General features: G+C 40.4%; 4 protein-coding genes, 2 non-coding genes and 1 pseudogene across 13 annotated transcripts; 2 read left to right on the forward strand and 5 right to left on the reverse strand.

Annotated features, from left to right (window-relative positions):
- Positions 1–25,393: 25,393 nt before the first annotated feature.
- Positions 25,394–88,647, reverse strand: SPR (sepiapterin reductase). The gene is made up of 4 exons (XM_050754514.1): positions 88,632–88,647; positions 29,741–30,048; positions 28,885–29,175; positions 25,394–26,202 (listed from the first exon to the last, which is right to left on the reverse strand). Exons 2-4 carry the CDS (start codon positions 30,042–30,044, stop codon positions 26,012–26,014), a joined length of 786 nt encoding a protein of 261 aa, XP_050610471.1. The 5' UTR covers positions 30,045–30,048; positions 88,632–88,647; the 3' UTR covers positions 25,394–26,011.
- LOC126934061 (succinate dehydrogenase [ubiquinone] iron-sulfur subunit, mitochondrial-like) lies at positions 56,315–57,294 on the reverse strand (annotated as a pseudogene). The gene has a single exon (XR_007718804.1). The product of XR_007718804.1 is annotated as a succinate dehydrogenase [ubiquinone] iron-sulfur subunit, mitochondrial-like (transcript).
- A 7,133-nt stretch (positions 88,648–95,780) lies between the features above and the next one.
- On the forward strand, positions 95,781–786,524 carry EXOC6B (exocyst complex component 6B). 5 transcript variants are annotated; one of them, XM_050754407.1, is made up of 22 exons: positions 95,781–96,074; positions 185,150–185,315; positions 193,583–193,630; positions 195,530–195,620; positions 195,720–195,765; positions 208,879–209,083; positions 346,024–346,200; positions 360,758–360,826; positions 405,467–405,550; positions 405,904–405,950; positions 407,334–407,454; positions 419,413–419,484; positions 420,891–420,988; positions 422,871–422,976; positions 423,906–424,015; positions 426,694–426,805; positions 438,819–438,953; positions 453,028–453,207; positions 555,545–555,686; positions 598,078–598,151; positions 778,680–778,792; positions 783,080–786,524. In XM_050754407.1, exons 1-22 carry the CDS (start codon positions 95,962–95,964, stop codon positions 783,204–783,206), a joined length of 2,436 nt encoding a protein of 811 aa, XP_050610364.1. In that variant the 5' UTR covers positions 95,781–95,961; the 3' UTR covers positions 783,207–786,524. The 5 variants fall into 5 exon arrangements, with proteins under 5 accessions (XP_050610364.1, XP_050610365.1, XP_050610366.1 ...); XM_050754408.1 differs by lacking the exon at positions 193,583–193,630; XM_050754409.1 differs by lacking the exons at positions 555,545–555,686; positions 598,078–598,151; positions 778,680–778,792; positions 783,080–786,524 and adding an exon at positions 467,193–467,487.
- On the reverse strand, positions 165,988–166,052 carry LOC126934555 (small nucleolar RNA SNORD78). Its single transcript, XR_007719018.1, has one exon. It is a non-coding gene; the product is annotated as a small nucleolar RNA SNORD78 (small nucleolar RNA).
- LOC126934585 (U2 spliceosomal RNA) lies at positions 205,180–205,377 on the reverse strand. The gene has a single exon (XR_007719041.1). It is a non-coding gene; the product is annotated as a U2 spliceosomal RNA (small nuclear RNA).
- Positions 320,849–321,523, reverse strand: LOC126934091 (fatty acid-binding protein 5-like). Its single transcript, XM_050754560.1, has one exon. It carries the CDS (start codon positions 321,461–321,463, stop codon positions 321,056–321,058), a length of 408 nt encoding a protein of 135 aa, XP_050610517.1. The 5' UTR covers positions 321,464–321,523; the 3' UTR covers positions 320,849–321,055.
- A 27,308-nt stretch (positions 786,525–813,832) lies between the features above and the next one.
- On the forward strand, positions 813,833–833,013 carry LOC126934032 (cytochrome P450 26B1). 3 transcript variants are annotated; one of them, XM_050754455.1, is made up of 6 exons: positions 813,833–814,707; positions 818,131–818,355; positions 826,896–827,171; positions 827,398–827,553; positions 829,000–829,284; positions 829,680–833,013. In XM_050754455.1, exons 1-6 carry the CDS (start codon positions 814,504–814,506, stop codon positions 830,070–830,072), a joined length of 1,539 nt encoding a protein of 512 aa, XP_050610412.1. In that variant the 5' UTR covers positions 813,833–814,503; the 3' UTR covers positions 830,073–833,013. The 3 variants fall into 3 exon arrangements, with proteins under 3 accessions (XP_050610412.1, XP_050610413.1, XP_050610414.1); XM_050754456.1 differs by lacking the exon at positions 813,833–814,707 and adding an exon at positions 815,096–815,221; XM_050754457.1 differs by lacking the exon at positions 813,833–814,707 and adding an exon at positions 817,439–817,546.
- Positions 833,014–1,153,433: the final 320,420 nt, after the last annotated feature.

Genomic DNA, 1,153,433 nt, shown 5'->3' on the forward strand with positions numbered 1-1,153,433 from the left:
GGACTCTCCCACTCACCCACTATCGGCCTCCTGGGCCGCGGTCTGAAGCTGCGGCCTTGTTCCTGAGGTTTCGCGTTTTCTGGATGTCACGGGGGACAGCTCTGGAAAGGGGACGCTCACTGCCTTCACAAGGGGCCAGACGGGGCATTGCGCTGGAGAAGCCGCCGAAGCGGTCCCACTGCAACCCTCCAGCTGTTCGCGGGGCTGGAAGCAGCTCCTGTGCCCAGCCACCGCGCCGCGACCGGCTCGGACCAGGACGGCGGGCCTCGGCACTGGGCGATCCACCTCCTCGCCTTCTCTGAGGCTCGGGGGGCTCAAGTGTCGGCGGGCCGGACCAGGCCAGGGCCTCGGAGACACTGTGGCTTAAATTGAAGCTGTCCAAGTAGCCACAGCCCATCCCAAGAGAACACGCCGGCCCTCAGGACACGCAGAGGCAGCCTGACCTCCCTCGACCTTCACCTTCCACCTGCAACCGCGGAACCGCGGACGACTCTGCTCCGGCCAGTTTTTCTGTGTTGCGGACGAATTCCCTGGGGGCAGTTCTCACGACTGGCCGTGAGAGCCGGAATTCCGCAAACTTTCCCACCCCGACCTTCCAGGCCGCAGAAAGGCGGTGCTCCGAGGCCTAGGAGGGCGCGGGCAGCGGTGGGGAGGCTGGGACCTGGACCTTGCCAGCGCACTGTGGAGAGGAAGCCACAGAGAGTTCCGCTTCCTCGCCGCTGCCGGGGTCCATCCTAGCGGCCTGAGCGCCGCCCGGGCGCGCAGATCCGGGCTGGGCCTCCTGACGCCCCAAGGCCACGGGGTCCACGCGCCGCGCAACTCTGCAGGGACTCCAGGCCGGGTCTTGGCAGCGGCCCGCCTGAGCGCCAGGAGCCTTGGTTTGGAGAGCGCTCCGGGCGCCCCGGCCGCCACAAAGCGGGTTAAAGTCTATTTTCCACTCGACTGCTCCGAAAAGCCCCCGCGCGCCGACGCCGTTCCGGCCCCCTTGGACGAGGTGGGGAGGGGCGGCCAGGGGCGGGGAGGCGAGGCGGCCGCACCCAGCACTCCTCCGCGTCCTGGGAACCCCGGGGCCTGGCACGGCGGAGACACCGCAGAGGCGCCTTCGGAAGGAATGATGGAATCAGTGGGGAGCGCGGGTGTCTCTTTTGCTGGCCTCTCCGGAGATTTCCGGCTTTCTGTGATGGTCTTTTCCTCTCGTTTCTGTCTCAGGCTCTTTATTTTCCCCCTCTCCTGCCTCCCGGCTCCCCTCCCTCCCGACTTTTCCTCCTCTGATTTCTTCCCCCTCCTCCTTTTCACCACCCTCAGTCTGGGAAAAGGGGAAGCGCCGCCGAGTGGGGGACCAGGACCCGACCAGGCCGTATCTCTAAGGGGGCGGGGGTGCGGAGCTGGGCAGAGGTACAGAAGATTTTCGTTCCATATGGAAGGAGACAACGACGGGATTTTGTTGGAGCAAGGTTCCCACAGGGATGCGGGTTCAGTTGGATAAACGTTGCCTGGGCCTGTGCTCTGCGGCGACAGAGCAAGTGCTGGGGGCTGAGACAAGACGGGAGCCCAGCAAGCTGAACCCGGCCCCAGGGCCTTGCACTCCTAGCCTGGTAATGAATCCCACCCGTCCTGTCGCAGACCCCCGCCTCCTACCCCCACCGCAAGGCTGGCTAGGGGCCGCGAACTTGTTTAACTGGGCAGGTAGAGGAGCTTGGAATCTACCCACCGTCCTAGACTTCCATCTACACTGGCCACCTCCTTTCATTCATGTGGCTCTGGGTGTACTTGTTCATATCTAAATCGATAGACCTTTTATTACACCACCTTCCCTTGTGAGGCTTTCAAATGCTGACATTTCTATTCGGGAGGCTGAGGCAGGAAGATCTCTCGAGCCCAGGAGGTCGAGGCTGCAGTGAGCCGTAATCATACCACTGCACTCCAGCCTGGGCGACACAGGGAGATCCAATCTCTAAAACAAACAACAAAAAAGTTGACATCCAGTTGTCTGTCATTAACTCCACTTTACAGATGAAGAAACAGCAGAGGATCAGTAACTTGAGTCTGGTCACCGTCTGGGTTGGGCTGGGACAGCCCAGGGGTCCCAGCCTGGCCTAGGTTCCACTCCCATTCCATCCCTGCCAGGATGCAGTCCCATACTTCCCCGGGGAGGAGGAGGGGGTTGGAATGCGCTGGGCGATAGGAGTTCTGTTTTCGTCCTCCCTCACCCTTCGCTCTCCCAGCGCCCCTTTCTGTCGGCTTCCTTTCCTGTATTTCCCTAATTGTCTTCTTTTTCTTCCATAGCTCTGCTTATCTTTATCCCTTAGCTAGTTTCCTCTATTTTCACTCCTCTTAGGACCTCTTCTCTTGTCGTTTTCCCTGCAGCAACTTAAGAGAAGAATTTGTCACCCTCAGGGGGTCTGTAAGCCTGCCGCTGTGTTCTGGATTCTGTATCAGTGCCCCCACCCCAATCTCCTCCTGTGCCATCTCCCCTGCCCTGTTCCTCCCAAACTCTCATACTGCTCCCTCTACCACCATCCCCCACAAATGATCTTATACACAAATACTTCGCCTCTTCACCACCGGACAGCTGCCCATCTTAACCAAAACCTGTTCCCCCCACCACCTTCGGTTCCCTGCCCTTCCTTTCCTCCCACCCAAGCTGCTGAGCTCTGCTAGAGACTGGAGGCTCCTCACGCTGGAGTCCACTATATCCCACCCATCTTCAGGCTGCTTACCTTTCACTTTGCCCCTGTCCAGCCTCCCACCTGCTTCCTGAAGTTCCCATCTCCTGCAACCTGGAGCCTCACTTTCTGGAGAATAGCCGGATGCCTCCTAGGCTGATACAGCCTGCCCTACTGTTCTGGCTCTGGCCCCACATTAACATTTTCCCTCCCTTCCTCCCTCTATCTCTGGAACAACCTGGCCCCTAATCCAGACTCTCCTATTTATTAGTGGTGAGCCCTGGGCCAATTATTTTGCCTCAGCTTGCATATCTGTGAAATGGCAAGCATGATATGGGACCTCTGTGAGGAGTATATCAGCTAACATATGTGGTGCACTGGATCAATGTCAGACTCCAAAGGAGCACTCAGTACAAGATACTGTCTCTGCCTTTGTCCATGGGGAGAACTTGGGAATCACCTCAAAGCCTCACTCTCTCATCCTCCACATCCAATCAGTGGCTCAGTGGTCCAGTGATGTAATCCTCAAGTCCATATCCTCTTCCTTTTGCTTCTTTGCTGGCTAACTTCATTCTTAAAACTCAATTCATCTCCCTGGGAATCCCTCCACCCCATTCTTTCATAGCATTCACCTGCGCGATGGAGTTGTGTGTGTCTCCTTCTGTCCCCCTCACCAGGCCATGACTCCCTGCTCCCTCTAGCTGGGAACTGCTGTGTACATCTTGCCACCAGCACAAGCCAGGCAATGTTTCTCCAACAGAGCTCTTGTGAGAATTTGGACCAGCCACACCCCCAGCCATCTCTCTTTCACCTTTCACCTCTTTCTTTCTTATTCAGCCTGACTTCATCTTTATGTCTCCTTGCCTTAGAAAGAGTTTTCTGTCCTCATGTTTCCCACAGTCTTTTGACTTGTCTTCTTCACCACAAAACTTCTTGAATGATTTTTAGTCTCTCTCCAACTCTCTCACTTGCCCTCTACCCAAGCCTTTGCAACCAGACTTGGATGCCCATCATATTAGGAAAATGGCTTTTGCAAAAGCTCCAAACATTTCATTATGGTGTTAGGACAAGGGCAAGCAACATGTGCTTATGGAGAGCACAATAAGTTCAACCTCATGGAGTTATTGAGACCTAATGAGTTATAATCTCCACCTGATGAACTTAGAGCAGTGCCTGGAACATAGTAGGCTTTTGATAAATATTAACTGCTATTATTTCATAGAGCCGTGCTAGGAGCCAAATGCGGTTATGTGGTGCTTGAGAAGTGGATGGCCCAAATAGAGATGTTCTGTAAATGTGAATACCCACTGCATTTAGTGTTAAACAGGTTTAGTGCTAAAATATTTATTAATATTTTTATATCGATTACACATAATAATGGATATATTGAGTAAAATAAAATATCTTAAGAAGATTATTTTATCTGTTTCTTTCTACTTTTTAAACGTGGCCACCAGAACATTTAAAATTACATGTGTGTCTCACATTATATTTCTTTTGGGCAGAGTTATAAAAAATACAGATGATCCAAAAGGGGGGAGTGAAGGGAAAACACAGATTGTCAAATCCTACTACCCAGAAACAAACATCATGAAATTCTGATAGTATATCCTTCCAGTTATTTTATATGTGCCTCCCTTTAAAAAAAGGATAATACTGTACATAGTATTGTAACTTCTTTATCTTTATAACCAATCAAAGCATCTTTGCCTCTCATTAAATATTCTTTATTGTTGGATATTTATACAGTTTACAGATTTTCACTGTTGTAACAAAATTTCAACAAACAGCTCCATAGCTGTATCTTACTGCATGTTTGTGTTTCTTCTCTACATATTTCTAGCTGTGTAATTTCCAGATATGCAATATTTTCATTCATTTTATTCATTGTCACTAGTTTGGCCTCTGGAAATGTTATATATAGTTATTCTTCCACAGGCTGACTTTAAGAATCTCTCTTCATCCTCTGAAATGTTCATTAGGACACCTTATTTCCAAATTTGAGTCTTTTTTAGTCACAGTTGTTTATAGGCTCCTCAGCATCTGAGTACCTTCAACCCCCTTTTCTTTTGGAAACTCTCTTCTCTTTATTTTCTGAACAAGATACTTGCCTGGATCTGCAAACTCCCTCATTCCATGAATCATGCCATTTATTCTATCTGTCTATCTGTCTATCTATCTATCTACCAACCATCTATCATTATCTATTTCCACAGTTTCAACCAATACTATAATGCAGACCCCGGCCGGTTTGTAATGCCAGTCCTGTATTTTTCTCCAGATCAAGTCACTGATTTTCAAATGCTTGTGAGCAGCTTTCTGGAGGGGTCCTACAGGCCCCCTAGACACTCACCATACCCCCAAACTACGGTCAACATCATCCCCCCCAAATCTGTGCCTCTCTCTGGCTTCTCTCTTCTGATAGTGACTGCCCCTTTCTGCAGGATACCCAGGCTTAGCAGCTAAGAGGCATCTGTGATATCTCCTCTCTCTCAGTCATTGCTCTGCACATCCAGTCAGTCTTTGCATTTTTTCATTTCTTTCTGTTCTCCTTCCCTCTAATTTTGGTTCTTGTTAACTTTTCCCAGTGATTCTCTTATGATAGCCATTTGTGATCTCTCTTCTCTACAATTCATCTTACACATGGCTGGCTACCAGATTTCTACAATACAACTCTAACCTGCTAAAATTTTTTCAGACAACTCTGGGACCCAGCGTGGTTTTTTTTTTTTTTTTTTTTTTTTACCTCTCTGTGACTCAGTTTTTCATCAGCAATCTGGAAATAATAAGACCTACTCTGGAGAGTTAAAAGAATTAGAATGAGGTGATTCATGCATAGCTCTTAGCGCATAGTAAGCACTCAGTAAACATTAACTATTAGTGTCACTGTTCCAATAAAGTTCAAACTCCTAAGCTTGGCATTCAAGGCTTTCCATGAGCAAGTCGTACCTGTCTAGCCTCATGTCTTCTGCTCACCTTTGGGTAGCCTGCCCTTTGACAATACTGCCACCAGCCAGAGCATTCATCCAGGGACTCTGTGCTCCCTGTGCCTCTCTGTGCTTGTCCTGTACCTTCGCTTTGCTCAAAAACATTACTCCAAGCCAGGTTCAATGGCTCACACCTATAATCTCAGCACTTTTGGAAGCTGTGACAGAAAGACTGCTTGAGGTCAGGAGTTCAAGACCAGCCTGGGTAACATAGTGAGACCCTGTCTCTACAAAAAATTAAAAATATTAGCCAGATGTGGTGGTGCATGCCTGTAGTCCCAGCTACTCTGGAGGCTGAGGTGGGAGAATCACTTGAGACTAAAAGTTCGAGCCTGTAGTCAGCCATGATCACACACTACACTCCAGCCTGGGTGACAGAGTGAGACCCTGTTTCAAAAAAGGAAAAAAAAAAATTTACTCCAGAGCCTGTATCAGTCCAACTTCTAAGAGGAAGAAAATTGTCAATAGTGCACATAGTCAACTATTTAGAATGCCAGCTTCATGAGAACGTCTATTTTGTTCACTGCTGTGTTTCCAACACAACACTGTTGTCTGGCATATAATAAATGCCCATTAAAGATTTGTTGACTGATTATAAAAATGTGAGAAACATGACTCAAGGTTCCATTTGTTCTGAGATATGTAAAAATGCAAGTTTTCATCATAATAGAACGTAAAGAATATACAGTCCTTGCCCTGTAGGGTTTGCCACACCTCCCAAAATAGGTGGAATTCTTGCCTGACCCTCAAGGTGGGCTTCCCATCCTAGGTCCCATATTGGAAGAATATGCTTCTTGCAGAGCCTCTGTCTGCTGGGAAAGGAAACCCAGACACTTTGAACTGGGAGCCTGCCCAATAATTGGCTAAACTCTTGAGTGGGAAGGACTGTAAATTCAAAGTTTCAAGTATGACTCTATTACATAAAATGTGTGAACTTGGAGCAAATATCCCTTTCTTCTGAAAAAAAAAAAAAAAAAAAACCCACTTCAATGGATGCCTTGTAAATGCAAAGATAAACCACTTCAATGGATGCCTCATTTTTGCAAAGATAAACCAAAGACTTAATTCTTTAGTGGAATCTATTAGAGACCACAAGCTCAAGTGTTCTGCATAATGTATAAATGTCTCCTTTATAACAGGATGTCATTTTTGCAGGTTAATTTAACTTAAGGAAATGTTTCTTTTCAACATTTGGGTCTAGTCTGCTCTGTCCCTGAAAATTACGGTTCCTTCTTGGGAGTATATATGCATTCTGATTCAAATTGTTCTCCATAGAACTGGAAAATGAAAGGCAGGGAGGCCCATAGTTTCATCTCGCACTGGTACAGGACTTTTCTTTTTTTCTTTTTTCTTTTTTTTTTTTTTTTTTTTTTTTTTTGAGACAGGGTCTTACTCTGTCACCTAGGCTAGAGTGCAGTGATGCAATCATAGCTTACTGTAGCCTTGAACTCCTGGGCTCAAGCAATCCTCCTGGCTCAGCCTCCCAAGTAGCTGGGACTACAGGTCTTTGCCACCACACCCAGCTAACTTGGTAGAGTGTTTTCACCTGAATTGCCAAAGCCCACCCTGAGCTATTCTGCTGAATGCTCACTCAGAATTTCAGTTTAGAAGGAATTTTTGGACTTTGGGAAATGTACTTGCCTCAGATGATTATGTAGTAGGAGATTGGCTCAATGGGGCTCCAGGCAAGCTTAACCCCTAGGAGTTCTGGAATGGGCACCCTGACTCTTGGGCATAAATGGGAGGTGAATGAGAGCAGGTGAGATTTGGGCTGGCTGGAGCTGGGAGATGGCTTCACCTTCCTAAAACTAGAGGGGCTGGACCTATGGAGAGAGGAAGTGTGATTTTGCTATTACATGGATGGGACTATCAACCAGCACACATATGGGCCATGAAATGCAATGAAAAAGGGGGCCATTTGGTATAGCTCAATGTCAAGACACTTCAGTAGGCCCATCCCTACCTATTTTGTTGTTCTGCTGGCCTGCTGACCTGCCTACCTCCCCAACTGCCCACTAATTTATTTGTTCATATCTGGATCTGAACAGCTTTGTATTACACAGCACACACATTTCGTACCTTTTTGGAGTTGTTGAATAATTTGGCCAGGGTCATTTGTGAACTCTGTCTTTGTGAGTGTAATTATCTGAATATGATATCAAATTTGTTTCTAATAATACGGTACACTAGAGGTCCAGAGAGCCTTCCCAGTACAGAACATCTAAGAACCTGTTTTATTTTGACTTTTTATTATAAACATTTCCAAACATACACAAAGGTAGACAAAATAGTATAATAAACACCCACATATCCTGTAACCTAGATTTTACAATGATTAACATTTTTCCATTTTGACTCATCCTTTTTTCTCTGGAGTATTTTATTTATTTAACAGAAATAGGGTATCGCTCTATCACCCGGGCTAGAGTGCTGTGGCACAATCATGGCTCACTGCCTCCTCAAACTCCTAGGCTCAGCCTCCCAAGTAGCTGAGACTACTGGTATACCACTGCATTGAGCTAATTTTATTATTATTATTATTTGGAAAGATAGGGCGTCTCACCATGTTGTCCAGGCTAGTCTTGAACTTCTTACCTCAAGCAATCCTCCCATCTTGGCCTCCCAAAGTGCTGGGATTACAGGCATGAGCCACTGTGCCTGCCTTGAAGTATTTTCAAGTAAATTATAGCCATCATGATGTTTCAGTCCTAAATATCTCACTATGAATCTCTATTGGGAATTTTTTTAAAAAAGGAAACTTTTATTGTGTGAAATTTTAAACATGTTTGGTAGAGAGAACAGTATAACAAACCTCCATATATTTACCATTCAACATTAGTTAATAATATTTTGCTAGTCTTAAAAATATCTTTTAGAATGATGGTTGAACTGGCACAAAAGTAAAGAAAAATCCCCAGTTTCCCAGAGATTGTAGAAAGCTTGAACTGAGACAAGGAAATGGGTTCTGAAGCTACAGTGTGTGTTGGAACAAACTTCAATTCCCTGGTAGCCCAGAGCTTGGGTTTTAGAGGACTCCAAGTGAGAGGAATAACACTTGGGATTCATCCAAGGCAGGAAGTCAGATCAAAGATTCCCGAAAGGTGACATTCTTATTGAGTGAATGAGAAAAAATTTCATCCCAACAAAGGGAGGTGGTGGGCATATGTGCCTGGCTCAGCTTTGGTTCTGTGTAGAGGGGAAAAAAAGAAAATATGCTTTCCTCAGAGTTTCTAACCACGGCCCCATTCTCACTTGGATGTGGGACCAAACATTTTAGGAGGCCCTAAAAGACCCCAGGCTGAAAATTTAGTATATCTTGGCAGAAGAAAATAAGTGTATTTATTCCTCTTCTAGAGGAATAGATTTGATAGCCAAACGATTCCCCCAGATAAAGTCGTGAGAAAGATAAACTCATAATCGAAAGTCATCAAATATACAGGAAAATAAACTATCACAAACTGCAGAATGAGACCTGCAAAAAGACCACCTATGGGCCAGGCGCGGTGGCTCACGCCTGTAATCCCAGCACTTTGGGAGGCTGAGGCAGGTGGATCACGAGGTCAGGAGATCGAGACCATCCTGGCAAACATGGTGAAACCCCGTCTCTACTAAAAATACAAAAAAAAAAAAAAAAATTAGCCGGGCGTGGTGGCGGGCGCCTGTAGTCCCAGCTACTCGGGAGGCTGAGGCAGGAGAATGGCGTGAACCCAGGAGGCGCAGCTTGCAGTGAGCAGAGATCGCGCCACTGCATTCCAGCCTACGCAACAGAGCGAGACTGTCTCAAAAAAAAAAAAAAAAAAAAAGACCACCTATGTTAGAATTATCAAATATAGACTATAAAATAATTATGTTTAATATGTCACAAAATAAAAGATGGTATTAAAAAGAAACTAAATAATACCTTTCATAAGAGAGCAAAATGGTACAATTCTGGAAAGTTACTTGGCAGTTTGAAATAAAGTTAAACATATAAACACTCAGCCATTCTACTCCTAGATATATGTGCAAGAGATAAGAATGTGTATGTCGGCTGGGCACGGTGGCTTTGGGAGGCCGAGGCAGGTGGATCACCTGAGGTCAGGAGTGCTAGACCAGCCTGGCCAACATGGTGAAATGCCATCTCAACTAAAAATACAAAAATAACTCGGGCGTGGTGGCAGGTGCCTGTAATCCCAGCTACTCGGGGGACCAAGGCAGGAGAATCACTTGAACCTGGGAGGTGGAGGTTGCAGTGAGCCAAGATTGCGCCATTGCACTCCAGCCTGGAGGACAAGAGCGAGAAAAAAAAAAAAATGCAAATGTCTACAAGTGATTGTTTCCAATCACCAAAAACTTGAAACAATCCATATTCCCATTAGCAGCAGGATAAATAAATTGCTAGATTCATACAGTGAAATGCAGCAAAAAGTAAAACAAAACCAAAACCCAACTATTGATTCATGCAACAACATGGAAAAATCTTAAATACATTATTGGGTAAAATAAACTAGACAGAAAAATGTATATGCTGTAAGATTCCATTTATATGGTACCTTAGAACATGCAAAATTAATCTATGTTGATAAAAGTCAGAATAGCAGGTCAGGTGCTCTCGCCTGTTATCTCAGCACTTTGGGAGGCCGAGGCAGCAGGATCCTTGAGCCTAGGAGTTTGAGGCCAGCCTGGCCAACATAGGGAGACTCTCTCTACCCCACCGCAAAAAAAAAAAAAAAAAAGTCAAGTGTAAGTGGCACATGCTTGTGGTCCCAGCTACTTGGAAGGCTGAGGCAGGATTGCCTGAGTCCAGGAGGTCGCTGCTGTAGGGAGCCATGATTGTGCCACTGCACTCCATCCTGGGCAACAGAGTGAGATCCTGTCTCAAAAAAAAAAAAAAAAAAAAAAAAAAAAGGAAGAAAAGCAGTTATCTCTGATGAATTATTGACTGGAAAGTGGCACAGTGGAATGTTCCGAGGTCCTGGAAATGTTTATATTTTAACCTGGTGCTTACATGGATGTACACATAGGGGAAAATTCATCAAGATATACACTTCAGATGCATGCATCTTACAGAATGTTAATTACAGCTCAGTGTAAACAGAGAACCCAGCTGATTTGGAAAAGTACCAAAGAGAAATAAAAGTTATAGTAACTGAAATTAGAAATTCAATAAGAAATTAGCAGATTAGATGTAGCAGAAGAGATAATTCATGAACTAGAAATCAGAAGAGCTGAGGAAATGCAGCACAGAGAGAGGCAAAGCTGCAGGGTACATCAAGAGGTTATGAGAGATAGAGGTTTGTGTCCAAAGGATTATCGTGAATCTAACTAGGGTTCTAGAAGTAGAAAATAGAGCGACTCAGGGAGAGGCTTCCTTTGAAGAGCTAATGGCTAAGAATTTTTTAAAAATTGATAAGCCAGTTGCTATGGTATGAATATTTGTCCCCTTCAAAACTCATGTTGAAATTTAATCTCCAAAGTGGCAGTATGAAAGGGTAGGGCCTTTAAGACGTGATAGGTCATAAGGGCTCTGTCCTCATGAGTAGACTAATCCATTAGTGGAGTAATGGGTTAACGAGTTATCATGGGAGTGAGACTGGTGGCTTTATAAGAAGAGAGAGAGAGATCTGAGCTAGCATCTCAGCTTCCTCTCCATGTGATGCCCTGTGCTGCCTTGGGACTCAGCGGAGAGTCTCCACCACTAAAAAGACTCTCACCAAATGTGGTCTCTCAACCTTGGACTTCTCAGCCTCCATAACTATAAGAAATAAATTTATTTTCTTTATAAATTACCTAGTTTCAGGTATTCCATTATAAGCCACAGAAAATTGACTAAGACACCAATCCTTGAAATAAGAAAGGCCATTGAAATCCAACAAGATAGACCAATCTACATATAGGCAATGTAATTGTAGAATGCTTAAGCAAAAGGGATTTTAAAAGTAGCCAGAGAGAGGCCAGGCGTGGTGGCTCACTCCTGTAATCTCAGCACTTTGAGAGGCCGAGGCAGGCAGAGGCCAGGAGTTTGAGACCAGCCTGGGCAACATGGTGAAACCCCATTTTTACTAAAAATACAAAAATTAGACAGGCATGGTGGTGCATGCCTGTAGTCCCAGGTACTCGGGAGCCTGAGGCAGGAGAATTGTTTGAACCTGGGAGCCAGATGTTGCAGTGAGCCGAGATCGTGCCACTGCACTCCAGCCTGGGTGACAGAATGAGAACCTGTCTAAAAGAAAGAAAGAGAGAGAGAGAGAAAGGAAAGAAGGAAAGAAGGAAGGAAGTAAAATGTAGCCAGAGAGAAAATATAGATTACTAGAAAGTGACAATTGGACTGACAACCGACTCTCAGCAGTGGATGCCAGGAGAGAGTGGGATATATCTTCAAAGCACTAAGAGAAAATAACTTACAACCTAGAATTGTATTTCTGGCAAAAATTGTCTTTCAAAATAAGGGTGAAATAAAGACATTTTCAAACAAATCAAAAATGAAAATTTCTACCAACTGACACTCATTAAAGGAATTTTAGGCAGAAGGAAAATTATTGTAGAAGAAAAGTCTGAGGTGAAAGGATGAATAGTGAGTAAAGTTAATACAATATAAATAAATATTGACTATATAAAACAGTAATGTCCTTGTATAATTTGTGGGACTAAAAAAATAGCATAAGTATTGAACAACAACAGCATCTAAGTTGGTGTAGTGTGTTGATCAAAGTTAAAGTACATTTGGATCGTACATTTTTCTAAAGGATAGTAAAGATGATGATTAACTTTAGATTTGGAGAAATGAAATATGCCATCTAAGGAATAGAAGTGGGCTACTACTTCCAAATTAGTAAAAGAGAAAAAAATAGAATTTAAAAAACTAGGACAAAAGATCATTAAATAGCAATAAAACAGTTTCTTAACAAAAACGACAGTCTGTAGGAAAGCCTTAAATCCATGGTTTCTAGGCTATAGCAGGAGTATGCCACTAGGCTGAAAGAGCCTTGCTTTGGGACATTAATCTTGTTAGAAAATAACTGAGAAAACATGGAAAGTGTCTTAACAAGAAGTGTTAGAGAATCTGTCATTGGCATTCTCTTCTTGTAGATGGAACACAATCACTGAGCAATTCTAAATAAATACTTAAATCACAGGAATCTAAAAAGTGATGTCAAAACAAAGGTTTGAGTTTCTGTTTTTCACAAAAATTTCCAAGAGTTTATCATCAAATTATGATGCCAACAGTAATAGTGAGTAGTAGTCAAATATTTCATCATCAAGAGGAAATCAGAACTGACATAAGGGTGGGTAGAGGGAGTAACACATTTTAAGCCAAGATTCTGCACACGGTTTGAAATTGAAAAGGAAGGAATGGGCCTTCTCACGCCCAAACTACCTTTAAAGTATAAAAAGTTCAAGACAAATGAAAACATTTTTTAAAATATCTGAGTAATTGGATTTTTCATGGATGGAACAGAGCATTATAAAAGACATGCAATTCTGTTACCCATTCTAGTTGTTCTGCTAAAACAGTTCAGGAATGAAAGAACAATCATAACTTGAAAAAATTTCCGGAAGTTTTCAGAACACCAGAAAAAAATATAAAACTCATTTATATTTGATGTAGTTTTATAGTAAGCATATGCTTTTTGTTGACATACACTGTCTTTTGTAAAGTATTACCTGGCTAACTAAAACCTAATGAGGAAAGTAGGATGTTTTTGAAGTTGAAGATATTTTATTTCTGGGAAAATTGTGTCTGCCATGGGCATAAGGAATCTAACTTGCAAATGAAGGCAAGTGTTTTGAGTTTGAAATAAAAAAGAGAACTTTATAACTAATTTAAGTTGGTTTCTACAGATTGTGCAAACTTGTTGTGAAACTTAGGCAAGTTGCTTAACCTTTCAGTGCTACTTTCTTTACCTGAAAAATGAGAATAAATCATAAAACCTACCTTAGAGTTTTTTGGAAGGATCCAGTGAGTGTATATATGTAAAACACTTAGAATAGTAATACTGTCTGGCACATAGCAAGTATTTAGAACTATTAATGAAATAATATACATGGGCATTGTTTCCATAAACCACTCATAAGCTACAACGAGACCGCTGAGGGTATAATGGTGCCTAGCTCTCAACCTGTTCAAGCTCCCTGCAGAAAATGTCCAAGGCCATCTTAATTAAACAGCCCTTCACAGGTGCTATGATGTGTTAGTCTGTTTTTGTGTTGCTATAAAGAAATACCTGGGACTGGGTAATTTATAAAGAAAAGAGGTTTATTTGGCTCACGGTTCTGCAGGCTGTGCGTGCCCGGCTCCAGCATCTGCTCGACTTCTGGTGAGACTTCAGGGAGCCTTCACTAATGGCGGATGTCAAAGTGGGAGCAGGCGTGTCACATGGTGAGAGGGGGAGTATGGGGTGAGGGGAGGTCCTAGACTCTTTCAAACAACTGGAACTCAGAGTAAGAACTCACTCATTACCAAGAGGAGGGAACCTAGCCATTCATGAGGGATCTACCCCTATGATTCAATATCTCCACCAAGCCCCACATCCAACATTGGGGATCACAATTCAACAGAGATTTGGAAGGGACACCCATTCAAACCATATCACATGGGTATGGATAATATCACTGGTAGGCTGTCACACCCAATTATTATGGAAGCTGATTTTAATAAAATGTATGGCTGTGTCTACACTGGAGCTGCTGACACAAGTGGAAGATTTAATGTGTTGCCACAACGTTTATGGAAGATGAGCCAAGAGCTTTGTACACACATTGTCATGTACATCTTGGGGATTTATTGGTGTTGAGATTTGTCAGGATATGAAAGAACTCTGAAGTGATCTCAGTACTGTCAATTATTTGTATGACACTATTCATGCATCTCTGGAAAGCTGGCAAATTTTCAAAACATTTGTAAGTGGAGTGAAGGGATACTGGAAACTCCAGGATTGTTGAAAATGTGTGGCTTATTGGTCATGATTGAGGGGTTTCTGCAGATTATTCAAACATGGAAAGATATGTCAAGCTATTTTTTGAAATGTACAGGTGGCTGGTGCAGTGAGGTCTTGGCTGATTTTGGTGTCCAAATTTGAATTCACCTTTTGTTTATAAATTTTAACAAAATTTAAACAATGGGCTAAGTATTATAGGCACTGTTTTTCTAAGTAGCTTCTAATTGAAACTATAGACATTGTTCTCTTTCCCATCAAAGGTTAAATCAGTATTTCATGGTTTGCCAGCTGAGAGAAGCGATAAATATTTTTAAACCATTCGAGACAGAACAGAGATATTATGCCAATGAGTAATCCCCAAAGGTTTCAAAGTAGAAAAAAAAATTCTTTTAAGAAAGAAAAAAGTTTCCTCTACTACCTCAGAAAAGCAATTTAGTATAAATGTTTATTTCTAATAAATAGTGGTCATATTACTAAACTTATGTTTTTCAAAAACCATGAATGACAAAATGAAAGAAATTTCAGCAACACTTTCTCATGGGACAGTATATTAAATGATAAGTAATTAGATACATGCAAAAATTTTCAGTGTCCATGCCTGCTATGCCCACACCTCCACACACCCCGTACTGGTCCTGGGTGAACCCCATGGCCTTCCTTCTGGTCACAGCCGATTACATCAGGGTGGTCCCCTTGGACTTACCGCTGAACTTGATTTGGGGCCAGGCTCAGGCTCAATGAGGTTCTCTCTCAGGGATTTGAACTGAGGGCCCCAAAGTGGAGGGCTATTTAGTAATGGGCAGGGGCAGAGTGAGTGTGGCAAAGCAGGGAGGTGGGACAGTGCCTGGAGCTTGTAAGGGCTGCACCTCAGTGTGAGCCCAGGAGAGCAGTCCCTGTAGAGAGGCCCTCCTGGCTTCAATCCTCATGCCCCCACCCCAAAGGCCTGTTGTATTCCTGGTCAAGAGCACCTCCTTTAACATGAAACTGCCCTACCCATGTCTGTCTCCCCCGAGCAGCTCTTAAGACGTTGAGAGCAGTGCTTATGTCTGTTATCTCACTCCCCTCTACAGCAGATGGTCTCCAGACACACTAGGAAATGGGTTGATTAGGTTAAGAGGACAGTCAGGAAATCCGGCCAGCTGAAGGATGTGATGAGTGTGGAAAGCGCTGCAGGAGGGGACTCTCAACTGGATCCCCTGCATGGTGGCCGTCAGTGGCGGGGAGAGGCCTGGAGAAGTCTCAGACGCCTGCTGTTGAGAACAGGGGCCTGATAATGTAGACACCTGCCCCCAGGAGAGCGGCTCCATGTAAGCCCCTCTGCTTCAAAGGCATCTGTTATCTGGTCTCACCCACCTCTCTCTAACAGACCGCAAACCACCAGACTAGCTGGAATCCTTGTTCCCACCCTATGCCCCTTCCCCCTCAGTGCTTTTGCTCACAAGGTTTTGGCCAGCTAGCGTACCTTCTTTCTCCCCACCAATGCCAACCCTGCTCAACCTTCAAGGCGTGTTTTAGTCTCACGTCTTCCAAGCAGCCCTCTCTACCCACCTCCCCTAAGCAGTGCCCTTTGGAGTTGTCAGATTGCCACTTACACTTGCATTTTTACAACTCAGGAAAGCCATTTGGAAGGGACCACGGACTCTGGGGCTATGATGTGAAAAGAAAAAGGTGGCCACCACCCTTGGTTCTCACATAGAAATTCAGGCCTTCCTCACCCCCTTTTTGCCTCAATCTATGGCCCATGCCCCCAAACGAAAGGAGAGTCAGAGAGGCTCCTTTCTCCCACATCCGTGTCTGGGTTTCCAGTGTGTCCAGGGAGCCTTTGGTTTTAGCTCTTCTTTCTCCTTCTGCCTCCACAAAGGCACAGGGATGCTTCTCCTAGGCTGCAGCCCACCCATCACCCCTACCCAGTACTGGGGACAGCCCTGTCTCTGCCCCATCCTGCAACATCAGCCCAGACTGCCAGACCCAGCCCTTTGCAGCCAATCCTCCCTTGACCTGTGAAGAGGCTCAAAAAGAGGCCCTAGGCCAACCAGATGCTCCCTTTTAGAAATGTGAACTGAGAGACATGGAAGGAAGCTGCAGTTCAGTGTGGGCCTAGGTCTTGAGGACAGGGCTGCATGCATGCTGAAGTCACAGGGAACAAAGATGAAGTGTGAGCAGAGGCGGCGTCCTGGGAAAAAGGGAAGGGATGCACACCGACTGGCAGACCCCACAATGTGTCCCTGAGACACAAGGCTTGAGTTCCAGTTCCCACTTACCAGACATCTGGACAGTAAACCACACAACCCCGGAAGGGAAGAGGCCCCACAGGAAGAGCATAGGCCAGGCGTGTGCGGGGAGTGGGATAGGCCAAGGAAGGTGCTAAGGATGTAAAGGATGAGGAAGAGTTAGTCAAGCAGGAGAGGAGATGGAGGGGGTTTCCTGAAGGTGAGAATGTTTGCCATGCTATCAGTAAGACCTCCAGGGGACATAGGCCATAACTACCATAGCCATAACTATTACAACTATGGGTAAAATAGTGGAATTTTTTTTTTTAGACTGTCGCCCTAACTGCTGGAGTGCAGTGGGAGATCTCAGCTCACTGCAACCTTCCCTTCCTTGGTTCAAGCAATTCTCCTGCGTCAGCCTCCTGAGTAGCTTGGACTATAGGTGTGCGCCACCACGGCTGGCTAACTTTTTTTTTTTTTTTGGATTTTTAGTAGAGATGGGGTTTTGCCATGTTGGCCAGGCTGTTCGCAAACTCCTGACCTCAGGTGATCTGCCCACCTCGGCCTCCCAAAGTGCTGGGATCATAGGCGTAAGCCACCGTGCCCAGCCAAAATGATAGAAGTGTAATAGAGGTCTAAAACAGCAGAACTACATTTGCTTTGAGCAGAATAAATACATCTGCCTTTCTTCCTTCTTCCCTCCCTCCCTCCTTCCCTCCCTCCCTCCCTCCTTCCCTCCTTCTCTCCTTCCTTCCTTCTCTCCCTCCCTCCTTCCTTCCTTCTCTCCTTCCTTCCTTTCCTCCCTCCTTCCCTCCCTCCCTCTCTCCCTCCCTCCCTCCCTTTCTCCTTCCTTCCCTCCCTCCCTCTCTCCCTCCCTCCCTTTCTCCTTCCTTCCTTCCTTCCCTCCCTCCCTCCTTCCCTCCTTCTCTCCCTCCCTCTTTCCTTCCTTCTCTCCTTCCTTTCCTCACTCCTTCCCTCCCTCCTTCCTTCTCTCCTTCCTTCCTTCCCTCTATCCCTCCTTCCTTCCTACTCTCCTTCCTTCCTTCTCGCCTTCCTTCCTTTCATCCTTCCTTCCTTTCCTCCCTTTCCCTCCCTCCTTCCTTCCTTCCCTCCCTCCTTCCTTCCCTCCCTCCTTCCTTCCTTCTCTCCTTCCTCTCTCTCTTCCAAATTACACTATCTTATTATAGAGGTATTGCATGTTCTCTGTGGAAAATTTTTCAAGATACAGAAAAACAAAAAGAGCTCTTAAAATACCACCACTCAGATAACCACTATTTTAAAATCTTACTGTTATTAATATTCATAATAGATAATATTTGTTGGGCTTTTTCTAGATACAAGACACTGTTCTAAGACTTTTCACGCGTTAATTCTCACGACCCTATGAGATGGCTATTCTTTTTAACTCGACTTAACAGATGAGGACACTGTTGAAGTGGGTGGCAGAACTGTGACTTGAATTCAAGCAGGCTGATTCAAGTGATAATCAGTGTTCAAAATTTTGATGTACATATTTGTGGTCTTTTAAAAAAGATCATAAACTAATGTGGACTTCTTTTCTGTTTCTTTTTACAATATAAATTTTGAAAAAGTTTCAAGTAACATGAAGGCATAGCTTACATATTTTATTTTGTTCAAATAATGTATCTGTGCTACAGAGAATTAAAAATACAGCTGATCTGAGAGAGGAAGATGAAAATCACTTGGAATCCTACCACCCAAAAGACCATTGTTTACATTTAGGCATCTATTCCCCACTCCTGGAATGAATTTAGGATTAGGAACACAGGTGCGACTCCTGAACCCAGCCAACAACACTCAAGGAGTCTTTCAATGGGCCGGGGAATCACAGGACCTTTGGCAATTAGGTGCACAGCGAAGGATGTGAATTGTATTTGAAATCAGCCTGTTCATGGAATGTTGCACAAAATCTTTATAAACCACCCTGGTTGCAGCAGAAAGAGAACAGAGCTGGGGAGTCAATGAAGCTGGACTCTCCGCGACCTTCCCAGGGGCCCGAGGTAGGGGAAGTCATTTCCTCTGCGGGCCTCAGTTTTCTCATCTGTATAGTGAGACACTGCAATTCTAGCAAGGAGTGACTGGCAGCAGAGCTTCCTTTCTGGGTTATCTGCAATATTTTGGGCGATTCCTGACACAGTTCCCACCCAGCTCTGGCACAAGAAACAAGAGGGCCGGTATTATGAAAGGGCTGGGGTCAGGGAACACCAAAGGCTTAAGGCCTCCCAAACGAGGGTGTGAGCTCTATTTTCCTGGAGGGCTGGGCCAGCCAAGCCGATTAGGGGCCCGGAGCAGCTGTGGGCCGAGGGAGGCCGCTGGGAGTGAGGGGATTGAAACGGCTCTTTCCCACCCTCTCCCCCACCAGCCTGCTCTGTGTAAAAATTCCAAACTCCCAATCAAACCCCCTTCTCTTTTCTCCTTTCATTCACCTGCCCATCTTCCTCTCCTCTTCTCTCCTTTTCTATCCAAACTCATAATTAATCGCTCAAGGCAAAAGTAATGAATGTTAATTGGCCATCTGTAGGAAGACTAATTAAAATCTACCACGCTGGGGTTTCAAACATACCTATAGCAACGGAGTGAATCGGGAATGAGGCGAGGAGGGACTGAGGTAACAGCTGAAAGCCTGCAAAACACCATTGGGCTTAGGTGTGAGGGAACGACGCCAGAGAGGGGCCGAGATGCTGGGGAGAGGGAGAGATGGAGAGGGAGGAAAAAACTTCCACGATTTGCCGCGCCACTACAGGGCCTGGCATTTTGTGGCTGTTCTGTTTTGTGTTCAACAAACATTTACACTTTTCCTTCTCACTGGACATGGCCTAAGGGGTGTCTGCAGTTTGTCAACACACAATTGTTATACCCCAGTCACAGGCCTGAACACACTCATTTATCCAGGGACACCAGTCCCGTGTCAAGATCACACACACATAAATCTCATGCACAGCTTTGCATGAGCTCCTGCTTGGAAGGTAACAACCTGTCACATGTGCACACATGCACACCCAATTATGAATGGAGAGCAACCCAGAAATACAACATGTGGTTATATACCACCACTCATAATCACATATATGTACACTGTTGATGCATACATGATTTAAACACACAGACCCACTGTTATTCAAATACAAATGCTCATGTGTGCTCACAGTAGTTTTCAAAGTTACACTCACATTCACACAATAGGCTTATAGGTGTGCATGTACAGCTATACACTCAAACCCACATTTGCACACCACACCATTACCTGGTAAGTTTTACATCAGAACACTTATACACAGGTACACACACAATTACACCCCTCTAGGCATAAGAAAAGCTGAATGTTCAAACCCCCATAAGACTAATTCTAAGGTGGCAAACAGTTTTTTATATATATATATATATATATATATACACACACACACACAGAGACACACACACACAGCTTGGGCCCAGGGCAGGCCCATGTGTGATTCATATATATCTGTAATGTGCATACTCGGAGACCCAGGTCCCTGGGGAGAACACATTCCAGGTGATGGCTTCTGGGCTCGAACCACTGATTCAAGTCTTTGGCCTCATCTCCTCTCTCAGAACACCCTGCTGTGAGCACCATGAGCATACAATGCCTGTTAGATTGTTCCATCCAGCCTTTAGGCAGAAAGAAACATGGATCTGAGGACGGCATGAGAGATGGCCTGGGGTTAAGATGGTTTCTGATGAGGCCAGGACAGGGGTGAAGGTGCCAGCCTGTGGGATGGATGGCAGGGCCTTTGTATTCAAGTCTTCAAGGGGTCAGTTCCATGGATCGGGGGAGGATGAAATAGGGTGGCCATGGCATTGTGGGAAGAGCACCAATACAGGGTGGGGTCCCTTTGGTCAGGGTCCCTCTTTCCTCTTACTTGGAGCGAAAAAGCTGCCCTCCTTACTAGGTAGTTCCTGGGGCCTCTTTCTCATTGCTATGAAATTTATCTGTGATACACTTAGATTAAAGCAGGAGGAAGTGCAAACACAAAAGAAGAACGTCCTGACATTTGGGGCCAGGGAGTGGGGTTGAAAACCTGGAAAGAGTCACCAGAGAAAAGTTTCTACCCAAGGATCCTTACAGGAAAAGGCTCAACATTCTCAAGTCCTCCAGGCTTTGTGCCAACACGCTATTCTCCTGGAGACTTGGTGCTTGAGGTTCTTGGACCTTTTGCAGCCCGGAGTCGGTGCCCAAGGCCCATCCTCCGGTCCAGCAAGGAGACTGGCATGGAGAAGAGTGGGTCAGAGGAGGGCAATGTTCTCGGTGCCCCAGAGGGACCTGGGTGTGGGATACATTCCCAGAAGTGGGAGTCAGACACAAGAAGGACTTTCCAGCTCTCAGAGAAAAATCCCTGACGACCGGAAGTGACTGACACACACCAGACCAGGTGCTCATCACCCCGTCTGGGTTCCTTCCAGGTGGCATAGCTACCCAACATCTCGACCTGACAAGCAGGACACAGCTGCTCTGAGAAGTGACTGCCCAGGGCCCCATGGCTGTGAGTGGCCGAGCCAGGCCACAGAAGCCAAGTCCAGTGGGCTATCTCATAAAGCTGGGCGGCCCTGTGGCCACTTCCTGTGCAGGAAGGGAAGGAGCAGACCTGCTTCCCAGGGCTTGGACTTCCTGGAGAGCCTCTGGGCCTTTGGGAATCTCCCTCTGCCGACCAAGGCCTCAGAATTCTCTGGGAGGAACAGGCATGCACACACACTCTCACACTCACACACATACAGTCCTATGACAGCTTCTACATTTGGAGCTGACAGATGTGCAAGGTAACAGCTCGGCAACGCCTGTGCAGCTGAGGCCCTGGCGTCGCGAACGGGATTATTTCCAGCAAGGCTCAGGGCGGCTGCGTGAGCGCACGCCCGGGTGTGTGTGTGTGTGTGAGTGTGTGTATGTGAGAGAGAGAGGGAGGGGGGGAAGAGAGAGAGGGAGTATGAGCGTGTGTGAGTGTGTGAGGGTGTGTGGCTTCTCCCGCCATCTCTCTCCCTTCATCTAAATCTGTCTTACTATATTTTCGAATCTTTCTGCCTGTTTCCTCCCTGCGTTTCTGTCCCTCTCTCTATCTTCTCTCACTGTCCGGCTTGCCCTGTCTCTGTCTTTGACTCTCGCGGTGTCTGCTTTTGTTTCTCTGCCTGGATGCTCGACGGGACTTGCCTCCTTTCAACTCCTCACTTTGCCCCTGGTCCCTTTCCTGTGTCACCCAGGCAGGCCACAAGGAGGGACTCTTAGAAAAAGCCTATTTTGTTCCAGAAAGTGATGCAGCTGTCCCTGTCCTTTGCATAGGGCTCCTGCCCAGGGGGTGAGATAGGGGAATCTGGGGCTGTCCTTGGGCGGTCCTGTGGACTAAGAGGCTACTAGACAGCTTTCAGGTTAGTTAGCTGAGGAACCACGCTGAGCCACTGAGGTCAGCTGGGGGAGGAGCCCCCAAGGGATAGGCATTTCCTTCTCTCTCCCATCCTCCTTTCCTCCAGCTCCTCACTGAAAATAGAAGTCTGGGACTCTCCCGGCTCACATGAAGGGCACTTAGGGCTGAAGATGGAGTTACCATGGATGAAAGGAGCGACAAAGGGTGAGGTAGGGGAGGCTGGCTGGGAAGTAACAATAATTCCCTGGTGGGAGTGGGCTCTACTTCAAAAGTCTGAGACAACATCTGTGCTGCTCCCCATCTCCCAGCACCACAGGTGGGAGACCTCAGGACTGGGACTGGGGAGTGGGGCAAGGATGGCTTGCTCCAGGATTGGAGCCCTACCCTCCATCATCGGCTCCCCCAGCTGACTCCAGAGGTTCGGAGTGATTCCTCAGCTGGCTTCCAGCAAGCTGTCTAGTGGCTTCTGGTCCACTCCCCTCCTCTTTTACACGCCAGATTACTGAGAGATGATGTGAGAGCTGGAGAGGTGCCACCCAATGGGGGTCTCCACCCCAGGGACTGGGAGTCATCTTCACCCACCTCTCTGTCACCACACGGGAGCCCAGTAGCGAGGGCATGCCTGGGTGCTCTTGGGTGTGCTCACCCGGGAATGTGCACACCTGCTATACGAGTCAGAATTACCGCATGCCTGCTAGCCTATGAGGCCATGTTCTATGGGGACGGAAGAAGGTGAAGGATGCTAGGAGGCAGCATCCCAGTGCCCGGCTCTCTGGGGTGAGACACGGGGAGATGCTAGGATGGAGTACATCCTGGGCATGTGACCCTGATGACTGACAACAGACTCAGCGCCAGCCTTGGTGTGGGGGCACATGTGTTTATTCATGGGAGGAAGGACAGGAATTGGAGATTCAGGGGAACCTCTTGACCAGACTAATCCCAGCTGATCATGCTCTTGGACACTGGCTTTGGCCTGGAATATTCCCCTCACTCCCCCTGCTCCTCACAGGCCAGCTGCTGGCCCCAGTGCAGGCGTATTAAACACAAAACCAAAAACCGTCCAGCACTCTCACACCAAAGACAAAGAGGAAACTTGTTTATCTTTTGGCTCATCTATGGCCCTGCTCGCTCCAGCAGCTGGGCCCTGGGCATGTGCAGGCATGTATTTGCGTGTGTGCACTCACATGTGCTCATGTGTGTGGTGGCCAAGGCCGGGTCATGCAGTCGGGGAACACAGATGGTTAGCCCCTGGAGGGTGGCTGCTTATGGCCTGGAGGCTGCCACAAAAGCCTCCCTGCCTCAGTGTGGGGGGACCTGGGGAGGCTGAGTTCAGGGCTGGGAGCAAGGTCTGGGAAATCCCTGAGGCCAGAGACAGTGGGTCACTGAAGAGGCCTCGGGCCTGGCAGGAAGAGTGCTGCTGCCCATCTCTGATCTCCCCAGTTCCCTGGGGGCCCCCGAGAGTCCAGAATCCTGGACTGCAGGGAGAGACAGCCCAAGAGAGCACTTCCAAAGCTCTTACATCTCTGGGCTCAGAGAAGACAAATGTCAGGCATGGGAGGGCCTCGCCACCTCGTGGGGACAAGCGGTACTCCTCACGAAGCCCCTGGCCAACCAGCCTAGAGGGGAGGGACAGAGTCAACCCCGATGATCATTCACAAGGAGCTGGACTGGCACTGCCCACCCTCATACTCCCGCAGGAGCAAGGGGCCGGGTGAGGAAACCTACCTACCAGCCACCATGGCACGAAAGGCAACCCAGGCTGCCATAATCCACTGCCTCATCACACTGGAAACACCTCAGAGGAGGGTGTCCAGGAAGGAATCTTGGAGTTCACTGCTCTAAAGAAACTGAAGCCCAGAGAGAGAGCAGGGCTCTGCCCAACTCCCCACAGCATCTCTGTCACAGACAAGGTAGTGGAAGTGAAGGTTCCTGACTCCAAAGTTCATGCATTTTTCTGTAAATCCAAGACAAGGTATCCAGACCAGACCCCACCCTCACCTCCAGGAGGCTGAATAGGGGCAGTACAGTGAGAGGTTTTGCCTCAAGTCAGCCAGGGGAGGATGTCTGGGCCGCCTAGAGGAGAGGAGGCTTCCAGCAGGGCTCCAGGATGATCTGGATCTTGATATTTAAAGGCAATAAATAATATTAGCACCTACGGGGCAGTTACCACAATGCTGCACTGTGCTGAACATTTACAAACATTAGGTCACTTAATGTTCAAAATAACCCTTTAGGCTAGGTGCCATTATAATCCATTTTTCAGATAAGGAAACTGAGGCACAGAGAAGAAACTTGCCCTGGGTTACCAGCTGTGGCAGAGCAGGAACCTGAGCCCAGTGATTTCTACTTCAATGGGTGCATGAGGGTAACGCCTCTGCTGGACCAGGCAAGCGTTCGCCCATTCCCTCCTAGGGGAGCAGGCAGGGCACTGCCAGCTTCAGCCTAGGGCCTGCCCTTCAGCAAGAGGCGCGGCCTCCATGCGCCCTCTGCTGAGCACAAGGAGGAGTTCTCTTATGCACACTCAGAGGCAGGTGGCGTCCTGGAGTCAGCCGGCAGCGGACCACGCTCCCTCCTCCCAAATATGGCCAGGGGCCAGGGTGCTGGCTGCAGACCACCACTGCTGTGGAGCTCCCAGTCTAGCCTATGTCTACCAACCTGCACAAGGATTGGCTTAGATGAAGCCCTGATTTCTCAGAGCTTCCATTTCTTGGAATCTTGCCCATCTCCTCCAAAGGCATGCTGGTCCTAAGCCCACCCCACTGAGGACCTGGACCATGGGCTGGGCCAGATGGGCAACGCCAAGAGGGCCAATAGCAGCTGGTATCCATTCACAGCATTGCCATGTGGACAGTGGGTGGAATTGGGAATCCAGAGTCGGGGAAAAGACCCAGGCTCCAGGGCCATGCGGAGGGCAGGCTGTAAGTTGGGCCGTAAAAGATGGGTATTCTGAATAGCCCAGGGTGAGAAAAGGGCTGTCAAGGCTGGGGTTGGCATGGGCAACAACACAAAAGAGCAGGCATGCCGATCGTGGGCAACTTTGGACCTGGGCTTGCCACTGAGTGGGGCTTGATGATTGGAGGTAGATGACCCCAGGACAGCTCCCTAGGAAATAAGGACAACATCTCACTTTTGGGTTAACTGCCTCGGGAATGACCTTGGGCCCAGTGAACCAGGAAGTTAGTCACAGACCCTGTATCAGAGGAGAAAGCAAGCATGAAAAAAGGACAATCTGTATTTTATTTGTATCTGCCTTTGGCATGTATACAGACACCCAGGAGCCCCTTCTCCCAGCCTGGGGGAGGGGTGGTAGATTCGGGAGGAAAGAGACATCAGAGTGAGGACACAAAGTGCAAAAGAAGGTCCTGCTACCCTCAGCAAGGGGCATCTATGTGGGCTGGAACTTGTACCATCTGCTCTTCTTCCCATCTAGGCCATCTGTGAATCTACATGGGTCCTCCTATTCCACACCAGATCACTCTTCCCTCTCCCCACAGGCTTGCTATGAGCAGGAGACACAACCTCCTCTCTTCTGCGTTCCAGCTTCTTTTCCTGCTCTTCCCACTCCTTAAGTTCTATTTCTGGGGATAGAGACACCAATACCCATAACCTCTCTCCTACCATCCTCATAATCCAGGGTGCACAGCACAGACTCCTGACAACAGGTAAGGCCAAGATCTGGGAGCTCACAGCTGGCTGTGCCTGACGGCAGGGCAGCAGGCATGAGTGTTTCTATGTGTAAGGCAGGACTGCCCCTATGGCAGGGTGTGGGGAGCCACAGGGCTCTGGGGTATGTCTGAAAGTGGGGACGAAAAGGTTCAGGAAGCCAAAAACATGGGCTTATTTGTCATAGAAGTCGACGTGGGCTCCAGACTTGAACTCGTCCTTTTGCAGCAAGCTCAGCAGTTTCTGGGCTGACACCTTGCAATCCACCAGCTTCCCCTTTGCCTTCAGCTCCTGCAGCCCTTTTCGCATGTCTGGGTCCATGGAGGTCTCCCGGGCCAACTGCTGCATGTCTGTGTCCAAAGGACCTAGAGGATGAAAAGCAGACGATGAGGGAACATGGCCGAGGCAGGGCAGAAGGTTTCAGGTCCCTGTTGTATGTCGGGGGTGGGGCTGAGTCAGGTCTGGCCGGAGGAAACACGTCATCTTGGCTGAAATGTGTGGTCAGGGTTGTCAAAGGCTCCAATTTGTCATTATCAAGCTCTGGACTGAAATTCAAAAGCCCAATGAACATGGACCCTCTAGATTACCATGTCTAAAACCAAGATTCTCATCTCCTGTCCAACCAGCACCACCTCCTGACATTCCCATTTCTATTAATGAAGTATTCTTTTCCCAGACTCAAAACCTCCATCACCTCCTCCTTCCCTCCCCTCCTCGCCCCCACAGCCAACCAGGCACCAGGTAGGACCCTTCAGCGTGTACGTATCCCGACAATCAGGTCCTTTTTACAAGCTTGCTTCTCTCCCTGCCTCAGCTCCTGCAGCCCTCTACTAAACTTACTCCACTAAAACATCACTGGGGCCCGGCTGCAGTGGCTCACACCTGCAATCCCAGCACTTTGGGAAGCTGAGGCAGGTGGATCACTTGAGGTCAAGAGTTTGAGACCAGCCTGGTCAACACGGTGAAACCCCATCTCTACTAAAAATACAAAAATTAGCCAGGCGTAGTGGCATGCACATGTAATCCCAGCTACTCTGGAGGCTGAGGTGCTAGAATTGCCTGAGCTGAGGCAGGGGCGGTGGCTCCTGTAATCCCAGCACTTTGGGAGGCTGAGGCAGGCGGATCACGAGGTCAGGAAATCGAGACCATCCTGGCTAACATGGTGAAACCCCGTCTCTACTAAAAATGCAAAAAATTAGCTGGGCATGGTGGCGGGCGCCTGTAGTCCCAGCTACTCGGGAGGCTGAGGCAGGAGAATGGCGTGAACCTGGGATACGCAGCTTGCAGTGAGCCAAGATCACGCCACTGCACTCCAGCCTGGGCGACAGAGTGAGACTCCGTCTCAACAAAGAAACAAACAAACAAAAACATCACTGGGTTCACAACACTCCTCTGCTCAAAACCCTCAACAGCTTCCCACTAGCCTGGCCTAGTACTCAAAGCATCCTAGTGTGCCCTCCTCTGGGCACACCTACCCTACAGGCAAACCGGAAGACCTGCCACACCCACAGTGAGCCTTCGCACCTTTATTTCCTTTCATCGGGAATGCCTTCCATCTGCTAACAACCAAGGTCAATGTCCAGTTCAGCTACCTCCAATAAAGCCATCTCTAGTCTCCCCACCTAAAGGGAATTGTTCCCTTTTTGAACTGTTGCAAGCACATGCCGTTCTTCACATAAGAATCACTCATGCACCCCAGTATTTGCAGTTAATGGTCCTCAAGGGCAGAAAATCAGAGAATTCCAGGGTTAGAGGGAGAATTTATCTCCTGATCCTTGACTGTTTTCCAATGACCTGTGCATCCCTGCTGAGAGGAAACTTGCTGCCTTTCCAAACAGCCCATTCTATCTCTGAGCACCTGTTACAACATTCTTCCTGAGACCAAAATGAAAACCAGACTGGCCTCTGCCTTGGTTCAGGCCCTGGGGACCTCCTGAAAATCTCAGCTCCCTCATAATGCCCGGGGCAGCCTCCTGAGACCAAATGCAGCCATGTGGCCTCTTGGAGTCTGCTCTGCTCCTGGTTGTAGCTTACATTTGGTCACCATTGTTTGTGCGAGTCCTTGGGCTGAGCTCAGAGTGGATGATGAGTTGAATGTTGGTTGCAAGAATAATTGTGCATGTGTGTTGGGGGACAGGGGTGGTAGGGGCTGGGGTACAGGAGAACGTGAGGAAGGACTTGGAAACATGGTGGGATGTAGGCCTGCCACATCTGTGCTTTGTGCAGGCCATTCTACCTGTCTGCCCTGGGATCCTGACCCTATTCCCCAGGGACACAGACTGCTGGATCACTGCCCAAGTTGCTCAGGCTTTCCATGGCTACTCTGTCACCACTTTCTGATTGCAGCAACCTCAAGCCTAAAAGAGACTCCTCACTATTAAGAAAGGGGCGCTGCAGCATCAGAAACCAGACCCAGTATCACAAGACTCCCTGTCCTTTGGCCTTCATGAAAATAAGGGCTCTATTGTACATATCCCAGTATCCTCAATAGTGTTCCAGCACAGTTCAGCCAGGGATGGTCAGCACTCAACAATGCCTGTCTGCTCTCCATACAGCTAGCATGTCCTGCAGCTTGCCTTACTGTAGTGCTTTGCTAGGTGTTGGGAACACACAGATGCATAGTGCAATACAGTGTGGTCAGTCCTATTTAACAATGAGGCAACACTTCACAGGTCAGGGTCATTTTCACATACAGTATCTCATTCAGTCTTCCGAAGTGCCCTGTGAGGCAGGGAGCGTCTTCCCCATTTCACATGAGGAAGGCCTGGTACTCAAACCCCAGTCTTCTCCCAAACTTCATCTAATACCTCAGACTTTCCTGCCCCACCCTCCAGTCCAGGCAACTCCTCACTCTCTGCCAGTATCCCCGGACCCTACCACCTCTATTTCCCCTGGGTCTGTATTTCCCCTAACGGGTCATGGATCAGGATTCAAGGACAAAATCCTGTGGGTTGTTTCCTGGAGGGGGTGGACTAGGCCGCTTGCCCAGCCCCGAGAGGCGCACCAGTGGGTTCTGGAGGACAGGGACGGCAGGACTTCCCACCTACCTGGGGCATAGTTCAGTACCCTCACATTAGGTTCCTCCAGCGCCAGGACCTGGAACAGCATATCACGAGCAGCCTTTCCTGCACAGTACAGCGCCCAGCCTTTGAAAGGCTGCAGGGCACAGAGGGACGAGATGTTAACCACGGTTCTGTTGAGGCCAGGACTGGCCGGGAAGGCCTTCAGGACGCTGGAAGTCAGGCAGAGCATGGAGGTCAAGTTCAGCGCCCAGTAGTTGTTCACTTGAGTGGAGTCACTCAGGTCCACGAAGCCTTTGGACACATCCCCAAGAGAGCCTGAAAAACCAACCCTTAGGAGTAACTCAGGGCAGGCGGGGCTTTCTTCTCTCCCAGCCCTCCCAAGTTCTTCCAGATATCCTCTTCCCATGCAGACCGAGAGGAGGAAGCTGCGCTTCTGAAGAGGCTTCTCTCTTCCCCAGCTCTGCGGAAAGACACACCTGGGGAACCCAGCCATCCCAAGCTGCAGAAGGAGAAGGCAACTGACTTGCCGAGGGAGAGCTCTAGGGGTCCTCTGGAGAAGCAGCGACTTTACTTGTTTGGAGACTTGAAGCCCTGACTCAGGCCTCCGCCAGAGGGCGCAGAGCAAGGGGATCGGGAAAGTTCTACAGGCGCTTTGGAAAACCCGGCTGGCCAATTTTCCAGGAAGTGGGGGCAGACTGTTGCCCCGACGGCACCGAGTCTTCCTGTACACCTCGCCTCCGCTTGCTACTCAAGCTGGAACAACTAGGGCTTTAGATTTCTAGGCGTCCTATCTGACTCCCTAGGAGTCGCTGTTAAATTCCCCAGCGGTGGAGGAAGTGGGCGCTCACATGGGGAGCCCGCTTCAGTCTCGGGGTCTTACCCGCGTTGTTGATGAGCAGCAGTCGCTGCAGCCCCTCGGGCCTGGGGAGGTCGCGCAGGGCTCCGAGCAGCTGCTGCAAGCCGGCCTCGGCGCCCAGGTCGGCGGGCACCCGCACCACGCGCAGGCCAGACCGCTCGGCGCCCAGCTCGGCCTCCAGCTGCCGCAGTGCCTCGTTGTTGCGGGCGTTAAGGACCAGCACGGAGCCGGGCGACAGCAGCGAGGCCAGAAGCGGGGCCAGCGTCCGGCCGAAGCCGCGGGAGGCCCCGGTCAGCACGCACACAGCACGCCCCAGGCCGCCCTCCATGCTACTGTCCTCCGCCGGCGGCGCTGGGACCCGAGGGAGGCGGGGCGGTCGCGGGGGGCGGGACCGCAACGGGTGTAGGCGGGGCCGCCCTGCCGGGGCCGGGAGGGAACCTCAGGCTTCGGGCCGCGAGCGCCCAGGAGTGCTGGTTCCCTTGGGATCTGGTTCCCTTGGTCGCTGGTGGCGGAAGTCAAGCTGTGGGCGGTAGCCCAGTCCGTGCCAAGTGGGACAACAGAGAGGGCCGGCAGGCGCGGCCCACACGGAAAGCCCTAGCGTGGTTCCCAGCTCTGCCTTGTTCTTCGTCCGCGAGCTCAACCTCCGGCTGGGACGCATGCTCGAATTTCCTCCCATTTCCAGCCCTAACTTCTTTGCACTACTGACCTCTTCCAGGGCAGGCCCTGCACTAGGTGCTGGGCGTCCCTGGTCGTGGCCAGTGAATGCCCTGAATGAAGCTTATGCTCGTTTAGGGATTGAAGTCTCTGCTTGCTTGGGAGCTCACTGCTCTCTGGATGACAGGAGCTTCCTCTTGGAGCACCACAGTGGCTTCAAATGATATTAAAACCTTTTCCTTTTACTAGGCTCTGAGCAGCCCCGTGCTCCCACCAGTAACCCCTGCTTCTCTGAGATTTCTGACTCCTGTCGCTAAAAGTGTGTTCCCCAGGATTCTGCTCCTGCTCATGCTACAGTCTTCCTAGTAGCAATTCCATCCACTCTCAGCTTCAAGTTTACGAAATCATCTGTATGTACTTCCAGGTAGGTGCTTCAGAAAATCCACATTTTTTTTTTCCTAGGAGAAGGGGAACGTGAGACAAGTTGGCATTCAGCTACATATATTAAAAAGGAATCTCTTCATGGTTTCCTTCTCTGTGGCCGAATGGTATTCCATTGTGTATACACATATGTTCAAATATTATGTATCAGTTTTTAAAAAATGAATCTCTTTAGAGTTTAGCAAGGGCAGTAAGTAACCTCTGATAACTTAGCCCAGTTCCCCACAGGGCTGATCCCTCCCCTGGGGCTAAACAGCAAAGAGCAAAGTTATCACCTTTCCTCTTATTGCCAACTCCAAGGAAGAAACAACTTGAAGGAAGGTTTTTTTCTTTTCTTTTCTTTTTTCTTCTTCTTTTTTTTTTTTTTTTTTTTTTTTTTTTTTTTTTTTTTTTTTTTACAGTGTCTCGTTCTTGGCCCGAACTGGAATCCAGAGGTGTGATCACAGTTTACTGCAGCCTTGAACTCTTGGGCTCAAGCAATTCTTCTACCTCAGGCTCCTGAGTAGCTAGGATTACAGGTGTGCACCACCACACCTGGCTAATTGTTTTTAAGCTTTCTCTATTTTAACGCTGATAGGACTCTGTATATGTATATACCATTTGAAGTTGCCCTGCTTTTCACTTACCTATTCACACTGAAAGATAGAGATCTCGTTGGCCCAACAGCCTACTATTTAAAGAATTTTAATAGCTTCTCCCTGCTCTTCAGGCCTTAGAAGACAGGTTGATGAAAGCACGATCCCATCCATCCATTCATTTGACATTTATTAAATTTCTACCATTTGCAAGATTTTGAAGAAAAGGAGGGAATAATGAAGGGATGGCAAAAAATCAGACCCAGCCTCTTCTGAACCTAGCTGCTTCTAGGAGGAACCACTTGGGAACAGCCCCTAAGGAGAATGTGGTTTTCCTATACTAGGAGAGGGTCTGGAAAATTCTTCTTTTCTGAGGAAGATGATTATCTGCTCTCGCTAATTTTTGTGTTTTTTGTAGAGATGGATCTTGCTATGTTGCCCAGTGTGGTCTTGAACTGGACTTAAGCAATTCTCCTGTCTCGGCCTCCCAAAGTGCAGAGATTATAGGTGTGAGCCACTGCACCTGGCCAACAGTAACTTTTTTAAAAAAGATACAAATGCCTGAAAGGTAAGAAATACATAAAAATGTGTTAAAAGCGGCCGGGCGCCGTGGCTCAAGCCTGTAATCCCAGCACTTTGGGAGGCCAAGACGGGCGGATCACGAGGTCAGGAGATCGAGACCATCCTGACTAACACGGTGAAACCCCATCTCTACTAAAAAATACAAAAAACTAGCCGGGTGAGGTGGCGGGCGCCTGTAGTCCCAGCTACTCGGGAGGCTGAGGCAGGAGAATGGCGTCAACCCGGGAGGCGGAGCTTGCAGTGAGCTGAGATCTGGCCGCTGCACTCCAGCCTGAACGGCAGAGTAAGACTCCGTCTCAAAAAAAAAAAAAAAAAAAAAAAAAAGTGTTAAAAGCATAAGTCTGATAAAGGACATGAGTAGGGGAATGGGTGAAATTTGAATAAGGTCTGTAGAGTTAGTTATTGGCATTGAATTATTTCCTGACTTTGACCAATGGACTATTGTTATATCAGCGAGTGTTCTTGTTTTTGGAAATACACAGAAGTATTTGGTAAAGGGGCATCAAATCTGCAATTTACTTTCAAATGTTTCAGAAAAAAACTAGAATGAATAAGGCAATGGTGAAATGTTAACATTTAGGAAATCTGCATTAAAAGTATTCAGGAATTCTTTATACAATTCTTGCAACTTTGTAAAAGTCTGAAATTATTTCTAAATAACAAAGTTTTTAAAATAAGCCATACTTGGCTCATGCCTATAATCCCAGCACTTTGGGAGGCTGAGGCAGGTGGATCAGCTGAGGTCAGGAGTTCAAGACCAGCCTGGCCAACATGGTGAAACCCTGTCTCTGCTAAAAATATGAAAATTAGCCGGACATGGTGGCATACACCTATAGTCCCAGCTACTCAGGAGGCTGACACAGGAGAATTGCTTGAACCCAGGAGGCGGAAGTTGCAGTGAGTCAAGGTCATATCACTGCACTCTAGCCTGGGAGACAGAGCAAGACTCCACCTCAAAAAACAAAAACAAACAAACAAACAAAAACCTTATTTATAAGTCAAAAATAAAATGAAAAAGTGAGCAAAGGATATGAACAGACATTTATCCAAAGAAATTACACAAATGGTCAATAAGCACATAGAAAGATATTCAACATAATTTGCCATCAGAGAAATACAAATCAAAATTACAATAAGATAACACTTTATATCCATTAAGATGGCTAAAATAAAACAGACAGATAATAAATATTGGCAGATGATATGATTTGGCTGTGTCCCCATCCAAATCTCATCTTGAATTATATTTCCCACAATTCCCACATGTCGTGGGAGAGACCCAGTGGGAGGTTAATTGAATCATGGGGGCAGGTCTTTCCCATGCTCTTCTCCTGATAGTGAATAAGTCTCGTGAGATCTGATGGTTTTATAAGCGAGAGTTCCCCTGCACAAGCTCTCTCTTGCCTGCCACCATGTAAGATGCGCCTTTCATCCTTCACCTACGACTATGATTGTGAGGCCTCCCCAGACATGTGGAACTGTGAGTCCATTAATCCTCTTTTTCTTTATAAATTACCCAGCCTCAGGTGTGTCAGCAGTGGGAAAATGGACTAATACAGTAAATTGGTACTGAGAGTGGAGTACTGCTGTAAAGATACCTTAAAATGTGGAAGTGACTTTGGAACCGGGTAACAGGCAGAGGTTGGAACAGTTTGGAGGGCTCAGAAGATAAGAAAGTGTGGGAAGGTTTGGAACTTCCTAGAGGCTTGTTGAATGGCTTTGACCAAAATATTGATAGTGATATGGACAATAAGGTCCAGGCTGAGGTGGTCTCAGGTGGAGATGAGGAACTTGTTGGGAACTGGAGTAAAGGTCACTCTTGCTATGCAAAGAGACTGCAAGCATTTTGCCCCTGCCCTAAAGATATATGGAACCTTGAACTTGAGAGAAATGATTTAGGGTATCTGGCAGAAGAAATTTTTAAGCAGTGAAGTATTCAAGAGGAAGCAAAGCATAAAAGTTTGGAAAATTTGCAGTCTGATGATTCAATAGAAAAGAAAACCCCATTTTCTGGGGAGAAATTCAAGCTGGCTGCCAAAATTTGGATAAGTAGCAAGGAGCCAAATATGTAACAAGGAGCCAAGACAATGGGGAAAATGCCTCCAGGGCATGTCAGAGACCTTCACGTGTCAGAGACCTTCCCATTGCAGGCCCAGAGGCCTAGAAGGAAAAAATGGTTTCATGAACTGGGCATAGAACCCTCTGCTGTGTGCGGCCTAGGAACTTGATGCCCTGTGTCCCAGCTGCTCCAGCCATGGCTAAAAGAGGCCAGGGTACAGCTTGGGCTGTGGCTTCAGAGGGTGAAAGCCCCAAGCCTTGGCAGCTTCCATGTGGTGTTGAGCTTGTAAATGCAGAGAAGTCAAGAATTGAGATATGGGAACCTCCACCTAGATTTCAGAGGATGTATGGAAATGCCTGGATGTCCGGGCAGAAGTTTGCTGCAGGGTGGGACCCTCATGGAGAACCTCTGCTAGGGCAGTGCAGAAGGGAAATGTGGGGTTGAAGCCCTGGCACAGAGTCCCCACTGGGGCACTACCTAGTGGAGCTGTGAGAAAGGGCCACCATCCTCCAGACATCAGAATGGTAGATCCACTGACAGCTTGCACCATCAGCCTGGAAAAGCAGCAGACACTCAATACCAGCCCATGAAAGCAGCCAGGATGGAGGCTGTACCCTGCAAAGCCGTAGGGGCAGAGCTGCCCAAGACCATGGATGCCCCATGGGAGCCCACCTCTTGCATCAGTGTGACCTGAATGTGAGACCTGGAGTCAAAGGAGATAATTTTGGAACTTTAAGGTTTAGTGACTGCTCTATTGGATTTTTGACTTGCAAGGGGCCTGTAGCCCCTTTGTTTTGGCCAGTTTCTCCCATTTGGAATAGCTGCATTTATCCAATGCCTGTACCTCCATTTTATCTAGGAAGTAACTAACTTGCTTTTCATTTTACAGGCTCAGAGGCAGAAGGAACTTACCTTGTCTCAGAAGAGACTTTGGACTGTGGACTTTTGGGTTAATGCTGAAATGAGTTAAGACTTTGAGGGACTGTTCAGAAGGCATGACTGGTTTTGAAATGTGAGGACATGAGATTTGGAGGGGCCAGGGGTGAAATTATATGGTTTGGCTCTGTCCCCACCCATATCTCATCTTGAATTGTAGCTGCCACAATTTCCACATGTTGTGGGAGTGACCCGATGGGAGGCAACTGAATCATGGGGGTGGGTCTTTCCCATGCTCTTCTCATGGTAGTGAATAAGTCTCACAAGATCTGATGGCTTTCTCAATGGAAGTTCCCCTGTGCAAGCTCTCTCTTGCTGGCTGCCAAGTAAGACGTGCCTTTTGGCCAGGCATGGTAGCTGAAGCCTATAATCCCAGCACTTTGGGAGGCCAAGGCAAGCAGATCACTTGAGGTCGGGAGTTCAAGACCAGCCTGACCAACATGGTGAAACCTCATCTCTTCTAAAAATACAAAAATTAGCTGGGCGTGGTGGCACATGCCTATAATCCCAGCTACTTGGGAGGATGAGGCCAGAGAATTGCTTGAACCCAGGAGGTGGAGGTTGCAGTGAGCTGAGATCATACCACTGCACTCCAGCTTGGGTGACAAAGTGAGACTCCATCTCAAAAAAAAAAAAAAAGATGTGCCTTTCACCTCCTGAGTAGCTAGGATTACAGATGTGCTCTACCACATCTGGCTAATTTTTGTGTTTTTGGTAGAGACAGGGTTTCTCCCTGTTGGCCAGGCTGGTCTCAAACTCCTGACTTCAAGTGATCTGCCTGCCTTGGCCTCCCAAAGTGCTGAGATTACAGGTTTGAGCCACTGCGCCTGGCCTGGAGGCCAGAATTCTGAAATCAAGGTATCAGCAGGGCTATATTCCCTCCAAAGTCTCTAGGGGGAGAATTCTTCCTTGCCTCTTCCAGCTCTTGGTGGCTCTGGGCATTGCTGCCAGCAATCCTCATCGTTCCTTGGCTTATAGCTGTGTAACTCCAAACTTTGCCTCTAACTTCACATGGCCTTCCCCTCTATGTCTCTCTGTGCTTCTGTCCTTTCCTCTTGTTGTAAGGACACCTGCCATTGAATTTAGGACCTGTCCTGAATCCAGGATTATCTCATCTCAAGAAACTAAATTTAATTATAGCTACAGATAAGGGCATAGTTTTTTTCCAAATATGATGATATTCACAGGTTTCAAGTAGACATGTCTTTTGAGGTTGGGGAAGGGGGGCACACAACTCAGCCGACTAGGGTGTGTGATAGAGAACAGGGCTTTCTCATTAAGAAATTTGCTAGACTATTGGGCCCCCAATCTTGGCTTTTTGCCACATTTAAAAAGCTGATTTTTGAGAGATACACAGGAAGGAAGCACCAAACTCATTTCAATGGATGCATTTATGAAGACACTGTTTCTGTCATCCCAGTCATCACTTTTATGGCATGGAAGTTACTGGAGTGAGTAAAGCTTTTTGAAAAGCATGGGAACAATAAGATTTCATGTAGCTCATGGGCTTTCTGGTCACATTTGAGTAAAGGAAAAAGGACTGGGAAGGAGAAGCACACAGGGAACAAAGGTGTATTTGATAAGGATGGCAATGAAGTGATCCTGAGCAGGGTTAGGAAAGCAGGCTTTCGTCCCTGCAGCAATATTCCAACTTCAGGAGGTCCATGCTGGACAGCTCCCGCCTTTTACTAGTAGCTTGAAAGACTGGAAAAGACAGCCAGGATCCCTCTGCTTTCCTCTCTGCCAAGACTGAGCTTTTCATTACCCTCCCAAACTCATCTTTTCTTTATTGCTTCTTTTGTTCTAGGATTTCTCAATAATCTGTCACCTGGTGACAGATTTATGCGTATTCTTTAGTTTCATTCATTCATTTATTTATGCATTCATTCAATAACTATTTATTCTATTTATTGAGTGCCTACCAAGTACCAGGCTTTGAAGACACCACATTCATGCTACATATAGGTGCTGGAGATACATCAGTTTGCAAAATAGGCAAAGATTCTTGTCTTCCTCAAGGTTACATTTTTGGAGAGAGAAACAGGGAAAAAAAAAAAAAGTAAAACCGAGAAACAGGAAAAAAAAAAAAAAAGTATGTTGGATGGAGCTGTGGTTTGAATGTGTGCTCCAAAGTTCATGTGTTGGAAATTTTTTTTTGAGACAGAGTCTCACTCTGTCACCCAAGCTGGAGTGCAGTGGTGCATTGCAACCTCCATCTCCCAAGCTCAAGAGATCCTCCCATCTCAGCCTTCTAAGTATCTGGGACTGCAGATGCATGTCACCACGCTCAGCTACTTTTTAATTTTTTTGTAGAGATGAGGTCTCACTATATTGCCCAGTCTGATCTCAAACTCCTGGACTCAAGCAGTCCTCCCACCTGGGCCTCCCAAAGTGCTGGGATTACAGGTGTGAGCCACAACACCCAGCCATGTGTTGGAAACTTAATCCCCAATGCAACAGTGTTGGGAGGTGGAGCATAATAAGTGAATAGGCCAGGCGGGCTCTGCCCTTGTGAATGGATTAATGTCATTGTCACAGGAGTGAGTTATTATTGCAGGAGTGGGCTTGTTATAAAAGTGAGTTTGGGCTAGGCACTGGCTCATGCCTGTAATCCCAGCATTTTGAGAGGCCAAAGCAGATGGATAGGCTGAGCTCAGGAGTTTGAGACCAGCCTGGGAAACCTGAGGAAACCCCATTTCTACTGAAAATACAAAAAATTAGCTGGGTGTGGTGGTGCATGCCTGTAGTCCCAGCTACTCTGGTGGCTGAGGCATGAGAAGTGCTTGAATTCAGAAGGCAGAGGTTGTAGTGAGCTGAGATCAGATTCTATCTGAATCCAGAGTAAGATTCTATCTGAAAAAACAAACAAACAAAAAAAGGCCGGGCACGGTGGCTCACACCTGTAATCCCAGCACTTTGGGAGTCCAAGGCGGGCAGATCACAAGGTCAGGAGATTGAGACCATCCTGGCTAACACGGTGAAACCCCGTCTCTACTAAAAATACAAAAAATTAGCCGGGCATGGTGGCGGGCACCTGTAGTCCCAGCTACTCGGGAGGCTGAGGCAGGAGAATGGCGTGAACCCAGGCGGCGGAGCTTGCAGTGAGCCGAGATCGCGCCACTGCACTCCAGCCTGGGTGACAGAGCGAGACTCCATCTCAAAAAAAAAAAAAAAAAAAAAAAAAAAGAGTTTGGCTCTTTCTTGCTCTCTCAATCTCCCACATGCTCTCTTGCCTTTCTGCCTTTCTGCCTTCTGCCATGGAATGGTGCAGCATGAAGGCCCTCACCAGATTCTTGTGCCATGCTCTTGGGCTTCTCACCCTCTGTAACTATGAGCCTAATAAACTTCTATTGTTTATAAATTACCCATCGCAGGTATTCTGTTGTAGCAGCATAAAACAGACTAATACACATGATGATACATTTCAAAGGAAAATAAAACAAAGATGGTAATTATGGAGTACTGAGGTAGAGAGTGCTTGCAATTTTATACTGGGTGATCAGAGAATGCCACATTGAAGGCATAGTATTTGAGAAGAGAGCAGTAGGAGGTGAGAGAGTGACCCATGCAGCTATCCAGAGGAAGACTATTTCAGGCAGAAAAAACAGAAAGCACAGAGGCTCCTAAGTGGGATGGTGCCTGGGTTGTCTGAAGAACAGGAAAAGGGCAGGGTTGTTTTAGTAGTGTTAGCAGGACAGAGAATTTAGAGATATCAGAGAAGTCATGGAACATCAAATGTGTACAGGGCCTTACAGGTGGTTGTAAAAGTTTTCCTTTTATTGGGAGAGAGATGGGAAAGCACTGGAGGGATCTGAGCATAAGGGATCTGCTTAGACTCAGAATCGTTCCTGCTTCAGTTTTGAGAATAAACCATGGACTCTAGGGAGGAGCAAGGAGACTATCTAGGAGGTTGTTTCTATATTACAGATGAGAGATTCCGGAGATGTGATTCATTTGGGGATACATTTTGAAGAAGAAGGCAAAAGCATTTGCTGGACATGGAGATGGAGTATACAGAAAAGGGAATAGTCGGTGATGACTCCACAGTTTGGGGCCTTTGCACTGGGAGGATAAAAATTGCCATTTTCTGAGGTGGGGAAGACTGCAGAAGGAGCAGGATTCTTTGGAGGAGATTAGAGTTCAGTTTTGGGGCTGGGTGCAGTGACTCACGCCCGTAATCTCAGCACTTTGGGAGGCCAAGGCTGGCAGATCGTTTGAGGCCAGGAGTTTAAGAACAGCCTGGCCAACATGGTGAAACCCCATCTCTACCAAAAAATACAAAAATTAGCCAGGTGTGGTGGTGCATGCCTGTAGTACCAGCTGCTTGGGAGGCTGAGCCAGGAGAATCGCTTGAATCCAGGAGGTGGAGGTTTCAGTGACCCCAGAACTTGCCACTGCACTCCAGCCTGTGTGACAGAGCAAGACTCCATCTCAAAAAAAAAAAAAAATTCAGTTTTGGATGTGTTAAGTTGAGATGCCCACTGGATATCAAAGAGGAGACGTCAGTAGACATATATGTAAGTTTGGAGTAAAAAGGAGAAGTCTAGACTGTTGATACAAATTTGAAAGTCTTCAGCAGACAGATAGTTTTTAAAGCCTCAAGATAGGATGAGATTACTTAGGGAGTCAGTACAGATGGAGAAGAGAAGTTGTGGAGATAAGGAGGAATCCAGAAAAACAGACAGATACAGGGTTACCAAATGAAATAAAGGACACCCAGTTATATTTTAAATAAATAATTTTTAGTACATAATTATCTCATGCAATATTTGGCATAAACTTATACACAAAGTTATTTGTTATTTATCTGAAATTCAGGCTTAACTGCATTTTTGTTTGTTAAATCTAACATTCCTAGCCTGGGAACCACTGGCCATGGAGGCAGGAGGAGAATCAGGAAAATGTGATGTCTTGGAAGTATAATATAGTTTTAAAAGTACTTCAAGAAGAAATGTGTTATTGAAATGTCACAAACTCCTGATAAGTCAAGTACATAGAGAATTGATTTAATAACATGGAAGTCATTGATGACCTTCATGTGAGATGTTTCTGTGAAATGGTGGGTACAAAAGTTTGATTGAAGTAGGTTCAAGAGAGAATAGAGGTAAGGAATAGAAAAATGCCAAGGGCAGGATGTATAGTTTACATGAAACCTACTCACTATTCACTTTTCTGTTACTGTTGAATCTTGGTCGCAGATCTACAGCTGAAGCACAGAATACTGTTCGTAGCCCCCACGAGCGTTCCATGTTTCCCTGTTTACAACAGGTTTTCTCCCATATGCACCTGCTTGTTTGCAGGGCACATTCTCCTCTTGTCACTGCCTGGTTCTAATCTATGGAGCCTCTGTCCCTGCTTACAGTACTCTCTGCAGTGACCCCACTCCCCAGATGAGAAGATGCCAGTGTCAGCCTCCCTCAAAATTATATGTTACCATCAGTATAATGTGTTTAACAATGCCAATAAGACAAATGAGGTGTGTCAATAAGAATTATAGCTGACATCTGAATATTCATTGCAAATACAAGTAAGCATGCTACATGTAACTTGAAGTGAAAACAGCATTTATTATATACTTTTTGTATGTTGATATTTCATAACACTTTAAAGTATTATTGCTAGAGTAAAATTATGAGGTAATTAATGATGACTGTGAAAGCTGTTAATTTTAAATATCAAAAAGTTGATTAATTTTAAATATCAAAAAGGACTTTAAGTAGGCCAGGCATGGTGACTCATGCCTGGAATCCTAGTACTTTGGGAGGCTGAGGTAGGAGATTGCTGGGTTTGAGACCAGCCTGGGCAACATAGGGAGACCTTGTCTCTATGAAATAAATTTTTTTAAAAAATTAGCTGGGTGTGGTGGCACATGCCTGTGGTCCCAGCTACTTGGGAGGCTGAGGAGGAAGGATTACTTGAGCCCAGGAGGGCTTGAGCTGTGATTGCACCACTGTATTCCAGCCTGGGTGACCCAGCGAGTCTCTCTCTCAAAAAAAAGAGATTTTAAGTAAATAGGGGGAATAGATTAAGCTAATACAAACCTTAAGAAAGTATGTGAGACAGGAGAGGGCATGGTGTCTCACTCCTGTAATCCCAGCACTTTGGGAGGCCGAGGCGGGCGGATTACAAGGTTAGGAGATCGAGACCATCCTGGCTAACATGGTGAAACCCCATCTCTACTGAAAATACAAAAAAATTAGCCGGGCGTGCTGATGGGCACCTGTAGTCCCAGCTACTCGAGAGGCTGAGGCAGGAGAATGGCGTGAACCCCCGAGGCAGAGCTTGCAGTGAGCCAAGATAGCACCACTGCACTCCAGCCTGGACAACAGACAGAGACTGTGTCTCAAAAAAAAAAAAAAAAAAAAGTATGTGAGATAGATAATTTAGGAATAAATTTTTATTTCTTTTGATTCAGTAAGTATTTATTTAAATTGTAAATAATAATACAGGCAAAACAAATCAAATTACAACTGAAAATTGCTACAAACAATAAGAAAACTTTGTAAGGCCACTAATAAAAAATAAATATTCTGAAATCAATAGTTTCACAGCCAGCTAGAAGACACAATAGAAGACTATATAAAATAGGGCAAAAAAGAGCAAATAGTAGGTATAAATTAACAAAAATGTGCAGATGTATACAAGGAAAACTAAAACTTTGCCAAAAGACAAAAAAGTAGACCAGAATAGAAAAGTATAAAGTGTTCTTGAACAGGAAGACTTGGCATTACATTACAAAGATGTTAGATCTCCCTAAATTAATTAAATATTTTTAATATAATCTCGATAAAAATACCAAGTTTTTTAATCAAATGAAACAACAAGAATAGATATAAACTAAATGTAATGCTGGGCACTAGCTTAATGCTGTACTGGAGGCTAGAGAAATGCTAAAAAGGGTATTACTGGGTCAAATGGCAAAATAAAAACATGAATGGCAGAAGAGATACAAGTATTGTATCAATGTAAATTTATGAAGTTGATCATTGTACTGTGGTTATGTAAAATAATCTCCCTATTTTTAGGAAATGCACACTTGGGGAACTTAGAGGCAAAGGCCATGATGTACGAAATTTATCCTTAAATGGGTCAGCAAAAGAGTTTTGTATGAAAGAGAAGGAGAAGAAGAGAAGATGAAACTATAAAACAAATATTAACAAATGTGACCCTGGGTAAAGGATATGTGACTATTTTGGATATTGTACTACTTTTATGTTTGCAACTATTTGTGAATTTGAATTTATTTCCAAATAAAGAGTAAAAAAGAAAAGAATAGGTAGAAAGAGTCTGAAAAGAAGAACAATTGAAAGAGACTAGTCTGACCATAAATATACCATTGATATGGTATGGTTTTGGCACATGAATAGACACACAAAGAAACAGAAAGAAAAGTAAAGAAAAAGATGACTAGTGTAGGGAAATTCAGTTTATGATAAAGGATGCATCTCGATGTTAATAAATTGTGTTGTGACAACTGGATATCTATCTGGAAAAGATAAAATTGGATCCATAGCCCACACTATTCATCGGGATAAACTCCAAATGTAGCAAAGATTTATATAGAAAAAAATAAAACCTCAAAAGTAGTAGAAGAAAATATGGACAAATTTCTTTGTAACATTGGAGTGAGGAAGGCCTTTCTATGAATCAAAGTCTAGAAACCAAATTTAAAAAGATAGATATATTTTACTACACAAAAATATTCTGATGACAAAAAGTAGTTACAAGGCAGAGAAAAATAGGAAAATTTTGCAATTCATAAGACTGACAAAGGGTGTTTTCTTTTTGTTTTTTGTTTTTGTTTTTGTTTCTTGAGACTGAGTCTCGCTCTGTCTCCCAGGTTGGAGTGCAGTGGTGCGATCCCGGCTCGCTGCAACCTCTGCCTCCCAGGTTCAAGCGATTCTCTTGCCTCAGCCTCCTGAGTAGCTGGGATTACAGATGCACACCACTATGCCCAACTAATTTTTGTATTTTTAGTAGAGACAGGGTCTCGAACTCCTGACCTCAAGCGATCCATCCGCCTTGGCCTCCCAAAGTGCTGCCGTGCCCGGCCACCCCCTCACTTTTTTTTTTTTTAAATATATATAAGGATTTCATTGAAATCAAGACAAAAAGACAACCCAATATAAAAACAGGCAAAGGATATAAACAGATAGTTATCAGAAAAAGAAATATGAATGACTTTAAACTCATAGAAGATGCTCAATTTCACTCAAAATATGAGAACTGCAAATTATAACACAATGGACATGCCGTTTTTCATCTATGAGCTTGGTTAAAAAATTCCAAATGTTTGATGACACATAATTTTGGCAAGAAACTCTTATGCATTGCTGATTGGAGCCCAAAAGATAACAATCCTATGTGTAAGGCAATTTGGAAATATCTCTCAAAATTACACGTTTCTATCTATTGACCAGTAATCCCACTTCTGGAAATTTACCTCAAATATACTTCACATGCATGAAATAACTTGTGTTCAACTTGTGTTCAAGGTCATGCATGGCAGCATTGCTTGTAACAACGAAAGACTGGAAAAGATCCAAATGGACCTAGTTAAATACGCTAAGGTACATCCTACATCATGGAATAATATGCAGCTATAAACATCAATGAAAATTGCTCTTTATACTGATGTGAAAAGATCTCTAGAATATACTGAATGAAGAAGGCAAAGTAAAAAATGGAAAGAAGAATATCTTATGCAAAATGCAATCTTGTGCAATAAAGGGGGAATAAAAATACATATTTAGATTTTCTAACATTCACATATTAAATACTGGAAAGATCCTCAATAAATTATAAAACTAGTTAACTATAGAGGAGGGAGAGGGAAGTTGGAGTGAAAGTGAATATACTCAGAGTGTACCTTTTGCATTACTTTGACTTTTTAAGTCATATAAATGTATTCCCTATTCAAAAAATAAACAAATAGACAGCTTCTTAAAAACGTAAATGTTCTTAAAAAAGAATAAGGAATGATAATAGAATTATAATCTTTGTAGACTTGCTTGGTATTTTAGCATTCATAACATTCAAAGAAATCTTCAAAAACTATTTAATTTTTATTTAGTATTATTTAGCTTTGAGTCTTTCAAGAAAAAGTCCTGTTTGAGAATTGTTTACATCTTGTTAAGGATGACTTCAAAGAAGAATATCAACTTTGCTACCCCAGAGTTTATGAGGAGGAAAACTCTAAAATGACATAGAAAAACCACCATGTTGAAACAGCTTTGATTAAGACAGAATATAAACAATGAATTTAAAAAGTTTAGAGGAAATGAGGTATCTCAAACCCATTCTGTTTTTACTAATCATATTTCAAAACAAGACTTCATAAAAATATTTCAAGAAGATAGTTCCTTTTACTCTTGAGTCTATGCAAAAATTTAAACAGAAAGCTTGACAAAAATATTGCTGTAGACTGCCAACTATTTTTAGTAGTAGATGAAGGATTTTTGACATTTGATGAAGATATAAAGTTCCTTCTATAAAACGTGTTACTAAAAGCAGTTTCTAGAATTAAAGTCTGCTGTGTATAAAAAGGTTAATGATATTATTAAATGTGCTACTTTTGTACCCTGTATATCAGACACTTGGACATGAAGAAACAACCAGAAGTCTTTTTAAAATATAAGATAGCACCATGGGTTGCTGGCAGTAAACAGAAAGAGAGTAGACCTTTTCCATATTATTCTTCAGCCAAAGCAAACTATGTGATATACAAGATACTGTGGAATTGCCTTTGCCTTGTCATGTACTTATTCGAGATGTTCAAAAAAGATAATGCAACGCTTATGACATATCAAGAAGTCCTCTTAAATACCAAAATAAAGGCTTGACCTTTTACTTTGCAGATCACTGTAACAACACAATAACCCTTGTAATTTGCAGAGAAAAGAGTTTACTGGCTAGAACCTGCTGTAGACATAACCAACTCAGTTGTCTTGTGAGGGCAATATATCTTTCACTGAAATCAGTTGTAAAGATCCTCCTATCAGCTTACTCTAGTGGCAAGTTTGAAACTGATGAGTGTGCAGTAAAACCTGAGATGCAGATGTTGTGATGGTTAATATTGAGCGTCAACTTGATTGGATCGAAGGACGCAAAGTATTGTTCCTGGGTGTGTCTGTGAGGGTGTTGCCAAAGGAGATTAACATTTGAGTCAGTGGACTGGGAGAGGCCGACCCACCCTCAGTCTGGGTGGGCACCATCTAATCAGCTGCCAGTGCAGCTGGAATAAAGCAGGGAGAAATTGGAAAGAGCAGACGTGCTGAGACTTCCAGTCTTCATCTTTCTCCTGTGCTGGATGTTTCCTGCCCTCAAACATCAGACTGCAAGTTCTTCAGCTTTTGGCCTCTTGGACTTACACCAGTGATTTGCTAGGGGCTCTCAGGCCTTCAGACTGAATGCTGCACTGTGGGCTTTCCTACTTCTGAGGTTTTGGGACTCAGACTGGATTCCTCACTCCTCAGCTTGCAGATGGCCTATTGTTGGGACTTCACCTTGTGGTCCTGTGAGTCAGTACTCCTAATAAACTCCCCTTCATATATACATATGTCCTATTACTTCTGTCCCTTTAGAGAATCCTGACTCATACAGATGTAAATTCAGAATTTAAATTATATTGTTCCATCATATCCTATTTCAAGATTGAGGATTTAAAGGCAAATATTTTCTCAAGTGATTGTTTGAAGCAGCAAGTACATGGGAAAATATTGTAAATAAAATTATACTTGAGGACAATTATCTTAAATCTGATTTTGAAAATATTCAGAGGCTGAGCCAGGAGGATCATTTGAGGACAAGAGTTTGAGACCAGCCTTGGCAACAAAGCAAGACCCTATCTCTACAAAAATTAAAAAATTTAGCCTGGTGTGGTGGCACACATGTAGTCCCAACTACTCAGGTGGCTGAAGCAGGAGGGTCTCTTGAGCTGAGGAGTTTGAGGTTACAGTGAGCTATGACTGGGCCACTGCTGCACTCCAGCTTGGGTGACAGAGTAAGACTCTGTCTCAAAAAAAGAAAATATTCAGAAAGCATTTTCTTTCAGCAGTGCACGAAGCTTCAGTTTGTAAAATTGCCATAATGAAAATGTACTGTCACCATCAATCTTTAATCAAGAATGAAAGAAGATGTTTTTACCTTGATCAGCTACTATTAAAGAGAAAGAAAGCTCAATAACATGATAGCAACATCACCATCAGCAGGGTCCGAATGGCAGAGAAAGCCAAAAAAATATTTTGCTCTGGTACCCGCCTCCGACAAAAATGAGCATCTATTTAGAATTACAAATATTCAGTATAGTGACCACAGGAGCAAACTGACAGTACTGATGAATTACTATAATAGTAAATTGTTAAAATCTGACGATTAACACTGTGATAATACAATTCAAAAAACTGTATATTTGTATTCAAGTGTTCATGGCAGCATTATTCACAATAGCCCAAAATTGGAAACAGTGTGAGAGTCTATCAGATGGTAAATGGATAAATGAAACATGCTGTACCCATATAACACTCGACAATAAAAAGGAACAAAGTCCTGATACATGCCACAACGTAGGTGAACCTCATGAAAGAAGCCAGACAATGCATAACCATGTATTGTATAATTCTACTTATATGAAATTTCTAGAAAGGGCAAAACTATAGAATCAGTAAGCAAATCAGTGGTTTTCTCAGACTAGGGGTGGAAGAGCAATGAGCTGCAAATAAGCATGAGATAACTTTTTAGAGTGCTAGAAGTGTTCTAAAACTAGATTACAACTGTAAGAATTATACAGTACAGCTCTAAATTTAGGTTTTTGATCCATTCTGGATTTTTTGTTTTGCCTAAACAACAGACATTTATTTTCTCACAGTTCTGGAGACTAGAAGTCCAAGATCAAGGTGCTGTCAGGGTTGGTGTCTGGTAAGGGCTCTCCTGCTGGCAGGAGATGGCTACCTTCTCATTGTGTTCTCACATGGCCTTTCCTCTGCATGCATGCACAGACAGAGAACACTCTCTGCTGTCTCTTCCTCATTGCAAACAAGAGGGTCATTCGAACAGTAAGTGTCCCTCTGTCTCTCACTGGGGGGCCATCTCTTCCTTCTAGGCTGTTATAACCACAATCTCACCAACCTATCTGACAAGGGGGTCAGGCTGATCTCGAACTCCTGGGCTCAAGCAATCCTCCTGTCTCAGCCTCCCAAAGTGCTGGGATACAAACGTGAGTCACTGTGCTCTGCCAGATAGCTATTTAAAAAAGAAAAGAAAAGAACAAGTGTTTTGAGGATGTGGAGCAATTGGATCTCTTGTGTACTGTTAGTGGGAAAGTAAAATGATAGACATTTTACATCTTCCTTTCAATGTAGGTGATTTTTATTTTATTTTCTTGTCTAAATTACTTTGAATGGGACTTCCAGTACTATGTTGAATAGAAGTGGTGAAAGTGGGCATCCTTACCTTGTTTCTGATCTTAGAGGAAAGGCTTTCAGTCTTTCACCATTGATTATGATATTTGCTGTGGGTTTTTCATTTATGGCTTTTATTACATCGAGGTAATATTCCTTCTATTTCTAGTTTGTTATATATTTTTATCAAAAAAGGGTGTTGAATTTTGTCAATTTTTTTTCTGTATCAATTGAGAAGATTAAGTGGTTTTTCCTCCCCCCGAATCCTGTTAATGTGGTGTATTATAATGATTGATTTTCAAGTGTTGAACCATCCTTTCATTCCAGGAATACATCTCACCGGGCCATGTTGAGTAATTCTTTTAATGTGCTGTTGAGTTCAGTTTGCTGGTATTTTGTTGAGGGTTTTTGCATCAGTGTTCATAAGGGATATTAGTTTGTAGTTTTCTTCTCTTGTAGTGTCTTTTTTGGTTTTGGTATCAGGTTAATGCTGACCTCATAGAATGAGTCAGGGAGTTTTTTCTCTTCAGTTTTTTAGAAAAGTTTGAGAAGGATCCGTATTAGTTCTTTAAATGTTTGGTGAAATTCACCAGTGATGCCATCAGATCCAGGGCTTTTCTTTTGTTCTTTTTTTTCTTTTTCTTTCTTTTTTCTTTTCTTTTTTTTTTTTTTTTTTTTTTTTTTTGAGACAGTGTCGCTCTGTTGCCCAGGCTGGAGTGCAGTGACAAGATCTCAGCTTGGCCGGGCGCGGTGGCTCAAGCCTGTAATCCCAGCACTTTGGGAGGCCGAGGCGGGTGGATCACGAGGTCAGGAGATCGAGAATATCCTAGCTAACACGGTGAAACCCCGTCTCTACTAAAAATACAAAAAAATTAGCCGGGCGTGGTAGCGGGCGCCTGTAGTCCCAGCTACTTGGGAGGCTGAGTCGGGAGAATGGTGTGAACCCAGGGGGCGGAGCTTGCAGTGAGCCGAGATCGCGCCACTGCACTCCAGCCTGGGAGACACAGCGAGACTCCGTCTCAAAAAAAAAAAAAAAAAAAAAAAAAAAAAGATCTCAGCTCACTGCAATCTCCATCTCCTGAGTTCAAGGGATTCTTGAGCCACAGCCACTTAAGTAGTTGGAATTACAGGTGCATGCCACCACATCTGTGTATTTTTAGTAGAGGCAGGGTTTTGTCACATTGGCCAGGCTGGTCTTGAACTCCTGGCCTTGAGTGACCTGCCTGCCTCAGCCTCCCAAAGTGCTGGGATTACAGGCATCAGCCACTGTGCCCGGTCTAGATGTAGGGCTTTTCTGACGACCCCAAATCTGGAGATTTTTGACTAATGATTCAATTTCCTTATTCTTTATAGGTCTACTCAGATTCTCTGTTTCTTCATAATTTAACCTTAATAGATTTTGTGTTTCTAGAAATTTGTTCATTTCATGTGGGTTTTTAAATTTGTTGACATACAATTGTTCATAACACTCTCATATAATCTTTTTATGTCTGTAGAATCAGTAATAATGTCCCCACTTTCACTTCTGATTTTAGTAATTCACGTCGTCGTCTTTTTTTTTTTTTTTCTTTTTTTGAGACAGGGTCTCGCTCTGTCTCTCAGGCTGGAGTGCAGTGGCCTGATCATTTGAGCCTCCCAGGCTCAAGCGATCCTCCCACACCATCACACCCAGTTAATTAAAAAAATATTTTTATAGAGATGGGGTCTCACTATGTTGCCCAGGCTGGTCTCAAACTCCTGGGCTCAAGTCATCCGCCAGCCTCAGCCTCTCAAAGTGCTTGGATTACAGGTGAGTGCTACTGCAACTGGCCTCATTTTTAACAAGTCTATCTAGATAAATGTTTGTTATATTCAAAGAACCAGTTTCTGGTTTTATTAATTTTCTTTATTGTTTTTCTGTTCTCTATTCTGTTGGTCTCTGTGCTCATCTTTTAAATTTCCTTTCTTATGCTAGCTTTGGGTTTAGTTTGTTCTTCTTTTTCTAGTTCTATAAGTTATAAAATTAGGTTTGACATCTTTCTTTTTTAATGTAAACATGTATAGCTATAAATTTCCACTACAGCACTGCCTTAAGGCACAAAACCATAAATTTTGGTATGTTTTCATTGTCATTTGAATTTCTACTTTGATTTATTGGTTGTTTATTTTCATAAGTTTGTGAATTTTCTAGTTTTATGTCTGCTTTTTTTGCTTTTCTCTTCTTTTTCATTTTGTTTTGATTGATAAACATGATTATTTAGTTTCATGTATAAATTATGAGTGCTATAAATTAGTACCATTTCTACTTGCTATCCACAATGACCAGAATAATCTCTTAACTTCATAATTCCTATTTTTTCTATCTTTTTACTTTACAACTAATTTCAGCCCTTTTTGATTTTTAAAAATACATTTTCATCAAAAAACATATTTAACTGAAAAAGAAGTTAAATGAAATACTCTTATACATTGAATTATCAAGAATACCAGAATACCAACGAAAAATGATACTTCATGGTTTATGTAATACATTTTCATAAAGTCAAATCATTATTTCATTTGATTCTTACAATGTTTCTGAAATAAATTATCGCTATTTTATAGTTGAGGCAACTTAGACAGTGGCAGAGCTGGAATGAGAATTAAGAACTGATTGATTTACTTACATTGCCCTACATACTATATAATCAGAACAATATTCTACATAGAATTGTAAAAAGATTAAAATATCCAATAAGAATGACAGTGTAAGGCCAGGCATAGTGACTCGTGCCTGTAATCCCAGGGCTTTAGGGTGCTGAGGTGGGAGGATTACCTGATCTTAGGAGTTTGAGACTGGCCTGGGTAACTTAGTAAGACCCATCTCTACAAAAAATAGAGATTAGCTGGTCATGGAGGCACGTGCCTTAATCTCAGCTACTTGGGAGGCTGAGGCAGGAGAATTGCTTGAGCCCAGAAATTTGAGGCTGTAGTGAGCTATGATTGCACTGTAACCACCCAATGGATTCACCCTGCCTGCTGCCTAGACAAAGCCGATTTACTAAGACAGATCAATTGCAATAGAAATAGACTAATTCAAGCAGAGCCAGCTGTGTGGGAGACCGGAATTTTATTATTACTCAAATCAGTCTCCCCATTGAGAGTGGGGTTTTGAAGTCTCCAACATTTATTTTAGAAATGTCTATTTCTTTCTTCAATTCTGTCAGTTTTTGCTTCACAGGTTTTGATTGTTATTAGGTGCATAAGTGTTTATAATTATTATACCTTCTTGCTACATTGAACCTCCTATTAATGTATAATGTCCTTCTTTGTCTCATTTAATCTTTTTTGACTTAAAGTCTATTTTGTCCATTGTTCGAATAGCAACCCCTGCTCTCTTTTGGTTACTATTTGCATGGAGAATCTTTTTCCATTCTTTCATGTTCAATCTTTTGTGTCTTTGAATCTAAAGTGAACTTCCTGTAGACAGCATATAGTTCAATCATGTTTTTCTATCCATTCTGCTAATCTCTTTTGATTAGAGAGTTTAACTCATTTACATTTAAAATAATGATGGATGAGGAGATACTTCTGTCATTTTGCTGGGTGTTTTCTAAATGCCTTGTAGATTTTTGTCCCTTATTTCCTACATTTAATTGATATTTTGTAGTGAAAAATTTCAATTCCTTTTTCATTTCCTTTTGTATACATTCTACAGCTGTTTTCTCTGTGGTTAGCATGGAGATTTAATGTACTATTCTAAAGGTATAATATTCTAACTTGAAATTATACCAGTTTAATGTCCGTAATGTACAAAAATTCTGTTCCTTTATAGCTCTATCTTCACAGTTTCAGCTGTCAGTGTCACAAAATTATATCCATATGCATTTTGTGCTTGAAAACCTAAATTAATAATTTTTTAAATGCATCTGTCTCTTAAATTATGTAAAAATCAAAATGAACAGTTACAAACCAAAGTTATGGAAATGCTGGCTTATATTTTATGTTTTTTAAAAATTATTTTATTTTATTTTTATAGAGACAAGGTCTTACTCTGTTGCCCAGGCTGGAGTGCAGTGGCACAATCGTAGCTCACTGTAACCTCAAACTTCTGGGCTGAGTGATCCTCCCACCTCAGCCTCCTGAGTAGTTGGGACTATCTGTGCATGCCGTCATGCCTGGATAATTTTTAAATTTTTTTATAGAGACTATGTTGCCCAAGCTGGTCTCCAACTCCTGACCTCAAGTGATCTTCCTACCTTGGCCTCCCAAAGTGTCAAGATTACAGGTGTCAGCCACCACACCTAGCAATACTGGCTTTTAGACTAATATTTTTTAAAAAATGTATTCATCCCTTTTTGTCATGTAGCATTTCTTAAGTCATGTAGAAACAAAAAATGATGCCACAAACTGTTGTTAAAATACACTAGCTTTTATAATGTCTCATGTATTTACCTTTATTGAGATCTTTATTCCCTCATATGGTTTTGAGTTACTGTCTAGTATCCTTTCATTTCACCTTGCATGACTACCTTGAGCATTTCTTGCAAGGCAGCTCTAGTGGTAATGAACTCCCTCAGCTTTTGTTTATTTGGGATTGTGTTAATTTCTTTCTCTCTTTTGGAAGACATATATAGTCATCCCTTGGTATCTGTGAAAGATTGGTTCCAGGATACCCTGTAGATACCAAAATGCATGAATTTTCAAGTTTCTTATGTAAATGGCATGTTTGCATTTAACCTGTGTACAACTTGCACATACTTTATTCACATACTTGATTGCTTCTAATACCTAATACAATATAAATGCAATGTAAATAATTGTTATACTATATTCAGAATTGTTTTTAAATTTGTATTATTTTTATAGTTTAAAAAAAATATTTTTAGCCTGGGCATGGTTGCTCACATCTGTAATTCCAACACTTTGGGAGGCCAAAATGGGAGGATCACTTGTTGCTAGGAGTTCAAAACCAGCCAGGGCAACATAGTGAGACCCCATCTTCACAAAAAACTTAAAAATTAGCTGGGTGTGGTGGTGCATGTCTGTAGTCCTAGCTACTTGGGAGACTGAGGCAAGAGGATTTCTTGAGCCCGGCAGTTCAAGACTGTAGTGAGGTATGATCGTGCCACTGTACTCCAGTCTAGGCAATAGAGCAAGGACCCATTTCTAAATATAAACAGATATTTTTTGATACACAGTTGGTTAAATCTGTGGATGTGGAATCTAGAAGCTAGGTTTTTGTTAGTTGGTTCACTACATCATAACTTATTTATAGCATCAAAAAGTTATGTGTTCAATATTAATTAAATGGTTAAACAAAATATAGCACATTGAAGATAGTCTATGATGCAACCGTTAGAATTATGTTTTAATTCTAATCTCAGAAGGCTGAGCTTATGCAGTTTTTTTTTTTTAAACGGTTTACTACTTTTTTTGGTCTAGCTTTCAAAAAGAAAAAAAGTAAAATGAAGGGAGGAAATAAAGGGCATTAGCCCTTTAAATCTCCTGGAAGTCACTTCAGCTAGAGAGGGAGGGAGTTGCAACAATGGAGGGAGGTACTACAACAATAGCTGCTGCCTCATTGTCTTTTTTTTTTTTTTTTTTTCTGAGATGGAATCTCCCTTTCTCCCCCAGGCTGAAGTACAGTGGCATGATCACTGCTCACTGCAGCCTTGACCTCCCAGCCTCAAGTGATCCTCCCAGCTCAGCCTCCCGAGTAGCTGGAGCTACAGGTGCATACCAGTATGCCCAGCTAGTTTAAAAAATTTTTTGTAGTGACTGGGTTTCACTATGTTGACTGGGTTGGTCTCCAACTCCTGGGCTCAAATATTCCTCCCATCTCAGCCTTCCCAAGTGCCTTTGTCTTCACCTCTGTGATTAGAAGCAGCAGTAGGCCATCAGAGCACAGATCCCTGATAGCTGAAGGACAAGGTCCTTTTTGCCCACCCTTGGCTCCCACAGGCTGTTTGTATCTACTACAGGAACCCATGCACAGCTGTCTGTCATGGGGTAGGAGTGGGAATTAATCACTGCTACTGTGCTAAGAGCTAAAATTGACTGAAATTAACTACCTATTAGGGTCCAGACCTTTTCCTAGAAGTTGCAATCTTTCAGTAGACTCCAGAGTTCTAAAATAGTTACATCAGACAGATGCTGCCAGTGTAATTGTTGTCTAGGTGGAGAGACAGATTCTTGGTGCTTCCCTGAATCCTGAGTTAATTTTTGCATATGGTGTGAGGTAAAGGTCCAACTTCATTTCTTTTGCATGTGGATATCCTGTTTTCCCAAAACACCATTGAAGAGACTGTGCTTTTCCCATTGAATAGTCTTGACAGCCTTGTCAAAAACCAAATAGATATGAAGATTTATTTTGACTTTATTGCATTGATTTATATCTCTGTCCTTATGCCAATACCACAATGTTTTGATGACTGTGGTTTTGTAGTAAGACTTTGAAATTGGGAAGTGTGAGTCCTTCAACTTTGTTCTTTTACAAAATTGTTTTGACTCTTTGGGGTCTCTTGAAATTCCATATGAATTTTGGGAAAGGGTTTTCTGGTTCTGAGAAAACAAAACAGTAAAAGAAAAAGATGCCATTGGAATTTTGGTAGGGATTGCATTAAATCTGTATATCACTTTGGGCAGTACTGTTATCTTAACAATATTGAGTTTTCCAATGTATGAAGTGGGATCTTTTTCCATTTATTTATGTCTTCTTTAATTTTCTTCAGCAATGTTTTGTTTTTTTTAGTAAATAAGTTTTGTCCCTTTTTAGTTAAATTTATTTCTAAGTATCTTCTTTTTGATTTTTAAAATGGAATTGTTTTCTAAATTTCCTTTTTGAATTGTTCATTGCTAGTGTATAGAAATACAACTAATTTTTGTGTGCTGATTTTGTATCCTGCAACTTTGCTGAATTCACTTGTTAGCTCTATTGTATATGTGTATGTGTGTGTGAACACACGCGTGTATTTTTTAGGTTCTTCAGTGTATAAGATCATGTCATCTGTTTATAAAGATAATTTTACTTCTTCTTTTCCAATATGTCTTTTATTTCATTTTCTTGCCTACTTGTTCTAGCTAGGACTTCCAGTCCTATGTTTAATAGAAGTGGCAAAAGTGGGCATCCTTGTCTTGTTCTTGTTCTCAGTGTAAAGATTTTCAGTCTTTCACCATTGAGTGTGATGTTTTCTGTGGGTTTTTTGTGGATGGCCTTTATCATGTTGAAGTTCCCCTCTATTCCTATTTTATTGAGTGTATTTATCATGAGAGAGTGTTGAATTTTGTCAAATGCTTTTTCTGCATCAATTGAGATTATTATGTGGGATTTTCTCTTTTATTATTTATTTATTTATTTATTTTTGGAGACAGAGTCTCACTCTCTCACTCTGTCACCCAGGCTGGAGTGCAGTGGCGCGATCTTGGCTCACTGCAACCTCTGCCTCCTGGGTTCAAGTGATTCTCCTGCCTCAGCATCCTGAATAGTTGGGACTACAGACATGCGCCACCATGCCCGGTTAATTTTTGTATTTTTTGGTAGAGATGGGGTTTCACTGTGTTGGCCAGGCTGATCTTTCATTCTTTTAATGTGGTGTATTTCACTGATTAATTTTCATATATTAAACCAACTTTCCATTCCTGGGATAAATCCTACTTGGTCATGGGTATAATTCTTTTAATGTGCTGCTGGATTCGGTTTGCTAGTATTTTATTGATGATATTTGCATATATGTTCACAAATGATATTGTTCTGTAGTTCTTTTTTCTCATAGTGTGTTTGTGTGGCTTTGGGATATTGTCCAAAAAAATCAATCAAAAAATCAATTGGTGTTCTAAAACCATCTTTTCAAATAACTCAAGTAAAAGAATAAAAGTCTATTCAGAAAATAGTAACAGGCTGGGCATGGTGACTCACGGCTGTAATCCCAGCACTTTGGGAGTCTGAGGCCGGCAGATCACTTGAGGTCAGGAGTTTGACACCAGCCTGGGCAACACGGTAAAACCCCATCTCTAAACCCCATATTTAAAAATACAAAAATTAGCCAGGCGTGGTGGCACGTGCCTGTAGTCCCAGCGATTTGGGAGGCTGAGGCAGGAGAATTGCTTGAACCCAGGAGGCAGAGGTTGCAGCGAGCCAAGATTGTGCCACTGCACTCCAGCATGGGCGACAGAGCAAGACTCCAACTAAAAACAAAAACAAAAACAAGTAACAGTGAGAAAACAATTTTGTATAACAACAAAATTGTTCTCAGAGGAAAATTTATATTACTAAATATTTGTATTAGAAAGCAAAAAATACCAAAAACAAATGAATGAAGTATTCACCTTGTAGAAGTTCAGATTCTTTGTTTGCAAAAGCAGATATCAACTCAGACAAAATAAAACATAAATTTTTGGTTCAGTTCATAGAACTGAAAGAGAAAGTTGAAAAGTTAGGCCCCAAAAGGGCAGGAACCAGGATGACTCTGGAGAACCAGGTAACAGAAAGCAATGAAACAGCTACATGATGAATCAGCTACCAGATGAATCAGCTACAGCTGTTTTCAGTCTTTTCTTAAGATTCAGTTGCTATGGAGAGAGCATCCAACTATCCTAAGTTAGGTTTCACATCTATTTTTAATCTAAAAATATTCAGTGCATCTTAATTGATTGTCTTGCCAATCATTATCCAATAAAGAATGTTACTTCCCCAAGAAAAATTAAGGTAATATTATGAAGAAGAGGTAATGGATGTGAGGTGGCAAAAACAACAAATTGTTCCTTAGAAGCTAGATTTTTATTACTTTGTTCACTACATCATCATTTATTTATAGCACCAAAAAGTTATGTTTTCAATATTAATTGAATGGTTAAATAAAATATAGCACATTTAAGATAGTTTATGATGCAACCATTAGTTATGTTTTAAATCAATATTGAAAGATGGAAAAATCATTATGGAAAAATAGATCAAATCTGTATATCATCTATGAATTAAATTTCATTTAAAAGGTTTTTTATTTCTTAAAATTTTTATTATACATGCTGTATTCATGGAAAACCAAGATCTTTAAAGGAACTCAAATTAGATATAAATTATGTTCAGCTCTGAGCTGGTTTTAAGTCATGTTTAGCATGGAAGCAGTTAAACTGAAGCTTTCTTCTCCTTATAGGTTGCCATCATTTTCTTGACTTCTGCAATAGCTTTCCCTGGATTCAGACCCTTAGGACAGGTCCTTGTGCAGTTCATGATGGTGTGGCAGCGGTGTAGAGAGAACGGGTCCTGCGGCTTGGCCAGGTGCTCCTCAGTCAAATCGTCTCTGGAGTCAATCATCCAGCGGTAGGCCTGCATAAGAACTGCAGGCCCCAGGTAATTGTCTCCGTTCCACCAGTAGCTGGGGCAGCTGGTGCTACAGCAAGCACAGAGAATGCACTCGTAGAGCCCGTCCAGTTTCTCATGCTCTTCTATGGACTGCAGACACTGCTGCTTGCCTTCCTGAGATTAATCCTTCTTCTTCAAATAAGGCTCAATGGATTTGTACTGTGCATAGAAGTTGCTCAAATCGGGAACAAGATCCTTTATCACATACATATGCGGAAGAGGGTAGATTTTTGAGACCTTATTGAGGTTGGTGTCAATCCTTCGGGTGCAAGCCAGAGTGTTGCCTCCATTGATGTTTATTGCACAAGAGCCACAGATGCCTTCTCTGCATGATCTTCGGAAGGTCAAAGTAGAGTCAATTTCATCCTTAATCTTGATTAAAGCATCCAGTACCATGGGGCCACATTTATTAAGGTCAACTTCGTAAGTCTGCATATGAGGTTTGTCTCCAGCCTTGTCTGGGTCCCATCGATAGATGGCAAATGTCTTGATACGGGCAGCTGCGGCTGCGGCTGTCCGGGCTCCTCCGGAGGCCTGCAGGCAGGCTCCGCCAAGGGTTGTGGCCCGTAACCAGCGCCTCAAGGAGAGTGAGACCACCGCCGCCATCTTGGCTCCTCATTTAAAAGTTTTATTGGTGCACAAAACCAACACCAACACCTGAAGAAAATGCATCAAAATGTGGGCCAGGCGCGGTGGCTCACGCCTGTAATCCCAGCACTTTGGGAGGCCGAGGCGGGCGGATCACGAGGCCAGGAAATCGAGACCATCCTGACTAACCCAGTGAAACCCCGTCTCTACTGAAAATACAAAAAAATAGCCAGGCGTGGTGGCGGGTGCCTGTAGTCCCAGCTACTCGGGAGGCTGAGGCAGGAGAATGGCGGGAACCTGGGAGGCGGAACTTGCAGTGAGCTGAGATCCGGCCACTGCACTCCAGCCTGGGCCACAGAGCAAACCAACACTCCACTTCAAAAAAAAAAAAAGAAAAAGAAAATGCATCAAAATGTGAATAGTAGAATCGTAGCTTTTTTTTTTTTTTCTGTTTCTCCATATATGCGTGCATAAAGAACGTATATATATATATTTTTATATATATATCCCCCCCAACACACACGTTGTAATGGGTTGAATTATGACCCCCAAAAATATCTCTCCATGTCCTAATACCCACGCTCCTGAATAGTGTCTTTGTAGATATAATTGAGTTAATGATCTTGAGATGAGCTCATCTTAGATTATCTGGATGGGTCCTAAATTTAACGATCCTTGTGTAGGAGACAGAAGAGAAGACACAGACACAGAGAAAGCCATGGCCATGTGAAGACGGATACCGAGATTGGAGTTATGTAGCTACAAGCCAAGGAACTCCTGGAGTCACCAAAAGCTGGAAGAAGCAAGAAAAATTCTCTCTAGGGCCCTTGGAGGGAGGGTAGCCCTGCTGACATCTTGAGTTCACCCTTTTTTCTCCAGAACTGGCAGAGAATAAATCTGTGTTGTTACCCAGTTTGTGGTAATTTGTCCCAGCATCCCTACAAAACATATATATATATATATATATATACAAACACACACACACGCACACAAATAAACAGCAGGCTTTCTACGTGTTACACAAGATGTGTTTTCCCCAATTTTCCATATTTTTCCACAATAAAGAAAATACATTGTTTTAAAAGTTGGATATAAAGTTTAGCAAATTTAATATCAGACAAAATAAAACTTGGAAAAAATTCAGTGGCCTATATTCTCCTAGGGCCCCTCCCTGTGAGAAGCCAGCCTCTGTGACTCGGGGAACCCCTCCAGTTGCGTCTCCTGTTCGCCGCTTTGCGACTTCGTTCGGGTTCCTGTTTCTCTTCTTCCCAGCTCTTGGCTTCGCTTCGCTTGGCTGGGGTTGGCTGGAACTTCGGTTTCTCTCCTTCGGCTGCGCCAGCCTGGGTTCCTGCCCTGCCTGACCCTGGCACTCTGCGTCCTGGCTTCTCCCTTGTCTGGGCAGGGGGAATTGCACATTTACAGAGAGGGGCGATCACCTCCTTTTCAGGTGCCCACAGCACGCATAGAGGGATAGTGGGTAAACCCGACGGTAACACGCCTGCACCACCTGTGAATTCCGAAAACAAACGCAAGGTAGGGCTTGTTTCCCACGCCAGGTGATTTCCTTTCGTTGGTAGGGTGGGGTGGTGGGAAGGCCAGGCGCTGAAAACTCAGGCCGCCTTATTTTCGGAAACCCAGAAGTAGAAAGTGGACCTTTGTGTCCTCGGTGTTCTCGTTGCCCGGTCTCCCCAGATGCCCCCAAGAAAGCAGGTGCCGTTTAACCGGGCGGATCCTGGAGCGCGCGTAGCTCGGCTGGGAGGTCCCGCCTGGCGGAGACCCCTCCCAATAGCACCCTCCGCATCCCAAGCCGGCTTACGCCCGAGCCGCCAAGACACCACTAGGTGGCGCCAAAGCGCAGCCGGGACCTGGTGGGTTGGGGCGAGCAGCCTCAGGACTAGCAAAGTCTAAAAGACCGTGAGTCTGATGCAGCGTGGGTCTCTGGGAAGCGGCTGTGCCCTTTGTCCACTGTACCCTCTCCCGGGGGTTGAAACTGCCCTGAATGGGGTATGAAAATCCCCTCAGCTAGAGATGTGAGATCGTCACGTGCACATTTCCGGAACATACGGAATCAATAAGCCTTGCAGAAGTCAGCCCACGGTAGCCACGCGAACAATGAAGGTTGTCAAAGGACTGGAGGAGATCGGTCAGCCTTACGTTTCCTCAGATCCTAGAGTTGCTCGCAAGAATATGCAAAGATTTCCCTTTGCCCAAGAGGGGCACTCAGGTGGGTGGGAGAGTGGAAGTGGCCTTTAGGTCCGGTGGAGAAATGCATGTGCCAAGAACTAGGAAACGTGGGAAACAGGTCACCAAGCTAATGTCTGCAAAGTTTGTGGAAGGCAACAAAGGTTGGGAGGGGAAGATGACGTACATCTCAATGGATACTAAAGTGGAAAGGTGAGGACCCCAGAACATTCAGATGACCCTCCCTTAATGCTACAAAAGTACCCCCATGACTTAGATCCAACCTCCTGGGAAAAGGTGGAAAACGGGAAACACTAATTTGGAAAATCCTGGAAAAAAATTACTGAGTTTACATGGAGATGACTAACATTAGGTGTATGTGTGTGGTTGGTGGTTTGTTGTAGTTTTTATTTTTTTTTATTATTTTTAAAAATTTCTGTGGGTACATGCATTAGGAGTAATGGATATTCAAAGTAGAGGAAAAATGTATAATAGAAAATTATATTACATTTTCTAACCGAACTTGAACCTGTGGCCTGTGAAAAGCGTATCAACTACAGATAGTCATAAAAATGGACTGCATATAAGAAACTGTAATACATTTCCAAAAGCAGAAGTGATATAGACCACATCCTCTAGCCACATTGTAACCAGTGAATATCTCAAAACAATATGAAAACCCAGCCACCTGAAAATCAAAAAAGAGGGAAAATTATCCAATAGCACGAGAGTCATAGAGAAAGCAAGATGAATACATCTGGTTCTTTAAAGAAAAAATGAATAAGAAACTGCAACATTTTAAGTGTGAGATACATGACAAAGCTGTGTTTTCAGATATAATTTCACAGCTTTAAGAGTTTTTGTTAGCTGAGAATTAAACTATTATGTTAATATAATTATAATAATTCTATTATATTATTGTAAATATAAATTTATAATATAAATATATAAATATAATAATAAAATGAAATATTTATAAATATTATAAACATAATAATTATATATTTATATAATGTAGTATATATTAATAAATATTAGACTTTGAATTTTAGAAAAATAAAAAAGCCCTTAAAAAGAGAGTAAAGGCATAACTATGAAAATAATTTTAAAAAGAACAGAGTTAGCTATTTTTAAAAACTAAAAGACAAATTTCACTAGAAGAAAATGCAAAATACCAACCCCTTATTTACCTTATCCTGCAGGAAGCACTTAGCCATCTGTCTCAGTAGAGGGTCTTACTCTCTTCGCTTTGCCCACTGTATCCTTTTAAAAAGGAGTCAGAATGCACCGTTCCTCATAGGTTAGAGCTCACGCCCACTAGATTTAAAGGTGACCTTGAAATCCTGCAGGTTCCATACCTGCATATCCTAGATAAGATAGGGAACAGTCCTCCTTTAGGATAAAATTTGCGTAAGGATGAAATGAGTTACTATAACCAACTGGAACATGCTTCTCCTTTTGTGTCAGTGTATGTGTGTATATATGGATGTGTGCTCACAAGTGAGTGTGTGTTGTATTCTTTTAATCCTGGAATTACACTAAATTGTTGCATCCAGATCGTTTCTAGGCATCCAATCCCAACACAGAAGCACATTTTTTTGTGTGTTCCATGACATGCATTATAAACCAAGAATTTTGATTAGTTCAAATTTTGCACCCAATGTAAAAAAAAAAAGGAAAAGTCTCCCAGAAAGGAACTAGCTTGATTTCCTTGTTCATCTATGTTATGGTTAGGGTTTATGTCCCCACCCAAATATCATTTTGAATTGTAATCCCCATAATCCCTATGTGTCAAGGGAGAGACCAGGTGGAGGTAATTGAATCATGGAAGTGGATTGCCCCATGGTGTTCTCATGATAGTGAGTTCTTAGGAGATCTAATGGTTTTATAAGAGGCTCTTCCCCCTTCGCTCGGCACTTCTCCTTCCTGCCATCTTGTGAAGGTCCTTGTTTCCTCTTCACCTTACACCATGATGGTAAGTTTCCTGAGTTCTCCCCAGCCATGCTGAACTGTGAGTCAATTAAACCTCTTTTCTTTATAAATTACTCAGTCTCAGGCAGTTCTTTATAGCAGTATGAAAACAGACTAATACAACCTATATCAATCATTTGTAATTAACCAAGAATCATATGCCAGGAACTCAGTGCCAAACAATCACTGTCTCATTTAACCTCTCATCGTGAGAGAGGTACTATTATTATTGCCACTTAATAGACAGTGCTCGCAAAGGGGTAACAGTGACTTGACCAGCATCAAACAGCTAGTCCAATGCTGAGTCAGGAGTATAAGTGAAGTTTGGAGTATAAATGAAGTTAGAATAGCTCCAAAGATACTGGTCTTATCATTATGCTATAATCGCTCATGCTTTAAAAATGTTTTGTCTATTCTTGTTTAATGCATATACAAAATACGATGTATGCTTGCCTTGGTCTTTTTTTTTTTTTTTTTTTTTTTGGCCCTACAATAGACCTGAATGAAGCAGGAGCCCTAGCAAAACCCAAGAGCGTGGGGCACCATGTTGTAATCTGACCACCACAAGGTGGCAGCAGAATCTAAAGGTTTTCCACTGATGTACAGTCCAGAGGAGCCTTGCCTTTCATGTATCTGCACAGGTAGGGGAGGTCTCCCTGTTCTCAAAATCCTTTGGTCTGTAGTCTGGCTTCAGAGTCACCTTTGCATCATTCCACCACACTGCCTCCCAACAAAATGAACAACACAGCACTGGCTTTCATTAAGACACCACTGTTGTTAATACACAGTGAATTTTCTGTACTTGAGTCCCATTCCAGATATAAATTATTTAAGCAGCTACTCTATATACTGAATGTTTAGAAATTTAGTTATTTTGTTTTACAAAGGTTTATTTTGATTTATGAATAATATAATAGTATAAAGGTTTCCTGAGTTACCGCTTCATCTTTTTTTGTTTTGTTTTTGTTTCGGAGATGAGTCTCATTCTGTCACCCAGGCAGGAGTGCAGTGGTGTGATCTCAGCTCACAGCAACCTCTGAATCCTGGGGTTCAAGCGATTCTCATGCCTCAGCCTCCCGAATAGCTGGGACTACAGGCGTGCACCAGCATGCCTGGCTAATTTTTGTATTTTTAATAGAGACAGGGTTTCGCCATGTTGACCAGGCTGGTCTTGAACTTCTAACCTCAAGTGATCTGCCTGCCTCACCTCCCAAAGTCTAGGATTACAAGCATGAGCCACTGCCCCTGGTCATCATTTTTAATTTGAAAAAAATATTTGCAAATCAAATATCTGATGAAGAACTTGATTCTACCAGCCTAGGCAATCTCAGACCCTGTCTCTGCAATAAGTTAAAACATTATCTGGGCATGGTGGCATGTGGTTGTAGTCCCAGCCACTCTGAAGGCTGAGGTGGGAGGATCATTTGAGTTTAGAAGTCTCAAGCTGCAGTGAGCCATGATTGCACCACTGCCCACTGCATTCCAGCCTGGGCAACAGAGCAAGACTCTGTCTCAAAAAAAATTTAAAAATGGGCAAAAGATCTGAATGGACATTCCCCCAAGCAAATTTAATAATGAGCACATCATGATGCCCAACATCATCAGGGAAATGCAAATCCAAACCATAGTGAAACACCACTTCACCCCACTGGGATAAAATGAAAGTCAGATAATAATAAGGGTTGGTGAAGATATGGAAAAACTGGAATCCTCATGCACTGCTGGTGGGAATATAAAGTGGGACTGCTTCTTTGGAAAACAGTCTGTCAGTTCCTCAGTTCTTCAAGTGTTAAATGTAGAGTTACTACTTGACCTGGCAATTGTGCTTCTGCGTATGTACCTAAGAAAAATGAAAACGTATGTCAACACAAAAAATTGTACATAAATTTTTGTAGCAACGTTATTCATAATAATCAAAAGGCAGAAACAACTCAAATGCCCATCATGAACAAATGAATAAGTACTTTGTGGTATATTTATATAATGGAACATTATTCAGCCACAGAAAGGAATGGAGTACTGATACAACTTGGTGAAACTTAGAAACATTGTTAAGTGGCAGAAGCCAAAATGTTGCATATCATATAATCTTATTTACATGAAATGTCCAGACTAGAGAAATATATAGAGACAGAAAGTGGATTAGTGGTTGCTTAAGGGTGGATAGGGAAAAGGTATGAGATTTCTTTTCCAGGTGATGAAAATGTTTTAAAATTAATTGTAGTGATGGTTGCACAACTTTGTGAATATACTAAAAAACATACACTTTAAATGTGTGATTTGTGTGACATGTGAATTTTGTCCCAATGAAGCTGTTACAGAAATAAAAACAAATTCTCATCTTATACCGTGGGTAAGATATGTTCTCCTTAACAAAGCTATCTCCCTGAGTATGTTATTAATGGTGGGAGTTTGAGGGGTTTCTTGTTTGCTTGTTTGTTTTAGTTTCCTTCTACTTCTTATATTGTATCTGTTTCCACTGAGTTCCTTTTTTTCCTGTTCATCGTGGTATCTGTTTTTCATGTTGGAAGCTTTCTTCAAATGTCTGGTGATGCTTAGCTATCCAGAGGAGCATTAGAGAGTTGATTGGAAGTTGTGTGTGTGTGTGTGTGTGTGTGTGTGTGTGTGTGTGTGTGTGTGAGAGAGAGAGAGAGAGAGAGAGATGGGCACTCACTGACCAGTGGGCCAGTGAGAGTGAAAGTGTTGTGTCCTCCAGGGGTAAGTGAATGGGGGGCAGGGGAGGGGCCCAGATGTTCCACCAGGTAACTGAAATGTCAGCACCTGAGTCATCTTTCTTAGGCTGGCCAGATTCTCCTGAGGTTCTCCAATCTGCAGCATGAGTATGTGAGCCCGGCCCAGAATTCTGGATCTGAGCAGAGGCTCACATGGTAAATGCTTATCCAGAAGCATGAGCATTAGACTTGGGAACACAGGGGACTGGGGGCTTATCTTGTCATGGGCCCAGAGTGCGATCAGTCACTCCTTTCTGGAATTTGGGATAAGAATGTCTGTCTTATCTACCTCATAGAGTTGTTGATAGGGTAGAACCAGATAAAGCACATGAATATGCTCTGGAAGTGATAAAACACTACTGGGGCACATTACTGAACCCTGGAAACAGAGGAATAAGGGAAGACTATTGTTCTCAAGGTTTCAAAATAGAGGAGATGGCTGGGTAGGCTGACATTATACCTCAGTGTGTTTCATGCTGTGATAAAGGCTGGCACAGAGTCTAGGGAGGACATGTGGGAGGAGGATCTCATTCCATGTTTCCCGGAAGTCATCTTCAAGGATGAGTAGTGGGTAATTTAGTGTAGAAGTTAGAGTGATCTGCAAAGCCCAGAAGCATGAAGTGAATGGTGTGTTTGAGAAACTACATGTGGCTTCCTATGGCCAGGTGTCGGTTATGAATGGAGCCCTGTGAGGCTGGTGCTGTGGTTTGACTGCAGTGTGTCCTCACCAAAGCTCATGTTGAAGTGTGATCCCCAATGTGGCAATGTTGGGAGGTGGGGCCTAGTGGAAGGTGTTTGTGTCATGAAGGCAGATCCGTCATTAATAGTTTAATATCCTCTTTTAGGGGTGAGTGAGTTTTCTTACTTGCTGTCTCGAGAATGGATTAATTCCCGGAGATCAGGTTGTTAAAGAGTCTGGCTTCCTCAGTTTCTCTTTCTTGCTTCCTCTCTCACTATGTGATCTCTTTGCACTCACCCACTCCTCTTCTGCTTCCTACCATGCATTGAAGCAGCATGAGACCCTCACCAGCCGCCCAGTCTCGAACCTTCCAGACATCAAAATCATGAGCCAAATAGACCTCCTTTCTTTATAAATTCCCCAGTCTCAGGTATTCTGTTATAGCAACATGAAACGAACTAAGACACTGGGGATGCCGGCAGGGTCAGTAACAGATCTGCTACATCCCCCTAAGGGTCTGTATTGTAATTTTATCATGAAGGCAGCTTTATGACTTAATCAGATTGCATTGTAGACATCACATACTTCTTCAGTTAGAGTGGAAAATGACTTGGAGGGGACAATGCTGGAGTCAAGGAAGCCAGTGAGGGGCTATTGCAATAAGTCAGAAACTGGAAAGATGAATATAGAGGAAGGATGAATTTGAGAGATATTTACAAGGCGAAATCCACAGCACTTGGTGAACAACAGTATGGGGAATGAGGGGAAAAAGGCACCAAGGCTGGCTCCCCAGTTTCTGGCCTGAGCAAAGGCTAAATAATGATATCGGTCTCTGAGAATGGAGCATAGGAGAAGTGGATTTCATCCATTAATTCTGTAAAGATTTATTGAGCACCTACTACATGCGGGTCACTGTGCAGAACACTGGAGATACAACAGTGAGCAAAATAATATCATGTTTGCCTCCAAGGAATTTACAATGTAGTGAGGTAAACAGATAATATATAATGATCAGAAAACTATATGATTATGAATGGGGAGTGTGTAGAGGGGTTTTAAGAAAATATATCTCATGGTCTAATTTAGATTTTTTGATTGGGGCAGGTTTCCTTGAGGAAGTGATGTTTGCAATAAGGTCCAGAGGATGAAGGGGAATGGGGCAGTGGAGGAAGGAGTGCCCCAGGGTAAGGGGCCAGTGTGATCAACAGCTGAGGTAGCTTGAAATTGGATAGTGAGGGGGAAGTGGTGCAAGGTAAAGTAGGGGTTTGGGGGACAAAAAATTTGGGTTTTTATCATGATATCAATGGAGGGCTGTTCAAGGGTTTGAAGCAGATTAATGATATAATCTGATTTGTATTTAAAGTTATCTGTAAAATGATTTGGAGTGGGGTTAACATGTCAGGTGGATAAAGCTGTGGTCTAAGTGAGAGATGATGATGGCACGAGGGTGGTAACTGAGGAAAGGGAGAGGGAACCTACTTAGAACCTGGGGTTGAGGGATGAAAGATGCATTTACAATACAAGGAGGAGGCAATTTTCCTGTGACCACACTCAGCCTTCCACACACAACTGCACCTTCACTTACACTTTCTCTCCCCTTTCCCTGTGAACTCGGTGCTTTGCTAGTTGCACAAATGCATGGATGCCAACAGACGCCCACATCTCCGTTGTTCTTTCTCTGTCCGTCCTTGGAGGGAAATTTTTCTCTGTCCATCATCTCAGAGGGAGCAATCAGGATGGCTTTGGGTAAGAATATAAACATACGGGAGTGAGATGAGCAGAGTGAGATCCCGAGGTGTGGTCACTCTAGCTCAACAAATGTGTGACTTCAGCTAGTTGTGTCCTCCCCCAGAACCCTGGAGAAAAGCTAGCCAGCTGCGCCTCTGTAGACCAAGCTCCCTGGGTCCTGGACCCTGGAGAAGTTGCACCAGAGTGCCCTGGTGACAGAGGTCATGTGACTGACGTAACCCCCACACCCCCAGTGCCCCAAGGACTCAGTGCACCACAGGTGGCAGGAGACTTGGGAGCTGGACCCCTGGGCTTTCCTGCAGGGCTGCTTAGTTGCCTTGGCAACAGACACAGCTGAGTGGGGGTGTTTTCTGACTTCAGCCCTCCATGATGGGCTAGTCCAACCCAACCTGAGACGAGGGGTGGAGGGGCTAGTGTAGGAAATGCCAGAGGCCACTGAGGAAGGAGCCAGGTGTAGAGAGATGGAGAGAAGCTAGCCACTGGCCTCCGAACAGCAGAATCAAAATCAAGCAACTGCTCAAAAAACAACAGGATGGGGGCATGTCAAGAAGATACAAGAACCAACCTAAAGGAGCTCCCAGCTGCCAAAGCTGAAACAATTTGTACAATAAAATAAATACTATGGTACTGAATTATTGTCCCAAATATAATAAATACATGTGTGTTCATAATTATAAAAATATATGTTTAAATAGGAGTGGTGGTGAGAAATATCTTCCTTTCCCAAGAATTTTATTTAACATATGTAGGTATTTCCTCTTCTAGGACATGGAGCTGAGTTCCCCTTCCACCCGTGATGGTGGATTTGACTTAGTGACTAGATTCTAAAGAAGACAGTTTGGAAAGGGAAAAGTAGTAACATTAGGGTTGAAGAGCCTGGCAAACACTGCCTTAACCATGGCATGTCACGTAAGCATCGTGTGCATTTATGTACCTGTACCTACGATGCAATGAGAAGGCACCTTACCTCTGTGGTTTTACTTCCAAAACCCATAACCCCAGTCCAGTTATGAGAAAAACATCACCAAATCCAAATTGAAGAACAGCCTACAAAACACCTGACCCATACTGCCCCAAACCATCAAGCTCATGAAAAACAAGGAAAGTCTGAAAAACTACCACTAATTGAGAAAACCAAGAGACATAATGACTAAATGCAGTGTGGGATCCTGAACTGGATCTTGGAGCAGAAGAGGACATTAATGGAAAAGCCCAGTGAACTCCAAATGAAATCTGGAGTGTAGTTAAATGAAATGTCCCAATACTGGTTTCTTAGTTTTGATACTGTACCATGTACTGCAACTGGGTCAAGGTGTAAGTCAAGGTATAAGGAGTTCTCTGCATTGTTTTCACATTTTTTCTCTAAATCTAAAATTACTCCAAAATAGAAAGTGTATTAAAAATATGTATGTAGGCCGGGCACGGTGGCTCACGCCTGTAATCCCAGCACTTTGGGAGGCCGAGGTGGGTGGGTCACGAGGTCAGGAGTTCAGGACCAGCCTGGTCAAGATGGTGAAACCCCGTCTCACAAAAAATACAAAAAAATCAGCTGGGCGTGGTGGTGGGTGCCTCTAATCCCAGCCATTCAGGAGGCTGAGGCAGAGAATTGCTTGAACCCTGGAGGCGGAGGTTGCAGTAAGCCGAGATCGCGCCACTGCACTCCAGCCTGGGCAACAGAGCAACACTCATCTCAAAAAAAAAAAAAAAAAAAAAAAAATTATGTAAAATGGGTTCAGTCGCTGACACCTATAATCTCAGCACTTTGGGAGGCCGAGGTGGGTGGGTCCCTTGAGGTCAAGAGTTTGAGATCAGCCTGACCATCATGGTGAAACCTTGTCTCTATTAAAAATACAAAAATTAGCCAGGTGTGGTGGCGCATGCGTGTACTCCCAGCTACTCAGGAGGCTGAGGCAGGAGAATTGCTTGAACAGGGAGATGGAGGTTGCAGTGAACTGAGATCGCGCCATTGCACTCCAGCCTGGGCAATGCAGCAAGACTCCATCTCAAAAAAAAAAAAAGTATATAGAGGATTATTGATTCAGTACATAAAAAGTTTCCTCATTTTTTTCTTTTTACTGCTGCATAGTACTCCACTGTGTGGACTTACTATGGTTTATTTAACCAAGTCTCCTCCTGTTGGGTATTTAGGTTGTTTATTCTTGTTATTAAAAACAGCAGTATGTGGGCTGGGCACAGTGGTTCATGTCTATAGTCCCAGCACTGTAGGAGGCTGAGGAATTGCTTAAGCCCAGAAGTTCAAGATCAGCCTGGGCAACACAGTGAGACCTTGTCTCTACTGAAAGTAAAATTTAAAAAATCATGCTTTGACCCTTGTCTGAAAATAAATAAATAAATAAAGAACAATGGTACCTGAATGATGTCATTTCCATGTGTGAGAATATTTGGAGAATAAATTCCTAAAAGTGTAATTGTTGGATTATAAAATATTGCTCTTGTCATTTTGGCACTTGTCATTTTGCTCAATACTGCCAGTTTGCCTTCCCTAGATGTATAACCAATTTGTACTTCCACCAGCAATGTAGGAAATACCTCTTCCACCACACTCTTCCAACATACATTATAACCAAACTTTAAAAAAATTATTTCTGCCAATCTAATAGGTAAAAAATGGTCTTTCGGTATAAGGAGTTTTTTTGTTTATTTTGTGTCCAGACAGGGTCTCACTCTGTCACCCAGGCTAGAGTCCAAGTGGCATGATCATAGGTCACTGTAGCCTTGACCTCCTAGTCTCAAGTGATCCTCCAGTCTCAGCCTCCTGAGTAGCTGGAACTATAAGCATGTGCCACCATGACTGTCTAATTTTTTATTTTTATTTTTGTAGAGACAAGGTCTTGCTATGTTTCCCAGTCTGGTCATGTACTTCTGCCTCAAGTGATCTTCCTGTCTCAGCCTCCCAAAGTGCTGTGATTACAGGTGTGAGCCACCATGCCCGGCCCTGGTATAAGTTTTAATTTTAATTTTTCTCGTTATATATAGGGCTGAACATCTTTTCATTTGTTTCCGGGGCTTTCTTTTCTTTTTCTGTGAACTATCTTTAGAGGATATTTTTGTAAATAAGCAAAAACAAAAACAAAGACAAAAGGCCGAGCACAGTGGCTCACATCTGTAATCCCAGTACTTTGGGAGGCCAACGTGGGAGGACTGCTTGAGTCCAGGAGTTCGAGTCTGCCCTGGGCCACAGAGTTGAGACCCCCATCTCTACAAAAAATTTAAAAAATTAGCTGGGCATGGTGGTGCACACCTATACTCCCAGCTACTCGGGAGGCTGAGGTGGGAGGATTGATTGAGAAGTTAAGGCTGCAGTGAGCTATGATTGCACCACTGCACTCCAGCCAGGGGGACAGAGTGAGATCCTGTTTCAGAAAACAAAACAAACCAAAATCCCTCCAAAGTTTCTAGATGTTAAAAATTTCCAGAACGTCAAAAAATTGAAAAGAAGAGGATAGTAAAGAACTTAGCAGTCTGCAGGTTCTAGGCAGCGACTCTAGGCTGCTGAGGTGAGGTACTCACTTCTGGGGCTCATGGCCTCGTTGGGGGGCTGCTATCATCCTCTTGGCCAAGGTTCTGTCCCTGGCTTTCCACATAGTGGTCTGCTCAACAGTGCATGGGCCCTAAAACCGGAAATGGGTGCTGAGTGGGGCTCTTCCTTTTGCCTGGTAATGGCAGCTAAGGCTCAAAACTGGAGACAAAACACACACACACACACGCCAAAACTCCAAAAACAAACAAAAATACTAAGTACCTCATATTCCTAAAGAAAGTTGTCAAGAATTTAAGTCACATCTCTCTTTCAGGGATTATGAAGAGGGTGTGAAAAAGGCTCCACCAACGACACCAATCAGCACCCCCCTATGAGAAGGAGGGAGGAAGGAGGAGCCGCGAGTCTTTTGGGAGAGCAGATTCCTGTGAGGGGCAAGACTCTTGGCCCCTCTTGCCACAAGCCAGGTGAAGAAGAGACTCCAGGAGGACAATTCACAGAGACTGGGGAGAGAATGGCACTCCATTTCATGAGGGATGTCAGCTTAGACAGTGGAATTTCTGATCTTGCCCTGGTTTATCTAAACATAAAAGAAGAGAGATAGCAGAGGGGAGGAAGGCGGAGCAGCAAAGCAGCCTGCCTTAGTGTCGAGCTGCCTGAGCTTCCTGAGGGCTAAGCAACGTGGAGGTGAGCTGGGCTGAGCTTCCCGACAGGCAGTAACCCCTTGCCCTGTCTCCGGCCTGAATGAAAGGGGCCCTGGGTCTGATGTGTTAGAGGATCAGGTGCTGACCCTCTGCCAGCCTGGTCGTCTCCAGTGTCTGAGACGTCCACGGGGCCAAGGGGATGGATGTGCCCACCCAAAACCCGTGCCTCGCCCTGTAGACCGTGGTCCAAGGCCCGGAACTCCAGAATTCCCTGCCCAACTGGCTCTGAGCTCCCTTCTGGCAGCCATATGGGTCTCTTCCTTCTCATCCTGTCGGCAGGCCATGCTGCTGCGGATATATTCAGCCTCTACATTTAAGGAATGGCTGAGGAGCCGCTGTTTGTGCAGCTGTGGATGGAGCTTGGATGTTCAAGGCATCCACGAATGTGTGAATCTAGTGGTCAGAGCCCAGGCAAAGAGTGCTCCTCATCGCACCTCCACGTTCTCACACAGAAAGCCGAGCAGTCAGATGAGTCTCAATTCATAGCTGGCCTTCTAGGTCATCATAAAGGTATATTTGTTAAGGTATGAGAATGAACATATCTTATTTAGACTGACTTATAACTTTGAAATCAGCAGACATGTGGTATGTGGGTCTCCATGTCTGCCCTCGCTGCGGACCTGGCCATGTCAGTGTGGGCTGGCAGGCAGGACCCCATTCCAGAGGACCGTTCACTGTCGTGGGACTCTAGCACCAGGAATATGAGAGACGTCCTCCTGCGGGTGGGAGCTGAAGGAGGTGGAAGGTGTTGAGCTGTGTCTCCCACCTCTGGGAGGAGCAGAGTGGGACAGGCCCACAGAATCCTGGAAAGAACTCTGGGCATCCCAACTGTCCGGAGCTGCACGCCCCGGCCATAGCGAATAATAATTAAGGATTAAACGCCTGAGCTATATTCATTTCCACCCCACACCTTCTCCCTATCTTTGCCTTTTTTCCCCTGTACTAATACCTCATTAAAGATGGCGCTCTTCCTGCTTCTTCTTCACTCACTTTTCCCACCCGGGAAAATTGTTACTTAATAGCGCAAGCGCAACGTGATGTCCGACCGGAGAAACCGAAACTAACCTGGCCACGCCCTCGGCAATGAGATCATTTCCGCCTTAGCCCAACCCCTTCCCTTCCAAGTGTATATAGGGCAGTGTATTACCGCCATTAAACAAGACTTGATCAGAGCAGTGTCTTATCTTCATTTCTCCTGTCTCTTGTTCCCCAAATTCCCACCCCCTCCTCCAGGGCCTGCTCTGACTATCCCGCGGGCCGGGATACCCAACTCTATCCAGAATGGAGGTGAGCATGGTACATGTTTACCTATGTAACAAACCTGCACATGTATCACGGAACTTAAAACTAAATTTAAAAAAAAGAATAAAATCTAATAATAAAAAAATAAAAGAAATAATGAAATAGGATGAAAGAGAACATAATTTATCAGAGTGTATCTCATCAAAAAAAAAAAAAAAAAGATGGGGGCGAGCAACTGCAGATGGGCTGTACTTTAGTCAGGAAGGAAAGCATTTTCCAGAAGCTCCCAGAAGCTTTCCTTTTGGTCTTATTGGCCAGAACTGCATTACACGGTCACTCTAGGGAAGCTGGTTTCTTTTTCTTTTTTTTTTTTTTTTTTTCTTGAGACAGAGTCTCGCTCTGTCGCCCAGGCTGGAGTGCAGTGGCTGGATCTCAGCTCACTGCAAGCTCCGCCTCCCGGGTTCACGCCTTTCTTCTGCCTCAGCCTCCCGAGTAGCTGGGACTACAGGCGCCCGCCACTTCGCCCGGCTATTTTTTTTGTATTTTTGTAGTAGAGACGGGGTTTCACCGTGTTAGCCAGGATGGTCTCGATCTCCTGACCTCGTAATCCGCCCGTCTCGGCCTCCCAAAGTGCTGGGATTACAGGCTTGAGTCACTGCACCCGGCCGGAAGCTGGTTTCTAACACTGTATCTCACAAAGGGGAACAGAATTGTCACTCTTGTCTCATGGTTCTCAAACCTGGCTGTACATCATCATCCCCTGGGCAGCTTTAAAAAAATACCAATGACCCCAGGCCAACTAAGTCAGAATTTCTGAGGATGTAACTAGGATTGCCATTTTAAAAAATCTCCACAAGCGATTTTTAAAATAATTTATTATTATTTTATTTATGTATTTATTTACTTTTCAAGACAGGGTTTTGTTATGTGGCCCAGGCTGGAGTGCAGTGGCACAATCTTCTGCCTCCCTGGCTCACTGCAACTTCTGCCTCCCGGGCTCAAGTGATCCTCCCACCTGAACCTCCTGAGTAGCTGGGACCATTAGGTGTGCACCACCACGCCTGGCTAATGTTTTGTAGAGACAGGGTTTTGCCGTGTTTCCCAGGCTGATCTCAAAATCCTAAGCTCAAGCAATCCTCCTGCATCAGCCTCCTAATGTGCTGGGATTACAGGCATGAGCCACCATGCCCAAACTAAAAAACAATATTGTAGTACAATATGCATAGCAGAATTGACCATTTTAACCTCCTTGGGTGATTCTGAAGCACCTGAGGACTGAGAATCACTAGACAATTATTACTTACAGCCTAGGGCCCAACACTCTGCCTTGAACTACATTCAAGTTCTTTCAGCAAGCAAGAAGAGACAAGGCTATGTCTGTGTTACCTGCCACAGTACACGAAGCCTAGACAGTACTGTACCCCTAATCCTCAGAAAAGGGCTGAAAAATGAAGTGCCCCCAAGTCCCCTTTCCTCTTGTTGGAGTACAATTTTGAAAGACAGTGGTGGGGTTGGAGATAGTCCAGGCTGAAGGAACAGCACAGTAAAAATCAGGAGAAGACATTTTGGGTTTGAAAAGCCTCTAAATATCAGGGAACCCGGGACTCAGTCCTTGGATTTCTTCTTCTGTCTGTGCTCACTCCCTCAGGAATCCTATCCAGTTTTATGGATTTAATAACATGTACATTTTTATGACTCCCAAATTTGCATCTCCAACCCTAATCTCACATGAACTCTAGACTCATATATTTAACTGCCTACTTGACACTGCAACTTGAATGTAAAGTAGACCTAACATGTTCAAAATCAAATTCCCAATTTCACCACCCACCTCCTCAACTTCATCTCTCCCAAGTCTTCTGGATCTTAGAAACAGAAACTCCATTCCTCCATTTGCTCAGGCCAAAAACCTTAGAATCATCCTTGACTCCTCTCTTTCTCTCACACCATATGTCTAATCCATCAGCAAAATTTGCCAGCTCTGCTTTCGAAATACATCTGAAATCCAAACGCTTCTCGCCACCCCTGTAGTGAGACTGCCACTGTGTCCAAGCCATCATCGTCTCTTGCCCAAACAGTCACAGTAGCCTCCTTCTAATTTATGTGCCCGCTTCCCTCCTTCTGGTCTAACAATCTGTTCTCCACAGAAAGGCCAGAGTAACCTTTTAACACATAAGTCAGATCCTGTCATTCCTCTTCTTAGAAGACTCTGAGTCTTCCATCCAGCCCCAGTTACTTCTGTGTCCATGGCTTTACCACTCTCTTCACTCATTCCACTGATGACCGTGCCTCGATGGTCTCCCAAGACCACCTCGCACTGTCTTCCCCATTGCTCCCCATCCTCCTTACCTTGCTTTATTTTCTTTATAACACTGATCACACCTGCCATCTGTAATTATTTGTTTATGTGTTATTATCTCCTCCTCATATTCCTAGTACCTAATATAGTGCCTGGCACATAGATGGTGTTCAATACATTTTTATAAAGTGAATGGTTAGAGTCGAATGAGGAATATCATGATGGAGGAGATTAGGAAGGTTAGGAAGGGACTGGATTTTAGTGCCATGCTAAAGGTCTGAGTTTCATTTTGCCGGCAATAATCATTAAGCATTTATAATAGGGTATGGTATGCAGAATAGTGGCTCCAAAAGATGTCCACATCCTAATCCGTAGAATCTGTGAATAATCCTTACATGGCAAAAGGGATTTTACAGACGTGATTAAGGATCTTGAAATGGGAAATTAGCCAGGATGATCCAGGTGAGCCCCAGTGTAATCACAGGGGTCCTTATGAGTGAGGAGGGATGCAGGAAAATCAGAGTCAGAGAAGATGTAATGAGGACGCGGCGATTACAGTGGTTGAATATCTAGCTTTGAGGATTAAAGGAGACTATAAGCAAAGGAATGCAGTCAGTCCATAGAAGCTGCAAAGATCAAGGAAATGGATTCTCCCCAGGGCCTCCAGAAAGAATGCAGCCTTACTGGCACTTTAAATCCAGTGAAACTCATTTTAAACTTCTGACCTACAGAACTATAAGGTAATACATTTGTTGTTTTAAGTAATTAAGTTTGTGGAGATTTATTACCACAGCAATAGGAAACTAATACGTGGTAGATGTGATGCAATTTTTATCGTTTAGGAATATGACTCCATCACATCTCTAAAAACTAAACCTCAAGATACTTGCATCTGTAGTCTCTGCCCTGTTAAAATGGATGAATACCTCTGCCCCTGTCAAAAGCTAGTGTTAACTGCCTATTCCCCAAATACCATTAGAAAAATCTGTTAATCAAGTTAAAAGTAGCTTCTCAGACTCACTGCAATAAGGGACTATGCCCCCTTGCTGGAATCTTAGTAGTATCTCAAAATGGGGACATTAGGACGGGGTATTTATAGAGTTTTAGGGCCTGGGTTGGATGGTTTTAAGGTGGGTTTTCAAAGTGGAAAACTGGTTAGGACTGGACAACAAAGTATAAGACAGCTGAGGATTGGTGGGCACAGTTAGGCGAAAGTTTTGAAGTGAGTCTTCATGAACAAGTTATTTTCGCTGGTTCATAGTATTACCTTCCAGGAGCAGATATTTTCTGCAGCAATCAGTTATTTTCACTTGGTCTCAGTGTTTTCTAACTTAAGGACATGTTATGTTTTTGTGTTATGCCCTGTCCCAGCATTGTTAAATTTAGTAATGTGGAATTGTGCTGGTATCAACTCTCCCCAAACACTCTGCTAATGATCTGGGTTCCAGTCCTTCTCTTTACTCAAGGACTTTAGTCCTCCAACTTTATCTGTCTCTTGAGTGACATTGATTCTCCCTCTCTACTCAATCATTCTCATCTTGAACAAAATAAAAAAATAAAAATCTCCCCAGCAGCCCCTTTGACATGTGCCCTATTCCTGTTTCTCTTTATAGAAAAACTTCCTGAAAGAGCTGTCCATGGTGATTGTGGTCACTTTTTCACCCTCCATTCCAGCTGGCTGTCCCTCTGTTGCCCTTTCTACTCCTGCTGCACCAGCCTTATTTAGGTCCCTGGAACACTCCAGATGTGTTTCTGCCTTAGGGCTTTGCACCCTCTGTCCCCCTTGCCTGCCCTGCTCCCCCTCACCCACTGTCTTTTCATGGCTGGCTGCTTCTTGTCATTCAGAACTTGAAGTTAAATTTTGCTTCCTCAGAAACACCCTCTCTAACTATCAGTCTAGAAATGACCTTAGCAGGCTCATTATGCCACTCCATTAAAAAATGTTTACTTATTCTCATTGTGGTAAAATATATATAATACTTCATTTACCATTTGAACCATTTTTAAGTGTGCAATTCAGTAACATTAAGTGCATATGCATTGTCATGCAATCATCACCATCATTCATCTCCAGAACTTTTTTATCGTCTCAAACTGAAACCCTGAATCCATTAAACAACACGCTTCATTCCTCCCTCCCCTCAGCCCTTGGCAACCTCCATTCTACTGTCTGTCTCCATGAATTTCAGTATTTTAGGCACTTCATCATAGTAGCATCATGCAATATTTGTCCTTTTGTGTCTGGCTTATTTCATTTAGCACATCTTCAGGTTTCATTCATGTTGTATCATGTGTCAGAATTTTATTCTTTTTTTTTTTTTTTTTTTTTTTTTTTTTTTTTTTTTGAGACAGAGTTTCACTCTTGTTGCCCAGGCTGGAGTGCAATGGCACAATCTCTGCTCACCGCAACCTCCACCCCTGGGTTCAAGTGATTCTCCTGCTTCAGCCTTCCTGAGTAGCTGGGATTACAGGCATGCGCCACCATGCCTGGCCAATTTTGTATTTTTAGTAGAGATGGGGTTTCTCCATGTTGGTCAAGCTGGTCTCAAACGCCTGACCTCAGGTGATCTGCCCACCTCAGCCTCCCAAAGTGCTGGGATTACAGGCGTGAGCCACCACACCTGGCCTCATTCCTTTTTAAGAATGAATAATATTCCATTGTATTGTATGTACATACCACATTTTATTTATCTATTCATCTGTTGATGGGCATTTGGGTGCTTTCTACCTAGTGACTATCGTAATACTGTTGCTACAAACGTTGGTGTACAAGTATCTCTTTGAGTCCCTCCTCTCAGTTCTTTTGGCTGTAGGCCTAGAAGTGGAATTGCTATATTGTATGGTAGTTTTAGCTTTAATTTTTGAAGAACTACCACAGTGGTTTCCATAGTGGCTGTAACATTTTACACTCCTATCAGCAATGTACAAGTATTCCAATTTCTCTACATCCACACCAACATTTGTTATTTTCTGTTTGTTCATAATAGCCATCTTAATGGATATGGGTAGTATGTCACTCCATTTAAATTCTTTAAATAGCCTCTGCAACTATCTGAGATTTTACACACACACACACACACACACACACACACACCCCTTTTTCTCCCCTGACCATATGGTAAGATCCATAAGCACAGGGATCTTGCTTCTCTTGTTTACCACTGTATCTTCAGCATCTAAGAATGCCTGACAAGTAATATCAACAACAACAATTACAATAGCAACAGCAAATAAAATAGCCAACATTTATCCAGCACTACTTATATGCCAGACACTGGTTTTTTTTTTTTTTTTTTTTTTTTTTTTTTTTTTTTTTTTTTTTTTTTTTTTGGAGAGCGGGTCTTATTCTGTTGCTAGAGTGCAGTGGCATCATCATGACTCACTGCAGTCTCGAACTGTTGGGCTCAAATGATCCTCCCACCTCACCATCTTGAGTACCCAGGTCCACAGGTGTGCACCATCATGCCCAGCTAATTAAAAAAAATTTTTTTGTAGAGATGAGATCTCCCTGTTTCTGGTGTTGAACTTCTAGGCTCAGGTGATCCTCCTTCCGTGGCCTCCCAAAGTGCTGGGACTACAGGCATGAGCCACCATGCCTGGCCTCAGGCATGTCTTATAACGATATAGCATTCATATTGGAGAGATATTATTATTATTATCTGGATTTTACAGATTGAAAAATAGAAGCATTAGGGATGTCAGCAACTTGCCCAAGGTCACACAGTTGGTGTCACCATCATTGCTCCAAAAATACTTTTGAATAGAAGAGCAAAAGAATAAATACTGGTGAAGGAGGGCTTTAGGAAAATAAATTGGTAGATTTTTATAAAAGTCTTGGCACAAGATGTTACACCTTGACATGTGGTAATAGCAATGCTGTAAGCAAGGAATGCAGAGATCCAAGCCACTGCGGAAGTAGAATCATTGACAAGATTTCATGGTGTAAATGTGTATTCAGGGTGTCTCTCTAGTGTGCAAGAAAATTAGATTGCTGGCCAGGTGTGTTAGCTTGTGCCTGTAATCCCAGAACTTTGGGAAGCCAAGGTGGGAGGATTGCTTGAGCCCAGGAATTTGAGACCAGTCTGGGCAATATAGTGAGACTCCATCTCAAAAAAAAAAAAAAAATTAGCCGGGCATAGTAGTGTATGCCTGTAGTTCCAGTTTCTCAGTAGGGAAGTGGGAAGGGGCTGAGGCAGGAGGATCGCTTGAGCCTGGGAGGTCAAGGCTGCAGTGAGCCATGATTGTGCCACTGCTCTACAGCCTGGATGACAGAGCAAGTCCCTGTCTAAAAAAAAAAAATTAGATTGCCTAGGATGGGCACACAGGTTGTGAGACAGACTAGAGGTGAGAAATAAACTAACCCCAAACACTTCTGATCACACCATACATTTGGTACTTGATTATTTTCAACTTAGGACCTTATTGTATCTGCCTTTGTAGAGTTTCCTATTGGTGTAGAACAGGATAATGTATCAAGTTTTTATTTTGTCTTCCATTCTCCTGATTTTCTTCTCGCATTACAAGGAGACAGCTGGGCTTTGGATACCACTGGCAGAGCCATTAGCGTGGCAAAGCAGAAAGGAAAGCAGTCAGAAGGAAATCTAAATTCTGTGCTGGGTTGATGCTCCCTGGGGAAGAGGAGCAGGCTATTATCTGAAGGGATAAGGTTGAGGTGGAGAGGGCAGAGAGGAAAGGAGAGCCCTTCAAGATTTGGAGGTGGTTTCCAAGCAGGCAGGAAACCTAGGCTGCCCCCTCGGGGCACCTGGGAGAGGTGGTGAGATGGTAGAAAGGAGTGCCCTCTGAGTGGACTCCACACCCCAGGGTTCCTAACCCCACAATACTTCCTAAGGGAGGAGTGGTCTGGGAGTCGCAGAGCTACCTTACAAGGCCACCAAGGCTGGGGCAATGAGCATCTCAGTTGGAGATTCCCCTAAATGTTCTGCTCTAGGAAAGCCCCTTAGGTCTTTTCCCAGCAGTGGACTGGGACTGAATTTCCCAGTAATCCAGCAAAATGGGAGTTTGGAGGTAGGTTTAAATTGATTGAAGGGAATTGAAGTAATGCACCACTTCTTGCATCCCCAATTTATAAAGCACATTGTCTACCTGCTTTGTGTATGCTATACCAGCTTCCCCATATAGATCAGAGATGCTCTCTGAAGGTACAGTTCACCTTTTTCATTCGTTTGGCCATCAAATATTTATTAAGCACCTACTATGTGCCAGGCACTGATTTAGGTTTTAAGAATACATTAAAGAAATCAGACATGGTCCCTGCCCCACCTTGGATTTACAGTCTAGTGAGGGAGAAAGAAAGCAAACATACAAACAAATATTATTTAATTACAAACTGGGATGAGTGGGATGAAGGAAAAGAATGCAGTCTTCATCGTAGCCTTAGATGATCTAACTCAGGAGCTGGCCCCTAAGCCAGTGCTGTACCAGTGAGAGGAACCAGGGGAGCTAAGATAGCCCATGGCTCTGCTCCTCTATTGGAGCAGCATCTTGACATGAGGCCTGGGCCCAGGGCTACATTCTAGAATGGTCAGGCTTTCCCCATCCTTTCAATTTTGACTTTCAGTACTGCAGCTTCAATTGCCATGCTCAAGTGGTCCACATTCTGTTTGTTACTGTCTCTAAGGAGATAATTAACCTAAGACCTATGAACTCTGACTTATCATGCAGCTCTCAACACAAATGCAAATTGCAAAAGCCTGAAGTGGTCCAGGTCTTGGTGTGTTTGAGGGCCTGAAAGGTGGCTGATGTGGTCGGAGGTAAGTGACACAGGAAGAGTGGAACAGGATGCAGCTGGGAGTGGCCAGGGGGAAGTTGCCCAGGGCCATGGTATAGTTTGGATTTTATTCTAGGTGCAATGGGGCCATGTAAAGATTTAAGGTAGAGAAATGTCTGTCACATTTTGGTTTTAAAGCATATCCCATAGTGCCAAGTATTAGGGTAAACAGCTCTCTGTTTGGTTGCTTGATGATTACTTGCCGAATTTGAATTAAACTAGGGGTTGGTGGCTTAGAGGGAGAGAATCCCTCTCTGGAGATGCTTTCCTTAAGGCTAACGAAGACAGGCAAGTGAAAAACCTCAAAGTTCAGAGTTGAAGCCCTTCAAGTTTCCAGCTACTTTAAAGTAAAGGGGCCCTGTCACAGCCAGATGTTGGAAAAGCTGACGAGTTGCCCTAATTTCTTCTTGTTCAGCTTTTCCCTTTTCCAGTCTGACAAAATCATGGAGGAGCATTTTTTTTTTCTTTTTTTGTAATCCCCTGTGCTTCCTAATTTAGACTAATGTGTCAGAGATCCCAGGCTATTTGAGTAGAGCAAAGCACTGAGTGAAGCTTACAGTTACAGGGGACAGATAAGTCAGGGTGAAGGATGGGGAGGAAAGTTGTCCACCCATGGAAAGAGAACTCTGAGCAAAGGAATGGACCCCCAAAATCAAGATCACAGAAGTTGTCTCAGGCAGGGACATGTGGGCGAGGTCTGAGTTCCTTACTAAGCCCCATGGAAACATGGGTGATGTCAGTATGATTGTGGATTCAGGGGCCTGGCAGAGCAGGAGGGTGACATCACTGCCCAGGGGACCCAGTGAGCTCAGACCCCAGGGAGGCCTCTTCACAGCCCCCAGTGACACCTGGAACAGCAAACATGGCCAAGAGGGCCCTGGGGGCTGAGCTGCTTTTGTTGTGGCTCAATTATCATTCTTTGTCTTTATCCTTCTGCCAGTGTAGAATCATCCCTGGATGCCATGGAGAGAGACAGAAGGAAGGAGTGTTGATGCAATTGATGCACTGTACCTAGGAAATGTTAGGCCTTATAGGGAGACATATTTCTTCCCCTAAGAGAACCAGCTGCTGGAACAGATCCCTGCCTCCAAGAAGCTCATGGTATATGTGGAGAGGCAGACTTGCAAACTATTAAAAGCAAAAATAAAAAATAAAAAGTGTATGAGCTTTGAGGTTATGCAGGGCTGCTAACTTCAGTCTGTCACTTGATTATTAACCATCTGACCTTGGGCAAGTTATTTAACCACACTGGGCTTCAGTTTTTTTAATCAATAAAATGAAGACAACAATTCTTGGCTTACAGCAGGATGATTGTGAGGATTAAATGAAAGAAGTCATATTATAGTCCTAGCATCCAGCAGGTGCTTCATAAATGGTAGCTGTGATTATTGCAATGACTCAAAGTCACACAGTGTGACAGGAACAATATAGAGTGATTGCCTGCCTGGGGTGGAAGGGAAGGCTTCTCTTTACAGAAGAAAGCCACACAAGCTGGATCTCAAAGAATGAATTCATCAATTAAGCAACAGAGAGGAAGGGTAAGAGTATTTCAAACATGAAGAGCAGAATAGGTTGGGCGCGGTGGCTCATGCCTGTAATTCCAGCACTTTGGGAGGCCAAGGCAGGTGGATCACTTGAGGTCAGTCGAGACCAGCCCGGCCAACATGGTAAAACCCCATCTCTACTAAAAATACAAAAATTAGCTGGGCGTGGTGGTGCATGCCTGTAGTCCCAGCTACTCAAGAGGCTGAGGCAGGAGAATCACTTGAACAGGAGGCAGAGGTTGCAGTAAGTGGAGATCATGCCACTGCACTCCAGTCTGGGCAACAGAGTTAGAGTCTATCTCAAAAAACAAAACAAAACAAACAAACAAACAAAAAACAAGTAGTTTAACTTACTTCAGTTCAAGCTATGCTAACTAAGTACTTCCTCTGCCATGCCCTTTGTTAAAGTGCTGGGGCCACCAACGTGAATATAATGTTAAGATTGACACTTAGTTTAAGTACTTTGCATCTATTACTTCAATTTAATCCTATGAAGTAGGTGTTAGTATCATCCCCTTATGATGGATTAGGAAACTGAAGTATAGAGATATTAATAATTTGCTGAATCACACAACTAAAAACTGGTAGAGTCAGGATTTTAAACTACAAAGTCCGACCCCAGAGTCTGTGCTCCTCACTACTCTGCAATGAGAGAAAGAGCTGTCCTGAGGGTAAGAAAGTGGTAAAATCATGTGATAACTTCTGGGACAGAGGTATACACAGGCGATCATGAGGCCAAAGGGGAGAATGAGATCATATAGGGAAGAATCCCCAGGGGAGAGGCTAACTCTGCAGTTAAGTCTTACAGAATCAGTGTGTTGTTCCAGGTGGAATGAACATCATTAGCAAAACAATGTTAAGAATGAAGGCAAGTAGACTGATTATAATAGATCTGAGTGAGATGCAAGGACCTGGACTAGGAAGGGATGGATGAGATAAAAAGGAGTGAACAGAAAAGCAAAATTAGCAGGACTTGGTTGTCTTTTGGATGTAGGACATGAGGAAAAAAGAGGAATCTAGGATGGCTACCAAGTTTCTGGTGAGAGCACCTGGGTGTCATTAACTGGATGAATTTGAGATGTGAGAGAGCATAAAATCAATTTTGAAACACCTAAGAGATAATTAAGAGTAGAATCCCTTCAAAAACTAGTTGGAGACTTCATGATTCCATTTTCAATAATAGGTAGGACAACTAAGAGCAAGAGAATAGTAGGCTTGAATAACAGCAGAATACATATTCTTCTCAAGTGCACATAGAACACTCTTTATGATAGACCACAGAAATACATTTTAAAAGATTGAAATAATGGCCAGGTGTGGTGGCTCACGCCTGTAATCCCAGCACTCTGGGAGGCCAAGGCGGGCGAATCACCTGAGGTCAGGAATTTGAGACCAGCCTGGCCAACATGGTGAAACCCCCTCTCTACCAAAAACACAAAAATTAGCTGGGTGTGGTGGTGCATGCCTATAATCCCAACTACTCGGGAGGCTGAAGCAGAATTGCTTGAACCCGGGAAGCAGAGGTTGCAGTGAACCAGGATCATGCCACTGCATTCTAGCCTGGGCATCAGAGTGAGACTCCTTCTCAAAATAAAATAAAATAAATAAAATAAAATGTTGAAATAACACAAAAGATATGTTCTGCACCACAGTGGAATTAAGTTAGAAATCAGCAGCAGAAGGAAATTTGGGAATTCACAAATATATAGAAATTAAACAACACATTTATAATAACCAGTGGGTTAAAAACAAAATCACAAGGGAAATTAGAAAATTTATCAAGATGAATGGAAATCAAAACACAACATACCAAAACTTATGGGATACAGCTAAAACAGTACCAAGAAGGAAATGTATAGCTATAAATGCGCATATTAAAAAGGAAGAAAGTTCCCAAATTTTCTTCCTTGAGAAATCAGAAAAATAAGAGCAAACTAAATCTAAAGCAAGCAGAAGAGAGGAAATAATAAAGATTAGAGAACAAATAAATGAAACAATAGAAAAACAACAGGGTAAGTCAATAAACCAAAAGCTGGTTATTTGAAAAGATAAACAGAATGGAAAAACCTTTAGCTAGACTGACCAATACAAACAGAGGGAAGATCCCCCTTCTCCAAAAACTTGTAACTTTAATAAATATGTGCAAGAGTTGGCACTAAAATCCGTAAAATATTTTTGTTTTGCAGCTAAACAAATTGATAAAGATGAAATAAATGGAAAGATATGTGCTCATTGATCAGAAAAGTTAATATTCTTAAGATGGCAATACTCCACAAACTGAACTGCAGATTCACAAAGTCCTTATCAAAACTTACTAGGTGGCTGTTTTTGTTGTTATTGTTGTAGAAATTGACAAGCTTATTCTAAAATTCTTTTGGAAATGTAGGGACCTAGAATAGCCAAACAATCTTGAAAAAGAAAAACAAAGTTGGAGGATTCGCCCTTCCTAATTTGAAACTTACTACAAAGTTACAGTAATCAAGAAAAGTGTTGTATTGACATAAAAGTAGAAATATGGATGCCTGAAATATAATTGAGAATCCAGAAATAAAACCTTACATTTGTGATCAATTGATTTTCAACAAGAGTGACAAGATAATTCAATAGGGAAAGAATAGTCTCTTTCAGTGAATGGTATGTGGACAACTGGACATCCACATACAAAACAATGAAGTTGGAGCCCTACCTCACAGCATTTATAAAAATTAGCTTGAAATGGATACAGACCTGAGTTAACACTATAAAACTCTTAGATAAAAACATCAGATAAACATTCATTGGCTTGGGTTAGGCAATGGCTTCTTAGATATGATACCAAATGCATAAACCACAGAAGAAGAAATAGATAAATTGAACTTCGCTGACATTTTATCCTTCAAAGAACACTATAATGAAAGTGAAAAGACAATCTACAGAATGGAAGAAGATATTTGTAAATCACATATTTGATAAGGAATTTATATCCAAAATATATGAAGAACTCTTACAACTCAACAATGATAGTAACATAAAATAAACCAATTGAAATATGGGGAAAGAATCTGAATAAATGTGTCTCCAAAGAAGACATACAAATGAAAAAGATGCTCAACACCATTAGCTATTAGGGAAATGCAGTCAAAACAGTAAGATGTCACTTCATACCCACTAGAATAGCTAAAATTGAAAGAACATACAAAACCAGGCCGGGAGCGGTCACTCATGCTTTAATCCCAGCACTTTGGGAGACCAGAGCAGGAGGATCACTTAAGCCCAGGAGTTTGACAGCAGCCTGAGCAACATGGCGAAATCCCATCTCTATAAAAAAGACAAAAATTAGCCAGGCGTGGTGGCTTGCAACTATAGTCCTACCTACTCGGGAGGCCAAGGCTGGAGGGTCCTTGAGCCAAGGACTTCCAGGTTACAGTATATTATGATCATGCCACTACATTCCAGCCTAGGTGACAGAGCAAAACCCTACCTCAAAAAAAAAAAAAAAAAAAAAAAAAAAAAAATTAAACGTAGAGTTACCATATGACCCAACGATTCTATTCTCTGTGTATCTACACAAGAGAATTGAAAACATCCAGCCTGGGCAACATGGCAAAACCCCATCTCTGCAAAAACTTTAAAAATTAGCTGGGCATGGTGGCATATACCTGTAGTCCCAGCCATTCAGGAGGGAGGCAGAGGTGGGTGAACCACCTGAGGTGGGAGGCTGAGGCTGCAGGGAGCTGTGATCATGCCACTGTCCTCCAGCCTGGGAGACAGAGTGAGATCCTGTCTATAAAAAAAGAGAATTGAAAACATATGCCCATATAAAAACTTGTACATGAATATTCATAGTGGCATTACTGATAATAGTTAAAACATAGAAACAACTCGAATGTCTATGAACTAATGAATGGATAAAGAAAATGTAGTGTAGCTATACAATGGAATATTATTTGGCCACAAAAAGCAATGAAGTAGTGATACATGTTACAATATAGATGAATCCTATGAACATTAGGGTAACTGGAAAAAGTCAGACACACAAGGTCGCATTTTATATTATTCTATTTATATGAAATGTCCAGAATAGGCAAATCTGTAGTGCTAGAACAGTTTAGTAACTGGCTAAGGCTGGGGAGGTTGGGTTGAAATGAGGACTTACTGTAAATGGGTATGGGATTTCTCTTTGGGGTGAAGAAAATGTTCTAAAATTGATTGTGTTGCTTTGAATATACCGAAAACACTGCATCATAGAATCTGTGAGAATAGGAAAATAGCTGTTGTTTTATACTGCTACTGCTAAGTTTGGCATGACTTGTAACGTAGCAATAGTACTGGAATAAGTGAGTTCTCATACAGTGATGTCTTTTTTTAAATGAAGAGGAGTGAGGCAAACTACTCTGTGTGCATGTGTGTGTAGTGGAGTTCTAGGGCTTGAGAAAATTAGTGGGGTGTTTCCAGCCAAACAGGTAAATATGAGTGTGAATTTACTAGGGGCAGGTACAAGGCATTGGGGAAGGGAGGCACGCAGACCTTTGCAGAGATTGGCACCTCGGGATAGGTAATGGCAGCACCAGTTTGCACATTTGTGCTCTCTTCTCCAGTTGCCTTTGACACTTCAGGCCTATAGGAGTAGAGAAGGATGATTGATTCACAGTTGGCATTTGGAAGGCAGTGCAGTGTGAGGACCAGGGCCAGGCATTGAGGATGATGATGGAAGAACAGAACCATCAACTTTGTCTCAGAAAGGCTGTAAGGGATGTAGTGTCATCAAAGGGAGGCCAAAGTTCATTTAAGGCAGGAGGTAGCAGGATTATTCTGGGAAAAGGTTAAAAGAGGCTGGCTTAAAGTACAAGTCAGTAGTGAGGAGGAATTAAGAACAGTGAGGGAGAGAGATAGTCTGAGGGGTTTACATTTGGAATAGTAGTCAGGGGGTCCTTAGGATTGGAAGCAAAGATGAAATTGTTCTGAGTCTGTCTTCTGAACCAAGCTCTGAATGAAACTTGAAGGGCAAACTTCCAGAGACTGATCTTTGTCCCAGTCATGTTGGCACAAGGCAACTAGTCCAACTAGTCCTGAGCTAGTCCACTAGCTCAGGTGCAGCTGCTCACCCCAGGTTTCTTGTCTTTGTGTGGACTGGGATGGAACGATCCAAATTTGCGGCTACTGAATAAATAAATAATATTCAAATAGGTGGTGGTTTGTCTGTCAGAGAGAAGATGGGAAGGAGTCAGAGCTGATTTTGTCATGAATTTAGAAATTCACTTAAAATGTTGAGTTTTTACCCAGGCATGGTGGCATGTACCTGTAGTCTCAGCTACTGGAAAGGTGGAAGCAGGAGGATCTCTTGAGCCCAGGAGGTCGAGGCTGCAGTGAAGCATAATTGCCCCACTGCACTGCAGCCTGGGTGACAGAGCCAGACCCTATCTCAAAAAATAAATAAAATGAAATAAAATAAAATAAAATATTGAGTTTGAAGTGGTGGCAGGATTTTAAGCAGCAATGCTTAGAAGGCAGCCAGCGTCTGGGTCTGAAGTTTAAAGGAAAACTTTCGAAGTCAAATGTAAAATTTGTTTTTACCCTCTGGGATTAAATGAGATCACTCAGGGAAAGAGTGAGAAGTGGCTAGAAAAGAAGGCTGAGAAGAGAACCGAGCTTGTATATGGACTAAAAAACATGGTGGAGAAGACTAAGAAACTCAAGTACAACGGGAGCAGAATCAGAAGAGCTAAGTGCTCCAGAAGCTAAGGTAAGATAAACTTTTTTGAAGGAAGTGTGTATCAGATAGCTATTGTCACAATAAAGCTATGTAACCAACCAACCCAAAAGGCAGTCGCATACAACATGAAGTAATTGTTTCTCACTTAAGAGGCTGTGGTCAGCCGGGGTGGCTCTAATTTAGGCTGCAGTTTGTAGGCTGGCTGAGTATCTCTGCTCAAAATGCCTTTCACTCTTCCTGGACGAGGGGGCTATACTAGGCATGGACTTCTCACAGTGTTTGAGACCAGAAAGGCAAGAGAGCAAGACCATCCGTGTAAGTGCATTTCAGGCCTCTCATTAACCCTTATCTGTCCCATTGACCAGAGCAAGTCACATGGCTGAACCCAAAGTCAAGAGTCAGGGGGTGATACTCCACCTGTAGTGGGAAGAACTGCAAAATCACCTGACAAGTGAAGAACTGGGAATAATAATGCAATGAACTACAGACAGGTAGTCAACCAGGCCTGCACTCTTAACATTTTGTGAAGACTTGAGTTAAGGTTATGAAAGGGGACCCACTCCCCTTTTCTTCGTATTTCTCACTTCCATATAACATCTGCGGTCAATAATGTCAAATAATGAGTAGAGATCAGGTAGGATGAAGGCTGGAAAAATGCTTTTGGATTTGGCAGTCAGAAAGTTTAGGATCACCTTGGAAAGTTGTTTGTCTGGAGTGGTTTGAGTTAAGACATTAAGAGCAAGGGAGAGGTAAAGAGAAGGAGTGTAAACTACATTGCCAAGGAGTGAACGGAATGGAGGAATTGGAATAGCTCAGGGAAGCAAGGCTGACGAGATTATCTTTAGTTGTAACGACTCAAACATGTGTTTACTGGTCAAGATAAAGCAAAGAGGGGAGACTGAAGCTCTAGGAGGGAAAAGAGATTATTACAGGACTGTTACAAAGAGATGGGAAGTTGACTTTGGAGAATGACAGGTTCTCCATTCCTTTTACACAGGACATGGGTGGAATTGGATGAAAAGACGGTGAAGGGGAGGGAAAATGAGGACTTAATGATGGATGGTAGGCCTGTTGATAAAGTGAGAGACAAAGGTATCTCCTAAGAATGAGAAGGATGGGGAGTAGAACTAGGGTTTTAAGTAGAGAGGAAAACCTTATAAATAGATTCTGTGAGCCAGGTGTGGTGGCTGGCGCCTGTAATCCCAGCTACTGGAGATGCTGAGGCTAGAGGATTGCTTGAGGTCAGGAGTTCGAGACCAACCTGAGCAACATAGTGAGACCACTCCCCCTCCCCCCCACCGTGATCTCTACTTAAAATAAATTTTTGTTTAAAGGAAAAAAATAACTTGATGCTGTGAGCAGGATTAGAAGTCAAAGGATGGGTGAGGAACCCTGAGGGCCCAAATGATGTTGAGTAACATAAATGTGTCTGTGCTAGTTGCCATGGTTACAGTCTTATTTCCTGATTACAATAGAAGGGTGTCCTGTGTGTGACAGGCTGGGAAAGGTGTGGCAGGTGGTAAAGAAATTTACAAAGACAGTCATAGGTAAAGAAAGGCAGATTTATTCGAGAAAGTATGAAGATACATTGCAAGGGTGCAATGGGCAGCATAGCAGAGAAGGAGTTGTCTGCAAAGAGGCAGGGGTTGAAGGGAAGTTTTCTAGAGTCATGCTGGAGGGGGGTATGTGCAGAATGAGGTATCGGGAACAGGATGTTGTGCCAGCAGATTGTCTGTGATTAGTCATCTCTCAGAACAATTGTTCTACCTCATCTGGGACCCCTTCCTCATTGTTGCTTACTTATCTTATCAGGACTCCACAAAAGAGGAGAGATTGACAATGTGGGTATGGTGGAAGATCGGTATGTTAAAGGAAGCTAGAAAATTAGGGAAGGTTTAGTCAAATTGGTGGTTCGTGGGGATACACGAGGGGTAGCAGCTAACTTATTCCAACAAGCTCTGTGCTAGGCCCCTTGCATTAATTATTTATAATTCTTACAATTGCCATAGGTGTAGGTTATAAGATCCATTCTTTTTGATACAATGTCTTCCTTTGTCACCCAGGCTGGAGTGCAGTGGTGTGATCGTAACTCACGGCAACCTCAAACTCCTGGGCTCAAGTGATCCTCCTGCCTCAGCCTCCAGAGGATCTGGGACTACAGGCATGCACCAACACTCCTTGGCTAATCTTTAAAAATTTTCGTAGACATTGGTTCTTTCCATGTTGTCCAGGCACATTGGGTCTTTTTATGTTGTCCAGGCTGGTCTCAAACTCCTGGCCTCAAGCAATCCTCCCACCTCAGCCTCCCAAAGCTCTGGGATCACAGGTGTGAGACACCTCACCCGGCCTTATAAACTCCATTTTATGTTTGAGAAAATTGTAGCTTGAGGAAGCCATATAACTTACCCAAACTCACCTGCTGATTAATGGAAAAGCCAGGAAGCAAACTCAGGTTTCTCTGAATTGAAATTTTGGATGGAAGAAATTCCATCCAAATTTTTCTTAGATAAAAGGGAAAAGATGCTAATAGATAATATAGAAATCAGGGATGATCAGGATTAAAGTGCAGGTCTCATAGAAATTAGGCAGAGGAAGAGGTGACTGGAAAAGAGGCAGAGAGAGGAATTTAATAGTCTTGGGGGAAGAGCAGTGTTTGTGGAATACAGGCAGGTCCTTGAATAACCAAATAACGTCATTTTGTCATAATACTGGAAAATTGAAAGATAGCTCAGAGCTGTCTGAGTTTGTGAGTTAGGCAAAATTTATCAGGCTGAGAGAGACCTGGGTATGGGGCTTTAGTCCTACCCCCACACCCATGCTTGAGGCAATTGTTAAAACACATTTTGTTCCTGACTAGCTGCCTCATCCATTATCTTCATATTCCTGGAGTTTGTGATACAAAGAACAATTTAAAGCCAATCAATAGCTTATATTATTTTAATGTAAATTCTTGGTAAACTTAGAAACTGCCTCTTGTTTTTTCCTTTGAAAACTCACTTGTAGCTGGGGGAGGTAGCTCACACCTGTAATCCCAGCACTTTGGGAGGCTGAGGCGGGAGGATTACCTGAGGTCAGGAGTTCAAGACCAACCTGGCTAACATGGTGAAATCCATGTCTCTACTAAAAATACAAAAATTAGCCTGGCGTGGTGGTGGTAGCCTGTAATCCCAGCTACTTGAGAGGCCAAGGCAGGAGAATCAGTTGAACCTAGGAGGAGGAGGTTGTAGTGAGCCAAGATCACACCACTGCACTCCAGCCTGGGCAACAGAGAGAGACTCCATCTCAAAAACAAAACAAAACAAAACAAAAAACCCCCACCCATTTGTAACTGGCCAGGTGTGGTGGCTCACGCCTGTAATCCCAACACTTTGGGAGACTGAGGAGGACAGATCATCTGAGGTCAGGAGTTCGAGACCAGCCTGGCCAACATGGCGAAACCCCATCTCTACTAAAAATATAAAAATTAGCTGTGCATGGTGGCAGGTGTCTGTAATCCCAGCTACTTGGGAGGCTGAGGCAGGAGAATCACTTGAACCTGGGAGATGCAGGTTGCAGGGAGCCAAGATCATGCCACTGCACTGTATCCTGGGCGACAGAGTGAGACTCCTTCTCACCCTCCTCCCCCGCCAAGAAAAACAAAAAAACAAAAACCCAAAGAAACCATTTGTAACTGCCACTAATTTTGGAGTGTGTATTATTCAGGGCAATTTGAATCTATGCTCCCAGGTGGCCCTCTTCAACCCTTGTGCTTGAATAAACTCTTTTTAAACTAGATTCTGAACTTTTGGATTTTTTAGGTTGACATTTGATGAGAAAAAAATAGATTCCCAGCCAGGGCCACTGTCTGTGCGAAATTTGCACATTCTCCCTATGTCTGCCTGCATTTTCTCCTGGTACTTTGGTTTTCCTCCCGGTACTTCAGTTTTCCTCCCACATCCCAAAGATGTTCACGTTACGTTCTTGGCATCTCTAAATTGTTTCTGAGTGAGTGTCGGTATGTGTGTGAGTACACCCTGCCATGCAATGGCATTCTGTCCAGGGTTGGTGCCTATCTTGGGTCCTGAGCTGTTAGGCTCTGGCCCCCTGCAACCCTGAATTGGAATAAGCAAGTTGGAAAATGAATGAATACAACTTATTGTACAAGAAGACGTCCTAAAGTATCTGATAATCATTTGCACAACAATAAATGATGCTGTACTAAAGCACTCAGTAATTTTTTTGAGCCTTGGGTAGGAGGTACTCCCTATAATTTTTGCCTTGTAAACATTTATTCCGTGATTTAACCCACCACCACTACAATTGCTGTCACTCACTGGTTCACCAAAAAATGGGTAAATCATTATCTTATTTGTTTCTATTAATCTTTTTAAAATGTATGTCTAGCTCTTATTTCAATATTTAATAATAGAAGTGTTTTGGTGTTTATTTAGAAGTTTGGTAATGTTTTCGAGATCAAAAATAGGCCGTAGAAACTTAACTCTTGTCTATATCAGTGAACTGTGGTAAATTGATTTCATTATACACAGTTTCGCTTAAAATTTCAGTTTCCAAGAACCTATTGGTGATTTTAAGTTAGGACTTACTATATTAAGGTAGGAGGTGAAGCCATGAATGGATTGTCTATGTAGCACCAGGAACCTGGCTGGGATACTTGGGATCGATCAGTGAAGTCAGAGTGGTCAGCAGGCACAGTCCCGGTGTTGAAATTCCTTGGGGTCGTGATAAGGAATGGAGTGGAGAGAAAAATTGTGGAAGAAGGAAATTTCCCTGACCCTTTTGTGGGTGGAAAGTGAAGTGCACAGGCACTGGCAGGGGTGAACTCCACTCACTTGCTGCTCCACCCATTGTGGGAGGGGGAGTGCAGGTGAATGTGTGCAGGAGCTGGGACGAGCACCTTTGGGCGCCAGCAAGACCCAACTCCGTATTGGTCCTGTGGCAGTGTCTAGGGGAGGGTGCTCGTGACCCCTGAAGCCCCAGAGGAAGTGTTACAGTGCTCTTTTAGCTTTGCCATCCATGGACAGCTTAAGTGTTAGCAGCTCAGTGGAGGGTCAGTGTGATAGACTTTTGCATCTGCACCTGGCATCCAGGATGAATGAGGTCACACAGAGTTGAAGATGGTAAATGTGAGAGATTTTATTGCTGAGGAAGGTGGCTCTCACTGGGAAGGGGAGCTGCAAATGGGACAGAGTGGGAACGTAATTTTCCCTCAGAGCTACTCCATAAAGCTGTCCCTTTGAAGTCAAGCCCCGTATCTCCAATGTTCAACCATAGTCTCTGATGTTCAGCTGCTTCTCCTCTCTGCCAGTTGAGCCTGGGGTTTTTATGGGCACAGGATGGGGAGTGGGGTGGGCCGTGGGTGGTTTTGGAAAAGGCAATATTCAAGCAGGAAAACAGGGATATATGTTCTCACTTTGGGCTGTGGTTCCGGCTTGAGGGTGGGGCTCTTGCTGGGGACCTGCCCTCTTCTGCCCAGAATTTCCCTGCCTCCTGTCCCTAAAACTGTGAGCCAAGAGGTAACATTTCTGAGGAATATGGATGTTAGTAGATAATTGTGGCACAACCAGATGCCCTAGACTTCAAAGGAGAGTTGGGGAATCAGGGTATTGAAACAACAGCCTAGATGTGGCAGTGGAGAGCAGTGAGAATGCTGATGCTGCCTACCTACTCATGCAGAAGAGAAAACCAGTTCATTCTAGGTAAGCGGAGTGATGTGATTTTGTGAAGAGGTCTCCAAGGTGATTTGGAAGCGGTCTCAGAAATGATACAATCCATTATATCAATGTAGAAGCAGAGGTAGAGTGGCAGAATGATCACACAATAAACTTGTGGCTGTGAAGGGCCTGGGTGGGGCAGCATGGGCTACGGGTTAGGAAATAGGCCTTTGAGTCAGATGGACCTGGTTCGAATACCAGCTTCATTACTGGATGTGAGATGTGGGGTGTTGCCTAATATTTCAGCTTTCTTATCTGTAAAAGGGGACACTTGATGTTTACTGCAAAGGATTGTTGTAAGGATTTAACAAGGTTGATATATGTGAAGTACTTATTTTGTATATTGTGCTTGGCGCACAGAAAGTGCTCAATGCATTTTTTTGTTTGCTTGTTTTTGAGATGGAGTCTCACTCTGTCACCTAGGTGGGAGTGCAGTGGCATGATCTTGGCTCACTGCAACCTACGTCTCCCAGGTTCAATTGATTCTCCTGCCTCGGCCTCCTGAGTAGCTGGGATTACAGGCACCTGCCACCATGCTGGGCTAATTTTTACATTTTTAGTAGAGACAGTGTTTTACCATGTTGGCCAGACTGGTCTCAAACTCTTGACCTCAGGTGATCCACCTACCTCGGCCTCCCAAAGTGCTGGGATTACAGGCATGAGCTACTGCGCCCAGCCTGCTCAATACATTTTAACCAGTAATGCTGGAACTGAATCAACGGGACTCACATTCTTTCTATTTGGAGGACATAAACATTAGACAGGTCATCTTGTCTTCTTCACTGGAGGTTTCCAATAGTGCTTACTCCAGACCTGTTCCCTTTTGCTAAGATGTGTGGCCTCCGGCCTCTGTGGAGGCTCACAAAAACTGCTGACAGTAGCAGAAGCTAGTTTAACCACTACTGAATATATCTCGTCTATGCAGCAGCCTGGATCCTGTTATCGGTGAAAAACTTGCTGAGTGAGATGCTAAAATGGGTGTCTGAAGGGACCCTCGGTCATGTATTTCAAGAGATCTTTAGAAATATCAAAGGCTCCACACTCTCCCTACCCCTCCTACGTCTGTTTGGAATTGTTTAAACATGAGTAATGAAACAAAACGAGGACAGGCAGAGATTATCTAGAGACAGACAGATTTATCAACTTGCTCTTTTCCTGGCAAATTAGCACTTGTAACCCATTCCCCTTACTAGTGGTTTATTTATTTTTAAAATTTGTTCTTAGGTAATGACTGCCATTTTTACTAAAAAAGTAATGCATGCACAAGGAAAATAATTCCAAGAGTGCAAATGATAGATAATTAAAAATTACCTTCTTCCCACTTCAGACTCCTTCTTTCCAATTTTTTTCCTGGATGCCATTACTGTTAACAGTTTTTGGGCACCGTTTCAGAAATATTCTACCTATGTAATATTATATATATATGTGTGTGTGTATATATATATCAAAGCATATATATGAGTATTTATTCTTTTAAAAAACAAATGAGGACAGAGTCTATATACTGTTTCATGCCTTGCTTTTTTCTGCTTAACAACTACAACTTGGAGACAGTTTCATGTACGACCATAGAGTCTTTTGTCTTTCTTTTTAATGATTGCATGCTAGTCTGTAGTATGGTTGTAGCACAAGTTATTTAGCCTAAACTTCCAGTTTTTTTGTCTCATGACTTTTTTGGTCAGTGGAAACCCTCTTCTACTAGTCACTCTGGTACTAAACCTTGGAGTAATATCTAACCTTTTTGGTATCTAGTAAATCCTGTCAATTCTCCCTTTTTGATGTTTTTCCTATTTGCTCATTCTTTTTCATTCTCATTGCTGCTTCCCTGGTTTAGGCCTTATCATCTCCTATGGCGTTTCCTTATCTCCAAATTCTCTATCTCTGCACATCTTGCACACTTGCCCTTCACCAAATTTCCTAACGCCCACATTTTGATGTGTCACTCCTCTTAAAAACCTTCTGTGTCTTCCCATTCGTTGTGTTATGTAACAACTCAAGCAATGATCAATAAATCTGATTTTTAAATTGTAACTGAGGAGTTCATGAAATGCAGATGCCTGGATCAGAATCTCCAGATGTATGACCGTTAGTCTGTATTAAAAAAAAAAAAATGTTTCCAGGTGCTTCTGTTGCAGTTGGTTGTTGGATCAGTGGAACCATTAGAACAAAGTCCACATTTCTCAGCCCAGTATTTAAGGCTCCTCGCAATTTCTCTCCAACATGCCTTTCCAGACCCATCCCTTACTACTACTTCTTTACACGTCAGTGCAAATGAAATTCTTTTCGGCCGTCTGGATTCTCCTCACAACTTCCGGTTATGCCTTTTAACCTCCGAAACTCAGTCTCTTTATGAAACTTTGGCAACCAGAAGAGATCTCTGAACTCCATTCTCTGTACTGGCTCACAGTTCACGGTTTTGAATTCTCCAGCTCCCCGTGTCTCCCCCACTAGATTGTAAGGCTTCTGTCAGACATTAAGTTACTTTATTATTCGCACCTACAGAGTCTTTGCACTTTGTGACAAAGGTGGTAAACAAGAATTTGTAGGCTTAGTGCCACTGCCTGACTTGATCATCACTGTTTACGCAGTGTTGTTAACTGTTTTTAGCTTACAGTGGGCTTTCAACAAGTATTTGCGGATCCAATGTATGAATGCAATGTATGAATGCACGGAATCCAACCTAGCATTTCCCAGAGAACTACAAATCCCAGCGGACATTACGCAGAACGCCGACGGACGCGGTGACGCAAGGGGGCGTGCCGAGCCTGAGGGAGGGGTCGGCCTGCGGGTAGCCAGAGGCTGGGGCGGCTGTGGAGCCTGGGGTGGAAGAGGGAGTGTGGGGCAGCGAAAAGGTGAGCCGAGCTGACGGAGGGGACGCGCTGCGCGGCGCCCCCAGTCTATGGAGCGGGGTAAGATGGCGGAGGCGGAGAGCCTGGAGACAGCGGCAGAGCACGAGCGGATCCTGCGAGAGATCGAGAGCACTGACACGGCCTGCATCGGGCCCACGCTCAGGTACCCCGGGTGCCGGGGCCACCGAGGGGCGGGAACGGGCGGGACGGGGCAGGCTCCTCTGGGTCCGGGCTCCGGCCGGCTGTCTCCATGGCCGGCGCTGGCCTCTCCCTTGGGAGAGACCCTGCGTTCCGGGCGAGGCGGTCTCCCTTCGCAGCCCCGACGCGGGGTCCCTTCGCGGCGCCCCATAGCCCAGTGACTCAGGAGGCTCCCGCTGTCTCCCTCGGGGCTGGAGCAGCCTTCGTTCTCCCTCCGAGGCTAGTCCGGCGCTGGGGAACGAGCGGGCGCCCGACAGATGGTGGTGGCTCCCGTCAGATCTTCTCCCTGGGGACATCACCCTTCTCCCTCCGACTCCAACTCCGTCCTGCCCTAGACAGGAGTCCTGCTCTTCAGATAACACAGAATTTCACTCCATGATCTGGTGCTCGAAATCAAAGTCTTGCCTCAGAATCACAGCCACTTCTCAGAAACGAGTCCTTGGAAATCCTAGGCCTGGATGGAAGTTCCCCCAACCCGCGCCCCTCTCCTGGGAGCCGCTGCTCCTTTATCCCTGCTTCCTTATTACGAGGACGACCCTCGCCCACGGTGCAGCTTCCTCATCGCTGGGGAAAATTGACCCTGCTGCCGCCTCCAAGTTACCATTTCTTTTTTTTTTTGCACGCACATCTCCATTTTATTTGGAGATGTCAAAAGAAATCTCGACTTACCTCAACTTATTTAACAAATTTAGGTAGCACTTGTTACATAAAGTGCAAGACGCTGTAAACAGTGATTTTACAAATGCAACTTATTTAAGCCACAAAACAACCGTATTAGGTAGGTTCTATTACTCTCCTTTTACAGATGGGGCGCAGAGAGGTTAAGTGACTTGGCCAAGGTCACAGAGAAAATAAAGTAGGGGACTCAGATTGCTATTCGGGTAGCCTGGATCCAGACACTTAACCACTGTTCTGCCTCAGCTGGAGATTACCGGCTACCCGTACTTCCTGTTGATAATTACTCACTAAGCCTAGTTTTGAACTACTTTCCCCCTTCCCCTCATGTTACTGGTGTCCTAGAACGAACTCAGCCTTATCCCTTACTGTTATGCATTCTGATCTTCATGCAGCCAATACATAGATAACTATCTTACCCTCCTTGCACAGTCTTGGGTCACTGCCCCTCCCATCAGAAAAGTTATTACTCATTGCTTGCGTTCTCCTGGCGTGAGTTGACTCAGGAAAGACTAATTGAAGGAGGGTAGGTTGGAAACTACTCCTCCTCTCCACCTGCACAGCTTCCTTCTCCAGGACACATTGTTAGCACATTTCTGCCAGTACCACCCCTGGTCATAACTATGGTAGTTTGCCTTTTGTCTCTTTATTTATTAAAAGTAATAGCAAAAACCGCAATTACTTTTGTACCAACCTAATATTCATTTATTGAGACAGGGTCTCCTTTTGTCTCCTAGGCTGCAGCGCAGTGAGGTGATTGTAGCTCACTGCAGCCTTGACTTCCAGAGTTCAGATCCTCCCACCTAAGCCTCCTGAGTAGCTGGTCCTACAGCTGTGCACCACCACCACACCTGGCTACGTTTTAAACTTTTTGTGGAGATGGGATTTTGCCATGTTGCCTCGGCTGGTCTCAAACTCTTGGGGTCAAATGATCCTCCCACCCCAGCCTCCCAAAGTGTTGGGATTACAGGCATGAGCCACCGTGCCTGGCCCCTTTGTCCCTTAAAGTGACTTTTAGCTCCCTTTTTTTGACCAGTTCTTCCACACAGTTGCCTGTCTCTCCACCAACCCCCATTGCCTTATGATCAGGACCATTGTGCTTCTCTCAATTCCCATTTTCTTTAGCTCTTAAGGGTCAATGATCCTATATTTTCCTACATTTTCCTGTATACTTAAAATCATCTCTAGATTACTTAAAATACCTAATATAATGGTAAATACCATGTAAATATATGTTATACTGTATTGTTTAGGTAATAATGACAAGACAAATGTCTGTAGCATGTTTAGTACAGATGCAACCATCCTTTTTTTTTTTGAGACAGGGTCTCACTCTGTTGCTCAGGCTGGAGTGCAGTGGCACAATCACTGCAGTCACTGCTCACTGCAGCCTTGACCGCCTGGTGATTCTCCCCTCAGCCTCCTGAGTAGCTGGGACTACAGGCGTGTGCCACCATACCTGGCTAATTTTTAATATTTTATATAGAGATGGGGTTTCACCGTGTTGCCCAGATTGGTCTTAAATTCCTGGGTTCAAGCAATCCACCTGCTTTAGCCTCCCAAAGTGTTGGGATTACAGGTGTGAGCCACTGCACCCGGCCACTGTCCCTTTATTTTTTCTCTTAAAACTTTGATTGAAGAGGTTGGTTGAACCTGCAGATACCGAGGGTCAACTGTATATACATTACGATTTAAATATAAGTTACCCAGTCTCCCTAAAACTTGTTTCATTGATATTATTGAGTTTTTTCCACTGAAAAGTGGGGTTTTGTGTAGGTAGATGGATTTTTTGCCCTAAGGGGACACTGTAAAAAAAAAAGTTTGAGACTCAATACCAGTTTTACTTGCTTTTCTTGACTTCCTATATGATTATTATGGGCTTATCATTTTTGGTCTTAACTTTTTTTTTTTTTTAGCAGATTACACTAAATCTTACTATCAGACCCAGGGTTTATTCACTTGAATATCCTATAATACAAGGAGTACCCATGGGCTTTGTCTTTAGTCTAGCTGTCCCTACCCATATTCATAGGGGATGATCTCACCTTTTTTCCTTATCCCGTTCAGAGGCAGCAGCATGCACAGACTTGATGTTTCAGATCCCATGCCTTACTTGGGATGTGCCTCTATTGTCATTATCTCCTGTTTTTCATCACTATCATTAAACAGGTTTGATTAAGGCAGTAGCTTTCTTGCCTTAACTACTCTCAATTGTAAATCTCGAACTTTTCCTCTTCATAGTATGTCTTTCCTCTTTCTTCATCTTTTGAGGTAAAGGCACCAGATTCTTAACTGTTCCTGAGATAGGCTTTTCTAGCTGAAGAGAAACTAACGAACAGAGAAAGTAAATTGAGAGCAGATATTAGATTAGTATATCCATTCCTAAAATACCTGCTCTTCAAAAAAATCCACTTGGCTATATTGCCTAACCAGACGCTTTCCTTTCCCAGCTATTATTTGTGTATCATTACTTGCTTGCTTTCTTTGCTGTGATACTGGATTGTTTTTCCAGTCTTATCTCTTTTTGTTTGAGGAGTCACAGTGACTTGACTTTTTCATTATATTACTATTATTATTTTAGTTTTGAGCTGTACATGTAATATTGGTAGATTCCCATGTATCATAAGGATATACCACCTCTTCTTTTTCGTTGTAATTCTGAAAGGCCCAAGCATACCCGCATATAAAGAGGTTGTTGCTTAGCAAACTCTTTTGGGAAACTAGCTATCTCTCTCTTTGTCTTTACCTTAAAAATTATTTTGTTATCTGTGAGTCCTAATTTTGGAAAGAGGCCTATAAGATGTTAAAGCCTGTCTGTCCTGTTTTTAAAATAATGTTGATTCCTGTTTTGTGTTATAAATACTAAAATTTTGATGACAAATCATTTATGAACAATAGCTCCCTGTTTTCATTTTTCAAATCCCATCCCTATATCTCACTTTTCCTTTATATCACTTACTCAGTAGAAGTCATTTCTTCATTTTGTACTCTGGGTAATAGCAATTAACATTCAGTCTAATTGTTGTTTAAGATTTTTTTGTTTTCAAATTTAAAATTTAATAGTGAAATACACTGCCATTAAGAAAACAACTATATTGAGATATAATTCATGTATCATACAATTTACCCATTTAAAGCATATAATTAAATGGTTTTGGGTATGTATATTTGCAGAGTTGTGCAGCAATCACCACAACCTAATTTTAGAAAATTTTTGTTACCTCAAAAAGAAACCCTGTACCCATTAGTGGTCTCCTCATTCTGTTCCCTCTCTCTCCCTAGGCAATCACTACTTTTCTTTATGGGTTTGGCTGTTCTGGACATCTGGACATTTTGTATAAATGGAATCAAACAATATGTGTTTCTTGGTAACTTAATGTCTTCAGGGTTCCTCTATGTGGTAGCATGTATCAGTACTTAATTTTTTTTTATCAATGAATCATATTCCATTGTGTGGATGTACTACATTTTATTTTTCATCAGTTGATGGACATTTGGGTTGTTTCCATTTTGGGGCTGTGGAACAGTGCTGCCATGGCTATTTGTATACTAGTTTTTGTATAGGTATATGTTTTCATTTTTGTTGAGTATGTACCTAGGAGTGGAATTTCTAGGCTGTAAGGTAACTCTATGTTTAACATTATGAGAAACTGCTAGACTGTTTTTCCAAAGTGTGTGCACCATTTTACATTCCTATAGCAATGTATCAGGGTTCCAGTTTTTTCACATCCTTGTCAACACTTGTTATCTTTTTTGCTTTGCCATACTGGTGGGCGTGAAGTTGCATTTCATTGTAGTTTTGATTTGCATTCCCGTAATAGCTGTTTTTTTCATGTGCTTATTGGTCATTGTTTATCGTTTTTGGATTCTTTGCCCATTTTTAAATTGGGTTATTTGCTTTTTTTTTTTTTTTTTTTTTTTAGGTTGAGTTGTAGGAGTTATTTATTCTTTCTGAATATGTCCTGTTATCAGATATATGATTTGTGATATTATATCCTATTCTGTGATTTGTCTTTTCCATTTTTTGATATCTTTCATGTTCTTAGCTTTTGCTGCACAAAAGTTTTTAATTTGAATTAAGTCCAATTATCATTTTTTTTTCTTATTTTGTTTCAGCTTTTGATGTTGTATTTAGGAAACTTTTGTGTAACGCGTGATCATGAAGACTTGCTCCTATATTTTTTCTTTTTTGAGACGGAGTTTCGCTCTTGTTGCCCAGGCTGGAGTGGAATGGCGCGATCTGGGCTCACCGCAACCTGCGCCTCCCAGGTTCAAGCAATTCTCCTGCCTCAACCTCCCGAGTAGCTGGGATTACAGACATGCACCACCACACCCAGCTAATTTTGTATTTTTAGTAGAGACGGGGTTTCTTCATGTTGAGGCTGGTCTCGAACTCCTGACCTCAGGTGGTCTGCCACCTCGGCGTCCCAAAGTGCTGGGATTACAGGCGTGAGCCACTGCGCCCAGCTGATTTGCTCCTATATTTTTTCTAAGTGTTATATAATTTTATCTTTTACATTTAGATCTGTGATTCATTTTGAGTTAATTTTTGTTTACGATGTAAGGGAGAGTGTCCAGTTTCATTCTTTGGCATGTGGATATCCAGTTGTTCCAACACTATTTGTTGACTGCTATCATTTTTAAAAAAAAAACCCAGATTGCTGGTTGATTTATTTTGATCTCCTTATCATGATTTATGTTCCTTATTTCTGGCAGAAATGTAACATTGAAAACCCTGTTATTGAGTTTATGTGATTTTGCTAGCTAGCCTAACTTCCTTCATTTAGTATTCTCACTCAGGGAAGTTTGCTCTAGTTTTCAGCTAAAGTTTTTCTCTTTTTAGCTCAATTTCTGTATCATAATGATTGATTGCTATATTTGTTCTTGGTAAAGAACTTTACTTTATGGACTGATTCTTGTCTTATGGAATTATTTTGTGTCATACTACCCGGTCTTATGTAACATAAAGTATGTTAATGATACAGTCTTACCTTTTTCACTGTTAAAACAGTATGTCAATATATGGAATTTAGAAACTAGATTAAAAATTACTTACAATCCTATAACACAACTGCTGTTGTTTTGGTGCTTTTCCTTCTAGAACTTTGCCTTATATATTTTATTGTTACAAAGCTGTACTTATGGGTGTAGAAATAATTTTCTGTCTTGCTTTTTTAAGTTGTTTGTTTATAAAGCTAGCTCTTACAAGAAACAAATTGAGGGGGATATTTTCAAAAGGCTGTTTTATTTAAGGTCATTTGATAATTAAATATGGGGATCTGACATCCCCACTTACTACTTCTGTGCCTTTGGCCACATGACTCTTATTTTTCCATCCAGCACCCCCTCCCATTAATTCATTTGTACAGAGATCAGTTAATCATAATCCTTGGTTCATGACATTTGCTCATTATAGGTCCATGGCTCTCTTTAATAAATTAAATAAATTTATTTTTATAAACAACTTACCACCTAACTGGGCAAATTTTTCTCATCTAAAAAATGATGAGAAAAATGAAGATAAACCATCCTTCATGGTACGATACAAGGTACCAAGCTAGGACTACTGCCTAGCAGGTATCATGAAGGATGTTTTCTCTCTCTCTCTCTCTCTCTCTCTCTTTTTTCTTTTCATACTCTTCCTCCAATGTAGATGGGGTGCTGTGGTACCTGCTAGGCATTGGTCACTCAAGTGTGAGTCATTTTCCACCTTTACCCTTGGGTTTGCTATGTGGACTTAAGTATTTCTATATTTTGAGTTTTGTTAGTTTAGTGGTTAGCCTATTTTTTTTTGTTTCCTTTTCCTGCTCCCACGTATCTAAGGGATATAATACTTATCAATAATCAATCCTGGGAGGGGTTATTTTGGGATGGAGCAGAGAATGGAGGAGGAGATAGGAAATAAATATATAAAAGCCCTTCAGGTGATTGTGATATACTCCATCCTTGACAATCACTGAGGGGAAGAACATTCCCATTGCTCATGCTTATTTTTTAATAGTAGCGCCCTTTTAAAAATAACATTTTTATATTTAGTTATAAATAAATATAAAATTTTATATTTTAGTTAGTAATAGAATGACTTAAGAAGAAACAGACAACAACAAATAACTCTATTACCTTTTCACCACTTTTATATTTTTAATTTCCTTTTAACTTTTTCATATATATTTTATTATATTAAGTATTAGATGATTATTATGTGTGTTGCTGTTTCAATTAACATGTTATATACAGATTTATACATTATAATGATGTCACTTTAATGGCTTTATTAATGAATTGATTCATTAATATATTCATTCAATATTGAGCAATGTCTATGTGCCAGATACTCTTCCAGACTCTGGGGTTCAGCAGGCAGCAATATAGACAAGTCCCTATCCTTATAAAGCTTATAGAGTCTGGAGTGGGTACTTACAGAACAAATGAATAAATATATAATGTAATGCTATTCAGCAATTAATGTTACATAATGACTGGGTTATTGCTTTCAATTGGGGTTTAGGAAAGGTAGCTTTGGCAAAGGTTTGAATAGAGTGAAGCAACGAGCCATATGGCTCTCTGTGAGGGAAATACCTTCCATACAAAGGGGACAGTAAATGCCAAGGTCCTCAGGAAAAGGATAATGGTGGGAAGTGGTGGTAGGAAAGTAGTCAGGGTCCAGATCATGTAGACTAAGGAAGAGACTTTGATTTTATTCTAAGCGTTATGGGAAGGTACAGGAGAGTTTTTATTCTGAGCATTATGGGAAAGTACAGGAGAGTTTTGAGCAGGAAAGTGACATGTGGTCACTTAGATTAAACAAGGAATGTGGCCAGATACAGTGGCTCATGCCTGCAATCTCTGTACTTTGGGAGGCCAAGGAGGGCAGATCACTTGAGGCCAGGAGTTCAAGATTAGCCTGGCCAACATGGTGAAACCCTGTCTCTACTAAAAATACAAAAATGGCCGGGTGCGGTGGTTCACTTCTGTAATTCCAGCACTTTGGGAGGCCGAAGCGGGCGGATCACGAGATCAGGAGATGGAGACTATCCTGGCTAACATGGTGAAACCCCGTCTCTACTAAAAAAAAAAAAAAAAAAAAAAAAAAAAAAAAAAAAAAAAATTAACCAGGCCTGGTGGCGGGCGCCTGTAGTCCCAGCTACTCTGGAGGCTGAGGCAGGAGAATGATGTGAACCCAGGAGGCGGAGCTTGCAGTGAGCCGAGATCGCGCCACTACACTCCAGCCTGGGCGACAGTGTGAGACTCCATCTCAAAAGAAAAACAAAACAAAAATTAGCCTGGTGAGGTGGCGGGCGCCTGTAATCCCAGCTACTCAGGCTGAGGTAGGAGAATCGGTGGAACCCAGGAGGTAGAGGTTGCAATGAGTGGAGATTGCACCACTGCACTCCAGCCTGGGTGACAGAGTGAGACTCTGTCTCAAAAACAATGACAACAACAACAAACAAACAAGGAATGTTCTGGCTGCTGTGTGGAGACAGAGTAAGAGAGGAAACAGGGTAACCAGTTAAGGGATGTTTGCAGTAAGTAATAAGAGGCAAAAGATGGTTATGGCATGCAATGTGGTATTAGGGAGGAGGTGATGAGAAGTAGCTGGATTTAGAATATGTTTTGAAGGTAGTGCCAAAACGATGGATTAGTTATGGGAGTTAAAGAGAGGATCAAGGATGATTCCAAGGCTCTTGGCCTAAGCAATCAGATGATGGTGATGCCAATTCTTGGGATAGGGAACAATAAGGGGAGGAACTTTACTTTTCTTCGAATAACTTATCACAGCCTGACATATTTATTTTTTGATTGTCCACCCTATTAGAATGTCTGTTCCAGGAGGGAAAGGATTTTGTTTCTTTTGTTTGCTGCTGTATCCTGGGAACCCAATGGGTGCCTGGCATATAGTTGGTGCTCAGTAAATATTTGTTGAATGAATAGAATAATTAAAAAATTGTATCACCAACTGTTAATTATCTGGGAATTAATTAACTGATTTGCAGATTAACTGTCTTTAAAAATATGACTTCCTTTTGAGAGAAAATAAAACTAATGAAAATTTCAAAAGCCTCTATATATCAGAAATGTTTTTTTATAACTACGTATAACTTTATAGTTCTTCTTTCTCTTCATCAGTCAAAAGTGTAATCTAAAATAATTTTTAAAAAGCCTGTCATTCCTCAGTGTTCTTTGTAGTGTTGTCAAAAGTTTGCAAGTTTAAGAATAGTAACTCTATTGATGAAAGCATTATAATCTGAGTGCCTGTTATATAAATAAAGCTTAACATTTAGCAAAAAGTTGAAATTGTACATTTGGGTAAAAAAGGGTGGATAATGTTAAATAAGTTTCAATACAGTATGGAATAGGAAAATAAATTTTTTTGTGGTTTGATAAAGAGAAATTTGTTTTTAAAAAATGTCCTCATTGAGTTATCAAGCAAACTGGAAAAATGAAAAAACTGTGAAGAATCTGTGGTTAATAAGACAATGTTGATTTGGTTCAATTAGCTAGCAGTGGGCTCTGTTTGATTTTGTTTGAGTTAAATAGACAAAAATTTTCATTGAAGCTCTTCCAGTGGAGGTTATGCTGATTTGTTATCTGATTGATTAGATTCACACCACAGAAAAATTAGTAGCCATTGAGAGAAATTAAATGGGAGTGTAGCATTTGCTAAGTATTCCTGTATTAAATTTCAAGAGTTTATTAGTTATCATCATATCAAATATGTAATTCTGAGGAACCTGAGCTCCTGGAAATGTTATCTACTATAATTTTGAAAATAAAAAATGATATAGGTAAATTATCTTGTGTGGGTTTGAAATATTTTATTTAAAAAGTGGAAAGAAAAGGCTATGAATCATAGATCTAATAAATATTTTCTGTCTCATTCCTTCTATTTCCCTATTTTATTAGTTTGTTGTTTATTCGTCCATTGCTTTCTTATGCAAATAGGAACATATATTATCTTATTTTCTCCTTCCTTTTACAAAATAAATAGTGTTATTGTATAGACTTCTGCAGCTTAGTTTTTAGTCATACATATATTTTGGAAATTTGTCCATATCAGTATATAGAGGTTTTCCTTATTTTTTTAAAATAGCTACATAGTATTCCATTATGTAAATACACCATGGTTTATTAAACTAGTCCTCTGTTTCTGGATATTTGGATTATTTCCAGCCTTTTGCCAGAAAAAATAATGCAGCAAGGGATAGGCTTGAATATTGGTCATTTTTTATTGCACATTTCTTTTTTTGTTTGTTTTGTTTTTGAGACGGAGTCTTGCTCTGTCTCTCAGAGTGGAGTGCAGTGGCGCGATCTCTGCTCACTGCAACCTCCGCTTCCCGGGATCAAGCGATTCTCCTGCCTCACCCTGGTGAGTAGCTGGGATTACAGGTGTCCACCACAATGCCCGGCTGATTTTTGTATTTTTAGTAGAGATGGGGTTTCACCATGTTGGCCAGGCTGGTTTTGAGCTCCTGACCTCAAATGATCCAACCGCCTCGGCCTCCCAAAATGCTGGGATTACAGGCCTAAGCCACTGCACCTGGCCTATTGTACATTTCATACTGTGTCTATAGGATAGATTCCCAGAAGTAAGATTGCTAAGTAAAATGATGAATGTATCTGGAATTTGGTAGGTATTACCCACTTGAAAAGCTATACCGTTTTGTTCTCCCTCTAGCAGTCTTTGAGATTGCTCATTTCTTTATGGCTCTTTCAATAAAGTTCTCCATAGCTTTTTCAACAACCCAAAGACTTTTGGGCTTTTGTCAATATGATAAGTGATAAATAGTGTTTCAGTGTAGTTTTTATTTTTATTTTTCTTATTGTGAGTGAGGCTGAAAATCTCACAATAATATGTTTAGGGGCTTTTGTGTATGTCTTTTGCTTATTTTTCTATAAGGGGGATTTTTTTTTTCTTTTTTCCCTTTTTTTTTGAGACAGGATCTCTCCCTCTGTCGCCCTGGCTAGAGTAAGTGGGGCAATCTCAGCTCACTGAAGCCTCCGCCTCATGGGCTCAAGCAATCCTCTCACCTTAGCCTCCTGAGTAGCTGGTACTATGGGTGCGCGACACCACGCCCGGCTAATTTTTCGTTTGAGACGGAGTTTCGCCGTGTTGTCCAGGCTGCTCTTGAACTCCTGGGCTCAAGCCATCTGCCTGCCTCGCCTCCCAAAGTGCTGGGATTACAGGCGGGAGCCACCACACCCGGCCAGGATTTTTTTCTTTTTGATATTTGGGCGCCCAGGGTAAAGAACCTTTGATGGTTATATGTTGCTTAAATGCATGATGAATATGTACAGTGGAATTAGTTGTGATTGGTAAATAAATCATTGTTTTTTAAGAAATGAAAGCTTCAAATCTGCCTCTTTATTATTTTAGTCATAAAGAGGCATCAATAAACAAAGGCATTTTAAACGATTTTTAAAATATTATATTTGGATGCTGTGATAATTAGAAATTAGAAGGTTTTATTGGTGAATACAGTTATATCATTAGATAATGCTGCTTCAGGCCAGGTGTGGTGGCTCACACCTGTAATCCCAGCACTTTGGGAGGCCGAGGTGGGCAGATCACTTGAGGTCAGGAGTTCAAGATCAGCCTGGTCAACATGGTGAAACCCTGGCTCTACTAAAAATACAAAAATTAGTTGGGCGTGGTGGCACAAGCCTGTAGTTCCAGCTGCTCAGGAGGTTGAGGTACGAGAATTGCTTGAACCCAGGAGGCGGAAGTTGCAGTGAACCGAGATCGTGCCACTGCACTCTAGCCTGGGTGACTGAGCGAGACTGTCTCAAAAAAAAAAAAAAAAAAGGTATTGCTGCTCCACGTACAAATAAGATTCTTAGCAAATCAGGGGATATCAACATTTTAATAAATTCTTTACCTTCAACTTTTATGGCATGTATTTGTATGTTTATATTATGTTCAGCATCAACACAATTAACATATGAATTAGTTATAAAAATGTGTTGATAAAGACAATTATTTAGTATGGTTTTGGAAGTAGTTTAGAATTTTGGGTGATATATCTCACATAGCTTTAGCTGGAATATGATAATATGACTATTAATTAGGTCATTGAGGAAAATAAAAATATTTTGATTCTTTTCATCATTGAAGTTGATAGTTTCATCATTGAAGTTGAAGTTGAAATTCGCTAATGATTTAATAATTATTTTAATCATATACTGAAATCAAGCCTCTATCTGTAAGCAGCTAGAAGAACTGAAAATAGTGAGTCACTCGTCTATGAAATGTTAGTGAGTCACTTGTCTGTGAAATGCGTCACAGTTGAGATTCTGGGCATTTTAAGTTTGCTTGGGGGAAATAGAAAAACTAGTAAGGGGGAGGGGTTGGTAAAAACTTGAGTTACACAGCTAAACTTAAATACTTGAGATCTGAGGTGACTAAGAGGTTATTTCTTAGTGATGCCTGCCATGGGTTAGGAAAAGAAGAGTAAAGTCGTTTCTGTGATGTAGTAGTGTCTGCTGGAATAGTTAGAAAGCAAGGAACATGGTATGCACAAAGACAAAGTGATGTTGCATGGATTTTATTCCAGTATTTGAATTAAGGAGAGTTCATCTAAAAAATAGACAACAATAATGGAGTATTTTAATGTTCTGGCTATTTTTAAAAAGCAGTTTGTGGTGTCATGTATTGTAAATTATATTTTATATTTCTAGGAGTCTGTAGAATGATAAATGTTTTCCTTTAAATTGCATGTAACTTAACATTAATATTTTATACCACATTTGACTATTTTTTGGGGGGGATTAATTTTGTCTTAACTTTGTTTCTGAGTTGTTCTCAATCTCCTTCCCCTCTTATTCTGGTTAATTGGCAATTGATTGTTCGTTATCTTTCTTTGTCTCTGATTATTTCCTTCTCTTGTTCTAGAAAGGAATTAGTTTCCAAAAAGCTATGTAATTTAAAAAATACACATATTAGATACATCAAAGGTGGTGAAGAAATTGGGGCAAAGGGAAAATAAGGGTAGGAAGGAGAATATGAAGTAAAGAGTAAGAACAGTTAGATGATTCAAAGTTAAAAAGTGGGTATTAGGAGAGGTACAATTATTTTTGGTTCTGAGTTTAAGATCAGAGAACTGTTTTTCCCAGGTGTCCTGACAGAGAAGTCCCTGTATAATGTGACTTTGATACCCATATAGTAAATGTAGCAATATGTGACAGGCTCTTTCTTAGATTGCCCTTTTGTGAAAGCATAAGGCATAACCAAAGTACAATTTAGTGAAAGCATTCTGCAGGGAGCCAAAATAAAGTGGTCCAGGAATACAGTTCTTTGCTGGTCTTGACTTAATCAAAGCATAGATTTTATAATACCTATAGAGTAGAAGGTAGAAATGCATTATCATTCTCCCTCTTGTGTTCAGTCTAGTCTCCATGATTTCTAATCTGAAAAAATGTAGGTACTGCATGTATGTTAATTCTTTATAAGTACAACTTTTAGTGGTCGAGCTTTTTGATAAGTATTGACTCTCGTTGAGTTCAAGTTGATATTTTTCTACCTTTTTTTCTGAATATGTCATTTGCCTGTGTTCTTGGTTAAGTACAGAGTGATATATGCTTTAAAAGTAAACCAGCTGTAGGTAGGTTCAATATCTTTTTATGAAAATTGAAGAACCTGAATAAACTACCTTATGCCTCTAAAAGAAGTGGATAGGATCAAGAGTCTTCTATAAAGTAATTTGGGGTGCATTCTAGCATGGAAACTAATGCCATTAATGCCACAATAATTTTGTTTGGTACCAAAATTTTGTTTGGTAACATCTTGCAAACCTATAATATGTCTTAAATTTGATGTTTAAAAAGATCAACTCACCTTGGACATTTGAAACATTACCAACAAATAAAATAACCAGAGATGTTTTGCCTTACACTGTATAATCTACAAAATATACTAGCTGGAAAAGGTATGCCTTATTAAGTAGATTATTTACTTACTAATTTCAGTAAGTAACTGGCATACCTGGAACCTATCCTGTTCTAGAATTATAATTTTTTTTAAAAAAATTGAGATATGTTAACTCCAAGAGGACAATGATTTGATGAAAGAAATTTAAACATGTAATATAAATTGCATACCTGCATACCTGTTAGAGCTTTAAAATATACGTTACCCAGTGAAACATTTAAGGGAGCAAGAACTATCACAATGCAACTAATTAGATTACCTTAATTTGATTTATGATAATACATATGGACTGGGACTCTGTTAAAACACCTACCTATCGTTCAGTCTTGAAGATCATCATATTGACATGTACTTTGAACTTGCATGAATTTATCTTCAGTTACTACTGTGGTTTGATAATTGATTGGTTATTACATAAAAGCAGAAACAAAAGCAATGACAACAATAATGAACTTCTTTTATAACAGTTCTATCATTTCAGTATTTAGATGCTTCCAGTGTTTAGAACTCTAAATAAATGTTCTATTGTATGTTAGATAAATGATGAAGGCCATTTGCCAAAAGTGTTGATTTGAATTAAAATATAGGCTCTCTTTCATTATTTAGTTTTTGATTAAAAAGCTGTGGAGGAACACAGACTTTCAATTTGACCTTGTTTTCACAGTCACAGAACATGACAAATTCTGTGACTCACGCATATCTTTTGGTACTATGATATTGTATAGTGGCATACTGACATCTTGTTGCACATTCCTGCCAAGTCTCTTTCTTCTTACTGTTCTCAACATCTCAGTTTTCAAAACTTGCTTCTTTATGTTTTTTCCCTTTGCAAATTGTGCCTTTGTTTCTTTCCTCCCCTTTGTGCTTGACTTTGTATCTCCCTACCACTTCCTGTAACTTAGAATTTTAAAACACACATTGTCCATGAAATATCTAAACGAGCAAGAATCATCACAATGCAAACCAATTTCTACTTCCTGGGGAAGCTCTGGTGCTAATAAACAATGAAATTCTAAAGATATTGATATGAAATGTGATCTTATCAAGCAATATGAGTGAAGAAAAACAGCAGACATTGGGCTGGACTAAATTTATGCTATGAAAATTTTTGGTATGGAGTTTGATTTAAGGAAAGACATATTTATGGAACACATTTTTTTTTTATTTTTTATTTTTTGAGATGGAGTCTGGCTCTGTCGCCCAGGCTGGAGTGCAGTGGCCGGATCTCAGCTCACTGCAAGCTCCGCCTCCTGGGTTTACGCCATTCTTCTGCCTCAGCCTCCCGAGTAGCTGGGACTACAGTCGCCCACCACCTCGCGCGGCTAGTTTTTTTGTATTTTTTAGTAGAGACGGGGTTTCACCGTGTTAGCCAGGCTCGTCTCGATCTCCTGACCTCGTGATCCGCCCGTCTCGGCCTCCCAAAGTGCTGGGATTACAGGCTTGAGCCACCGCGCCCGGCCGGAACACATTTTTTAAAAAGGAAAAAAATAATGGAGCTAGCCAAGTATTTTGTTTTTGGTCAGGTAAAGGTGTTCCTTGACATTTGTAAGGAAGAGGTATACAATGATCTTTTGGCATTGGAGTAGCAAGAATAAGAGGAAAGTGAAATGAAGAGAGCTCTTGAAGCCCCAGGAAAAATAGATTATTAGAGGCATTTTAAATGGTAAATGTGGATTTGATGGTATACTTTGTTATTTGATTTTTTAAAATTTGGCTGGGTGTGGTAGCTCAAACCTGTAATCCCAGCACTTTGGGAGGCTGAGCAGGAGGATCACTTGAGCCCAGGAGTTTGAGACCAGCCTAGGCAATATAATGAGACTCTGATCTCTACAGAAAACAAAAATTAGCTGGGCATTGTGGCATGCACTCTAGTCCCAACTAACTAGGGAGGCTGAGGTGGGAGGATCACCTGAGCCCAGGAGGTTGAGGCTGCAGTGAGCCAATGTCATGCCACTGCACTCTAGCCTGGGTGACAGAGTGGCACCCTGTCTCTGAAATAAAGAAGTAAGTACAATTAAATTTTTGAGATAATTATAGAATTCACATGCAGTTGTAAGAAATAATACAGAGATCCCCTTTATTCTCTATACTAGTCTATTGTTGGATATGTGGTTTGCAAATATTTTTTTTCCCACTCTGTAGCTTGTGTTTTTACCCTCTTAAAAGGGTCTTTTGCAGATCAAAAGTTTTTTAATTTTGATGAAGTCCAGCTTATCAATTTTTCCTTGTATGGAGCAGACCACAGTCTTTATTAGTGTAGCAATATATAATATCCTGATACTGGTAGACAGATTCTTCTTTATCTTTAATCTTCTTTATCAGAATATTTTAATCTTATTTTATTAAAATAGTTTTGGCTAACGTTTCTTTGCTTTTCTGTATAAATTTTTATTTATTTATTTTTTAGAGATGGGGGTCTCCCCCAGTCACCCAGGCTGGAGTGCAGTGGTGCAATCTTAGCTCACTGAAGCCTCTAACCCTTGGGCCAAGCTATTCTCCCACCTCAGCCTCCCTAGTAGCTGGGATTACACACACAAACCACAGTGTCTGGCCACCTTCCATGTTTTAGAATAATTTTTTCTATATCAGTAAAAAAGTTTGCTGAGATTTTGATAGAAATTGCATTAAATCTATATGTCAATTTGAGGAGAATTGACATCTTTACTAATAAGTTCCAATCCACAAACATTGTATATATTTCCATTTATTGAGAGCTCTTTTGATTTCTTTCATCAGCATTGTATTTAGCATGCAAGGTTGGCACATATTTTGTTAGATTGATCTGTAAGTAATTCATTTTCTTTTTTTAAGTGATTTTAAATGTTATTGTATTTTTAATTTCGGTGTCTGTGTCTTCATTTGCTATTAATAGAAATGCAATTCATCTTTGTATGTTTACCTTGTATCTTTGTGATCTTGTTGGACTTATTTGTTAGTCTAGGAGTTTTTGTGTAGATTCTTTGGAATTTCCTATGTAAACAATAGTGTTATCTGCAAATGGAGAGAGTTTTAGTTATTCTTTTCCAATTTTTATGCCTTTTATTTCCTTATTTCACTGGCTAGAACATCTAGGACTATGTTGACTAAGACTGGTAAAAGTGGGTATCTTTCCCTTTTTCCTGATCTTAGAGGGAAAGCATTCAGTCTTTTCTCATTAAGTATCATGTTAGCTTTAGGTTTTTTTGTGGATGCTCTTTATCAGTTTGAGGAAATTTTCCTCTATTCCTATTTTCTGAGAGTTTTTATTGTGAAAGAATGAATTTTGTTAAATGCTTATAATGCATCATTTTATATGATCATGTGATTTAAAATATTTAGTCTGGTGGAATCTGTTTTGAACATTGAATGAGCCTTGCCTTTTTGGAATAAACCTTACTTGGTCATTGTATACACTTCTTTTTATTTATCTCTGAGTTCTATTTGCTGATATTTTGTTAAGGATTTTTGATCTATACTTATGAAAGATATTGGTCTATAATTTTATTTATTTTTTATTGTCTTATGTCTGGTTTTGATAGAGTAATAGTAGCTTCTTAAAATGAATTGAGAAGTAGCCCCTCACTCCTCATCTATTTTCTGGAAGAGATTTTAGAATTCATGTTAATTCTGCTTCAAATATTTTGTAGAATTCTTCAATGAAGCCTTCTAGGCTTGGAGATTTTAAATTGCAAATTCAATTTCTTTCATACTTATAGGACTGTATAAATTCACTATGTCATATTGGTGAGTTGTAGTTTGTATTTTTTGAGGAATTGGTTTATTTCATCTAAGTTGTTAAATTTATTGTGCCTTTTTTTTTTTTTTAAGTGGAGTCTTGAGTCTCGTTCTGTCACCCAGCTGGAGTGCAGTGGCACAATCTCAGCTCACTGCAATCTCCGCCTTCCAGGCCCAAGGGATTCTCATGCCTTAGCCTCCTGAGTAACTGGGATTACAGGTGTGTACCACACCTGGCTAAATTTTTGTATTTTTAGTAGAGATGGGCTGGTCTCGAACTCCTGGCATCAAGTGATCCTCCCACTTAGGCCTCCCAAAGTGCTGGGATTACAGGCCTGAGCCACCCCATCCGGTCTATTGTGTTGCTTTTTTTGATATGAGGTTGCTCAGACTGGAGTGCAGTGATCTTGGTTCTCTGGAACCTTCACTTCCTAGGTGATCCTCTCGCCTCATCCTCCCCAGTAGCTGGAACTACAGGTGAGTGCCACTATGCCACCACTTTTTGTCTGTACAAAAAGTACAAATTTTTGTACACCTGGCCTGTTGTTTTCTTTTATTATTGTTTGCCGATGTATGGTGATATTCCCGTTTTCATTCTTTATATTGGTATTGTGTCATCTTTTTTGATTTGCTAAATATTTGTCAATTTTATGGTTTCAAAAAAACCACACTTTGTTTATTTGATTTTCTCCATTGTTTTTCTGTTTTAAATTTTATTGATGTCTGTCCTTATTTTATTATTTCTTTCCTGCTGCTTACTTTGGGTTATTTTACTTTTTTCTTCCTAGGTTCTTGCAGTATAGGAGCATAGATTATTGATTTGAGATTTGTCCTCTTTTCTAATGTATACATTTAAGGTATTAACATATTTCCTTCTAGCATTGCTTTACCTGTATTCTATCAGTTTTGATATGATGTATTTTCATTTTCATACACTTCACTGTATTTTTATTTATTTATTTATTTACTTATTTTAGAGACGAGGTCTCACTTTCTCACTCAGGCTGGGCTCAAAGAATCATCGTGTCTTAGCCACTTGAGTAGCTGGGAATATAGGTGTGCACCACCACAGCCAGCTAATTTCAAATATTTTTGTAGAGATGGGAGCCTCACCATCTTGCCCAGGCTTCATAAAATTTCCCTTTAGGCTCCTATTTGATCCATGAATTATTTAAAAGAGTGTTGTTTAGTTTCCAAGTGTTTGGACATTTGCTATCTTTCTGTTATTGATTACTAGTTTGATTTCATTATGTTTGGAGAACATACTGTGTATGATTTCAGTTCTTTTAAATTTGTTAAAATTTGTGTTATGGCCCAGGATATGCTTTTTCTTGGTATATGCTCTGTGGTTGCTTGAAAATAGTTTGTGTTCTGCTGCTGTTGGGTGTTGTATTTTATAAATATTGAGTAAATCTCATTGGTTAGTGGTGTTATCTGTTGATTTATGAGTTTCTGTCTAGACAGAAACAATTGATTAGTTCTATCAATTGTTGAGAGAGGTGTGGTCAAGTCCCTATGTGTAATTGTGGAATTATCTGTTTCTTATTTCAGATTTATCAGTTTTGGTTCACATACTTAGTAGCTCTGTTGTTTGGTACATAAACATTTAGTATTGCTATGTCTTCTTGGTGTCATCTTTTTTGATTTACTAAATATTTTTCAATTTTATCTTTTCAAAAAACCCAAACTTTATTTGATTTTCTCTGTTGTTTTTCTGTTTTAAATTTTATTGATATCTGTCTGTATTTTATTATTTCCTTCCTGCTGTTTACTTTGGGTTATTTTACATTCTTGGTGGGTTGATCATTTCATTGTATAGTGACCTTCTCTGTTTTTGATAATTTTCTTTGTTCTGAAGTCTACTTTATTTGATGATAATATAGGCATTCCTGCTTTGCTTTGATCAATGTTTGGATGATATGTCATTTTCCATCCTTTTATTTTGAACTTGCCTGTATCATTCTATTTGAAATGAATTTCCTGTCAACAGCATATACTTGTATTGTTTTATAAAATACACTTTGTCAATCTCTATCTTTTAATTGGTGTATTTAAACCATTTACATTTAATGTAATTATTTATATCCCAAGGCTTAAGCTTGGAGTTTTATTTTCTTGTTTATTCTTTCCTTTTTTGTTTCTGTTTTCTTTTTCATGCCTTCCTCTGTGTTATACTTGAACATTTATTTTGAACTCCATTTTGATTTGTGTGTTGTGCTGCTGCTGCTGCTGCTGTTGTTGTTTTTGAGACAGGATCTCACTCTATCACCTAGGCTGTAGTGCAGTGGTATATTCATGGCTCACTGCATCCTCGACCTCCCAGGCTCAAGTGATCATCTTACTTCAGCCTCCTGAGTAGCTGTGACTATACCACACCCAGCTAATATTTTAATTTTTATCTTTTGTAGAGGCAGGGTTTTGCCATGTTGCCCAGGCTGGTCATGAACTCCTGGGCTCGAGGAATTCTCCCTCTGCCTCCCAAAGTGTTGGAATTACAGGCAGGAACCACTATAGCCAGCTGTGTTTTTTGAGATAGGATCTTGCTCTGTTGCCCAGCTGGACTGTAGTGGAGTGATCATGGCTCACTGCTGCCCCGATCTCCTGGGTTCCAGTGATCTTCCCACATTAACTTCCCAAGTAGCTGGGACCACAGGTATGTACCACTATGCCTAGCATTTTTAAAAAAATTAATTGATTAATTAATTAATTAATTTGTTGTAGACACTGGGCCTCATTATGTTACCCAAGCTGGTCTTGAACTTCTGGGCTCAAGCCATCCTCTTGCCTTGGCCTCACAAAGTGTTAGGATTACAGATATAAGCCATCACCCTTGGCCTCTGTTGTGTTTTTGAGTGTACTTTTTAGTATAGTTTGTGTGTGTGTGTGTGATTTCTCTGGATGCTACATTATTTATATGTAACATCATAGCATACTAGTGTCATTTTAGCAGTTTGAATGAAACTTTGCTTTCCTTTATGTCTCTTTATATCATCCACTGTTTACAGTTGTGTTAAATATTTCCTACACAAACATTCGTATCATATCAGACTGTGTTATAATTTTTCCTTCTAGTGTCAAACCTAGTTTGGAAAACTCAGGAGAAGTAAAGCCTATTGTTTTTACCTATAGTTTTTCTTACTGTGTTCTTTCTTTGTTTTTGATGTTCCAGGATTCCTGTTGTTGTTGTTAAATCATTTCTAATTAGAGAGCTTACTGTAGCCATAGTAGGTGTTATACTTGTGGGCTATAGGAGATGTTTTGATACAGGCATGCAATGTGTAATAATCACATGATGGAAAATGGGGTATCCATCCCCTCAAGTTTTTATCCTTTGTGTTACAGACAATCCATTTATAATCTTTTAGTTAATTTTTAAAATGTACAGTTAAATTATTATTGACTATAGTCATCCTGTTGTGCTACTAAATACTAGGTTTTATTTATTCTTTTGATTTTTTTTTTTTGTAGTCTTTATCCCCACTTCCCCTCTGAACCATCCTATTACCCTTCCCATCCTCTGGTAACCATCTTTTTACTCTCTATCTCAATTAGTTCAATTGTTTTGACTTTTAGATCCCACAAATAAATGAACTCCAGTTGTAACCATGTTATTGCAAATAACAGGATCTCTTTCTTTTTAATGGCTGAATAGTACTCCATTGTATATAAGTACCACATTTTCATTATCCATTCATCTGTTGATGGACACTTAGGTTGCTTTTAAATCTTAGCTATTGTGAATGGTACCACAATAAACATGGGAGTTTGGTTCCATAAACTAATATGGAACCAAAAAGGAGCCTGAATAGCAAAAGCAATCCTAAGCAGAAACAACAAAGCTGGAGGCATCACATCATCTGACTTCAAACTATACTACAGGGATTCAGTAGCCAAAATAGCATGGTACTGGTACCAAACCAGACACACAGACAAATGGAACAGACTAGGGAGCCAGGAAATAAAGTCACACACCTACAATCATATGATCTTTGACAAATTCAACAAAAACAAGCAGTGGGGAAAGGACTCCTCATTTAATAAACGGTGCTGCGGTAACTGGCTAACCATATGTGGAAGACTGAAGCTGGATTCCTTCCTTATACCATATACACAAATCAAGTCAAGATGGATTAAAGACTTAACTGTAAAATCTAAAGCTATGGAAACTCTGGAAGAGAACCTAGAAAATACCATTCTGGACATAGGTATGGCCAAAGATTTCATGATGAAGACACCAAAGCAATTGCAATGAAAACAAAAATTGACAAGTGAGACCTAATTAAAGAGTTTCTGTGCGTCAAAAGAAACTGTCAAATGAGAAAATGAGAAAACAGACAACTATAGAATGGGAGAAAATATTTGGAAAATTTGCATCTCACAAAGGTCTAATATCCAGAACCTATAAGGACTTAAAGTAACAAGCAAAAAACAAAACCCCATTAAAAAGTGGGGAAAGGCCATGAACACTTTTCAAAAGAAGACACGCAGCCATCAAGCATATGAAAAAAAAAAAAGCTCAACATCACTAATCATTGGAGAAATGTGAATCAAAACCGCAGTGACATACCATCTCACACTACTCATATTGGCTGTTATTAAAAAGTCAGAAAATGATAAATGCTGGTGAGGTTGCAGAGAAAAGGGAATGTTTATATACTGCTGGTGGGAGTGTAAATTAGGTCAGCCACTGTGGAAAGCAGTTTGGAGATTTCTCAAAGAAATTAAAACAGAGCTAACATTTGATCCAGCAATCCCATTACTGGGTATATACCTAAAGGAAAATAAATCATTCTTCCAAAACGACACATGCACTTGTATATTTTTCGCATCACCATTCACAATAGCAAAGGCATGGAATCAACCCAGTCTTTGCCCATCAGTGGTTGATTGGATAAAGAAAATGTGGTACGTGTACACCATGGACCACTGTACAGCCATAAAAATGAATGAATTCATGATCTTTGCAGCAGCATGGGTGCAGCTGGAGGCCTATTCCTAAGCAAATTAACACAGGAATAGGAAACCAAATACTGCATATTCTCACTTATAAGTGGAAGCTAAATATTGAGTACACATGTGCATAAAGGTGGGAACAGTAGACACTGTGGACTACTCAGTGGGGAGAGAGGCAGTGGAGTGTGGGTTGAAAAACTACCTATTGGGTACTATGTCACCACCTAGTGATGGGATCTGTACCTCAGACCTTAGCATCATGCTATATACCCATTAACAAACCTGCACATGTACCCCCGAATAGAAAATAAAAGTTGAAATTATAAAAAAAGAAAAAATAGAAAATATATTTATATATAGAGCAGAATACTATTGAACCTTATGAAAGAAGGAAATCCTGTCATTTGTGACAACGTGGATGAACCTGGAAGGAATTATGCTAAGTGAAAGAAGCCAGGCACAGAAAGAGAAATACTACATGATCTCACTTATGTGGAATTGAAAAAAATTTAACTCATAGAAGCAGAGGGTAGAATGGTGGTTGCCAGAGGCTGGAGGAGGACAGAATGGGGAAATAGCAGTCAAAGTATATTAAGTTTCAGTTAGACAGATGAATATCTTTAAGAGACCTACTGTACATCACGGTGACTATAACTAATAATAAAGTACTGTATGTTTGAAAATTGCTAAGAGAGTAGCTCTTAAATGTTCTCACCACAAAAAAAGTATGTGAGGTGACAGATATGCTAATTATGTTGATTTAATCATTTCACAATGCATACATATATCAAAACATCATGTTGTACAGCATAAATTTATATAATTTTCATGTGTCGGGTATGCCTTGACAAATACTAAAAATAAATAGTAAATTTATATGTTTTGCCATTAAAAGAAAAAGAAAGTAGCCTCTTTTAGTATACAAAGTTCTGGCTGTTTATAAAGCTGGGAAAACTAAGCCTACAAAGGTACACCAGAGGTAAACTGTCATCACCTCAGTTATCAAATTCATGCTTTGGACAACATGATCCAGAATTTGTCCCTGTTACCAGACTTACTAAAATAAGTCAGAAGTTTATTATAAGTTAATTCTAAAAACGAAAAAAAAAATCCCAGGTGTCATCATTGTGTTTTTATTTCTCACATCATTTCACAAACTTTGTCAGGAGTTTTGTTTTTGCTGCTTGGCAGTCTGACAAACTAGGCAGCAGGAGGACAATTCCCATATTGCTTAGATCAGCTTTAGGTTACAGCAGTTTGTTGATAGAAGGAGAGAAATTTCTCAAGATGTTTGAGGCAGAGTTCTAGAAGATTTTCATTTTATTGCAACAAGTTACTAGAAATACTTTGAAATTCTCTTGATTCTCCTTGCTTTCCTCAGTTGACTAATCTCTAAGGCCAATCATGTATGGAGATGGTATCTGGGATATCTTTTTTTTTTTTTTTTTTTGAGATGGAGTCTTGCTCTGTCGCCCAGGCTGGAGTGCAGTGGCTGGATCTCCGCTCACTGCAAGCTCCGCCTCCCGGGTTCATGCCATTCTTCTGCCTCAGCCTCCCGAGTAGCTGGGACTACAGGCGCCCGCCACCTCGCCCGGCTAGTTTTTTGTACTTTTTAGTAGAGACGGGGTTTCACCGTGTTAGCCAGGATGGTCTCGATCTCCTGACCTTGTGATCCGCCCGTCTCGGCCTCCCAAAGTGCTGGGATTACAGGCTTGAGCCACCGCGCCCGGCCCGGGATAGCTTTTTTAAGAGTTTAAAGGCTGGCCGGGCGTGATGGCTCATGCCTGTAATCCCAGCACTTTGGGAGGCCAAGGCGGGTGGATCACCTGAGGTCAGGAGTTTGAGACCAGCCTGGCCAGCATGGTGAAACCCCATCTCTACTAAAAATACAAAAAAATTAGCTGGGTGCAGTGGTGGGCGCCTGTAATCCCAGCTACTTGGGAGGCTGAGGCAGGAAAGTTGCTTGAATCCAGGAGGCGGAGGTTGCCGTGAGCCGAGATCATGCCATTGTACCCCAGCCTGGGTGACAAGAGCGAAACTCCATCTCAAAAAATTAAAAAAAAAAAGTTTAAATGAAGAATAAATGATAATTTTATCTGGTCCAGAAATTCAGATTGTTGTATACTTGAGTAGAAATATGAGCTTTTTTGCAAAATTATTTCTGGTGCTATCGTTTTGCACCATTAGGTTCCGTTCATCAGATAAAATTTTTAAATGACATTTTATCCAAATCAGTATGTTGTCACTATAATAATGATTTACTAATATTATATATAGCAGATCCCTCATTTTCCTATGCGCTCTAGGAAGAGCTGCATTAGACCTTGTCTATTGTAGCATTCTTGTTCTCTGAGGCATAATAGACAAAATAGGCAGTCAGACCAATTAAATAAACAAGTAAATAAAAATTAAATTCACTCAAAAGCATATGAAGAGAATGAGTCTGCAGGAAAATTCTTGAACTAGTTTTGCTTTTTCTACATCCTAGAATCACTAGTCAAAGCAGTATCATTCCTGTTTGATCAAAAGCCAAGGGTCAGAGAACAACCTATTCTTTGTCTGCCTGAACCCAGAATCCCAGAGCTGTATTGCTTTATCACTAATAACTTGTAAAGATGAAGTTTTAGGTGATATACATAGCTGGGAGGCTCCTGTCAGCCTAACCTCTATGAACTATATACTCTGATGTCTTAAGATTTCTAATTTACTATGGAAATTTGGGTGTGGCCTAACTTAGGTTAATTCTTAAGTATGGTTTCCTTGTACAGTTGTGCTGGTTGTATAGTACTCAGCTGCACCATATCTAAGGTTGTGCCATTTATAGCTTAGACAATGTAGATTTGTATATTTATTAGGACAATTATACAGCAGATGGCAGTCAAGTATCTTGAATAATGGAAAGGTACCAGGGGGCAAGTATAGACCCTACTTTTAAGTATTAAAAGTTTCTTTCAAAACTAAATGAGAACTCTTTAAAGTTGCATTAATAGATGCAATAATTTTAAGTGAATGGTCTATGTATTCATTCCTTTTTCCCTGTGTTTATTATTTCTCCCACATTTTCCTTATTTTAATACAGACAGCATTTTTTTTTTTCTTCCCTTGGAGAAAGGGGCTCTTAATTTGCTCTCAGCGTGTTTTGGACTTTCATTTTTGATGTGTTTAGTTTGTTCACAATTTAGTAAATGAAGCCTTAATATGGATGTTCTTGCCATGTTGAGATGACAATGCTTGGATTCAGTTAATAGCTTCATTGTATGTTGAATAAACCTCACATCTTTGCCAGAGATTTGGTTATTACTCAGTTGTGATTCTGTCATTGTGTGGTCAGTTGGGATTCCAAGTTCATTTTTTTTTTTTTTTTTGCTCAGAATTTCCAGAGAGTTGCCCTGGGTAGCACTAGGCTTTTCATATTATTCACTGTTTTGAGATGTTGTTTCTGTAGGTGGTTTTGGAAATTTTATTTGTTCTTTTTGCATCAGTATTAGTCATGGTGCAGGTCAGTGCACTTGGGGTTACTGTCTTATTTCCGATATTTTGAATATGTTTGAGGTCTTTATCCCCCAAAGTTTATCAGCAAGCAGGATCTACTGGTGGAGACATTACCTATATTTGTTTGAATTTGATTTATGTGGCACTAACCATTCCAAGAGGAGTTTAAATCGGTCTTTCAGGTCACCAGGTTTTGAATTCATCTTAAGAAGTGGTTTTCAAACCGGAGTGTATCAGAACCACTGAGAGGGCTTGTTAATACAGATTGCTGGGCTCCACCCTCTGAGTTTCTAATTCAGTAGGTTTGGGGTGGGGCCTGAGAATTTGCCTTTCTATCTAGTTTCAAATGATGCTCATGTTACTGGTTCAGGTACCACACTTTGAGAACCGCTGCTGTAAGATAACATTGTTCTTTTCTGTATCTATACTTCATAGCATCTAGCATGAAAGGAAGTAGGTTTAGGTCTTTGAGAAAACTATCGTAACCTTAGAATTTTTTTCCCAAGATGAAAAGGGCCTTTTTTCTTTCTGCTTTTGAAATAATACAACTATATAGTAACACAACTCAAACCGTACAGAAAAGCTTAATGATAAAAGAAAAAAATTACTTAAAGCCACATTATCAATATGGTAAATGTTTTCGTAAACATTTCAAATGTTTTCCTATGCATTTATATACATTTATAATTTTATTTAAAATAGTTCCATTTGTACTTGATATTTTATAGCTTACAACAGTCAACAATATACAATAGACACAGATATATATTAAGTCTAGTATTATATAGATTGCACAATATTTTAGCCAATGATAGTGGTAAGCATGTAGATTGCAGTTTTTTTTAGCAGATACAAGTTCTTTTTTTTTTTTTTTTTTTTTTTTTTTTTTTTGAGATGGAGTCTCACCCTGTTGCCCAGGCTAGAGTGCAGTGGCACGGTCTTGGCTCACTGTAACCTCCACCTCCTTGGTTCAATCGTTTCTCCTGCCTCAGCCTCCTGAGTAGCTGGGATTACAGGCATGTGCCACCACACCTGACTATTTTTTTTGTATTTTTAGTAGAAATGGGGTTTCACCATGTTGGTCAGGCTGGTCTTGAACCCCCAAATCTTGTGATCCACCTGCCTCGGCCTCCCAAAGTGCTGGGATTACAGGCATGAGCCACTGTGCCCAGCCATAAGTTCTTATACTACATCTTTGTATATGTGTCTAATAGTCTTATGAATTCCAAGAAATGATATTGCTGGGTCAAAGGAGATGTACATTTAAAATTTTAATGCATATTGCCAAACTACCTTCCAGAAAGGCAGTATGAGTTGAGACTTCTGCTAACAGTGCCTGCACTTTGCCTCTAAAATGAAATGGTTTTAAGGAAATGGTAATAACTTCCTTTACCTGAATCTTCTTATGGTAGAAAGGTTTTCTTTAAGACAGACAATGACTCTTCTTGGAGCAAATTTTAATTCTGATAGGTATGGAATGGAGAGAGGGTCCTTAGTTCTACAGTACCCCTTCAAGTTTCCATCATGGTTTTGATGGGGTTATTTAATCTCGGTGAGCTTCAAAACACTGTTCCAGTCATTTCTTTATTTTCGTGTTACAGAAAGCACCTTCTTAGATGACAGCCGCATTATTTATCCTTCATAAGTTTTATTGAAAATTTCTGAAAAGGGCCTTTACTGCAGGATAGAGACAGTCAACATAGTGCTTTAGGAGTCATCTGGAGACCAATGAAACAACTAAAAATATGCTAAAACTTCAGAGTGAAAAGAAAATCTTTAAAATAAGGCCGGGTGCGGTGGCTAACGCCTGTAATCCCAGCACTTTGGGAAGCCGAGGTGGGTGGATCACGAGGTCAGGAGATCAAGACCAGCCTGGCTAACATGGTGAAACCCCGTCTCTACTAAAAATACAAAAAATTAGTCGGGCGTGGTGGCGGGCGCCTGTAGTCCCAGCTACTCGGGAGACTGAGGCAGGAGAATGGCGTGAACCCGGGAGGTGGAGCTTGCAGTGAGCCGAGATCACGCCACTGCACTCCAGCCTGGGCGACAGAGCAAGACTCCATCTCAAAAAAAAAAAAGAAAAAGAAAATCTTTAAAATAAAGTCAAACCATTTTCTTCAGTGATGTATTTTTTCATTTTGTTAATTGTCTCTACATTTTTGACCTATTGATAAACAGAGAGCACACTTACCTTCTTTTACATGTCTTTAATTATAAATTATTTGCAAGTACTAAAATATTTATGTATGTTATCAAACATACACAGAAATATAGAAATTTAAAAAGACAAGATACAGTTATTGATAGAGCAGGGATGCTGATGTTTTCTTTCTATACTTCAATAGAAATTGCTGTTCTATGCAGGGCTTATTTTCAAAGCACCATTTTCTACAGATAACAAGGGGCTTCCTAATTTGGAGCGTATATCTGAACTGAACTTTTGTATCTGTCATAGTTCTACCAAGCCCAAATACCTATTCTGATATTCCTAAGCATTGTAATGCACTTTAATGTTTCCTTAATGTTTTTAATGTTTCTTTAGCAAGCTTTGAAAAACTGGTTATTTGTAATCACCACAGTAGAGAATGAGAGGGAAAGAGGGTATCATAATATTTGTTCCTTTAGGTAGATGGAGAAAGTCCATTATTTTACACCGTTGATAGAGTGTATATCATCTTGACTTTAGATCCAGTTCTATTCAGATATTATAAAAGGTATCATGAAAATAATCTTGGCTTATTTCTTTTTATTACCTAAATTTTATTATGGTATAGTAGTTAAGAGTCCAAGTCCAGACTCTGGAGTTAGATTACTTGAATTCCCTTTCTGGCTCTATTACTTATTTACTGTGTGACCTTGGGTGAGTCACTTTATCTTTGTGTGCCTCTCTTTTCTCATCTGTAAAATGGAGCTAGTAAGGGGAGCTGTCTTACAAGGCTGTTGTGAGAAATGATGTCTATCTTGTAGTCAGTGCTTTTATTAAATGTTTGCTATTATTAATAGTTATTATTACTAAATTGACTTCAAAATTGTATAAAAAGAAACATTTGTAAGTTAAAAAATTTACCTATAAATGAAACAACAGGTATTTTGATTTTTTTTATGACAGGCAGAATGGCATAACTTTCTAGAGTCCTCCTGCCTAGTTTTGAACTCTGGCTTTATACACTTTGGTCAAATCAGTTTATCTTTGCTTCGATTACTCGTCATTTAAGTGGGTGATGAGAATAGTGCTTATCTCAAAAAATTGTAATAAAAATTAAATGAATAGTTAACATATGTAGAGCTTAGAAGAATGCCTGGGAATAATAAGTGATCAATAAAAACTATATATTTTATTCTTTACAGATACTTGAAAAAACACATTTATGCATTTTGCTTTTTAAAATCAATTATTTGTAATTCTTTTTATGTTCACATTTGGCATATTGGCAATTTTTAATGCCTGTGTACTATTTTTTTTTGAGATAGGGTCTTGCTCTGTTGCCCAGGCTAGAGTACAGGGCATGATCTCAGCTCCCTGCAGCCTCTGCCTCCAGGGCTCAAACCATCTTCCCACTTAAGCCCTTGGAGTAACTGGGACTACAGGTGCATGCCACCATGTCCAGCTAATTTTTGTATTTTTTGTAGAGATGGGGTTTTGCCATGTTTCCCAGGCTGGTCTTGAACCCCTGAGCTCAAGCAATTCGCCTGCCTTGGCCTCCCAAAGTGCTGGGATTACAGGCATGAGCCAGCATGTTGAGTCACTATTTTAAAATAGTGAGAAACTTTGAATTCTGAACAATAATGATCTTACCTCTATGTTAGAAATCAGGTGTTTTGTTTTGGTTTTCCTATTTCTTCAAAAAGGAAAGGTTATTTTTTTTATAAACGCTTAAAAAAATACAGTTTCTTTTGCATAGGTTTTTGTATTAAAGTACATTTTAAAACTTTAGAACACATTTTATTTCACTTTTTTGAGACAGGATCTTGCTCTTTGGCATGCAGTCGTGCCATCATAGCTCACTGCAGCTTCGGCCTCCTGGGCTCAATTGGTCCTCCCACTTCATCCTCCTGAGTAGCTGGGACTACAGGAACATGCCACCACGCCAGGCTAATTTTTGTATTTTTAATAGAGATGGGGTTTTGCTATGTTGCCTAGGTTGGTCTCAATCTTCTAGGCTCAAGTGATCTGCCCACCTTGGCCTCCTAAAATGCTAGGATTATAGGCCTGAGCCCCTGCCTAGAACATATTTTATTTCATTTTGTTATTTTACATATATATATATATATATATATATTTTTTTTTTTTTTTTTGAGACAGAGTCTCACTCTGTCACCCAGGCTGGACTGCAGTGGTGAGATATTGGCTCACTGCAGCCTTCACCTCCTGGGCACAGGCGAGTCTCCTGCCTCAGCCTCCCAGGTAGCTTGGACTACAGGAGCGCAACACCATGCCCAGGTAGTTTTTGTATTTTTTTGTAGAGACAAGGTTTCCCATGTGTGCCCAGGCTGGTCTTGAACTCCTGGGCTCAAGCAATTTGCCTACCTTGGCCTCCTAAGGTGCTAGGATTACAGACATGAGCCACCGCACCCAACCTTAGAACACATTTTATATGTAGGTCAAATGACTACATATAATTATACCTGGAAATAAATTCATCATTGTTATTATTTCATATGACTGTCAAGCTTTTTATTATTGTTGTTGTTACCCAGTTGCACAGGCTTTTATTTTACTGGGCTATTAGTGAACTTTATAACTGTATGTGTAGGATATATATCGTCTCCATGTTTTTATGAGTAATTATGGTGTTGCTTTGGCCTGTGTTCCCTATCTTTTGTGGCTCAGTCTTTAAAACTTAAAATAAAAATATATATAATATGGAATACTTTAGTTACTATTTGCTGAAATAATGGAATTTTTTTTTTTTTTTTTTTTTTTTTTTTTTTTTTTTTTTTTTTTTTTTTTTTTTTTGAGACGGAGTCTCACGCTGTTGCCCAGGCTGGAGTGCAGTGGCGCGATCTCGGCTCACTGCAAGCTCCGCCTCCCGGGTTCCCGCCATTCTCCTGCCTCAGCCTCCCGAGTAGCTGGGACTACAGGCGCCCGCCACCGCGCCCGGCTAATTTTTTGTATTTTTAGTAGAGACGGGGTTTCACTGTGGTCTCGATCTCCTGACCTTGTGATCCGCCCGCCTCGGCCTCCCAAAGTGCTGGGATTACAGGCTTGAGCCACCGCGCCCGGCCGAAATAATGGAATTTTTATGGTTTATGGCAATAAACCAAATATTTGAAAATGGCAAAGTGTGTGGGTCACTGTGTATATACTTCTTTTCTCCTGGAATCTTAGAACCCACTTAGGTGTCTCACGTATATGAGACTTAGCATTTTTGAGTCTTAGTACTTAGTACTTAGTACTTAGCACTTTTGAGTCTCCACATAGTTATTTTGATTAGTATTAAAAATATCTAGCATATTGCTATTTTAGGCCAGTATGTTACAGATCAGAGTTTAACTTTTAAAGAAGATATTCAAATTTTGTATACTTTTTTTTTTTTTCAATTAGAGTTTGGTTAAGGTGGCAATGAGTTTGTGATAAATGTAGCTTAAGAATTGTTAAAATTCCCAGCACTTTGGAAGGCCGAGATGGGTGGATCACGAGGTCAGGAGATCGGGACCATCCTGGCTAACACGGTGAAACCCTGTCTCTACTAAAAAATACAAAAAACTAGCCGGGCGAGGTGGTGGGTGCCTGTAGTCCCAGCTACTCGGGAGCCTGAGGCAGGAGAATGGCTAAACCCGGGAGGCGGAGCTTGCAGTGAGCTGAGATCCGGCCACTGCACTCCAGCCTGGGCGACAGAGGGAGACTCCGTCTCAAAAAAAAAAAAAAAAAAAAAGAACTGTTAAAATTACATGTAATTATTCTTCTCTGATCTCTAGAGTTACACAGAATGAATTCTCATTTTTTATGTTTGTCTTTTGCAAGAGGTAAATCTTCAGGATGGAAAATGGTGAAATTTACTTTTTGTCTTTGTAGATGTTCTTATTTATTTGGTTTATAAACATTTCTTAAATATACACTTTGTCAATTACTGTGTTAGTCCCAAGGGATGTAAAGACAAAATTAAGAGAGCAGAGTTTATTGGGATTATCTTTGGCAGTGTACTCAAATTCTTAACTTGAAAAATCATGTTTAAGTAACTTTTCTGAATGTCAGATATGTTTTTCTTCTCAAGGAAAACAAAAGTTCACCAAATATTAGAAATATAGGAAGTGAAATTTGTTGCATAATCCCTGTTTCGAGTGGTTAGTTTTTTTCCATTGAGAGTGGGAGTAGGGATGAAACAAAATTCTTTATATGCTGATAATTATTATTATTAATTAATTCATTTATTTTGAAATGAAGTCTCGCTTTGTTGTCCAGGCTGGAGTACAGTGGCACAATCTCAGCTTACTGCAACCTCCGCCTCCCAGGTTCAAGTGATTCTCTTGCCTCAGACTCCTGAGTAGCTGGGATTACAGGCGCTTGCCACCATGCCCAGCTAATTTTTGTATTTTTAGTAGAGATAGAGTTTCACCATGTTGGCCAGGCTGGTCTCGAACTCCTGACATCAGGTGATCTGCCCACCTTGGTCTCCCAAATTGTTGGTATTACAGGCATGAGCCACTGCGCCTGGCCTGATAATTAGTGAAGCTGGATGACAGGTACATAGTAGGATATTCACTTAATCTAGAACTTGAATCAAATAAATATTATTTTGGCAAATATTTTGATACAGTTTAGCATTTTTAGAAAATAAATAGGTTTAACTTGTGGTAAATTTATTCTTTGTGATTTAACATTTGATTCAGTTTACAGTTAAGTAAAATTACTGTTTAGTCCTAGATTAACTGAATCCCAAGATGGTAAAAGAGATCAGTAAAAACCAATATAGAAATAACATATTACTTTGATAGTGGGTATTAACGTGACAAAAAATATTACTTTCAATCATGTTTTTCTCTTCCTTTTTAATAAACAGAATATATCAAAATTCTGATATTTTCTAGATAATAAACTTTTCATTATATACATTTTCAAAGTATCCACAAGAGTAGAGGGACTAGTATTATGAATATCCCTCCATTTTCTTATAATATTATATATTTAGCTAATAGAGGAGGGGTGAATGGGGTCTGGCTTAATTTTTCTAGACTGCACAAATGTTCGGAGAGGGAATGCAGGCTATCTACTTGATGGTTTTATTTACAGATTATAAAAGTTAAGAGGAGTTTTAAGAGCACCATCCCGAGAGTGGGTGATAAAGGCAAGGATACAGTGTAGTATCCTTGAAGCTCATTTCAAATTCTGCATTCGAGGTAAACTGAGGCCCAGAGAGGTGAAGTGAATTGCTTGAGATCATGAAGTTTAGTTAGTTGGGAAATTTGGATTTAAGCTAGATTCTCTAATCCAAATCTGGTGCCATTTCTCCTTAACTTTGCCTGTTAGCAAAATATACTGTTTTGGCTATTCTTCTCTGGCTTTGAGTTTATGATAATATTTCCTAGTGTTGCAATGCTAGAATGATTTCTTGAGGGAGCCCTTACATTCTTAATTTAATTCAATTTTAGAGTCTCACTCTGTCTCCCAGGCTGGAGTGCAGTGGCGCGATCTCGGCTCATTGCAACCTCTGCCTCCTGGATTCAAGCGATTTTCATCCCTCAGTCTCCTGAATAGCTGGGATTACAGGTGCCTGCCACCATGGCTGGCTAATTTTTATATTTTTAGTAAAGATGGGGTTTTGGCATGTTGGCCGGGTTGGTCTCAAGCACCCAACCTCAAGTGATCTCTCCACCTTGGCCTCCCAAAATGCTGAGATTACAGGCATGAGCCATTGCACCCAGCTACATTTGTATTTTTTACTTAGTCTTTTCCCTCCAATCCATTGCCTACTTTGTTCCTTTTCTTATAAAATGTCCAAATTCTAGATTATTTTATCTTTTATATTCTACTATATAAAGACCTTCTGTTATCTTTTTATTATTTCTTTTCCCACTTTAAACTAAAAAATAGGAAGTTCTTTAGCTAGCTAGAGTACCTTCCTTTTCTGAGAGGACCAGAGAAAAGGGACTTATTTTGTCAGGATTAGGCAGAGATATAGCAAAAACGGAGGAATATTTTATAAAAACAGCTCTTTCCTTATCCCTTCAGAAGACCATCCTTGCTGAGGAAGAGGATCAAATTAATGCTGCCTGGTTAGTATGGGAAGAGATGAATCAAAGAAATTATGGTGTGGTCAGTGGTGCCCACTGACTATGAACATCATGATGCTCATAGATCCCAGTATTGGGATCTATTCCAGGGAAAGCTATTCCTATGACTCCCATTCCTTTTATCTAAAGTTCCCTTCCTCAATTTGAAGTCCTCTCAGAAGCTTAATTTACTCTGTGCCTCCCCGCCTGAGAAGTACTTTAAATTGAGATGTATTTGTATAGCATTAACTCTGCCTTTTTGGGAAGTTTACTTTGTAATATAATCTTATTCCCTCTTGATTAAGTATCCCCTCCTCTTTTATGGGTGCGCTCCTGAGGATGGAGTGATAGTGCCTCTGGTTGCAGATTGAGCTAGCTGTCTCCTCTGGCAATGGAAATGATTGGGGATGTCTAGGAGCATTCTTCCTCCAAATCTTCACTATGTTGAGTAGCATAGGGTCGCGCAAGGTAGAGAGCCTATGTGTACTGGCGTATGCCAAGATTTATGGGATAGGAAGTTTTTTTTTTAAAATTATGATTCTAAACAAGTGCTGTGGGGCGGAAGGGGAAGATAGAGACGTGAAAGTGGAGGTGAAGAGATTCATTTGTTAAAACATGAATTATTTAGTGCCTAATAAGTGTTCAGAATAGAAAGATGAATAAAATAGGGTTCCTGTTCTTGAAGAGCACATAGTCTAATGGGGGAAAAGGGTTATGTAAACCAAGCTTGTCCAACCTGTAGCCCATGGGTTGCATGCGTCCCAGGATAGCTTTGAATGTGGTCCAACACAAATTTATAAACTTTCTTAAAACATTATGAAGCTTTTTTTTTTTTTTTTTTTTTTTAAAGATGGAGTCTCACACTGTCACCCAGGCTGGAGTGCTGTGGCATGATCTCAGCTCACTGCAACCTCCACCTCCTGGGTTCAAATGATTTTCCTGCCTCAGTCTCTCGAGTAGCTGGGATTACAGGCACTCGCCACCACACTGGGCTAATTTTGTATTTTTAGTAGAGATGAGGTTTCACCATTGTTGGCCAGGCTGGTCTTAAACTCCTGGCCTCAGGTGATCCGCCTGCCTCGGCCTCCCAAAGTGGGATTACAGGCATAAGCCACTGCACCCAACTTCTCTGAGTCTCCTTTGTCTTCCTCTCCCACTTTTAAAAATACTTGAAGGCTGGACTTGGTGACCTGCAACAGAGGTTGCAGTTAGCTGAGATTGTGCCACTGCAATTCAGCCTGGGTGACAGAGCGAGACTTGGTCTCAAAAAACAAACAAACAAAAAACACTTGTGATTATGATGGGTCCACCTGATTAATCCAGGATAATTACCATATCTCACAGCTGATAAGCAACATTAATTTCACCTGTAACCTTGACTTTCCTTTGCCATGTAACCTAATATTCACAGGTTCCAGTGATTAGGACATGGGCATCTTTGGGGGACCATTATTCTTTCTACCACAGAAAAGGGACAGTTTTTTGTCATTCACTTGTTTAAAAACTTGTTTGATTTATTGCTTACAAAGGTATTTTTAATATTTTGGGGGAAACGGGAATCCAAATGTGATGAAATGTCTGGTTCCTTTCATCAAAATTATGTTTATATGGAACTAATTTTCAAAGGGGCCGATTAGAGGTCCATCCTGGCTTTTAAGGCCTTTTCAGTCTAGCACTGGCCTAACCTCTGGCTCTCTTCTTCTCTAATTCCATCTTCCAACCCTAGTAATCTCTCTTTCTAGCCCAGTGATTCTCATACCTGTCTGTACCTCGGAAATATCTGAAATGACAAAAAATTATGTGCCCAGATCCGTGCTTTTCCAGTTAGGCTTGAGAACCACTGATGTAGCCACACTGGACTAATTGTTATTTCTAGACAACTGCATGTGGTTTTGTACTTCCATGCTTTTGCCTTTGCTTTACCTTTGTACTTGCTTTGGATTTCATCTCTTTCCTTTCCTACTTCTATTTCCTATTTTATATATTTCTGTTTTAGCAATTTGCTCATTATGTGTACTTGTTCACATTTGTTTCTGGAGCAGGTTTATAAATTCCTTGTTTCTATCACCTGTTATATACAGTAGGTGAGTCATAGTAGGTGCTCAGTGTTTATTTGGTCATTTATCAAGTAACAGTCACTGAATTAATCTGCTTCTGGTTTGATCATAATCTATCAGCACCTTCTCCAAGAATTGAACAGAGGACATAGGTATTTATAAAGTGGTAGGAACTGATTAAAGTGTTTTTGATTATTAGTAAATTTTATATGAATATATATTTTTTTCTATTTGTTTCTCTATATCTTGCCAAAATATCTGGGTAATATTCACCAAATCTCAGGATTACATTTGGGATTGTTTGACTGAAAATAAAGGTTATGTGACATTTACTTTGGTGAGCTCTGGTCACCCTAAAGTTAGGCAGTTACCATTTCAGAGCAGCTGATACTGTGTTAAGAAATCCATGTGACTGCCAGTTGGAGACTCATGTGACACATACTTAAGATGCCATAGTTAGAGAAACAGTGGTTTCGAAAAAGAGCTCCACATCAAACCAATTGGCAGATTATCTGTGTTTGATCAAAACTGAGCTGCTTCTGCAAGGGCAACTATTTAGCATGTGACAGGATGTTTGTATATGACAGTTAATGTGAGTGTACTGAACAACATGGCAGTGATTAGCAAGAGGGTAATTAGTTGTTTATAAATTAGTATTTATCTCTCATGAGCCCCAGTGGACACCTCTTTCCTGGATCGAGATTTAGAGCAGCTCCTGCTGGCATACCATGGCTTTGGTGGATGCTCAGTTATTTTCTCGACATACTCTTCTCTTCTCTTTTACTAATATGTCTCTACATACTATTTACCAGCTTTTTGCCCATGTCATACTTCCTACTCTGGATACAAATTATTTTGGCATCCTCTTTTCTTATATACCCTCTTCTATTTCAAGTCTGTACCTCCTCAGAGGCAAAAGGAGCGCATCAGTTGAGTTATCCCCCTTTAATTGTTTTTCCTGAAACTCTACCCAGTGACTTCCTCTTAAACATGTGTACCTCGCTAACCTGTTTGCAAGAAGTGTTCTTTTCACCATTTTCTACAGCTATGCTTACTTTTCAAGGCCTAGTTCAAATGTCATCTCTTTTTTCCCTGACTCCTCCAACTAGTTCAGTAGTTTATTTTATTTACTTCTAAAGACCATACCTGTTCATATCTCCATTATATAATTTATTACATTACTCTTAGTTGGTAGTTCTTCTTTCCTCTCAAGACTAAGCATTTTATCTTTCTATGAGTTTTATATTTGGAACCAATGCATGATAGTACGATTTGGGATTGGGGTAAGGGATAAGCCTTTATTTTATAAAGCTACTCTGCATTAAATGCAGCCTGTTCTTATTTAGGAAAGAGTGTGTATGAAAGTTGTGGGTCTGGAATTAGATTCTTGAAAAACAATATTCACACTTGACATTTGGAAAGTCTTTGTATATTCTTTATGTACCCTTTGTTTATCCTTTGTGTAGATCTGTGTTTGTTTGAAGACCACTGCCCTAAGAAATTTTTGTGCATTTCCCAAAATTCAGGTTACATGTAAAGGAAATGTTCACAGCACAAATGTACACAGTAGCTAAAACATGGAAACAGTTCAGATGTCCTATATAAAATGAGATAAACTATATAAAATACTTAGCTCAGTGACTAGCTCATAGTAAACAATAAGTGTACTATTTTCCTTATTATATTGTGTGTCTCATCATGCCTCAAAGCAGATGCTATAGGCTTTTGCTAGGAAGGATAAAATTTAAAAGTGGATGAAATCGAAGTAAGAAGAAAAGCTAGAAATGGTAAGGACAAGGAAACATTTGGATGCTGCTGATACTTTGTGTCATATGCCATGCTAATTGGGCATATTATTTTATTTAATCTTCAAAATAACCCCAAGACTAGATTCAGTTACGAAAAGCAGAGTTAACTTATATCTTTTTGGCTTAGATGTCATTATCACCATTTCACAGCAGATTAGTTCTACACCTAGACAAAGGGTTCACGGTTCTATATCTAACAAGTGGCCAAGCTGGGATTTGAACAAAGATTTTTTTCACTGTGCTGTTATTAATGATTAAATTTGACTTGGAAGTTGTTGGAAAATAGTTCTTAGTCTGCATTCAGAATGCTCTCAGAAGTAATTATCTGAGATATATCTTGAGAAAGTTCTACTGAAGAACACTGGATTCTATCCACTTCCAGGGAGGTGCTCCATCATTCCATAGCTAGGCAACAGAACCTGGTTAAACTAATCCAGCTTATTCCGGGCATCTAGGATAAATTCTTTAACAGACCCCAGACTGAAATGCTGAAGCTTGGATTTTGAGAAATTATTTGGAATCTGTATTTCAGTGAATTCAAGATTACAGGCAAAAACTTATAGGGCTGGCTGCTGAATTATATTTCACATTGATTCATTACATGTTCACTGCCTTTGATGTTTTTTGTGGTGAGGCCAGATGTGATAGTTTGCAATCAGATTTACTGTTTACTTGAAGGTTTAAAAAGATGACTTCATTAAAGATTGCTTATCCGCTAGGTGTTGTAGATACATATCCTTTGGGTATTGACTCCTTCCCAGCTCTCACATCGTTTGTTCTCACATCATTATTATTTGTTAATAAGCATTTATGTAGCCCTTGATTTTAAATTTATTTATATAATTTTTAGTTGGCATGTAATAATTGTACTTATTTATATATTTAGGTTTTTGAGACAGGGTCTCACTCTGTTGCTCAGGCTGGAGTGCAGTGGCACTGTCTTGGTTTGCCACAGCCTCAACCTCCTTCACTTAAGCCATCCTCCCAGTTCAACCTCTCAAATAGCGAGGACTACAGGAGTATGCCACTATGCCCGGCTAGTTTTGCTTATTTTTTTGTAACAACAAGGCCTCACTATGTTGCCCAGGCTGGTCTTGAACTCCACAGCTCAAGCAGTCCTCCTGCCTCAGCCTCGCAAAGTGCTGGGATTGCAGGCCCGAGCCAGAGCCACGACACCTGGCCAGGCGTACATATTTATAGGATACGGAGTGATATTTTGATGCGTGTATATACTGTGTAATGATCAAATCAGGATAATTAGCATACCCATCATCTCAAACGTTTATCATTTCTTTGTGTTGTGAACATTCAAAATAGGATAACTACCAGCAGATGACAGTTATTGAAATTTCAATAATTTATTGAAAATATACACTAAATTATTGTTAACTATATTTACTCTGTAATGCCATAGAATACTGGAACTTATTCTTCCTATCTAGCTGTAATTTTGTATCCATATACCATGGCTCCCCATCCGCCCCTTCCCCGTTCTGTTCCCAGCCTCTAATAACCATAGTTGTACTCTCTACTTCTATGAGTTCAACTTTTTTAGCTCCCACATGCGAATGAGAACATGTGGTTTCAAATTTATTTTCAATAGGCCTATTTTCAGTTCAGAAGGTATGGTTAATATTGTTTTCTATTTTAGCATAAAGATATAGTTAAGTGGCTTGTTAAAAACCACCTAGAAAATTGTAGTGATATCAAGATTTATATTCCCTCTACTTGTTAATTCTAATACTAATGCCCTAGTCTAACTTTCTAGACTCTTATTTTGTTTTCTACCTAGCAGTTTTGGATTAAAATGTACTACTTTTGTCTTACCTCCTATATTACTTAAGAAAGGAGAAATGGATAATTTGTTTATATTTAACTTTAAAATTTTGGTTGCTCAGAGTAAGTTGAAAGCATAGCTTTTGTGGAACTGCTTCAGATTCTAGAAACTGGTTGTAAATGTCACCATCTTTACCTTATTTTAATTTTGTTCCCTGTGAAAGAGCATATTATAGATTTATTCTCCCTACAGTTGAAGTGTTGATGGAATACTAAATGCAGAATTCCTTTCTCGTTTCGATTTAGATGAAAAACCCTCACTTTTACCACTTGGGTTGTAGAAACTCACAACTTAGTGCTTCTGCATTACTATTTTAATTTTCATAGGTTTATGTGATTGTATTCAGTATTTTCCCTCTTATATTTAAAAATTTAAAGAATTATCTCACCAAAGGTTTCTACTGTTACCTTGGGTGGAAGTGTGTTTTGTGTTAGAGGCTGGGAATACCCCTATCAGAGGAATCCATTTCGACTTACTGTTAGCATGGGGATTTATAGCTGGCAGATGGGAATTCTTTTTCCTAGTCAGCCCTGTGCCATTTCTCTGAGTGTGGTAGCCTTATGGGGGCAACCTGTGAGCATCCAGGTAAATTGGTATAGGACTTGGTAAAATTTATGCATACAGGCAAAAAAATCAGAGCAGTTTTGTTTTCTATGACTTAGATGGTATAGACAGTAAATTATTTATTTTTCTGAACTCTGGGAGTGTTAGTCTATGAGTGTGTCAAGTTCCCCCCTGCCCTTTGCTGCCCAAACTTTTTATTAAGAAAAATCTCTTACTTGCAAAAAAATCAAAAGAACAATCCCCTAGATTCAATAATTAATTATTGACATTTTCCTATATTTACTTATCTATATACATTTTCCCTTTATATGTCAGATTGGTTTTTTATTGTATAGTTGCAAGAAAATTAAGTTTGGTGTCATCAGTTAGTAGTTATCCTAATTTTCACATTCTGCCTGAAAGGTAGAATATTTTGCCTTCTGAGTCATAAAAAGAACCAGTTTTGTTTCTGATCTGAACATTAATCATGATACAAACATATTCATGTAATCACACCCACCATTTAGGAAGTTGGGAGACACGGGTAAAATGAAGTGGGAGACTGATATTAATTCACATTTGACTCAGAGTTGTTGTCAAGAATGCCAGTGTCTCCAAGCTGTGCCCCAACAAACCACTACACATACCCAGCTTAGTCTCTTTCCTAAAGTTTTTCATCATACATTCCCTCAGGGTGGGGATAAAGTAGGTAGAGGAAGAGTCAAAAGAAATCAGCATTTATTGCTTGGAGCTAGATGTACCATGTATGTTAGCTCTTTGGATCATAATGATTGGCAGTCTGGGTAGGACTTGTCAATACTGTTTCTTAGAAGATAGTTGACAAAAGTCTTAGTTCCTTTGGGATTTTGGGAGGCTTGATAGTGCTAAGTACAGAACTTGTAATTATGTTTTGTGCTTTTGCTCATTCTAATAAAAAAGAAAAAGTAGAAAATTACAAGGGAAACCAGCTCAAATACAGCTGAATTTCACCACATCAGTGTTTTCAGAAGAGATGGTGCCAAACATGGCACCACACCCAGAGTGAGCTAGACACAGCCCCTGAAAGAACCTAAATCAGGAATTCAGTGGGGAAGTTGTGACTCAGTCCAGGATCCTAGAGAAAAAGCTGACATGAGGATCTTAGGAGAAAACTAGAGCAAAGAATGAGGTCATAATTTGCTCAGGTTCTGCCAGTGGTAGCACCAGGAATATGGGAGATTCTTTCTGTTTTTATCATTTCTAATTTTTTGAGACAGGCTTGCCCCCTTTTTTTCAGACTCTGTTGCGCAGGGTGGAGTGCAGTGGTGTGATTACCGCACACTTGCAGCTTCGACCTCCTGGGCTCACACAATCCTTCCACCTTAGCCTCTGGAGTAGCTGGGACTACAGGTGCATACCACCACACTTGGCTAATATTTTAAATTTTTTGTAGAGATGGAGTCTCACTGTGTTGCTCAGGCTGGTCTCAAACACTTGGACTCCAGTGATCCTTCTGGCTTGGCCTCCCAAAGTGCTGGGATTACAGGTGCACGCGACTGCACCAGACCCAGCCGGCAGATTCTTGATATTCCTGAAGGATATATGTTGTTAAGAACCCCAAATTCTGATACCTCATGGTTTGCAGGTAAAAAACAACGGCAAAAAAAGAACCCCACATTCCAGAATGTTGCTAATTGAAATTCTGATGCTGTGTCATTTGCTAGGCTCATGCAGAGGCTAAATGACTAGCCTTCACATTCAACTTCACACTTATATTTGTACTGAGTATTTTAAATAATAACAACAGTTAATGCTTATTTAGTACTTACTTTGTGCTATGCCCTATTTTAAGCAATTTTACATATTAAGTCATTTAATACAACAACCCTATGAGGCAGATGAGGAAACAAGATCAGAGAAGTTGAATAATACAGAAATAACAGGTAGACGAAGGAACTGGTATTTGAACCTAGAGAGTCTTTGTTCTTAACTATTATGCTATCTGAAAATCACTGAACTATGTCAGGTAAGAACACTATGAGGTAGGCATTATCTCATCCCTTTTGTAAATTATTTCTTTAAGGTCATGCTTGAATAGTAAAAGTGTGGATACCAAGTATTAAAAAAAGTATTTTATTCATGTCTCTCTTACCGAGTTCTGATAGCTGAATGGGTCTTCCTTTTAGTCTATTTAATTTGTAGTGTCATGTCTTAGAAGTTAGACCAGTTCTGGCCTGGGCAACATGGTGAAACCCCATCTCTGCAAGAAAAAAAAATATACACAAAACATTAGCTGGGCATGGTGCCATGTGCCTGTAGTCCTAGCTATTTGGGAGGCTGAGGTAAGAGGATCACCTGCAGTGAGTTCTGATTGTACCACTGCACTCCAGCCTGGGCAGCAGAGACCCTGTCTCAAACAAACAAACAAACAAACAAACAAAAAAAGAAATTAGACCAGTAATCTCTTTCTGTGTCTTAATTAAAACCTTCTTGAAATTTATGTCATATTTAAAAGTAAGTTATAATCTTAAACTTTCCTTAAAGCTATCTTTTATGGAAAATCAGAAGAAAAAAAAGAAAAAGATAAAGAAAACCCTGAAGGCTGGGCACTGTGGCTCACACCTGTAATCCCAGCACTTTGGGAGGCTGAGGAGGGCAGATCATTTGAGGTCAGGAGTTCGAGACCAGCCTAGCCAACATGGTGAAACCCTGTCTCTACTAAAAAAATACAAAAGTGGCGCACGCCTGTAATCTCAGCTACTTGGAAAGCTGAGGTGGAGGAATTGCTTGAACCCGGGAGGTGGAGGTTGCAGTGAGCCGAGATTGCACCACCGCACTCCAGCCTGGGCGACAGAGTGAGACTCTGTCTCAAAATAAATAAATAAATAAATAAATAAATAAATAAATAAATAAAATAAAACCCTGGGGATTTAGATGACTTTTTAAAGGTTTTCTGAGATGAATTCATACTTGGTGCCAGTTGAGGGAATCACTTTCCAATAATATGTAATATATTTAAAGTTGTTAGGTGGTTGTTTTGGCTTATAGTTCATTGTGAGATTTCTTTGTGATCAGATTGCTTCTCTTGTATCTATATTTGTTTTTTCTTAGTTCCTATAGTTCATAAGCCATACAATTTGGCATTTAAATTAAGGCAATTCAGTGTCGATGTCATCAACAATTCCCCATTGTGATTGCCCTAATTAAGTTCTCACTGTTTTTCACTTGGACAACACACTCCTTACTAGTGTCTCTGTTTCATTTTTTATAATTTTTTCAACAAATGCATTACTTAAGATGGTCTACTATGTGTGAAATGCTGTGCTCAGCACTGAGTGCATCAGTAAATAAGACAGACATGGCGATTGCCCTAGTAGAGTATATAGACTACTTGTCAGCCCATTTTCCATACTATTGCCATAAACTTACAAAAAAAATCCAGATCAGATCTTTGCTGGTTCTTTTTTGCCTACCATGTAGGCTCTTTATAGTCAGGTTTTAGCATACCCTAACAGTTCAAATAACTTCTTCAATGAGGGCAGTTTTGGTATTTCTGTAGAAGCAGAAACAATTATTTTCTTGATCCTAGTTCTCATAGCATTTAATAAAAATCATCAACATAGTACCAGTGACATTGCATTATGTAGTTGTTTATATTAGTCACCTCTGATAGTTTTTGAAGTTTTTAAAAGGAAGGATAGTATTTTGTTCATTATTGTTTTATCCTCAGTGTGGATACAGTATCTGGAATGTAAATCCTCAATAAGTGTTTGAATTATGGTACAGTTTTTGTACTTGCTATCATTTCATGTGTGCATGTCTTGTTTCTCCAACTTCTAGGTCACAGACTGTCATATAATTTCTTTGTATTTCTTCTGGCATCCATGTTGGTATAGAGGACATAATCTAACCCTAAATAAATATTTATTCATTGTTACGATTCTTTCAATATTTTCTGTATATTAACTTTCATTGTTTAGAAAAGCATATCTTGCTCCCTTGTTTTGTAGAATGTCTTACTTCAATTTTTTATTTTATTTTATTTTTAGTGAAGACAAGGTCTTGCTGTCTTGCCCAGGTTGATCTCAAACTCCTGGACTTAAGCCATTCTCCTGTCTTGGCCTCCCAAAGAGCTAGGATTACAGGTGTGAGCCACCATGCCCAGCCCTGCATTCAGTTTTATAAGGGAAGCAGAGCATAAAAATTTAGAAAATTTGCAGCCTGGCTATGTAATAGAAAAGAAAAACCCATTTTCTGGGGAGAAATTTAAGCCAGCTGCAGAAATTTGGATAAGTATCAAGGGGCCTAATGTTAATCCCCAAGACTTTGGGGAAAATGTCTCCAGGCAGCCCCTCCCATCACAGGCCCGGAGGCCCAGGAGAAAAATGTGGTTTTGTGGGCTGAACCCAGAGTCCCTGTGCTATGTGCAGCCTAGGGATTTGGTGCCCTGGTTCCCAGCTGCTCCAGCTGTGGCTGAAAGGGGCCAATATGCAGCTTGGGCTGTGGCTTCAGAGGATGCAAGCCCCAAGCCTTGGCAGCTTCTATGTGGTGTTGAGCATGTGGGTTCACAGACGTTAAGAATTGAGGTTTAGGAACCTCCGCCTAGATTTCAGAAGATGTATGGAAGCGCCTGGATGTCCAGGCAAAAGTTTGCTGGAGGGGTGGGTCCCTCATCAAGAACCTCTGCTAGGGCAGTGCAGAAGGGAAATATGGGGTTGGAGCCCCCACACAGAGTCCCTACTGGAGCACTGCTTAGTGGAGCTGCAAGAAGAAGGCCACTGTCCTCCAGACCCCAGAATGATAGATCCACTGACAGCTTGCACTGTGTGCCTGAAAAAGCTGCAGACACTCAATGCTAGCCCATGAAAGCAGCTGAGAGGGAGGCTGTACGCTGCAAAGCCACAGGGGCGGAGCTGTCCAAGACTATGGGAACCTACCTTTCACATCAGCGTGACTTGGATGTGAGACCTGGAGTCAAAGGAGATAATTTTGGAGCTTTAAAATTTGACTGCCCCCTGGATTTTGGACTTGCATGGGCCCTGTAACCCCTTTGCTTTGGCCAATTTCTCCCATTTGGAATGGCTGCATTTACCCAATATCTGTATCCCCATTGTATCTAGGAAGTAACTAACTTGCTTTTGATTTTACAGGCTCATAGGTGGGGGGGACTTGCCTTGTCTCAGATGAGACTTTGGACTATAGACTTTTGGGTTAATGCTGAAATGAGTAAAGACTTTGGGGGACTGTTGGGAAGGCATAATTGGTTTTGAAATGTGAGGACATGAGATTTAAAGGGAGCAGGGGTGGAATGACATGGTTTGCCTGTGTCCCTACCCAAATCTCAACTTCAGTTGTATCTCCCGGAATTCCCATGTGTTGTGGGAGGGACCTGGGAGGCACCCAGGGGGAGGTAATTGAATCATGGTGTATGGTCTTTCCTGTGCTATTCTCATGATAGTGAATAAGTCTCACGAGATCTGATGGGTTTATCAGGGTTTTCTGCTTTTGCTTCTTCCTCATTTTCTGTTGCCGCCACCATATAAGAAGTGCCCTTCACCTGCCACCATGATTCTGAGGCCTCCCCAGCCATGTGGAACTGTAAGTCCAATTAAACCTTTTTCTTCCAAGTCTTGGGTATGTCTTTATCAGCTGTGTGAAAATGGACTAATACACTACCCAAAACAATCTACAGATTCAATGCAATCCTTATCAAAGTATCAATGTCATTTTTCATATAAATAGAAAAAACAATTCTGAAATTCATGTGGAACCAAAGATGAACCCAAATAGCCAAATCAATTCTGAACAAAAAGAACAAAGCTAGAGGCATCACACTGCCTGATTTTAAAATATATTACTAGGCAATAATAACCAAAACAGCGTGGTATTCATATAAAAATAGACACATAGACCAATGGAGAAGAATTCAGAACCCAGAAATAAATTCACATACTTACAGCTAACTGATTTTTGACAAAGGCACCCAAAGCAGACATTGGGAAAAGGATATCCTCTTTAATCAATAGTGCTGGGAACACTGGATATCCAGATGCAGAAGAATGAAACTGGACTCCCTCACTGTTTACAAAAATCAACTCAAGAAGGATTTAACATAAACATTAAACATAAGACCTGAAACTATAAAGCAACTGGAAGAAAACATAGAGGCAACACTCCAGGACATTGGTCTAAGCAAAGATTTTATGGCTAAGATCTCAAAGTACAGGTAACAAAACAAAAAATAGACAAATGGGAATATACTAAACTAAGAAACTTCTGCACAGCAAAGGAAATGGTCAACTGTGAAGAGACAACCTGTTGAGTGGGAGAAAATATTTGCAACTCTTCATCCAATAAGGGATAATATCCAGACTATATAGGGAATCCAAACAACAGGAAAAAAATCTCCACAATTATTCTCATTAAAAGTGGGCAAAGGACATGGATAGACATTTCTCGAAAGGAGACATAGAAATGACCAACAGGGGCTGGGTGCAGTGGCTTACTCCTATAATCTCAGCACTTTGGGAGGCCGAGGTGGGCAGATCACGAGGTCAGGAATTCGAGACCAGCCTGACCAACATGGTGAAACCCCGTCTCTACTAAAAATACAAAAATTAACTGGGCATGGTGGTGTCCCAGTGGTGTCCCATTGTCCCAGCTACTCAGGAGGCTAAGGCAGGAGAATCACTTGAACCCAGAAGGCGAAGGTTGCAGTGAGCCGAGATCGCGCCACTGCACTCCAGCCTGGGTGACAGAGCGAGACTCCATCTCAAAAAAAAAAAAAAAAAAAAAAAAAAAAAAGAAAAAGAAAAAGAAATGACCAACAGGTGTGTTAAAAATGCTCAACACCACTAATCATCAGGGAAATGCAATCAAAACCATGGATATATTTTACCCTAGTTAGAATGGCTATTATTAAAAAGACAACAACAACAACAACAACAACAAAAAACATATATTAGAAAGGGTATGGAGTAAAGGGAACTTTTATACACTTTCTTGTGAATGTAAATTAGTATAGCCACTATGGAAAACAGTATGGAGGTTTCTCAAAAATAGAACTCTCCTGTGATCCAGCAGTCCCACTACAGTGTATTTATTGGAAGGAAAAGAAGCCAGTATATCAGAGCGATACTTGCACTTCCATGCAAACATAGCAAAGCTACAGAATCAACCTAAGTGCCTATCAATGGATGAATGGATGAAGAAAACGAGGTATACACAATGGAATACTGTTCAATTGCAGAAGAAAATGAAATCATGTCATTTGCAGCAATGTGGATGGAATTGGATGTCATTTTGTTGAGTGAATTAAGCCCAGGCCCAGAAAGACAAATATCACATGTTGTCACTCATATGTGGGAACTAAAAACATTAATCTGGAGGTAGAGAATAGAATGATAGATACCAGAGGAGTGGGAGGGTGGGGGTGTGGGAGGGAATAAAAATAAACTGGTTAATGGGTACCGATATATAGTTAGATGGAATAAGTTTTAATGTTCTATAGCAGAGTAGCGTGATTATAGTTAACAATGATGTATTGTCTGTTTAAAAATAGCTAGAACAGACGACTTGAAATTTTCCCAGCATACGGGAATGATTAATACTTGAGGTGATCGACACCTTAAGTATCCTGACTTACTCATTACAGTCTATACATGTAACAAAATATCACACATTTCCCACAAATATGTAGAAATATTTGTATCAATAAAATAATTTTAAAAAATAAAAAAGAAAAGGTAACTCTAAGCCAAAAAGAAATTATGAGATGCAGAATCCTTGGAGATGGTGATATTTGAACTCAGTCTTGAGGAATGGCTAGGATTTGGATTTGTAGATAAAGGAGATTTAGGCATTCTATAATAGTAGGGAAGAAACAAGAAAAGGTCAAGAAAATATACTTTGTGATGTTGTTAGGATTATATACTCAATTTTTTTTTTTTGAGACTAAATCTCGCTCTGTTGCCCAGGTTGGAGTGCAGTAGTTTGATCTTGGCTTACTGCAACCTCTGCTTCCCGGGTTCAAGTGATTCTCCTGCCTCAGCGTCCCGAGTAGCTGGGATTACAGGTGCGCACCACCATGCACAGCTAATTTTTTGTATTTTTAGTAGAGATGGGGTATCACCATGTTGGCCAGGCTTGTCTCGAACTCCTGACCTCAAATGATCCTCCCGCCTCGGCCTCCCAAAGTTCTGGGATTACAGGTGCAAACCACTGCGCCCAGCCTATATACTCAATATTTCTTTTTCCCTTCCAGGTACATATAATTGCATGTCCTTTCTCCTTGGAAGTTACTTGTGGCCGTATGATTTATTTTGACCAATCATATATGAGTTGAAGTCATATGAGTCACTTCCAAGTGGAAGTTTTAAGAGTCTCTAATTTTCTTACTGTGGTTTTCCTCTGTCACAGTGACCTGCAGTGCTCTGGCAAACTGGCATGCAGGCCACATGCGATCTGTTGCCAATTTTTGTCAATGCAATTTTATTGAAACATAGCCATACTCATTTGTTTATGTATTGTCTTTGGCAGCTTTTGCACTACAACAGCAAAATTGAATTGTTGTGATAGATGCCATATGTCCCATAAAGCTGAAAATAGTTACTTTGTGGCTATTTACAGAAAAAGTTTACTGACTGTAGATAATTGGCTGCTTCTCAGAGTGAGGACATTGTAGAGGAGAGCCTCATACTGACCCACGATGGACTCACATCATCAGCAAGAAAGAAATCTTTGTTGTTTTAAGCCACTGAAATTTTGAGGTTGGTTGTTATAGTAGCATAATCTAGTCTATCCTGGCAATTAGACTGTTTATAGGATTAAAAAAATCAGTTTGCTCAGAGAGGAGAAAACCTTGTGGAGAGGAACAGTATGAAGAAAAAATGGATAGAAAGGTTAGGGTAAGATTGGGAAAGTACTAGACTGTTAAGCTCAGAAATTTAGATTTTATTTAGAATCTTCAATATGGATTCAGGACTTGGTATCTTTTTCAAGGGACAGAAGAATAGCATGGCCAGAACTTTATGACAAAAAGATTAATCTACCAATGGTTATATTAATAGGAACATTGGGAGTAGTAATTTAGTTAGGAATTTCATCACTTATAAACACAAAATAAAAATAAAACCCCCTGAAAACCCAATTTAAAAGGAGTTTTTTTTTTTCTTAGTGTAACAAGTTACAAAAACAACCTAACAAGGACTTCCTTATCCTTTTTAATGCTTAATAGCAACCTCAGATTTTCTGTAATTTGAGCTGTTACACAGGGGAGGAAATATCATTGTAAAGGGAATTGTTATAGCTGCTATTGAATTCTTTGTTTACTTTGACTTCCTCTTTTTTAGATAAAGCAAGCACATCATATACTGTCATCTACTCAGTGAAATTTGGTGTCAGATAGCCTAAGGTAGTATTATAAAATGAAAAACAGTCACTTTAGAATTAGGTTCTACTCCATGTCCTGTTGGTTAATCTGCTGTGTGTAGTGTGTATTGAAGGAAACCTTTGTCAGCTTGCCAAGTTACATGAATGCAACTAAGAGTATATAACAACTCTTCAAGATTTAGATAAAATATTTTAGGGCACAGAATACTTCAGGTTTTTTAATGCAGTTTTGTTCTACCTGTACTGTTCTGAAGATAAATAGAAGGAAAAAATAGAAAAATAGTAACAAAAAATGCTGAAAAAATCTCTGTATAATCAGGTTATTTTATAGTGTTAGAGCTTGTTCTTTTAGTCCTGTTTTGCTCTGCTGGAAGGAATGATTTCTTGTTTTGATTTTATCGTCATAAGGGCATTTGGAAATTTAGAAAATTCATTGTATTGTAGGTATGTTTTTATTGTTTAGTAAGCTATTATTATTTCTTTTATTTTGGAGTTTATATGTTAATAATAGAAAATGTTATGAAGATCATTTTAAAAAAGATATAAGCAGCATACAAATATTTCTTTGCCTTTTTTCCAGATTATGAAACTAATACCTGTAGTGGTTGGGACTCTTTGGTTGCAAGTGACAGAAACTCAGTGTGAATTAACTTAAACAAAAAAGTTTAAGTTACACCAAGCATCTGAAAACATAGGGTCAAGTTGGTGTTAGGTCAGACTGTAAGAAAGGATTTTTGTATTGACCAGAAAGTCTCTTCTCTTTTTCAGACTTGCCTTTTTCTCCATTGTCTTCATCTTGTCCTAAAATTGAATTTTCTCATGAAGCAAGGGGCATACACCAGCAACTTTAGGCATCTATTATAATATCTCTAGACTAAAGAGGAAAAGGACTTTTTTTTTTTCTTTTTTTTGGTCAGCTTCAGTTATTATAATCTTAGGAAAATGATCTGATTTTCCACCCCTAAGACAATAGTCTAATTCTTACGTGTTCTGGGACCTGGGATGTTATGCTTGGCCCAAACTTAGTCCCCTGTTTAATTTTATGGCTGTGGGGTGTGGAGTGTGTGGTCTTTTGCCAGACAGCATTGATGTGGGGCCTGGGGTCTGACCAAAATAGTTGCCACTATAATGCTTATTGATGTAAATATGGAAATATTTAGAAAAACCTAAAACAGAGCAAAACTATTCATAAACTTATTATTTTAGCATATTTGCTTGATAATTTTTTTACATTTTGAACGTTTTCTATGTTGTTGAAACACACATGCACACACATGTGCATATATAAAAAATTTGTGTATGTATAACATAAATGTATTTATGATGTTGCATAATGTTATGTCTATTTTGTATGGGGGCAGCAAGTTATAATATGTACATTTATATAATATATATAATATAGTGGCAGATAGAGAAATGGATGAATGTGGGATTCTGAGTTTTTATACTTTCTCTGTAATCATGGCTCTACTCACTAGCTTTGTAACTTGGACAAATAATCTATCTTGCCTGTGATTCTGTTTCTTTGTGCAATGAAGGTAATACTGTCACCCTGTATCATGGGTATAGTTTTGGGGTTTAGCAAGATAATAAGTGAAAAGTGTTTAGAACAGTCCTTTATAAGTAGTATACATGAAATAAACATTCGCTGTTGTTTTTATAAATACTATAATATTTATGTTATACTATATATACTATATGGACATATTCACTGTATATGTTAATATTGTATTAACATACAGACAGGTACATGCACATGTTATGTTGTATCCTGCTTTTTTTTTTTAAACTAATATGTTTGTTTGCTCTATTATGTTTTTTAGAAAATTAACAACCCTAAAGAAAATACATTTTAGAACTCCTTGGTGATCTTAACTTTCCTCTGAGGCATGACATTTTGGGAAAAGCTTTACTCCATGATAGCCTTTACTCCAAAGGAGTGAAGTCTTTAGAAAGAATGGGAGATGACTAATAGCAAATCTTAGTCATGATTTGTAGTCGTTGGCTTGAATGTGTTTGTCAGATTAGTACATCCCTTTCCTGAACTGAAAGGATAACTGCTTGGCACAAACAGGCTAAAGGTCAACCAGGGCCTCCTCACCAGTGTATGAAATGGTAATTTTTTGGTAACTCGTCTACAGCACATTTGTTCCTACCTATGCAGGCACTAAAGAGTTGATTCTGTTTCTATTGTAAACAGTACATTATTCTAGAAGGAGCAGTATGCAGAACAGGGTTTGAGTACTAGTTTTCTGAACCTTTAAAATAGAAGTAATAATGTCCATTTTTTTCTTGCAGCTATTTTTGGCTTGAAGCTTGTTTTGTTTAGTTTTAGCTCTCCTTTGGTTTGTCCAGTTAATATTATTTTGGTTATTGTTTGCTTAGAATATCTTTTTCCATCCTTTCACTTTCAACCTATTTCTATCTTGGGATCTAAAATGAGTCTTTTATACATGACGTGTAGTTGGATCATGTTGTTACTATTTTTAAAAAGTCCATCATGTCAAAGAAAACAAACAAACGGCAGCAAAAAAGCTCGTCATGTCAATCTTTGCCTTTTAATTGGAGAGTTTAGTCCATTTTCATTCATTGTAATTACTGATAGGGAACGGCTTACTTTTGCCATTTTGCTATTTATTTTGTGTATCTTCTGTATTTTTCATTCCTTGTTTTTTCCATTACTGCCTTATTTTGTGTTAGATAGGCATTTTCTAGTGTACCAGTTTGATTCATTCATTTATAAACTATAAATTTTAACTTATTTTCTTCGTGATTTTTCTGGGGGTTACAATTAACATCTTAATTTATGAATATCTGGTTTGATACTAATTTAGTTTCAATAGTATACAGAATCTTTGTTACTATATAACTCCATTTGTCCTTTTTGTTGTCATAAATTACGTATTTATACAATGTATGTTCATCAACAGGGACACGTATTTTTTTATGCAGTCTTTTAAATCATATAGGAAAAAGGAGGAGGTACGAATTAGAAATTCAATAATATTGACTTTTGTATTTACCTATGTAGTTATCCTTTAACAGTGTTCTTTATTTGTATGGATTTGAGTTACCATTTAGTGTTTTTTTTTTCCAGCCTGAGAGACTTGCTTTAGTGCTTCCTATAGGGCAGGTTTACTAATGACAGAGTCTCAGTTTTTGTTTATCTGGGGATATCTTAATTTCTTTTTCATTTTGGAGGATAGTTTTGCCAGATAATGAATTTTTGCTTAATGGTTTTTTCCTTTCAACATTTTACAAATTTAAATAAAAAATATTTAAAATAACATTTTAAATATGTTATCTCACTGTCTTCTGGTCTCCATGGTTTCTGATGAGAAATTTGCTGTTCATCTTATTGAGGATCCTTAATACACAATGAGTTGCTTCTCTCATTGGTTTCAAGAGTCTCAAGAGTCTGCTTTTCTTTATTTAAGACAGTCTCACTCTATTGCCCAGGCTGGAGTGCAGTGGCGCAAGGATCTTGGCTCACTGCAACCTCTGCCTCCCAGGTTCAAGTGATTCTCCTGCCTTAGCTTCCCAAGTAGCTGGGATTATAGGCATGCACCACCATGCCCAGCTAATTTTTGTAATTTTAGTAGAGATGGGGTTTCACCATGTTGGCCAGACTGATCTTGAACTCCTGACCTTAGGTGATCCTCCCGCCTCAGCCTCCCAAAGTGCTGGCATTACAGTCATGAGCCACTGCACCCGGCCTGTCTTGTATTTTGACAGTTTGATTATAATGTGCCTTGCTGTGGATGTTTGTGAGTTTATTCTACTTGGAGTTTGTTGAACTTCCTGGAAGTATATATTCATATTCTTCATCAGATTTAGGAAGTTTTTGGTCATTACTTCTACAAATATTCTTCCAACTTCTTTCTCTTTCTCTCCTTTCCTTTTGGAACTACTATTATATAATGTATGTTATATATGTATTATGTCCCAGATATTCATCTTGTATTAACTTTTATAAATGCATCTCCCCATTTTGGTGTTTATTTTTTCACCTAATTCATATTGCAAATTCTTATACAGAAACTTAACTCTTTTTTTTCTTTTTTGAGACCTGGCTCTCTCACCCAGGCTGGAGTACAGTGGCATGGCATGATCCCGGCTCACTCAACCTCCGACTCAGGGGCTCAAGTGATCCTCCCATCTCAGCCTCCTGAGTAGCTGGGACTACAGGTGTGCACCACCATGCCTGGCTAATTTTTGTATTGTTTTTAGAGATGAGGTTTCTCCATGTTGCCCAGGCTACTCTCGAATTCCTGAGCTAAAAAAATCTGCCCACATTGGCCTCCCAAAGTGCTGGGATTATAGGTGTGAGCCACCCCTCCTGGCCAGAAGGTTAACATTTTATTGTAGTAAAATTAACCAGTCTTTTTCTTTGTGGCTTCTGAATATGATATCTTGCTTAGAAGGGTCTTCATTACCTTAAAAGTATAAAAATATTATTCTGAATTCTCTTTAGATATGTAGTATTGATTTCTTAATTGAAATTTTTGCTGAGATAATTGCAGTTTCACATACAGTTATAAGAAATTATATATGTAAGTATATATATGTGTGTGTATATGTGTATTTATCTCTATATGTTTTTATTGCCTGCTCTACACTGATATAATTTATAAGAAATTATAGAGAGACTCCAAGTACCCTTACTTAATTCCCCTCAGCAACATTTTGCAAAACAATGCTATAATATCAAACCAAGATATTGACATTGATATAATTCACCTACATTATTCAGATTTCTACAGTTTTACTATAGGCATTTGTGTGTATGCATTTAGTTCTGTACAATTTTATCTCATGTTGGTATATGTATTCACCACCACAGTCAATATATTGAACTGTTTCATCACTATAATGATTGCTGTGGTACTTTTTTATTTTATTTTATTTTATTTATTTATTTATTTTTTTGAGATGGAGTCTCGCTCTGTCACCCGGGCTGGCGTGCAGTGGCCGGATCTCAGCTCACTGCAAGCTCTGTCTCCTGGGTTCACGCCATTCTCCTGCCTCAGCCTCCCGAGTAGCTGGGACTACAGGCGCCCGCCACCTCGCTGGGCTAGTTTTTTGTATTTTTTAGTAGAGATGGGGTTTCACCGTGTTAGCCAGGATGGTCTCGATCTCCTGACCTCGTTGTGGTACCTTTTTATAATCATATCCACTTCCCTGCTTCCCCATCACTAATTCTGCCAACCACTGTCTCCATTGTTAAAGTTCTGTCATTACAAAATTGCTGTATAAATGAAGTCATATGTTGTAACCTTTTGGTATTGTTTTTTCTTTTTCTCAGCATAATTCTCTGGAGATTCGTTTGTTGTGAGCATAAATTGTTTATTACTTTTTTTGTTGAATAGTACTCCATGATATTGTTGTACCACAGTTTATTAACCATTTACCTGTTGAACACCTGGGCTGTTTCTTGTTTTGGGCTGTGGCATAATAATAAATTGCATTTGGTCTTTGACCCTGACTTCTGGCACATAATTCCTAAACTACCTGGAATTTCGTAAGTGAGAAGGCGATAGGTTTATGTTTTGTTATTCATAAGAAGCTCCTTTCAACCATACCTGAGTTATGCTAATGAGATAATTCTTGATGAGGCGCTAGATAGCTTTAGGAGAGGGGCTAGTTGCCAGAAAGACCAAGCCTTGATTAGAGGGTTGGAACATTCAACTTCATCCCCCAACCTCCAAGATGGGGAGAGAGCCCTAATCACCAATGGCCAGTAATTTGATCAATTATACCCATGTAATTAAACTTCCTTAATAACTCCTAAACAATAAGGAGTTTCAGAGAGCTTCCAGGTTGGTGAACACATTGAGTTGCTGGGAAGGTGGCATGTCTGAAGGGGACATGGAAGCTCCTTGCATCCCACTCTTTCTCATAACTCTCCCTATGCACCTCTTCCATTTGGATGATCCTGAGTTATATCTTCAATAATAAATCAGTAAGTAAGCAAAGTGCTTAACTGAGTTCTATATTATTCTAGTAACTTATTGAACCTGGTAGGGAGGGGAGGCATCATGGCAACAATTGAATTTGTAGTTGCCTGGGCAAAAACGTGGGACATCTGGGCACCTAGTTTGTGACTGGTGCATGGAGTGGGTCAGTTTTATGGGACTGAGCCCTTAACCTCTGGTCTGATGCTAACTCCAGGAGATAGTGTGAGAATTAATTAGAATTGTGAGACATCAGTAGGTGTCAGAGAATTGATGTTGTAAAAGATACTACATATTTTTTGTCAGGAGGAAAAAGAACCATTCATTGGCTATTATGAATAAAACTGCTGTGAACATTCCTGTACCGATTTAGATGTATATATATTTCAACATAAGTTAACATTTCTCTAGGGTAGATGCTCAGGAGTGCAGTTGGCTGGACTGTATGGTAAGTGTATGTTTAGTTTTTTTAGTAACTTCAAAAATATTTTTGCAGATGACTGTACTGTTTTCTATTTCCATCAGTAAAGTATTAGTGATATAGTTTCTCTGCATTCTCGTCAGCATTTGGCGTTGTCACTAGTTTTTATTTCATCCATTCTGATGTATAGTGATTATTTATTATGATTAGATTTTCAGTTCATCTTTATTATTGTGTTCTACAGAATAACCAGTTTATTATTTGGACTATGTATGCAGAATTTACTGTTGCAACCTGTTCATATTTTCCCTGAGGTAGCTTGTTGCCCTTCTAAAGATTGTCAGTACTTACAAACATTTCTTGTTAGACTGGGTGATAATATTAATCAATGTGTTTTTTGATACTATTTAATGAAATATGTCAACATTTGGAAAACTATACAACCCAGTGAATCAGTATTTTTTAAATGACCAATGCCTGATGTTACAAAATCATGTAAAATATTCATTTGAAGTATAACATAGACTAGTGGGTTTTAATGTAACAAGGTACAAAACATTTACTGATATGGTTTCAGATTTCACCTTGTAACTTTAAGAAAGTATCATTTGTCACATTCTAAAATTATACCAAAGAATATTTATATATAATTATCTGAAAAGTCTTTGAAAATACTTTTTAGTTTTCCAGTTACATGTATTGTGAGGCTGAGTTTTCTTTATATACTTTAACCAAAACTATGCAACTATGCATTGCCATAGGTTGAATGCGGAGACAGCTACAGAATCCAGATGTCTTCTGTTAAGACAGACATTAAAGATACTTTCACAAATGTAAAACAAACTCTTTTAACTGTTTTTTATTTGTATAAAATATACTGCTTAACTTGTAGTGGGTTCATTGTTAATTTTAAATGAATTAATTATTTTCAAGGTTCTCAGTTTTAGTTTTTTCCCCCCAACTTTCTTGAAGTATAATTTTAAAAAGTATATATTTAAGGTATAGAATGTGATGTTTTGATATATATACACGTTGTGAAATGAATACTAAAATTGTGCTAATTAACATATTCATCACCTCACATAGTTGCCTCTTTTTTTTTTTTTTTTTTTTTTTTTTTTTTTTTGGTGAGAAAACTTAAGATCTGCCAGGTATGGTAGCTCATACCTATAATCCCAACACCTTGGGAGGCTGAGGCAAGTGGATTGCTTGAGCCCAGGAGTTTCTGACCAACCTGGGCAATGTGGTGAAACCCCATTTTTACAACAAATATGAAAAAAATTAGCTGGGCATGGTGGCTCATGCCTGTTGTCCCAGCTACTTGAGAGGCTGATGTGGGAGGATCACCTGAGCCTGGGAGGTTGAGGCTGCAGTGAGTCGTGATTGCACCACTGCACTCCAGCCTGGGCAACAGAGTAAGATTCTGTCTCAAAAAAAAAAAAAAAAAAAAAAAAAGAAAGAAAAGAAAATCTATGATCTACTGTCTTAGCAAATTTAAATTATACAATATAATAATATTATTACCTATAGTTCCATGTTGTACATGTTCTTTTATAGTTCTCTGTGGTTCTTTTGTAGCTCTCTACATTTCTTTTGGACAATTATTTTGAAATCTTTGTCAGACAGTTTGTAGATCTTCATTTCTTTATGGTTGGCTACTGGTGCTTTATTTTGTTCCTTGGGTGGGGGGATTATGGTTTTCCTGTTTATTTGTGATCCTTCTGGCTTTGGTTTGGTAGTTGTGCATTTGAAGATGTAGGTACCTCTTCCAGTCTTTACAGGCTGGCTTTGGCAGGGAAAGCCCATCACCAGTCAGCCTACTCAGAGTCTCTGACCAGGCTGATTGGTTGAGTGCACAGGTTGACTTTCTTCTGGAGTCCCTGGGTAGGCTGGCCTGGTCCCTGGGTCAGCAGGTAGGCATTCCAGGCACCTGAGTTTACAAGATCAGTCCTGTTGCCTGGGTGTGGGTGTGGGCCTGGATTCTGGGGTCATGGGGATCAGCCTGGTAAAAGGATCTATGGGTTGGGCCTGGCAATGGGGTCTGCAGGGGCAGGCCTGAAGCTTGGATCCACAATGACTAACTGGCAATAGGGCAGTCTTGGCGTCTCTTTCCATGGAGATGAGCCTGGTGCCTGATACCATGTGGCTGGGCCTAGAACCTGTTTCTGTGGGGACTTGCCTGGCACCAGGTTCTATTGGGCAGGCCTGAAGCCTGGGGTTTTGGGGGGCCAGCCTGGCACTGGAGCTTGCCTTAAGCCTGGTCCTGCAGGGGCAGGCCTGGAGCCTTAGGTCACTGGCTGTCTGTCCTTGTGTTGGACTTGGCCTGGAGCTTGGGTACATGGCAGCTGACCTGGCACCAAAATCACCGGGGCAGGCCTGGGGCTGGGGTCCCCAGTGAAGTAGGGTACTCATATCATTCTCGTTTTCCTCCAGCAAGGGTCTCTCTTGTGAGCTTGGGGGAAGGGAATCATGGATAATGTGAAGCTGTCTTTCATACCCTCTTTAATGTATATTTTCTTATTTCTGCATTCTACCCAGATGCTATAATCTCTCACCTGGATTCCTTAGTTCTTTTTAATATATTTTTGTACTTGGATGTTTGTTCAAACTGATGTTTCTGTGAAAGGATGTGTGTTGGAAACTCCTATTCTGCCATCTTGCTAACATCACTCCTCAGTTTTAATATCTAAAATAGCACATACTCAGATATATATATATATATATATATATATATATTTCATATAAGCGAAAGCTCTTTAGGGTACTCAGTAATTTTTATTTTTCCTCTTTTCTTTCTTTTTTAGAGATATGGTCTCACTATGTTGCCCAGACTGGGCTTGAACTCCTGGCCTTAAGCAATCCTTCCACCTTGGCCTCACAAAATGTTGAGATTACAGATGTTAGCCACCACATCCAGCCTCTCAGTAATTTTTAATAATGTAAGGTGGTTTTTTGTCCATAAATTTGGTGAAACTGCTTGTTTAGATAAAAAGAAACTGAAGAGACATGACAACAAAATGTAATTCATGATCTTAGACTGGATACTTTCCAGTAGGAAATGAAAATGCTCTAAAGAGTATTATTGGGATGATCTTCAAAATTGGAATTTGGACTGTGGATTAGATTATAATTGTATCAATGTAAATTTCTTGAATTTGATAATGGTACTATCATTATGTAAGAGAGGAGGTACACACTATAGTTTTACAGGCATGATATATGAAGCCTACTTACAAATGGTTTAGAAAAATAAACATACATATACATATATATGTAGGAAGAAAATGATAAAACAAATATGGCAAAAATTAGTGAACCCTGCATAAAGGCTATACAAGAGTTCTCTGTGCAATGTGAAGTTATTTCAAAATAAAAATTACAATCATAAAGTAATATAATGAATATCTTAGAAGCAATGTTTACAAATTAATTGACGAATGTTTGATTGTGCTTGTGATGACTGAAATGTTTTCAGCAGTTGAAGACACTTCTGGTTATGTAATAACTTTGTAGTTGTCACCACTTTTCAGGGGATACTCTTTATGCTCTGCTGCCCCCTAGTGACTTTATGCTCATCAGCAGTTGTTTCTTCCAAGCGTAGTAAGTTGGAAATTTAGAGCACTATAATCATTAAAAAAAAAAGTGTCAGGTGAAATAATTTTTCTGGGGGCGAGGGGGAAGACAGTACCATGAAGCCATATCTAATGGCCTACTTTTTTTCTTTGAATTTTTTAAAAATTGTATTTTTGTTCTTGTGGTTCCTTTGTATTGCATCCTCAGTTCTCTCTCTCTCTCTCTAAATGTAATATTTACTGGTTTCTCACCCAAGGGCAACAATGAAACTTAACTTGTGTACTCTTGTCTTATTCCTTCCTCTTAGCATTAAATATCAGGGAATAGTATTATCTTAGTGCTTTACTTTGTAGTCACGCATACTTAATTTGGCCCCTAATCTCTCATTTGTAATCCCCAAATCCTAAAGGCTCTAAAAACTATTTGGTGTCAAAACCTGCCTTAATTCATTTGGCAAGAAAACCTGATGTGAGCTGACTTAATATATTAATAATCTTTATATTTATCACTTTTTTGAATATTCCTATATTTTCCTGCTGAAATATGAATGTGTTTGATTATGGAATGCTTCTTAAGATCTTACTGGGATGTTACATAATATGTGACAAATGAGCTCTATTTTTTTTAAATGTACGGAATTTGGTATTGTGAAACATTTTGCTACAAGGATTTTCGATTAGGGATTGTAGACCTGTAGTTGATTTGCCTAGCTTTGACTCACAGTTACTGGTATGAGACAGTTGACTAGCTTATTCTACTTTCCATCTTCTCTCTTTTTTTTCTTAGGTGTATAATTTTTATGTACTATTTTTATGTATCATACTTGATCACTTTTAATCTGACTTTGATTTTGTCTTAGAGTTGCAGTTAAATACATTCAGTCTTCATTGACATGCTTTTTTTATTGAAGTTTTCCCTGTCAGCTAGTTGGGTTTGAGTTCTTCCTCTAGTAGTTGCCTTAAGAAGGACTTATGTGAGCAACAATTTTTGAGTCATTGTATATTTGAATTTTAGCTCTATAGACTTTATATTCAAAGGCTAGCTTGGTTGAAATTAAAATTCTTGGCTCATGTTTTGTTTCCTTGAGCATCTTGTCTTCTGGTATTCAGTGTTGCTGTGGAGAAGTCTGATACTTGCTGGTTTTTCTTTTTCCCTAAGGGCTTATTCTTTATGATTATTATTTTTGGCTGTCTATTGACTCTTCTTCTTCCTATTTTATTTTATTTCTGAAATGGAGTCTTGCTCTGTCGCCCAGGTTGGAGTGCAGTGGCACAATCTTGGCTCACTGCAACCTCCACCTCCAGGGTTCAAGCGATTCTCCTGTCTCAACCTCTTGAGTAGCTGGGATTACAGGCACGTGTCACCACACTCCCCTAATTTTTGCATTTTTAGTAGAGACAGGGTTTTGTCATATTGGCCAGGCTGGTCTCGAACTCCTGACCTCAGGTGATCTGCCCGCTTTGGCATCCCAAAGTGCTGGGATTACAGGTGTGAGCCACTGGGCCCGGCCTTTCCTTTTTTAATCATTAGACATTACTCAAAGAATTTCAGCATGTATCCTTGACTCATTAAAGCGTAATATAAATTAATATTTTTGTCACTTCCTTGACACTGCTAGGAATATGTAATACTTTTTCATTTATCCTTTCCCATGTCTTACACTGTTGTCATGAATTTTAATTTTACATGTAATTTTGTTCCCACAGAACGTTTTCCTTATTATTTCGTAGAGTCACCATTCATATATGTTTACTCTTTTGTTTGATTCTTCATTTCCTCCTCCATCTCTGTGCTTCATTTTAAGGTCACTTTTCCTTTTATATGCAGAACTCCTTTTAGCATTTCTTTTAGTGAAGGACTCATTTATTTTGTTTGTATGAGTAATGTCTGTATTTCACCTTATTTTAAAATTGCGGTAAAATATACATAACATATACTGTACCATTTTAACCATTTTTAAGGGTACAGTTCAGTGGCATTAGGTATAGTCACATTTTTCTGTAACCAATACTGCCACCTATCTCCAGAACTTGCCTAATCCCAAGTAGCTGGGACTATAGGCACATGCCACTGTGGCTGGCTAATTTTTTTTTGTAGAGACAGGGTTTAGCTTTGGCGCCCAGGCCCAGTCTTGAACTCCTGGTTTCAAGTAATATTCTTGCCTCAGCCTCCCAAGGTGCTGGGATTACAGGTGTGAACTACCATGACTGGCCAAGTATAGTTTTCTTTACATTCATCATGCTTTGGGTTTATAGGGCTTGAAACTATGGACTAATATCTTTCATAGGTTTTTAGAAATACTTGGCTATGATGTCTTTAAGTATTGCATCTGCACAATTATACAATGATAAAATTTCTTTCAGGGGAGTTACAGATTTAAAAATACTTTCACAATATCAGTTAGACGTTATTTACTTTAAAAAAAAAAAAAAAAGCTTAGGCTGGGCACAGTGTCTCACGCTTGTAATCCCAGCACTTTGGGAGGCTGAGGCAGGCAGATCACTTGAGGTCTGGAGTTTGAGACTAGCCTGGCCAACATGGAGAAACCCTGTCTCTACTGAAAATACAAAATCAGCCGAGCATGGTAGCGCATGCCTGTAATCCCAGCTACTCCAGACGCTGAGGCAGGAGAATCGCTTGAACCCGGGAGGCGGAGATTGCAGTGAGCTGAGATTGCACCATTGCAGTCCAGCCTGGGCAAGAAGAGCGAAACTCTGTCTCAAAACAAAAAAAAAAAATAAATAAAAAATAAAAAAGCTTGCTTTCTCCTAGGGGAATAGAATTGAGTTTATTAGAGGCTGCATGATATGAAAATATCATTGTTTCAGTGGTGAATATTATTTATACTTGTATGTTCTTTTATTTAATTTATTCTTCAGTTTCTCTTTCTTTCTCTCCTTCCTTCCTTCCTTCCTTCCTGCCTTCCTGCCTTCCTGCCTTCCTGCCTTCCTGCCTTCCCTTTCTCACTCTGTCCCCCACGCCAGAGTCTGGAGTGCAGAGGCATGATCTCAGCTCACTGTAACCTCTGCCTCCCGCGTTCAAGTGATTCTCCTGCTTCAGCCTCCTGAGTAGCTGGGATTACAGGCCTGCGACACTATGCCCAGCTAACTCTTATATTTTTAGTAGAGATGGGGTTTCGCCATAGTTGTCCAGGCTGGTCTTGAACTCCTGACCTCAGGCGATCTGCCTGCCTTGGCCTCCCAAAGTTCTGGAATTACGAGCGTGAGCGACTGCACTTGGCTTTTTTTTTTTTTTTTTAAAAAAAAAAACAAGGCCTCTCTATCTCCCAGGCTGGAGTGCAGTGGTCTCATCTCTGCTCACTGCAACCTCAGCCTCCCGAGTAGCTGGGACCACGGGTGCATGCCACCAGGCCTGGCTAATTTTTCTGTAGAGATGGGGTTTTGCCATGTTTCCCAGGTTGGTCTCAAACTCCTAGTCTCAAGCAATCCGCCAGCCTCGGCCTCCCAAAGTGTTGGGATTGCAAGCGTGAGCCACTGTGCCTGGCTCAGTTCCAATTTTTAATGTGGCTAATGTCAACAAACATAACACATATACAAAAGTTCTTGGGAAACCCAAGGGATATATATATATATTTGAGACGGAGTTTTGCTCTTGTTGGAGTGAAATGGCGTGATCTTGGTTCGCTGCAACCTCCGCCTCCCGGTTTCAAGCGATTCTCCTGCCTTAGCCTCCCCAGTTGCTAGGATTACAGGCGCCCACCACTACACCCCGCTAATTTTTTGTATTTTTAGTAGAGACAGGGTTTCACCATGTTGCCCAGGCTTGTCTCGAACTCCTGACCTCAGGTGATCCATCCACCTCGGCCTCCCAAAGGGCTGGCATTACAGGCGTGAGCCCCTGCACTCGGCCAGGAAACTCAATATTTTTTAGAACATAAAAATAGTGCCAGGCAAAAAGTTTTGAGAACTGCTGGCTGAAGACTTTTGATGGTGTCCATGTTTCATTTTTCTTACATTCTTCTGTATTTTACATCCTTTCCTTTCCTTGTTCTCTTTGTGCTTCAGTGTGGATATTTTTTCTTTTTCTTTTTTTCCGAGACAGGGTCTCACTCTGTTACCCAAGCTGGAGGGCAGTGGTGATCTCGGCTCATTGCAACCTCCGCCTCCCGGTGTCAAGCGATTTTTGTGCCTCAGCCTCCCGAGTAGCTGGGATTACAGACGCGCACCACTGTGCCTGGCTATTTTTTACATTTTTGATAGAGATGGGTTTTCACCATGTTGGCCAGGTCTCCAACTCCTAACCTCAAATGATTCACCTGCCTCGTCCTTCCAAAGTGCTGGGATTACAGGGGTGAGCCACCGTGCCCAACCTCAATGTGGATTTTTTCAATTGACTTATTTGCTGGTAAACCATTTATAGAGTTCTGAATTTTTAAAACCCAGTTCTGAGTTTTCTCCAGTTTTATAATAAAAAAACAAATTGTAAGGCTGTAGTGAAATTCTCCATCTTTTCATCTGTTTTGTTCTTTTCTTCTTTTCTTGTCATATTAATCATAGCCATTTTAAAAGTTCTTATTTGATAAGTTCAACATTTAGATAATCTGTGAATCTCTTCTCTCGGCACGCCTGGTAATTTTGGACTGAATAGACATTAAAAAAATTGTGGAGGTTTTGGATGGTGTTTTCTTCCTTAAGTGAAGGTCCCTCCCCTCTGCCCTCAGTTTCTGGTAAGGCAGATGGTATGGCAATATTTAATCCAGTCAACGACTGAGCTGGCTAAATCTGGGGTTCACCTTTAGTCAGGGTGTGACTGTCTCTGGCTCATTACTGCCTTATGCTGTAGTCCTCCAGACATTCCAAAGAGCCTGGAGTGATGACTAGGAGCTCTTCCCTTGGTAGATCCTTAATTCTTTTCTTTCCTTTATACCTCAAGACTAGCTAACATTCTGTTGGCTTCTCTGAGTCTTTTTGCTTGTCTTAACCTCTCTCCTTGTGTAGCGTAAGAATTCAGCAAATGTGTTGAGAAAATAAGTGTTATGTTCTCTTCCCATTTTTCCTCTTCAGGATTCTAACCTTGTATGCCTCTAATTTAAGGTACCAGGGTTCTCTAAAACTGTCAAAAGCTGATTTTCCTGCCTTTCGGTCTTGGCTTTCTGCTTGTTCCCTTTACTGGGAACTTCAGCCTCTTGAATGCAGATTTGGTATTTACCTTGAGGGAGAAAAAGTGACAGAAGAATATTAGCTGACCCATTCTTACTATTCCCCTCTTCTCCAGTGTTTTGTTCCCTTAATTTCTGGTTGCTGGAGCAGTTCTGTTTTTTGTTTTTGTTTTCATTTTTTTGAGATAGAATCTTGCTCTGTCACCCGGGCTGGAGTGCAATGGCGCAATCTCGGCTCACTGCAACTTCCACCTCTGGGTTCAAGCGATTCTCTCACCTCAGCCTCCCCAGTAGCTGCGATTACAGGCACCTGCCGTCATGCCTGGCTACATTTTGTATTTTAGTAGAGAGGGGGGTTTCACCATGTTAGCCAGGCTGGTCTTGAACTCCTGACCTCAGCTGATCCGCCCACCTCAGCCTCCCAAAGTGCTGGGATGATAGGCGTTAGCCACCGCGCCTGACTGCCTGAGCGGTTCTGTTAGTCAGTCAGGAAAGAATATCATAAACAGGTATGCAGAAGACCTGGAGAAGCATTCGTTTATTTATTTTTATTTTAAATTTTTTTGAGAGAGAGGGTGTTGCTCTGTTGCCCTGGCTGGAGTGTACTGGAGCTCACTATAGTCTTGAACTCTTGGTCTAAAGCTATCCTCCTGCCTCAGCCTTTCAAGTAGCTGGGACTACAGGCATGTGCCACCATGCCCAGCTAATTTTTAAAAAATTTTTCTTCCTAAATGGAAGGTACCTTATTAAGTAAAAAAAAAATTTGTATATATATATATTTGTAGTGATGAGGTCTCACCGTGTTGCTCAGGCTGGTAATGAACTCTTGGGCTCAAGTAATCCTCCCACCTTGGCTTCCCAAAGCGCTTGGATTATAGGTGTGAGCCACCATACCTGGCTGGGAGTATCACTTTAGATTGGAGCAGAAGAAACGAGAATTTCAAGAAAGAGATTTACAGACAAAGGGATTCCAGCCAGGAAGGAATGGCAATATTAGTAGACAATCTGGCTTAAAAGTGAAGAATATTTGTATAGTTAAAATAATGCAAATGTTATTTGTTTGCAAACATAAAGTATGGGCCATCTATGAAAAACAATTAGGATTATAGAACAGAATATATGTGTTTATCAACTTTATCAGTGTAAAATTCATTTCCACATTTGGGGAAAGTAAGGAAAAGATATAAAGAGAAAGTAAGGGGGCCAGGCACTGTGGCTCATGCATGTCATCCCAACACTTTGGGAGGCCGAGGAGGATTGGTTGAGCCCAGGAGTTTGAGACCAACCTGCGTAACATAGTGAGATCCCATCTCTACAAAAAAATGAAAAAATTAGCTGGGTGTTGTGGCACATGCCTATAGTCTCAGCTACTCTGCAGGCTGAGGTGGGAGGATTGCTTGAGCCTGGGCGGTCAGGGCTACAGTGAGCTGTGATCACACCACTGCACTCCAGCCTGGGCAACAGAGTGAGACTCTGTCTCAAAAAAAAAAAAAAAAAAAAAAAAAAAAAAAGAGAAAATAAGGGGGAGGTAATGCTTCATTTTGCATAGTTGGGAATCAAGATAATCTGTTGTTAGTAATACAAGAAACAAAAGCATAACTATATTATTTATATTACAAAAGCAATCTTTAGAAAAACAAAAAGGGATATATAAGTATTGAGAGGAGAGGAAAAGGAATGATATGGTATGATGAGGTAATTTTTGATCAATTATAATAGGAAATAGACAATATCTCAATGGATAAAGGGAAAATGGCAGTATTATCTTTTTAAGACAAGGGCTCGCTCTGTTGCCCATGCTGGAGTGCAGTAGTACAATCACAGCTTACTGGAGCCTTGACCTCCTGGGCTCAAGTGATCTTCCCACCTGAGCCTCCCGAGTAGCTGGGACTACAGGCATGCCACCACACCCGGCTAATTTTTGTATTTTTTGTAGAGAAAAGGTTTCACCACGTTGCCCAGTTTGGTCTTAAAGTCCTGGGCTCAAGCAATCTGCCTGCCTTGGCTTCTCAAGCTGCTGGGTTTACAGGTGTGAGCCACTGTGCCCAGTCAATATTATATTATTTGAAGATATGGGCTTACTTCTCAAAAATTAAAAATGGAAACATTTATAAAAGTTCAAATTGGGCCAGGTGTGGTGGTTTATGCCTGTAATCCCAGCACTTTGGGAGGCTGAGGCAGGGCAGATTGTTTGAGGTAGGAGTTCGAGACCAACCTGGCCAACATGGTGAAAACCCATCTCTACCAAAAAATACAAAAATTACCCGGGCATAGTGGCATGCACCTGTAGTCCCAGCTACTTGGGAGGCTGAGACAGGAGGATCCCTTGAGTCTGGGAGGTGTGCAGTGAGCCAAGATCGTACCACTGCATGCCAGCCTGGGTGCCAGAGTGAGACCCTGTCAAAAAGAAAAAAAAAGAAAGAACACGTTCCAATTGACTTTCTCTGGAAAACAGGAATGGAAATTCAAGAAGCTCAAACAACTCCTTGAGCAGGATAAACATAAACAACAAAACAACACCAAGGTACTATACAAAGGAATGACAACAACAGCTGTAAATACAGGAAGGGGGAAATGGAAGTATACTCAATTAATTATAAAGAAAACAGGAAAAGAGGAAATAATTTATGTTAACACAATTACCTATATGACTAGGTTTAACTCTGTTATCTTGCTGTTTGTTTTTTGTTTGTCTCATCTTTTTTTTCCCTTTATTTCTCATTTCATATTCTCCTTAACTGAATTAGAACAACTAAATATTTTTAAAGATTCCATTGTTAGGTATACCTTCTTAGTGTTTTTTGTTTTGTTTTGTTTGTTTTTAGTGGTTACTTTAGGGTTTACAGTATGCATCTTTAAGTTATCGCAATGTGTTTTCAAATGCTATTATACGTCTTTATGTATAACATACAATCCTTAAAACAGTATATTTTCATTTCACCCATTGATCTTTGAATTATCGTTAATTACATTTTACTTATACACGTGTTTTGAATTCCATAGTTCATTATCATTATTTTTGCTTTGAACAAAATAATGTTTTTAGTTATTTTTTAAAAGAAATTTTAAAATAATAAAAATATTTTGTATGTTCCTGTATATTTACCAGTTTATTTGCTCCTTATGCTTTTGTGAAGATCCAGATTTTGAACAGATTTTATATTATATTTGCCTGAGGAACTTACTTTAACAATTTTTATAGTACAGGTCTGCTGACAACAAATTTTCTAAGATTTTGCTTTGTTGATGGATATGTTTGCTGGGTATAAAATTCTTGATTTACGATTTTTTTTCCTTTAGCACTTTTCAGATATTTTTCCATTGTCTTCTTTGTTATATAATTTGGATGAGAAGTCTGCAGTCATTCTTTCTTTGTGTTTTGTGTGTTATTTTCTTCCCTCTGCTTTTGCTGTTAAGGTTTATTTTTCTTTATTAGTGTTTGTTAGCAACTCCAAGAAGCCTTTTCTGACTAATCCATTTCTGTACTGAACATTCCTTTATTTTTCATTGCTATATCACCTAAGTGTAACAGATTTAAATGTTGTATTACTTTATACACAGGTTTTTTCTTCTTTTCTTTTTTTTTTTTTGAGATGGAGTCTCACTCTGTTACCAGGCTGGAGTGCAGTGGCACCATCTCGCCTCACTGCAACCTCTGCCTCCCAAGTTCAAGCAATTCTGCTGCCTCAGCCTCCCAAGTGGCTGGGACTACAGGCACATGCCACCACGCCCAGCTAATTTTTGTATTTTTTGTAGAGATGGGGTTTTACCATGTTGGCTAGGATGGTTTTGATCTCTTGACCTTGTGATCTGCCCACCTCAGCCTCCCAAAGTGCTGGGATTACAGGCATGAGCCACCACGCCTGGCTTTTTTTCTTTTTTTTAAATTTGAGATGAGCAGTATATTGCTCAGGGTGATCTTGAACTCCTGGGCTCAAGAGAACCTCTGACCTCAGCCTCCTGAGTAGCTGGGATTACAGGCATGTGCTACCATCCTTAGCCATTGAACAGTTTTATAATTACCTTTCATTGTGGTTTCTTATTTCCTTACTAATTATAGTATGGGCACCCTCAAAGGAAGATACTCTTTTCTTTTTGTTTTTAGTAAGTTCTCAGTAAATAGATACTAAATGAGCCTATGGCAGGAAAATGCCCAAACCATATAACATAGCCAATATTGTTAAATTTCTGAGAAAACAGTGTCCATTTAATTTTCTGAGGCCATTTATTTTATTATTTAATAGTCAAATCTCTCTTGCCCTTTAAAAGTCTACTTTAGTTTGGTTCATTTTGAACATTAGAAAAAAAAGATGCTGCTACTTTCCCTCTTTAAATAAATAATCAAGTTACACTATAGATTGGAGAGCTAGAATGTGGTGGTGATATTTCATAACTTTGGGAGAGTGCCCTAAATATAACACTTCGGAGAAGTAATTTATTGGTAAGCAACTTTGTTTCTTCAACGATGATTGGGGTCATAGTAGGTCATCACTTTGTTGAGTTTCGAGTTCACCTATGTAGAATATCAGATTCTCTAAAGAAGTTACATAGCCCAAACAAGATTGATCTATTGATAATGGAAGAGTAATGAAAATGTACAGGAGGCCTCAGGTAGATATCTAATACATTTTAATCATACATCTTTTTTTTTTTTTGAGACAGAGTCTTGCTCTTCACCCAGGTTGCAGTGCAGTGGCACAATCTTGGCTTACTGCAACCTCCTCCTCCTGGGTTCAAGTGATTCTCCTGCCTCAGCCTCTTGAGTAGCTGGGATAATAGGTGCACACCACCATGCCCAGCTAATTTTTGTATTTTTAGTAGAGACGGGGTTTCGCTGTGTTGGCCAGGCTGGTCCTGAACTCCTGACCTCAGGGGATTCACTCGTCTCAGCCTCTGAAAGGGTTGGGATTACAGGCGTAAGCCCCTCTGCCTGGCATCATATGTCATTTTTGAGAGAAGTGAAATTTGCTTTCCACCATTACCCATTGTAATTTCTTAATTCCTTGTATTGAACTAATGCAGTTTTAGTGGTCTCTGTTTTCAGAAAGGTGTCTCTTAACATGTTAAGCTTTATCTTAAAATATTTGTATTGTTGGTTTAGTTTTTCCTCAACTTTTATGATTTGAGTTTTGTTATCACTTGTGTTAAATTTTATTTTGATTGCTCTAGGACCATTTTTTCAAATAAATTCATGTAGATCAAGGTTGTTTCAGGTCTTTTTTTTTTCTTCTTCAATGTTAACTTTGTCTACATGCTCATTTCAGGTCAGACATTTGATGAACATTATTACGTGTTTCAGGTTTTAGTCTTACCATTCATAGTATTAAAAATAAAGTCAACTTAGTATTATTTATGTAGATTAACATATAGTTGATTTCTTGATCTAAGTAGAAAGTAAAATTATTGAATAGAGTGGACACCAAGATGACTTCATGTAGAGACAGTTGAAAAAGTGAGGTCTTACTCTAAGTCTATGACTGTCACTAAACTAACACTGTCTTGAAACCTAGAAGGTTATGTATCAAAGCTTACTCTATGATATGCCAGGGCACTTTGATGGGAGTATGATCCAGATCATTGGTTCTGGATGCTAACATTTGGAAATGATTTCTTTGGTGGAGCATCTATGACCTTGGAACTATGAATTACCTTAAAATTTCTTTTCAAGAGAAGAAGCATTTGAGAGGAAGGGTAAAGAAAATATTTTGTTTATAATTTGCTATAACAATGATTTAATACAGTTTAATATTAAACATCTCTGGAGACCTAAAATTTATCTCAGTTGGTTTTCACTGGTGTTTCTCTCTGACACATGGTGTGAATCAACTGTCCTTGCAACTTGAAAGAGCAGAGAGTTCACTGACGTAACTCCCTTGTTCTGGGAATTGTTTCCATTGTGCCTTCAAAAGGTAGGGACATGAAAAGCTTTGGCTTGTGGCAAATTCTCTCCAAGTTGGACACAGTTGGGGGGCTGAATATTGGCTTAAGGAAGTGAGGTTGGTGGCTTTTTCTATTTCCTGGACTTTTTCTAAAGAATCAATATTAACTTTTTCAAGTCTCTACTTGACGTTATGTGATTAACAGTCTTCCCTGTTAAAATTGGAAACCAGCAAATCTCCTTTTAAATGTTGGTGCATGCCAGGGTTCTTCGGTTCTTCTTTCTTAGATTCTAGAGTTTTTTGGGTTTCTGCCCTTTCCCACACTGGATTTTTTCTTTTGTGAAAATCTTTCTGTACCTACTTAACAAAGAGAAACATTGAAATGAAAAGTTGAAATGGCAAAGTCATTGTCCCAAAAGGTCTCACAAGACTGGAAAAATGGACCATAGTTAATAGTAGTAAATTGTAGATTCAGAGTATCAACTACCTGCATATAGCAATATAGAAAAGCACATGGAAAAATTTTATGACTCTGAGTTCAATATACAGCATGATATGACTGTCAAAACTGCATAAGCATTAGTATTAGGCTGTTAATAGGAGCTAAGTAACAAGGTTAAAGGAGATGGGCCTTATTTTTCTACTTTGACCATGCTTGATTTAAAAATTGTTAATATTTATAGAATGTTTTCTGTATGCCAGGCACTGTTCAGAATTCTAACATTATCTCATTTAATCTTCACACAGCAACTGTATGAAATGGTTTCTACCATTATCTGCATTTTGCTGATGTGGAAACTGAAGTATACAGAGGTTTAATAAACTTGCCCAAGATCACACAACTATTAAGTGGCAGAACTAAGGCTCAAATCCTGAAAGTCTGTCTGTGAAGCCTGTGTTCTTGCTCACTGTGCTATACTGCCTTTGTTGTTACACTTAAAGAAAAGTGACTACTGGAACATGTCCAGGGGGTAAAACTAGAATTGAAAGGCTGTTTATATGTAGAATAGTTGAATAATTTGAGATTGTTTAGTCTGGAGAGGGAAAAAAAGGGATCACGGACTTGTTCTCTCTGGTCTTTTTAGGGCAAAAATAATTTAAATGGTGAAAATTATAGAAAGGTAAGTTTTAGTTTTGTATAAGAACTTTGCAACAGCTGTTGAAATGGGATTCTTTGCCTTGCAGTGAACTTCTTTTTACTAGAGATGTTCCAGCAGAACCTGGACTAGTATTTATGGACATAGCTGGAAAATCTGTTATGTCTGTGAAATTGGACTGGATCATCTCTGAGGTTCCTTTTTTCCCTGTACACTTCAGTGTTAAAGAGAGTTTATTAAAATGGGCTAGTCTATACTGTCCTCAAACAAATGCTTCTAGAAAAAACACACAAAATTGTTTCCTAATGGAAACATGGCACCTATGATGTGAGAAGAGGGGGACCAGATTTATTTTCGTCTAAAATGTTTTTTTTGTAAATAGCTTTATGATGTTTGTAGGGAGTTTTTTTGTTTTGTTTTGTTTTGTTTTGTTTTTGTTTTTGTTTGCATATCTTGTTAGTGGACTAGGAAGCAAAAGAAAGTGGCTTACTTTTTCAGTTGACAAATCAAGTTATTTACTAATAGATCAGATGTTCCATCATAATAACCTTTGAAGCTACTCTCTTCTTTCCCCTTCCCATTTGAGGGATAATAAAATAACATTAACTGATGGGTTCTGTAGTTGCAGTAGAAGGGATCTAGGAATCTGCTGCATCAATTCTTAAATTAAGAATTTCAGGATATCAAATGTATGTACTTTTTTTTTTTTTTTTTTTTTTTTTTTGAGACAGAGTCTCACTCACTCTGTCATCCAAGCTGGAGTGCAGTGGTGCAAACATGGCTCACTGCAGCCTCGACCTGCAAGGTTCAAGTGATCCTCCCTCCTCAGCCTCCTGAACAGCTGCACCACAGGCACACACCATGATGCTCAGCTAATTCTTACAAGTTTTGTAGAGATTGGGATCTTGCCATGTTGCCTGGGCTGGTCACAAACTCATTGGCTCAAGCAATCTTCCTGCCTCGGCCTCCCAAAGTGCTAGGATTACAAGCCTGAGCTGCCGTGCCTGGCCCATATATATGTTTTAAAACCATTTTGATATCATGATTAATTACAAGAGGAAGTTAGAATATGGAAAAGATACTAAATTTTAAAAATTCTGACCAGTGATCATTGCTTCTTGGGTTTGTGAGGGATCGATCCTGAGAAGGAGTTTTCATTTCATTTGTCAACCTAAAAAAGGAACTCAGAGAGATAGGCTGTTTAGAACAAAAGAGTTTATTTGGTAATAGCAAAGGTTTGCAACCTAGGGTGTACATGCTATGAAAATCATAGGCCCACATGAGGAAAACTAGGACAAACTGGGAATTTTTAAAGACAAAGAGAAATTTAGGCAAACTGCTTTGAAACAAAGCTCATTGATCTCAGGGACACATTGTAGGAGTTGGCACTAATTCATTTGGGGAGATAGCTGTTGCTGGGCAACTGTCCAGGTTTGAATGTCTTATCTGAAATACTGTAGGCCAGAGGAAATTCCTGTGATAATCTGTTTGCTCTGTTTACAAGTACTAACAAGATGTCCAGGTATTTCAGGAATGCAAGGGAGAGAGTTTCTTTATGGCCTTCCCTGACTTCAATTTGGTTAAATTTTGACATAAGTGACTCCATTTTGTTATAGTTAACCACTACATTATTGTTTTAAGCATTTTTTTCATTTTAGATAATTATTGAAAAATAGACTTCTAGTTACACTGAATTTTTGTTGTTGTTTGGTTTTCATTTTAAATAATATTTTATCGAGCATCTACTATGAACCAGGTACTGTTCTAGAGTCTTAAATGCATTTTATTTTTTCAGTTGGAAAAGCAATACATGTTTATTTAAGTAATAGATAAAGTAATACAGAAATAGAAAAAATTCAGAATTGCATCATCTAAACATTGTATTAGTTTGCTGGTTTTCTTTCTGTCCTTGATTATTTTCTATAGAATTGAATTAAAATATTTGGACATATTTAACTTTATATTGAATGTGTATGTAGTTTTACATTTGTGTTTTTCACCTCACCTTCCTTCTTGCTCTCCTCTTCCTCTTCCATTTACTCATCTTCCTTTTCCTCTCCCTCATCCTGTTTCCTTCATTTTATTATCCTTTATATAACTATGGCAACCTGGGAAAGGTAAATGCTTCTATGTACTGGCAATGTGAGAAAGGTTGCTTCATGTGCAAAATGATGATAATAACTTCTGCTAGGATTATTTTTGGGGAATAAGTGAGTTAATGAATATAAAATATTTAACAGGATTTGGCACATATTTAAAAAATGCTTACTTTTACTGCTATTTTATAATTTTGGGCTGAATTTAACCTTTAATGGTCTGTATGATATTGCGGTAATAAAATAGCCTAGATTAAATTACGGGGTGGTCAAATAATTGATCTCTGTTTTTGTGTGCTTTTCATGAGTTATTATTGTAAGTAACTTTTTTTTGCTAATGTTCTTGAGCCATCACTCCGAATTCAGAAATATATATCACAACTTTTTTCAGAACCATGATTAGGTATAAATCGACTTAGCTGTCCCACATGTTGTGTGGCTGGATTTCCCTACAGGCATCTATGATAATCATTTAATAGAATGCTTAATCCAGGCCAAAATAAAGTAATGAAAAATTGTGAAATACCAGGACATTTAGCATTGTCCTTTGTTCAGCTCCCTATGACTCTACATTACAGTGTCTAGGTTTGGCATGGGACTGATGTTTATCATTATGATACAGAGTTCTTGGCTACTTTTATATTCTACCAAATATAAATCTTTGACAGACTCCACCTGACACCCCTCCGCCCACAGTTAAAAACGTCCCCCCATTAGAAAAAGATTTTGCCAACAAAATGTTTCTCTCCTTTGAGAGTTAACTTTGTAATTTGGAGCATGTAACCATGATGTTTCAGAGCCGTCTAACTGTTTCCATTGTTGCAGCCTGATTGTCCATGGTTTAATCATCAGTAGTTAAGAAGTAAAGCAAAAAATGGCTCCAGGCTGCTCAGTACCATAAAAAATTTCCACCTGGAAGCAATTTTTTCTAAAAGCCCGTAGGGACTGCTGTCACCCTCCCCCTTCTGTTGGCAACAAGGGCCAGAAACATCAGTTCTCTTCAGAACCAGGTCTTGTTGCAGTTTAATCATATTCCTTCTCCTAGCTTCCAGAGAAGGTTAGAGGAGAGCTAGGGAAATAACAAATTATTGCCAGACACTACTCTCCTCCTATAATAGATTTCCTTTAGCCATCTAAATTTCTCCTTTTCTTCCTCTGTTTCTTTCTTTTTCTATTTAACATTTTAGCTGAAGTGCAAATTATTTGCACTGCTAGAACTTGAATTGACTTTTTGGTAAAAATATTTATTATTGAACTCTAGTGCTTCTCTTTGGGGAAAGTTGAAATGTTGAAACATTTTTGGGCACTGCTTTGGCTCTTCGTCACTTTATAATGCTTTCTCTGTGGGATACAGCCATTGTTCCAGGTGTAAACTCTCAAGGAACTCATGGTCTTATAGGGCAGATAGACATGTAAATAAATCATTACTGTATAGAGTGTTCACCGTAGTACCCTTTCAAAAATATGAACAAATAAACATTCCAAAGTAAAAGGACATTAACTGTGCTTTCCTCCAGTGAATATCTTTAGTAGTGGTGCCCATTGATTTCTAGGCCCATTATCCTAATGTAACTTCTGGATAATACTAGGCATTTGTTCAAGAACTTTGAGGCAAAACAAGATGACAGTACTCCTGGTGAAATTTACCTCAAACCACATATGGCTTCATAGGTTCAAGACCAGTTCAAATTTATACAGTGTCAAAGTGAGAGCCAGTTGGTGAATGATTATACCATGACTGTTCAGGAGTAACTCTTATCCTATATCCTTATCACATACTCCTTATCAAGGATAGGGCTAGGTGCTTCAATAGATTTTGTTTCATCCTTAAAAATATAGATTTTTAAATATATTCCTTATAAAACTAGACTATGGGCAGGCACAGTGGCTCATGCTCGTAATCTCAGCAGTTTGGGGGGCTGAGGTGGGAGGATCGCTTGAGCCCAGAAGTTTGAGACCAGCTGGGCAGCATAGTGAGACCCCATCTCTGCTAAAAAATTTTTTAAAAATTAGCTTCGTGTGGTGGTGCATGCCTGTAGTCCTAGCTACTTAGGAGGTGGAGGCTAGAAGATCCCTTAAGCCCAGAAATTTAAGGCTGTAAGTGAGTCATGATTGTGCCACTGTGCTCCAGCCTGGGCAACAGAGTGAGATACTGTCTCTAAAAAAAAAAACCAAAAAAACCCCCAAAAAACTATTAAAAAATGAAATAAGTAGAACTAGACTAATACATGCTGCAACAGACTGTTATTGTAGATTAAATTTGTCTGGGTGTGGTGGCTCACACCCTGTTATGCCAGCACTTTGGGAGGCAGAGGTGGTAGGATTGCTCGAGGCTAGGAGTTTGACAGCACCCTGGGCAATGTAGCAAGATCTCATCTCTACCAAAACGGAAAAAAAAAAAAGAAGTTGGTCTCATTTGGGAAAAGATGCCTAATATCAGCAAGTAGGAGAAAAATAGTATTGAATTCGAATCTTTAAAGAATGGACTCATGGTCTTGTTTAGTGTAAATTCCTCCAGAGTATGCAAGCTTAAGCTCTTCATGGTTGCTTTGGTTTTATGAATAGTTTCTTATGTTCTACCTTGGTGGCTCACACCTGTAATCCCAGTACTTTGGGAGGCCAAGGTGGGAAGATTGCTTGAGCCCAGGAGTTTGAGACCATCCCAGGCAACATAGTGACACAAAAAAATGAGCTAGGCATGTTGGTGCCTGCCTGTAGTCCCAGCTACTCAGGAGGCTGAGGCAGGAGGATCGATTGAGCCTGGGATACAGAGTGAGACCCTGTCTCAAAACAAAAACAAAAACAAATCCTAAAAACTAAAAAGGTGAGGAGCTTCTGTATCAGGTTATAGTAGTTGTGTTAAGGAGAGACGTTTTAGGAAAGAGTTGACTTTTGAGCTGAACCTTGAGAGATGAGTAGGAATTTGCCAGAGAAGTGATGGTAAGGAGATTGCAGGCAGAGGGAATACATGCTACGCTCAAGGAACTTCAAGTAGAGTTGTAGAGTGAATGTGGGGAGTATTCAGAGATAATGCTGGACATGGAGGGGGTCTTACATACTATGCTAAGGACTTTGGACTTGATCCTGAAACAAGATCCTAAAGTTGTGTGTATGTGTGTGTATTTCTGTCTTTCAATTTCCGAGTACAAGGTCTCATTTAAAAAATTACTGTCAAAGAAGTATTGAAGATGGATTGTTACAAATATAAGAGGAAAGTGATAAAAACAAATGTTCAGAAGAGAGATGATAAGGACATGAGTCAAGGCAGTAGCTGGGTGAATAGGGAGGGGAAAGAGCATAGAAGAGCCATTATGGAATTAGAAATGATAGGTCTTGGTGACTAGTTATGAGGAGGTGTGAGGTGAAGTAAGGTGTCAAGGTTAACATACATATTTCTAGTTTAGGTAACTCAGTAGCTGGTGTTATCTTCAATTGAGATGGTGAATACTAGGAGCGAAATGTGGGTTTGGGTAGAAAGTTAAATAATTTTTTTTTTTTTTTAATTCAAGAGACATGCCCCTTGCCGTATTATCTGGGTTGTGTTTGAACTCCTTGGTTCAAGAGATCCTCCCATTTCAGCCTCCTGAGTGGCTGGGACTATAGGTACATGCTACCACGCCCAGCTGAGTAGTTTTTGACATGCACGGTTTGTGATGTCTTTGAGGATGAATGGTGGTTAGGTATTCAGGTTTATAGGACTTGACAGAGATATATCCTGGTGTTATTGGTTTGGTAACCAGACTTGTTTAATACTAACAACTGAGGTATTGATGATATCTCTGAGGGTGTATATATATATGAAGAGTGAGAAGAAATGATCAAGGAGGTATTCAGGGGTAGAGGGAAGAAGAAGAATTATTGAAGGAGACTGAGAATGGGAGAACCAAGGAGGAGTGTAATAGAAGCCCCGGGAATAGAGATTTTAAAAAGAGGGGATAGTTTGTGGTGGCACATACAAAAGTGAAGTCAAGTAAATGATGAACTTAAAAGTGAATGTTTGATTTGACAATTAATAGTCTTCTATTGACTTTAGCAAGAATAGGTTCATTGTGAGTGGTATAGGTAAGAAACAGATTACACTGGTTTGAAAAGCAAGTGTAATTTGAGGAAATGGAGGCAGTAAGTGTAGTGTGCTCTTTTAAGATCTTAACTGAGAAAAGGCAGGGGAGAGAGAGGGGGCAGGGGAGAGAGAGAGAGAGAGAGAGAGAGAGAGAAAGGGAAGGGAAAGGATGCCAGAAGGAAATTTATCAGAAGAGAGATTTTCATTTAGTGCATTTTTTTTTTTCTTTAAAATGATGGGCTGTGTTGTTTTGTTAAGATGGGGGCATGTTTTGAAAGAAATCAGCTTCCCCCACCAAAGAAAGTATTGATGGAATAACCTTCCTGGAGTGGAAGAGATACAAGATTTTGAGAACACAGGATTAGTCTTGCATTGAGATGCCCTGTCTATTTCATAGAGATAAGAAGGAACAAATATCAGGGTAGACAGAGATATAGACAGACTTGTGTATTGGAATGCAAGAAGTTAAGAATATTTTGTGCCTAGTAAGCCTGAAGTTTTTAAATGTAATACATGGCAATACCATTTGTTGTGAAAGGCAGTTGTAGGATTGAGATTGGCATCTTAAAGAGAATGGTGACAGTTTGGAAATGATGCTGTAGTAATGGAAGAATGAGCTGATAAAAGACATACCAAAAGTTTGCACGGGTCTAGGGGTCCATATATTTATATAATTGGCTCCATCATAGCAACGTTCTGCACGCTACTAACGTTTAGCTATGAAGAGAAGGGATAAATAGGCAGCCAGTTCTAAAAGTTTGCTAGATATAACTGAGCAGAGATGGGGCTACTTTTGGTAAGGCTTATGGTCTGTCTTTTTATTTTGAGGGTCACAACTTCATTACATCTTTTATCAATTCTGGGAACTTCTCAACTATTTAAAAAAAAATTTACCTGTCTCTTATTTCTTACTGGAGCTCCCATTAAACCCATTGTATTCTCCATTCTCTTCTTTAGTGTTTTCCATCTTTCGTCTTTATGCATTTTGTACTTTTTATATATACACCTCCCAGTTAAGTATTTTCCTTTCCATTTCTTGTTTCAAATAACAGTTGTTATAGTTTTTATTCTAAAAGTTCTATATTTCATTTCCGGTTTATCTATTTGTAAACCAAAAATAAAATTTTAAGGCACCCCCACCATCTCAATGGACCCTTCCTGTCAGTCAAGGGCATTCCAGAGTTAACCTGAAAATCCAAGTCTGATGAGAAATATTTACAGTCTATTCTCCCCGCAGCCTGCTACTTGGAGGCTTCATCTGCATGATAAATTCTCGGTCTCTACAACCCTTTATTGTAACCCAGACATTCCTTTCTACTGATAATAACTCTTTCAGCTAGTTGCCAATCAGAAAAATTTTAAATCTACTTATGACCTGGAAGCCCTTCCCTGCTTCAAATTGTCCTGCCCTTCCAGATCATACCAATCTAAATCTTATATGTATTGATTGATGTATTATATCTTTCTAAAATGTATAATAGCAAGCTGTACCTCAGCCACCTTGGACACATGTCATTAGGACCTCCGAGGCTATGTCACAGGCCTGTTCTTAACCTTGGCAAAATAAACTTTGTAAGTTGACTGAGACCTGTCTCAGGTATTTTGGGTTCATATATTCATTTTTGATAGTTTTTTTTTCTTTTCTTGGTAATTCACTTTTATATTTCTTTAAACATCTTACACATTTATTTTTAATGTATACATATTAATGTTTAAGCCATTGCAAGCCTGATTTTGCTATTTGTGTTTCTTCTGATTCTTGTTTTTATACTTTGTTTCCTTGTATGTTTTATGACTGTTGATACTTAAGTTCCAGTTCTAAGGAGTATTATTTGTGAGAATTCCTAGAAGTATGGGTAAAGGTATATTTCTCTGGAGAAGATTTGCCTTTGCTTCAGTCAGTTATTTGAGGGTATTAACAACCATGCTGGGACTACTTTAAAAATAAGTTGTCAGTTGAGATTTCTCAGACCACAGAGGACTGATAGTATTAGTGTAGACCTCCCTTCTGTGAGAAGGCTGGCATGTGATTTTAATTATCATGGGAGTTTTCTCCTTCCCTCACCCAGAGCCAACACCAGATAGGCAAGTTTACTTGCAGTCTCCAAGTAAATGGGGAAGTTTATGGGGAAGTGTTTTTCTATTTTATCTTTTACTAAGGATGTATCTTGGGGGTATCTTGGCTTCATTCATTTGAAGGCCTCTGATTTGACTCCCCACCTTGTGTGGGCAATAGGCCATGTCTCTTTTTCTCTGTATGGCTATAAAATAGAAGCATTAGGTCAGAGGTGATTAGAGAGATTAGGTTAGAGGTGGTTAGAGGTGATTAGGAGTTTGATAGTAGAAATGTTTTTCACGTATCCAATCTTCCATACTGGTCATGGAGCTTCATCCTATTTTGCCTGCTTTGTTCTATATTATGTTTTAGGATGGAAACTATTCTGATGCCTTTCATCCATCCTCTTTCATGTACTTAATTGCTTAGAGAGTTAAAGAGTTTTAAATTGTGGTCACTTTTGGCCATGGGGTATCAGCAGACAACTGCTTATGGGTGAAATTGGACCAGGAGTTGAATGTGGTATTGTTAGGTCTGGTTCTTTCTCAGAAAATTAGAAAAAGTGTGTGTGTGTGTGTGTGTGTATGTATGTATGTGTGTGTTTGAGGTATGTATATGTATATATGTGTCTCCCACATATATAGCATATATACTATATATAATACATGCATTTATATACATAATATATACAACATATACATCTACACATGAGGTTACTTACATTTATTAGGGTTTGATTCAGAGATTCTAGGAAACTTGCATGGTCTATTTTTGTTAAGTCCACATTAAATCTACATGCCTTAAGTGGATTATGACTATTCACTGCAGTGTTTCTACCATACTAGTGTTAACCATTAGTGGTTTGTCTTTCTTTGTTAATAGCTTAATGATGCCTATCATTGGAACCATAATGATAATTTTAAGTGGGGAGACCGAAGTGTTCCAACAATTATTCATTTTTCTTGTTTCTCTCAGTAGAATCATGTTTCAATAATTAATACACAGTCTCTTAATATTTACACATCTCTTCAGAGTAATTATTTAATTAAATATGTAGGGTGGTGCAAAAGTAGTTGCGGTTTTGCCATTTTTTTAATGGCAAAAATTAAAAGTAATGGCAAAACCGCAATTACTTTCCCCTTTAATGGCAAAAATGAAAAGTAATGGCAAAACCGCTATTACTTTTGCACCACCCTACTAATTAATATCTTTTGTAAAGAATCTGGAAGTGTTTTATCAATATGCCCTAGATTCAGACTAATTATGTTGATGATAGATACTAAGTGAACCGGTCGTTTCATTTAGCTCCAACATTGCATGTTTAAGTGTTAAACTTAACACACTGAATTACATGCAGTGAAACCAGAGCTAACCTACCAAGGGTATTATAACTCCTAAACAATTGTATTAGTGCTCTGCTTTCAGCAGTTTTCCAGGTTAGATTCATGACTATCACCAGGCTGTAGAGTTACTTTTTTATACCTTATCTTATAATTAGCAGCCACATTCATGATCTAACTTTTATCTGCCAGATTTCATGACCACCACTGAAAGATGCAATGAAATAAAATCTTTTTGCACTTAACACAATAGATACAAAGGACAAAGTGAAGCCACTAACAATCCTGTTTTGCCTTTATATCTTCAGTTACTGATAGTGATTACTTGTTCTAATAGTGTGACATTATCATAGTAGCAGTTATGGCAGTCTCTATGTTCTTAATTTGGAGTTTCCTTGTTTTCATTAGTTTATTTCCTAATAGTCTGTTGTTGATTTGACTGATGTTTTGTGACAGTTTCCCCTTCTCTACTTTCCTGTGGTATTTAACCAAAACCAGGTTTTAGTAGGCCCTTTGGCTAGGTGTCAATTGAAACTGCTCCACCCTGTTTTTATTCCTCTGAAGATAGCCATCATTGGGGTTCCCTTCCTGCCTTGAGAGAGATCTGCATCACAGCATTCTTTTGGTTATATGGGTTATCTTCATGTGAAGCCAGTTGGATACCTTGGTATCTTCAGAGCTGGAAAAAGGATTTGAATGTATTTGACCTCCTGTGGCAGTACAAAAATATTTGGGTATAATGTTCAGTTAGAATTCATTAACTAGCATATGCTTCTCCTGCCATTGATGATGATCTGATTGATCTGCTTCATCTTTATGCACTCAGAACATCCAGATTACAATAGTAAGGTTGGAATTAAACTGATAGACAAACTGAAGTAAGGAGAAGGGACTTTAAACTCCTTTTGACCTCCTGCCGTTTCTCTTTCAACATCATGCACAAATCTGTTTTTCCACTTTATTTTTAACATTTGGAATAAACAAAAATACTAATGATGCTTTTATGGAGCTTAATGAGAAGAAAATGTTTGAGGAATAAAACCATGACAGAAGTTTAAAAACATATATATGAAAAAGAAAAGACCAGAATAAACTCTGGAATTTTTCCTTGAATTAATCAAAAACAAAAACCAAAATGTTCAGTTCATTGTGTCTTGAAGTTCTCCGTGGTTCTGAAAACATCTCAACAGCTTTGTATCATGAGATGCACTTTTGCATCCACCTCTGAAACAACTAGAAATCCTCATCAGTTAGTCTCCTACCTTTCCTTCTCTTTCTCCATCTTCATCATATATGGAGGACCTCCTCTGTGCCAGGCTGTGTGCCAGGAGGTGGAGATAAAATGGGTAAGACATAGTCTCTCCCCACAGGGAGATTGGCAAGTGAATGGACAATCAGATATAGTTTAATAAATTCTGTACAGATGATAATCACCGAGGAGGAGCACATAATAGAGTCTATGTGATTAGGGAAGGTTTCCCAGAAAAGGTACAAGCTGAAAATTGAGGGGCAAATGGGAGTTACTCCTAAGTAAACTAGAAGCAAAAGGAGAAGAATGGCGTAGGTCCAGGGAACAAGATTGCTTTGCAGTGTGTAGACTCTGACTTGCTCTTGGTTGTTTCTTTGATTTGCTTGTTACCTTTGAAGACTGAATAATGTTGCGTCATTTAGGATACTTTCCTTTGCAAGTAGCAGAATATCGAGGGAAAGTGGCTTAAACAATGGGAAATTTATTAAGTCATATAACATGATGTTTGGAGATAGGGCTGTTTCAGGATTGCATCACTATTGAAGAGCCAAGTGCTTTCCATTTTCCCCTTTGCCATTCTATTTTTTGGGCAATATCTTCTTCCTTTTCAGAGTGGTTACTGCATCCTCAAACATTATGCTTTCACAGGACAATGTCTAAGGCTGGAAAAGCAGTTTCTTTTCCTGAATGCTTCAGGAAAGAAAACCTTTTCTTGGACCCTCACTGACAGATTTTCCTTCTCATTGGTGAGATGAGTGTGTCACACCACCATATATTAACTGATCACTGACAAAGAGAATGCAATTACCATGATTGGTTTACAGACTAATTAATATTTATCTTTTGTGGCAGGACAGAAATATCAGAATGAATTGGGACTCCTCCAATAGGAGGAAGAAGAGAATAGTTGCATAGGCACAACTAATAGGCAACTTACTCATCTTGAAGTAGAAGTTTGTCTCTCTCTCTCTCTCTTTTTAAACCACTTAGCTTTGTGTTGGGCTTCATGTGGCATTAGCTTTTTCTGTTTTCTTTGGGGGTCAGGCCTAATTGTATCGTAACAAGCAATGTAATTTTGATTAAGGCATTTAACTTGCCTTGACCTCAGTTTCCTTGAGTGTACAATGAGAGTTTTGTATTCCATCTCTAAGACCTCTTTCAACTAACATTTTAGGGCCCATGCCACCTGCTTGCTTTCCTCGTTCTAGGAGATAGACTAATGCAGTAGAGAGGACACTTTGTAGCTATGTGAAGTTGGCAAGTTGCTTCATCTTCTTGGGTTACAGATTTCTCATTTATAAAATGGGAATAATGTCCAATTTATAAGATGCATTGGATTTAAATGAAATAATGCTCATAACATTATTTTTCCTCCTTCTTTGACAAGCAAATTTGAGTTAATATAGGCTCTAAGCAAGTGATATAATCCTGTAGTGGTTCAGTACAGGGGAATGGTAAATATTTGTTCAATAGAATTACTCAAGTGCCATTTTATAAATTAAGATCTCTTAATATGCACATGAAATTTAGGTGGGATATGGATATAGTATTATTATGAAATCTAGAACTATGCACCAGATAGTTATACTAGGATAAATAATTTACTTTTTGCAAAAACCAGTGGTTTATTTGGGGGTTTTTGGAAACCAGACTCCACATGGCAGCATTTATTTAGTTGAGTCAAATTTAGGCTATAAAAAGTTTAGTTAATTTCCATGTGTTTCTTCTTGTTTGCCTTTTACCAAGTACTAGGCTATTATTGAGATAATCACAAATAATTAAACTAGTGGTGCAGTTTATTCCATAGATTGTCTTGTTTAACTGCAATATAACCTGGACATGTCAAAAACCTATGCCTTTGTTCTCAAGATCCTGCTTTGTAATAGTAATGGAAATTTAAACATTAGAGGTGTGTACCTTACTTATCATTTAGTAATCAGCTATAAGTCTCTGATCAATAGGTATTATGGAATACAGTTTTTAGATTTTTAAGCAGTCCTGTTTACTTGTAAGGCCGCATCATTTCAAGGAATGTTAGAAAAGGGCCATCACTAGATGGCAGTCTTTCTCTACCTTAAGGTATTTGTTAAAAGAGAAAAGCCACATTTTGTTCAACTGCAATGTTGACTACTGATATTAGATTGGCTTCAGTAGTAAATTTCTGACCTTTTCAGTGTTTAAGTCTTGTTTATTTTTGTTTTTAGCCTTTTATATCTGAAGGATATGTTGGTTAGCAAGGTGTTATAGTTAAATATACTTGAAATGCTGTTTCATGGCGAACTGGTAGGTAGTGATCAGTTCATAATTGCCTTTTCCTTTGGTAGACAATTTGAAATAAAATCTTTCAATCTGTGGTTTTTAACGTATTTGATAACCAGATGGAAACTATGGGAAACTTTTTTTTTTTCTTAAAAATGCATATATGTACATCTACCTATATATACAAAATCCACATAGGATCTGGGAATCATGGATTTCCTGAAACATACCTGTGGAACATAAAGTCTCTTAAATATAGTCTTTATCCCCTGTTTTAAATATGGGTGTTTTACATTTTATTCTTTCTTTTTTTAAAATTCTCAAAATACTCTGGGGATCCACTGCAAACCTTTCATGTTATTCTGCATAATAATTAAATAGAATATTACAATCATAATGGTCCTAAGATAGGAGTAACAGATGGAGAGTAGTGATGAGCAGGTAGAAACTTTATTAACTTGTGTTTTATTTTGTTTTTTAAAGAAATGGGATCTCACTATGTTGACCAGGCTGGTTTCAAGCTCCTGGCCTCAAGCAATCCCTCTATCTTGGCCTCCCAAAGTGCTGGGATTAGAGGCATGGGCTACCACCACCGGTCCATTAACTTGTTTTGAACTACTGCCTATTTAGACTTCTACAAATGTATGATCTTAGCGTTATTGACTAAACTTGAAAATGGAGGTGAATTGTGGATACTTAAAGCTAAGCTAGTACTTTTAAGAGAATTGTAATTGATTGCTTCTTATTTTCTAAATGAGAAACTTGAAGGTCACAGAGATTAACTGGATTGGCCAAAGACTTATATAGAGCAAGCTAATTACAGTGCTAAGATGAAGGCCACATAGGCAGCTAAAATCCACTTTCCTTTCTTAGGTTTTTGATTTTCTTTTTTTTAATGGGAAGATCAGAGAGCCTAGGGAGGCATTATTAATATAAGTTCTGAATTTCTTAACTTTGGAATTTGCTTTTCTGTGAGGTTGTCTTTTATGATGTTAACATAGATCTCTGGAGGGAAGACATGAACAGAAGTTTTACCCAGTAGAATGAACTATACTTGCCATCTAACTTAGAAGTATACTGAGTCAAGTCAGGGTGTACTGAATTTGAAACCAAGAGATTGTCTAATATTGAATAATATATCAGCTTATGCAGTTTATTCTTCGCGTTCTCCAAGTTCTCCAAGTGTCAAGGTAAATGGGTATCTTTACATGGAAACCTTTCTTTTCCTTTCCTTTCAAAAGGGGAAAAGTTAAGCTTATTTGAGATTACTTGAAATGTCAGTGGTAGATTCTGTTATGTATTCCAAACAGTTTTTTTCAGGCAAGTGGTTATTCTACAGTTTTCCTACTTGTCAAAGCAGGGATTGTTTATAATTTATTTGACAATCTCCCTTTATTTCAAAGGAAGGAGAATGAATCCAGATTGCTCTGCCTTTTCTGAAGTAAGTGTTCAGAATCTTGACTGGAAGCCAAACATGTACAGTCATATGTTGCTTAGCAAAGAGGATGTGTTCTGAAAAATGTATCATTAGGTGATTGTGTTGTGTGAACATCATAGAGTGTACTTACACAAGCCTAGATGGTATATAGCCTCCTACACACCTAGTTTATATGGTATAGCCTATTGCTACTAGGCTGCATACCTGTACAGTACGTTGCTGTACTTCATACTGTAGGCAGTTACAACATACTGGTACGTATTTATATATCTAAATATAGAAAAGGTAATGTGTTGCACTGCAACGTTACAAAGGCTATGACTTCACTAGATAATACAATGGGACCACCATTGTATATGTGGTCCATCATTAACTAAAACATTATTATGCCGTACATGACTATTTGGTTCATCTATGGTTATTGCTGAGTTTTGGGTGGTAGAACTGACCTCCTGAGGGGGGTGTGGTTTCTGATCCACCGGATCAGGATAGGGATCCAGTACTCAGAAAGGATTATAGAAGCAGAAAATGTTGGCAATGAGCAAATGAGTATTTCTTGAACAAATGTCAGAAATCAAAGAGTCCTTAAAGATAGTGTTAGTCATTCTTTAGTCAATGAATGTTTACTTATTGTCTACTACCTGTCTGGCACTGTTATAGAGGTACAATATGGCAGACAAAATTCTTGCCCTTGAGCTTATAATCTAGTTGAGGTGGGTTGTGGGGAGGCAGAGATAGACAACATATCATGGACGATGAGGAGGAAGAGATTGTTCAAAGGTATAGGGGATGAGCATTACTAGTACAAGAACTGGAAAAACAAAATTCTTGAGGCAGGAAGAGGCTTTAAAAAAAGCCAGGGTAGCTGGAACATAGAGGATGGAAAGGAATTTGGGTGGGAACTAGAGAGAGGAGAGAAATGAGGTTAGAGAGGTAATTTGAGGTTACATTATATAGGGCCTTACAGGCAGCGATAAAGATTCAAGATTTTAATTCTTTTATAAAGGTAAGCTGTTGGAGAGATTTAAGCAGGGGATAACATCTAAATTATTGATTGAAAATGATCATTTTCGTTACTGTGTGGAGTGTCTGTTTTGGGGCAGGGGGTGGAGTACATGCAAAGTGCAGAATGGAGACTGTTAGGAGGCTATTGCATTGGTCCATTGTGGTGGTAATATAAATTTAGATTGTGTTGTAGTGGAAATGGTGGAATATGGTAAATTTTAAGACATGTTTCGGAGGTTGAGTTGTCAGGACTTATTAATGTATTGGATAGAGTATATGACGGAAAGAGATAGATTAGGAATCATTCCTAGATTTTTGGCTTGGGCAACTGTATAGTGCCTTTAGCTGTGATGGGGTGGGTAGGTTGTTGGGAAATTTGAGGAGGAACTGGTATGGGAGTGGAGATATGTTAGTAATAAAGATTTTTTTTTCTATATTAAATAATGAGATGGCTTTTAAAAACCCAATTGGAGTTAAATAGTAGCTGGATATTTGAATCTAGTGCTCAGGGAAATGCTCTGAATTATAGGTATAGATTAGGAAATCAGCACTACAGAGATGATATTTTAAAACCATGGAATTAGATGGCTTCACTTAATGAGAGAGCATAGGTGGAGAAGGGAAGAGGTTTTAGGAATACTTTGGAATGTAATAGAGGAGGAGGAGCTGAGAATGGAAATTGAGAAGGCACATCAGTGAGAGGTTAAGAAACATGTTAGTGTGGTATCATTGAAGTCTACGGGAGACAGTGTTTAAAGAAGGAGAGAATATAAAACCATATCAAATGCTGCTATTAGGTGGAGTACAATGAATACTTTAGTCAAGTAAAGAAGTGAGGAAGTGGAAGGGAGTTTTGCTGGGAAGGGGAGAGGGATGTGTAGTTAAGGGCAGGATTTAAAAAGACATGTATAGGCTGTGTGTAGTGGCTCATGCCTGTAAATTCAGCACTTTAGGAGGCAAAGGTATGAGGGCTGTCCAAGGCCAGGAGTTCAGGATCAACCTGGCCAACATATTGAGACTTCATCTTTTGTTAAAAAAAAAAAATTATATATTAAAAAGTCATGTTTATATAGCCATGATAATCATCTAGTAAAGAGGGAGAAATATATGTTACCGAGGAGGGATAAAAGGGAAAACTTGCAGGAATAAAATTCTTGAGACAACAGGAGGGACTGAATTGCAGATAAGAGCTTGGAACACTTATTTTATCGTTACTGGAAGGTGGAGAGTAGGAGCTACAGATGTAAAGTAGACTGATTTTAGTGAGGGAAGAGGAGGTAGTTCTTTGTGTGTGGTTTTTTTCTGTAAAGTATATAGTCAGATCAGCAGCTGAGAGTGAAGGTAAGAACATTCGAGGAGAGGGCAAGGTAAGGTTCCCACACATAAATACTTTAGAATACAAAGTGGTTTTTCTGTGATGTGAGATGGGGGAATAGTTGTAGTAGGATTATCTAGCGATATTGACTGCCTAATTTAGATTTGCAGTTACATGGCTACCCTGAGTCTAGCCAGAACAGCTGTGTGTTTTTCTCTAGCTGTGTTCAACTTCTTGAATATAGTCATGGAGCAATTGGATAGTTGAATTTAACTAAAATGAGCTTTTCTAGACTACTTAAATTGAGAAAGAAAGGTACAAGGGAGTTGTAATTCAGTCCTCTAATTTTATGATGAGAATTTTGTGACGAATACTGTCAGGCACTCAAATATTCTGGAATGAATAAGAAAGCAAAAGTTTGGATTTTCCTTAAAAATACTGATTTAACAATGAGGCAATGTTGATATACAATTAGATTATTTTGTGGCTTAAGTGCCCTAAATATCTAAAAACCAAATTTGCTTCTGGATTTGTAATTCTGTTTTTCCTTCTTAGAAGTAACCGTGATATAACCTTCGTGCCATTTTTTTTAAAGGTCTGTTTATGATGGTGAAGAACATGGACGTTTCATGGAGAAGCTTGAAACTCGTATCCGTAATCATGACCGAGAAATTGAGAAAATGTGCAACTTTCATTACCAGGGCTTTGTGGACTCTATAACTGAACTGCTGAAAGTGAGAGGAGAAGCTCAGAAACTCAAAGTAAGAAGGCTCTAAGACACTGTTTCTCCGTCCTGTGTTGGGGTTTTCATTAGGATTAAAGGATTATAACGCAGAACACATATTTGTAGTGAAGATTTTTGTATAATTAGAAAGGAATTTATACTGAAACGTACATTCTTGAGAGTATGGCTTTTTAGCTAAAAATGATACCCCCCCCCCTTTTTTTTTGAGACGGAGTCTTGCTCTGTCGTCCAGGCTGGAGTGCAGTGGTGCGAACTCGGCTCACTGCAAGCTCCACCTCCTGGGTTCACGCTATTCTCCTGCCTCAGCTTCCCGAGTAGCTGGGACTACCGGTGCCTGCCACCACGCCCGGCTAATTTTTTTGTATGTTTCGTAGAGATGGGGTTTCACCATGTTAGCCAGGATGGTCTTGATCTCCTGACCTCGTGATCCACCCGCCTCAGCCTCCCAAGGTGCTGGGATTACAGGCGTGAGCCACCATGCCCGGCCAAGAATACCCTTTTAAGGTTATATTTTCATTGGGATAACTACATGTGGACCAGAACCAGTGATCAGTAGCTGGTTCTTTTAAACAGCAACTCAGTTTGAGTCTTCATGTTTCTCTATCCTTGCTGGATAAAAGCTGTCATTGTAGAATGACAGAATTTCAAGGCATTGCTATAAAATTCTTTATAGCATGCCACCTAGGCCAAAGAAAAAAACCAGTGGTTGTTGTGGAGGGTCTTCTACCAAAGAATGAAGGTTATTTCTTGATGTGACAGTTTAAGGTCCAGGAAGGAGGCTAGGCACATTTGTCTGGTCCCTGGCATAGCAAAGTCACTTATCTTAGATAACTCACTTTGCTTATTGATCTTAAATCTAACTACTTCAGTAAGCTCTTCTGTTATTTATAATACTTTATATGTAGTTTGAGTTTTCTTTGTAAATACTCCTCATATGATCTGTAAGTAATAACAGTTTTATTTTCTTCTTTCAAGTTCTTATGCTTTTAATTATTTTTTTCTTATTGAAATTTGAATTAGAATCCTAAAAGGATTTTCCTGGGCATGGGGTTAACTTGACAGTGAGTATAAAACTCATTTTAAAAATTATTGGTAAGGAAAGCAAAGACACAGTTTTACTGAGGGGCAAAGTGGGCTGTCAGACATTATATTGTATTCTAAAGCTATAATAATTTTAAAACTCGATTGTAGAACATGACCTAAATCATGTGAAACTATCAAATTTCTTATTTTATTTAGCATGAATTTTTGTGTTTTGCTGCAGAAATATTAGTGTGTTTGATTATGTGGTGCCATCCTACTCCCCATTGGGTAGGGGTATTATATAGTATCAATATTTACCTTAATATCTTTAAAAAATTTCAAAAATTCTTAAGTTTAAACACATTAGGTCCTAAGGTTTTAAAAAAGAATTTATGGACCTGTACAACAGTATCCAGCCATCTTAAGAAATATTATATTGCCATCACAATTAAATCTCTCATTAGTACCCCTCTCAGTTGTTTTCTCTACTCGAGAGGTAACAGTTTTTTGATTTATTGTTAATGTTCTTTAATGCTTAACTATTTTCATTTAAAGTAAGTTAGGTCTTTTCCTTATTCAACATACTAAAATTAAAGGACCTAAAGAGTTAAATGTAAAATGTTATTAAAGGAACTAAAGAGTTAAATGTAAAAAATAAAACCATAAAAGAACTAGTAGAAAATGTAGGTGAATATTTATATTATTTTGAGACATTTCTAAACAAAATTTCTAAACCAGAAAGAAAAAATTGATATATGTAATAACATTAAAAGGAAAGAACCTATTGTACCTACAAATTAAAACTTAAAAGGCAGATAATAAAAAATACTTACAAACACATTATGGCAAATTGTTGATATCCTTATATATGAAGATTCTTGATAAATTAATAGGAAAAATGTGAACATTCTAATAGAAAACTGAGAAATACACAATAACATACAGTTTACATAAGAAGAAATACAAAGGAGCTCTACAATTTAGAAACAAATTAAAGGAATGCAGATTTAAACAATAAGGTGCCAATACTTAAAACCCCACATAGTTTTAGGATTTATTCTAAGGCTGTAAGTGCATGTACAAGGATGTTCATATGATGTTTTCTTTTAATAGGTAAAACTTAAAAGTGTTCCTAACATCATTTAATAGAAGATTACTAAAAGAAATTATGGTACATCTATTTGAAATAATAATAAACTACAGTATAGAGGATATTTCACATTGGAAAGTATTAGAGATATTTGCTTAATGTATAAAGATGATTAAAATGTATGAACAGTATGACTATTTTTATAAACTAAATACACATACTTTACATGTAAATAAATAAGCATTAAAGAAGATGAGAAGACTATATACCAAAATGTTATCAATAATCCCTTGATAATAAATAATTTTAATGTTTTCATTCTTGTGCCTTATGCCTCAGCCTCCCAGATAGCTAGGAATACAGGTGTGTACCGCCATGCCTGGCCAGTTTTTATAGTTTTAGTAGAGATGGGGTTTCGCCATGTTGGCCAGACTGGTCTCGAACTCCTGTCCTCAAGTGATCTGCCCGTCTCAGCCTCCCAAAGTGTTGGTATTACAGGCATGAACCACCATGCCTGACCATATTAAAGAATCTTAATAGTGCGTCTTTCTATTTATTGGTCCATACATTTGTAATCCTTAAATTTTGTGGGCCGATTAGCCTCAGCTGAACAAAAGTACCTGAAATGCTTCTCTTTGTATTTTAAGTTTCCTGCAGGTTCAACTGACAATTTTGAATGTTCATTAGAAAATTCAGTGTTAAAGTGTACACATTAAAACAAAATTTTCATTACATATGGGAAAATGATAAGTTGAAATCCATGTTAAAAATGGGGAAGACTAAAACTAAGGAGATGATGAAGAAGGGGCAGACTGTGGAGATGCTTATGAGATATAGTATCTCATATATCTGGAATAGAGTCCATGACTCTCAGGTTTCTGGTTTGGGTGACCCAGTAGTTGGTGGTTCGAGTCACTCATATGGGGAATAAAATGGGGCCAGAATCTCATGAATAGTTTGAATCTTGTCTCTAAAAAATGTATACACGCATGAGAACATAGTGTAAATTGAGAACAATTTCTAATGTTTTAAACATTTCTGTATGTTTAGAACTGTTGTAAACATTCTAAAATGTTTCATCATTTTAAAATGAGAAACTTGAACTTGCTACCGTAAAATAACCTTTTTTTGTTGAGGCAGAGTCTTACTCTGTTGCCTAGGCTAGAGTGCAGCAGCTGATCTTGGTTCACTGCAATCTCTGCCTCCCAGGTTCAAGCAATTATCCTGCCTCAGCCTCCCAAATAGCTGGAATTACAGGCGTACCACCACCCCTGACTAATTTTTGTATTTTTAGTAGAGACGGGGTTTCACCATGTTGACCAGGCTGGTCTGGAACTCCTCATTCTGGGAGTTCTCCCCACCTCAGCCTTTCAACGTGCTGGGATTACAGGTGTGAGCCACTGTACCCAGCCTGAAATAACTTTTTTTTTTTTTTTTTTTTTTTTTTTGAGACAGAGTCTCGCTCTGCCGCCCAGGCTGGAGTGCAGTGGCCGGATCTCAGCTCACTGCAAGCTCCGCCTCCCGGGTTCACGCCATTCTCCTGCCTCAGCCTCCCCAGTAGCTGGGACTACAGGCGCCCGCCACCTCGCCCGGCTAGTTTTTTGTATTTTTTAGTAGAGACGGGGTTTCACCGTGTCAGCCAGGATGGTCTCGATCTCCTGACCTCGTGATCCGCCCGCCTCGGCCTCCCAAAGTGCTGGGATTACAGGCTTGAGCCACCGCGCCCGGCCATAACTTTTTAAATATTTAGTTTTCTGCTTAAAATGACTATATGCCATGCAAATGTAATCAAGACTTTAAAAATGATAACCTTCTTAAATTTCTCATAGACACTATCCAAGAGAACCTTTTCTTATAAGTAGGTGATACAAAACATGGAATTATTTCTACATCTATTAAAAAAGTGAACCATCTGAAATGATATTAAAGAACCTGTTTTAATAAAAATTTTGAGACAGAGTCTTACTCTGTCACCTAGGCTAGAGTGCAGTGGCACAATCTTGGCTCACTGCAACGTCTGCCTCCTGGGTTCAAGCAATTCTTGTGCCTCATGCCTCAGCCTCCCAAGTAGCTAGGACTACAGGCATGTACCAGTATGCCTGACCAATTTTTGTATTTTTAGTAGAGATGAGGTTTCACCATGTTGGCCAGGCTGGTCTTGAACTCGTGTCCTCAAGTGATCTGACCGTCTCAGCCTCCCAAAGTGTTGGTATTACAGGCATGAACCACCATGACTGACCATATTAAAGAATCTTAATAGTGCATCTTTCTATTTATTGGTCCATACATTTATAATCCTTAAATTTTGTGGGCTGATGAGCCTCAGCTGGACAAAAGTTCTGAAATGCGTGTAAACAAAGATATGGGGTTTCCTGCCAGGACCTGTGTATGCTATTTATCCTCACCCAGCCATTGCATCTTCCTATACTCATCTTGGGCTGTTCTTTTTTATGCTCCTTTGATGCCTCTATCCCACACTTCTCCCATAGCTCCTTGGTGCCCTGTCCATGATAGTCAGCACAATGTTTTGTCTCTGGTTATTGAAGTAGTCATGTGGTGGGATACCTCCTTGGCACGGTAGTACTGATTATAGCTCATAATGCTCCCGAATTGCTGATATCACTTGCTGGTTGGTACTCATCTTCTTTTCCTCTTGCTTCCCTTGCCTTCCATCAAATTTCTTCAAGTTGCAAATTCCTTCAACTTGCTGAGGATGCCCCAGCGGGAATACCTGAACTGGAGGCTACTGATTGAGGGTTTTAGTCTGTTTCAGGCTCCACCCAGTTACTCTGAGGGCAGAGGGGATTAATGTCTAGCAGGACACGTAGGAGACTCTGGTCTAGGGGGATCCATTTGACCTAGGTTCAGAATCTATGAAATAAAAAGTTTCCTGAACTCTAGAAAATAGTTTAGACAATGTAAAAAGTATTAACAACTGTTAATGCTATTTTAACATACCGATGAAAATAAATTGTACTCTAAGATGCCCATTATTTGTTGTGATTCTCAGTGTATACATATACACACTTATCTTCTTTGAAATAAATGAAGTAGCATGCTAGATAGCTGGTATATTTTCTTTTTCTTTTTCTTTTTAAAAAATTTTTTGGAGACAGAGTGTCACTCTGTCACCCAGTCTGGAGTGCAGTGGCATGATCTCGGCCCACTGCAACCTTTGCCTCCCGAGTTCAAGTGATTCTCCTGCCTCAGCCTCCCAAGAAGCTGGGACTACAGGTGCATGCCACCACGCCCAGCTAATTTTTGTATTTTTGTAGAGATGGAGTTTCACAATGTTGGCCAGGCTGGTCTCAAACTCCTGGCCTCAAATGATCCGCTGCCTCAGCCTCCCAGAGTGCTGGGATTACAGGCGTGAGCCACTGCGCCTGGCTTCTTTTTATTGTTATGCATTGAAATAGTTATTGAATGGTATTGACACAGTTATTATCTTTATTTATTTTTTTGAGACGGAGTTTCGCTCTTTTACCCAGGCTGGAGTGAAGTGGCATGATCTTGGCTCACTACAACCTGTGCCCCTCACCCGGTTCAAGCGATTCTCCCACCTCAGCCTCCCGAGTAGCTGGGAATACAGGCATGCACCACCACGCCCAGCTAATTTTTGATTTTTAGTAGAGACTGGGTTTCACCATGTTGGCCAGGCTGGTCTCAAACTCCTGAGCTCAGGTTGATCCACCTGACTCGGCCTCCCAAAGTGATAGTATTACAGGTGTGAACCATCACACCCTGCCCACAGTTATTATGTTTCTTACTGGAAGCATTCGTTAGGTTCCTAGGAATATGTTTCAGAACGATGGTTTGCATGAAATTAATTTAGTGTTCCTTGATCAGTATTTTTGGCAAAAACTGAAATTAAATATAATCGAATTGAATAGAAAACAAGAGAGTGTATTACATGTACTGAGGATAAACATTGTTTCTTGAAAATTGTGTGTGTGTTCCCTATACTTGTGTACTGAGTTGCAATGGAAAATGTATTTTTTACAGTGAGTTTAAGGTGAAAAAAAAGTGAGAAATGGTCCCTTCATAAGGCAAATAAGGCTACTCTAGTAGACAGTGTTGCTGAATTTACGAGTATTATGGAGGGTTGAATTTTGGGAGATCTCCAGTTTAGGATAAAAAATATCTAATTTGCTATTGAATAACTACTATAATGGGGATAGCATTATCACCCAAGGAAGCCATTATGATTTTTATTCACATTGCTTGAACGCTTTTTCTTATATTGAGCTGAATACTGTTTTCTAGTAACAAGCATTGGTTTGAGTAATAAGCTCCATTTTTAGGGAACCACTTTACTTCTGATAGCTCTTCAGATATTTGAAGGGCAGCTATTGTTTAAATATGGTTTATAGTACGTAGGATCCAGGTACGGTGTATAGTGTCTCCAAGTGAATATTTTTCTCCTCTTTTGGCTAAAAATTGCTTCATCTGTTTTTCATGTGGTATAGCTTTGACTCCCTCTCCAAATCTGTTCACCTCTAACCATGCTTCAGCTTGTAAAGCCCTTCTTAAAATGTGGCATCCAATTGTAAATTTCATAGTGTGGTATTACTACCTTACCATCACGCTTATTCTAGACCAGGGGTTAGCAAACTCTGTCTCTTAGGCCAAATCCAGCTTGCCCCCTGTTTGTGTAAATAAAATTTTGTCGGAACACAGCCATGACCTTTCATTTACATGTATTTTCTTTATGGCTGCATTCCTGCTACAGAGGTAGAGTTGAATAGTTACAACAGAGATTGTATGGCTTGCAAAGCCTAAAATATTTGCTATCTAGCCCTTTATGGAAACAGATTGCTGACCCCCGTTTAGACAATGCTTCTGTTAACATTGTCTTGGATGTGCATTTTGGATGGCTTTATCACTCTTAATTTGTATTGAGCTCAGTGCAATAAAACCACAAAGTGTTTCACAGGTGGTGCCATTAAATAAATAATAAAGAGGGAATTTGCTGGTGTTTTTGCCTCCCTTTCTGGTACTTTAAAGAGGCTTCCTGGAGGAGTTCACAGTTCATTTTGTCTTTGGATGGAGGTGCAGATGGTAATCCGCTTTGAATGATAGTCCAGGTATAGTGTATAGTTCAGAGCAGTGATTTCAAAAGTGTGGTCTTTTAAAAAACTAGCTCCTTGAGAAGATCTTCAGTTAAAGGGTATTATGTCAGATAAATTTGGAAAACATCCTATACGATATCCCTTTCTTGGGCATTTACAGTGCATGTCATATCATGTGTGTTTGTGTGTATGTGTGTGTGTCTGTGTGTCTGTGTTTGTGTGCTCATGTGTGCATGGCTGTGTGCATGTGCAGAGTACCTGCTCACTAACACTTCTTGATGTCCTAAGGGACATAATAGGAAATGCTAGGTTAGGGGATGCATTAAAAGTATAAGGTGTAGCAATTACTGGTGGAAGGCTAGAAAGCCTTTATTAAACAACATAATAGAAGTTAGTATTGCTTATGTTTTGATATCACAGATGATGAGGAAATTACTATTCTATATAATTAATTTTTTCCATCATTGAAATGTCAAAAGTGGGTATCAAAAAAAGTAGATGCCATTTCCTTTAATAATGAACTCTGGATTATTTAAGGGCGTATTCACAAATTTTTGACTATCTGATGGAGAGACTATGTTGGAAAAATGGAAGTATGGAAGTGTTAGGAGCTGTTCAGAATTAATGATCCAAAAATAATTTCGGTAAAGCATTTTCTAAAAATAAAATAATAAGCAAACAGGGAAACTATGACTTGAGTTAAAAAGTTCAGTGTATACCCAGCTTTTCTAGGAATACATTGGTGAAATGAAGAATATCTATGATAAAATTTGTTCTTTCTATTTTATTTTTCTCTCCCCTTTTTCCTCTTGTCTCCCCAAAGTTAAAGTGTGATCTTCAGTTATTATAGTATCTTAGTTTAGAACTGTTCTAAACTCACCATATTTTTTAGTAAGTTTTTCTTTTCAAAAGGTCATGCAAACATCCAGTAGAAAAGTTGACATAATTTAAACCCAAGAGAATGCCACTGGACCAATATGTAGTGGAATACTGAAAATATCTAACTACCTATTCCCATTCTTTTCATATTAAATTTAGATCTTTTTCAACTATTGTCTAAATGTTTGTTTTTTATGAGTATAAATTGTCTTCTCTCCACAGAATCAAGTGATGGATACTAATAGAAAACTACAACATGAGGGAAAGGAAGTAAGACCAGTTTACCTTTTGAAGAAATCTTTTCTGTTTCATGCCACTCTCTTTTAATGACTATGTTATTCATTTAGTGGTTAAGACTGTAAGTAGTATGTTGGAAGTACTTGGACGTTATTGTTGCTCTTCCTAATGTTTATCTAACTTAAATGAACGTAGTCACTGGGAAGTCTAAGGAGAGAGGATACAGCCTTCTTAGTTGTGCTTTTAGATCATTGACTTGTCATAATACAGTAATGCTCTTCCTCTGCCTGGAATGTTATTTCCTCAATATTCACCTTCTTCAAATCTTTGCTCAAATGTTGCCTTCTTACCTTATTTGAAATTGTGGTCTCACTCTTACCTGTGCATTCTTTTGATCCTTTCCCACTTTTTCTTCATTGTGCCTGTCATGCTCTGATATTATATTTAATATATTTTTACTTATATATATATATTTTTTGCCTGTCAACCTCCATTGGAAATTAAACCCCATGGGATTAGAAATTTTCGTTTGCTTTATTCATTGCTGTATCCCCTCCATCTACCTAAATAGTGACTGGCACAATGTGGATGCTCAACAAATATTTATTTAACAAATTAATCAACCAGGCACAGAGGCTGAGATTATATGCTGTAATCCCAGTGCTTTGGGAGGCTGAGGTGGGAGGATCACTTGAGGCCAGGAGTTTGAGATCAGCTTCGGCAACATAGTGAGACCCCATCTCTACCCCCAACCCCCCCCCCAAAAAAAAAAAAAAAAAAAAAAAAAAAAAAAAAAAAAAAAAAAAAAAAAAAAAAAAAGAAAAAGAAAAAGAAAAAAAACCATAACCAGGCATGGTGGTGCATGCCTGTAGTCCCAGCTATTTGGAAGACTGAGGTGGGAGGATCTCTTAAGCCCAGGAGTTTAAGGTTGCATTGAGCCATGATTGCGCCACTGCACTCTCAGCCTGGGTGATGGAGGGAGACCCCATCTCTATCCCCTGACCATTAAAAAAAATCGTTGATTCTATTAATTGACATATTTACCATTTAAACCATCACAGTTTATAATATTATTTTATATCTATTTGCTCATTTGATCCTCATGGCCGACAAAATCAGGACAGGTATTATCACTGTTTGATTGATGAGGAAACTAAAACAAATGATTTGCTGTATTTTACATAGTTATTGGCAAGGCTGGGACTAAAACCTGGGTTTTCTGACTTGTAGTACATGACTGTTCTCTGTTATCATGCTTCTTTCTTATCACCTAATACTTTTAAAATGTTTAATTTTAATAACCTTTAAGATTAGCTTTTGATTGTTTTATCAGTGACTTACTCAGGACCATTCTCTGGTTCTTTTCTGCATGGTATCTAAGCAGATAACATTTTTAGGTATGGGTGTAGGATGAATGCTGCAAGTAGATGTGTAGATTATTACTTTTTAAAGAAGTTTGTCTCACATTCTAAATTCTGTGGAGTACAATTTCTTCTAGTTATATTATGGTATGACTTCTGATAGAAGCCTTTAAAACTGGAGCTAGAGGAATAAAAGTGAGTTACTTTTCACCAAACTGTAATTTTTAGAAAAGCCACATCTTTTAAGTGTGTGGTTTATTTGTTGAAATAGAGATTTAGTTGAAGATAGTTTTTTTTTTTTTTTTTTTTTTTTCTCCTGGATAACCCTTGTATTTTAGGACTTCATTTTACCTAGCCCTTCCTAGTATTGTATGTATCTTGGGGAGAAAGCGGGAAACTGTGCAGGAATGTTTTACTGGTTAAGAAAGGCAGTTCTTTAGTTCACTTGGCAGGTCTTACTAAGAAACTGTCTGGGATTTTCTGATGAATTGAACACAGTGTGGAAAAATGTGACTGAAAGCTTTTTATTTACAGCCATTGGCATAATTCAGTCTTTTTCCCTCTTGCCAAGCTGGTAATAGCAATGGAAGAGCTGAAGCAGTGTCGACTACAACAGAGAAATATTTCTGCCACTGTTGATAAATTAATGCTGTGTCTTCCAGGTGAGGAACTGGAAATGGAGAAGGATTTTTGGTGTAATTTTTTTGCTTTAATTAGGCTTTCTCTAAATCATGTTTGTGTTTTCTTTTCTTTCTTTTAAGTCCTAGAGATGTACAGCAAACTGAGGGACCAGATGAAAACTAAAAGGTAAGATTTTTTTTTTAATGGAACAGTTTTTACTACCTAAAATTTCTGTTATTTAGAATACTTTTAGGTCCATATTTAGCATAACTTTTCAAAAAATAATTAAGTTTCTAACATCTTCTTAAACTTTTGTATATTTATTGATTCGTTATAGATTTATTTATATATATACGTGGTATGCTAATGTGTTCTGTCATGTATTAGGTTTAACAAATAATACTTACAGTTAGATTTTTAAAAGACCCAGTCTTTTTTTTTTTGAGACGGAGTCTCGCTCTGTCGCCCAGGCTGGAGTGCAGTTGCACGATCTCCACTAACTGCAAGCTCCGCCCCCCGGGTTCACGCCGTTCTCCTGCCTCAACCTCCCGTGTAGCTGGGACTACAGGCGCCCGCCACCGCGTCCGGCTAAGTTTTTCCGTTTTTAGCAGAGACAGGGTTTCACAGTGTTAGCCAGAATGGTCTCGATCTCCTGACCTCGTGATCCGCCCTTCTCGGCCTCCCAAAGTGCTGGGATTACAGGCGTGAGCCACCACGCCAGGCCAAGACCCAGTCTTCTAAGGAAAAGCATATACCTATTTTAGTGATAGTTGGTTTGAGATATGTTTTGATTTATTTAATAGTGTCGTAGAAAAAAATAGTACTGGTTTTGGTGCAAGAGTACATTAGCGGGGGTTCTTCAGAAAAACAGAACCAATAGCGTGTGTGTCTGTGTGTATATGTGTGTGTGTGTGTGTGTGTGTGTGTGCGCGCGCGCGCGCGTGCGTATCTCTGTCTGTTTACCTACTGGAGAGGGATGTATTTATTTTAAGGAATTGGCTCACATGATTGTGGAGTATAGCACGTATAGCAAAAGCTGCGGTGTAGTCTGGCAAGCTAGGGTCCAGTGAAGAGTTAAGATAATAGCTTGAGTTCCAAGGGGCTCTTCTGTAGAATTCCCTCTTCCTTGGGCACAGTCAGCCTTTTTCCTATTAAGGTTTTCACCTGTGGTGGAATGAGGCCTACTCACATTATGGAGGGTAATCATCTTTACTCATAGTCTACTGACTTAAATGTTAATCTCATCTAAAAAATACCATCACGGAAACATCTAGAATAATGTTTGACCAAATATCTGGGTCCAGTGGTCAGCCAAGTTGCCGCATAAAATTAACTGTTGTAAAGGGGAAGGGTGAGGTTAAATTCAGAGGATTTCCTCTTCTGTATGTTGTTTTCTTCTAAAGGAAAATCTACAGTGACTCTATAGTTCTGCTCCCCAAACTAGAATAAGCATCTCCCATCTCTCTACCCTGAGATGCCCTGTAGTATGATGGGGATATATGAAGCTGTAGGATAAACAGAGCATGTCTTCTTGGAATGTTAATTTTACCTAGGTTTTGAGGGAAAAAGTATACATTTAAAATATATTTAATATTGAGATAAGAATAGAAATATTATGGATAAAAATTCAAAATTCTCAAGATTTTTGAAGCTGAATCATTAGACATTAAAATAGGAGGACATGCTCTCATAAGAGAACATGGATAGAACACTATGAGAAGTTCTGCCTGTGATATGAAAGTAGTATTAGTTCCCTAATATCCTTTTAGTAAAGTTCTAAAATTATAGAGAATTTAAAATCACCTGTGAGCCAGGTGCAGTGGCTCACACCTATAATCCCAGCACTTTAGGAGGCTGAGGCGGGTGGATCACTCGAGGCCAGAAGTTTGAGACCTGCCTGGTCAACACGGAGAAACCCCATCTCTACTGAAAAACAAAAAAAGGAGCTGATTACAGGAGGTGGTGCACACCTGTAATCCCAGGAGGCCAAGGCATGAGAATTGTCTCACATAATAGCTCGCATTCAGGAGGCAGAGGTTGCAATGAGCTGAGATTGCACCACTGAGCTCCAGCCCGGGTGACAGAGCGAGGCTATCTCAAAAAAAAAAAAAAAAAAAAAAAAATTCACCTGTGTACCAACTTCTCGGAATTAACAGATATTAACAATTTTCCAGTTTTGATTCATATATGTGTAAAGAAAAAAATATGTAGTATATATATAAAACATATATATGGACAGAAACAGGTATATATATATATACTTTAAAAAATTACAGATAAAATTTATGTTCCCTTCTTCGGTCCTATTCCTTTCCTTTCAGTCCTATTCCTTTCCCCTGAGGAAACCAGTATCATAAATTTATTGAATGTTCTTCTAGTCTGTGCTTTTAATATTTATAAATCATATATTGTTTTGTTTTGTGTTTTAAAAAGTTTATGTAGATGATTCTCAGTCCTCATTTTGAGATCTGTGTATTCACTCAGCAAAGATGAATCAAATACCTACTATGTGCTAGGCATTGCTCTTGGTGCTGGGGATACAGCTATGAATAAAATGGATAAAAATATCCACCCTTTGGGGCATACATACTAGTAGGCAGCTTATTTTCTTTATGTATATAGACACAGTTTGCTCATTTTAATCACTCCATGGTAGTCTATTATATGAATAATTCACATTTCCCCTGCCAGTTCCAGTGATTATCATAAGTGCTGTTCGCCAATATTTCTAGCTGCTTCCTTTGGTGCAAGGTAGTAGTATATTTCCTGGGTTCCCTGTGTATATTTACTGGGTTCCCAGTTCCATGTGACTTTTTCTGGCTGATAAGATGTGAGCAGAAGTGATATGTATCACTTTTGGGCTTAGCATTTAATTTCCCTCCAGAGTTCTCTTATTTTCTCTTGTTCTTGAAAAATGGCAACTCCAAGATGCTGGTTGAGTCCCTGAGTAACTTCAGAGAGCATAGCCTACCTGCCAACCCATTGTGAATGTATAACATGAGTAAGTTTTAAATCTTTGTTTTAAGTCACTGAGATTTTGGGGGTGGTTATTACTACAAGATAACTATCCTTACTGATACTGTTAGGGACATTTGGTATGTTTCCAGTAGTTATGACAGACCGTGGTACAATAAATATCCTTGTTCTTGTCTCCTTGGACTCACATTCAAAATTTCTTGAGAGTGTTGTTCTTTAGATGCTTCTATGCATGGAAGTGGTATCATGAGGGATTAGTTAAATATAGATTCTGATAGAATAGGTCTGGCTAGGGTCATTCCTGAGATTCTGCATTTTTTGCCACGCTCCCAGGTGATGTCAATTCTGTTGGTCTAGGGTCTATACCTAGAAAGAGATCAGCTGGATCAGAGAAAGGGTTTCCATGTCTTTGATCTTATTGTTGTTCTCTATGGTGATTTCCCCATTTATCCTACCATTGGTATTTTGTGGGAGGTCCTGTTACTCTACCTCTTGGTAACATCTATATTGTCAAACTTTTGGTTTTTGCCAGTCTGATGATTGTGAAATGATAGATCACTATTGTGATTTTTATTTTATTTTTATTAGATTATTAGTGAATTTAGGTTTTAGGCATTTGGGTTTTCTCTCATCTACTTGCTGCCCACTTTTAGGTTGTTTATTATTTTCTTTTTCATATATAGGAATTATATACTTTGGATGCCTTTTCCTGTTATATATTGTCTTCCAGTGCATGGCTTACCTATTAACATTATATAATTAGTAGTTTTTGTTGCATAGAAATTTTAAGTTTTAGTATAATCAAATTTATTTTGTGGGTTTCAAAAAATTTTGTTTTTAGACATTCTTAACTTCAGTATAAATAACAGTGTCTTTTTCTTGAACCAGTTGAAAGTAAGTTGCTAACATGACACACTGTCATCCCCAATTACTCTAGTATGGTTTCCTACAGATAAAGACATTCTTGTGTGCAACCACAGTGCAGTAGAGAATGGACATTAGCTTTGATAGATTTCTAGCATTAATTGGCATACCCAGTTCAAGTTTTGCCAATTGTCTCAATCATGTTCTTTCTAGCAAAAGAATCCAGTTCAAATCACAAGTTGCTTTTAGTTGTCATGTCTCTTTAGTCTTTTTCAGTCTGGAACTGTCCTCAGCCTTTCCTTGCCTTTCATGACTTTATTACTTTATTACTGTTGAAGATTACAGGTCAGTTATTCTGTAGAATGATCTTGCTTTCTTTGAAAATTTCTCATCTGACCATCTCTGTTTTTAAATAAGACTGTTTAGATCTTTTACATTTCATGCAATTATCAACATAGGCGTTTAAATCTACTGTCTTCTTTTATATTTTCCGTTTATCCTACCTGTTCTTTGTTCCTTCTCTGTATTATTGTATTTTTAAAAAATCAATTTCTATATTTCAGGTTGTTGTTTTATATTTGGTAATGCCCTATTATTTATACCTCTTAGTTTTACAATTTTTCCTTGGTATCCTCAGTGTATTGGTTACAGGTGCCTTGGGATAGGGGACTAGGTGTAGATGCTTAAGTCCCTTATATAAAATGGCATGGTATTATCATATAACCTACACACATCCTCCTAAAACTTTCAGTCATCTCTAGATTACTTAGAATACCTAACAAAATGTACATGCTATGTAAGTAGTTGTTACACTGTTTTGTTTTATTTGTGTTTTTAAAAAAATATTTTTGATCAAAATAGTTGATTGAATTCACAGATCTGGAACCTGCAAATATGAAGGGCCAGCTGTATTTTATTTTTTTCGTGGTTCCTTCTATCTTTACAATGTGTAACTTACAATGAGTCTTTAAATATTACACCAAATCACACACAATGCAAGATTCTTATAATGATATTCTTCCATTTTACCCTTCTTTATGTCATTGTTGCCATGTTATATTCTTCCATTTTACCCTTCCTTATGTCATTGTTGTCATGTTATTATTGTTATGTTATTATGTCGTAAGACCTGTGACAACACAGTGCCACACATGCTCATTTTTGCTGTAACTTTTAAAGAAATTTAAAAATTAAAGAGAAAAATTCTCATATATTTACCCACATTATTTTAAATGTAGATCCAAGTTTGTATCTGGTATTATTTTTCCCCTTTGGTTAAATGACATCCTTTAATATTTCTTGTTGGATCAGTCTGCTGGCTATGAATTCTCTCAGAAATACAGTATTTCTGAAAAAAATGTTTATTTCACCTTCAGTTTTTAAATTGAATTACAATTCCTATATTATAACATTCATCATTTTTAAGTGTACAGTTGAGTAGATTTTAATACATTCATGTGGTTGTAACGTCATCATCACTAGCTGATTCCAGGACATTTTCATTACCCCAAAAAGGAATCTTGTACCCATTCCTCTTTCCTCTCTGCCCTGGCAACCACTAATCTGCTTTCTGTCTCCATAGATTTGCCTATTCTGAACATCTCATGTAAATGGAATCATACAATATGCAGCCTTTTGTGTCTGACTTTTTCCACATAGCATAATGGAAGGTTTTCAAGGTTCATTCATGTTATAGAATGCATCACTGTTTCATTCCTTTTTATGGCTGAATACTCTCTCATTGTATAGATATACTGCTTTCAGTTACCTTTTCATCATTTAATGGACATTTGGGTTATTATCACTTTTCAACTATTAAGAATAATGCTGCTACAAATGTTCATTTACAAGCTTTTGTGTGAGCATATGCTTTCAGGTTTCTTGCGAAAATACTTAGGAGTAGAATGTCTGGGTCACGTGGTAAACATTTGGTGCACTTTGTCTCTGTGTATGTTTTATCATTTTGAGGAACTTAGATTCTTTTCCAAAGCACCTGCACCTTTTTATCTTCCCAACAGCAGCATAGATGTTTCCAATTATTGCATAGCCTAGTCAATACTTATTATTGTCTACCCAGGCCAGGCATGGTGGCTTATGCCTGTAATCCCAGCACTTTGGGAGGCCGAGGTGGGCGGATTGCTTGAGCCCAGGAGTTTGAGACCAGCCTGGCTAACATGGCGAAACCCCATCCCTACTAAAGACACAAAAATGAGGCGGGTGTGGTGGTGTGAGTCTGTAATCCCAGCTCCTTGGAGGGGCTGAGGCATAAGGATTGCTTGAACTGGGGAGGCTGAGATTGCAGTGAGCTGAGATCGCGCACTGCATTCCAGCCTGGGGTGACGGAGTGAGACTCTGTTTCAAAAACAAAACGAAACAAAAAATCCTTATTATTTGACTTTAATGTAGCCATCCTGGTGGGTGTGAAATGGTGTCTGATTGTTTACCTTCATTTTAAAAAAACCTTGATGGATATAGAATTTGAGGTTTATGGTTTCATTAGTTCATAAGACATGATTTCATTGTCTTCTGGCTTCTGCAGTTTCCGAGGAGAGATGTATAAGTAGCCTTACCTTTGTCTCCCTGTAAGTAATGTGTCTTTTCTCTAGCTGTTTTAAAGCTTTCGTCTTTATCATTTGTTTTCAGGCAATTTGATTTTGTGCACTTTGGTATAAATATAGGCACACATATGTGTATTTATCCTGCTTGTGGTTTGTTTAGCTTCTTGGATCTGTGGGTTTACAATATTCATAAAATCTGGAAAATGTTGACATTATTTTTCCAAACTCTTTTTTTGTCCTTTTCCCATCACCATTTTGGGACTTCAGTTATATTAATATTTATGTTGGACAGCTTGATTAACCCTGCAGGTGACTTGAAGATCTTTTCTCCCTGCCCCCTCAGTCCTCTCTGTGTTTTATTTGAGATAGATTTTATGGCTGTGTTCAAGCACGTTGATCTCTCTCATTTGCATTGTGTAATGTTTTAGTCCCTTTCAGTGACATTTTCATTTCAGATAATATATTTTTCATGTACAGAAGTTACATTTAGCTTTTTATGTCTTATTTCTTTTATTACTTGTTTCTTTATGTACATGTACCTTGTCCTAATTGCTGTTTTTATGTACTCCTTTGCTACTTCTGCCACTTCTGGCATTTTTTTTAGATCTGTCTGCAGACTGATTTTGTTTTTCCTGCTTGTAGGTCAGTTCTTTGCTTCTTTTCATGTCTAGAAATTTTTGATTGAATAATGAATATTATGTTGATGAGTCTCTGGATTTTTGGGTGCTTTTTTTTTTTTTTTTTTCCTTTAGAGAGTGTTGGGCTTTGTTTTAGCAAATGGTCAGGTGATTGCAGATCAGTTTGTTACCTTCGGACCCAATTTTTAAACTCTGCTTAAAGGCCTACCTTTATTCCAGGGGAGTTCAGCTTTACTAAGTAAGACTTGATCCCTCTATAATCTACTCTGAATAGCTCAGGAGTCCCCAATGACTCTTCACTTTGACTGTTCAGAGTTTGAATGTTTATCTGCCTTGTCTGAGATCCTTGAAGTGTTCATCTTACCTTCCCCTGGCTGGTTTCCCACTCTCTCCCTTCCTTCCTTCTTTTTACCTATGCATGTGGAATTTCACTTTCCCTATGCCTGTCCTAGTACTTAGCAGACTCAAGGGAACCCCTGTGTAAATTTCTGCAGTTCTTTTTCTGCATTGCTTTTTTTGGGGAACTCTGCCACACAACTTCAAGCTGAATCAACTTTCCTGAGCTACTATCACTGATTCTTTAAGTCAGCAAGGCTGCCGAGCTCTGTTTTGATTTTTTTCCGGCTGTGCCCATGACCTAGAAATCAACTTTAGGTAGATAATCCTGGTGATTATTAAACTCACCTTGTTTGTTTCCCTTTTTACAGAGATAGCAGTTCTATGTTGCCTGATGTCCAATGTCTGCAAATGACTGTTTCATGTATTTTTGCCAATATTCTACTTGTTTATAAAGTGAGAGATCATGTCTGTTCCTTGTTAGGCTTTTGTAGCTGGAAGTCTGGTTTTATTTTTTTTTTTTAAGCTATAAATACTGACTTTTCTACTGCATTTTATGCTCCCTGGGGAAAGACATCTGAACATCTTTCTATCTCTAGTGCACAGAAGAGATTAAATGTTTGTTAATGATGCTCTTTGATTAGGAGTGACACTAATATTTTTCTGTGATGAAAGCTTTTATTTCACATTTTATCATACTCTGAATTTTAAAAAATTTCTTATAGATAGTTGTAATTTGCTTTCAAGCATCACTTCCTAGAATTTTAGAAACCATCGCTGTGAAAGAATTCCATGCTATGGCAAGAAAGTACCAAAATTTATTTTGCTTGGAACCAATATATTTCTTCTTGCTTTAGCATTCAACCATGTCTGTTTTCTGATCATGGTTATTCAGTTTGTAGGATTATTTAGAACCTCTTTCCCTGCCTTCTTCCCTTTTATTCTCTGCTTTTATTTTCTTTACTTTAGTTCTGATTGTATCTCTGTTAAGGAGCCTGCATGAGAAGAGGGGAGAGAGTGACCACACATGCAAGTGAAACTTAGGAATTTGCCTTTTGATTCAGTTTTAATAATGTCTGGAGATTGTCAAAAGTACATCAAAATCTAATTTTGGATTTCTGTGTTCACTGGACACAATTTTTTTCTTTTGGTGCCTGCTATACAGGTGTTGGTTGGCTATCTTTAACCTGTCATGGATATTGAAATAGACTAGACATTTGAATATTACTGATTCGTTATAGTTAAAATGTGACTATGCTGGGAAGGGACAATGGGGAAATTGGGTGACATCCTTTGTTTCCAGGAATCACTGGGTTTTGTACTAATTAGCCTTGAAAAATGTGGAGCTATTTGACAGACCAGATGTTTTCAGCATGAGCCATGTGTCTCATCAGTGAATGTGCCTTGCATCTGCAGGCAACATTGTTGAATTCTCCTCATTCTATAAACAATGTTCCAAAATATAACTAAACCCCAAAATGTGTTTATCTTTTTGGCTTAATTTCTGGCTTTGTATCCATTCTAAAGTTTCTCTCTAGAGGAATTGCATTTTATTGCACATAGCTCTTCATACCTAATTGTAGTATAAACACCATTCTGTTTACACTAAACCATGTGAATTGTATTGTTTTTGAGCCTGTAAAATTTTAATAAGAGCAATGATTTCAGATTTAACTATATTTGTACTTTTATTTCTACATTTAGTGAGAATAAAACTTTCTTCCCTCCATTTACTTGAACAAAGACTTTGATTTTTTGGAACACATGAGGGAAAACATTAAAAACAAAAAAACAAAAAAACCCAAGTAAAACCAGTCTCTAGTCTTTAGCATTTGTGGTACTAAATTCATTGGAGCAAGAAGAGTTTAAGTATTTGCTGTGAAAATCATTCTTAAAGTCCAAAATAGAGCTGTAAGTCTTTGCTTTATAAGGATGGAACTGAATTTTTCCTATACCAAATATATCATGGGAAACATGGAAATTAGGAAATTAAAAGTATGAAGGAGAAAATTATCACTCGTAGGATTGCCATCCAAAGGAAAAATATCATGGCTAACATTTTTGTATTTTTTTTTCTCATTTTGCTCTCTACTTTTGTGTGTGTGTGTATGTTTCCAGTGATATATATCTCATATATGCATAAATGTTCATAATTTATATGTGTAAATATTTGTAATTTTGAAGAATATTATGATTATACTTGTAAGATCTATTTTTTTTTTTTTTTTAATTGGAGCACCATTCCTGGAGGTACTGCAATGCCAGGTTGATGCATGGAGGGGACTAAATAAGTTCCCATTTTATCTCCCTGCTGCAAAAATCCATTTAATAAATATTGTCCTCTGATAAGAGAATGTATCAGATATTAAACTGATAAGATATATCAGATATTAAATTTGATCTTAGCCAAAAGGCCAAGAGGCAATGAAATCTATTTTTTGAAATTATTTTCATTCAACAATATTGTAAACATTTTGCTCCTTTATTAGCCTTTTACTACTTCTTATTAGAAATCTAGGTTAGTTTTTTTATTTGCTAACATAAATAATTCTATAATTCAAGAGGCTTATATGTATTGCTGTGCATCTTTTTTTTTGTTTGTTTGTTTGGAAATGCAATTGCTTAAAATAATTGTTTTGCTAAAATTCTTCATTGAAAACTTGTGTTGTTCATAAAAACTTGTTTGTCAGCCGGCTGTGAATTCCATTCATTGAAACCCCTGATGAAACACATTATCTTTTAAGAAATCTTTGGCAGTTTGATTTGCATTTTTTCACATATCAGTTAAACATTTTTTTTTCATGTGTTGACCCTTTTTGGTTCTTTTGTGAATTTTCTTTGTTCATTTTTTTTACAAAAACAACTCAAGTTTATTAATCTTTTTTTTTTTTTTGAGATGAAGTCTTACTCTATCACCCAGGCTGGAGTGCAATGACGTGATCTCAGCTCACTGCACCCTCCATCTCCTAGGTTCAAGCGATTCTCCTGCCTCAGCCTCTTGAGTAGCTGGATTTACAGGCTCCCACCAACATGCCCGACTAATTTTTGTATTTTTAGTAGAGAAGAGGTTTCATCTTGTTGCCTAGGCTTGTTTTGAACTGACCACAAGTGATCTGCCTGCCTCAGCCTCCCAAAGTGCTGGAATTACAGGCGTGAGCCAACACGCCCGGCCTGTTAATCTTTTAGGTACACATTACAAATAAAGTTTACCAGTTTTTCCCTTTATTCTTATTTTTTTTTTGCACAACTTATTTCGTTTTTACCTATTCAGCTTTATTAATCTTAATTTTATTTGTCCTCTTATGCATATAGAAGCTTTCCTATTAGACAAATATCATCCCTTTTATTATTATGGAATGTCCTTCTGTGTTACTAGCAATATTTGTTGGCTTAAAGTCTTTTGTATCTTGTATTAATACAGCCATTTCAGCTCTTTTGTGGTTCCTTTTTTTTTTAATTTTTTTTTTTTTTTTTGACGGGTCTCACTCTGTTACCCAGGTTAGAATGCAGTAGCCTGATCTCAGCTCACTGCAACCTCTGCCCATTCAGGCTTAAGTGATCCTCCCACCTCAGCTTCCCAAGTACTTGGGACTACAGGTGCATGCCACCACATCTGGCTAATTTTTTGTAATTTTTTTGGTAGATATGAGGTTTTGGCTTGTTGCCCAGGCAGGTCTCAAACTCTTGAGCTCAAGTGATCCACCCACCTTGACCTCCCAAAGTGTTGGCATTGCAGGTGTGAGCCACTGTGCCCAGCCTTATGGTTACTTTTTTTTATGGCATATCTTCTTTCCCTTTTACTTTCAACCTATTTGTATCTTTGAATCTAAGTGTGTTTCTTGTAGACAATATGTAGTTGGATCATGCTTTTTAAGTCCTGACGATGTTGGCCTTCCAATTGGATTGCTTAGTTCATTCTCATTTAATGTAATTATTGATATGGTTGGATTTTGTTCTTTGTTTTCTATATTTTTAATGTCTTTTTTTGTTTGTTTTTGTTGCTCCTTTACTGCTTTCTTTTGTGTTAAATATTTTTAGTGTACTATTTGAATTCTTTTGTTGATTTTCAAATGATATATATTTTTGATCTTTTTTAGAGGTTGCTCTATGGATTATAATATGCATCTTATCACAGTCTACTGGAGGTCATTGCTGATATAAATTTGGTATAATATATAGTAGTAGTTTTGCTTCAATTAGCTCCATTTCTTTCCTACTCTTTGGTGCTGTTATTATTAGATATATTACACGTATACATTTTGTAAACCCATTGATACAGTGTTATAATCATTGCTTTAAAAAATTTTATCTTTTAAAGACGTTAAGAAAAGGGAAAAAATATTTTTATTCGTCTTTCATATTTAGCATGTATTTACTATTTCCCATGTTCTTTGTTTCTTTCTGTGAATTCAAGTTACCATCTGCTGTCATTTCCTTTCAGGCTTCCTTTAGTATTTCTTGTAAGGCAGGTCTGCTAGCAAGGAATTTTCTGTCTTTCTTTGTCTGGAAAGGTATCATATTTTACTTTGATTTTTAAATAGTCATCAGCTAATGATTGGTTAGAGGTTATGCTCAAAAAACTTGAGTAAGGTTTCCAGTCTTTGGTAATGAGTTTGTATGTGGGTTAGGGACTACATTAAAAGCAGTTTTAAAGTCAGCTTAAACTTTTACCTACCTTCTTAGTTTTCCCATGTGCCTGTGTACAGCCTCCTAGTCAGCCAGGGATGTGTGGATTGCTTAGACCCTTTTAGATGTCGCCTGCAGGTATGCATAGCCTCTCAGCCAGCTAGCAACTTGCAGAGAGTTTATCAAGCCCTCCTGTGGGTCTTTTATTTCTATGGTTTACCTGTTAAATTTCTGGTTAGTCCTTTGGTCTGTTGTTTGCCCCAACCCAAATTTTAACTTTTGACCAGTAGAGCTGGAGACTTTTCTTATTTATTTATTTATTTACTTATTTTTACTGAGTTCGCTACTTTCACTAACAGCATCTCTCAATATGAGTTTTTTGCCCTCTGCTCCAAATCATGTCAGCCCCTCATCTCAGGAAAGCTGCTGTTTCATGACTAGCCATGGCCAATGAACAGGGGTGGAGGAATTAGAAGGGGAGAGTGATGGAAGTAGCTCCAGGCAAGAAAGCTACAGAGTCCCACTGTTGAGCAGTTATTATGAATCAACACTTCTTGACTTGTTGTTCTCTTTTGTTTAGTTTCCAGAACCCTAAAATAGTTGTTTTGGATAGTTTTCTTTGGATAGAAGATTTGCCAAGCTTTTCTGTGTGCCATAGTTGGAAGTCTAGCCTTGGATACTTCATTTTATAGGATGAATTTTTTTTGGCATTGAGATGATGATTCTTCATTTCCTTTTATTTCTCTTTTTTTAAGACTGAGTCTCACTTCGTCGTCTAGGCTGGAGTGCAGTAGCGTGATCTCGGCTCACTGAAACCTCCGCCTCCGGGGTTCAAGTGATTCTCGTGCCTCAGCTTCCTGAGTAGCTGAGATTACAGGCTTGCACCACCATGCCCAGCTAATTTTTGTATTTTTAGTAGAGATGGGGTTTCACCGTGTTGACCTGGCTAATCTCAAACTCCCGGCCTCAAGTGATCCACCTGTCTTGGCCTCCCAAAGTGCTGGGATTACAGGCCTGATCCACCATGCCTGGCCCCTTTTATTTCTCTTATGTCATTAATTTTATTGGTAGCTATTTTAAGTCTTATGCATTCTTTGGATAAAATCTTTTTTGATTATAATTTCCCAGTCTTTTAAAGTATGTATTAATTTTTAATAATTTGAGATTCTTTTCACCGATGTTCTCATTAAAACTTGATGCTGGATTTGTCTTAATGCACAGCGAAAACCAATTCAGGCTAGACATTTTGCCTAACCCTAAAGAAAACTGAGTGAGCTAAAGGTGATCAATTCCTTTTGTAGGCATTATCCTGCACTGAAAACTCTGGAACATCTAGAGCATACCTACCTGCCTCAAGTAAGCCACTATCGATTCTGCAAGGTGATGGTGGACAACATCCCCAAGCTTCGAGAAGAAATAAAAGATGTTTCTATGTCCGATCTCAAAGACTTTCTGGAGAGCATCCGCAAACATTCAGACAAAATTGGAGAGACTGCCATGAAGCAAGTAGGTCTTGGGTTTATGATAGGTTGGCCAGTGGCTTATCAGTATTGAGTTAAACACAGGTTTCTCTTTGCCAAGTATCTAGTTGTTTCTTATCATTTTAGGGAAGTCCTTCATATTTATGGGAACACGTGATTAAAAATGTTTTCTTTTTTTTTTAAACAGAGCAATGGACAATTATATTGTTTTGCTCTGTAGATGTTCAGTAAATATTGGTCAGTTGTAATGGTTTACATTGAGATTATGAAGAAATTTTTCTATTGTTTGTATACTTCCCTTGACTTTGCATGTAATTTGAAGCTCAAGATATTTTAAAGTTCTCCTTCTAGTTAATGACCTAAATTGTACCACATGTGTCTTTGGTTGATTATTTACTATGTAAGCAAGATAGCATGTTATATATGCATATTTCTGATATTAATAGGTGTCAGTGAAAAAAGGCCTATTGGGAAATGCTTTGAATTATGATCAAAGAAAAGGATTTATTAACAGCTTGTATATTAATAAATATGTTACCAGTATTTACATTTGTTAAAACATTTTCATCCCTAAGTCACCAAAGTCACAAGGAACATCTAAATTTCTTTTTTTAAATTATGAATGAAAGGTCAGTAATGTTTTACAATGGTATTTGCTCACTTGAAATTTGTCACATTGATTTTATGAAAAATTTTTAGTATACCTGATGATGTAGCCTACAGCAACAAATACAAGAATCAGTTGTTTATGGAAAGTACTTTTTGGTTCTGTAAACAATAGTGTTCTTGAATAGATCATTTGCAGTTTTTATCATTCTGTGAGGAATGAAGGAATAGATTATATTTCAAATCATATTTTAGGTCTTGACTAGCCTTGATAATCTATTCAGATGTCTATTTGATCCATAATATCTATTTGATCCTCCAAAAGAGATTCTCCAGTTACCGTTTCCTCAGGGAATACAGATATTTTCCCTTTCTTCCTTTAAATTTTGTCAGTGTTATACTTCACAAAGTGCAGAGTTTAAAAGTAGATGATAAACCTGACAGAGATAATTGTGTGATTTCATTGTTTATAGTGTTGAAGAAACAAAATTAATCAGTGGCAATATACCTTTGCATTGCTGGGTACATATTTTGAATACAGGAATGAAGCTATCTTCTGAGATAAGTCTTTATTGTGGTTTGCTCAGTTTCTCCTAAGCTTTTAAAATATAGGAGAGTATAGTACAAAGCCTCTATGGAAGCTGCCTTTTTAAAAATTGCTTTTTCTGAGCCTCTGCTTGAGAAATTAATTTGCTTCCCTTTTGATGAAAGAGGAAGCCATGAAGAATATTACTTTATTTAATGTGAGGCTAACTGGGCTCATTCCTCAATTATCTGAAGAAATTAAGACCAAGAAGAGGGAAGTAACTTGCTCAAGTTCAAACAACTTGTAAAGGTGAGATCCTGCATTAGAATTCAGGTTGGGTTGAAATGAATTTGTCTACTATGATACTCAATCTGTGTAAACTATTAGCTGTTTGCTCTATTTTTGTCATATAAAGAAATGATGAAGAAATCTTTTGTAAATCCAGGACTTTTAATTAACTGAGAAATCTTTATTTCTCCTATAACATTTTTCATCTCAGGATCCTTGAGTAAAGATATGTTAACACATTAAAAAATCTTTTGTAGTACCTAGAACGTAAGGAAGATAGGAGAGAGAAAATACCATGTACTTTGTACATACTAGGTGTTCAATAAATGTTTGAATTTCCAGATAAGAGGGAGAGGAAGTGGTTTATTTCTCACTGCCTCAAGCCCAAAACAGTGTTTCTGGTTTGTGATGGTTTTCTTTGCAATGGTGATTTAAGGACTTAGAATCCTCCCATTGTATGGCTCTTCCATCTTTAAGATGGCTTTGAAGATTGCTTTAGAAGGAGAAAGACCAAAGAGTGTTGCATGTGGGAGGGTCTTTAAGGGCCAGGCATGGATGCCACACGTCACTTCTACCCATATTCTGTTGGTCTGAACTTAATTATATAGCCATACCTACCTGCAAGAGAGGCTGGAAAATGTAATCTCACTCATTCTCTAACAGGAGGAGGATATAGGTTTGATGAATAATAGTATCTGGCACAGTCTACCTTCTGGTGATCAAATATCTTTTCATTCTTTCTCTCATACATAGAAGACACTCCTTCCCTAGGGGGCAACAGTCCAATGGCCCATGTAGTCATTACATCCATCTCAAAATCTAGTATCTTCCAGGGATGCTCAACCCTCTCCATAAGATTCAGCCATGGCTCTTCATGAGCTGGTAACTACTCAACTAAGATTGCAAGTTGTGTGTACTGGTGTCTCCTTCCACCCCCAATATACAATGAAGAAGCTAGAATAAAATAATTATAACAAAACCTTTTATTTAGAAAAGGGAAGAATGGGAGACGAAGAATATTCTCTGCATCATAACAAATCATATAAATCTACTTAGGCAGGCCCTGGGAAGTTCCTCTGCTCTGGTAGTAGGGGAATTTCCTTGCTTAGACCTTGATTCCCTGGAAGGAACTCCTTTGCTCATTGTTCTCTTGAGCTCCTAGCTGCACACTGGCTTTTACTTGTTTATATGTGTGTGTGTATGTATATACTTTATATGTGTGTATATATATACTTTATATGTGTATATATATACTTTATATATTTTTTATTTTTTATATATTATATATATATTTTAAATATATACTTCTGAAGTAGATGCTGGGAAATATACATTCCTTAGAAGGCATACTTCTCTTTCTCTCTCTATATCTATATATCTGTATCTGCAATTGTGTCTACATTTACATTTATATATGTCTTTTACTGCCTGCTTTTTGCTTTTTGCCTGAGGGTTGGTTTAATGTTCTGAACAAACATTTATTAATATTTAGTCCAAATTTGTGTTTTTTTGACATTATCATTCCCTCAAAATGTAGGCATCTCATCTTTTTCTTTCCAATAGGTTCTGTGAGGACACCATACCCACTGTTCTTCCCTAAATATAATTTTCAAGAATGATTTTGTTTTTCTTCTCCTCTCTTTGGGGAAGTAGTGGAGGTTGGGGAGCATAGCCCTTGCTTCATGCTTCTTTCTCAGTTTGATGGCCTTACATTGAGGTGACGTGAAACAGTGGGTGGTAAGATCATGCTTGAATCTGACATCTCTGCCTCAGAGTTGAGTCACTTTGTTGAACTAAAAGCCTTCCTGGGACTTTATTGCATAAGCCTTTACTATTTGTTTTTTCTCATACTGTTTAGGATCTGTATATATTCCCCTTTTAACCCTGTGAGGCCTAAGTTTCTGGGACTACTTCTGTTCCCTATAATTTCAGTCTGCAAATGAGCTAATACTTTTCTGAGCTTATCGTTTTTATGCAATACCTTGCCAAAAGCAGAAAGTAAATACCAGTGTACACTATAACACTCACTCTTTATTTACTTATAATGCAGTAGGCCCAATAGGGAAGTGATATGCCTATTCACTTATTATAGGTTCCAATTTTACTAGTTGTTTTGCCACAGTATTATAGGGCTTTTCAGCCTTTTAACTTGTTAAATATATGTTCTTACTGCCCACTGCCTGACTACTAAACCCATGTCTTTTATTTTAGATTTTTTTTGGGGGGTAACACCATATTTCCAACACCTGTTTCTGTATTCCTTAAATAATGTTCCCTGCTGTAACAAACTCTAAAATCTCATAATAGAAATTTTATGTTTTGCTTATGTAAAGACCAAAATGCATGTCCCTGGTGGGTGACTTTCAAGAGATCTAGGAGTCTTCCACCTTGTGGCTTTCAAGGGTACCACAGAAGGGGAAAGAGAGTAAGTAATGCCTGGAGGTTTTTTAGGGATGAAGCTTATAAGTGGCACGTCTCACTCCTGCCAATATTACATTGGCCAGAGGCCAATCACTGCAAAGGAGGGTCGGAAATATACTCTAGCTGTGTGATCAGGAGAAAGAAGAAATAGGCTTGATGAATAGCTAAGCTAGTCTCTGCCATAACCTGCTATCATATAGCCTAGAAAGATAAGTATCTTCCACGTCTCTTGCTTTTTCTTCACAATCTTTTCATCATTTTCCCTATGTGTTTGCCTTCTAATTTATTAATTCAGTTTTTAGCTTTGTCATTGCTGCTAGTTAGGACTTTATTATTATTTTTTAGTCCAACAGTCACAGTTTTGGCTTTAAAGAATTTGTTCTTGTTCTTATATTCTTTCTGTATCATGGTAACTTCTTTTTTCAAACATTTCTAAGTATGCTTCTTTAGAATTGTACTGAGAAAACAGACTTGAAAGTCTTACTTAATATTGATAGTTGGTCTGGGCTCTTCTACAAATTATGTAGGTGACTGCTTTTTCTTGGTGAGCATCCCTCTTTTTATTCTTCTACCCAATGTGTCCTGAGGTGCTGCAGTGAGTGATCCATGGGTGAACTTTGTCCTTGATACTGTGGAGCCAGGTTGGTACATTGGCTTCTTTTTGGGATATACCAGCCAAAACATCACTAACTGGTTCTACCCTAATTAAACTTGAATGAGTAAATTAAGCTCTAATAATTTATCTGAGATTATAATCTCAAACTGTTTGTTGTTCAATTTTATTAAAAGATAAAACACAAAAAATACTATTTGAGGATCCTCTGAAGCATATGTGGCTTGTGCATTCTTCTGTATGCAAGGTTTTATATAGAACTTTATCATTAGGAAGCTCTTTTTCTTTAATTGCATGTGGTCTAAAATCGAAAGGTCTTTAGATAGAACTTTATCACTAGGAAGCTCTTTTTCTTTAATTGCATGTGGTAAACAGAATTCTAAAATGTCCTCCAGGATTCTTGCCCCCTTGCATGTACATCCAATAAAATCACCTCTTCTTGAGAGGGTGGGCTTGATCTAATCAGAGGAGATCCTTTAAAAGAGGGCCAGGAGGTCAGAGATAGAAGATGTTAGAAAGATTCAGTGCTCCAGCAGATACTCTATTGTTGGTCTTGAAGAAACAAAGTGCCATTTTGGGAGAAGGCCACATGGCAGGAAATTGTAGGCAGCCTTGAGTTGCTAAAAATGATCCCCGCCTGACAGCCAACAAGAAAATGGGGACTTCGGTCCTACAATCACAAGGAACTGAATTCTGCCAACAACCTTAATAAGCTTAAAAGAGGACCCTGGGTTCCAAGTGAGAGAGACCCCCAGCAATGATTGACACCATGATTTCAGCCTGGTGAGACTCTGAACAAAGGACGCAGACCCAATAGCAATACTGGCATTCTAAACCCCTGATCCATGAGTTAACTCTGAGATAATAATTGCGTGTGGCTTTAAGTTGCTAAATTTATAGCAGTTTGTTACTCAGGAAAAGAAAACCTATACTCTATTATTTTGGCCTCAAATAGAATTACTTAAAAAAACTTGTACATTGATGTGTTGCCTTTGGATCTAGGAAACAATTGTATAGTTTCATTTAAAATGGGGTCTAGCTAGATGTCTCTCAGTCTTCTGTCTTTCTTCCAATATACCTGGGAAGCTGCAGAAAAATAAGAGAATATACAAGGTCAATCATTTAGCGAATCTGAGGAGGAGTTTCAAAATTGTCCGTTTTACTGTTAGTATTGTACAGTAGTCCACACTTATTTATGGTTTCACTTTTAATGGTTTCAGTTATCCAGAGTCAACTGTAGTTCAAAAATATTAAATGGAAAATTCCAGAAATAAACAATTATTAAACTTCAAGTTGTTCACCATTTGGAATAGTGTGATGAAATCCCCTGTTCAGTTCCACCTGGGACAGAATCATCCCTTGGTCCAGCGTAACCATGCTGTATATGTTCCCTGTCCTATCCACCTGTTAGTCACTTAGTAACCTCTTGGTTATCAGATTTACTGTGGCAGTATTGACTGCTTGTGTTCAAGCAGCCCTTATTTTACTTAGTAATGGCTCCAAAGTGCAAGAGTAGTGATACTGGCATATGGTTATAATTGTTCTATTTTATCATTTATTATTATTTATTGTGGTTAATCTCTTCCTGTGCTTAGTTTATAAATTAAACTTTATCATAGGTATATACAGTTATATAGGCCATGGTACTATCCATGGTTTCAGGGATATATGGGGGAACTTGGAACAAACCTTCTGTGGATAAGAGATAGGGGGGCTACTGTAGTGAATTTTAAGTTAAGTTTATTTTCAACAAATCTTGTAGGTTCTCATATTGCATTTGTTGTTGTCATTTTGTTTTTAACATGGTAGTAGATTGAAAGCATTTAGTGGACATACATGTGGGTTCTGCCATGGGAAATAGAGCCATCTTTAGAGCAGTAGAAAACCCCTCCATTTTATCCTATTCCATTTTCTGTGTTGATCTTCTTCCTGTGTGCTTCCAAAATACTGTGTATATCTTATTTTGGAACTGTGACTTTAGTTTGAAGTGATTAAAAAAAAAAATCCTCAAAAAGTTCTTTGTTAATTGTCAACTGTTTTCTAGTTTTCCTTTTGAAATTTTTTTCTGGATTTCACTTATTATGGAATTGATTTGTACAGGAGAGAAGATCTGTATTTCTTATTTTGATTAGTTTGCTTTAGGCTTTGTGGGACTAAATAACATTTATAATGTAATCATTCTGTGTGAGCCCTTTAACAAGGGGAAGGATTTATTTACTTTTACAATTCTAACTTGCCTTTGCCAGACTATATGGGTTATGCAACTGATTTAAGGAAGTGAACTAATTGCCTATAAAAGATATTGAAGGCTCCTAGGCATTATTCCTTGAGTAAATGGGTAAGATTAGTTGTCACCATGGTCCTTTCAAACCTTTACTTTCTTTGGTTAAGTCTTCACTACAGCAAAATTTACTCTTTAATGTATGGCGTAGAACATCTTTTGACTTAGATCTGGCACAGTACTATTGACTGAGTTCATGTAGTCCATGTATTCACCACTATGTAAAAGAAGTATTGTTGAAGCCTCTTGTATGCTAGATATTATGCAAAACATGCACAGAGTGTGGTCTTTGTTGTCAAAGAAGTTGGTCTGGTGTTCCTGGATTTACTTTCTTTTCTCTTTTCTTCTTGATTTTGATAGTTGTATGTTTGTACCAATTTTTGCTTCTTACTCTTTTGCCTAAATGAATGGTCTGGGGGTAATGTGGGATCTCATTTTTAAACATTTTTTTCTGCTTGCCTTAAAAAATTATTTGTATTACATACGCTTCTGAAATATTTTGAACCTGACTTCAATGAAAAAGCACACATATATTATATGACCATTAAATTTAAAAGATCAGTGTCTCTTTACTGATATTGAGTTGGGGTGAGAGAAGAGAAATAATTTATTCCTTAAATCTACTTTATTTATTTTTTGTTCATGTAATTTGTTTTTTGGCTCCCCACAGAAAGCAATATTTTTTAAATCTAGTTTAAAGACAGTATGGCAGTTTGGTTTCTGTTCTTTAGGGTAAAAAGGAACTTGGCCAGGTGCAGTGGCTCACACCTGGTGAAACCCCATCTCTGGGCACGGTGGGTGGCGGTACCAATTGTTCACAACTCCATTTTCTTATTGAACAATTGCAACTACATTTCTCTGTGAGTATTTTTAAATAAACTTATTTTGGACAGTATGAGCTTTGGGAAGGGAATTTATATACATGACTTTAAAAGATTTTCCTTATTATTTTCAGATTTCAATGTTAAGAAATAGTTTTTTTTTAAAGCTATATTTTCAGTGATGGCTTTAATGTCAGTGAGAAACCAAACCCTGTATCTGTTCTCATAAGCAATCTAAACCATAGAAATTAGTGAGACTTAAATGCATCTTTTAATTTTATTCTTAGAAATTTGATTTTGGTCTTGAAGTGGCAGGTGCAAAATACAAAAACAAAGATTAGAAAAAAGAAATTAAAGAAAAGAAATTTAATTTTGGGCTCTTGGCCTTTCTAGAGTCTCTTCAAATAATTTCATGCGTCTGGTGATTGTGTTTCTCAGTTACGTGGTTAAGCTATACATTGAGCTCAGTATTTTGTCATCTTCCTCTGTTCTGATACTTCTTGGTATGAACGATTGAGTTTACTGGTGGCTGTAGTTTCTTTTCCGCAACCCTAGACCCCTGCCACGTGTGCAGAATGTAGTGAAGCCAAGTTTGAGGTTGGATCTGGAGCCCTCCAACAATCCCTGTGATGTGCAGTCTAGCCTGGATTTCTTCCTGGCCCTGGAGAAACCCAGTTGAGAATTCCTAGGATTGCTGTGCTCACAGCAAGTGCTTTAGTCTTGTCCTCTGCTAGATGTTTTCTTTACTGGGCATGAAAACGCCATCAAAATAATGCTAAGAGAATTGAAATATAGAGAAATAAAAATAAGCAAAGAAGAAGAAATATTCAAAATGTTCAGGATGGCTAAAGCAGTAGGCCTAAGGATGATCTAGAAGAGAGAGAAATCTAGCTTACTTGTGTTTTCTCACATCCTTCTACATCTTGAGAAGAAGTTTTAGCAAGTAACCCTGAAGTAGTTTTTTTTTTTTTTAAATTTTAATTATAAGCTGTGCTTGGTGGCTGATGTCTGTAATCCCAGCACTTTGGAGGCTGAGGTGGGAAGATCACTTGAGGCCAGGAGTTTGAGATTAGTCTGGGTAACATAGTGAGATTTTGTCTCTACAAAAAAAAAAAAAAAAAAAAAAAAAATTAGCTGGGTGTGGTGGCACAACCGGTAGTCCCAGCTACTCAGGAGGCTGAGGAAGGAGGATGGCTTGAGCCCAGGAGTTTGAGGCTGCAGTGAGCTGTGATTGCACCAGTGTAGTCCAGCCTGGGTGACAGAGCAAGAATCCGTCTGTTAAATTTTTTAAATTTAAATTACATATAGTAAAGTTCACTTTTCTTTGGTGTATATGAATTTTAAAACATGTATAGACTCATATAACCACTACTGCAAACAGGATGCAGAGAATAATTCTATCACCTTCTAAAATTTCTTTATACTACTCTTTGTAGTTAAACCTTCCTTTCATTTATAATCCCTGGCAACCACTAATCTGTGTTCTCCACCTCCATTGTTTTGGCTTTTCTAGAATATTGTATAAATGGAATATTATGGGTAAATGCAACTGTTTAGTATCTTGATTAGGGTGGTGATTGCACAACTCTATGCATTTGTCAAAACTCATAGAAATGTATACACAAATGTAAATTTTACTGCATGTAAATTAAGGTTTCCATCAGCTTTCAGTTCTGTTACTAAAGGATCATGCTGGAATATATGAAGATTTATGAGTGTTTTAATAATATTTTGAACTATGCAGGATTGGGATTCCACTGTCCTAACATGTCATTGCTGTTTTTCCTTGTCCTTTCCCTGTCTGTTGTTTATATGTTTGCCTTTCCTTGTGTGAGTTTCTATCATGTATAGTATTGGGAACTTGTTTTTTTCCATAAAAGATTTGAACTCTTTTTACAATAGAGACTCTTATTTTGTTTCAGGAGGTTAATATTTCCCTAGTCTGGTTTTTTTTTTCTAAAATTTTTTTTTAAATTTAATATTTTGTAGAGTCAAGTATATTGATCCATTGTGAATTCTTTCAGCACATTTCCAAAATAAAAACAAATGCATGTTGTTTGTTTTAATCCTTTCAATAACTATTTTATTTCTTCCTTTTATCTGCTATATATTTCTTTTCCTTTGTAGCATTAATGTCTCTTTCTCACCTAATCTTGATTAGCTCACTCACTCATTCATGAAATATGTATTGAGTATTTATAATATGTAAAATACTATGGTAGGCATTATGTTATTCAATTCAGAAACACAGGAACTTTGTTTTCTAATGAAAAATAGAATGGGTGCAGTGGCTCATGCCTGTAATCCCAGCACTTTGGGAGGCTGAGGCAGGTGGATCACGAGGTTAGGAGTTTGAGACCAGTCTGGACAAGATGGTGAAACCCCTTCTCTACTACAGATACAAAAATTAGCTGGGTGTGGTGGTGGGCACCTATAATCCCAGCTACTTGGGAGGCTGAGGCAGGAGAATCACCTGAACCTGGGAGGCAGAGTTGCAGTGAGCTGAGATCGCACCACTGCACTCTAGCCTGCGTGACAGAGCAAGACTCTGTCTCAAAAAAAAAAAAAAAAAAGAAAAATATACATAAATAATAGCAATACAAGGTAGAAAATGCTAAGTGCCATGGAAGAAATAGAGATAAAATGTTAGAATTTAGAAGGATGAGAAATCTCATATAGCTGTGTGAGATATTCCAGGTTTAATAATAAGGTGCATTTGACTTAAATCTGGATATATAATGTTCCAGTTACTATTTCTGCATAACAAATTGTCATAAAACTTAGTAGCTAAAAACACCAACGATTTTATTAGGCTTATAAAATCTGTGGGTCAGGAATTTGGTAAGGGCACACACTTGACTCTGTCCCCAAGATGTCTGGGGTATCAGCTGGGATGACTTTAATGCTGAGAGGGGCTTAGGCTTGAGAGCTGGAATAATTTAGGGGCCCCTTCCTTCACAACTCTGGCACCTTTGTTGGGATGGCTTAAAGACTAGAAGTGCTGACTTAAGTGCTTACACGTGACTTTTCCTCACAGCATGGAAATATCCCCGGTATGGTTGAACTTCTTATGGGCTCCAAGCACAATGTGGAAACTTGATCACTTTCTTTGACCTAGCCTTGGAAGTTGTGTTATAGTGGTCAAAGCAGTTGCAAGACAGCTATAGTCAAGGGAAGGGATCATAGACACCTATCTCTTGATAGGATGAATGTCAAAGAATTTTGTGGCTGTTTTTAAAAATCCATTCCACGAGGCCATGGTCTGAATGTCTTCCTAGGCTAAAGGGGTAATGTAGTGATAACAAACTACAGAAAAGTAAAAATCTCTGAGAGATAATCCAAGGCAGAATTTCAGCTGATAATAGTTACCCAAAAGAAATAAGGCAGGTTAGCCTGGACAGGATTAGGTTAGCCTGGACAACCCTGTCTCTAAAAAAAAAAAAAAAAAAAAAAAATATTACCTGGGCGTAGTGGCACATGTCTGTAGTCCCAGCTCCTTGGAAGGCTGAGGCAGGAGGATCACTTTGAACCCAGGAGATGGAGGCTGCAGTAAGCTATGGTTGCACCCAACTGCACTTCCACTGGGGTGACAAAATGAGACCCTGTCTTCAAAAAAGAAGGTAAGTTAACTTTTCAACTAGATAATTACATTCCTTATGTCCTCTTGTCCCGGCCTCCTGACCATGACACACACACACCTTTCAGCTGTTTTTTTTTTGGCGGGGTGAATGACTCTGGGAAAGTATTTTGTTGGAAAGCGATTAGTCTCCTCCAGAAATCTGTTCACAAATGTCTTCTTGTGAATATCATGTGTGTTTATCTGTCTTGTTTAGTGGTTTGCAAAGAATTATCCAGAAGGGATGCATTCATATAGTATTAATAAAAGCGAAGAAGGACGACCAAATTTTTAAAAATATCTTGTTTAAACAATAAATATGTAGCATATTTTCTAGGTAACTGATACATTTTATTCTTCTATCCCAATGAAGTTTGGTTTATTCTTTTCTCTGGTCATTGATAATGAAGTGGATCAGAAATATAGGCTGGGAAGCACATTCAACAGGTAATGAGGACTACCAGAAAATTTAATTCATTATTGTTAGGCTATTCAATGATTGGGAATGAGGCATTTTTCTTATTCCCTCTTGTTTAGGATCTCAACAGAGAAATGAATCCATAATCCAAAATGCAGAAAAGTTAAAATTTTGTAAATGAAAAGAATTTTGTAGGTCTTATGGCCACCTAAGTTGTTCTTTTTTATAGGGGTGTGTGTGTGTGTGTGTGTGTGTGTGTGCGCGCGCGCATGAGTGTGCATGCAGAGGAGGAAAAATTATCTTCAGATTAGGACAGTTGTTTGAGGAGATAGGAAAGGCTTTGTCAGGTTGAGGTGCTTACTTGCCCATGTGTGTGTATGTATGCACGTGTGTGTATGAAGTTAGCCAACCATTGAGCTCTCCGTGTATAGTTACCCATTAGAACAGAACAGTGACAATGGATCTTTATTTGAACTTTAAAGTATTTGTAAATTTTTGAAAACAGAAAATATCATTTTAGAAGTACTGATGGCTTGTCATGGGAGATAATTGCCTTCTGTACCAGTGAGAGTTTAATTGGAAGGGAAGTAGAACATTTGAGAGCCCTTGTTTTTAAAAACAGTTTGCAGTGCTGATGGTTAAGATGTGTTCTGGCTATGGCACACGACCATAAAGAATGTGGACTTTAAATTACATAGGACTCACTTGCAGAATACTAGGTGACAAAGTAGCTCTGGGGCAGGTATTTGGAGGAGGGAAACCTGTAGGCAAGATAGACTCCAGGAAGTAGAATTCCTTATGATAATCATTTACTTACAGTTTCTTGAGGACATGAATCTGAATTGATTTCATCTTTTTGTTCCCACAGAACCTAGGTGTACTGCCTTGCTTTTCTTTTTTGACATATGCATTTAGGGACAGAGACTCTCCATGGATATTTTAAGAGTTTTAATATTTTCCCGCCTTTCTTAGGTGATTAATTTGCTGATGAAACCTGTGACTATTATATTCAAATTTGATATCTCTAGATGCAATTTATCTTTGAAATTCCAGATGAATTTTTTTCTCTTAGGTACAGTGTTTTTTTTTTTTTTTTTTTTTTTGGAAGATGGAGTCTTGCTTTGTCACCAGGCTGGAGCGCAGTGGCGTGATCTCAGCTCGCTGCAAACTCCGACTCCCTGGTTCAAGTGATTCTTCTGCCTCAGCCTCCAGAGTAGCTGGGATTACAGGAGCCTGCCACCACAACCTGCTAATTTTTTTTTCTTTGTATTTTTTTTTAGTAGAAACGGGGTTTCACTGTGTTAACCAGGATGGTGTCGATCTCCTGACCTCATGATCCGCCCGCCTTGACCTCCCAAAGTGCTGGGATTACAGGCGTGAGCCACCGCGCCCGGCCTGTAATCACTGAATTTTAAACGTACAATTTCGACCCCATTACTGATTGAACAAATGAAATATTTTATATATGTGTTGAGCAACTCACTGTAACTTCTAAACAGAGAAGAAAATGAGGCAAATAACAAAAGTGGAATTCACATGACAGCTCTTAGCTTAGTAAGTAGGAGATTGTCTCTAAATGTATAGATTTTTCTGTTCTTCAATTTCCTTAAGAAATTTGATCAGGATGAAAAAAACTAGGAAGAGCCCTTACTCTCTCAAAGTCTTCTAGTCTGGTGGTTGACACAGATAACTTTGTGTGTGCGTGTGTGTGTCTGTGTGTGTGTGTGTTTCTGTGGTCTTTGTATCTAATAGGATACAGCCATCCCTCCAAATCCACCAGTTCAGCCAATGGCAGATGAGAATATTCGTACAAAAGCAAAACAATTAAAAAAAAAATAAAAATAATACAAATAAAAACAATAGAGTATAACAACTTTTTGCATAGTTTTTACATTGTGTTAGATACTATAGGTAATCTACAGATGATTTGAAATATAAAGGAGTATGTACATAGGTTATATGCAAATGTTACACCATTTTATGTAAGGGACTTGAGCATCCACAGATACTGGTATTTGCAGAGAAGTCCTGGAACTAATCTCTTGTGGATACTGAGGGATGACTGTATATAGAAAGCTATATTTTTAGCATAGATTTTGTGTGTAGTGCCATTAAAAGCTGGCTTGAACCATGGTGGTCTTAGCCTACTTTTGAGGGCTATCCTGCCCTTGGATTTGGTAATTTTACCCTGGTGCCAGAGGATTTGAGGGTAATGAATATCTGGTTTTCAGTACTATAACGTTGTTTTTTTACTTAAACTAAAGTCTGTTATTAATTTGTACCTTTCCTTTACCTCTAAATAAACCATATAAGAAAGCAAACAAATGCCAAAAAATAGTCCAGCCTACTTCCCAGCAGAGTATCTTCAGCTTTTCGTAGTCTACTAAACATATGGCCCTCCCAGCTTCCCTAATGAAGAAGTCTGTGGCCTAATGGGGCAAGTATTGTTTGACTTTCTTTCTTTCTTTCTTTCTTTTCTTTTGTTTTTCTTAAGATGGAGTCTCACTCTGTTGCCCAGGCTGGAGTACAATGGCGCAATCTCGGCTCACTGCAACCTTTGCCTCCCAGGTTCAAGCGATTCTCTGCCTCAGCCTCCTGAGTAGCTGGGATTATAGGTACCCATCACCATGCCCAGCTAATTTTTTGTATTTTTAGTAGAGACAGGGTTTCACCATCTTGGCCAGGCTGTTCTTGAACTCCTGACCTCGTGATCCACCCGCCTCGGCCTCCCAAAGTGCTGGGATTACAGGTGTGAGCCACCACGCCCAGCCATGTTTGACTTTCTTGATACGTCTTCAAGCAGAGTTTCTTCTATTAACTTTGGAGAAGGGAGCTATCTGTAGCAATAGTTCATAAGCATTTTAGGGATGTAAACTTTTTGAGAATGTAGTGAAACTCGTGAACCTTCTTTTTTAGAAAAATTACCATGTGCACATAAAATGTTAGGGGATTTAGACACTCTCTGAAATAGATATATGTTCTTTGTGAGAGCCCTCCAGATTATTAAGGTCCATATCAATGTCAGAATCAGTAGTATATTCTGGGATGCTCCTTTTCTAGTTTCTTCATGATTTGTGAAGAGTATGTAGTAGAAGAGATTGAATAAAATTGTAAGCATCTCAATTTAATTTTATACCATGAGCGAAAATGGATGCTAACATCAGTAACATATAAACAAATAGGTTCAAGATGTTGGTAAACTTTTCTGAGTAGCCAAGTTTAGATACTAGATTGATGTCAGCGAATAAAGTGATCTATATTTCATTTTGCTGTTGGCAGTGGTAAAATTGGATAACGTTGTATTTTCAGACGTTGGTTTAGCTATAACTTCTCATGCTTTTGTCACTTATTTTTTCTCACTCCTTATTTCTGTTGTACAGTTAGTACACAAGAAATAGAGAAGGGCAAGATAACGATGAAAAATGTTCTGATTTTGACTTGAAATAGAGATAATGTAGTATGAGTAAGCATAAAGTTGGTATTCATCTAACTATTATTATTCAATGTGACATGAAAAGGCATTTTACTTTGATGAAGAGTTTACCTCCTTCTTCACAGAGATAATGCCTCCTTTTTCTTTATTGATAACCTTATCTCTTAACCAATGTCATAGAGAAACTGAGGGCCATTAGGCAGAAATTCTCTTGGCTTTCAGCACTCTTGTTCCTTAACTGTCTGTCTCCACCATTCTTTATTGCTTTAATTCCATTCTCAGAGGAAGCAGTGATTCCTTCTGGTTAAGGCTATTTCTTCCACCTGTGCTCAGTGTCATTTCCTTGTACTGTCAGTTAATTCCTTTCTCCTCCCTTTATTTTTCAACCTTCCCCTCTCCAGTGACTCCACTTTGCACTTGACATGCCCAAGGTTCTCCTTTCATCGGCTGTATCACTGTCCTCCCCCTCCCCATCACCAAACCACCACATGCTTTTCTTCTATTTCCTGTCTCTTTGAATGATATTGCCATTGATCTAATATAGAAATCTGCCATAATAATAAATTCAGGCTTTATAGATAAGTCCCTGAGGGTTTTAAGTTAGGGCTAGAAAGGGGCATGATTAGATTTAATGCTCTTTTTCATCGTTTCTACCAGTTGGTTGAGATCACTATCTTAGTTGTAGTGATATTAGTGTAGTAAGTAAAATATTATGGGATGGTGGAGTATACACAATATTATAAACTGCAGATGCATTCTATTAGTAAAAGAATATTAGAACTATGGAGACTCTTACTTTCTGGCATAGTTAGGAATTTCTAATTTTTGGAAATAGAGGTGAAACAGGCAGGGTCTGGCTCTGTTGCCCAGGCTAGAGTGCAGTGGTACAATCTTGGCTCACTGCAATCTCTGCCTCCCAGGCTCAAGCCATCCTCCCACCTCAGCCTCCTGAGTAGCTGGAACCACAGGCATGCACCACCATGCCCAGCTCATTTTTGTAATTTTTGTAGAGATAGGTCTTTTTTGTTGCCCAGGCTGGTCTTGAACTCCTGAGCTCAAGCGATCTGCCTGCCTTGGCTTCCAAAAGTCCTGGGATTACAGGCATGAGCCACCACACCAAGCATGAAGAGATTCTTTTTTTCAGCTTTACTGCATGACCTAGTGCATGGCAGCTTACTAGGAATATTCGAAATCTTTAAAGAAAATTTCTTTAAAGATTTTGAATTTTCTTCAAAGGAAGTGGAATATTTGTGCCCAATATCTGTATTTATAAATGATATATGTGTACTATTCTCATTAGCTCAGTCAGTGGCTACAAACCTTTTGATTATGGGCGGCCATCAATAAAATATTTTTGTGTATGTATATCCCATATACATATATATATATATATATATAAAAAATCATACACACATGTACTACTCTCATTAGCTAGTATGTTAAGGCAGGGTATACATTTAGAGAGAGGTCCATTGTTAATAATACATTTGAATTCCTTGTACAGATAGCCTTCTTGATAATTTCAAATTTTATATGTTCTTTCCTATCATATCTGATCATTATATTTACCACATGATATATTTGACCAGGGGCTCTTAGCAGGTGTATCAGTTATTCATTGCTGTGTAACAAACCACCCCAAACTTAATGACTTAAAACAATACTGATTTATAATTTTTTTATGATACCATAGAGGTATCAGGCTGGGCACAGCTATGGAGTTTGTCTTGTGGCCTCACCAGGAATCACTCATGTTCCTGGCTGGCAGTTGGTGTTAGTTGTTGGATAGGTTATCTCAGTTCTCCACATGGTGTCTTATTCCCCAGTAGACTAAACTGCTTCATCATTGCATGGTGGCCCTACGGTTCAGAGAGGGAGAGAAATCAAACTGCTGTGCCCCTTCAAACCCAGTCTCCAGAATTTGACAATGTCCACTACATTGTATTAGCCAAAACAAGTCCCACGGACAATTTAGAGTCAAGAGCATGGAGAAATGGCTCTTACCTCTTGATGAAAGAAGCAGCAGTGTCACATTGCAAAGGCACATGGGCACAGAGAGAGATGATCTATTGGGGACCATTATTATAATGGTCTTAGCACAGCAAGTTGAAGATAGGTATTAACCTTGCTATTTTCTTGTCATTTACATGTGCTACTATTATTAGTATTATTTACAAACTACAGGAATATTTTAGGAATATTTCAAGGCCATTTGTGCATTTTATACATGTTTAAAACTGGATAATCTAGTTTTATTTATCTGAGCACCTATAATCTACAATATAGCACAATAAACTGAAAGAAAATAACTAAATGAGAATATTACTGTCAACTGTTCTGCACTGTCATTCCCCAGTACACTATAGCTTGAATTCTGTATGTGATACATGACTGACATATGGAGAGTAAGGAAGGGTATCATTGTTGTTATTTTAAAATCAAATGTTAGTAACTTAGTGTCTTTCTTTGTTTTTTAAGATGAAAATTATGTATGTATATGTGTGTATATATGTATATACCAGTAGATTGTTTTTGGATAACCTTAAAACTTCAGAGCTGGCTCAAGCCTGTAATCCCAGCACTTTGGGAGGCTGAGGTGGGCAGATCACGAGGTCAGGAGATCGAGACTGTCCTGGCTAACAAGGTGAAACCCCGTTTCTACTAAAAATACAAAAAAATTAGCTGGTGTGGTGGCGGGCGCCTGTAGTGCCAGCTACTCGGGAGGCTGAGGCAGGAGAATGGCATGAACCTGGGAGGTGGAGCTTGCAGTGAGCCAAGATTGCACCACTGCACTCCAGCCTGGGGGACAGAGCAAGACTCTGTCTAAAACAAAACAAAACAAAACAAATTTGGACCCATTGATCTAACTGATGTGGAACAGTTAAGTGCCACAAGTGGTATTGTTATGTCCATTAGTGTCAGCCCTGACAGATGTGATTCAGCATGGCACTCTTCCCACTGCATTGTACTAAGCCTTAGAGCCCTTTTCAATGCAAAGATCTAGGCTAGCCTTCAGAAATGGTTAGCAAATGACACCTAAGATAATTTTTTTAAATTCTTGTTATAAGAGATTAGTTTTACTTGTGGAAGAGGTACGATATTCATATATTTTAGATAGGCATTTTAGGAAAGATCTTAGCTCTGTCTATGTGAGTGTCTGTGTGTGCGTGTTTGGCAGTTTATATCCTGGAGCTAGGGAGATCCTGACTTTCATCTCTGTTTTAGCTGTTTATTTATTTTTGGATACTTATGGAGACACTTCATCTATGCTTTAATAATTTTTCTTTTTTTAAAAAAAGTATCAATGGCAACTTTGGTTTCTCTGTTCAAAAAAAAAAAAAAAAACCTTTAAGAATACTTTCACATATTTTTAACTTGTATTTATGATGAAGAAAACAAGTGTTTATTCCTAACATATGAGGTTTGTTTTAATCCTCTTGTCTACGCAGCCCAGTTCACAGTGGCAGTTTCCTGATGTATGTGAATTTGCTGATCTGAGTTCTTTAGCTTTTCATACGTGGTTGTCCTGTTGTGCTGCAGGAGCTTTTTGCTTTTACTAAGAAGTTTACTACTAGAAAACCGTTGCTAAAATTCTAGTGTACTAGCAGTATTAGCTGCTGCTTTTATAGCTGTGTCTTGGTGACTGAAGAGAATGCTTCTTCCATGTAGCCAGAGAGATTAACAGATGTCCGAGCTGAACCCCAAAGCATCCAGCCCTTTTTCCTGCTTTGACCCCGTAACCTCTCCCCTGGTTGGCAGTGTGCCTGTGTTGACAGTTCTCTTGGTTCAGCCAAAGGTGAAAGATAATTGCTTGTGGAGTAGCGGCCGGGATGGTATGTGTTTTTGTAGCAAGCATCCCCACCCCCGTCTCCAGGCAAAGCCTTGGATCTGGTGCATATTTCAAAGCATGTGTTAAACTTTATGTGATACTGATTAAAATGGAGGGCTCCAGGGTGAATTGGCAGAGTCCCACAACTGCATCTGCCAAATGACATACAGAGAAAATGTCTTGCTACAAATGGAAGGGCTGAAACCTGTCTATCTTAGCAATATGCAAGCCTGCAAAAGGAAAGGTGACTCTGGCCATGTGTATATACACAGCCTGTGGAACATGCAAGATTCTTTAGTAACTCCTTTGTTCCTACGGCATTTTAATGCAAAAGAAAGTCTTTTTATTTTCCTTCTCCTTCAAACAACAGTAACAACAAAACCCATATGGAAATAATAGTTAGCATTACATGTCAGTGCTGCATTCCCATTGAACATTTGTTTAAAAATCTAACTTGTACCAAAAATATGGAGGTGGAAGAATTATCTACCTTCTCAAATTAGATTTGTGAGTCACCGAGATAAGATCTGTGAAGTTCATTATTTTATTTTATTTTTTATTTTTTTGAGGCAGAGTCTTGCTTTGTCACCCAGGCTGTAGTATAGTGACACCATCTTGGCTCACTGCAACCTCCGCCTCCCGGGTTCAAGTGATTCTCCTGCCTCAGTTTCCTGAGTAGCTGGGATTACAGGCACCCACCACCATGTCTGGCTAATTTTAGTATTTTTAGTAGAGACGGGATTTCACCATGTTGGCCAGGCTGGTCTCAAACTCCTGACTTCAAGTGATCTGCCCGCCAGTGCCTCTTCCAAAGTGCTAGGATTGCAAGTGTAAGCTACCATGCCCCACCAGTTCATTCTTGAAGGAAGAAAACTCTTCTCAAAGCAGAAAATTTGTATCAAGAGCTTTTAGATTCAAGGTCTCCTTAGGACATTCTTTTAGAAAGAAATATGCATTTATATCATAGGCATAGATCAACACTTCCTCAAAGGCAATGTAGACATTAGTATCTCATGTCACATTTTCTCACCCTGCTTTTATGACAGAGTTAGGATAGAGAAACAGTCAGTTCTTTAAAGGAATTTGGATTTTTTTTTTTTTTAGGAAAGCAGAAAGGGTAAGAAATTTAGAGGAGTAAGGATGAGTGGCACGAGAAAAAAGAAAAAAAAAGAAAAAAGGAAGAAAAGTTTGTGGAAAGAGGAAGGTAAGTAGATGAATAGGGAAGTAAACCAGGTTTATAATTCATGGGTGAATCTGAGAGAACAGGTATCAGATTAGGGATTATGAAACGTAGCATGGATACTAAATATCGGTACAAAGCAGCCACGATAATGTTGATTTATGGATTTAAGTAACCCGACCAAACCTTGATGTATCTTATGTTGACTTACTGCTCCAGGTAATAAAGTATTGTTTGATCCCGTGCATTGGCCTTTTATTTTTCAGAATGGTTCAAAGGATGGCTTTGGGGATTCACTGTAAGATTTTTTGTCATCTAGATTATACTTGAGGTGGAGAGGCATAATTTAAACAACTTCATAGGCAAAGAAAAGAGCTACACACAGCAGATCCTAGATTAGGAAAATAATTGCGTTTTATTATTCACAACTGCTTTTATGAACTCCCTTTTAAAAATTGCAAGCCTTGCTGTGAGCCAAGATCACACCGCTGCACTCTAGCCTGGGCGACAGAGCAAGACTCCGTCTCAAGGAAAAAAAAAAAAAAAAAAAAAAAATTGCAAGCCTTATACATATGGAGATATTCTAGTTTTCCAGGTGAGACCATCTGAGTCTGTTTTGCTTTTAAGTGTGTTCTGAGATGTGTTATATTTCTTTGTTAACTCAGATTGCTTCTTCTTTTCCTTCTTTTGAAGTGGGGGCAGGGAATAATATATAGGGAACTGAAAGAGAAAATGCTGGAGCTGTTTGCCTACCATTTTTTAGCTTTTCTTGAATTTCATACGATTTCTTCATTTTCCCCTGGCATTAAAGCTCAGTGTTTCATTCACAAATATACTTATTTCTAAACCATATTTTTGACTTAATCTTCTTTAAGGATAGTTTAGGGGAGTTGATAATCTGTTTTTCTTTCTTCTAGAGTTTTAGTTTTGTCAAATAGGACTTGCCCCGAGGATATTAATATTGACTTCATGTAAAAGAAGTTTGAAACCTAAGATTCCACTTAGTTTCCTCTCTTGGGCTTTTGTAGAATATTTTCCACAGGGAGAAATATGCAGCTGGATTGTAGTCAGCCACTAAATCCTAGTGAGTGCCTCTTTCTTCTAAGGATCATCTAAGAGTTTCAAATGGGTCAGTTACTAAAAGGAAGCTTTATCTTATGTGAAGCAATCTTAATTGATGAAGAATATGGTGAAAAAGGAAGAGGAAAATTCTGTACACTTCTTAGCGTAGTGAAAGTTGTAAAAGAGAAGCAGGAATAATAGAGAAGGAATTAGGAACTTACCAGTAATCATATAGTCAAGCATATAATAATTAACACTTTTACCTCATTAACTTATTCTGTGTGTGAAAGATTACCTTTGTTCATTTATTCTTTCAGTCAACACATAGCTATTGTGTATATGTTAAAAACAAATTACTATACAGTATGTCAGATGGTGATATTTGCTATGGAGAGGATAAAGAGGGGAACAGGGGTTGGGCACAGTGGCGCACACCTGTAATCCCAGCACTTTGGGGGCTGAGGCAGACAGATCACCTAAGGTCAGGATTTCGAGACCAGACTGGCCAACTTGGTGAAACCCCATCTCTTCTAAAAATAGAAAAAAAATTATCCAGGTGGGGTGGCGGACACCTGTAATCCCAGCTACTCGGGAGGCAGAGGCAGAAGAATCATTTGAATCAAGGAGGCCGAGGTTTCAGTGAGCCGACATCACGCCACTGCATTCCAGCCTGGGCGACAAGGGTGAAACTCCATCTCAAAAAAAAAAAAAAAAAAAAAAGATATGCAACACTGTGTTGATCCCAGAGAAGCCCTGCTAGTTTATATTTTCTTTTTATAAGCATTCCTGTTAAATTTTTTTTAACCTATGTAGTTCTGTTTTCTGAGATATTAATGAGAAATAGAATAAAAGTTATTTATAAAATATTATTGATTAACCTATTCAACTTCATATTCATAATGGCATTTTCTATAAGCTAAATTATGTTATGTGTTAAGATTTTTTCTTTTAAATTTTGGTCCCTCAGTTAATAGTTCTATTTCTCGGTAGATGTATTAATTTCCTAGGGCTGCTGTAACAAAGTACTACAAACTAGGTGGCTTTAAAAAACAACAGAAATTTATTATCTCACAGGTCTGGAGTCTAGAAATCTAAAATCCAGAGGTAAGCTGGATTGGTTCCTTCTTCAGTGCTCACAGAGAATCTGTTTCATGCTTTTCTCCTAGCTTATGGTTGCTGCCAGCAATCCTCTGTGTTCCTTGACTTATGACAGCATAACTCCAATCTCTCCCTCTTTAATCACATAGCATTTTCCTTGTGTGTCTGTATCTCTTCTTCTTTTGTTGTATTTATTTTATTGTATTTTAAATAATAGAGATGGAGTCTTGCTATGTTGCCCAGGCTGGTCTTGAAGTCCAGGGCTCAAATCATCCTCCTGCCTCAGCCTACAAAAGTATTGGGATTACAGGTGTGAGCCACCATGCCCAGCCTCTTCTTTTAAATATGCCAATCGTATTGGATTAAGGCCCACCCTGAAGACCTCATTTAACTTTATTACATCTGCAAAGACCCTAATTCCAAATAAGATCACATTCACAGGTATTAGGAATGAGGACTTGAACAAATGTTTTTGGGGGACACAATTTAAGCCACAAAAGAGTTTAAGTTGACTGAGTACCTGACATGTCCAGCAGCTCTTTCTCTGTATTGTTGTGCCTTGTGGACAGGTGGAAATGAGCCCCAAGTAACCCAGAAATCTTTAGTGTAAGAAAGCCTATACTTCATGAAAAACTGAGAAGATATAACAGGCTCTCTATTTAGAAACTGAGACCAGTACTGTTTATACAAAGTTGTTGAATTGCTTAGAATTGCTTAGAAAGACTGTTGCATTTGGTAAGTCAGTAGTGGTTAATATGAGACATTTTTTTTTGTGTGTGTGGCTGTTAATTACAAAGAATTATATTAGATGTTGTCAAGGGATTCAAAATAAAGACTCAATCCCTTGAGAACCTTTTCCGGAATAGTGAATTGACGTGATCAACTGATATTTTAAATATTGAGGGAAATTGAGAATAAAGGAATGATCAGGCTAGTTTACCTTAGAAAGTAAGATATTCTGCTTAATTTAGAATATAAGAGATTCTTCTTTATTTTTTCTCATGGAAATAAAATGATTGGAATATGTATAGGGACAGGGGGATATGGGAAAAGAAGTCAAAGTCATTTTTATGATCTATAGGAAAAGGTATTTTTTAATTACACTGCTATCCTTAGTTATCGTGTACCCAAGATGGTAGTCAAATGATGCAAATATTATTGATGATATGAAACATCTGTTTAGAGGTTTTATGTTATTACTGACATTTTTGGAAGTAGGTCAGTGTCTTTTCCTCACAGCCTCATAGGCAGAAAAATAAGCGCTCTGAACAAAAGCAACTTATTTGGGCAAGCCAGCTACAGAAACTTGGCAATAAACTGGTTTGAACTAACAGTTTAATTTCTGGGTTTTGATAAACCATCTCTGTCCTCCTGTTGTGAAGAATTCAAACTTGTATAACAAATTGTTTTGGCTTAGTCATAGCTGGAATGAGAAGCTTAGCAATACTCCACTGGATATTTTATGTATGCTTTCAATAGTCTCTTTAATTGTCCCAGAAAAGTTAGGGACACTTGAGTATGTACCTAGCTATGTCCCCTGTGCTGCATTATGGACCCATAGGAAAGTTGGCAAACTCTGCCCACAATTGTGCATGCTTAAACTGGTATATGGTGATCAGATTGCAAGGAGAGATAGCAGAATCCCTAGGAGAACAAGCGTGTGAGTAAGGATCCTGGCATAGCAGTCCAGAGTTTGCCACAGGGCCTGAATATCAGAAAGGAGCATTGATTCAACCATTCAGACCTAGTCTTCCCTAACCTCACTTCATAGCTAAGCAATTATATCCCTTAGGATATGAAACTGAAAGATTATATCATTAGGAATCCCAGTCCTTCTACTGTGGTGTACCTATGTTTAAACAAAGTGGATATTACAAAGGAAGGTATTTTTGTAAAGAAGAGAGAAAGACTGAGAGAGAGACTCCTGTAGAAATAGGAAGTGTGCTGTGAGTGAGAACATGAGTGGAGACTGACGTTTAACAACTTTGATAAGTGATGTTTTTGAGCCAGTGGGTTTAGAGATATAATATTGTTAGAGTAACCTAAAAGGATGCTCTGTTTAATGGGCCTAGGAGACATTCAGGCTGCATTTACCTTTTGGAAAGTTAATATTACAGGCAGGTATGATTTTTAGTTTTGGCTACCCAATCATGAAATAAAGTAACATGTACCTTTCTGCTTAGTTGCTCTGGGCTAAAATTCTTATAGCAGAGAATTGACAAAATTATTGTGAACATGGAAGTTAATAAACAGCATGTTTTGAATGTTTAAAATGGTAGCCATGAGTTTAGTTTTTATTTTTACCTCAATTTTCTTTTGGACCTAATGCATCACTTTATTGCTTTGGGCTCATTTTCTCATTGGTAAAACAGAAATGACTAATATTTAACTATAATACAGAGTGATCAGGTTAGTATCATTAACTAAAATGTTGTACAGCTGTGCATAGATAATTTGGTAAAAGTGCTTGATAATTTTGGACCCCTGTCATTTACTACTAGGTATTAGCTTTCTTAAAGACAAGGAAGAATTCAAGAGTGAACCTATACAAGTGATTTTTACATTGAATAAGATAGTGACACAAATTAGCTCAGTTATCATGGTGGACGTAGCAGATGCTGCTAGTGCCTTGTTCATATCCCTTGGGTTCTTACCTTCAGTGCATGCTGACTCAACCTTCAGTTTGCTAGCACCTGCACCTGTTTGCCAAAGGGCTTTCTCTGGAAGCCAGAAATGGGGAATTAATACCACCTCTTCTCTCCTCCTGCCCCCGGCCCCTGCCCCTGTGCCAGTAGTCCTCAGCTCATAACTCGTGGAAGCTGGTGTATAAATACTTCAGCTTCCTTGTCCACCAGGAAGGAGGATGGTGTGAAATACCTCTGAGGTAGGTATTCTATGCCATTTCTGAGTTCCCCATGGAAATAAGTTTTAGTTGACCTAACTTGCTTGATAACATATCCTTTATTGACTTATTTTCCTGTCTCACTTCCTTATGTCTCTACTTATCCTTTCTGGGGTCCTCTCCTGAGTAAATTCCTTGGACTCAAATGCTTGTTTCAGATTCTTCTTCTGGGGAAACTTAAAATAAGACAGTAGTCAAGAGCATTGAAAAGTCTGGACCCTGTTTCTGTACATGCTTAGCAATAAATGTGGATTTATAGTGGATCCAAGACATAGCATACTTACGTTGCCACTTAACGTCAGCTCCCATGGAAGTTATTCTCCCATTCCCTCCCCTTAACCCTAGGGTGATCGGGATCGACAGTTACCTTGGTGGGGCTCGGCGGGGGGTTCCTTTGTCAGTATCTTTTGGTGATTTTTTTTTGGGGGGGGGCTGGTAAAATTACCCCAACAATGAGCTTCTAGAATTTTTCTTGCATGCCAGCATTTTCAGACGTCTAAGTGTGTGTGTGGCAGGGGAGGGGAGATTGGGGATATCAGCATGCACTATGTAAGCTCTCATACTTAATCCCCTGTTTTCAGAATGGTGTACTTCTCCTCAATTGTGATAGCTGTGCCAGTCAGGAGATGCTTTATTTTACTGTATACAGTATATAAAGAATAAATCTCCAGCTTTTTGCTGTGGTGAGAGAGGGACAGTTGTTTGGCAAGATGAAGTTAGAAAGGTGATCTCAGGGTCTAACCTCTTCTTAAGCAGACTTTCAGCTAAACCCCTTTAAGCTTCATTTTCTGCCTTTCCTTCCAGAGATACCCAGTATTACCAATGCGATATAATCAAGCTGCATTTTGGATTTCTCCACTACTTATGTTGTTTCCTTACCGCACTGGACTAACTTCCAAAATTTTTGTTGCTGTTGGTTTTTCTTCTGTACCTATTGATTTTTTGGGGTTTTGCCTTTAAAAAAAAGCTGTTTAATTTTGTTTTAGTTAAGTTTTGAGGAGGGAGGTGAGCTTAGTGCATATGTTTGATCGGCCATCTTTAACTTGAAGTCAGAGAAGTTAGTGTTCACCGAAGAAAACATAAAAATAAAATAAGGCTGTGCAGCCAACAGTATTGAACAGAATGTTTGGTTGCATATAGTGTCCCAGTCATTAACAATTTATATATTTCTGAGCATCTGAAGAAAAATATTTCAAGTAACTATTTCTTACCAGCCTATCCATAAAATACTATAAAGTAAGAAAAACAAAGGAGTGAAAGTTGGGAAGTTGGGGAAGAAACAAAAGTTTTTTGTTTGTTTGTTTTTTTGAGACATAGTCTGGTTCTGTCACCCAGGCTGGAGTCTAGTGGTGTGATCTCTGCTCACTGCAAGCTCCGCCTCCTGGGTTCAAGCGATTCTCCTGCCTCAGCCTCCCAAGTAGCTGGGACTACAGGCGCCTACCACCACACCCGGCTAATTTTTTGTATTTTTAGTAGAGATGGGGTTTCACGTGTTAGCCAGGATGGTCTCCATCTCCTGACCTCATGATCTGCCCGCCTCAGCCTCCCAAAGTGCTGGGATTACAGACGTGAGCCACCGCCTGGCCGAAAGGAAGGTTTTGTTATTTTAGTGTGTATGAGATATGTACTCCCTATTTGTGTAGGACATACTGAATATTGTCATTTGGAATGTTAGTGCTATTTATATGTATCGTACTGGGCTTCCTCTTTTGTAGTCGGAAGGAATAAGACTCATAGCAATAACACTTATTGTGGTTTGCATGAGAAGTTCAAGTCTTTGAACATAAAAATTTAGAAAGTTTGATTAACTTTACTGATGGGGTAAGTAAAGAATTCAGTATCTTGCTTATGGTTATACAGAAGCCTCAAAACAGAACACTAATTCTTTATCTCAGAGACCTGGACTTTTCACATACTACCTGTTGCAAAAAATCTGTACCTTATTCATAAGTTGTTTTGCTTTTAGGAATATCAGATAATAATTGTACATTCTAAGATATCTATTGAAAATAGTACTTTTTCGCTAAGAGAGTATCTCTTTCTCTACCCCATGGTACTGTTTGTTTTATTCTATGTTAAACCTTATTAACTCAGTAAATTTTGTATGTGGCATGTTTGTTAAGTTACAGAATTCTGTGGGTGGTTTTCCTATCGTGCTTCTTTCATTCCTTAGACTTAAAAGACTAAGCCTACCTAAGGAAATCCACTTTACCGAACTTCAGACTTTATATACAATGGAACTTAAAAGAAGAAAAACTCTTGGCTGAGCCTGAATGCTGAGAACCAGCTAAGTGGATTCCTCTGTCTGGAGAAAATTGGGGAAAAAAAGGGAATTATTAAGCTCAGCAAATGTAGTTGTTGATGGAAATGCTGACAGACTGGCCCTGCTTGGTGCCACTGTCGTGAGAAGTCAGTCAATGGTTGATGTATTGTAAGAGCTGCTACTTATATACAAGTTCTGTCTTGTAGGCTTTGTCACATATAAATAAACCCCTTCAAAAAAATGTTAAGTGATTTCCATAAAAAACATTTATTCTGTTCTCCTTCTTAAGCCAAATTCTTGTTGTTTATGGCTTCCTGTACCCAATAGTTCCTGATTGTCTCAAAAAGCAAAACATGTCCTGCATGGATTAAGCTGCTGAAATGCCTTTTAGGCATTGTTTATGAGTCTGCACTCTTTATTTTCAGAGAGAAAGCGAATACTTTAATGTCTTCCATATTCCATAAATCTGTCCCATGTTACAATTCAAAATTGTGTGTGTTTTTGTTAGAAGGTACTTCTGGTTGTACTTAGAGTAGAAAAGCTGCCTAAGAATGTTAGTGAGTATTTGGGTGGTAGTGGCAGACTCTCCTAAAGGGGATCTAGTACTGGTTGAAAGTACTATTGGTTTTTTGGGATCAAAACAACAGTTACCATAGATGCTGTTACAGTCAGTAGTAGTATAGTCACTCTGATTGCTTTGCATCAGTGACTGTCCTTTTCGGCTCATCTTTTGGGACCAATCTTCCCTCTGGGCAAACTTGCTAATTTACCACTTTTGACCCCCACTGCTAAGTAGTACACAGAATGTGCCTGCCTACTGGTCTAAGTAGAGGGAAACTGACTTTGCTTGCTGCAAAATGAGACTATCTCTGGAGACTGAGCAAAAAGTAATTTGACTTGGAGATCAAAGTTTAGTATTTTTTTCTTGACATTTCATTTTGAAACATTTCAAACATACAGAAAAGTTGGGAGAATTGTATAGTCAACCACCATATTTACTTACCACCTAGATTCTATTAATATGATTAATCTCTTATAACTTGCTTTATTATATATCCATTGATTATCCATCAACCCATCACATCTTTTTAATGCATTTTAAAGTAAGTTCGAGACCTAGGTACACTGCACCTCTAAACACTTAAGGATGCATTATATTAGTTAGAGGTCAATATTTGATTTTTTTTCTTTTGAGGTAAATTTTAAATACCTCAAATCTACGCAAATCTGAAGCGAGTTTTTGACAAATGCTTAACCTAAACCCCTATCTTGCCTGCTTAACCTAAACCGCTATCTTAATAGATAGAGAACATTACCATCATCCCAGAAGCTTCACTCATTTCCCTCTCCACTCAGTCCTCTCCCCTCGCCTCCCCATGGGCAACCATTGTTCTGATTTTTTCCACTATAGATTAGTTTTGCCTGTTGTAGAACTTCATATAAATGGAGTTATACAGGATGTACTCTTTTATATAAAGCTTCTTTTACTCAGCATGATAATTTTGATATGCCTCTATGTCGTTACATGTTTCCGTAGTTCATTTCATTAATGAGTTGTATTCTCTTATATGAATTTAATAATTTATTCATTCTCCTACTGATGGATACCTGGGATGTTTCAGTTTGGGGCTACTATGAATAAAGCTATTATGAACATCCTTATACAAGGTGTTTTTGTGGATATCTGTTTCATTTCTCTTGGGTAAATATACCTAGCAGTGGAATTCTGGATCAGAATTTTATGAGATACCGCCAAGCCTTTTTGTAAAGTAGTTCTTACCATTTTTTGTTTCCTCAATTGCTGTACTTCCTTGCCAGCATTATTTATTGTCAGTCTTTTAAATTTTAGTTATTCTGGTGGGTATGTGGTGTTATCTCATGGTGGTCAACATTTATTTTTGGTTTAGACTGAGATATGAGGAATAAGAGATGAAAGAGGTATAAGAATACATTGCGGTCTGGTGCGGTGGCTCATGCCTTTAATCCCAGCACTTTGAGAGGCCGAGGTGGGCAGATCACTTGAGGTCAGGAGTTCAAAACCAGCCTGGCCAACATGGTGAAACCCTGTCTGTACTGAAAATACAAAAATTAGCTGGGCGTGATGACGGGTGCCTGTAATCCCAGCTACTTGGGAGGCCGAGGCAGGGGAATCGCTTGAACCTGGGAGGCGGAGGTTGCAGTGAGCCAAGATTGCGCCACTGCATTCCAGCCTGGGTGACAGAGCGATACTCTGTCTCAAATAAATAAGTAAGTAAATTGCAGTGCCCTAGATGATGAATTATCTGCCTTGTTTTGGGACATGGATGAAGCAATGGGTGAAGAAAGCACAAAGAGAAAGGGTGGAATGATAAAGTAAATGACAGAGGAGCAACAATCTGAGAGAGAGCTAGACTGAAGTCACTTCAGAGAACTGGGGAAAAGAATAGTAATTGGCTTAGAAAGTTCAATTTACTTGACTTCCCCCACATTTGAAAACATCTTTATTGTTTTGATATCTCTGGGAGAAGCTACTATTCATTACTTAATTTTTTAAATATTATATAAAAGTATATATGAACAGGAATGTAAACATCACTCAAAATCCCACTGCTCACAGATTGCCAGTTAATGTTTTGTTGAAAAAGGTTTAGATTTTTCTTATGTATAAATGAGAATCATTTATTTATCTATACATTCATGTCTATATATATATATATTTGCAAAAATGGGCTTGAACTATGCATACAAATTATAGCCATTCCATTCACCTCTTAGACATATTTAATGTCCATAAGTGTAAATCTACCAAATCATTAAAAAAATTATTATATAAATACCATAATTTAACTATTCCTGTGTTACTGGACATTGGATTCTTTCTCTTTTTTAAAAAAGGCCACTTTTTGAGCATCTGCTATGTGTAAAGCTCTGAGTGGGCAGGGTTGAGGAAGGTGGAGAATCCACAATGAAAAAGACATAGCTCTGCCTTCTAGGAACTCATAATCCAGAGAAACTGATTCAGATGGTAAAAGCTTTCAAAGTAAGTATTTTTCTTAGTAGAGAGGGCAGGAAGTACATGGTAGTTTGTGCAGAAACTCTTTAAGTGAGGCTTAGTATGACATTATTGCTGTTCCTTCATCTGTATACCTGGGTAGCAAGATTGTCAAATGTTGATAGAGTTTGATATTCTAAGAAGTATAGCAAATTAGTTGGAGTTAAGAATAGACAACTTTTCCTGTGGCTTTTAAATGTTGTTCCACAGAGCCCTGGAATTACATGAGAACTTTTATAGTGGTTCATTGAAAGAAATAATAATTATAGAGGGTATATCTCATCCAGTGTTTACCCGAAATCCCACAATAGAATTTGGAGTTCTAGTATATAAAATAATACCATGGAATAGCTTCTTAACCTTTTTACTTTGTATATGGAATCAAGAGGGATTTTCTCCTCCTGATTTTCTTTTCGGCTTTGTTTATAAATAGTCAGAGGCAAATCAGTTTAATTATCAATACTTAGTAACTTTGTCACCAGGCAGCTTATATCTTTTTAAATTATTGATTGAATGAATAGTTCTGTTTTTCTTCCGTACTCTCTTTTTGTCCCTTTATGGTCACTCTAATGGTTTATGTGAGCCCATCATTGCTCCATTCAAAATTCATTTGAAACATGTTCTCTTTCAAGAAGCTTCTTAGTGAGTTTTCTTACAGAAGGGATGGGAATTAAAAAAGGTAAAAAGAAGAAAAGGAGATAGAGAATATAAAAAAGGAAACTGATAAAATATGTCTTAGAGTTTGTTGACTTTTTATGTTACTGTCTGTATTTTATCTGGTTTAAATTGCGATCCTCAACTCCTGGGATTTTGTTTCTTGAATGGAAAAAATAATAAGTCAGTATATCCATTTGTGAAAAAGAAATGTTAGGAAGAATGAGGAAATGGTTGGAGCCATTGTGTTTCCAGCTGGGAAAGATACTATTTTCAAACGTTATTTTCATTGTGTTTAATACAGCTCAGGGGCCTTTTTCTGGCACCTTTTTTATTTGGCCATGTGTTTTGCCCACCTTATGGTGGGAAAGGGAACTCTGGTCAAGACTTTGGTTCTAGGAAATAACCAGCCATTGTAACTGGCATGATTTAAAGCCTTCTCAGAGAGATTGTATTAGTTCTTTCTTTCTTTCTTTTTTTTTTTTTAAAGAGATTCTGGTTAGAAATAACTTCATGAACTAAAATTAGGCCTTCTTTCTATTTCTTGGCTAGTGGAGAGAAAGGATTTAGTAGAAGAGTTGTCATTTTAAATGGGGTATGCCTCTGGCAGCAAAGGCATTTTTAGTTATTTATATTGTTTTTAATAAATCAAGAGTACATTATTGTTGTGGCTATTGTGTATTAGGAAATTCATGAATATGTGTTCAGGGGAATCCCTTTTCTTACCAACTCTACTGCCATTTACTTTTTCTGACCTCTTGAGTCATAGAGCTAGTTTTTTTTAATCATTAAAATGTACACAGCTAATATTTTATATACTTGCTTTAGTATAGAGTTGGTTCAAGTGTATAGTCCTCTGTATTTGACAAATGCTTTCATTTGTTACCCAATAGATTATCCTATGTGTACACACATACTGGACTTTTAGGACTAAGGGTATGGCTAAGAGCTGGTACACACTATTGGTTTTTTGTCAAGAGATTAATTCACTTAACAGTAATTGAAAGCCCTTATTATGTCAGGTTTTGTGTTGGGATTCAGAGCCTTAAAAGACATCTAAGACTCTCGCCATCTAAGACTTAGAACCTAATAAACATAACAGACTAGTGATTATAGTATGATACCGTATTGGAGGCATGCATATGGAGTTTTGGTGTGCTCACAGCGGCACCTGCATCAGACTGAGATAAATTTTGAGGGTGAATATGAGTTGGCTAGATAAATAAGGGTGAAATTCTATTCCAGGCAGAGAGAATATTCTATTTTAGGGCTTGGGCAAGTAATTCTCTGAGGTCTGAGTGAAGGGTATATTTATGGACGTGTGTTGAAAGATGAGAACAAAGGGGTATGCTGCAGCTAGATCATGATAGACTTTATATACTAAATTAAAGAAATTGGAATTTTATCCTTAAAGCTAACATTGAAGATTTTAAGAAGGCCATAAACTTATCAGAGTTGTATGTAAACGGGTGCGTGTATGAAGACTGAAGATTCCTTGACAGCATTCAGAGGATAGGTTAAAGGAGGAACAGCCGGGAGGCTGGGAGTCCACACTGAAGAGCCATAATCCTCTAACTAAAGAACCATAACTTTTCCCATTAAGTTTGCTTGCTTCTCTCTTTTTCCCCCTAGAATGGACCTGATCTAAGACAGAGAATGGTGTGGTGAAATGGGGATGGATAAGGGTTATATAAAAAGGAATAATGGTAACAATAATGATGAAGATCAGAGTGCTTTTTTTTTTTGAGATGGAGTCTTGCTCTGTCGCCCAGGCTGGAGTGCAGTGGCACGATCTCGGCTCACTGCAAGCTCTGCAAGCTCCGCCTCCCGGGTTCACGCCAGTTTCCTGCCTCAGCCTCCCGAGTAGCTGGCACTACAGGCGCCCGTCACCACGCCCTGCTAATTTTTTGTATTTTTAGTAGAGACGGGGTTTCACCGTGTTAGCCAGGATGGTCTAGATTTCCTGACCTCGTGATCCGCCCACCTCGGCCTCCCAAAGTGCTGGGATTACAGGCGTGAGCCACCGTGCCCAGCCTTTATTTTTCTTTTTCTTTTTGAAATGGAGTCTTGCCCTGTCGCCCAGGCCGTAAGTGCAGTCGCAAGATCTCAGCTCACTGCAACTTCTGCCTCCTGGGTTCATCCCTGCTCAGCCTCCCAAGTAGCTGGGATTATAGGTATGCACCACCACACCCAGCTTATTTTTGTATTTTTAATATAGATGGGGTTTCACTATGTTGGCCAGACTGGTCTCAAACTCCTAACCTCAGGTGATCCACCGCATTGGCCTCCAAAAGTACTGGGATTACAGGCGTGAGTCACTGGGCCAGGCCAGATCAGAGTGCTTCTTATCTGTTAGGCACTGTTGTAAATGCTTTAGATGAAGTGTCTGATTATTATTTTATTCTTTACAACAACTTGAGCTGATACTTTTATTGTGTCAATTTTACAAATGAGAAAATAGGTAAAGAGAGGTTAAAAAATGTACTTGCACGTCGTTACGTAGCTAGTAAGTGGCAGAGCCAGGATTTAGGCAGCCATACTTCAGAGCCTATGATTTTTTAGAACCCTTTTCTTGAAATAATAGCAGACTTACAGAAAACTTGCAGAAATAGCACAAACAAGTCCATATACACTTTATCTGGATTCCCCAAATGTTAGCATTTTTTCCGTATTTGCTTTCTCCTTTTATTATCCATATATATTTTTCTAAACAATTTTAGAGTTCATTATAGAGATAATGACATCTTCAGGAAAACAGCATTCTCTTATATAATCACATTATTAAAATCAGGAAATTTATATTTATGTTGTATTCTTATTTAATCTATAAATCTTATCCAAATTTTATAAAAGAAAAAAATTTGCTTAGATCTAGGAGTCAATCCAGGATCATTTTTCAGAGTCTGTGCTCTTAACCCTCTAATCTGTGTAGCCTTCCCTTGGCTAGTCACCATTGCCAGTACTACCAGAATCATTGTTTCCAGCCAAGCATTGTTTATATTCCATTTCTCTTCTGAAAAGTTTTGTTGCCATTTCCATCAACTTCTAAGATTTAACAATTTTATAGTTCCTCTTTTCTCTTTTCTTCAGAGAATATTTTCTCCAATTATGAATGCACACTTTACTTTTTCTGTTACCTCCTCCCAATTCATTTTACAACTTTATACCGTCAGCGAAATCTCATGAGATTACCAGTTTTTAAATCAGAAATGTTATTCTTTCTGCCAAACTTCCTTCCTTTTCTTAATGAAAATGCACTTCCAAAAAACATAATCTTGACAGATTACATCTAAGAAACCCACATTTCTTTGGTTTACCTTTAAATATATTTGTTTTAAACAGGGGTTCCTAATCTGGGGTGCATTCAAAGGGTTCAGGAGGTCTATTAACCCCCTGAAATTATATGCAAGATAGACTAGGCACGATGGCTCACGCCTGTAAATCTCAGCACTTTGGGAGCCTGAGGCAAGTGGATCACTTGAGGTCAGGAGTTCAAGACCAGCTTGGTCAACATGGTGAAACCCTGTCTCTACTAAAAAATACAAAAATTAGCTGGGCATGGTGGCATGTGCCTGTAATCCCAGCTACTTGGGAAGCCGAGGCAGGAGAATCACTTGAACCCAGGAGGCAGAGGTTGCAGTGAGCCAAGATCACGCCATTACACTCCAGCCTGGGTGACAGAATCAGACTCTGTTTAAAAAAAAAAAAGAAATTATATGAAAGATCAGTATATCTGCATGTATTTCTGGGGAGAGGATCCATAACGTTCGTTAGGATTTCAAAGTAGTTGATAATGTGGAATAATTTTAAGAGTTATCCTGTTAGTGTGCTTACTTTAGAAGAGAGATTGTATCTTGAGGTAATTTTTCTTTGTGTCTGATGAAATCCTAGGAGATTACAAAACAATAGGTCCTCACAAATTTTAATTAAGGGTATGTATTGAGAATTCATATTGCTCACTAATTTGATGTGTGCATGCACACATGTTAGTGTATCTATGTTCTAATTTAAACAGACTGTTGTGGTGTGTGTTTTAACTATTAGTCTGCTCCAGTTCCTTTTTTGTGATTGTTGTTGGAGACAGTCTTGCTCTATCGCCCAGGCTGGAGTGTAGTGGCACGATCTTGGCTCACAGCCACCTGTGCCTCCTGGGCTCAAGCGATTCTTATGCTCAGCTTCCTGAGTAGCTGGGACTACAGTTGTGTGCAAACATACCTGGCTAATTTTTGTATGTTTAGTAAAGATGGGGTTTCGCCATGTTGGCCATGAGGCCTCCAATTCCTGGCCTCAAGTGATTCGCCCACCTTGACTTCCTAAAGTGTTGGGATTGTAGGCGTAAGCCACAGCGCCCAGCCTGCTCCAGTTCCTTAATAAGCAGACATATCTCCTTTCTGGTGGACCTCCAGCCACACTGTTTCACTACTGGGCAGTGAAATCAGATTGTACACTAGCGGCAGCAGTATTTATAGGCCTTGAAACAGAAATTGGTAACTGTGTTACAAATGTTTAGCAAGCCACATTTCATGACCTGCTTTGCAAGAAAAAATTGAAAGTGTGAACAGCTGTTGGTACGTTGCATTTGCATTTCTGAAATTTCAAGTAAAGCTAAAACATTAACAGCTGCAATAGATAGATTCCTGCAGTTGACCTAGTGCCTCAGGATGTGCAATACATTGATGTTGTCAGGCTGTCAGGGTCCTGGTGAGAACTGTAGAGAGAGGGAGAATCTGAGAGGGAAAACATGTTTGTTATTCTTTTAAGTATTTTTTTTAAAATTAAATCTAGAGAGTCCTACTGGAATCTAGCAATCCTCTATTGTCACTAAAAGAGTTTTTGATTTAGGAATTCCAGTGGTTGATTGTCCTTAGACCATCCATGTCTTAAAAATAAAGTAGTTAACTTCCTCATGGATTGCTCATCTTTTTATTTTGCATTTTCTGAGTTGTATGTCATTAAGAGATTTCAGTTCTGCTTCTAAATGTGTTTGGATTTTCTACATGTCTTCATGTTAGGCACTGTTGAGTACTCTTTTATGAAATCCAAAGACTTGAAGGCAGAATTAAACTTTGTTGATGAAATTACTTTAAGCAAACCCACCTTTGATGATATTTGTGAATAAATTACATTGTTTTTCTCTTCTAGGAGTTATGAAGTAAACTGTCAAAGAATGTAACACTGTTTGACTTCTAGGCCCACTGAAGCTCAACTCAGAGTGTTTTGGAGAGGATCCAGATGAAACAGGGTTAAAAGTGTGAAGAGTACACTTGAAGGTGTTGGGTGTCTGAAGCTGTAGAGGAAAGTGTTGGGGAGGGGGAGGAAAGGATCAGTCTTGACTGTTTTGAGCAGATATTTCTTCTAAGTTTGCTGATACTTATTATCCCTTTTTCCTTTTTTTTTTTTTTTAAATATAAAAATAAAGACAGGGTTTCACATTGTTGCCCAGGCTGGTCTTGAACTCCTGGGCTCAAGGGATCCTCCTGCCTTGGCATCCTGAAGTGCTGGGATTACAGATGTGAGCCATTGCACCCTGCTGATACTTACTCTTTATTGTCCTACACTCATTCTCCCCATTTGTGTACAACTACAGGAAGGAAGTTCTAGGGTTTATGTTATGCTAGCTGAGAATCAGATTAGAGATTTGGGTTGTATGGCTGAATCTTAGGCTAAGATTCTATGCAAAAAGACTAAAGACATTCTGCTACTAAGATTTAGTGGAATTTATTTATGATGAGAATGATAGTCGTTTGTGTTTTTCTTCTTTCTGGCCCATTTGGGTCCAAAGCATCACTCTCATGTATCTCTCATGAGGTGGATTAGTCCAGAAATTTTTTGTTCTGGGGGTTTTTGGTAGAATTCCTTTCTTGTTTGAAAGTCAGAACAGTTATGTAGTCAGTGGTAGTATATTTTACAAGTTGCCTAGGAAGTATAAAGATCTTGTGATATGAGTCACTTCACAGGAATATAGTTGACATCTGATTAGGCAGGGACGATTTTTCTTGCCCTCTTTGGTTAGAGTTATTGCCTCTGTATAAGAAATGGTGTTCGGTGGTTCCCCCTCCACTTTCAACCACTAGACTCGTTAATCTTATTGAAGATTTCAAATTTTATATGTAGTCTGTGCAGGTAGCCAGATGCCATATGCTGTTAATTTCTGATTCTGTGAAGGCCAGATCATACAGCTGGAAATGATTGAAAATAAAAGCATGTTCTTTTGTTTAACAAGACAAAGCCTATTGTGTACTCTGCTTCTGATGCTTAAAAGATGTATTTTTTTTTCTTACTGCGTAGTATGTAGGGCTAAAAGTTTTGAACTCTTCACTTCAGAAATTACTTTTCCAGACAAAAGAGCAAAACAATGTTTGTTTAAATTGTTCTCTGGAACATGACTGATAGTGTTTACAACATTTCTATGACATTTTGATCCTGTGGGGAGTACTTGGAGAGGTATTTAAAGTGCTTTTCACTAAATCAGATGCTTTGTAGTGTTTGAACCTTTTTAAAAAATCATTTGAAAGGTTGAAGTTCTGAGTTGAGAGACAGAAAATGGCCAGGGCATTCTCTAAAGACTAAGAGTGGCTTATCATAAGTAAAACTGATTTTTTTCCCCTCTCAGAAGTTGAAAACCTACTTCTTCTTCTTCTTTTTTTTTTTTTTTAAAACTAGAATGAAATGTACACATATTAGTTCAGAGCCTGGTCTGTTCATGCCATATCCCTTCATAAGGGCTGTTTTCTGGAGTCTATCTTCTATTCAATGAAAACTTCTTTGGAAAAAGTCAGTGAAGGGGTGTCTGTGTGTTTGTCTTAAAAAAAATTCTGCTACAGAGGGAGCTATAGCTTGATTCGAGTGCCAGAGATGCATTAGTAGAACATAGAGGAAAGCACCTCTATGTATGTATAGTATACTGTAAGTATACTAATGTAAGTATACTGAGCCAAAGATAGAGGATAAATAGAAAACTTTGTGGTTTGTACATTGTCCCCCCACACCGCCCTTTTTAGAAAAGATTTTTGAGACATGGTTTCACTTTGTCACCCAGGCTAAAGTGCAGTGGTGTGATCTTGGCTCACTGCAGCCTTAATCTCCCAGGCTCAAGTAGTTCTCTCCATCTCACTCTCTTGAGTAGCTGACTACAGGCACATGCCAACATGCCTGGCCAATTTTTGTATTTTTTGTAGAGACAAGATTTCGCCATGTTTCCCAGGCTGGTCTCAAACTCCTGGGCTCAAGTGTTTCACCTGCCTCGGCCTCCCAAAGTGCTGGGATTACAGGCATGTGCCATGGTGCCCGGCCTGTGCTTTCTAATCGTGATGTTTGACCTGCCAGTTTAAGGCATTTAGCTGCTTGAAACTGCCTCAGGGGATTTTATGAGCTGTAAAGATTCCACAAGAAAAATATTCAAATAATTAATCCAGTTTGCACAGTCAGTTATTTACAGAGAATCTCAACTTTTAGGTAGATTGTTCAGAAGATTCTGTTTAATGCTATCAGACTAATAGAATGTTTAAATGCTATCTTTATACTAGGAGAGATCTCATTCAGCTTTTTATTTTTTAATCAACTGTGGCAGTTTTGTGTTACAGAGTTCCAAACATGAAAGTCAGTACAAAGTTCAAAGAACCAGTTAGTGATATTCCTTGATCATATAGCATTTATCAGTAGGCCTCCTCTGGATGGTACTATTTTGGGTGTATACCTGTACAAATCATAGTGGAGCAAGATATTTTAGTAGTGCTTGTTTTGAGTGGTATATAAAGAAACACATCAACCCAATTTTGTAGAGGGTTTATGTATCAGAGTTTGGTATTAGCCTAAAAATATGAAAAGGCATATATTTAGGAAGCATTTAAACATCATTGTTACACACATGTATATCATGCATTGCACAATTTAGTTACATTGACACTGTCTATTCTTTAGGCCTTTGTAATTTAAACCGATAAATAATCATTATTTATCTGTTTATGTATTTATCATTATTTATGTTTTTCAGTCAGTTGCACAATCTTTTTTTTTTTTTTTGAGTTGGAGTCTCGCACTGTCACCCAGGCTGGAGCGCAGTGGCGCGATCTCGGCTCACTGCAAGCACTGCCTCCTGAGTAGCTGGGACCACAGGAGCCCGCCATCACGCCTGGCTAATTTTTTGAATTTTTAGTAGAGACAGGGTTTCACCATGTTAGCCAGGATGGTTTCGATCTCTTGACCTTGTGATCTGCCTGCCTCGGCCTCCCAAAGTGCTCGGATTAGAGGTGTGAGCCACCATGCTCAGCCTGCACAACCTTTTAAAAGGTATACGATTTATTACCACTCGATAGACATAAACGATTGTAGTAAATGAAAATATGTAGAAGTGCATTTTGCCTTCATGTTTGTAGACAAATGTGAAAGTGAGGAACACTGAATGTTAATACAGCACTGGTTCCAAGACTGTTAATTAACAAAATACTTTCTATAAGAAGATGGGGAGTCTGATCATCTGTAGAAGGTAGGACCTTCTTAATCATAGAGCAACACTTGAGAGAAATCTCAGAAGGATGGTGTCCTTGAAATGAGATTGGGAGTATGCTTGATTGGTGGGAACTGAAAGGACCAAACTGGGGAGATACAAAGTGAGATAGCTGAAACTTTCTGGTGAAACTCACTGATAAAAAGAGATTATAGAGTCTCATAAAATCAAAGTGGTGAGAGAAACCTTTAAAGTCGTAGAATCCATCCTTTCTGCAAAAGCAAATATCCTTCTTCAGTGTTACTTCTAAATGAAGTGAAGTTTTAAATATATAAAAAACAAACAAACCCCAAACTCTTTTGGTTGGTAGATGAATATTTCAGTATCTGCCATTTGTCAGACACTGTACTATTAATGTGATAGATACAAGTTTGTGAAGAGAATAATTTTTCTGCTAGGGTCTTACTGTCTAATTGAGGGCTGATGGTGGTAAAAGACTAATCTTAGGAATTTAAAAACTAAGCATGCTTATAATTGTGATAGGAATTATTTTCTTTCCAGTGATAGAAACCTAACTTAAATTACCTTAGTCAAAATAATAATAATAATAATAATAATTAAGAAAGAAAGAAAGAAAAAAAAGGAATTTACTGGCACATATAATTGAAAGTTCCAGGAATGGATCTCCCTTTAAACACACATGGGTCTAGTGTGCTAAACAGTCTGCTTTTCTTTGTTAAGACTTTATTGTTAAGGAAACTTTAACAATGAAGGGTGACAATGATGGCCTTCGGCAGCTCTGGGCTTACATAATGTTAAATATTAACCATATACTTTGCCAGATAACTTTACCAAAGGCCCAGAATATGACTCAGCTTGAATCATGTGCTCAATCTTAAACAAGACCAGAGGAATGGGACACTCTGGCTAGCCAGAGTTGTAGGCATCCCTGTGTTGGGAAAGGCTGGGCAGGTTATTGACAATCATAGCCTTTCATTCAGTAAACACCAATGCCCTACACTCTAGACCAGTTGAATCTGAACTACTGAGGCTGTAACCTGGGCATTAGTATATTTTAAAAGTATCCTTGGTAAATACTGATGTAGGCCTTGAGAGTCAATGTAAAGACTTGTCTTTGAGTGAGAAGGAAACCATTGGAGGATTTACAAAATAGTATTATTTATTGTTTTATTGCTATTTTAATTGTTTTTTTTCTGAATATTTCCTTTTCTTTTTTATTGATACATATTATATGCACATATTTTCAGGGTATATGTAATAATTTGATACATTCATATAATCAAATCAGAGTAATTGGGATATCCACCACCTTAAATATATATCTTTTCTTTATGCTGGGAACATTCCAGTTATTCTCTTCTAGCTATTTTGAAATGTACAATTGGTTGTTTAATGTAGTCACTCTATTGCCCTATTGAACATCAGGTCTTATTTCCTCTAAGTGTATGTTTGTATCAATTAGTACTCTCTTCACCACCTTCCCTCAACCTATCCCAGCCTCTGGTAACCATCAGTGTACTCTCCATCTTCATGAGATCCACTTTTCAGGCTCTCACATATGAGTGAGAACATCTGATATTTGTCTTTTTGTGCTTGGCTTATTTCACTTAATGTAATGACTTTTGGTTCTATCCATGTAGCTGCATCTGACAGACTTTCATCTCTTATGGATGAGTGATATTCCATTGTGTATATATACCACATTTTCTTTTCTTTTCTTTTTTTTTTTTTGGAGACGGAGTCTCGCACTGTCGCCCAGGCTGGAGTGCAGTGGGGTGATCTCGGCTCACTGTAAAATCCGTCTCCCGGGTTCACTTCAGTCTGCTGACTCAGCCTCCCGAGCAGCTGCCTGCCACCACGCCTGGCTAATTTTTTGTCTTTTTAGTAGAGACGGGGTTTCACCGTGTTAGCCAGGATGGTCTGGATTTCCTGACCTTGTGATCCGCCCTCCTGGGCCTCCCAAGGTGCTGGGATTACAGGTGTGAGCCGCTGCGCCTGGCCATATACCATGTTTTATCTGTTTACCCATTGATGGACATGTAGGTTGATTCCATATTTTGTCTGTTGTGAGTAGTGCTGCAATAAACATGGAAGTGTAGATATCTCTTTGATATATTGATTTCATCTTTTTGTATACCCAGTAGTCGAATTGCTGGCTCGTATGGTAGTTCTGTTCTTAGTTTTTAAAGGAACTTCCATACAGTTCTCTGTAGTGACTGTACTAATTTACATTCCCACCAACAATGTATGAGGGTACCCCGTCCTCCATATCCTTGCCAGCACCCTGCTATTCCCTGTCTTTTTGATAAAAGTCATTCTGATTGGGGTGAGATATCATTGTGGTTTTGATTTGCATTTCTTTGATGATTAGTGATGTTGAGCCTCTCTCCTCTCCTCTCCTCTCCTCTCTTCTCGTCTCCTCTCCTCTCGTCTCCTCTCCTCTCCTCTCCTCTCGTCTCCTCTCCTCTCCTTTTCCTCTTTCTTTCTTTCTTTTTTTTTGATGGAGTTTTGCTCTGGTTGCCTAAGCTAGATGCAATGGCGCGATATTGGCTCACTGCAACCTCCACCTCCTGGGTTCAAGCGATTCTTCTACCTCAGGCTCCCAAGTAGCTGGAATTACAGGCACCCACCACCACGCCCAATGAATTATTTATTTTTTTTTAGTAGAGACGGGGTTTCACCGTGTTGGCGACTGGTCTCGAACTGTCCTGACCTTAGGTGATCCCCCCCTCCTCAGCTTCCCAGAGTGCTGGGATTACAGGCTTGAGCCAGGGTGCCCAGCCAGAGCCTTTTTCATATACCCATTGTCCATTCGTAGTCTTCTTTTGAAAAATGTCTATTCAGATCTTCTGCCCATTTTTAAATGAGATTTTATTTTGCTATTGAGTTTGAGCTCCTTGTATATTCTGGTTATTAGTCCCTTGTCAGATGGATAGTTTGCAAATATTTTCTTCCATTCTTTGGGTTGTCTCTTCACCTTGTTGATTGTTTCTTTTATTGTGCCAAAGCTTTTTAGCTTAATGTAATCCTGTTTGTCTATTTTTGCTTTTGTTGCCTATGTTTTTGAGGTCCTACACAAAAAAATCTTTGTCCATCCAATGTTCTGGAGCATTTCCGCAATGTTTTCTTCTGGTAGTTTCATAGTTCCAAGTCTTAGAATTTGATTTTGTACATGTTAAGTTTGAGGATAGCTCTAAGACATCCAAGCAGAAATGTTGAGTAAGGTGACTGGATTGGATTTATGAGTCTGAGGTTCATGGGAGAGGCCTAAGCTACTACTATAATTCTGGAATTCATCATAGAACTGGATGGAATCACGTAGAAAATAAGTGTCAGTAGAGAAGAGAGAACTCCAAGGACTGAGCACAGAAACTCTTTAACATTGAGAGGATGAGGAAAAGAGTAGCCAGCAAAAGATTAAGAATAGCATTCAGTAAAGAAGCAGAAGAGCCAGAAGGTAGAGGTGTTCCAGATTCTTTAATAATGAAGAAAGTTTTCACTGTGAGAGGTAGAGCAATTTCCAGAAAAGAAAAATTGTTGGGCAATTAATACCATCATATCACAGAGTCTTGAATGCCATTTTGAGGATTTGGGCTTTTTACTGTCAGCTGTATTAAATATTTATGAATAGCAGAGGGGCATGATCAAGCTTGTCTTTTAGGAAGGCTTACTGGGAAGGGTAAGCAGTGTCTAGGCCTGATTAAATAAAAAGAGACCTAATTGAGAAAGTATTGCAGAATTCCAGGGGAGAAATGATATAGTCTAACTAACTTATTGGTTCAATTCTGTCAAACGTAATGCTGCCTTTTTATAAGGAATATTTTATGATGCCTCTTTTATAGTCTTGAAATAATTAAACTTATAGCTATTAATAATATATCTACACAATTCAAAAAATAATATGATGCCCTAAATGTAGTATAAACAGGAAATAAAATGAAAACAGTTTATAACAAAATATTATATATTTTCATCTATAAATACTTGAAGACATAATGAAATATTGATAGCATAGTGAAATAGTTGGATAGTTGTTTACAGATACCTTGTGTGCTAAAATACAAACTCATTCCAGCATGCTGTATTTCCAATTTAAATGCCATAAGCAGCATTACAGTTGGTGCTTAATATTCTGAGTTACGGAGCAACTTTTGTAGAGTTCTGAAAAAACCACAAAATACAATTTCCCCTAATTTATATGGCTATTACATTTCTATAAGTTCAGTTCATATTAAAGCTGTGCAAAACGTATTTCATGAATACTACCATTAAGTTATGGGTTCAGGTAACTAATTCAAGACATTTTCTTTTGACTTACATGAATGTCCACTGGGACATCAGATAGTTGAGAGTGATGTGGGATATTTCTTCTTTTTATAGGACTATCCCACATATTTCAGGTTGTCTAGCATCCCTGGCTCTACCTGCTGCCAATGGTGCCTGGCTACCCTACTAATTATTGTGATAAAACATCTTCCACATGTTTCTCAACACATGCCTTCCTGCAACGCACAGACTGTGTAGAAATCCCTAGTTTAAGGTGTAATAGCATGTTTCATCTCTGTTTCTCCTCTTTAAAAATAACCTGTGGTGGATTATGGCATCATGTTTTAGCATTTTATGAATAATTAGGAAAGGATACTGTTTGGTTTGGTGTTTCTAGAATTGTATACATGTGCATTTAAGTAGTTGGTGATATTGGTGGTGACGATATGTTTATTTTAGTGTTAATTTCTCACATTTGTTTTTGGAGCTCTGAAGCGTGTTAAAAAAAAAAAAAAACAAACTATGAAAATGATACTGCCACCCCCCATTTCATAAATCAGAATCACTTCTTGACTTTATTTTTCCCTTCTTTTTTTTTTTTTTTTTTTTTTAAGCGAATCATCTTTCTTAGATTTCTGTGGCTAATTCGATATTGGGTAAGGAAAGCTTGGCAGTGAACCTCCCATTTATAAGCATTGTGAAAATTTCTTCTGTACTTACAGTGATTAGAACTTCTTGCTGCTCTCTTGTTCTTGAGATACTGGTGAACAATGTTTACAGGATTTAGGACTATTATTTTTCCATATTTGAGTATGAGTTTCTTTTTTGTTTCTTTAAACTAATAGAATTTATTTTAATAAATAATAATATGTTTTTTGATATAAAGTCTTGCTGTGTCACCCAGGCTAGAATGTAGTAGTGTGATCACAGCTCACTGTAGACTCAAACATCTGGGCTCAAGTGATTCACCTGCTTCAGACTCCCAAGTGGCTAGGGCCACAGGTGCGTGCCACCACACCCAGCAATATTTTTGTTCAACTTTTATTTTAGAATTAGGAGGTACGTGTGGAGGTTTATTACAAAAGTATATTGTGTGATTCTGAGATTTGAGGTATAACTGAATCTGTCACCCTGGTAGTGAGCATAATACCCAACAGGTAGTTTTTCAGCCCTTGCCCCTATCATTCTCTTTCCCCTCTAGTAGTCCCCAGTGTCTGCTGTTCCCATCTTTATGTCTGTGTGTATCCAGTGTTTAGCTCCCACTTGTAAGTGAGAATATGTGGTATTTGGTTTTCTGTTTTTGCATTAGTTTACTTAGGATAATGACTTTTAGCTGTGTCCATGATGCTGCAAAGGATATAATTTTGTTCTTTGTTATGACTGCAAAGCATTCCATAGTGTATGTGTACTATATTTTCTTTATCTAGTCTACGTGGATGGGCACCTGGGTTGACTCCATTTTTTTGCTGTTGTGACTAGCTCTGCAATGAAGATATGGGTTGCATTTTTTTTTTTGTAGAACAATTTATTTTCCTTTGGATATATACTCAGTAATGGCATTGCTTGGTCAAATGGTAGTTCAACTCTTGCTTCTTTGAGAAATAGCCCAACTGTTCTCCACAGTGACCAGATTAATTTACATTTTCACCTATAGTGTGTAAATATCCCCTTTTTTCTGCAGACTCACCAACATCTGTTATTTTTTGACTTCTTAACAAAAGCCATTCTGACTAATGTGCGGTGGTATCTCATTGTGTTTTTGATTAGACTGCTTATATTCAAGGTTAGTATTGATATGTGAGATGTGTGATTTGCATTTCTGTAATGATTAGTGGTGGTGACCATTTTTTCATATGTTTGTTGTCCACTCATATGCCTTCTTTTGAGAAGTGTCTGTTCATGTCCTTTGCCCACTGTTACTGAGGATTGGTTTTTTGCTTGTTGATTTAAGTTCATTATAGATTCTGGATATTAGACCTTTGTTGGATGTATAGTTGGTGAATATTTTCTCCCATTCTGTAGGTTCCTGTTTATTGATAATTTCTTTTGCTGTGCAGAAGCTCTTTAGTATAATTAGGTCACACTTGTCAATTTTTATCTTTGTTACAATTGCTTTTGAGGACTTAGCCATAAATTCTTTGCCAAGGCCAATATCAAGAAAGGTATTTCCTAGAATTTCTTCTAGAATTTTGTAGTTTTAGGTCTTACATTTAATTCTTTAATCCATCTTGAGTGAATTTTTGTATATGGTGAAAGGTAGGGGTCTAGTTTCATTCTTCTGCATATGGGTAACCAGTTATCCCAGTACCATTTATTGAACAAGGAATCTTTTCCCTATTGCTCTTTTTTTTGAGTTTGTCAAAGATCAGATGGTTGTAGGTGTGCAGCTTTATTTCTGGATTTTCTATTCTGTTCTATTGGTCTGTGTGTCTGTTTTTGTACCACTACCATGCTGTTTTGATTACTGTAGCCTTATAATATAGTTTGAAGTCAGGTAATATGATTCCTCCAGCTTTGTCTTTTTGCTTATGATTGCTTTGGCTATTCAGGCTCTTTTTTGGTTCCATATGAATTTTAGAGTAGGTTTTTATAATTATTTGAAAAATGATGTTAGTAGTTTGATAGGAGTAGTATTGAATCTGTAAATTGCTTTGAGCAGTATGGCCATGTTAACAAGATTGGTTCTTCCAATCTATTAAATATGAGCATGGAATGTTTTTCCATTTGTTTGTGTCATCTCTGGTTTCTTTCAGCAGTGCTTTGTAGTTCTCTCTATAGAAGTCTTTCTCCTCGGTCGGGCGTGGTGGCTCATGCCTGTAATCCCATCACTTTGGGAGGCCAAGGCGGGCAGACCTCGAGGTCAGGAGAAAGATACCATCCTGGCTAATATGATGAAACCCCATCTCTACTAAAAATACAAAAAATTAGCTGGCCATGGTGGCATGCACCTGTGGTCCCAGCTACTCGGGAGGCTGAGGCCGGAGAATCACTTGAACCCAAAGGTGGAGGTTGCAGCGAGCTGAGATGGCACCACTGCACTCCAGCCTGGGTGACAGAGCGAGACTCCATCTGAAAAAAAAATTTTTTTTCCTCCTCTTTTGTTAGATGTATACTTAGGCATTTCTGTGTGTGTATGTGTGTGTGTATGTGTGTGTGTGTGTGTGTGTGTATCTATTGTAAATGGGATTGCATTCTTGATTTACTTCTCTGCTATAATGTAATTGGTATATAGAAATACTACTGATTTTTGTCCATTGATTTTGTCTTCTGAAACGTTGCTGAAGTCCTTTATCACTCTCAGAAGCCTTTTGTTGGAGTCTTTAGGGTTTTCTAAGTACATAATCATGTAGTCAATGAAGACCAATAGTTTGACTTCTTTTTTCCTTTTTAGATGTCTTTTATTTCTTTTTCTTCCTTGATTTTTCTGGTTAAGACTTCCACTACTGTATTGAATAGGAATGGTGAGAGTGAGCATTCTTGTCTTGTTATAGTTCTGTGATCTGAGAGTGTGTGTGGGGTGATTTAATTTTTTTTAAATTAATTGAGTCTTGCTATATGACCAAGCATGTGGTTGATCTTAGAATATATTCCATGTGCGTATGAGAAGAAAGTATATGTGTGGTTATTGGGTAGAGTGCTCTGTAGATGTCTACTAGGTCCAGTTGGTTGAGCGGCAAGTTTAAGTCCAGAGTTTCTTTGTTAGTTTTCTATCTCGATGATCTGTATAACACTGTCAGTAGGGTGTTCAAGGCTTCCACTAGAACTTGTTTTATGCATCTGTCTGCTTCATTGTGGAGTGTGTATACATTTAGTATAGTTAAGTCTTGTTGAATTGAACTCTTTATCATTATGTAGTACCCATCTTTGTCCTTCTTGCTTGTTGTTGGTTTATATCTGGTTTATCTGATATAAAAATAGCAATCCCTGCTCTTTTTTATTTTCCATTTGCATAATAGACCTTTCTCCATTACTTTAATTTGAGTCTATGAGTGTTGTTACATGTGAAATGGGTCTCTTGAAGAGAGCAGATAATTGGGTCGTCTTTTTATTCACCTTGCCACTCTCTGCCTTTTAAGTGGGGCAGTTAGACTGTTTATATTTAAGGTTAGTATTGAGATGTGAGATTTTGTTACTGTTACTGTGTTATTGGCTAGTTGCTTTATAGATTTGATTGCGTATTTTCTTTATAGAGTCTGTGGGCTATGTACTTAGGTGTGTTTTTGTGGCAGTCAGTATAATTCTTTCATTTCTGTATTTAGTGCTTTGTTAAACACCTCTTTTAAGGCTGGTCTAGTGGTAATGAATTCCTTTAGTGTTTACTTGTCTGAAAAGGATTTTACTTCTCCGCTTATGAAGCTTAGTTTGGTGGAATGTTAAATTCTTAGTTGGAATTTCTTTTTTTTAAGGACACTGAAAATAGGCTTCCAAACTCTTTTGGCTTATAAGGTTTCTGCTGAGAGGTCTGCTGCTTGCCTAATGCTGTTTCCTTTATGAGTGACTTGACCCTTCTCTCTAGCTGCCTTTATATTATTTTCTTTTATATTGACCTTGGTGAATCTGATGACTGTGACTTGGGCCTGGTCATCTTGTATAGTAACACTCAGGGGTTCTCTATATTTCTTGAATTTGCATGTCAACCTCTTGAGTGAGTTGGGGAATTTTTCATGCAGTATATCTTCAAGTATTTTTTCCAAGTTCTTCTCTCTCAGGAATGCCAATGAGTCACAGATTTGGACTCTTTACATAATCCCATATTTCTTGGAGTTTTTGTGCATTAAAATTTTTTTTTCTTTATTTTTGTTTGAGTTGATGCAAAGAACCAGTCTTCAAACTCTTAAGATTCTTTACTTACCCTAGTCTGTTCTGCTGTTAATACTTCCAACTGTATTTTGAAATTCTTGTTGTTAATGTTCAATTTCAGAAGTTCAGTTCTTTCTTAAAATGGCAGTTTCTTCTTTCAACTCTTGGGTTATTTTACTGAATATCTTGGATTCCTTGGATTGGGTTTCAACCTTTTTCTGGATCTCAATGAGCTACCTTGCCATCCAGATTCTTTTGAGTACAGTAAATTGGCTTCACATCTGGGTGCATTCAGAGGGCCACCAGTCTGTATGACATCTTTTTTTGTGGCTAAATTAATGCCCTGGGTTTCAGAGGCAATATTTACTGGCAAAATATTTTTGGTGCTGTAATTTTGGCTGTAATCCTGTCGATAGCACTTTTGTATAATGGCTGGCAGATAGGCTCTTACTCAGCCACACAGCTCTTTTGTGTTTCCACGTGTTAGCAGCAGTGCTCTGTGGTGTGTGTGGGAGAGAGATGACTCTCTCACCAGGTCCACTCCTGGGCCTTAGAAGAGCCCCTTCCATCACAGCACTGCACCTGTGTTTCATTTGTTGGGTGTTCTGGGCCATGGTGCTCCCTTTATCAGAGGCTGTGGCTGGCAAACAGGGTACACCCTTCCCAGACTGGCCCTGCAGAGGGAGGCATGCCCCACTCCTGTGCCAGCCCACGAAGCCACATCCCACCTGTCTTCAGTGTTCTCAGAGTGGGGACTCCTCCCCTGCTCAAGAATTGGCCACAGATCTTAGCTTCACACTCCCAAGCTGCATGCTGAAACTCTGGAGTGTTGGGACTGGGCCCACAGCTCCATCCTTCGGCCCCTCTGGGATGGTCACTGGCTGTACCAGTGGATCCAAAGTGCTCTCAGGCCATTGGGAAGGCACTCAGGCAGGGCTGCCAGCATAGCACCCAGGCTGCACAATAGAGGCTATGCTGTGCACACACTCCTGTGGGAGCAGCCAAACCGGGACCTTTCAAAGGGCTGCTGGGCAGAGGGACTGCAGAACAGATGTACTCCAGTCCCAGGGGAAAGACAGTCCTGGTGTCTCTTGGCTTAGTGATCAGCTGGGGCTAGAGCTACTCACAAGAAGATGGATAGCCTTGAAGGGTGAACGCCTATGGCCACATTTTGCTGCAGCTGCTCTGTGTGCAAAACTCCCTGGGCTCTGCTCAGGTTGGAGTTATGCCTCTGACTATTCTCCAGGGAGATCCACCTGTTAATTTAACTGTCTGTGGTGGGGAGTGGTGGTGTCATGGGATCTCTTGTAGCTGGGTTCCCAGAGTTTCGTGGCAAGAGTGGGCCATCCCACCCTCAATGTCACTCCCCCTTTCCCTAGGAGCCATTCAAGGCTGGGAACTAGTGCTGGCACCCAGCAACTCCATGCAGGGATCCTAGCTTCCCCACTCTTCAGCCTCAGTGTCTTCATTGCCTCTCTACTGAGTCTCAGTGTTTTCTCTCTGAAGATCTGTTTGAAGTATGCTGGTTTACTCAATATTTTGGTGTCTCTCAGCAGCACTTCTTGCTGTGTCTAGTCAGGCATTTTGTTCCTTACTCCTGGCTAATTTAAAAAAATTATTTTGTTGAAATGGGGTCTTGCTATGTTGCCCAGGCTGGTCTCAAACTGCCGTGTTCAAGCCATCCTCCTGCCTCATCTCCCAGAGTATTGGGATTGCAGCCATGAACTACCATTCCTGGTTGACTTTATTTTTTAGAAAAATGGTTTTAGGTTTACAGAAAAGTTGAAGGGAAAGTACAGAGTTATCAAATACCCCTTCACCTTCACCCTGAGGCAGTTTCCCCTGTTGTTAACATCATGCATTAGTGTAATACTTTTTTTTAAATAATGGATGAGCCAATATTGACGCATTATTATTAATTAAAGCTATAGCTTACATTAGGGTTTACCTTTTGCATTGTATGTTCCATAGTTTTTAAGAATATAAAATGACATATACCACTGCAATATTACAGAATAGTTTCACTGCCCTAAAAGTCCTATGTATTCCACCTCTTCATCCCTTCCCCTCCCTTTCCCAATCCCTGACAACCACTAATCTTTTTACTATCTCCATAATTTTGCCTGATCCAAAATGTAATGCATTTGGAATCAAACAGCTTTAAATTTCTTTGTAAGCACAGCTTTTACTGCATCCTACAAGTTGTGGTTTCATTTTCATTTAGTTGAAAATATTTTCAAATTTCTCCTGAGACTTCTCTTTGACACATATATTATTTAGAAGTGTTTTGTAATTTTCAAGCTTCTTCAAGAAAACCCTTCATAGCTAGGGCTTTCTAGCTCTCTCTCTCTCTCTCTCTCTCTCTATATATATATATATATAATCCATTTCTATTCCTTTATAGTCACATGTTTTTCCTGTGCTATAGTCACATATTTTTCCCAATCACTACATCCTGAAAATAACTTATCTGTTTTCTGTCACTATAGTTCTGTCTCCTTGAGAATGGGACATATATTATCTACGTACACTTTTGAGACTGGCTTCTTTCATTCAGCAGAATACCTCTGGTATCAATCCAAATTATTGTGTGTGTCAATAGTTTATTCCTTTTTATTGTTGAGTATTACTCCATTGTAAGGATGTACTACAAGTTGTTTATAGAATTGGCTGTTGATTGGCATTTGGTTTGTTTCCAGTTAATAGAGCTGCTGTAAACAATTGCGTATAAGTTTTTACGTGAACATATGTTTCTATTTATCTATGGTAAATACTGTGGAATGAGATTGCTGGGTCTTAGGGTAGGTGCGGTTTTACTTTTTAAGAAATGGCTAGGCTGGGTGGGGTGACTCATGCCTGTAATCCCAGCACTTCGGGAGGCCAAGGTGGGCAGATCACAAGGTCAGGAGATCAAGACCATCCTTGCCAACATGGTGAAACCCTATCTCTACTAAAAATACAAAAATTAGCGTGCCTGTGATCCCAACTTCTTGGGAGGCTGAAGCAGGAGAATCGCTTGAACTAGGGAGTTGGAGGTTGTGGTGAGCCGAGATCATGCCACTGCACTCCAGCCTGGTGATAGAGTGAGACTCCGTCTCAAAAAAAAAAAAAAAAAAAAAAAAAGAAAAGAAATGGCTAAACTGTTTTTCAGAATGGCAGGGCCATTTTGCATTTCCACCAGCAATATCTGAGCATTCCAGTTGCTCTGTATCCTCACTCAGCACTTGGTATTGTTAGCTTTTTCCCCTAGGTTTTATATGTGTAGTGATAGATTATTGTGGTTTTAATTTGCATTTCTATAATGGCTAATGATCTTGAGCATCTTTTCATCATATTTATTTTACATTCATTTGTACTCTTTGGTGAAGTGTCTATTCAAACATTTTTCCCCAATTTAAATTGGATTGCTTGTTTCTTACTTTTGAATTGTGGGAGTTGTTTATGTATTCTGGATACAAGTCCTTTGCCAAATATGTGATTTGCAGGTATCATCTTCCACTCAGTAGTTTGCTTTTTAACAGTGTCTTTTGTAGAACAAAACATTTAATATCGATGAAGTTAAATTTATCAGTTTTTAGAAAGTGAATCATGATTTTGGTGTCATGTCTAAGAACTGTTTGTCTTATGCTAGGCCATGAAGATTTTCTTCCAAATGCAGATTTTGCAATTAGATCTATGAGCAATTTTCAGTTAATTTTTGTGTGAGGTATACGATTTCGTTCAAGGTTTCTTCTCTTTATCTTTCTCTCTTTCCCCAACTTCCTCTCTTTCCCCAACTTCCTCTCTTTCTTTCCTCCCTTCCCCCTTCCCTTCTCCCTTCCCCTTTCCCTTTCCCTCCCTCCCTCTCTTCCTTCTTTCCTTTCTTCTTTCTTTCTCCCTTTCCTCCTTTCCCCAGTTTCTATCTTTTCCAGTTGTTCCAACACCATTTAATTAATAGACTATTACTTCTCATTGAATTGTTTTGCAGTTTTGTCAGAAATCACTGGCTATATTAGTGTGAATCTATTTTTGGAATATCAGTTCTATTCTACTGATGTCTATTAGTATCACTGGTATCTATCCCTTTCCCAGTAGTACAGTGTCTTGAATACTGTAGCTTGAAAATAAATCTTAAAATTTAATAGTGTAATTCCTCTCACTTTATTCTTCTTTTTAATAATTGTTTTTAACATTCTAGTTTCTTTGCTTCTCTATATAAATTCTAGAATCAGCTTGTTTATATCTATACAAATTCCTGCTGGGATTTTAATTACAATTGCATCGAATCTGTGGCTCAATTTGTGTAGTATTGACATCTTTATTATGTTGGCTCTTCCAATTACTGAACATGGTATATCTCTCCATTCATTTAGGTCTTTTTTTATTTCTTCAATTAGCATTTCGTAGTTTTTATTATCTAAATCATGTATATATTTTGCTAGAGTCATATCAATTATTTCATATTTTTTGAACTGTTATATATGATATTAAAATTTTTTGGTTTTAAATTGTTTATTTCCATTTTATAGAAGTATCATTGATATTTATGATATTGATATTGACCCTATATTGTACAAGCTTGTCAAACTCACTTATTTGTTGTAGGTTTTTTTTTTTTTTGAGATTTCTTGGTATATTCAGCCTGGATAATTACGTTATCTGTGAGTAGGGACAATTTAGTTTTTTTTTTTCTTCGTAATCTTTATGTTCCATTGATTTTCAGTTTCCTGGTGCTTTTCTTTTTTGTCCTCTGGCTAGAAAGGTGAGTCTTTTGTTACTTCACTTTGGTGTGGACTTCCCCAGTTGCCCTTTCATCCCAAGGTAAGCTCTGGGAGGACAGAGAGAAAGGAAAAATAATTGGGATTTAGATGCACCCTCTTGGCCCTGTAGCTCCACTGAGTGGGGAGAAAGGTTTTCCTCCCTTAGAGTTTGAACTCCTGTGGGCTCTCGTTAGTGGCCAGTGCTACTTTTGCCTAGAGATTGCTACTGGGCTATGGTGAGAGAGAGAAAAGAAAGAAAAAAAGGGGCATTTCTTTATTTTCTCTGTGCATTAGGTGTTCCTTTTCTGCTCCTTGAGCCAGAACTAGATGACTGGTCTTGGAGTTTCATTGCCTACTTCCAAGTCACTGGTATATTGAGTCCAGGCTAGGAGATGAAGGAAGGAAAAAAAAAAAAGGTAAACTTAGTGCCAAGTGTGTAATACTTCAACTTCTAGTCTTCTTCTTCAATCTACCTGCTAGGATTTACTTTTTCAGAGTCTTTAAATAGCTGCTCCAAGACTTCTGTCAACATTTTATAACTATTCAGAGAAGTTTCAGTATACTTACCTTATTTTACCTGGAATTAGACTCCATTAATGACATTTTACAGGAAATGAGCTAAATCACACCCTTTTGTGTGTAGACCAAATAATTACAGAGTAAATGCTCTCTTGATGTTGCCATAGTTATAATTGAAAATATTCTCTTATAGGATAATTAATAATCAAATGCATTGGTGGAGACAAAGTTTTGTAGGAGACGTTGAATGAGGATAATTTTTGTATTCTGCTTCTGAGCAAAATTCTGATGACACAACTGGTAATTTTTCTTTATCTGTGCTGTTAGAAAGTGTTTTATTTCTATACTGTTCTTATTAATTAAGGAGAATGGAAAAGACTAATTTTCCTAAGACTGAGAAAAGATAATGCTTTCTTAATACTCTTCTACAGATATCACTAGAAATATGTACAATAAGTATTTTTTGTTTACTCTATTCAAGATTGTTAAATTACCAATGGCTTTGTTTTTTTTTTTCAGCTTTTTGATGAGGTAAATCATGGTTTTAAAACATTAGGATAGTACTCCCTATTTAGTAGACTGTGTTTTAACAGCCAGTCCTTTACACTCACAAAAAAAAAAGAGGATTGATGTAAGGAGAGAGTGAGGTGGATTAGTACAACAGACTGTCATACCAGTTTATGCTGTGATTCCTTATTTTAGATTTTGTCCGTGCTTGTCTCCATGGGTAGACCTTTTGCTGTTTTCGGATTGCTTGACCCTTTTGTAAGCTAAAGATTTTTAAGAGTCTAACATTACAAATACCTTAGGTTTATTGGCATATGCACAACAAATGTGAATCAAACATAAAAATGATTCTTTTAAGAATTGTATTTATTGATGTGGTAGTGAAATACTACACTGTTTACAATACAGACCTAAGTGGGATTTTGGGTATGCTGAGAAGTTGACAGTTTGTGGTTCCTGAATAAAATATTGTCTTTGTAGGATAAAATAGGGAAAGATGTGTTCTTGAAATGATTATTTATACATTTTTTGAAATCTTGTTCTGGTTCCAGCTTAGGAGCCATTTTCCAACACTGTGGTCACTGCAATAGTGAAATTTTGGATGCAAAAAACCCCAGTCAAAACAAACAAATAAAACAAACCCTCATAGAAGCCTGTCTGCAGTTATATAGCAAGATACAGATCCCTTATATAGACTTGGGGAAATAAAATATAGCTGTTAACACAGTTCTTGAATTTTCTTAAGATAAAATAATTAGGATTTGGAATAAAAAATTGTAGGAATTCAGTGTAAAGTGAATCATGAGTAGATGGAAAGGTTTTTGCCTAATATAGAGCAAGAGATTAGGGGTCTTTTTTTTTTTTTTTTTTTTTTTTTTTTTTTGAGGTCAATTGATTCAACCAAGAGATCCTATGAAATTTACTTGCAAGAGATCCAATGACAGTTATTTGCTAGAGATCCCATGAGAATTATTTGTTTCTTGTGTGACTTTATCTTCTTCAGATGGGAATATAATATCTCATTTTAGGCTGTTTTGTAATTTAAAATGTAGTCAAAAGACTGCACTGTTTTCATATTGTGGATATTCCAGTTTATTAATTCATTGTATGTTTCTACCTACTTCCGAAAATAATTTGAGATACCTTCTGGTAAAAGACAGACCTATAAATACTGGGGTTAAATGAACAGTAATATAGTAATGAAAATGATGGTGGATAGAAGGTATGACTAATGGGAAGAGGAAACAAATACCAGGAAACTGATTTAAGAAATGTACTATATTTCAGTGCTTTACTCTGAATTTTCTGTGAGAAAAGATGAAAAAAGACATCATGGGTTGTATAATTTTTATCATTATCTGATAAAAACAAGTGCGTCTTTTTCATCTGGCCATTTTAAGAGAATGCAGAGGATTTTTGTTTTTAACTAAAAGTAACTCCTGATTATGGAGTAGGGGTCCATTATAATTATGGTATAAAATAATAAAACTGTATTTGTGAAAAATGAAAATACTAACTCTCAATAGAAATATATAAGCTTACTAGAAAGTTTTTTTTTTTTTTTTTTTTTTTAACTCTCTTCTCTTTCTCAGTTTCTTGTCAATTAGAATTACAACATTCAAATGTCCAGTTGTGTAGGGAAGGCAAGTGGAAGCTCTATGTTGACTCCAGTACTATAGTGTCAGAGTGATTAGTTATATATAATTTATATTTGGAGATGATCACTGATAGAGGAATTAGTTGATTTGCTCTTCCTTGGGTCCATTATAATATTTGAAAAACTTAAGAGTTCAGCCATGACACTAAGAACAATTACAAATTATTTTAACAGAAAGAAAAATGTTTGGTGCACTTAACATTAAGAAAAGTATTTTTGGTTCTTGTAAATTATTGAGCTTTTTTGTTTGTTATGTTGTTAAGTTGATTTTATCCCTTTTTTTTTTTTTTTTACTAGTTTTTAGTTTTTTTCCCCTAGTTTTTATATAGTATGTAATTATCTTTGATTTCTGTCCTTTCCTGTTTCTTCTGTTTGCTCCAATTAATTCAGAGTAGATTGATCCTTTTAAGGTCAAGGGCGTACCTAAATTGGTTCTTTGAAGATGTTTCTCTGTTACCTTCAGTGTGGTTTTATGAAGAAAGAACTTAAAAAGCTGGACTGGATATTAACCTGTTCTCTGGACTTTATTTTCCAATATGTGGTGCTTTATTTTAATTATACATATATTTCTTCAAATTATGAGAATAATTCTTGCTTAATACAGAACATCTGGGCAATAAAAATAAAGGAAAATTGTATATAATTAATACTTAGAAGTGACCACTGATATAGTTTCAGTGTGTGTTTTTGTGATTCTTTATATGATTAACCTTTAAAGTCAAGTAGTATTGTGAGCATTAAAAAAAGTAAATGCATTTAAGACATAATACTAGCTAATATATATCGAGTGCTTTATTTTTCTCTTATGTAAATTTCTTATGGTAGATTCTTTAAGTCTAGTATAATGACTATTCCACCAAATCATCAGAGACCCAGACTTTTTCAGTACTACCAGTAGTTTGTCAGTACTACCTCCAGTTCCAAGATGGCTATTTGAGTTTCAGTTGTCCTACCCATATTCCAGCCAGCAGAATTGTTAAAAAGCTCAAAAAAAAAAAAAAAAAAAAAAAAAAAAAAAAAAAAGAAAGAAAGAAAAGAGGAGAGACCTAATATTAAATGACAAGCTGGGCGCGGTGGCTCACTTCGGTAATCCCAGCACTTTGGGAGGCCGAGTTGGGTGGATCACCTGAAGTCAGGAGTTGGAGACAAGCCTGGCTAGTATGGTGAAACCTCTTCTTTCCTTAAAAACAAACAAACAAACAAACAAAAAAAAAAAAACAAAGATATTAGCTGGGTGTGTGGTGGTGCACACCTGTAATCCCAGCTATTAGGGAGCCTAAGGCAGGAGAATCGCTTGAACCTGGGAGGCAGAGGTTGCAGTGATCCGAGATAGCGCCACTGCAGTGCAGCCTGGGAAACACAACCAGACTCCATCTCAAAAAAAGAAAAAAAAAAAGACAGTTGTGGTAATATGGTTAAGTAGTCAATAAAATAGATATTGATGATCTAGTCTTAAAAAAATAAGTTAAGTTGGCCAGGCCGGTGGCTCACGCCTGTAATCCCAGCACTTTGGGAGGCTGAGGTGGGTGGATCACCTGAGGTCGGGAGTTCGAGACCAGCCTCACCAACATGGAGAAACCCCGTCTCTACTACAAATACAAAATTAGCGGGGCGTGGTGGTGCATGCCTGTAATCCCAGCTACTCAGAAGGCTGAGGCAGGAGAATCACTTGAACCCAGTGGGTGGAGGTTGCAGTGAGCCGAGATCATGCCATTGGACTCCAGTCTGGGCAACAAGAGTGAAATTCCATCTCAAAAAAAAAAAAAAAAGAAAGTTAAGTTATGAATACTTGTGTGTACATGTTTGTGTATATACATACACTTACACACCATTAAAAATGACTTAAAGTACATATACCAACTGATAGTAGTAGTCATCTCTGAGTGGCAGTTTTATGGATTTTTAAATTATTTTAAAATCAACTGTAATGAACATTCTTCTATAACTATAATGAACATTTTGACTTTCACCATTACTCAATAAGGGGGGCTTTTTATCCAGTCTGTTGGTTAGCTGTGTTTTTCAAATAAACTTTTTCTAAAATAAAAAGGAAACATTTATATCTTACTGTTTCAATTTGCAATTTTTTGACTATTTATTTTTTTGTGAATTACCTTTTTAAATTCCTTGCATAGATGTGAAGTTTTAATTTTATGTAATCATATCTTTTAAACTTTTTCTTTGTTTTCTGTTTAAAGTCTTTCTTCATTTTACAATTAGTATTCTCCTTTATTTTCTTATAATATGGTTTTTAGTATGAGATGGAAATCTGATAATATATGTTTTCACAAAAGATTATCCAGTTTTCTCATTTATTGAACAATTAAACTTTTTCCTACTAATTTGAAATGCTACTTTTATAAACTTTGGCTGTTTGTGGGCTTTTTATTCTATTAGTTTTTCTCTCCTGTTTATTGCACACTGTTTTAACCATCATTGCTTTACAGTATATTTTAACATCTGATATTTTAGTTTCCCTGTCATTATTCTTCAGTTCAAAATGTTTTTGGGCATTTTTAGGCATTTTAATCTATTTATTTTTTTATTTCCAACATTTCTTTAAAAAGTGTCACATTTCAAAGAAACAGTAGTAAAACCTTCAAAGGAATTATATTTCTAATTTAATTACTGGATTAATTGACATATTTACAATAGAGGCATCCTATCTAGGAACATGGTCTGTAACTTCATTTATTCTGATCTTCTTTAGGTCTATTTAGTTTTATAGATTAAAATATGCTAAAAGAAATTTAGAAGTTTAAATGGGAAGGCTTTGCAAAATATCTCAGGGATGGTTAACTAGCTCAATATGCTAAATTTGAAAAGCATTTTCTGCTAAAAGTGTAATTTGTAATTTTGATCATCATGTTTTCAATAATTATTTTGAATTCTTTAAATTAAATATTTTAGTGCTTATTGCCAGGCCTTGGATACTGGAGTTTCTCTATTTTTAGGTTCTTATTTTGATTTGTTTTGTCTTTGACTGGAGTGCATCTTTGAATACAGGTACTTTTTCAAAAAATTTACATGAAATGGAATTTATATGAATGGAATTGTTTTAGAAGCACCGTAAATCTAAAGACTTCTTTTTCTTTTTTTTTTCTCTTCTTTTACAAGTAACAACTTTCTTAAATATAGAAATCTTGTGCCACATGTATTTTTCTCTTCAGAATGTATCTTCCTCCATTGTCTTCTTGCATTTATGGTAGAAGTCTGATGTCTACCTGATTTTCTTTTTAGTTTGCCCTTTAAAAAAATCTATAAATTTAAAGAATTAAAAAAATTCTTGATAGTTTTGAATAAGTTACCATGCAGTTATTAATAGTATGTATGCTTATAATTTTTAAATTGACCTCCATGTTCCCAATCTATTGAGGTAGGTAATCATAGTGAGTTTTGCATAAACTACTTCTAGCATTTTAATAGAGTGATTACTAAAATCTGTTTACTTGTTTGAATAATTGATTCAATAATTCTGGACACTGAATATGTGTCTCATGTAAGTTGGAACACCATATTTGTTCTCCTAAGGAAAGGTATTAGCAGAAGTATGGTTAATTTGTGAAAGACTTGTACAGGTAGGATTTAGACTTAAATCTTAAACTTAAAGTTCTATATGGGCTACAAATTTTCAAAAGATAAATACGTGTAAATAATGAGAATGAGTTAATTATTTATTACTATTTATGTGTGGTATTGCATGTTTTCAATCAGTATTCCTGTCTCTTTATTGGAAAATATTTAACATACTTCATGTAGAATAAAGCCCAAGAAAACATGCTCAGTTTTTCTCTTTAATTAACCTATAAAATCATAAAGCCTACTAGCTTCCTGAGAGATTTTTGTGGATGGCACATTTGTGGCAGTCTTGATGTATGGGTGATAATAGCTGTTGGGCATTGTGTTTTTGGACTGAAAATTTAAAATAGCTCTGGCATAAAGTTTTATCGTCAGGAAAAGAAAGAAAAGATTCCTCATTCTCTTCTCTGTGCTCAGCATCTAAGCATTTCACATACAATCCATAAAGGAAAAAAAGACAGTTGTTTAATTTACATCTCTGGAGGAGCCAAAAATAACAGGACAAAACCAGACTTAAACTCTACACATCAGTTTTGAAACCTAGGTCTCCCTCTCTTCTGCATCATGAAGTGATTGTTGTTTATTTCCTTCAGGTTTCTCTTGTCTAACCCTGCTAATTATAAATTTGAGAGAAATTAGGAAACTAACTTTGGGATTTGATATATACACCTTTTGGGAATAAGACATGTTGGAAGACAGTTGTTAAAGACTTCAACATGGCACAAGTATACATATGTAACAAACCTGCACGTTATGCACATGTACCCTACAACTTAAAGTATAATAACAATAAATAAATTAAAAAAAAAAAAGACTTCTATGTAGATTGAAAGCTGGAGAAAAATCTGATCTCTAAAAGCATTCCTTAAAATTCATGACATTGTACCATTATACATTATCAAAGGTTATTCCGAACCAGTGTACTTGTACCAGGCCTACAACCATTTTGTTGTTATTAATACTTAATATCCTTTTAGATTCATTTGTAGTAGTGCTGTACTCATAGCTATGGAAGCTTGGTGTATCCCATTGAAGCATATATATGGGAAAAATATATTTGATAAAGCCTTTACTTAGAAGTTAGTTTCAAATGTTAGGTATCAAATGAAGAACTTTGGTCAGTCAATTAATATTTTACCTCTTTTAGAAGTATAATTTGGGGGCAAAATTAGGTGATTTTTAGGTCTCTTTCAACTCGTCAGTATTTCCTGCTTTAACATACTACTTTCTGGAAAATGGCAACAGGATTATAAAAGAGTAATATTTTCTTTTTTAAATTTTTAAAAAATATATAACTGAGGTCTCACTGTGTTGACCATGCCGGCCTTGAACTCCTGGGCTCAAGAGATCTTCCCACTTCAGCCTATCAAAATGCTGGGACTGCAGGTGCAAGCCACCATGCCTGGTCCTAATTTTTCCTTTTTTCTTTGTGATTATATATTATACATAAAATATATGCCTATTATATATTATCTTATATAATTATAATATTAGATATATATTACTATATATTTTATATATAATTTCATATAGTATATTAATTATATATAATTCCATAGAAAAAAGTAAAAATCTCTCATATAATGTATAAAATCATTTATATACACATATATTTATGTAAGATTTTACATATATATATATATTATTGATGGTGAATAGTTTTCTGACTAGTCTGTAAGTAGCCTCACTAATTTCCTCTCAAGATTTCAGAAATGTTATTCTTCATCTGTTGAGAAATAACTAATGTCAGAATCTGAGATGTTAATAATCAATATACAGAGAGATATTTTTGGTGTAATATGAGCCTAGCAATGTTGACTTGAATGATCGATATGTATCCTATATAATCAGCAGAATGTAAGGTTTAGCTTTCTGTGCAGCTGCAGGAGACATATTTAATTAATACTGAAGCAATTATCTTGACAAGTAAATCAAACTCAATTAGATCTCAATTAGAACACTAACATTTGCTCAAATAACGCATGGTTACCAGATGGTTACGCATTTTTTTGGTCTCCTTTCTCTTTCAAAGGTTGACGCTCCTGCTACTGTGTTTATTAGGTATAATTACTCAGGTTTTTTTTTTTTTTCTTATTTGTGGGGAGGGGGGTGAAATTTGAAATTTAATACATTATATATCATAATTCTTTTACCTGGCTCTGTGTGGCTTTATTTTATAGAAATTTAGGGAAGTAAAAATATTGACTCATTTGTAAAATTAATAAATTTGAAACTAGAGATCACAGATTATTTAGAAAGATAATTTTAGAAGGCATTTAATTCTTACTCCTAACAGAGGCAGGCCAAATTATTATACTGGATCTGTGTCTCATTGTCATATATATATCTTCTCTTTCAGTAGAATGGATGTCTAAATCTTTTTAGGCACAGTAAAAAATGTAGGCGTTCCAGCTGAGGTGGGTGGATCACAAGGTCAGGAGATTGAGACCACCCTGGCTAACACGGTGAAACCCCATCTCTACTAAAAATACACAAAACTAGCCGGGTGTGGTGGCAGGCGCCTGTAGTCCCAGCTGCTTGGGAGACTGAGGCAGGAGAATGGCATGAACCTGGGAGGAAGAGCTTGCAGTGAGCTGAGATCGCGCTTCTGTACTCCAGCCTGGGCGACAGAGGGAGACTCTGTCTTAAAAAAAAAAAAAAAAAGAAAAAGTAGGCATTCCAGTCACAAAGTGTTACTTAGCGCTCACTAAATAAGAAACTATTGTATTAGGTTGGTGCGAAGGTAATTGCGGTTTTGCTGTTTTAATGGCGAAAATTGCAATTACTATTGCAACAACTAAACAGCATCTTTTACTAACTGATTAGTTATTCTTAGAGCAATTGTGTCTTCAGAGGTTTTCCTTTCAGGTGTCTTTTCAAAGATCAACTCAATTAGTATCGATTCAGTTTTGCCTACCTCACTTGTCTGTAATTTCCTGCATTTCATTTGGTTGTTCCCTCACAAATGAAGGTGGAGGGTAGTTTAGTGGAGGCAGTATTAAACCATGGATTAGAACTACAGGCTTTGTGTTCACACTGCCTGAATTTTGAGTCCTGCCTCTACCATTTCCTAACAGTAAGATTTTTAGCATAGAATTTAACTTTTGTAATCCAGTGTAATTAATCTAACTCAAAGGGTAGTTGAAAGATTAAAACAGACAAAGCACAGATATTACTTCATATAATTGCGGGTCCATAGTGATGCTCAGATTAGGCTGTTTTTATTGCTGTTATTGACTGGTTGATTCACTTGTGTAATACTAGTCTTTTGGTAAACTAGGGTTCAAGATATTTGTTTTTCTTTTTAAGAGATGGGATATCACCCTGGCTGGAGTACAGTGGTGTGATTATAGTTCACTGTAGCCTTGAAATCCTGGGCTTTTTTTTTTTTTTTTTTTTAGAAACTGCCAAAGCGTTTTCCAGAGTGGATGTATTATTTTACATTTCTATCAACTGTGTCGAAGGATCTGATTTCTCTGCATTCCCTGAAGCATTTGATTTTGCCATTTTTTTTTATAATAGCCATTCTGATAGGAATTGTAGTGATGTTGAACATCTTTTCATGTGTGTATTTGCTATTCCTATATCCTCTTCAGTAAATATATTTCTATGTCTTTTACCTATTTTCTTTTCTTTTCTTCTCTTTTTTTTCTTTCTTTTTTTTTTTGAGATGGAGTCTACCTCTGTTGCCCAGGCTAGCGTACAGTGGCGTGATCTCAGCTCACTGCAACCTCCACATCCCGGGTTCAAGTGATTCTCCTGCCTCAGCCTCCTGAGTAGCTGGGAGTACAGGCGTGTACCACCATGCCCGGCTAAATTTTTGTATTTTTAGTAGAGATGGGGTTTCACCATGTTAGCCAGGATGGTCTTGATCTCCTGACCTCGTGATCCGCCTGTCTCTGCCTCCCAAACTGCTGGGATTACAGGCGTGAGCCACCGTGCCCAGCCTCTTTTACGTATTTTCTAAAACAGCAGTCCCCAACTTCTGGCACCAGGGACTGGTTTCATGAAGACAATTTTTCCACAAACTGATGTGGGGGATGGTTTTGGGATGAAACTATTCCAACTTAGATAATCAGGCATTGGATTCTCATAGGCACACACAGCCTAGATCCCTCAGATGCGCAATTCATAATAGGATTCACATTCCTATGAGATTCTAATGCTGCATTGATCTGACAGGAGGTGGAACTCAGGTGGTAATGCTCACTGGTCAGCTGCTCGTGTCCTGCCCTGCGCCCAGTTCCTAACAGGCTATGGACTGGTACTGGTCTGTGGCCTGTGGGTTGGGGACCCCTGTTCTAAAAGGTTTATAGGTTTATGTTTTACATTTATGTCTATGATTAATTTTAATTTATTTTGGCAAATGGTGTGAAGTTTAGGCTGAGGTTCATTTTTTTTGCTTATGTTTATGAAATTGCTCCAGCAGCACCATTTGTTGAAAAGGCTATTCTTCCTCCATTGAAAGGGTTTTGTACCTTTGGGAAAAATCAGTTGGCTGTACTGTGGGGCTGTTTCTGGGATCTGTTCTGTTCCATTGAATTATGTGCATGTCCCTTCACACAGTCTTGATTACTATAGCTGTGTAAGTCTTGCAATAAGGTAGACTGCTTTCTCGCACTTTCTTCTTTCTTCAAAACTGTTTTTAGCTACTTTAGTTTCTTTACATTTTCATGTAAATTTTATTTATTTATTTAGTTTTTAAAAATTTAATTTTTCTCATTTTTTAGATTTTTTTCTTTTACTGCTGCACAGATTTAAAAAAATTAATTTTTGTGGGCATATAGTAGGTGCATATATTTACGTGATACGTGAGATATTTTGATCCAGGCATACAATGTGTAATAACCACATCAGGATAAATGGGACATTGTTACCTCAAGCATTCACTTTTTGTGTTACAAGCAATCTAATCATACTCTTTTAGTTATTTTTAAATGTACAGTTTGATTGTTATTTACTATACTCACCGTATTGTGCTGTCATAAATACTAGATCTTATTCTATCTAGCTGGTTTTTGTACCCATTAACCATCCCCACTCCCTGCCACCCACTACCATTCCCAGCCTGTGGTAAACATCATTCTATTATCTCCATGAGTTCAATTTTATTTTTTCCTTTAAATAGAGACAGGGTCTCTCCCTGTCACCAAGGTAGGAAAGCAGTGGTGTGATTGCAGCTCACAACAGCCTCAAACTCCTGGGCTTAAGTGATCCTCCCACCTCAACCTCCTGAGTAGCTGGGACTACAGTGTGCACTACCATGCTTGGCTAATTTTAAATTTTTGTAGAGACAGGGGTCTCACCATCATGTCAAGGCTGGTCTTGAACTGGAATCAAGTGATCCTCCTGCCTCGGCCTCCCAAAGTGCTGGAATTACAGTCATGTGCCAGCACACCTGGCCTCAGTTATTTTAATTTTTAGCTCCCACAAATAAATAAGAACATGCAACGTTTGTCTTTCTGTGCCTGGTTTATTTCATTTAACATAATGACTTCCAGTTCCATCCATGTTGTTGTAAATGACATTTGCATCTCATTCTTTGTTGTGGCTGAATAGTGTTCCATTGTGTATATGTATCACATTTTCTTTATCTATTCATCTGTTGATGGATACTTAGGTTGCTTCCAAATGTTGGCTATTGTGGATAGTTCTGCAGTAAACATGGGAGTGCAGATAGCTCTTTGATGTACTGATTTCCTTTCTTTTGGGTATGTACCTAACAATGGGATTGCTGGAACATACGGTAGCTCTATTTTTAGTTTTTCGAGGAACTTTAAAACTGTTCTCCATAGTGATTGTACTATTTTACATTCCTACCAACAGTGTACTAGATAGTGTTCCCTTTTTGCCATATCCTTGCCAGCATTTGTTATTGCCAGTCTTTTGGGTAAAATCCATTTAACCGGGGTGAAATGATACCTCTTTGTAGTTCTGATTTGCATTTCTCTGATGATCAGTGATGCTGAGCACCTTTTCATATACTTGTTTGCCATTTGTATGTCTTCTTTTGAGAAATGTGTATTCAGATCTTTTGCCCATTTTTTAATTGGATTGTTAGATTTTTTTTCTCATAAAGTTGTTTGAGCTCCTTGTATTCTGATTATTAATCCCTTGTCAGATGAGTAGTTTGCAAATATTCTCTCCCATTCTGTGGGTAGTCTCTTCACTTTCTGGATCGTTTCCTTTGCCATGCAGAAACTTTTTAGCTTGATGTGATTCCATTTGTCCATTTTTGCGTTTGTTGAGTGTGCTTGTGGGGTATTGCTCAAGAAATTTTTGCCCAGGCCGGGCGTGGTGGCTCACGCCTGTAATCCCAGCACTTTAGGAGGCCGAGATGGGCGGATTACGAGGTCAGGAGATCGAGACCATCCTGGGTAACGTGGTGAAACCCCGCCTCTACTAAAAATACAAACATTAGCCGAGCGTGGTGGTGGGTGCCTGTAGTCCCAGCTACACGGGAGGCTGAGGCAGGAGAATGGTGTGAACCCGGGAGGTGGAGCTTGCAGTGAGTGGAGATCACGCCACTGCACTCCAGCCTGGGCGACAGAGAGAGACTCCGTATCAAAAAAAAAAAAAAAAAAAAAAAAAATTTTTTTTTTTGCCCAGACCAATGTACTGGAATGTTTCCCTGAGGCTTTCTTTCAGTAGTTTCATAGTTTGAGGTCTTAGATTTCTGTCTCTAATTCATTTTGATTTGACTTTTATATATGGCGAGAGATAGGGGTCTAGTTTTATTCTTTTGCATATGGATATCCAGTTTTCCCAGCACCATTTATTGAAGAGATTTTCCTTTCTCCAGTGTATGTTCTTTTTGTTTTTTTTGAGACAGAGTTTCTCACCCAGGCTGGAGTGCAATGGCGTGATCTTGGCTTACTGCAGTCTCCGCCTTCCAGGTTCAAGCGATTCTCCTGTCTCAGCTGCCCAAGTAGCTGGGATTATAGGCACCCACCACCATGTCTGGCTAGTTTTTCTACTTTTAGTAGATACGTGGTTTTACCATGTTGGCCAGTCTGGTCTTGAACTCCTGACCTCAGGTGATCTGCCCACCCTGGCCTCCCAAAGTGCTGGGATTACAGGGGTGAGCCACTGCACCCGGCCCCAGTATATGTTCTTGGCACCTTTGTCGAAAATGAGTTCACTGTAAAGGTGTGGATTTGTTTCTGAGTTCTCTATTCTGTTCCATTGGTCTACATATCTGTTTTAACACCAATACCATGCTGTTTTGGTTACTATAGCTCTGTAGTATAATTTAAAGTCAGATAATGTGATTCTTCCAGTTTTCTTCTTTTTGCTCAAGATAGCTTTGGCTCTTGTGGGTCTTTTGTGGTTCCATATAAATCTTAGTATTGTTTTTTCAACTTCTCTGAAGAATGTCACTGATATTTTGATAGAGCTCGTATTAAATCTATAGACTGCTTTGAGTAGTATGGACATTTTAACAATATTGATTCTTCTAATCCATGAATATGGAATATCTTTCCATTTTTTATGTCCTCTTCAATTTCATTCATCAGTGTTTTATAGTGTTCATTTTAGAGATCTTTTACTTCTTTGGTTAATTCCTAGGTATTTTATTTTATTTGTAGCTATTATAAATGAGATTACTTTCTTGATTTCTTTTTCAGATTGTTCAGTTTTGACATATGGAATTGCTACTCATTTTCTATGTTAATATTGTATCCAGCAACTTTACTGAATTTCTTTATTAGTTCTAATAGGTTTTGTGTGTGTGTGTGTGTGTGTGTGTGGAGTCTTTAGGTTATTCCAAATATAAGATCATATCATCAGCAAACAAGGATAATTTGACTTCTTTCTTTCCAATTTGGATGCCCTTTCTTTCTCTTGTCTGATTGCTCTATCTAGTACTTCAAGTACTATGTTGAATAACAGTGGTGAGAGTGCACATTCCTGTCCTGTTCCAGATCTTAGAGGCAAGGCTTCCAGTTTTTCCCCATTCAGTTTGATACTAGCTATGGTCTGTAGTATTTGACTTTTATTGTGTTAAGATATGTTCCTTCTGTACCTAGCTTTTTGTTATCATGAAGGGATGTTGAATTTTATCAAATGCTTTTTCAGCATTAATTGAAATGATCATATGGTTTTTGTGCTTCATTCTGTAGATATGATGTATCACCTTGATTGATTTGCATATGTTGAACCATCACTGCATCCCTGGGAAAAATACCACTTGGTTATTTTTAATGTGTTGTTGAATTTAGTTTGCTAGTATTTTGTTAATAATTTTTATATCGATGCTCATCTGGGACATTGGGCTATAGTTTTCTTTCTTTGATGTCTCTTGTTTTGGTGTAAGGGTAGTACTGGCCTTGTAGAAAGACTTTGGAAGAATTCCCTCCTCCTCTGTTCCTCAGATTAGTTTGAGTAGGATTGGTGTTACATTTTCTTTAAGTGTATGGTAAATTTCAACAGTGAAGCCATTGTATCCTAGGCTTTTCTTTGCCAGGATGCTTTTTTTAAAAAAATTAACTTTTAAGTTCAGTGGTACATGTGCACATTTGTTGTATATGTAAACTTGTGTTATGAGAGTTTGTTGTACAGATTATTTTGTCACCCAGATATTAAGCCTAGTACCCGTTAGTTATTTTTTATGATCCTCTTCCTCCTCCCACCTTCCGCTCTCTGACAGGTCCTAGTATGTGTTTTTCCCCTCTGTGTGTCCATATGTTCTCATCCTTTAGCTCCTACTTGTAAGTGAGAACATATACTTGGTTTTCTCTTCCTGCATTAGTTTGCTAAGGATAATGGCCTCCAGCTTTATCCATGTTCTTGGGGAGGACATGATCTTGTTCTTTTTCTTGGCTGCATTGTATTCCACGGTGTGCATGTACCACATTTTCTTTATCAGGTCTACCACCGATGGGCATTTAGGTTGATTCCATGTCTTTGCTATTGTGAATAATGCTGCAATTAACATATGTGTGCATGTGTCTTTATGATACAACAATTTGTATTCCTTTGGGTACATACCCAGTAATGGGATTGCATGGTAGCTCAGTAATGGGATTGCACGCCAATTGAGTGGTAGTTCTGTATTTAGGTCTTTGAGGAATTGCCACACTCTCTTCCACAATGGTTAAACTTTTACACTCCCACCAACAGTGTGTAAGTGTTTCTTTTTCTCTGCAACCTTACTAGCATCTGTTATTTTTTTACTTTTTAATTATAGCCATTCTGACTGGTGTGAGATGGTATCTTATGGTTTTGATTTGCATTTCTCTAATGAATGGTGATGTTAAGCTTTATTCATATGATTCTTGACTACATGTATGCCTTCTTTTGAAAAGTGTCTGTTCATATCCTTTGTCCACTTTTTAATGGGGTTATTTTCTTGTAAATTTGTTTTAAGTTCCTTATAGATGCTGCATACGAAATGCATAGTTTGTAAAACTTTTTGCCCATTCTGTAGGTTGTCTGTTCACTTTGTTGATAGTTTCCTTTGCTGTGCAGAAACTCTTTTAGTTTAATGAGATCTCATTTGTCATTTTTTGCTTTTGTTGCAGTTGCTTTTGGCATGTTCATCATGAAATCTTTGCCTACGTCCAGAATGGTCTTTCAGGTTTTTTTTTTTTTTTTTTTTTTTTTTTTTTTTTTTAAAGACAGAGTTTTGCTCTGTTGCCCAGGCTGTAGTGCAATGGTACAATCTTGGCTCACTGCAATCTCTGCCTCCTGGGTTCAAGCAATTCTCCTGCCTCAGCCTCCCGAGTAGCTGGAATTACAGGTGCCTGTCACCACATCTGGTTAATTTTTTGTATTTTCAGTAGAGACGGGGTTTCACCATATTGGCCAGGCTGGTCTCAAACTCCTGATCTCAGGTAATTCACCCACCTTGTCCTCCTAAGGTGGTGGATTACAGGTGTGAGCCAACACACTGGCTGTCTTTCAGGGTTTGTATAGTTTTGGATTTTACATTTAAGTCTTTAATCCATCTTGAGTTGATTTTTGTATATTGTGTAAAGAAGGGGTATCCTAACTGGCTAGCCAGTTATCCCAGCAACTTTCATTGAGTAGGGAATCCTTTCTTCATTGTTTGTTTTTGTCAGGTTTGTCGAAAGTCAGATAGTTGTAGGTATGTGGCCTTTTTTCTGGGTTCTCTGTTCTATTCCATTGGTCTATGTGTGTGTTTTTATACTAGTGCCATGCTGTTTTGATTACCTTAGCCCTGTAGTGTAGTTTGAAGTCAGGTAATGTGATGCCTCTGGCTTTGTTCTTTTTGCTTAGAATTGACTTGACTATTGGGGCTCTTTTTTGGTTCCATATGAATGTTAAAATAGGTGTTTTTTTTTTTTAAGTTCTGTGAAGAGTGTCAATGGTGGTTTAATAAGAATAGCATTGAATGTATAAATTGCTTTGGGCAGTATTGACATTTTAATGGTATTGATTCTTCTATTTATGAGCCTGGAATGCTTTTGTATTTGTTTGTGTCATCACTGATTTAATTGAGAAATGTTTTGTAGTTCTCTTTGTAGAGACCTTTCACCTCCCTGGTGAGCTGTATTCCTAGGTATTTTATTTTTGTGTGTGGCAGTTGTGAATGGGATTGTGTTCCTGATTTGGCTCTGGAGTTGATGGTTGTTCCTGTGTAGGAATGTTAGTGATTTTTGCACATTGATTTTGTATCCTGAGGATTTGCCAAAGTTGTTTATCAGCTTAAGAATCTTTTGGGCTGTGACTATGGGGTTTTCTAGTTACAAGATCATGTCATCTGCAAACAGGACAAGTTTGACTTCCTGTTTTCCTATTTGGATGCTCTTTATTTCTTTCTCTTACCTGATTGCCCTGGCCAGTACTTCCAATACTATATTTAATAGAAGTAGTGAGAGAGGGCATTCTTATCTTGTGCCAGTTTTCATGGGAGTGCTTCCAGGTTTTGCCCATTTCATATGATGTTGACTGTGGGTTTGGTTTTTATGATTTTGAGCTGTGTTCCTTCAATACCTAGTTTATTGAGAGTTTTTAACATGAAGCATAGTTGAATTTTATTAAAAACCTTTTTTGCATCTATTGAGATAATCATGTGGTTTGTTTTGTTTTGTTTTTTGAGACAGAGTCTCACTCTGTTGCCCAGGCTGGAGCACAGTGGCACAGTCTTGGCTCACTATAGCCTCTTCCTCCTGGGTTCAAGTGATTTTCATGCCTCAGCCTCCTGAGGAGTTGGGATTACAGGTGTGTGCCATTACGCCTGGCTAATTTTTGTATTTTTAGTAGGGGTGGGGTTTTGCCATGTTGATCAGGCTGGTCTTGAACTCCTGACCTCAAGTGATCTGCTCTCCTTGGCCTCCCAAAGTGTTGGGATTACAGGGGTGAGCCACCACACCCAGCCATCATGTGATTTTTGTCTTTAGTTCTGTTTATGTGATGAATCACATTTATTGATTTGCATATGTTGAACCAACCTTGCATCCCAAGGATAAAGCCTATGTGATCATGGTGAATAAGCTTTTTGATGTGCTACTGTATTCAATTTGCCAAGTATTTTGTTGAGGATTTTTGTATCAATGTTCATTAAGGATATTGGCCTGAAGTTTTCTTTTATTGTTGTGTGTCTGCCAGATTTTGGTATCAGGATGATGCTGACCTCATAGAATGACCTCATACTGAGGTCTCCTCAATTTTTTGGAATAGTTTCAGCAGGAATGGTACCAGCTTTTCTTTGTATATCTAGTAGATTTCAGCTGTGAATCCATCTGGTCTTGGGCTTTTTTTGGTTGGTAGACTATTTATTACTGATCCAATTCCAGAGCTCAGTGTTGGTCTGTTTAGGGATTCAATTTCTTCCTTATTCTGTCTTGGGAGACTGTATATGTCCAGGAATTTATCCATTTCTTCTAGATTTTCTAGTTATTTGCATAGAGGTGTTCATAATATTCTCTTATGATTATTTGTATTTCTGTGGGGTCAATGGTAGTATTCCCCTTGTCATTTGTGATTGTGTTTATTTGAATCTTCTTTCTTTTCTTCTTTATTGGTCTAGCTAGTGGTCTATCTATTTTATTCAGTTTTTAAAAGAACCAGCTCCTGGATTCATTGATCTTTTCAATAGTTTTTTTGTGTCTCAATCTCCTTCAGTTCATCTATCATTTTGGTTGTTTCTTGTCTTCTGCTAGATTTGGGCTTAGTTTGCTCTTGGTTCTCTAGTTCTTTTAGTTGTGATATTAAGTTGTTACATTGAGGTTTTTAAAAACTTTTTGATGTGGTCATTTAGTACTGTAAACTTCCTTGTTAACACTGCCTTAGCTGTGTCCCAGAGATTCTGGTATGTTGTATTTTTGTTCTCATTAGTTTTAAAGAGCTTCTTGATGTCCGCCTTAATTTCATTATTCACCCAAATGTTATTCAGAAGCAGGTTATTCAATTTTCTTGTAATTGTATGATTTTGAGCAGATTTCTTAGTCTTGATTTCTAATTTGATTGTGCTGTGGTCTGAGGGATTGTTATGATTTCAGTTCTTTTGCATTTGCTGAGGAGTGTTTTGCTTTCTGTCATGTGACTGATTTTAGAGTATATTCCTTGTGGTGATGAGAAGAATGTATATTCTGTTGTTTGTGGTGATGAGAAGAATGTATATTGAGTGTTTTACTTTCTGTCATGTGACTGATTTTAGAGTATGTTCCTTGTGGTGATGAGAAGAATGTATATTCTGTTGTTTTTGGGTGGAGATTTCTGTAGATACCTGTCAGGTCCATTTGATCCAATGCTGAGTGTAGGTCCTGAATATCTTTGCTAATTTTCTTTTCTTTCTTTCTTTTTTTTAAATTATACTTTAAGTTCTAGGGTACATGTGCACAACGTGCAGGTTTGTTACATAGGTATATATGTGCCATATTGGTTTGCTGTACCCATTAACTCATCATTTACATTAGGTATTTCTCCTAATGCTATCCCTCTCCCTGCCCCTCACCCCATGACAGGCCCCCATGTGTGATGTTCCCTGCCATGTGTCCAGGTGTTCTCATTGTTCAGTTCCCACCTATGAGTGAGAACATGTGGTGTTTGGTTTTCCGTCCTTGTGATAGTTTGCTCAGAAGATGGTTTCCAGCCTCATCCATGTCCCCGCAGAGGACATGAACTCATGCTTTTTTATGACTGCGTAATATTCCATGGTGTATATATGCCACATTTTCTTAATCCAGTCTATCATTGATGGACATTTGGGTTGGTTCCAAGATACTGCTATTGTGAATAGTGCCGCATGAAACGTGTGTGCATGTGTCTTTATAGTAGCATGATTTATAATGCTTTGGGTATATACCCAGTAATGGGATTGCTCAGTCAAATGGTATTTTTAGTTCTAGATCCTTGAGGAATCGCCACATTGTCTTCCACAGTGGTTGAACTAGTTTACACTCCCACCAACAGTGTAAAAGCGTTACTATTTCTTCACATTCTCTCTAGGATTCCTTTTGTTTCCTGACTTTTTAATGATCACAATTCTAACTGGTGTGAGATGGTATTTCATTGTGGTTTTGATTTGCATTTCTCTGATGACCAGTGATGATGAGCATTTCTTCATGTGTCTGCTGGCTGCATAAATGTCTTCTTTTGAGAAGTGTCTGTTCATATCCTTTGCCCACTTTTTGATGGGGTTGTTTGTTTTTTCTTGTACATTTGTTTAAGTTCTTTGTAGATTCTGGATATTAGCCTTTTGTCAGATGAGTAGATTGTAAAAATTTTCTCCCATTCTGTAAGTTGCCTGTTCACTCTGATGGTAGTCTCTTTTGCCATGCAGAAGCTCTTAAATTTGATTAGATCCCATTTGTCAATTTTGGCTTTTGTTGCCATTGCTTTTGGTGTTTTAGATATGAAGTCCTTGCCCATGCCTATGTCCTAAATGGTATTTCCTAGGTTGTCTTGTAGGGTTTTTATGGTTTTAGGTCTAACATATAAGTCTTTAATCCATCTTGAATTAATTTTTCTAAAAGGTGTAAGGAAGGGATCCAATTTCAGCTTTCTACATATGGCTAGCCAGTTTTCCAGCACCATTTATTAAATAGGGAATCCTTTCCCCATTTCTTGTTTTTGTCAGGTTTGTCAAAATTCAGATGGTTGTAGATGTGTGGTATTTCTTCTGAGGGCTCTGTTCTGTTCCATTGGTCTGTATCTCTGTTTTGGTACCAGTACCATGATGTTATTCGTTCTAGTAGTTTTTTTTTTTTTTTTTTGTAGATTGCTTGGAATAATCTACATAGGTTATCATATCATTTGTAAATAAAGACAGTTTTATTTTTTATTTTCTGATATGTGTGCTTTTTCTTTTCTTTTTTCTGTTTTTTGGCCTTACTGCTGTGGCTAGAACTGTACGTACTATACTGAATAGCAGTGGTTAGAATGCATATCTTCTTGCTTCCTGTGTTAGGGGGAAAATATTCAGCCTTTAACCATTTACTGTGATGTCAACTATGAAGTTTTTGTAGATTTTATCAAGTTGAGGAAATTCATCTCTGTTTCTAGTATTCTGAGAGTTTGTATCATGAATGGATGTTGGATTTTGTCAAGAGTTTTTACTGCATCAATTGATTTGATCATATGGTTCTTTTTCTTCCTCTAGCACTGTGGCTGCTGCTGCCGCCACCTCTTCTTCTTCCTTCTTCCTCTCCTTCTCCTCCTACTCCTCCTTCTTCCTCCTCCTTCTCCTCCATCTTTTTCTTCCTCCTCCTCCTTTTTCTTCCTTCTTCTTCCTCCCTCCTGTTCTCCTCCTCCCCCTCCTTCTTCTATCTTCTTCCTCTCTCCTTCCTTCCTTCCTTCCCTCCCTCCCTCTATCCCTCCCTCCCTCCTTTCCTTCTTCCCTCCTTTTTTCCTTCCCTTTTTTTCTTCCTCTTCCTCTTTCTTGTCTTCTTTATTTTTTTTTATTTTTTTTTTTATTTTTTTTATTTTTGAGACGGAGTCTCACGCTGTTGCCCAGGCTGGAGTGCAGTGGCGCGATCTCGGCTCACTGCAAGCTCTGCCTCCCGGGTTCCCGCCATTTTCCTGCCTCAGCCTCCTGAGTAGCTGGGACTACAGGCGCCCGCCACCGCGCCCGGCTAATTTTTTGTATTTTTAGTAGAGACGGGGTTTCACTGTGGTCTCGATCTCCTGACCTTGTGATCCGCCCGCCTCGGCCTCCCAAAGTGCTGGGATTACAGGCTTGAGCCACCACGCCCGGCCGTCTTCTTTATTTTTAAAAGATATTTAATACATGGTTTCACTGTCACCTAGCTGGAGTGCAATGGCATGATGATAGCTCATTACAGCCTCAAACTCCTGAGGTCAAGCCATCCTCCTGCCTCAGCCTCCTGAGTAGCTGGAACTACAGATGCATAACACTGCACCTGACTAATTTTTTAAAGAAATTTTTTGTTTCTTATAGCCTAAGCCTATGTTGCTTAGGCTCTTCTTGAACTTCTGGCCTCAAGTAATCCTACTCTCTTGGCCTCATTTTTCTTTAGATTTCCTTTCTTCTGTTATATCTTTAGTCTGTTAATATGATGTATCACAATAATTTATTTTTCAAATATTCAAGCAACCTTACATTCCTTGAATAAACCATACTTGGTCATGGTATATAATTCCTTTTGTAAATTGCTGAATTCTGTTTACTTGTATTTTGCTAAGATATTTTTATCTAAATGTATGAAGAATATTGGTCTGTAGTTTTCTATTTTAGTACTGTCTTTGTCTAGTTTTGACATCAGTGCTTCATAAAATGAGTCGGGGAGGTATTCCTTCCTCTTCTGCTTTCTGGAAAAGATTGTGTAGAATTGGTGTTAATTCTTCTTAAAATGTTTGGTGGAATTCTCTATTGAAACCATATGCACCTGGAGATTTTTTAAGGGGAGATTTTTCAGTAAATTCAATTTCCTTCCCAGTTACAGGACTATTTAAATTTTCTATTTAATATTGGGGGAAGGTGTGGTACTTTGTAGTTTTTGAGGAATTGGTCTATTTCATCTACTTTGTCAAATTTATATGTGTAGAGTCTTTTCTACCATAGCATTCCCTTATTATTCTTTTCATGTCTGCACAGCCCATGGTGATAGCCATTGTTTCATTCCTGATTTGTATTTTTTCTCTTTTTTTCATTGTCAGTCTTGTTTGAAGTTTGCCAATTTTACTAATATTTTCAAAGAACCACCTTTTTGTTTCATTGATTTTCTCTAACATTTTCTTGTTCTCAATTTAATTGATTTGTGTTTTTATCCTTATGATTTTCTTCCTTCTATGTGTTTTAGAGTTACTTTGCTTTTCTCTTCCTAGTTTTTTGAGGCAGAAGCTTAGATTATTGATTTGAGACTTTTCCTTTTTTCTAATATATACGTGTAGTGCTAGAAATTTCCTTCTTGCATTGGCTATATCCTACTAAGTTTGGTTTGGTTTATTTTCACTTTCATTCAGTTCAATGTATTTTTAATTTTTTTGAGATGTTTTCTTGACCCATATATTATTTAGAAGTTATTTTGTTTTTGTTTTTGTTTTTTTTTGTTTCCAAGCATGTAGGAGATTCATTATTTTCAGAGATCACACCCTATGATTTCTGTTTGTTTAAATTTGTTGAGATGTGTTTTGTGGCCCATAATATGGTCTATCTTTTTGTATGTTCTGTTGATATTTGTAAAGAATGAGTATTTTTCTGTTGTTATAAGGACAGCACAAATTTGAAACTTCAGCAGTTTGATTAAGGAGATGTGAACCTTTTTTGAAGCTTATTCTATGAATGTCATTTAGATCTTGTTGCTTGATGGTACTGGTGAATTCTTCTATATCTTTGTTGATTTCCTAATTGTTCTAGAGTTGTTCAGTTGTTGAGGTGAGGGTTTTGAAGTCTCCATTTATAAGTGTGGATTTGTCTATTTCTGCTTACCATTCTGTCACATGTCTGTTGACACCATGTAAGGTTTCTTTGTTACTTTCTGTTGGTGTGTAAAATGCAAGCTCCCCACTCTGCCTTTTCTGACACCATCCCTAAGGTGGGGATGGGTTGGAGCACCAAATTATAGCCTGGAGGCATTGCAAGTCTTGGTTTACTACTTGGTTTTTGGTGGGGTAGTGCTGGGGCTGCAGTATTTTAGTTGTACTTAGCAGGAAGAGGAGGAAAAGTGCATCTATTCTGTCTTTCTAGAAATGAGAGTCTGTTTTTTTTTTTATTAGCATTTTTTTACAGCTCTTACAAAATGTAAAAAACATTTTTAGCACTAGGATTGTACAAATACAGGCTATAGATTGGCTTTAAGTCATGGGCTATAGTTTCTCAACGTGAAAGCTGCCTATATCTTACTAGTCTCTCCTTGAGTCTTTCTGCTTGCTCAGTATGCTGCAGCCACTGCCTTTTTCTTTTCTTCTTTCTTTTTTTAAGCTGCCAACGTTTTGTGTGTCTTTGGACCTTCACACATGCTCTTTTCTTACATCTGGATCATTTTTATCTTCATTGTCCTCCTCTCCTATTTATTTTAAAGATTTCAGCTTAAATATGTTTCCAAAGGAAGCTTTCTCGATCCTCAGCAATCTAAGTCAGAGGCCCGCTCTACTTCATAACACTGTTAACTTTTCCTTCATAGTACTTATTGCAATATTTTATGCAAAATTTATTAGTGTGATTACTTGTTTAAAGTATTTTTATTCTCACAAAACTTTAAGTTCTTTAATGGTACAGATCCTGTTTTATTTACCAGCTTATACTGTCTTAGTCACTTCAGCAGTTTGATTAAGGGGAAGTGAACCTTATTTGAGTCAGCCCCATGGTACTGTTCCAGGTGTTTTACCTGTATTTACCTATGTGACTACGTTTGCTAATTTAATATTTATATAAACCTGTAAGGCAAATATTATTCTTCTCTTTTACAGTTGAATATGCTGAAGCTCTAGGAGCTGAAGTAATTTATTGAAGGTTGGAAAGTTAGAATGGACCAGAGTCTATTTTTTTTTTTTTTTTTTGTGAGACGGAGTCTCGCTCTGTCGCCCAGGCTGGAGTGCAGTGGCCGAATCTCAGCTCACTGCAAGCTCCACCTCCCGGGTTTACGCCATTCTCCTGCCTCAGCCTCCCGTGTAGCTGGGACTACAGGCGCCCGCTGCCTCCCCCGGCTAGTTTTTTGTATTTCTTAGTAGAGACGGGGTTTCACCGTGTTCGCCAGGATGGTCTCGATCTCCTGACCTCGCGATCCGCCCGTCTCAGCCTCCCAAAGTGCTGGGATTACAGGCTTGAGCCACCGCGCCCGGCCTCTATTTTGTTTTAATTACACCAGGGGTTCTCTCTGAGGCATCAAAATCTTGATGGATATAGAGCATGGGGGAAGTGATATTAAAACAGCAGTAGCAGCAGCAGCAGCAGCAGCAACAACAACAACAACGACAGCAACAACAACGACAACATACATTGTGTGATCCTGCCTAATTTCTTCCGCAGTTCCTGGGATGGGGTAGGAGGTTGGAGGTCTCCAGGAATGTGCTCCTCTGTTTGGAATCCCTGTGCCTCCACCTGATGGCAGATGGAACATTTTATGTTAAGTTGCTTAATATTTGATCAGAAAGGCAAAATTTGTATTTTTCAAAGAGTCAGAATGAAATACATGCTATAATATAAAGTAGAAAAAAACAAAAATGTTAATGAGTCTACCAAAAAGTGTACAGTGTACAGTTCATTCTAGTTTAAGGAAGTTTGTTCACAAGGTATAGATTAAGAAAACTGGTGTCTGGTGGGTGCAGTGGCTCACGCCTGTAAATCCAACAATTTGGGAGGCTGATGTGGGAGGATCGCTTGAGCCCATGAGGTTGAGACCAGCTTGGGCAACACAGGGAGACTTAAACTCTAGCAAATATTAACAAATTAGCTGGGAATGGTGACACAAACCTGTAGTCCCAGCTACTGGGGAGGCTGAGGTGGGGGGATTGCTTGAGCCCAGGAGGTCGAGGCTGCAGTGAACCGTGATTGTGCCACTGTACTCCAGCCTGGGAGACTCTGTCTCAAAAAATAAAAAAATAAAAAAAAAATTGAGAGAAGCTAGTGTTTGAGACTTACTTACAAGTGTTTTTCACGTTGTTATCTATCCCATGCAAACATTACTTTCATTGAATTTTTTTATTATCTAGAGAATCATTGTGGTATGTGTCAGTAAATTATTTTTACTAAATGCTGGATGTTATATTATTTCCAGGTTTTAAAAAATATTAAAATACCAAATATATAACCATAATAATTTCCATATTTAAGATCATTTCTTTAGGATAGATTCTGAGAGATGGAGTTGTTGGATTAAAGAATATAGACACATCTAAGGTTCTTCCTACACATTAAAAAAGAGTTTTCCAAACTGATATTTTACATTTACATTTTTACTGATTCTTTCAGAGAGTTTCTTTCATTGTACTCTTGCCAACAGGTATTATTCTTTTCTTCAATCTTTTAAAATTTCATAGGTTTTTAAAATTTTGCATTTCTAATCATAAGTCTAAACATTTTAACACAGGTTTATCCACTAGATCTATTCCTCCTTTGTGAATTGTGTATTCATTTCCCATGTTCACACTTCTATTCTGTTGGGAAGTTGTGCTTAGCTTTTTGTTCTCTTTTTAAATCATCAGTTATATCCACTTTCATGTAGCATCACCTATTCATCTTTTTGATGTTTTTTAATTTTCTATTTGTATATTTATATTTGATACTTTAAAAAATGATTTTTGTGTGTTTTCCTTCTTTATATAACTCTTTAATCCATCTGGAATTTACTTTAAATTGCTTTTCATGTTGGCATCACCATGCATTTGACAATCCTTGTATTCTATTATGAATAGGTAACTGCTACAAATTACATGTGTTTGTGCATTTTCTTTTACAGGTTTGGTGTCAGTTAAGCATTATGATTGGATGGGGTGGGCTGGGCGTGGTGGCTGATGCCTGTAATCTCAGCATTTTGGGAGGCCAAGGCGGGTGGATTGCTTGAGTTTAGGAGTTCGAGAAAGCCTGGACAACATGACGAAACCCCATCTCTACCAAAAATACATAAATTAGCTAGGCATGGTGGCACGTGCCTATAGTCCCAGCTACTTGGAAGGCTGAGGTGGGTGGAGCACTGGAGCCCAGGAAGTCAAGAATTCAGTGAGCAGTGATTGTGCCACTGTACTCCAGCCTGGGTGACAGAGCAAGACTTTGTCTCAAAAAAAAAAAAATATATATATATATATACACACACACACACCCACCCACTACTGTATCACTGCATCCTACATATATATATGTAGGATATGTAGGATAGAGTGATAGAGTAGAGGCATAGAGGTCCTATATATTAACAATGATATGGTATTATGGATAATTTATCTTTGACTCATTTAAATGTTACATTATTTTATAAACAGTGATGTATATATATACATATACATATATATACACACACATATATACACATATGCATATATATATGCACACTTGCATACATCTACAAACACACACATTCCTATACTTTAGAACTATCAGTGAGCATTAACTATGCTCTAATTGCCTGTTCACACATTGTCATTTATTCTCTTTTATAACTATTTTCTTTTTTGTAGGATGTTTTGATTAGTGGTGATAATGCAAAGTCATGATGAATGCACCGTTATGTAGTTTGCTATGTTGGGACATCACTTTGGGATTATTTAGTTTAGTTTGGTGATTTGATATAGTGCCAATGTTTCTCCTTTAGGGTTGACTACCATGTCACTACACGATTACTCATATTACTACTTCCTCCTGAGATTCGCACTTGGGCATTAGAAATTGTTTTTCCATGGCACAAATACAGTTAATATGCTTTAGGATAGCTATTAATATTTCTACTATTTAATTGTTTAGTTAACTAGCTCAAGAGTTCTTTTATGTTTTATTTTGATCTAGCAGTCCTCCTGTATTTCCTAACTTTTGGCAGAATTATTGTTTTTAAAAATGTAGAAATTTTTTTTTTTCCTTTTTGGAATGAAAATATTTATTGTATTATGTAGAAGAGTATATAGAAGTTTGATGATCTCAGAATGAGATTCCAGAGGTCATAGTGGAAGAGATGGGAGAAGAAGTCATGATCATGGGTAGAAATGGTTTTATTAGGACAGGTTTTGCATATTCAGTTAAATCCGGGAATTTAACAGATATGTGAATAAGTGTAGAGAGGATAATACAGGTCTAAGGGGGGTTAGTTACTGTTCATCTCTAGATGTTTATTTCCATGGGCAGTATAGGCCTAATCTTACCAAACCATAATTGTTTTTTCAAGAGATATTGACAACTTGGATGTTTGTGTGAATTCTCCTAATTTCTAATTATTGGCAGACCACACATTTGTAATCTCATACTTAGGAGATCCAGAGAGCATGTGGGATGACTGGCTGGAGGGTGATGGATGATTAGAAGATTAGGCTTTAGTCACTGAGGTAAATGGATATGAGATGAGATGATGGAATTAGTCCCCAAAGCCTATGAAATGGTGGGTAACCAAACCTTTTGCTCCAGTCCTGAATGTTTACCTCTGGATTGGTTGGCTCCTTGAGGCTTGACCTATATAATGCTACTCATGGCAAGCTGCCTAAGGCTTGCAATTTGTTGAGTATGAAGGACAAGAAGAAATTATAATAATGTGAGTATTATAATAGAGAAGGTATAATGTATTTCTGAATCTCAGAAGAGGAATATCTAACCCAGGTTTGGGTGATCAAAGGTTTCCTATAAAAAGTGGTGTATTAGCTGAGAGAAAGGAATTTGATGAAGGTCAGAGCTCTGGGGTTGGCATGTTGTGGGTAGAAGACAGAATTTACAAAGTCTGAAGGCAAGAGTGGATGGTGCATTTACAAACTGGAAGATAATTCACTTTTTGTAACTGTTCTTCAACATTGTTTTACACATCATTGCCATCCTAGTCATGTATTTATACAAGGTGAAGAAATAGGAATTGAATAAAAAGACCGATCAACAGACAACTGGTTGACTATAAGGCACAATGATAGATGAGTCTGTGAGAACAGAAGATTGCTGCTATTGTGTAGTAGGGTCCTTTGTGCTGAATACTGGCTTTTCCATCATAATCAAAATGTTAAAGAGTATGCTCTATATTTCCATTCATAGCAAATGAATATGATAAATAACAGAATCAAGATTCTGAGGGATCTTTACAGAATTTTGAATCTGGCTTCATCTAATAGAATTAAATTTTATCTTGAGTTATTGTGAAATTTCTATTCTTATATCTTAAATAACTAATTGTAAGTAGAGATTGGGAACAGTTTATGAGCAATACATGTGGGGAGGTGGAGGAGGCACTGCAATGTGGTTATTCAAAAAAGCCAAGGCTGTATGAATAGTACTGCTCTAGTTTCTGGACGAGTGAGGTGATAGTTCTGTTTTTTTCTGTTTAGAATACATCTGGAATGTTATGTTTAGCTTTGTGTGTCACAGTTCAAGGGAATATAAGTGAAGCAGAATATCTTTGGGGACAGAAAATAGAATAGCTAACAAGATACTATTGCATATGAAGGACTAAAGATGTTTTTAACCTAGAACACAGAAAACTTTTGTGGCCATCAAAATGGCTTCATATTTTAAAAGGGTTAAACATGGAAAATTGATTAGACTTGTATTGTTTTGACACCAACAGAGTAGTATTATATTACATGGATAGAGGAAGCTATGCTATTGGAGAAAGATTAGGGCACAGGCAGAAAGTAAAGGAATTAGATTTTTGAGTGCCTTAAGTATATATATGTACTTTATATACATTTCTGCTTTAGTCATTTCTGGCTCTTATGACAACATACTGTATGTAGTCTCAATGGCTTATAAACAACAGAAATGTATTGTTCACAGTTTTGGAGGCTGAAAGTCCAAGATCAGAGTTCCAGCATTGTTGGGTTCTTGTGAGGGCCCTCATCTGGGTTGCAGACTACCATCTTCTCATATCCTCATGTGGCTGAGAGACAGAGAGAGAGGTCTCTGGGATTTCTTTTATAAAGGCATTAATCCTATTCATGAAAGCTCCACCCTCCTGAACCTCATCACTTCCACAGACTCCACCTCCTAATACCATCATATTATGGGTTAGGATTTCAACATATGAATTTTAGGGGTCACAAACAGCCTTTAACCATTATGTTATATAATCCTATAAGACTCAATACATTGAAGATTAATTTAAAAGTAATTTTCTAGGGCCAGGCATGGGAGCTCACACCTGTAATCCCAGTGATTTGGGAGGTTGAGACAGGAGGATCACTTGAGCCCAGGAGTTTGAGACCAGTATGAGCAACACAGTGAGACTCTGTCTCTACAAAAAATTAAAAGAAAAAATTAGGCAGGAGTGGTGGTGCATGCCTGTTGTCCTAGCTACTTGGGAGGCTGAGGTGGGAGCATTGTTGAGCCCAGGAGTTTGAGGCAGTAGTGAGCTATGATTGTGCTTCTGTACTCCAGCCTGGGAGACAGAGCAAGATCCTGTCTCAAAAAATAATAACAATGATAATTTTCTACCAAACCATTTTCTACAAAAGCATCTCTATAAAAACTTCTTATAAAATATTGTTTTATAAAATACTGTTTAAAATTTGGAATTTCCATGTTTGCTTAAAACTGCATTTAAAAAGTGATTTCTCCACTTCAAATGGCTTCTACATCCTACCCCTATATAAGTAAGAACAACAAATTCACAAGTAATGTATGTATCACAAGTAAATACAACAAGTATTCACAAAAATTCATACACCACAAAAATAACACAACAAAAATAAGAGCTGTGTGCAGCGGTACATGCTTATAGTTCCAGCTACCTGGCAGGGTGAGGTGAGAGGATTGTTTGAGCCGAGGAGTTTGAGTCCTGCCTGGGCAACATAACTAAAAATGAGAAATAGAGGAATTTCTTGCGAGTTAATTTTCTAACCTTGACCTAATGCACCAGAGACTCACAGATCATCTTCTCTCCAAAAAGAGAGATTGCATGGAAAGAAAAATAGCCTTCTGCTAGGGCTCCATAAAGTAAATACATCCAAGGTGGCCAAATTATGCATGGACACTGATTAACACTTTTCATTGCCAACTCATATAAGAACTTTTATTATTAACTTTACTGATTTTTTCTTTAAAAATTTAATACTTTTTACTTGAAACTAACTGTATCCAAAAAACTTTCCTATCACAGGAATGATTTATATGAATGGAACACTGGTTGCATAAGAATCTGTGCAGCGTAGTTAAATTACGTTCTGCTATATGATCAGCAAGTCATTATACAGTCAGGCAATGGTCTCTGATGTGGCACCAGTAAAGGGAACACTGCTGAAATGCAGAGTGTTTTTAATATGTACAATTGCAAGGTCTTAGACTCAATTAGAGAAGGAATTTGGTTTGACTTTCAGTAATCTGAGAAGCAGAGATGAAGAGAGGACAATTTTGCATGCAGAATAGCAGTCACAACAGCTAAAGAAAAATAAAACACTGATTTTTCATTTTGCTTACTAAAAGTCTGTGTAGGAATTCTGCACCCCCATCCTCTATCTTCGTAACAGCTCAGAAATCAGCTTCTCCTTCCCTAACTACAAAACATATGTTATTTATCTGATACATTGCCTTCTTCCATAAATCTTCAACCCACCCACCCTTTGCAATAGAATACTCATTTAGGCTCATTAAAAAGAAATTAAAGTTGCTTCTGAATACTATTATCTATCTAATAAGGCATAGACCAGAATCCTCTTAATTATAATCATTGTGCAGCAGGGATCAATCTTTAGCCTACAGCGTAAGACCGAATATATATTAGGTGGCTAACAAACATATTAAAAAACAATATAAAAACAAAACAAGGGGTTTTCTCCCATTTAAGTAGATTCTGGCCTAGTGGGGAGGGAAAACGCTCTTCCTTCTCATACTTGGCAGTGCTTAATGGTATGTATAAATTATGCCAGTTAGATACCAAAAAGTATTAAAAGGTCACGATTTTGTCTTTGTCATTATTATCTACTTGAGAAGACAAAACTATTATACATAGAAACTAACATGATGGCATATAAATAGCAAATAAATACAAACATCCTAGGCAGTTCCTAGTGAAGGTGATCAGAAAAGGGAGAGGCAACTGTTGATGGAATGGTCAAGGAAAGCCAAATAAGAGAATTCGTAGCATCTCACAGTTTGAAAGGACTCCAAAATCATCTTGTCTGATAACCCATTTAAGTCCAGAGAAGATACCTCTAAAAATTAGAACCTAACATCTTTGGATGAGGCTAAATCATAAAATATTTCTCAATTTAGATTTGGGATCTATTATGCCAACTATTTATTATTTTCGGATGAACTCTAAATACCATTAGGAGTCACTGAAATCTTGTTAGATAGTGTTTTTTCTCTTCTTGATAAATACAGCTAGATGAATGCTGAAAGAGCCTTTCAATTCTATTGTTGAATGTGAGTTCATCTACAAGAATGAATTGAGGATTATCTTTATTTCATTTTTTTCATATTCTTTTATGTGAAAAAACAGGTTTTGAAAAATTTTTATTATTTTTCTGAGTTTGGTGAGGTTTCTGGGAGATGGGGAAAAACATAGCTTTTAGGTTGCTTAACTTATATATATAAAGTCCTGATATGGGAAAGGAAGGGCTGCTGTTAAATTCTGAATGAGGGTAAATTCAAAAGGAAGGAATAGATTACTAGAAACTTTGAAGGATAGCCAGAACATATAAGTTTAGTCTCTTTGAAACCATGTAAAAGTAATAGTTTTGTAAAAAACCACAGTAAGTTCAATTGAAAACCATAGTTTAGTGTAAATGAAGACCACATGTGAACTGGAGGTGAGGATATTCCTGAACATAGGTTTGTAATAATCCACTGTGGTGGTCTTGTAGCACTAGAAGGAAAATAGGAATATCCTCTGATATTTATACGATTCAGTAAAAGACCAACAGTCTCAAGAGAATACATTACATTTGGGATCTTGGGCAAGAGTATAGGAATTTGGAGGTAATTGATATGGCCTGGAGCCTTTCGTGGCATATGCTAGCAAATTTGGGAGGAAAAAAGTTCTCTTTCCAGATGTGTTACTTGTGAGTTTCTCATTATCTGCTGGAATGAGGACAATAGGGGAAACTAGAAACTGATGATTCCTTGTCCTCTTTATGGGCAGGAAAGGGGGCCAGTCCCTCTCCAGAGTTGGGCAATGAATTTTGTGTGAGAGAGAATGGTAAGCAGTCAAAGTAGCAGAGCTGTTTTGAGGGTTCTGGACATGTATTTAACTATAATTAGAGGCAAATATGAAAAGACTGTTTCAGTTTCATTTAGAATTTGATAAATGAAAAAATGTTAAACAGTACTGAAAGTCTTTTTCAGGGGTATATATATATATTTTTAGTTATATATATATACATATACATATATATTCATTTTATATATATATATTTTAAACTCTCTAGGCTAGGTGTGGTGGCTCATGCCTGTAATCTCAGCAGTTTGGGAGGCTCAGGTGGGAGGATTACCTGAGGCTAGGAACTTGAGACCAGCCCGAACAATATAGCGAGATTCTGCCTCTGCAAACAAAACAAAGCAAAACAAAAGAAAACAACCCAACCCCCCCAAAAAAAAACTTCTATATGTTCTTGAGCATAAATAAAGGTATGAAAAGACAGGTTGCTAGGCTGTTATCATTGATTAGGAGGTAGAAGAGTATAAAATGTTGTGTGGACTCTATAGGCAGACAGTCCATTTCAAGTCTGAACTTTGTTACTTAAAATTTATGTGACCTTGTAACACCTAACCTACTGATGTCTTTTTCTTCTTTTATAGGTTTGATATAAAAATTAAATAATATAACATGTGTAATGTACTTAGAATGGTACCTGGCTAGTGGTAGGTACTATATAAATGCTTTTTATTGTTGTTGTTATTGTTTTTAAGAAATAGGGGTCTTGCTCTGTCATCTCTGCTGGAGTGCGGTGGTGCAGTCATAGCCCACTGCAGCTTTGAACTTGTGGGCTCAAGTGATCTTTCTGCCTCAGTCTCCTGAGTAGCTAGTACTATAGATGTGTGCCACTATGCCTGGCTAAATTTTAAAAAATTCTTTTGTCGTGGAGATCTTGCTATATTGTTGCCCAGGGCAATCTTGAATTCCTGGTCTCAAATGATCCTCCTGTCTTGGCCTCCCAAATTGACAGGATTACAGGAGTGAGACACTGCACCCGGTCAAAATCAGAGCATCTTATTTTTATAAATAAGATCATTGTATTTTATTTAAAAAGCACTTATGCCAGGTGCAGTGGCTCACGCCTGTAATCCCAACACTTTGGGAGGCCCAGGAAGGAGGATACCTTGATGCCAGGGGTTTGAGACCAGCCTGGGCAATATAGCAAAACCCCTGTCTCTACAAAAAATAAAAAAGAAAATTAGGCAGGGATGGTGGCACATGCTAGTTGCTTGGGAAACTGAGATGGGCGGATCATTTGAGCCCAGGAGTGTGTGCCACTGCATTCCACCCTGGGGGACAGGGCAAGACCCTGTCCCAAAAAAGAAAGAAAGAAAAAAAAGATGATCTGATTTTGATATGAAGGCAGAAAATATAGAGTTGCTCTTCATATCTTCATCCTTTATTTTAGTTTCATTTCAGAAGACTAAAAACAGTAAATAGATTAAAATTGTCTTTCAGCATTTAGTTTTTTGTTATCTGCTATAGGACTATAACCGGAGATAGCCCATTCATTATGTGTACTGCTACAAACTGTAGGTACAGTATCAAAGTTGACTTCTAGGTGCCTGTATGGAATTGGCTAGCAGGATTGTGCATTTATCATAGAAGGAGTTTATGGGAAGGCTACAACAAGAATAGGAATAGCAGTACTTACTTTCAAAGTTGTGTTGCTTTTGGGCAATATGGGGATGTGGAGGCTGTAAGAGTAAAACATTTTGAATCTTTTGAATAGGAGATATTTAATCTGAGGTTAGAGAACAGTTGAATAACTCAGTGGTTGAGTCTAATTAAGGTGCTGGTCAGCTGGGTCATTGACAGGGCACTGTCATGGAAGCAGATATACTTGGATAAATCTGTGGAGTTGGGGGTAGTGACTAATAATAAAGGGAATGTTAAAATAATAGATTACTTTGGCAGTTTTCTCTAAGGAAGTTAGAATTGGTTAGTTGAAGGGCATTGTTTCTGTATTCCGGTTTTCAATTTGGGGCCTAACCTTAATAGGGGTAATAGAGAAGATGCTAAGCTCTATTTCTGTTGTCCTTTTCTGTACTTGCTCATAGAGCATTTACCCTGGTGTCTAAATAAATGTTGAGCAAATACATAAAGAATATCTGTTTGAACAAGTGTCATTACTGATTTTGCCAGTGTGTCTCTAGCCCTCTAAAAGAGTTCTAGGTTAGAGGTATGTATATGTAAATCTATAGTGTGCATATATGATAGATGAAGATACGACCTTGGAAGAGAACACCCCACTGTAGACTGAGAAGAGAAGAATGCTCAGGATAATATTTTTTTAAATGGATTTTTTTCATTTCTATATAGACTTTTAAGAAAAGTATTATATCCATACATCAAAACTATAAATAAGTGACAGCTTAAATGTATTTTTACAAAGTGAACATGCCCATCTGACCAGCACCCAGATCAAGATACCGAATATTATTAGTGTCCCAGTAGCTCCTCTCTTGCCCCCTTCCAGTTCAGTCCCCATAACCTTTATCCTGATTGGATCCTAGGGTATGCATATGTTTGGCTGTAGTAGATACTACCAATCAGTTTTTCAAAGTAGTTGTACTAATCTACAATTCTACCAACAGAATATGAGAATTCCAGATGTTTCATATTCTAACTACACTTGGTATTTTCTTATTAATTTTAACCTTTCTTATGACATTATGTTTTTTATTTGTATATTTCCCTAATAACTAATGATGTTTTCATATATTTATTGGCCATTTGGATATCCTCTTTTTTTATTTTTATTTTGAAACAGGGTCTGGGCTCTGTCGCCCAGGCTGGAGTGCGGTGGCAAGATGACAGCTCACTGCAACCTCTGCCTCCTGGGCTTAAGTGATCCTCCCACCTCAGCCTCCAAACTAGCCGGAACCACAGGCGTATGCCACCACACCTGGCTAATTTTGTATTTTTTGTAGAGATGGGGTTTCGCCATGTCAAACTCCTGAGCCCAAGTCATCCACCCTCCTTGACCATCCAAAGTGCTGGGATTATAGGCGTGAGCCACCGTGCCCAGCCTGGATATCCTCTTTTACAGAGTGTTCACTTTCTTTTACTTCATATAGAAACATTTTAGTTGTTTGTCTTTTTCTTAATAATTTATGAGTTCTTCCTATATTCTAAATTTTGAGTAGCTTTTAAAACATGTATTTGTGGATCTTACTGTGTGCAGATTCTAATTCAGTTGGTCTGGGGTGGGGCTGAGGAGAGTATTTTTTTTTTTTGTACTTCATCAATTTTTTAAAATGTTATTTATAAAATATGAACTTAGAAAAACTTCATGTGTATAATATGAAAATAATCTTTTCCCATTCCAATCCTATAATATTACAGGTAATCATTGTAATGATTTAACATATATTGTTATAGACTTTTTTTCTATACCAGTATAATTTTTTCTTTCTTTTTTTAAAAATGAAAGTTATTTCTTTCCCCACTTATTGTGGCATGGACATCTTTTTAAGTTAATGTATAAACATCTTCATTAAAAATTTATTTTTAATTGCCGAGTAATACCTCATTTTTTTGAAGTATGCTGAAGAAGTTGTCTTTCTAGTATTTACTGGTCCACATTAAAATATCTGACAATGCTTTTCCAGGATGCCAAGCTCTTCCTTTGATGAGATGGGGTTAAATTTCATTAATATCGTCATACATGATTTTATTGATTATTCTATATTTAACTGATTCATCTGTATTAATGTACATGTGAGAAAAAGAATTCTAAATTGGTTTCAATTTGAAGTGTAAACATTTGGTTGTTCAGCTACCTCATCTGTCCTCCCTTTTATAAGAGGAAAAAAATGTATATATATAATATATTTCCTTTCAAATTTCAACTTTTATTTTAGATACAGGGGATATGTGTAAATTTGTTACATGGGCATATTTTACCCAGGTAGTGAGCATAGTACCCGATAGGTAGGTTTTCAACCCACCCCCGCCTCCCTAATTTCCCCCATAGTAGTCCACAGTGGATATTGTTCCCATGTTTACGTCCATATATGCTCAGTGTTTGGCTACCACTTATAAGTTAGAACACGCAGTATTTGGTTTTCTGTTCCTGCATCGATTTGCTTAGGATTATGGCCTCCAGCTCCATCCATGTTGCTGTAAAGGTAGTTTTCATTCTTTTTTATGGTTTCATAGTATTCCATGATATATATATGTACCACATTTTCTTTATCCAGTCCACCAGTGATAGGCACTTAGATTGATTCCATATATTTACTATTGTGAATAGTGCTGCGATGAACATACGGGTGCATATGTCTTTTGGCATAGTGATCAAAATATTTTTCTTTGGGCATATACCCAGTAATGGAATTGATGTGTCCAGTGGTAACTATAAGTTATTTGAGAATCCCAAACTGCTTTTCACAGTGGCTCAACTAATTTACATATCCACCAACAGTGTATAAGCATTCCCTTTTCTCCATAGCTTTGCCATATCTGTTGCTTTTTGACTTTTAAATAATAGCCATTCTGACTGGTATAAGATGGTGTCTCATTGTGGTTTTGATTTGCATTTCTTGGATGATCAGTGATGATGAGCATTTTTTTCACATTTTTGTTGGTTGCTTATATTTCTTCTTTTGAGAAGTGTCTGTTCATATCCTCTGCCCATTTTTAATAGGGTTGTTTGTCTTTTGCTTGTTGATTTGAGTTCCTTGTAGATCCTGGATTTTAGACCTTTGTCAAATACATAGTTTATGAATATTTTCTTCCATTCTGTAGGTTTTCTGTTTATTTTGTTGATGGTTTCTTTTGCTGTATAGAAGCTCTTTAGTTTAACTTGCTTCCATTTTTCAATTTATGTTTTTTGTTGTAATTGTTTTTGTGGACTTAGCCAAAAATTCTTCGCCAAGGCAGATATTGAGAAAGGTATTAACTAGGTTTTCTTCTAGCATTTTAATAGTTTGAGGTCTTACATTTAAATTTCTTTTATTTTTATTTTAAGTTCAGGGGTACAGGTACAGGATGTGCAGGTTTGTTACATAGGTAAATGTGTGTCATGGTGGTTTGCTGCACAGATCATCCCATCACCAATGTATTAAGCCAAGCATCTATTAGCCATTCTTCCTGATGCTCTTCCCTGCCCCCCAGCACCCCCTACCACCCGCAACATCCCCACTGCATCATGTGGCTTGAAGTCGGGTTCCAGCTGGGCTGGGGGATCTGATGTGGCTCCTGGGTCACTGGGAAATTACTTAGACATAGCAACACACTCAGCCTGGGCTGCAGAGGCTGCCCATATCCCTCCGGGAGGCACTGACCTCTGACCCAGAAGATAGTAAGGCTGGCTTCCTTGAAGGACTGGGAGGAATAGATGCACCTCAGTCTGGCTTGGGTTGGTGAGCAGGAGGACTTGCAGAATGGATGCACCCCAGTCCTGCGGGGAAGCCGACCTTTCTCTCTTCTTCATCAGAGGTCAGTTGGGGCAGTGCCTCCCAGAGGGATATGGAAGACCTGGGGGATGGGTATCTATGGCCATTCTCCACCAGAACTGCCCAGCACACAGAAGCTCCCACTGAAAGCCTATCTCTGCCTGCTCCCTGGGGAGATCCCCCTGCTAGCTCACACATCAATCAGGGATGCAGTCTCCTGTTGCTAGGATCCCAGAGGTCTGTTGTGAGAGTGAGCTGTCCGTCAGTCCCCTCACTTATCATTTTCATAGGAGCCATTAGAGGGATGAAACTAACCCTAGTATTCAGGTACCCCATGCAAGGTTTCCAGATTTCCCCCTCTTCAATCTCTGCTTTGGTGCTGACTCTCCAACTACTCTTGATGTTTTCTCTTCAAAGATCTGCCCAGATTATGGTGGTTTGTTCCATACTTTGGTCTCTCTTCTTGGGAATAGTGTTTGCTAGCTGCCTTTTGTCTGCCATCCTGTTCTCCCTCCTCCTCATTCTTTTTAAAATACCCTAATTTCCTACTGTATCGTAAGTTACTCATATGTTATCCTGTCTATGAATGTCTCAATTTTTTTTCTCTTTTTCCATTTTTTTAATGGGTGGACAGTCCATGGGAAATGTTGCCATGAACAATCTTTATTTTAAAAATCAGGTATAATGCTTTTGCCAGTAAAATAATTTAAGAAAATCCAACTCAAATTCTTTTATTCAAAAAAGGAAACGATTAGGTCATTGTTTCATACAGGAAGGTGTGATCTATGTTGGTTTGATCCAGCGGGTCCAATTTAATCTCTCTCTCTCTCTGGCTGTGTATTTCTCTGTTTTTGTTCTTAGGCTGGCTTTCCATGTGGTAGGAGAATAACTGTAACATTTTCAGTTTCATAGCTGCAACCTCAAGAAGAGCTTTTCTGTTATTCAACAGCTCTTCCATTGGCTTTCCTTTAAGAGCAACAAAGCTGCTCTTCCAATTGTTCATTAGCAACACTATTTTATTTGGTTGGCCTAGATTAAGTCACATGCTAATTCCTGAATCAGTTCCTGTTATCAAGGGAATTTCAGTTGCTAATTGGCTGAGACTTGGGTGTCAGAACCAATGAGTATGGTAGGGAGCTGGGCTTACCTTTGTACTTAGCAGGGTGCTGAGAGTAGGGTTAGTTTCCAGAATTACCTTGATTGAATGGAAGAGGATGAAATCTTGATTGAGAATTTCAGGTTAAGAAGGGAATGAGAGTAGAGGAATGGATGTAGGTTAAGCAAGCAGCAACATGTACCACATCCATCTTTTTTTCCATTCATGTTAATATTTCCTTAATAGACATGGTATTGCTGGCTCATAAGGAATGCTTTAATAGATACTAACAAATTGCTGTGAAAGACAAATACAGTAGACAGATGATTTCATTCAGGCTACTATAATAGGGAGAATGTTCATTGATGAGGAATATCTTAAAAAGGAAAATCTTGGGGTGCTACATGAAAGTGAAGATGTCATTGTCCTTTGTGGTTAGCTCTTTCTCAGAACACAATAGTATGAAGGGATTTCTTTTCTTTTCTTTTCTTTTTCGAGATGGAATTTCACTCTTGTCACCCAGGCTGGAGTGCAATGGTGTGGTTTTGGCTCACTGCAACCTCCGCCTCCTGGGTTCAAGCGATTCTCCTGTCTCAGCCTCCCAAGTCGCTGAGATTACAGGCACCCACCACCATGCTTGGCTAATATTTGTATTTTTAGTAGAGACAGGGTTTCACCATGTTGGCCAGGCTGGTCTTGAACTCCTGACCTCAGGTGATCCACCTGCCTCTATCTTCCAAAGTGCTGGGATTACAGGTGTGAACCACTGCACCTGGCCGAAGGAATTTCTTAATCTTTCCTCTTTTCTAGGAGCAGTAAGTTTAGGTAAATTTCAAGATTAATTCATGAGAGACAGAAATAGTGTCTCTCATGAATTCTCTCATGAAATAAATTTCAACATCAATTCATGAGAGACAGAAATAGTCTCTCATGAATTCTTTTTTGTATTATTCCTGTAAAACTTGTTGAACCATCTGTTGAGAGTCTGTAGTAAAGATCAGAACTCTACAGGGTCTTGGCCAGGCACGGTGGCTCAAGGCTGTAATCCTAGCACTTTGGGAGGCCAAGACAGGCTGATCACTTGAGGTTGGGAGTTGGAGACCAGTGTGGCCACCCTGTTGAAACCCCATCTCTACAAAAAATACAAAAATTAGCAGGGCATGGTGTGGTGGGTGCCTGTAATCTGGAGGTGGAGGCAGGATAATTGCTTGAACCTGGGTGGTGGAGGTTTCAGTGAGCTGAGATCGCACCACTGCACTCCAGCCTGGGTGACAGAGCGAGACTCCTATCTCAATTAAAAAAAAAAAATGAGGTTTGGGGACCTCTGCCTAGATTTCAGAGAATGTATGGAAATACCTGGATGCCCAGGCAGAAGTTTGCTGTAGGGGTGGGTCCCTCATGGAGAACCTCTGCTAGGACAGTGTGGAAAGGAAATGTGGGGTCAGAGCCCCTACACAGAGTCCCTACTGGAGCACCACCTAGTGGAGCTGTGAAAAGAGGGCCACCATCCTCTAGACCCCAGAACTGTGGATCCACCCACAGCTTGCACCACGCTCCTGGAAAAGCCACAGGCACTCAACATCAGCCTGTGAAAGCAGCTAAAAGGGGGGCTATACCCTGCAAAGCCACAGGGGTGGAGCTGCTCAAGGCTGTGGGAGCCCACTTCTGGCATTAGCATGACCTGGATGTGAGACATGGAGTCAAAGGAGATCATTTTGGAACTTAAGATTTGATTGGCCCACTGGATTTTGGATTTGCATGGAGTCTGTAGCCTCCTTGTTTTGGCCAATTTCTCTCATTTGGAATGGCTGTATTTACCCAGTTCCTGTACCCCCATTGTATCTAGGAAGTAACTAACTTGCTTTTGATTTTACAGGTTCATAGGCAGGAGGGACTTGCCTTGTCTCAGATGAGATTTTGGACAGTGGAATTTTGAGTTGATGCTGAAATGAGTAAAGACTTTGAGAGACTGTTGGGAAGGCATGATTGGTTTTGAAATGTGAAGACATGAAATTTGGGAGGGGCCTGGGTAGTGATATGGTTTGGCTCTGTGTCCCCACCCAGATCTTCATCTTGTAGCTTCCATAATTCCCATGTGTTGTGGGAGGGACCCAGTGGGAAATAATTGAATCATGGAGGTGGGTCTTTCCCATGCTGTTCTCTTGATAGTGAGTAAGTCTCACAGGATCTGATGGTTTTTAAAAACTAGAGCTTCCCTGCACAAGCTCTCTCTTTGCCTGCTGCCGTCCATGTAAGACGTGACTTGTTCCTTCTTGCCTTCTGCAATGAATGTGAAGCCTCCCCAGCCACGTGAAATTGTAAGTCCATTAAACCTCTTTTGTAAATTGCCCATCTTGGGTATGTCTTTATCAGCATGTGAAAGCAGACTAATACACTGTAGTTATGTGAATTTATTTCTGGGCTCTCTGTTCTGGTCCAGTAGTCTGTGTATTTGTTTTTATGCACATACTCTGCTCGTTTGGTTACTATAGCTTAGTAGTGTATTTTGAAGTTAGGTAGTGTCATGTCTCCAGCTTTTCTTCTTTTTGCTCAGGTTTGCTTTGACTATTAGGGTCTTTTTTTGCTCTTATATGAATTTCAGAATTTTTTTTCCTATTTTTGTGAAGAATGTCATTGGTATTTTGATACAGACTGCATTAGATCTATAGGTCACTTTGGGTAGTATGTCCATTTTAACAATATTAACCCACGAACATGGGATATGTTTTATTCGTATCTTCTTCAACTTGTTTCATGGGTGTCTTCTAGTTTTCAACATATAGATTTTGACTCTTTTCTAATACTACTTAAACATTTTGTATAGCTGTATAAAGGTATTTTTATATGCTATTTTATAAGCTTTTTTCTATTTTTAAAATTTGCATTTATTTTGGTTTACATTTTAAAATTTTAAAAACCTAACACACAAACATGTATATTAGTATGGGCCTATACAGGGTCAGGATCATCAATATTGCTGTTTTCTACATTCACATTTTGTTTCACTGGAAGGTCTTTGAGGAAATAACATGTATGGTGTCTTCTGTAATAACCATGCCCTCTTCTGGAATACCTCCTGAAGGACTTGCCTGAGGCTGTTTTACAGTTAACTAATTTTTATAAATAAGTAGGACTATACTCTAAAATAATGATAAAAAGTATAGTACATACATTAACCAGTAACATGGTTCTTTATTATAATTATTAAACATTGCATACTACACATAATTGTTTGTGCTTTACTTTTATGTGCCTGACTGCACAGTGGGTTTTTTTTTTTTTTTAAATATCAGCATTACCACAAACACATGATTAATGTGTTACAGTCAATTCTGTTTACTGTATGTCACTCTCTTTTTTCTGACCATAAATGTTATTCGACCATGTGACAGCCCCCGAGTAGCTCTGAACCTATTCTGGTTCTGAGGGATAGACCGATATGCAATTTGTTCTTTGCTCAGTCGAACTCTGTTAATTTTAATTCATCTGAAATTTTCCTTCTAACAAACTGAAGATGGACTTTTGAAGATGGCGTAGTCCTAGAAATGAGAAATAGTAAAGCAAGATTCATGACCTGAAAGTTGCATAGTATGATTTGATATATCAAATGATTTACATAATAGTTGATATGTATATTATATCAGTGTGCTTACTCTCACTTTTTGTTTTATTTATATTGAAGCTTTGTTATTAGATGTCTGAATCTTAATATTAGATGGTCTTTATCTCTAGTACAACCTTATGAAGTCTTAGATATGAGCACAGCTTTTCCAGCATCTTGTTTTTGTTTTTCTTTCCTTACCTCCTCCCTCCCCCATTTAAAATATTTTGTTATGCTCTGCACCAAGGGAAGCTTCCTTGCATTCCTCTCTAGTTGGAGATTTAGTTATGGTATATTCTTACTTCTATGGTGTAGTCTGTTGGAGCTCTGTGTGGGAGGGAATTTCTTATAAGACTCCTGAGGATCATCTTGGATGGAGTTGAGTTTTCCTTTCTGCCTTCCTCTTTTCAAGCTCCAAAGTGAACTCCTCTTTCTGGATTGTAATTGGCAAATGCCCTCAGTTCAGGATTGTCTTTAGTGTTTTAGTATTCTCCCTACTTCTTTGGGTATGAGCTTTCTCTTAGAATTTGTCTTTGTGGTTCTGCAGTAGTTTATTAGCATTTCAGTGCTTTTGACTTTATGTTTTGAATATTTTAGCTAACATTTTTACTTGTTTTAAGCAGAAGTGCTAGTTTGAGTAACCTAGCTCTCCATTACTAGAAATAGAATTAATTGCTCTTATGATTTGTTGTTGTTATTACTTGGAAGTTCCAAAGTTTATTTGGAAGTTTATTTGTTGATGCTATGGTCCTTCTGAGAAAATTTGTATTAGCATCAGTCAGGTGATTGGGAGGTGGGGACCACTGATTACTTGAGTCTAATTTAAATTAAATTCTTAACTTAGTGTTTCTTGAGCTCTAAATCCATATACAGGCTGTTCAGTGTCCATAAATCCTTAAGGAAATTCCCCTCTTTATCTCCTGGTTCCCTGCCCTGCCTCTGTTTCATGAAGAGTCATTGTCAAAGCAGTCACGTGTCTGTACACTATAATTTTGTGGGATATATATTCTCTAGTTCATTTTCTATTAAATGTCTAGTCGTTTTGTTGTTAGTGCCTTTGTAACAGCATTTCCAGGTGATCCCTTGCCTTATATAAGCCAGAGGCTCTATTTCCTATTCCCTTTGTGTATTCATTAAAAATGAAGCTCTAGGCCAAGGGGTTGACAAACCATTTTTCCATAAAGGGCCAGATAGAGAATGTTTTAGACTTTACAGATCATATAGTCTCTGTTACCACTATCCAACTGTGCTTTTGTGGTTTGTGGAAAGCAGCTGTAGATAATACTAACACGAATGAACATGGCTGTGTTGCAAAAAAAAAAATATTTTTATATACTGAAATTTGAATTTCATAGAATTTTCATTTGTCAAGACAACTTTTTTATTTTCGATCATTTAAAGATTTAAAAACTATTCTTAGGTTACTGACTACAGGCCAGATTTGGCTTGTGGGCCATAGTTTCCTGACCTCAGCTATAGGCCACTAAGACATTTTTTCTCCACGATCCTCTAATTTTGGACCTTTTAGATGTTTTTTTTTGCTTCCATGCATGCTTAGATATGAAATTCAAGTGTTTTTCTGTTTATCCAGTATTTCGGGTATTTTGCAGTGAGAAGATTTCAATATATATGTTGCTAGTTTCATAATCTGTTTTATCATTTGATATTAAGTCCTATTTGGTGAAATATAAAGAAAAAAATGGTAAACCATTCCTTATTTTAGATTTATGACCTTGTTTAAGTTATACTTTGTTTTTGTATAACTATAAGAGTCTATGCATATTATTTTTGTTCTGTATTTTTGTTTAAAGTTTTTGGGCTTTTTATTGCATTTTCACAGTCTCTATATTATTTTAATGAATATATAATATTTCTCATCAACTCAATTAGCTTTCTTATTTGGGCATTGGAGTTTTCCCCCCAGTTTTTTATTGTTGTTTTTTATTATAACTGAGTACAGCCTTAAAAAAAGTGAAAACAGTTTTTGTTTCCATTCTTGTTTTATTTTGTTAAGATAGTCTACAAACATTTAAAGGATGATTACGACCCTGTTTGAAGACAAGATCTTGTTTTATTACTTTTTTCAGTCCAAGTGAACTCCGCCTAGCAAATGCCTGCTTAATAAAATGTTGTTATATGAACACTGATCATTAAGTCAAAAAATACATTGAAATATTTAACTCTGATTTTATCATCATTAAAATCTCTTCAGTTGTTTATCCTTAGACTTTGTACACCCATATAATGATGCAATGGTTCCTGTCTCACACATCCCAGGAAAAATTGAAGCTGACATTTGTTGCAGCTTAAAAAAATACCAAATGCTACTGAGCGAGCTGCATGACTTTCTTAAAAATGTATTTAGTTCTTTAAAGACACCCAATAAGAAACTTTTTGAGTATAGACATCAGTTCTGTAATGTTTGGAATGTATACATGTGCTTAGAAGAGAAAACTTGAAACAGTGGGGCTTAAAAAAATATGGAGTTTATTTTTCTCTTATAAGGAAGTATGGGGAGGCAGGCAGTCATCTAGGGCTGATGAAGCAGCAGTATGATGCTAATTGGGTCCCAGGCCTCTTCTGTCTTTCTGCTCAGACACCCAAATCCAGTTGTAGCTTTTAACCCGATGCTTTATCCTCCCATAATTTTAAGATGGTGGTTCTACCTCTAGCAAGAAGAAAAGGAGAAAACAAGAAGCAGAAGCTGAGTTAAGTCTTTCCCCTTTTGAAGAGCATTCTTAGAAACCTCACCTGATGACTTTTGTATACATTTCAAAATGTGAGCTTTTTACTTGAACGCACTGCCACTTCTAGCAAGATTGGAATTAGGGAGAAGGAGGGAATTGATAATGGATAGGCAAAGACCAGCATCTGCCTCATTTAGGATACTACCTTTATAGAAACTTCAAAGGAGAATCATAGAATTGAAGTTTTTGCTGCTAAGGCACAGTAGTGTTTATCATACTTGGTGCACCAAGAGATGATTTTTATTTTTATTTTTTTTATTTTTATTTTTAGTTTTAATTTTTTTTCTTTTTCTTTTTGAGACGCAGTCTCGCTCAGTCGCCCAGGCTGGAGTGCAGTGGCGTGATCTCAGCTCACTGCAACCTCTGTCTCCTGGGCTCAAACCATTCTCGTGTCTCAGCCTTCTGAGTAGCTGGGACTACAGGTGTGCTTCTCCATGCCTGGCTAATTTTTAAATTTTTAGTAGAGACAGTTTTTGCCATGTTGCCCAGGCTGGTCTCGAACTCCTGGCCTCAAGTGATCCACCCACCTCAGCCTTCCAAAGTGCTGGGATTACAGGTGTGAGCCACCATGCCTGGCCCCAAGATGATAATTTTAAATGTGAAATATTTATTGTTTAATTTATATTCCTCTTTCTATGCATTTTTGTCAGTATAGTTGTATATGTACATTTTATAAGATTTAGATCATACTATGCATATGGTTTTTAATTCTGATTTTTACATTTAAAATGTTATATAAAATAAACTTTTGTCATATAATTATAATTTCTTTATTTCTGACAGCTTCAGAACTATGTCCCATGATGTAGTTGTACTTTAGTTTGTTTACCAACTCTCCTACTGTTAAATGTTTAGTTAGACTATTTATTTATTTATTTATTTATGCAACTATAATTTGGGGGAAGAAATTTTAGATTCACAGAAAAGTTTCAGAGATAATATGAAGTGTCCTTGTATCCTCCTCAACCAGTTCCCATATTGTTAACATCTTACATTTGCATTTGTCAAAACAAAGAAACTAGTACTGGCACATCACTACTAACTAAAGTCTAGATTTATTTGTATTTCACCAGTTTTTCTACTAATGTCTTCTTTTTGTTTCAGGATCCATTCCAGGGTAGCACATTATTTAATTATCATGTCTTGTCAGTCTGTTTAGGTCTGTGATGGTTTCTAAATCTTTCCTGGTTTTTCATGACCTTGACAAGTCTTTTTTTTTTTTTTTTTTTTTTTTTTGAGACAGAGTCTTGCTCTGGAGTCATTGCACTGGAGCGCAATGGCATGATCTTGGCTCACTGCCGCCTCCTAGGTTCAAGCAATTCTCTTGCCTCAGCCTCCCGAGTAGCTGGGATTACAGGCATGTGCCACCATGCCTGGCTAATTTTTTGTATTTTTAGTAGAGATGCGGTTTTGCTGTGTTGGCCAGGCTGGTCTTCAACTCCTGTCCTCAAGTGATTTGCCTGCCTTGGCTTTCCAAAGTGCTGGGATTACAGGTGTGAGCCACCACGCCTGGCCACCTTGACAAGTCTTGGGAGGTACTGGCGCATGTCTCCCACTCTGTCTTTGTCTGGTGCTTTTCTTATTATTAGAGTGGGATATAGATTTTTGAAAAGGATACCACAGAAATGAAGTGCCCTTTTAATCATATCACATCAGGGAATTCGTGATATCTACATGATATCACTCACTGGTGATGTGAACTTTCATCACAATGAAGGTGGTGTTTGTCAGGTTTCTTCACTGCGGAGTTGTCCCTATTTTCACCTTTATTCTTTGAAAGTGGGCTGCTAAATGCAGCCCATGCTTAAGGTGGTGGCATGGGGCATGGTGGTGGAGGGTATTAAATTTCACCTCTTGGCTGTGGTATCTATGTAAACTATTTGGCATTCCTCTGTAAGGAAGATTTGTCTCTTTGCTCCCCACCTCACCCCACCTGTTATTAATTTATTGATTTGCTCCTTTGTTTATATCAGTATGGACCCACAAATATCTAATACTTTGAGTTTTAATACAATACTATGTTACTTGTTTTGTTGCTCAGATTGGGAGTTATTTCAGGCTACCTTCTATGTCCCTTAATGTATCCCCATATTTTTATATTTTCAGCAATTACTTAATCCCTGTGGCAGTCCAAGAATCATCCATTTTCTTTTCCATGTAGTACTAAACACTGCATTAATGGAGAATGGTATTTAGAAACCAAGATCCGGTTGCTAAGAATACTTGCTTCTACTGAGGTGTCATTGCTTCTGTTAGGTTGGTGCAAAAGTAATTGTGGTGTTGCCATTTTAATAGTTCTCTTCAATGGATAGTGCAAAGTAATTTATATTATGCCAACCTATGTATATATACTACGTATATACTTTTAGTTTTTTATATCTTTTAAATGGTTTGACTGTTTTATGATTATGAAATGTACCACTTATGTTTTTGATAATATGCTTTGTTCTGAGATTGATTTTCTTAATATTAAGACAGCCATACCCACTTGAAGCACTTACTTTAATATTTAATATAGTACCCATAGTATTATAGACCTCTTCCAGCAACAGTTTCTCTGTGTTCATTCACCTAAGGATGTGTTTATTCCATCTTTATTTTTAAAGGCTATCTTCACCAGATGCAAGATTCTGTTAATTTTTTTCTTCAGCACTTTAAACATGTCATTTTATTGTTTACTGATTTCATTGTTTCTGATGTTAGTTGTATTCAAATTTTTTCCCTAAATGTGTCTGTTTTTTCTTGCTGTTCTTAATGTTTTCCCTTTATTATTTGCACAGAGTTGACTAAGTATGAGGAGGTTTTTTCTATGTGTGTGTGTGTGTGTGCATGTTTGTTAGTTTTTATATTTCTTGTTCTTCATTGATCTTCTTGGACCTCTAGTTTGAAATCTTTTATAAGGTTTGGAAAACTTTTGGCCAGTATCTCCTCAAATATCTCCTCAAATATATTTTTCTACTTTATCTTCTGTTCTTTTCCTTCTGGGAATCCAATTATACTTTTATCATACTCCTAGATATTAATGAATGGGCTCCTGATCTTTTTTTCTGCACGTCAATAATTCAGACTTACTAATGCTTTCTTCTGGTTTGTTTAGTCTGCTTTTAAGAACATCCAATAAGTTCCTTATTTCAGATACTATGTTTTTCAGTACTAGAGTTTCTATTTTGTTCATTTTTGAGTTTTTATTTCTCTGCTGAAATGGTCTACCTTTTTTCTCTTGTTTGATCCAGTCTTTTCTCTACATTCTTTACACATTTACAGTAGTTATTTAAGTTTTTGTCAGCTAATTTGAATATCTAGGTTACTTATGGGTCTTTTTCTATTGCTGTTTGTTCTCCTGATTATGAGTCACATTTTTCTGCTTTTTCCCATGTCTCATAATTTTTGATTGTTTGCTCTTCCAATAAGGTATTGTGATCTAAACACTAGATCTCCCTGTATTTCCTGGTACCATCTCAATCTTCCTACATAGTGCTTACTCAGTTATAAACTTGTGGGTGGAGTTGGGAAGTGAGGTGGTAATTGGAAGGTGAGAGTAAGTGGCTTTGTGTTTGGGACTCATCTAGATTTCAGTCCCCTATACCAGCTTAAATGTCAGTATTAAAAATTTGTTGTCTCTTGATTACAATAATGTTCCCTTATCCACGGTAGATTTATTTTTTTGTTCTGCTTGTGACCCAGATTTGATATCTGTCCTTAGTGATAATAATGGTTGCCAGTCTCTGCTAACATAGGCTCATCTCTTTGTGATACTTTGTTCTTTATTTTTCCCCATCCACATCTCTTCTGCTTTTTTAAAGAATTATTTTTTTTCACTTTTTGGTATTATTTTTATGGAGGAAATAGTTTTGTAGCCATCTACAGCATAACTAGTGTTGAAACTCCTTTTTTTAACATTTAGTTTTAAAAAATTTCTCTTAGCTTTGACATGAATTGCTGAAACACTGACATGAATGGAAAGTAGCCCTAAATTTTATAGCTGCTGACTGTGTGTGAACAATAAAAGAAATTGTAAAGAATCTTTGGTTTAATAATGATTGTATGCATATTTGACTATTTGGGGGAGGAGATGTGAAGTTGAGTTTAGCAAGAAGAATTAGGCTACTGATGATAATTAAAACTGAGAAATAAATGGTCTTTAGCTTATAAACTACTCTTAATGGTTTGTGAGATAAAGAGTCCTTTCACCACTTAGAAAAAGGCCATTCTAGAATTTAACTATTTTTAGTATCTGGAAATCTTGCTGAACTTTTATTGTTTGTTCCTTATTTTCTGCTTTTGAAACTTGCCTCTGTTTACTGTCTTCCTTTGTGGTAGTAGAGTACCATATGAACTTCTTACAGCTTTTCCAAATTCCATAACGCTTTGGGCTTTTGTGTACCAAATATTAATGCTCCATTCTCATATGCGTAAATTTCAAGAGTTCAGGGAAGGAATTGTTAGAATCTCATATGTTGTGTTCTGTTTTTATTTATTAGCAGTGTCTACTCAGGTCTAAATAGCATCATTTAGTTCATTTAAACTTGTTATTTTGATTATCGCCTTCTTTCATATTTGCTGAATTTGTATAAAACAATTCTACCTTCAAATAATATCCCATTTGTTTTTTGTCCTTTCTGATAATTTCTTTAATGTCATTTGTTTACTGTGAATTGGAATTCTTTTTCTTTCCATTGAGCATCAGTTTCATACTTAACTCGTTTCATTCTGTCACTTTATGAAAATTTTAGTATTAGGCCTCTGACCACCCACTTGAAAACCTTACTGAAGTCATATCTGTTTACTATTAGAAACTTTCTTTGTTTATAAAGTTTTCTTAACTTAGAAGAATTATAATGTTATTAACTGTTCAATTGCCATGTAAACCCCATTAAAAAGGAAGGCTGATTTGTTTTTCTGTATATAGATCAGCAAATGACTAACTCTACTCTGGACTATGCCCTGGACTCTAAGGTATAAAATATTCACCTAAAGACTTGGATTAAGCATTATACAGCTTTTATAAAAAATTTATTTTTGATAGAGAGATTTTCCAAAACTTAGATGATTAAAAAAAATTCAGAAGGTGTTTTAGTCCATTTTCTACTGCTTTAGCAGAATACCACAGACTGCATAGTTTATAAAGAAAAGAAGTTTATTTAGCTCACAGTTCTAGAGTCTGAGACATCTAAGAGCATGGCGCTGGCATCTGGGTCGTTCCATGGGCAGAGGGGTGGAAGGCAGAAGACAGTGCACGAGATAGAGAGAAGAAATCAGGCTGAGCTTATCCTTTATGTCAGGAACTTATTCTCTTGTAAATTATGAGAGAAAGACTTTGCTAATAATCTGGAGAAATAACTTGAGAATTTGAGTTGGAGTTAGTTCAAATCTAACCTTATTTGGGGAACTTAAAAAAAATTGTCATTTGTTTTCCCTTTCTTTTCTTCTGCATTCTCCACCCATCCCATTCCGTAATCTTAATTAATACTGTTTTGAGAATGGCAATATGTTTAAAATATCATGAGTTTAACAAGGAGAAAATGATTCCCCTGAAATAAATTTGCTTTGTCATGTTGTATTGCGTTAGTCATGAGGGTGATTTTTGGAAAGTTTGGTAGATCAAATCTTGAAAACATTAATTAGGTTCAAAGAAAGCTGACCGGGCATGGTAGCTCATGCCTGTAATCCCAGCTGAAGCACAAAAATCTCTTGAACCTGGGAGGTGGAGGTTGCAGTGAACCGAGACTGGGCCACTGCACTCCAGTCTGGGAGAGAGAACAAGACACTGTCTCAAAACAAACAAACAAACAAACAAACAAACAAAAAACAACAACAACAACAAAAAAACAAGAAAGAAAGGAAAAAAGAAAGAAAGAAAGAAAGTGAATATATTGCATTTATATTTCTGGAAAGTAATTATCTTCTAAACTTTATTTATTTGTAGAGAAAGGGTCTTCCTGTTTTGCTTAGGCTGGTCTCCAACGCCTGTCCTCAAGTGATTCTCCTGCCTTAGACTAAACTTTGTATTAGAACCATCACTAATATCTGGATTTTTTTCAAGTAGAGATGGGTGGAAGTTTGTACTAATATACATGAAGAGTATACTTTTTAATGTTTACTGTTTACTTCATAGGTCTGTTTAACATTATATGTGTGTGTGTACTTATTAACTTATGGCATATGTGTGTGTGTATATATATATATGCAGTGGTGGTATATAAAAATCCTTTTAACAGTATGTTGAATATAACTAAGCTGGGTAAATGACCATTTGGGCCCTTGAAAGACTTCATTTAAAGAATTGAAAGAATATGGAAAATTTTGTTTGAAACTTATGTAGATTAGAAATGAGACTAATTCCTATTGGCCTATGTAGAAAATAAATTGTGTTAGTGCATAATAACTAAGTCTGAGAAATCTTTATTTAGTTCTGTCTCTCTGATACATTCCACTGATGGCCTGTAGAGGGCATTACATGTATAGTAAATATAGCTTTGTTTTTTTGGTTTTTATCTAAAGTCATTTAGTCATTTTATCTAAAGTCATATAAAGTAAAATAGGTACTGAGTTATTATTCACATATTCTGTGATATGTCACACATATCAAGAGTGTTATCTTTATGATACTGGATTGAGATAAAGATGGTTATGAAACTATAAAATTAATTCAGTTACAATGAAGGTTTGTTTCAGTTACATTTTCTTTAAGTGTCTTTTCATATTTTCTGAGGATTACATGGAGAAAATAGGCTTACAGGGATTTCAAGAAGAAATAAATAAACCTTCCTGAGAGTTTTTTGCCTGGAATGGATTAGTTAATGATGCAGTCCTTAGTATATGCATGTGCTAGTGTTATTTTTTCCTGGAATGCCACCAGGGTAATTCTTCCTACTGAACAAACAGAAAAAGAATAAAGGTTTCTTCTTATTACAGTCATTTTGTGAACTTAAAATGCAAATATAATAATTTGTTTCCTTTTATATTTGAGACAAATTAATATGATATAGTAAGAACTAGTATAAACTTATAAAATGCTTTCCCTTTGCCTCTGCGCTGAGAGGCCAATTATATAATCAAGATGAGACTGGGAAGAGACTATTATCTAGGACTTGGGGTTGTGAAGCCCTCCCCATGGTAAACTGATTAAGTGACATACCTTCTCATCCTGGGACTTTAGTATTCCACTCTGTAAGTTGGATATATGTTTTTTTTTTTTTGGGAGACGTAGTCTTGCTCTGTCACCCAGGCTGGAGTGCAGTGGTGCCATCTCGGCTCACTGCAACCTCCACCTCCCAGGTTCAAGCAATTCTCCTGCCTCAGCCCTCCCTAGTAGCTGGGATTACAGGTGCCTGCCACCACACCCAGCTAATTTTTGTGTTTTTAGTAGAGATGGGTTTTCACCATCTTGGCCAGGCTGGTCTTGAACTCTTGACCTCATGATCCACCCTCCCAAAGTGCTGGGATTACAGGCGTGAGCCACTGTGCCTGGCCAAGTTGGAGATTCTTAATTGTAATCTTTATAGGTTGTGTTTTGCTTTCCGATTTTTTGGGATTCCTAAGTGCATAGGAGATGCTTTTATTTTTACATACATATACCGTTGAATTATTACATAATAGGCTATTACTACTTTAAATGTTGTTTAATTGTCAGTAATGGGGAAGAAATAATTTGTGTAAAAGTTGGTCTTCACAGAAGACTTTATTAACTAGGAAGTGTTTTTCTTTCTCCGAAGAATGCTGTAATAATTTCTCTAACTCTATCATAGTATGGATCGGACTCAGAAATAAATGATTTTAATATAAGCTAGTTTGGATGTGATCAGTAATAGAAGTACAGTTATCCACATGAGTTACGCACATGGGGTACACCCAGTCTCATTGGTTTGTCTTCAAATCTTGTTTCTGTCACTCTCTGGGATTTATAACTTGTAATCACTTAAAGCACCTCTGTAAACTTCAGTTTTCTCTTCTTTAAAGTGGAAATAATGAAAGTATCTATGTTGTAAAGTTGTTTGAATTTAAATAAAACAATCCAGATTTTCTGCTTACTATAGTGCCTGGTGCATAAAGAACATTCACAAATGTTATTATTGAATTATTTTTTGTTTTCTTTTTGATTCTTAGGAATTTTCTCATTTTAAGGGTAAAGCGAAAATTTCAAAGTTATCTTTGATGAATCTGAAACCAGAGTTTACTCACAGGGTTTTTTTATTTAACTGGGTTTAAGATTGTGCATAATGCCAGCTCTTAGGGGGAAGTCTCTTGGCATCTATGAGATTTATTTCAGTAACACCGACTTTGGGTTTTGTATTATACTTCTTCCTAAGGTTGTTAGAGTCACTAAAGCATTAGGGGAATCTAGAAGATCAGTGTGACAGAAACTTCCGTCAGTGTCAAATGACCGGGGACTAGTAAATCTAAGATGATTTTTTTTCTGGCACACTTAATAATCATTTAGAAATGATCTTTATGGAACATATAAGTGAAAAAACATTCTAGCATATCAAGATTCCAGTTCTGATATTAAGGGGGAATAAAAAGAGCCATAAGGGAAAAATGTAGTGGGTGGGGGACGTCCTTGAAAAGTTGTTAACTTGGGTAAGGGAAATACCAGTATCTCTGTGGTCTTTCAGGAACAAAAAACATCTTTTGCAGAGGGCCTAGTGTTTGAGCCAAGATATAAAGTGACCTTCGTGGCTGGCTGACTCAACCTCCAGTTTTCCTAGGGAGAAGTAGTCAGCATTGCTTCAGTCTTGACAGTGGGCAGCAGAGCACTTACCAGTGGGAAGCAAGGAAATGATGGTTGAAGCAAGGAATGACTGTTATTTCTTACCAGCAGATAGGTACACACCACTTGCTGGAATGATTCAGCAATTTAAAGTTAAGAGCTTTGAGACTTTGTGAGTTACAGACGGGGAGTATAGGACCCAGGAGGGTCAGCTCCATTGGAATACTTCTGGGATTGCTCTGTTCTCTCCTGCTTTGAATCACAAGTTGATGTACAGTTGTAGGCTTTTTCTTCTTTTTCTCCTCACTCCTAACCTTATCCCCAAGGATCCTTGACTATTGATAATAGAGTATTCTAGACAGCAGCAGGTAAAAATTCTCAGGTGCTAGGGGGCCAGGGGAGGGGAAGGGAGGGTAAAGAAGGTGTTTCGTCTATCCCTTCGGTGTTTACGGTACTTCCATCTTTTAAAAGTGACATTATTCTATTCTACCCTGTCTCCCTGGAAAAAAACAGGCCTCTTGTCTGGATCTTTTCGTTTTAATGATTTCCATGAAAAGGCTTTTACCCAGGCTCTGACATGACTGTCAGAACACACATTTAAATGTGAAACTGCTTAAAAGGCCACTGATATTCCCTGGTGGAAAAGAAAGTGCTTTAAAAAAAAAAAAAAAAAAAAAAAACCATCTGTCCATACACAAGTTAACCCTGACTATTTTCTTTCCCTCCCACCCACTTCTCTTCTACTTAGTGTTGCTTCTCCTCCTCCTCCTCCTACTTTTTTGGGAGGAGAGGGGGGCTGATGACTCAGGTTAAAGCCAGACCCTTGTTCCAAAAAATTTGTGTGTCACCATCTCCTAGAAGCTGTCATTTTTAGACATTGATGGCTGTGATTAATTTCATTCAGATCCAAGTATACTGAGTGAGGAGGAGGAATGCTTAATTTTGATCTAAGGCTGATGTTCGATCTCAACAGACTGCTTGTTTTGAATTTGGGGCTCATCTTTCTTTATGTGTCTTGGATATGTTAGCAGAAGTCAATAACCTGTGTGACAGAATGATGCTATTAATATATACAATAGAAATTGTATATATGTAGTATTTATAATCAAAAGCATATTTTGACATGAACTCATACATTGTTAGTAGGAATTAAAATTTATATCAGATTGCTGTTCTATATAAGCCATCTATTATAGCAGATGGATTCTAAAGTAACAATCAGATATTTGAAGTATTTTAATTAATTGATAGGCATGTGAATATGGAGCTGTCAACTTGGTTGGTCTGTTCTTTTGCTGAGAGAATATTATGTCTTAACCATTAATCACTATATTCATCATTCTGTCTGTTTCTTACATGGAGTATGTTGGTTTTAATGAAGAAGGAAGAAACTTAAGCATAAAATCCACAACAAGGAAAACATTATGGCTACTGAGAATTATATTCATTCATGGAAACAGTAATATAATTATCCTGATTTATCTACTACAGTCATGCTACTTAAACTGACCAATACATTCATGGTTCTTATAAATTCTTATGATCATCTCTTAAGTCTTGCTTTCTTTCTCTGGGGTGACTATTTCAAACTTCTCATGTTGCTGAATCCTCCAAATTTACCTGAACCTACATTTCAGCAGATGATCTTTTACTGAGAAAAGGGAAATAATTAGGTAGAGGTTTATAAGAGACCTAGACCACTTAGAAGAACATTCTCACTCATTCATTCTTCCTCCTATCCCCCACCAACCCCCTGGCCACCAATGATCTTTCAATTGCCTCTGTAGTTTTGCTTATTTTAGAATGTCATATAATTGGAATCGTATAGTATCTGGCCTTCAACTGGCTTCTTTCACTTAGCAGTATGCATTTTTAATGTTCCTCTCTGCCTTTTCATGGTGTGTTTCATTTTATTTCCAAATGATATTCCATCGTATGAATATACCAAGGTTTGTTTATCCATTCACTTACCAAAAGACGTCTTTGTTGCTTCTAAGGTTTGGCTATTATGAATACGGCTGCTATAAACATTTGTTTGCAGTTTTTTTTGTGGACATAAATTTTCAACTAATTTATGTAAATAACTAGGAACATGATTGGTGGATCATATGGTAAGGTGGATCCATTGGTTGATCATTTAGTTTTGTTCTTTGAAACTGCCAAAGTGTCTGTACTATTTTGCATTCCCACCAGCAATGAACGAGAGTTCCTGTTGCTCCACACCCTCATCAGCATTTGTTATTTTGCTTTTAAAAATTTTAGCCATACAGGCTGGGCGCAGCGGCTCACTCATGTAATCCCAGCACTTTGGGAGGCCGAGGCAGGTGGATCACGAGATCAGGAGATCAAGACCATCCTGGCTAACCCATGGTGAAACGCCATCTCTACTAAAAATACGAAAAAATTAGCTGGGCGTGGTTGCAGGCGCCTATAGTCCCAGCTACTTGGGAGGCTGAGGCAGGAGAATGGCATGAACCCGGGAGGTGGAGCTTGCAGTGAGCCAAGATCGCGCCACTGCCCTCCAGCCCGGGTGACAGAGTGAGACTCCGTTTCGGGGGGGGGGGGGAATATATATATATATATATATATATATATGTGTGTGTGTGTATATATATGTATAGCGCCATAGCCATACAAGTCTATAATGGTGTCTACTTGTTATTTTAATTGGAAATCTTCTCATAACAGATGACATTAAACATCTTTATATGTGCTTATTTCCCATCTGTATATCTTTGATGAGGTGTTTGTTGAATCCTTTGCCTTTTTTTTAAAAAATAGATTTGTTCATTTTCTTACTGCATTCTAACCCAGTTTGTGCATTGTGTTTCATTTTCTTAGCATTGTTTTTACAGAGAAGATGTTTTAAGTTGTAATGAATTCCAGTTTATCACTTTTTCCTTTCATAGGTCATGCTTTTGGTGTTGTATCTAAAAAATTGTCACTGAACCCAAGGTTACCTAGGTTATCTCTTGCTATTGTCCAGAAGTTTTATATTTTTGTGTTTTACATTTAGGTCTATGATCTATCGAAGTCACATTTTTTGAACCATGTTAGGGTCTGTGTCTACATTCATTTTATTGCATGTGGCTTTCCAGCTGTTCCATCATCTATTTGTTGAAATGACTCTCCTTTCCATTGGATTTTCTTCATTTTCATGTCAAAGATCAGTTGACTCTATTTGTGTGGGTCTATTTCTAGACTCAGTGTTCTGTTCTTTTGATTTATTTGTCTGTTCTTTTGCCAATATCACAGTCTTAGTTATTTTATTTTATTTTTTTGAGATAAGGTCTTACCCCATTGCCTAGGCTGGAGTGCAGTGGCACAGTCTTGGCTCAGTGCAGCCTATGCCTCCCAGGCTCAAGGGAAACTCCCACCTCATTCTCCCCAGTAGCTGGAACTAATAGGTGTATGCCACCATACTGGGCTAATTTTTGTATTTTTTGTAGAGACAGGGTCTCACTATATTGCCCAAGTTGGTCTCGAACTCCTGCGCTCAAGCAATCTGCTGGCCTTGGCCTCCCAAAGTGCTGGGATTACACATGTGAGCCACTGCTCCCAGCCAGTTTTACATTTTATAGTAAGTCTTAAATTTGGACACTGTCCTCTGATCTTCTTCCTCTTCGTCAGTGTTATGTTGACTATTCTGTGTCTTTTGCCTTTCCATACAAACTTTAGAATCAGTTTGTCAATAGTCACAAAATAACTTACTAGAATTTTCTATTGGAATTGTGTTGAATCTTTAGATCATTTGGGAGAAATGGATATCCTAATATTGAGATTTCTTATCAATGAACATGGAATATCTCTTCATTTATTTCTGTTTTCTTTGGTCTTTTTAATAAGAGTTTTGTAGTTTTCCTCCTATAGGCTTTGTACACATTTTTTAGATTTATACCTAATTGTTTCTTTGGGGTGCTAATGTAAATGGCATTGGGTTTTGACTTTCAAGTTTCAGTTGTTCATTGCTAGTATTTAGTAAAGCAACTGACTTTTGTATATTCACCTCTATCCTGCAGCCCTGCTATAATCACTTAGTTTTAGGAGGGCTTTTTTTTTTTCTCCCAGTGATTCATTGGAATTTTCTAAAATAGTCATGTGGTTGGCAAACAAATACAGTTATATTCCCAATTTATGTATATTTTGTTTCCTTTTCTTGCTTTATTGCATTAGCTAGGACATCCAATATGATGTTAGATAGTAGTGGTGAGAAGTGACATCCTTGTATTGTTCCTGATCTTAGGAGGAAAGCATCTAGTTTCTCACTGTCAAATATGATGTGATATAGGTTTTTTATGGATGTTCTTCATCAGGTTTCAGAAGTTTCCTTCTATTAGCAGTTTGCTGAGAGTTATTATGATGAATGGTGTTGGTTTTTGTCAAATGCTTGTTTTTCGTTTTTTGATATGATCATTTTTTGTCTTTTTTAACCTATGGATGTGTTGGATTATATTAATTGATTTTTTTTTTTTTTTTTAAAGCACAAACACATTTCTTTATTAACCAAGGGATGATCCTAATTAATCCAACACACTTTGAAACAGCTACACGTAAAATGTTTGTGATAAAGATAATTGAACACAGTAATGAAAAAAAAAAAAAAAGAAACAGTATGGAGATTTGCTCATTGAACTGAGCTTGGTCATTCTCTTAGTTAATTCCTGTCCAAAGTGATGATGGAATTTTTATTCTACTTTTTCATAGATCCGAGTACAGGTGACATTGTTCATGACACAGTCCACCACTAATTTCCCATCTTTCAATTTTCTTGTTATTGTGCTTTCCTTCCCATCCCACTCCTGATGCTGAACCAATGCACCATCTGTAAAGCTGCAGACAGTCTGAGTTTTTCTGCCATCAGCTGTGGTTTCTTCAAATTTCTCTCCCAGGGTACAAGAAAACTGTGTTGTTTTCAAAGTGCTCTCAGTTTTTATGGTGAGGTTTTTGCCATCACAAGTGATGATACAGTCTGGCTTGGCCATTGCGCCCATTTTTTGCAAAGCTATTCCCACTCCTAGCTCCTTCATGTATTCATCAAAGCCTTTGCTATCCACCAGGCGCCATCTTCCTTCCAGCTGCTGAACTGTGGCCATGGTGGGCGCGGGCGGGCTGACGTGCAGAATGGGGTCGGCGTCGGCGTGGCAGCTTGCTGTGTCTATATTAATTGATTTCTTAATGTCAAACCAGCCTTACATACCTATAACAAGCCTTACTTGTTGTGATGTTTAATTCTTTTTATACATTATTGGATTTGCATTACTGTATTTTGTTGAGGATGTTTACATCAGTGTTCATTAGAGATATTGATCTGTACTTTTCCTTTCTAGTAAGTTTTTAAATCTGGCTTTGATATTACGAAATGCTGATTTAATAGAATGATTTAGGAAGCGTCTTTGTGCTTCTATTTTTTTGGAAGAGATTGTAGAGAATTCAATAATTTCTTTCATAAATGGTAGAGTTCACCAGCTAACTTATTTGGATTTGCTGCTTTCTGTCTTGAAAGGTTATTAATTATTAATTCAATTTGTTTAATAGATATGGGATACAGATATATTTAAATTATTTATTTTTCAATAAACTAATTTTGGTAGATTATGTCTTTCAAGGAATTGCTCTGTTTCATCAAAGTTATCAAATTTATGAGTATAGATTTGTTCATAATATTCTTTTGTTATCCTTTTAATGTTCATGGGATTAGTAACGATGGTCTCCCTTATGTTTGTGCTATTTGTAATTTATGGCTTCTGTTTATCTCCCTTTTTGCAGTTAACCTGGCTGGAGATTTGTCAACTTTACCCGTCTTTTCAAAGAACCAGCTTTTCATTTCATTGTCTCTATTGTTCTCTTATTTTCAATTTCATCGATTCCTACTCCAATGTTAATTATTCTTTTCTTTTGCTTGCTTAGGTTTATATTGCAGCCCTTTCTCTAGTTTCCTTAGGTGGAATTTAGATCTTTCTTCTTTACTGGTTTATGCATTAAATGCTATAAATTCCCCTGTAAGCACTGTTTCTGCTGTATACCACAAATTTTGATTAGTTGTATTTTAGGTTTTATTTCGTTTACATTTTTAAAAAGCTTCTCTTGAGACTTCTTTGGCTCGTGTATTATTTAGAAGTATGTTGTTTAATCTCAAAATATTTTGGGATTTTCTATTATTGATTTCTTGTTCCATTCCATTGTGATCTGAGTGGGTATGTCTTTTGATTTCTATTCTTTCAAAATTTTTGAGTGTGTTTTATGGCCATCGGTGTGGTATGCCTTGGTGGATTTTCCATGTAAGCTTGAGAAAAGTGTCTATTCTGCTATTATTGAATGAAGTATTCTACAAATGTCAAGTAGATCCAGTTGTTCAGTTTAGCTATTACTGATTTTCTGCCTGCTGGATCGTTCAATTATTGATAAATGTGTATTGCATTCTCCAATTATAATAATAATAATTTTTTTGTTTTCTCTTGAAGTTCTATCATTTATTGCCTTATGCATATTGGTGCTCTGTTGTTAGGTGCATACCCACTAAGGACTGTTGTATCTTCTTGGAGAATTGACTCCTTTATCATTATGTAGTGCCTCTCTATATCCCTGATAATTTTATTTGTTCTGAAATGTGCTTTGTCTGAAAATGATATAGTAACTCCAGCTTTCTTTTTGTTACTGTTGATGTGGTATATGTTTCTCTATCTCTTTATTTTTAATCTATCTGTAGTTTTATACTTAAAGTGGGTTTCTTATAGGCAACATATAGCTAAGTCTTTCTTTTCATCCACTCTTTCCATCTCATTTTAGTTAGTATATTTGGACAAATCACATTTAAGGTGATTATTGATTTAATTGGATTAATAGCTACTATATTTATTACTTTTATATTGTTATTATACGTGTTCTTTGTTCCTTTAAAACATCTTTTTTTCCTGCCTTTTGTGGTTTTAATTGAGTATTTTATATAATTCCATTTTCCCTCTCAGCATATAATTATACTTTCTTTAAAAATTTTTACCAGTTGTTCTTGGGTTTGCAATATCAATTTATAATTAATCTAAGTCTACTTTCAAATAACAGTGTAATGCTTCATAGTAGGGCAGATACATTGTAACAGAGTATTCCCAGTTCCTCCCTCTAGTTCCTTATAACATTGCTGTCATTAATTTCCATTATCCATAAACTGTAATAACCTAATCCATTATTGGTATTATTTTTAAGAATTAAAAATTTTAAATTGAGGTAAGATTTACATAACATAAAATTATCCATCTTTAAGTGAACAATTTAGTGGCATTTAGTATATTCAGTTTTGTACAACTGTCTCTATTTACTCCTAAAACATTTCCATTATCCCAAAAAGAAACCTTAAGGATATTGGGTATAGGGTTTCTTTTTGGGATAATGGAAATGCTTTAGGAGTAAATAGAGATAGCTGTACAATAATTATTCCCCATTCCACCCTCTCTGATAGACATGATGCATCAGATATTAAGAGCTGAGATAAATAGGATTTTAACATGAGTATTTATCTAGGTAGGAGTTAGTCTGTATTTAATGTTTACTGTAATTTTTGGTGTCAGAGCTTTCAATTTCCTCTTGTGTCCTTGTTTTTCTCTCCCTTGTCTTTAGCTTTCCCTAGTAGCTCCTTTTTAAACAAAGTACTTGTTTTGTAGCTCTTTCAGTTATAATTCACTGTTATTAATGTGGTGGTAAGGCTTTTGGGGTTGGAGGCAGGAAGCTTTCTGTAGTATTATGATTAAATCTCTCTTTCGTTAAAAAATATTGAACCAACTTTCCTGGACTGTGACCTTCAGAGTTTCTTGACCCTTCTTCTTCTCCTTCTCCTTCTCCTTCTCCTTCTCTCCTCCTCCTCCTCCTCCTTCTCCTCTTCCTTTATGTTTTTCTTCCTTTATATAGGAAAGGAAGACTAGAGGGAAACCTTCAGAGTTTCTTGACCCTTCTTCTTCTCCTTCTCCTCCTCCTCCTTCTCCTTCTCCTTCTCCTCCTCCTCCTTCTCCTTCTCCTTCTCTCCTCCTCCTCTTCCTCCTCTTCCTCCTCCTCCTCCTCCTCTTCCTCCTCCTCCTCCTTCTTCTTCTCCTTCTTCTTCTCTTCCTTTATGTTTTTCTTCCTTTATATAACAAAGGAAGACTAGAGGGAGCATATTTCAAAATGGTTACTTTTCTCCTTTCTTTGCTGGAAGCAGGAGGGGATTCTCCATGAGAACCTTGGAAAGCTCCTAAAAGTAAAACTCATGAGCCCCTCTAAGACTGGGCCTCTTAAAGAGTTTTAACTTTTAACACTGTTCCAGTAATTATGTATCATTTAAGTTTTCCTACCTGTTACTAGGTAGGCACCAGGGGTTTCCACTCATGATAGTTGTGCTTTCTCTGTATTCACCTGTCTCTCTAACTTTCTGGGTAGCAGCTTGTCTTGAGACCTCAGTTCTCTGATGGATCTGAGAAGAGTTGGTTTGTTTTCTAGTTTTTCATCTTTTTTCTTGTTGTGAATATGGGAGTCACAGCTTCTAAGCTTTTCACACTTTGGAGCTAAACCAGAAGTCTGTTCCACCTTGGCTTTTTATACTATTTTTAGAACTCATTCTTCCTGGGCTGTCTCACCAGACCTCTTGTCTTTTGACATCTATTATTATTGAGGAGAAGCCGGAGGCCTTCTTTTTCTTTTTTTTTCCCACTTGTGGTGTGGTATGCTTCTTTTGACTTGGTGATAAGATCTTTAGACTTCAAGTTCAGGAAACTTTCTAAGCTATATTTTGGTATTGATTATTTCTTTTGGAACATGGTAGTCTTATTTGTGCAAATTGAGAACTTGAAACATTTTTTTAGCCTTCAGTATTTTTATATTCTACTTTTTCTTTTCTCTTAATCTGAAAATAATTACAGTATGTTGGCATTCCATTGTCAGTCTTCCGTATTTATCATTTCTCTAATTTCTTTCGTATTTTTGTCTGTTTCCTTATTGTGTATCCATGTCTTTAAAAAAAAATTTGTGTCACTTCTCTCCTTTATGACCCTAATTTGGTATTGCTTCTGGCTTCTAAGGGGTTTTCAGTTCTGTATTGCTTTTAAGTTTTTTCTATTTCTTCCATTAACTGTCATCACTCTTTAAAAGAATATTCATCTGACATATTACTTTATAAAAGCATGTTGTGTCTCTTCTTTGATAACTTTTCTGTAGTATTCATTTTTCTTAACTTCTTGATATTATAGAAATATTTTTTCTTTTACTACACAAGATTATTTTTTCAAAAATTTTTTCTTTTAATATTTTTATTTTTAAAATTATATTATTAGCTTATCTTTATATGTCTTTTCTTTTTGGTCATTTTTTTCTCCATGCTTATTAATTGTTATATATATATGTGTGTGTGTGTATATATATATATTTATATATATATTTGAGACAGAATCTTGCTCTGTTGCTCAGGCTGGAGTGCAGTGGCACCATCTTGGCTCACTGCAATCTCTGCCTCCTGAGTTCAAGTGATTCTCCTGCCTCAGCCTCCCAAGTCGCTGGGATTGCAAGCATGCGCCACTGTGCCTGGCTAATATTTTTGTATTTTTAGTAGAGACGAGGTTTCACCATGTTGGTCAGGTTGGTCTGGAACTCCTGACCTCAAGTGATCTACCCACCTTTACCTCCCAAAGTGCTAGGATTATAGGCGTGAGCCACTGCATCTGGCCTCTCCATGCTTATTAATTGTCTTTGAATGGGAATGTTAATTTCTAGATCTGTATTTTCTAAAGACTATATTGTGCATAGATTTTCTTTGGTATCTTTCTTTCTTTAATTATATACTATTTGAATCATCCTCTTGAAAATGAGCTAGAAAGCTGGAAAACTTTGGTTTTAAATTTTTGTGTAGAAATCCATTTATTTTAACCATTTGTTACTGTTTTCTAAATGCCAGGTTTTGTTGCAAATATTTAGGTATGTTAGTCAACCAAACAAATGGAAACCTTTTTTCTCATAGAAAATACATTATAGTGGTCATTTAGCTCTTGTTATGATCAGGGTCATGAATAAGTTGGCAGTAATAGGAAGACAGCGAAACAAGTTGGGTTGTTTGTATCAAAACACTTTCTCCAAGCATATATAATTGTCTTTTTTTGGAGGTACACCTTACTCAAAGTATGGAGGTGGCTGGGCAGCATTCATCATCTCCTGGGTGTTCAGGCATTTCCCTACTTAAATTTAGATAGGTCATTGTAAAGCACTGTGCTCATTTGCCTTTTTGTTTGCTAGATTGACTCTAGTCTTTAGTATTAGGGTAGTATTGGCCTGGTAAAATGAGTTTGGATATGTCCGGTTCTCCTCCATTTTCTGAAGTTGTTGTGTGGCGTTGATGTGTATTTCTTCCTTAAATGTTTAATACAGAGTGGTTGTGGTGGCTCACGCCTGTAATCTCAACATTTTGGGAAGCCAGGGTGGGAAGATTGCTTGAGTCCAAGAGTTCGAGAGCAGCCCGGGCAACATAGTAACACCCTGTCTCTACAAAAAATTTTAAAAAATTAGCCAGGCATGGTATCATGCTCCTGTGGTCCCAACTATTTGGGAGGCTGAGTTTGGGCAGTTAAGACCAGGAGGTCAAGGCTGCAATGAGCTGTGTTCATGCCACTGCACTCCAGCCTGGACAATGCAGTAAGAGCCTGTCTTAACAACAGCAACAACAACAATAACAACAACCAGAATGTTTGATAGAATTTACTAGGGAACCAATAGTCCCTGTGTTTTACTTGTTGGAAGGTTTTTATCTACATGTTCCATTTCTTTTTTTTTTTTTGAGACAGAGTCTTGCTCTGTCGCCCGGGCTGGAGTGCAGTGGCGCGATCTCGGCTCACTGCAAGCTCCGCCTCCCGGGCTTACGCCATTCTCCTGCCTCAGCCTCCCGAGTAGCTGGGACCACAGGCGCCCGCCACCTTGCCTGGCTAGTTTTTTGTATTTTTTTTTTTTTAGTAGAGACGGGGTTTCACCGTGTTCGCCAGGATGGTCTCAATCTCCTGACCTCGTGATCCGCCCGTCTCGGCCTCCCAAAGTGCTGGGATTACAGGCTTGAGCCACCGCGCCCGGCCCCATTTCTTTAATATATACAAGGTTATTCAGGTTATCATTTTCTTTTTGAGTTAGCTTTAGTAGTTTACATCTATAAGGAATTTGTTTCAACTAAGTTGTTGAATATATAGGCATAAAGTTGTTTGTAATATTCTATTCTTATCCATTGAATGTTGGGTTTGTAGTGATGTTTTGCCTTTGATTCCTTAAAGTCTGTATCTAATAATTAGAAATTTGAGGGCTCTGTTGTATCTCCTTCCTCTGCTTTTTTTTTTTTAAGACCCCTATTCGTTTTTGTTCATCTTGTCTTACTCCTTTTGTGCTTGGTTACTTTTGATTGCATCCCTGGCATTTGAAGGGAAAAATTGTTTTTCTATTCTGGTAACAGTTCTGACAGCAAATGGTTTTCTACAAAAAGCAATTCTCTAATTCGCTCTGAACATCAACTGAATGTCCTCCAATTTAACTCAATTGTGTTACTATCTAACAAGTTATAGCAGACCCCAAAGGTTAAGGACTCAGTCCTACAATACTGCCCCCACTGCTGATAACAATCCCAAGGAGTAAGTCCCCTGTTTACCCATACTTCCGTTTAGCTTGGCTACAAATTGGGAGTTCTGATGACTCCCTCTTCAGGTTTTATTATTTGATATAATGGTTTACAGAACTCAAAGAAATACTTTACTTACTAATAAAAACAGTTTATTAGAAAGGGTACAACTTAAGAATAGCCAAATGGAAGATATGCATAGGACAGGGTATGGAGGAAGGGCATGGAGATTCCATGGCCTCTTCAAGCATGCTACCCTTTCAGTATCTTGACGTGTTCACCATCTTGGAAGCTCTCTAACCCTGTTGTTTAGGGTTTTTATGGAGGTTCCATTGTGTATACATGATTGATTAAATCACTGGACACTGGTGATTGAACTAATTTCCACCCCTTCTTTTCTTCTTTGATGTCAAGGGGTGGGGCTGAGAATTTGAACCCTTTAATCCTGTGGTTGATTCCTCTAGTAATCAGCCCCCATCTGCCAAGAGTCATGTTATTAGCACAAACTCAGGTATGGTTGAAAGGAGCTTATGAATAAAAGGGATACTCCTCTTACACTCAGAAATTCCAAGGGTGTTCAGGTGCTCTGTGCCAGAAACCAGGGACAAAACCCAAATATTATAATTAAAGATGCTCGCATCAGTTTTGTCACTTAGGAAGTTACAAAGGTTTTCAAAACTCTGTGCTGGGCAGTGGGGATGAAGACCAAATATATATTTCTTATTATATCACAGCCTCACAGCACTGTCGTGTCAAAATTGTTTGTAGAAACTATTGAAAGTCTGGGATGATGGTGTCTTTTTTTGGAGATGATTCACATTTGCTTTGATCAGACACCAGTGGACAGTATTATTCCAGGATCCTGGGGGACACTAGTACTTTGTAATTACCTTAATCCAATTTCATGCTTAGTGTGGGTTCCTGCAAGGGACAGTCAGTCTAATCAGTCAGTCTAATCCTGGTGTACCCTTGTCATAGAGTTCAAGTGTTCAGGGTTCCATCCCAAAGTAAGGGATATATCGAGGCCATTCCTAACTGTTGGAACTTGACTTCTGTATTTGTTTTCCAATCCTTTGGCATTGTTAAAAGTGCCACTTAGTCACTCTGTCACCCCTCCTGTATTGGAAATGCCCTCAAAGGAAGAATGGCTACAAATATTGGACTCTTTTCCCCATGGCACTTCCCTTTCCTGGATACTGGCCCAAAAGGTTTTCGCCATCTTTTTAGCTCTCTGATGCCTTTAAGCAGTTGGCTTTTATACTTTGTTATTCTTTTTCTTATCTAAATTATCTAGTTCACCATTGCCAGAAGTGAATATTCTTTACAATTATTTATATTCACATTTGTTTCATAAAATTTTGATATTGTATATATAAATATATATATTTTAAACAACATAATATTAAGAACATTTCTCCATGTAACTATTCTTTCAATACATGGTTTTTAAAAAATTAATTGAGTAATATTTCTTCATATTTATGTTGTATAAATTTCTTATTCTTTTTCCGATCTGATTCCCTGTTAGCAGACATTTCTATTTCCTCCTTTAATTTTCCCTTTTTATTTGCTACATCATGATATTTCTAAATTCAAAATTATTTACAGACCCTCTGATTTACACATTAATGACTGTACACTTGATTATTTTTACTGCACTAAATACCTGCTGTGAAAACAAAGCTAAATTTCATTAGGAGAATGTATAGGAACCTTTAATATCTTGAGAAACACCTGGCTTTTAAGTTAAAACTGGAAACAGAAGTTTGTGTGAGTGTATAGTTTTATACCTAGCAATAAGAGAACACATGTCCGTCTGATTTTAGGAAGATTTTAGAAGTTTCAAATGGGTCTCTGGCCTTGAGCCATTTTTGCTGTCATTTTTTATTAACTTTATTCTCTTTTTCTTCTTATAGAAAGGCTGCTTTTGGTAATATTGTTTCTTAGGAATATGATGCCATTGAAAAGGTTATTATAAATGGTTTCTTAATATTGTGTGTCTTAGTCCCTTAAAAGGACTCATAAAATAGCAGACAAAATGAGCAGTAACTACTCTGAACCTGAGGTAACAGTAGCTGTCTTTCAGTTCTGTAATAATCAGCTCCAGTGACAATCACAAAACAACAATTTAGTTTGCATTTCTTTTTAAACAAACATCAGTAGCTTCATTGGTGGATAAAGATAAGATGTTTAAAAATCACGTATGTAGACAGGTGGTCCAAATTAGACGTTTTAATAACTTCATTTTGATTAACTCTGATAGCCTACTCCTCAATTTTTGTGACACATTTGTACTAGTCTTTTAATTTATTTTCATAAACTAGATCTTAATTTATAATGTTTGGTCTTTCATAGATTGGGTACATTGCAATTTTTGCTATTCTTTTTTCTATGGCACTCTTTTACAGAACAGGCAATAGAGATGTTCTCTCTATTCTCTCACACACTTCCTAGCTCTCTACTATGGTTCATCAAAACTCAATTTTTGTAAGAAATTGTAATCAGCTTTTTAATTCATTGTTATAAGCTAGATTATGGTTCTTTTGTTTGATCTTTCATAGGTTGACTAAATGGCAATTATGCTATCCATTTTCCTGTGACACTTCTTAAAGGAACAGGCAGTAGAGATATGATCTATCTCCCTGTAATGATACTAATCATACCTGCCTAGTGTGGTCTATAAAAATATACCTTCTGTGTTAGCAGAAGTTGTTGATAAAGAAACATTAGATTATGGAAGGAAGAAAGAAACTCATTTTAAAAATATCTGTTCTGTGCTAGTTACAGTGCTAGGCAGTTGTACATAAAGTGAAGTGAATGATTTTAATTTGAACTTTTGAATCTTTAATAAAAACCCTCATTGTGGACAAAGCTAGGCTTTAGATCTTTAATTTTTTGCCATTTTTTTGTTGTTATATGTTGAATTTCTGGGGAATGTGAATCAAGCATAGCATAGTAACTTATATTATTTTCTTGTTAATATTTCTATTATGTATTGATTGGGTCTCTTGATAGCTTTTCTTAAAATACTCTTGGAGTGTGGACACTAATTTTCATTTTTATAACTTTTCTACTTGTGTTTATAAAGTACAATGTTATTCATATTGGTTTTCTAGATTTGCTTTGTTATCAGTAGCTTATACTACTGGTATAATATGAATGGATCATAATCAAAGTTTTCTTTATATGGAGTTTTTGTCTATGATAAGTTGTCTTATATGCACTTGAATCACCCATCCTTCATCTCATTAGCAACCTACGTAGCCAATGACTTCTATCCACAACATTACTGAAATCCTAAGATTATGCCCCATCGCCGAGGTAATTTACAGGTTAGGAGATGTTATGTCCTGGCTTTTCTAGTAAACCACACTAAAGGTACATGTTTCCTCTGCGAAAAATTGGCTTCCTTCGTCATTATCCCCTCTTTGGAGGGCAGCTTGGAGTACTACCCTTCACTTTGATGTGGTCTTTGAATTTCTTCTTTTCACTGGACTTCTTACAGAAGCCTTTATTTGAAACAGAATGTTTAAATCCAAATGTGGCTTTCTAACATATCTTTTTTTTCCCCATTCAATGCCATGTCAACTAAGTTATATCAGATCTGTTATATCATTTTTTTTGGTGCAAACACATGAGGAGAAAAAAGAGAGTAAGTAGACATGGGGAGATAATTCTAGTAACCCAGTGTCCTGGCTCTCAACAACCTTTTAGATTTCCCTTAGTTTTGCTAGGGGAAAACTAATTTTCAGGTACACACTACATCACAGCGGATCACTTGAAGCCAAATAAATTACCAGATAGACCTGCATATCCTGTTCATTGCCAAAATTTGAAACATTACTCTTTTAACAAAAAGTACTTTTTTTTTTTTTCTGGAATGTATGCTTAATTTAAGTATTTTGAATACTCAGTACATACGACTGAATGTTTTGCATTTTGGTAACATTCCAGAAATTCAGAGCACTTTGTAATACTTTGTTGAAGATGGTAGAAGGAAATAAAATAAATTAATTTTTTGCTTTGAACTAGTTATTTCAACTCAAATATGCATATCAATTATTAAAGAGTTACTAAGTGTGTCAACTGTCTTATCAGAAAGCGTTGTGGTTTTAAAAAATTTATCTCTTTTTTCATTTTTGAAGTAAGATAAATGTTATATTCTACTTTTTTGCACTGAATTTATATTGTTTCAAGTGTCAAAATAATAAATATATAGAATTTAGGACTAAATCTATTTTAAGGGCTCAAATTTTTTATTTTTTAAGTGAGTAAAATGACACAAGATTATACAAATAGTCGCATTTAGAGCAAGTTAGATATCATGACTCTTTTCTGGTGTTTTTTTCTTCTTGGCCTCACTGCCTTGTTTTTTCATAGTAATTCTTTTAATTCTTTACTTTCCTATGAAGAAATCTATCAAGTAAGTACAATTAATCCATGTTGGTGTGAGTATGTATATGTCTATGTAAAGGAAAAAGGTAATATTTAAAAAGAGCTGGGAATTACTCAAATTCACTAGATAATTCTGTAAAAATTTCATTATTGCTTCACACAAATTATAATGTTCTGTATGTGTCCATCTTATTACACTGAGTTCTAATAGTACAAATACCTCCTCATCCACCAATGAAATAAATATTTAACTATAATCTGGAGTCAAACCTTTCAATTTTCAAAGGGCTAAGGATATCAATTACAACTTTAAAAAATTAAAATTATTAATCAATGTTTTCCAGTGTGGTCAAGCTGTAATTGTGCAGTTCAGTAGTGTTAAGTATATTCACAATGTTGTACAGCAAATCTCTAGAACTTTTTAATATTGCAAAACTGAAACTGTATACCCATTGAACATTAACGCCCCATATTCCCTTGCTCCCAGCCCCTAGCAACCACCATTCTACTTTCTATTTCTGTTAGTTTGACTACTTGAGATACCCCATATGAGTGGTTTCATACAGTTTTTAAAAAATTGTTATGACTCGCTTACTTAGCGTAATGTCCTTAAGATTCATACATGCTGTAAAATGTGACGGAATTTTCTTAAGACCACATAATAGTTCATTGTATGTATATGCCACATTTTCTTTATCCATACATCCTTTGATGAATGTTTGGGTTGCTTTCACCTCTTGGCTATTGTTAATAATGCTGCAGCGGACATGTGCTTGCAGGTATTTCTTTGATTTAGTGCTTTAAAGTCTTTGGATATTTACCCAGAAATGGGACTTCTGGATAATGTTTTAATTTCATTTTAAATATTTTCGAGGAACCTCCATACTGTTTTCTGTAGTAGAAAACTATACATTTCCACCAACAATGCACAAGGTTTCCAATTTATCCACATCCTTGCTAACACTTGTCATTTTATTTGTTTTTAATAGTGACTGTCCTAATGGGTATGAGGATATCTCCTTGTGGTTTTAACTTGCATTCTCTAATGATTGGTGATGTTGACATCTGTTTATATTTTTGTTGGACATTTGTATGTATTCTTTCAAGAAATGTCTATTCAACTCTTTTGCCCATTAAAAAGATCAGGTTAGTTGTTTTTTGTTGTTGTTGTTGCATTTAAGGAATTCTTCATATAATATGGGTATTAATCCCTTATCAGATACTTGATTAGTGAATATTTTCTTCCACTTTCTAGGCTGCCTTTTTACTCTGTTGATGATTCTCTTTGACACCCAATGATTATAATTTTATTTATTTGCTTACTTTTTTATCAACAAAACCAACACAATTCTTTTATATATGTACTTTTTGTTAAAGATAAGGTGGCCCTAACATACTATTATCATCGTTACTTTAAAAAATAATTTCTGATTTTATTTTAGTTTCAGGTGGCCACGTGTTACATGGGTATATTGTGTGATGCTAAGGTTTGGGATGTGAATGATCCTGTCACTCAGATAGTGAGCATAGTATCCAACAGTTAGTTTTTCAACCCTTTTCTTTCCTTTCTCTCCCCGCTTTATTAGTCAGTCCCCAGTGCCATCTTTACGTCCATGATTATGCAATGCTTAGTTCTGACTTATAAGTTAGAACATGCAGTATTTGATTTTCCGTTCCTGCATTAGTTTGCTTAGGATAGTGGTCTCTAGCTGCATCCATGCTGCTGCAAAGGACATTATTTCATTACTTTTTATGGCTACATAGTATTCCACGATGTATATGTACCACATTTTTTTATCCAGTCCACCGTTGATGGGCACCTAGGTTGATTCCACATCTTTGCTACTGTAAATAGTGCTGCAATGAACACGTGAGTTCATATGTATTTTTGATAGAATGATTTGTTTTCTTTTGGATATATACCCAATAATGGGATTGCTGGGTCAAATGGTAGTTCTGTTTTAAGTTATTTGAGAAATCTCCAAACTGCTTTCCACAGTGGCTGAACTAATTTACATTCCCACTGACAATGTATAAGCATTCCCTTTTCTCTGCAGCCTCACCAGCATCTGTTGTTTTTTGACTTTTTAATAGTAGCCATTCTGACTGGTGTGAGATGGCACCTCATTGTGGTTTTGATTTGCATTTCTGATGATTAGTGATGGTGAGCATTTTTTCATATTTTTGTTTGTTGATGTATGTCTTCTTTATTTTTTTATTTTTTTGAGACGGAGTCTGGCTCTGTCGCCAAGCTGGAGTGCAGTGGCGCGATCTCAGCTCACTGCAACCTCTGCCTCCCAGGTTCAAGTGATTCTCCTGCCTGAGCCTCCCAAGTAACTGGGATTACAGGCATGCGCCACCACGCCCAGTTAATTTTTGTACTTTTTGTAGAGACGGGGTTTCACCATGTTGGCCAGGATGGTCTTGATCTCTTGACCTCATGATCTGCCCGCCTCAGCCTCCCAAAGTGCTGGGATTACAGGCGTGAGCCACTGCACCCGGCTAAGTTTGCCGTATGTCTTCTTTTGAGAAGTGCCTGTTCATGTCTTTTGCTGACTTTTAATGGGGTTATTTGTTTTTGCTTGTTGAATTGTTCAAGTTACTTATAGATTCTGGATATCAGATGCATAGTTTGCAAATGTTTTCTCCCATTCTCTTTGTAGGTTGTCTGTTTTCTCTGTTGATAGTTTCTTTTGCTGTGTAGAAGCTCTTTAGTTTAATTAGGCCCTATTTATCAATTTTTGTTATTGTTGCAATTGCTTTTGTAGACTTAGACATGAAGTATTTCCCAAGGCTAATGTCTAGAATGACATTTCCTAGGTTTTCTTCTAGCATTTTAATAGTTTGAGGTTTTCCATTGAAATCTTTAATCCATCATAGTTAATTTTTGTATATGAAAGATAGGGGTCCAGTTTCATTCTTTGGTATGTACCTACCCAGTTATCCCAGCACCATTTATTGAATTAGGAACTCCGTTTCCCATTGCTTATTTTTGTTGGCTTTGTTGAAGATCAGATGGTTGTAGGTGTGTGGCTTTATTTCTGGGTTCTCTATTGTGTTGTTTGGTCTATATGTGAGTTGAATTGGTACCAACGGTTGTTTTTTGTACATCTTGTAGAATTTGGGTATGAATACATCTAGTCCAGGGCTTTTCTTAGGTTGGTAGGTTTTTTTTCATTACTGATACAATTTTGGAACTCGATATTGGTCTAGCAGGGTTTCACTATCTTCCTGATTTAATCTTTAGAGGTTGTGTTACCTAGGAATTTATTCATTTCCTCTAGATTTTCCACTTTGTGTGCATAGTGGTATTCATACTAGGCCCTGAGGATCTTTTATATTTCTATGGTATCTCTTGTAATATCACCTTTGTCATTTCTTTTTTTTTTGCACTCAGTTGCCCAGGCTGGAGTGCAATGGCGTGATCTCGGATCACTGCAACCTCTGCCTCCTGGATTCAAGTGATTCTCCTGCCACAGCCTCCCTAGTAGCTAGAACTACAGGTGTGTGCCACCACGCCTGTCAAATTTTGTATTTTTAGTAGAGATGGGGTTTCACCATGTTGGCCAGGCTGGTCTCAAACTCCTGACCTCAGGTGATCTGCCTGCCTTGGCCTTCCCCAAAGTGCTGGGATTACAGGCATGAGCCACTGCACCTGGCCAGCTTTGTCATTTCTGATGGTGCTATTTTGGATTTTCTCTCTTTTTTATTTGTTAATCTAGCTCATAATCTATCAATCTAGTTTTTTCTTTAGAACAACACACTTTTAATTTCATTGATATTTTGTATGCATTTTTTTGCATCTCAATATTGTTCAATTGTTCTCTGATGGTTTTTTCTTCTGGTAGTTTTGGAGTTAGTTTGTTCTTGTTTTTCTCATTTCTCTAGATATGATATTAGATCATTAATTTGAGTTATTTCTAACTTTTTTAGGTAGATGTTTAGGGCTATAAACTTTCCTCTTAACACTGCTTTTGTTGCATCCCAGAGATTTTGGTATGTTGTGTCTCTGTTTTCATTTATTTCAAAGAATATTTTGATTTCTGTCTCAGTTTGTTGTTTACTCAAATGTTATTCAGGAACAAGTTGTTTAATTTCTATGTAATTGTGTGGTTTTGGGAGATCTTCTTGGTATTGATTTCTGTTTTTATTCCACTGTGCTCTGAGAGTGTATGATTTCAGGTTTTTTTTTTTTTTTTTTTTTTTTTTTTGAGACGGAGTCTTGCTCTGTAGCCCGGGCTGGAGTGCAGTGGCCGGATCTCAGCTCACTGCAAGCTCCGCCTCCCGGGTTTACGCCATTCGCCTGCCTCAGCCTCCGGAGTAGCTGGGACTACAGGTGCCCGCCACCTCGCCCGGCTAGTTTTTTGTATTTTTAGTAGAGACGGGGTTTCACGGTGTTAGCCAGGATGGTCTCGATCTCCTGACCTCGTGATCCGCCCGTCTCGGCCTCCCAAAGTGCTGGGATTACAGGCTTGAGCCACCGCGCCCGGCCGATTTCAGGTTTTTTTTTTTTTTTTTTTGGTTTACTGAGACTTTCCTTATGGCCAATGATGTGATTGATCTTGGAGTATGTTCCTTCTATAAAGAGAAGAATGTATATTTGTGGTTGATGGGTGAAGTGTTCTGTAGATGTCTGTTAGGTCCAATTAGTCCACTGTTGAATTTAGGTCCAGAATGTCTGTTAGTTTTCTGCCTTTGTGATCTGTCTATTACCAGCGGGGTATTGAAGTCCTCCACTATTTTTGTGTGGTTGTCTGAGTCTTTTCTTAGGTCAAGAAGAACTTGTTTTATGAATCTGTGTTCTCCAATGTTAGGTGCATATATATTTAGGATAGTTAAGTCTTCTTGTTGAATTGAACTTTTCATTATTATATAATGCCCTCCTTTGTCCTTTTTTATAGTTGTTGGCTTAAAGTATGATTTATCAGATGTAAGAATGGTAACCTGTGCTTTTTTTTGTTTTGTTTTCTATTTGTGCCTATTAGTAGGCCCAAATCCCTTGAGCCTATGGGTGTCATTACATGTGAGATGGGCCTCTTAAAGACAGGATGGAAGGGACTTGTTTTCTTTCTTTCTTTCTTTCTTTTTTTTTTTTTTTTAACACAACTTGCATATCAGTGCCTTTTAAGTAGGGAATTTAGACTTTATATTCATGGTTAATATTGAAATTGTTAGCTGGTTGCTTTGTAGTTTCTATTGTTATTGCTTTATAGGGTCTTGTGGGCTATGTACTTAAGTGTGCTTTTGTAGTAGCAGGTATTGTTCTTTTGTTTCCATGTTTAGAACTCCCTTAAGGGGCCTGGTGAGGGTGGCTCATGCCTGTAATCCCAGCACTTTGGGAGGCCAAGGGAGGCAGATCACTTGAGGTCAGGAGTTTGAGACCAGCCTGGCCAACATGGTGAAACCCCATCTCTATTAAAAACACAAAAAATTAGCCGGGTATGGTAGCGTGCACCTACTCAGGAGGCTGAGGCATGAGAATAGCTTGAACCCAGGAGGTGGAGATTGCAGTGAGCTAAGATTGCACCACTGCACTCCAGCCCGGGCGATAGAGTAAGATTCCATCAAAAAAAAAAAAAAAGAGAGAGAACTCCCTTAAGGATCTCTTTTAAGGTGGGCCTAGTCATAGCAAATTCCCTTAGTGCTTGCTTGTTTGGACAAGATTTTATTTCTCCTTTGCTTATGAAGTTTAATTGGCTGGATATCAAATTCTTGGTTCGAATTTCTTTTCTGTAACAATACTGAAAATATTTTCCTAATCTCTCCTGTCTTGTAAGATTTCTACTGAGAAGTTCACTGTTAGCCTCATGGGTATCCTTTTGTATGTTATATGACCTTTTTCTCTAGCTACCGTAAGATTTTTCCTTTAGGGTTGACCTTGGATAGTATGTTGAATATATGCCTTGATGATGTTCATGTTGTGTAGTATCTTGCAGGTGTTCTTTGGATTTTTTATATCTGTATGTTTACCTCTCCAGTGAGATTAGGGAGGTTACCTTTAATTATTCCCTGAAATACGTTTCCCAGGTTGTTGACTTTTTCTTCTTCACTCTTAGGAATGCCAGTAATTCATAGGTTTGATTCTTTTACATAATCTCATAGTTCGTCATTTTTAAAAATTATTTTTTCTTTATTTCTGTCTGATTGGGTTAGTTCAAAGACTGGTCTTTAAAGTCTGAAATTCTTTCTTCCACTTTGTCCAGCCTGTTGCTAAAACTTTCTATTGTATTTTGAAATTCCCTAAGTGAGTTTGTCAATTCCAGAAGCTCTAATTAATTTCTTTTAATGTATTTATCTTTCTCTTCATTTCCTTGATTAATTTAGAAGTTCCTTTGTGTTGATTTTCAACTTTTTCTTAGATGTCATTGAGCTTCTTTGCAATCCATTTTGATTTCTTTATTTGTTAAATAAGAGATCAGCCTGGCCAATTGCGGGACCTGTAGGTGGGCCTGCTGGGTCTGACACCTCCCATCTTACCCATCACTCCCCAACTCTAAATTTTAAATTTACATTTTGGTTAGGAGCCATTGCTGGAGACCTTGTGTGATCCTATGGTTGTGTCAATACATTCAGGTTTTTCATGGTGCCAGAATATTTGTACTGCTTCCTTCTCAGCTGGAGACATTGGCACTTCGAATTTCTGTAATTCTTTGCTTGAACCCGGGAGGTGGAGGTTGCAGTGAGCCAAGATCATGCCATTGCACTACAGCCTGGGCAACAAGAGCGAAACTCCATCTTAAAAAAAAAAATTCTGTAATTCTTTTCTATTTTGGAGACAAGGTCTCACTTTATAACCCAAGCTGGAGTATGATGGTATGATCTCAGCTTACTGCAACCTCTGCCTCCTGAAATTAAGTGATCCTTCCACCCCAGCCTCCATAATAGCTGGGATCACAGCCACAGGTGCCCAGCTTTTTTTTTTAGTTAGAGATGGAGTTTCACCATGTTGCCCAGGCTGGTCTTGAACTCCTGAGCTCAAGCAATCAGCCCATCTTGGCCTCCCAAAGTGCTGGGATTACAGGCATAAGTCACTGCTCCTGGCCTGTAATCATTTTCATGTGGATAGAATTTTTAAATTTTTATTTTTTGCATATATATATATGCAAAATACAATAGAAAGTTTTATATATATATATATATATATATATATATATATATATATATATGTATTTCCCCTTCTCTTTCACCCTCCCTAAGGCCTATCACTACAGAGAATGTTGGGCAGGGTCTTTTGGCTTTTCTTCTATGGCCTATGAACTTCTGTCTGCAGATTTTATGAGTCTGTGATTGGACTTGCAAGCCAGCATGTGGGTCAGTGCTGATTGTGCCCAGTGTGGTTGGGTATATATCTGATCCTTGTTTATTGGGAGAAACCTCCTTGTTGCCTCAGGCAATGGTCTGATCTGTGGAGTGCACCCTGGTCTCAGCTTCCAGCTTTGCCCTGGGGTTGGGGGAGTGATGGGTAAGATGGAAGGGGTCAGACCCAGCAGGCCCACCTACAGGTCTGCCAGTGGCAGGCACAAGCACTAGTGCTGAAGGAGAATCCAGTGGGGGGGGGACCACCAAGTGCCCAGAGTTATGCCTAGGTGTGGAGCTGGGAAATCTTGGTCCCAAGTTCTCTGCACTGGCCAGCAGGGGCGGGGTGTGGGAGGTGGAGGCAGCCCATACTCCTTGTCCGGGAGATGAGTGCTTCAGGAACTTGGAGATCTGCCTGGGCCTGGGGTAACTATTAGAACTTTAAAGGTGATATAGTGACCACCTTCCTCAATTTAAATAAAAAAGGTCCTAAGTATAATAACCATATTGATGGAAATCCTTTGGGTCATGATGAAGGTGTAGAAAACTGTCTATTTCTTTTTTTTAAAATATCACATGAAGCACACATGCACATGTTCACATAAATACATTCCTATGGACAATAACATACAAATAACTTTTTTGAGATTATCTTAAGATGGTCTTTTTCCTTCATTTTAAATCACTTTGATTTTGTTTTGTTTTCATTTTGTTTGTTTGTTTTAATCTGATACTGGAGTGGGTTGCCAAAGAAAGATGGAGTCCAGAGCCAGTCCTGATAAGTGTGAAAAAACCCTGGTTTGAAACTACAGCTTCTTTACAGTTAATTTTGTTTGGTGAGACTTGAAGTGGCAACTTTGGATTCTTCCTGTCTTGATTTTGACATTTATTTTCATGGTTATCCTTTGGACTTCAGACACTAAACAAGGGATCACAATTCTACTTTACTATATTGTTGATGGGATGTTATTTTAGCTTTGGTTTCTCTTAGCCTGGGGAGTTGATATGTGTCTGGTTTATTCAATAGTATGATCTCATGAAACAGAAGTAAGAGTTAGGAGGAATGAAAAGAGAAGGTGGGAGAGTTAGTACAATGGTACAATGCTAGGGCAGTCTGGTTCCTTAATCCATGGGACTCTCTGAGAAGACTTTTGGAACTGACTATGGAAGGAACAAAGCAAAGAAACATTTCTGTCAGCTGCTTTTCAAGAGTTGTTTTACTTCCAGATTGTGCTCCAGGAGTGCTAAGTATTTCTTGTGGGGTTCCACATTCTGGTATTAGAAAAGTCCTAGGGCAGGCAGCAAGAAGTATACTGTAAGTATCCAAGTATCCAAGTATCCAAGTAACCTGATGTCAGGTTACGTTATGTGATGCTTCCAGGCCTGTTCAGAACTGGTTGCTGATGGTAGCTGGAATAAGAGATGAAACAGAGGATTTAAGTGAAGCACTAATTGTGTCCATTACAGAAACATAATACTTGAAATATATGTAAATGCAAAATTTGTTATACAGTGATATTAGGTGCATTAATTATTATGTATAGAAATATTGCTGGGTTTCAGATGTTTCCATAGTAGATAGTGAAACAAGATTCCTGGCTGGGTGCGGTGGCTCACGCCTGTAATCACAGCACTTTGGGAGGCCGGGGTGGGTGGATCATTTGAAGTCAGGAGTTCGAGACCAGCCTGGCCAACATGGTGAAACCACGTCTCTACTAAAAATACAAAAACAGAGCCGGGTGTGGTGGTGCATGTCTGTAATCCTAGCTACTCGGGAGGTTGAGGCATGAGAATCGCTTGAACCCAGGAGGCAGAAGTCGCAGTGAGCCGATATCGTGCCACTGCACTCCAGCCTGGGTGACAGTGAGACCCTGTCTGAAAAAGAAAAAAAAAAAAGATTCCTATTTCTTTTTCAGCGGCAAGATAGGTAGAGTTTTTTTGTTTGTTTGTTTGTTTGCTTTTTTGTTTTTTTGTTTTAATTTAAGAGACTTCACATGTATTTTCTCATTTAAGCCTTGTGGCCGCTTCGAGGTAGGTTCGATTAATCTATATAGATGGGTAGATAGATAGATAGATAAGGATATTGCACAGAGAATTAACCTGCCCAATTAATAAGTTGCAGAGTAAGACCTATCTTTCTCCAAGAAGCTTTGTTTCTCCCCTGTTATTGAAGGCTATATAATTATATTAGGCCTCCAAGGCCTCCAATCTGTAAGCCTAAACCTTTCAACTAGTTTCTTATTCTAAAGGTCATTTTTATGTATGCCTCTAATCCACTAGAGGTCAGTATTGGGTTGAGAAAGTCAGGAGCCTTTAGCTTTTGATTCTTACTATTTTTAATTCTCTGAGTCTTATTGCTAGGTAGCCCTGAAAGTTGTATTCCACAAGAAATGTTTATTTAATGGCATGTGTAAGATGCCTCATAGACACACTTTGACAGTTTTAGAAGTGTTAAAAGTGAATTAGTTTGACAGTCCAGGTTAGGTCATGCTTTTGGGTTCTCCCCTAACTTCTAATGGGTAGAAAAGCACTCAAGTAAAGTCTTCTATAAATTTTTACTGGGCCAAATCTCATTTTCACATGGATTCCCTTTTGTTACCTGTTCTTTTTATATAATAAATATCTAAATTTACTATGTGTATGTCACTTTCTGGACTTGGGGCAGTCTAAGAATGGTAAAGTGTTTTTCTTATCCTGAAAGAGTTATATACACTGAGGTGCTTGACTGTCATTTTCACCTGGATACTCAACAGGTTTATGGCACTCATCTTTTTTTTATCCTGCATTCAACTTACTATTTTCATGGTTCCTATTGCTTGGAATGGCCCTACTGTCTAGTCATCAAGGCCAGAATACTTGGAGTTATTCTTATTTCCTTCTTCTCTTCCATGTACCACATTTAAGTCAGTTAATTCTGTTACTTTTGCTTCTTATAATCTGTTGCTACCTTTATTCAAGTTCTCATAATGTTATTTGGACTGTTTTAGTGATCTATATTAGATTTCCTGTTTCCAGTCTTTGTCTTTTCTCAGTTGACCACTCCCCTACTTCTTGAGGGTTTGTCTGAATTGTAAAGCTGATCCCATTATTTGCCTGCTTACATTCTTTTATTGTTTCTCTAACATTGAAAATGCTTTATATAGCATCTTTAACTTTATCTCCTCTTACTGCTTTATAAACTATAGTCTAATTATACAAAGTTACTTGCCGTTTCCTGAGGGGATAATATTTTTTTCATACATAGTCCTTTCTCATGCTGCTTCATTCTTCTGGAATGGTTACTCTTTCCATTTATCTCTGAAAAAGCATATTTATCTTTTATTTATTGATTTGCTTCCTGTAATAATATGATGTGAGATTCAGGGGTCAGGGTCTCCATCTTATTTATTTGTATCACCAGTGTGCAACACAATGCTTGTTACCATGTGGACATTTAACATGTGTTTGACTGAAGGTAGGAGTACAGAGAGAAAACATCATGAGTTAGAGCAGTGAGAAATGGCTTTCTAAAGGAAGAAGAATCTTACTTGGGTTTTGTAGGAAGGGTTAGATTGAGGCAACGAAAGGTAATCAGGTAGAGAAATGGCAGAACTAAGGATATAGAAGTGGAAATTTACCCAGCGTATTAGGAGGTAGAGTCTCACCCAATTGGAAGATTCATCTTGGAGGATATTGGGTAAGTACATTGGAAAATTAGGTTTAGCTTCCATTATGGTGGAATCTAAGTGATAGATTATGAAGTTTAAACTTGTTTAAATCCCTCTGCCCCTGCCCCAATTTCCCTTATATCTAATTGACATGAGAACAAATGTGGTTTAAGAAGAGCCTGGATGCATTAGGTAGGGGGATTGTAATAGGAAGGTGATGAGTTCCATTTTAGGTACGATGGAAATGAGGCGATGGTGGAACACACATTAGTAGTAGGAAACGGGACATGTGCTACTGGATTTTGGGAGAGTAGAAAGAGTGGTTTGAGGGATAAGGGTTTGAGGAATAAACCTTGCTCAATTTCTCTATATTAGGAAATCAGAGAAGAATATATATGAAGTACTCTTGAGAAAGAGGTGGTAAAGTGTGTAAAAATTACTTACAAATAGAATGAACAACTAAGAAAATGAAAACACCTAAATGCTTTCTCAGATCTAGTTGCTGTTAGTATTCCTTGTACCCCTCTCCCTCTACTCCAGCCCAGTCAGCAGAAGTCAGTGAGCTGCTTCTTTGCCACGTTATTATAATGGTTGTCTCTGGAGGGATAGAATAGAATCAATGGTCTTGATGAAACAGCATAGCATATTAGAAAAGATCTCTGAAGGGCTTTTTCTTTTTTTGATTTTCATGGACTTCAATGTCATATTTTCATTTATATATATATTATATGTAGTTATGTATTTATATCAGTATTTAGTCTTCACCACCTCTTGCCAGTACCATAACATACATTTTGAATAGATGATAACTTTCATTTGTTCATTGCTTTTGAAACACTGATAATATTTTATTGATTATGAAGGAAATATAATTAACTTGGGATTCAATAAAATATGAGTTACTTATGAAAGCGTTTGGTTTTGCTGTACTGAAAGAGGATAGAGTTAAGCGAGCAAATGATCACTCTCTAGGTGAGAGCTTGCTTTTTTAAAATATGAAAGTTTTAAAGAAAGTTGTACCTTCCTTTGTGCCCCTGGAGTCCTTGATCCCTTTTTGTATATTTTGCATTGGAAGTAAGTGGGGAAGAACATCTTACTTTTGAGAAAAATAGAATATTCTATTTAACTTGGTTTCTGAAAGGCTTGGAGGATATTGTGTCTTATGTACAAACCTAAATTAAATGATTTGGGGTACTTCTTGATCTCAGTTTGTTACTGAAGCCATGTATTTATGTAAATCTAACCAAAATATCAATGGGTGATATGCAGAGAAACAAGTATGTCCATTGATTCAAATCTCTGGAATGTAGATTCTTTTCATTTTCTTGGCAGAAACTAGTTCACATAGTTGAAGTTTTTCTCTGCCTTGTTATAATTGTCTCATTTCACTATGCCTGGACTAACTTCTTATACTTTATATTTATCTTCATTTCATTAACCTTATACAGAAGATTGGAGACTGATTTTTCTCCTGAACCAATTTCTATTTGCCACTGAGGAGAAATATCTTATATTGATTAAGAAATGTATACTTTCAGAAGTCACATTCTTAAGCTTTATATCTTGGGGTAATACCAAATATTACATTAAAAGAAAGAAAAGGAAGTTCCCTTGGGAAATGTTTTTGGAACATGCTGGATTAAACCAAATTAAATAAGTTTCTTTAAAATAGGACCTCTCCCAGCTTTTGTTCTGTTAGTGTGCATTGCGTATCTGTAAGAGGGCTTATGGGATGCAGTGTTTCCTGTTGATTTGACCACAACTCATTTTTGGGTAACATTTTGATCATGCTTTGAGGGACTGTTGGTGTAGTGGAAATGTCACTAATTTGAAATTTAGGAGACCATACTTTGAGCTTCTGATTTACCACTCACTTGCCTTGTGACTTCAAACAAATCCTTTGTTTTCTAGCCTCATTTTCCTGAGTGGCAATTAAGGTAACTTCTAGCTCTAATGTGGTTTAATGTGGTTTAATGCTTCTGTTGTTGACTCTGGATAGTCCCACTTTCTACCTCTCTGTATCTTTTGAAACCATGCCACCATATCAGTCTATTTTTTTTTAAGCTGAAGGGATTACACTACCTTTTCTGGGGTTCAGAAGAAAAAACCCTTTAAAACCCTGCTTTCCACAGATCACAGTCATGGAATCCTATTCAATTACTTAGTTCAAATCACTTTCTGAAGATAATTCATTCTCCTGATTATATTTCGTTGGTCTCTTCTATCCACATAACTGTTTTTAACAGTATCTTAAGCCTAAATGTATTAAAATTAATTCTAAGCTCCCACCCTTTTCCTTCAACCATTATGGTCTCAATATGGTATTTTCTTGTCAGAGATAAATAGTAGGCACTAATCTCCTGGCCTACTAAGGCAAAACTGGATAGATTTCTTTTTGTGATGATTTAATGGATATATTTGAAAAGTCTTATGATAATATTGATTGGTTATCTGTTTTCTCTGTTAACTTGGAAAATGAGTTAAAATACGATAGCTCCAGGGTTAAAAAGGTATACATTAGTGTGTTTGGCTTTATATCTGATACTAAAACTTTATGTACTAAGGCCTTTGTTGTAGTATTTTCTTTAAGATATCAATTTGTTCAAAATTAGAAGTTTGTGGAAAGTTTAATTAAGTTTTGTTTCTTTTTTCTTTCTTTCTCTCTCCTTACCCCCACCTTTTTGGTGTGTTTGTGTGTTCTTCTCTATCCTAGGCCCAGCAGCAAAGAAACCTGGATAACATCGTCTTGCAACAACCCAGAATAGGTAGCAAGAGGAAATCTAAGAAAGATGCATATATAATCTTTGATACAGAGATAGAAAGCACTAGTCCTAAGTCTGAACAGGATTCAGGAATTCTGGATGTTGAAGACGAGGAAGATGATGAAGAGGTAACTAACATTTGATGCGGGGAAGTGAGACTATTTTTAAGCTTAAATAGTATGTTTGAGATGTGATGAAGAGTTTATCCATATAATGTAGTTTATATGATCTTCTGGATATTAAGTACCATTTTGAATACAAATAAGACTCAATATAAGGAAATTGAAGATACACTAAGATAATTTAGATCCTGATTCTTTTTCAAGAATTTAAATTTTAAATTCACTCCTCTATTTTGAAAAGTTTCAGGGTTTTTAAATTCTGTACTGACTGGGAACTACATTAAGGGAAGAGTAGAGTTTACCTACCTAGAGACAGAAGGTCTAGGTGACCTGGGCTGAAACTGCAACAGTTACTGGAGACAAACAAAAAAAATGTTACTTCAAAAGCTGGGGAGTGAACAAATAGATTCTTTACCTTGAGAAATGGCTCAGATGGAAAATACACAAAGATTCCAGAAAGTTGAGAGTGCATTTCTGGAGGAAATAAACATATGAGTGATTACAGGGTAACTGGGAATTTTGTGACATATTCATAACCTCATAGATTAGTTCTGGGTCACTGTCAGGGAAGAATAAGATTAAGTGCCTTAACTAGTACATATTTTTTATATCTTTCTTTGTTGTTAGAAGGATGTTTAATGTGTTTTTAAAAATAAAACTATTATGACCTTTGAGATTTCCTGTTAAATGTTTTTTTCTAAATATTTATCATTTGCATTAACTGGATGTCTCTTTGTGAGTGTGGTGTTTAGGAGCATGAGCTTTAGAGTCAGACAGTGTTCAAATCCTGGTTCTGCCACTTAAGTTTTAAAAAATTCTTAATAATTATATCATTTACTTTTAAAATGGCCACTGACATGTGTAAGGAATCATTTACTCCTGTAGTCAGTAGCCTTTTTTTTTAAGTGCTTGCTTCCTTTCTCCAGATCAAACTGGATTCACTACTTCTTCCCCGTACTTGTCTCCTGTTACACCGTTACTACTCTCTTGCTTTTATCTCTTTCCCAAAACTTGTCCTAATTTTGTAATCTTGGATAAACTGTTTAATCGTTAAGCTGAGTGTCTTCACCTATTAAGTAGAGGCGGTAGTCTCTACCCCATAGGATTTCACAAATCCTTGCTCCTTAAAGGGTGATGAGGAAACATTGGTTTCTGTTCTATCTTCATTACTCTTCCTTGCTGACTTCTGTTATATATCTCTATTGTCATTATGCCTGCCTCTATTATTATTCCTCTTTGACTTCAAAAGGTGAATTGGCAATGTTTAAACTGTTACTGTTTGAGCTGAAAAACAAATAAAGATGTTATTTTTATGTCTACAACCTTAGCATTTAAGTTTGATAGAACATCTCAGGAGCTATCATAAGAATGTAAACTACTGCATTCTTTTTTTAAAATTAAATTAAATTTAATTAAATTTATTATTTTTTTTGAGACAGAGTCTCACTCCGTTGCCCAGGCTGGAATGCAGTGGCTTGATCTTGGCTCACTGCAAGCTCTGCCTCCTGGGTTCATGCCATTCTCCTGCCTCAGCCTACCCAGAAGTTGAGACTACAGGCGCCCGTCACCATGCCCAGCTAATTTTTTGTATTTTTTAGTGGAGATGGGGTTTCACTGTGTTAGCCAGGATGGCCTCGATCTCCTGACTTCGTGATCCACCCACCTCGGACTCCTAAAGTGCTGGGATTACAGGCGTGAGCCACCATGCTTGGCTGTAAACTACATTCTTTTATATAAGTTTCATTATTGAGGGGACACACTTCTGCTATTTAAGTGAATAATTTTATTTATCATTTTTAAAGTTTATATTTTACTAGGATATGTTTATTATGTAAATGAAGTACATTAATAGTTAACAAAGCTTGAAGGTTTCATCCTATCCCTACTGCACATGGATTGCAAGAACTCTTACTAGCTCTTAATAGAGCTAAGAAAAGTCTTTTGAGTGTTATCTATTGGACCACTTTAAAATGAACCAACTATTGGCCTAATGACTCATGGAGATAGAAAGAGATAGAGGGGACTTTATTCCCCTGAATATTTTCTAACATTCTCCCTACTTGCCTGGAATGACTGGTGTGTTAGGATGTGGATTCACCCTGGAGGACAAACTTTCAGATATTAGATTCCATCACAGATGATCAGTCACAGTAGTAGCACAATAAAGCATCAGTCTCAAGAAGCACCAACTAACTCCTTTAACCTACATTTTGCGTGCCCATGAAGAAGATGAAATTCTGCCAGATACTGTGGCTTATGAGTTAGACATAGTCTGTGCCCTTGGATCGTACAGTACCTGAAGAGATGGTTAGATGATAAGATAAAAAATAAAATATATACACAGTTCTTATATATCATTGAAACTGTGATATATAAAAGGAAACCAGTCTTTATAATGGACCCATTGAAGATCCTGGGTAAGTTCCTTTTAATTTCTGTGCCATGCTCCTTCTTTGCCTTGTCCTGTGAGGTCCAGAGAAGATGAAGAAAATGAGACTAGTAAAATGTGTGGGAGGTTTCTCATAAAAGTAGTACTGTAAGAATGTACTTGGAAGTTAATATTTTTAAATGGTTCCATATCTCAAATCAAGCAATTCATATTAAAGATTTGCTGATTGAGCTCTTAAAACAAAAATTTGGCACTTCACTGTCATCTAATGGCATTCTATCTTAAAAAAATTCTACCTTATATTTATTTACTTCTCAGTTTGAATCTTCTTCAAGTGCACATTCTTAATCTCAAACCTCATGTAGAGAATTATTTATTTAGATGTTTCCAAACTGGTTTCTTGGCATAGTTCTTGCATGGTGTGAATAAATTCTTCAGATAAGGTCTTTCGTGACCCACTGTGACGTTCTGACCTTCATTCTTGTCATTCTTCAACAGACCTCATTGAGAACAGCATAGTTTTTGGAATATTGTGACTTTTAATCTGTAAGCATGGTAACCGTGGCATAGAATCCTGTATGGCAGTCATTCTTAATCTGTTTGGGGTCATGTATTACTTTGAAAGTTTGGTAAAAATATATGGAGTCATTTCCCGGTAAAATGTACATATATGCTGTCACAAAAACTTTTGCATGAAATTTCAGGGAGTTTATGGAATTCATTTTACCCCTAGGACCCAACTTAAGAACTGTGTTGTAGAACCATGTTTCTTGAAATTTAACGTGCATGGGAATCACCTGGGAAGCATATTGAAATGTAGATTGTGATTATACAGATTGAGAATGAGTCCAAGTCTGCATTTTTTAACAAGGTCCCTGATGAGGATGGAGCTCCTGGTGCCTGGAGCCCTAGAACATAAACATATTTCTATGTTGTAATGGTAGCCCTAGCAAATTAATACGTCCCATTACTTCAAAATTACTGCAGCACAACAATAATCAAGACATCTCAGAAGGCTTTCTATTACATGGCATTTGTATTTACATTAACAATTCCCTCCTGTTGATTCTATACTTCAAAAGAGACACCAAAATCTGGAGAGAGAAATCTGACATGAATTATTTGGTCAACAAATACTTATGTAACCCATACTCTATGACCAGTGGTGTGGATGACATGGTTACCACTGTTCCTTAACAGTTGGCAAATAAATTAAGTTGGCTGCAGAATGGGTGATTTAAACAAAAATCTGTTTTCTCACATTTCTGGAGGCTGGCTGTCCAAGATCAAGGTTCCACCAGGGTTAGTTTCTCCTAAGGCCTCTCTCCTTGGCTTGCAGATAGCTGCCTTCTAGCCGTATCCTTATACAGTTTTTTTCTTTGCTTATATCTCTTTTTATAAGGTGTGTCTTCCTCTTTTTATAAGGATACCAGTCCTATTGAATTAAAACCCCATTCTTATGATCTCATTTAACTTTAATTACCTCTTTAAAGGCCCAGTCTCCAAATACAGTCACATTGGGACTAAGGACTTCAACATAGGAATTTGCGGAGGAGACACAATTATAGTCATAACACAATTTAGTCATAACAGAGGGTGTTTGGAAAGTATACAAAAAAGATTTGTTTTTAGAATGTACAAGCTTTTTTCTTTGTGATATTAGGGGAAATTATGTAATTTTTCTAAGCATCCCTTTTCTCACCTATGAAATAGTGACAATAATTATGTCAAATTGCTTGTAAAAAATTGTGGTTGTGATATTTGACCCAAATTTTAAAATATTGATTGTAAAACTTTCCATTGACAGGAAGGTAACAGAAAATGAGGATCATTCCTCGATAAGCTAAAAGCTACTTTAGAAGTTTAGAGTTTAAACTTAGACTTAAATAAAGGCTGCCTTTACAAGTTTAGAGTTTAAACCAGAGGTTGCAGATTGGCAACCTATGGGCCAGAAACAGCTTGCATACTGGTTGTTGGCCTACACAATGCTTAAGAATTTTTAAATTAGTCGCCAACTTCTACAAGTCAATTAGATTCACATAAAAATCTAGATTTCTAATTTAGTTTTTTTCTAAGCATGGTAGTAATAGACTGGCCTTGAGTAGCAATGTTGCCATCAGGGATATGGTTTAAATGTGATGACAAAAATATAATACTGCTTATATTGGGTGTCTATCCAAAAAATATGGCAAAATAAAAAACAGACTGACAGGGCCACACTGATGTGAAAAAAAATAATGTGCTTTGTAAGAATAAATAATAGTCCTTGATATTTCATATACAAAGTATGTCTATTAAGAGAATATGATTTAAAATTGCCAGCATCCATCACTTAATCCCAATACCCATTGATACCTGTAGGCTTTGAATTTTAAACTTCTATTCTTAATGAAATCTGGCCTATTAAGGACATATGCAATCAAAAGAAAAGTAGGTGCCCATATATATAATGAAATACCAAAAGGGCAATTTAGAAGGTTGAATGAAAACGTTATGACATGCTTTAGACATTCTGTTTTGGTTTTCTTATTCCCAGTCTTTGCTCTTTTAGGTCTATCCATTGGTAAAGATATATTATGACTCACATCAACTCAAGGTTTTTTTCTTTCTTTCTTTTTTTTTTTTTTTTTGGTTGTGGTGATAGTGTAAATGCCCTGTTATTTTGAAATCATTTGCCTCAATTATAAACTTCGACCTCTCTTTTCAGGTCTTGTAGAATTTCTCTTTTATAGTCTCATTGATTATTCAAAGAACTTTACCTTGCACTAAGTTGCTAGTAATTGCAACTGTGGAATATGATCCTTTACCCCCTTCTTCTTGCCTAGAATGCCTTATTCTACTTTTATCTGAAGGACCCCTCAATTTTACTTCTTCTGTAATACACTCTTTTAAAAATTTTCTTTTACTTTTGAAGAAGTTTGCATCTTCAGAAAAGTTGCACATGTGGTATCCATATATGCTTCACTTAAATAGTTCACTTATTAAAACTTGACACGTCCTCTCTCTCTCTCAAAAATTTGATTTTGAAAGAATAGGGGTGTGCGTGTGTGTATGTGTCTGTGTGTGTTTGTGTGTATGTGTATGTTTCTTTTCTCTCCCCAAACGGAGCCATTTGGAAGAAAGTGGCATGCATCATTCATAATATTTGGAACTCCAAATACTGTAATCTGTGTTTCCTGACAATGACGTTCTTCTATATACATACAATACAGTGATTACATCAGGAAATTTCACATTGATGGTGACACTGCCACTTAATATACAACCTTTATACAAATATCTCCAGTTGTTCCAATAATGTTCTTTCTAGCAGATTTTTTTTTCCTTCATTTTTTTCCTTGCAGCCACATCCAGACAAATTTTACACATTAATTTTTACATCTTTTTAGTCTCCCTTAATATCCATCTGTTTAGGTACATCTCGTTATATCCTCATGACTAGAATCAGGTTAATCATTTTTGGCAGGAATATTACAAAGGTAATATTAAGTTCTTTTCATTGCATCACATCTGGAGGCACATATTGATTAAGATGGTGTTCACTAGATTTCTTGACCATAAAGGTACCCATCCTTCTTTTTAATTAGTAATGCATTAGACTATGTGACTATCCTGTTCCCTAACAACTTGTCACCCAGTGGTTTTAGAATTCATTGATGCCACTTTCCGGAATCATATGTTGCCATGGTTGTTATAAGATATTGTGATTTCCTATTTTTATCATTTCTTTCACATTTATTAGTCAGCATTCTTCTATAAAAAACTTTCCTTTTCTCGCCTTATTTTTTGTAGTGTCAGTGTGGGCACATGGATAATCATTTTATATACAATGTGTTATATTCCATCTTGTCTTTCATTTTCATTTTCCACTTGTTCCAAATTATCCATCCAGTTTTTGAGCTCTGCTCTTTAATTTCTCTTCTTTTCCACAAGAAACCCCAGGTTCTGCCCAGCCCTGGCATCAGCCATTTCTTCAGAAAGTTCTAATTTTGTTTACTGGAAAATGATATTTAGAAGCTAACATGGGTATTAGGTATACCCCTTTTGTGGACAGAGCTAAGAAATACACCTGCTACATTAATGTGTAGACTTAAAAAAATAAATCATGAGTTAAAGCTAATACTTCTAAAGCTAATATTAGAACTTACTTCTAATTCCAATCTAATGTAATACGTTTTTTCTGTCATTCTATATTTGTATTTGCAAATATTCTGGTTTCCAGAGTATCAGTATATTTACTCTTTTGGATAATTATATAATACCCAGAAAATAGTTGCAGAATTATTATGCAAATGTCACTAAAAGCAATAAAGTTATTAAGTTCAAGATTTCTTTACAGTTCTTTTAATCCTACAGTGTATCCCACTAAGTCTGTATAGTTCAGAGTACTATGTTCAAACACTTTTGGCTAATTTTTTTTTCTTCTGTTTGATTGTTACTAAATTGATATATATAATTAGGTTCATTTGTTTCTTTTTGTATTATTTTTTAGGGTTCAACTATCCTTATTTATTTAACTTTTTGACTATTTAAAATATGAACATGGTTCAAAGGCAAAACTATATAAGAAGATATATTCAGTGAAATCCCATTCTCATCCTTATCCTTTCCACACTGCTCCTACCCACCTTTTGTAAGTAATGAGTGTTGTTAATTTTTGTATGTATACCCTTCATTATACCTTAAGCAACATAATTATTAATAGCATAATACATATATATTTGTACTTTGTTTTTTTTATTTGAAATATATTCTGAAAATTATTCCATATCAATTCATAGAAATATTTCTCATTCTATTTTTACTGCTAAATAGTACTCCATTGTTTGGATGTACCATAGTTTATTCAGCCAATCTATACATGGACACTAAATGATTTCCAATTTTTTTTTATTAAAAAGTAGTGTTTTAACTGTACAGCTATTAGAATAGCTAAAATAAAAAAATACATTACCACGTACTGTCAAGGATATAGAGCAAATGGAACTCATATATTGCTGTGAAAATGTGAAATGATAGAGTCGCTTTAGAAAACAGTTTGGCAGTTTATTATAATGTTGAACATACAGCTAGGAGTGGTCATATATATGACCTAGCAATCCCACTCCTGGGTATTGAACCAGCATGTTCACTCAGAAGCTTGAAGCTTAATATTTATAGCAACTTTGTGCATATATTACCAAAACTAGAAACACCCTAAATGTCCTTCAGTGCGTGAAGGGATAAATGAACTGTGGTATATCCATAATTGAAGTACCACTCTGAAATAAAAAGGAGTAAACTGCAGAATGTATGAAACAACACAGATGAGTCTCAAATGCATTATGTTCAATGGAAGAAGCCAGGTTCAAAAGGCTATAAACTATATGAGTCTATCAATATGACAATTCTAAAAAGTCAAAACTCTAGAGATAGAAAATGGATCAGTGTTTGCCAAGGGCTAGGCATCAGGAAGCAATTTGACTACAAAGGGCCATAGGGAATTTTGGGGAGTGCTGAAACTGTTTCTTCTTATCTCGATTATGATGATGATTACAGGTCTATATGCATTTGTCAGAACTTACAGAATTGTTTACTAGAAAGAGTGAATTTTACCATATGCAAAACACTTTAAAACTTAAAAAAAAAAAAAAAAAATCCTGAGAACTGTTTTTCCATGTGGTTGGAGCTATATCCTCAGGGTAGGTTCCTAGAAGCAGGATTGTTGAGTCAAGGGGTAAATGCACATATAATTCTGTTAGATAATGTCAAATTCTCCTCCACAGGGGTTGTACTGTTTTCGATACCCTACCACCCACCCCAGCAAGGCATGAGTTGCCTATTTTCTTACAGCTTCTTTAAGAGAGTATTTATTTTAAGCTTTTGAATTTCGCCGTTCTCATAGATAAGGAACATATCTCTTTGTAGTTTTAATTTTCGTTCCTATTACTGTGGGTAAAGTTGAATATCTTATAAGGTTCAGGGCTATTTGTATGTCTTTTTTGTAAACTGCTTATGTCTTTTGCCTATTTTTTGAATGATTTTGTTTTTTTCTTCATTGTTTATTAGTTCTCTATATATTAGGGATATTCATTCTTTACCTATAATATTGTAACATTTTAAACCTACTTTTCCTCATCTTAATTTTTTATCCTCTCAGACCTTTTATGTTTAATACCAAGTAGTGCAAAATTGCCTCTTTTGCCTAAAGGTTTAGGTTTCATAGCATATAGTGGACCCGTGTTAAATAAAGACCAGTTGAATTTTTGTTTCACCAGTGTTCAGCCTTTTTGTTTGTTTGTTTGTTTGTTTTGGAGACAGGGTCTCACTCTGTCACTCAGGCTAGGAGTACAGTGGCATGATCTCAGCTCCCTGCAGCCTCAACTTCCCAGGCTCAAGCGATCCTCCCACCTCAGCCTCCTGAGTAGTGGGGGTACAGGCACATGCCATCACACCTGGCTAAGTTTTGCAGTTTTTTGTAGAGATGGGTTTCGCTGTGTTGCACAGGCTGGTCTCGAACTCCTGGACTCAAGCGATCCACCTGCTTTGGCCTCCGAAAGTGCTGGGATTACAGGTGTAAGCCACCATGCCTGGCTCTCAGTGTTCAGCTTTAAGCAGAGAATTCTTGAGGGACTATCCTTTGACTTTGGTCACAGGTTTTTTGCAGTGCATCAGTAAGGAGAAATGGTGGTTTTTCTTGATTTTGTTCTGCTTAGTGCAAACACTTGAGTAATTAAGTGGTAATCTGCTTAGGGATTTCTCAGAAAGAATCCTAATAATTTGTGAGAAGCTCCTTGGCATAATTTTGCACTTTTTTGGGATAGGGCTCTGGCCACAGTATTCTTATATGCTAAAAGGCTTAGAAAATTCTTTATGCTTTTGCTAATTCTAGTCACTTAAAATTATAGGCCTTCCAGTTTGTTGGTGTTTCTGTGGTGTTTAGTCTAGCTGCATAAAAGCTCATATCCAAATGAATTCTACCCTTCTTTTCTCTGAATTTTGGGAAGCAACATAGATCTGAAATGCACACTGGTGAAAAATGTTTGCCAGACATTTCCTGGCTTATAGACATAATATGGGCTGTCAAAATTGATCCTCTGAATGCAAAGTCAGTGCTCCTTCAGCTAATCATTTGTTGTCTTCTCTCCGCAGAAAAATGCCTGGTACATTTTAATGACTTAAGATCTAAGTAATGCTCAGAAATGGGCACCAAGTCCCTGCATTCATTTACCAATACGGAGAAACTATTTTGTACTCAAATAATGAGTGAGAAAGATATCTAAATTCCTTGCAAATCTCTATCAAACTCTTTTTGGATGATCCATCTACTTTGAAAGCCTTCTTAAGAGAAAAATAAATGCTGTGTAGGTGTATGAGAGAGTGTGTGTGTCTGTGTATTTGTGTATCTTCTGGTGCAACTGTGGGAACAATAGGGCTGGAGTGTACTAATGCATTTCTGTTTTAATGTGCTGTCTTTATGGGCAGCAGAGGTAAATATCTCATAGTATGTCGCTACTCTTCTTGAGTGGAGGGAGGCAAGCAATCTTTTCTTATAGTGTATTCCCCTTTTCTAAGGGTATGCTTACCCAGCAGTAAAGCTGGTAGAGTTATTATATTTTTACCTGCAGATAATGTTTCTTTCCTGCCTTCCTTCACTAGTGAGTCTTTTAAAATAGAAAATATTTATGAACTCTGAATCCTTTTGGAGGAAGGGTTAGAAAAATATTAAATGAATATATCTGTTAAAACTTGAATGGCATCATGCATTTTAAAAATCAAAATATTCTTTTTTTAATATGTAAATGCATTTTCCTTATGTGCTATGAGAGGAACTTAACCATTTACTTTTCTGTTTTTAGAGACTTTCTTTTACCTGAACTAAGATGTATTAGAGAGGAAGAAAAATATATCCTAAAAGTCACATCCTGGTGTTTTGTAAAAATTCTTGTAATCAGAAATGTTGATGTTTCTTTTCCTCCTGATCATCTAATATTCCCATGTCTATGCTGAATCTGTATATCTTCTGTAGTAAATATTATCTGTGGGGGCTCATAATATTTTTTCAGGGGCTTTTGATTTTTTAGGGGGCCTTTGATTAATCCCATTTTAAAATTTACGTTTGTTTTGTAACATCCTCTATTTTCAGACTCTTTTTTGTCATCTATACATTGGTCTCATGTGTTCAGTGCTATATTTATAGACTATAAATGCTCTTTAACAACAAATATTCCACAAACAAAAACTAGGAACTAATGCTTTGATTGAAGCTGTTAATAGGTATTATAAAAATATAAGAATAATTGTACTGAAACTAACAGATTAGCCATATGTGTTGGTATCTAGTGGATACCAAACGTGGATGCCAATAGGATCCATTAGATGCCAATTCATGTACCTAATCTGTCAATGATCTCTAATTGATATGTGAATGTATATTTATAGAAGAATGTAATAGTTGCTTCCATGATATCTACCTCTGGATACTGAAGTTAAGGCATCCTCAAATGCTTTACTAGGTCATTATTTATCGGTTATTAAAAAATGTATCCTAGTTCGCTTAGTTTATGTAATGTTATAATATGCTCTGAGGCACAGATATCTTAGTTATAGAATGTAAAATCTTAACTACTATTTGATCCTCTGGAGAAAGGTTTGAACTGGCAAAAGGCACTAATGCTCTCCATTCAGAAACTATTTAGGGAATTAGGCAGCTGCTGTCCTTGGTGATGAAATTATTTCATGTAAATTCTTAAGGAAAACAACTAGTTAAAAAAAACAGGATAATCTTGAATATACTATTTGTGGCTACTATTTGTATCTTCATAGATCTATTTGAACTTCTAGAAAAATACAGATTCCAGTATCTTAAAGTCTTGAGTTCCTGACTGCCAGGCAGAGGAAATGTTTAACTATTCTAATCATGTTTCTGTATCTCAGAAAGAAAGCCCTTATGAGAGGAAATGACAACGTCCTACCACAAAGTTATCTCTTATCAGTTATAGTGGCAGTCGATGATGATTTGTCAAATTTGGACATGTGTAAAATGCAAGGGCTGTGTTATTTTCTTTGGAAAGGAAAAATTAGATGAAGCTGATAATAGAAGGAGTCATGGCTTTTGTTAGGAGACAGAAACTATTAGAAACAGTTATTGTTAGCTTAAGAAAGTGTCCTTGGACCCCTCCCTCTGCCCCAGCTGAAACCTAAACCTCCTTGAATCATTCTTTGCAACTTGAGGGGAGGGAGGGTCAAAGAAAAGGAAGAAGTATGAATATAGCTTTGACAGAGAGTTAGCATTTTAAATGGTGATCAAGATGTGGACCTTAAAACAGACCCATTTCTGTGAGTCAGGAAAAACTTCATTTTTTTCTGATACTCTTCCCCGCCCCTATTTATTTAGATTTTTGAAAGTTCACTTCTTATTCTTCCCAACCTGTAGCATTCCTTCACAGCCAATGTATGTTGCTCTTCTCCTTTTGCCTTTCTGTAGTTGTGATTCTTTTTCATTAGTGGCAGCAGAGAAAACACATCTCACTCTAAGCAACATGAGTCAGTGCATACTTTACATACCTTTATCCTCACAGCACTCTTCTTGGTTCCTCATGGTGTTCATTCCTAGTGTTCTTCACAGAGGGGACCATAGAGGAAAAATGATTTCTAAATGTTAGGCTATTTTGGGAGTAGAGGTAAAGGTTGTGAACGGAAGCCCCATTTTACTCCCTTCTCTTTTTGTCTAGATTTCTGTGTACTGCTTTCAAAGCAGGCAGTCTTGTGCTTAGGAAGACTTAACTGGATGGTGGTTCCAGTGGCTAAGAAATAATAGAGACAATACTTACAAGTCAGAGCACTTTAGCCTGTTTGAAGCTAATAGAATGATGTCACAATAGCCTCAGAGAGAATAGATTTGGTTGTAAATATTTGTTGGAGATGACAAAAAAAGGCCTTGTCTCCTTTCTAAATGTATCAATTTTTTTTAATAGTATGCCCACATAAACCAGTCTTAGCCCATTAGTAACAAAATGTCTTTGTTATGGGGCTCTGTTAGCTTATTTATCGCAGATTTTTAGGGAAATTTTCCCTTAATTTAGATGTTCATTCTGCAAGGGTGGGTCTGACATGTAAAAGGGCTAAGGCCTTGTCTGAGGAATGGCTACAAGCAGTTTCCTTTTGAGTGAAACTATGGTTCTGAGATGAAGTTAAACAAAATAAACTGCATGAAGAAGAATATATAAACAAAATTATGATTGAATTTGCTACTCAAAATTATGTAAGAAAAATTCTTTAAACTTTTTGTAAATATGTAACAGAATTTAAAAATTATTAATTCTAAATAAAAGAAAATGTGTCATTTCCTATACAGATCAAACTTTTAAATATGTTTTCTTCTTGTCTTTTTTCATATGCATGTGTAGTTTTTATATAGTTTAAATACTATTGTGAATATCATGTTTGATGTTTTAACATTTTTCTTCTTTTGAGAATGTGTTTTGCTTAGCTGTAGGCTCTGGTTTTTTGGCAAGATAAAAGAAATTTTCCTCATATTTTGGCAAGATAAAATAGGCTCTGGTTTTTTGTCAAGATAAAATAAATTTCCTTTAGCTCTCTACTTTGCAGTCCAAAAGAGGAGACTGTAAAGATGTTTTAGTGTTGTGATTATTTCAAATAAGAGTGCCTAAAATGATCACCTGTGGACTCTTTGTGTTATTAAGATGAAAATGAGTGTCCATTTGCATTCGTACAATTTTTATATGCTATTTAATCTTACTCTTTTTAAACTGCATGCTGCACATCTGTCCATATTTTTTTTCAGTAATTTGCAATGCTCATTACCTCTTCATAAGGTTTTTTTTTTTCTTTTTTTTTTTTTAGGTAAAGTTATTCTTGGGCCATGCTATAGGATGTTGACCATCTTACTATCAGTTTTTAGATTCACTTAAAAGTTTGTTGTGTGCTTACAGAGTATATAGTGCTATCAAGGAACTTAAAATATAGAGATTTAATATTTGCTGTCATGGGTGTGAAGCAGATGAACAGAATAGTCAACAAGTTTGAACCCATAAATATAAAGGTGTGATGGTTCCAGAGGGAAAAGAACATAGGTGTTGTGCTGTTGAATTTTAGAATTAGTAGATTTCATTAAGAAAAGTATCTTGGTAAAGAAGCTATGCCCCAAAAGAAGAAATGAGATTTACTTTATGAAATAAGGGAAAATGACCTTGTAATTATGAATCAGCCCTACCCAAATTAGATATGCCTGCTGCTTATATTCTGATGAATTGTGTAGTTACCAGTGTTACAGTAAAAACTGGCAGGTCTTTATTTTGAATACTTCTTTATGTAATTTTTTCATTTTCTTTTTGTTTTATTTTGTTCAACATTTACTTTCAATATTTCCTTTTATTCTTGTTAAATCCCTATAAATCAGCTGATTAGTTTTTTTTTCAGCTGAGGAAATCGAGCCCAAAGTAAATCGTGAATTACTCTTGTCAGATCACATAGCAAATCAGTTTTAGCATTGAAACTAGATTCCAGTTCTTACCTGATGTTTTTTTCTTTTACTTTCTCTTTTGATGTCTAGGTTTAATTAACATACACTATTCACATTAAAATCCATTGGTATTACTTCTTGGTTTGACTTTTCCATTCTTTGTCTTATTTTTCACATAATCTCCCCTCTTTTCGTAGCATATTTCTGATTTTGATTGCATGTTGACTTAAGTATTGATGAATTCTTGTGTTCTTCAGAAGTTGGCTGGCAGGCCGTGATTCATATTGTGTGGCTAATTTTGTTTTTAACTACTAAAACTTAGTTTTTTATGTAAACTCTCATATCTTTTAGAAAAAGTCGTCATGAAAGGTACATTCTCACATTGTTCTATTTTCCCTTTAGAGTCCCATGGCCAAAGATGTATCTCTAAAGGCAAATGCAGGATTGGTACCACCTGTTTCTCTTCTCTGCTACCCATCCTTGTGGGCTTTGTCCCAGCCTTGGTGTATATCTTCACAGTTTATTAATTCTATGGCTCAAACATAAGAACTAGGTCTTTGGAAACCTATTTCTTTGTTTGTTTTATATTTCTCACTTAGAAGCTAGAACTGGCCTTTATAAAAAGAACCAAACACTTGAGTAGTAACAATTAAGGTAGTTGCTTTTAATAGCTTTGTTTGAATTTTTTTGTTGTAATCTTGTATTTGCAGGTACCTGGAGCCCAAGATTTGGTGGATTTCTCTCCAGTTTATCGATGTCTACACATATATTCTGTCCTGGTGAGTCTTTATCTGGCTCTGCCTAGTAAAGATGTCCATTGAGTTCAAAACTTTGCTTTCTCAACTTTTGGTAGTTTTTCTGTTTTTTATTAAGAGTGAAAAATGAGAAAACTCTTCTTGTTTAAGGACTGTTAATTATAAAAAGCAATTTTGAATCTCTTATGTTTTTATGTAATATGCTATGGCTAGTGACATTTCTCAGTCATCAATAAATCAGTAGCTTATAACTAGAAGTAGTCATACACATCCAGATTTCTGTTTTTAGTTTAATAATGTAATTATTTAAATAACAATATTCTGTCTTTACACATTAAAATAGTATTTGTGAAAATGTTTACTTTTTTATTCCTAATGACAATTATTCCTTTTGTCATGTAAAGCATATGGAAAAGGGAACCTCTCTGTGTGGGGGATATTATAGATGTCAATAATATTCTAAGAAATGATCCCTTTCTCCATTTTGGTAGTACACTCACATGCAGACACATAGATACACAGAAAGTGAATCAAAAGTTAAACTGTAGCAACCAAGACAAATTGGTGAGAGAAGCCTATTATTGATTTTTATTTTTACAGAAACTTTCACTGGTGCTTGTATCAGGTTGTTTTTAATATGTTGAAGTATGTCTTATTGCTCAGTCTCTTATCAGTTTTTCTTTGTGTGTGTGTGTGTGTGTGTGTGTGTGTGTGTGTGTATATTTTTTTTTTTCTTTTCTTTTCTTCTTTTTGAGACAGAGTTTTGCTCTTGTTGCTTAGGCTGGAGTACAGTGGTGTGACCTCGGCTCACCACAACCTCCGCCTCCCTGGTTCAAGCGATTCTCCTGCCTCAGCCTCTTGAGTAGCTGGGATTATGGGCATGTGCCACCACACTCGGCTAATTTTGTATTTTTAGTAGAGATGGAGTTTCTCCATGTTGGTTAGGCTGGTCTTGAACTCCTGACCTCAGGTGATCCTCCGTCTGGGTCTCCCAAAGTGCTGGGATTACAGGTGTGAGCCACCATGTCCGGCCTCTTTGTTCATATATTTAACATAGTGTTACTTTGTCATTACTCCTGACAATTTGGGATACTGACCTATGGACTTTATGGTCTGAAGTATTTTGTGGTAGTTTTATTGGTTTGATTAAAAATCAGGTAGTTTCTTCTTCTCTCCCTCTTTTGCCCACTTCTTCATCTTCCTCTTTTCTTCTCTGTTTCTCTTTCTGTCTTCCCTCCCTTTATACTCCCTCTCTCTTAATCTACCATTCCTTTTTTTTTTTTTTAAATAGGCAGTTAAAGTAGTGAATACTAAAAATAATGTGTAGCCTTATACTGTGATTTTTGTATTTACATTTGAATATAAGTATGTCTCACTAGTTTAAATGTCCATACTAGAATCACTCTAACAGTGGAGAGGCATTAGAATTAAATTTAATATTGCAGTAGCAGCAATTTTTCAGAAGACATTCTTTTTTTTTTTTTTTGGTTTTATAAAGAAGCTCTGAATATCTTACTGCTAAAGTAACATATACTCATTTAGAAATTTTCAAGTTACAAAAAGTAAATAAAACAAAAGACATGGCCGGGCGCGGTGGCTCAAGCCTGTAATCCCAGCACTTTGGGAGGCCGAGACGGGCGGATCACGAGGTCAGGAGATCGAGACCATCCTGGCTAACACGGTGAAACCCCGTCTCTACTAAAAAATACAAAAAACTAGCCGGGCGAGGTGGCGGGCGCCTGTAGTCCCAGCTACTCGGGAGGCTGAGGCAGGAGAATGGTCTAAACCCAGGAGGCAGAGCTTGCAGTGAGCTGAGATCCGGCCACTGCACCCCAGCCTAGGCGACAGAGCAAGACTCTGTCTCAAAACAAAACAAAACAAAACAAAAGACATGAAAATAAAATTATAATTGCCTACGATGTCACACCTAGAGACCACCATTATTTATGTTTTATGTATTTACATCTAATATTTTCAGACATTTTTAACAAAAATAAAATTCATATTGTCTGATATACGTACAATTCTTTTTTTTAAAAAAGATTTATTTTAGGTTTAGGGATACATGTGAATGTTTATTACATAGGTAATCTCATGTCACAGGGGTTTGTTGTATAGATTATTTCATTACCCAGGAATTAAGCCCAGTACCCAAAAGTTATTTTTTCTGCTCCTCTCCCTCTTCCCATCTTCCTCCCTCCACTCTCAAGTAGACCTTATTGTCTGTTGTTTCCTTCTTTGTGTTCATAAGTTCTTGTCATTTAGCCCCCACTTATAAGTGAGAACTTGGGGTATTTGTTTTTCTGTTCTTGCATTAGTTTGCTGAGGATAACAGCCTTCTGCTCCATTCATGTTCCTGCAAAAGACATGATCTCATTCTTTTTTATGGCTGCACATGTACCATTCCTTGTTATATAAAGGTCAAGCCAAATGTAGATTGAATTGTATCAAGGCATCTAAAACAAGTTGACAATCTTTTTCAATCACAAGTATAGATAAGAAATCATATACATCTTAGACTGTGACACTCTATTATCAATTCATAAAGGCCCCCCTCTTGTATTTTATTTTGTTTTATTATATTTTTTCCATTCATTCATTGTTTACAAGCCCAGTTGTCTTTCATCTCCAAGAATAATAACACTAATAAATGTAATATATGGTCAGAGATGTGTAAATATCCTTGAAAAATGTATAGTGATTTGTAAATGTATGTGCTTTTAATTTACTCAAATGCTGTTGTGCTATGGTTCTAGTTTGCATTTCTCTGGTTACTAGTCAAAATTGTGGTTTTCTTTATAGACTAGTGGATCTTTTTAGATTTTTTTCTATAAAGTGCTTATTTTTAACCTTTGTCCATTTTTTAAAATCGGGTTTCTTATTTTTTTCCCTCTTTTCTGAAAGAGTAATTTCAGAAATTCCTCATATATTGTAGATACTGACAGTTTAGAATGTTTAAAATGTCCTTTTTTCATAATTTGTCACCAGACTCTAAACTATGTCTATGTTATGTTCAGTGAAACAGAAATATTTAGTTTCCATGTAATCACATCCATCAATTTTAGCCATATAAGTTTATACTTTTGAGTTTTTTTTTTTTTAAATACCTCTTTATCCTGCTGTCACAGAGTATTTACTTTATATTACGTTTAATATTTTACCATTTACATTTTCATCTTGACCCATCTTGGGTTCATCATTATATATAAGGGGACTTTAGAAAGTTCATGGAAAAAAGAAACTAAAACATAAAAATAAAAAATATAAACTTTATTTTTCAACAGAAGCTCCATCAAGTTTAAGACACTTTGGTAAGCAATTATACCAGCCATTTAGCCCATCTCTAAAGAACTGAGGATCCTAGAAATTTAACCATGTCAATGTAGTCTTTTGTACATTATTAACTGAAGAAAGATAGTTGCCCTTTAAAGGCTTTTTAAAACTAGGAAACGAAAAGAAGTCAGAGCAAGCTAAATCAGGACTGTAAAGCGAATGTCTAATGATTTCCCATTGAAACTCTTACAAAATTGCCCTCATTTGATGAGGGGAATGAGCACAAGCGTTGCTGTAGTGGAGGAGGACTATATAGTGAAGCTTTCCCAGGCATAGTTCTGCTAAAGCTTTGGCTAAAAGTCTTATAATAAGCAGATATTATTGTTCTTTGGCCTTCCTGAAGGTCAACAAGAAAAATTCCTTTAGTATTTCAAAAATCTGTTGCCTTGACCTTTGCTCTTGACTGGTCTGCTTTTTCTTTGGCTGGACTACTTTCATCTCTTGGTAGCCATTGCTTTGATTATGCCTTGTCTTCAGGATTGTACTGGGAAAGCCCTGTTTCTCTTCTGCCACAATTCTTCAAAGAAACTGTATTAGTCTGTTGTCACACTGCTATAAAGAATACTGCTCGAGGTCGGGTGCAGTGGCTTATACCTGTAATCCCAGCAGTTTGGGAGGTTGAGACAGGTGGATTGCTTGAGGTCTGGAGTTTGAGACCAGCCTGGGCAACATGGTGAAACTCTGTCTCTACTAAAAGTACAAAAATTAGCCAGGCGTGGTGGTGGGTGCCTGTAATCCCAGCTACTTAGGAGGCTGAGGCAGGAAAATTGTTTGAACCTGGGATGCAGAGGTTGTAGTGAGCCAAGATCATGCTACTGTACTCCAGCCTGGGCAGCAAAACTGGGGATTCACTCTGTCCCTTGAAAGCTGTGTAGAACTCCAGCAAAAGAAACTATCATCAGAGTGAACAGGCAACCTACAGAATGGGAGAAAGTATTTGCAATCTACACATCTGACAAAGGGCTAATATCTAGCATCTACAAAGAACTTAAACACATTTATAAGAAAAAACCAAAAAACACCATAAAAAGTGGGCAAAGGATATGAACAGACACTTCTCAGAAGAAGACATTTATGCAGCCAACAGACATATGAAAAAATGCTCATCATCACTGATCATCAGAGAAATGCAAATCAAAACCACAATGAGATACCATCTCATGCCAGTTAGAATGGCAATCATTAAAAAGTCAGGAAACAACAGATGCTGGAGAGGATGTGGAGAAATAGGAATGCTTTTACACTGTTGGTGGGAGTGTAAATTAGTTCAACCATTGTGGAAGACAGTGTGGCAATTCCTCAAGGATCTAATATTAGAAATGCCATTTGACCCAGTGATCCCATTCCTGGGTATATACCCAAAGGATTATAAATCATTCTACTATAAAGGCACATGCACAAGTATGTTTATTGTGGCACTGTTCCCAATAGCAAAGACTTGGAACCAACCCAAATGTCCATCAATGATAGACTAGATTAAGAAAATGTGGCACATATACACTATGGGATACTATGCAGCCATAAAAAAGGATGAGTTCATGTCCTTTGCAGGGACATGGATGAAGCTGGAAACCATCATTCTAAGCAAACTATCACAAGCACAGAAAACCAAACACCTCATATTCTCACTCATAGGTGGGAGTTGAACAACGAGAACACATGGACACAGGGCAGGGAACATCACACACTGGGGCCTGTCAGGGGGTGGGGGGTCTGGGGGAGGGATAGCATTAGGAGAAATACCTAGTGTAAATGACGAGTTGATGGGTGCAGCAAACCAACATGGCACATGTATAGCTATGTAACAAACCTGCATGTTGTACACATGTACCCTAGAACTTAGGGTATAATAAAAAAATAAAAAATAAAAAAAAAGAAAGTTGCGTAGAGCTCACATATGCAATGTGAACTCACTCAAGAAAAACACTACCTGAGACTGGATAATTTTAAAGAAAAGAGGTTTAATTGACTCACAGTTCTGCAGGCTTAACAGGAAGCATGGCTAAGTGGCCTCAGGAAACTTATGATGGAAGGTGAAGGAGAAGCAGGCACCTTCTTCACAAGGTGGTAGGAAAGAGAATGAATGTGAGGACAGGAAAAACTGCCATTTTAAAACCATCAGATCTTGTGAGACTCACTCACTATCATGAGAACAGCATGGGGGAAACTGCCCCCATAATCTAATCACTTCCCTCCCTTGACACGTGGGAATTACAATTTGAGATGCGATTTGGTTGGTGACACACAGCCAAACCATATCATAAATGGTTCAGGATCTTGATCCCCCACTTGTTTAAAATTTCCATTGAAAGTTCTCTGCTCTTTTCTGCAGCAGATCTGAGTGCAGTGGTTTTGTATTGAGTGGAAAGTTTGCTTGACTTCAATTTTTCAGAGAGAATTGTGTAATCTAAAGCTATTGAGATGTCTATGGTATTGGCTGTTGTTTGTACTGTTAATTATCAATCCTCTTTAATTAGGGCACAAACAAGATTGTTTTCTCAAAAATTGATGTGAATGGTCTATCACTGCAGGCTTCATTTTCAACATTGTCTCATCCCTTCTTAAAACAAATATCCACTTATAAGCTGCTGATTTCTTTGGGGCATTGTCTTTATAAACTTTTTGTAAAGCTTCAATGATTTCACCATTCTTCTACCTAAGTTTTACCATAAATTTGATATTTGTGCTTGCTTCAATTTTAGCAGAATTCATGTTGCTCCAATAGAGGCTCTTTTCAAATTGATGTCTTATACTTTTTAGTGCCTCAAACTAGATTCTGTTCAGACATGTTATAACAAGTTGGTACAGGCTTATTTTGGTGTAAAAATATTTTGAAATTCCTGCATAATTTTTTCATAATATGCATTTTCCATGAACTTTTTAAGACTCCTTGTATAATATAAGGCTTTATTTTTTTCCATATGATGAATTCAGTTTTATCAATTCCATCTACTACATAATCTGTATGTTACTCAGTGATTTCTGGTAGTACCTCTGGTGGTAAATTTCAATATTTACATCGTTTGGTTTCTGAGCTCATTTTTTGTTATATTATATTTTATAATATATCAAAATAGATGGTATAAAATAAATCCCTTCTCATATCTCCTCTTTAAAATTGCATTAACTATTTATCGATCTTTATTTTTCCATATATATGTTATAATAAGTTTGAGATTATTCAAAAAGTCCTTCTAGGATTTTGATTTGAATTGATTGAATTTGTAGTTACATTTTGGAAGAATTAACAGTTTTATAATGCTAAGTCATCCCAGTCATGGAGGAGGAAGATCTTTTAAATTATTTAATTGAGCTTTCCCCCAATCTCATGTTAAGAGTTTTGGACATTCTTTGTTAGATAAATAGCAAAATTCTTATAGTTTTTGTTGTGGTTTTCTACTTTATTTTCTAATTAGTTATTGCTGATATTGAGGAACACTATTGATTTTTATAGGTTGATCTTACATCTAGAAACCTTGCTTAATTAACTCTTTTATTTGTTCTAACAGTCTTTTTGGTTCATGAGTTTCCTGTGTAGTCAATCATATTGTCTGCAGATAGTGACTTTTTTTTCTATTTGTATATCTCATTATTCTTTTTATTGTCTTACTGTATTGACTGGAGTCATCATTGCTTTGTTGTTCAATAAGGTGATAGTGAGACTCTTTGATTTCTAATTTTAAAGAGAATATGTGTGACTTTTTTTCATTGACTAATCATTATATAGGTTTTTGGTAAATAGCTTCTATTTAGTTGTTCCTAGACTCTTGATAATCCTTTAAGAAAACATAAATGTGTGCTGAATTTTATTGAATTAGTTTTCTATACATATTAATATAATATTTATTCTTTAGTTTATGAATATGGTGAGTTTCATTGATAGATTTTTTTGGTATTAACTCATCCTTGCGTTTATTAGATAAACTCAATTTGATGAACATGTATTGCTACTTTTATAACATCCTGTAGAATTTAACTCCTTTTTATTGTTGCTTTATTTCAGGCCATATGTAATACAGCCCTGAAATTTTCATTTTTGGTGTGTTGTCCTTAGGTGGTTTGTAAGTCAATGTTGTTTTAGCCTCATTAAAATTAGTTGAACATCTCCCCTTTCTTCTATTTTATGGAATGACTTATATAAGAGTTATCTGTTCCTTGAAAGTTGTATAGAACTCACATATACAATAATATACATTTTTCCTTTGCCACACACTTACTCCTTTTTTCCTTAACATCTTGTTTCTGTGCTCCATGATTTTATTTACTCTCTTCAATAGTATGTATGGGTAAGGGAGTTCACAGTTGTAATTAAGCCAGTAGTCTATAGAAAAATAATCATGTTTATTCGCATCAAGTTTTAAGGTTAAGAGTAGGCCTCATAATTAAAAATTTAATGATTTTTTTCCCTCAAATAACATAAGGTCTGTGAAATGGCTAGTTTATTTTGTTTAATGTTATATCTGCCAGTACCAACATTACTTGGCATGTAGTAAGTACTCAGTAAATATTATTAAATAGTTGAATGAATAAATAAGTAGTAACTAAAGAATGCAGTATATTTGTTTGAACATATGTTGACTCAAATCTTATTATTTGTTTCCTTGTTTAAAAAAACACTTACTGAATTTCTCTTCTGCATGAAATGAATTTTGGAGAAGCAAGGATATATAAAAGTTAATAAATTATGCTTTAATATGATTACAGTATACCAGGAGAGAAGTTCCATTCTTTGAATGATTTTAATATGACCGCATTGTATCTCATCACTGTGTGTATGCTAGTTTTTATAAGAGATTAAGAATTTATGATATTAGCCAGGTGCGGTGGCTTATGCCTGTAATCCCAGCACTTTAGGAGGCCGAGGCAGGTGGATCACAAGGTCAAGAGATTGAGACCATCCTGGCCAACATGGTGAAACCTCATCTCTACTAAAAATACAAAAATTAGCTGGGTGTGGTAGCATGTGCCTGTAATCCCAGCTACTTAGGAGGCTGAGGCAGGAGAATCGCTTGAACCTGGGAGGCGCAGTGAGCCGAGATCATGCCACTGCACTCCAGCCTGGGTGAAAGAGTGAGACTCCAGATTTTATGATATTAAAATAAAACAGATCTTGCTCAAGTGAACTCCAGTAGTGATTCATGAGTATTGAAATAATTTAATCACACATTTACTAGTTGTATGTTGTTAGGCTACCTTTCTCATATATTAAATAGGATAATAATTACCTACTTAGTACAATTAATAAATTGAATAAATAGTGCTTAACTCAGTCACTGGTATGCATAATTGGCATTTAATAAATGGCAGTTATCCAAGGTCGCACCATTGCACTTCAGCTTGGGCAAGAGAGCGAGAGTCCTTTTAAAAATAAAACAAAACAAAAGAAATGGCAGTTATCTGGTAATTGTTATGTATCTCTGATGCTAATGGTTAGACACAGTATTGATATTTTTAAAAGTGTTTGGCATAAACTGTAGACATGTAGATAGGGGTTCTGGTCTCTGTCATCAATATACAAATTTTTAAAAATCCACATATTCTTAATTGTAAAATGACCATATATAGTCCTAAGCTATGTAGAAACTACGGCATACTGGTTATTATTTAGAGATGATAAAGCTCTAGAAAAGCAGGAGGACCTTAAACTGCCCATTTAAAAGTAAATTATACACAGTAATATTCCCTACTGTTGAAATATTTTATATTCATAAATTTTCTATAGCAATTAATAAGGCATTGTTTATATGGCAGAAACGGGTCTCTTCTCCCATTCACGGTATTTCCTAGTTTTGAAAAGGTATAGTTAGTGGTAGAAACTCAGTTCTATTTTCTGGATAATATATGTTTATTTTCTGGACATTGATTTTCTAGGTCTATAGGGACTTTAAATAAATACTCAGATATCTCCATTAGAAAAGGAAGGACCAGAACATGTATAACTTCCAGTGCTGACTCTTCATAGCCTTTTCGGGGCTGTAATTTGTTACCTCTCTTTCTTTGTTATCCCATTCTCAAGTCACAAATTGGCATTACTGCATGGTAAAGGATAGTTCCTCATAATATTAATTACAAAGATTGTTTTAAAATGGATTACTTAATATTTGTAATTTTTTTCTTATTTTCTAATATATTTAATATTACTGTTAGGCCTTTAGAAAAAGGATTTAGGAATAAAGAAACGGGGATTGAGGAGAAAATAAAACCGTATCTCTCGCATTCCTTTACATTCTAATGCTTGTCTCTACTTCTTCCCTTTTCATTCTCTCATCAACCCTGTATATTTATCTTCTGTTCTTAGCACTATCCTGAAACTGTATTTTCCTGGACCTTTTGGCTCCAACTTTGTTGATCATTTTCACCTTATAATTCTTAATCTCTGTCTTCTTTTACAGTATGTTTTTCTTCTTCTCTACCAGTCTTTCTGATACTTGTTGCCTGTTTTGATCTTTGTGAGTTTTACTTCTTCTCAGTGTCCTTCATTGTTCCCAGGGTTTTACTCTCATCCTGCTTTTCTTTGTGTCTTGCCTTTCTTGAATGATATAATTTATTCTCATGATTTGGAATCCTAATGACTTCCAAACCTATATCTTTAGTCCTCAACTTTCCCTTGAGCTTTGGACTTATATATATTGCCTAGTGAACAGAATCGTTCGGATGTTCACAGGCAGCATAAACTCTATATCTCCCTATGTTATAAAATGAAGGCATTACCTCTTGCCCCTCCTGCCCATCTCCTTTTTTAGTGATGTCAGATAATAGTGTCATCTATGTAGTCACCAGCCAGAAACCTAAACTCTTCGGTTTTTCTGAATACCATCCAATCTCCAAATGTTATTTGCTAAATATAGTTTTACTCCATCTCATCTTTTCCTATCCTAAAATTATTGCCCTAGTTCAGATTCTCATCAGAATTATTGAAAATAGTCTCCTTATCTGGTCTCCCTACCATTATCTTAAACCCTTAACTCAGTTCTTACTATAGTCATAATTGTTCAACATACAAATCTGATATATGTGTTATCTGCTTACAATTCTGTGATTGGTTATCTGTGGACTAAAATGTAGAAGTATAGAATACAATATAGTATGTAGAAGTATAGATAGTCTTCCATGTCTTATCATCCATATTTTCTTACTTTACTTTAATGATACTTAAATGCTTCCAATTCTTCGAATGTACCATATGCCTCTCATTCTTTCCTTATGCTAGCCCTTCTACCTGAATTACTATTCTCACTTATCTTACTAGTTCTTATTTATTTAGTTATTTATTTAATTTATTTATTTTTCTTATTTTTGATATTGAGTCTCACTGTCGCCCAGGCTGGAGTGCAGTGGCATGATCTCAGCTCACTGCAAGCTCCACCTCCCTGGTTCACACACTTATTTATTTTTTACTTGTATCATCCAGCAATTTTTTTTTAATGTTTCAGCTTAAACTCAGTGGACCCCCTACTCCTTCACATAGGATTCAGTGTATATTTATATTACTGCTTAACTTTATTATATCATCATATTCTAAACATGTTGCTTTTCCTCAATAGATTGTAAGCTCTTTTAGGGCAGATATTATATTTATTCACCTCTTTTTAGTCCCAGTACTTAGCACTTAGTATTAGTAGTATGTAATAATCAGTAAATGTTTGTTTTTGATTTTGAATAATTACTCTCCTTTTGACCTGCAGATGAATTCAGTATTCTAGTCACAGGGACTGTTATACAATATCAGGGCTGGGACCTATATGAGGGAAAACAGTTCTATTGGTGTCCAACGGAAGGATCATAACATAAGTAACAAAAAGTTCTAATATTTTGTCATTTACAATAGTGTTTATCTGAACTTTTGGCCTGGAGGATAACAAGGCACTCTTTGAATAAACATGGCAATATTTATTATTTTTAGTGAAACCGACCTTCCACTCACCCCCCTTTTATGGCTTTGCTGCTTATAAATTCCCAAAGGATTATTTGAAAAATCCTACTTATATCTGCCAGCCTTATCAGTAGGTCAGGAGTTCATGTATTGTAACAGGAGGTCAGATTTCGGTCATGGTCTTATAGATGGGGCCAAGCACCTGCAAATTCTTCCTTTGGTGACTAAAGTGAAGTACAATATCAAACAGGCAGTGAGACTTTTCTAGGAAGTGCTGAACTTTGGCAGGAAGGGCAAACTTTGGCAGGGGGAGGAGAGGGAAGAAAGTGAACAAGGGTCAGATAGTGGTTAATTGAGACATGGTCTTTGATATAATAATGCAGTGGAAGTGTGCAGGGCAAAGGTAGAAGTATTTTATGGAATTATTTTTAAAATTTTATATGGTTTAAATCTTCACATTCACATGCATTTTAGAGATGGGCAGGTAAGGGGCAGGATATAAAATATTTTATAGTAATTGAAGAAAAATATGTTTTTAAAAGTGGAAAACAAACTAGAAATTTTACTGTTAAGCAAATGATGAATAATAACAATTTGAGGTTCTCGTATGTAGTGTACTGGTAGTTATAAAGATGGATGGACTATGTGTCTGATGAAGACAGACTATTCTGTCTTGTAGATATTTATGAACTTTATTGACTCAGTCGGCCTTAATCCTCAAACCTGGCTCAATATGGACAAAGATCTGCGTGTACTTTAAGCTCCTTTATACACTAAAACATCTTTCTGAATCTGCTTTCATTTCACTCCTCACCCTGCTATCACTGGAAGGGTGTACATACAACCCATAACAAGTAGCTTAAGTGTCATTAGGAGAGACTAGAGGGGCAAACCTATAAATGTATCCATAAGCTTAGTTTGTGAGACTTGTATGTGATCTTCTTGTGGTTTCTTGATCTCCAGCTATGTACATCATCATCTCATTAACAGTTTAAATTCCTAGATCTAAAAATTGTTGACAAAATGTTCACCTTTGATTAATGTTCTTTTCTGCATATGTGTTATACTATAAAAAAAAGTTTAAAGATTTCTGACATCTTGGGTCCAGCAATAGCAGTTAAAATACATGGATGTTTTTAGTAAGCAGCAATCCCCCAGTATTATATGAATCATAAGAACTTCAGTTTTATTGAATTCTGCTCCATTCACTACAGGAGACTGTAAAATACCCTAAGATATAAGAGAATTCAGGATATCATTGTGCAGTGAATTCATTATTATAAAGGCTCTATCAAGTACAGTATTTCTCTTAAGTTTTCTTAATCAAGGGGCCTCTGAGATTTTACGAAAGCTCTGAATGCTTTCACAAGGCAAAATGCAGATATGTGCATGCATGTGACATTTGGCTTAAAATTTAGAGGCTCCCCCAATTCCCTGAATCTCATCCATAGACCCAGAAAGAATCCCTCCTCTAATGGGAAGTACAGATTTAGGTTTTAGGTATCTATTGACTACAGACCTTTGCCCCAGAATAGCTTTCCCCAATTCCATTTGAGTATCTCCTTGTTTAAGCCGCGTAAGAACTCCCTACCACCTTGTCTTTTTCTTAAATTTGGAAGCCTTGCCAAAATCTAAATCTAAAAGTATATTTCAAAGTGACCTTATTTCTGTGTCATAAATCTTTATTCCCTGAGCAGCCATTATGCATGGCAAGCTGATGACCTGTTTTTCTGTTAGGAATAAGTTAGCCTCACCGGTTAAACTAATGGTTTTGTCTCCTGAATTCTTCTGCTTAAAGTGATTCAGAACAGAGATTTAGAAACTATTATGAGAAGTGTTATTAATTGATCTCCCTGAGCATAGTAATTGTGTTACATTTCAGAATATTTTTCTACTAATTTACTTTTAATATATTTTTTAAGGGCTTGGCTATAATTAGAAGAAATGAATCAGCAGCAGAGGTAGAATTTACTCATAATTTATTTCTCTCTCTCTCTCTGTTTTTTTGGAGATGGAGTTTCGCTCTGTAGCCCAGGCTGGAGTGCAATGGCGCCATCTTGGCTCACTCCGCCTCCTGATTTCAAGCGATTCTCCTGCCTCAGCCTACCGAGTAGCTGGGATTACCGGCACGTGACACCACGTTTGGCTAGTTTTTGTACATTTGGTAGAGATGGGGTTTTGCCATGTTGGCCAGGCTGGTCTCCAACTCTTGACTTCAGGTGATCCGCCTGCCTCGACCTCCCAAAGTGCTGGGATTACACGTGTGAGCCACCATGTCTGGCCGTAATCTCTTTATAGTCCCTTATGGCCATTGCAGGGGTGTAGGGTAGAATGGTGTAAGATGGTCAATAATCTTCCTAGGACATGGTTCTCCCACTCTAATCTGAAGATTTCTACTGGTATAGTCTATACTGGAAGCTGGGAGAAACTACGGAAACCATAGTCATGCAACTAAAGATAATAGCAAGGAAAGGATTAGAAGAGCGGAAAAAGGAACAGACATAAGCATTTGTAAGTGACATGTTTCCTGAGGTGTTAAGATAATTTCTTAATGAAATTGTTTTAAGAACTTTAGTAGCTATTGACCATTACAGTAAAGCACTTGGGAAATAAATAACTGAAGAGTCAAAAACATTACTGAAGTTTTCATTAAAAATAATTAGTTTTAGTATTCTCAAAGTTAGACTTAAGATACTTTTGTAGTAGTGTTTGAAGACTTGTTGTTTATATATATTAACATAGTATCATCTTGGATTTTATATAACACTTTGCTCTGCAATTTCATAGTGCTTCATAAATTTGACTACTTTAAATAAATGATGTGGTAAATACGGGGAAAACACCTCGTTATGTAGAGACTACCTCACTCTGAATTATGTTGTGAAATAGTTCTTTTTTGGCACCAGAATGAAGATTTTAGGGTTCTTGTTCTTGCATTTTTACCAGAAGCACTGTTGCTATTTAATAACAAACAAATTTAGTTTAATTATCTAATAACCCATAAAGTTAGCCTTAGGAATTGGAACATACACTTAAAGTTAATCTGAAGGATTGGGTGTATTTTCAATAGTCAATTTGATTTTTTTTTTTAATGAGATACTTCAAAAAATATGGTCAAACATTTTTGGTATATCTTGATCTTAAGAAAATTGATTGGCAAATGAAAAAAGATACAGATCAGCCTCATATCATTTTTGCCAGTGCATCTCACCAACCATTGATCTGGCAGTGAAAGGAAATAAACAAATAGATCTGTGGCTGGCATTTTAGCTTTTATTAAAATTGATAGTGCTTCCCATAGCCTAGTATTTTTTTTTTAAGAGCTATCTTGATTCTATTTTAAATCTTGGAATTTTTAAAATTAATTTTATGTAATTAGTAAATATCTATTATTTGAATTCTCAATTTCTCACAAAGATACTTAAATTAACATCTAAATTGGTTTTTATATAAACACAAGTGGGGTCATTTACAATTCCTATACTAGAAATTAAGGCAAATGGGAAATGCCTGTAAAAATGCAAATTGTAGGTGCTTAGGGTTTGTGAATAAGTTTCTTTCTTTTTAAATATTTATAAAGATGACATTACAAAGATAGGGAAACAACACTTTATTTCACCAGTGATAAGAAATGGGAAATTGTGTATATAGAAGTCTAGCATTGCCAGAGATACAATTTGATGATTCAGATCCTTGTGAAGTCATTTCTGGAGCTGCATTTGTAGGAAACACTAGTCTCATCAATTTATCTGTTAAAAAATATAAAAGAGGGCACCCACTCTTTCAAATGTCATTGAAACTTGGTGTGCTATATTGCTGTCTTGGGCTTTTTACAGTTAATATTAGTCTATTTAAGTATATTCTGAGAAGATCTACCAAAAAAGAAAAGTTAAACTTTATTGAAGCTAGCATGTCCTAATACACTGAAAGGTACAGAGATGGCAAGGACACTTTCTGCTCTCAAAAAGTTTCTAATTTAGTAGATGTAAACAAAAGCTGCTTTGTAAGAGACCTGATGAGGACTCAGTTTTAAAAAAAGAATCCATCATGTTTATTTGAAACATATACGTTTTTCTTGGGAAATAAGAAAAAAACAAAATAAAACATGGAGCTTTTAGTGGAAAAGCTTTCCTGAGAATAGTAATTTGAAATGAATAGATGTCATTTTCAAGTCTTCTGGGATATCATTGGTTTTAGAGAGGAATTCTGATGTTTCTTCCTTGAAATTTATTTTTAAGAAATTCAGGTGACTGTTTAATGTTTCAGGAGTGGATATTTAGACACTATTCCTCTTGATCTATCTGTAATTGTTTTATTTTCATTTTAAATGGACTTTATTTTCCATCTCAAAATATTCATCTGCTATTTCACAACATCTAAAACAAATGCAAATTACATCTTTGAGGAGCCAATTTATACTATTGGAAGAGCTGGAAGCTTTCTGATTTGTTTCCATGGTAATCTTGAGTACTCCTGAACAATAAGAATGTATTTTAAGTAGTTTCTTTAGAGATATTTTTTAATGTGGAAAGTTTGCCCTGAAATGTTTGGTAACTCCTAGTCCGTCTCTGACACTTAGCAGGTTGTCTCATCAGTCTCCTGCCATATCTCACTGCCTCCTAGTTTCACTGACCCACTAGTGCCTGGTGAGGTTAGATAGGCATAAACACTACATAGATCTTAGAGAAAAAACTAAGGGTGAGATACTTTGTGCACTGCATTGATAAGGACACAGGAAAAGCCAGTTATAGCGATAACTTTCCTGCAGTATGGGCTAATGGGCCCCGGTTTGTAGTAGCTGTGATCTAACTTTTTATAATTATCATATTGCTCTTTTAACCTGGTGACCTTATTGCCCATGGGCATACATATCATTTAGCCTTGAATAAAACAAGGTAGGGGAAAAAGAGAGAGTGTGTGTTTTGTTTTGATCTCTAGACATGCTTGCATTCATTTTTCCAAAATGCTTACTTTGGGAAGATTAAACTTCTCAAGTGTGCTTACCTTCTTTTTAATAATAATATCTCATGTGAATAGCTTTAGACACCACAATAATCTGATAACTTCTTTTCAAGCTCTGACAAAGAAGAAACAATTCATTTTCCATGTAACACCCAGTAATCCTTCTAAATACAATTTTAACCTTATCAAGACAGTGCTTAAAATACTTCTGTTTCCCATTTTTCTCAGAATAAAGTAAGTTTCTTTATCTAGTCTGTATAGTCTTCCATATTCTATCCTTAGCCTAACTCTCTCACCTCATTTCTGGTTGTTCTTTTCCTCCTGCCTACTCACAGTTTATGCACCAGATACACCATACTCCATGTACTCTCACAGTGATGCCTTTGCACAGGCAGTTCTCTTTCCTGAAAGATACTTCTCATTTTCTTTCTTCCTTTTGGTGACTTTTCCAAATTATACCAAATTTCTTCCATTACTGAGATATCTGGATTTTTATTTACATCCTGTTCTCCCTTATCTCAGATGTCTGATCAGATCTCTTACACATTTTGCTTCCTTTCCCTATTTCTGCATTTTTTCCCTACAACCTAATTTGGTTGTAACTGCAAGATTTGTTTGTTCATTTTTAAATTTTCAAAATTTCAGAGGTTTTTGAGGCTTGCCCAAGATGCCATTTATTACCTGGTTTAATATTTGTCCCAATAGTTTTGAATGTCATGTTGGGGACACATAAATAACTACAGCCAGAGCCTCATGATCTAAACAATGAAAGATCATATAAGGGAGAAAAGGAGTTTCTTTTTCTTTTATAGATGATTTTGGTCATTCAGATGTTTATATAAGCAGCATATACCAAAATGATCTTACCAGAAACAAATACCATAGCTGGAGCTCATATTTATTTACAGTTGATTATAGTAGGTGTAATGAAGGATTTGTTTTTTAACCTATGAATAGAATTGATTTATTTTAAATTGTGAAAGTTTGAAAAAGCTGAGTTTGGGACTGTAGTAGATTCTTTACTTTTTCAGATTCTTATAACTCAAACCAACAATCTAGAGGTGAAATGCTAGAACCTCTAGAGGTGAAACTGAAACCAACAATCTGGAGGTGAAATTGTATGGGGCTTAATGCTGGACTAGAAGCTCAGTCTCTTTGCCTGTCCCTATTCAAGACCTTCTCAGGCAATGTAAGCAAGATCCATCTCTCTCTCTCTTTTTTTGTTTTTTGAGATGGAGTCTTGCACAGGCTGTCGCCCAGGCTGGAGTGCAGTGGGGCGATCTCGGCTCACTGCAAGCTCCGCCTCCTGGGTTCACGCCATTCTCTTGCCTCAGCCTCCCCAGTAGCTGGGACTACAGGCGCATGCCACCATGCCCAGCTAATTTTTTTCTATTTTTAGTAGAGACGGGGTTTCACCGTGTTAGCCAAGATGGTCTCAATCTCCTGACCTCGTGATCCACCTGCTTCAGCTTCCCAAAGTGCTGGGATTACAGGCATGAGCCACCGCGCCCAGCCTATCTCATTTTTTTAAAACTTCATCTTCTTTAACTAGACTTTCCGAAAATCTCAGAATTCTGGGTTATTCTCACCACATAGAAGGAGCTGAATAAATAATTGTAAAATGAATGAATGAATAAAGTACCTCAAAAAAGTACTATGTGAAAAATTAACAGACCTGTAAAAGGCTATGAAGTATGCTAAGAAAATTTAGTTATTTTGATTGAGGTTAATATAGTTTGTTGGTCTATTAAATGGAGTTTTAATAACTAAGGTTAGAGATTTCTCATTGCCCTGAAATTATAAGAAATGTTGACATACTTTTTACAGTATGAAAATGAGGTCGGCTGGGTGCGGTGGCTCACAGCTGTAATCTCAGCACTTTAGGAGGCTGAGGCAGGCAGACTGCTTGAGCCCAGGAATTTGAGACCAACCTGGGCAACATGATGAAACACTGTAAATAATAGTATTTATCTCACAGTGTCTCTATGAGAATGAAATGAAAAAATCTATGTAAAAACACCTGGCGTAATGGCTGAGAATATTACTAAATCATAAAGAAACATTTCTTTTCACAACCTGAACACACTCCACCTACACCTGTCTCCTTACCTCATATTCATATTATAAAAAGGACTTTTAAAGAATGCAATGAGAAAGGAAAAAGACTTGGAACTAGACTAATATGTGTGTTGACATAGATCCACAGATAAGCAAGAAAACCTGTACATTTCCATAATCTATCCACATTTAATGTTACCTTTATAAAAATTATGATCTAGAGATTAAAAAACCATGGAGTGGGCCGGGCGCGGTGGCTCAAGCCTGTAATCCCAGCACTTTGGGAGGCCGAGACGGGTGGATCACGAGGTCGGGAGATCGAGACCATCCTGGCTAACACGGTGAAACCCCGTCTCTACTGAAAAATACAAAAAAAACTAGCCGGGCGAGGTGGCCGGCGCCTGTGGTCCCAGCTACTCGGGAGGCTGAGGCAGGAGAATGGCGTAAACCCGGGAGGCGGAGCTTGCAGTGAGCTGAGATCTGGTCGCTGCACTCCAGCCTGGGCTACAGAGCGAGACTCCGTCTCAAAAAAAAAAAAAAAAAAAAAAAATCCATGGAGTGTCAGGAGGAGAAGGGCTTTTGTATACCCTCTATGAATGCACTTAGTTACCAAGAGACTATATTCTAGGGGTCAGAAAGAGAAAGAAGGAAGGAAGAAAGGGAGGAAGAAAGGAAATAAAAGAAAAAAGAAATAAGGGAAGGGAGAAAGGAAGGGAGGAAGAAAGGAGTGTTTTTCAAAAATTCTGTATTAGTCTGTTTTCACATTGCTGATAAAGACATAAACCCAAGACTGGGAACGAAAAAAAGTTTAATTGGACTAAGCAGCACAACATGGCCGGGGAAGCCTCAGAATCATGACCGGAGGTGAAAGGCACTTCTTACATGGCAGTGGCAAGAGTAAATGAGAAAGAAGCAAAAGCGGATACCCTTGGTAAACCTATCCGATCTTGTGAGACTTATTCACTATCATGAGAATAACATGAGAAAGACCAGCCCCCATGATTCAATTACCTCCTCTTGGGTCCCTCCCACAACAGGTAGGAATTCTGGAAGATACAATTCAAGTTGAGATTTTGGTGGGGACACAACCAAACCATATCAAATGCCAGTCACAAAAGATAAAGAAAAGCTGAGGAATTTTTCAGATTAAAAGAAGCCAAAGAGACGAGACAATTAAATACAACACATTGTCATAAGCCAAGGATTTACAAACTTTTTCTGCAAAGGTCCTGATAGTAAATATTTTAGGCCATTGTGTCTCTCTTATAGCCACTTAATATTACTGTTATAGTGCAAAACATCCAGACACACTGTGTTAATTAATTAAGTGGTTGTGCTCCAATAAAACTTTATTTACCTAACGGGTAATGGAATGGGTTTTATCCATGGGCCATGGTTTGCTTATCCCTATTCTAGAGTGAATCCTCTACCTGTGGGAAAGTATGCTATAAAGGATATTTCTGGGTCCATTGACAAAATTGAAATGTGGGCAGTAGATTAGAAAAACGTTAACTTTTCAGAAATTGTATTCCGTGATTATGTAAGCAATTATCCTGTTCTCAGGAATGCACAATGCAGTATTTAGGAATAAATAGATATGATACATATAACATAATTTCAGATGGTTAAGAACAAATATATATGTAGAAAATGATTTATATGGAGCAAATGTTAAGGCATATGGGGCAAAATATTAACAGCATATGAATCTGGATAAAGGCTACATGAGTTTTTTTTGGTACTCTCCTTACACTTTTTCTGTAAGTTGAAATTTCTAAATAAAAATTATAAGTATATTTAGTCATATATGCAAACTACACACACACACACACACACACACACACACACACACACACACGCATAGACCACAGTAAAGGAAAAGATATAAGAAATTTTGAAGCTCTTTTATACTCTCCTGATAGATACCTATAAAAAAGAGAAAAGTTAACCAAAATATGAGTTGAAATGAAAATCTGGTGATTAATGTAACAAGGAAAGCCAGCAAACATCATCCTTGGCCTAATCTGACTGCACTTAGTTACCAAGAGGCTGTAGTCTAGGGGCAAGAGGTTTTAGTGCAGTCTAAAAATGATGTTGGGAGCCACATTTTCCAGACTGCAAAACACAGGGTACCTTGTTTAGTCAGCACAGTTTAGGTCAAATGTGGTTATGAAAAACAGATGAATTCTGGTGATCAAGTTGTACTTTGACAAATATCCCATTGTTTGAACATGTAGTAATTTCTGAAAAATGTGAAGCAGCTTGGACTGCAGAGATTGAGTTCTCTCTTCTCAACTCCCTTGCCTGCTCACAAAGGTCTTGTCATCGTGGGGAGTAGAAATAACAGGGCAGAAGAAGTATGTTAGATGCTCCCCTCCCCCTTCTTTTTTTTCCTTTTCTTTGCTCTACTGGCAAACCAAGCAGTTCTGGGTAAGCTGTTTTGTCAGCTGGAGGTCTTGCACTACTCTGGGCTTTTGGGGCAGCTTTTGTGCTTCAGTTTTGTGGATATTGCTGTGTTCTAGTGAGTTCGATACTTTGAATTTATCCCATTGATCAAAAAATGGTACTTGAGGTTAGTGAGGCATTGTTATCTGTATTTCACTGATTCTCTGGCTGTGATCTGAGAGTCGTTATTTCTGCCAATGCCTATTCCCAGCTCAAGCTGCTACCCATAGAGTTCTGTTCCTACAACTTGAGAACTACAGTAATAACATAGCAGGCCAGAGATGCTTGGTGCAGAGAACTATATATAGAGTGAAAATCCTCTCTGTTTGATTTGTCCATTTATATATACGTTTGCATTATACTGTTTTGTTGCTTCAGGTTGTCTCACTTCATTTACTTTATTCATTCATTTATTCAATAAATATTTATTGCATAATTCTAGTATGCAGAACACATGGTTTATTGTTATGGCTTTGGACAGAATTTCTGTTCTGTATGGTTTAGACTGGTGCTGTGCTATCTAATGTGGTAGCCACTAGCCACGTGTGGCTTTTGATTACTTGCAGCGTGAATATTCTGAATCAAGATGTGCTGTTAAGTGTGAGATATACACCAAAGACTCATTGCCAAAAAAGAAATGTAAAATATTAATAATTTTGATTTGCATGCTGAAATAAGAAGATTTTTTATATATTAGGCTAGATAAAATATATTATTAAATTTAACATCACCTGTTTTTTACTGTGGTTACCAGAAGATTTTAAATTATATATTGTGTTCACATTTGCATCTTACATTATATTTCTGTTGAATATCGCTGCTTATCAGATATCAATGAATATATAATGAACCCTTAGCATTTTACCCCCTCTCTTTTATAGTGAAGAAACTTCTTGGGTAGTGGCTCATACTTGTAATCCCAGCACTTTGGGAGGCAAGGCAGGAGGCTTGCTTGAGGCCAGGAGTTTGAGACCATCCTGGGCAACATAGTGAGACCTCATCTCTACTAAAAATTAAAAACAAAAATTAGCCAGGTGTGGTTGTACATACCTGCAGTCCTAGCTACTTTGGGAGGTGAGGTGGGAGGATTGCTTGAGCCCAGGAGTTTGAGGTACCTAACAGTGAGCTATGAGCATGCCACTGTACTCTAGCTCCTGTCTCGGAAAAAAAAAAAAAAGTATTTTTCATTTCTAGTGTTATTACATTTAACATTTTTGTAAAAGAATATCAGCCATGATTTTATTGAGCCCTCTTTTAATCTACTTTGAATTTTGATGATGGTCAATACATCTCCAAAATAACATCAATTTTTGTCAACTTGATATACCATATCTGAATAAATTTAAAACCTTGGTGAGTATCTCTGGGCAACCTGATTCATTAATAAGAACCTAATGTTTATAAAAGTAATCAATATGACCCAGAAATCTTGGTTCTTTTATCTCCATCAATTCCACTAGAATTTTTATATAAGCTACTCAAAACTATAAGGAAAATCTCCGTGTATATATATGTATTCTTTTGAGAAAGGGTCTCACTTTGTTGCCCAGGCTGGGAGTATAGTGGCATGATCTCATACAGCCTTGAACCCCCCTGGCTCAAGCAGTCTTCCTAACTCAGCCTCCAGAGTAGTTGGTACTATAGGCATGTGCCACCATGCCTGGCCAGGTTTGTGTGTGTGTGTGTGTGTGTGTGTGTGTGTGTGTTTTGTTTTTTGTTTTGGTATTTTTTGTAGAGATGGGGGTTTTGCCATGTATCCCAGGCTGGTCTTGAATTCCTGGGTTAAAGTGATACAATCCACCTGCCTTGGCCTCCCAGTGCTGGGAATACAGGTGTGAGCCACCCTGCCTGGCCTGTTTTGTGTTTTTAACTATTCTAGCTACAGAGAAATTAGGGCATCTGTGAAAAATCTACAGGAAAGATCTTACTGGATAACTAAACTTTAGAGGGATTCCCAATAATGTCAGGAAGAAGATAAAGACAGATGCTAGGACGAAGATGCACACTACCATCTGCCATGTCCATTATTTCCAAAGTCTTAGGATGAGGGGGAAAAAAAAGGAAAAAAGATAGACGAATTTAAAAATCAGCAAAACATACACAGTAGCATTTCTGTAGGTTAATTATATCAATGGAGAAAATACAGTTTAAAATAAATAAACCTTCTAATAGGTTACATAGAAATTAACCTAAAATATGTACAAGACCTTTATGATGAAAATTTCAAAATTCTTTTAAAGGACATAAATGAAGTGCGGAATAAATGAAGAGAGCTAACTCTTCATAGATAGGTTGTTCATACAATGCAAAGTTGTTGATTTCTCCTCAATTTAATTTGTAAAATCAATGATCTCAAGTAACAGTGTTAATAGGAAGTTTGTAGTGACTTGGGAGACTTTTTTCTGATTCATCCAGAATTGCTGTGGCGTATAGGCTAGTGGCTGGCTGTCAAGACTTGAGGGCATATTGTGATGGCCCATATCTCAAAGAAGCTCTCTTATATTTCTACAAGAAAACGTTTATGAGAATGTTTATTTTGGCACTTGTTTTGGTACTTTTTTTTTCTGGTAGCAAAGAGGAGAGGTAATTAATTGAGGTATTCATTACTAGAGGAATGGGTTAGTAAAATTGGTATTTACAACCCCAAAAATATACACATCTAATATGTATCAACAAAAACCTTTACAATTTTAAAAAAGTGATGATATTTAAAAATTTGTATTTACATATGATTGAATGCAATATGCAACATATAGCAAACGATTATAAATAACAAACAATATTCAAATGTGGTAATATATACATATAGATTTCAGAAATACTATGCTGGGGAGATCAAAGTAAGAAATAATACAGTTGATAGTACCATGTCATTTATATAAATTAAAACAAACTCAATAATACTATATATGTTTATTTTAAAAGCATATTTTAATAGAAATAAATATAAAATATTGACTTGAATGACATATCTTATATTCTCAAATGGGTGCCTATACTAATGAGGGGAATGGGATTGGAAATGGGACATGAAATGAGAACAAATTTAAAAATAACAAGACTGCATGCATCAGCAATGTATCCTGGACTGAGGGAACATTTTAAAATCAATTCTTTGTATGTGATTCCCTATAAAAAGTGAATAAAATGCTTTAAACTGTTTCTGCTTGCGTGTCATATTATCAGAGATATCCCATTCATATTTATCAAAAGGCCGTCACTGGGATTTTCCTATAACGCTACTTTTAGCTTGAACATCTTGACAGAATTTCCATGAAACACTGGTGGAAGATTTTGTATATAATTTTTTTTTTTTTTGAGACAGAAGTTTGCTCTTGTTGCCCAGGCTGGAGTGCAATGGCGTGATCTTGGCTCACCACAATCTCCGCCTCCCGGGTGCAAGTGATTGTCCTGCCTCAACCTCCCTAGTAGCTGGGATTACAGGCATGCGCCACCAAACCCGGCTAATTTTGTATTTTTAGTAGAGACGGAGTTTCTCTGTGTTAGTCAGGCTGGTCTCGAACTCTCGACTTCAGGTGAGCCACCCGCCTCAACCTCCCAAAGTGCTTGGATTATAGGCGTGAGCCACCACACCCGGCCTGATTTTGTGTATTTCTTATCTTCCTTCTGTGCAACTTGAAAACCAGCAATTCTTTTTAAGGCCATTAATGCACATGTCAGGCTACACACAAAGTGTGTACCATTATAGAGAACCAATATGAAAAGACTTTGGTGCTTACAGCATGGAGTATGTACCCCTCTAATATTCCTAATGTGAATTCTTAGTCACTACACATTCTTTGAAGTTCAGTCTTTCCACAGAAAACAACAACAACAACAAAAAACTAAGTAGTGCTTTAATAGAACTATACTTTATTCATTTTGTAAATATTTGTTGCAGGTACATTTTATTCTGTGCCTGTCGGTTTCAAACCAAATAGCAAAATAGACTCTGAAGAGGTACATCTAGGAATTCCTTGCCTAAAAAAAGAATTCCTTGCTAAAAACTTGAATGGTATTGAGGAGTTTCTTGTTCTTGAAGAGTATGTATTAAAATAGGCGAAGAGATGTATATGATCTGATTAACAAGTTTAGTATTTGCATTTTAAGCTTTTTATCTCTAGTTGATGGGAAACACATTCTTTCCTTGAAATAGTTTTGATGGAGGTTTCCTGAAACCACTTTAGGCCTGAAGTTTAGTGTGACTTAGTCTTAAAAGTGTGATTTGAGGGAGGGGAGAGTTTTAGAAGGAAACTTTCATCCATTCCTGAAGAAAAGAAACCAAAAGCTACACTTGTCTGGAAGTGGAGACTGTGGGACTAAGCAGAAAAAACTGCATAGAAAAGAATAATATAGTAGAAATAACATGAGATAATATCAGAAAACAATTGCGTTGTTCTCAGTAATCTTTGTAACTTTGGCTTTCAGTTTTCTTATAGTGACAGCAATTGCAACATAAAGAGTTGTAGAGAAGAACAAATGAGATAATTACATTGTTTTTTATAAACTCTTAGCTACCACTATGCCTACCTAGTACATACCAGGTATGATGAATCATTAATGTATATTGATTCTTTATAGTAAGAATTTCTTCTTAAGCATGCATGAAGTTGCCTCTTCTGCTTCCACAAACCTTAAATCCAACCCTTACCTCAATCAAGCCTGTTAGGTAAAGTTTATTTTTATGAAGTGTAAAGTTAAAACATACCATCTTAAGTTTTAACTGTATGCCTTTTAAACCTGAAACATAGATTATTTCACTCTTCTACTTCTTTTTTTTCAACATAATTCAAAATACTTGTCCCCTGTGGCCTTTGTGATATATTCTTTATGAGCATGGCAAGCACTGAGGATATAGTTTAATTTTTAGTGCTGTATCTATCTCCTTCTCAAGCAGTTCTTGAAAGTAAAAAACTAGAAAATAACCGAAGTTATGACATGCTTATTAGAAGGAAGAATAATTTTTGTCATTTTTTTGGTTTGACCCTACATAGTTATAGCCCTAAGCTGTTTTATAGTCAACATCCCACACTGCTGAATCATTTCAAATTGAGGAGCTTTGTTATTTTCCTACAGCACTTTCATACATACTTTATCTCATTGAGTCTCACTCTACCAGTCTGAGATATACAGGTTTTATAGTGAATATCTAATATTCACTTGATGGTTAAGGGAATTGAGGTTCAGTGAGATTAATATGTCTGCTCAGTGGATCACAGAGATAGTGATTGGCAAAACTTGGATCAAAGCCTGTTCTTATGAGTCATATTCGAAACCTCCTTTGAATTTATAGTAACCTTGATGTTTCTGTTACAGGGGCAAATACTGTGCAGTTAAGACAAAGACTTTTTCTAAAATGATACATTCTGAAGGTATTATTAAAAAATAAATACATTGGCTTTGTTTTTCATTAATTTTGGTATTTGAAGTGTGAGGAGAAAGAGCTGTTTATACAATATTTATTTATTTATTTATTTATTTATTTATTTGAGACGGAGTCTTGCTCTGTCGCCCAGACTGGAGTGCAGTGGCCGGATCTCAGCTCACTGCAAGCTCCGCCTCCCGGGTTTACACCATTCTCCTGCCTCAGCCTCCCGAGTAGCTGGGACTACAGGCGCCCACCACCTCGCTCGGCTAGTTTTTTTTTTTTTGTATTTTTTAGTAGAGACGGGGTTTCACCAGGTTAGCCAGGATGGTCTCGATCTCCTGACCTCGTGATCCGCCCGTCTCGGCCTCTCAAAGTGCTGGGATTACAGGCTTGAGCCACCGCGCCCGGCCTATACAATATTTAATTGAAGTAATGCTCTTGGTAGTTTCTGGAAAAACTACACTAAAAATTATAGTCATGCCCTACCTTCTAATATTGGCAAAAACTTGGAAATCAGATACAAGGACCTGGAGAAAGACAGTCATATAAACCACATTGGTTTTGGCTTAGAAAAATGACTGGGTAGTGAGAGATGATGGGCAAATATGTTTAACAGTTTGCTTCAAAGATTGGGAGTGTTGCCTTATGAGAAACTCTAATAATGTGTTAGTGTCGTCATACAAGGTCCCTTTGGGCCTGTCAGAGTCCTGCAACTGCGATGTAAAATTTCAGCCTTGCTGAGACAGTTCTCTAAAGTTCATCCTAAGGATTTATTTTTAATGAGAAATTATCCTGTGCTCTCTGCTCTTCACTGTAGACCTGACTTGCTCGGGAAAATCAGGAGGGAAGGGGCAGACGCTAATACTGCTGTTTTGAAAGGATCACTGCCAGGTTTAAGTTAGGCAGAGCCAAGCTCATTCTGGACTAGTCTTAGGGTAGATCATCCTTCATTGAATTGCCAAATAGCCCTTCATAATGCCAGGTTATTGTGCAGTTTGTTCCAGGATCAGGCTGCATTTGGGTCCTCCCATTCAGAAAAGAGCAAAAATTTCCCCTCTTTCCAGGCATAGCTTTAGTACTGTCTTAAGGGAGACCTTCAGATACTTGACTATTTCAAAATAACTTTTGTTGAAATTTAGGAATAATTTTAGGTAAATTATATCTACTGTGTAGGATGTCTTCTGATGCCTGAAGTCGTCCCATATTGTTATCCCAGAGTTGTGTACTCGATAGCTACTATGTCTGTAGTCTCAAATGGCAGATGCCGGAACCAAAAGCATTGTTTTTTTTGTTGTTGTTGTTGTTTGAGACGGAGTCTCGCTCTGTCACCCAGGCTGGAGTACAGTGGCATGATATCAGCTCAGTGCAACCTCCGCCTCCTGAGTTGAAGCAATTCCCCTGCCTCAGCCTCTGGAGTAGCTGATATTACAGGCGTGCGTCACCACGCCCAGCTAATTTTGTATTTTTAGTGGAGATGGGGTTTCACCATGTTAGTCAGGCTGGTCTTGAACTCCTGACCTTGTGATCCACCCACCTCGGCCTCCCAAAGTGCTGGGATTACAGGCGTGAGCCACCGCGCCTGGCCTTACGTTTGCCCTCACTTATCTGATTATCATTTTAGGTAAAATTATTAAATTGAATTAAAGGAAATATTCACTTAAAGTTTTCTGATACCTACTAGCCACTCAGAAAAGTCAAAACTTTGCATTCCTTAGAAAAATAATTTTGGTGTACAGTTTTACCGTACTCTCAACAATACTGGGTGTTGTATTTTTTTCTTTTGCTAATTTGGTAGGGAAAAATGGCACATTGTTAATTTCACTTGCATTTTCAAAATCACTATTCATTGTGGACATTTTTTCTAATGTTTAGAGGCCATTCATTTCCTTTTTGTATATGCATAGAATGTTTATGTTTTATTTATTAAGACTTTTTTTGTCTGATACATGTGTTTTGAAATTCATGCATGTTGTTGCATTTATCAGTATTTTCCCTTTTGATCCTGGGGTGATATTCCATTTTATGAATATGAAGAACATTGGGCTATTTCCACTTTGGAGCTTATAGCAACTCAAGCTGCTAAGGCATTCCTTTTTATTTTTATTTTAAATTTTTTTTTGAGAAGGAGTCTTGCTCTTGTCATTCAGGCTGGAATGCAATGGCATGATCTTGGCTCACTGCAACCTCCACCTCCCGGGTTCAAGCGATTCTCCTGCCTCAGCCCTCCTGAGTAGCTGGGATTACAGGAGCCCGCCACCACACCTGGCTAAGTTTTGTATTTTTAGTAGAAACGGGGTTTCACCATGTTGACCAGGCTTGTTTCGAACTCCTGACCTTGTGATCTACCCACCTTGGCCTCCCAAAGTGCTGGGATTACAGGTGTGAGTCACTGTGCATGGCCTGCTATGGCATTCTTACACAACTCTTTTAAATGGACCTAGGTACTTTTCTTCTATGGGAAATTACCTACTCGCTATCATTTTGTTGAGGATTTCTGGATTTCCATTGAAGTCAGATAAAATACTCTATATATTTTAACACTTTGAAACTTAAGGAGATTTTCTTAATGGTCTAGCATACAGTATAATTTGGTAAATGTTCAGTATACACTTGAAAATAATGTATATTTTACAGTTGTTAAGAGTGTTCTATAAATGACATTTTGATTTACCAGTACTTTCTGATTTGGTTCTGACAGTATGTAGAGAAAATATTTAAGACAATTGTATTATAAATGGAGGAGGATAGAGATGTAAAGGGAAGTAAGGTTTCTACTCTACTCTGGAACTGGTAAAATGGAAACACCAGTGTCCTATGGTAAATTATGTATATATAATGTGATATCTACATTAACCACTAAGAAATGTGTAAATAGATACACTTGAAAACACTACAGTTAAATAAAAATGGAACTCTAAAAAAATGGTTATTCAGGGAACCTATAGGAAGGCAAGAAAAATAAAAACAAGGAAAATGAACATAAAACAACAACAAAAAAACCTGAGAGACGTAAGTCCTAACATGTGAATAATTGTATTGAATGTAAATTATCTAAATATATCAATAAAAAGGCAGATATTGATAAAATGGATTAAGAAATATTGTCTGTAGAAAAATCACTTTAATGATATAGGGAGGTTGAAAGTAAAAAGGAAGGGAAAAATACAACATGCAAACATTGATCGAAGAAAAGCAGAATAATCTCTATTAATATGAAATGAAGTAGACATCAGAGGAAAGAAAATTACCAGAGATGAGGTTTATTATATAATGGTAAAAGGGTCAATCCATCAAAAAGTTGCATAACCCTAAATGATAATGATTATGCCCCAAACAACAAAACTGCAAAATATGTGAAGTAAAAACTAGTAAAATAGAAAGGATAATCAGATGAATCACTATTCTAGTTGAAGACTTCAGAATTCAAAACTTCAAAAATTGGTAAAATGACTGGTCAGGATTTCAGTAAGGATACAGAAAAAACAACATCATCAACCAATAAGATGATAAACTGACTTTTATAGAACACTGTACACAACATCAGTAGAATATTCATTCTTTTCAAGCATCCGCAAAACATACTAAGTCAGAGCATACCCTGGGCAAGCAGACCTCAACAAATTCTGAAATCACATGTAGACTTCAATGGAATCAGACTAGAAATTAGTAACACAACTATAAAAGGAAAATCTCCAAAACCTCTGAAACTACATAATACACTTATATATAATGCCTGGGTCTAAGAGGAAGTCTCAAAGGAAGTAAAATTGTATATTGAACTGAATGAAAATGAAGATCTGTGGCACACAGTGTTGGGAATGAAATTTATAGCACTAAACTGTTTACACTGGAAAAGAGCAAAAGTCTCAAATGAATAATGTAAGCTGTCATCTAAAACCTAGGAAAAGAAAGGCAAAATAATCCCAAGGCAAGTAGAATGAATGAAAGAATAATAAGAGCCAAAATCATTGAAACTGAAAGCAGGAAACAATAGAGAAAATCAGTGAAATAGATTTTTCTCTTTAAAAGATTTATAAAATGGACAGACCTCCAACATGACTGACAAAGAAAAGGAAAGAATAAACAGATTATTAATATTAGGCATAAAACTAAAGCAGGGAATATCTATAGAGACACTATTGATATGAAAGGGATAATAAGAGAACACTATGAACAACTCTATATACATAAATTTGACAGAGTAAAAGACATTGGTTAATTCTCTGAAAAACACAAACTACCACAATTCACCCAACATGAAATGGATAATTTGAATAACCTGATGACTATGAAAGAAATTTAATTAATAATTTAAAAACTTCCCTCTAGGACTGGGCACAGTGGTACATAACTGTAATCGCAGCACTTTGGGAGGCTGAGGTGGGAGGATTGTTTGAGCCCAGGAGTTTGAGACCAGCCTTGGCAACATAGCGAGACCCCATCTCTAAAAGCAAACAAACAAACAAACAAACCAAAGAAACAAACTTCTTTCTAAAATCTTCAGGCTCAGGTGGGTTCACTGGAGAATGCTACCAAACATTTATAGAAGAATTAACACCAATTGTTACAGAAATCAGAAATGGAGGGTACGCTTTCCGATTCATTTTATGAAGTTAGTACCCTTAAGGTAAAGCCAGAAAAAATTAATATAGAAAAGGAAACTACAGATTAATATTCCTCATAAATATAGATGCAAAAATTTTAAAACAAAATCTTAAGTAGATTATAGTAATGTATAAAATGAATGTATGACCCAGTCAGGTTTATTTCAGGGATGTGTAAAGAAGAAAATCACATGATCATATCATTTGATGCAGAAAAAGCATTTGACAAAATCCAAAACACATTCATGATGTAAAAACAACAACAAAACTAATTCAGCTGGATAAAAAACGTATGTCAAAACCCTGTAGCTAGCTTTATATTTAGGGGTGAAAGTCCAGATGGTTTCCCCCTAAAATTAGGAGCAAAGCAAAAATATCTGCTCTCACAACTGTTATTCTATATAGTGCTGGAAGTTTTTTCCAGTGCATTAGCGTAAGGAAAGGAGATAAAGGACATGCAGAGTGGAAAGGAAGAAATACAACTGTGTTATTTGCAAATAACCTGATGATTGTCTATATTGAAAATCCTCAAGTATCCACTAGTAGGACTACTAAGTGAACCACCTAGTACTAGTAAGTGAGTGCAGCAAGATGGCAGGATATAAGATAACATATATCAATCAGTTGTTCTTCTGTATACTCACAATGAGTATGTAGATACAGAAATTTTAAATGTGGTATTATTTATGATTGCTTAACAAAAAGAAATACTTAGTTTAAACCTAAGAAAAATCTACAGAATTTGTATGCTGAAAACTACTAAATGCTGATGGATAAAATCATATATGTAAATAGATGGAGAGACATACTGTGTTTGTGGACTGGAAGACTCAACACAGTAAAGATACCAATTTTTCCCAGGTTTTTACAAAGATTTAATGAAATTCCTATACATTTCCAGCAAGATTTTTGTAGATACAAACAAGATTATTCTAAAATTTGTATTGAAAGGCAAAATAACTAGAATAGCTAAGACAAATTTTAAAGAAGAATAAATTGGAGAAATTAACTCATATAATTTCAAGACTTATTATATAGCTACAGCAATCAAGATGGCATGGTATTGGCAGAGGCTAGACTGTTAGATGAGTGGGACAGAATAGAGAACCCAGAAATAGATTCACAAAAATATTTGACAAAAATAATTCAACACATAGTGTCAGAACAATTGAACAGCCATAGACCAAAGAGAGAGTGAGAGTGAGCGTGAGAGAGAACATAGAGCTAACCTCCCATTTTATGCAAAAATTATTACATTTTATGCAAAATGGATTATAAACTTAAATGCAAAACTATACAAACTTCAAACCAATTAGAAAAAAAATAGGGGAAAATCTTTAGCATCTAAGCTTAGGCAGAGTTCTTAAATTTCCCTCCAAAAGTACTAACTTTCTTTCAATGTAAAAGAAAAAAATTGGTTGGCTGGACTTCATCAAAATTAAACACTTTTACTCTACAGAAGACTCTGCTGAGGATAAAAGATACAGTGGAGTGGGAGAAAATATTTGCAAACCACTTATTTATCTAGAATATATAAATACTTAAAAAAAACTCATCAGTAAAACAAACAAAAAACAAAAGAAACAATGCAAGTAGGCAAATGAGCAAAAGACATGAAGAAACAATTCACCAAGGCAGATATACTGATGGCATATAAGCACATGAGAAGATATTCAACATCATTAGTCGTTGGAGGAATTAAACTTAAAGTCACTACTCTGCTATCAGAACAGTGACATCTAATGCTCGTGAGGTTGCTGGTAAGAATATAAAATAGTAAAATGTAAAATGGCATAGTCACTCTAGAAAACAATTTGGCAATTTCTTGAAAAATTAAGCAACAACTTCCATATGACCCTGCAGTTGCACTCCTGGGCATTTGTCCCAGAGAAATAAAAATAAATGATATGAAAATAAGTAGATTTCAGGCAGAAAACTATACAGGAGTGTTTATAATAGCTTCATTTATAATGGCCCCAAACTGGAAAACAACCTAGATGTTCTTTAACAGGTGAATTGTTAAATACCTGTGGTACATTTATATAATAGAATACTACTCAGCAATATAAAGGAAAGAACTATTGATATGTGTAACAAACTGGATAAATCTCTAGAGATTTATGCTGAGTGAAATAAGCTAATCAAAAAAGATTACATACTCCTTTCCATACTCCTAAAAAACTTAACTGTGTGTTAAAATAACTTAAAAAGTGTAACTGGATTGTTTGCAACTCAATGAATAAATGCTTGAAAAGATGGATACCCCATTAATTTCATTTTTGTAACATTCTTAAAATGACAAAATTATATATTACATATAAATGAATATGGAAATTATATAGAAATTGAGAAGAGGTTAGTGGTTCTTAGCAGTGAAGTAGGAAGTAGAGATGGAGAGCAGTGGATATGGCTATAAAAAGACAACTTGAGGGATCCTTGTAGTCTGGAAATGGGCGTCTTGACTCTATCAATATCAATTTCCTGGATGTGAATATTGTACACAATATAGTTTCCTAAGATGTTTAAATTTGGGGGACTGGATAGAGTGCACATGGGGTCTGTCTCTGTTATTTCCTATAACTACATGTGGATCTATAATTAATTCTCTTATAATGAAAAATCTGAATAAAAATTGGTGACGAAGCAAATTTTATTCAGCTTTTAGTTTGCTTGTTTCCCTTCACCTGTATTCTTACATTATTTACCAGATGTAGATCCAATATTTATCCACTTTCTCTGTTTTTACATATTCTGTCTCTTTTTCTGAACATCTGAAGTTTAGTATGACAGATTTATTTATTCTTAGATTCTAAATTGGTCAGTTTCTGTACAGTTTCTGTTAATGATGGGGGTGAAGGCATAGATTATTTATATGAGTTTTCCCCAACCCTCACTTAACTATATAAAAGGCTATTTTTGTCTGTGTATGTATAGTAAATGTGATTTTGAGATGCTGGAAGAAGCCATGTGTCTTTAATAAAATATCCATTACATACATTTATATATCATAAAAATAATGTGTATAGCTCTCAGTTTATAAAGTACTTTGAGTCTCAGATTTTGTGCTTTTCCTGGCATTGACTTCCTTATATACATGGGAAGTTGCTTAGAAGCTATGTGCCTAGTTTTTTTTTGTGTGTGTAAAATCTTATACTGTACCTTCTGTTTAAGCCAGTACTTTCCATTATGAGAACTGTTAGCAATCTCTCACTGCCTTCATCTGTAACATGTTGGTATTATTTTAATTTACATTTTTAAATGCCACATTTTCCTATTAGTTCCTTAGAAATTGTTTCAGAGGCTCTATTCCTCTTGGCAAAATGAAACAGATTAAGTTATTTGTCTGGAAAATTTTAAACTTCCAAACTGTGAATTACCTTAGCAATTTAGAAGATTGACAAGTGTAAGTTAGGTCAGAAAAGACTTAAAAATTGGCAAGTGTGAAATTGGGTATATGAATAATAACTTTAGAAAACTACCAACTTTTGGAATAGTTCTTTGGAGAAAATGTAGAAAAACCCCATTTTGTTCATGGTAATAAAAGCAATGACTCTCCTTTCTCATCATATGCAGACCCTCAGTTAAGAATTTTTGGTGTCCTATTTTTTGGCAAATAATTTGGTTTATTTCTGTTCTCACATACCCTTAGTTGTAACTGGTATGTTAGGGACCACTGAAGAAAACGATGGGATTTGGGGGTGGTAGGGAGATGTAATTTTAATCTTAATGATTCTTTTTAAATAGTAAAATAACTTGCATCATATTTGTTTTATATTAAAAATGTTCTTGTCTACAAATTGATTAGATCATATTCTTTGAATAATTAGCCCATTAAGGTACACAATTATATGCAGATAATTCAGGTTAGGGTTTCCCTAACAAAAAGGATACTTATCTTAAAAGTGAAATACAAATTTTTTTCTAATGAATTAACCTTCATCATTGAGGAAGTCTGCATTTGTTGTTGTTGTTGTTCTAGCCAGGTAGGTAGGTTGTAATTTTAAGCAGTTTGGTTTGCTAAGTATGATTAAGAACCATTCCCTTTGAGGTTTACCCTTTCGCTTCTAAGGTACAACTGTTTATCATCTTGGGTCAAAGGTTATAAAAAGTAGTCATCAATTAAAGCTTTATTGGTTGTAATTGGTAATGCTATGAAAGGAGCCAGCCAAACTGGATCTGATAATAAAAGACTCTTTGTTAAAATATTTAATAAATTAACACTCTGTCTTGGAAAGGGGAAGCTAATTACAAAGGCCAAGATTGTTAATCGTAATGTTTACTTTCTTCAAAAGCACAGACTCAACTACTCCATAATCATCAAACATCAGATTTCTTTCTTTTCTTTTTTTAAAATTCTACAGACTCTGTTGGTTCCCGGAGGGGATGCTCTCCTATGGCTCATTCTTGGGATATAGCAGCGGGAGGAAATGCCAAGACAAACATAGGTTATAAGGGAACCTTAAAAATAAACAGGGCTCTGTTAGAACATCAGACTGCCTCTGCTCTCTTCAAATAAGGGTCACAAGTTTATGTAGATTAATTCTGTAGGCTAATTGAGTGATAACAAGAATTAAGGCCTTTGGAAGTAATGATATTTTTAATGATAAATTATCTATCAAAGCAAGTATCCTTTCTCCATATACAGTTTTTTTGTGAGGTGTTTTGACAATGTTGTGGCTCTTGAAGTTTAGACGTTTTTCTTTTTAACTTTTGTGGGTATATACTAGGTGTATATATTTATGGGGTACAGGAGATGTTTTGATATAGGTGTGCCATGTGAAATAAGCACATTATGAATAATGGGGTATCCATTCTTTCAAGCATTTATTCATCGAGTTGCAAACAATCCAGTTACACTTTTTAAGTAATTTTAAAACATACAGTTAAGTTTTTTTTTAATTTTTATTTTCAGGTCTGGGGTACACATGCAGGTTTATTACATAGGTAAACTTGTGGTTTAGACATTTTTCAAAGCCCTAATACATAGAAATGGAGCTGTGACACATACCTTCATGACTCTGGAATGACCTTGCCATGGGAACACTGTGAATTGGCTATTACATCTGGGAATTCAGTGTTTCTAGATTTAAGCAATAGGGGGCATCTTGGGTTTGTTCTTTTCACATATTTTTGTAGTCTGATCTTTAGGGCAGTTCTAATGAAAGAAAATCCTGCTTTGAGCGTGCTGTGCAAATTAGCCATATGGTGAAGTGTAATATCCCGCTGAACATCATTATGGGGCTCTATGAAAAGTACTCCCCTTTTAACATGGAAGCAAATTAAAATGGTCCTTTCAGTTTTTTTTTTTTTTTAAAACTCTGTATAAACCTGTCTTCACTTGGATGCCATGACAGTTAAAAGGGAGTTCCAGCTGCAGTCAGGGTGGTGAAATTACAGGCTTTCCCCAAGACCTAGTGGAAATATTGCTTCCTGTAGGCAGAGGCGGAAGAACAATGGTGTGTGCTTCTCTTCTTCCTTTCCCTTCCCTTGTTCTTTGTGTGGTTGTCCTTAGTTGCTTCTCAATCCAAGAGTTAATTTTCTGTTATTGTGACAGATGTGAAGAACTCAGCCCATTCTCCAATAGACCCCATACCAGTATCTACCAGGAAAGACCCAGTAGATAAAGAGCTGTTTAGCCAGATAATGGCATAGTAAATCTTAATGAAGAGAATATAAGGTCTGTCCCTTTCTGCCTGCTGTGTAGACATATTGCCCATATGAAGTAGTATTTCTCAGTATAAGTTTTTTTTTCCCTGCAAAAATAAGGATGTAAGATGCCACTAATGTTAGAGGCATGGAGCTCAATAATGGTTTGAAATGTTCTGAATGTTCTGAATGTCTGTGTATATGATGAACATTGTCACATTTCATGAAGAAAAGGAAATCCCTTGGCAAGGTGTTTCATCTTGCCGTCTCTTTCTCTCCCAAGAATGGGTTCATGTGATTCTGACTTACTTGATTACTGGTGTACATTTGTAACCTACAGCAGCTAAAATTCAGCTTTGAGTTTTATTAGTAGTAAATTTTACTACTTTAATATGCAAAAACAAAAAGCCTTATTCATTTGCCCATACTGAGTGGCAATATTGTTTTTGTTTCCTATGTTTTTATCCAGACGAGTGTCTGGACACATGGAGAAGAATTCAAGGTTGTCACTTGTTTTTTATTTTTATTTTTAAACATTTATTCAGAGCCCATGTTAGTTCCAGCATTTGTATGGTGACAGTTTGTAGCATGTGTTTGAAGAAAAGGAGCTGGAACACTGTTGTGGAGTAAAAGTGGATCATGCTAAATTATGTTGCTGGAGAAAAGATTTTTGTATGCAAAGTTCAATGAAAAGAGTATATACAATATGACCCTATTTATTTGTGTGTATATGTTCATTATATGTGAAATATCTATCTATTTAGAATAGGGCAAAATCTGTAAGGATATTAGATCTTAGTGAATGGGCTAAATGCAAACCGCAAACAAAGCCTGAAAGAAAGTATGATCTAGAAAGAGGTCGTCTTGCTTAAAATAGAGTTGGGAAAACAAAACAATAGAAAACAAAATGAGATCTGAGAAAATGTATCGAATAGGGAATACATCAAAAAGTAAGCATTAGGAGATCATGAATGGCTTTCATTTTTTCTCCTTGCCCAATTTGTGTTATCTAATTTTTCTACAAGTCACATATTTTACTTTTGTAATTAATAATAACTTAAAAAGAGATAAACAATGTAGAAAACACAGCTATAAACAAAAGGTTAAAAAAAGGAAACTGTTTCCAACGTTGCCTGAGAAGTATGTTATTTTTGATAAAACCCAGTGCTAGGATTAATTATTAGACTTTGGGAATAGCAATGGCTTTTGGAGAATTTGACCATTTGTGCCCTTCCCCAGGTAGTACATAGGGTGTGATATAATATTAAATATTTAAATGAAATATGAATTTAGTAAATCAAGTACCCAGTGAATTGAAGAAGAGATTAACAGGGCTTGGAGAATATTTTTTTCCTCTTGTTTGGCAATTAAGTAAATACAGGATATGTGCTGTGATTATTTAGCCCTTCTTATATTGTTTCTTTTTAACTAAATGATAAAAAAAAATTGTTGTGGAGATTTCTTTATAATATTACAGTCTTTAGGTTAAATTTCAGATGGTATATATGTATTCAATATAAAAAACATTAAACTGGCTGGATGCAGTGGCTTACGCCTGTAATCCCAGCACTTTGGGAGGCCGAGGCAGGTGGATCACAAGGTCACGAGATTGAGACCATCCTGGCTAACATGGTGAAACCCCGTCTCTACTGAAAATACAAAAAGTTAGCCGGGTGTGGTGGCATGCACCTGTAGTCCCAGCTACTTGGGAGGATGAGGCAGGAGAATCGCTTGAACCCGGGAGGCGGAGATTGCAGTGAGCCGAGATCCCACCACTGCACTCCAGCCTGGGTGACAGAGCGAGACTCCATCTAAAAAAAAAAAAAAAAAAAAAAAAAAGTTAAACAAAGCCTTGTTTGTCTTCTATGTCTGTCTTTCTTAACTCTTACCAACATACTTTAGATGCATAAAAATCTGAAAAGTTACACCATTCATAGGTAAGGCTGATGATTAACATTTTCTCTGAATTTAAGTAAAATTTTCTCTGTTGGGCCAATTGAATGGATTGAGAAATCTAGCTGTTAGGTGATGTGATTTGCTGTTATAAACAGAGAAAATTGTAAGTCAGAAGACATTTTATACCTTTCCCACTGTATGCCTTCTAGCTTGAAAATAGGATCCTGAATGTATAAGTACATTAGCCAGCGTCTTAGTCCATTTGTGCTGCTATAACAAAATTCCACAGACTGGGTAATTTATAAACAATAGAGACTTATTTCTTAGGGTTCTGGAGGCTGAGAAGCCCAAGATCAAGGCAATAACAGGTTCTTTTGTCTGGTGAAGGCTGCTGTTTACTTCCAGATGACAACTTACTGCCTTATCCTCCAGAGGGAGGGAATGGAGGGGAGGAACTCTTCTGCCCACATGGCAGAAGAGATGGGCGGGTGCAAACCCACTCCCTCAAACTCTTTTATAGGGGCCCAATTCCATTCATGAGGGCTCTACCCTCATCACTTAATCACCTCTTAAAGGCCGCGTCTCTTATTACTATGTTGGTGGTTAAGTTTCAACATGTTAATTTTGGGGGACACATTCAGACCATAGCAGTTGGAAACCCTTGTGGTGCGCGGATTTCCCATTTTAAGGCTCTCAGAGTGTGGGATAAGGGGAATTGGGGAATTGGGGATGACTGTACAGTTCATCCTGTGCTGGAGAATATTCAAAATAATAGTGCCATACAAGAGCACATATATGAAGATCCTGTATTACTCTGGTTTTTATTCAGTTTAAGAAATTCAGATTATTAAACACTGGGAACTGCGTGGTAGGAGAATATTTGCTCATATTTTATAAGCCAGTTGCTTGGTGGATGCTAAAATCAATTTGTAGATTGCCTTTGGCATGTCTTTGGACCTGGGCACATCAACCTATGAGTTACCACTTCCATAATGATGTTAGATCTATAGCCAGATAAATGGTGAATGGGCCAAATGCAAACCACAAACCAAACCTGAAAGCTCCTCTCATTCAAAATAGAGTAAATGGGAAAACAAAACACAACAAAACAAAATGATGTCTGAGAAAATATATTGACTAGAAAGGGTTAAAGAACATCATCCTAAAAATCCAGAGGAAACATGACACTAAAAGTGATTTTCTATAGGAATCAAAAGAAAATTCTTAAAAAGAATTGTCTCTATGAAATGAACAAAAAACTTTAAAAGAATAAATGGAGATCGAAAAATTACATGAGGAGATGAATAGGAATACTTACAAGTAAATGATTATTGCAGTAGGAGATGAAGGGCAAATATAAAAGTAAAGGGTTTTAAGAAATTATAGATTAATAATTTATTCACACTTTTAATCATTTATTGAAAATTGCATACCAGTTATGTGTCTGGCATTGTTGTAGGAGCTGGGAATACAACAATAAATAAGATAAACTGAGACTTTTTCTCATGGAGCTTGCATCCTAACAAGAGGAGACAGACAGTAAACAGTATCAGATGGAGATATGTGCTAACCAAATAATTAAAAGGGTTATGTGTTAGGGAAAACTTTCCATTTTAAATCAAGTAGTAGAAAAGTCTTTTCTAGGTAGTTGATGTTCAAAGTTATATTTGAGTTATCAGAAAGAGCTATACATTTCCTCATGTTTGGACTTTTTTGCTAGGTTCTTTTGTGCTTTAATTCTACAAGCATTTCTTAGAGCCCTTTCTCTAAGGGCCTTGACTACTATCTCTCTGCCAATGATTATGATTCTCTTGAGCTATAGACCCAAATATGCCAGTTCCCGAATACTTGGTACTTGGAAGTCATCAATTAAATATGCCCAGTACAGAAGTCATCATTATTAATCGTCCCAAATATAGTCAATTCTCATTATTCATGGTAGTTATGTTCTATAAAGTCACTGGAAACACTGAGTGAGCGAATACTGAGCCATTGTTTTTAGGAGAAACACAGGTTTAGTTTCCTGTGAGCTTCTGGTCACATTTTCATCAACCAATGAATGCATAACCTTGATTTATGAGTGTTTCTGTTTAAGGACATGTTATTTAATATATCTTGTTGATTCGTTAACATTGAACTCATAGCCAACAGCACTATACTCATGCCTGAGAGTTTATCTACCATGTGGGTTTTCTCTGTAAGGCACATCACAGTTTTCTTGAGCTTAGGAACACTAGACAGCACATAAGTACTATTGTTGGGGGCCATTTTAAACAGCAAAATCATCAACCAAAAATGCAGAAATGCAAAAAATGTGGCACTGGATAGACTATGAAAATGATATCCGTTTGCAATATGAAAACTAAAATAAGAAGGCAGAGCATTGCCTTGTTTAAACCTTAGCTAGAAACATGTGCATTAGGCAACTCAAATTTTTCGCCCCTCTGCACATGTCTGTTGAATGACTATGAAAGAACTATGAGTATTGCTTTTAGGTTTACAAATAAATTTTAGCATGTAGGCAAATTTGCAAATACAGAATCTGTGAATAATGATCTACTGTTTATTCTGTCTACTTATGTTCCCTCTCTCACAAATGAAAACACCATCAAACAAGTTACCCAGGTTAGAAACTTTCTGTCAACCTTCTTTCCTTCCTATTCTTTATCACCCATATCCAATTAAGTTCCTCCTAAATACACCTCAGAGACTGATCTTTTCAATTTTAATTTTTCCTTTTCTTTATTGTACTCTCTGCAATACAATTTCCAAAATATCTAAAATTCTTATGGCACTAGAGTACAAATACCTTAACATAATTTATGAAGCTTTCCTGCCTCATCTCTTGTCAGCCCTATACCTCACACCTCAAGTTCCAGCCATGGAGAACTTCTTTCAGATTCTTAGGATATGTGATGCTTTTTTTTTCCATTCAGCCTCTTTGTCTCCTCCAGGAACATTTTTTTCCCTTTCTCTCTTTCTGGCTTATTCTTCTGACTCATTTGTCAATTAGAAGCATAAACGTCATTTTTTAAAGAAGCTTTCTTTGACACTTTCCCCACCCACACACACACACACACACACACACACACACACACACACACACTCCCCCTACTTTAATCCATAGGATTTTATAGTTCATTTGAATATAATTGCTTGTTTGTCAGTCTTCCATAGTAGTCTATAAATTCAGTAAGTACAGGTACTGTTCTCAGTGTGCCAATCACATGGTAACCACTTAGTATATATTAAGTGACTTGGTTTTTGGTGAGATTGTGTGTATTAACACAAAACTTTTGGAGCAGTATAATACTAATGACATAAAGTAGGAAAAAATCCAAGTTTTACTTGCCTGCTTATTGTTTTATATCTATTTACTTATGTCTTCAGCAGCTTTTTAAAAAAATGTTAATGATTGAAAGAGCTTGGAGCTTAAGTGAAACCTCTGTAGTTCATCTAGTGACCTCTCTGTGAATAGACAGGCACTTCACCAATTACTCAACTGGACTGGTCAAACATCTACGTCTCAAATTCCACCTTTAAGTATTGAGTTGACAAAATTGGCAGAGGGAATAGAATAACGAAAGGTGAATTTAGCAGCCACTAAGGAAACTCCAGCTCATTTTTGTAAATGGGAAGCCAGACCTGTTAGATAAATTGGTCTTTTCTTTTGTTTTTATTCTATTGAAGGAATACTTGAAAGGCAAAACTATACCCAGTTTAGAATTAAGTAGAAGTTCATGATTTGGTTTTTATATAGAATTTCATCTTATGTATTTTCTATCATGTATAACAAAAAATTAAATTAGTTTAGTATGGTATAATTAGAGAGAATGCTTTCTCTAAATTCTCTAGTAAGTGTGTCTTGGCTCCAAAGCATGTTGAATATGTAATGTCACACTATAATAATAAAGGTCCTTTAGGGCTGGTCACCTTAAAATAAAAAGCCCTAAGTGTGTACAGAACGTAATTAAGATTTAATAATACTACTATGCTGTGAAATGGTGACAAGTTGAGAATAACTTTAACAAACCAACTAGCAGTTTCCTCTTATTTCTCAAACGGAATCATTTGCCGCCTCATTAATGTATGGATGAAAAAAGCCTTGCATAGCTGTTCTAATGTTCGATTTCATTTTATAGGAAGGAAAAATTCGGGTGTACAGTTATAATCACTTTAGAACTTTAAAACTGTTGTTTTTAGGCTACACCAGGGTTCAACATACCATCCATGAACCAAATCCAGCGTGTTGCCTGTTTCTGAATGGCCTGTGAACTAAAAATGGTTTTTACATTTTTAAAATCAAAAGACAAGGAATATTTCATGACAGGTGAAAACTGTGCAAAATTATAATTTGTTTCCATAAACAAGGCTTTATTGGAACACTGCCATACTTGTTTATGTCTTGTTTATGGCTGCTTTTGCACTACAGCAGCAGAATTGAGTAGTTGTCCACCAAGCCCTCATATATTAATATCCTGCCCTTTACAGAAAATGTTTGCCAACCCCTGAGCTACACTAGTGTCTTTACATGACTTAGTACCTTAAGTCAACTTTCCCAATTTTTTAGGACCAGTTTGGGAATGTAACAAATAAATCATCTTGAATAAAGTTCTTCAATTTTTCAGGAAGGCAGAGGAAAACTAAACTAGGTATTGCATGGCATTTATACTTTTTTTTAGGTGGGCAGGGCTTTTACTTTAATCATGGATTTTGTCTTATTTATTTTTAAAATAAGCACTTGCATGAGATACTGTTCTAAAAGCTTTATAACTCCTCTAAATCCTCATTACAACCGTATGATGTTGGCATCTCTACAAATGAGAAAACCGTGGCACACCTATTAGTGAAAGTTAAATAGTGGAACTTAAAATAGTGGTAGGAAGTTATACAGCTATTTATAGCAGTTGTACAGCTAGTAAGGGGCAGAGTCACTATTCAAATGTAATAGTCTCTGGTTTCAAAGTCAGTTTTCTTTACCACTGGTATTCTCTCTTTCCATTTTTACTCTTATTTATTTAGAAAAGCTTTGGATTAAGAGTAGAATTCAGGGCTGGGCGTGGTGGCTCACGCCTGTAATCCCAGCACTTTGGGAGGCTGGGGTGGGCAGATCACAAGGTCAACAGATCGAGACCATCCTGCCCAACATGAGGAAATCCTGTTTCTCCTAAAAATACAAAAATTAGCTGGGCGTGGTGGCGCACACCTGTAGTCCCAGCTACTCAGGAGGCTGAGGCAGGAGAATCTCTTGAACCCAGGAGGCAGAGGTTGCAGTGAGCCAAGATTGTGCCACTGCACTCCAGCCTGGTGACAGAGTGAGATTCTGTCTCAAAAAAAAAAAAAAGAAAAAGAAGAAGAAGAATTCAGTAATAAGTGGGGTGTGATAATCTAAACATGCTGAGTTTGTATTAGTTTCCTAGAGCTGCTGTCACAAGGCCCCATAAACTGAGTGGTTTAAAACAACAGAAATGTGTTCTATCCCAGTTTTGGAGGCTAGAATTCCAAAATCAAGGCATCGGAAGGACCATTTTCTCTCTGAGACTGGGTAGAATCTTTTGTTGTGTTTTTCTAGCGCCTGCTGGTGATCAACAATCTCTGATGTTCCCTGGCTTGCAGCTGCATCACTCTGTTCTCTGCCTCTGTCATCGCATGGTGTTCTCCCCATGTGTCTCTGTATCTATTCTTTTCGGCTTTTCAGGACACCAGACATACTCTATTAAAGTCCCACCCTCCACTGATAGGATCACATCTTAATTTAACTAATTACATCTACAATGGCCCTATTTCCAAATACAGTTACATTCTGAAGTTCCATGAAGGACATGAATTTGGGGAGACCCAGTACACAACTCATAAGTCAGATATTATTCTGTAGAGCACTTCTCATTTTAAGCCCAGAAACCCTAAATCAAAAGTGGGAACTGTGCACCAAGAATCTTCATGCTTTTGTTTTTTGTTTTTCGGGTTTAATCCTGTGCTAGATTATACCCTAAGGGGGAATACTAATTTATTGTTCTCAATTCCTGCTTTTTTTCCTGCTTCCTATTGCCAGGATTTTGTTCAGGATTCATTTGAAAGCTGGTTTTTATTCTGGACATTTTTCTTCTGGAATGTTCTGTGGCTTTTTTAAGGAAAATTTTTCTTACCTGTTATCATAACTTATGGAAAGGTTGGTTTCCCTTCATTCTTATGAATTTGAGACAGTAGATTCAGAAACCAGCTTTGGTGTGCTGGTGGTTAAGTTCTGGCAGTTTCCTTATAAGGATATTTTGTATACACCCTTACAGGTTTGTAAGTCAGGTTCAATAAATGGTAATAGTTATTTTTATTTTCTATTGTTATCATCAATGTTAAAATAGCAGATTTTGAGAAATGTGATACTACCTCAAATTCCAGACCTGGGACCTTGTCTTTTCCCTTGAAATATAAGAGTAATTGGTCCAATTGTGTCAACCCATTTTCTTTTCTTTATTTTACAGGGTGCCCGGGAAACATTTGAGAATTACTACCGAAAACAGAGGCGAAAACAGGCTCGTTTGGTACTTCAACCTCCATCTAACATGGTAGGATTACCATTTTCACTTTTCTCACATTTTTACTTTTCCTCCTTGATGTCTTTTGATGCTTGTGTGTGTGAGTGTGTGTGTGTGTATACACTGTCATTCTGAGACCACTTTTGGTGGATGTGACTTGCAGTAAGAAAACATTATTCATTGATTGCTGTGTGTCAGGCACTGTTCTAAGTACTGGATGTGTGCTGCTGTATTTCCTCTTCATTGGTAGATAATATTATTATTTTTACCTTATCAGATATCATCTAGGGAGCTGAGCCTTAAGAGATTAAGTGACTGATTTTAACTTAGTCTTAATGTTACAAAACACAAACAGTAACTTCTTCTTCTTTGCTTTGTTGCAGCATGAAACTTTAGATGGCTACAGGAAGTATTTTAATCAAATTGTAGGGTAGGTATATATATATATATATATATTTATTTATTTATTTATTTATTTATTTATTTATTGAAATTTATACTCTTTCCATACATAGATTTGTGAGTGTTGGAAAAATAAATGAGGTTTTCCTTAGTAAATTCTTTTCATTTTCTTTTTTTAATCCTTAAGACAAGATTTGTTTTTGATTTTCTAATGATTTAAAAGGAATATCCTGCTGGTTTCAACATTATGTTGCTGGAGGGCATTTTTGTGGATAAAGTGAGAAAAACATTGAATTGTAATCTTATTACACTTGATGTTTTGTTTCTTTGTTTTTGGTAGATGGAACCAAATAATCAGCAAAAGTTGGCAAACTTTTCCCAAAACGGCCAGATAGTAAAATATTTTAGGCTTAGTAGGCCATATGATCTCTGTCACAACTGATTAGCTCTGTTGTTACAGTGCAAAAGTAGCTGTAGACGATACATAAATGATAAGCATGGCTATGTACCAATAAAACAATCTTTATAAAAACAGGCAGTGGGCTAGGTTTATCCCATAGGCTATATAGTTTGCCACCCTCTTCTAGAATATATATAGTGGTATGGAATTGCATTTCCCAAATAAACATCCCAATACAGGCATCTTGTTCTAATTGCAAAATAATGACTTTGCAGTTAAAAGAAAAGGAAATAACTTGGATTCTTCATCAGGTTTATTTTTTTCAGATTTAAATTGTTTCAATGTAATTAGTTATTAAAATATATCATAAAAATTCCCTAATAAAGACTTTTTTTCATTAATATGAACATTTAGACAAGACAATGAAAGCTACATTTTAAATGCATAATAACAAAAAGCCACAACAAGATTGTTCAAACATAACTTCGCATTTTTGAAACCTTTATACAATGCCTTTTCAGCACTTTGGTGACAGAGTCCACATGAAGGGAATTATTTTGATATTTTGTGCATTGGATTCTTAAAAGATATATATAAAGAATACATAATATATATGATGTATATATTAGCTTTTGTGATCTCTTTAAAATTTGTTTTTTTGAAATGTATTGATAGCTGGGTATTTTCTTAATAAAACAAAATTTGCCTCCATTACCTCTACACATTTTCCTCCGTTTTAAACTACTGGATATCATTGTTAACATTTAATAGAAATTTAATAGAAATGTAACTCTAATCTCTCTAGGAGTGGTTATGAAGATATCATGATCACAGACATAATTTTTAATCCAAGTAGCCTGATTTCATTTATGATACTGAATAACTTTCTTCAAGAAAGAAATGACCACTAACTTTGCCTTTGATGGTATCTCTTAATGCTTGTCAAACCCCAGAGAGAGTAATAAAATTGTAATTTCTGACAGCTGTGCTTTCTTTTTTCCTCAATCTTAGCTTTTTTGTGGTTGAAGATCACATTTTACATACAACCCAGGGCTTAGTAAATAGAGCCTACATTGATGAACTGTGGGAAATGGCACTTTCAAAAACGATCGCAGCACTCCGTACCCACTCGGTATGTAAGAAGCCCAAGGGAACTTGTTATTTAGAGCTGATTATCTATATACTATTCAGTGTTTTACCGCTTTAAAATCAACATATGTGTGTCTTTGGAATCACTCACTTGGAATTATATATGTCCTTCAAAGACATAGAAGTAGCTCCTTCAGATTATCACATTTTCTACCACTGAACTCACTTTTATAGAAGCCCTTTGCAATAAGAAAATAGCAGATAATGTCTATTGATTATTCTCTCTATGTGTCAGATGTTGTTCTGTTTACTTCATATATACTCTCTTATTTCATCCCCACTAAACCCTAGAAAGGTAGGTATTATTATTATTATTATTATATTTACCTTATAGTCTGGGAAATTGAACCTCAGCGAGGTTAGGTAACCAGCCTAGTGCCATACAGTAAGAAGTAGAAGTCGGATTGAAACCCAGATGGTCTGACTCTAGAGCCCACGTTCTTAGCCACTACACCATTTTGCCTGCTATAGTGCCTATTAATATTATAAACACTGATTTGGAGTTCACAGTTCTACTCTTACCTTTTGAAAAAAAATGTTTATAACATATTAAGTGGCCCAATTTTATGTTCCCATGATGTATTGATACATTTTAATGCGGCATATATTTTTGGTGATAATCCACTTTATTTCAGGTGGAGAATGCTGGCTATGAATTCCCTTCCCTCCCTCCCTCCCTCCCCCTCCCTCCCTCCCTCCCTCCCTCCCTCCCTCCCTTCCTTCCTTCCTTCCTTCCTTCCTTCCTTCCTTCCTTCCTTCCTTCCTTCCTTCCTTCCTTCCTTCCTTCCTTCAATTCTTAAAGATTGATTATGCTTTGGCAGTGGGAATGTGACAATGAACAAGATAGATAGTCTTTGCTCTCAGAGTTATATTTTGATTGGAAGAGATATCCAATAAACATTGTAACAAGAATGTCAGACAGTGATCATGCAATGCAGACAGTGAAAATAAAATGACAGATTAGGAAACAGGGTGTTTGCTTTTTGAAGTGGCATTCTGAGATTAGAATATCAATGAGTCACCATTTATGCAAAGAAGACCAATTAAATGATCATTTTAGTCCTAAAGAACGGTAGTGCAAGGGCTCTTATCTCAACATGTTTGAGGAATAATAGTGAGGAGTAAATGACAGAAGATAATTTAACATTAAAACAATTTTTTTAAGTGACTGTAGTATCCATCTACTTGTGCTAGCGAGACAGAGTGTTGGTGCCACAAATGCTGACTGTATTTCATAACACTATTTATTAGTAGCACCCAGCAAACAAAATAAGAACAACCCAAACATCAAATTGAATCTCAAAAACACTGTGTCTATGTGACTACATTCTTTATCAAATGTTTCTATATTTTCTAGCATTATATATGGCTATTTAAAATGACTCTTTACTTTTTCTGATTAAATTATTAGTGTAAATTGAAACATTTTGAAAGATTCGATATTTCATGTATTAATATGTGCAGCATTCTCAGTGCTGATTTCGAAACATAAGATCTTGCATAATCTACTTCACTTAGTAAATTTAGCAATATATTAAAATATTTAATATGCCTAGTATAAAGGAGAGTTCATTTCAGGAATAGTTCAATATTAAAAGATCTGCTAATATGATTGTTAATGATAATATGATAATACTGAAAAAAGTATTTTTAAGATTCAACTATACTAATCAACCTAGTCCTTCAGCCCAAAATATGGACAAACAGCCAAGAGTCATAAAATATTTGAAGAAAACCAATTATATCACATGGAAGACCACAATAAACAAGTAGAATAGCCATTCTTTAGCAAATACAAATTACGGGCTAGAAGAAAAATTTACAAAGTAATATTTATGATTTTAGGGATGTAGAAGACTAGGTTATTAGTACCAATCCCTCAGCTGGAAACAATTGGAAATGCTGCATTTTATATATAACATATAAGATATTCATTTAAGTCTTAAAGTACTTAGTAAGGATAGTAAGGAATTGCTCAGCTAAATCAAAGGGAAATGAGTAGATAGATAGGTTAAATACTCAAGCTGCCTTTTTCCTGAAGTCACTTCTTAGTCCAGAGTTCATAACTCAAACTTGGATTTGCACAGCCTCTTGGGCCTATTCAAGATGGAGAGTCTAATGCGCTGCCCTTCCCCCATTAAGCTGGAAAGGGCTGTTCCTTTCAGGATAAGGGTGAACCAGAAGTAGAAGAAAAAACAGTCAAAATTCTTCCGTCAAAGAAATCTCCTATCTAGGCAGTTTTATCTTCAATTTTGTTCTTACATAAATACTCGGAGAATAGACATGAGGAAATGCCAATTCATCTTAATTTTTTTGCGTTATTTTTTTTCTTTTCTCAACCCTGCTTCTTCTGTACCAACTCCTTTTATAATGCGTATATGATCTTGATAATGAAACCAGATGAGAGTAGTATAAGACCTTGTAAATGCATAAATATAGATCAGACTTATTTATAAATATAAATCAGGAATCTTAAAATATTAAAAAACAGAATCCAGCCATTTACAACAAACAATATATTTGGTTGAGTTTCTAGTAGCAAATGCTAGCTTAGATCAATGTTACAAAGTCTGTTAATATAATGCACATAATTGTAGATTAAAAAACAAAAAATATATAGTCATTTCAGTAGATACAGAAAAGTAATTAATAAAACACACAATAAACTTATGGTAAAATTTCTTAGTAAATTAGAAACTGGAGAGAATTTCCTTAAACTAATAAAAGCAGTCCTCCAAAATGTATTAAAGATAGTCAAGACTCCTGTTGAGAAATTCTAAAATGTCATTCAGAAATTAAAATGGGTTAAAGAAGACCTAAGTAGAATTGAGAGCTATACCATGTTCATTGATTGGAAGAGTTATTATTATAAAGATATCAGCACTTTCAAAATTGACCTATAGATTTAATTTAGTGTCAATCAAATTTCAATAGTTTTATTATAGGGAAGATGGCTGTCTTACAACCTAATTATAATATTTCAAACTAGTACAAAAGCCAAGAGCAAGTGAGAGATTCCTTAAGACTGAGAATAATGTATTTGTATACCAAGACAATTGAAAAATCATATTAAGATCCTCTGATATTGTCATTGGATAGATAATGGACCTTCAAACAGTGTCACATGTATATGGATCCTTGGGATATGTATTAGGTGGCATAGAAGGTCTGTGGATAGAAGTCAGACTTAAATGAATAGCAGTGGGACAGCTGACTGTCATGATGAAGGAAAATATACACCAAAGATTGAATTTCAGGTGGATAAAATACGAAAATGTGAAAGCCAAAACCATTCATCTTTTAGAAGATAATATGATAAATTATCTTTATGATTCAGGATATGGAAGGAGTTCTTAACTGAAAACTAAAAGCACTATCCATAAAGGAAAAGATTCAGACACAAAACATCAAACTACATTAAAATTATAAGAATAAAACCTCACAAAATCTAGTAGAAAAATATGCCACATAGTGAAAAATGGTATTTGTATATACCAACACAAACTAATATAGAATATATGAAGAATTCCTACCAAATCATTACAATAAAGATAGACATCTCAAATGAGAAAAAATGAGCAAAGGACAAACATTTTATGAAAGAAGGAATCCACCTGGCTGGGAAAACATGCAAATTAGAACCAAATGAGGTAACATTATTCAAGAATTAACAGTACTAATGTTGATAAAGATTTGGAGCAATAGAAACTCCGATACACTACTAAGGGAGTAAGTTTAAATTGATAAGACACTTTGCAAAAGTGTAATATCTTATAAACTTAAAGATCCCCATGGATCAACTTTTCTCTAACTATATTCTCTTCAGTAATTTGCCATAATACACCATAATAAAAATGTAAGAATATCTTTCCAGCATTGTTGGATTTTAAAATGAGAAATGACTTAAATGTCCATCAATAGTAAAATAGATAATCTGGGTTAAACTCAAACATTGGATACTATAGAGCCTGAAAATAACCAAAGTATAGCTATATACAATAGCATTCATGAATTTCACAAATATAATGTTAAATGAAAGAAGCGAGAAAGAAAATTATACATATGGCTTATTTCCACTCATAATGTTGAGAGAGAAAATACTGATTAAGTCTCAGTATTTAGGTGGATACAAATTAAGGACAATATAGGAGAATGAAAAGGCTAGCTACAGATTGAGAGAAATCTTTGCAGATCACATATCTGATGAAGGACTAGTGTTCAAAATGTACAATGAACTCTTAAACAAGAAAAAAGCCAGGCATGGTGGCTCATGCCTGTAACACCAGCACTTTGGGAGGCCAAAGCAGGAAGATCACTTGATCCCAGGAGTTTGAAACTAGTCTGGGCAACGTAGTGAGATACCGTCCACAAAAAAATTAAAAAATTAACCAGACATGGTGGCATGTGCCTGTGGTCCCAGCTACTCAGGAGCGTGAAGTGGGAGGATCTCTTGATCCCAGGAACCTGAGGCTGTAGTGAGCCATGGTCATTCCACTGCACTCCAAACTGGGAGACAGAGTGAGACCCTGTCTCAAAAAAAAAACAAAAAAAACAAAAAAAACATACTCATCATCCTGTGTCATCAAGGAAATCCGGAACACTAACAACACCAAATGCCTGAGAGAATGTGCAGCATCAGGAATTCTTATTCATTGCTAGTGGGAATGGAAACGGTACAGCCAGCTTTGAGGACAGTTTGACAGTTTTTTACAAAACTAAACATCGTCTTACTATATAATCTAGCAGGTGTATGCCTAGGAGTTTTTCCAAATAAATTGAAAACTAAAACCTTCACACAGATGTGTATAGCAGCTTGTTTATAACTGCCAAAACATGGAAGCAACCATGTTTGTCAGTGGGTGAATGGAGGAACAAACTGTGGTACATTCATATAATGGAATATTATTCAGTGATATAAAGAAATGAGCTATCAATCCATGAAAACACACAGAGGAACCTTAAATGCATATTGCTAAATGAAAGAAGCCAATCTGAAAAGGCTACATTCTATATGATCCCAACTGTATGACATTCTGGAAAAGGCAAAACTATGGAGAAAAGAAAACTATCCCTGTTGCCTGGGAGTTGGGAGAGGGAGGGATGGGATGAATAGGCAGAGCACAGGGTACTTGGGGGACAGCAAAACAGTTCTCAATGATAATATAATGGTGGAACATATTTATGTATGTGAAATCCCATAGAATATATAACACAGAGTAAACCCTAATGTAAACTCTGAGTTTTGTTTAGTAATACTGTGTTGGTATTGGCTCATCAGTTATAACAATTGTAGCACACTACAATTATTACATAATATTTCAAACTAATACAAAAGCCAAGAGCAAGTGAGAGATTCCTTAAGATATCCAAGATATTATAACAGGGCAGAAATGATGGAAGCAAGCCAAAGGATGGTATGAATCCAAAATAAAAATTGGCCTCTTAGAAGTTTATGATGATAAGAATTGAGATATTCAGAGATTAAATGGATAAGACCATATATTATGCTGATTAAGAAGATAAAGTCAAATGCATACCCCAAAATACAGAGAGCAAAGACACAGAAATAGGAAGGGAAAGTTAAGAAACAAGGATAGCTGGTGTAGACTTTTGGTTGTATTTAATAGAGATTTAGAAAGGAAAGACAGTGACAAAAGAGGGTACTGTAGTAATAAAATAAAAGAAGGGGAAATTCCAGTGTAGTGAAAAGAGCAGATTCTTAAAGTTGGAAGGATACATTGAGTGTCAAACAGGGTAAATGACAGGAGACAATTTTTTTATATTGGAAATTTTATATTTTAGTGAGAGGGCAAAATAAAAGCATTTTTAAACGTGAGGATTCAAAGTTTACTCTTTACCCATCCTATATTTATATTTATTTTTATTTTTGATATATAATCTTGCTTTGTTGCCTGGGGTAGGGTGCAGTGGTGCAATCTCTGCTCACTGCAACCTCTGCCTCCTGGGTTCAAACAATTCTCGTGCCTCAGCCTCATGAGTAGCTGGGACCACAGGCATATGCCACCATGCCCAGCTAAGTTTCGTAGTTTTAGTGAGGATAAGGTTTCTCCATAATGGCCAGGCTGGCCTGGAGTTTCTGACCTCAGGTGATCTGCCAGCCTTGGCATTCCAAAGAGCCAGGATTACAGGCATGAGCCACCACGCCCAGCCTCTTTACCTATCCTATCTTTAAGAGCTTCTTATTCAAAAAATAAAAACAAAATGCAAAATATCAGATGAGATAGGATTAAATAAAATGTATGCCAAAATTAGTACAATTCATAGATAAATCTAAATAATGTATTATTATTTGTAATTAATGCTATTAATTCCTACAAAAGGAGAGACATCATGTTTAAGTTTTTTTAGGCCAAGCGTGGTGGCTCATGCCTGTTATTTCAGTACTTTGGGAGGCCAAGGCAAGTGGATTGCTTGAGCCCAGTAGTTTGAGACCAGCATGGGCAACATAATGAAACCCCATCTCTACAAAAAACAAAAAAAATTAACCAGGTGTGGTGGCTTGTGCCTATAGCCCCAGCTACTTGGGGGTGCTGAGGTGAGAGGATTGCCTGAACCCAGGGGGTCGAGGCTGCAGTGAACTGTGATCCTGCCACTGCACTCCAGGCTGGGTGACAGAGTGAAACCCTGTGAGGGGGGAAAAAAGTGTTTTGTTGTTGTTGTTGTTTTAATGAAGACTCCAAATTTTACTTTCAGTAAATAATGGGTAAAAAGGATATAATTTATTAACCACGAAAAGATAATTAAACAGAGCTGACCCAATAAAAACACTAATGGAAATTTTAAAAAGCGTACCGAAAAGTGGCTTGAGTAGGTTTGTAAATGTCAGTAATCCCAGGTTTATCAATCCGTTTGTGTTGCTAAAAGTAATACTTGAGACTGGGTAATTTGTAAAGAAAAGAGGTTTATTTTGCCCAAGGTTCTGCAGGCTGTACATGAAGTATAGTGCCAGCATTTGCTTCTGGTGAGGTCCTCAGGAAGCTTAGAGTCATGGTAAAAGGCAAAGGGGAGTTAGTGTGTCACATTGTGAGACAGGGAGCAAGGGCAAGGGGTGGGTTTGCCAGGCTCCTTAAACAACTAACTCCCACATGAACTCATTACCTCAGGGGAGGGCAGTAGGCTATTCATGAGAGATCCAAACACCTCCTACTAGGTGCCACCTTCAACACTGGGGATCATATTTTAATGTAAGATTTGGAGGGGATGAATATCCAAACCATATCACTAGGAAATGACAAAGCATTAAAAAGTTTTATACTATGTTTATAGGAGATATTCATAAATTAAGATTAGCTGAAAAGATTGAAAATAAAGAAGGGGAAGCAGAAGTGGTGATATTCTACAAGGAAAGTAGAAATGAATTTGAAGATCTTAAAACAGGATAGGAGAGGGGTATTTTGTATTAATACTAGTTTTAATCTAATGAAAAGGTAATAGCCCATTTATAAGGAAGCATCAATATGTGTAAAACAAAAACTGTTAGTAATGGGAAGAGACACAGACAAGCTGCATAATTACGGGAGAATTCAAAACACCTGTTTCGCCGGGCGCGGTGGCTCACGCCTGTAATCCCAGCACTTTGGGAGGCCGAGGCGGGCGGATCACAAGGTCAGGAGATCGAGACCACGGTGAAACCCCATTTCTACTAAAAATACAAAAAATTAGCCGGGCGCGGTGGTGGGCGCCTGTAGTCCCAGCTGCTCAGGAGGCTGAGGCAGGAGAATGGCGTGAACCCGGGAGGCGGAGCTTGCAGTGAGCCAAGATTGCGCCACTGCACTCCAGCCTGGGCGACAGAGCGAGACTCTGTCTCAAAAAAAAAAAAAAAAAAAAAAAAAAACACCTGTTTCAGGACTTGAGCGATCAATGAGAGAGCAAGTAACAAAAATTATAATTAAAGAATTTGAATAACAAAATCAATGAACTTTTACAAAAATGACATACACATTTTTGTATCCTGCCCACAGAGTTTATTTTCCATGTCAGTTAACTTTTCTGATTTGTAGATAGGAGGTTATACATGGACATTATTTGTAATTTTTATTTTCCTCTGTACTTATTGTCTCTTTTGTATTTCTTATATATTTTTTCTTTATGGTAAGGTTTTGATTTTTATTTATTTAATTTTTTAATTAAGTTCTAGGGTACATGTGCACAACTTGCAGATTTGTTACATATGTATACATGTGCCATGTAGGTGTGCTGCACCCATTAACTCGTCATTTACATTAGGTATATCTCCTAATGCTATCCCTCCCCCCTCCCTCCACCCCATAATAGGCCCCAGTATGTGATGTTCCCCTTCCTATGTCCAAGTGGTCTCATTGTTCAATTCCCACCTATGACTGAGAACATGCAGTGTTTGGTTTTTTTTTGTCCTTGTAATAGTTTGCTGAGAATGATGGTTTCCAGCTTCATCCATGTCCCTACAAAGGACATGAATTCATCCTTTTTTATGGCTGCATAGTATTTCATGGTGTATATGTGCCACATTTTCTTAATCCAGTCCTATCATTGATGGACATTTGGGTTGGTTCCAAGTCTTTGCTGTTGTGAATAGTGCCGCAATAAACATACGTGTGCATGTGTCTTTATAGTAGCACGATTTATAATCCTTTGGGTATATACCCAGTGATGGGATGGTTGGGTCAAATGATATTTCTAGTTCTAGATCCTTGAGGAATCGCCACACTGTTTTCCACAATAGTTGAACTAGTTTACAGTCCCAACAACAGTGTAAAAGTGTTCCTATTTCTCCACATCCTCTCCAGCACCTGTTTCCTGACTTTTTAATGATCACCATTTTAACTGGTGTGAGATGGTATCTCATTGTAGTTTTGATTTGCATTTTTCTGATGGCCAGTGATGATGAGCATTTTTTCATGTGTCTGTTGGCTACATAAATGTCTTCTTTTGAGAAGTGTCTGTTCATATCCTTTGCCCACTTTTTGATCTTTTTTTTTTTTTTCCCTTGTAAATTTGATTGAATTCTTTGTAGATTCTGGATATTAGCCCTTTGTCAGATGAGGAAATTGCAAAAATTTTCTCCCATTCTGTAGGTTGCCCATTCACTCTGATGGTAGTTTCTTTTGCTGTGTAGAAGCTCTTAAGTTTGATTAGATCCCATTTGTCAATTTTGGCTTTTGTCGCCATTGCTTTTGGTGTTTTAGACATGAAGTCCTTGCCCATGCCTATGTCCTGAATGGTATTTCCTAGGTTGTCTTGTAGGGTTTTTATGGTTTTAGGTCTAACATTTAAGTCTTTAATCCATCTTGATTTAATTTTTCTATAAGGTGTAAGGAAGTGATCCAGTTTCAGCTTTCTACATATGACTAGCCAGTTTTCCCAGCACCATTTATTAAATAGGGAATCCTTTCCCCATTGCTTGTTTTTCTCAGGTTTGTCAAAGAACAGATGGTTCTGGATGTGTGGTGTTTCTTCTGAGGGCTCTGTTCTGTTCCATTGGTCTATATCTCTGTTTTGGTACCAGTACCATGCTGTTTTGGTTACTGTAGCCTTGTAGTATAGTTTGAAGTCAGGTAGCGTGATGCCTCCAGCTTTGTTCTTTTGGCTTAGGATTGTCTTGGCAATGTGGGCTCTTTTTTGGTTCCATATGAACTTTAAAGTAGTTTTTTCCAATTATGTGAAGAAAGTCATTGGTAGCTTGATGGGGATGGCATTGAATCTGTAAATTATCTTGGGCAGTATGGGCATTTTCAGGATATTGATTCTTCCTATCCATGAGCATGGAATGTTCTTCCATTTGTTTGTGTCCTCTTTTATTTCGTTGAGCAGTGGTTTGTAGTTCTCCTTGAAGAGGTCCTTCACATCCCTTGTAAGTTGGATTCCTAGGTATTTTATTCTCTTTGAAGCAATTGTGAATGCGAGTTCAGTCATGATTTGGCTCTCTGTTTGTCTGTTATTGGGGTATAAGAATGCTTGTGATTTTTGCACATCTATTTTGTATCCCGAGACTTTGCTGAAGTTTCTCATCAGCTTAAGGAGATTTTGGGCTGAGACGATGGAGTTTTCTAAATATACAATCATGTCATCTGCAAACAGGGACAATTTGACTTCCTCTTTTCCTAACTGAATACCCTCTATTTCTTTCTCCTGCCTGATTGCCCTGACCAGAACTTCCAACACTATGTTGAACAGGAGTGGTGAGAGAGGGCATCCCTGTCTTGTGCCAATTTTCAAAGGGAATGCTTCCAGTTTTTGCCCATTCAGTATGATATTGGCTGTGGGTCTCTTATAAATAGCTCTTATTGTTTTGAGATACGTCCCATCAATACCGAATTTATTGAGAGTTTTTAGCATGAAGGGCTGCTGAATTTTGTCAAAGGCCTTTTCTGCATCTATTGAGATAATCATGTGGTTTTTGTCTTTGGTTCTCTTTATATGCTGGATTACGTTTATTGATTTGCTTATGTTGTACCAGACTTGCATCCCAGGGATGAAGCCGACTTGATTATGGTGGATAAGCTTTTTGATGTGCTGCTGGATTCGGTTTGCCAGTATTTCATTGAGGATTTTTGCATCAATGTTCACCAGGGATATTGGTTTAAAATTCTCTCTTTTTTTTCTGCCAAGCTTTGTTATCAGGATGATGCAGGCTTCATAAAATGAGTTAGGGAGGATTCCCTCTTTTTCTATTGAATGGAATAGTTTCAGAAGGAATGATACCATCTCCTCCTTGTACCTCTGGTAGAATTCGGCTGTTAATCTTTCTGGTCCTGGACTTTTGTTGGTTGGTAGACTATTAATTATTGCCTCAATTTCAGAGCCTGTGATTGGTCTATTCAGGGATTCAACTTCTTCCTGGTGTAGTCTTGGGAGGATGTATGTGTCCAGGAATTTATCCATTTCTTCTAGATTTTCTAGTTTATTTGCGTAGAGCCGTGTATAGTATTCTCTGATGGTAGTTTGTATTTCTGTGGGATCTGTGGTGATATCCCCTTTATCATTTTTTTTTGTGTCTATTTGATTCTTCTCTCTTTTCTTCTTTATTAGTCTTGCTAGCAGTCTATCAATTTTGTTGATCTTTTCAAAAAACCAGCTCCTGGATTCATTGATTTTTTTGAAGGGTTTTTTGTGTCTCTATCTCCTTCAGTTCTGTTCTGATCTTAGTTATTTCTTGCCCTCTGCTTGCTTTTGAATGTGTTTGCTCTTGCTTCTCTAGTTCTTTTAATTGTGATGTTAGGGTGTCAATTTTAGATCTTTCCTGCTTTCTCTTGTGGGCATTTAGTGCTATACATTTCCCTCTATTAACTGCTTTAAATGTGTTATTTCTTATGTTGTTTAGAGTTATTTTCTCTGTATTATTTAATCAGTTTTGTCTAAGATTTGTTTATTTTATTGATTTTATTTTTAACTTGGTCTTTGTTTCATTTAATAAAGTCTTCCATATCATTTTTAATTTCATTAGTTTCTGTTTTTAATTTAATTTTATTCTCTCATTTACTTATGGTTCATTGGCTTTCCCCCGTAGTTTCATGAGTTCAGTGCTTAGTTTGTTTATTTTCATCTTTTGTGTTTTGTAATGTTTACATAGATATAAACTTATTTTGAAAATGGTTTTAGCCACATAACATAGTTTTTGATATGAAGTTTTTTATTGTTGTTCATTTTAAAATGTGTTAATTTGGTTTTCTTCTTTAACGAAAGAGTTATTTAGAAGTGCATTTTCAAATTCCTAAGTGTTGAAAATATAGATCATGGTTATTGAACTTGCTGTGTTCAGCTGTTCCCTGACTGAATCTGGTGTTACCTTGTACCAGGAAAGTGTTGAATGATTTCTAGGGAAAGAATTTACCAGGTAAATAATTTGCCAGATAAAGCATTAAACAATTAAATAAATAAAAATTTAATTTCATTTTACTATTAACATATTTTTCCTTCTTTGTCTTTCATTTATTTACTTTAGTCTTACTGCTCTGATCCAAACCTTGTGTTAGATTTGAAGAATCTCATTGTGCTTTTTGCTGACACACTTCAGGTATGTGACTTCTGTTTACATATGCTCATCTAGATTAGTATTTCATCAGCTCTAAACCTTTTTCTTGACTGGGTCTGGTGGCTTTTGCCTGTAATCCTCACTGTTTGGAAGCCTGAGGCAGGAGAATTGCTTGAGTCCAGGAGTTCAAGACTAGCCTCAGAAATATAGTGAGACTCCACCTATACAAAAAATAAAAACATAAAAAATCAGCAGGGAGTGGTAGCACATTCCTGTAGTCCCAGATGGAGGTGAGAGGATTGCCTGAGCTTAGGAGTTCAAGCCTGTGGTGAGCTATGATCTCGCCATTGCACTCCTGCATGGGTGATAGAGAGACTGTCTCAAAAAAAAAAAAAAAAATTCTGGCTGGGCGTGGTAGCTCATGCCTGTAATCTCAGCACTTTGGGTGGCTGAGGTGGGCTGAGCGCTTGAGGTTAGGAGGTTGAGACCAGCCTGGCCAACATGGTGGATCCCTATCTTTAGTAAAAATGCAAAAATTAGCCAGGTGTGGTGGTAAGCACCTGTAATCCCAGCTACTTGGGAGGCTGAGGTAGCAGAATTTCTTGAACTTGGGAGGCGGAGGTTGCAGTGAGCTGAGATAGTGCCATTGCACTCCAGCCTGGGTGACAGAGTGAAACTTCGTCTTAAAACAAACAAACAAACAAACAAACAAACAAACAGAAGAAAAACAGCAACAACAAAAATGAACAAAGAAAAAAATCTACATAAGCTTGGATAACTTCCCTTTTAGTTTTAAGTTGAGTTTATTATTTTCCTAGGAACTAGGTATTTTTATGTCTTCATAGCATTTCCTGAGCTTTACCCTGAGCCATTATGTTTTCATATGTAGTTTCCACCTCCTTTTTTTCTCTCATATCAAATCAATTAATTGAACCACTGACTATATTAGTTTTTCACAATGTTTTTAATTCATATATGGCACTTGAGTTAGTCTGCAGTTTCTTTAACTACCATCTTGAATAATGATGGTTGATTTGAACCACATATTATATCTAACAGAATAGCATTAGAAGTGGATGAGATTCGAAGAATTTTTACTTTCTCTCCCTTCTGTGAACTCTTACTATAGGTATTAGGACTTATAGGAGGGGTTGTAGGGAGGACTTAGCTGATATTATGCCCTTTATATATAGATTTTAATTTTCATCTTTTTCTCACTGGCTTAAACATTTTACTGGGTATATTTAATTCTTAAGAGATAAATGCTAGATATTAGGTGTGAATGAAAGATTCTACCATCATGGTTTTATTTAATTTGCTATTCAAAGAATGTAATTTTTTTCAGTATCTTATCCCTCTCATTTTGCCAAAAACAAAAAACAAAACAAAACAAAACAAAAAAAACCTCCTTCCTTAGAAACTGAAGTGATTTTCTTATTTTGTTTCAGGTGTATGGTTTCCCTGTAAATCAGCTTTTTGACATGCTGTTAGAAATCAGAGATCAATATAGTGAAACTCTGCTAAAGAAGTGGACAGGTATTTTCAGGTGAGAAATTATCTGTAGTCATATGTGTATGTGTTCATGTGCATTAGTATGCATACATGTATTTATGCACAAAGGTTTTCAGATGTAGTAGGCAACAAGTGTATGTTGCTTATATTTTGTAGCTACTCTAGGTTATGATCCAGAATTCAAAGAAACTGTTAGAACGTCCAAAATTATGTTCCCAAGATATCCAGTCTCAGTGTATTAGTGTCTACTGTAGTGGGAAGTCACCAAACTCTGTTTTTCCTTTTTGTTTCCTTCGATAAATGTCAGATTCCTTGGTTCATGTCATTCAGATCATCTTGGTGTCATCTTCTTCTGATATTTGTTTTTCACTTTGAGGTTCATGCCTAGTCTACAACTTAATTATACTAAGAAGCATTTGAGCACTTAGGAATAATTTAGGCTTTTGGAAAATTGGTTTTGATGACTCACTCATGTTCTTCCTCATCATCTTCCCTCTCTACACACAGCAAAGGGGCATGTAATAGCCCAGCATTTGAAGCCTGTTATTTAAGTAGTTATTGCAACATGCATACAATAATAAGAAAGTTATTCTGTCACATCTGTCACTCACAGATGTCTTCTCGGACTGTGCTCTTGGCATATAACCCAGGTCAACTCATTTGACTTTTTTTCTCTTTTTATACCTTTACTCCCCTTTACTTTAAGTGATTATACTGCCTCTTGCAAGACCCCTTTCCCTGATTGGTTTGTCCTGTTTTCAAACTCTTACAGCTTTAAGATCTTACATTGTTCCTTTACTCTTATTCTTCATGGTTTATGAACATATCTCTATCATCACTTAGTCCAATTTATCTGTATATTAATATAAATATTTCTAAAACTTAGATTTAGCTAATGGTATAATTGTATTTAAGGGACTGTTACCTCTATAGGATATTTGAAAATTAATAACATGATATATCCATAGTCTTAGATGCTCTGATCTGATGCCTTCAGTGAGTCTTCTGTTTTGATTTTGGTAGTATGGTCCCTACTATTAGAAAATGCCCAGTTTATTTACGGAGAGAGAACCTATAGATTTAAAAAAAGTCATTCTTGACATAGAACAGTAGGTAAAGTAAATGAAATAGTTTGAATTTATTATGGAAGTTACTCTATTTGCAATTTTGAAAGTTAGAATAGAACATGATTTTAAAAACCTTACCAATGGGCCAGATGCAGTGGGTCATGCTTGTAATCCCAGCACTTTGGGAGCCAAGGCGGGAAGATGCCTTGAAGCCAGGAGTTTGCAACCATCCTGGACAACATAGCAAGAGTCCATCTCTACAAAAACTTAAAAAATTACCCCGGTGGGTGGTGAGCAACTGTAGTTTCAGCTACTTGGGAGGCTATGGTGGGAGGACTGCTTGAGCCCCAGAGTTTGAGGTTACAGTGAGCTGTGATCATGCCACTGAAATCCAGCCTGGGTGACAGAGCGAGACCCTGTCTCTAATAATAATAATAATAATAATAATAATAATAATGTACATTTATATATCATATTAAACCAAACAGAAAAATCTCTTTGCCCCTTCTAGAGCACACATTCTTTTGTTGTTTACTTCTTACTTACATTGATACGTTCTGTCCTATTTGTAAATCTCTAATCCTAAGACATATATTTATAATTGTGGTCCATTTGTTTCAGAGGATAGTTTTATTTTTGTCTTCTTTAAATCCAAAACCAAATAGCTATATTGTGGAAGGGATATAATAGGGACTGGGAAACGTTCATTTTGGGTTGTGTTATATATATTAAGATTGGAGTTCATCAGAAAAGTATTTGTGATTAACCCACCTTCCCTCCCTTTCCCTCCCCTCCCCCACCCTGCTTTGTCTATCCTTCCATTTCCTTTGTCTGTCCTTCCATTTGTAGAAACATACTTGATTCTGACAACTATAGTCCTATACCAGTAACAAGTGAAGAGATGTACAAAAAGGTGGTAGGACAATTCCCATTTCAAGATATAGAACTGGAAAAGGTAAGGAATACTTTAAACTTCTCTGGTTGTTTTGGCATCCTCTTAAAAGCTTTCATTGGATCAGTTTCATTGAAAGCTGTGCCTTCAACTCAATGGGTTAGAACTCTAAAACAATTTCAAAGGATTCTTTTTTCTTTTTCTTTTTCTTTTCTTTTCTTTTTTTTTCACTTTAATCACCTTTCTGACAATGAAGGACTCTTTTTGGGGAAGACCAGAATTTCCTGATTTGGGAATCAGCAGATGGCTTTGGGTCCTATTACCTCTGAAGTGTTTGGAGGATTACTGTGGATGTTCTAATTCAGTTTGCACTTTGAAATACTTGTTTTTATTATAATTTAAAGACATTTTCCCCAGCAACATAAAATTTACCCTTTGTGATATACAATTCTGCTGATTTTGACAATGTATTGAGTTATGTATCCATTACCACAATGTTGATACCAAATAGGCCTATTATACAAAAAAAAAAATTTATTTAATGATGCCCCTTTGTAATTCCCTCCCTTAACCCAGCCCCAGGACACCAGAAAGCTGGGCTCTGTGCATCTACTTTTGCCTTTTTCAGAATGCCATGTAAATGGAATTGTATAGTATATAACTTCTTGAGACTAACTTCTTTGATATGACATGATGCTTTTGAGATTCATCCAAATTGTTGCATGTATCATTGTTCATTCCTTTTTATTTCTGAGTAGGTAACACAATTTGTTTATCTCTTTCCATGATGAAGGACATTTGAATTATTGTTTTATTAAAATTTTTGTCTTTTTAATATCAGAAAACTTTGGGAGATATTTTCTTATATTTGAGGTTGTTAAGGAGACAATTCATAATGTAGAAGAATGTTCTCTTTGCAACCTAAATAATTTATAAATATCTTCAATGTTCCTTGGTTTGTGACTTGATTTCATTACTTCTTCCATTGACAGCAACCATTTCCAAAAAAGTTTCCTTTCTCTGAATTTGTGCCAAAAGTTTACAACCAAATTAAAGAATTTATCTACGCTTGTCTGAAGTTTTCAGAAGATCTTCATCTAAGGTATAATATAAAATAGTAGAAATGTAATCAATGTTAAGATTGTGACTTCATATATTTACATATTCTGAAAAACTTTTGATAGTCCCATCAGCTCTGATTTTGGAAATCTTAATAATTAGCTTTTCAATGCATAGCACTGCTATATTTATATAGTCATGATGAAAGGGAAGATTGGTAACTTTTGAATAATTTTGAAAATTTATATTATCTATCTTGCTCTTTATAGATTTGCATTTCAACACTTTCTATTAAAGATAATTTACCAGAAAATGGTAGACTGGATGCAGTGGCTCATTTTTGTAATCCCAGCACTTTGGGAGGCTGAGGCAGGAGGATCGCTTGAATCCAGGAGTTCAGACCAGCCTGGGCCACATAGCAGGACCCCCATCTCTAAAGAAAAAAAAATGAGCAAAAAATACTAATTTTAACATTTTACTTAATGAAATGTTAAGGCCAAAAGGGGAGTATCAGATAAAATCCTTTGGAAACATTATTGCTCTACTCGTATATGTATGTTTTCTGTATATCCTAGAGTATAGGCTCCTTTGTTTCTTTATTCATGTATTGGTTTTTTCACCATACATTTTGGCTAATGTGTTATTTGGCAGCTGCTCCTCAGTATAGAAATAATTAAGATGATGAAAATGTGGTCCCTGTCTTCAAGGAGTACCTAGTCTAATTAAGAAGCTGAACAATTAATTAATAAGTGCTGGAGCAACATAGAAGCCAAGCCAAACACAAATGAGGATGTTTGTGTTTTTTACCCTGGGTTTCCATCCCCCATCTGCCTAGTCTCCACTTCATTAATATAAATGACCTTATATTAGATAATTGTCTGTAGGTTATGTTAGGTATATTATTGTAGATAAATCATTACAAGTTGATTGCAAAATTACTTTTTCTATCTTCTTTTGGAAGAAAGGTAATATGGTAAAGGAATAATATTAGTAATGGGATAATGTCAGATGCCTTTTTCTTGCCTGAATATGTTAAGTTTTTGCCTGAAAACTTCCTTTAATATTTTTCACATTTAAAATTTAAATAAAATATTTAACTCGGGGATTTTAGAAAAAGATGCCTTTTACTCTTCAGTTGGCATTTATCTTATATCGTGGAATATGTTTAGCTTATAACCTGGAGTGACAGATTGCTTTGTCAGTCATATCTGTTTTGTAGTGGAGGCTAACATGAAACATGAGAAAATTTGTATAAAACAATTATTTCTTTTACATGCAGGCTCTCAAAACAAGAGAAACCGCTGCATTCAGATTTTAATGCAGCTTTAAGAATAATTATTCTCTTAATTTTCTCTTTTACACTAGACAGAAGAGGCCAAAAAGCATTATGCACATTGACAAAATTTGTAATTGCATAAATTTTGAATACACAAAACTTTCTTTTTGAAAGAAAGATTTTTTTAAAATAGCAAACACATGGCATTTCTATGGTAAAATACTGTTCTAGCATTCATACTCATCTTAAAAAAATAGAATATATACACACCCACATACATATATGAGAGATCCTGTTTCACATTATATCAGTAAAATTAGATGTTTGTAAAGAATTCAGGAGATAAAGAACAGTACAAAGAGGAACAATGTAAATGACCCAAAACTCTACCACATAGTAATAACACTTCTTATATGTTTTATTTTTTCTTTTAATCTTGCTTCCATGTGAATATGTGTACACGCACGGCATTTTTTAAAGCAAATTACTATGAAATACTTCTGTTTATGTCTACAGTATATAAGACTAGAATGACTGTTGCTTCCTATGTAACAATGCAGGGGGAAAAAAAACGGAGAAGCTACAAAATTAAAACTTTTTTGGAACTCATCAGAGAGGCGAAGTCACCAGGAAACTAAGTAGTCTGAAAACCATGATGGGACTGGTCCCTCTAAGGGGATAGACTCCTGCACCTGTGGCAGAATAGGAAAGGTGTAACTACCACACATGTGAGAAAGACAAAAACAACTAAAGTCTTAATGTATTGTTAACAGTATACTGTGAGCTAGCATTACAATATAGAACCTAGAAGAAAAGGTGAAAGAGATAGAACCAAGATCTGTAGGGCAATTTCAAATGGTAGATTAAAGTAGAAGACTGAGAGAACTGGGAATAATAAATACTTTAAAAGAAAGTGGCTGAGAGTATTCAAAAAAATAATGAAAGGCATCAAACAAGAAATTCAAGATTTTGAGAACCCCAATTCAGATAAATAATAGCAACAACAAGAAACAAACAAATATTTAAAGACATCATGTTCAAACTGGTGAAAATGAAAGGTAAAGAATGTTTAGAAGGCATTCCCAAAAGTAAAAATTACATGATAATATAATGATAAGAATTATAATAGACTTATTTTCTGAAACTATGCAAGCCAGAGGAAATGGAGTGACATCCTTAAAACACTCAAAGAAATAAAAAAAAATTTAAAAAAGCCAGAATTCTATAGACAGAAAAACAATTTTCAAAAATGAAGGCAAACTATATTTTTTTCAGCCAACAAAAGCTAGGAGAGTTTATTATAGTACTTTTTCTGACTTACAATAAATATTTGCTGCTGCTATTATTATTTTATTATTATTACCACAACTACCACTGGCACCCTGTTTGTTTGCCGAAATAATTGTGCTACCTGCTATGACTGACTTTTAGTGCTTCTCTTTCAGCTCAACTGAAATTGATGACATGATTCGTAAATCAACAAACCTGTTGCTGACCAGGACTCTAAGCAATTCTCTGCAGAATGTCATTAAAAGGAAGAATATTGGGCTTACTGAGGTAAACCTGCTCCTAATGAAGTCATCCAAGCCAATATGTGAACAGATGTCCTAAGCTCTGGGCCTTATGTCTGAATTCGTTATAACTTTCTACATGCCCTTCCTGATAGGCTCCTAATGGTGAAAGTGCAAAATGAAATCTCTTGTTCTTTTCTTTGGTCACCTTTGAAAAATTTATTCATTTTTTCTAAAACAGTTGTTTTTCTCTTTTATTGTTTTCACTAGCTTAACTGGTTTTCCTTTCTGAAGTTGTTAGAATACATTTCTATTACCTGCCATTGATTATATACAAATATTTTTGTTTGTAGAATATATTGAGCATCAGGTTCCAATCAAGTGAATGGCAGTTCATGTACAATGTAGAATATGAAATCACATTTTGCTTGCATCAGTTATCGATGCCAAGGATATTGCAATCATAGTTCTTGGTTAGTGTCAGACTAAGTCTTTATTTTTAAGATATCTCATGTGTATGAAAGGTAAATTACTCTTTATCAGCTTGTAATTTGTTTGCAAAAGGACTAGATATTTGGGATCAAGGAAATGTGCAGAAAAGGCAATAGTCACATTTCTGTGGAGGTTTATGGAATCTCAGAGGAGGGATATTTTACATATATTGAATGTAGTACCTTGGCAAAGGAGATTTGGTCTATTGGTGTGTAGTTCTAAAATTTAGAAAGATGTGAAGTTCTCTCTCTTAGAAACTCAAGATTGCATAGTAACCTCAATCTGTTTTTCACTGGATGTTATAGTGCCTAAAATGAGAGGAGTTTAGAAGAATTTTTTTACAAGGAAAGGGAAAGGCTGTTTGCCATCTGTTTTACCTATAGAGGTGGTGCAGTTTGGAAGTCAGTTACTCTAGGAAAAAATTGACATTTAAAATGTACACTGTCAAGGATTATGGTGAAGTGCAGTAAAAGGTTAATGATACTGACATATAGGTAAAGACAGCTGGAAGCCAGGTGGGCATTTACTTCTAATTTTGGAGTTATTTTCTCTTTCTCTGAATTAAGATAAAAAAAATTATAAGATGAATTGTGATTGAGTTCTACTTATAGCAAACTTTTCTTTCAATTGAAAATTACCTTAGACTTTATTTAGGATAATCCCCTCATTTTACAAAGCTTCCTTTCTATTGCCTGGTACAGAAATATTAGGCATTTGCTTTTATGTATCTGAAAAATAGCTAACTTCCTTTATAATCAAGAAGGTTACAGAAAAGGAAAGTTGGAGTGAAAATTAGGAAGTCCTCCTCCTTTTGTTAGATTATAGTGTTTTCTTTCTCTGGATGGGAAGTTTATTGTTTTGTGAACTATCTCTTCATTATAACTCTTCATGTAACTGTTTTTATGTCATTCAATTTAGCAGTCTCTTAACAATGTTATAACAAGTAGCATAGCAAGAACATGGTCTGATAGAAATAGCTTTGACCTCAGAAGAATCTTGAGTTCAATTCTGGCTGTGCCATTGGTTTACTGTGACATTTTAAGAGAAAGGCCTAACTTCTCAGCTTGGGTTTCAGGAAACACTGTACAGGTCAGGTAATAATAGAAAGAACCAATATGAGGTTATCAAGGAAGAACCATGTAATTCTTGGCACCATTTCATTGAATACTAAATGTTATTCCTTAGTCTTTGGGTGTTTTTAGGGAACTATACTTTCAATATCTTTGCATATGAATGAAGAAACATTCATACGCTTTTGTTTTGGCTATTATAGTGCTGTGTACATGTATAGACACAACACATAAAGTGATTTTTTTAATTACCAACCAGACACACTTTGAATAATTATACTATCTACCTTTGGAAAGAGAAGACATATCCTTCTTTATGAGTAACTAAAGTGAGTTCACATCTGGAATCATCATCATAATAGGTAACATTTGTGGAGCAGTTTATATTCTTCAAAGCCCACTCACAAATTCGATTTCAGTTAGTACAGTAACATTTGAAGCAGGCTGGGCATGTGTTATTATTCCCACTTTATAGACTGCCTAATTAAAGTCCAGGGAGATTGCCTGAGGCCATACAGCCAGCAAACCTGGTAGAAATGATACTTGTAAATCTAGGTTTTTTTCCCAAAACCTATTCACTTCTACTGTATTGTACTGCCTTCCATATTGATTTAATTGTTTCATCCTAACAAAAATTGAGATTTTTACAGGAGGTCCATAGTAACATGGATATTGTTTTAGTTAGAGATGGTTTTATGTTAGATAGCAGAAATCCACTCCAATAATAGAATTATGATAAGCCCACACAACTTACAGATTCCTATTTCAGGATATCAGATAATTCTCTTAGGACTTGAAAGTTCCTATAAATGAATGTCTCTCTGTCTGCCCTTCTTGTTTTGGGGTTACACAGGGTTTACTCTGTTTTGGGGTTACACAGTGTTTACTCTGTTTTGGGGTTACACAGTCTCATCTTTTCTTTTTCTATGCATATGCTCTATCCTTTTTCCTCATGGTTTATTTGTTTCTCCATGTTGAGCCAATTCAAAATTACCTTTCAGTTTTAGCACCACTAGAACATGAATGCCTTTCTCTTTCAAACTTTATGTGACTATTCATTATTTATTCAGTGAAAATGGCTATTTTCCTAGGGCTGCTTCAAAAGATCTGTGAAAAGTACAATAGAGTATTGATTAAGACTGTATGTTCTAATACATACTGCCTGGGTTCCAATTCTGGCCCTCCTCATAATAGCTGTGCCCTTGGGCAAATTACTTTGCTTTCTATGTAAAATGGGGACAATGGTAGCATGTATTTCACAGGAATGTTGTGAAGCATGTAAAGTACTTAGTGTGCTTGGTATATAGCAAATACTCAATACATATTACCTGTTATTATTAAGAGGTCTAAGCAGTCAATCACTGATTAATACTAGTATAGAAATGGAGTTTTTTAATTAAGAGAAGTAAAAAAAAATTAGAATAAGATGTTCTATTAAGATAATTTGTTTATTACCTTTACAATTTTTAAAATATGTACTCTCTATTAGGCACTGATTCCATGCCCTTAGGATAAATCACTGAACAATAACAACAATAGAGATGGTTGCTTACATTCTACGAGAGAAAAGCAGTTAATAAATAATAAACAAAATAATTATGTTAATTTTGTAGTATGGTTAAAGGTAGTGAATGCTATGGAGAGAAGAAAAAGCACTTGAGTTAAGGAAATCAGGATTCTGGTAGGTGTTCTAGGTTGGTTTTATTTTTATAGCAGCACGTTGAGGGTAAGTTATTATTGCAGGAGGCATTTCAGGTAGAGATTAGAGCCAGAGCAAAGGCCTGAAGGTAGGAAAGTTCTTGGCAAGTGGAGGAAAAAATCAGGAGGCTAGGGTAGCTGGAGTGGAGTGAGCAAGGGGAAGAGAAGCAATTGATTAGTTTAGAGAGGTATCAAGCATTCATGGTAGGCCATTGTAAAGGCTTTTGCTTTTATTTTGTGTGAAATGGGGAGCTATTATAGGATTTTGGTTAATGACATGATCTCACTTATATTTTGAAAGGTTCACATTGACCATGGTAGTGAGAATAAACTGTAGGATGGAAACAAGGGGATCAGTTGGGGGATTATGGCAGAAATCCAGTGAGACTGGGTGGTAGCTATGGACAATGATAAGATTTTAAGTGTAGAGCCAACATGCTTTCCTGATGATTGGATATAAAGAAAGAGAAAAAGTGAAGAGTTGAAGGAAACTAACTCCAGGATTTTTTGACTTGAGCAATGAGAAGGCGGTATATACCATGAACTAAGATAGGAAAACTTTTAGGCAGAGCTGAATCTGCAGTGAGAGAACATTGGGAATTTGATTTTGGACATATTAAATTTATAGTGTTTGTTAGACATATAGGTTGAAATGTTGAGTAAGCAGTTGTGTATATGAATTTGGAGATTGGAAGTAAGGTTTGTGTCATGTGCGTCCATGTGAAGAGACCACCAAACGGCTTTGTGTGAGCAACATGGCTGTTTATTTCACCTGGGTGCAGGCGGGCTGAGTCCGAAAAGAGAGTCAGCGAAGGGAGACAAGGGTGGGGCCCTTTTATAGGATTTGGGCAGTCAAAGGGGGGTTGTTCTCTGGCGGGCAGGAGTGGGGGTCACAAGGTGCTCAGTAGGGGAGCTTTTTGAGACAGGATGAGCCAGGAAAAGGAATTTCACAAGATAATATCATCACTTAAGGCAAGGACCGGCCATTTTCACTTCTTGTGTGGTGAAATGTCATCGGTTAAGGCGAGGCAGGGCATTTGCACTTCTTTTGTGATTCTTCAGTTACTTCAGGCCATCTGGGCATATATGTGCAAGTCACAGGGGATGTGATGGCTTGGCTTGGGCTCAGAGGCCTGACAGTTTGGCTGGGGGATAAAAATTGGGGAGAATATAAATATTTATAATCATGCAACTGAGTACTATCACTGAGGGAATGAATAAAGATGGAGAAGAAAAGAGGATGAAGAATTGAACTTTTGGGTACTCTGATATTAAGATATTAGGAGAAAAGAGGAACCAAGAAAGGAGATTGGGAAGGAGCCACCAGGGAACTAGGAAAAAACAAAGCAAAACAAAAAACAGGAGTGTGCATAAAGTATACAAAGAATGAGAGAGTGATCAATTATGACAAATACTGCTGATTGACAAGAAGAAGGTGAAGAATTACCATTGCATTTAGCAATTTGGAGTAAATTGGTGACCTTGATAAGAACACTTTTAATAAAATGGTGGAAGGAAACTCCTGATTGAGTAGGTTTTAAAGAGAATGACTCCTGAAGAGAGGAATTTCAGATAACTAATATAGATACTATTGCCACTACTAGGTGAGTGTGAACTGTGCTTAGTGACTTGCTTCCAAAAAGTATAGGGTAGAATGAGGAACAAAGTAACGTTACAGTGAAGAAACCTGGCAGACGCTGCCTCGCTCAAGTGTTCCAGGTTAACATCATCAGTGATAAGTTATATTGATAGTATGTACCTTTCATATGATTTGATGAGGGGGCACTTTGCCTCTGTGTTCTGTCTCCCTAGCCCCATGAGCTCAGTCTAACCATGGGAAAACATTAAACAAACAAAAATTGAAAGACATGCCATAACATACTTGACCAGTACTCCTTAAAACTGTCAGTGTAGGGCTGGGCATGGTGGCTCACATCTATAATCCCAACACTTTGGGAGGCTGAGGTGGGTAAATCACGAGGTCAGCAGTTGGAGACCATCCTGGCCAACATGGTGAAACTCCATCTCAACTAAAAATATAAAAATTAGCTGGGCGTGGTGGCACGTGCCTGTGATCCTAGCTTCTCGGGAGACTGAGGCAGGAGAATCGCTTGACCTAGGGAGTCGGAAGTTGCAGTGAGCTAAGATTGTGCCACCGTACTCCAGCCTGGTGGCAGAGCGAGACTCCGTCTCAAACAAAAACAAAAACAAAAACGAAAATGAAAACAAAAACAACAAAACAAAACAAAAACCTGTCAGTGTAATCAAAAAGAAGGAAAATCTGATAAACTGTCACAGACCAGAGAATAAGAAGACATGACAACTAAATGTAATGTGGTATCTCAGATGGAATCCAGAAACAGATAGAGAACATTAAGGAAAAACTAGTGACATCTGAATAAAGTATGGCGTTCAATTAGTAGTAATGCGTTTATGTTGGTTCCTTAGTTGTGGCAAATGTACCACAGTAAAGTAAGATGTTAACAATAAGGGAAGCTGAGTGAGGAGTATATTGGAACGCTGCAACTTTTTTGTAAATATAAATACAAAACTGTCCTAAAATAAAGAGTTTATTTAAATAAAAAAATTAAAGAATGGGAAAAGAGGAATTGGAGACAGCAAATATAAGACAGCTCTTTCAGGAAATTTTGTTACCAAGGGAAACAAAGAAATGGGATGATAGCTAGCAGCAGAAGTTGGTTAAGACAGGTTTTTTTTTTTTTTTAAATTTAATGGGACAAATAACAGTCTGTTATGTATTGTGGGAATGATACAGTATAGAGCAAAAAAAATGGGTGATGTAGGAGAAAGGGAGAAATCTCTGGTGCAATGTCCTTGGGTAAGAGAGTTTAAGATACAATACACAGTTAAAGGGATTGGCAGTAGATAGTGTCAAGTTCACCTCTGGTAACAGATAAGAATCAGAGTGTGTGAATGCAAATGGTAGTGGCTGGGTACGTATTATGGTGGCAGGCTCCAAATGCTTAGTTTCTCCAGCAAATGCAGGGTCTTCGGCTAAATGTGCAGATGGGAGAGCAAGCATGGGAGATGAAGGAGAAAGAAGGTGTGTTGTAGTCCTCTGGGGGTGTGTAAAAAAAAAGAATTGATTTGTGCCAGATAATGTGGTTATTTGGTAGCATTAAGTGCCCACTCTTGACTAGTGTACATGAATTAAAGTGAAACTAGCTAACACGATTGTACGTTTTCTTTTTCTTTTTTTTTTGAAATGGAGTCTCGCTCCGTCTCTCAGGCTGGAGTGCAGTGGCCTGATCTCGGGTCAGTGCAACCTCCACCTCCCAGGTTCAAGTAATTCTTCTGCCTCAGCCTCCTGAGTGGCTGGGATTACAGGCGTGTGCCACCACACCCAGCTAATTTTTGTATTTTAGTAGAAACGATGTTTCACCATATTGACCAGACTGGTCTTGAACTCCTGACCTCAGGTGATCCACCCGCCTCAGCCTCCCAAAGTGCTGGGATTACAGGCATGAGCCACCGCGCTCAACCATGATTGTGTATTTTCTTAAATCATATTTTGCTGGAAGCTGCAATGTATCAGTTCATATCAATACTAGTTCTAAAGAATTGGGTACATTTTCATCTGATACTTTATAATTTACAGTAGTATTTATGTTTAATTATTTATAATATGTAGAAAGAAGTTCAGAGTTCCTTCTAGTGAAACCATATTGGGTATTTGTATTTTTATAATCACAGGGCACTACTGCGATGTAGTGCACTACGCATACCTAATATGGTCGTAGAGACCTGAAGAAATGAACAGTGCTTTGCATTTATTCTTTGCTTTTAGTATAATTTAGATTGATGACCATATGATTCTATCCTCTCATTTTCCACATTCCATTTATTTCTCCTCTGGTTAACAGAAGTGATATTGCTCACTTTGTTACCATGTTTTATACTTAAGTCTTGTCAAATATAAACTTTGTACTTTATCTTGGAATTTGTAACCAGTAGTTTCATGTATTTTAGTATTTTAGGTATTTTAATCATGGAGATGTTATAAAATGAGTGGTTGACAGAGTTTTCTGTACCCTGACTAGGGTGAAAAGGAGATCAAATCCCTTGAAGTCTATGTGATAGCTCATTTTTGTGAATGAGAACCAATGCTACTATTTAGTTTTTTGTTTTGCAGATTTAACAGTTGAGAGGCCTTGGTGGTATGAAGAGGAGTGTGACTTCTCATTTTCTTCCTTTGGATTAGTCCTGTTGAAGGTTTATTGTACTGAATTGTCTGTTTTGGGAAACATGCTAAAAGCAGTTTTAATATATGCAGATGTGTATATTCCAGAAATAAGAGGGAATGGAAACCTCTTCTTGGAATTTAAAGCTTAGTTTTGAACTATGGAAGATGATGAAGATATTTTCTGGGGTTTGTCAAGAATAGAATGTCATCATGGTTCAGGTTCCACTAGGGTGTTTTGAGCAGGCTTGGAGGAGAAATGACCTCCACAAGAAATAGGAACACTTTTACACCGTTGCTGGGAATGTAAAATAGTTCCCCCATTGTGGAAGACAGTATGGCAATTCCTGAAGGATCTAGAACCAAGAAATAACATTTGACCCAGCAATCCCACTACTGGGTATATACCCAAAGGAATATAAATCATTCTACTACAAAGACACATGTACACGTATGTTTATTGCCTCACTATTTACAATAGCAAAGTCATGGAACCAACCTAAATGCCCATCAATGATAGACTAGATAAAGAAAATGTGGCATTTATACACCATGGAATACTATGCAGCCATAAAAAGGAATGAGATCATGTCTTTTACAGGGACATGGATGAATCTGGAAGCCATCATCCTCAGCAAACTAACACACGAACAGAAAAGCAAACACTCCATGTTCTCACTCGTAAGTGGGAGTTGAACAATGAGAACACATGGACACAGGGAAGGGAACAACACATACCAGGGCCTGTTGTGGCGTGGGGGATGAGGGGAGGGATTTTTTTTTTTTTTTGAGACAGAGTCTTGCTCTGTCACCCATGCTGGAGTGCAGTGGCATGATCTCGTCTCACTGTAACCTCCAAATCCCGCATTCAAGTAGTTCTTCTGCCTCAGCCTCGGGAGAGTAGCTGGTACTACAGGCACGTGCCACCACGGCTGGCTAATTTTTTTGTATTTTTGGTAGAGACAGGGTTTCACCGTGTTAGCCAGGATGTTCTCCATCTTCTGACCTCGTGATCTGCCCGCCTCGGCCTTCCAAAGTGCTGGGATTACAGCCGCCGTGCCCGGCTGAGTGGAGGGATCTTTAAGAGGACGGGTCAATAGGTGCAGCAAACCACCATGGCATACATATACCTATGTAACAAACCTGCACGTTCTGCACATGTATACCAGAACTTAATGTAAAATTGGAAAAAAAAAAAAAAAGAAACGACCTCCACGGTGTGCTGTGTGCCTTTCTCATTAGATTTTCTCTGATACAAGGAAGGAGAGACAGAAAAATTTTCTAATTTTTAATGGTTTTTCACTTAAGTGACTTGTGTTATTTACTTGTGAGAGATAATCATTTGATTTATAATGTTCATTTTTGACAATTCTCATAGAACTTTATGTAAGAGATAATCAATATTTGATCTATTGTTAGTTTTATGTCCCTGAAATAATGTTTAGGACAGTTTGGATTACTGCAGTGTTATATATTATAAGAGACTGGGAAGTAGTCATTAAAAATATCATCAAGGGAGCTCAAACTCTGATGGAAGTTATCTGAAATTGCTTCATTTTATCTTTCAATTTGAAATTATGCCCAAAGCATCTGGTTTTACATTAGTAAATGCCCTTGTAAGGATTTTGGTAGCTGTCATTCAGGAGAAGTTATCACTTAGACCTCATTAACAGACAATATTCTCTCAGAAAATGACATGGTATCTACTGTAATCCTAGAGTGTCTTAATAGTCTATTCTATGCTCAGCAACGAAACATTTCAAAAAGTGACTGACAGCCAATTGATGTAATTCACGGTGATCTTTTGTGTTGACAGATCTTTAAAAAGTCATGGGAAATTACTGCTGTACCCAGTGAAGCCACCTCCCTTTCTTTTAACTGCCAGTATCCTGTAAAACAGGATAATTTTCTCTTTGACTGCCACTGTTTTTTATTTCAATAACATGACATGATTCCTCCTTATTATTAGGATTTCTTTTGATTGACAGAACGTGTTTCCATAGGTAATACTGATTTTAAAATAGAAATGTTTCAGTTCTCAAATTAACTCTCTTAATTTTCTGACTCCCACATCGAGACAACCTTGCCAGTAGCCACCTTCCCACTCAGGAAGACGAATTATTTAATTCACACAACTTAAATATTTTTAAATGATTTTAGTCTTCCTCTGAAGGAGAAAATGATAAAAGCAAGAGGGTGATGAATTGCTTATTTTGGTGGATATTTTTTCCTAGAACACCCCAAAGTTAAAAGGTTGTTGTTTTTGGTAATTTTATAGGATGTAGTAGTCTTGTGTTCAAAACTCAAAATTTCTGAATTCAAACTGTGGAATGAATGGAAAGGAGAGCTGATGTATATGAACTTGTCTGATGAGTTGTGGGGGAAAATACAGAGATCTAGTCCCAGTGTTGACCTAACTTTTCATCTAAGAGAATTTATTGGAATTGTATCTCTGTGTTTTTGCCCGTTGTTATTGTGTTTCAAAGTAGTTATTTTCCTAAGATTGTCAGGATGATCCTTAGTGGAGTAGAAGATACTCTTTTTCTTAATTGAAACCAGTACTAAAACATTGTCATTATGAATTGACATGTATTTTTTGAGAATGAAGTGTGTGCTTTCATCCTGTGCTGGATGATGTGGAAGAAGTAAGAATGTATTTTCTGATTACAGTCCTATTTGTATTTTTGTTTAATATTCCACAGCATGATATGATTCTTACTGAAATAAAATTCCAACTTTTTAACATTGTTTTGAAATATCATGGATTGTAAACCATTGTTGTACCACCCCCATCTTTAGTTCCAATTTCTGCTTTGTGTCATATGCCACCATCCACCACCCCCCCTCCACCCTCTTGGCTCACTGTCTCACTAGATCAAAAGACCTAGATTAATTCATTGCCTTACATGCCAAAACTACCCCCTACTTGCCACAACCTCACCATCAGGCATATTTTTGTGAAAATGCAAAGTAAAGATGTAGAAAAGAGAGACAAAAAAGATTTCCATTCTATTTCCTGTTTGTATTTCTTTTAGACTCTAACGAATATGAACAGTTTGGATAATTTAATAGTTAAGAAATAAGTAATAGATACCACTTTTTTTCCTCTTCTTTTTACAGACAGTAGAATCAGAGCATATTGGGGTCTAGTTGATTGCAGGCCCTGAATCTTATATTTTAGTCTAATGTACACAATCTTGCAGCACTTCAGAGCTGCCATATTATGCTTATGCTAAAGGCATTGGCAGAGTCATTTAGATGAGTCCATAATTGGAAGGTACAGGACGTAGTATTAGTTCCATTTAGGCTATGTGATCTAAAGAAAATCACTTCATTTTCATTTCTGTTATAATAAAATGGAAGTTATAATTATGTCCCTTTAACTACATTTCCAAGTTTATGGGAAAGCAGTGTAGGAAAATGAATCACAAAGTTAATCTTTAGAATCCTTAATTCTATACAGACAATAATAGTATTCTTTATCTTCCTCTTTAAGTAATATATAGAAGACAACTTTTTTTTTTTACCAGTACTGTATTTTTAATGATCTGTTCTATATAAGAAAAGGGAAATAGTGTTAACAACAGAATATTTAATCCTCACAGTAACTCTGTGAAGTAGACATTATTATTGACATTTTACAGATAAGGAAATAGGGTTATAAAAGTAAAGAAAATTTCCCAAGATCAGAAGGTAATAATAATAAAGTAAGTCATTAATTCCCTGGTTACTTTCACTTTGATGCCCATGTTCTTTCTTCCACAAACCGTTGTAGTTTATTAACGTATTGTAGTCTCTCCTAACATCTCTCTGTTCATTATGCCTAATTTTGAATTGTTGCATTTTAATGATTCCTATTCTTTTGGTTATCATTTATTCGTTTAGTTCATTTGGCAATGTTTTAGTTGGAAGGCATCATGCTAAACAGTAGCAATTTTTGTTCTTAGTCTAATCTTTTTAAACAGAAGAAAACATACCTTTAGAATACAGTGATAAGTTGTTCCCATAATACGGGGAAATACAAAAGGTTTTGGAATGCTAGGACGGCTGTATTAGTCCATTTTCATACTGCTATAAAGAACTGCCCGAGACTGGGTAATTTATAAAGGAAAGAAGTTTAGTTTACTCACAGTTCAGCATGGCTTGAGAGGCCTCAGGATACTTACAATCATGGTGGAAGGCAAAGGGGAAGCAAAGGACTTCTTCACAAGGTGGCAAGAAGGAGAAGTGTGAGTAAAGGGGGAAGAGCCCCTTATAAAACTATCAGATCTGTGAGAACTCACTCACTATCACAAGAATAGCATGGGGGAAACTGCCCCCATGATTCAATTACCTCCACCTGGTCTCTTCCTTGATATGTGGGATTATGGGGATTACAATTCAAGATGAGATTTGGGTGGGGACACAAAGCCTGACCATGTCAAAAACTTCCTAGAAGCGGTAACATGAAAGCCCATGCTTTAACATACCCCTTACCAGAATGTTGATGGCCTTTTCCATCATGCCTTTCATTTGTCTTGTACCGGCAGCTTCATATTGAACCATTCATCCTGGGGTGAGTAGTCAAATGACTTTTACCTGTGTTTGTTGTTTTCTAGCTTGTCCAGATTATTATCAATACAACACATTTGGAGAAATCCTGTAAGTACTTGGAAGAATTTATCACCAACATCACTAATGTGCTTCCAGAAACAGTTCACACTACCAAGCTCTATGGCACCACAACTTTTAAGGTGAGAGGCCCTGCGGTACAGTGGAACTGCTTCTGGTGTACACAGTCTGGGACATTCTACCTAAAATGGCTGTGTTTCTGCAAGATGGTTTATAGCATGCTCTTGAGAACAAGTGTTTATGATATGTTTGGTTTCCCTTCTCTATTTTTTTTGAAGAAATAAATACCAGTCCTAGTTTTTGGGTGTTTAAACAAAACAAAACAAAACAACTACAACTGTGTCTGTAAACTCTTCCTTATGTTTTGTACATGTAAATCACTATTTCCTAAGTTGAGCCCCCATCAGTCAACAGTTCTTAAATATGATCTAGATAATCATAGTTATGGCTGACATTAATATTCATTAAAATTTTCTAAACTGTCGCCTGCTCTCTGTATCCTGTGACCAATTTTTTTTTTTTAACCAAATCTTGCTCTGTTGCCCGGACTGGAGTGCAGTGGTGCAATCTTGGCTCACCGTAACCCCTGTCTCCTGGATTCAAGCAATTCTCATATCTCATCCTCCCAAGTAGTTGGGATAACAGGCGTGTGCCACCATGCCCGGCTAATTTTTAGTATTTTTAGTAGAGATGGGGTTTCGCCATGTTGCCCAGGCTGGTCTCGAATTCCTGGGCTCAAACGATCCACCCACCTTGGCTTCGTAAAATGCTGGGATTGCAGGCATGAACCACTGTACCCGGCCCTGTGATCAATTTTTTAATCTTACTTTTTAGTGAGGAATTTCTGTCCCTGCTTTTTTAGTTAGCAATTTTATAATTTCATATGTCCACAGCACTAGTTTTGATCCAGAGCTGAATCAAATGGGAAGAAATGACAGTCAGGTAGAACAAAAGAAGGATTGATGGTAGATGAGTTTCTGGAGGGTAAATGCTATAGCTCAGAGCAGCTTTAATAAACTCCTTAATATTATGTGAGCTTTAAATAGGTATTAAGCAGTAAAAGTAATAGGACAACATCTTAAACATTAAAAATGTAGATCTAACATATAGGCTACTTATATGGTTTGATTTTTTGTTTATATTGTTATTTGATTGTTTTAGTTTTGAAACATATTCTATATCACCCTGTTGAAATCCAGAAATTGATATTAATTAAATGTACAATTGCAGAGTTGGAACCGTGATTTATGTCCCCTTTTGTCTGCTTTTTCCCATCATCTTATCCTTTTTCTCTATTTTTGGTACATTCTTTTAATTGTAGGCACAAGAGAAGAAATCAAATTTGATTCATACTGCTGTTATGCTTTTTGACAGATAAAAATTTTTGGTATGACTTACTATTTTTCTATTGCTTGAAAAAACGCAATGTTGAATCAGAAAGTATTCTTTATGTATCTATGCGATTAGGTCAACTGCTAGGTTAAGTTACACATTCATTAAATGACTATAAATTCTTTGTTTCAAAATGACAATAAAATTACTTAAATCAAAATTCATTACACATAATGTTATGTTCATATTGTGACTTCCTAATTTTTCAATAATGTCTAATGATATTAATTTTGATGTTCTTTTAGTGAGGAAAAGAATGATTTAATAAAAAGGCCCTGAGAATGAGTATGAAAATGCCACAAAAGCTTTCAGAGCTTCAGAATGACCTCAGGCAGTTTTATAGGAATTATAATTACTCTCAAATACTAGCATTATTATGGAGCTTGGGCATTAGATTTATCAAAAAAATTTTCCGTATTTGCTCTTCTGTGAAAGCCAAAATTTCTCGAGGAAAGAAAATGTTAAAGAAATAGTTCAGTATTAAGTAGATAATAGGGAGTTAGGGAATTAGAACGTGAGGTTCATTTGTCTATCAAATGGAGAATATGTGGTATCCACTGATACTCTTTCTGTCAACCTGTCTCAATTTTTTTATGTCAATAGCTTTTCAAATTATGTTCAGAAATTCTCTCAAAGGATGGCTTGTGTATTTTGTTGTTGCTCTAGCATGAAAAAATGCTGAGGGAAAATTAAAGGCAGACAGGAAGCCATAGGGGCTGAACAGCCAGTTAAATACTTAGTGAAGGAGAAGTTCTGGAGACCACTAAAGGTCATGTTGACAGTGCATATTGGAAACACTGATTGCTTAAAACACACTGAAAATTTATTTTTACCAGGGCTGTTTCAGACTAGCTAACCCAGAACTCAATATAAACATGGCAATTATAATGGCTACATGTTGTGTATTTTCCTAAGCTACTGTTTCCAGAAAACTTTCCCTTGCAGATGGAAACCTTTATGCTGGAAAAGGGGTAGAAAGAGTCTGAAGGTCTTTAAGGTATTTTCTTGCAGAGTTCCCTCTTATTTCTGCCATGTATGACATAATCAAGCTGGCGTCCTTAGCTTTCCTTATTCATAACATTTTCCTCACCCTCTTACAAAAGAGAATGAAAGTGTTTATTAATTTACTCCATAATAAATATTGCTTGTGTATCTGCTATGTAATCATCTGGTAGATTCTTGGGGAGAGATAGAAAAAGTACTTTGTTCCTGGACTTAAAGTTTATGATTTACAGAGAAGACAGCCACTATACTGGAATAATACATTGGATATATTCAATCTCTCATTTATTTAACAAGTTTTAATACAGTATCTACTACAAATCAGGGAAAGTTTCAGGTATGAACAAAAAAGTGAGTCTCCTGACTTTACAGAGCTTATATTTTAATGAATTAGTGGATGATAAACAAACAAAGAAAACTAATATAATGGCAAGTAGTGATAAGAACTAGGAAAAAAATAAATGACCCAAAAGAAGTGAGAAATTAAATCATTTGGATTTCCGATGGATATGCATTCCTGTCAAAGTGAACAGCACAGTGGTAGGTATGGGTGTGTTCAAGAAATAGTAAGGGGGTCAGTCTGGCAATGATGTATCTATCACTAATGGTATGGATGATAAGAGATGACGTATTCAGGAGTTAGATTATTTCTGGCCCTGTAGGCCATCATAAATACTATACATTGTATTCTGAAATGAGATGCGATGTCATTAGAAGATTGAAGTGTGGGGGGTAATGATCTGAGTTATTTAATGTGATACTGGTTTTTATGTGGAAATAAATATATTGTAATTTAATAAAAGGGGAAGAAGAAAGGCTAATTGGGAGGCAGTTGCAGTACTCCAGGCAAGAGATAATGGTCACTTGGACTAGAGTGGTAGAGGTAGAAGTGGTAAGAAATATTTTTGAAGGTACAGATAGCAGGTCTTAGTACTAGATTGGGTGTTTGTATTAAGAGAAAGACAGGAGTCAAGGGTAGTTCCAAAACTTTTGAACTGAACAAACTGGATGAATACTGTTTACTGAGACGGGGAACACTTAGAGAAAAATACATTTGAAAAGCAGAAATACGATCAAGACTTCCATTTTTGATACATTAAGATCGATATATTTAATGGTAGCTATATAGAGGTATTAAATTAGCAGGACAAAATCATAGCTGGAGATAAAAATTTAGAGTTCACCAGTGTAAAGATGGTATTTGATGGCATAGGATGGATTTTCTTCTGGGATTTGAGTATACATAGAGGAAAGGTGTGAGGATTGAGCTCCAGGGGACTTCAAAATTGACAGGCTCAACAGAGGAGAATTCCAAAGAGGATGAGGTTCCAGCTTTAGGACCTCCAAAGAAGACTTCCCAGACAAGTACAAGTTGGAATGGATCTTGGAACCAGCAGGATATTTCTAGGGAGAGAATGGATATAGAGGGAGTAAAGGATATTTTAACTTCATGTGCAAAGATTAAATGATAAAATAAAGCCAGTATTCAGCATAGAATTAGGATGGCAGTGAGATACAGAAGTAGATAAATGCCAATCTGAGAAGCACTTTGTTTTATATTAATAGATAATGTGGACTTTATTCTAAAGTCTTTGAAAGACTTCAAGTGAGGGATGTTGCATTTAAAAAAATAAACATTCTACTGTGCTTCATTGAAAGGAAGGGAAAAACTAAAAAAAGAAGGAAAAGAAAAGACGAAGGTAAGGAAGGAAAGAAGGAGGAAATAACAACATCAATCACATTACTCACAGTTCAGAATGAGAGGAATTGACTTCCTAAAAGACGCTGTGTAACTCTGTGCTAATAAATTTGAGGATCCATAGAGAAATAGATATGATGTGATAAGAAAAAGATATGAAAGAGGAAAGCTTCAAGATGGCTGACTAGAGGTATTTCATACTCGCTTCCTCCACTAAGAAGAACCAGCATAATGAGTAGATGATCACACTTCAAATAGATCATCCAAGACAGAACACTGTAATTCAACAGAAAAGTGACAGTAAATGCCTAAACCAAGGAAGGGGAAGGAAATGAGGCAGTCTACTCAGTAGGATCAGCTGGGAGCTGAGGGAGACTGAGGAAAGGGTTAATGAGAAACTTTCAGTGGTTTCCATTTCCACTATGGACTCCTGAAATCCTGGCCACAGGAGAGTCTCTTGACCCTCACTTGCCCTGAAACTAACATTGGAAGATGCTGAGAGATTGTGTGATGGCACTGTTCCAGGGAAGGAGCTCACACCAAGTCTCACACATTCTGTGAGACTTAAGCAGCTATAGCAAGCAGCCATCTTAGAGCCTTGCCTCCAACAGATAGCACATTATCCTGGAGACCACTGCTACTGGGGCTGCAGAGCAGGAGAAGCACGCTTGCTGCCTCCCAACTTAGATGCCAGTGACCAGGGGCCACCCACACCAGGGGCTGAGATGCTATCATGATGCATGCTGCTGCCATTGAGGCTGAGGCATGAGCAAGGTGTCAGCTACTGCAGAGGGGCTGAGGAAAGAGTGCCACTTGGGCTGTGGTGAAAATGGTGTGTGTGTTTTCCACCTGCTGACCTAGGTTGCCCAGTACTGAAGGTGGCATTGCCCTCCCCAGTGGCAGGGAACTAGCACAGCTGCTGCCACCTACCATCAGAGCATATCACTTTTCTAGGGATTCCCTCACCACTAACTACTGCATCTGGTGCCTGTACTCATTATCAGAGGGCATGAGGACAAGTTTGGCTCAGCTTTGCCCTGCCACCCCCAAACCCCTGTGCCAGAGCACACAGGAAGCAAGAGGATCACCTAGCCCAGTCCACTACAGTTGGCACCTGAACACTCCTCCCAGGTGCCTGAGATCAGGCCTACCCACATGACTGCTACTACCACAGCTGGCACCTACCTGCATGCACCACCTGTGTGCCTGAAGACCAGCCCACTCAGCTGAATACAACCAACACCAATACCATTGTGAACCACTTGGGACTAAGAGGATGATTCTGCCACTGCCATTGTCATCATTCACATAAAGCTGGCTGCCCAGGGGTTCAAGAACATCCCTACCCACCCCACCTGCTATTGTCACTGCTGGCATCCAAATAATCTATCCGGAAACTCAAAAATTGGCCCATCTAGACTCACTAATAATGGTGCCAGACCAACCTGGGGCCCAAGGACACACATACTTAGCCACTGCTGCCATCACTGGGGCTCAAAGACTGACCTACCTGGTGTTACAGTCCACAGCAAAACCATACCCTCATTTAATAATTGCACTCTGAGCCACTGAAGAAATTATAGATACCACTGGTACTATTTATGCCTGAAGGAATCATACAGAGTTTACACTATTGCACTCAAAATCACAACCAAAGTGTCCTATGCAACTAACAGCATAGATACATCTTCTGGAAAATGTCCTCCCCTACCAGAGCAAATTTAAAAAATTGCAAGAAGTGACTGTTATAGTAAATGTACAGATATGAATATAATGGTACAGAAAATAAGAAAAAGCCAGGACATATGACACCTCCAAAGGAATAATTCTCCCAATCAAAGAGAAATTAATGAAATCTCAGAAAAAGAAGTTAAATGATTGACTCCAAAGAAGCTCAGTGAGAAACATGAGAATTCTGCAAAACAATACAAAGAAATCAGAAAAAGAATGCATGATATGAATAAGAAATTTGCTAAACAGATTGATACCAAAAATGTAACCAAACATAAATTATGGAACTGAAGAATTTATTAAATGAAATGCAAAATACGTTCAAAAGCTTCAACAATACACTAGACCAAGCAGAAGAAAGCATTTTAGATCTAGAAGATAATTCTTTATACAAAATAAAAGTAAAAACAATTAAAAAAAAGAGCAAAGCCTTTATTACATACCGGGCATCATAAGAGACCAAATTTTCAAATTATAAGGGTTCCAGAAGGCAAAATATAAAATATCTAGCAAAATTATTCTTCATAAATGAAGGAGAAATAACATCTTTCTCATACAAGCAAAAGCTGAAAGGATTCATCACCACTACACTGGCCTTACAAGAAATTCCTCAAGGGAGTTCTAAACTTGGATATCGTGAGCGACATTTGCTATCATGAAAACACACAAAAGTATAAAACTCACTGGTAAAGCAAACAAACAAATGAAGAAGAGAAAGGACTCAAATAGTACTACTACAGAAAACCACCAAACCACAATAACAAACAGTAAGAGAAAAGGAAAGGAACAAAGAATACACAAAATAACCAGAAAATAATTAATATGATGAAGGGACAACCTCACATATCAATAATAATTTGGAGTGTAAATTGATTAAATTCTTTACTTATAATATATAGACTGCTCGAATGGATTAAAAAAACATAATCTAGCCATATGCTGCCTATAAGAAACATAATTTACCTTTAAAGATGCATATAAAGGAAATAAAGGAATAGAAAAATAAAGGAATAGAAAAAGTATTTCATGGAAATGTTAACAAAAAATGAGCAGGCATACTATACTTATATTAGATACAACACTTTAAATAAAAAACAGTAAGAAAAAGACAAAGAAGGTCATTATATAATGATAATGGGATCAATCTAGCAAGAGGATGTAACACCAAATCCATATTGACATCTAACACTGTAGCACTTAGATTCATAAAGCAAATATTGCCATATCTAAATAAATAGATGAACTCTGATAAAATTATGGCACTTTAATACCCCACTGCCAACACTAGACAGATCGTTGAGACATATAATCAGAAAAGAAACATTCATTTTAAAGTGGACTTTAGACCAAAAGGACTTAGCAGACATTTAGAGGACATCTTATCTAACAATAGCAGAATACACATTCTTCTCATCAGCACAAGAAACATTCTCCAAGATAGACCATATATTAAGCCACAAAACAAATCTCAACAAAGTTTTAAAATTCAAAATCACATCAAGTATATTGCCAGTTCACAATGGTATAAAACTAGAAATCAATACCAAGAGAAACTTTGGAAACTATACAAATAAATGGAAAATAAACAATATGCTCCTGAACAACCATTGGTTCAATGAATAAATTAATAAGAAAATAAATTTTTTGGAACAAATGAAATGGAAACAACATATCACAACCTGTTGGATACAACGAAAGCAGTACTTAAAGGGAAGTTCATAGCAATAAGCACCTACATCAAAAAAGCAGAAAGATTTCAAATAAATAATCTAATAGTGTACCTCAAGTAACTAGGAAAGCAATAACAAACCGAATCCACACTATTAGAAGGAAATAATACAGATCACAGTAGACCTGAAAAGAAAAATATGGAAAGATGAATGGAACAAAAAGTTGGTTCTTTGAAAAGGTAAAATTGATAACAACCACTAGCTAGACTAACCAAGAAGAGTACAGCGAAGACTCAAATACAATTATAAATGAAAACAGAGACATTATAACTGATACCACAGAAACAGAAAAGGTCATCAGGGACTATTATGCTAACCAGTGGAAAACCCATAGGAAATGCATGAATACTTGGAAATGTACAACATACTAAGATTGAATCAGGAAGAAATGGAAAACCTGAACCGACCAATAACAGGCAGTGAGATTGAAGCAGTAATAAATAGTATCTGAACAAAGAAAAGCCCAGAACCAGGTGGATTCACCACCAAATTCCACCAAACATATAAGAATAACTCATACCAATCCTCCTGAAACTGTTCCAAAAAATTAGGAGAGAGAATTCTCCCTAACTTATTCTGTAAGGCTAGCATTACCCTGATACCAAAACCAGACAAGGAACAACAACAAAAGAAAACTGCAGACCAATATTCCTGATAAAAATAGATGCAAAAGTTATCAGCAACATACTAGAAAACTGAATTCAATTAAAAGATAATATACCATGATCAAGTGGGATTTAGACCGGGGTGAAAGGATGGTTTAGTATATGCAGAGAAGTAAATGTGAAACTTCACATCAACAGAATGAAGGGCAAAAACCATATAGTCATTTTGATAGATGCAGAAAAAGCATTTGATAAAATTTAACATCCCTTCACAATTAAAACTCCCAACAAGCCAAATATAGAAGGAACATACCTCAAAATAATAAAGACCACATATAGCAGACCCACAGCTAACACCATCCTGAATGGGGAAAGGTTGACTGCCTTTCCTTTAAGACTGGGCAAAAGGTGGAACCATTCCCCAAGACAAGGATGCTCATTCTTACTACTCCTGTTCAACGTAGTATTGGATGTCTGAGCTAGGACAGTCAGAAAAGAGAAAGAAATAAAAGGTATCCAAATTGGAAAACAGGAAGTCAAATTGTCCTTCTTTGCTGATGATACGATCTTTCATTTAGAAATACTAAAAGGCGGCCGGGCACGGTGGCTCAAGCCTGTAATCCCAGCACTTTGGGAGGCCGAGACGGGCGGATCACGAGGTCAGGAGATCGAGACCATCCTGGCGAACACCGTGAAAACCCGTCTCTACTAAAAAATACAAAAAACTAGCCGGGCGAGGTGGCGGGCGCCTGTAGTCCCAGCTACTCGGGAGGCTGAGGCAGGAGAATGGCGTAAACCTGGGAGGCGGAGCTTGCAGTGAGCTGAGATCCGGCCACTGCACTCCAGCCCGGGCTACAGAGCGAGACTCCGTCTCAAAAAAAAAAAAAAAAAAAAAAAAAAAAAAAAAAAAGAAATACTAAAAGGCTCCATCATAAAACTTAGAACTGAAAAACCAATTCAGTAAAGTTACAGGCTGTAAAATCAACATACAAAAATCAGTAGCCTTTTTATTCTTCAATAATGAAACAATAAAAAAGAAATCAAGAAGGCATTCCTATTTACAATAGCTTCAAAAACATTCAAATATCTAGGAATAAGTTTAACCAGGGAGGTGAAAAATGTCTGCAATGAAAACTACAAAACACTGATGAAAGAAATGGAAGAGAACACAAACAAATGGAAAGAAATACCATACTCATAGATCAGAAGAATAAATATCATTAGAATGACCATACTTCCCCAAGCAGTCTATAGATTCAATGCAATCCCTAACAAAGTATCAGTGTCATCTTTTACGGAAATAGAAAAAACAATCATAAAATTCATAGGGAACTAAAAAAAGAACGTGAATAGCCAGAACAATTCTGAGCAAAATCTAAAAGTACATACAAATAAATGAAGGATTGAAGTAAGGTTAGGAATGCATGAATGATTAGTATTAGAAAATTTTTCAAAGTTACTACTTTAGAAGATTGAAGAAGGAAAAATACGAGTATTTTGAAAGATACTAAAATCTTATTTTATATGTTAGCATCTATTCTCATTAAAATTTCTGGAACACTTCTACTGAAACTGACAAATCCAGGAGGCAGAAACATCAGTATGTATATAGTTGAAATGACTGACATCATCAATCAAGTGAATCTAATGGACATTTATAGAATGTTTTATCCAACAGCAACTTATACAAAATATTCACCAAAACACACCATGTTCTAGGCAATAGAACATCCTTTAAATAGAAATTATACTAACATTCCTCTTAGAACATATGAAATTAAACTAGAAATGAGTAACAGAAAGGTAGAAAATGTCAAATTATTTGGAGATTAAACAACATCTTTCAAAATAAAACATGGTGAAAGAAAAAGTCTCAAGAGAAATATTTCAAAATAAACGAGAATTAAAATACAACTTATTATAATTTCTGAGATGCAGTGAAAGCATTACTCAGAGGGAAATTTGTACCATTAATAGCATATATTAGAAAGAAGAAAGATCTAAATTTAATAATCTGTACTTACACCATAGGATACTAGGCAAAGAACAATTTAAATCCAAAGTGAGCAATAATAATAATAACAACAATAATGAAAATTAGAACAGAAATCAATGAAAATGAAAACCAGTAGAGAAAATCCTGGATGGATGAGTAGGTGGAATTCAGTAGATTTTTAGAGCAGTGAAACTATCTAAATGATACTGTAATGGTGAATTAGTGACATTATGCATTTTTAAGTACCCACAGAACTTGATATCACAATGATTACACCCTAATGTAAACTAGGGACTTTAGTTGATAATAAAATACCAATATCATTTCATTAATTGTAAAAATTGTACCACACCAATTTTAAATAGGGGCAGTAGCATGGAGGGTGGTGGTATATACAGAGGCAGTGTACTTCCTGCTTAAATTTTCTTTAAACCTAAAATACTAAAAAATAAAGACTTTTAATGAAAAAGACTTTTAGCAAAACAGAAATTCAAGGACACCTTAAGATTATTATACAAGTAATGTAAAGATGAAAGTATAGAAGTGCTCATTGAAATATTTAGAAGACCTGTTGAAAAACTATAAAACATCAAAGAAAAAATTGAAGAAATAAACAAAAAGATATCCTAGTTTGTGGATTGAAGAATTAACATTGTTAGAATTTCCATTACCCAAAGTGATCTACATATTCAATGCAATTCCTACCCAAATTCGAATGCATTTTTCATAGGAATAAAGTAAACAATAGTAAGATTCATATGGGACCACCAAACACTCCAAATAGCAAAAGCAATCTTGAGCAGAAAGAACAAAGCTGGAGGCATCAGTCTACCTGACTTCAAAATCTACTACACGCTGTAATAATCAAAATAGCATGATTCTGGCATAAAAACATACGCACAGACCAGTGGAACAAAATAACCCTGATATAATCCTACTAATATACAGTCAGTTCATTTTTGACAAAGATGCCAAGAACACACAAAAGGGGAAAGGATAGTCTCTGAAAAAATAAGTGGTGTTGAGAAAACTGGATATCCACATTTACAAGAATGAAATTCGTTCCTCATCTCACACCATATATAAAAATCCACATAAAATGGACATAAGACCTGAAACTAAAATTACTACAAAATAATATAGGAAAAAATCTCCATAACATTGATCTGGGCAATAATTTTTTTTAAGCTATGACTCCAAAAGCACAGGCAACAAATGTGAAAAAAGACAAATGAGATTGATTTTATCAAACAGGAAAGCTTTTGCACTGCAAAGAAAACAACAGTTGAAGGATAACCTACAAAATGGCAGAACAGGCAGGGCATGGTGGCTCATGCCTGTAATCCCAGCACTTTGGGAGGCTAAGGTGGGCGAATCACTTGAGATCAAGAGTTTGAGACCAGCCTGACAACATGGTGAAACCCAATCTCTACTAAAAATACAAAAATTAGACAGGCATAGTGGCACACGCCTGTAATCCCAGCTACTCAGGAGGCTGAGGCAGGAGAATGCTTGAACCTGGGAGATGGAGGTTGCAGTGAGCCAAGATTGTGCCACTTCACTCCAGCCTAGATGACAGAGTGAGACTCCATCTCAAAAAAAAAAAAAAAAAAAAAAAAAAAAAAAAAATAATGGCAGAATATATTTGCCAACAATACAGCTGACAAGGCATGCATTTCTAGAATATATAAAGAACTAAAACAATTCAATAGCAAGAAAACAACCCGATGAGAAAATGGGCAAAGGTTTTGAATAGACATTTCTCAAGAGAAGACATACAAGTGACCAAGAGGTGTATGAAAAAATATTCAACATCGTTAGTCATCAGAAAAATAAAAACTAAAACCACAATTATATATGACTTTCCACCTGTTAGGTTGACTATTATCAAAAAGACAAATGGTAAGTATTGGAGAGGATGTGGAGAAAAGGAAACCCTTATATGGTGTTGGAATGTAAATTAGTATAGCCATTGTAGAAAATAGTATGGAGATTCCCCCAAAAATTAAAAATATAACTATCATATGTTTCAGCAATCCCACTACTGGGTATGTTTCCAGAGGAAATGAAATCAGTATATCATCAAGATATCTGCACTCACATGTTCATTGCAACATTTTCCACAATAGCCAAGATACTGATTTGACCTAAGTGTCTGTCAACTGGTGAATGCATAAAGACAATGTAGTATGTATACAGAATGAGATATTATACAGCCTTACAAAAGAAGGAAATCCTGCCATTTGCAACAACATAGAAACCTCATGGGAACATTGTATTAAGTGAAATAAGGAAGGCACAGAAAGAGAAATATGCATGATCTCATATGTAGAATCTAAAAATGTTGAATTCATAGAAACAGAGAATAGAATGATGGTTACCAGAGCTGGGGAATATTGTTGGGGAGTTTTTGGTCAAAGGATAGAAATTTTAAGTTAGATAGAAGGAATTAGTTCAAGAGATCTATTCTATAACATGATGATTATAGTTAATAACCATGTGTTATGTTCTTGAAAAATGCTAGCAGAGTACTTATAAGTACTCCTAACTCATAAAATAAGTATGTGAGGTAATGCATATGTTAATTATTAGGTTGGTGCAAAAGTAATTGTGATTTTTGCCATTAAAAGCGGTTTCTTTTGCACCAAACTTAGCTCAATTTAGCCATTTCAGTGTGTACATATTTCAAAACATCAAGTTGTACATGACAAATACATAATTTTTATATAATTTTTATCTATCAATCAAATTTTATAAATCATTGTTCACATAAGTAAACATAGTCACTGACTATGTTATAGTATGTAAATATATTGCAAAATTATTCCGACTTTAAAAATGTGAAAATGTAGAGGGCAGTACAAATTACAGAGAAATTCGGGAGATATAATTTACAGAACTCATTTTCTGACTGTGGAGGAAAGAATGGAATTTAAGATGTTGCTTAGATCTCTGCCTTGGTCTGAGTTGAACAGGTAAAGAGTGGTAAATATGCTGAGTCTCAACCTGGACCTACTTCTTTCTTTCTTTCTTTCTTTTTTTTTTTTTTTTTTTTTTTTTTTGAGATGGAGTCTTGCTATGTCACCCAGGCCGGAGTGCAGTGGCATAATCTCGCCTCACTGAAACCTCTCCTGCCTCAGCCTCCTGAGTAGCTGGGATTACAGAGTCCCACCACCACACCCAGCTAATTTTTATATTTTTAGTAGAGATGGGGTTTCACCATGTTGGCCAGGCTGGTCTTGAACTCCTGACCTCAGGTGATCCACCCACTTCGGCCTCCCAAAGTTCTGGGATTACATGCATGAGCCACTGCTCCTGGCCAATTATTTCAAAGTTTGTCTGGGTCAGAGATGTCCATGAAACACTCGCATATATGATTCTTGAATTAGAATGATTTTGGAGTAGATCTGTACTAAAGATAGAGATACTGGAAGCTATTGGATTTAATTAAATCACCCAAAGAAAGTGAGAAGATTTGTGTCCAGAGAAGTAAAAGGAAAGCCAGGAGAAAACCATCTAATGAATTCCACAGGAAGACAGAGTTTTAAAAAGAGAGTATTTAACAGAAGTTAAGGATGATCAGACTGAAAGTGAATATTGAAGGTGGTGGCAGGTACTTCGTAAGTTACTCTGCACAAGTCTATGTTGATGGAATTTTAGCATTGGAATACTGGTTGTCATAGAGTAATGTATGATCATTTGTCCTGAAAATATTTTTGTAAGAATATTAATCTCACCATACTTCTTAGGGCCTTTAATATGCTAGTGTATATCATGAATCTTTTATATAGGTATCTCAAACTTACATGATCTGGGCATTCTGCTTTTATTTTAACATGTCTTAGGATGCAAACAAAAAATTAGAAAAAACCTACACAATGGTTTTGAAAAAGAAAAAATTAAAGAAGACTGTGATATGACTCAGTATTCCCAGTTATATTCTAGGTTTCTTAATGGATATGTCAGATGGCTTTAAGCTCATAGAAATTTCTGCCCATATTGACATCTGAGTGATGTTTCAAATTTTATATTTTTTCACAGGATGCTAGACATGCAGCTGAAGAAGAGATTTATACCAACTTAAACCAGAAGATTGACCAGTTCCTACAGCTGGCAGACTATGACTGGATGACTGGAGATTTGGGCAACAAAGCTAGTGATTACCTGGTAGACCTCATTGCCTTTCTTCGTAGCACCTTTGCCGTATTCACACACCTTCCTGTAAGTGACAGTTGCTCTTACATTGTCCTTTACCTATAAGAAGGTTTCCTTATAATTTAGTTTGGTGAAAGATGTTAGTTTCTGCTGTAACTACCCAGGAAGGTCTTCAGTATATAGAAGATCATGCTATATTTATTAACCTTTAATGATATTTAGAGGCTACTTCCATCATTTTTTCATTGACCTTTGCATTTTTTTCATTCTAAAAATGGTTCCTGGTATTATGTCTGCTTATCTTCCTATGATGTTCAAAGTTATTAGTAGAAAGACAATATAAAAGCCTTGGTAGAATTAAAAAAAGAAACTTAGTTAGAATTTCAGGTATGTATATTTTAGTCCTAGAATATTCTTTAATTTTTTTATATAAACTGAAATTCTGTGATGAAATGCTCCATCTTTTTTATCTAATTTGTCTATCTTTTCTCTGTTTTCTTAAGCATATTAATTAGAGACATTCAAAATCATTCTTTACTACTTCTTATATATATTATACATACATATTTGTGGATTTTTTTTCTCTTGGTTTTCAATGATATGGTCCTGTCTCTTTCTAATATTTTTTGGTTGTTGTTGGACATTGTGTAAAATATGTAGAGATTCCAGGTGGTCATGTTTTCCTTTGCTAAGTAAATAGAATGGGCAGGTGGGTTGTGGTTTAAAGCTGACCACCTTAGAACCATCATGGACTGATTGGGGTTAATATTGGGTTGCAATTGTAGTGTACTTTGTTTGCCCTTGTTGGTAGGATATGGCTCTGCAGAGCTTTTAAAAAATGCCTGACATGTCATTGTCTTTTTAGCACCAAAGAGGACTATAGAAATTCCTGCTCTTCACATAAACCTTGTCTCTTCAGCCTCCTGTACTCTTTGGTTTTAGCATCTGGCAAATGTCTTGAGAAGGAGACTTAGCAGTACCCAGTACCAGCAATTGCTGACAGGAAAGAAAGTGTTGGGGATTGCCAGTGTTAATTTACCGTCCCTAATGAGGTTTCAGTTCCTACGTGATCTGAATGTTTGTGTACCCCCCAAAATCATATGTTGAATCTAATAACCAGTGTGATTACATTAGGAGGTGAGGTCTTGGGAGGTGATAGATTATGACGGTAGAGCCTCACACATGGGATTAGTATACATATAAAAGAGACTTCAGAGAGCTGCCTTGTTCCTTGTGGCCTTGTGAGGATATGGGGATACAGAAAGAAGACTCCTTTTTTATTTTGCACTAGGAAATAGGCCTTCATCAGACACTGAATCTGCTGGTACCTTGATGTTGGACTTCCAAGCCTCCAGAACTGTGAGAATTCTTTTGTTTATAAGCTACAGTCTATGGGATTTTGTTACATTATTCTGAATGAACTAAGATAGTTCCCATCATTTTTAGGCATCCTTCTACTAGTGAGTCTTTTTCTCTGAAACACTGTGAAACTGAGAGAAATCTCCTTGCTTTTCAAAGATTTTGGCTTAAACCCTTATTTTCCTCAGTTGTTTAGCTTTAGAATTCAGTAAATATCTTGAGGGTAATACTAGTCCTGAAACCTCTAATTGTGTCAGTCTAGTCCATTGGAAGCAGCATAGATTCCATGTTTTTTTCACCCACTAGTAGATAGTCTCTGCCTGGTTTTAAGATTCTCAGTCTGTTGCCCTTGCCTACATTCCTCAAATACCCACAAGGAAAGCTGCAGATTTTCACCTCACCTTTAAAAGGTTCTGTCCTCTATGCAGGTTTATTCCCTTTAGTCTTCATTGCTTCACAGCACCTGATACCTTTTAATATGTTTTTTCTGCATGTTTTACTTCCTCTACTGGTTGTTCCTAGTGGGAGCATTTACCTGCAGAAAAATATGTCATTTTATCTAGCTTCATCCTGATACCAAAGCCAGACAAAAAGAGCACACACAAAAAAACTATGAGTTAATCTCACAATTATGGATAGAGATAAAATAAATAAAATTTTAGCAAGTTAATTCCAAGTGTTTTAAGAAAGTAATTTTGTACTAGTGTGTAGGATTTATTCCAGAAATGCAAGGATGGTTTGATATTTTAGAAAATCTGTTAATATAATTTATCACATTACTAGGTGAAGGAGATAAAGTTGCTTGATGTATTCTAGAAAGACATTTTATTACATCCAGGCTACATTCTTGATTTAAAAACAAAGTTTACTAAATTCCAAGCAGGATAATATTTCAATAACATAAAAAAGAACATCTATTTGAAATTTAGTAGCCACCATAGATTTAACAGTAGAACAATAAAACATTTATTTTCATTGACATCAGGAATTGGGTGAAGATGCTTCTCACCAACACTTTAGAAGTTCTACCAAATAAACGTAAAAAAAGAATAAATTACATTGTAATGAGCCATGCATGTCTTAGTCCATTCCTGCTCCCATAACAAGATACTTTAGACTGAGAAATTTATAAACAACAGAAATTTGTTTCTCATAGTGCTGGAGGCTGAAAAGTCCAATATTAAGATGTCAGCAGATTCAGTGTCTGACAAAGTCCTGTTATTCATAAATGGCACCTCTGTATCCTTACATGGCAGAGAAGGCAAAAAGGACAAACTCACTCCCACAATCCCTTCTATATAGGCACTAATCCAATTAATGAGTGATGTAATCACTTCCGAAAAGCCCTTCCTGACAAAATGTAAAAATTAAAATAATATATAAAAGTTGCATTGGGGATTAAATTGCAATATGAATTTTGGCAAGGCTCAAACATTTCAAACCATAGCACATGCACATTATTATTCATAGGTTATTATTATCTAGATAGAACATACTAAAAATTCATTAAGACCAATAAGAATTTAGGTTAGATGGTTCACTTAGAAAACAAATAAACTTTTCTTATATTAGCAATGCCCACATAGAAAATATATTGTCAAAACTGTCTTATTTACTACTGGGACATAGATATAATTTTTCTATGCAGCTACTCAGCAAGTAAATTTAGAAATAATATGACAACCTTACAGAGTAAAATAAAAGATACTTTCTTATGCACAAATATATATGGTATTCCAGGACGGGAATATTTCATTTTGTAGAAAGTTTTTTCAAATTTAGTCTAATTGCAGTAAGTACCAAGTAAATTTGTTTAGGCAGGAATCTTAATGAAATAATTCTGAAATTCATTTGTAAGCAAAAATGCACAATATTTGGTAAAAAAAGATAACATGAACATAATTTGTAACTATTAATAAGACATACATATTAAGCTTGTGTGGTATTTTTGACTATAAACTAGTCAGAAATAAGAAAATGGTAACATTCATTATTTGTGAGAAATATTTGTGGAAATAGGTATTTTTATACATTGCTGCTAGGGGTCTAAGTTATTATAGTCTTTTGGAGATCAGTTTTTCAATATGCCTCAGAAACCCCTCAAAATGTGCTTACCTTTTTACTATGTAATTCCCCTTTTAGAATTTGAACTTAATGAAATAATCATGGTTGTATTATAATATTCAAATATAACTATATTTAATGCAATGTATTTTGTATAGAGAGGAGTTGGTACCAATTAAAAATCCAATAAACAAATTTGTTCACAAATTAAAGTATTGTATATTCATATGTGATATCATTCATTCATTAAATTAATGTAAATTTGTATTTATTCATTAAAAATATGTTCACTATTTCTTACCTGGAAAAACAGATATGATCTTATTTTAATTAATACATATATACACTAATTAAATATCTATATTATATACAATGTAAGTCTAGAATTGTATACTCCGTGGTTTATCCTTATTTCTGTGTAGCTTTTAGGTTTTCCTTTTTGTTTGTGTTTTTAGAAAATGTTTTCTGAATTGAAACATCTGCTGCTTTTATAATGCTGGGGGTATGTGGAGGTGATATTTAGAATAATGTTTTCCATCTCAATAATTATTGTATTTAATTACTAATTTATATTTTAAAATTGCTTTTGCCAGCCCACCTGTCCCCATTTCATCATGCTGTCATATTTCAGCACCATACTTTGTACTCCTTACTTTAACCTGTAGGTCATTTAGAAGCAGTAATGTGGATCAAGCTGGTGCTTGTCTGAATTAAAGTACATGCTTTTTCTACCTGTAGAGTTGTGAACTTTCTTGCAAGGCTATACTGTAAGTAACTAGTTAAGGTTTATTTCCCCCTCTTTTGTTTTTTCTAAACTGCCATTTTTACCTAAATACTGTAAAACAGCTCAGTGTGGATAGAGTTGATTCTACCACTCAGGCTTTAGAACCACTTACCATGGACCATTCAGAATCAAAGTAGGAAGTAACTGACAGGCTTAAGTCCTCAATATTGCTTCCATTGGTGCTGTATTTCTGTCTTGTCTATACTTTTCTGAAGCTACGCTTTTATAATTAATTGCATTCACCAACCATTATATTCTCTAGAATCAGATGACTTCTTAAACTACCCCACCTGGTTTTCCACAAAATAGATTGCCTAACATTTGTGTTTATGTTGCCCAGAATGCTAGATAATTTCCTCATGGAACCCCGTATTAGTCACAAAACAGCTGTGTCTAAGATTTGCTCTTGGGCATTATTAGAGAAAGAATGGGAGCGAAAAGAGTTCGTTTCTGAAAAAGAACCCAAATCATTTGTCTTTTACTTACTATAAATATTCTCTTTTCATATTTGAAATTCTCTGGCAGAAGTGGCTCTCTGTCAGAGAGGGATTGATCAATAGAAAAAATGTATATAGAGAGGACTGTTAGGCTGGGCTCGGTGGCTCACGCCTGTAATCCCAGCACTTTGGGAGGCCGAGACGGGCGGATCACGAGGTCAGCAGATCGAGACCGTCCTGGCTAACACGGTGAAACCCCGTCTCTACTAAAAAATACAAAAAACTAGCCGAGCGAGGTGGCGGGCGCCTGTAGTCCCAGCTACTCCGGTGGCTGAGGCAGGAGAATGGCATAAACCCAGGAGGCGGAGCTTGCAGTGAGCTGAGATCCAGCCACTGCACTCCAGCCTGGGCGACAGAGCGAGATGCCGTCTCAAAAAAAAAAAAAAAAAAAAAAAGACAAGGCAAATTCTGTCTTGTTCTCTTACATTTTGGAATCCCCAGTTTCTCTTAATTTTCAGGGATATTTTACCACATCACAGCAGCAACATAGCCAATGGAATAGGTCAGTGTCTAGAAATGTGTTTGTGTGTGCCACAGAGACACAGAGGGAAAATACGAGTGTGTTTGTTTGCAGATTATTCTCATTGTTAGATAGTCAGTGGTCAGAGGGGAAAATTATTTAATTTTGCAACTGTTTTTTCCCTTGAAGTTTTCGTGACCTAGGCGGGCTACCTATATTCATGAGGCACCCAGAAATGATTGTAATGATATTTTCCACATTTAGAGTTTTTAAATCTTACTGTTTCCCTTGAGTTAACAGATGAGGTAAGTACACACACATTTTTTTGAGACTTCAGTTGTATAATTTACAATTGCATGCACAGTTACCCATTTTGCATGCTCAGCATAAGAGCATATTTTTGAGAATTTATTATTGTTATCCTGATAATTATCTTTCAGAAATGCTTAAGAGAGGAAATGCTATCTCAAGTAACAGACCCACAGGATGGAATCCTGAGTTTGTTTTCGCTGTCTGCTGTTAATGTTAATTTGTATGACATAGGACAAGATTTCTCATGGCCCACCTTGGTTTGTGGGTTAACTGTGGAAATTCTCCTAGTTTCTTTGTCTAGTAATACAGTGATACCTATCCCTGGCCTTACTTTCTCTTAGGTCATCCTTAAGAGAAAATTATTTTCTACATATAAGTTTCTGAAATTCTTCCCATTTAAAATCCTTTAAAAACTGACATTTCTTTTAGTACTCACTTTATTTCCAGGAATTGCTGCCATCTCCGACCTAACCAAATGATTCTGCTACTGAAGAACTGTCAGTACTCCCATTAAGTACAAAGTCTTTTCTGTGTCCACCAAGACTTTTCATAATGGGACCTTAAACTACCTTTCTGTCTTTTTCTCTGTCTCTGTCTCTCTTTTCTATTTACCAGAGATTCTCCTCCCATAATGAAGTAATGCTCTTTGTTAACCATACCCAACTGTTTTCTCCCTGGGTCTTTTTTTTTTTTTCATGCCTTTCGTCTACTTTTACTGCTTCTGCCCTTTAACTATGTGTGTTGAAAATCTTACATACTTCAAGGTTCATTTCAAGTACCACACCTTCTATGAGGCCTTACCAGTTCTCCTAACCAGATGTGACATCTTCCTTTGTGGCACTTTTTTAAATGGCACTAATTAAATTTTACCTTGGGCTGGATGTGTCATTCATTTGTGTACTTTATTCAGGAAAGGAGACAATGGTAATTAAAGCATCTGCTGTATTCCAAATGCTTTATATGTGTTATATGTCATCCCAGTTGATGAGGACTCAAAATACCCCAACCAGATAAGTATTAATGTTATTATTATATTTTATTATGAGACCATAAACTCAAGAAGAATATGTACTTTGTAAGGGATACAGCAAATAGGGGAAAGGGTTAGGATTTAAACAAATTTATTTGACTTATAATTTTTTCCATTATACTATCCTGTCTATTAGACTGGTTGCCAACTATGGACTGGTGAACCCTGTGGATAAAGACCTTGTCCTTTTCGTCTGTATTTCTGTGTATAGTGCAGCAACTTGCACGAAATAGTGCACAATAAGTTTTTATGGAGTTTACCTGTTTTGAGTAATAAAGTAACTGAATTCCTGCCTGGGCATTGACAATCATTTTTGGGTCATATATCATTAAAAGTAACCATTTAATTATAGAAAAGAGAAGTAAAAAGCTATTATTTTGAGATAATGACCAAAAGTTTGCTTAGGTTAAAATTCTAAATTGGTCTTTCTCCTTCCATATCCTCTTGTTTCTCCAAATAAGAAAGAGCATGGTTTTCATGTGACAGAATTTTAATTATAAAATGCCTTGCATTCATGTGTTAGTAATGTTAACATTTCTTGTATATGTCATTATCCCATTTCTTTTTTCAAAAAAGCAACCTCTATGATATATGGACAGTCACTATTTTCCCCATTTAACAAATATGGAAACTGAGGCCTAACACGTCTTGCCCAGAGATCAGAAAGTTAATCAATTATGGGGCTAGATCCTATGTCATTTTACCCTGGGTCATGCTCTTTTCACTATATCAAGCTGTCTCTTAATATTTAACAATAGCTACTATCTTTTGAGTACATACCATGTACCAGTTACTGTGCAGAGTGTCCTCTCCCTCTCTGTCTCTCTTTCTTTCTCTCTTTCTGTGTGTGTATACATATACACCCATATATATACACACACATACACACGTAGGTGTATATATTCTAATGTACATGTATGTATGTATTAATATATATATTTATTCTCATTTATTCCTTGCAATAAATTTGTGAAAACATTGTTATTCTCCCAGTTTACAAATTAGAAAAGAAAAATTAGGTAGACGGGTGGTTCCAAGATGGCTGTAGATGGGTGAGTCCAAGATAGACAAATAGGAACAGCTCCAGTCTACAGCTCCCAGTGTGAAGGATGCAGAAGACTGGTGATTTCTGCATTTTCAACTGAGGTACCGGATTCATCTCATGGGGGCTTCTTGGACAGTGGGGGCAGGACAGTGGGTGCAGCCCACCGAGCATGAGCTGAAGCAGTGCAAGGTATCGCCTCACATGGGAAGTACAAGGGGTCAGGGAATTCCCATTCCTAGCCAAGGGAAGTGATGATGGATGGCATCTGGGAAATTGGGTCACTCCCACTCTAATACTGCGCTTTTCCAATGATCTTAGCAAATGGCACGCCAAGAGATTATATCCTGCGCCTGGCTTGGAGGGTCCTACGCCCATGGAACCTCCCTCATTGCTAGCCCAGGAGTCTGAGATCGAACTGCAAGGTGGTAGCGAGGGTGGGGGAGTGGCGCCCGCCATTGCTGAGGCTTGAGCAGGTAAACAAGCTCGAACTGGGTGGAGCCCACCACAGCTCAAGGAGGCCTGCCTGCCTCTACAGACTCCACCTCTGGGCACGGGGCATAGCCAAACAAAAGGCAGCAGAAACCTCTGCAGACTTAAATGTCCCTGTCTGACAGCTTGGAAGAGAGTAGTGGTTTTCCCAGCACACAGTTTGAGATCTTGAGAACAGACAGACTGCGTACTCAAGTGGGTCCCTGACCTCCGAATAGCCTAACTGGGAGGCACCCTCCAGTAGGGGCAGACTGACACCTCACATGGCTGGGTACCCCTCTGAGATGAAGCTTCCAGAGGAATGATCAGGCAGCAACATTTGCCATTCAGCACTATTCGCTGTTCTACAGCCGCTGCTGCTGATACCGAGGCAAACAGGTCTGGAGTGGACCTCCAGCAAACTCCAACAGACCTGCAACTGAGGGTCCTGATGGTTAGAAGGAAAACTAACAAACAGAAAGGACATCCACACCAAAACCCCATTTGGAGATCACCGTCATCAAAGACCAAAGGTAGATAAAACCACAAAGATGGGGGAAAAACAGAGCAGAAAAGCTGAAAAATCTAAAAATCAGAACACCACTACCCCTCCAAAGGAACGCAGCTCCTTGCCATCAATGAAACAAAGCTGGACGGAGAATGACTTGGACGAGTTTAGAGAAGAACACTTCAGACTTCTCCGAGCTAAAGGAGGAAGTTCGAACCCATTGCAAATAAGCTAAAAACCTTGAAAAAAGATTAGACAAATGGATAACTAGACTAACCAGTGTAGAGAAGTCCTTAAATGACCTGGTGGAGATGAAACCCATGGCACAAGAACTACGTGACAAATGCAGAAGCTTCAGTAGCCAATTTGATCAACTGGAAGAAAGGGTATCAGTGATTGAAGATCAAATGAATGAAATGAAGCAAGAAAAGAAGTTCAGAGAAAAAAGAGTAAAAGAAAATGAACAAAGCCTCCAAGAAATATGGGACTATGTGAAAAGACCAAATCTATGTCTGATTGGTGTACCTGAAAGTGACAGGGAGAATGGAACCAAGTTGAAAAACACTCTGCAGGATATTATCCAGGAGAACTTCCCCAACCTAGCAAGGCAAGACAACATTCAAATGCAGGAAATACAGAAAACACCACAAAGATACTCCTCGAGAAGAGCAGCTCCAAGACACCTAATTGTCAGATTCACCAAAGTGGAAATGAAGAAAAAAACGTTAAGGGCAGCCAGAGAGAAAGGTTGGGTTACCCAAAAAGGGAAGCCCATCAGACTAACAGCAGATCTCTCGGCAGAAACTCTACAAGCCAGAAGACAGTGGGGGCCAATATTCAACATTCTTAAAGAAAATAATTTTCAACTCAGAATTTCATATCCAGCCAAACTAAGCTTCATAAGTGAAGGAGAAATAAAATCCTTTACAGACAAGCCAATGCTGAAAGATTTTGTCACCACCAGGCCTGCCCTACAAGAGCTCCTGAGGAAGCACTAAACATGGAAAGGAACAACTGGTATCAGCCACTGCAAAAACATGCCAAATTGTAAAGACCATCGATGCTAGGAAGAAACTGCATCAACTAATGGGTAAAATAATCAGCTAGCATCATAATGACAGATCAAATTCACATATAACAATATTAACCTTAAATGTAAATGTAGATGCTCCAATTAAAAGACACAGACTGGCAAATTGGATAAAGAGTCAAGACCATCAGTGTGCTGTATTCAGGAGACCATCTCACACACATAGGCTCAACATAAAGGGATGGAGGAAGATCTAACAAGCAGATGGAAACCAAAAAAAGGCAGGGGTTGCAATCCTAGTCTCTGATAAAACAGACTTTAAACTATCAAAGATCAAAAGAGACAAAGAAGGCCATTATATAATGGTAAAGGGATCAATTCAACAAGAAGAGCTAACTATCCTAAATATATATGCTCCCAATACAGGAGCACCCAGATTCATAAAGCAAGTCCTTAGAGACCTACAAAGAGACTTAGACTCCCACACAATAATAATGACACCCCACTGTCAACATTAGACAGATCAACGAGACAGAAAGTTAACAAGGATATCCAGGAATTGAACTCAACTCTGCACCAAGCAGACCTAATAGACATCTACAGAACTCTCCACCCCAAATCAACAGACTATACATTCTTCTAACCACCACATCACACTTATTCCAAAATTGACCACATAGTTGGAAGTAAAGCACTCCTCAGCAAATTCAAAAGAATGGAAATTACAACAAACTGTCTTCAGACCACAGTGCAATCAAACTAGAACTCAGGATAAAGAAACTCACTCAAAACTGCTCAACTACGTGGAAACTGAACAACCTGCTCCTGAATGACTGCTGGGTACATAAAGAAATGAAGGCAGCAATAAAGACGTTCTTTGAAACAAATGAGAACAAAGACACATCATACCAGAATCTCTGGGACATATTTAAAGCGGTGTGTAGAGGGAAATTTATAGCACTAAATGCCCACAAGAGAAAGCAGGAACGATCTAAAATTGACACCCTGACATCACAATTAAAAGAACTAGAGAAGCAAGAGCAAACACATTCAAAAGCTAGCAGAAGGCAAGAAATAACTAAGAGCAGAGCAGAACTGAAGGAGATAGAGACACAAAAAACCCTTCAAAAAATCAATGAATCCAGGAGCTGGTTTTTTGAAAAGATCAACAAAATTGATAGACCACTAGCAAGACAAATAAAGAAGAAAAGAGAGAAGAATCAAATAGACACAATAAAAAATGATAAAGGGGATATCACCACAGATCCTACAGAAGTACAAACTACCATCAGAGAATACTATAAACAGCTCTACGCAAATAAACTAGAAAATCTAGAAAAATTGATAAATTCCTGGACACATACACTCTCCCCCGACTAAACCAGGAAGAAGTTGAATCCCTGAGTAGACCAATCACAGGCTCTGAAATTGAGGCAATAATTAATAGCCTACCAACCAAAAAAAGTCCAGGACCAGATGGATTCACAGCCGAATTCTACCAGAGGTACAAGGAGGAGCTGGTACCATACCTTCTGAAACTATTCCATTCAATAGAAAAAGAGGGACTCCTCCCTGACTCATTTTATGAGGCCTGCATCATCCTGATAACAAAGCCTGGCAGAGACACAATAAAAAAAGAGAATTTTAGACCAATATCCCTGATGAACATTGATGCAAAAATCCTCAATGAAATACTGGCAAACTGAATCCAGCAGCACATCAAAAAGCTTATCCACCATGATCAAGTGGGCTTCATCCCTGGGATGCAAGTCTGGTTCAACATATGCAAATCAGTAAATGCAATCCAGCATATAAACAGAACCAAAGACAAAAACCACATGATTATCTCAATAGATGGAGAAAAGGCCCTCAACAAAATTTAGCAGCCCTTCATGCTAAAAACTCTCAATAAATTAGGTACTGATGGGATGTATCTCAAAAAATTAGAGCTATTTATGACAGACCCACAGCCAATATCACACTGAAGGGGCAAAAACTGGAAAAATTCCCTTTGAAAACTGGCACAAGACAGGGATGCCCTCTCTCACCACTCCTATTGAACACAGTGTTGGAAGTTCTGGCTAGGGCAATCAGGCAGGAGAAAGAAATAAAGTGTATTCAGTTAGGAAAAAAGGAAGTCAAATTGTCCCTGTTTGCAGATGACATGATTGTATATTTAGAAAACTCCATTGTCTCAGCCCAAAATCTCCTTAAGCTGATAAGCAACTTCAGCAAAGTCTCGGGATACAAAATCAATGTGCAAAAATCACAAGCATTCTTATACCCCAATGACAAACAGAGAGCCAAATCATGACTAAACTCGCATTCACAATTGCTTCAAAGAGAATAAAATACCTAGGAATCCAACTTACAAGGGATGTAAAGGACCTCTTCAAGGAGAACTACAAGCCACTGCTCAATGAAATAAAAGAAGACACATACAAATGGAAGACCATTCCATGCTCATGGATAGGAAGAATCAATATCATGAAAATGCCCATACTGCCCAAGGTAATGTATAGAGTCAGTGCCATCCTCATCTTCACAGAATTGGAAAAAACTACTTTAAAGTTCATATGGAATGAAAAAAGAGCCCGCATAACCAAGACAATCCTAAGCCAAAAGAACAAAGCTGGAGGCATCACGCTACCTGACTTCAAACTATACTACAAGGCTACAGTAACCAAAACAGTATGATACTGGTACCAAAACAGAGATATAGACCAATGGAACAGAACAGAGCCCTCAGAAGTAATACCACACATCTACAACCATCTGATCTTTGTCAAACCTGAGAAAAACAAACAATGGGGAAAGGATTCTCTATTTAATAAATGGTGCTGGGAAAACTGGCTAGCCATATGTAGAAAGCTGAAACTAGATCCCTTCCTTACACCATATAGAAAAATTAAATCAAGATGAATTAAAGACTTAAATGTTAGACCTAAAACCATAAAAACCCAAGAAGACAACCTAGGCAATACCATCAGGACATAGACATGGGCAAGGACTTCATGTCTAAAACACCAAAAGCAATGGCAACAAAATCAAAAATTGACAATTGTGATCTAATTAAACTAAGGCACCTCTGCACATCAAAAGAAACTACTATCAGAGTGAACAGGCAGCCTACAGAATGGGAGAAAATTTTAGCAATGTACTCATCTGACAAAGGACTAATACCCAGAATGTAAATGATGAGTTAATGGGTGCAGCACACCAACATGGCACATGTATACCTATGTACTGAACCTGCTCGTTGTGCACATGTACCCTAGAACTTAAAGTATAATAAAAATATAATATAGAAAAAGAAAAAAATTAGAATAGCTTACACATTAGTAAACATAGAGAGGTTTACTATTGTGTCAAAAACTACTCATCTAGAATTAGGGAATCTGGGTGCAAACTGCCTCCAAAGCCCTTATTCTTTCCCCCTAGGCTATATAATACCTGTAAACTATGTATGAGAAGCACTAAGCTATGTTTCATAGAGCCATCATTTAAGTACCTTTTTTTCTGTGGGATTTTTATTCAGAATCTTTTTTGTTAGTTCATAAAATTTTAGTCATGATGACCAGAATTTAGTCACAATTCCCGGTATGGGGGATAAATTGTGGTAACATCCCCATAAAGTAGAAACTCTATCTGGTAATGGGAAATATATCAATAAGTGGGTTGCTTGTTTCTAACCTAACTTGAGTTCCCTTCTTTGACACCTTATGTGGAAATTCTCTCATCTACTGATAAAAATGATCCTGTAATTTAGCTCAATTCTTATGACTTTCTCTGGAGCAAAATAAAAAAGTTCCAGGTGTCCTCAAAGAGGACTGGAAGCATCAGATCCTTTAGGATACAACCACGTTTTTCTTCATTACATTAATTACATAGGTAGAGCCAACATTCAAGTTTTTTTTCTTTTTCCCCGATGGAGCACAAATTACTGATAATTACTGATGATTTTTCTGCCTATCGAGAAAGTGATTTATGTTTCCTGTTTCCATGCAGTTAACTTTTATGTTATTTGAGCTACGCAGAGTATATTGAAATAAAAACATTTGCTTCTTATGAATGTGGTATTGGGATCTTTTGTTTAGTTAATCACTTAAATACTTTAGAGGTTCTATATTTCTTCAGAAATATCTTTGTGTGTTGAGTTATTACCTAGGACTTTTCTCCCCATAAAGCTACTATTACCAAGCCAGAACTCTTCTTTCTGGTAGTGTCCAGCCAGTAATCCTTTGCCTCTTTAATGATAATGACCTTTGAGTCTTCTTCTGCTCATATAATTGTTAAATAAAAGCTTAAGTTTGTTTGGTTCCAAAAGCCATTTACTTCTAATCCTGTTTTTGTTGATAAGGTAGAAAATAAGGAGAATCTAGAATTTAACATACTGCAAAATTCCACACTTACAAATTTTCATATTTGATTTCCTTTTCTTCCTTTTCTTTTTCTATTCCTTTTTTGTTTGTTTGTGTGTTTTTGTTGGGATAGAATCTCACTCTGTCACCCAGACTGGAGTGCCATGATGTGATAACAGCTCACTGCAGCCTTGCCCTTTCAAGCTCAAGCAATCCTCCCACAACAGCCCTGCAAGCATCTAGGACTACAGGTGTGTGCTGCCATTCCTGGCTAATTTATTAATGTTTTGGTGAGATGGGGTCTCACTGTGTTGCCCAGGTTGGTCTTGAACTTCTGGGCTCAAGTAATCCTCCCACCTTGGCCTCCCAAAGTGCTGGGATTATAAGCGTAAGCCACTGCACCTGGTAAGAGTCAGAGATTCCAGTGAGAATATGTTAGATATTGCTATACTTGGTCTCTTCAGTATCTTTGATACCTGATATGGTTTGGTGCTGTGTCCCCACCCAAATTTCACCTTGAATTGTAATAATCCCCATGTGTCAAGGGTGGGACCAGGTGGAGGTAATTGAACCATGGGAGTAGTTTCCACCATGCTGTTCACATGATAGTGAAATCTGATGGTTTTGTAAGGCACTTCCCCCTTCTCTCAGCACTCATTCTCTCTCCTGCTGCCCTGTGAAGATGTGCTTTCTGCCATGATTGTAAGTTTCCAGAGTCCCGACCAGCCATGCGGAACTGTGAGTCAATTAACCTTCTTTTCTTTATAGATTGCCCAGTCTTGAGTATTTCTTCATAGGAGAGTGAGAACAGACTAATACAATACATTTAAAAGATGAAGAGGAGATTGCTTGAATTCTTTCTTATTGATGCTAAAGTTGTGGGGTGTTGAGTTTTATCAGAGGACAAAATAGTTATTTCATCATTGTTAATATCATCAAATAATTAAAAACCTTAACTGTGTAATGATAGGTAAACTGTTATATAAACTTTAATACTATTATTCAGTGATATGTTATGCATTTATGTAAACTAATTTTATGAAATTTAAATTATAACCTTGCAAAGCACTTTTGTTAAATGAAAGAAACAGAATGAAAGTTTTATAAGCAAAATGATTGCAAACATGTAAAATCATGTTCGTAGTGAGAAAAAAGTTCACCAAGAAATATTTAAAATAATTATGTTGGTAGTGTGACTTCTTAGTTTTCTTCAAAATTGTTCTTGGCATTTTAAAAGTCTTTAAGCATTTCCTTTATTTAACAAAAGTTGTAGACCTTTACAGCTTCTCTCTCAGTTCAGATTTCCTTTTGCTTATAAATTCAAAGTGAAACAAAAAATATCCACATTTTTAGATTATTTTATGTGCCAGTATCCTTCATTTATCTCATCTTCATTTGCAAAGTAGCCCTTTTTTACTTTTTACTTAATCTTTTTACAGGTTAAATTTAGGTATAGGTAGGTTAAATCATTGTTTAAGACCTTATAAAGAATATGTTTTTGGAATACAGATTTAAATTGAGATCTCTCTAATTCCGAAGCATATGCTCTTTTTGCTACAGTAAACTAGTTGCTTTTCCCCTAATATTTCCAAGTCTAAAGGAAGGTATTTGGGTCTGTAGGAGTGCTGTTGAATTGAGGTTTCCAAGCAAACTTCTAGGCAAGGGGACTGAGAAGCATGGTTGCGATTAGATCAAGAACAATAAAGCACAACTACGGACAACTGAGGATGTGTGATCGTTATAAAGAAGAGCAGCAGTGGAAGAACATAGGCAGAGTTTCTTTTTATGTCAGTTTATTTCTAGATGTGCCTTCCAAGAACACTGGTTTGTCTGTTACTCTCTCTCTTCAGAAATTTTTAATAATCCCCACCTTTTAAAGTATAGCTACTATCCACATAAAATACATTTCTTATAATTCCCTTACAGAAGGCTGTGACTTCAGCCAAATATATCTGTTAATCATTCCCAAACATACTATGCTCATTCCTGGCTGCAGACTCTTGCTCATGGTTTTCCTTCTTCTCAGAATGGTTTCTCATCTCACTTTCAAATCTTTCCCTCCTTTAAAATACAGCTTAACACACCTGTTTCCCCATGAGGTCTTTTAGGACTGTTCACCCTTTTTCCCACAATTCATACCCCAAGGTTTGATTTTCTTGTGAACTCCTATAGATATTATAGGAGTCTCAATTTTCTACTTGAAACTTCAGATATATGATCTTAAATATTATTTTCTATATTTTCCCCTTATCATCAACTAACGTTATATGTTATTTGAAAGAAAGTATCTCAGACATTTTAATATGGCCAGCATTGAGTAGATAGCCAGTCAATGTCATGATGAGATTGGAATGTCTAACAGGGACATCATGCATGGAATAGTGTCCTTCAACTCAGATTACTATTTGCCTTTACAAATGACATCTATTTTGATTACAGCTCTTCATTATAAATATATGTTGCTTATAATTCCACTTCATTAAGAATGATGTTGGGAGTGCACCGTAAAGGTAATTATCCAAGTTCCAAAGGCAGAAAATATTGCTGCTTGGAATATCGCAATGCAGTCAGTCTAAACTACATTTTTGCTGCTTTGACAAGAGGACAAATTTGGGCCTGCAAATTGGTGTCAGGATACCTTAGCATACATATTGTACATGTTGTGGGGTGAGGAGTTCACAGTTAAATGAGCAATAGGAATGTGGTATATGCCACTGTTCTGTAGACTTTCATGGTAGTCTATAGCCACAATTTTAATATAGTTTAGTAAGTGCTTGAACTTCTCCAAACAACACACAATGTTGGAAATCAGACACAGTACTTTCTTGTCCCTGGGACCTCCCTGTCTTTGAATTAGCAATTGCAGGCTTCTTGGTCTTTAGCTGCTTGGTGATAGATGAAGTCCACTCTCTTCCTAAGGAAAAATACCTTCTTAAAAAATGATTAGGGATACACACACACACACACACACACACACACACACACGCATGCACGCACAAAGACAAAAAGTGAATTTTCTACCCTGCAATACATCCCTGAATGCATTATGTTACATATTTTTTGAAGTGTTTCTGTTAAGGATATCCACTTGTTATTTTTATTTCATGTAGGATTATCTTACTGCCTTTACAGATTTCTGCAATTGAATGATTTACCATCTTCAACTGTTCTAAAATGGTAACAAAACGAGGAAGTTTTATTTCATGTTTTTGTCTATGTTTTGTTTTCCTGGCCTACTATTTTTTGTTTTTACTTAGGTTTCCTTTAATCTTTGTTTATCTTGATAACTCCTTTGAAAGATAATCTTAGGATTAGGAGGTGACAGAGATCTGTAAATGGGAAGTAGTCTTTCAATAGACAAACAGGCCCTAACTCTATACTCTCAAGAAGTTTAACATGAACCCTTTGTAAGGCTAATTTTCTTTTGTGCCTATTTTTTCTAGTTGTGAGCACACATTCCAGCTGGAAGTATGTAAAATCTAAGGATTCTTCACTGAAACAATATTCTTGGTGCCATATTGACAATATCTATATTTTTGCTATTGTAAAACAGATACAGTGAGATTATTAAAAGAATCACATTGATATGCTACATTGCAGGTGGTAAAGGAAATAGGAGGTATCAGTTCCCTAGGGTACATATAATTGTGATCTTTCCTTAGGGTTTCCCTTCCCTTTAGCACTTGTCCATGGGGATCCTTCCAGTGTTTTTTGTTTATCTTTTTACCTTCCTGGTGGAACCTGGCTCCCTTGAGTAGCACAGAGAATGAGTCTAATGAGCATAAGGTTTATGGCTTCAATAGCAATGCTTAAAAATTCTAGTCCTAGTCTAGCTCTAATGTTAGTCTATGGCCCCAGTCAACTGCTAATGATATGACTATGACTATTCCTAATCATACTTATTCTATGCTATTGAGGGAAGATCACTGAATATAACACAATTATTTTACTGATGCTAATTGTAGAAAGTCAAGAGAAACTTTCAGTGGCCTTCTGCATGATTCATTGAATTCCTGTAATTATGGTATATAGGACTTTATCTGCTTTTGATTAAAAAACATTGCTACCCAAAACTGCGAAACAACGACATCTTCATAGGGATATCTCATGAGTACCTACTTGTCTTATGGACTCTCTTTTGCTATTAGTTAACAAGTAAAGTCTCTCACTCTTTTAATTCCTTTACTTTTTAAAATAATGTGGTAGTTGTGAGATTAACTTTTAATGTGTCTATACCCTCTATGGCATATGACCTCTGTCTTTCAGGTCCCTTTAGTAAACTTGCCAGTCTGTTTCTGATTTCATGGAGCTGGAACAGATATTTGGCTTAAGTGCTTTTAGTCCAAAAACCTGGGAGGCACTCTGAAAAATTGATTGTATCCACATAGCAGAGTTTTACTATTTATTTATTTTTTTTCTATTTCTTTAAGATCTCTTTGCAGGCCATTTTAACCTCTCTACATAAATAGGGTATGGGAATTCTGGGGAGCTTGTCACAGTTTTCTTGAGTACTGATTTTGTCTGTTTATTATTTTCTCCAAGGGAGAGATTGTCAAATTATTATAGATAGAAAAGAATTTACACCTGGTGGCCATAAATGTTGTTCCTGACCCTTATTAATCTGCTGTATTTTATTTAGAGTAAGATTTGAATACCTAGTGGCTCTTTGCTTTTTCTTATGGAAATGGAAAAACCAAGTGCTGGAAGAAGTGCTTGTATGGAAGATGGATGAGACCTCTTATAAATTGTTCTAAGAAGTAGAAGTTAGAGATAAATAAGAGTATGAACTAGTTGATTCATGGACAACATTGTAACAGAGAATAGCTGATTCTCTGGGATGGCGCAAAGGCAATCCATGTGTAGGACAGAGTGTTAGACTAGAACTCTAAATCTTCCAACCCGGAGGTTCCTGTGCTTCTGCCCCTATGTGTTGGAACCAAATAGGAGGAATTACTTGGTATATAGTTTGCCACAGCATCTGTTTAGTATGTTTAAAGGTCATCTAAAATAATAACTGTAAAAGCATATTAGACATTAAACTTATAGTGAAGACAATGTTAGATCAAGGCCTGAATTTAGAGGAATTTTTACCTTATATTTTTGCATTTTTCTTATCTATGAAAATATTTATATTGGTCCAGTATAGTTATATAATTTCATTGGGAGGGATCATTTCTAAAAATTCATTATAATTTTATTCTTGCATAACTGCAATGCAAAAAAAATTAACAATGCTCTAGGACAAATTGGAAAGTGAAATGAGCAACATAACTTCCAAAAGTAGAGTGCTTAAAACAAGTTTAGAGTTGATTGCTCTGGCTGAGATTTCCAAAAGCTTTATAATATGAGCTGAGGTATATTTTTCTTTTAGGCTTAAGTATAAGGGAAACAATAGACTTGTTTTATTTTTGTCTTTTTTCACAGTCTGGCACTATGAAATTTCATACGACTCTTTTTAAACTTGTGAATATATAAAAGAATGCTAATGACACTCTCTGTCTCCCCAAAAGCCTTAACCATTTTCCCAGATGCAACTTTGACAGTAATAGTGGCTCTTCCAAAACTGGGCAGAAGCTTACACTAAAGTGAACTGATCTGTGGTTAGTCTTCTGTCTAGTTTTTTGAACACAGCTCTGAACTCAGTATTTATAGAAAACTTAGTTTTGGGCCATTTACATTTGAAGATATTATTGATTTAACCAGATGCTCCAAACCAAGGAAGTTTTTTTTTAGTAGTACAAAATATAATCATTTTTGCAAAATCTTATACTCTACTTTCATATAAAATACCATATAACTTGTTATTGTAGTTGTCTGGTTTAACATTTAGTTCATTTATTCTGTGTTCCACAGTAAAATTTCTTTGTTACTTGGGAGACAATGGTAATAGATATCTTTAATTTTCTACCCCAGGTTATTGTTGTTTAGTATACCTTAAATAAAAATACATGAAGCAGACAAATATTGAAAATATATTGTTTGTCACATTGTAAGATATTACTTATATTATAAGTTGATTTTGGAAATAATTACCTAATCACCTAACTTGAATACCATTTACTTAAATAGAGAATGAGATGTGTTCTCTAGCTAGAGATAGACAATTATGTTCTTCAAATAGATGATGAAGATCAAAAAATTATATAACAGTTTGGTAGCATGGTAGGCATCTGGTAGAAGAGAAGAGAGAAAACACTAGGTAGAGGGTATAGTGTATGTAAAGAAACAGGAATGAAATTAATCATGGAACTTTTAGAAACACAATTATTTTACTGATGCTAATTGTAGAAAGTCAAGAGAAACTTTCAGTGGCCTTCTGCATGATTCAATGAATTCCTGTAATTATGGTATATTATAAACTATAAGGGGATATTTTTTGGGGTATTATAGAATATGAAGTTAGTAACATAGATAAGAGTCTTGAACATGAATGCCTTAAATGGCATATAAGGAAATTGGACTCTACTGAAAATGGTGAAGAAGCATAAATGAATACAGGAAGTTACTGATTAAATTGCATTTAGGGGCAATCATTTTGCAGTTTAATGAGTGGATTAGAGTATAGTATGAATGATGGCCAAGAAATCATTTAGTAAATATTCTAATATTTCTGGTGAGAGATAATGGATGGTATTACCAAGTCAGCGGCAGTGGGACTTTAGAGGAGAGGACTAATGCAAGTTAGATTGCATATAATAAGTATAACCATAATTGGACCCCCCAAATCATCTGTGCAAGTACAAAGTACAAGTACAAAGAAAGACACAGCTTAGCATCAAATCCTATGATCAAAGTTTGGAGAGTGCAGAGACTCAATAAATGTCACTGGTGAAATATAGCTTCTGAAACAGGTTATGTTAACTTAGGTTGCATTATTATTAATAGAAATGTAATTTCTGAAATTAGCACCATTGTGGTCCAATATCTGCTGTATTTTAGTCTAGCCACACCTAATGTGTTGAGTTTTATTCTGGCCCTCCATTTAGAAATGGTGTGAATATACTGGAGCTCATAAAGAAGAGTATGAGGTAATTCGTTTAGTTTGACTAAATGACTTGAATTTTTTGGTTTAGAAGTGTAAAGACTCTGGGTAACATACTACCTTCATATATTTGAAGGTATATAAATAAATTTGATTTCATTACAAGATAATTGCTAGGTACTTCCAGAGAGATAGATCTTAGTTTAATAGACATTTCTTAGGTGTCTATCATATGCAAGGCACTATGTTAAGTTTTAATGATACAAAAATGAAATAAAGAAGTCCTTCCCTCAAGTAACTAGCTCAGAGTTTAATGGAATAGAAATAATGAAGAACTTTATAAGAGGAACATTTTTCCAAAGATAGATTTGTTTTTTAGAGGTTGTAAAAGGAGTTGAATACAAGATAGGTGGATGTTTGAACAATCTTTAACATTTTTTTTCTTTTGAGATGGAGTCTCCCTCTGTCGCCAGGTTGGACAGTGGTGCGATCTCAGTTCACTGCAACCTCCAGCTCCCTGGTTCAAGTGATTCTCCTGCTTCAGCCTCCCAAGTAGCTGGGATTACAGACATGCGCACCACCATGTCCAGGTAATCTTTTTGTATTTTTAGTAGAGACAGGGTTTCATCATGTTGGCCAGGATAGTCTTGATCTCCTGACCTCATGATCTGCCCACCTTGGCCTCCCAAAGTTCTGGCATGAGCCACTGTGCCCAGGCAGCATTCTTAAATTATGTTAGTTTGAAGCAGGAGTTTCTTTTTTAAAAACTTTTATTTTAGCTGGGCGTAGTGGCTCACGCCTGTAATCCCAGCACTTTGGGAGGCCAAGGTGGGTGGATCACGAGGTCAGGAGATCGAGACCATCCTGGCTAACACAGTGAAACCCCATCTCTACTAAAAATACAATAAATTAGCTGGATGTGGTGGCACGTGCCTGTACTCCCAGCTGCTCAGGTGACTAAGGCAGGAGAATCGCTTGAACCCAGGAGGCAGAGGTTGCAATGAGCCGAGATCATGCCACTTCACTCCAGCCTGGCGACAGAGCAAGACTCTGTCTCAAAAAACAAACACAACAACAACAGAAAAACAAACAAAAAAACTTTTAAGTTTGGGAGTATGTGTGAAGGTTTGTTATATAGGTAAACTTGTGTCACAGGGGTTTGTTGTACAGGTTATTTTATCACCCAGGTATTAAGCCTAGTATCCAGTAGTTTTTTTTTTCTGCTCTGCTCTGCTCCTTCTTCCCACTCTCCCCACTCTAGTACACCCCAGTGTCTGTTGTTCCATTCTTTGTGTTCATGAGTTCTTGTCATTTATCTCCCACTTATAAGTGAGAACATGGGTGTTTGGTTTTCTGTTCCTGCTTTAGTTTGCTAAGGATAATAGCCTCAGCTCCATCCATGTTCCCATAAAAGATATGATATTCTTTCTTAATGCCTGCATAGTATTCCATGGTGTAGATATACTACCTTTTCTTTCTTTTCGGTTTTTTTTTTTTTCCTTTTTTTTTTTTGAGACGGAGTTTTGCTCTTGTTGCCCAGTCTGGAGTGCAGTGGCATGATCTTGGCTCACTGCAACCTCTGCCTCCTGGGTTCAAGTGATTCTCCTGCCTCAGCCTCCCAAACATTGTCTTTATCCAGTCTGTCATTGATGTGCATTTAGGTTGATTTAATGTCTTTTCTATTGTGAATGGACATTTGCGTGCATGTGTCTTTATGGCAGAATGATTTCTATTCCCCTGGTTATAGACCCAGTAATGGGATTATTGGTTCAAATGGTAGTTCTGCTTTTAGCTCTTTGAGAAATTGCCATACTGCTTTCCACAGTGGTTGAACTAATTTACACTCCCCAAAACAATGTATAAGCGTTTGCTTTCCTCTGAAACCTCACCAGCCTCTGTTATTTTTGTTTACTTTTTAATAATAGCCATTCTGACTGGTGTGAGATAGTATCTCATTGCGGTGTTGATTTTTATTTCTCTAATGATCAGTAATATTGAGCTTTTTTACATATGCTTGGCCACATGTATGTCTTTTGAAAAGTGTGCATTCACGTCTTTTGCTCACTTTTTTATGAGGTTGTGATATGGTTTGGCTGTGTCCCCACCAAGATCTCATCTTGAATTCCCATGTGTTGTGGGAGAGACCCAGTGGGAGGTAATTGGATCATGGGGACAGGTCTTTCCCATGCTGTTCTTGTAATAGTGAGTAAGTCTCATGAGATCTGATGGTTATAAAAAGGGGAGTTTCCCTGCACAGGCTCTCTCTGTCTTTGCCTGCCACCATCCACATAAGATATGACTTGCTCTTCCTTTCACCATGATTGTGAGGCCTCCCCAGCCATGTGGAACTGTAAGTCCATTAAATCTCTTCCTTTTGTAAATTCCTCAGTCTTGGGTATGTCTTTATCAGCAGTGTGAAAACAGACCAATACAGTAAATTGGTACCAGTAGAGTAGGGCCCTGCTGATAAGATACCTAAAAATGTGGAAGCGATTTTGGAACTGGGTAACGGGCAGAGGTTGGAACAGTTTGGAGGGCCCAGAAGATGGGAAAATGTGGGAAGCTTTGGAACTTCCTAGAGACTTGTTGAATGGCTTTGACCAAAATCCTGATAGCAATATGGACAATAAGGTCCAGGCTGAGGTGGTCTCAAATGGAGATGAGGAACTTGTTGGTAACTGGAGTAATGGTCACTCTTGTTATGTTTTAGCAAAGAGACTGGTGGCATTTTACCCCTGACCTAGAGATTTGTGGAACTTTGAACTTCAGAGAGATGATTTAGGGTATCTGGTGGAAGAAATTTCTAAGCAGCAGAGCATTGAAGAAGTGTCTTGGATGCTGTTAAAAGCATTCCATTTTAAAAGGGAAACAGAGCATGAAAGTTTGGAAATTTTGCAACCTGACAATGCGATAGAATAGAAAATCCCATTTTCTGAGGAGAAATTCAAGCCAGCTGCAGAAATTTGCATTAGAAATGAGGATCCCTATGTTAATCCCGAAGACAATGGCAAAAATGTCTCCAGGGCATGTCACAGGTTTTCATGGCAGCCCCTCCCATCGTGGGCCTGGAGGCCTAGGAAGAAAAAATGGTTTCATGGGCCGGGCCCAAGGTCCCTGTGCTGTGGTGCAGTCTAGGGACTTGGTGCCCTGCATCCCAGCCACTCTGGCCATGACTAAAACGGGCCAACGTTTGGGAAACTCTGCCTAGATTTCAGAGAATGTATAGAAATGCCTGGATATCTAGGCAGAAGTTTGCTGCAGGGGTGCAACTCTCATGGAGAACCTCTGCTAGGGCAGTGCAGAAGGGAAATGTGGGGTGCAAGCCCCCACACAAGAGTCCCTAGTGGGGCACCACCTAGTGGAGCTGTGAGAGGAGGGCCATCATCCTCCAGACCCCAGAATGGTAGATCCAACTACAGCTTGCACTGTGCAGCTGGAAAAGCAGCAAGACACTCAATACCAGCCCATGAGAGCAGCTGGGAGGGACACTGTACCCTGCGAAGTCACAGGGGCAGAGCTGCCTAAGATCATGGGAATTCCCTCTTGCATCAGCATGACCTGGATGTGAGACATGGAGTCAAAGGAGATCATTTTCTGGCTTTAAGATTTGACTGCCTTGCTGGATTTTGACTTGCATAGGGCCTGTAGCCCCTTTGTTTTGGCCACTTTCTCCCATTTGGAATGGCTGTATTTACCTAATGCCTGTACCCGCATTGTATCTAGGAAGTAACTAACTTGCTTTTGATTTTACAGGCTCATAGGTGGAAAGGACTTTGCCTTGTCTCAATTGAGACTTTGGACTGTGGACTCTTGAGTTAATGCTGAAATGAGTTAAGACTTTGGGGGACTGTTCGGAAGGCATGGTTGGTTTTGAAATGTGAGAATATGAGATTTGGGAGGGCCTAGGGGCAGAATGATATGGTTTGGTTGTGTCCCCACCCAACTCTCATCTTGAAATATAGCTCCTGTAATTCCCACCTGTTGTGGGAGGGACCCAGTAGGAAGTAATTGAATCATGGGGGTGGATCTTTCCCATGCTGTTCTCATGATGGTGAATAAGTCTCTTGAGATATGATGTTTTTAAAAAGGGGAGTTCTCCTACATCTATTCTGTCTCGTCTGCCGCTATGTAAGACATGCCTTTTGCCTTCCACCATGATTGTGAGGGCTCCCCAGCCACGTGGAACTGGAAGTCTATTAAACCTCTTTTTATTTATAAATTACCCAGTCTTAGGTATGTTTTTATCAGCAGCATGAACATGAACTAATACATGGTATAAGAAAGGGGTGCAGCTTCAGTCTTCTGCATATGTCTAGCCAGTTATCCCAGCATCATTTATTGAATAGGAAGCCCTTTCCCCATTGCTTGTTTTTGTCAGCTTTGTCAAAGATCAGATGGTTGTACATGTATGGTCTTATTTCTGGGTTCTCTATTCTGTTCCATTTGTCTATGTGTCTTTTTTTTTTATTTTTATTTTTTTGACAGAATCTCGCTCTGTTACCCAGGCTGGAGTGCAGTGGCACGATCTTGGCTCACTGCAACCTACGCCTCCCGGATTCAAGCGATTCTTCTGCCTCAGCCTCCTGAGTAGCTGGAACTACAGGCGCGCCACCATGCCTGGCTAATTTTTGTATTTTTAGTAGAGACGGGGTTTCACCATATTGGCCAGGCTGGTCTCGAACTCCTGACCTAGTGACCCGCCCACCTTGGCCTCCCAAGGTGCTGGGATTGCAGGCATGAGGCACTGCGCCCAGCTTATGTATCTTTTCTTGTACCTGTATCATGCTGTTTTGGTTACTGTAGCTCTGTAGTATAGTTTGAAGTTGGTAGCATGATGCCGCCAGCTTTGTTCTTTTTGCTTAGGACTGGCTTGGCTATTCAGGCTCTTTTTTGGTTCATTATGAATTTTTACATAGGTTTTTCTAGGTCTGTGAAGAATGTCAATGGTAGTTTAATGGGAATAGCATTGAATTTATGAATTCATTTGGGCAGTATGGCCATTTTAATGATATTGATTCTTCCTATCCATGAACATGGAATTTTAAAATATGTATTTGTGTTCTCTCTGATTTCTTTGAGCAATGGTTTGTAGTTTTCCTTGCAGAGATCTTTTACCTCCCTACTTAGCTGTATTCCTAGGTATTTCATTCTTTTTGTTTCAGCTGTGAATGGGACTGCATTCCTGATTTGGCTTCAGCTTGGCTGTTGTTGGTATATAGAAATGCTAGTGATTTTTGTACATTGATTTTGTATACTGAAACTTTGCTGGAGTTGTTTATCAGCTTAAGAAGCTTTTGGGCTGAAACAGTGTGGTTTTCTAGATATAGAATCTAGAAACCACAGGAATAGTTTGCAGACTATTTCAATGCCCTTTATTTCTTTCTCTTGCCTGATTTCCTTGGCCAGAACATCCATTACTATATTGAATATGAGTCTTGAGAGAGAGCATCCTTGTCTTGTGCCATTTTTGGGGGAATGTGTTCAGCTTTTTTGCATTTAGTGTGATGTTGGCTGTGAGTTTGTCATACGTGGGTCTTATTATTTTGAGGTATCTTCCTTCAATACCTAGTTTATTGAGAGTTTTTAACATGAATGGATGTTGAATTTTCTGATAAGCCTTTTCTGCATCTATTGAGATAATCATGTGGTTTTTGTCTTTAGTTCTGTTTATGTGATGAACCATATTTATTGATTTGCATATGTTGAACCAACCTTGCGTCCTGGGAATTAAGCCTACTTGATCATGGTGCATAAGCTTTTTGATGTGCTGCTCAATTTGGTTTGCCAGTATTTTTTTGAGGATTTTTGCATCAATGTTCATCAATGACATTGGCCTGAAGTTTTCTTTTTTTGTTGTGTCTCTGCCAGGTTTTGCTATCAGGATGAGGCTGGCCTCATAGATTGCATTAGGGAGGAGTCCTTCCTTTTCAATTTTTGGAATAGTTTCAGTAGGAATGGTACATGCTCTTCTTTGTACATCTGGTAGAATTCAGCTGTGAATCTTCTGGTCCTGGGCTTTTCTTTTTTTTATTTTTTTTGGGTTGGTAGGTGGTAGTACTCAATTTCAGTACTCATTATTAGTCTATTCAGGGATTCAGTTTCTTCCTGTTTTAGTCTTGTGAGGGTGTATGTGTCCAGAAACTTATCGATTAGTTCTAGATTTTCTACTTGATATGCATAGAGGTGTTTATAATATTGTCTGATGGTTATTTGTATTTCTGTGGGTTTAGTGCTAATATCCTTCTTCTTATTTCTGATTGTGTTCATTTGAATCTTCTCTCTTTTCTTCTTTATTATTCTAGTTAAAGGTTTATCTATTGTATTTTTTTTTTCAAAAAAGAAACTTCTTTATTTGTTGATCTTTTGAATGGTTTTTCAGGTCTCTATCTCCTTCAGTTCAGCTTTGATTTGGTTTTTTTCTTGTCTTCTGCTAGCTTTGAGATTTGTTTGCTCTTGGTTCTCTAGTTCTTTTCATTGTGATGGTAGATTTTTAAATTGAGATCTTTGTAACTTTTTGATGTGGGTATTTAATCCTATAAATTTCCCACCTAACATTGCCTTAAACATGTCCCAGAGCTTCTGGTATGTTGTATTTTTATAGTTAGTTCTTCTTATTGAATAGAGATAAGAGAAATAAGATCTTTTTCAGACAAGCAAAGCCTGAGGGAATTTGTTACCACATGATCTGCCTTACAAGAGCTCCTGATGGAAGCACTAAATATGGAAAGACCATTACCAGCCACTACAAAACACACTGAAGTACATAGACCAGGTGCACTATAATGCAACCACATAAACAAGTCTGCAAAATAACCAGATGATAAAGGGTGAAAATATACTCTTTACCATAGTTTAATGCCCATCTTTGTCCTTTTTTAAATCTTTGTTGTTTTAAAGTCTGTTTTGTCAGAAAGTAGGATAGCAATCCCTGCTCTTTTCTGGTTTTCATTTGCTTGGTAGATTTTCCTCCATCCCTTTATTTTGAGCCTATGTGTGACACTGCATGTGAGATGGGTCCCTTGAAGACACCATACCAATAAGTCTTAGTCTTTTATTCAGCTTACCACTCTGTGTCTTTTATTTAGGGCATTTAGCCCATTTACATTTAAGGTTAGTATTGATAATGTGTTGATTTGATCCTGTCCTCATGATGTTAGCTTGTTATTTGCAGACTTGTGTATGTGGTTGCTTTATAGTGTACCTGGTCTATGTACTTCAGTGTATTTTGCAGTGGCTGGTAATGTTCTTTCCTTTCCATATTTAGTGCTTCCTTCAGGATCTCTTGTAAGGCAGGTCTGGTGGTAATGAATTCCCTCAGCATTTGCTTGTCTGAAAAGGGTCTTATTTCTCCTTCACTTATGAAGCTTAGTTTGGCCAGATATAAAATTTTGAGTTGGATTTTTTTTTTCTTTTAGAATGTTGAATATTGGCCCCCTAGTCTCTTCTGCCTTGTAGGGTTTCCAGTGAGAGTTTCACTGTTATTCTGATGGGCTTCTCTCTGTAGGTGACCTGGCCTTTATTTCTTGCTGTCCTTAACATTTTTTCTTTTTCATTTCGACCCTGGAGAACCGAAGCCAACTGGACACAGAAGTGGACCCCAGCACAGCACAATTCCTCTTCAAAAGTATTACCAGACTGCTTCTTTTAGCAGGTCCCCAATCCTATTTCTCCTGACTAGGTGAGACCTCCCAACAGGGTCTTCAGTCGCCTCCTACAGGTGTGTTTGGGCTGGCCACAGGTCCATACCTCCCTTACACAGAGCTCTCAGAGGAAGTGGAAGGCTGCTGTCTTTGCTGTCTCTCAGCACTGCTGATACTTCCAGGTACCCAAAACTTCGAGGTGCCTAGGGACGAGAGCAAATGAACCCCCAGCAAACCACAGCAGCCATATGGAAAAGTGGCCAATTTGTATAAAAAAAAAATCCAAAGTTCAGCAATCTGAATGATTGAAGGTACATAAGCCCACAAAGATGAGAAAGAATCAGTGCAAGACACTGAAAGCTCAAAGAGCCAGAGTACCCTCTTCCTTCTAAATGACTGTATCACCTTTCCAGCAAGGGTTCAGAACTGGGCTGAGGCTGAGATGGCTAAAATGACAGAAGTAGAATTCAGAATATGGATAAAAACAAACTTCACTGAGCTAAAGGAATACTTTGAAACCTAATGCAAGGAAGCTAAATATCATGATAAAACATTGCAGAAGCCAACAGACAAAATTGCCAGTATAGAGAAGAATGCAGCCAACCTGACAGAGCTGAAAAACACAATATAATAATTTCATAATGCAGTCACAAGTATTAATAGCAGAATAGACCAGGCAGATTAAAGAATCTCAGAGCTTAAAGACTGTCTCTCTGAAATAAGTCAGGCAGACAAGAACAGAGAAAAAAGAATGAAAAGGAATGAAGAAAACCTCCAACAAACATGGGAATCTACAATTGATTTGTGTACCTGAAAGTGCTGAGGAGAATGGAACCAATATGGAAAACATATTTCAGGATATCTTCCATGATATCTTCTCCACCTAGATAGACAGGACAGCTTTCATATTCAGTAAATTCAGAAAAACCCAGTTATATATCCCCAAGATGCACAATTTTACTTTTTTATTTAATAAACCTTACATATCAGTAGAATATACTAACTCTTCTAAGTTGCTTTACAAATATTTATTTTTTAAGAATCCTGTGAGATTGGCAGAATTATTTTATTCATTTTGCAAATGAAGGTCATTCACACAGAATTAAGTAAGATACCCAAGGTAACAGCTTCTAAGTGGCAGAGGTAGGATTTTTCTGCCTTTAGTTCTTGAGTAATAGCATCAGAAACCTTTTGTGGAATTAACTTACTATTTCCTAATAGTTGATTAATAGCTGTTTTTCAAGACAGCACAGTGTAAGTTAAGTAAAATTTGGCTTTAGTAAACATTTTAAAAGAAAATTCTAGCCTAGCCAATTTCTCTGATATTTGCATATCTTCCTTCAGACATCCTATAGCAAGACTCTCAAGCAGGACCTGAGGTGTTAATGAAAAAAGAATGCATTAAAAGTGAGTTGAAGTTTAAGATGTTACATTTTATGTTACATTTATTTTACCACAATGAAGGTGATTTCAAAAAGAGTAAGGAAAAGAAAACATGATTTTGGGAGAACCCACTCCCGATATTTAACATGGTTTCTTTTCTATTTCCTAAGTGTCTCGGCTGGGTTGAGAAATAAAGGGAAAGAGCACAAGAGAGAGAAATTTAAAGCTGGGTGTCCGAGGGAGATATCACATGTCAGCAGGATCCATGATGTTCCTGAGCCGTAAAACCAGCAAGTTTTATTAGCGATTTTCAAAAGGTGAGGGAGTGCAGGAATAGGGTGTGGGTCACAGAGATCACATACTTCACAAGGTTATAAAATATCACAAAGCAAATGGAGGCAGGGCGAGATCACAGGACCACCAGATGAGGTGAAATTAAAATTGCTAATGAAGTTTCGGGCACTCATTGTCATTGATAATATTTTATCAGGAAACAGGGTTTGAGAGCAGATAACCTGTCTGACCACAATTTATTAGGTGGGAATTTTCCTTGTCCTAATAAGCCTGGGAGCTCTATAGGAGACCGGGGCTTATTTCATCTCTTCGGCTTCGATGGTACGCCTTAAAAAGGGGCCGTCCATAAGCCTACCTTCAGGGCGCATTCTCTTTCTCAGGGATGTTCCTTGCTGAGAAAAAGAATTTAGTGATATTTCTATTTGCTTATGAAAGAGGAGAAATATAGCTCTGTTCCGTCTGGCTCACCAGCGGCCAGTTCAAAGTTACCTTTCTTGTTCCCTGAACATCACTGTTATCCTGTTCTTTTTAAAGATGCCCAGATTTCATATTGTTCAAACACACATGCTCTACAATTTGTGCAGTTGATACAGTCACAGGGTCCTGAGGCGACATTCATCCTCCTCAGCTTACAAAGAAGATGATGGGATTAAGAGATTAAAGTAAAGAAAGGCATAGGAAAACCTCAAACTGCTGGACTTAAGTGATCCTCCCACCTCAGCTTCCTGAGTAACTAGGTCTACAGGCACATGCCACAACAGTTAACTAATTTTTAAATTTTCTGTAGAGATGGGGTCTCACTATGTTGCACAGGCTGGTCTCAAACTCCTGTCCTCAAGTGATCCTACCACCTCAGTTTCCCAAAACACTGGGATTACATGTGTGAGCCACTATGCCCAGCCAATTTTTTTTTTTTTTTTTTACAAAGATTGATAGCTATAGGCCCAAGCTTCAGAATCATCACATTCTTCTTTTTGGTGTTTTTCTGATTGAGTTTTAATATATCTTCATAGTCTACCATCCTAGATAAATTGGTGTAATACAATTCTAGTTTGTTTCCTTTGCATTGTTTCATCTGTTTTATTATCATATGTACAGCTTTAGAATAACATGAGCTCCTAGAATTTCAAGTTCACTGCTTTCAATTTAGTTCAATAAACATTTATTGACTACCTAATGTGTACTCAATGATCCACCACATGGTGAGGTTATAAAAATAAGATTGCTTCTCTGGGGAAGAATATAGTGACATGATTTGAAGTATTCCAAATGTAATCACATAAATTGCATTAGTAATCCAGCTGTCCTAAAAATGTTCTTTAGGAATAATTCATCACTGAAATAAATTAATGATTTTAATATATTGCTAAATAGATTTACTCTAGGTTTAATTATTTGCTGTCATTAAAGACCTATTTGAGAGCACAATCTGATACAGTTTTTGTTCTTATATCCATATTAGATAAGAGCAAATTGTTAATTCAGTGTTTGTATGAGAGGAGTTAATATGCAGCAAAATTTTTTGAAAAAGCTGGTTATCAAAATAATTGTTTAAAATTTAGCTGGGAACTGGGCAGAACCCACCGCAGTTCAGCAAAGCCACTGTAGCCAGACTACCTCTCTTGATTCCTCCTCTCTGGGCAGGGCATCTCTGAAAGAAAGGCAGCAACCCCAGTCAGGGGCTTATAGATAAAACTGCCATCTCCCTGGGACAGAGCACCTGGGGAAAGGGGTAGCTGTGGGCACACCTTCATCAGACTTAAATGTTCCTGTCTGCCAGCTCTGAAGAGAGCAGTGGATCTCCCAGCACAGCGCTCAAGCTCTGCTAAGGGACAGACTGCCTCCTCTAGTGGGTCCCTGACCCTGAGGCCTTCTGATTGGGAGATACCTCCCAGCAGGGGTTGACAGACATCGGGCAGGTGCCCCTCTGGGACAAAGTTTCCAGCGGAAGGAGCAGGCAGCAATCTTTGCTGTTCTGCAGCCTCTGCTGGTGATACCCAGAAAAACAGGGTCTGGAGGGGACCTCTAGGAAACTCCAGCAGACCTGCAGCAGAGGGGCCTGACTGTTAGAAGGAAAATTAACAAACAGAAAGTGAAAACATGAACAAAAAGGACACCCACACAAAAACCCCCGTCCAAAGGTCATCAGCATCAAAGATAAAGGGTAGATAAATCCACAGAGATGAGGAAAAACCAATGCAAAAGCTGAAAATTCCAAAATTAGAATGCCTCTTCTCCTCCGAAGGAACACAACTCCTCATGAACAAGGGAACGAAACTGGATGGAGAATGAGTTGATGAATTGACAGAAGTAGGCTTCAGAAGGTGGATAATAACAAACTCTTCTGAGCTAAAGGAGCATGGTCTAACCCAGTGAAAGGAAGCTAATAACCTTGATAAAAGGTTACAGGAAGTGCTAACTGAATAACCAGTTTAGAGAAGAACATAAGTGACCTGATGGAGCTGAAAAACACAGCATGAGAATTTTGTGAAGCATACAGAAGAATCATTAGCTGAATTGATCAAGCCGGAGAAAGGATATCAGAGACTGAAGACTAACTTAATGAAATAAAGCGTGAAGACAAGATTAGAGAAAAAAGAATGAACAAAGCCTCCAAGAAATACAGGACAGTGTGAAAAGACCAAACCTACCATTGACTGGTGTACCTGGAAGTGACAGGGAGAATGGAACCAAGTTGGAAAACACACTTCAGGATATTATCCAGGAGAACTTCCCCAACCTAGCAAGACAGGCCAACATTCACATTCAGGAAATACGGAGAACACCACAAAGATACTCTTCGAGAAGAGCAACCCCAAGACACATAATTGTCAGATTCACCAAGGTTGAAATGAAGGAAAAAATGTTAAGGGCAGCCAGAGAGAAAGGTCAGGTTACCCACAAAGGGAAGCCCATCAGACTTACAGCAGATCTCTCTTCAAAAACCCTATAAGCCAGAAGAGAGTGGGGGCCAATATTCAACGTTTTTAAAGAAAAGAATTTTCAACCCAGAATTTCATATGCAGCCAAACTAAGCTTCATAAGTGGAGAAATAAAATCCTTTAAAGACAACCAAATGCTGAGGGAATTTTGTCACCACCAGACCTGCCTTACAAGAGCTCCTGAAGGAAGCTCTAAATATAGAAAGGAAAAAATAGTGTCAGCCACTGCAAAAACTTATCAAAATGTAATCCCTGAACAGACCAGTAATAAGTTCTGAAATTGAAGCAGTAATTAATAGCTTACCACCTAAAAAAATCCAGGAGCAGACGGATTCACAGCTGAATTCTACCAGAAGTACAAAAAGGAACTGGTATCATTCCTTCTGAAACTATTCCAATCAATAGAACAAGAGGGAATCCTCCCTAACTCATTTTATGAGGCCAGCATCATCCTGATACCATAACCTGGTAGAGACACAATAAAAAAAGAAAATTTCAGGTCAATATCCCTGATGAACGTCAATGCAAAAATCCTCAATAAAGTACTGGCAAATCAAATCCAGCAGCCCATCAAAAAGCTTATCCACTATGATCAAGTGGGCTTTATCCCTGGGATGCAACGCTGATTCAACATATGCAAATCAATAAATGTAATTCGTCATATAAGCAAAGGCAATGACAAAAGCCACATGATTATCTCAAGAGATGCAGGAAAGGCCTTCGATAAAATTCAGCACCCCTTCATACTAAAAACACTCAATAAACTAGGTATTGATGGAACGTATCTCAAAATAATAAGAGCTATTTATGACAAACCCACAAATGGGCAAAAGCTGGAAGCATTCCCTTTGAAAACTGGCACAAGACAAGGGTGCCCTCTCTCACCACTCCTATTCAGCATAGTATTGGAAGTTCTTGCCAGGGCAATCAGGCAGGAGAAAGAAATAAAGGGTATTCAAATAGGAAGAGAGGAAGTCAAATTGTCTCTGTTTGCAGATGACATGATTGTATATTTAGAAAACCCCATCGTCTCAGCCCAGAAACTCCTTAGGCTGTTAAGCAACTTCATCAGAGTCTCAGGATACAAAATCAATGTGTAAAAATCACAAGCATTCCTATACACCAATAATAGACAAACAGAGAGCCAAAGTATGAGTGAGCTCCAATTCACAATTGCTACAAAGAGAATAAAATACCTAGGAATCTAACTTACAAGGGATGTGAAGGACCTCTTCAAGGAGAACTACAAACCACTGCTCAAGGAAATAAGACACAAACAAATGGAGAAACATTCCATGCTTATGGATAGGAATATTCAGTATCATAAAAATGGCCATACTGTCCAAAGTAATTTATAGATTCAATGCTATTCCCATCAAGCTACCATTGAATTTCTTCAAAGAATTAGAAAAAACTACTTTAAATTTCATATGAAACCAAGAAAGAGCCCATGTATCCAAGACAATATAAACAAAAAGAACAAAGCTGAAGGCATCATACTACCTGATTTTAAACTATACTGCAAGCTACAGCAACCAAGATAGCATGGCACTGGGACCAAAACAGATATATAGACCAATGGAACAGAAGAGAGGCCTCAGAAATAACACCACACATCTACAACCATCTGTTCTTTGACAAACCTGACAAAAACTAGCAATGGGAAAAGGATTCCCTATTTAATAAATGATGTTGGGAAAACTGGCTAGCCATGTGCAGAAAACTGAAACTGGACCCCTTCCTTACACCTTATACAAAAGTTAACTCAAGATGGATTAAAGACTAAAGATGTAAATCCTAACTCATAAAAACCCTAGAAGAAAACCTAGGCAGTACCATTCAGCACATAGGCATGGGCAAAGACTTTATGACTAAAACACCAAAAGCAATTGCAGCAAAAGCCAAAATTGACAAATGGGATCTAATTAAACTAAAGAGCTTCTGCACAGCAAAAGAAACTATCATCAGAGTGAACAGGCAACTTACAGAATGGGAGAAATTTTTGCAATTTATCCATCTGACAAAGGGCTAATATCCAGAATCTACCAAATTTACAAGAAAAAAACAAATAACCCCATCAAAACATGGTTGAAGGATGTGAACAGACACTTCTCAAAAGAAGACACTTATGCAGCCAAGAAACATGAAAAAAAGCTCATCATCACTGGTCATCAGAGAAATGCAAATGAAAACCGCAATGAGATACTGTCTCATGCCAGTTAGAATGGGGATCATTAAAAAGTCAGGAAACAACAGATGCTGGAGAGGATGTGGAGAAATAGGAATGCTTTTACACTGCTGGTGGGAGTGTAACTTAGTTCAACCATTGTGGAAGACAGTGCGGTGATTCCTCAAGGATCTAGAACTAGAAATACCGTTTGACCCAGCCATCCCATTACTGGTATATACCCAAAGGATTATAAATCATTCTACTATAAAGACACATGCGCATGTTTGTTTATTGCGGCACTATTCAAAATAGCAAAGACTTGGAACCAACCCGAATGCCCATCAGTGATAGACTGGATAAAGAAAATGTGGCTTGGGAGGCCGAGGTGGGTGGATCACCTGAGGTCAGGAGTTCTAGACCAGCTTGACCAACATGGTGAAACCACGTCTCTACTAAATACAAAAAATTAGCCAGGCGTGGTGGTGTATGCCTATAGTCTCAGCTACTTGGGAGCCTGAGGGAGGAGAAGCTCTTGAACCTGGGAGATGGAGGTTGTAGTGAGCTGAGATTGTGCCATTGCATTCCAGCCTGGGCAAAAAGATTGAAACTGTCTCAGAAAACAAAAAAAAAGGAAAGAAAAAGAAAATGTGGTACATATACACCATGTAATACTATGCAGCCATAAAAAACGGATGAGTCATGTCCTTTGCAGGAACATGGATGAAGATGGAAATCATTATTCCCAGCAAACTAACACAGGAACAGAAAACCAAACACCAGCTGGGCGCGGTGGCTCACGCCTGTAATCCCAGCACTTTGGGAGGCTGAGACGGGCGGATCACGAGGTCAGGAGATCGAGACCATTCTGGCTAAAATGGTGAAACCCCATTTCTACCAAAAATACAAAAAATTAGCTGGGCGTGGTGTCGGGTGCCTGTAATCTCAGCTACTCTGGAGGCTGAGGCAGGAGAATTGCTTGAACCCGGGAGGCAGAGGTTGCAGTGAGCCGAGATTATGCAACTGCACTCCAGCCTGGGTGACAATGTGAGACTCCATCTCAAAAAATAAAGAAAGAAAGAAATAAAGAAAACCAAACACCATATGTTCTTACTCATAAGTGGGAGTGTAACAATGAGAACCCATGGACATGGGTAGGGAGTCATCACACACCAGGGCTTGTTGGGGTGTGGGGGGCTAGGGGAGGGGTAGCATTAGGAGAAATACCTAATGTAGATGAAATGTTGATGGGTGCAGCAAACACCATGGCACATATATACTTGTGTAACAAACCTGCACGTGTATCCCAAAACTGAAAGTAGAATAATAAAAAAAAAAAAATTAGCTGGATATGGTGGCTCTCTCCTGTAATTTGAGCTATCTGGGAGGCTTACTTGAGGCCAGGCATTCCACACCAGTCTGGGCAACAGAGGGAGACCTTAGATAGATAGGCAGATAGATAGATAGATAGATAGATAGATAGATAGATAGATAGATAGATAGATAAAGGAAGCCAGTCATGGTGGCACATAGTAGTACTCTCAGCTCTCCAGGAGGCTGACACAGGAGGATTGCTTTAGCCCAAGAGTTCAAAGCTGCAGTGAGCTGTGATTGTGCCATTGCATCCACCTTGGGGACAACAGAGTGAGACAGACCCCATCTCTAAAAAAATAAAAATAATTAAAATTCATTATAAAATTGCCAGTGAAGCTAATTTGAAGCCATGTTATGAACTTTCTAACAGTTTGTGTCACATGAGAGTTTCTGTATTAGGTAAGAGTATTATACTTAAAATTATAATATTTAAATACTAAATATTAAATACTAAAAATTATAATACTTCAAAATGATACTGGGGCCTTAGTGCTCTAGGAAATTAAATTAGGCAGAGTCAACTCTCTGATCTTTCAGTTCTGTTGTGATTAAAGTAATAATAACATGCAACCCCCAATAAGGTAGCTTTTTAGCATCCCCATTTATCAGTGGAGGAACTCAGGACCTTTATGGTTAAGTACTCAGTCTGTATTTCCGTAGCCGTGAATTGGTTGGCCCAAAAACCAATCTCAAGTCTCTGGCTATGGAATTTGTTCCCTTTAGTGCATAATACGTTATGTTTCTCATTGGCAGGATTGGCAGCATCAGCAGCTCAGTTTGTTTGAATAGCTTAACCAAAATAGTGACATTTAGAAATTCTTCTGCCCATTTATTTTTCTTTAATCAAGGTTACTTATTTCTTTCAGTGGACTTTGGTTGCTAGTGAAATGATATCCTTAGTGAGATAAAATTTAATTTCTTCTCTGATATGAATATTTAAGATATAAAGGAGTACTTTTTTTTTCTTTTTTGAAATGGAGTCTCATTCTGTTGTGCAGGCTGGAGTGTACTGGTGTGGACTCCACTCATTGAAACCTCTACCTCTCGGGTTCAAGCCATTCTGCTGCTCCAGTCTCCCAAGGAGGTGGGATCACAGGCATGTGCCACCATGCCTTTTTTTTTTTTTTTTTTTTTTTTTTGGATTTTCAGTAGAGACAGGGTTTCACCATATTGGCCAGGCTGGTCTCAAACTCCTGACCTCAAGTGATCCACCCGCCTTGGCCTTCCAAAGTGCTGGGACTACAGGCGTGAGCCACCATGCCCGGCCAAATTTTTATAGGTTGTTTTACAGTTACATCTTTTTACTCAGAGTTTATTGTAAGTAGATTTCAAGATTTGTAGGGAGAACCATCTTTTCCATCCACATATAGTATTTGGAAGAAAAGACCAACTTTATAGATGAGCAGAAGGTATTGGCTACATCAGTAGTTTATTTTTCCTGTGTTATAAAACTCTGTAAGTAATAAGATGAAAAGATGTAGTCTTCTCAGATTTCTTGTGTCTTTAATTGTATGTGGCTTTTAAAGCAATTATATTATTACGTTTTTTCAAAATTTTGTCTTTCAAAATAGTGTTCTTGGAAAGCTGTACAGTTTTCCCCATAACAAAATATTTAGAGCCACTGTATGGATCCTTTTGTTTTGTGACGATAATTTATCATCCCAAACAGTGTCATTTCCCTTAATTATTCCTTCATCCAATATATTTGTTAAATCCCCACAGAATGCAAGATACTATGCTAAAGCAGTCTCCCATCTTTTTCGTCATTCTTGACTTTAATACAGGGTTCCTCGCCTTTGGCACTATTGACATGTTGGGATGGATAATTCTTTGTTGTGGCGGCTGTCCTATGCACTTCAGAATGTTTAAGTGCATTCCTGGCCTCTACCTATTTGCTGCCAGTAGTGTTCCCCCTCTCATAACTTGTGACAACCAAAACTGTTTCCAGGCATTGCCCAACGTCCCTTGAAGAGAAAAGTCATTCCCAGTTGAGAATCACTTTTTGTGTCTAAATTAAAACATTAAAAAATTTCAGATAGTAAATAATTGCTACCATTGAAATTAACAAAATAATGGTTGTGAAAGGCGTTCTAAAAGGGAATTCCAAGAGTATTTCAGAGAATGATTATCATTAATGTCTTACCTGCTATGATTATCTAAGTTCTGATATATCTATATCTATCTATCTATCTATCTATCTATCTATCTATCTATATTAAACAAATCAAACCGCTTCATGCTTATATTTTGTCATTACTTGTTCTTGGTAAAAGAAGACCTGTTTGCTTTGATCAGGACTTATTTAATCATCCTGAAATAATCTTCAACTTAAAAAATGTTTCAGTTATCTTTCAATATCTTCATGTTTTTATTTTTCTTTTCTATTTTGGATAGGAATGGCTAACCAAGTGGTGGGGTTAGTCCCTTGAAAACAATTGATGCTTATTTGACAAAAAGTGTGCAGGATATTTTTAGGCATCAAATGCAAACATCAGGATATACAACTCCCATGATGACTTTCAGAAAAGTTTTAGAATATCGACAGGGTCATATAATCAAATGAAAGGTAAAGATAATTTGCTTGTGCCTTAAAAGAGCTAAATTAGTGAAATTGAGATCACTTGAAGTTTAACATAAAATTTAAATATTATCACAAATTAAGATGGTCTATTTGATCTCCTTTCATCTGCTTTCATCTTTTACTTTAAATCATTGGAAACTTATTTGAAAACTGAAATTCTAAGGGTTCTAAGAACGATGAGTGATTGAGCTGATTGCTGTTCCTGAAATGCTCTCTGAAAAGGACAAAAAGAGCCAAAGATAGAAGTGTAAGCTTAAGGCATAAATGACACAATAGCAGTGACCTTTGCTCCATTCCACTTATTGCAAAGGCTATTTTCTAGATATTGTTGTTATGGGATCTTTGGGGTGTTGCTTTTTTCGCTGGAAACCTGTGGCCAGTGGTGCCTTTGCCCAAGTTTTGCTTGTGCCTGCTTGGCTTTTTCCACCCACTCAGCTTGGTAGGCTCTACTCTCCTCATGCTACCAGCCTGGATCCCATGCCTCCAACGGAGACTGCAAGTCAAGCGTGGAGTTGGGAGGAGTGTATGAGCCAGCATGGGGTCCGACCACTGTGCAGTCAGGCTTGTCTGCTGCTGCCGCAGGGCATGCAGCTCCAGATGCTGGCATGGGTTCCAGCTCTGCAAGGCTGCAGCTGGACCAGGTGCAAGGCAAGCAGCTTCCCCAGCTGGTACCAGGGAGTGCGGTGGCACTCAGAAGCTTGTAGATACCATGAAACACAGGGCCCCAAAGAGGGAATCATAGCCCTGGCTCTGGGAGCTCCCAGGTCTGTGTTCCCCAAAGGGCCACAGCTCTTGTCGCCTTATCTTTGCCTGGAACGTGGCAAGCAAGGGGCGTGTTTCAGCCCTGTTTGTGTTACAGCTCTTTTAGCCATGCCATTTGGTGGGTTCTGAGTTCTTGTCCTGTGACCAGGAAGAATGAGGTACATAGACAAGTGATGGGTGACCAAGAGGAAGAGGAACTTTTTTGAGTGATAGAACAGCTCAGAGGAGATCCACAGGGTACAGCTCATTTCTGTAGCCAGGGTGTCCCATGGAGTGTTCAGCTTCTCGGAGAGGGTAGCTCTTCTTTGCAGGCAGGTCATCCCAACACGTTTCAGCTCCCAACAGAGAGGGTAGCTCTTCTCTTCAGCTGGTTGTCCCATTGTCTGTCCAGCTATGGCTGAGCTTGGAGCTTTTGTGGGCCTCAGGTGAGGAAGTGTGTGCCAGTTGGTCCTTGGGTGGCTATGGGCAGGACCGGAAAAGGCACTGCAAGTTCCCATTCTGGTCTGTGGGACTACCAGCCCAACCTCCCTCCTTCAGTCCTTCCCTGGCCTGAAGATGCAGCCTCACCAGGGTCCCGTGCCCTTCTACCAAGGTGCCTGTCTGCCCACTGCTGCCGACCACGGCGCCCAGGCTGCTCAGGCTGCTCAGGCCAAGGGTCACCTGCAAGCCAGTGCCGAGTTCCTCTCAGTGCCACCTCCTGTTCTCCGCAATGCTTGTTGGTGCTCAAAGTCCAGAGGGGGCCGAGGCAGCAAGGTGCTGGTGTGTCAGTGCTGCCCCCGAGCATGCACACACCCCGCTGGGTTATGACAGTTCCCGTGCGTAGCCCCAACCCTGCTCCGAGATGAGAGTGGGCACCAGGAGTGGGGAGAAGCCAGGTAATGGAAGCAGACATCCCTGAGGCTGCGGGGGCAGTAGAGGCCTTCCCCGGCCCCTGAGGGTGCAGAGTGCAGACACCCAAGTCCTGCGCTTGGGAGGGTGGGGCTCCCATCCGCTCCATGGAGCATGCTGGCAGCTCTGGCCACATCTTTCAGCCTGGTGAGGGGGCTTGAGGTCCTCACTGGGCCCCTCTCTGTCCACCCCTCTGTGCCCAACTGTGCTGCTTCTCCGCCAGCGGGTGGTTTGGCCAGGCCCCATTGCTGTGGCCACCGGGGGCGGCTGGCTCCAGGGGAGCTCCCACTCGTCCCTGGCTCCTGCGGGCTCTGTGAAGCATCACACCGCCCCGGGCCCAGCTCTGCCAACCAACCCCCTTCTCCCTCTCTTCAGTGGCAGCTGGCAAGAGTGGTGAGCAGATACAGGGTCTGGTGTGGCTGAAGCTTCAGGCCTGGGATCCCGTCCCGTCTGGCTGCACGAGGGTGGTGGCAGTGCAGTTGGCTGCCTCGGGGACGTCGGGCATAGAGGACCCACTGCTGCCATTGCTGCCCCTGCAGCCACTGCTCGCAGCTCCTCTCTGCAGCTGGAGTGGTGGCAGCGGCCGCTCCGGATGGCCTGCCGCTGCCATCATTGATAATATTCGAACTAAATTAAAGTTTGATGTCAAATGCTGATACATATGTCCCTAAATTCAGAAAGATCTTACCAGTAACACTTAACTGGGAAATAAGAGCACTAGGGATATGAGTGGCAAATAGCAAATTGGGACTAATAGGAGAGGTGGGGTCTGACAGAGGATCACATTGTACTCTCTATTTTTCTTATCCCAGTTCTAGCTTTGCAGCTCATGTTATAAAGTATGTTTGAAAATGGCACTTGATAAGTAGAGAAACTTAACCACACTAATCATAACAAATAGCAGATATACCGAAACTCCCCTCTTCTAATGTAAATGTCAACTTCAGACCTGTATATGAATACTACCAAAAAGAAATAAAATAAATGAAAATACAAAGGCAAATAAGGAAAATATTTTGAAAAAAGAACTGTTAGGGGAAATGAACATTTTAAGAAAAATTTTTAACACTCTCAAGGAGATAAAATGATCATAGGCTTTATGATAAGAGATCAAGGAAGAGATTTAAGAGATCAAGATATAGATAAAAGGATACTAAAGTAAGGTTAGAGAAGTGTTGGCAGATGGGGATGAGCAAAGCTGTCAAAAATAATTAAAACTACATTAGACCCAGGAAGATATAGAGTGAATAATGTAGCAGATGTTCTTAATGAGTTGGAGGAAATACTTCAGAAAAAAAATCACACAAAATGTAGTGAGGTAGAAATTAAAAACTACTTGGTGGAAATGTTATTGATATAGAGGGAGGAGCTATCCCTGAAATTAAAACTGCAATCTATAGATTGAGAGGGTTTACTAAATACCAGGAAAATGTAATAAAGACTGAAAGATACACTTTTAAGATTTAAAAAATTTCATGGGCATGACTAGATTAAGAAAAATGTCACCTACAATGTTTTTAAAAATCAAGTTGATCCCATATTTTTTCTCAGACTTCAAGTGATGCTATAATATCTGTAGAGTATTTAAGAAAAATAGGAGAAAATTTAAAAAGTAAGAAATTATAGCTTTTATGACCTGTCTCTTAAAACTTACATAGAACGTGAATCAAAAGAAGGAATGCATAAATGGCAAAATTACCATCTAGAAGGATTGGTGATTAACATGTTAAACATAAAATCAGACAGACTAGGAAAAGGGGATGTAATACTGGAATTCTGAAATAAAAGGTAAATAATAATAATTTGATGATAGTTAACTGAGATGAAAAGTTCAGAAAGAACTTGCAAAATGGAGGTTTGGGGAGAGGGGTTGGAGGGAAGGTCATATTAATATACTGAATTGCTTCATCTTAGGACAGTTTGTTTTTGATGTATATAAATGGGAAAATGCGGCTTAAGCATACTATTGTATTTCCTCAATTCTAAGAAACATTTCTGGAATTAGAATATGTCTTCCAATCAGTAATAACATATAGTTGTAATTGGCACCATATTTTCTTTCAAGATCATTTAAAAATAACAAAGCATCTTATAGTTAATGACACTTTAGAGTGCTTTAAATATAATTTTAAATACATAAAATCATCACTAATAGACCTAAAACCTGACAATTGTATGTATTTTCTAAATTAATAATTGAAGGGAAGAAGGGGAAATTTCAAAACTAATAAAATCCAGGCCATAAAGCAAAAGATATAAAACAAACAGCAAGTAAGGAAGCAATAGAAAATAAGAGTTAAGAACTCAAAATGTGGAGTCAGAATAACTTGCATTCAAATTGTGATGCTATGTTCCCTCTTATAAGTGGGAGCCAAATGTTGAGAACACGTGGACACATAGAGGAGAGCAACACACACTGGGGCCTATAGGAGGGAGGAGGATAAGAGAAGGGAGAGATTCAGGAAAAATTACTAATGGGTCCTAGGCTTAATACCTGAGTGATGAAATAATCTGTACAAGAAATCCCCGTGACACATGTTTACCTATGTAACAAACCTGCACATGTACCCCTGAACTTAAAATAAAAGAAAAATGTGATGCTATCAAATATGAAGATATAGTCAACAGATTATCTGTGTATCAGTAATCCTGATGATTAGATATGTTTCTATTTGATAATTGTTTGATCATAGAAGTAGTCACATTAATAAACTTGAAGAAGTCAAATAGAGCTACAATTAGAGTCATATTTCAAGGAAAATTTATAGCCTCAATTTTCCAGTTTTAATCTAGTAAGAATGAAAAAGGAATAAGTTCTTAAAAAATCAGCAAGAAAAGGAAAGCAACAGGAATTGATAATGAAAACTATTAATCTATGATTAAATATCAACTTAATGTTTTTAAGAGCTTGTTCTTTGATGATATAAAAGTCATTAGTTGGGGAAATGAAGAAAGCCAAAAATACACAAAATTATGGATAAAAATTAGGAGATGACTTAAAATACAGACAAAAGAATGCTACAATTTTGCACAAGTTTTATATGTACTAAAATTTGAAAATGTGGATGAAATGAATGATTTTCTATGAAATTTAAAACTGGTTTAAAAGGAGATAGAAAAATCTGATTGGGAAAAAAAGCATAATGGAAAGAACAAAACTGTCAAGGAGCAAGGGTTTACTAATCCACCTCTACCTGTTACTTACATCTTCTGGATGGCTTCACAGATGAATTTTGTGTAAATTATCAAGAATTGTGTAATATTAACTTATGACATTAAAACTGTCCCCCAATCATAGAAATAGAAGGCAAAAATAACAACAACCTTTATTAGACAACGTGATATTGATACAAAACCTGACGTGGAAAAGATGAAAACAATTTGCAATTCAATCTTGCACAATATTGGTGAGAATCATCTTAGAAAATGTAGCAAATGCAATTCAGCAGTGTATTAAAAGAATGTATTCCTTTGCCAAATGAGGCTCATTCCAGGAATGCTGAGTTGCTGCAATAAAATTCTCAGTAATCTGTAATGAAGAAATAAAAATATTACATTTTGTGTACCTAAAAAACATTTTATATTATTGAATATATATAACCCAAAATGGATAAACAATTTCTTAAAATAAGTGTGTGTGTTCATGTGTGTGTGCGTGTGTGTATGTGTATGTATGCACATGTGTATGTGCGTGTGTGCACACACACAGGTGCATGCATATATGTGTGAGTAGATGTTTGTAGGATAAAAGAAAGATTGTTTCCTAGTACCACTATTATTTAATATTTTTCACTGGAAGTGGTAGCTAAAGCAGTTATGTAAAAGCATTAAGTTATAAATGTTGGGAAGAGATAAAATTATTACTTGCCAATTATATGATCCTATATCTAGAATACCATGAAACTTAACTAGAGAATAATTTGCAACATAAAAATACATTATTTAATAAATTCTTAATTTTTAATTTTCTTATATATGAATCAAAATCCATATATAAAATCTTATATAGCAATCAAAATCCCATCATAGTAGCAACAAAAATATCAAAACATTTAAGAATAAACACAAAGTATGTGAATGCTATATTGGGAAATTTCTAAAACTCTACACAGTATCATAAAATAATCTTTTCATATGTGGCAAGATATTTGCAAAATGTCAGTTAGTCATTAGTACAATGCAGCCCAATAACAATTCTTCTGAAATTTGCTTTGTAATTTATTAAAAGTAGGTGAAATTTATCTGAAAATTAGAATGTGACAAAAAGGAATGATCAATAAAATTATTTTAAAAAGATAAAGAGAATATACTCTTCTCACCTAATTTGGAAGGTTAGTATCATGCAAAATTTTGGCATTCAGGAGAATATAAAGAATGTATAGTTCCATGTAATAGAATAGGTAATCTAGAAATAGACTTCAGGCTATTTGGGAATTTAGTATATATAAAGATATTTCAGCACAGCAAAAGAAACTGTCATCACAGTGAACAGGAAACCTAGAGAATGGGAGAAAGGTTTTGCAATCTATCCATCTGACCAAGGGCTGATATCCAGAATCTACAAAGAACTTAAACAAGTTTACAAGAAAAAAATAATCCCATCAAAAAGTGGACAAAGGATATGAACAGACACTTCTCAAAAGAAGACATTTATGCTGCCAACAAACATATGAAGGAAGCTCATCATCAATGGCCATTAGAGAAATGCAAATCAAAACTACTATGAGATACTATCTCAGGCCAGTTACAATGGCGGTCATTAAAAAGTCAGGAAAATAACAGATGCTGGAGAGGATGTGGAGAAATAGGAAAACTTTTACACTGTTGGTGCGAGTGTAAATTAGTTCAACCATTGTGGAAGACATTGTGGTGATTCCTCAAGGATCTAGAACTAGAAATACCATTTGACCCAGCAATCCCATTACTGAGTATATATCCAAAGGATTATAAATCATTCTACTATAAAGACACATGCACACGTATGTTTATTGTGGCACTATTCACAATAGCAAAGACTTGGAACCAACCGAAATGCCCATCAGTGATAGACTGGATTAAGAAAATGTGGCACATATACACCATGGAATACTATGCAGTCATAAAAAGGATGAGTTCATGTCCTTTGCAGGGACATGGAGGAAGCTAAAAGCCATCATTCTCAGCAAAGTAACACAAGAACAGAAAACCAAATACCACATGTTCTCACTCATAAGTGGGAGGTGCACAATGAGAATACATGGACACAGGGAGGGGAACATCACACACTGGGGCCTGTTGGGAGGTGAGGGGCTAGGGGAGGGAAACATTAGGAGAAATACCTAATGTAGATGATGGGCTGATGGGTGCCGCAATCCACTATGGCACATGTATACCTATGTAACAAACCTGCACGTTCTGCACATGTACCCCAGAACTTAAAGTATAATAATGATAAAAAAGATTATTGAACTACAGGAAAATGTGGAGAAAAATCAATGAAATTATATATGGAAAAAATGGAAATATTAATAAAGAGGTTTAAAAAGAAACCAAAACAAAATTCTGGAACTGAAAAGTATAATAAATAAAGTGAAAAATTAATTAAAGATATCCAAACACAGATTTGAGTAGGCAGAACAAAGAATGAGCACACTAGAAGAGAAGATACTGGAAAGAATTGAGTTTGCAGAGCATGAAGCCAAAAGACTGAATAAAAGTGAACACAGCCCAAGGGACCTATGGGACACCTTCAAGCCGACTATTATGCACATTGTTGGACCACAGAAGGAAAAGAGAGAAAGGGGAAAGTAGAATATCTGAAGAAATAATAGCTGAAAACTTTCCAAAATTGAAGGAAGACGTGAATATAAACATGCAAGGAACTCAAAAACCACAAAATTGGATGAACTAAAAGAGACCAACACTAAGACACATTAACAATAAAACTTTTGAAAAACAAAGAGAACCTTGAAAGCAGCAAGAGATAAGTGACTTGTCACATACAAGGGTTCCTTCATAAAATTATGAGCATATATCTCATCAGAAATGTTGGAGGCCATAAGGCAGTGGGCTGTTATATCAAAGTGTTAAAAGAAAAAAAAACTGTGAACCAAGAATACTACATCTGGAAAAAATGGCCTTCAAAAGTGAAGGAGAAAGTAAGGCATCCCCACATAAACAAAAGCTAAGGGACTTAATTACCACTAAATTTTTCCTGCAAGAAATCTTAATGAAAGTCATGCAGAATGAAATGAAAGGACACTAGACTGTGACATGAAACCTTATTAAGAAAGAAAAGATCTGAGCAACAGTAAATACATGGGCCATTATGAAAGCTATTATTATTGTAATGAGAAGTTGTAACTCTGCTTTTTGTTTTAGATACTAAAATATTTGTAAAACATAATTGTTAGTCTAAAAGCTAATATTATTATAACTTTGTTTTTTTATTTTTTTATTTTTTATTTTTATTTTTTATTTTATTTTATTTTTTTATTATTATACTTTAATTTCTAGGGTACATGTGCATAATGTGCAGGTTTGTTACTATGTATACTTGTGCCATGTTGGTGTGCTGCACCCATCAACTCGTCAGCACCCATCAACTCGTCATTTACATCAGGTATAACTCCCAATGCAACCCCTCCCCCCTCCCCCCTCCCCTCCTCCCCGTGATAGGCCCCGGTGTGTGATGTTCCCCTTCCCGAATCCAAGTGATCTCACTGTTCAGTTCCCACCTATGAGTGAGAACATGCGGTGTTTGGTTTTCTATTCTTGCGATAGTTTGCTGAGAATGATGGTTTCCAGCTGCATCCATGTCCCTACAAAGGACACAAACTCATCCTTTTTTATGGCTGCATAGTATTCCATGGTGTATATGTGCCACATTTTCTTAATCCAATCTGTCACTGATGGACATTTGGGTTGATTCCAAGTCTTTGCTATTGTGAATAGTGCTGCAATAAACATATGTGTTCATGTGTCTTTATAGCTGCATGATTTATAATCCTTTGGGTATATACCCAGTAATGGGATGGCTGGGTCATATGGTACTTCTAGTTCTAGATCCTTGAGGAATCGCCATACTGTTTTCCATAATGGTTGAACTAGTTTACAATCCCACCAACAGTGTAAAAGTGTTCCTATTTCTCCACATCCTCTCCAGCACCTGTTGTTTCCTGACTTTTGAATGATCGCCATTCTAACTGGTGTGAGATGGTATCTCATTGTGGTTTTGATTTGCATTTCTCTGATGGCCAGTGATGATGAGCATTTTTTCATGTGTCTGTTGGCTGTATGAATGTCTTCTTTTGAGAAATGTCTGTTCATATCCTTTGCCCACTTTTTGTTGGGGTTGTTTGTTTTTTTCTTGTAAATTTGTTTGAGTTCTTTGTAGGTTCTGGATATTAGCCCTTTGTCAGATGAGTAGAATGCAAAAATTTTCTCCCATTCTGTAGGTTGCCTGTTCACTCTGATGGTAGTTTCTTTTGCTGTGCAGAAGCTCTTTAGTTTAATTAGATCCCATTTGTCAATTTTGGCTTTTGCTGCCGTTGCTTTTGGTGTTTTAGACATGAAGTCCTTGCCCATGCCTATGTCCTGAATGGTATTACCTAGGTTTTCTTCTAGGATTTTTATGGTATTAGGTCTAACATTTAAGTCTCTAATCCATCTTGAATTAATTTTTGTATGAGGAGTAAGGAAAGGATCCAGTTTCAGCTTTCTACTTATGGCTAGCCAATTTTCCCAGCACCATTTATTAAATAGGGAATCCTTTCCCCATTTCTTGTTTTTCTCAGGTTTATCAAAGATCAGATGGCTGTAGATGTGTGGTATTATTTCTGAGGACTCTGTTCTGTTCCATTGGTCTATATCTCTGTTTTGGCACCAGTACCATGCTGTTTTGGTTACTGTAGCCTTGTAGTATAGTTTGAAGTCAGGTAGCGTGATGCCTCCAGCTTTGTTCTTTTGACTTAGGATTGTCTTGGAAGTGTGGGCTCTTTTTTGGTTCCATATGAACTTTAAAGCAGTTTTTTCCAATTCTGTGAAGAAACTCATTGGTAGCTTGATGGGGATGGCATTGAATCTATAAATTACCTTGGGCATTATGGCCATTTTCACAGTATTGATTCTTCCTATCCATGAGCATGGTATGTTCTTCCATTTGTTTGTGTCCTCTTTTATTTCCCTGAGCAGTGGTTTGTAGTTCCCCTTGAAGAGGTCCTTTACATCCCTTGTAAGTTGGATTCCTAGGTATTTTATTCTCTTTGAAGCAATTGTGAATGCAAGTTTAGTCATGATTTGGCTCTCTGTTTGTCTGTTACTGGTGTATAAGAATGCTTGTGATTTTTGCACATTAATTTTGTATCCTGAGACTTTCCTGAAGTTTCTTATCAGCTTAAGGAGATTTTGGGCTGAGACAATGGAGTTTTCTAAATATACAATCATGTCATCTGCAAACAGGGACAATTTGACTTCTTATTTATTTCTTTCTACCCTTTATTTCTTTCTCTTGCCTGATTGCCCTAGCCAGAACTTCCAACACTGTGTTGAATAGGAGTGGTGAGAGAGGGCATCCCTGTCTTGTGCCAGTTTTCAAAGGGAATTTTTCCAGTTTTTGCCCATTCAGTATGATATTGGCTGTGGGTTTGTCATAAAGAGCTCTTATTATTTTGAGATACGTTCCATCAATACCAAATTTATTGAGCATTTTTAGCATGAAGGGCTGTTGAATTTTGTCAAAAGCCTTTTCTGCATCTATTGAGATAATCATGTGGTTTTTGTCTTTGGTTCTGTTTATATGCTGGATTACGTTTATTGATTTGCGTACGTTGAACCAGCCTTGCATCCCAGGGATGAAGCCCACTTGATCATGGTGGATAACCTTTTTGATGTGCTGCTGGATTTGGTTTGCTAGTATTTTTTTGAGGATTTTTGCATCGATGTTCATCAGTGATATTTGTCTAAAATTCTCTTTTTTTGTGTGTGTCTCTGCCAAGCTTTGGTATCAGGATGATGTTAGCCTCATAAAATGAGTTAGGGAGGATTCCCTCTTTTCCTATGGATTGGAATAGTTTCAGAAGGAATGGTACCAGCTCCTCCTTGTCCCTCTGGTAGAATTCAGCTGTGAATCCAACTGGTCCTGGACTTTTTTTGGTTGGTAGGCTATTAATTATTGCCTCAATTTCAGAGCCTGTGATTGGTCTATTCAAGGATTCAGCTTCTTCCTGGTTTAGTCTTGGGAGAGTGTAAGTGTCCAGGAAATTATTCATTTCTTCTAGATTTTCTGTTTGCGTAGTATTCTCTGATGGTAGTTTGTATTTCTGTGGGGTCGGTGGTGATATCCCCTTTATCATTTTTAATTGCGTCTATTTGATTCTTCTCTCTTTTCTTCTTTATTAGTCTTGCTAGCGGTCTATCAATTTTGTTGATCTTTTCAAAAAACCAACTCCTGGATTCACTGATTTTTTGGAGGGTTTTTTGTGTCTCTATCTCCTTCAGTTCTGCTCTGATCTTAGTTATTTCTTGCCTTCTGCTAGCTTTTGAATGTGTTTACTCTTGCTTCTCTAGTTCTTTTAATTGTGATGTTAACGTGTCAATTTTAGATCTTTCCAGCTTTCTCTTGTGGGCATTTAGTGCTATAAATTTCCCTCTACACACTGCTTTAATTGTGTCCCAGAGATTCTGGTATGTTGTATCTTTGTTCTCATTGGTTTCAAAGAACGTCTTTATTTCTGCCTTCATTTCACTATGTACCCAGTAGTCATTCAGGAGCAGGTTATTCAGTTTCCATGTAGTTGAGCGGTTTTGATTGAGTTTCTTAGTCCTGAGTTCTAGTTTGATTGCACTGTGGTCTGAGAGACAGTTTGTTATAATTTCTGTTCTTGTACATTTGCTGAGGAGTGCTTTACTTCCAATTATGTGGTCAATTTTGGAATAAGTGTGATTGGTGCTGAGAAGAATGTATATTCTGTTGATTTGGGGTGGAGAGTTCTGTAGATGTCTATTAGGTCTGCTTGCTGCAGAGATGAGTTCAATTCCTGGATATCCTTGTTAACTTTCTGTCTCGTTGATCTGTCTAATGTTGACAGTGGGGTGTTGAATTCTCCCATTATTATTGTATGGGAGTCTAAATCTCTTTGTAAGTCTCTAAGGACTTGCTTTATGAATCTGGGTGCTCCTGTATTGGGTGCATATATATTTAGGATAGTTAGCTCTTCCTGTTGAATTGATCCCTTTACCATTATGTAATGGCCTTCTTTGTCTCTTTTGATCTTTGATGGTTTAAAGTCTGTTTTATCAGAGACTAGTATTGCAACCCCCGCTTTTTTTTGTTCTCCATTTGCTTGGTAGATCTTCCTCCATCCCTTTGTTTTGAGCCTATGTATGTCTCTGCATGTGAGATGGGTCTCCTGAATACAGCAGACTGATGGGTCTTGACTCTTTATCCAGTTTGCCAGTCTGTGTCTTTTAATTGGAGCATTTAGTCCATTTACATTTAAGGTTAATATTGTTATGTGTGAACTTGATCCTGCCATTATGATATTAACTGGTTATTTTGCTCGTTAGTCGATGAAGTTTCTTCCTAGCCTCAATGGTGTTTACATTTTGGCATGTTTTTGCAATGGCTGGTACTGGTTGTTCCTTTCCATGTTTAGTGCTTCCTTCAGGGTCTCTTGTAAGGCGGGCCTGGTGGTGACAAAATCTCTAAGCATTTGCTTATCTGTAAAGGATTTTATTTCTCCTTCACTTATGAAACTTAGTTTGGCTGGATATGAAATTCTGGGTTTAAAATTCTTTTCTTTAAGAATGTTGAATATTGGCCCCCACTCTCTTCTGGCTTGTAGAGTTTCTGCCAAGAGATCTGCTGTTAGTCTGATGGGCTTCCCTTTGTGGGTAACCCGACCTTTCTCTCTGTCTGCCCTTAAGATTTTTTTCCTTCATTTCAACTTTGGTGAATCTGGCAATTATGTGTCTTGGAGTTGCTCTTCTCGAGGAGTATCTTTGTGGCGTTCTCTGTATTTCCTGAATTTGAATGTTGGCCTGTGTTGCTAGGTTGGGGAAGTTCTCCTGGATGATATCCTGAAGAGTGTTTTCCAACTTGGTTCCATTTTCCCCCTCACTTTCAGGCACCGCAATCAGACGTAGATTTGGTCTTTTTACATAATCCCATACTTCTTGCAGGCTTTGTTAATTTCTTTTTCTTCTTTTTTCTTTAGATTTCTCTTCTCAGTTCATTTCATTCATTTGATCCTCAATCACTGATACTCTTTCTTCCAGTTGATCGAGTCGATTACTGAAGCTTGTGCATTTGTCACGTATTTCTCGTGTCATGGTTTTTATCTCTGTCAGTTCGTTTATGGCCTTCTCTGCATTAATTATTCTGGTTATCAATTCTTCCACTCTTTTTTCAAGATTTTTAGTTTCTTTGCGCTGGGTACGTAATTCCTCCTTTAGCTCTGAGAAGTTTGATGGACTCTAGCCTTCTTCTCTCGTCTTGTCAAAGTCATCCTCCGTTCAGCTTTGATATGTTGCTGGCGATGAGCTTCGTTCCTCAGTTGAAAATGCAGAAATCACCTGTCTTCTGTGTTGCTTGCGCTGGGAGCTAGAGACTAGAGCTGTTCCTATTCAGCCATCTTGCTCCGTCCCCTCTATTATAGCTTTGGTTTGTAACTTCACATTTTGTTTTCTACATAATTTATGAGACTATCACATTAAAAATAATTATTCATTTATTTTTTCAGACATACACTGTATCAAGTTGTAAATTTGTTGACAGTAGCAACTGATAGGGGTAGAGATCAAGTTATAAAGGAACAGTTTTTGTTTATTACTTAAGTTAAGCTGGTATAAATTCAAATTAGAGTGTGATAACTTTAGGATGTTAAACATAACCCATATTATAACTACAAAGAAAATAGCTGAATACACAAAAGAAGAAATTAGAAATGAATCTAAATATTTCACTACAAAAAATCACAAAAAAAGACAGTAATGCAGTAAATAAGGGGGGACAGAAAGTTGTAAGGCTTATGGAGAAGTAATAGCAAATGACAAAAGAAAGTCCCTCCTCTACCAGTCAGTATTTCACATATAAGTGGGTTAACCTCTCCAGTCAAAGTGTAGCAGGACAAGCCACAGAAAAAACTCCTCAGACACCGAAGTTAAAGAAGGAAGGGGTTTATTCAGCTGGGGGCATCAGCAAGACTCCTGTCTCAAGAGCTGACCTCCCCGAGTGAGCAATTCTTGTCCTTTTTAAGGGCTCACAACTCTAAGGGGGTGAGCATGAGATGGTCATGATTGATTGAGCAAGCAGGGGGTACGTGACTGGGGGCTGCATGCACCGGTAATTTGATCAGAACAAAACAGGATAGGGATTTTCATGGTGCTTTTCTATACAATGTCTGTAATCTATAGATAACATAACCGATTAGGTCAGGGGTCGATCTTTAACTACCAGGCCCAGGGTGTGGTGCCGGGCTGTGTGCTTGTGGATTTCATTTCTGCCTTTTAGTTTTTACTTTTTCTTTCTTTGGAGGCAGAAATTGGGCATCAGACAATATGAGGGGTGGTTTCCTCCCTTATTCCCCCGCTTTGAGACTCTCACTTAATAGTGGGAGTTCTCACTTTCATTTTTACTACCTATGTCTTCTTGCAAGACAGATTGATAGTGATTCATATGGTACACTTGTGCTGAAGCATTTTGGTGAACTAAGGTAGCGATGAAGGTTTTAATCATTTGAAGTACAGTTAGCAAACAAGGGAGCAGTAAGTAGGTTCCTATTAGTATTATAACTCTTGTTATAAGAGTTTTAAATCTTTTTAGCACTGGGAACCATTTTCTAAACATGGCCCTAGGATCAAATCCATGCGACACTTGCACGGGCACATGTGCCAGTTTTGTCATATTTCTAACTATGTCTTCGACTACTTGCCCTTGATATTCTATGTGTAAGCAGCAATTAGTAAGGTTAAATTTCTTACAGCCTTCTCTTTCAGCTGCTAGCAAGCAGTCGAGAGCTAATCTATTTTGATAGATAGCATTTCTCATTTGAGTTTCTTGCCAGGTCAGAATAGTAAAGGCTCTGCCGTTTTTATTAGTGATTATGTTTAAGACAGCTCGTAACCGCATGATTTGGTTGATCATGTAAATGGGGGTTCCGGTATCCTCACGAGCCATCTTGTGCCTAAGTAGCAAGCCTATAATATTGTATGATTCTCTCAGGCGGCCATTTATCATTTTTTCAATTTCCTATAGTTATGCTTCTCTTTTCACAGGAAGCATAGACAGGGTAGCCCAGGAGTTTGCCTGTTTTTATGGGCAGTAGGAAGAAAGATGGTTTAATAGTGCCAATAACAACTACTTGTCCACTGGTCAGGCAGCTTAGCATAGGCTCTATGTCCACATATTCAGTATAGCCCAGTGGGGGCTGTCCAGTCCCAGTGGGATTCTGGGTGGGCCTAAATGGTCTGCAACTTTGGAAATTTACTGAATAGATTTTTCTGTGTGTGGTTTGAACTCCACCATGTAGTCTTCTTACAGGAAGGGTGAAGTCCTTCTCTACTCTTGCTATATAGTATTGTCTAATGATTGAGGCTTTTAGGACCTAGAAGTGATCAGGGTGATTCTTTTGGGCTGGGAATTCATCAGGAACTGGGTCTGTAGGTACTAATTCTCGGGCTTCCTATGGCCATTGATCTCCTATTACAATTTTTCCACATATACAACATGAAGTGACATTGAGAGACTGGGCTACAGGCTCGGCTAATAGCAAAAACAAATTTCTTGTTTTTCATGGAATTTCTGGTACTGGCACTTTTAGTTTATCATAGAAGGTTTGAAATACTGGCTCGGAAGAGCATTTATAAAGTTTTTCTCAAACCATGAAATTTACTTGAAGATCCAGTCTAGCTCCATCAATTTTTAGGGTTACATGTTCCCCTTTTTTTCCAGCGAGGATCAAGGGGATTGGTTATTACTAGCTCTAAGGGGTTACATTGTCCTTTAGTACAGGAAGGACCATTTTTTTCCTTTCTGAAGGTGGACTGGATCCTTTTCATTTTTTTTTTAATCCAAGTGGCCTAAATGACACAAGACCAGTATTTACATTTATTTCTACACAGTCCTAATTTATGACAAATGTACTTATCTTCTGCCATATAGCCTCTTTTCTAATTAAGAGAACTACACCTTATTCCTAACTTATTAATGACAGCACAGGCATCAAATTTTAAGGTGACTTGTTTGGGCACCCCCTTTTTTTTCTGTTTTGGCTAACACTTTACTTATATTGTTTATGAGCCTCTACCAGTCCTCAGTTCTTAATCTTATTTTAAAAACTGTGGTCATGAGAGGCTTACATGGGTCATAACACACATCAGGTTGGTCATTTCCTGGGCTACATACCTTGTATAGAATAACATTATACCAACAAGTTATTTTTAGAGTGCCAGTACACTTATAATAACCATAAAATAATAGGACTCTAGCAATTTTTTGTCTTACCTCAGTGACTTGATGTATACACTGGGAACAGTCCTTAGTCTGAGGAAGGTCAGTTGAAGTCCTTACTGTAAAAGTCTAAATTTTAAGGAAAATGAGTCTCGCAAAGAGTTTTCTCATGCTTCGTCCATGCGTGGACGAGTCAGCTTCTGGGTGTGACTAGAGCAGGGCTTGTCGTCTTCTTCAGAGTCACTTTGCAGGGGATGGCGAAGCTGCTCCCGTCCACGTACTGCTCACAGTCTACTGATGTTTGAGGATGGTCTCGGAGGTTGGACCTGCTAGAATAAATTGAGTCCAACATCTCTACACATTTATGTTCAACTGGGCTCTCTGATACTGGGAGCAAGGTGGTGGGGTTTAGGATGCTGCAAACTTCAATGGTCATGTGGGGATTTTCACATAGCAAGCTTTGGTACTTGGTTAATCTAGCATTTGTTAACCAATGATGTTCTTTGGTAATCATTAAAGTTACCACAGCATGGGGGACCTTTATATTCAGGTTTTGCCTAAGGGTTAGTTTATTTGCTTCTTGTGCTAACAGGGCTGTTGCTGCTAGGGCCCTTAGATCTGGGAGCCAGCCTTTGGAAACCCTGTCTAGTTGTTTTGAGAGATAGGCCACTGGCCTTGGCCAGGGTCCTACAGTCTGGGTTAAAATTCCAACTGCCATTTTTTCTCTTTCTGACACATAGAGTGTAAAGAGTTTTGTCAGGTCAGGCAGCCTCAGGGCTGGGGCCGACATGAGTCTTTCTTTTAACTCATGAAAAGCTCATTGCTGTTGGTTGTAATAGATGTAGTTTATCTAATCTACATTTTTATTAACTGTCGCCCATCAAAATATTGACTCAAATCCTGCAGCTATTTGATTTTAAGCTTTAAATTGATCTGTATTCCTCGTGGGACTGCATTTGTGTCTAAATAGACATGAGAGTCGAAAGGCCCATAAGGGACTTCTCTCGCTTTACGATGTCTTATTTTTTTCTTTCTGGTTGATGAAATGCCAGGGTGAAAGGGATAGCCAGTTGGACTGAAGTACAAGTGCCACTCCCATTATTCGGCAGAGTGCCATAAAGGTCCACCACGATACCACCACACACCCGCTCTGGGATGAACAAGGACTTACTGATAAGCTCTTGAAAATGTTTAAGCTCACTGCGTCCTTTCAGATCTCCAAGGAACGCTAAGTTTCCTCCCTGTTGTGAGAGACACGAAGTGAACTTAGTGTTGGGAGATGGAGGCTGGATGTCCCTCGGGGGCTGACCTGCAGGGTGCCGGATTTTGGGATATAACAGAGAGAGCTTGGCACAACTTACTACTCTAGGCTGTAGAATCCTGGAAAAGAGCTGCCATGCAGCCTACACTTGGTCGACTGGAGGACCACCTTATTGGAAAGGGGACAATCTGGGCCTCTAGCCTGCCATGTGCATAAGCATAACAATTGCTTTTGTTTAACGTGCAGATGGAATATTTGATCAATTTTAACCAGGCATTTGCATCTTGGTATCCTGTCTTAATTGCTAAAGTTTGTTTTATGTCTTTTACTTCTATGATTCTCTAGTAAAATGAATGTATGGTTTTAGGAAATTACAAAAACCGGTTGGGGCAGTCCATCCTTGCTCTTTAGTGGTCCACAGAAAGTTGGACTAACTATGGCATGAAAGCTCTACATCGGGGGGCAAGACCCCTGTTTGGCACTGGGGTCTTTATCGAAATCTCCCTGGATTAAATGGTCCTAGTTTACTAATGCTGAGTCTGAGGAGAGTCAGGAGGTACAGAAGTACTTTTCTGAAGTAGAGAGCTGTCTTTGACTTGGCAAGCCCCCACAGGGTATAAAAAGGCAAGCATTAAATGCAATAGTTTGAGGCGAAATTGACTTGGTTTTGTTAATAACTAAATGGTCAGCAATAGAGCGTGGAAAGAAGAAAGAGTAATAGAATAGATTGAAAGAGTCAGATATTTCTTAGCTTTAGTTTGGTAGGATTTTCCTCTGGGACTATGGCCTACAACTCTGGAGGGGGTGGCACTTTCTTGACTCGGGTGTGATGAGTCCATCTTTTTTTTTTTTTTCTGTACGAACAGCAGTCTTGGTGGTTAGCAGCCCAAGGTAGAGTCTTTCCCAGGCTGGCTTGAGTTTTTCTTCTTTCCACCTTTCGATGAGAACATGATCTTTCGGCTGGTGCTGGTTTACCGGAAATTCTAGGTGTGGTACATGTGCTAAAAGACTTTTAGTTTTTGAGAGAAAGGAAAGTGGAAGATAAACCAAGTATATAATTTCTAAGAAACTGACCTTTTGTTTTAAATGTGGGGACCTTGGCAGTGGACTTTATAGTCTTTAGTGCCTTTTTACTGACAAATTTCCTTTAGCACCTATTTTTATTAGTTTTTAAACCAAAGAAAGCCAAATACCATTTTATATTTAACGATGCTTCTCGTATGATTTTTATACCAGATAAGCTAAATTTTATCTTTATATTAGTGTGTTATTGATGTTAAACTTAATTTTAATAAAACCTTGTAGACATATTTATCTAATTTTTAATGTTTGACCATAAGGTAAGATTTTATAGACTCTTTTTAATCTTTTATAATTTTTGCTAAAGAGCAGGTTGGTGCTTTAACAAAAACCTGTTATGCTTTTACTTTAATGTCCAGTTCACAGAAAAACTGGATGATACTTCTTTATCTTTAGCTAATAGGTTTACACACAGAATTTTCTTTACAATTAATGTATTAAAACTTGCTTAAACCTTCAAAACAATAATTTTTGTAACTTTTTAATGTAGGTAAAAATGTACATTCTTATGCCTCCTTATAATCCTTTTACCAAAGGTATATTTTACTTTTCTTATACACTTTGCACATAAACTGTTTTTTTTTTTTTTTCAATAGTTTTACATTCAGGAGGCCTAGTTAATTTTAAATTATACAACATTTTTTGCATAAATTCTTTTTTTATAACATTTTCCTTTTTCATGACTTTCACAGACAATTCTTCGACATGCCTCAACTTTCAGACTTATTAAAAATATTTCTTTCTTTAAACAATCAGTTAATTTATTTCAGGACAAGAATTTACCATATAATACTCTTCTTATATAAATTCTGCCCCCTCTTTTTTTTCCTTAGGATACTTCTGAACTGGTGAGATGTGCTCACAATGAAGTTTCCTCTAACAGTTTTTTTTTTTTTTTTTACTTTTTTTTTTCTTTTTTTTGTTAGCAAAGCAGTTGCCGCTACAGATTGAATGCATTTGGGCCACCTGCGGGTTACTGGGTTAAGGATTTTTGATAGGAAGGCCTCAGTGCTTTTGGGATATGCCCTTTTTTACACTGACAACAAAATGATATTGAGTGTTATAGGGTTATGGAGAATACCTTCAATTATCAATTATAGGTTTTAAATTTACCTTGACTTTTAAAGGAATAGGGTACACTTTTTTTTCTTAACTACCTGTATCTCTCTCTCTCTCTTTGAGTTTGTCTCTCTCTCTTTGACTTTTGTTTTGCCTCTGTCTCTTCTCTCTTTCTGCCTCTCTCTTTCTCTCTCTCTCTCTCCTTGACTCCTTCTTTGTCTGTCTCTTCCTCTCTCTCTTTGCCTCTTTTCTGTCTCTTTCCTTTCTCTCTCTCTGCTGGTCTTTCCTTGCCTCTGCCAGCCGCGTATGCTGCTGTTCTCCCAACTACTGTGTGTTGGGAGTGGCGGGTCTACAACCAGCTGTAACAAAGTGTCTATGTACAGGAACTGGTCTGGATTCCCTGGCTTACAGGTTACCTCGTGCCATACCTTTGAAACAAGGGATCCGTCCATGCTTCCTTCTAATGGCCAACCTACCTCTAATGCTGGCCAGTCTATCTTACACAAAGTTTTAAGTTTCCCTAGTGTCACAGTACTCTATAGTCTCCTTTAAATTCTTTTTTGAAATTTTTCAACATAGTTCCTAGTAGGGTGGGCTTATTTGTGCCTGACCTATGCTTCTTCAAGACAAAACACCACGCTCACACCACACACACACACCACAAAACAAAGAACGGGTAAAAAGGGCACACGCACACACTTTTGCAGTTTGCAGCAAACCAAAATCAAAACAAAAATCAGAGTATCCAGAAATCCAAGCCAGGTCAAAACCAAAACCAAAGTATCAAGCAATCCAAGTCAAGTCAAAAACAAAAACCAAAGTGCACACCATGGGTGATCAGGCCACGCTTTCACTCAAATGGAGTAGGCAAGTTCCTAAGACCAATCCTGTCAAGCAATTCAAAGCAAGTCAAAACCAAATCCAAAGTGCTGATCAAGGCATGCCGTGGGTGATCAGGCCACGCTTCCACTCAAATGGAATGGGCAAGTTCCTAAGACTGGTCCCGTCAAGCAATTCAAACCAAGTCAAAACCAAAACCAAAACCAAAGTGCCAATAAAGGCATGTTATGGGTGATCAGGCCATGCTTCCACTCAAATGGTGTGAGCAAGTTTCAAAGACTAGTCTTACCAAGTTTTAGATGTCCAGACTCCAAGTGCCCATTCCTTCCCAGTGTTCAGCCACTGCATTGGTCCTCCATGGGGGCCTGCCACACACTGCTCTGGCGAGGTGTCCCACCGGGGCAAATGCCTACCCAGGAGCACTCTCAGGATCCACGTCACTCGGGCTGGTCAGAGTCCCCCGCAGGGATGTTCCACAGGGCAGGCTTAAGCCGCCTAAGGAGCTGCCTCGACCATCCACCAATCACCTCGTTTCCTGGTCAGGGAACCAAGAAATGTAGCAGGATGAGCCGCAGACAAAACTCCTCAGACACCGAGTTAAAGAAGGAAGGGGTTTATTCAGCCAAGGGCATCGGCAAGACTCCTGTCTCAAGAGCCCAGCTCCCTGAGTGAGCAATTCCTGTCCTTTTTAAGGGCTCACAGCTCTAAGGGGGTGCATGTGAGGGGGTTGTGATCGATTGAGCAAGTAGCAGGTACATGACTGGGGGCTGCATGTACCGGTAATTAGATTGGAACAAAACAGGATAGGGATTTTCACAGTGCTTTCCTATACAATGTCTGTAATCTATAGATAACATAACCAATTAGGTCAGGGGTCGATCTTTAACTACCAGGCCCAGGGTGTGGTGCCAGGCTGTGTGCTTGTGGATTTCATTTCTGCCTTTTAGTTTTTACTTTTTCTTTCTTTGGAGGCAGAAATTGGGCATCAGACAATATGAGGGGTGGTCTCCTCCCTTAAAAGGACAGAGTTTGGCCGAATGGATTTTTATAATGCTCCAATTATGGGCTATCTATAAGAAATTCACTTTAGATCCAAAGACACAAACAGGTTGAAAGTAGAAGCATGGAAAAAGATCCCATGCAAACAGTAACCAAAAGAGAACAAAGATAACTATGCTAATATTAGACAAAATAGATTTTAAATAAATAAAGGTTGCAAGAAACAGAAACAATGTATATTAATAAAACATTTAGTACTGCAAGGAGATTACAGTTATAAACACTTATGCATCTGCAAACAGACCATCAACATATATAAAACAAAGATTAACAGAATTAATAGGAGAAATACATAGTTCTACAATAACAGTGGGAAACTTCAATACTTTCATTCTCAATACTGGATAGAACAACCCTGCAGAAAGCAGAATAGTGGTTGCCAGGGGTTGAGAGAGTAATGGGGACTTGTTTAATGGGTATAGAGTTTCAGTTTTGCAAAATGGAAAGTGTTATGGAGATGGATGTTGGTGATGTTTGTACAAGAATATGAATGACTAAATTAGTACAATATATTGATTAACTATAGACACTAACTGAATTATATCTTTTAAATGAATTTAAAATTTCAGAGTAATAATTTATGGATATATAATAGAAAGCTATATAACAGCAGAAGGGAAAACCATAAAAGGAAAAATTGACCAGTTTAGAATTAGAGAAGATAAGAAACTGTGATAAGATAGAAAATATGAAATAAGATGATAGTAATGAGTCCAAACATGTCAATAATCACTTTAAATATGAAAATAGTAAAATAAATTTTAAGCATGAAGACTCCTAGGATTTCTTTAAAACAAAATTCACCTTTGTGTGTTTTATAAGATATGCTACTCAAAATAAGATAAAAATATATAAAATAAATGTGTGAGAAGATACTACAGGTGAATGTGAAGGAAAAGGAAGTATATATTACAATATAAACATTATATAAAATAGAACTTAAGGCAAATATAAACTCAAAATTGAATAAGGGAGGTATATATCCTACCGTAAAAATGTACAACACACCGGGAGAATTAAAAGACTAAATTTATATAATTTTCTCTGTTACAAAATCATATTTTTAAGCACTTGTTGTCTTAAAAATTGAAATTTGTATATGTGCAAGATACCATAATCTGAAATTAAAGCATATGCTGGATAACTAATGACAGAATAGGAAAATATTTATTATATATAACAGACAGGTTAACATCTGAATCTTACAAATTATTAATTATAAGCAGATTAGAAAAATGGGGCAGGAATATGGAAAACATCTTATAAGAGAAACAGAAATGACCAATGAATTGGCCAGGCATGGTGGCTCATGCCTGTAATCCCAGCAGTTTGGGAGGCCGAGGTGGGTGGATCACTTGAGATCAGGAGTTTGAGACCAGCCTGGCCAACATGGTGAAACCCTACCTCTACTAACAATACAAAAATTGCTACTCTAGAGGCTGAGGCAAAAGAATCACTTGAACCTGGGAGGAGGAGGCTGGTGAGAAGAGATTGCGCCATTGCACTCCAGCCTAGGTGACCAGAGTGAATTAAAATGCTACAAAGCCAGAGTATCTGACAGTAATTTGAGCAAGAATTAGAACTGTTTTATAAACCACTGAGATTTATGAGTTGTATGTTATTTTATCATAATTGATTATAAGCTGACTGATAAAGAAATTGCTACCAGAATGGGATACCATTGTAATTAATATTTATACAAAAATAGCTAGTAGATATGACATTGACTTTGGGGATGGACAGAAGGTGGTTCCCATGATAAAACTTTTGATTATATTGTCACCTGAGGTAACTAGAAATCAGATAATGTACTGAGTGAGTATGTGGTATTGTTACCAAAACACCAGGGATTCAGTCTAGGTCCTGCTGCTTTTTGTACAGGAAGGGACAAAAGATGAGTGTGGCTGTCCCACAGAAATTTGTCTACTTCAAGGAACTTGTAATTAAATCTACTGTAAGTTGCATATCTCAGAAAGGATTGTGGGCATGGCTACTGGTGTAATAAGATGAGTACAATCAAACAGGTTAAAAGCCAATTGAACTTTTTAGGGAATTATACTGCCAAAACAGCTACTAGGTTCCAGTAAAAGAGACTGCGATTGTTAATGACTTTTGTGCCTCTAATCTTCTGTGACTAGGAAGCAGCCTGAGAAAGCTGCTCAGCCACCAACATGGTAGTAGTGAATGTGTGTTTGTGGAGGGGAGGCATATTCTATAATCCCTTATTTATAGACCCAAGGAAGATCAAGGAACAGGAATAACCTCCTATGGGGCAGAACCAGCAGCCTCAGAAAACAGTAAACTGGGAAACTTTTCCCATAGAGAAGAACCAGGACCCAATTAAAGAATGTTTGCCAGTCCCAGGGCAAAGCAGCAGCCCTTACATCTTCTGCCCATCAAAATTTCGGAATTTACATAAATAAGTGACTGCTGTATTTCCCATTTGTCCTCTTTCCAATTTGGAGATATATGCAAGTTGTATCTTCCCATTCTGCAGTTATATGTTAGATATTTGAGGGGCAGCTAACTCGTCTTTTTAGTTTATTAGTTTCCAGAGTAAAAGGCACCACATTTGGATTTTAAATAAGGGTTATCACAAGATCCGGGACTTGGCGAGTCTATTGCCATAATTGGAAAGGAGTTAGGGTTATCTCCTCTGAGAAGCATTGTGATTTTCCCCAATTATTTGCTGGCTCTCTCAGTGAGAGAATTCTAATTCCCTAACCAGTGACATCTAGCTTGGCTGTGTGACTTCCTTTGTCCAATGAAATATAAACAAAAGGGATAAATGTCACTTCAAAACGGAATCCTTAAGAAACACTTTTCTGCCATGGCTGTCATCCCTCTGCCATGAAGGCTGCTGTCCTAGAAGAGGGGTGCATCTTCAGCTTGACTGAAAGCTGACATGTAGCATAAGCAAGAAATAAATCCTTGTAGTCATAAGTCACAATGATTTGGGAATTTTTGTCACTGCAGCATAACCTAATTTAAACGGCCTGATAAGTCACTACAGTATTGGTCAAAATTTGTGTATTCATCTCTAGAATCCTGAATAAGATAAGCCTTCAAACTTTCTTAGAAATCACTTTTTCTCTGCACTGTACTAATGAAGATATAATGCAAATAAATCCATTACTGCTATTTGGCACTATTCCATATATACTATATATACTATGTGTACCAAGATCATAATTGCTTTGTGATGAGGTCAATGCATAGTCAGAAATTTCACTTTGTGCTACCTATTCTTCCTCACTAGTGGGGAAAAGCAGTGTTCCATCAACAGTTTTATTCAATTGGCTTTTATGCTTGCATGGTTAAATCTAGTAGAATCTTGGATCTAAGTCTGGTGATCACACTTTGGACACTGTGAGACAGTGAATTGTAGCATCTGTTTTTATTGAGTACACTCTCAAAAAAAAAAAAAAACTACAGATGGAATGACTTTCATACATTTTAAAGCAAATTGTCAGTATATTTTTAACAGTTTTCAGGGTACTTTTCAAATATAGGTGTTTTTTATTTGTTTTAATCTAAGAAGACTACTTCTTTACTACATTTTTGCCACAGCCACAATGAGTCAGCCTTTAATCAGTGTATTTTTTTTTTTGGAGGACTCCAGGCTCAGCGTCTTTTGCTTTGTAACAGTCAGGAATTCAATTTGTAAGCTTTCAGAACTCCATAGCTAAGTATTTGAGACACTGAGGTAAAGGCATCATTTGGGAGATTTGGCTTCTTTAATTTAGCTGAATTTAGAACCTCAAAGCTCATTATCTTTCCTGACTTGAAAATGTAAATGAATATCTGAGTCTTAAGGATGCCTCAGGATTGCTATAGCAATTGATTATATTTCTTAAATGAAAAATATTTAAAAACAGAAAATGTTAATATCATTTAGCATAAATATTTTTACCTGATCAGTGACAGAAGAGTACTTATTATCAACTTAACTCAGCCAACTCAGTGGGCACAGAGTCTTAAGTTAGTTTGAGACCACCCTGGGCAACATGGCGAAATCTTGTCTCTACCAAAAAAATAAAATAAAGTAAAATAACCCAACTAACAATAAAATAAATGTCATAGAATTATGTAATTTAGCAATTGTCTGGCCATTGATCCTGTGCTAACCAAAACATCTTGAATTAGGGCAAGTATTAACAGAGCTGAGCCCTTTCAGTGAGCTGGTAAATTTATGTAGAGTTGAATATCGTATTCTTGGGATGTATCTTGAATCTGTCAAACTGACTTGAATTGAACTTGGGTACTCAAGAAGTTGGCACCAAAAAATGACTAAGCAAAGCTAGTGAAGGTCATTAATTTCTAAAGTTTAGCTGATTGACACTGAGTGCATCTGTTTCTTAAAAGGCTCTTCTCTTAGCATATTAATATCCCTGCACAGAGGGCCTCTGTCCATGTTATGTGGAAATGGCAGGGTTCTTTGTCTTCTTGTCACATTAGCTAACTGGAGTCAAGCACTCAACCTTGAAACTATTTTTTTTTTTCAGTTGTGGATAAGTATTTATAAAACTGGGTTTTTGGACCTCTAGTAATTGGACAATTAGATAAACTATTCATATACTTGAGAAGGAGCCAAAGGTTATTTTTCAAGGGTTTTTGGAAAGCATTGTGTAGTTGATTCATTGTTTAGCAATTGTGCTGTTGTTATGAGACTTTAGAAAAATTATTTGTAGAATACTCAGTGCAGAGCCTTGGAATTCTCTTAATGTCAGGGAAAGGACACCAAGAGATCTCAAAAACTGACTCACTTGTAAAATTGGAGACGACAGAGGTCTTCAACTCCTTTTAGCTCATGAATTAAAGCTAAAATATAAAGAATAATATGTTCTCTTTCATATGTGAGTGTATAATTAGTGATTTGGTATCTGTAACATGCTTTTTGTTGATTTTATCAATGTGTTACAAAACAAGAAATGGGAATGTTAAGTAGGTTACTAAAATCAACTGTGCTTATAAAAAAGACTTGGGAATTTGAATTGACTGCAAATTCAGATTTAGTCAACAAGATTGTAGATCTGCCAAAAAGCTAAATTGAACTTAGACTGAGGTTCATGGAACAGTAGAGTCAATATCACTAGACAACTTGTTAGAAATGCAAAATCTCACCAGGTGTGGTGACTCATGCAGCCTGTAATCCCAGCTACTCAGAAAGCTGAAGTGGGAGGAATTACTTGAGGCCAGGAGTTCGAGACCAACCTGGAACAGCATAGAGAGGCCCCATTTTTCCTTTTTTTTTTTTCTTGAGATGGAGTCTTGTTCTGTTGCCAGGCTGGAGTGCAGTAGAGCGGTCTCAGCTCACTGCAATCTCCACCTCCTGGGTTCAAGCAATTCTCCTGCCTCAGCCTCTGGAGTAGCTGGGATTACAGGCGTGTGCCACCACACCCAGCTAATTTTTGTATTTTTAGTAGAGATTGGGTTTCACCATACTGGCCAGGATGGTCTCCATCTGACCTCATGATCCGCCTGCCTCGGCCTCCTAAAGTGCTGGGATTACAGGCATGAGCCATGGTGCCTGGCCAACCCCATCTCTTAAAAAAATAAAAAAATATAAATAAATGCAAAATTTCAGGCCCTATACCGACCTTCTGAGTCAGAAACTTGGGCATTAGCCTGGCAACCTATGTTGTAATAACTCCTCCAGGTAATTGTGTTGTATGCTAAAGTTTAAGAACTTCTGGGCTGGGCGTGGTGGCTCACGTCTGTAATCCCAGCACTTTGGGAGGCTGAGGCGGGCAGATCACAACATCAGGAGATCGAGACCATCTTGGTTAACACGGTGAAATCTCGTCTCTACTAAAAATACAAAAAAAAATTAGCCGGGCTTGGTGGCGGGCACCTGTAGTCCCAGCTACTCAGGAGGCTGAGGCAGGAGAACGGTGTGAACCCGGGAGGCGGAGCTTGCAGTGAGCTGAGATCGCGCCACGGCACTCCAGCCTGGGCGACAGAGCTAGACTCTGTCTCAAAACAAAAACAAAAACAAAAACAGAAACAGAAAAAACAAAAAACAAACAAACAAACAAACAAAAAACCCCAAAAAGAAAGAACGAAAGAAAAAGACCTTCTGGTCTAAAACAAAAGCTTCTTCTACTTTATGCTGGTTAGAACATGCCAGGATCAATTATTTTGCTTATTTTATAGTCTAAAAAAGATGCTGATGAGCTAGAGTACTTCTAAAATAAAATGCTGTGTTCTAGAAATAACTAAGAACTAAATCCTATGGAGATATGTGAAAGAAATTTTGTTTATTTAGCCTTGAAAAAAAAAAGATAACTTAGAGGGTTAAGATATATAATTGTTGCCTTCAGTAGCAAAATAACTTTTTGGCAAAAGTGTCTCCTTGATTTAGTGAGCTTCATCTTTCTGCAGACATTTGTGTTAGGTTCCAGACATCTTCTTAATAGAAATGTTGTGGTAATCTTTCATATAGTGGATTGAATCAGATGACCACTACTTGAGGTCTTTTCTAGCACCTAGAGGATGTATATCTATGACTTGAAATGACTGTGCATACTCTGTGGGCTTTTGGTTGTTACCTAGAGCAGTGTTCTCAGATTTCAGTGATCTTTGATCCCCTAACTGAAAATATTTTTATTTCACCTCTGTTCACCTATAGCTAGTGTTAGATTTCTGAATTAAACCTAATTTTCCTTCAGCCTATAACAGATAACATTTCATTGTTTTGTAGCCTCTTGTTGTTGATGTCAGTCTTACTTATTTTTTGGTTGTAATCAGTCTGGTTTTTCTTTCTTGTTACTGTTGAGATTTTTATCTTTTTATATCTTTAACTTATATTCTTCATAATTCTTCAGTTTTTTTTCTAGTCCAATCTACTGTTTATGCTATTCATTAATTTTTAAATTTCAATGACAGTATTTTTCCAGAAGCGCTGTTTGGGTCTTTTTCATATGTGTTTGTTTCATAGTATGCTATTATTTTGTAATGATCTAAATTACTTTTATCTTGTTTTTCATCTTAAACATACATATTTTATCTAACTCTCAAAAAGTTCCTTCATCTCAGGTTTTTGTCTAGCTTTTGATTCTACTTGTTGATCTTTAGACTCTATCTCCTCAGGCATCGTTTCTTTAGGCAGTTTTAAATTTTTGATTATGAGCTCATTTTTCACAGGAATTGCTTTTACTGTGGAAACTCACGTTTCCTAGATTATAAAAGTGCTCCTATTGACCTATTTTGCATTTCTTTTTCCTGGTTGTCTCAGGGGTTTTACTAATCCATGACCAGATTCGGCTTATATTGTGGCGTAGGCATTCATATACTACATGGGTATTATAAATGCTGACAGCAAACCCACACTTGGAATTTGATTTCTCAAGAGATACTAGTTTTTTCCCCCACCAGCAAGTGCACGGGGGAAACCAAGCTTCCGTGTCACTTTAATCTCCCTTTTCAATAATAGTATAGCCTTTTGAGGTCCCATCCATATGCTGGAGACTAGTTTATTTCTCCATTCCTTCTGCAGAACCCAGGGCCTATTTCTCTATTGGTAGTAAAATCCAATATGTAGCTATTATGGAATTTGGCCTCATGTCCTCCTGAGATCTCAGCAAAATCAGCCTAAGAGTTTACTCCTCTGGCTTGTTTTCTGCTCCTTTCTAGCACCAAGAGATTTCCTTTTTTTTCAAGCTCAGATGTGTTACTAAAAGTATTATTATATTTAATTGATAATGTCTATTTTTGTTTGTTTGTTTTTTGAGACAGGGTCTCATTCTGTCACCCAGGCTGGAGTTCAGTGCCACAATCACAATTCACTGCAGCCTTGACCTCCTCAAACTCGAGAGACCCTCCCACACCTCCACCTCCTAAGTATCTGGGACCAGAGGCATGCGCTACCACACCCAGCTAATTTTTGTATTTTTAGTAAAGACAGGGTTTCACTACGTTGCTCAGGCTGATCTTGAACTCTTGAGCTCAGGCTATTCACCAGCCTTGGCCTCCCAAAGTACTGGGGCTACACCGTGCCTCACCTATAATTTCTATGTTTTATTTCAGCTCAGTCTGCCATGTGCCAGAGCTAAAACTCCTTGACTACTAGAATTCTCTCCCAATGGTTATTTTTTTTTCTTAGTAGTGTTACCTATATGTGTATAAAGTAGGTATAAATGTGTTATACATATAGTTCTTATATATCTATAAATAAAAAACAAATTTATAACAAATATAAATATTTACAACCAATGTAAGTAAAATTAAAATTAGCTTCATAAGATCAATGTTGTTTTGCCAGAGCTAAATTGGTATACTCAACATGAATATAGTAATATCTTTTAACATGTGGTGTGTGATTTTTCAGTATTTCTACCATATTCATCTATTTAACCATTGTAAGACTTTTTTCATACTGTTTGGTAAGCTGATTTGACCTTCACCTGATACAACTGCATAAAGGCCTATGTATAGCCTTTTGCTTGTGGCAGAAATGTTTTTTACTTGATACTAACCTAAGTGTTAACACAGACACAAATTGAGATACTGAAATCACATAGTAGTTTTCACTTGTAACTACAAGCATTCAGATGAAATAGACCACATTTATTTTATGTTTTTAGACAGTCATGAAAAAGAAGAACAATTTTTCAGACATGTTCCATCAAGAACCATGGTACCCATTATTGGAAATAAGATTGATCATTGCTGATCTACAACATATAATTTGTGATACAGCTGCTTGATGTAAGAAAAGCAGTCTCTGGGAATGATGGTTGCAAATGGCAGAATATGCAGCTTCAAAATCATCCTACAGAAACATTGAAGAATAAGCAGAAACTGTCAGAACCAATTTTGTCAGAACTCTGGAAAAGAGTCAAAGGATTACAGCAGAAAAATGAATGTTGAATCAAGATAAAGGCAACTCAGAAATGTTGGAAAGCTGTGTGCAATTTTTACTTGCCCTTGCCCCTCACCTTCCTCTGTAGGGGAACAGTGGCATCCCATGTTCCCACTGTGGGACCCTGTTATTAGTTCCAGAGGGAGCAGAACATGTCTTTATTTTTAAGTTTTTTTATTTTGTTAAGGACAGGGTCTTGCTCTGTTGCCCAGGCTGGACCGTAGTGGACAGTATAGTGGCACAATCATAGCTCCCAGTAGCCTTGAACTCCTGGGCTCAAGCCATCCTTCCACTTCAGCCTCCTATCTAGGACTACAGGCATGCACCACCATGCCTAGGTAATTTTTTACTTTTTGTTTTTATTTTTATAGAGATGAAGTCTCACTATGTTTCCCAGGCTGATCTCAAACTTCTAGCCTCAAGCAATCCTACCACCTTGGCCTTCCAAAGCACTGGGATTATAGGCATGAGCCATCACACTGGCCCTAGAGTATGTTTTATGCACAAATTATTGTATATATCTGTTCTAACTTATTTAGAGCTACTTCAATGAAGACCCTTGTCTTTGTTTTGTGGAACTTAAAACAGACCAGAAAAGTGATGAGCAGTGTTTCAAAATGTTGTAAACTGAAATAAAAACTTACAGGTGTGTGGAACAAAAAATTACAATGCAGACATACAATAGACTGTCTAAACCCCAAGAGGAAAAGCTTGGTAAATTTATAAAGCCATGTGTATGCTAAGTGCAATACACTCAGAAAAGACTTAAATAGACCCTAATCTTTCACCTGAGGTAAATCTCTGGTCTCAGTGCAAGCCTGTATAAATTCTGAAATCCCCCAACAGAGACCCAATTTGCACTGACTGGGACTTGGTTGTTTTTGGTTTTTTGGTCTTGGTTTTAAAATTTTTTATTGGGTTTGTTTTTTGTGTTGCTCCTGATATTCCAGGAAATCTCCCTCAAAACTTCAGTTCTGCATGAGCTGAAAGAACAGAAACTGTATGACTATTCATGATGGAATATAGTCTTTGCAAAAATACTGGAAAAGTCACTAAAAAACAGGCTACTATAGCCTCAACAATTAAAAAAAACAAACCCCATGAAAAGGGAGGATCTGAGTTCCGGAGTTACCGCCTTATATTATTCAAGTAGCTAGTTTTCAACACAAAAATCACAAAGTATACAACAAAACAGAAAAATATGGCCTATTCAAAGTAGCAACATACATTGACAGAAACTATCTGAGAAAGCCCAGGAATTCTACATCTGGCAAAAACGTTTCCTCAAAAATTATGTAGATTTTAACACATTTCTAGATAAACAAAATCTGAGGGAATTTGTTACAACTAGACAAGCCCTCCAAAAAATGCTGACAGATTGTTTTATGGTGAAATGAAAGGAAAGTAGATAGTAACTCAAGGCTATACGAAGAAATAAAAATCTTTGGCAAAAGTAAATTCATGGGAAAATATAAAAACCAGTGTTATATTTTTGGTTTACAATTCCACATTTTATTTCTACATGATTTAAAAGAGAAATGCTTAAATATAATTATAAACATTTTATTAAGGACAAATGTATAAAATGTGATTTGTGACAACTGTATGAAGATAACCTAGGTGAAATTGACAAATTCCTAGAAACACACACATTACCTGAACTGACTCAAGAATAAATACAAAATCTTAACAGACCTATAATGAGAAAAGGGAGAGATTTTGTAATCAAAAGCCTCCTGGTAAAGAAAAGTCCAAGACTAAATGGTTTCAGTGGAGAATTCTACCAAACTTTTAAAAAAGAATTAACACAAATTCTTAAAATTTTGCTAATAGTAAGAGGGAATGCTTCCTAACTCATTCTATGAGGCCATATTTTTGTTTGTCTAAAAAATTATTTTTTCTTCATTTTTGAAGGATTTAAAAAAAAATCTTGTCAGAAATCTCATTATCTTCTTGCATTTGTCATTTCTGTTGAAAAGTCAAGTGTCAATATTATTGATGCTATAATTTTTTTCCTCTGTTTTTATAATTTTAGTTTTGCCTTTAATTTTTGTGTATTTATGCTATATTTCTGGGCGTGGGATTCTTTTTATTTATTTTTTAATATAAACTTTCTGTTTCTGAGTCATTTCACTTAAGATAATGGACCCTAGTTCCATCCATGTTGCTGGAAAAGGCATGATTTCATTCTTTTTCAAATATATATAATATATAATATATAAATATATATAATATATGTAAAAAATATATATATGAAACATTTTCTTTTTTCTTTTCTTTTAAATATAGAGTTTCGCTCTAGTTGCCCAGGCTGGAGTGCATTGGCATGATCTCGGCTCACTGCAACCTCCGCCTCTTGGGTTCAAGTGATTCTCCTGCCTCAGCCTCCCAAGTAGCTGGGATTACAAGCACCCACCACCACACCTGCCTCATTTTTGTATTTTTAGTAGAGACAGGGTTTCACCACATTGGCCAGGCTGGTCTTAAACTCCTGACCTCAGGTGATCCACCCACCTCAGCCTTCCCAAAGTGCTAGAATTACAGGCGTGAGTCATCACACCTGGCCATATATAACATTTTCTTGTATAGAACTCATCTCTTTGAGGTCCTTCCACTTGGAGCTCATTAACATAAATGTTGTATCTATATGTATATCTATCTATCTATCTATCTATCTATCTATCTATCTATCTATCTATCTAATCTATCTGTCTGTCTATCTATCTATCTATCTATCTATCTATCTATCTATCTATCTATCTATCTATCTAAAACATTTCTTTGTCCAACCTTCTGTTGGTGGACACTTAGGTTGATTCCATATCTTTGCTATTATGAATAGTGCTGTGATAAATACGTGAATGTAGGTATCTTTTTGGTGTAGTGATTTCTTTTCCTTTGAGTAGATACCCAGTAGTGGGATTGCTGGGTCAAATTGTAGTTCTTTTTTAGTTTTCTGAGACATTTTTATGCTGTCTTTTATATAGGCTATATTAATTTACATTCCAATCTACAGTGTATAAGCATTCCCTTTTCTCCACATTGTCACCAATATCTTGTTTTTTGGCTTGTTACTAATAGTTATTTTGACTGGTATAAGATGGTATGTCATCGTGGTTTCAATTTGTTTTTCTCTGATAATTAGTGATGTTGAGCATTTTTTCTTTTTTTTTTTTTTGGTTGCATATGTCTTCTTTTTTTTGTTTGTTTTTTGTTTTTTTTTGAGACGGAGTCTTGCTCTGTGCCCCAGGCTGGAGTGCAGTGGCGCGATCTCGGCTCACTGCAAGCTCCGCGCCCCCGGGTTCATGCCATTCTCCTGCCTCAGCCTCCCGAGTAGCTGAGACTACAGGCTCCCGCCACTACGCCCGGCTAGTTTTTTGTATTTTTTTAGTAGAGACGGGTTTTCACGGTGTTAGCCAGGATGGTCTCGATCTCCTGACCTTGTGATCCGCCCGCCTAGGCCTCCCAAAGTGCTGGGATTACAGGCTTGAGCCACCGCGCCCGGCTGCATATGTCTTCTTTTGAGAAATGTCTGCTCATGTCCTTTGCCCATTTTTAAATGGGGTTATTTATTTTTTTCTTGTTGATTTGTTTGACTTTCTTATAGCTTCTGGATATTTGCCCTTTGTCAGATGCATAGCTTACAAACATTTTCTCCCATTCTGTACTTTGTCTATTTACTCTGTTGATTATTTCTTTCACTGTGCAGATGCTTCCTAGTTTAATTAAGTCCCATTTTTCTGTTTCTCTATTTTTGTTTTTGTTCTATTTGCTTTTGAGATCTTAGTCATAAATTGTTTGCCCAGACCAATGTCTAGAAGAGTTTTTCCTACATTTTGTTTTATGATTTTTGTGGATTCAGGTCTTGCATTTAGGTCTTTAATCCATCTTAAGTTAATTTTTGTATATAGTGAGAGATATGTGTCCAGTTTCATTATTCTGCATATGGCTATTCAATTTTCCCAACAGTGTTTACTGAATAGGGGTCCTTTCTACAGTGTATATTTTTGGTGAGTTTGTTGAAGATCAGTTTGTTATAGATATGTGACTTTATTTCTGTGTTCACTCTTCCACTGATCCATGTGGCTATTTTTTTTTTTTTTTTTTTGAGACGGAGTCTGGCTCTGCCGCCCAGGCTGGAGTGCAGTGGCCGGATCTCAGCTCACTGCAAGCTCCGCCTCCCGGGTTCACGCCATTCTCCTGCCTCAGCCTCCCGAGTAGCTGGGACCACAGGCGCCCGCCACTTCGCCCGGCTAGTTTTTTGTATTTTTTAGTAGAGACGGAGTTTCACCGTGTTAGCCAGGATGGTCTCGATCTCCTGACCTCGTGATCCGCCCGTCTCGGCCTCCCAAAGTGCTGGGATTACAGGCTTGAGCCACCGCGCCCGGCCCATGTGGCTATTTTTATACCAGTACCATGCTATTTTGATTACTATAGCCTTGTAGTATAATTTGAAGTGAGATAATGTGTTGCCTTCAGCTTCGTTTTTTTACTTAGCATTGCTTTGGCTATTTGTGCTCTTTTTAGGTTCCATATGAATTTTAGGGTAGGTTTTTCTATTACTGTGAAAAACCACATTCGCATTTTGATAGAAATTGCATTGAATCTGTAGATTGCTTTGGGCAGTATGGTTATTTTAATGATATTGATTCTTCCAGTCCATGAACATGGAATGTTTTTCCATTTGGTTGTGTCATCTATGATTTCTTTTATCAGAGTTTTTTTGGTTTTCTTTGTAGCGATCTTTTACCAACTGGGTTAAATGTATTTCTGGGTATTTTATTATTTTGTAGGTATTGTAAATGGGATTGAGTTCTTAATCTGGTTCTCAACTTGATTATTATTGGTGTATGGAAATGCTACTGATTTTTGTACATTGATTTTGTGTCTTGAAACTTTACTAAAGTTATTTATCAAATCCCAGAATCCTTTGGTATTGTCGTTAGGGTTTTCTAGGTATAGAATCATATCATCAGCAAGGAGAGATAGTTTGACTTCTTCTTTGCCTATCTGGATACTTTTTGTGAGATAGTTTGACTTCTTCTTTGCCTATTTGGATACTTTTTATTTCTTCATCTTGCCTGATTACTCTAGTTAATACTTCTAGTACTATGTTGAATAGGAGTGGTGAAAGTAGGCATCCTTACCTTGTTTCAGTTTTTAGGGAGAATGCTTTCAACTTTTCCCTGTTCAGTATGATGTTGGCTGTGCGTTTGTTGTATATTGCTTTTATTATTTTGAGGTATGTTTCTTCTCTGCCTAGTTGTTGAGTGTTTTTATCATGAAGGGATGCTGAATTTTATCAAATGCTCTTTCAAATCACATTTACTGATTTGCATATATTGAACTGTCTTTGCATCTTTGGAATAAAACACACTGGATTGTGGTATATTATATTTTTGATGTGTTGCTGGATCATATGCTTATATGTAGTTGATATGTTAAGCAGGGATATTGGCTTGTAATTTTTTTTTTTCTTTCTTTTTTTTGTTTTTGCTTTTTCACTGCCTGGCTTTGCTATCAGGGTGATACTGGCTTCACAGAATGAATTAGGGAGGATTTACTATTTTCTTTTTATTTTATGTTTTTCTGTCATTGAAAACAGTTTATTTTATACTCTAGATACCAAAGAGTTTCTTGAACTTTTCCTTTCAATCATTCAATATATAATTTTTTAAGACTTGCTTATTCTCTGTTTCAAATGCTGTATTAATCAGGATGCTCCAGAGAAACAAAACCAATTGTGTGTGTGTGAGTGTGTGTGTGTGTATAGACAGAGTTTTTTTTTTTTTTTTTTTTTTTTGAGATAGAGTCTCGCTCTGTTGCCCAGGCTGGAGTGCAGTGGTGCAATCTTGGCTCACTACAACCTCTGCCTCCTGCGTTCAAGCCATTCTCGTGCCTCAGCTACCTAAGTAGCTGGGATTACAGGCATGCACCATCATGCCCAGCTAATTTTTATATTTTTAGTAGAGACAGGGTTTCACCATGTTAGTCAGGCTGGTCTCGAACTCCTGACCTCAAGTGATCCACTTGTCTTGGCCTCTGGAAGTGCTGGGATTACAGGTGTGAGCCGCTGGGCTTGGCCTGAGAGAGAGATTTGAAATTGGCAAGCTGGAGAGCCAGGTGAGTCAATGTGTAGGTTCAGTTTGTGTCTGAATGCCTGAGGACCAGAAGAGCCTGTGGTTTGACTTCCATTCTGAGCACTGGCAGGCTTGAGAGCCAAGAAGAGCTGATGCTTTAGTTCAGTTCAAAGGCCAGAAAAGACTGATGTTTCAACTCAAGGCAGTTAGGAAAACTTCTGCAAGATGGTCTGGCTTTTTATTCTAGTCAGGCCTTCAGTTAATTTGATGAGGTTGGCATCAGAAAGGGCAGTTTGCTTTATTCAAGTCTACTGATTCAAATGTTAATCTCATCCAAAGACACCCTTACAGATATATAGAATCATGTTTAATCAAATATGTGAGCACCTGGTGGCTCAATCAATTTGACACATAAAATTAACCATTACAAATGCTGTGCTGTTTCCTTTGTTTTGCAGTATTTTTTTCTTGTGCCCCGTGCTAGTATCTTATTTCCCTCCTTTCTCTACCTCAGATATGGTGGGGTCTTTACAGATTGTATGCTTTGAACAAACAAGTTGAATAGATAGCCCTTGATCATTTTATTCAGCCCCATTTGATGGCTTTCTCATCCTTTATATTCACATCATTTATATGCATAATAATGTGCACATCTCTCATATGATTTCAGATTCTACTGGCTTTCACATAGCTATCAGGTGTCAATAGTATCAGGTAACCAAGTTCAATGCCTTGAATATATAAGAGTATATTTTCTTTTGTGTGTGGTTTTTTTTTTTTTTTTTTTTTTTTGAGATGGGGTCTCACTCTGTCACCAGGCTGGAGTGCAGTGGCGTGATCTCGGCTCACTGCAGCCTCCGCCTCCTGGCCTCAAGTGATTCTCCTGCCTCAGCCTCCTGAGTAGCTGGGACTACAGGTGCATGCCACCATGCCTGGCTAATTTTTTGTATTTTTAGTAGAGACGGGGTTTCACCGCATTAGCCAGGATGGTCTCAATCTCCTGACCTCGTGATCCACCCGCCTCAGCCTCCCAAAGTGCTGGGATTACAGGCGTGAGCCACTGCACCCAGCAAAAGTATATTTTCTTATATAAAAAGAACTCCAGAAATGATATTAGTCAGAGACTGAGGAATATCAGGGCTGAGGTCTTTGTTATCCTTTTGACCATTTCCTCAGGGTTCCAAGATAGCTGCTATATTCTAACCATCACAATTATATTAAAGTCAAGAGGAAGAAGGAAAGAAGGAAGAGGAGAAGGAGACAAAAGAGCTTCCACAGGAATTGCTACTTTCAAATTCTTTGCCTTTCCTATCTGACAGCAGACTGAGAATTATAATTTTTGTAATTGCCATGGATTTTTATTATTGAGGTAAAAGGGAGAACATAGATAATGAGTAAAAAAGCAACATATTTTGAAAACATTATTTTTTCAGTAGAGTCCACATCTTCTTCCAGTCAGCAATGTCTGGAACTCTGAAAATTTTCTAAATTTGTTGAGTACAATGTAAATAATAAATATCTAGCATCTCCCATTATTACAAAGATTCTTGTTCTTACTTTGCTTTGCTCAAGGGACTATTTGTCTTCAATAACACAATTTGGCAGGGTTTTTTACCTTTTACTTCTACATGTTTACATAAGAAAGAGGCTGAGTAGCAAGGAATAAGTGATGGAGTCACTAGGAATAAGCAGAACCATATTCTAACATGATGGCTAGGAGTAGCAAACTATAGATCCTGGTTCTCTGTAACACTTTATCCAGGAGCTCCGAGAACACGGGATAGATGGTGGAGGACTTTTCAAGGATATTTGGTGTCCCATATTCTGAGTCCTAGGTAGGTTTTTCTAAATTCACCTTTTGTCTTCTGCTTAGGATCACTTGTGATTTCGTTAATCTTTATTTTAGCATTGTTGTGGCTTTTCTTCTTTTTTCTGGCTCTATGCTATTTAGGAATATTTAGAAGAAGCTAAATTGAGGGGCTGTTAGCCAGGCAAATTCTTTTCAGTGGATATTTATTTTAATAGCCATTTGGTTTCATTACCTTTTAATGTGTTCTTTGATAGCAAGTTCCTTAATTAACAAGGCAGTCTTTCAGGTTTCCTCTTCTCTAATTGTTAACATATTTTGGTGCTTTCACACAGATGCACTGTGATGAAGTTTCCTCTTTTACAGCTCCTTTCTGGGCCATTCAGAAACGATGAAGAAGAGGGTGGGGAGAATACACAGCATTTTTTTTTTAAAGATATAAATGATTTAAGAGTATCCTCTCAAACTGAGTGAAATATTTACATTTCATATTCTCTTCTCTACAACAGGATTAACTCAGTGGATTTCTAGGTGTATGAAAGTTGATTATTAGTCTAGTTCATATTTGAATTTTATGTGAAACTTTACTATAACCAGTTTTCAAGAAATGTAGAATATTTAGTTCTATCTGGGACACCCATATAATATTTCCTTTTGAATTTCCCTTAACCTATGGACAATACTTCTCAACAAGATGGGGATATTTTATAATAAGGTATCTATTATTCATTGGGCCCCAATTATGTGCCATACACTGTACAGGGCTCTATATTATATTATCTCATTTGCTGCATACAGTCTCTATTAGGTTGGCAACATTATCTGCATTTTACTGCTGAGGAAGATGAGTCTAACCAAGATTAAATAACTGTCCTAAAGGTCACATAACTAAAAGTGTGAAGATTTGAACCTAGGTTAATATGAACCCAAATATTTGCTATTTCTCTCCATATCACTTCCTTTTTAGTCCTATCTTGTTTTTACTACCACTTCCCATAATATGGACGTGATGTTTCATGCACCATTCTCCCATATTGATGTTAAAGAGCTCATTAAATTCTTGTAAAGCATATCTTAAATGATTTCCCTCAGAGAACCTAAGGTTTTAAATATTCTGAAATGAAGCATTTGTTATTGGCAGAAAATAATGACCAAAGCACCTACAGGATACTTTAGCTTAAAAAAGCAAAAAAAAAAAAAAAAAAACAAAAAAACAAAAACCTAGGGCTAATGAGGTGTTTGGGAGGAGAAATGCTCTTATTTAGGGTATTGACCAGTTAGGAACTGAGTAATAAGTTGTATGTGGAAGTTAAAAGAGACTGGCTGGCAGACAGACAGGCGTCTACCATTGTATTTTGTAAACTTTCTCCTATGGCTGTGGTGTGTTTTTTCCAAGCCCACTTAATTTTTTATGAGGTTTGTAAAGGTCTTGAATAAACAATTGAGATTATAGAGGTTTTCCTGGAAGCTTTAGTTAATATTTTAATACTCTTGCTTTGTCACATTATTAAATGGCTTATTGGAAAGTTTGAAAGACAAGGATTCTTTTTTATTTTTCCTTTTTTTCTTTTCTCTTTTTTGTTTAGTAGTTAAGCATCAAAATTGGATTTAGTTTTTGGTCCTTTTCTTCCTTTTAATTTTAACTTTATATCTCTACAGATCATCCTTGGATTAGGGATCTGGCATCTGGGAGGCCTCCACTTAAAATGCACTTCAAGTGAAATTACAGTTTAGAGGGTGTGTCTTGAAAGTAAGCCAGTGACTATAAATGTGTGTAGTAAGAGAGGACTGGAAAAAGGGCAATGGGAATTGGATAGGGTCAGAAAACAGGAACTAATAGAGCTTTGTAGATTATTTCATCATGACCTCTTGCTCATTAATATTTGAATCAGATTCTTTGGCATCTTGGTTGTAGCCTGGTGAAACATTAAGCATAGCAAAGACTGAATACCTTCAAAGACATGTCTTTGTTAATGAGATGACTTGATAAAGTTAACCTTTAACCTGAACAGGGTTGAGGAAAGAGAAAGGAAGAGTTTTTATTTTTCATTACAAATAATTCTCATTCTACGGAGGTTTATATAGTAGTAATATTTGTTATTTTTAGGATACTTTATATTACCTCCATTTCAATTTTTAAGCCACTTAAAAATGTTCCCATGTCATTGTTGTTGGTATATAATGAGGGTCACCCAGCAAGCCCCACCACTTTTGTGAAACCGTCTCTGACTGTTGTGCCTTCATAACTTTTTTTCGGCTAAAGTTGTATAGGGCTTAGAGTTTATTATGCTCAATTTAGCACTTAATTGCATGTTCTCCTTGATTTGCTTCAGAACAGGAAATACATTTTCCACTGTTTTGCACATACAAAATTATTTGATTTAAAAAAAGAAAATCATATGACTATAAAAGATATACTTTGTAAAATATGATACCTTCATAAAATACTTACATTTTAAGCAAATATACCTAATGTCATTTTCAATTATTTACTATATAGGATCATAGGAATAAAAGTTATAATATATCAGAAGATATTGACTAAGTACTTAACATATAATCCACGTACTATATTAAAAATGCTACATAAGATTTATTTTTATTTAACCATTATAATAATTCTGTTTGGCAGATAAGGAAATTGAGACAAAGGTTAAAGTCAGTGTCCCAGAGCATCACATTTAGAGTGTATATTGGTTTTATTAAACCACACATCTGTAATTTTTCCATTTATCTTTATATATACTTTTTTCTTTGGTTTTGCTCTGACACTATTATTAGTCTTTGGCAGTAGAATACATTAGGTGTGTGCTGGTGGTGTTACTGTTGTTTTGAATTGGGCATGCATTGATTAATGGCTACACCCTTTATCCTTTACTGTAAATTTGGGTTTAAAGACACACATATATAAGCATTTTGTAAATAAAGCAAAAATGTTTGCCAAGATGACAATGGAAATCAAGACTAAGGCATAGAAGATTCTTGGCCAGAAAGAAATTCTTTAAATATCTATTATAGTTTTCTTCTGGTTTCATATAAATTTAGTAAATTAAAAAGATTCATTTTGGGTTCTAATTGTGATACCATAGTATCAGTTTTATCCTCTAATCATAAACAAACATAAAAACCTGGAGAAAATATAAAATTACATTGTTGCTAAGTGAAAGAAGGGATCAATGTTTTGGATATCTGTAAGTATAGGATTTAGATAAGCAGAATACCAAAGAGGAGAGAAAACATGGAGAAGAAACTCCCCCAAAAAAATCTTTGGCTAGGTGCAGTCACTCACACCTGTAATCCCAGCACTCTGGGAGGCCAAGGCAGATGGATCACGAGGCCAGGAGTTTGAGACCAGCCTGGCCAATATGGTGAAACCCCGTCTCTACTGAAAAAATACAAAAATTAGCTGGGCATGGTGGTGTGTGCTTGTAGTCCCAGCTTGTACTGGGAGTACAAAGTGCTTGTACTCGGGAGGCTGAGGCAGGAGAATTGCTTGAACCTGGGAGGTAGAGGCTGCAGTGAGCCAAGATCATGCCACTGCACTCCAGCCTGGTGACAGGGTGAGACTTTGTCTACAAAAAAAAAAAAAAAGAAAACCCAAAAAACATAATTTAACTCTCTGCTAGAGCAAAACTCAAAACTCTACTGAGGCTGATCAGATAATCTAGTCTCTATACCACTTTATCTGCAATGTATGCCACACAAAACAAAATTTTCTAAGATGCTAGTACATGGAGAAAACTGACCTAAAATCAAAGGTTTAAATAGTCAATATAAGCAGATCATGTGCTGATCCAGATATTGACGTTAGCAAAGACTTCAAAATAGCTATGACTAACATATTAAAACAGGGGAAATAATAGACAAAATGTATCAAAAGATGACTTATTTGAATTGAGATTAAGAATGACATGTGGAGCGTGGCTAGGGTCTGAGATGCGGTTCAATCCTCACTGGGCAGCTGCCCCAGCTGGACTGCCATTATGGAACCTAGCACTGAAGACCTCCAGGGGAAGCTGCAACAGAACCCAGAGACATGGAGGTAGAAGATATAAAGCTCAGCTGTTTCACATACAGCTTCTTAGTCCCGATATGTTGGCCAAGTCCAAGGGTAAGCCACTGCTTCAGGGATACCAGCTGATGAATGCATGCCCAACTGAAAAGCTCTTGCATATCCATGCCTTTGAATAGAAAACCCTGACCCCAGAGCAGCAGGCCCATGAGCAGCAGAAATGAGGAACCAGAACCTGCACAGCCATTAAATTATAAATCAAGATTTTTAAAAAAGAATGAAATAGAATAGCAAAATATAAAATCTGTCATAAGAGCTCATTACATGAATTTTTAAAAATGTAGTGAGTGGGTTTAAAAACAGACTCAACGAAGCAGAATTCAAGATTAGTGAACTCAAATACAGGTCTGCAGAAAATACCCAAACTGAAACACACAGAGTATTAAAAGAGATGTGAGTCTCACTATGTTGCTCAGGCTGGACTTGAACTTCTGGGCTCATAGGATCCTCCACCTTAGCTTTCCAAGTAGCTGGGATTACAGGTGTGCACCACTATGCCCAGCCCTAAAAATTTTATTTTTAATTTTAAGAATGGAATGGAGCATATGAGATAGGTGGAACACAGTTGAAAGGTTTTAAATGCTTGTACTTGGAGTCCCAGAAGGAGAAGAGAGAAAGAGAATGATACAAAGCAGTACTTAAAGAATTTTGTACTTAAGAATGCTTGATAATTTTCTGTATCTGAAGAAATGCATCAATCCACAGATTCTGGAAGCTCAGCAGCCCACACAGGATAAGCTTAAAGAAAACTATACCTAGGCACATAATGGTCAGATTGCCAATATTAAAGAAAAAAGTCTTACAAACAGCCAGAGAACAAGGACACATTCATGGGAAAAACTGTAAGAATTATGACTGACTTTGTATAAAAATGATGAAGTCCAGATGACAATAGAATGAAGTGTATAAAATTCCAAAAGAGAACAAAACTGCCAATGCACACTTCAGTACTCAGTGAAAATATATTTTAAAAAATGTTGAGGTAGCCACTACTGGCCATGGTATAATAGCTAGTACCAGACTTGATCTCAACCATAAACATCTAGAATATCATACAAAATAAATGAAACAACTGTTTTTAAATACCGTACAGCAGGAAGTGCAGGACAGTGATCCATGAGAGAAGACCAACAAATGAAGTGTAAACCCAGCAGTCTCCTAGAAATACTTTGTAAAATTGCTGTACAAGAAAGGGTAAACCCAGGCAGAGCATAGCAGTACTGGTAAGAAGACAATGACTGGAGTTTGGGGACGAAAAAACTGAAATTTGCTAGGCAGCAATTTGGAAATGAAAAAAGTTTTGGAAAGAATAACCTTGCATTGAGATTATTTTGAGGCTTTGGCTGAAAACTAAGCTATTAATGTATAGGGCAAAAAGTCCATGAGGTCAGACAAACAAACAAACAAATAAACAAACCGTCAAATTGAGAGGGTACAGAAGCTAAGCACAATTGCCAGAACTCAAACAAAGAGGTGGGGGGAATGTTCAAATTACAACCTGTAAGAAGGGAAAGGCACCACTGAACTGAAGCATACCGCAGAGACAGCAATGAGAGGCTAGTCATGGGTCTAAAGTAGCATTAGTCCTGGACCTAATAGTATAGTATTGGGCCTCTAGATAAAAGATAATTCTGATCTCTGCATAAAAGTGCATACCAGTAAGCTTTAAAATTTCACACTGATCTAGAAGTAACTTAATTGTTTGCCATAACAAAGCCCAACACTCCTTAAGGAAATTTAACAAAATACTGATATTCAACAGCAACATTCACAATATCCAGTATTCAACAAAAATTTACAAGATATGCCAAGAGGCAGGAAAATGTGATCCATAACACGGAAGAAAATCAGTTCATATAAACATCCAAATATGACAGAAGTGACAGAATTAGAAGGTAAATGCTTTAAAAATGCTTATATGCTTATACACACATGCTCAATATATTCAATATTTAAAGGTAAATACAATGAGAGTAATAGAAGTTATACAAAAAGGAATCAAATAGAACTTCTAATAACAAAAATGTAATATCTAAAATGAAAATTACACTGAATTGTATTAATAGAAATTAGCAACTATACAAAATAAGTTTGGAGAACTTAAAAGACATAGCAATGGAAATCATGCAAACTGAAGTACAGAAGGAGAATTAATGGAGGAAGAATCTTTTTTTGTTGTTGAGATGGAGTCTCGCTCTGTCACCCAGGCTGGAGTACAGTGGTGCGATCTTGGCTGACTGCAGCCTCTGCCTGCCGGGTTCAAGCAATTCAATGGAGGAATAATTTTTCCTGAACCTCAGATTCTTGTGGGACAGATAGTATGTCTAACTGCCTTCTTGGAAAAAGAGGAAAGGAAGGAAGAATAGGTAAAGTATTTGAAGAAATAGTGACTAAAATTTTTTGAAAGTTGATTAAAAAAAAACGCTGAAAAACTGATGAAAAGAAAATCTTAGAAGCAACTAGGGAAAAAATACACAGTACATGAAGAGAAAAAGTGATGAAATGACTAGATACTTCTTTTTTGTCAGAAACTATACAAACCAGAAGATAATGAAATGACACCATTAAAATGCTGAAAGAATGAAAAAGAACCATCACCAAGGAATCTTATAGTGAGCAAAAAATTATGGTGTAATAATGACTTTTTTAGACAATCAAAAGCTGAGGGAATTTATTGACGACGTGAATTTCAGGAAATATCGAATTAAGTTTTTCAGAATTAATATAAAATGGAAGCTTAGGTCTACATGGAGGAGCAAAGAATACCAGAAATGAAAAATATGTAGGAAAGATAAAAATTTTTTTCTCAATTTTTTACAGTTCAACATGATATTTAGTGGGGACACATATTAAAACCATATCAACAAATAAAAATTGTGTATATGTATGATGTACAATATGATGTTGGATAAATGTATGTATTATGGAATGGCTAAACCAAGGTATTTAATATGTGCATTACCTCACATACTTATCCTTTTTTAATGCAGAACACTTAAAACTACTCTTATGAATTTTCAAGTATACAATATAAGACTGAATGGTACCAGGTGCAGTGGCTTAAACTTGTAATCCCAACACTTTGGGAAGCTGAGGTGAGCGGATCACTTGAGGTCAGGAATTCAAGAGCAGTCTGGCTAACATGGTGAAACCCCATCTCTACTAAAAATACAAAAATTAGCTGGGCGTGGTTTTGCACGCCTGTAGTCCCAGCTACTGAGGAGGCTGAGGCAGGAGAATTGCTTGAACCCAGGATGAAGAGATCGCAGTTAGCCGAGATCGTGCCACTGCACTCCAGCCTGGGTGACAGGGCAAGACTCTGTCTAAAAAAAAAAAAAAGACTGAATGGTATTCCACTGTATATGTGTGTGTGTATATATACACACACACACATACACACACATATATATATATAGCAGATTTTCTTTTTACATTCATCCATTGATGGACAATAGGTAATCTCCGTATCTTGGCTATTGGGAATAATGCTCCAATGACCATGGTAGTGCAGGTGTCTTTTTGACATGCTCATTTCATATACTTTGGGTATATATTCAGTAGTAGGATTACTGGATCACATAGTAATACTATTTTAAATTTTGTGAGGAACTTCCATACTGTTTTCAATAATAGCTATACTAATTTGCATTTCCACCAACAGTTTACAAAGGTTCACTCTTCTCCACATTCTCACCAACACTTGTTACCTTTTGTCTTATTGATAATATTCATTGTAACAAATGAGAGGTGGTATCTCATTGTGGTTTTAATTTGCATTTTTCTGATGACTAGTGATGTTGCACATGTTTTCATATACATCTTGGCTATTCATGTGTCTTCTCTTGAGAAATGTCTATTCAGATCCTTTGCCCATTTTTTAATCAGTTTATTTGTTTTCTTGTCATTGAGTTTGAGTTCCTTATATATTTTGGATGTTAACACCTTATCAGATGTGTGGTTTGCAAGTATATTCTCCCATTCTGTAGGTTCTCTTCACACTTTTGATTATTTCCTTTGCTGTCCTGAAGCTTTTTAGTTTGATGTAATCATATGTGTCTGTTTTTGTTTTTGTTGCCTGTACTTTTGTGGTCATATACAAAAAAAAGTCATTGTACAGATCAATGTCATGGAGCTTTTTCTCTATATTTTTCTAGTAGTTTCATATCAGGTCTTATGTTTCAGTCTTTAATCTATTTTGAATTATTTTTTGTTTACAATGTGAGATGAGGGACTAATTTCATTCCTATGCATGTGGATATCTAGTTTCCTCAGCACCATTTATTGAAGAGTCTTTTCCCCATTGTGTGTTATCGGTATCTTTATCAAAAATTTTTTGACCATAAATGTGTGGATTTATTATGGAGCCCTGGTTCTGTTCCACTGGTCTGTGTATCTGTTTTTGCACCAGTGCCATACTGTCTTGATTAGTATAGATTTGTATTGGATTTTGAAATCAGGTAGTGTGACAACTCCATCTTCATTATTTCTGTAAAAGATTGCTTTGGCTTTTGGGGTCTTTTGTGGTTCCATATGAATTTTAGCATTATTTATTCTATTTATTTTTAAAAAGTCATTGGTATTGTGATAAGGCTTGTATTGAGTTTGTAGATCACTTTGGGTAGAATGGACATTTTAACAATATTAATTCCTTCAATTCATGAACATGATACGTCTTTCCATTTATTTGTGTCTTCTTAAATTTCTTTTAGTATTGTTTTATACTTTTAATTATACAAATATTTCATCTCTTTAGCTAAATTTTTAAAATAGTTTTTTAAATAGTTGTCGTAAGTGAGATTTTTTGCTTGATTCCTTTTTCAGATAGTTTGTTGTTAGTGTATAGAAACACAACTGATATTTGCATGTTTATTTTGTATCCTGCAACTTTGCTGAATTTGTTTATTAGTTCTAACAGTTTTTGGTGGAATTTTTAGATTTCTCTCTATATACGATTGTGTCCGGAATTGGTTCCTTTCAGTGGGTTCCTGGTCTCGCTGACTTCAAGAATGAAGCCGCAGACCCTCGCAGTGAGTGTTACAGTTCTTAAAGATGGTGTGTCTGGAGTTTGTTCCTTCAGATGTTCAGATGTGTCGGAGTTTCTTCCTTCTGGTGGGTTCATGGTCTTGCTGACTTCAGGAGTGAAGCCACAGACCTTCGCAGTGAGTGTTACAGCTCTTAAAGGTGGTGCGTCCAGAGTTGTTTGTTCCTCCCAGTGGGTTCGTGGTCTCGCTGACTGCAGGAGTGAAGCTGCAGACCTTCGCAATGAAGTGTTACAGCTCACAAAGGTAGTGCAGACCCAGAGAGTAAGCAGCAGCAAGATTTATTGTGAAGAGCAAAAGAACAAAGCTTCCACAGTGTGGAAGGGGACCCCAGCGGGTTGCCACTGCTAGCTCGGGTGGCCAGCTTTTATTCCCTTATTTGGCCCCACTCACGTCCTGCTGATTGGTCCATTTTACAGAGTGCTGATTGGTCCATTTTACAGAGTGCTGATTGGTCCGTTTACAAACCTTTAGCTAGACACAGAGCGCTAATTGGTGCGTTTTTACAGAGGGCTGATTGGTGTGTTTACACCTTTAGCTAGACACAGAGCACTGATTGGTGCGTTTTTACAGAGTGCTGATCCCTGCGTTTACAAACCTTTAGCTAGACACAGAGCGCTGATTGGTGTGTTTACAGTCCTTTAGCTAGACAGAAAAGTTCTCCAAGTCCCCACCTGCCCAGAAGTCCAGCCGGCTTCACCTCTCAAGATCATATTTATTTTTCAAACAGTCAGTGAACAATTTAACTTCATTTTCAATTTGGATGCTTTTTATTTCTTTCTCTTGACTAACTCCCCTGGCTAGCACTTCCAGAACTGTGTTGATTAGAAATGATGAGAGTACACACCCCTGTCTTGTTCCTAATCTTACAAAAAAATGATTTCAGCTTTTCTCTTTTGTGTATGATATTAGCTATAGGACTGTCATATATGGCTTTTAATGTATTAAGTTACATTCCTTCTATACCTAATTCGTTGAGAGCTTTTTTATCATGAAAGGATGTTGAGTTTTTTCAAATGCCTTTTCTGCATCTACTGAGATGAGCATGTAGTTTTTGTCCTTCATTGTGTTAATGTGATGTGTCCCACTTACTGATTTGCATATGTTGAACCATTCATTCATCCCAGAGATAAATCCCACTTGATCGTGGTAAATATTCCTTTTAATGTGCTATTTAATTCAGTTTATTAGTATTTTGCTGAGAATTTTTGCATCTATGTTTATTAGTTATATTGACCTATAATTTTCCTTTTTTGGTATTATCTTTATCTGGTTTATGTATCAGGATCGTGATGGGCTCATAAAATTAGTTTGGAGGTTTTCCTTCCTCTTCGGTTTTTTTGGAAGAGTTTGAGAAGGATTGGTAATAGTTTTTACTTAGATGTTTAGTGGAATTCACCAGTAAAGCCATCAGGTTCTGGCCTTTTCTTTTGTAGAAGGTTTTGATCAATGATTCAATTGCTCTTTAGTCATTATTCATCTATTTCAATTTTTTATTTCTTCATGATTCAATCTTGGTAGTTTGTATGTCTAGGAATTTATCTATTTATTTTAGGATATCCAATTTGTTGGTGTGTATTTGTTCATAGTAGCCTCTTATGATCATTTGTATTTCTGTATACTTAACTTTAATGCCTCCTTTTCATTTCTGTTTTATTTATTTGAGTCATCTCTCTTTTTCTTAGTATAGTTAAAAAGTTTGTTGATTTTGTTTTCCTTTTCAAAAAGCCAACTCTTAATTTTGTTGATCTTTTCTATTGTTTTTCTAGTTTTATGTTATTTATTTCTGCTCTGATCTTTATTATTTCCTTCTTTCTACTCACTTTGGGCTTAGTTTATTCTTGGTTTTTCTAGTTCATTTGAGGTATAATATTAGGTTGTTTATTTGAGATCTTCCATCTTTTTTGATGTAGGCATTTATTGCTATAAACGTTCCTTTTAACACCTGCTCTTTTATGTCTCCCATAAGTTCTGGTATGTTGTTTCCATTTTCATTTGTCTCAAGAGCAAACTATGTACCTTTTAAGTTAATGTACATTTGTGAAATAACAGTGCATGTATATTCCAGTACAAAGTGTTATGGTATAAGTTGAATGTGCAAGACAGTAAATAGGGAAAGAGTAGGAATTAAAGAGGGTGATTTTAATTACAGAATATGAATCTGGGGCATATTTTTAAGGAAATGAGTTGATTTGGCTACCAAAGAGTTACATGGTAAAAATAAAAAGAGAATTTTTATGAGTATTAACTTAGGCCTAGTTTTGGTTATCACTATGATAATATCTGGACTTCTGAATTAACGTGAATTTTCTTACAGGTTTACTCCTCTGCCCTTCTCAAATCTTACAAAAAGTTATTGTAACTAGATTGAGAAATAGTATAAACTACTTAAATGCTTTCGTAGTTGACTTTCATTTCTTGTAGTTGATATTTATTGACTGTCTTGGAGTGCATAAATATTACAAATGCATTGAGAGGCAGCATGATTTTGCCTATAGAATTAGTTGCAAGACCTTGTGTCCCAAACCTCCCCAAATCACAGATTTTTCATATGTTCAAAATATGATGTGATAGCTCATTTTTCCTCTTGTCTGACATTCTGTCTTTATTATTGTGCAATCTCTTTGCCCTGGTATTTACATAGTTTCATAAGGTATAATAGCCTATACATAATTATGACTGACTTGAAATTGTTCCTAGAGGTACAATTTTATAGGACAATTGATGACAGTTTTATAGGAAATTTTGTCAGATTAGGTTTTTGTATGTTCCAAATTCATACATTGTCCTATAGATTTTGGCTGTAAGCTTCTTAATATGAGTCAGCATCATATTAAGAATACTTAATGAAAAGGTGAAACCACCAATTTTTATTGCCTTGTAATTGTTTGTTATTGCTTGAGTCTGTGTTTATTCTTTCTTAGAAAGCCTATGAACAGCATTTTAATGGATAGCAGAAATGAGAAAGAGTGGAGATGGACTGTGAATTAGCAAAGCTCCAAATTGCTTTCTAGGACTAGAAAAATATTTAACAGGCCAGGCGCTGTTGCTCATGGCTGTAATCCCAGCACTTTGGGAGGCCAAGGCAGGTGGATCACGAGATCAGGAGTTCAAGACTAGCCTGGCCAAGATGGTGAAACCTTGTCTCTACTAAAAATACAAAAAAATTAGCCAGGTGTGGTGGCAGGCACCTGTAATCCCAGCTACTTGGGAGGCTGAGGCAGAGAATTGCTTGAACCCAGGAAGCGGAGGTGAGATCGCGCCACCGCACTCCAGCCTGGGCAACAGAGTGAGAGTCTGTCTCAAAAAAAAAAAAAAGAAAACAGAAAAAGAAAAATATTTAACAATGAAGCCATACATTTCTGCAATTATAGTTTTGTTTGGAAATAAAGAATTAGCTTGAGAAAAAGTAGTTTGGAAAATGGTTGGAGGGCAATTAAATAATCTAGTATATCAGAGTAACATAACATGTATGTGTTTAGCTTTTGATAGATATTCGAGATCTTCCATCTTTGATCTGTATTTATCAATAGAGAGCTAAACATATACATGTTATATATATATATAAACAATATTTTATATATATATAGTTTGTTTGTTTGTTTTGAGATAGCATCTTGCTTTATCACCCATGCTGGAGTGCAGTGGTGCAATCTCGGCTCACTGCAACCTCCACCTCCCAGGTTCAAGCGATTCTCATGCCTCAGTCTCCCAAGTAGCTGGGACTACAGGTGCATGCCACCACATCTGGCTAATTTTTGTATTTTTAGTAGAGACAAGCTTTCACCATGTTGACCAGGCTAGTCTTGAACTCCTGGCCTCATGTGATCCACCTGCCTCGACCTCCCAAAGTGTTGGGATTACAGGCGTGAACCATTGCACACAGCAGATTGATATATATTGATACAGTCTTGAAAACCAAATCTATATTTCATGTTAATGTTAAAGTTAATGTGATTTAATATGTTGAGATGAGTATTGAGTCAGAAGCATAAAATAGCTTACCAAAATTACACAGCTAACAAATGATAAAGACAAAAGTTCAAACTTGGTACTTTCCGACCCTGAAAAATCCTTTTTTTTTTTTTGAGACGGAGTCTCACTCTGTTGCCCAGGCTGGAGTGCAGTGGCCAGATCTCGGCTCACTGCAAGCTCCGCCTCCCAGGTTCACGCCATTCTCCTGCCTCAGCCTCCGAAGTAGCTGGGACTAGGGGCGCCTGCCACCTCACCCGGCTAGTTTTTTGTATTTTTTAGTAGAGACGGGGTTTCACCATGTTAGCCAGGATGGTCTCGATCTCCTGACCTCGTAATCCGCCCATGTCGGCCTCCCAAAGTGCTGGGATTACAGGCTTGAGCCACGGTGCCTGGCCAACAATCCTATTTTCATTTTACCCAGTCACCTTTGGTTCTCCTTGTCAGTCTCTATTGGCCACTAAAACAAGACTTTCAAATGCTGTTTTCTCAGCCTCTGACTTTATTGGGCTTTTAACTCTTTGATTTTCTTATCATCTCAGTGTTCAGCTTAGTAGGTCCTTTAAGTGTCTATCTTGCTCTAGATAAGGATGTTAGGCCACAAGTTAAAAAGTATGACCCAGCAGATACTCTGCATTTGAAGAATTGGCTCCTGAACTACCACCACCTTTTCCCCCTGTTATTTTCTGGAACTGTTTAGCCCAACTGTTTCAGTGTAATACACTGACACATTATAATACATAACTTCTTTTTAGGTGATGTATTACCTAGATATATCTGTGGAATGACACAGATTAAGAATTGGGTAGACCGCGGTGACTCAAGCCTATAATCCCAGCACTTTGGGAGGCCGAGGCGGGTGGATCACGAGGTCAGGAGATCGAGACCATCCTGGCTAAGACGTCAAATCCCGTCTCTACTAAAAATACAAAAAAAATTAGCTGAGCATGGTGGCGGGTGCCTGTAGTTACAGCTACTTCGGAGGCTGAGGCAGGAGAATGGCGTGAACCCAGGAGGCAGAGTTTGCAGTGAGCCCAGATTGCGCCACTGCACTCCAGCCTGGGCGACAGAGCGAGACGCCATCTCAAAAAAAAAAAAAAAAAAAAAAGAATTGGGTAGAAGTACCTAATAATTGTATGAGTTTGTGTAAATTTCTTAAGTTCATTGAGTCTTAGTTTATTTATGTACAAGAAAAGAATAATATCAATTTTGGGGGGGTAATTGTGAGGATTACATAAATATGTCAAGTGCCTAAGTGTAGCACATCTGGTGTGTAGTATTTCCCAAGAGATGGCAGTTTCTTAACCTTTTCTCTGATTTCTGATCTGCTATGCTGTCTCTGGGCATCTGCTTTAGTCTTGCTTCATTCATTCACTCTATTCCTACTCTCACTGTTGAAAAGCTATAGAGTCTCACACCTTTTTTTGTTTGTTTTCATTTCTTGTTTGTTTTCTTTTAACTTTTAGGTTTAGGAGTATACAGACAGGTTTGTTATATAGGTATACTCATGTCATGAGGGTTTGGTGTACAGATTATCTCGTCACCCAGGTAGTAAGCATAGTGCCTGATAGGTATTTTTTCTGATCTCTCACTTCTTTCATCTTCCACCCTCAAGCAGGCCCTAGCATCTGTTAGTCCCCTCTTTGTGACCATGTGTTCTCTTTATTTAGCTCCTGCTTATAAGTGAGAACCTGAGGCATTTGGTATTCTGTTCCTGCTTTAGTTTGCTAAGTATAAAGGTCTCCAGTGCCTTCCATGTTGCTGCAAAGAACATGATCTCATTCTTTCTTTATGGCTGTGTAGTATTCCGTGGTGTATAGGTACCTAATTTTTTAATTCAGTCTACTGTTGATGGGCATTTTGGTTTATTCCATGACTTTGCTATTGTGAATAGTGCTGCAGTGAACATACGTGTGCATGTGTCTTTATGGTAGAACAATTTATATTCATTTGGTTATATGTTCAATAGTAGGATTGCTGGGTTGATGGGTACTCTGTTTTTAGTTCTTTGAGGAATCACCACACTGCTTTTCACGATGGCTGAACTAATTTACACTCTGACCAGCAGTGTATAAGTATTCTTTCTCTGCGACCTTGCCAGCGTCTGTTTTTTTAAAATTTTTTTTTTCTAATAGCCATTCTGAAAGGTATGAGATGATATCTCCTTTTGGTTTTGATTTACATTTCTCTAATGATTGGTGATATTGAGCATTTTTTCATATGCTTGTTGGCCACATGTATGACTTCTTTTGAATAGTGGCTGTTTATGTCCTTTGCCTACTTTTTAAGGGGGTTTGTTTGTTTATTTGCTTGTACATTTGTTTAAGTTCCTTATAGATTGTGGATATCAGACCTTTGTCAGATGCATAGTTTGTAAATATTTTCTTCCATTCTGTAGGTTTTCTGTTTTCTCTGTTGATAGTTTATTTTGCTGTGCAGAAGCTCTTAGGTTTAATTCGATCCCATTTTTCAGTTTTTGCTTTTGTTGCAATTGCTTGTAGGGTCTTCGTCATGAAATCTTTGCCAGTTCCCTTGTCCAGAAAGGTGTTTACTAGGTTATCTTCCAAGGTTTTTATAGATTTAGGTTTTACATTTAAGTCTTTAATCCATCTTGTGTTGATTTTTGTATATGGTATAAGGAAGGAGTCTGATTCCAATCTTCTGTATATGGCTACTCTGCTTAAAAGCTCCTTGAGCTAATAAACAACTTCAGCAAAGTTTCAGGATACAAAATCAATGTACAAAAATCAGTAGCATTCCTGTACATCAATAGCATTCAACAGCACCAAAGTGGAGAGCTAAATCAGGAACCCAATCCCATTCACAATTGCCACAAAAAGAATAAAATACCTGGAAATACAGCTAACCAGGGACATGAAAGAACTCTACAATGAGAAGTATAAAACACTGCTCAAATAAATCAGAAATGACACAAAAAATGGTAAAACATTCCATATTCCTGAGTAGGAAGATGCAATATAGTTAAAATGGCGATACTGCTCGAAGCAATTTATAGATTCATTGCTGCTCCTATCAAACTATCAATAACATTCTTCATAGAACTAGAAATTAACTATTTAAAACATTATATAGAACCAAAAAAGACCCTGAATAGCCAAGGAAATCCTAAGCAAAAAGAACAAAGCTGGAGACATCATGTTACCTGACTTCAAACTATACCACAGGGCTACAGTAGCCGAAACAGCATGGTACTGGTACAAAAACAGACACACAGACCAATGGAATGGAATAGAGAGAGAGCCCAGAAATAATTCCACACACTTATGACCATCTGATTTTCAACAAAGTTGGCAAAAGCAAGCCATGGGGAATAATGTTCAGTAAGTTGTGCTGGTCTCACACCTTTGTCCCCTCTGAAAGTTCATAGTGGGCATAGCCTGACCATTATGTTGAACCCTGTTTTTCTTTGGAGGTGCCTGTCTTAGGTCTCAAGTGGGTTTAATTAAAACCAAGTAATTTAATGTGGATTTCTTTCATGATGTGACTTTTCTCTTTAGAATTTGTTTTTGCCTCTATTGTATCTGTTCTACTTGATCTCTAATTTAACTCCTTTGTTGTTTTAAATCATCCAGAGTGTGGCCCATCAGAAAATACAGATGAAACCATAGAGATGAGGAAAATGTATAGTCTGTATACTAAAATAGGTCATCATTATTTTTTATGCTACAAATAAGATTTTAGTCAAATAAATACAAATTTAGAAAATATTCAATTCCACAAAGTAATCAAAGACATAAAATCCATAAAATATCTTTTGTTTAATTAGTAGAAAAATTAGCAGAAAAACTTATAAAGTGCTGATGATTACGCAATGAAGTAATACTCTACGAAATATCTAGGGACAATGTAAATCAGAACATACCATAAGCAGAGTCATTTAACCAGATATTTGGGAGTCTAGCTTTCACTTGTGTTTGTCTTTACATACAAGCATATACATTATGGATCACAGTCTTCATACCCCTCATCCTAGTAGCTTCAAAAAGTAATTCCAAAGAAATTATCCAAATTATATAAAATTATGTAAGTTTTAAAATGTATTGTGATATTTTTTATTTATAGTTTTTCTGTTTAAAGCCTGCTAGAATCATACTGACCCAGTATAACATATGAAAAAACATATAAAAGGGACACTGTAGTCATGCTCTTTCATTTTCATGATCTCTTACTAGAACTGACTTACTGTGTTTATAATAGCCAAAACAAAAAGAAAGAAAGAAAAAGAAATAACCTAAATATCCAGTATAAGAGGAATGGCCAAATAAATTGTGGTATACTTCCAGAAAGGAATACTATGGAACAATTAAAGGAATAAACTACAACTAGATGCAATACACTTCAAAAATTTTCACATTCATAATATTCAACTGAAAAAGGAAGTTGCAGAAGGACCTACATAATATTATAGAAAGCTTCAAAATATGTAAAATAATACAACATATTGTTTCTGGTTATATACTTGTCATAATAGTACTTTTAAAAAACAAATGGGATGCCTAATACCAATAATGGTCATCTCTGGGGAGTGGGAGGAAAATGATTAAGGAGGTCACACAGGGTCTTAAACTGTATTTGTAATGTTTAGGGGATACATAAGTATTCATCTTATGATTCTGTATTTTTTGTATGGCTGAAAGATTCTGTAATTTCAAAAAAGAAGGATGATTCACTAAATTGATCATAGTCTTTTTAAAACATATATCATCCTGTCTTTTGAAAAAGATGATAAATAACAGATATGAAATTTATATAATTCACTAAATGTAGAGTACCTTGAATCTTTTAAAGAAGACACTAAAATATTAATTTTAAAATCCATATTTTCAAAATTGACTTAGAGTTTATATTCATAAATCTCAGTATTTTCTAAGAAAACAAAATGCATCCCCTCAATTATTTTTTTCAGGTAACCTTTTTGTTTTAAATAATTATTTTCTTTTCTTTTTTTTTTTTGAGACGGAGTCTCACTCTGTCCCCCGGCTGGAGTACAGTGGCGCGATCTTGGCTCACTGCAAGCTCCACCTCCCAGGTTCATGCCAATTCTCCTGCCTCAGCCTCCCAAGTAGTTGGGACTATAGAAGCCCACCACCACGCCTGGCTAATTTTTTGTATTTTTAGTAGAGACGGGGTTTGACGGGGTTTCACTGTGTTAGCCAGGATAGTCTCGATCTCCTGACTTTGTGATCCACCCACCTCGGCCTCCCAAAGTGCTGGGATTGCAAGCGTGAGCCACTGCGCCCGGCCATAATTATTTTCATTTTATATGTGTTAAATCATAAAGCAGTAAACACTGGTTTCTAGATACAGTAGGGATTATTGTTCACATTTGATTTTCAAGAATTTTTTAACTTGGAAGGAAGTTTCTGAAATTTATTCTCTGTAGAATACTGTACTCTACAATATTGTAGAATATTGTTTCTCACTTTACTTAGGATTTCTTTTTTTTTTTTAAATTTATTTATTATTATTGTACTTTAAGTTGTAGGGTACATGTGCATAACGTGCAGGTTTGTTACATATGTATACTTGTGCCATGTTGGTGTGCCGCACCCATCAACTCATCATTTACATCAGGTATAAGTCCCAATGCAATCCCTCCCTCCTCCCCCCTCCCCATGATAGGCCCCTGTGTGTGATGTTCCCCTTCCTGAGTCCAAGTGATCTCATTGTTCAATTCCCACCTATGAGTGAGAACATACGGTGTTTGCTTTTCTGTTCTTGTGATAGTTTGCTAAGAATGATGGTTTCCAGCTGCATCCATGTCCCTACAAAGGACACAAACTCATCCTTTTTGATGGCTGCATAGTATTCCATGGTGTATATGTGCCACATTTTCTTAATCCAGTCTGTCACTGATGGACATTTGGGTTGATTCCAAGTCTTTGCTATTGTGAATAGTGCTGCAATAAACATACGTGTGCATGTGTCTTTATAGCAGCATAATTTATAATCCTTTGGGTATATACCCAGTAATGGGATGGCTGGGTCATATGGTACATCTAGTTCTAGATCCTTGAGGAATCGCCATACTGTTTTCCATAATGGTTGAACTAGTTTACAATCCCACCAACAGTGTAAAAGTGTTCCTATTTCTCCACATCCTCTCCAGCACCTGTTGTTTCCTGACTTTTGAATGATCGCCATTCTAACTGGTGTGAGATGGTATCTCATTGTGGTTTTGATTTGCATTTCTCTGATGGCCAGTGATGATGAGCATTTTTTCATGTGTCTGTTGGCTGTATGAATGTCTTCTTTTGAGAAATGTCTATTCATATCCTTTGCCCACTTTTTGATGGGGTTGTTTGTTTTTTTCTTGTAAATTTGTTTGAGTTCTTTGTAGGTTCTGGATATTAGCCGTTTGTCAGATGAGTAGATTGCAAAAATTTTCTCCCATTCTGTAGGTTGCCTGTTCACTCTGATGGTAGTTTCTTTTGCTGTGCAGAAGCTCTTTAATTTAATGAGATCCCATTTGTCAATTTTGGCTTTTGCTGCCGTTGCTTTTGGTGTTTTAGACATGAAGTCTTTGCCCATGACTATGTCCTGAATGGTACTACCTAGGTTTTCCTCTAGGATTTTTATGGTATTAGGTCTAACATTTAAGTCTCTAATCCATCTTGAATTAATTTTTGTATAAGGAGTAAGGAAAGGATCCAGTTTCAGCTTTCTACCTATGGCTAGCCAATTTTCCCAGCACCATTTATTAAATAGGGAATCCTTTCCCCATTTCTTGTTTCTCTCAGGTTTATCAAAGATCAGATGGCTGTAGATGTGTGGTATTATTTCTGAGGACTCTGTTCTGTTCCATTGGTCTATATCTCTGTTTTGGTACCAGTACCATGCTGTTTTGGTTACTGTAGCCTTGTAGTAGAGTTTGAAGTCAGGTAGCGTGATGCCTCCAGCTTTGTTCTTTTGACTTAGGATTGTCTTGGAGATGCGGGCTCTTTTTTCGTTCCATATGAACTTTAAAGCAGTTTTTTCCAATTCTGTGAAGAAACTCATTGGTAGCTTGATGGGGATGGCATTGAATCTATAAATTACCTTGGGCAGTATAGCCATTTTCACGATATTGATTCTTCCTATCCATGAGCATGGTATGTTCTTCCATTTGTTTGTGTCCTCTTTGATTTCACTGAGCAGTGGTTTGTAGTTCTCCTTGAAGAGGTCCTTTACATCCCTTGTCAGTTGGATTCCTAGGTATTTGATTCTCTTTGAAGCAATTGTGAATGGAAGTTCATTCCTGATTTGGCTCTCTGTTTGTCTGTTACTGGTGTATAAGAATGCTTGTGATTTTTGCACATTAATTTTGTATCCTGAGACTTTGCTGAAGTTGCTTATCAGCTTAAGGAGATTTTGGGCTGAGACAATGGGGTTTTCTAAATATACAATCATGTCATCTGCAAACAGGGACAGTTTGACTTCTTCTTTTCCTAACTGAATACCCTTGATTTCTTTCTCTTGCCTAATTGCCCTAGCCAGAACTTCCAACACTATGTTGAATAGGAGTGGTGAGAGAGGGCATCCCTGTCTTGTGCCAGTTTTCAAAGGGAATTTTTCCAGTTTTTGCCCATTCAGTATGATATTGGCTGTGGGTTTGTCATAAATAGCTGTTATTATTTTGAGGTACGTTCCATCAGTACCGAATTTATTGAGCGTTTTTAGCATGAAGGGCTGTTGAATTTTGTCAAAAGCCTTTTCTGCATCTATTGAGATAATCATGTGGTTCTTGTCTTTGGTTCTGTTTATATGCTGGATTATGTTTATTGATTTGCGAATGTTGAACCAGCCTTGCATCCCAGGGATGAAGCCCACTTGATCATGGTGGATAAGCTTTTTGATGTGTTGCTCAATCCGGTTTGCCAGTATTTTATTGAGGATTTTTGCATCGATGTTCATCAGGGATATTGGTCTAAAATTCTCTTTTTTTGTTGTGTCTCTGCCAGGCTTTGGTATCAGGATGATGTTGGCCTCATAAAATGAGTTAGGGAGGATTCCCTCTTTTTCTATTGATTGGAATAGTTTCAGAAGGAATGGTACCAACTCCTCCTTGTACCTCTGGTAGAATTCAGCTGTGAATCCATCTGGTCCTGGACTTTTTTTGGTTGGTAGGCTATTAATTATTGCCTCAATTTCAGAGCCTGCTATTGGTCTATTCAGGGATTCAACTTCTTCCTGGTTTAGTCTTGGAAGAGTATAAGTGTCCAGGAAATTATCCATTTCTTCTAGATTTTCTAGTTTATTTGGATAGAGGTGTTTATAGTATTCTCTGATGGTAGTTTGTATTTCTGTGGGGTCGGTGGTGATATCCCCTTTATCATTTTTAATTGCGTCGATTTGATTCTTCTCTCTTTTCTTCTTTATTAGTCTGGCTAGTGGTCTGTCAATTTTGTTGATCTTTTCAAAAAACCAACTCCTGGATTCATTGATTTTTTGGAGAGTTTTTTGTGTCTCTATCTCCTTCAGTTCTGCTCTGATCTTAGTTATTTCTAGCCTTCTGCTAGCTTTCGAATGTGTTTGCTCTTGCTTCTCTAGTTCTTTTAATTTTGATGTTAGAGTGTCAATTTTAGATCTTTCCTGCTTTCTCTTGTGGGCATTTAGTGCTATAAATTTCCCTCTACACACTGCTTTAAATGTGTCCCAGAGATTCTGGTATGTTGTATCTTTGTTCTCATTGGTTTCAAAGAACATCTTTATTTCTGCCTTCATTTCGCTGTGTACCCAGTAGTCATTCAGGAGCAGGTTGTTCAGTTTCCATGTAGTTGAGCTGTTTTGATTGAGTTTCTTAGTCCTGAGTTCTAGTTTGATTGCACTGTGGTCTGAGAGACAGTTTGTTATAATTTCTGTTCTTGTACATTTGCTGAGGAGTGCTTTACTTCCAATTACGTGGTCGATTTTGGAGTAAGTACGATGTGGTGCTGAGAAGAATGTATATTCTGTTGATTTGGGGTGGAGAGTTCTATAGATGTCTATTAGGTCTGCTTGCTGCAGAGATGAGTTCAATTCCTGGATATCCTTGTTAACTTTCTGTCTCGTTGATCTGTCTAATGTTGACAGTGGAGTGTTGAAGTCTCCCATTATTATTGTATGGGAGTCTAAGTCTCTTTGTAAGTCTCTAAGGACTTGCTTTATGAATCTGGGTGCTCCTGTATTGGGTGCATATATATTTAGGATAGTTAGCTCTTCCTGTTGAATTGATCCCTTTACCATTATGTAATGGCCTTCTTTGTCTCTTTTGATCTTTGATGGTTTAAAGTCTGTTTTATCAGAGACTAGTATTGCAACCCCCGCTTTTTTTTGTTCTCCATTTGCTTGGTAAATCTTCCTCCATCCCTTTATTTTGAGCCTATGTATGTCTCTGCGTGTGAGATGGGTCTCCTGAATACAGCAGACTGATGGGTCTTGACTCTTTATCCAGTTTGCCAGTCAGTGTCTTTTAATTGGAGCATTTAGTCCATTTACATTTAAGGTTAAGATTGTTATGTGTGAACTTGATCCTGCCATTATGATATTAACTGGTTATTTTGCTCGTTAGTTGATGCAGTTTCTTCCTAGCCTCGATGGTCTTTACATTTTGGCATGTTTTTGCAATGGCTGGTACCGGTTGTTCCTTTCCATGTTTAGTGCTTCCTTCAGGGTCTCTTGTAAGGCAGGTCTAGTGGTGACAAAATCTCTAAGCATTTGCTTATCTGTAAAGGATTTTATTTCTCCTTCACTTATGAAACTTAGTTTGGCTGGATATGAAATTCTGGGTTTAAAATTCTTTTCTTTAAGAATGTTGAATATTGGCCCCCACTCTCTTCTGGCTTGGAGAGTTTCTGCTGAGAGATCTGCTGTTAGTCTGATGGGCTTCCCTTTGTGGGTAACCCGACCTTTCTCTCTGGCTGCCCTTAAGATTTTTTCCTTCATTTCAACTTTGGTGAATCTGGCAATTATGTGTCTTGGAGTTGCTCTTCTCGAGGAGTATCTTTGTGGCGTTCTCTGTATTTCCTGGATTTGAATGTTGGCCTGCCCTACTAGGTTGGGGAAGTTCTCCTGGATGATATCCTGAAGAGTGTTTTCCAACTTGGTTCCATTTTCCCCCTCACTTTCAGGCACCCCAATCAGACGTAGATTTGGTCTTTTTACATAATCCCATACTTCTTGCAGGCTTTGTTCATTTCTTTTTCTTCTTTTTTCTTTTGGTTTCTCTTCTCGCTTCATTTCATTCATTTGATCCTCAATCGCAGATACTCTTTCTTCCAGTTGATCGAGTCGGTTACTGAAGTTTGTGCATTTGTCACGTATTTCTCGTGTCATGGTTTTCATCTCTTTCATTTCGTTTATGACCTTCTCTGCATTAATTACTCTAGCCATCAATTCTTCCACTTTTTTTTCAAGATTTTTAGTTTCTTTGCGCTGGGTACGTAATTCCTCCTTTAGCTCTGAGAAATTTGATGGACTGAAGCCTTCTTCTCTCATCTCGTCAAAGTCATTCTCCGTCCATCTTTGATCCATTGCTGGCGATGAGCTGCGCTCCTTTGCCGGGGGAGATGCGCTCTTATTTTTTGAATTTCCAGCTTTTCTGCCCTGCTTTTTCCCCATCTTTGTGGTTTTATCTGCCTCTGGTCTTTGATGATGGTGATGTACTGATGGGGTTTTGGTGTAGGTGTCCTTCCTGTTTGATAGTTTTCCTTCTAACAGTCAGGACCCTCAGCTGTAGGTCTGTTGGAGATTGCTTGAGGTCCACTCCAGACCCTGTTTGCCTGGGTATCAGCAGCAGAGGCAGCAGAAGATAGAATATTTCTGAACAGCGAGTGTACCTGTCTGATTCTTGCTTTGGAAGCTTCCTCTCAGGGGTGTACTCCACCCTGTGAGGTGTGGGGTGTCAGACTGCCCCTAGTGGGGGATGTCTCCCAGTTAGGCTACTCAGGGGTCAGGGACCCACTTGAGCAGGGAGTCTGTCCCTTCTCAGATCTCAACCTCCGTGTTGGGAGATCCACTGCTCTCTTCAAAGCTGTCAGGCAGAGTCGTTTGTGTCTGCAGAGGTTTCGGCTGTGTTTGTTATTGCCCTGTCCCCAGAGGTGGAGTCTACAGAGACAGGCAGGTTTCCTTGAGCTGCTGTGAGCTCCACCCAGTTCGAGCTTTGTTTACCTACTTAAGCCTCAGCAATGGCGGGCGCCCCTCCCCCAGCCTCGCTGCTGCCTTGCTGGTAGATCACAGACTGCTGTGCTAGCAATGAGGGAGGCTCCGTGGGTGTGGGACCCTCCCGGCCAGGTGTGGGATATGATCTCCTGGTGTGCCTGTTTGCTTAAAGCGCAGTATTGGGGTGGGAGTTACCCGATTTTCCAGGTGTTGTGTGTCTCCGTTCCCCTGGCTAGGAAAAGGGATTCCCTTCCCCCTTGCGCTTCCCAGGTGAGGCAATGCCTCGCCCTGCTTCAGCTCTCGCTGATCAGGCTGCAGCAGCTGACCAGCACCGATCGTCTGGCACTCCCCAGTGAGATGAACCCAGTACCTCAGTTAAAAATGCAGAAATCACCGGTCTTCTGTGTCGCTCGCGCTGGGAGTTGGAGACTGGAGCTGTTCCTATTCGGCCATCTTGCTCCGCCCCCTCAATAATTCTACTTAAGATTTCAAATATTGTTTGTCTGCTTTCAATTTAGAAAAGAAGTAATTCTTGATTAAATAACTGGGCTTTGTGAATTTCACCTTTGTGTTACAGCTACTGATGGTGATGGAGCTATTATATGAGATGATTGCCATCAGATGTTAATTCCAGGATTATTTGAATGGAAGGGTATTATGATGAGGAGAACTTTAGGGAAATTCCTAATTGAAAAAGAAGTGATTTTAAGTTTTGTTGAAATTTAATTTATGTTAGATTCATTAACTTTATGATTTACACTCTTGTATTTCAGGGAAAGGTGGCCCAGACAGCGTGTATGTCAGCTTGCAAGCATTTAGCTACATCCTTGATGCAACTTTTGCTGGAAGCTGAAGTGCGGCAGCTCACCTTGGGAGCATTACAGCAGTTCAACTTGGACGTCAGAGAATGTGAACGTAAGACAATGACCATCCCTGTGCTTGTTTGTCTTACCAGCAAACTCATTTCTGTGGGGGGAAAAATGTTTTAGGTGTTTAGGGTCCTTGTTCCTAATGGAGTCAAAGAATACCTAGATAACAGAGATAACTTATAGAACATCTATTTATCAGCAAGCTAATTTGAACTCCCAGAAATGCTTAGATCCATATTTAAAACAGAAGATCTCTAGCTACAAGGAAGTTTGCAATCTATAGGGTGATATAAGGGAGGCGTGCATTTAATAGACACTAAAGAAAACCCAATTGGTCCAAAGGCTTCAAAAGAATGTAGCTTCTGGCCGGGCGCGGTGGCTCAAGCCTGTAATCCCAGCACTTTGGGAGGCCGAGACGGGCGGATCACGAGGTCAGGAGATCGAGACCATCCTGGCTAACACAATGAAACCCCGTCTCCACTAAAAATACAAAAAACAATTAGCCGGGCGTGGTGGCGGCGCCTGTAGTCCCAGCTACTCGGGAGGCTGAGGCAGGAGAATGGTGGGAACCCGGGAGGCGGAGCTTGCAGTGGGCCGAGATCGCGCCACTGCACTCCAGCCTGGGCGACAGAGCGAGACTCCGCCTCAAAAAAAAAAAAAAAAAAAAAAAAAAAGAATGTAGCTTCTAACACCTTTCTTCTAATATTCTATTTAAAAACTAGCTACATCTTATATGCAAACTCTTGTTAGTCTAAAGAACAAATGCTGTGTGCATTAATTAATCAGAAATGTTTTCTATTATACGAAATAAAAAACTTAGAGTGGCTTGAACAAATAAATTTTATTTTTCTCAAAGGCAGACAGTTGCTGTATTGGTTTAGTTGCTTAATGATGTCATTATGGACCCAGGTCTTTCGTTTCTCCTCCTTTGGTATAATTAGAGTGTGAACTCTTCATTTTCATTTATATTACAGTCAGAAGAGACCCACATTCAAGACAGGAAAGGGACCAGTCTTCACCTATTCCTTTTATTAAGAAAATAAGAACCTTTTAAGGAGATCCCTGACAAACTTTCCTATATGTCTCATTGAACAAAACATTGCCATATGATCACTTCCAGCTATATGGGAGGCTGGGAGATTGAGTATCTGACAAAGTGAAATAGGAGCATCATTATTGGCATAGTTGACTCATCATAAATGATCTACTCAAAGTTGAATGCAAAATTAGGCTTTGGTTAGGAAAGAATGAAGAGCTGTCAGTGAGAAATGAAAATGAACAAGAAATGATATGACTCTTGGAATTTTTTTTATTCTAAGAAAATTAAACTAATGGGAAATTATATGAGTCTGCTCACACCCTTGGCCCACATTTTTATTTTACTACTTACTTGTTTCCTTTGCTTGACTTTTGATATGTGGAAATTAAGGTTTTATTGGCAATGCTATTTTTAATTTAAAAAGGCATTAATAGGACTTCCAGTTATAGCCATCACAGAGTAAAAGGTATTAAAGTTACCCTTTTGCCATAAACAATTATAAAATTGAATGAACTACATGAAGCAACCCTATTCATGCATTTGACAGAAGACATAAAAAGGCAGTGATACTTCAAACAAAGGGAAACACATAAGGTAATCTTGCCATTCTCCCCATTTTTCTGTCTGGGGACACTGTCTAAATAGTAACATAGGAAAGTAAAGCCCAAACAAAAAGCAGTGTTTTTACAAAGAAAAGACAAAAGCAAAATCCCAGAGACTGGCTTATAGGGCTGGTGTGACAGCTGGGATTGGTGGAGCAAGGTACCAGAGAGCAGGAATTGTTCAAAGAAGTAGTTCTATTAATCAGCACTGGAGAGCCCTTGAGTCTTTGGTAAAAAATTTAGTAGTCATGTGCAGAGTGAAACTCTGTGAGGCTTGGCAGAGAACAGCCACTGGAAGTCTGTGAGATGAATAAGGGTGCCAAAGGTCACTGGAAACATACACAGAAACATTGGAATTCTGACCAACCAGAATGAAGGAGTCCAGCTAAACATCTTTTGCATTCAGTAAGACCCCAGAAGATGATGTCTTAAGAGTGCTACTCAAAGCTCTAGAGGAGGAGCTCCTCTTTTTTTTTTTCTTAATTGTATATGTTCATCATGTACATTTGTTGTTTTGAAATATATATACATTGTGGAATGGCTAAATTGAGCTAGTTAATATATGTATTACTTCATATACTTTTTTGGGTGGTGAAAAAAACAAAGTCTCCTTTCTTAGCAATTTTCAAGATTTCAGTACATTGTTATGAACTAATGTCACAATGTTGTATAATAGATCTCTTGCACTTATTTCTCCTAACTGAAATTTTATATTATTTGATCAATATGACTCAACTTCTGTGAGTTCATTGGCAGCCACCATTCTGCTGTCTACTTCTATGAGTTCAACTTTTGTAGATTCCATGTATAGGTGAGGTTATGCACTATTTGTCTTTCTGTGCCTTTTCTTACTTAACATTAGGTCCTCCAGGTTCATCCATGTTGTCACAAATGACAGGATTTCCATCTTTGTAAAGTTTGAGTAATATTCCATATTTTATTGTCTATTTATATTACATTTTCTTCATACATTCCTCCACTGATGTACACTTAGATTGATTCCATATCTTGGCTATTGTGATAATGCTACAATGAACATAGGAATGCAGATATCTTTTTGGCAAACTGATTTCATCTTCTCTGAATATATGCTCAGTAGTGGGATTGTTGAATCATATGGTAGTTGTATACTTTAAAACTATTTGAGGAATTCCCATACTGTTTTTCTTAATGGCTGTACTAGTTTACATTTCCACCAATAATGCACAAGGATTTCCTTTTTTTCACATCCTTTTCAACACTTGTTATTTCTTGTCATTTTGATAGTAGCTATTCTATTAGGTATGAATTGATGTGTCATTATGATTTTAATTTGCCTTTCCCTGATAATTAGTGATTCCGAGCATCTTTTCATATTCCTGTTGGCCATATGCATATCTTCTTTTGAGAAATGTTGATTCAGGTCCTTTACCTATTTTTTAATCGAGTTATTTTTCTTGCTGTTTAGTGTGAATTTTCGACATATTTTGAATATTAACCCCAAGAGCTACTCTTGACCCTAACAATTTCGCAAGATAAAGTGACTCTGCCGATTAAAAAAAAAAAAAAAAAAAAAGGCCTTCCAACAAAACTCAACGGCCTTTGAAGGATGAGGAAGAAAAGACAATTCCACACTCTCAAGCACATAGCATACACAGTTTTACAGCAAAAAGCTAAAATTTGACACGCAGAGAAGCAAGAAAATGTTACCCGTAACAGAAGAAAAGATAGACAATAGAAATAGATCCACTGATGGCACATATGTTGGAAATTTCAGACAGGGGCCTAAAATAATTTAATATAGTCAGTAATTTAAGAGATAAGATGGACATAGTGCATAACTGGGTTCAGAGTTTCTCAGGTTTGAGAAACAGTATTAACACACTAATTTAAATAGCTCAAAAAACTTTAGCAAGATAAATAAAAAGAAAGCTACACTGAGGCACATTGTAATCAGATTGCTAAATAAACTATAACAAAGAGAAAAATTTTAAAGCAGCCAAAGAAGAAAAGGCGTATTACATAATGAAGAACAGTGATAAGAGCTACAGCCAACTTACCAGAAACAGTGCAAACCAGAAGGTAGTAGAATATCTGTAAAGTCCTGAAAGAAAAACAAAACAAAACCTGTCAATGAAAACTCTGTATCTTGTGAAAATATCCTTCAAAAATAAACGGAAAATAAAAACATTTTCAGATAAACAGTAGTTGAATTTGTCACCAGATTTGCACTACACAAATGTGAAAGGTAGTTTTCAGGGTAAATGGAAATGATACTATATGTCACCCCAGATCTATAATATAGATTACATTGTTCAAAGATGTCTACAACAGTATCTCCCTTACCACATTTTTTTCTAGAATCTTGAGACTACTTCATTACGAAATGGCATCTAATTCCCCTCCCCTTGAATCTGGGAAAGCTTGTGAGTTGACTGTAACCAACAGAATATGGCAGAAGTGGCCCTTTGTGACTCTGAGTCAAGGCCGTAAAGAATGGTGCTGCCTCCATCTTGGCTGCTGTGTAAAAAGTCTAGCTATGCTGAGGCTTCCAAGCTTGAAGAATCTTAAGCAAGCTCATGTGGAAAGACCACATGAAGAAGGCTTGAGCCTATCTTAACAGGTGCCTAGCTAATTTCTAGCTGTCTCATTTCCACTGTTTTCTTCTGCTTACTTCTCGTTTATTTGCTCTTCTTTTGTTAGTTTCTTTTGGGTAGAAACTTAGATAATTTATTTGAGACTTTCTTCTTTTCTAATATGAGCATTTTAGTATTAGAAATTATTGTCTAAGTATTATTTCAGCCACAGTATACAAATTTTAATGTGTCATGTTTTAATTTTTATTCATTTCAGTATTTTCAAATTACTTTTGTGTTTTACCTATGGGTTATTTAGAAATGTGTTACTTCCCAAGTATTTAGAAAATTTTTAGATCTATTAATACTTCTGTTTTAGGTTTCTAGTCTACTTTCATTTTGATCAGAGAGCATACTTTATATAATTTCAGTTGTTCTAAATTTGCTGAGACTTGTTTTATGACCCAGTATATGGTCTAGTCAAATGTTCCATTTGCACTTAGAAAGAATGTGTTTTCTGCTGTTACTGTGTGGAGTAGCCTATAGACATCACGTGGGTAAAGTTGATCGACAGTGTTATTCAAATCTCCTATGTTCATTCTGACTTTCTTTGTAGTTGGTTTATTAATTACTGAGAAGAGTTGAAATCTTCAGTTATATTTATCAATATCAATCCTGTCAGTTTCCATTCTATCAGGTTAATGCATTTTGAAGCTCTGTTATTGGGTGCATACTACTTAGAACTGATATTTCCCTATGATGCACTGATTATTATTATGATGAAATGACCCTGTTTATCCCTAGTAATATGTGTTATTTGAAAAAAATATACTTTTTGTGATGCTGGTATTGACCCACTCAACTTTCTTATGACCTTGTTGTGTTTGCATAAGTATATCCTTTTCTATCTTTATCTTTTAATTTTTTTAAAAAATATAAAGTTGTATACAGCTTATAGTCAAGTTTTGCTTTTTTTTTTTTTTGAGAGGCTGGAGTGCAGTGGTGTGATGTCCGCTAACTGCAAGCTCCGCCTCCCAGATTCACGCCATTCTCCTGCCTCAGCCTGTAGCTGGGACTACAGGCGCTTGCCACTACGCCTGGATAATTTTTTTGTATTTTGAGTAGAGACGGGGTTTCACCATGTTAGCCAGGATGGTCTTGATCTCTTGACCTCGTGATCCGCCCGTCTCGGCCTCCCAAAGTGCTGGGATTACAGGCGTGAGCCACTGCGCCCGGCCAGGTTCTGCTTTTTTATTCAATATGAGAATCTTTTATTTTTCACTGGGTTGTTAGGTGACTTATATTGAATGTAATTTTTTAATTTTTGTAGGTATATAGTGGGTATATATATTTATGGAGTACATGAAATATTTTGATACAGGCATGCAATGTGTAATAATCACATTGTGAAAAATGGAATATCTGTCTCCTTAAGCATTTATCATTTGTGTTACAATCTAATTATACTCTTTTAGTTATTTTAAAATGTACAATTAGATTATTTTGACTATTGCCACCCTGTTGTGCTAATATTAGGTCTTATTCATTTTTCTAAGTATTTTGTACTCGTTAACCATCCCTACTTCCCCTCTCAACACTCTGCTTCCTGGCCTCCGATAACCATCCTTCAACTCTCTATCTTCATGAGTTTAATTGTTTTGATTTTTAGATCCTACATATAAGTCAGAACATGCAATGTTTGTCTTTCTGTGCCTGGTTTAACACTTATCATAATGACCTCCAGTTCATTAAAATGACAGGATCACTGTTACAAATGACAGTATTTTTTTTTTATGGCTGAGTAGTACTCCATTGTGTGTAAGTACCACAGTTTCTTTCTCCATATATCTGTTGATGGACAATTAGGTTGCTTCCAAATCTTGGCTATTGTGAATGGTGCTGCAAGAAATATGAGTGTGGAGATATAAAATCTCTTTGATATACTGATTTTCTTTCATTTGAATAAATACCCAGCAGTGGGATTGCTGGATCTGGATCTTATGATATCTGTATTTTTACTTTTTTCAGGAACTTCCGAATTATTCTCCATAGTGGATTTTTTTCTTTTTTGGAGACAGGGTATCACTCTGGAGGCGCAGGCTATACAGTGGCGTGACTTGGCTTACTGCAATCTTTGCCTCCCAGGCTTAAACGATTCTAGTGCTTCAGCCTCCTGAGTACCTGGAATTACAGGTGCATGCCACTATGCCTGGACAATTTCTGTAATTTTTAGTAGAGATGGGGTTTTGCCATGTTGCCCAGGTTTGTCTCGAACTCCAGACCTCTTGTGATCCACTCGCCTCGGCCTTCCAAAGTATTGGGATTATAGGAGTGAGCCACCACACCGTCTCCATAGTGGTTACACTAATTCACATTCACAACAACAGTATATGAGAGTTTCCTTTTCTCCACATCCTTTCCAGCATTTGTTATTGCCTGTCTTTTGGATAAAATACATTTTAACTGGAGTGAAGTGCTATATCGTTGTAGTTTTGATTTACATTTGTCTAATGGTCAATTATGTTGAGCACCTTTTCGTACACCAGTTTGCCATTTGTGTGTGTTCTTTTGAGAAATGGTTATTCAATTATTTTGCTCATTTTTAAATTGGATTATTAGGGGTTTTTTCCTATAGAGTGTTTTATCTCCTTATATATTTGGGTTATTAATTCCTTGTCGGATGGTATGCAAATATTTTCTACTATTCTGTGGGTTGTCTCTTCACTTTGTTGATTATTTCCTTTGTTGTGCATAAACCTTTTAACTTGATGTGATCCCATTTGTCCCTTTTTGCTTTGGTTTCCTGTGCTTATGAGGTATTAATTAAGAAATGTCTGCCCAGGCTGGGCACGGTGGCTCATGCCTGTAATCCTAGCACATTGGGAGGCCGAGGCGGATGGATCACTTGAGGTCAGGAGTTCCAGACCAGTCAGGCCAATATGGTGAAACCCCGTCTCTACTGAAAACACAAAAATTAGCTGGCCATGGTGGCGCACGCCTGTAATCCCAGCTAGAGGCTGAGGCAGGAGAATTGCTTGAACCTGGGAGGTAGAGGTTGCAGTGAGCTGAGATTGCTCCATTGCACTCCAGCCTGGGCATTGCAGTGAGAATGCATCTCAAAAAAAGAAATGTCTGCCCAGTCTGATATCCTGAAGAGTTTCCCCAATGTTTTCTTGTAGTACTTTCATAGTTTGACATCTTAGATTTAAGTCTTTAATTCATTTTGATTTGCTTTTTATACATGGCAAGAGATAGGGGTCTAGTTTCATTATTTTGCATATGGATTTCTAGTGTTCCCACCATAATTTATTGAAAAGACTGTCTTTTCCCCAGTGTGTGTTCCTTTTTTGAGACAGAGTCTTGCTCTGTCACCCAGGCTGGAGTACAGTGGCGCAGTCTCGGCTCACTGTAACTTCTGCCTCTCGAGTTCAAGCAATTCTCCTGCCTCAGCCTCCCGAGTAGCTGGGACTACAGGCACGTGCCACCACACCTGGCAATTTTTTTGTGTGTTTTTAGTAGAGACAGGGTTTCACCGTGTTAGCCAGGATGCTATCTCCTGACCTCATGATCCGCCCACCTTGGCCTCCCAAAGTGCTCGGATTACAGGTGTGAGCTACCACACACCATGCCCAGCCAGTGTGTGTTCTTGACATCTTTGTCTAAAAGGAATTTACTATAGGTATGTGGATTTTTTTCTGGGTTCTCTATTCTGTTCCATTGGTCTGTGTGTCTGTTTCAATGCCAGTACCATGCTGTTTTTATTACTATAGCTCTGTAATATGATTTGAAGTTAGGTAATATGATTCCTCCAGTTCTGTTCTTTTTGCTCAGGATATCTTTGGCCATTCTGGGTCTTTTGTGGTTCCATATAAATTTTCTGATTGTTTTTTCTATTTCTGTAAAGAATGCCATTGGTACTTTGATAGGAATTGCATTGACCCTGTAGATTGCTTTGGGTAATATGGGCATTTTAACAATATTGAGTCTTCCAATCCATGACCATGCAATATCTTTGCATTTTTTTGTATGTGTCCTCTTTAATTTCTTTCATCAGTATTTTATAGTTTGTAAGATCTTTTACTTCTTTGGCTAAGTAAATTCCTAGGTATTTAGTTTTATTTGTGGCTATTACAAAGGGGGTTACTTTTTTATTTCTTCTTCAGATTGTTCACTGTTGGCATATAGAACTGCTACTGAGTTTTGTACACTGATTTTGTATCCTGCAACTTTATTGAATTTATCAATTCTAATCATTTTTTTGGTGGAGGCTTTAGGTTTTTGTAAATATAATATATCATCTGCACACAAGGATAATTTGACCTCTTCCTTTTTGAGTTGGATGACCCTTTTTTCTTTTTCTTGTTTAATTGCTCTACAAGACTTTCAATACTATGTTGAATAACAATGGTGAAAGTAGGCATCCTAGTTGTGTTTCACTTCTTAGAGAAAAAGCTTTTGGTTTTTCTCCATTCAGTATGATACTAGCTGTGGATCTGTCATACATGGCTTTCATTTTGTTGAGGTAATGTTAACACCCAGATTTTTTAGGGTTTTTATCAGGAAGGGATGTTGAATTTTATCAAATGTTTTTCAGCATCAGTTGGAATGATCATATGGTTCTTGTCCTCCAATTCCCTTCGTATGTTGTATCACATTGATTGACTTGTGTATGTTGAACCATCCTTGCATCCCTGGGATAAATCCCACTTGGTCATGATGAATGATATTTTTAATGTATTGTTGAATTCAGTTTGCTAGTATTTTGTTGAGAATTTTTATGTCAATATTCATCAGAGATATTGGCATGTAGTTTTCTTTTTTGATGTGTCTTTGATTTTAGTATCTGGGTAATACTGACCTTGTAGAATGAGTTTGGAAGTATTCCTTCCTCCTCTACTTTTCAGAACAGTTTGAGGAGGATTACTATTAGTTCTTCTTTAGATGTTTGATAGAATTCTGCAGTGAATTGGGTCCTGGGCTTGTCCTTACTGGGTACTTTTTATTATGGTTTCAATCTTGTTACTTGTTATTGGTTTGTGTTCTAGGGCCTGAAATGGGGGCCTGATGACTCTGCCTAGTGCCCTATCCTACTGTGGCTGAGCTGGTATCTAAGACACATGACAGAGTCCTTTCTATTCTGTTCTTCTTAAGCGGAAGGAAGGACTCATTTTCTAGCTATGAGCTGTACTGCGTGGGATTGGCAGAGAGGTGGCGCAAGCATTCTCTTAGCCGCCCTGGCTGGGTTACTGCCCAGGTCACATACCACCCTAATCCTCTGGCTCTGAGCCCAGCCCAACACTAAGAGTTGCCTTAGAGTTGCATTCCTTGTGTCCTAGACTGTCTTTCAAGTTTGCTTAGGACCCCAGAGCACTTTGGCCTGTGGTGATGAGGCTTGCTGAGAACTCAAGTTCTGACCTCGGGAATGGATGATTCTCCTTTGGCTAGGTCTGGTCCAAATGTTCCCTCCACGTGTGGGTTCTGACTGAGCCCAGCCAGCACAACCTTTTTCTCCACTGTGACAGGGCAGGACTGAGGTCAATGTAAAGTCCCCCAGTTGCTGCACTCTCCCTTCCCCAAGAGCACAAACTCTCCAGGCCATTCAGCCACTGCCAGGGGCTGGGGGAGGGGTGGCGTCAGCAATACAAGATTGTCTTTCTGCCCATCTTCAATGCCTTTTTTAGCGATATGATGTAAAAATATAGGTAGCGTGATTACTCACCTGGTTTTTGATTCTTGTGCCAGTGCTTTTCTGTCTGCAGATAGTTGTTAAAATTTGGTGTTCCTGCAGGGGTGGGGTTGGGGAAGGGGGATCAGACAAATGATGTAATCTTACATTCTGCCATCTTGTTCTACCTCCTGAATGTAATTTTCAGTATGCTTGGGCTTAAATCTATCATCTTGCTATTCATTTTCTATTTCCTTTTTCATACTTTGTTTGTTTTTCTTCTTTCATTGCTTTTTTTTTTTTTTAGATTAACTGGTGTTTTTTATGTGATCTATAGTTTATTAGCTCAAACTCTTTATTTTATATTTTAGTTTTTGTTCCTGGATTTACAATATACATCTTTAACACAGAATACCTTAAAATAATATTATGCCATTTTGCATTAATGTAAGACTCTTACAAAAGTATTGTTCTTCTTCTATCTATTGTCCTTTGTACTATTGTTGTTATACATATTACTTCTACATAGTCTATAAACCCCACAATACATTATTACTGCATCTTTGCTTTAAACACTCATTTGTTTTATAAAATGTCTAGATATGATTAATATATATTTCATAATTACCCATGTGTTTACTATATTCTGCATTCTTCTTATCTTTGTGCAGATTCAGATTTCTATCTGATATCATTTTTATTCTACTGAGGAGCTTCCTTCAATGTACATTATAGACAATTCCACTTATGTTAAATTCTCTAAACTTTTTTTTTCTGGTAAAATATTCAGAAATATATTTTCACTGTATAATGAATTCTAGGTTAACAGGGTTGTTTTTTTCTTTCAACATTTTAAAGAGTTCTATTTTCTTTTGATTGATATAGTTTCTGATGATGTTTTTTGTTATCTTCATTTCTTTGTACAAATTATGTCTCATTTTCTCTACTTTTTTGAGATTTTCATCACTGGTTCTCAGCAATTTCATTAGACTGTGTCTTTTCTGTGGGATTCTTTAGGTTAATTCTGTTTAGAATTCATTGAGTTTGGACATGCAAGTTTATGCCTTTTATTAAATTTGAGAAGGCTTTTGCCATTATTTCTTTGAATATCTTTTCTATCTCTCCTTTTTGTCTGAAACTTCCTTTACATACCACTTCACATTGTCCTGTAAGTTATTGATATTCTGTTTATTTTCTTATTAATCTTCTTTTCTTCTTTATGCACTTCTCTTTGAATGCTTTCTATTGATGTCTTCGAGTTCTTTGAACTTTCCTTTTGCAATATCTAATCTGCTGCTTATCTGTTTTCAGTGTATTTGTCATTTGAGGTAGTTTTTTTTTTCACTTTTATATGAACTCCATTTGGTTCTTTTTGATATCTTCTATTGCTTTCTTCATAATATTCCTGTTCCTCTACCTTGTTAACACATGGAACATTCTTGTAATAGCTATGTAACAGTCCTGTTCTACCAGTTCCATCATGTGTATATTTTCCAGGTTATTGATATTGTTCACCGGATTATAGGTCATATTGTCCTGTTTCTTTGCATCCTGGTCATTGTTTACTGGATTCCTGAAATTTTACATTTCATATTGTTGGATGCTGTATTTTGTTGTATTTCTTTAAATAATATTAGATTTTGTTCTGACGTAGATTTTAGTTATTTGCAATTGGATTCATTCGATACTTTCTCAAGTATATAGCGGGTCCATAGCAGCTTTTTGTCTAGGTCTAATTTGTCACCAATTCTAAAGCAGTACCCTTGGGAGAATTCTGCTTGATGCTTTGGATAGCTCAGAGGTCTTTAAACTCTGGCTGGTGGAAACACAAAGTATGGTCATCCCTGTAAGACTTTCACAAATTCTTTTCCTTTTCATTTCTAATGGTTCTTTCTCCAGCCTTTGGTAATTGCCTCCTGTACATACACAAATTAGTACTCCACCAAATACCGAAAGGACCCTTCTGTAATTTTCCTGGATGCTCTCTTTTGCAACATCCTCCTTTCTGATATTCAGTCCTGTAAATAATTGTTGCCTTGAACTCCTGGGCTCTAGTTTCTGACTTTTCAACTTAGTAAGACAACCATGTTCTGTTTCAGTTCTCTCCCTTTGCCTGCTTTGTAGCACAGCCTGGAAGCTGCCTCTAGGGTAGCTTGCCTCGCTTGCTGTCCTGTTCTCAGTATCATTATGTTTGTGGGATCATAATTCTGCATTACCTCTTGTCCAGTATCTAAAACCATTTTTTCAGACTCCTTGTACAGTTTTCTAGGTTTCCAGGATGTTTTTACACTGGAAAGATTGGTGCTGTGCCTATTAGTTTATCATAATCAGTAGCAGAAACAAGTGAATACTTTTTAAGATTTTCAGGGTTTTTTTTTTTTTTTTATGAAATATCTATTCATTGTGGAAAATGGTGGGGGGAAAAAAAAGTACAGGAAGAAAATAAAAACTACCCTAATCTTACCATTCAGAAATAAGCACACTCCTATGCCTTTCATCTAGACATGGTAATATACAATAGCAACAGAACCGTTTCTAGAAGTTGCCCGCCACATTCCTTGCATCTAATTAGCCAAAATTGTTTCACATTCCTCTGTCTTAATCAGTTATTTAGTAGGAGATTGAAACCATAATGATTGGCTAAAACAATCAAAATTGAATCTTGAGATGAGAATGAAGTCATCCTTTTCTGAACTTTGAGGAAAAAGTAGAAGCTCATTCTCTTATAAAGAAAGGAAGGAAAGGGCTTTGGTGTAGGCAATCAACCAATACCACTGGTTAAATAACAAAGTCTGGTGAATTTTGGGGAATGACCAACTACAAGACTGCATTTTTTACAGAAATAAGAGAGAAACAGGGATGAAGGATGATAAAGCTAAAATATATGCACTTTCAGTAGGAGTGATGATGGACTGGGAGAAGCACTGAAGAGTAAGAATAATGACCATTTTAAGGCCTGATTTTGAATGAGCAGCTTCTTCTTGAGAGAGCTGAAGGAGAATCTGCATCCTTAATGCAGAGCCAGCTTTCAGTTAAGACTAAAAGAGCATTTAATGAAAAAGTAGAAACACAAGAGTTTGTTAACCATGTACAAGAGATTCCAGAGAGCCAATATCTTATCTGAAAAGCCATTTGGTATTTGTAATAACCTTTCAGACTTAAAATCAAATTGAAGCCAACATTTCAAGGGCATGACAGTCCACGAATAACCATAATATCAGCACTGAAAATTTTTTTCTTCATATATTGTGGAGCCACTAAGGTTCATTGATTTAGAATTTAATGTTTCATTCCTGATTGGCAGTAATTTGTCTGTCAAGAAACTTTTCATGGACATTTATTTTACTTTAAAAGAAAGAACTCTATTCTATGTTTTTCCCTATACCACCCCCCTCATTTTTTTTCTTTAGATGCTCAGTGGTCTATAAAAAAATCTTAAAGAAATGATACATAAAATTCAAGTAACTATACAGAGGCGTATAAAAGCAGTCCCAAATGACAAGATAATTAACACTTATATCTTTCTACCCAGTGGTTTGTGCATGAGGTATTTTCCCTTTTTGTCTGTGAGTCCTTGGAAGAACTGTATAGGTCCTAAAAGAAATCAAACTGTGGACAAGATAAAATGTAAATATACCTTGAATGTTTTTGAATATGAGGTCAGGTCTGCCATTTTCTTAGGTCCCAAATGCATAGAGGTGTTATACGCACTACCAAGAGCCTGAGATACTCAGCTAGGATAATGTAGTCATTAAGAATATAGATTTTAGAGTCACTTCAACAGAATGGATTCTGGTTCCCACTTACTTTTAGTGTTACCATATGTAAATTATTTAACCCCTTACAACTCCATTTATGAGGTAGGAATAATAATAGTACTGAATATTATAAAGATGAGAGGGTTTGGATTAAATGAGACAATACATGAAAGGCTATATTTCATTGTGTGGCAAAGCAGTAAGTATGCACTAATTATTAGCTGCTCCTATTTTTGTCATCATCATCATCATCAGTAGCAGCAGTTAGCAAATCTGCTAATTCATATTAAGCATATCCAGCATGTCTCAGAAGGTCTTTTGCAGAGTACTTGGAACTTTGTCACAGTTTGTGACAGGTTTAATTTGGTATAATACATTGATTTTGCTTCTTGGTAGTTGTCTGTGAAACTTCTATGGCTGTCCTTGAAGTTATGATCCAGAACTGATGATTTTCTGATTCTCAGCTTGATTATTTTACAATTAATCAGTTCAGCTCTTTTCTACAGATGGTAACTACTGCTTAGGGTGCCATTATGTAACAGGAGTATTATTGTTAGGTAATTCTTGCTGATAGGCTACCAAATCAAATAACTCTAAGGTGGAAGTCACAAAATTTACTAGGTGTGATGAAGTCATCACTTTTTCTTTAAAAATTGATAATGACCTCTGTGTTTTTCTGCTTTGTATGGATTTCATCTTAGATCTCTGTATGTTTGTATGTTTTATATTTGGTTTTAAACGTTAGAGCACTGGATCCTGGCAGAGAAACTGAGATTTAAACACCAGCAGGTGTTGATTGCCTACTAGCTTCTAGATCTAACTTAAGCTATTGTATCTCTCATGCACTAGGATGTTCAGTCTGTGTCTGGGTTTGGAATTTCCTATGCTTTCTCTTTGTATATTCAAAATGAGGAATTCTAGATTCATATTCCAGCTCAACCACTTGTTACCAACATTAATTCAGTAATCTGCTCATTCAGTCAGCAGATACAATTTGGGCACTGCTCTATGCAAAATACCATGGTTGGAGGCTGGAGATAAGATGAGAAATCATGGATTTTAAATAGAAGGGTGACTCTATTAGATTTGTATTTTCAGAAGGAACTTGCATTTCGCAGTAGCCTCAGAGACTAGTTAGAAGGCTATTGCAGTAATCTATGGTAGAGATGATTTGGTAGCCTCAGCATATATTCGTATGATAATTCAAGCCACGAGAGTGAATGAATCAATTCATTTAACCTCTCGGAGCCCATCAGTAAGCTAGAAATACTAATTCCTGCTATATTTGTCTCACATTACTGTTATAAAGTCAAATGAAATAATATATATAAAATCATTTGAAACAGCCATGGAAATGTTATTTATTATAATTTGTTATAATTATCATTTCTTTATCTATATGCCTTTATGTGTTTTCATTCATATTTCCACTGATTTATGGTCTACAATATTAAACATTTTCAGTTTTCAATTATCTGCATAGCTCCCTAAATTATTCAAAAGATTGGTACATTAAAAATATAATTAAACCAAATCCAGAACACATTTCTTTGCAAAGAAATACAGCAACAATTGCATCTTTTTAAATGTAATGTAATCCATCATTTCCCAGGACCCCTGAATCTTTTTCACAGCATAAACTGGATCCATGAACAGGAGGGATAGAATGCATCTTATCACATTCTCTCAGATCTTGATGATCAATTAAATATGCTTTGGTTTAATTCTTTTGAAAGGGCACAAGGGCTTCTAAAGCCTTCCATGTCACCATTCTTATCATAATAACCCTCACTCTACAGGTAAGGAAACCAATATAGAGATTTTGCCTAAACACAGGATTTAGGGAAACAGCTTCAGAGTAAATTCTTGGTCTCACTGAGTCTATTGTGATATATACTAGCGGCAGAACAGCATTTACTACTTAACCTCTTCACTCTGATTGAAAGATCACATCATCCCTGAAGAATTTATTTTATCTCAAAGTCAGTATCCAATAGTTCCTGAAAAGTTTGAAAGTTTCCATCTCTTTGTATATATTCACAAAAGTAAATGGCTACAGGTTTGTGATATAGCTGAGTCTGCGCTGACTCAGGTGTGAGATGTTTTCGTGAATATTAACCAGGCAGTCCTTAATAGACTTGCTTGTGGTTTTGTCACTGGGACATCAGAACTAAAGAATCTTTATAAAGAGATCTCACTGAACCCTAGGTATCGGGCATCAACAACTACCAATTGGCATAACTCTACCTACTTCATTTTGTTTTCTCCACTACTTGAGCCCAGCTATCCTTGCCTCTTCAGTTCCATATACTTAATTATTCACCTTTGGTCCGAGATTCCCTCACAGGGCTTCAGGCATTCCATTACCAACCTCTTCCTAATGTGTGGAAAAGGGAATAGTGGAGAGTCCTGAGGACCCCGGTGAGAAACACAGGGCAAGCATATATGACAGATCCACACCAGCATTTTTCTTTTGCAGCCTTTCAAGTTTATATTATGCAAAGGGACCTTTACATCAGCAAACTGTGAAAGTAACTACTAGTTACTACATTCAATCAAGCTTCTCCAGTGAGATGTCCTAGAGTAATTAAGTTGTCAATCAAAATTATGTTTAATCGTCCTTGAAGAAGTAGTGCAAAATGCACAACCACACAGTTTTCCTTGTTTTTGCTGAGTTTACCTAGAAAACTCTTACATTTCCTTCTGGATATAATTCCTTTCTTCTCTACTTTTATTTTTCTTTTTAACCTTAACACATGTTGTATGTAGATCCTAGTCACAAGACAAGATTCAGTAAGGGACAGAGCATAGCAGAGCAAAGTGCTATTCTTCTCTGGGAATGGAGTTGCAATGGAAAGTATTTTGGAGAAGAATAAGGGATCGAGGTTCCATGATTTCTTTTTTTTTTTTTTTTTTTTTTTTTGAGACGGAGTCTTGCTCTGTCGCCCAGGCTGGAGTGCGGTGGCAAGATCTCGGCTCACTGTAAGCTCCGCCTCCCGGGTTCACGCCATTCTCCTGAGATTCCATGATTTCTTTTACCATCCTTGCATTTATCAAGAAAATATGATGGGATTATGAAGGCAACAGAAACTTGAAATCAACTTATTTGGTTTTCAGCTTACTCAGCTATCCAGCTGCAGAAGGAAGGGGATTATTGCAATAGAGCTTCATTATAGTTCTGTGTTTCCTTAGATTCCTGAGATGGGCATTCTAGGAAGGATGAGAATTGGCCTCATTTTTATCCTAAGTTACCCAGTGTTGTTAAAAGTGATCACTTGGCTTGTATTCCTCAATTTTTTTAAATTGATAAATGGCAGCAGACACTAGTCCTCCATAGCTTCTCCCTCAGTGGGAACATAGTCATAAGTGACTTAATATAATACCTTAATTATGAGCTTGGCTGCCATGTTCCACAGACTGTTGGCTTTCCATCCTGGGAAATGAAGTTGTACTATAAAAACGTATCTGAGAAGTCCAGGTGCAGTGGCTCACGCCTGTAATTTTAGCACTTTGGGAGGCTGAGGCAGGCAGATCATTTGAGCTCAGGAGTTTAAGACCAGCCAGGCCAACATGACGAAACCCTGTTTCTACCAAAAATACAAAAATTGGCTGGGCGTAGTGGCACATGCTTGTGGTCCCAGCTACGTGGGAGGCTGAGGTGGGTGGATTGCTTGAGTCTGGGAGATGGAGGTTGCCGTGAGCTGAGATTGCGCCACTACACTCCAGTTTGGGTGACAGAGCAAGACCCCATCTGAAATAAACAAAAAAAAAAATCTGAGGCTGGTTAATTTATAAAGAAAAGAGGTTTATTTGGCTTATGGCTCTGCAAGCTGTACAAGAAGCATGGTGCCAGCAGATCCTTTTGGTGAGGGCCTCAGTAAGCTTCTACTCATGGTGGATAGGGAAGGGGAAGCAGGCAGGCATGTCACATGGCAAGAGAATGAGCAAGAGAAGTGGGGGAGGAGCCTTGCTCTTTTAAACAGCCAGCTCTCACATAAACTCATTACTGTGGGGAGGGCACCAAGCCATTTATAAGGGCTCTGCTCCCATGACCCAAACACCTCCCACTAGGCCTCACCTTCAGCATTGAGAATCATGTTTCAACATGAGATTTGGAGGGGACAAATATACAAACAGAAATACGCAAACAAATATACGTATCAGAAGGGAAGTCTCAATCCCCTTTCCCTATCATTACCTGCTAACTAATTCCAAACATTCTACTTTCTCTTTTGTTTGGCAGCTCATTCCCTAATAATAATCTGTCTTAATTAGAGTATGTTTATTTGCAACTGTCTTAGTCCATTTGTCCTGCTGTAACAAAATGCTTGGGACTAGGTAATTTATAAATAATAGAAATTTATTTCCTACAGTTCTGGAGGCTGGAAGTTTAAGATCAAGGTATTGTCAGGTTTAGTGTCTGATGAGGGCCTGAAAACTGATTCCAAGATGGTGCCTTATTGCTGCATCCTCTGGAGGGTTCAAATGCTGTGATTTCACAAGGTAGAAAGGGTAGAAGGGCAAAAAGGGCCTAGGTAGTTTCCTTCATTCCTTTTGTAAGATCACCAATCCCATTCATGATGACTGAGCCCTTATACCCTAATCACCTCCTAAAAACTTTACCTCTTAATCCTGTTGCATTGAAGATTAAATTTCACCATGAATTTTAGAGTGGATACTAACATTCAAACAATAGAGCAAGGAGCAAAAATCTATTCAAACCAGTTCAAGAATAGAGGAGGGCTTATTTTAAATATACTCATTTCATAGAGTCTAAGAAAAAGGTAAACAGTAGATTAGTTAGGGCAAGGATCTTGTCGCCCCACTCAGTCCTATCTCCTTCGGACTTAGCATAGTGCCTGCTATATGGTACATTAATAATAAATATTTTTTGAATGAGTAAATATGATACAATTAGCAATTACTTCAGTTTCTAGATCTGTTTGGTCTGCTCTGAAGATGGGAGGGAGTTGAGGTAGGAAGTAGCTTGAGATAGATATCATGAGATGTGAATAATAGGGAAAACTAGGATGTGGTTGCAATCTTAAGGAATATTCTCTTAGCATAGTATGCAACTGGAGAGTCAGTGAATGGCAATTTTGGTACATACATCCTACCACAAACTTGGATGGATTATAAAGCCATATTTACCACCAACAGTCAATTCTTAATATGCCAGCAATATAATACATAATAATTAAAATCTTAGGTGATGGAAATAGATAGATTGTCCTTTAAAACCTGGATCTTCAATGTAGTAGTTTGGGCATACTCAACTTCTCTAAACCTTATTTTTTTTCATTTGTAAAATGAAATTATATTTGTACCTATCTCATAGACATGTGATGACTAAGTGAATAATTGCTATTGTAAATGCTCAGTAATTGTTAGCAGCCATCATCATCATTGGAAAGAGTACTGGGCTGGAGGTCATTGTATTATAACCTCAATTTTGCCAATGGCTAAGTATAGTCTTGGTCTTGGGTATTCATTAAACCTTGTTTGGGCTTTGGGCTCCTCATTTATAAAATGAGAAAGGTGGTCTAGGTGATGTCTGAATTTCCATTTAGTTCCAAGATATTAAGATTTATTATGAGAAGGGGAATCATGTGGATAGCTTTATGTCTGTGGAGAGTTGTTGTAAGTATTAAATGAGACAATGCATGTGAAATGCTTTACAGATGACAGAACATAAATACATATTGTAATTATTAGATAAATATTAAATATGTTTATGTGGTTTTCATTATAGTTATATAATATGCCATGTTTACCAGAGGACTTATACAGTAGTCCCCCTTATCTATGCAGTATATATTCCAAGAGCCTCAGTGGATGCCTGAAACCGTGGATAGTACTGAACCTTATACAGTCGTACATTGCTTAGTGACATGAATGTGTTCTGAGAAGTTTGTAAGGCGATTTCATTGTTGTGTGAACATCATAGAGTGTACTTATACAAACCTAAATGGTATATAGCCTACTACACACCTAGGCTACATACCTGTACAGCGTGTATAGTACTATATACCATAGGCAGTTGTAACACAGTCAGTGGTAAGAATTTGTATCTAAACAGAAGAGGTAATGTGTTACACTATGACCTTTCAATGGCTACAGCATCACTAGGCAATAGGAATTTTTCAGTTCCATTATCATCTTTTTTTTTTTTTCAGACAGTCTTGCTCTGTTGCCCAGACTGGTGTGTGGTGGCACTATCTCGGCTCACTGCAACCTCTATCTCCCGAGTTCAAGTGATCCTTCTGCTTCAGCCTCCTAAGTAGCTGGGATTACAAGTGTGTGCCACCACACCCGGCTAATTTTTGTATTTTTTTTTTTTTAGAGACAGGGTTTCACCATGTTGGCCAGGCTGGTCTGAAACTCCTGTCCTCAAGTGACGCACCTGCCTTGGCCTGTCAAAGTGCTGGGATTACAGGCATGAGCCACCGTACCCAACCCAATTCCATTATAATATTATGGGACCACTATCATATATACAATTGATTGTTGACTAAAACATCATTATACAACACATAACTATATATACTATGCTTTTTCCTATACATGCCTCCCTATGTTAAAGTTTAGTTTATAAATTAGGTACAATAAGATATTAACAACAATAATAATAAAATAGAACAATTATAACAACATGCTCTTATGTAATATAAATATGGTGTCTCTCTCTCAAAATATCTTACTGTACTGTACTCACCCTTTTGTGTTGATGTCAGATGATAAAACGCCTGTGTGATGAGATGAAGTGAATTCCAGAATTCAACAATTTACATATTTTAAATTACACCATTCAGAGTGGTGTGATGAAATCTTGGCTGTCCCACTTAGGCAAATGAATCATCCCTCTGTCCAGTGTGTTCACGCTCTATATGCTACCTGCCCGTTAATCGTTAGTCATTTAGTGGCCGTCTCAGTTCTCAGTTCTGCATTTTTAGTATGGCAGTGCTTGTGTTCAAGTGACTCTTATTTTACACCAATAATGGCCCCACAGTGCAAGGGTAGCAATATAATATTTTCAGCCAGTGGTTGACCATAGATGACTGAAACCGTGGAAAGTGAAATGGCAGATAAGGGAAAGACTACTATATTCAGAGTATATGCAAGCAGAAAGCAGGTTTTGGGTGTTGGCTCTTATAAAGTCAATGGCCATGTAATAAGGTCCATAATTTTTTACTAAAAGAAAATTTATATGTGATTCTTTAAGGTGGGACTGTCTCATATAGTCTGCCTTATACTATTTACTTTGGGGTAGTGTTAGTTTTTTTGTTTTGTTTTGTTTTGTTTTTTTGTTTAAGATACAGGATGTTGCTATGTTGCTCAGACTAGAGTATGGTGGCTATTCACAGGGGCAATCATAGCACACTACAGCCTTGAATTCCTGGATTTAAGCAATCCTCCTGCCTTAGCCTCCTGAGTAGCTAGGACTACAGGCATGTACCACCATGCCTGGCTGGATAATGTTGGTTTCAGAGGAAAATCAACCTGTCTAGTCAAGCTCTGAAGCACTGTAGTATTCTGGTAGAGACGTTTAGTGTGGTTATGGGTGAGATCAGAGTTGCCGTAATAAAACATGTTAGCTAAGCAGTCCTGAATGTCAGAAGAAACTAAAGAATATGAATAAATTTATTTTGGAAACTTGGGTATCTGAACATGAACATACTGGTAGAAATGTATTTTAAAAATAAAAGTTGGCTCTATGTGAAATTAAGTAAATCTTGGGAATGTTTAATCATTGTAGCAAACAGCACCATTTCATAGTAAGGAATCTTATAAAACATTTTAAATGTACTTCCTTTTCAATTAAAATATATTTTAATACCTTAGCGAAAGGATACTTTACAAATTGCATCTTAGACATTTGATACCTCCTCAAGAATTAAAAGAGAGCAGTCTTAAGAATGTAAGGTTTAAAGAGAGACAAATGGAGGAAGTTTGAACCCAATAAAATTTTAAACTTCATCTACTAGGTTAAATGAAAATAACAGATGTCCCTTTTGTTAGAGAATTTATAGTGCTTTAAAATGCAAATTTCCTATGGGTGGACTACTGAAGGACATGTTGTGTGTTTCAGTATCAATAATTTTCAGTCCCTTACCTGCTATCCTTAGCCTCATCCTTCTGAATTATAATTGTAAAATAAGCTGCTGCTTTTTGCTGTCTCCAATCTGAGAAACATTAAGGTCAAAAGATTGATGATAGACTTCAAATTTGTGTGCAGAAAAATAAACTTGTTTTCTACAATTTGCAGTGCACTGCACATGTGAAAATCTAAGGATAGTTAGTTGTTATTGCTTTAAAATCATGAAGACTATAACTTGCTTTATGAGAAAAGCTCCATGGCTAATGAATTTTCTCTTTTGCTTGCCCGACTGGTTAATGGAATCAGAGAAATATTTTATATTTTTTACAATAATGCTTTCATTCTCTACTGGAAATATATAGGGATTTGAGTTGCCAATCTTTGTTAGTGCATACCCTCTTCATTCATTTTATCATTTGGTTTCCTTTTTTTCAGTTTTGTTCTGTATTAGTGTTTCAAAATTCTCATTTGAATTTAATAATTGCAGTGAAACATATAGATTTACAAAGGAGAATGATTAAGTTGGCAATTATATATATATGAGTGTGTGTATATATGCATACAGTAGTCAATAGTTCATTCTCTGTGTTCCTTGTTTTCTCTGTAGGAGCTGGCACACTGCAGATATTTTATATAAGAAATTATACCTAAAACTCAAGTGCAGTAGGAATGTGTAGGATGAAAATAGCGACCATAGTCTTGTATCATTTTTTCAGGCACACAGCTCTCAATCAACTTATGTAAAAGCTTCTTTGGAAATTTATAGATGGTCTCTCCTCCACCTCCCAGGCCCTTACCAGCTCTTTTTAAAAGCACGATTGAGTTTGGATTCTTAAATCTAAAATGGTGAATGGTGTGGGAAGTACACAAACTGCAAATCTTTTTGTCATCAAAAATAGGCAGTACAAAAGCTCTGCTTTGTTTGCTCTTATCTTACCATGCCTACAAGGCTTGTCCTTGCTAGGTGCTGTGCTTTTATGATATGCCTTTCTTAGCTATGGAGAACCCAAATAGAAGCCCTCCTGGCCATTAAAATGGCAGTGTCACTTCTTTTTGACCACAGATGATGGACCCTATACTCTCTGAGAGGGCTTTTCTCAGACATGGGTCAATGAGTAGTGCCCACTCAGCAGTTATTTTAGTTTATAGGCTGAAGTTCCTTGAATTCCAGAAGAAAAGGCAGTCATTGTTTCTCTGAGCCCATTGCCAGATACCTGGTCATTTGATAGTAGGTGCTGCCAACCTGAACAGCGGGGGCAAGCAACCTGTTCCTCCTTATCTTGGCCTAAGATGCCATCCTTGTCAAGAAAATGGAGATGGATCATGCTGCTCTAACCTTGACATACATCATTGTCAAGCCATGCTATTGACTTTCAGAGATTGGCCAACAAAAACAAAGTACTGTTTCTGGTAGCAGAACTTACCTTGGATGCTGCGAATGTTCGTGATGAGGGAGTACAAAGGACCTACTACATGAAAGACCGTAATTCACAAATGAACTTCTTTTCTGTGGCAAGTTCCCTCAATACCCTGAAATGCTGTCTGGCTGTTTGGTAAATATGGTACTTATTCCATCTCTAGCTACAGACAGTGGCTGGTTGCTCTTTGAAACTGTTTAGCTGTTTCCTTCTGGTTTTATTTCAAGGGATATTGGGGTGGGGAAGCCATTGGCAGTAGAAGATCTAACTTATTCAACTAATAGTTTCTAAAAGACCATTTTCCTGATACATGGTTTTGAAAAGGAGAGGGACAAATTTATTTTTTAGTTGTTGTCCCAAGCTTGCTGCTCCATCCCTCTTTCTCTGCATTTTCAACTTTAATTGTTTCAGATTTCATTTCTTATTTTTTGCAACTTTGAGACCTTCTACACCTTAAGTTTCATGGACCAGAAAGAATAAGTAATGCCATTTCAAAGAAGAACAGTATGCTGTGGTTATTACTATTTTCATATCACTTGACCCTGATTCCAGACTTGGTAAAACATGTTTTGTCACAGTTAAAGTAGTATGTTGTAGGATTTTCTTAATTTCCAAAGCCTTTTTACTGTTGATTTTTTTACTAGAAATTTTAAGAAACGATTATTTAAAATTTTCATTACAGCTGGGCATGGTAGCTCATGCTTGTAATGTTAGCACTTTGGGAGGCTGAGGCAGTTGGATCACTTGAGGTCAGGAGTTTGAAACCAGCCTGGCCAACATGGTGAAACCCAGTCTCTACTAAAAGTACAAAAAAAGTAGTTGGGCATGGTAGTGGGTGCCTGTAATCCAGCTACTCGGGAGGCTGAGTCAGGAGGATCGTTTGAACCTGGGAGGCAGAGGTTGTAGTGTGCCGAGATGGCACCACTGCACTCCAGCCTGGGTGATAGAGTGAGACTCCATCTCAAAAATAAAATAAAATAAAATAAAATATAAAGTTTTCATTGTGGAGATTGATCCTCATAATTTGCTTGAAAACACACAGAAGCATTCTCAGGGATAAATGAGCCAGTAGAAAGAACAACCCATCTTAATCATCATTCCAAACCGGAGACCTTACCATTAGCCCAAGGGCAGTGTGTGGTCATCTCTTTCTGCTCTATCAACTAACTCCAAACATCACCTCAGCTGAAAATTATTTTACTTATTTAGCACTGGTGCCCCTCCTTCCATCAAGCCATTTGTTCTTCCTTTCACCCATGTAGGCCAAAATCCTAATGTTCGTAGTATGCCCCAATCTCCCAAGAATTTCTGATGCATTCACTGCTCTTGCTTGTCTCCCAGTGTTTACACTAGTACATTTAATATATTTTTTGGCCCTCGCTTCATGTTGTTAGGGCTGACATCAGTAAACTGTTTATATTAATTGAGCTCTTTTATGGGGTATAAACCGGGAAACCATATTAAATACCATGTCTATTTAGAAATTGTTTTAATTGTTGCAAGTTAACAGATTTCTACTCAGGTCTACAAGAAGTTCCCATAACATTTTAATCCATCTACTGTACAAGGTAGAATAACACCTTATACATCTCAAAAAAAATTGATTACAGTCCTAACTTTTATAAGACTTTTTTTTTTTAAGTAAGACATTTTAAAAAGTATGCCTTTGCATCATTACTCACTCCAGCATGCCAGCGTTTAACAGATTCTGATTTGGATTATGCTGTTTTAATTAAATCATATATTTAATCTACTTTTAGTATTACAAGTATTAACATTTGTCCTCTTTCTTTCTCTTTAATCTATTTGCATTTATGTGCATGAAAGAAAGAAAAGGAGAGAGAGAAAAAACCCAAATATCACCTTAGCATTCTCAATTGCATATTTCTGAGATCGAAATTTAGAAAAACTGAAGAAAATATCATTGCCAACACTTCCATTTAGAAAGCCTGAAGTTCCAAGAGCTAGTAAGTCAATGTATAGACTTTTTAAAGCCTTGCCTTTAATGTTCTATGCTGGTAGCTGACTCTATTTTCCTTCTATTTTCTACTCCTTTTCTGGAAGGAGCAGATGGTATGGTAGGATCAATAGTGGGATAATGTACATTTGGATGGGTGAATTGAGGCCTGTGTTTTTGTTTTTGTTTAACCACTAATAGCTATGAATTTGTGCAACTCAGCTAATCCCTTTCATAATTTTTTCAGTAATTTGTTATATGTAAATGGGTTGCACTAAAATCCCCAATTGGACTAGATGACTAGGTGTTACCCATTCAAGTGTGATGAAGTTGGTTAGGAAGTGTGTTCTGAAAGGCAGTAGTATGTACAAATTGTGAGAGAAAATAAAGAGCATACTGAAGAGTTATCTTAAATTAGAGAACTAAAACTAGTTCATTTTGACTAGAGAATAGGATGAAATGAAGTAGGGTAGTCATAAGGAATTCATGGAAAGATAAGTTATTGTTAGATCTTGCAAGATGTATTAAGAAGCATATACTTTATTCTAAGAATACTGAGAGCTGTTTATGTTTTAGGTATGAGAGTGTCATGATCATTTCTACTTTGGAAAAATAATTATAGCAACAGTGTAATAAATTCGTAGGAGAGAGGCCAAGACTAGATGTAGAAACCAGTTATAAGTAGGGTTGCCAGATAAAAAACAGGATGCCTGATTAAATTTAAAGTTCAGGGGAAAAAATGAATTTCAGGTAAACAAATTACTTTACAGTATAAGCATGTCCCAAATATTGCAGGTTATATGTAAATGGCCTAAGGACATAAAAAGTGTTGCTTTAGTAAGAAGGAAGCCAAAGAAAGAGTAGTTTTAGTGGAAGTAGGGTGGTGGAAACCAGATTGCAGAGTTGAGGAATGAATGGAAGATAAAGACGGTGAGTCAGTGTTTGTAAACAAGTCTTTCAGAAATTGATTTGAAAGGGAGGAAACAAGGTATTTATTTCACTTCCTCTGAGAAGTTCAGTGGTCACTTTTCTTATGTCGCTATTGTTAAGCCAAATGACTATGAACTGTTTAATTGTAAATAACACCAAACATATAATGGGACCACAAATAAAGATAAATTATTTTTAATTTGTTTTCTTTGTAGGCATCAGTAAAATTTTCCTAATAAACTTTTTCTTCTTTCTGTCATTCTCTCCCCTTTCATTCTGAATGATGTACCTTTCTGGAGAATTTCAGGTCTGCTCACTTTTTTACCAAATCCAGCTGTCAGACTGCTTGAGGCCTGCCCTTCCCCTCTGACTCACTGGAATCTCTTTCTCAGCTGTCTGCCCGTCAATGGATGGAAACAAGGTGTAGCATGATCCCCTGCCCAGACAATTAACCAGGGGAAAGGGTGAGGTTCTTGACTCTCCCCTACAAAAGCATTTGTGAGGGCTTTTTCAACAAGGAACGTTTTAAAGACAGGGCTGCTTTTAATACTTGAAATGCTCATTTATGCTCTATACTTACTGGCACTTAAGATATTCCTTAAAAAGCACCAGTCTATCATGGAAAGAAGTTGCTTATGTACCTTGAGAAAAAGTTCATTTCCTTTTCCTCAAACTAATCTAAATTCCCTTTAAACACCAATCTCCTTCTCTCAGCAGTACCTAAGAGTTCAAATGCCTGATGCTTCCTTTAGAGCTCCTGTTGTGTCTGAAGTCAAATCTTTGACGCCTTACCTAAGAACTACCAGCTTAAGGTCTCAGGTTTCATTGGCAGAGATTCTCTTCTCCTTTTTATTTTTAAAAATTTGTTTGTTTTAGGAAAAGAGAAAAGGGAAAACACCACATCAAACTGAGCTCTTAGTCCCAAGTTTATATTCTCTAATAAGATGGATCCTAAGTCTTAGCTCTTGACCTCTGAGAATAAATTCATTAGCCTTTATAAGCAGAATGACAGACTGTTTGTTATCTATGTTAATATTGATCTAATTGCATAAATTTAGCCTGGATGTTAGATCATTGTTTTAATACTTTACATTAAAATTCTATATTGGGGGTAAAAATTATCAGCTAATCCTAGAACAATTCCATGAAGCAAAGAAGGAAAACTAGACAATATAGAAAATGTTAACTTCTTCCAGGAAAGATATGCATAATGTTTTACTATGCCATTATCAAAAATGGTCGCTAAGTCTAATGAAGACTGTTTTAATATAATATATTTAATTTTTCAATTCATTGAAGAGGTGGCCATGTAGATAAAAATGCATGTTGTTGTTTTATTGCATCCAAGGCCAATAGTTTTCACAATTACTTTTGCTGGGACATATTTGGCTATAACCTACTTATTAAAATGGACCCCATATCAAGTTGTACTGCCCTTAATCTGGATTGGACTTTATGTTCTGACCACAATTCCCTGACACCAACTGAGTATCCTACAATTCAATCTAACTGTAACTTCCCAGAGTTAGCAGAGACCCCACAAACAGGGGGGTCAGTCCGACAAGACTGCCCCACTTCAGACTCCAGTTGCAAGTCTCTGGTGTCCTCAGGCCACCTGCACTTCTGCCTAGCCAGCCACAGACTAAGACTTGCCACAATCCCTTCAGTTTCAATAATTTGCTAGAACAACACACAGAACTCACTGAAAGCTGTGTACTTACAATTATAGTTTTATTATAAAGGATACAACTTAGGAACAACCAAATGAAAGAGACACATAGGGCTTGACTGAGGTGGGGAGTATAGCGATCATCCATGTCCTCTCCTCATGGAATCTGAGTGTGTCTCCCTCTCAGCTTATCAGTGTTTTCATCAGTCAGGAAACCACACTGTGTTTTAGTGTCCAGAGTTTTTATATGGGGTTTTATTGCATAGGCAAGATTGATTAAATCATTAGTTACATGATTGAGCTCAATCTCCAGTACTTCTCGCGTCCTGGAGGTCAGGGATGGAGCTCAAAGCTCCAACTGTTCAATTCCATAATTGGTCTTTATGGTATGGCCAGCCCCTCCCTTCAGATTCTCTAAGGCCCCGCCATCAGTTACCTCATTAACGTAAACTCAGATATTGCCTAAAGGAGCTCATTATAAATAACAAAAGGTATTCCATCACTCAGGAAATTCCATGAGTTTTTGAAGCTGTATGCCAGGATCCAGGGACAAAGACCAGATATATTCCTTATTATATCACCGACCTCAAGAGTATATTCAATTCAGTCCCATAGCTTTAAACAAGTGAAATATTATTATCTTCATTTTACAGCTGAGACATCTGGCACTGAGAACTTACATGTTTGGCCTAGGGTCACATAGCTAATAAATTCTAAAAGGGCTAGAATCCCCATTATCTCAGCCAATGATATGTTCATTTTCTGTGGACATTAATTTGGAGTATGAGACTAAGTTTTGCTAGCAGATTGTAAGACCATATATGAAATATATATGAGAGAAACATTATCTCCTTTCAGCTTGGAATGGGTCACACTGACTTTTAAAAAAATGTAGCTCTTTTAACCTAAGAAACGCCCCATGTGGAACCTACCTTTATAATTTTCTCACTCTCAGCATTTTTTGTAACGTATGCCATACCTCCACCTTGCTCAAGAGTCCTGAACATTAGTCTTAATATTTTTCTTGTTAACGATCAGCATTTATTTTATATTGTACACTTATAAAACAATTTGCAGTATTTGCAGTTGTTGCTCAAATTTGCTACTGTCATCATTGGCTGAGGAAACTGAGGCAGAGAGTTTTGTCCTGAAACTTATATGCTGATCAACTGTCGTAATTTTAAAAACGTTATATCCTACGCTTTCCAAGTGATTTGTGACCACTTTCAACACTATAAATTTGAAAAATGAATAAATTAGATATAAGAAAGCAAAAATGAGATGAAGGCAAGAATACAAGTAAAGGATTTGTAGAGACATAATAAAAATGTACTGACAAACATGTTGAAGCATATACAAAATATAGAGCTCTCTCATTATCTAAGAGGGTAACATTTTTTAAGTTCCAAATACTAAGAGAATTTTCTCATAATGGGAACTGAACAAAAGTCCTATGACCTGAATATTTATGTTCCCCCAAAATTCATATGTTGAAATCCTAAACTTCAAGGCAACCATATTAGGAGGTGGGGCCTTTAGGTTAGGTCATGAGGACAGAGACCTTGTAAATAGGATTAGTGCCCTTACAAAAGTGACCCCAGAGAGATCCCTTATACCTTCTACGTGTGAGCCTATAATAAGTAGGTGTTATCTATAAACCAGAACACAGGCCCGATTAGACACTGAATCTGTAGGTGCCTTGATCTTGGAGTTCCCATCCCAGAACTGTGAGAAATAAATTTCTGTTTTTTATAAGCTCCCCACTGTATGGTATTTTATTATAACAGCCTGAATAGACTAACATAAGAGGCCATAGTGTAGTATCATGGACATTTGCTTCAATTCCAATTTCATAGCCAATATAAAAATAGAATTCATATTGCTACGGGTTTTGGCAGTGCCCTTTCCTTGTCATTCCAAAATCTTAAGTCATTCTTTACATACTTCATTTTGGTTTCCATTTGTTATAATCAATGTCATCTAGAGCTACGATGTTCAGTACTATTGCTACCAGCCACAAAAGGCTGTTGTGCACTTAAATTGTGGGTAGTCAGAAAATGACATGTGCTGTAAGTATAAAGTACATACTGGATTTTGAAAAAATACAAAATATCTCAATAATTTTGAAAATATTAATTTCATGTTGAAATTATATTTTTGATATATTGAGTTAAACAAAATATATTCTTAATTTTAAAATTAATTTTACTTGTTTCTTTTTGTAATGTGTCTTCTAGAAATCTAAAAATTACTCATGTGGTTTACATTTCTATTTAGACAGTGCTTTTCTAGAGAATTGATTTTCACTGTTCTATTAAATGTCCTACAGAATGCTTTCTCAATGTAAAATTTCAGATAGCCATAGCTTCGGATATATGTTCATGTGGCAGAATAGTCAGTGCTGAACGAACACATGGATAAAATTAAGTTCTTAAAAGCATAGTGAAAATATCAAGGATATAAAGTTACTGCTTTGGAACACCAGTCTTTCTCATCTCTCAGGAAGCCCACCCCTTTCATGGCAGATCTTCATCTTTCCTAGAGATTATGCACAGAAGCACTGCTGATTGCCAACGGGAGAGGCCTTATTTTAAAAGATATATGGTGAAATTGACCTTTATTTTGAAAAATTGTGACGCATTTGGGAACCTTGGAGGAAAATTGTGACTTTACATAGATCTATGTATTTTAATGAAAAGAATATTTTATATGTATACAAAGGAATGTGAAAAGTGAGTATTTGTTTTTGATATTCTAGAGTGGGAGTTGCATATTGAAATAATAGATTTAAAGGGATTAGATTGTAACTAGTTCACTGACTTAACTTTTTTGACCTTTTAAAATCTATTAATACAAAAGTCTTCAGCAATTACAAATACTCCTTTCATCTTGGGATCCTCAGATTGTAGGTTGAAAACCTAGAACATCTTTGTTATCCTTGGCTATTATTTGTCTATGGAAGACTAAGGGAAAATCCAATGCCATATAGCCTGCTATTGTTCTGCCATTTGTTATATTCTTTACTTTCTTTAACTCTTCCTCCTTTATAAGGAACCACACATTGAAAAACTTACTCATTTAATTCAGTGAATATAGCTAAAATAGTCATATCCATCATTTAGAATATTTCCTTAGATGAAAAGCGGCACTTCATGGACTCCATGAACTGCCCATGGACTCCATGAACTGGTAGAAAATGATAATCATCTCTGTTTTTTTGAATTTTGAAATGAAATTGTTTTTTAGTTTACTTTTTGAGATTCAACCCACTAATTTCCTTATTTACTGATTATTCTTATATGTTAGGCAAGACATAGAAATAAGCTTCTCCAGTTTTCTAGGTTTATTCCTCTTAAAACAATGCCTCTCTCCAGGTAAATGTATGTTGTCATTAACATTAGTCACTCACTGCAAGTGCCTATATCCTCATTTCTTCTCAATGCACATGGTACAGCCAGATGGAGATTGATCTGCCTGTTTATTTAGCAGCAGCAGGAAGGACTCTTCGTGCTTGTGGCTATCTTCTCATTTATGGGAGATTAATTCCTTGTTAAATTAAAAAGCCATGTCTGTCTGTCTTAGTTCTCAATTGTAAGAAGATAGGAGAATGGAACTTTAGAGAAAATTTATAAATACATTTGGAGTACTGGTTCAGCATTTGCTATTAGACTTCATTATTATCAATTTTAATCACATTTCCTACTAAATAAAAAACCTTTGAGAATATGTTAGAGTTAGCCTTCACTTTCCTCTGCCATTTTTATACATAATTTTTTTTAGCAGACTGTACTTTTTAGAACAGTTTTAGGTTTCCAGCAAAATTGGGCGGAAAGTACAGAGTTCTAATATACTCCCTGCTCTACCACATGTATAGCTTCCTCCACATCAACACCCTGCACAAGAGCGTCACATTTGTTATAATCAGTGAACCTACATTGACACATCCTTGTTACCCAAAATCTGTAGTTTACATTAGGGTTCACTCTTTGTGTTGTACATTCTAATGGGTTTGGACAAATGTATAGTAACATGAATCTGCCACTGTAATTTTATAGAGAATAGTTTCATTGTCCTAAAAAATCCTCTGTTTTGCACCTATTCATCCCTCCCTTTCTTCTGTCCCCTAGCAAGCCCTGATCCTTTACTATTTCCATAATTTTCCCTTATCTAGAATGTCATATAGTTGGAATCATACAATATGTAGCCTTTTTTATTAGCTTCTGTCATTTAGTAATATGCATTTTAGGTTCTTTTATGTTTTTTCATAGCTTGATAGCCCATTTCTTTTTAGTACTAAATAATATTCCCTTTTCTGGAAATAACATCGTTTATTTATCCATTCACCTACTAAAGGACATCTTGGTTGCTTCCAGATTTGGGAATTATAAATACAGCTGCTCTAAACATCCATTCCCAGATTCCTATGTGGACATAAGTTTTCAACTCATTTGAGTAATACCAAGCAATGCAATTACTGGGTTGACGATAAGAGTATGTTTAGGAGAAATAGGAAGTACCAGGAATCAGTTTTCCCACCTAAGCAATAATTACCCTGGCAGAATTTATCTGATGTAACTATTTTGGAACTGCAGAGTCTATTAAACGCTTGCAACTTCCAGAGGAAGGCTTGGACATTAAAGTGTGGTTAACTTTAATCAATTTTATTTCTTGGTACACTAATAGCTACCCATCCGCAACCCCAATCCCATGGCAAGCAATTGTGCATGTGTTCCCAAAGCAGCTTACACACAACTTGTGGCAGCCAGAGTGGGCAAAATGACCTTGTCCTCCAAATATTGGGTAATTGCCTTCTGATTGCTGAATGCTGCTTCTAATCACAGAGGTTCAGACAGAGATGGGCGATCATTCTTTTTTGTTTTCCCAGAATTGTTGTTCGCTCCTGCTCCTCTGGCTAAAGTGATGTCAGGAGATTTAAAGGGCTCATGCTTTTATTCTCCCTACTTCTCTTCATTCTTTTTTCTTTTTCCCCATTTGGGAGCCAAACATTAAAGACTAAGACATTCAAAAGCAATTGCATAATTGGAGAAAATTAGAAACTAACTGTAGAGGTCCAGAGAAAGGCACCTGCTCAGAAAAGATGTGAGAGGACCTGAAGTTTACATATCAGGCTGATCCTTGCCATAGACATGGTCTATAACAATCAACAAAAAAAATCAACAAAAACAGTAACAAAAAACAGCAAGTCCTAGAGAAGGGGAAGGATATTTTTTCCAAAGTTGCCATATTATTAGATTCAAATGTCCAGTTTTCAATTAAAAATCACAAGAAATACAAAGAAACAGGAAAGTATCACGTATTGCCCACGCAATGCAAAAAAAAAAAAAAAAAAAAAGTAAATCGACAGAAACTGCTCCTGGAAACGACCTGATGGTGGATCTACTAGACAAAGACTTTAAAACAACTCTCTTAAAGATGTTCAAAGACCTAAAGAAAGATGTGAGGAAATTCATGGAAATGATGTATGAGCAAACTAGAAATAGCAATAAAGAGATACAAAACCTAAAAAGAAACAAAAAAGAAATTTTGGAGCTGAAAAGTACAATAACAAATGAAAATTGGACTAAAGGGATTCAAAGGTAGATTTGAGCAGAAACAAAAAAGAATCAATGAATGGGATGATAAGGCAATGGAGATTATTGGGTAAGGAACAGAAAGAAAAATGATAGAAAAAAGTAAACAGAACCTAAGGGACATGTGAGACCCATCAAATGGGCCAATCTAGCCATTTGGAAGTCCTCAAGGAGGAGAGAGAAATGGGTAGAGAGAATATTTCAAGAAATAATGACTGTTAAATTTTCTAGATTTCCTGAAAGATATGAATATAAACATGCCAGAAGAACTCCAATTTAAATGAACTGAAGGATCTTACAAGACTCTTTGTAAGCATTTCTGTTTTGGTGCTTACAAGACTCATTACATACAAAGGATCCTTAATAAGATTTGTAGATTTTTTTATTACAAACTTTGGAGGCCAGATGCAGTAGGTCAATATATCCAAAGTACTAGAAAAAAAACCTATCAATATATATATTTCCAGATATGTATATGTAATTTTATACATATAATTTTATATATAATCTGTAATTTTATATACATATCTGAAAAAAATTATCCTTCAAGTGAGGGAGAAATTAAGACACTACCAGATAAATAGAAGCTAAGGAACTTCTTTCCTACTAGACCTGCCCTGCAATAAATGCCCAAGGGAATCCTACAAAGTGAAATGGAAGCACACTAGACAGTCACTTGAAGCCATATGAATAAATGAAGATCTCAGTCAAGGTACATGCATAGGCAATTATAAAAGCTAGTATTATTATCACAATGGTTGGCAACTTCTTTTTGTTTTGTTTGTTTGTTTTGAGACAGTCTCACTCTGTTGCCCAGGTTGGAGTGCAGTGGCATGATCTTGGCGCACTGCAGCCTCCACCTCCTGAGTTCAAGCAATTCTTGTGCCGCAGCCTCCCAAGCAGCCGGAACTAGAGGTGTGTGTCACCACGCCTGGCTAACTTTTTGTATTTTTAATAGAGATGGGGTTTCACCATGTTGGCCAGGCTGGTCTTGAACTCCTGGCCTTGAGTGATCCACCCACCTTGGCCTCCCAAAGTTCAGAGATTACAGAAGTAAGCCACCGTGCCCAGCCTTCTTTTTGTTTTTTATTTAAGAGAATAATACATTAGAAAAATTATTAACCTAAAATTTAGTATTTAGAAGTTAACCAAGGAGGTGAAAGATTCCCCACACTAGGCTTAATAGTATTCCATTGTGTATATACAACATTTTCTTTCTCCATTGACCATTAATGGGCACTTAAGTTGCTTTCATGGCTAATGTGAGTATGAATATAAATGCTGTGGTGAACACGGGAGGGCAGATATCTCTTTGAGATACTGATTTCATTTCCTTTGGCTATATACCCAGAAGTGGGATTACTGGATCATACGGTAACTATAGTTTTAATTATTTTTCTTTTCATTGTTTTTTGGTTTTGGTTTTTTGTTGTTGTTGTTAATATTTTCAGAGACACAGTGTCTCGCTATATTGCCCAGGCTGGTCTTATCCTCAAGCAATCCTCCCACCTCAGCATTCTGAGTAGCTGGGATGACAGAAGCAACTACACCTGACTCATTTTAATATTCTGAGGAACCTTCATTCTCTTTACCAAAATGGCTGCACTTATTTACATTCCCAATAACAGTATACAAGGATTTCTTTTTTTCCACACCCTCACCAGTGTTTGTTATGGCTTGTATTTTTGATGATAGCCATCCTTACAAGTTGTAGGATGGTTTATCTTATTGTGGTTTGATTTGCATTTCTCTGATAACTTGTGATTTTGAGCACTATTTCATATACCCAATAGTCATTTGTATATCTTTTTTGGAAAAATGTCTATTTAGGTCCTTTGCTTAAGCTAAGGGCTTGTAAATTTTGTTTATCTTTTCAAGAAAGCTAACTCTTAGTTTTATTGATCTTTTCTATTTTTTTCTAGTCTCTATTTCATTTATTATGCTCTGATCTTTATCATTTCCTTCCTTCTAATTTTGTGCTTAGTTTGTTCTTTTTGTAGTTCCTTGATGTGTGAAGTTAGGTTGTTGATTTGAGAACTTTTATTTTCCTTAATGTAGGTATTAATAAATATCTATAATTCTGATACCTAATAAATTCTAATAAAAATCAACTTCCCTCTTAAAATTGCTTTTTATGCATCCCATAAGTTTTGATATATTGTGTTTCTGTTTTTATTTGTCTCAATATATTTTTATTCCCTTTTTAATTTCTTATTTGACCCATTGGTTATTTAGAAGGGTGTTTAATTTCCACATATTTCTGAGTTTTTATAACTTCTTATTATTGATTTCTGGTTTTATATACGATTATGCTCAGAAAGGTACTTAAGATGATTACAGTCATGTTAAATTTGTTAAGACATGTTTTGTGACTCAGCATATGACCTATCCTGTAGAATGTTCTCTGAGCACTTGAGAAAAATATATATTCTACTACCGTTGGGTGGAATGTTCTTATGTATTTGGTAGGTTCATTTGGTCTATAGTGTTGTTCAAATCTGATGTTTTCTTATTGCTTTTCTGTCTGGATGATCTATCCACTGTTAAAAATGTGGTATTGAAGTCCCCTGTCATCATATTGCTGTATTTCTCCTTTCTGCTCTGTTAATATTTGCTTCATGTATTAAGTGTTCCAATTTTAGGTCCATATCCTCCTGATGAATTGATTCCTTTATCATTATATCATTACCTTCTTTGTCTTTTGTGACAGATTTTTACCAAAAAGTGTATTTTGTCTGATATAAGACAAAACTTCTAATTATCATTGCCATGGAATGTCTTTCTTCATCCTTTCATTATCAGTCTGTTGTGTCCTTAAGGCTAACACGAGTCTATTGTAGTAATGTATTACATGTTCTGGATACAAGTCCTTTGCCAGACATGATTTGTGCATATTCTTTTTAAAATCGTGGTAAGAACACGTATATGACATCTGCCCTCTTAATTTTTAGGTGTACAATATACAGTACAGTATTGTTCATTATAGGCACAATGTCCTACAGCCCCTTGTCTTTCTCGAAGTTGGAGATCTAGTGAGTTTCATATTTAAAATATAAAAAGGCAAAGAATAATTTACATCATACAGTCTTACCCTAGATAATTAATGGTATCTATTTTGTATGATTACATGTCCATACAAGCACACTTAGACAAGTATACTCAGATGAATCTCCAAGGAGCGTTTCCTTTCCACCTCCACCTCCTCCTCCTTTTCTCTCTCCTTGACATTGTTCTCCCTTTGTTCTTACTTCCTTATCTTCTGGCCGTCCTTTCTCTGACCAGTAGGATCTGAATTGGATTCCCTATGGAGTACATCAACTCCTTTCTGTAATTAGCTTAGTGGAACCACTGTGATGTGATGCAAGAAGGCTTGGCTTCCCTAGACACTTCATAGTCTAGCATACCCTTCATCTGTTGCTCCAGGGAGCCAGATACCAGGAAACCATTATGTTAATACAGCAACAACAGCTCTTATTTTTTCATTCCCACGAAGAAAACACATGTGACCTAACATGATCTTAAGCTATAAACAAGTAGCTAGTATAGCTTAGGCTTTTATGCTTTTTTCCCCTAATTCTCTGGCATTTTGGCCAAAACCAAATCCCTAATCCATTCAGCAAGAGCAGGTGATGCTATCGTGTCCATTGTCTAAACTGGAAGTTTACTGGAAACAATAGTATACTGATGTTATCTAGGAACCTCTTGTTAACATTTTGCAGATTGTCTTTTCACCTTCTTCCTATTTGAACAAGTTATTTTTTCTCCCAAAATTGCTATTTTATATACTTGCCAGACATTGTGCTAGTTTTGCTTTTCTGAAATACATTTTACCTTGTTCATCTTACTTTGAAAACTCTTCTTGTTCTATGGCATTTTGCAAAGATTTAGAAAAATTAGCTTTATATTTTTTCTCACAGCCTTCTTTTGATAAACTCCCAAATGTCCTATCTACATATATAGATTATAGACTAATGCAGTTATTTTGACTTCTCAAGGCCCCTCCTAACTCTCACTCTACCATTTTATTCTAATTTAGTATTCTGTGCTCTTTTTATATGTTGCTTTCTTTAGCCAAGTGTGAATGTACCAAATTAAAGTTAATTTGTTTCTTTCCCCTTGACTAAGTGACAGAATTTGTTAATTTTAAGATCAGCCTACAAGAAGTCTAGAAAGCATTTTGAAATGGGTGGAATCCTTCCTTTTCTCCCTCTGGTCACTTCATTATAATGTGAAGATTATTAGAAATATAAAATTATAGCATATTTTTGAAAAATTGATAGTTTTTTAAAATGACTACCGTATCTCATAGATTTTTGTGTGTATGAGAATATGAAGAGTTAGATATTTGGCAAGTAAAGTATATTAGTGATTTTCTTTCTCCTCTGATTCATTTACTGACAATATGCCTTCTTTCCTGCAATTTTGTATACCTCCTTTTAACTTTTTAAGTGAAAATATTTCCTTCATAAATTTCAAATGAATTGGCAGTTTCCTCATTGAAAGATTTTGCACATTTGCAAATGGTATCTTGGAGTCAGTTCCTGATATCAGCTTTGATTCTGTGAGTTTCTACCATGCATGATTGGACAGGAGCAGGGCAGAACTACTGGGAAGAGCCAAGCTTTCTTGGAGAATGGGTTGGTACCTGTCGGAGGCTCTTCTATCCTGAACAAGTTTCCCAAGAAGAAGCCACCTTGCTAGTCTCACTGAACTTTGATTCAGTCTCCCAGTAACATGAATTGGTCAAAGGTAGGGTTTGGTTCTGCGTTGAGTGGAGCAAGTACCTTGATTTCCTTGCCAGTGCTTCAGAATCTCTGGTACTGGCTTGGATCGCTTAGATACTGAAAACCTACTAAAAATTCTGGATTGCAAAGATAAGTCCAGAAAGGGAATTTCCATTGTGACCTATGTATCCGTTGGTTTCACTTGGCCAATATTGCATGTATTTCTCTTTCTTATTATGTCAGAGAAGGACAATTTTAATTAAAAGCTCTAAAGAGAGGCTTCTTGTGTGTACATATAATCAATTTGAGGATGCATCAGCATATTACAAGAGACTGGGAGCCTCCTGCCCCTCTCTCATGTGGTAGTTTTCCTCTTCTTTCTATCAAGTAGCATCTGAGAATTTGGGTTTACAGACCGATCCTAGTTGCCAGTAATGCTAAATCTTGAACAAATTATATTTCTTGTTACTAGGGAAAGTACTGCAATATGAGCTCCACTACATAATGTGTATGTGTTTGTGTGTGTTCTTCCATTTCCTTCTCTCAGGTTATAAAAGTGGTCTGTATTTCTTTTTAAAGTTTATAAAATATAAAGAAGAAAAACAAACCCTTATAACCTTCCTCTCTGTAGCAGCCTGGGGTAACATTATGACGTGAGTGCTTACTATCATGTTTTCTATGCATATTATATTTTATATAGTTGAAATTAGAGTGTATACAAATTCTCCTTTATTTTAAAAAATATTCGCACTTTCTAATGCTATTAACATTTTTAATATATTTTAAAAGTTAATCATATTTCTGAGGGCATATTGAGTCACAAAGTTACAAAATACCTATTTTATACATTTATTAAATTTTTAAAAAATACTAATGAAAATTACTATGCTGTAGCTAGAACACTAGTAGTTAATAATATCAATTTCCTTTAAAGGAAGTAATTAAATAGTGCCTATAAATAAATTAGCAATGCCAAGTCACTAACTCATCACTGAGCCATCGCTGAATTTTTTTCTTATGTTTTGTCCTTGATATAGAACAGTGTTTCTTAACCTTTTTTGAGCTACCAATCCTCTGAGAATTCAGTGTAAGCTATGAACCTTCTTTGCAGAGAAATTCATATTTACACTAAAAAACTAATTATAATGATACTCAATTATGATATGCTAGGCACTCTGCCAACTGCTTCACATGTGTTATTCTGTTTAATCCTCATAGGAGCACTATAAGGAATGTTCTATTATCCTCATTTTTTAGATAAAGATATTGAAGTGTAAAGAGGTTAAGTAAATTGTGTAAGTCCATAGAGTTACTAAGTGGAAAGCTGGGATTCAAATTCTGATTTTTATTGCTCCAAAGCCCATCCCTTTAATCAATGTGCATATAATTTTAGGGAGCTCATGAATTCCTAAAGCCTGTTTATTGATACTCAGATTAAGGACCCCTTACCTATTACAATCCAGAGATTTTCATTGGCAGTGAAGAGCACATGTGACCAATGAATCTTGCTATTTGTGTAACTTATTTAATTAAAACACAATATTGGTTGAACATCTACTATTTTGAGTGGATATTTGGTTTTGTGAAATGGTCTTTATCCCTAAGGAGTTTGCTATCTATGTGAGAAGACAAGAATTATATACATAAAGCAATGAGAAAAAATACAAATATGAGGTTGAATATATACTCATTAGACATTTCCATAAGCTATATGTGAAAATTAATTTCTTTACTTTGTCATACCTGATGCAACTGTCATTCTTTGATTCCTTGATTTATAAAAGGGGCAATCAAGCCTAAAAGGTCATTATATCCTTTGGGAACCTGGAAGATTCAGTGTGTCATAAAAATGAGGTCAATAAAGTGACTCTGAGAACTAAATGCGTATCACATCCAGATTCCTAAATTGTTTCATCAGCTTAATCTATTAGCCCGAGGGAGCATGCCCAATAAGGAAATTCAAGAATGTGTAGCCAGCTTCCAAGCATTCAGACAGGTGATTCCGTTGAGTTGGACATATATAGGACGGCAGAACATCTTGATAATTGCTGCCATTTTGACACAAGTAGGGTTTGTACTGACAGAGAAGTCTTCAGATGCTTCGAGTGATACAGCATAGACTTGAGTTATGCAGTGCCAAGTGTGACAATCCATCATCCTTGGGAGAAACTATCAAGTATGGGAAGCTAATTTTAGCTGACCACCTAACAATCCAAGCAGTCAAAAAGAATAGCTGTGGCTGTAATTCAAAGAATTGCTATTAACAGGAGCATAGTATGGGAAAATTGTACATTTAACTCGAATAGCTCCTGTATACAAGGTTATCACAGATATTGGCTATTGTAGATATAAACAATGGATTATATCAAGCTTTTTATTAACATAGCCTTCATAAAATCATCATACAGTTTTAGAATTTTACTTTTTTTTTTTTTTTTTTTTGAGACTGAGTTTCGTTCTTGTTGCTCAGGCTGGAGTGCAATGACGCGATCTCGGCTCACTGCAACCTCTGCCTCCCAGGTACAAGTGATTCTCCTGTATCAGCCTCCCAAGTAGCTCAGATTACAGGCATGTGTCACCATGCCTGGCTAATTTGTTTGTATTTAGTAGAGACGGAATTTCAACACATTAGTCAGGCTGGTCGCAAACTCCTGATCTCAGGTGATTCACTCGCCTTGGCCTCCCAAAGTGCTGGGATTATAGGCGTGGGCCACCGTGCCTGGCCAGCATTTTACTCTTTTAAAAAAGTTTTATCACTTGGGCAATATACAACAGAATTAATTTATGTATGGCATTTGAATTTTCTTACCAAAGCAAGTAGAAGCTTTAGTACTGCTAAGCATGCCATATAGTTTATCTCATTAAAATAAAAAAAGAGGCATTTTTAATTTTAAATGTCTACAATAAGAATTGTGTATATTGTTGTTTAATACATCTGTGCTATATTTTAATTAGTTTAATAAATTGCTTTAAATTTCATTTTGTGTAATGTTCTCATAATTCCTGCAAACTAAGTCATTAGCATTATTTTTAAAAGTGGGGCAAGGGTTTTATGAAATGCTATGTCTGAGAAGCCCCCAAATGGAAAATATTTTTAAAGAACAGAAGTTCCTAACCTTGTTCACAAATTACCATTTGAATCTATCCAGCCACTAGTAGTTGGAAGTAATTTTCTAGACATATATGCAAATATCTTGATAAATTTTATTGATTCCAAAAGAAGAATATGATACCAACTCTGTATAGTTTCTTAAATTCAGTCCTGGATAGAAATATAATTTGAAGGAAAACATTCCTTTTCATATTTGCTTTGAACAGACACTCGAGTTGTTTTTGAGGTAAATAGGAGATTGGCTGTGGGCTTCATAGAAAGAATTGAAGAATAGTCTAACTGCCCAACTTTTGAATTTGGCATGTGTGTGTATGTGCATGTGTGTGTGTGTGTATAGGGAACTTAAGACCTTTTGATTTCATAATAAGCAGGGCTCAGGGACAATAAAATTTGACATTCTTAAGTGTTACTAGTTTTTGTCCCTATATCCCTGTACAGCCATCTTCTTGTTAACGACATAGAAGCCAGAGTCATAAACTGAGCATGTACCCAAGGCGCCACTGTAAATTGCAGATAGTATTCATGTAGTCTCTTCAGGCTAAGATTAAATTGGGGTAGAGGAAGAAGAAAGAATTTTTGAGAGTGGAATGGAAGTAGAAGTCAAGGACAAAGAATACGCTAGAAGGACAGACACGTGCAAATGTTCCCTAAGTTTTGCAGTGAGATTTATTCAGATGGACCTTTTCATATCTGTAAATATTCCTTTGCTCAAAAGCCAAGCCATGGATTGGGATAGCCTCTGCTTCTGGGGTGTGTGTGTATGTGTGTGTGGGTCGGAGGGGGGAGGCGGGCAATAATGCAGTCATGAGATAATACAAATAATCAGTGAGGGAATAATTAATGATGTGGCAGGGAATATTTTTTGATAAATGCTTGGGGAATGAGGTGACAAGCGTGAAATTAGAAAATTCCTTCAGCGATCTAAAATATAAATAGCTTTCGGAACTGAAAAGAGTTTCACAGCTGAAGATTTTATTGTGTTGAGAGGAAAAACTTTTTTCTCTCCCCCACTCCCTCCTCCTTTGCAAGTTGTTTGTCCATTCACAAAACAAATACTCTGAAGCCCAGCGCAGCTCATGGGAATAAATTTCAGGTCGAATTAGTACAGTTTCCTTGCTGTCAGGATGCTGGAATTAATGGTGTTTTGATGACACGAATTTTGAAGGGCAAACAAAGAAGCTGAAGGGAGAGAGACATGACTCCTTAGAAGCTTGGTCCTCCTCTCCCCCAGCTTCTCTTGTCTTCCCTGTCATCCGTCTGCCAATCTCCCTGTCCATGGTTAGTTAAAGGCGCTTTTTATCCTCTTTTCTTTCCCACAGAGTTTGCCAGATCCGGCCCGGTGCCTGGGTTCCAGGAGGACACGCTGCAGTTGGCCTTCATCGACTTGAGACAAGTAAGTCTTTGTGTTTTTGTTTTTTGTTTTTCTTTTAAGATGTGTGACTGAAGACCATCAGGTCTTAAGGAAAAGGGGAAGGGAGGGGGATCGGCATTGGCGATTCACATTGGAGACCTAAGGGTTTTCCCTGTATTTGAGGCCACCTCTTTTATTTAGCTATCTGGGATCCTTAGCTATGGTGGAGTTAAAGGTTTTGTGGGTAAAAGGGAAGGCGGCGGTGGGAGGGGGGACCCAGAGTAGAGGGACTCAAGTGACCCTCAAGTGATGCGACCCATTGTGCTGTTGTTGGCTTTTGCAGACATAGCAAAAAGATAACTCAGCAAACCAATGCTAAGCAGGTGCACTGATGCAGAGACTGCCTGCTTGGAGAAGTTTTGTTTGTAGATAATGTGGCCAGTAGCATTTAAGAAAATGAAATATTTTACATTCTGGATTGTTGGTTTGGTTTGTTGACTTTTTCCTGCTGCCTTAAGTCTTCCCGCCTCCTCCTTTGTAGAATCTGGTCAGTCATGGGTAACTAAGTGGTCGTTTTTGAAGATGATTAGAAAAGGCCTGGACCAGTCATGCTAACCCTATTAAAGTAATGTGATGAAAGCTGGTACTTGGGCATACCTGAGCTTTGGCAAGCCCATTAGATAGAACCAGTCATTCTATAGGACTGTTTCTTGCAGATTGAACTGAGTGGGTTGGTAGGCCTTGGTGGTTTGGATATAGGGAACAGGGTGGGTGGGGGCCCAGTGAGGGAGAGAGTTAACTGGGCTCTGTCATCTCTTCACTCTTAAGATGGATGGGGTTGGATAGAAAGTGTGAATGAAGTAAGAATCAATGACTGATGCTTCTTTCCTATTAAAACAATCTTTTTTTTGTCTGTTTAAAAAAGGGGGCTGGCTTTGTTTCTCCTGCCATAATGATGCAGTGCCTCTTGTTTTCAGAGCTGACATAGTTTGCATTCTGAAAACTTTTAGATGCCCAGGGTATTTCTTAAAGCTGCAGGACCCCTTGTATCGGTAGTTCCTTACCACTGTGATTCGATTCATGCTGGAACAGCTTTTAACCCATAATGGATGGCCTGAGCTACCCCTGAATCCTTGTAGATGGGTGGTGTAATCTGTCATCTGATGACAATTCTGGAAAGCACTGTTAAGCAGAAAACAGAAAATTGTGTGTCTATAGACCTGCCAAAGTTTGAGGATTCAGGCTGTGTCCCAGAAACGTGTGTCAACTTAATATTTGGGGGCCAAGGTGGGGATTCTCTTGCACATTAAGGATTCACCAGCCTGATCACAAATGGAACAATCTCTTCCCACACTTAAGACCTTCCACCTGTAGTTTTAGCAACTCAACCGAGACTTTAATCCCTTGACTGATGTAAGATTGAAAGATTGGGATTTTGGTTTAGGGTATGTGAAGTGATATCTATTGGATTCCCTCCCACACTCCTGCTTCTTCTCAGAAACTTCTAACCCAATTGGCTTTTCTTGGAAAGCAGAAATTGAATTTCATTGGAGAAACACATCCAAGGAAAAATGTTTCCGTTCTCACTATTCATGAGAAGGAAGCATGGTTATTCTCTCCAGTTTGTGGTTTTGGTCCCTATGGAAAGGAACTAGTGTTCACAGAAAATGTTAACTAAGGGAGTAAGTTAGAAAGCACAGCCAAAATAAGGTGGATCAGAGTCGGGAATGAATGTGCAAGTACTTGTAAGCTCTCAGTGAGCCCTGTCATTTATGCTTAAGTTCCTATTTTCTATTACATTTTTCTTCCCAGAGTTGCTTTTGTAATGTTTTAATGGTAGAAACCCAAAATCCAAAATTTTACTGGTAATGAAAGAGTATGCCTTTTTCTATTCATTCTGTCACCTAATTTCTACTTATACTTGTCTCTACTGAAACAGCTTAAAGGGATAATTTTTCTAACCTAGACTGTTTGAAAAACTTCTTTAGTTCTTGGTCTGTAGCTCATTATTAGTAGACCTCAGGTAGGTGGAGTCATTGTGAAAAAAATGATCTCTCCACATCCTGTGCTGAAAATATTTATCTCTTTGCAGTTTGTCTTAGTCATTCTCAGAACTTATTTAAAGGAGCATCATTTTAAAAGGAGGCTTCTGAACTACAGAGATGTTCAAACTCTAAACAGAAAACCTGGGACTATGTTTTCTTAAACATTTAGGCTTCTAAAGTAGAATTTTTGAATTTTGGGATTGGAGGATAATCTTAAAAATTATGTAGTATTACCTTTGGCTTTATACTTCAATCCCTGTACAACACCCCAGACTTTGATTGAATATCTTCTTTGAGGAGGATCCACTACCCCAAAGCAGCAAGTTCCACCTTACGACATATGATTATTAGAAAGGTATTTCTTAAGTTGGCTAAAATCTGTCTCACTTAACCTTAACCCTTTAAACCTTTATATTTTTATTTGGGCATCCCCAATTAGAGGAATGGGCTTCCTAGTCCTCATTTATTGAGCCTCCTATTTGCTAGTATTTGAGTCTTTTTCACATGTCACATTGTTACCTATTTCTCATCTAGTCCTCACAGGGTTGATTTTATGGACCAAAACTGGATACTACTCTCACCGGTCTGTGTTTTCTGTGTTTTTCTTTCAGGCATGTTATTAAGAACACAGATTTTTCTTTCATTATATAATGACCTATCTAAACCTTTAACTGACCGCCTGAGTTATCTAGCTTAAGTGATTTAATCATTATGCCCTTAATAAGCCAAAGATAAAAATATTAAATAGGAATGGCATAAGTTAAAGGAAGAAGCTAAGGTAAGCTAAAGTTAAGGTAAATTATAGGGTACACACTCATGTAAGAAGAGGATCTGCCCCCAGTGCAGTGCAGCAAGGATATTCTTTTACTGTCATTGAGTGTATTTGACTCTCTGCTTTATATGTGTATTCTGAACGTGCTTTCATAGTCTCTTGCTTTAGAGAGTTTCAGACAGTATCAATTGAATGAATAATTTTAAAATATTCAAAACATGGAATATTTGATGAAATCATCTTTGTATAGACTATAATAACAGTGTCATTTAAAAGCTATAGAATTTCACTGGGAAGCAAATTAGATGTGGATAGAAAACTATTCATCCTTTTTCACTTGTCCTATTCTCACTTTTCTACTTCTTGGAGAAGGAGAGATGACATTTTGAATATACAAGCTTTCATGATATTTTGTTTTTGTGTGGCACTTCAGAGTTAAAGTACAAATAAGTTAAACCTCATTTGTCAGATTTCTGAGTTTGGAAAACCTACTATTAATAGTATTGTGAATTACAGAGTACAAATCAAAATCCCCTTCTTTAGCACTTTGTGTTTTCTGTCTTTGTAAGTTCATAGAAGTAGGATTGCAGTATGACTTCCCATGCAAACATCAAATATATGTGTATATTTCCATCAAAATCCAAATTTGGGCTAATGCTGAATTTTGAGAAGAATAGCTTAAAGACTCATTTAATTAGCTATCTTGAAGTGGCATATAAACACCAAGTGCTGACCTTTAATGGTTCATAATTGAGAATTACAATATAGGACCAATAGTAGATTCTCAGTACTTACTTTATTCTTTAAACTGTGGCATGGTTTGTATTTTTCTTCCATGGTTAAACATTAAGTAGATAATGCTGATGAACACTAGAATTTGATTTTCATTTCAGTTTATTTTATCAAAGTCTAAGTGCCTACTTTGTACAAATCACAACCTAAGTGTTGTGGGAATACAAAAAAGAATATAGTATAATCTGTGCCCTCTGGGAGCAAAGGAATGACCAGCAAATTCCTGATTCTAGTATAAGGCACACTGTGATAAGTACTACATTGAAGGATGAAGCCATTATGTATGTTTCAGTTATTTCAGTGACTTTTGCTACATAATAAACTACCCCACAACATGTTGGCTTGAAACAAGAACCACGTATGAAGCTCAAATTTCTACAGATTCTCAATTTAGGGTAGTTTCAGCTGGGCTTACTCATACTTTGAGGTCTGCTGCTAGATGGGCTAGGAACTGGTTGGTCTAGGAAGCCTTAGCTAGGGCTACTCTTTTCTACTCTCTCTCATCTCTCATTTACAAACAACCTAACCTAGACTTATTTACATGGCATCTTGGCAGAGTTCCAAGAAAGCAATAGGAAATGCACAAACTCCTTGAAGCCTATGCTTGGAACTAGCAAACCATCAGTTCTACCACATTCTTGTGGCTAGAGCTAGTCGCAAGGCCAGTCCAAATTCAAGAAATGGGGACATAAACTTCAATTTACACTCTAGTTGAGCTATAAGACATATATAAACGATGCAAATGAAGAGCAAGATTGTACCTGTAAGTGCAAAAAGAGGCCATGAAATAGAGAGGCCTATGTGTGCCTGAGTAACTATAAAATATTTCATGGAAAAGGTGAAGAGTCGCACTGAAATTCAAGCATTGTTAAGGGAAGAAAATATGTAAAGCATAGAAAATAGCAGATTTAAGTTTTGTTTTAAAACATGGATGTTTCGTATGTTAGTTTAATTAGGATCTAGACTGTCTTTTCTCTTTTAAGTATTAGGCTGATCTCTTTAAACCCCCATTTCTTAATTTCTCATATTAGTTTTTGTTTTTCATCTTCCTCATATACCTCTTCTTTTATGTCCTATCTATTCTCCTCATTAAGTGCTACTATTTGCAGGCTACCCTGAAACATTTCACGTTTCTGTTATTCACATTCATTGTAAGTGCTTAACTTCCTTTGATAATAGTTTGCATTATTTATTTAATCTGTGATAGTTCACCTTCCATGTTTGGCCAAAGGCTTGAGGGTGTTCCTTTTCTTAGTAACATCCTGTTATTTTCTGTTCCTTGGCCCCAACAGTTATTTACTTCTGATATATACTTAAGTTTTTATAAAGCTGAATGAACTAGGTTGTGACATTGCATCAGATCTCGTGAATGGAGCTTGTTGGCAACGACTCTCATACAGCAAGCCATCCCAAGATATCTAGGGCTTTTTTTAGATTGAGCTGTTGATATTCCCCCTAGGCCAGTTATTCCCCAATTTCTAACCTGTATTCTAAAGTAAACACAGTGCATTTCCAATGCAGACACTTAACCTGCCTTGAAAACAACTATAAGACCTAAGAGAAATAGTTGCATATTTCTTTTGAGATGTTGAACAAATACTGCTGCTATTCCTTTTAGAGGTATAGAGGTAAAATCTGTACCTTCGGTTAGTTAACACCCGTGAGGAAAACGGGAACAATTCAAGAACTTAACTATGTAGGACTGCCCCTCCTACTTCTCATCCTGTCATGATCCTCTTCAATAAAATTTTGATTTTCAAATCAAATTGCCCAAGTCTAGTGAATATTATGTGTTCCTGGAAGGAACATTCCCCCTTTGCTTGACTGCTATGGCTCATAGGAAAAAATCTTAACTTTAATAATTATTTGTATTTTAGCCTCAGTAGAAAACCCGTTTATATTAAAAGCTGATTGTTTTCTGATACAGCAATATACCAAAAAGACATGTAGTCCATAGGATTTATTTTTTAATGTTTTACCATAACCAGTCTAAACTATCCCCTAACTAGGAGGCTTCACAGGAGGTGGGGCTGGGGTAGGGCAGGCCCATATCTCAAAAGCCCAGAGATATCAGTCTTCTGTTTTTCATTATAACTATTAAACTATTAACAGGAAGCCATTTCCCACATGTACTTAATATTGGTCCTGAACTTGCTGAACTATAACTTGGGTTTTGGGAGGTGAACTATAGTTTTCCCAAGTGTTTACTGAGCAGTTACTGAGCAGTTAATGAAGAGAAGTGTGGGGGTAGGTAGCAGGGAAACGTTTTTATGAAAGGATATTTTTGGTAGAGAAAATACAGTTGTTTGCAAACCTTCTAGTTGGGAAGTGTATGGACCAGTAATGTTGTCAGTAGAGATACTCTCCAAGTGCTCAGTTGAAATATTCTGTTGACCTTCAGATTGTATATGATCTCAAATAATAGCCTATAAAACTGGGAGCCATCTATACCATAGTCAGAAATCAAATAACTTGATAACTCATGGAATTAGAAGACGTCATTACTATGACTGTTGTGGATAATAGGGTTAGAAGGAATGAGTTAAGCCATAAAGTACATTATCTTGGAAGAGATTATCTGTACCACTGATAGAGTAGCATGTATATATGAGGAGGGCAGGTGAGAAATGAAATCCAGGGTCATCATATCCCAAAGGCATTTGGTGGTTAGAAGAGGATATAGTAATATCAGACCACCTGCACATATGTCTTTGCAGATGCAGAGCCACTACATGTCCTGCAGACCATATTTCATATCTTGACATAGCCACAGCAAGCACTTGGATATAGATATATTCCTCCCTGAGCAAGAAATGTTCATTCATTTATTCAACACTGTGCCTAGCCCAGGTAGTAGATAAAATGCATGAATAAAACAGGCCCCTACCTTTATGGAGCTTGCATTCTTATATAACATTCTGTTCTTCCCATAATCTCTCTTCAGGTGGCCTGGTGCTCCAAGGGATGTCACTTTATCTATCTATCTATCTATATATTTTTAAATATTGATGCCATAGTTCAGTTTTAGGAAGCAGCTATAGAGTTTTCTGGCAAGATCTCTAGGGCAAGGCCAACTCGCTGTATGCAGATACACAGACTTTCGGAAAAGATATTTTAGCTGTGGTTTAGCAGCCTGACATAAATAAGATGGTCAAAAGATGGTCCAAAAGATGGTTTTTAGAAACAGAGTTTTCTGGTCGTTTTGCTAAAATTGTATTGCCCAAGTTGTTTTGACAGATGCCTGTTACCTTCAAGGTGATACCTCCAGGATCAAAGGAAGCTCTGACAGGAAATAATTCCTGTTCCTAAGTATGGGGAGGGGAGAGCTAACAGCTTCTGGGGATGGTTCTGTGAAAAATAGAAGAAGGAACACTATGAGAATAGGCTCCAGTGAGCTAGACCTTTGACTTTATAGCAAAGGCTGGATCAACATATGCAAGGATAGGGCACAGGTGAATAAAGTCTTCAGCTTCTGGAATGCTTTAGTAGTCTCTGCAAACCAGATCTATATCCTTACCTTGCTTGAGACATTAGTAACTAGAGCCATCAGAGGAAATTAGTAGGAGGAATTGCCAGTAATATGTAACAAATTCTGGGATTTGCTGAATGTCCTTGGTTAATTGGAGGAGAATCTGCTCTAGAACTGCCAAGACTTAGTCTCACTTCATACCAGCTTCTTAACTGGGGAGGAAGTGTGTTTGGAAATTCTACATCAGGGCATTTTTTGATTTAACAAAGAGTTCATATTTTACAGACCAGGACCTCATGAAATAATATCCAAACAGAGCAGCACTGTTTGGTATAGAAAAATCATGTAAGATGTCATTTAAGTGCCAGGAAAAGACCAACATTTAATGGGCCAAATGACATCATAGCATGTTTGGAAGGCAATTTTCTATTCTTTATTCTCTTACTATGAAAATCATTTTAGCACCTCAGGGGTCTAACTTCCTAAAAGTCCCCATGGAATTGTTTCAGGAGATTGGGAATCAGAGGAGAGGAAGTATTTGTAGTAGATGATAAACACACTAAGACCATGGTAGTCTTATAAGAGGTAGACTCCTTTTTATTTTTATTTTAATGGGGAAGAGGTCCTTGAAGGGAAGATGGAAGGGCTGATGAACTCCACTGTGGTTTTCCTCAGAGAGCAAGCACACCCACCTAATAGCAATGTAAGCCCCAAACAGGTGGTTCTTTGCACAGTTGTATGTGGTAGAAAGGTAACTTCTGGACCTCTTTGAGGGTTCTTCCCTGGAGAGTTTGTGTGTCTGGAAATGCTCGCTCATGAATGACAGGCACTGTGGGCCTCGTCAGATTAAACTATTATAAATGGCAGATATGTGAAGACAAGCAGCAGTTGAAGGTCCTCCTTTTGTTCAGAGCAGTTCTGACAACCTTTTGGGTAGCATGAGATAAAATACCAGGCTTTGGCATATTTCCCCATGAAAAATTAATGAGGTTTAGCCTTCTGACTCATGGGCCTCCCAGGCTAAGGGTTTCCATTGTTGCTTTCAACCCATATTATCACAGTCTAACCTAATGCTGGGTTGTCCAGCACCTTCTGCTTCATCCTGGAGGCAGGGTGCTACTGCTTAGAGGTTCCACCAGAGTATATTAGGTTGGTGCAAAAGTAATTGTGGTTTTTGCCATTACTTTCAATGGGAAAACTGCAATTACTTTTGCACCAACCTAATAGAACACCCTTTCCATTAGGTGTTAGAAGGACCTTTTACAGAACTGTCAGTCTAATCTGTGACAACTCTCCTACCCCTCTGCTTCAGTAGAACCCCTCCTACCTCTCTGCTTCGAGTAGAACAACAACTGTAACTTTTGATGTAGACATGGTGCCAGCATCACTCTAGATAGCCTCACTGCGAAGTCAGTCCGTTTGGAGGCATTGGTTCCATTCCATTTCAGCTTTTGAGTGAAGAGCTAACAAGCATAACATAGTAAGCCACCTAGCAGTTGCTACCTTAGTCCACAGACAGCATTGTCAATCCTCTCTTGCTGTATCATAGGGGACCTAGGTAACCTGTGAGATGCCTTGCTGCCTGGTTAGCCTGAGGCGTTGCACTACTTTCTGTTTCTCCCAACAAACCAAGCCTGAGGAATTCAGAAGGTTTCTCCCTAACCTCTACCATACAGCATGAATATGCATATCCACAAACATGGAATTTGGAAGTTTTTGAGACAATCACACTTTATGAGAAGGGACAGGAGAGTCATTACCAATGAATTTCCCTTGGAGTAGCAGTGGTATCAGAGCCTGTTGTAGTGGTAGTGGCTGAATGAAAACTGCTAGGCCCTGAACACGAATCTCATTTTCATTAACCGCACTGTGTAGCTTTCTGCTAGAGGACACTCATAGGTCAAGGAAAGGCCTTGGAACCTTTTTTTCTAACTACTTAATTTCTAACTACTGCATTCTACTGGTAGCCGCTGGAGGGCAGCAGAGAGTGGCAACAAAGGTCCAGATTGCGGCAACTAGGACATATTTCAGTTTACCAAGAAAGAAGCACCCTTGGCTATAAAAGAATTAACTACCTGGGAGCCACAGTTACAAGCATGGATCTTTGGAGAGCAAGGACCAAAGGGAGAATCCAGAACCCTAATCTGAGGATTAAGACACTTCCTTCTAGGGCAAGTCCAGGAACCAGGAATGGATAAAGGTGTGAGGTAGGACTGATTATGAAAGGGGAACTGGACAGCATCAGTGAAGGTAGAAAACCAAAAGGATATTCTAGAGTATCAAGTCCCAAGAGGACAAGTGAAGATGGAACAAGAATCAGGTTGCTTCTGGACCTCTTTGAGGGTTCTTCCCTGGAGAGTTTGTGTCTGGAAATGCAAGCTCATGAATGAGAGGCACCGTGGGCCTTGTCAGATTAAACTGTTATAAATGGCAGGTTTGTGAAGACAAGCAGAAGATGAAAGCCCTTCAGTTTGTAGCAGTTCTTACAACCTTTTGGGTAGCAGGAGATAAAACACCAGGCTTGAATGAAAGAAAGAAGTACAGTGGGAGGCAAGCCAGAATCAATGAGTTAAAGAGGCAAAAGTACAGTCAAGGAGATCGATTCTCTGAGGCAGTGGTACCCAGGAAGGAGCCTTGTATAGGGTGCATATCAGCAAGGAGGGATCTGCAAAGGGAACAATTTCAGATACAACCAGCTATATCTATGGAATTATCATCTCTTAAAATATTAATAGCTGCTTCTTGATTCGCTAGGATCATTTCTTTCTTGGTCTGTTGATTTCAAGGGTAAAATAATTTGTTGAGAATGTGGAGAGAGTGAGAGAGATGATGCGACATTCTCAGATGTGATTAAGAGATTGTTATACATGAAATGAAATTGAACGTGGGCATGAAGTCTTTCTGGATAACATTTGTGTGAAAGGACAGCCCGTTTTCCTAGAATAGCTTTTGATATTCCCTTTTCATGTTTTATACTGTAACACTGGTTAAGAATATACAGTAGAAAAGAAAAATGGGCTCTGATGACTAGTTATATAGGCAAGATCCCAATCAGTCCAGAGACTTAAGATCTGTTCCCAGTAAGTCAGCAGAGAGCTGTGTTTGGAGTCTCTTTATGCTAAATGCTCAGTGCTTTTCCAAACCCCCTTAGGCATGAAGAAAGACAATTCTGCCTTGGTCTATTAAGTTATAGTGTCTCCCTCTTTTCCTCAACCCCTCAAGCATCAGAAAAATAGGGCTTCTATAACCACAAATTTCAGGGACCCTCTACTGAGTGGCAGGGCAGCATGGTGATTAGGTTTGGAACTGAGCAAACCTTAGGTTACTAGCTGTGACATTTGGCAAATTATTTGACCTCTCTGAGGTATCATTTCCAAGACTATAAAATGAACATTTTAAATAGCTCATAAGGCTTATAATGTTGGAGTAAGCATTAAATAAGACAATATAATTATGTTGCTTATTATTCGGTAAGCATTTAATTAATGAAGTAGCTATTATTATTACTTCTACTATTGCTGTCACTATACTGTAGCGGCCTACTTGAGAAGTCTGCCTGCATGGAAATGGTATCCAGGTGAAAGTCAGGCAACCTGGGGTGATCACTTAACTCTTGCTGATTCATTACATGACAGGATACTTGTGCCTTTGGCTAATGGCTCATACTGGGACTCCTGCCATTTCTCAGAAAGTAAGGAATTGAGAATGATAACTATTAAATGTTCTGAGCTCCTCTGAGCATAGAGGTAACCGAAAAGAAATTAAGCCTTGAGTTAATTTTTCATGTTTAACCAAATTACAAGTTATTTGCTTTATTCGTCTCTATTAAAAATACTGTTTATGAAAATATTACTATAGTAGATTAAAAATAGTTTTCAAAGTTGAAAAATAAGTCCTAACCAAATCTTTTATCTTAACACAATTGTTTTTTATTTCGTGGGGCTCTTTCTGGTCTTTTTTTTATATGCATATTTGTAATGCCTATGGCCTTTTATGTTTAACTTTTTTAAAAAAATATTGTGCTTTCCCTTTTATTTATTTTTATTATACTTCAAATTCTGGGGTACATGTGCAGAATGTGCAGTTTTGTTACATAGGTATACATGTGCCATGGTGGTTTGCTGCACCCAACAACCTGTCACCTACATTAGGTATTTCTCCTAATGCTTTCCCTCCCCTAGCTCTCCACCCCCGACAGACCCTGGTGTGTGATGTTCCCCTCCCTGTGTCCATGTCTTCTCATTGTTCAGCTCCTATTTATGACTGGGAACATGCAGTGTTTGGTTTTCTGTTCTGGTGTTAGTTTGCTAAGAATGATGGTTTCCGGCTTCATCTATGTCCCTGCAAAGGGAACTCATTCTTTTTTATGGCTGCATAGTATTCCAAGGTGTGTATGTGCCACATTTTCTTTATCCAGTCTATCGTTGGTGGACATTTGGGTTGGTTCCAAGTCTTTGCTTTGTGAATAGTACTGCAGTATACATACATGTGCATGTGTCTTTATAGTAGAATGATTTATAATCCTTTGGGTATATACCCAGTAACGAGATTGCTGAGTCAAATCGTGTTTCTAGTTCTAGATCCTTGAGGAATTGCCACACTGTCTTCCACAATGGTTGAACTAATTTACACTCCCACCAACAGTGTAAAAGCATTCCTATTTCTCCATATCGTCTCCAGCATCTGTTGTTTCCTGACTTTTTAATGATCACCTTTCTAACTGTCATGAGATGGTATCTCATTGTGGTTTTTGATTTGCATTTCTCTAGTGACCAGTGATGATGAGAATTTTTTCATATGTTTGTTGGCTCCATAAATGTCTTCTTTTGAGAAATGTCTGTTCATATCCTTCTCCCACTTTTTGATGGGGTTGTTTGTTTCTTGTAAATTTGTTTCAGTTCTTTGTAGATTCTGGATATTAGTCCTTTGTCAGATGGTTAGATTGCAATAATTTTCTCCCATTCTGTATGTTGCCTGTTCACTCTGATGATAGTTTCTTTTGCTGTGCAGAAGCTCTTTAGTTTAATTAGATCCCGTGTATCAATTCTGGCTTTTGTTGCCATTGCTTTGTGTTTTGGACGTGAAGTCTTTGCCCATACCTATGTCCTGAGTGGTATTGCCTAGGTTCTCTTCTAGGATTTTTATGCTTTTAGGTCATATATTTAAGTCTTTAATCCAGTTAGAGTTAATTTTTGTGTAAGTTGTAAGGAAGGGGTTCAGTTTCATTTTTCTGAAAATTGTTAGCCAGTTTTCCCAACACCATTTATTAAACAGGGAATCCTTTCCCCATTGCTTGTTTGTGTCAGGTTTGTCAAATATCAGATGGTTGCAGATGTATGGCGTATGGCGTTATTTCTGAGGCCTCTATATATCTTATCTGTTTTGGTACCAGTACCATGCTGTTTTGGTTATCTTAAACATTTTTAGGCTGTTAATTCTTAAATCAATTTTATTCAGGTATAATCTAATATACAATAAAATGTGCCTGTTTTAAGTGTACAACTCCATGTAACCACCACCACCACCACAACCAAGAACATTTCTACCATGCCAAAAAGGCTCCTTGTGCGTCTTTGTAATTAGTCCCATCCCTTTGTCCCCAAACAATCACTGATCTGCTCTTTATCACTACAGCTTAGTTTGTATTTTCTAGAATTATATGTACATCCTAGAATTTATATTCTTTTGTGCACACTTTGTGTCTGGCTTCTTTGATTCAGCATAATATTTTGATATTCATCCATGGTATTGGGGGTGTCAATAGTTCGTTCTTTTTTATTGATGAATTATAGCTTTTCACATGGATATATCATAATTATCCATTCACCTTTGACATTTATGAACATTTTGTTCTTTCCAGTTTGGGCTATTATGAGTAAAACTACTGTGAACATTCATGTACAAGTGAATATATATTTATTATTCAGTAAGCATTTAATTAATGAAGTAGCTATTATTATTATTTCTACTATTGCTGTCACTATACTGTAGCGGCCTACTTGAACATGTATTTTTTTATTTCCCCTGGGTAATACTAGGAATGGAATTGTTGGGCCTATAATAAGTGTATGTGTAACTTAATTTTTCTAAAATGTCCAGCTATTTTACAAAGTACCATTTTCGAATCCTGCCAGTAGTGGAGGAGTATATCAGTTGTTTAACATCCTCTTCAACACTTGGTGTTGACAGTATTTTGTTTGTTGGTTGGTTAATTGAGGCATAATTTACGTTCAGTAAATTCATCCTTCTTAAATATACAGCTTTATAATTTTTTTTTACAAACTTACACAGTTGTATAACCACTACCAAGATCACACAATATTTCCATTTATCAGAATTTTTTTTATGCCTCTTTGCAATGACTCTTCTCCCTCTACTGTATTCCCTGGCAACAACTGCTCTGATCTCTGGCACTATATGGTTTTGTCTTTTCCAGAATGCCGTATAAATGGAAACATACTTTTAATTTTCTCTTCTTTCACTTAGCATGGTGCTTTTGAGATTCATCTATATTTTTGCATACGTTAGTACTCCATTCTTTTTTTTTTTTTTTTTTTTTTTTTTTGAGACGGAGTCTTTCTCTGTCTCCCAGGCTGGAATGCAGTGGCATGATCTCAGCTACTGTAGCCTCTGCCTCCCAGGTTCAAGCAGTTCTCCTGCCCCAGTCTCCCGAGTTACTGGGACGACAGGTGCTCACCAGCACGCCCAGTTAATTTTTGAATTTTTAGGAGAGACGAGGTTTCACCATGTTGACCAGGCTGGTCTTGAACTCCTGACCTCAGGCGATCCACCTGCCCCAGCCTCCCAAAGTTTATTGTGAATAAAGCCACAATAAACATTTGTGTACAGGTTTGTATATGAACATATATTTTGATTTCTCTAGAGTTACTGGGTCATATAGTAAGTGTATGTTTATAAGAAACTATCAAACTGCTTTCCAAAGTGGCTTTGCCATTTTGTAGTCCTACCAGCAGTATATGAGCAGTTGCTCTGCACATTGCTAGTATTGTCAGTATTTTTCTCAATTTGGGCTATCCTGATACATGTATAGATATATGTCATGGAGGTTTTAATCTGTATTAACCTAATGACTAATTATGCTGAGAATCTCTTTTTTGTGCTTATTTGGTGTTTAATGTATTTGTTCAAATATTTTATTCAGTTTCTTTTCTCTTCTGTGTTTAATGTATTTATTCAAATATTTTATTCAGTTTTTAAAATAATTCTTATTATTGAGTAGTGAAAGTTTTTTTATATATTCTGGTCAGCAGGCCATTTCCTTAGCAGTATCTTTTAAAAACCTTAAGTTTTTCCTTCTGATTTTAGTGACATGCAGTTATAATGTCACTTTTTTTATGTCTCATGCTCCTTGTGTCCCAATCTTTGCCTAATCCAAGGTCACAAAGGTCTATTTCCTATGTTTTCATCTAGGAGTTCATATTGTTAGGTTTTACACTTAGGTCTATGATGATATGTTTTGGGTTAATTTTTCAGTATGATATGAGGTATGGCCAAGGTTCATATTTTTATATGGCATGTACAGTTGTTCCAGCACCATTTGTTAAGAAGACTATATTTTCTCCATTGATGCACCTTGATACCTTTCTTAGAAATCAATTCACTACATACGTGTTGGTCTCCTTCTGCATTCTCTATATTATGTTCAATTGACCTATGTGTCTGTCCTTTTGCTGTGTCTTGATCTTACTTTTATATTGTCTTGAAATCAAGCAGTTCAAGTCCTCCAACTTTTTCTTCTTTTTCAAAGTTGTTTTGTTAATTCTAAGCCATATATATGTAAATATATATGAACAAATATGTGAAACTATATATGTAAATATACAAAAATATATATGTAAATATATATAGACATATATATCTTAGAATCAATTTGTCAATTTCTTTAAAAAAAGTTTGGCTGGGAGCGGTGGCTCACGCCTGTAATCCCAACACTTTGAGAGGCCGAGGTGGGTGGATCACGAGGTCAGGAGATCGAGACCATTCTGGCCAACATGATGAAACCCCGTCTCTACTAAAAGTACAAAAATGAGTCAGGTGTGGTGGCGTGCACCTGTAGTCCCAGCTACTTGGGAGGCTGAGTCAGGGAAATCACTGGAACCAGGGAGTCGGAGGTTGTAGTGAGCCGAGATCGCACCACTGCACTTCAGCCTAGGCGACAGAGTGAGACTTCGTCTCAAAAGAAAAAAAAAAAAAGCTTGCTGGTATTTTCATTAGGATTATATTGAATTCAGAGATCAATTTGGGGGAAAATTGACATTTTGACAATTTTAGTCTTCTAATCCATGAACACAGTTCTATGTTCATTTATTTGAATTCTCTCTTTAGTGCTTTGTAGTTTTCAGCACATTGTGCACATATTTTGTTAGGTTTATTCCAAAGTGTTCCATATTCCTTATAAGTGATATTGTTATTTTAATGTTGATGTTTAATTGTTCATTGCAAATATATGGAAATATACAATTGGTTTTTGTATGTTGATGTTGAATCTCAAATTTGCTAAACTCACTTATCAGATATAGTGGTTTTTTATACATTTTTGGGGAGTTTCTAGGTGGGCATCTGTGAATAAAAACAGTTTTAGATTCTTCTTTCCAGTCTAGATACCTTTTGCTTTTTGGTCTTACTGCACTAGGAACTCCAGTACAAGGTTGAATAGGTGCCGAGAGCAGGTATCATTGCCTTGTTTCTGATCCTACTGGGTGGGGGAGTATTCAGTCTTTCACCATTAAATATGATGACAGGTGTAAGTTTTTTTATGCCCTTTGTCAGTTAAGCATGTTTCTTTGACTTCTTAATATGATTGAAGTTTTTATTATAAATGGTCCATCAGTTTTATAGACCATCAATTAATTAGCCATTATTATTCTAAACTTATATGTTATTTCTAATGTTTTGTTTTTATATTTAAATTATTATATATTCATATCTAAAGCCTTTTAATCTGAATTACTCCTTAATGTAAATTATTTATATAAGGGTTATGAGCATTTTTATGGGTTTTAAATGTATTGCTGATTTTTTTTTTAATTTATTTATTATTATTATACTTTAAGTTGTAGGGTACATGTGCATAACGTGCAGGTTTGTTACATATGTATACTTGTGCCATGTTGGTGTGCTGCACCCATCAACTCATCATTTACATCAGGTATAACTCCCAATGCAATCCCCCCCCCCCTCCCCCCTCCCCATGATAGGCCCCTGTGTGTGATGTTCCCCTTCCTGAGTCCAAGTGATCTTATTGTTCAGTTCCCACCTATGAGTGAGAACATGCGGTGTTTGGTTTTCTGTTCTTGTGATAGTTTGCTAAGAATGATGGTTTCCAGCTGCATCCATGTCCCTACAAAGGACGCAAACTCATCCTTTTTGATGGCTGCATAGTATTCCATGGTGTATATGTGCCACATTTTCTTAATCCAATCTGTCACTGATGGACATTTGGGTTGATTCCAAGTCTTTGCTATTGTGAATAGTGCTGCAATAAACATACGTGTGCATGTGTCTTTATAGCAGCATAATTTATAATCCTTTGGGTATATACCCAGTAATGGGATGGCTGGGTCATATGGTACATCTAGTTCTAGATCCTTGAGGAATCGCCATACTGTTTTCCATAATGGTTGAACTAGTTTACAATCCCACCAACAGTGTAAAAGTGTTCCTATTTCTCCACATCCTCTCCAGCACCTGTTGTTTCCTGACTTTTGAATGATCGCCATTCTAACTGGTGTGAGATGGTATCTCATTGTGGTTTTGATTTGCATTTCTCTGATGGCCAGTGATGATGAGCATTTTTTCATGTGTCTGTTGGCTGTATGAATGTCTTCTTTTGAGAAATGTCTGTTCATATCTTTTGCCCACTTTTTGATGGGGTTGTTTGTTTTTTTCTTGTAAATTTGTTTGAGTTCTTTGTAGGTTCTGGATATTAGCCCTTTGTCAGATAAGTAGATTGCAAAAATTTTCTCCCATTCTGTAGGTTGCCTGTTCACTCTGATGGTAGTTTCTTTTGCTGTGCAGAAGCTCTTTAATTTAATGAGATCCCATTTGTCAATTTTGGCTTTTGCTGCCGTTGCTTTTGGTGTTTTAGACATGAAGTCCTTTGCCCATGCCTATGTCCTGAATGGTACTACCTAGGTTTTCCTCTAGGATTTTTATGGTATTAGGTCTAACATTTAAGTCTCTAATCCATCTTGAATTAATTTTCGTATAAGGAGTAAGGAAAGGATCCAGTTTCAGCTTTCTACTTATGGCTAGCCAATTTTCCCAGCACCATTTATTAAATAGGGAATCCTTTCCCCATTTCTTGTTTCTCTCAGGTTTGTCAAAGATCAGATGGCTGTAGATGTGTGGTATTATTTCTGAGGACTCTGTTCTGTTCCATTGGTCTATATCTCTGTTTTGGTACCAGTACCATGCTGTTTTGGTTACTGTAGCCTTGTAGTATAGTTTGAAGTCAGGTAGCGTGATGCCTCCAGCTTTGTTCTTTTGACTTAGGATTGTCTTGGAGATGCGGGCTCTTTTTTCGTTCCATATGAACTTTAAAGCAGTTTTTTCCAATTCTGTGAAGAAACTCATTGGTAGCTTGATGGGGATGGCATTGAATCTATAAATTACCTTGGGCAGTATGGCCATTTTCACGATATTGATTCTTCCTATCCATGAGCATGGTATGTTCTTCCATTTGTTTGTGTCCTCTTTGATTTCACTGAGCAGTGGTTTGTAGTTCTCCTTGAAGAGGTCCTTTACATCCCTTGTCAGTTGGATTCCTAGGTATTTGATTCTCTTTGAAGCAATTGTGAATGGAAGTTCATTCCTGATTTGGCTCTCTGTTTGTCTGTTACTGGTGTATAAGAATGCTTGTGATTTTTACACATTAATTTTGTATCCTGAGACTTTGCTGAAGTTGCTTGTCAGCTTAAGGAGATTTTGGGCTGAGACAATGGGGTTTTCTAAATATACAATCATGTCATCTGCAAACAGGGACAGTTTGACTTCTTCTTTTCCTAACTGAATACCCTTGATTTCTTTCTCTTGCCTGATTGCCCTAGCCAGAACTTCCAACACTATGTTGAATAGGAGTGGTGAGAGAGGGCATCCCTGTCTTGTGCCAGTTTTCAAAGGGAATTTTTCCAGTTTTTGCCCATTCAGTATGATATTGGCTGTGGGTTTGTCATAAATAGCTGTTATTATTCGGTACGTTCCATCAGTACCGAATTTATTGAGCGTTTTTAGCATGAAGGGCTGTTGAATTTTGTCAAAAGCCTTTTCTGCATCTATTGAGATAATCATGTGGTTCTTGTCTTTGGTTCTGTTTATATGCTGGATTATGTTTATTGATTTGCGAATGTTGAACCAGCCTTGCATCCCAGGGATGAAGCCCACTTGATCATGGTGGATAAGCTTTTTGATGTGTTGCTGAATCCGGTTTGCCAGTATTTTATTGAGGATTTTTGCATCGATGTTCATCAGGGATATTGGTCTAAAATTCTCTTTTTTTGTTGTGTCTCTGCCAGGCTTTGGTATCAGGATGATGTTGGCCTCATAAAATGAGTTAGGGAGGATTCCCTCTTTTTCTATTGATTGGAATAGTTTCAGAAGGAATGGTACCAACTCCACCTTGTACCTCTGGTAGAATTCAGCTGTGAATCCATCTGGTCCTGGACTTTTTTTGGTTGGTAGGCTATTAATTATTGCCTCAATTTCAGAGCCTGCTATTGGTCTATTCGGGGATTCAACTTCTTCCTGGTTTAGTCTTGGAAGAGTGTAAGTGTCCAGGAAATTATCCATTTCTTCTAGATTTTCCAGTTTATTTGCGTAGAGGTGTTTATAGTATTCTCTGATGGTAGTTTGTATTTCTGTGGGGTCGGTGGTGATATCCCCTTTATCATTTTTAATTGCGTCGATTTGATTCTTCTCTCTTTTCTTCTTTATTAGTCTTGCTAGTGGTCTGTCAATTTTGTTGATCTTTTCAAAAAACCAACTCCTGGATTCATTGATTTTTTGGAGAGTTTTTTGTGTCTCTATCTCCTTCAGTTCTGCTCTGATCTTAGTTATTTCTAGCCTTCTGCTAGCTTTCGAATGTGTTTGCTCTTGCTTCTCTAGTTCTTTTAATTTTGATGTTAGAGTGTCAATTTTAGATCTTTCCTGCTTTCTCTTGTGGGCATTTAGTGCTATAAATTTCCCTCTACACACTGCTTTAAATGTGTCCCAGAGATTCTGGTATGTTGTATCTTTGTTCTCATTGGTTTCAAAGAACATCTTTATTTCTGCCTTCATTTCGTTATGTACCCAGTAGTCATTCAGGAGCAGGTTGTTCAGTTTCCATGTAGTTGAGCGGTTTTGATTGAGTTTCTTAGTCCTGAGTTCTAGTTTGATTGCACTGTGGTCTGAGAGACAGTTTGTTATAATTTCTGTTCTTGTACATTTGCTGAGGAGTGCTTTACTTCCAATTACGTGGTCGATTTTGGAGTAAGTACGATGTGGTGCTGAGAAGAATGTATATTCCGTTGATTTGGGGTGGAGAGTTCTATAGATGTCTCTTAGGTCTGCTTGCTGCAGAGATGAGTTCAATTCCTGGATATCCTTGTTAACTTTCTGTCTCGTTGATCTGTCTAATGTTGACAGTGGAGTGTTGAAGTCTCCCATTATTATTGTATGGGAGTCTAAGTCTCTTTGTAAGTCTCTAAGGACTTGCTTTATGAATCTGGGTGCTCCTGTATTGGGTGCATATATATTTAGGATAGTTAGCTCTTCCTGTTGAATTGATCCCTTTACCATTATGTAATGGCCTTCTTTGTCTCATTTGATCTTTGATGGTTTAAAGTCTGTTTTATCAGAGACTAGTATTGCAACCCCCGCTTTTTTTTGTTCTCCATTTGCTTGGTAAATCTTCCTCCATCCCTTTATTTTGAGCCTATGTATGTCTCTGCGTGTGAGATGGGTCTCCTGAATACAGCAGACTGATGGGTCTTGACTCTTTATCCAGTTTGCCAGTCAGTGTCTTTTAATTGGAGCATTTAGTCCATTTACATTTAAGGTTAAGATTGTTATGTGTGAACTTGATCCTGCCATTATGATATTAACTGGTTATTTTGCTCGTTAGTTGATGCAGTTTCTTCCTAGCCTCGATGGTCTTTACATTTTGGCATGTTTTTGCAATGGCTGGTACCGGTTGTTCCTTTCCATGTTTAGTGCTTCCTTCAGGGTCTCTTGTAAGGCAGGCCTAGTGGTGACAAAATCTCTAAGCATTTGCTTATCTGTAAAGGATTTTATTTCTCCTTCACTTATGAAACTTAGTTTGGCTGGATATGAAATTCTGGGTTGAAAATTCTTTTCTTTAAGAATGTTGAATATTGGCCCCCACTCTCTTCTGGCTTGGAGAGTTTCTGCCGAGAGATCTGCTGTTAGTCTGATGGGCTTCCCTTTGTGGGTAACCCGACCTTTCTCTCTGGCTGCCCTTAAGATTTTTTCCTTCATTTCAACTTTGGTGAGTCTGGCAATTTTGTGTCTTGGAGTTGCTCTTCTCGAGGAGTATCTTTGTGGCGTTCTCTGTATTTCCTGGATTTGAATGTTGGCCTGCCCTACTAGGTTGGGGAAGTTCTCCTGGATGATATCCTGAAGAGTGTTTTCCAACTTGGTTCCATTTTCCCCCTCACTTTCAGGCACCCCAATCAGACGTAGATTTGGTCTTTTTACATAATCCCATACTTCTTGCAGGCTTTGTTCATTTCTTTTTCTTCTTTTTTCTTTTGGTTTCTCTTCTCGCTTCATTTCATTCATTTGATCCTCAATCGCAGATACTCTTTCTTCCAGTTGATCGAGTCGGTTACTGAGGCTTGTGCATTTGTCACGTATTTCTCGTGTCATAGTTTTCATCTCTTTCATTTCGTTTATGACCTTCTCTGCATTAATTACTCTAGCCATCAATTCTTCCACTTTTTTTTCAAGATTTTTAGTTTCTTTGCGCTGGGTACGTAATTCCTCCTTTAGCTCTGAGAAATTTGATGGACTGAAGCCTTCTTCTCTCATCTCGTCAAAGTCATTCTCCGTCCAGCTTTGATCCGTTGCTGGCGATGAGCTGCGCTCCTTTGCCGGGGGAGATGCGCTCTTATTTTTTGAATTTCCAGCTTTTCTGCCCTGCTTTTTCCCCATCTTTGTGGTTTTATCTGCCTCTGGTCTTTGATGATGGTGATGTACTGATGGGGTTTTGGTGTAGGTGTCCTTCCTGTTTGATAGTTTTCCTTCTAACAGTCAGGACCCTCAGCTGTAGGTCTGTTGGAGATTGCTTGAGGTCTACTCCAGACCCTGTTTGCCTGGGTATCAGCAGCAGAGGCTGCAGAAGATAGAATATTTCTGAACAGCGAGTGTACCTGTCTGATTCTTGTTTTGGAAGCTTCCTCTCAGGGGTGTACTCCACCCTGTGAGGTGTGGGGTGTCAGACTGCCCCTAGTGGGGGATGTCTCCCAGTTAGGCTACTCAGGGGTCAGGGACCCACTTGAGCAGGGAGTCTGTCCCTTCTCAGATCTCACCTCCGTGTTGGGAGATCCACTGCTCTCTTCAAAGCTGTCAGACAGAGTCGTTTGTGTCTGCAGAGGTTTCGGCTGTGTTTGTTATTGCCCTGTCCCCAGAGGTGGAGTCTACAGAGACAGGCAGGTTTCCTTGAGCTGCTGTGAGCTCCACCCAGTTCGAGCTTCCCAGCAGCTTTGTTTACCTACTTAAGCCTCAGCAATGGCGGGCGCCCCTCCCCCAGCCTCGCTGCTGCCTTGCTGGTATATCACAGACTGCTGTGCTAGCAATGAGGGAGGCTCCGTTGGTGTGGGACCCTCACGGCCAGGTGTGGGATATGATCTCCTGGTGTGCCTGTTTGCTTAAAGCGCAGTATTGGGGTGGGAGTTACCCGATTTTCCAGGTGTTGTGTGTCTCAGTTCCCCTGGCTAGGAAAAGGGATTCCCTTCCCCCTTGCGCTTCCCTGGTGAGGCAATGCCTCGCCCTGCTTCAGCTCTCGCTGGTCGGGCTGCAGCAGCTGACCAGCACCGATCGTCCGGCACTCCCCAGTGAGATGAACCCAGTACCTCAGTTGAAAATGCAGAAATCACCGGTCTTCTGTGTCGCTCGCGCTGGGAGTTGGAGACTGGAGCTGTTCCTATTCGGCCATCTTGCTCCGCCCCCCGTATTGCTGATTCTTAATGAAGGGTTATACCAATTTAAATTATTTCGGGAAGTATAATCATGCATAAGCTTTACAGAAGCCCAACCAACATAGGTTCTTTTGATTTTACCCGTTTTTTTTTTTTTTTTTTTTTTGTGGTTAACTTCATAGGTATAAGAGTGCACCTTTATTTCACATTACACTTTTTAATGCTACACATAAAGTAGTATTAAGTGGGCCGGGCACGGTGGCTCACATCTGTAATCACAGCACTTTGGGAGGCTGAAGTGGGTGGATCACAGGGTCAAGAGATCGAGACCATCCTGGCTAACACAGTGAAACCTTGTCTCTACTAAAAATACAAAAAATTAGCCGGGTGTGGTGGCGGGCGCCTGTAGTCCCAGCTACTTGGGAGGCTGAGGCAGGAGAATGGCGTGAACCCAGGAGGGGGAGCTTGCAGTGAGCTGAGATCGCATCACTGCACTCCATCCTGGGCGACAGAGCAAGACTCTATCTCAAAAAAAAAAAAGTAGTATAAAGTGGCCCATGAATCTCGGTAAGGATATGGATTTACCAGTGTCCATATTTTCAATTCTTAGTGCCTATTATCTGATGGAAGGTATTTTGCAGTCTGATTTGATGCATATCTAACTTAACCTTACCTTATTACAATCAAATAAGAGAAGCAGAACTAACACTTCTAAAAAGTTAACTACTAGAAGCAGGTGGATTACTTGAGGTCAGGAGTTTGAGACCTGCCTGGACAACATGTTGAAACCCAGTTTCTACTAACAGTACAAAATTAGCTGGGCGTGGTGTTGCGCACCTGTAGTCCCAGCTACTCCAGAGCCTGAGGCAGGAGAATTGCTTGAAACTGGGAGGTGGAGATTGCAGTGAGTGAGCCGAGATTGCACCATTGCACTCTAGCCTGGGCAGCAGAGCCAGACTCTGTCTCAAAAAAAACAAAAGAAAACAAAACAAAAAACATTACTAGTAAAATACAGCATGTAATTAAGTGCCAAATGAGTAGCATGAAAGCCCTGTATGAGTTTGGAGGAGGGAAGTATTCCTGTGCCATTAGAAATGATGATTCCTGCCTTTTTTGTTATTATTTTTACCATGGGTTAGTAGGAACTGATGTTGTTTCTTAGTTTTATTTTGGTTTTTAAATTTTTCATAAAAGTGTTCTGTGACCAAGACATTCGATAATCACTATTCATAATGTCTCTGAAAACTATGGCCATCTGGGGAATTTAATCCCATGGTGATAATAAAAAATGTTCAAACCTTTGCTTGTCTGCAGTGGTACTACAGAAAAGAGCCTTCTATTTGCCAGCAAAGTGAAGGTATAACTTTCTATTTTCTGGACTGTGTTAAAAAAGAAATGTGCTCTAAAAACCTAATCTAAGGATTGTAGTGTTCATCTAAGCTAAACATCAGTCAGAGAGAGGTCTCCTAGATTCTTCCCAGAGCTTTGATGCTTTCAACCTAATCAAGGAAAGCAGCAGGCTCCTTATAGCAATATTATGGCCCTCTCATAAGCTACTATAGTAGTCCTTAGTATTTAGCGTCTTGGAACCACAAGAAACTAGGAGTGACAATGGAGAGGAAGTGGTTCTCAGAAGCTACTGATACACCAAGGCTATGTTAAAAAGAGTGATCTCAAACAATAGTAAATTGGCAGCATTATTAAAAATGAATGTGTGTGATGAGGTAAGACAGATGTAATCATTCTTCTCGATGTTTATACTACTTATCATTCTTATCATTTGTCAATACAAGCAGTGTGTGTGTGCATGTGTGATGTGTTCATGCATGCTTCCCTGTGTTCTAAATCCATATGGTGTTCTTAATTATTTCTTCTCTTATAAACTCTGAGAGAAATAATTAAATGGGACAAGGTGGTTTTCTGTGTGTTTTTTTCTGAGGTACCAGCATCTTCCCTCTGTCTTTCTGTGTGGACATTTCTTTTTTCATTGCCTGCTTGATGAAATGATAGTGCATAGAGATGTTTAATTTAATTAGAGGGAGGTATTGATAGGTTATGGGGATGGGAAAGGGGCATGGGAGTGAATATGTTCATGGTTATTTCTGCAAAGTATGAAACTCTATTTTTTCTTACTTCTCTTGATCTGTTTTATGCCCTTGCTGTTGATGACTTTTCTTTCTTTTCTTCCCTTCTGCCACCTATTTTTTTTTTTAAACACAATTATCGTCATAGCTTTTGCCTGCTTAAAAAACCTAAGAGCTCTCTGTTGCCCAAAGAACAAAGGATGAACCCCTAGCAAAGCAGGTCTGGTCCCAGCTAATCTTTCTAGTCTCCTCTTTCTGTCACTCTTCCCCATGTAAACTTTCCCCAGACTACTCTTAACACCTCCTCGATCCCAAAGCTTGGTAAGCTTTAGGCCGCCTCTGCCTATCACAGAGTACTCTCTCGGTAGAGTGACAAATGCATTCTCTTCCTTCACAGCTTGGCTCAAATGTCATCTTCTTTATAAATCCTTCACAACCTCCTCAGGCAGATTTAATTGTCCCCCCTTTGGGTCCCTGACATTTTGTATGCCCCTTCATTACAAATGCTCTTGTAATTACTTGTTTAATCATCTGCTTTCACCATTAGCTTCTGAGTTCACTAAGGGCAGGAACCCTGTTTTATTATCCATGAATTCCCCATCCCTTAGTGGGTAACATAGTTCTTATTTCATAATTGCTTGCTGAATGTATTGACTTAATATTGTTTTGTGGCATTTTAGAAGTAAATGGAACTAGATTGAATTTCTGAATAATATTTGTACTCAAACTCCCATAAATAGATTCGTCATTTTCCTCCTACTCCTTGCTCTTCTTTATCAGTTTACTTTAATCTTATTAAATGAATTGCAGAGGTCACAGCCCTGGAAAAGGCAAAACCAAATATGGGTAAAGTGGGTAAAGGGAACTTAGGTGGCAGTCCCTGGAACCTAGTACATGAGGACTTTCTCTAGTGAGAGCTGCTGAAGGAGGGCTATCAAGGAAGGGCTCCATGCAGCTAGATGGTTCATGCCAGAGAGGAACATAGCTCCTCACCTGATAAATCACTCTTACTGCTTCAACAGGAGATGACTTTTCAGACTAAATATTTGGTCATATTCTTCCAGTTCTGGTGAGCACTTGGGTTCAAGTGTCATGTATTGCCTTTTTATTCCTATGGGAGCCATTTTTCTTAATGTAAATACACCCTTGGAGTTCATCCAGAATTTCATCCTTGTTATATCTCTATGAGACATATGTGACCTACTTAACTAGCTCGAAAATTATGCCAGAATAACAATCCAAACTCTACAACCAATTCAAGATACTAAAATTTCTAGGAGTGACTTCTATTGTAGTCTACAAATAATCCTTGCTGAAGCAGTGAAGAGTTTTGAGTAAGACTGATTAATGTGTTGAAAATGTAACATAGCCTTATTCTCTATGCTAGAAATATAATTATCTTCATCAGATATGATAATAGAACATTATTAGTGTGCTATATTTTATTATAGGCTAAAATGTCTTAAAGGTAAGTTCCCTATTTCTCCATTGCCCCGATAAAAACCTATTCCTTTTACAGCTCTCTTTGTCTCAATTAATGGCAATTCTACTTCTTCTAAGAATAGAAACTATGGAGTCATCCTTGACTCTTTTTTCTTGCACATCACACATCCAATCTGTCAGCAAATTATGTTTTCTCCCTCTTTAAAATATACCAGAAACCAACCACTTTTAACTATCATTCTCTTCTCATGATTCAAATAATTAAGTATTCTTGCAACAGCTTTTTAACTGGTCTCCATGATTCTGCCTTTGCCCCTCTGCAGGCCATAATCAGTAGGACAATAAAAGAAGCGTGAAAAAGTTAAAACAAGTCAGATCATATCATTCTTCTGCCTAAAATCCCACAGGAGCTTCCTGTTTCACACTAAGTAAAAACCAAAGTCCTTTTAATGGTCTATAAGATCCTATTGAGCCTTCACACACACACCCTTTAACTCTGTGACTACTTTTTTCCTCAGTCACTCTGTTCCCACTCTGATAGCCTCTTTATTGTTTCCTAGACGCACTGGGTACACACCCATCTCAGGGCCTTTGCATTTGATATGACTCTTTCTGGAAGGCTCTTTTCCAGATACCTGTTTTACTTGTTCCTTCATCTTGTTCAGGTCTTTATTCAAGTCACTTAAAGTTCACTTTATTGAGACATTTCCCATTTAAGATTGCAACTTCCCTCTGACTACCTCTGCCACCTCCTTACCAAACCATAACCAAAACAAAATTCTATTCTCTTCCCTTTTCATTTTTCTCTGAAGAATTCATCATCTTCTAGTATACTCTACATCTTACATATCTTGTTCTTCCCCCTAGTAAAAAATGATTTTCACAAGTGTAGGGATTTTACACATTTTCTGAATAACTTTATTCTTAGTGCCTGGAACAATTCTTAGTACATGGTAGGCCTTCAGTAAGGATTTGTTGAAGGAAAAAAGTGTAATCTCAACATACTTGCCTTAGTTTTAAGTACTAAGTGGTTAATAAACTTTAGGCATGAATTGTTCTGCAAAGCAAGCTACTTTACCATTAAAAGCAGGAATTTTGGAAAGAGTTTTTGATCTTTTTGTTGTTGTTGTTGTTGCTGTTGTTGTTGAGACGGAGTCTTGCTCTGTCGCCCAGGCTGGAGTGCAGTGGCGCAATATCAGCTCACTGCAAGCTCCACCTCCCGGGTTCACGCCATTCTCCTGCCTCAGCCTCCCAAGTAGCTGGGACTACAGGCGCCTGCCACCACGCCCGGCTAATTTTTTGTATTTTTAGTAGAGACGGGGTTTCACTGTGTTAGCCAGGATGGTCTTGATATCCTGACCTCGTGATGCGCCCGCCTGGGCCTCCCAAAGTGCTGGGATTACAGGCGTGAGCCACCATGCCCGGCCTGATCATTGGTTTTAAAGTTTGTTGCACATATTGAATATAAACTCCATACTTTTCTATGAAGTAGAGACAGGATTTTCCTAAAAGTATTCTTGTTTCTGGATTTCTTTGATACACAATATAGATTGATATATACCTGCTGATAAATGTTCCTCTGTAATAACTTGTCACCCAGGATGATAATGATGGTACATTTGGTATGGAGAGAAAAACTGTGAGCCAGGTGCCAAAGTCTGTCACAACTGGCAGTGAGACTTAAGGAAAACCAGATTATCAAGAAATGCAAAATTGACTTGAAAATGGTCCAAGTAACTTAATAGAACATGTTTGCAAGCAGTGTTTTGGTAAACGGAAAACTGACTCTGATTGGAAAAGTGTGTTGTGAATTTTAATATTGTATAGGGTAGCCTCTTATTCCAGCAGATTACAGTAGAGTATAATGAGACACAGATAATTTAGTTGATAACCAGGCGATTGTGACAACCCAGGATAATGAGTGTCAGTATGCCAGGAAGAGAGAGGGCAAAGTGATAGCAAGAGTACAATATTTTGGATAACAATAATCATAACAGAGATATTTAAATGGCATAGCCTTAAGTTAGGGTAATTATAATTCAATAGTATAACCTGAGAGGTGGCAGAGAAATCTAAAGTAAGCTATTCCAGGCTAATTAGGTACCTTCTATTACTTTCTTCATGCCCTTTTCTTTCATCCCCTTTCTCAATGTGGTTCTCAGTGTCCTGCAGGGTCTAGCCTGCTGAAATCTCCCACTGCTTTTACAGGGCATCTAGCAACAGCTCACTATTCTCAAGTAGCAAATTGCCTGGACAGGGATTATAGTATTTAATTGCTAAATCTATGACTGGGTAATTGCATAGATGCTTGGGTTGGGAGGCCCAGGTAGGACAACTGACTCCTCAAAATATGATTTTTAAAAAATTTCATTCTGGATAAGAATGTAAAAACTGTGATTTTATGTTAGTTTTGTCCCATGATACGCTGGACAGCATACGTTTCAGAGATTTCTTTATTCTGGCTCCTACTTTTTGTGAGATAATAGAGTTTTAAAAGTCTTGGCAGAAAAGGCAGATGTGGCAGAGGTGAAGCCATTAACTTTGTTTCCTACTTTCTCTTTCCTATTTTCTTTCCCCAGAATCTAGTGGTAATTTTACATATACACACCCTTCTAAAATCTCTTATGCAGAGACAGTGAGTCTTGATTTGTATACTGTCTGTGGTTTTCTAGGCATACTGGCCCCTGCACAAAATCAGCTCATTGCTTTTCATAAGTCATCTCCTACATTTTTTGTTATATAAGTAATGAATTTTTTAAACTTTTATTTAACTTCAGGGGTACATGTGCAGGATGTGTAGGTTTGTTGTTACATGGGTGAACATATGTCATAGGTTTATTGTACCAATTATTTCTTCACCCAAGAATTAAGCCTAGTATCCATTAGTTATTTTTCCTGATCCTTTCTCATCTCCCACCCGCCACCCTTCGTTAGGCCCCAATCTGTGTTGTTCCCCTCTGTGTATCCATGTGTTACCCCTATTATTTTTGAATGGTGTTCTTTATTGATTTTCTAACAGTGCTGAGGCTAAAATTTCTTACATTTTAATGATTAACATGGTTTCACTCATTTTTGTGCCCCTCATCGAGACACCAGAATAAAGTGGCTGAGAAATCAGCATCAATTTAGCAATAATGGAGCCACCTTCTGTGTATCACCTCAGGATATGGAACATTAAAGAAGGGGTTAGAATACTTGTGATACTGCCAGCACCTAGGTGATCTTGGGAATGCCTTTGCTTTGTATTTTTATTTCCCCAATGTAAAATGAAAAAATTAGGTTAGATAATCCTCATTTTCACTTTGGTTTTTTTTGTTTGTTGTTTTTTTTTTTGTTTGTGTGTGTGTGTTTTTTTTTTTTTTTTTTTTGAGACGAAGTCTTGCTCTTGTTGTCCAGGCTCGAGTGCAGTGGCATGATCTCGGCTCACTGCAACCTCTGCCTCCTGGGTTCAAGTGATTCTCCTGCCTCAGCCTCCCAGTAACTGGGATTATAGGCGCCCACCACCACGCCTGACTAATTTTTGTCTTTCACTTTGATTTCTTATGTCCTATGACTCTTAATCATCCTCACTAGCAATAGACTTGTTCTCTTTAAAGATGGTTTCACCTTTAACTTTTTATGTGTGCTTGCAAAAAAATATTCCTATATTTGAGTTTTAAAAGATGGCATTTATTTAGTAGGAGGCATTTTATCTTTCCTATTACTAATGATCCTCAGCTTATGACACTGGATCCACCCAACTCTTTTAATTAATACTTTTCAATTCACATGTCTCTACTTCATAGAACTTAATTGACTCAGCTGGGAAAAAATAAAAAGTATTGACAACAGGAGATGGCCTGTTTGGTTTCTCCTTTTGAAAATCTGAGGTAAGGACCTTGCCTGCCAGTAATGGAAACCGTCTAGATGTTGCAAGCTTTCTCCAGCTACCTTGTTTTAGGAAGTTCTAGCAATGATCTATTATTCTATTGCCTGGAGCAAGATGTTCATGGGGAAAAGGTCTCTGAATGTTCAGCTAGTTTAGCAGTTCATGGGCTGAGTGTTCTGAGATACTTCGGGATATTATGTCCAAAATTAAAATTTGTGTGGTCACTCCCCAAGAATCAGCACCATTAAAGATGACAGGACCAGGAAGTAAAAGACTGGGCAAAAGAGATTTTATAAAGTGAGGAAATCAATAAATCATGAACAGGCAAAACATAAGAATCTTCAAGATCAATGTCCCTTTAGATCTAGTCTAAGCCTATCTGTCTGATTGCTCCTTCTCAGACTTTCTGTCGGGGCTTCTTTCCTCTATCCATCCCTTAATATTGTATTTCAGAGGTTTATCTTCAGTCCTCTATTCTTCATTTACACTCTATATTCTACCTGGCTGAAAATATACATCTGTTTGTGTGTGTGTGTGTGTGTGTGTGTGTGTGTGGCAGAATAATATCCCTCCTCCCCTCAAGGTGTCGACATCTTAATCCCTCGGATGTGTGACTATGTTACCTTATAGGGTAAAAGAGATTTTGCAGATGTGGTATTAAAGACCTTGAGATGGTAAGATTATCCTGATTATCTTAGTGGGTCCAGTCTAATCCCATAACTCCTTAAAAGCAGAAGAAAGAGGCAGAAAAAGTGGTTCAGAGAGATGAGGTAGAAGAAGAAGGGGGAAAGAGTTGAAGTGTGAGAGGAACTCCACCTACCTTGCTGGTTTTGAAGATGGAAGAAGGAGGCCATGATCCAAAGAGTACGGGTGGCCTCTATAAATGCTGGGAATGATCCTCAACTGGCAGCCTGCAAGGAAATGGGGATCTCAATTCTACAACTGCAAAGAACTGACTTCTGCAAACAACCCACAGGAGCAAGGAAACATATCTTATCCTGGAGCCTCCAGAAAGGAATGTAGCCCTGCCAACACCTTAATTTTAGTCCAGTAACATCCTTATTGTACTTCTAACCTGCAGAACTATGAGGTAATAAAATTCTGTTGCTTAAGTCACTAACTTTGTAGTACTATAATGGAAGCAATAGAATATTAATACAACATATATTCCCTCTTTTCTTGTCAATGTCAGTTTATATTATGCTGTACAATAGCAGAATGCAGGACAGAAGAGAGAAAGAGTGTGGTCTGTGCATTTAGACAGAGATGAGTTTGAATGTTGCTTCTGTTATATCTTAGCTGAATGACTTTGAGAAAATACCTTTTTGAGCTTGTTTGCTTGTTTCTTTTCTCTCAAAAATGGCTGTAATATTAATACTAGCTCTGTGTGTGTGTGTGTGTGTGTGTGTCTGTGTTAAATGAAATAACACATGTAAAATGCCTGGCGTATGGTAGAGGCTTAATAAATGATAGTGATTAGTATAATAAAAATTAAAACCAACATTGACATATCTTAGGTATCAAAGGAAGCATCATACTTAAATATGACATCAAAAAAACAAGCAATAAAAGAAAAAATAAATAAATTGGACTTCATCACATTAAAAACTTTTTGCTTCTTTTGCTTGGTTATTTTTTATTAAAAACTTTTTATTTCAAAGGCCATGATCAAGAAAGTGAAAGACAACCCATACAATGGGAAATAATCTTTGTACATCATAAAACTGGTAAGAGACTTCTATCCAGAATATATAAAGAACTCTCACAACTTAACAATAAAAAGACAACCCAGTTTAAATAAAGGCAAGGGATTTGAATAGACATTTCTTCAAGGAAAGCATGCAAATGTACAATAAGCACATGATAAGATGCTTACCATCATTAATCATTAGGGAAATGCATATCAAAGCCACAATGAGATGCCACTTTATACCTACCAGGTTGGCTGTAATTTTTAAAGAAAATGGAAAATAACAAGCTGATAAAAGTGTAGAGAAATTGGATGCCTCATATGTTGGTGGGAATGTAATATGGTGCTGCCACTGTGGAAAACAGTTTAGTGTTTCCTCAAAAAGTTAAACAGAATTACCATATGACCCAGCAATGTCCTTCCTGGACATATACTGAAAATTATTGAAAACAAGTGTTCAAACAAAAACTTGTGCATGAATGTTTATAGCAGCACTGTTCACAATAGCCAAAAGGTAGAAACCAGCCAGATGTCTATCAACTGATGAATGGATAAACATAATGTGGACTATCTCTACAATGGAATATTATTCAGCCATCAAAGAAATGAAATACTGATACATGGATGAACCTTAAAAAAATTATGCTAAGTGAAGGAAGTCAAACACAAAATGTCACATATGATACTGTTTATATGAAATATTCAGAATAGGCAAATCCATAGTGACAGAAAGTGGACGTCAGGGACAGGGGAATGAGGATTGACTGCTTAATGGGTATGGATTTCCTTTTAGGGTGATGAAAAAGTTGTGAAACTAGATGGGTAATGGTGGTTGTACAACATTATGAATGTTCTTAGTGCCACTGATTTGTACATTTTAAAACATTTAAAGTGGTAAATTAAGTTTCACTGTAGATAATCAGGAAATGGTAAGGAATAGTCAACTTATCTATATGTGTGTGCTGAACTAGCATCAGTGAGTGAAAGAATTTGAGAAATCTTAGAATAAGTAAAAATGCTAGAGAGATTGGAATAAGCATGGGTAATGACTTTATAGCATGTAGAGAAATAATCCAGACATGGGATTTAATTTGGATACTAACATGATTTAGTGTCTTCTTGTTTTTATTTAAAGGGTTGGATTAGAGAGTAAATGAGGTTCAATGTAATTTTCAGTAATTCCTCACCTGAGTGAGGGGCATATATCAATTCACTTGAAGGCAAAGTTTTTGCAAATAAATTACAAATATTTATCATTAACTTGGCACCAAATGATGAGACCCAAATGAATCCCCTGTAGTAGCCAAATCATTCTCCTCTTTCTAAGCTCTATTTCTCATCTGTTTCTTCTGTCTCGCTTTCCTTCTGGAAAAGTGACTAGGTGATCATTTAGGACTAATCACAAAAATTAAGAAAAATGAAAGCAGGAAGACTTCAGGGCAATTTTGATTGGTGTAGAAAGCAACGTCACCCCTTTGGTCATAGGGTTATCTTTTCATCTCTCGTAATTCTGCTTGAGATGACTTATTTTTTAAGATTTTAAATCAATCTCATTTTTATCTGATTTGCCATCTTGTATATTAAAAGAAAGTATTTTTCTCTTATGAAAATAAAAGCAGTTTGGTTTAATTATTTCCTCTAGACATTTATAGTCATCATCTTCATTTAAATTATAGAAAATTCCTTTCTTTTCCTACTAATAAAAAGTAAAAGAAAGCAGATAAGATTGTTTAACTACAGTAGTTTTAGATATTATAAAGAACTGCCTGCCTGTTAGGATGGGAAAAGTCATAATGTTGGGTTATCAGAAACTTCCCTAGAAATGTACATATATGGAGATTTTTATTAGCCTTGAACAAACTAGAAGATGTCTTCCTGGCCCACAATGTTAGCCCATTGTTTTTATGTACTTAAAGCTTTAAGTTCCAGCTACCTAATAAAATAAATGACAATAATGCCAGGCACTCTCCTAAGTACTTTATGTATACTAACTCACTTAAACTTCACAACACCTCTGTGAGATAAATACTATTGTTATTCTCATTTTACAGGTGTCTTCTCAGTAGCAGAAATGAATTAGTTAGAAAGGTTGTTTTACTTTAGCTTAATGTATTCCTTCTTATCCATTTCATTACTTATTTATTTCATCACTGTCCCTCTTCCACCTTTCTTAGGTCTCTTGGTTTAGGTTTTCAATATGTCTATAGTACACAGTAACTGATTTTGAAAATTAATAATGTCATAAATTTATGAATCCAGAGCTGAGATGTTTAAAGATATGATCCACTGTCATGGAAAGGAGGTAGTATTTGGGGTTGATAGTTCTGGTTGGGCATATGCAGTGGACTCATGGGCATTTCCTGGAGCGTTTAGGATTATTTGGACCTAATGAGGTAAACGGAAAAAGAAAATATTGAGGTGTTTTGGTCTTTGCTGAGTACTCTTTCTTTGAGGTCTCTGCAGAAGAGTTTTCTCTACCTATTCAATTATATAATACTTTCAAATGAGTCAAATGCTTTAACTCAGAAATTCTGATGATTTTTCAACAATGAACTCGGAAAGTCAGTATATCTTTGTGATATATGGTTATTTCTTCTATTTTATATTACAAACATTAAAGAGTATTTGTCTGATACGACTTTATTAAGTTTACTCTTTGTATTATTCCTCTGGAGTACATATTGATATAAATCCATTGAACCTTTATTGAATGCAAGGTATACTAAACTTTGAGTGGAAGAGATATATAAGAACTGGCCTTTAACCTTGGTTTATAGTCTTATAGGGAAACAGAATATACAGTATCATGTTCTAAAACTCCTGAGGCAAAGAATGCGTGCTTGCCAATAGCCTGAAAAAAAGGGGACCTTTGCTGTAGAAAATGGAGTTTTATATAGTTTACCAGAGATAGCAGCCATTGAATAAGTAATTTTGAATAACTTGAACTGGGTAGTGTGAGAGCTTTAACCTAGTGACAGATGTTAATGGCATTCAAGAGTAGATCAGTAAAATGCAGCTGGAGCGAGGGGAGTGGAAATCTTATGGTGAGTGCATTTGAAGACACCAAAGAGGGAAAGGGCATGACTGGCCAATGATCTAGAACCATATGGATCAAGTTAGAATTTTGGACTATACCCATGCCTGTAATCCTAGCACTTTGGAAGGCTGAGGTGGATGGATCACAAGGTCAGGAGATTGAGACCATCCTGGCCAACATGGTGAAATCCCATCTCTATTAAAATACAAAAAAAAAAAAATTAGCCAGGTGTGTTGGTGCAGGCCTATAGTCCCAGCAACTCGGGAGGCCGAGGCAGGGGAATCGCCTGAACCTGGGAGGCCGAGACTGCAGTGAGCAGAGATTACGCCATTGTACTACAGCCTGGTGACAGAGCAAGACTCCATCTAAAAAAAAAAAAAAAAAATTGGCCTATACCATTGCAGTAATGGGAAGTCACTGAAGATTTTAAGAAATGAATGTGATGAGACTTGAGTATTTAAAAGGTTGTTCTGATTGTATTGTGGAGGAGAGATAGGAAGAGGGCTTTTATGGACTTGGGAAAACACACTAGGAGGTTCCTTAGTTTATTATATGAAGTAAATTATTATGGTCCTGATCCTAAAAGGTATGTTAAAATGGGCACCTAAAAAAGCAACATGAAAGTAATCTCACTTATAAACACAGATATAAATATCTTAAATAAAATGGAATTATCTAGAAATGTATGACTAGTAATTAGGAACTATTATCACGTTTTTCCCAGAATTTTGGAGATTAGGAGCATATGGAAACTTTACTGCCCATTAGAACAGACAGGATTTTTGGAAGTGTAGACTTAGATATAATGGAGTAAATTGCCAGGGTTGTTTTGGAGAATAGTTTAGCAGTGTACAACGAGGGTCATAAAACCGAGCACTATTTTTGACCTAAAAATAACCTTTATCTTTGTAAAATTACTTATAGAGGGAAAAAGAGAAGTACTGCATACGATGTTTGTAGTTGCACCGTTATTATTTTTAATAAAGAAATATGAGAAACATTACAAATATCTAACAGTTGAGAAAAGTTAAACTATTATATGTTAATTTAATTGAATATTGCCATTAAAATAACACATTTGTGGACTAGGTTAATGCACATGTGGGGCATAATACACAAAAAATGTACAACAAAGTAATGTTTTAAAAAGGTCAGAAAATAGCATATTATAATGACACAGTTATATAAAAACGTGTTGTTTAATGTTAAAAATAGAAAACACTTGCAGAGCTTGAGTCATTATTTAAGATAAAGTCATCTAACTCTCTAGGACTCAGTTTCATAAACTGTGAAATAAGAATACTTTATTATAATGGTATACATTTTCTTTTTAATTCTGATCTATTACTTACCTTGTTTTTTATAAATAATGTATAAATGGGTGATATTTATGAATCTCTCTTTTTTTTTTTAATGTGAATGTGTGTTGAGAGATCCTTTAATGTGAGTCAGCCTGTCAGGGTAGGAAGTGTTCTTTCCTTCAACTGAGCCTGTTCTCCCCAAGAAGGAAAATGTATTCAGGATTCTCAGGACTCTGGGGCCATGCTGCTTGCTCCCCCTTTTGGAATGGGAGAACAAGACAGAAGGCCCTGGTCATGTATTATATAAACAAAATCAGAACTTCTAAGCCCTAGATTGTAACCCTTTTATTTCACTGGCTTCTTGGGATAACTTGAATCTAATTAGCTAGTGTTCACAGTTTTAGCAAACATAAAATTATTCTGAAGAATTGATAGACATTAGTTTTCTAAAATTTTGGAGCATAATAATACATTGAAATTTTTTGTTTATTAGAGCAGACAAAGATTTGGTATGGTACCTTAGAGTGAAACTTTATGTAACTATTTAATCATTACAAGTCCACAAGGTCGCTATTATTATCTGTGTTTTGTTAGTGAAGAAACTGAGACAGAGAAAGCATATGAATTTGTCCAAGGATCGTATTAGATCTTATAGGTCTTATAGATCTCTTATGTAGAATGCAGTATATATTTGATAATCATAATCTACTTTGCATTGTGAGCTGAATAATTTGATTATATAATTTTAGTATTCACAGGTACCTCTTACCTTTGCATGAAGACAAAACTTCTAACTTTCCTTCACAGGGTTTACAGGGGACACTGGATAAGAATATGATTTGGTGAGGACCAAAAACACATCTCATTCATATAGATATAGATATAGATATACATATACATATACACACACCCATATTTCTTCAACTTAATTGTCTAAACATTTCCATGAAATAAGTAAGTTTCCCCACTAGCCTCAGAGCCAAGGCTAACCTGGCATTTAACTACATGAACTTAGCAGTATGACCTTGGACAAATTCATAGCCTTTTTGTGCCTCAGTTTCTTAACCAACAAAATACAGATAATAATAGCTACCTCATGCACTTGTGATGATTAAGTAAGTTAATTCATACAAAGTGCTTAGCATACTACCTGTCATATGGCGAGTATTTAATAAATATGACTTGTAGTTATTCTGATTTAGTGTACCTCTCAGGAACTTCTTGGTCTTTTAGATATACACTCACTTTAGATGTATGATATGTCTGCTCCCAATACTTGTACCAGGAGCTTCTGGACTCCTACCTTCTCAGGAAACCTTTTTCTCAATCTCAACTGCCTGATACTTGCCCAAAATAACCTAGCCCAGTCTTACTGAATTTACTGCTTATTGTCTAGGGGCCCTTGCAGCTTCAAAGCTGTCAGGTTCCTAAATAGCAGTTTTGCATTTTTGTAAAGGAGATTAATAACAGAACTGATATAACCAAAAGCAGGGCTCAACTGAATGCACAGTTGACTAACCTTTTCTTTTTTTTTTCTTTTTTTTTTTTTTTATTATACTTTAAGTTGTAGGGTACATGTGCATAACATGCAGGTTTGTTACATATGTATACTTGTGCCATGTTGGTGTGCTGCACCCATCAACTCATCGTTTACATCAGGTATAACTCCCAGTGCAATCCCTCCCCCCTCCCCCCTCCCCATGATAGGCCCCTGTGTGTGATGTTCCCCTTCCTGAGTCCAAGTGATCTTATTGTTCAGTTCCCACCTATGAGTGAGAACATGCGGTGTTTGGTTTTCTGTTCTTGTGATAATTTGCTAAGAATGATGGTTTCCAGCTGCATCCATGTCCCTACAAAGGACGCAAACTCATCCTTTCTGATGGCTGCATAGTATTCCATGGTGTATATGTGCCACATTTTCTTAATCCAATCTGTCACTGATGGACATTTGGGTTGATTCCAAGTCTTTGCTATTGTGAATAGTGCTGCAATAAACATACGTGTGCATGTGTCTTTATAGCAGCATAATTTATAATCCTTTGGGTATATACCCAGTAATGGGATGGCTGGGTCATATGGTACATCTAGTTCTAGATCCTTGAGGAATCGCCATACTGTTTTCCATAATGGTTGAACTAGTTTACAATCCCACCAACAGTGTAAAAGTGTTCCTATTTCTCCACATCCTCTCCAGCACCTGTTGTTTCCTGACTTTTGAATGATCGCCATTCTAACTGGTGTGAGATGGTATCTCATTGTGGTTTTGATTTGCATTTCTCTGATGGCCAGTGATGATGAGCATTTTTTCATGTGTCTGTTGGCTGTATGAATGTCTTCTTTTGAGAAATGTCTGTTCATATCCTTTGCCCACTTTTTGATGGGGTTGTTTGTTTTTTTCTTGTAAATTTATTTGAGTTCTTTGTAGGTTCTGCATATTAGCCCTTTGTCAGATGAGTAGACTGCAAAAATTTTCTCCCATTCTGTAGGTTGCCTGTTCACTCTGATGGTAGTTTCTTTTGCTGTGCAGAAGCTCTTTAGTTTAATGAGATCCCATTTGTCAATTTTGGCTTTTGCTGCCGTTGCTTTTGGTGTTTTAGACATGAAGTCTTTGCCCATGCCTATGTCCTGAATGGTACTACCTAGGTTTTCCTCTAGGATTTTTATGGTATTAGGTCTAACATTTAAGTCTCTAATCCATCTTGAATTAATTTTCGTATAAGGAGTAAGGAAAGGATCCAGTTTCAGCTTTCTACTTATGGCTAGCCAATTTTCCCAGCACCATTTATTAAATAGGGAATCCTTTCCCCATTTCTTGTTTCTCTCAGGTTTGTCAAAGATCAGATGGCTGTAGATGTGTGGTATTATTTCTGAGGACTCTGTTCTGTTCCATTGGTCTATATCTCTGTTTTGGTACCAGTACCATGCTGTTTTGGTTACTGTAGCCTTGTAGTATAGTTTGAAGTCAGGTAGCGTGATGCCTCCAGCTTTGTTCTTTTGACTTAGGATTGTCTTGGAGATGCGGGCTCTTTTTTGGTTCCATATGAACTTTAAAGCAGTTTTTTCCAATTCTGTGAAGAAACTCATTGGTAGCTTGATGGGGATGGCATTGAATCTATAAATTACCTTGGGCAGTATGGCCATTTTCACGATATTGATTCTTCCTATCCATGAGCATGGTATGTTCTTCCATTTGTTTGTGTCCTCTTTGATTTCACTGAGCAGTGGTTTGTAGTTCTCCTTGAAGAGGTCCTTTACATCCCTTGTCAGTTGGATTCCTAGGTATTTGATTCTCTTTGAAGCAATTGTGAATGGAAGTTCATTCCTGATTTGGCTCTCTGTTTGTCTGTTACTGGTGTATAAGAATGCTTGTGATTTTTGCACATTAATTTTGTATCCTGACACTTTGCTGAAGTTGCTTATCAGCTTAAGGAGATTTTGGGCTGAGACAATGGGGTTTTCTAAATATACAATCATGTCATCTGCAAACAGGGACAGTTTGACTTCTTCTTTTCCTAACTGAATACCCTTGATTTCTTTCTCTTGCCTGATTGCCCTAGCCAGAACTTCCAACACTATGTTGAATAGGAGTGGTGAGAGAGGGCATCCCTGTCTTGTGCCAGTTTTCAAAGGGAATTTTTCCAGTTTTTGCCCATTCAGTATGATATTGGCTGTGGGTTTGTCATAAATAGCTGTTATTATTTTGAGGTACGTTCCATCAATACCGAATTTATTGAGCGTTTTTAGCATGAAGGGCTGTTGAATTTTGTCAAAAGCCTTTTCTGCATCTATTGAGATAATCATGTGGTTCTTGTCTTTGGTTCTGTTTATATGCTGGATTATGTTTATTGATTTGCGAATGTTGAACCAGCCTTGCATCCCAGGGATGAAGCCCACTTGATCATGGTGGATAAGCTTTTTGATGTGTTGCTGAATCCGGTTTGCCAGTATTTTATTGAGGATTTTTGCATCGATGTTCATCAGGGATATTGGTCTAAAATTCTCTTTTTTTGTTGTGTCTCTGCCAGGCTTTGGTATCAGGATGATGTTGGCCTCATAAAATGAGTTAGGGAGGATTCCCTCTTTTTCTATTGATTGGAATAGTTTCAGAAGGAATGGTACCAACTCCTCCTTGTACCTCTGGTAGAATTCAGCTGTGAATCCATCTGGTCCTGGACTTTTTTTGGTTGGTAGGCTATTAATTATTGCCTCAATTTCAGAGCCTGCTATTGGTCTATTCAGGGATTCAACTTCTTCCTGGTTTAGTCTTGGAAGAGTGTAAGTGTCCAGGAAATTATCCATTTCTTCTAGATTTTCCAGTTTATTTGCGTAGAGGTGTTTATAGTATTCTCTGATGGTAGTTTGTATTTCTGTGGGGTCGGTGGTGATATCCCCTTTATCATTTTTAATTGCGTCGATTTGATTCTTCTCTCTTTTCTTCTTTATTAGTCTTGCTAGTGGTCTGTCAATTTTGTTGATCTTTTCAAAAAACCAACTCCTGGATTCATTGATTTTTTGGAGAGTTTTTTGTGTCTCTATCTCCTTCAGTTCTGCTCTGATCTTAGTTATTTCTAGCCTTCTGCTAGTTTTCTAATGTGTTTGCTCTTGCTTCTCCAGTTCTTTTAATTGTGATGTTAGAGTGTCAATTTTAGATCTTTCCTGCTTTCTCTTGTGGGCATTTAGTGCTATAAATTTCCCTCTACACACTGTTTTAAATGTGTCCCAGAGATTCTGGTATGTTGTATCTTTGTTCTCATTGGTTTCAAAGAACATCTTTATTTCTGCCTTCATTTCGTTATGTACCCAGTAGTCATTCAGGAGCAGGTTGTTCAGTTTCCATGTAGTTGAGCTGTTTTGATTGAGTTTCTTAGTCCTGAGTTCTAGTTTGATTGCACTGTGGTCTGAGAGACAGTTTGTTATAATTTCTGTTCTTGTACATTTGCTGAGGAGTGCTTTACTTCCAATTGCGTGGTCGATTTTGGAGTAAGTACGATGTGGTGCTGAGAAGAATGTATATTCTGTTGATTTGGGGTGGAGAGTTCTATAGATGTCTATTAGGTCTGCTTGCTGCAGAGATGAGTTCAATTCCTGGATATCCTTGTTAACTTTCTGTCTCGTTGATCTGTCTAATGTTGACAGTGGAGTGTTGAAGTCTCCCATTATTATTGTATGGGAGTCTAAGTCTCTTTGTAAGTCTCTAAGGACTTGCTTTATCAATCTGGGTGCTCCTGTATTGGGTGCATATATATTTAGGATAGTTAGCTCTTCCTGTTGAATTGATCCCTTTACCATTATGTAATGGCCTTCTTTGTCTCTTTTGATCTTTGATGGTTTAAAGTCTGTTTTATCAGAGACTAGTATTGCAACCCCCGCTTTTTTTTGTTCTCCATTTGCTTGGTAAATCTTCCTCCATCCCTTTATTTTGAGCCTATGTATGTCTCTGCGTGTGAGATGGGTCTCCTGAATACAGCAGACTGATGGGTCTTGACTCTTTATCCAGTTTGCCAGTCTGTGTCTTTTAATTGGAGCATTTAGTCCATTTACATTTAAGGTTAAGATTGTTATGTGTGAACTTGATCCTGCCATTATGATATTAACTGGTTATTTTGCTCGTTAGTTGATGCAGTTTCTTCCTAGCCTCGATGGTCTTTACATTTTGGCATGTTTTTGCAATGGCTGGTACCGGTTGTTCCTTTCCATGTTTAGTGCTTCCTTCAGGGTCTCTTGTAAGGCAGGCCTAGTGGTGACAAAATCTCTAAGCATTTGCTTATCTGTAAAGGATTTTATTTCTCCTTCACTTATGAAACTTAGTTTGGCTGGATATGAAATTCTGGGTTGAAAATTCTTTTCTTTAAGAATGTTGAATATTGGCCCCCACTCTCTTCTGGCTTGTAGAGTTTCTGCCGAGAGATCTGCTGTTAGTCTGATGGGCTTCCCTTTGTGGGTAACCCGACCTTTCTCTCTTGCTGCCCTTAAGATTTTTTCCTTCATTTCAACTTTGGTGAATCTGGCAATTATGTGTCTTGGAGTTGCTCTTCTCGAGGAGTATCTTTGTGGCGTTCTCTGTATTTCCTGGATTTGAATGTTGGCCTGCCCTACTAGGTTGGGGAAGTTCTCCTGGATGATATCCTGAAGAGTGTTTTCCAACTTGGTTCCATTTTCCCCCTCACTTTCAGGCACCCCAATCAGACGTAGATTTGGTCTTTTTACATAATCCCATACTTCTTGCAGGCTTTGTTCATTTCTTTTTCTTCTTTTTTCTTTTGGTTTCTCTTCTCGCTTCATTTCATTCATTTGATCCTCAATCGCAGATACTCTTTCTTCCAGTTGATCGAGTCGGTTACTGAAGCTTGTGCATTTGTCACGTATTTCTTGTGTCATGGTTTTCATCTCTTTCATTTCGTTTATGACCTTCTCTGCATTAATTACTCTAGCCATCAATTCTTCCACTTTTTTTTCAAGATTTTTAGTTTCTTTGCGCTGGGTACGTAATTCCTCCTTTAGCTCTGAGAAATTTGATGGACTGAAGCCTTCTTCTCTCATCTCGTCAAAGTCATTCTCCGTCCAGCTTTGATCCGTTGCTGGCGATGAGCTGCGTTCCTTTGCCGGGGGAGATGCGCTCTTATTTTTTGAATTTCCAGCTTTTCTGCCCTGCTTTTTCCCCATCTTTGTGGTTTTATCTGCCTCTGGTCTTTGATGATGGTGATGTACTGATGGGGTTTTGGTGTAGGTGTCCTTCCTGTTTGATAGTTTTCCTTCTAACAGTCAGGACCCTCAGCTGTAGGTCTGTTGGAGATTGCTTGAGGTCCACTCCAGACCCTGTTTGCCTGGGTATCAGCAGCAGAGGCTGCAGAAGATAGAATATTTCTGAACAGCGAGTGTACCTGTCTGATTCTTGCTTTGGAAGCTTCCTCTCAGGGGTGTACTCCACCCTGTGAGGTGTGGGGTGTCAGACTGCCCCTAGTGGGGGATGTCTCCCAGTTAGGCTACTCAGGGGTCAGGGACCCACTTGAGCAGGGAGTCTGTCCCTTCTCAGATCTCAACCTCCGTGTTGGGAGATCCACTGCTCTCTTCAAAGCTGTCAGACAGAGTCGTTTGCGTCTGCAGAGGTTTCGGCTGTGTTTGTTATTGCCCTGTCCCCAGAGGTGGAGTCTACAGAGACAGGCAGGTTTCTTTGAGCTGCTGTGAGCTCCACCCAGTTCGAGCTTCCCAGCAGCTTTGTTTACCTACTTAAGCCTCAGCAATGGCGGGCGCCCCTCCCCCAGCCTTGCTGCTGCCTTGCTGGTAGATCACAGACTGCTGTGCTAGCAATGAGGGAGGCTCCGTGGGTGTGGGACCCTCCCGGCGAGGTGTGGGATATGATCTCCTGGTGTGCCTGTTTACTTAAAGCGCAGTATTGGGGTGGGAGTTACCCGATTTTCCAGGTGTTGTGTGTCTCCGTTCCCCTGGCTAGGAAAAGGGATTCCCTTCCCCCTTGAGCTTCCCAGGTGAGGCAATGCCTCGCCCTGCTTCGGCTCTCGCTGGTCGGGCTGCAGCAGCTGACCAGCACCGATCGTCCGGCACTCCCCAGTGAGACTAACCCAGTACCTCAGTTGAAAATGCAGAAATCACCGGTCTTCTGTGTCGCTCGTGCTGGGAGTTGGAGACTGGAGCTGTTCCTATTCGGCCATCTTGCTCCGCCCCCCTGACTAACCTTTTCATACCATGAAGAGTATTTTTTACTAGAGGTTGATCTTTGAGTTGACTTTCTACTATGGAAAGTTTACTCCTTCTACTCCAAAGTCTGTTTCATTTAGAATGATTTTCAAGTATCCCCCTAAAATGAAAATATACATACCTTTACTAATTATGGAAATTAAAATAATAATTAGATCTCATTTTTCATCTCTCAGATTGGTTAAAAAAAATTTAATCCATAATGTCTAGTGTTGGGCAAAGGAACAATAAAGTTAAAACTATGTGAAGCTATAAATTAGAGTATAAACTGGTGTGGCATTTTTGAGGATAGTTTAATTATCAATATTTTAAATGATATCTTCTGTTGGACCTCCAGTATTCTCTTCTGTTCAGTAATATTCTATTAGGGAAATACTCACATATGTACAAGAATATAAATATAAAATGAACATTATAGTGTTGTGTATAAGAGAGACAATTAGAATAAATTTAAATATCCATTAATAGAAGAATGGCTAAGTTATGGACCAGTCATACTGTGGAATACCACACATTCCTTAAAAAGGTTGAGGCAGTCATATGTACTGACATGAAATGATTTCCAAGACTAGAGAATGGAGAAATTCAAGGCAGGATAAATGCCCACCTGGGAGTGACACAGAGATAGAGAAGCCTCCCCCACCCAGGGAAGCAGCTTTGCAGAGTTGGCAGGATCAGGGACTAGTCTAAATCCCCAGCACAGAACACTCACCTCATGCAAGAGTGGCCAGAATGTTTTCCATATAGGTCCTGGTCCTTACTTCTCCTCACTGAGCAAGGCTGGCCAACCTGGGACTCCTGCACAACCACCCTGCCCCTACCTGACCACTTCAATCAGAGGCAGCCCAGCAGTTAAAGGAACACCCACACACAGAAGTGAAAAAGAACCAATTCAATAACTCCAGCAACACAAATGACCAGAATGTCTTATGTCCTTCAAATGATCACACTACTTCTCCAGTAAGGGTTCTTAATCAGGTTGAGTTGGCTAAAATGACAGAAATAGAATTCAGAATATGGATAGGAACATAGATGATCGAGATTCAGGAGAATGGCAAAACTCAATCCAAGGAAACTAAGAATAATAATAAAATGGTACAGAAGGAGAAAGACAAAATAGCCTATATAATAAAGAATATAACTGATCTGATAATGAAAAACCAAGCTGAGGAAAGAATCTTGAAACTTGAAGACTGGCTCTGTGAAATAAGACAGAAAAAAATAAAGAGAAAATAATAAAAAGGAATGAACAAAACTTCCCTGAAATACGGGATTATGTAAAGAGGCCAAATCTACAAATTATTGGTATCCCTGAATGGGATGGGAAGAAACAAAACAACTTGGAAAACGTATCATCCTTGAAAACTACCCAAACCTCACTAGGGAGGCCAACAGTCAAGTTTAGGAAATACAGAGGACCCCTGAAAGATTCTACACAAGAAGTTCATCCCCAAAACACATAATTATCAGATTTTCCAAAGTTGAAATGGAATAAATGATGTTAAAGACAGAGTTAAGGGCAGGTCATCTACAAAGGGAACCCCATCAAGCTAACAGCAAATCTCTCAGCAGAAACCCTATAAGCCAGAAGAGATTGGAGGCCTATATTCAACATTCTTAAAGAAAAAAACCTTCAACCAAGAATTTCATATCCAGCCAAATCAAGCTTCCTTAGTAAAGGAGAAATAAGATTCTTTTCAGATAAGCAAATGTTGAGGGAGTTTGTTATCATCAGACCCACTTTATAAGAGATCTTGAAAGAAGCACTAAATATGGAAAAGACTGTTACCAACCAATACAAAAACAGACTTAAGTACACAGACTAGTGACACTATAAAGCAATCACACAAATAAGCTGGCATAACAACCAGCTAACAACACAATGACAAGATCAAATCCACACATATCAAAAATGTAAATGGGCTAAATGCCCCATTTTAAAGGCACAGAGTGGTAAGCTGAAAAAAAAAAAAAAGAAGACTTGGTGGTATGCTGTCTACATAAGACCCATCTCACACGCAGTCACACCCATAGGCTCAAAATAAAAGGATGGAGGCAAATCTACCAAGCAAATGGAAATCAGAAAAAACAGGCACTGAAATTCTGATTTTAGACAAAACAGGCTTTAAACCAACAAAGATCAAGAAAGACAAAGAAGGACATTACACAATGGTAAAGGGTTCAATTCAACAAGAAGACCTAATTATCCTAAATATGTATGCACCCAACACAGGAAAACCTAGATCCATAAAGCAATTTCTTAGAGATCTACAAAGAGACCTAGACTCCTGTGCAATAACAACATTCCACTGACAGTAAGTAACAGATCATTGCAGCAGAAAATTAACAAAGACATTCAGGACCTGAACTCAACATTAGACCAAATGGATCTCATAGACTTCTACAAAATTCTCCACCTGAAAACAATAGAATATACATTCTTCTCATTGCCACATGGCACATGCTCTAAAATTGACCATACAATCGAACATAAAACGATCCTCAGCAAATGCAAAATAATCAAAATCATACCAAACACACTCTTGGACCATAGTGCAATAAAAATAGAAATCAAGATTAAAATAATAACTCAAAAGCATGTAATTACATGGAAATTAAACAACCTGCTCCTGAATGACTTTTGGGTAAATAATGAAATTAAGGCAGAAATTAAGAATTTGTTTGAAACTAATGAGAAGAAAGATACAACATACCAGAATCCGTGGTACACAACTAAGGCAGTGAAAAGAGGGAAATTTATAGCACTAAATGCCCACATCAAAAAGTTAGAAAGATCTCAACTAACAACCTAACATCACAACTAAAAGAACTAAAGAACCAAGAGCAAACCAACCCCAAAGCTAGTAGAAGACAAGAAATAAGCAAAATCAGAGCTGAACTGAAGGAAATCGAGACACAAAAAAAATTCACAGGATCAACAACTCTAGAGAGAAAGGGCAGATCTAGGAGTTTGTTTTTTGAAAAAATTAGTAAGACACACTGCTAGCTAGACTAATAAAAAAGAAAAGAGACAAAATACAAATAAACACAATAGGAAACAACAAAGGGGATGTTACCACTGACTCCACAAAAATACAAATAACCATCAGAGACTACTACGAACATCTGTATATGCACAAACTAGAATACATAGAAGAGATGGATAAATTCCTGGACACATACACTCTCCCAAACCTGAACCAGGAAGAAATTGGTTCCCTGAAAAGACCAATAACAAGCCCTGAATTGAATCGGTAATAAATAGCCTGCCAACCATAAAAAGCCCAGGACTAGATGGATTCACAGCCAAATTCTACCAGATGAACAAAGAAGAACTGGTACGATTCCTACTGAAACTATTCAAAACACTGAGAAGGAGGAACTCCTCCCCAACTCATTCTATGAGAGCAGTATCGTCCTGATACCAAAACCTGGCAGAGACATAAACACACAAAAAGAAAACTTCAGGCCAATATCCTTGATGGACATTGACACAAAAATTCTCAGCAAAATACTTGCAAACCAGATTCAGCAGCACAATCAAAAAAGCGAATTCACCATGATCAAGTAGGCTTTATCCCTGGGATACAAAGTTGGTTCAACATATGCAAATCAGTAAATGTGATCCATCACATGAACAGAACTAAAGGCAAAAATCACATGATTGTATCAATAGATGCAGTAAAGGCTTTTGATAAAATTAAACACCCGTTCATGTTAAAAACTCTCAATAACTAGGTATTGAAGGAACATACCTCAAAATAATAAGAGCCGAGGTGGCAAGATGGCTGAATAGGAACAGCTCCAGTCTGCAGCTCCCAGCAAGATTGACACAGAAAGCAGGTGATTTCTGCATTTCCAATTGAAGTACCTGGTTCATCTCATTGGGACTGGTTGGACAGTGGGTGCAGCCCACGGAGGATGAGCTGAAGCAAGGTGGGGCATCACCTCACCCAGGAAGTGCAAGGGGTTGGGGGATTTCCCTCCCCCAGCCAAGGGAAGCCATGAGAGACTGTACCAGGAGGAATGGTGTACTCCAGCCAGATACTGCACTTTTCCCATGGTCTTCACAACTGGCAGACCAGGAGATTCCCTCTGGTGCCTACGCTACCAGGGCCCTGGGTTTCAAGCACAAAACTGGGCAACCATTTGGGCGGACATCGAGCTAGCTGAAGAAGGTTTTTTTTTTTTTTTTTTTTTCCATACCCCAGTGGCACCTGGAATGCTAGCAAGACAGAACAGTTCACTCCCCTGGAAAGGAGGCTGAAGCCAGGAAGCCACATGGTCTGGCTCAGTGAGTTCCACCCCCATGGAGCCCAGCAAGCTAAGATCCACTGGCTGAAATTCTCGCTGCTAGCACAGCAGTCTGAGGTTGACCTGGGATGCTCAAGGTTGGTGCAGGGAGGGGCATCCACCATTGCTGAGGATTGAGTAGGTGTACTCAACACCTTGAGTAGGTGTTTACCCTCACAGTGTAAACAAAGCCCCCGGGAAGTTTGAACTGGGTAGAACCCACGGCAGCTCAGCAAGGCCACTGCAGCCAGACTGCCTCTAGATTCCGCCTCTCTGAGCAGGGCATCTCTGAAAAAAAGGCAGCAGCTCCAGTCAGAGACTTATAGATAAAACCCCCATCTCCCTGGGTCCGAGCACCTGGGGGAAGCGGTGCCTGTGGGCGCAGCTTCAGCAGACTTAAACATCCCTGCCTGACAGCTCTGAAGAGAGCAGCAGATCTCCCAGCACAGTGTTCGAGCTCTGCTAAGAGACAGACTGCCTCCTCAAGTGGGTCCCTGACCCCCATGTATCCTGACTGGGAGACACCTCCCACTAGGGGCCAACAGGCACCTCATACAAGAGAGCTCTGGCTGGCATCTGGCAGGTGCGCCTCTGGGATGAAGCTTCCAGAGGAAGGAACAGGCAGCAATCTTTGCTGTTCTGCAACCTCCGCAGGTGATACACAGGCAAACAAGGTCTGGAGTGGACCTCCAGCAACCTCCAGCAGACCTGCAGCAGAGAGGCCTGACTGTTAGAAGGAAAACTAAAAAACAGCAAGGAATAGAAACAACATCAACAAAAAGGATGTCCACTCAGAGACCTCATCCAAAGGTCATCAACATCAAAGACCAAACTTAGATAAATCCATGAAGATGGGGAGAAACCAGCGCAAAAAGGCTGAATATTCCAAAAACCAGAACACCTCTTCTCCTCCAAAGGATCATAATTCCTCACCAACAAGGGAACAAAACTGGACGGAGAATGAGTTTGACAAATCGACAGAAGTAGGCTTCAGAGGGTGGGTAATAACAAACTCCTCCGAGCTAAAGGAGCATGTTCTAACCCAAAGCAAGGAAGCTAAGAACCTTGAAAAAAACTAGATTAATTGCTACCTAGAATAACCAGTTTAGAGAAGAATATAAATGACCTGATGGAGCTGAAAAACACAGCACGAGAATTTTGTGAAGCATACACAAGTATCAATAGCCAAACTGATCAAGCAGAAGAAAGGATATTGGAGATTGAAGATCAACTCAATGAAATAAAGCAAGAAGAGAAGATTAGAGAAAAAAGAGTGAAAAGAAATGAACAAAGCCTCCAAAAAATATTGGACTATGTGAAAAGACCAAATCTGCGTTTGATTGGTGTACCTGAAAGTGACAGGGAGAATGGAACCAAGTTGGAAAACACTCTTCAGGATATTATCCAGGAGAACTTCCCCAACCTAGCAAGGCAGGCCAACATTCAAATTCAGGAAATACAGAGAACACCATAAAGATACTCCTGGAGAAGAGCAACCCCAAGACACATAATCATCAGATTCACCAAGGTTGAAATGAAGGAAAAAATGTTAAGTACAGCCAGAGAGAAAGGCTGGGTTACCCACAAAGGGAATCCCAACAGACTGACAGCAGATCTCTCTGCAGAAACTCTACAAGCCAGAAGAGAGTGGGGGCAATATTCAACATTCTTTAAAAAAAGAATTTTCAACCCAGAATTTCATATCCAGCCAAGCTAAGCTTCATAAGTGAAGGAGAAATAAAATCCTTTACAGACAAGCAAATGCTGAGAGATTTTGTCACCACCAGGCCTGCCTTACAAGAGCTCCTGAAGGAACCACTAAACATGGAAAGGAACAACTGGTATCAGCCACTGCAAAAACATACCAACTTGTAAAGACCATCAACGCAATGAAGAAACTGCATCAACTAACAGGCAAAATAACCAGCTAGCGTTATAATGACAGGATCAAATTCACACATAACAATATTAACCTTAAATGTAAATGGGCTAAGTGCCCCAATTAAAAGACACAGACTGGCAAATTGGATAAAGAGTCAAGACCTATCAGTGTATTGTATTCAGGAGATCCATCTCATGTGCAAAGACACACATACGCTCAAAATAAAGGGATGGAGGAATATTTACCAAGCAAATGGAAAGTAAAAAAAAAAAAAAAAAAAAAAAACAGAAAGAAAAAAAGCAGGGGTAGAAATCCTAGTCTTTGATAAAACAGACTTTAAACCAACAAAGATTAAAAGAGACAAAGAAGAGCATTACATAATGGTAAAGGGATCAATGCAACAAGAGCTAACTATCCTAAATATATATGCACCCACTACAGGAGCACCCAGATTCATAAAGCAAGTTCTTAGAGACCTACAAAGAGACTTAGACTCCCATACAGTAATAGTTGGAGACTTTAACACCCCACTGTCAACATTAGACAGATCAACGAGACAGAAAATTAACAAGGATATTCAGGACTTGAACTCAGCTCTGGACCAAGCAGACCTAGTAGACGTCTACAGAAATCTCCACTCTAAATCAACAGAATATACATTCTTCTCAGCACCACATTGCACTTATTCTTAAATTGACCACATAATGGGAAATAAACACTCCTCAGCAAATGCAAAAGAACAGAAATCATAAACAGTCTCTCAGACTACAGCGCAATCAAATTGGAACTCAGGATTAAAACAGTCACTCAAAACTGCACAACTACATGGAAACTGAACAACCTGCTCCTGAATGACTACGGGGTAAATAACAAAATTAAGACAGAAATAAATAAGTTCTTTGAAAACAATGAGAACAAAGACACAACATACAACTATCTATGGGACACAGCTTAAGCAGTGTGTAGAGGGAAATTTGTAGCACTAAATGCCCACAAGAGAAAGCAGGAAAGATCTAAAATGGACAACCTAACTTCACAATTAAAACAACTAGAGAAGCAAGAGCAAACACATTCAAAAGCTAGCAGAAGACAAGAAATAACTAAGATCAGAGAAGAACTGAAGGAGATAGAGACACAAAAAACCCTCCAAAAAATCAATGAATCCTGGAGCTGGTTTTTTGAAAAGATCAACAAAATTGATAGACCACTAGCAAGACTAATAAAGAAGAAAAGAGAGAAGAATCAAATAGACTCAATAAAAAATGATAAAGGGGATATCACCACTGATCCCACAGAAGTACAAACTACCATCAGAGAATCCTATAAACACCTCTAAGCAAATAAACTAGAAAATCTAGAAAAAATGGATAAATTCCTGGATACATACGCCCTCCCAAGACTAAACCAGGAAGAAGTTGAATCCCTGAATAGATCAATAGCAGACTCTGAAATTGAGACAATAATTAATAGCCTACCAATCAAAAAAAGGCCAGGACCAGACCGATTCAGAGCCAAATTCTACCAGAGGTACAAAGAGGAGCTAGTACCATTCCTTCTGAAACTATTCCAAACAATAGAAAAAGGAAGAATCCTCCCTAACTCATTTTACGAGGCCAACATCATCCTGATACCAAAACCTGGCAGAGACAAAACAAGAAATGAAAATTTCAGGTCAGTATCCCTGATGAACATCAATGCAAAAATCCCCAATAAAATACCAGCAAACCAAATCCAGCAGCACATCCAAAAGCTTATCCACCATCATCAATTTGGCTTCATTCCTGGGATGCAAGGCTGGTTCAACATACGCAAATCAATAAATGTAATCCATCACATAAACAGAACCAGTGACAAAAACCACCTGATTATCTTAATAGATGCAGAAAAGGCCTTTGACAAAATTCAACACCCCTTCATGCTAAAAACTCTCAATAAAGTAGGCATTGATGGAACGTATCTCAAAATAATAAGATCTCTTTATAAGAAACTCACAGCCAATATCATACTGAATGGGCAAAAACATTCCCTTTCAAAACTGGCACAAGACAAGGATGCCGTCTCTCACCACTCCTATTCAAGATAGTACTGGAAGTTCTGGCCAGGGCAATCAGGCAAGAGAAAGAAATAAAGGGTATTCAATTAGGAAAACAGGAAGTAAAATTGTCTCTGTTTGCAGATGACATGATTGTATATTTAGAAGACCCCATTGTCTCAGCCCCACATCTCCCTAAGCTGGTAAGCAGTCTCAGGCTACAAAATCGATGTGCAAAAATCACAAGCATTCCTATACAACAATAACAGACAAACAGAGAGCCGAATCATGAATGAACTCCCATTCACAACTGCTACAAAGAGGAATACAACTTACAAGGGATATAAAGGACCTCTTCAAGGGGAACTACAAACCACTGCTCAAGGAAATAATAGAGGACACAAACAAATGGAATAGCATTCCATACTCATGGATAGGAAGAATCAATATTATGAAAATGGCCATACTGCCCAAGGTAATTTATAGGTTCAATGCTATCCCCATCAAGCTACCATTGACTTTCTTCACAGAATTAAAAAAACTACTTTAAATTTCATATGGAACCAAAAAAGAGCCCACATAGCCAAGACAATCCTAAGCAAAAAGAATAAAATTCGAGGCATCACACTACCTGACTTAAAACTATACTACAAGGCTACAGTAACCAAAACAGCATGGTACTGGTACCAAAACAGATTTATAGACCAATGGAACAGAACAGAGGCCTCAGAAATATCACACATCTACAATCATCTGATCTTTGACAAACCTGACAAAAACAAGCAATGGGGAAAGGATTCCCTATTTAACAAATGGTGTTGGGAAAACTGGCTAGCAATATGCAGAAAGCTGAAACTGAATCCCTTTCTTACACCTTATACAAAGACTTCAACATAAGACCTAAAACCATAAAAACACTAGAAGAAAACCTAGGTAATACCATTTAGGACATAGGCATGGGCAAAGACTTCATGTCCAAAACACCCAAAGCAATGGCAACAAAAGCCAAAATTGACAAATGGGATCTAATTAAATTAAAGAGCTCTGCACGGCAAAAGAAGGTATCATCAGAGTGAGGAGGCAACCTACAGAATGGGAGAAAATTTTTGTAATCTATCCATCTGACAAAGGACTAATACCCAGAATCTACAAAGAAACAAATTTACAAGAAAAAAACAACCCCATCAAAAAGTGGGCAAAGGATATGAACAGACACTTCTCAAAAGAAGACATTTATGCAGCCAAAAAATATATGAAAAAAAGCTCATCATCACTGGTCATTAGAGAAATGCAAATCAAAACCACAATGAGATATCATCTCATGACAGTTAGAATGGTGGTCATTAAAAAGTCCAGAAACAACAGATGCTGGAGAGGATATGGAGAAATAGGAATGCTTTTACACTGTTGGTGGTTGGTAGTTCAACCATTGTGTAAGACAGTGTGTCAATTTCTCAAGGATCTAGAACCAGAAATACCATTTGACCCAGCCATCCCATTACTGGGTATATACCCAAAGGATTATAAATCATTCTACTATAAAGACACATGTACACATATGTTTATTGTGGCACTATTCACAATAGCAAAGACTTGGAACCAACCCATATGCCCATCAATAATAGACTGGATAAAGAAAATGTGGCACATATACACCATGGAATACTATGCAGCCATAAAATGGATGAGTTCATGTCAGCAATCCCATTACTGGGTATATACCCAAAGGATTATAAATCATTCTACTATAAAGACACATGTACATGTATGTTTATTGCGGCACTATTCACAATAGCAAAGACTTGGAACCAACCTGTATGTGCATCAATGATTGGATAAAGAAAATGTGGCACATATACACCATGGAATACTATGCAGCCATAAAAAAGGGTGAGTTCATGTCCTTTGCAAGGACATGGATGAAGCTGGGAACCATCATTCTCAGCAAACTAACACAAGAACAGAAAACCAAATACCACATGTTCTCACTCATAAGTGGGAGTTGAACAATGAGAACACATGGACACAGGGTGGGGGACATCACACACTGGGGCCTGTTGAGGGGTTGGGGGGCTTGAGGAGGGATAGCATTAGGAGAAATACCTAATGTAGATAACAGGTTGGTGGGTGCAGCAAACCACCATGGCACATGTATAGCTATGTAACAATCCTGCACGTTCTGCACATGTACCCCAGAACTTAAAGTATAATAAAATAATAATAATAAGAGCCATCTATAACAAACCCACATCCAACATCACACTGAATGAGCAAAACCTAGAAGTATTCCACTCAAAACCCAGCACACAACAAGGATGCCCTCTGTCACCACTTCTATTCAACATGTTATTGGAAGTCCTGGTCAGAGCAGTCAGGCAAGAGACAGAAATAAAGGACATCTAAATGAGAAGAGAGAAAGTGAAACTATCCTTGTTTCCCGATGACATGACTCTATACCTAGAAAACCCCACATTCTTGGCCGAAAAGCTGCATCAGCAGATACACAACCTCAGCAAAGTTTCGGGATACAGAATCAATGTACAAAAATCACTAACATTCCTATACACCAACAACAGCCAACTGAGAGCCAAATCAGGAATGTAATCCCATTCACAATTGCTGCAAAAAAGAATAAAATACTTAGGAATACAGCTAACTAGGGAGGTGAAAGTTCTCTACAAGGAGAATTACAAAACACTGCTCAAAGAAACAAGAGATGACACAAACAAATGGAAAAACATTCCATGCTTATGGATAGGATGAATCAGTATCATTAAAATGGCCATACTGCTCAAAGTAGTTTTACAGATTCAATGCTATTTTTTCTATTAAACTATCAATGACATTCTTTGAAACTAGAAAAAAAAACTATTTAAAAATTTATATGGAACCAAAAAAGAGACTGAATAGCCAAGGCAATTCTAAACAAAAAGAAGAAAGCTGGAGGCATCACGTTACCCGACTTCAGACTATACTATAGGACTAGTGTAACCAAAACAGCATGGTACTGTTTCAAAAACAGGCACATATACCAATGGAACAGAATAGAGAGCCTAGAAACAAGGCTGCACTACCTACAAGCATCTGAACTTTGACAAAGCTGACATAAATAAGCAGGATAAGTAGCTAGCAATATACAGGAGATTGAAACTCAACCCCTTCCTTACACCATATACAAAAATCAACTGAAGATGGATTGAAGGCTTAAATATAGAACCCAAAGCTATAAACACCCTGGAAAACAACCTAGGCATTATCATTTTGGACATAGGAATGAGCAAAGATTTCATGATGGAGATACCAAAGGCAACCACAGCAAAAGCAAAAATTGACAAATGGGATCTCATTAAACCTAAGAGCTTCTGCACAGCAAAAGAAACAGTCAACAGTATAAACAGACAACCTACAGAATGGGAGAAGGTACTTGCAAACTAAGCATCTGACAAAGGTCTAATATCCAGCATCTGTAAGGAAGTTAAACAAATTTAAAAGTGAAAAACCAAACATTAAAAAGTGGGCAAAGGACATGAACAGATACTTTTTAAAAGACATACATGATAAAGTTCAATATCACTGATCATTAGAGAAATGCAAATCAAAACTACAATGAAATACCATCACACACCAGTCAGAATTGCTAATATTAAAAAAGTCAAAGGCCAGGCATGGTGGTTCATGCCTGTAATCCCAGCACTTTGGAAGGCCAAGGCAGGCAGATCACGAGGTCAGGAGATTGAGACCATCCTGGCTAACACGGTGAAACCCCATCTCTACTAAAAATACAAAAAAATTAGCTGGGCGTGGTGGCAGATGCCTATAGTCCCAGCTACTCGGGAGGCTGAGGCAGGAGAATGGCATGAACCCGGGAGGCAGAGGTTGCAGTGAGCTGAGATTGCACCGCTGCACTCCAGCCTTGGCACCAGAGTGAGACTCTGTCTCAAAAAAAAAAAAAAAAAAAAAAAAAAAAAAAAAGGTCGAAAAATAACAGATGCTTGCAAAGTTGCAGAGAAAATGGAATGCTTATACACTTTTGGTGGGAGTGTAAATTTGTTCAACTATTGTGGAAAGCAGTGTGGCCATTCCTGAAAGAGCTGAAAACAGAAATACCATTGAACCTTGCAATCCCATTACTAGGTATATACCCAAAGGAATATAAGTTCTTCTATCCATAAAGACACATGTGTGTATGTTCATTGCAGCACTATTCACAGGAGCAAAGACATTGAATCAACCTAAATGCTCATCAATGATAGACTGGATAAAGAAAATGTGATACATATACAGAATGGAATACTACACAGCCATGAAAAAGAGCAAGATCATATTCTTTGCAGGAACATACATGGAGTCTGAGGCCATCATTTTTAGCAAACTAACACAGGAACAGAAAACCACGTACTACATGTTCTCATTTATAAGTGGGAGCTACATGATGGGAATACACAGATACAAAGAGAGAAGAACAGACACTGGGGCCTGCTTGAGGGTGGAAAGTGTGAGGAGGGAGAGAAACAGCAAAGACAGAACTATTGAGTTCTGGGTTTAGTACCTGAGTGACAAAATAATCTCTACTGCAAAATCCTGTGACACAAGTTTACCTATACAATAGACCTTCACATGTAACCCTTAACCTCAAATAAAAGTAAAAACGATTCCCAAGACATAGGAAATTTTAAAAGTAAGTCACCAAACAATGTGAAATCCCATCCCACCTTTGCCGAAAAATTTATATTTATCTACATATCTATATTTGTTAACAGCTAAATTATCTTTTCATCTTGAAGGAATAGGATTTTAGGAAGGAAGAAAGGCAGAATTTCCACTTCTATTTGATTGCAATCTTTTAACCTTTAAGAATATGTTTACATATTACTTACTTTTTCAAAATATAGCAAATTATAGAGAACAAATGTAAAGGTGGAAAATCTCATTTAGAAAATTATGTTCCTTGTCCTCCTTCCTTCTGCAGATTTAGCCTCTGCAGAATAGCACCAAAAGAATAGTCTTCTTTTCACATGACTATAACTAATCTTCCTTGGGGAATTTAGTTCACGAGTAGAAACAGAGGAAAAAACCAGAAAACCATTCTGTTTATCCTGCATTTTCCTTTGCTTAATTTCATCCTATTACACCTAGTTATTTTTAGTCTCTTGGGATGTGTTTTACTCTTCTTTCCTCCTTGACAGTCATCTTCTTTAAATACCTAGAGAATTAGTTATGATCATGTCTTCTCTATTTCCATTTTCAAAGTATTATGTGTACATCCCTTTTATTGTGAAACACCTGAAACACTTTTTAGGAGCAGGCAAAATAGAAAGAAAAATAGTCATAGAATTATGACATCCTCACCTATCTGCTCTACTCTCCATCTAAATGTATGCTATACATATTAGAGGCTCTCAAGAAATAATGAATTATCTTTATCTAAATATGTATGGAGTTCTTTAGAACTTCTTTCTTCTCTGTTTATGTGTGCTATGAAGAGGACAGTGGCATTGTCATTAGAAAGCCAAGGAAATTTGTCTGGTTTTTGGCAACTCGAAGGCTTTTTCTCTGGAAGAGTCTAAAAGACCCATGTTTTTTCTTCCCCATACATATCAAGGTACTATTTCAGTGAGGTCATGCTATATCACGTTAGAAACTTACTGTTTTATATTAGAAACTGCCAGAATGAAGAAATATTATCCTATATTCAGCACTTCAGGATTGTATGCTAATTTATTCAGGAACAAATGTATTTTAATATATTATTATTTAATATTATTCAAAATTGAGACATACATGTTCAGGATTGTTACAACTCTCGCTGGGTATCCTTGGACAAATCCATAGCCACTCTAGTCCTTGAATTCTTCATCTTTAAGGGGATGTCCTTGTATTTATTTTACAGAGAAATTATGAAGTAGTACTTATCAGAAACGCTCCTTACAAAATGTTTAACTTTCTCCTCTTTTGTATAATCTCTTTTTCTATATTCTGAAAAAAATACATATTTTAAGTCTGTTTTTCTCTTCTCAATTTTATGTACAATAATCTGTTATAAAATAAATATATTAGGGTTTTAAAATGTGAAATGGTCTAATGGCCAGCCTTTAGGTAGACAGATGCTTCAAGAACTCAGCAGTCACCTTTTCTCTGCTTGTAAACCTTTAATCACATAGCATGCAGTTCCTGATAATCAGGAAGTAGTTCTTTAAGCTTTGTTCCACTTCTTGCTGTCTTAGTAAACACTAACTGTGGTGTTCCTTGACCATAGACAACAGCTCAGCATCTACTCATATAAACACTCATTAAACTTAAGGGACAATTTTAACTTACCTTTTCAGTACTTGCAACAGAAAAAGAAAGTGTGGCAGGCAAAGCCTAAAACAGTCACTCTCTGGCCTTTTACAGGAAAAGTTTACCACTCCCTGCTCTACAGCATTACATGCAAAAAAGTGAAATTACATGCAAGAAAGTGAAAACTCTTATAAAACTTTTAAAGGAGAAAAGTCTCCATTATATAATCACCTTGTTCATTTTTTAGGCATTAGAAATATATGTATATTGATTAAAAGAAAAGGATATAGTTGTATAGAAGTACTCGTAGATAGCATTAAAAATTTTTAAACCATCTTGGGGTCTGAGTAATTTTTTTTTAAATTATACTTATGTTCTTGGGTATATGTGCACAACGTGCAAGTTTGTTACATATGTATACATGTGCCATGTTGGTGTGCTGCACCCATTAACTCATCATTTACATTAGGTGTATCTCCTACTACTATTCCTCCCCGCTCCCCCCACCCCATAATAGACCCCAGTATGTGATGTTCCCCTTCCTGTGTCCAAGTGATTTCGTTGTTCAATTTCCACCTATGAGTGAGAATATGCGGTGTTTGGTTTTCTGTTCTTGCAATAGTTTGCTGAGAATGATGGTTTCCAGCTGCATCCATGTCCCTACAAAGGACACGAACTCATCCTTTTTTATGGCTACGTAGTATTCCATGGTGTATATGTGCCACATTTTCTTAATCCAATCTGTCACTGATGGACATTTGGGTTGATTCCAAGTCTTTGCTATTGTGAATAGTGCTGCAATAAACATACGCGTGCATGTGTCTTTATAGCTGCATGATTTATAATCCTTTGGGCATATACTCAGTAATGGGATGGCTGGGTCAAATGGTATTTCTAGTTCTAGATCCTTGAGGAATCGCCACACTGTTTTCCACAATGGTTGAACTAGTTTACAGTCCCACCAACAGTGTAAAAGTGTTCCTATTTCTCCACATCCTCTCCAGCACCTGTCGTTTCCTGACTTTCAAATGATTGCCATTCTAACTGGTGTGATGGTATCTCATTGTGGTTTTGATTTGCATTTCTCTGATGGCGAGTGATAATGAGCATTTTTTCATGTGTCTGTTGGCTGCATAAATGTCTTCTTTTGAGAAGTGTGTGTTCATATCCTTTGCCCACTTTTTGATGGGGTTGTTTGTTTTTTTTTTCTTGTAAATTTGATTGAGTTCTTTGTAGGTTCTGGATATTAGCCCTTTGTCAGATGAGTAGATTGCAAAAATTTTCTCCCATTCTGTAGGTTGCCTGTTCACTCTGATGGTAGTTTCTTTTGCTGTGCAGAGGCTCTTTAGTTTGATTAGATCCCATTTGTCAATTTTGGCTTTTGTTGCCATTGCTTTTGGTGTTTTAGACATGAAGTCCTTGCCCATGCCTATGTCCTGAATGGTATTGCCTAGGTTTTCTTCTAGGGTTTTTATGGTTTTAGGTCTAGCATTTAAATCTCTAATCCATCTTGAATTAATTTTTGTATAAGGAGTAAGGAAGGGATCCAGTTTCAGCTTTCTATTTATGGCTAGCCAGTTTTCCCAACATCATTTATTAAATAGGGAATCCTTTCCCCATTGCTTGTTTTTCTCAGGTTTGTCAAAGATCAGATGGTTGTAGATATGTGGTGGTGTTTCTGAGGCCTCTGTTCTGTTCCATTGGTCTATATCTCTGTTTTGGTACCAGTACCATGCTGTTTTGGTTACTGTAGCCTTGTAGTATAATTTGAAGTCAGGTAGCGTGATGTGTCCAGCTTTGTTCTTTTGACTTAGAATTGTCTTGGCTATGTGGGCTCTTTTTTGGTTACATATGAACTTTAAAGTAGTTTTTTCCAATTATGTGAAGAAAGTAATTGGTAGCTTAATGGGGATGGCATTGAATCTATAAATTACCTTGGGCAGTATGGCCATTTTCACGATATTGATTCTTCCTATCCATTAGCATGGAATGTTCTTCCATTTGTTTGCGTCCTCTTTTATTTCATTGAGCAGTGGTTTGTAGTTCTCCTTGAAGAGGTCCTTCACATCCCTTTTAAGTTGGATTCCTAGGTATTTTATTCTCTTTCAAGCAATTGTGACTGGGAGTTCAGTCATGATTTGGCTCTCTGTTTGTCTGTTATTGGTGTATAAGAATGCTTGTGATTTTTGCTCATTGATTTTGTATCCTGAGACTTTGTTGAAGTTGCTTATCAGCTTAAGGAGATTTTGGGCTCAGATGATAGGGTTTTCTAAATATACAATCATGTCATCTGCAAACAGGGACAATTTAACTTCTTCTTTTCATAATTGAATACCCTTTATTTCTTTCTCTTGCCTGATTGTCCTGGCCAGAACTTCCAACACTATGTTGAATAGGAGTGGTGAGAGAGGGCATCCCTGTCTTGTGCCAGTTTTCAAAGGGAATGCTTCCAGTTTTTGCCCATTCAGTATTACATTGGCTGTGGGTTTGTCATAAATAGCTCTTATTATTTTGAGATACGTTCCATCAATACTGAATTTATTGAGCGTTTTTAGCATGAAGGGCTGTTGAATTTTGTCAAAGGCCTTTCTGCATCTATTGAGATAATCATGTGGTTTTTGTCTTTGGTTCTGTTTATATGCTGGATTGCATTTATTGATTTGCATATGTTGAACCAGACTTGCATCCCAGGGATGAAGCCCACTTGATCAAGATGGATAAGCTTTTTGATGTGCTGCTGGATTCGGTTTGCCAGTATTTTATTGAGGATTTTTGCATCGATGTTCATCAGGGATATTTGTCTAAAATTCTCTTTTTTTGTTGTGTCTCTGCCAGGCTTTGGTATCAGGATGATGCTGGCCTCATAAAATGAGTTAGGGAGGATTCCCTCTTTTTTTATTGATTGGAATGGTTTCAGAAGGAATGGTACCAGCTCCTCCTTGTACCTCTGGTAGAATTTGGCTGTGAATCCAGCTGGTCCTGGACTTTTTTTTTTGGTTGGTAGGCTATTAATTATTGCCTCAATTTCAGAGTCTGCTATTGGTCTATTCAGGGATTCAACTTCTTTCTGGTTTAGTCTTGGGAGAGTGTAAGTGTCCAGGAAATTATCCATTTCTTCTAGCTTTTCTAGTTTATTTGCTTAGAGGTGTTTATAGGATTCTCTGATGGTAGTTTGTACTTCTGTGGGGTCGGTGGTGATATCCCCTTTATCATTTTTTATTGAGTCTATTTGATTCTTCTCTCTTTTCTTCTTTATTAGTCTTGTTAGTGGTCTATCAATTTTGTTGATCTTTTCAAAAAACCTGCTCCAGGATTCATTGATTTTTTGGAGGGTTTTTTGTGTCTCTATCTCCTTCAGTTCTGCTCTGATCTAAGTTATATCTTGTCTTCTGCTAGCTTTTGAATGTGTTTGCTCTTGCTTCTCTAGTTGTTTTAATTGTGAAGTTAGGTTGTCCATTTTAGATCTTTCCTGCTTTCTCTTGTGGGCATTTAGTGCTATAAATTTCCCTCTACACACTGCTTTAAATGTGTCCTAGAGATTCTGGTATGTTGTATCTTTGTTCTCATTGGTTTCAGAGAACATCTTTATTTCTACCTTCATTTCATTATGTACCCAGTAGTCATTCAGGAGCAGGTTGTTCAGTTTCCATGTAGTTAAGTGGTTTTGATTGAGTTTTCATCTTGAGTTCTAGTTTGATTGCACTGTGGTCTGAAGACAGTTTGTTGTAATTTCCATTCTTTTGAATTTGCTGAGGAGTGCTTTACTTCCAACTATATGGTCAATTTTGGAATAAGTGCAATGTGGTGCTGAGAAGAATGTATATTCTATTGATTTGGGGTGGAGAGTTCTGTAGATGTCTATTAGATCTGCTTGCTGCAAAGATGAGTTCAATTCCTGGATATCCTTGTTAACTTTCTGTCTTGTAGATCTGTCTAATGTTGACAGTGGGGTGTTGAAGTCTCCCATTATTATTGTATGGGAGTCTAAGTCTCTTTGTAAGTCTCTAAGGACTTGCTTTATGAATCTGGGTGCTCCTGTATTGGGTGCATATATATTTAGGATAGTTAGCTCTTCCTGTTGAATTGATCCCTTTACCATTATGTAATGGCCTTCTCTGTCTCTTTTGATCTTTGATGGTTTAAAGTCTGTTTTATCAGAGACTAGTATTGCAACCCCTGCTTTTTTTTGTTCTCCATTTGCTTGGTAGATCTTCCTCCATCCCTTTATGTTGAGCCTATGTATGTCTCTGCATGTGAGATGGGTCTCCTGAATATAGCAGACTGACGGGTCTTCACTCTTTATCCCGTTTGCCATTCTGTGTCTTTTAATTGGAGCATTTAGTCCATTTACATTTAAGGTTAATATTGTTATGTGTGAACTTGATCCTGCCATTATATTAACTGGTTATTTTGCTCGTTAGTTGATGCAGTTTCTTCCTAGCCTGGATGGTCTTTACATTTTGGCATGTTTTTGCAATGGCTGATACCAGTTGTTCCTTTCCACGTTTAGTGCTTCCTTCAGGATCTCTTGTAGGGCAGGCCTGGTGGTGACAAAATCTCTGAGCATTTGCTTGTCTGTAAAGGATTTTATTTCTCCTTCACTTATGAAGCTTAGTTTGACTGGATATGAAATTTTGGGTTGAAAATTCTTTTCTTTAAGAATGTCGAATATCGGCCCCCACTCTCTTCCGGCTTGTAGGGTTTCTGCAGAGAGATCTGCTATCAGTCTGTTGGGATTCCCTTTGTGGGTAACCCAGCCTTTCTCTGTGGCTGCCCTTAACATTTTTTCCTTCATTTCAACTTTGGTGAATCTGACAATTATATGTCTTGGAGTTGCTCTTCTCGAGGAGTATCTTTGTGGCGTTCTCTATATTTCCTGAATTTGAATGTTGGCCTGCCTTGCTAGGTTGGGGAAGTTCTCCTGGATGATATCCTGCAAAGTGTTTCTTGGTTCCATTCTCCCCGTCACTTTCAGGTACACCAATCAGACATAGATTTGGTCTTTTCACATAATCCCATATTTCTTGGAGGCTTTGTTTATTTCTTTTCACTCTTTTTTCACTAAACTTCTCTTCTCACTTCATTTCATTCATTTGATCTTCAATCACTGATATTCTTTCTTCCAGTTGATCGAGTCTGTTACTGAAGCTTATGCATTTGTCATGTAATTCTCGTGTCATGGTTTTCATCTCTCTCAGGTCGTTTATGGACTTCTCTGCATTGATTATTCTAGTTATCCATTTGTCAAATCTTTTCTCAAGGTTTTTAGTTTCTTTGTGCTGTGTTCGTAGTTCCTCTTTTAGCTCTGAGAAGTTTGATTGACTGAAGCCTTCTTCTCTCAACTCATCAAAGTCATTCTCCATCCAGCTTTGTTCCATTGCTGGTGAGGAGCTGCGTTCCTTTGGAGGGGGAGAGGCGCTCTAATTTTTTGAATTTCCAGCTTTTCTGCACTGCTTTTTCCCCATCTTTGTGGTTTTATCTACCTTTGGTCTTTGAGGATGGTGATGTACAGTGGGGTTTTGGTGTGGATGTCCTTTCTGTTTGTTAGTTTTCTTTCTAACAGTCCGGACCCTCAGCTGCAGGTCTGTTGGAGTTTGCTTGAGGTACACTCCAGACCCTGTTTGTCTGGGTATCAGCAGCGGAGGCTGCAGAAGAGAGAATATTGCTGAACAGCAAGTGTTACTGTCTGATCGTTTCTCTGGAAGCTTCGTCTGAGGTGTACCTGGCCATGTGAGGTGTGAAGTGTGAGTCTGCACCTCATTTGGAAATGCAGAAATCACCTGTCTTTTGTGTCTGTCATGCTGGGAGCTAGAGGCTGGAGCTGTTTCTATTCGGCCATCTTGGGCGCCCCCTCAACTTTTTTTTTTTTTTTTGTGAGATGTAGTCTTGCTCTGTCGCCGGGCTGGAGTGCAGTGGCGCGATCTCGGCTTACGGAAACCTCCACCTCCCAGGTTCAAGCGACTCTCCTGCCTCAGCCTCGCGAGTAGCTGGGATTTCAGGCGCATGCCATCATGCCCAACTAATTTTTGTATTTTTAGTAGAGACGGGAATTCAACATCCTGGCCAGGATGGTCTCAATCTCCTGACCATGTGATCCACTGGCCTCAGCCTCTCAAAGTGCTGGGATTACGGGCGTGAGCCACCCCACCTAGCCAGAGTAATTTTTGAGAGACATATTTTTAATGTATAAAAACATTTAATATACTTTATGTAAATATTTTTAAGTACTTAAAAATAAGGAACAATGTCTGAAATCCCTAATTATCTCAATCAGATTGGGAAATGAGAAGAAGTGTGGAATAGATTGTCTTTTATTCTTGAAACTAATTGCTCATATTTAAAAAATTGAATTGAGATTATTTATATATATTCTACACTACTAGCAAAGACAAAATCAAAGAAAATATCTATGTAGCAAATGAAAGAAAGCAAAAGACACTACAAAGCATAAAACCATAGAAAACAAGACCAAGAATCCTCATTATGATAATAAATGTAAATAGATTATATCCCTACTAAGAGGCTCAGACTGGCTTAAAATTAAAAAGCAAAGACTTTAATATCAAAAAATGACTCTGAAATGTTAAAAGAAAAATAAAACGTAGCCTGGGCAACCCATAATGAGACCCTGTCCCTACAAATAGGAAAACAAAAATTATCTGGGCATTTCCTAATTCTGAATGCCTTGAAATTAGAGCTTCATTGGTCAAAATTTTAGAGCTTATCAATTGTATCAGATTCTTGGTGGTCTGCTTCTGTTGTAAAAAATCAATTTGAGGACAGGAGAGTAGAATGATTATAATAAATATTAACTTTGGAGGGTAAACCATCCATAATTATTTATTAAATTCTTAGGCCTCCCCATACAAACCATCTTTTCCTTCTGTTCATCTTTGTGTTTTTTAATCTCAGAATTCTTATGAAAGCCATTTAGACTTGTACTTTATATCTGTTGTTCAAGTTACTGAAGTTATGATTATTACTAACTTGAATGTTTACTGAAATTCTACTATTACTTTTTTTTTTTCACTGTTTCCACTTGTCTCCCTTATCATGACTACTTTTATTGTGAACTTCTTCCTTACATCCTATTGAAAAGGCAACACAGTTTTTACTTTTTAATTTCCTCTGGTTTCTGTCTTAAGTCTTTCTAGAAATATTCTTTTCCTCTGGAACTTGAAAGATGATAGTCTCTTACTGTAATCCTAGAGCCTTTTTCCATAGCTTTTTTTTTCCTGATTACTCATTGTAAAAGTAAATATTCAAATGCATTGTGTATTTCAACAGATGTATGGTTCACTATGGTCTTGTTTATTTGGGTTTGTTTGCCGTATAGTATCCCCAGAAATATCAGAAAAGAAAGTTAATGCTCTTATATCCAAGTAAGGAGTTAGGACTGTATTATTTATTACAAGCCTCTAATGTTGGCCCATAAGTCACACCATAGCATGTGTTTATTTCTAGGCCAAAAGCTCTAATACCAGACTTTCACTTTTAAAAACCAGATACCTATTAGCCCTATTTTTGAGTGTGGATGGCCCATCTCAGATCCATAGCTGAAGAGCACATTGATATATGCAATTCCTATCTACTTAGGAATTATCTCATTTTTAACAATTATTCATCTAATGAAACATTAATGGTTTACTGTTTATCATAAGCCTACCCTCATTGTCCCTTTCTCTGATATTAACCAGTAGGATAAATGGAAAAGCTATTACCCCAACATATCTTCTTTCTTAGGTCCTCCAATCTGTGCCCATATTGTATCTCCATTCTTCTACTATATTCTATAGTTTATTCTTCTACTATATTATAAAAACATAAGCACTAGGTAGGGACTGAAATGAGTCCCTGGGACTCATTTAGGATATCCAAATCTATGTGCCTCAACAAAGAGCAACTAATAAGCCAACTGCTGGTGAGGATGCAGAGCAAACAAGTCTTTCATTTATACAATGCTGGTGGGAGCATAACATGGTACTATCACTGTGGAAAATAGATTGGCAGTTTCTTATAAAATGAAATATGTTTACAAGCCATACAAATCAACAATTCTACTTCTGGCATTTTTCCTAGAGAAATGAAAACATGTTTGCACTAAAACTTGTCCATGAATGTTCAAAGCAGCTTTATTCATAATGGCCAAATACTGGAAACAATCCAAACGTACTTCCGTGCATGAAAGGATAAACAAACTGTGGCCCATCTATACAATAGAGTACTACTCAGCAATAAAAAGTATTAAGCTATTGATTAAAAACTTGGATGGCTCTCAAGAGCATTGTGCTGAGTGGGGAAAAAAAGAGAATTTCAAAAGGTTTTATATTATATGATTCCATTTATATAACATTCTGTAAGTGACAAAACTGTAATGATGGAGAACACATCAGTGGTTGCCAGAGGTTAGGGGTGCAGAAGGAAGAAGCTGTGACTTGTAGTAAGTAAAACAAAGGAGTTTCTTTATGGTGATGAAACAGTTCTGCATTCTGATTGTTGTGATGGTTACATGGATCAACACATGTGATAAATTTTTATAGAATCATATGCAACACACACACACACAGAGGTGCATGTAAAAACTGGTGAAATCAAACAATTCCTAGTACTGTATCAACCATCAGTTAACTAGTTTTTGACAATGTCCTGTCATTATATGAGATATTATCATCAGGGAAACCTGCCTGAAGGATGTACAGAAACTCTGTGCTATTTCTGCAACTTCCTGTGAGCCTGTTTCAGAACAGAAAATTATATTTTAAGAAAGCAGGAACTATGCAACAGAGGGACAACTATTCAATTTTATGGATTGATGTAGACCAGTAGTTATCAAACCTGGTAGATATTCAGATTCACTTAATGGGGTTTATAAGGTATACACACACACACACACACACACACACTTCTGAATCCTCCTGCCACCACTATCGCCACCATTGGATACCCATGGAATCAGGATCTCTAGAAATTGAGCCAAGGAATCTGTATTTTCAGAAAATTGCCCAAGGTTAGAAAACACTATTATAGCCTGGTTACTGAGCCAGGGGTAGGAATGGAGAAAACTGGTGAGTCTATTCTGTATTAAGCTTTGATTGTGATTCTCAAATCTGTTCCATTCTTGTTAGTGTGAAAATCCTTTTCAATTCTGGCAAAAGGTTAACTATCCATTTTAGAGTTTTGCATTGTTATGCGTTTTAACTTTTTCTTTAAATTTTTATGAATATTTCAGTGGGAAATTTCTTGAGGCTGTGTTATTAGCTACTAATCATTTAAACCAGAAGCAGGACAATAGTGTTCTTGTAGATGTACCTTGTCTTTCCCTCATTCACATGTGAATTGTGACTTGATTCCGGCTTTTCTCAGTGAGAGACTGCAGGATTCTAGTTTATTTGATCAGTTTTTCACACTGATGTGGCATCAACATAAACATGGTTTCCCTCAAAATTAGCTAATGAGTGGAAAACAACCAAGGCACACCACAGTGAAGACATCAGTTAGGAAAATTACATCCAAAACCCAAAAGAGACTGTCACTGAAGTTTTGTTTATGAAAGTTGGAAAAGCTCTCCCTTCTCAGCCACTGAGATTCCTGATGTATTGTTTTTCTGCTGAAAATTATCCAAAGGTATTTTCAGACATTAACTGATGAAAGCCAAATTTATTGAAGGTGGAGGATAATGTAAAGATCCCTTATATTCGTGAATTTCTCAGTCAGACATGGCAACCTTTTAATAGCTATAGTTGACCGGGTTCTTTTGTGCATGTGAAAAATTAGTTGTGGAGCTAAGAAAATGACCCATTGGATCATTTATTATCTTTTATGCAGAAGAGATGGATATCTTGTGCTGCTGCAGAGAACACTGGATCAATAGTCAAGAAACTTGCACATTTACCCTGACTCTGCCACAAGCTAAAAATATATCCTTGGTCAAATTGTCTAACTGCTCTAGCCTCAGTTTCTTTGTCTATAAAACCTGGGGATAGAGATTATACTAAATTAACATTTTCAAACATTTATGAGCTATGGAATTTACAGTAATCATAATCTCATTATCAGCCTCTTTGGAACTTAAAAAATAATGTTATTCTTTAATGATACATGATAAAAAAGCAAACTAAAGAAAAATTCAGATTTTGCATATTATTAAAGATTACATGTTTGATTTCAATATAATTCATACATTTCAATTAAATACATTTCATCTTTAAATGTATTTAAAATAGATTTTTAAACTAATATAAGAGAAAACATAATTTTTAGATATTCTAACTGTAATGTTTTATTGAATTGTTTGGAAATCAAATATATATACATATACAGATCCAAATCAATCAGCTTATATAACCTGTTGTCTGAAGTTTTTAACTGTGAATATTAAAAGCTTTTATAGTTTTCTAGTTTGGTTTCAAAATAAAAGTATTTCGTGCTAGTAAGTACAAGTATTTCTCTAAAAATGATAGTCTCAATATGAATAATGTTAAATCCCAGTAAATAAAAAATCATATGAATACAAATATTTTATGTTAAGTATCAATTTTTAAAAGACTAAGTATATTTTTATATATATTATAAGGATTCTGATTAGTAAATGTAATTACAAATTTTGTTGAAGATCATCTTTGAGACTTATTTGAAAAATTGTAATTATTCTTATGGTCTTCATTTATTTTTATGTTTTACTGTTCTTTGTTTTCTGCCTTTAACAGATCATCTATTATGGACAAAATGTAGGCAATATGTGAGTGTATTAGTCATGGTTCTCTGGAGGAACAGAACCAAGAGTCTGTATAAGATGTGTAATATTTATCTATGTAAATTTGTATACACACGCACATATAGATTAATAAGGAATTGGCTCACATGATAATGGAGGCTGACAAGTTCCAAGATGGGGCAGTTGACAGGCTGGAGACCCAGCAGAGCCACTGATGTAATTACAGTTCAAGTTCAAAGGCCTGAGAACCAGGAGAGCCAATGGTATAGTTCTAGTCCAAATGCCAACAGGCTTGAGACCCAGGAAAAGTGAATGGTTTGGTTCGAGTCCAAAGGCAAATAAAAACTGATGTCTCAGCTCAAAGGTAGTCAAGCAGAAGGAATTTCTCACAGAAAAGTCAACCTTTTTGTTTTCTTCAGGCCTTCAACTGATTAGGTGAGGCCCATCCATATTAGAGAGCACAGTCTACCTTTTCTTTAGAGATGAGGTCTCACTTTGTCACCCAGGCTGAAGTGCAGTGGTGTGATCATAGCTCACTGCAGCCTCAATCTTCTGGGCCCTACCCACTCAGCCTCAGAGACTACAGGCATGAGCCACTGCACCTGGCTGGCAATCTTCTTTACTCAGTCTACCAATTCTGTTAATCTCATCTAGAAATACCCTCACAGAGACACCCAGAATAATGTTTGACAAAATATCTGGGCATTCTGTGGCTCAGTAAAGTTGATACATAAAATTAACCATCACAATGAATAAAAATGAGAACGTTTTCAAATTTTGTAAGTTAAAATACACACACACAGACACACACTCACAGCACCCAGCTGTTGTCAGCTGAGCGGAATACCAACCAAGTGACTGGATCATGAGGACAACTTTCTGATCCACTGGCTGCTACTCATGACTTACTCTGTATTCACTTGGAGTATCTCAAGCAGTACATATTTAAAGAGGGAAAGTAAATATTCTATTTATTGACATTTTCAAGTAAACATTTTATTGTAGAATAGAAAGATCTATAAATCATAATTATATGGCTTCATGTATTTTCACAAAGTGAATACACTCATGAAACTCTGATCAAAATACAGAATGTTACCGACATCCCTCAAAGGCCCCTTGTTCCTTCTTCCAGTTCCAATGCCTCACACCCAAAAGTAATTAATATGTGTTATTTCTTTTTTTTTTTTTTTTTTTTTTTGGCCCATGAGCCATTTTATTTGTAAACATGTATTGCGTCTCTAGAAAAAGAATCGCAGGATTTCCCCTCCTGTGTGTTTTCATCTTGCTTCTTTATGGTCCATGATACCAGCTGAGGTTGTCAATACAATGAAACTAAACTGGCAGGATTATTATTCTGCCATTTTTCCAGATCTTGGAGTTGCACAGCAAATCTGGGGCTGATAACTCCATACTTGTTTAGCCTGCTTGTGAGGTTCACAGTAATTTTCCCAGCTCTGTGATTTTCAATGATTTTAAATTCACCAATGTAACCATGCTTCATCAACACAGTTAGAAACTGGACGATGACTTTGGAGCACAGCCTAATAAGAACCTGGCATTTGCCTCTCTTCAGCATTGTTGATGCTCTTAGGAGCATCATCCAGGACATTCATGTGTACCATTTTGGTGGCACGGAAAGAGTGTGTGTGTATATATATATATCAGATTGATTAGTTGGCCAGTTTTGTACTTTATATGAGTGGGATTATATAGTATCTACTCTTTTATGTCTAGCTTCTTTCATTAAATATTATATTGATGAGAGTCATCCAAACTGTGGTATGAAGCAGTTTATTCTTTCTCACTGCTGTAAAGTATTATTATGTGACTATGACATACTTTGTTATATTGATCTCTATGGACATTTGGGTTGTTTACAGTTGACTTGTTTTGTTGTTTTGTCTTTTTTTTTTTTTTTTTTACAAATAGTGCTGCTGTGAACAGTCTTGTATATATCTTTTAGTGTACTTATTTCTGTTGGATATATACCTAGGATTGCAATTGCTGGTCATAGAGTCTATGTATGTCTTAGAGTCTATATATGTAGCTAATAATAGTTTTTCAAAGTGATTTTAATCAGTTTATACCAAGAGCAAAGATAACTCAAGTTCTTCCACATCCCTAAAACACATGGTATATTGGTATTTTATTTTTAGCCATCTTAGTGAATGTGTATGCTATCTCATTGTAAGTTTATTTTCTATTTCCCTAAAACATGATGTTGAGCAACCTTTCATATGTTAATTGGCCATTTTGATACCTTATTTCTGAAGTACCATTTCATGTCCCTTGCCAAATTTTCCTTGCATAAAATAGCCTTTTCAGGTTTTAGAATCAAAGTTATACAAGTCTAATAAAAATAAATTGGAAGTATTCCTTAATTTTATTTCTGAGGAACAATTTATGTAAGATTGGCTTTACTTCTTTCTTCAGATTTATAAAGATTCACCAGTGAAATTATATGGACCAGGAAATTTCTTTATGGGAAGTTTATTAATTATGAACTTGATTTCTTTAATACATAAGTGAAGAGTCAGATCTTCTGTTTATTCTTATATCAGTTTTGGTAAATTGTGTTTTCTAGAAATTTGTCTGTTTCATCTAAATTTCCAAATCTGTTGGGATAAAGTCATTCATAATATTCTGTCATTATATTTTTAATATCTGTAGGATCTGCAGTTATATGCCCTTTTTCATTCTTACTGTTGGTTATTTGTGCCTTGTTTCTTTTTTCTTCACATTATTGATGGAGGTTTATCATTTTTACTAGTCTGTTCAAAGAAGCATTTCTTGCCTTTGTTGATTCCACTTTACATTTATATTCTTTTTTTTTTTTTTTTTTTAAGATGTAGTCTTGCTCTGTCGCCCAGGCTGGAGCGCAGTGGTGCGATCTCCACTCACTGCAAGTTCCACCTCCCGGGTTCACGCCATTCTCCTGCCTCAGCCTCACAAGTAGCTGGGACTACAGGTGCCCGCCACCACGCCTGGCTAATTTTTTTTTTTTGTAATTTTAGTAGAGACGGGGTTTCATCGTGTTAGCCAGGATGGTCTCGATCTCCTGACCTCGTGATCCGCCTGCCTCGGCCTCCCAAAGTGCTAGGATTACAGGCGTGAGCCACCACACCTGGCCTACATTTATATTCTATGTCTCTGATTTTTGTCTGTTAGCTGTAGCAGCAGCAGCAGCAGCAGCAGCAGCAATAGTAGTTTGTTATTCTTTAACTTCTTAAGACGCATACCTAGATCCATAATTATTCTTTTTCAGTATTTATTTTTTAATGTATGCATTTAAAGCAATACATTTTCCTTGAGACATATTTTTAGCTTTACCCCACAGATCTTGATATGTTTTTCTTTTTAACAGTCAACTCAAAATATTTTCTAACTTCCATTTTAATTTCCTCTTGAAACATGAGTAATTTAGTAGGGTACTCTTTTCCATTTTTGGATTTGCTAGGTATCTTTTTTTTAAAAGGACTTCATATTTTTACGGCAATTTTAATTTTACCGCAAAATTAAGAGGAATATACAGAGATATCCTATATACTTCTTGCCCCCTCTACATGCATAGCCTCCCTCGTTATTCATATTCTCCCCAGAGTGGTATGTTACGTGTGATAAACCTACACTGACATATCATTATCACCCAAAATTGGTAATTTGCATGAGGGCTCACTCTTGGTTTTGTATATTCTATGGATTTGGACAAATGTCTAATGACAAGTATCCGTCATTATAGTATCATACGTAGTATTTTTGATGCCCTAAAATCCTCTGTACTCCACCTCTTCATTCCCTCCTTCCCCCTAACCCCTGGCGGTCACTGATCTTTTTATTGTCCCCCTCATTGTGCCTTTTCCAGGTTGTCATGTAGTTGGAATCATGTAGTATGTAACCTTTATTAGACTGGCTTCCTTTACTTAGTAATATGCATTTAAGTTTCCTCCATAATTTTTCATGGCTTAATGGCTCATTTCTTCTTAATGTGCTGAATAATATTTCATTGTCTGGATTTACCACATTCATTTATCCATTCACCTACTGAAGGATATCTTGATTGCTTCCAAGTTTTAGCAATTATGACTGTAGTTGCTAAAAACATTTATGTGCAGATTTTTGTGTGAATATAAGTTTTCAATTCCTTTGGGAAAATATCAGGGAGTATAATTCCTGGATCATATGGTGAGAGTATGTTTAGTTTTGTAAGAAACCACCAAACTATTTGTCTTCCAAAGTGACTATACCATTTTGCATTTTCACCAACAATAAGTGAGAATTCCTGTTGTTCCATATTTTCACCAGCATTTGGTGTTTAGCAGTGTCCTGGATTTTGGCCATTCTAATAGGTGTGTAGTGGTATCTCATTATTGTTTTAATTTGCATTTCCCTGAGGATATATGATATGGATCGTCTTTTTATATGCTTATTTGATGTCATGGTATCTTCTTCAGTGAGGTATCTGTTAAGATCTTTGCTCCATTTTTTAATTGGATTGTTTGGTTTTTTATTGTGTACTTTTAAGAGTTTTTTGTATATTTTGGATAACAGTCCCTTATCAGATGTGTCTTTTGCAAATATTTTCTCCCAATCTGTGGCTTATCTTTGTATTCTTTTGAGTGTCTTTTGCAGAGCAGAAATTTTTAATTTTAATGAAGTCTGGTTTATAAATATTTTCTTTCATGGATTGTGCCTTTGGATTCATATCTAGAAAGAAGTCATTGCTAATTCCAAGGTTATCTAGATTTTCTCTGATGTTATCTTCTATGAACTTTATAGTCTTGTATTTACATTTATTTCTGTGATCCATTTGTAGGTTTGTTTTTATTTTTTTGAAAGCTGTAAGTTTATGTCTAGATTATTTTCTTTTGTTCATGTGATTGTACAGTTGTTCCAGCACCATTTGTTGAAAAAAACATCTTTGTTCCATTGTTTTGCCTTTGCTTGTCAGAGGTCTATCTTTTTTTTTTTTTTTTTAACATATCTGACTATATTTATGTGGGTCTGTTTCTGTGCTTTCTATTTTGTTGCTTTGATCTGTTTACCTAGTCATTCACCAATACCACACTGCCTTGATTACTATAGCTTTATAGTAAGTCTTGAAGTCTGATAGTGAACCAAGTCTGACTTTGTTCTTCTTTGATATTGTGTTGTCTATTCTGGGTATATTGCCTCTTCATGTAAACTTTAGAATCAGTTTATCAACATCCATAGAAAAATTTACTGGGGTTTATATTGGGATTGCATTGAATCTATAGATCAAGTTAGGAAGAACTGATATCTTGACATTATAGTCTTCCTATCCATGAATATGAAATAACTCTTCATTTATTTAGTTATTCTTTGGCTTTTTTTGTCAGAGTTTCATAGTTTTTCTCATGTACATCTTGATGATATATTTTGTTAGATTTATACCTAAGCATTTCATTCTGGAGATGCTTATATAAATGACCCCCATTTTGCTTTTAATTGCAAATTCCACTTGTTCATTACTGGTATATAGGAAAGTGAATAATTTTTGTATATTAACCTTGTATCCTACAACTTTGCTGTAATCACTTATTAGTCCCAGAAATATTTTGTGAGTTCTTTTGGATTTTCTATAGAAAATCATGTCTTCTACAAAAGAAAAAAAGACAGTTTTCCTTCTTCCCTTTCAATTAGTATGCCTTTTATTTCCTTTTTTGTCTTATTGCATTAGCTAGGACTTCTAATAATATGTTGAAAAGGAGTGGTTTTGATCTTAGTAGGAAAGTTTGTTCTTGATCTTGATCTTAGTAGGAAAGCTTGTAGTTTCTCACCATTAAGTATGATGTTAGCTGTAGGTTTTTTGTAGATGTTCTTTATCAAATTAATAAACTTTTCCTACTCTGTTGAGGGTGTTTTTATCATGAATAGTGTTGGATTTTGTTGAATACTTTTCCTGTATCTGTTGATATGTTTATGTAATTTTTCTTTCTTAGCCCATCGATATAATGGATTACACTGATTTATTTTCAAATGTTAATCCAACCTTACATACCTGGGATGAATCCCACTTCGTTATGGTATACAGTTCTTTTATACATTGTTGGATTTGATTTGCTAATATTTTGTTGAGAATGTTTGCATCTATGTTTATGAGCAATATTTATCTGTAGTTTTCTTGTGATATATTTGGCAAGACTTGATATTAGGGTAATGCTGGCCTCATAAAACAAGTTAGGAAGTATCCTTCTACTTCTGTGTTTTGAAAGATTTTGTAGATAATTCCTGTAATTTTCTCCTTAAATATTTGGTAGAATTCACCAGTGAACCCATCTGTACTTGGGGCTTTCTGTTTTAGGAGGTTATTATTATTGATTCAATTTCTATAACATCTATATGTTTTTTCAGAATGACCACTTCTTGTGTGAGTTTTGTCAGACTGTGTTTTTCACGCAATTCATCCATTTAATCTATGTTACCAAATTTGTGGGCAAAAAGTTATTCACAATATTTCTTCCACATGAAGTACTATAGCTGACTATAATTGGGTTATTTCCCCTCCTCCAGGTCAGTTAGGCTTTGATAAAATCACAGCAGGTTAGGGATTAGGTTAGGGTCTGGTTAACTAGTTTCTCCTGGGGCAGACCTTGTTAAGGAATACAGAGGAATGGTTCCTTTACCCCTCCCGCTGCTGAGACTCAGAAGAATTTTTTTTTTCTGATATTTACTGTGAGAATCTGGCCAACCTTCTAGAGTTAAAGCTCACAAAATCATGCCCCTCCCCCACTCCTCAATGGCTGGGTTCTCCTGGAACTTTTAACTCTTAGACTTGTCCAGTCCTAGCCTTCAGCAATTTCTGAACTACATTTCATGTTTTCCTACTGCAGCACTGGTTCCCATAGAGGTTTCTGCTTCCAGTATGTTGTGACTCTCTTTATCTATCTGTCCTTCCAATTTGAGAGGCAGCAGTTTACCCTGTGCTCTTACTTCTTTTACAAATCTAGGAATTGATGATTTTTCAGTTTGTTCAGCTTTTGCTTGTTAGAATGGACTGGTGACTTCCAATCTCCTCTCATACAGAACTGAAAACTGAAGTCCTTGCAGATGTCTTTTTGTATTGATTTCTAGCTTTATTTTACTGTGGTTAGAAAAATAATGGAATTATTCCTAGTCCTTTGAAGATTGTTCAGTTACCTTTTGGCTTAGCATATGGTATATTTTGGTAAATGTCTTGTGTGCCCTTTAAAAGATGTTTTCTCCAGTTATTCGGTGTAGTGTTCTATAGATATCAATTAAATCAAGATTGTTAATCATGATAGGCAAGTTTTCTATATCTCTAATGATGTTTTGGTTTTGTACTAATTGTTTTGTCAGCTATGAAGAGAGGTGTGCAACTCTCAAATTATGATTATGGACTGATTTCTCCTGTTAGTCTTGCCATTTTTTCTTAACATATATTAATGCTATGTTACTAGGTGGATATAAATTTAGGATTGTTGCATCTTCTGAGCAGATCAACTATTTTAACATTATGATATTCCTTTTTTAACGCTTCTTGCCCAAGGGTCTACTTTGTCCGATGTTAGTATAGTCATGCCAGCTTTCATTTTGGCTAGTATTTGCATGATATATATTTTTCCATCACTTTATTTTCAATTTTTCAAGATTGTTATTTTTAAAGTATGCTCTACTATAGAATGTGTGCTTCTTTCTTCTAATAAGGTCTGCTTTTTAATTGGAGTATTAGTTAATTTGCATTTAAATTAATTACTGATATATTGGGATTTAAATATACTCTTATACTTTCTGTTTTCCACTTCTGTTTCTACCTTTCTTTTTTTTTAAACTTTTTCCTCCTTTCCTGCCTTTTAAAACAGTAATTATATTTGATTGCTCTTTTATTTTCTATTAGCCTGTTAATTATACTGTCTTTTATCCTTTTACTTGTTATCCTGAACTCTACAAAAATCATTCTTATTAGTCTAATATAATTGTAACAAATCCCAGAAAATCTTCAACTTTAGACTACTTTAATTCAATTTATTCCATTCCTACATTTTTATTGCTACTATCATGCATTTTGACTTCATATTTTAAATCCCAAAGATCATTAGTATTATTTTTAGTTTAGACAATGTTTATTTACATGTATCCATCTATTTACCCTTTTGTTGCTTTTTATATTTAAAAAAATATTTCTTTTAGTGTAGGCCTACAGTTGTTCAATTATCTCAGCTTTTGTTTGCCTGGAAAAGTCTTTTTGTTGGCAGGGGGTGAGGAGGGCTTCATTATTGAAGAACATTTTCCTTGGGTATTGAATTCTAAGTTGCCAATTATTTTCTTTTAGCATTCAAAGATGTAGTTCCATTGTCTTCTGGTTTCCATCATCTTAAAAAATGAAGTCAGGTGTCAGTCTTGTTGCAGCTTCTTGGAAGATGATGTATCTTTTTTATTTGTCTATTTAAAATTTTTATTATTTTAGAGATGTGGTCTGACCGTGCTGCCCAGAATGTTCTCTTCATCTTCAGTTTTTGCCACTTTTACTCTAATGTTCCTTGGCATGGTTTTCTTTGTGTTTTTCCTGTGTAGAGTTTAAGATTCCTCTTGAACCTATGACATGATATCTTTCATCAGTTTAGAAAATTTGCAGTTATTATATCTTCAAATTGTCTTTTTCCTCCATTCTCCATCTTCCACTGGGACTGTATATGCACATATGTTGTTCTGCTTTCCGCTTCAGTCTAGATTTTGCTTCTGTCTAGACATTTTGTACTTACTGGTGTTCCAGTTTACTCATCCTCTATCCAATCTGTTCTTAAATCTCTCTGCTATATTCTTAGTTTTAACTATTATTTTTTTTCAGATGTAGAATTTATTTTTTAAATATTTCAATTGTGTAATGAAATTCTGTATTTTATTCTCTATTTTAAAGTGTATTTCTGATTTCACTCACCTGTAGTACTGTTTCTATTGTCTGCTTTTCTCGTATTTCTGTTCTTGATAAGTCTGACAACTTTTTACTGAATCCCGGCCATTAGACATGAAAAATTGTAGTGGCCCTGGATATTCTCTTCTAAAGACATTCATTCTATTTTCTGGCAGGCATCTAGGGTAAAGGGGATCATCACCTCAATACATTCAGGAACTTTGTAGTTCTGCAGCAGCAATGCAGTTTTGCAGCAATGTAGTTTTTCGAAGGTTAAGTCTACATTTTGCTCATACCAACTATTACAGGTATCCCTTTATGTGTCCCAACTGGGAACATAGAGCATTTTAGCAAGGCTCCTTCTAGATGGAACCTGGACTCCAATTTTTATCTTCTCAGCATCAGGAGTCTTCAGATAACTCTATTTTTTAGCCATTTTCTGCTTGGCTTTCTCCCCTTTGCCTATAGCTCTCCCCTCCCTATAGCTTAGCATTGGCCTATGCCAATAGATTGTTTTCTGTTCTTCTCTTTTCTCTGCACTCTTGCTCCTCTGGCATCATCAAACTCGTTTTTGTTTATCCAGCTCTGTGAGTTTGCCAGAAGTTCTCTTAGCTTCTTTGCCTCTCTTTCAACACCAAGGATATATGTTATGTGGAATTTTGTATTCATCTCAGTGAGCTCCCCTTCTCTTCCGGATCTTGTATCCTTAAGTCCTGGATGCCTCAGCAACTCTCTGATACTTCCAAGCAGTCTTTTTATTTTTTTAAATGTTTGTCTGTGGTTTTTCTAATTGTCTTTGATAGAATATTGGTCTGCTACAAATTACTCCATGATACCCCAAAACTTGTTTAGTGACTTAAAATGGAAATTCTAACTGGTGTCATTACCACCTGTAACACTTTGAAACCTCAAGGCTAGATTAAATGGTCTCTGAAGTTACATTTAATTTTAATGTCCAGTGGTTCTTGTAGGTTAACCTTTTAAACTTTTATACCCATATTGGTATACAGGAAATGGTCATTTCTTTGTGCTTAATTCTAACATCTGTGTTATCTTGACATTTTCTAGAAAAAAGAGTTATGAGCACAGGTGTGTAAAAAGAAGCAGAAAAAGTAGTGAGTTACTGTGTTTGAAACATATCTGAATTAATTTATGAAGCAGGCATAGGTGATGCCTGCTTCATCAACTATGATGGGACTCTCGAAAAAAGAATTTGAGAATGAAACAGGGAAATAAAAGTAAAGAAAGGAGGAAAATGGAAGAACTAGAATGATTAAAAAAAAAAAATTAATGAAGACCAGAAGTTGTAATGACTAAGGCCCTACATAGATGAAGTACTCAATAAATGCTTGCCATGAGACAAATGAAACATGTATTTTTCAGAAGCATTTCTTGGGTTCCGTAAAGCAGATTTTTGTTGTTGTTGTTGCCATCATTGTTAGATGTTGTTATTCCTCAGTCATGAGTTTCCAAATGACTCAGTACGTTTAGAAAAGTTATCTAAACTTAGCCTGTAATCTCAGCACATTGGGAGGCTGAGGTGAGTGGATCACTTGAGCTCACAAATTCGAGACCAGCCTGGCCAACATGGCAAAACCCTGTCTCTAAAAAAAAAAAAAAAAAAAAATTAGCTGGGTATAGTTGTGCATGTCTGTAGTCCCAGTTACTCAGGAGGCTGAGCTGGGAGCATGGCTTGAGCCTGGGAGGCAGAGGGTGCAGTGAGATGAGATCACACCATTGTACTCCAGCCTGGAAAATAGAGCCAGACCTTGTCTCAAAAACATAAAAAAGAAAGAAAAATTATCTACACTTTTTCTGCTATTTCAATCATGTTGATCCGTAAGGGAAAGGTAAATTTGGTAGGAGTTCCTTTGCTACCAAAATTTTGTGAAGAATATGGTCTCTAGCTCAGAATCATGTTTTATCACATACAAAAAAAGCTATTCTTTAATATTTGGGCCTTTATACAATTTTTGTGTGCATCAAGGTCCAAATTTTCAAACCCATCTGATCCTCTACTCTAGCCATTTAAATTCTAAACTTAAGGACTGGGTCACATAAAGGGAAACTAAAGTGTGATTGTAACTCCAGAAGGTCTAGCAGAGGAATAAGGGAACAGATCTTAGCACTGGAAATAGTCCTGTGACCATAGGACCCTTCACTTCTGAGAATATCCAGTCTCTCTGTTCTAGCTCCAGGTTAGCCCTGATTCAGATACTAAAGTGGAAGAGAGAAACAGAGTAAGAAGGAAGAGGTAGTGAAGGGAAGGATATGGTGATTGGAATGAAAATCCTTTTGGTATCATGGAGCAACTATTGGTATACTTGCCCTACAAATGGACTATGGCTCTGATTCTGCCTTTTATCTTAGTAGAGTCCTGAATCTAGTTGAATTTAAAATATCCTGAGGCTTACCTTGGAACAAACCCAGAGCCGTGAGTTTTTCCACACTCATCCCACAGCTTTAGTCCCCTAGAGGTGAGCTTGTGTCCTTGAACCTTGTGGATATTAAGTACAAATTGCCTCAGTATTCAAAATTATGGCAATTGACTTGCAAAGTCAATACATTTCTTTTGTATTTCTCCTTTAACCCTTTTTGTACCTAGGGTCTCACATGAGGCCCTGAATCAAATATGCACTAGGAATAGTACTAGATATTTTCATAAATCCTATTTTTTATCTGAAGAATAATCTTGTGAGGTAGCAATTATTATGCCACCTATAGAGATGAGAAACAGATGCTCAAAGTGTTCTCAATCAATGTCATACAGTCATTGAGTAGCAAATTCTAAATTTGAGCCCCAGTGTTTTGACTTCAAGTTCAATGTTCTTTTTAGGACCTCAGAGGATATCAGTACATATTTGGTTGATTGTTGATTGAGAAGGAACAATTCTCTTAAAATGAAAAGCAGACGTTAAATGACTTCTTTGCCTTGGTTTGATACTCACTACCTCCTTTTGAATGTCAGACAAGGGAAAAGATCAGTTTAATTGTTGCCATTTATAAGTGGGAAAGTTGAGACCAAATATGCTTTATTGAAGGCCTCAGCTTTCAATTGTCATTCTACATTTCTCATTAAGGAAAGTTGAGATGCATGGAGGTTGTCACCTTGTTGAAGGTCAAATGGAGTGTTTCTGCAATGAATAGAGTCTGATGTGATGACTAGTCTCATATTATCCCTGTGATGACTAAGGATTTCTGGGTGAATGCAGAGTGAGGAAGAGAAGGATATTTCATTCCTGCCCACTTAAAATGACAAATTCTGCACTGAAAGTAATTTTTTCCGATCTGAGGCAGATAGTGTATTTATTGAGTTTAATGTAGCAAACATTTTTTGAATGCTTAGTATGAGCTATGACTTATGAGAAGAACGTATAAACAGGCCAAAGCTCCTGCCTTCAAGAGATAATTTTTTTTAACTTTTATAATTTCTGATTTTTATTTCATACATATATATTGCAACTGAGCAAAATTAGTAACCTTGGAAGAAAGGTGAAAAACAGCCAGTGTCCATTGGGGTTACAGAATGGAGATGATAATTTGATGTAAAAAAATGGGGTGTAATTAAGTTTGGTGAAATGATTTGCCACTTACAAATATACCTACTTTTGGCCAGGTGTGGTGGCTCACACCTGTAATCCCAGCACTTTGGGAGGCCAAGGCAGGAGGATCACTGCAGGTCAGGAATTCAAGACCAGCCTGGCTGACATGATGAAACCTCATCACTACTGAAAATACAAAGAAATTAGCTGGGTTTAGTGGCCGGCACCTGTAATCCCAACTACTCAGGAAGCTGAGGCACATGAATTGCTTGAACCCAGGAGGCTAAGGTTACAGTGAGCCAAGATTCTGCCACTGTACTCTGCACTCCAGCATGGGTAGCTGTCTCCAGAAAAAGAAAAAAACCCAAATACCTACTTTCTAATTATTACCGACATCCATGTCTTACTAGCTTTGAAGCTGTGTTGCATAGAAGCCAGTAGTTCTATTGAGCTCCCTTGGGTGTGATTCTGTGCTATGGTGGTAGAAGTTGGAGGAATGGAGGAAGGTTGAAGGACTGAGCTGATAGGTGTCTGGGTGGTTTAGCCTAAATTTGCATAAGCAGCTTTGACATTATATTTTTATATATTGGACTTTTTTATAAAATTTATTTGTGGGGAAGAAAACAGGCTCTGCAACTGAAAAAATGTAAATCACTGGATTCAGCAACAATAACAAAACATTCAGTCTTTTATGTGAGGGCACTCAACTAAATGCTTTGTGGTCTTGCAGCAACCAAAAATTACCTCCCTGATTTGGAAAGCAGCATTGAGATAATCTGTGGTTAAGATTTAAGAGTGAAAGGGGCTGTTATACCACTCACTTTTTTGCCAAATAGATCCTCTAAAGAAGGAATGAGTGAACAGTATAGAAATTGTCATTTTATCAAAGAAGATTGACAAGACATATCAGGTTGTAAGAAAGCAGATGCAGACAAACCAGGTGGTGATTTAAGTGCCAGGGAAGACTTCTAAGCAACTTGAGACAAGGTCCCATACTACTACTAATTGTTTCAAGAGGAATAGATGGCCAAGAATAAAATATGCTATTGGATTCTATACTTATTTTTGGTCTCTTTAAGTCAACTTACAAAATGAACAAGTTAATACTATGAGCAGTTGAGTCATTTATATCATTTGAAAAAAAAATTAAATCAAAAAAATCAGCTTAGCTCTGTGAAATGAGAAATGAGATTTCCATTTCACTTCACACAGGGTGAGTGATGAGTTAAGCAGAAAGCATTCCTGAGAAAAAGCTTTCAGGCCACTAGTTTGAGATTTTAAGGAGGAAAATGGGTCAGTTGGTCCTGGAGAGCATTTCTACAAAACTTGTCATTCTGGCCCACGCTACATGTAAAAAAGTCACATCTGAAATGACTCCTCTCATTGATGTTAACTGGGCTCTTTCAGCCTAAATGATAAGAGAAAGAGCCCTTGTCTGGAGAAAACACCTACCTCTCTGAGAACTTCCTTTTCTATGCCTACTCATTGAGAAAGTAGCAGGAAGTCAGCTTTTGTCCCAGGTCCCTTCCATACAGAATCAAGCTTCCACTATTGTGATCACTTAAGAATTTAATACAAGGCTGCTTTTAGGCCAGTTTTCTTTCTGGCAGTGATGCAGTCATTGGGTATCTAGAAACTCCTGTAAGATTCTACCCACAAAGTGGAGGCCCATCCCCCATGAGCCAGAATCACCTCACTAAAATGGCCATTGACACTGAACCCCTCATAACTCCAGAGGTCAGATGTTGTGTCTCACCTTCCCTTTTCCACCCTCCTCTATCTCCACCTCTCTTCCTTCTCCATCCCCCACTCCCTACTTCCTTCATAGCTACTAAGTGCTCTCTCAGGAATGTTTGAAGGTGAGGATTTAGGTCTGGGCAACCTGTTAAAAATATGAATTGTTACCATGAACTCTGAGTGGCCTCACAGCTTTACTGACAGAAATTTACTCCATGTAGACCACCCCCCCGCCAAAAAAAAAATTAAGCAGGTAAGGTCATTTGGAGTTGAAACAAGCATGTAGTCGGTGTGTTTGAAAATGAAATTATAATTAACCTGCTGATGGCTGTGAGGTGTTACCTTGAACTCTGTGTGGCCTTTTGGCACAGCGGCTGAACTTGCTTTATTGAATACCCAGAGACCTGAACAGGTGAAGTCAGGATATGTCCGGGGCCAATTGTACTTGTAGAAAGATTATATCTTTTTTAGTGCTGGTTGTAAGAGGGTTGAGGATTAATTGAGCAGCACTAATAAGAAAATAAAAATGAGTTTGACCATCCATGTCTATGTGAAGCATAACATTGGTTAAAACTGCTGAGGAAAATGACTTGACTTGCTCACTTTGTGAATTGATTTCTGAAGTGATGAGAGGTTACCAGGCCTGATAGTGGCCTAGAAGATTATTGCAATTTGGAAATCGTATAGCATCTACATGTTTAGGGAAACTTTGTAATTACCAACTGTGAGCCATGAAGTGTTGCTTGAACTCCAAGTGGTCTGTTGACAAATGGGTTAGACAACTTTATGGAACTATTCAAAATGAGGTAGGTAAAACCCTACAGCAGTAACTTAGCATTGTTAATGACAGGGAGGGGTGGTGAAGTCATTTATGGTGTAGAATGAATGTATCTCAGATAAACTTTAACTCTATCTTGTCCATGAAATGTTATTTTAAAGTAAATATGCAAATTACTAACTTACATAATCAACGAAATTGAATAATGGTGCTACAGTTATCAAGTGGGTACTAGGTTGAGGGAATACTATAAATGATTTATTTGACAGAGTCATTCATGACAGCTGGTCACTGCTTTAGACTGGCAAAAAAAATCTATCTCATCCCTTTGTCACACTGAATAAAAAAGAACTCTGCATCATTCTGTTGCCTCTGTCTTCGTATCTATTCCCTCTAATTATGTAATATCATTCCATGGTAAAGTTACATTTTATAAAAGCAAAACAATTTGGGTCCCTTTTTGTTTTGGCTGAGAACATCTATCGTTAGACTAAACAAACTGTTTAGCTTCACTCTGTGCTTTTGACAGGCTAGCTGGAATGAATGCTTCTGTTGGCTTAGTAAACAAAGAATAATAATCCAAAATGGCTTTTATTACTGGGTGGATTTACACTGTTCATGAGATTGGAATGATCTAATTGTTCACATATCTGCTTAGTTTAAGAATTATATGTATAAGTAACACCATAAACTATATTTCAAAAGAAGTTTCAGTTAGGACACACATATAAACCTGCTTTGTCTTCCCAACTCCTCCCTTAATAGCAGCCTGTGTTAAATACTGTTGTCTTTCCTGTAGAATACGTAAATGAAAAAGAAACTTCACAAGGTACTCACTGGTAACCCAGGCTCCTTATCTCAAGTAAATGTTATTTCACTTGTTTGGTGATTAAGATTCGACACGCAAAATACTTTGTATTTGTCTAGTGTGTTTTATCTCAATCAAATGCACAAGCTTAGAAATGGACTAGAACCTTTACAGCAATTATAGGCATGATCATGTCAGCTTAGTATTTTAAAAAATTAACTTTCCAGTCCCATTTTAGGATCCTGTTTAGATTTTGGTGGACTTCTGTGTGATATTTCCATGTAACTTGGAGTATTGATCTAAATGTGTAGGACCCCAGGTAATTTTATTTCTCTGATTTCAATGTCTGGTACATATTCTCCAACTAACAAACACATTCATATAGTTAGAAGCATCACAGTTTATTTGTTCTATTTCTATACTCTGGGGTTAATTTCTTTCTCAGTACCTGCCTTCCTATGAAGCCTTCCCTCATCATTTCATTCCAAATGCTGAACTCTTATTATATTGTCCATAGCATGTGTAATGGTGGCAGATATATTATAAAACTTACATAGATATCTACATTAACATCAGCATTATCGTAAACTTTATCATAGTTATTTTACATATTTCTCTCAGTGTTCCCGCTGCTTTCACATAGTAGACCTGTCCCCACCCCCATTACTGCTAAAGTGGCCTTTCTGAAATACAAATTAAATTGATCATTCCTCTGCTTAAAACTCTTCAAGGTCTATCACCTCCAAGGAAGGTCCTAAGACCTTGCATACAAGTACCTTCTGAGGCCAGCCCCTGCCTGCCTTTCCAGTTTAATTTTTTACACCATTCCCTTGGTATATCCACATCAAATGTGTTGCTGTTCCCCAAGCATGACATAGCAAAGTTTCTTCCCTTTAGCTAGGCACTTATTTCTCTGGCAAACATTTACTCAACTTTTAAGATTCAGGTCAGATGTTTCCTCCCCTGTGAACCTTTCCCTGACTCTCCCAGGGAGGGACTGGCCCACCCTCTATACTTCTTGAAGACGTTACACAAAGATTTGTTGCAGCATATATACTGTGTTTATTTGCCTGTATGTCTCCTCTACTGTTGTCTTACTCATTTTTATATCCTTATCTCAGTTCCTGGCAAACAACAGCTGTTCAATTAATGTTTGTTAAATGAATGAACAAACAAATGAGTAAACATCTTTTTTAAAAATAGAATTAAAAGGAAGTCAAATAATTTCCAATGAGAGAGATCCTTAGAAATTAAAGTATTTTACATTTATATATGTCCTGCTTTTTGAGCTAATTGTTAAGGGGCCTTTGCATATTTCAGCTGGGAGTTCAATACCTTGAAACGTATCTTGGAAAACTTGATTTGAGAAAGTCCTCAAGTTTGAGTGGAAGTGATTATTGCCATTATGGTTGATCACATTATAGTTTATCACACATATATTTCAAAGTAGGTTAGGTGAAAAGATGTAAGGGCAATTTGACCATAACTAGGAGAGCAGGTGTAAAATCTCATCTTTTACTTTCTCCTTAATGCAATGTCTCAGAAAATGAACACTTTTCCTTAGTGTTCTGCAATATTTTTGGCCTAACCTTAATAGGAGGGAATTATTCAGTACTCCTCCCACCTGCTTTGTACTTTTAATCATTGTAATCTAATAGTAAGACCCAAACAATGGTCAGTTCTACCATAAATTAGCACAAAAGAATGATGCCAGTAACATCCTATTCAGGGCCAGCCCATAGGGCTCCCCCTATCAGCCACCTCTCAGTCTCAAAATCCAGAAGCACAACTCTTAAAATTTAATCTTGTGTTTCTTTCCTGTTACTGAGACTTAGTTGTTCTACTCTCCAGGGCTCTCTAAGCAGGTAACAGAAGCTATTTAGGAATAAATAGTGAGAAATGCTATTTTATAGGAATCGAAAACACGGCACACCAAGGTTAAGTAGTTTGTAGATGATGTTGAATAGGTTCAGGTACAGGTCAATGCAGTGGTGAGGAAAGCACCTAGGTATACTTGACAGATAGTCCCCTTTGCTTAACACCCAACTCCTCCACCCTGTGCAGTTTAACTTGTGCCTGTGATCACAGGATTTGCTGAATGAATTACCATAATTGGATTTAATTCAGGAAGGGGATGTTTTCTGTACACACCAAACAGGCTGCATACTGGATTCTTTTCCCTAGATGACAGGGATGAAGAAACCCAACAGGAAATACATCTTTGCAAATTAGAAAAGTTGATGAGCTAAGTCCTGCAAACACTGGGCACTTATTCAAGGTGAACTCCTAGTGACCCCCTGGCACCTTGGCTCACCTCACTGCACTTCACAGCCAGAAGCATACCAGGTGGATTCACTTTCTTACCTCCCTGATAAAGCAGTAGGACCTTGCCACACCCAGACTCACATCCATTCTCCTTTCCACTGACCTCAAGTCTGATAAAAATCCAGAGTGATAATGCTATTGAGGTACAGACCATAAACTATATCAGCATGTACGTAAGTGGAGGGAGGGGAAAAGGAGAGGAAAAAGCAAAAACGACCAAATGGAGAGTTCAGCTTTACCTCTCTGTGACCTTGGCAGCATGTGGAGTGGAAGGGAAATTGCCAGGAACTTTCAGCGTTTTTTCTTTTTTTTTTTTTTCCTTGAGCATTGTTTTGACTTGGCTTTGCTACAGAGCAACTTTCAGGGACCAAGGCAAAATATAGGTCATTGTGAACTGCAGGTGCAGTTTTGATCTTGAAATATGTATAATGTATTGTGGTGTATGTGCAAACCCAGAAGTACTTATCAAGATGAAAATGTGAGTAGAAATTTTCTCTATAGGTAAACAGGCTACTTTACATTATATAAGGACCAACATCACAAGGTTTTTTTCCCCTAAAATCAAAAGGACACAGTAGATTCTCTCTCATTCTCTTTCTTTTTCTTCCATTCCTTCCCCTTCTTCTTCCTCCCTACCTCCCATCCTCCTTCAGTCCCTCTCTCTGTATCCCTCTCTCCTTCTTTCACTGCCTCTTTCCCCAACTCTGTCCTTCAGTAGACCATCCTTCTCTATTGTGAAACACCTCATTTGACAAACAGACTTTGATTCTCAAGGCTGCCTCCTTAGGAGATACTGCTTACTGTAGGCAGACTCACTCAAAGAGGCAGGATAGGCAAGATATTCAAAAGGCTAGGATTTTAACTATTACTCTCAAGTAGTCAGAACATTCACTGTGATCTTTACCTACTTAATTTAAACTCGAGAGAATGCAGACCAGCATACAAAAAGAACTAATCCCAACAAATGAAAGGGGAAGAGTTTTAAAACCCTTTACTTTTGGTCCCAATCAAGTCACTTAATACCTCATATCACCTGTTCCCTCAGTTTCTCAACATAATAGGAAACATGTCAAAGCACCTGGTTGCTAAAACAATAAGCACTGTCTCTGGACTGAGAGAAAGATGTGGAGGGAGCATTACTCAAGCAATTATGTACTTGAGAACTGCTAGCAAACATTGCTTGAATTGCTCATCTCTTCCTTCCAAATTATTCTGTACACACAAAGAAGATTCAAAGAGCAGAGATTTAAATTTCAGCAAGAAGCATTTAGATTACTTTAGAAATTTTCTGCCACCTATTTCCCTAGGGAAGGAACTGTTCAGGTGAGGCTTAATACAAAGGAAATTCAATTTTATTCACTTTCTGATCATTGTAATTTTTGAAGATTAATAAATTATTATTTAATTATTAAATTTAATGCATTATTAAATTCAATAAAGTATTACTAAATTATTAAATATTAAAGGGGAAATTGATATCTGCTACTGATACATTTTGGATAAAGTTATAGTAGTTACCAAAAAATGCTGATGAGAAGCAAGCAGCTAAGAAAAGCAATTTTATTATGTCTTCAACAGATGCTTTACGATGTGTTCTGGATAGCATGGGTAGGAAGATGGGCAAGGGTGTTGGGTAGGTAGATGGACTTCACTGAAGGTTTCTTCAAAGTCTGTGGTTAAATATGTGTGAAGAGTTCAAATTTTTTAGTCTTTTATTTCAAATGCTTATTGATATTTGGAGGAAAGTGACATCTAGCAATGTCCCTATTATGGAGAGAAGTGAGACTTGGAGTGGATAGATATTTTAGGAAAACTTTTCAGCCTTTGTTTGGGATGCTTGCCTTCTGACACCTGCTCAGGATCCCCTGAGACCACTCCTACTCCTTCCAGGCTGCTTAGAATGAAAACCAGCCACCACTACCTCCCAGTACCCCAAGTTTTGACCACCCAGGGGTTTTAGCAGCTGCCAACAGGAAGTCTCATTGCTGTGACCTCTGGAACCTATGCTTTTGGAGGGAGCAGTGGTCCAGAGTTGCCACCAGCTATGCCTCCGCAGTTCTGTGAGCCTGAAATACCCAGGCCTAGAGTCTGCTAACCCAGACCAGTGATGAAGGGAAGATATGAGGGGTTGGGGCATATCTGAGAGGCTTTCTGTCCCTGTTTACCACCTCTCATCCTGAACCTCTTCACCTCTTCACATCCCCCATTATTATGATGGGAATGTGCCATATTCTTCATATATGATGAATTAAGAAAAGAATAACTTCAAAAAACTCTTGAAAAATGCTTCCTCAACCCTTTTAGTTTTTCCTATCATTCTTTGAAGATTTCCTGTGTGCTAGGCAAATCTATGTAGTGTTATCTCAGGTAATTCTCCAAAGACCATGTGATATAGAAATTATCATTTTCATTTTATAGATGAAGAGGTTAAGCAGCTTAGTCAAAGTCAGACTAAGTGACTGAACCAGGAGTTGACCCAGATCTTCTGATGTCAAAGGTTATCTTTTTTTTAAGAGAGGGTCTCCCTATGTTCCCCAGGCTGGTCTTGAACTGCTGGGTTTGAGCAATCTGCCCACCTCAGCCTCCCAAAGTGCTGGAATGATAGGTGTGAGCCACTGTGCCTGGCCAGAGATCTTAACTGTTATCTTGTTTTACCTGCTATCTCCAGTGACCTTGCCTAGAACCAGTGTAGCTAGCTGAATGGCTGGCTCATAACTAAAATAGCAAGCATTCATTCAGATAGCCATGAACTCTCTGCCTTTTCAGAGGAAATGTTAAACAGAACTAAATTTTTACTTCTGTTCAGAATTGTTTACACCCAGTATGTGTGTTTCTCCATACCTTAAATACAGTCAAGTGACTGGCCCCTTTAAGAACTATTTTTTTTTGCAGAAATGTAAATATAGTAACAAATACTGTATTCCCACTGTCCAGACTTGAAAATTAATGTTTTTATTTGTTTCGTCTTTATTTTTCTTTAGAAATCTATAGAGTTAGTAAGAATAAATATAAAAGAAATGTAGTTTAAGGAGAAGAAATTAAAGAAGGAACACATTGTAATATATATAACATCCTGTTTGATCCCCAGGCCTAGGCAAGCCCGTTTCTTCTGTGAATTTGGTATTTATCTTTTTGGGTTTTTTTTAATGCTTTTAAGCCATATATGAGTATGTTAGTCCATTCTTGGGTTGCTATAAAGAAATGCCTGAGGCTGGATAATTTATAAAGAAAAGAGGTTTAATTGGTTCATTGTTCTGTAGGCTGTACACAAAGCACAGTGCTGGCATCTGCTTCTGATGAGGGCCTCAGGAAGCATACAACCATGGTGGAAGGTGAAGGGGAGCGTGCATGTCACATGGCAAAAATGGGAGCAAGAGATAGAGGTGGAGAGGTGCCACACTCCTTTAAACAACCAGATTTCACATGAACTCTGAGTGAGAACTCATCCATTATCCTCAAGGACAGCCCCAAGTCATTCATGACGGATCCGCCCTCATGACCTAAACACCTCCTACCAGGCCCTACCTCCTACATTGGAGATCACATTTCAATATGAGATTCCGAGAGGATACCCATCCAAACGATATCAGTTAGTATTTACAAGCAACAGGTAGTATTGATTTGTATATTTTCCAACTTATGTACATGTGTCATACTATGTATCATTCTGCAATATTTTTTTCATTATTATTTTCAAGATTTCTCCATGCCAATAATGACATTTCATTTGCTCCTTTTATATGTTGAGCTGGGCACAGTGGCTCACACCTGTAATCCCAACACTTTGGGAGGCAGAGGTGGGTGGATCACTTGAAGCCAGGAGTTTGAGACAAGCCTGCCCAACATAACAAAACCCTGTCTCTACTAAAAATACAAAAATTAGCTGGGTGTGGTGGTGCACGCCTATAGTCCCAGCTACTTGAGAGGCTGAGGCATGAGAATTGTTTGAACCCAGGAGGCAGAGGTTTCAGTGAGCCAAGATCACACCACTGCATGCTAGCCTGGGCAACAGAGTGAAACTCTGTCTCAAGAACAAAAACAAAACAAAACAAAAAAATCCAAAACCTTTTATGTGTTGTATAGTCTTCCATTATATTTATATGTCACATTTTATTATCTTTTCTTCTATTAATAAACACTTAGGATGTTCCCATTTTTGTTGCTGTCACAAACAGTACTTCATGGAACATACTTATGTTTGTTTCCCTGTGCATATATATGAGTGTTTCTTGTGGAGTTTTACCTAGAAGTATACCTAGAAGTAGAATGACTGATTCATTGAGTTATTTTGTCTTGATGCATATGATATTTTTATTTGTTGAGATGACCCCAAGTGAAATTTCTTAGAAATGTCTTCTGCCAGATACCCTAAATTATCTCTCTCAAGTTCAAAGTTCCACAGATCTCTAGGGCATTGGCAAAATGCTGCCAGACTCTTTGTTAAAGAATAGTTAAGAGTCACCTTTGCTCCAGTTCCCAAGAAGTTCCTTATCTCCATCTGAGACCATCTCAGCCTGGACTTCATTGTCCATATCACTATCAGCATTTTGGTCAAAACCATTCAAGAAGTCTCTAGGAAGTTCCAAATGTTCCACATCTTCTTGTCTTCTTCTAAGTCCTCCAAACCGTTCCAACCTCTGCTTGTTACCCAGTTCCAAAGTTGCTTCCACATTTCAGGTACCTTTATAGCAGCACCTCACTCTCTGTGGTACCAATGTACTGTATTAGTACGTTCTCATGCTGCTATAAGGACATACCTGAGACTAGGTAATTTATAAAGAAAAGAGGTTTAATTGACTCACAGTTCAGCATGACTGAGGAGGCCTCAGGAAATTGATGATCATAGAGGAAAGCACCTCTTCAGAGGGTGGCAGGAGAGAGAGAGAGGCAGCAGGGGAAATGCCAGATGCTTCTAAAACCATCAGATCTCATGAGACTCACTAATTATCATGAGAACAGTGTGGGGGAAACTGCCCCTGTGATTCAATTACCTCCACCTGGCCCCATCCTTGACACGTGGGGATTATTACAATTCAAAGTGAGATTGAGGGGGGGAGACATAGAGCCAAACCATATCAAGGTATATGTTGTTTTTTGTTTTGTTTTGTTTTTATTTTTGTTTGAGACAGAGTTTTGCTCTTGTCACCCAGGCTGGAGTGCAATGGCATGATCTCAGCTCACTGCAAGCTCCGCCTCCCGGGTTCAAGTGATTCTCCTGCCTCAGCCTCCCGAGTAGCTGGGATTACAGACGCCCACCATTACGCCTGGCTAATTTTTTGTATTTTTGTAGAGACGGGTTTTCACCATGCTGGCCAGGCTAGTCTCAAACTCCTGACCTAAGGTGATCTGCCCGCCTTGGCCTCCGAAAGTGCTGAGATAATAGGCATGAGCCACCGCGCCCAGCCTCAAGGTATATGTTTATAGTAAGACAAGAAAGGTGGGAATAGTGTCAATTTTGAGTATAGAAACAAGAGACTCTGGGTCCCATGAATGTCTTTAACATTGTTCTCATTCAATGGATGGAATGACAGTCTTCAGCTCTACAGGCAGGAAAGATTAACATGGTTTAGTTGAGCATACAGTATATGACATCTGCTCTGTATTGGTTCATTATCCTTTTTTATACACTTGGGTGTAGGCCCATTCCTTAATTCAGAAAAAGGAAGTAAAACATTTTTTACTTTTTGAAGTAAACATTATTGAAACATCCGCCAACTCTGTGGTATTCTAAGCAAACTCCTTTCAGAATCTTCATAGCATTCTGCCTGCCTGGCTGGCTGGCTGGCTGGCTGGCTGGCTGTCAGAATGCTTTACTATAGTGCCTGTAGCAGAAGCTGAAGAGACAATTTCCCTTTGCAGGAGTGGCTGAGAACAGGGAGACTGTGCATTGTCTGGATATTCTGCTGTGTGGATAAAGTATTTATTTACTTTATTTAGTGGCTGTGGCTGTGACTTTATCATCTTCTAGCTCATTTTCCAGCGTTACAGGATAAGACCACTCCTGCCATTATGATTTACCATGCAGTAAACAATTAGGGCTTTTGGATTGTATTTTATAGAATTGCTTTATTCAACCTCTCCTTCCAACCCCTTTGGGAAAGAATTGACAATTGATATTTCTCTTTTGGATTTCTCAGTGGATTCAGCATTCATAGATTTAGTTTCTGTTTGTCATTTGGCTTGTAAAATTCATTGCTTTGGGGATAAGACTGGTTTGTGTCCAGCATAATAGTTTTCTGCTTACTAGTCTACACAGTGGCAGGAGGGTAAGGACAATGTGGCTTGCCCCAACCCTTTCTCAGTTGTTCTTTTTTCATATTCTGCTCCAAACATAGCAGTGCCCCACTCTCAAACAAACAAGGGTTGAATATCACTTTTGGCAATGGAGCATAGTCTCTTCCCAGCAACCTTTCTTCAGTCATGGAAAGTTCAGGTACATCATAGTCAAAGTACTGGACAGGTGACCATACAGAGACATGCAAGCCAGGTCTGACACTGGCTACTATCCTATTGTTAACCTACTCTGGCAGGCTGTTTTCCAGAGCAGCTCACTCTGGGAGCCAGTTAATTTCACAGGGCAAGTTTAGTCCATTGACAAAAGAGGAATTCCTAGATCTCTTGTATTGTGAGACTTTCATGGAATTTCCAATCTGATATCAAAAATTAGTTCTAATTCTAAATTGTCCCCCCAACTTTGGATCTTGCTTTCAGAGGAAAATCTTCAGTGTTAGGTATGGCTATATTTTGTGTATCCATTTTCTCTATTATCAGTGTGGCTTGTTTGTTTGTTGTCTGCATGCTTGTCTTATTGTTAGTTGCTGAATTTCTTTAAGGCAGGCCTTATTCTCTTTTTTTGTGAATTTGAATTCTCAATGCCTTTTGTCTTGTTGATTTGCAGTAAGTATATATTGAATTAATTCCATATGTATTTTGAAGGGTGAATGCAAAACTTGTAGGAGGTGGGAAAGATATACAATGAAAGCACCTAAGCCAAATCTCAGCCAGTATGAAACCAGAATGCTATTTTGCTCAGTGCTCTTGAACTTCTATTGCCCAAAGGTAATACATGTTGCTTCATTCTGTACCTTTGCTCTATACATTTTATATTCAAAATTCTGATTAAAAGGTGAGTATAGCTTATAAGCCAAGGCTTCCCCACCCCACCACAACTCAGATCAATATTTAATGCTTTGAATTTCTTCTGAGATTAGATGAGATTGGGTGCAATCAAGGTGGAATGGCGGTAGACTGAATGTCTTTATTATTTGTAAGCTGTCTTTAATGTCAGGGATACTATTGCCTCAATAAGTTTAAGACTTCAGTTGGGAGGTGCAGGGAACCTATCCGGACTATAGTAATGGGCCTCTTAAACAAAGACCAGAAGCCACTCATATGCTTTGATCCTCTGCTACTAGATTCTTCAAGACCTTCCTTATACAGAGAGGTTACCTGAGATACATCTTGTTTTCCTTTGTGGGCAGGAGTGGAGACCCAAGGAAAGGAATTAAGCTGGCCTAGGAGAATGAAGTTCTTGATCCTAAGACTTATTATTTTTCATTAATTCCTTTTGTCATCACAAAAACTCTGTTAGCCATATTGAAAAAGACAAATTCAGATTTTTTCTAACTGATAGGTTATTTTCAGTGAGATATAGGGAAAGAATACTAACTGAAATCAGGAGATCTATGTCCTATTTCCATCTCTGCCACTACCTGCCTGTGTAAATGTGAGCAAGTAATCTAACCTTCCTGGGCATCTCTTTCATCAGCTGTAATTGGAGGCAGTTAGCTATGATAATAAGCCCATACCTAAGGCATTGCATTTCATTTCGAGCACCACTTTTGAAGGAGGACGCTGCTAAAGTACATTAAAAGAAAAAGTTAACCAGGCTGGCAAGAGGTTGAGAAACCTTGTTAAAAGAACTGGGGATATTTTAGCCTAAAGAAAGAGAAGACTGCTAGATTTATAATATCCACCTTCAAATATATGAAAGTATAACTTGTCAAGAACTATATGTGTATACTTACTTTTGTGTTGCTAACTAGGACCTGTGATTGGAAGTTAAAGGAAAGCAGCCTCAATATAAGAGAAAAAACTTGACAATAGCTGGAGTTCTCAAAAATTGGAACAAGCTATATTTCCTTTAACTAGAGGCATGCCAGCAGAAAACAGATTCACATTTACAAGGGGTGTTTTGTATTGGGTAGCAAATTATACTAAATGATTCCCAAGGTCTCTTCCAAAGCTAAAAGTCTGTGATTTTGCAAGTAGACAAACTCAAACTCCTTCCATCCTTTAACTCTATGATTCTAAAAGATCTATACTTTTTTTAACAAACTTTTCTTTAAAATTATAAGTATGAGAATAGATAAGGCATGTTGTTTTAGTACTTTCCAATCTGGCCGGACTTCTCAGCCTCTGATACGATCACGAGTTCCCTGGAGGGGGTGCTCCAAGCATGTTCTTCTACTTGTTCCACCTCCCTCTAAGCACATCTGCCACTTTTTTTTCCTTCTTAGTGATTTTTGTATTTCTTTGAATCTTTACAGGTGGTAGCAATTTTGGTTCATCTGACTTGATGGTATGAAATTCTAAATAGTTGGGGGTCATTTGGAGTGATTACTTTTTTCTTTGTATTCTGGGAGCCTGCAGGAGTATGTTTGGAACTGCTTAGTTTATAGTCCTTGTCAACATAAACTCTTTATTCATCTTTCCGTGTCTCTGAAGAACAGACAGAGGGAGTTCATGATATCACAGATGTCATGCAGCAGACACATGTGGAGTAACCAGAATTATAGTTGTTCTAAACTGGATAAATTTAGTAACTTTCATATTTCTAAGTCAACGGTTCAGAGAAAAGAAATTCTGTAGATTATCACCAGATAGAAAATAAGACCTCAGTTTTGGTGGATAGTCTCTTTAATAGGAATTCTGTTGGAATCACCTCTTGCATGTGGGAATATCTTCCCCATACCATCCCTTCAAGGATTAAGTTACCAAGAATTGCAGCTATTACAAGGAAATTGCCAAAATCTTCTCTGTTCTCTTATCAAATGATCTGGATGGCTCATTTTTACTCCCCCACTCCCCTTGCCGGAGTCTTCTGGAGCCTGTGTTTTATATGATATTCTTTTCCATTACACTTTCAGGGTGTTTGAAATTCTGTCTAGATTATTGGCCATGGGGCAGGAAAAGAGAATCTTTGAACTTGATCTGTGTGGTGACATATTTTAAATCAGTTTCTTACAGCTTCACAGAGGTTTTGCTAATGACACTCTGCTCATAATTGTTGCCTAGCACAATCAAAACTGGATACGACTTCTGTTATCCTACAGGCTGGATACAAATAATGGATTTTTAGAAGTAGGTTACGTATTTTCTTAATGCCCTAATCAACCTCACCTTACCCTGTGATATCGCTGGAAGTCTAACAGTCTCCATGGACCATAGCATTCCCTTTAGATATACACATAGTTCGAGTTCTCTTCATATAGCTACATTTCTATAATATATAATTAAAGTGACTGCTTTAGTGACTGCTTATTATCACATATAAACCTTATTATATATAAACAGGAAGAGGCAGCTCCATCACTGCTACATTTTCTTTCTTCCTCTCTCTCTCTCTCTCTTTTTCTCTCTCTCCCTTCTTTCAACAGAGTCTCACTATGTCACCCAGGTTTTAGTACAGTGGTGCGATCACAGCTCACTGTAGCCTTGATCTTCTGGACTCAAGTCATCCTCCCACCTCAGCCTCCTGAGCAGCTGGCACTACAGGTGTATACCACCACGCCTGGCTAATTTTTGTATTTTTCTCTTCAGACAGGGTTTCTCCATTTTGCCCAGACGGGTCTTGAACTCTTGGGCAAGCTATCTATCTGCCTCAGCTTCTCAAAGTGCTGGGATTACCAGTGTGAGCCACTGTGCCTGGCCGCATTGCTATACTTTCAAAGCAAAAAATCCAGCATGGCATGCTAGGGTGACACTAGCTGCAGCTAAATTATTCAGTAAAAAATTGGCTAATTGCAGCAACCCAGTTAGAAATCTCATACATTGTTGGTAGGCATATAAAATGGTATAACTACTATGGAAAATGGTTTGGCAGTTTCTTAGGAAAGTAAACAGGTACTTACCTTATAACCCATCTAATCCAATCACAGGTGTTTATCCAAGATGAAAGCATATGTCCACAAAAAGACTTGTAAAAGAATGTTCATAGCAACTGCATTAGTAATTGAAAGAAGATGAAAGATCCCAAGAGTTCATGAATAGGAGAATGGATAAACAAATTGTAGTACATACATACAATTGAATACTATTCTTCAATAAAAAGAAATAACTACTGATACAGCAACACGGACGCATTTCTAAAACATACTGAATGAAAGAAATATGCAAAAGAGAACATACTGTATGCTCTTGTTTATATGAAATTTTACAGGTGACAATCTATAATTCATAGATCAAACAAAACTAATCTAGGTGGGAAAAAACTCAAAGCAGTGATTGCCTCTGAGGAGTGGTAATAGGTGATGAAAATATTCTACCTTAATAGGAGTTTGGGTTACATCAGTGTATGCATTTGTCAGAACACATCTAAACTGTACACCTAAGATTTGTGCATTTCATCATATGTAAATTTCACCTCAAAATAAAAAGTAGAACTGTAAGCAAGGATTGAACTCTGTATCATGATAAAATTGTGTACAACTTACTTCAAAATGTGTCGAAGAATAGTTGATGAATATACATATGATAAAACAAATATAGTAAAATGTAAATTGTAGATTTAGATAGTGAGTGTATGGATGTTCACTGTTAAATTCTTTCAACTATCTGTATGTTTGAAAATTTTGAAATTAATGTTAGCAGGGGTGGTTAGGAAGCAGTAACAGCCACAATGACAAGAAAAGCCAAGTTTAAAATTCTTCATGGAATAATTACTGTCTTTGTATGTATTTGGGCCTTCTAAAACCTTTTATTATTATTATAATTATTCACTCATTTATTTATTCTAAAAGCATTCTTCTTATTATTATTATAATTATTCACTCATTTATTTATTCTAAAAGCATTCGTAGGGCCTGGTGTGGTGGCTCATGCCTGTAATCCCAGCACTTTGAGTGGCTAAGGCAGGAGGATCACTTGAGCCCAGGAATTTGAGACCAGCCTGGGCAACACAGGGAGACCCTTATCTCTACAAAAGAAAAAATTTTAAAAATTAGCCAGGAGTGGTGGTTCATGCCTGTAGTCCCAGCTACTCAGGAGGCTAAGATGAGAGGACTGCTTGAGCCCCCAAGGTCAATGCTGCAGTGAGCCATGATTGTGCCACTTCATTCCAGCCTGGATGACAGAGTAAGACCCTGTCTCAAAAAAAAAAAAAAGATAAAAATAAAAAATAAAAGCATTCATAGAGCATCTATTCCATGTTGAGCCCTGGCTTAAGTGCTGAGAACATCAAGATAAAACAAACATAAACCCTGTCTTTAAGAAGCTCAAAGCCTAATGAGAGAGATAAGAAATGTTTTGGTACTGTTCATGCTTGACTTTACATAAAGACAACACTATTTTCTTGCTGCCTCTGTCAGACTAGTTTGAGAGTTTAAAAAAAAATAATTGCAAGAATGATGGGCCATTTAGCTTTAAAGAATGTGTAATAATCTAATCATATATAGGCTTTTAGCCTTAAATTACTTAAAAGACTATGAAATTTAGTGAGTAAGCCAATTTCCTCCTAAAAATTTCAGGATGGAAGTTCCCAGAGAGTGTCCTTTTTGCAGGACTTAAAACAGAATCGTGGGAAGAGTCCCAGCCACTTGATTGAGATATTTCTGTGCCCATTTAACTCCAACTCTTCAAAGAGACTGGAGTTGTAGGAACTAGAAAACTGTCTGGGACCATGTGACCCCCTCCCATCAACATCATACTATCCCGTGGCTGTGTAGGCGATGGTTGACTAGCCCAGCCCTGGGAAATTGGGTGGTTTGAAATGAACAGAAAAAAATAACTCCTGCTTTTATCTTCCTCAGAATAGGAAGGCATCAGTATTTCACTGATCTTTCTAAGTCATACTAATTCAGCAGAATTCACAACTCCTGTCTCCATAAGGATATTCTGGTAGCTGACAGACATGTAATTCAAGCTTTATGTGTTAACAGGCCTTGTTAACACACTGCATTCAGCTAGTGGTAAACATCAGAATAATACATTGCCTTCAGATTGATTTAATGACCAAAGATTAATGGTGTTTTTTCATTCTGCTAAGATTGGGCTAACTCAGGATCAATTAATTTTAATGATCAAATTTAGGCTCTAAAACAAATGTAATTTATCCAATACTAATATTATCTGTTTGAGATTAAATTCAGGGAAGAAAAAGGTTAATCTGAGAGCCAAGAAGATAACCTAAGCATGAGTTGTTGTTGTTGTTTTAACTTATTTAGTCAAACAAATCCTTTGCTAAGAAACAAAGATTTGTGTTTTTTTTGTTTTTTTTTTTTTTGGCTTTTTTTTTTAAGCTGCATGACTTCTAAAAGATGGAAAAGATTTTGTGAATATTATTCTCAGATGTGGCAAATCCATGTTAGGACTGGTTTGTACTCAAACACTTTGAACAATACCTGTTTCACCTGGCCTGTGTCGTGTCACATATGTGCATTGTTTTTGTGGAGAGAAAACACTTTGCACAGTCATTTTGTTCCCAGAGCATGATGAGATGGGGCATGAAGGAGTCAGCCTAAGGACAGTGACTGCTTATGCAGAACAAAGGATATTGAGAGTTACTTTAGGCCTAAATTCCATGGCCCTGGAACCTGGAATAAATAGGTTCCAGATACCTGCTTTTACATTCAGCCTCCTTGTGTTCATACACATACACAATCCATGCAAATATTTAAGTGCTGAATGTTATAAGAATATAACGCTGATCCCAAATATAAAATTTAGCACTAGCAGGGATTCAGTAATCATCTAGCTCTGTGATTCCCAAACTTGGTTAATCTTGAATTACCTTACAGCTTTTTAAAAATAGATAGATTTCAGAGCTGATTTCTCAGGTTGCATTTAGCAGGTTGGGAGTAGGGGCAGTGTGATGAGGGTTGAGAATCTATAGTTGTAAGTAAGTCTCCAACATGATTCAGATGATCAGCCAATTTTAAACTATACTTAACCTGTACTCACTACCTCTACTCTCAGTTTTACAGAACTAGCAACTAATGCCCAGAGAATTTGTGATCTGCCCAGTCACACAGCTAAAGCCAGAGCTGGAACCCTAATCTAATTCCCATTCCATTGTCTGTTCATTCTACCCTAAAGCAGCAGTTGCAAAGATCAACTATTTCATGCTTTTTCTGTGAACTGAAATCACTTAAGTTTTCTAAACTTTAGTCACCCTATCTGCAAAATGATTTGATAATATCTTCATTGCGATATTACTTTTCCTGTGGCTGCCGTAACAAATTACCCATAAACTTCATGGCTTAAAACAGGAATAGTTCTGGAGGCCATAGTCAAGATATCAGAAAGGCTGTGCTCCCTCCAAATCCTCTAGGGGAGAATCCTTCCTTGCCTTCAGCTTCTGGTGACCCCAGGAGCTCCCTGGTTTGTGGCTTTGTATAACTCCAATCTCTCCCTCAGTCTTTACGTGACCTCTTTTCCTCATGTCTTCTCTTCTTTCTCTTATAAAGACTTTTGTCATTCAATTAAGGCCTACCCAGTTGACCCAGAATGGTCTCACCTTGAGATCCTTGACTGAATTACATCTGCAAAGATCCTGTTTCCAAATAAGCTCACATTCACAGATACCTGAGGTTAGGACTTGGACAAATCTTTTTTGGTATCACCATTCAACCAACTGTAGTTTATCCTCTGGCTCTCAAAAATTAACATTTATTCCACATGCAAAACACATTCAGCCTTTCCCCACATCCCCAGAAGTCTCAATCCATTATTGCATTAACTCTAAGTCTAAAGTCTCATCTAAATGTCTACATTAGATATGGGTGACCCTCTGGGTATGATGCACCCTGGGGCAAAATTCTTCTCTACCTGTAGAACTATGAACTTACAAAAGAAATGATCTGTTTCCAAAATACAGTGGTGGGATAGGGATACAATAGAAATTTTCATTCCAAAAGGGAGAAACTGAGAGAATAAAGGAGCCACCAGTCCAAGTAAGTTTGAATCCAGCAAGGCAATTTACATTAGATTTTAAGGCCTGGAACTAATTATCTATGACTGTTGGCGCTGCCCTCCAGGTCTGTGGTGGCTTCATCAGCAGCTACTTCAGCACCCATGGCTCTGACCTAGAAGTCATCCTTTGCTTTTCTTAAAGGGTACTACATATCTGCAGATAAGTAGCTTTATTAGCCCATTTTTCTTTACCGGATTACCCCATCTGTTTCTGGCTTCTGCTGAGATGGTTCAGTGGATCAATGAGTCACATGCCGAGTCTCTTCAGCAAAAGGTTGTCCAGCCACACCCTTGGCTTGATATACAGAGCATACTTTCCTTAAGTGTAAGTTTCCTGATTTTGGCATCCTTTGCAATCTGTATATGCCAAGAACCCTCCAAATCATCAAGTGTTGGTTTCTTTCTGCCTAAGATTTCCTTTTTCAATGTATCTCTTTTCTATCACATTTTACCATAAGTGGTGAGGCAAAATCAGGCTGTGTCTTCAACATTTTGCTTTGAAATCTCAGCTTAATACACAAATTCATTGCTTACAAGCTCTACTTTCTACTCAACTGTAAAACACAATTCAGCCGAGTTTTCTGCCAAAGTGCTAGGATTATAGGTGTGAGCCACCATGCCTGACCCTGAATTGCATTTAATGTTTGTATATATTTTTACCAACAATGTCTTCAATCTAGGCTTTTTCTATCATTTGCCTCAAAAGTTTACCAGCCTCTGCCCATTACCCAATTCCATAGCCACTTCTACATGTTTAGGTATTTATTACAACAGCACTTATCTTGTAGTTACCGAAATCTGTATTAGTTTCCTATGGCTATTATAACAAAATTACTATAAACTTGGTGGCTTAAAACAAAAGAAATTTATTCCCTCACAGGTCTGGAGGCCAGAAATCTGAAATCAAGGCATTGGCAGAGCTGTGGTTCTTCCGAAGGCTCTAAGGAAGACTCTTCCTTGTCTCTTTCAGCTTTTAATGGTTTTTAGAATTCCTTGGCTTGTGACTTACATAACTCCAGTTTCTACCTCTATCTTCTCATGTCTTCTACTCTTCTGCTGCTTTTAAGGATACTCATCATTGGGTTCAGGGGCCTACCCCGTTAATCCAGGATGATTTCAAAGACCCTTATTCCAAATAAGGTCACATTCCTAAGTACTGGAGATTAAAACTTGAACATACTGGTTTTTTTGTTTGTTTGTTTGTTTGTTTTTTGAGACAGAGTCTTGCTCTGTTGCCCAGCCTGGAGTGCAGTGGCGCAATCTCGGCTCACTACAACCTCCACCTCCCAGGCTCACACCATTCTCCTGCCTCAGCCTCCTGAGTAGCTGGTACTACAGGCACCCACCACCACGCCCAGCTAATTTTTTATATTTTTGGTAGAGACGGGATTTCACCGTGTTAGCCAGGATGGTCTCGATCTCCTGACCTCGTGATCTGCCCGCCTTGGCCTCCCGAAGTGCTGGGATTACAGGCATGAGCCACTGTGCCTGGCCGAACATCTTTTTTTTTTTTTTTTTTTTTTTTAACTTTTATTTTAGGTTCAAGGGTTACGTGTGCAGGTTTTTTGTATAGGTAAATTGCATGTCGTAGGGGTTCAGTGTGCAGATCATTTTGTCATCCAAGTAGTAAGCATAGTAGCTGATAAGCAGTTCTTCAGTCCTCATCCTCCTACCCTCCACCCTGGAGTAGGCCCCAGTTCTCTTGTTCCCCTCTTTGTGTCCATATGTACTCGATGTTTAGCTCCCACTTATAAAAATGAGAACATGTGGTATTTGATTTTCTGTTCTTGTGTTAGCTCACTTAGGATAATGGCTTCCAGCTCCATCCAGGTTGCTGCAAAGGACATGATCTCATTCTTTTTTATGGCTGCATAGTATTCCATAGCATATCTGTACCACATTTTCCTATCCAGCCTACCATTGATGGGCGTTTAGGTTGATTTCATGACTTTGCTATTGTGAATAGTGCTCTGAAAAACATACTCGTGGGTGTCTTTATGCTAGAATGATTTACATTCCTTTGGGTATATACCTGATAATGGGATTGCTGGGTCAAGTGGTAATTCTGTTTTAAGTTCTTTCAGACATCACCAAACTGCTTTCCTCAATGGCTGAACTAATTTACATTCCCACCAGCAGTGTATAAGCATTTCCTTTTCTCTGCAACCTCACCAGCGTCTGTTATTTTTTGACTTTCTCGTAACAGCCATTCTCACTGGTGTGAGATGGTATTTCATGGTTTTGATTTGCATTCTTCAAATGATTAGTGATGTTGAGCATTTTTTCATATGCTTTTTGGCCACATGTATGTCTTTTTTTGAAAAGCGTTCATGTCCTTTGCCCACTTTTTAATGGGGTTTTTTTTTGGCTTATAAATTCAAGTTCCTTATAGATTGGATTTTTTTTTTTTTTTGAGGTTCACCATTCAATCCACTGCAGTTTGCAAATGTAAGTGAAGCATATTGCTTCTAAAACTCCTTTCCAGTCCTGTGATCTGTGATTTGTTTTTCAACTTTTATGATAGATTAAGGGTTGCATGTGTAGGTTTGTTACATTGGTATATTGCATGATGCTGAGGGTTGGAGCACAAATGATCCCGTCACCCAGGTAGTGAGCATAGTACACAATAGATTGTTTTTCAACCCATGCTCCCCTCCCTCCCTGATCTGATTTGTATGTCAGTGTGCTTAATGTGTATTATGTGTATTATTCACTAATTCCTCACAACTTGTAAAGAAGGTATTATCAGTACTACATTATCATTATAGTTGAGAAACTGAGACTCAGAACTATGAAGTGACTCACTCAGTATCACGAAGTTTATAGTAGAACCGAGATGTGAACCCAAATCTTCCAGATGTATGATAAAACTGAAGCTTTTACTCTTTTTTTTTTTTTTTTGAGACGTTTGTCTCGCTCTGTCACCCAGGCTGGAGTGCAGTGGTGTGACTTTCTATTATATTGCCTTGCAGCGTTTTTCTCAGAATAGATAAAAACTTCGTGGAACAGTATTTTACCCCTATGATAATAGTAGACAGTAGAGATGTATATTTCATCAGCCCCCCCCCCCACACACACACACACGAAGAATGTTTACATAGGCAATAGTGGCAGAAATTTTACCCCTGTTTATATAAATGCAATTAAGTAAAATTGTATAATTTCCAAAAGTCACTGTAATCCCTTCTATGGCTCCAATGCCCATCTTCCCTTTCCCGTGCCCTAGTACTACTTAGTAGTAGAATAACTGAAAGATAATGCAACATTTATGTGGTGATAGGAATGATCCAGTTAAGAGGGAAAAGTTGATGATTTTAGTGAGAAAGGGGATAATTGCAGGAATAACACCCTTGAGTATACAGAAAAGAGTGGAATTAAGTGCACAAGTGATGGGACAAGGATTGTTCATTCATTGTAAGAGAAGAAGGGGGAGAAAATATGGGTTCAGATGCAAGAGTGCTGATAGATATTTTTGGTAATAAAATTGTGTAAACTAAAATAGTTATCTAATGTTGAGGTTTATCGGATGTGAGGTTTTACATATGCTAAACATTAAATGAAAAGTCTTAAATTTTATTTCAGTTATAATTATGCTATTCATGATTATACATAATGGATAAAGTTACAAAAGGGCAGAACCAAGGAAATACTAAATCATTGTCATTGCATGCAATAATCAATACATTCTCTGTAAGAAAAATTACAGTATGGGGAAATGTATATTTGCCTGGGACTCAGTTGCCTCAGGAACTATTGAAATTATGTTTTGAAACTTTATCCGTGTTATTTGTCCTACTTAAAAAATAAAAATTAAAATGCTGTCTTCAAACTCTCACATGTATCCCACTAACTAACCTCTTAGTGGTTCTAACCATCTTGCAAATGAATGTCTTCAGTTTCATGTGAATAACAGTGGGAATGGATGTGGTGGTTCATATCTATTCCTACCCCTGGAGACTTAACCCAGTTGACATGCATATGACAGCAGGTGTGTCATTGTCATACCCACTCCTTCCAGATAAGCCATTTAAATTAAATATTCTTTTAGATCATTATAGTGTGGTGGAAAACAAATTGTGTTACCTAAACATAAATTCCTGTATACACTTTGAACACACAGTGCCTAGAAAACCTATTCTAAGAGATTAGTTTATAATGAAAATCTTGGAATCCAAGTAGGAAAAGTTCCTCAAAGAACAAGATCAGGAACAAGCATGCTAAGAAATAAAGTAGATAGCAAAAAGAAAAAAAAGGTGACTATGGAGACATTGCTAATATTAAAAACAAAGTAAGCAAGTAAAGGCCAAGGTGAGCACATTACTTGTGTTCCCGAGTTCAAGACCAGCCTGGGCAATATAGTGAGACCCTGTCTCCATAAAAAATACAAAAAATTAGCCAACTACTCAACTAACCCGGCTACTCAGGAGGCTGAGGTAAGAGGGTCAGGGGGCGGAGGCTGTAGTGAGCTTTCATGCTGCCACTCCACTCCAGCCTGGGCAACAGTGAAACCTCATCTCAAAAATAAAAATGAACAAACAAACAAAAACCAAAGTAAGCAAGTGAAATAATGAAGACATGTGCTTCTTTTATCTTCACGAAACAAATTGAAATTGAGTTTTTTTTACAAGTGATGAGTAAGAGGAACTGTAAATTTTCCAAAAAATCATAATAGATTTCAAATCAAGTAAATATATTGCTTACAGAAATCTGACTTTTCTTGCCAAATATGCTCCTGTCTGGCTGGGTGCAGTGACACACACCTGTAATCACAGCAATTTAGGGGGCTGAGGTGAGAAGATCGCTTGAGCTCAGCAGTTCGAGACCAGCCTGGGTAACATGGCAAAACCCTGTCTCTACAAAAAAAATACAAAAATTAGCCAGGTCTGGTGGTATACACCTGTAGTCCCAGCTACTCAGGAGGATACTTAGGAGGATTGCTTGAGCCCATGAGGCAGAAGTTGCAATGAGCCAAGATCATGCCAATGCACTCCAGTCTGAGTGACAGAGCAAGACCCTGTCTCAAAAAACAAAATTAAATTATAATTTTAAAAATATGTTCCTGTCTAGACAGTACTGTCAGGATCAGAAAGGTACTGATTAATTTGGTCTGATATAACAGAGGCTTCAATGGGGAGGGGGGAGGGGGGAGGGATTGCATTGGGAGTTATACCTGATGTAAATGACGAGTTGATGGGTGCAGCACAGCAACATGGCACAAGTATACATATGTAACAAACCTGCACGTTATGCACATGTACCCTACAACTTAAAGTATAATAATAATAAATAAATTAAAAAACAAACAAACAAACAAAAAAAAACAGAGGCTTCAACCAAGCAATACATTATGACTTTGATCGGTACCATGCTTATACAAGAATTTGGAGACTGTTTTCATCCCCCAAATTTTAAAAATGATTGAAACTTGATCATAGATTCCTCTACTATGTCATTTAAGCTTTGTGTTACATTCTGCATGAAAGATTTTCTTGAAATAACTCAAAGGTAAAGTATTCATTTATTCAGTCTCTATGAAATGTATTACCATGTGCCATACAATAAGGATTCTACAGTAAATGAGATAAGCCAAGTCACTACATTCAGGAAGCTTACATTCTAATGAGTAAATCAGGATTGAGTTACTCACCCCTTATGTTTAACCTAAATAACTTGATAAAGCTATTGTATTAGGTTGAACTACCAATATGTATGAAGCTTCCAATATTCAATAAAAACAGCAATTTCGTACAGTTCAACCAGCTATTAATTAGGTAAATGCCTACCGACCATTCCAAAGAAGAGAATTTTTTTCATGTACCATTGACATAGCTTTCCTGTCATAAAACAGCAATGATCATAAGAAGCAAATAAATTATTGGGTAGTGATAGTGAAAATAAACCACCCATTTGACTTTTGTAGATACTGATGTTAGAAGTACCCACTTGGAAGAAATTTTACAATTTTTTTACAAAGTTAAAAACAAAAATTCTGTATACTTTTTTGTCTACCATCTCACATGTAAGAATTCATGCAAAAAGAATTCTTTCCTAGAATTCAGTGCCAGGAAACTGTGTACCTCCTTTTTTTTTTTTTTTTCTTTTCTTTTTAAAAAAGAGACAAGGTCTCATTCTGTTGCTCAGGCTGGAGTATAAGTGGTATGATCCTAGCTCACTACAGCCTCCAACTCCTGGACTCAAGTAGTCCTCCCTCCTCGGCCTCCTGAGCAGCTGGGACTGCAGGTACTTGACACCATGCCTGGATAATTTTAAAATTTGTTTTGGAGAGACAAGCTCTCACTATGTTGCCCAGGCTGGTCTCAAACTCCTCTGCTCAATCACTTCTCCCACCTTGGCCTCCCAAAAGCCTGAGATTGTAGGCTTGAACTACCACACCCAGCCTTGTTTGCCTCTTCAGATGAATTCTACTGAAACTAGAAACTTGATGTATTTTCTCTTTTTGTTTGACAACCAGGAAGCCAGTAACACTACATATAATGTTCTTTGACAGTGATCAATTCACCCAGATTCCTGGTTCATCTGGTTTTCTTTCCTATTTTTCTAATCTATTCTTTTTCTGTTTTGTCTTATATTGTATATATTTCAATGTTGCAGGCCACTTTATGTCTTTTTTTTTTGGTAGTAGGCAGTAAGAATAATAATTTAGCTAGATGTTAATATAAAACTCTTTTTCATTTATTCTACAAATACTTACCGAGCATTTACTCTGCTAGACACAAGAGATTAAGCAATGAACAAGACAGGCAGGATCCATACAAGGTATAATTGTAGGTGAATATGAACTTTTGGTGTTCCCAAATAAATGGTCAGAGTTTGATGTCTTGGTGGAAAACTTTGTGGATATTCAGAAAGCTGAATCAACTTCAGACACCACTCTTTGAGCGAACCTATGCTGTTTATGGCTCATGGTAGCATAGTGAAAATTGGGATAAATTTAAGCTAAAGTGTCTCTCCCTGTGAAGAGTTTACAGTTTTACGAATCCAATAAAACTATTATATTTGAAGCGTCTCTACTAAGTGCTATTTATGATAAAATGATGATTTATCACACCTAGATCCCTTCTTCAAAGAGCTTCAATCTAGTTGATAAATATGAACACAAAATGAAGATTAAAGGAATAAAGATAGTACAGGTACTTATACCTGTCATGGGACATGGAATTTTAATAATGAAAAAATGATAACACTTTTTAAAGTTATTATTCTTGTCATCATTTTTTTTTTATTATCTAAGTAGTTCAGATTCTGGCAGAGGAAGTCAGGTAATGTGGAAACTGTTTCTAAGAGATTAGAGAGCAAACCAATATCCCAGAGCATAACCTTGATAGAATCACTCTCTGAGATTTGGTTGTATATTATTATAGAATCTTTGGTGAAAGCCTCCTCAGAGACAGCTAGTCTATCTCCCATTTTCCAGGCATCTTCTACTTACACCATAAAAAAACAGATGACTCTCCAAGATTCTTAAGGAAGATCCAAGTTCAAATTCAGAGCATCTTAATATGCCTTCCAAACTTCCCCATAAGATGAATCAAAACAAATCATTAAAGGACCAAAAGTATTCACTTTGTGAAAACTACCCAGTGCCCTCACTTCCGTGCCTCCCAGAAAGAATGTCATCTGTGGGCCAATCATCATATTCTAAAAACTTTGCAAATTTCCCATTTTTGCTTTCCAAGGCAGCTGTAGAAAAGGAGCTGGGAGTTTACGTGAGTAGTTGCAGTTACAAACTTCAACCAGCCAAAAAGTATCTTAATTTCATAGCAAATCTAAAAGGGAGGACTTTTGACATCTGGGCGGACCTGGAAAGGCCAGGGACACACCATCAGTTCATCACAGTATATTGTCCTTGAGAAACCTTGGAAGAGCTACAGGGAGTTTAGAAACTTTTTAAAAGGCACTAAGCAAACAACTGCATCTGTGTGATAATGACAACAACCCCAGTGTCCTTTTTCTCTTGGACAGTAGCCTCTGCTGAATTCTTTCCCCTACTACTTTAGGTATCCTATTGCTGTACCTTCAACAATTTTCAGATCCTCACAGTAGGAGTTATAATTCCGTATCTTGGACACATGGTGGTATCAGCAGTACAACTCCCAGGGTCTGCCCAGGTCTTGCCTTTCCACTTCTTCATTTCTGAGATGGGAATAAGATTGACCAAATAATCCACAGAACAGCATCTCTGTTCACTAAATAAATTAAAAACATTGATCAGAAAAATGATTTTCATATTCTTAATGACAAAAGATATTTGCTTTATAGCACAAAGTCCTATCTTCTGCATTTCTAGGTAGCATATTTTGTTACCCTCTTCTAGAAAAGTGTGTTTGGTACAATGTGGACCATTTTCCTCTATAGGCAAAGAACTGTAGAGTTGCTAAATATGGATCACACCATGGAAAACCATATTGTAGAAACTCAAAAACCTCAAAAAACAAGATCTTAGAAGGCCATCTCTTTCACCTCCCTGTCTTTATAGATTTAAAATGGAAAATGATCTCAGAGAAATGTTCTCCAACCTCTTACCCAGTATTCCAGATCAGTTTAGCTCTGTCTCCATAGATAGGATAACAACTGCTTCCTAAATTAATGTATTCCAGGCTGGGTGCACTGGCTAATGCCTGTAAACCCAGTGCATTGGGAGGCTGAGGCAGGAGGATTACTTGAGTCCAGGAATTCAAGACCAGCCTGAGAAACATTAGCGAGACCCTGTCTCGTAAAAAAAGAATCAATTCATTAATGAGTTAACCTATTCCAGAAAGTATTGGCATTCCGGACTTACATCACTAAGTCAGTCATCTAATTCTGAGCACTCTAATTCTGAGTACCTACTGTGTGCCAGGTACTACACATATAACAGTGAAAACTATAGGCCCTCCCCTCAAGGAGTTACCATTCTAGGGAATAAAAACAGGCAGTCTAATATGACAGTAAGTTGGATTCTATGAAAGGGGAAATATAAAGTGTTAGGGAAGCATAATTTATAGGGACCTAGCTTGATCTGTAAGAGTTGGGGACAGCTTTTGTTAGGAAGTGATATCCAAACTGAAACTTGAAGATGAGTGACACAAGGCTGGGCATGGTGGCTCATGACTGTAATCTCAACACTTTGGGAGACTGGGGTGGGAGGATTGCTTGAAATTAATAGAGTTCAAGACAAGCCTAGACAATATAGCAAGACTCCGTCCCTATGTAAAAAAGTAAAATAAGTAAATTAATTTGTTTAAAAGACTGGTACATTAGAGGAACTAAAAGAATCCAGCATTTTATCCAAAAAACAATTAGCCATCAATGGAATTTAAGCAAGGCACTGATCTAATTATTTTGTTTTGTTTTGTTTTGTTTTTTAAATCATTCTAACTACAGAAAGAATCAGTGTAAGAGAACAACCTGGAGATTTTTCCAGTAGTTCAGATGTTTTTTAAAAAAGGTGACTTTATAAAATTGATGAGTGAATATTAATACATTATCTTTAAGTTCCATAATTTACATAATGGTCTACTCTTTGTATTGTACATTCTATGGGTTTTGGCAAATATATAACATGTATCCACCATTATGTATCATACAGAATAGTTTCACTGCCCTGCGCTCCACCTCTTCTCTTCTTCACTTTCCCCGAACCCCTGGCAACTACTGTCTTCGTAGTTTTGTCATTTCAGGATGTCATGTATTTGGAATCATGCAACATATAGCCTTTTCAGATTGGCATTTTCCCTTACCAATATGCTTTCAAGGTTGCTCCATGTCTTTTTTAGCTAGATAGCTCATTTCTTTTTAACATTGAATAATATCCCATTGTATGGATGTATCAGTTTGTCTGTCCATTCATGTGGATGTCCAGTTTTTCCAGCAACTTTTGCTGAAAAGACTCTATTAAATTGCCTTTCCTTGTTTGTCTATATACAGTTCAGTTTACTGTATTCGTGTGGATTTATTTCTAGGCTTTTTCTTCTGTCCCATTGATCTCTTTGTCTGTTCTTTTCTCAATACCCACCATTTTGATTGCTGCAGATTTATGGTAAGTTTTAGAAACAGGTAGTGTCAATCTTCTGACATTCTTCTCCTTCAGTAATATCTTGGCTATAATGGGTCTTTTGCCTCTCTATATAAACTTTAGATAATCAGTTTGTTGATATTCACAAAATAACTTGCTGGGATTTTGATTGGGATTGTATTGAAACTATAGATCGAGTTGGAAAGAGCTAATATCTTGACAATGTTGAGTCTTCCTATCCATGAACATGGAATAACTCTTCATTTACTTAGATCTTTTCTGATTTCTTTCATCATATTTTTGTAGTTTTCCTCATATAAATCTGTACATGTTTTTAAATTCATACCTAAGTATTTTACTTTTTAGAGTGATAATGTAAATGATACTATGTTTTTAATTTCAAATTCCAGTTCTTCATTTCTGGTATATAAGATAGCTGTTGACCTTTATATATTAATCTTGTATCCTGCACCCTCGCTATAGTTGTTACTAGTTCCTGTAATATTCCTTTATTCTTAGTTTAACGTTAAAGGTATATCTTATAGCCCAGAACGTGGTCAGTCTTAGTGAATATTCTGTGTGACTTTGAGAAGAATGTATATTCTGCTTTTGTTGAAGTTTTCTGTGAATGCCAGTTTGGTCCACTTGATTGATGGTGCTATTGAGTTCAGCTGTTTTCTTACTGATTTTCTGCCTGCTGTATCCGACAATTACTGATAATGGTGTATTGAAGTCTCTAACTATAATAGTGAGCTAATGTATTTCTCCTTGCAATTCTATCAGTTATTGCCAAATGTACTTTTTACACTCTGTTCTTAGGTGCATACATGCTAAAGACTGTTATGTCCTTTTGAAGAAGTAACCTCTTTATCATTATGTAATGCTCCTCTTTTTCCCTGATAATTTTCTCTTGTTTTTTCTTTTTTGTTCTTGTTTTTATTTATTTTTTAAATTATACTTTAAGTTCTAGGGTACATGTGCACAGTGTGCAGGTTTGTTACATAGGTATACATGTGCCATGTTGCTTTGCTGCATCCATTAACTCGTCATTTACATTAGGTATATCTTCTAATGCTATCCCTCCCACTGCTCCCCACCCCACAACAGGCCCTGGGGTGTGATGTTCCCCACCCTGTGTCCAAGTGTTCTCATTGTTCAATTTCCACCTATGCATGAGAACATGTGGTGTTTGGTTTTCTGTCCTTGCGATAGTTTGCTCAGAATGATGGTTTCCAGCTTCATCCATGTCCCTGCAATGGACATGAACTCATCCTTTTTTATGGCTGCATAGTATTCCATGGTGTATATGTGCCACATTTTCTTAATCCAGTCTATCATTGATGGACATTTGGGTTGGTTTCAAGTATTTGCTATTGTGAATACTGCCACAACAAACATACGTGTGCATGTGTCTTTATAGTAGCATGATTTATAATCCTTTGGGTATATACCCAGTAATGAAATCCCTGGGTCAAATGGTATTTCTAGTTCTAGATCCTTGATGAATCACTACACTGATTGTAAGTTTCCTGAGGCCTCCCCAGTCATGCTGAACTCTAAGTCGATTAAACCTCTTTTCTTTATAAATTACCCAGTCTCGGGTATGTCCTTATAGCAGCATGAGAACAGACTGATACAACCCGTGTATTTGTATTTTCAGTGGATTTCTTGGCCAGGCACAGTGGCTTATGCCTGTAATCCCAACACTTTGGGAGGCCAAGGCAGGAGGATCTCTTAAGCCCAAGAGTTTAAGACCAGCCTGAGGAACACAGTCAGACCACATCTCTATAAAAAAAAATTTAAATATTAGTGAGGCATGGTAGCACATACCTGTAGTCCTAGCTACTCAGGAAGCTGAGGTGGGAAGATCACTTGAGCCCAGGAGTTCAAGGCTTCAGTGAGCTATGATTGCACTACTGCACTCTAGCCTGGGTGACAGAGTGAGACCTTGCCTATAAATCAATAAATAAATAAATAAATAAATAAATAAATAGTTTCTTATATGTAATGTATAATTGGGTCTTATTATTTTATTCACTCTGAAAATCTCTGTCTTTTAATTGGCATTTAGACCATTTTATGTTTGAAGTGACTATTGATATTGTTGGATTAATATCTACCATATCTGTTACTGTTTTCTCTTGGTTGCCTTGTTCTTAGTTCCTTTTTTTGTCTTTCATTCTTTTCCTGCGCCCTATAATTTTAATTGAACATTTTAATAATATTTTTTTCTTTTCTCTTAGCATATCTATGGTTTCCCTAGAGTTTGCAATATACATTTACAGATAATCCAGGTTTACTTTCAAATAACACTATGCTGCATCATGTGTAAGTGCAAATACATTATAACAGAGTTTTTCCAATTCTTCCCTCTCATCCCTTATAATATTAGTCATTTATTTCACTTATTCATAACTATAGCTGCTGAAAACATTGTTGTTATTTTTGTTCTAAACAAAGTATTGTCTGTTAGACCAATTAAGAATAAGAAAATTCAGATTTTCTATGATCTTTATTTATGCCTTATTTAGGGCTTTTTTTTTTTCTTTGACAGAGTCTTGTTTTGTCACCCAGGCTGGAGTGCAGTGGCATGATGATAGCTCACTGCAGCCTAGACCCCCTGGGCTCAAGTGGTCCTCCTGTCTCAGCCTCCGGAGTAGTTGGGACTACGGCTGTGTGCCACTATGCCTGGGTAATTTTTATTTTATTTTTTTTGTAGAGACGAGGTCTTCTTATGTTGCCCAGGCTGGTCACTCCTGGGCTCAAGCAATCCTCCCACCTCGGCCTCCCAAAGTGCTGGGATTACAGGTGTGAGCCACCACACCTGGCCAGGCTCTTTCTTTAGATCCACTTTTCTGACCAATATTATTTTCTTTCTTTTCTGAAGAACTTCTTTTAAAATTTCTTGCAAGGCAGATCTCTCAGCACAAATTCCCTCAATATTTCTTTGTTTGAGGAAGTCTTTATTTCACTTTCACTTCTGAAAGATAATCTCTCTAGGTCTAGAATTCTTTACTGGTGGATTTTTTTCTTGCAACATTCTAAATATTTCTATCTTCTTGCTTCCATGGTTTCTGAGAAAAGTCAGATGTCATTCTTATTCTTGCTTCTATATAGGTAAGATTCTCCCCCGACCCCCAACCCACCCGACTTCTTTTAAGATTTTTTCTTTGCCTTTGATTTTCTGTAGTTTGAATACGATTATCTCTAAGTGTAGGATTTTTTGGTTTTTATCTTGCTTCATGTTCTCCAAGATTCCTGGATCTGTGGTTTGATATCTCTAGAAAAATTCTCAGTTATTTCAAGTACTTCTTCTGTTCCTTTCTTTCTTCTCATTTTGATGTTCTCATTACAAATATATTGCACCTTTTGCAATTGTCCCATGATTCTTAGAAATCTTTTCTGCCTTTTTCATACTTATTCTCTTTGCATTTCAGTTTTGGAAGTTTCCATTGACATTTCTTCAAGCTCAGATTCTTTCCTTAGCCATATACAGTCTGTTGAGGAGCCCATCAAAGGCATTCTGCATTTATGTTGCAGTGTGTTTTTTATTTCCAGCATTGCCTTTAGATTCTTTCTTTGAGTTTCCATTTCTCTGCCTATGTTACCCATGTGGTCTTGCATGTTGTACATTTTTCCACTGGAACCCTTAGCATATTAATCACAGTTGTTTTATATTCAGTTTTAATCTTTCAGTCTTGTCCACAATAAGCCTCTAGCTGATTACAAATTACAGCTTCAGTTTTTCTGCCCTAGTACTGGCTCCAGTGGTTATTTCTGCTCCTTTGTTTCTACTCCAGTAAAATGTATTCTCTGTATCCACCGGCCTGTTTGTCCAATTTTTGAGGCAGTGATTTGCACTATGACTCTAATCTCTGATGTATCTAATACGACTTCCTGATTTTTGTTCGTTTTTTCTTTGTTGTAAGAACTGTAGTGACAAATTCTATGCCTCTTATATGCTAGAATAGAAACTAGTAGTCATTATTTCTCTTTTTAACTTATGCTACATGGTTTAAATGTATTTCTTTTGTTTTCTCTTTATAGTAGCATATAGCACTCCTATTAAGTAGTCTGGTAAGTGCCTTATCTTATCCGGCAGATGATTGTAGGCCAGGGATCTGTCCAGTCACTATCATTGTTCATCTCAAATGTACTCTCATGGACAACCTCATCCTTTTAATTTTTTGCTAACATCCGGGCTCAAGAGAACTTTGGAGTAAAAGTCATTTGGAATATATATAGGTCATTCCTATGCATACTCCATTGTTTCCTCAACAGAGCACTATACATTTTAGTGTTGCCTTATTATTTTTTCTGTAGGTATTAAATTAGAATGGTTTTCTGTTTTGGGTTTTGATACTCTGGAGAATAGGAGTTCAAGTTCATTTTTCTCTTTGGATATATTGTATTGTTATTTGTTTTTTCCCCTTGAAGAAAGCATTAAACCTTTCGAAAACTGCTTAAAAAGCAAAGGCCTTACCCTATGACCTGGAACAAGACAGGGGTATCTACTTTTACCATTTATATTCAACACTGTACTTGAGGTACTAGCTAGGGCAATTAGGCAAGAAAAGGAAATAGAAGGCATTCAGATTGGAAAGGTAGAAGTAACACTGTCTTTATTTATAGATGACATGATATTATACTTAGAAAATACAAAGTAATTCACTAAAAATCTGTTAGAACTGACAAATGAATCCAGCAAGTTTGCAGGATACAACCATGTACTTGTACCTTGTTATATTATACAGAAATTACATAAATTAATTATATTTCTATATGGTAGCAATGAACAAATTAAAAATGAAATGAAAACAACTTCACTTATAAAATCAAAAAGAATAAAATATTAATACATAGTAATAAATTTAACAAATGAAGTACAAGATTTACTTTAAAAACTGTAAAACATTGTTGAAAGAAATTGAAGAGCACCAAAATATATGGAAATATATCTCATGCTCATGGATTGGTAGACTAAATATTGTTAAAATGCTCAAAATTGATGTATAGATTCAACACAATTCCTATTGAAATCCCCGTTAACTTATTTGCAGAAATTGATAAGCTGATCTTAAACTTAATATGGAAACAAAGAACAGTCAAAATCTTGAGAAAGACCAAAGTTGGAAGATTCACACTTCTTGATTTCAAAATTTAGTACAAAGTTACAATAATCAAGATTGTGTTATACTGGCACTAAGGACAGACATGTAGCTTAATGGAATAGAGTTGAAGTTGAGGAAAAATTGCTTGCATTTATGGCCAATTAACTTTTGACAAGTATGCAAAAACAATTCAGTGAGGGAAAGAATAGTCTTTTCCACAAATGGTACTGTGACAACTGGATATCCACAGGTAAAGGAATGAAGTTGGATCCTTTAATTACACCACACAAAAATTAACTCAAAGTGTATCAAAGACCTAAATGTAAAGCTAAAACTATAAACCTGAGAAAGAAACATTGAAGTAAATCTTCTGACCTTGAGTTAGGCAACACCATATAAACACATGCTCGAAAAAAGAAAAAGTAGATTTGACTTAATCAAAATTTAAAACAGGCCAGGCGCAGTGGCTCACGCTTGTAATCCCAGCACTTTGAGAGGCCAAGATGGGAAGATTGCTTGAGCCCAGGAGTTGAGACTAGCCTGGGTAACATGGTAAAACTCTGACCCTACAAAAAATACAAAAAATTAGCCAGGTGCAGTGGTGCACACCTATAGTCCCAGCTGCCCAGGAGGCTGAGGTGGGAGGATCCCCTGAGCCTGGAAGGTTGAGACTGCAGTGAGATGTGATTGCTCCACTGCACTCCAACCTGGGCAAAGAGTGAGACTGTCTAAAAAACAAGCAAACAAAAAAACTAAAAACATTTGAGCTACTAACAATACCATCAAGAAAGTGGAAAGACAAACCACAGAATGAGAGAAAATATTGGCAAATCATATATCTGATAAGGAACTTATATCTAGAATATACAATTTCACAACTCAATAATAAAAAGATAGCATAAATTTAAAATGTAAAATAATTAAATAGACATTTCTCTAAGGAAAATATACAAATGGCCAACAATTACATGAAAAAAATGCTTAGCATCATTAGTCAGTAGGGAAATTAAAATAAAAACCACAAGAGATACCATTATACACCCACTAGGATAGCTAAAATAAAAAAGACAAGTAACAACAAGCATTGGTGGGGATGTGGAAAAATTGAAACTTTCATACATTGCTGGGGAAATGCAAAATTGTACAGCCACTTTAGAAAACAGTCTGGCAGTTCCTCAAAAAGTTAAACAGGGAGTTAACCATATAACCCAGCAATTCCATTCCTATGTATATACTCGAGATGAAAACATTTGTCCATACCAAAACTTATACATGTATGTTCATAGCAGCATTATTTATAATAGCCAACAAATGAAAATAACCCAAATGGCTATGAACTGATTAAAAGGAAAAACAAAATATTAATACAATGAAATATTATTTAGCAATAAAAAGGAATGAAGTAATGATGTATGCCACAACGTGAATGAGCCTTGAAAATCATACATTAAGTGAAGGAAGCAAGCACAAAAGACCACATATTATATGATTCCATCTACATGAATGTTCACAATAGGCAAATCTATAGAGACAGAAGTAGAGTAGTAATTACCAGAAGCTGGGGGATGGGAATGAGGAGTGACTGAAAATGGGTACAGGGTTTCTTTCTGGAGTGATGAAAATGTTCTAAAGTGACTGTGGTGCTGGTTGCACAATTCTGTAATTATCCTAAAGACCATTGAGATGTATACTTTAAATGGGTGAATTATATGGTATGTGAATTATATTTTAACTAAGCTGTTAAAAAAAAAAAAAAAAGCAAATGCTTCCCTAAGTCCAAAAGTGAGCAAAACTTTTGTTTCCTTCTTTCTTTCCAGTCTTGGCTCTCTCCTGCCTCTTCTCCACCCACACTTCAAGTCAGCAGCCTCCAAGGATCACTCAGTTTACAGCCTGTGCTGCCGTAATGTCAAACTCTGTAGAAATATATTATACAAAGCAGAAATCAAAGAGTCATAGCATGTGAAGTCCGACACAAACTGGCAATTACACAGAGATTCAGAGGTCAGGCAGGGGGCGAGGGTAAGGATAGGGTTGACTCTGTAACACATTTAAATTCACATTGCCATCTAGCAAAGTGTAGCATGCTTTAGATTTTCAGCCAGAGGCTTTACTTCATTTATAGTCAGTTTTCTTTGTGTTTTGTTCATAATCTATATGTTGGTTTCTTTGCATATTTTTTCTTAGGTATATTTGCTGAATCTTTGTTTCCTTGAAATATTTGCCCTCTTCTATTAAACATGTTTGATTTGAAATTTGCATACTTATTTTCAACCTCTTGATTATATTCTCTAAGAGAAAAGTGTATCTGGCCAATGATAAAAATCAATGAGCAAAAGTAAAGGTGGCATCCCAATGACCAGATACCTGTCGCACAGCACACACGCCTTGCTAGCTTGGACAAATTGACATCTTAGTGATACATTGAACTTCAGGAGTTTAACGTTTTGCATTCCCACTGCCTCATATAATGCCTGTTACTTCCTATGTGCTCCATAAATATTTATGAGTGAATGAATCAATGAATGAGCTACCTAACAGCCTCTACCTGGCACTGGCACTTCCACTTTCTTCTGTTTTCCATGGACCACTATGCCTTTATTTGTTCCCAAGTCTTTCTTTCTAACTCGAAGTCTCAGGAAATATTAACTATGTGTAGATTTTATAGCAATGTCATCTTTCTATGTAGCAAGTAGAAAATCATTCCAGAAGGGAAAAATAGGACTACAACTCTGCTGTGTTTAAATATGGGACTTGTAATCTGTTGTTGATAGTTATCAGAGGTAGCACAGACGTTGCCAAAGAGCAGTGGAGTCACCTGAGACAGTGCAGGAGAAACTAAGACTGCCCATGGTCCCCTGAATTTTGATGACCCTCTTTACTTGTCCCACTATTAATTTATTTATACTAAATCTGGCAAGATGGCAATTAAGTCAAAAGTTGCCAGGAAAATAACCATGTCTTTCAAGACTCTTCTGCTGAGTCACCAAAATATCAGCCACTTTGCCTGTGAATTGCATTGTTAATTGGTTGACTCATCATGGGCCAAATATGTTGAAACAATTCAGAGACAAGGACAGTGCTGGCATGAAGTTTCCAAGAGATGCTGCAGAAACTAAGATTACTTCAATTTATTGGTAGCTGTCTTGCTGGGAAGTGTATTGAAAATTACATTGTACCTAAAAACCAAATATTTAGTGATTTTGGAAATCTAAATTAAAGATAAAATGACAAGCCAGTGCCAGGATGTGATTTTTCTTTTTCGCCCTCAGAATAATGTACCCAATAGGTCATTTTCCAAGCTCAGAGAAAACCAGGATTCAGAATATTTCAAACCATTTAACCTCCTCTTGTGTATTAGTGGCCTAATATTACTGCCCTATTCTCCAGCTGCCATGTGCCTGTAAGCATAAATCAATACTGACTATGCTGGTAAGCAACCAGTGTTACTGAAGGGATTATGCACTTTGATTTGCCAAGAGGCTCCCTGCTCTAGTAAGGAGAGGAACCTTCTTAGTTCATTTCGGTTCAGCTCAAGAATCCAAGGGAAATAAATTAACTCTTCTAGACATCACTTTTGGTTTCTGTAAAATGTAAGTAGGAATCCTTTCTTCTCAGAAATATTCAGAATGATTAATACAGCATTTGTCCTTTAAGCTCTATCATGAACTTACATCTATTAAGCACTTCTATATGGCTATTTTAGCCTTGAAAAGTTTATAATGCCCTTGAAGGGGAGGCAAATTATGCCTATAAAAAGATAAGCCACAGTGCAAAGTGGTGTATTATGAATGCCAAAAAAGTAGTACAAATAGTGGGAAGGAAAGGTGATGGCAGAGGCTGCATTGGTATGGAAAGGTTACTGAGGCACTAAGGACCTTAACCATGCAGCAAAGGGGCAGACAAAGGTGGCACCACATGAAAGAGGCAGTATATTCAAAGGACTGTGGCTGAGAAAGAGGTCTAGAGTAAAGGAAGTTATAAATGGGAAAGTCTCATATACCTATTCTTATGTTTCACTCAGTTTCTAGACAGCATCATCTAGAAGCTAGATTTATCAATTCTGCCTGAATTTCTTTTTTTTTTTAACTTTTAGGTTCAGGGATACATGTGCAGGTTTGTTATATAGGTAAATTGCATGTCACAGAGGTTTGGTGTGCAGATTATTATGTCACCCAGATAATAAACAAAGTACCCAATAGGTAGTTTTTCAATCCTCTCCCTCCTCCCAGCCTCCACCTTTAAGTAGGCCCTGGTGTCTGTTCTGCCCTTCTTTGTGTCCATGTATACTTGATATTTAGCTCCTAAGTGAGCTAAATAAGTGAAAACATGCAGTATTTGGTTTGCTGTTCCTGTATTAGTTCACTTAGTATTATGGCCTCCAGCTCCATCCCTGTTTCTGAAAAGGATACAATCTCATTCTTTTTTATGGCTACATAGTATTCCATGGTGTATATGTACCACATTTTCTTTATCCAGTCTGCTATTGATGGGCATTCAGGTTGACTCCATGTCTTTGCTATTGTGAATAGTGCTGCAATGAACATATGCATGCTTGTGTCTTTATGGTAGGATGATTTCTGTTCCTTTGGGTATATACTCAGTAGTGGGATTGCTGGGTCAAATGATACTTCTGCTTTAAGTTCTCTGAGAAATCGCCACATGCTTTCCACAATGGCTGAACTAATTTACATTCCCACCAGCAGTGTATAAACATTTCCTTTTCTCTACAATCTTGCCAACATCTGTTTTTTTTTTCTTTTTTTTCTTTTACTTTTTAATATTAGCCTTTCTGACTGGTATGAGATGGTATCTCATGATTTTGATTTGCATTTCTCTAATGATTTTACATGTTTCCATATGCTCGTTGGCTGCATGTATATCTTCTTTTGAAAAGTGTCTCTGTTCATATCCTTTGCCCACCTTTTAATGGGCTTGTTTGTTTTTTGCTTGTTAATTTATGTTCCTTATAGATTCCGGATAATAGACCTTTGTCAGATGCATAGTTTGCAAATATTTTCTCCCGTTCTATAGGTTGTCTGTTTACTCTGTTGATAGTTTCTTTTGCTGTGCAGAAGCTCTTTAGTTTAATTTGGTGCCATTTGTTATTTTTTGTTTTTGTTGCAGTTGTGTTTGGTGTTTTCATAATGAAATCTTTGCCAGGGCCTATGTCCAGAAGTATTGTCTAGATGATCTTCCAGGGTTTTTATAGTTTTATGTTTTACATTTAATTCTTTAATCCATCTTGAGTTGAATTTTGTACATAGAATAAAGAAGGAGGCTGGGCGCGGTGGCTCATGCCTGTAATCCCAGAACTTTGGGAGGCCGAGGTGGGTGGATCACGAGGTCAGGAGTTCAAGACAAGCCTGGCCAAGATGGTGAAACCCCATCTCTACTAAAAATACAAAAAATTAGCTGGGCGTGGCAGCACGCGCCTGTAATCCCAGCTACTCAGGAGGCTGAGGCAGAGAATTGCTTAAACCTGGGGGACGGAGGTTGCAGTGAGCCGAGATCACACCACTGCACTCCAGCCTGGGCGTCAGTGTGAGACTCCATCTAAAAAAAAAGAAAAAGAGGCGGTCAGCTTCAATCTTCTGCATATGGGAAGCCAGGACTGCTGGGCTGGATACTCTAGCAAGCATTGCCCACCTGGCTACCAATGTCCAGTGGAGGGAGGCATACGCCCTACCTTCCAAGTGCTTCTTGGGACAACAGAAGGCCAGCTGAGCTCACCCAGAAGTGGGACTGCTGGGCTGAAAGCTCTAGCAGGCATTGCCCACCTGGCTACCAGTGGTGGGGGTAGGTAGGGGCACACACCCTGCTGTAGGGTGCTTCTTGGGACAGCAGGAAGCTGCGGCTGCCAGCCAAGGTCATGCTGAAGCAGGACTGATAGGCCAGAAGCTGGAGTGAAGCTGCATTTAATGAGGATGTGGAACAGTCTTAGTGCTCCCAGGTGCCACAACTGTGGCCTCTGTTGAGGCCGTGGCACTGGTTCTGGTCTGCTCTAGGACCTAAGACTTGTAGAGGTCCCCCTGGGCTCAAGAGTTGCCCCCCCCAGAATATCCAGGTGGCTGTCTGCCTCAGTGTAGAAGCACAGTGAGGGTTTGCGAGGAGGGTGAGGGGGATTCTCCCATTCCCATTCTTGTTCAAGCTCCTGTGTAGAGTGTGAATCCCCCAGGTGGCTGTCCCTCACACCCCTTTTCCCATGTTGGAGAGGTTTTCCTGGCTCCCCACAGAGCCCAGACAGGCTAGGGCCCAGCCTCACTCCTCTCTGCCCTCTGTGTTCCCTGCTGCCTTGATGGGTCCCAACATGGTTTCTCAGGTGATCGGCCTGCAGGGTCAGTGTTCACCAGCCCCTTCCTTTCCTCCATCATGTGGCACACTGAGCTGCTTCTAGTCCACACCTTGGCCTCTCCTGCCACCCTGCCTGAATTTCCTAGTGTCTCCTATTTAATTACAAAAATATGGTTCCACAGTTATGTGATCCTTTGAGATTTTTGGTCCCATAGTAGCTTTTTAAAGGGTATCTTATTTAATAGAGTTTCTTTCTTTTTTCTTTTTTTCTTTTTTTTGTGACAGAGTCTCACTCTGTCACCCAGGCTGGAGTGCAGTGGCATGATCTTGGTTCACTGAAACCTCCGCCTCCCTCGTTCAAGTGATTCTCCTGCCTCAGCCCCCCGAGTAGCTGAGATTACAGGCACCCGCAGCCATGCCCAGCTAATTTTTGTGTTTATAGTAGAGACGGAATTTCACTGTGTTGCACGTGCTGGTCTCGAATTCCTGGCCTCAGGTGATCCACCCGCCTCAGCCTCCCAAAGTGCTGGGATTACAGGCGTGAGCCACTGCGCCCGGCTCGTGTTTTTTTAATAATAAAAATAATACATATTTATTACGGAAATTTTGAAATATGGGATATTATAAATTTGAAATAATGTTTAAGATATTATTTACATAGACTTGTGTCTTACAGTTTTCACTTAATGTTATGAGCATCTCCTATTATTAAGAACTACACAAACATTTTTTATATTCTGCCTTTTAAAATATAATTTTTAATGATTTTTCTGTGGTTAGACATTTAGATTGTTTCTGGTTTGCCCTAGTATAAATAACACTACAATGAACATCTGGTATTTTTATCTTTTTCTAGATTTTCTCAAGGGTTCCTTAGGATCAATTCCCAGAAGAAGAATTACTAGGTTAAAAACTATGTGAATGTTTAATGACTCTTATGCATATTAACAAATTACTTTCCAGAACATTTTTACCAATTTACTCCCATGTATAATACATGAGAGGACCCATTTTAATCTCACTATAACTGGTATTAAATATTTTCAGTTTTAAAAAAATCTTTGCTAATAGGCAGAGGCTGGGTGCGGTGGCTCACGCCTGTAATACCAGCACTTTGGGAGGCTGAGGTAGGTGGATCACCTGAGGTCCGGAGTTTGAGACAAGCCTGGACAACATATTGAAACCCTATCTCTACTAAAAATACAAAAAAATTATCCAGGAGTGGCGGTGCATGCCTGTAGTCCCAGCTACTCAGGAGGCTGGGAGAGGAGAATCGCTTGAACGCAGAGGTGGAGGTTGCAGTGAGCCGAGACTGTGCCACTGCACTCTAGCCTGGGTGACAGAGCCAGACTGTCTAAAAAAAATTATATATATATATATATGCTAATAATCAAAATGTATCTCATTATTTTGATTTGCATTTTTGATTGCCCTTGCAACTGAGCATTCTTTAATGTTTATTATGCATTTGTGTTTCTTCATTGGTGAAGTTTTTCATAATTTCCATTGTCCCTTGCCCATGTTTCATGGGCATATCAAATTTTCACCAGTTGTAGCTCTTTATATAGTAGAGTTACTATTATTTTTTCATATTTACTAAAGAAAGACATTTTCCCAGTTTATTTGCCCATTTTTATATACTTGTTTTAAATTTGTATGTATTCAAATTTATAACTTCCCTTTGTGATTTCTCTTATTGCTTTTATACTTCAAAAAGAATAAGAATTTCTCTTATTGTTCTATTCTGATTCTGATTCACAATCAGAAATAAGATTAATACCCCTATTTTCTTCTTTACTGTTCCATTTTAAAATATTTAGATTACGAATGCATCTAGAATTTATTTTGGAGAAGGATCTGAAACTAGGATTTAATTTGTTTTGTTTCATACAGCCAGTTTTCCCAGCACTCTTGTTGACTAATCTATTTCCCCAGATTTGGCAATCAGGTCTTTTAAATTTATAGTGCTATTATTATTTAGAGAGAGTGAGAGCAGAGAAAGAGAGGGAGTGTATATATGCCTATATTCATGGGTAATAGGAAGTTGGGAAAGTTGGGAAAATCTTTCATTATGTTAAACCAGGACTAGATTCTACTTTTCGTGGGTACTCTTAAGTCAAATATACTCAGTAAGTTTGATTTTATTAAATCAATGTTAACTGCTTTATTCTTTATCTCTAGCTGTTCTCATTGACTGGAAAAGCATTTTAACTGTTTCTTTTGACTTTTTTAAAAGTACTGTTCTCCAACACATATCTACAAAGCCTGTTTCTTCACTCTTAGGAATATGTCATTTTTATGCCTGCTTTCATTCATATTGTTCCTTGCCTAAAATATCCTCTATCTGACTATTCCCAGCAATACTTCAATACTCACATCAAATCCTAATTCCTACAGCTAGCTTTAATAGTACTTTGCTCTGAATTCTAGTAGCACTGAGAGTCTATGTCTAACAATTGAACACTTAAATTTATTCTATCCTATATGTAAATTTTATTTACCAGCTATTGTAAGCTTTTCACACAAACTATTTCTTCTCTTCCTTAGTACCTAACAATAAGAGTTTTTTAAAACCTCATTTAAGTATATGGACTAGGTCATTAGTTAAAATGTTAAAATGCAGGGGATCCGTTTTTATGTATTTATGACCCTCACTCCTGGCTTCTCACGTTAGTATAAGAGACTTTAGAATAGAGGTGAAATAAATTCTTATCCTCATTTGACACAAGAAGGAATTGCATTGCAAAAAGATAGTGATATGCCTTTAAATACTTAAAGACATCATTCAGAAGTTAGACTTCCCAAATTCAATCTTGTCTTTCTAGTAGTTCTTCCCTTTCCAAAACTACTTTGTTATCAAATAATTTTTTCTAACTTAGTTCATATTTCTCAATGTATGTTCAACAGAACTGTAGTTCCATAGCATGCTAATAAGTGTCCCGCAGTGAGGGAGTTCCATAGTAAATAAATTTGGGACGTGCGGAGTTAAATTTTAGTGAGTTTCTTTATAGCAGGACTTCTCAGAACCCTTAATACGGCACTGACCATAGTTAATCAAACTTACTAGTTGCAGAACCCTTTTTTTTTTTCCCCACAGAGACTCTGTGAATGTACTTTGGGAAATAGTGCTGTTCCATTCCTCCCCCTCCTTACTCACCTCATTTTTTCCTGCTTTGTCTGTCCCTTCTTTGGTTTTCTAACGAGGGAACATTGTACAGTAAAATGACTTTGCCTTTTTAAGATGCTTTGAGATGGGAATACCTGTCAGAAAGAATCCCCTGTTGTGATATAATTATATCCAGTACCACAAAAATGGCCAAAGCTTCCCTAACCGTGTAAATTTTAAGGCAAGTTATTAGGTAGCACGTGGTATCGATTTGAACATAGGCAACTTTTCTAAAAAATATTTTGAGTTAATATGCTATAATTTACCGATTTGAATCTTTATTGGGAATTCAGGTTATTTCTTATTTTTGCTCTTGCAGGTGACTCTATAATAAACATTTTCGTGTGGTATTAACTATGAATATAACTATAATAGAATGAAAATTGAATAGATATTTTCATTTGTGGATTGTCTCTCTCCTCTTCCTTTTATGGGATGCTCTAGAGCCTTTGCTGGGGAGTTCCCTGCCTGTCTCCCTCTGACAATACCTGGCTTCTTTCAGATCTGGAAAGAGATGTCTTGCTTATTGTTATAACCATAAATTGTTGCACTAAACTTGTCCTGTTGTCATAAAAAGTGTACCTTTAAAGCAAATGGTAACATGACCCTGCTTTGCTCAATTTCAGGCAACTTGAATTTTCTAACTCCTAATCTCCGCCAGCTTCTCCTTGCTTCGTAATCTTCGTAAATGCTCCCATCACTGTCAGAGTTAGATCTTCTTAAGAATGTCTCCCTGTTTCAAATGTAGTATGTCCTGAACTCCATGTGTTACTTTTTCTCCTCTCCTACCTGCTTTACTATTTTTCTCTTTTCCTCCTCCCAGTTAAAGACATCACTACTCCATCATTCAAACTAAGAAATCTGAGATGTATTCTTGATTCTTCTTTTTCTCCCATTTTACTCATTTCCCTGGACATAGGGTGCATTATCAAGTGATGTCAACTCCATGCCCTACCACACCTCATCAGCCCCATGCCTACACACTTTTGATCACTTCCCTTTGCCTAAATGATCAAAAGCAAACTTCCTTCTCCTGGATAAAATCCAAACTTCCTGACTCCAGTCTACTTTAACAGCCTTTTCTACTTTTTCTCTCTCATCTATTCTTCAGTCATACCTTCCCCCGAATTCCTTGCCCTTTCATATCATTTTATCTTTGCAATCACTGTTCCTCCATCATCAATACTCTTCTTGGCCTGGTGAATAACATTAGGAAGCCAATTAGTTGTGTAACACTAAAATAAAACTATCACTTCCTTAGTTTTGTTTCTAACACTACAAAGTTGTTTTGCTAAGTTGAGTAAAATTATAAACATCCTAGGGAAAGACTCTCGTTAAAAAGAAGATATATAGATTTAAGTTATTTATTTATAATGTTATTCAGTGATTAAAAGAATGTGGTATTTATTAAGGTTTGCTTTATAGCATCTTTGTGGCCAATATTTGTAAATGCTCCACGGATGCTTGAAAGAATGTGTATTCTCTAGTAAATGAATGCAATGTTACATATCCAGTGGATAAAACATACCAGTTGTGCTATTGAAATCTACTACATTTTTACTAATTTTTAAAAATCTTTTATCCATTACTGAAAGAATAGTGTTAAAGTCTCCCTCTGTGATTATGGTGTATCAATTTACCCTTATAATAGTTTCAGTTTTTACTTTGTGTAGTGGTGTGTTTTGAGACTATGTTATTGGTTATGTACAAGTTTAGAAATTTTATGTCTTCTTGGTGAATTACTTTTTTATCAGTTTGTAGTGACCCTTTTTATTCCTATTAATGCTTTTTCACCTGATAGTTTTTACTGCACCAATTTTCCTTTTTAGTATTTGCTCCATATGTCTTTTTCCATTGCTTTACTTTGAACTTTCTGTATCCTCATATTTTAAATTTATCTCTTATAGGCAGCATTTAGATGGATTTGCTTATTAATACAACCTGAGAACCTCTATCTTTTAACTGATGAATTTAGATCATTGCTGTCATATTTTTCTTTTTAACATCTTATTGTGATATTTACCATACCTTTTATTTGCTTCACTTGTTTTGTTTTTATCTTTTCTTTTATTTTTTATATTTTGGTTTTAAAATGTTAGCATTATGACTATGAATGTATGCAATGCAGACATAATTCTTCTGGTTTTATATAGTGGTTGTCAATTCCATTGCTTCCTACCTATCTAACAAATTTACAGACAATTTGCTTCTGGTTAAGAGGGCAGAAAACATAGAGTCCCAAATCTCAAAACACTTTTTTTTGCTTTTGACATTATTTAATTGACTGACAGAGATGTCAAATATATATAATCATCACCACTTGGTTGTTCACATACTGTACCTTGAAAACCAATTCACTGATGTGCCAAGTCTGCTGACTTCATGAGTGAAGTTAGTCCCTTAATAAGTGCTGCCAGAATGCGAGTGCTTTGGTGATGACATTATGACCTAGTCAAAGTGAACATAAAACCTAAATTCACACTTTTTCTTGAAAACATGACAACCTAAGTAAATCTAGATTTTTAAAGGGAATGGCAGGGAAAATGGAATAATGAAACAACTTACACATTAAGAGTACCACTTTACTTTCCAGCAACAACAACCTGCCTTGTAGTTCCTTGTGTGAATGGTGCTATTTTCTTCCTTCATGTCTTTCCTTCTACTGCCTCCTCCCCTGCTGGGATAGCCTTATCTTTTTCCCTCTGTTTTTGTAAATAAACTTTTGGGAGAATAATTTTAGATTTACAGAAAAGTTGCAAAGACATTATTTAAGAGTGCCTGTGTGCCCTTACTCAGTTTCTCCTAATGTTAACATCTGTTTTTTATTACAGTGAAACATTTGTCACAACAAGAAATTAACAAAGATATATTACTATTAATTAAACTGTAGACTTTATTTGAATTTCACTAGTTTTTCTACTAATGCCATTTTTCTGTTTTAAGATGCAGTTGAGGATCAAAAAAAAAAATCTCATTGTGTTCAATCATCATATCTCCTTAGTCTGTCTTCTATTTCATTGTTTTTTTAAATCCCCTTTTCCCTCTTTTTCCAACAAATGGTTATTTTACGTTCTCTTTCCATTCTTTTAAAGGGGTGTTTACATTTGATTTCTACTCTTTTTTTTTTTTTTTTTTTTTTTGAGGCGGAGTCTCGCTCTGTCGCCCAGGCTGGAGTGCAGTGGCGCGATCTCCGCTCACTGCAAGCTCCGCCTCCCGGGTTCCCGCCATTCTCCTGCCTCAGCCTCCCGCGTAGCTGGGACTACAGGCACCGCCACCACGCCCGGCTAATTTTTTTTGTATTTTTAGTGGAGACGGGGTTTCATTGTGTTAGCCAGGATGGTCTCGATCTCCTGACCTCGTGATCCGCCCGTCTCGGCCTCCCAAAGTGCTGGGATTACAGGTTTGAGCCACCGCGCCCGGCCGATTTCTAGTCTTTTAGAAGTTACCAACACACTGTTTCTTAGGGTGTGGAGAGAGAGTCACATACGTGGCTGCTGCTATAGTAGTATAAATGGATACAAGTTCCAAGGAGGGAATTTAATGTGCATGTCTTTTGATCCAGCAGCTCCCCTCCAGGGACTCAGTCCTACAGATATACATACTTGCATGCATTTACCAGATTATTCACTGTGTCATTTTTTATAGTTGTTTAATAGGATACTAATAAGAGGTGCTTTCTATATGGACAACAAATGATGCCCAATATATAGTTAAATGAGTGGGGATGAGGGTGAAAATGTAAAACCGTATTTTATTTTAGTATGCTATGATAAAAAGGTTTCCTTATCATCTCCCTATACCAAGGGGTAGATTTGTTTTCCAGCCTACCCTTTCACAAAGGTTCAGCTCTTGAAGAGCCCTGTCTTCACACAGGAGTCTCAATTCTAACCTTGCTCCATAGACAAGTCTAAGTAATTGTCTCACAGTCTCCATGTAGGCTTGTAAACCCAAGCCTCAGATACCTCCCTGTCCTCTAGGGCCACTAAAGGAATTTTCCTGTCACTATTTCATTCCAATAATAATTTTTTTAATTCAATGTCAAATGTGTCCACAACTCTTTCACCTAGAAATATGAAAATTTAATAAAGAGTAATGTCTGCAAAGACCTTAGCCCAATACCAGACACATCAAGTGCTCAGTAAGCATTAACTTGTCATTGTTGTTTTGTTATAATTTTCTGACTGTTGTTAGACTTGTTATTGACATTTATTTATTTATTTTTATTTTTTACCGTAATTTCTTTTATTATTATTATTATTATTATTATTATTATACTCTAAGTTCTAGGGTACATGTGCACAATGTGCAGGTTTGTTACATATGTATACTTGGGCCATGTTGGTGTGCTGCACCCATCAACTCGTCAGCACCCATCAACTCGTCATTTACATCAGGTATAACTCCCAATGCCATCCCTCCCCCTTTCCCCCGCATAAAAGGCCCCGGTGTGTGATGTTCCCCTTCCAGGGTCCAAGTGATCTCATTGTTCAATTCCCACCTATGAGTGAGAACATATGGTGTTTGGTTTTCTATTCTTGCAGTTGTTTGCTGAGAATGATGGTTTCCAGCTGCATCCGTGTCCCTACAAAGGGCACGAACTCATCCTTTTTTATGGCTGCATAGGATTCCATGGTGTATATGTGCCACATTTTCTTAATCCAGTCTGTCACTGATGGACATTTGGGTTGATTCCAAGTCTTTGCTATTGTGAATAGTGCCGCAATAAACATACGTGTGCATGTGTCTTTATAGCACCATGACTTATAATCCTTTGGGTATATACGCAGTAATGGAATGGCTGGGTCATATGGTATTTCTAGTTCTAGATCCTTGAGGAATCGCCGTACTGTTTTCCACAATGGTTGAACCAGTTTACAATCCCACCAACAGTGTAAAAGTGTTCCTATTTCTCCACATCCTCTACAGCACCTGTTGTTTCCTGACTTTTTAATGATTGCCATTCTAACTGGTGTGAGATGGTATCTCATTGTGGTTTTGATTTGCATTTCTCTGATGGCCAGTGATGACAAGCATTTTTTCATGTGCCTGTTGGCTGTATGAATGTCTTCTTTTGAGAAATGTCTATTCATATCCTTTGCCCACTTTTTGATGGGGTTGTTTGTTTTTTTCTTGTAAATTTGTTTGAGTTCTTTGTAGGTTCTGGATATTAGCCCTTTGTCAGATGAGTAGATTGCAAAAATTTTCTCCCATTCTGTAGGTTGCCTGTTCACTCTGATGGTAGTTTCTTTTGCTGTGCAGAAGCTCTTTAGTTTGATTAGATCCCATTTGTCAATTATGGCTTTTGTTGCCGTTGCTTTTGGTGTTTTAGACATGAAGTCCTTGCCCATGCCTATGTCCTGAATGGTATTACCTAGGTTTTCTTCTAGGGTTTTTATGGTTTTAGGTCTAGCATTTAAGTCTCTAATCCATCTTGAATTAATTTTTGTATAAGGAGTAAGGAAGGGATCCAGTTTCGGCTTTCTGCTTATGGCTAGCCAATTTTCCCAGCACCATTTATTAAATAGGGAATCCTTTCCCCATTTCTTGTTTTTGTCAGGTTTGTCAAAGATCAGATGGCTGTAGATGTGTGGTATTATTTCTGAGGACTCTGTTCTGTTCCATTGGTCTATATCTCTGTTTTGGTACCAGTACCATGCTGTTTTGGTTACTGCAGCCTTGTAGTACAGTTTGAAGTCAGGTAGCGTGATGCCTCCAGCTTTGTTCTTTTGACTTAGGATTGTCTTGGCAATGCAGGGTCTTTTTTGGTTCCATATGTACTTTAAAGCAGTTTTTTCCCGTTCTGTGATGAAAGTCATTGGTAGCTTAATGAGGATGGCATTGAATCTATAAATTACCTTGGGCAGTGTGGCCATTTTCATGATATTGATTCTTCCTATCCATGAGCATGGTATGTTCTTCCATTTGTTTGTGTCCTCTTTTATTTCACTGAGCAGTGGTTTGTAGTTCTCCTTGAAGAGGTCCTTTACATCCCTTGTCAGTTGGATTCCTAGGTATTTGATTCTCTTTGAAGCAATTGTGAATGGAAGTTCATTCCTGATTTGGCTCTCTGTTTGTCTGTTACTGGTGTATAAGAATGCTTGTGATTTTTGCACATTAATTTTGTATCCTGAGACTTTGCTGAAGTTCCTTGTCAGCTTAAGGAGATTTTGGGCTGAGACAATGGGGTTTTCTAAATATACAATCATGTCATCTGCAAACAGGGACAGTTTGACTTCTTCTTTTCCTAACTGAATACCCTTGATTTCTTTCTCTTGCCTGATTGCCCTAGCCAGAACTTCCAACACTATGTTGAATAGGAGTGGTGAGAGAGGGCATCCCTGTCTTGTGCCAGTTTTCAAAGGGAATTTTTCCAGTTTTTGCCCATTCAGTATGATATTGGCTGTGGGTTTGTCATAAATAGCTGTTATTATTTTGAGGTACGTTCCATCAATACCGAATTTATTGAGCGTTTTTAGCATGAAGGGCTGTTGAATTTTGTCAAAAGCCTTTTCTGCATCTATTGAGATAATCATGTGGTTCTTGCCTTTGGTTCTGTTTATATGCTGGATTATGTTTATTGATTTGCGAATGTTGAACCAGCCTTGCATCCCAGGGATGAAGCCCACTTGATCATGGTGGATAAGCTTTTTGATGTGTTGCTGAATCCGGTTTGCCAGTATTTTATTGAGGATTTTTGCATCGATGTTCATCAGGGATATTGGTCTAAAATTCTCTTTTTTTGTTGTGTCTCTGCCAGGCTTTGGTATCAGGATGATGCTGGCCTCATAAAATGAGTTAGGGAGGATTCCCTCTTTTTCTATTGATTGGAATAGTTTCAGAAGGAATGGTACCAACTCCTCCTTGTACCTCTGGTAGAATTCAGCTGTGAATCCATCTGGTCCTGGACTTTTTTTGGTTGGTAGGCTATTAATTATTGCCTCAATTTCAGAGCCTGCTATTGGTCTATTCAGGGATTCAACTTCTTCCTGGTTTAGTCTTGGAAGAGTGTAAGTGTCCAGGAAATTATCCATTTCTTCTAGCTTTTCTAGTTTATTTGCTTAGAGGTGTTTATAGGATTCTCTGATGGTAGTTTGTATTTCTGTGGGGTCGGTGGTGATATCCCCTTTATCATTTTTTATTGCGTTTATTTGATTCTTTTCTTTTTTCTTCTTTATTAGTCTTGCTAGCGGTCTATCAATTCTGTTGATCTTTCCAAAAAACCAGCTCCTGGATTCATTGATTTTTTGGAGGGTTTTTTGTGTCTCTATCTCCTTCAGCTCTGCTCTGATCTTAGTTATTTCTTGTCTTCTGCTAGCTTTTGAATGTGTTTGCTCTTGCTTCTCTAGTTCTTTTAATTGTGATGTTAGGGTGTCAATTTTAGATCTTTCCAGCTTTCTCTTGTGGGCACTTAGTGCTATAAATTTCCCTCTACACACTGCTTTAAATGTGTCCCAGAGATTCTGGTATGTTGTATCTTTGTTCTCATTGGTTTCAAAGAACATCTTTATTTCTGCCTTCATTTCGTTATGTACCCAGTAGTCATTCAGGAGCAGGTTGTTCAGTTTCCATGTAGTTGAGAGGTTTTGATTGATTTTCTTAGTCCTGAGTTCTAGTTTGATTGCACTGTGGTCTGAGAGACAGTTTGTTATAATTTCTGTTCTTTTACATTAGTTGTGGAGTGCTTTACTTCCAACTATGTGGTCAATTTTCGAATAAGGGTGATGTGGTGCTGAGAAGAATGTATATTCTGTTGATTTGGTGTGGAGAGTTCTGTAGATGTCTACTAGGTCCGCTTGGTGCAGAATTGAGTTCAATTCCTGGATATCCTTGTTAACTTTCTGTCTCGTTGATCTGTCTAATGTTGACAGTCAGGTGTTGAAGTCTCCCATTATTATTGTGTGGGAGTCTAAGCCTCTTTGTAAGTCTCTAAGGACTTGCTTTATGAATCTGGGTGCTCCTGTATTGGGCGCATATATATTTAGGATAGTTAGCTCTTCCTGTTGAATTGATCCCTTTACCATTATGTAATGGCTTTCTTTGTCTCTTTTGATCTTTGATGGTTTAAAGTCTGTTTCATCAGAGACTAGGATTGCAACTCCTGCTTTTTTTTGTTCTCCATTTGCTTGGTAGATCTTCCTCCATCCCTTTATGTTGAGCCTATGTGTGTCTCTGCATGTGAGATGGGTCTCCCAAATACAGCAAACTGATAGGTCTTGACTCTTTATCCAATTTGCCATTCTGTGTCTTTTAATTGGACCATTTAGCCCATTTACATTTAAGGTTAATATCGTTATGTGTGAACTTGATCCTGTCATTGTAATATTAGCTGGTTATTTTGCTCATTAGTTGATGCAGTTACTTCCTAGCCTCGATGGTCTTTACGTTTTGGCATGTTTTTGCAATGGCTGGTACCAGTTGTTCCTTTCCATGTTTAGTGCTTCCTTCAGGATCTCTTGTAGGGCAGGTCTGGTGGTGACAAAATCTCTAAGCATTTGCTTGTCTGTAAAGGATTTTATTTCTCCTTCACTGATGAAACTTAGTTTGGCTGGATATGAAATTCTGGGTTGAAAATTCTTTTCTTTAAGAATGTTGAATATTGGCCCCCACTCTCTTCTGACTTGTAAAGTTTCTGCCGAGAGATCTGCTGTTAGTCTGATGGGCTTCTCTTTGTGGGTAACCCGACCTTTCTCTCTGGCTGCCCTTAACATTTTTTTCCTTCATTTCTACTTTGGTGAATCTGACAATTATGTATCTTGGCGTTGCTCTTCTCAAGGAGTATCTTTGTGGCATTCTTTGTATTTCCTGAATTTCAATGTTGGCCTGCCTTACTAGGTTGGGGAACTTCTCCTGGATGATATCCTGGGAAGTGTTTTCCAACTTGGTTCCATTTTCCCCCTCACTTTCACGCACACCAATCAGACGTAGATTTGGTCTTTTCACATAATCCCATTTTTCTTGGAGGCTTTGTTCATTTCTTTTTCCTTTTTTTCTCTAGACTTCTCTTCTCACTTCATTTCATTCATTTGATCTTCAATCATTGATACTCTTTCTTCCAGTTGATCGAGTCGGTTACTGAAGCTTGTGCATTTGTCATGTATTTCTTGTGTCATGGTTTTTATCTCTGTCAGTTCGTTTATGCCTTTCTCTGCATTGATTATTCTAGTTATCCATTCTTCCATTCTTTTTTCAAGATTTTTAGTTTCTTTGCGCTGGTTATGTAGTTCCTCCTTTAGCTCTGAAAAGTTTGATCGACTGAAGCCTTCTTCTCTCAACTCGTTAAAGTCATTCTCTGTCCAACTTTGATCCGTTGCTGGCTATGAGCTGCGTTCCTTTGGAGGGGGAGATGCGCTCTGATTTTCTGAATTTCCAGCTTTTCTGCCCTGCTTTTTCCCCATCTTTGTGGTTTTATCTGCCTTTGGTCTTTGATGCTAGTGACGTACTGATGGGGTTTTGGTGTGGGTGTCCTTTCTGTTTGTTAGTTTTCCTTCTAACAGTCAAGACCCTCAGCTGTAGGTCTGTTGGTGATTGCTTGAGGTCCACTCCAGACCCTGTTTGCCTGGGTATCAGCAGCAGAGGCTGCAGAAGATAGAATATTGCTGAAGAGTGAGTGCTGCTGTCTGATTCTTGCTCTGGAAGCTTTGTCTCGGGGTAGACCCTGCTATGTGAGGTGTGAGGTGTCAGTCTGCACGTAGTGGGGGATGTCCCCCAGTTAGGCTACTCAGGGGTCAGGGACCCACTTGAGCAGGCAGTCTGTCCGTTCTTAGATCTCAGCCTCCGTGCTGGGAGATCCACTGCTCTCTTCAAAGCTGTCAGATAGGGTCATTAACATCTGCAGAGGTTTCTGCTGCTTTTTTTTTTTTTGCTATGCCCTGTCCCCAGAGGTGGAGTCTACAGAGACAGGCAGGCCTCCTTGAGCTGAGGTGGGCTTCACCCAGTTCTAGCTTCCTGGAGGCTTTGTTTACCTACTTAAGTCTCAGCAATGGCGGTCGCCCCTCCCCCAGCCTCGCTGCTGCCTTGCAGTTTGATCTCAGACTGCTGTGCTAGCAATGAGGGAGGCTCCGTGGGTGTGGGACCCTCCTGGCCAGGTGTGGGATATAATCTCCTGGTGTGCCATTTGCTAAGACCCTTGTTAAAGCACAGTTTTAGGGTGGGAGTTACCCAATTTTCCAGGTGTTGTGTGTCTCAGCTTCTAAACGGATTCCCTTCCCCCTTGTGCTTCCCAGGTGAGGCAATGCCTCACCCTGCTTCAGCTCTCGCTGGTCAAGCTACACCAGCTGACCAGCATGGATTGTCCAGCACTCCCCAGTGAGATGAAGCTGGTACCTCAGTTGAAAGTGCAGAAATCACCTGTCTTCTGTGTCGCTCACGCTGGGAGCTGGAGGCTGGAGCTGTTCCTATTCGGCCATCTTGCTCGCACCCTCGTTATTGATATTTATATTGCCATTTCTCAAACTTTCTTATACTTCTTTTAATGAACATAAAAATATGATATCCTATATGGTATTATTTCAAATCATAAAATAAAGCAATTTTATGTCTAATATAAAATAGGCTGGGTGTGGCAGCTCATGCCTACAATCCTAGCACTTTGGGAGGCCACAGCAGGTGCTCACTTCAGCCCAGGAGTTTGAGACCAACCTGGACAACATGGCGAAACCCCATCACTACTAAAAAAGATATATATATGTGTGTGTGTGTGTGTGTGTGTGTGTATATATGTATACACACAGAAGTATATATATATACACACACAGGCATATATATATACACACACACACATATATGTATACATATACTTACATATACATATATATGTATACACACACACACACATACAGATTAGCTGGACATGGCAGCATGCATCTGTATTCCCAGCTACTTGGGACACTGAGGTGGGAGGATCACTTGAGCACAGGAGTTTGAGGCTGCAGTGAGTGGAGATTGCACCACTGCACTTCAGCCTGGGCAACAGAGCGAGACCTTGTCTCAAGTAAATAAGAGCAGTGATAATTCTCAATATGCTTTTTGAAACTACACATATATTATTTGTTCCTTCCTCCTTTTCTCCCCAAGTAGATTCTGATGTACATCCTTCCCATGAAAGAGTACTTGTACTCTTTGAAATCCATTTATTTAGTGTGTTTGCAATTTTGTACTGCTGATGTTATTTTTAAATTTTTTTCCTGAGAATTGAGTAGTATATATCTTCGTAAATATAGCATTTTTAGTCTAGTAGATTATTCCCTTCAGGTAAATATTTATAAGTGAAATCTTTGTGGTGGGGGTAGAAATATTTTTGTGATTCACAAGACGTAAGGTAATATTTCTTTCAAAATGATTTGTCATCATGCTATTTGCAGTGTAGGAGTGTACTGATTTTACCAAAACCTTGCAGAGGAGTTAATATTTTTAATTTGTTTGCTAATCGTTAGGTGTAAAATAGCAAAGTCTCATTGCTTTGTTGTCTATTTCCCTGATTACTAGCAAATGAAAAGTAGATGTTTATATAACATATATTTCTAATACCTTTTATTAATTTAATGCATACTGGCCAGGCATAAATCTCAAAAATCCTCATTTAGGTGCTGAAAAAATTTTGGAGCTTAAATAAACCAAAAAAGGAGAGAAATTAAACAGAAAGTGGCTATGTTTATGAACAAGCAGTCTTGAAACATAAGACCATTGTGATAATTGGAATAGTCTGTATTTCAAAATGTCCTGCTTAATAGATGCCAAGTTCACCAACTAGCTGGAAAAAGAAGAGCAGTGTGTTTACCCCTAAGGTGGTCAGATAAGGCAAATCTGAATTCCTAGGCTCCACAATTACTCGCTACCCAAAAACTTATGCCCCAGTCCATCTGAGTGTTTGCATGAGAGATTCTATCCTCCTGAAGTGTTACAGGACTCTTGCTTTAAAACAAACAAACAAACAAACAAACATAAAACAGGCTTTCACTAGGTCTGAGAACCTTCTGTCTTTATAAATGTATTTAATAATAAATCAGAAACACATGTTCTTTTTCCAAACACCATTTTAATTCAAAAAAGCCCTTTTCATTAGATGATATATATACAAGGGCTACAGATTACAAAGGCAAAAAAATTTAATTTTAAACTATACAAGGATGCTTGAGAAAAAATCTTAACAGGATAGTAATCAGAGATGCTAACCCTTCTGGCTTGCTCTGTTTGCAATCTACCATTCATCAGGAATACTGTCTAGAGAGAGCCTGAAATGGTTTCATAATCTGTAACCACAAAGGGATAACTCAGATTTTTATCTTTTGTAAACTGCACTCATAACTTGGTGGTTTACTTACTTTCCCAAAGTCTAAGTGTGTATGGTCCAATTTAAAACAAGCTGAATAAGTCTTTGTGTTTTGTTGTTTTGTTTTTCCACTGTATTTTCTGAGTAGTGGTCTCTCAATGGCTGTTAGCTATTGAAATCAGTCAGCCCTCATATCTTCATCTGCCTATTGGGCTCTTTCTACATTTTCACTGAATTAGAGCAGAGCCTGGTGACCAAGAAACAGGCAGCTGTGGTTTTTGGCATGGGATGGAGGGAGGGGTATAGATCAGAGAAGATGAATCTCAGAGACATACTGAACACAGATGCTATTGCTGCTACACATTTTTGGTGCTAGTGACTCACATATATAACCACTAATCTGTGAAGAGAGAGTGAGTATATTGCAAACCCTCGCATGAAAGTACTTCCTCAGTGCCTTAGCCATCAGCCTCACCTTGTTGCTTTAGTACTGAAGGATAATGAATACGTGAGATGCCTAGCAGGAGAGTTGCCTCTGCCCAGTTAGGGTATAAAGTAGCTTGTGATGAGTTATTTGAAATGCTGGGGATGTGTTAAATGAGATACACAGCTCATTGTGCAATAATAATAACATTTTCCACAAAAATGACCCATGTAGCCCACCAGCTGCATGACCTATCTCCAAAACAGCCCAGTACCAGATATTTCCTGAGGAAGATACTGGTACCCCATAAGGACACAATTATGAAACACTGTATATATCATAAGAAGAAAGGTTATTTGCTCTCTCCAGCTGATGATCAGCTTAGCTTCTAGTCCAGGGCATTTTATTTGTTTTTGAGATTATCCATAACTAGGTATAGTGACACTCAAATATACAAGGTTTTTGTATTTTAAAATAATTAAGAAGCTTCTTGAATAAACTGTCCCTTGCCTTCAGCTCTGCCTATAAAAATATAATCATTATATATTTGTTCTTGTGGTCTACACAAAAAAACGTTTTCTCCCATACTTTAGGACCCACGTTTCCTGTAGAAAGGCTTTTGTGATCAATTGTGGACACACAGCCAACCCTTTGAGCTTTTCCACACATTGCATTTTCCTACAGCAGTGCATAGTGGCAGTCATAGTATTCCCTATGTCTTCTAGGACTCACTATTCAAGTACCTAGAACACACCAGGTAGTGTGATCCAGCAAACAAAAGAACAGAAGTTGTACATATTTAAAAGAATCCCCATCTTCCCTGGCTATTCCACTGAATTCTCCATGAAGCTCTTACTGACTTGTCATGGTGAGTTCACTGGCCATTTCTCAATGCTTCTGGATCTCTGCTCAGTCATCTTTCACCTTTTCCTTCATCTCCCTTGCCTTTACCCAGTTTCACCTCCTCATCTTGATGCTCTTAATTGGCTGGCTAATTCAGAAGAGTTTCCCCAAACCAAAGAGAAGACAGATAAAAGAATTTAGTCACAGAGTATTTATGATTTTCAGATACAATGTCAATCAAATAGAACATGATTTTAAATGTTTCCTGGGCCCAAACCCTGAGCTGAGTATAGTGACCATTCAGAAGAAATTAGCTCTACCCTTGGGTAATTTAAAAGTTAATTATTCTTAGAGGATTATTCATTCATTCACTTATTCACCATATGTTTGCTAAACTTGTTATGTCCCAGGCACTTGATATACCTTAATGAACAAAACAGGCCAAGATTCCTGACCTCATGAAGTACAGTTTAGGGTAGACAAGTAAGGAAATAGATAAATAATAAGCATAAATAATAGATTCTGTAGTTGTTGTTGTAAATAAGTATTGTGGAAGGAATTAGAAAGCAGAAGAAGGGAAAGGGATTGGAGAGTATGGGGATTTGGGAGGACAGGTTGCAGTATTAAATACTGTAGTCAGAATAGGCCCAATTGAGGTAAGAGATGACAGTACCTTGAGGGAGATGGAATAGGCAGATATCTGAGAGAATAGCTTTGCAGGCAGTGGGAGAGCCATGATTTATCATTTAAAATTTACTGGCATTTTAAAATTTAGTAACTAACGTAGATTCCTTTAAGTCTTATTTTTTACGTGTAGAAATTCATTGTACCAACTGAATATCAATCCTGGCTTAAAGTGGCTTTCATGTGAGACAGATTTTTGACAGAAGCCATTGTCTTTGTTTTACAAATTGGGAAAAGTAAGTCACAGAAAAGAAACGGGAACTAAATAAGGTATGGGAGAAGGATGAAGAGAAGTTGACTAATGGGTACAAATATATGGTTTGATAGAAGAAATAAGACCTAGTGTTCAATAGATCAGTAGAGTGACTATGGTTTACAATAATCTATTGTACGTTTCAAAATAGCTAGAGAGAATAACTTGAATGTTTCTAGCATACAGAAAAGACAAATATTTAAGGTGATGGATATCCCAAGTAAACTGATTTCATGTTTACAAAGTATGTGAATGTATTAAATTATCACCTGCACCCCTAAACTATGTACACCTCTTATACCTCAATAAAAAAAAGTTAATAAGAAAAGAAATGTCTTTAGAGTCACAGAACTGAACAACATTATACAGGGTACAATGTTTGAGGTTAGTACAGCAGTAGTGTATCGTGCAGTTTGTCTTCATCGGTCCTTAGAGATTTTTTTTCTTATAATGTAAATTGATTTCAGATATTTTCTTTGATATGACATTGTCACCAATTTCCCTATGCAATATAATAAACTTGTTATAAAGCAAGTTAAGTGAATTTCATTGAAGAGACAAAATATATAACCTGAAGATCTGAAATACAAGTCTAGATCACTTTTTAGTGGCCAGAACCACACTGTACTTTCTTTGAATGCCCTGCAAATTATTAGGGTTGTTTTCTTGGAGGTCAGAGTGCCCATCTGGAATGTTTCTCGGGCTAACAATAGGAGTCTGCTTGTGATCATCTCTGCTGCCCCCAGGGGGCATGAGGAGGCAGCCCTCCTTCCTGTATTTTCTAGTTGCCTTGGCCAGATTCTAGAGAGCAACACATCTGCTTGGGCTCAACTGGGGGAGGGGCAGCAGAGATAGGACTTGCAAGTAGCAGGGCCAGCACCTAGGGGCAATTAAGAAAGGAGTATAGTCCTTAAAGGAGCTCAATCCCCTTTCTCCAGGCCCTGGAAAATACGAATGCCAGCAGATAAATTCACCTAATTTCCATCTATGGATACCTAACATTAAAAGCCTTAACATTAAAAGCTTATTAAAACATTTATGTAGTGTTTGAAATTTCCAAATCCCTTTACAATTGTTTATTGGTTACTTAATCTCTGCAGCTTCCCTGAGAAGCAAGTTGGTACTTTCATCCCCATTTTGGAGATTAGACACAAAAAGGCTAAGTGACTTACCCAAGGCTGTACCGTGAGTCAGGTTTCCAGTAACTTCATGGTACATGAACCCGTCTTCAAATGTGTCTCCACCAGCACAAATCGCTTAACCAATCTGAGCCTTAGTGTTTCATAAATACGTGGGATGCTAATGATCTTTGTACTACCAATTACAAAAAAAAGATTGTGAAAATAAAATGAGGCAAACTGAAAGTGCTATAATGACAGTTATAATTAGGTAATGGATTAAGGCAGAAGGACACTGCAGACTCATTATTTCGTATTTGGGGAGTGCTACTTGTTTGGGGCCAGAGCAGAAAAAAATGAAAAGAGAAAACCTATGGCTGACCCTCTAACAACACTAATTCCTTCCTCCCCCTGTTTGACTTAGCTTAGATTAAATAGAGTAGGGAAGAGAAGGAAAACAAAGAATAATAAACTAAATATTTAAAGAGTGAGGAAGGCTAGGAGGAGAAAATATGAAAGAGGTAAAATTGTGAGTTTTCAAGACTAGAATGACAATGTTATAAACTGCTAATCTTGACATAAGACGTATTATATGAACTCAAGCAGTATTGCGGCATGTAGAGAGGGGCTTAAAATTTGAGAGCAGAGAATTCTTTAGTAGCTGGATTCTGCTGTCCAAACTATTGGTCTGTGTCCCAGATCTGGTAATGATCATTCAAGATCATATAGTCCTGCCCCCTTCCCCTCCTCCTTCCCCCTTGCTCCCTCTTCCCACTGTCTGAGCCAAGCTTTAGAAAATGAGAGCAGTAACGGTTATCAGTGTTCACACATGGCTAGGCACTTGATGATTGCAATCAATGTTCCCTTCAGCCTTCTCTTCTCTGGTCTTAGAAATCCCAGACCAATCCTTTATTTCAGTATTATCACGATGGAATGCCAGTGCCTCTTGTTGCCCATAGAAAGCAAGGTCCCCTGATACAAACAATCACAGGTACAATTAAGTTACTAAGACATTGGTTGTTATTTTCATTCTCTCCAGTTTTTTTTCCTTCATTCCTTTTTTTTTTTTAAGAAATAGCATATTGGCCGGGCATGGTGGCTCATGCCTGTAATCCTGGCAATTTGGGAGGCCGAGGTGGGCAGATCATGAGTTTCATCATGGCCAACATGATGAAACCCCATCTCTACTAAAAATACAAAAATTAGTTGGGCGTGGTGGCACATGCCTGTAATCCCAGCTACTCAGGAGGCTGAGGCAGGAGAGTCGCTTGAACCAGGGAATTGGAGGTTGCAGTGAGCCAAGATCGCCACTGCACTGCAGCCTGGCGACAGAGCGAGACTCCGTCTCCAAAAACAAACACAAAAAGAAACGGCATATTAAGAGTAGAGCTGATGGATCAAGACAATATAAAAACTGGAGCAAGCAATGAGGGATAAATGCAAAGAAGAAGTTCTGGGAACAAATGAAAACTTAGCAATGTAAGGAACAGTGTCAGAAAACAGTGAAGAAATAAATCATTACTAATCAGGTTAAGTTGGTTAATTAAAGTGATTAGTAATTGTTATAAATACATACATATACATATGCACACATGCACACACACATATTGTGTTCTGGGACCCTTATTGAGTGGCCTCTTTATTCTAGGTTGAGTCCCTAGAAATTAAGATAGGATCAAAGAATTCATGAATATGCATAAATGCTAAACTGTAAATGACTTTATGCTTAGGATTAAAGTTTTCTAGCTACTAGAATAGTAAGCAACCTGAAAAATTCACCTTGCTGATGACTTGAACACTAAGTAGCCACTTTGCAGCCTTACTGTGCACATCCACAAATGCATTTATGAGGTATGGTTGACAAAAGGCAAGTATGTAAATTTTCTTCCTCTGAGTGTGCATTGACTTATAAACTGGCAGAACCTCCTCCTTTCATCCCTTCATCTCCCCTAATAGCATGCATTCTCCTTTTTCCAAAGAATCCTTCAGTGATCTGGAATAAGTTACTTAACCTATCTGGCCTTATTCTTTTCATCTGTAAAGTGGGTTTACTAATAAACCCTGCCTCATTACCTTTAATTATCTTGTTTGAATATAATTAAAATAATATATAAAAATGCTTAGTATAGTGTCTGGCACATAATGACCATATTAGTGCTATTACTTACTAAATGCTTATATGCTAGGTCCTGTCCAAGTTGAGGCACAAAGAAAATAAAGCATAGTCAAGGAGTCTTCAAGATACTCATCATCTTTTCAATTCCTGGAAGTTCCTAACTAAAAATGCCAGATATCAGTCCTTTGAAGCAGACCCCAAGAAGGAAGCCCTGAGACATCCATATTCATGCTGTGATTGTCTTTGATCATTTTCCCTGACCTCTACTCTTGGGTCTGGCCCTCTGAAGGCAAATTTCTCCTGTCCTACCTTGAACAAGGAGGGCCCCTGTTTTGTAAGACTGTGTCTTGGCCATTAGACCAGAAGCTCCCCAATGGGGGAGTTTTTCTTTCTTTCTTTGTTGACAGGCACTTGGCACATAGTGAGTCTTGCACACAGTGAGTGCTCTGAATGTACCTTTTTTTAATACTAGCTCCTTTTTGTAGCTGAGGGACTCTGTGTGGCAGAGGTAGTTAATACCCTGATTCTGTGCCACTGAGTTTAGAAGTCTGACTTGGGTATCTGTGCTCTACCAACTCAGAATATCCTGTTTCTTGACCCTCCTTTTTCAAGTAAAATGGAGAGAAAGTAGCTAAGAGGGAGGGATTGTGACGTTTAGGTACCAGAATTGCATAATTTTTTAACCTCCAACTGCTCCTGACCTGTGAATATTGGTATTATCAGGGCTGGTCTGCAGTGGGAAAGTAAGGAATAATAGTGGTATTTTATGGGAAACACACAATGTAAACCTTTAGTTCACAAAATTGGGCTACAGAATAGGAGAGGGGAGAATACCTTGGTTCAGGCTACCTTCTTCTCTTACCTTGGTTACTATACCTTTTTTTTTTTTTTTGATATGGAGTCGCCCAGGCTGGAGTGCAGTGGTATGATCTCGGCTCACTGCAACCTCCACCTCCCAGGTTCAAGCAACTCTCCTGCCTCAGCCTCCCAAGTAGCTGGGATTACAGACGTGCACCACCACGCCCGGCTAATTTTTGTATTTTAGTGGAGATGGAGTTTCACCATGTTGACCAGGCTGGTCTTGTACTCCTGACCTTAGGAGATCTGCCATGGTCTCTCTAATGCCAGTCCTGTCTGCTGAATCATCATGTCTCCCTCTCCAAGATCCTCTAATTCTAACTCTTTTATGACACTTACTGCTTTCTACCTTGCATATAGAACCATGTGTGCATATCATGTCTTTGCTAGATCAGAAGGATAAGAAGTCACTCTCCTGCAATTTTTCACCCCCTTTAATTATCAGGGGTCATTCTTTTATAAACTACACAGTCCATACTAGTCTATGGAATCAGTTGCCTATATTCAGTTCCTTGCTTTGTCACATGCTAGTTGAAGGTAACCTTTCAGTGCCTTAGTTTCCTCATTTGTAAAAAGAAGATAATAATAGAGTTGGTAGAGCTACTGTGAGGATTAAATAAGGAAATAATACAGACAATACCTGACATGTATAGTTAGTACTCAATAAGTATTAATATGGACAATACCTGACATAGATGGACAATACCTGACATATATAGTTAGTACTCAATAAGTATTAGCTGCTAGCTGCTGTTGCTGCTGATACTGATGCTGGTGAGTCATATGACAGTGTCCTTCCTCATGGCTTCTTCTTCGTGGTTCCTTCACAGAACCTCAAGGTTCTATGCTTGCTTCCAAGGTGATAACTTTCCCATAAAAAAGAGACTCATTCTTTGGTTCTAGGTATGAGTAGCTGTTACAATATTAGCTCATTAAAAGCAGGATCTATTCTTAACTTTGTATTCTATGAGATATAAAGTGCTATGAAAACAGACATTAATTAATGTCTCAAAATTTATTTTTCACATCTAAAAACTAATACATGCTTATTAAATAAATTCAGAAAATATAAAAGATACAATTCTAAAGAAAGAAAATTACCTATTGTCATACTACCCAGAGATATTAACTGTAAATATTTTGATGTATCTCCTTTCCTCACTTAATAAACACATACACACACACATTTTTTGCATAATTGAGCTCATGCTATATATTCTTTAGTATGTGTACTATATACTGACTATTTTAAGAACATTTCTTCCTGTATTTTTACAAAAATTAAAATTGTCATTAATGCACTATAAATTACATTAGCATTCCCCTATTGTTGGATGTTACCAATTTTTCGTTTATAAATCTATAGTAGTCGTATTGGTATATAAAGTTTTTTAGCTTACCAGATGATTTAGTACAAGCTATCAGGAATAAAATTACTGTGTCAAGAATATCAATGACAGAATACAAGATGCCTATTTTATTTTAGTTTTCAGCATCTATTTTCTTCCCTCTTTTGAAAATTGAGTCAACATTTGATTAACACCAACCTTACATAATTCTAATTTTCCAGTAGTCCTTAGCATTTATATATTCAAAAACTAAAATGAAGGGTGAGGGAGTCTCTCTGTAGAGGAATGGCCTGGCATGGGATGTGGGAGTCTGGGCAGGAAGAAGAGGATGTCTGTGCATGAACTGTGCCTTACTGAGGTGGAATTGACGTACATAAGAATTCATTCTTTGTAGTGTAGTGCTCCGACAAGTGCATACATTCATGTAACCACCATCATAAGCAAGATATAAAACAGTTCCATCACCCTAAAAAATTCTTTCATCCCCTTTGTATTAAAACCCTTCATCCACTCCCAGCCTCTGAAAATCACTGATCTGTTTTCTGTCCCAATATTTGTGTCTTTTCCAGAATGTTATATAAATGGAATCATACAATATGATTCTCTCTGGCTTCTTTCACTTTGCATAATGCATTTGAGATTCATCCATATTGTAGCATGTATCTGGAGTTCATTCCTTTGCATTGTTGAGTAGTATTCTGTCGTACAGATAGACTACTCTTTGTTTATTCATTCACCAGTTAAAGGACATCTAGGTTGTTTCTAGTTTTTTGCAATTAATGAATAAAGCCATTTTAAGCCTTCATACATAGAATTTTTCTGTGAGCATAAGTTTTCATTTAGCTTTCATACATCCATAGGAGTGGGATTGCTGAGTTGTATGTTAAGCCTTAATGAGAAACTGCCAAACTGTTTTCAAAAATAAATGTACAATTTTTTCAAAATTTGAGCAACTCTCATAGGTATGTGGTGGTATCTTATTGTGGCTTTAATTTACATTTCCCCAATGATACTGTGTGTCTTTTTGTGTGCTTATTTGTCACCTGTATCTTCCTAGAGGAAGTATCTTTCCAAATCTTTTTACTATTTTTAAAGTTGGGTTGTTTTTCTTGTTACTGAGTTTTGAAGGTTCTTTTTATATCCTGGATACAAATCTTTTATCATATATGTGACCTGCAAATATTTTATCCCGGTCTGTGACTGTTTTTTCATTCTCTTTTAAAGTGCAAAGGGTCTTAATTTTGATGAAGCCTAATTTTATGAATTTTTAAATTTTAGATTGTGTGCTTTATGGTATATCTAAGAAATCTTTACCTAAAACCAAGTTCATAGAGATTTTCTTCTATGTTTTCTTCTAGAAGTTTTACAGATGTGGGTTTTACATTTAGGTATATGATTTATTTTTAATTTTTGTATATGGTATGATGTATAGTTTGGAGTTGGGTTTTTTGTTTTGTTTTTTGTTTGCTTTGCTTTTAGGTATATAACTGTAGTGGACTGAGTGATGGGCCCCAAAAGGATGTGTTCACATCCTAATCCACAGATCCTGTGAATATTACTTTACAAGGCAAAAGGTATGATTATCTTAAGTATCTTGAAAGGAAGATTTTATCCTGTATTACCCAGGTGGGCCCCAAACACAATCATATATATCCTCATATGAGAGGAAGAGGGATTTTTGAGACACACAGAAGAGAAGAAGGTAATGTAACCATAGCAGCAGAGATTGGGATGATGTACCCATAAACCAATGGGCCACCAGAAGTTGGAAGAGGCAAAGAACAGATTCTCCCCAAGAACCTTCAAAGGGAATGCAGCCCTGCCAACATCTTGATTTTGGACTTCTGGTCTCCAGAACTGGGAAGGAATACATTTCTGTTGTTTTAAGCTACTCAGTTTATAATAATTTGGCATAGTAGTCACAAGAAACTGATAAAATGTCCACTTCTTTCAGCACCATTTGTTGAGAAAGCTCCCTTTTCTCCATTGAATTGCCTTTCCACCTTTGTAAACCGGTGACCACACATATTTGTTGGATCTACTTCTGGACTGTCTACTCTAGTACATTGATCTATATGTCTTTCATTTTACTAGCATTACTTTGTTGTAATTACTGTAGCTTTATAGTAACTTTTGAAAACAGATAATGTGAATCCTCCAACTTGTTTTTATTTTCAAAATTTCTTTCCATAATTTCTTTGCTTTTCTATTGTAGAATCAGCTTGTCAATTTCCAGCAAAAATAGTCCACTAAAACTTTAATTGGAATTATGTTGAATCTATAGGTCAGTTTGGGAAATCTGACATCTTTATAATCTTGAGTCTTCCAATCCATGAACATAGTATATTTCTTCATTTGTTTAGGTCTTCTTTGATCACTTTCATCATTTTATAGTTTTTAGCATACAGATGTGGCATGGAAGTATTATGTTTTTTGGTGCTGTTGTAGATGGTGCTTTAACAAAACTATAGTGTTAGGATGGATTTTTTTTCTATCATAACCCCGTATCCTGTGATCTTACTAAACTTATTAGTGTGAGTAGCTGTTTGGTAGATTTTGGGAGTATTTTCTACATAGCTGACCTTGTCATATATATATGTGTGTGTGTGTATGTATGTGTGTGTGTGTGTGTGTGTGTGTGTGTATATATATATATATATATATATTTTTTTTTTTTTTTTTTTTTTTTAGACGGAGTCTCGCTCTGTCGTCCAGGCTGGAGTGCAGTGGCGAGATCTTGGCTCACTGCAAGCTCTGCCTCCCGGGTTCACGCCATTCTCCTGTCTCAGCCTCCCGAGTAGCTGGGACTACATGCACCCCCTTGTCATATATTAATAGTGCTGTTATTTCTTCCTTTCCAGTCTGTGAGCCTTTTAGGTTTTTTTTTTTTTTTTTTTTTTGCTGTTTTTTGTTTGTTTGTTTGTTTTTTGTTTTTCCTTATTCCATTGCCTCCATTACTGTGTTGAAGAGAACTGGTAAAAGTGGACATTCTTTTTATTATTTATTTATTTATTTAATTTTAAATTCTGGGATACATGTGCAGAACATGCAGATTTGCTACATAGATATACATGTACCATGGTGGTTTGCTGTACTTATCAACCCATCACCTAGGTTTTAAGCCCCACATGCATTAGCTATTTTTCCTGATGCTCTCCCTCCCCTTGCGCCCCTGCCCCCAACAGGCCCTCGTGTGTTTTGTTCCCCTCTCTGTGTCCATGTGTTCTCATTATTCAGGTCCCACTTATGAATGAGAACATGTGGTATTTGGTTTTCTGTTCCAGTGTTAGTTTGCTGAGAATGATAGCTTCCAGCTTCACCCGTGTCCCTGCAAAGGACATGATCTCATTCCTTTTTATGACTGCATAGTATTCCGTGGTGTATATGTACCACATTTTCTTTATCCAGTCTATCACTAATGGGCATTTGGGTTGGTTCCATGTCTTTGCTATTGGAATAGTGCTGCAATAAACATATGTGTGCATGTGTCTTTATAAAAGAATGATTTATATTGCTTTGGGTACATACTCAGTAATGGGATTATTGGGTCAAATGTTATTTCTGGTTCTAGATCCTTAACGAATGCCCACACTGTCTTCCACAGTGGTTGAACTAATTTACATTCCCACCAACAGTGTAAAAGCGTTCCTATTTCTCCACATCCTCTCCATCATCTGTTGTTTTAACTTTGTAATAATTGCCATGCTGACTGGTGTGAGATGGTATATCATTGTGGTTTTGATTTTCATTTCTCTAATGATCAGTGATGTTGAACCTTTTTTCATATGTTTGTCAGACCCATAAATGTCTTCTTTTGAGAAGTGTCTATTCATGTCCTTTGCCCAAAAAGTAGACATTCTTGTTTTAAGTCTTCCCTTTGTGCTTCCTCTCAGTGCCTTTACCCCAGAAGTTTAGTGCTGGCATTGATTATTTATTGCTTGCTAGCTTGGTTTTGAGGGGTAGAAGTGTTCATATTTTTTGTTCTCAGTGATCCTTTTCCTACCTAAGCAGTAAGGGACCTCTAAGGATCTGAACCCAGTTCCTTTTGCTGTCTTTCTCTCATAGATACAAGGGTTTTTTGTTCTGTTTTGTTTTGTTTTTTATTCCATTCACCACAGCTGCACTGAGTCTTCCCTTGTGCCCTAAAGGCAATAGGGTTTGCTGCCCTTTCTTTCCTCAGCAGCCTACAGCTTTTGCAATGGAGAAAGGATAGAAGCACCTAAGGCTGAGCTTTGTTTCTTTCCTGCAGTGACTATTATACATCTCCTCAAGGCCTCCAGAAGGAGGCCTTTTCTGGTCTCCTGCCCTGTTCCAATCTCTTATGAACAATGAGGTCTATGAGGAAGTCTCCTAACAGATGCAAATTTCTCATGTGTATTGATCCCAAAGGTTCTGTACTCATGGTATGTGCTCAGCTTTTAGTTGTTAACAATTTTAGCTGGCTTCTTTCAGCTGACTTCTTTCAGATTGCTTGGCACCCAGCATCTGTCCCAAGTAAGCAAAAGCTCATGTCCTCTGTCTGTTTGAAGGTGCCTGTTTTCCTTTAGATTTTAGTCTAGTTGGTTCTGCAACTTCCTATGAAGTTTTTACTCTGATTTCCTTGGTCATTTGAGGGTGGTGATAATAACGATAACTTGGAAGTTAGGTTTAGGTAAAAAGCGTTGTGTGAAGTAAGGGGTGAGACAGTTTGGTGAGATAATGTGAAGGAGAAGATCCATTTGCTTTGGCGTTTTGGTTACTGGGTGACGCTGGAGTGATAAATTAAAGAGATGCCATGAAACTTGTGCCTAGTGCAGGGCAATCCCAGAATGAAACATAATTTCTCCTCCCTAACATCCTACCTCAGAAGAGAACCATGAAACAGTAAGACTTACTGATTTGGATATGCATCCCTTCTTCTGGTGTTCAGCCTGCCAAGAGAAGTGTCCCTTAAGTAGTCAAGTGGAAAGATGGGATTATTTGGTCCTCTCACCATTCAGCAAGAGAAGAGATATGGTGTCCCCATGAGTAGCTCTTGCTCCCTATTTCCAATATAAGCTGGAGTCTTATGATTAATGAGAGAGGGCATTCACTTGTGCTTTTGAAAGATGGATCATTGTGAAAAAACCCAACCCTCTCTGCTGCATTTCCTCCCTAAAAGCAGTCAGACTTGACAGAAACTATGCGAGTCATCCTGTCTCCCATTAACAATGACCTCAACTGTTTGTTTTAAAGAGTTCACAACCCCAAAGCAAAATTTTCGCATGCAGAAACATCGCATCAGCCTTTTGGAAAAGCTTCCCCCGAGTTCTCAGCTTTTGTTTCTGTTCATAACATCAAATTAATCTTTTTATGGTAGGTGGGAATCTCCCATCAATGACATTGATCTGGTCGTAAAGAAAGAAGCCTGCAAGTGGCCATCTCCTCACATACCTGATTCATTCTAACTGCAGATCAGCTGATAAGTGGAAAGCATGAGCAGCACGAAGGAAACAGAAGAAATGATTACACAGAAACGTGGTAGATTGGCTGGGGAATCCTCGCCAGAAGAGACACTGAAAAGGGGCTTGGGTTACCACAATCATGTGTGATAACAAGTAATTTTTTTTTTTTTTTTTTTTGAGACAAATTGCCCTCTGTCGCCCAGGCTGGAGTGCAGTGGCGCAATCTTGGCTCACTGCAAGCTCCGCCTCCTGGGTTCATGCCATTCTCCTGCCTCAGCCTCCTGAGTAGCTGGAACTACAGGCACCCGCCACCACACCCAGCTAATTTTGTTTTTGTATTTTTAGTAGAGACGGGGTTTCACCATGTTAGCCAGGATAGTCTCAATCTCCTGACCTCATGATCTGCCTGCCTTGGCTTCCCAAAGTGCTGGGATTACAGGCGTGAGCCACCGTGCCAGACCGATAACAAGTAATCTAAAGGGAGGATACTTAGCACATCCTGTGCTCCAGGCACCAGTCACAGTTTTCAATAACATCAGATGACAATATGAACAGAACTGATGTATTCTTGACTTCAGTTTTCCACAGCAGGAATGGACTGTATGGGGTGGTGGGCAGAATAACATCAGTGGAGCACCTTCTTAAACAAGAAGAGTTTCTGTTCCAAGAGCTACGAAGGAAAAACCAATTTTCCCTTGTTTTAGTCCATTCGGGCTGCTATAACAAAATAACATAAACAGGATAGCCTATAAACAACAGAAATTTACTTCTCACAGTTGTGAGAAGTCTAAGACCAAGGCAGATTTGGTGTCCGGTGAGGGTACACTTTCTGGCATGGAGACTTCTTGCTGTGTCTTCGCATGATGGAAGGGGTAAGAGGTTTCTCTCAGGTCTCTTTTATGGGACACTAATTCCATTGATGAGGGTTCTGCTTTCATGACCTAATCACCTCTCAAAAGTCCCACGTCCTAATACTATCACCTTGGAGCTAGGATTTCATCATATGAATTTTGGGGAGATGCACTCATTTAGATCATAGCACACCTTGAAGGCTTCCTATCAGGACGTCCCATCCTGAAGTTCTAACAGGAGTCACTGTAGAGATTCTAAGGTAATTCATTCCTCCATTTTCTCCATGTCCAGTGGATTGTTAAATCCAGAAAGGTGAAGTGAATATCACAAATTGCCTCTGCCTAAGTTTACAAAACAGATGGCCGTCTCTCCTTTTCCTAGAACTTCTCTAGGAGGAATATTTCCACCTGTTTATCTTTTATTACATTAATAAGATAACCCCAAACTTAGTGACTTTAAGTAACAACCATTTTATTTGTTCATTATTCTGTGGGTCAGGAATTTGGCCGGGGCTCAGCTGGGCAGTTTTACATGGTATTAGCTAGCATATCTCATGAGGTTGCAATTGGATGGTTGCTGGGGCTGAAATACTAAGATGGCTTCACTCACAAGTCTGGTGCCTTGGCAGAGTTGGCTAGGAGGCTGAGACCTCTCTTTACCTCTCCAGATGGCTAGCTTAGCCTTCTTTATTTGGCAACTGAATTTCGAGGGTCCGTATTCCAAATGGTGAAGCAGAAGCTAGTATCTGTTAAGGCCCAGCCTCAGAAGGTGTATAGCGACACTTTTACCATATTCTCTTGAGGAAAACAAGTCCTAAAGCTAGCCCAGATTCAGAAGGAAAGTAATAGGCTCTACCTCTTGGTGCGAAAGTGACAATGTTATTTTGCAAAGCAGCACATGGGATGGGAGTTACTCTTGCAGCTATCTTTGGAAACACACTCTACTACACCACCTAAGGTTCCCCTTCAAGTGCCTCTTATACTGCTATAGTAAGAACTGTTTTGTATTTAACCTAAGCATCATGTACTACAATTGGTATTCAAGTTTTTTTGTTCACTTTATAGTGGAGATAGAGAACATGAAAGTTGTCACTCTCCATACATTCCTGAAAGGCTGATTATCATTGGCTTGAGCTCTGCTTCTCTTACATAAGATAGAAGTTGTGAGGAAAAACCTGAAAGAAGATAAGTTGCAAATTCTTGGTCCGTTTCCCCCATTATTGTCTAAGTCAAATGCATTTTTATTAAGTTAAAGGTGTTTTATTATGCACTCAGGGATTTTCAGTTCAGTTAATATGCTTGATACTGACATTTAATTTTTTTTTATTGCTTTGTTCTTTTATCCCTTCTCAGTACCAGCAACTCCAACTCCTCTTTTATAGGGCTATTATTTTCTAGGGCTATTCTGTTCCTATGTGTGTTGGAAACTCAGATTTATCTCTATGGTATGTTGGTAATTAACGCAAATCTCTACAAGTCATAAAACAGCCTGCCCTGCCCCAAGAAACTAGAATTGTGGAGTGGATTAAGAGCTGAATCAGGCTGTTGGTAGCTGGTAGATACCATTACACCCTTTGAAAACAATGTTTTTGCTCCTTACATCTAGACATCCCTCAAGGGCAAAATGCTACCTTCCTACAGAGAGAGGCACCAACTAGGCCTAGGGCAGACCCTGTCAACCACCCTTGAAACAGCATTCATTTTGATACACCATTCTTGGGCCAAAGGGGGAAATGCCATCTGCATATTCCAAAGCAATGGAGCCTCTTTATTTTTTCCCACTTCAGCACACTTGAGGGATTCCACACACTCCCATCTGTGTCAGAGGCTCATGGCTCATTAGAGCAGTGAGTCTTGGGGAGAGCTATGTGGTTTGGAAAAAGTCCACCATTGAGAATCACTGGGATAAACTTTAAGCAGCATAACACTGGGTGACAGAAAAAGTCAAACCAAAGCAACAGGTAAACCAAATTGATATGCAACCTCCCAAATCCTTCATATAGTTTCTAAGATTGACAAAAACAAATATACTTTTATCTAAAATCACATTGGTTTCATAGCAATCTAAGATTATGCTACCTGACCACATACCAAATTTACAGTGGGAATTAGGGAGATATATATTAAAAATCATTCAGAACTCTACATATCACCTTCTAGCAACCTCATTATGCATGGTGGTTCATGTGAAATCACCATAAAACCCAGCTTATGGTGGGTGTGGCATAATGTTCCATCTTAAGCAAGGACAAAGTTTTTGTTTCGGTTATGGCTTTGGGTATGTGGAGGCATTCATTAAATGGTGAGTGAGTAAAGGTGCACGTGCAGAAACAGAGCCCAGCCTTAGTCCTGAGCTTATACCAGGCTTCTCCCAAGGCTTTCCTTTGCCTGACAGTACAGCTCTAGCAGAAAAAGAGGGCCCATTTTCTCACCTCAGTCTCTCGTTGGAGAATACGGAACATTTATTAATAGAAAGTAAGTTTCAGAACTAGAAAAGGGCCCTTGGAAATCAATTAGTCCAAAAACGTCATTTTATTGGAGAAATTGGGTCCAGAAATATTTTAACTTTCTAGGATCACCTGTCAGTACATCTCTGAGTGTCTGCAAGGGGACATGGAAACTGGTCCACTGAGGAATGAGTCTTACAGGTTGCAGGTGCCCAGGCAGTTAGTGAAGACAGGATACATTTTGGGTTGAGAAGGAAGAGGGTAAAATTGCTAATACTTTCCTGAATCAACCCAGGCTGGAGAAAGCTGTCGCTGCCTGGAGGGAACAGGAGGTGGTGTTTCACCTTCTACAGATAACATTTAACTCAGGCTAATCAGCACCCTAAAATAAGTGCCAAGCAAAAACATTTTGAAGAAATGCCTTTGTAAACAAGGGTTGTTCTCTTGTAACTCAGCCATCATATCCAAGATTCCACAGCCGACTGCCCTTTTGGGATGTATGTTGTGCTTTGCTGAGGAAACAAGGACAAAGATTCCAAAGTTTCCACCTCACTCCTGAAGACCTGTAATCCCACCTTGCTGCTGCCCACCACCCACACACACAAAAAATAACAAAGTGCAAACCAAGCTTCCACCGGCACTGTGCCCAGAGAAGAAGACACACTGACTTGTAAGATGAGGCACAGCCAGCCCCCTTTGGGATAGCTACCAGAAAACTGTACAACTTTCTGGATATTGTAATGACTCAGGGGCCCTTTGGGGAAGGTACGTATCCTGGAAAACACCTGGTCCCCTAGCTTTGAAATAGATGGCAGGTCAGGAGAGGGGGCAGTTCATTATATTTATTGAGTATCTGTTGTATCTGATATCGTGCTAGGAAATGGGTATCCAGCTATCCAGTATGAACAAAATATTATCGTCTGCTGCTCTTCCTTCTAAACTTTCCGTGGTGATCCCTACCATACTTCACATTGACGTGTTCATTTTATTTAGGATTAATGGAAAGTTAGCAATATGCCATCCACAAAAATGCATTTTGATTGACTTAAATATGTGGATCTGGCTCCTTAATTCATTGTAAACTCCTTGAAGGAAGAGATTGTATTTTCTCCTTTCTTGGTAGTCCGCATAACGTTTTGCATGACGGTAAATCAGAGAAAATACTCAATAAAGGTTGATTGAGTAGATGCCTAAAAAAACAGTATTTGGAGACAAACCAGGGGAGACTAGGGAGGAGCTGAGAGCAAGCAAAGGTTTAGGACCCAAAAGATCAGCACACCCTACACATGGCAGCTACAGATACCTACCAAAAGAAAGTCTTCCTGTTTATAATTCTTTTTTAAAAATTATGCTTGCAAAATCCATGTGTAGCAGAATCATTAGGTGCATGATATTTGAATGTGAAAAGCAACAACATAAAAATCTTATCACTGAGGACCAAATTTAAATACATTAATTTTAAGAAAGAGTCTGCCTTGATGATGGTCCTTGGTAAGTAAGAGTGTATTCAAATGTGCCTAGTTGTATTCTCAGCACCCTAACCTTGATTTTGACACTCACAGGATGAGTTACAACACTAATTCTCTGATGTGGCTGTAAGCCTTTACTTAAGCAAAAAATGCTATAATGATCAGAAATGAAACAGCTCAGTTTTTAAAGGAGCCATTTGTTTTTTTCTGCTATAAGCATAGGTCTGCACTGGGTCTTTGGCTGAAACACATCTAGTTTCTAATAGAATGAGATGCTCACACTTCCTATCAGCAGCGGAGGGTGCTAAGATAAAGAATTTTAGGAAGTCTGAGCTTTGCTTCTTCAGAAACCGGAAAACAAATTTTTTTTAAAGACAACGTCTGGATCTGTTGCCCAGGCTGGAGCACAGTGGCACAATCTTGGCTCACTGCAACCTCTGCTTCCCGGGCTTGAACCATCCCCCCACCTCAGCCTCAGAAACTTGAAAATTTAAGAAAGAAGATTTTATTGGAGCAGGATAGAAACAGCTAAGGAACTTTTATTTGTTCAGTCCTGGTAAAAGGTCCCAGTTGATGAAAGGAGAGACAACTAAGTAAGATTATATTTTGTTGTTGTTTTGTTTTGCTTTTTGAGACTGAGTTTCACTCTTGTTGCCCAGGCTGGGGTACAATGGTGTGATCGTGGCTCACCGCAACCTCCGCCTCCTGGGTTCAAGCAACTCTCCTGCCTCAGCCTTCCGAATAGCTGGGATTACAGACATACGCCACCATGCCAGGCTAAATATGTATTTTTAGTAGAGATGGGGTTTCTCCATGTTGGTCAGGCTGGTCTTGAACTCCCGACCTCAGGTGATCCACCCTTCTCAGCCTCCCAAAGTGCTGGGATTACAGGTGTGAGCCACCACACCTAGCGATATTAAATATTTCAAGCTACTTCTGTTAACAAGATTGTATCTGTAACTCCTTGCCTATGTATTCATTTGATAAAAGAGTTTCTAGAAAGTAGAGAAAAAAAGCTGTATTGTAAGGTTAAAATCCACAGAAAAGGAGTTTCTTAATACTTAGTGACATTGGAAGATTTCTAGTAAGAGAATACAAGAGAGCTCTTTAGATCTCGTGTTTGTGAGGTAAAGGGTGCAGGCACCCTGAGTTTCATTCTGAGGCAGAGGGCTGGATCTTAGGATCTAGAAAAGGGTTAAGATGAGACCTGATCTTAAAACAGAGCTACCATTCGACCCAGCAATCCCTTTACTGGGTATATATCTAAAGGAAAATAAATCATTCTACCAAAAAGGCGCATGCATTTGTTTGTTCATTGCCATGCTATTCACAATAGCAGTGACATGGAATCATCCTAGGTGCCCATCAGTAGTAGATTGGATAAAGAAAATGTGGTACATATACACCATGGAATACTTTGCAACCATAAAAAGGAATTAAATTATGCCCTTTGCAGCAACATGGATGCAGCTAGAGGCCATATCCTAAGCAAATTAATGCAGGAACAGAAAACCAAACACTGCATGTTCTCAATTATAAGTGGGAACTAAACATTGAGCTCACATGGACATAAACATGGGAACAATAGGCACTGCAGACTACTAGATGGGGAAGGGAGGGAGGGGAACATGGGTGAAAAAAACTACCTATTGGGTACTGTGCTCACTACCTGGGTGATGGGATCTGTACCCCAAACCTCAGCATCATGTAATATACCCATGTAACAAATCTGCACATATACCCCCTGCATCTAAAATAAAAATTGAAAAATTTTTTAAAAAGATGAGACCTGACATCCCTTTGGTTATTTCATAATCTGATCATCACTCACTTGTCCCAGTTGGAGAGTATAAATTTGCATAGCCAATAAGTTAGGTGGTGCTTGAACCGAAAAATGAGAATATATTTGAAAACATTTTGTGAACTACAAAGCACTTTCTAAGTGCAAGTTAGCACTCTCCTTCTAAGGTGTTCCAGGGGTTTTCAACTTGTTTTATTATTTTCATTACATTTATATGATTTAGCAGTGGAGCAAGGAAGCATGGTATTTTATGATAGAAAGGGATCATTGAGATGATAAACCTAAAGCTTTTTGTTTAGTCCCTCTAGTATTTTGACAAATGTTCATCTAATACTTCCATTCAAAAACACTCTGGTACCTGCTAATGGGAATGTAAATTGATACACTATTCTGGAAAGCAGTTTATGGATGGATATCAAAAGCTTTGACCTAGAATTCTGCTTCCAGGAATTTACCATTATCATCATCATCATCAATTATCACCATCATTGCTAACATTTGTTCAGCATTTACTCCATAAAAGGCACTGTCCTGAGTGCTTTTGGGTGAATTAACTCTTTAAATATGCATGCCTACCTAATTATGTATGTACTATTACCTTCATTATGTAAATAATGAGACTGGATTATAGAGGTTAGATGACTTGCCCACGGTCACAAAGCTGATGAGTTGCTATCTAGATCCAGAGTTGACACTTTTAACCACTGTGCCATATTGTAACTCACACTATTCCCTAAGGAAACACTTGAAGAAATGTGCAAAGATGTATATTCAAGAATTTTCATCAAGACATTCGGTAATATAAAAAAAGATTGGGGAAAAAACTCAAAATACCCATCAATAAGGGATTTGTTCAACTTAGTACGGTATATAGCTGTTAAAAATAGATTCTGTGGAGTCTTTAAAATTGGTTACATTTATCTATGTGTATTTACATGTAAAAGATGTCTATTCTGTATTAGTGGGAAAAATCTGCTTTTGACAGTATCTATAATTTGCTCTATTTTGGCGAGACAAAAAGTGTTAAAGGCTAAATACCAAATTGTTGACAGTCATTATCCCTAGGGAATGAAATTTATGGATGATGGTTTCCCATTATGCTTTTCTGAATTAAATAAGTTTTTTCTGAATTTTTTTTGCAAAAAGCATAAATTGTTTTTGATACAGAAATACACAATAAAACTACATTATCTTGGGAAAAAGTACTAAAGAAGTAGAACTTATTCTACTTTCACACATTCACACATTTCACTCATTCTGTTCCAGCACATTCCACTAATGAACAACTTTACTTATTATAAAGTGTATCCTTATTTAATACATCAAGAGCTTTTTGTTAGTCTCTGTGGAGTTTAGTCACAGTATGTTGAGGTCCCACTATGTGTCCCTTGCTCAAAAAGTTGATGTTCTATTCTGGGAGATATGAGCATAAAACACTTGGGTTTCTCTGTTTATCAACATCTAGTTTACTGACATAATCAACAGTTCAACTGTGAGGCACAAACAGTTGGAAGAATAGAAAAATATGTGATATAGTGCTTCCTGTGCACCATGAACAATAGGTACAAATGGAGTTCAGAGAAGGGATAAATCTAAGGAACTGATAGTAGTGTTCAAGAAGGTTTCCTAAAGGAGATGTGTACTTAAGCAGGGTCTTGAAGGATGGTAGGAAAAGGAGGAGGACACTTTATTCAGTCTGCCTGGCATGAACTTTGGTAGATTTCCTTAATTCTACGTTTCTAAGATTCTGCTCTCATATTTAAAGATGCATTGAATCAGATAGACCTGGTTTCAGATTCTGACTTCCTTGCTTACTAGCTGTGTGATTCTGAGCAGTTGCTTAAATTGTCCTGTGCCTCAATTACCTTATCTGTAAAATAGGCATGAGAAATAGTATCTTCCTCTTAGAATCACACTAATTGAGACTGTACCAATAATGCATTTAATATATACCTGGCCCATCTGGCTCACAACGAATGTACATTTTATTATCCTTTTTCCCCTGTGTTTCTACCCAATAGTCTTGTCTCTCACAGAACTCACACTGAGAGGCAGGAATCCATTCTCTTTCTTCTCCAAGTCCAGGCCGGAGTTTTGAACACAGGTTGCCCCTGGGGACCAGAGATTGACTTCAGAACTCCCACGCGGAGCTTCACTATCACCAATATTGCCCTGACACTGGCCATTTCACTTCCTGGCTCATCTCTGTGTGTCAGAGGCAATGCCTGAGAATTTCCATAGGCCCGTTTTTTGACTCCTGGCTGATTCTTAAAAGCAGCAAGAGCTAAGCCATCAGCCGCCTTCCTCATGTGGATGGACCCTGGACTTTGCTGCTTTTATGGGCAAGGCCTTGCCAACTATAGAAACAATGAGCCTCTTTAGCACCCCTGTCACTGCCATAGGGTAACCAGAGACAGAACGACTCCTTTCCAAAGGTGGCTTTGCTGGCCAGCGCCTATCACCTCAGTCTGGGCTTCCTGACCACTTTTTACAATTCTTTTGGATTAAATAGAGCACTCCCTGGCCTTTTCTGGTTATAGAGGTCTCATTGTTTCATGGTCAGCACAGGCCTTTTGCAGGCGTATCTTGGCTTTGGAATCCTAGAGGGTTTAACAAATTTTACTTCAGTGGAATATCCGTTTTTTTTTCTACTTTAAGCATAAAATAGTGAATCATAGAAACAAATGTTCTTAGGTCATCTGGTCAGTCTCCTGGGTACAGCTACAGGGTGTTTCCTTTAGAACATGGACTAGTCTTTATCCAGTCTCTGTTTAAATGTCCCAGATGTTGGGGCTTCCTCATCTCTCATAGCAGCTCAAAGAACAAACGAACTGTGTTTTCTCGCAGCCTTCTTTCTCCTGCCTGCTGCCCTGTCAGTTGCCTCATGCCCTCTCTCTTCCTCTCTCTCTCTCTGGCAAAAGTATTATTTCAGGGATACCCTTCATGAGAAGCTAGGAGCAAGGACCAGAGCAGGTTTGTCTTTCATCTGTGGACTTGCAGACTGTCTGGAAATGGGACCAGGAGCACCTCAGCTATTCCGTTGAGTTTTAGGCTTTTGCATTCTTCTAGAGCTTTAATTTCTCTCACATGACCAAATTTCTTTCCCCTTCTTTCTGGGACACCTATGCAATGTTTTCTCTTTTGTTCAGAGCTGTGAAAAGGAACTGTTTGTTTGACTGTGTGTTTCCCTTTTTTTGCCTCCCCCCACCCCAAACCCATTGCCCTCTTCCTCTCCCAAAGAAGAAGAGGAAAGCAAGGCACAATAATACTTTTGTAAATTTATGGCCACTCTGTAATGTTTAATCACAGCTACGTGACTGGGGGCTTCAGAGCAGGCGTACAAGTTCAGCGCAAGGTGAATCTTGTCTGAGATAATCTGAAAGTTCATTCAGAGGTGAGGGCAGCAGCCTTTTGCAGACGGCTGAGGTTAACAGGAGGTCACCTGCTTTTTTTTTTCTTCTGGTCTTCTCCCCTTTAATGTGTAAACAAAAAGAAAATGTAACTTCCAATGAACTTGGCATATGTTGTGCTCACGCTAATCTTGGCCTGGCCAACTGTAAACAGTCCAATATCCTGTGGCTGAGCCTTTCCACCCATTCCCTGCCTTTTGGAGAATATGAAGAAACACCAACAGAAGCAGAGACTAGAGCCTTGTGGAGCCAGACCCTGGGACTCCAGAGAACCTCAAGGAGCCAGAGGGCTGGGAGCTCAGGGAGAGCTCCTGTGATATGTTCAGGGCCTTGCCACAATGGTGGCCTTCTACGATACTTTCTCACAATCATCAGTCAGCACACATCTTTTTGAGATCCTTCTCTACTCCACCACACAGTGCTAAACACTAAGAAGAAAAAAAATGGACAAGCCTTCAAGCTGCTCACAGGCTGAAAGGGGAGAGTATCTATTATCTGACCTTAGAGATAGGAGGAAGGACAGGGACTTTGCTGGTATCCAGAGAAAGCAGAAGACAACATCAAGACAGAACTCCATTGGAAGTTCCTTCCCATTGTAGGGCTGTGCTGTAGTTTCCAGCCCATTTGCAGAAAGGCCTCCAGGCCAGAGAATTCCAGAAGCTTAGAGATGCAGTGTATAATACATTGAAGGTCCACAGCCTGAGCATTAACAACTTACAGAAGAGCAGTGGCCACTTGATGATTTCTTACCAACTCTTATTTGCCATAATCTCAGCATCTTGATGGTCCAGAGCCTCTGGGCCAGTACAGATATGCATAGGGGACGTACCTCTGTTGTACCTCAGCAGCTCTCTTGGGAATGTGGAAATACAATTTGTTGTCCAATATAGGGAGTAAGAATAATTGCTTAGTGAATTAAAGTATTAAATCTCGAACTAGCTTCTATAATCCCTTACTCATTTGAGGCTCATTCAGGGATTATAGACTGTTTACTCCTTTAGCCAATATAGGACCATTTTAGTTGTATGAGTTGAAATGGAAGTCTAATGGTACTGAGCAGCCAGAAAGACACAGCCTTTAGCTGTGAAATTCCCTTTGTAATGTGCTTAGTACCACTCTATGACCAGCAAATAGAAATTCCCTTGACTATTCTCAATGCTAAGTATATCACGCATACCATGGGCCCAGACATGTGTCAGGTAGAAGCACAGAAAAAAATCCTTGTCCTTAAAGAGCTTATAATCTCCCTGGGGAGGCAAGACAAAAGAAATAACTCATAATTTAAGATAGGCTATGATACTACCAATTGAAATATTGTGCCTGGGACTGATTGAAAAGGACTTCTTAAGGGTCTCTTAGAATGGGAAGGATTTAGATAGAACAAAGAGAAAAGAAGTCATTGTAAATTAGAGAACGGCAAGTGTGAAGGAGTGAAGGCAGGAATAAGTTTGCCATCTTCATTGTCATTATCATCATTATCACCAGTATTTGCTGAACATTTGTGCCAGGCACTATGCTGAATACTCTACCAAGGCAAATATTATTTTCATTTTAGAGAGAGGTTAGTAACTTGCCCAAAGGCACAAAAGTGAGAAACAATGAACGTCGTGAACTGGCCGGCTTCTAGGCAGAATGATCTGGATTTGCCTCACCACCACTCTTCAGTGTGAGTCTCAGGATTCCTAAACTCCTTACCCTCTGTCCCCGGCTCAGTGCTGTAAAATGTTTGTGCGATCCATAAAGGGGACAGGAGGTGGGAAAGTTTGGGGAATATTTAGCCGCTAAAGATATCTTCAAGTCAGGAATGTGACTTATCACCAGATGAGAAGGACTAGTCAAGGAGACTGGCTAAAACAAGATGATGGTGATTTTTCAATGTCACCTTGGTATCTACTTTGGAATGATTTTCTTGTAGACATGGGAGAGATCTCAGGTAAAAAGACAGGTTTTTTCTCCCGCAGCTTGCTCATGGTATAAACTGTGGGTGGTCCCCTCCAAATAATCACTGCTTATGATCTGGCCCTTGGTAAAGTCCTAGAGGGAACTCTGCTTCCACGGAACAAGCCACATGGATAAATGCTAATCTGGAGAATGTCTGTCTGTCCTAGGTTCACACGGAATATGGACATGATGGTTCTGGGGTTGGGAGAAGGGAATTGTAACTTGGATGAAAGCCAGGGGCTGCCATCTATATTACATTGAAGTAAAAGTCAGAACAGCTCCTGTTGTTTTAAAGTTCACAAAGGGCAGTTTTTAGTTGCTTTTTAAAAATCTCCTTGAATAATGATGATACCCTGTGGTAATGGTGTTGTTAACTGTAATAACAAGATGAAGTTTTCAAGTGCTTTCACTTACTGTATCTCCTTTCACATCCTTATTCAAGAAATTGGAGCAGGTTTTTAAAAATTCACCTGATTGAGAAACTGCCTCACAACAAGCCATATTATAGACCAGAAATGATAAATACGTAGCTCTAATGTTGGATCAAGGCTCCCATGCCATCAGAGACTAAGACCTTATTGCTCTAGCCACACAAGAAACTAGAAGATTAAGCTTGTCAATGCAGAATAAGGCAAGAAGTCTTTCCATCCTAGCATCTTTGAGAATGATACCAAGCTTTCCCATAACAAGGAGGTTTCTTTTTTCTCCTAATGTCTTCTTCCCATCCAATGCAAACACTGCTAGTGGGCACTTAGATGCATCTTGAAGAAATTCAGCAACTTATTGAAGTTCAAGAAAAATGTAAACTTGGACTCTCAATTCAATAACTTGCAACCTCACACAATAACTATGGAAGCAGAGCCTGTTCCTCTCTACCATCCCAGGTCAGCCTCATATACTTTTGAAAATCTTATAGAGACTTGCTGATCCATTCCCAAAGGCTTAGAAATGGGGATGTAACTCCATAACATTACAATTCAGAAAAGAAATAGTTTGTGTTTATCTTAATTCTGTTCAGGGTAGGCATAGTGATGTCAGCTTTACTGTGCTTTCTTTATTCCTCTGCATGTTCTCTTCGAAGGAGAGATGAATTTCCTTTCAGTTATCTCATTAAGAGTCCTGCCTGGACTAATCATCTGAGTTTTTTCTGCCACTTTCTGTGGGATCAAATGCAGGGACTATTTAAGCTGGTTCACTAAATGCCCTGCAATTTTTTTACATCATTTCACATATATAGTGATAAAGGATGATAACCCCTTCTCACCATACTCACCTAGCATGCTGCCTGCTCCCTGGGTACAAGCAACACCGCATTCTTCTATCATCTGGAAACACAATTGTACAAATTTCCATCATGAAAGAATTGATGAATACATTGTAGTATATTTAAGTGTACTTCTACGGTGGAAAATACTATTTGGCAGTTAAATAAACTAGATTTAGATGGATCAACCTGGATGGATCTTGAAAACATAAGATTGAATGAAATAAGCAAGTTGCAGAATATTATGTATAATGTCACATATGTATACATAGTATGTATATATAGATATAGATATAAACTAAAACACAGAACATTACCATATATTATTTATCTATTAAAAGCATAAAAACATGTAGCAGATACATAACAAAATCATGATAGCAGCCTTCATCAGGAAAGTGAAGGAATGGAGAGAAGGCAGGGGGATTTCACCTTTATTTATAATGTTTTATTTTTTAAAACAAAGGGAGGATCTGAAGTAAACTGGACAAATTATTAACATTTGTTCACTGGGGTAAGATGGATTTTATATTCTCTTTTATTTTTTTTTTTAATTAAAAATGAAACTCCCTTTCCTTCTCCTTCACCTCTCTAGGCACCTGACCTGTGTACTATTCTCAATGATTTTTGTTCTCCTCCAGCTGATTAAATTGCATCATATATTAGAAAAAAAAGTGGATTCAAATCAGGGGCCTGTATTCCAACCACAGCCCCATTCATGGTAACTTTGCCATAATGAATCTTTCCAGACCTCAGTTTCCTCCTCTGCAAGATGAAATAATAGTATAGTTCTCTACAATTCCTCACAGTCTATCATTTTATCAGTCCCATTTCTGCTAAATGCTAAGAACTACTCTCTATGCCATAGCTTCACTGGCCCGGCACAGTGGCTTGTGTCTGTAATCCCAGCACTTTGGAAGGCCAAGACAGTGGGAGAATGGGGATCACTTGAGGCCAAGAGTTTGAGACCAGCTTTGGCAATATAGCAAAACCCTGTCTCTACCAAATATATATATATATATATGTGTGTGTGTATATATATATGTGTATATATATGGGTGTGTGTGTGTATATATATATATTTTTTAAAGAAATTCATTAGATTTAGAATCTTAGAGCTGGAGGGATAGATATCTGGTCATCAGTAAACATGAATTTTAGAAGGAATCCTGAGTTGCAAGACTACTAGTGACAAATCCAGGGCTACAATGCTGGTTTTCTCTCTTCCATTCCGGAAGTCTAAAAATCTCTCAAGCCGGGTGCAGTGGCTCACGCTTGTAATCCCAGCACTTTGGGAGGCCAAGGCGAGCGGATCACCTGAGGTCAGGAGTTCAAGACCAACCTGACCAACATGGTGAAACCCCATTTCTACTACAAATACAAAAATTATCAGGGCGTGGTGGCACATGCTTGTAATCCCAGCTACTTGGGAGGCTGAGGCAGGAGAATCACTTGAACCTGGGAAGTGGAGGTTGCAGTGAGCCGAGATCGTGCCATTGCACTCCGGTCTAGGTGACAAGAGTGAAACTCTGTCTCAAAATAAAAATAAAAACCTCTCAAAAGCCGAAAGAATATGTCTGAAGCTACCAAAGGAAAGCAGGATGACTAAAGGTATATTTGCTAACCAAAAGACAAATAATATGGAACAAACTGAAAGGTCTGGGGTTTCAGGATGTTTTGAAAATGCCAGGCAGAATTCAGGCAAAAACTGTTTCATACAGGATGCTTAACCCCTTAGATGAGAATTCTGAGAAGTAATATTGTGACAATTTCTAGCATGAGGACAGAAAGGAGATTGTGATAGAAAAGGAAGGGTATTCATGGTGATGGGGAGTGGTGGTGGAGAGGAAGCTATTTGTCCTACTAAGATTTAAGTAATTCAAGACTTCACTGTTTCTTTGAGCATTAACTGTTCTTGGTCATTGGAACCTGCCACAGACCCTTAGCTAGCCTTACCCTCTGCCTATAAAAATTCACAGTGAGCAAAGACAAAGAGAAAAATTAAGATGTATCTCTTCACTTCCCCCAGCCTCCCAAATACAAGCACGTATTTCTGAATAGTCTTCAGCAAGTTTTGCTTCTTAGACTTGGCCAAGATTTTTAGCAAGCACTTACCTACTGGGCCTGCTTGTATGTATTGCCTTTGAGGATCTTGGAATTGAGTGTGGTGCTGAACTGTAAGGTAACCTTACCCTTTAAGTCAGCTGCCTAATAAAATCACCTTGAAAATCTAAATAGAATTTTCAATCTTCTGTGTTGAGTGGCTCAATATTACAGCCTAGTGGTTGTCAGAAATCACAGTGACTCACTAGCCAGCTCTGGTTGGGACTCTGTTCTTTAGTCTGATATTCACACTTGTAGCACCACTCTCTCTTCATGTGGTTCCCTTAGTGAATTCTGTTGCTTCCTGGAATCTCATTGAGTTTCTGCTCTGCTCTTCTTGGCGGTTCTTTCCAGCTTTAAACTTGTAGCCCATGAATAAAGGCTAGAAAAGCCAGGCAATGATTCAACCAGCCCTTGTCACATAGTCATAGTTGCCTCATACCAGGATTTAAGTATGGTCCCCACTTTGGACTTTCCTGGCCCAAGAACCCCAGATTTGTAGTAATCTGATTTCAGTGTTATTTCCTGTTAAATTGTGTAAGTACTGGCATAGCTTAAGCAAAAGACACATATGAAAGAACTCAAAGACGTGTTGGTTCATCTGCTTTTGTTTGGAATGAGAACAGTTATGGGGAACAGTGGAGACCTGAGCTCTTGGCATAGTAGAAGGATGTTAAAGAGACTTAACCTCAAATCTAGTAGCTTTGGACTTAAAAAGACTTAAATTCATGTCTAAGGCCTGCTATTTACTGCTTTCTTTGTACTTACTACTTACTTTGTACTTACTACTACTTTGCTATTTATTTACTTTCTTATTCACATCTAGAAAAATAATAACCTATCTCACAGCATTATGTAAAGGATCTAATAACATTATCTAAGTTAAACATATGTCACTTAGCCAACACTTGGTTCTCAATAAATATCTATAAATTTCTTTTTTCTCTGCCTTATAATTTTACTTGGCCTGATCTGAAAACTCTTTTTCAAACTGGACCCAGCTAGTAGAGAAAGGGGAAAAGGAGGAGGCAGCCTGCTCTGTGAGAGAGCAGGCCCTGAATGCTTTGTTGGTTTTCCTTGGAGGCAAGAGTTCTTTTGGGATCTGTTCTGAAGGCCATTGGTTTAGCTCATGTGAAAACATGGTGTTCTAAGCCTTGACAACACTGGCTTGAACCTGAAATATGTTTCTCTTCATTTTGGCCCTATTTCCTCTTTGTGGGACATATATGTCAACTCAGCTGGTGGATAAAAGTTAAGACTGATAATGACCCTAATTAATGTGGTATACCCTGCCAATGAGAGAAAGCTCTGGGAATGTGAGAGGCATGTAGATCATGGGGCAATATCCAACATTCTCCTCTTTGGTCTGCCTTGTGTCCTATCCAGCTTCAAAAACCCTATACAAAAGTTTCAGACTGATGGCCCAATGAGTGATCAGCATAATGTTTTTAAAACATCTAAATGTGAATGCCTTTAGGAGGATTATGTACTCTAGTTTTCCATAGCCCCCACTACTCACTATCATATTTCACCTGCCTGATTCATTCATTTGTATTGTGCGCCTGGTCTCTAAAGGCAACTGATTTTGAAAAACCTGCTTTGTGATCATGTTTTAGTCTTCCCTGTCTCCTCCAACATTCAGTTAGCCTTCAAATCCTTCAGTCGGAACTGAGACAGTGGCCATCCGTTCCTCTGTCACCCTGTTGTTGCCATCCCAATCCAGATCCTTATTGTCTCAGATCTTCCTGACTAGAAATTTTCTCCTCTAGTCCATCTTGTATGCTACTACCAAATTTATCCCACTAAATAAATTGCTACTGAAATGTTACCACTCCCCGTGGAATGTAGATTATTTTTAAGTCCTTAGACTGAGAGTCAGTACTCCAGTACTCTGCATAGTCTAACCCCACCTATTTCCTCTTCAGCCTCTTCACTGCTGTTCCTTTATATGCCCTCTGCTTTCATCCAACTAGCCCTTGACAGAGGCCCAAAAGGGAGTGGAGGAAAAGATCAGGCTTGGGAGTCAGATTGTCATGGGTCCAAGTCCTGACTCTGTCACTTACTGCATATGTTCCTTTTGGCCCATTCTTTTAACCTTTTTGGGATTTCTTTTATTTATCTATAAAATGGAGGTACCTGCCTCTTCTGCTGTTGATTTTCCTGGGGATTAAATGAAATGGATAAGTAAGATACCTAGCCCAATATGGCACATAATAGGTATTCAAGAAATGTCTATTTTCTTCCCTTGAATATATCTCAGCTACTTCTGTTTCTGCTCCTTTGCTTCCACTAGTCTCTTTGCTTGAAATTCCCTTCATTCTCTTCTGTTTATCTAAATCATGCCCAACTTTTTGGCAGACTGGAACTTAAAACATTTTGGGCCTGATTTTCCCTTGATCTGAATGCATATGGTACTCAATGCCTGGGGCCCTCCTTTGACCCTCAAGGATGGACAGCATGCTGGTGAACACTTTTTATCTATTTATTTGATCCCACTTATGTCCAAAGTAGACTTGAAGTGGCTCGTTAAATTTTTACATAAAAACTAATTAGTAAATAGAATTGAAAGGAGGAAAATAAATTTAATGAAAAAGGAAATAGCAAATATACCACCACTATGGGTCTGAAACTATAGTCTTCCTGGGAACTAGTGTTTACCTAACAAAATGTTTGGGAGGCAGAACCCTTCTGAAATTTGAAGTTTATGGATGGAAAACAAACGAACAAAAAGCATCCCTTGGTGGTCAAGAACCATAACTTATCTAATGCTTCTTTGCTGAATCTATTGATTAGTTTCAAAATTTGGCAATGAAATTCTGAGTTGCAATTTTATTCAGTCTCTAGCCTTCAAATTCAAGTGAACAAAATTGATTTTAAATGCATATCTAGTTGAGCTAAAGATCTTAAGAAGTTAATTTTTCTAGTGCTGAGTCTTTCTACCAGACTCAAGCATATTTCAAAGGCCATGGAGAGCCTAGCTTATTCTAAATTTACCCAGGGTGTAAGGACATTACCTGCTTTGCCATCCCTTAATGTTAGGTATTTTTTCTTCTGCCTATCATAGGATGCCTGGGTTGTAATTTGTAATAATGACTTATATAAGGCAAGATGTAATTTTCTACAACTATGTTTCTTAATTTATCCATTTATAAAAAAGAACTTGAATCATTTTCATTATGAATTTGCAGTAGTTTTCCCTGCAGGTTATTACCCAATGTCTCCAAAGTTTTTTGATTGAAAATCTACTGTTGGTAAAAGACATTTTAAGAGCTTCCCCCTAATATAGTTGTATGTATAAAAATTTACTAATAAATTATAATTAGACATTGAGTAGCTGCAAAAGGTTATTCCCATGTATAACTTTCTTCCCACTGCAGTTTAACAGACAGAACATTATCATTACCTTTGAAAGTCTGCTTGTACACACACACATACTAATATTAATAATTCAAAGCATAATATATACTTAGGTTAAGTTCATTTTTCATAATAATGAATACAAATAATATAAATAGCTTTTTTGATCATTTCAGATTTGGGGGACTGACTTATCAAATCTGATTAGCTTATTACTATTATTATTTTATAATGTGGCTGATAAAGAGCTTGTATTATGATTAGGAGATTTTTGAGCTCTGCCATTTTCTTGATATTTGCTTACGCTTACATTGTTAATATTATCTTCACTGTGTGGTCTCTTTGCAGGGATTCTTTTTAAGGCCTTTAGTCATTTTGTCCAGAGAGGAAGGGTTAACAACTCAATCATAGAGTCCCTAATTCGCCCACCCAGGAACCTTTAACAAGTCACACTATACTGAAAGAAAATAAACACTGGCCCATGGCTCCTACCTTCTTCTCCTACAACATCTGTGGCAGCAATTCCATTCAAAATTCACATCTGCCTGCTTCTACCACCCCAACAAGTGACAACTCAGTCAGCCCATGACTGGGGCCTGCCATCCTCCCCTTGAACATGTATGTGTACATGATTATTATCAGCCCGTGTGATAATAGGCTTTCCTTCTGCTCCCTGCAGCAGGACAGATGCTGTCATCAGTGAGAAATGGCCCTACAGGACAGTCTCTGACTCAAAGGAATGCTTGGTGTTGGCATTTTTATTTGGGAATCTTCCCGTAGGCACCAGCTGGTAACAACAGGAGAACCTGAAGCTTCCCTGTCTTTCTTTTTTTCTCTTTACCAAGAGAGAAAAGGTGAAAAGTTTAGACAGAAAACCTATAAACCCACATTTATGAGGCAAATAAATATTTCTCAGGGTGATGTTCCCTTTCAGAGGAAGCTGCTGATAGGCAATTGGTCACTGATAAAGAACTGAATGAAGCTTCTATCCACCTGGAGCTGGGCTGCAGGGAAAGCAGGGAGCTGCACAGCCACTCTTTGTGCCTTCCTCTACCTCTTTGTCTGCCCTCACTCCGCTAGGTAAAAGAAGAGGTCAGACGTAGGGCCAGGAACCAGCCTATTACTGGCCGTTGTTGCAAAGCTCAAGTATAAGCTTGACCCCCTTAATGTACAGAAATCAGAAAAACTTGGAACCTCTCCCTACCACAGTTCCATAGCCTATGGAAAATCCAAAGGCCCCCTCCAGATTTCTGTGAATCCGTAGACACCTCCAGTCTTCTTGCTTCCTGCACTCCCAGTTCCATAGTGCAGTTGTGCAGCTTTCTAGGTGTGAAACAGCTTCTGCTCTGAGTTTCACACAAACACATAAACACATACACACACACACAGAAAGAGAGAGAGAGAAATCGTTCACCCAGCAATTGGGAGCAGAGTGGATTTGTCTAAAGACCAGGATTGAGGCGTTGGGTTTGTAAAGAAGATTGATTGTGTCATGAGCTGCACAGCAAACAGTTTTGAAAAGTCACTTATTAGATTCCCTCTCCAAAGTTGTCTGGAACCACAATACCATGAAGAATTTTCTTCTTATCCCTTCTCACACGTTAGTTAAATCTCCTGTCTTCACATTCTGCCTCTCAAGAACCAGAATACCAAATTGCTTCTACCTTCTCTACTAGATGTCTTGGCACCTTGGGAGTCTCACCAAGCAGGGTATTTCCCCCAAACATGTTTTTCTCCCGTGAAATAATTTTTACGCCAGTTGTTAGGATGATGAATTTTATGCCATCTCATTACAATGGGAAGGGTCTCCCTAAAGACATTTTTTTCTTCTTTCTTTACTAGGTATTAAATGTCTTACATCTGAGAGAATTTCAGAGCACACTGCCCTCCCTGCCTTGGATCTACAGGCAAACTTTTTCTACAAAAGACTGGATGGTGGATATTTTAAGCTTCCCATGTCATATGGTTTCTGTCACAACTACTTACCTCAGTTATTATAGCATAAAAGCAGCATAGATGATTATGTAAATCAATGAACATGGCTATGTTTCAACAAAACTTTATTTACAACAAGTAGTGACTATAGTTTTCCATCTTCTAATCTAGAAAAAAGCAGGTAGCAGCAGTGATGAGAATAAGCAGAGAAGTCTCTAGGCTAAAATCTATCTCCTTAGCTTAGTATATGAGGCCTCATTTGTCTTGGTTATTCCCAAAGCACTCCTGAGAGATCTAGCCATGTCAGATTCCTTGCTTGACACCTCCACCCCACCCTTCAGTCACCACCGACCTGGCTCAGGCTTAGATGCCCTGCTTTTGAACTTTCTTTATAACCTGTTAGAGTACCTGTTAGGGTATTCACATCATTCTGTATCAATTTATTTACCAGACTGATTTCCTCAAGACTGGAGATAACATCTTAACATCATTTCATATGCAGCATCTAGAAAAGTGACTGAGACATTGTTGGTACTCAATTTATGTTTGTTGAAATAAGCCCTGCTTTCCATTTTCTACATTTGCCCAGATTTCTGTGTCAGGAAGTGCTCCTGAGGAGACTCAGGATGCCCTTCTTTGAATCACAGAGGCCTAGCACCAGAGACAAGGAGTTGGAGGAAATCTTGGGCAATAAACACAAATGGGTCATTGGTCAATTCTGTGCTTTTTAGTAGACTTTACAATTGTTCTCTTAATCTGCTCTCAGCTGCTGATAGAAGCTATTATGATTCCACATCTGAACCAGAGAAACAGATTTGGTGTCATGCTTGGGGTCACACTATCAGTCAGAGGACCCTCAGCCTCGGGGCTCTTTTGCTGTGCTCTACTGCCTCCAAAAAAAAAGGCAGATGTGGATCAGTGATTATGAAAATAATTTATAATGATGTAATTAGTTTCATTCTGTCAGAGACAGGGAGTGGGCAAATGAAGCTTCTCCGGGGTTAGTGTTCTGTATGTTAGTGAAAGTGGGCTGCACTTTATACAGCAGCCATGTTCTGAAGAGGTAGAACTTTTAGAATTTTTTTTGGATTATATGTTAAGTGTCCCAGAAAAGCATGTTATTTGAAACCATTTTGTAGTCTATCTTGTTTAACATGAAGAATTCTTCTGGAATGTATATCAAGTGCAAATTCAGGTTTTCCTGCATCAAATTTACTTCAAGGACACACCTGCTTTGGGAGTGCAGTTCTCTACAGGACTCAGCGTTCCTGTTCAAGCGAAAACATGTAAAAAAAATCACCCCTGAGGAAGAGGGGTGTGGCCACTGTCAGTGTGTCTTAGCATCTGTGTCTGTCTGCATGCCTACCTTAGCTCATACTATGCTTTGCTCCCCATGGAATCCTTGCAGGTTTTCTGGAAAGAGGAGGCTTTCTCTAACATGAGGTAGGCCCCATGTTGCCTACTAAGACCCAACCCACATGTCACCAAACATCTGCTGTGTTTCCAGTCACTAATCATAGGTGTCTTCCATTGGAACCTTAAATTCACATGTCTGGGACTGGATTCCCACTCACCTGTCATAGGTATCATCTCTCCTGTTTGATGCTTTCTTCTTCCTTATACAACTTTTCTTCTAGTGCTGGGCAAGAGCAGCCTAGGTTTGGTCCATTTGGAATGTTTGATATGAGAAGCACAAAGTATAAGTCTCTCCCACCATCTAGCCAATATCGTTGCTACAAAATGTTAGCTGACCTATTTAATTCCATTTTCCATGTCTTTGCTGACTACCTGCTGAGAATCTAGCCCATATAATAGTCTGCTGTTGAGGAGTCAGAAGGAGAAAACATAATCCCCATCCTTGGGGAGCTCCTGTCTACATGGGAGATGAGGCTTATATGCCAAGAATTGGCAGTGAAGTTAGGGTACATCCAACAATTCTCTTCACTCATGAATAGACATGATATGAATTGGTTTGGTAACAGACAGTCCAGGAGGAGAAACAAGCAGGCCGTTCTCCACCAGCCTCCGCATTTCTATTTTCTGAGTTTTTTTTGGGTAATCCTTTCTGCCAAAGAAAACTCAAGTACCCCCAGGGTGGTTTGCTTGTATATTGCCTGTAATTTTTACTTGATGATTTCTTTCTAGTCCTTTAGCCATGAGCAGCTCATCCATCTGAATTATTTCTAGACTTGCTGCCAGAGACATGTATATTTGTGTACACTAACAAAGATCAACCGAGTCCTGCTTTATCCTAATAATAATCACATTCCTAAGGTCCTTCTTGGAACTTTGCATTTGTTCTACTATTATAATGCTGCCTATTCTCTGTCCAGTTAACTCACTGTATGGCCGTGGACTAGTTTTCACTTTGACTTGTTTGGATTTTTCTAGTCTTTCCCAGCTACTGTTGTAAAAAAGAAAGTCTGTTCAGAAATTTGGCATAGTCTCAGATGAGTATCTAACTCAGACAGAATCAATCAGGATTAAAAAATCAAAACAAAACAACAACAACAACAACAACAAAAAACCAGCTGTGGCATCTTGGGGGGTGTGAGCCAACAAACCATCTCCACCACTTGTCTACTTTGTGATTTTTAGCAAGTTGCTTATGCTTTCTAGTTCTTGGTCCTCTCCACTCTCCCCACCCTCCATGAAATCAAAATTATAATTTGAGTCTTACTAAGCCCAGGGAATTTTCTAAAAAAACAAGGAAATATACCAGAGGGAGCTTTAGAACTTTGCCAAAGCCCTAGTTAAGAGTCACACAGATAAAAGTTATATAGGAAGAAAAAAAAGTATCCTATCATAGTGGCCTGTTTAATATATAACCTGATTAAAAATGTCTCCCCTTGTCATATCCTTTTCCACTTACATGCATTTTTGTATAATAACCAGTAATCACATAATTTACCATTTTAATTAACCTATATAGCTTATAAAGTATTACATCAACTACTACACTAGTTTAGTTCCCCTGTTCTATTAAATACCACAAATAGATAACTCTGTGTTTGAAATCAAAGCATCGTTAATGATGGGTTGAGTTTGCATTTGATTGAATTAGCCTTAACATTTATCAGAATTTCCTACTCTAAAAATCTAGCACTCTCCTGTTCTACCAAGTTAACATGAAATGCTCCAAAATGTAATGTCTGGTCTGTCCCTTGAAAATGACTTTGCTTACCTAGTTTACAAAAACAGCATTTTCATGAATAAATCAAGAATATAATCATTAATGAGGAATGAGCTTCTAGGGAGTGAGTTCTGAGATATGCCATTACATGACAAAACAAAGTGTAAAAGAGTAGCTATGATATGCTACCCTTCAAGAGAGAAAGAGGAAGATATAAGAAAATATATGTGTGTCTGCTCATTGGCGTAAAATAAATAAAAGAAGGACAAACCAGAAACTAGATTGGTTATCTACAGGAATGGATAGGAAAGATATAGAAGAAAGTGGGGAGAATGGGAACAGGCTGGAATGAGGAGGGAGTAATACTTCTCTGAGAACACTTTTTTATATTGCTGTTACTCTCAGAACTATAGTATTGTTTCACATACCCCAAAATTAATAATGAAAATCAACTGGAATGTGGGGGAATCAAAGGTGGAGCACAAGCAGTGAAAAATGAACATAGCTGAATTATAAAAGAAAAACACAACCATATTGAAAGTAATGACAAAGAAAATAACTAACCTAAGTAACTTTAGAAATCAGTATTTTCTGGGGCAGGAGGATCACTGGAGCCCAGGAGTTCCAGACCAGCCTGGGCAACATAGCAAGACCTCATCTCTACAAAAATAAATATTTAAAAGTTAGCCTGGGCATAGTGGTGTGTGCCTGTAGTCCTAGCTACTCAGAGAGGTGAAGGTGGGAGGATTACTTGAGCTCAGGAGTTCTAGGCTGCAGTAAGCTATGATTGCACCACTGCACTCCAGCCTGGGCAACAGAGCAAGAACTATTCTCTTAGGAAAAAAGAAGGAAGGAAGGAAGGAAGGAAGGAAGGAAGGAAGGAAGGAAGGAAGGAAGGAAGGAAGGAAGGGGAGAAGGAGGGAAGGAGAGAAGGAGGGAAGGAGGGAAGGAGGGAAGGAGGGAGGGAGGGAGGAAGGGGAGAGGAAAAGGAAGGAAGGAAAAGAAGAAAAAGAAAGAGAGAAGGAAGGAAGGAAAAGAAAGAAAGAAAGAAAGAGGGAAAGAAAGAAAAAGAAACAGAAAGAAAGAGAAAGAAGAAAGAAAGAGAAAGAAGAAAAAGAGAGAAAGAAAGAAAGAGAGAGAAAGAAAGAGAGAAAGAAAGAAAAAGAAAGAAAGAAAGAGAAAGAGAGAGAGGGAAAAGAAAAGACGGGAAGGAAGGAAGAAAGGAAGGGAGGGGAGGGGAAGGGCACAGTGGTGAGTTTGTGCTAATAACAAATAGATGGATAAATTAATAGTGGGGAAGAGAGAGTACTTGCTTACAGTAGAATGAGTGACAACTCATAAATGTGCAAGGAAGGATGGTGTTGAGATAATCAGCAGTTTTGAAGCTATCATAGTAAACATTGGGTTAGGCAAGAATCCTCACTGGATAACAGTGTATTTGAATGTCTTAAATCTTCACAGTTCCAAAGGAAAACGTAATAACTAGATGTTGGGAGAAATCAGACAACATCTTAATCAGGTGATCAAAATTAATATCATCAATGAGGGAAAAATGAGCATCGTATGCCTCCAGAGGTGATACCCTGAGGAGGACATAGCATCACTTACGTAGTATTCTGCTGAAGAATTCGTGTCTTGAATCTTATAAGAAGCCACTAGACAAAACCAAACTGGGAAAAAATGGAGGCAGGGGAACTATATTCTTCAAAAATGTCAATATCATATAAGAAAAAGAAAGGTTGTATAAATATTCCAGATTAAAGGAAACTAAAGAGACATGACAACTAAACGTAATACTCAGTCCTAAAATTATATCATGTAGTAGAACAAAAATAAAAGAGGCTATAAAGGATATTACTGGGTCAACTTACAAAATTTAATATGGATCATATCAACATTAAACTGAAGTTGAAAATTATTCTGTGATTATATAAGAAAATATTCCTAATCCTTAGGAACACTGAAGTATTTGAGAATAAAGTCCCAGTTTACTTTGAAGCAACTCAAGAAAAGAAATAACATATGTGTGCATGCATGGGTGTATGTATATGAAGAGAAAGAATTCAAGTGCTGGAGCACATGGGGTAGAATATTGACAGTGGATGGATCTGGATGGAAGCAATATGTTGCTCTTTATACTATGCTTATTCTTTCAACTTTCTGATAAATTTGAAATATTTCCAAATGAAAGATATAAAAATAAAAAAGAAACATTAGTGGTCACTAGTGATGATCACTAGTGTGGTCATTAGTGATAATTGAGTGTTCTTGCAGGAGAATTTATAGCAATCTAACAAGGTTGTTGTACGTGGAGAATCGGCTGGGAGGGTCTGATTGACCTTGAAAGTCAGTCTGGAAATCAAAGTACTAAATGGATAAATAGGCCTGCTGGTTTTCTTGGCTGTTCATTCTAACACTGTTCTGTGGAATCCAGTAGAAGTGTGCCTCCAAGCAGCTCACTTAGTTAAGTACCCTCACTCTCTGTCCATCTGTCTCAGAGAAGGCCATAAGACCTAGCTTGAGGCCACCCTAAAAGACTGTGGGAAGCAACATGACCCAGAGTGTGATCTATAGGCTCATGGTGGTTGAACTTAATAGACTTACGTAGCTTCCATGACTGTAGTGGAATAAATTAGATAGATTGTCATTCCAGAGCTCTTAGGCTCACCATTGGCATTGACTTTGGCAGGAAGACAAAAATGGAAATCCTTATGATGGTAGTGGCTGCCCTAAATGGCCCACCACTGCCATCATGCTGGCTGCAGCAGGGAGGCAAGACTGGGGCTGCATGCTCCATGGAGCTGGTGGGAGCCAGGGAGCAGGCAGGAGCCCTACCCTCCTGGGCACAACTGCAGCCACCCAAACCATGGCTGTGGACCCAGGCGTCCCTGCACTCTTGGGGGCCTGGGAAGGCCCCTCCCTGCTCTTGTAGGCTTTTAAGTGCCTGCTCCCACTGCATGGCTTCTCCCTGTTGTCAGTGCTGCTCCAGTCTTGGAGCAAAGTTGGGGCTGACCTCAGGTGCCATGAATGGGAGCAGAAAGCAGACAGGTTCCTGGGCAGAAGGGGGCAGGTCCCCAGTGAGGCCTGACTTTCAGGCCACAGAAGGCCTGAAGGCTGGTGGCCAAGCTGCCAGTCCTGCGGACCAGAGTAGGGACTTGGCTGCCCGTGGACCAGATGGCATGCACTTCCTCCCCTCTGAGGCCCAGAAAAGCCCTGAGCTCAGCCAGAACAGAGGAGAGGACAGAGAGACAGCAGAACGAACAGCTGCAGAGAGGAGCCACTCTCTCTGCTGATAGCTGAACACTTATCAAGACGACCTGCCTGCAGAGAGGAGCAACCCTTTCTGCTAGAAGCTGAATACTTGCTGGGACACCCTGGCTTCTGAGAGGAGCTTCCCACTGTGGGTCATCTCTGAGCTGTTCTATTGCTCAATTAATCTCTTCATTTTGCTCACCTTCCACCTGTGTGTGTACCTCATTCTTCCTGGTTGCAGGACAAGAACTTGAGACCTACTGAATGGTGAGGCTAAAAGAGCTGGGGTAACACAAACAGGGCGGAAACATACCCCCTGCTCGCCACATTGTGGGTGAAGAGAAGGAGAGAAGAGCTGCAGCTCTTTGTAGAGCCCAGACATGGGAGCTCCCTGAGCCAGAGCTGTGACTCCCTCTTTGGGGCCCTGTGGTTCTTGGCATCTCCAAGCTTCTGGGTGCTGCCACATTCCCCGGTGCCATCCAGGAAAGCTGCTTGCAGTGCACCTGGTCCAGCTGCATTCGCATAGAGAATTGGTGTCCATGCTGGCACCTGGAGCTGCCCACCCCATGGCAGCACCCAGCGCGTCTGACTGTGCAGTGACTGGACCCCACACTTACTCACACACACCCCTCGCTGCTCCACACCTGACTCCAGTGTCCCTGGCAGGCATGAGCTCAGCCTGCCAGGCCAAGTGGGTGTAACAAACCCAGTGGGCCAGAGCAAAACTCAAGGCAAAAGTGCCACCAGCCACCGGTTTCCGGCCAGAAAAGCGACACCCCAAAGATCCCATAACTTAGAGCTAAGCCATGAACTTCTCTCCACTGTCCACTAGTGACTTCCCATGTGTCATTAACCAGAAATACATGGTAGTATTAGCAATAAATCAGAAGTACTAATACATTAATTCCAGCACAGAAATTAGGAATTCATTTGAAAAGAAGGTAATACATGCATGTATATGTCCATGTATGCTGAAAAAGTAGTATCTAAAATAGCTTTAAGAAATGATTTTCCAGTTTTTCCAATTAGACTTTTTTGATATTCATTCACTTTTCTTATCAGCTCCTTAATAGACAAATAGTAAAAGGCTTCCTAGGTTTTGTTTTGTTTTTTAATTTGTGAAAAAAATTTTAATTGAAAAAAATGCTATATTTTTTCATAGTTCTTTCCCTAGGAGTTGCGGGAAAACATAGTGAAATGTGTAAAGCATAGTACTGGAAGAACTTTAGAACAAGGGGTACTCTCAGTGTCTGTCGTGGAAGCAAGTAAAGAGGAGCTGTCTTGAGTGGTCTTTGAAGACCATAGGCCAGAAATACTGACGCTAGAGTAGAAAGTCAGGAGAAATTCTCTTCTAAAGGAGAACTCTCTGAGGCCTTGGGTCAGCAGAAAGAAGTGGTAGAAGCCTTTTAACTTGCCAGTGAAAATAGGCATGACCTGAAAATGGCCTGAGGGGCCGTTTGGGACCATCCTGGCCCAGACCAAGCAGCGTGCCTGTCTCTCCCCGACTGCTTCTCTCATCTCTAAAATCCCTTTCTTGGCTGAGGGTGTAAGGGCTTTTCTCAGTTTTAGGTTTGGGACTTCAGCCATTTCCCATCCTGCTTCAGGAAGTTCATAACTGCTATTCTAAGAGACTGGATGAAGTGGAGACTTGGCCAAATAGGGCAAGGCCCATACTGCCTGTTTGCCCAGCTGCAGAGTGAAGACAGATATGGAGGAAGGTGTGCCTAGAGCCCAGGTTCTGGCATTGGATATGACTGCACTCTCAGCCTCTCTGCCTTTGTTCTGCACAGGCAGCCATCTACTTGTCCTCATCAGCAGTTACCTATCTCCTGGAAAGGGAGAAATGGAGAATGTCTTGAGTCAAAAGTACTGTGAGGGTTCTCCCTCTATGCAGTGATGTGAGTCTGGGACTGTGCCCCTTCTAGAAGCTTTTGTTTGTTTGTTTTACTTAGTTACAATTTTTGAATATTTGTTAGTGTGATGTCTGAGGCTAAAACTGGCTGGGAAGGAAAGCCTTTGACAAAAGTTTAGCTTCTTTCAGTCAAAATCTCCCCCAGTGTCAGAACTCAGCTCACCCTCAGAAAGCTCTCATTGTCTTTTCACACATCTAGCTCTTGGCACTTCTCTTTAACACTGATAACCCAATTCTAGACTCTGTGTCCTCAATCATGGGCTAATCTACTATGGCCCAGATTTCATCTTCTCAGCCTGTGTCTGCATAGGCATAACACATATTGCCTCTTAGAAATGCTACATGATCCATTTACACCTTGGTTCAGTGTTTCTGTGTTGTCTGTGTGTCCTATTTGTATATAGGCATGTATATATGTCTGTATTACCTAAGTCAGTGCAGCAAGTCAAAAAACTGATACTTGAGCCCAGACCTTTTAACCTTGAAGTTCAAACAATTGCATATGTGGCACTGGACTACATCCACCTTTATCTGTTCTTTGTTAAATACTGAGAATGGTTCTTGGCATGTGGAAGGCATTTGATAAGTATTTATTAAATGAGTAAGTGAATGATTATTATGATATTATTATCATATTTGATTCAGTCTAGTGTTAGTTTCTTTACAGGGTTGCCTCTGAGAGCTAACTGCTGGCATATAGTCTTAGCAACATTTCCATACTGCTTATGGCAGAGATAAGTCTGCCATCTAATGTTTACTCATTTATTTTCTTGCTTGAAAGAATAGTCTGAAGCTGTTCTTTTTCTTATTATATTTTAATTTTTATGTATCTAATTTATTAGCTGGTAGTGAAGGATGATGAAGTTTCTGGTATCTTGGTTTGTCTTGTCTGTCTGACTAATCCCTGGGGTGGGGTTTGGATATTTTACAGCTTTTGGATCTTTTCATCCAGTGGGATTGGTCAACCTACCTTGCTGACTATGGTCAGCCCAACTGCAAGTACCTCCGGGTAAACCCAGTGACTGCTCTGACCCTGCTAGAGAAGTGAGTACCTAGTCCAGTGGTCTGTGTTGGGAGGTGGGGAGACAGGGATGGGGTTTGGCATAGAAGATAATTTTGCCACTGCCAATATCTTGAAAGATAGCCTTGTTCTGGAAGTTGCCATAGGCCATGGGTGCTATCAACAATCTCAATCACTGGATTTGGCAGGCCAGTCTTCCTCTTGTGGCTTATTCATTCCTGAGCCCCCAACAAGCTAGGCCAAGTATGGATCAGAATTGGACTCTGACATTACCTTCTAGTTTAATGGGTCTTTTACTAGTGTCTCTTACTAGAGATGGCAAGAGAAGAAAGAAAAATGGCTTGCTTTGGGGCTCAGGCCAGCCGGTGAACAGAATGAGGCTGCCCTAGTCATCTGGGGTATGATGATAGATAGTGCAACTCCACAGAACAGATGGCTTCTCTGGTTCCTAGTAGAGAATCCCTGGAAATTATTGAGAATTACTGAAACCTTCATCTGTTCCCAACTCCCAGCCCCTGCCAGACTGAGCTTTATTGTACTGACTATCCCAACAAAGCTGTCTTGGAGAATGTGTCTGATTTTTGCCTTAGGCAGTCACTAGCCTGCAGAGGATTCCCTGCCACAGAACTGTAGCCTCTCTGAAGCAGAGGTGCTACCACTGAAAGTAAGTTAGGTAGCTCCAGGAAATCTCAGGGCTAACCAATATGTCACCCAGAAGCTGGGAAATGCTATGTATTACAGCCTGGCTCTGGCTTTGCTAATCTCTTAGAGAGCTGGCAGGTCAGAGACCAAGACCCAACTAAAAAGGCAGATTTCTCTTGAAATCTGAGAAACTAGTTAATCCCCAGCTACTTGGAAGAATGCCCTGCCTCTAGGCGGTGTAGGAAGTCTACATATATGGCCAGTCAGCCACATCTCAAATCCTAGGAAGGCAAGACTCAGAGTCCAGGAAGTCAGAGTGGAGCCTTAAGCAGAAGGAGAGGTCAAGGTCTATTCTTCTTACTATGCAATATGAAAGGGGGAGAAAAGGGGAAGAGGTGAAGGGTAGGCAAGAGCATGATGCAGGGGTATGTATTTGGAGCCAAGAGACTAAAAACTCAGACTACAGTTTTCTCCTGACCACGTCAGAGATTGGTGTTTCCATTTTAACTTTGTTTCCCATGGTTCTCTCTCCCACTGACCTTCCTCCCTAGGATATCTAGAGAGTAAGTATATTATTCACTTGGGCCTTTTCCATCACTTTGAGGCAAGTCCTTCTGGTTTCCTCATTGACACTAATGACTACACTAAAATCCCTAGCCTCTGAGTTGTCCCCACCCTGACATACTAATCTACTAAACCAGCCTGGTGCCAACTGGCTGGCTGCCTTCTCTATCCTTGGCCCTTAGAGTGACCCTTGGCTTACTAATTCCTTTGGGGCTGGGAGTGGCAGCAGGGATTTTCTCCCATTGTGCCAGGTAAAGGGTTGTTCCCATTCAACCTCTTGGCACACTCAATATTCTTGCTAGTGTGGGGCCTGAAATAAAGCCCTGACCAAAGGGAGCTCCTCAGCAGCCTCCCCTACCTCTTGGTGGCTTTAAAATCTAGAACCCGCGTCTCTTATAGAAGACCCTTTATTAGAAGCAAGGCTTAATCCCACAGTTCTTGGTGCTAAGGTGAAAGAAGGGAACATTTTGACCTTTGAGTTGGTGCTTAAATGGTCATATTTAATGGTCATTATGTATCCTTCAAATGGGCTCTGGGATTCCCTTCAGTTATTTACTTCTCTCAGCAGTCCTTTACTCTTCTGTTCCCAAGAATCTCTGGATCTAGGAAATACTGGCTCATTCACTTCCTATGGCTCAACAATAGTTGAAAATAATTAGCCTCTCCCTACCATTCTGGAGCGCTGGCCAGTAAAGAAGCTATGTGCTTAGCCCTAGCAATCAGAAGAGTTTAAAAGCTTCTTCCAAACACAGTAGATCAAAGGGCATCCAGATCACTACAATCCGTGTCTCCCAGCCTCATAGGAATTGACCCCTTTACCTGACCTATTCCTGCTTTTCCACAGCTAGCTCTACCATCAGATCTTGACTCTCCTTTTCAACCTGGCACTTCTTAGCAGGGTGAAACGGAAAGACCCAAAGACCTGCTAAAGACATTTAGGGAAAAGAAGTGACCCCTGCATCACTGAGAGGTGGCCATAGCTGTTAATAAAGTAGAACAGGATACTGGGCTTTCAGAATGGGATGGAAGGTGGGAGGGCTGACTTTTGGTTTTGGAGCATTCCTGAGTGGAAACCAGCAGGCCACCATTAGCCCTCAGGGTACTTGAGTTTATCTTTACAGTGCCTTGTTCTAACTCCAGGTCTTAACGACCAAGAAATTCTAGCCTCTGAGGCCAAAGACTACCCTCTTTCTCCCAGATATTACAGGAGCCTCCCTGTGGGAGCTGAAAGCCAGTGGGCTGCCTGTCTCTCAGCTGCTTCTAGGAGTCGTGAAATTAATGATAATGCAGGATATTAAACTAAATGTCCTGTGAATATAGGAAGTGGTTTTCTTCATTTCTTTTTGTTTGTTTTGTGTTGTTGATAATGTTTAGATATATAGTATACCCAGCAGAGGAAAGGGAATCTTTCCCTGGGACTATCTAAAACCAGGCCAGTTCCACAAACATAATTGTGCCACTAGTATATAAGGGAACAAATATAGTAATTATCAGAGGCTTGAGGACCCTCATTCTTTCTCTTCAACTAGTGCAGTCACTTGCCCTTCTTCTTCCCCTCCAAGCACAGGCCTCCACATGTGGGTGGTCGTACCTTATATTCAGTGTTCTGAGTTTGCTTGATGAGTAATTCCAGCCTGAAGGCCTTTGAGCTTAGATCAGTGAGAGAATTCTTAATTAGTCTGTGGCTATCACTGTCAGCCAGAGCCATACAGCTGTGGTGTTCATTAGAAACTTCTTGCCACATATAATGCCCTTATGGAATACATATATTGTAAATTTATATCATATATACCAAACATAAATGCCCCTGTAGGATCTCTGGCCTTTTGACTCACTGGCCTCTAATCTGCTCCTCTGCAAAGGGCCACCCACAGTGGGGGGGAAAAAGTGGTGCAGGATTGACCAAAGTCCCCTGGGAAATATGCCTGGGGGCAATTTATAGCCTGGTGCCATGTTCCTTCCCTTTAGCCTGTCTCCATACAGCCCAGGGAGCAGTGAAGTCAGAGGGCTGGCCCAGCTCTGGTGAAGACTGGCCCTATCCCAGAAAGAAATCTGTCTTGGCACTGTTCTCAATTGTCTAACACTGGAACTAGCTGTGGGATATGGGTCTGGTGTGCAGAGGCTAGGACAAGAGTTAGTGGCCACCAATATATGTCAGGGGTTGTGAGCCCTGTGCAGGGAATAGCAAATTCCTGAATTCTATCACAATTGCTTAGACTTGGGGGTTCTGTGACCATCTCAACCTAGTCTTGACTTTCTTGTCCATGTTTCCCCATTAGGGCTGTCTACCTGAAAGAACCACTGGCCAGAATTGCCCGTGGTTCTAGAAATATGCCATCTGTGAAGCTTTAGCATGACCCAAAGGTCAAAGGTCTGGAGGTACAGACAGCCCTTGAGGACTCAAGGGCTTTTCATGTAAAAAGCTCTGGTTTGTGGAGTGAGAGGATGGCCCAGCCCTTTGGCACATGCTTTCCTAAGTAACCATACTCTCTTAGTCACCACACCGCCTATGTGCCATTACCTTGAGACAAAAGGAAAAAGGTCAGTCAAGCCCTTAGTTTTGTTAGGGATGGGATAGAGTAGCCAGCTAGAGTGAGGTTTAGAAATACACAGTGGCCTTTGGTTATTCATGTTCTCTTGGAATTGCTAGTTAAGAACACTTTTCCTGCTTTACCTTTCAAATGTTATCTCGAAGGTCCCAACAGGATTTAGTAGGTTCATGAGGTAATGAGTGGATCCTAGACATTCTATAAGGGTTTATTGACCAGCAGAGCTGTTCCATGTCCCACACACCTATAGCAGGCACATACCTGCTGAGAGAAGGGAATGAATTACGTGGAGCAGGTATAAGGGATAAGGAGATTGGCCCTTCCAAAACTAGGTCTTGACCAGTTTCCAAAGGTGACTGAAGTTGAGAGATGTAGGTGCCAGAATGCCAGCTTCCTGATGAGTAGGTGAGTGTGGGCCTGACACTGGAGATATTCTGGATGCTCTCATTACTCTGGATAGTGGTTAAGATGCATTGCCATCCTGCCTCCTGCAGGTTCTCCTTCCACCATTGTTTCCTCAAACACGTTGCCCTTTTTCTTTCCTTCTCTGTTTAGGATGAAGGATACTAGCCGCAAGAACAACATGTTTGCACAGTTTCGGAAAAATGAGCGAGACAAGCAGAAACTCATTGACACTGTGGCCAAGCAGCTCCGAGGACTCATCAGCAGCCACCACTCATGAAGGGTGGCCTGGACCTACAGAGGCGACTTGCTGCAGCCCCTTTGTCTGGGATCCAACCCCAGCTGACCCTGCATTTGTGTATTCTTCTTCAAAGAGAGCATATGTATTTTTTTATTAACCCCTGTGCAGTATTCACATAACATTTCCCTATAGTAAAAGAGGCACAAGAATAAGCAAGTACATGAGATGTTGCTAGGCTGGGACTCAGGGGAAGTTATTACTACACTATCTGTGTTATCTTAGAGATGGTGGTATCATCAATCCCAGTGTGATGAACCACCTTCCATCCATGGCTCTAAAGCTTAGGTCTGGGGCTTAGGAACCACAAAAAATGGGTATCTGGCACTGGGAGGTAGAGTGAATAAGCAAAAGGATACTAAAATATGTCCTGTTCACTCCTGGATGCCCATTCACCACATAGATGAGGCTGATTCTTCTCAATGCAAGGAAAGGGCCTGGCAAACATTATTTAATACACTAAGGGGAGCTCTGGAGGGTCATCTCCTCAGTCTGCTGACTTTCACTGGCTTGTGAACAAACATGTCATATGGCAAGATGACAGCTTCATTCCAATCCCCCAAGCTTGGCAATTTCTTTAGCCTAGATCTAACCTGAGGCTTTTACTGCAAATTTTTCTGGGGCAGGATACAGCTAAGTAGAGAGCAGTAATAATTGGATCCCATCTTTAACTGCAGATTGCCCCAACTCTAGAAGTGTTGAGTCTCAACCCGAGGAGTTTTTCTGGATCTTGAAAGCCAGTTTTCATGGAATCAGAGACCCAATCCCTTCCCTGCTCATCTCATTTCCTTCATTCACAGTCAGCACATTTGGTTCAGGACATAAATCAACAGTTATTTCCATAGGTCTTCACAGAGCGTCTGAGACTTAGCCTTCTCCAGTAATGCTGTTGAAATATTTCAGATTTCAGAAGCTTAAAAATGGCCCTTACCTTACCCTTAGGTGAAACCTGAGGATTAGTTGGGATTGTTCCTTTATGTTTTAAAAGCAGTTTTTTGGCTATGATCTTCAAGGAAATGTCACCAGCTCTGCACTGTGGGGGCAGCCATGACTGGAGTGGATGCATCTAGGGATGGAGACATTGTTACCATAAAGTCAGCAGAGCCAACCATGGCTTGTGACTTGTTGCCTCTGGCCCAACTGTCCTTCACTAAATAATATCCTAGATATTATTTTGTCATTGAAGCCCAAGGTTCCCATCCTCTTTTGAGATCCCCAAAGCCATCTTTGGCTTTGTCTGAGAAAGATTGCCTATAATCCTATCCTCCAAACTCTAAAGCCTGGAGCAGCTTAGCTTGGGAGGCTGCATTAATTGTCCCAGATGGACTCCTGAGACTTAATACAAGAGCTTTGCTATGAAGTCAGTCAGGGGAAACTGTACTTTAAGATACTTCAGAAAGATGCTACTATGGCTACTGGCAAGAGTATAATTGTACATCACCAAACAATGACAAATAAGCCACACAGGCCTTTCCAGCTTGGATTGGTGGGAGGAGAGACTCATCAAACAGAATTCTTCACTACCTTTGTCAGCTACTGAGTTGCTTCTGGGGAGGGAGCACTTCCTTGCCCCCCACCACCCTCAACCCCTCTACCTCACTATATCCTATCACATCTTGATAGTCATGGGGAAGAGGATGTGCACACAGACATACAAACTTCCTCAAAGCTGGAGAGACCAGGCTACATGTGAGCTCACAGACGCCTGCTGCAGCTCATCCTGAGGGCTGGGTGGTTGGCCAGGGTTTCAGGATGAGGGTAGGGGATGAGCACTGCCACCCAGAACTTGATAAGCCAAGAGAAGGCAGGAGCCAAAATGGCATCGCCAAGCTCTCATCTTTGTTGAAACAAGTGAGAAACGATTATATTAATCTGAAGTTCTATTGCTTGAGAAGGGTTAAAAACACTTTTCTTCGCTAGTACCCCCTTTGCAGCAAGATCTCTTCAGCTTTAAGTGCTGAGAGACTTTGAAGTGGAAATGGAGAGACATGTAAGCATGCCACAGTGTTTATCTTTAGAGGATCATCATTGCTGGTCTCATCCCAAACCTCTGCCTTGGAAGAACTGTGCTATAGAGGAAAAGGTGAACAAGGTGGAGGAATAGGGGTTATTCTGCACAGAAGTCCCCTGAAAGAAAAAGCCTATTCAAGCTCAATATATAAAGATGGACCCTTTGATATATCTTCTCTCCATTCTTAGTCTACCTTCACCTTGTCTAACTAAAAGCAACATGCAGCTACTGAGTTATATGTAGAGGCATACTCTTGGTTGGCCAGGGAAGGTAAAAACAGGGACCAGCAATGTCAAGTTTTTGAATTAGAAAAGTGGAATGTTTTTAGTTTTGTCTATAGACCTGTAGCTGGGCCAACCCTTGAGAGGACTTGTGCAAAGCATGTGTGCCCATACCCATCAGACTCCTCAGATATGGCCTCAAATACCTAGAGATATAGAAACCCTGGAGGGCCTCAATAAGAGGGCAAGCACACAGATGGCTAGAAGCCTATATGGCTTTTGGTCAGGATGAACCCTTGGCCAAGTTCCTGAGGAAACCAGGTCTGTGTTCCTGAAGGGACAGTCCAGTTTGGGACCCTATTAGGTTTCAGCAGTAATATAGGCTGCTTGCATCATTTTAACATTCATAGGAAAAATCTCTTTGAGCAGGCTATAAATGAAGCTGTTGCAGGAAAGAAGGAATAGGACCTGAAAATGGGAACCAGGAAGTGAGACCCTATTGGCAAAGGGAATGTACAGCTTCCAGGGTGCATTGCCCAGTGTTCTCATTGCATACCAGTCCTCCAAGTCAGTCTAGCCTTACTGTACACTTGACAAGTGCTTACTCAGCAAGTCACAGACCCACGGCCTTTTATCTCCCAAGATTGGCTTTGGCCATGACCTTCCTCATCAGGCCTCTGAGCACACTCTCTAGGGACTGCTGCAGAAATTCCCCTACCTTAGCCTCCCTTCTCCCAGGACTCCTCTCTTGACTGCAATTGCCTCTTCTTTTTTTTTTTTTTTTTTTTTTTTTGCCTGCATTCACAAGTACTTTTCACAAAGGTGTTGGAAATGGCATTTTTATTTTGCACAGATAGTTGCACATTTATAGAGAGAATTAGGAAAGTCCATTTTTAACTCTGAAGGGAACTTTTTTCTCTAAAACTTACTAGTAAAGCTACTGATATGGATGGGCCGCATGGTTAGGGGAAATCTCCTCTGTGAAAAGAGCATGTTTATTCCTCTTGTACATTTTCCTCTTTTAACTGCTATTAAACAAGAAAGCCTACATACCTGTTTCAAAAGCCACGGTGTTGTCTCATGGGTATTTTGTTCTTCCATCCCATTTGCACAGTGCAACTGTGGTTGGTGAACTGGATGACTGACATTGGATCCCCACTCAGCTGGACTGAGGACTAAAGCAGGCAAGAGCCTAGTGGGGAGGAGAAAGCCTACCTTCCACACAAGGCAAGGAGCCGTACTGTGGCCTTGGAAACATCCCTAACCCCTGGGTTAGGTTTTTTTCCTGCTTATGCACCTAACACTGACATCATCATCAAGAAGAACTTTTTGAACTGCTTGAGTTAAGTGGAGCACTGGGCTAGGCAACTTGGAACCCAATGTTGAACACTAGCCCTGCCAAGGAAAGGCTTCCAGTCAAGATGGAGTGATGTAGGATTATCCAGAACAAAGCCAGGCTGCAGAAAAGGGAGAGATAAGCCTATTTTAGACTCAGTGCGGGAGGGGTACAGTCATCCTGGCCTAGTGAAGGAAAGGGTCTGGTTAGGAAAGACAGCTCAGAAGAGATGTTAATTAGCTGAGCCTTGAAGGGGAATGCAAGTCAAATTTTGTGAAGTCATAGGAATGAGTATTTTTGGTGCAGACCACATTAGAGTACAATGTTCGCATGAGCCTGGTATGTTCTGGGATGTAATGAAGAACCTCCTAAGCACATCTGGAACCATGGTAAGTAAGACCAGCAATGCCAGTGTAGCAACGCCCAGCCTGCTTGCCCTCCAGGCTAGCACACAAGCAATGGGAATAGACTAGAAACAGTTTTCTTCAGTAAGATATCTGACTGCTGCAACTGGGCTTTCATGCCCGAGACCTGGGCTTTAATCTCTGCAGTGCCACTTACTAGCCTCTGACCTTGAACAATTACTCAACAAACTCTCTAAATATCATCATCCTCATCCATGAAAGCAGAACGGTAGTCTCCAACTTACAGGTTTGTTGTGAAGTGTAAATGAGCTGTGGAAGGTCAAAATGCTTAGCCAGTATCACATCGAGCAATAGCCTATGCAATATTTAAGGCCTTTTCCTCCCTACCTTCCAATTCCACAACATGCCTCATGGCTGAGCAAAGGACAAAGGTGTCCAGGGCTTCTCTGCCTCCTGACATCCTCTCCCCAAGTCCACTACAGGGTTGGTGATAGCCATGCCCCCCAAGCACCTGTATATGAAACAGAGGGACACGCCTTTCAAATCAGCCAGCCGCCTGGCTCTGTGGACAGCCTATCCTCAACACTACCTGGAACCTTCTCTACTCTCGCTTTGGTGCCAAAACTTATACTTTCTTCTATTGGGAGTTCTTAACTGGGTGTCCAAGAACCATTGCAGATGTGTGTGTGTGTTTGCATGCATGTGTGCATGCCACCCATTTTTTTCTGGAAAGAAGGTTCATGGCTTTCATCAATGTCTAAGAAAGATTCATGACTAAAATACTGAATAATAACCAAATCCCTTCAGACATGTAGCTCTCCTCGTGGGGGAAAAGCCAGAAGCTCTAAGCAGTGACCCTTCTCCCTGCCTCATAGAGCTCTGATAGATTTTTCAAGCCCTGCTGGTCTGCCACCCACCTTCTCCAGAAGCCTCCCCCTGAACCCCATGTCACACCTAAAGACTGGTGAAACCACTGCTCCTGGCTTTCTCTCAGCATGCTGGGGTCCTGAGGGGGGAGAGGAGGACTCTGCACTCTGAAAACACAGGGGCTTCCAGCTGGTTGGGGAGGTGACAGAGTTCAGTACAGAGACTTGGGCTATCACAGTCAAACAACCTGACTCACCCCAGAACATTTCCCACAGCCTCAGTACTGACTCTTATGACTTCCGGCCCAAGGCCTTGTCCAGAGAGAGACCAGTAACCCTGTGGGGTGCTCTGAGGCAGAAAAACAAAGCAAATCAAAACAGCCCAGGGAAGGATGTGAAGCAGTCACCACCTTGCCCCTTTTCTCACAGCTGGGCTTCTTATCTGCCTGCCAGACAGATGCGGATGGGGAATAGCTGGTGGGAGATAAGAGGAGGCAGGGAAAGAAAGTGCCAAACCCTTTCCCCAGAGGCCTCATTTTGAATTTAATGGACGGAGTTTGCCGGGAATGAGAGAGGCTACAGGCCCTAGGGACCAGAAGACAAAGGCTCTTGAGGAAGTGCAAGGGGGAGGAGGAGAAGAGTGAGGGCCAGGCATTGTGTGGCAGAGCTACCCCTCTATCTGTTTCAATCGCTGGTGGGGTTAGGGTTACCCTGCATTTGGGGCCCCAGCTGCTTTGTGGGGTCTGTGACATCAGCTGTTGTGATGGTAATGGATGGGCCTCTCGCAGGGGGCACCCCCTCCTTGGCCAGCCCCTAGAGAAGATAGAAGCTTCTATCCCCTCAGGGTGGGGGCCGCCTGGGGGCCCAGAATCGGACCCAAGACAACAGCCCTCCTCCTACCAGTCTGAACCCACTGCTAAGTGTAACTTCCAAGCCCAAGCTGTGACCTTCCTCTCTCCAAAGCTCCAGAAAAGGAATGGAATCTGAACATTGAGACGCTTTTCTGGCCCTAAACAATCCTCCCATTCTCTAGGCTCAATGATGGGTCTATTTCCTCCTGTAAATGGGTCTCGTAATCTTCAACTTTTACCTTTGCTTCTAAGGATAATTAATTGGATCTGCCTCTTGTTCTTCCCACACACTCCCCTCTCTGTTACAAGGCTCAGGTTATGCTGGGTAGATGGCTTTCTTTTTATTCCATGGGGTGCTTATTCTTAAAGCTGATGGAGTAAGGCCCTGCCCTCTCCAGTGATCCCCTTTTCCAGACAAGCCTGCTGGGGAAGCACCACTTCCGTGGGTACTTGAAAGGGGCCTATGACTGCACCAGCCAAAGGCTTTTCAGATAGCCAGTTTTAAGCAGCCATTCAGCTTTTTCCCAAGATTTTAGGGAAGGCATTTTCATGTAACACTCTCAGAAGCAAAGTAGGAATTCATTGGTGGTCTGGACACTGGAGACAGGGAGGCAAAGATGGGCAGCACCTAGTCCAGCAAATGGCACATGGGCACTCATGGTCAAATGAATGAGATTTTCAGAGGGGCAGTCATGTGCAAACGTGGGGGCTGTGAGAGCAGTACCCTTGCTGGGAGGACTATTTTACTATTGGCATTGTTTAGAATTGCCAACATAGAGTAGATAATAAAAAAAGCAAGCCAACTTTTAGTCTGTTTTATTGTGGTTTTAAATTTTTCAACAAACATGTACCATCCTATCCTTGTCATGCCACAGAGTAGGGAACAGGTTGAAAATAGGTTAAGAGTCAGGTGAGAAACCAAAGTGGCAGTGTAATTCCTGATGGGCAGGATGTGGTCCTGGTGGTAGTGATCAATGTGTATGTACATGAGTATTGTGTATGAGTATGTGGGTATCACACAGAATTAGAGCTTTCTCCACTGAATCCTAATCCCATTTCCCACATCTGATCACTGTTAATAGTATGATGATATTCTGTCCAATTATTTTAATCTGTATATACTGTCACAGAATTATCATCATAGTGTATTTATTACAGTTTTACTTTTTACTTAATTTATCTGAAATACATTTCATTGGCAACATACAGAATTTCTTCATTCTTTACGAAGCCCATAAAGTTCTTCCATTGCATGAATGTACCATGAGTTTATTTAACCAGTTCTAAATTAATGAATATCGAGAATGCTTCCAGCATTCCACTCTTACAAACAATACTGTGAGATATTTGTGTACATCTTTGCCTACTTGCTTAGGTATTTCCATAGCATACAATTTCAGGAGTGGAATTGGTTGGTTAAAAGCGATGAATATTGGCCAGGTGCAGTGGCTCACACCTGTAATCCCAGCACTTTGGGAATTCCAGTGCTTTGGGAAGCCAAGGCAGGTGGATCACCTGAAGTCAGGAGTTCAAGACCAGCCTGGCCAACATGGTGAAACCCCGTCTCTACTAAAAATACAAAAATTAGCCTGGCATGATGGTAGGCACATGTAATCCCAGCTACTCTGGAGGCTGAGGCAGGAGAATCACTTGAACCTGGCAGGTGGAGGTTGCAGTGAGCTGAGATCTGGCCACTGCACTCCAGGCTATGTGACAGAGTGAGACTGTCTCAAAAAACAAAACAAAACAAACAAACAAAAAACAAAAAACCTATGAGTATTTAAATGTTAATAGAAAGTATATAATTACTCTTTTGAAAATCACCAATTTACACTTTCTCTAATAGGTTATGAGAGAATCTGTCTCCCTATGAATTCTCAGTCCTACGTAATATTAATGTTTTTTTCCATTTTTGTCAGCCTTTCAAGTGAAAAATCATTTTCCTTTGTTCTTATTTTCTTTAATTTATAGTGAACTTAAGTATCTATTGATATTGTTTGTTGGTTATTTGTATTTCCTCTTGTATGAACTATTGAGATAGTCTGCCTTTTAAAAAATTAGGTTATTTTCTTTTCATATTGATTTGTAGTTCTTTGTTTTAGGGATTTTAGCTATTTGTCATTTGCATTGCGAATATTTTCCCAGTTTGTCTTTTGAGTTTGTTCATTGGTTCATATTAGTTAGAACCCTTTATTTTGCAGGTAACAAAAAACCCAATTCAGAAAATATTTACTGACCAAAAATCCAAAGGTGATTCAGGGTTAGTATGATTCAGTGACTTAAAAAGATGTGAAGGCTGTTTCCTTTCCTCCCCTCTACTCTGCCTTTTATGGTAAGAAGACCATCCTAAATCTCACTTCCCTCATGGTGCCTAATTGGCTGTCATTTTTCTACATTTCACATCCCCACACTACGTTTTACAGAAACTTCCAGTGGCTCTCTTAGAAGAGCAAGGAATTTTTTAATCCAATAAACCTCCAATATTGAGAGTCCTAAATTGGATTATATGTCATTCTTTTTTATCAGGAGCATGTCATGAATTTACTGCTTTTATCAGGGTTACTTGAACCAATCACTGTGGCAAGGGCAACAAGATTACCTTGATAAGTTAAAACAATCAACTCTCACCCTTGGAATTTAGAGTAAGGAGGTATGGATACCCTACCCCCAAACAAACTGCGTAGCATCCACACAATGGGGAAGACAGTGGAAAGAATGTGGAGAAGACAGCCTCAATATTCACTATATGGTGTTTTTTGCTGTATAGAATGTTTTTGTTTTCTCTTATTATTTTTTTTTTCTTTTTTGAGACAAGGTCTCCCTCTGTCACCCAGACTGGAGTGTGATGGCATGATCAAGGCTTACTGCAGCCTTGACTTCCCTGGCTCAAGCAAATCCTCCCACCTCAGCCTCCAGAGTAGCTGATGCTACAGGCATGTACCACCATGCCCACCTAATTTTTTTTTTTTTTTTTTTTTTGTAGAGATAGGGGTCTCACTTTGTTGCCCAGGCTGGTCTCAAACTCCTAGACTCAAGTGATCCTCCCACCTCAGCCTCCCAATGTGCTGGGGATTACAAGCATGACCCATAACACCTGGCTGGTTTTTCATTCTTGAAATGTCAAATTACAAGGCTTTTCCTTTATGATGTTTAGATTTCATGTTATACTTAGATGTCCCCACTTCAAAATCATAGAAATATTGGCCCGTGTTTTCTTCTGATACTTCATTTTTAATATATTAATCATTTATCAATTTGAAATTTCCTTTGATGTGAGGAGCATGGTTAGGGATCCAGCCTTTTCTTTTTTCCAAATGGCTAACTAGTTGTCTGTAACATCATTGATTAATTTTAAAATGTCATCTTTATCATATATTCAATTCATATTTATCTTTGATCTATTTCTGGATTTTCTTTATGGTCTCATGATCATTCTGTTTCTGAGCCATTACCAAATTGTTTTAATTACCATATCTTCATAATCTGTTTTAATATCTAGTAGCCCATTCCTATTAGAGGAAATACACCATACTTTCCTCTTTCAGAATGTTCCCAGATATTTATTCTTCCAGGTTAATTTTATAATTTTTTTCATTTCCAGTGTTCTATTTTGATTTGATTGGAGTTGCATTGAATTTATAAAATAATTTACAGGTTAAGAACATATTTGTAACACAAAGCCTGCCTATGCAAGGCCCTGTGCATTTATTCATCACATTCACATTCCTCAAACAGTTTAACATTTTCTGCATTTGGATTCTTCACATTTCTTACTTAGTACAATCATAAATGTTTTATGTTTTCATTACTGTTAAAAATGAGATCTCCTCATTCGTGTTCTATGTGTTCTTTTTGTTTTAATTACAAAAGTAATATGTACTCATCTATCAGATTGGCAAAAATCTTAAAGTCTGGTATTACCAATTATTGATGAGGATATGTAGGAACGGGATCTCATAAAGGTGGGAAGATAAATGAATATACCTACTTCACAGAGAAGCTTGGTGGTACCGATCCAAATCCCTTACTGGCAATTCAGAAACTGAAAAAGCTCATTCTTTCTTTACTGATTTGGTGCAAAATCTGACCTGATGAGAAGTTATATATCATCTGTATTTATCCCACTTAATGTGGATATTTATACTTTTCAACACAGAAAAAGCAATATATTTGATTATGTCTATTTCCTAAACCCTACTGAGGGTGTTATATATGGCACATATGCCGTATTGCCTTTCTGAAATTCAATAAATCTTATCCTGAAACATATCTGGCCCCAAGGGTTTTGAACAACATATTGTGGACTTGTATCTAGTAGAATTAAACATGTGCATACCCTAGAGAAATCTATCCACATGTGCACAAGGAGACATGTATAAGAATGTTTATTACAGCACTGTTTGTAACGATGAATAATTAGAAATAACCTAAATGTTCATTAGTGGGAAAATAGATAAATTGTGATATATTAATCTAATAGAATACTATACAGCAGTTAAAGTGAACTATACCTACATGGGTCAACATGAATAAATATTTTTTAGAGTTATTGAATTTTTTTTAAAGTTGAATTATAGATAACAATACAATATAATTCAAACTTTAAAAATGTGCATGAGGATGATAAACACCAAATTTGGTATAGTAGTTATATCTGCAGAGGGAGAAAAAAATGAGGGACATGGGGGTACAAAGTAGGCTTTTTAACTTTATAAAGTCTAATTTCTTTTTTAAAAATTAAGTGAATATAGCAAAATGTTGAAATGTTTTCACAAATAGATTTGTATTCCACATAATGTTCTCAGTCTTTTTAGTGGCTACATAGTATTCCTCAGTGTGACCATACCTTAATTTTTTAGCCATTTCCTTATTATTTAACTTGCTTTTACTTGCTAATCATTACAAGAACTACTGAAGCAAACATCTTTGATATCTTTTTGCATATATACAAACATTCTGTAGATCAGTAAAGTTAATTGTCTTTTTTTTAATGAAAGAGAGGCTGTACCAGTTTATACTCTTACCAACAACATGGGAGAGGGTCCATTTCCGCATACCCTCAGTAAGACTGTCAAACGGAGTGAGGAGAAATGGCATATTAATTTTCAATTGCCAGTTTCTGTTGGGCTGAATCATCTTTCCACATCTCAGCCATTTTTAGTTATTATCAATAAATTGCCTGTTGATAACTTCATCAATTAGAAGCATGTTCAGCTACTCATTCAAAATGTCATATGAGTGCAGTAAATAATTGGGTAGGGTTTTTTCTGGTTTGGGGGCTTTTTGAGTTTTTTTTGTTTTGTTTTTGTTTTTTGAAGTATGAAGAATTCTGGAGGTTTAACCATAAATGATACAGGACTGGAGCAGCAGAGACCTAGACACTCTCGGTCTTTTTGTTCTGTCATCCTTAGTATGTTTATCATTTAATAGACACAGAAGAGCTGCTTCACCTCCAGACATCACAGTCACTTTCCAGGCAGGAAGAAGAAAAAAAAGCAAAGAGATGAAGAGCCATGCAGGCTGAATCCCTTTCTTAAAAGCCTATGATTTCCATCTTTCCTTAGGCTTACAGATTTACTTTTTTCCCTAAAATTATGTAAGTATTCTCAAAATTATTTGTTTATATTTATTTTTAGAGCTGGAGTCTTGCTCTGTCTCCCAGGGTGGAGTGTGGTATCATAATCATAGCTCTCTGCAGCCTCAAACTCCTGGGCTCAAGTGATCCTTCCACCTCAGCCTCCCGAATGTAAATTATTATTTAAAATTATCTCATCATATTACCTCCTCTTACATCTTTTTGGCCAGAACTGGGTCATGTGGGCACCCCCAAACCAATCATGACCAGAGGGAGTAAGATCATCATGTCTGGTTCATACCAATCATGGTTCATACTCTGTAAGTTCCTGTACCTGTAAGCAGGATGCTTTGTTCACAGCTTTATCCTCAGTATCTAGAAGAGTTTCTGCCACATGAAATACGCTTAAGAAATTTTGTTGAATGAACTGACTGTATGCATGAATGGAAAGATAAATGGATAGAATAGGGGCATGATATCAAGGTATCTTCACCACTACTTGAGCCAGTCTGAGTGCTTTCTGCAGGGAGATGAGGGGGAAATGAATGTTGTCAAGAGATGGGGTCTGTCACAAGATCCTTGACCCACTGATCCTCTTGATGGTAATTACATACTTGTTCAGTATATATGAGCAAATAGTTTCTCCTAATCTTCCACTTCCTTTTAAATAAACTTTTTATTTTGGAATAATTTTAGGTTTAGAGAAAAGTTGTGAAGTGGTAGAGAGTTCCCATATATTACTCACTCAGTAAGCCCTATTGTTATCGTTTTACATTACAATGTACACTTGTGAAAAATTTTTATACCACATTGGCACATTTAGTATTAACTAAACTTGGACTTCATTCAGAATTCACCAGTTTTTCCAGTAATGTTTTCTTTCCGTTCCAGGATTCAGTGTAGGATACTATCTTGCATTTAGCTGTCATATCTCCTTAGTGTCTTCTGGTCTGTGACAGTTTCTCACTCTTTCTTTCTTTCCCATGACCTTAACAGTTTTTAGGAGTGATAGGTATTTTGTAGAATGTCCCTCACTTTGTGTTGGTCTGAAGTTTTTCTCTTGATTAGATTGGGCTTATGGGTTTTTTGAAAGAATACACCAAAGGCAAAGTGACTTCCTTATCATATATCAGTCTATACATGATATTCACATGACATCACTGGTGATGTTAACCTTTATCACTAGTTAAGGCAGCGTTTGCCAGGTTTCTCCACTATAAAATTACTACTTTTCCCTTTCCATATTCTATTTATTAGAAGCAAATTACTAATTGCAGCCTATACTGAAGGGGCAGGGAAGGGCAGGAGGGTTAAGCTTTACCTCTCACAAAGACTCTCTCAGTAAATTATTTGGAATTCTTCTGGAAGAAAGAATTGTCTCTTCAATACCGTTTATTTATTTGACCAATAGTTGAAGTCACTTATTTATATTAGCATGAACTTATCTGGATTTTTGGCACTTATTTTAGACTTCCTTTTTGTATTTATTGAGACGTAACTCACAACATAAAATTCACCATTTCAAAGCATACAGTTCAGTGGTTTACAGTATATTCACAATGTTGTGCAACCAGCGTTGTCTAACTTCAGAAGATGTCCATCATCCCAAAAGGAAATTTTATACCTAGTAGTAATCACTTCCAATTCCCCTCTTCCCCTGTCTCCCTAATCTACTTTCTCTCTCTATGAATTTGCCTATTCTGGACATATCATATAAGTGGAATCATATAATATCCAACCTTTTGTGCCTGGCTTCTGTCACTTAGCATAATGTTTTCAAGGTTCATCCATGTTGTAGCATGCTCAGTACTTCATATCTGTTATGGCTGAATAATATTTCATTGTGTACCACATTTTATTTATCCATTCATCCATTGACGAGCCTGTGGGTTGTTTCCACTTTTTGGCCATTACTGATAATGCTACTATGAACATCAGTATACAAGTTTTTGTTTGAACATGTGTTTTCAATTCTCTTGGGTATATACCTGGTAGTGAAACTGCTGTGTCATACGGTAACTATGGTTAACTTGTTGAGAAACTGCTGAAATGTTTTCTACAGCAGTTGCTTCATTTTCTATTCCCATCAGCGATATATGAGGGTTCCAATTTCTCCACATTCTTGCTAACACTTCCTATTTTCCATTTTTTTGGTTTATGTTTTTAAGTAATAGTCATTCTAGTGGGTGTGAAGAGGCACCTCACTGTAGTTTTGACTTGCATTTCCCTAATGACTAATGATGTTGAGAAATTTTCCATGTAGTTATTGACCATTTGTATATCATCGTGACCATTTGTATAAAAATGGGGCTATTTGTTTTTTAATTGTTGTCTTGTAAGAGCTCTGTAGATAGTCTGGATTTTAGATCCTTAGCAGATATATGATTTGCAAATTTTTTTAACCTATTCTATGGGTCTTTTCACTTTTTGACAGTATCCTTGATGCAAAAGGTTTTAAATTTTGATGAGGTCCAGATTTATCCATTTTTTTCTTATTGTTGCTTGTGCTTTTGGCATAATATCTAAGAACCTAAGAAACAACTGCTTAATCCAAAGTCAAGATTTACACCTTCATTTCCTTCTAAGAGTTTTATGGTTTTAGCACTTACAGTTAGGTCTTTGATCCACTTTGAACTGATTTTTGTATATGAACAACTCAAATAATATTGAATTTTCCAAGCACCATTTGTTGAAAAGACTATTCTTTCCCACTGAATGGTCTTGGCATCCATGCTGAGAATCAATTAATTATAGATGTATGGCTTTATATCTGGACTCTCAGTTCTCTCCCATTGATCCATGTAGCTATCCTTTGCCTTATGTATTTATTCTGTCCTTTGGATTATAATCCAATTCCATGTTACTTACCTATTTGGTTACTTAAATTATTCCAGGTTTGATCACTGGGAACTCTTTCAGATTGGCTCCTGTGTGCCTTTGACATACCCTTATCCTTTTGTTTTTTGATGATGATTTCCTTGCTTTATGATACTCAAGATGCTGCAAGATTACCTTGTACTTTCCCTGTCCCAGCCCTAGCATTAACCAGTTCTTCATGGAGCACTGGTTCCTTTTACTGAAGAATGGTGTTTTAAAATCAAGATCTGGGTGCTGGGCATGCTCATTGTTCCTGGGGTGTCATTGCTTTTATGCTCTCAGCAGACAGAGCTAGATACTGTATTACGTAGGATAATGCATGTATATACAATATTTCTAGTTGTTTCTGTATCTGTACATCTCTGTGTGTGTGTTTGTGTTATAAGGATATATATATATAAAACTTGAGTTCATACTGATGTCTCCTACTGTAATCCGGTACCCCAGGGATCATTCTAGTCTTCCCTTATTGCTCATCTCTCTCCAAGAGTGAGATCCTGTCTCCTATCATATACTAGCTATTTACTTAGTTGTTCAACCCTTGCATACAGTTTCATAATTATTAACCCATACCTCCCACTTTCACCTATTTGTAATGTTTGTTTATGGCATCTTTCATCAGACAGACATTTGAAATTTAATGCAGTTTAATCATCAGTCTTTTCCTTTAGCTCTTGAGTTTTACATCTTACATAGGAAAGCTTTCTCACCCACCACTACCACCAGATTATAAAAATATTTTAGTTTCATTTTATATTTAAATATTAAATCTGTCTAGATTTTATTTGGGGTTATATAAAATGCAAATATAACCTTTTTTTCAAATGGCTATCTGAAGATCCTAAGTGCTTATTATTATCAGTCAACCCATTCCTCACTGCCTAGACTCTATATTCTTCTGGTCTATTTCTGTGCCAATATGAGATCATTATAATTTATATAACCTTAAAATATGTTCTGATATTTGCTAGAGAAAGTCTCCTACTATTGATCTTTTTCAAAAATGTCTAGTCTCTCCTTGTGTGTTTAGTTTCACAGATGAGCTTCAGAATTAATTTGTGAAGCATCATTTTGAAAATCTCTTGGGGATTTTGATTAGGATTACATTGAATTTGTTAAATTTTGGAGAAACTGACATCCCAACATGGTAAGTCTCTATTTAGGTCCTTTTTTATGTATTTCACAAAGAATTATGTTTTCTTCCCATAAGTCTTACATGACTCATGAATTCACATTACTCACATGAATTCACATGAATATGCACATTTGTTATATATTTGAAATTATATTTCCAAGTTTATTATAAACACATAAGGAAGCTATTGATTATGTTTATCATGTATCCAAAGAAGTTATTACATGTTTTTATTATATCTAATAGGTTTGCAGTTGATTCCCTAGAAAATTCTATTGTAGATAGTCCTAATATTCATGTAAATAATGTTGAGGATACTTTATACAGTTTTGTGGAAATAAATCTGTAAACCTAAAGGAAGATAGATGATGCTTCTAGAAAAATTTGTATTACCTGAATTGAGCCAAGAAAACACAGAACACTCCAAAAGAGCAGTAATCATGAAAGAAGTTGAGAAAGTTGTCCAGGATCTATCACTACTATTTATATATTTATGCTTTAGATTTTTCCTTGCATTTCTGATTTTTTTCTGATTTAATTGGCTGAGCCAACCAGACAGTTTTTTATAATGGTGGCAATGGTAAAAACTTGCCTCTCCTTGCTTCAGTTGAAGTGCTTCTAAGTTAGTTATTAATTGTAAGACTTGCTATAGGCTTATCAAGTTAAGGGAGTTTTCATCTCTTCCTACTTTATTGTTAGCTTTTAAAAGAAATTAGTGTTGAATGTTATCAAATACTTCCTTTTAGCCTCTATTGGAATCACTTTTTTCCCTTGCCTTTTAATATAGTAAAGTCCTAAGTTGAAACATTGTTTGGTTCATTTATGATTTCAGCCATGCTTAATCAAAATGTCTTATTATTTTGGCAAACATCTGTATTTTACTTGGTGACATTTAATTTAGGATTTTTATATAAATATTCATAAGATTTGTCTGTATTTAAATGTTTCTTTTCTTTTTCTTTTTTCTTTTTATTTTTTTTGAGACAGAGTCTCACTCTGTCACCCAGGCTGGAGTGCAGTGGCACAATCACAGCTCGCTGCAGCCTCAATTTCCCAGGATTGAGCAATCCTCCCACCTCAGTCTTCCAAGTACCTGGGACTACAGGTGCACATCGCCATGCCCAGCTAACTTTTAAAAAATATTTTGTAGAGGCAGAGTCTCGCCATATTGCCTAGGCTGGTATCAAACTCCTGGATTCAAGCAATCCTCCCGCCTCATCCTCCTAAGATGCTAGGAGTGAGCCACCATGCCCAGCCATGTACATAACTGTTTCTATGCTGCCTTCAAAAGGTTTTGTTTTGGTATGTAGGAAAATCTTTTTGAAAAATCTTATTCTCCCTCTCTTTGCTTTAGTGTATCAAGGATTATCTGTTTCTTGACAAAACTTGTAAAACTAACTTCATCTGGAGCAGGGGAAGATAGATAGAGTGCTGGTCACTGATGATTTGCAATTCCTATAACACGTCAGATGAGTCTGTAGATGGGGGAGAAGCAGTGAGGGTGGGATGTAACCTACCAAAACAGGTTAGCAGATGACTTAAATTGTACACATTGTCTCTAAATAAACTCATACCCAATCTGAAGATTCTTCTACTCTGAGAACAGTGCAAATGAGGATGGAGATGTGGAGCATATTTAAGCATCAACTGGAAAGGTGAATTAATGAATTAATGGACTTCTAGTTAACTAAATAGCCAGGGAGGTGGGAAAATGATAAAGTTGCTAAAGCAAAAATATTCCAGAGGCGGATTGGTTTGAAAGAAGATGGGGAATTCAATTTTGGCCATGTGTGAAGGTATTTTTTGGAAGTTTGGTGAAGGAAAGAGAATGGACGCACAGTGCTATCGCATGGTTGTGTAATACAACAAACCTAGCTCCATTGTGTAAGAAAGGGCACATGAACTCCCCAGAGTCTCCTAATTCTAATTACTATGCTCTTTCCTTTGCATCCTATCTTTGTGAAATGTCAGCCCAGAGTTCATTGGCATTAAGGGAAAATCTTTCTAGGCTAAGAGAGATATTGGCTTGGTTATAGACAGAAAGGGAGAAACATTTAGAAATAGCTAAGATAAAGCTGTTTGAGATAGAATTGAGTGAGATCCTGAAGTATGTAAGAGATAATTTATTCAGAAAAACACTTATTGACAGCATAGTCACTGGAACCATGAAGAAGCATGCACAATTTCAGTATTTAAAGTCCTTTGAATCCATCAAGAGAAAGGATTATAAAATTAACTGCTTGACTTCCCAGCTCCTACCTATACAACTTACCTCACTCCTTCCTCACCTCCTCTCTCCCCCTACCCCATGGTTTCCTGAGGCAGGAACAATTTCTGCCTTAATTGCCAAGGTTGACGGGCGCCGGGGGCCAGCGGCGGTGGCGGTTGTATAAATGAGAAAGAAAGGTTTACAGTGATATAATTGCTAGGATGGTCTGCACAGGGTGTTCAGGAGCACCAAGGAAGGAATGGCAAACTGGAAAACTTCACAAAGAATATGATACTAGATTTGGATTTTGAAAGATAATTAGGAGTTTACCAGGCAGTGAAAGGAGGATGTTTAAAGTAGAATGATATTAAAAGGAAATATGTTCAGAGCAGCGGTTACTGCTATGTGTAAAGGCTTAGGCCACTTTACACCTGTCAGACTGACAAATCAGACAGTGGAATCATGCGAGTTGAGGATGAGGGAGGTGGCACCTTTGTGCGCTGCTGAAGAGTTGGACTAGAGCAGCCTCTCTGGAGAGTCACCCAGCAGAACTTGTACATACATCCCCAAGGACCTGGTAAGTTCCCTCCTGGTTAAACACACAGAGAAAATGAATTCACTGCCACTGTAGAAATAAGCAGTTGGAGACAATCTAGGTGTCTGTCACGCACATTTGGGAATATTTTGCAGCAGTCAGAAATAACAAACTAGAAGTACACAAGGCAACATGAATAAATCTCAAAACAGTGTTAAATACCTTTAAAAATCCAAACAAGAGAGCTCTTTAGTGCAAGATCATTGATGAAAGTTAAAAATGCATCCGTACATAAGACAGCACTGTTTTCAAGGATACATATCCACCACCATGTATCCATATACACCAACACAATGGAGTGTGTATCTGGGGGCAGAAGCTGAGGATCAAGAGTGGGGCTGGCAATTGAAGAGGAAAAGGAAACTAGAGTAAAGCCCGCGCTGGCTGAAATGTTAAACTGAGGAGTATGAAGATTGGTTCCCTACCCATCCACTCTAAATGAAGGCCCTAGGAGTATAAACTGCTTGGTATGCTTTCTTCACAGGAGAAGCTGAGTGAGGTCAAGGGAGCCCAGAGCTGAGGCCGGGACAGAGGCTGCAGTCAGAGTGCGGCCTGGGTGAGGCCCCCAATCCTGAGGGCAACAGGCAACTGCTAACAGCTTTTAAGCAGGAAAGAACATTTTGTTTTAAAAAGGATAAGGAAAGACTTGGACAGTGTAATGTTTAGACATCTACTTTAAAATTACAGGAGGAAAATACAGAGATCAGAACAAGTGTGGGTAGGTGGGGCAGCACAGCAGTGGGTAGTCTGGAATGGTGCTCTCTGTGGGGTGCCCTCCACAGGGACCCACAGTGGACCACCTTCTTTTGGAAGAGAAGCAGTCATCGGTGTCACCCATCTCAGTAAACCTCTTGAGGGGTGGGAAGGCCTCCAGCAGCAGTGAGGCCAGAATGAGGTTGTCTCTCCCCTTCTAACCCATTCCCTCCTCCATCCCTGGCTACCTTGGCACAGAAAGCAGAAGACTCAAGTTCTAATTCCAGTTCTTTCTTCTGGTTCCAGAAGTGACCTTAGACAGGTCACACCTCTCTGGGCCTCACTTCCCTTGTTTTCACTTTTCAGCTTACACTTTCTTTGGCTCCATATTATTCTCCTAGTAACAGCCCCCAACAGGGAAATCTTGCACCCTCTCAAAATCCCCCCAGGTGTCTCCAAAGTCCTGACATCCTCCTTAATCTTCCAGATCCACTGCCCCACCTTGGTAAGGAGAAGCAACAAATTGGTATCTTAATGGCCCTGCTGATTGCATTATGGGTGTCTAATGCAATATCCCCTCATGAGGACCATCCATCAGGGCAGAGCCCCTCCCCAATCCCTGCCACCACAGTCACATTAGTCAGGCAGCCCATTCATCACTACCGCACACCTCCATGGAGACTGGCTTAGACAGATGAGGGGCCAAATCAGATTTATGGGGAGGAATCGTGGAAAAAATCAGCCCCATCCATCTCTCAGACACTGAAGAGGGAGCCCTGTGTCTCCACTCCCTCCAAGGCTCCTTAGGGAACGGGTGCTAATAGAGAAAGCAGCCAAGTTGCCTTTGTTTTCCTTAAGGCCCATTCTTGAGCCCCCACGTTGCCTAGCACAGCCCTAGAACTGGCTCTTCTAGGAGGTCATAATTTTTGGAGCAAAGCCTCTGTCAGGATCGGGACACAGTGCCCAGAGTTTGCCACAACTTTGGAGAGTTCCAGAGCATGTCTTCAATGGGTTTCTGGGTTGGGTTGACTGCTGCAAAGAGTGTGGGGAGGAGTAGGCGCCAAGCTCAGTTTAGGAATGAGACCAGGCCTAGGACAACCTTCACATGGAAGGGTGACTTCACGCCAGCTTTCCATCTGGGCCGAGGCCTTGCTTTGGGCTCATTTTAACTCTCCCTGGCCAGACTGGGCAACTCTCCCTCGGTGGATGGGGAACACGTTGAGGGGATTGAGAATGGGGTGGGACAAGAGAGGCAACAACTACCTTTCAGGTCCCTGGATTTGTGGAACCTGAGGCTTGTATGATTTGAGGAAACTTTTTTAAGAAAATAACAAAAATTACTACCCTAGGGCTTTGAAAGGAGCCTGTACACATGAGGGTCCCTACAGCTTCAGCTTCCTTGGCTTTGCCTTGAATCTGTCCTGGCTGTGTGTCTGACACCCTGCCAAGTGCTTGGCATGCATTATCTTTGTACATGATCCTCACAACTATCACTCGTCCAGTAAGGCAAGACTTATTCTCTCCACTTTTATAAGAAAATTGCGCCTCAGAGAGGTGAAGTGACTTGGCCAAGATTGTACAACTGGTAAGTGACAGAACTAGGTCCATTCAACTCCACATTCCACTGTTGAATGAGCTCTGCTCACTCCTCTGGTCCTTGGCCTGAGTTGAGTTGCTTAGTTATATGGTGGGCTGGTAGGAGCCTCTGGCCCAAATGTCCCAGCTGCAGCTACCCTGGGGTGGGGGTGGAGAGCAATCAGGCAGACGCAGAAACAGGGACAGGAAGGGTGGGAGAAAGCCTTGTAACAGGGCTGCAGGGATCAGCTGATGAGTGCTCTAAGCCTGGGGCTGCCCTTCCACCGTAATAGTCACGCTTGCCTCCCCCAGACTGATTATGGCCCCATGGGAACTGGGTCCTGGTGGGGAGAGCTCAGAGGCTGAGCAGAGGGGGAAGCCCACATCCCACAGCTGGGGGCCAGGTAGAAGGCCATGCAGGGTCTTTTCCTATCGGTGTGGACTTCTGAGAAGGCTGCCCCACCCCATGCCCAGGTCCATCCCAGCACGACTTCCTTTTTCCTCTCCACATGTGCTCTAGTGTGGGGTTCCTCATATAGCAGCCAAGCTTCTCTGGGTAGGAAGGTCCTGAGAGTGGTGGGTGGCCCTCCTCCTGCCAGGCTAGAGTCTCAGAGCCACGAAGCTCAGCCCCTGAACCAGCTCATGGAGAATGGGGAGGAGCTGGCATGTGTGTCTTGGGCAGAGACCTTGTGGATTTCTGTGAGAGGGGCAGGAGCATCTGTGAGAGCAAGAATGTATGCATCCACCCAGCAGAGGAAGCTTTGCCAGCTTTCCCCCACTCCTTTGGTCTCCATTTCGTGGTCTTGCCAGGGAGCTTCCCCACAGTTGCTCAGAGCAATGCCTCATCCACATCAGAGGCTATACCTAGCCCAGGGCTGTCTGAGCTGGTGCTTTAATAACTAGCATTATCATGTGGAGACCTTGCCCAAGCACCTCCATCCTCTTCCCTCTCCCTCACCTATCACCTGCCCTTCTGTCCTCACTAGCCTCTAAATGCAAATTTCAAGTGGAGGCTGAAATTGCCAGCTTCCGAGTTTCTTGATAACCCTGAGAGTCTAAGTATTAAGGGGAAACAGCTGGGCATGATGGCTCACGCCTGTAATCTCAGCACTTTGGGAGGCTGAGGCAGGTGGATCACTTGAGGTCAGGATTTGAGAACAGCCTGGCCAACATGGCAAAACCCTCTATCTACTAAAAATGTGAAAATTAGCTGGGCACGGTGGCACATGCCTGTAGTCCCAGCTACTCAGGAGGCTGAGGCAGGAGAATCGCTTGAGCCCAGAAGGCAGAGGTTACAGTGAGGCCAAGATCACATCACTGCACCCCAACCTGGGCGACAGAGCAAGACTGTCTCAAAAAATAAATAAATAAGTACTAAGGGGAAACAAACAAAAGGAATAATCACTTTCACGTGAGGCTAACCAGGATGTGTGGGCAAAGGAAAGAGGTTGCTGTTTCCCAGACTCCTCTCCTCTCTTTGTGTCTTCAATGCTGGTGTTTCTGGGGCTCTCTCCACTCGGTGTAGGTACTCTACTCCTGTGTCCCCCATTAGCATGTGAATGCAGATGATGTCCAAGTCTCTCTCTCCTGCCCAGATCTGTCTTCTGCACTCCAGGCCTCTATGTCCAGCAGCCAGCAGACAGTTCCACTGGCATATCCCTTCACCACCTGGAGCCTACTCTGGCCCAAACCAAACTCAACATCTTGTTCCCCAAGTCTTCTCTTTCTCCCGAGTTCCCTAGCTCACTACATATCATCACCACACACCCAGTTCCCCAGCCTGGAATCCTGGCCTCGCTCCCCACCACCTGCTCTCACCCCTAATCAGTTGCCAAATCTGTCCACTTTTTAATTCTAACTCTGAATATTTCTAAAATCTGTACACTTCTCTTCATCATCCCTGCTACTAGCTTCATTTAGTCTTTAGTATGCCAGCTAACAGCTCAGATTCTAATCCACATTCAATGGGTTTGAATTTTAGAGGAGATTAAATTTAACCTCAAAAGTGCGGGTGGATGAACTTGGGCAAGCTACTGAACCACTTAGTAGCTCAGAGTCTTCCTCTGTAGAGCAAGGATAATAGTACCCACCGACCCACCGCCTGGGGTTGCTGTGAGGGCAGCTGAAATCAGCGAAGTGCTTTTTAAAGTGTCCCGCAGGTAGGAAGGTGCTAAAGAAGTGTTAGTGTATATTACTGTGCTATGATGATCACTTTCATTGTTATTACCTGAGTTATCACCATAGTCTCCTAACTGGTCTCCCTGCCTCAACTCTCATTCTCCACACTGGAGAAGCACCTAAGGCTTAGATAGGTAAAGTATATTGCTCAAGCTAGTAAGTGGCAGAGCAGATTTTAAGCCCACTTCTAACTGACTCCAGAGCCCTTGTTCTTAGCTACTAAGCCACTCTGCCTGTTTGCAAGCATGAAGAACTAATAAATTTGGAATAGCGGGATAGCGAGGAAAGAATGAAACCAATGGAGGGAAAATTAGAAGAGCGACTCAGAGGTGCTCCAGATTTTCCATACAGAACAGATATCAGAGCTGCCATCTGGTTGCTGGGGGTGGGAGACCAGGGAGCTTGTATTGAAGCTGGGTTTGACAGAAAGCATAGAGCTTTGCTGGGGATGCTGATGGACAGAATGTGCTAGAGAGGCAGCAGTTCTCCCTGGAACTTCTTGGGACAGAGTGGTCAGGCCCAGTCAGTGGGGGCCAGGTGAAATCTTCACAGGCATGTGCCAGAATAACCTTGGCTGTCAGAACAGTGGAGATGGGGAGTGGGAGCCTCACTGGGAATTGTTCTCTTATGCTCCAGCCACCACACCAGTGTCTGGAGAAGAAACTAGCTAAAGCTCTAGTAGCAGGGCCCCTGTGTGCTTGGAGCTGGGCTGTAGGCATGAGAAGAAAGATAGATGTTCAGGCGGGCCACCACCCAGCCTCTTCGCTCTGCCCCTCCATCTCCTAAGAGGCAGTGGGCAGGAGTCTCGGCCTCAGGTGAGAGGAAGTGATTTGGTAGCATTTTGGACTTGGGAATGGAGAGCTCTGCCAAGTAGATTCTCAGGTTGGCTCTGCTCTGCAAGGTCTCTGGGAGAGGCTGCTGGTTAGTTGTCTGGTCTGCCTGTGGTGGGATTATGAACAAAAGCCAGCTGGGAACAGCAGGCAGGGTGGACTTGCTTCAGGTATCCAAGCTCTGGATAAGGGGATATTTTTCCTCTCAGCCTTCTGCACCTGAGGCTGGTCACTTAGGTTGTTGGCTTCCCTTCTGCTCCCAAAGAATGTGAAACTTTAAGACAAACAGTCCAGGGCCCCTGTGTACTCTGCTTCCAGCCCAAACCTGCCCCCAAGAGTCCATCCTTCTCTATCTAGCAACCCTTGGAGTTCAGGTGCAGGACGGAACTTTGAATGGCAGGGAGAAGCCCACCCCATTCCTGTCTCAACTGTACCCCTCAGGAGAAGCTGGCTGGACAGGCTGAGGTGAGCAGTATGGAGGGCACTGGACCTTGGTAAGTGACCTCCCAGAGGAGGCTTCTCTGGCATGGGAGGCTGGAAAGGGAACCTGGGGCCCTGCGGGAGGAGGCTGTGCACCAGCTTGTCTGATTCAGCCTGTGCAAAAATGAACAGTGTTCCTTTTAAAAATCAACAATCTTGCGATTTCTGGGATCTGTGAGATGTTTGTAGCTTGTGTGGAGGGTGGGGGGAAGCAGTTTTTAACACCAAGCAACATGAAGACAAATTCACTGAAAGCCACCCAACCACACCCCCCGCTTTTCATATCCGTGTTTTACCTTCGACAAAAGCTCTGGGTTCTCTGTCATGCCTCTTTTTTCTTCCTGGATCCCAATTGTCAAGCTTTCAAGAAAATGCACTTCAGTCCTTTGTCACTGAGTGTAATTTGATAAACTGAGCAGAAACACACTGCTCTCCCCATCCTTTCAAAAACTGTTACTGCCAGAGAAAGAGGATGAGGGAATGAGATCTGAGGTCTTTGAATGGACGTTTAAGCACGAGCGCATGCCCACACACACACACACACACACACACACACACACACACACAGAGTCTCGTACACATGCCAGGACATACAGTTGCCTTGGTGGGAAGAGGCTGAATCCCAGATTCTTGTGTGTGGGGCCCTGGCCCTGGGGTCCTGGGACGAATGCCCTCTCAGCTCCTAGAGACTCCCCTAGTTGCAGGCCCTTGTTGCAACCGCCCAGTGGGCGGTGCCAGGGCAGGTTTCAGGCTATAAAGGGCTCTTGGCTCCCCGGGCCTGAGGGAACGCCATCACTGCGGCAGTGTCGCTGCCAGCCACAGCCAGCTTGGGGCACTGCCGGTGTCCCATTGCCACCGAGCAGGCTACTCTTTTCCAGGCAGTGCCGATTTGGACACAGCTGTCAGCTGTGTTCCTCGCACCTATCCGTCCTCTCCATTGGCAAGTCCTTTTTTGGATTGCTTTTGCTGGGGTTGGGTGTGGGGGGTGGGAGGAAAAGGACTGAGTTGGGGGCTCTGACAGGGGACGATGGGGGTATTTCCACTTCTTTTTGAAAATTCCTTTTGAGGCAAGTCTCTGAAGCTGAGATTTCTGAGATGAGGTATGACGTGAGGCTTGGTACATATTCAGGCAAAGGAGAAAGAAGCAAAGTTCTTTCCCAAAGGCCACCCCCTTCCTAGAGGGCTGCAGGGGAGTGGATGGGGGCTCCCTCCTCGCTGTTCCTCTCCGAGGGGCTGGGAGTGAGGGGCCAGGCTGTGCCGACATCTGGCTCTGCCAGGTAGAGATGGCTGTATAGTGGTTGCTATCTATAAAACAAAATGAAAATCAAAATCTGAAGATACCTGGGGGTGGGGTGGGAGCAAGTGGCACTAAGGAAGAAAGAAGGAGAAGAAGGCAGCCTTTAAGAAATCAACGCACAGAGCCCAGAACTGCGCTCTGCTTCGGCAGCACTGAAACAGCAGGATGGTCTCTCCAAGGGGCGGGTGGGCTGGCTGGGCTTCTGGCAGGCAGTGGCTTTCGAGGGGTCAGTGCATTCTCTACACAGCCTCAGAGCCCTCAAAGCTGCAAGGGGTTGGGGGAGAAGGAGAGTTTAGCCCCTACAGGCTCTAGAAAGGCAGAATGCCTGGTACCGTGTTGATTTCCAAGCCGAGCTGGGTTGAGTGCCACCATACACCCCCACCCCCGCCCAGCCTGGACAGCAGGGATCCCAGCCCGTCAGAACAGCCAGGGCACAGGCAGGGAGCGCCCTCTAAGCTGCCCTTGAGGACTGGGCACTGGACGAGGGCTGCGGATCTTGTGGTGCTGGCTCTGGAGGGAGGGCACAAAGTGGGAGAAGGGTAGGCACCTAGGCCTCGGGACGAATACCTGGGGCCGCAAGCTGGGTTCCAGGGGAAAGGGGCATCCCTGACCCACCAGAGTCGCAGTTTCTGCTCTGGCTCCGGAGAAGGGTCTGGGCAGGACCTGCCCCCCAGGTCCCTCTCCTCCACAGCCCTTCAGAAATGTCGTTTCCCCATGGGACTTGGGATCTCGCAGGCAAAGGGCCCCGCCACTGTCAGGCAGTGTACCAAGAAGACTTAGAACGGAAGGGAGCCAGCCCGAGACCCTGGGAAGAATGAGAAGGAGCCGAGAGCTGAGTTTTCCAAGGACTCCTTCGTGCCAGCAAGCCAGAACAGGTCTAAGAGCAAAGAGCTCCCTGAGGCGAAATGCTGCGCTTTGTCCCTCAGGCTAGACGGCCCAAGGTGCAGGCCAGAGGCTGGGAGGACTTCAGCAAACCCTGCTGGTCCCTGAACACACAGCCCTGCTTCCTGCTCGCTGCCTCCTGGTGTCTTTGCCTCTGGACTCTCTGGCCAGTAGGGCCAAGTGGTCGCCTTGATCCTGGACAATTTCCCCCTTTCTGTTTGGCTCCGGTTGGAGGAATTAGAAATGGTTTTAGGGAAAAGAAAGCAAATTAGCATCAATTGAAAAAATTCAGGGCCAAAACTATACAAAATTGAGCATAAAATTGACAGCTCCCTCTGTTGTCGGCTTTAGTTGTCAGAGCATGGACATTAAACAAAGAGGAAGCTGCCGTATGGACAGGATCTCATGGCTCCTGGAGATGTGTGCTGGTGTGGTGGGAGGGGAAACAGGACAATACAATGTGTGTGTGTGTGTGTGTGTGTGTGTGTGTGGCGGGAGTGGGCATTGAGGGACTCTGGCCCTCTGTTTTCTCATCAATACAAAAAGTAACATGTATATCTAATATCTAAAAATAGTATTATTTCACTATTTTATCTCACTGAAGTAAAATAATAGCTGTAGAAGAGAATTACTGGCTATACAGGACTGCATGCACGTAAGCGACTTGTAAGGGGTAATGCCTTCATTCCCTTGGGTGTAGCAAGTCCAGGGCAGACAACACCCCTGTGCAGCTTTGTGTCTTTGTGAGCAGCAGGACTTTAGGCAGACCTGCCCCTGTATGTGGAGTTTTCTGAGCTAGGGAAGTGGGTGCAGAGGCTGTGCTTGCCCCTTGCCTGCATATTCCTGAGTGCCTGAGGCCTACCTTCTGTATTTCCCAGGCCCTTTCTGCCAAAGACCGCAAATGTCACCAGGCAGAGCTCCACTTGAACTAGCATCTCTTTACTCATGTCCCAGGCTGCTCTGACTGATTTCAAAGTGCCAGAAAGGCTACAGGGTCGTGTGACTCAGGCCCTGAACTGCAGCACTGCAGGCAATAGCTGAAGCCTCGGGGTATGCCCTGGGCCCATGGGAAAGAGGGGGGTGTGTGTGTGTGTGTGTGTGTGTGTGTGTGTGTGGTAGGGGCAGCAGTCTGGGAGTTCCTACAATCAGCCCGGAGGGAGAGGGATGACCATTAGCCAACAGGCTTATCATCCCAAGGCTAGAATGAGGCAAATATTCTCCCCTGGAATACACTTGTGTGCCCAGCACCTCAGGGGTGGAGCTGTGCCCCAGCTTTGGGGCAGTCTACAAGGGGCCAGTCACACTTTCATGGCCAAAGTGATACTTGGTAGTACTGGCATTCAGTCTGGGCTTAGAGACAGGGTCAATCTTTGACCAGGATTAAGGATCATTCTGGGATTTGGCTCAGGGGTCTGTTTTAGGTCAGGGTTACAGGCTAGACTGAGGTTTGGAGCAGGGCTCTGTCTGGGATCAGAGTCAGAAGTCCATCTGAGGTTAATGAAAGAAAGTCCTCTGATGGAATCTGACTGGCAAAGACAGTTGCCGAGCTTTCTGTATCTTAGCCACCCTCTTCACAAGCCTGTCCACGGCCTCAGCACCCCCACTCTCCACAGCACCTCCAGGAAGTCTTGGAGTGGAGTACCATGCTCTCCTTTTCATCTTTACAAAGTACTTTGTGAGATTTGAGTAGAGAGGTGGTTCTAATTAGGAAATCCAGCGACTATTGCTGTGGGGCTGTGCCATCCCTGCAGACTTTCCCCAGGATCCCACTTGGCACAGGGTGTAAGGACTCAGAATTTCTCCCCCACGTCCCTCCCAACTCCTCCTCTATACCTGAACGGGAAAAGAGGGTGGGCAGTGGAGGACAAAAGGGCACAAAAGCCACCCCCACCCAGGAGTAAGGAGATGGGAGGAAGGCAACTGGTGTGTTGGGGGACTTCTGGGGCTGTGATCCCCACACCGCAGACACCTCCCGTGGTCTCTTGGGTTGGTGGCTGGAAGGTCTTGGGTGTTTTCTGACTGTGACAATGATCCTTTGTGTGTATGTGTGTGTGTGCTCAGTATCAACCTGTGCATCTATCTGCATTTCTATAAAGCTGTGTGTGTGTCTGTCCTTTAGGAGATGGAGATTTCCACAGGTGGGTTTTCCTGGGTTATCTTGCCCATTTCACCACCTTGTGGCCAGTGCTGTGTCTGAGGGTCAGGCTAGATTCTTAGAGCTCTTCAAGCCAGCAAGGCCTCAACAATCTCCCCCAACCCCATTTTATGTTAGCCTCATCCTCAGATAGGGTGTGGAGTGGCTCTGGCACTTTGATGTGCCCTGTTCACATGTGACTGTTTTGTGAAACCACCGTGCTCCGAGAATGCTTCCTAGCTCCCTATTTCGGGACCACAGTGGTCCTGACAGGGCCTTCGTGAGTGTCCGGCCCCAAGCATCCTGGGGTGGAAGTCTGAGGGCACTGACAACAGGCGCGGGGTGCTTCGGAACCTACAACTGGGCCCTTTGGACCTATCTCCCACTAGGAAGGGCGAGTGCGGAAAGGGGGAAGAGGGAATTGTTTCCCCGAATCTGTAGTACTATAACTGCCCACCAGGTGGGGTTCCAGGGCAGAGAGTGAAGCCGAGGTGACCTAGCACTAGGAGCTAGACCAGCGTTTAGATCTCTTGCTACACCAGCCTCGGAAGCGCTCACCCAGGGAGGGACAACACATCTGCGCGCACCTTAGACGCTCACACGCATTCTTGTCTCGTGAACTCTAATGCATAACTCGTACGGGTGCAGGCAAAGTGTTCAAAGGGAAGTCTAGTATCGTTAACACACACACTACTCTAAACGAAAGATGGGATATCGACTCTGGTTCCCGGAGTGCGAGAGTGAACGCCAGAGCCAAGGGGACTGAGGGAAGCAGGATGCATGGGAGAGGGAGAGGCAGGCACTAGCTAGACCAGTGCCGGGGTTGCTGTGCGCAGCTCCACGTTAACACAGACTCGCAGGAGGAGAGGCCAGATGACAGATGCACGGATGCGCAGACACACTCACGGCTCTAGAAAGAATACACAAACCCACAGACATGCCACCTTGCTCCTCAGACTTCGGGCCGACGCAAGGCCACGCGCGCGAACACACAGGTGCGGCCCCGGGCCACACGCACACAGTACACAAGCACGCGCGCCGGGCCCTCTACTGCCAGCGCTGAGAAGGTGGCCGTGCTCACCCGGCACGTTTATTTACTAATTTGTATCAATGAACGTTTGTGCCCGTCTTCTCCCGCCTCTGGGTACCGGGGCCGCCGCGTTTGTCCCCGTGCAGGACACTTGCTGGACCAGCATCGGGGTTCCCCGACGCTGCGGGCGGTGGATGGGGACTACAAAAGCGGGGAAGGGGGTCCCTGCATGCCAGAGAGGAGGAGCTGCAGAGTCAGCAGCCTGGGACGCTGACGGGGACTGGGGAACCTCCAGGTTCCGTAGGGTAAGAGACATATGGCTGGGGGTGGGGGGGCGGACCTTAGCATCGGAGGTGTGAGGATGTAGGGATCGGGAATGGGGGATTTGGCTTAGGGGGATTGGGACTAGTAACTGAGGGGTCCCTGGAGATAGGAGCCAGCAAGATCCCGCGGGTTGGAAGCTCGGGACCCTAGGCACAGGTTCGAGGGCTTTGGGCGCTTCCCAGTCGTGGGGGCAGTCAGGCCGGACCTCCGCTGCTGGGGCTCCGGCCCAGGAGGGACTGCTGGGAGCTGGAGGAGGAGGCCGCTGACCTGAGGAGGAAAAGAGGAAGGGAAGGAGCCTAGAAGCCAAGCAGGCACTAAGCGAGTGCGCACCGTGTGTGTGCGGAGGTGTGTGTGGTGTGTGTGTGTGTGTGCGCGTGTATGTGTTTGTGTGTGTGTGCGCGTAGGTGCGCGCGCGTGTGTCTCATCTCGTCCGTCTGTAGGCGCTGGGCTCAGCGAGACGCCGGCGAGAGAGAAGAGGAGGCGAGAGGTGAACTGAGTTTGATCCTGCGGCTGCTACAAGTGGGTCCCGGGCGGGCTGCGGGCGGCGGGCGGCCGGGGCGGGGCGGGAGGCCGGGCTGCACTCTACAGCTCCGGCCGCGGGCCCGGCCTCTCACCACGCCTCCGGCTTTGTGAGCGCGCGGGTTGGGGGGGGTTTGCTGGCTGGGCGCCCACGGCGCAGCCTCCCGCCTCTATATAAACACACGCATCGCCTCGCTTTGGACTCAAATTCACATTGAGAGAAGCTTTTAAAACCACCAGCCCTGAAATCCTGCCTCCTGTTTTTCCCCCTCTTTCATTCCTTTTGCCTTCCTTTCTTTTTTCCCCCTCTCTTCCCCTAACAGCAACTCCAGAGCCGAGAGACCGCGTCCCGGGACGGACTGCCTTTTCTTAATTGATACAATAGCCCAGCTCGGGTTTTCCACCTCCTCCCCCAACCCCACCCCGCCTCACCCCTCCCGCCCGCTGCCGTCGCCGCCGCCGCCGCCGCCGCCGCCGCCCCATCGCCCGCCCGGGGCTCTGTCGCCGGCTGCGTCCCGTCCCGGCCGCGGCCCTCCAGCTCCGCATCCGCGCTCGGGCCGCAGCGCCCGCCTCGCCGCCTCGCCCGCCGCGCCCGCCGCTCCTGCCTCAGGGGTGCCGCGGCGGCTCTGGGGCTCGAGCGCGCCGCCCGGGGCAGCCCAGGGACTTTTGGGCTCCGGCCTCTCCACTCGCCTCAGCCAGGGAGCTTTCTCCCTCGCCCCCAAAGTTTCTGGGTTCGTTGGAATTTTTGGATTCAGGATTTTTTTTTTAATTCTTTTTTTACCTAGGAATTTTGGGGCCATACTGCAATACTTTTGACAAATCGACTGCACTTCCTCTCCGCTAGCTCTCTGCCCCCTTCTTTTTTTCCCGAGCAGGGAAAGGGGCTTACGAGAGAGAGGCTCCCTCTGGACAAAGTTTTCCAAAGTTTTCCGAGTGTGATGGTAGCGGGGAGAGCAAACCCACCAGCTTGACTCACGGCTTCATCTCACCACCCCTTGAGCAGCCCCTAAGCCCGCTATAAAGGAACAAACAAACAAACAAACAAACAAAGTTACACCCCAGTCGCCTCGTGTCTCCTCTCTTCTTTTAGGCAATTTTTTTTCCTCCCTCTCTCCGCTCCCCTCGCAGCCTCCATTCCCCTTCCCTCGGCCCCTTCCTCCTCATTCTCTGTTTCGGCTGGAGGTGCCAGGACCCCCGGCCGCAGCCTCCCCTCCCCCGCCGCTCCGGTCCCCTCCCGTCTGGCCCTCCCCTCCCCCGCCGCGGCCGGCACAGCCAATCCCCCGAGCGGCCGCCAACATGCTCTTTGAGGGCTTGGAGCTGGTGTCGGCGCTGGCCACCCTCGCCGCGTGCCTGGTGTCCGTGACGCTGCTGCTGGCCGTGTCGCAGCAGCTGTGGCAGCTGCGCTGGGCCGCCACTCGCGACAAGAGCTGCAAGCTGCCCATCCCCAAGGGATCCATGGGCTTCCCGCTCATCGGAGAGACCGGCCACTGGCTGCTGCAGGTAAGGGCGCGCTCGCTCCGCTGCTCTCCGGGGTCCGCTAGCTGCGAGCGTTGGGCTGACGGAGCGGCGGGCCGGCCAGGGGGCGCCGGGAGCCTGAAGGCACTGGTCCCCGCCCCGCCCCTTCCCTCCTCTCTGCCACAGCAGCCCAGGCTTCCCCAGCCCGCCGGCAGCGCGGTTCCGGGACCACTGGCGCTCGCTGAGCAGGTTCAGGGGGCTGGTAAGAGGGGTTCCTGGACCTGAGGGGGCTCCCAGATGGACTTGCCTGGGTCGCGGCTGGCCTGGCATGGGGTCCTGGAGCGCCCTGGGGGCGCCCAGCGCGGCGCGATCCCGAGGGAGCTTCAGGTCCTGAGCCGCTTTCGCCGCCCCTCGGTGCTCGAAGCCCCAGTCGCCCTCGGCTTTCTGGGGTTGGCTGTGTCGCTGGGAGCCGAAAATTGAGTCGGAAGAGGAGGGGGCTGGTGGCAACTTGAACTGCCGATTTAAAACTGTGTTCCGGCGGCGCCGTCGGCAGCGCCAGGTACAGTTGTCCTGGTCCGCGGTCCGCGCTGGTGTGTCTGTTTTGTGGTGGAAGAGGAAGAAGGTAACCCAAAGAAAAATGAGAAGCCTGAGAAGCCAGGGCTCTAGGCTTTCGGGGAAAAGGGTCTATTTACTTATTGGGTGGGGACAGTTTGGCAGGAGAGGGAAACTTGGGAGAGGTGAGTGTGGGATCCATAGAGAGAGTGCGTGTGTGCTTGTTGGATGCCGCACAACCCCACTCTGCTGGTGATAATGGGGGTGGGGCGCGTCAGGGACCAGACCCAGGTAGGTAATGGGGAGATTAACCTAGAGTTAACCTCATCAAGTGGTAGACAATCGCTTTTGCAATGTGATACACACCAGTTTTCTTCTTGGGGTATGGGAGCGCCTCTGCAGTAACTGCGGGAGGTGTATTTGTGCATACTCGCGTTTGTTCTGTTAGCGGAAGCAGGGAATGTCCTGAAACTGACAATCCCCGCACCAGAGAGGTGAAGCGAAAGGTGAGCGCTGGGACCTGTGGGTTTAGAGGTGCGAAAGCTTGGCTTGAAATTAACAGACGCGTGCAATCCGCGCGCTCGCGCGCGCGCGCACACGCGCACTCACCCTGCCCCGGGCGGAGTGACAGCGGAGCGGGGACGGGGAGGGGGCTCGAAGTTCCTCTGCCCTGTGGTCTTTCCACGTCCCGGATTTGGCCCATCTCTTTTTGTGGTTGTTAGTGCAATGAGGTGGGGGTCCCTTCAACCAATGGAAGTATCCCCCCCCACCCCCGCAAAGAAATCCCCAGAGCCTTTCCCTCGCCACCACACTTAAAGGGTCAACTGCAGCGGTGCTCTAGGCTCTGGGCCGCGAATTTAGGAAATAAAATAACTTGGGCAACGGCTCCCGCCTTTTAGAGACTGTCTGCTGAATCCACGGTCTGTCACCAGCCACCCCCACTTCGTTTCCTTACCTCTCTCTGCCCCGCTCAGGTTCCCATGACCTTTTCTCCGAATCCCACAAGAGTCCCCGGGGGTCTGCGTCCAACCTGCACAGAAGTTAGGGAGGAGGAAACCTACGCCTCCCCATCCCTCCAACCCGGGGCCCTAGATCTGGCGTGGGGGAGGGAAATAGGGGGTACGTGTACAGAGCGCCTAAGGGGTTAATAAGAGCCCTCTGAATCCCAGCGTTATTTTTTCGGAGTCATTTATCAGATTTTACGGGGGGACCTCCAAGGGCTCTCCGTTTCCACCGAGCGCCATCTAAACAGAGCCCAGGGCTAAAAATACAACATTTTTGTATAAATTGGACTCGCGGCCCGAGCGGCCGCCCCTATGAAAGTCCTCTTTGTGAAGACCGTGGAAACGGCAGACAAATAACTCTTTATTAATGCCACAAAAAACGCACTTTAATTATAGTTAGGCAGATCAGAGGCAGGGGGTGGGGGCGAGGCGGCGGCGACCTCGGAAAATTCACAACCCAACTTTTGTGTTGAAAGAAAAGAAAAACAGAGGAAAAGAAGGAGAGGAAAGACGGAGAGTGAGACGGGGCGAGGGAGACGGGTATAGCAGACGGAGGGAGGGAACCCCTCGCCTCACCACCAGCTCTGTCGCACCCCACCTCCGCCTAGATTTTTCTTAAAGGGGTAGACGCCGTGTAGAAGGGCTGCACGGTGGGGGGAACTCTCCCCGTCCTCCAGCCTGGAAGGGGGACAGCGTTCTCGCGGCCCAGCCCCCCTCCTGGCTGCGCCGGCGCTCCCGGCTCGTTCCCCGTCGCGCGCCGGGGCCGGAGGCGCATGTGGAAAAGTGATTAGGGCTCCGGGTTCTGCAGAGTCACTTTTCGGCTGTACTGGGGTGTGTGCACATTTAGCTGGAGAATAGTTTTCTGTGGAAAAAAGAAAAGTGAGGAGAGGGACCAACCCGGGATAGGGAGACTGAGTTGTCCCCTCGGGGTTGCAGGACCAGGTAGATCCGGAGCCCGAGTCTGTACGCCGGTGGACTGGCAGGCGGGGCGGCTAGACAGGTGGCGCCCCTCCCCTTTTCGCCCGGTGCTGCCCCGGCAGGAGAAGGGTTAACGTGGGGTGGGGTAACTAGTGCCGACGTCAAAGGTGAGCGGGACGCCCCTGCTCCCGCCCCTCTGAGGTCTCCACGGTTTCCGGTACCCGCGCCGGGCCGGCTCCGCCAGCCGTTTCGAGAGCCCGGCAGGGCCCCGGCCCCGCCATCCTCGGCTCGCGCCGCCACAGCCGGGGATCTGGTTACCTGCGCGGGTCGCCCTGCCCGGTCCCGCCCCGCCCCGCGCTCTGGTTCCAAACTCCAGGGCGGCAACCAAAGTCGGTCTCCGTTATTTCCAGGTCAAAATGCATTAGGAAAATCGCGGCTCTCGGCCCGTGACCCCGCCCTGCAGAGTCCTCCGAGGGCCGCCGGGTCCCTGCGCGGGCCACACCGGACAGCGGAGGAAACTCCAACCCCCATCTGTAGTTGCTGCCTTCGGGCACCGACCGCTTACCGCTATAAATAATCTTTGGCCTGCGGCCACCCCGCGGGGTCTCGCCAGCCCGTGGCCCGGAGCCTGGAAATATTTATTCCGAGAGGCTCCCGAGCGCGGGGGGGGGGGGGGGGTTGGAGGTGGAGACTCCCGCTTCGGGTCCAGCTGTCCGGGATACCTCTTTCCTCTCGAAAGTCATTACTAAAAAACAGCCTCCTGGGGGTGCCCCTGGGCCTCCGCCTCCTTGCATTATTTATTATCCTCTAGGCCCTACTTCCCAGTTCTTGTGCACGCTATGAAAAATAAAACCTGCGTGCTTGTCTATGTGAGTGTGTGTTTGGTGGGGAGAGGGGGCAGGTGACTGTGCCCCGCGTTGGGGTCCGCCACCCCTCCCTCGCGGGCCTTCTGCAGAAGTGCACCCTGAGAGAGACCCCGGTGTGGCTCCCGCAGGGTTCTGGCTTCCAGTCGTCGCGGAGGGAGAAGTATGGCAACGTGTTCAAGACGCACTTGTTGGGGCGGCCGCTGATACGCGTGACCGGCGCGGAGAACGTGCGCAAGATCCTCATGGGCGAGCACCACCTCGTGAGCACCGAGTGGCCTCGCAGCACGCGTATGTTGCTGGGCCCCAACACGGTGTCCAATTCCATTGGCGACATCCACCGCAACAAGCGCAAGGTAAGAACTCTGTCCTCTTTCTTCCGTGCACTCCCTCCCCTCACCTCGGGGCAAGGAGTTCCTGGAGCCTGGGGAATGTTCCCCTACCGAATCTGTGCCCCCCTTTGCACACCATGCTTGAAGACACCGCAGTTCCCCGCCGACAAGGCCTCGAGTCCGGATCCAGGGCCTGCTCCGGCCTCCCTCCTCTTGGTCCCTTATCATGCTGGCCGACTGCCGTGGGCACCACCCACGGTGGCTTGGAAGAGCTTGAGCATGCGGGATCTGGGGTGTCCAAAGCCTGTCCTTGCCTTGCTCCACCGAGCTGGAAAAGGAAGGAGGCGGGACAGTTGGCCGGCGTTCGCCTTTTCGCCACGTTTCCCAGGGAATTCCGAGGACTGGAGAGCGATCATTCTAAAATCAAAGCTGCCCTTCCCACCACAGGCTGCCTGAAGGGAGGCGCGGGCAGGCGGCTGCTCGTGGAGGTTGGGGACAGCTTGTGGGCTGCGGTGGCTGGGCCTGGTCAGAGAAAGGTGCGGCGAGCCTTGGGCCGCGGAGCGCACGGGCCTGGGCCATGGGGGCAGGGCGGGCGGGGGGGAGAGCAGGCGAGGCACGAGCGGGGATCAAAGCGCACCCACCCCCCCCGAAAGAGGAAGGGAAAGTGGGTGTTTATCCCTTGGATTTCCCGAGCGACTGGAGGAGGCGCGGAGGAGGCGCGCACGGGGCAGGCCTCCGCCCCTCCCGGCTGCGCTCGGCTACCAGCGCGGGCAGCACGTGCTGTTTGAACTGCAGTAACCCTAAAGCCGAGCAGGCGGGCGGGCCCGAAGCCGCCAGGAGGGGGGCCGCGCGACCTCCCCGACTCCATTTTTTTCCATTGGGTCAGAGGACTCACCCAGGTTTGAAAGCTAAGGAAAGGGAGAGGCAGCTTCCCGTTCGGGAGCGGTGGCAGACCCGGGAGGTGGGGAGGCGGACTCCCTCCGTCAGGGGCCGCATATGCTGTGGTCTGGGCGAAGATGAGGAGCGCTCTACTTGCAGACGCATCCTGTAGCACTTGACGTTCTCTGAACAGCCTGTGAAGGGTAATTCTTAACTGCAGACAAAAGAAGGAGCGGTCAAACCGAGGAGACTGGGCTGCATCCCTGCCCCCACCCCGTTCCCTTATACAGCATGTATTTCAGGAACTAGAAACGGGCTCCCAAAGTCCTTTCTTCCATCTGCCCCACTCCTAGCTGGAAGCAGTTGCCACAGCCTGGGGGCGGCGGGAGAGGGGTTCTGGGGAGTGGCTGGGAGGGGCTGGAGGCTTCGGAATGAAGCCTCGGCTTTTCCAAGGTGTTGGGCAGTTATTTTTCCCTCAGCCTTTGCGACTCCACCACAGGCCCATTCCAAAGAGCGAGGAGAGCGGAGACTCAGCTCCAAAGGAGATGGCTGCTTCCTGAGCTCTGCTTTACAGAGGCTTTGGTCAGAGGGGTATTATTGTGCCCTTTTCACGGAAGGGGCCACTGAAGCGTAGAGCGGTAGAACGAGACTTGAACCAGGTCAGGAGACAAAGAAAATTTCGGGGAGAGCCTGCACCACCGGACTGCAGCGTCCACGGGAATAGTCTCTGGGCCCGGGAGAAGAGTCCTCCTCTGTCCGGCCTGCCTGGGGCTGCTGGAAGCTGGGGTGGACAGTGAGGAAGGAGGTGTGGCCAGGACCAGAGTGTGGGGTGCAGAGGGCTTTGGGGTGAGGGCGTTGTCTTGGGGTTCCACCCACCCTGGGCCTGACTTGGCCTCAGGCCTCCAGGTGTTGGCTGGGAAGGGCTTGCCTGGAAAGCCCCAAGGTTTTTTGGCCTACATTGTCCATTTAGAGGGGAGGGAGAAGGAAGGGAGGGCGCAGATGACCAGGAATATGGGGGAAGGGAGGAGGAGGGCTGGGACTGGGGTCAGGGCAGAAACTGAGAGCCTTGGCTGAGGTGTGATGGTTCCCTATTCAGAACAGCCAGTCCTTTAGCTCCCTGGGGGTGAGTGGGGAGCCACCAGAAGCTGGTTCATCCTGCCAGGGGCCTGAGAGCCCAATGCAGGGCCCCCTCTTTGTGTGTAGCAGTTTTATGCTTGCCATGTGAGGCGTGTTGGCAGGGAGGGTCGAATGAGAAATGGGTAGTCAGCCAGATGAAAGGATTCTTCCCCCCAAATCTCCCTAACTGATGATTTAAGTTTACTAAACTCCACGGAAGTCCTGGGGCTGGGTAGGTAGAATCTAGCTGGAAGCCAGGAGGACACTCAGGGCCACTGTTTCTAAATATACATGTTGGTCCTGGAGAGAACTGCTCATCTGCTGAACCCAAGGCCTGGTGGACTGAGTGTGGCCAAGGTAGGGGCTGCTGTGTGCCACACACACCTCTTTATCTGGTCCATGCTGCAGTTAGGGGCCTGGCTACAGTGTGGGCTGCTGGGCCAGGACTGGCCTGGTTAGGAGGTAGGAGCGGGAAGTGGGGCCCAGGTGTGCTGGGGCCCGGCTGGTGGGGAACTGGAGCGTCACTGTTTCCATTGGGGCTGGTGGCCCACCCTGCCTCTGGGAGGTCTGACCAGATGTGTTGGAGGGGGCTTCTCACTGCCATCACTGCGCTCCAGGTGTTTGCCCTGGCTGCCCTGGTGGTCTTGGGCCAGCAGGGGTGGGGTTGCCAGGGAAAAAGTCCAGAAAGTCTTGCCCAGTCTAACAGAATCATCTCTGGAAGCCAGGCCTGTGTCCTTGCAGCCAGGGCCTCAGACTCCCTCCCTCCTCCTGGGTTACCCTTCCCCTGCCCAGGGCCTGGGGTGTATCTGATGGATGGGGGAGGGACCCCATCCCTCTTCGTGTGTAGAGAGGCTGGAGTATTGCTGTAGAAGGGCAGATGGAGTCTGGTGAGGAAGGTGGGGGTGAGACGGTTGTCCAAAACATGGAGAAGGAGCTAGGGAATCGTTCTAGAAGCTTCCTATGCCCAGTCCTACCCACCAGGATTGGGCCTCTCCTCTTCTTCTTTGGAGATAGGACTGGACCTCTACGCACCAAGAGGCCAGCAGCTTCAGGACACCCCAGACAGTGGCCTGGAGATACCCTCAGGGAACTTGGAGAGTATTTCAGGGGAGGGACTTAGCCTTGGAGCCTCTGAACTGGGGAGACCTCAGGAGTGGTAGTCTTGCCCCTTCTACCCAAATCCCTGCCTACAGGGCCTTCTGGGCCTGAAGCCAAGGTGGGGGATTAGGCTTTGGAAGTAGAAGTCAAGAAACCCTGCCTGTCCACCCACCATCCCTGACTTTGGCCCCATCTTGGAAACCTTGTGCTCCTGGGGTCTGTGTTGGGATGGAGAGGCCAGGAGGTGCCTCAGCAGGAGGACGGTGCCAGGAGGACCCATGGTTATGGGGTCCCAGGGAAGGCTAGCCCACACCTGGCTCTAGGAGGCCTTTGGACCAAGGCACAACCTCTGGCCACACAGTCATGTCCACCAGGCTCAGCTCAGGGCAGAAGGTCCAACCTGTGTTGGATGGAAGGCCAGTGGCACAGCCAGGCAGCTCTGCTGCCGGGAGCTCTGCCCCAGCCCCTTGGCATAGGCACAACGCCTTTGTTCTGCCAACACAAGTCCTTCGCCCAAAAGTTACTGTAGCACCAGTGGGTGGGCACAGGGGCTGCTGAGGGGGCGGGTAGCAGCAGCGGATCTATCTGAAGGTCAGTGGGGGAGGGAGCCCACAGTCAGCTGCCAGGACGCCTGGGAGTGGGAAACTCCCTCTGCATGCCCTTGTGCCAGGCAGCAGGTGGGTGGGCGGCCTGGATGCGGGGGCCAGCCCTTCCCTCTGTCCCTTCTTTCTGTGTCCTTCTCCCAAGGCAGGGAGGGGTCCAAGGTTGTGGTACTGATGTGTTTGCTCACTCTCCCAGCCTTGGAAGATGAAGGTGGCCTTGGCGGGGAGTGGGAAGGTTTGGTGTGGTCTGCCCTGGCCCTGGGCCCCCCAGGCTGGCTGCTGTATCTGTCCTGGGTTCCCTAAGCCTAAAAGGAAGCAACTGCGGGGCCTTGAGACATGCCAGGATCACACCAAAGTGGCAGGGACAGCTGGCCTCACCCTGAGAGTGGACTTCACTGTAGAGGACAGTCCCCTTCAGGACCCTTGAATAAATTCAGAGCCCACCAGGGCTGGCAGAGGGCAGCTCTATGGAGTCTGGAGTGGTGGGAGGCAGGGAGTTCAGGGCCTCTGGTGGGTGTGGCCAGCCACACTCTGGACTGTGACCTTGGGAGGCCCCTCCCCATCCACGGCTTTCTAAGGTAGGGTTGGTGGCGGTTGGAAGCGGGAGAGGTAAGAGCGGCCGGGCAAATCTCAGACTCTGTGGCTTGGCAGGTGTCTGCCAAGTGCTGCTCGCCCCTCCCCACCTTGCCCCCCTTGTGCTGTAGGTATGTGTGGAAGAGTTAGGGCAGTGGGGAGCACGTCTCCAGGTGAGATGATCACAGCTGGAGTCAAATCAGGGGCAGGCGCTCTGCTCTAACCGCTGGAGCCTGTTGGGGGTCTGGGCCAGCCTCCCTGTAACCAGAGGGGCTGAGTGTGCCCAGCCCCACAGACCCGGATTGGACATTTCCAGTTCTGGGTGAAGCTGCCTGGCATTTCCACTGGGCCAGGGTGAAGCTGAGGCAGCCAGGCAGCTGGGAAGATGACGTCCTCTCTTACCCCCCTTGCTTGAATATAAAGTACACACCTTGGCGTCACCCCTGTGCGGACGGCTGCCTCAGCGCCTGCCTGCCCTCTGTTATTCTTTCCACTCCACAGGCTGAGGCTCCGGTGGCTTGGCCGGGTGGCCTGCCCAGGCCCCCACCCCTCCTGGGCAGCCGCTTCCATTCCTCCCAGTCTGAGTCACTGGCCTGGGCAGTGGGTCCCCGCTCCGGCTCTACCCACTCCTGCTGCCCATCCATTTGTCCATCTGTCCACACCTGCCAGCAGAGAAGGGGGAGGCTATCTGGCTGAGCAAGCGCGGCCCGTAGGGCCATGGGGGTTCACAAAGTGACTCCCCTCCCAGGGCACAGGGTGAGAGGCAGGAGGGGTGAGGAGGCCTGCTTGGGGAGAATGCATTTGTAGAAACAATGATAGGGAATCTGAGCCTTCACGAGCCCCTGCTGGTGTCCCTAGACCCTTGTGGGATCAGCTCCCACTCCGGAGGGAGGGAGAGAACCAAGGGGTGGACTCCTGAGCCTATTGTGTCCTTGGGGGCTTGGCAGGGGAGTTGCCCAAAGCCATCCCTCAAGGCGACTGCCCTCCTCCCTCCTGCCCAAGCCTCTGAGGCTGCAGCAGGTAAACCTGGATGGGCGCTCCTGGTCTCCTGTGACAGTACCCTTGCTCTCTCCTGGCACCAACCCTGGTGGGGAGTCCATACCTGCCACTCCCTCTGCAGGGCTTGGCCTGGGCCTGGGCTGGCTCCCAGTGACCTTTGTCCGGCATTCTTGGCTGACTTTTGGGAATTCCGAGGGAAGCCCCAGAAGGAAACAAAGCAGCCGTGGCTCCTGCTATGCCTGTGGTCAGGGAAGTAGCTCCGGGCCGGGAACCCTTCGTTTCTTCACAGGGAGCCGCTCCCCGGCACCTTCCCAGTATGCCCGAGCCCTGACCCCAGCAGGCGGTGGCCTCAGACCCAGCGCGCCCTGACGCAGCCCTGACCGCCCTCTGCCCCAGCCTGCGCCTCTGCCTCCACCCGTCCTTTGTGGCGGGTGGTGGTTTCAGAGCTTCCCTGGCTTGGGGAAGTGCCTGCGTTGTTACACCTGGGCACAGACCCAGGGATGAGGCCCTGGAGGCTTCCTAGGGCCTGGGAGGCCCCTATGCCTGTGGAGCAGCTGGGCCAGAGGCAGGGGCATGGACCTGGTGACTTCTGAGCCCAGCCCCTCGGGGCCAGTGTGCCCTCCACCCACCTTTGCTGGGCTTCTCATTTGGGGGATTTCTCCACCTCACGGTGAGCTCTGAGGAGCGTCATGGACAGCCTGGCGGAAAGGCCCTCAGAACGGCCAGTCAGGCCTCTCGTGAACCCAGCAGAGAAACAGCTCCAGGAGGGGCAGCGGCCTGCTGGCTGTCACTCAGCCAGTCAGACACTGGCCGAGACAGTGTCCTGGTCCTGCCTTCACTTTCCTTTTAGAAGCCCCAACCCCAGGGGCCTGCAGGTGCCGGGTGGCAGTGGTTTTTCTGGCTGATTCCAGCTCCTGGCCTTGCCCATAGAGCCCTTCCCCGCAGGGGTCAGGTGTGGACCCCTGCCCTTGGAGTCCTTCGGTCAGTCCCTGGGCCCTTCTCTCTTCCTAGACTATCCCTGCCTGCCCTCCAGGGCCCCCAAGGCCTGGGAAGGAGCAGTTCAACCGGCCATCGCTAGAGGGCGCAGGAAACGGAGCCCACGGGGCAAGGCAGGGCTTGTCTGTGGGTGAGGTGTGGGCCCTCCGTGCTCCCCCTTTTTAAACCCTGGGATGGCCCCTCCTGGGCCACTGTAGCCCACATGGGGTGTGTGCGTGGGGGCTGGAAGGCGCTCCCCAGGGGATTCGAGCATTGACAAGTTCTGGGCCGCTTTGAAGGGATAGCATCTACTTAGGGGCAGGTGGGGGCTGCTGTTCAGGTGCTCAGTGGATTGACGGGAGGCCACCTGGCTCCACCTCACTGTCTACAGATGAGGAAACTGAGGCTTGGGGGAGCGGGTAGCCACTTGGCCATGATCACACTGTAAGTTGCTGGATGATGCACAGCTACAACTCAGCCCCTTTCCTGTCACCCCACCGCATCTTAGAGCCCGCCGGTTTCTACTTCGACTGGGCCTGGTGGACGTGGCCTCCGGGGCACAGGGTGAGAGGCAGGAGGACCAGGTCTCCCATGTGCTGGGGGCCCTGGCCAGCTCCCACCTTGCACCCTCCATGACAGAACACCTAGTCCGTCCGTCCTGGGCTGGCTGGCCGGCTCTGGGCCAAGTATGACCTCTTGGGCCCTCCCTGTCCCACCTCTGGCCTCCCTGTCCTGCCATGGAGGCCTGGTAGCCGCAGAGTGATTTGCCTGTCCCCGTCTTGTTTCCTGATGCACTTTTCCCTCCTGTGTGCTGCTGTCTGCCCACCCTGTGGCTCTCTGCTGTCTGTAAGGGGCCCTTCACTGGCCAGTGCTGGGCTTTAGGAGAAGTGCCCCTTCTCATTCCCCCAAGACCCTTCATTTGCCCAAGGGCTGAACCTGGAATCCTAAGGACATGAGGGTTGGGGGTTGAAGCAAACAAGCATTGCCTTTATCCATTACTCTCTGAAGGGAGGCAGCAGTTAGAGTCCCCTGGAAATTCCCTCGGACCCCCAACACTGGGCAAGGTGTGAATGACCCATCTGGACTTGGGCTGATCTAGGCGACCTCCTATCATCCTTCTACCTCTCTGCTGTTCCTCTGTAGCAGGAGCAGCCCCAAACAGTGCAGGCCTCTCTGCCCCTCGCCGGCCTCCTGCCCTCCCTCCCTCCCTCCACCGGGAATTTCGGAATGAAAGTGCTATTGTGAACGCCTGGCTGGGCCACTGAAGGGCCAGCACTGTTATTTCTGCAAACCAGCCCTCCCATTAGCCATGCAGGGCCCAGGCCAGGAAAATGTTACCTTTCCTCCCCGAGCTGACTGCAGGGGAAATTCTCACATTTACAGTTTGTGCGGTGGTTGTGTTTGGGGGGCAGTTGGGGAGGGCGGCGCGTGTGTGTGGTTTGCATGGGGTGGGGTGGGGGGCTCCCTCTTCCGCACTGTCCCTCCCCTCCCAGTCTTTGCTTGGTGCTGGTAGCGGGGGTGCTCCCCCTTCTCATCTGAACTCTGGTGGGATGGAGGTTGCTGCTTATGAGCGAGACCCACAGGCTATCGGTAAATAAACTAACGTGCTCCCGTCTCCTCCACACATGAAAACATGTGCGGGGGAGTCCTGGGTGAGGAGGGCAGCAAGGGGGGCTGCGCAGGCAGCCGGGAGGACGGAAGACGGGGAGGTGGGAACAGGACTCACTGCCTCCTTACAGTGGCCCTGGAAGATGCAGGGAAGTCACAGGGCTTCTGGTTGTCTTTATGATCTTTGGGGGTGGAAAGCCATTGTCCCCATTCCCCCGCTGCTTTTGGACCTGGCCACACTGAAGACCTTTTCATGGCACAGCTGTTAATAAACTTACTAGAATCTGCACCCAGTAGGTGTTTTCCAGCAAGTGATGACAATTTTGGTTCCCAGGAAGTCCTGCTTGAGGTCTAGTCTCAGGCTCTCTTGCTGTCCCCCATGGAGTAGCTATCCCCTGATGGCCTTCCCCTACTTTCCTGTACAGTCCAACGACTGTGCTCCACTTCTCCCGGGCACTTCCATCCTGTGTCCCGGGATTCCGAAATGGGCTTCTGCAGTGGAAGGGTGGTTCCCCGCTCAGCTGCCACTTGTGCCCCACGCAAGCCACATCCCTCGAAGACTTGCTGACAGCTGGCCCGCCCAGCTCCCAACGCTTTGTGATTGTGTGGAAGCTGAAGTTCTCTTTGGCCACATTCATCCTTCAGGCAGAGTGAGGGGCTGACCAGGGGCGGGCCGTGCCAATCAGCTCACCCACCTGCCTCTCTGCCTTCCAGGTCTTCTCCAAGATCTTCAGCCACGAGGCCCTGGAGAGTTACCTGCCCAAGATCCAGCTGGTGATCCAGGACACACTGCGTGCCTGGAGCAGCCACCCCGAGGCCATCAACGTGTACCAGGAGGCACAGAAGCTGACCTTCCGCATGGCCATCCGGGTGCTGCTGGGCTTCAGCATCCCCGAGGAGGACCTTGGGCACCTATTTGAGGTCTACCAGCAGTTTGTGGAGAATGTCTTCTCCCTGCCTGTTGACCTGCCCTTCAGTGGCTATCGGCGGGTGAGCACCCAGGGCCTGGGAGGAGATTAGCAGGAGCATCCATGAGCCCCCTCTCTGGGGATGGGTGGCTGACCTGACCCCTGAGTGGGCACCTAGGCACAGGGCACATGGACAAAGGGGAGAGGTGTCAGCGTGGGGTAGGAGGAGGCTGGAGTCATCCCTGGTGGTCCCAAGGCTCGGATGGGAGCCTGCCCTTCTATATGAGTGACAGCCCTTCCCCCTGCAGGGCATTCAGGCTCGGCAGATCCTGCAGAAGGGGCTGGAGAAGGCCATCCGGGAGAAGCTGCAGTGCACACAGGGCAAGGACTACTCGGACGCCCTGGACCTCCTCATTGAGAGCAGCAAGGAGCACGGGAAGGAGATGACCATGCAGGAGCTGAAGGTGGGGTGGGCATGCGCCCCTCGCTGGCAGCACCAGCACCCAGGCTCCATTCTGAGCTTTCCTTGGATGGAAATGTGCCTTGCCCTTTCTAGCCCCTGTAGTCTGGCCCCACACACGCTTTCTGAGCAGTGGCTGGAGACCGCGAAACCGGAAGCGAAGTCTGTGTCCCCGCCCCTGCTCTGCAGGATGCCGTGGGTGCCCTCCCTTCTCTCCCCATGGCCTACAGGGAGCTCAGGCCTGGGAATGATCTGGGTTCATTTCCTAGTCCCAATATCCTTGGGAGGCTATCTAGGGAAATGCAGGCCCACAAGGGGAAACCCCTTGCTTATCGTCAGCCTCAGCCCTTGGGGAACAGCAGCGGAGATTTGGATGCGAGGTCTCCTCCCCCACCCCCAGCCTTTTCAGATTGCTGGCACTTTGCATGCCCTCCCAGCCCCCTGGCCCCTGGTGATCCCGGCTGTGCTCCGCGCAGGGCCTGCTTGCCCTGCTTTGGACAGATGTTTCACCGGAGGAGGGCTCACTCGCCCATCCCCACCTGGGCTCTGCAGGCCCACTCCGCTGCTGGGTCCCCACGGACACTCACTGCAGCCTCCCCTGCCCACTATCTTTGCCTCCCCGTATTCTAGCTCCAGCTTCTTTCCTGGGGAGCTAGGAAGAGCCAGAGTGGCTTTTCCACTATAACAAGCTTTGTGATTTATGGGTGTCGCCATGGCCAGTAATGGAGCCAGGTCCCTTCATTCCCCTCTCTGGGCCCAGAGTTCACATTTGTAAAATGCAGGGCTTGCTATGAGATGGCCTGCTGGGGCCTTTCTATGGGGAACCCATGGCCCTGGTGTCCTGCTCCCCAGAGAGCCCTGGCAGGGTCTTTAGGTCCTCAGGAGGTCACCTCCCTTCAGCCTCATCCCAGGTCTCCAGGGGAGTGGCCCCAGGCTGTGGCCCCAGGCTGCCTCTCAGACCCCATTGGCTCCCCTGACTACCCACCAAATGTCCTCCTCCTGCGATGGAGGAAGGGGCTGGCGCTGCTAGTGGGAAGGCCCGGGTTTAGACCACATCCCCCACACACGCACACGAACACCCGCTGCGCAGGGCCTTGCTCCTTGGGATTTGTTCTTTTTCTCCTGTGAGCCCATTGCATATCAGGCCTGTGGGGCTGGCCCAGGAACCCAGCAGTGAGTGAGAAGTGGCCCCGCTCCAAAGGACTGGAGGCTTCTGCCCTGGGTCACAGCAGTTGTGTCTTCTGCCCAGCCAGGGACTGGCTGTGACCCCCGTGTCCATCGTGACACTAGTGCTCTGGCAACATGAGACTCAGAGGAAGCAGAATTCACTGCAGGAACCAGGCAGGGCCCAGCACAGATGACCTGGGCACACGGGCCGCTGGCCGAATGGGGTAGCCCCTGCCTGGCTGAACCCATACCTCCAACAACGCCTCTCCTCTGTGCCCTGCAGGACGGGACCCTGGAGCTGATCTTCGCGGCCTATGCCACCACGGCCAGCGCCAGCACCTCACTCATCATGCAGCTGCTGAAGCACCCCACCGTGCTGGAGAAGCTGCGGGAGGAGCTGCGGGCTCATGGCATCCTGCACAGCGGTGGCTGCCCCTGCGAGGGCACACTGCGCCTGGACACGCTCAGCGGGCTGCGCTACCTGGACTGTGTCATCAAGGAAGTCATGCGCCTGTTCACACCCATTTCCGGTGGCTACCGCACTGTGCTGCAGACCTTCGAGCTGGATGTGAGAGAGGCTGGGCCTGTGGAGCCGGGGGTGATGGGGGAGCGGGGGCACCGGGATGGGGCAAGGCGGGAGACCAGCCTCCATTTCAGGGACATCAGGCCTGATGGGGAAACAGTGCTTACTTTCAGTCTCATGAGAGAAGTGCGCCCCAAATGCATCAGATGAAGCCAAGTTGGGTGTTATATGTGAAGTCGCATGTGCACATCTACAGATAAGGGCTTGGACTAACATGCTGAGTGTGGCTGGCTGGCCAGGCCTGGGGGGCCACAGTGGGGTGTCTCTAGGAAGAGACAGGTCTTGAACATCTGGGGCTGAGCAGGCAGGGGGCAGTCCTAGGCCCTTCGTGGGTTATTCCGGCTCTCACCACCCGCTCCTCGGCCCCCATCTTGCTCCAGGGTTTCCAGATCCCCAAAGGCTGGAGTGTCATGTACAGCATCCGGGACACCCACGACACAGCGCCTGTGTTCAAAGACGTGAATGTGTTCGACCCCGATCGCTTCAGCCAGGCGCGGAGCGAGGACAAGGACGGCCGCTTCCATTACCTCCCATTCGGTGGCGGTGTCCGGACCTGCCTGGGCAAGCACCTGGCTAAGCTGTTCCTGAAGGTGCTGGCGGTGGAGCTGGCCAGCACCAGCCGCTTTGAGCTGGCCACGCGGACCTTTCCCCGCATCACCTTGGTCCCCGTCCTGCACCCTGTGGACGGCCTCAGCGTCAAGTTCTTTGGCCTGGACTCCAACCAGAACAAGATCCTGCCAGAGACAGAGGCCATGCTGAGCGCCACAGTCTAACCCAAGGCCCACCTGCCTCAGCCCAGCCCAGGCAGCGGGGTGGCGGTGGTGGGAGGTAGAAACCTGTGTGTGGGAGGGGGCCGGAACAGGGAGGGCAAGCGGCCCCCATACTTGCCCTTCCCTGCTCCCCCTCCCTGGCAAACCCTACCCAAAGCCAGTGGGCCCCATCCTTCCTAGGGCGGTGCTCCACTTCTGGCTCCCGCTTCCCTCCAGCCACTCCCCATTTCCCACCAGCTCAGCCCCTGGGAAGGGCGTGGCGGGGGCTCTGCATGCCCGTGACAGTGTTTGGTGTCAGCGCGTGCTACAGTGTTCTTGTGATGTTCTGAAATGCTCCCTTCCCTCCGTTCCTTTTGGACCCTTTTAGCTGGAGCCGGGGGACGGGAAGAGCGGTGCCCCCTTTGGTGCACTCTTCAGCTCCTCCCTCTCCTGCGCCCCCACTGCATCTGCCCAGGAACAGCATCCTGGGTAGCAGAACAGGAGTCAACCTTGGCGGGGTGGGGGCTGCCTCCAACCTGGAGACTGCCCTTCCCTGTGCCCCTGTTCCCACCCTCCCTCGCCGGTTTGAACATTTGAAATTACCTATTGCTGCTACTTGTTCTGTCCGACTTTGGGGCAAAGGAGCCCCAGGCCCTGTCTCCCCAGCATCCTCCCTGGTGGCCCTGGGCAGGTGCACTGACACCCCCACCTTCCCATCCCCTGCTGAACCCGGCCCTGTTACACACACGGGCCTGAGGTCCACGGCTCGTGTGCTACTTGCCCCCATATTTATTCACTGATAGGGAATCTTGGGGATGCTGGGGTCTGGAGTGAACATCTCCTCCCCTTCACGCCCTAGCCTGTGTTCCAGCTGTCTTGGCGAGACTTCTGTGAGTGAAGAGGAAGGGGTCTCTGGTCAAACCCAGCCCCCGGGTCTAGGGTTGAAAGCCTTCCCCGGCTCCAGGCATTATTTGGGTTTAATCCTGCAGGCTCACTCCTGGGCTGAAGTCCAGTGCCTCTGCCTTGTCCCTGGTGGAGATGGGACATGGCCCATTGCCTCCTCCCTCTCCTGTCAAAAGCCCTGATCAGGTAGATTTGGAGGCGGCCGCCATTTCCTGCTTGGCCCCTGTTCACCCCAGTGCCCCTGACTCCAGTGCATCAGTATGGGGAAGGATACGGGTTCTTCTGACGGGGAGCCAGGCCCTCCGTCTTCCCTTCCTTAACCCTCCCCCTTTGCCCTCCACCCTGCAAAAGGTGTCCTTGAAGTCCCTTCCACCTCCATGCCACTGTCTGCTTAGCCCAGCTCAGGGGTAGGGAAGAGGCGAAAGCGTGGGGGAGGTGAGTGCAGCGGCAGTTCTGCCTCGGAGCTGACTCCAGGGCCCCATGTGGTCTCCGGACAGCTGCGGGAAGGCTGCTGCAGCTAGAGCTGACGAGGCGGCTATGTGCAGTTTGTCAGGGGATTGGGTTGAAAACTGGCCAGTCGGGATGACTGGGTGAAAGAGGAGTAGCTCCTGCCACTGGCATTTTGAGTGTTGGCAATTTGGGATGCCTCCTGGGGATGGTCTGGGGGCCTTTGGTGAGTCTCTAAGCAATTGTGTTTGTTTTCAGATTTTTCCTTGCTTTTGTGTTTCTCTATTGGTTTTTGATGTTGTAAAAGCAATGAATCCTCTTTACAAGAAAATCGAAAACATAGAAGAATGAAGGACATGCCAGCCCCCGATCGCTGCTGTGAGCACCTCAGCGGCTCCCTCCAACCAGATACCGTAGGCAGCCCCACAGACTGACCCTGACCCCACTCACCGCCACCCTGACGATAGACTATAGGAACGGGCCCATACCACACAGACTGCTCTCCAGTCCCCGAGTCTCAGATGTTTCATTATTTCCTACTTTTCCACTACTAAAAAACAGTGTGGAACAGACATTATTGGCAAAATTGATCATCCCCAATCCTGAAAAACAGGCCTGAATGGGTAAAGACTTGTCAAAGCTTGCAACATAGCTACATGGTGCACCCGAACCTGTACCCACCCATCCCCCAACACAAAACGAGTGTCCGGAAAGTTCATTTGCCTTTAAACTGATCCAGCTGGCCCTAAACCAATTGTTTTTGACTGAGTATCTAGGAGAGCAGTAAGTGGAACTTCAGACAACAAGCCCACTGGGTCTGGTCCAGGTGACGGGCAGGAGGCATGGGGCTGGGAGGTCTCAGGGGCCTTGCCTGGGGGTGGCCAGCCTGGTAGGGGGCAGAGAAGGAAAAGCTGAGGGGGGTTCCAGTGAGGGAGGAAAGAAGGATCATTTGCCCTGCTGGGTATCAAAGGCAATGAGAAGAGAGCCGAAGAAAGCTCTGGCTGGCTGACAGGCCCCCTGTGTTGTAATTGGTCCCTCCTTTCAGCTCTCTGGTGAGATTCCCGTGTCTGTGTGTGTGCGCGTGTGTTTCATAGAGCTAGCATTAGACGGGTGATGTTTCTTACTTATCATCCTTAACTATTGTAACTTGACCTTAACAAGACAACCCCCCCCCCACAAAACTCTTCCTGCCACGGGCTTGCAGATTGAAGCACTTTCGATGTTGGGCGCTGGCGTTTGTGTTCTGGGCACCATCGTGACCCTGCCCAGATGGCTATAATATTATTTTATACACAAACATGTTTTTCATAAATGTTATAATTTTGTGTCTGTCTTTATAAACTATTATAAGTACTATTTTTGTTATAATTCAAAATAGATATTTAGTATAAAGTTTTTGCTGTTAAATATTTGTTATTTAGTAAAATATGAATTTTGCTCTATTGTAAACATGGTTCAAAATATTAATATGTTTTTATCACAGTCGTTTTAATATTGAAAAAGCACTTGTGTGTTTTGTTTTGATAAACTGGTACCGTGTGAGTGTTTTTGCTGTCGTGGTTTTAATCTGTATATAATATTCCATGTTGCATATTAAAAAAATGAATGTTGTGCATTTTGTGATTTTGGAAATACTCAATGTGGCTCTTTTATAGGCTTCTATAATAAACCATGGGGACTTGCCCTTGTCTCCGTTGCCTCTCTGCTCTCTGCCTTCTCAGCCTTACTGAAAGGGTCCTCCCTGGCCACCTGTGTTCACACCAGCAACGCCCCATCCACCTTGTCAGTTAGGAAGTTCTTCCCTAAAAGTGTCCCGTGAGGCCAGTTCGCCATTCCTTGCGTGCAGGCACAGAGATCTGTGACAGAGTCCTGGGAGGAGGAGGTTCCTTGGGGAAGGAGAAAGAGAACCGGTCAGCCTATATGGGGAGGGGCAGCTGGGAGGACACTCCGAGTGTGGCCATGGCTGGCTGTGCCAGGTGTTTCGGGGCTGGACAGGGGGACTGAGAGCTCTGAGTCTGTCTTGTTAACTTGAGCGAGGACACTGATGTTCACAGTCACGTGACAAATGAGGGCGCAGAATTCAGTTCTTCTGACGTCTGGCCTCGCGTCCCATGCCAGCACTTCTCAAAGCCTGTTTCATGGGTGTTGTGGGATCACATGGATTCCATGATCAAATGAGTTTGGGAAATGGGCTAAACACAGTCATCCTGGTTCCCCTTCTGCAGGCCTTGTCAGAACCTTGAGCCACAGGATGTGTAGCCTCAGGGGTAGTAGAGTATGGGGTGAACATGGGCTGCAGCATTCTCCAGGCCTATTTGAGGACTGAAACCCTGTCCTCTTTCGCCGATGATCACATTTCATGGAAAGATCCACGGCCTATCACAGAGGCCTGAGGCGAGGACCTGTGGTGGGCACAGCTTTCAGTGCTGAGAAAACCCCAGGTGGTTCCCGGGATTGAGGGGCTGTGCTTGGGGAGGGAGGGCAATGAGAGACAGAGCCTTGGCCCCTGGAGCTGCACACTGGGAACCAGGAAAGGCCACAGCGTGGCCAGGCTAGCCCCAGCCTCCGCCCTGCCCCGGTCCCATCCCCACAGCCTGAGGGGGAAGGCCCACCCTTGAGCTGGCCTGAGAAGAGCCTTTTTGTGGCTGCAACATTTCTTTTCCATACAGTCAAGTCAGCCCCAACCTCAGCTCAGAGCACCCTGGCCCAGGCACGCCCTGAGGTGTAGGGCCTCACTCTGCCTAGGTCTCAGAGCCTGGCCACCCAGAAGAGAAGGACCCAGCATCAGAGCAATGTCACCAGAGCAGGACGCTCAGCAACCCTAACCCCAGCTCACCTGCTCTGGTGTCCTTTCTGCTCACCTCTCCTCCGCACTGTGACGCGGCCCCATCCTCCACTCTCCCCAGCGTGGGGAAAGGGGCAGGGGACTTTCCTAAAGCCACAAAAAGCAGAAGGTAGTACTGGTGGCCTGCCCCACCCGCACATGCCCGCTCCAAGGGGCTCCCTTGGACAGAGGCCCCCCAGCATCCTGAGAAGCAGTGAAAAGCCCCAGCTTCCGCAGGGAGTCGCGCCAAGAAAGGCGGTCATTTTCCAGAGAGTAAATTCCATCCCTCCTGGTGGAATGCCCCGTGTGGCAGCAGAGGCAATGAAAGCATGGTCCCTGGGCTGCCCTCGGCCTGACCACCCTGCTTGGGGTAGGCGGGCCCAGCTGGGCAGGCGGCTGGCCCCGTCATCACCCAGGCTGTCCTTGCCTCTCCTCCATGGGCCCAGTGGGTCAATGACGTCCCCGACACGGTCGCCTACCCTCGGGATCTCCCAGCCTGGAAGGAGAACACAGACCGCTGTGGACAGGCAAACATGGGCTCTGTTTGTCCAGGGATTGGGGCGCCAGTTTGGAGGGAACTCACAGACCGCACATTCTGCCACCTCCCTGCACTTTTCCAAAACAGCCTGGTCTTTGCTGGGCCGGGTTGCCCAGGGTGGCCGGGGCTGGGAGCCAGGAACAGAGCTGGGGAAAGCAAGGCTAGGGGGCCAGCGTTGGGGGTAACCAGATGAGGACAGAGACACGGCTCTGCTGGCTCTGCTTAGCTCTGACATGCCTTGGAGGGGAGACGGAGAAGCAGGCAAGGGGGGAAGAGGGAGAGAGGGACAGATGAAGAGAGAGGGAGGAGAGAGAGGGAAAGGAGGTACAGAAGTGAGGAGACGGGGAGGAGGAGAGAACAGAGAATGCCCACGTCTGGCCTCCCAGAAGACTCTTATTCCAGCCCCTTCAGCTTTGGCCTCCTCCCTGTGGAAAGAATCCCCTGTGTCCCTAAGCACCGGTGCTCTGAGACTCTGACCTCCTCCGGTGGCTCCTCCGTCCTGCACAGCAGGCAAGGGACAGGGGACCCCAGAAAGGTTTCCATGTGAGTGGGGTGCTGTAACACCCTCAGGCTGTTTGAAGCACAGCAAGGGCTCCTTGGCTACCAGTAGCCATGGGGCTGGGGGCTGGCCCAGCTGAGGGTACTAGGCTCCTTGGGAGGCAGGTGAGCCTGGGTAGTGTCCACCTGCGTGGCTCTGGCCCCCTCCTTCCTAGCTGGTCGGCACCCACAGAAGTCCTGGCTATGGCATGCCTTCCTTCCTGAAGTTTCCTCTTCTGGGACTTGGGCTTAGATTCCCTCTGAGTCAAATGTTATGTAGAACACATCGTGAGTGGCTCACCTGGAGTGGTGGCCCTGGAGATGCGCGTGGAAGGCCATGCTCTGAGCCTGGAGCTGCAGAGGTCAAATGGCAGCCCCCTACAAGGACTCCGCTTGGTCTAATTTGGGTCACATGCCCACGCCTGGCCAGGAGGATGGCTTCCTCTGATTGGTTGCCTTGGAGGGGGTCAGAGGCGTGGTGTAGGTTTGGCAACCCAAGGTAGAGAGGGGAAGGAAGTGTAGGAAGGGACAGGTGGATGTGAATGTTACTTCAGAGCACAACAGAGGTGGCAGGGGAAGAAACTATCAAGCGGGGGAAGAGCACATCCCTGGATTGTGCCAGGGATGCCAGAAGGAAGGTGGGCAATGAGCGACATTTTAGGAGTGGAGACACTGTAAATGGAAGCCCTCACCGCTTCCCGTGAGCTTGTTTGCACTCCTATGGTATCAATTCCTTCTCTTGTCATGCTCCCAAGGGCTTTGTGTGACTGTGTGTGTGTATGTGTGTGTGTGTGTGTGTACTGTTTAGTTTGAAGTAATTATAGATTCACAGGAGGTTGCAAAGATAGTACAAGAGAGGTCCTGTGTACTCGTCACCTTGTTGTGATTGTAGTTGAATCTCAAAATAGGAAATGGACATTGGTACAATGGATAGTAACGCACCACGTGACAATGTCGTTTCAGTCAACGATGGACCTCACAGTCGATGGTGGTCCCGTGTGATTATATAATGGAGCAAAAATATTCCTACCACCTAGTGACATCGTAGCATAACACACTGCCTTTTCTATGTTTGGATACACAAATGCCACTGTGTTCAGGGCTGGACAGGGCGACCGAGAGCACACAGGATCGTCCACAGTATTCAGTGCAGTAACAAGCTGCACAGGCTTCTAGCCTAGGGGCGATAGGCCGCACCATACAGCCTAGGTGTGTGGCAGGCTCTACCGCTGAAGTTTTTGTAATACATTCTATGATGGTCTCATGACAAAATTGCCTGACAGGCGATTCTGAACATATTCTCTGAACGTATCCCTGTTTTTAAGTGACATGTGACTGGATGGGCGCAGTTTGTTGCCCTTTTATCACCTGTAGATGTGTGGGCCAACCATGCGATGCAGGTACAGGACTGTTCCATCACCACAAAGATCTCCCTCCCTCCTGCTACCCCTTGACAGCCACACTCACCCCTGCCCCACTCCTCCACTCTCTCCAGCTCCTGGACACAACGAATCTCTTCTCCATATCTAGAATTTTGTCATTTCAAGAAGGCTGTATAAATGGAATCATACAGGATATAATTATTTGGGACTGGCTTTTTCCATATAACATCAAGACCAGCCTGGCCAACATGGTGAAACCCAGTTTCTACTAAAAATACAAAAAATTAGCCTGCATGGTGATGAGCACCTGTAGTCCCAGCTACTCAGGAGGCTGAGGCAGGAGAATCGCTTGAACCCGGGAGGCAGCGGTTGCAGTGAGCCGAGATCGCACCATTGCACTCCAGCCTGGGTGACAAGAGCGAAACTCTGTCTCAAAAAAAGGAAAAAAAGCCATCCAAGTCCTTCCGTATATCAATAGTCTGTTCCTTTTTGTTGCTGAGTAGTGTTCCATGGTACAGATGTGCCAGTTTGTTTAACCATTTACCCATCAAAGAACGTCTGGATTGTTTCCAGCTTTGGCTTTTACACAGAAAGCTGCTACGGACATTTGTGTATGCTTTTTTGTGTGGACACACAGTTTTATTTCTTTGGGATAAACATCTACGAATGCAATTACTGGGTGATATGGTAGTTGAATGCTTAGTTTTATAGGAAACTGCCAAACCGTTTTCCAGAGTGGCTGTGCCCTTTTCAATCCCCACCAGCATGTATGAGAGATCCAGTTTCCCACACCCTCACCAGCATTTGGTATCATCATTATTTTTAATGATAGCTATTCTCGTAAGTTCATAGTGGTATCTCATCATGGTTTTACTTTGGCGAGGGAAACATCTTTTCATGTGTTTATGTGCTATTTGTAAATCCTGTTGGGTAATAAGGGTGTTCAGGTCTTTTGCTCATTTTCCAATTGAATTGTTCGTTTTTTACTGCTGCACGTTGAGAGTTCTTTACATATTCTGCATATTCTAGTAACTAGTCCTTTGTTAGATGTGGCACGCAAATATTTCCTCCCATTCTGTAGCTTGACTTCTTATCCTGTTAACAGAGACTTTCACAAAGCAACACGTTTTAATTTTCATGAGGTCCTTGTTATTAATTTTTTCTTTTACTTATTGTGCTTTGATTCCTTTTATTTATTTATTTATTTATTTAGAGACAGGGTTTCTCCATGTTGCCCAGGTTGGTCTTGAACTCCTGATCTCAGGTGATCTGCCCACCTTGGCCTCCCAAAGTACTGGGATTACAGGCGTGAGCTACCACGCCCGGCCCCATTGATTGTGCTTTTCATGTCAAGTCTAAGAATTCTGCCTCACTCTAGATCCTGGAGATTTTTTGCTATTTTTCTACAAGTTTTTTAGTTTCGTTTTTTATAATGAAGTCTATAATTTCCAAATAAGATATGAAATTTAAGTCTAAGATTATTGTGAGTGGGATTTTTGTTTTTTGTTAATGTTTTTGGTTTTGCCTATAGATTCCCAATTGCTCCACTACTGTTTGTTGACAAGGGTATCTGTCATCACTAAATTGCTTTTGCACCTTTGTCTAAAATCGGCTGGGCATATTTTGCCTGGGTTTATTTCTGGCATCTTTTCTTTTCTATTCATCAATGTGTCAATCCATCTGCTAAAACCACACTGTCTTGATTATTCTTTCTATATAGTAAGCCTTATTATCAGGTAAGCAGATTTCTTCTACTCTATGCTTCTTTTTAAGATTTTGAATTTTTTTTAGATATGGGTTCTTGCTATGTTGCAAGACTCCAACCCCTGGGCTCAAGTGATCTTCAGTTTCCTGAGTAACTGGGACTGCAGGTATCACTATCGTGCCTGGCTTCATCCTTCTTTTTGAAGAGTATTCTACCTATTCTAACACCTGTGCCTTTCCAGAAAAAGCTTGTAAATGTTGGCAAAAACTTTGCTAGGATTTTTATAGAAATTGCATTAAACTTTTAAGTCAGTTTTTGGGGAAATGACATCTTCATTATGTCGAGTCTTTCCATTCATGGACATATGTCTCTCCATTTATTTAGTTCTTCACTGATTTCTTTCATCAGCATTTCACAATTTTCAACATACAGATCTTGTATATGATATGTAAGTGTGTATCTAAGTATTTCATTTTCTTTGGAGTGATTGTAAATATGCATGTGCTTTAAAAAAAAAACTAATAGACTTCATTTTTCAGAGCGGTTTTAGGTTTACTTTTTCATCAATTGTGATTTACAAGATGAGGAGTAGTTTAGTTTATTGTAGGTACCCGTATTTCTTTTCTTTCTGTTTTATTTTCCTCTGGATGTCCCAAGACTCCCCCTTGTATCTTTTCCTATTTAAAGAGCTTCCTTTCGACATTCTTTAAAGGTAGGTCACTAGCCACAAATTCTTTTTTTCTTCATCTAAGAACGTTTATTTCCGCTTCATTTCTGCAGAACACTTTCGTTCACCCAATGTAGAATTCACAGTAGACAGTTCTTTTATTTCAGCATTTGTAAAAGATTGTGCCACTTCCTTATGGTCTGAATAGTTTCAGATGAGAAATTTTCATTTAAACTGGTGTGCCCCTAGAATTAATGTGTCATTTCTCTCTGGCAGCTTTCAGCACTTTCCTTTCGTCTTCAGTTTTTACTGTGTCTTGGCATGAATTTCTTCAGGTTTATCCTATTGGACTTCACTCAGTTTCTTGTGTCTGTGGGCTTATGTCTTTTGCCAAGCTGGGATTTCAGCCATTACTTCTTTGAGTACTTTTGAGTACTCCTGTCTTTCTTTTGGGATGCCAAAATACAAATGTTGGGTCTTTGCCATTTTTATATAGATCCTTGTAACAGTTTACTTACTCCTTTTAGTCTGTTTTCCCTCTGTTCAGATGGGGTAAATTCCATTTTTCTGTCCTCAAGTTTACTGATTATTTTACTATGTCACCTCCATTCTACTATTGAGCCCATGTAATGTGTCTTTTTTATTTTTGCTTATTGTATTTTTCAGTTTTATAACTTTCCTTTTTATAGTGTATATTTCTTTTTTGAGATTTTCTATTTTTCCTTTGTTCCAAGAGAATTTGTAATTGTTTGTTGAAGCATTTTAATGACGGATGCTTTAAAATTCTTGTCAAATAATTACAAGGTTTGTTCTCATTCTTGTTGTTGGCGTTAGTTGATTGATTGTTCTCATTCAAGTTGTGATCTTCCTGAATCTTTGTATGATGGGTGATCTTTTATTGCATACTATACATTTTGCCTGTTATGTTAGGAGACTCTGGGTCCTATATAAATTTCTCATTTCAGTAGTCAGTCACCCTGATTAGGTTTAGCACAAAGAAACTGGCTTGTTTTATGAGCTGTAGTTCCAATGAAAATTTAATTTTCAGAGTCTTTGCAATGTTATTTTGGTTTTCTTAGTGTATCTAGTGCCAGTGAGGCTCCCACTAACCCTTCTGGCAGAATGGCAGAGGGAGCCTCCCTAGGCTGAGCTGCCTGGTGCTTCTGGGTAGGAGGAGGGAGTCTCTGGCCTGCAGGAATAAAGAGCTCTTCCAGGCTGGGCACTTGTGGCAGAATAGCCCCTTCCTTGATCAAAGGCTGGGGATCTGTTGTGTTGTAATCACCTTGGTTGTTCCACCTGGACTCCTGGTGTCTCTGGGTGGGGAAGAGGAGTATCAACCCAGTAGGACGAGGGAGCTTCGCAGGCTGGGTACTTGTCTCGATTACTGTAGCTATAGAATAAGTCATCAAGTTGGGTAGAACTATTTCTTCCATGTTGTTTTCTTCTTTTTCAACATTATTTTACTTATTCTAGTTCCTTTGCCTTTCATGTACATCTTAGCATAACCTTGTCTATATATACAAAAATTCTTGCTGAGATTTTGATAGAAATTGTGTTAAACCTGTATATCAATTTGGGGATAAATGATACCTTGCAGGCCAAGGTTGAGATGGGCAGGTGATGTGGGAGAGAACAGATGGAGACCAATGTTACTCTAGAGGAAAGTGAAGGAGCTAGCAAGGCAGTGAGTGGAGTGATGGGAATGGGGGGTGGTAAATGACATTTTAAGCTTGGTGAGACTCCAAGTCGAAGCCATTGCTGCTCCATGTGAAGTTGTTTGCATTATTATAATGTCAACTGCTTCTCCATCAAAACAAAGCCATGTTCCCAGGGGCTTTGTGTGACTGTGTATATGTGTATGCATGTATTTTAAAAAATCAAAGTGCACCAACAGTAACACACATATTCTTCTGCTGGGGATGTTGTTGATAATGGAGAAGTTATGAGGACAGCGGGTATATGATAAATCTCTGTACCTTCCTCTCAGTTGTGCTGTGAACCTGATGCTGCTCTGAGAAAAAGTCTTTAAAAAATACAAATATGCAAATAGAAAGAACTGTGAATATCCTAGTGATAGGTAAGAGAGGCGAGGCAGTGCAAGCCTAATCATTCTGTTATATAAAAAAATGTTCAACTTACGAATTTTGATGCATAGATATTGGTTATTGGGAGAATTCAGAATTAAAATATGTTATTGGGATATGAGAAGGTTGAAATAGTTGAAGACTTTGGTTTAATGGACCGGGCAAAGATTTATTGAGTAATACCCCACAAGCAAGGGCAACCAAAGCCAACATGGGAAAATGGGTTCACATCAAGTTAACCCATTTATGCTGGAGGCTGCAAATGTTTTGTGTGTGAAAAATCAGACCTTGGTGATGACCTTGAGCAGTAGGATACAAATAACTCCCACAAGCTTAGCGTTCCAATGATGGAACACTAGGCATAAATGGGTTAAAAAGTTTCTGCTCCTACAGCAAAGTGAAGAGGCAGCCCACAGAATGGGAGAAAATATCTGCAAACTGCCCATCTCACAAGAGAATAATCGGAAAATACAAGGAGCCCAAACAACCCCATAGGAAAAAATCTAATAGGAAAAAAAAAAATGGCAAAAGATTTGAATAGGTAATACTTTCAGTGTTAGAATTTCAAAAATAAGATAACTCTGGAAGTGGAAACAGCTCTCCTGCCTTCTCTGTTAATATTTACTGAGTGCTTTGCATGACGTCTTGTTTACAATAGGCTTGCACTAAATACACGTTTCTGTTTTTTCGTGGTTGTTGTTTGTTTGTTTGTTTTTGAGACAGGATCTCAACTTGTTATCCAGGGTGGAGTGCAGTGGTGCAGTCACAGCTCACTGCTGCCTTGAATTCCTGGGCTCAAGTGACCCTCCCTCCTCAGCCTCCTGAATAGCTGAGACTACAGGTGTGTGCCACCATGCCTGGCTAATTTTTACAATTTTTGTAGAGATGGAGTCTCGCCATGTTGGCCAGGCTGGTCTCAAACCCCTGGGCTTGAGTCATCCTCCTTCCTTGGCCTCCTAAAGTGCTGGGATTACAGGTGTGAGCCACCATCTCAGGCCCATCTGCTGAATTACAAGAAATCAAAGCAGAGCTGAATTTCATATGTGGGGCCCTGAATGCAGACAGAGGTGTCGAGATGTACAGAGGATTGCAGCTGACCTGTGTGGTTTGCTGTCTTTCTGCTCTAAGAAAAACCAGAATTGGAAAGTCCCCCAAGGTCCTCCACCAGTTTGAAGAAAGGGTGGAGAAAAAGAGTGAAATTAAGTCAGATGTGACCCAGTGATTTCTATTAGTGACAGAAAAGGCCAACGGGTGGGTGTGGATTGTGTCTGGGACTTCCTGTCTCTTCTCAGAGAGACAATGTCAACCTTTTCTATGACCTTACAAGTCAACTCCACAGATACTTTCTCATCTCTTTATCCCCTTCTTTCCCTTATTTATTCCCCATTCCAAGATTTAGAACCAGTTTTCCAGTTTTTCATCCCTTTGAATGGATGAAGAGATTAGAGAATGAAGTGAAGGGGCATGGGCCAGCCCAATCCTATCACCACACACTTTCCAACTAAACTTTCAGGTCCTACCCAAAGACGCCTTCATCCCAGGCAAAGCTCCATCAGGCCAAATCTCAGTTCATCCAAAAAATCGGGATATCCTTTGGGGCTGATAGCAAGAATGAAAAGTTATCCTCAAGTTCTGACCTGCCTGTTGTTGTTTACACCCTGCCAGGGGGCTGGAACAGATGCGTTAACCCTGTCTTGGAGGGCTGTCACCTGGTGACACCTCCCAAGGGTCAGTGGCTCACACCAACAGATGCCAAACTTGTGGTGTCAACTCAAGACACAACCCACACATCTTTGCCTGTCACCAGCCAGATGGCTGTTCTTTATTAATTTCATAATTCAAGTCTTGATTGAGTTCCATAACCCATGAATAACTTGAAACCCCAGTTAGGGTATGGGTTGATTATAAAAGCATTACAAATTTCTAAGTACAAATATGTACTTGGTGCCACACTTAGCTATTCCAAGCCTCTTTCCCAGGCCTCCCTCCCACCGTGTCCCTAACCCAACTCCCTCCGAGATCTTCCTGCTGTTGGAGGAGGCAGGTGTGGGGAGCCCTGCTGTGATCCTCAGAGTTGACACTGTGGGTGTTGCACAGGGTGTCTGGGGATGGCAGTCCAGTCCAGCCTCTGCCGTCCTCTACCTATGAAGTGCTCGATCGATGACTCCCTTCTCTGGGCCTCGGTTCTCTCATCTGAAAAGTGAGGAGGTGGATGTGAGCTTCCTTCCTGCTCCAAAGTTAGATCATTTCTGATTCTTTCAATTGCAAGTAAAAGAGACTAAATAGCAGTGGCTTCAGCACCAAAAGGAACTTATTGGGAGGACTCTGGATATCTCATGGACTCCAAGGAAGACCCAAACTCAAAGCCATAGAAAGGGGTTTGCCCTGGAGACCCCAGTAATGGGAGATTGTGGTGCTGCCTTCTCATCAATGTGACTCAGCTCCAGTGGTTTGTTGGCAGTGGATCTCCCAGTCTGCCATTTCTGTTTCTCAGAAGAGAGCATCTGATGGGTCCAGCTGTATTCTCCTCCAGGCTAGTTAGCTCTGTCCCAGGAGACAGGATCCTTCGGCACAAATAAGGCAGCTGAGAGGTGGGGTGGCCAGAGAGATGGATCATGCCTTAAGTGTCCACTCCAGGTATCAATGATATTTATAAAACTCAACCCAAAAAGTTTTATCATAAAGCGAGTGCATAATCAGGAAGGCAAAGCAGAGCAATTATTCCTGTGGGATGGAGTGAATCAGGGATGGCTTCCTGTAGAAAGATGCTCCTTTTTTCCCACATGGTCCTATATATGTGGCCTGTCTAAAAGACCAACAGCACTCACTTCTTCACAAGTCACCCTAATTCTTGCCACTTTTGAGTTCCCTGCCAAGGCCTGGCATCTCATCCGGTGATCTCTAAGTCTCTGACTGTAGATACATTCCTTGTGTCTGGTGTGACCTAAAGCCTGTTCCCTCTATGAAACAAAGAACTTGGTGTATCTGCCTCAGTTTTCTTATCCACCATGCAGGAGAATCATTTCTTCAACATTTCAGTGTTGAAGAGCACTGGACGGGGTTAAAGGAGACAATGTAATTAAGCAGTGTCTGCTGCCCAGCAGGCCCTTGCTGGACAGTGGCGAACTCCTGATGAAAGTCTCCAGGAGCCTGCAAAGGGCTCGCCTCTCCAGCACAGTGTCAGGGTCTGTAGGTCCAACGCTGGCCCTTGTGAGAAGAGCAAGGGAATGCACGAGGGGAGCAAAAAGTCAAAAGTGCATTCACACTAAGTGCTCCTTACACTCAATGGGCATGGAAAACAGTGAACAGCTCTGGAAAATGCTTCAGCAGAAGCTCATCAAGCTGACCTGGCTATTCCATCCTCAAACGACCCTGCATCCGCTCCTCGTGTGTGAAGGTACGGGAGTGCTCGTAAGGGCCCCAAAGTGGAAATGACCCAGATGGCCATGAACCTGGGATTCATGGATGGCCCTCGGAGGCCTTTGCACCTGCATTGTATTTACAATTTTTGTTTTTGTGCCTTCTTGGAGGTGAGAGTTCATAGCTTCCATCACTTTCAAAAGGGATCCGGAGATGCTATAATCAGTTAAGGTTCAGAATTAGTGCTCTATATTTAGGTCAGAGGTATGGTTTGGATGTGTGTCTCCTCCAAATCGCATGTTGAAGTGTAACCCCCAGTGTTGGAGATGGGGCCTGGTGGGAGGTGTTAGGGGCACAGGGGCAGATCCCTCGTGAATGGCTTGGTGCCCTCCTCGTGGCAATGAGTGAGTTCTCACTCTCTGAGTTCATGCAAGATCCAGCTGTTTAAAAAGGAGCCGGCCCCACCCCTTGCTCCCTCCCTCACCATGTGACACACCTGCTCCCACTTCACCTTCTGCCATCAGTGAAAGCTCCCTGGGGCCTCCCCAGAAGCCCAGCAAATGCTGGCGCCATGCTTCCTGGACAGCCTGCAAAACCATGAGCCAGGTAAACCTCTTTTCTTTATAAATTATCCAGCCTCAGGTATTTCTTTCTTTCTCTTTCTTTCTTTCATTTTTTTTTTTTTGACAGTCTTACTCTGTCATCCAGACTAAGTACAGTAGCATGATCATGGCTCACTGCAGCCTCAACCTCCCAGGTTTAAGTGATCCTCCTGTCTCAGCCCCCTGAGTAGCTGGGACCACAGGCATGTGCCACATGCCCAGCTAATTTTTAAAATTTTCAGTAGAGGTGGGATCTCACTATGTTGCCCAGTCTGGTCTCAAAATCGTGGCCTAAAGTGATCCTTATACCTCAGCCTCCCAAAGTGCTGGGATTACAGGTGTGAGTCAAAACAGACGAACATTCAGTAATAGTAACTAGTAAGAGAGAATTTTGATTCATCATTCTACTATATTCCAGGCTCGATGATCCCTTATTACATGCGAAGAAACTGAGGCTCTGAGTGCTAAGTGACTTGCCCCAGGTTCCAGTTAGAAAGTCAGAGTCGTCTCAGAGGCTGTCTTGGGGCTTTCTCCCAGAATGGGGAGGAGCTGCTGAGGGTCCTGGTCTGCAGCTTTCTGGAAGTCCTGGGCCTCTCCAGGCTCAGAGTGAAGACAGGTGAGGGTGGGGCCAGATGGACCTGGGGCACAGGTGCAGAAGCTCCAGATTGGGGCACAAGCTCTGAGGCGTGGCCTCCTTTCTTTCCTGTAGGGCTGGCAGAGAAGGGGCTGAACAAGGGGACCGAGCCGGCCCCTCCTTGGGCCCTGAGAAAGCCAGAGGAAGTGCAGCTTCCTGCAGCCCCTGCTCTGGCCTGCAGGTGGCCCTGGGGCTGAGGGTGCCTCTGGGGGCTCCTTGGCAGTGGTAGGCTGGGGACAGTGCCTGGGAGGCTGGGAGGAGGGAGAGAACACAGAGAGGAGTCAGGGCAAGTGTGGGCTCAAACTGGAGAAATGAGTGTGTGTGTCCTGAGGGGCCAAACCTGCAGCACTCTACAGGGTGGGGGAGGCCATGAGGCACACATGCTTAAGAAAACGACCTGGGGGTCAGGGCTGGCCCCAAGCATGTGCTGAGTAGTGCTTGGAGAGAACTTGTAGTGGGGTGGGGCCCATGACAGGGTGTGGAAGGGTTGAAGGCCAGGAAGTGATCTTTCCTCAGCCCTCAGCATCAGCCCCACCCTCACTGGAGGACCGGGTCCTCTGGAGGGCAGGATGTTGTCTGGCCTGGAGTAGGGGGCTGCTGGGCTGCTCACTTGCCAGCGACTGGGAAGTGTGTTTCTCTGTCCCTCAGGCTGCACTCACGGGCTCAGGCTCTCAGACAGAGGGGGTGTGCCAGGAGGAGGACAGAGAGGAGTGCAGGGTGCCCCGGGGCCAGGCTTCGAAGGGAGCCCAATTCAAGTTCTCTGGGGAAGCTGAGAGCCTTTTCTGCCCTGGGTCCACCCTTTCCCGGCACTTTCACTGCCTCCTGTCCATAGATCTCCTGTCAGTCAGTCAGCAGGCTGAGTCAGAGATGCCCTGGGGCTGGGGGCCGCCTGCCAAAGGCTTGACTCACAGAGTGGCTGACTGGTTTCCCCAGCCTCTGCCCCTCCCTGTCACAACACGCTGAGGGGCTGCGGCTGGAGGAGCACTCAGAATCTCACTCCTGGGCGGATCTTCCCTGAGAGCAAGGGGCACGGGCCTCTGTCCTGGACACACCAGCCCCGGCACCTGGGCTTCAAACCATGGGCAAGGCCCTCTGTTCTGGTCTTCTCCCCAGCCCGAGCTGGCTCAGGCCCACTTGCTGACTGAATGAGTCGCTCCCCTCAATGCTGGCTCAGAGCCACCCCCGGCCCTCCCATCCCAGGCGGGACCTCGCAGGTGCCTGCTTCCTCAATTCACAGGAAAGTTGGACATGCTGTGCTGATTTTTGTGCTGTGGCTCAAAGAGGTGTTTCCAAACAGCTCACTGAGTCCCACCGTTAGTTCTGGTTTGGCATTTTATTCCAACAAGAAATAACACAAACCTTCAAGCTAAAGAGCCGAAACGCTGTGCAATGCGCAGAAAGCAGGGCGCGGGCAGTCTCAGCCAGCGAAGCATCTGGGCAGGGAGCGAGGGCTTGGAGTCTGTGCGATGGAGTGGGCTCTTCAGAGAAGCTGCATTCCTGAGACAGGGGCTGGGGTCTCCCTGAGGAGGCCAGGCAGCCTTGCTCCAGGGCAACCCACTCTCCTGGGAATGGGGGATGCCCCAGCAGCCAATTCTGGGCCTCGGCATCTAAGCTGTCCAAGAGCCAGTCCAGGACCCATCACGGTGTTGGCTCAGGGCTGCAGAGCCACAGGTGCTGTGTGGAGGATTGAGGAGGGTGAGGCTGGGGGATACAGTGACAGCTATGGAGAGCAAAGGCCTGGGCTCTTGCAGTCAGTAAAGACAAGGAACTAGAAACAAGTCCCCACTGCCTCAGAGCCGCTGAGTCCATCAGGGGCTCCCGCTTCAGGCAGTGCCAGGCCCTGGTTTCAAATGGGACCCCCCCAGCTGCTCGCTCTGGCTTTATCTCTTGGTTCTCGAATGTCTCTGTCTGGCTCCATTCTGAGTGGGGAGGACACTGGTGGGCCACGAGCTGCCCTGTCCGTGCAGCCCTGGTGGAGGACCTCTCTGGTCCTCATGCAACCCCACGGAAGAATGATTGGCTGTGGGTGGGGAGAGGCAACTTGATTAGCTGGTGGGGCCATGTGCCTGCTCTGTCAGGTGGGGGTGGGGACATGTGACTGTCAGCCTCTCCATGAGGACCTGAGAGAGGGGGACTTCCCAGATGGCTGGGAGGGTTGGGGAGCCTCCACCAGCCCAGCCTGGGATGCTGGGCCTGCCGATCTGGAGGGCATTTGCAGCTCTGGCTGTGGTTCTGGCCCTTTCTAACTGCACGCCTGAGGAAGCCCTGGTTCCTGGTGAGCCTCATTCGCCTGCCAGCCGTCCTCCCAGGGATTTAGAAGTTGAGGGTCATAACAGACCTGAGGGGACTTAGGTGGGGGACTAGCAGAACTGGTGTCTCAGTAACAAAGATTCAGTGCAACCTCGGGCAGACAACCTCCCACAGGGAAACGTCTTTTCACCTCCTGTCAAGCAAACAAAAACGTGACCCGGCTGCACACACTCACTGGGCTTCCGGGGCATTTGATTAGCGGGAAATTCCAGAGATGGGAAGCTGGGCTGTGTGAGCCTTCATTGCTGGTCTCATTAGGGCAGCACGCAGGGACCCAGCAGGGCCAGACGTCAGAGCCTGGAAGAGGGACTGAGGCTGTGGGGCTCTTAGGCAGTGTGGATAGGAAAGCACCTGTCCCTTGCCTCCGATGGGGCCAGGCTGCTGCAGCTCTCAGCATGGGAGACCTGCTCCATCCCTGCTACCTTCTTCCAGGACTGCTTGCCCTGGTCCTCAGGCCTCAGCACTAGGCTGAGGCTGGTTTTGGGGGACCCCTGCAGGAGGCTGGCTTTTTCTCTGAGACGCCAGTTCACCTGGGATCAATTCGGGGCAACTTAACCCCTAACTCCCACCTCCCTCTCTTGGCCCAGCCATAAACCACCCAATCCTGGATGAACCATCTTACCCCATCAGTTGCAAGGATGATGGAGCGGGGCAGATGGCACAGAGCACCCAGTATTCCCAGACCTGGGGTTCATCAGCTCATTGGCCGGAGTCAACCCAGCATAGCTGCTGAGGAGGGACATAGGCCTGGTGGCCGAACACTCCTAAGCTTTGCCTACAGACTGGACATTCAGTCACTGGGGAGTGTCTAACCGTCACACTTAACTCCTACATCCAGCAAGAGGGTCCCTCCCAGGGGAGTGGACATAGAACGCAGCCAGAAATCTGGCTCCACCCGAGCTCCACAGATTTCCCCATTTGCTGCTGGTCTGCTTCTGCGCTCAGTCTGCCCGCAGGCTTTCGGATGGAAACTCTTGAGTCTCGCCTCTCCCCAGTCCACTCTTGATTCCAGCTGCGCCTTCCAGGCCCATGCCAGAAACGGGCCGGAAGAGCCTCTGTGAGCTCACAGGACTGTGAGGCCAAGGGCACACTCCCTGTTCCCACCCCAATTCACGTGTGCTCCCAAACCCAGCCTCAGCGGGTGACTTTTCTCAGCACCTCTGGTCCGTGTCTCTGTGCTGGGGATTTTGGCCTTGAGCTGAACTTCCTCAGTGCTCTTTGATTATGTGCCGTGAGTGGCCCTGCTTCCTCAAGGAGAGCGCCGTCTCTTTATGCTCCTGGGGGACCCTTGCACTCCGTGAATGCGTAACAACAGGGACTGTGGGGTTAAAATGGATGTGAACTTCATTTGGTCCAAACATCCCACTGAACAGATGAAGCGACTAAGGCCCAGAAAGTAAAAGTGGCCTCCTCATGGCTAACGGCTTGTTTCGTAGAGTCTGGCTTTCTTGGCTCCCAGGCCGCTGTCTGCTCACTCACCCGTGTGAGTGCTGAGTCAGTGAATGCATCTCACGCTCTGAAACCAGCTACTCCAACGATGTAGATACAATTCTCAGACCTCACACAGGTCAGAATGGGCCCTGTCCTTGCATTTGTCCTTACAAATGATATATTCCTCACTCCAAGGAGTTCATGCACAAGAATGAATTTACTGTCTGGTGTTCAAGGCGGTCCAGGTAGGAGCTGACCACAGGCCCAAGAGATGCCAATCTGGCTGGTCACAGGGGCTTCTGGAGACTGAGGACCCTGGAAGAGCTGGTTAAGGCGGCTCTTCGAGGGCAGGGGTGGGATTTTCTGGCACAGGGAGTGACTGTTGCTTGAGACTCAAAGAGGGAGAAGAGGGAGAACCAACATCTAGCCTAGAGGACACAGGCATCGTGGAGATCTGATCTGAAAGCTGGTTAGGATCTATTTTTTCAATTTGTTACATTGTGTGTGTATTTCACTTTGTTACATTGTATGTGTACAGGTTAAGGAGTAACAATGAAGCAAATACCCTGCTTTTTCTTCTGTTTCAATACCCAGTGAAGCAATTTCTCAGGATGAGAAAATTAACTCTGCCGGGGCTTGCACCTGCCCAGGACAGCTCTCTTTGGTTGCGTCCTCCCCACTTCCGAGGTCCCCCAATTTCGAGTTTATCACTAGGCTTCCCACCTTGGAATACAGCCCTAAGCAAAAGAATATTTCATGTTGCCTGCTATTTTATTTTATCTAATTTCTGTAGGACAGAGTCTTGCTGTGTTGCCGAGGCTGGTCTCGAACTCCTGGACTCAAGGGCCTCAGCTTCCCAAAGTGCCAGAACTCCTGCCATTTTATAAATGGAATCATTTTTCTTTCACTTGCTTCTTCTGCACCACGTTGTGAGTGTTGAGATTCCTCCATGTTGACATGTGGAGTTACGGTTCGTTTTTTCACTACTGTATAATAACCCACCATCTATAATAAACACACTTGGATTTATCTATCCATTCTACAGTCAATGAATATTTGGTTGTCTTCAGTTTTTTTTCTACCATAAACAGTGCTGCTGTGAGCATTCTTATCTCTTGATGAACAAATTCCAGTTTCTTTAGAAGGAGCTTGGAGGATGTGTATGTGTTCAGCTGTAAAAGATGATGCCAAATAATGCCTCAAGTGTGTTCTTCCTGTTTGGTTACTGCTCCTGACGGTGCCCCTAATGCTCCAGTCAAGAACATAATCTAAACTGTGTGGTCTGGAGAGTTAGTTGGATGATGGGCTTCAGCAAAGTTAGTTGGGGCATTTGGCTCTCAAATGTGCTACACAATGAAATCCCTGCGGCCTGTGGGAGCCCCCAGGAGAAGCATTGCAGGTGCCAGGGGAGGTCTGTGCAAGCGAGAAAGTGCATACGCACGGTGGCCCCATGGCTGGCAGAGGAAGGGCTAGTGGAGCTGGGGAGCCCACTGGCTCCAGTGATCACTCACTTCTAGGTAGAGCAGGGACATTCAAATACCCCCGTACAGAAAACCCTTCCACACGGTGATGAGACACCCCACACCAGGCTTATTAAGCCATAGAAGCCTCTGCTCACCATGAGCCTCACAGACCCCAGTCGGGGAAAACAAAGCTAACATAGCATAGCTCAACTTTTGTCTTCTCCGTCCTCTGGGAATGAAAGGTTTGAACAGAAACCTGCACAAGTTCTGACAGAACCAATGTCAAATCCCAATACTGGACAAATAGAAGTAAAAGAACATTTATTGAAAAGGCCAATGAGTTCAAAAGAAGGAGATGGTATCAGTTATCTATTGCCACCTAACAAATTATCTCAAAATTTGGTGGCCTACAGCAATAATAAACACCATGTTCTCTCACAATATTAGTGGGTCAGGAATTTGGGAGAGGCTTGGTGGTCCTGGCCCAGGACTCCCATTGGGTTGCAGTCTTCTGACCTGTTGGCTGGGGCTGCGGTCATCCGAAGGCTCTATGGGTTGGGAGGACCCGCTTCCAAGGTGGTTCACTCACACAGCTGGAACGTGGTGCTGGCCTTTGGCAGGAGACTTTACTTCCTTCCCAGGTGGATCCCTCCACAGGGCTGCTTGAATGTCCTCATGACATGGTGGTGGACTTTCCGGGGAGAGATTCGAGAGCACAAAGATGAAGCTGCAATGTCTTCTGTAACCTCCCAGCATCAAAGGTCATGCACCGTTACTTCTACATAATGGTGAGACTCTTGGTCTCACAGATCAGCCCTGCTTCACTGAGAGAGGGCAACACAGAAGGGCAGGAATAGCAGGAAGGTGGGAATTTGCAGGGACATCTTAGAGGCTGGCTCTGCAAGGACAAATCCAAGGAAACTAAACAGATGTATTCCCCTCTGGAAAAGAGTTACTGCAAGAAACCAGAGAAAACAGAACGAAGGGAAATACAATGTAATACCTCTCTTTAGAGTTTTTATAAGATTAATTGCATCTGTGAGAAGAAACAAATCTCAACTGCATTTTTTTTTTTGTAAAGGAAAGGGTTAAAATATGAAAAATCACTATTATAAAATTTAAAAAGTGTAAGCCATGAATAACATAAAATCAAATGAAATTAGGAAAGTAGCTTGAAAGTTTCTGAGAGATATCAGAAGAAAATGCTGATGAGATGAGGGAAAACATAAAAGGCAGGTTAGGAAGAAGAAGAGAACAAAGAAAATGGAGAAAAAGATTCACTCATCCATTCTTTGCTTATTCATTCATTCACCATTTATTTAGGGAGCTTATTTTGAGTCAATGGAGCTTTTATAGTCTCATGTAAAGTCTCTAGTTTACATTTTCATTTGATTATTTTTTATAATCTACTATATCCATACTCAAAGAAATAATAGAAGAAAATTTCTCTGATGTGAAGGAAGATGTCAGCCATCAGATGTAAGGGGCAACATTCATATGAAAGGACTCATGTATGCTTAATAAAATCTCAAGGCTTAAGGATAAAGGAAAACCATTTTCAGTATCTAGGCAGGAAAGAAACAGAGAGAGAAAAAAATCAGGTCATCCCAGGCTTCACTTGTGCAACTTTAAATTTCAGAAAACAATGAAGCAATGTCTGCTGAATTTTTGAGTGACAACAATTGTGAAGAAGAATTCTATACATAGCTATGATGTCACTCATATATAGGTCAAGAAAGAGGCATTTTCAGACATGTAGGAGCTCATGTAATTCTGCTTTAAAAACAATGCCCCAAAAGATCCACCAATCATCCAAGAAATGAGTCAAAATCAAGAACCAGAGAATGAAAGAAGAGATACAAAAGAAACAGCCATGAGTAACTCAGCCAGGAAGGAACAGTTAACGTCTAAATCATCGTTTGGAATATGGCTATAAAGCCAAATGCAAACACACAAAATAATTCTTGAAGGAAAAGAATATAAATCCAAAATAAATAATTATTCTGATGAAACTTTAAGGTGAGGAAAAGATAGGCAAAGAAAGAGAGAAAGAAAAATGTCCTAAATTTCTCGTCTTACTTCAGTACAGTTATAGATATTATTTAATTATTAAAATTGTAGAATTTTTTGCTTTAAATATTTTGTTTTATTCTACACGTATATATAACTTTCAAATTATTACAGAAAAATACACCAAAATATTTATGCAATTAAGTAAATTCAGAAAAAGAAACAGGAAGGAAATATAAAAACAAAGCACAAAATAATATTACAGAAACAATGCTAAACATACAAGTTTCACAATAAATATCAACATATGAGGTTCTGCTGTGAACAGATGAAAACTTTTAGATTATGTAAAAAAATCAAAGTATATACTCTTTCAGAAACATACAGTGGAAACATGAAAAACAGAGAAGTGGGAAAATATTATACTCAAAATGCAAACAAAAAGAAAGCAGAAATACATAGTAGTAGTACATGAGAAGTGCAAATAAGAGAGTGCTATTTTATATTGATCAAAATGACAATCCACAATAAAGATACTTCATAAACTTTTATGAATCAAATAACATCTCATTAAAAAATAGAAAGCAAAAGCTATTATATTTAAAAAAATTCATGAATCCATGTGGAGATTTTAAACATATGGATCTCCGTATTTGACAGGTCAAGGTGTCTAAAAAAAGAACTAGAAAAATCAAATCATGTAGACATAAAAGCAAAAGCGAAAAGTGGAGACCATGAGGTTCCACCTGAACAGGACAGAATCACCTTCCAAACCTGTCCTGCTCCCTCCAGATCCTCAGCCTAGTCTGAGATTTTGCTCTGGGATTAAAGTGAGCTCTCACCTTAGGGCTTTTGTACCAGCTTTCCCTCAGTTTCAAACCACCTACCCTCTGCCCTCACCCCATGTTTACCTGACTCACCTGCACTTCATTCTCCTGCTTGAAAGTCACATCCTCAAAAAGGCCCTCCCTACCTCTCTCCTGGTGGGATTTTCCCTGCCGGCTCATCCCCGCTTCAGGCCACCACGATTTCCTTGTCCTGCTTTATTTATTTTTGCATATAATCATCACTCCTGGACATTATATTATATAAGCATTTGGTTTGTTCACCTTTATATCCCTCAGTACTAGGGGGATTGCTTGGCATACAGGAGGTGCTCAGCAGTATAATTCATGAATGAATGAAATTTTAAAGACACAACATTTAAAAATTCTGCAAGTTCTTTGTGTTGCTCTAGATCAGTGGTTCTTGATGAGGGTGATTGTGTCCCCAGGGGACATTAGGCAATGTTGAGACATTGTTGATTGGGAAGAGGGAACTTTGCTTCCAGCAGCTAGTGGGTAGAGACTGGGATGTGGTTAAACAACCTCCAATGCATGGGGCAGCCCTCATAGCAAAGAATTATCCAGCCCCAAATACGGGGGGAAATAGCGGGGAAATTCTGCTGTAGAGCCATTATTGCCTAAGTTGTTTAGGAAGATACCTTCTTAGGATTTTAAACATTCTAAATAGGTAATAAGATGTAAAAAATCTAAGTTTTAAGTGGTTGCCTGGGGACTGGGGGGTAGGGAGCGGGGCAAGAATAGGGGAAGCGCCGGATTGTTAGGTCAGTGAAACTGACCAGAATGATGCTCTGATGGTGGATATATGCTGTGATACAGTTGACCCTAGAAAAACATGAGTTTAAACTTAGAGGATCCACTTACACACGGCTTTTTTTTTTTCAAGCGGGGCAGATAGAGAATACAGTATTCTAGGAGGGTCCACTTTTCGTATAAGTGGGTTCTGCAGGGCCAACTGCAGGACTTGAGTATGTGTGGGTTTGGTGTGTGGCAGGCAGTCCCGGAACCAATCCCCCACATATACCAAAAGACAACTGTACATTTGTCAAACCCATAGAACGTCCCACACCGAGAGCGACCCCTAAGTAAGCTGCAGACGCTGGGTGATGGGTCAGCGCAGGTTCATCAGCTGTAACAAATGTACCAGTGGGAGGGGGATGTTAGTAATGGGGGAGGCTGTGCCTGTGTTGGGGTAGGGGCTCTATGGGAACACTGTGCTTTCCATTTAATTTTGCTGGGTACCTAAAACTGCTCTAATAAATAAAGTCCAGGAAAAAAAAAATCAGAGTTTTTTACCAAGGCACGTCGGTTCTAGTTCGCAGATGCTCTAAGTGTGGTGCTTGAATCAGAAGCCTCAACATCACTAGGAGCGATGCAGCCTCTCAAGCCCACGCCAGACCTGCTGAGCAAGAACCCGAAGCTCAGTAGCCTCCCAGGCACTTCATAAACATGTTGAAGTCTGAGGACACTGGTCTCATTCTTGGCTGCTCATTAGAATCACCTAGAGGAGGCTTTAAAATCCCACTGCCCAGGCCACACCCCAGACCAATTAAAGGAGAATCTGGGGTCTGAGACCCAGACATCACTATTTTCAAAAACACCCCAGGTGATTTCAATGTGCACCCAAAGTTGTGAACCACTGTTTGTCACCATATGCCAAAGTCACAAAAGAGTTAGAAAAAAAAATAAACCAAAACAACAGCAGCAGCAGCAGCAACAACAACAACAACAACAACAAAACCCTCTGGTTTTCTGACTCTTGGGCCCTCACTCACATCAAGGGTCTGAACACCTGTGAGAGACTCTGGGAGGGGGAGTTTCTTCACAGAGCCTCAGTGTCCTTCTCACCCGGTGTCCATCGAGAAGGCCTTGGGAGATCTTGACGGACATGAGAGCTTGAGGGACACAGTGCGCTGGGGTCTGACACCTGCCTGCAAGGAGGCTGGGAAGCAGGGCCGAGGGACACTGGCCACTGGCGGAGAGAGATCTGCTTCCTCCGAAGGCCAGCGTGGACGTGCCCATTTGTCATGGACCAGAGAGAGGCGTGCGGAGTGACAACTCATCAACTGGACTAGAGCTGTTGAAAGTCCTGCCCAGGCGACCTTCTGAAATGGCTCAGGGACCTGCCAGTGACAGGCAGGCAGCGTGGAAACGCGAAGGGCACTAGAGGTCACTGCCGCTCCCCCTTCATAGCAAGCGCGTCAGGTGCTCCCTGCGTGGCCTCTGAGGATGCTACAAATATGTGCCACAAGGAAGTCACAAGGCCGTCTTAGCTCAGTCCCCGGCAGGTGGAACGTGCCTGTCTCCTTATGTCTCCTCCTGCCCCCTCACTCAGGCCCCAGCCCTGGAGGGTCAGATGCCACAGCTATTGGGCTGGGGGAGGCAGAGAGGTGCCAGGCAATGCAAGGGGGAAACAGAGGCACATAGAGGCCCCTGCCCCAGTTGCCCCCTGCACCACTCCACTGTAAGCAGCTTAGATAGGGGAGAACATCGAAACCAGGTTGGAGGATTTTATTGTCACTTGGGACTGGAATAGTTTTAATTACTGAACTGAATTAGTATTTGGCACTTCAAACAATTTTTATTATCTAGAAGTGAGATTTAAAAAGCAATGCCTTGGCCGGGCACGGCGGCTCATGCCTGTAATTCCAGCACTTTGGGAGGCCGAGGCGGGTGGATCACTTGAGGTCAGGAGTTCGAGACTAGCCTGACCAACATGGCAAAATCCTGTCTCTACTAAAAATACAAACATTAGCCAGACACAGTGGCACCCGCCTGTAATCCCAACTACTTGGGAGGCTGAGGCAGGAGAATCGCTTGAACCCAGGAGACGGAGGTTGCAGTGAGCCAAGATCATACCACTGAACTCCAGCCTGGGCGACAGAGCAAGACTCTGTCTCACATACACACACACACACACACACACACACACACACACACACACACACACACACACAAAAGCAGTGGCCCAGTTTTCAACCCAGCGGTTGAGGACTAACATCTGAATGAAATTTAAAGGGAAGGTGGCGGGTGTTGTGGGTTGAATGTGTTCTTCCAAAACTCAGGTTGAAACTTAATCCCCAATGCAATAGCATTAGGAGGTGGCTAGGTCATGAGGGCCCTGCCCTCATGGATGGAGCCCAGCCCTTCTAGAAGGGCTGGAGAGGGGCTGCCAGTCCCTGTTCCCTTCTGTGTCCCCCTTCATGTGAGGACACAGCAATAAGCTGCCATCTCTGAAGTATCACGTCATGGAGATTTTCTGTCTATTTTAAGAGATGGGAGGGGTCTGCAGTGAGAGACAGAGGGAGGGAGAGAATGGGGAGGACTCGGAGAGCAACCCAAGGCCAGGGGACATGTCCTGGGGGGTAGTGGACGAGGGCTTCTCACAGTGTATGGGTGCCATGGTTTAGCGTGGGCTGGGATGTCTGCTCCAAGGATTAAGCAGTGGGCACACTGTACCAGCCGTGCACATGGAGCTTTGGTTCTGAGTACTGTGCGGCTGCCCATGATCTTTTTGTAAGCAAGACAAAGCCATTGAGCTAGCAGTAACTAGGTTCTGTTTTCTCTGAAATTGTGTCAGGATTAACTCACTCCCCTCCTTCCCACGCCCCCAGTTCTAATGTCACACTTTGAGAGAGAAGAGCCAGCAAGGAGCAGGCCCACTCTCAACAGAGGGCAGGGTTGAGGAGGCTATGGCAAGTCCGGCTGGTTTGAATGACATTCAGATACCTGCTTAACCCCTTAGACTTTTCTTGTTCAATAAGCAGACAAAACTGGGACCCCAAGCAGTCAAACGATGGTCCTAGAGGGGTCCCTAGCACCCCACACTGCCTGCCACAAGTTTCCCAAGGGAGAGCTTCCGGGCCACCCTCGGGTCATATCTTGAGACAGGGCAGGAGGACAGCACGGGTGGCTCACCATTTCCTCGCGCGCTTGATCTCCTAGCCCCATCCCCTAGCCTCTTTCCCTCTTTAAATTTTCCTCTCTCTCCCGCGCAGAGAGAGTCGTGTTCGTCTGGCTAGTGTGAGTGGTTTAAAGACACATTGCCTGCCATCCTTCGGGTTTGCTCAGGGGTCCTTTGGGAGAACCCTACAGAAGATGCACATTTCTTTCAGCCACAGGTCAGAATATTTTCAGCTTAGACCAGGTCCCAAATAAGTTCTCAATCACTTCTAAAATGCATGCATTGTACAGGTCACATTCTCTCACTAGAATTCAAGAAAACTAGACATTAAAAAGCAAAGGGTAAGCAAAGAACAGAAACGTCGGACCACTTGGGAAATTAAAAACTATACTTCTAAGTAGCTCTTGGGTCTGAGAGGGAAGACAAACATCAATCATAGTCTGTAAGGAACATAATGATAATGATGACAACACAGAAAAATAAATGAGCCAAACATTTATTTCCAGAAGCCAGAAAAAGAGAAAAGCAAACAACTACCATCACCACCCACACAACCCAAGGAAACAAGGAGAAGCTCATAACAAAACCCCTAGAAATTAATGGATTAGAAAATGGGAAACATAAATTGATAAATAAACCCAGCGTCCCTGGCTCTTTACAAAGACCAATGAATTAGAGAAACCATTGGCAAGCCTAATCAAGAGAAAGAGAACATATGAGCGTGCAGAAATGAGAAATGATGCAAAATAAATGAAAAATATAAAGAAATAGGTTTTATAACTTTATGCTAATAAACTTGAAAATGTCAATGAAGTGGATAGTTTTCTAGGAAAATAGAAATGACCACATTTGACTGAAGAAGTGGTAGAAACCTGAATAGACTAACACAATCCAAGATGAAGCTGAGAAAGTTTTTTTTAAAAAAGCTTTAAACCCAGACCGTCGGAGAGGCAAGTTCTTTCAAAACTTCAAGGAACAGATCATCTCTGGGCTGTTTAAATAGGGCTAGTGCATGGAAAAAGACGGGCAGCTTCCCAAGTCATTTGGCTAAGCTGGCATTGCCCGGACATTAAAACCAGCCAGCCAGATGGGCAAAAGAGAAACTGCAGGCTAATTTCGCAAATACAGACTCAAACTATTACAAAATTGAATGAAGTCTTGTGTTTAAACTAGTAATACACTATGTACAAGCAGGGCTGATTCTGGCAATGCAAATGTTGTTCAATACTAGGAAATTTCTTAATGTGATCAATTTTTTAAATAGATTAAGGCAAAACAAAAACAAAAACAAAACACACATTGTCATTGCCATAGCGTGTCAAGAGCTTGAATTTTGAAAGCCTGAGTTCAAATCCTGTCTTTTTCACTTCCCAACTCTGGGCCCTTGGTCAGTTTTTCTACTATATAATTTGAAAATTAATTTTTAATAGTCAGGGTCATGTGCAGGTTACATTAAATGGTAAATTTAAAATTCTTGGCACAGAACTGGGCACAGAGTCAGAGCTTAGTAAATCAGAGTTTTAGAAAAATTTCAAGACATTGCCATTCATTCTGGTGATGTTTTTGTAAATAAAATAATTAAAGAACACTCTTTTAACATTATAAAGAAGATCTCTCTCAAACTAAAGCAACATTATCATTAACTGTGAAAACATCATTGGCATCCGAATTAAGTTCAGGAATAAGACAAGGAAGCCTCTATCATCACTATTACTTATTAATGTTCTGAAAGTTCTAGCAATGGAAATAAACAAGAAGATAAAATAAGGGTCATAAATATTCCCAAGAAGGAAATATTATCACCATCATTTTCAGGGGATATGGTTTTGTAATTTGAAAATCTCAAAAAATCAACTGAAAATGTCATATAGCTAACAAATGAGTTTAGTGGGGTAGCAGTCACAAAATACAGAAATATAGTTATAAAAACCAATATCCTTCCTATGATAATGAACAAGCCATTAGAACACATCACAGAAATATATTGCATTTACTACAGCAACAAAATTCATGGGAATTAACTTAGCAAGAAATGCACAAGATTTATGTAAAGAAAATGAAAAGACTTTACAGAACCCAAAATGAGACTTGAACAAAAAGAGAAACAAACATTTTTTTTTCTAGGAAGAATCAATAAAAATTATAAGATTTTAATTTTCCCAATTAATCAATAAGCCACTAAATATCAATCAAAATTTCAGTGAGTTTTTTCTCTTAAGGAAATCTGACAAAATTATTGTAAGTTTCTTTGGAAGAATAGAAGCATGGGGAGGAAAATGTTGAAGAGCAAGGTGGATGGGCTTGCCCTACTAGATATTAAACATAATTAAAGGCTACAACAATTACAGTGTATTCGCTGGTGAAGAAAAACAGACAGATGGATTCATGAGACAGACTAGGAAGGCAGGAGCAGATCCAAATATGTGTGAGATTTTATTATTGATTATGGAGATATTTCATAGAGTTGGAAAATAAGTGCTCAATAAATAAAGGCTAAGTTAGATTCCTTCCTCAAAACACATGTAAACACAAATCTTAGCTTTTGATTACATGTATTTTCATTTTTAACTCTTTGCTTTTTTGAAAAGACTTTAAATTTACCAAAAATGTATAAGAATAGTGTAATCAATTCCATCATAGCCTTAACAAAGACTCACCAATTGTGGACATTTGACAATTGTTTTATTATATACCCACAGATGCATATACATATATATACACACATCTATATACACACATACATATATACACATATACACACATATACATATATACACATATACAAACACACACGTGTATGTGTGTGTGTGTGTGTATATATATATATATATATATATTTTATTTTTTATTTTTTCCTGTAACATTTGAAAGAAAGTTGCAGGAAAATTGTACCTCTTACCCTTAAAAACTTCAGTGAGATTCTCCAAAGAATAAGGACATTCTCTTATGTAACCACCATACAATGGTCAAATTCAAAATTTTTAGCATTGATACAATACTATCATCTAATGCTCAGTTCCAATTCAAATTCTGCAGTTTCCCAACAATATCCTTTATAGGCCTCCCTTCTCCCCAACCAGAATTCAATCCAGGATCATTCATGGCATTTTGTTGTCACATCTTTCGTTCCTTTTATCTGGGATACTTTCTCAGCCTTTCTTTGTCTTTTGTGTCCATGATATTTTTTGACATACACAGGCCCATTGTTTTGAAGAATCTCCCTCAATTGCTGTTTATCTGGCATTTCATACTTGGAATCTGGCTACGCATTTTTGCAGGAATACAGCTTGACACATGTGTCCTGCTCAGTGCCTCACTTCAGGAGGCACATAGGAATGTGATCCAGGTTCATTCCATGATTGGTGCCTAAATTAATTAACTAGGATTATTGTAAGGTGGTGAATTTCCAAGTCTATCATTCCTTCTGTATTTATTAGTTGGCATTTTATTATGAGGAAGTTTTCTCTCTCTTCTCCCTTCTCTCTCCTTCTCTTTTTCTTTCTATCCTATCAGTATGGATTCTTTTGTTATTCAATGGGCCATCGCCCGTTACTGTCTTTATTCATTTTGATGCTCCAGTTGTCTCAGATTTGGCCCATGAGTCCTGTGCCCTTTTGACCCATGCCCTTTTGACCCATTCCTATCGTTGTCTAAGCACTTCTTTGCTTTCTGGCACAACAAGATGCTCCAGGCTTACTTTGTACTTTTCCTGTGCCAGACTTGGAATCAGCCATTTCTCTAAGGAACTCTTCCTTTGATTGGGAAATGGTATTGAGAAATGAAGGTCTGAACATAATCAAATATAAAAAAATTATACTATAAAAGAAACATAGATGAATAGTTATATATCTGTGGGTGAGAAAGGACTTTTTAATATGATATCAAAGGCAAAAACCATAGACTTTATACACAAGTAGGAGCTTCTTTAGGAAATTATTATTAAAAAAAATCTTGAGATGTCCCAGGGCTCATCCCTTGGATTTCTTCTCCTCTTTGTCCATGCCCCCATCCTGGGTGATCACATCAAATGTCATGTCTTTCAGGATGATCTATGTTCCGAGGATTAGCAAATCCACGTGTTCCACCTGGACCTGTCTTCTGGACTCCACATCTGTGTGTTCAGCTGCCCATCTCCAGTTGGATGCCCACTACGCATCCCAGTTGCCTCTCTCCCTTCCCAGCTTACTTGTCCCAGTCTTCTTCAGAGCAATTAGTGGCAAATCTATCATTCCAGAGGCTGGTCTTGAACTCCTGCCCTCAAGTGATTCCCTCTGTTTGGCCTCACAAAATGTTGGCATTACAGGCATGAGCCACTAAGCCCGGCTAACAATTTAACTCTAAATGAATCACAGACCCAAATGTAAGAGGTAAAATGATAAAGCTTCTAGAGAAAAATAGAGGCAAAAGTCTTTGTGACATTGGCTTACATAAAGATTTCTGAAATAGGACACAGCAAACATGGGCCATAAAAAAAGAAAATGGATGAAACGAGCATTAGCAAAATTGAAACATTGCTTCAATTGTTTGAAACATGTTTCAAGACAAACATGCTTGTCTTCAAAAGATATCGTTAAGAAAATGAAGAAACCAGATACAGAATGAGAGAATGTATTTGTTAAACATATATCTAAACAAGGACTTGTATCCAAAATATTTAAAGAACTCTTACAAGACAATAGTAAGACAAATAATCCAGTATTTTTTAAAAAGGAGCAAAATTTTAAAGACATTTCACCAAAGAAGACATATGAATGGCCAATAAACACGTGAAAAGATGCTTGACCTCAGTATTCTTCAAGGAAATGCAAATTAAAGCTACAATGAGATGAAATTCTCATTAAATTTAATGGAATTAGATTTAAAAGATTGATAATACCAAGCATTGCTGAGAACAATCAACTAAAAAGATGGCAGATTACTTGGGAATGTAAGATACTCACTTTGGAGAACTATATGGTTCACTTTTATCATACAGCCCAGCCATTCTACTCCTAGGTATTCACCCAGGAGAAAAAAGATTTGTCCATTCATACTTGTAGGTGAAGAAGGTTCATAGCCGATTTATTCATAAGTGGCTCAAACTGGAAACACCCCAAATGTCTGTTAACTGGCAAATGGGTACGCAAAACAGAATTTCCATGTAATATTACATTGCAATAAAGAAGAACAAACTATTGATACATACAACAATATGCATGAATCTCAAAAGCATTATGCTAAGTGAAGGAAATAAAACATAAACGATGACACACTGTGTGATTCTATTCAGATGAAATTCTAAAAAAGGCAAAATTATAGGGACAGGAAGTAGATAAGTCGTTCCCTGGGGCTGGGGCAGCTACGGAAGGGGGTTAACACCAGGGACAAAGGGAGATGTTTAGGGTGATGGAAATGCTTTCTATCTTGATTGTGGTAGTGGTCTCATGACTGCATACAATCGCCAAACTTCTCAAACTGTACACTGAAAGTGAGTGAATTTTAATGCATATATATTTTATCATAATAAAACTGATTTTTTTAAATGAAGGAAAAAGTATCAAAATAATAGGAGGGACATTCAAAAAAATTTTCTGCTCCTCTGCAAGATTCAAGATGGCAGGACATCAACAGAACCTGAGAGGCTATTGTGCCCCTAGACAGAGAACACAGTGCTTTGGTGAGAAAGCAGTTGTAGTGTTAGTCTCAGGTGAAGCCGTCAGCTGCCCTACCCACTCCTCCATACCTCTCCCACATGATTCTTCAAAAAAATGCTGGCCAGGTGCAGTGGTTCACATCTGTAATCCTAGCACTTTGAAAGGCCAAGGCAGATAGATTGCTTGAACTCAGCAGTTTGAGACCAGCCTGGGCAACATAGTGAAACCCCGTCTCTACAAAAAAATCTTTTAGATGGGCGTGGTGGCGTGTGCCTGTGGTCCCTGCTGAGGTGGGAGGGTCACTTGAGTTCAGGAAGTCCAGGCTGCAGTGAGCCATGATTGTGTCACTACACTCCAGCCTGGGGTGTCAGAGTAAGATCCTGTCTCAAAAAAAAAAAAAAGCTGGCCTACACAACTTTTCCCATTCAATCATTCAATGATGAGGAATGAACCGAAAGGAATCATCAATAAAATGGTTTCAACAGAGAAAGAAGAAAAGACACATAACAATTAAAAAGCCGATGAAAAATGCATATCAGAAAAAAATTACCTCGGGAGATAGAGAAACATTCCAGAAAAACACACTCTGTTCATCATCTCAGAGGAACGAGGAACTGATGGAAATATAAACTCTTAAGGGGAAAAGGAGGAACTCAGAGAAGAAATAAAAGAGACCAAATAAGCAACAATAAGAGAATGAACAGAGATAAAAAGTGAGCTGACAAAACTCAAATAACAGACATGTAAGATAATAATAAACACGTTAGAAATACAAGAACCTTACTGGCAATCACAAGAACGAAACTGATTTTTGAAAGTGGAGTAAGCTGCATAGTAGACAAACCTGAGAAAAACCCCATAAAACGAAACAGAGAAGAGCAAAGATAGAAAAATATAGGTAGAAGTTCAAGACAGGCAAAAGAAATCCAGCATAAATGCAACAGTTTTTTTTCCAGTGGAATTAGACAAAATAAATGAAGTAGAAAGAAATTCAAAAATAAAACTGTCCTATAAAGGAGGATCTGAATGTACAATTGGATAGGGTGCAGTATGTTCCAGAAAGAACATATCTTAGTGAAGTAATTAAGTAAGAAAGCTAAAGAATCATATGGGCATCCAGGCAGAAAAAGCAAGTCATTTGCAAGGAAGAAAATATTATCAATTGGCCTCAGGCATATTCCTCAGTATTAGCAAAAAGTAGTGGCATATCATCTACAGAGTTAAGAGAGAAGCATGACCTAACACGTTTTCACTCAGCCAAGCTGTCACTCAAGTCTAAAGGCAATGGTCATTCACAAATATGAAAATATGCTGGGACTGTTGCACCAGTAAGTATTTCTTTAAAAACTACCTGGGAGATGAAATCCAGTTAAGCAAGAGATGAATCTGAATAAAAAACTCTGGAGTGGAGAAAGCATTACGCTGAAGGACTGGTGATAACCTTGAATAAATTCACGTACAGAGCCAATATGTTTATATTATAAATATAATATTGACAGTGTAAAAACTCTTATGGTTGTAAGAGACTATGATTTGGGATTGATTGTTGCCACAGCTAGCATAAGCTGGTCAATATACCAATATTGGGCTAAAAACCCAGTATCTATCTGGTTGAGGGGCCAGGGCTTTTTGGGAAAGAATATCTTCTAAGATTAGAAAAATCTATGTGTGTTCTGATTGGCCTTGAAGAGGCTAAGGAAGTCTAACATAAGGACGGGACTATTACTTAAACATGTCCTTGGCCATGTCCCATGAACTCACATCTTGTCTTTGACAGAGAGAGACAGCGAGCTACAAGATGAGTGAACTCAAAATGCCTCTTTCACTAAACTCTGAATAATATTGTGGCCAGAGCAATGAGCTTAGCTGTCCTCTCCCAAAGGCTAACATGAAGGGGAGCATGATATTCATTCACACTTTTCCCTGGAACCTCTGGCTTCACATGTTGAGGGTTTTAGGACATTGGTGGCAGTGCCCCCTGGGAAGCACTGCCTGCAGGTGCCATGCTCAGGAATACAGAGCAAAGCCCAGTGGAAAATGGCAGTGGTTACTAGTGGTTGTGCCGAGTCCTGTGTCAGATGGTGGATCTGGCCCAAACAGAGGATGTATTAACAGTAGTGATGGTTTCAGTGGCAAGTAACAGGACTATAAACAAGAAAATTTATAGGCTTAGTATATAGAACTGTCCAGCATTGAGTGAACTTAAGGCAGTTTGATCTTTTGAGGCCCAAGCTTGTCACTCAGGACTTGATTTCTTTCCATCTCTGTTTTGTTTCCATGGCGGCAGCTTTATCCTGCAGCCCCTCCTACAAATGGCTGCTTCCAATTCCCAGGTTGATACTCGAGCAGGTGAGAAAACAAAACCACTGAACACTGAACGCAATGCTTGAACTTCATTCTCATTCAACCAGTTTAGGTCATACATTCGAATCTAACTGAGAACTGGAGAAGAGAATGACATTACAGAATTGGTTTAGATCAGTGGTTCTCAACCAGGGGCAATTTTGCCCTCCACAGGACACTGGCAGTGTCTGAAGACATTTTGTCACAGGTTTTTTTTTTTTTTTTTTTTTTTTTTTTTTTTGTGTGTGTGTGTGTGTGTGTGTGTGACTGGCATCTGGTAAATAAAGGCCGGTGATGCTGCTAAACAGCCTATGATGCACAAGATAGCCCCACCCTTGCCCCCACCTGGCCCAAAATGTAAATGGTGCTGAGATTGAGCAACTCTGGTTTAGATGGAGCAGGATCCCTCTCAGAGTTGAGATGGGGTCAGGACCATTCAGACTGCTTGACAGTTACACAGAGGGGAAGGGAGACAAAGACATTGACAAGGCAACATTCCATCCCCAACAAGTCCTCAGCAGACCACTGGGTGGCAACTGGACTTGTGTGTGGACATAGGTGAGATGTCCTGGGGACTCTTAGAATTGGAGTGGAGATTTAAGATGTCAGATTCTTGCGTGATATGGACCAGAGGAATCTAGGTTCTTATCGAGATGCTGGCCTCATTTGTTCCTAGAGGCTGGCCAGGTGTTGGCCAACCCAGGACACATAACAGTAGGATTTTGGTCAAGACCTGGAGGCTTGGGGTACTGCTCCTGCTGGAGGAGATAAAGGAAGAGTGGGGTGAATGGACGAGGGCTGAGGCATGGTGCAGGGTGGGAGCTGCAGAACTGGGCACTTCAGAATGAGGGCTGAGGGCTGAAGGCTGACCCAGGCAGGGCTGTCCTGCAAAGGAGACAAGGACCCCTGGAGACTTTTTTTGTTTGTTTGTTTGAGACAGAGTCTCATTCTGTAGCTCAGGCTGGAGTGCCCCTGGAGAAATTTTTAAAAAGGGAATGGGATCCTCAGATTTGCATTTTATAAAAATCACTCCCTGGGTGGAGGATGAATTGAAGTGAGGGTGGTGATGGGGATGGGACAGCCAACAAGGACAGTTAGACTTCGCCAGTGTCCCGGTGATTCGAGAGGACACCAGGACTGAGAAGGAGGTGGAGGGGGAAGTGGGTTTAAGAACTACTAAGGATGAGGCATTTATAGGACTTGAAAATGGGCTGGATAAGGTCCGTAAGGGAAAGGCAGGAGTTAAGAAAATCCCCCACATTTTAGACCAAGTAACTGGTTGGGTGGCGGAACCCGAAGCTGAGAGGAACAACTGAGAGGAGGGGCAAGAGGTGGCCATGAGGGAAGAGATCATAGGCCAGGTTTGAGGTCCTATGGGATTTGAATCCAGAGCTCAGGAGGGTCATTGGCGGTCATATTGATCCTCCGTCTCAGGGGGCTGTGGGTAGTGGGAGAAGAAAGTGCACTTAGGAGAGAACGCTGGGGAATCCCAGCCTCTACGGAAGAGAAGCTCCAAAGGAGGGCAATGGGGGAAAGTAAGGAGAGAGGATATATGGGAATTAATGGGAGAGGAGCTTGGGAGAAGCAGGGAGTAGCTGAGTATCCAACACTGTGGAGAAATCACACGGCGGGGCCTGAAAAGCACATACTGGATTTAGCACCAGAGGCTGCTGGTTACCTTGGAGCCACAGAGATGGAGGGTGGATTGCAAAACACTGCAGGAGGATGGGAGGAGAGGAGATGAGGCAGTAGGTCTGGACCCCTCTAAGGAGAAGCTTGCTGGGGAAGTGAGCCCACAGAGATGGTGACAGGAGAACGGGAGAACCGGATAGGCCAGAGAGGCAGGAACGCTGCAAGCTACTCCTATAGAATTTAAAAACCAGAGGATCAGAAGAGTCAACAGACAGTGGGCAAAACAAATTAAAAGACTTCCACTGAATGGAAAAAAAAGGGAGGGTTAATATAACCTGTAAAGTCAATTCTTTTATTGTTATTTTTCTGTTTTGATAACTTTGTACCAATCAATGCTTTTAAACCAAACTTCTTTTTTTCTTTGGAGGCGGAGTCTCACTGTCACCCAGGCTGGAGTGCAGTGGCACGATGGCGGTTCACTACAACCTCCACCTCTTGAGTTCAAGTGATTCTGCTGCCTCAGCCTCCCGAAGCAGCCGGGACTACAGGCGCATGCCACCACACTTGGCTAAATTTTGTATTTTTAGTAGAGATGGAGTTTCACCACGTTGGCCGAGCTAGTCTCATACTCCTGACCTCAGACAATCCGCCTGCCTCAGCCTCCCAAAGTGCTGGGCTTACAGGTGTGAGCCACCGCGCCCAACCTAAACCAAAATGTCTGGCTTTTGTTTAGTAACGGTGATATTTACTTATAAAAGCAGCACTTGCTACTTAAAACTCCAATTTTAGCAGGAGTATAAAATTTAACCATTTTATATAAAATATAATTTATTGTTATATTAAGTAAATATAAGTTAAATGCATATTAAACCATTGTATAATTTATTTAGTCTTTCACTATTGAGGATGTTGTTTCTGTTTTGTTTATTAAGGTGGTTGGAATGTTCATGCTGAGGGGGTCAGTGGAGGTCCAGGAGGGATTGAGATGCCTGGTTCCATGCTTACTGTCCTCTAGGACCTTTATGCTTTCTGCTTCTCTCCTACGGATGCCTCTAATTTTCTGCACTTTTGGAGGGAAGAGATGACTAAGATAAGCAATGAGCAAGTCCTTTCCGCTTGAACTCACCGGCCTTCTCCACCGCCTTTCAAGTGAAATAATTTTCCTGTATCTTGTCACTACTGGTTTATGTTCATGTTTCCAAATGCACAGTAGCAATACATTGAAAAACTGCTGGCTGCTTTAGAGTCATTTCCTCATTGAGGCTGAGGAGTTTGGATTTGATCTAATGAAATGAGTGAGGAATTTGCTCACATGCTAACCACCCCGCAGGGAGCGCTTCCCCTTCGTGTGAACCACACGGCTCCTTCTGTTCTCCTGGACCAAATTTTCTCTTCCTTTAGGTGAAGGATCCAGAACAAATGCATATGTTCAATTCTATCACTGACCTTTTGAACCTGATTATTCAGACAGTACCCAGCCATTGTCCCAGGGTAATCACTCAATATTCTGATAATCCTATTGGTAAGCCTCGAGTCATCCCCAGCAGGCCTGGAGAGAACTGTGCAATTGTACACTGCCAAGTCAGTGTGGAAACTGGGAGGGAGGTCAGGACACCTGGTCAGATGGCATTCTGAGTTTAATACCTGGAGAGGGGAAGGACTAGGCCAGAACTCATCGAACACAGGCAGGCTCCTTCTCTGGTTGGATAAAAACACAGTTTGCAAATCTGTAGAAAAGAAAGTGGTCGCCACCAGGAGCCCACCTGGCTCTGCTTGACAGACCTATGAAATTCTTTCATGTTCATTTTTAATGGGTTCCAGATGAGGAGGTGGGAGTGGGAGCCGGGATGGGAGGCAGATGTGTCTCTTTCCCCAAGTCTCTCAAGTCACCCTGTGAGATCAAATGGAGACCCTTGGGCTGGGACGGCTTGGCACTTCTCTGACCCTGTCTCTTTCTTGTCCATAAGCTGAGGCCAGGTGGATTCCCAGTTAATCGGGAAGGCTGATTCAGGAATAAGCCCCAACCAGGGTGTGGGAAATGTAAGGAGTTATATATGTAATTGGGTAAGGGAATGATGTTATTTCCCGTTTGCAGCTTGGCTGTGACCTACTGCTCCAGATCCAGAGACTAGGGCTTGCCTTTGAAGCAGTCTCATATGAGGCCCCATGGTGCTTCCAGGTCTGGATTCTGCCTTGGGCCCTTTCAGATACTGCGAGTCCATCCAAGTGTTGGGCCTGTCTCTGTCTTCCAGTCCACTGGTAAGACAAGAGGCAGGCCTGCCAGGGTGCTCATGGACATCCATTGCTGGGCTCCTCTCTTTGGCTGCCTGTTTCTGGGCCTCTCCTAGGTGGGCCCTACCAGGGCAGTATCAGCTGCCAATTTGCTCTTTTTACCCTGGCCCAGTTGCACTTCCTGCCCCTGATAACAGCCAGTTGTGCCATTATCAGGGGAAGGAACTAGATGGTTGCTCCAGGGGCAGGTCTGGACCCCAGCTCCCCGACAGCCTACAAGCCTCAAGCTCCTGTTTTCATGGGCTGGATGCCAGCGTGCTGGTCTGTGGGACTCCAGGCGCCTGCCATTCCCACCTCTGCTTCTCAGGAAAGCAGCCTTGAGCAGCCCTTGCAGGCTAGTGCTGGGAGTTGTGGTCTGGGACCCTGTCCCTCTGGCCACAGCTGGTTGGCCTAGGAATCAGAACTTGGGTCCAAGGAAGTCATCTATTGGTTGAAGATGAGTGAGCATGAGCCACCCTTGGGAGTGGGATTTTGCCTGCCTGGTGTGCTCCATCCTGGATGGTGACTAGCTGGCCAACAGAACTTTCTTGGGAATTTCAAGAGGCAACTCACAGAAGTCAGGCAGGAAAAGGGAGAAACAGAGGCAGAGGAAGGGGCAGGAGGGATACTAGCTTCCGGGTTGAAGAATTCACAGTGCCACAACATGTTGACCCTTCCTGGGTCAGCCTGGCCTCCCCTTCTTTTCCACAGGTCTGTCTGAGCCCCTGCCAGGGCAGGTTTTTCTCTCTTCCCCATCTTCTGAGGTCACCTTGAGTGAGGCTTTGCTCCTACCCAGCTCTCCAGGGGTGAATGACCATGCCCAAGGGGTGTCGATGGAGGAAAAGATTGAGGTCAGATGAGGGAGGTTTCAGCAGGATGTTTAGGCCTGTGTAATGATTCTAGTAGCTATGGAGCTGAAGACATAGGTGATATGCTTATTGAATGAGGGCATCTGGGTCAAAGGCCAAGAGGCCCCGTCAGGCTGGAGAGGTGAGCTGAATTAAATGTGAGGGCGCCCCATGGGGACCAGTGAGAAACGCTCCCTCCACTGAGACCACAGCACCCTGCAGCGCTGTAGATCTTTTGGAAAATACTTGGTGTGTCTCATTGGCTTAGGAAAATAGCCCATAGTGGGAGGGAGTTATCCCAAGTGGGGGCTGGGGGACAACAAAACTACTTGAATCCGGTAGTGATGAGAGGATGGTCTCTAGTTCAACCTCCACCGATGAGCTGGGACAAAACTGTTAGCAGTAGAAGAGATCCGAGTTACGGGTGGTGCATCCGTCCGGGTTTGTAGCCACTTCAGCCCTTGCCTCCTGGAGAAGAACGAATTCCACTGAGGGGCATAACGCAGAAAAAGAGACCGAGGCAAGTTTCAGAGCAGGAGTGGAAATTTATTTAAACGGGCTTTAGAACAGGAAAGAAAGGAAAGTTAGCTTGGAAGAGACCCAAGCGGGCGCCTGAATATCCAAAAGAGAAAAGAGTGAAAGGAAAAAAAAAAAAAAAAAGGGTGGGGCTTTAACCGTGATCCTACGATTTTATAGACTCGCCTCTTTCCCATGATTCTTCCCTTAGGGTGGGCTTCCCGCATGCGCAGTGCTCTCCTACCCTTTGGAACTGAGCAGGCACCGTGTGTTCAGGGAGTTACACACATGCCCGTCTGAAGCATTTTTCCACTTTCCAGTGGCGTGTCCTGGCACGTCATACTTCGCCATTTTGTCTCTTAACACTCATGCCCAGGAAGCCGCTTCTCCCTGGGGTCTGCATTCAATTAACACTTCTAATGTTAAAAAATGTGGGCCGTCAGTAGCTGGTCTCTCCCTGGGTGATGAATTATCATTTTTAGAGAGGCAATGCAATAATTGCCAAACCATCACCTGCCATTTCCAGCAGGTTGGGGGAGAGCCCTCTCCTGCTCCACTCATGCCTAACCACCTATAACAAAATGTCGTGCCCAGGAGGCCCCACGGGGCCATTCTAGGAGCCAATGGCACTTTCCATGCTTTCCACAGAAGAGGAAAGGGCCCAATGATGCCTGAGGCATCATACATATCCTTCCTTCCTCATCCTCTCTCCTTCCTTCCATTCTCTCCCATCCTTCCCTCCATCCCTTTCTTCCTAATCCTCCCTCCCTTCCTCTATTCCTCCTTCTCTCCCATCTGCCTTCCCCCCGTCTTCATCCCTTCCTTCCTTCCTTCCTTCTGTTCTTCCTTCCCCCGTGTCTTCATCCCTTCCTTCCTTCCTTCTGTTCTTCCTTCCTTCCTCTTCTGCATCTTCCTTCCTCCCTCCCTCCCTCCCTTCTTTCCTCCCTCCCTTCCTTCGTTCCTTTCTTCTTCCTTGTTCCCTTCCTCTTGTCCTTCCTTCCTTTTTTCTGTTACCATAAAGGGGTCCCGATCCAGAACCCAAGAGAGGGTTCTTGGATCTTGCTCAAGAAAGAAGCCAGGGGAAGTCCATATAACAAATGAAAGCAAGTTAAGGAAGTAAAGGAATAAAGACCGGCTACTCCACAGGCAGGGCAGTGGCATGGGCTGCTCAGCTGCTTATACTTACTATTTCTTCATTGTATGCTAAACATGGGGTGGATTTTTCACGGGTTTTCTGGGAAAGGGGTGGGCAATTCCCGGAACTGAGGGTTCCTCCCTTTTTTAGACCATATAGGGCAATTTCCTGAAGTTGCCTTGGCATTTGTAAACTGTCATGGTGCTGCTGGGGGTGTCTTTTAGCATGCTAATGCATTATACTTAGCATATAATGAGCAGTGAGGACGACCAGAGGTCACTTTCGTCACCATCTTGGTTTTAATGGGCTTTGGCCGGCTTCCTTACTGTGACTTGTTTTATCAGCAAAGTCTTTGTGACCTGTATCTTGTGCCCACCTATCTCATCCTGTGATTTAGCCTCACCTCCTGGGAATGCAGCCCAGTCGGTCTCAGCCTCATTTTACCCAGCCTCTATACAAGATGGAGTCACTGTGGTGCAAATGCCTCTGACCCTTCCTTCCTTCCTTCCTGCCTTCCTGCCTTCCTGCCTTCCTGCCTTCCTGCCTTCCTGCCTTCCTTCTTTCCTTCCTTCCTTCCTTTTCTTTCCTTCCTTCCTTCTTCCTTCCTCCCTTCCTTCCCCTTCCTTCCTTCCTTCCTTCCTTCCTTCCTCCTTCCTTCCTTCTTCCTTCCTTCCTTCTTCCTTCCTTCCTTCCTTTTCTTCCCTCCCTTCCTTCCTTCCTTCCTTCCTTCCTTCCTTCCTTCCTTCCTTCCTTCCTTCCTTCCTTCCTTCCTTCCTTCCTTCCCTCCTTCATCAAACACTGATTGAAAGCCTCTGAGTTAGCACCATTGTAGGTATTTGGCCTAACAGGGGGATGAGGAAGCAAAATAAACTGTGTTTTGATGAATGAATAGTTTCATTTTGTTAGGCTGATTTAGGAGAGAGTGGGGTAGGGAAAGGTTTGAGGGAATGGTGAGAAGTTTGAACTGGCCAAACGGGGGAATTGCAGGAAGAGAAGTTGTAATCACACAGTGGAAAACATCATATGTCACATCAAGGACTGTGGCCTTATCTGAAGTCGATTATTAAAGGTTTTTAAGCAGAGACCAACACAATCAAATCTGAGATTAGAAAGGTCACTCTGGTATCATTATGGAGGATGGGCTGGAGAGGGGAAAGGTCAAGGGCAGGTCATCCCATTAGCCAGATGGGCAGGTGCCCCTCTCCTTTTTGGCAGAACTACCTTCCCAACACCAGGCCTCCCCAGCCTCCTTTGCAGCTAGGTTTTCAGCACCATGCCTGAATTGGTCCAAGGAATCAGGGGCTTCCAGGAAAATATTTTCTCCCTGATAAAAAGAGACAATGGAGGAGGAAAATGCCTTCTTTTCTGTGTGTAGACTTTGCCTTGTAAAAATGTGACATTGGGACTCATGGCAGTGGTCTCACATACTTCAGGGAGTGAACTGAGAGAATCACGGTATACCTGGCCCAGCGCCTGACATGGCTGGGTGGCTGAGTTGACCAGGCCTGGGGGTGCCGCCTCCTGACTGCCTTCTGTGGAAGAGGAGTGGCCGGCATCTACTGAGTGCCCTTCTAACTCTATGAGGTTATTATAAGAAATGAAGGAATCAATACAGGCATTGTTATCTGCACATGTGGAGAGCAGGAAGAGCAGAGAGGATGGACAGTGGGGCCCTGGGAGGCAGCTGGTATTTCAGGGGTACCCAGGGAGTGGGTCCAGAGCAAGGACTAAGGAGTGGCCAAAGAATCAGTGTTGAGGGACTGGTGGGGGGCAGTGGAGTGGGGAGCTCTGATGGACAGAGAGAGGTCAGGGCAGACAGGCAGAGGCAACTCTGGATAGAGGAGCAGGGCCCTTCTATGTCTTTGCATGAGGCAAGGCCACCTGCCAAGAAAAGAGCAGGGGGAGTGAGATTTTGGTCAGGGAGGGATTGCAGAATTGAAAATTTGCAGGGGGTGCAGTTCCCGGGGATGCCAGGGCCTCTGGCCTCCTCCCCAGTAGAGCAACTTCTCCTTTCCCACTTTTCTTCTGCTCCTGACCATGTGGGCTTCAGGGCCGCATGGGAGCCAGCCAGCCTGCGGTGTTCTTGGGAGGCAGAGGCCTTTGGGAATGGGGCCCAGAGCTGTTGGGGACATCCAGCAGCACTCAAAAGGCTGCTTCCTCCCGGCAGCCTTCCCAGGTTGCCAGGGAGCTGTGGGTTCCCACACACCTTGCAGCTCGCCCAGCAGCTGCTCCCCAGGTGACCCAGTCCTATTTCCCAGCACTTGGGCTTCAGATCAGCCTTGCTGTTGATTAATGGTAATGGTTTTCCTTGCTCACGCTGACCTTGGCGCTAATGGAGCAGGCGAGTGTCTGCTCACGAAGGTGGCTTTCTCTCTTAAGACGTGCTCTCTCTCCTGCTCCTCCTTTAGGCTCATTCTGAGCAGAGGTGGGCCTGGGGAACAGTGGGGCCTGAGCAGCCTCCCAGGGGGTTGCTGGAGCCCCTGGGACAGAGTCCTCGAGAGGAGAGCCTGCAGGTAGGTGAGGTATCCTTCCGGGGCTGTGGGCACCCAGAGTCCTGCCCGCCACCTCTGCAGCCTGAGCCCCAGGCTTCTGCAACTCCCCTGGCCTGGGGGGTACAAGAACATGGTTCCCCCAAATTCCTGGTTGTTCCAACCTCTCAAGGACCTGCCTGGGAGAGGCCATCATGGGGGCAGCCCTGGAGCAAGCCATCTCCTGGGTGAGGCAGGACAGACCATGCAGCTCCCGGGCTGCTGCCCACCCTGCCTCTCATTCTACATTCTCTCTTAAGGGGAGACAAGGCTCTGGGGGCCACTTCCCTCTTGTGAGCAGCAGTACTTTGTACAGAAAGAATACACTTGATGGTCCAGGGTAGGGCCTGGAGCCAGACTGCTTGGGTTCCTGGGTTCAAATCCTGTTCTGCATGTGCCTGCAGAACAACCATGGACATGTTTTTCATCTCTCTGAATTTCCCCCTCCCTTTGTAAAACAGGGCTAATCATCAAACCAACGGCATGCAGTTGTTGCAAGGATTTAAATGAGATGATTCATGAGCCAGGCATTGGAAGTCTCCATAGTGGTCAGCTGTGGTCTTTCAGGCCTTGCTGCTCCTGGTGCGGCAGCCCCTGTCTCTGGTCTGTGTGGCGCTGCCCCGGGGCTGTCTAGGGAGCAGAGAGGAGACAACACATCCCTGGATGCGCCCCAGTCTGAGAGTGAAATGTGCGTGTGTTCAAGTTGAGCTGATCCGTGAAGCAGACCCTGGAATTCACTGCACTCATCTGCTGAATCCCAAATGGAAACAAATACAAATACACTTTATAAACAAAGAGAGAGTCTTAAAACGAGAACAAACCAATGAGCCGGTCTGAACTGGAACCAAAGCTCTGGGTTTTCTGATGATTTTCTTTCAATCTAAACAGAGCCCCGCCACTCTATTCCCTCTGAGACCTGACTTTCCTCCAGGCTCGGATGCCGGTGGCTGCTGCACCCGCTTCCCCGCAGCCCAGCCACGTGCCGGGTGCTCTCCAGCTTTGGGAGCATCTTCCAGCTGCCAGCGGCTCCTCTTACAATGCCAGCCGGCAGTGAGGGGAGACAGTGTGTCCCTTGCCTTTTGTGGGGGATGGCATTTAGCAGACACGTTCCTCTCGGATCTGGGACACGTGGGTCTGTGGGTGGATGCTGGGGCAAGGCAGGGCGAGACCCCTGAGGACTCCAGTGAAAGGACATCGCGCCCACGTGCAGCTTCACAGTGCATTCCCGTGCTCCCACAGCACCCCCCTTGCTCCCATGGCCTTGGGGCAAGAGGCCATCCTGGAGAAGCAGTGACTCCACTCCTGACTCCACCCAGGATCCATTCTCCATTTCTGGTCTTGGCCCTGCACCACCTTTACCACCACCCCCGACCCGCACACGGGGTCCAAGGCCCACCCCGCAGCCTGCCCCTCCCCACCCCAGGGCTCCAGAGGCCTCATCTCCCACCTTCACTACCTGTGCCGCCATGTGTCCCCACCCTCCCTTCATCACCAGCCTGTCCCAGCTCAGGCCCGTCTCCTCTCATGCATGACAATGCAGGAACCTTCTCAGGCATAACTCACCTGACCACACACATTCACCAGTGCCACTGTGAACCAGGCAGGAACTGGGAATGCAGAGTCCAGTAAGTCCTGGTCCTGTTCTTGGGGTCTTTTGGATGGGAACAGGGACCCACCACTGCTCCTCTTGGCCTCCCAGGCCACCTCCATATTCTGCCAGCTTCTGTCCGAAAATAGCTCTGACCACGTGTCTGTCTCCACATCCGCTTCCCATTTTCAGCAGGTGAAAATCAGCTTTCTTGGCAGCATTCAAAGCTCTTCATAATCTTTCTAATTTTATTATTATTATTATCATTTTGAGATGGAGCCTTACTCTGTTGCCCAGGTTAGAGTGGGCGCAATCTCGGCTCACTGCAACCTCCACCTCCTGGGTTCAAGCCATTCTTCTGCCTCAGCTTCCAGAGTAGCTGGAATTACAGGCATGCGCTGCCATGCCTGGCTAATTTTTGTATTTTTTGTAGAGACGGGGTTTTGCCATGTTACCCAGGCTGGTCTTGAACTCCTGATCTCAGGTGATCTGCCCCACTCAGCCTCCCAAAGCGCTGGGATTACAGATGTGAGCCACTGCACCAGGCCACAATCTTTCTAATTTTCACTTCCAATTCCTGCCTCTCCATATCCTGCCAACGCTTCAAGCTCAGCGCGCGCCTTCCTCCGACCATCCAGTCCCGAGCACCCGAAACGGCCGCTGGCCCAGGGCACACCTGTGCATGTGCTGCGCGGGAATCTGTTCGCGTGCAGGCCTCAGCCCGTGCTTCTGAGAGTAGTCTTCCACCCCCAGAGGCAGGTAGACTGTGGAGCTCTCCCGGTCCCATAGGCTCGGGCCCTTTGAGAACGGGGAGTCGGCTCTGAAATCAGCTGCCTGGATGGTGGTTCTGGCACTTGCTGGCTTTTGAGGAGCCCTGAAGTACACTGGGGGTCACTGAAAGATGAGGGAACTGTCTATCTTGTCTTCACTCCTCCCACAAAGCCCAGAGCACAAGGAGAACCGTGTTCCACCTCCGGCCCGCCCCTCAGCGGGCCGCGCCTGCCTGCAGACGAGGGGATTCATCCCTGCGGTGATGGGGGATCCCCGGGATGAAGGGAACCTAAAAACACTGTTTTCTTCTTAAAGGAAGCTGTGGGGATGGCGAAAAGTTGGACAAGAGATTTCTGGGATGAGATTCCATGCTGGGGCCCCCAACCTGCTGGTAAAGGGACATAGTCCCCTTCCTGTGGGTGCAAACTGGAGAACATGACTGTGAGTCATTTTTTTTTCTGAGAAGGTGACAAGCATGTGGCTCAGTTGAGGTCCTGCTCAGCAGTTCCTGGGATGATCACGATCATGGCTGATGTGTGCTCTGAGCCAGCCGTCACTTCCCACGAACGGGAAACCTCATGCGTGCACATGGTACTGCACTGAAGTGCTGTCGGGAGGCTGCCTGATGGCAGGCAGATGGAAGGTGGTGCAAGCGGAGGCAACTGGCCCAGGCATCTCATCTCCATGCCCATCAGGGCTGACCCAAGGGCAACACTGGCCTTCCATCCTCCACCAGTTTTCTGACATCCAGGAGCCAGGCCCCATGGGGCCGCCACTCTGCAGCCCCTCTCCCCTGAGGCCTGGCTTGTGCTCATCCTGTTGTCAGCACTCCTCAGGGCCAGAACCAATGTGGCTACATAGCATTTGGAGCAGTGCAAAAGAACAATGCATGACTCAGAGTGCCATGTTTTTGTTGTGGGTTCTAATTTTAGGCCATTGTTCCATTCCTCCCTTTGCCTTTCCCAGAATTCAAATGGGGATGGGGTGAGGTAGAGGCCAGCTTGCCAAGATGGAGACCAAGGAGGGACGTGGGGGTGGGGGCAGCAGGGAGAGAGGTGGGACCCAGGCGCCTGCTATGGGGGCTGGGTTGGGAGTGGTGGCGAGTTCAGGCCCAGGGCTCTGAAGGAAGAGGACCCTTATGACGAGGGTCCAGACAGCAGCCTGAGGGTCAGAAAACTGGTGCTCTGACCCCTGCAGCCCCTCTGATTACTCAACTGTGTCATTTGAGCTACAGAGAGGCAGTTCTGGAAACCCCATCGCTCTGAGTCACTCGGGTTCACAGGCGAATGAAAAGCCCCACAAATCTCGGAGTGGCAGAGGCTGGTCGGCGGGTATGCGAGTGCTGTGTGCACATGCCCCCTGCCTGTGGGTCACACACTCAGTGCTAGAGCCAGGGGTGCAGAGCTGCTCCATGGCCCAGGCTGGCCTGCATCCCATTAGCAGAGTGACCTGCAACTGCCCTGCTCCACACGCCCCCCTCGAGCATGAAAGTGGACACCAAGGGTGGGTCAGCATGACCAGAAATCCATCCAGGCACTTCCTTCTTCCTGGGTACTCAGCATCACCATTGATTATGAGCAATGGTTAGAGTGGGCAGAGTGCTGGGTGCGAAGTCCTGATATTATGGGATCTTTAGGGTATCGATTTTCTGGCCGGAAATCTCTATGGCCAGTGGTGCCTTTGCCCAAGTTCTTGTCCCGCATCCAGAAAGAATGAGGTATGCAGATAAGTGAAGGGTGAACATGAGGAAGAGGAGATTTATTAAGTATTAGAACAACTCAGAGGACACCCGCAGGGGGTAGCTTCTCTCTGTAGGTAAGTCAGCCTGAGTGTTCAGCTCCCAGCAGAGAGGGTAACTCCTCTCTGCAGCTGGCTGTCCCATCCTCTCTCTGACCCCTGCCCTGCTCTGACTGAGCCCCAGCCTTTTATGGGCATCAGAGGGGGGAAGTGTGTGCTGATTGGTCCCTGGGCAGCCATGGGTGGGCCCAGGAAAAAGCACTATGAGTTCCCCTCCTGTTTGTAGGACCGGCAGACTGGCCTGAAGATGTGGCTTCACTGGTGACCCACTCCCTTCCACCCAGGAGACTGTCTGCCTTCTGTGACCATCCATGGTGCCCAGGCTGCTGGCACCAAGGGGTACCTGCAGGCCAGTACCCAGCTCTCCTCAGCCCCCCTCAGCTTCCCCTCCCCTGCTCCTCAGTGCCCAAAGTCTGAAGGGGACCAAGACAGCAGGAGGCTGGCATGTCAGCACTGCTCGGAGTGTGCGCACACCTGACTGGGCTGTGACGGTGCCGGGCCCACCTGGCTTGGCTGTAACAGCACTGGGCTTAGTGCCAACTCTACTCTGAGACTGGAAGGGGGCGCCAAAAGTGGAGAGAGGCCAGGCAGTGGGAGAAGGCACCTCTGAGCCTGCAAAGGCAAGAGTTCAGGGATGCCTGGGTCTGCAGCTGTGGTATGGACAGCTGTAGCCAGGAAGGGGGTGGTGCTCCATGGAGCAGGAGCCCAGGAGGGCAGGGCTCCTGCCTACTCCCAGCTCCGAAGAGTGCAGGGGTGCCCAGGTTGCAGCTGTGGCTTGGGCACACGACCCAGCCCAGTCCCATCCCAGTGGCCCCAGGGTGGTGGGCTGCAGGGGTGGGGGCTGTCCACCTCCTCCCCATGCCCTCCCTTCAGCCACCAGTGTGATGGCAGCAGCTGCACCAGATAGCATACTGCTGCCATCACTAATACCTGGGTCTTGGTGCTCACGTGTTTCTGGAAGGTTCTTCAGAGCTCACATTTCCCCAGTGCAGAGCATGTTGTGTGATTCACAACTACTTCCAGTCTGACACTTGTGCACATGCACACACATGCACGTGTGTGCGCGCGCACACACACACACACACACACAGGGATAGTAGGTTAAGTTCCTTCCCTGAACTGTGAATAGCAGTTACACAGCCATGGCCCTGCCTGAAAACCAGCTTTGAGCTGGGCTGTGAACCATCTCCTCTCCTCTCTCCTCCCCTCTTTTCCCCTCCTCTTCCCTTCCCTTGCTTTCCTCCTTCATCTCTTCGGAGGTGGTCACTTAGGTGCAACCTCACGAAAGGCACAGGAGTGGGGATCCAAAAGCCCTGCATCTCAGCCCATCCTTGGATGGGTTGTGTGCCCGGTGAGTCTCTGGTTCACGCTGGGCCTTGGCTTTCCTGGAAGCTTGTCCTTCCCTTCCTCTGTGAAGTACTGGGAGGGCAGAGGGGCTCTGAAGGGTATACAGGGCCCACTGAGTGTGGCCCTTGGCCCTGGGAGGGTTTCCCTGGCCTGACTCAGGCACAGAAGCACAGTAGGCTGAGTGCCCCAGAATTCCATGAGGCTCAGGGGCAAGTGTTCTTCTGTCTGCTTCCAGCTGTCCTTCTCTGAGCGCCCCTGCTCTTTACTCCCTCTCTCAGGGATGGTCTGTCATCTGGTACTCCTGGCTGAGGTCCCCAGAACAAGTGTTCTGGGAGGCCTGGGTAGAAGCTGCCAGGCTGGATACCTCCAGGTGGGCTCTCCAGCATGGCAGTCTTAAGGATAGGCACTGGCTGACGGCCCAAGCTGAGCTGGCCATATTCAAGAAGAAGGAATTAGTTTCCACTTGCAACTGGAGAACTAGCAAAGACTTTCAGGTCACGTTTCATCATTCAGCGTCTTGAGCTGAGGGCTCTATTTCGCCCTTGCAGATGTGCTATTACCTTGTAACTTTTTCTGGATCCTTGATGGCTTTGACTTTCCCAGCTAGGCTGTGCAGTCTCCTAGGGAGGGAGTGGAGGAAGGTCTTAGCCAGGTGCTGCAGGCCACAAGTTATATGCAGTAGATGCTTAACAAAGACAGTAAAAGAGGCTCCCATTGCATAGGTTGGGCATCAGGCTGATGACATGTACTATCTATGAGCATTTTCCAGGGACCAGGTTCAATCATGGGACTGTGAGATCCCAGCTCAGGGGCCTTGCCAGGGAGCAGGGATATTGGCCTTAGGGATGTGTGGTAACAACCACATGGTCAAAGTGCACATGGCACGTGCTATGTTAATGATGGTGGTTCCCACTTATGGCTCTTGGCTGCCGCAGGTGTGAGGTCAGCAGCCACAGTCAGACTGAAGCATCTAATTTCCCATCTGCTTCACTAACAGGGAGCTGGATGGCATGAACTGTCATTGCACAGCCTCCGGGGTCACAATGTCTGTGTTCAAATCCCTGATCCACCCATTGCTACTATGCAGCCTTGGCAAAGTTACAGGATCTTCCTGAGACTCAGTTTGCTTTTCTTTAAGAACAGGAAGTAGCATGAACCCCATCGTGCTGTTGCCAAATTGCAAGGATTAAATAAGATAATAAAGGTTAGCAGCTGTCATTGCTGTTGTCATTGCTACCACTGTTGTCCTCAATCATTAGGACCCAACCAGGAGAAGAGGGAACATGGGGGAAAAAGAAAAAATTCCGGAAGGCTAATAATTGCAGAGATACATCAATATTAAAACATACAAAGAGAAAAGAATTCATGACAATTTATCCAGGTGCAGTACAAATCAACTTGCAAAACGTTTTCACAAGCTTCTACACCTTATTTAAATGTATTTTATTTTGACAAAGTCATACATGTACATGGTTTAAAAAGTATAACATTTTTATCCTTCATCTTTCTTGAATTCCACTTCCCAGAGGCAGCTATTTTGAGTTTTTTGTGACATTATTGGCCATATTTTTAAATATCATGCTTATACGGACTTTTGTAGAAGGCTTAGGTATTAGTATTGGTCTTCTACTATTAAAAATGAGGTTTTTGCTCCATTCCTTTCCCAGAATACAGACGTATTGGTTTTTCTAGCCTTCCAATGGAATGATATTGTCTTTTTGGTTGGACCAATATATACTCTTGGTATTATGTCCGTATAATCTATTCATTGCAGCTGAACCATGTAGTGTCCCATGAACACATTTCCTTTCTTGTGCAACTTTTTGTTTCCTCTGGGATTAATAATTGTCCATTTTAGTTGTTAATTTCTGTAACTTTCATTAATTAATCTCTCTGAAGGAAGTGAAAACTTCTCTCAACAGTTCAGACATACTGTAATTAACATTGACAACCAATTGCCTCCATTATATTCTTGTCAACATCCCTCATCATATGTTGGCAATCCTTGGCTCATATTTAAGAGTGGGGCACTGAAAAACTGGAAACAATGTGCATGGATGAGGCTTTTTGACTATGGTGACGTTCTAGGACAGCCTGGCTGGATAATTCTTTGGGGAACCACTGCATGTCGGTGTCCGTAGGTCTTTTCTCCTGGGATAGTTGGTTTAATCATAGAAGGATTCACAATCTCCTGCTTGGGGGTGGGGGTGATGCACACATGCTGCTGCAGGAGTGTGGAGGCAGAGTTAGGGGAGAGGACTACATTCTCCCCTCACCTAATTTTCCCATTTACAGTCTAGAATTCCCCTCCCCAATCCTTGGTTGCTCCCAGAGCTGCTGAATTCAGAGCTTCTCTGTCTCAATTTCTTTAGAGAGAGGGACTCTAGTCTTCTGTAAGGTTGGAAGAGGGCACTGGGGGGCTGATTATCCCTCATAAAGCCTTTCAATCAAATCTTCTATTTTCAGCCCCAACTGCATTCTCACTTCCAAGGAGTACTTGGTACTTCTTCTTTTTTCTTTCTTTTTTTTTTTCGAGACAGTCTTGCTCTGTTGCCCAGGCTGGAGTGCAATGACGTGACCTCGGCTCACTGAAACCTCCGCCTCCTGGGTTCAAGTGATTCTCCTGCCTCAGCCTCCTGAATAGCTGGGATTACAGGCACCTGCCACCATGCCCAGCTAATTTTTGTGTTTTTAGTAAAGATGGGGTTTCACCATGTTGGTCAGGCTGGTCTCATACTCTTGACCTCAGGTGATCCACCTGCCTCAGCCTCCCAAGTGCTGGAATTATAGGCGTGAGCCACACAACCAGCCTACCTGGTACTTCTAATTCTTAGATTTTCAGGGGCTCTGAAGCGCAATGAACCTATCTTTGGTCTTCCCCAACAATTCATTTGGATTTGAGCTTTCCCCAGTGTCTTGTCAGGTATCATTTGGCTGTCTACTCACCACTTCTTAATATTTTGTGACTGTTTACTCCTATTCTATTTGTCTTTGTGAGTTTGTGCCTAAAAAATAATTATTTGGCTGGGCTTGGTGGCTCATGCCTATAATCCCAACACTTTGGGAGGCTGAGGCGGGTGGATCACCTGAGGTTGGGAGTTCGAGACCAGCCTGATTAACATGGAGAAATCCCGTCTCTACTAAAAATACAAAATTAGCCGGGCATGGTGGTGCATGCCTGTAATTTCAGCTCCTCAGGAGGTTGAGGCAGGAGAATCGCTTGAACCTGGGAGGTGGAGGTTGTGGTGAGCCAAGCTTGTACCATTGCACTCCAGCCTGGGCAACAAGAGCGAGACTCAGTCTCAAAATAAATAAATAAATAAATAAATAAATAAATAAATAAATATTTTACTTTTGTAGGAGTGGGACTTTGCAGAAGAGTGGCACAATCTACCATGTTTAATTGGAATCCTTAGGGGGAATTATTTAGTCATTTCATAATGAGGCAACTCAAGCTTGCAGAATGTAAGCTGTGCAGACACATAAATGAAGGGACTTGAGTCCAGATCTGGCTCTAAAGTTTATGCTGTTTCTCCAACACTACACTTGCTTAACCACACTGTAATCTCTGCCCCGATAAACATTTAACAGGAGACAATTTTGCATTGTAGGATTTCCTGAAGGTTCAAGGGACTGCATCACATTGAGTATTAGATGTTTTTGTACTCAGTTATGCCCACCACTGAGAGTTTATCAGACTACCCCTTCTCTGTTGCACTCCGTGTCACCATGGTCCTCTTTTGTCTCCACATTTCTCTTCACATTCCAGGTGACCTCATTCTTCTTCTCCCAAGCTGCCCATTAAAACTGTTGTGTGTGAGAGCACAATCTTCTGTAGAACAGTCAAGCTTTCTTCTGTACTCTTTTCCTACCATGGAAGCAGCAGAAAGGTAGGGAATGGGGAGAAATTGGTTTTGACTCACTGAGAATTCCACTGTATTAGTTAGAAAAATCTTATGGAAAAAAAAAGACTTCAAAACCATGTGACTGAAAACAATTGATTTATTTCATGTAGAGGGAGATGATGGGAGGAGTCTCTGCTCCAGCCAGTCATTCAGGAAACCAGGCTGACGACAACTCTGTCAACTTGAGCGTTCACCTCCCAGGATGTTCCAGTCCTTACCACCTCAGTCATCTGAGGGAATGTGGAGAAGTGGGTCTTAGGGAACATGGGCCTGGCTCAGCAGTTGTGCACAACACTGCTGCTCACATTGTGTAGTGAGACTGGTCATGTGGCCTTGCCTTGTGGAAAGTGGGACTAGTAAGAGTGGTATCAGGCTGGTATTCACTTCCTAGATAAAACTCACTATGGAGGGAAGGGAGATGGCATTTTGATAGATATCTAATAGTTTCTGCTACAACTATTAAGGCATTTTTAAGAAAAATGGAAACGAACTTCCTAAATGGAATTCTGCCCTCTGGCAGGCAAGGTAGCTCAAACCATCATTGTATTTTTGAAATACCATTTTTTTCTTTATATTTATCCATCTGCCTATTCACCCACCCTTTCTACATCTGCATTCATTTTTAAAACATAGAAAGGAAGCCATCAATCAACCAGAGACTTGCTGGGTAGAACTGGATGCTGTGTTTCTCAGTATCTCTTCCCCTGCAAAGTTTTCTCATCCTATCTTTGTGTATCTCCAGTCAAAAAGATTTTGTTGAGTTTTGAGTTTGATATGAGTTCAAGAATATTGAATATTCCTTTTCCCATGGTGTGTGTTCTACTCCCAGCTCCTCTCTTCCTCTCCCCACCTGTGTGCTGATAGACCTCCTTAGAAGGTAAGACTCTTTATGATTTCAGAATCATTAGGATTGGGAGAGGGGTAGCAAGCTTATATCTTGCATTGGAAGTGAATAGACAGGTTACCTAGGAAACCTATGAAAAGCCCAAGGTTAGAGCACAGAGTTAGGAAACATAGAGACATTCTTGGTTATACTAGGATTCAGAAAGTAAACTATTTATTCAGAAAAATTGCTTGAGGAAATAAAATTGAGAAGTGAATAAAAATAAGACTCCGATATGAAAGATATACTGTAAAAGGAGTTGTGGTGGCTGGGTGCAGTGGCTCATGCCTATAATTCCAGCACTTTAGGAGGCTGAGGTGGGAAGATCATGAGGTCAGGAGATCGAGACCATCCTAGCTAACAAGGTGAAACCCCATCTCTACTAAAAAATACAAAAAAATTAGCCAGGCGTGGTGGTGGGTGCTTGTAGTCCCAGCTACCCGGGAAGCTGAGGCAGGAGAATGGCATAACCCAGGTGGCGGAGCTTGCAGTGAGCTGAGATTGCACCATTGCACTCCAGTCTGGGTGACAGAGTAGGATTCCATCAAAAAAAAAAAAAAAAAAAAAAGAAATTGTGACTACAAACAAAACCATGAAACTTGGTTAATATATAAATTATTGCTAGTAACATAGTTAAAAATTTAATAAAGAGAGAGAAAAAACTCTTTAGAGAGCTAACCAAGTTAAAAAGAAATTTATAGTAATGACATGGACCAAAAACATCTGTTAATTCCAGTGAAAATCCCCCGTTTATGTTAAGTCAGGAAGGGAGAGGGATGAGAAGTAAGGGACAGTAAGGGTGAACTGAGACCCATCAGGACAAATGGGAATCTGTGTTATTACCTGTAATAGGCTGGCATCAGCAGCACATGCAACAGGACCAGAATTCTGAGAAGCAGGAGGAGACCCAGTGGGAGTTGAGAGCCTGAGTGCTGCCCTCACTGGCAAGGTCAGAAAGCAGATATTCTACAATTTGTAAACTGCAATCAGCAGTACCTGGCCCTACACTGACCTTTGATTTTAAAAAGTGACTACTCCTTCACCCCTGCCTTCCAAATGCAATGTAAATTTCCCACAGGGCCAAATCTAACCAGCACCCATATAGGGAAGAGAATTCTGTGAAATGTAGTTCTTCAAGTTTAGATAAGTGGTCACAGTACAATGCCATCTCAATAATTAAATAAGATAGAATGAAAGCAAAATTCATTCAACAGTTAACAAATTTTTAAAAAGTGCAATGAAATAAACCTAATGAAAGCAAAAGGAAAAAAATTAATAATGACAAATGTGGGAATTCAGGGACCCCGAATGGAGGGACCAGCTGGAGCCATGGCAGAGGAACACAAATTGTGAAGATTTCATGGACATTTATCAGTTCTCAAATAATACTTTTATAATTTCTTATGCCTGTCTTTACTTTAATCTCTTAATCCTGTTACTTTTGTAAACTGAGGTTGCACCTCACCTCAGGACCACTGTGATAATTGTGTTAACTGTACAAATTGATTGTAAAACATGTGTATTTGAACAATATGAAATCAGTGCACCTTGAAAAAGAACAGAATAACAGCGATTTTTAGGGAAAAAGGGAAGACAACCATAAGGTCTGACTGCCTGCGGGGCTGGGCAAAAAGAGCCATATTTTTCTTCTTGCAGAGAGCATATAAATGGACGTGCAAGTAGGAGAGATATCGCTAAATTATTTTCCTAGCAAGGAATATTAATATTAATACCCTGGGAAAGGAATACATTGCTGGGAGAAGGTCTATAAAAGGCTGCTCTGGGAGTGTTTATCTTATGCAGTTGAGATAAGGACTGAGATACGCCCTGGTCTCCTGCAGTACCCTCAGGTTTACTAGGGTGGGGAAAAACTCTGCCCTGGTAAATTTGTAGTCAGACTGGTTCTCTGCTCTCAAACCCTTTTTCTGTTATTTAAGATGTCTATCAAGACAATACGTGCACCGCTGAACATAGACCCTTATCAGTAGTTCTGCTTTTGCCCTTTGCTTTGTGATGTTTGTTAGACCCTTATTAGTAATTCTGCTTTTTGCCCTTTGAAGGCAATCAGTAGTTCTGCTTTTGCCCTTTGCTTTGTGATGTTTGTTAGACCCTTATTAGTAATTCTGCTTTTTGCCCTTTGAAGCATGTGATCTTTGTACCTACTCCCTGTTCTTACACCCCCTCCCCTTTTGAAACCCTTAATAAAAACTTGCTGGTTTGAGACTCAGGCGGGCATCACAGTCCTACCGATGTGTGATGTCACTCCCGGTGGCCCAGCTGTAAAATTCCTCTCTTTGTACTGCCTCTCTTTGTTTCTCAGCCAGTTGACACTTATGGAAAATAGAAAGAGCCTATGTTGAAATATTGGGGCTCCCCCAATAGACAAAAGCAAAACTTAATTAGAAAATGAAAAGTCAATAGATTTAACAAACCAGTATTTATTTGTGTAAGGGCTAATAAAATAAAACTTTTAGCAGTGCTAATAAGACAAAAAAGAGCACACAAAATATTATGAATGAGAAACAGCATAAAGCTCTAGAAAGAGAAAATTCTAAAGAAAAATACAAAAATAAACAATTGAAAATTGAAATTAAAAACCTCAATTGCAAGAGCATTACAATCTTAAAATAATCAAGGCTAGGTATAACAAATTGTGTGCAAAACATGTAGAGTGAAAATTATAAACTATTGCTGAGATAAATTAGATACAACTGAAATAAATAAAAAGATATACCATGTTCATTAATTAGAGAACTCAATATTAAGATTTAATTGTCCCCCAAATGATCTATAGATTTTTAAACAATCCAAATAAAAATCCCAGCAGGTTTTTTTTGAGACAGGGAGAAAAAGGGGTAGAAATTGATAAGCTGATCCTAAGATACAAAAGACCTAGAATATCCAAAACAATTTTGTAAAAAAGGATAAAGTTAAAAGACTTAAACTATTTGATTTTATGACTGTAAAACTGCAGTCATCAAGATGGTGTGGGGTTGGTGTGATGATAGACACACAGATCAATGGAACAGATGTGGTCTGTTGACCTTCCACAAAGGTGCCAAGGGTGTCAATGGAGATACTCTTTTCAATACTTAGAACTGGAACAAAGGATATACATATGCAAAAATGTGAACCTTGATCCTCAACTCACACCACAAAAAATTAACATGAAATAGATGATAGACCTAAATGTAAGGGCTAAAACTATAATGCTTCTAAAAGAAAGCATAAAAGAAAATCTTTGTGACATTTGGTTAGGTAGATTTCTTATGACATAAAAGCACAATGTAAAAGAAAAAATATTAAATTAGAATTCATCAAAATAAAAAGTTTTGCTATTTGAAAGACATAAATGAAAGAGATATGCTATAGACTGGGAAAAATATTTGCAAGTGTATCTGTTATATAAAGAATTCTCACACCTTAATAATAGGAAGGCAAACAACTGAGTTGTTGGGATAAAAATATGGATAAAAAGATTTGAATAAACATTTCACCAAAAAACATATATGAATGACAAAAAAAAAAAAAGCACATGAAAAGATGCTCAGGGATATGTAAATCAAAACCACAATGAGATATCACTATGCACATAGTAGAATGGCTAAAATTAAAAAAGGTTAATCATACCAAGTACTATGGTTTGAATGTTTGTGTCCCCTCCAAAATTTGTGTTGAAATTTAATTCCCAATGTAACAGTATTAGGAGGTATGGCAGCTGGGCATGGCGGCTGAACCCTGTAATCCCAGCACTTTGGGATGCCAAAGGCCAGTGGGTCATCTGAGGTCAGGAGTTCGAGACCAGTGTGGCCAACATGGTGAAACCCCATCTCTACTAAAAATACAAAAAAAATAGCAGGGCATGGTAGCATGTGACTGTAATCCCAGCTACTTGGGAGACTGAGGCAGGGGAATTGCTTGAACAAGGGAGGTGGAGGTTGCAGTGAGCCGAGATCACGCCACTGCCCTCTAGCCTGGGCAACAGAGCAAGACTTCATCTAAAAAGAAAAAAAAAAAAAAAAAGAGGTATGGCCTTTGGGGAGTGATAGATCATGAGGGCTCTGCCTTCACAAACAGATAAGTGCTCTTATAAAAGGACTAGAGGGAACTAACTAAATCCTGTTTGCCCTTCTGCCATATGAGGATACAGCATTCAAGGTGTCATCCTGGAAGCAGAAGCCAGGCTCTCACTAGACACCAAATCTTCTGATGCCTTGATCTTGGATGTACCAGCCTATAGAACTATGAGAAATACATTTTGATTATTTATATTAATACATGACCCAGTTTCAGGTACTTTGTTGTAGCAGCATGAACAGACTAAAATATCACCTAGTGATAAAAATGTGAAACAATGACAACTCCCACATATTGCTTTGAAAAACGGTCCATTTCTTATATAAATTTAGATCTATATCCCAGCAATCCCATTTGTTTATCTAAGAGAAATGAGCAACATGCCCACAGATAGACTTGTATACAAAGGTTATACCAACTTTCTTTGTAGTATTGCTGTAACAACTTACTACAGACTTGGTGGCTTAAAACAACATACATTTACTCTCTTACAGTTCTGGAGGCCAGAGGTACAAAAACAGATTCACTGGGCTGAAATCAGGGTGTTGGCGTGGCCATGTTTCTTCTGCAAGCTCCACGAGAGAAGCCATTCCTTGCCTCTTCTGGTTCTGGTGGTCGCTGGCATCTCTCAGCTTGTGGCTGCATTGCTCCAGCATCTTCAAATTTCCCTCTGCTTGGTCTTCACATCTGTGTGTGTGTCAAATATCCCTCTGCCTTCCTCTTATAAGGATATGTGTGATTACATTTAGGGCCCACCTTGATAATCCAGGATAAGCTATCCATCTCAAAATCCTTAATTATATCTGCAAAGGTGCTTTTTCTATGTAAAGTAACATTTACAGGTAGCAGGGATTCACATCTGAATATATTTGGGGTGGGGGGACTCAAAACTTAAAATAACCATGTTTACCAACTGGTGAATGGATAAACAAACCTGGTATATTTATACAAGATACTACTACTCAGTAATAAAAAGGGACAAAAAACTGATACATGCACGAATGAATCTCCAAAACATTATACTTTGCAAAAAATGCCAAACGCAAAAGACAAATTGTGTCTGATTCCATTCATATGAAATTTCAGAAAAGGCAGAGCTATATCGATAGAAAGCAACCCAGTAGTTGCTTGGGGCAGAGGTTGGGAGAGGTTACTGGCTGCCTTTGCAGTCAGTACTTTTGGCATGACTCTGAATACTAAAAAATACTCCATATTCTCAGTGAAGATTACAGGAATGCATTAGTTTGTTAAAATAGATTGAACTGTACCTAAAATGGATGAATTTTTTAATGTAAATTATACTTCAGTAAAGCTATTTTTAAAAAGAACACTGTAAGATGCATAAATTGGAAAATACAGATGAATTGGTTGCTTTTTAAGAAAAGTATAACTAAAATAGACTCTGAAAAGAACTAGAAAATCTGAATATAGCAAAAATATGAAATAAATTGAGAAGTTTACGAAGAACTTTGCCACCTATATCCATCTCCTTCAAACTATGCCATAAGAACAGAAAGTAGATCTATTTGCAAGTGATTTATTTCAAACCCAAGAGAATGTTTATGCAATTTGAATTGCTCTAGGGCATAGATAAAAAAGTAGAAGTTTTCAATTTATTTAATAAATTTTTTTAAACCTAATACAAAAACTTGATGAAACAGCACAAAATGGAAAGCTACTGAATAATATGCTAGTGAATAAGCCATCAATAAAACATGAGCAAATCAAGAGCATTCGTATGTGAAAACAATAACACACTCTATAAAAATAGGGATCATTCCAGAAATGCAAGGTAAGTTTGAGGAACTAAGAAAAACAGGTAGAGATTAATTAACTTTGGACATTTGCTTCCTCACTCCTCCCTCTCCAAGTCCTCAGGGCAGGTGAGTTATGTTGGGTGGGGTAAGTTGGGGATGGGGAACCTTCTCATAGTGTTCTTTCTTTCTGGGATCCAAAGGGTGTATGAAGCCCAGTCCCAAAGAGTTATTTTGTGGGGTGACTAATGGTTGAGATGAGTTTCAGTTCCTAGCCTCTTCACCCTAGGATTCTTCCACCTCCTCAGCTCACTGGAACTCACATAGACAGGGATCTGGCCTTTTCCCAGTTGTATTAACAGAGAAGGCAATATTCCCAGGGAAAAAAATGAGTTCAGGTTAACATAAGACAGATTAGACTCATAGTATTTCAAACAAAAAAATAATGCACAACCAGAGTACAGATTTCTTCAGAGAAAGAAATATTAAAATAGACAAACCACCAATGTAAAACTAGAGTAATAAGCTAAAAGTGATAAGAGAATATATTAGCAGGGTCAACTGAAGTAATGGGGTTCATAAATTTGAAAGGAAAATTTTATTTCTTATAAATAGTTACAGCCTGAAGGGAGGCCAGTTCCACAGACTGGGAAGTGTAGCCTCTGGTCAGAAACCAGAAACAAGCGCTTCAAGGGTCAGAAGAATAAGACAGGGATTTATGCTGAATGTGTTGGCCGAAATATATATATATATATATATATATATATATATATATATATATATATATATATATTCTATAAGCTCTAGGAGGAGTCATGAATATTTATGAGTAGAGAAACCTGTGCATGTGCTATTGAGCTTCATACCCCTTCATGGGTCACATGTACAAAAAATGGTGGCATTAGCATGCTCCAAGGATAGAGTTTTCAGCCTCTGATGTCAAAAGGTGAAGCAGAGGACATGAAAACCCTCACTGCATTCTCTGTAGACTGGCCAGAACCACTCAGTGGTCTGTGGTCTCTTAGGAAGGAATGCTGGTCAGTTGCGTCAAACTGCAAAAAAGGAGGGGCAGCATCAGTCAGTTGGTTGGTTGATATCAGTAGTGAAGTGAGTATTTTAAAAGGGCTGGTTTCTGTTTATACTTTAAAGGAAAAAATGTAATGGTGGTTAGCAAGGGAAGAGGGTATAACAAAGTATGTGCAACCTCCCATCCCATCATGTCAGGAACTCAGGTTTCCCTGGGTTCCCCTTGTCCAAGAGCAGGGTCTATTTAGTCAGTCGTGGGGGGGTTTCAGATTTTATTTTTATTTCTCAGCTGTATCTAATATCTTAGAACAAGAACAAGAAAACACAAAGGTGATGTAGAAATATTAGGTATGAAAAATATAGTGGTTAAAATAAAGAACTGGACCAGGCACGGTGGCTCATGCCTATAATCCCAAAACTTTGGGAGGCTGAGGTGGGAGGATTGTTTGAGCCCAGGAGTTAGAGACCATCCTGGGCAACACAGCAAGACCCCATGTCTACTAAAAATATAAAAATTAGCCAGGCATGGTGGCACGTGCCTGTAATCCCAGCTACTCAAGAGCTGAAGCAGGAGAATTGCTTGAACCCGGGAGGCGGAGGTTGCAGTGAGCCAAGATAGCACCACTGTACTCCGGCCTGGGTGACAGAGTGAGACTCCATCTCAAAAAAAAAAAACAAAAGAAAAGAATAGTTAGGCTAAGTAGTAGATTGGAGCTTTCTGGGGATAAATTAGTAATTTGGAAGGCCAGATTGAAATCATCTCCCTTAGAAAAGAAGAAAAGGACAAATAAATAGAAAACATATTATTTAAAAAGCAAAGACACATGGAAGAGAAAAATAGAAGTGCTAATATTTAGATAATAAGTGATATGGTTTGGCTCCGTGTTCCTACCCAAATTTCATCTCAAACTGTAATCTCCATATGTCAAGGGAGGGACTGGTGGGAGGTGATTGGATCATAGAAGTGGTTTCTTAGTGCTGTTCTTGTAATAGTGAAGGACTTCTCACAAGATCTGATGGTTTAAAAGTGGCTGTTTCCCCTGCTCTCTCTCTTTCCCACTACCATGTAAGATGTGCCTTGCTTTCCTTTCTGCCATGATTGTAAGTTTTCTGAGGCCTTCCCAGTCATGCAGCATTGTGAGACAATGAAACCTTATTATCTTTATAAATTACCCAGTCTCAGATAGTTCTTTATAGCAGTGTGAAAACGGACTAATACAATAGGAGACCCAGAAAGAGAGAAACAAAAAATGTGGAGGAGGGTATATTTGAAGAAATAATAGTGATAAATTTCCCAAAGTGAAGTAGAGGGGAAGGAGGAGGAGGAAGAATGGAAGGAGGAGGAGAAGAAGAAGACTTTAGGTTGAAAGAAGCTGTAAAGAATAGGTAGAGAAAACTAAATAGGAATGTGAAATTTGAGACTAGCAAAGTCTAAGAGAAAATTTTAAAAGTTTTCAGAGAGAGAGTAGTTCTCACACAAAGGAACAAAAATCAGATTGACTTTCAGAGAGTTTTCAAAAAAGCACTGGATACAGGAAGTCATAAGAATATTATTTTTAAAATATTAGAAGTAAAGAACTTAGTAGAATTTTATATCAAATCAAAACATCAGGATGGGTATGGTGGCTCATGCCTGTAATCCTAGCACTTTGGGAGGCTGAGACAGGTGGATCACTTGAACTCAGGAGTTTGAGACCAGCTTGGGCAACATGGTGAAACCCCATCTCTACAAAAACAAAACAAAACAAAACAAAACAAAACAAAAAAAAACCAAAACAGCCAGTTGTGGTGTCACACATCTGTAGTCACAGCTACTCGGGAGGCTGAGGTGAGAGGATGGCTTGAGTCTGGGAGGCAGATGTTGCGGTGAGCTGAGATTGTGCCATTGCACTTCAGCCTGGGTGACAGAGCCAGACCCTGTCTCAAGAAAAAACAAAAAACAAAAAACATCATTTAAATATGAGGGCATAATAAAAATATTCTTAATCCCAGAAAGTTTCATAACATTTGTCATAGAAAGATCCACACCAAAAGCTATTTTGGATGAAGGGTATAAAGAGAAAATGCAAACCCAGAATTTGGCTACCATATTGGATGGCACAAATCTAGGTCCTTGCAATGCAAAATGTAGTCTTTGAACCAGCATCAGCATCATTACTACCTGGGAGCTTGTTATAAATGCAAAGTCTTAGGCCCCATCTCAGAATCATGCAGAATCAGTATCTGCCTTTTAAGAAGGGTTATAGGCCCTTTGAGCATTTGAGAAGCCATAGTATAGATGATATCAGCATGATTGAGATTGGAACGTAGGGAAGACTAAGGGAATGTGAAAGTGTGCTAAAATTCTTGTCAAATTAGAGAGGAAATAAAGGATTGAAAAGCAACATTTAAAAATAGGACAACTCAACATCTGAGACAATAGAAACTGGTCCAAATATATATAAATAATTAGAATTAATGTGAATGAATTTAACTTAATGGGTAAAATGCAAAGATTGACAGAATAGAGTTTAAAATATAAATTTATGCTATTTACAAGGCACATTTAAAGCTAAGTACCAGGACAAATTAAAAGTAAAAGGAAGGAAAAAGTTATATCATCAAATACTAATACTAATAGAGAACCCAGTCCAGCCCAGACATGTGTGGAATTTAGGTACAAGAAGGAGGTGTCATATCAGATCAGTAAAGATGTTAACATAACTAGAAAATAATGGTTATTCATATAGAAGTTGACAAAATTGGAATCCTCTTTTTATATACAGAAATCAACTCAAGATAGATTGTGAACTTATGCATTAATATCCTGAATTTAAAACTCCAGGTATAAAAATATTTTTGAAAAAAGACACAGAAAGTTTTTCTTGTAAAGGAAAAGATCAATAGATTTGTCTATATTAAAATTAAGAATCTTAGTTGCCTAAAAGACATATAAAATAAAGTATACAAACAAGCCAGCATAACAGCCAGCTAACAACACAATGACAGGAGAAAATCCACACTTATCAATACTAACCTTGAATGTAAACAGCTTAAGTGCCCCATTTAAAAGGCACGGAGTGGCAAGCTGGATAAAAAAGCAAGACCCAATGGTATGGTGTCTTCAACAGACCCATCTCACATGTAATGACACCCATAGGCTCAAAATAAAGGAATGGAGGAAAATCTACAAACCAAATGAAAATCAGAAAAAAGCAGGGATTGCAACCATAATTTCAGATGAAAAAAACTTAAACAAAGATCAAAAAAGACAAAAAAGGGCATTATGTAACGGTAAAGAGTTCAATTCAATGAGATCTAACTATCCTAAATATATATGCACCTAACACAGGAGCACCCAGATTCCTAAAGCAAGTTCTTAGAGACTTACAAGGAGACTTAGACTCCCACACAATAATAGTAGGAGACTTCAACATTCCACTGTCAGTATTAGACATATCATTGAGGCAAAAAATTAATAAAGACATTCAGAACCTGAACTCAACATTGGACTAAATGGATCTTCTAGACCTCCACAGAACTCTCCACCCCAAAACAACAGAATATTCATTGTTCTCATCACCACATGGCACATACTCTAAAATTGACCAATCAGATATAAAACAATCCTGAGCAAATGCCAAAGAACCAAAATTGTGCCAAATACACTCTCAGACCACAACACCATAAAAATAGAAGTCAAGATTTTAAAATTTGTTCAAAACCTTGCAATTACATGGAAATTAAACATCATGCTCCTGAATGATTTTTGGGTAATAATGAAATTAGGGCTAAAGTCAAGAAGTTCTTTGAAATTAATGAGAACGAAGATATAACATACTAGAATCTTTGGGCAATAGCTAAGGCAATGTTAAGAGGGAAATTCAAAGCACTAAACACCAATATAAAAAAGCTGGAAATATCTCAAATTAACAACCTAACATTACAATGAACAGAATTAGAGAAACAAGAGCAAGCCAAACCCAAAGCTAGCAGAAGACAAGAAATAACCACAATCAGAGGTGAACTGAAGGAAATTGAGACACAAAAAACCATTCAAAAGATCAATGAATCCAGAAGTTAGTCTTTTTGAAAAAATTAATAAGATAGATAGTCTGCTAGCTAGACTAATGAAGAAGAAAAGAGAGAAGATTCAAATAAACACAATTAGAAATGACAAAGAAGATGTTACCACTGATACAAAAGGAATACAAATAACCATCTGAAACTACTATGAACACCTCTGTGCACACAAACTAGAAAACTGAAAAGAGATGAATAAATACCTGGACACATACACTCTCCCAAGACTGAACCAGGAAGAAATCGATTCCTTGAACAGACAATAACAAGCTTCGAATTTGAATCAGTAATAAATAGCCAACCAACCAAAAGAAGCCCAGGACCAGATGAATTCACAGCCAAATTCTACCAGATGTACAAAGAAAAGCTGGTACCATTCCTACTGAATCTACTCCAAAAAATTGAGGAGGAGGGACTCCAACTCATTCTATGAGGTCAGCATTGTCCTGACACCAAAACGTGGCAGAGACACAACAACAACAAAAAAGAAAACTTCAGGCCAATATTATTGATAAACTGGCCTCTTGATGACAAAATCCTGAAGAAAATACTTGCAAACTGAATCCAGCAGCACGTCAAAAAGCTAATCCACCATGATCAAGTAGCCTTCATTCCCAGGATGCAAGGTTGGTTCAATATATGCAAATCAATAAATGTGATTAATCACATAAACAGAAGTAAAGACAAAAACCACACAATTATCTCAATGGATGCAGAAAACGCTTTCAATAAAATTCAAAATCCTTTCATATTAAAAACTCTCAATAAACTAGGTATAGAAGAAATACACCTCAAAATAATCAGAGCCATCTATGACAAAACCACAACCAACATCATACTGAATGGGCAAAAGCTGGGAGGGTTCCCCTTGAAAACTGGCACAGGACAAGATACCCTCTCTCACCACTCCTATTCAACATTGTATTGGAAGTCCTAGCTAGAGCAGTCAGGCAAGATAAAGAAATAAAGCACATCCAAATGGGAATAGAGAAAGTAAAACTATCTATGTTTGCAGACAACGTGATTCTTTACCTAGAAAAGCCTTAGTCTTGGCTGAAAATCTCCTTCAGCTAATACACAACTTCAGCAAAGCTTCAGGATACAAAATCAATGTACAAAAATCATTAGCATTCCTATATACCAACAACAGCTAACTGAGAGCCAAATCAGGAATACAATCTCATTCACAATTATCACAAAAAGAATGAAATACCTGGGAATAAGCTAACCAGGAGGTGAAAAATCTCTACAATGAGAATTACAAAACACTGCTCAAAGAAATCATACATGACACAAACAAATGGAAAAACATTCCATGCTCATGGATACAAAGCAATTTACAGATTCAATGGTATTCCTATCAAACTACCAATGACATTCTTCACAGAACTAGAAAAAACTATTTTAAAATTCATATGGAACCAAAAAAGAGCCTGAACAGCCAAGGCAATCCTAAGCAAAATAAACGAAGCTGAAGGCTCACATCACCCGACTTCAAAATATACAATAAGCCTATAGTAACCAAAGTAGCATGGTACTGGTACAAAACAAGACACATAAACCAATGGAAAAGAGTAGAGAGTCCAGAAATAAGGCAGCACACCTACAACTTTCCAATCTTTGACAAACAAGACAAAAACAAGCAATGGGGAAAGGATTCTCTATTCAATAAATGGTGCTATGATAACTGGCTAGCTATATGCAGAAGATTTAAACTGTACCCCTTTCTTACACCACATATAAAAATAAACTCAAGATGGATTAAAGACTTAAATGTAAAACCCAAAACTATAAAAGTTGTGGTAAGCAACCTTGGAAACACCATTCTGGACATAGGAACTGGTGAAGATTTCATGATGAAGACTCCAAAATCAATCACAACAAGAGCAAAAATTGGCAGATGGAATTTAATTAAACAAAAGAGCTTCTGCACAGCAAAGGAAACTATCAACAGAGTAAACAGGCAACATACAGGATGGGAGAAAATATTTGCAAACTATGCATCTGACAAAAGTCTAATTTCCAGCATCTATATGGAAATTAAACAAATTTACAAGCAAAACCTGAATAACTCCATTAAAAAGTGAGCAAAGGACATGAACAGACACTTTTCAAAAGACATACATGTGGCCAACAGGTATGTGAAAAAAACCTCAACATCACTAATCATTAGAGAAATGCAAATCAAAACCACAATAAGATACCATCTTACACAAGTCAGAATGGCTGTTATTAAGAAGTCAAGAAATAACAGATGGCGACAAAGTTGCGGAGAAAAGGCAATGCTTGTATACTGTCAGTAGGAGTGTAAATTAGTTCAACCATGTAGAAAGCAGTGTGGTGATTCCTCAAAGAGCTACAGGACTACCATTCAACCCAGTAATCCCATTACTGGGTACAGACCCACAGGAATGTAAATTATTCTGCCATAAGGACATATGCACATGAATGTTCATTGCAGCAGTATTCACAATAGCAAAGACATGGAATCAACCTAAATTTCCATCAGTGACAGACTGAGAAAATGTGGTACATATATACTTTGGAATACTATGAAGCCATAAAAAAGAATTAGATCCTGTCTTTTGTGGGAACGTAGGTGGAACTGGAAGCCATTATCCTTAGCAGACTAATGCAGGAACAGAAAACCAAATACTGCATATTCTTACTTATAAGAACAAACTAAATGATGAGAATTCATGAACACGATGAGGGGAACAACAGACACTGAGGTGTAGTAAAGGATGGAGTATGGGATGAGGGGAGAGGATCAGAAAAAATAACTACTGGGTACTAGGCCTAGCACCTGGGTGATGAAATAATCTGTACAACAAATCCCAGTGACACAAGTTTACCTATGTAACAGACCTGTACATGTATCTCTGAATCTAAAATAAAAATTAAAATGAATAAAGAAAGAAAGAAAGAAAAGAAAGTATGCAAAGTAGAAACTGAGAGAAGATATTTGCAGTAGCTACAGATAATGGATTTGCATTAAGAATATATAAAGAACTCCTATAGATTAATAAGAAAAGCACATACAACCCAATAGAAAATTTCCTGAAACTGTGAGCAGACATTTCACATAAGAGGAAACACATATCATCCACAAATAGATGAAGAGATGCTCAGCATCATTAATGATCAGAAAATGCAAATTAAGACCACAATGGGATGTTTTTAAACATACATCCAATTGGCAAAAATGAACAAGTCTGACAACACCAAAAGTTGAAGAGGATATGCCATCAAAGGACCTCTTTCTCATATCTTGCTGGTGGGGATTTAAATGGACACAACTAATGTGGAGAACAGTTTGGTACTACCTCCTAAAGTTTATCCTACCTTTTGAGCTAATCCTACATATATACTCAAGAGAAACTTGCACATGTATAACAGAGAAAACAAGCATAAGAATGTTCATAGCAGTGTTCACAATATCAAAAATCTGGCAATTTAAATGCCCATCAGTGGAAGAGTGGATGAGTAAATTGTTATAAATTCATATGATAAAATATTACATAGTAGTCAAAACAAATGAACTAAAATGATATACAACAATACGGATGAATCATAGTAATATAATATTAAGTGAAAAATGTAAGTCTCAAAAGATTCAGCACGGTATCACTTTTGTGAAGTTAAAATAAAAATATGTACATTTGAATGAATAGATAGATGCAGAAAAACTATACAAAAATAAAATATTTAAGTGATGAATACAGGGATTATGGATGATGACTCATTTGAGTTGAGACAGGCAGGGAAATGGTATGGAGGGAGATCATGTTTAGATGTAGGTTATTGTCAAGGCTCAAGCCTGTTTTGGGTGGTGGTTTCATAGATGCTTATGTAATCATTAAAGCTAACTAACTAACTAAAACTATCCATTTTAATTACTTACTGCGGTATAACAAGCCACTCCAAGCTGAATGGCTTAAAATAACCTTTGTTATTATTATACCTTATGATTCTCTGGAGTTCAGGTAGGGCACAGAGAGGCGTATCTTGTTCCACAATGGCTGGGGTCTCAGTTGGGATGAGTACAACAGCTGGGGCTGAAACATCTGGGGGTTGGTCAGGTGCTGCTCCCTTTCTCTCCATGGGGCTAGCTTAGGCTTTTTCACAACATGGTGGCCTCAGGGTAGTTGGACCTCCTACATGGTGGCTCAGGACTCTAACAGTGACTGCATTGAGAGGCCCAGGTAAAAGCTGCAAGTCTTCTTATGACCTAGTCTCAGAAATAAAGGCAAGAGGAGGAATAAACTCTACCTCTCAAAGGATGAAAAACATGTGATACAAGAAAGGGAAGAATTGATGGCACCCGACTTGAAGACAAGATACCACATGGCCTACCCAACTAAATAAATGAATGCATAAAAGCAGGTCACATGTGGACCAATGAGAATGAGTCATAAACCAATGGTTATGATTAATCCAATTCTCTACATCTGAGTTCCATTGAAAGAATGAAAATACAATTCTAAGAAACAATTTCTTGAGTACTATTATGTTAAAACATATAAAATTTTAGTTTTTGTAGGTCAAAAGGTCAAATATAAGCAGTTTTATGCAATTCAACCTAATAGCAATAATTAGAGATGTAACATTTAATTTAATTTCTATGTGAGAAGACTATATCATAAATAGATAAGTTATCCTCAAATTAATCTGTTAGTCATACATAATTTCCACAAATTCTCAATGATTTTTTTCAACCTGCCAGAAACGTTCTAATGTTTATATAAAGATTCAATATAAAAGAAGAGTCAACAAAATTACGAAAAAGCAAAGTAATGAAAAGATACTTACCCTTCCAGATAAGATATACAGAATTTTAAAACTATAGTAAATAAAAAGAGTGTGGCACCAACATCAGAACACACAAATGTAAAAGTAGAATTAAATAGAAAGTCCAAACAAAGACAAGTGTTTATAAGGGTTTAGTATAAGGTAAAGATAAGATTTCATTTAAGCAGGGAAAGAGTGGGCTGTCTGGTAAATGGCACACGCATAATTGGATTCTTTTAAAGCAAAAATATGGTTGGATTCTCTTCCTTATTTTTTACAAAAAATAAATTTCAAATAGGAATCCTTTCTACTCTTGCCACTAGAACAAAGCAATAAAGTAAGATGCTGATAGGTTTGACTACATAAAAAGTAGAAATTCATACTGAGAAAACTATTATGATGAAAAAAGTAAAAGAAAAAATTAGTGGAATTTTTTTTGCAATAAAAATATAGGAGTCAATCTTCTCTATATAAAGTGTTCTTAAAAATCAGTAAGAAATGTATAGCTTAATTGTAAGAACTGGAAAATTACATGAGTAGGCAATTCACAAAACTAACAGCTAACAAATACATTAAATATATTGATATTCAGTAGCAAAAATAAATGCAAAATGAGATATAGTTTTTCTCCATAACAGATTTGCAAAGCTTAACAGGAATAATATTGCACAATGCTTGTTGGGATATAGAGAAATCGACACTTTCATAACTTACTGGTTCAACTATAAATTAGTACAAACTTCCTAGAGGACTATTTGACCATCTCTATCAAAAGTCTTAAAATTGTGCAAGCCCTCTGACACCAGCAGTTCCATTTCTGGGAAGGAATGTAGCCTACGCAAATAATTGGAGTGTTAAACATGATAGATTGAATATGTGGATTTCTCTCTGCCTCCTCCTAATATCCCACTCGATTGACTAAAGTTAAAAGAGAAGTGTAAAATAACAAGGAGATGACAATGGAATAAAGTTGTCAACACAGCTTCAGAAGTTGAAAAATGGAAGCCTGAGCAGAGAATGGCAAATCAAACACATGTATTTAATTTTGCTCTTTTCCAAAATCTCTCCAAAGCTACAGTAAAGGGATTATTTTAAAAGGCCTGAATCCACAGCGTGGGGAGCAACTCATTTCTGTTAGCTGGAAAGCCAATAGAAGAGTGGTAATTTACTTGACAAATCTTACAAACCTGGGAACTCACCTGGATTGTATCACAGGACCTTCAAAAGACCCGGGAATTGAAACCTCTTGAAGGAGGTGATGGAAGGAATGTGTGTTGTGTGAACTAAAAAGTATCTGAGAATGGCCTCAATCAATTTAGAAAGTTTATTTTGCCAAGGTTAAGGACATATGCCTGGCAGGCAGGTCTGTGCCTTCTCCAAAGATGATTTTGAGGGCTTTAGTATTCAAAGGGGAAAGAGTGAATATTGGGTAAAGAGGAAGAAATTTTTAAGAGGTGTGGATAGGTAAGAGACAAACAGTTGAATTCTTTGGAGTCTGATCAGTCTTTCACTGAATACATAATTTACATGTGGGGCAAGGGCTGGGTAGAGAAACAGTCACTTATGTCTAGTTCAGAGAATCTGCATTTTTACATCAGAGGAAGCAATCAGATACGTATTTGTCTCAGGCCAGCAGAGGGATGACTTAGTGTTCTGCCCTTTGTCCTGCACCTGTGAAGATAAGCTGTCCATTTACATCCTGGGGCCCATAGGGTTTTCCTAGTTGGCAAATTGTGAGGGAGGTATGTAACTTAAAAAAAAGTCTTTGTAGCTATCTTATTTAGAAATAAATAGGAGGCAGGTTTGCCTGACACAGTTCCCAGCTTGACTTTTCCCTTTGCCTTAGTGATTTTGAGGTCCTGAGATTTATTTTCCTTTCACAGTTGCTAACATAGAAAGAGTTCTCTGAAAGCTGTTTAAGAGGTAGTTAAAAAAATAAAAAAAGGGAATTAGCTCTCTAAGCCCCTTCTCCAAATATGTGCCACTGAGTGCCTGCCCCACCCCTACCCTGGCAGATGGTGAGGTCTGTTGTCTGAAGAGGGCTGTTGGCATTCCTTGACTTGTGGCCATATCATGCCACACTCTGCCTTTGTGGCCACATTGCCTCCTCCTCTGCTGGGTGTGTAATCTCCCTCTGTGTTATAAGGACAGTTGTGATGGCATTTAGGGCCTGCCCAGATAACCCAGAATAATCCCCTCATTTCAAAGTCTTGAATGTAATCTCATCTGCAAAGACCCTTTTTCCAAATAAGTTAATGTAAATTTACAGGGATTAAGCTGTGAATGTCTTTTGGGGAGCATTTGTAAAAACCAACCTTACATTTCTGGGATGAACCCCATTTGGTTACGCTGTATTACCCTTTTTAGAGATGTATTACTGGATTTAATTTACTAAATATCTTAAAGGATTTTTTTTTTTAGGTTTAATATCATGAATAAAGACATTGGTTTGAGATTTTTTGTAGTCTTTGTTAGGTTTATTTTTTATTTTGTTTATCTATTTATTTTGTCTTTACTTGAGGACATAATCCCAGGGAATCTTTGTTAGGTTTAGAGATCATGGCTGTGGTGTCAATTCCCGCTTCATGTGTTTTGAAGAACTAGTCATTTGTTTCATGATTTCTGTTGTTTTCTCTGTTCCCTTTTAAAAATGAATTTATACTCTTTATTATTTCCTTTTGTTTTCTTATTTAGGGTTTGACTTGCAACTTTTTAAATTTCTTAGGTGGACATTTAAACCATTAATTTATAATCTTTTCCTCCTAATATATAAGCACTTAATGCTACAAATTTCCCTCAGAGCATTGCTTTATCTGTAATCCACCCACTTTGGTTGATTGTGCTTTCCCTTTCATTCAATTCAAAATATGGTTTTATTTAAATTGTGAATTCTTTGAAATATGGAAGGCTGGGTTATTTAGAAATGTATTGTTTAGTTTCCAAATATTTAGATTTCAGATACTTTGTGTTATTGATGTCTAGTTTAATTCTGTTGTGATAAGGGAATTTTGCCTGATTTCAATACTCTTAAATTTAGGCAGTTTTGTTTTACAACACGGAATATAATCTGTTTTGGTCAATGTTCCATAAACACTTGAAAAGAATGTGTCTTTTGCTATAGACGGATGGCAAAATCTGTAGATGTCAATTAAGTCAAGCTGGTTGATAGTGTTGTTCAAGTCTTCTGTATTCCTTTTTTGTTTGTTTGTTTAAGAGGCAGGGTCTTGCTCTGTCACTTATGCTAGAGTACAGTAGTGTGATCATAGCTCACTGCAGCCTTGTTCTCCTGGGCTCAAGCCATCCTCCCACCTCAGCCTCCCAAGTAGCTGGGATTAAAGGTGCACACTACCATGCCTGGCTAATTTTTAAATTTTCTGTAAAAATGTTGCCTTGCTATGTTGCCCAAGCTGGTCTCAAATTTGTGGACTCAAGTGATCCTCCTGCCTTGGCCTCCCAAAGTGCTGAGAGTAAACAAATGAGCCACCTCACCTAGCCCAGTCTTCTATATTCTTATTGATTTTCTGTCTACCTGTTCTATCGATTACTGGAAGAGGAATGTTGAAATCTCCAATTGTAATAATAAATTTATCTATTTCTTTGTTCTATTGTATGTTTTTACTTCATATATTTTGAATCTCTCCTACTAGTTGCATACACATTCAGGATTGTGATGTCCTCTTGATGAATTTACCACTTTATTCTGTCTTTATCACTGATAATATTGAGTCTAGTATATATTAAAATAGCGTCTCCAGCTGTTTTGTGAATAGTATTTGCATGACATATCCTTTTCATTGTTTTACTTTTAATCTATTTGTGTTTTTATATCAAAAGTGAGTATCTTCTAGAGAATATATAATTGGTCTTGCTTTAAAAACTCTAATATAAGTCTCTGCCTTTTAATTTGTGTGCTTAAGCCACTTACATTTAATAAAAATTTCAATATTTTTCAACTTAAACCTACCATCTTGCTATTTATTTTCTTTTTACTTAATCTACTCTTTGTTCCCCCTTTTCCCTTTCCTTCATTCTTTTGAATCATTTTTTAAAAATTCTATTTTACCTCCACTATCGGCTTATTAGCTATATGACTTTGTTTTATGTTTTAGTTATTGTCTGTGGTTTACTGTAAACATCTTTAACTTATCATAGTGTAATTTAAACTATCACATCACATATAGTTATACAAATCTTAAAATAGTATATTTCTGTTTCCTCTATCCTTTGTGCTATTTTTGTACATTTCCTTTACACATGGGTAAACTGCAAAATACATTATTATTTTTATGTTAAACAGTATGCTATCTTCTCAAGAGATTAAAATGTGATTTTTATCCTTTATAGTGCTCTTCATTCTTTTTGTGGATCCATTTTTCAATCTGGTATTATTTTTTTTTCTGCCAATGACAGTCCTTTAACTTTTCTTTTCTTTTTTCCTTTTTTTTTTTTTTTTTTTTTTTTGGTTTTTTTTGAGACGGAGTCTAGCTCTGTCGCACAGGCTGGAGTGCAGTGGTGAGATTTCAGCTCACTGCAAGCTCCGCCTCCCAGGTTCACACCATTCTCCTGTCTCAGCCTCGGGAGTAGATGGGACTCCAGGCACCCGCCACCATGCCCAGCTAATTGTTTGTATTTTCAGTAGAGACAGGGTTTCACTGTGTTAGCCAGGATGGTCTCTATCTCCTGACCTCGTGTTCTACCTGCCTTGGCCTCCCAAAATGCCGGGATTACAGCCATGAGCCACTGTACCTGGCCTCTTTTGTTTTTCTTTTCCTTTCTTTTCTTTTCTTTTTGTCTTTTTTTTTTTTTTTTTTTAACAATGTCTCACTCTTTCACCCAGACTGGAGTGCAGTAGTCCAATCATGGCTCACTGTAAACTTGAATTCATTGATTCAAGCAATCCTCCCACCTCAGCCTCCCAAGTAGCTGAGACTACAAGTGCGTGCCACCATGCCCTGCTAAATTTTTAATTCTTTTGTAGAGATGGAGTCTCACTGTGTTGCTCATGTTAGTCTCAAACTCCTGGGCTCAAGCAGTCTTCCTGCCCCAGCCTCACAAAGTGTTGGGATTAGAGACGTGAGCCACTGCGCCTGGCCACTTTAACTTTTCTTATAAGCAGGTCTGCTGAAAATGAATCTTCTCAACTTTTGTCTAAAAAAAGTCTTCATTTTATTTTACATTTTGAAAACAATACTTATCTGGGTAAAAATTCCAGGTTGACAGATTTTTTTTTTTTCTTAATGATGTCTCTCCTTTGTCTTCTGTCTCACATAGCTTCTGACCAGGAGCCAGTAAGCTGGTAAAATAATAGGCACATTTTGCTTGTTTTTCTTCTCTTAGTTGGTCAAGTTCTGTGCTGCTTACTATCCAATGCTTTGTATATTTGTCTGGATTTCTGATTGTTTAAGGTGAAAGGGTAAATCTTGTTGTTGCTACTCCATGTTGGCTAGAAGCTGAGCTCTACTGTTCTGATCATTTTTAAGTTTCTATTATGGTTTCTTTTTTGAACCATTATTTAGAAATGTATGTCTACAATGATTATATTTTTGTTATTGAGTTCTAATTTAACTGCACTGTAATCAGAGATTGTAGTTTGAAATGATAGCAGTTCTTTGAATTGTGTTAAGGCTTACTCCATGTTCTGGTATGTTGTCAGTTTTTGTAAATCATTCATGGGTGTTTAAGGAGTATATATATTTTCTGATTGTAGAATGCCGAGATCTAGAAATAGCCATTAAATCAAGCTTCGTCAGTGTATCTTTCAAATCCCCTACACATCTTTATTGATTTTTATTCCATTTCCGTCATGAGTAATTGAGTGAGTTGTGTTGAAATTGCTGACTCTTATAGTGGATTTTTCCATTCCTCCCTGGATCTATCATTTATTCTAATAGGTGCCAACAAGTTTGTAATTATTTTATCTTCCCAGTTCATTAAAACTTTTTCTCATTATGTTGTGACTCTTTTTATCCTTAATAATGTTTTTCATCTCAAAGTTTATTTTATCTTTTATTGATGTAGCTCCCTAGTTATTTTAATTTGTATTTCTTACAACATCTTGTTTTTCATCCTTTAACTTTCAGTCTTTCTCTTCATGTTTTATGTGTGTCATTTTACAACACGACATAGATAAGTTTTGTAAAAGTTGACTCTGATCATATCCATCATTTAACAGGTGGAGTCTATTTAACTCTAGTGATTATTGACATCTTTAAACCTTGTGCTTTCTGTTTTCCCTGTGCTTTTTTTTTTCTCAAATTGAATTCTGTTGTTGATTTCTTCGTTTTTCTACTACATGCTAACATTGGCATTTTCCCTCAGGGTCACTATTTCGTTCATATTTGTTTATGTTTCACCTCTTCTAGTTTCCTTTTATTTTTCAGGGTTTTTGTTCTGATTGTTTTGGTTTGCTCTCAGATTTTTTTTAACCTAGAGGTAGATTTTGTTTTTTCTTTTAAATCCCTAGAAATTATGTTTTGGTATATAGTAAGGAGAGGGTAAATAGGATTTTGTGGTAATACAAGACAAAATAAAATCTCTTAGCTAACTCTGCCACATAATCCCAATTAGAAGCTATTCACCCTGAGGAATTCTTTATTGATAAATCATGGAAAAAAAAAGTAATTATGATCCTCATCAATTAACATATGAAGCTACTAATAAAGATGTTTTGAGGTTTGCAGTTGAATGACTTGGCAGACAAGGTAAATTCAAAGACAAATTAAAGAACACAAGCTCTTTGCTTTATCTACAGTCTTTTATTGTGAGTTATTTTTAAATCTGTGCCTGGATTGGAAGATGTAATATTGTTAAGATATCAAGACTAGTCAAAGAATCTACAGATTTGATGCAACTCTCTCAAAATTCTAATAAATTTTTTCCTGAAATAGAAATGTCTATTCTAAAATGTATATGGAATCCCAAGGGATCCCGAGTAGCCAAAACAATTTTGAAAAAGAACAAGTTGAAGGTCTCACACTTGCTGATTTCAAAACTTCTCACAAAGCTACAGTAATAAAAACAGTGTGGTATTGGCATAAAGACAGCCATATATACCAACAAAATAGAATAGAGAGCCCAGAAAAAAAACAAAAACAAAAACAAAAAACCCTTCCATACATCGTCAGATGGTTTCAACAAAGAGCCAACTCTGTTCAATGGGGGAAAGGACAGTGTTTTCAACAAATGGTGCTGGGAAAACTGGATATCTTTACACACAAAAAATGAAGATGGATTCCTGTCTTACACTGTATGCACCAATTAATTCAAAATAGATTAAAGACCTTAACATTATAGTGAGAACTATAGAACTCTTAGGAAAAAAACAGTATAAAAGCTACATGACTTTCAACTTGGCAGAGCTTGTTTGCATATGACACCAAAAGCATAGACAACAAAATGAAAAATAGATAAACTGGACTCCACCAAAATTAAAAACTTTTTTGTACCAAAGGGCATTATCAACAGAGTGAAAAGGCAACTCATGGAATGTGAGAAAATATTTGCAAAGCATATATCTAATAAGCAATTAACATATAGAATATAAAAAGAATTCTTACAACTTAACAACCAACAAAAACAAAAACTGATTTAAAAGCAGGCAAAGACTTTAATAGACATTTCTCAAAAATAAAATTACAAATGGCCAATTAACACATGAAAAATGTTCAATATTACTAATCTTTAGGGAAATGCAAATTAAGACCACAATAAGATACCACTTGCATACCCATTACAATGGCAATTATCTAAAAATCCTTAAACAAAACAAACAAAACCCAACAAACAAAGAATAATAGATACTGATGAGGGTGTGGAGAAATTGGAACACTGTGAGAGTGTTTATTTTACATCGGTGAGAATGTAAAATTGTGCAGTTGCTATGGAAAACAGTATTGTGGTTCCTCAAAAAAAAAAAAAAAATTACACATAGGATTAGTATGTAATCTAACAATTCCACTTCTGAGTATGTACTCAGAAGAGAGAAAGCAGAAACTGAAACCAGTATTTGTACATAGTATCATTATAGTATATAGTATATACTATATAGTTTATAGTATCATTATTTACAATAGCCAATAGGTGGAAGCAACTGAAGTATCTATGAGTAGATTTATGGATAAACTAAATGTGGAATACACATACAATAAAATATTATTCTGTCTTAAAAAGGAAGGAAATTCTGACAATGCTATATTAGGGATTAACCTCGAAGCCATTATGCTAAGTGAAATAAGCCAGTCACAAAAGGACAAATACTATATGATTGCACTTATATGAAGTACCTAGACAAGTCAAATTTATAGAGACAGAAAGTAAGATGGTAGTGGCCAGGGGCTAGGGGAAGGGAGGAATAGACAGTCAGTGTTTAATTAGTACAAAGTTTCAATTTTGGAAGATGAAAAACTTCTGGAATTGGATGGTGGGGATGGTTGCCCAACAATGCAAATGCGCTTAATGCCACTAAACTGGAATGGCTAACACGATTATGTTATGTATATTTTAAAACACATACGAAAATTCAGTATTCTACATCTGACTGGGAGAAGTTTCTCACTAAAAACAAACAAACAAACAAACAAAAAACCTTAAAAACCAACAAACTACACCCATCCCTATTGCAGACAAATTAAATCAGATTTTGGAGTATCAGCTTTCTTTTTTTTTAAGTTTCACAGCTGATTCTATTGTAAAGTCAATGCTGGGAATACCTGACCTAAATTATAGATCTCAATGATGAAAGAATAGTTTCCTAAGTTTGTTATTTTCATTTTCCTTATGTTTTGTGAGTATGATTACAAAAATAGAAATTGTATTTAAGGCAATTTTTCTAGGGTCTGGCTATATTTTAGTGAGAAGGCTCTTTAAAGAATAAATACAGAATTTTATACCCAGCCAAACCTTCAATCAATATTGAGAGTAGAATGAATGCATTTTCAGACATCTAAATTTTCAAAACTTGTATCTCCCATTTTTTTCCACGAAACTACTGGAGGTTGTGTTCCAACAAAATAAAAGAATAAACTAAGAAAATATTGACAGGGGAGCCAGGAAATAAGATGCCAACACAAGATAAAAGCAAAATGAATCCCTAAGATGTTAGTGAAAGAAGTACAAGAAGAACTGTGCTTTGGAGTGTCAGAGAGACAGAACAGATGGGAGCAGCAGCTATGTTAAGGAAATCTAAGAAAAAATGGAAGATATTCACCTTATTTAGAGAGGTCTTATGGTTCTGTCAGAAAGCCTGGGGAGAATTAACAATAAGTATTGAGCAAACTAGGCAAATAAAATCAAGGCTGTTATTGACTCCAGGAGGAACTAAACATTGTATAGGAAAGCAATTGTAATCATAGTATACTACCTGACTCAGATTTGGAAATGTTATAATTCAAATCTATTAGAAGACCAAGGAGAGGGGAAATGTTTGTGTGTAGCAATATAAGAGTACTCCCTTTTTAATCTTCCACAGTAGTAAGTCAGTAAATGATGTTTAAATTTGATTAATCAAGAAAGCAGAATACAAACAAATTATTTAGATATATGCAGTTAAATACTAGAAAAATTGCTAAAGAAATTGCAAGAGCCTCAGGGAAGCAGGGGAAGTGGGTCAGGATACTGTTGATTTTCATCATAATTTTTTTGACTTTTAGACTTCTAAAATTATGTTTAGAACATCTTCTGGTTGAAGAAATGTTTTAAAGTATACAAGGACATAAAGATACATTATAAGAATGTTCATCACAACATTGATTGTAACAATGGAAAAATTACTGTCTACTTGGGGCAATAATTTGAGTGTATATTTAACATGCAGTCATTCTGCAAGTGAAAATAACCCTTTAAGAAGACAATAGAAGGTCATTCTTGGCCAAATGGATTATTAACTCACGTTGGGGCAAGAGTTCAGAGGAGGGAGACAGCCTTCTAGCTGCGACTGGCTAGAGGGAGGAGATGAAGATTGTACTTGGCTTGTAAGATTAGGTTCAGGGGGCTCTGAAGCTGGGCTCTGAGAGGGGCAGGAGTCTGGAGTCAGGGAACAGTGGGCAAATTTGTCTGGCAGGCAGGGAGAGGGAATGGTGGGAAGGAGAAGCAATTCAACTGGGAAGGGCATTAGGGCTATGTTAGAGAAAAACAAGGGCCTTTCATGGCCTTTGTAACTACTTCCAATGTGCAGCCAAACGTCATCCGTCAGGCCCTTCTGCCATGTGCTGTGTGTTGGTGGTGGCGGTGATAGGGATCTCAAGAAACATCTATATGGTCTTTCCCTGTACCTTTTCAGATAGAAACATATTGGTTTGAGGTGGCCAGTAGCCAAGACTAGGCTCAGTGTAGCTGGAGTACTAGGGATTAGGGGTGAGTCTGAGGACAGGTTTAGCCGTGAGTCTATGGCCAGGGTTAAAGTTCAGTCTGAGGCCAGGTTTAGGGTTCAGTCTGTGATCAGGGTTGGGGTTTGTCTATTCACGCTGGTTTCTGATTGGATCCCCCTTTTTTCTGTGTCAATAAATGTTGCTTAAGTGCACAAATGAATAGCAAAGTTTGGCCAGCTAAGTCTTCTTAAAGCCCTTCAGCCCCTGCCTTTCTTGGTCCCTTCTTTCTCAGCATCCTTTCTCCCTCTTACCACACCACACACACAGGAATCGTTCCTAGACCTCCCCAGACCCAGGCTTCCCTGAGTCTCAAACCACCACCTTATTCCATTCTTAGTAGTGGGGGTCTGAGCCCTCAATCAATGGGTGCCTGGACTGTGAGGAAGGTGTTGCATGGTAGGAAGAGGTGATGAGGAGGCCACAGTCCCCTGCAAGACTCTCCATCACCCTGCCCACCTCACACCAACCAGTGGCCAGCACCTTTCCTCTCCTCATCCACGCTGGAATGGCTGCCTTACTCAGCACCCAGGAATCCTGGCCCACACAATGCCTGGGCACTTTCGAGGCCGGTTACTGAAACTTTAATCCCAGCTTTCCTTTCGTTTCTGACCCCCCCTACCCCCGCAGCTTCCATGGACTCAGCTGGGCCACTCCCTTTCCCTGTCACCAGCAGGCACCTGAGTCAAGCCTTGAAAAAGTACTCCTCATCCAGCCAAGCTCAGCCAGCCGGTGCAGGAGTGTACCTTGGCTAGGTCAGTGTGTGTGTATGTGTGTGTGTGTGTGTGTGTGCGCGCACGTTGGGGTGGGTATGATGGTGAGGCCATGGGACAGGACAACGTCTCCTCATCACTGCCATCTTCCTGGGTGCATGGCTGCCTGGCAAATGCTCCTCGGCTGCTTTCCAGTTTGGCTGCCTTCCTCCTGGCCTTCGTGTCCCAACATGTGGGAGTTTCAGGAGTGGCTCTGAGGATGCAGAGCCCAGCCTGGCTGGGAAGCAGCTGGGGAGGGAGGGGCCCACTCCCCTGCTGCCCTCTGCCTCTCTCAGCTTTTGTTGGTCTTCCCCTCTCCCTCTCTGCCCTCTTTGATGCTCGTCTCTCTGGGTCCCTGCCTGTCTCCACAGGCACTTCTCCTCCTCCTTCTCTGGCCCTGTTTCTGTCTGTCCCTGTCACTGTCTTGCTCCCTCTCCAAATCTCTGCTTCTGTCCCTACCCAGTCTCCATCCCATGTCTTGTTTCTTCTCTCTTGTTCCATTTGCATCTCTTGCTTGCGGAGTTCACTCCATCATCACAGACTAGAAGAACAATCTCCTCCCCAATTACTTTTACAAAGTCATTGGTGATGATAATAATTCGAGGGAGGGACCCTTCCCTCAACCTCCCCCCACCCAGTTATCTCTGTATAGGCAATTTTATCACTGAGTCACTCCTTGGAGCAAAGGCAATTCAAAAACCACAGAACGTTCGCTGAGCTCCTAACCGGTGGGTGCCAGCAGCATGCTGGGTGCTGGGAATGTGTGAGTAAGACAGGTCTGCATCCTCCAAGAGTTTACAATGGAGTCGGGGGCAGGCAAGAACACAAACGCTGAAAATGTGAAAAGCAACACAGGATGAAAGAGACTGTTCAAGGTAAGTACTGAGACTGATGGTAGGTAGCTGAATATCTCCACTGTTTTGGGGACTGAGGAGTTGTCAAGGGTGGCAGGAGCTGGAAAATCATTAGGACGTTTGTGAGAGGAGGACCAGCGGTTAAGAGATGGGTGGGATTTGTAGATGACGTGAGTGCCTGTGGGGTGTAGCCGTTCCAGGCTGGGGAAGCAGTGTGGGCAGCAGTTGGAGGTGGGAATGTCGAGGGCGCCATGAGGTTAACTTGTTGGGACCTTGGGGTTGGTGCTTGTGAACAAAAGGGAAAAGGTTGCGAGGCCATTTGGGTGCAGATGGTGGACTTAGGATTGACCTCTTGGGCAGGAGGGAGCCACAGCGGCTTCTTGAGCATGGGAATGATGGGTTACAAGTGAGGTATCGGGAAGCAACTCGGGACTAGAATGTATCCTGCTTCCTCACCTGACACCCAAGGGCCAGAAGACTTGGACCAGGGACATTATCCCTGTCCATGAAGGCAGCTGTGCAGATGCTGGCTCCCACTGAGGACCAAACTCGAGGCCACAGCATCGTTCTGCAGTGGGAGGCCTGTGGAGATGCTCAAGGGTTTCAGGGAAACCAGGACTTGAAGTGGTTGTGTCACCCTGTGTTTCAAACCTTGGATGGCTCCTCTTGGACCTGGATAAAGCTGAGAATCTGCACTGAGGTCTGTAGGTTCTGCATGCCAGTTCCATCTGCGGGTCCATGGCAGATGGATGCAGGTCCAGCAGGAGCTTGTGTCCTGCTGTGTTTCCATCACTGGGGTCTTCTCAGCGGGTTTGACCACCTCTCCATCACTTCCATACCGCCTACTCCTTCCCATCCTTGGGGGCTGTGCTGAGGGCTTCCCCAGGGAGGCCTTTGATGCTCACTGCAGATGAGGCTGGTGCTGCCTCTGTGTCACACTTAGGGAGTCCTGGCTGCTGGGCAGATACCTTTGGGTGGAGTGCTTGGCTTCTAATAGGCGCCTGTAAAGCACTGAAAGCATAAAATATGACATTAGTGAGGAATGTGGCTGCTAATCCCAGTGTCTCTTGAGTCAGGGAAGGAGCTGGGGAGGGGACAGTCCCCTTTCCATCCCCAGGATGTCTGCCCCTTCAGAGTCTCCACCCACTGGGGAGGCTCAGAGGCCTCCTTTCCAGAAAGCTTCCCAAGCAGTGACCCAGCCTGGCTGCTTCCATCTGCTTCCAGGTGGAGAGAGAACCCGTCTGAGGCCAGGAGACCTGGGCTCTGATTTCCAGAATGGCTGTGAGGTCAGGAAAAGCCACTTCTTGTATCTGAACATCCATGGGAACAAGCAACTGAAGGCCCACCTCAGAGTAGCTTAAGCAAGATGGGATTATCACCTCACATAGCAGAGTCCATGCTCGGGGTGGTTCCACGGCAGATGAATCTGCAGGCTGACAGTTCCTCAACTCTCAGGGGCCCGGGAGCTTTCCATCCTTCCTCTGTCTAACACAGCAGTTGGTCGTGTCTCCCTCAGGGTGGTCAATGATAAAATGACATCCGGTAAACAAGTGGGGGTAGTTCTGTCTCCCCTCAATCATGAGAAAACTTTCCCTCAGCCCCCTAGGTCCTGTTGGCCATACTCAGGCAAGGAGATAGATGACTGTGTCATCAGCTTACAGCGCTGGCTCACAGAAGCAAGCTGCGGGCATGTTGTGACTGTTGGAGTGATGGCATTTGGAGAGGTTTGGGGAGGGTGCAGGGAAAGTTTGAATGTCCTGCATTGCATAGAATAATTTGTCCCTTCTGTGACCTTTAATGTCATGTCAGTCATTCATGATGGTGAGAAACCTGTTTTTTATGATCCAGGCGTAGGTCCTAACTCCACTTTATAGAAGCGTCCTTGCCCAAGTTTTCCAGGTACAGTGGGAGAAAATACTCCATGGTTTTCTTTGGAACTTGACTGAGAGCCTCCTGCCACTTCTGAAGGTCCCAAAGTGTTGGCAGTGCTGCTTCCTGGCGTGTGAGTGGCTGCAGCGCCACGGGAGGTGTGCGTTGCCACCCGCACGGTGCAGCCTGTGCTGTGGTCCCGCTTGATCGTCTGCACACCAAAACATGTTTATCTCATTAGAAATTACTCTTCTTATATTTCTCCTTTATGTTAAAGGCATTGTGTTGATGCTTCCCTTTGAAATCATATTATCTATGGATTTCATTTCAGGATAGTAAAGAGGATAGCTCAAAATATTTGCTATCAAAGGTGGATTGAGTTTGGGAAGGTGGCAAGCTACTGACCTCGGCCAACAGAGAGACCCTGGAGCTGAGCGGGGGCATCCTTCTCAAGTACCAGGGATGGTGAGCTTCAGGTAAAACTGGAGTTCCCGGCAACAGAGAAAGGGGCAGGTTGGAATGTCTGCAGCGGAGCCTCCAATGCATCTTTGACACTTACCCCACGAGGGCCTCAGTTTGCTCATCTGTGAAAAAGGTTGATAATCTCAGTTTTAGTACCTCCTCCCTGGGAGACTCTGGTGAAGGTACCCGTGGAAGTGTCTGGAATGGGTAAACTGCTGATCAAATGCGATGCCCCTGGGGTCCTGTGTACTTTTAACTGTCTTTATTGATCCCTTTTCCTGCCTTTGGGAACACATAGCCTGAGAATCCAGTATTTTAACCCAGTTTCATTAACCTCATTACATCAAATAGAAGTGCAGTTACCACAGCATCTCACAACTCCACCAAAGTGCGATGTTTCTTAACCCACTTTCCCGGGAGGCCAGCACACCGCATTGGGAGTCCCTCCTAGGGTACGCTGCCTGCTGGAAGGCCCCATGTCCAATAGAAAGGAGACAAATGGGGATAGTGGCATTTCAGGGATCAAGAAAAATGAAGACTCCTGGCTGATGCTGCCGGGAGTCCACCCGGCTCCAAAGATTCAACTTGCTGCTGCCTGGAATTTCATCCCTAGAGATTTGGACTCTGGCTTTAAGCTTCTTCTATGAGGAAGTAGCATGGTAGGGATGCGGAGTCTGCGGTCCCCATGCCCACAGCCCTTTGACAATGCCACAGCTTTCTTGAATTGGTGGAGTTGGGGGACGGTTAGTCTCATCCTGATCTGAAATCATATTGTGGTTCAGAGTGAGGTCGGCTGCCTCATTTAAAGCCATGCATGGATTTAAATGCCAGAGTCATGTATTTAACCATTCTGTGCCTCAGTTTCCTTATCTAGAAACTGAGTAATAACACATCACTGGATTAAAAGATGCTATGTAAATAAAGCTTTAGAATTGTGTCTGGCACATAGCTTAGTCTCAGTATGATTTAGCCTTTAACTGACTCTTGGTTGCTGACACATGAGGCTCTAGGGCTGGGAGCAGCACACTGGGGTACCCCGATCTGCCAGGCCCAGTAGCTGCAGTCCTAGGGATCATGACTCACAGGCACTCTGGGGGAGCCACCTCAGAACCTCTACCTCCCCTCCCAGGCTGGGGTGGCTGGACCAATGGAATGACCTCAGCCAGGAGGAATGAGGGGCACGGAGTCTCCAGGCCCCTGCCTACCCCTGGAGCATCCGCAGCCCTGGCTGCACTCACTCCCTAGCAGGTGACCACAGCCAACAGGACCCCAGGGGTCACCCTGGTGACTTACTGTGGTCCCTTGATCCAGACCTTGTTCATAGGACCTCCCAGCCTCTTCCTTCTGCAACCCACTGCTTAAAAGTTGATCCCAGCCCCATTACCCTTGACCTCTAGCTGAGACCTCAAGCTGGCCTCTGGCTAATGCATGACCCTGATCTTTGACTGACCTCTGACCCTGGCCATGAACTGGCTTTGATTCAGACAGAGTCCCAGTTCTGGCATTGGCTGGGCTCTGGCCCTGGCTACAGATGGACTCATTGCACAGACATGTAAGATGCTCAGGGGGTTTCTGGGCTTATCTCCTGTCAGCACTGCATCTCCCTCCCGTAAGATCTCCTGGCTCCAGGCTGAACTGCTCCACCTGCCAGGTAGACTGGCTCCCCGAAGGTGGGGAGTGCCTGTCTGCCCTCCTTGCTGGGAGAGGCCCACATGGAGAGGAGGCCTCAGCCTTAGGGAAGATACAGGTGGATTCTGCTGGTTTTATCCCTTTAGTCCACTTCTCAGTGATGCTCACTAAGGAGGATACTTCCTCCAGCCCCTGCTGGCTCCAGTTCCCATATGAAAGGGACCCCCCAACCCCCACCACCACTGTCGCCCTGCCATTAGCCACTTTCCCAGGGGCTTCCTATGAGCAGCAACAAAGTTCCCCAGCTGGACCAAGCTTCTGTAGAACAGAACACGGCAGTCAGGCTGGGAGAGCCCTATGATCAGGAGTTGTGTCTCAGTCACCCATTGCGGGGGCACAAGGAGGGGCTAAGAGCAACTTGGGTGCTGCAGTTGAGCACACTTGGACCCTAACCTTGGCTCCACTATTTACTAGCTGTGTGTCTTTGGGCCAATTTCTGAACCTCTCTGAACTCGATTTCCTCACCTGTGAAACGGGGCCAGTGGCATTACTTATTGCAGAACGATGAAGATTGAATAGGCTACACTCTGGGAAGCCCCGAGCACGTCTGGCACTTGTAAGTGCTCGGTAGATGTCAGTGGTCAGGGATAGTCTGTCCCTAGCACATCAGTGGTTCCACAGGGCAGGGCAGCTCAGTGAGGCTGAGGTCTTCACCCCTGCAGAAGCGGGTTTTTTCACTGAAGAGGGTCAGAAGGCAATGTCCAAGTTAGCCTCCCCTGCCCGCCCTTGCTCCTTGTAGCTTCTCAGGGACTCTGGGCCTGCAGGGCTCAGCCCAACCTCTCCACAGAGCTCTTCTCTGTCCTTCACTGTAAGAAAGCCTCTCCTCCCCAGCCTTACCTACTTATGTCTACCCATCCTTCCTGGGTCGCCTGACCCAGCCCACCTCCTACAGGAAGCTTCTGAGGGTGACGTCTGCCAGGGCCTGGCTCTTGAAGGCTAAGTCACAAAAGCCAGGGCTGATCCTCCACTGTGGATGGCCTTGCTGTGATCCCTGGCTGCCTGGTTCTCCTGAGACAGTGAGGATCAGGGCCCAGCCTGCCCTGGCACCATGGACCCTAGGGCGGGGCTAGGGTGGGACGTGTTTCCTGAACCTGAGCCACTAGGCCGGGGGCATCTCCGTTGCACTCATTGCCCAAGCAGGTACTCAAACTGCCCTCAGAAGGGTTTGGTTTCTTTTCCTCTCTTTTCAATTAATTAAATCAATTAAGTCATTTTGAGTCACTCCTGTTAGCCACTTGGGGCTTTCTCCTTAGCGAGGCCTGATTCATTAAGGCAGCAGGACAGATGCCAAGGTCAGCCATGACGTCATGACCCAGGGGCACACTTCCTGTGGGCGGAGAGGAGAGCCATACAGGCACCCAGGGCGTGCCCCAGGACTGACCTCTGGGGAGGGACCCAGAGAGTAAGGATATGGGTCCCCGTGGGGTCACTTGGCCAAAGCAAGTCATGAACTTAGGCTGCCATCCATGTTTTCAGTCAGCCTCAAGCATTCTTCAAGGGTATCCTTGATGCCAGGTGCTGGGGGAGGATGAAAAGATGGTTCAGTGCCTCCTGGAGATGCCCTTTTTATTTGGTTGATTTCAAAAGTAGTGTGTCATTTTAATGGCAGAAACCGCGATTACTTTTGCACCAACTTGTACCTTAGCTGCTAGGAGCCCAGATAGAAAGTTAACGCTTAACCACACGATCTGTGTTTGCCCCTGTGTTTGGCATATTTGAGTCTTTCTTTCTCCTCTTGAATTTTTATGTATTATCATTTTTTGTTAGTAGCAGCATTATATGTTTGTATTTTATGGTAAGCTACTTCATGTCCTCTTTGGAAGTAGGTAGGGTATAAATCATAAGTCAATTAATGGGGCCTGGAGAAACTCATAGACCATCAAGGGGGACTCATGCAAACATCCTATGCCTTTCTCCCTTGGATGGAGGAAACCTCAAGTGACAGGTGTGAAAATGTGAGGCTTCCAGGGCCTGAAGACCTGGAAACAAATTGCAGCTGCGATCTTCAGTTGAGGAGAAAGGGAGTAGGGGCCTGGGTTCAAACAGCAGCTTTCTGCGGAAGGAAACTGGCTGGGGTTTAAGGTCTCAAGGCCTGACTGCTGGTCCCGGCTCCACCTCTCTCTGGCAGTGGGACCCTGGGAAGAGTCTCTTGCCCCTTGGGCCTCTGTTTATCTAAGTGTTAAATGGATTTGATGAGGGGCCTGACCTTGGCTCTTATGGGGCTGCTTTGAGGCTCCCTTGAGCCAAAAGGTAGATTTAGCGATTTCTCTGGTCAGAGCTGGTTTGCTCACTAATCTTGCTGCTCAAAGAAGAAACTGGGAGAGTTTGCTCAGGCTGGGAAGGCCACCTACTCTCAGCTTCTAGAAGAGAAATCTATATAAATTACTGTCCCCTGACCCCAAGGAGACCCACTACACATCTGGGGCTCCATGCTCTCTGGCCACTGCCTTCCCACTGGCCTGGGTTCCTCTATGTCACACTCCCAGCATCCAAGAGTGACTGAGCATGTGAGTCAGGGCTGGCTCTGACTTCCTTGAAGCAGGGTCCTGCTTCTTAGCATGGGGTGCCCTCCCTAGGCTCTGGGCAAGAAAAGCCTGCCGAGTGAGCTGAGAGAAGTTTTCCGGGCACATCTCCTGACCTGGAAAGGGACTCAGTGGGTCGCGACACACCTGCCTCCTAGTGATGCTCTGCAGATGGCATCATGGTCACAGTCAATGTTTATTGAGCACATATTAATCCACACACCAGCCCCATGAGTCAAATACCATTATTAACTTAATTTTACAAATAAGTGAACTGAGGCATGAAGAGATTATATCACACAGTTAGGAAATGGCAGATTGCCAAAGTTCTCTTTCCCATTACAGTCTACTGATGCCTATTCACTCAGTCACACTGTAAGTATTCATTGAGAGCATACTATGTGCCGGATGCTAAGGATCCTTCGAAGAACAAGACAGACAAAAAGCTCTGCCCTCCTGGTGCTAACATTCTAGAGGGAAGAGAGAGACAATAAACAGCAAACATGATAGACGCATGACAGAGTATGTTAGAAGGTCATATGAGGTTTGGGGAAAACAAAGGAGAGTCAAGTGGATCAGGGCTGCTGCCAGGGAAGGGTGTTGCAATGGAAGTGTGGCGGCCAAGGAGAGCCTGGGTTCAGCCAAGACTTGAAGCAGGTCAGGGAGGGAGCGTGCGGCTGCCTGGGAGAAAGACATGCATGGGCCTTGAGAGAGGAGCTGAAGACAACAAGGGTTGCTTTTGGCTGGAGCGGAGGGAGAAGGGCCTGAGAACCTAGAGGTAATGAAAGACAGAGCATGCAGGGCCCTGTTAGCCATTGTAAGGCCTTTTGAGTATTTTCCAAAACCGAGTTGGTTTTATTGCAAGAATAGAACGGTCCACTGCCCTCGAGGCTTCGGCTTTTACTCTGAAGCTTCTGTGGAGTTTGGGCCCCAAGGGACCAGACCTGACTTGAGGTTTAGAAGGATCCCTCTGACTGCAGCAGGGAATGCTGATGGTGGGGGGCAAAGCGTGAGGCAGAGTGACCCAGAGGAGGCTTCCTTGGCGGCCCAGAGGACCGCAGGACCTGGACCAGTGAGGGAGGAGAGGTGCAATGAGCATCAGTGGGATTCTGACTCTGATCAGCTTTGAAGGTGGTACCAGAGTATTTGCTGCTGGATTGGCTGTGGGGCAGGAGACAAAGAGAGAGTCCAAATTTTGGGCCTGAACAACTGGACGGATGGAACTGCCTTTTACTGGGATACAGGGTGAAGGAGGTTCTTTTGTGGCATTTGAGGATGATCGGAGTTTGATATTGGGCATGCAGGGTTTGAGCTGCCTAGTGTGCTTTCTAGGCAGAGTTCTAGGGACAGCAGCTGGCCATGCCCGTGGGAGATGTAGGGAGAAAGAGGTCCCAGCCGAGGACCTCACTGGGGTCACACTACTGTCAGAGCAGGGTGGACTCTAAGGGTTTGCCAAGGAAGCAGAGCAGCAAGTGGTCAGGCCACACAACTGGCAAATGGCAGGGCTGGGGCTGCAACCCTGGGCTGTTCCCAGGTGCTCCTGTCTCCTGCAGCCACTGCCTCCCATCCACAGCCATGTCAGGAGGAGCGGCTGGGGCTGAGTCCACCACCCCCTTTACCAGAAGGGGAAACTAGGCCTACGTGATTGCCTGGGCGCACACTGAGGACGAGCAGCAGAGCTGGAACCCGAGCCTCCCTGACTTGGGGTTCAGAGATTATGCATGACAAGATAGCACTCGTGAAGGCGCCCCGACAGGTCTGGAATGTGGGAGTGATGTGGTGGTGTTGATTATTGTGCCCCACTGGCTGGCCAGGGGCGTATTTTGGCAAGACTGCCCTCTTACCCAGTGAGGGCTGGGGACCGGCTCATGTTCTTCCTGCTGGGAGAGGCCCAGGCCCCTGGGTGGGGGCCCCACACTCAGTCCCTGCCTTCCTGATTCATCCCAGCTCTCTTGGAGGCCTGAGTCACTTTTTTTCCAGGTGAGAGCTGCATGTTTGGCAAATTCCTGGATTCCAGGGGAAGAAATAGGAACTCCTGCCCAGGGTTGGTCCTATGCACAGGTAAGGCAGGCAGCAACCCACACCTGCCCCAAATCCCTGCCCTGGCCTGGAATTCACTGGCTTGTCTATCTCTCCATGGGGCCAGCCATTTCTGAGTAACAATCTCCATTCTGATATTCAGTATTTTGCAGTTTGCCAAACCCTTTCAAACACAGGTAGTCCTATTTTGTGGATGAGAAGACTGAGACTCAGAGAAGGGAAAGGCTATTTCAAGAGTGCCCAGCTGGGAAACAGGGAGCCAGGGTGCGGCCCCAGGCTTGTCCGACACAGGAGCTCTGCCATTTACAGTCACGACTGTCCCCACATCTGGTTGCCATTTTCAACTCTGTGCCCCAATTCTCTGAGCTAGGGAAGGAAGCTGTGACCTTCGAGAAGTTTGTTGATTCCCCTTGCACTGTGGGTAACAGGAGAAGGAGGAGGCATGGACACTGAAGAACAGCCTTGAGGACAACTGCACAGCCAGGTCTGGAGAGTGACCATGGGAGAAGCCTTGAGTGGGTTGAGTGCCCAGCAGCAGCTCCGTGGAGGCTATCACAAGAATATCAGAGAAGCGAGGCGGGTAGAAGGCGTTCTGGACAGGGAAGCAGCCAGCGGCATGGGATGAACTTGTTTTCAGGGGCCAGGAACGTAAGGTATGTGTATGGGTGGGCAGGAGGGTCGGGTTGCAGAAGTTTCCGAATGCCTATGGAATGTTCGGGACAGTACTGGTGAGGGGCCCAGGGCTGCTCCCTCTTCCCCCAGGAAGCCTTCCTGCGCTAACTCCTCTGGTTCCTCAGCCCTGGCTGGCTCCTCTTCCCCAGGCACAGCCTGTACTTGGAGATTTCCTGGGTCATGTCCTCTCTCCCAGGGAACAGGGCATGGGGCCTCTCGCAGGATACCTACCTTACTGATAGAGATCGTGGGAAGTTAGGAAGCCAGAGCCTTTCTCAAGAAGGATCAGGGCTTGGAAGGAGGGCCAACCCCACAGACGGGCAGACTGTGTATTCCTCGAGGTGTGTGCAGAAGTCTTCTCACCAAAGAGCCCCTGATTGCATGTTACGGTGCCGAGTTCCAGCAGAGCTGATACACACTTTCGGACAGGGCACATCCCCTCACCACAGACGAATTTCCTTGAAAGGGTATTGCTGCACCCATCACTGTAAATGGCACCAGCAAATAGTTTCTTCCCTGGGTAGGGGGTTGCAGGAAGCGGGAGCAGAGAAGAGGGTGATTGGAGAACCTCAAGGGAAGGTGGGGTTGCAGAGACACCTTGGGCCACTTCGCACCCACGCTATAGGAAGACTGTGTCTATTTGGAGCCTCCACAATAATCCATCCTCACTCTTTACCAATGCCCTAACAGCTAGTTCAGATTTGCCCTGTTTCAATAAAATTCCTGGTGGGTCTTGAGCTTCTTAGTATAGGGGGTGCGGGGGCTGATTCAGGGCACAATGAAGAGGGTTTTTGAAAACCAGTTTCCCTCGGCAGGAAGAACCTGATTCAGAGAAAGGCAATCTGGGCACCTGTCAGGTAGCCAGTCAGTAGTGGGCACAAATGGTTCAAGCTGGAAGTAGGATGCTACCTAACTCAGGTTTCACTGGGACCACGTCACTATAACTGACAAAATGCAAATGAGCTTCACTCCCACTGAAGTAGACAATACCCTGGAGTAGAATTAAAAAAGAAAACATTGTGCCAACCTATTTTGGTTGTGTATTTCTTCAATAAGAATGCACATGTTGCATGGTACAATTATATGCCACACCTCTCACCTGGGACCCAGACTCAAAGATGCAACCAACCCAAATCCTGCAACCAAATAATGCTTGGTGCATACGGCTCTGCTTTTTGAGAAGGGGTGGTATAAAGCTTAGAGTCTTTGACAAGATTCTCAGAAACTGATCCAGTTTAGGAAAACAAAGACCAAGATCTTGAGGCAGGCTGGGCAAGGCGGCTCACGCCTATAATCCTAGCACTTTGGGAGGCCAAGGCAGGAGGACCCCTTGAGCTTAGGAGTTTGAGACCAACTTGGGCAACATAGTGAGATGCTGTCTCTACAAAAATTAAAAAGTTAGCCAGGGGTGGTGGTAGCCAGGTGCACCTGTAGTCCTAGCTACTCAGGAGGCTGAGGCTTGAAACTGGGAGGTCAAGGCTTTGAGCCATGATTATGTCAATGCACTCCAGCCTGGGCAACAGAGTGAGACCCTGTCAAAAAAAAAAAAAAGAACTTGAGGTGTTGGCAGTGAGTGACCATGAACGAGAATAAAACAATTTTTAAATATGCTGTAAATAAGCCTTAGTAATGATGTGTATATAAGTTAGAGGATGTGGCTATAAGTGGCCAGTTATAAAAAATCGGAAGATCATAAAATGAAGACAATTTCAAATAAATAAAAATATATTACATTACTTCAGGTTGTTAATTCCTTATTATGAACGTAAAAACATATGTAATTTATATTGTTTGAAAACCTGTTTCTTTCCATTTCTCCTGAATAAAAGATAAGCCAAAATTTTAATGGTTTAAGATCACCAAACTATTAGTCATCATGGGTTGACCTGCTGCCTTGTTCCTCCCTGATGAGAATGGCGGGTGGAATCAAGGCTGCTTGTGGTGTGTGGAAAAGCCATCAGGTGGAGGCAACTCAGCTTTAAGTTTGTGCTATGGCAACATGCGTGCTTCTCATTAGTGATTCACATCACAAGATCTAGCAGCCGGTCTAATAGTTTTTGTATAATAATTTCAGCATTGGGATGAGCGTTTTTGATATTTCAAGATGTCTCCTCAATTGTAATGATATGAAAATATCTGATTTCTATCGCTAACAAAGTCACAGGTACTTTTACATACTTTTGTGCTTTGTTGTCTCCACACATAATTGAAAGTTGAGTTAGGGGTTGGTGAAAATAATGGTGTAATTTTCTCCACATTCAATCCCCAAATCCTCTACATTCTCTCCTTGGATGTCCAATGGGTTTATGGAGCCCAGGACAGGCGGCCCCTGAAGTTCCCCCACAATCTCTGCCCACAGGACAGATGCCTGGAGTGAGAGCCTCTGGGGCTGAACTCCCCATGGAGGCCTCTGTCCCTCTGACTCACTCTTAAGTGCCCCCTGCCTCCCTCTGAAATAGACAATGCCCTGTGCCCCGCCTCCTCACACTCTCCTCTTTCATAGCTCTCAACTCTGTGCGCTCCTGCCCACCCGCCCCTCTGAGTCAGGACCCCCAGCCTGGGCTGCTATGGAGCCTCCCGACAGCCTGCCAGCTCCTCTCTGGTGGCCTCCCATTGGTTCCCCACAGGGTAACCAGAGGGATATTAAGTTGTAAAGTTCGTCATGTCACTCTCTGCTTAAAATCCTTCAATGGCTCCCCAGTACCCTTAGGGTACGAACAAGAACCTGACTTTCGTACACAAGGCTGGCCCAGGCTGCCTCCCATCTCCCTCTAGGCCCCTCCGTAGCACCCTGGCCACCTTGCACTTCCTGGCTCATGCCATGTGCCTCTCTGCCGGGCCCTTGGCACTTACCGTTCCCTCTGTCTGGCCCCCACCCCCGCTCTGCCCCATACCTTGTGAACTCAGCTCTCTCGCAGACATCGCTTTCTCCACGAGCTGCCCCTGCTCTCAGTGGAGCCCCCATTCCACACCTGCTGCTCTGCTCAAGGCTGGTTTGTTAGAACATGCGTTTTGTCTTTCACATTGGGGATGTCTGGAAGCCCTTTGATGCTACAAAAGGGCATGGGGTGGGGGGCACTGGGAACATCCTGCTGCCTGGGAGGACCACCCAGCACGGGGACAACTCTGGATCAAGGCTTGTGCTGACTTTAGGAGCTTGGAGGGCCTGAAAGGTGACACTAACACAGTGCTGGAAATCCAGGCCCATGGGCCTGTGGTGTGGGGCAGAGGCAGGCTGCCCTCCAGGTGTGGAACAGAGCAAGCACTGCCTGCGTGAGCTCTCCTGGCATCGTGAACTTTTGGTTTAAATCCCCTAATGCCATTGCAATTTTACTTTTCTTTGATTAATATCATTTCCCCACTAGACTGTAAGTTCCAAGGAGGCAAAGATGGCATTGGTGGCCAGCATCTAGCATGTGCCTGCCTGCAGTGGGAGTTCGAAAGTTGCTATTGAAGGAACATCTGAGTTCTGTCTTCCCCACTCACAGAAAAGCCCTCCAGCTCCTTCTGTGCCTCCCTCTGTTTCCTCCTGCCTTTTGAGAGTCTGCACACCTTTGGCTGGGTTTTGTGGGTATTTCCCCATTAACTGGCTAAGTCATCCCTTACTCGTTTTGCAGGAGGGCTGCTGGTGACTCAGACCCGGTGTGGCTGGGCCTGGCTCTGAGGGAGCTCCTGAGAGCCTGAGTAGATGCTCAATAAACATGTGCCGAGTTGAACCTCAGCCAAGCTTGGAGGCAGAGGGATGGACAGGATGACTTGGTTGCAAGAGGGTGAGTCCTTGGAGGAGGGAAAAGACAGGTCAGGTGCCTGAGAACAGGGTTCGATTCCCGGTCAGGTGACTATGGGGAAGGTGCTGGGGTGTCTAGGGAGTTTCACACCCCACGATCTGGGCTGGGTGCTCCAGATAGGATCCTGGCACACCCCCGGCAGCCTGCCCCCACCTGCTCCTGGGGCGGGGGCAGCAGGTGGGGCCCACTTATCACCAACCAGGCCAGCAGGTGGAGCCAGCCTGGCCCTGGGGAGATGGCAATCGCACAGGCACTCCTCAGTGGAAAATCACCACACCACACGGCCTCCTCCTGGGAATGGGAACAGAAAGGCCTGGAAAATACGGGCCAGAAGGTTGCCCCCAAGTGCATGGGCCTATGCAAGGAGCTCAGGCTCCCCTCAAACTAGGGGAGCCACATGGGCCTTCCCTCTATGGCGCCACATGTGGGCAGTTCTCAGGCTGGGTCAGGGTGAGCTGAGGGTCAGTCCTCAGCCCCATGGATCTAGGCCCTCCAGGGCCTTAGGAAGCAACTGCAGTCTCCTTTTAGGCCCTTGAGATTTCAAATTACCTCTAATCACAACTGGCAGGGCTGGACCTACTCCACTTGTGATCCCACAAGTTCTGCTGGACTCCCAGCTTGAGTGTGGCAGTGTCCTCGGCAAGGGCCAGCTTGAGGGCCGAGGGCACTGAACACTTTTTTATCGGGGTGGTGGCTACTGGCCCTCTTACGGTCAAGGTGTGCAGACTAAGAAGTGTCCATATCACTTGCTGATTGCTTTGCTCAAACATGAAGGCTTGCACACAAGAAATAAGTACACATACTCAGAGCATGCCCTGCACATGTTTTCACATCTGTGTCCACACATGAAGACATTTTCTCACATAATCACAGACAAAACTGTGCCCTAGTGCACACTGATGCACAGAGGCCTGCATGGAAATCCATGCCCATGCCTCGGACACCCCACAGTCTCGGTATGCAGGCCGAGCACCACAATCCTGTCCTGGAGCTGGGAAGTCATGCCTCTTTCCTTCCAGTCCCTTTTCTATGCACTTACAGAGCATACTTGCATTTGAATTGTTTGTACCATTTTGTATCTCATGTCATGAAACACTCTCTGTAAACATCATTTTAAATCATTGCATAATATACCATCATATGGGTGGATCATAATTTATTTGACCAATGCCCTATTGTTGAACATGTAAGTTGTATTCTATTTTTCACAACCTTGTGTGTAAATCTTTATCCACCTGTCTGATGATTTCCTTGGACTGGCCTCCTAGAAGTCGCAATACTGGGCCAAATGGTAAGACTGTTTTAAAGGCCTTTGAATCATATTGCTGAGTTCACTGAGTTGCTCAATTGATACTCTCACCAGCAGTGCTCATTTTCATGTTCCCTTGCAAAGCCTGAATACTCTTATTTTAAAAACTATCTATTAATTTCATGTGCTAAATTATTCATTGCCATTCTTTTTATTTGCATTTGTAAATTATTAATGATTACAAATAATTTTACTTTTTTGTTAGTCATTTATATTTCCACTTTTTCTATTTAAGTCTTTTTAGTACTTATCTATTTTGATCCTAGGATTTTTTTTTTTCATATTGATCTGTAAGAATTCTTTGTATATTAAGAATATTAACTCTCCCCCCTTTACTGGCCATGTTCGTTTCAAATATTGCTTCTATGTTTCCTGTTTGATTTTATATCCTGCCTTTTTGTTTTCTTGAAATGGAGAAGACTTACATTCCAGGCAATCAAATTGAAAATATTTCCCTTCACCACTGCTCCATTCACATTTAAGTTTAGAAAGCTCCTCTTTGTTCTAATTGTTGAAACTTACTTCTTCCTATGTGTGTGTGTATCTTCATTTTACATTTGGCTTTGTAATCATCTGGGAAGTAAGGAAGATAAGACATTATTCCTGCCCTCAAGGAGCTTTCAGGAAACAGGGCAGAGGGAGCAGAAAGTGACAGTCATCACTGCTCCCATTGTGAGCCAGAGATAAGATATGCAGATAGGGGTTCCCACGAAAGGAGGAGGAAGCCATATGGAGGAGACAGGACCGCTTGAATGGAGTGCTCAAGGTGGCACTGGGCTGTAAGAGGTTTTCTTTCTTTTCTTTTCTTTTCTTTCTTTCTTTTTTTTTTTTTTTGAGACGGAGTCTTGCTCTGTCGCCCAGGCTGGAGTGCAGTAGCGCCATCTCGTCTCACTGCAAGCTCCGCCTCCTGGGTTCACGCCATTCTCCTGCCTCAGCCTCCCGAGTAGCTGGGACTACAGGCCCCCACCACCATGCCAGGCTAATTTTTTTGTATTTTTAGTAGACACGGGGTTTCACCGTGTTAGCCAGGATGGTCTCGATCTCCTGACTTTGTGATCCGCCCGCCTCGGCCTCCCAAAACGCTGGGATTACAAGCATGAGCCACCGCGCCTGTCTGAGGTTTTATTTCTTTATCAAACATGTACATTGGCAGGTTATGTGGCAGGCATTGCTTTACATACATTATAAATAATAACTCATTCAATCCCCTTATAACTTACTGAGTTATCCCACTCTCATTATCCCCATTCCACAGATGAGGAAACTGGGGCATGAAGAATACAAATAACTTACTTACGCTGGGAAATGGAAGGGCCAGGACTTGAACCAGGAAGTGTGGTTGGGTTGGGGGCTGGGTTGAAGTGTGGTTGGCAGGGGGTGCTTATGGTTAAGGGACTTTGAATGCTCAAAGGAAGAGTTTAGACCAGAAGCCAGCAAACCTTTTCCTGGAAAGGGCCAAACAGTAAACATTTTGGACTTTGAGGGCCAGGAGGAAAAACGAAGGATGTCATAGGCACTTATATAAAAAGAGAGAAAGCATGTTTCTACAACTTTTTAGTGAGGAAATTTAAAATTTAAAATATAACAATAGAGTACATTAAGAAAATAACATAGGTCTACTAACGCAAAGGATACAGTCTTGGAGAGGGAGGGTGTAATATTTTGCTTAATTGGGGTAAAAGTTAGTGGTGCCTACCATCTCACTGATGGCAAATCTTCACCTGTAAAAGCCAGGCAGCTTGTGGGGCTTTAGGGAGATAGGCTGTGGGCTGGATTTGGCCTGGGGCCTCTCATAGCCTGCCCACTGCTGATTTAGACCTATTCTTATAGGGAATGATGCCCTTGAAGTGCTGTGGCACTGAGCGGAGAAGAGGTAGAAAGTTGCTGCCGAGGTCCCGAAGAGCGGGGAGGAGGGCCCACGGCAGGGCCGCGGCGGCCTGGCAGGAGAGGCAGGAAGGAATTGCCAGGTTTTTCCAAGGCTGGTGATTAGGTATGGGGTGGGGATGACCTGGCACATGGAAGCACCGTCCCTGCCAGCCCAGTCAGCAACACCAACACCCTGCATGCTTGCCTTTCTCTCAAGGGGGCGCCCATTCGGAGGGGAATGAGACAGTTTTTTGCTGCCACAGTTTGGTTGGGCCTTCCTTTTCTGCAGCATCAGGAAGACTCCACCTTTGCTGCCACAGTGCCCACCACCCCACCAGAGGATCATTCTCTCTTGGGCATAAGCATTGCCCCCTTCAGGCTCCTTTTATAAAGTGCCAGGCCATTCAGGCTTTCCCTTTTGAGGTGCATGAAGGGATGAGACTGAAACAATGGCAGGGACAAGATGGGGTGGGGGGCAGTGTACATAGAAAGGGGAGGGAGAGGTAGCAGGGACGTGAGAAAATGTAACCACCATGGTCACAGTTTCATCGAGACTGATCGCACTCCCAGGCTGTACTATTGGGAAACGCTTCTTGATTTCTCTTGCTGATACCTCCTAGTGGAGCACAAACCGGCCCCCCTTCTGTCCCCTGTGGAGGCGGAAGGTGGCCACTTGCTGCAGCTGGGCTCTGTAATTAAGTCTGTAGCAATGGGTGGGGAATTGGACAGATCTTGTCCCAAAGTTGTTCTTGCTGTCAATGGGCTTCAACCCAGGCAGGCGGCTTACGAAATGTTCCCGGGGAAATCCTCCTGGGTGAGCCCAAGGTGCGCCAGATGCAAATGGGCCTGAGGGACAAACTCAGGGCACCTCTGTGTGGATGCAGTCCCCGCTCCCGTCCACAGACCCAGAGGGGCTGAGGAGAGTGAGTTAGAAGGCTGTGTGGGCCAGGAAGGGGGTTGATCCCCACTACCATGGCCTACATGGGGCTGAGGGGTGTCACCCCTTACAGTCCCTTGATCCTGACCACAAAGTGACCCTGTTCTAGCTTCAGACTAAACCTTAACCCTGACCTCAGAGCTTTAAGCCCTGCTACCAGGCTGACCTTTAAACCCTACTCATCATCCCACAAGATAAGCATTCTTTCTTCCAAGGGATGTTGGGCCCAGCAGTGTGGGCAGCTCAGTGTGGGTCTGGAGGCACCCAGCTCCCAGCCTGAGTCCCAATGCCAGAAGGGTGGGCCACGGAAGGGTACTAGGAGGTCATCAGATTGAGGATCAGGCACAGTCTTCTCACCTGACTCCTACTCAGCTGAGTGATTGGGCCACTCTCTTAACCAAAGTAAGATTTGGGTGCTGAGAGAGATTTACTCATCTGCCCAGTGGGTACAGTGATACCAAAGTGCCTGCCCTGCCCATCTTTTAAAGTAGGTGTGGGAGTTCAATGGGGAGGCACAGAAGTAATTTGGAAACTGTGTGGAATTATTATCCAAGTTTATAGTATTAAAATAAGAATGGCTCACACCTGTAATCCCAGCCCTTTGGGAGGCCGAGACGGACAGATCACGAGGTCAGGAGTTCGAGACCAGCCTGATCAACATGGTGAAACCCTGTCTCTACTAAAAATAGAAAATTAGCCAGATGTGGTGGCACACGCCTGTAGTCCCAGCTACTCAGGAGGTTGAGGCAGGAGAATGGCTTGAACCCTGGAGGAGGAGGTTGCAGTGAGCCGAGATGGTGCCACTGCACTCCAGCCTGGGTGACAAAGTGAGACTCTCTCTCTTAAAAAAAAAAAAAAAAAAGAGAATAACTACACATGGCTGGTCTGCTGCCAATCAGCCTGCATGCTGTGAGTCCAAATGTTGCCACACATGGTAATTTCGTCACAGTTTCCTCCTCCCTACACTCTTCTGCTCACTTCATTTTTTTTCTATTAATTTTTATTGAAAAATGTTTCAAAAATACTCAATAGTAAAGACTAGTTTAATGAATCTCCATGTGGCAACAAAGAGAGCACGCTTTGCAGATCTCCTGCTGCAGGGGCCCTGCTGTGTGTGGGGCCCAGTGCTGGGCATTCGGTCCTCACCCTGATTGTGTGGACCACATCTCCCCAGGACTGGATCCTGCCAGTACGGCAGGAATCCTAAGGCAAGCCCCTTCATGGGAGCTACGGGACCCTCTATCAGAGACTTTCACTCAGGGACGTTCCCAGGCTTTGCTCGACTGTCCATATACTCAGGAGGCTGCCCTGCTGTCCGGGGTGCACATACCCAGCCTTCTCTCCCTCCCTCCTTCACTCAGGGTCAGACAAGCATTTAGAATGATGGTTAGCTCTCCCGACCTTTCTGGCTCCTTCTTATGTCCTTTCCCACAGGAATTTCCCCTAATAAAATAATACCTTTCATCTCACCTTGGTTCCTGCTTCTTAGAGGACCTCAAGCAGTAGACCCCCCAATCCCATATACCCATCATGACTCTCCACAATTAGCAGTATCCTCCAACATTTGCTTCATCTATCCTTTCCTCATCCTTTTTTTTCTTTCCCCACTGAAGTGATTAGAAGCAAATCCCAGACACCAAGCCATTTTATTCTTAAATGCAGTCCACCCTCAGTATTCATGGAGTCTGCATTTGCAAACTTGCCTGTTTTAAAAATTCATTTGCAATGCAAAATCAACACACATGATGCCCTCTTGGTCACTCGCAGACATGAGCACATTGGTGAAAAATGCGTCGCTGGATGTTAGGTTCCCAGGTGAGGCCAAACGTCATGATGCTGTGCCTCCGGTTTCTGCTCTGATACTCTAAAGGGTCCTTCTCACGGTCTCTTCAGTGCCATGTTTGTCACACTCTTGGTGCCTTTTGTTGGTGATTTTGCTGTTGAAAGTGGTCCCGAAGCACAGTGCTGTCTGATGTTCTTAAGCACAAGAAAGCTGTGATGTGCCTTATGGAGGAAATACGAGTGTTTGGTAAGCTTTATCTAGTCATGAGGTACAGTGCTGTTGGCCGTGAGCTTACTGTTAATGAATCAACAATATGTATTAAATAAGGTGCCTTTAAGCAGAAACTCACATACAACAAGATTATGTACTGATCAGCTGAGGAAAACATTGTGATCAGAGGCTCATAGGAACCTAACCCTCTATTTCCTCTGGGAGCAATAATTCAGTATTTGCTAATTCAGTGTTTTAGTGAATTTATATAACAAAACCACTGTGAACAAGAATCAGCTGCACTTCAGAATTACCCACATTTCCTTACAAGACGACGATGCCATTATCACACCTAACAAAATTCACGCCAATTCCTTGGTATCATTGAATACCCAAACCATTATCAAACTATCCCTGCTATCTAAAAATGTCTTTTTATGGGTGCTTTATTCAAACATGGAAGGATCCAAACAAAAGCCATATCTCATATTTGGTTGTTATAATTCTTAAATTTCTGAGTCTAGAGAATTTCTCTCTCCCCTTTTAATTTTTTCATGATTGCCTTGTTGCAGAAATCACGTCAGTTGCCCGGTGGAATGTCCCACATTCCAGATTTGTCTGTTTGCCTCCTTCTGGTATGTACTTTTTCCTTTATCTCATATTTTCTAGCAATGGAATTTATCTCCAGAGGATTCTATTATGGGGGGGGGGAGGGTGTAAAAGTATAAAGGGTGAGTTGGGAGGGTGGTGCTAAGAGTTGGGGATGAAGTGAGGGTTATAGGAGGGTGGCATCAGGGTTGAGATGGGGTTTAAATTCAGGACAGAGATGAATGCATTTGGTGGGATGATATGATAGTTAAGAGTAGACTCAGGAAACAGGATTTCTAGGTTCAAGTCACAGCTTTACCACTTATTAGCTGTTGACCTTAAATAAGCTACATAACCTCAGTCTGCCTTAGTTTCCTCATATGTAAGATGAGAATAAACAAGAATCCTTGCCTCATAGGGTTGTTGTGAGGTTTAAATAAGCAAATGTATGTAAAGCATTTGGGCTGGTGCCTGGCACATGGTAATTGCTATGTAAGTGTTTGTTATTCTGCTATTATTGGAGTTAGACTAAGGGTTGGGGCTGGGTTAGTTGCAGGGTAAGGGTAACTGTAGTTCATGATTCCACCCATTACTGAAGGTGCTGCCTCATGGTCAGACGGGGTCTGGGGATGGAGAGTGCCCAGATTATCCCTGCCTTGAAGTGACCTCTTGTTTCCTCTCTAGAGACCAGGTAGGGATTAGATGGAAGCAGGAGCTGTTTCTTTTTCCCTTGGAAGCTCCTCCATTCTTGACCCTCCAGTTTTGACTCTGACCTTTCCCCTTCATTGTTCACATGCCAAAGGGGCTGTGGAAGTTCTCTGATGCAACCACAATCCTGAGTGGGATTTTAGAAGAGCGGGGGTAAATGGGCCTTGACCTCTAGGTAACTACTGAGAAGATTTTTGCTGGGCAAGGACACCTGTGTGGACATTTGGATCAGTTGCATGGAGCTAGAATGGAGATAGGCTGATACAATTCCAATCCAAGAATAGGGCAAACCATACGGTGGCCACTAGAGATGCTGGTGGATGTGGGTGTAGTGTTCATCTATCTGTCCGTATGCCAGCCAACCATCCATCCATCCATGCATCCATCCATCCATCTATCCATCCATCCATCCATCCATCCATCCATCCATCCATCCATCCATCCGTCCATCGATCACCGCAGGAAATACCAAGCACCCCCTGTGAGTCAGTCACACCATCCCTGCACTGAAGTAGGTCATTATATAGTGAAGGAGGTACATATTTAATTATTATACACGGTACTGGTAGAGGAATGTACAATATGTGATGAGAGTTCTGGAGAGGGTGGAACCATTTATGGCTGGGGGCAGGGGCTGAAAAGAGGTATCTCTTGACCTTCCTTGGGTCTGACTCTTCCATCCCAATGAAACCCTGTCCTAGGGTTGGGTCCAGGGGCAGGCTAATTTTTCAGTTTCCTGTTTCTAAATCACCAGGTTCAACTTGAGAAGAGAACTGTTCCTTCTGGGAAGGAATTCTTGAGTTACCAAATAGCCCCACCACACCAGTCCAGGCACCCTGAGGTCATGGACACGTTCTCTGGAGATGGGCTGGAGTCCTCACGAAGGCTCCTTGGGTTGATGTGGGCACAGAGAGTCCAGGCACCTCCATGCCAGGTCAACAAGATGCATGGACATGGCATCATTGTCCCATTTGGAACTGTCTCCTCTGCCCCTTTTGTGGGGCTGTGGACAATGGGGCAGAAGCCTCTCTTATATCCTCCTACTCTGCTCCCTCCTGCCCACATCCCACTTCCTGGCCCTTGGTTTAGGTCTTTTGATAATGGCTCTCAATCTCAGGTATCCTGATGGTGAATATTTTGCCTCTCTAACTAATTGCAGGCTCCAAATGTCAGCATGTAGGACGTGTGACTCCCCTAAATAAGACCAGGCTCTTCCCAGCTGCTGGATGGTGGGGACTGCCTTCACCAATAGCCCAGGAGTCAGATGGCAGGGGCTGTGTCTGTTCACTCAGCCTAGAGCAGGGGCGGGGCCTCGCCCTCTGTCTCTTCCTAGCCTCAGATCAGGAAGGAGCCCGTGGACTGTCTCAGGCTGGCCTGTTGACAGGAGAACCTGGCCAGGGCCTGAGGTGGTTTCAGCACACTCTCCCTCCCTCCATCTGTCTGACTAATAGTCCCTTCTGCAAGCCCCACGTGAGACACAGCAGCGTCTCTGCTGCTGCCCTTGCGAGCAAGCGAGCGGCCTTGTCTGCAGTGTTAACTGCCTGATGGTATCTCCAAGGGTGGTGTGGGTGAGCTGTCTCTTGGGAGTGTCTGCCTGTCTGCCTCAGCCCCCAACCTGCCCATTGCATTATTCATAGAACCCTAGGACCCACTTCCCTTCCCCCAGCACTGTGGGAGACACCTGCCTGGCAGATACTCGGGGTGGGGGTTTGAGAGTGTGTGTGTTTCAGGGGAGGGGGTTCTCTCAGCACTCCTTCTTAAACTAGCCCCCATGACTTCTTCTCTGACACATTCCCAGGTAGAATCCTTGGAGACATAATTGCTGCCAGGGTGTCTCCAGAGATGCGAGGCCCAGTTTCCATCTTCTAGCTCACAAGGACCCTGAGTCCTACCTGCCCCCCTCTTCTGATTGCCCCTGCTAATCCTCATTTCTGCCTCAATGGACTCCTACCTCCTCATTCTGGGCAATTTCCTTTTCGCTCCTCCCAGCTCATGAGGGCCTCCTCCCGGCCCCAGGTCAGTCCCATGGTAAGAGAAATGCAAGTTGCTTCCCAGCCAGGCTTGACTTCTATCTACTGCCACCAACCCACCCCTCCCACTGTGCCTTCATTTCCTAAGCTGTAGAATGGCAATCAGAGTACAAAGGGTCCTTGGGGGATGAAATGAGACATATATGCGAAAGATTGCGGGAACACAGGAGCCCAATGTCTTAACAGTCTTCCTTCTTCCTCCTGACTCTGTCCTCTCAAGCTTAGATTCCCCGAGACAGCAACCACTGACAGAGTGTATAAAAGGAGACGCAAAAACATAAGAAATCAAAGAAGGGCCCCACCCTTTTAGATCCTCTGAGCTGATGGGAGAGATACAGTCTCTGCCTCAGGGAGCTCCCAATGTGTTTGTGTCTAGGTCTATGTGTCTGTGTGTCTGTGTGGTGGTGGAGGGGCCGCGTTTCCCAACCAGAGAGGAGAGCCCAGATATGTGTACTGGGCCTAGAACAGCTCTTGTGGTGTCTTTTTAGCAGGCGGGGACAATCAACAAATTCATTAAGTACCTGTTTACCCATCTATTGTCAAAGCTAATAATTTGATTTAACGAAGCTGATTACCTTCATTAAAAACCATTAGTTCCCATAAGCAAATGTTCCTGTGTTTGCATTTTCATAATTACATTGACATTTCACAACTTGTATTGCAAGGGAAGCCTGTACTCAAACTCCTTCTTGTCCACCCCAGCCCACAGGGCTCTCTCGGTGTTGCCGTCCAGCCCAGGCCCTTGCTAGGTACCGTGGGAAACAAAACAGACCTGGGGTCCTTTGCCTGCATCCCGTGCTTCATGCCTCCTCTGGTGTCTTTGTGCCTGGATGGCAATATGAGCTGTCCGTGGAAAGGCTGCCTTTAGGGAAGGAAAAGGAACCAGTGTTTGTTGAGTGCCCACAGGTGCCAGCTGCTGGCACAGTGGTTAGCTCTTGAGTCCTTCCAGGAACATATCAGCACCTCCATTTTAGCGATGCTGAAACTAAGACTCAAGTTGTTAAGTAACTTACCCAAGTTCACACGGACCTCCTGACGCCTGGATTGAGAGCCCATGGGCAGGCTGGAGCCTCCCACCTGCCCTTCTTCCTCTCCTGCCAGTGCCCCTGGTAGGTTTTCCTGGACACCCATTTCCCTGGAACAAGAGCTAGGATCTGGGTCCGGGGAAGTGTTGAAAGAGCACACCCTGGGAGGTCCAGGCTTTGCAGTGACACCCGTGGCTGATATTTACTGAGCAGTCGCTGTGTGCCCAGGGTCTGTTCTAAGCACTTTGCCACTGACAGGCAGGAAGAGTTGCCTCTTGCAGCCTCAGTCTCCTCATCTATAGAATGGGTGGAAGAATCCCTGCCCCACCCACCTCCCAAGGGTGCTTTTGTCCCCATGGCACCTGTTGGGGACGTGCATGGGAAGGTGCTGCCACAGGGGGCTTTGTGCTGGATTCTCAGAACCATGGACACACCCTCCCTTCCTCCTTCCTCCTGGGTTGTGATGGATGGGCGGCTGGGTCACTGGCCACTGGGGAGGGAGACATCAGAGCTTGGAGACAGGAAGGGCCGTTTCACAAAGGTGAGGCTGTGTCAGGGGTCCTGTGGGGACTCCAGGGATCCCTGGGCCAGCCCAGAGAGGCAGCCTTTCTCTCTCTCCCTTTCTTCCCTTCCTCCTGTGTCCTTGGCTTCCTAGGGAGGCTGTCTCCCCACCGCTGTCTCCGCTCACCCACCCTCTGTCCTACTTCTCCCTGACCTGACCCAGGGGCAGCCTTACTGTGGGAGCTGTTTCCAAGGACAACGCTGGCAACCCGAGGGTAAGGGAAACCAGTCCCTCCCCTAGCTCCTTGCACAACACTGTCCCTTCCTGGGGACCTGGAGGTCCTCCCCATCCACGATTCTTTCTCTTGCCTCTTTCTACTCCTCCCCTCTCTTCCTTTGCCTCTCTCCTCCCCACCTCCTGTCCTCTTACCTCCAGAGGCTGCCTTCCTGATTGTAAACACCTCTTGTTTCCTTTCTCTTCTCCTCTCTGTCATCTCACACTCCTGCTAGCTCTCTCCCTTCTTCTTACCCTCCTTCCATTCAGTTTGTCTCCTTTCCTCCCTGACTCTGCCTTAGGCCCTGTCCTGGACCTGGGATGCCTGTGCACCTCCACCCCAGACTGAGACAGAGGAACCCTCTACATCTGCAGGAGACAGAAGCTTCTAGAATCTATATGGGGGGAAACTGAGGGACTGGACCACCGACCACCTAGGTCAGCGGCTGATGGTCTTGACCATGCAGAGAAGCCAAGTGAGTAAACCAGAGGAAGCGAATGTTGCTCAAAACCCAAGAGAGCCTGTGATACCTTCTTTGGAATGTGTTACTATGTAAATCTCCCTTCCTGTCCCTGTTGGAGGACGGAATTGACCTTTTAAAAAGAAGCCCATCACTGGGCATGGTGGCAGGCACCTGTGGTCCCAGCTACTCTGGAGGCTGAGGCAGAAGGATCGCTTGAACCCAGGAGTTTGAGGCTGCAGTGAGCTATGATTGCATCGCTGCACTCCAGCCTGAGTGACAGAACAAGATCCCATTTCTAAATAAAATAAAATAAAATAATAAAATAAAATAGAAGTTAGAAGCTCAACATTATTGTAACCCTGAAGGTGTGTAAGGTTAGTTAGACGAGAGGATGACCTGGGGTAGGAAGAGGAGCATGGCAGTAAAGGAGAGCTCTACTTTCAGGTGCCTTGTCTATCCAGGCAGCTCCATGAGCATCTGCCGAGTGTCACTAAGTACAAAACACCTTACCCGCTCTGGGAGGGTGGAGAGCCCCAGCCAGACCTGCCCATCCTCCAAAGCTCATGTCCAGTGGACTGACTCCCTGGAGGGCTTCTAGACAGGAGGGAGAAATTCAGTCACCGCTCTACGGTGTGGGAAGTCTTTTCCAGAGTTGTCTGCTGCTGGGACATGAAGGATTGGGAGTCTGATGTTAAGGTGCAGAGAGCATGACTGGGGCCGTCTGGGTTGGAATTCACACTCCACCACTTTCTAGCTCTGTAACCCTGAACGCGTGACTTTCTGGGGCTTGGTTTTCTCATCTTTAATATGAGGATAATGTTCCTACTTCTTTCATAGTGTTAACATGAGGCTTACATGACTGAGTCCCAAAGGACTCAATACAAAGGACATTTCTAAAAAAAAATTCCATTTCAAAAACATTTTTCAGTGAAGCATAAACAGCCTCCTAAGTGATTGCATAGAAACCTATTTTTTGATATCCCAGAGTGGCAATGCTGGGTTCTACCTTGTCTCTGCTACTCACAGCTGTGTGCCCCTGGGCAAAGCAGCCACCTCTCTGAGCCTTAGTATCCACTTCTACAAGATGAACAGAATGTAAAGACATGATAGATCTTTCTAAAGTTCCTGCAGATTGGACACTGTTTCCTCAAGTATCCATTGCTTTGACTCTTAGCAGTGAATAAAAACCCCAAGAATCCATTCTCACTTCCCCCCCCACTGCCGCCCCCGCCCACTGACCCATTGTAATGGGGACAGTCTAGTAGTGGCTGGGATGGGAGGAGGGAGCCTCCTTCTCCAAGTGGCCTTGGATCCACAAAAAAAGAGACCTGCGTGGTGACTCACGCCTGTAATCTCAACACTTTGGGAGCCTGAGGCGGGCGGATCAAAAGGTCAGGAGTTTGAGACCAACCTGGCCATTATGGTGAAACCCTGTCTCTATTAAAAACGCAAAAATTAGCCAGGTGTGGTGGCAGGCACCTGTAGTCCCAACTACTCGGGAGGCTGAGGCAGGAGAGTCGCTTGAACCCGGGAGGCGGAGCTTTCATTGAGCTGAGATTGTGCCACTGCACTCCAGCCTGGGCGACAGAGCAAGACTCAGTCTCAAAAAAAAAAAAAAAGGGGGAGGCAGAGCAAGATGGCCGAATAGGAGCAGCTCCAGTCTCCAACTCCCAGCGCGAGCGACACAGAAGACCGGTGATTTCTGCATTTTCAACTGAGGTACTGGGTTCATCTCACTGGGGAGTGCCAGACGATCGGTGCTGGTCAGCTGCTGCAGCACGACCAGCGAGAGCTGAAGCAGGGCGAGGCATTGCCTCACCTGGGAAGTGCAAGGGGGAAGGGAGTCCCTTTTCCTAGCCAGGGGAACTGAGACACACAACACCTGGAAAATCGGGTAACTCCCACCCCAATACTGCGCTTTAAGCAAACAGGCACACCAGGAGATCATATCCCACACCTGGCCGGGAGGGTCCCACACCCACGGAGCCTCCCTCATTGCTAGCGCAGCAGTCTGTGATCTACCGGCAAGGCAGCAGCGAGGCTGGGGGAGGGGCGCCCGCCATTGCTGAGGCTTAAGTAGGTAAACAAAGCTGCTGGGAAGCTCGAACTGGGTGGAGCTCACAGCAGCTCAAGGAAACCTGTCTGTCTCTGTAGACTCCACCTCTGGGGACAGGGCACAGTAAACTAAACAAACGCAGCAGACACCTCTGCAGACGCAAACGACTCTGCCTGACAGCTTTGAAGAGAGCAGTGGATCTCCCAACACGGAGGTTGAGATCTGAGAAGGGACAGACTCCCTGCTCAAGTGGGTCCCTGACCCCTGAGTAGCCTAACTGGGAGACATCCCCCACTAGGGGCAGTCTGACACCCCACACCTCACAGGGAGGAGTACACCCCTGAGAGGAAGCTTCCAAAGCAAGAATCAGACAGGTACACTCGCTGTTCAGAAATATTCTATCTTCTGCAGCCTCTGCTGCTGATACCCAGGCAAACAGGGTCTGGAGTGGACCTCAAGCAATCTCCAACAGACCTACAGCTGAGGGTCCTGACTGTTAGAAGGAAAACTATCAAACAGGAAGGACACCTACACCAAAACCCCATCAGTACATCACCATCATCAAAGACCAGAGGCAGATAAAACCACAAAGAAGGGGAAAAAGCAGGGCAGAAAAGCTGGAAATTCAAAAAATAAGAGCGCATCTCCCCCGGCAAAGGAGCGCAGCTCATCGCCAGCAACGGATCAAAGCTGGACGGAGAATGACTTTGACGAGATGAGAGAAGAAGGCTTCAGTCCATCAAATTTCTCAGAGCTAAAGGAGGAATTACGTACCCAGCGCAAAGAAACTAAAAATCTTGAAAAAAAAGTGGAAGAATTGATGGCTAGAGTAATTAATGCAGAGAAGGTCCTAAACGAAATGAAAGAGATGAAAACCATGACACGAGAAATACGTGACAAATGCACAAGCTTCAGTAACCGACTCGATCAACTGGAAGAAAGAGTATCAGCGATTGAGGATCAAATGAATGAAATGAAGCGAGAAGAGAAACCAAAAGAAAAAAGAAGAAAAAGAAATGAACAAAGCCTGCAAGAAGTATGGGATTATGTAAAAAGACCAAATCTACGTCTGATTGGGGTGCCTGAAAGTGAGGGGGAAAATGGAACCAAGTTGGAAAACACTCTTCAGGATATCATCCAGGAGAACTTCCCCAACCTAGTAGGGCAGGCCAACATTCAAATCCAGGAAATACAGAAAACGCCACAAAGATACTCCTCGAGAAGAGCAACTCCAAGACACATAATTGCCAGATTCACCAAAGTTGAAATGAAGGAAAAAATCTTAAGGGCAGCCAGAGAGAAAGGTCGGGTTACCCACAAAGGGAAGCCCATCAGACTAACAGCAGATCTCTCAGCAGAAACTCTACAAGCCAGAAGAGAGTGGGGGCCAATATTCAACATTCTTAAAGAAAAGAATTTTAAACCCAGAATTTCATATCCAGCCAAACTAAGTTTCATAAGTGAAGGAGAAATAAAATCCTTTACAGATAAGCAAATGCTTAGAGATTTTGTCACCACTAGGCCTGCCTTACAAGAGACTCTGAAGGAAGCACTAAACATGGAAAGGAACAACCGGTACCAGCCATTGCAAAAACATGCCAAAATGTAAAGACCATTGAGGCTAGGAAGAAACTGCATCAACTAACGAGCAAAATAACCAGTTAATATCATAATGGCAGGATCAAGTTCACACATAACAATATTAACCTTAAATGTAAATGGACTAAATGCTCCAATTAAAAGACACAGACTGGCAAACTGGATAAAGAGTCAAGACCCATCAGTCTGCTGTATTCAGGAGACCCATCTCACACGCAGAGACATACATAGGCTCAAAATAAAGGGATGGAGGAAGATTTACCAAGCAAATGGAGAACAAAAAAAAGCAGGGGTTGCAATACTAGTCTCTGATAAAACTGACTTTAAACCATCAAAGATCAAAAGAGACAAAGAAGGCCATTACATAATGGTAAAGGGATCAATTCAACAGGAAGAGCTAACTATCCTAAATATATATGCACCCAATACAGGAGCACCCAGATTCATAAAGCAAGTCCTTAGAGACTTACAAAGAGACTTAGACTCCCATACAATAATAATGGGAGACTTCAACACTCCACTGTCAACATTAGACAGATCAACGAGACAGAAAGTTAACAAGGATATCCAGGAATTGAACTCATCTCTGCAGCAAGCAGACCTAATAGACATCTATAGAACTCTCCACCCCAAATCAACAGAATATACATTCTTCTCAGCACCACATCATACTTACTCCAAAATCGACCACGTAATTGGAAGTAAAGCACTCCTCAGCAAATGTACAAGAACAGAAATTATAACAAACTGTCTCTCAGACCACAGTGCAATCAAACTAGAACTCAGGACTAAGAAACTCAATCAAAACCGCTCAACTACATGGAAACTGAACAACCTGCTCCTGAATGACTACTGGGTACATAACGAAATGAAGGCAGAAATAAAGATGTTCTTTGAAACCAATGAGAACAAAGATACAACATACCAGAATCTCTGGGACACATTTAAAGCAGTGTGTAGAGGGAAATTTATAGCACTAAATGCCCACAAGAGAAAGCAGGAAAGATCTAAAATTGACACTCTAACATCGCAATTAAAAGAACTAGAGAAGCAAGAGCAAACACATTCGAAAGCTAGCAGAAGGCAAGAAATAACTAAGATCAGAGCAGAACTGAAGGAGATAGAGACACAAAAACCCTCCAAAAAATCAATGAATCCAGGAGTTGGTTTTTTGAAAAGATCAACAAAATTGACAGACCACTAGCCAGACTAATAAAGAAGAAAAGAGAGAAGAATCAAATCGACGCAATTAAAAATGATAAAGGGGATATCACCACCAACCCCACAGAAATACAAACTACCATCAGAGAATACTATAAACACCTCTACGCAAATAAACTGGAAAATCTAGAAGAAATGGATAATTTCCTGGACACTTACACTCTTCCAAGACTAAACCAGGAAGAAGTTGAATCCCTGAATAGACCAATAGCAGGCTCTGAAATTGAGGCAACAATTAATAGCCTACCAACCAAAAAAAGTCCAGGACCAGATGGATTCACAGCTGAATTCTACCAGAGGTACAAGGAGGAGTTGGTACCATTCCTTCTGAAACTATTCCAATCAATAGAAAAAAAGAGGGAATCCTCCCTAACTCATTTTATGAGGCCAACATCATCCTAATACCAAAGCCTGGCAGAGACACAACAAAAAAAGAGAATTTTAGACCAATATCCCTGATGAACATCGATGCAAAAATCCTCAATAAAATACTGGCAAACTGGATTCAGCAACACATCAAAAAGCTTATCCACCATGATCAAGTGGGCTTCATCCCTGGGATGCAAGGCTGGTTCAACATTCGCAAATCAATAAACATAATCCAGCATATAAACAGAACCAAAGACAAGAACCACATGATTATCTCAATTGATGCAGAAAAGGCTTTTGACAAAATTCAACAGCCCTTCATGCTAAAAACGCTCAATAAATTCGGTATTGATGGAACGTACCTCAAAATAATAACAGCTATTTATGACAAACCCACAGCCAATATCATACTGAATGGGCAAAAACTGGAAAAATTCCCTTTGAAAACTGGCACAAGACAGGGATGCCCTCTCTCACCACTCCTATTCAACATAGTGTTGGAAGTTCTGGCTAGGGCAGTCAGGCAAGAGAAAGAAATCAAGGGTATTCAGTTAGGAAAAGAAGAAGTCAAATTGTCCCTGTTTGCAGATGACATGATTGTATATTTAGAAAACCCCATTGTCTCAGCCCAAAATCTCCTTAAGCTGATAAGCAACTTCAGCAAAGTCTCAGGATACAAAATTAATGTGCAAAAATCACAAGCATTCTTATACACCAGTAACAGACAAACAGAGAGCCAAATCAGGAATGAACTTCCATTCACAATTGCTTCAAAGAGAATCAAATACCTAGGAATCCAACTGACAAGGGATGTAAAGGACCTCTTCAAGGAGAACTACAAACCACTGCTCAGTGAAATCAAAGAGGACACAAACAAATGGAAGAACATACCATGCTCATGGATAGGAAGAATCAATATCGTGAAAATGGCCATACTGTCCAAGGTAATTTATAGATTCAATGCCATTCCCATCAAGCTACCAATGAGTTTCTTCACAGAATTGGAAAAAACTGCTTTAAAGTTCATATGGAACCAAAAAAGAGCCCGCATCTCCAAGACAATCCTAAGTCAAAAGAACAAAGCTGGAGGCATCACGCTACCTGACTTCAAACTATACTACAAGGCTACAGTAACCAAAACAGCATGATACTGGTACCAAAACAGAGATATAGACCAATGGAACAGAACAGAGTCCTCAGAAATAATACCACACATCTACAGCCATTTGATCTTTGACAAACCTGAGAGAAACAAGAAATGGGGAAAGGATTCCCTATTTAATAAATGGTGCTGGGAAAATTGGCTAGCCATAAGTAGAAAGCTGAAACTGGATCCTTTCCTTACTCCTTATACGAAAATTAATTCAAGATGGATTAGAGACTTAAATGTTAGACCTAATACCATAAAAATCCTAGAGGAAAACCTAGGTAGTACCATTCAGGACATAGGCATGGGCAAAGACTTCATGTCTAAAACACCAAAAGCAACGGCAGCAAAAGCCAAAATTGACAAATGGGATCTCATTAAACTAAAGAGCTTCTGCACAGCAAAAGAAACTACCATCAGAGTGAACAGGCAACCTACAGAATGGGAGAAAATTTTTGCAGTCTACTCATCTGACAAAGGGCTAATATCCAGAACCTACAAAGAACTCAAACAAATTTACAAGAAAAAAACAAACAAGCCCATCAAAAAGTGGGCAAAGGATATGAACAGACATTTCTCAAAACAAGACATTCATACAGCCAACAGACACATGAAAAAATGCTCATCATCACTGGCCATCAGAGAAATGCAAATCAAAACCACAATGAGATACCATCTCATACCAGTTAGAATGGCGATCATTAAAAAGTCAGGAAACAACAGGTGCTGGAGAGGATGTGGAGAAATAGGAACACTTTTACACTGTTGGTGGGATTGTAAACTAGTTCAACCATTATGGAAAACTGTATGGCGATTCCTCAAGGATCTAGAACTAGATGTACCATATGACCCAGCCATCCCATTACTGGGTATATACCCAAAGGATTATAAATTATGCTGCTATAAAGACACATGCACACGTATGTTTATTGCGGCACTATTCACAATAGCAAAGACTTGGAATCAACCCAAATGTCCATCAGTGACAGATTGGATTAAGAAAATGTGGCACATATACACCATGGAATACTATGCAGCCATAAAAAAGGATGAGTTTGAGTCCTTTGTAGGGACTTGGATGCAGCTGGAATCCATCATTCTTAGCAAACTATCACAAGATCAGAAAACCAAACACCGCATGTTCTCACTCATAGGTGGGAACTGAACAATGAGATCACTCGGACTCAGGAAGGGGAACATCACACACCGGGGCCTATCATGGGTAGGGGGGAGGGGGGAGGGATTGCATTGGGAGTTATACCTGATGTAAATGACGAGTTGATGGGTGCAGCACAGCAACATGGCACAAGTATACATATGTAACAAACCTGCACGTTATGCACATGTACCCTACAACTTAAAGTATAATAATAATAAATTAATTAAAAAAAAAAAAAGAGGCCCAAGTGGGAGAACTCTGGTCTTGAGTTAACTTCTAGAAGGAAATAGGGTCCCCGCATGTCCTGGAGCCCCAAACCCAGTGTCCAGAGGCTTCTGGTGCTTGGGTGTAGCAGGGTTGAGTCACTCAGCAGGGGAAAAAATTGGGAAAACATTTCCCTTGTCCTCCTCCCTTTTCCTCCTGGTGCTCCCAACGACTGAGGCTGAGCAGGATCAACGCCGTCCACGCCTCCCCATGTTGGCATGTTTAGTCACCTGGGCAAGCTGGGGGAATGCTGCCATGGGATGGAACAGCCGGGCACTTGAACACCCATGCACACACATGCTCCCTACCACTAACCTGCAGTGGCTTTAATGAACCCCTTGCAAAGCTACAGCCCTTCAAACAGGATCGCATCCATCCACGTCGGAAGAAAAGCATTCATAACTTGCCCTGGGCAGCAGTAATGATTGTGAGTAAGAGTGAGCCAGGATACACCAGGCCACTGCAACTTGAAAGAACATTTCCCAAAGGGAGGTGATAGGTCTTGATAATTGTTATAATAACAGCTCAGTGGTCCTGGGTTAGTTCCTTTCATCCCGTGAGGTCATAAATGGCTTTCTCCAGCAGAGAAAGGACAGGGCCTCCACCCACCACAAACACCCTCTCGCCTGTGTTCATCCAGCTGGGCATTTGCCCAGCTGTGATTTCTGAGCTGGGGAAACTTCAGGATCATTAAAACAAGGTGAGCTAATCAGGCCTGTGTGTGCCCTTCTCCCAGGATGGGAGTGGAAATTCCATTTGTCAAGTAGGTTCTGGAATCCTTTGTCAGACAGCCAGTTCCAATGCACTGGCCCAGTTTTCCTTCACTGTCCTGCACACAAACTTGTAGTCTGCAGTGTAGTTCACTCTTTATTTGCTGTGTGAGTGACCACCAGGGCATGGTGATTGGTTTTACTCTTCAAGTGTGTGTATACTTAAAAAGTTGATAGTTGTGTCTTGAGAGTGGAAGCCTTAACACACCTCTGACTTTCTAACAAGACCAGCAACTGAAGGGTAGATTGGAATCAGGGCGCCAACAATGGGCCCTGCAGATGTCGTCCAGATCATGCACTGATCGAAGGCTCTGTCCTCTGCCTATTTGTTTACTTTTAAATTTGGCTGAGATGGCACGATCACAAGAGCATGGGCTATGATGCCAACCTGAGACCATGCTACCATGCTGCCCCTCTTCCCCCTCACCTAGCAAATTCTCCTGCAGCAGAAGAGACGGTCACATACAGGGTCACCTGGTTTGTTGGACAATAGCACTCGTCTCCACTTTGCCCGTGCTGCTGCCCCTGTTTGAAGCTGGCTGGCTTACAGCCAGTGTCCTCCACACCCTCAGGTCTGGCCGGGGTCTCCTCCTTGCCTCTCCACAGAGGCACCCCCGAGATCTGCAGTCTCAAGACCACTGCCCTTGCTGAGCAGCCACAGTCTTTCATGTGAGCCTAGTGCAAACCCCACACCTGGCTTTCCTGTAAATCTTGGTGTTCTACGTTTAACCGTTTGTCAGATGCTCAGCTCACATTTAGAATTTGGAAAAATGGCCCCTTGATTTTATTCCATGCCAAACTTCATAACATATAGAGATGCCTTGCAGCATTCAGACACTCATGAAATTGCTGTAGCCTTGATTTTTTCGTGTTAGTTCTGCTCTGTCTGATACACAGACCGGGGAGTACAGAGGGTTCCTGGGAAATGCTGTGAGAGCAAAGTGGAGGATATTCAAAGATGCACAGATTTGTAGAGAGCGTGGAAGCATGGGTTCAGATCTCCACACCACCATTTCCTTGCTGAGTGATTTGGGGCAAGTGATTTGCCTTTGCTTCTTAGTTTCTTCAACTGTAGAATGGGGAAATAGTACCTGGTAAGATTCTGTGAAGATTAAAAGAGTTGACGCACTTGGAGCACTTTGAACAGTGTCTGGAACACAGAATGTCAGCAGCTGCCATAATCATAATTATTTGTTATTATTGTGAAAGTGGCAGAGAGGCCAAATTCTGACCTTTCCAAGTCCCATTCCCTGGAAACTAAGGGTCTGCAATTCACAGGTGGGGAGTGGGATCCAGCAGTTAGCAGACAAGGGTCTTGTTAAAAGCCTTCAGGGCAAAGGATTCTAAGATCATCTTTAACTTGTATGAGATTTTCACACTTTCCCAGTCAGGAAGTTCCTCCTTAGGTCAGACTTATAGCCTGCATGCTGCAGCCAAATCACACCTCATGCCTCCCTTATGCTTAATGCAGCGGAGGATGGTCTGGTGTCCCACTTGAGACACTTCAAGGTGTCTCAGTGACCACAAGGAGAGATGTGGTCCTGAAGGGGAGATGCCCCAGTTTCTGGGCATGCCACCCCCTAGTGCAATCCCTGTGGTCTTGTTTCCTGATTTATATCTCCACGGTGTCCTCCCCAACCCAGAGCAGCCTCTGACTGCAGGGCCACACAGCTGTTCTTCCAACGTGGCTTTCATCCTATCCACTGTGGCTCAAGCCTATGGCTTTCATCCTATCGACTGTCTCCCCTACCACCAATTCATGGCCCTGCGGTGCCACTGCAGAAGGTGTCTTCTCTTCTCTGTTTCAACTCCTATCCACCCTTCAAGGCCCAGATCACATGCCCCCTCCACCAGGATGCCTTTTCTGGCCTTTCCAGTCCACATGGCTCCCTGAATGTCCCTGGCCCTTGGTGTCGATATGAAGTAGGCCCAAGGTGGATTAGGGCCCCTCCCCATTCCCCCGAGATTACTGAAGTCTGGTCAGAGTGAGGTGACAGTATGACAAAGTCTCTTCAGAGGCCATAAAACAGACCTGCTTTGCTGCCTTGTGGAGCTCAGGGTCCTCCCCGGTGGAAGGCGGTGATGGAGCCTCAGCCACACTTGCTCCTGAGGAATGGGAGGGGTTGTTGGACCTTGCTTTGAACTTGCCCTGGGAAGCTCACAGGATTTGAAGTTCAAGGTGGGGGTAGAAGCGGAGAGGCTGGCCTCTTTGTGTTGGGTTTGGAGGTCAAGCGGCAGGAGAAAGCTATTTGGGAAACACAGGTGTCTCAGTAAACACTACTCTGTGGCTGATGCATCCCATCCGCCTCCCCAACTCTCTTTGGATCTCTCTTTGCTCCTGCTTCTGTCTCTTAGTCTCTGGGCCATGATTTCTCTGCTTTCTGCTAAAGGGAGGCTCCAAAAGACTCCTAGATGAACAGTTTCCTGTATTAACCCGATGTGTGTGTGGACACAGCTTGGCACTAAAAGAGTTCTGCCGCCTCATGCCACCAGCCCGGTGCCACTGGCTAACCCCTGCCCGCATCAGCCATAAACTCATCTTGAGATGTCAACTTGCCCCCGTTCCCTCGAATTCTGGATTACGTCATACGTAACGAAGCACCCGGACTCAGAAGTTATTTATCTATTTATTTTTGGTCAGGGATTATCCATATTATAAACAACAAAGAGAAAATAACTGCCCCCCAGAAGAGGAAAGTCAGGGGGTCCAAGATGGGCCATGACGGTGTCCTTCTTCAAGGGTGGCAGAGACTCCACCCAGGATGTCCTCCGATTCCCTAAGCACCAGCAGAGTAAAGCAACCACGTTAAGGTATCCCGGAGTGATGGGACAGTAGGAGAAAGGGATTTCCCAGGGTCTTAGCACCCGGTAAACTGAAGGCCAATGGCCAGGAGAGGCGTGTCCAGGTCCGGGCGGCCACAGTCTAGGGAAGGCTCTGTTCCCAGACCCAGGCATCTCTCCTTTGCTTCTCAGCTGGACACACCTCACCTCTCTCTGGGGCTAGGCCTTCTGCCTGAGGAGTTTTCGCACACAATGGTTGGCAGTCTTTGGCATTTATTTTCATCACTGTTTTGAAGGTGAATGGCATTTGTCACATTCCTTCCTGGCTGGCTTTGATGTGGGGTGAATTCCCACTCCCTAATGACAGGTGAGGCGCTGGCCAGTAACACCCAGCACCCCTGGGCGGCTGTGCTCCCCCTGCCAGGCCTGGTTCCCACAGCTGCTGCTTGTTTGGGGTGTCTGTTTCAGGGACCTTAATTAAGATCCTCTTTAATGATGGAGAGAACTTCTCCAGTGATTACTGCCTCACTTTTACAGCTCTCTCAGGCTCTTTCTCTCTCCCTCCTCCTCCTTGACTCCCACAGCCTCCACCCCTCACCTCAATAGAGTCAGGCAGAGGATACAGCTTCTCAGGAGGGGATGGGGGTTCAGGTACAGAGCTTCCCCCAAGACATTCCAGCTGTGCTCGAGTGCACCTTAGTGATGACATGTGAAAGCCCATGCCCTAAACACACTGTGAAACTCCAGTGGCGCACAGTGCCCAGCACACAAAAGAAGCTAAATCCATATTTGCTTGATGAGTGAAATGAATAAAAAGAGTAGCACATGGATGAGTTGAGTGTTGAACATGAAATACTGACATTTAGGGCAGGATACTTCTGATTCCCTGGCTGGGAGCAGCCTTAGATTCCTAGGCTCTCTTCATGAGCTACGCATTTGTGTTCATCAGTCCAGAGACATGGGATCTGGTCATGACAGGGTGTGCTGGGGCCAAGGGCTACACAGAGGACAAAGCACTGGCCAGGCCCTGCAATCCCTGCTGCTGCTGTACTTCTGCTCTGACCTTACTTATCTGGCCCCAGTTTTCTTGTCTTCAAAATAGGAATATAAATCCCCTGGCACAGGTAGGCTGTGGAGCAGCAAGGAGACCCTGTGTGTCAAAGTGTCTGGCCAGGACCATTCAAACTTGATACGAGTTAAAGGTGACCTCGGCTTTTCCAGCTGGGGAATGAAGGGACTGGATGTCCTAGGACTTCAGGGCCTTGGGCTGGGCTGCAGCCTCATGGAGCCCCAAATGGGCCAGAACCTGTTCTTTGCCCTCTCCCTGGCCTGGGGCACCTGCTCTTCCTCCTCCTCAGAGCTTTACCCCTCCTTCCAGGCAGGCTTCCCGCCTCCACCTCCAACCGCCATCCAGCCCTCACTCCTCCAGTTCTGCCCTCCGTGGCTTCCCACCTCACCCGGCCACAGCTTGTCTGTTCAAGGAGAGTACTCCTTTCTTGAAGGAAGTCCTGGAATCCTAGAATAAACATTAAGCCAGAGTCTGATCAGCTTCTTGAGGTCAAGCCCTCTGTGGGAAAGGCTGAGAACAGGCTCTTAAATTTTAGAGAAAAGGTTCAAGGTCACCCCGAGGGTCAGCTGCCAAACGAGGCCTGGAAGGGGGAGCTACCAGTGCGCAGTACAGTGCTCTTTCCAAAAGAACCCACGGCCAGGCCTTGTCAGGGTGGCTTAGAAGAACTCGAGGGGCAGGGGAGGTGTGTGCATGGTGTGTGGCCAAGTGAGAATCTGGCCCCGCAGTGCTCACCTAGGGGTGCTGGTGCCCAGCTCCCATCGTGTAGTGGGCATTCTACTGAGGATCCTGAGCCTCAGTTTCCCCATCTGTAAAGTGAAGGGTTGCAGTGGGGGAACTCGTGGGTTCCCTCTGGCTGGGTCATTTCCTGATACCATAAAGCAGGAGCTACGGAAGTGATGGAACACCAGAAAGCCCTCCCCATCTCCTGGCCTCTGCCCCTCACACACACCTGCATACTGTGTACTCCAGTTGCCCTCACTGGGCAAGGATGACTTGTCCTGGAGCCAGTGGCTGGTTGTGGCTGGTTTTGGGTTTGGAGATGGGTGTGGCGGCTCATAGGCTGGGAGCCTGGAGTTGTGAGTTCTGCTCCCTGCCTGGACACTGTGGTCCGGCTGTGGGAAAACCATGGGATGATTCTGAGCCCATTTCTTGATTTGTAAAACTGAGATAATAGTTAGTCTCCAACCACTCACCTTCTTGGGGTTGTGGGGCAGATCTAAGGTGATCTCCTGCCCCGTTAACATGAGGGGTTATTATGACTAACCCTAGAGAACAAGTAAGAGGGTGTGAATATGGAGAAAGGCAGCCAGATCAAAGTTCAGGGGGCCAGGGAGGCCAGAGGATGTAGCCCACAGGGCTAGGACTGACCTCTCTCTATAGGGACCAATTCTGCTACAGGTATCATTGAGGTAAAAGAAAGAGGTATGAGGAGTGTAGGGAGGCTGGGAGGTCGAGAAGTGGTTCACAGAGCGAGGAAGCTGCTAGGTGGCCAGGAGGGAAGCAGGCCACTTCTTGGGGACATTGATGTACTGGACTTTGGTCGTTGACTGTGCTCAGTATTTGTGGATTTGACAGGATGTTTTAATCTGTGTCAAGGAAAATTTGGGGAAGATAGAAAGACTGCCAACCCACTGCTTTGACTTGGCCATGGAGCTGAGATCCTGTTTTCAGGAGCCAGGGCTCTGAACTGAGAGGCCCAGAGCCCTCCTTGCAATTCCAGTCTTCCAGCTACTCTTTGTCCTATGCCATGTTTCTTATTTGCCTAGCACTTTCCTTCCCAGGATCTCAGAGGAGGGGCACTTTGCTATCTTGGAGCCTTTCAACACCCCAGGGAAGCAGGGAGGTGGCTGGGATCCTTATCAGGGGTGGGGAGCGGGCCTGGGGAGGGGCCACGATGGCTCTGCTCTTTCTCCCACAGGCCTGCAGTCTGGATTTTCTGGAGCAGCTTGATTTCAGTTTTCAATCCCAGGACACAGCTGGCCCTGCTATTTAATTATTGCCAGAAAGAAAGATTTCAGATCAAATACTCTATCAGCAAAGTCATTATTTTTGGTGGCTGTCCTTTGGCTTTTAACGACAGTTAATTATCCCACACAGGTCTCCTCTCGGTTAACTTGGCATGTGTTTCACAAATGGTTTATCTTGGAAGGTACAGCAGGAAGGAGATTTTACTGACACACACAAATTAGGTAGGTGTTTGTCTGGGTCTGCTTTAAAATGTTCCCAGGCTGAAGTCACTCTATCGCACTGGGCTCATCATTATTTCCTGGGAAGAATCTTGGTCTTGTTAGAATCTTGGTCTTGTTTTCTGGGAAGAATCTTGCTCATCTTGAGAGCGGGAACAAGACCCTGTTAGACCTGCTTCATTTTTCCTAGGGGATGTCCAACCTCTTTGCAGTTTGACATCTAGCGGATCTCAAACAAAGCTATGTCACCTAGTCTTGCCATATTCTCATGACAGTCAGGGTGCCAGTCATGAGAACCCACAGTCCCCCAATATCGGCCTGAAACTTGGCCTAAAGACGCTCTCCTTAGACTGCATTACTCGAGCTGGGCGCAGTGGCTCACACCTGTAATCCCAGCACTTTGGGAGGCCGGAGCAGGTGGATCACTTGAGGTCAGGCTAGTTCGAGACTAGCCTGGCCAACAAGGTAAAACCCTGTCTCTACTAAAAAAAAATACAAAAGTTAGCCAGGCATGGTGGCGTGACCCTGTAGTCCCAGCTACTCGGGAGGCTAAGGCATGAGAATCACCTGAACATGGAAGTTGGAGGCTGCAGTGAGCCGAGATTGCCCCACTGCACTCCAGCCTGGGTGACAGAGCAAGACTCTGTCTCAAAAAAAAAAAAAAGACAGCATTTGTAGATTACATCCTCCACCAGTTGCTCAGGCACTCCTATGGCTGGACAGAACCCTGAGCCCTAGCCCACCAAATAACTGCATTTCACATTAGTCAGACTCCCATAAGCCTGGCTAAGAAATGTAAGAAACAAAGCTCATGGCTGTGTCTGCTGCAAAGAGGCCTCTGAGCAAATTGCTCACTGTCTTCTCCCTTGTCATCTCTGGGAGGGGTTAAGGAGCCATTTCTTTCTGTTCTCTGGGACACCAGGAATGTATGCATTTCTCCTGGGCTAGTGGTTTGCTTTAATCTTGAGGATCCTGGGAATTGTGCAGTTGATCATGTTTCATCTTGGCACTGGCTGTTAGAAATTTTAGAGCCAAATTTGTGGCCCACCCCTAGCAAATGGATCAAAGTTTATGGTATGTTTATTTTGTATTAGTCCCATCCTTGGCTCCATTTTATGGCTTTACTCTTGCTTTTACATTTTTTTCTTTCTCACCTGCTTCTAATTTATGTCGTCCTGCTGAATTTTATGCATCTTTGTAAACTGCCTTAAATCCTTTTGTGAAACAAAGAGGTGTATACACAAACAGATAAATAAATGCATATTCTCTCTCATTACTAGACAAGATATCATAGTTTTCGGCTTGGGAATAGGGTCCACATAGCTGCTGATATCCTCCTGGGCCACTGTCCTTCTACAAGAGCATCAAAACAGACAAACTGTGAGCAAAGCCAATAGTCTACTCTCCCATGGGTGGAAACACAAAAAGCAAGCCAGTAACTACACTGTAAGACAGGTGATGTTGAGGGCTGTGATGAAAATACAGTAAGGAGGAGCAGGCGTGGACAGGCTGGCCAGGGAGGAGCTCCCGGAGAGGCTACATCTGAGCAGAGCCCAAGGAAGAGAGGGAGCTGGTCAAGGAGTGAATGGTGGAAGGACATTCCAGGTAAAGCTGTGAGGCAGTTTGAAAGCGCATGGAGAAGCCAAGGAGGCCAGTGTGGCTGGAGCCATGTGAGTGAAGGGGAGCGTAGCAGGCAACAGGGGATGGGGACTGGACCCAGTAGGGCCACAGAGGCCACAGGAAGGACGTGATGTTCTTCTGAGATGAGAAGGCTTTGGTGGGTTTGGCCAGGGGCGTGACGTGATCTGACTGAAGTTTCAGCACAATCATCGTGACCACTGGGGGCAAGGATGAAGCAGGGAGGAGTCAGGAGGCTGCTGTAGTAGTGCAGACAGGAGCCCGTGGGGGTGTGAACTACAATAGTGGCAGCAGAAGGTGTAAGAAGTGGTCAGAATCTGAATCTTTCTCCATACTGCGTCACCAAACTAGAAGTCTGTTTTGTCCACTCTTGTTGCCTACATGTCCCTCTCCTTTTCACACCTCAAACGGTGCAACCTGGCTGCTTCCCACACCTCTTCATCCACAACTCTTCTGCATAACATGGCCCTTGTGAGACCCTGACCTCTGTCACTCCTATGACCCAACTCTCCAACATCTCCTCCAACCTGGCACCGGGATCCCTCGTAATCTCCCCGGCTTCTCTTGCACTGCCCACCCCTTTGGGCTTGGTGCTTCAGAGTTTGTCTTTGCCCTTTTCACACTCAGAAACTGGTACATAATTAGCAGGGCTCAGTGCAAAATGAAAATGTGGCTCCATGGTTCAACAAATATTAAGAAATTCAAGATGGCGACAGCAGAGCATTAAACCAAGCATATGCCCTCTGAGCACGGGTCCTGTGTGGTCAATTGCCCATGCAGCCAGCCTTTCTCACTCTACATGTTCTTGGAATAATCTCATGTACGTTGGCCTTAACTACCACACACAGCAATGACTCCCAGGTGCATCTTTTTCTTGAGCCCCAGACCCACCTGGTGGCCCCACGTACTGACACCAACACTTTGTCATTTTTGTAGGCAACTTGAAAGCAATAAGTTAAGACTGGACACGTTATCTTCTCCCAAACCTGCTTCTTCTTGTGTATTCTCCTATTTTCATACCTAATACATAGAAAAAAATCCTTTTTGAATACCTGTAAATGATTTACAAAAATTGATCATGTACAACTATATAAAAAAATCTCAAGATATTTCCAAAACCATTCTAGTGCAATAAACCTAGGAATAATAAAAATAAATGGTTTTCTAAAATAAAATCATTGATAACCATTTAAAAAATTACTGTCTACTTAAAAATTAATAATAAAAAACAAGATATATCAAGGCTTATGGGGCGAAAACAAAGCTACACTCAGAGTAGAATTCATTGTTTAATTATTTTATTATAAATAAAAGTTTGAAAAGAACTGGCTGAGAGTTTTATTCCAGAAACTAGAAGAGAAACAACAAACATCAAAATAAAGTAGATGAAAAAAATGAAGCAGTAAAGAGAAAAAAATAGGATTGATACAGAAAATCAAAACAAGTTTCTATTGATTTACCTTGACAATAAATATTTATTATGTGCCTATGTCTAGGCACTGCACAAGGTCACTGAGGATGTTGAGATGAACAAAATAGATGTGATTTTTCTACTTGTGAAATTCTTTTGAAAAGATTATTTAAAAATAGATACTTTTTAAGACTGGTGAAAAAAGGAGTAAAAAAGAATACAAATACGTAATTTTCTCAGTAAGAAAGTAGACATGTATTAGTACATTTTCATGCTGCTGATAAAGACATACCTGAGACTGGGTAACTTTTAAAGAAAAGAGGTTGAATAAACTCACAGTTCCACATGGGATCATGGTGGAAGGTGAAGGGCACGTTTTACACAGCAGCAGGCAAGAGAGAGTGAGAATCAAGTGAAAGAGGAAATCCTTTATAAAACCATCAGATCTTATGAGACTTACTCACTACCACGAGAACAGTATGGGGGAAACTGCCCCCATGATTCAGTTATCTCCCACCAGGTCCCTCCTACAATATGTGGGAATTGTGGGAGCTATAGTTCAAGATAAGACTTGGGTAGAAACACAGCCAAACCATATCAAGATACAACTACTTATGTAGAGGGAGTTTTTAAAAATTTAATATCACATACATATTTATTTCAGTAAATTTGAAATTCTACATGAAATGACCACTAATATAAGTATAAATCACAAAAATGGCTCGAGAAAAGGCAGAAGATCTAAAAGACCAATAATCACAGAAGAAAGGGCAAAGGTAATAAAATACTTAACACCCCAAATACCTCAGGGCAGATGGTTTTATAAGTGAGATCTATCACATCTCCATAGGGCAAATATTTCTTATCTATACTTAGAGATGAAGTCCTTCCTGAGCAATTTTATGAGACTAATTTAACCCTGATACCAAAATCTGACAGAGACGGTGCCAACATATAGACCAATTTATAGAACTGTAAAAATCCTAAATAAATTATTGAAAATTTCGGTGAAACAATGTATTAAAAAATAAAAATATCATGACTAAGCATTTCAGAAGTTCGAGTCTGGTTCAGTAGTAGATATCCATACATTTATATTAATAGCTAAAGAAAAAAAATGATCATTTCAATAGATGCCAAAATATTATTTGGCAAAATTCAAATTTTGTCCTTTTTATATTCTCCTAGTAAGTCATGAGAATAAGGAGAGTTTACTAAATAGACAAAAGTATCATAAAATCATTGAACATCATCCTTAATGATTAAACACTAGAAACACCACCAAAATCAAGAATAAGACGAAGATGCTTACCATCACGGCTATTATTTATCATTGTTCTGAAAGTTTTGGCCAAAATAATGAAAAAGTCCAGTAAAGAACTACATATAGTAAATTAAAAAGGAAGAATCGTCATTATTGTGGATAATGTGAATAAATGACATATCCAAGATAATCAGCCATTAAGTATGTAAACTGAGTTCTGTGAAGCATGTGGATTAAATTTATATTAAAAAAATGAAACTCTATAGGCTTCCTACATAGCAACAAAAACCTGTTAGAAAATTTTAATAAAATCCTTCAAAGAGCATGCTTAACTACGAAATAATTAGTAACAGATTTAAAAAGAAATGTATAAGACATATATAAAAATTAAATAATTTTCTTCAAAGATATAGAAGAATATTTGAATTAGTAAGTGAACAGACACAAGTTCTTGGATGAGTAGATTTAATTGTATAAAAATATCAATTATCCCCAAATTGCTCCATTAATTTAATTGAATTCCAAGGAAAAATCAATTCTATTTTTTTGTAAAAGAAGAAAATTACGAGGGAATTTATTCTATGAGCAATCAAAAAGTACCATAAAGCCACGGTATTGAAAATTGTATAATACAAGTACAGAAAAAGGTAAGTTGTTGAATGAAAGAGAATTCAAAGTGTAAGAATAGATGCACACATGTACAAATGGGAAGTAAATATGTAACCAAGTGGCAATCATAATAGGAGAGGGTATTTTTTAAATAAATAGGATCAGAATATTTGGATATTCATTTAAAAAAATGTACATAATAAATTGACACTGCATTCTAAAAATTCAAACTAATTAAGTAATTAAATATGAAACATCTTACCATAAAAGTATTGGAGAATATTTGCATAATATTTTCCATTTGAAATGGCTTTTTAAGCATAACTTAAAACCTAAAATTTATAACATAAAACATTGTCAGATTTTATTAAAATCTTCTCTCTAGCAAAAGATCTAAATAGATCTAGGAAGACATATTCAAAACTGGAAATAATATTTGAATATACTATACATACACCTTAACTAGTCATTAACATCCACAATATATAAATAACTTTTAGAAAATATTGATAACTCATAGAAAAATGGACAAAGATTATGAAGAGGAGCAATTCATAGAAATCAATGCTTAACTTCTCTAATAATCAAAGAAGTAAAAAATCAAATACAAATTTTTCAGTTTGACAGAAATGCTTGAGTGCAATTGTCCAGTATTGGTGTGGGTAAATTAATGCAAATCATTAAGGCAGATTAAGTTGGAAATGTCTATCCCTTTTACTCAACAATTCCTTTCCTGGGAACTTAACCTATAAAAATATTTACACAAGTGCCCCAAAGTAATATATAAGAATGTTTATTGCAGTATGGTTTGTAATAATGAAAAATTGGAAACACTCTAAAGGTTCATGAGTTGGGGGCTGATTAAATTAATTATGGTAAAATCAAGTGCCAAATCGTGCAAACGTGTACAAGGAGGGTGAGGAAGTGAGAAGAAAAGCTTGGCAGCAACATCAGACTCTTACTTTTGTAGCCCAGAGACCATAATCCACTTGGATAGCAGGAAATAACTTAGAGATCTTCTAGGTTTAACTCTTTCATTTGATAGACGAGGGATCTGATCCCTGACCAATGGTGTTCCATCTTCTACTTGAAGCCATTGGATGGAAACCCTGGTTGTGAAACTTCCTTCGTTATGTAGACCAAATCTGTCTCTGAAACCTACTTGTCACAAGAGAGCAGCTAAGGAGACAGGGAATGATGGATGAGAGCCAGAGGAGGCAGAGTTCAATGTAACGTAAAACACTTTAGCATCACCTAAAGATCACAGGGTTGCCCCTGCACTGAAGGTGTGCTGGCAGGGTAGCTGCTGCGGAAGTACTGTAAGAAGGATGTTTGAAAAATGGGTTTGATTTGTTGACCACCAAGGTCACTTCCAGCCATCTCTCATGAGTCTATGATTTCACTCATTGGACCCAGTTTTGCCCTTTGGAGAAACACAGATTCAGTCTGGTCCCTATCCCCTTAAAACCCTTCAGATACTTGGAGATAACACTCCAGTTCACTTGTAGTGTTTCTTCACTAGCTCTACATCTCCAGTTCCTTCCTTCCTCCACACATACTTCTCATGTATTATGACTCCTTGACACTTCTTCCTGCAGTCCAACTTTCTTTGGTCACTTAAAAAAATATTCTTCAACTATGAAACCAAGAATTTATCAAGAATTCCAGCTGTGGTGTGACCAATGTAGGATATGGTGAGATTTTGACCTTCCTTAGTTGGGACACATAGTTCCTGTTTGTAAAGTCCTAAGCTACTTCGTTGACAGCCATTTTATACAGCTGGATCATGTTAGACTCGCAGAAGGGATGCTGTAAATTATTGTGAGGTTATGTGTGGCACAACTCTAGGGGGCTCTATTTACAACCCCTTGTAGATTTACATACTTCCTTCAGTAATTTTCCAGCAGATGGCAGTCAAGTTTCTGAGGAAGGGGTGGGGGGTGCCTTTTCTAAATCACACAAAGATCTTTTCTGGGCTGGCAGTGACCCTGGCTCATAATCAATTTAAAAATATTTTTTATATGAATGTAGTATCTTTATGGCAGACTCTCCAATATCCATCCCTCGTTTCTTCCTTCCTAAGAAAACCCAATTTTGCTCAGCTAGCCACCCTTCCCCCATGTGACTTCAGGGAAGGCTCCAGGCAGTAGATCTGAATTACTGTAAATCAGGGCTTCTGAGTCTTGAACTACTGACATTTTGGGACGGGAATTCTTTGTTGTGGGAGTTATCCTGCACATTGTAGGATGTTTAGCAGCATCCATGGCATCTCTGTCTATCCACTAAATGCCATAGCATACTCCCACCTTACCATTATGACAACCAAAAATGTTTCTAGGTTTTGTCAAATGTCCCCTGAGGGCAAAACTGCCCTGGTTGACAACTGCTAGCCTAGAGTATCTCAGAGAAGTAAAGCTTTCACACCCACAGCTGCTTTGCCTGTCTCCTTGTTATAGGAGATGACAAATTGCCTTATCGATCTTGAATCAGGTATTTTTGTTACTTGCAGCCAAAGGCATCCCCAACTAATGCAAGGAATTACTGCTAACTCATGTCTACCCTTCCTGTGCTTATACAATTTCTTTTTTTTACGCCTGAAGGAAAACTCCACACTATCTCCATTCACTTTGTTGTTGTTATCTCTTATCCAAGTTCCAGTCTAGCAAAATACTTTAGAATACTAATTTTGTCATCCAAATTATTAGCTATCCCTTGCAGTTTGGCATCATTTGTAATTGATGATAAGCATGTCATAAACACTTTTGTGTGAGTTGATTAAAAAACATTGTATCAATATTCTTTAGGTATAGTTGTTCAGCCAGTTACAAATCCACCTAATTAACCAGTAGCCAACTCACATTTCTCCATTTTATCTACTAAGATTTCAAAAGAAACTTCTTCAAATGGCTCACTGTAGTCAGGAAGAGCCATGCCTACAGTACTTCCTGATGCTTGACTCAAATAAGCAAGTAGAAACAGACTAGATCATTTGGCATGAGCTGTTTCTTGAGAACCCATGTTTATGCATGGTGATTTAGTGTGCAGGAACTGTCTACTCAGTAGTCCATTCTGGTATCTTATTGGTAAGAGATGTCACACTCATCAGTTTGCAATTTCCACGTGCCATCCATCTCGCCTATGTGAAAAATATTCAACATTTGTCAATCTTCTGTTTTGTGGCCCGTCTCTAGTTCTCTATGACCTCAAAAACATTATCAACAATGGTTCAGTAATCACATTTGCAATGATATTTCGTGCTCTGAGAATTCATCCAAGACCTGAATTCATTTAAAGCCACCTCTTGTGTAAAATAATTTAAATAAAGGGGCCTATACACTTACTCAACCAAATACCACAGATGCAAAGGAGTGCCTGTTAAACATAGGGCTTATGAGCCTGGATTAGGAAACACCACAAAGAGTTATCAAACTCCACCTCGGCATCCAACACAAATAGCAGGATGATCAGCAAACTAAGGGGGAAAGAGAACCCTGGGAGAGCCCTATGCACACGAGAAGTGACTCTAATAAGAAAGAAAAACAGAGAGAACCAAGCTAAGCTGGTAACCTCCACTAGTTTGGGATACAGTTCGACCTCTTCCCTCTGACCAATCCCTTCTCTCTACTTAGTCCTGTAGTCTCCTATCAAAGACTTTATTGATATGGAACCCCGGGAATGAGCCTGCAGTGATGTCAGGGCCCACTGAGTTGAGTGAGCATCTGTAGCAGATGTCAGCCTGGGGAGATGAGCTGAGACCAACAGAAATTACAATGTCAGCCTATAATCCCTGCACTTTAGGAGACCAAGGCAGGAGGATCACTTGAGCTCAGGAGTTCGAGACCAGCCTGGGCCACATGGCAAAACCCCATCTCTACAAAAAATTTAAAAATTAGCCAGGTGTGGTGGCACACACCTGTAGTTCTAGCTACTTGGGAGGCTTAAGTGGAAGGATCACCTGAGCTCTGGAGGTCGAGGCTGCAGTGAGCCGTGATCACGCCACTGCACTCCAGCCTGGACGACAGAGAGACCCTGTCTCAAACAAACAAACAAAAAAAAAAGAAGAAGAAAAAAAAAAAAGCAAGGAAGGAAATAAGGGAATCCCAAACGGACCACACTCTGGCCCTGGCTCTCCTTGACTGTGGGGAAATGGAGGAATCTGCATCACAGAGCCGCATTCTCCTCCAAGTTTAGCGTAGAGTCAGGGGAAGGATTTTGCAGGTTCAGGCTGATCAGGTTTCAGTGTCTCTGTCATCTAAATACTGAATATTGGCTATATATTGCCATGGAGGGATACTGACCCCAATCCACACCAAGGGAATGCCATAGTGCCCACAGTCTGCTGTAGAGGGGAGATGGGTCTGCAATTCTTCTCATTCTCAGGCTGGATTCTCATTCCCCACCTGAAAAGTGGTTAAGAGGGCTGGAACCGGAATCAGACTTATTGGATTCAAATAATGGTTCTCCTAGTTATTAGCTATGGAACATTAGGCAAACCACTCAGTCTCACTGAGTTTTATTCTCCTGGAAAACAATATAGAACGTGTGAAGGATGCTTGGTGCGATGTTAGCTACTGTTGCTCTTAAATCACCTGCTTCGGAAATCTCCTGGCAGAGGCTGTTGGCAGAAGAAAAAGTCAAGGCATTCTGAACTTGGTCCTCAAAAGAAAACATTGGTTCCTGGGGTTTATATAGTCTGATGAGGAGGGTTGAAGCTGAAACAGAGCCATGATATCAAAGGTTCAAGTGATTTCCTTTGTTGCTGAAGGTGGGTTCTTGGATTCACTCTTGAGCAATGACCCTTCTGACTAAGCAAAGCAAAGGCAATGGATTTCCAAAGAGCTGAGTTTCTCCGCATAACAATGTTAACAGGTTATCATGAATGAGGGTGGTGGAGGTGGAGAGGGGTGGACAGAATTGCACTCTGTAGACAGATTTACTTCCTTTAAAGGAATGCCTCTTTCACAACAACTGGATTAGGCTGTCTTACTTGGTATCATACTGCTTGTTCTCAGAAAGTATTTCTATGTTACTCTTCAAGCATTTGGTCACAGATCTTGGAGGGGACCCTGAAGATGACAGAAAGCCTGTGCAGGCTTGGTCAACAGGGTTGCTGGAGGAAGGATGAAAATGAAAGGGTTTTGGCTGGGCTCAGACTATTAATAGGTCACAGAAGATGTTTTTCAAGACCTAACAATCTAGAATTTGGGAAATGTCTGGACTTGAAACTTTCTGTTCAGATATCTTTTAAGGGCCAAAGGGCAAGACTGTTTTCCCACGGATGGGGCTGGGGTTTTCTTGAAGGAAGCTGATTTTCCATTGTCAATCATGCTTATGGAGGGTTAATCATAGGGCTGGAAAATGAAAACTTAGAAGGTGGATCTTAGCATTAAGGCAGGGAAACTGCCTTCTGTCTGTAGGCCTTGGGATATGACTCAACTGGATCTTGCCTTGGCTGTCACACTGAAGGACAATTCCTTTGGCATGGCCTTAGTGACAAGTAGCACGCTGGGTCAGGGCATGCAGGTCAGCCTCTACTCTAGCAAGGCAGGCCAGAATCCAGGAAAAGAGGAAGGCAGCAGAGGGTCCCCATGAAGGATACTGGGCTCGTGGACTCTGAGGGAAGCCATTGATAATATTCAATGTAAACCCCTTGGGTGGTAATCCCGCCTGTCATAGCCTACCTTTCAGCCAGCTTGTGTTAAATTCTACATCCCAATCTCATTTCAGCAGAGGAATGGCAGGAGGGTGCTATTCCCACATTTGGGAAAGAGTTGGTACGAGGACAGCAGGAGTATCTAGAGGGAAGCTGATCTTGAGCCTACCAAAGGCAACACATTGAACATGCATTGTTCCAGAGCTAGGTGATGAGTGGGGTGGGAAGAACACAGGAGGCAATGCGTGAACACACCAATATTCCTGAGGAAGTCCAAACAGAGTGGGCAAGGGACAGGAGCTCTGACTTCTGTGATTTGGGTATTAAAGGGAAGTGTGGCTTCATAAGTTGGTAAAGCCTGGAATGTCACGGTATGCACCTGTGTCACCTTCTGGCTGCAAGGTTTTGTGCAAGCTACTTACCCTTCCAAGTCTCAGTTTCTCCATCTGGGAAATGGGGCTAATAATAGTGACTGCCTCATAGAATTTTTGTGAAGATTAAATAAGCCATGGTAATAACCCAATAGATAGTTATTATTGATATTATCATTACTAATCCCAAGAGTGCTGGAAAAGGGGAATTAGTGCACTAAGCAAAAAACTGTTATAACTAATTGTCAGAATTCACACGAGATGTATAGATAGGGCTGCTGTATAAAGAAGAGGAGTTCTTAGCTCATCACTGACTCAGACATGAGAAGAAAATCCCACTGGAAGCTTTCAGGCTGCCTTGTCCTCTGCAAACCCATAGGACTGAGTCCTGCAGCAGCATCTCAAGGCTTTGTATCTCACCTTCCCTAGAGAAACACTGGCAGAAATCCATTCGCAGAAGCCCAGAGATGATTCAGATGAGAGGCTGACCCAGCAAACTCTGCTGGAAATGGGTGCCCAGGATTTAGTACTAAGCTGCCTTGACCCATTCTCCTCCAACTTGACTTTAGTAGAGACAACAGAACAATATTTTTTACTGTAATTCCATCTGCATTCCTCAGTAGACAATCACACCTGTGCCACTTGACCCTGAGCGTCATGCTGACCTGGAAGCCCTTCATCGCCCTTCCTGCCTGCTCACCTTCAGCTCTTTCCAACCAGGTGGCCTGTGGAATTCCTTTGGGTATCCTGGCTCCTGCCATGTGGCCCTGCTTGCTGTCCTGGAGCTATTCCCTCCCCAGCCACCCTGGCTTCCTTCACAGGGGGACTGAGTTCTGAAAGTTTCTGCACACCTGCACCCCCAAACAGTCTGAGAAAAGTGCCCCTCCTCGGTACTCCGTGAATACATTATGCTTACTTTTATCATATCATTCCAAACAATCACTGACTTTCAGGTCTTTTCTCCCACTGGAACATACACTGTTCGGGAGGAATGGACCATGTCTTCTACCTTCATTTATTCCTATTTCTAACTCGGTATTTAGACTTCTTTAAACATGTGTTAAATAAATTCATGAGTAAGTGAAATGAACTCAAATATACAGAAGTTGAAATAGAAAATGTATTCATTCACAAATTCATTCAAGCATTGACTGAGCACCTACTGTCTGCCAGACACCCCTCCAGGCACTGTAGACACAGCGGTAAACAATAGACCCAGTCCCTGCCTGGCGCATGCGCATCCCAGTGTGGGGAACAGGAGGAAAAGGAGCATATGGCAAGATCTCAGTTGGCAATGGGTGTTATGAAAAAAATAAAGCAAGGAAAGATGAGGCAAGCTATAATTATTGCACTGAGCATTTTTAAGACTTTTTAAATGTAAAAATGTTGTAAATATTCAATAAAAGTACAAGAAAAAAGGGAAAAAACAGCTCAATTATTAATATATTTTGAAAGCAAATAATGGGGTTTATAATTCTGGATTAAATTTTTTAAAATGTCTGAAATGATCGGAAAGATAGAAGAAGCAAAAAAGTTAAATTATTCAATCTTTCATAAAAGGACTACAAAGTTGTTATTTGGTCTTTGTTTTTTAAAGTTATTTAATTTCTTTATGCACATACACAGATAATTTTACATAAAGAAATAAAAGTTTCTTTTGGTTTCATTTAGCATCTTGTCTCCCTTTTCTTCTCCCCTCCTTCTTTAATAGCAAGTGAACTCATAGTAGTGAACTAGTATATAAAGGGAATACAGTATGTTACCTTCCATATTCTTCTCCATGCTGAGGTGATCATTTGCATTGCACGTACATGTGTGCAGACACACACACACACACACACACACAAATGCATAATGAGTTTTCTGTTGTTTTTTGTAAAAATATAAAGAGGGAATATTATATACTCTTTTCCACACCTTGTTCAATAAAACTTCAGGTAAATCCCTCTAGAGTGAAAGGTAAATTTCTAGTCTCATTTTTAAAAAAACAGCTATATAATATTCCGTGGTATGGGTGAACCATATTTTCTCAGCCATCTCCTTATTTATAGGCATTAATTTTACTTCCAGGTTTTAATTTTGTTGCCACAATAACAACGCTGCAATAAATGTCTTTAAATATATACCCTTATATACTAGTGCTCTTAATGTTATGGCTAGATTCCCAGAAGTGAAATTATTAGGTTATAGGCATATATATGTAAATTTTATAGGCACTTGCAGATTGCTTTTCATAAAACCATAACATTTCACATTGCCACCAACGTTAGAGTTATTTGCCTCTATGTCTTCTCTAGAAATAGGTGTTGTTGAATAAAGTGACATTTCGTTATTACTTGCATCTGTATTTCTCTATTTACTAGTGATTTAGGTTTTGTTCTTGGGTTTTGTAATTTGCTGAATATAATTTTTAAGTAAACTCATAATTTTTTTTTTTTTTTTTGTATCTATCTTCACAAAACTAGCTGGGAAGTGCTTACTCATTTTTTTATTCTTTGGAAGAGTTTGTGTAACATTGATGTTATTTCTTCCTTAAATGTTTAGTGAAAACTCCTGGACTAGAGATTTCTTTGTTGGAAGGTTTCAAATCATAGATTCAATGTTTAAAACACATGTAGTATGTATACAGTGTATATGTAGTAGAACATTCGGATGTTCTGTTTCTTCTTATGTCCTTTTTGGTCAAGTTAGATTATCTAGCAAATTGTTCAAGTGAATTTATTTTTTGGCATAAAGTTCGTCATAATATGATTTTATTATCTTTCCAAAGCCATTAAGATTTGTGCCCAGACTCCCCTTAAAGGGGTTATGGTGAAGCTGTAATAAAGTATCCTTTTAATTACTGAATTAAGAGTTTCATGCTCTACTGACTGAACTAGCTGGGTAGCCTAATTACTGAGTTAATAATTTGTATTCCTCACTTTTTTCTAAATAAGCTTTGGTAGAGACTTCCTAATTTTTACTGGACTTTCAGAGAATAAACTCTTATTTATTTTCTCTATTACATGTTTACTTTCTCTTTCATTGGTTTCTGGTCTCATCTTTATACTTCTTTCCTTTTACCCTTCATGTATTTAATTTTTGTTTCTTTTTCTATATTCTTAAGATGGATTTAATGTTCAGCTTTTCTTTTTAAATATATGCATTAAAACTGTCCATTTCCCTGGCACGTGTATACCTATGTAACCAAGCTGCACGTGTTCACATGTATCCCAGAACTTGAAGTACAATAATAAAAAAAAACTTAAAAAGACCTGTCCATTTCCCTTAAAGCATGATTTTAGCTGCATTTCACAAATTGCGATGTACTGTATCTTCATTATATAGTTAATTTTTTTTCTAATTTTTGTTGTTACTCTCTTTTGGTCCATGAGTTATTTAGATACATATATTTTAATTTCCCAACATTTAGGGTTTTTCCTACTTTTCTTTTTGTTATTGGTTTTTTAACCTTATTATGATCAAGCACATGATCTATTTTATTCTATTTTCATAAATTCATTGAGGCCTTCTTTATGGCCCAGCATTTTTGGAAAATATTCCATATGATCCTTAAAAAATTTGGCTTTTGAAATTCTTTGATACAGTGAATGCCACTATTAATTAGGTCATGGTTGTTAATCACATTTTTTCAAATTTTCTAAAATCTTACTGATTTTTATCTTCTTGTTCCATCAGTTACCAACAGAGATGTGTTAAAATTTCCAACTCATAGTTGGAATTGTTTTTTTCTCTTTGTGGTTTAGTCCATTCCTCTCTTATATATTTTGAGGCTAATTATTAGATGTTCACAAATTTAGAATTCTTATGTCTCACTGCTTCATTGACACTTAATTATTGTGAAATGTCTGTCTAGTAATTTTTTTGCCTTGAAATCTATTTTCTTCCTGTTATTAAAATAGGTACACCAACTTTCTTTTAGTTAACTTACATGGTATATCATTTTCCATCCTTTTACTTTCAATATTCTTTTGTTCTTGTTTTAAGGTCTCTCTCTTATAAGAACCATATTGTTGTTGCTGCTGCCATTGTTTTAATTTAGTCTTACAATCTTTGACTTTTGATTAAAGGTTTTAGTTCACTTACATCTAATCTAATATATTGGGATATGTATCTATCATATTACTGTTTGTTTTTTATTCAAACCAATTGTTCTGCTTTTATTTACTTAACTTTATTACCTTCTCTTGCATTAAACAAGTATCTTCTAAGACTCCATTTTCTCTTTTTTTTTTTTCTGCCTATTTGGTACACATTCTTTTATTATTATTTTAATAGACAGAAAATCAGCAAGGATATAGAAGATTACCACATACATTAACACTAGAGATTATCATAAATATTATTGATCGATTTCAGGCAATGTAAGGGCCCTAAAGGCCTCCCATCCTGGTTTTGTCTTATTGTTCCCATGTGTTTTAATTTCACATATGTTTTTTACTCCACAAGACCTTATTATTACTGTTATGTAGAGTCAATATTTACTCAGATTAATCCAACTATTTACTTCCCTGAAGATAATTTGTCTTTCTATCCTGTATCTTTTAAGATTTTTTCTTCCTTTGGTTTTCATTCTTAGCAGCTTTACTATGAAGTGCATAAGTGTGTTTTTTCCTTGCAGTTATCATTCTTAGAGTTCATAGAGATTATTGACTCATTAGTTTTCTTAAAACATTGCTTCTGCTCCATCTCTTTCTCCTCTCCTTCTGGGTCTCTAATTACATGCATGTTATGTCTTTTCACTAGATTCCATATGTCTCTTATGCTCTTTTCTGCATTTTCTATCTTTTTTTTTCTCTTCATGATTCAATCCAGACGTTTCCACTCATACATCTTTCAGTATAGTAATCCTCTTTTCAGCTTGGCTCAATCTACTTGTAAAGATATCGATTGAGTTTTAAATTTCAGTTATTGTGCTTTTCCACTAACAGGGTTTTTAATGTATGTAAGTGTAATAAGTAAAACATAAAGGGGGAAGGGTAAAGGGGCCTATATAGTGGTATTGTTTCTACATTCCACTCAAAATGCTAAAATATTGATTTTAAGAACACTGAAATGTTAAGCATGTTTTTTGTAACCCTATAGCAACCACTAAAGGAACAGCACAAAAATACATTCAAAATAGGATAAGTACATTAGAGTAATTTTAAAAATTCAAATAACTCAGAAGAAGGCAGGAAAGAAAAGCAGAAGAACAAAAATGAGAGAAGAAACACAACAAGTAAATGTTAAATCCCAATATATTAGTAATTAAGCTAAATGTAAGTGGTCTAAATGCACCAATGAAATCACAGAGCTTGTAAAAATGGACTAAAAAGCATATGCTATCTACAAAATATTTACTTCAAGGATAATAATGTAAGTAGGTTAAAAATAGAAAGATGAAAAAGATAAACCATTCAAACGTCAATCAAAAGACAGTTGAAATGGCTTTAATAATATCAGATATAGGAGGCTTCCGAGCAAAGAAAGTTACCAGGGCATTATATAATGATTAATGTTCTACTAACCAAGAAGACATACCAATCCTAAGTTTATACACATTTAACATCATAGTTTCAAAATATATGAAGTAAAAACTATGTAACTACAAGGAGAAATAGATAAATCCAAAATTATGGTTAGAGACATTGACATTTTTCTCTGAGAAATTGATAGAATTTGTAGATAGAAAAACCAGTAAGGATATAGAAAGACTGAACGAGATCATCAACTGACTACATTCAATTAACATTTATGGGACACTCATTCAACAACAGCAGAGTTCACATTCTTTTCAAGTGCTCATGGACTATTTGCCAACATAGACCTATCATGAGTCAGGTAATAAAGCTTAATTAATTTAATGAGTTAAAATTATGCAAAGTATGTTGTTTGGCAATATGGAATTAACTAGAAGTCAGTATTAGAAAGATAAATGGAAAATTTCCAAATACATAGAAATTAATGTACTTCTAACTAATATATGGGTAAAGAAAGAGTCTCAAGGGATATTAAAAAATATTTTGAAACAAACAAAATAAAAATATAATCTAAAAATTTAGAATGCAGCTAAAGAAATGTTTAGAGGGAAATCAATTGTCTCATATTCCTATATTACAAAAGAAGAAAGATTTCAAATCAATAATCTAAATTTATACATTTAAGAAACTAGAACATTAGGAGCAAAATAAGCTTAGTACAAGCAGAAATAAAGACATAATAAAGATAAGAGCAGACATCAATGAGATTTAAAATAAAAAAGTCAAACAAGCCAAACCTGATTCTTATTTCCCTGTAGTGTGTGCTGACTTGATCAGAGGAGTAAAGGAAAAGAATCTCAAAGTGAAAGGACCAGTTTGAATGCCTACCAAGACTTTGAGAATCACAACAAGAAAAACTCCTTGTGGCGAAGGTTCTAAGACATGGGATCGTTTCCAGATGAGACTCCACAAGCGACTCATTGACTTGCACAGTCTTTCTGAGATTGTTAAGCAGATTACTTCCATTAGTATTGAGCCAGGAGTTGAGGTGGAAGTCACCATTGCAGATGCTTAAGTCAACTATTTTAATAAATTGATTACCAGTTGTTAAAATAAAATAAAATAAAATATCAATAAAAGGCCAGGTGCAGTGGCTCATTCCTGTAATCCCAGCACTTTCGGAGGCCGAGGTGGGCAGATCACGTGAGCTCAGGATTTTGAGACCATCCTGGGCAACATGGTGAAACCCTGTCTCTACTAAAATACAAAAAATTAGCCAGATGTGGTGTCACGCATCTGGAGTCCCAGTTACTCAGGAGGCTGAGCCACAATAATCGCTTGAGCCTGGGAGGCAGGCAGAGGTTGCAGTGAGCTGAGGTCAGGCCACTGCACTCTAGCTTGGGCTACAGAGTGAGACTCCATCTCAAAAAAAAAAAAAAAAAAAAAAAAAAAATCAATTAAAATGATAAAATTAATGTTGCCAGCAAGACCTACAGAAAAAAAGAAGGAATATCCCAATTACCAATATCAGTGCTGAAAGGGTATAACACTACAGAACTTGCAGTCATTAAAAGGATAATAAGGAAATAAACAACTCTAAATACGTAATTCCATAACTTTAATGAAATGAACAAAATCCTTGAAAAATAAAAAATGCCAAAATTCAACCAAGATTAAGTCGATAATCTGAAGAGTTCTATAACTATTAAATAAATTGAGTTTAGTTAAAAAGCATCTCAAAAGGAAGTCTCCAGCCCTAAATCATTTCACTAATGAATTTTAAACATTTAAAGAAGAAATAACATATATATAATTCAGTATAGATAACATATATATTGAATTACATGAATATATAATTGAATATATAACATGTTATATATATTGAATTTTATAATTATAAATTTATATAATTTACACTGAGTTATGTAATAATAATATATGTATAATTTTGATAGCTTTGGGGGTACAAGTGGTTTTTGGTTACACGGATGAATTATATGGTGATAAATTCTGAGATTTTAGTGCACCCATCACCCAAGCAGTGTACATTGTACCCAATATATGGTTTTTTATCCCATACTCCTCTCACACCCTCCCTCTTCTGAGTCTCTAAAACCCATTATATCATTGTGTATGCCTTTGCATACTCATAGGTTAGCTCCCACTTACAAGTGAGAGCATAGGCTATTTGATTTTCCATTCCTGAGTTACTTCACTTAGGATAAGGGCCTCCAACTCCATCTAAGTTGTTGCAAAAAACATTATTTTGTTCCTTTTTATGGCTGAGTAGAATTCCATGGTGTATATATATTACATTTTCTTTATCCACTCATCTGTCAGTGGGTACTTAGGTTGGTTCCATATCTTTGCAATTGTTAATTGTGCTGCAATAAACATACATGTGCATGTGTCTTTTTCACATAATGACTTCCTTTCCTTTGGGTAGATACACAGTAGTGGGACTGCTGTATCAACTAGTATATCTACTTTTAGTTCTTTAAGGAATCTCCATGCTGTTTTCTGTAGAGGCTGTACTAATTTACATTTCCACCAGCAGCATATAAGCATCCCCCTTTCACCACATTCATGCCAACATCTATTGTTTTTTGACTTTTTAATAACAGACATTCTTGCAGGAGGAAGGCGATATCTCATTGTGGCTTTAATTTGCATTTCCCTGGTGATTAGGGATGCTGAGCATTTTTTCATATGTTTATTGGCCATTTATGTATTTTCTTTTGAGAAAAGTCTATTCATGTAATTGATCCACTTTTTGAAAGTTTTTTTTTCTTGCTGATTTAAGTTCTGTGAAGATTCTGGATACTAGCCCTCTGTCGGATGCACAGTTTGCAAATATTTTTCATCCATTCTGTGGGTTCTCTGTTTACTCTGCTGATTATTTCTTTTGCTGTGCAGAAGCTTTTTAGTTTAATCAGGTCCCATTTATTTATTTTTGTTGGTGTTGCATTTGCTTTGGGATTTTAGTCGTGAATTCTTTGCCTAGACCAATGTCCAGGAGAGTTTTTCCACAATTATCTTCTAGAATTTTTATGGTTTCAGGTCTCAGATTTAAGTCTTTGATCCATCTTGATTTGAATTTTGTATAGGGCAAGAGATAGGGATCCAATTTAATTCTTATGCATGTGGCTAGCTAGTTCTCCCAGCACCATTTGTCCTTTCCCCCAATTTATGATTTTGTATGCTTTGTTGAAGATCAGTTGGTTGTAAGTATTTGGCTTTATTTCTGGGTTTTTATTATGTTCCATTAATCTGTGTGCCTGCTTTTATAGCAGTACCATGCTGTTTTGGTAACTGTTGCCTTATAGTATAACTTGAAGTCTGGTAATGTAATGCCTCCAGATTCATTCTTTTTGGTTAAGATTGCTTTGGTTATTTGGGTTCTTGTTTGGTTCCATATAAATTTTAGGATTGTTTTTTCTAATTCTGTGAAAAAATGACATTGGTATTTTGATACGAATTGCATTGAATCTGTAGATTGCTTTGGGCAGTATGGTCATTTTCACAATATTGATTCTTCCATCCATGAGCATGGGATGTGTCTCCATTTCCTTGTGTCATCTATGATTTCTTTCAGCAGTGTTTTGTAGCTCTCCTTATAAAGATCTTTCACTTCCTTGGTTAAGAATATTCTAGGTGCATATATATACCTAGGAATATACATACACACACACACACACACAGACACATATGTATGTATATTTTGCAGCTGTTGTAAAAAGGATTGAGTTCTTGATCTGATTCTCAGCTTTGTTGTTGTTGCTATATGCCAGTGTTATTGATTTGTGTACATTGATTTTGTAACCTGAGACTTTACTGAATTCTTTTATCAAATCTAGGAATCTTTTGGAGGAGTCTTCAGGGTTTTCTAGGTATACAATCATATCATCAGTGAACAGTGACAGTTTGACTCCCTCTTTTCCAATGTGGATACCTTTTATTTCTTTATCTTGTATAATTGCTCTGGCTAGGACTTCCAGTACTATGTTGAATAGAAGTGGTAAAAGTGGGTATCCTTGTCTTGCTCCCGTTCTCATGGGGAATGCTTTCAACTTTTCCTCATTCAGTATGATGATGGCTGTGGGTTTGTCATATATGGCTTTTATGAATATGGGTCCCTTCTAGACCTAGTTTGTTGAGGGTTTTTATCATAAAGGGATGCCAGATTTTATAGAGTGCTTTTTCTGCATCTATTGAGATTATCATATGGCTTTTGTTTTTAATTCTGTTTATGTGATGTATCACATTTATTGACTCATGTATGTTAAACCATCCCTGCATCCCTGGAATGAAACCCACTTGATCATGATGTATTCTCCTTTCGATGTGCTGTTAGATTTTGTTAGCTAGTATTTTGTTGAGGATTTTTGTATCTATGTTCATCAGGGATACTGGCCTGTGGTTTTCTTTATTTTTTGGTATGTCCTTTCCTGGTTTTGGTATCAGGGTGTTACTGTCTTCATAGAATGATGTAGGGAGAATTCCTTCTTTCTCAATCTTTTGGAACAGTTTCAGTAGGATTGGTACCGATTCTTCTTTGAATATCTGGCAAAATTCAGCTGTGAATTCATCTGGTTCTGGGATTTTTTGTTGGCATTTTTTTCTTTACTACTGATTCAATCTTTCTGCTTGTTATTAGTCTGTTAGGGTTTCTATTTCTTCCTGGTTTAATCTAGGAGGGTTGTATTTTTCTAGGAATTTATCCATTTCCCCTAGGTTTTCTAGTTTGTTTGCGTAGAGGTGTTCATAGTAGTCTCAAATGATCTTTTGTGATTCTCTGATGTCAGGTGTAATGCCTCCAGTTTCATTTCTAATTGAGCTTATTTGACTCTTCTCTCTTCACTAACCTAACAGTCTATGAATTTTGTTTATCTTTTCAAAGAAAACAAGTTTCTTGTTTCAATGGTCCTTTGTACTTTTTTGTTTCAATTTCATTTAGCTCTGTTCTGATTTTTGTTATTTCTCCTGCTAGATTTGGGTTTAGTTTGTTCTTGTTTCTCTGCTTCTTTGAGGTGTGACATTAGGTTGTCAATTTGTGATCGTCCAGACTTTTTGATGTAGGTGTTTAGTGCTATAAGCTTTCCTCTTAGCACTGCTTTTGCTGTATCCTAGGGGTTTTGATAACTTGTATCACTATTATCATTCTTTTCAAATAATTTTTTTTATTTTAATTTATTATTTATTTATTTATTTATTTATTTTGAGATGGAGTCTCGCTCTGTCGCCCAGGCTGGAGTGTAGTGGCCGGATCTCAGCTCACTGCAAGCTCCGCCTCCCGGGTTTACGCCATTCTCCTGCCTCAGCCTCCCGAGTAGCTGGGACTACAGGTGCCCGCCACCTCGCCCGGCTAGTTTTTTTTTGTATTTTTTAGTAGAGACGGGGTTTCACCGGGTTAGCCAGGATGGTCTCGATCTCCTGACCTCGTGATCCGCCCGTCTCGGCCTCCCAAAGTGCTGGGATTACAGGCTTGAGCCACCGCGCCCAGCCTCAAATAATTTTTAAATTTCTGCCTTGATTTCATTGTTAATCCAAAACTCATTCAAGAGCAGATTGTTTAATTTTCATGTATTTGTATAGTTTTGGGGGTCCCTTTTGGAGGTGGCTTCTTGTTGTATTCCACTGTGGTCTGAGAAGATACTTGATATGATTTCAATTTTTAAAAATTTATTGAGGCTTGTTTTGTGGCCTAATATATGGTCTATCTTGGAGAATGTTCCATGTGCTGATGGGAAGAATGTATATTCTGCAGTTATTGGGTAGAATACCCTGTAAATATCTGTTAGGTACATTTGTTGTAGGGTGTTGTTTAACCCATTGCTTCTTTGTTGACTTTCTGTCTTGATGATCTGTCTAGTGCTGTCAGTGGAGTATTGAAGTCCCCTACTATTGTTATGTTGCTGTCTATCTCACTTCTTAGGTCTAGTAATAATTGGTTTATGAATCTGGGAACTTCATAGTGAGGTGCACGTATATTTAGTGAGTCTCTTGAAGACAGCAGATACTTAGTTTGTGATTCTTTATCCATTCTATCAATCTGTATCTTTTAAGTGGAGCATTTAGGTTCTTTATATTCAGTGTTAATATTGATATGTGAGATATTGTTCTGTTCATCATGTTAATGTTACTGAGATACTTTGTTTTTCTTATTGTGTTATAGAAGTAACACCAATTTTAAACAATTTCAAAAAAATTAGAAGAGAAGATAATGTTTTCCAACTTATTTTATGAGGTTAGCAGTACCATGATACTAAAGCCAAAAAACAAAAAAGAAAAAAGAAAACTATAGATCAATATTTTTCATCAACATAGAAGCAAAAATATTTAAGAAAATATTAGCAAACTGAGTCCAATAAAGTATAACAAGGATGATACATCATGATCAAATGAGCTTTATCTCAGGGAATGCAGATTGATTCAATACTATTTGAAAATTAAGTAATATAATCTTCCATATTAACAGTCTAAATAAGAAAAACATATGATTACATTAATTGATGCAGACAAACCATTTGATAGAATTCAACATCCTTTCATGATAAAAACTCCACAAAGTAGGCATAGAAGTGGACTTTCTCAGTATGTTAAAGGGCGTCTACAAAAAGTTTACAGCCAAAATCACACCTAATGCTAAATGATGGAATGTTTTTCCCTTTGTCAACTTTCCTTGCACTAGGCAAGAAGATTCAGTCTCATCACTCCTACACTATATTGCATTAGAAATTTAATATGTCAATAAAAAGAGATAAAAGTCACAGAGATTGAAAAGGAGGAAATAAAAGTCTCTCTATTCACAGATGACATAGAAAATTCCAAGAAATCTGAAGAAAATCTCCTAGAAATAATAGGTGAGTTAGCAAGAATGGAAGATATAAGGTAAACACAATTATTCATGTTTCATATATATTAGCAGTAAATATAAACTTTTAGAACTAGAAGTTTTAAAAATACTATTTACAATAGCTCCAAAACATATTGCAGTATAAATCTTACCAAACATACATAGAATCTGAAAACTATAAAACTCTGATGAAAGAAATAAAAATAGACCTTAGAAAATAAAGAGGCATACTATATTCATAGATTGGGAGTCTCAACAAATTAGATTTGATTTTCCCCAAATTAATTTATAGACTTAATGCAATTCCAGTCAAAGTCCCACCAAGATATTTTTGTAGATATACACAGGCTAGTTCTAAAACTTTTTATGAACTTCATACTATATACAAAATTTAACTAAAAATTGATCAAAGACCTAAGAGGTAAAGCTATAAAACTTTTAGAAGAAAACATAGCAGTGTATTTTTATGACCTTGCATTTGACAAGAGTCTTAGCTGTGACACCAAAAGCATAAGCAGCAAAAGAAAAAAAACCATATTATTTGAACTCAGCGAAATTAAAACCTTAAAGTGTACAATTCATTGGTATTTAGTACTTTCCCAAAGTTGTACAGCCATCACCACTATCGCCTTCCAGAACTCCATAACCGTTTTTTGTTTTTGTTTTTTTGAGATGGGCTCTCATGATATTGTCCAGGATGGTCTCAAACTCCTGGGCTCAAGCAATATTCTTACCTCATTCTCCCAAGTAACTGGGATTATAGAAACACATCACTGTGCAGCAGAACATTTTTATCACCCAAAAATAAAGCACTGTACACATTAAGCAATCATTCCCCATTTGCCTCTCCTCTCTGGCAACCACTAATCTGATTTCAGTTTCTATGGATTTGCCCATTTTGCATATTTCATATAAATGCATTTATACAATGTATGGCTTATGTGTCTGGCTTAGCATAATCTTTTCAAGGTTTATTCATATTGTAGCATGTATCAGCATTTCATTTCTTTTAATGCCTGAGTAATATACCATTGTATGTATATACCATATTTTGTTGATCCATTTTTCAGTCAATGGACATGTGGACTGTTTCCACCTTTGACTATTGTGAGTAATGTCACCTGGAACCTTTGCATACAATTTTGTTGTTGTTGTTGGAACCTTTGTTTTCAATTCTTTTGGATATATATATATAGAAGTAGAATTGCTGGGTCACATGGTAACTCTATATTTAACTTGTTGAAGAACTGTCAAACTGTTTCTAAAGTGGCTATATCAGTTTACATTTCTACCAGTAGTAAATGAAGATTCTTATTTCTTCCCATCCTCACCAACACTTGTTATTGTAGGACATTTTAATTATAGATATTCCAGTGGGTGTGAAGTGATATCACATCATGGTTTCAATTTGTCTTTCCCTAGTGACTAGTAATACTAAGCATCTTTTTATGTGTTTATTGGCCATTTGTATAACTTCCTTATGGAAATATCTATTCAGATCATTTGCCCATTTTAAAATTTGGTTATTTGTCTTTTTATTACTTTGTTGTGAGAGTTTTTAATATATTCTGCATACTAGACTCTTATTTTGAGAGAAGGTCTTACTCTGTCATCAAGACTGGATTGCAGTGACATCACCATGGCAGCCTTGACTTCCTGGGCTCAAGCGATCCTCCTGTTTCAGCCTCCCAAGTACCTGGGACTGCAGGCACATGTCACCACACCTGGCTATTTTTTTCTATTTTTTATAGAGACAGGGTCTCAATACATTGCTCAGGCTATATTTTCATCCATTTGGTGTGCTGTCTTTTTACCTCCCTGATTATGTTCTTTGATGTACAAAAGCATTTAATTTTGTTAAAGTCTAATTTATCTATTTTTCTTCTATTGCTCATGTTTTTGTTGTCATATCTAGAAACCAAGGTCATGAAGATTTACCCCTATGTTGACTTCTACAATTTCTATAATTTTAACATTTATATTTAGGTCTTTGGTTCATTTTGAATTAATTTTCGTATATAGTGTAAGGTTGGTCAATTGATTTTTGACAAAGTTGCAAAAGCAGTTCAATAAAAATAAGTCTTTTCAATTAGTGATGTTGTGACAATTGGATATTCGTATCAAAAAAATCTGAACCTATACTTCACACTTATATGTTAGAAGACAGAAGTCAACATGTTAGTTTAAAGAGAAACATGAAGAGAATAGCACCATTCAGAGTTGTTTTGGGGACAAATGGCAATTAGATGGGTTCTTTTCACATAGAACCCAGCCAAACTGTTACCCAAGTGACTGGAAGCTTCAGTAGCACATGGAATATGCACCTTGGAATGAGTAATGAAGGCTCATGCTAGACAACAGCAGTGACAACTTGACTATTTTTAGAGATAGGCTAACTTCATAGTGCATCCCACCAAGCCCCGGTCCAAAGCAGTCATCTAAAAGAGAGCCCAGGAAAGTACAAATACGGAGCTCTCATTAAGTAATAATGATGACCCAATGATATCCAGGAACTGGACACATTCCCTAACCCAATTCATTTTCTTACTACCCTTGAGAAATATAAAAACCACCCAAAGCTTCTACAATTCCTTTCTCCTGTTGCCTGGTCATCAATATACAAACAAAAGAAATAGAATCACATCTTAGGGAATGTATCATTTTTTGAATCAAGAGCAGTATTAGGATGGTACTGGCAATGGTATATGAGTCATAAATGTTTAACTTGGTGCATGAGCTATCTTAGTCTTTCTAAATCTCCCTCTTTGACATAGGAGGCTTGAGTTCTTGCATTTCCCATTACTCATAAATTCCCTGAATTGAGGGATCCTGGCCATTCCCAAGCTGAAGAATAAATTTGAGTTGAAAACAGTAGTTGCCATGATGAGAAGCTGTTATGGTTTATCTATTTGGTTCTAGAGGATATGAGATGATTAAGGCATGAATGTAAGCTTACTCTCGGCCCAGCTGGGAGTCTCAATCATCTTCAGGCAATCAGGAGGACATGAAGGAAAACTTGGCTTTGGAGTCAGACAGATACATCCTGGTCAAACCTCAGTATAGTCAGGCTATAGCTGTGTAACTATGAGCAAGTTTCTTAAGCTAACAGCCTCAGTCTCAAGAGTAACAATGGGAATAATACCCATTTTGCAGGATTGTTGAGAAGATTAAATGCAATAATATAGGTGAAAATATGTAGAGAATACTCAGAAAATGTTAATCTCCATTCCCTTTTTCCATTTAAATGAATGGCTGAAATTCTGCCCCTTGAATTTTAGTTAGGATTTAGGCTTGGCTTGGTGTAACACCCAAAATAACAGGGACTTATAAAAGAGAAGTTTCTTTCTTTCTCATCTAGTGTCTGGAGATAAACAATCCAGGTGGTCCAGGGACCTCATTGCTCTGCCATCCCTATGGTTCAGGATGACTCCCCACCACATCCATGCTCCACATGAGGTGGAGGAAGGGGAAAGAAGGCTCATGCATCATCCTTCAGGGAAACAAGTATTGCCTACATCACTTCCCTTCACATTCTATTCCATATCTTAGTCTCATGGCCACCCTGGCTATAAGAAAGTCTGGGAAATGTAGTCTTTAATTTGAACAGCTATGTGCCCAGATGATGATTGAGGGTTCTATTCCTATAGAGGAGAGGGAAATGGATATTAGCAGACAACTTGCAGCTTCTGCCCAGTGTCTGCATTTTTCCCTTCCTGTTAGCTTGCAGTTGAAATCCTCAAACATTAGTGCAAACTGTAGATAATAAATAAAATCAAATTAATCTTATACTATTAAATAATGCATATGTTAAGTTATATTAGAAAAGCATGCAAGAAATCAGAAAAGGCAGAGTTAGAGTATCACAATAGGTCAGTTTCTATTGGTAAGAGTTAAAATGCAGGGATTTCTTAACAAGATGGAGTCTTTGTGCTGAACGCCTTCCATGTTCTTCTCCAGCTATCCACTCCTCCTCCATCTCCTCATTGCTCTAGGCTCCAGGAGGCTGACTTGGAGGGGCCACATTGACAGCTCTCTCACCCTTTGCTTCCACTTGGGTTTGGCCAATAGGAAGCATCAGCAGGAGACTGACGGGAGATTGAAAGTGGGGCTGGGGCACTTAGTTCCCCAGTGATCCTGCATCCTGGCTGCAGGTTGGCTGTTCTTTACCTGAGGTCAGTTGCCATAGAGGAGCCCTTCCTTTTGGCCCTCCAGTTTCCAGGTTCCCACATCTGCTCTCACTCCTTTCTCTTTCCAGCCTAAGGAAAGTGATGGTTCCCTGCCACTTCTAGCCCCAGGATACTGCATTACCACTTGTGGTTTCTGCAGGAAGAGATTTAAAAAGCAAAATTTCTTGAGGCATTTTTAACCAACCATTATTTATCGAAACAGTCTAAGTGTAATGTAAAATTTGCATCCTAGATAAAAAGAATATGTACTATTTTCAAATGTCCATGGACAATTTAGAGCATTGAAGAATATCTCCAACACGTATGGCAAAAAATAATGTTCTTACCATATTAAGAACTTTGAAACAAAGTTATGAGAACAACATTTGCAGAAGAAAAGTTAACACATTAAAAAATTAATTACTGGTAATCAAAATGTGCAAATTAAAGTAGCAATAAGTTATCTTTTTTCACTTATCAAATTAACAAAGATTTAAAAAATAGTGCTTGCAAGAGTGATATGACACTGTTGTTCACAGCTAGTGGGAGTATGAACGGATAAAAAAACTTTCTAGAAATAAATTTGTTCTCTATGTCAAGAAACATTTGAAAATTTATACTCTTTCAATCAGTAAGTCCACTTTTAGGAATTTATTAAAAATAAATAATAAATGATTTAGAAGTGTTTAAGGATGAATAGTACACATTTATAATAGTAAAGTGGAAATAGTCCAGATAATCAACAATAGTTGATGGTTACACTATGGTATATCATCATGGTATATCAATACATTAAAAAATATGCAGACATTAAAATAAGGTTTTCAAAAAAATTAAATGAAATGGGACAATATTCCTCAAATAATATTAACTTCTTATAGCAACATATACAACTATAGAAAGTTTGATTCTTAAGTTAAAATATGCATACAAAATTTTATTAACAGTGTTCATATGAGTAGTAAATTACAGGCAATTTTTATGTCTTTCTATACTTTTCTGCATTTTCCAAAGTTTTACACTGGTATATACTTTTATATAACTATATGTTTTTTTTAAAAAAGCAGCAACATTCTAAAAGCCTCAAGCTGCCTAAGACGTAAGTCATTTTCATGAAACTGTGTAGTGTTTCAGGAGCACAGGTGATCCTGATGTAAGACATACCTTTCCCACCTTCCACACTTCCACACCCAGTACACCATTCTGGTGGAAAAAAACAAATAATTTTTTCTTTCTACTCTCACATACCACTCAACACAACACTTTGACACCATATGTGTGTGGGTTTCTCCCCACACACCAAGAAATTTTCCAGTGGACACCAGGTGGGTGTCCTATAATTAAATTTATTTCTGAGACAATCTACCTGGAGATAGTGTCCGATTCCACAGGTCAAGGGATTGGTCCCGCAAGACTGCCCTCACTTTGGATGCCAATTGCAAGCCCCGGTTTGTGGCCTGTGCTTTTGACTGACCTACTATAAATAGGGCTTCCCACAAACTCCCTTCTGGGGTTCAATTAATTTACCAGAGTGGCTCACAGAATTCAGGGAAACACTTTACTTACATTTACCCATTTATTATATAGGATATTGCAAAGAATACAGATGAACAGCCAGATGGGAGAGATGCGTAGGGCAATAAATGTGGGAAGGGACATGAAGCTGCCATATTCTCTACAGGCATGCCATCCCCCAGGCACCTCCACGTGTTCAGCTATCCAGAAACTCTCTGTACTTTTGGGGTTTTATGGAGACTTTCTTATGTAGGCATGATTGATTACATCAATAGCCACTGGAGATCCACTCAACCTTCAGTCCTCTCCCATCCCCAGAAGTTGGGTGATGGAGCACTATGACAGTGCACAAATGCCATGGCAACGTCTGAAAGGGGGAGGAACCTTTAGTTCTGGGAACTCCCTGCCCCTTTCCCAGAAAATTCATAAGTAATCCACCTCTTGTTTAGCATATAATCAAGAAGTAACCATAGGCATAGTCAATCAAGTAGCCTGCACTGCTGTTTTGCCTATGGGGTAGCCACTTTTATTCCTTTACTTTTTATTAAACTTGCTTTCACTTAAAAAAAAAAAAAAGAAAGAAAAAGAAAAGAAAATTTGGAGCGATGGAAGTGGGGCTGAAAGTCCCAACCTTCTAATTATGCTTGGTCTTTCCAACGATCAGCCCCCATTCTGAAGCTATCATGGGTGCCCCAGCCACCAATCATCCCATTAGCATTCAAAAGTCACTCTTATCACTCTGGAGATTCCAAGGGTTTTGGGAACTGCATGCCATAAAAAGGCCAAATATGTAATTCACAATATCATAACTTTCATAATATCATAATTTTCTTGGATAAGTCTTATTACCGTAAAAGAGATTTTGAGCTATCTCAATACAGTTTGAAATAAGCACATTGGTTGCCAGGGTAAATCATTTTTAGAAAGCTATGAATTCAAAAAGTTAAAAACTTAATAGGTGGTGTCTTACTATAAGACTTGCTCTAAAGTAACAGTAATTAAGACAGTATTATAGTGTCATAAGGATGAACATATAGATCAATGGCACAGAATAAAGACTTCTGTAATAGACCCACATGTATATTGCCAATTGACTTACAAGAAAGAGGACAAGTTGATTCAGTGAGGGAAAGGACAGTCCTTACAAAAAATGCTGCTGAGTCAAGTGGATAGTCATGTGAAAAAAACAAATTAACTTTGACCTTTACCTCACACCATACAGAAAACATTATTCACAATGGATCAGGGAACTAAGTGTAAAAGCTAAAGCAATAAAACTTCTTGAAGAAATCATAGGAGATAATTTTCATAACTTTGGGTTATGCAAATATTTTTTAGTTTGGACATAAAAGCATGATCATAAGAAGAAAAACTAAAAAAATTAAACTTCATCAAAATTTAAAACTTCTGTTCTTTAAAAACATCATTAAGAAAATAAAAAAATAAGTCACAGCCTGGATGGGTGTGTGTGTTTAAATATTTACAATACATGTATCTGACAAAAGACTTCTAAAAGAATATTTAAAGAATTCTTAGAACCGATTGATAAAAAGCAAAACAACCCAATAAAAACCTACAAAATGTAGTATTTTTCCTTTACTCCCCATCTGCTTTACAAATATTTGAAAAGAGACCCTTATAAAACATCCCCAATACTAGACATATTTTTAACAGCAATAGGTGGAAAGGAATGTTGCTAGTAAAATAACAACAAAAAAAGGCACAACATGTTTACATTCCAGTGGAAATTGCATGTCCAAATTTTATTCTAAGTCCTAAGGATCATGTGTATAATGATTAGCTATAGTAAATTATAGGAAACTGAATATTGCCTAAATGGCCCTAGTAGGGAATTGGTTAAATAAATGATGATACAGGCATACAATAAAACATAGGCAGCCAGTAAAAATATTGTAGAAATATAAGCACTGGCATGAAAAGATATTCATATTATATTGTTAAATGAAAAGGCAAATTATAAAAAGCATGTACAATAAGATTCAATTTTAGTAAAAAGAAAAATGCATTTATATAAACCAGTTGTCTGAAACGCCAATAGTGTTACCTCTGGGAGTGGTGATTTTTATTTTTGCAATTTTATATCCTCCTCATGTTACTAATCACTAGCCTAGTGTCTTAGTCCATTTTGTGTTGCTCTAACAGAATATCTGAGACTGGGTAATTTATAAAGAACAGAAATTTATTTTCCCACCATTCTGGAACCTAGGAAGTCCAAGATCAAAGTGCCAGATCCTCACATGGCGAAAGGCTTAAGGGCCAGAGGGGATCAACTCTCTCCATCAAGCCCTTTCATAAGGACACCTAATTCCATTCAGGAAGAAGGAGCCCTCATAGCCTAATTACCTCCTAAAGGCCCTATGTCTTGATACTACCACATTGGCATCATCTCAATATTGGAGGGGACACATTCAAACCATAGCACGTAGTAACCCTATCAAACAATGATCCATGCTTTTATGGGTCCTAAGATTACTGCTATTTCCTGGAGAAGTTAATCCACAGGCTTCTCTTCTGGCTCCTCTCCCTAGCTTACCCAACCATTCTGACTACCCATACAGGCAGCCATGGGCCCCTCTCCATGTTCTCCCACCCTTTAGGGAACAACCAGCTCTTTCTGGCTCTTTTCTAGGCATGGCTTCTGGATTTAGCAAGAACTGCATTCCACATGGTGCGCAACTTACTAATTTGTTTCTCTCCTGTTCTCTTCCACTCTGTGCATCTAATCCTTTCCTATTTTCCTTTCCTTCTTTGTCATGTTTTGCAGATCGATAACTGGTTTGGCTCCCAGAATCTCAACTTACAAATTACTTAACTGTACCCACAGCCTTCCCTTATTCAACTCTCTTATGCTATTTATCCCTGGATGTTCAGGCTGATGTTTCTGGTCTGTGTTTAAAGCTTTTGTTGAGTACAGTAGAGGGTCTGTTGTTTCTTTCTGCTCAGCACCTTTTTCCTACACCTCTCTTCCAGTGAAAAACAATTTCTTGGCCACAACCATGTGATGTCTTCTGGATCATAGCAGTTTGGTCAGGCATTGGTATATGATGCCAGCTGGCCAATCAAATCCCCTCCCTCTGGGGTCAAAAGCTTTAAGGAGAAGAGTCCTAGAGTCTGCTTGTGACCATGTCCCCCATCATGTATGAGAACCAGTTTGATAGAATGAAGCTCACACACAGATAAGAGAGATGGATGAAGAAAACAGTCCACGTGGAATTTGTTCCCCCGATCCAGCTATCCCTGAGGCCAGTTCCATTCCTATTCTTGCTATGGATTCGTTACATTTGTCAGCGAATGTCCTCTTTAGTGTTTTGAGTTAGTTTTAAAAATTCTGTCACTTTTAACCAAGTGTTCTAACCATTTCAGATCTCTCAGAGCTGTGACTTAATGTCACCATAGCTCCTTGTACTCTTCCCTCAGAAAGTTGTCATATCTATCTTCATACTCCCAGCACCCACCTCTGTGCAGGTGACAGAAGTTTTGGACTGGGTATAGAGAGACTTGGGTTCGACTTCTGGTTCTGCTAGCAAAGGCTCTGTAAGTGAGGAAAGAGCCTTTAATCTATCCAGGTCTCAACTTCCTCATCTACAAAAGGAGGACATTTAATTAGGCAGGATCTAAAATTCCTCCCAGCTCTAACATATTATGGTTTTGTGATTCCAACTTCTACATCTCCAGGCTGACTTAATGAGAACTCTGATAACCGTAGTTGCTTGTTTAGCATTTCTAGTTGCTTGTCTCATCATTATCTCAAACTCAACAACTCTAAAACCAGCCATCATTTCCCCACCCAGCCTGGTCTTTTGTCTTTCTGTCAATGGGACCCCTGTTCTTCTAGACACCAAGACTCAAATATCTGAAATCATTTTTAACTGCTTACAACCTCTTATCACATATCCTTAAGTGGTCATCAATGCTATTATTTCTCCCTTGAAAAATTCTAGCAGTCATGCTGGTTTGGGCTTTAATTATTGTGTGCTAAGCTATATCTAGATATGACTATTTCTATCTCTGTCTTTCCTATGTATCTACATTGATATTTTGTCTCTATTTGCATCTTCATCTATATCTATACCTCTATCTGTATCCATACTTATATCTATATCAGTATCTATATCATCTCTATACCCAATCTCTATCCCAAGTTCCAAGGCCCATATCTTCAAACATATATTGAAATTTTCTACCTGGATGCCTGTATTAGTCCATTCTTGCATTGCTATAGAGAAATACCTGAGGCTGGAAAATTTATAAAGAAAAGAGATTTAATTAGCTCACAGTTCTACAGGCTGTATGGGAACCACAGAACCGGCATCTGCTGAGTTTCTGGGGAGGCCTCAGGGAGTTTTACTCATGGTGGAAGGCAAAGCAGGAGCAGGCACATCACATTGAGGGATCAGGAGCAAGAGAGAGAGTTGATGGGGGAGAGGAGCCACACTTTACAACAACGAGATCTCCTGAGAACTCACTTACTATCATGAGGACAACACCAAGCCATTCATGAGGGATCTATCCCCATGACCCAATTGCCTCCCACTAGGCTCTATCTCCAACATTAGTGATGACATGAGATTTGGGTAGGGACAAATATCCAACTATATCAATGCTTTTCAGGTATCTCAAATTCATTATCATTTGCTTAGATATCTATTTCTCCTGTGTTACATGTTTGGAGTCATCACCATTTATTTCCCAAGCTATAAATCTTAAGATACAATCTTAACTCCTCCTCTGCTCTAACCATCCCCCTTTAACCCTATAAACTCTCCCTTAGAAATGGCTCTCAAACCTTCCCCCACTCCCTTGGATGCATCTCCTCAAATTGCCCTAGTTCAGGCTTTTATTGTCTCTCAATGAACTGCTGCAATGACCTCTAGAAACTCTCCTGCCTCAATTCTCAGCCCACCCTACCCATTCTTTCTATTGATGCTAGACTGTTCGCTTCAAGGCACTAAACCAACAAAGTCTATCTACTAAAGAGCAACTTTCAAGGGTCACCCTTTTGCTGCAGGATCAAGTCCAAATGTCTTAACATGGCCTGAAATGACAAAAATTATAACAGAAAGGTGCCTTAAGAATAGGAGATATTCAGAAATTATTTCAAATGGTTTCCTGTAGAGCTTCCTAGGGAATTCTCTGATGAGCACAGATGCAATAACAAATAAGCAAAGATGGCCGGGCACGGTGGCTCACACCTGTAATCCCAGCACTTTGGAAGTCCAAAGTGGGCGGATCATGAGGTCAGGAGTTCGAGACCAGCCTAGTCAACATGGTGAAACCCCATCTCTACTAAAGATACAAAAAATTAGCTGGGCATGGTGGTGTGCGCCTGTAATCCCAGCTACTCAGGAGGCTCAGGCAGGAGAATTGCTTGAATCCAGGAGGCGGAGGTTGCAGTGAGCTGTGCACCATTGCACTCCAGCCTGGGTGACAGGCTGAGATTCTGTCTCAAATTAAAAAAAAAAAAAAAAAAAAGAAGAAAAGAAAAGAAAAGAAAGAAAGAAGTAAAGATGAAGAATGGTGTGTCTCAAGAAAATAAGATTTCAAAATGAGCTCAGGCTTGGGAAAAATGCAAAAGTCATCTTAGGTATTGGTCTCTAGTGGGAGGATCAAGCTGCCACTAGAGAGAAGATGCTCAAGGTGATAATGAAGAATGCTCAAGGCCAAAGTTTAGTCTTTAATGCCAGAGGCATGGTCTGCTTTCTCTCTTGAATTCAGTCTCTGGCAAGTTGGGTAAATCTGGTAGATGCTGCCACTGCTGGAATGGGCTTCCCAGATCACTGCTGTTCTGGGTTTTAAGGCTAACACTCTTCATCATGTACCCTCATCTTCTTCCCTGGGCTGGAGTGCTCAGGATTGGCAAGAGCTCCAGTGTCTGAGACTGGGCTCACTTGGAGAAGAGAAGATTGCACAGCATGGCCAAGGGAGACCTGGTTCACTTCTGCACTGGGTCTTAGGCAAAGTCCCAGCTGGGGACAAAGGACCCCTTTGCTTTATTTTGTCTTCTGTGCTTATATTTCCATTGGGAATTCTGGGGAAGGCTTGTCATTGCAAGCAGGATCTGGGTGCCCACACCTGGGCCATTTGTGAGTTTATAAATATCCATCAGTAGGCTGTTCTGATACAACTTAAAACCCCATGATTACTTTTGTCATACAAAGCAAGAAAAATGAGGGAGGATGGGAACATGTTTTCTGGCAGATGGTATCTGGGAACAGATGACAAAGAGAAGACAGGTCAGTCAACTCCTACTGAAAAGAAAAATTTGGCTTTCTCTGTCCAAGACAGAGATCTTCATTCTAGGAAGTATAGAACAAATGTGGTTAGGAAGGAATGTGAATGTAAAAATAGGATTGGGTGGTAAGAGAGCAACTTATTGCTTTTGAAAAAAATTTAATGGTTAAATTTTTTTAACTTTAAAGAACAATATGAAAGTAAAATGTAGAAGGAAAAGTTACTCATAGCCCCACCAGCCAGAGGGAAACCTTTATTAACAGTTTCATCTAGTTCCTTCCGCCCCTCCCTTTTATTTTACTGTACATGTATTTTTCTTCTATTTTACAAATCACAGTCTTACAATACACAAAAGTTGTATTCTGCTTTTTACATGAACAGTACGGAATAATTATATGTATGATGTATTGCACAGTTCTTATAAACCTTTGTTAATTCAGCAAATATTTATGAAGCACCTACAGTGCCCCAGGCATGGGCTCTTTCTTCCTAGCGTTTGCAGTCAGTGAGGCACATGGACAAGTGAGCCCACAGGTACCCGGCTCCAAGGACCAAGAGAGGACATTTGGGATCTGGGGGAGCATGTGGGAAGGGCCCAGATGTGTGTGGGGTGGGTGTCATAGAAGCTTCCTACAGGAGGAGGAGTCTAAGCCGAGTCCCGTAGGATGAGTGAGAATTGGCCAGGAAAAGAATGTGAGAGGACAAGGAGTGTCCTGAGGTCTGGATGAGAGTGCGAGTGTGAGAGGCTGAAGTAAGTTTTCTCTACCTAGGATCTGGACAGCCGAAGTGAGTGCAGACAGGGGCAGTGGTATTAGAGGCAGAAGACGCAGACAGGGGCAGTGGTATTAGAGGCAGAAGATGCAGACGGGGTAATGGTATTAGAGGCAGAAGACGCAGACGGGGCAATGGTATTAGAGGCAGAAGACGCAGACAGGGGCAGTGGTATTAGAGGCAGAAGATGCAGACGGGGTAATGGTATTAGAGGCAGAAGACGCAGACGGGGCAATGGTATTAGAGGCAGAAGACGCAGACGGGGGCAGTGGTATTAGAGGCAGAAGACGCAGACGGGGGCAGTGGTATTAGAGGCAGAAGATGCAGACGGGGCAATGGTATTAGAGGCAGAAGATGCAGATGGGGCAATGGTATTAGAGGCAGAAGACGCAGACAGGGGCAGTGGTATTAGAGGCAGAAGACGCAGACAGGGGCAGTGGTATTAGAGGCAGAAGTCGCAGACAGGGGCAGTGGTATTAGAGGCAGAAGATGCAGACGGGGCAGTGGTATTAGAGGCAGAAGATGCAGACGGGGCAGTGGTATTAGAGGCAGAAGATGCAGACGGGGCAATGGTATTAGAGGCAGAAGTCAAGTGTTGGGTGGTAGGCAGGGTCATGATGGGCCCGTCAGCCACACAAGCCTTGCAGAGGAGTCTGAGCAGTGTCTTTAAGGTCATGGGGGCAGAAGGGTTTTAAGAAAGGGCCTGGCATGGCTAGATCTGTGTTTTAGAAAGATTGCTCAGGCTGTGCTGTGAAGGACATATTGGAAGAGGATAAAAGTAATGTCAGGGAGACCACTTAGGAAACTGCCATAATCCTGTTGAGAGCTGATGGATCCCTGAGCTACTCTCTACTTTCAGCCCTGCAGCACCAGGTGTGGAGGAAACAGCCTTCCATAGACTTCTCTACCGACTTTCCTCAGCTCCAATTCCTGGCCGGGCATGTCTGGCTTCAGGGGGGCTGAAGTGACATTTTTCTGATCCTCTCACTCCCCATGTAGGACTTTTGCTCCCCAAGTGTTCCCCACAATTGCATACTGTCTTATTTCTAACCTATGCCCCCGTCTTTGAACACTCACAGTGGCTCTGCTTCCTGCTTTAAGCAGAACTGATGTAGCCTTCTTGCCCCCCACTCACATTAGCCTGTCACTCTGGTGACACTTACCTTGCATGGGGAGATCTTGTTTTCTTATGCACTGTTTGTCTCCACTACATTGCTAGAGACTAGATCTGTTTTGTTCCTGAGAACAGTGCCTGGCACATGGTAAGTGCTCAGTCTGTTTAGTGAGTGAATGAATGAACGATTGAATGAAAGAATGAATATATAGGTCCAAAGCTCAGGAGAGAGGTCTGGGCTGTAGATAAAGATTCTTGAGTCACTGAAGCCATGGATGTGGATGAGATCACCTTAGGAGAGTGCACATTAAGAAAGAAAAACAGGAGAGTCAAAAATAGAATTCTGAAGAGGGCCCACAGTAGAGAAGGAGAAGGGGCAGTCAGAGGACAGATCCAGCTCCAGGTGGTCTGTGTGGAGAAGCTAGGAAAAGGAGCATTTCAAGATGGAGAGACGGGGCTGGGTGTAGTGGTGCATGCCCGTAATCCCAGCTCTCTGGGAGGCCCACCTGGGAGGACTGCTTGAGGCCAGGAGTTTGAGACCAGCCTGAGCAACATAGCGAGACTCCTCTCCCTATAAAAAAAAATGTAAACAAAGATGAAGAGACAGAATCATAAGCTGCTGAACTCAGAGTTGGCAATAAGAAGAGGCTTTTTGGGTCCTTGGAGAGAGCAGTTTCAGCAAAGTGTTGGGGACAGAAACCACGCTACCATGTACTGAAGAGAAAGTAAGGGAGAGGAAGGAAAGACAGCCAATGTATGTGTTTCCAAGGAGTTGCTGTGGATAGGAGAGAGAGCTAAGGCAGGAGCTGGAGCTGCGGTTTTAACATGGCAGATAATTGAGCAAATGCCAATGGGAGGGGCAGATAGAGAGCAAGAGACTGAATAACGGGGACAGGAGTGCTAACCACAAGAGGGATGCCCCTGAGAAGGCGGGAGGAGATGCCTGTGTGACCCTCCTTGGGGATGGAGCCCAGAGGGAGGGTAGAGGTTTGCACCAGACAGCACAGCTCCCCAGATGTCAACCCGAGGGGAGGGACTGAGGCCACATGGGCCAGGCATAAGGAGCCTTGTATATCTGGGGGCAGAAGATCCAGGATCCTACACTCCACCAAGTACCGCCTCACTGGGCGGTGGGAGACAAGGCTCCCTGCTCAGAGGCTGGGAGTTTTTAGCTGGACCAAGATCCCATTAGTACACAGAACTCCTACTAAGGAGTTGTCAGGACTGCTGCCCGGGGCCAGAACTTGGCTGCTTGCTTCAGCTAGGTCCTGAAAGTGTTAATTCCCATCTGGAGTTTTCGGCCAGGAGGAGTTTCCCTCTTTTTAGGAAAAGACCATTTCTTAAGCTCTTCTGAAGCTCCTCCTCACCCTTCCTCCGGGAGAAGCGGAGGGGCCTGGTGCCGGCCCTTCCCTGCCCGGCTCAATCCCCAAAGAGGGCAGTATTTTCACAGGTGGGCTCTGCTTTAAGAAGCCCCATTATAAGAAGATTCTGGCTTTTTAAACTGGGGCCAATATAAGAATTTGCCAAGAGGGTCTTTGAAGTAATGACCTCCCTAGTTAGTGCCTTGAAACGTATTTTTACATCGTGGAGGAGAGATTATGAGCTGGGGGCCCTGAGAACTGTGGGAGGCAAAAGACCCTGAGGGTGGCAGAGTCCTGGCTCCTGTCCAGAGGCCCCACCAGGGGAGTAGAGGCAGCAGCTCAGGGAGGAGGAGCCTGGGGTCTGGGGAAATCAGATTCACAGAATTCTGTATCTAAGCTCAGTTCTTGGGCAAAGCAAGGCTTGTCTGGATTAGGACTGTTTATTCTCTACAAACCCAGGCCCAGCCACCCTTGGTGTGAGGTCCGGGCCAGCTGAAGCCATGTGGAGTGGCCCTTTCTTGTTGTGTCCAGTGGGGATGAGCAGGGTGTGGGCAGAGGATGGCAAGGGGTAGGGTGGGGGCCTGGAGGGTGGTCAGCCCACATGGTGCTAAAGATTTTCTGTGTGATTAAAAAAATTATCTCATCTTTCCCATTCACTTATTTGTCTATTCCTCAAATCTTTATTGAACACCTACTATATGCCAGACTCATTGCTGAAGATGAAATGGTAAGTGTGATAGGCCTGGTCCCTGCCCTCATAGAGCTCACATTCTGATAGGGGAGACAGACATGAAGCAAATAAGCATGTCAGTGTGTGCTTATGAACCATGAGAGAACTGTGGGAGAGCACACAGTGACAGCATATAAGAGGGACCAACATCTATGGGGTGCTGCAGTGGTGGTTGGGGTCCTGGGGATACCACCTGTGAGCTGGGGCCTGGAGGGTGGGTGGGCATTAACCAGAGGAGAATAGGACTTCAGGCATAGGGAACAGCATGTGGAAGAGCTCTCGGGAGCAGGGAGTGAGGCCGGTAGGAAGCAGAAGACCAGGATAGCGGCACGCAGAGAGCAGAGGCAGGGTTGGTGGGCAGGGTCAGGGATGAGGTTAGGGAGGTTGGCGGGGGCCAGGTCACGCAGGGCCTGCCGGTATTTGGGGTGTAAAATAGGAAGTCTTTGGCTGTGATTCTGCAGCTGGCAGAGGTTTGGGTGTAAAATTCCCTCCTGGCAATGATCAAGTGGCACTGGTAATCAGAAAATGGAAACACAGTTAAATGCCCCTCACTTCTGATCCCCCGTTCACTCAATTTCTGTCCACCTAGAAATCCTTCTCAGAGAACAGCTAGAAACAGAGAGGAACCCCTGGCTTATCCCTGCTCTGGGCTCTCAGGCTTCCCCAAAGGACCCCACTGCTGAATCCTGACACTGCCTGCAGGAGGACATCTCGTGCGGCATTGGGGCCACCCTCTCCAAGGCCTCCTAGTCCAACCCTCTCATTTTAGGAATGTGCATACTGAAGTGGGAGGGAAAAGTGAGTTCTTCAGCTCCCACAGAGCATTCTAGATGCCAAAAACGCTTTACCCCAGAGGCCTCAAATGCCTCCCACCTGCCATCTTTAGTGAGTCCTTGCTGTGACCTAGATGCTATAGGAGAGAAAAAAGTAGGCAAGATGTGTGTATAAAAAGAGGATCAGAACTTTCAGCTTCCAAATCCACATGTAAGGAGCTTGGAAGTCACCATTCTATCCTAACAAAAAGCAAAAGCCTGAACAGACTGAAAAATCAACAACTATTCTTGGATCCCTAAGACAGATGAGGACACAGAGCAGCCACTGCCCCCCAGATCAAAGAGACAGACAGGCAAATACAGGAAGTCACAGCTTATAGAAGAGACCCAGGAACAGAAGCCTGCAAGGGAACCAGGGCCAAGGTAGGAAAACCTGCACTGTAATTGATGAATTGTTTGAGGTTCACAGTTTAAAACTCCCGGGGGACCCAGTTATATGGGGGCTCCCACACTTCTGTGAGTTTTACCTCCAGGAGCTTAACCAGGTTGTCGCAGTAAATGTTAGGGGAAAAAAAAAAATTCCCTCATGCTTCTGCCATGGGGAGGAGGAAAAGGAACCATTTTGAAATACATCAGAGCATTCTGTTCTTCTTAACAAGGCCTGCCCTCGGGAGAAACTGTTTAACAAGAGCCTAACCTGATAAGGTTTTATCAGAGCCTAACTGACCTGGGGGAAGGAAAATATGCAACTCCAGTTCACTCTAGTCATCCTGTCCCACCTAAGGAGGTTGGGGGCTGGAGACTGAGAAGCACTTGTGAAGCATAGCCTCACTGAAAGACTAAGACCTAATCATACTGACACCTTGATCTTGGACTTCCCAGCATTCAGAACTGTAAGCAATAAATTTCTGTTGTTTATAAGTTACCCAGTGTAAGGTATTTTGTTACAGCAGCACAAACCAACTAAGAGAGTTGTAAATGTGTATTTCGAACTCTAGGGTAACCACAAAAAGTAGTTTCAAAAAAGAAATATAACTGATATGCTAAGAAAGGAAAGAAAATAGCCAGGCATGGTGGCTCACGCCTGTAATCCCAGCACTTTGGGAGGCCGAGGCAGGCAGATCACGAGGTCAGTAGATCGAGATCATCCTGGCTAACATGGTGAAACTCCATCTCTATTAAAAATTAAAAAAAAATCAGCCGGCTGTGGTGGCATGCTCCTGTAGTCCCAGCTACTCAGGAGGGCAAGACAGAAGAATCGCTTGAACATGGGAGGCGGAGGTTGCAGTGAGCCGAGATCGTGCCACTGCACTCCAGCTTGGGCGACAGAGCAAGGCTCGGTCTCAAAAAAAAAAAAGAAAAAGAAAATAGAATAATATAAAATGCTCAATTAAAGCTAGAAAAGACAAAAAATGAGTGGAAGACAAAGATAGTAACAAAGAACAAGTGCATCAAGTAGAAAATAGCAATAAATATGGTAGATATTAATTCAATTATATCAATAACTAATTTGAATTTCAGTGGTCTAAATGTATCAGTTAAAAAACAGACATTGTCAGGGCAGATCAAAAAACAAGACAAACTATCTGTACTCTACAGAAACCCACTTGAAATATGAATACACATATAGATTAAAAGTAAGTAGATGGAGAAAATATACCATAATAACACTAACAGAAAACAGAAACAGCTATATCAATTTCAGATAGAGGAGATTTCAAAGCAAGAAAAATCATCAGGGAAAAAAGGTATAACATAATGATAGAGGGGTCAGCTCTCCAAGAAGACATAATAATCTTTAACACATATCCATTTAATAACAGAGGATCACAAGGCAAAAACTGACAGAACGGCAAGGAAAAGTAGACAAATTCACTGTTATAGTTGGAGACTTAAACACCCTTCTATTAGAAATGCACAGATCCAGCAGGCAGAACATCAGTAAGGACATAGTTGAACTCAACAATGCCATCAATCACCTGGACATAACTGATATCTATTGATTGACAACAACAGAATATACGTTCTTTTCAAGCTCATGTGTAACATTCTAGGCCATAAAACACACATTACCAAATTTAAAAGAACAGAAATTATACAATATTTGTTCTCAGATCACAGTGGAATTAAACTACAGATGAATAGCAGAAAGATAGCTGGGGAATCTCAAAATACATGGAAACTAAACAACACATTTCTGAATAACCCATCAGTCATAGAAGAAATAACAAGAAATAGTTAAAAATACTTGGAACTAAATGAAAATGAAAACACAACTTATCAAAATTAGTGGGATGTAGCAAAAGAAATGCTTAGAGGGAAATTTACTTATTTGTTTCATATTTTCTTATTTTTTATTTTCAACTTTTATTTTAGATTAAGGGAGTACATGAACATGCTTATTACCTGGGTATATTGTGTGATGCTGAGATTTGGGGTACAAATAATCCCATCATCCTGGTACCGAGCATAGTACCCAACAGTTTTTCAACCCTTGACCCCCTCCCTTCCTACTCCTTACTAGTTCTCAGTTTCTGTTGCTTTCTTTTTGTCTATGAGTATCTAATGTTTAGCTCCTACTTATAAGTAAGAACATATGGTAGTTGGCTTTCTGTTCCTGTGTTAATTTACTTAGGATAATGGACTCTAGCTGCATCCATGTTGCTGCAAAGGATACGGTTTCATTCTTTTTATGGCTGCATAGTATTCCAGGGTGTATGTGTACCACATTTTCTTTATCTAGTCCACCATTGATGGGTACCTAGATTGATTCCATGTTTTTACTAATGTTAATAGTGCTGTGATGAACATGCAAGTTCATGTGTCTTTTTGGTACAGTGATTTGTTTTCTTTTGGATATATACCCAGTAATAGAATTGCTGAGTCCTTCTATTTTAAGTTATTTTGGTAATCTCAAAACTGCTTTCCACAGTGGCTGAACTAATTTACATTCCTAGCGACACTGTATAAGTGTTCTCTTTTCTTAGCAGCCTTTCCAGTGTCTGTTGTCTTTTGACTTTTTAGTAATAGCCTTTCTGACTGGTGTGAGATGGTATTTCACTGTGGTTTTGATTGGCATTTATCTGATGATTAGTGATGTTGAACATTTTTGCATGTTTGTTGGCTGCTTGTACGTCTTCTTTTGAGAAGTGCCTGTTCATGCCTTTTGCCCATTTCTAAATAGGGTTGTTTGTTTTTTGCATCTTTGATTATTTAAGTTCCTTATAGATTCTGGATATTAGACCTTTGTTGGATGCATAGTTTGCAAATATTTTTTCCTGTTCTGTAGGTTGTCTGTTTACTCTATTGATGGTTTCTTTTACTATGCAGAAGCTCTTTAATTTAATTAGGTCCCACTTGTCAATTTTTGTTTGTTTGTTTGTTTGCAATTGCTTTTGAGGACTTAGTCATAAGTTGTTTTGCAAGGCCAGTGTCCAGAATGGTGTTTCCTAGGTTTTCTTCTAGAATTCTTATAGTTTGAGGTATTACATTTAAATCTCCAATCCATCTTGAGTTAATTTTTGTGTATGGTGAAAGATAGGGGTCCACTTTCATTCTTCTGCATATGGCTAGCCAGTAATCCCAGCACCATTTATTAAATAGTGAGTTCTTTCTTCATTGCTTATTTTTGTCAACTTTGTCGAAGAGTAGATGTTTGTAGATGTGCAGCTTTATTTCTGAGCTGTCTAGCCTGTTCCATTGGTCTATGTATCTGTTTTTGTACCAGTATCATGCTGTTTTGGTTACTGTAACCTTATAGTATAGTTTGAAGTAAAGTAATGTGATACCTATGCCTTTGGATTAGGATTACTTTGGTTTAGGATTGCTTTTGGCTATTTGGGCTCTTTTTTGGCTCCATATCAGTTTTGGAAGTTTTTCCTAGTTCTGTGAAAAATAACAGTAGTTTGATAGAAATAATATTGAATCTGTAAAGTGCTTGGGGCAGTGCAGTCATTTTAACAACATCAGTTCTTCTAATCCATGAGCATGGAATGTTTTTCCATTTGTGTCATTTATGATTTCTTTTATCAGTGTTTTTTAGTTCTCCTTGTAGAAATCTTTCACCTCCTTGGTTAGATGTGTTCCTAGCTATTTTATTTTTTATGTGGATATTGTAAATGGGATTGAGTTCTTGATTTGGCTCCCAGCTTGAACATTATTGATGTATAAAAATGCTAATGATATTTATACATTGATTTTGTAATCTGAAACTTTACAGAAGTCATTTTTCAGGTCCTGGAGCCTTTTGGCAGAGTCTTTAGGGTTTTCTAGGTATAGAATCATAACATCTGTGAAGAAAGTAAGTTTGCCTTTTTCTTCTTGTTGTTTTCCTTGCCTGTTGGTTCTGGATAGCACTTCTAGTCTATGTTGAATAGGAGTGGTGAGAGTTGGCATTCTTGCCTTGTTCCAGTTCTCCAGGGGAATACTTCCAGTTTTTGTCCATTCAGTGTGATGCTGGCTGTAGGATTGTCTTAGAGGACTCTTATTATTTTAAGGTATGTTACTTCAATGCCTAGTTTCTTGAGAGTTTTTATTCTGAGGGCATATTGGGTTTTATCAAAAGCTTATTCCATGTCTATTGAGATGATCATAGGTTTTTGTTTTTAATTCTGTTCATGTGGTGAATCACATTTATTGATTTGTGTATGTGGAACCAAACTTGCATTCCAGGAATGAATGCCTGTTTGATCTTGGTGAACTAACTTTTTGATATGCTGTTGGATTTGATTTGCTAATATGTTGTTGAAGACTTTTTTGTGTCTATGTTGATCAGGGATATTGGCCTATAATTTTCTTTTGTTGTTGTTGTGTCTTTGCCAGATTTTGGTATCAGGGTGATGCTGGCTTCACAGAATGAGTTGAGAAGGTGTCCCTCCTCCTTGATTTTTTGGAATAGTTTCTGTAGAATTGGTACCAGCTATTCTTTGTATATCTAGTCAAAATTGGCTATACATCCATCTGGTCCAGGCTTTTTTTTTCCTTTGGCTTCTAGGTTTTTTATTACTGATTCAGTTTCAGAACTCAATACTGATCTGTTGAAGGTTTCTATTTCTTCCTGACTCAATCTTGGGAGATTGTGTGTTTACAGGAATTTATCCATTTTCTCTAGATTTTCTAGTTTGTATGCATAGAGGTGTCCTAATAGTTTCTGAGGATCTTTTGTATTTCTGTGGGATTGGTTTTAGTGTCACCTTCTTTATTTCTGATTGTGTTAATTTGGATCTTCCCTCTTTTTTTCTTTGTTAACCTACCTAGTGGTATATCAATCTTGTTTATCCTTTCAAACAACCAACTTTTGGTTTCATTGATTCTTTATATGGAGTTTTAGGTCTCAATGTCAGTCAGTTCTGCTCTAGTTTTAGTTATTTCTTTTCTTCTGCTAGCTTTGCAGTTAGTTTGTTCTTGTATTTCTAGTTCCTCTAGGTATGATGTTAGATCATTAATTTGAGATCCCTCTAACTTTTTGAGGTAGGCTTTTGGTGCTATAAATTTTCCTCTTAAGGCTGCTCGTGCCGCATCCTTGCTTGGGATTTTGCTTAGATTTTGATATCTTGTGTCTCTGTTTTCATTTGCCCCAAATAATTTTTTTATTTCTGCCCTAATTTTGTTGTTTATTCAAAAGTCATTTAGGAAAAAATTATTTAATTTCCATGTAACAGTGTGGTTTTGAGATACCTTCTTTGTATTGATTTCTATTTTTATTCCACTGTGGTCTGAAATTATGGTTGGTACAACTTCTTTTTTTTTTTTTTTTTTTTTTTTTTTTTTTGAGACAGAGTTTCACTCTTGTTGCCCAGGCTGGAGTGCAATGGCATGTTCTCAGCTCACTGCAACCTCTGCCTCCTGGGTTCAAGTGATTCTCCTGCCTCAGCCTCCCAAGTAGCTGGGATTACAGGTATGCACCATCACACCCAGCTAATTTTGTATTTTAGTAGAGATGGGGTTTCTCCATGTTGGTTGGGCTGGTCAAAAGTTATTTGATAAAAATTCAACATCCGTTTATGATAAAAACTTTCAGTAAACTAAAAATAGAGGGGAACTTCCTTATCTTGATAAAGAGTATCCACAAAAAACCTATTGCTAACATCATATTTAATGATGAGAAACTAGAAGCTTTCCCACTAAGATCAAGAACAAGGAAAAGCTGTCCCCTTTTCTCATTCCTTTCCAACATTGTACTGGGAGTCCTAGCTAATGCACTAAAACAAGAAAAGAAAATAAAAAGCATACAGATTGGGAAAGAACAAATAAAGCTGTTTTTGTTCAAAGAGTATGTAATTTCCTATGTAAAAAAATCTAAAAGAATTGACCAAAAAACCACTCATGGAACTAATAAGCAATTATAGCAAGGTTTCAGGATATAAAATTAATATACAGAAGTTAGTCACTTTTCTATATACCAGCAATGAACAAATGGCATTTAAAATCAAAACTATAACACCATTTATATTATCACCAAAAAATAGCTATAAATATAACAACATATGGAAAAGATCTATATGAGGAAAACTATAGAACTCTGAAAATAGAAACCAAAGAACTAAATAAATGGAGAGGTATTCCATGTTCATGAATAAAAAGATTTAATTTTGTCCAGATGTCAGTTATTCCCAAATTGATCTATATATTCAATGCAATCCCAATCAAAATTCCAGTAAGTTATTTTGCAGGTATTGACAAACTGATTCTGAATATGTGGAAAGATAAAAGGCCCAGAATAACCAACATAATATTGAAGAAGAACAAAATTGGGGAACTGATGTTACCCAACTTCAAGACTTACTATAAAGCTGTAATGATGTAGAGTGTGTTATTGGTGAAGAAGGAAAATAGAATAATGGAAAAGAATGGAGAGCCCAGAAACAGATCCATATAAATAGAGTCAACTGATCTTTGACAAAGGAGCAAAGTCAATACAATGGAACAAAGATAGTCTTTTTAGCAAATGGTTCTGGAACAACTGGACATCCATATACAAAAAAATGAATCTAGACACAGAGCCTATACCTTTCACAGAAATGAACTAAAAATGAACCTTATACCTAAAAGTAAAATGCAAAACTAAAATACTCCTAGAAGATAGCATAGGAGAAAAACCTACATAACCTTGGGTATGGTGATGAATTTTTAGGTACAACACCAAAGGTATGAACCTTAAAGAAATAATTGATAAGCTGCACTTTATTGAAATTAAATACTTCTGCCGTGTGAAAGAAAATGTCAAGGAAAGAGAAGACGAGCCACAGAATAAAAACATTTGCAAAAGACACATCTGATGAAGTACTCTTACCCAAAATATGCAAAGAACTATTAAAAATCAACAATAAGAAAACAAACTACCCAATTAAAAAATGGACTAAAGATCTTTAACACACACCTCACCAAAGAAGATGAACAGATAGTAAATAAGCATATAAAAAGATGCTCCACATCATACGTTATCAGAGAAATACAAATTAAAACAACAATGAGATCCCACTGCACACCTCTTAGAATGATCAAAATCTGGAACACTGACAATACCAAATACTGGAGAGGATGTGAAGCAACAGGAACTCTCATTCATTGCTGATGGGAACAAAAAATAGGACAGCCACTTTGGAAGGCATTTGGCAGTTTCTTATAGAACTAAACACACTCTTACCATATGATCCAGCAATTATTCATAATTGCTCAAGCCTAGAAGCAACCAAGATGTTCTAGGTAAGAGAATAAATAAATAAACTGTGGAACATCCAGACAATGGAACATTATACACCACTCAAAGGAATTGAGCTATCAAGTCATGAAAAAACATGAAGAAACCTTAAATGCATACTACTAAGTAAAAGAAGCCAATATAAAGGCCACATACTCTATGATTCCAACTATATAACATTCTGGAAAATGGAAAACTATGAAAGCAGTAAAAAGGTCAGTGGCTGGCAGGGGATAGAGAGAGAGGATGAACAGGTGTAGCACAGAGGATTTTTAGGGCAGTGAATACTCTGTATGACACTATAATGGTGGATACACATCATTGTACATTTATCCCAACCCATAGAATAAACAACACTAGCGTGAACCCTAATGTGAACTATGGACTGTGGGTGATAATGACATGTCAATGTAGGTTCATCAGTTGTAACAAATGTACCACTCTGGTGGGAGATGTTGATAATGAGGAAGGCTATGCATCTGTAGGGGGAGGAGGTACATGGGAAATTCCTATACCCAATTGTGAGTGAAACTAAAACTGCTCTTATAAAATTAAGTCTTAAAAAAAAGCATCAGAAGTGAAACACAATCCCTGCCATCTGTGTATTGCTTCAAGGTTCACAAAGCGATTTTCCAGACTTTGGCTACTCTGTGAAGTTCATACTATTTTCACTTAGGAGATGAGGAGTCTGTGGTTTAGAGAGGTTGTGACTTCCCTAAGGTCAGACAGGTAGCAAGTGGAGAAGCTGGCCCCAGCCTTCAGACCTTGCATCTGCCCCTTTGAACTTCACAGTAACAGTAACAGTAGGAGAAAGGTGACGGGAAAAGAGAACCATCAGGGAGGGCTTCCTGGGACATGAGGGGTCTGATAGGAGTGAGGGACAGAGGCAGCAATGAGATCTGTTTGGCAGGAGTGACGAATTTTTTTTTCTGCAAAGGAGTAGTAAGAAATCAGGTTGAACCAGCAAGTAGAAGGTTTTGAATGCCAAGCTGAGGAGGTTAGATTTCTTCAGAGATCCCCTGAAGGCTTTTGCACAGAGGCGTGACCCAGGCAAACATCCTCTTGTTTGGAATGCAGGATAGGTTGGAAGGAGTGAAGTTAGGAGGCAGGGCCTGAAGTCCAGAGGCTGCTGTGTTCTGGGAGAAAAACAGTCAGTTGTGATATAGGGGTGCCAGAGAAGGTAGGGCAGGAATAGATGCTGGGCATTGCTGGAAGAGGCCCCAGTGGGACTTGTTGAGTGTGTCTGTGTGGTTGGGTAAATCCCAGAGAATACTAAGGCCACAGCCATGTGCTTGGATTGCCATGATATTTGGTGCCAGGTTGTGGGGGAGGGTGGCATGTTGGCCAGGCAGAGGTTGAGGTGTTGAGAGGACGCTCAGCTGGGGAAGCCAAGTGGAGGATTGGAAAGTTGAGCCTACAACTTGGAACGGAGTATCGGAGTATCTCTGGGTTAACTAGCTTCTGGTATGAATTAATCACCAATTAACCAATCATTCCTAAGCAGAATGCCACCTCTGTGAATTTCCAGTTGAACTCTGCAACCCCAGTTATTGAATTTGGGCCTGTCATTCCTAAGGTCAACCCCACCCTTGACTATCATTAATGACAATATTAGCTCATCCTTCCTTCTCTACACTTTCTACTCCTTACTTTTGGTCAACTCTGGGTAGAAACATAAAGGGAAACTCACCCCTCAATTTCCATCTGACTTACCTCCAAAGCTTCCCTAAGATTCCCTTATACCCCAAGGAAAATTATATGGCCCAGGCCCTTCCTGTTCTCACCAACTCTTTTGCTCATGTGTTTTACCCTCCTGGTGTTCCCACTGGAATGCTTGCCCTTCTCTTTGACCTATCTTAGCTTTCCCAGGTGGGCCGCCAAAAATTCTTGTAGGTTGAAAACCACAAGCCTATGTGAACCCTGCCCATTTTCCACAGCCCATTCCTATTTCATCTCTAGGAGCTCTTCCCTGATTATACTTCAGCCAGCTCCCCCAACAAAGCCAGCAAGGTGTTGACTCGGTGTTACATGGATTGTTTGGATTGCCTATGGCATTTGCCCAGCAAGCTAGAACTTGGTCCTCTTCAGCCCGCTTTTGCTGCTCCCTGTTTATTTCATGCAGGTTGGCTCTGCTAGTCAGGATAGGCTGGGCCCTGCAGAAGCAACAACTCCACTATGAATGCAAGTTTCTTTCTCCTTCATGCTGCATGGACACTGTGGGTGGGCAGAAGGCTCTGCTCCTTGGGGACCCAGGCTGGTGGCAACCTGACATCTTGTAGCATCACCATCTGGAGCAATGCTGTCTGATAGGACTTTCTGCAATGATGGAGATGTTCTGTATCTGTGCTGTGCACTATGGTAGCTACTAGTCACGTGTGGCTATGGAGGAATTGAAATATGGCTAGTATGATTAAGGAATGGCATTTTACATTTTATTTCATTTCAATTCATTTAAATTGTCACATGTAGCTGGTTGCCACCACATTGTAAAGGGCAGATCTGTAATATGAGGTCTCCTTGTGCACTTCCCAGGTGTCAGGAGAGGACAGGGTGAGGAGAACTCTTGTTTGCTTTTCTAGCCAAGAGGTAATCATTGGTCAGAACTTGTCACCAGGTCCCACCTAACTGCAAGAGGGTTGGAAAGTGTAAGGGGGCACATGAATATTCAGGGAACAAGAAATGCTTTGCCACAGAACTCTTCCAAATGCAGCCAAAGCTTCCTGAGGCTAAGATGCATGAGGTTCTGAGGAAGTGTGGGGGAAGATTGATATGTCTGGCTGGAGAGGGCAGGGACAGACTGAGAGCAGAGGGCTTGGAGCTTAGTGGTGCAGAGACAGGCCCAGAGAGGGCAAGGAGAATAGTCACCACCTCACAGCCAGGCTGGGCCTGGACTGCTCAGGCCCTGGCTCCAAGAAGTGAGATGGGGAAGACACGATGCTCTGCCTGCTCCTAGTGAACAAAAACCCTGGTTGGAAACATCTAGCCTTTCATTCTGGGTCCTTGGGAAGAGCAGAGCAAGAACTGCCAAAAGCCTGTTCTTGGAGCCTTTGGAAGGGAAGGGGCCCAAAGGCTTTCCGTTTTCAAATGGCCTTGGCCTGTCCCCCCTGAGGTGAGTCACCAGCTGCTGAAGGATGAACAGCAGGGCAAGAACCCAGCATGAGGTCATCTGGGTCACACTTCCTGCCTGACCCTAGCCCTGGGGCCAAGTTCGTGGAGTTTCCCAAGGCCAGTGAGGAAGGGGGTTATGCCCCAAGCTGTTGCAGAACTCTGGCCATTGCCAAGGGAGCAGAGGTGAGTGGGGTGCTGTTGGGATCAGGGTAAGAGGTGTGCAATGGGCATCAGGGGCAACTTGGCAAGGAGAGGAAACAGGCCCAGAGACAGGCCTCTCAGGGAGGCAGCAGCCGAACTGTGAGCAGCCCTTTCCATTCCCAGCATGAAGGGGTCCCAGAGGCAGCACTGCCCATTTCATCCTTACAGTGTCCCAGTTGGTGCTTGATCCAGCTGTCTTTATTTTTCTTGGAGATCCATACAACCCAGGCTCTGTCCACTTCTGATTTAAATCCTTGCTGATGTTAGGACCCATTTCTTTTCCTCTCATCTCCCCAGGACAGAGGACAAAGCTCCAGATGGCAGAGAAAGACCAGTGTGAGCAAAGGAGGTATTTTATCTGAGCCTGGAGCCTGAGGAGGGAGCTGCTGCTCTCCCCAAATCAGGTCAACACAAATCTGCATTTTCAACAAAGCTGAAATGGGAGAAATTCTTAACTTTACAAAAGTATTCTTCATTTTAGAGATGGTTTTACCATAGGATTCCATTAAGGCATGGAGTTACCTAGTATTTCATAAAAAATTTGATTCATAAAACTTCTAATTTCATCAACAAAATGTTATTAACAACTACCATCCTGAAAAGCATAAAATGTTTTTAAAATGTGGCATCCAGTCAAAGTTAGGCCTGTGTATATGTTCCTCAAGCTTAAGGGAACCCCCAAATCAGCTTGGACTGTTGGTCTCCAATCTACTCTGGCCAGGAGAATGTAACTCCCATTTTATCAGAGGAAAACTGACTCTGGGAATAAAGAATTAGAGTCAAGTTCCGAGAAATTGTTAGTTCTCTCTACTGCACAGGGCTGGAAGCATTTGGAACCTGGTCAGTTGCAGAGTTTCTTCGATCCGGAATCCTCCCGCCCTAGCTGCAGTGTGTTCTGTGGGTTTGGGGCTACCTAGCTAAGGGATTGGCTGCACCGTGAAAGAGGCCCATGTGTACTCCAGAAGCAAACTCTCTTTTCCTATTCGGGGATGGACCCCTTACCACAGCCTAAACTGACCTGCCGTTTGCTGGTATCTATGGAAGACGACATTTTTCAAAGGTTTCCAAATACATTTAATCCAGGTGCTCTTCTATGGTGTGATCACGCCACACCCCCATCAGGGGAGGGGCCGAACTCCCCTTCCTTGTTTCTTGGTGTGCATTGATTGCCCTGAGGCTGCCATGCTACATGGAGGCCAAGTCACAGGGAGAAGTCATCAGCCTTGGCCCAGGTGCCAGGTGTGCGAGTGAGGAGCCTTCAAACGATTCCAGCCCCCAGCTCTAGCCTGTGGGTCTACCCAGCTGTAGCCCCAGACTGCATGGACAAGCCATCCCTGCCATGTCTTTTCCAATTCCCAACCCACAGATTCTGGGAGCACAATCCGTGGCTGCCTTAAGCTGCAAAGTTGTGGTGTCATTTGCTATGTGGCCACATAGTAACCCTGCTCTGAGGTCTCAGGTTCCTAACGTTCCATCCGCAGCACTCGCCGCCGTGATTATTAATGAACTACTCTGGCGACTCCTTGTTTAATGATTGTCTTTCCCATTTAACTCTAAGAAGAAGGAGAGCAGGGGTATAGTCAGGGCCCTCATTCTACTCCTAGGGAGTTGGCCAGGGAGATGCTCAGTGAATATTTCATGAATGACTGATCCTAACACTGTCCTCAAACTGACCCTTACACTTGCCCTCAGAATGACTCTGGCTCTGAATTCAGACTGAGTCTAACCCTGGCCACAGACCAACCCCTAATTCTGGCATCACAGACCTAACCCTGGCCGCAGCCTGAGCCTAGCCTGTCACTCTGGTGCCTGTGCAATAATCCTCACTTCAGACTGACCCCTAAACTTGACCTCAGAATGACCCCGACTCTGACCTCAGGCTGAGTCCTGGCCTCCTGATGACCCAGATGATCTGGCCCCCACCTCCCTGCCCTGGCTTTTTGCCCTACCCCACCCCCATGCTCTCAGTGCATTGCTCTTCTTTCAGTCACTGGAAGGTGTAAAGCTCTTGCAGGCTCCGTGCCTCTCTATGCACTCTCCTCACCAGGAAGACGCTTTCCCTCTTAACTCCTACTCTTTCCTTCAATCGTGCTTAAATGTCACTTCCTTAAGGATCAGTTAATTTCAGTGAGACCCCCTTTAGAATCACTCTTAGCATTTTCACACTTTATAACTGCAAAAGGCCATACCTCATTTTATTACACTTCGCTTTATTATGCTTCCCAGATACTGCGTTTTTTACAAATGGAAGGTTTTTGGAAACCCTGCATTGAGCAAGTCTCTTGGTGCCATTTTTTCAACAGCATGGGCTCACTTTGTGTCTCTGTGTCACATTTTGGTAATTCTCATAATCTTTCAAACTTTTTCATGTTGTTATATCTGTTATGGGAATCTGTGATCAGTCATCTTTGATGTTACTATTGTATTTGTTTTGGGGCACCATGAACCATGCCCATAGAAAATGGTGAACTTAATTGATAAATGTGGTGATGTTCTAACTGTTCCCCATCTCTCTCCCTCTCCTTCAGGTCTCCCCATTCCCTGAGATATTGCAATTAGGCCAATAAATAACCCTACAATGGCCTCTAAGTGTTCAAGCAAAAGGAAAAGTCACCTGTTTCTCACTTTAAATGATCAAGCTTAGTGAGGAAGGCATGTTGAAAGCAGAGATAGGGGAAAAGCTAGGCCTCTTGTGCCAAACAGTTGGCCAAAGTGTCCATGGTCTGGATAGAAGATCAAACCCATCACAACATTGCCTTAGGCCGAAGCCTAATCCGGAGCAAGGCCCTAATTCTTCTCAATTCTGTGAAGGCTGTGAGAGGTAAGGAAGCTGCAGAAGAAAAGTTAGAAACTAGCAGAGGTTGGTTCATGAGATTTAAGGAAAGAAGCCATCTCCACAACATAAAAGTGCAAGGTGAAGCAGCAATGGCTGATGGAGAAGCTGCAGTGAGTTATCTAGAATATCTAGCTAAGATCATTGATGAAGGTGGCTACGCTAAACAACCGATTTTCAGTGTAGATGAAACAGCCTTTCATTAAAAGAAGATGCTAGCTTGGACTTTCACAGCTAAAGAGAAGTCAGTGCCTGGCTTCAAAGTTTCAAAGAGCAGGTTGATTCTCCTGTTAGGGGCTAATGGAGCTGGTGACTTTAAGTTAAGGCCAATGCTCATTTTACTGTTCCAAAAATCCTGGGGCCCTGAAGAATTACGCCAAATCTACTCTGCCTGTGCTCTAGAAACGGAACAACAAAGGCTGGATGATAGCACATCTGTTTATAGCATAGTTTCCTGAATATTTTAAGCCCGCTGTTGATAACTACTACCCAGAAAAAAAAGATTTCTTTCAAAATATTGGCACACATTGACAATGTACCTAGTCAACCAAGAACTCTGATGGAGATGAACAAGGAGATGAATGTTGTTTTCCTTTTTTTTTTTTGATACGGAGTCTCGCTCTGTCTCCCAGGCTGGAGTGCAGTGGTGCGGTCTCCGCTCACTGCAAGCTCCGCCTCCCGGGTTCATGCCACTCTCCTGCCTTAGCCTCCCCAGTAGCTGGGACTACAGGCACCTGCCACCATGCTCGGCTAATTTTTTGTATTTTTAGTAGAGATGGGGTTTCACCGTATTAGCCAGGGTGGTCAGATGAATGTCGTTTTCATGCCTGCTAACACAACATCCATTCTGCAGCCCATGGGTTAAGCAGTAATTTAAACTTTCAAGCTTTATTATTTAAAAAATATATTTTGTAAGGTGATAGCTGCCATAGGTAGTGATTCCTTTGATGACTCTTGGCAAAATAAATTGAAAACCTTCTGGAAAGGATTTGCCATTTCAGATGTCATTTTAAGAACATTCCTGATTCCTAAGAGAAGGTCAAAATATCAACATCAGCAGTTTAGAAGAAGTTGATTCCAACTCTCACAGATTACTTTGAAGAGTTCAAAACTTCAATGGAGGAAATAACTGCAGATGTGGTGGTAATATCAAGGAAATAGAGTTAGAAGTAAAACCTGAAGATGTGGCTGAATTGCTACTATCTCATGATCAAACTTGAATTCATGAGGAGTAGCTTCTTATGGATGAGCAAAGAAAGTGGTTTCTGGTGAAGATGCTGTGAACATTGTTGAAATGACAACAAAGGATTTAGAATATTCCATCAACTAAGTTAATAAAGCAGTGGCAGGGTTTGACTCCAATTTTGAAAGATGTACTACTATGAGTAAAATGCTATGAAATAGCATTGCCTGCTACAGAGAAGTCTCTGGTGAAAGGAAAAGTCAATTGATGTGGTGCACTTCATTGTTGTCTTATTTTAAGCAATTGTAGCAGCCATCTCCACCTTCAGCAACCACCACCCTGATCAGTCAGCAGCCATCAATGGGGCGAGCTTCCACCAGCAAAAAGATTGTGACTCTCTGAAGAATCAGACGATCATTAGAATTTTTTAGCAATAAGTATTTTAAAATTAAGGTATGATATTGTTGCTTTAGACATGCTACTGCACACTTAATGGGCTACAGAATAGTGTAAACATAACTTTTATATGCACTGGGAAACCAAAATATTCGTGACTTGCTTTATTGTGATATACACTTTATTACAGTAACCTGGAAGCAAACCCGCAATATCTCTAAGGTGTGCCTGTATATTTCCATGTTTATCATTATCTGTTTGATGTTTGTCTATTCTCCAGACTATAAGCTCCTTCCACGAGTACGGGACCTGGCACCTACAAGGGGCCTAATAAATAGTTGTGAAATGAGTGAATGAACAAATGATGGGGTATGGCCACTTTCAGGGAGACTTCTCTGCGGCCCTCTCCTGCCAGGGTGGAGGTAAGTACTCAGCCCACAGCCAGCCTGTCCCCTGCTGAGCTGCGTGTAGCCACCTTCTGCCCTGAGCCTGGCTTCTCCCCTCTGCAGCTCCAGCACACACAGGCCTAGGCGGCTCAATAAACACTGGTTGGTTGAACTGTTAAACCGAACCGATTTTCTCCCAGCCTCCTCTCCAGCCTCAGCTCTCCGGGGTTCGTGAGGACCCATCAGGACCAGAGCTTCGAACACAGAACAAGAAGTCGAGACAACAGCAGTAGGAGGCGGGTGGAGACATCCATCTCCTCCTGCTCTCTGTCCTCAAGGCTGTTCTCCTGAGGGTTTCAGGCAGTCAAAAGTTCAGGCTCCACGTTTTCTGGAAGAGGGAGGGGAATCTGTGTGTGGGGGATTTAAAAAAGTCCCCAAACTCAAATCACGCACACAGAACAACAAGTCATAAAACAGACACCATTGGGAGAAGATGGAGTCACATGGTGGGAATCTGTGGATTGCAGGGGAGGGGGAGGCGGCATTTGAGAAAACGCAGCCTCCTCAATGGGAACCAGATGGGCTGCATGTTCCTAAATAGAATCCCAGACTTGCAGCGCTGGGCGGGAGCTGGTCTGGGGTGCTTTCCCCTTGGCCCCTTCATGTGCAGAGGGGAAATGGAGGCAGAGCGGGGAAGTCATGGCCCGAGATCTCGAAGTAGCAGCTTCTAGACCCCAGGCTCCTGGCCCTGGTTCAGGGCTCTGCTCCCCCCGCCACGCTGTCTCCCAGCCCTCTGCCAGTATCTCCAAATTAGAAGCATATCGGGAAGTAGTACTGTCATTCCCCCTTTTCTTCTCTTTCTTCCAATTCTTTCTCTTTGGAGTATAATTTTAGAGGTGCCAGGAAGTCCTTGTTGTTCCAAAATCCCCGCCCCCATCACTGCTCCATCAACAGAACCCACAACAACAGTGGTTAACCTGTGCTAGGCACTGTGCTAGGCACTTCACAGCTGTTTCTGTAATTTTCCTGGAGCCCAGTAACAATGGGGTTGGCCTATCAGTTCAGCCATCTGTAGAATGGGATGCAGGATCCAAAGTGGGGTGGGGACACAGGGATCACATATTGTCATTTTGCTTCTTATTGATCACTTAGGATCACCTTAACCAGAGGCCGTTGTAGCAACAAACACGTGAAATAAGGCTGACCCTTAGGGGATGAGGCGGAGCTCCAGAAATAATTGAAATCCAGATGGCTTCTACTTTCCCCGGCATTGCCTATCACTCCCCCTGCAGAAGCCATTGTGTGGAAACATGGAAGTGGACGTGACTTCCTTATTTTCACTGACCCCTCCTCCCAGGAAAAGGCATCACTGGTCTATCTCCTGGTTCCCCTAAGAAACAGATTCTCACCGTGTCTTCCACAGGGCACCGCAGGCGGCTCCCACCGCAGGGGATCACTCACATGGAGTGTGATGTGAATGACAGCCCAGGCCTGCCCCTGAGCTTTCCTGATGCCCACCGAGGCAAGAGACAGGACCTCAGGCCTCCTGGGGGTGCTGTGAAGAATCCTTGCTTGTCTGAGCCTCGGAGGTGTCTGGGTCTCCTAGTAGGAGGAATAAAAAGTTGGGTGTTCACTTCCTTTGAAACCTGTTGCCCTCAAGCCTGCCATGGGGCTGGGAATTCTTTTGTCTCACCGCTCCTGGAACTACTGTTGTCTACAACAACAAATCATGCCATCCTCCAGTGGTCATTAGCTTCTAGTTTGTGCCTGATTCATAGGTGAATGAGTGACTGCGTGAGAAGTTGTAGGGAGGGCATTTCTGACAGCGGAAGAGCCTCTGCAGAAAGGCTGGGGGTGAGGGCCCCAATACACACAGGTGGCTGATGTGGCCACAGCGCGGGGAAGTGAGGAGGAGAGCAGCAGGGGGTGCTGGGAGATGTGAGCAGGGAGCAGGGACCAGTTCCAGGCTGGAAGGCCATAGCAAGGAGTCGGGATTTTATTCTATCAATAAGAGCGATGGGGAGCCTTTCAAAGCATTAATCAGAGAAGGGATGAGACTAGCCTACAGTTCTGAAATCTCACTCTGGCTCAAGTGGATTAGAGGGAACCCGAGTTAGAGCAGAGTGTCAAGAGCAGACGCTACTGCAGGGGCCAGGCAAATGAAGGTGGCCCGGACAAGGGTGGTGTCAGTGAGAGGCAGCGGGTGTGGATGGCTGTGTGTGTGTGTTAAAGAAAGACTTGACTGAACTTCCTGAGGAATTGGATGAGGGCCAGGAAATGTCCTAATTTGGGGCCTGAATAAGTAGAGAGGCTAGAAAGGACATTCATTGGGACAGAAAGGTCAGCGTCCTTCCCTAACCCTCCTGCCCTGACTGCCTCAGTTCGTGACTTCAGCAAGTGAGTAACGTGCTGTGGCCTCTCTCTGCTCCCTTCCTTGCAAAGCAGATGGAGAGAGAAGGAAGAAGGCCAAGCCTCCGCGGCTGTGATCGTACTTTCCACTTTTAGCTCAGCAGTTGGGAGCCCGTGGCCTTGCCATCCCTTGCCTCCCACTCCTGGCTCTCTTAGCTCTGCTCTAAATCTAAGTCAGCTTAGTATTATTCATGGAGTGCCTGCTGTGGCCCAGCCACGTGAAGGCCACTAGGAGCTCAATAGGAGAAAGAACACATGTGGTCCAGCCTCTGGGGCCTGGGGAGAGCCAAGAGCACAGGCCCAGAAGGGCTGGAGCAGCCAGAGAAGCCTTCCTGGAGGAGGCAGGGGTTTGACTTGGATTGGAGGATGGAGAAGACACAGAGAGGAATCCCCATGAAATGACTTTCATGGTAGGAAGAGTCCTGGAAAGCTGTGGACACTTATATGAGGTCAAATAGTAGGAACTGGAAGCAGAGCTAGCAGGTCCAATGAACTCCCAAGGCAGGGAAAGCCTAACTCCTTCTCCCCACCACACACACACACACACAAACACACTAGGAGGCCCCACCCAACTCCCCCTGATCCCTCACGTCAGCCTTAATATCTCCCTGTCTATGCCATTTGGTCCACTTCCATGACTTACTGTCCCAGACCGCCACTGCAGAGCAGGCTAGGAGGTCTTTGAAGGCAGGCATTTGTTCATCTTCTGTTCTGAACCTCCCCCTATAGCAGGTCAACTTGTCAATTCTTCTAGAAAACTCCAGTGATTTTCAAGTGACCCGAGGAGCAGCATCACTTGGGAACCGAATAGAAATACAAATTCTTGGGCCTCACCCCAGACCCAAAATACAAATCAGAAACTGGAGGTTTCTGGGGAGAGGTGAGGCCCTGGAATCTGTATTTTCCCAAGTCCCCCAGGGGATTCTGATGTGCACTCAAGTTTGAAAACCACAGCTATCCTGGGACAAAACTTCCCCAGACTCATGAGATGTTTCTCTTCTGCTGCAATCCCTGAGAGGGAGCTCCCAGGCGGGCCCCTCCGGGGTCTAACCCTGCCTCCTCCCCAGAGGTCGCTTCCACCCATATGGACTCTTTACTCTTTAAGTTGACTGTCCACTTCCACCCAGGCCTGTGGAGTGAAGGCCAGGTGGCAACATCTGCCTTCTCCTCCTCCCCCAGCCCCTCCCGCCTGGCTGGTCACATCCACGGAATGTCGTCGGGGGAGCTAGCGTCATCCAGCAGTCAAGCAATGGAATAAATGGGGGGATGTTGTGAAAAGGGAAGAGGGGATACCCAGTGCCCCACTCCAGTTTAGTTCACCAGGCTTCCACTTTTGCCTCAGAGCCCTGTCCCTAGCAGTGAAGATGAGTGACACCAAGCCATCAGCACACTCATGCTTAACCCCTTTGGGTTAGAGATAAAAGGCTGGTGTGCATTTCAGACACAAAATCAGTTGCCTGCTGGCTGCTTCCTGGGATAGAACCACTTAATTGTCCCCAGGGAGCCCATAGGACAATGTTATAGCCAACTATGGGGCCTCTGTTTTCTTTAAAGCTATGTGCAAAATCCACCCACTGAACAGATAGACACCTCCTTCGCAGAGCTCTTGGCAGAACCCTGTGGGAGGCGCTGAGTTGGGGGGTGCTTCCTGTCAGTTAGGCCCCTCCTCTCCTATAAGCATTTGGCTAAATACAAAATTTCTTATATCATTTTTTTTCATTGCCTTTATCATTTTCTTGTTTAAGCCCCCAGTGAGGGAGAATGGACTCTACTTTCATGAAGCTATGTTTGCTTAAACTGTACATGCTGGGATGGGGATGGGGATATTTGGAGCTATCTTAGGCAAGGCCAAAGAAGAGGAGGGCATGATCCAACCTCCTCCAACAAGCTGGCAGAGGAGGTTGTGTGTGTGAGCATGCATGTCCCTAACTGCCCCCTATTAGAAAGGACAGGAAACCAGGGGTTCTAGCTCAAGCTTTGCCACCAACAGACTGTGTGGCTCTGGGGGAGTCAGGTAGCTTTTCTGAGCCCCAGTTTACCCATCTGACATGCAGAAACAATACTAGCTCCGCCCATGCCCTCAGGACTATTGTGGTTATTAAAGGAGCTAGTGTCTAAAATAGCATTAAAAATACTGATGGCTACACAAAGCGAAGAAACAGAGCCATCACCTCTTTCTTGAGGGCAAAGACGTGACTTTCCCATGTTTTGTATTCCCCAAAGCACCTGGTACAACCCATGGCAGGTGGTCAATCAATACTCGTTGAATGGATGAAATAGAAGACATGGTCCCTGTCTCTGTGGAATTGAAGATCTAGCCGGGGGATGGTGGTGGGGATGAGAAACACACAATGGAAGAAACTTAAGAAGAGTAGGGAGAGGCCCTCGTTAGCTCAGACACCTCTAATTTAGAATTCGTGATGCTTTTACAAGGCCAGAGAGGAATTGGACCCTGCTGATGGGAACATGTGCTGAACAAACTCCTAGTGGGAACAAGATAATAATAACAGGAGCTACTGGCCTCTGGGCAAATGTTGTGTTCCAGATGGCAGAGGGAGTGCTGTGCCCTTTGGCAACACCCAGTTGCATGGGAGCAGTTAGCATGCCAATCACAAGTGAACTCTGACCTCATCTCTGAGGCAGCCAGTACCTTTCCTTGACCACACTTCGTTAATGGCCGTTCTGGGTGACTTCATGTATTTAAGGAACATAAAATTTTATTTTGTTAAGACTAAACCATTACTGGCCTCTCTCTGCCTCCTCCCAAGCAGCTCAGATCCATTCACAGTTTTCAAATAGAGTTGATGACAAAGCACATGCCACCAACTCTGTCATTTCCCCAAGAAGAAGGGACGTGGGATACTGCTACAGCAATCAGGGGGACCCCTGGGCCTGGCAGAGAGCTTCTGGGCTGTTGGACAGCCTGAGACAGTTAGCCACTGGCCCTTCCAGGACCACAGTTGCTCCAACAAAATGAAGAGTTTGGACCAAATGAGTGTCAGCATAGGTGCCTGCTGCGCTGGACTCTCCTGGCTCTTGGCCCGAGAATGTCCCAGCCCTGGAGTTGTGTGAGAACACGATGGCTCCTCGTGGGCAGTGCTCTGGCCAGGGGAGATGTGCGCACTATAGGGTGGAGGCAGAGGTGGCCTGGGTTGTTTTGTCCATGCGTCCTGGCCTCAGATGGTTTGGCCAGGTTCCCAGTGGGGACTGGCCTCAGACAGAGGGAGTGTCCAGTTAAGCCCTGCCAACTGGGGCTAGAGAGGAGGAGGCAGGGGCTGGGGTGTCGAGGGAGGGGGACATCATCCAATTTCCACAGACCAGGCTGTTGGGAGCTGGCCCAGGGGTCTGCAGAAGGCCAGGCCCCAGGCCACCCTGCCCCTCTGGGAGTGTGACTTCTGGGTCCTCCTTACATGAAGCCTCCCTCTCCCCATCCTGGGTTAAGGCAGAAGCAGGGACAGGAGGGAGTGAAGAAAGGGCAAAGGGATGACATCTCAAGGGGGTCCCCAGGGAAGGTTTGCTCTTCCTCTAGACACCCTTTCCTCTGGAGTCCCCGTCCTGGGCAGGAAACACACCACAGAAAATGGAGGGGGAATGATTTCAATTGTCACTGGCCTTCCCACAGCACTTCTTCATGCAGTTAACAGCCTGTGGGGCTCATGGAGGGGCCCTAGCTTAGCCGGGTTTCTCCTTTCTTTAGCCTTCCCACCCTCCTCTGCCTCTCTGTTCTCCTTCCTCAACTCCTCCCCTGGAGGCTTGGCTGGCACTCTGGTCAACCTTTGCAGGAAGCCAGTGCTGCTGGCCTGGCCCCAGGGAGCTGCACCACCTTATAGTTAGAGGGTGGGCTGCAGCCTGGCACCTGCGTCTCCTGGGTTTGGCTATTCTCTGGGGTTTATGTCTCAATGTCCAGTACCTCCTGGAAAAGGAAGGCATGGACCTTCCTCTAGATCTGTCTCCAGCGGGGGACAATTCCTGAACCTTGAGTAACTGTGGAGCAGCATGGGGGGACAGAAGGGGAAGCTTTCAGAGAGTGGCTGCTGACTTGCCCATTCGACAAGGGCGCTGTCTGGCAAGGGCAGCTGAGCCCACACGTGTGTCCTGTCCCACCTTGAACTAAGCACTTCCTGTCTTAGGGCAGGATGGGGTTGCCGCTGGCCCACACGATACCTTTGTGCATGTTAGACAAAGGCACTCCTTCCTTGGGACAGGCACAGCTCTTCCCCAGGGCCAATCTCTTGGCAAGAGGAGCCTCCACCTGGCCCCACAGCTGGGTGCTCAACCAGATAGGCAATCATCAGTGAAGCACAGTGAAGCGAGGGCAGTAGAGCGATAGGGGGCTGAGCATCAGGACGTGAGGGTAGTGGGTGACTCCTGGGAAGGTCTCGTGCAGGGAGTGGAATTTGCTTAGGGCCTTGAAGGGCAAGTCGATTTCACAGTGGCTGAGATTCCAGGCACAGACAAACGCATGAGCATTGGCGTGGAGGCTGGCAGGTGAGAGCCGAGGTCCCTGCTGGGGAGAGGGGTGTGTGGAGAGCCCTGTGTGGAGACAGTGTGAGCTTTCAGCTCCAGAGAGAGGAGTTCCATCTCGGTGGGCAGGAAGCAGTGGTGGCAGGGTGTGAGCAGGGGAGGGGCGTGGTGGAGCTCCTGTGGATTGATCTGTATCTGCTCAACTGAGATGGGCAGGAGCAAGCAGAGACACTAGGTGGGAAACCCAGGAGGGTTGACTGCCACGGTTCAGCCCCCAAAGGCTACAAGGAAGAGGGAGACGGGCCAGAGTTGGACATCCCTCAGAAGGTTGGCATGGCCAGCTCGGGGCAGCAAGGAGGGCCCTGGGGAGACCCCTCTGCCCACAAATATCACAGATAATTAAGATTCAACAAGCCCCTCACTGAATCAAGGCCCAGGTGACAGCATGAGATGTCTACATCTAGTTTTCTTATTTAAATCCTCATTGGTCCCAAGATATTGGTCTTACTGTTATTCTCATCACAAGGATGAGAAAACCAAGACCAGAAGAACTTACCATTCAGCTGGAGGTTGCATGCTGGGGAGGACTTGAGACAGTCTTTGAACCCAGGACTGCCTAACTCCAGAGCCCCTTTTCTGTCCACACTCCACCCCTATGACTGACATGGCCTCTCATCTCCCCGAGCAGGTCCAGAGCAGACTCAGAGATCTGGGCTCCCTGGGAGGATGCAGCATACGCTGGGCAGAGGGTCTTGTGCCAGGCTCCAGCCCTAGAGGGATGCTGGGCATTGGTGGGAGGGAACGGGTCTGGGCCTGAACTCTCCCTGGTGGGCAGCACTGCTGAGTGTCAGGGTCTGAGCGGAAGAGAAGGAGGCCACGTAGTACTCTGCCCCAACACACCACATGCTTTCTGCTCCTCATGTCCTTCTCACACCCTTTCTGCTGCCTGCTTTGCCACTTTCTAGCTGAGGTTCTGGGCATGTCTCCTCTGATATCTTCACACTTTCAAAGTGGAGCTAGAGTAACATCAAGTGGTTGTGAGGTTCACTGACACAATATACGCTAGGAGCAGGTCTAAGTGAACTGCTTAGTTCCAGCGAGCGTCATTATCTGCAAAGTCCTTACAATTTTTCCCCTTCCCCATAGCACATTCCACACGCTTTTAAAGCCTGGTGTAAATGCTTTCTCCTTGCTCTCAGCAGAATCCATTTGCTGTGATTGCTGTTCTGCTGGCAACTTGTTGAGAGCTTTATCATATGATTTATCACGGCCTGACTGCATAATCCATGGAGGATGTGCCTGTCCTTCCAGACAGTGAGCCCCCTGAGGGCAGGGGCTGTGTTGACTTGTTAGTTTTCTCCTCCATGGCTCAGGATGGCACAGCTGTTGGGATGCTCTCAGCAGACCCAGACGCTTGCCCTCAGGCCATGCCCACCCACCCTCCTTCCTCCTCTCTGAGATCAGCTGCCTGGCTATTCTTTATTCTACTGACTCTCTCCTTCTCCATCTGACAGTACAGTGCACTTCCTTTATCTAGAAATGAGTTTCTCTTTTGATGTCTGTGTCTCTACTTTCCCAGGGATTTCTTTCCTCTGGTCACTCTTTCTCCATCCTTCTTAACAAAGTGGGTTTCTTAGCACTTCGAGTAATTGCAACTCAAGGCAGTTCTGCCTGCATGGAGCCTGAATGGAGCTGAGCTCCTTCTCCCTGAGACTCCCTCTCCCAAGTCTGGATGTACAAATGGTTTGCTGCTATAACATAAACGATCTGAGATGATATTAAGAGAACAAGACAATCATACTAAGCCTCAATACAGATTGAAAGACAAAAGTAAATATGTGTTTATATCTAAATAATGCAGAGATGGTGATGTGTTCTCCAAACCCCACTTCCTCTGCCTCCTGGGCAAGGTATTTGCCAGCCTCCCTTGCAGGAAGATGAGACCAGTGACTAAGTTCTGGCCAACGGGATATAAGCAGGAGTAGGTGACTCCAGGTCTAGCCTGGAGGCCTGGCCTGGCTGTGAAGGGTCCAGCAGAGAACTCAGGAACCCATGGAGTTGGCAGATTCCAGGTCCCAGAATCACACTGGGGAGTTACCCAATCAGGAGAACAGGCATTGGACTGCTACCAGGGAGGGAAAGAAACTCTTTTTCTGTTAAGCCATTTCAACTTGGGGGCTGTATATTACCACAGTTACCCCACCCTGATTAATATAACCCCAAGAGTATCTGTGGATACTCTTGTATTCTATGCTCACATGGATACATATAGCAATAATATAAAAATAAATAGTGAATGAAATCAAGATGGGGGCAAAACAGATTAGGGAGTAAGATGAAGTCAGGAATAAAAGGAAGATCTTACAAATCATGGGGAAGCCAATGAGGAAAAGAAAAATACTTCAGTGGAAGAAAAGGTTCAAAAGCTCTGAACAAGCAACTTGCAAGTGAATTAAGCACAAGGCCAACAAATACATGAAAAATGCCCCTGAATAATTAGGAAAATACAAATTGAAGAAGTAATGAGGTTCTACTTCAGACCTCTCAGCTTGGCAAAAACTAAGCATGGTGACATGATGACAGGGGGAAGCAGGAACCCTGTAACTCACTTGATAGGAATGTAAATTGCTGCAGCCTCCATGGACAATGAATTGATAATACCCAGTAAAGTTGAAGATGTGTGTCCCCCGACCCAGCTAGTCTATAGAAACTCTCACACATGTGCTAACAGAGATAGGATGCTAATTTGGCTCGGAGCTTCCTAACAACTGAAGCAAAGAGAAACAGATGATGATTTATAGGATTCTCAAAAGCAGACCAGTGGCTGTGGCTTCTTGGCCATGAGATCAGAGAGATTTTTCTCCTATGAATTGCTCCTGGGAGCAATAGGTACTGTGACAGATGAGATTTTAGGCAATTCCCCATAATAAATAGTACATTTCAGATAACTTTACTAAGTTTCAAACCATATATACAGTTATACAAAACTTAGTACTGACTATAGAAATGAAGTGCAAGCTGAGGCCTAAAAGACAATTAAATAACAGCAATTATAGGAGAGTTCAAAGCCATGTGGTCCAAGTATGAGCTCTGTGATGATTTAGGATGGCCAGGCTTGATTCAGGAATGAGATTTTCATATCACCAGGAACCATCCTCCTACCCTCATGATGACCATTTCTATAAACCAAGCTTTTGAATAGAACTGAGTAGCAGAATTCAGGTTAAACAACCAGAGTAAATGAGCTCTGCTGAGCAAGAAGGCAAGAAGATTGCTATTTTCCATGAAAATTAAAGAGCCCTCAAAAGGAAATGTCTGGGTAGATGGCCCCCTAACCTGAAGGGGTGTGGAGAGAGTAAAAGGAAAGTAAGGGAAAAATTATATTGAAAAAATGCAAACTATGGTTGGTTCCTAATCACAACATTTTGATAGGAGCTTCTTTGTAACCAAAAGAAAAGTGAACCATGACCACAGAGTTCTATCTTCCACTGCTTCTCTGTAAGAGCTCAGGTTCAGGTTCAGAGTTTATTGACTTTAGTTCTGAAAGGCCCAGGTCATGGCCCAAGTACATAGCCTTGATGGCTTGGAGCCCTTGCAGGAGTGGGTGCTTGTCATGTCCCTTACTCTAGTCTTTCTGCTGGTCATACAAAAGCTACACAGCTGAACCTAATGCTTCAAGTCCCAGAAAGGAAGGAGGGGCCTAGGGACCAGTTCTCACTTATCCCACTTAAAAACAGGACTTTTTCTTTTCCTATGTGATTCCCGGAGTTGTGAGGTGGGCATCAAGGTTCTCAGGACACATCTGTTCAACACTAGAACCACACAGCCCAGAGGGTTCCTGCCTGGGAACCGAAGACCGGGCCAGTGTGATCCACACTGGGAAGAGGGTGGATGGTTTTCAATCGACACCTCTGTTGGGTGGAATGCTGTGACAGGAATCAATGGGGGTAGTCACTGTGATCCCACATTTGAAGTTTACAGAACAAGAAGCAGCTACCTCTTGCTAAGATTGAAAACAACAGACTGGTATGTCTAATCCTGACAGAACAGAAGATTTGTCCCTTTGGTGGGGACAAGAAACTTGGCTTTGGGTCCAGCCTGTGAGTACCCACCGAGGAAACGGAATAGGCAGTTTGCAAGAATTTGGGCCTACCACCTAGGGCAAATGCTTCGGAGCTCTGGGGGCAAAGAGGCCTTTTAATACCTTTTCTCAGCTCTGAGAGGCAATCTCTAACCAATGACATCACCAGATGTAAAGGATGCCACTGGGCTCTGCCCACATACCCCTTACCAGTCCTGTGTGTTCATCCCCAGTTCCTGAAAGCTTTGCTTCTAAGAGTGTGTACCTTTGAAAGCTACTCTCAGGTCACTGGAGCTGCCTCACCAAGACTGTTGGAGATCTAGAAGTGCCAAGAGTTTCTATCCACTGGGACAGATTGAAGTTAAGTCCTATTGGTGTAGGAACGTGAAAGCTCAGGTTCTTTATCTCTAGGATGATAGACTCACGTCTTCTATGCTCTAGAGCTCCTGCGGGGTCAGGCAGAGGCTGGGGCTTCACCTGAAATCACACCCTGACTTAGCCTCTTCCCTGTCCCTCCCTGCTTCCTCTCTCTTTTTGCGGGTCTCTCCTGGGAACATTTCCTCAATGAGTGACTTGCACATGAATCCTCTTCCCTGGGAGAGTCAGTGCACTGCCCTCTCTCAGGTCTACTAGGGGGACTTTTAGGGGGCTGATGCAGAATGGAGGCAGAGACTTGGATTTGCACTGACTTTCTCCCTGTACCCTGTTTCTCTCACTGTGCCTGGGTCAAGGGGAGCAGGATCTTGGGGTCATTATTCATGGTCAGCCCTTCATAACGAAGCCAGGGACCTCCTCTGAGATCTGTGACAGCCGGCCGGGTGTTTGGGCTTTTGAGAACTGAGTTGCTCGTAGCGTGACGGAGATGCAATGTGTCCTGGCAGCAAGGCTTCCTTTGCAGAGCTCCTCTGGGGCTGCCCTGGTAGGCCTGCCAGGGGAGTTTTGGCTTCCCAGAGAACCTCATAAAACAGGAATTTTATAGCCAGAGTCTCTGCTGCCCAGATCAGGGAAGTCAGTCTGGGACTGAATGGTCCCCATTAGTGCTGTGTGACCATGTGGAGATCATCCCCAGAGAGGCAGCAGCAGCCACAGTCTTTCCACCCCCAGGCCATAAGATGGTCCTTATCCCCTCCAGTGTCTTTACAACCACCTGGCCACACCTGCCCAGGTCACCTACAGTCAGCCTGAGAGCCTCCTGGTAGGGAGACAGGCCCATGGCCATCCCCAACCTGCCCCTGCTCCCCACAACTAGCAGGCATCCTGCCCCTGGCAATGAAGGCAAATGCCCTCCTAAAGGGGGCTGGGCATGATGATGAGGACTGACCAAGCCCAGGCTGGGCCCACAGAGAGAGGCAGACATGGCAAGTCACCCACAGGACTCCTGCTGGGGGCAGGATGTCGGGGGAAGGAGTTAGAGGCAGCTCCCAGGTTTCTAGCTTGAGCAACAGAGGTTGCTGAGGGTGGAAGAGCTCCCCTTCTGAACCCTCTAGATTGCCATGTCACAGATAAGGCAATTGTTGCATCATCAAAGACAGCAGCCCTTTGGCTGAACTGCGAGCCCATTTCCCGTCACCGTATGCCGCGGGCTGCTGTTGAGCAATAACATGGATGTTGGATCAGTTGGCCCCTTGCTGTCCTGGTGACTGTTCCCCAGAGGTGTGGCTCATGGGAAGCAGCCTTTTGGAAGGAGTATGCCCATGGTTGGTGCCCGGGCTGGGGCTTTTTGAGAAAGGCATCAGCATTCCTGGCATCCAGGTCACTGCTAATTTGTATGGGTAATTGGTGCTTGCTAGATACAGGAAGCTCCAAAGGCTCTGTAGCTGGGCCCCTGCACTTGAGGAGCCTTTCCTGAACCACAGCAAAGGAGAGTAGATCCTGAATCCAGTACTTCCAGGTGCTATCTAGAATCTGGACATTCCCCAGCCCTGGCCCAGTGGCCAGCCTTCAACAGGTCACCTTGTCAGCCAGTGGCTGGCAAAAGCTGAAAAATCCAAGATTCGTTCTTACAAAGAACATCAGCTTGGAAAGAAAAGGCAGCACCTGGGTCTGCAGCGCCCCCAACATTCTAAGAGAGTGCTTTTAACATGCCACTTCCCTATCCCTCCCTGAAGTTGGGCACATGCCTCCATCTCGTGCCCGGAGCTGCCTTCCTTCCCATCTCCTGTGAAAAGGGTCTCACATGCTCTCCAAACTTCCAGTTGCCTTCTGTCCTGGGAGCCAGCCCCCTGGTGCCTTTTGCAAGCCCTGGTCCCAGCACTGCATGTTGCCATCCTGTGTCAGTGATTGTTCAGACTGCAAACACGCTCCAGCATCTACCCTCATCCCCAAAACTCTGCTTGCTCCTCGGTTTCACTGCAGCCTGCTCTCTCCTTCCCTGCTCCAAGATCTGACCTTTGCTCTGCCCCATTGCTTCTCCAAAGGGCTCTCACCGAGACCATCTGGGTCCTCCACTACCAACAGTGATGCAAGCATCTTGGTCTTCAGTGCACTGTCCTCTCTCAGCATTGGACACCGTTGGACCCGTCCCCCTTCGTAATGCCCCTGCTTCCACTGGCTTGCTGTCTGTGGTCCTTTGCAGGCCCTCTGTCCTGTGGTCTTGGCCAGGCTCACTCCACACACCCTGGATGAGCATGGCTGTGCCTGGAATCAGTGACCATCTCTGTGGCAACAACTCTCAGGTGCTCCCTTCTGAAGGCCTTGCTGTGTCCCAACTGGATACCTCCCCACAAGTACAGCAATCTTGGCCATCTCTCTTGCTGGAAAATTGAACTCAGCTTATCCCTCTTGCCCTTCCCTGAAACCTGCTCCTCCTCAGGTAAACTCATCTTTGGTGCCCACCCAGCTCTGACCCCCAGCACTCCTTATTACAGCAAACAGCTTCCCAAGTCACTCTGTTGCTCAAGCCAGAAGCCTGGCAGCTGCCCCTAACTCCTTCCCTTCCAGTCCTGCCCCCAGCAGGAGTCCTTGTGGGTCACTTGCCACGTCTGCCCTCTCTGTTGACACAGCCTGGGCTCGGTTAGTGCTCATTATCAATGTCCAGCCCCCTTTAGGAGGGCAATTACCTTCATTGCCAGGGGCGGGATGCCTGCTAGTTGCGGGGAGAAGGGGCAGGATGGTGATGGCCATGGTCCTGTTCCCCTACCAGGAGGCCCTGGGGCACAGTGGGTTGAAGTGGTCTCTTTGCGGTGCCAGGAGCAACACGACCCCCAGCAGGGCAGACTCCCAGCTCTGTGTGCTGTGCTCAGAAGCCCCTTGCCAAGGGCAGACCAACCCCGAGGGCATCTGCGCTCCCAGGGCCACACTAAGCTACATTCCAAGGCACGTGTCTGGTGGCTGGAGGAGGAAAATGGAGGTTTTCAAACTGAGAACCTGGAGCAGATGGAAGCTCCACACACAGAGCTCCTGGTAGCCTGTGTGCTTCTGGTGTAGGGAAACTCTGCTCTGCCCACCCCACCTAAGGGTCCCTCTCAGCAGCACAGCCCTCCTTGAGGTAGACCCCATCCCAGCTGCGCTCGCCTGACTTCCTGGGAACAAGGCACTCCCTCTCCTGACCCTCTGCCCAGTGTGAACGAAGTTGGAGCTGCAGGAGTGAAATAAAGCAGGACTTCCTGGACCCTGAGGAGGGGCTGGTATATTACGAGGAAACTGCCTTGCTCCCCAAAACCCTCTGTCTGGTTGTAGTGGCAGAGACTCCTGGTAGCTCTTCCTTTCTCTGGGGTGAATGCACCGGGCAGGGTGAGAAGCCCGAGTGCCATCGGCTGCCATCTCTAGCCCCTCAGATCTCCTGAGGACCACGGTGGGCAGGGAGAGAGGCAGAGGCAGGGCGACTCCCTCTGGGGGGCCTATTGGCACATGGCCCCGTGGAAGTGGGGGCACTGAAGAGAATCCTGGGGCCTGGCAGGCTTGGGAAACCAAGCACGGTGGCCTGGGGGAGGGGCGGAACCAGTGGGAGAGAAGCTTTCAGACTTTCAGGGAACGTAAATTTTACCCCCGGCTACTTTCTCTGGGATTTATTTCTCGGTGAACTTGAGACTTTGCCTAATTACGTTTGGGTCTCTTTCAAAGCACATAAATTGCATCCAGTTCTTCTGCCTCCTTCTTAGGAATAAATTGTCCCTGTGTGAGGAGGGATCTGGGGGAGAGAGTGAGACTTTATTAATTCGACACAGAACTCTGTTCCCCTGCCCTCCCCTCTGCCCCCCATTGAATAATAAAATAATGAAGATTTGACTTGGACCAGGGTGTATGGATAAATATATTGGTGACATGAATGGAAATGGATTTATTACATAAACAGGAGACTTCATCAATTTAAACCTGGCCTCCTTTCAATGGGCATAAATTACATTTTCTTTTCCTACCAGTTGCTTTTTTTTTTTTTTTTTTTTTTTTTAAGAAACTGGATTTATCGGAATTGAGATTCCACTAATTTATTTCATGGAGCGTGTGCTTCCTCTTTTTGCCCACCTCATTAGAGACAGGTTTCCTTCCAGCTCTCCTCTTTCCCACTCAGGGCAATGTGGTCCCCTGGGAGGTTAGGAATGAGGCTGGGGTGGGCTGTCTCAGTTGGGCCCTGAGAGACCCTGAGCCTCTACTCCATCTAGAGCAATCCAGTCCTTAGGCAGGGGGCCACGTCAAGATGTCCAACCCCATAAGCAGAAGAAGGTCCCTCTCCAGGCCCCCATGAGGCTGAGAGATGGACCAATGCAGGACCTGGCCTCAGCGGGTCCTAGGACAGGGCAGCACGCAAGTGGCAGGGGAATTCAGCAAACACGATTGCAGCAAGAGCCTCAGGTGCTTGGCCAGGAGTTCCAAGTGAGGCGGCATGGGAAGGCTGAAGGGAGTGCCTGAAGGTCCCATTAAAGACCAGTGGCAGGCCGGGCGCGGTGGCTCACACCTGTAATCCCAGCACTTTGGAAGGCCAAGGCTGGCGGATCACAAGAGGTCAGGAGTTTGAGGCAAGCCTGGCCAATGTGGTGAAACCCCATCTCCACTAAAAATACAAAAATTAGCCAGGTGTGGTGGTGCACACTTGTAATCCCAGCTACTCAGGAGGCTGAGGCAGGAGAGTCCCTTGAACCTAGAAGGTGGAGTTTGCAGTGAGCCACAATGCTCCATTGCACTCCTCCAGCCTGGGTGACAAGAGTGAAACTCCGTCTCAAAAAAAAAAAAAAAAAAGACCAGTGGCAGGATGTACATGGCAAAGCATTGATGTAGGAGTGCAAGGCCCTGTTTATGCAGGTCCTCTTCCTCCTACTCCTTCCTTTCTCCTCCTGCCTACTTTTAGTACAATGGAGATTTGGATCAACACCAGCTACAATGTTTGGTTGGTGCAGGGAAGATGGCCTGCAACTGCCCTGTGGAGGAAGACGTGGCCGGTGGGCTCAGGCTGTGCTTTTCCATAACTCTATGGGCATGGCAAGGTTCCTTCCAGCCTGAAAAGCCCATGAAGGGAGCCTCAGATCTGCCTCTCCCCAGGTATTGCTCCTCAAGGTTGGACAGTGCTGAAAGTCTTGAATATTCTCATTCATGTAAAGTGGTGAGAAACTCAGTATGTCGATGCTCCCAGGGATGTAGGCATGAGGAAGAAGGGTAGCTGGCATTTTATTTAGAGAACCTGAAGAGGACCATGTGTAACTCAAAGGAGTGACTAATGTAGGGAAATTGGGGCACCACCAGAATGAACTGATGAGAGATTTCTGTGCACTAGGCCTTCCTGACCTCCCTGAGTCTCCCACGCTGAAAGGGGAGGGGCACTGCCTCAGCAACACTGGCCCTGTGGGTAAGCCCATGTGGGGAGGAGGCTGCTCCCCACTCGAACCCTCATCCCCATCTCCCATCCCACCCATTTCACCAGCCCCAGGCCTGGCAGGGGGGCAGCGGTGGCTCTGCAAGCTGTCACTCACCAGGCCTGCGTCGGGCACAGGTGTTTCTAATAAGGGCTCTTCAAGCTGGCTGCATCCAGGAGGATGTTTACAAGAAGGTCTGATGAGAAATTGTCTCCAAATGCTGTCTTGTAAGCAAGACGTTAAGAAGGGGGGCCGGCGGGGGCGCCTTAGGCTGTAAGCAAACAGGATTCCAGAATGGGGCCTGGCCAGTGCTCTCTCTACCCTCCTCCCTTCTTGGCCAGGAGTGGCAGGCTGGGGCCTGGGCAGGTCTGGGCCCACTGCCAAGGGTGCTAAGTGCCATGGGGGTTGGGTTTCAATAAACAAAAGCAATAATGTTGGAAGAACCTCCACAATAAACAGAGACTGGGGCATCCCGATATTGCTATCAAACCCCTGAGGCCTTGTCTCTGACCCTGTGGTCTTCCTTCAGTCCCTCCTCCACAGGGAGAGCGGCAGGAAATCACAAGTTTTACTATCAGTATAATGAATAATCAACACGTTATTAAAGAGCATCTTCCTGGAGAAGCCCAGAGAAGGAAGAGGGGTATCCTGTTTTCAGGCCTTCACACGGACAACTCTCCAGTATGACTGCATCCTCTAAAAGGAAGGTAGGGGATGCAAAACAGGGGGGCTGCAAGCTTCTTCTGTAAGGGTCAGATAGTCAGTATTTTCGGCTTTGAGCCCTGCATAGTTTCTTTTGAAACTACTGTCCTCTACCACTGTAGTGCAAAGGCAGCCTTGGATAATAGGTCACTGAGTGGGCAGGGTGGGTTTTGATCGGCAGGCAGTAGTGTGCTGACCTCTGATGCACAGGATCAAATAAGTCCCAGAGAGGAGAACTGACCAGCCAAGATCATGAAACCTGTGGGCAACTGAGCAGGACAACTGCCCAGGTTCTGGACCCCTCTGCCCTGCAGGCTGCACAGACAAGCATGACCCAGATCAGTATAGCCTACCAAGGTGGGCCCTGGGGACCCAAACTAGGAACAAGGGAATTGCACCGCATGGAAGAGGCCAGCGTTCTGGAGAGGAACTTGATAGTCAAGAGAGAGGTACAGACAAAAGAAGGAACATTGTTGGGCTGTCCCAGTGCTGCTGGGCAACAGCTTCCGGTGCCTTCCCTGAGTTGCGGAGATGAACACGAAGGAGGGTGTCAGGAGCCAGGAATGGTGCTGCTGACCACTGAGGCTGCAGATGTCCCCCTTTGAACATGATCCCTATGGTGGGGGGGGGCCCGTGTGGGGTCACGGGGTCTCTGGGGTGAAGCTGTGATAGAGAAGCAGCGTGCAGTTCAACTTGAGTAGTCTCTGTGACAATGGAATTAGAGGTCCCTTGAGGTGTGGGTGAGACTGAAGGGCACTGAATGAGGTTGGGCTGGGCATGTTTTGTGGTGGGTTGGTGTGTGTACAGGATTCGAAGGCCCAGTGTAGCTGGGGGTTCAATGTGGCTACGGGATCAGTGAACCGTGGGCAAGCTCAGGGCTGCCGTCAGAGCGCCCTCTCTTTAAGTGGAGGGCAGTGAGGTTTGGCATGGGGCGTTCTGCTTGCAGCCAGGTTGAGTATTAGTGTGACATTTGGCTTCGGGGTTGCATGTCTCTGTTAGGTAGACTTGGGCTGGAGGCTAGGGTATGGATGGGGTTTGAAGATCAGTGTAAGCTTGATACACTGAGGGTTGGTCGGAGGTTGTTTGGTGGATCAGCTTTGGTAAGGCTTGGCAAGGCTTCGTATGAGGTGAAGTTCTGGGGTTAAGGGTGTGGCCTTGTTTTAAGGTCTTGGGTTGGCTGGGATTGACGTCATTGTTTGGTTAAGGTTCATGGAGTCAGTGAGTGTTTAGCTTGGGGTGTCTGTGTCAGGGGCTCTAATTAGGGGGTTAGGATCCATGGGAGGCTGGAGATGGGAGTGACAGGCCATGATTGAGATTGGGGTCAGCCTGTGGTTGGGCAGCTGGCAAAGAGCTGGGGCTTGGTGGATCAGTGTCTTCTAGAACTGAGAGGGTTTGCGTGTGTGTTGTCTGGGACAGGGAGCCGGTGTGTATTAGGGGTTGGGGCATCGCCATGTGTGACCGAGTTTGGGGAGAAACACGTGGCTAAACGTTCCAGTGTGGTTGTGTCTTGGGTCAGTGTGTGGTTAGGGATGAAACTGAGGCATCAGTGTGTAGTTGGAATTGGGGGATCCGCATGATTTAGGGTCACTTGTGATTGACGATTCAAGGTGCAGCTGTGCTTGCAGTGTGAGGGTGTTTGCTTATTATGTTCATAGGTTTGAGGGTCAGGGTACAGCCAGATTTGGGGTAGGCAGTGTGTGTTTGAGGTTCAGTTGGGGGGGTTAGGGTGTGGATGAAGTTGGAGAAAGAGGGCATGAGGAGTCTCTCAAGGAAGACTCCTAGAGGAAGGAAGCCTCATAAGCAGACACTTGGAGGCTAAGTCAGAATGAGCTGACAACCTGGGCCAGGGTTCCACATGCAGTGGGGTTGGAGGTCGCTGTCGCTGTGACACAGGTGAGAATGGGCTGTAGGAATTGGTAGAAAGGGAGTTTATGGAGTATACTTCCTTTTGAGAGGGAAGTCCTGGGAATGGATTTCTTAAAGTGGGCTTCTTAGGGAGTGCAGAAACCAGGGGACTCAATGATCGAACTTACTTGAATATTTGGGCAAAAACAATGTAGCAAATGCTGCTGCCCACACACCCTTGGTCTTCACCATCCTTAATATGCTGATAGTTTTGTGTCACAGCACCTATGACTCTGTCTGAGGGTATTGGCTGGGTGAGCAGGCTCAGTCTGCACTGAGCAAGTCAGAACGGCCCAATGCCAATGCCCAGTAATAGCCCAACAAGAAGACAGGCAGGAATTGGTAGATAAATACCCCAGTTGCAGGGCCTTAGCCTGCCTGAGTGCCTTGCCTGCAATCGTGTCTTGCTCATTTATCTACCTGGGGTGGGTTTCCTTCCTTCCCCAGCTCACAGCACCACTGCCCTGTGTTGTTTCCTGGAATCACAGCCCAAGTACAAGGACTTGCTCTCACACCCTTGTCTCAGCCTTCCTCCTGAGAACCCAACCTCAGACAGACTCTTCAGTAGTAAAGTTAACAAAGATAGACTGTGGAGCATGAATTCCACACGACTCCTGGAGATAAAGCAAAAGCCCTGACAGAGAGCGCGTGCCTCTGCAGTGGGGGTTCCCTGCCTTAGCTCACTAGTAGGGGTTTCCATCTGGGAACCTCAGCTGAGCTAGAGGGCAGGGGAGGTGCGGTGCATCTCCTGGAGGTCAGCCTCCTGGGTACAGACAGGGTGAAGCAGGGTGGGGCATGAGTCTAAAGCGGCAAAACAGCAGGTACTGAGCACTGCTGTGCACTCAGGGTTGGAGAATCGGCATGTGGCCAGGGGTGTAGTAAGTGGGTCGCTGGCATTCGGGTTCCTCAGCTTGTCTCTTCTGTTGTAGTGTCGACATGGGATTGAGCTGGCTTAGCTTTGAGGTTGTTTTTGTCCTAATGATTTTGTGGGGATCAATGTGCAGTTGCTATGAGCGGCCAGAGTAGCCCAGTTGTGGTCATTGCGTGGTGGGTGACCCTATTAAATCATGCTTGGGGTTGGGGATGATGCCATGGAACTGATATTAGGTGTCGACAGTGGTCATAGATTTCCCTGGTGGGAAGGCGTGTAATTGGTTTGGGAGTACAGTGAGCCACCCGTTAGAGTTCAATATTCGAAACAGTTAGAATGGGAATCAAGATTTATCCAAGGGAGCTGACAATCTGTATAGTACCTTTGCATGGATTTTTTAAAAGGCCCCTCTCTGGGCAGAGGCAGCCCTGTCCCTGTGGGACAGGCATGGTAAATGGGGTGCAGGTTGGATTTCAGCCTCCACTTGTCCTCTCATCTGGGTGCCTTTGGGCAGTGACCAACCTGAACTACTGTACACGTCAGCCCTGGGAGCGGTTGGGGTCTCTAGCAGGGTGTCCTCACTAACCCAGCCTCGGTGGTGCCCACGTCCTTCAGCCCTCTCCACAGTTGTTACCTCCAGCTGTCCTGTTCTTCCAAAAGGAGCCTGGATGCGTTTCTGCAGCATGAGCCTCTGCACTCTGTAAGGCTTGGGAGCTGGCTTCCTGGAGTGAGGGTCAGGGTCAGGGTTCGAGTCCTGGCCACGTCGTATATGTGTCAGAATGAGCAATGCCTTTTTAGGTCACATATACTTTGGACTTCAACACTGCTTTATGTAGGCCGTAAAATTAATAGGTGGGAACTAGATTTATGGGCCCCGCTGGGCTGTTCTTTGCTTGTTAGGTTAAACACACTGATTTCCTGGTACAAAAGTGCTTGTTAAAATAATCTCCCCCAGCATGTTCAGAGGGGACATATCTGTCTTTCGGGGGGGTTGGGAGAAGATCGCGGCACCCCATCCCCACCTCCCCTGCTGGCCCACCTGTCATGGCCTCCCCCAGCCCCAGCTGTGTGTAAGATGGAATGAATGATGATGTTTCTGGGTGTGGGTGCAGGGCCTAGGGAAGGAATGCACTTCTGTGCAGATAGCACCAGAGCCAGATGCACCCTCATGTCAACCCCCATCCACCCTAAAGAGTCACTGGCCTTTGTTCCTGCATCTCTCGAGAAGGAGGGCTAGAATCAGAGGGAGGTGTCTGTGCAGGAGGTACAGTGTGGCTGGAGGGGAGCCAGAGGATGTCCTAGCTGTCGCTTCTGAAGACTTGGAAGTCAGAAATGGAGGCGGAGAGGAGGCACAGGCCCTGCTGCTTGAACGCCTCGGCTTCTTCCAGCTCTGCATGCCCTGAGGTGACCCTGTGCTTGCAGATACATGGGGCTCCTCCTCATCTCCCTCAATGCCTGAGGCAGGCATCCTCCCTGAATGACTCACCCCTCCCGGGGGGGCAGAGACTGTCTTGCCACCTCCTGCCCTGGTGGGGTGCCCTTTCTTCCCCTGGAGGTATGTCTGGTGGAGTCACAAGAGGAGTGGATTTTGCAGAGCTTGTCAGGAACTTCTGACAAGAACCAGGTTGCTCACAGACATTCTGGGCAGAGCAGGGGCTGGAGCAGGTTGGGTCCAGTTGAGGGGAAGACAGTGCTTTGAGCAACTGCAGAGACACCCCTACAGTGCAGGAAGAAAAGCCCAGGCTGGACCAACTCAAGAAGCATGGTTGGCACTTAGTGGGCCCAGGAGATGCTGGTTGAATGACCGTGTGCTGATGGAGTGCTCGGTGCCATCTACTTCCTTGTTTAAATCCAGCTTGTTTTGAAACCCTCTGAAGGTGATGTTTCCCAGTCCTCAAGCCCACGGAAGTGCCTGGTTCCATGGAATTCCAGTGTGCTCACTGAGCTCCTTTCCTCCCCGTTCGTGCTTTCTCAGGCATCATGGACTGTTAATCTCCATGGCTTGTCAGTGCTCCCCTCCTAGGCTGCACTCCTCACCCTCCTCTGTCAGCCAAACTGCTCAGTCTTGGAAACTCACTTCAAGACCGCTCCTCTGGGCTCCCATTGCTTTTTATGTTTGATATTTGCCGTCATTTCAGTAAAACACATGACCTACTCCATGCCTAATTCTCTACATGTGTTCCCACATTTCATCCTCATGAGGTCAATATTATACCCAATTATAGATGGATGAAAAAACTGAGGCCCTCTGACATCAATGAACATACCCAAGGCCACCCAGCCAGCAAATGGAGGAGCCAGGCTTCGAGTCTGGGTCTGAGGACTCTGGTCAGTGCTCAGCCCCACCACCTGCTGCACTGCGTGTACCTATTGCCAATCATTATGAGGTTTAGAATCATTCATTTGTAAAACCCAATCAGTTGGCTGGGCCCCGGGAGCAAGGATATTGTCTAGATTTCTTTGGAGTCCTTAGCCCAGTGCAATTCTGAGTGCACGGTAGAAATGCAGTATCTGCCTATCGGTTGAGTTATGATGTTATAACTACAGAGAGTTAGGCCTGGGTTTACACTGCCTGGTACGAATCTTGGTTCCAGTATTTCCCGCCTCTGGGGCCTTGAGCAACTTACTAAACCCTTCTCATGTAGAAAATGAGGCTAATAATAGTACCTAACTCAAAGAGTTGTTGTGCAGCTTCAACGAAATGCTCTGTGTAATATGTTTACGACAACGCCTGGAATACACACTAAGAGCTCAGCATCTCTACTTTCTATCACTATCCTAACCGACTTGATGCTCTTCTTGTTCTGAAATACTGCCACCTGCTGGTAGGTTCCAGGTGCAACCACCACATGCCGTTAGTGCCCAGAGCAGCTGCGCCCCAACTGGCTACCACCCGATTCCTCCATTTGAACCATCCTCCTCCCCTTCACCATAAGCCTTGCTGCTCCTCTCCTTCCAGATCCTACACACAGCACCTCCTTCTGGGAGCTTCCTTGAGTATCAACCCTGCACACTAGTGAGACAGAACCATGTCTTGCTTTCTTTCCTGCTCTGTGCTCCCATCCCCCGACTATTTATTTGGTTGCATGACTTTAAGAGCCAGGAGGTTGTAGATTTGGACTCTGGTGCCAACACTTAGTAGCTGTGTGACATGGGAAAAATTACTGAACCTCTCCGAGCTCCATGGTTGAAGGACCCCCAGTAAACAGTTCTGTTATTATTCATCGGTCTACCCTCTTGTTTCAGTCAGCCTTCAGCTTCCCACAGAGCACTGCTTGCCTTCTGGTTCACAATTGCATACACCCTCTTAGCAAGTTCTAAAGATTTGTCCCTCCAGTAACCACAGGGCAAAGGGAACGTCGCAAGGAAGGGGCTGCCCCGAAGTCAAAGCCCATTGTAATGGTCACACGGAAGGACCTAGGTCCTCACTCTTTTAGTTCCATTCTTGGTTCCCATGTGTTTCATCTTAGGCCTTGCTTGGAGGGGACCCAAACTTCCTGTCTCTCCTGACCACACCCCATGCTCTCCCAACACAGCAAGTTGGAGGAGCTTGGCTTACTCCAACCCCTTCTGGAGGGGGATCTCATGGGGACTGATCTGTAAGCATGGGGGCTGGACCACAAAGTTCTCCAAGGTCTTTTCTAGCTCTGGCATGCTTTGTATCTGAGTCAACCATACTTTGACTTAATGACTTCCAAATGTCTGCCTGGGAGAACTTGCCTTTGCACCAGTAGCTGACATCAAGCACCACCCCACACAGACCCAGGAAAATTTGCCAAGCTCCAAAGATGGGAACTAGGTGTCCTGCTGTGAGAGAAGACAGACTACTCTTTCAAATCCAATCCAAGAAGGTCCGAGGCTGAGAAATAACTTAGGTTCTAATTCTGGGTGGGAGAGACAGTCCTGGGGTAACAAAGCAACTGCCCATCCCTCCCATCACTTATCTCTAAGATGAGCATAGCATCCTACCGTGATGGAGGCCTCTTCCGGCCCCTGAAATGCACCACCCATGCCTGAGATCTCACCATTAGCTTCCCTCCTTTGGGTTCAGCATTTGCTTTACAAGTTCATTTTAAACACAGCTTTGGCCCAGGAAGGGAGGCATGTTTTGTGCCTGTCCCTCAGGGATGTGTGAGTTTTCCAGACCCTCGCAGGCAGCCTGGGAGTTCTCAAAGAGGCGGAAGGCAGTGAGGGAGGGCTCCAGGGGGGCTGAGGCTGGGGAGCAGACACTCAGACAGCCTTCGCTGTGGTGCAGAGCCTGCCCACAGGCCTGGTGGATTAGAAGGGGTATTTGGTGAGTCCACAACCAGCCCGCGGCGGCGGGGAGCTTTGCTCAGACTTTGTAGACCATCCAATGGCCTCTTTCAAAACAGGATTTTGATGAGTTAAGTGTAAATGAATCAGAAACACATGGGTTGGATTTCCCTCCAAATGCAATGGGGTTTGAATACAGCCCAGGGAGAGAAAAGGGGGTCTGGGAAGGAAAGACATGGCTTAATCAAACAGGTCTTTTCTTATTTCTATTAACTGTTGCCACCACTGCCTCATGACTCCATGTCCTTTAGCATCTGGCCACCCTGTCCTCAAGGGTGGGAGACCTGGGTCTTGGCTGTCTGTGCCCAGCTGAGGACCCAGGGCCAGCCCTAGCGGCGTCAGACTCAGGGGGAGCTAGACTTTCCTAGACTCTCTCCGGCTGCCATCCAGCATGCCTGGCAGAGGTACTGGAAGGCTGTTCTCCGGAGACAGCGCCTCTGCTCATCCTAGACTCCTGAGGTGGGGGGACTGGAGAGGAGAGGGCGGAGCTGGGGGGTGCAAGGCCTCCTTAGGGTGACATACTTGTTTTACAGGGACTAAGCCCTGGTCTTGGAATGTAATGTCTCTTGAGTATGCAACTTTTCAGACAAGACTGTGTCTTCGGCTATTTAAACCACATAGACGATTTCTTCAATATAAACATCATACTCTTTGTCTTTTGTACAAATATAAAAGCATAGAAAAGCAAAATAAAATAAAAGCTACCTGTAGCTCTCACCCAGAGGTAACTTGTTAACATTTTGGTACAATTGCTTCTAGGCCTAGAAGTGTGTGTGTGTGTGTGTGTGTGTGTGTGTGTGTGTGTGTGTAAGTACAGATTTAAAGCCATGCAGAATAGAAAACAGTAAAGTGTAATGGTTAGAGTTTTGAGTCTAGTAGACTACGTGAGTTCAAATCTCAGCCCCACCACTTGCTGGCATGTTTCATCAACTCCCTAAACCTCTGGTCCCTCATCTGAAATTCACAAAACAATAACGGCAATAATGACATAGTAGTTGCCAGGATGAAATGGTGTGACACCTATAAAGTATCTAGAGAGCTGCCCTGTGCAGTGGCCACTCCATAGTTGTGAGCTACTAGTGTTTCTACTTTTCCTATTCTGACACAAACATCTCCCTAGGGCATTAATATCTTCTATAACATAATTGGATGTCTGCCTTCTTGTCTGCCAAACTTTTCTTTTAAATATCTATTATAAATAACATGGTAATAAACATCCCTCTGAACGTTAAGATGAGAAAGCTTGAATCTGAGTTTTTCCCACACAAATTTGTTTTCGTATAAGTTTATTTGCATGGAAGGAATTAACAAGGAGAATATTTATGCTTATGAACTTGGGGAGTCCTAGATGATTTCTATTCCTATAACTTTGCCTTTTCCAGAATGTCAAATGTATTAGTCCATTCTTACATTGCTGTAAAGAACTACCTGAGACTGGGAAATTTATAAATAAAAGAGGTTGAATTGACTCATGGTTCTGCAGTCTGTACAGGAAACGTGGCTGGGGAGGCCTCAGGACACTTACATTAATGGCAGAAGGCAAAGGGGAAGCAAGCACATCCTATGTGGTTGGAGAAGGAGGAAGAGAGAGCAGGGGGAAGGTACCTCACTTTTTGTTTGTTTGTTTGTTTGTTTTTGATGGTGTCTCACTCTTGTTGTTCAGCCTGGAGTGCTATGGTGCAATCTCTGCTCACTGCAACCTCTGCCTCCCAGGTTCAAGCGATTCTCTTGCCTCAGCCTTCCAAGTAGCTGGAATTGAAGGCACTCACCACCATGCCCAGCTAATTTTTTGTATTTTTAGTAGAGACGGGGTTTTGCCAGTGGGTCTCGAACTCCTGACCTCAGGTGATCCACCTGCCTCAGCCTTCCAGAGGGCTGGGATTACAGGCGTGAGCCACTGCACCTGGCCTAGGTACCACATTTTTAAACAACCAGATCTCATGAGAACTCACACACTATCACGAGAACCGGAAGGGAAAGGTCTGCCCTCATGATCCAATCACCTCCTACCAGGTCGCTTCTCCAACATTGAGGATTAGAATTTGACATGAGATTTGGGTGGGGACACAAATGCGAACCATATCATCAAATAAGTGGAATCACATAGTATGTAACCTTTCATGTCTGCCTTCTCTTGCTTTGTATATAATGCTTTTGAGATTCATTCATGTTGTTGCGTGTATCAATACAATCATCCCTTGGCATCCCTGAAAGATTGCTTCAGGATCCCCCATGGGTATCAAAATCCATGGATGCCCAAGTCCCTGATATAAAATGATGTAGTATTTGCATTTAAGCTATGCACATTCTCCCATATACTCTAAATCATCTCTAAATTACTTATACCAAATACAATGTAAATGCTATGTAATATGTTGTATCATTTAGGGAATAATGATAAGAAAAAAGTCTGTAAATGTTCAGTACAGACGCAACCATCTATTTTTCTTTCCAAATATTTTCAATCCATAGTTGATTGAATCCACTGATGCAGAACCACAATTAAGAAGGGACAACTATAGTGCATTCCTTTTTATTGCTGTGTAGTATTCCATTGTATAGATATAATTTGCATATCCATTCACAAGTTGATAAACTTTTGGGTTACTTCCAATTTGGGACTATTATGAATAAAACTCTTGAAAATTTACATACCACTCATTTGGGTGAACATATGTTTTTATTTTTCTTGGGTAAATTCCTAGGAGTAGAATTACTGAGTCATGTGTATATAGTAAGAGTATGTTTAACTTTATAAGAAACTGCCAAACTGTTTTCATAAGAGGCTGTACTATTTTGCATTTCCACTGGCAATGTTTGAAAGTTTCAATTACTCACATCCCTCAGTAGCATTTGGTATTGTCAACTTTTTAAACATTAGCCATTTTAGGAGTGTAGTGGTATCACATTGTGGTTTTAATTTATATTTTTCCCAATGATTAATGCTGTTGAGCATCCTTTCATGTGCTTATTTGCTACCCATGTATCCTCTTTGGTTAAGTGTTTAAATCATTTGTACATTTTTAAATTGGGTTAATTGTCTTCCTATTATTAAGTTCTAAGAGTTCCTTATATGTTTTGCATGCAAATTATTTATTACATCTGTGTTTTAAAATATTTTCTCCCAAACGTGTTGTGTCTTTTTGGTTTTTTAAAATTGTGTTTTTTGAAAAGCAGAAGTTTTATTTCAAGGAAGCCCAATTTATCAATTTTTTTTCTTGAATGAATTATGACTTTTAGGTCATAGCTTTGCCAAACCCCAAGTCAAAAAAGATTTCTTCCAAAGTATTTTTCTACAAGTTTTATAGTTTTAGAATTTACCTTAAGGTATATGGTACATTTGTAATTAATTTTTGTATAGAGTAAGGTATAAATTGAATTTTTTTTTTTTTTTTTTTTTTTTTGGCCTGTGATGTCCAATTGCTTTAGCACCATTTGTTGAAAAGGGCATGCTTTTTCTAGTGAATTGTTTTTTATCCTTTGTCAAAAATCAATAAGCCACATATGTGAGGGTCCATTTCTAGATTTTAGTGTGTCCTGTTGATCTTGGTACCTATCGTTTAACCAGTTCCACAGTCTTAAAATCAGGTAGTCTGAATCTTTCAGCTTTGGTTTTTTCAAAATTATTTTGGCTATTCTAGTTCTCTTGCTTTTCCATGTAAATAGGGTTAGCATGTCAATTTCTACCAAAAAACCCACTGAATTTTTACTGGGATTTTGTTGAAACTATAGATCAACATGAGGAAAGTTTGGGGTTTTTGGCAGTTTGACTATATGTAATGTTTCAGATTTTATTTCGTTTTTGTATTTTTTTTCTCTGAGCTTCTTGGATCTATAGTTTGTTTTCCTTCAGTAATTGTGGAAAAGTTGTCACCCACTATCTCTTCATATATTTCTTCTTCCAAGTTCTTTGTCTCTTGTTCTGGGACTCCAATTTTACATTGTCCTACAGCTTTTGGATCTATTTGACTTAAAATCTTTTTTTCCCTTGTGTTTCAGTTTAGAAAATGTCTATGGACCTATCTTCAAGTTCAATGGTTCTTTTCTCTTCTGCCTTGTCTGCTGATAGGACTATCAAAGAAATTCTTCTCTATCTCTGATGTCATATTTTCTCTATTTGACATTTTTATAGTCTCCAACTCTATGTTGAAATTTTTCATCTGTTTAAGTATTTTGCCCACCTTTTTCACTAGATCCCTGAATATATTAATCACCATTATTTTAAGGTGCCTATTTTATCATTGCAACATCTGAGTCATCTGTGGGTCTATTTCTGTTGATCACCCTATCTCTTGATAATTTTTAAATTTATTCTTTGTGTCTTACAATTTCTTTTTGAATATTAGACATGGTGTGTGGAAAAATAGCAGAGATGGAGATAAATAGTACTTACGCCTTGGGGTTGGGTGCGGTGGCATGTGCCTGTAATCCCAGCTACTCAGGAGGCTGAGGCAGGAGGATAGCTTGAGCCCAGGAGTTCAAGATCAGTCTGGGAAATACAGAAAGACCCCATTTCTAATTTAAAAAAAGGAAAAGGAAAAAATAGTACTCACACCCTGAGATACAGATGCATTTTTTTTTTAATGTGAGGCCATTTGTGTGTGTGTGTGTGTGTGTGTGTGTGTGTGTGTGTGTGTGTGTGGTGAGAAAAGTGTAGAGTTAATCTAGTCAATAGTTAAACTAAGTTTCAGTTTTGTTATTGCTACAGTTATCTTTACCGTATCAGAGCTTGCAAAGTCTTCCAGCAGTGGGCTGCTGCCACCTCTTTTCTCTGTGTTCTGCCAAAGCAAAACAGTTTGCATGTTCTATGTCTCCTCAAATGGGCTTTTCCCTCTTTGAAATTCAGTTCATCTTATAGCCTTGTGACAGCAGCACTCTAATGGGTGCAGGAAAAGTCAGTTTTGTAGATTTTCTGGCTTTTTACAAACGTTGTTTATGGAGAGGAAGTAATATTTCCTTGTGATTTTCTGCATCCTAAGAGAAAGCAGATTTTTCTTGCCTTTTCATACCTATCTAGATGATTATAGAGTTTCTCCTTTGACCTAAAAATGCAATGAACTATTTTAACAGATTTCCTATTAAACTATGTTTACATTATTTTTAATAATGTCTATTGCCTCGTGTTATATTATTCTTTTACTGTAGTGTTGGATTTGATTTTCTAGCATTGGTAAGTAGTTAAGTAGTTTATCTAATTCTATTCATATATTTATTGGGTTTTTGTATCATAATTAACCTAGGTTTAAAAACCAACTGTAATCTATTACATCTTTTTCTACTCTTTGTAACAGTTTGTGTAGCATGGAAATCAATTCCATGAGTATTTGAGTAACAAAACAGTCAGATTATTGTACTATTTTTGAAGGTAGTTCTGCAACAATCTTTTCAATTGATTTCTTATTGTTTTCTAAAGGCTTTATGCTTCTTGAATTCATTGTGGCAATTTGTATTTTTCAAGAAAACAATGTGCTTTATTGAGTGCTTTAATATACAGACATGACTGAGTCTACGACTTGGCATGGCATGAGAAGAAGAAGGAGCCTGGACAGGACCCCAAGGAGCACCAGCCTTCAAGAGCAGAGGAGGAAGTGTTGCAAAGCAGTCGAGCAGCGTCCTAAGAAACAGGGGAAATCAGGAGGCCGTGCAAGCGCAGAAACTAAGGGAACAAAGATTTTTCAAGATTGAAAGAAATCAAGCTGGGCTCATATTTCTTTGCAACTTTAGATAGTGGAAGAAACTAGAAACCTATCTGTAGAATTTTGAAGGGAAAAGCTGTGATTCAAGAATGCTATGTGCAAGATAAGGTGTCATTTGTGTATTAAGGCAATACAATTATATACATATTCAGGGAAAATATCACAAATCTACATTTTCCAAAAAGACTTACTTAAAAATATAGGGAATTCACAAGTGGGGGAGGTCACAGTATAAAAGAAACGGTGGTGATTATTGAAGTAACGTAAAACACAGAACTAAGTCTAAACAATTGTCCTTAATATTGCTTTGAAGCAGATGGCTTTTTAAGTTCTATTTTTAAAAGACAAATGTATAAAAACAATAATGACACCAGTGAAGTAAAAATACCTAATCACTTGACAAAAATTGAGAGGAGGAATGTGAGATTAAATAGCAAAACATAAACAGGTACCAGAGCTTTATCTTTTACAGGGATAGTTTGATAGGTACTCTTTTAAAAGATAAACTTCACTGGGGTAAAATTTACTACAATAAAATGCACACATTTAAAGCATATCAAAATAAATTTTGACAATGTATATAACCATGTAACTACCACCACAGTTGAGATACAGAACATTTTAATTGCCCTAGAAGCTTCACTTGTGGTCCTTCCCAATTAATCTCTACCTTCTACCTTCACCCCTGGCCTCAGGAAACCATTACTTTGTTTTCTATTTCTGTAGATTCATTTTTCAAGAGTTTAATATAAATGGAATCATATAGTAATGCTCTTTTGTGCCTGTCTTCTTTTGTTCAGTATAATATAGTAAGCTTTGAAATCAAGTATTGTAAGTCCTCCAAACTTGGTTCTTCTTTCCAAAATTATTTTGACTATTCCAGTTACTTTGCTTTCCCATATAAATTGTAGAATCAGCTTGTCAACTTCTATTACAAAGCTTGTGGGGATGCTGACTGAGTTTGTAGTTGAATCTATAGATTCACTGGGCAGAATATGCATCTTAATGATTTTGAATCTCCCTACCCAAGAACATGATCTCTCTCTCTACTTATTTAAATTTTCTTGGAGACCAGCCTGGCAAAACCCTGTCTCTACTAAAAATACAAAAATTAGGGCAGTTCCAAGATGGCCGAATAGGAGAAGCTCCAGCCTCCAGCTCCCAGCGTGAGCGACACAGAAGATGGGTGATTTCTGCATTTCCAACTGAGGTACCAGGTTCATCTCACTGGGACATGTTGGACAGTGGGTGCAGGACAGTGGGTGCAGCCCACCGAGTGAGAGCTGAAGCAGGGCGAGGCATCGCCTCACCCAGGAAGTGCAAGAGGGAAGGGAATTCCCCTTCCTAACCAAGGGAAACCATGACACACATCACCTGGAAAATCGGGTCACTCCCACCCTAATACTGTGCTTTACCAAGGGTCTTAGCAAATGGCACACCAGGAGATTATATCCCGTGCCTGGTTCAGAGGGTCCCATGCCCACAGAGCCTCCCTCATTGCTAGCACAGCAGTCTGAGATCTAACTGCAAGGTGGCAGCAAGGCTGGGGGAGGGGCGCTTGCCATTGCTGAGGCTTGAGTAGGTAAACAAAGTGGCTGGGAAGCATGAACTGGGTGGAGCCCACCACAGCTCAGGGAGGCCTGCCTGCCTCTGTAGACCCCAACTCTGGGGACAGGGCATAGCCAAACAAAAGGCAGCAGAAACCTCTGCAGATATAAATATCCCTGTCTGACAGCTTTGAAGAGAGCAGTGGTTCTCCCAGCATGGAGTTTGAGATTTGAGAACAGACAGACTGCCTGCTCAAGTGGGTCCCTGACCCCCGAGTAGCCTAACTGGGAGACACCCTCCACTAGGGGCAGACTGACACCTCACACCTCACATGGCCAGGTACCCCTCTGAGACGAAGCTTCCAGAGGAATGATCAGGCAGCAACAATTGCTGTTCAGCAATATTCACTCTTCTGCAGCCTCTGCTGCTGATACCCAGGCAAACAGGGTCTGGAGTGGACCTCAAGCAAACTCCAACAGACCTGCAGCCGAGGATCCTGACTGTTAGAAGGAAAACTAACAAACAGAAAGGACATCCACACCAAAACCCCATCTGTACATCACCACCATCAAAGACCAAAGGTAGATAAAACCACAAGGATGGGGAAAAAGCAGTGCAGAAAAGCTGAAAATTCTAAAAATCAGAGCGCCTCTCCCCCACCAAAGGAACGCAGCTCCTCGCCAGCAATGGAACAAAGCTGGATGGAGAATGACTTTCACAAGTTGAGAGAAGATGGGTTCAGACGATCAGACTTCTCCAAGCTAAAGGAGGAAGTTTGAACCCATTGCAAAGAAGCTAAAAACCTTGAAAAAAGATTTGGCAAATGGCTAACTAAAATAACCAATATAGAGAAGTCCTTAAAGGACCTGATAGAGCTGAAAACCATGACATGAGAACTACATGACAAATGCACAAGCTTCAGTAACCGACTCAATCAACTGGAAGAAAGAGTATCAGTGATTGAAGATCAAATGAATGAAATGAAGTGAGAAGAGAAGCTTAGAGAAAAAAGAGTAAAAATAAATGAACAAAGCCTCCAAAAAATATGAGACTATGTGAAAAGACCAAATCTATGTCTGATTGGTGTACCTGAAAGTGACAGGGAGAATGGAACCAAGTTGGAAAACACTCTGCAGGATATTACCCAGGAGAACTTCCCCAACCTAGCAAGGCAGGCCAACATTCAAATTCAGGAAATACAGAGAACACCACAAAGATACTCCTCGAGAAGAGCAACTCCAAGACACATAATTGTCAGATTCACCAAAGTTGAAATGAAGGAAAAATTGTTAAGGGCAGCCAGAAAGAAAGGTCAGTTTACCCACAAAGGGAAGCCCATCAAACTAACAGCGGATCTCTCGGCAGAAACTCTATAAGCCAGAAGGGAGTGGGGGTCAATATTCAACATTCTTAAAGAAAAGAATTTTCAACCCAGAATTTCATATCCAGCCAAACTAAGTTCCTAAGTGAAGGAGAAATAAAATCCTTTACAGACAAGCAAATGCTGAGAGATTTTGCCACCACCAGGTCTGCCCTACAAGAGCTCCTGAAGGAAGCACTAAATATGGAAAGGAACAACTGGTACCAGCCACTGCAAAAAATGCCAAAATGTAAAGACCATCAATGTTAGGAAGAAACTGCATCAACTAATGAGCAAAATAACCAGCTAACATCATAACAGGATCAAGTTCACACATAACAATATTAACCTTAAATGTAAATGGGCTAAATGCCCCAATTAAAAGACACAGACTGGCAAATTGGATAGAGTCAAGACCCATCAGTTTGCTGAATTCAGGAGACCCATCTCATGTGCAGAGACACACACAGGCTCAAAATAAAGGGATGGAGGAAGATCTACCAAGCAAATGGAAAACAAAAAAAGGCAGGGGTTGCAGTCCTAGTCTTTGATAAAACAGACTTTAAACCAACAAAGATCAAAAGAGATAAAGAAGGACATTACATAATGGTAAAGGGATCAATTCAACAGGAAGAGCTAACTCTTCTAAATATATATGCACCCAATACAGGAGCACCCAGATTCATAAATCAAGTCCTTAGAGACCTACAAAGAGACTTAGACTCCCACACAATAATAATGGGAGACTTTAACACCCCACTGTCAACATCAGACAGATCAACGAGACAGAAAGTTAACAAGGATATCCAGGAATTGAACTCAACTTTGCACCAAATGGACCTAATAGACATCTACAGAACTCTCCACCCCAAATCAACAGAATATACATTCTTCTCAGCACCACATCACACTTATTCCAAAATTGACCACGTAGTTGGAACTAAAGCACTCCTCAGCAAATGTAAAAGAATAGAAATTACAAAAAACTGTCTCTCAGACCACAGTGCAATCAAACTAGAACTCAGGATTAAGAAACTCACTCAAAACCACTCAACTACATGGAAACTGAACAACCTTCTCCTGAATGACTACTGGGTACATAATGAAATGAAGGCAGAAATAAAGATGTTCTTTGAAACCAATGAGAACAAAGATACAACATACCAGAATCTCTGGGACACATTTAAAGCAGTGTGTAGAGGGAAATGTATAGCACTCAATGCCCACAAGAAAAAGGAGCAAAGATCTAAAATTGACACTCTAACATCACAATTAAAAGAACTAGAGAAGCAAGAGTAAACACATTCAAAAGGTAGCAGAAGGCAAGATACAACTAAGATCAGAGCAGAACTGAAGGAGATAGAGGCACAAAAAACTCAAAAAATCAATGAATCCAGGAGCTGGTTTGTTGAAAAGATCAACAAAATTAATAGACTGCTAGCAAGACTAATAAAGAAGAAAAGAGAGAAGAAACAAATAGATGTAATAAAAAATGATAAAGGGGATATCACCACCGATCCCACAGAAATACAAACTACCATCAGAGAATACTATAAAAACCTCTATGCAAATAAACTAGAAAATCTAGAAGAAATGGATAAATTCCTGGACACATACACCCTCCCAAGACTAAACCAGGAAGAAGTTGAATCCCTGAATAAATCAATAACAGGTTCTGAAATTGAGGCAATAATTAATAGCCTACCAACCAAAAAAAGTCCAGGACCAGATGGATTCACAGCTGAATTCTACCAGAGTTACAAGGAGGAGCTGGTACCATTCCTTCTGAAACTATTCCAATCAATAGAAAGGAGGGAATACTCCCTAACTCATTTTATGAAGCCAACATCATCCTGATACCAAAGCCTGGCAGAGACACAACGAAAATAAGAGAATTTTAGACCAATATCCCTGATGAACATCAATGCAAAAATCCTCAATAAAATACCGGCAAACAGAATCTAGAAGCACATCAAAAAGCTTATCCACCATGATCAAGTGGGCTTCATCCTTGGCATGCAAGACTGGTTCAATATACGCAAATCAATAAACGTAGTCCAGCATATAAACAGAACCAAAGACAAAAACCATATGATTACCTCAATAGATGCAGAAAAGGCCTTTGACAAAATTCAACAGCCCTTCATGCTAAAAACTCTCAATAAATTCTGTATTGATGGAATGTATCTCAAAATAATAAGAGTTATTTATGACAAACCCACAGCCAATATCATACTGAATGGGCAAAAACTGGAAGCATTCCCCTTGAAAACTGGCACAAGGCAGGGATGCCCTCTCTCCCCACTCCTATTCAACATAGTGCTGGAAGTTCTGGCCACGGCAATCAGGCAAGAGAAAGAAATAAAGGGTATTCAATTAGGAAAAGAGGAAGTCAAATTGTCCCTGTTTGCAGATGACATGATTGTCTATTTAGAAAACCCCATCGTCTCAGCCCAAAATCTCCTTAAGCTGATAAGCAACTTCAGCAAATCTCAGGATACAAAATCAACATGCAAAAATCACAAACATTTTAATATACCAATAACAGACAAACAGAGAGCCAAATCATGAGTGAACTCCCATTCATAATTGCTTCAAAGATAATAAAATACCTAGGAATCCAACTTACAAGGGATGTGAAGGACCTCTTTAAGGAGGACTACAAACCACTGCTCAACAAAATAAAAGAGGACACAAACAAATGGAAAAACATTCCATGCTCATGGATAGGAAGAATAAATGTCATGAAAATGGCCATACTGCCCAAGGTAATTTATAGATTCAATGCCATCCCCATTAAGTTACCAATGACTTTCTTCACAGAATTGGAAAAAACTGCTTTAAAGTTCATATGGAACCAAAAAAGAACCCACATTGCCAAGACAATCCTAAGCCAAAAGAACAAAGCTGGACGCATCACGCTACCTGACTTCAAACTATACTACAAGGCTACAGTAACCAAAACAGCATGGTACTGGTACCAAACCAGAGATATAGACCAATGGAACGGAACAGAGCCCTCAGAAATAATACCACACATCTACAACCATCTGATCTTTGACAAACCTGACAAAAACAAGAAATGGGGAAAGGATTCCCTATTTAATAAATGGTGCTGGGAAAACCGGCTAGCCATAAGTAGAAAGCTGAAACTGGATCCCTTCCTTACTCCTTATACAAAAATTAATTCAAGATGGATTAGAGACTTAAATGTGAGACCTAAAACCATAAAATCCCTAGAAGAAAACCTAGGCAATTCCATTCAGGACATAGGCATGGGCAAGGAGTTCATGTCTAAAATACCAAAAGCAATGACAACAAAAGCCAAAATTGACAAATGGGATCTAATTAAAACTAAAGAGCTTCTGCACAGCAAAAGAAACTACCATCAGAGTGAACAGGCAACCTACAGAATGGGAGAAAATTTTTGCAATCTACTCATCTGACAAAGGGCTAATATCCAGAACCTACAAAGAACTCAAACAAATTTACAAGAAAAAAACAAACAACCCCATCAAAAACTGGGCAAATGATATGAACAGACACTTCTCAAAAGAAGACATTTATACAGCCAACAGACACATGAAAAAATGCTCATCATCACTTGCCATCAGAGAAATGCAAATCAAAATCACAATGAGATACCATCTCACACCAGTTAGAATGGCAATCGTTACAAAGTTAGGAAACAATAGGTGCTAGAGAGGATGTGGAGAAATAGGAACACTTTTACACTGTTAGTGGACTGTAAACTAGTTCAACCATTGTGGAAGACAGTGTGGCGATTCCTCATGGATCTAGAACTAGAAATACCATTTGACCCAGCCATCCCATTACTGGGTATATACCCAAAGGATTATAAATCATGCTGCTATAAAGACACATGTACACATATGTTTATTGTGGCACTATTCACAATAGCAAAGACTTGGAACCAACCCAAATGTCCATCAAAAAGAGACTGCATTAATAAAATGTGGCCCATATACACCATGGAATACTATGCAGCCATAAAAAGTAATGAGTTCATGTCCTTTGTAGGGACATGGATGCAGCTGGAAACCATGATTCTCAACAAACTATCGCAAGAACAGAAAACGAAACACTGCATGTTCTCACTCATGGGTTGGAATTGAACAATGAGAACACTTGGACACAGGAAAGGGAACATCACACACTGGGGCCTGTTGCGGGGTCAGGGGATGGGGAGGGATAGCATTAGGAGATACACCTAATGTAAATGACGAGTTAATGGGTGCAGCACACCAACATGGCACATGTATACATATGTAACAAACTTGCACATTGTGCACATGTACCCTAGAACATAAAGTATAATAAAAAAATAAATAAAAATAAATTTTTTTTCTCAGAAGTGTTTTGTAAATTGCATGGTATAGATCATACAAATACATATTTTAATTTTACTCCTAAATATACCATGTTTTTGATGCTATTGTAAATGGTGCTTTTTTAAAGTTTAATTTCCAGTGAAGTTCCATTGCTAGTATATAAAAGTACAATGTATATTTATTGATGTTTTATTCTGTAACTCTTATAAATTCATGTATTTGTTCTAGTAGGAATTTTTTTGGTAGATTGATTCCCTGTGATTTGTGTACCTGATCATGTCATCTCTAAATGGAGTGTACTAATATTTATCCAACTTTATTCCTTTTGTTTCATTTTCTTGCCTTATTGTACTTGCTAGGATCTCCAGTAAAACATTGAATAGAAGAGGTCAGAGTGGACATCTTTGTCTTGCTTTCCACTTTAGGAGGAAAGCATTGTGTGTCATCATTGAGTATTGTATGAGGTATAGGTTTTTCAAGGATTTTTTAAAAACTGGTTAATATAGTTACCTTTTGTTCCTAGCTCATTGAAAATTTTTATCATCAAAGGAAGTTTCATTATGTCAAGTGCTTTTCTTGATTGATTGAAATTTTTATTGTATTTTTTTTTACCTTAGTGAAACATGTTGATTGATTATTGAATGTTAAGCCAACCTTACATTTCTGGGAAAAATAAACCTCCTTTGGTCAACCTTATATATATTGCTGGATTCAATTTGCTAGTGTTTTGTTGAGGATTTTCATGTCCATGTTATGAGGGATATTTTCCTGTTATTTTCTCTTTTTGCAATGTCTGCATCTAGTTTGGTATTATGGTAATGCTGGACTCTTCCTCTATTTTAAGAAAGAGTTTATATCTGATTAGTTATATTGGAAATATTATTTCTTAAATATTTGATAGAATTCATGAGTGAGCTATTTGAGCCTAGTGTTTTATTTGTGTGACTGTTTTTAATTTTAAAACTAATTTTAACAGATTGCTTACTTATAAAAATTATGCATTTCCTGTAAGTTGTCAGATTTATTGTCATAGCCAAATTCCTAATATTATTTTGTGACTCTTTAATGTATATAAGATCTGAATTAACTTCCCCTCTTTTATTCCTGCTGTTGGTCATTTGTGTCTTCCTCTAATTTGATAAATTTAGCTAGAGATTTCTAATTTGAAAAATTATTTTCAAAGAACCAACTTTTGCTTTTATTGATTTTCTCTCATGTTTTTGTTTCCTATGTCTTTGATTACTGCTCTTACTAATAACACTTTTTTCTACTTCCTTAGGCTTAATTTTTTTCTTCTTTTTGTAATTTCTTAGACTGATTAGTTACATTATTAATTTTGAATCTTTCTTCTTTTTTTATTTTTCTTTTTCCGTGACACAGCCTCAGGAGATCCTGATGACATGTGCCACCCTTTCTTCTTTTCTAATATAAACAGTTTACAAGATAAATTTACCTCTAAGCACTGCCTTGAGACCATGAATCTGAGAGACCTTTTTCATTTTCATTCTCTTCAAACTGTTTTGTAATTTTATATGTAATTTCTTCTTTGCTCCATTGATTATTTATAAAGGCTTGTTTAATTTCCAAACACTTGGGTGTTTTCCAAATATCTTTCTTTTATTGATTTCTAGTTTAGTTCAATTATTTCCAGATAACATACTCTATAAGGTTCAATCCTTTTCTACTTTATTGAGATTTTTGAATAAGTGGTTGAGCATATGATCTGTCTGCTGTCATATGCCTTTGAGAAGATATATATTTTGTTGATGTACAGATGTTCTATAAATTTCAGTTAGGTCATTGTCTTAGTCATCTTGAGCTGCTATGACAGAATACCATAGACTCAGTGGCTTAAACAACAGACACATTCCTCACACTTCTCGAGGCTGAGAGGTTCAAGATCAAGGTACCAGCAGACTCAGTGCCTGGTAAGGGGCCATTTACTGGCTTTCAGACAGTCACCTTCTTGCTGTGCCCTCACATGGTGGAGAGAAAGTCTCTGGTCTCTTCCTCTTCTTATAAGAAACTTAATCCCATCATCTACTCTCAAGACCTCATCTAAACCTAATTACCCCAAAGGCCCCACCTCCGAACATCATAACATTTGGGGTAGGGTGACACAAACATTCAGTCCATAACAGTCGTGCTGCTTAATAGTGTTATTTGGGTTTTCAAAAGACTTGCTCATTTTCTGTCTACTGAAAGAATTACTGAGAAAGAAATGTTAAAAATTCTAATTACAGTTATGGATTTGTCAAATTTTTCTTTCAGTCTGTTGGCCTTTGTTTCGTCTGTTTCAAAGCTGTTTTATTGGGTACAGGCACATTTAGGATTGTTATATCTTTTTCACGAATTTACCCTTTCATCATTATGATATATTTTTTCTCACATATAATTTGTTCTTGAGTTAATCTTGATATTAAAATAGCCTCTCCAGCTTTCTTACGATTAATGTTTACATCACTTATCTTTCTCCAACTTTTCATCTATCTGTGAATTTATATTTAATAGTTTACAGCATGTAAACCATGTAGTTGGGATTTGCTTTTCTCCATAGACTGCCAACTCTGCCTTCTATTTGAAGCATTTAGACCAAGAGTCAGCAAACTACATCCTATGTACTAAACATTATATGTCTCTTAAACTAATCACAATCTGTCTTCAAATGGTATGATACTTTTTATGTATTATGTAAAACCTTATGATGTACTTCTAGTCCCTCATCTCTTGCGCTTTTTTTGTCATATATTTTACCTCCCCATAGGTTTAAATCCTGTAATGCATTGCTATGTTTTTTTGCTTAAACAATTAATTGTATTTTAAAGAAATTTTTAAAATGAGAAAACGCATTTTATATTTATCCACATATTTACCCTTTCCAGTGTTCTGCACTCCTTGCTGTGATCCCAATTTTCCATCTGGTATAGTTTTTCTTCCACTTGAACTACTTCCTCTAACATTTCCTGTAAAGAAAGCCTATAGATCATGAATTATCTCCATTTTTGTCTGAAAATGATTTAACTGTACTTTAAAAAAATAAATATTAACTGGATTTAAAATTCTAGGTTGATACCTTGTTGCAGAGCTTTATTTTTTGTTGTTTTTGTTTTGTTTTGTTTTGTTTTGTTGAGACAGTGTCTCACTCTGTTACACAGGCTGGAGTACGGTGGCACCATCTCAGTTCACTGCAACCTCTGCCTCGCAGGCTCAAAGGATCCTCCGACCTCAGCCTCCAGCTATTTTGTTGTTGTTGTTGTTGTTATTGTTGTATTTTTTGCCATGTTGCCCAGGCTGGGCTTGAATTCCTGGGCTGAAGCAATCCACCTACCTTGGCCTCCCAAAATGCTGAGACTACAGACTTGAGCCACCGTGCTCAGCCATTGTTTCAGTGCTTTAAAGATTTCATTCCATTGTTTTCTGGCTTGCATAGTCTTTGATGAGAAGTCTTTGATAAGCTTATATTTGTCTGTATATAATGTTTCTTTTTCCTCTGGCTGCCTTTTAAGATTTTCTCTTTAAAAAATCATTAAGAAATCTGAAAACCCATGAAAGGTCTTTTTAGAAATTTTTGTAATGGTGTGATTCTCTTTGTGTTACTCCTTCTTGCAGATTGTTGACCTTTCTGGCTCTGTGGGTTTATAATTTTCATCAAATTTAAATTTTTTTCAGTTTCTTCGAGTACTTTTATGCACCTCTCCTTTTTCCTTTCGACACTCCAATAACAAATGGGTACGTATTATACCCTTGATCCCTTGATATTGTCTCACACATCACTGAGACTCTGCTAATTTTTTCCCAGTTTTCTCTCTGTGCTTCATTTGTATAGTTTCCATTGTTATGCCTTCAAGTTCACTAATTTTCTTCTGCTGTTTCTAATACTCTATTAATTCCACCCAGTATAATTTTCATTTCAGATGTATGTTTGTATATGTGTGTGTGTGTGTATATATATATCTTTATATACCTTCCATTGTCTCCACTCACTATTTTCATATCTCTTGTTTAAATTTTTGAATATATTCAGAATAGCTATTTAAGCAACCTTTGACAAGTCCATCATCAATAACTTCTGGATCTTTAAACCTATGTCACCATTGAGTGATTTTTTTTCTGGTTATACATTACATTTTCTGCTTCTTTTCATGTCTGAAAATTTTTAATTGGAGGCTGGGCAATGTACCAATGCTGATACATTGTTGAGAGTCTGAATTTTGTTGTCTTCCTTTAAACAGCATTGAACTTTGTTATAGTAGGTAGTTAAGGTACTAGTGGTTCAGTTTTATCTTTTCACAGACTATTTTTAAACATTTTTCTGGTAGGCCTTTAGGGCTAATTTAGTCCTACTACTAAGATGTGATTCTTTTAGGATCTCTACTGAATGCTTTGAATGTTCAATAAGGAATCTCCCATCCCTGTTTGATCTCTTAGAATTTTTTAGCTTGTGGCTCCCTGATTATTCTTTTCCCAATCTCATGAAGTTTCATTCTATAACCACCTTAGTATTTCATCAAAGACTGAAGGGGACCTTTATGCATATCTTGCAAGCTCTTCTGCTACATGGCTTACTACACCTAGTAATTATTTCCTAAACTTTGTGAGACTGCCATTCACATATTGGAATCCATTCCCTGTTCGATGGTCTGGAGACGCTTACAGGCCCAGTGCACTCATAGAGATCTCATCATTTGTTTTTCTTTCTTCAGGAATCATAATGCTTAGCTGCCTATTGTCCAATATCTAAAAATAGTCATTTTATTTATTTCAACTTCTAATTGTTTAAGGTTGGAGGGAAAATCCTATTTCTGTTAATTCATCATCACTAGAAGTAGAAGAGTAGATGCTCTTTTCATTCTTGACTTGGATAACAACAAAAATATAGACTCAAATTAATTGCAGAAATTAGTTTTGCTGACTTTACTGATATTTACTGTAAATATTACCAAAATACATAAGTTATGACAAAATAACTACTGTTAACATTTTGGCATGTATCCTCACAACTTTTGTCAAGATTTGGGGACATTAATAGATGTGAATTTTACAAATTTAATTTTGTGATGGCCATGAAAACCTTGGGAATTAAGCAGAATTCAAATAAGTAGTATAGATATTGGAATAGAGTTAGTAATGTCATCATTACTTACAGATAATACGATTACCTCTTTAGAAAGCCCAAGAAAACAAGCTAAATATGACTAGAAATAGAAAGATTGTTCAAAAATAAGATTTTTGTATGCCAATAGTAACTAAAAATTAATGGGAAAATGATTTAATACAATAGTAACAAATATATGCAATGTCATACATATTTAGGTTTATAGAAATAAACAGGAATGCATTATATGAATAAAATTACAAAGCTCATTTAAATGATAAAATTTTAAAATATAACTAATGAGACTATTATGTTATCATTTGGGAACATTTAACACTGGAAGTTTCCCATTTCCCACAAATTAGACTATAAATTTTTTACAATCTTCATAGAAACCCATATGGATTTTTTTTAGAATTAGGCAAATTGATTCTACAAATCACTGAAAGAATAAATTTTGAGAAGATTTAGGGAATTTTTGAAAAAGGAGAGTAATGAAATGGGAGTTTTCCTACCAAATATTAAAATGTATAATAAAGTTGCAATAATCACAATCATATGGAATTAGGACAGGAATAGACAAAACACATCAGTTGAAACAAAAGACAAAGCCCAGAAAAAGTCCAGAAACATTCAAGAATGTATTGTAAGATCAAAGTGGCATTTCAGTGGGGAAATGATAAATTTATTCATTAAATACACTTGAATTTACTGTTTAATATATGTGGGACTGGAGTATATGTGAGGAGTTAAAATATGATTACATCAGAATAAATCCAGGTAGATGTAAATATGAAGCTAATCAAGGAGGTGAGAAACAGGTACTCATACATTTTTCATAAAGAGAAAATTCTGTGTAACTCTTTGGATGGCAATTTGGCAATATCTAGTAAAACAAAAGGATGCTCATACACTTTGGCCCTACCATTTCTTTTCTGTTAATTCATCTGGCAAGTCATGTAGATATACTGGCCCATGTGCACAAATAAATATCTTTGGACAAGAATATTAATGGCAGTGTTATTTATGACATTATAACAAGATACTAGCATGGAAATCTTCTTGGCTCAGGACATCAGAGTGAATGTGTCATAGACTCCCTCTGTTACTGTAGATGGACAAAGGAATTTGGCCTAGAATCTGTGCAATGATTCTTGGGCTACTCAGCCAGATCAAGGATGAAAACAAGGTCAGAGACCGCAAGGGTGGGAGACTTGGGGAAGGAATTCTTTACAGCTATTGTTTTTATGGGGTCTTCACTCTACATTTGGGGGAGCGGTGTGGGAGCCTACCATGACAACTAGGAACGGGGGTTGTACAGCATCTCTTGGATAAGTTCAAGAGGAACTTCTAGCAGTGCGAGACACGAAGAAAAATGCCCACGCTGGACTTGAAGGTGCTAAACTGGTCTGGGGCCAGGGATTGACTCTTCTATGAAATCCAGAAGACAGAGAAGGGCTGCCTCTTACTTTTAGTGGCAGAGCCCTGCAATCACTGCTGTGTTGGGACCAGGGACACTTAGGTCAAGGGACATACGAGTGTTTTCAAGACCAGATATGGGCCATGTGCCCAAGGGAGGACCAGCCTGAGGTTTCCCTGGGTCTGGTTCAATAAGACCAAGAAGAATTTGGTGGAGCAAGGTTGGAGATAGCTCCACATGCCCATGCCAAGGAGGAGTCCCAAAAGACCATCAGGAACAGGTCAGAAGAACTGTAGGGAAGAGCTGCCTCCAAAACCCCCAAAAAGTTCCATAAGAGAAGGAGGCAGCATGAGCCATCCATCAGAAGCAGAGAACTCAAAATCATTCAGCCAAATGACAACAACCATTTCATCCCTTCACATTTCCTTGCTCACTCCGCACCAGCCCCACCCTGACCCTCACTGGGTAATGAAACAGTAACTAGTGGGGGCATGATGCAGAGAAGAGAGGCAGGTAGACAAGGCCCTTTCCCCAGTGCAGGCTTCCTGCCAGAGGGGAAAAGATGTAACAGTAGGTCAAGTTCAGTGTTTTATTACATAGGAATAGATCTAATTTCTGAAATGATGCTGTGTTTTTTACTAAAAGTGAAAAATCATGAGAAAAGCCAATATTTTCAAACAAAGGCAGAAAGTGTTATCCTAAAGAAATACTTGTAAAGCACGATAGAAGAAAAAGTTGTCTTTTGATGTCATGAGTCATGCTTGTTCCACATACCAGTTATAGCAGTAAAACACTGGATAAATTTAAAGGCCCACTACAAAGGACTGGATAAATCCACTGCTGTGTCCATATAATAAAATACGATTCTGTTCTTCAAAATAATAAGGAAGACCTTTATGCATCACTGATGAGGAATGATCTCCAAATAAAGTGTTCAGTGGAGACAAAAGCAAAGCATAAACTACTTTATATAGTACATCATTCTATGTGGAAAAAAACAGGTGGGGGAAATGTAAAGTGTACACCTGGTTTATATATACAGTATCTCTGAAAATTACCTAAGAAACTGGTCATCCAATTTGCCTCTGAAGAAGATAAATTGGAGACTGGAGAGCAGGCATGAGAGCGACATCTCTTTTCTACTATGTGCACTTGTTACATATTAAAATAAATTGTAAATTGAATTATGAAAGTATTGAAAAACAAACAGGTGAATTTTACAGATTGAAATAAAACCTGGACAGCTTCACAGTTCCATCTTAACATGGAAGGAGAGTCAAAACAGTCTATACAGAATAACAGTCAAACCGTCATACAGAAAAACATAGCTGAAAGACCTTTAAATCTTTTCTCTCTCTAGTAGATGCCAATGGGTTGTAGTGATAGTATACACATGTATAAGAGAAGAACATTCTTAATGAACAACAAAACATTTAAAAAACTTCCCCCCATCTCTGTGATTCTCTGTATCCTCCATATGCATAGCAGCTGGTAGCTACAAAATTCTGTCCTTATTCCACCCTTAAACTTCCAATAAAGACTTCTTCTGAAACTAAGAATTCATGGCTCAACTCTCTTCTTCTTCCCTCTCCTGTAGATAGACTTTTTTCTTTTACTGGAATTATTTCTCTTTCTATGTAAAAGTCTCCCTACCTCTTTTCTAGCTCCTTCTGATTCTGCAGCTCTTTCTACCAATTCTTTGTAAACATGATAAAGAATCAGGAATCTAAGTAAACAGATACAGAATAGTCTTTGGCATGGAGAAGGATGGAAAAAGCTATCAACTATTTATACATTGTCCCTCTGACATTTATGCAATCTTGGGTGGGGCAAACCTTTCCAAACACAAAACTAAATATAAATGGGAAAATGTTATATTTGACTACATTTTAAAAAACAACTTTGGAAAAAAAAACCTGTACAGGAAATTTTTGATCATGCATCAAGACACCATAAAGGTCTGATTCATATAATGTGGTATTGGTGGAGGAACTGGCAAGGAGAGCAGTTGGACAGGACAGAGATCACAGAAACAGAGTCACTCAGATACAGAAAGTTGATATGCCAGAAAAGGCAGCAACTAACCAGTGGCAAAGGACGAACTATTTAATAAATGGTTCTGGGAGAGCAGGTTATCCATCTGGAAAGAATAAAATTAAATCCCTATGTCACACTATATAAAAGATTAATTCTAAGTATATTAAAAATCTAAATATGAAAAGCAAAAGTTTTTAATTTTTAAAAGAAAGTATAGGAGACTATCTTTGTGATCTCTGGGTAAGGAAAGATGTATTTAAAACAAACACACACAGCCCAAACTCTGAAAAAGACTGATAAGTGAGATTACATTTCAGTTTGAGACAGACACCATGTAAATTTATTAAGCCAACCACAGGCAGTAGAACAATCTGCAACATGTATAGTTATAAAGGAATACTGCAATTCAATGAGAAGGAAAAACAGAATTGGCAAACCATGTGAGGATCTGGCTTAGAGGGAACCCTGATGGCCAATGAGTGCATGCAAAGAGAACCAGTCACTTGCAATGAGGGAAATGTAAAAATAAAACAATGAGATACCCCTTTTCACCCATAACATTGTCAAAATGTAAAGTCTGATAATACTAGAAATTGGAGTGAAAAGGACAGTATTCGTAAGAGAGTAAAATGTTATCACTGCTTGTGGGAACTATTTGGTCCTATCTAGGAACTCTGAAAATGTGTACACAGTTATGTAGACAGTTCACATATTGGCATATGCCTGGAGAAACTCTTGCATAAATAAAGAGTCATGTACAATAATGTTCATTGCAATGTTGTTCTTCTAATAAAAATTTAGAAAAAACCCTATGTGCCTAACACAGGAAAATGGATAAATTGTGGTACGCTTATAAAATAGAGTATAATGCCTCCATTAAAATGAGTGAATTAAAGCTGATATTTCAATATGAATACATTTCTAAAACATAATGTTGAAAGCAAATTACAGAAGGACACAAATTACAGTATGATTCCATTTATGTAATGTTTCAAAACATGAAACACACAAAACAGTATCATATACATCATTTATGGATACACATATATATTGTATTGCTACTAAAACATGCATGGGAATGACAGACAAAAATATTAGGATAGTGATTAGATTTGGAGGGGAGTAACAGAAATACAATTATGAGGAGGAACACAGAGTATATCAATTCTAATGGAAGTGTTTCGCTGCTTTTTTTAAAAGGTTTTTTTTCTGAGATGAATTGACAAGTTGTTGATATTTCATAAGACCATGTGATAGAATATACAGATATTTACTATGTGATTTTACATGGCTTCCTATTATGTCATAATGTAAACTATGAAAAATATTTGCCATATGTCTAACAAAAGAGGTGAATATTGTTTATATGCATGGAATGCTGAAAATTTAATAACAAAATTACATAATCACCTCTTTTAAAATATAAATCTAGACAACTATGTAAGTTTGTCTCAAAAGAAGGATACAATTTCCAACTATATTCAGTCTGCCTATTAATCAAAGAAACTCACATTGATATAAGATGCCTCTTTTTTTTTTAGATTGGCAAAGATGAAAAAGAATGATAAAATCAGTTAGTGAGAGTGAAGACGAGGCAAGCTCCAACAAAACAAACAAAATTACAAATCCCCTTATAACTATTGGTAGGACAATATAGTGTAAATCAAATATTTTTTAGAACATGTATATCATTTGACTCACCAATTCCATTTCTAGGAATTTATCCTAAGTGGGACAGGGGAAGGACACAGTGATTAGACTATTCTAAAAAGGAAGTGTATTGTAAGTCTATTTAGAATATTAAAAATCGGACACAACTTCAATGTCCTAAAATAGAAGCTTGATTGAATAAATTACAATTCAAAGACATAACAGCAATATAAAAGTATGGTATAGATATATTTATGTTCCTGAAAATACTTTCATGATGTAGAAAGTTTAAAATCCATGTTACAAATAATGTCTATTTTTACACCTATAAATTCAAATGTTAAAAAATATACACATATAAATTTGCACAGAAAATAGTCTATAACAAAGAAAATACAAATGTTAAGATAGATGGTTGCATTTCAAATCAGTTTAATTAAAAAAATTTAAACTATGTACATATCTTACTTGTGTGCAAGAAGGAAACAAAACTAGCACAAGGCAAATATGTGTTCTTCCTCTTGAGGGTCATGCTTCCCTCTTTGTTGGTCTAAATATTGAAGTGGAAGAGAAAAATGTCATTATTTGCAGATTATATTATTGTTTACCTAAGAAAACCAAAGCAAATCAATTAGAAAAGTATTAGAAACAGAAGAGACAGTGGCTTATTAACAAAAATAGATACATAGATCTCAAATCTTTCCTATACCCTAAAAATAACAAACTACGAGGCATAGTGAAGAAAAATGTATCACCAATAGCAACAAAAGCCATAACATATTTTTCAATAAGCTTAATAAGCACAATGAGATCCATGTAAACACACGTTCACACACCCTACACACACATAACCCCTCATAAAGGATCACATACATGCTTCCCCATGTATACCCTTCCATACACACAACCAAACCAGAAAGAACTTTAACAAAACATTTCAAACAAAACTTTAATAAGTAGACATATGTCCTTTGATGGGAAGTTAGTTTCAATATTATAAAGATATTTTGGAAGAACTGACATCAATAAATGTAACAGATTTTGACTTCCAAATCAAAATCTCACTGCAGTTTTGGGAGGTGGACCATTTGCCAAATTGACTCTATAATTATCCTAAAAGAATAAACGCATGACAATATTGAAAGAGAAGAAAAATGACTTGTACTTTTAAATATTAGAATCTACCTCAAAAATACAACAATAAAACGTTGGCTGGAGTCTACAGCAGAATAAAAAACTCAGAAACCAACTCAATTATACAGTAGAATTTAGTACATATGTAAAGGTGTTATTTAAAATCGGTAGAAAACTTATTTTAAAAAAACTGCTGCTAGGACAATTGATGAAGCACTGAAAAAAAGTGAAATTAGATCCCAACCTCACAAGATATGTTTTAAAACCTCCAATTATATTTGAAATCATAAATTACCTAGAACAAAATTTAGGTATTTATCTCATCTCAGGATTGGAAGGCCTTTCTAAATACTCCCACAGGGCAGAATCCATAAAGAAAGAGATTGCTAGATTTAACACTAGAAAAATACGTTAGCACATTAACCCAACCACCATTTTTACAGGTGTGTTACCTGGGAAGCTGACTCTGAGGTGGAAATCAGAGGGTGGCAGGTTGATCAGAGGGTGCTCTTGGGAACATCACATGTGAAAAGGAAGGAAGGAAGAGGGGAGGGAGGGAGGGAGGGAGGAAGGAAGGAAGGAAGGAAGGAAGGGGGAAGAGAGAAAGAGGGAAGGGAGGAAGGGAGGAAGGAAAGAGGGAGGAAGGAAAGAAGGAAGGAAGGGGGAAGGGAGGGGGGGGGGAAGAAGGAAGGAAGAGAGGGAGGAAGGGAGGAGGGAGGAAGGAAGAAAGGAAGGAAGGAGGGAGGGAGGGAAGGAGGAAAGGAAAGGAAAGGAGAGGAGAGGAAAGGAAGGGAAGGGGAGGGGAGGGGAGGGTAAAGGAGGGTAAGGGAGGGGAGGGGAGGGGAGGGGAGGGAAGGGGAGGGAAGGGAAGGGAAGGGAAGGGAAGGGAAGGGAAGGGAAGGGAAGGGCAGGGCAGGGCAGGGCAGGGCAGGGCAGGGCAAGGGCACTGGGAAGTTGAGCTGTGTTGCATCTCAATGAAGGATTCAGCTGACCCCACAGGGAGCTCTGAAGCTGGTATGGCTCTTCAGAGTTGTCCTGAGTTGGGGGAAGGGCCCTGGCCTTTACATTCTTGGGTGACCATAAATTGGATATATGGTTCCTCTAGGAATGCAGGGTTGTGGTGGTTTAAAAATATGTCCACAAATTGGGAAGCACTAATTCCTCTCCCTTTGCAGGAGGACTGGACTTCTTTGTGAGTCACCTCTAACAAATAGCACGTGGCAGAAGTGATGGCATGTGACTTCCAAGGCTGGGTCATAAAAGGCATAGCAGCTTCTTCCTGGACTTCCCTCTTGAAGGAAGAAAAGCTGCCATGTTGTGGGGACACACAAGTAGCCCTCCATAGAGCCCCTTGGGGTGAGAAACCAAGGCCTCATGCCTACAGCTATTGGAGTGAGCACCTTTAAAAGCCAATCCTCCAGCCCTAGTCAAACCTTCAGATGACAGTGGCCCTGGCTAACTCTTGACTATTACCTCATAAGAGACCAGAACCATCCAGTTAAGCTGTTCCCATGTTCCCAACCCACAGACTTCAAGAAACAAATGTTTTAGGCTTCTGCTCGGGAGTAATTTGTTACATTGGATGGCTATTACATGTGTGATCTGGGCAAGTTGGCTGACCACTGAGAATTTTTGTGAGCAGCATTCTCTGCAACTGGGTGAGCAAGCTCTGCAGTCCCAAAGGGAGATCTGGGAGGCACATCACAGTGTCCACCACAACCATAGAGAAAATGCATAACCTAATGATAAACTGGGCTCGAAATTATTTGCATAATCCAAATATCAACTCCTGGTTCTCCTAGGCATCTTGATGGTTTGGGTTTCTCAGTTAAGGGAGCAAGAGAAACCCAAGGATAACTGGCTCTGATGTCCCCCAGCTCCATGGCTTGATGTCACTTCATGTCATCTGGGGTGCAGAAGTCAGACCAAAAGAATCACATTTGCACCAAGCCTCCAGTGGGTTTCTCTGAAGGTTTGAGGGTACTGGGGAAGGGTCATATTCTGGAACTTACTCATGTTTTTCTTTCACTCTTACTTCTTCCTCTCTCATTTCCACCTCTCCTCCTCACCCTGCCTCCCAGAAATCCTCCACCTCCAAATTCTTCCCTATTATGCAGAGCAGTTCAGTTCTTCCCTGCTTTGTCTCATAAGCAAAACTACCCCAATCTTTGAAGCTCAGCAAAACTTAGAACCTGCAGTTAACAGTCCCCACCGACCCCAGAGGGCAGTTGATTCTTAGTACATTTGTAACAAATGACAAACAAAGCAATATATTCCATTTTAGAGTAATAGTTCTCACTTGAACATTTATTATGTGTTCAACACTATTCTAAACATTACAATTTTCTCACTTAATCCTCTCAACAACGACATGAAGAAAGTACTATTATTATCCCCATTTCAAATGCGAGGAAACTGCGGCACAGAGAGGTTAAGTAACTCACCCGAAGTTACATAGCGAATGAATAGTGGAGACAGATTTTCAACCCAAACTGAGTAGCTGCAGAGCATAGTCTCTTAACCACTGTGCAATATAATCTCCTAAATGTATTTACTGCTAGGGAATTATACCTGAGCAGCAAGAATGAGAATCTTGCATAAAGGACAAGACAGTGAAACAGGCAATAATAGTGAAAGCAGTTGTGGAGGTGGAGAGAGAGAGAGAGAGAGAATGCAAATGCGAGAGAACTTACATCAATTAATAAGAAAAGATGAAACACTTCAGTAGAAAAATAAGCGGTGGGTCTGCACAGTACTTAGGTGGTTGGAGGTCAGCTGCCCGGGCAGGAAAGGCTGACATTGGGGGCTGGTGCCAAGCAAAGGGTGGTCGGGGGCTGCAGGATACCCTGCCGAGGTCCCAGTGCCCAGGACCACTCTTGGCCATGCTCCTTTTCCCAAGCCTGGTTCGTTTTCACTCTTACCCTAATGGCTGAAAGAGAAAAATGGTATCCGAACACAGAATTTCGGGTTGACCTAGATATTTGAAACATTTCGTTCCAGCCTTTGTGGGAGTCCACTTGTCTTAGTCCATTCTCATACTGCTACAAATACATATCCGAGACTGGCTAATTTATAAAAGGAAGAGGTTTAATTGACTCACAGTTCCACATGACTGGGGAGGCCTCAGGAAACATACAATCACGGCGGAAGGGAAAGCAGACAACTCTTACACAGCGGCAAGAGGGAAGAGAAATGTGAGCACGGGAAAAACTACCACTTTTAAAACCGTCAGATCTCGTGAGAACTCACTCACTATCACGAGAATAGCATGGGGGAAACTGCTCCCGTGATCCAATCAGCTCGCACCAGGTTCCTCCCTTGACACCTGGGGATGATGGATTGAGATGAGATTTGGGCGGGGACATAGAGCCAAACCATATCAACACTCTTTCCTTTCTGCCCTTTCCTTCTCTGTGTCGTCTTCATTTCCTTACTCCTCCAATGGTCCATCCATCAGCCTGCCACGGTGTCTGAAACACCTCTGTTGGCGCTTTTTCCCCCAGAGCTGTGGAGCCTCTGTCCCCGTGCCTGGATGCATCTGCTTCTCTCTTCATCAAGTGAGGTTCTGCCAGGTCCCCAGATCCAGCCCAAGTCCTGCCTCATCAATGAAGCCACTTCGAATGCTCCCCTCAGCTCCCTTGAACAAGGATTCAACTCACTGTCCCATGTAGTGCTGGGCGGTTTAATCAGTGCTGCCTGACTATGCTGAGTGGTTTCATGTGTGTACAGCCGCAGAGCAGGTGAACTTCCTAAAGAGCACGGCCTCATCTCTTCCCTCTGTTCCCTTACTCTGCAGCTGAACACAGGGCTCCAAGACAAGAGATGTGACCTGGGGTGAGGGTGCAGGTCCTATTCTAAATCTACCCACTCAGAATCATGGTACATGGGGCCAGAGAATCCAGTCTGACACCAGCCCCTCGGGTAATGGCTGAGCCTGATTAGGGTTTAGAACCACTGTAATGTATCCCACTCCTTACTTACCACATGCATCTTGAGCCAGGCAGTTTGATAGAACCTTTATTCCTTGGTGTCCTGAGTAGGGTGAGGAGGAGGGATTCAGGAGGGCCACGGAAAGAGCGAAGAGATAAAGAGAGGAAGATAAAAGCTGCCCCTGAGAAACGCGCCCTAGGCCAGGGGTGTGCAGGGGTTTCAGCGGGGTGAGGCCAGGGGTGTGCAGGGGTTTCAGCGGGGTGGACTCTCAGTGAGGTTGTGGGAAGCCTGCAGCCCTTCGCTTCTGCCCTGGAGGTGAGGAAAAGCTTTCTGGCCCCAGTGGAGTCCTTTGGGCAGCCTCTAGCTGACCAGGGCAGGCCACTGACAAGGAGGAGTCACCTGGGCGAGAGGGGTTCAGGAGAGAGTGAACAAAAGAAACTGAGCCAGCTCCCTGGCTACTGAGTCAGAGCTAGATCTGTGAGGATGGAGACAGTGTTCTCCACCTTTCTGGGGAATTGGACCTGAGGAAGTAGAATCAGATATAAGGGAACATTTTCTGGATGTAAAATAAGTAATGGACAAAGAAAGCTGCGCTAGCTTCAAGAAGAGATGGACCAGCTCCCATTGGTCCTGCATGGATTGCAGTTTTGCTCACAGGACACACGGAGCTGAGGAGGGAGCCTCTCCAAGCTCCTCCAAGCACAAAGGTTCTAGGGTTCCTATCTGGGTGAGTAGAGGAAAGACCAGCTGCAGGCTCCAGGTATGTTTGCAGATCAGCTGGGTTTCCTACGCCCCTGCCCCTGCCCCTGAGTGCTGGGTTTGGGAAGACTCTGAGGCTGACAAATGGTTCTGAATGTGTGCTCTGGTGGGGCTCAGCAGGCAGCTGCTTTTTGCATGCTGCAGGCAAGATGAGAGGCAATGGGGAGGCCCAGGTGTGGGAACCACCTGAGAACAGCATAGTGCAGGGAGGGCGTCTGCTCCCACCCCTCCTGCTGCCCTTAGCCTGGCCTCTGGCCTAGTCAAATGTGCTTATTTAGGGGGCTAGTTTAGAACAGTTGCAGACAGAATTGAGAAAAGGAAGGCATTGTGGGTTGGTGCAATCAGGGAAGGCTTTCTGGAGGAGAAGACCAAACTGGGCCTTGAGGTTCTAGCCAGGTTTGATGTGTGGATAGAACTACTCATATTTTGTTGTTTGTCAGGTTCCTAAAAAGCAAGCCTTAGAAAAGCCACTCTACACTGTGTCACTATATTCTTATTCCCCCAGGCTTTTCTGCATCACACAGAAGTCCCGACAGTTTTTGGGTGGAAGGGAAACTGGAGTAGGTTTTGCTTCTGATTAGTCCCCAGGCCTGGTTTTAGGGCTGTGGAGGTGGAGGCCTAGGGCAGAACTGCCTGGGTTTTCCAGGGCAGGAACTGCGTGGTGCAGAGCTGAGGGGACAGGAGAGCAACTTGACGTTTCCAGAACAGATTATGGCTTCCTTCCTCCCAGCAGGCAGGTAGTGGGTGCTTAGCTTGTTCCTGGGTAGGGACCATGGCAACAGACCCAGTGTTTCCCACATGCTGCATGGCCAGGGCCTGGGCCTGCCCTTGGCGGTGCCTGGTGCTCACCGCCGCCTGCAGCAGGCTGTGAGGAGGGTTCTGAGCCCCCTCCCTGTGATGGGCCGGCACGGAGGATGCTGGGCTGGCAGGCGGCGAGACCACCTCTGTCCCTAGCACACCCTGCAGCCAGCACATCTGCCTTCCTCCTGAAGAGACTCCTGAAGGGAGTGGCTTAATGAGGAACTTGCCAAGCATGTCTCAGGAGACCCCAGATCACCTATGGTGGAACTATAGCCACATCTTGACCCTGAATTCAGACTGACGCTAACCGACCTCACATTGACCACAACCCTGCTTCAGGCTGATGACTGGGGGCCTGGCTTAGCATAACAGGCACTAGAACCACACATTCCTTACTATGTGCCAGGAACTAGTGTGAGCACTTTGTACATATCAACTTATCTAAATCCACACAGCAACTCAGCAAAGCAAGTCCTACTCTCACCCAAGGCCTGGTGAAGTAAAAAATGTACCCCAAATTACACAGTGAGCAGGTGGTGGAGCAGGGCTGGCGCTCAGGTGGCCTGGCACTGGAGGCTGCTCCTTAATCATCACAGCATACCCTCTCCATCCTGTCCCTGCTGCTGGGGAGGAAGGGCAGAGCTCGTGCTGGCTGACAGATGGTCGGGGGCCTCATCTTCCTGGCTAGATGAGAACACATTCACACTTGTCACCCAAAAGGTGACAGAAAAGGGGCAGAGCAAAACTGGAAATCATCTGGCCCCCAAGCCTTGTTGCTGGGCCTCACAAGAGCCCACACTATCCAGGGAAGGTTTGAAGACAGCAGCTGCTGGCAATTAATTCTAGACCCCTGGATATGTGCCAGCTTCCTGCTCGACCCAAGCCTTGCCCTCCTCCAACCATCCATCCATCCATCCATCCATCCATCCATCCATCCATCCATCCGTTAATCATTACTGTGTGCCCAGCTCTGTGCTAGGAATGGGGGCGGCACAGTGACAGATAATGCTCCCTATGTGTCCTAACAGTCTGATGGGGTGACAATTAAATCCATGTATGTATATATGTATCTATCTGTCTGTCTATCTATCTATCTATCATCTATCTATCTATCTATCTGGACCAGGGGAGAGGAGAGTTGACTGGGGAAGCCTTCCTGGTACCTTAGAAGGAGCTGGGAAGAGGTGTCACCTTAGCTCAGTGTTGAAGGAGACAGGGGAGTTAGCCAGGTGGGAGGCTGGGTTCCTGAGCAGTGCAGGAGGAGGCTGTTGGAACAGAGACTCTGGGCTGAGGCGGCAGGGCAGGGCTGTTCAAGAGTCGCCGTTTGGAGTGCAGGGTATGAGGGGCTTGGCAAGGGGAACTGCAGAGTTAGGTGTAGCTAAGCCCTTAGGAGGCCCTTGGAAAACAGTCTAGAACTTGCTCCCCCAGGCTGAGACAACTGGCCCTCCCCAGGGTTGTTAGAGAAGGTCCCAGGTGGGCCTCCAGGGAGTATCCTTGGGTCCTCTCTCATGAGGCAGGAGCTCTCTCAGCCACACTCTGGGTTCTGTGAATGGCCAGGCCTGCTGAGGGGCCTATGGGTTGCACCTCATGAGTCCACCCCATGAGTCACTCAGGTGCTCAAGGCCAGTTTTCCTGGGAGACAGGAGGTCATCCGTGAGCCCTGGGGGTGCTGAGCATTTGGGCAAAAATGTTCTAGGCTGCTGGAGGACCAACCTGTCTGGTTGAAAAAGGGCCTGTCAGCTAAACTGCAGGCTGCATATGGATTGGTTGCTGGCTGAGCCCTTAGGCTTCTCTCCAAATTTACTGACTCCATGCCCCACAGCAGTAGCCCAGTGCCCTACAGCTGGAGTGAGGTGGCCGGCCATCCACAGAGGAGCCAGGGGCAGCTCTTCTGCTGTGAGGAAGTGTCCACTGCTGTGGACTGTTGTCCATAAGAATAGCTAAGGGACTAGAAGAGACAAAAAATAGCAACCCCTATCAGCACCACTGACTCTCTTCGGTAAAGACCTCAGACATTGAACAAATCAGTCTTTATAAAAATTAACATTTTTGGCAGGAGATTCTGTTGATACTTCCTTGAAACTGCAGAGGAAAAGGATTTTGAGGAGCAAAGAGAAAAGGAGGAGAGAGGAAGGAAGAGGGAAAGCAGTGGGGCCTTCCTGGGAACCAGACAGCCTAACTTTTGTAGGTCCCACCCCAGAGTATATAAAAGAATTAAAAGGCACCCACATCCCACATTAAATAGAATTATTTTGCTATAAAATACTTGGAAAGAATTTTTATAATTTTGCTTTTGAAATCATTTGGCTGAAGTTTACTCGCTTAGTTTATAATTGGCTCCGACTTCCCAGCCATCATCAGACCCAGACATCTGTACAAGGCGAGAAAATCGAAGGTACAAATTGTTTTCAAATGGAAAGAAATTTTCATGAGGATGAAATTGAACAATTAATAAAATTTGAATGCATTCGTTAAATATTTATTATCTCCAATTTTGCTCTTTTGTATTTTGGAGCAAATTCATCTTTCCCAGGTTGAAACATTTTGTTGGGTACAATGCTCATGGGTGTGAATTGCTGTGAAGAGCTTGCAGTGGAGCCGTCCTGAGGAGGGGTGAGAGGAGACGGAGCTTGCATGCGAGGGGCTCATCTCACCTGCAGGCAGGGCCACTCTCTTCTGGACAGTCCTTCCAGCTGCCCTGTCCGGAGCCCACCGGCTGGACCAGGCCACTGCTGGGGTTGGGGGAAGGGGCTACTCAGCAGCCGCTTGCCTGGGCACCTGGAAGGGGCACCTTGGAAAATGTGGGTCCACGTGGGTCAACCTGTCACACTCAATTATGGACCTGGGATTCTGAGAACCTCATCCCAGGGCCTTCTGAGGCCACCTGGGGTCGGGCCACTCGGAGCCTGCACTTTGTAACTTGGACCCCTTGTAACTCGCCCTGGGGAGACAGAGGGGGAAACAGAAAGCCACTTGATGGGCTCCTGCTTTCAGTCACCGCGGAGGTTTTATGATCTGAGAGGTGAACAGGGGAGCAGTCGCAGGCCATTTAATCTTCATATTCACATACTGAATGAAAACGCAGACAAACCATTTTGTGTTTGGATTTTTTATTTTTTTTAAACAAAAAAGAAATAAAACTCAGAGCTCACTTCAGGTAGTGCTGCTGGGGTTTTGCAGCCTTCCAGGTGGAGCTGGAGTAGCCCCCGGTCTCCTGACAGCTTCCTGAAGAAACCTTGCAGCTCTGCCTCTGTGACCCCATCACAGACAGAAGCCCCTGGGAGCCTGTCTCTGGGGCCCGGAACTGAGGCTTGGAAGCCATGCTGTCCATCTGCAGGGTGCAGGCTGCCGCCCTGGACAGCCACCCACCCACCACAGGATGGCTGGGCCTCCCTCCCTGGCGGAACACAGCTAAGGAAGTCATATTGGCAAATGAGGTGTTGTGATTAATGGGGTCTCTTCTGCACATCAGGATGATGTATGGGCTGCGGGGAGGGGGCCTGACCACAGGACTGGGGGCCGTGCTGGGACCACACCCAGCAGAGCCCCGTCATGCTGGGACTTCATGCTAACACATGGTAGAGATGTATTACATATTGAATGAATGGTCTGTTGATGAAAACTTCAATATAAAGTCAGCACTGAGCTGGGGAGGTGAGTGGTGGGCTGGATGTTGTCAACTGTTTTCTGAGGCACTGGAATATGCGAGCGAGCCCTTGACTTTGTAGTTCATTGCACTCTTCCATTCCTCCAAGCTCCCACCACAGGTGCCCTTCCTCCCCACTGCTGCCCACATTGGTCTGTGTTTAGTTAAGGTCCTGGCATAAATTAACCCTTGAATTTCAGTGCCTCATTCAACTGTGGTTTGTCTGTCACTTATATGGCCATTCCAGGTGGGGGTTATTGGCTGACCGAGGACTTTCCTCCATGTGGTGACTCAGGGATCCTGGCTTCTTCCCTCTTGCCACTCTATTGTCCCGCAGGGTCTCAGAGTCCTCTGCATTATCCAGTGGATGGGCAGGGTGTGGAGAAGGCACATTCTTTTTCATAATCCCTTAGCTTGGGAGAGACCCCATATACCATTGTTGAGAATTAGTCACATGGCACATTATACGTCTGTATGAAAGAGGGGCTGCTAGGACTGCACCTCCCTGGACAGTTGATTCCCTGATCTACAGAGCGGCACCATGGAGAGTGAGTCATTTCACCATGCATTCCTCAGAGACCTTCATCATTGCCATCCTTCTCTTCAGTAGCCAAATAGCTAACACACAGATGGTCATATGTGCCAGTCACTGCTCTCGGCGCTATGCGTATTTTAAGTTATGTAATTCTCACAGCACCTCTATGGGTAGATACTACACTGTTTCATTGGTTCTAAGATGCACTTTTTTTTTTTTTCACTTTAGCCTCTCTGAAATCAGGGCATAGTCAATGGCATCTTGTAACTGCTGTCAGCCAGGCAGCAGTCATGGTGGCTTTGTGGAAAACCACAGTTCCTGACACTTTTTGGAAAGATGAAGAAAGCTCTAGCATCTACAGATGTGGAAACTGAAGCCCAGAGAGGTTAAGTAACTTGTCCCAAATCACATAACCAGTGAGTGGTGGATCTAAGATTTGAAGCCTGGCATTCTCCACTTCTCTGCTTCCAACAGATTGCAAGACCTGTTCTGGGAAAACAGCCATGTTTACCAACTTTTCTCTCCCAGGCCCCTCCTTGGGGGCTGAGAACTCCTGGCCCGCTTGTGGAAGGTGAAGGGGAAGTATGTCTCCAAGTCCAAGATCAAGGCCCCGAAGTGTCGGAAGCCAGCTCCTGGCCAGAGTGGTGGGACTGTAGTTACAAGGACATCTGCTAAAGCCAGAATGACTGCTACATTCTTGCCAGGCTGATAATTTAATCTTTCAAAAAGCAACAAGTGGAACTGGCAGGATACACTGAACTCTGATCAACTAAGAGGGGCACAGTGGTAAATGACAGGGGCGTGGGAAGAAAAGGACTTTATCATCCTTCACAATGTTACAGGAAGGGAGTGGTGGCAACACCAGTTGTGTAGGGTGGACCTTGAGAACGTAGATTGCTTTCAAGTAGAGAAGATATAGTGGCCCAAAGAAGATGACTCAAAAGATCAATGTGGCCCCTTGAAAAATCCAAGACAACAAAGAAAACCAAAAACCAACACCTCCACCAAACAAGAAATAGGGTGGTGGGAGAAGGGAAATTCAGCATATAACCAAGAACAAAAATGATTCCCCCACCAAAAATACCCAAGTCCTCAGATCAGATGGTACAACTGTGTCAAGAAGGAAGCCCCAGGGCAGAATGCCTCAAAACTTATGAGGGCCTTTGATGAGAGAGATGGCTGAACCCTTGTCTCCTGAAAATGCTCCCATCTTCATTGGAGAGTGAGAAAGCCTTCCTGGGAACAGTGTGCACATGCGGGGGTGGCCACCTGACACCCAGGAGAAGTTTGGCTTGGTCTGGGAGAGCACAGAAGTCACTCTAATAGACTATCATGAGTTGGGTTTTGGGCTCCGAGAGAAATGACCTACAAAACCCCTTAGATAAGAGGCGAAAGATGGAAACCAGAGATAGACAAAGACTTTCTTGATTTTCAAGATAGATTTTGGAAGTAGAGATAGGGAAGCCTATCTCCAGCCACAGAACAGGGCAGGTTTTTGTATTGATAAAATCATTAGCAGAGCTAGGTCAGATCCATCCTGTGCAGTGCACTGGATTCTCTCAGCCCCACCTGACTTCTGATCCCAGCTCTGCTGCACCATCAGTGAGCAACACCTGAGGGTGCCTCTCACCCCCCAGGGCTTCTCTGTGGGTGCCGCAGCAGGGGCTCCCCAGGAATCTCCTCCCATGCATAACCCCGGAATTGCCACAGAGTTAATGCTCTATGGCCCCTACCTCGGAGCAGTGTGAAGCAGAAGCTGAGAAATGCTCCCCACTGTCCCCCAAGGCAGGCAGCCCTGAGGTGCATTTCCTGTGCCTTCCTAGGCAATGCCAGGGGACCCAGCAACCAGCCATCTATCCTGGAGGCCAGCTCCCTCCCTACCTCCCTACTTCATTCCCAGCCTTCTCTCTGGACCACTATCCCCAGGAAAATGCTTTCACTCAATCTCTGCCTCAGAAGCTGCTTTCTGTAGAAAAAGTTTGCAAAATAGAGAGGAGAAATCACCCATAATCTGGTCTCCCTGACCCAATTTCTACGATATCTGAATCCTCCCCATGCATGCATAGTGCTTTACATATGCTCCTTCATGGAGTGCACATAAACTTGTAGCTTGCTTTTTTCAGTTCACATTTTATTTAAGTTTTTTTGTCTGTGTTCATCACACAGTTTTTTGGGTTTTTAAGTGTTTTGAGTTATTGTTGTAATGGTGCACATGCTGTTCCATGGGGAGGATGTCTCAATCCACTCAGCCATCTCCCTGCCTCCAGACTCTTAGGTATCAGCTGTTAACATTGCTGTGGGTTAGTAGGTCTGAGAATTTGAACATCTTCGTGATTCTTGATACATATGAATAAAACCAAGAAATGTCTTTGACAGCCCATAAGAGAATGTGAAGATCTCTAGGAGCCAGTGTGGCTTTGTGAAATGCAAATGCTCCTGACTGAACTCATTCCCCCTTCTGGTGTAGGTCCCAGAGATCAAGAGAGTTCTGTATACTTCATCGTTTCAGCTTGGGACAGTCTGTCCATTTTGTGGAGAGAATCAGAGATGGCTAAGTGATTATTCTCCATTTACATTGATTAAAAAGTTGACATCCACATGCAGGGAGGTCCCTGGTGGCCTGACTTGTGCAGCATTTTTGTCATGAAAGTGCACAGAGATACAGAACTCCTCTGTGACGCCATTGTGGATGAAGCAACTCTAAGAGAAATGAATAGCCCATTGAGTGAAAAGACTTAAGATGCAAATAGATCTTGAGAAGTTGAAGGATGGACTATAACTCAGCAGGATGAAATGTTACATAAGGCATTCAGTTAAAAAAATCAACTGCATATGGACAGGATGGGGAAGCCTTGCCTTACTTAATAGCTGCTCATGTGAAACAGACCCAGAGACTCCAGTTGACCTCAAGCTCAATATGAATCATCTGTGCAGTGTGGCTGCCAAGGAGAATCATGCAATCTTGGGCCATGTTAATAGAAGTATAATATTGAGACCCAGGGAGGGGCATTCCCACCAGGTTCTGATTAGTCAGACCACGCTGGGAACACTGGGTCTAGTTCTCCAAGACAGTTTCTCAGTGGAACATTGGCAAATTCTTTCCTTCATAAAACATTTATTGAGCACCTACTATATGCCCAACACTGTACTAGATGTGAAGGGAACATAGATGAATGAGGCATGCTCCCTGCCCATACAGAGCTCACAGTCTAATGGAAGTATTTCACACAGCATTTGATAATTTACAAAGCAATACTTATAAAACAAAATATATTCAATCAGCAGTGCCTAGGATCCTTTAAATGTTCTCAGGTATCACATAGAACACACATTCTCTCTCTCTCTCTCTCTCTTATCATGGTCTTAATTTGAGGTAGAAGGCTAACCCAGGCTCCCTCCCCTCCACCTGCCCTTCCAAGTCCATCTCATGTGATTCTGTACCTTGAATCCCTTTACCCAGTCCTGATTTGTACCTCGAGTCCCTTTACCCAGCCCAGCTATCAGGTTGCAGACTCCTCTCTCCCTGGCTTTCAGCTGGAACACCCTTAGAACCCCAGGGTGTGTTTGCTGTGGTGGGTGTGATATCAAGGGTAGGCCCTTGGTATCAGTCCTTTGGGAGTGACGCCTAGTATCACAGAAGCTGGGAAGCTAAAAGCTACATTTCCCAAACTTCTCTAAAGCTATGATTCTGGACGCAAATCAGGTTTTGCCACCTGGACGTGGGATTTGGAAGGTGGAATTGCAGCAAGTGCTATCTTCCCACTGCTTTGGCTTTTGCCTTGGGCAAGCATAACTAAGGCAAGCAATGTTCCAGTGTCCAGATGTGCCCATCAGGATGAGCTACACTATGCTGTTAAATAAGCAAGCCCCACATCGCATGGGTGATTGGGGCTGCTGGCCTCTGTTTATACCACACTTGGGAACCTAGGCTGGTGGAAAAACCATCACGTGGAGCATTGAGGTCACTGTGACAAACGAAAGAGAGAATACAGAAAATTACAGAATAGTACTTAAAGCTTCCACTATGAAGTGGCACATATTTCATTGAGTCACAAGGTCACTTAACTCCAGGGGGGCAGAGAAGGTTAATCGTACCATCTGCCTGTGGGAGAACTAGAAATACTTGATGAACAACCCTGATGACCACCACACCAGTCATCAGCTTCTGAACACTGAGACCCACTTGTGGGGTGGTGGTGGTGACTTCCTGACCCCAGTCCCATAGAAGCCTCCTGACTCCTCACCATCCTGGTTTTGATGGGCGTACAAGCTCCTTTGGCCACATCCAGGAAGTATTTCCCAGAAGGTCAGCCTCAATCTCACTCTTGCAGCCCCTCTGGTGATTTTGTAATCACCTAATTACTGGTGTTAAGTCCCTTTCTGCTTAGCAGAGATTCAGTGTCTTCTGTTTCCTGCAACTGAACCGTGGTTCACACCCTGCTGCCTTCACACCCTGCCTTGGTGTCCACGACCTCTCCTCTCGGCCCTGACCTCACTTAGCCCTCTGCACAGAGACCATCAGCTCCTATTTACCAAGGAAGTAAGTGAGGCCCGCGAAATTCCAGTGACCTATTCGAATGAACAGAATCCAAATGTAGTAGAGCTGGGTCACAAACCCAGCCCTCCTAATAGCTTGTTACCAGCTCACTCCACCAAACCCTAAGCTATGTTCAGAGAAATGCACTGCGAGGAGAGGACCAGGGAGGCCTGGGCATGCATCTCATAAGGAAGACAAATGACAATTTGGGGAGAATGGCAGACAAAAAGTTGACTTAAAATCCTTTAAAAAAGCATGAAAGGAGATTGCATTTTCTTTTTTTGTCTTTTTTTTTTTTTTTTTTCTTCCTGAGACAGAGTCTCACTCTGTCACCCAGGCTGGAGTGCAATGGCTTGATCTCGGCTGACTGCAACCTCCACCTCCCGGGTTCAAGCGATTCTTCTGCCTCAGCCTCCCGAGTAGCTGGGATTACAGGCTTGTGCCACCACGCCTGGCTAATTTTTGTATTTTTAGTAGAGATGGGGTTTCACCATGTTAGCCGGGCTGGTCTCAAACTCCTGACCTTGTGATCCATCCATCTCAGCCTCCCAGAGTGCGGGGATTATAGGCATGAGCCACTGTGCTGGGCCAGGAGACTGCATTTTCAAAAAACAAAAAACATGGCTACCACAATATTTCTGGTCCGACATGTTCTTCCTGAGCCTTGTTGTCTAGACCATTCTCACACTGCTATAAAAAACTACCTGAGACTGGGTAATTTATAAAGAAAAGAGGTTTAATTGACTCACAGTTCCACAGGAAGCATGGCTAGAGAGGCCTCAGAACACTTACAATCATGGCAGAAGGCAAAGGGGAAGTCGGCATGTCCTAAATGGATGGAACAGGAGGAAAAGGTGCAAAAGGGGCTGTGTTACACACTTTTAAACAACCAGATCTCGTGAGAACTCACTCACTATCATGAGAACAGCAAGGGAGAGATCTGCCCTGATGATCCAATCACCTCCCACCAGACCCCTCCTCCAACACTGGGGATTACAATTTGACATGAGATTTGGGCAGGGACAGAAATCCAAAGCATGTTACCTGTCATTCCCCAACATGAAGTGGCATCTATTTCCCCACCCCATGAACCTAGACAGGCCTCTGTGACTGTCTGGATGAGTAGAATGTGATATTGATGCTGTGTGACCATTGTGACTGGGTCATCAAAGTCACTGCAGCTCTGCCTGGCTCTGCTGGAATGTTCACCCCTAGAACCTCGCCACGCATTGTGAGGAAGCCCAGCACACAAGAGGCTGCACATTAGTTTTCTAGCTTATAGCACCAGCTAAGGTCCCAGCCAACAGCTGGCATTGACTGTCAGACATGTTCATAGATGGACCTGCAGATGCTTCTAGCCCCAGCCCTTGACCCAACCCAGCTAATGCTGGGTGGAGCAGAGACTGCCTGTCTCCACTGAGTTCAACCAAAATCTCTGATTTGTGAGCAAAATAAATGTCACTTTTGTTTTCAACCAGTAAGTTTTGTTACACAGCAATAGGTAACCACAACAGGTATCCACATTCAAGAAGAAGTCAACGTATTCTACATAGCTGTTCATTCACTGTGCTAAGAATTTCTAAGCAGCTGCTGCTTGGCATTGTTGGGTCTTGGAAGTCCAGAGGTGACTGAGACACCATCCCTCACCTCAATAAGGTGTGATCTTACAGGGGAGATACATGGGTAATGAGGCATTACAGTCTGCTGATCGTTAAAAAGGGCCATGAGTGCAACACCAAAGCAAGTTCAATGGGCTCTGATTGGGCGAATCAATAAAAGGTTCACAAAATAACACCTTGTGAAAAGAAGAAGTACTGTGAAAAGAAGTGAGGAGGGCATTTTAGCAGAGGGAACAGCAAATGCAAGAGCATGGAGGCATGACTGAGCATGGCACATCCAGAGAAGACAGGGAGGCGCTCATTGGACTGCAGAGAATGGAGCAGAGGGCAAGAAACCAGAGTCAAGGAAAACCAGCAGGAGGTGGTCATAGGGGGTTTCCTGTGACCTCCCTGTAGGAAGTTGTCCTGCAGGGTCAAGAAACAGAAGCGACTTTGGAAGGAGAGTCAAGGTGGTTGGTGACAGTCTAGATGGAAAAAGTGAGGGAGAAGAAAGCAATGATGATGTAGAATTTCTGGCAGAAGAAACTCTTTTGTTGAGAAGAGGAATTCTGGAGGAAGAGTGATTCAGGAAGGAGTTGATGGGTTTGTTTTTATATTTGCTGATTAAGAGGTATAAAAGAATACCTAACTGGAAGTGGCTTAGAATAAAGGCACATGTTATCTTGTATAGCACACAATCCCAGAGGTCCCAGGGTTCATTCATTGATTCAATCACATAATCAGTGACAATATTATCTCATACTTTTGGTCTGCCAACCTTGGCACCTTAGATTTATTCCCTCATCATCACAAAGTAGCTGCTGGAGGTCCTGACACCACTTTTAGATAGTAACTTCTGGCCAAAGATGGGTGCAGCTTCCATTCCTGAGCCTGTATTAATAGAAAAACTTTCCCAGAAGTCACTTGGTCCATTGATCAGGATGAAGTCATATGCCCATGTCCTAGCTGCAAAGGAGGCTGGGAGAACAACTCTCTGGTCTTCACAGCTCCATGTAGGAGGTGGATTCTGACAAAAAGAAAAAGGGCAGTGAAGGATGAATGGCTGTTGGGAGGGCATCAACCAGGTCAGCCTGTGCGGTATCCAGGTAGGAATGTTGGGGAGTCACATATGCTGGTCTGAGACCCAGGAGAGCAGTCTAGGCCAGAGAGTTTAAAGGTAATGTTGTTATATATGCTTTTCCAATATCTTTTGAATACTGTGCTAAACATTTTATGTCATTATTTTGTTAATCCTTCTAGTAGTCTAGGGGACTTAGGTCCAGGCAACTGGAAGCTCTCTGCTTCCTTGAAACCATATGGGTTCTTCTTGTTCCTCTGTGGAGTGGACAGAAAAGGTCCCTAAGGAACCCAGTGCTCCTCTAGGCTCTCTCCCCATCTGACCTGGATGGATAAGTACAAATAGTTGCTCTCTTATGCCTGTGTCCTGGGCCTGGGAAAGCAGAGCCTCATTTAGTGAAATTCTGGTGGCAGAAAAAGGAGATCCTCTGAGGCAGGGTTGGAGTGCTTGGGGGAACCACTCAGCCCTAGACATATGAGGGAGACCTGGAGCCCAGATACAAAATGCTGTACTCCTCTAGGGATTTTTGGAATCATTGAAATAGCTGTGGTGCTGGGCAAAGGAGGAGGAAAGATGGAGGGAGGACGAGAGTGAGAGCTGAGTTCCCCTCTTGCTGGGGGACAAGCTGAGTTGAGTCAGTGGGATGAGTCAGTTAATAGCCCCAGGGTCTTTCTCTGTATTCCAGTTGCGAATGAAGGTGCGGAGGTGGGCGATGCTGCTGCCTAGGCTGTTCTTGGGAAGGGATGAGAGGACACAGGAAAAGGAAAGAGCTAATTGACCCCAGTGGGAGGTCACCACTGAATGTTACCTAGGGAAGTTAGCCACTAAGAAGATAGGACTTCAAGACAGACTTGGTCTAATTTGAATTCTATCACAGAGGTTTTTCTTTCCAGGCTTACCTGAGATTGAGCCCTATGCTTACACTAGCTGAAGTAGCTCAACCTGGGTAGAGCAACTGCAGAGCCCAGAGCCCCTTGAGGGCATTTATAGTGATAGGACTTCCCAGGGGGTGCGAGAAGTCATTTAGGGTCCAGCATAAGCTACTGGACCCAGTGTCTGGCATCATGCATGGCCGTGGCAGATACTCCACATGGCCACCGGCATTCCATCTGTTCCCCCATTTGCGTTGCTCCCCTGCAGGCAAGCAAGGCCCTGTGGCTAGTTCTGACCAGTTCATCAGTGAACAGTCTCATCACCCCACCCCCTCAGTGAATGAGAAGTCTTCTGATGAGATGACAAAGCCCCAGATTAAGCCAGCCCCAAACAAGTTGGAAAGATAGTTGCCCTAAAGAGCACTGCTACAGATTTTGAGTGAGAGGAAAATAAACCTTTGTTGTTAAGATGTAGGGACTATTTGTTATGTGGCATAACTTCACTTATCTTTACCAACACACAGACATGCAATATGTGTTCAATACGCAACCACTGAAATTAAGCCAGCTGCTGACTCACTATTTGAACTTGAGCCAGTCTCTTTGTCTCTGAGATTCAGTCTCTTCATCTGAAAACTGGGGGTGGCCACATTTGCTTCATAGGAGTGTGCAAGGACTGAAAGTGACAGTGCTTGGCCGATGAAGGGACACATACTAAGTGTTCCATTCTTGGTCATTTCATTCCCCTTCCATGAATGGATACAGAGAGGTAGCAGGTGAAGACCCTGACCTGGAGGAGGTAGGTCCCAGGGTCATCTGGGGCACAAAGTGAGATGGGCAATGCAACATCCCTCCCGGTGGGAAATGACATTCCCTGAGAATCAGCTGAATGTGGGGCTGGAGCCTCCATTCTGTGATGGGTATTAAAGTGGGGATGAGGCGAAGCCTGTCCTTCTGCTTTGTCAGGGCTCCCCCTGCCTCTTCTTCCCCATCTCAAAACTGGACGGAAATCCGGAGGTCTTCCTAAGTGGGGGCCACTTTGCTCCTTTGTGCTCCCACTTTCTCCAGGCTTCCTTCAGAAGGGAAGTCAGCATTCAGTTTTCCTAGGCTTCCACCTCATGCTGGAGATCCCTCCATAGAGGTGAGGGAGAGTTCCAGGGAATTTCTGCTAGCCTGGGTCCTCTTACCTGGTTGTGATAGGAAATCTTTGCTCAGAGGCTGCTGTTGTTCCCATGTGCCCAGCTGTGCGTGCAGAGACTTAGGGAAGGGAACATTTCCTGGTGGGAGTGGGTGTTGTGGGGTCTGCTGATGTCTCAGGTGGTGGGCTGTGAGCTGGATGAAGGTGAGTCCCACAGGACCAAGGGCAGGCCCACAGCCCACTTCCATGTGCGCAGGAACACCTGAGTGATTCCGTAAATATGACAGACTTGGGTTGGAGTTCCTTCCACAATGCTAACTTCTTGTGTGGTCTTGGACAAATCCCTCATGCTCCCTGTATTCACCTTTGGAAACTGGGGAACACACACACCTATCTCACAATGCCTGGCACACGGTGGATTCTCACAGCGTAGTCAGCCACAGGCCAAACCTGCAGTCTGGTGGGGCATCCCACTGGGAGGCACAGCCCCAGCTAGGGACTAGGATAGGGACGATTGGTCAGCTGGCTCTGCTCTGGACAAGGACAGCAGGGCTGGATGTGCAGCGAGGCAGGCAGGCTGGGCAGGAGATAGGGTGGCTCGCTGCCATGGCATGGGCATCCTGCGTGGCCTTGGAAAGCTGGCTGCTGAGCCTGGCCTCCCTCCCCAGCTGTTCCTCCTGCTCCAGATAAATAGTTTCCGCCTGAGCAGCCTCCTCCCTGCCACCCCCAGCCAGCTTCCTGTTGCAACACCTCAGCTGGACAGTAAACACGGGCCCTATCTGTCTCCACCACATCCCTGGCCCCCTGCCAGCCACAGGCTCACCCTCTTCCAGCCCAGCCCCAGCCAGATGTGCCCGAGGCTTCCACAGCTGTTTCCTTGACCCCTGAGTCAAAGCTCTCTCTGTCAAGGGATTGCCCTGTCCCTTCCTACCCCTTCCATGTTAGCCCTGCCCCCTCCTCCCTATCAGGGTAGGAATTAAGAGAGCGCTGGGGTTGCCATTTAATTGTAGTTTTCTCCTCCACTCCCCACTCCTTAGCTGCCTCTGCAGCCTCCAGCCTTTGGCAACACCATAAACAATGTCCATTGTGTCTTCACTGTGCCCCCAGCACCCTGCATCCCAGATCCATCGGGGTTGTCTCCCCTGCCAGGCACCCAGGACGTCTGAGTGCTCCTGGACTCTCCTGACTGGGAGGAGGCAGTTTAACAGGCCCACCCACATGAGGTGCTCTGGACTCAGCACCACACCCCTCCCAGGACCCATCTTCCTTTTAGGCTCACATATGGTCTTACCTTCCCAAGAGGGGTCCCCTCCATCCCTCCTGCCCTCACCCCAGCCCCATCCAAGCTCCCTGGAGGGTTGAGGTCCCCACACTCATTCCCACTGGGAGAAGGCGGCTTCTGTTGTCTCTGGGGCTCCAGGACCTGCTGGGAGACGGGTCCTGGTGTTGGGTGTGAAGGGAGCAGGGCCTCTTTCTGGTCTGTGCAAGAGTTTGGTGCTGTAGGTTCAACCTTTCTAGGCCTCCACCTCACCTTAGCATCTGGCCATGGCTTCAGCATCCCTGGGAGACAGTAAGGATGCCCCTATCTGTCAATGGATACTCACAGTTGCATCTCTCTTGTTCTTTCTCTTGCTCAATTTTCCCCCATTCTCTCTCTCTCTCTTTCCGTGCACACACACAACACACATGCGCACACCAGCATGCTAGGAAAAAAGGAGGGGGTACAACATTTTCAATAATCTTTTAAGATAATTTGACACAATGGTCATTCAGACCATGATGAAAAGACTATCTGGGGAAACGATGTGAAAAGAAAGATTCTTCTGCTCAGAATGCAGCAGAAACCTGAGGCTCAGCCTGAGCTGGGGAGAAGGCTTCCTCCCAGCCATCAGAGCTCAGGTTCCAGTCTCCCAGACCCATGCGTCAGCCCCCTGCACTGAGTTTCAGAACCTGGCCTGGCTCCTGCTCCTGTGCCGAGCCTTTCCCGAGCTAGCTCACCTCTGTTTCTCCACATCCCTGTGTTGCATCTTGAATCCCTTTTCTGTAGCCCTGGAGATGTTTCCACGACTCGTTGTTTTCTCATTTGTCACAAGGTCCCATGCCCTGAATTGATCGTGCAGGGTCAAGGACCTGATTAAAGGACAGCTAGAGAAAGGGACTTAGAAATCATTCTTGCCATCCTCTCATCTTATAGAAGGACACAATTGAGGCCCAGACATACTAGCTGGTGATGACAGCAGCTGAGATTTGCTGAACATTTACTATGTGCCATATCTTGAGCTAAGCACTTTACACATATCATCTTACTCAATTCTCACAACAGTCCTCAATAAAAGTACTCTTATTATCCCTATTTTACAGACAAGAAAACCGAGGCTTGGTGAGGTTAGAGGACTTACTCCAGGACACCCAGCTACTAAGTGTTAGAACCAAGATTCTAACCCGGGTTAGTCTGACTTCAAACTCCAGTGCCTTAAACCACTAGCTGTACTGCCTTCCCTGTAGAAAGGGGATTTGTGAAGCAACTTGTCAAAAATCCCAGAACAAATTGCGGATGCAGCTGGCCCCAGAACCAAGGTTGCTGTCACTAGCTGTGCACTGTTAAAGGCCAGGACCTTCGTGAGCAACTGCTGTGGTGAGGGCAGGGCCAGACCTGACCTGAAAACCTTCTGCTGCCTCGAGTCCTGGTTCCTTTCTTCTCAGACCGTTTGGCTCTGGTCTGGGAGAATGTCTGGGAGGGACCTGGGAGCCCATCTTGCTAACTCTTCACTGTGAGTTGCTCAAGGTCACGGGAGAGCTGGGGCACAGCCTAACTCCCAGACCAGCCCTCTCCACCCTGGCTCCATTCTCTGACCCCTCCCGTGATGGGCCAGGGCTTTCCAGGGCCACGTCAGCTCCAAGACTATTTTGGTGGTCAAGATTTGGTGGCAAGTCCCAACAAGTCCTCTCTGAGGGGTTAAGATTAGCACGGGGACCTCAGCTATGACTCACAGAGGTGGCTGGGTCAGGCCAGCCTGGCTCCTGTTACTGCTCTCCTCTGATTCACCAGTGGAAAAAAATTTGGCCCAAGACCTTTCCCCAGCTGCCAGCTTCCTCCCTCTTCCAATCAACTGGGCACAGAAGAGTGGGGATGGGGCTTCCCCATTTCTCAGCCTCAGAACCTGGGCTACCAGCAGTAGCTGGGCAGCTGGTTTGGGTTCAGGGATTCCCTTCTTTGGGGCCCACTCTGATGCTCCCAGAACCTTCTCTCATTTTATCCAGATTCCTGGTCTCCGCAATATCTAGCCAAATGAAGTCTACCTTCTCTGCTTCAGCGAGAAAACCCCAGGTCAGGAGGGGCCTGGTGCAGCCAGGTTCTGTCTCCACCCTGCTGAGACCTCTCAGAGTTTACTGCACCTTTTCAGGTGTGATGGCCTCCCTGTAAGTGTAAGGGATGCACCATGTATGTGTCTTAAGTCACTCTCACAATCTTAAAGTCAGGGAGGTGTCAGTGAATTAGCTGTGTGTGTGGGTACACATGTGTGTGCATGTGTGTATGCATACATGTATGTAGAGGGAGCATGAGGAAGGAAACTAAAGGGCAGGCCTGGATAACCCATAGGGCTCCTAGCACCCTGCATTCAGAAATCCCAGATCAGGGCTGGCAGAACTCAGTTTTCACCATCTATAAGAGAGGAGTTTGGACTTGACGGCCTGGAAGTGTCTCCGCCCTGCTGGCCAGATTTTCCAGAGCCATCTACTTTTCAAATGCTTTGCCTCCTGAACCACCCTTGGTCTTGTCACACACAGACGTGACTTGGGGCCACCGGCCAGGCATCCCTGATCTCTCCAGGAGGCAGAGGGAAGAAGCTGGAGGAAGGGGAGGGGCGGACTTCCGGTAAAACCTCGTGATTTCTGCCAACAATCAATCAGCAGCCGCCTTTCTGGCCCCACCCACTGCCACCCCTGCCAGCTTTGGATTCAAGTTGGCTTTCACCAAAGGCCTCAGAGGCCCTGGAATGGCTTGTGCAGTGGTCATTGGGACATTTCTTTTTCCTTCTCTGTTTTTCAAGAACATGGCAGAGACGTGGCTGCTGTGGAGCTGTGAATCGCGAATGGAATAGGCCTGGTTGGAAGGACCTGGGGCCTGGAAGGTGCTGCTGTGGGCATCAGTGGAGCTGCCATGTGAAAAGGATGCTGCTACCCCCTCCCCAGCATGGGGCAGTGAGCAGGGCCAACGGGGAACAGCCTTTTCTGCATGCTGTGCCTCCAGGGACACAAGGGATGGAGGGCACAGTGGAGTAGGCCCCGGCAGGGAGGAAGGGTACCTGCTCCTGCCTCTTGCCTGGCATGAGGCCACGCTGGAGAAGGGTAGTGGGAGCAGCTGCAGAGTCCCTGGGACCACCTGTCCAGGAGCCCAAAGGCTGGTGAAGGAAAGCAGCCAGCCCTGGAGAAAAGGCTGGACAGTAGCCCTTCAGAATACTGTAACTCTTCTGTGCAGACAGACGCCGCTTAAATAATCAACAGAGGATGCGAACAGATGCTCCAGCTGGGTCAGGGTCCTGATCTCACAGGGTGGGGCTGATGGCCATGTGAGCTGGTGCGCAATAAACAGCAGTGTCCCTCTGGGGGCAGGGAGTGGTGTGGGCGGAAGATGGCTTTAGATGGATAGTGTCAGGGGTGAGGAGGGATTGTTGTATAGAAGAAAGGATGATTCGGAAACCATGATGGAGGCAGAGGGAAGGGGAGGTACTATGACATGTCAAGACAAATCCACACAAGTGGCATCTCCTTGCCCATGAATGAGTGGTCTCTGTAGCCCCTAGTCACTGAGTGCTGAGGACACTGAATCCTCAGGGTGTGTGGCAGGCTCTGCTTTGGTGAGTGGCTGCACCCTACAAAAGCCTTAGCTGAGCTGGGGCTCCAGGCAGGTCATGGAAGCTATGGCCACACACAGGGTGGGCTCACGCCAGGGCAAGAGGTTGCCTCTCTGGCTCACCCCAAGCCTGCAAGGCAGGTTTGGCTGTGCTGCCCAAGGCCACCCTGCGTGTGGGGAGCGCAGCTGGCCTGCCTGGAAGAGCCCGGCATGACCTGCATCCTCCCCACTTCGTTCCTGTTGCCCCTAGGGACCAATGGGGCCAGTTCAGGTTGTTCCAGCTGACATCTATCAGCAAACAACACACCCACCCTCACTGGCCAGGCCTTGTTTACACCACCGCCTTGGCTCCAGACCTGAGCATCACAGGACACAGGGTGGAAATTCAAGGGGGATCTCATAACACTGCCTGAGAAGAAGCCCATCAATCACATACCTCCCAGAGTCAGAGTCTCTCCTCCATTGAGGGGGACAGCAGGTGGGGTCTGTGGGTACCTCTACAATCTTCTGCATCCTCGTCCCTACTTTTGATGGGCTAGTAACAGGGCAGGCACGTGGATACTGGACCAGCAAGACAATTGAGATGACAGAGACCTCTCTCACATCAGAAGAAAACCTCTGGGACATCACTGTCACCTTCCAATGTCAACCTCTGTACTCACTTCATGGTAGGGGATCCCTGTGATTTCTAGAGACAACAAACTCATCCCTACCCTTGGGATACTTATCCACCCCAGCCTGCCTTGCCTAGATACCTGCTACATACCTGTTCAGGCTCAGTTCAGATACAACTCTTCTAGGAAGCCTTCATGGACTGCCAGCCCCACCAAATTTGTGTCAGGAACCCGTGTTCCTCTGTGCTCCCACAACCCCCTGGAGTTCTCATGCTGTAGCATTTGTTCCTCTCCGTTGACATTGCTCTATGGCCTGCCTGCTACCCTGTGAACCCCACGCAGAGTGCTGGGGAAGAGACGAAGAAGGCAGAGTCTCATCCATCCCCAGTTTCTAGGATGTCTTGTCCGTGTGTTAGTGCTATAACTGAACACCACAGACTGCGCAATTTAAAAGAATAGATGTTTATTCAGCTCATGTTCCTGGAGGCTACGAAGTCCAAGAGCATTGGCACCTGCTTCTGGCGTGGGCCCACCTGCTGTGCCATGACACAACAGGAGGCATCATGTGTTGAGACAGAGTGGGTGCACTTGCTCAGGTTGGTTCTTTTTTTTCTTTTCTTTTCTTTCTTTCTATCTGTCTTTCTTTGTTTCTTTGTTTCTTTCTTTCTTTCTTTCCTTCTTTTCTTTTCTTTCTCTCTCTCTCTTTCTCCTTCCTTCCTTCCTTCCTTCCCTCCTTCCCTCTTTCTCTCTTTCTCTCTCTCTTTATTTTCTCTTGCTGTGTCTCCCAGGCTGTAGTGCAGTGGCGCAGTCTCAGCTCACTGCAGCCTCCACTTTCCAGGTTCAAGCAATTCTCATGCCTCAACCTCCCGAATAGCTGGGATTACAGGCACCCACCACCACGCCCAGCTAATTTTTCTGTGTTTTTAGTATAGACGGGGTTTTACCATGTTGGCCAGTCTGGTCTCCAACTCCTTACCTCAGGCGATCCGCCTGCCTCCACCTCCCAAAGTGCTGGGATTACAGGTGTGAGCTGCCACACCAGGCTCTTCCTGTTTTCATAAAGCTATCAGTCCTATTGTGGCAGCTCCACCCTGATGACCTTCTCTAATCCTAATTCCCTCCTAAAGGCCCCACTTCCAAATACCATCAGTGTATACATTTGGGCATTCAGTTTCCAATACATGAAATTTGGAGACACATTCAAACTATAGCACAGAGAAAGGCAAATATCTAAATTACTGTTAGAGAATGATGGCCTCACTCATGCCTGTGGTTGACCTGCCAGCAACTTTTCCTTCAGCTTTATCACCATAATCATGACGGTCACCAACCCCATCTTTTGGTACAGGTGTACTGAGGTATAACTGAGCATACAATAAGCAGCACCTATTTTAGGTGCCCAGTTTGATCATGTCTGGCATACACACACATCTGTGAAACCATCACCACAATCAAGATAATGAACATATTCATCATCTCCAAAAGTTTCCTCCTGCTCCTTGGTAATCCCTCCCTCCCTCCCCTCCAACTTCCACTCCTTGTCCCTGGCAGCCACTGCTTTGCTTTCTGTCACTATAGATTAGTTTGCATTTTCCAGAGCTTTCTATAAATGGAATCATACAACATGTGCTCTTTTTCCTGGCTTCTTTCACTTAGCAGAATTATTTTGAGATCCATCCAAGCTGTTGCATGAATCAGTAGTTCATTCCTTTTAATTGCTGACTAATGTTCCATGGGATAGATATACCAGAATTTGTTTATACACGCACCTGTTGGTGGATATTTGGGGGTTTTCCAGTTTTGGGCTATTACAGATAAAGTTGCTCAACATCTGCGTATGAGTCTTTGCACAACTTCGCGTAGACATATGCTTTCATTTCCCTCATCACTGCCTCCCCGCATGGACACCTCCAGCGTGGGAGCAGGGACCCCGGTTGGGAGGACATCCTGTGAGGGATGTGGGAGAGGAGAAAGGTGGGAAACACCTTGCTCAGGCCTGGCTGGGGCCTTGCACAGGCCCCCAGGGGGAGAGGTGGGACATCCTGGGAGATGCCAGCTTTCACACACCCCACACACCCCTTAGGAGCTCCTGACTCATCCTCCCCAGGGTCTCTGCCTCCACAGGTGGCTGCTTATGGAACAAAGTTTTAGAGGCTTCTTCACTTGTTCCCCGTTTAGAATGGAGAAATATCCACCAGCACCATTCTATTCCCATTGGGCAGAAGGTAGGCACCTGCCTTCCCTCCCCATGATTGACATCCTTCATTCCTAAGTGCGCGCACGCGCACACACACACACACACACACACACACACACACACACACACACCCTCTGCAGCAGAGGGACAGGAGCTGCTGGGCTGAGGGCTTAGAAGGTAAGAAGTCCCTCAGACCCCCCAGCAGGTTCTTGGCTGGGAGGTGGAGTTGACCTGAGGTTCCTGCTCTCACCTGGAAGCAGCTGCCCAGCCCAGGCTCAGGTGACTGAGTGGCAGCTGACAGTGAGGAATTCGAGAAAGCCCATCGCTTTCCTGGCTGCTTTTAATCCCTGTCTCTCCCTCCTCCCCTGGACCTGAGGTCCAGAAATCCTTTGTGCCCCTAAACCTCCCACATTGGGCCTCCCTGAACTCTTCCCCACCTGGACAAACCCCAATTCAAACCCTCTCCCTCCAGCTGGCCCAGCCACGAGCCACCCCCTTCCTTCACTTTAGGGCCTCCCCATCTTCAAAGTGAGCCACTTCTGTCCTTGGGCCCATTCCCAAGGCCATTCTTGCTTTCCTCCCCCTTCAAGAAGTTTCCTTTGATCAACTCAAGTCACTCCCTCAACCTGATTTGCCAACCTTCGCCCTTTTTCCCCGAGGCCTGTGTCCTGAGGCAGCCCTCTTGCGGAGCCTCAAGGAGAGAGAATGGGATTGTCGGCATCTAAAAGGTGACCTCAGGGTCCCCTTCTCTTCCTGCAGTCTCAACTGTAGGCACCGGGGAGGGGGACCTATCCCTCTGTTGCTGGTGGGCTCAGGCTGCTACATTAGAACCAGGAACACAAAATCTCCAGGGCCTGATGAAGCATGAGAGGAAGCAAGAATAAGCTGTTTTTCTGTCTTTCCCATTGGATCAGGTCCCTAGAAGCCAGGAAAGGGGCCCAGTTGGAGCTAGAACCCGAGGGATCTGACTTCCCATTGGGTGCTCATCCCACCCTTAAATCAAGGCCACACATTTTAACAAATGCTCTTCTATGCCTAATGTGCATGTTGACAATGAAGGCCCAGAGAAAGACAATGAAGGCCCAGCCTTCAGAGAGGCTGCAAATCAGTGAATGCAGTAGGGGAAGAGGGGATCCAGCGGGGACGTCACTATCAGAACTGGGTTGTCTAATCCCCAACACAAAGAACACAAGCTGTGAGCCCAGCAAAAGAAGAGGGCCCTACTGTCTGGAAAGTCTTCACGGATAGGCTGAGTGGGAGCTGGTCTAGAAGAACAGGTAGGTGCACCTGGAGAGCATTGAGGAGGGCCCTACACGCACAAAGCATGGTCTCCTCAAGGGGACTGAGAGCCCCTGCCCAGCGCACTCACAAATTACCCGCAGCTCAGCCTTCTCTCTTTCTTTGCTGTTCCACTCAAGCCTCCCCAGCTCCTTCCCCCAACCTGCAAGCTCCCAAAGGCCTCCTCTCAAGGGCCTCCAGGGATCCGTGTGGAGTCAGGTCTGAGCAGAAAGTGCTGGATGCCAACACTTCCCTTTTCTTCCTTGGCCCCTGGCATGAGATCGTTACTAAGAAATAACCATCCCAGGCCGCTGCTGCAGTCCTGGGCCCCACCTCTTCACCTGGCAAATCATCTAATCACCTACAGCTCCCAAGACCCTTTGAGTGGAGCAGGTGAAGATGTGATAATGTGGAGATATTGTTGTCTTCTACTATAAATACCCCCAGGCCCAGTGGCAGACGTAGGGGTTGCCAAATATAATATCTGGGCACGGATCTTGATAAGTGTGTGTGTGTGTGTGTGTTTATATCAGAATCACCTTGGGAGCTTATTAAAAATACGTATGCTCAGACCCCACCCTGGACAAACTGAGTCAGAATGCCCAGTTCATTGGGAAGAGGTGTGTTTATATTTTTAACATTCACCAACTGATTCTGACCTCCCTCCACAGCCTCACCTTCCCCCTGAGTGGAAGACAAAGAGGGTGAGGGACAAAAGAGGCACAGGTCTGGCCATGAGCCCTTCCCCGTCTGGTCAGGAGCAGCCTTGGAGTTGCCAACCTCATCTGGCCAGTCCAGAGACATGAGAGTTCACTGTGGGTCTTCAGAGCCCTCAGACCAATCCTTGCAAGGGACTCCATAAAAACGAGGCCTCCCCACTCTCAGGTTCCCAGTCTTGGTCCTGGAATCTTACTTTGAGATGCTTATAACTTCCACAGCTACGGATTCGGTCACTGGTGCTCCTGTTTTAGGTCTAACTTGAACCACTTTTGAATACAAATACAGCTTTGGTTTCCCCTTTACACTATGGTTTAGCTTCTCCCCCAGCTATGCTGGATAAATGTCCCCCTTCTTCCCTCAACTCTCTGCTCTCCTTGGCACAGGAATCTTTTCTTTTAGGGCAGGTCTCCAGCAGGTGGTGATCGGTTTACAGTACCCACCATTTCCACCACCAGTGCCAACTTCATCCACAATTGTGGCCACCCTCACTGCTGCAACCACTATCAATACCGCCTCCCTAGTTCTCCCCACCACATCCAGCACTGCCTCTTCCACCATCACTGACACTACCAACAGCAACAATGCCTCCAGCTTCTCACCACCTCCACACCATCACTGGCACTACCACCAGGTATCACTGCCCTCTTCATTACCAGCTCCATAAGCATTATGATGCCCACCATCATTTTCTTTTTAAAATCTGCATGTACATGGACTGGCATCCTATCCTGACCATCAACTTGAGCATGACTCAGATTCATGGTTGACACCTCCGCTTTACTTTGACTGCTCCTGCCCAGGAATTGGTAAGAGTTGCCCAATCTGCTGAAGCTGATGGCCTTCAGGGGACCCATACTACTTAGGGCATCTGCTGGGGGCGTCCTCTTAGAAACCCCACACTGCAGGGGAAGGCATCCCCTCGAGGACCTCACACTGATGGAGAAGACCCTTCCTTGATTAACCACAATGATGGAGAATCTGAGGGAGGAATCCTGTCAGGGAGCCCCTAGACTGATGGGAGAGGTATCCGTTCTGAGAGTCTCCAGACTGGTGGGAGGTGGAGTGTTTCCTCGGGCTATCCAGATTGCTGTGGGGACCATTTCCTCAGGAAGCCCTTCCCTCATATTGAGGAAAAAGAAAGCCTTTCAGAGGACCACTTGCTGACTAAGAGGGCTGTCTTCAGGGAGCCTTTGACTAATGGGCAAAGGCCATGCTCGCAGAGGTGGGAGATGGCCGGCAGGTGCAGGAATACCTGCAGAAGGGCCTGGAAAGAAGGGCAGTGTTTCCAGTGGCTATCATTTGAGAAAGCAGAGCTGAAAGACATGCTGCAGACCATAATAAAAACCATCAGGGAACATGGCAGATGGCCGTTGGGCCTCCTGCAGCCACCAGATCAGGTGGCCATGATGGTGAGGCCTGGAGAAGGTGACTCTGGACTGAGTGGGCCCCTTCTGCTCTGTGTTCCCAGGCCCCAGCTTCCCCAGGGGCAGCCCAGCCCATCTCCAGCCTGGGCATGGCCGGTGAGCGTGTGCCAGACCCACAGTGTTTCCATGGCCGCTCCCTATTTCCAGGTTGTGTCCACCCTGCCTGACACCAGCCCCTGCCCTGGCAGCCCAAGGGCAAACGCCAGGCCAAGGGGCACTCAGGGCCAGGAATATGTGGAAAGGTGCTGTTGACCAAACCCAGAGGAGAGTCCTTTTCCCCAAAAGGCCAGGGAGGGTAGCCTGGGAGCTCAGTTGTCTTCCTTCTCTTTCTCACCCAGGAGGGAGGTCACACGGCATCTGCTGATGAGCTGGACTCTGATCAGGAGGCAGCATCTCTTGGGGACTTGCACTGATATTAACTTCAATTGTGTCCAGCCATTCTTTTCAGTTCCTCAGGGTCTTCCTCTATCACTGCCAGGTTTCTCTTTCAAGGTCTTACTGGAAGCTTAGCCCCTCCATGAAATCATCCCTGGTTTTTTTCCTTAGAGAACATCATGGTTCATTTCTTATGCAATCTCATAGTTACTTTGTTTCCCAAATACAGAATAATTCCAACCCTGACCTCAAACAGAGCCTTGACCTTGGCCTCATACAGATCCTGATACTGACCATCAATTGACTCTAACCCTAACCAAAGATAGACCCTAACCCTGGACCCAAACTCATCCCCCACCCCTATCTGCTGGTTTTCAGAGACAGGAGGAAACCAAGTAAGAATGGGTGGTGGCCGGCCTCAGCCCCTCTGCAGTGGTTCTAGTTTTCACACACAATAACTGCTTCCATGAAGTATGTGTGTGCTTCCTTTGTTCTATTTAGAATCCCTTTCATCACAAGTCCATCCCATCTTCTCCAGGGAACAGAGGAAATAGGAAATGGGTCTCTGGTTACAAGGGGTGGAATTCTGTGCTGAGCCTGGAGTTCAGAGGAGCCCGCGGCCGCCTAGTGGGGCCAGATGTCACTGCACCATTTTGTCTCCCTCTCCCGCGCTCGGGATGGGCTGGGAATATGAATGTAATGTGAGAAGGAGGCAGCCACTAGGACATATGGGACCTTTAGAGCTTGTTTGTCACCTCAGACAGTATCCAGAATGAATGACACCCTCCCGAGTACATCTCCCCCCACCCCCCACCAGCCCAGCCCAGTCCTGGGCCTCCCCACCCTGTTACTCCACAGCATCTGACCACTCCCGTCCTCTTTCCTGCTCATTCTCCTCTCTCTTATTTTCTTATTTTTAGTCTTTCTTTACTTTTTTCACACTCCTTCCTTCCTTCCTTCCTTCCTTCCTTCCTTCCTTCCTTCCTTCCTCTTTCTCTCTTTCTCTCTCTCTTTCTCTCTCTCTCTCTCTCTTCTCTCTCTCTCTCTATCTCTCTTTCTCTCTCTCTCTCTTTCTCTCTCTCTCTCTCTCTCTCTCTCTCTCTCTCTCTCTCTTTCTTTCTCTCTTTCTTGAGACGGAGTCTCACTCTGCCGCCCAGGCTGGAGTGCAGTGGCACGATCTTGGTCCACTGCAACCTCTGCCTCCCAGGTTCAAGCGATTCTCCTGCCTCAGCCTCCCAAGTGGCTGGGATTACAGGCACCCACCACCATACCCAGCTAATTTTTGTGGCTTTTTTTTTTAGTAGAGATGGGGTTTCACCGTGTTGGCCAGGCTGGTCTCAAACTCCTGACCTCAAGAGACCTGCCCGCCTCAGCCTCCCAAAGTGTTGGGATTACAAGCATGAGCCACCCTGCCCGGCCACCACTGTTTCTTTCTTATCCAGTTTCTCTGTGTTCCCCTTTTGGCACCTTCCACTTCGTTTTCCCAGCAAAGTCTTATGCATCCCATACTTGGTTACCAAGTTTACTCTCGCCTGACATTACAGGGCTCCTTGAGCGGATGCAAGCATCCATCTTGCCTCTTTAACCAGAAGCATGAGCTGCACTTTCTCTTGTCTCTTCCACAGCAGACCCTGGCTCACAGCAAAATCCAAAAATAGCAGTGAAGAAGACCTTAGAGATTCAATGCTTTCATATAAAAAAGGAGGAAAATTGAGATCCCCCAAGAGGAAGCCTATTTCCCTGGACAGTCCAGCCTGTTAGTGATAGAGCTGGAAGCCTGACCAGTCCTCCACTCCACCCAGGCTGTGCCTTCTCCTCTCTAAGAAAATGTCTCTTGTCCATCCATACCTATTGATTTCAACTGAATTTGATTGAATTCCTCTGGACTGGCCAATGATCTAGAAATATAGTATCAGATAATCCATACACACATAAAGACACGTCCGGAACTATGGGGCCAGTTTTCTGGTATATGAAAGTGAGGATGAGACCAAGTCAGCTGAGTCAGAAGCAAACAGGATGCTGAGACTTGGTCCAAACTCACCGAGATCTGACCCTCCCGGACAATTAACTAGATGCATGGACAGGTAGACAGACCAATCGAGTTGTGAGTAAGAAAATGACGTGAGCACAGGAGTCTGTCCTTCCTTTACACCTACTCACTGCACCCCAAGATTCTCATTGAAATGACCGAACAGATCTATGGAACAGAATAGAGGGCCCAGAAATAGACTCTCATAAACACTGTAACTGATCTCTGACAAAGGAGCAAAGTCAATATGATGGAACGAAGACAGTCTTTTCAATGAAGGGTGCTGGAACAACTGGACATCCACATGCAGAAAAAAAGTGAATCTGGACACAGACTTTACACTCTTCACAAATGAACTCAAAATGGATCCCAGATCTAACTGTAAACTGCAAAACTATAAACTCCTAGAAAATAACAGAAGAGAAAATCTAAATAACCTTGAGTATGGTGATGACTTTTTAGATACGACACCAAAGGCACAAGTCATGAGAGAAATAATTGATAAGGTGAATTTCATTAAAATTCAAACCTTTGCTCTATGAAAGACACTGTCAATATAATGAGAAGATAAGCCTCAGCCTGGAGAGAATATTTGCAAAAGGACTGTTTTACACAAAATATACAAAGAAGCCTTAAAATTCAACAATGAGAAAACAAACAACCTACTTTTAAAAAGATCAAAGACCTCAGCAGACATCTCATCGAAGAAGATATACAGATGGCAAATAAATATATGAAAAGACACTCTACCACAGATGTCATTAGAGAAAAGCAAATTAAAATGAAACACCACTACATTATTTAATGGCCAAAATCCAGAACATTGATAATACCAAAAGCTGGTGAGGATGTGGAGCAGCAGGAGCTCTCTTTCATTGCTCATGAGTATGCAAAACAGGATGGCCACTTTGGAAGACAGTTTGGCAGTTTCTTAGAAAACTAAGCATACTCTGTGTACCAGATGATCCAGTAGTTGCGCTCCTTGGTACCTACCCAAAATAATTGAAATCATGTTCATACCAAAACCTGCACACAGACGTTTGTAGCAGATTTATTAATAATAGCCCAAACCTGGAAGCAACACGATGTCCCTCAGCAGGTGAATGTATAAATGACTGTGGTACATCCAGACAATGGAATATTTTTTCACTGCTAAAAAGAGCTATAAAGCCATGAAAAGATGTGGGAGAAACTTAAATGCATATTATTAAATGAAAGAAACCAGTCTAACAGGCTGCATGCTATATGACTCCAACTATATAACATTCTGGAAAAGGCACAACTATGGAAACAGTAAACAGATCAGTGGTTGCCAGAGGTTAGGAGGGAGAGAGAGATGAATGGACAAAGCACAGAGGATTTTTAGGGCAACAAAATTATTCGGTATGGTCCTACAATGGAAACACAAACCAGCCAAATTGCCACCTATGTGCGAAGCCTGTTGTCAGATATGTAAGGGTCCAAAGAGTACTGCACCCAGTTCCCTTCCTAGAGGAAAAATATGTACTTAAAGACATAATCCAGCAATAAAGAACTCAAGAGAGGGGAGGGTATAGAATAGGACTGTCAGTGAGCACTGTAAAACATAGACTTGGATCTCAGTAATTGTGTTTATGGTTTAAAGAAAAATGACTACACTTGTCCAAAATTGGAGAGAAGCTATCTGGGGCCTACGTGGCCATTGCTATGTACAACTTCCATTCTAGATTCATTAATTTTTTGACCATAAAGAATTGACCTGGCCAGGTGCGGTGGCTTAAGCCTCTATTCCCAGCATTTTAGGAGGCTGAGGCGAGAGGATCTCTTGAGGTCAGGAGTTCGAGACCAACCTGGCCAAGATGGTGAAACCCTGTCTCTACTAAAAATAATAATAATAATACAAAAATTAGCCAGACGTGGTAGTGGGCACCTTTAGTCCCAGCTACTTGGGAGGCTGAGGCAGGAAAATCACTTGTACCCAGGATGCGGAGGTTGTGGTGAGCTGAGATAGTGCCACTGCACTCCAGCCTGGCAATGAAGAGAGTCTCTATTTCAAAACAAAAAACAAACAAAAAAGAATTGACCTAAGTCATTGAGGTGATAACTTGATACAAAGATGGTTACATGGGCATATCCATACGTAAAAATTCATTAAACTGTATACTTAAGATTTATGCATTTTATTGCATGTAAGTTATGCCACCATTAAAAATAAATAAACAAAATGAAAGTACCAAAAAAAGAAAAAAACCCACTTATATGAACAGCATTGGAACTCTCACGACTAGGAGGAAATGCCATTAGATGGATGACTTTTTAGGGCCAATACTTGTCCACATGATGTCTTTGTGTGAGTTGGAAAATGTCATTTCCTTTCTCAAGATCCTTTACTTCCATCTCTTAAAAACTGTGCTAATAAATATACAGGCCTTTAATGACTATGATTAAATAATGCCATCTTAGCTTTGGTGCAGTTGTGCAGTCCATACCATAACATGCACAACCCTATGGTGTAGCTTTGCCTCCTGCCTGACTCAATCCCTTTTCCTCCAGACTCTGCCTGCACCTAGAGTGGGAGTAGACTGTCACTGACCTGTTTTCTTGCTTGGTTGGCAAAGCTCATCAATGTTCGCCTGTTCTTTACTTCCAAACTTAATTTCTAGAGTCATGCTTTGGATTTCCCTGCATAAGGCAAGTTTGTCACAAGGTTTGCCCTAAAATTCCTTGCTACGATGGCCAGAAATGAGCGGATGACTCCCACCTCTCAAGGCAACGTGGAAATCCCCTGTCATTTCCTAAATCTCTCCCACATGTCCTAGAACCTGCTTGTGTGTAGGGAATGAGCCTCTTGTTTGTCACAGCTGTCCTGTGTGTAATCAGGCACCCTAATGTGAGAGACAAACTCATGGGCATAGTTTGCACAGGACCCTGGGCTCATGTCAGGAAGCCTACTGACCGGGGATGGGAATGCAGCCACTCAAGCTCCCCGTGAACCAGCGTGAAGTCACCTCCCCCAGGACTGCCCTGGTGCCCCTGTCTCCGCCTTCCTACTTCGTGTATCCCCTGAGGGCAGCCACTGTCTTTACTGTCTTTTTCTTTTCCTGAATTAGTGACACGAATCACAGGAATTTGAGGGCACCTTTATTCTCACGAGCTGTAAGCTTTTCTAGTCCCTGGATAGGTCTACAGTCCCATAATTCTTATCATAGAATTAATTAATCAATTTTCTCTCAAGGAATAATGAGATTAACACATTTTAACAGATTTCTATTGTAAAGAGGTCAGTGGCCCTAGAATTTGTGTGCACCTTTCCATAAAGATGAATTTTACAAATTGCGACAAATGAAATGTATAAGAATGACAACGTTCTTGTGCAAATTATTCTGCCCTAAATTGCACCAGTTTGGTAAATGTTGTTATTGCAGAACATAGAAAGAGACTTACCCATTATTCTCAAATGAGGTCATAGAGTTATGACTGACATTCATCGTGGCCAATAATTCTAGCCACCCAAGATGTTATCAAAGAAGTCTGAGTATCTCTCCCCTTGAAGGAAATGACCAGTTGTGAGCAAAACCTTCAGGGTCCATCTGGTCCCACAAAAAAACTAGGGGGTTGGGTAGACCTGCCTAAGCCTTACTTGAAAGAAAGGAAGGAAGGCAGGGAGAAAGGAGGAAAGGAAGGAGGGAAGAAAGGAGGCAAGTTTGTCAGCAGGTGGCTATGCTAATATCTAAGTATTATCTAAATTTTGGGATATCCGATGACTCATTTTTAGGCTCCTTCATGACCTGAAATTTCCCTTTACTGCTATCTTAAAACACTGTTTCTCAACTGGGAGGGATTTAGTAATGTCTGAAGACATTTTTGCCTGTCACGACCTGGGGAGGTAGATGCTGCTGGCATCTAGTGAGTAGAGCCTAGGGATGCTGTTCAATGTTCTGCAATGCACAGGAAAGCCCCAGGAATTATCCAGCCCCAAATGTCAGTAGTGCTGAGGTTGAGAGATTCAGTTTTAAAAGAACCAGAATTAAGCCTAACTCAGAGAATGGGGGTCACCTCTGATAAACACAAGCACCCCAAACATGTTGGAAGACTTCCCTGAACTTTCTTGGGCAGCCACTTGGTCCAGGTGGGTCTCATTTTGCTTTCTCTCTCCCTCAGCACCTGACTGTGGGTCTTATAACAAAATCTCTGTTGTCCCAGCATCTGTGTGGAGGCCTTTTCTCCTTCTTGTTGGTTGTGGTCAGAAACCTTAAGGGCATTTCGGCACCTCCCCACATCCCCACGTACCCATTCGAGGGTTGGCAGACCTGTGCCTTTCCAGATGGAAAGGCGTTTGTGGCTTGGAGGCCATTTGTGCTCCTGCTGTCTGTTCTGGCTGACCGATGAAGCTTGCTCTCAGTCTGGGCTCTCTGCCTCAGAAGCAAGCACCCCTAAGTTTAAATCACGGTGCAAAGTCTTCCCCTTTGCCCCTCTCGTTGCCCAATCCTGACATATGGCCCTAGGGTCTGCAGGGGTCTTTGTCTGTGAGGCATAGGAGACACAGTGCCTGGGGCTCACAAGACTTCTAAGGGCCCACTAAAGTGTTTTAGTTGTAGCTACTATTAAAATCAGTAGAAAAATACAGATAAAGGAACATATAATAATTGAATTATATTAGCCTTTTACCAACACAGTTGTAAAATGTAATTATAAATACATACTTTTTTTATGGAGGAAGAAGCTCACAAAGGCAATGGTGCCTGGGGTCCATGAAAGTCACAATGGGGCCCTGGATTCCTGGAAGCACACAGCCCCAGGGTCAGGCAGGCAGGCAGGCAGGTGAATCAGGGTTGTGGAAGCCGAAAGAAATCTGGCAGGGATCTCCCTTCCCCTTCCAGGAAAGATTTTAACTTTTTAAGAAATCATTTATCTATCAAGGCCTGCTGTTTTCACCAGGGAATCTCTTAGACTTACTTTAGTGAGTTGACATAACCCTGTATGACCTTGTTTTTCTGTCTGAGACATCCAGTATTGGATAGAGCCGCCCCCACAGGTTGTAAATCAGGCTCAGAGAGCTTCCCAGGCTTCCCTCCAACTGTGAGGTGGATCCGAGGGCCTTCGGCAGCTCAGGCGGGGCAGTCTCTCCTTCAGGAACCAACTGTCCCCGAGTTTGGCTTTTGCAGTGAGAATGCACTCCTCGGATGTTTGAGGATGATTATTTAATTTGTGCCACATCTGGGTACTGCCCTTAGATTTAAAAAATGTGGGCAAGCCTCCAAAGTATACCCAGGGTATGAGCCATCTTCGCCAGACGGCCTCCCTTCTCTTTCCACACCAACTTGAAGCCAACTTGGGAAAAAGGAAAGGAAACAGTGCATATAGCAAAGAAGAGCTATAATCAACATGAAACAGCCTCAAAAGGAAGGGTACCCAACACGAATGAATGGTGACTATCTAGCATATCCATCTATGACGTGCCAGTTACAAAAGACACACTCATACTAACGTGGCACAGAGGACAGCAGCCAAAGGATGAGTAAAAGAATGTCAAACAAATGAGGAAAAAGAGAGCAGAAGTCACAGTAACATCCAACGAAACAATATGATTCGACAAAGGATCACTTGATAAATGCTAAAGGATACATCTGCTTCAGTGCTCACCAACATTTATGCACCTATTAACCTACTGCTGGACTTTATAGGGAAAAATCTGCTAAAATGCAAGGAGAACTCGACAGGAGCATGGCATTATGGGAGATTTAGCAAGCCCATCTCACCATTTGATGAACAAACTACACAAGCAAGAGTATACAGCATCTGGATAATAAAGCAGGAATAACATGCTTACAAGCCCCACATCCTACAAACAGAATACACCTCTTTTTCAAGTATTTATAATATATTAAAAATGATCGGCCCAGTGCAGTGGCTCACTTCTATAGTGGCAGCACTTTGGGAGGCCAAAATGGGCGACTGCTTGAGCCCATAAGTTGGAGACCAGCCTGGGCAACATGGCAAAACCTCATCTCTACAAAAAATTAGCTGGGTGTGGTGGCATGCGCCTGTAGTCCTAGATACCTGGGAGGCTGAGGCTGGCAGATCAAGGTTGCAATGAACTGGGATCACACCACTGCACTCCAGCCTGGGTGACAGAGCAAGACCCTATCTCAAGAAAGAAGAAAGGAAGGGATGGGAGGAGGGAGGGAGGGAGGGAGGGAAGGAGGGAGGGAGGGAGGGAAGGGGAAAATGGCAGCTCAGAGTACACTTTGGAAACTATCATATATTAAATGAATTTAGAGTGAGGATTAAGAACAGGTCTGATGTACTCTTTCGTCTACCATAGTCCTCCGCTGGGGCCCTAGTTTTCTCCAAGTAATACTGGGGGACGGTAGGTAGTTTCTAAGGGACGCTTCCATCTCAGCCCTTCTGAGACTCTAGGAAACAAAAAGGGAGACAACACAGTTCTCAGTTTGCCTCTATTCTAGCTGGAAGGTAAGTTTTGCAACCTGGAAGCCCTCAGTGACTAGTCAACCTGGAGGGGAACGTGAATCAGCATGGGCTGGGGTGTGAAACATTCATCTGATCCTATCAGACAGACACGTATTGGGCACCACTGGTATGTGTCAGCACTGGACATGAAACAAGTGGGCATCAGGGCTATAGAGGGCATGTGACCGGCTGTCCGCAGAGAGCGCTTAGCAGGGAGCGGGCACACTGCCCCAGTATCTTTATAAAACAAGATACACTATGGTAAGAGCCATACTGGAGCCTCAGAGGGTTGGAAGAAACAGGGTCAAGAGCTTTTGAGGACTAGGCTGGTACAAAGAGGGGAAGGCACTCCTGCTGCACGGGTGACATGGACAAAGACTTGAGGACTGAGCCGAGTGCAACACTGACTGGGCAGGGCCCTGAGCAGGGCTGAAGTTCACTGTGCTCTCAGTGCTGGAAGGGCAGATCTTGGCTTTTCTTGCTTCTGGGAAGAGCCACTGTCTCACTAGCAAATGGGTCTCAGCTTACCTCCTCAAAGACTTTTGCAAAGAATGGGATGTCTCCAACATCCCCACATTCTCCTCTTCTTTCCAGCATCCTCACCACCCTTCCCAATCCACAGTGCTTTAGGGACTCAGAAGTGGGCCACCCCCTGCCCTTCATGTCTTCTTGGCTCCTTTTGAGGAACTGAGACAGGCCCCTGTCTTCCCCATCAGATAGCCATGTCCCAAGGGCAGGACCTGTGTCTCTGCTGTCTGGGGACCCTGAAGGGGTATGTGATCTGTGTTCTCCCACGCTCTTTGGCATGGTTTCACCCACAGCTCCCTGGCATTTTGGAGGAAAGGACTCAGCATTGCAGCTCACAGACCAGGAAGGCTGGAACATTCGCTTCATGGAATGTTAGGGATCCTCTAGCCCAGCATTTCCCAGCCGCCAGTCCACAGGAAGGCATAGGGCCAGGGTGCATTCTCACTGGTCTGCACAATTTTTCCTCCCCCACATTTCCTACCTCCTAAACCTAAAAACTGAAACACATCCAAGTGACTCCCAGCCTCCGCGGACAGATGCAGGGAGTCTGGCTGGGACTCCCGAGAGGCTGGGGTGATGGTATGGCATTGTTGTCTCAGTGTTGAATCCAAATCCTGTCCCCTTCTTCCAACATGCTAAGGAGCCTGCAGAATCCCATCTGCCCTCCTCCCCTGCCTACAAACCCCAGGACAAGTCAAGGTTTGCCTCCTCTGCAGGGTTTTCGTAAACTTTTTCCTCTGACTGATGCAGTCTTTCTGCTTGTTTGCCTGGCAAACTCCTATTCAACAGGCATCGTCTGTCCTGGGAATCTTTTCTTGACCAGTGTCCCTTCTCTGAGGCTCAGCTGGTGACCCTGGTCTATGAACCCATGGAACGCTACCCTCCTGTCTTACTGCACACACATTCACACATATACACCTTCACACACTCAACCTCTGTGATTGTGCAGGTCTATTTTCATTCTCTACCCCACCTTTCAGACTGTGAACTCCTTGAGGAAGGCAACCTAGGCTCCTCCATCACTGTTCTTGGGGCCTGGCATGGAATCTAGCATCAGGTAGGTGCCCAGTAAATATTCATTGAACATATGAGGGGGTGGATAGATGGACAGATGGATGGTTGGATGTGTGGATGGTAGATGGATGAATGCGTGGGTGAATGGGTGGATGGAATGGTTGAAAGAGGGTCTGGGCTTTACTATTTATACTCCAACATGAGGGTGGCAACAAGTGTTTCTGGCTAAGACCCACAAGGAAGTATATGCACTCCTTTTTCTCTACCTCGTGCTGGGTGAAAAGTGTATCCCGTAATCAAAGTGGAAAGATTTAAGGATCATGTCCTTGTTACCCCATCCCCTTTCTCTCCTTCAGTGGCCAAGGGGACAATTCTCGATCCACTCCCTAGTCTCTTGTGTTCTAGAAGAAGCTGTGGCTCTTTCGATGACTGTAGCCTCAATGCCCAAAACAGAGTGTGTGTCTATCTGTATGTGTACAAATGGCAGGGTGCATGGGACATGAAGAGGAATGTCAGGCTACACTCTCCTCCCAAGCTGGCTTCAGGCTGCCATCAGGTCAACCCTTCATCAGCCCTCCCTGCCATCCAGTCCACCTGGTCAGTCATTTTGTCTGCTGCAGACTTATCCCCTGAGGATGTACGGCCACTGTTAGAGGCTTGAACAGTGAACAAATCTGTTTGTTCACAACATGAACAAATACTCACACATATTCACACATTTATACACATCCACACTTACTCATGCACACACACTCACACACATGCACTGACATGCTCACATGCAAATGCACACACTCGTGCACTTTTACACGTGTACCCTGTATCTAATCAATTGGGAGTCAAATGGGGATCAAGGCACAGGGTCAGAATCCCAATAATTTCACCATGCGTTATTCCCTGCTGTAGGTGAGTCAGTAACAGGGCCGAATGTCCACCTCTTACTTGAGTTGAGGCAGAGTCACTGGAAAATCATGTGGCCTTTTTAGTGCAGTGACCCAGCCCCAGCTTAAGGGATCAGGGGACATCAGCGTCTCACCAGCAGTTCCCTCATCTTCTTCCTGGGTCTCCACAGCAATGGCAGAAATTGCTCCAGTGGAGGACATAGTGAGATTAACAAGCATCAAGTTTTTGTGTTTTTTGATAGCTTTATTAAGGTATAATTTACATGCCAACACTCATAATGTCAATGTCATCAATGATTCTTAGCAAATTCACAGAGTTGTGCAATCCTCACCACAATCCGGTTTTTGAGCATTTCCAGCACCCCATCCAGTTCCTCTGGTTGAGAAAGTTGCTGTCCCTCCCTGGTTTACTGAGCATGTTCTTCATAAATTGGAAGATCTTTTGGGAGAGGAAGGAGGTTCTTAGTCATTGCTCCATTAGCATGGGTTAATTTAATCCACTGCTTTTGTAAGTTTCTTTAATTCATTAAGCAACTATGTAGTACTCTTTCTACCATTGGTAGGGCTGGTGAGAAGCTGCTGCTCCCTGGGCCCCTCAGCCAGTGACCAGGTCACTGCACTGAAAAGGCCACATCATTCTACAGGGGCCCTGAACTCAGGGAAGAGGTAGACATCCTGCTGCCTTCCCACAGGCTACACTAGGGAATGCCACACTTGGGAACAAGATATGCATTAGGAGCCCATTCGCAGTGAGCCAAAGTTTTATAGAGAGAATATAGTAGTTACACAACAACCACAAAACGTATCAGAAAGCATAGATGGGGTTAACAGAGGTACAAAGAGACAGGATGCTGGAAAATTTAGAGGAAGTAGAGCCCTTTTCAGGGGACAGAAGGGACAGTGGAGTGACAAAGGCCCTGAGGCAGGGCTTAGGGAGTGGGGAAGGGGCCAGGAAGATTGCTGGGGGATGTCAAGCCCGTTGGGACATTGTGGGGAGGGCACTATCCTGGAGCTCCTCCTGTGAGCTCCATTCTGGGGAACCTGCCGGGCCAGATATTTCGGCGGGGGGTGCTCAGAGGCCCCTAGGTAGTCTGGCTGGCCCTTATAAATAGCAATTTTCACTCAAGAGGAGGCAAGGCAGAAGGCTCACCCAAACCCAGGCCAAGGCAGGATCTGCCTCCAGATGCTGTCACAGGGGAGGCATGGGCAGAGTTCCCTTGGAGTATGACCTGAGAAGACCACTGCCATGGCCACGGAGGCACCCTGGCCAAGCCAGCCAATCCTCACCTCCTTCTTCCCTTGCTTCTCTCTCTCTCTTCCAGGACTTAGTTCCATCTCACTTTATTTTTTTCCTCTATCCCTTGCCCCCACCCCTGCTCTCATTTCCTCTTTCCACGGTGCAAGGGAATTTCGGCTGGAACAGCCCACAGTGTGTGGTGGGCCTGGGGGGGCATCCAGAGGTCGCTGGAGCTGGGAGGGCCCCAGGCAGGGGCTGAGCAATGTGTCACTGCCAGGGCTTGGCAGGGGCTGTGGCCCTGGGGGGTTGGGAGCAAGGGAGCGCCTGGAAGGTAGGAGGTGGAGGGCAGAGCTGGGAGGCCTGGAGCTGCCAGAGGAGACCTGAGGTGGGGGTGGGGAGGACACTGGAGCTTAGAAGAGACCTTCTCATTGGCCACTTCCTGTCCCAGCTCCCAGAGTCTTTGGTAGGGTCTCCTGGCTCTGATTTGGGAGGTACCACCCCAGCCAAGAATTCCTCTTTCTTTCTTTTTTCACTAAATTAAATAATAAAGGGACTGTGTCTATCTCTATTTCCATGTAGCCAAGTCTGAGCCTCGGCTGATTCTGGAAGCCAACCAGGTACGTGGAAAGAGGAAAAAGCCACAGCCAAGGAAAATGAAGCGATGCCTTGAAGGCCAGATGGAGGCCGTGGGCAGGGATCTGCAGGAGGCCCTGGACTGAGGGGCCGAGGAAGGGAGTGCTGTCTGGCCTCAGACAGACAGGGGAGAGCAAGTCGGGGGTGGGTCCCCCACAGTGGGCTGCTGGAGGGTGGTCAGCCCAGGTTGGAGTCAGAACGCGGGCATGGGTGTCCCATCAGAGTGGAGCTCCCTAAGGCTCCTTGAAGGTCCCACAGAGAGCAGAGAGGTCTCCAGGCTTGGTGAAGGGTAGGAGGGAGACGTGGTGGGCTGGCCTGGTTGGAGAGGGAGGTCATTCAGCACTTGAACCCATTCCCCAGCCTGGTACCCTCGGCTCTGCACCTTCCAGCCCCGAGCTCACATTGGCCCACAGCCCCACTCCTCTTTTCTACCTCCCTGACTCCCATGTCCCCATGCCTGGCCGAGCCTCCCACTGAGGACCATTAGGGCTGAACCCCAAGAAGGGAAATAGGGCGGTAGGGAGGAAGGAGCAGTGACCCTGTCCATGAACTATTCCTGAGAAGACACACACCCACTGCTTTGCTGCCAGTAGCTGTTACTCTCTTCCTCCCCTCTCTCCATGCCCACTGCTTCTGGCTTGGGTGGGAGCCCTGACAAAGGAAGCCCCTTAACCAATATGCTGTGTGTGCTCCAGGCTCCTCAGACCCTCTCTCACACCCCAGCCAGAGTCATGACTCTACCTTCAAATACCACCCCTGCCTCGCAGCATGACCCACTGATGTTCCCCTCAGCTCTCAGGATAGAGTCCAAGTTACCAAGCATGGCCCCAAAGGTTCTGCCAGGTCCCTGATCAGCCCCCCTACCTCTCCAACACTGCATCCCATACCCCCACCTTGCCAGTGCTCTCATACCCACTCTGCCCCACTAATTTCCCCAGCATTCTGCACTCTCCCTGCCCCCACACCGCCTGCCCCCTCTGCCAGGATAGTACCCACTGACATGCACCTGGTTAATGCCTCTCATCCCAGCACCAAGGACAGCGCCTGGCACAGAGCAGATGCCCACAAACAAGGATACACTGGTGAGTCTTTCAGACTCTGCCCTCGCTCCCTTCCCTCAGGCCAGGATCGGCTTGTCATTCAATATTGCTCACGTTGTATTGAAATAAGCTGGCCATTTATGCAGGTGATAGGATTTTGGCATCCTCATTGATGTATTTTTCCCTCCCAGTATTTATTTTCAGCCCACAGCTTTCTCCCATCTAAGCTGGACTGTGAAGCATCAATGCCTCAGGGAAGGGCTGTTTCAATAGAAAGTTTCAATAGAAAGCAATAGACCTCTTAGAGTTCACAGCCTACCCTGAGGGGATGGAGGAAGTGATAGGATGCCCCAGCTTAAGATAAAGGGAGAGAAAGGAAGATGGGAGGAGAGGAGTGGAGGCTGGACAGGAAGACACTGCGCCTGGAGGAGCTGTGTATCCAGAGGTAGAACAGGCATCCTGAAAGGCGTGGTCCCTCCTCAGTCTGCTCCATTCATTACCTGCACCAGGCAGCCTGCGGGAGCCCGTAGGTGTAACTCCAAACTCCCTGATCTCCACTTGATGGGCCCCCTTGGAGGTCCTCCCTGATATCTGAACAGTATCTGCTGCAGATATCATTCCTCACCCAACTCACCCAAGGTGGACCTCCACCATCACTGGGATATCACAGGCATGCAGGACTCTGAAGGGGAAGTGGGACACAGGAGGCTATGGAAACAAAAGTTCCCCGCACCCATTTCACACCTGATGGAACAGAGCCTGCTCAAGGCATTCCTTCCTGCGGGACAGCAGCAAAGACAGCACATCCATTTTCCTCATCGCTTTCATACTAGGCCAGGAGCCTTGGGCTGGCTGCATCCCCAGCTCTTAGCATGCTCCCTGGCACATTAGAGGTTCTCAATATATCTGAGGCAGGTGTCCTCTCCCTCTCCCTTACTAACAGAACCTCACAGCTGATCAGGGAAGCCATGAGATTCCTTAAAGATATACAGCTTTCTAGAATCCCTTGCAGCTAGGATGGCATTAAGACAGTGTTCTGGATAATAAAATACAAGTGGGACAATAAGATAAAATATCTAGTGGTTGGAGCTCCTGGGCAAGCTTGTCAAAGGGGTTAACTCAACTAACATGTTCCTTTTCCCCTTTCCCCTTCGTCATTTGCCTTTCATCCATATTAGTGCCTGGAACATGGACATGAGGTTCAAGATTCATGAGGTACAGAAACCAGCTTGCAATAATGATAACAAATTTCCTACCCTAAGGATAGCAAAGCAGAATGGTAGAGAAAATATGGGTCTCTAATAGCATTGTGGAGGCCAAACTGTGCCATCCTTGGATTACTTATCTTTGCACTTCTTGGTAGTTAGTGTATCATTTAGCAATTACCTCAACAGTGCTGCATGACAAATCATCCGCAAAGTCAATGGTTTAAAATAACAATGACTTATTCCCACTGCCCACTGTTTCATCTGAGGATCAGCTGGTATTGGCTTTAAGCTGCAGGCTGAGTCTGCCCCATGTGTCTCTCATCCTCCTAGGACTAGCACTTACCCAGAGCATGCTTTTTCCATAATGAGAGTAGAATCCTGAGAGGGCAAGCTTAACAGTCCTAGCACATTTCAAGTCCTTGCTTGCATTGCATCTGCTGGCATCTCTTTTGCTAAAGCAAGTCATACAGATGAGCCCACAGAGTTGTGGGTTAGCAAAGTATACTTCACCTCTAATAGCAGGAACCAAACATTCACATGGCAAAGACCACAGATGTAGAGAGGAATGAAGAATTGTGGCCAGAAATTTGGAAATGCAGGCTGAATGAATAAATGCTGACTGACCACTATGTACTAGGAACCATTTTAGGTGCTTTGTGCTTATTAGTTATCTCATTTAACCTTTGAACAACTGATGTGAAGCAGGTTTTATTATATTTACTTTGCAGATAAAAGAAAGCGATGGCTTAAAGAGGTTAAATATTTCATCTCTTGTTAAAGGTAGGGCTGGAACTCAACCCTGGTTCTGGCCACTCCGAGGCCTATTTCCATCTATTATATCATGTACTCTAACTTTTTCCCCAGGGTCTTCTGGGAAAAAGCAGGTGTCTGAGTTTGGAATCTACACTGCATGGAATACTAGCTTAGTATCTTGTCTCTGAATATCTAGACTGCAGGCCAAGTAGGTTATAAGTTATGGGTGGGAGGTGGGTAAAAAAAGGCTCTGAGATTCCAGACCACATCATCTATAAGCAACAGAAACAGCCTGGCCAGTTTAAGCAGAGAAAGGTTATTCAATGTCCGCCAAAATTGCACAAAACAGTGGAAAGATAGGCTCAAAACCAGATGAGAGTAGTGGAAGGCTGAAAAGCCAGAGCACAGCCCAAAGCATGTCACAGAAGGGGCTCTGAGATGCACCAACTCTGAACACTGGACACAACAGCTGGCAGGCACTACTGCTGCTGCTGCTGCTGCTGCTCTCCCTTGAAACTGAAGGCTACTGATGCTGAAGCTACCACCAGAATCATTCTTCCCTGTCCTGGGTTTGGTTGAGAATCCAGGCCAGGGAGTCTCCAGCCCTGATCAGACGCCCCCACCCCAGTTACATGGGAAGTTGGCATCCAGTTTCAGCATCTGTAGCAGGAGTGGGAGTGGGAGGTGGCTGAGCCTGTGCCTTTCCACAGCCTCTCAACAGGCTCAGCCAGCAATCAGCTGCTACTGTGGTCAGCAAGCGTATGAGGGAAAGGGAGGCCTACCCTCTGGATTCCAGGCCTGTGCATACCCCTCTTGGGATGTGGGCAGCGGTGAGGCAATGGCATACAGAGTTGGAGCCTGAGCATCCTGCCCTCTGGGTCCTCACCCAGCCCAGGGGCACTTTTATGATGGTATATCTCTTCTCAAGAGCTCCCAGGCTGGTGAGAGAAAAATCTCACGCATAGAATACTTCTGGAGATGATCAGAACGAGGGCAAGAAATGCATCTCAGCCTTTAAGTGCTATTAAGAATCAAGGAAGAGATTGGGGATGTCAGGGAGGGCTTGGCTGAGCTGGGCCTTGGAAGAAGATGGTGTTTCAGGATGGAGGGATGAGGGAGGGCATTTTGCTGTGAGTAGAGTGGTGGGCAAGAGAAATTTCTGTCCCTTTTCGCCTCTCCTACTGAGATATGCCAGTGACTGGCCAGCTTTCTCCAGGGATGGGGGTGAGGAATGACAGAGGGGGCCTGGGTTCAGACCCCAGCCCAACTAACCATGAGGTTTGCAGCTAACGGCTTCTTAAGTGTTGGGAAGAGCAGAGGCTTTCAATCTTGTTCCTGCCTTTTCTGATTTTGAGAACTGCTTCATATATCTTTGAGCCTCAGTATCCCCATCTTTAAAGTAAGCATAATAGCAGTGCCTCCCCCATGGGCCTGCTAGGAGTGTTACAAGGAGGTGAGGCATATAAAGGGCTTAGGACATGGTCAGGCACATAAAAGCACATCTTATATTCAGTGTGGCTGCTGCTGCTGGCAACGACACAGCGAGGTCAGAAAAGTGCCTAGCGTGCAGGCAGGGTCCATAGTAGGCACCAGTGCATGTTTCTTTCCCCATTCCCTGATTCCAGTGCTGTCCCTCCCACCCAGGTGCACAGTGTCCTCAGCACTGCCCCTACCCAGGAATCCCTCAGCTCTCTGATCTTGGAGCATGTAATGAAGGGTCTGTGGGAGGACAGGGAGTGCAGGAAGTGTGGGCACCCTCAGCCTTACCTCCTCTTGTGTCCTGCAAAGTGTGATAGGGGCTCAGGCCAGGAGGTGCTCCCTACACCCTCCTGGGTCTGACTGGGAGCTCTCTGAGATGAGCCTTGCTGTGTTACCTGGATGGGCACAGGGCTGGGGGTGGAGGATGGCCTCCGGGACAGTGGAGGGCACAGACTACAGCCTTACCCAGAATGGGCCTCCATCCCCCACTCACCTTCTCTCCACTCCACACACCCCCAAGGTAGAATCGGGGCAGGGAGCTCCATGGCAGGACATAGAGGCTTAGAGGAGCTTCAGGTGCCCTTGACCTCAAAACACCGGGGCTGGGTCAGCTGGACTGCCCTGAGCTTTGGGGGGAGGGGGGCGGTGTCCCTGTTCTGACGCCCACAGGAAGGCACAGCTCACACCCCGAATTCCTGGGGTCAGGATCTGGATACTTTGCTCCCTTCAGCCCCGCAGGTCCAGGCTCCGGGCTACCCTTTCTTCTCTCCCGACCAATCTACTGAGCAGCCCTGGGCCAGCCCCAGCTGCCGCTCCCCTCCCCGCCTCCCATCCCCAGCACAGAAGCCCTGTCAAGGATCACTGCAAAGCACCACGTGGAGATCTAATCTGGGGCGGGGGCGCCGAGCTGAGGCGGGGTGGAAGGGGTCGACGAGAGGAGGAAATTAATGATTAAATAATGGGTTCCAAATGTAGCGGCTCCGAGTGAAATCCCCAGCCGCAAGCCGGCAGGCTGCACGCTCTCGGCCCGGCTCCAGGAGCCCCAAGGAGGCCCAAGTAGGCGGCGGAGATGCTGGTGGCGGCGGGCAGGCGGCTCCCCTCAGGCCCGGTCAAACAGTCCTGGCCAGGACGCGGGGTCACCGGGTTGCCTGTGGGGCCCTGGTGATTCCTGATGACAGGTGGGAGCCCTGCCACTTGGAGCGTGGCTGCCGCAGAGCAGGGACCCACCGGGGGAACACGGCAGCAGAGGCTGAGTGGGCAGTGAGGAAGTCTGGGCTGGCAGGGCTGCAGACACTCTTGGCCTCCATGCCTGGCACCCACTCCCCAATTCATTCCACCACTTCATCGTCCTGGCTACCCTGAGCCTCAGCTCTTCCTAGAGCAAGTCCCCAGAAAGAATCCGAGGAGAGGGGAGACCTGCCAAGACCACCAGTCCTAGCCTGAACCTCCCCGCATGAACATATACCCCTTCCTGTGTCGAACTGTGACGCTTGCCCGATATGTGGGTGAGACAGTCCCCTACGGTGAAACTTCGGTCTTATCTAGAGCAGATTCCTCCCATTGTGCCTCAGTTTCCCTCTGAACACTGAGGGCTGCGATTCCTCTGTAGCACTCCCTGGAAGCTAGGATTGTTTTGTATGCATTTTTCTCTCTGACCAGTAGGGAAGGTGTGTGAGCCAGGCCCCTGGACTCTACGTAGGTTTCTACTAGAGAGTTCTGCCCTGGGCTCTTGACATACCTCCTGTGTGTGAGGGGAGGGCCCAGGTCTGGGAAGCTGGGGACAAGTATCTTGGCCCTATCGCTTCTTTTCTTCTCCTCTGGAACCCTGCTCGGAGCCTGAAATTTTCCACACTGAGCCTTTGGCTGCAGATGCTGGAACTTTTGCAATTTCCTGACTTGAAAACTGCTCCCCCACCCCTACACCCTCCACCACGTTCCCGTAGGTCTTGTGGGGGTGGTCACCTCAGCAGGGGCCCAGAGCCCAGGCTGTAGGGAGAGCACGCATCTAGGCCTTTGGCTGTGATGTTGAAAGGTGCACTCTTCGGCTGGAAGCTCCCATGTCGCTGTCTGTCTTTGTCTGCCTGTCTCACCCCAGGCCTCCCAGGAGAATGACTCACTTAAAGGCCCAGGAGAGTGGGGATCAGCGGGGCAAGAGGGAAATCCATATCCAGGTAAATTGAATGGAATGATGGGAGTAGAATTTCTGTGTGTAAGTCCAACCATACAGAACAGGTTCTACCCTGGAGTTGGGGCAGTGTTCCCCTCCGAGACCAGGTGGGGAATGCTGTGAAATGTTTGGGCCTGGGAAGGTGACACACAGCCCCGAAGAGCATTGGGTTTAGATCCTGGGACCAGACTAGACTTAGAACAGATTGGAAACCAAGGCGCCCAACCCTGCTCCTGGCCATTTCTATATTGCTGAAGCTGCCACAGTGGCCCCTGGTTGCTTCAAAATGCTGCGTCTGGTCAGGGGACAGCTGCCAAGCAGGAGCCTGCAGGTAGAAGCCGAGAGGGAGCAGTTCTCATACGATTTGTGCAACAGTGCAGGGCCATGTCATTTTCCACTCCTGCAGCTCTCCAGAGCTATTCTGTTGCATATCATCTGGGGGCTGGTAGCCCAGACCTGGTCCAAGCCTGCCATGGGCCTTGTGTCACATCCTGCTGAGCTCTAGGGCACCAATCCTGGGTCACTTTTATGGACTTCCATTCTCTACCACTCTGGACAGGCAGGCCAAATAAACACCAGGCCCAATAAGCCTAGGGCCTTCCTCTCCCTGGGTCCCCCACACCGCCTCATCCAAAATCCACACACCATCAGGGATTGCGCGTGCAGAAGAATTTTAATAAAAACAAGCAATTCAGAAGGGCTGGCAGGGCAGGCAGGCTGGCCTTGTAGACTGGTGCTATTCCTGGCCTGGGAGGCCAGGAGGCTCTCCTAGGAACAAGCACTCCCAAGACAAATACGGAGCAACAAGCCGGCTTTGTCTTCTACCTTTGAAGACAGAGTGTCCAGGCTGGGACTTGGCCACACAGGATGAGAGGGGAGGGTCTCGGAGGGAGGGACTAAAGGGGAGTCAGGGTTGACAGCAGTGCGTATTTGGGGCTCTGTCCTTTTTGAAGAGGGTGGCCATTTAGGTCAGTGTATGGAAGTAAGGGGACAAAATTGTCATTAGCTTTGCCACCTGTCCGGTGTCAAGTTGTCACCTCACTCAACACCATTCCCCTGCTCGCCCACAGCTCAGTCAGGTGCCTGCAGTCCCCAACATGAAAATCAGTCACTAAGGGCCCCCAGCCATGGCACAGATGGAGTAAAAACCAAAATCAAAAACAAAACTGAGAACTTTTAATCCCTTGGTGCTGTGGAAATGGATTTTTTCCAAAAGGAATTTAATTAAAGACAGAAAAAGACCAACATAAACCAAGAAATCACACACACATGTGAAAAGTGCTGTGACGGCCCCGCAGTCCTGGCCTAAGAAGAGAAGTCTGGGCACAGGGTTCCAGGGCCCCCAGAAGCCAGGCCTGTGGAAAGTGACCTTGTCTGCAGCAGTTTCAGAAGGCCCTGGGGGGGTCTCAGTCCTCCACAAGGTGCGAGCCAGGCAGTCTCACTGCTCCAGTCAGGGAAGCTCAGCTCTCGGCAGCTGCCCAGTGACCATCCAGACTCAGTGGTCAGGATCCCAGCTTTCTGCCTCGAGACACGACCTCGCACTGCTCATGTGCAGGAGGGGAGGGTTGATGCTCCCTGGTACTGAACAAAGCTCACATAACAATATCTGCCCATTTTAGAGACATAGCTGACCCTTCTCTCTGTTGGCTTTTTCTTTTCTTTTCTTTTAAGCAAAAATAGGTCTGTTTTTGTGATTTTTAAAATTTGACAAAATTTTCTTAGTCCAAATCGATCCAGCAAATTGTGGTCAGCAACTTCGTCCCCCATATGCAGCCACATCAGGGCTCTGGACGCGGTCAGCCTGTTCCTAACAGTTCCTCAGGCCCCTTCGCTCTCCTTTCTGACCTGACTCCTGTCTTTTCAGATGTTGACAGTGTGACTCATTTCTTTCCAAAGCCCTCACTTTGTCCCTTAATGTGTGGCTCAGCTCAGGCTGGTGGCTTCTCCTTGTCACCAGGATGTAAGATTCCCACGGCTACAGTGCTGCTGCCCCCTGGGGAGACGCCTGCCCCAGTTCAGCCTGACTCTGGGCCCTTGCATCAGGGCACAGCCCCTCCCAGACAGCCCCCTTCTAGGCTTACAGGGCCTAAAAGGGGGTTAAATGAATGAATGAGTGAACAGTGAACTCGTTTGCAGTCTGCACACATAAAGGCCTTTCCCAAATGCCTAGGCAGAGCCACTCATTCCGTATTAACCCCTTTCTCGTAACCCTTATTATGCACTTCTCATATCAATGTCCAATACTGGTTCTCTCCAGGCCTTCCTTGTGTTCCCTTCCTAACATTTAGAACCATGTCTGGCACATAGTAGATGCTCAGTAAATGTCCATGGAATTAGCGACTGAGATTGATATGATTTAAATATCTGTCCCCTCCAAACTTCCTGTTGAAATGTGATTCCTAGGTGGGGCCTGCGGGGAGGTGATGGGATCATGGGCAGATCCCTCATGATTGGCTTAGTATCATTGCCTTGGTAATAGGTGAGTTCTTGCTCAATTAATTCTCATGAAATCTAGTTGTTTAGAAGGGTCTGGGACCACCCCCTTTCTCTCTCTCTTGCTCCCACTCTCACCATGGGATATGCTGGCTTCCCTTCACCTTCCGTCATGATTGGAAGTTTCCTGAGGCCTCACTAGAAGCAGTGGCTGGCACCATGCTTCCTATACAGCTTGCAGAACCATGAGCCAATTAAACCTCTTTTCTTTATAAGTTACTCAGCCTCAGGTATTCCTTTATAGCAACATAAGAGAATACCGACACAGAAACACAACTTGGAGTTTTCTCAACCTGGGCTGTGATTCTCTTTCCTCCTTCTGTGTCTGCACCTCTCACATCTCAGTTTAAGCTTTTTCTTTCCTTTCTTCATCAAAATCATTCAAGATTTCCCTGGAAGCCTCTCTCTCTCTCTCTTTGCCCCCCTCCCTCTCTCTCTCTCTCTCTCTCTCTCTCTCTCTGTGTTTCTTTTTTGAGACAGAGTCTTGCTCTTTCACCCAGGCTGTGCAGTGGCACAACCATGGCTTGGTTCACTGCAGCCTCAACATTCCAGGTCCAAGTGATCCTCCTGTCTCAGCCTCCTGAGTAGCTGGGAACAGGTGTGCACCACCACACCCAGCTAATTTTTTTTTATTTTTTGTTAAGACAAGGTCTCACTATGTTGCCCAGGCTGATCTTGAACTCCTGGGCTCAAGCAATCTTCCTGCTTCAGCCTTACCATATCTGTCTTAAGATTCTGGAGTTGTAAGGGCCTCTGCCCTCTATTAGACTTTGCCTTCTCAAAGGCAGTGGCCTTCCATTTTAATCTCCATCTCCTCTGTCGCAGCACAGTGCCCGGCACTCACAACTGTCCTATGAATAAATGGAGAAGAACCAACAGAATGCATGAACTAATGAGTGACTATTTTTCTCCGAGTTTTTGGAAATCTCACTGGCTATCTAATGGTCACTATTCATCAGAATTCCTCCCACTTTCACTTTTCTTGTTAATTTGTTCTTGCAGATCCGAATTAACTCCAAAGAAAAATTATTAACACTGGGTGTTATAGACTTCTGGAAGATGACCCTTCTTTTATCCACTTTCCATCTCTCCCTCACAGAAGCCACATAGCAGTCAGCTTAGTATCAGTCAGCATAAGTAAAGTGATGATATGGTACCAAATAGCCCTCAGTATCAATGACTTAACATAGCAGGTCTGGGTGACTCTCCTGGTAGGCTCTTCTGTGTGATGTCTTAACATGGCCCCTCCACATCAGTAGGTGCCCACACAGCTGCTGCAAGACAGAGGTGGAGAGCTGAGCATGGCCAGGCAAGTTTTATTAACCAGAGGTGCACACAACACTTCTGCTCACATATCTTCAGTCAAAGCAAGCCACATGGCCGCTCTTAATTCCTAAGGAATGGGGAAGTGCCACCTCCCATGTACCTAGAAGGCGGGGAGAACAGGTATTGGGCAACTGTGAGTGGTCCCTGCCACACTGGAATTGGGGTCAAACTCAGCCTGCAGAGGTTCCAGCTGTGGCTGAGAAGAGGAGATGAGAAACAGAACAATGGAAAGAACTCCACCCTGGATCTGAACCAGGACTTGGACTTCTCAGTCACAGTAATTACCATACCAGTCACTTCCTATGATTTTTGCCAGGAGCTCTGCCGGGAGCCCTGAGTAATCACAGCTTCACAGTTACCATCAGGGCAAGCTTTTTCAAACTTCCCTCAGGCAGCGGATTTCAGCTCAGGTCCCTGGGACTGGGGTCTGAGCATCTTCCCCTGAGGGGCCTGTCATTCAAACCTTGTCCCTGTCGAAGGGACGCTCCAGGGAAGAGTGACTGGAAGGAGGTGGTTTGCTGAGTTGAGTCTGCTGCCACAGCTTCACCCCTGCTGCAGCCCTTCCCAGCCCCTGTCTCTTCCCTCTCCTATAACCCCACGCGTGCAATTCCCACATCTCATGAAGCCTCTTCCCCTTTGGCTTTCTTGGCCAAACCCTTGGTCTGAGTTCCTCAGGTGCAATCTAATGGCAGGGCCAGAGCGCCTATTTGATCTCTAGTTTAAGAAACAATAAGAAAAAGAAAGGGGAAGAGGAGAGGGAGAAGGAGACTATTAAGCTCTCCAATTAGGGCAAGACTGGCTACAATTCTTGATATGGCATTTGCCAGGGCCCCTTAAGGGTTAGCTGCCTGGCTCTTTGATCCAGCAGTCCCTTGATTCTATCCTCATCAGCCCTGCCCCCTTGCTCAAGCCTCTCTGCTACCTCTAATATTCCTCTCAAAATACCCAATGGCTCCTCCCAGCCACTCCTCAGGCACTAAGACCCCCACTCACACCAACAGACTCACTACGAGTCTGTCATCCTAATGCCTCAGACAAAACAGGGAGGCTGAGATCTCATGCCTCTAGCCAGCTGCCTGCACTTTTTCACCCTCAGTCCTGCCAATGCTGTGGAACATGGCAAAGCTCCTCTACCATCCATGAATCCATGATTCTTTTACTTTTACTGGGATGCAGACAATGGAAGTCTCACCTTTTGGCTCTGAATACCATATGCCCTGACTCTCAAATTTGCCCTCATGCTCGGAACATTCTTCTGCACTCCAGACTGTCTTCAGGATGTTCTACTTGGAAACACCACAGCTACTTCTGTCTTAGCATGTCGAAAACTGAGCTCTCCAGCTTGCCCCTATATCTCTTCCTCCCCCAGACTCCTCATTCTTTTCACAGGCCTCTCTGCATCATGGCAGAAACCTGCAAGTGACTCTTGGTTCCCCTCCCTCACCTGCCATATCCATCCACTACCAGAACCTATGGATTGTACCTCCCAGATGTGTCCAGGATTCACTCACCTCACTTCTCTCCATCTCTACCACCACTACCCTAGTCTAAGCCTCCATCATCCCGTGCCTATGCTGCAAACCTACCCTGTCCTCCGCTGAGCAGACAGGGTCTTCTTCTTAAGGTATTGACTGGGTTATGCTACCACCTTGCTTAGAATCCTGCAGTAGGTTTTCAGCTGCTTTGTGATAAAGTTCAAACTCCTGACCATGGTTCTCAAGGCTGTGTATGGTCTGGCCCCACCCGCCCCCTCTAGTCTCACTCCTGCCTTGTCAGCCACTTGTCATGTTTTTGAACAAGACAAGCTTTCTCCTATCTCTAGGTCTTTGTCCCTGTTATTCTCTTATCTGGAAGGCTTTTTCCTCCATTTTTCCCCTGGTTGATGTCTTCTCATCTCAGGTCTTAGATGAAATATCCCCTCCTCAGAAGGCCCTTCCCAATCCTCATTCTAAATGAGTTCTCTTGCTATTCCTTCACCTGGCACCTGGCTTCCTTCATACCACTCCTGAAATATGAAATGATGAATCTGTAGGTAGGTTGTTTGATGTGTGGTTTTCCCAGCAGATTGCAAGCTCCAGCAGAAAGGGACCATGTCCGGCTAGGACCTGACTCTGTTTCCAGTGCCTTGGACAGTACTTGGTACATAGTCAGTGCTCAATAAATGTTTGGTGAGTAAATAAATGAATCATTGGCCTTACAGATGAAAAAACAAAGGATTGGATTGGCCAGGTGACCTGCACAGTGTATGAATGACCAGAGTAAGACTACAACTCAGCTCTCCTGAGAGTCCCCTGTCTTCCCTCCTGCCCAGCACTACCACGATATTGTTTATGCCACCATTGCTATTACAATGAACAAGACACTGGCTTCCAAGGATGGTGGCACATTGGGGAAGAGAACACAGGTAGAGGCCATTCTACAAAGCCACCACATCTTCTCACTGCTCCAGCCTCCCAAACCTCCCCGCTGTACCCCACACACTCATCATGGCCAACTGGCCTGTGTAGAAGGGCTCCCCACTTGGCATGCCACTCTTTCCTTCTCTTCTCACTCGTTCCTATCATTCTGGGTCCCATGGAAGGTTCACCTACTCCAGAAAGCCTTTTTCAACCGTTGAGACAAGCCCCATAACACCCTTTCCTGGTGCTCTCTAGCTCTTTCATTGATGTAGAGTTCTCCTTCCTCTAAAGACTATGAGCTTCCATGGATGGAGGCCACCCCTTTGTACCTCCTGGAATAATTCATGCTCTGTTCCAGGCACTATCTGAATGTCAGAGATACTAAAGGGAACAATACAACATCTTTACTCTCGTGGAAATTAGATTTTAGTGGGGACAGACAATCCATAAGTGAATAAGTCAATGCATAATATAATTTCCTCTGGGGGTGATAAAGGGACACAGTGGTGTTGAGGAGGGCCTGATTTAGACCCAGAGTTACTGGGAGGAGATTGGCATCATAGCAGAGACCTCAAGGGATGGGAAGGAACCAGAGCTTCCTGGCTGAAGGACATGGAAGGAGAGACCAGCCTTTGCCAAGAGAAAAGGCTTCTGCCTCTGACCCCAGGGATGCAGGGGTGGAGGAAGGGTCTGTGGGGAGGTCCCTAGGGCATGGAAGAAGACACTAGTAGGTAAGGATGTCGCCTTCCTGTGGGTAAGGATGGCTTCTTCCCTTGTTTCTGTCACAAGTGGCCTAACAGTGCAGAGTTTCAGAGCAGGTGGTCAACATTGCCTTGTTCATTGATTTTTCATGAGGTCCTTTTTTGATTCCTAGCCTAAATCCAGGCAGCTCCTACCCAGTTTAAATCTCTGGGTTTAATGGGCAGACTTTCAGGGATCATTCTTCCTAAGCCAAAGAACTTCCTTTCTTCCATGCTGCTCCCACCTGCCTCTCTCTAGCATGGCTTATCATTATAGAGCTTGAATCTTCCTCAGAAGTCCCATTTCCTCCCTGGGCGGGCCAAGAAAGAGCCTTAGGTCCCTGTCTCAGAAGCAGGTAGGAAGTCATCCCAGACAGATGCTGGCCCCCAGTCTGGCCTTTTGGGGCATCCTGGCCTTGTCCCATCTCCTTGGTAAATGCTGTTGCCTCCCAATCCTCCAGGGCCAGGGCTGCTGGCTGAGGCACATGTGGGTGAGTATGGTGTATTCACTGGAAGGAGTGTGCTGTTCATACAATTCCAGCCTGCAGGAGGGTGGAGGTCAGCACGAGGGCCTGAAACACTCTCTCCACTCAGAACAATTCCCAGCCCCACTGGCTTCCAGGCCTGTCCTGGAGGGACAGAGAGGAAAGGACTAGAGTGAGTCAAGAATGACTCAGAGGTGAAGACAGGGGTGATGCAAAGCAGACATTTGTGAACTGCCTGATCTAGGGATCAGGGTGTTGAGGAGGCCTGGCCTTCCTGTCTGGTTCCTGGGTGGGTCTTAGGCCCTTGGGCAGGGCACTGGCTCCCCAAGAATGAGTGCTGATGGGGAGGCAAGGGCCCAGAGCCCAGGGTTCATGGTGCTACTGGCCTGAAGAAACCTTGCAAATAAAATGGGGCCTTCCCGGGACAGAAGGTAAAGTTGACATGCTCAGGTTGGGATAGTATTCTTCAAGGTTCTAGTTCATTGCTTACTTTTTAAAAGGTAAAACCCTTCTTCTCACCTTCGACTTTCAGCCTCATCTGCCTCAGCTTAGCTTTCTGGAACCATTTTTCTGCCACTGTCCATCAGGTCTCCCCATGCTGGGCCCCCACCACTAAGGACTCCACTTCCCCCCACCTCTGTCTTCTGGGTGTTCTCTTGGTCATATGGCTTCAATAGCACAAGCACATGCATGCATACACACACACATGCACGTACACACATGCACACACATGCATACATGCACACACACACGCACACATACACACATGCACACACGCACACATACACACACACAAACACATGCACGCAACACACAGTCTGCACTGAGTGGCCTTCTGACATACAGCACACACCATGAGCAGACCCTAACTTACATCTGTAGGCTCCAGGGCCTTTTCATTGAACCACCGTTCCCTCATCCTCCTTGATGGGCAGGACTCCACCAAGGCTGGAAACAGAAGGCTGAACAGCATCAAAAAACAAAGCTGAATGTCAGCATACTCGGATGGCCACAGGCCACATGCATCCTGGCTAGAGCCTTTCAGAGCTGGCCCTGAGACAAGAATGTAAGTGAAGTCATCTATTTAAGAGGTGTTTCCAGGAGTGGGGACCTGAGACAAGGAATGGAGGGCCGTCAGTGGGTGCCCTAACAAGACAGTTACCACTGTAGACAACTACAGTTTAGAATCAGACCAGAGATTCTCCAGGGGCCAACATAAAACCCCTGCTCAGTCATTTTACCCAAGAATGAGGAGCTGGGTATGTATTGGTTGAAGCTGTTTGTAGGGAGTGTTAACATACCCATACTTCTAGCTTGCTGCATGGAGCACAAAGCTACTAGTGTCCAGAGAAATCCCCTGGAAAAGAAATGTGGGGGCTAGTACCTGGAAATTGAGCCAGAATGCACTAAAATGGAAAGGGCAAGAGGATATGGACATAGACAGCATCTGTTAAAATTTACCAAGGGATTTGTTTAAAGGAGGCAGAGATAAGGGATGGCTTCATACAGAAGTTAAATTTGAGATAGACCTCGTAGGTTGGGCAAGGTTTTGAAAACCAGAAGTAAGAGTAGGGTAAAGCAAAGAGAGGCATTCAAGGAGAGAGAAACAGCAAGATCAAGGCCATGGAATGAGACCACAGGAACACTGGGATCTTAGAATCAACTGTGGGTTGAGAAATTTTGTTAGGTGTTGTATAATCCGTGGGAAGTATGAGGAGACCAGAGCTCTATGCATGGGTAGGAAGTAGAGTACTGAATGTGAAGCGACCCAGGCAGGTTTCAGGAGAAAGATGATGAGTAGGGATGTGGGTACATTGAATTTGAGGTCCCTGTGAGTCATCCATGTAGAGACGTTTGGTAGGTGATTGTACACAGGGGTCTGAAGTTAGAGTTGGAGGACTGAGCTGGAAATGGAAATTCAAGAGTCACCTGCTTAGAGGTGGAGATCAAAGCTAGGGGACTGGTGAGCCTACCAGCAGGAAAAGAAGCAAAAGAAGAGAAGAGACTAGGGGAAGATGAGGGAAGTGGGAAAATGTCTTCACTTTAGATATGAAAAGGAGGAACAGATGGAAAGCAAAGATGTAGATGAAGAATGGACAGAACTCAGGAAGCCAACAGAGGAAGTTTCTAACAAAGGAGTCAAGGAACAAGAGGAAATCTTGCCAAAGCCAAGGTGGATAGGGGCCATAGACATAGCAGTTAGACGGTCTGCTGAAGACCAGAGCAGAGGTGATCTTGGAGTACAACGAGAAGGGATCCTGATAATAAAGGGGCCTAAATCGGTGTCATGGTTTGCTAATCCTTCAAAAGCCTTTCTTCTGTCATTAAGGTTTATTAGCTGAGGGGAAGCACAGGTGATGGAAGGCATTTTTTTTTTAAAGGTAGAAGGAGGTTGGATTTTTAAAAATTCTCTCTCTCTATGTATAAAATAAGTAATAATGGAAACATTTATATAAACATTTATATATGTGCATTTTAATATATATTTAAAATATATATATTTCATATATAGATCTGTTTTATATTATTATATATGTGTGTGTTTTATATTATATATATATATATATGAAATTAGAGAACTCCTAGACTATGGTATCTATCAAACTTAGGATTAAAGCCTGTCACTGCTAGTAACTAGCTGTGTGATCTCGGAAAAAAAATCACTTAACCTCTCTGAAGCTTTGTTTCCTCACCTGTAAAAGTGAGAATAATAATACCACCTTTAGGGTTGCACTGTGGATTAATGGGATGATGCTTACACAGTGTTCCGCAGAACGCCTAAGTTATCATTTAAAAACATCAAGTTTCTCTCTATTTGTCTATTTTTCTATGATGTAAAAGAAGTTGGTTGAGCCCCCATTAATGTAAGCAGTTATGTTTTAAATGGTCTCATAATATACAAGGGTTTCTCAAACTCAGAAATCAAGAAGCTTGAGTCTCAATGCCCATGTGGAAACAAGAGACCAGACATGGGCCCATGAAATGTATTCCCCACCAAAAATATCAATGGTCCATGGAATTTATTTCCCTTCATAATTCCAGAATCATGGGATATGCTCTAAGTGCAAAAATGAAATCGAATAATATTCAATTACCTACTTTCTCTGTCTATGATTTAGATGTAGGAAAAAAAAATCCTCTAAAATTTTTTAACCATTTGTCTGCCCTCTTGGAAGCTTAGGCCTTATGTTGATGCTGCTTATAGGATCCTCAGGAAAAGCAGTTTTATCCTAGTGATATCCCTAAAATGTGTGGCAGAAGCAAACCAAAATCTTTGAATAATAAATGCTCAATCCAGATAGCACTAGATTTCCATAAAGACCCTCTGAAGATGAAACTCGGAGGAAAAAAAAAAATCTGTAATTACTAAGACTTAGTAAACACAACTAGTAGTTGGATTAAACACCTAAGAATTCAGATAATAGAACTATCAGATAAATACTGTAAAATAAATATGTTTTAAATATTGAAGACAAAAGAAAATATTAAATATATGAAAAAACAAAAATGCCTTCTAAAAAGACCAGGTGAATCTTTAAATGAGCCAAGTAGAACTTCTAGAGCAGAAAAATAGACTCACCAAAATTAAAAACTCAGTGGGTGGGCATATTAAACACAGCCACAGATATAATTAGTCAACTGGAAGACCGTTTTGAGAATATTCCCCCAAAGTGCAGGACAGAAAGAAAAAAAGATGGAAATATAAATAAGAGTTTAGTAAATGTTTCAGGAAGAAAGAGAAAGTACCAAATATAAATTTCTGAATGGAAAGAATAAAGAATGAGGAAGAGGCAATATTTAAAGAGATAACAGTTAAGAACTGTCCATGTTCTTGATGAAAATCATGACTTCTCATATTCAAGAAATAAGAATTCCTAACAGGAGAAATAAAAAGAAATCTACACCTAGACACTTCATAGTCTATTAAGTGTCAAGAAATTGCAGAACCCAAAGGATAATAAAAGCAGCCAGTAGAAAAAGACAGATTACTCACAAAGGAAAAATATTTGAAAGTACAGACTTTTCAACAGCAACAACAGAGGTCAGATGACAACTGGACCATCTTCAAAGTACTGAGAGAAAGCAACTGCCAACTAAAATTCCACACCCAGATAAAGTATAATTCAAAAGTGAGAATGAAATAATGAGATTTTCATAAGAACAGCAGGCGCATACTTGTAGGCCCTCACTGAAAAACCTACTAATGGATGCTTTTCAGGAAAAAAGACCTTGAACCCAGAAATTAGTAGTGGGATGTGAGAAACTACAGTGAACAAAAAAGTTGGTAAACATATAGATAAATCTAAAGAAGTATTGATTCTATAAAACAAGAATTATCATGATTATTAATTTGGGGGCATTACGCACGTGGGAATGAAATACAATACTTTAAATACAATAAATCCTTTAGCATGCAAAAGTTAGAAGATGCTTGGTCCTTGTACTGTTTAGAAAGAGTATAGATATATTGAATAACTTTGGATTTTGTTAAGTAGCAATGGAGAAAAGGTAAGCTCCCATAGAAACATAAACAAATATGTGTTTTTCAAATAAGAGTGATAAAATGGAATATTAAGCCCTCCAATAATTCAAAAGAATAGAGAAACAGAAAAAAAAAACTAGAGAAATTGGAGCAAATAGAAAATCCAAAGTAATATAATAAAAGGAACCCAAATGAATTAATAATCACAGTAAGTATAAATTAATTAAACTTTCCAGTCTAAAGGGAAAGATTTTCATCACTTTATATTGGTTACTTGAGAATACAGCTAAGTGCTTTTAGAAGATATACTGTAAACAGAAGAACACAGGAAAGTTAAAGGCAAAAAGATAAAAAGTATATATACTTGGCAAATATTTACCAAAAGAAAACTGGTATAGCTATATTTTTTCCACTTTGACCTGGGTATACAACCTTTATTAGTGTAAAGTTTTTTCTTAACAATCACCTCATATTTGTGATTCAAATCAGTTATAGATAATTTGAGGCCATATTTCTTTATCATACGAACTATTGTTGAGCCATGTTTTCACCATGCAGTACTTACAAATTTGACTTTTTAATTTTTATTGAGATACATTTTACATACAGTTAATTGCACACTACAGCCTAAGTTTTGATACATATACACACACTGGTGAAAACCACACCTCAGTCATGGTAGAGAATATTCCCATCACTTTTATGCCACTTTCCAGGGGGTCCTCCCCTCCTCCACCCCCAAAGCAAGCCACTGTTGTGCTTTCTATCATGTTAGTATTATCTGTTCTTGAACTTTCTATAAATGGAATTATATAGTATGTACTCTTTACACCTGACTTCTTTGATTTAAAATGATGTGTTTGAGAGTCATCCATGCTGCTGCATGTATCCGTCGTGGTTCATTCCTTTGTATTGCTGAGTAGTATTCCACTGTATGATTAGACCACAATTTTAAAAATCTACTTATCTGTTGATAAACATTTGGGTTGCTTTTACTTTGGGGTAATTATGAATAAGCTTCTGCAAATTATGACCAATCGTGAACAAGTCTTTTTGTGGATCTGTGTTTTTATTTCTCTTGGGTAAATACCTGGAAGTGGTGTTGCTGGTTATACATTAGGTATGTGTTTAACTTTATGCAAAACTGCCAAATTGTTCTTCAAAATAGTCATCTGTCAGTATCCATGGGAGATTTGTTCCAGGATCTCCCTACAAAAATCCATGGATACTCAAGTTCCTTATATGAAATGGTATAGTATTTGTATATAACCCATGCACAGCCTCCCATGTATTTTAAATCATCTGTAGATAACTTAGAATGCCTAATCCAATGTAAATACTATGCAAACAGTTGTTATATGATATTGGTTTTTTATTTGAATTATTTTTATTGTTGTATTATTTGTTACTGGGTATTTTTAATAATTTTTTTATCCGTGGTTGGTTGAATCCATGGATGTGGAACCCACAGATACAGAGTGCTGACTGTATTGATATCAGTATAAGTAGAATTGTTGTTACTGTATTGTTTTTTTTTATTATTGATTTGTATCTTTATTCTGGATGTGAGTCAGATAGATAGAGTCCTTCTAGTTTGTATCTTGCTTTTCAATTTTTCTAATAATATCTTTTGATAAGTAAATATTTTTAATTTTGATGAGCAAAAGTTATGTTTATAATTTTTTAAATTTTATGGTTAGTACATTTTTTGTCCAACCTAGGAAATCTTTTCCCCAAAGTCATAAAAATATTATCTCATGATTTCTTCTTGAAGCTTTATAGTTTTAGCTTTTACATTCTGATCTAATCCATGTCTAATAAATTTTTGTGTTAGGAGTCAGCGTTGAACTTTGTTTTCCATATGGCTATCCAGTCGTTCCAGCACTATTTGTTGAAAAGACTTTCCTTTTCCCATTGAATTACTTTGGTACTCTTGTGGAAGCTGCAATGCAACAAACAAAAAGTTATATTTTCCAGCTTCCCTTTGCGGCCAGATGTGTCCAAGTAATCAAATAAGCTCTAGCCAGTAAGACATAAGTAGAAGTATTGTAGGAAACTTCCAGGAAAACCCTTTTAAGGGGCAGAGACATTTCTTTATCTTTGCTTCCTTTTCCTTCCTGATTCTTGAAAGAGGGTGAAATGATTGGAACTTCAGCATCGATCTTGGAATATGAGGTGTCCCTGAGAATGGAAGCCAGGGCAGTGAAGCAGAAAGATCCAAAGAGTGTGGATTTCTTATGACTTCATGCACTGCTCTACTAACTGTGGGCTGCCTACATTTAGGCTTCTCTCATGGGCGAAGATAAATAGTTTTTTCTTTAAGGCACTGAAGTTGGATCTCCAGTAGGCACTGCCAAATCAAACCTTAACTAGTGTAATTGTTTAATGATATTTCTTCACCAATAAACTATAAGACCCAATGAGGAAGAGACTGTTTCTGGCTTGTCCCCTCCTATATTCTGTAACTTGGTGCAGTGCTTATACAAATTAGATTTATGAAAAGAAAATAAAGAAGGGAAGGAAGGTAGGAGAAAAGGAAGGAAGAAATCAGGGGGAAATGTAGGCTGTCTGTAGATTCTTAACTGTATGATTGATCATAATACAAGAGTGTTTGTTAATGAACCAGTGTCAACCTGAAGAAGGATTTTAGTGTTCAGACTATACTGGTTCCTGCCTTCCTCAACATTTTCACCAATAGTTTGCATGAGAATAATGGCTGGATGCAAATCAATTTGACAGATGCTGTAACTATTAACAGAAATAATTAGTACATTAGACTATACAATCAGGAGTCAAAAATATCTTAACTGGTAGGTAGGCAGAATAATGGCCCTCTCAAAATTGTCCACGTCCTAATCGCTGGAATCTAAGAATATGTTACCTTTCATGGTAAAACGGACTTTGCAAGTATGATTATGTTAAGCATCTTGAGAAGGGAAAATGATCCTGTATTATCTGGATGGGCCCAATGTAATCACAAGAATCCTTTGATACTGCTGTGGCTGGTCAATGGAAAAAAAGAAAAGAAAAAGAAAGAAAGAATCTTTTGAATAGTTAGAGAAGGAGATGTGAGGCTGGAAGCAGAGTAGGAGAGAGGTTTGAAGATATTGTGCTGCTGACTTTAAAGATGGAGGAAAGGGCCTTCAGCCAACAGGTGCTGGCAACCTCTAGAAACTAAAAAAGACAAGGAAATTGATTGTCTCTTAGAGCTTCCAGAGGAACGCAGCCCTGCCTAGGCCTAGATTTTAGCCCAGTGAAATCATGTTTGACTTCTGATCTACAGGGCTACATGATAGTACATGTGTGTTGTGTGTTTTAATTTTTCACAGCAGCTGTAGGAAACTAATACTCTGGTTGAGATGATAAGGTGCATCTAACAAAACTAAGTGTTTTAAAATGTAGGTTTAGTACAAAATCCTATATTAAAGTCCTAGAAAATAACGAAATACAAATTGCCGGGACATAGAAGACTATTTCAGTTTGTAAAGGGCCTAAGAATTTTGATTGACTATAAGCTCAGTGGAAAACAAACAGAGACAAAAATACACGCAGTCTTGGAATGAAAAAATGCACCATGTCATCATTTAGGAAGGGTCCCAAGGGTACCATGCTGTCTCTGATGCATGGTGCTGAGTCGTGGCTTCAACTCTTAAACAGGATATTGACAAATAGAAGGGGCAGTGAGATGGGAAGGAATCTGCAATCCATGTTTCAAACAGAAGAAATGGGGTATGAAAATTTCATCAAAAGAAGAAAATCTAAGAATACTTGCCATTTTGTTAAAAAAAACATAACTTATGCTTTGTGCTCCCTAGGGTAGAACTCAAACCCAGAAGTACAAAGAGATCTATTTCAGTTCCACATGAAGAACAAATCTTTAACCCCTGAGGTGACCCTGAGATGGGATTATTTCTTTGGGGGCAGGCATTCTGGGGTCCCTGCCCCTCAATGTATCTGAACATAACTTGGAAGTATATTTTAAGGTCCCTCTGGTGCTCAGAGAATGTGTCCCCTGAATGAGAAATGTGTTAGGTATGGGGTTGTGGAAAGGAGGGGAATTACTTTACTTTCTCATCCAACCATCTCACCTCCACTCAAGCCACAATTACAAGAAGAAACCTGGACAGTTAGAATTCTGGCTTTGTCTTGGAAAGTCCCAAATTTTGCTGATACAGGAAGAGGGGCTTGAGTTCTTGTCAGGCAATTCACGCCTGCTCTCACCTAAAGTCTCTCTACCCCATCACCAAAGAAAAAAAGCAAACTAAAATAAAAACATGTTATTACATCAATAGGGCTTCTCATAATCAGTCAAGTCTTAAAATTGAGGAAATATAGTATTTTCTGTTTTGTGTCAGTTCTCAAAAAAAAAAAAAAATAGAGTGCCAAAATTAGCTGTGGTGTTCTATTCATCACAGAGCCTCACTCCTGCTGATCATGGAGATAAGGAACCCCCTCCCCAACTCCTCCCTTCCTGGGGCACTCTGCACCCAATCCCCCAGGAACCCCAGCTTTGTGGGGGAAGCATGGGGAACTCCTTTCCCAAAGGGAGACATGGCTCTTGACTTTAGGGAGGGCTCAGGACTCTGACTCTTAACATCTGCATGGGGAGAGGTCAGATGAGGGACACAGATTGATGAAAGAGTAGACAGCCCATTCATGGTAGACAGCCCAAGGGAGTAAACAGCCCAAGAACCTCCTTCAGGTTCCAGGGAACAAGGGACCCTTGGGTGCAAAGGAGCTCAGGTTGGGGGGTGCTAAGAATGCATCCTTCCTGGAACGAACTTGAAGCCACAGATTAGTAGTTTCAGTCCTGCACATGGCACCCCCAACTATTGCCAACTTTAAGGGAATTTCCATCTCCCCTTTGCCCCTCAGTTCACCCTCCAACCCTGCCCAATCCCCAGGATGGGTGGGAAGGGAACTGTGGAAATTCCCTTTTTAGGAACATGGGGTAACAGAGAGCAGGATAAAGGGATACTGAGAATGAAAAAAGATCCTTCGACCCCCATCCGCCCACTTTCATCCTCAGCCAGGGCACCCTCCAAAAGGAAGAGGGACTCACCAGACTCATCTGCAGGTGCTGAATTTTCCCAAGGCCTCTAGCCCACCCTCCTCCATTCTCCCAGGCAGCCCATCCCACTGGGGAGTCAGCAGGCCCAGCCGACAGCCGGGTTGTGCAATCAGAAGCCCAGATGTGGCTGGGACTCTGGCTTGCGGCAGCTGCCTCTGTCATCACCCAGGGCCTATGGCCTTCATTTCACCCTTGAGCTGTGCTCTAGCAACATTCCTGTCCCCATCCCAGACAGGTCCCACCCAGCCACCATCCTCCTCCAGCAGCTCCAGAAAACGGCGGCTGAGAATCAATGGCCTAGCTCGGCCACAATATGTCATGCAACCAGTATGGGAGGCCTTACCCTACCGAGGCCTTACTAGATATGAGCTCAAGTTTTAGCCCAAGTTCTCCAGTGAATTTTCTCCTCATTCCTGAGGTCTTTGAGTTTAGTGATGCATTTATTGCTCCCCACAGGAAATGGAAAAGATATAAAATCACTTTTATTGCCCTTGGGTATTCTAAACAGGGCAAGGTCACATCCCGTTGTGCAGCTACCATGACCACTGTTTTCATAAAACCTTAGGTGTGGCCAATGTCAGGCAATGCCATTGATTGTTTGGCCTCAGAGTTGGCAGCTGGTCAGACTTACAGTAGGCCTACTCACTCCTCCAGATAGGAGAGCCTGGCTCAGCAGATGCACTGTAATTATTTGTTAAATGGAAAAATAAAATGAAGATTCACAGAGATGGAGAGAATTGTCCAACGCCACACTGAAAATCAGCAGCAGCAATGGGATCAAAGCCCAGGTGTTAAGTCTTGCGATCGGATTATTTTTCTCCACACCATACTCTCTGACTTCATAATGATAATGGTGGTAATAATGGTGATAGTACTGGTGGTTGATGATAATGGTAGCTGTCATGATGGTGATGGTGGTGGTGATGATGACGATGATGATGGAAATACTGATGATAATATTGGTGGTGATGGTAGTGGAAATGGCAATGGTAATGGTGATAATAATGGTGATGATGGTATAATGGCGGTGGTGATGATGGTGATGATCCTGCTGGTGGTGGTAGTGTTGATGGCAATAATATTGGTCATGGTAGTGGTGATGATGTGGTTAGGTGATAGTGGTGATTATGGGAGGAATGGTGATGATACGGTGATGATGATGGTAATGACAATGGTTAAGGTGGTTATAGTATGATGATGGTGGTAATGATGGCGACACAGCCTTGATGTGATAATGAAGATAAATTACCTTCTCTGAGGGAATTCTCTTTAGGAATACATAGTTCATTCCAATACTTTTTTATTTAATTCTTCAACCTTGGAATGATTTGGAGTTTGAGTCCTCATTCAAATCTTCATTCAGCAGCAGAAACTAATTGTTGTGTGGCTACCATGAGAATGTCCTGTTGGAACTCCTGCTGTGATGAGCAGATGGACAGGCGGCCCCTGCTGCTGCTTTTCTAGATCCACCATATCACTTGTGTCAAGGCCCTGCTTCCCAAGGACTACTCAGTCCAGTGACTGAGTAGTCAGCGAGGTGACTGGTTCAGGCACTCCCCATCAGACTCCACATCATGGATGAAATTTTCTTAGAATTGCACTGCAGTCTCAGACTCTTCCTCCCCAGCCCTTCTTTCTTCCTTCTCTCCTCCATAGGGGTCCAACATGCAGTGCCATCTGAAGGCTGTCCTCGGCCTTCTCTAGCTCCTTCTCTTTTATTCCTCACAGCCATTTCCCCCAACAAATCTCTTCCATGTCTGCTCATGTCTTGTTCTATGTTTTTCAGCAGAATCATATTAATAAGCCTGGGTGACCAAACTGAGTAATACCACTCTGGTGAAAATAAAAATAATGGCTAAAATATTTTAGCAATGAGAAGGATTTTCTTCTGTGACTTAAAAGCTGTATCTGAGGACAGTTCCAGGCAGGAATGTTTGTAAACTTTGAGAAGAAAAGTTGAGTTTGCCTTTGGCTAATTAAATCCTTGCTAGGGATCTGACATACAGTGGAGAGAAGGGAGGAAGGAAGGGGATCCACAGGACAGAGATCCCGAAATGGGAATAAGCTAGATATGTTCCAGGGATGGTGAGCAACTCAGAATGACAAGAATGGAAGAGAGGAGGAGGGGAAGAGAATAAGCTAAAGCTGGGCAGAAGTGGGGAACCAGGTAAGGATCTTGCAGCCAGAGCAAAGATTTGAGATGAGACAAGAGAAGAGGTAACAGAAGACTTGTGAAGGGGTGGCAGTGGCATTGCAGAGGGGCAGGGTAAGAAGGGGTTTCAGGGAAGGAACCACTTGGGGGCTGTGGGGGTCATCCTGCCAAGCAACAAGGAGAGCTGGGATTGAAATGGTAGATGTGGCGGAAATGGAAAAGTGGTGCTGAGAAAGGATGGACCCATTTTTCTGCCTCATTGGACATGGGAGGTAAAGAAGAGGAGCCATGTCTCAGGGGCTCAGCCTGGGAGGAGACTGGAGTCATCTCTGACAGAAACAAGATGGCTGAAAGGAGTTACATTCTGGAGGGAAGATTATGAATTGCTTTGGGCCATGATTCTCCAGTAGTCATGTCCACTGAGGACTTGAAAACGCGAACCTAGAGCACAGAAAAGAAGCTTTAGACTGGGTTGTAGCAAGGGAGCAAATGAACTCTCCTCTAGGAGCCATTGGGTGCATTATAGATGCCTAAATGGAGAAAGCAGAGTCTTGGGAAATAACCTGTCCCTGCCGTGCTGGCAGAGAGGAAGGAAATGGTGATGGAGAGAGAGGGAGATGGGAGGTAAGAAGACAGGAAGGGCAGAATCCCCAGTAACCAAGGTTTAGGCAGACATTGGCAATCCTGAGGGCTGGATCCCATAACCCATGTCCTTCCACAGCCTTCCAACCTGAGGGGTGCCCATATTGGCCCTGAAGGAAATGGGGACAGGCATCTGGGGCTTCCCATGGATCTCAAAGAAACTCTTCTCTAGGGTTATGCCGGGACAGGAGGGTGACATTCTGGCAGAGCTCAGGACTGTGGAGCCTCCCACAGGACAGCCTCCTACAGCCTGCTCGTGTGGTCCAGTGGACACGTCGCTCTCCTGGGGTCAGCGCTGGGGCGGCAGCAGCCTCTGTGTGAGGTGGTGGTGCTGGCATCTGCTTCCCTGGAACAGGGACTAGGAAAACAGATGACCTCAGGCTGAAAGCTCTTAGAATCATTGCTCAGAAGAGGGCGGAAAAGACAGGCTAAAAATACATGCAGACCCAGATTCTCTACCTCTCCAGAAAAATTCCAAGAGAGTGTCCTACAAATGCATCTGATGCAGGCCCCTGAAATCGGCTGTTCCCTCACCAGCCTATCCATCACTCTCTCCTCGGGGCTTACACACCTCTCTTCCATGCAGGCCTAGCTCCTCTCCATCCCCAGAGCAGGCTGGGCGCCTTCCTACCTCCCAACCTTTGTCTGCATTCTCTCCTCCCCGATGCATTCTCTCTTCTCCTCGTGGTTTATCCCCAGCTTGTTCAGGACTCATACTCATCTCACAGATCACCTCTAACCTCTTCTGGGGAGACTCCCAGGCTTCTAAGTTCCTCTAGACTAAGAACCTGAATGGCACAATGTGACACTGGATGGTCTATCTTTCCCTCAATTTCTGAAGGTTAGATTGATCTTCTTATAAAAGAATCTTCTCAATGGTAGCGGGGGGAGGAGTGTGAGGAATCTCTGTTTTGTTTTGTTTTGTTTTTTTCCTTTTTTAAAGAGATGGAGTCTCACTATATTGCCTAGGTTGGACTTGAACTCCTGGCCTCAGGGGATCCTCCTACTTTAGCCTCCTGAGTAGCTAAGACCACTACACCCATTTTTTTGTTGTTGTTGTTGTTTTGTTTTGTCCTTTTATTCTATCTCTAAAAGCAAGCAGCCTAATATTGGGCACATAGTAGATGCTTAATACATGTTTCTTCTGATCAATTGAATAAATTGGATGGCTTAGTTCATCTGAATATGCTCAAATTCTTAAAGATAGGGAAGAAAGAGTGGGGAGGGGCTCAGAGAGAGTATGTAGAATGATGGGGGTGGCCAGGAGCCCTCACCCCAATGAGTGTGTGTGTGTGTGTGTGTGCACATGCACCTGCCCTTGAATACGACATGCATGGAAGAAACTGTGCTAAGCCAAAGGAAAGAGTTAGAATGTCTGGAATTCTTGAGCAACTTCTAGGGTTCTCAAGATGGCCCTGAATACCCTGAAGAGCTGGTGCCCCCATCTTTTGCACTACAACTGCCTGGGCTTTGCCCTGTGCCTCCTCTCTTTGGCTGAACCTCTGGGGACCCTGGTGAGATCCCACATCAGAAGCTGGATTTCAATTGCTGCTGTTGTAACTAACTGTGATTTGTATTCTTTAGTGGCAGGAATGAGGACACATGGAGTCAAGGGTGTGTCTCATGACTGACCATTCCTTTTTAACTGTACCTTTGCTCTTCCCCCACGGCCCTCTCCTTCTCACTACCTCCGTCCAGCTGTCTCACTCCAAATGTGGGAGCCTCTGAACTACAGAAGCCCTGGGCCCAAGCATACAACCTGACCCCTAGTAGGCTCCTAAAAGTTGTAGGTCGATAGAAGGAAGGAAGGGAGAGATGGAGGGAGGGTGGGAGAAGAAAATTAGCTTTTAGATCTAAAACTTCTGGCAGAAAAATGGAAATGAGGAATAAATATGTAGACGTTCTGTAGCACAATTTAGTGTGTGATTATAACACACAAACAGTACAGTGGATCACAAAGACATTAGTCTATCTCAGTTTTAACAAAGTAACTACACATTATGGTCAAAATAGTAAACATTAAACCTTTCAATATTCTGGAGAAGAGCCAGGATTCTTACCTCCACAGCTCAGCTTGACTCACAAAGGGAGGGAAGTCCCCCTAGCTTCTCTCCAACCTTGGGCACGGCAGGCGGAATGATCATGAAACTTCTCCTCATCTTCCTCCTATCCGGTCCTTGAGAGCCGCATTGCTCTGGTCAGAGCTGGATGCTCCCTTGGCCAGGCTTTCTGAGAGTGGGCTCACTCAGATACCACCTTCCTTTCCCTCTCACTTCCTGGGACTCAGACTTCCCAGGCAGGCACGACCACTCTCCTGCCCACTCTCGCTTCCTGTGCTGTGTCACACCTCCCAGACACAAAAGCAGCCATGTCTTTCTCTGTTTGCCTGTGGCTAGGTGGATGGGACATTTCCAGCCTATAGCTAGGTGGAGACATGGATGTTAGGGACTTGGGGACAGGGAGCCCCCCTTGGGCTTCCAGGAAAGGGCCTCCTGGACCAGCCCAGCTTATCAGAGAAGTCCTGCTTCATCAGAGATTAAGCTACTACTGTTTTTCACTTTTGGATTTTATCCTTATGCTGTGACTCCCTTGGCAGGAAACCTGAAGGGAAGGGAGGTGAGCAGCAGGATTCAGGCCCCAAACCTCCCTAGAGTCCCTAACAAGAAGTCAGGGCAGCAGCAATTCAGTGAAGATGCTGAATATGCCGTTCTCAAGGTCACACTCCCCACACATCCTGTCCATTCTGTGAAATTCTGCCCACAAGGCAGTGGAATAAGGAAAGGCTAAGAGATAGGAGACCTACAATTCCATCCCATCTCTGCTCCTAAAGAAATCCTTCCTCCTCTGTGGCCTCAGTTTCCTCGATGTAGAATGAAACTCCTCACTTGAAGCAACTTTATGGCCAGAATTTAGTTTGATACTTACAACCTTGTGTGCAGGAGAGAGGCTGACATGATCCCAGGCGTTGGGATTTAAGGGTAGAGTGGTGGAGTTAGGAGAGGAAACTCACATGTGTGAACCAACTGGCGAAAAATGCAAGACAGAGTTTGATTGAATGCCTGAGTTAGTGGATCAGACCAGCGCTGCCTGGCTTGTGGGCTGGAGCTCTTGCAAGAGATCTGTACATCCATATGCCCTACAAGCATCAACCGAAGGCTGAATACATAATACAACTTGCACATATATGTGGGACTATTTTTCAAATCGTCAATGCTGCTGTCACGAATAAAATGCAGATTCATTTAAAAGCAGTCCTGAATGCAGACTGTCTTTGGGTTGCTATGCATTTTCTCAAACAGCAGACCTTATAAAGACAATTGTTGTTTACAGGGACATAAAACAATATCTGGCCTTTTATTTAAAATACTCGAGGGAAAAAAGGCAGGGGGTGGATGAAACTGGAAGGAGAGAATGTTAATAATTATTGAAGCTAGATGATGAGTATTTGGGGGATTATTATACTGTTGTCTCAACTTTTCTGTGTTTGACATTTTCCATAATAAAATGATTCTTTAAAAGTATAAATGCTCTTATGTGGTCATTCATGAAATCTTTTGACATTAAAAAAGGGATTCTTCGTGGAAAGCGGCTCACAACACACTGTTGAGTGAAAAGACACAGTTATAAAGCCATATGTAAGTATGAGTCTAATTTGCTTTCTTTAAAACAGTAAGGGTGTGTGCGTGTGTGTGTAGGAAAAAGCCTTCATTTCAGACCCTCACTAAGATGTGAATGGTGTGATGTGAATGGGGGTTAACCCTAAGTAGAGGAAATGAGGCAGGTTATATTTTCTTTATTTTGTTTATCTGTATTTCCAATGAACACACTTTCCTTTTGTGATCAGCCTGAAATATTTGTTAAGATTTATAGTAGGTATTCTTAATTCAAAAAGGCTGGGAGTTGCTCCTTCAGGGAGATGGGCGTGGGTGCCAGACCTTGGGAAACTGTCATGGTGGACAGCCTCACCCTGGGTCTCAAGAATGGGTAGGATTTAGAAATCCCCGGGCGGGTGGGAAGGCGTGCTGGGCAATACAAAAACAAGGACATGTTGTCTTGAGAGAGTGACCTTCCCAGGGCAGGGGTGAGCCCAAGGGCCAGGGGCTGTGGAGGGTGTAGAGCAGGGATGGAGGGGCTGGGTGGGGCAAGGTCTTGAAGGGCCAAGGGGTTCTGGGAAAAGAGGAGCCTGAATTTCTGGCTAAAAATTGCCCTGGGTATGTGTGTGAGTGTGCACGCGCGTATTAGCTGTGGCATTCAGAGCAAGGAATAATTGGAAAAACATGGCCAATGCTGAGCCACACGCATTTGGGGACATGTGGCTCCAGTTCTAGGATTGTTTGTCATTCCTTATTTCAGGGAAGCAGGAAGACAAAAGATGAAGCATTGAGCTAAACGAAGATTCAGATGACACCAAGGAGTCAATGTGAGGCCAAGACCATCAGCTATCAAAAGCCACCTTTTGGGGCCTCCACCCATCCCATGACCAATCATACTGCAAGGTTGTCCATATGTCCTGCCAGCTGCCGCCAGGACCAGTGCCTTAGCAACAGGAGCTTTTGCACGCTGGGAGAGGGAACTCTGGCACCTTCCCAAGGGTTTGCCGGAAGGGAGCTGGAGGGGCAGCAGGATGGAGAGGAAGAAGGCGCATTACAGGCAAACTGGAGACAATCCGGGAAACTCCCAGAAACCCCAGCAAAGACTACAGACAGAGCCTGGGGATCCACAGAGGCCTACATGACCTCAAGGCCCAGAGTCACTGGCTTCCAGAAGGCGGAGAAGTTGATGACACGCATCTCTGTACCTCTGTGTCCTTACTGGTAACTAAAGCAGAGGCCTGGGGGCCTGGTGGGGAAAGGGGCCCAGATCAGACTTCTAGGGGATCCAGAGAAGGCAGAAGACCTTAGAGCACTCAGATCCTAGGCTGGGCAGGTAGTCTCTTGCTGGGAAGACCTGCAAAGGGATGGCCATTTGCACTCCCTTTGAGCAAGATGGTGGAAGGTGGACTTGCAAACTGCCAGCATGGGGCTTCCCTGAGTTCTCTTCACTCATTGCTACCTAGAAGACCTTGACTTCACCTAGCGTGTAGAGTCTTGAGGTTTTAAAACTGAATGCAACAAACCTTGCTCTGGCCTTTGCCAGAACACTACACATGGTACTTGACTGTGGAAAGACAACAAACGCGAGATTCCCTTCCCAGTTCTGCATCCCTAACTCCTTTCGTCTGGCTTATCTCCTCCTAGGAGGCCTGGGTGGCAGCCTTCACCAGGAATGTAAGAGCTTCCTCTTTGCTCTTCCAGCCAAGTCCCTTTCCCCCTTCACTTAGCTAAAATGAGGTTGGACTTTCTCAAAATGTTTACTAGGAAACTAAGAAATAAACAAAACAAAACCAAAAGCAAGTGATGGAGGTTGGTGAACTATTATAGGATTGCAGAATCTAACAGCAATCTTCAGTCAAAGAACCCAACTCAAATCTCTCAGGATTTTTTTTAGAAGTGCTTCTTATTTCTCCTTGTTATTTTATTGTACTAGTCCTCGTTCTCATTATGTTTTACTAATCCTTTTGAGCACATGTCATGTGCCAAGCATTTTGCAACATGATCATTTATCATTTTATCAGGCTCAGCATTGTGTATATATATCATTTTATCATGCTCAGAGGGGTTAAATAATTCATCCACAGCTGTTCCCCTGGAAAGTGGCAGGGCTGGATGTTGAAACCAGGCTCTCTGACCTTAAGACCTATGTATTGATCACCCTCCACCCTGCCTCTCTTTGACTATGTGTCCACACCCCTCCTTGTAACTCAAGGCATCTAATGTGAAGTGCACTTCCAGGGACACATGTGAACCTTTGGACCCATTTCTGGTCCAGGTAAAATTCATGCAGAAGCTCCTGACACTGGTTATGAACAGTTTGCAACTTCAAGAAAACAAATAAATGGGATTGTCTTACATTTCCTTTACCTTTTCTTCTTATGGACTACAGGTGCACAAAGTTACAGTATCTGCTTCATGGTTCATCATCATTAGTTCACATGTGGATTTCCTTTATTTCTTATTTATGTATTTGTTTATTTTTAAGAAAATAAACACCCACAGACCACCACCCATCGCAAGAAACAGAACATTACAGATAATTTACAACTACCTATGTTCCTCCCCAATCCTGTTGCCTGGCCCCATCTCCTTATCATTGTTTTGCTTTTTTAAAAAACTCATTTTAACTTATATATGTATTTTTAAATATAATTTTCTTTAGTTTTATTTGTTTTCAAACTTGTGGGATTAGAGCTGAGGGTCAGAACCTTCTGAAGTTTCTTTTTTTCATTCTAAATTATGTTTCATCCAAAATTTATGGATTCATCCATGTAAGTAGTACATGGATGCATACCTTTTTTCTTTTCCTTGTTCTTATCACTACAAATAGACATAGAAGTTTAACAAGATTTTTCAGCACCTTTGAATCTGAAATATCTTGCAGTAGCTCTAGAATTTATCTCTTTTCTTAAAAGACACTTCAAAAAGTATCTTCAGTGTGGGTCTTTTGCAGCTGGTCATCTGAGCCCATGTATAACTAAGAATATTTTTATTATGTCTTTCAGATGACAAGTTGGGTGTATATAAAAGTCTTAATTCAAAGGTTTTCCTTCAATATTTAAAAAATATTAATCCACTGTCTTTTTACCTCTGCTGCAGCTATTCAGAAGTCTGATGTCAATACAGCTCTTGGGACTTAGTAGTTGTTCAATCCTTTCTCTAAAGAAGCCTTTAAAATGTTCTCTTCTTTAATATTATTATATTTCACTGTAGTGTATTCAGGAGTGAGATTTTCCTTCTTTCTCCTGTTTGCACTTTATTGCACTTTATTGATCCATTTAATCTCATATTATTTTTTAATTCTGGAAAATATTTCTCTATTATTTTATCAAATACTTCCTATATATTTTTATCTTCTTAATTCTTATACTTTTATCTTCTTCTGGGACTCTTATTATCAGGATTTTAACACATGCATACTCTATCTTCTTTAACTTTTCTTGTTTATATTCTATTTCTTTATCCTTTCCTACCACCTTCTGTAAAGCTTCCTCAATCTGATTTTCCAATTCATCAATTTGTTCTCCAGCTGTATTCATACTATTATTTATTTCTGTACCATGTTCTTTATTTCAACTATTTTATTTCTTTTATCTAATAATTCTACCTGGTACTTTTAAAATTTTTTAAATTGTCATTTCATATTATTACATATATGGTGCTCCATTTCTGTAAATGTGTTTAGCTTATTTTCAATTTTCAGTCCAGTTTTCTAATATCCTACTTCAGAAGGAATGTGTTTTTACTCTTGAGGTGGTGGCATTCCCTCAGGGTTATTTGGGCACATATTCTCCAAGGGTCTCAGTTTCTCTCTTAAAATACATAGTAGGGAAGGGAAGGCCACATTCTAGTCATGGGGCCAAGACATTTAGCCACTTGTTTACCATCATACTACAAAGCAACTCCTCAGGCCAAAGGTTGGTGGAAAGAACAATCTCTCTGGATAGAAACCACTAGCCTAGGTTGGAGAGAGGAAGAAGATAGAATATGCAGCTGAGCTTGTCCCAACTTGTCTCCCCCAACTACCTCCTCCAGAGGAGTAGATGCATTGCCCAGACAATACCCCTAAAGATACCTGCTCAAACTCCATGGCCACTGTCTTCAAAATCTGCAGTAAGAGGTAAACAATGCTTGTCCTACTATAATGTAGGGAAAAGGCAAGATCAGATCTTAAACCACTTTTCTCCTATTTAACTTCTCATTGTCACTATCAATCACTTTTCATTCAGGTTTTTTCATACCAGTTCAAAGTACCTTTCAGTTTCCGTGGATATTTCTAACTTTTTTTTCTTTGCTGGTGTGTGGGTATGTGTGTGTGTGTGTGTGTGTGTGTGTGTGTGTGTGTGTGGTGCTGGTGATGGTTGTGGTTTTGTTTCCTGGATTCTGCATTCCCCTTTATAGGTTCCCCTTTATAGATGCTGATTCTTGGAGAGGGAGTTGTTATGCTGCGAGTATTTGCACCTAGGCAGAAACCAGATACCCTCATCTTTACCAATTCTATGTTTATGTTCCTACAATTCTTTCATCTGGACATTCCCAGGAAACAGATTATCTCTGTTTCCTTTTTGATTTTTAAATAACATTCTACAATCCACCTGAAAAACTAAAACTTACTTAATGCAGAATGGTCTAAAAGCACACAGACACACAAAGCAAAAGCCATCTACAATTTTACTACCTTGAGATTTCTCCTGTGAATTCAATGTGAATAGATCCTGTCAGAACCTTCAAGAGGGTTGTAATTGTGTACACGCCAGCCAGGTGTCTCAGATTCCTATTTCCTCACACCCACTACTAATAATGTATGTATTATTGATTTATTAAAAGTTTGCCAAGCTGATGGTGGAAAAATGTGTAATTTCTTATTGCTATAACTTGTAGTTCCAGGTTTGAAGAATAGTTGGGCACTGTTCCATATGTGTACTGGATGTTTGCCCTTCTATGAAATGCTCATTCTTACCCTTTGCCCAGTTTGCTTTGAGTTGTTTGATTTTGTTTCTTATTGATTTGTAGGGCTTCTTTATATATTACAAATATTGACCTTTGCTATATATGTTTCATATATTTTCTTCTCTATGGAAAAATGATTTTTATTTAATTGTGTTAATGTTGTCTTTGAAAATAAAGATGTTTAAATTTTTCATGTGGTTGAATCTTTCAATATTTTTCCTTTAAGACTTCTGAGTTTTGTGTGCTGCCTAGCAAGGTCTTTCCCACTCCATAATTAGAAAGAAAAAAAAAGTCAAAGGATAAAATAAATATTTCTCCAGAGCAGATAAGCAAATGGCCAATACTTACCTGAAAAGCTGCTCAATATCATTATCCATTAGGGAAATGTAAATCAAAACCACACGGAAATACCTCTACACACCCATAAAGATGATTATAATCAAAAGGTCAGATAACAGTGTCTTCAATGAATGGTGCTGGCAAAACTGGATATCCTTACGCAGATGAATGAAACTAGAACCATGTCTCTCACCACTTGCAAAAATCAACTCAAAATAGATTAAAGACTTAAATGTGAGACCTGTAACTGAAGCTACTAGAAGAAAACATAAGAAAAGTGCTGCATGATATTGGTCTGGGCAAGGATTTTTTAAACTAAGATTTCAAAAGCACAGGCAACAAAAGCAAAAATAGACAAATGGAATTACATCAAACTAAAAAGCTGCATAGCAAAAGAAACTATCAACAGAGTGAAGAGACAATCTATAAAATGGGAAAAATATTTACAAACTATGCATCTCACAAGGAGTTAATATCCACAATATGTAAGAAACTCAAAGAACGCAATAGCAAAAAACAAATAATCTGATTTTAAAATGGGCAAGCAATTTGAATAGACACTTCTCAAAAGAAGATATATGAATGGCTAAAAGGTATATGGAAAAATACTCAACATTACTAATCACCAAAGAAATGCAAATCAAAACCACCATGAGATACCACCTCATCCCAGTCGGAATGGCTTTTATCAAAAAGACAGAATGATAGATGTTGGCAAGGATGTGGTTAAAGGGAAACCCTTGTACACTATCTGTGGAAATGTAAGTTAGTACAGTCATTATGGATAACAGTCCTCAAAAAATTAAAAATGGAACTATGATTTGTTCCAGCAATCCCACTACTCGGTATATATTCAAGGGAAATGAAATAAGTATGCTAAAGAGATATCTGCACTCCTGTGCTCATTGCAGCACTATTCACAATAGCCAAGACATGGAATCAACCTAAGTGTCCATCAGTGGATGAATGGATAAAGAAAACATGATGTACATATACAATGGAATACTATTCAGTCATAAAAAAATGAAATCCAGTCATTTGGGACCACATGGATGGACCATGTTCAGTGAAATAGGCTAAGCACAGAAGGCCAAATACTGCATGATCTCCCTCATATGTGAAATCTTCAAAAGCTGATCTTATAGAAGAAGAGAGTAGAATAGTGGTTACCAGAGGCTGGGGAGAGAGTAGTGGAGAGAAGATAATGGGGAGAGGTTGGTCAACAGGGTTAAAGTTCTAGTTTGATAGGAGAAATAAGTTCTGGTATTCTATTGCACAGCAGGGTGATTATAGTGAAGAGTAATGTACTGTATACTTCAAAATAGCTAGAAGAGAGGATTTTGAATGTTCTCACCACAAAGAAATGATAAATGTTTGAGATGCTAGATATACTAATTACACTGATTTGATCACTACACAATGTATGTATCAAAATATCACACTGTACCACATAAATATGTACAACTCTTATGTGTTAATTAGAAACAAAATAAAACTTGTAAAAAATAAAAATAAATTTTATTTGTAAAAATAGGTTATATAATAACAAGCAGAGAAATTGGAATCTTTATACACTGCTGCAAAACAGTACAGCCACTTTGGGAATAGTCTAGCAATTTCATAAAAGATTAAACATAGAGTTACCATAGGACCCAGCAATTCCACTCCTACATAAATCTCCAAGAGAAATAACACCAAATCTTCACACAAATGTACACAAATGTTGTACACAAATGTTTGTAACAGCAATATTCTAAATAACCAAAAAAATGGACACAGCCCCCAAATTCCTTACACTAATGAATAAATAAAATGTGGTATATCCATACAATGAAACACAATTTGGCAATAAACAGGAGTACTTAGATATGCTACAATATGGATGAACCTAGAGAACATTACAATAAATGAAAGAAGCCAGTCACAAAAATACCACATATATGTTTTCATTTGCATCAAATGTCCAGAATAGGCAAATCTATGAGCAGGAAAGTAGACTAATGATTGCCTTGGGCTAGAGAAGTAATGTGGGGGGAAAATGATTTTTCAGGGGAGTGATGGAAATATTCTGAAAACAACTGTGGTAGTAGTGGTTGTATAACTGTGAATACACTAAAAGCCATTGAATAGTATACTTTAAAAGTGTGACTTGGATGGTATGTGAATTATATCTCAATAAAGCTATTTTTAAACGGTTATATTTTATTTTAATTTTATACGATCTGCTCTATAAATCTTTAAACTACATGGAATTAATATTTTGTGTGGATGTGAGAAAAGAATTTTATTTTTTAAAAGGGTAGTTATTAGTCCCAACTCCTTTTTTTTTGCATGAACTATTCATTTGGCACTGCCTTGAAATGAAATTTTTATTACATACTGATACAGTTTGGCTACATCTTCACCCAAATCTCATCTTGAATTGTAGTTCTCATAATCCCCACGTGTTGTGGGAGGGACCTGGTAGGAGGTAATTGAATCATGGGGATGGTTACCGCCATGCTGTTCTCTTGATAATGAGTGAATTCTCAGGAGATCTGATGATTTTATAAAGGGCTTTTTCTCCTTTTGCTTGACCCTTCTCCTTCTTGCCGCCATGTGAAGAACGGCAACTTTGCTTCCCTTTCTGCTATGATTGTAAGTTTCCCGAGGCCTCCCCAGCCGTGCTGAACTGCGATTCAATTGAGCATCTTTCCTTTATAAATTACCCGGTCTCAGGTACGTCTTTATTAGTAGCATGAGAATGGACTAACATATATACTAAATTTTCAAAAATATACATGAATCTGTTGCTAGACACCATTCTCTATTTCCTTGTCTATTTGTGCTTGCATCAATATTGCATACTTTTGGTTAGTGTAGCTTTATAGAATATTTTGGTATCTGGCTGGACTCTTCTCAAACAAAATAGCCTATGCCATTTTCTTTCATTTACTCTTTCAAATGAACTTTACAATCAATATGCTAAACCACATAATTTCAAAAAAGAAAAGAAAATTGGGACTTGATTGAATTCTATTGAATTTATTGGTTGAATTAGGGGAGTATTACCATCTTTGCAATAATGAATCTGTCTTTCCATTGAAACAAATGTTTCATCATTCAGTGACATCTACGGTTTCTTTTGAGATGTTGAATATTTATTGAGAAGTTTATGACTTTTGTACTATTGCTAATGAGAAATAATTTAGTTTTATTTTCTAATGATTATTGACAACATATAGAAAAGCTACGTTTATCTTAAATCTAGCTAACTTAGGATATACTCATATTAATTACAATAGCTTTTCCATTTATTCTTTTGTATTTTTAGTAGCTGTATTAACTAGGAATTTTTAATTTTAATTTTTTTTTAAAAAGGCAAATCTGCCTTAAACAAAAAACAAATGTATTTGCTCTCAGAAAGAAAAATCCACAGGAAAGACTGATATTAGGAAAACATAGCTTTTCTCCATATCTCTCCTTGGCCTTTGGATCCGTAAGATTCATTCTCAGGCTACATGCACTTGGTCATGGCCATCACCAAATGACCTAAGGGCATGGAGTGTTTTAATTGGCTAGGCCTGGGTCACAGGCTTGACTCTTTTGCTGAAAGAGGAGTTCCATCCAGATTACATGGAGCAAGACTGTATGAAGTAATGGATCCTCAAGTGAAATTGGTGAGGAAGAAGCAACAGATGCTGGAGAGTCAATAGATATTCAATAGACAATGAAATGAAATTATGAAAATAGTGGTGTTGCTGCCTCTTCACTTCCCATATTTGTGCTACTCATTTTTTTCTTATTGCATTGTTTAGGATGTTCAAAACTAAGCTGAAAAACTGCAGCAATAGTATTCCCTGACTTTATTGGTATTTTACCATTTTGGATAAAGTTATCTGGATAAAGTTTAATACTCTTTACTAAGAAAAAAATATCATTTTAGGGCAAGCTGATTGAAAATTGTTAATTAAAAGTAAATGTTGAATGAATGATTATGCATTTGATGTCTTATTTGTGTGATATATTACATGAATAAATTTCTTAACATTGGATTATTTCTGCATTTCTGATCATTGCTTTTATAATGTGGGGGCGAGGTAACAGACTTTTTTTTTTTTTAATAAAAGCAACAAGCAATTTGTGACATTTTTCCACTATGGGTGAGCTCCCGGTTAAAGGAGAGAAATGCGGTAGCATCTAAGGAGGGCATTTGTGAGCCAAGTTTGAGGATATGGCAGCCGGCTCTGTTTTCAGACCCAGACTTTAGGTCTGTGCCCTTCCAGGACATGAGCCACAGATGGTAACCATGTTAGAAGCAGGCACCCTGGATAGCCCAATCCACCAACTGCTCCTTCCATATGACCTCTATTAGAATGGTCTTGGAGGTAACAGACAGGATTAAAGTCTGATGGATGGGGAGAGTCACTCAGAAGACAGATGAGGACACTGGGACAGCCAACCCGTGACTTGCCCACAGTCACACAGGTTTTGAGCCCAGGCAGTCTGCCTGCAAAGCCTGAGTTCTTAGCCTCACTACCATATTGCCTTGAGGGCTGATCTATAATGCTCAGAACAAAGACCATAAATATGTTGAAAATGAAAGTTCAGGAAAAGAGGAACCAGTTTCCTTCCCCACGCCTACGTCTGACATTACCTGGGTCTGAAGCTTCTTCTGGTCCACAGAAACCTTTTCACCAGGATCGGCTACTTAGTCCCCTGATGTCTAAAAGGGTTCTCAGAGACAGAGGTCTCCTATTCTTACACTACACACATTTTTTTCTAGAGATGGAGAGACCTTAGGAAAATAAAAATTTTATGGAAATCCTAGTCAGGCATTGACTGGGAAAGATTGGCCTCCTCACAGTGTTCATGCAACTACCAGCTCTGTGTTCACAAACACTAGAATTGACATAAAAATGAATCAGAGTTGCTGGAAAATCCACAGGACTTTAGTAATCCCTGAAAAGTCGGACTTATCCGACACATGCTGAAGAGAGAGTGGGAAAATGTAGGACAAACATCGGTAACAACGAAAGCCAATGTTGGAAGCCCTTGGGTTAGCCGTCTCTTCCTACCAGAGAACAGTGTTGATTTTGTAGGACTGCACAAAAGGAAAGCAACTCTTTTTCATATAAATAAGTATGCATCTTTTTGATGCATACTTCTTTAGTCCCTTCTGTGTGCAAGGCAGCCCACCAGCTGCTTGGTATATAGTGATGAACACATGCCTGCTTTGACAGACTTTAGAGTCTAGTGAAAGAGACAGTCAACCAGAAAACAAATGTTAAATTCTGTTATGAAGGAAAGTAAAGAAAGAATGTGCTGTGGGAGAGAAGGAGAGAGGATACACACATGGAAGTGTCAAGGGTGAGAAGAAGCCATCTCAACGAAGAGGGAGAACAGCCACTACATAGGCAAATTCTTGGCAGCAGGAGAAGGTTTGGCTTCTCTGAGGAACTGGAAGACTCAACCACGTACAGGAGCATCCTATGCAGGGGGCTACTTCTGTGAGAGGATGTTGAAGATGTATCAGGACCAAATTATGCAGGCCCTTTTTTGACCTTGTTAAGGAGGATGGATTTTATTCCAAGTACAATGAAAACCCATAGAAAATGTTTTAGGCAGGTGAATAAAAACCTAATTTTAAAAAATTGCTCAAACCGCTAGGTGTAAAATAGATCGAAGATGGAAGCTTAGGAAATAGGGACACTAGTTAAAGGCAAATCCCCAGTTGAAAAATTATAGAAGATTGGACAACATTGTGTCAGCAGAGATGGAGAGAAGTAAATGATCTAGAGATGTATTTTGGAGGGAGAATCAGCAAAATCTGCTAATGATGTAGACATTGTGGGAAATAAGAAAGAGAGGAGAATCCACAATTACTCCCAGGCTTCTGAATGGTGTGACTTGTTGGGTGGTGATGCTATCTTGAGATGGAAAAGCTTGAGGGTGTGATGAGTCTTGAAGGGATAAATCAGGAGTCCTACTTTAAGCACGCAGAAATTAAATATCTACCTTTCGAACTCCCTCTTCTCTAGGGCAACACACTAGGCCTCACCCATGGGGGACCCTAGTCTGGTGGGGGTGGCATCAACCACCAAGGACTCTAGAGCACAGAAGAGTCCTGAAAAACCCTATCTCCTACTCTTTGGCCAAGCACCGCAATAGCTGTTCTCCAACTGCCCCACAGTGCCCCAAGCACTGCTCCCCCATTGTTCCATCTGGATGGAAGGATTGGTTTGACCCTGGGAGTAGCTCTTGGCCTCCCCTTGAGAACTGGCTCCCAGAAACCTCCTCCCGCTGCGTCAATCCTTTTCCTCTAAATGCTTCCCAGCTTTCCAGATGGTCTCCAGATACCCCCGCACCCTCCCCTTGGGTACAATCATCATTCCCAGGGTCAGTTCAGCCCCTTGGATCCCTCAAACTTGGGAGAGTCATGAGTCCATCTGTCATCACCCACCCCCTGGGGACTGAGGAGGGCAGAGAGCCAGGCCAGTGGGCAGAGCACATCTGCATCTTCTTGCTCAAGCCCAACTCTTTTGGTTAACCTATGGGAGAACCCAGCTGGGAAGTCTATAAAAAAAAACACAAGAATTGTTAGTGTGAGTCTTCTACCCACACACGCCCCCTCCCCATTATCAAGCACATCTTGCTCATCATTCCAGACTTATCTCAAATGCCCCCTTCTTTGGGAAGCCTTCTTAATTCCCAGGCAGATCCAGTCACTCTCTCTCCTCTACTTCCTTGACCCAACCACAGTGACAGCTCTGACCATGCTGTCCTGATCATGTAACGGCCTGGTTACTTGTCTCTCTTTCCCATTAGATTGTGCTGTCTAATATAACTTCGCCTAGCCACAGGAGAATGTTATGTTTAAAGTTAAATTATTTACAATTCAATAACATTAAAAATTCAGTTATTCAACTGCCCTAGCCACATTTTAGATACTCAGTAGCTACATGTAGCTAGAGGCTTCCACATTAGACAATACAGATTGAGAACATTTTCTTCATCACAGAAAGTTTTATTGAACACAACTGCATTAGACTAACGACTACCTGAAGACCAAACTGGCTCTTATTCATCTTTGTACTCCTGGCCCTCAGCATGGTGCCTAGAAAATAGAATATGCTAAATATGTTGATTGAATGAGTAGAAGAAAGACTAAGTTCTGAATACTACATGTCAAGAGGAATACAGACAGCTCCATGAAGCATGTTGAAAAGTCAGGGACCAGGAGAAAATATGATGTCAGGGAAAGGCAGAGAAGACAACTCAGTTTGGACAGGATGGTCTTTACCTGACCTGAGACACTAGAAAGCTGATGCTGGTGCCCTCCAACGGCACCATTCTGTTGGTGCACAGCCACACAGGGCTTTTCATTCCTACCAGCCTCTCTTCCATGACACCTCTTTTCACCTCTCTACCAATCTATGCCTCTCATTGTCTTTGAAGACCCCTCAGAAGGCTCTCCTGGTCAACTTCAGCTGGTTCCGCTCTCCATGGTCTACCCAACACCCCCCAGCATAGTTCTGAGGAGCTCCATCTGGCTGCTGTGATCACTGTTCGCTCTGTGTTCCTGTGCATACATCTCATGTCCATGAGTCCTCTCTTTTCTTTAGGCTGAGCAGTGGATCTGCAAGGGTGAGATTCCCTGAGACCTAGCTCACTGAAGAAGAAAACATATTTTTCTGATCAGAACAAGTAGAAGTTCCCCAAAGGCTAGTGTCTGTTTTCTCAAAAGGCAAAAGGCTTACAAGGGAAGGGCCATAGGTCTAACCTTGTGGAATCAAACCAGCCAAAGTTTTGTCCACCATGGCAGACACAAAGCAGACATTTGAAAAAGCTTAAGATGACACTGCTTCTCCTCTGCAACCTCAAATGAATTTTATGCAATGGTTTTTCCTCAGGGAAAGTGGCTTGGGCCTGGGCGAAGTGAGGAGCAGAGGCCTGAACCCTGAGGTTTTGAAGAAGCGGAATGTCCAATCCTCCACTGCCTCCTTGTTGCTGTTTTCCTGTATCAGCTTCTGTGTGGGCACTTTGAGCCTCGTCAGCTTCCCTTGCATTTTAAGAATCCGTGGCAGATGGACTGGATAGCCATGTAGCTCTTGTTTAGCTCCCTAAGTGTTCCTAAATAACCCTAGAGCTATCCCCGCATTCACTGCTTCATAGAGATGCCTCTGCCATCGAAAGGGCTCTTTGGAGTCCTACTCTGACCCTGGGCCACTTCTCTGTGGCCCCTGAGCTTGTCTGGAGTTTACACGCAAGGTTCCTGTCAGTAAAGTTCTGCTCTCCTCTTGGGGTCAGTTCAATTTTTTCCCTTACTAGAACCTAGGTCATACACCCAAGGCCCACGATGGTGGCCCCACCGATGGCAAGGTTGTGGAGGTGGATATGGTATGTACAATATCCTCAGTCATTCACCCTGTTCATCCATGGACTTTCAACACTGGCCTCTTTTACCCAAGCACTGTCCCTTAAAGGCAACTGCAGCTGCTTCCTTTGTTCCTTAAAAGAGAGTCTGGTCTTCAGAAGCTCATCTCTGGAGCCTGGAGAGTGGACACCTGCTGTGCCCCAGGTGTCTATTATGCCTTCTTACTGATTCTGCCAGTGACAGGGCAGTCTTTCCTAATCATGATTCTGAAGGTTACAACAGAGTTAGGCTGTACAGGAGCACACATCGTCACTCAAAGGCGGCTTAATCTTGCACAGTGTGGTGTGAGAGGTGCTGGAAAAGCTTCCCGATCTTACAAGCTGTCTCAACATTTGCTCCTTACCTCCATTTCTCTGGGTTGAGGCATGCCTTACCCAACCCTTAGTTTTAAACAATAGTCTTCCCACCTCTCCTGGGAGCCCACTGGGTTGGGCACATAGAGAGGCCTTTGTGGGTACGAGGTGGCTCTGTACCTGCTCCACCAAAAGGCAATGGGAGCAGGTGGCCATCCTAAAGACTACCCCCTTTGCTCCTCTTCTCTCAGCTGACATGTCTGAAAGTGGAGGCTGTCTTTCCCATGTTCAGGGCAAAGGAGGAGAAGAGCTGGAAGTCATCAGGGTGTTGTTTTTGCCAGTGGAGCCCTTGAAGTGGAGACAGGAGAAAAACAAACAAACTCATGTCATTTCCCCAGGGCCCTGAAAGAGGTCCCTTTCACAGCCAGGAATGTGACAGGGAATGAAGTCAGCCAGGAGGCTGCCCGCAAAGGGAGGGGTACACGCAGCCCTGGAGCTGAGAGCCGGAGATGCAGAGCCAGGAGATGGGGCCAGAGCTGGGGGGGATCCGCTGGCACCCACTTCCCCAAGGAAGATCAATGAGCCATCAGAAAGAGCTGTACCCCAAGGCTCAGATGGCCCCTAGGCATGGAAAGACACACATAGCTACTTATAGTCTACTAAAGGAATCTAGCAGATGTTCCCTGGAGACCAGTTTTGTGGTATCCATGTAGCAATGAAGCAGATTAACCATGATTGGCAGGGAGATCATAGGAAGCAAAAGAAGGTCAGAAATAGAGACATGGAGAGCAAAGAGGGTCCCAGGGAAACAGAGTACCAGGGATGGGAAGCAGGCTCAAGCTGAGAAGCAGAGCTGGAGAGAGACCAAGGAGAAGAGGGTCAAGGTTGCACTGAGCAAGCTCAGCTCCAGCACACCAAGAGGCCTCTGACAGGCCAGCACAAGCACCATGCTGCTATTGCTTCAAGAGGCTGGACTCCATGGTACATCCCCCCATGTCAGGGCCAGGCAGCCCTGACCTCTGGCTTCATTCTCAGCTCAGCATGTCCCCCAGGAACCAGGGGAGAGGAGGTGAGGGGAAAATGGAGGATTTCCTTGCATATTCTCCTGCCTCATCCGAACTGCCTTTAGGGTTCCCTATATCACAGCCATGACCACATGACAGAGCTCTGGTCCCACCTGCTCCTTCTTGTTCCTCTGTCCCTTTGAGAGAGACTAAGGCATTCCTCGCCCCCAGCCCCTGCTCTAGGTCCCAGCAGAATGAGGGAAGCTGCCCGGACTCTGCAGACCAGACATGTAGACCTAATTCTAACAGCAGCTCTCTTTGTAGTATTGAGCTCACCCTGAATGGTCAGGGACTCAGTGTGCCCATTTGTAGAAGAGGGAGACAAATCCTGACCTCTAACCCCACAGACATAGTGGGGACTAACATGAAACTACAGCTTCTCAGGCACCCAGGAAGCAAAAAAGGCAATTTGAAGTATTCCAGAAGAAAGGCCACCCTTGGAGGATCTTCTGCTGAAAATGTTGAATCCTTCACCAGCCTAAGAGGATGAGAAGACTGAGCCCCCCCCACCAGATCAGCCAGCGCATGCTCTGGACAGAACCAAGACCCACTCTGCACACAGTCCCCGGCACACACACCCCTCTGTTCCTGACACTCAGGTGGGCCAGAGGGAGGAGGAGCCTGGGCAGTGTGGGGTCCATCCTCAGGCAGCCTGGACCCTGGGCCCACAGCCTGCCAAAGGGTTCTACCTTGTACCAGTATCCAACGAAACATGTTCCTGAGTCTGAAGCTCTGCTGTGAGATCCTCTTAGCATCGCTCTGAAGCCCAGGCCTGGACCTCACTCTTAATCTCCTCCCAGAGACCAAAGCTCCGCCCAGTTCCCAAATTAATGGCCAAAGCCCCCTCCCTGCTCCCAAACTCCCCACTGCCTCCCACCTACAACTATTCCAGATGAGCTGCACTCTCACTAGAAAGTGAGTCCCATGAAGGCCAGACCTTGGTGTCTCTTGTTCACAGATGTTCTCTTGTCCCAAGTCTCTCGAGCAGTGCTGGCACAATAGAGATGCCTGATATTTATTGAATGAATAAATGAATGAATGAATGAATGCGCAAAGGCCTGAACTCACTATAAAAGGATGGGAGAGAAAAAGGAGCCCAAGAATGGGTGGGAAACAGACAATGAAAGACACTATGGGGCAGACACCTGCAGTCCATCCTCTTCCCTCACCACACATTGCAGCTTCATTGGTCTCTCCAAAACGAACCAATCCATCATACACAGAACAGTCTCCTCCCACCTGCCCAGGTACCATAGCTCCCTAGTGCCAGGTTGAACTTTCTGGCCTCTGCCTCTCTTCCTGGGTGTCCTGTGTCCGCCACAGCCTTGGGAATGGTCCCTAATCCTGTGGGATACAGACTCGCCAGCCATGTGGACCTCAAAGGCTCCATCTGGTGGCTCCTTTTTTGCCATCCTGGGGTGTGGGTACTCAGGGCTCACCCTTATTCTGGCAGTGGTCAAGGGGAGGGGAGGCCTGGCTGGACCCAGCTCCCAAAGTCCTAATGAATGTTGTCAAGGGAGTAGGTTTCTCCAGCCTCCCTCATCTGTACGCCCCTGCTCCTCCATCCTGGATCCCTCTCCCCTTCCTCAGCACCTCCTTCCACTTGCTGGTTTCCCAGGGGGTCCAGATCCAAGGCCACCTCCTGCCTGCCGCCACCCAGAACACAAGGAGGCAGATATCGCTCATTCTTGGACTCCAGACGCCAGGGAAGGCCAGAACCTTTTGTTCCCCAACTGCGTTCCAGGCAAAACTCTGGAGGACTGACAAGGAGGCCACCAAGGTGGTCTGGGCTCCCAGGAATAGCCAGGCCCGCTCTCCCACCCCACTCTAATGTCTCACCACCTCTCAAGCCTCTGGCTTTCAGTTGCCTGCTGGAATCTTGGCCTGAATCTCCACAAACCCTCCTTTTACCTCCCCTCAAGGCCATTTCATTCTCTTCCTCACTGTCAGGGCCCAAGAACCGCCACATCCTCACCCAGGGGGGGCTCCTCCTGTCCTGTCGCTCCCTTTTCCTGTCCCTGAAAAGTAGCCTGCTGGTTTAGACCTTTCAGAAGAGTTCTTATGAAGCTGGAGCCCCAAAGCATAGCCCCCATTTGAAGGTATAATTTCTGTACTGTTCCCTTCACCCCAACACAGACAGGCCCATAAACCAGGCCAAACAGAGACCATACTCTAATCAAAGACCAGCTATCCCTCAGGCTGTACCCTAAACCTGGCTTAGACCTCCCTGACCTGAACAATTATTGACCCCTAACTCCCATCTTCATTTGACCCCAGCTGTCCCCTCACAATGACCCCAAAAGCTCATCCAGCCAACTCTCAAGTGTGGGATGTGAGACACCTGAGAGACCAGATGTCTGAGGCCTCAGGGGACACCACTTAAAGTTCACCTTTGGTGGAAAGGGGCTGGCCTTCCAGAATTCACGGCCTCAGAAGCTCTTCTGCCATCAGGAAGGGCTCACTGTCCCTGAGTCCTTAAAGTCCTGCTCTCACCTTGGGCCCACTTCTTTGTGCCCCCTGGCTTGTGTGAAGCTCATGGCAATGCTCTGGGGTCCATCGAACTGCTTTCCCCACTAGAACCTAGGTCATTCTCATCAGCAGCCCCAAATAAGATGGCAGCTTCATCAATGCCAATGTTACGGAGGGTGACGCAGTGTTTACGATGTCCTCATCCCCTGTAATCAAACACTATCCCTTCCAGAGAGCTATAGTTGTGTCCTCTCCTAGACATCTCTGAGGACTCTGCTACTGTGCAGCTCTCCTGAGGTCTCCAGGGGTCTCTGAGCTCCCTCCCTTTACTCTCACCTGAATCTCCACCAGCACCCTGAATCTCTCCAAAATGTGGAAGTCACGTATTTCATACTTCTCTCATCCCATTCATGTGGGCTCCTGAAACTCCATGTGATAAGTCGTGGCCTGGCTGTCTGCATGTATTTGGGTCTCTGGTGAGATGTCTCCAACGTGGGGCCTCAAGGGGTTGAAAAGGGAGTCCCAAGCAGATGTGGACTCCAGAATTTCCTGCACAGTCCTGACATCCTCTGCTCCCACCCTCCCTGCTGCCCCTCTTGTCTATATGGTGACCATGGACTCTGGAGAGGAAGAGACCTGGAGCTCATCTGGAGGCACGAAGGGCACAGTGGGAGGAGCCTGATGCTCCTATGGTCAGGTTCAGAGGGGAAGGCCATCCCCCAGGTGGCCAGAGTCCCAAACGGCTGCCTTTCTACCACCTTGACTTTTTCCTTCCCTTTCCCCAACTTCTTAAAAACGTGCCTACTGTGAGTTTGTTTGAGGAATAATTTTTTTAAATGCAAGGCCCTCTGCAAAGGCTAGGCCTTGCCCTCATGCACAGTCTAGAGTTCCTGCACTTCCAACTGAGACCAGGACACTGTGGGCACATAGGTGTCTGGGAGAGATGGTGGGTAGAGGAGCAGGGACCCCTGGGAGCCCGTTGGGGATTGGGAGCATGGTGATTATCTCTGGCTGGCCAGAGGAGGTGCTCCAGAGAAGGAATGAGGGCAGGTCAAAGAAAAGGGCCTTTGGGGAAATTTTGCCCAGGGTTAGCTCTTGACTAAGGTTTCCTTCTCTTTCTTCTTTGCCCCTCCTCCTCTTTCTTTCCCTTCTCCATATTGACCTTGTATCACTATTCCTCTGATCTAATAGAACTTCATCAAACTGCAGAAAGATGGGGCACCTCTACTGTTGGTTTTCACCAGCTGCCTCTCTGTTTCTCTACTGTTTCTTCATTTGCCAAATATTGATCAAGACCCTGCAGTATACAAAGTGCTGGGCTCTTTCTATCTTCTTCTTCCATTAAAAAAAATGATGATTAAGTACAGTCAGGATTCCAGCCCAAGATGAAGTCTGATCCAGGGTTAGGCTGGTCCAGCCCAGGTCTGGGTGGAACACAGAACTTGGTACGCAGAGTGGAGACTAAATTCCAAGAGCCCCCTTTGAGTTAGACAGAATTCCGGGGGGCACCTGCTTCTCTGCTGCTCCAGCCTTTCTAATGAAGCCACTGTCAACCAACCTCCCCCTTCTCTGTTCTGAAGTTGTTCCCACTCAGCAGCCAGGGAGATTTTTCAGAGCACAAATCTGAGAATGTCATTGCCTGCCTAAAATCCTTCCAAGGTTTTCAAGGGCTCTTAGCGTAAAGGTCAGCATCCTTAATAGAACACCAATTTCAGCACAATCCATCCCCTGAATGCCCTCACATGTTATCTTGAGTTGGGCATCTTCTCATCTATTACAGTCACACTGGATTTCAGGACCCTCCACATCCAAGTTCTCTCCTCCCTCACTACCTTTGTATGTGCTGTTCCCCTGCCTACCACTTGCCTGATCCTTACTCTCTTCTTGCTAACTCCTGCCATTCATTCACATTTCAATGCAAGAGTTACTTCTTCAGAAACAGACATCTTACCTGACCTTTAGGCAAAATGAGTGCAGTTCATGTGCTCTCATCATTGCCCTTAGCATATGATAAGTCATCGTTTAAGTAACTATGGCTTCCTTCTCTTGACTATCACAAGCACCTCGAGAGGAGGGACCCTGTTGAAGGGGCGGCCTGCCCCTCCACACCTGTGGGCATTTCTCGTCAGGTAGAACAAGAGACTTGAGAAAAGAAATGAGACACAGAGACAAAGTGGAGAGAAAGAAAAAGTGGGCCCATGGGACTGGCGCTCAGCATACAGAGGACCCGTGCCTCGCCGGCACTGGTCTCTGAGTTCCCTCAGTATTTATTGATCACTATCTTTACCATCTTGGAAAAAGTGGAAGTGGCAGGACAATAGGGTCATAGCAGGGAGAAGGTCAGCAGAAAAACATATGAATAAAGATCTCTGTGACATGAATAAATTGAAGGAAAAGTGCTGTGCTTTGATATGAATATATGCAAACATCTCCATAAACATTTTCAGTGCATAAAGAGCAGCATTGCCGCTAGCACGTCCCACCCTGAGGCGGTTTTCTCCTATCTCAGTAAATAGAACATACAATCCGGTTTTATACTGAGACATTCCATTGCCCAGGGACAGGCAGGAGACAGATGCCTTTCTCTATCTCAACTGCCAAGAGGCCTTCTTTCCTCTTACACTAATCCTCAGCACAGACCCTTCACGGGTGTCGGGCTGGGGGACGATCAGTCTTTCCCTTCCCACGAGGCCATATTTCAGACTATCACATGGGGAGAAACCTTGGACAATACCTGGCTTTCCTAGGCAGAGGTCCCTGCGGCTTTCTGCAGTGTTTGCATCCCTGGGTACTTGAGATTAAGAGAATGGTGATGACTTTTCACAAGCATGCTGCCTTCAGGCACTTGTTTACCAAAGCACACCCTGCACAACCCAAAATCCATTAAACTTTGAGTCACCACAGCACATGTCTCTTGCAAGGACAGGGTTGGGGTTAGGATTACAGATTAACGGCATCTCAAGGCAGAAGAATTTTTCTTAGTACAGAACAAAAATGGAATCTCTTATGTCTACTTCTTTCTATGTAGACACAGTAAAGTCTGATCTCTCTTTCTTTTCCCCATACCTGTCTGTGTTCGCTGCAGATATTGGGCTGACTCAACTAACCACAGGCCTTCGTTGGGGAAGAGCTTGGAGAATACTGTCCCATTTGTCCCTTCCAATGGCTTGGCTAAAGCCTGTAGGACATATTGGAGCAACTGGGACAAAGCCAACCTGGTTTGGAAAAGACACTCTAAGCACATTTAGAACAGTGCTTCATTAGCCTGTACAGTGCGTTTGTGAGGTTAAGAAAAGATGCCCCTTCTTCAGGGAGGATGCAACCCCACAGCAGAGCACAGGCCTTGATGAATGGAGTCTGGCCTGGTACATTTCAGCTCCAAGTCGCCCATTGGTGCAAGCATCTTATTACAGGGTATGCCCTGATTAAGACCCAGGTACAGAAATGAACTCATTTTCAAGCCAACGGAAGGCACTGACCCATGTTCAGAAACTCTGCAGCTTTCTCAAGACCCAGTTGGGCCTCAAGAAGTTGTGTCCCCTTTTCCTCCACAGTGCCTTTGAACCTCTTTCAGCGTTTTATTTCCTAGTCCATAGACATCTCAGGGCCTTCCACAAGCCCTGGCCACTTAGTTCCTTGGTTCTTTTTAAATCAATGATTCACCCTCCCCTACTCTTTCCCCAGTTCTGCTGACACTTGTCATGGGTCTTGCTCAGAATCTTGTTTGAGTAGGGGCCTTTGCCATGCAGACAAGACATCCCCAGCCCTACATACTTCACTGGGCTCCCAGTTGTGTCTCTGTGTTTAATTATGGGGGGTGTCCCATTCAGCCAGGGAGAAACACGGGTTGTACTTCCAGAGCAGGGTCTTGGGGATGATTGGAGATGCAAGGGCTGCATCTAGCTGATCAGAAGGAGGGCCTGTGCTGGGTGGTAAAACACTGCAGCATTTCCAGTTCTTAGCAAGGTCTGGATGACCGGTCAGTGAACAGCTGCACTGCAGCTGGGCCAGCTCTGGCCCGCCCTGTCCTCCCCACGGCTGACCTCCACATGGCCCGGTAGATTACACTGTCCCCTGAAGCCAGCAGCCTGTCATCAGCCTCTCGTTTCACCCTCTCCCATCCTCCAGCCCACAGTGCATTCTGTGGCTCACACCCTGAGAGTGGCTGGGTCCAAGCAAGCCACGGTGGGCTCCTCCCATCTTGGATGGCAGGTGTGATAAGCACTCCAATCCCCATCAAGCCTGCGCCTTTGGTCCCTGGAGGTCTTCCCTGACACATTGCCATAGTGGCCCCATCTGGCCAAATGGGGCCATGGACTTACTCACTGTTCATGTCTCTCTCCCTAGGTGTGGGGCTCTCTCCAGGGCAGAGGGAAAAGCATCCAGGGACCCAGATCTGTGGATTCTGGCTTGAGAGGGTATGCACTTTGCTTCCTTCATCCTACAGCTGACCAGTCTTGCTGTGTGCCCTTATATGTGTTTTCTCTCATTCTGTCTTCAAAGAGGCCAAATCAGTGCTCACAGCACAGGCCCTTCATCCTTTCACTTCTACTCTGGCTCTGGTTCATCAATTCTTCTCAAGAAAGAAATTGGTGCCAGGAGTTCTAATCTTCTCAGCTCATAGAATAATTTGCTCAGAAAATCCTTCTTCACTTGGGAGCTAGGTTTTGGGGTTGGGTTTTAATGGGAAGGAGAAACCCAAACCAAGAGGCATACTGGCCATAAAGATCTGGGCATATCTGTAGCTAGTATCATCAACTTACTGCTATTAAAACCATCATCTTCATCACTACCATCATTACCACCATCACTGCAGTCTTCACAACCATTACCAACATTGCCACCATTCAATAAGCATTATCACTCTCATCATCACTACCATCTTTATCACTATCTCCATTATCTCCACCATGATCACCATCACCATCATTGACAGTCAGCACCACCACCACCACAGCAATCATCCCCAGTTATAATCACTACTATTAACACAACTACATTGCTTCTTAGCCTGTTGGCTAAGATCAAGTGTATTAACATCACCACAATCATTGCCACCATGATCACCATCTTTTATCATTGCCGCCTCACCACTAGTAATACCAACACCACAATCATTATATAGTCACCACCTCCTTCACAAACATCACCATTATTATCACCAATCATCACTGGGATCACCATCACCACCACCTTCACAAGCATTATTATACATTGCCATCACCATCATCATGACTATTATCATCAATACCATTGCTAGTATCAACACTCATTGCTACCACCCTTCAGCAGCATCCCCATTGTCAATTATCCACTCTATTCAGTTGTTTTCTCTAAGTAGTGGAGTCTATGAAGTTCAACTCTATTCTGAAAATCTTCACTAAACACAATTCATGAGTTTAACACACAATTGGTTATTCAGGTTGAATTAGTGTAGCTTTTACTACATAACAAACAACCCCAATGCTTAGTGTCTTAAAACAACCACCATTTTATTTAGTGCATGATCCTTGGGTCAGCCGGGCAGTTCTGGGCTTCCTCATGTGTCTGCAGTCAGCTGATGGTCAGCTAGCAACTGGATTAACAAAGATAGCCTCACTCACGCCTGACGGGCACCTCAATTTTCTTTCATGTGGTCTCTCATCCTCCAGCAGGCTACCTCAGGCTCATTCACAGCAGTCTCATGTTCTAAGCTCAGCCAAGGGCAAGCCCCAATGCACAAAGGTGCTTTCCAAGCCTCTGCTTGTGTCATGTTTGCTAATGTCCATTATCTAAAGTAGATAACATGGTCAACCCAGATTCAAAAGGTTGGGAAATAGACTTCATCTCATAGTGGGAGGATCTACAAAGTCACACTACAAGGGCATGGATTCACAGAAGGGAAGAATTTATGGCCATTTTACAATCTACTATACAGGTGGCCAAAGACAAAACAGACCTATTCTTTACAACCAGGAGCATACACTGGCTGAGAAGGTTCTAATTTAATGTGCTTTATTATCCAGAAGCATGCCCTTGAAGTAGCTTCCAGAACTGGAGTAGCTTTCCATCCAGAGTCACTGGGTCTTTCTATTTTACCTACTTAGACTTCCATGACACCCTCAACTCAACTTCCCACCTTCATGTTTTCTGTCCTAGAGTTCCTTCTTCCCTCACTTTCAATGATCTCTAAGTACCTTCCCTCTCTGCAGGGATCCCTTCTTTCCATCCTCATCCTCT

Source organism: Macaca thibetana, chromosome 13 (assembly GCF_024542745.1).
Source record: "Macaca thibetana thibetana isolate TM-01 chromosome 13, ASM2454274v1, whole genome shotgun sequence".
Classification (NCBI taxonomy): domain Eukaryota; kingdom Metazoa; phylum Chordata; class Mammalia; order Primates; family Cercopithecidae; genus Macaca; species Macaca thibetana.

Coding starts and splice junctions, on each gene's coding strand:
- SPR (XM_050754514.1), bottom strand. CDS start 30,044: ATGGAGGGCGGCCTGGGGCGTGCTGTGTGCGTGCTGACCGGGGCCTCC. Junction 29,176..29,740: donor GCTGCTCATCAACAACGCGG/GTAAGACCCCGA, acceptor TTGGTTTTTCAG/GCTCTCTTGGGGATGTGTCC. Junction 26,203..28,884: donor GGTACTGAACTATGCCCCAG/GTAGGTGGGAAG, acceptor TTCATCCTCTAG/GTCCTTTGGACACAGACATG.
- EXOC6B (XM_050754407.1), top strand. CDS start 95,962: ATGGAGCGGGGTAAGATGGCGGAGGCGGAGAGCCTGGAGACAGCGGCA. Junction 422,977..423,905: donor AAGATATAGAACTGGAAAAG/GTAAGGAATACT, acceptor TTCCATTGACAG/CAACCATTTCCAAAAAAGTT. Junction 598,152..778,679: donor CCTTCATCGACTTGAGACAA/GTAAGTCTTTGT, acceptor GATATTTTACAG/CTTTTGGATCTTTTCATCCA.
- LOC126934091 (XM_050754560.1), bottom strand. CDS start 321,463: ATGGCCACAGTTCAGCAGCTGGAAGGAAGATGGCGCCTGGTGGATAGC.
- LOC126934032 (XM_050754455.1), top strand. CDS start 814,504: ATGCTCTTTGAGGGCTTGGAGCTGGTGTCGGCGCTGGCCACCCTCGCC. Junction 814,708..818,130: donor CCGGCCACTGGCTGCTGCAG/GTAAGGGCGCGC, acceptor TGGCTCCCGCAG/GGTTCTGGCTTCCAGTCGTC. Junction 827,554..828,999: donor TGACCATGCAGGAGCTGAAG/GTGGGGTGGGCA, acceptor TGTGCCCTGCAG/GACGGGACCCTGGAGCTGAT.